This window comes from Bufo gargarizans, chromosome 1, assembly GCF_014858855.1.
Source record: "Bufo gargarizans isolate SCDJY-AF-19 chromosome 1, ASM1485885v1, whole genome shotgun sequence".
In the NCBI taxonomy this organism is placed as follows: Eukaryota; Metazoa; Chordata; class Amphibia; order Anura; family Bufonidae; genus Bufo; species Bufo gargarizans.
Genome location: NC_058080.1, coordinates 366,148,249 through 367,294,834, shown reverse-complemented (window position 1 = coordinate 367,294,834; position 1,146,586 = coordinate 366,148,249). Strand labels below are relative to the sequence as shown.

Genomic DNA, 1,146,586 nt, shown 5'->3' with positions numbered 1-1,146,586 from the left:
TGTATAGTGTGGGGTGCTATACTGCATACTGTGGGTTGCTGTATACTATAGGGTGCTATACTGCATACTGTGGGGTGCTGTATACTATAGGGTGCTATACTGCATACTGTGGGGTGCTGTATACTATAGGGTGCTATACTGCATACTGTGGGGTGCTGTATACTATAGGGTGCTATACTGCATACTGTGGAGTGCTGTATACTATAGGGTGCTATACTGCTTGCATACTGTAGGGTGCTGTATACTATAGAATGCTATACTGCATACTGTGGGGTGCTGTATACTATAGGGTATATACTGCTTGCATACTGTGGGGTGCTGTATACTATAGGGTGCTATACTGCATACTGTGGGGTGCTAGGGTGCACTGTAACGCTAGGGTGAGCCGAGCCCTGGTCTCCTTCCTGCAGAGCGGTGCCCACTTCCAGCCTGAGCCCAGCTACCCAGAGCACTGATCCTGAGCCGCTGGAGTCTTCAGAACTGGAAGTATTTACAGTCATTCACTGTACCAGATGTGTGGATTTTTTTTGTGTGTGTTGGGGTGGAGGGCGTGATTGCCTGCTAAGGTGTGGGAAGGCAGGATCCAGGGGGCCCAAGTAAATTCCTGCCCAGGGTCCAATCAATATTAAAGACGGCCTGGATATAAAGAGTTATCTGGACATTATCTGGACACAGGGCCCACTGCCATGACTTTTTATTAATCATTCTTGTTTCCTAATAGTAGCCATATGCAGGTCTCCTATTGAGCTAGTGCTAAGGGAATGAAGCAAAAGAAAGAGAATCAAACTCTGACCCTTGATAGAAACCATATTATACAAAATTACAAATTTGCAATGCACCCTTTAAAAAGGACCTGTCAGATCTGCTGACATCTCTGTTTTAGTAAACACTTGTATTTTCTGGAGAACCATGCACTGTAACGTTCCTCTTTTATTCCTTCTGGACATGTATGAATAAATTGACAGCTGGCGATTACCATTCCCCTTGTCAGTGTGTGTCTCTACAGCCCTGATTGAACAGTGTCACAATTTGTAGTAACTGCTAATACACAGTTGTCTTTTTGGTCAAAATTAGAGAAGAGCGAATTTCATGTTATGAAATTCGTTCACGCTTCGTTTGGTGGTAAAAGCAGAATTGCGTTATGGACGTTATTCATTCCGTCATAATAGAAGTCTATGGCCTTCATAACAGATCCGTCCTGTTTCCGTTATGCAGGAGAGGACTCCCCTGTGTAACGGAAACGGGACGGATCCGTTTTGCAGCCCATAGACTCTTTATGACAGAATGAATAAGGAATGCCTCTAAAAGGCATTCTGTTATGCATTCCGTCATAGAATTGCGTTATGGATTCCGTTACCACGACCATAAAGCATTTCTGCTTTTACCACCAAATGAAGCGTGAAGTTATTTCAAAATATGAAATTTCTTTATCTCTAGTCATAATTTTGTAGCAGGAATAACAGGAACTTCACAGACTTCTAAATAAAAATGCTCCAAAATTGCACAGTATTTTCTAGAACAGATATATCCAGAGAGCTGACAGGTCACCTTTAAAAATAATAAAACATATTAGTAACTTGACAAAGAAACAAGAGCATAATGTAATTAAATTGTTACCGTTGTTTCAGAAACTATTGTATGTTGAGCTAAACAATATTGGTTTGAGCTTAAAGAGGACCTTTCATGGGAATTTTCTAGTTTAATTAAATACCTTTCCTTGCGGGGTACTCCTGCTGATGCTGACTCCCTGGTTGTTGTTTTTTTTTATGTACTGCTCGTACGCCCCGCTGTGCCCCCCTGCAGTTTTCACGCTCAGTATGTTAATCCTGAGCATCGGTACAGGGAGAAGGAGACTCCAGGGTTTCTCAGTGGGTGTCTCCTTCTCCCTGGCTGTACCGCTGTCCAATCACAGCAGAGAACGTCACAGCCAGGGAGAAGGAGACGCCCACTGAGAAACCCTGGAGTCTCCTTCTCCATGTACCGATGCTCAGGATTAACATACTGGGCGGGAAAACTACAGGGGGGGGCATAGCGGGGCTTAAGAGCGGTAATTAAAAAAAAAAAAACCTGGGTGTCAGCATCAGCAGGGGTACCCAGCAAGGAAAGGTATTTAAACTAGAAAATTCCCATGAAAGGTCCTCTTTAAACAGCACCTGTCACCTCTCTTGACATGTCTGTTTTAGTAATACAACAATTCTGGAACACCTTTTCTTGTGACTCCATGTTGTACCATTCCTCTATTATGCCTACTAAAACTTTTTGCCGTCTGTAGTAAAGGTCCATCTGAGTGTTACCAGTTGGGGGGGGGGGTCGATGTTGAGTCTGACAATCTGTCCCTGCTCAGCATTGATTGGATAGTATACCACTGTGCAGTGATACCCCCCCCCCCCCCCAACTGGTAACATCCAGATGGACCTTTAGTACAGACTGCGGCAATTCATTTGTAAACTTCTAGTAGAAATAATAGTGGAATATATCAAAATATAGTCAATAACAATAGATGTAGAGTTGTTGCGATACCAAATTTTTGATTCGATTTCGATACCTTAAAGTATTGCAATACTCAATATCATTCGATACCACGCGAAACAAATAAACCAAAAAAGCCACTTGCATTCCGCATTTTTTAAAAATGGCGAATCGCGCAGTTTCTATTTTTTCTGTTCTGGCATTCACCGCATAGTTTTTCTTTTTCTATTTTAATAGCTTTGACTTTTCGGACGTGGCGATATGTGATATGTTTATTTGTTGTTTATATATTTTATATGTAATTTATACTTAATATTTTGGTGTTTTTTTTGTTTTGTTTTTTACTTTTTATTTAATAACTATTTCCCCCCTTAGGGGCTAGAACCTGGGATTTTTTCATCCCTTGTCCTATTCCCCCTAATAGAGCTCAGGGTGAATAGGACTTAACACTCTCCCTGCTGCCCTGTGCACACAGCAGCAGGGAGCTGACTATGGCAGCCAGGGCTTTAGTAGCGTCCTGGCTGCCATGGTAACCGATCGGAGCCCCAGGATTACACTGCTGGGGCTCCAATCAGAGGCTGCCACTGCCACCAATGAGGAGGATGGGACCCTGTGGCCACATTGTGATTTTAATACTGTGGGGGTTGAGGGGGGGGCGGGCGCACTGAGCCACCAATAAAAATTAACCTTTAATACAGAAGGCGGGTACTGGCAGCAAATCAGCGGCAGTTAACTGCCGCTGATCGTAGCTCCCTGTGAAAGGCAGGGTTCCGGCTATGCGATTCTGCTGCCGGCACCTGCCTCCTGTATTAAAAGTTAAAGACTACCTTTCATGGGTTCGAACTTAGTTAAGTTACCAGACGACATAGAGCGGCGCCCAGGGATCTCCCTGCACCTACTATTATTCCTGGGCGCCGCTCCGTTCATCCGCTGTGCTTCAGTTACAGTCTCCTGCTCCGTATGCTAATTACTACTATCGGAGCGATGGGGAGGAGACATCAGCTTCTCTCCTGAAGGAACGCCCAGGAGAGAAGCTGATGTCTCCTCCCCATCACTCCGATAGTAGTAATTTTCATACAGCGCCGGAGACTGTAACTGGGGCACAGGAATAATAGTAGGTGCAGGGAGAACCCTGGGCGCCGCTCTACATGTCCTGCTAACTTAACTAAGTCAGAACCCATAAAAAAAGGTCCTCCTATCATTGGTGGCGCAGTGCGCCCTCCCCTCCTCCGCCCCTCTCTCGCCATTGGTGGCAGCAGCACAGGGGGGGAGGGAGAGACTGCTTCCTTCTCCCCGTGCTGCTGAGGGAACATGAGCGCGCTCACAGCAGCGCGTTCACGTTCTGTGATACTAGACTGCACAGCAGCGCAGGCTAGTATCGAAAAAATAGAAATCCCGGTATCGTATCGATACCGGGACAAAAGTATCGATTGGGTATCAAAATTTCGATACCCGCAACAACCCTAAATAGATATACCAGAATTGTTATTGCATAGTGAATGCAAGTAGTTACTAAAACAGATATGTCGGGGGGGAGTGACAGGTCCTCTTTATACCATTTTGCTTCATTTCACTTTCCCTAAATTTATGAAGAAATAGAGGCCCCTTTTTGGGGTATTTTATGGTTTTGGGGCAAAATCTGCAGCTTTTCCCCGCTCACGCCACTTTTTCAAAGTTGGTGGAAAAAGGGGGTGTGGTATGGGCAATGAAGAGGGCGGGCCAGCCCGTCTCATTTGCCATTTTCTATACCAGTTTATGGTGTGGAAAATGGTCTTAAAACTACGGAAGCTAGGGGGCTGGAGTAATTTAAACCATGTAGCACCGTCAGCAGAACCAAGCGCCAAAATATAGAGGCTTGCCTCCAGTGCAAGGGGTATTAAGCGGGTCTTAATGAGATTAGATAAGCCAATTTCCAGCTTCAAACTAGGTGAATCATCTTGTTCATCACTAGCCGTGGCTAAAGACCCTGAATCGGGAGGTTGACTGACTGATTCACCCATGAATTACAACTGATGACAAGAGAGATGAATGATACATGCCGACATTGCTTTACCAGGCATTTCAACTCATTTATTTAAGTGGTGAGTAGGATTGCTTTTTTTTTTCTTTCTTTTCATAAGGATGAATTGACAAATGGCACATATTAATTTACTTCACCTCCCATTTGACAATAGAAGCTGTCACATTGTCTTCCGTCAGTTGCACTGTGTAGAATACTGACTTAACACAGACAGACAGAAATCAACATGCATGGAATATTTTAGGATGCTCTCATTCAATGCGGCCATACATTATTACTATGCTATTACTCTACCATCATGTAATAACTAATAATCTTGTAATTATCACAATGGTAAAACGTGCACACACACAATGTTCCAATGACTGACATGTAAACCCAACATACATATACTGTATCAAGCAAATAGCAATTCACAGATTAATACAATACCCTGCCTAGCGGATGTATATAAAATTGTATTATAGTAGTCCTATCCTGTGTCGCTAAAATAGCCTCCGGTCTTCTCTAATAAATCCCAAAAGTCCTTAAATCTGACCAAAAAGCGTTTACCTGTCAGAAGAGGAGGATGCAGGACAAAGAGGAAAGCATCAAAGCATCTCAGACAGAACAGGAACAATGGGGAAGAGATGAGGGCTGAGCAGGATGGATGTAGAGTAGTAAAGACCTCAGAGGATGCTATGAATGGACTGCAGCGGGGAGGGTCTCCAAATCTCTGTGCCTGTGCCTCTGGAGCAAAATCAAGAGCTTGCTCGAGGCATGGGCTCTGCTGGGTCACCTATATACATAGAACCTTTGGGTGGAGAAGATCTGTCTAAAGGTCCTACAAAAAGACTAACTCCAGTGTGGTGGACACAAAGGCTGCGACCACCTGCAAGGGGCATGGGAGGAGGGAGAGTGGTACAGAGGGTGATGGAGGGGAGGAATCGAGTAGAAGGAAGGGAGTGTTGGAGGGGAAGACAGAGGAGGAGACAGGAGAGAAGAGGCAGAGTCTGCTGTTCACACAAAAGGCATCAAGATGATGGAGTGTGTGGTGAGAAGACTGTACACTCCAGCATGGCTTTCTGGGTGTATGGTGGGTGGGATATTCTTACCTGGGCATCACTTTTATGCAAAAAAATAATAATTTAGATTTATGCACCAATGCATGAAATAGTCTTTCCCTGTATTATCACTCTACCCACATTACATCTTGTAATCATGGATGTGAAGATAATTCCACCACTGTAATCATAATGTCAGAGCAATATGCTTTGTGTCTGTGGTGAAGCATGTATGAAAATATATTGCATCTGCTAAAAACAATTAGGTTGCTAATATTTTTCAACATGTAAAAATGCAAAAAATCTAATAAAAAAAATGTTTGTAGCTTTTATTCTTGTGTCCTATGCAGCGCGTGACCCGCAGACTATGCATACATGTGTTCAGCTGCTACACCGGTTACCATGGAGAATTCCCAGAACTCCGGAGGAACAAAGGGACAATGGAAGAGATAGGTCTTGCCGCTGTTCAACTCCACGAGTCGCTATTCATGAGAGCCAAGAAGAGGTTAAAAAGGCAGCATAAATGTTCTAAAAAAAAAAGAAGCAAAGACGATCACGAAACAGCGCCAGTGTGAGCTTCTGAGTCAGTTACCTAGCAACCAGAAGTCGTGCCTGCTCCTTCTTGTGTACCTGCCGTCCTGCCCGCACTTACCTCCCAGAGGTATAGTAATTGCCAATGAGAAAGCAATATGAGAAAAAGCCTTGACATTTTCTACAGTCTATAACTCTAATTATATTTCAGTCATAGCAGTTAACCCCTTAACAACCACCAGTACACCTTTTTGCGACAACCACTAAGAATCCTCATTCTACAGTGCAATGCTTTTACGGAGCCATAGAATTAACTATGTCAGCCTGGAATGAGGACTGATGGTGCCCCTGGTCCTGTCCGTTTAACTGATCTTGATCATTAATTAAGGACTGGTCTACCGAGTTTCCTGGTGACACAATTTAGGATGAGGGGACACCTGGGGATCTAGAAAGGACCCCAGAGCTGCTTGTACACTACACCTGCTGTTAAGGCAAACTTAGTCTGTGAGTGAATTTTCACCCAGGAATGATCCTTAAAGTGGACCTGTCATTATGAAATGCATAGTGATACATTCTACTGAATCTTTTCACACCAGACTATATAACAACCTGTTCAGCTCCTCCTGATCTATAACATGCTGCCTGCAGATTGCGTTGCATCTTGTGGTGGCAGGTTTTGTTTAAGGGGTTAAAAAAAAGTTATAAAAAATGTAGCATAAACAAAAGCTAAAAAACGTTTGTAAAAAAATTCAAAAAACATGATTATTTTATATAAAATATATTTTCTTGCGTTTCATCACAAATAAAAACCTGCACTTATTAGTATCCACACAACTGTAATAACCTGAAGAATTAATATAACAAGTCATTCACTGTGTCCCGGAGCAGTATAAAAAAATAATGCTGAAATAAATGACTTTTTATAAGTTATACAGTAATATGTATGTATGCCCAAACAGCTAGCAAAAAATACAGTTAGTGCTTCATAAAACGAGACCTTAACCCCTTAGGGACACAGCCTTTTTACACCTTAGGACCAGGCCATTTTTTGCAAATCTGACCAGTGTCACTTTAAGTGCTGATAACTTTAAAACGCTTTGACTTATCCAGGCCGTTCTGAGATTGTTTTTTCGTCACATATTGTACTTCATGACACTGGTAAAATGAAGTCAAAAAAGTTATTTTTTTTTGCACAAAATAATACCTAATTTACCAAAAAATCTCAAAAATTTGCAAATTTCAAAGTTTCAGTTTCTCTACTTCTGTAATACATAGTAATACCCCCAAAAATTGTGATGATTTGACATTCCCCATATGTCTACTTCATGTTTGTAGCATTTTGGGAATGATATTTTATTTTTTGGGGATGTTACAAGGCTTAGAAGTTTAGAAGCAAATTTTGAAAATTTTCAGAAATCTTCAAAATCCCACTTTTTATGGACCAGTTCAGGTTTGAAGTCATATTGTGAGGCTTAGATAATAGAAAACTCCCAAAAATGACCCCATCTAAGAAACTACACCCCTCAAGGTATTCAAAACTGATTTTACATACGTCGTTAACCCTTTAGGTGTTGCACAAGAGTTATTGGCAAATGGGGATGAAATTTGAGAATTTCATTTTTTTGTCTATTTTTCCATTTTCACCCATTTTTTCCACTAACAAAGCAAGGGTTAACAGCCAAACAAGACTGTATCTTTATTGCCCTGACTCTGCCGTTTACAGAAACACCCAATATGTGGCCGTAAACTACTGTACGGCCACACAGCGGGGCGTAGAGTGAAAGGTGCGCCGTTTGGTTTTTGAAAGGCTGATTTTTATGGACTGGTTTATTTACACCATGTCCCATTTGAAGCCCCCCTGATGCACCCCTAGAGTAGAAACTCCATAAAAGTGACCCCATCTAAGAAACTACACCCCTCAAGGTATTCAAAACTGATTTTACATACGTCGTTAACCCTTTAGGTGTTGCACAAGAGTTATTGGCAAATGGGGATGAAATTTGAAAATTTCATTTTTTTGCCTTATTTTCCATTTTAACCCATTTTTTTCACTAACAAAGCAAGGGTTAACAGCCAAACAAGACTGTATCTTTATTGCCCTGACTCTGCCGTTTACATAAACACCCCATATGTGGCCATAAACTACTGTACGGCCACACAGCGGGGCGTAGAGTGAAAGGTGCGCCGTTTGGTTTTTGGAAGTCAGATTTTGCTGGACTGGTTTTTTGACACCATGTCCCATTTGAAGCCCCCCTGATGCACCCCTAGAGTAGAAACTCCATAAAAGTGACCCCATCTAAGAAACTACACCCCTCAAGGTATTCAAAACTGATTTTACATACATTTTTAACCCTTTAGGTGTTGCACAAGATTTAATGGAAAATAGAGATACAATTTCCAAATTTCACTTTTTTGGCAGATTTTCCATTTTAATATTTTTTTTCCAGTTACAAAGAAAGGGTTAACAGCCAAACAAAACTCATTATTCATGGCCCTAATTCTGTAGTTTACAGAAACACCCCATATGTGGTCGTAAACCACTGTACGGGCACACGGCGGGGCGCAGAAGGAAAGGAATGCCATACGGTTTTTGGAAGGCAGATTTTGCTGGACTGGTTTTTTGACACCATGTCCCATTTGAAGCCCCCCTGATGCACCCCTAGAGTAGAAACTCAAAAAAAGTGACCCCATTTTAGAAACTACGGGATAGGGTGGCAGTTTTGTTGGTACTAGTTTAGGGTACATATGATTTTTGGTTGCTCTATATTACACTTTTTGTGCGGCAAGGTAACAAGAAATACCTTTTTGGCACAGTTTTTTTTTTTGTTATTTACAACATTCATCTGACAGGGTAGATCATGTGGTAATTTTATAGAGCAGGTTGTCACGGACGCGGCGATACCTAATATGTATACAATTTTTTTTATTTATGTAAGTTTTACACAATGATTTCATTTTTAAAACAAAAAAAGTTTTAGTGTCTACATAGTCTAAGAGCCATAGTTGTTTCAGTTTTTGGGCGATTATCTTGAGTAGGGTCTCATTTTTTGCGGGATGAGATGACGGTTTGATTGGCACTATTTTGGGGTGCATATGATTTTTTGATCGCTTGCTATTGCACTTTTTGTGATGTAAGATGACCAAAAATTGCTTTTTTTACACCGTTTTTATTTTTATTTTTTTACGGTGGTCACCTGAGGGGTTAGGTCATGTGATATTTTTATAGAGCCGGTCCATACGGACGCGGCAATACCCAATATGTATACTTTTTTTTATTTATGTAAGTTTTACACAATGATTTCATTTTTGAAACAAAAAAAATGATGTTTTAGTGTTTTCATAGTCTAAGAGCCATAGTTTTTTCAGTTTTTGGGCGATTATCTTAAGTAGGGTCTCATTTTTTGCGGGATGAGATGACGGTTTGATTGTTACAATTTTGGCGTACATGCGACTTTTTTGATCACTTTTATTACCTTTTTTTGGGAAGTAAGGTGGGCAAAATTTCTATTTTATCATAGTTTTTAATTTTTATTTTTATGGCGTTCACCGTTCGGGTAAAGTAACATTACCGTTTTATAGATCAGGTCGTTACGGACGCGGCGATACCAAACATGTGTAGGGAATTTAATTTTTTTCATTTTTAATCAGTGATAAATGTGTTTTTTGATTTTTACTTTTTTTCACTTTTTTTCACTTTTTTTTTTACCCAGACCCACTTGGTTCTTGAAGATCCAGTGGGTCTGATGTCTATATAATACAGTACTGTACTCTATATAGGGTACTGCACTGTATTTTACTTACACTGAACAGATCTATGCTTTCAGCACAGATCTGTTCAGCACCATGGACAGCAGGACGCCTGAGCAGGCGTCCTGTTGCCATGGGAACCTTCCCCGTCTGCCACAACTTCGCAGACGGGGAAGGGTAAGGACTGGGGTGTCGGGGGGGCTGTCTGGGGGCTCTCTCCCTCTCCCATCGGGGGGCTGCAAAGGCACAGCAGCCCCCCGATCGGAGAGGGAGGGAGCTCCCTGCGCTGTTAACCTTTTCCATACAGCGGTCCGTACGGACCGCTGTATGGAAAGGGTTAAACGGCTGACATCGCATCAACGATGTCAGCCGTTTATACCAGGGTGCCAGCAATGTGCTGGCACCCTGGTATACCCACTCTACACCAACGATTACGCAATGGGAGGCGGGCGGGGGATCGCGATCCCGCCTGCCGCACCGCCTGCCTCCCGCACCGCCCGCAACCCTCCCCCTGCACCACCCGCCCACATAATATCATTCAGGGGTGCAGGGGGAGGAATAACATATATATTCTGGGCATTGTAAAGTTTCTGATCCCCGCGGTCAGGGACCGCGGGGATCAGAAACGGCAAAAAGCGCATCAAACCGCAGGTCTGAATTGACCTGCGGTTTGTTGCGATCGCCGACATGGGGGGGTCACGGGACCCCCCCGCGCATTTAGCCTAGGTGCCTGCTCAATGATTTGTGCAGGCACCTTGTTCCGATCACTGCCAGCCGGGCGGCAGTGATCGAAACAACACATGACGTACCGGTACGTCATGTGTCCTTAAGTACCAGGGCATCATGACGTACCGGTACGTCATGTGTCCTGAAGAGGTTATACATCCATGTCAATGAAAAAATAATAGTTATGGCTGCTGAAATGCAAAGAAGCAAAAAAAAAAATTTGCTTCCCAATGAGGCCCCTTATTTATAATACAGGGTGGCCCACAAAAAAGTAGCCGGCCTCCAATATCTCCAAATCAAACTGCCTAATAGTAAATCTGTCTTAGTTGTCCATAGCAACCAATCAGAGCTCAGCTTTCAGTTTCTACTGGCTTTGAAAAAATGACAGCTGAGCTCTGATTGGTTGCTATGGACAACTAAGACAAATTTACTATTAGGCAGTTTGATTTGGAGATATTGGAGACGGACTACTTTTTTGTGGGGCCAGCCTGTATTTAAGGAATCTATTTTTACTGTGTTCATTTCACAGGATTGGTGCTTAGCAAATGTGGTGCCAATATTCAAAAAGGGGTCAAAAACAGACCCCCGAAACTATAGGCTGGTAAGTTTTAGGCCCCTTTCACATGGGCGAGAATTCTGTGAACGCATCGCACCTGCACTGAATCTGCACCCATTCACTTCAATGGGGCTGTTCAGATGAGCGGTGATTTTCACGCATCATTTGTGCGTTGCGTGAAAATCGCAGCATGCTCTATATTCTGCGTTTCTCAAGCAACGCAGGCCCCATAGAAATAAATGCAAGCAAGTGCTGATGCAGTGCGATTTTCATAACATCTTATAACATGGTTATAAGGGAAAATAATAGCATTCTTAATACCAAATACTTACTAGAATGTGGCTTTAGGGGTTAAAAAACAAAAACAAAAATTAACTCGCCTGATCCTGTTGTTCTTCTTCTTTCAGGACATGCCAAAGGACCTTTGATGATGCAATCACGCTCACCATGTGGTGAGCGTGGTGACGTCAGCGCAGGTCCTGCTGAATGAAGATAGAAGAACAACAGGATGAGGTGAGTTAATTTATTTTTATTTTTTTACCCCTCAAGCAACATTTTAGTTAGCATTCTGTATTAAGAATGCTATTATTTTCCCTTATAACCTTGTTAGAAGGGAAAATAATAAAATATACAGAACACCTAACCCAAACCGGAACTTCAGTGAATAAGTTCGGGTCTGGGTACCACAGTCAGTTTTTTATCACGCGAGTGCAAAAACTGAACATTGCACCCGCGCGATAAAAACTGAACATCGGAACGCAATCGCAGTCATAACTGCAATTGTGTCCCTACTCGCACGTTTTTCCCTGATTGCAGACGCAACGCTCCTGGACATGCTTGTCTGCAAGGGGCTTTATACATAGTCGGTAAATTTAAGGTTTTCTGAAAGAAGCTTTCCTGGAGTATCTCAATGAAAATAAGCGCATAATGCCATCATGAGGGACCGGTCCTGTCAAACTAATTTAATCAGTTTCTATGAGGAGGTAAGTTCTGGACTTGAGCGGCGAATCAATGGATGTCGTATATCTGGACTTCTCCAAAGCATTTGACACTGTACCACATAAAAGGTTAGTATATAAAATGAGAATGCTCGGACTGGGAGAAAACGTCTGTAAGTGGGTAAGTAACTGGCTCAATGATAGAAAACAGAGGGTGGTTATTAACAGTACATACTCGGATTGGGTCACTGTCACTAGTGGGGTACCTCAGGGGTCAGTATTGGGCCTATTCTCCAATATATTTATTAATGATCTTGTAGGAGGCTTGGTACAGTAAAATTTTTGCAGATAAACTGTGTAAAGTAATAAACACGGAAGAGGGCAGTATACTGCTACAGAGCGATATGGATAGATTGGACCTTGGGCAGATAAGTGGCAGATGAGGTTTAACACTGATAAATGGAAGGTTATACACATAGGAAGGAATAATGCAAGTCACCCGTACATACTAAATGGCAAAACACTGGGTAACACTGACATGGAAAAGGACTTAGGAATTTTAGTGGGCTGCAATGGTAGACTACAGTGCCCAGAAATATTATAAAAATATTAAAGATTAATATAGAGATCTCTCCCATGATCTATTTATACTCAGGACTGTGACTGTGATGAGGGGACATCCTCTGCGTCTGGAGGAAGGAAGGTTTGTACACAAACATAGAAAAGGATTCTTTACGGTAAGAGCAGTGAGACTATGGAACTCTGTGCCTGAGGAGGTGGTGATGGTGAGTACAATAAAGGAATTCAAGAGGGGCCTGGATGTATTTCTGGAGTGTACTAATATTACAGGATATAGCTACTAGAGAGGGGTCGTTTATCCAGGGAGTTATTCTGATTGTCTAATTGGAGTCGGGAAGGTTTTTTTTCCCCTTAAAATTCGGAAAATGGGCTTCTAACTCCTGGGGGGGTTTTACCTTCCTCTTGGTCAACTTTGCAGGACAACAGGATGAACTGGATGGACATATGGCTTTTCTCAGCTTTACAAATTTTGTTACTATGTTACCTAGATATGGTACCTTACTTATTATAGTGACAAGTTTGCTGTACTTTCGCTCATTCAATTCCGCATTCTTCTGTATTCATGTGTGGATGCTACCCCAGTTACTGATGGCTACTGACAGTCACTTTTGAGAGGGTCATTGGGAGGCAGGGGAGAGCTATCCCCCCATGAATATGGCAAACTCATAAATACTGTGTCGTCAGTATTGTTTTATCCCTAGTATCGCAGTTTATATGAGGTGAGAACATTTAAAGACAGTTAAACATCTTTACACCTGCATGGGTTCATCAGAGCATGAATTTGTAGTGATCTGCAGGGTTCTTTGAAACATACTCTGGTGCCAAGTGAGAAAGAAAACTTGTCTGTGTCCCAGGAGCTCAGCCATATTCCCCTTCTCCTTTGTACTGTCATTTATCTGGCTGTAAGACAACTGCCTGGAGTAAAAGCCTCTCCCATCTAGCCTGTCTGCAGTAAGACAAAGACATGGAGAATCTGGTTAAACAGACAGCTGTAGGGGAGTTGACAACATAGCATTCAACTCTGCAGAAAGTGTATGGAGAGCCTGGTTTTCCTGATGTCGATCTTGATCCAACGAAAGAAAACAGTTTAGGGCAGACAAAGACCAGAACGCAAATGCAGCGAGCTCTTGAGAATCTGGAGCAGAGGATGGGAGTGGTAGTGACTGTAAGGGTTCATTCACATGTCCGCAATTTCGTTCCGCATTTTGCGGAACAGAATTGCGGACCCATTCATTTCTATGGGGCAGCACGACGTAATTCGGTCCGTAATTCTGTTCCCGAAAAAAATAGAACATGTCCTATTCTTGTCCGCAATTGCGGACAAAATTAGGCATTTTCTATTAAGTGCCGGCGATGTGCGGTCTGCAAAATGCAGGAAACGCACATCGCCGATGTCCGTGTTTTGCAGATCCGCAATACACACATGGTCGTGTGAATGGACCCTAACTATAGAATGAGTCACCATCATTTCCCTCAGTATGTTGTTGTCACGGCTGTAAGTGAGCAACATTATTATTATTATTATTTATTATTATTTAAGCGCCATTCATTCCATAGCGCTGTACATATGATAAGCGGTGCACATACATAACAGACAATTGTACTAATCATAAACAAGATGAGTTACAAACTGGTACAGAAGGAGAGAGGGCCCTGCCCGTGAGGGCTTACAATCTACATGGTATGGGAGAAGGACACAGTAGGTGCGGGTTGAGTTGGTCATGGCGGTATAGAGGCAGCAGGGTCATTGGTTGTAGGCTTGTCTGAAGAGGTGGGTTTTCAGGTTTCTTTTGTAGGATTCCACTGTAGGTGAGAGTCTGATATGTTGGGGTAGCGAGTTCCAGAGTATGGGGGATGCACGGGAGAAATCTTGGAGTCGATTGTGGGAAGAGGCGATAAGAGGAGAGGAGAGGAGAGAAGGAGGTCTTGTGAGGATCGGAGAGTGCGTGTGGGGATGTATCGGGAAAGTAGCTCAGAGATGTAGGGAGGGGACAGGTTATGGACGGCCTTGTATGTGTTTGTCAGTACTTTGAAGTGGATTCGTTGGGCAATGGGGAGCCAGTGAAGGGATTGGCAGAGGGGAGAGGCAGAGGAGTAATAAGGTGAGAGGTGGATTAGTCGGGCAGCGGAGTTGAGGATAGATTGGAGGGGTGTGAGGGTGCTAGATGGAAGGCCACAGAGGAGAATGTTGCAGTAGTCTAGGCGGGAGATAATGAGGGCATGTACGAGCATTTTCGCAGATTCAAAGTTAAGGAAAGCACGGGTGCGGGAGATGTTTTTGAGTTGGAGGCGGCAGGTGGTGGAAAGGGCTTGGATGTGCGGTCGGAAGGAAAGGGCAGAATCTAAGGTCACTCCAAGGCAGCGGGCTTTTTTGACTGGGGATAATGTGCAGCCATTGATCGTGATAGATAGGTCTGTTGGGGGGGGTTGAACAAGATGGGGGAAAGATTATGAATTCTGTCTTATGCATGTTAAGTTTAAGAAAGCGAGAGGCGAAGAAGGATGATATAGAAGATAGACATTGTGGGATTCTTGATAGTAAGGTGGTGATGTCTGGACCAGAAAGGTAGATTTGTGTGTCATCAGCATAGGAGTGATACTGAAAGCCGTGGGACTCTATGAGCTGTCCCAGGCCAAAAGTGTAGATTGAGAAGAGCAGGGGTCCTAGGACAGAGCCTTGCGGGACACCAACAGAGAGGGCATGAGACGAGGAGGTGGTGCGGGAGTGGGAGACGCTAAACGTCCGGTCTGTGAGGTATGATGTGATCCAGGAGAGAGCCAGGTCAGTGATGCCAAGAGATGAGAGAGTTTGCAACAGAAGGGTGTGGTCAACAGTGTCGAAGGCAGAGGACAGGTCAAGGAGAAGGAGGACAGAGTATTGTTTCTTGGTTTTGGCTGTCAGTAGGTCATTGGTGACTTTGGTAAGGGCAGTCTCGGTCGAGTGGTGGGTTCGGAAGCCGGATTGTAGGCGGTCAAAGAGGGAGCAAGAGGAGAGGTGGGAGGACAGTTCAGAATGGACATGTTGTTCAAGTAGCTTTGAGGCATACGGAAGAAGTGATATGGGGCGATAACTGGACAAGGAAGATGGGTCAAGTGAAGGCTTTTTGAGGATGGGTGTAATGGTAGCATGTTTAAAAGCAGAGGGGAAGACACCAGAGTTTAGTGATAGATTGAAGAGATGAGTTAGGGCTGGGATAAACACTGGGGTGAGGTTAGGGATGAGGTGGGATGGGATCGGGTCAAGTGCACAGGTGGTGAGATGTGATCTGGAGAGTAGAGTGGAGAGTTTTTCTTCTGTAATGGTGGAGAAGCGGGTTTTAGGGGGAGAGGACCGAGCAGATGTGTAGAGGGTCTGTGGGGACTGTGTAGTAAAGCTTTCTCTGATGTGGACTATCTTTTGTTTGAAATATTTGGCAAAGTCCTCAGCTGAGAAGAGAGGAGAGGGTGGGGGCGCTGGGGGGCGGAGAAGGGAGTTAAAAGTGCTAAAAAGTTGTTTAGGGCTGTGTGACAGGGAAGATATGAGAGATGAGAAGTAGGCCTGTTTTGCATCAGCGAGTGAGGATTTGAATATGAGAAGGGATTTCTTGTATGCAGTGAGATGCTCTATAGAAGGGGATTTTTTCCATCGTCGCTCAGCAGCCCTGGAAGCTTGTCTGAGTTTCTTGGTCAGGTTGGTGTGCCAGGGTTGTCTGTTGATTTTCCGGATTTTGTTATGCGTGAGGGGGGCAACAGTGTCCAGAGCTGTACTTATTGTGGTGTTGTATAGGGTGGTAGCAGCTTCTGGGTCTTGGAGGCAACAGATGGTAGAGAGTGGGAGAAGAGAGTCAGAAAGCAAGCGAAGGTCGAGATGTTTAACACACAGTGAATAGCGACTGACCGGACCCAAACTAGGGAGGATAAAGGGTGACCCCTGTCAGACCCTAAAAGCTCTCCCTAAGCTGCTATGCACATGTCCGGATCCATATGGTGGATCGAGACATGCCCGCGTACCTTAGGCTGATGACCACTGAAACCCCTACAATAGTGGAAGGGGCATGGCCACCGGTGCCCTGCTCAGTATATGGACGGAACCGGGGTCGCCTCGGATCCAGTCAGCAAAGAAACAGAAACACACAATGTCTGAACACTTAACTGAAGGAGTTGCGGCTGCAGTGAAAACAGATCCGAAGTCAGCAGACAATATCCGAAGTACTTGCTTCAGCAGAACACAGATCCAGTGAAAAGATATCACACAGGTGAAGTTACTCAAGTGAGAGATACAGCTCAAATGAAAAGTATAATCCGCACCTCTACAAAGGAGGAGGGGTGATTTAAAGGCAGCGAAAACAAACACAGGAGAGATAGCTGGGAGGAAGGAAACAGAAAATAAAGACCTCATCACAGGGGCGGAGAAACAGGGCAGAGGGAACTCCTCCAAGCTCTAGTAGTGACATCATCACAGGGGTGGAGAAACAGAGCTGTGAGAAAAGCTCTGGTAGTGACAGTACCCACCCCTCTACAGGTGGACTCCGGACACCCAGGACCCACCTTCTCAGGATGAGCCCTATGAAATGCCCTGATGAGGCGAGTGGCTTTAATGTCCGACACCGGAACCCACATCCTCTCCTCAGGACCATAACCCTTCCAATGAACGAGGTACTGAAGAGAGTCCACAATTCTGGAAACCTCAAACTCCAGATTGCCATCAACCAAAATCGGAGGAGGAGGCAAAGAGGAGGGTACCGTGGGCTGGACATATGGTTTTAAAAGAGCCCTGTGAAATACATTATGTATCTTCCAAACCCGTGGAAGATCAAGACGGAAGGCAACAGGATTGACGACTGACAAGATTTTATAAGGCCCAATAAACTTGGGACCCAATTTCCAGGAGGGAACCTTCAGTTTAATATTTCTTGTAGACAACCACACCAGATCACCCACATTCAGGTCCGGACCAGGCACACGTCTCTTATCAGCCACACGCTTATATTTCTCACTCATCTTCCTAAGATTACTCTGAATCCTTTGCCAAATGGTAGACAAAGATGAGGAAAATCTCTCCTCCTCAGGCAAACCAGAGAGAGCCCCTCCCGAGAATGTCCCAAACTGCGGATGGAACCCATATGCACCAAAGAATGGTGACTTATCAGAAGACTCCTGACGACGGTTGTTCAGAGCAAACTCAGCAAGAGGGAGAAATGAACACCAATCCTCCTGGTTCTCTGCCACAAAACAGCGCAAATATGTCTCCAGATTCTGGTTGACGCGTTCAGTCTGACCATTCGACTGCGGGTGAAAAGCAGAAGAGAAGGACAGCCGAACCCCCAGGCGAGAACAGAAAGCCCTCCAGAATCTGGACACAAACTGCGTGCCTCTATCGGAAACAATATCCGAGGGAATGCCATGCATTTTAACAATATGGTCGACAAAAGCTTGCGCCAACGTTTTAGCACTGGGTAAACCAGGGAAGGGTACGAAATGAGCCATCTTGCTAAAACGGTCCACCACCACCAGGATCACCGACTTCCCTGAGGAACGAGGAATATCCGTGATAAAGTCCATGGAGAGGTGTGTCCAAGGACGGGAAGGTATGGGTAACGGGAGAAGGGGACCTGAAGGCCGTGAACGAGGGACCTTAGCGCGAGCGCATGTTTCACAAGCAGCCACAAAACCCTCCACCGACTTACGAAGAGCCGGCCACCAAAATCTCAGAGCAATGAGATCTACCATGGCTCTACTCCCGGGGTGACCAGCAAGAACAGTATCATGATGCTCCTTGAAGAGTTTGTGACGTAACTCAGGAGGCACAAACAACTTCCCAGGAGGACAACGGGCAGGTACCTCAGTCTGGGCAGCCTGGACCTCGGCCTCCAAATCAGAATACAGAGCAGAAACAACCACCCCCTCCGCCAAAATGGGACCCGGGTCCTCAGAGTTTCCTCCTCCCGGAAAACAGCGAGAGAGAGCATCAGCCTTCACATTTTTGATCCCAGGGCGGAATGTAACGACAAAATTGAATCTGGAGAAGAACAGAGACCATCTGGCCTGTCTCGGATTCATACGCCTGGCCGACTCCAAGTACGCCAGATTCTTATGGTCAGTAAAAACGGTGATAGGGTGCCTGGCCCCCTCCAACCAATGGCGCCATTCCTCGAAAGCCAACTTGATGGCCAACAACTCTCTATCTCCCACATCATAGTTTCTCTCTGCCGGGGAGAGTTTTTTAGAGAAAAAGGCACAGGGTCGCCACTTGGCAGGAGAAGGGCCCTGGGACAAAACCGCACCCACACCCACCTTGGAAGCATCCACCTCAACAATAAAAGGTAAGGAAACATCGGGATGCACCAAGACGGGAGCAGACGCAAAACTCTCTTTAATCTTAGAAAAAGCTGCAAGCGCCTCCTCCGACCAAGAGGAAAAATCTGCCCCCTTTTTTGTCATGTCAGTGAGGGGTTTGACAACAGAGGAATAATTAAAAATGAACTTTCTGTAATAGTTCGCAAAACCCAGAAAGCGCATCAATGCCTTCTGATTCTCAGGAAGCTCCCACTCCAGCACAGCACGGACCTTCTCCGGATCCATGCGAAAACCAGAAGCAGAGAGGAGAAAACCCAGAAATTGAATATCCAATACCATAAAAACACATTTCTCCAGCTTGGCGTACAATTTATTCTCCCGCAGAATCCGCAGAACCTGAAAAAGATGATCCTGATGGGTCTGAACATCAGGGGAAAAAATCAAAATATCATCAAGATACACCAATACAAATTTCCCCATTAAATGGTAGAAAATACTGTTAACAAAATGCTGAAAGACGGCCGGAGCATTCATCAGGCCGAAAGGCATAACGAGATTCTCAAAATGCCCGTTAGGGGTATTAAAGGCCGTTTTCCATTCATCCCCCTCTCTGACCCTGACCAGGTTGTACGCGCCTCTCAAATCCAATTTGGAAAAAACCTTGGCCCTAACAATTTGGTTGAAGAGGTCCGGGATCAGAGGAAGGGGATAGGGATCGCGAATCATCGTGATACGGTTCAGCTCCCTAAAATCTAGGCAAGGTCTCAGACAGCCATCTTTCTTTTTAACAAAAAAAAAAACAGCGGCAACAGGTGATTTTGAGGGACGAATATGCCCCTTATCGAGACTCTCAGAGATATAAGCTCGCATTGCGATTCTTTCCGGTTGTGAGAGATTGTAGAGGCGTGCTTTTGGCAGCTTGGCGCCGGGAATGAGGTTAATGGGACAGTCAAACTCCCGGTGAGGAGGTAGCTCCTGAACACCGTTCTCGGAAAACACGAGAGAAATGATGGCACCGTTTTAGTCGACACCTTTGCCAAAATCGCTGTGAGACAATTCTCTCTACAAAACTCACTCCACTCATTTATTTGCCTTCCTTGCCAATCAATAGTGGGGTTATGTCTAGTGAGCCAGGGTAACCCCAAAACTAGAGGAGAAGGCAATCCGTTAAGGACAAAACAAGATATATCCTCCACATGAGTGTCACCTACCGCTAACCGGATATTGTGAACAATGCCCTTCAGGGATCTCTGTGAGAGTGGAGCAGAGTCAATAGCAAAAACAGGTATATCCTTTTCTAATGTGCAAACCTGAAAACCATGCATGGCTACAAATTGAGTATCAATAAGATTGACGACCGCTCCACTATCGACAAAAATTTCACAAGAAATGACTTTGCTCCCTAGCGCTACCCTGGCAGAAAGGAGAAAACGGGAACTGCAGGTCAGAGGAAAAGCATCAATTCCTACATCAACTTTGCCCAAAGTAGCAGATGAAGCAGAGTTTGATGATTTACCTTTTGAGGTTTTTCTCTTATTATAACTCTTAGTGCAGTTCAAGAATTTCCTAGACGGACAAACATTTGCCAAATGACCTATGCCCCCACAACAAAAACACACTATTCTCTGAGGACTAAATCCTCTTTTATCAGGGGCAAGTCGACCAAGCTGCATGGGCCCCTCCACAGAGGGAACCGAGAGAGGATGAGGCCCCTGCACAGTGAATGAGTCCGCACCACTGCCCCTAGACTGAAAATGACTGGACAGTTAGGTCTCGTTTCTTTCTCTTAGACGCCTGTCAAGGCGTACCGCCAATGACATGGCAGACTCTAAGGACATTGGTCTCTCATGGAAAGCAAACGTATCTTTCAATCTCTCTGAGAGACCATGAGAGAACTGACTCCGGAGTGCAGCATCATTCCAACCTGAATCAGCTGCCCATCTCCGAAATTCAGAACAATAAAGCTCAGCAGACAGTTTGTTCTGGCATAAAGAACGTAAGTTAGATTCGGCCAGAGCAACACGATCCGGGTCATCATATATCTGCCCCAGGGCCACAAAAAATCTTTCCACGGATCGAAGGGAGGGATCCCCCGATGGCAACGAAAAAGCCCAAGTCTGAGCATTACCCCTGAGCAGGGAGATGACAATCCTCACCCTCTGTTCCTCATTACCAGAGGAATGGGGACACAAGCAAAAATGGAGTTTGCATGCCTCTCTGAAACGAACAAAATTCTCACTGCCCCCGGAGAACGTTTCCGGAAGTGAGACCTTTGGCTCGCAACAGACTCCATGGGCCGGAGCAAAGCCCAATGCTTGAAGCTGAGTCATAGATTGACAGAGATCCGCTACCTCCAAAGAAAGACCCTGCATGCAGTCAACCAGGTCAGAAAGCGGATCCATGTCAAAAAAGGACGGTTTGGCGGATTATAATGTCACGGCTGTAAGTGAGCAACACACAGTGAATAGCGACTGACCGGACCCAAACTAGGGAGGATTAAGGGTGACCCCTGTCAGACCCTAAAAGCTCTCCCTAAGCTGCTATGCACATGTCTGGATCCATATGATGGATCGAGACATGCCCGCGTACCTTAGGCTGATGACCACTGAAACCCCTACAATAGTGGAAGGGGAACAGCCACCGGTGCACTGCTCAGTATATGGACGGAACCGGGTCGCCTCGGATCCAGTCAGCAAAGAAACAGAAACACACAATGTCTGAACACTTAACTGAAGGAGTTACGGCTGCAGTGAAAACAGATCCGAAGTCAGCAGACAATATCCGAAGTACTTGCTTCAGCAGAACACAGATCCAGTGAAAAGATATCACACAGGTGAAGTTACTCAAGCGAGAGATACAGCTCAAATGAAAAGTATAATCCGCACCTCTACAAAGGAGGAGGGGTGATTTAAAGGCAGCAAAAACAAACACAGGAGAGACAGCTGGGAGGAAGGAAACAGAAAATAAAGACCTCATCACAGGGGCGGAGAAACAGGGCAGAGGGAACTTCTCCAAGTTCTAGTAGTGACATCATTACAGGGGTGGAGAAACAGAGCTGTGAGAACGTCTCAAAGCTCTGGTAGTGACAGTTGTTCCTTAAAGCCGGTGCAGTGCAAGAAGGGTTCACCTTTTTTTTTTTTTTTTTTTATCTTCAGGGCAGTTCCTGTAGTTAGGACTTCTGTCTAATGGCAGTTTTGGGTGCTATGATGTTGGTGGTTGTATGGTTCCCTTGCAGTAGGTGTAGTAGTGTAATGGTCAGCTTATGGTGGGGTAGGAGTCAGGACACCAGCCCAGAGGTAGAAAGATAAAGGTCTCTTTTTTTCTTTGTTACCTTGCTGACTACTATTCTTGGCCATGAATATTTTAAGTTCCTTCTTTCTCTCTTTCTTGCTGTTGCAGAAGCAGTAACTTTCTGAGGCCTAAGGAGGAGCACAAGGGCTTGCTTCCTCCCTCCTCACTCCCTAGACTAGAACCCCCGCTCTAGACAGGAAGTCAGACCAGCCCACTCCTGCCAAGAGGGGTGGGACAGGGTGGCTAACCCTGTCTCTGACAACCATACCAGGTTATGCTGGGTGTACATAAACATAGCATAACTTTGCATTATAAGGGTCCATTCAGACGTCCGTAGGTGTTTTGCGGTCCACAAATTGCAGATCCGCAAAACACGACACCGGCAATGTGCGTTCCACCTTTCGCGGTGCGCAGATCTCTGGCACTATAATATAGAATGCCTTTTCTTGTCCGCTGTTGCGGACAAGAATAGGACATGTTTGTTTTTTTTCGGGAAAGGAATTGCGGATCCGCAAGTGCGGATGCGGATAGCACATAGTGTGCTCTCTGCATCCGTTCCGGCCCTATTGAAAATGAATAGGTCCACACCCGTTCAGCAAAATTGCGGAACAGATCCGGACCCAAGTTGCGGACGTGTGAATGGACCCTATTATGGGTCATCAATATCAGATCTTCTGGGGTCCGGCACCCCCGCCGATCAGCTGTTTGAAGAAAAGGCGCGCGCAGTGCCAGCGCTGCCTCCCCTTCATTGTTTACCTGCTCGCTGTTGCATCTGCAGCAGAGAGCAGGTGTAATTACACCCAAGCCGTCCCATTCATTTCAAGTGTATGGGAACAATCCATCCCATTGAAATGAATGGGACGGCTTGAGTGTAATTACACCTGCTCTCTGCTGCAGATGCAACAGCGAGCAGGTAAACAGTGAATAGGAGGCGGCGCTGGCATAGGGCGCGCCTTCTCTTCAAACAGCTGATTGGCAGGGGTGCCGGGTGTCGGACCCCAGCCGATCTGATATTGATGACCTATCCTGAGGATAGGTCATTAATAAATATAACTTGGACAACCCCTTTAACTGTTCTAAAAATATATACTATATTAAAGGGGATGTCCAAGGATAATTAAAAATCTTGGACCAGCCCACCAAAACACACCCCTTTCTCTAGCAATGTTCTTTGCAGCTCTGGTCCAATCCTCTTGCACTGCTTGTTTACAAACTGCAGCAGGCATGTGCCGGTATGCGGCAGGTGACTGCTGCAGCCAATCACTATCCTTAGAGTTCTAGTTCTGAGGACAGTTATTGGCTGCGGCATAGAGATTCCGCACACCTGCATGTTACTGTGCCCGTCAGTTTTGGCACCACAGAGAATGGCGCTAAAGATGGGATCGTGTTTACTTTATGCTATTGCCGGGTTTGTCCAGAATTTTGATTAATCTTGGACAACCCTTTTAAGAGCAGAACATCCATCAGCCGTGCTTCAAAAAGTCCCATTTATATCCTGTAGTGAGCTCTACTTTGACAAAAAAAATATATACGACTTCTATCAGCCAGTAATGCCACTATAAATGGAACCCCCATATTCTGGCAGGCAACACAATTGCCAATCTAAATGCTGGCATACAGTTGCGAATCATAGATCTCCATCTAGTTCTCTCAGGGGATAATGACAGCCATGATATCGAAGACCCTGTTTTATCGGAATAGATGGCTTAATGGGAGGATGAAGAAGTGAAAGCAAGGAAAGACGTTAAAAGGTTTAAGGGGGAATTAATGGTGTATTAAAAGGTTATGCATAGGGAGACAGATGGGATGATGGGGGTCTGAGTAGTGGCAGGAGATACGTGACTAGGTAAGAGGCTTGGGTCATGAATTATTAGGTTGGTTAAGAAGTGACACCAAGAAGTTTACTATCTATCTACAGTGCCCCAGACTAGTTAGTTAATGTTATTTCAGTTTATGCCATATATATACCCAGTATGGCTATGTATGGAAGTGACGATGTTAACCAACTCTGACACAGCCCCTGCAGGAAGTAGGGCATGGATACTGGATCTGCCCCTAACTCAGTATAGTGTGGGCATTAACAGAGAGATGAAACATAGAAACATAGAATGTGTCAGCAGATAAGAATCATTTGGCCCATCTAGTCTGCCCAATATACTGAATACTATGGATAGCCCTTGGCCCTATCTTATATGAAGGATGGCCTTATGCCTATCCCATGCATGCTTAAACTCCTCCACTGTATTTGCAGCTACCACTTCTGCAGGAAGGCTATTCCATGCATCCACTACTCTCTCAGTAAAGTAATACTTCCTGATATTACTTTTAAACCTTTGCCCCTCTAATTTAAAACTATGTCCTCTTGTAGCAGTTTTTCTTCTTTTAAATATTCTCTCTTCTTTTACCTTGTTGATTCCCTTTATGTATTCAAAAGTTTCTATCATATCCCCTCTGTCTTGTCTTTCTTCCAAGCTATACATGTTAAGGTCCTTTAATCTTTCCTGGTAAGTTTTATCCTGCAATCCATGTACCAGTTTAGTAGCTCTTTTCTGAACTCTCTCCAAAGTATCAATATCCTTCTGGAGATATGGTCTCCAGTACTGAGAACAATACTCCAAATGAGGTCTCACTAGTGCTCTGTAGAGCGGCATGAGCACCTCCCTCTTTCTACTAGTAATGCCTCTCCCTATACACCCAAGCATTCTGCTAGCATTTCCTGCTGCTCTATGACATTGTCTGCCTACCTTTAAGTCTTCTGAAATAATGACCCCTAAATCCCTTTCCTCAGATACTGAGGTTAGGACTGTATCACTGATTTTATATTCTGCTCTTGGGTTTTTACGTCCCAGGTACATTATCTTGTACTTATCAACATCAAATTTTAGTTGCCAGATTTTTGACCATTCCTCTAGTTTTCCTAAATCCTTTTCCATTTGGTGTATCCCTCCAGGAACATCAACCCTGTTACAAATCTTTGTGTCATCAGCAAAAAGACACACCTTACCATCGAGGCCTTCTGCAATTTCGCTGATAAAGATATTAAACAATATGGGTCCCAGAACAGATCCCTGAGGTACCCCACTGGTAACAAGACCATGGTCTGAATATACTCCATTGACTACAACCCTCTGTTGCCTGTCCCTCAGCCACTGTCTAATCCATTCAACAATATGGGAGTCCACACACAAAGACTGCAATTTATTGATAAGCCTTTTATGTGGGACAGTATCAAAAGCCTTACTAAAGTCTAGATAAGCGATGTCTACTGCACCTCCTCCATCTATTATTTTAGTCACCAATGAAGCTGCCACATGTGCTTCACTCCTCAAAGGACTGGAACACAGATCCAGAGCATCACCTTCTCTGAAGATTATCTACTGAGAGAAAGATTTCACAATTTCTGGAACAGATAGAGAGATACAGGAAAGATCCAAGAAGGTCTAGACTCTGCATGGAATATTTGCAGACCAAAGCTCATAGACATTGCTGCAGTAAGAGACACATTGTTTAGACGACTTTTGACATGACCTGGCCAGTCCCATCTTAAGCCCTGTAAAATTGAAATCCCTGAAATTACAGCCAGAATTGCCAAAATAATATCACCAGCCATATTCTGTAGAGAGCGAGAGAGACACTTTGGGAAGATAGAGAGGAAAGAGTACTACAATTCCCATCCTTGCTCAAATCCATACATGCTATCTGGGGAGATTTTGCACGGTGAATTGTTGAAACTGTGTTTTTTTACCATTGTATGTACAACAACTCCCATTCTGCACTTCAATAAAGAGAGAGGTATATTTTCTACATCTGGCCCGGTTACTGACTCCTGCACCATACGCCGGCCATTGTACCTACATCTCTTGCTTTATGCAATGAGCAGGACACTGGTACAATGCTAGATCCTAAGTTGGGATCCCTGTAACTAGGAGCTCCTACTAACACCGCCTACCCCAAGCGGGGGTAGCTGGTACACTCACTTAACTTCCTTCTCCTCCTCATGAGACAGGACATGGGAACAGCCCACTTCTGCTCAAACAGGGGAGACTAGACTGGAATGAACTATTCCAGCCTAGATATACTAAACTGGCTAAGGTCTGCTGAACACATTGCTGCCACCTGCTGGTGCACATGAAAATTACAGCATAATATATCAAACAGGCCTGGAAAATACATATACAGGGAAATGCAATGTTAGATTACACAAGATGACAATAAATATACACCTGACATGTTGTAGCAGGGAAACAGAGTTTAGTAACATACTCTGGGATGTTACACTTGCACCCCTGTAAAATCAAAGGCACACAACTACCATCAAGAAGAGGCCCCAACATCAGGGTGTGCTCCAAGGGAAGAAAGGTTACACCCTTGTTACACTGCCCTAGCTCTAGGGACCATCTGTGTGAGGATTGACACTGTGTTTAACTGTTACAGCCAGAAGCACTACCACCATTCTCTGCTCCACTCCTCATTCTGGGCCGCCGCATGTCTATCTATAAACATTATTGTGTAATGTTTTGCAGGTGGTTTCTTTTTTAGGCATTTGATTTGCACCAAAGCCGAATTTCCTCACGCTTTGTGGTAACGAATCGCATTTTTACCTAAAATGGCTGCTGCATGTGTGAGGACATGGAGCAAGGAACTCTGGGAAGGCAGGATCACCCATAATGCCATGCATGCAGCCAATCAGCAGCCAGCCAGCCCTGTGATGTCACAGCCCTAAAAATAGCAGCAGCCATCTTAGATTCTGCCATTTACCAGTGTACTTAGTGCAGTGAGAGACATCAGCAAGTGCTAGGGACAGTGTGAGAAAAAATGTCAAGTGCAGGGAAAGATTATTCAAGTTGTAGGAAAAGGATAGGGAGGAATCGTTCCACAGCATTTCTGTTGAACTAGGGTTCAGTAGGGGAGGTTACAGCCTGGGTAATAGCAACAATCCTATTACACCTTGCCATTATACAGCTCTGTAATTCCAGCAAACTGTTCTTGTTATTGGGGTGCGAGTACTGTTTGCTACAGGCATTAACAAGGTTTATTACAAGGAAATATTTCTACATCTTATTTTCCCTTATGCGGTGCAGTTATATGTCCTAAAGCATTTTTTTGCTTGTATTAGGGGACAAAAGGGCTTATTAGCCGTTGTGTGGTGAAGTTCTAAAATTACAGCCCTTTTTGTCGTGTATTAGTGGCAAAAGTAAAATATATTTGCCGCTCGGCAGTGCAAAAGCCTGTTGCACTGTTCTAAAGCATCTGTTCTAAAGCCTTTTGTGGGGTGTATTAGTGGAAAAAGAAAAAATATATTTGCCGCTCAGCAGTGCAGTTATTTGTTGTAAAGCCTTTTGTGGCGTGTATTAGCGGAAAAAGAAAAAAAATATTTGCCATTCAGCGGTGCAGTTTTATATTCTAAAGGCCGATGCTCAACATACAGGATCTTTTTTGGGGGGGTTATTGTTCTGACGGATCAGAGGAAGGGCAAAATAATGAGTGACGTCAACACAAACTTACTGCTGACACCTTCTCCACTCTGTCGCGGGGCTCTACTTGTTTTTATAGAACAGGTTCTGTAGACATCTATGTGGAATCAGCTGACGATGGTGTAAAAGGAGTGCGCTTCTTCTTGATGCTAATATTGACCTGTAAGGCTGAGTTCATACTTGACTGCCCAAATAAGTGAAGCGTGCAGTGATTCTAAGAGCGAAGCCTGTCATCTGCATGTCATACTGACTTACAGTATTATTTCACTACCACAGCAGACTCCCTATGTGTGTTACTGCAAGGCACAGTGTTCTACACCACTAGATAGGCTCTCTGCAGCCAGGAAATAGCTGTTTTTGAATGTAATTCGCCACAATTAAACTCGGATCGAACCAAATTTTTTCCCAAAAATTCGGCAAACCAGCTAATCGAGTTTTTTAAAAATTCGCTCATCTCTCGTACTGTATTTGATCCAGCTGCCTCAGCATGAGATTATTTATGGTGGTGGGGTAGGGTCCTTGAAGGCAACAGATATGGAGGTAATATACAAGGAATTACCTGGAGTGAATACTAGCTGTTAAGGGTACATCTGGAGTTGTCCTTCTGATGTTGGTTGGGGGCCCCAGGAGTTTTGAATAAGACAGTGCATTTAGTTCAATTTGGGTGCCCTCAGGTTAGGTGGAAGCAGCCATGGGCAGAGATGTTAGGCTACTTTCACACTAGAGCCATCCTTCTCCGGCAGGCTTTTCCGGCGGGTAAACAGCCTGCCGGATCCGTTCTGCCACTGGTGACTATAATAGGGGCGGGCCGGAGCGGACCTCCGGCGGCATGAGTGCACTAGCGGCCGCCCGGAACAGCCTGCCAGAGAAGGCTGCCGCTAGTGTGAAAGTAGCCTTAGGTGCACTGCAAATTATGATGGAGTAGTGTTTTTGGGAATGGCATTGGATGCCCTCTCTAAAAAGTTGAGAGGTTATGTGCAATTGGATAGATAGATGTTCTATAGTGCTGAGTTGATTGATAATAAATGGTTGCTGCAGTGGCCTTTTCAACCAAGAAACATTTGCCGTTACACGGACAGATGTAAATAGTTTTATAGACAGCAAACAAAATATGGCAGCACACTGTTAAACATGCAAATAACGGAACTAGGGATTAGAGATTATTCTGGATTAGGCTTGTTTCACATTTGAGTTTGCCGATCAGACAGGACGCTACTGGAATGCCCTCCAGCCCCATCAACTATAATGTGGTCCGGCGGGGATCCAACCACGATCCGGCAAATATGCCGAGAATTGGCAGGACAAATACCATGGCACGCAGCGGTTTTTGTCCAGCCGATTCCCGCCATTCTATGCAGCTTGCTGGAACAGGCTACTGGCAGTGTGAAACAAGCCTTACATTGTTACTATACATGAAAAATAGAAGCTTTTTGTACACATTTTGGATCAAATGTGTGTCAGGCCCATCTACCAACGTCAAGGTGGCTTCTGTAGATGGTTAACTAACTCTAAGCAGAGTAAAAATATAGTATTGTTAGGCCCAGGAGAGGCAGTTCTGTTAGGCCTCATGCACATGACCGTGGCTCAGATACGAACCCATTTACTTCAATGGGGCCGCAAAACATGCGGAAAGCACTCCATGTGCTGTCTGCATCCACACATCCATTCCGTGGCTCTGCAAAATAAATAGAACATGTCATAATATTGTCTGTATCAGAGACACGTATAGGACTGCTCTATTGAGGGCTGGACGATCCGTTCAGGAAAATGCGGAATGTACATGGCCGGTTTCCATGTTTTGCAGATTCGCAAAAATGAAAAATGGACACGGTCGTGTGCATGAGGCCTTAGTATTAGTTGCCCATCTGCAGAAACCACCTTGAGGTTGGTAGATGGGCCCGACACGCGTTTGATCAAAAATGTGTGCAAAGAGCTTCTATTTATCATGTGTAGTAGGTATAGTAACAATGTCATCCAGAATAATCCCTTAGTTCTGTTTGCATGTAAAACAGTATGCTGCCATATTTTGTTTGTTGTCTGTACGTTAGCTTTATGGATGTCCACCTGTGACGTTGGATGTGCTAGTCTAAATTTTCTTGCAATAAATGTTTTATGTCATAAATAATTACCTTGTGCTTTATAGCTGTAGTATATATTTCCCGCTTACCATCTCGGTATTATTGTTTATAAAATAATGCGCTGCAGTGAGCCCGGGGGGGGGGGGGGGGGGTGCAGAAGTGGTAGTGGTGGCAATTATAGGAGTGGCAAAAGTCATGATAGCAGTCCACACTCTGGTACTCTCTGGGCTGTGCAGTGAAGGGAGGCACCCTTACTTCCCCTCAGAGAACACTTGGGTTTAGGGTCTCCTGCCTGTGGGTATGGGGGTGCCCTTGGTGTTGGTTGGTTTTGGGTAGCAAGGCAGGGCTCCCCTTGGATACTGGGGAGGACAGACAATGCATCTGAGCAGGATAACAGTGCAAGGTAGTGATGAGGCCAGATTTAGGAGTAACAAGTCCACTGTTCTTAACTGAAGCTGTTTAGGCATATAATATACACAGGCACATACAGAGTAAGCTCAGTCTCTTAAGGTTATGGTTTTTGCAAGGCAGAGGTCTAGGCCATACCACAAATGCCTCTCTGAGTCTCCTTCCCAATTAATCCAAGCAAACTTCCAAACTTGCCCAAGGGGTGTAAAATCTCTCTGAGAATGAATTCTCTTTTCTAAGGTGGAACTGCAATGCCTAACTGCAGGGTATAGTCTTTAACAGATGGCCAGTCCATCTCAGAAATCCTGTATGGTAGGGCACCTGAGGCTTTTCCGCAACCAAATGCAGTGAAGTCCACAGCCTACATTCATGTATTACCTTCACTGACGTGTTTGTCTAAGCACTGTCCCTTTTGTAATGGCCCTCAATCTTCAATAAAATTCAGTGCTCTTTCTCTCAGAAGCAGGAACTGGTTTTCAGCTGCTATAGGGCTGGTACACCTCGCAGGGTTGGTGCCCTTTTGTCGACTGCTTTTCTTTCTAACACCAGCTTTTAAATGTAGCGATTCTGACATTGTTTACTGGCTGCCCACTCACTATCTCCAGCTTCTGTCCTGAGGAGGTGGGACCAGCCCATATCTCAACTTACCAGCAACTATCTCTAAGACGCCAGGGCATTAACCCTCAACTCCTTGTATTCAACCTTTGGGACACAATCATTGTATACAATTTAATCCCTTAAGCTTTGAACAACTGGGTCACTGCACATCTAATAGGTTCATAACCTGAGGACTGCAGTGCCATTCTGTGTGGCCCCCATAGCATCAGGCCATAGACATGCAAGTGAAAGGGCAGCTGTATTCTTCTGATGCAGATAGCAGAGTGCCATCATTACATGAGAGAAGAGCAGCGAAGAGTTGCTCCATGTGGTATCAGGGACAGTGAACAGTAATGGGGAGCACTGTGAGGCTGCCAATAATACAGGACACTGTGCCTGGCACTGTTATGGGTTGCTCCATTAGGAACTCTCCATCAAAAGTCACAGACAAAATAGTGAAGCATGCTGACCTGCTTTGTCCAGTAAAATGCCAGTCTCCCTTATGAACACCAGATGGACTATATTTGTGCCCAACCTGCAACTGATCAGGTACTTTTATTATTATTTTCAGGGTTCTGCTCCTATAATGAAGCATAACAAAGGAAATATTAGCGCCAGTATGAATGAAGCCTTATTTTATGGTCTGTATTACAGCTGCTCTGCTAAACTCACCTTAGATACTAACCAACCATAGTTTTTTTTTGTTTTATATCATCTCATGAATAGACGTGTTAGAAACCAATTTTGGCAATTTTCAGCAGTCACTCTGGTGTTCACATTTTGCCAATTCCTGATTTCCTTCACTCGCCTGTGCAGTTGGAACTTACACAATGCCGTTCAGTTAGTGATGCAATTTGAACGGTTGATGGATAGTTATAAATATGCTGAACCCGAGAGAATGATCACTATGAAGGCCACTGGAAACATGGGTCTTTTCATCATACCACTTGCGCTCTGGGTATGCCTGGTGGAAGGAGGTGAGCATTGGTAGACATCAAGCAGTACGGACTATGTATTTGAGAGTCAATGAGTTCACACTACTCAGTACCTGAGGATTATTAGAGTAGGCTCACACAAGGTTTTTGGAGGAGGTTTTACTGCAGGTTTTTCAGCCAAAGCCAGAAGTGGATTCATGAGAAATCAGAAATATAAAGTGAAAAGGTTTATACTTCCCAATGCTGGATCCACTTATGGCTTTGGCTAAAAACCTCCTCCAAAAAACTCTACATGATTTTAATGAAAAACCTGTCATGATCATAGCAGGCTGACAAAGATGAACGGTTTGTTAAAGAGTCACACGTAAAACTTTTGATATGTCACAGAAAGGTGGCAGTCTCCACACTCAGACCACCACGTTTTGTGAAAGCTCAGTGTCCGAACTCTCCATTGTAATTATGCCCCTGTGCCTTCAGCATGTTATCAAGGTATATTTGGATCTAAACAAGGCTTTCGTTCACTGACAACAAGCAGAGATTTGGCAAAACGTGAAATTTTGATACACAATTATACTAGAAAAAAATGCAGAGCCATGTATTACTGTACAACGACTAACGGTTATTTATTTACTACTTAACTTTTACCTATCTACATACTACCTAGTCTATCTATTGATTGGGCTGTGTCATAGTTTTCTGTCTGTCGCATCTATCTATTATCTATCTATCTATCTATCTATCTATCTGTCTATCAATCAAATTAGCTTTATTGGCAGGACTAAATACATTTTAGCATTGCCAAAGCAAGTGGGAAATAATTGGGTAGGGTTGGGGGATGGGGACATATACAGGGTGGGGGTATAGGAGTCCATGGTATATCAGGCTCCTCTCAGTCTATGGCAGGCAGTAATATATTGTGCTGCTATGGCCGCTGTGTTCTCCTCTCCCCCAGCAGTATGGAGAGTCTCTCTTCCTCCTCCATTGAGGTCAAATCTGGGCAGAGATCAGACAGTCTCCTGAAGTGAGTCTCTCTCACTGCTGAGTATTTGGGGCACCGCAGCAGGAAATGAGCCTCATCCTCCACGGTCTCCTGGTCGCACTGCTGGCATAGTCTGCTCTCCCTGGGCATGTACCTCTGTCGATGACGCCCGGATTCAATGAGCAGGCTGTGGGCGCTCAGTCTGTACCGGCTCAGGATCTGTCTGTCTTTTGGATTGGGGAGTTTCTCCAGATATGGGGCCAGTTTGTACTCCCTCTGCAGGCTCTGGTATACTGTCAGCTTCTGGGATGTTCTTATGTCGTTTTTCCAGACGCTAATATACTCCTCTTTGTACTTGTGTATCGTCCTCTGGATTTTGCCCTTTGTCAGGCTATATTGGTTGGTGGCTTGGGCAGGCTGGGTTTGGGTGACTTGTTGCAGGGTGCTTTGTTTTTCTGGGGCTTTTTGGTGTAGCAAGGCTTTGTGATGGTAGGAGCTGGGACTGCTGCTATGAAGATAGGCTATCTATCTATATATCTATCTATCTATTATCTATTTATCTATCTATCAGCTATCTATTTATCTATCTTTTTCATATCTCTCATATCTATCTATCGATCTATCTGTGCCATATCTTTCAATTTGTCTGTCTTATCTATCTATCTATCTATCTATCTATCTATCTGTTATCTATCAAACTATCTTCTATCTATCTATCTATCTATCATTGTGTCATATATTTCTATATGTCTATCTATCTATCTGTCTATTATCTATTTATCTATCTATCAGAAAAAAAGCCAGCAGCACTCCAATCAGATCAAAGAACACGTGTGGTTTATTCACCCAGTGTCAAGTAGCGACATTTCAACCGCTTGTTGCGGTCTCTCTCAAGCTTGAGACGTCGCTACTTGACACTGGGTGAATAAACCACACGTGTTCTTTGATCTTATTGGAGTGCTGCTGGCTTTTTTCTTTTTATTGAATGGGACCTTGGTGCCGGTTCGTATTTTTTTTTGTTTTGTTTTTTTATCTATCTATTTATCTATCATTATGTGTCATATCTTTCTATATGTCTGTCCTATCTATCTATCTATCTATCTATCTATCTATCTCCTACCTGTCTATAGCAAAAATCTAGCAGCACTACATCCAACTTGAACAAAGAAGGCTGCACGCTCAAAGGGACTAGACTATTGCCCAATACACAAAGTAGCAAAAAGGCAGCACTCCAAAATCAGTAAAAAAAAAAGTCTTAATTTTTTACTGATTTTGGAGTGCTGCCTTTTTGCTACTTTATCAATTATCTATCGAATTATCTCATATCTATCTATCTCATAACTATCTATCTATTATCTATCCATCTATCCATCTCATATCTATCTATCCATCTCATATCTATCTATCTATCTATCTATCTATCTATCTATCTATCTATCTATCTATCTATCCATCTCATATCTATCTATCCATCTCATATCTATCTATCCATCTCATATCTATCTATCCATCTCATATCTATCTATCCATATCAAATCAAATCAGCTTTATTGGCAGGACTAATTACATTTTAGCATTTCCAAAGCAAGTGGGAAATATTTATCTGCCATATCTTTCTATATGTCTGTTCTATCCTATCTATCTATCTATCTCTCTGTCTCGATTATAACTAGTGATTGTATTTTCACATTGGTATTGTTTTTCTGGTACAATGTTTTTCTCAGGATCTTTCCGTACTTGGATTGTTGGGGGAAGGGAGGCTGCTCCCAATTCTCACCCATACATTGCCTCTCTTCAGTTTAGAAGACAGCATTTCTGTGGGGGATCACTCATTGCCCAGCAGTTTGTAATGACAGCTGCCCATTGCCTGTCAGATATGTAAGTAGCATCACTAACGGACTGTTTACATCTTGTTTCTGCTGTACGTCAAGCGGATACATTTTTAGAAGTTCCATAGAAATTAATGGAGAGTGCAACATGCAAATGTACCACTGCTCCATACACCTCTATGGGACTGCCAGAAGTAGCTGAGCCACGGCTTGACTATTTTCGAAACTTTCATAGAAATAAATGAAAGGTGGCTGTGCATGCATGGCTGTTCTTTGTTCACTTCCGGGTCCCATTCTTTACATAGGAGTGGGTCCCAAAGGTGGGATCCGCACCTATCTGACATATCTGAGACGAGGCAACCCTTTTAAGTGAATGGCACTGAGAGGCTTCACCAGACACAGCGCAAGCAAAATGTGGTGCGGTTTGTAGAAAAAAACAAACCCATTATTCATCCTGGAAACACACATTTAAATGTCATGGTCAGTTCAAACATGTCTTTAGAAATATGATGGGAGAGGTACACAATTCAACTTATTTTAATTATGGCTGCATTACTACATCCAAAACGAATGCTGGCCGTACCTATTAGAAGGTTCGTTTGGCTGACTCCACCATATACATGCATCCTTGGCTGAGCATGTATGTATCCTGAATGAGGATAGAGGAAAGAGCTGCTGCCTGAAGGTATCTCCTCGATAACAGAAGAATCGGTTGAAGCCCTACTGCCTGATCACTCTTTTGACCTAATTGGCGGACATGTATTTACTGTGTATGGCCAGCTTACCCAAATAAACTAATAAAGTATCCCTGAATATGATATCACCAGTGCATGCTATAACATACGCCTTATTTACATTTTTCTTTCCTTTTACCACGCAGAAACCCAAATCAGGTGACAGTCATATTAGGGGCTCATTCTCTTTCCAGGAACGAAGCCTCCAGGCAAACTTTTAGAATTTCACGAGTCTTTGAAAACGGCTTCAATCCACAGACACTGGAAAATGATATCCTTATATTACAGGTGAGAATACAAAGAAAATACTCTTGTTCACAAAAGATGGCATTATTTAATAGACTAAAGGTGGCCTCGCACATTAGATGGACATGGCAGACCATCTAATGCAGGAATAGCCAACCTGCGACTCCCACCATGCCCTTCTGTAGGCCAATAGCTGTAGAAAGACTGGGCATGCTGGGAGTTTTGCAACAGCTGGAAAACCACAGGTTGGGCCATCACTGATCTAATGTGTAAGAGGGTACTACCTGTCCTCTGATGGGAGATGTCTCAGAAAAGAAGAATCATGTTGGATTTCATCTTTTTTTTTGCTGATGTAGCTTGATAGAAATGTAGCTCTGGACTCCAGAGTTAATTTGGTTAGTCTACCTCGAGTGAATGAGACAGTCCCAGCTGGAACCCAATGTATCACTTCAGGATGGGGGCGATTGGGAACACAGGCAAGAGCTCCAAACAGTCTTCAAGAACTCAATGTCACAGTGACTGCAAGAGATCAATGTCGCCCCAACAATATATGCACCGGAGTATTTATGCGTCAGGCTGGCATATGCTTTGTAAGTACCCAAAAACAATCTTTGCTTATTGCCAGGGTCGTACAGGCCTACCAGCAGGGGTGCACTACCAATGAGGCGAGGTGAGGCGATTGCCTCAGGCAGCACCAGATAGGGGAGCAGCAGAAGGGAATTGGCTGTTTTTGCAGAATAGTATTGGGAATCACGGTGGGCACAGTATGTGTTGCTGTATTACCCTGTATGTTTTGTAGCTCTGTATGTAATGTTTTTCAAGTATGTCTTTAACAGTAGGGATGGAGGGAAGGGGTTGGGTTAAGAAATTTGTATTGGAGGGGTTGGGGCTCAGGCAGCAGCAAGGCTAGGTGCACCCCTGCCCACCAGAGATTCTTCCAGCGGGTCAAGGCAATAATGCCATGGGCCCAAAAGTCCAGAAAAAAAATATTTAGAGCTGCCTTTGGAGATAATCATGCACAGTTTCTTTAATTCAAAACCTATTAAACATTATTAATGATATAGGGAATGGGCCCCGAGACTCATTTCTTCTGGTGGGCCCAAGGAACAACAGTCTGATGCTGCTTATTGCAATGCACCGTTTGAGTGCATACAGTATATCCTATTTTATAGCATGGCAAACATGGGACAAGTCAGGTATAGCTGGCCTTCCAGTTGGACACAGGCCCCATGGTGGCCCCCATTGGCTTTAAATAGGGTTGGAGAAATAGTGCAGCTATATATATTTTAATTTATGGAAACAGGAAAGAGTTTTAAGGCAGCGTGATTCACAACATGGGTTATGGGATGCTAAAAACAGGTCTGTGTCTAATGTTTAACTCGGCAGTCCATATTTTAAGACTGAATGGTGCCATTTACACATAGGCCTCTTTTACGCATCCACTGCCCAATAGGTTTTACATGATGAAGTAAATTAGATAAAAAATGAAAGCTAAATCCTGTTGCCAGGTATTGTGCATGTTGGTCGACTGAAAATCCTTATTTTGCTTCCCACAGAAATTAATCACAAACCTTATCTTTTGCAATAAGAGTAATAAGAATATGAAACATTTCTTTTAGGGAGACTTTGGAGGTCCTCTCGTGTGCAATGGGGTCATTCAAGGTATTTCTTCCTTCATAATCCGGAGCTGTGGAAGTGGGGTAGCTCCTGATTTCTTCTCCCGGGTTGCCATTTTCCGAGACTTTATTGATAGATCTATCAACAGCTGACGGTGCAGAAAGCTCTCCTCTTCACCCATAAGTAACTTCATCTGTTAGATCATCGGCTTTAACCCCTTCATAGAGCATTGCATAGTTTATATCATTTGACCTAATGACAATGTGAACATGTAACTGATATAAAGAAAATAAAGATTCCTGTTGCAGTGCTGCCTTGGTGTTTCTTTTATCAATCTGTACATGAACGTCTCACGGCATCATGGAACGTTTCCTCAATAAGAGTTTATCATGTTCATTCACCCACATACTTTAGCATCAGTGTCGGACCGGGGTTTCTTGGGCCCAACCCTATATTATTGATAAAGTCTAATGTTTTGAATCAATGTGATTAGCTCTGAATGGAATTTTTCTCCAGGACCTTTATAGCCTGTATAAAATGGCAGTCTACATAAAAATATAAATAGTTTTAATAAATGGTTCTAATGTCTAGGATAAGTTTCATTTGATCATTGATCTAGAAGAGTTTAAGAGTCCAAAGATGGGAACTATCTGAAAGCCTGGCAAAAACTCACCTAGTCCTTCATTATTTTTCTTCAATCCATCCCCTAGTTCAATCACATTTTTTTTCTAATTTGAAACGACTCATCTCTCACAACTGTTTGCTGGTTCAAGGGTGTCTCCTAGATGTATCCCACTTCATTAGGGTCTTGTTGCACATGTAATTTTTAGGACTTTATCCCCCCTGCAACTGCCATAAACTCACAGCAAACGAATGTCACAAAACCAGTACATGTAACACCCCCTCCCCCAACCTGGTCAGCATTTTTTGGGTTGAAATGGTTATTCACAGTCCAATCTGTTGTACTCTGCTGTCTTCAGCATTCCTATAGACGATAGATGGCCAACCTGAGGCTCTCCAGCTGTGGCAAAACTACAACTCCCAGCATGCCCAGACTGCCTACAGCTATCAGCTGCATAATGGAAACCAGACAGATCCGTTATGCTGCCTATAGCCTCGTAAAAGGCTTCCCTTTTGACTTCCATTTTATGGATTCAGTTATTTTCCATTATAACCATGTTATAAGGGAAGACAAAAACAGAATCCATAACGGTGATGTGAACCCACCCTAACTTTTTTTTTTTACCAATTTTACGCCTCTGTCCCCCACTCAACATTGCTGTCACTGCTGCTATGATTGACGTTTTTTGTACAGTTCTACAATTCACTAATAGCGAGCTTTATCATATCACTAAGGGTCTTGTAGGAAAGTGTGAAATGAACCAAACATGGAGTGGCATTTTAGACTGATCCCAATCTACAATTGGTTGGGTTTTACTTGCCAGTACCCCTGTACCTAATTATTGAACAGAAAAACAAGAATCCCTCAAAATCCCTCAGATTTTGAGGCATACCTGGATGTATGTGTAAAGCTTAATATTTGTCAGTAACATCATGCAACGAGTTTCATCAGCATCAATGTCTCCAGCCTGTATTGGCTAAAGCACTTAAAGGAGTTGTCCAGTGTTATAAATGACTGCCTTTTTTCCAAAACAGTGCCACAACTGTCCACAGGTTGTATGTGGTATTGCAACTGAGCCCCATGCACTCTAATGATGCTGCCTTTCAATGCCCTAAATAACCTATAGGCAGCTGTTTTTGAAAGAAAGACATATTTTTTTAAATGACATCATGACTTCACTTTTAGTGAATGGAGAAACTAGGGACTTGTACAATTTTCAAGTATTTTACCATAAAGGAATCTGCCACAGAAAAGACAGGTTAATGCCTTCCACATTACAGGCCCACTCACAATGCTGCTGTGTAGACACCGAAGCAATGGTGCTCTGAGTTTCGTCCAAAGTGCATACATTTTTAGGGCTTGTTCACACGATCGTACCGTGTTTTGCAGTCCGCAAATTGCGGATCCGAAAAACACGGAAGCCACCTGTATGCCTCCCGCAATTTTCGGAACGGAATGGACGGCCCTTTATAGAAATGCCTATTCTTGTCCGCAAACGGACAAGAAGAGGACATGACTCATAATTTTTGCGGGGCCACGGAACGGAGCAATGGATGCAAACAGCACACAGAGTGCTGTCCACATCTTTTGCGGCCCCATTAAAGTGAATGGGTCCGCACCAGAGCCGCAAAAACTGCAGAACCAAACTACGGTCGTGTGAATGAGCCCTTAGGTGGATCATACTTAAAGGGAACCTGTCATCAACTTTATGCTGACCTCACTGAGGGCAGCAGATAATAGTGACAGAAATGCTGATGTCAGCGGTGTGTCACTCATCAGCTAAAAGTAAGTGGTTGCTGAGAACCATCATCATAATCATTGCAGCCCAGACCTTGAAAAGAGTCAAATCTACCTGTTAAGAGTCATGGTTATTCATAATCTCCTGCTCTCCTGCCCATCTGCAGTTCTCTCCTAGAGAGAAAGGGAGAAAACTAGGTAGAAGACTGTCAGCCAATCACCCCCGGGGAGAGCAGGAATTCATGAATAACCATGACTCTTCTCAGGTGGCCGGGACTCTTTTCCAGGCCCAGTCTGCAATGATTGTGATGTTGGTTTTAACTTATAAATGACTGACCGCTGAAATCAACTTACCTGTCTTTACTTTATTCTGCTGTTATTATGGGCAGCATAAAGTTGATGACAGGTTCCCTTTAACAAAGTAATGTCACAACCTCCACAATAACGCAATAACAGTGCCAACAAATGCAGATACAGTGTATAGGGTTCTTGCACACACAACCAGTCTACTGTGGTTGATGACAATACTTAATACCCAAAGCAAAGATTTTTTATTAAAAGCTATTCATTATAACAGCACATTTTATGTTATAATTCAACATGTCATGTCAGTTAGACTTTGCAGTTGGAATAGGCGTGGTTAATTCAGTGTTATTCCTCATGGTATCGACTATCCAAACATTATAGGGATAGATGCGTGTGTACACTCCAGGACGTTTTAGATTGCCACAGACGCTAGATCCAGAAGACACTATAGCCTCGGCCACACCATTACATATTAAAGGTCCACCAGAGTCACCCTAATGAATGGAAATAGGAAAGGAATAAACATAGTTATTTTAGACAAGGGTGGACACAGGTAGCTGAGGGCCACCAGGCAAAAACAGTATATCGGCCCCCTTCTTATTCAATATCTGACTATAAAGCATCCCTTATATCTCTCATAAGGCCCCCATACACAAACTCTGAATGATTGTTTGGCTGACAGCTATCTCTCCCGACTCCCCCATACGCAGACACTTCAGCTTAGCCAAACATGTCTGAATATTCATTGGAGTGAAAACCACTGCTAGACATTTCCCGGGAGAACAAAAGGATTGGGTGAAAATATTAATTTTGCCCAACACTTCTGTCCCCCAACATCACTTGTCGGTGGAGAGTCGAGAACTGCCCATACCCAGTATTGGTCGAACCCACCGTTCTTGGTGGTTTCGGCTGACAATAGAGTAATGTTTATGGGAGGCCTTTACAAGAGCACTCCCTTATCTCTCTCCACTAGTAAAGCCATGAAATTCATTATCTAAGGGCTGTATTACAGCAACAGATTATCTGACCAATATCTGTCCAATCATAGTTGGTGTGTATAACGAAAGATCTGTGTGTGTAAACGGCCATCTGACCAAAGAATGGTCAGAAAATCTGTCAGATAATATGTTGGTGTAATACAGCCTTAATGCGTTTACCAGCAATTTAGAGTGACAGGGTCCCTTATCTACTGAACCCCTGTGCAAGTGCAGAGCTAGCAATAACATCAATGTGCTATATGTCCACACATCATTTTATATTCTTCTTCTTTACAAACTCATCCATATACAACAGAACTATTGGCTTCTCTATCTCCTAAATTAGATCAAACATCTCTGGATCTCTGGACAGTGGCCTGCTTTTAGATACATTTGTGCCTTGACATTTACAAGGGTCTTCTCCCTTTAAAGTGAATGTCCAACCCTTTTACTAGTAAAATCCTGTGTTGCTCAGTTTCTTAATCCTCTGCAAAGACTTTGGGGCAGATGTGCTAATGCTATCTAATAATAAGACAGTGTAAACGTAGACTTGACAATCTAAAACTGCCAGATTTATCCCAATGGCTGATGTCGAAAGATAAGTTTGGCACATCTTTAAGACTGTCTAGTCATAGTTTATACCACCTGCCCTTTTCCTGAAAGCCGTTTTTTACATCCCCTTGTCAGATGATGTAAAAAAATGTGTCTACATAAAAAAAAAATGACAGAGAGGCATGTACGTCTGTTTCTTAGTGCAGATTGCGCCAGAATTCTGCAAACCATGACTTTCTGGAAATTTGGAGCTTTGTATAAAAAGATTAACCTATAACAGCTAGGTGATTTATTAAGAAATGAATTGGCACTGAATGTTGAACCTTAAAAAGAACAGTATGATAAAAACCAGAAACACACTTTAAATGATCTACCAGTTACCCTCACCTCACATGAATCCCGCCTGTTGTCCCCTGCACACATCATGTTGGCAGTTATCTCTCCATGGTAGTAGTCCCGACGGTTGCAGATCTCTGGACTGATCACTGGGACCATTGCCTCATTTAGGACATCTGTCTTCCTTCCAGTTCGCCTGATTTTTCCCCAGCCAGCAACCAGACAAAGTGTGTTTGGTTGGATGAGAATATCTTCCATCTGGTAAGGTAGAGGACTTACTGATTTGCTCAGTGGAACCTTTTGTGGTAACTTTGTGGAAAAAGAGTAAACATATATTGTTGAAGGCAATACAAAGCCAGAAGATAAAAATTGAAAGTCACCTTCACCTGCCCCACACTAAATGTGGTCTATTAATGGTATGTACCAAATGTCCTACTAGAGATCTCTATGTAGATGCAGGGCCGGCCTTTGGGGTGTGCGGGCTGTGCGGCCACACAGGGCGCCATAGCAACAGGGGCGCCAGGCGGCCGACAGCCCGCCGAAAACTAAGTCTACTTACTATAGCAGGCCAATTACTATAGTCTACTTACTATAGCAGGCCAACTAACAGCACGGACTATAGAAAGAGTGAGGAGGGGGCGGGGCCCGGGGCCGCTCTCAGCTCCGCTCTGCTGCCTGGCCTCCTGTCTCTTTAAGAGAGCAGACCAGTGGCTGCTGGAGCGTAACGCAGCTGCGCACAGCTTTTGTTGTTGCCACTGAGCTCCGCTCCCAGGGCCCAGAGAGAAGAAAGAAGGAGTGAGCCTGAGCGCCAGCCAGCAGCCACAGCCTGAGCCAAGTTCCACCATAAGTTACAGGTATTTGGTAGTACAAAGATAACAACTGGATGGATCCCATCTGCCACTGGCCCATCATGGAGTGGGAGAAATGTTCCATGTGGGGGGGGGGGGCTCATAGGGGACAGGGGGACAGTGTGCTTTCCTGCTACTACATCAACCCCCCCCAGGGATTCTGTCACCCCACTAAACTGTTTTATTTGTTTTTGTGCACTTATAATCCCTACACTGCGATTTATCCATACATAATGTGATTAATCATTTTGGTTCAGTAGATTTTGCTAAAAACTTGTTATAATATGTAAATTACCTGTCTACCAGCAAGTAGGGCGGCTACTTGCTGGTAGCAGCCGCATCCTCCTATCATAATGACGCCCCCTCCGCATGTTGATTGACAGGGTCAGCGAACGGGATCGTTCTCTGCTGGCCCTGTTTGCATTCAAAATCTGGCGCCTGCGCCGTACCTGTCTTCAATCGGTGTAGGCGCACTGAGAGGCGGACGCTCGCTCAGCCGCTCCATCCTCAATGCGCCTGCGCCGATGATGTCACATCTACACCCAGCGCAGGTGCATTGAGGATGGAGCGGCTGAGCGAGCGTCCGCCTCTCAGTGCGCCTGCACAGGTGGGTACTATGGGGAAGGGGGGAGAGGAGTACTATGGAGTCATCTACAGGGGGCACTAAGAAGGGGTATTTTATACTTGCAAATTATGGGGCATTTAGGGCATCTACTGGGGCACAATAAATGGGGCATTTTATACTGGTACATTATGGGGGGCACTAGGAGGAAGGGGGAGAGGAGCACTATGGGGGCATTTACTGGGGACACTATATAGGGGTATTTTATACTGGCACATTATGGGGGCACTATGCAGACATTAGCTCAACTGGAGGCATTACAAGGGGGTATTTTTTGCACTGTCACATTATAAGGAGAATTATTACTACTGGGGGGGGCATTATGATGGGCTTTATTACTCCCCCATAGTATGAGCCCCCTAGTAGCAGCACCAGCCTCTCCCTGCTCTGCTATCCCTCTGCCCCTTCTCCAAATCCTTATTATGAAATCTTTCTCATTAGGATAAAACACAACATCAGCTCCACCAAGCCCCCGACCAAAGTGTGGAAGTGGTGTCCGAGATTCCCAAGGGCCGAGCCAAGTAACTGTAAGTTTTCATGTGAAATATGTTTATGTTATACACATATAGCCTTCACTGTGCCACACAATATACAGTATATCTCTACACTGTGCCCCACAATATACAGTATACCGCTACACTGTGCCCCACAATGTACAGTATACCTCTACACTGTGCCACACAATATACAGTATACTGCTACACTGTGCCCCACAATATACAGTATACCTCTACACTGTGCCACACAATATACAGTATACCGCTACACTGTGCCCCACAATGTACAGTATACCTCTACACTGTGCCACACAATATACAGTATACTGCTACACTGTGCCCCACAATATACAGTATACCTCTACACTGTGCCACACAATATACAATATACCTCTACACTGTGCCTCACAATGTACAGTATACCTCTACACTGTGCCTCACTATACAGTATACCTCTACACTGTGCTACACAATGTACAGTATACCTCTACACTGTGCCACACAGTATACAGTATACCTCTACACTGTGCCACACAATATACAGTATACCTCTACACTGTGCCTCACTATACAGTATACCTCTACACTGTGCTACACAATGTACAGTATACCTCTACACTGTGCTACACAATATACAGTATACCTCTACACTGTGCCACACAATATACAGTATACCTCTACACTGTGCCCCACAATGTACAGTATACCTCTACACTGTGCCACACAATATACAGTATACCTCTACACTGTGCCACACAGTATACAGTATACCTCTACACTGTGCCACACAATATACAGTATACCTCTACACTGTGCCTCACTATACAGTATACCTCTACACTGTGCTACACAATATACAGTATACCTCTACACTGTGCCACACAATATACAGTATACCTCTACACTGTGCCACACAATATACAGTATACCGCTACACTGTGCCCCACAATGTACAGTATACCTCTATACTGTGCCCCACAATATACAGTATACCTCTACACTGTGCCCCACAATATACAGTATACCTCTACACTGTGCTACACAATATACAGTATACCTCTACACTGTGCCACACAATATACAGTATACCTCTACACTGTGCCCCACACTATACAGTATACCTCTACACTGTGCCACACAATATACAGTATACCTCTACACTGTGCCACACAATATACAGTATACCGCTACACTGTGTAGTCTGTTCTATAAGCACCCTTGTTCTGTGGCGGCGGACAGAAAATAATCTGGAAGTGCCCCTCCCGAGACCAGGCTCTGGATCCGCCACTGGTCTGGACCGCTCACAGGAGTGTACATTTCTTCTAAACTGTAATCCGTATGCTCTGACCTGCAGAAATCAGCGCTCGCTCGGTAACAACTAACAACAAAATTTGAAAGCTAGAGACGCCACTGCAGGAAACCCTTTTAAGTCAAGGTAACAGAATGACTGCTGATTATGGAAATTGGGAAACGATATTTCAAAACTAAAGCACTATTCATAAATGTCACTCTTTTAGAGGAATCAGAGGAAATGTTTAACCTTCCACAATAGTGTCCACATCAACTGGTTCAGTAGTCCACAGCAGAGGCTGTGCCACTTACACGGTCAAAAAAACTCTTTATCAGGTGAAGCATGTCTAACTGGGGATAAAAATACTAATTTATGATTGACAGCAGGCTATAATAAATTAATAGATAAATTCCATTTGCTGAAGCGAGACAACCCTTTTAACCCCTTCCCTACTAGCGCCATACATGTCCAGGACTTTGAACTTGGCACCCGCTTGCACATGCAGCGGGCGCCATAGCTGCCGGGTGCCTGCTGTTTCATACAGCAGACAACCACAGCTAAAGTATGCGACCGGTGGAAATGCCGATCATAGACTCCGGAATGAACTGAAGTTGTTGCACACTTGATTCTATGGAGCCCCTGCCTGTGGCAGGGCTCCATAGGAATACATTGTAATTCTCATACACTAATGCATTGGAATGTATGAGAGAAGCAATCTGATGACTATAAAATAGTGTAAAAAATGTTTTTTTAAATAAAAAAAAATGAAGAAATAGAAATTCTAATCACCCACCTTTGCCCAAAATGTAAATAAAAAATGTAAAAAAAAAAAAAAAAACATCATGGGTATCGCTATGAGCGAAAACACCTGTATTATTAAAATAAAAAATATTTTTCCCAAACGACAAACAGTGAAATTGGGGAAAAATAAAAATTGGCCTATTTGCCTTTTTTTGGTCACTTCACCTCTTACAATTTTTTTTATAAAAAGTGATGAAAAAGCCACACACCCTAAATGGTATCAATGAAAAGTACAGGTTGTCCCACCAAAAATGAGCCCTCACACAGCTCCATACACATAACTACAAAAAAGTTTATTCAAAGTTTTAATTTTTTTCAGTATTAAAGGGGTTATGCACTTTGTTGGATAGATCATTAGCTTCTGATCAGCGGGGGTCCGACACCCGGGACCCCCACCGTTCAGCTGTTTGAGAAGGCAGTGGCGCTCCAGGAGCGCCGCGGCCTTCTCACTGTTTACCGCTGGCCCACTGACGTCACGACTAGTATCAACCAGCGTGGGCGGGGCAAAGCTCCATTTAAGTGAACAGAGCTTAGCCCCACCCACGCTAGTTGATACTAGTCGTGACGTCACTGGGCCAGCGGTAAACAGTGAGAAGGCCGCGGCTCTTCTGGAGTGCCACTGCCTTCTCAAACAGGGCTGATCGGCGGTGGTCCCGGGTGTCGGACCCCTGCCGATCAGAAGCTGATGATCTATCCAGAGGATAGATCATCAGTTAAAACAAAGTGCAGAACCCCTTTAAAATGCAAGAAAAACTATACTTAATCATACTGACCTGGAGAATGAAAGTAACAGGTCAGTTCCATATAGGGAACGCCGTAAAAACTAAAGTGGCGGAGTTACGTTATTTTACCCCATTGGGATTTTTTTTTACAGCTCCCCACTACTAGTGTTGATCACGAATATTCGAATTTCGAATTTTTATCGCGAATATAGGTACTTCGAAAATTCGCGAATATTTCGAATATAGCTATATATATTCGCAATTTCGAATATTCGAATTTTTTTCCTGATTTTTTCAGATTATTATTATTTTTTTTTAAATCAGTACACATGATCCCTTCCTGCTTCTAGCTTGTGGGCCAATAAGAAGGCTGCAATATACTTGACTTTAGGAGTAGTGATGAGCGGCAGGGGTCATTTTCTAGAAAAAAATCGGCAAGGTAATGATTGTGTAATATGCGAATTTTCGGATTCGAATTTTATTGCGAATTTTTCAACTTTTAGACAAAGATTATAGCACTATATTAGCTAAATTGCTCTATACAGGTCCTTCTCAAAAAATTAGCATATTGTGATAAAGTTCATTATTTTCTGTAATGTACTGATAAACATTAGACTTTCATATATTTTAGATTCATTACATACCAACTGAAGCAGTTCAAGCCTTTTATTGTTTTAATATTGATAATTTTGGCATACAGCTCATGAAAACCCCAAATTCCTATCTCAAAAAATTAGCATATCATGAAAAGGTTCTCTAAACGAGCTATTAACCTAATCATCTGAATCAACTAATTAACTCTAAACACCTGCAAAAGATTCCTGAGGCTTTTAAAAACTCCCAGCCTGGTTCATTACTCAAAACCACAATCATGGGTAAGACTGCCGACCTGACTGCTGTCCAGAAGGCCATCATTGACACCCTCAAGCAAGAGGGTAAGACACAGAAAGAAATTTCTGAACGAATAGGCTGTTCCCAGAGTGCTGTATCAAGGCACCTCAGTGGGAAGTCTGTGGGAAGGAAAAAGTGTGGCAGAAAACGCTGCACAACAAGAAGAGGTGACCGGACCCTGAGGAAGATTGTGGAGAAGGACCGATTCCAGACCTTGGGGGACCTGCGGAAGCAGTGGACTGAGTCTGGAGTAAAACATCCAGAGCCACCGTGTACAGGCGTGTGCAGGAAATGGGCTACAGGTGCCGCATTCCCCAGGTCAAGCCACTTTTGAACCAGAAACAGCAGCAGAAGCGCCTGACCTGGGCTACAGAGAAGCAGCACTGGACTGTTGCATGTCATTCGGAAATCAAGGTGCCAGAGTCTGGAGGAAGACTGGGGAGAGGGAAATGCCAAAATGCCTGAAGTCCAGTGTCAAGTACCCACAGTCAGTGATGGTCTGGGGTGCCATGTCAGCTGCTGGTGTTGGTCCACTGTGTTTTATCAAGGGCAGGGTCAATGCAGCTAGCTATCAGGAGATTTTGGAGCACTTCATGCTTCCATCTGCTGAAAAGCTTTATGGAGATGAAGATTTCATTTTTCAGCACGACCTGGCACCTGCTCACAGTGCCAAAACCACTGGTAAATGGTTTACTGACCATGGTATTACTGTGCTCAATTGGCCTGCCAACTCTCCTGACCTGAACCCCATAGAGAATCTGTGGGATATTGGGAAGAGAAAGTTGAGAGACTCAAGACCCAACACTCTGGATGAGCTTAAGGCCGCTATCGAAGCATCCTGGGCCTCCATAACACCTCAGCAGTGCCACAGGCTGATTGCCTCCATGCCACGCCGCATCGAAGCAGTCATTTCTGCAAAAGGATTCCTGACCAAGTATTGAGTGCATAACTGAACATAATTATTTAAAGGTTGACTTTTTTTGTATTAAAAACACTTTTCTATTATTGGTCGGATGAAATATGCTAATTTTTTTAGATGGGAAATTTGGGTTTTCATGAGCTGTATGCCAAAATCCTCAATATTAAAACAATAAAAGGCTTGAACTACTTCAGTTGGTGTGTAATGAATCTAAAATATATGAAAGTCTAATGTTTATCAGTACATTACAGAAAATGATGAACTTTATCACAATATGCTAATTTTTTTAGAAGGACCTGTATTCGTTTTTTCGAATATTCGCGATATTGCTATATATTCTTGTTTTAGAATATTACAAATATTCGAAAAAACGAAGTTATAGCAATATAGCGAATATTCGAAAAAAACTAATATAGAGCAATTTAGCTAATATAGTGCTATAATCTTCTTTGTCTAATAGTTGTAATTTTTTTCTCATCTGAAGTTCAGATTGGAAAAAAATTACAACTATAAAAAAAAAGATTATAGCACTATATTAGCAAAATTGCTCTATATTCATTTTTTTTTTTTCGAATATTCGCTATATTGCTATATATTACGAATATTCGAAAAAACTGTTATAGCAATATAGCGAATATTCAAAAAATCGAATATAGAGCAATTTAGCTAATATAGTGCTATAATCTTCTTTGTCTAATAGTTGTAAGTTGAAAAATTTGCAAGAAAAATTCGAATCCGAAAATTAAAATTACGAAAATTCGCATATTACACAATCATTACCTTGCCGATTTTTTTCAAGAAAATTCTAAAAAATATTCGCGAAATATCGCGAATTCGAATATGACCCCTGCCGCTCATCACTACCCACTACATCATATGCAACATAAATGGTGGAATTAAAAGTGTAACTTACAAAAAACAAGCCCTCATATGACTATGTAAACAGAAAAATATAAATGTTATTTCCCCAGAAAGGCAGGGAGTGAAAAACAAAAATGCAAAAACGAAATGGAACCATAATATGGCACTTATAGAAATCTATGGAGCCCCTATTCGGATTATTATGGGCAAGGTACCAATAACTTTATAGTGAATTTACCTTTAGAAGAAGTAAGTCATGCTGTTTAGTCGTTTTGTTATATAGAGGATGCATGATCTGGATGTCAATAACATAAACTAACTTTTTAGGGTCGGTCAGAGAGTTAGTCCCCAGGACAGCTTGCAGAGTCTTATTAACACTGAAGAGAGAAATTTATTACATTGTTATTTAATTTTTTTGCAAGCATTTTAACATAAAAATATGTTAATCTTATAAATCGAGTACTACAAAGAACACTGGGATGATTGGTGTGTATTTTCAGGTTTAGTTCCACCTGATGCACAGACTGCTCTTTCCCTTCCCTCCCTTTCTAAACTAATATTCTTTGCTGAATCTGTCTTGATAGACAAGATGGACTAACAACTTACTAAAGAATAAGATTACATACTGGCCATAAAAGTCTATGGGGGAACAGGAGGGGGCACTGACATACTGCCGTCTGCCAATATACATCTAAGGAGAGAGGAGGGGGAGAAAGTGCAGAGAGACACACACAGAGGTGGAGTGAGGAGCAATATGCTGCTAGAGGGAGAAAAGGGCATTTTTTACTCTGATAAGGTATATCACAAAGTTTCTCATATTCACCTGTACTACTGTTTTATGCAAACAAAGTTTTAAGTACACTATCCATATACATTCATAATTCTGTACCTGTCTGGTTTGCAATGTGCAGCACTCAGCACCCATTCATCAGAGATTAGTAGTCCACCGCACATGTGGATTCCATCCACTTGCAATGATACCAAGTACGGTCTAGAACTTACAACGGACGGACTTCCACCAAGGATTCGACCACGTGGGTAGCACTCTAAGAGGAAAGAAACCATGTAATTTTACACATATAGTCATGATTCCATGGAAAAAGGATATAGATTAGAATCCATCTCATTAAACAATACTATTGTTACACTGGAATGGAGGCAGAGGATATTAAAGGTAAATGTATATCAAATAAAAATGTGTGATTATATGTAATACATTCAATAGCAATAAAGTTTGGCATGTGAAAAAACACAATGTTGTCTAGAAACCTCTGGCATCTAATATGCCATCACTCTGCCACCAAGATGTCACCACTCTATATGTTGGGTTTGCCATCACTTTCCCTTGTGTGTCACTATTTTGTCTCCTCGATGCCCATTGTGTGTGTGTATATACTGTATTTGTGTGTATATATAGCAGAAGGACCCGGATTCTCACCGGTATATTACATCTATTTCATTTAATGTTTGTGTGTGTCGACAGTATCCCCCATAACAGTGACCTCTACAGCACCCTGCCCACTTAACACTGAACTCCACAGTCCCCCACACCTTAACACTGACCCCCCCACAGTGCCCCTCCTCCTTAAAATGGGACCTCCACAGCAGCCCATCCCCTTAACTTTGACCTTCACAGCAGCCTGTCCCTTTAACAGTGAGTTTCACAGAACCCCACTCCCTTGACAGTGACCTCCTCAGGGGTCCGCCCCCTTAACAGTGACCTCTACAGCACCCCACCACCTAACACTGACCTCTGTGTCCCCTTTTCTGTGACCTCCACTGTTCCCTTCCCCCTTAACAGAGACCTCCACAGCACCTGTCCCTTTAACAGTGACCGCCACAGTACCCCGTTCCATTAACAGTGACCTCCATAGCAGTTTCCCCTTTAATAGTGGCCCCTGCCCTCTTAACAGAGCTCCACAGTGTCCACCCCTTTAACAGTGACCTCCACAGTGCTCACCCCTTAAACAGTGACCTCCACCATGCCTGCCCCTTTAACAGTGTTCGCCCCTTTAACAGTGACCTCCACAGTGCCCGCCAATTTAACATTGATCACCCCTTTAACAGTGTCCGCCCCTTTAACAGTGACATCCATAGTACCCGCCCCTTTAACAGTGACTTCCATAGTGCCCGTCCCTTTAACAGTGACCTTCACTGTGCCCGCCCCTTTAACAGTGAACTCAACAGCGCCCGTCCGTTAAATAGTGGCCCCTACCCCCCATGCATGTAGCAGTGTAGTTGTGCCATCACATGTCATATGACTGAATATTTAAGGACCTGCGAACTACTAAAACCTGTGATCAGTTGTTAGAGAAACCTGCAGTAGGACTTGCAAGCTTCTATTGGCTAATAAGGGACATGTGACCGTGTAAATGGCAGTTCGGATTTAAGTGAAAGGATTGCTGGCTTCTATTGGCTAATGCAGGTCATTTTTTGGGAATATCTAGGAATGGTAAATCCTAGAGAGCTGACCCAGTCTAAAACCTTCCCGGACACCTGATGTACCTGTGTGCCAAATTTAGTGAAGATCGGTCCAGTCGTTTGGTCGCGCATAAAGAACGTTCAGACAGACAGACAGATGTCTAGACAGACAGAAACTTATTTTTATATATATATATATTAAGAGACTAGCAGAAGGACCCGGCTTTGCACAGGTAAATTTAATCAATTTAATTTAATGTTTGTGTGTGTCGTTAAAAGATATCGACAATATCACCCATAACAGTGACCTCTACAGCAGCCGCCCCTTTAACAGTTAACTCCACAGCCCCCCACCCCTTAACACTGACCAACCAACAGTGCCCCGTCTCCTTAAAATGGGATCTCCACAGCAGCCCATCCCCTTAACGTTGACCATCACAGCAGCCCGCCCCTTTAACAGTGAGTTTCACAGCACCCCTCTCCCTTGACAGTGACCTCCTCAGGGGTCCGCCCCCTCAACAGTAACCTTTACAGCACCCTGCCCCTTAACACTGACCTCCATAGGGGACTGTCCCCTTATCTGTGGTGTCTACTGTTCCCTGCCCCTTAACAGAGACCTCCACAGCACCCTTCCCTTTAACAGTGACTGCCACAGTACCCCGTTCCCTTAACAGTGACCTCCACAGTACCCCGCTCCCTTAACAGTGACCTCACAGTACCTTACTGCCTTAACAGTAACCTCCACAGCAGCTGCCCCTTTAAATAGTGGCCCCTGCCTCTTTAACAGTGACCTCCACAGCGGCCTGCCCCCTTAACAGTAACATCCGCAGTGAATGCTCTTTTAACAGTGACCTCCACAGTGCCTGCCCCTTTAACAGTGACCTCCACAGCAGCTGCCCCTATAATAGTGGCTCCTGCCCCCTTAACAGTGACCTCCACAGCAGCCTGCCCCCTTAACAGTAACATCAACAGTGAACGCCCCTTTAACAGTGACCTCCACAGTGCCCGCCCTTTTAACAGTGACCTCCACAGCAGCTGCCCCTTTAATAGTGGCCCCTGCCCCTTAACAGTGAGCTCCACAGCAGCTGCCCCTTTAATAGTGGCTCCTGCTCCCTTAACAGTGACCTCTACAGCAGCTGCCCCTTTAAGGCTAGGGCTACATGACGACATGTGTCGCGCAACAATTTTTATAATGATAGGCTTTGGTGTCGCACTGCGACATGCTGCGACAAGACAGTCGCAAAAAATCCATCCAAGATGGATGCATGTAGCAGTGTAGTTGTGCCCTATGTGTCGTGTGACTTATTGTCGTCCTGTAGCCCTAGCCTAAAGCTGACCTACAGCAGTGAAGAAAAATGGCTGGGTTGTTATGGAAACCTGGAGTAAAACTGTGTGTATGTGGAGACTAGGGGCCTGCGAGCTTCTATTGGCTGATAAAGGACATGTGTATGGCAGTTGGGATATGAAGAGAAAGACTTGTATTGGCTAATGCAGGTCATATCTTGGGAATATCTCAGGAACGGTACGTCCTATAGAGCTGAGACATGGTCTAAAACCTTCCCGGACACTGCATGTACCTGTGTGCCAAATTTGGTGAAGATCGGTCCAGTCGTTTGGTCGGGCTTAAAGAACAGACAGACAGATAGACGTTGGGACAGACAGAAACTCATTTTTATAATATATATTGTAAGAAGGAACAAGGAGCCGTCTTTGACGGAAGATACGTGTCACCGAGGTTCCTGGCCTTGGTGAGGTAAGAACCGGGTTTTTTCCTGAAGTGTCAGGTCTGTAGTGCAATCTGACACTTCAACTGTTAGAATGGCTGTAAAGCCAATCCGGGCCGGTTCTTATTGGGAGCAGCCAAAGAGCAGGGTGGGTGGCTGTTCCCCACGGTTCCAGGCCGGGTTTTGGCTGGAATATAAAAAACCCAGCCAGCATGTTCAGGTGGTGGATTATCCTCCATGACAGAGGAGCTGAGGAGTCTGTGGTTTGGAGACACTGAGTCATCTGTTTGTGTGAGCCATAGGCTGGGGAAACAGGCCACTAAAGACTGCTGAGGAAACAGGCCACTAAAGACTGCTGAAAATCATCTGCTGACCAGGTGACGTCTTTTTTGCACTGTGAACTTTGTGTGGTGTGAACAGGCACCAAAACTGAACACTTTCTTTTGGCTTGTTTTCTTGCTATGTGTGAATAAACACTGAACTTTGATTTAAACCTTGTTTTTGCCTCTGTACTGCGTCCGCTTACCCTGCCTACCAAAGCGAATCCCCACATTTGGTGGAGGATGCGGGCAAACGCAGTGAGGCAGGCCTGAAGGCCGAAAAGTTTTTGTTTATCCGGGCACAAGTGCATGTCCTACATTAAGCCGGCAAGGTTACGACCCGTATCCCCTGACAAAATGGAGGCGGTCGTGAAGGCCCTCGTGGAGGCTAACTTGCAGCAGCGGGAGGCTAACAAGCAGCAACAAGAAACGAACCAGCTGCTATTGCAACATGTGATGGCGTTGCAGGCGTCAGGAGCGTCCCAGAATGTCCACGATGCCCGGAAAGCTGTCCGCGCGGCGATTCCGAAGATGACCCCCTCGGATGACGTTGAGACCTATCTGGCGGTCTTCGAAAAAGTGGCCGTGAGGGAAAAGTTACCCCGAGACCAGTGGGCTGAGGTCGTTGCTCCGTTCCTGGCGTCCGGTCCCCAGCAAGTATTGTTTGATCTCCCGGATGATCAGGCGGCCGACTACCCGACAGTAAAAGGTGAGATCCTGGCGAGACTCGGGGTGAATGTATTGGTCCGGGCCCAGAGGGTGCATCAGTGGGAATTTAACCCGGCTGAACCCGCTAGACCACAATATTATGATCTGCTGCACCGTTTGCAAAAATGGCTGCAGCCGGACATGTTGACTCCCACTGCTATGTTGGATCGGCTGTTGGCGGATGTGTTTTGGAGGGCTTTGCCGTACCCTCTCCAGCACTGGATCGGCCAGGTGTCTCCGAATAATGCCCTGGAGATGGTCGACCTGGTGGAGCGCTATGAGGCCACCAGAAATCTACAGGGGGGTTCTTTTGGGAATGGGCCAGTCAAACCCCGGAAAACTCCACCCCAGACCCGGCGGCCGGTGCCAGCTAGACCCGCCCGGGATGTACCCCCTGCCGACCCCAACCCGGTGGTCTGCTGGCGTTGTCAGGAGCCTGGACACATAAGGGCTGACTGTCCCCATCGGGGGGAACCCATGGACACCAACTATGGCTTCCGCCACTCATTATATGCCAGGATGTTGTGTGCCACAGGAACTTCAGAGACTATGGACAATAGCCACCTGTGCCAGGTGGAAGTGGGGGGCACTCTGGCGGTGGCTCTGCTGGATTCAGGGAGCCTGGTGTCCCTGGTAAGAGCTGCCCTGGTGCGGCCGGCTGAGTATACTGGCCGAAGAGTCGGTGTTGTTTGCATACATGGGGACTTAAAGGAGTATCCCACCGCCCTGGTCTCTCTGTCAATGGTGGCCGGCAGGTGGATGCATGAGGTGTCCGTCGCCACAAAGCTACCATATGAATTGATCATTGGGAGAGACTTCCCCGGGTTCCCGGCACTCTGGCCGGATACGAAAGTTACCCGGGAGACAGATGTACCCCTAGCAGAGTGGCCTGACTCAGGGGGGAGGCCAGAACCTTGGGAACCGGAGTCAGAAGGACCAGCAGTAGGGGTGACCGCCACTTCGGTGGAAGAGGGGGAGACAACCCCGTTAAGTGTGATGGTGGGAGACGTAGAGGATTTGCCGCCGGGTCCTGAGCTGGCAGACCTCAATGTCTCTAGGGATAATTTCGGTACAGCACAACACCAGGATCCGACTCTATCTCGAGCCTGGGAAAATGTGGTAGTAGTTGAGGGTGAGCTGCAACAACCGGGGGCCGAATCTATGTTCCCCCGTTTTGTGGTTCAACAGGAGATGCTGTACCGGGTAAATAAACTACGGGGTGAACATATTGAACAGCTGGTGGTGCCCCAGGCATATCGCAAGCTCGTGTTGAAATTAGCCCACCAACATGTTCTTGGGGGACACCTGGGCCAGCAGAAAACGCAGGACCGGATTTTACAGCGGTTTTACTGGCCCAGTGTGTTCAGAGAGGTACAGACGTGGACAAAATTGTTGGTACCCTTTGGTCAATGAAAGAAAAAGTCACAATGGTCACAGAAATAACTTTAATCTGACAAAAGTAATAATAAATTAAAATTCTATAAATGTTAACCAATGAAAGTCAGACATTGTTTTTCAACCATGCTTCAACAGAATTATGTAAAAAAATAAACTCATGAAACAGGCATGGACAAAAATGATGGTACCCCTAACTTAATATTTTGTTGCGCAACCTTTTGAGGCAATCACTGCAATCAAACGCTTCCTGTAACTGTCAATGAGACATCTGCACCTCTCAGCAGGTATTTTGGCCCACTCCTCATGAGCAAACTGCTCCAGTTGTGTCCGGTTTGAAGGGTGCCTTTTCCAGACTGCATGTTTCAGCTCCTTCCAAAGATGCTCAATAGGATTGAGGTCAGGGCTCATAGAAGGCCACTTTAGAATAGTCCAATTTTTTCCTCTTAGCCATTCTTGGGTGTTTTTAGCGGTGTGTTTTGGGTCATTGTCCTGTTGCAAGACCCATGACCTGCGACTGAGACCAAGCTTTCTGACACTGGCTAGTACATTTCTCTCTAGAATTCCTTGATAGTCTTGAGATTTCATTGTACCCTGCACAGATTCAAGACACCCTGTGCCAGACGCAGCAAAGCAGCCCCAGAACATAACAGAGCCTCCTCCATGTTTCACAGTAGGGACAGTGTTCTTTTCTTGATATGCTTCATTTTTTCGTCTGTGAACATACAGCTGATGTGCCTTGGCAAAAACTTAGATTTTTGTCTCATCTGTCCACAGGACATTCTCCCAGAAGCTTTGTGGCTTGTCAACATGTAGTTTGGCATATTCCAGTCTTGCTTTTTTATGATTCGTTTTCAACAATGGTGTCCTCCTTGGTCGTCTCCCATGTAGTCCACTTTGGCTCAAACAACGACGGATGGTGCGATCTGACACTGATGTTCCTTGAGCATGAAGTTCACCTTGAATCTCTTTAGAAGTCTTTCTAGGCTCTTTTGTTACCATTCGGATTATCCGTCTCTTAGATTTGTCATCAATTTTCCTCCTGCGGCCACGTCCAGGGAGGTTGGCTACAGTCCCATGGATCTTAAACTTATGAATAATATGTGCAACTGTACTCACAGGAACATCTAGTTGCTTGGAGATGGTCTTATAGCCTTTACCTTTAACATGCTTGTCTATAATTTTCTTTCTGATCTCTTGAGACAGCTCTTTCCTTTGCTTCCTCTGGTCCATGTCGAGTGTGGTACACACCATATCACCAAACAACACAGTGATTACCTGGAGCCATATATATAGGCCCAATGGCTGATTACAAGGTTGTAGACACCTGTGATGCTAATTAGTGGACACACCTTGAATTAACATGTCCCTTTGGTCACATTATGTTCTGTGTTTTCTAGGGGTACCATCATTTTTGTCCATGCCTGTTTCATGAGTTTATTTTTTTACATAATTCTGTTGAAGCATGGTTGAAAAACAATGTCTGACTTTCATTGGTTAACATTTATAGAATTTTAATTTATTATTACTTTTGTCAGATTAAAGTTATTTCTGTGACCATTGTGACTTTTTCTTTCATTGACCAAAGGGTACCAACAATTTTGTCCACGTCTGTAGAAGAGTTTTGCAAGTCTTGCCCAACCTGCCAGATAACCAGCCCCCAGCCACATTTCCGTAGTCCTCTGGTCCCTCTCCCGATTATTGAGGTTCCCTTCGAGCGGATCGCTATGGATCTTGTAGGCCCAGTACCGAAGTCAGCTAGAGGGCACCAGCACATCCTGGTCATCCTCGACTACGCCACGCGGTACCCGGAGGCGGTGCCACTGCGTCATACGTCAGCCAAACTCATAGCTAAGGAGTTAATGGAAATGTTTTCTAGAGTGGGTCTGCCTAAGGAGGTTCTAACTGACCAAGGGACCCCATTTATGTCCAAGGTCATGAGGGAACTCTGTAAGTTGCTCCAAATAAAACAGTTACGGACATCCGTGTATCATCCGCAAACGGATGGCCTGGTAGAGAGGTTTAACCAGACGTTAAAAAATATGCTGAAAAGAGTGGTGTCTAAGGATGGGAGGGACTGGGACCTTCTTCTGCCCTATCTCATGTTCGCAGTGCGAGAAGTGCCCCAGGCCTCTACTGGGTTCTCGCCCTTCGAACTACTATACGGCAGACACCCTCGTGGTTTATTAGACGTCGCCAAAGAGGCGTGGGAACAACAAACCACACCGCACAAAAGTGTAGTTGAGTATGTCACCCAGATGCAGGGACGGATGGAAACAGTGTTACCTCTGGTTAGGGAGCATATGGAGGCAGCGCAGCGAGCCCAGAGTAGGGTCTATAATCGGCAGGCTCGGGTCCGAAACTTTAACCCAGGTGATCGGGTGTTGGTTCTAGTACCAACGGTAGATAGTAAGTTCCTAGCTAGGTGGCAGGGGCCCTACGAGGTACTAGAAAAAATTGGACCAGTAGATTACAAAGTACACCAGCCAGGGAGGCGAAAGCCGGAGCAGGTGTACCATGTGAATCTGCTCAAGCCGTGGAAGGAAAGGGAAACCTGTACGGAAGACAGCCCACGACCAGGGTTCCTAGGGGAAGCGGTTTTGGCCCCTCAGTCTGAAGCAGGGGAAGCGGCTGTCACAGTGAAAATTGCTGACAGCCTCTCCTCTAAACAGGCTCAGGAAGCCAGGGAGTTCATTAGTCGGAATACGGATGTGTTCTCAGACCTCCCTGGACGCACTTCCGTAATCCGGCATGACATTGTCACTGAGCCTCAGGCGAAAGTCCGGTTAAAACCTTACCGGGTACCCGAGGCTAGGCGACAAGCCATCGCGGAGGAAGTGCAGCTAATGCTCCAGCTGGGTGTCATCGAGGAGTCAAAAGTGAGTGGGCCAGTCCGATAGTATTAATACCCAAGCCAGACGGGACATTGCGGTTTTGTAATGACTTCCGCAAACTTAATGAGGTGTCCAAGTTTGACGCGTATCCCATGCCCCGAGTGGATGAGCTTATTGAAAAGTTGGGCCAAGCCCGGTATTTTTCTGTGTTGGACCTCACCAAAGGGTACTGGCAGGTACCCTTGACGGAGGCTGCCAAAGAAAAAACGGCTTTCGTCACGCCAGAGGGGCTGTATCAGTACAAGGTATTACCCTTTGGTCTACATGGCGCTCCCGCCATGTTTCAAAGGTTAATGGATATTGTACTCCGTCCACATCGTCGATACGCTTCAGCGTACCTGGACGATATCGTTGTCCATAGCAACGACTGGGAAAGTCACTTACCTAAAGTCCAGGCTGTAGTGGACTCGCTTAGGAAGGCTGGCTTAACCGCTAACCCAAAAAAGTGCTCGATAGGGTTAGAAGAGACCAAGTACCTGGGGTATGTCATTGGGCACGGAGTGATCAAACCTCAGGTGAACAAAATTGAGGCAATTAGGAATTGGCCCCGACCTGTCTCTTGGCCCCGACTCGGCAAGTAAAATCGTTCCTGGGTATGGTGGGGTACTATATGAGGTTTGTCCCCAATTTTGCTACAGTCGCCGCACCATTGACAGGCCTTTTGAAGGGACGCAAGTCAGTGGAATGAGCAGGCAGAAAAGGCTTTCTCCGCTTTGAAGTCGGCCCTGTGTGGGTCCCCGGTTTTGGTGACGCCCGACTTCAAAAGGGAGTTTATAGTGCAGACCGATGCCTCTGAGGTAGGTCTCGGTGCTGTACTATCTCAAGATATTGACGGGGAGGAGCATCCCGTTGTCTTCCTCAGCCAGAAGCTCACCCCAGCCGAGACTAGGTACAGTATAGTGGAGAGAGAGTGCCTGGCCATCAAGTGGGCACTCGAGTCTCTCCGCTACTACCTTTTGGGGAGAAGGTTCCGTCTGGTGACCGACCACTCCCCTTTGAAATGGATGAGCCAGGCCAAAGAGAGGAATGCTCGGGTCACCAGGTGGTTCTTATCTTTGCAAAATTTTAAGTTTTCCGTGGAACACAGGGCAGGCAGGTTACAGGGAAACGCGGATGCCCTATCCCGCGTACACTGTCTGGCAAGTGTTCACCCCCTCAGGGTTGAACAAAGGGGGGAGGTATGTAAGAAGGAACAAGGAGCCGTCTTTGACGGAAGATACGTGTCACCGAGGTTCCTGGCCTCGGTGAGGTAAGAACCAGGTTTTTTCCTGAAGTGTCAGGTCTGTAGTGCAATCTGACACTTCAACTGTTAGAATGGCTGTAAAGCCAATCCGGGCCGGTTCTTATTGGGAGCAGCCAAAGAGCAGGGTGGGTGGCTGTTCCCCACGGTTCCAGGCCGGGTTTTGGCTGGAATATAAAAAACCCAGCCAGCATGTTCAGGTGGTGGATTATCCTCCATGACAGAGGAGCTGAGGAGTCTGTGGTTTGGAGACACTGAGTCATCTGTTTGTGTGAGCCATAGGCTGGGGAAACAGGCCACTAAAGACTGCTGCGGAAACAGGCCACTAAAGACTGCTGAAAATCATCTGCTGACCAGGTGACGTCTTTTTTGCACTGTGAACTTTGTGTGGTGTGAACAGGCACCAAAACTGAACACTTTCTTTTGGCTTGTTTTCTTGCTATGTGTGAATAAACACTGAACTTTGATTTAAACCTTGTTTTTGCCTCTGTACTGCGTCCGCTTACCCTGCCTACCAAAGCGAATCCCCACAATATATATAGATATAATATATATATAATATATATAGAGATATAATGAAATCTGTGCTGCGAGTGGTTGCTATGGGCAACACACAGTTTTTCTGTGGAGCAGAGAGATGAGAGGCAGGCTTAGAAGACAAGCCTCAACACTTACAGCTTCTTGGCTGAAGTGGTTACATCATGTGGGTTGCATTTTATGTATCAGTATGATCATTCTCAATTCGTTTTCAAACTCAATTTGTGTGTGTCAAAATGTGAAAAGCAGTCGATGTCGCCTGGTATGGAGTATGGAGTATGGTGCCTTAATATAGAACCAAGTTACATAATGCATCTCGGGAAGAATACATTTATAATAAAGCAATTAAAAGAACATGCCACAATTTTAAAATTGGGACCCTAAGACTTCTATGGGTGCTGTATTTCGATACCCTACAAATTAACACTTGTACATAATACATAATACCTGTAAAGGGAACCTGTCATCAATTTTATGCTTACCTCACTGCGGGCAGCATAAAATAGTGACAGAAATGCTGATTTCTATTCCCTGAGCTAAGGAATAGAACGGAACATGTGTGACCACTGGCACTGGACATATGAGGTGAACGTTCTGAGAGGGAATCAAAAGAACACCAGGGGGTGCCACAATAAGAATATAAGAGCAATATCTACACACAGGAGTAATTTTGTCATAAAATGACTATACATTAAAAATTATGATTTGCCTAATCTAAAAGAGAACTGCAATACTGAAACTGCGGAGCAACTCAGTCTATTGCCTTACAATCAGTTCTAGCAGCAACTTGTACTCTGCTGGTTGCAGCCCAGTTGGTTATTGCAGTTTTCATCTTTTTTTATAACATCTTTTATTATACAAGCAAAACCGTGCATACAGTGCATGTAACCTTTACCCTTTTTATTATTTGTGTTAGAGTCAGATTTGGCTTTGGCGTTGAATAGATTTTAGAAGATCTAGGTAGAGAAATATTCTTGCAATGTATGAAGGTAAGCATTTACGATTTTTGAGCTATTGTTTTGCAATTCCTGTAAGCAAGATGCCTGTTCCGTCTATTTTTGCTATGCTTTGTTACTAGGAAATTACGAGGCTGCCTCCCTACCCCCTTTCATGCTTCAGTTGTTATGGTTTCACAGAACAATTGCCCATTTAGTCAAGTAATCCTTCTGACCATTTACATTACAGCATCCTATATATTTTCTCATGCCTGTGAGCAAGCTGTGCTTCATAACAGTCTGCAGCCAAAGTGAGTTAATACAAGAAGTTACAGCACTTAGAGCAATATAGATGTAACAACTGCAATCACAGGAGGAATGTAGCATAAAACTTATGGAAATGTTCAGTACAATGAATAACATACTGATATTCTACCTAGCAATTACTTAAAAAGGTGCTAAAGGTGCATTAATATGGATATTTGTTGTTGTTGTTTAGGTGTAAAACACCCGAAATCTCCGGTATATAGGTCTCCTGGAGTCAAACTACCCAATGACTGTTTGGACAACAAGCATTTTAGCCAGCTATCCCCAAAAATCACTATATTGGTATATCTAATGTATTCATGTATATTGTAACCACTAAATACCACCTCAACCACCATACACACCTGACGTTAGACACAATGATGCATATATAAGTGATACTTACCATAACACGTGATACTCAGTAGCACTACCAAAGCAGGCAGAAGGTTAGGCACAGCCATTGTGTCTCGCCTAGTGTAACTCTCTCTGACTTTTCCAGATGTCTTCCCAGTATATGTAATGCTGAGTAACTCCCCCTGACTTATCCAACACCTCCCTGTGCTGACAGCATTATCCACTATATCAACAGGAAGCCTCCACTATATAAACTGGTAGGTGAAGATTTAGAGGAGCTTGTGGTATGGAAACCAGCAGACCTATCACACCATCTGCAAAGGTCTCTGTAGAGGAAAACCTTAAGATAAAAGGGATTTCCAGTAAGCTGGGGGTAAACAATACTCAATGTAATCTATTCATGCTGGAACTGAAGACTATAGGGTCATCACTGTGTTCTGTTTTCAGGTTCTTGGACATACAGAGAGTTTTCCAAAAACAGTGCCACTTTTATTTATGGACTATGTCTGGTATTACAGCTAAGCCCCATTAAAATGAACACGAATTTGCTACAATACCATACATAGCTCATGGATATGAATTGTACAGTTTTAAGGAAAAAAGGAGACTTGTCATGTACTGTCATGTACTTACCTGGCCACAATCCAGCAGTGTCTGTTTCTCCACCCAGCAGCTGCCATCTGAGTGGAGATCAATGTGCCGGTTGCACAGCTGTTCCTGGAAAGTTGGCATGTCAAAACGCCAATCCAATCAGGCCTCTAGCTCAAAATCCAGAGGGCTAGACAGGAGATTTAAATCAGACAGTGACTCTTGGTGAGTACGGGTGAGTCCTGGCTCCTTTTTGTCCTACTGTGCTTAGTGCTCATCCCCTGTTCTTTCTTAGATTTTTGGCTGCCGGTCAGCCCATGATAGAGCAAAGGCTTGTTCACTGACTGTTTGGCATCTTTCGCCACGATGAAAGATGTCTGATAGCTACCACAGTCGTTCCTACCTTATACTCTTTTATAAGTGATTGGCAGCACATCTCTGATAATAACTTATAGAAGAGTATAAGGTAGGAACGACTGTGGTAGTTCCTCTCTCATTAAAAGTTTGCATCGTCCTGTGTAGTCAAGCCTTTGCCAACAAGCTCCAATGGAAGATCGGGCTTTGTAATACCACCCTAAGATATGGAGGGGAGTTTTGTGATTTGTTCCTGTTTGACTAGTGTAAGAAGGTACCTGGAATCATCGTGAATGGAAGGTATGTGTCACCGAGGTTCCTGGCCCCTGTGAAGTAAGAGCCGGTATTTTATGTGTCAGCAGCAGCTATTGCTAATTGACACCGTGAGATTTAGCATGACTGTCATAGCTGATCCAGGACGGCTCTTACTGGGAGTAATCAAAGTGCGGTGGGTGACTACTCCCCATGTTCCAGGCCGAGTTTTGCTAGGCATAAAAACCAGCCAGCACTGCCAGCTGTGGTGGATTTACCTTCCTCTGACAGTGGAGCTCAGGAGTCTGTGTGCTGTGAACTGAGGGCTGTGCTGGGATTTGAGGTTCGAGCCGGGCTGGAGGACTCAGGCCCCTCTAAAGGTGAACAGGCCGACGATAGACTTGATGAGGCTGAACTGCTAACAGGGTGTGAATTAACACCCAGGAGAAAAGGTGACTTTTATGGTTTATGGACTTTCCTTGTGTGTGAACAAACACCAAGCCACCTGCGTTTTGTGATGCACATTTTCTGCATTTTGTTATACACCAATGTGTGAATAAACACTGCTGTTTGATTCAAGAACTGTGTACTTTGCCTCTATACTGCATCCGCTAGTCCTAACTACCAGAGCGAATCCCCACACTAGCCAGAGATTAAAGCAAACAAGGGTGTCAATGGGATCTCAATTACCTCTTTTGCTGCAATTTAAGTATTCAGTTTATCCAAACCATAAAAACAAAAACAAAACATAGCAGCTGTATGTATAGGAAAAATGACACCTAGACAAGCTCCACTTAGATGTGGACATCTGCATGATGCCCTATAAAAGCTAAACTGGAGGATGCAATTGTTTACACTAACTGCAAACCAAAGTGGCAACTGTGAAAACTGAAAAGCAGCCTACCATTTACAAACCCAACCACTCAGCGCAGAGTCAAGACGAATCTAACAATATTTTGCAATATAGTTCTGTAGCTCATTCAGCTTTGATAGGACACCCTTAAATAATAAAATGCTAACCCTTTAAGAAACTTTATATAAATCAATAGTACAGAAGAATATGAGAAACTCAGTAATAAATCTTTATATCAGAAAGTTCCCTCTTCTTCTTTTATCAGCTCCGTTCCTCCTCCTGCTTCCCTAACATTCACTCTAAATTCACTGCTAAATCCATCTTCAGAGACCATAACAGGCTGTTGTTAGTGCTCACTGAAGGATCAGAATACAACTACCCCAGATGTCTATGGAGATGGAAGGGGTGTGGAAGTGATGAAAGACGGATGGAAGTGAGAGAGACTGCAAAAGTGTAATAAGTGTCATATCTCAACCAAGTACTTTATTCACATCAATACCATGCAGTACTTCTCTATAATGTCCTCCTGCTATTCGGCTTCTCCGTATACAGCCAATAATGATAAGGGTTGCAGAATGTGCTCTAATTTCTGTGTGCAGTGTCTGACAGGCTAGCCTCCATCCACTATCTTAGGGTGAACTGAGAGGTAGATATGAAGCCTGCAGAGGGGAAAATGCAATGGTCAGATATAGTGCTAATCCTTATGTACATACGACAGCTTATCCCAAATGCTTTAAATTTATCCGTTTTATAGACAGTGTGCAGAATTTGTCAACATAGTACATATACCTGGTAAAATTGCAATATACTTACATTCCTTCTACTTCTTTATTTTATACTACTATATATAAATATCTGCATGACACGTTCTGGTCTTAGAAGGTTGATATAATTATATCAGTAATAATCGGCAATAATCGGCATCACAATCGGGAATGCTAAAAACCCTGGAAGTGTAGAGTTTAAACTGGGAGGGGGGGGGGGGGGGGGGTTTAGCTGCCAAAGAAGATGGCCACACGAGACCTGTGCTCCAACTAAGTCTTTCTTTTTTTTTTATTCAACTTTATATAAGATGGCATATTGATCGTTCTTCTCCGACACCCGGGACCCCTGCCGATCAGCTGTTTTAGAAGGCAGTGGCGCTGGCAGTAGCGCCGCAGCCTTCTCGCTGTTTACCGCAGGCCCACTGCAGTCATGACTAGTATCAATGGCCTGGGTGCGGCTAAACTCTGTTCACTTAAATGGAGCTTAGCCCCGCCCAGGCCATTGATACTAGTCATGATATCACTGGGCCTGTGGTAAACAGCGAGAAGGCCGCGGCGCTACTGCCAGCGCCGCTGCCTTCTCAAACAGCTGATCGGCGGGGGTCCCGGGTACCAGGGGATAGATCATCAGTTTAAAAAACTGCAGAACCCCTTTAATTTAAATCTAGAAAACCTCTTCTACCAACTCCATGCTTGTACCTCAAGATTGTTTCAGGCAATAAAGAAACTTTTCCCAATCATGCAACTGCTTTGTCGCAATGAAATCCCATGCCAAATTAAAATATTGATCAGCTGCAACAGAATCATCCACCTGGTTAAGAATATGACAGGGCATCTCTTTAACATACCTAAGGATACAGCACCATCACCCTCCCCCAAGCCATCACCTGGTATTGCAGAAGAATAACACTAGATAGACTCTGCCCTGACTTTTGGATGGACTTATATATGATATGAATGAAAAGTGGTCAGCTAAATTGTAATACTGAATGACCTTTGATCACTGAGTTTTTTATGTTTATGTTGTCAACTTGTTCTTACTGTTTTTACATGGTTTATCTATTATGGTTGCATATACTTCCTACTATGGGGAAACATCTACCCAATATAATCCCATACTTTTTCTGCAAATAGTAAAACGATTTACTTATTACACATATTTACCTAATTATCCAGCTTCTTAATTTAAGTTAACAATGGGTATTGACCTACTGTCAATGAATATTGGCAGGATAAATGAGTCCACTTTCTTGTAGCAAGAACATAAATGTCAAACGTTGATATCATATGGCTGCAAGAGACCGACATTTACAATAAAAACCTTGAAGACCATACCCGAATTACTTGTTCGCATGAATGCTCGTTAGCGATCATCTGCCAGCGAGATACTGTCGGCGATTGCCCAATAAACGAGCAATCACCGGGCAATTCAATTATCATTTGCAGGCGGCAGATCGTGGTGTCTAATTACGATCTGCTGCCGGCAAACCACTGTACAGCATGGGGACGAGCGATGGCATATTGATCGTTCTTCTCCACGCTGCAGAGGAGATCTCTGCATGTAATAGCAGCGGTCTCCTCCACTAGTGAGCAAGCGATTGCCGGGAGGGAACGCTTCCCTCCCGACAATCGTTTGTCACATCGGGCTGTGTGTAATACACCCTTTACTCACCCCATAACTAAGCTATTTCAACAAACCTTTTCCCACTGAAGGCTGTATTACACAGCCTGATGTGGCAGACGATTGTACAGGCAGGGTCTCCATAGGAACTAATGTGCGGCAGCTTCAGTTCCTTCTGGAGAACTGAAGCTGCCGCACAATGCATCCGGCTCCCCCAATATCCACTGGCATTAACGCCGATCGCAGACTTTAGACACAGGTGTCTGCTGTATTAAACAACAGGCCGGCGCCACGCAACCCGGCACCACGTTTAAAGTCCCGCCCAGTGTCGTACATGTACAGCGTTGGTTCGGTAGGGGTTAAAAAGCTATATTAAAGAGGACCTTTCATCGATCCAAACATTGTGTACTAAGTGTCATGCGCCCAGGGATCTCACTGTACTTACTCTCATCCCTGGGCGCTGCTCCGTCTCCTGCTATGCCCTCCGGTATCTTCGGCCACTTGGTTATGGTAGGCGGAGACTTAGGGGACTTGGTTAAAGTAGGAGGAGACTGCCTTTGTTCTCCTGGGCGTCTTCTTCTCCCAGGCTGTAGCGCTGGCCAATCACAGCGCAGAGCTCACAGCCTGGGAGTTTTTTTTCTCCCAGGCTGTGAGCTCTGTGCTGCGATTGGCCAGCGCTACAGCCTAGGAGAAGGAGACGCCCAGGAGAACAAGGGCAGACTCCGCCTACTATAACCCAGTGACTGAAGATACCGGAGGGCATAGCAGGAGAACAGAGCGGCGACCAGGGATAATAGTAAGTGCAGTGAGATCCCTGGGCGCCACTGTACAGATCATGATACTTAGTTCACAATGTGTGGAATGATGGAAGGTCCTCTTTAAGGTCTGCTTCGCCCCGGGTGCCGCTGTAGGATGTAGTGTACAGTGCTGCACACAGCATGATGCTGGATGGCATTAAGCCATAGCAGGATAAGGGCTCATGCACACGAACATGTGTCGACCGTGCCCGTATTGTGGCCCGCAAACACCGGGTCCGCAATTATATGGGCACCAGCCGTGTGTGCAATCCAGAAGATACAGTGTGGAGATACGGAGCAGAAGGCCACTGAGGCATTATGGAGTGCTTCTGTGGCATTTCGGTCCATGCCTCCTCACCGCAAAGAACTTTGGACGGATCAGGGACCCATTAAGGTTGAATGGGTCTGCATTCGTCAGCACCAGCCACATGGACGGTGCACAAGCTTTGGGGCCACAATGCTTAGCACGGGCAGCACACGTCCGTATGCATGAGCCCTAAGTCAGTAACTTTCCAGTCAGTTCAGATTGTGCTGTCCTATACTGAATAGCTGAAATGCGGTACAATAATGAGCGTCTGTGAAGTATAGTGGAGGGTCCTTGCAAGTTTGAGGCTGCATTGCAGCAAATGGAGTTGGGGATTTGGTCAGGATTAATAGTGTCCTCAATGCTAAAAACTACAGGCAGATATTTATCCATCATGCAATACCATCAGGGAGGTGTCCGATTGGCTGCAAATTTATTCTGCAGCAGGACAATGACTCCAAAAATACAGTCAATTAAGGGCTCTTTCACACTTGCGTTGTTCTGTTCCGGCATAGAGTTCCGTCGTCAGTGCTCTATGCCGGAAGAATCCTGATCAGGATTATCCCCATGCATTCTGAATGGAGAGAAATCCGTTCAGGATGCATCAGGATGTCTTCAGTTCCGGACCGGAACGTTTTTTGGCCGGAGAAAATACCGCAGCATGCTGCGCTTTTTGCTCCGGCCAAAAATCCTGAACACTTGCCGCAAGGCCGGATCCGGAATTAATGCCCATTGAAAGGCATTAATCCGGATCTGGCCTTAAGCTAAACGTTGTTTCGGCGCATTACCGGATCCGACGTTTAGCTTTTTCTGAATGGTTACCATGGCTGCCGGGACGCTAAAGTCCTGTTTGCCATGGTAAAGTGTAGTGGGGAGCGGGGCGCTTCAGAGTGACGTCAGGGCGCCCCACGCGCATGGATGTCGTGATCGCATGGACACGTCATCCATGCGCATGGGGTGCTCTGACGTCATTCTGGAGCGCCCTGGTAGCCGCACGGACGGTAAGTATACTGCTCCCCCGCTCCCCACTACTACTATGGCAACCAGGACTTTAATAGCGTCCTGGCTGCCATAGTAACACTAAACGCATTTTGAAGACTGATCCGTCTTCAAATGCTTTCAGTTCACTTGCGTTTTTCCGGATTCGGCGTGTAATTCCGGCAAATGGAGTACACGACGGATCCGGACAACACAAGTGTGAAAGAGCCCTTAATGACGAACTATCTTTAGTGTAAAGAAGAACAAGGAGTCCTGGAAGTGATGATATGGGCCCCATAGAGCCTTGATCTTAACATCATTGAGTCTGTCTGTAATTACATGAAGAGACTAAAGGATTTGAGCAAGCCTACATCCACACATGATCTGTGGTTACTTCTCCAAGATGTTTGGAACAACCTCCCTGTTGAGTTCCTTTAAAAACTGTGTGGAGGTATACCTAGAAGAAATTATGATGTTTTAAAGGTAAATGGTGGTCACACCATATATTTATTTTCAATTTATATTTTGTATATTCACTTTGCATTTAGTTAATTGATAAAAAGTAAACGATTCCCTTTTATTTAACCCTTCTAGTTTTAAAAATATTCTTATTTTGCAGCATTTTTTCCACGCATGCCTAAAACATTTGCACAGCATTATATGTGTGAGTGTATGTGTTGGATAAAGGGGAGGCTTTTATTGAAGAGCCAGCAATTCTCCCAGGCACTCCACATACTCATCTTTCGTCTCATCAGAACATTGTCTGCAGTGGCCCCAGGAATGGAGGGTGTACAGGAATAAGAAGAGGTGAGTAGCTGAATATCTGGCCTGAGGACATAGGGAGTAGTTTGGAGTATTGTCTAGGATCTGTAAACAGAGGTGGGATGTCTGTAAACAGGGAAGTTTTGGCCTGGGGTCTGTGTAGTGCCCTGGAGCAGGGGTACTTTGAAGCCTGGACATTTTTGGATATTTACCTATTTCCCCTATGCAAAGTTTTAAACTTCTTATATTTTTTTCACTTGAAATGATAACTTGCACTGTTTAATACTGTATAACTAGACTTTATATTTTGTGATATATATCCAGTTGCACTGTGTTTGCGAGGCTCTCTAGAAAGGGTTAATGAACACTGAGAGACTTTTGGGACTTTGAATGAGAAGCTGGTAATCTTCCTCAGCAGCCATAGGGTTTAAAGAAGAGTGTGTTTCGGAGGGAAAAAGCCAGATTTGTTTACCACCAAAACCAAAAAGCCTGACCTTTTGAATGTCTGGTTTAGCTATGTTGTTATGTCTAGAAACTTGTTTTTGTCTGGAAAAACTGCTATGTCATTGCCATTGAGTATCCTTGAAGCTCTAATGTAAGTCTATGACATTTACAAAAACAAGATGGCTGCACACTGTTATATATACAAACAATAGAGCTAAGAAATGGGGGTCATTCTAGATAAAAGTGGTACAATACCGACTATAAATGAGTAATGGAAGCTCTTAGCGCACATACGTGTTGGGCCCATCTACCAGGCGTCAAGGTGGCTTCTGCAGATTCATGGATATGCACCTGTGATTCTGAAGGTTCTAGTCCAGTGATGGCAAACCTATGGCACGGGTGCCAGAGGCGGCACTCAGAGCCCTCTCTGTGTGCATCCACACCCTGGAAAAAGTCTATGGTGTACCAATATGCCTTAGACTTTCCTGTCACTCATCAGCGCAGGGCGCACCATGAACAGCACAGGCAGTGCACTGAATGTAGGCAGGATATTGTAGATAAATGATACAGTACATGGAAGATATACTATATTGGACTGTAGTATTCAAGGTAAATTGCTGTGTTGGCACTTTGCTATAAATAAGTGGGTTTATGTTGCAGTTTGGGCGCTCGGTCTGTAAAAGGTTCGCCATCACTGTTCTAGTCTAAATTTTCTTGCAGTAAGTCTATGACAAACAGAAAGTGTAACAATGTATCTGTTTGTGCTGAGTTTCTTCAATCCACCTATCCCAGTAGAAGGTTCCAGTTTAGCCAGAAATTGTATATAAGGAGATCAGTCAGAACACCTAGTGTTTTGCAGTTAGGGAACACTGCTTAGAAGGGGAGACTCTGCCAGACTATTGAGTGACCAGAAGAGGACGCTGAGACACGGATACTCCACCACAGGCCCTGGACCACCAGCCTTTGACCAGGGTACCAGCCTTCAGAGTGGGACAGCTACCTCAGGCCTTTCCTCAGCATCAAACCCTTCTTCTGCAAGGGAGTTGACTGTAGAAGCCAGCTCTATTCCTCGACTGTATTGTTTTGCACCTGAATTCCTCCATTAAAGAAGCACATTGGTTAACTGCAGACCCTGACTCCCTGGACTTATTTCCCCTAGGGTGCACCACACCTTAGCATCCCTTTCGGAGAGCAGCAACACGTTATGACACCTCGATGGTGTTCGGGGAACTCAAACCCTGCTACTGCATCTGTTTACAGGGAAGGTCTGTTTTGGTGTCTGTATAAAGGACTAGGCTGCAGTCTATATTTATGGCAAATGGTGTGGGTCTTTACTTCACAGCACTATGCATGTTTCCACTGTCCTGATAACATATATAAAAGTGTTACAATACCGACTATAAATGAGTAATGGAAGCTCTTAGCGCACATACGTGTCAGGCCCATCTACCAGGCGTCAAGGTGGCTTCCGCAGATTCATGGATATGCACCTGTGATTCTGAAGGTTCTAGTCTAAATTTTCTTGCAGTAAGTCTATGACAAACAGAAAGTGTAACAATGTATCTGTTTGTGCTGAGTTTCTTCAATCCACTTATCCCACTAGAAGGTTCCAGTTTAGCCAGAAATTGTATATAAGGGGAGCAGTCAGAGCCCCTAGTGTTCTGCAGTTAGGGAACACTGCTTAGAAGGGGAGACTCTGCCAGACTACTGAGTGACCAGAAGAAGACGCTGAGACACGGATACTCCACCACAGGCCCTGGACCACCAGCCTTTGACCAGGGTACCAGCCTTCAGAGTGGGACAGCTACCTCAGGCCTTTCCTCAGCATCAAACCCTTCTTCTGCCAGGGAGTTGACTGTAGAAGCCAGCTCTATTCCTCGACTGTATTGTTTTGCACCTGAATTCCTCCATTAAAGAAGCACATTGGTTAACTGCAGACCCTGACTCCCTGGACTTATTTCCCCTAGGGTGCACCACACCTTAGCATCCCTTTCGGAGAGCAGCAACACGTGATGACAGCTCAATGGTGTCCGGGGAACTCCAACCCCGCTACTTCATCTGTTTACAGGGAAGGTCTGTTTTGGTGTCTGTATAAAGGACTAGGCTGCAGTCTATATTTGTGGCAACTGGTGTGGGTCTTTACTTCACAGCACTATGCATGTTTCCACTGTCCTGATAACATGTAAATCCACTTTTCAGATGCCTAAAGGGGGCATTACCTATGCCATATGATTACAGATTTTCCATGCTTTATGCCCTGTGCTGTCACAGCAAAAGAGTACTCTGGCTCACATTCTTCTCCAGTACTGATCTTTTATGAGAGAAATCAGCACATAGAAAGTATACAATGTAAATTGCAATGTAACTTGATTTTTTTTGGCGTAGACAAAATTTTCATTACCTCAAGCAAGAACAGTTGCAGAAGAAACAAGGTTTATTCTTTATTAATGACAATGTGTGCACTATGCTGCCTAATCTCACTACCTCTAATGTGAGATTTTTGTGCTTGATTATGTTCCACATCTGCACTCCCCAGTGTTCACAGAACAATGTGGGTGGAGGAGATGTTATAGAATTTTTGGAAAGAGATAGCAGCTATGTAATTAGCAGTCTAACAATAATGACTAGTCTCTAATTTGGAGTTTTATTTGGTGCTGACTAGGAGACATGTCTTTATGTGTTTTGCAGTCTCCTAAAACAATAAACTATAAACGTTTTGTGTACAAAACCAAATTGCTGAACATTCCCAATAATTACACGATGGTCAGCGTTCACTCGTCCCTGTAGAGCAGGCAAGCTCAACCTGCGGCCCTCCAGCTGTTACAAAACTACAACTCCCAGCATGCCCGAACAGCCTACAGCTAGCAGCCTACAGCAGGGCATTGTGGGAGTTGTAGTTTTACAACAGCTGGAGGGCCGCAGGTTGAGCATGCCTGCTGTAGAGAATCATTGTTTGTGGGCAACAGAGCAGATTCCTGATTACACAGGAGAATCTGCTGCCCAGAATAGATAATTTTGGTGTCCACATCAATGATACTTTTACCTGATGAATGAGTGCTTGTTTGCTTGTTAATGTGGTGATCAGTGGCACCTTTAGGATATGGCCATGCAGTCAGGTCTCCTGAAACTGTTTTGGAAGCCAAAATCTGGAGGAAATCATAAAATTTGAGAAAACAGATAGATAGATGCAACTTCGCCTCTTTTGTCACTCCTGGTTTTGGCTTCCAAAACTGCATGAAGAAATCTGACTGTGTGGCTGTATACAGTGCAATTATTGGGAATGAGTTCCAGCTAGTCAGCCTAATAATCTGCCCATATAAAGTCTACACTGTGTAAATATTGGACGGATCAGTAAGGCCTCCTGCACACGATCATGTGCGCCCCGTGGCCGTGCTGCGGCCCACAAAATGCGGGCCGCAATGCTCGAATACCGACTGTGGGGCAGCCGCAGCGGATCGCGGACCCATTCACTTTAAAGGGTCCACGATCCCGCCATTCCGCAAAAAGATAGGACATGTTCTATCTTTTTGCAGAACGGTAGTATGGGACAAAACCCCACGGAAGCACTCCGTAGTGTTTCTGCAGGGTTCCGTTCTGTGCTTCCGTGTGGGGGGGGGGGGGCAGTCCGGCCAGTCCGAGCCTGCATTAGGTACATTAAATTAAAGAAGGATTGTTAAAACGCTTGCTCCATGTTTTTAAATAACAGCACTCCTTGCAATCAGCTGCAATCTTCAGGGAAGCTGCAAATGTCCAGACATTTTTATTATAGTACATGTTGTGCTGTCTGTCAGAGTGAGATCTGCAGTTTCCAAGTAGAGAGTTCTCCTCTATGAGGTCCTAACATGGAGAGAGGTCTCCCAGATGGGACAACCCCTCAACCAATTCCTGATGCACTCATTTTCTGTCCCGTTTTTTTTTTTTTTTTTTTTTCACTTCTTACTCCTTGTTTTCCAAGAGCCATAACTTTTTTGTTTGTTCACATAGCTGTTTGAAGTCTAGTTTTGTGGGTAATATTTTTTAATTGGCACCACTTAATATTCCATACAATGTAGTGGGAAGCTGGAAAAATTGAGTGGAACTGGACAAAATGCAATTGTGTTATTGTTTTATGGGTTTCATTTTTACCGTCTTTACTATGCCGAAAAAATGACATGTTAACTTTATTCTGTGGGTCAGTGTGATTAGAGAGATACCAAATTTATATACGCTACTAGAAAATGGAAAAAGAACACCAAGAAAAAGTCTATTTTACAATATGACTATGCTGAAGGGTGTTCATGTAGTGATTAAAGTTCCAAGATCCTTAAAATACAAATGGTTTTATTTGTCTGGTATCACTGCTGTTTTTCGTCTTCTGTCTTGCAGGACTATTGATTGGGCATTGCTGAAGTGTTCACTATGCCTGCTAGACAACATTTTTGCAATTAATGGACTTAAAAAAAAGCCTGAATAGTGGGACTTCCAGAAGTTGGATGGTTCATCCATCAAATCTCAGAAAGAGTTGTAAGAGAAGTTTCTGTAGTGCATCAGTCATGTCAACAGTGGTCAGAGGAGGCACTCACACACGTAGAGAGGGTTCTGGATGATCAAGACAGATGGATGCACACAAAATAGTTGTATAAGAAAAGGTATAATGAGGAAGATAAATAACTGGTCAGGTCACCACACCAAAACCTTAGGCTACTTTCACACTAGCATTTCTATTTTCCAGTAATCCGTCATAGGGTCTCAATACCGGGAAAAAAAAAGCTTCCGTTTTGTCCCCATTCATTGTCAATGGAGACAAAACATAACTGAACAGAACGGAATGCTGCAAAATGCATTCCATTCCGCTTGGTTGCGTTCTCATACCGGAGAGCAAACCACAACATGTTGTTTGCTTTCCATCCTGGGCTGCAAGATGGATCCGACATGACCCACAATGCAAGTCAATGGGGAAGTTTTCTCTGACACAATCTGGCACAATAGAAAACGGACCCGTTCCCCATTGATTTTCGATAGAGTTCATGACGGATCCGTTTTGGCTATGTAGAAGATAATACAACCGGATCCGTTCATAACGGATGCATACGGTTGTATTATGAGTAACGGAAGTTTTTGCTGGACCCTATCGAATCTAGCAAAAACGCTAGTGTGAAAGTAGCCTTAACCACCATAGACAGGGAGTCCAGGCGGTGCTCGGAAGTAAAGCCGCTCCGGGTGCGATAATAGTACTTGAAAATGGAATCCAGCACAGCGTCCAATAAAACAACAATTCTTTATTGATCACTTAAAATCCATAAAAGGCATGTAAAAAGCTGCGCGTTTCAGATGAACGCATTTCGCCCTTCACCGTGGCATTTCATACAATGTGCCAACAACATATTTAAAAGAAAAAGCACAGGTGGATTCATCAGCATATTCAAAGAACCCAATTTAACCCCTTTTTCCAGGGAAAAAAAGACATCTTAAAATATCTAGGAAAGCACAACATAATATTTGCATTATATAAGCAACAGATAGTATCTAATAAAAAATATGCGATATGTGATCTCAAATGTAATCCCCTGGGCATGGGAGTATCCAATTAAAGAATCAATGCAATTCCCTTGGTCTAACCTTCCGAGTCCTTGGCAAAATGCTGTGATACAGATGATGTACTTCTAGTGGTAGGTTGGATCATGTCATTCTGGAGGCACACAGGACCAACACCAGGTGTCATGGTGTGGGGCACCATTAGCTATCATGGCCATTCTCATCTGGCCATTCTTAACTCCTTCTACCCCGGAGGTTTTTTTGTTTTTGCATTTTATTTTTGCACTTCCCAGAACAACTTTTTATTTTTCTGTTCACAAAGCAGTATGAGGGCTTGTTTTTTGAGGGATATGTTGTACCTTCCAACACCAAGGGAAGCAGGAAAGCAATTTCCCAACAGTTTCAATTTTTTTTTTTTATTTACAACGTTCAATATGCGATAAAACTGAGCAGTTACTTTCATTCTACAGGTCAGTACGAATCTGGTGATACCTTATATGTATAGTTTTTCTTGCGTTTTGATAGTGATAAAATAATGAAAATGTTGGAAAAAAGCTGTTTTATTTTTTTTTGTCACCATATTTTGATCCCTATAACTTTTTTGTAATTATGTGTACAGAGCTATATGGGAGCTCATTTTTTGTGGGTACTTTTCATTGATACCATTCTGGGGTGTGTATGACTTTTTGATCACTTTTTATTTAATTTATAGAAAATGAACGACCAAAAACGTTGAAATGGCCATTTTGATGCTTTTTTCAGTTTCGCTGTTTACCGTATGAGTAAGATATTTTTATACTATGAGGTTTTCACACATGGTGATACCCATGAAGTATATATTTTTCTCATTCTTTTATTTTTATTTTGGGGAAAAGGGGGGGGGGTGATTTGAATTGTAATGTTTTTTATTTTTAAAAACTTTAATTTTTTTTTCACTTATTTATAGTTCCCATAGGGAACTAAAACATGCAATCATTAGATTGCTATTCTGATAGACCTCAATGCATTAGCATTGGAGTCTATGAGAAAATCGCTACTTTCCTATGGAGCCCTCTTACAGGCAAGGGCTCCATAGGAAATGCTATGCAGCAGCCTCCTGCCATTCACAAAGACAGGGGCTGCTGCACACAAGCTCCGACTTCTCCGATTGCCTTCTGGTGTTTTGCGCGCTCAGATGCCGTTGTCAGGACATTAACCGCGGGTGTCTGTTATAAGAAACAGCAGGTACCCCGCGGCTATGGCTCCCGCTCAGGAGTGGGCGCCATCTTTAAAGACCTGGCCAGCACCGTACTAGTACGCCACTGGTCGGGAAGGGGTTAATCTGTAAGATAAGTTATATTGACCCATTTTCCGTGAATCTAACCAGCAATGTGAACACTTGATATTTTCATTCTGGTTGCTATGACTACACACAGAGGCATTTTGTATAGGAAACATCCGCATGCTTACTGATCTTCCGAAATGTTATATTTACCATATACATTAAAGAGGTTCTCCAGAAATTAAGAAAATGAAAATACTTAAATATTATTTTATGATAAATATATTAACAAATACCTTTCGATACTTATAATGGCTTGTTTTGTCTAGGGAGCAATCGTTAAGAGAAATAAAATGGCCGCCGTCCTATCAGTACACACAAAACCTGTCCTAATCACACAGGAGGACAAGTTACTTCACCACAATGAGCCATAGAGCTGCCTCATCCTCCTCTCGGCTCTGCTTGTCAGGAATCATGATCCTGAATACAGGTGAATATATGTTGGAATGGAGATGATAAGGAGACATGAGAGGAGGGTGAGATGTGGCTAATAAGCAGCAGCACTTGTTCACAGTCTCCATTACCACAGTCTGTCCTGTCCGTCCTCTCTGTAATTCATGTCTCCTCAGATTCAGCTAAAGTTCTTATCTGTATTCAGGACCATAATCCCTGACAAGTAGAGAGGATGAGGAGGCAGCTCTTTACCTCAGTGTTGTAAAGTAACTTGTCCTCACGTGTGATCAGGACAGGTTTTGTGTGAACTAATGGGACAGCGGCCATTTTGTTTCCCCTGATGAATGCTCCCCAGACAAAATAAGCCATTATAAATAATGAAAGGTATTTGAGAATATATTTATAATAAAGTAATATTTAAGCATTTTCATTTTCTTAATTGCCGGAGAACCCCTTTAAGCCATAGGATGAATTTCCTTGACCTGCACTATACTGGACAATGATGTGCATTCAGAGGTGAACACTTGTTTAATAATGTATTTAGCAATCATGACCTCATGTTAGTTTTGGATCCAGTCCTTCACCTACAAACACATACCAATTCATGCTGATGTGCAAATATTCTCAGCAGAAACACAATGCGTAACCTTCAGCCCATCTGCTCTAATCCTTTAAACTAGTAGAAAAAAAAAGTCCATGAATAAATACTAGTGTTTCCTGCTGATACGGTTTCTACTGGTGGCTCTCAGGCTTTACGAATAAGAATTCTCTTTTGTTAGTACCAATAGATAATGAAGCAGCAGATCTCAACAGAAATTCTAGAAAATGTTTGTGTAAAATGAAAATCGTGTCATTGTCAGAGTATGGGCCACACATGGCAGAAATATGGATTTCCCACAACACACATGTAGTTCTTTTGCATTTAGCCATGAATGCATTGCAGATTTTCTGCTACAAAATACGTCCCATGTGAATATACCTTTAAAGTCTTTTTGATCAGTTTGGTATAGTGGGTTTTACATTGAATCATTTACACAACAGAGGACCTGTATGGGAGCAAATAGAGTCTTATACCTTGAATGCCACAGTACAATTCACCATTGTGTGGCATGTGTGCATCTATTATCTGACAGCTATCTACTGTATGCATACATACTTAAAGGGATTTTCCAAGATTCTTTTTACTGATGACCTATATTCTTGATAGGTCATCGTTATCTGATCGGTGGGTCTGACACCCAGAACCATTGTGAGTGCCATGGCCTTCTTGCAGCTTACCAAGCACAGTGTTGTACATTGTATAGCGGCTGTGCTTGGTATTGTGCTCAGCCCCATTCACTTCACAGGAGCGCTGGTGCCTTCTCAAACAACTGATCGACAGGGGTCCTTCGTGTCAGACCTCCACTGATCAGGAGCACCGCTGCCTTCTAAAAACAGCTGATCGGTGGGAGTCCCGAGTGTTGGACCTCCACCGATCAGATACTGATGACCTATTCAGAGGATAGGTCATCAGTATATAAATCTCGGAAAACCCTTTTAAGGCCATATTAGGCTGGCAGATTATCTTCCAGACGATCACTAATGAGCGTTCATAGTAACGCTTGTTAGTGATGATCTGGTAGTGTAATACTGCCACTGATTACCCAATAAATGAGCAATCATTCATCAAGCAATCCAAATCTTTCAACAGGTTTAAAAATCGTTTGCAGGCGGCAGATCATGTTGTCTAATCACAATCTGCTGCCGGCAAAGAATGATTCAGTATAGGGAAAAGCGATACAATTATCAATCGTCCCCATACTGAGGAGGAGATCGCTACAGGTAATAGCAGTGGTCTCCTCCACTGGTGAGCAGGGGATTGCCAGAAGGAAAACTTCCCTACTGACAATCGTCTGCCTGATATGGTTGTCTAATACAGCCTTTAAGGTGGATTTACATGCACCAATAATCAGCTTGATGCTCGGGTGATCCTGTCTTTCATGCAGGCATTGCAATCATCGTTCCTGGGCAGCAGATACTGTGAAGGAGATCGCTGTATGTAAATTCAGCTGTCTCATTCACTAAGTGAGCAGCTGACTGTCAGAAAGGAATGCTTCCTTACCATCAATCGACTGTTTCATTGACCCATGTAAACCCACCTTCACAGCAGGAACAGTGGCGTTGCGAGGGGGGTGCGGGCCGCACCGGGTGACACCAGTCTGATGGGGTGTCACCCGCCGGCCGCCGGAGTTCTCCTAACTAACTTCCATAGAGGCAGGGAGGGGGCGGGGGGGGGGGCTCTCTCCCTCCCCCAGTGCTGCTGCTGCCGCTGCCTCCGCCAATGAGAAGAGGGATGGGAGGAGGAGGGGAGGGGCTGTGGCCACTGCGCCACCAATGAAGAAAACTGACCTGTAATACAAATACACGAGGCGGGTGCCGGAATCAAATAGCCGGCACCCGACCTCTATGACAGTGAGCGGCACCTGAGGGGTTAACTGCCACTGATCGCAGCCCCCTATCATAGAGGTTGGGTGCCGGCTATTTCATTCCGGCACCCGCCTCCTGTATTTGTATTAACATTGAGTGCGCCCCCCAGTATAATAAACATTTTGTGCACCCCCCCCCCAGTATAATTAACATTTTGTGCACCCCCCCCCCCCCCCCCCAGTATAATAAACATTGGTGGCGCAGTGGGAAGTGCCAATGAGGGTTAAAATAAATAAATAAAAAATGAACTCACCTCCTCCAATTGATCCCGTAGCTGCCGGTCTCCTGTTCTATCTTCAGGACCTGTGGTGACATCACTGAGCTAATCACATGGTCCATTACCATGGTGATGGATCATATGATGTACCATGTGATGACCACAGTGATGTCACCACAGGTCCTGAAGATAGAACAGGAGACCGGCAGCTATGCGATCAATTGGAGGAGGTGAGTTAATTTTTATTTATTTTTTTAACCCTCATTGGCACTTCCCACTGCGCCACCAATGTTTATTATACTGGGAGGGTGCCGCACTCAATGTTTATTATACTGGGGGGGGGGGGGGGGCGCTCTCAATGTATATTATACTGGGGGGGTGGCCGCACTCAATGTTTATTATACTGGGGGGGCGCTCTCAATGTTTATTATACTGGGGGGGCGCTCTCAATGTATATTATACTGGGGGGGGGGTCGCACTCAATGTTTATTATACTGGGGGGGTGCTCTCAATGTTTATTATACTGGGGGGGCGCTCTCAATGTTTATTATACTGGGGGGCGCACTCAATGTTTATTATACTGGGGGGGCGCTCTCAATGTTTATTATACTGGGGGGGCGCTCTCAATGTTTATTATACTGGGGGGCGCACTCAATGTTTATTATACTGGGGGGGTGCTCTCAATGTTTATTATACTGGGGGGGCGCACTCAATGTTTATTATATTGACCTTCTACTAAGCATTCTGTATTCAGATCGCTATTATTTTCCCTTATAACCATGTTCTAAGGGAAAATAACACAGTGAATAGACTTTCATCTTAGCAACCAAGCGTGAAAATCGCACCGCATCCGCACTTGCTTGCGGATACAATGCGATTTTCACGCAGCCCCATTAACTTCTATGGGGTCTGCGTTGCATGAAAACGCACAACATAAAGCATGTTGCGATTTTCATGCAGCGCACAAGTGATGCGTGAAAATCACCGCTCATCTGCACAGCCCCATAGAAGTGAATGGGTCCGGATTCAGTGCGGGTGCAATGCGTTCACCTCACTCATTGCACCCGCGCAGAAATCTCACCCATGTGAAAGGGGCCTAAGGGTGAATAGGACAAGGGTTCCAGCCCCTAAGGGGGCTAATAGTAAGTGAAAATAAAACACAAACACTAAGGCTACTTTCACACTTGCGGTAGTGTGATGCGGCAAGCAGTTCCGTTGTCAGAACTGCGTGCCGGATCCGCCGATCTTGATGTGACTGAAAGCATTTATGAGATGCATCCGGATGCGGATCCATCTCACAAATGCATTGCAAGAATGAATCCATGTCTCCGCTTGTCATGCAGACAGACGGATCCGTCTTGTATCTTTTTACACATTTTTACCGGCATGCGCAGACCGGAAGGACGGATCCTGCATTCCGGTATTTTGAATGCCGGATCTGGCACTAATACGTTCCTATGGGAAAAAATGCCAGATCCGGCATTCAGGCAAGTCTTCAGTTTTTTTCGCCGTAGCATGCTGCGGTTTTATCTTTTGCCTGATCAGTCAAAATGACTGAACTGAAGACATCCTGATGCATCCTGGACGGATTACTCCATTCAGAATGCATGGGGATATGACGGATCAGTTCTTTTCCGGTATTGAGCCCCTGTGACGGAACTCTATGCCGGAAAAGAAAAACACTAGTGTGAAAGTACCCTAAAATATTAAGTTTAAATCCCCCCTTTCCCAATTTTACATATAAAAAATATATACAATAAACATATTACATAGCGCTGCGTCCGAAAAGTCCAAACTATTAAATTATTAAAAAATATCTCCTATGCGGTGAGCAATCGCCATTTTTTAGTCACCTTGTCACCCCAAAAAATAGGATAGGACTGCTCTATTATGGGACGAACGTTTCATAAAATGCGAAATGCACGTGGCTTTTTTGCTTGGTATCGAGTATCGCAATACTTTTTTATGGTGATGAAAGCGAATCAAAATTTTGGTATTGAAACAACCCTACGCCGATCTGATCGGCGTAGCGTTGTCACGATACCAAAATTTTCATTCGGTTTTGATTTGGCGACTAAAAATGTAATTTGGCTCCTAAATTTTTCAGTTCAGGAGCCAATGGCTACTAGGTATTTTTTATAGTCTGGAGCCCTGCTATCAGAGGCCGGCGCAGGCGGCGCGATGACGTCATCGCGCCGCCTAAGCCCTGAGCCGTACACAGCGCGGGACACAGGCCAGAAGAGGCCTGCATCGCATCGCTGCCAAAGAGGTAAGTGTTTTTTTCCTTTTTTTTTTTTTTTCTGTACAATACTGATGGCTAGTGGCACATGTTAGGAGAGGCCCTATGGCTAGTGGCACATGATAGGGGGGCCGCCTATGGCTACTGGCACATGATAGGTGGGCCTATGGCTACTGGCACATGATAGGGGGGCCCTATGGCTACTGGCACATGATAGGGGGCCCTATGGCTACTGGCACATGATAGAGGGGCCCTATGGCTACTGGCACATGATAGGGGGGCCCTATGGCTACTGGCACATGATAGAGGGGCCCTATGGCTACTGGCACATGATAGGGGGGGCGCCTATGGCTACTGGCACATGTTGATGGGGGGCTTAGGCTACTGGCACATGATTAAGGGGCATCTATGACGGCACATTTCACTGGCACATTATTGGGGGACATCTATGGGGGCACTTCTTACTGGCACATTATTGGTGGCACTATAGGGGCATCTACTGAGGCCACAAAGAACGGTTATTTTATATGGGGGCTCTGTATAGGGGCATTTTATACTGGGACACATTGTGTTGGGTACTATGGGGAAGGGGGGAGAGGACTACTACGGGGCACTGAGAAGGGGTATTTTATGCTTACAAATTATGGGGGACACTGAGGGCATCTACTGGCGCACTATATATCGGGCATTTTATACTGGTACATTATGGGGGCACTAGGGGGGAGAGGAGCACTATGGGAGCATTTACTGGGGTCACTATATAGGGGTATTTTATACTGGCACATTATGGGGGCACTATGGGGACATTAGCTCAACTGGGGACATTACAGGGGGGTATTTTTTGCACTGACACATTATAAGGAGAATTATTTCTACTGGGGGGGGGGGCATTATGGTGGGTGTTATTACTCCCCCATGGTATGACCCCCTAGTAGCAGCACCAGCCTCTCCCTGCTCTGCTATCCCTTTGCCCCTTCTCCAAATACTTATGAAATCTTTCTCATTAGGATAAAACACATCATCAGCTCCGCCGAGCCCCCGGCCAAGTGTTGAAGTGGCGTCCGAGATCCCCAAGGGCCAAGCCAAGTAATTGTAAGTTTTCATATGAAATATGTTTGTTATATACATATAGCCTACACTGTCAGGTGTCACCCAGGGGGGGTGACACCATTTTCTACCGCACCGGGTGACACCAGCCCTAGCAACGCCACTGAGCAGGAATGCTATCAATCGATGAAAATAAAAATTGAGAGTGCCTTTGTCACGGTGGGGAGTGGGTGAAAATCCCCATCGAACACCGTAAGTAAAGGAGAATAGAATCTAGGCCAGGACACCCGGAAAAGGAAGAAGGTCACCTCGTACAGCCACCCTAATCCTGGCCCTGACTCCTTACACCGTATGAGCGTACCCAGATGCTACGATGACGCCCCTCGAGCTGTTGTAAAACTACAACTTCCACAATGCCTGTCTGTAGGCTGATACCTGTAGGCTGTTCGGGCATGCTGGGAGTTGTAGTTTTGCAACAGCTAGAGGGCTGCAGTTTGAGGATGCCTGCCATAGACAGACCAGACATGGAACATCAAACAAGACATCACAACACCCACCCATACATAAACAACACCATACCACAAAACGGAAAGTGAAGGGAAGGAGAAAATGGGAAGACATCGGAGAGACATCGATGTCCCACTGGGTGGCCCTTAAGGACTGGGCAGATGGAACACCCAGGAAAGGAGCAAAGCTCCAGCACCAACAAAGGCTGGAGTACAACTGACTACAGCCTACAAGCCAGGCAATATAAACCCCTAGTGGCCACACCCAGCCAGGTAGTTAACCCCACCAGTACCAGACAGGAAAAGAACCAGGCAGAAGGAGAAAGGTAAAAACATGCTGCAACAACAACACGTTGTCCCTGGCAACCAGCATGCACGGCACACATGTCACGGTGAACAACAACAGTACCGTGACACAGCCGTGACACCTTTGTTCTTGAAACCTTTCAATGGCTAACTGAAAAGGTAACAGGGACAAAACTGTTGAGACTACTTAGGTCTCTTCATCAGGTATGGTATAACACAATATCAGATGTTTATGCACAAAAGGACATATGAACAGTTATGGTAAATCTAGCGCACCACTTACTGGCACCTTTAAATAAAAAAAACATAAAGAGGCTCAACACCATTCTTGTTGGGTAGAGAGTGGTCAGAACATTATTCTCTTAAACTAACCAAAACCGAAATCCTTAAAACATCAGTATCATCTATAAAAGAAAAAAGTTATTGGAAGTGTTATGCCAATCCATGGTCTTCCATAGAGCAAGTCCACATTCCAAGGACTTACCATCATCAATTACTGACCAACTGCTACGAAGGAGACCATGTAACCCTTTATGAGACTCCAACCCCCACCCACCAAGAACAAGGCCTTCTCCACCACATCCTGGATACCCAAAATAAATATTTTGAGGCCTATATCTATCAAGTGAATACCATCAGACGGCATTAAAGGACTATTCTCTCCCTCAAGCTGGTGATAGCTCGCTAGGGAGCAGACAAACCTTGAAAAGCTTTAACAGTAAGTCTGAGAGAAAGTAGACTTTGACCTGCCAATACACTTATCATCTGCCTCAGGTAAACTCGCCTGAACCTCCTTCTTCACACTACCCCTACGGAAAAAAATGGGTCCCAAACTCATTGTAATCTAACCCCAAGGCCGACAAACAACAGAAAAATATTGCCTGAAACTGGAAATGAGTGAGAGGGGAGCCATCCTCGTGAGACAAAAAATGTGAACCCCCAACTCAAGTAGCACAAAAAGCCAAAGCTAAATTGAATGGACAAGCCATCACAAAACACCCCAAATTAAAGCCCACATGCAACACAAAAAAGGGTCCACTTTTAACCGCCTAATATGGAAGAAACATACTGGGGACCCAACTACGTCATCAACAAGCAAACCACATTATATGGGGGCATTTTTTACTGTCATACATTATAAAGAAAATTATTACTACCGGGGCATTATGGTGAGCTTTCTTACTACTGGGGGACTATGGGGAACATGAATAATAGTATGGACACTACGGGAGCATTATTACTTCTGGGACACAGAGGCAACATTACTGTTGAGGGCACCGTAGGAGCACTATTACTACTAAGTGCGCTCTGGCAGAGAATTAGTACTATTGTTGGGACTTTGGGAGCTCGATTAATGTGGGGGCACCCTGGCACAGTATCAGCTTAGCACAATTCTTTTTGGGGGAAATTATGTTTATACTATAAGTGTCGGGGACACTATTTGCTGCGCGCAGTAACTTTTTAGGGCACTGTGTGGCAATAATTAATGAAGAGGCACTATCTGTGTGGTACTAGTATTTTCAGGAGCAGGGCCGGCCTTTGGGGTATGCGGGCTGTGCGGCCGCACAGGGCGCCATAGCAACAGCAGCGCCGGGCGGCCGACAGCCCGCCGAAAACTAAGTCTACTTACTATAGCAGGCCAATTACTATAGTCTACTTACTATAGCAGGCCAACTAACAGCACGGACTATAGAAAGAGTGAGGAGGGGGCGGGGCCCGGGGCCGCTCTCAGCTCCGCTCTGCTGCCTGGCCTCCTGTCTCTTTAAGAGAGCAGACCAGTGGCTGCTGGAGCGTAACGCAGCTGCGCACAGCTTTTGTTGTTGCCACTGAGCTCCGCTCCCAGGGCCCAGAGAGAAGAAGGAAGGAGTGAGCCTGAGCGCCAGCCAGCAGCCACAGCCTGAGCCAAGTTCCACCATAAGTTACAGGTATTTGGTAGTACAAAGATTGTACAAAGGTTGTACAAAGATAACAACTGGATGGATCCCATCTGCCACTGGCCCATCATGGAGTGGGAGAAATGTTCCATGGGGGGGGGGGAGGCTCATAGAGGACAGGGGGACAGTGTGCATGCTTTCCTGCTACTACATCAACCTCCCCCAGGGATTCTGTCACCCCACTAAACAGTTTTTTTTTATTGTGGACTTATAATCCCTACACTGCGATTTATCCATACATAATGTAATTAATCATTTTAGTTCAGTAGATTTTGCTAAAAATGTACTGTTATAATATGTAAATTACCTGTCTACCAGCAAGTAGGGCGTCTACTTGCTGGCAGCAGCCGCATCCTACTATCATAAAGACGCCCCCTCCGCATGTTGATTGACAGGGCCAGCGAACGGGATCGTTCTCTGCTGGCCCTGTTTGCATTCAAAATCTGGCGCCTGCGCCGTACCTGTCTTCAATCGGCACAGGCGCACTGAGGCGCACTCGCTCGGCCACTCCATCCTCAATGCGCCTGCGCCGATGACGTCACATCTACACCCAGCGCAGGTGCATTGAGGATGGAGCGCCTGCGCCTATTAAAGACAGGTACGGCGCAGGCGCCAGATTTTGAATGCAAACAGGGCCAGCAGAGAACGATCCCGTTCGCTGGCCCTGTCAATCAACATGCGGAGGGGGCGTCATGGATAAAGCGCAGTGTAGGGATTATAAGTCCACAAAAAAAAAAATAAACAGTTTAGTGGGGTGACAGAAGCCCTTTAAGGGTTGGACTTTAACTCCTTGCTGCTGATGTTGAGTGTGTCACCAATCATATTCCCCTCCCCCCAGCACATCAGTTACCTTTAGGAGGGGGGGGATATGATTGGTGGCTATGTGCACACTAGGCATCATCCAACCCCTAATGCCCCCCAAAATGCCCAGTGGGGGGGGTATGACAGGCAGGAGGGGCGATGTGTATGCGGGCCCTTGCCCTGCACTCGCTCAGCTGTGCTCGCATACATATCATGCCCTGTGTCCACTGTCCTGTGCCCACTCTGCTAAAGCCTGGCATAGCCCAGCTATACCCTGCTTTACCAAAGCAGACAGGCAGGAGCCGTGTGGTGATCATATTTATTGTATGTATGTGTGTCCGTCCCTGTGTGTGTGTCTGTGTGTCCATCCCTGTGTGTGTGTGTGTTAGTGTGTCCATCCCTGTGTGTATCACCATGCCCACAGTGTTCCTATGTCTTGACGCAGCTGCTTCAGAACGTTCTGTGCGGGGCAAGAAGAAGAAGATGGAGGAGGAGGCAGCGCCGCCAGCATGGAGTCCGTGCGATAGACACAGGGAGGCACACTAAGGACGAAGGTAACACTTCCACATGATCTACACTAGTGTTATCTGTGGTTTTACATAGGACTGCAGGTAACACTACCACATTATTCAGCACTAGTGTAAGGGGGGGGGGGGCGCCACAAGGTTAGCTCGCACAGGGCGCCTGAACACTTAAGGCTGGCCCTGTTCAAGAGGACTGTTTCTGCAGTATAGTTTTGGGGGGCACAGTATTGGGGTACATGATGGGATGTTGAGAAGGTGGGGAGAATGATGAAAAAGTAGGAAACTAAGATGTCTGTTTGTCAAATTCTGCAGAGACAAGATGCGGCTGAAAGAAATCATCATGGTGATTTGGTCTGAATGGAGAACATGAGGAAAGAGAAGACCTACATCAAAGAAGACGTCATTAGATGTAAGAGGTATGGGGAGCTGTATTAGGCTACTTTCCATCTGCGTCAGTAATTCACTGGATCCGGCCATTTACTATAATGGGTGCAGAGTCTACAAGACACAAACTTCTGCATGCTGCAGTTTGTGTCCGGCCAATTCGTGGCATTCTCTGCTGGAACAGGTGGTGGGATTGCAGTGCTGCAGGTATAAAAGTAGCCTTACCCTGCATGTTTTGTATTGCTGTATGTAATGTTAGGAGGGAATAGGTTAGGTTGAGAATTTGGCCGGGGATTGGGGTGTCGGCTCTCTGCTGTCTGTGTCTGACCCCATAACAGTGAGATCCAGTGAGACATACAGTGCCCTCTATAACAGTGACATCCACAGTGCACCCATAACAGTGTCATGCAGGATCCCCCTATAACAGTGAAATCCACAGTGACCCCCATAACAGTGATATCCATAGTGTCCCTATAACTGTGACATCCATAATGCCCCCATAACAGTGAAATCCACAGTGCAAACTCCCATCATGCCAAGAGGTCTGCAACCTGTGACTTTACCACCACTACTGCAGGGTATGCTGTCAGTTGAATATTTAGCTTTCACATGTAGCTTCTTGATTGTTATTTTATTCTCCAGAGCTCAGGACTCCCATGTGGTGGCGGCTGTATATAGACCGTGTCCCTGGTGATTTATTTCATCTCCACATGCCCCCCACCCCACCCACCCCTCTAGTAGTCTGGTTGAAGACCTTTATATCTACTCTTGCTTTAGGCCTCTTGCACACGACCGTATGTATTTTGCGGTCCGCGGAGCAGCTGGCCCCTAATAGAACAGTACTATCCTTGTCCGTAATGTGGACAATAATAGGACATGTTCTATTTTTTGCGGAACAGAAATGTGAACATACGGAAACAGAATTCACAGGGAGTAACTTCTGCAAAAAAGCCGGAATTGACACGGAAAGAATATACGTTTGTGTGCATGAGCCCTTATATACTAGCTGTATTGTACTTGCAGAACTGTGAGCTCCTTTTACCAACAACTTAAAAATTTGGATGCTCAAGTTACAGTTAAGAAAAGTGCTATATACAAAAAAAAGTGTCCCCTAGAGGTCCTTTAATGACCCCTTGGGGGTGGGGAGGACATACAGGTGAAACTCTAAAAATTTGAATATTGTGTAAAGTTCATTTATTTCAGTGATGCAACTTAAATGGTGAAACTAACATATGAGAGAGACTCATTACATGCAAAGCGAGATATTTCAAGCCTTTATTTGTTATAATTTGGATGATTATGGTTTACAACTTATGAAACCCCAAAGTCACAATTTTGAGGTCCCCTTTGCTCAGGGGGTATGGAGTAATTAGCTGACTAGAGTGTGACTCTATCAGCCTAGAATATTGAACCTTTTCACAAAATTCTAATTTTAAGCTACATTAAGGCTACTTTCACACTAGCGTTGTTTTAATCCGGCGTTCAATTCCGACACCGGAACTGCCCGCCGGATCCGGAAAAACGTGTGAAAACGGATTACATTTGAATCCTGATCAGGCTTTCGATCACAATGGAAAAATGCATTGGAAAAAACGGATCCGCCATTTATGGACTTTAACTTTTTTTTCACATTTTTCGGGTTTAACATGCAAAAGCCGGATCCGTTTTGACTGAACACACGGGGCCGGATCCGGCGTTAATGCAAGTCAATGGGAAAAAAGCCTGATCAGGCGTTCAGTCAAAGTGTTCAGGCTTTTTGGCCGGAGGTAAAAATACTGCATGCTACGTTTTTCTGAAAAGCCTGATCAGTCAAAAAGACTGAACAGAAGACATCCTGATGCTTCCTGAGGGACGGACTCTCCATTCAGAATGCATTAGGATAAAACTGATCAGTTCTTTTCCGGATTTGAGCCTCTAGGACGGAACTCAGCGCCGGAAAAGAAAAACGCTAGTGTGAAAGTACCCTAATGCAATTTCTTTTTTTAATTTGCATTACTGAAATAAATGGACTTTTGCACGATATTCATATTTTTCGAGTTTCACCTGTATTATGTGCCAAAAATCTATGTAAAAATTAAGTAAAAAAATATAATAAAATGCAAATAAAAGATAAAAATGTAAAAGATTAAAATGACACACCAACAACCAAAACTAAAAATTATATATATCTCAAAACGACTGAGACTAAATAGGGAACTCTTTTTAATGATTCATTTTAGTGTCGGTTTGCATATTTAAAGGATAAGGAGGTATAGTTTGAAAAGGACTTTTTAAAACATTTTTGCCGTTTTCCACAAATAAAACTAATAAAGAAAAAAATGCTGAAAAAAACACAGGTGTCCAAGGTGTCACTTAAAAAAAAAAGTTAAAGCAATTAAAATCACTGAGGCGTGGGCCTTAAAGGGTTAATGAGCCCTTTCCGCGCTGATAAGGGAAATTACTTACTGGTTATTGCGCCTGTCAAACGGATATAACCTATAACTGGGGGACAGGAGGCGGTAATGACCAATGGGCGATGCCCGCAGTGAAGGAAGGTGCTAATTTGCGATAGGCCTGCATTAAAAATCAGTCAGCAAAACTAACTGTCCAAAAAAAGAAAAAATTGTCAATGTAGGTAAAATAAAATTGACCGTAGTGTCTCTTTAAAGGAGAACACATTGCTTTTTCTTTTAAGAAGTTCTATCCTACAGTAAACAGGATTTCTGCAGAACACAATCTGCTGAGTACACTGCAAAGACTGAATCCAGGAAAAGATAAAGGAGGAGGAAGTAGATTGCATGGGGCTCAACTCAACACATTTCCTTTGGCGCCTATCCACGCCGTTCTGTTTATAGCCTAAATAACCCTGTTTCCTCTGAATACGAAATTTTGCAGAGAAACCAACATGACTTGTAAAAATGCTGGAAACGTAGATTTACAACACAGACCTGTGGAAAGGCTATGTAATGGAGGAGTGCCTGGGGGCAAACATAGATCGTAGAGGATACCTGTGCAAAAATAGCATGTTGGCCCCTTGCTGCTTAATTTATCAAGAGTAAGGGGTTCATCACAGTGCTCCTAGTACCTTTGCTATGGCTCTCTACTCCATTTTTCATCTATTGCATCTGAATTCTAACAGTAATGTAAGCCAAAGGAACCTATGTGTCCATTTTTATAGTGGTATGGGTCCTTCTTACCTATAGGGACCTGTGCAGTTGTCTCTTCTGGCTGGTAGCACTAATCCTTACTACTATACCACCAAAAATACCCAAGGGTACACATAACCTGAAGGAGGAATTGATTCCAAATTATTAACAATAGCCAAAAAGGCTGACTCCCCACTGGTCTTGCTGCCCCTCTCTAACAGGCCAATAAATCATCCAACTCTTTATAGATATGGATGAGTGACAACATTGGGTTATTGACGTGTACTGAAAACTACACACATCCCCGTTTGGATATTCTAATAGTTATATATTCAATTATTAATTGGTGTCCCATGAATTGTTAGTGTTGCCACGTACACCTCTATTCATACAGCGAGACTGGATTGGCCAATATCCAATCTCATTAGCCAGTACAATACGTGTCAGGTTTTCAAAGTGCTCAAAATAACATTGGATGGTTTATTGGCGTGATGAACATGAGGAGTATCACCAGTGGGGCTTTGGTCCTTTTGGCTGTTGTTAACAACTCGTACTGCATCTCTCTCTTTAGAACTCCAGCTCTTCTTGTCTGGCATTTGGTCTCAGCCATGGCAAGGCTATCTATCCAGCAAGTCATCTTATCCTCTACAGTCAACTTCTGCTGGACTTAAGGTTGTCACACCTGCAGGGAGATGCAAGCTCCACAAGGGCATGTGCCCTCTCCTCCAAGAAGGATCTTTTTATGAGGGCCCCTAGGGGTCTGCCATATTTCCTGCTTTCTCTGTAGAGCAGTCCAGTGTCCCTATTTGTCGTACATCTAGTGGTCGTATCTCACCACTACATCCCATTAAAGGGAATCTGTCACCAGTTTTATGGTGTCCTAAGTTACAGGTCTCCTTAGCAAAATGCTGGGTCACTTTTTTTAATTGACCCAGTCGTTTTGCCAAAATCTTGTAGTGAACAGCTCCAGTACATGCCAAAGAGTCTCCATATTCAGTGAGTTCCTGGCTTTCCCCGCCCACCTGCATCGAATTTATATGGAAATAAAACTGTCAATCAGAGGCAGGTGGGCTAGGATAGCTATGAGCTCATGAATATAGGGACTCATTGGCATGTGCTGGAGCTGTTAGGACCTAGCAGCATAAAACTGGTGACAAATTTCCTTTAAAGTTAACGCAATGAATGAGGATGAGATATTCAAGGTACTCATTGAGGTGGGTGTCCTTCTCCATCATCTTACACTGCCAGTGATGGTATTACTGTAGTTTATCCTTATTTAAAGGGGGTGTATAAAGGATGCCCCTCTCTATGATATTTAAATGTCATAATAGGGCATATTGATAGGGTTGTCACTTTAATTACAGGCATTAGTAACATTACTTAAATGATCCATCAAGTGTTGAAGCTCTGTTTTCTTTGCTCTGGAGGCTCAAGTCTTCTCTATGCTCACATATAGACATTTTCTGTGGCTTGCTTCCACTAGGAGACATGTACCAAATACAGCTGTATTATATTATGGCTCGGACTGAGATTACAAACTGCCTATGCAGCTGTATTCAGATCAGTACACACTTAAGGCTACTTTCCTACCTGCGTTCGGTGCAGATCCGTCTTTTATCTGCACAGACGGATTCGCACCTATAATGCAAATGCTTGTATCCGTTCAGAATGGATCCGTTTGCATTATTCTTTTTTTAAAAAAAGTCTAAGTCAAAACGGATCTGTACTAACTTACCTTGAAAGTCAATGGGGGACGGATCCGTTTTCAACTGCACCATATTGTGTCAGTGAAAACGGATCCGTCCCCATTGACTTACATTGTATGCCAGGACGGATCCGTTTGGCTCCGCTTGGCCAGGCGGACGCCAAAACGCTGCAAGCAGCGTTTTGGTGTTTGCATTCAGAGCGGAATGGAGGCGGAACGGAGCCAAACTGATGCATTCTGAACGGATCCTTAATCATTCAGAATTCATTGGGGCTGAACTGATCCGTTTTGAACCGTTTGTGAGATCCCTGAAACGATTCTCACAAACGGAATTCAAAACGCCAGTGTGAAAGTAGCCTAAGCCTCATTCACACGTCAGTGTTTGGTCAGTGATTTCCATCAGTATTTGTGAGCCAAAACCAGGATTGGAGCCTCCACAGACATAAGGTATAAGGGAAAGATCTGCTCCTGTTCTCTGTTTAGGGCTGCACCTGGTTTGGGCTCAAAATCACTGATGGAAATCACTGACGTGATGTGTGAATGAAGCATTACCCACATCCTGGTTTACTGAGCATCAATGGTCCATGGCAAAAGAATGGTGCTCCCATCTGGAGTGACTTTTTCATTATTTTTTTTGCTGCTAAGGTCAGGAGAGAACAATTAGAAAAGGCTAGGCCCCACAGCAAATTTTTGACAGTACCCCCCTTCCCCCACAGCTAGATCTCAAGACTACCCATAGTAGGGCCGTCTTTACCAAAGGGCAAAAGGGGCAGCTGCCCGGGGCCCAGTTTCTCCTGGGGGGCCCAAAGCAGCTGCCTCTTGAGCCCTGCTAGTTACTGCCCCGGGTGTCAGGCTGTCAGCTACACATGGGGTGCTGCCATGCCATGCCTGTCGGCACTGAGTCCAGGCATCGTACTGTGTTAGAGCTGTGAATGTGATCTAGGATCACTTAGATGACATCATCACCATGTGACCAGTAACCTAGCAATATTACTGGTCACATGGCTATGAGGTCATCACAGGTCCTACCAGGAGTGTTGAAGGAGAAGTTAACTGTGGAGCTTTTTTGTGTGAAGATTACATCAGAAAATGGTGACTGGGGCTGTTATGTTAATATACTGTAAACTACTGTATAGTGGGGTGCAGTATACTGTGTGGGGGCCTGTATACTGTGGGGGGGGGGCCCTGTATAGTGTGGGGGGGGGGCTGTATAGTGTGGGGGGGGGGGCTGTATAGTGTGGGGGGCTGTATAGTGTGGAGTGCTATACTGCTGTACTGTATACTGTGGGGGTCTGTATACTGTGGGTGCTGTATAGTGTGGAGTGCTATACTGCTGTACTGTATAGTGTGGGGGCTGTATCGTGTATAGTTTGGGGTGCTGTATACGGTGAGGTGCTATACTGTGAGGTGTTGTATACTGTGGGGTTCTGTATACTGTGGGCTGCTATACTGCTCTACTATATACTGTGGGGTACTGTATAGTTTGGGGTGCTGTATACTGTGAGGTGTTGTATACTGTGGGGTGCTGTATACTGTGGGCTGCTATACTGCTCTACTATATACTGTGGGGTACTGTATAGTGCTATACTGCATACTGTGGGTTGCTGTATACTATAGGGTGCTATACTGCATACTGTGGGGTGCAGGGGTGCACTGTAACACTAGGATGAGCCGAGCCCTGGTCTCCTTCCTGCAGAGCTGTTCCCACTTCCAGCCTGAGCCCAGCTGCCCAGAGCACTGATCCTGAGCCGCTGGAGTCTTCAGAACTGGAAGTATTTACAGTCATTCACTGTACTCTACCAGATGTGGGGATTTTTGTGTGTGTGTTGTGGTGGAGGGCGTGATTGCCTGCTAAGGTGTGGGAGGGCGGGATCCAGGGGGCCCAAGTAAATTTTTGCCCAGGGTCCAATCAATATTAAAGACGGCCCTGCCTAGGGCCAATCGTGTCCCAGGTCTATAGGAATTCAAGTGGTCTGATGCATCTATAAGACTCTGTGTGTGACGGTGCTCCTACTTGAATACCGTCACTCCCCTCCATAGAGTCCATGCTCTATGAGCTACTTCCCTTTTGAAACTTCTGCTGCTAAAGGTGGAACTTTCTCCTCGCTGCTGCATCTTTCAAGTCTTCTTAGCTCCATTATCAAGCCTAAACTGGAATAATCTAGAACTGCAACCCCTCCTTCTGGTAGAAAGCAGAACTGTCCCACTGGTAAGTTCCATTCTATCTAAGAATCTGTCTGTCTGCCAGATACACTGCCACCTGACATAACAATATTAGAAATGCACAGTGTAAAGGACGTGGAAATAAATACACAGATGGCATTAATGTTAGCCCATAAGAGACAGTAGCAGGGTGTCAGATTGGTAATACCACTTTGGGGTATTGCACTTTGTGGGCCCCAAAGCAGTTGCTACCACAGTAGTTCTGTGGCTCTGCCCCTTTTACTAGTCAGGAACCTTTTTCTGGCAATATGATGATGTCACGCTTTAGTGTGGGAGGGAAACCCCCATACCGAACATAGGAGGGAAAGGGAAAAGGAAATAAGGCCTGAAAACTAGGAAAGGGAAATAGACACCTCCTAGTGAAAACCCTAATCAAAGCCCTGACTGACTACCAGTATGAACAGTCGCCAGAGGTAGGTGTTAAGGGTGTGGCCAGTACCAGAAACAACACAGATGCTTATTGATCCACAAGATAAACATGTCAAACCAAACCACATGTTGCCAGTCTCAAAGATCTCCTGTCACTCACTGTTGCAGGGACGTCCGTATGTCTCGGTATGTCCATGACAGATGATATAGCACTCCTCTGGTTTTACAATTAGGGTCCTGTGTTCTACTATAGGGTTCTATATACATACATAATTCTAGACTACATATTACTATAGGGCTGTATATATAGTTATGATGTTCCTCGTCTAAGGGTATATGTGGCAAAAAAGGGAGAGGCGCTCATAGAGTAGTAGGTTTTTAGTCGATTGATTGAAAGAAAAGATGGTTAGGCTCACCTTTTGGTGTTGTGCAAACGTAGGCACAACACTAGTGTAGGCGTATTTGGATGATGGTCGGTGCTGCTGGTATCGTTCACTCCTCACTTGTGGAGTTACCAGTCCTCCAAAGGAGTTATATGAGAGACAATAAATGGGTGTGGAGAAAATGGGGTCCACAGTTTTTGATACCTCCTGGCGCAATAACATGACCTCAAGCAGTTGAAGATGATGCCTTTTATTTAAATATAGATGACAACTCGTTTCGGGGTTCAAAACAATCCTTTTTCAAGTCTGTGCTGGGGATTCCATGCCTCCTGGTCCAGAAAACGCGGCATCTGGACCAGGGAGGCACGGATCCCCAGCACAGACTTGAAAAAGGAGTGTAGAATCTACCAGAGAGGGAAACATTAAAATGAAACTGCACGTCAGGCAAAAGGAAGATAAACAGACTAATCATAATCCCTGGCAGTCTTCTTGGGATCACCTATTGTTCTCTTCTACAAGCGGCAAAGCTAAAAGCTGATCAGTGTAAATACACAAGATATTTATGTTCCATACTTGTCATACTTGACACAAGTCATAATATTCAGGGCTTAGAACTGGTGAATCATTGATGTTATTTGATGTATATTTCCAGAGATTTGAGCAAAGTTATGTAGTCTGGGGGATGTGTAGAAACAACTTGTTCAACTGTTCCCAAAACTCCCATAGACTGCAATGGAGAGCAATGTGCAGCTCCATGTTCTCATTTTTTTGGCCATCATTGAACATTTTAATTGATACTTAAGATAAGTGTCCTCTCTCTAGGTGGTTCCAGAAGTCGTATTCTACCTATCGGGTATGTAACCTGCAGAAAGAGATACAGATTAGTTATTAGCCAATCTTAAAGGGGTTTTCTGGGATTTAAATATTAATGGCCTACTTTTAAGATAGGTCATCAATATCAGATCGGTGGGTGTCTGACTCCAGGGACCCCTATTGATCAGCCATACAAAGAGATCACGTCACTCAGGCCTTTTCCTAGGCTTGTGACATCACATTCATCACCAGGCTTGGACTGGCCTACAGGGGTACAGGGGAATCCCTCGGTGGGCCCCTGAGCAAGGTGGGCCCCTAGTCTTCTACCCCCTGCACAAGTGCCACATAACTCAGCAGACTTACTGCACTACATACATATATTCAATGTAGAGCACCTCAACCAACCTATGTTCATATAAAAAGCTTGATAGATTATTAAAGAAACTCCCCTGTTTATTGTTATAGACAAGATCAGAGCTGAGATGACTTCTAGGTATAGAGGAAAGCTTCCAGTATCCTCTTTTCTCCAGGACCTACCTTCTCAAAGTTGCTGCAGGGACCCCCACATTCAATCATCTGGTAGCATCTTGCTGCTGTGTGAGCAGGTAAGTATGGTGGGCCCCCAAAATACATTTTACTGGTGGGCTCTAGGCACCCCAGTCCGACACTCTTCATCCGTCAAAGGGGCTGAGCTGAGATACCAAGCACAGCAGCAAGCTGTGAGGTGGCTGCCGCACTCACCGTAGCTCCGCAACTTCCTCAAACAGCTGATCGCCGAAGATGCTGTGAGTGAGAACCTCTGCCAATCTCATATTAATGTCCTATCCTGAGAACCCCTTTAAGTAAATTATGTTATGTAAAATGCTAGTATACATTGGTGGAATATACAGGTGAAACTCGAAAAATTTTAATATTGTGCAAAAGTTCATTTATTTCAGTAATGCAACTTAAAAGGTGAAACTAACATATGAGATAGACTCATTACATGCAAAGCAAGATATTTCAAGCCTTTATTTGTTATAATTTTGATGATTCTGGCTTACAGCTTATGAAAACCCCAAATTCACAATCTCAGAACATTAGAATATTGTGAAAAGGTTCAATATTCTAGGCTTAAAGTGTCACTCTAGTCAGCTAATTAATCCATAACACCTGCAAAAGGTTCCTGAGCCTTTAAATTGTCTCTCCGTCTGGTTAAGTAGGAATCGCAATCATGGGAAGGACTGCTGACCTGACAGTTGTGCAGAAAACCATCATTGACACCCTCCATCAGGAGGGAAAGCCTCAAAAGATAATTGTAAAATAAGTTTGATGTTCCCAAAGTGCTGTATCAAAGCACATTAATAAAAAAGTTATGTGGAAGGGACAAGTGTGGAAGAATAAGATGCACAAGTAGCAGGGATGACCGCAGCCTGGAGAGGATTGTCAGGGAAAGGCCATTCAAAAGTGTTGAGGACTTTCACAAGGAGTGGACTGAAGGCTGGAGTTAGTGCATCAAGAGCAACCACACACAGACGGATCCCGGACATGGGCTACAAATGTCATATTCCTCTTGTCAAGCCTCTCCTGAACAACAAACGTCAGAAGCGTCTTACCTGGGCTAAAGAAAAAAAAAATATTTGGTCTGTTGCTCAGTGGTCCAAAGTCGTATTTTCTGATAAGAGGAACTTTTGCATCTCATTTGAAAACCAAGGACCCAGAGTCTTGAGGAAGAATGGAGAGGCACGCAATGCAAGACGCTTCAGTGTTCAGAAGTCCTGTGTGAAGTTTCTACAGCCTGTGTTCATTTGAGGAGCCATGTCATCTGCTGGTGTTGGTCCACTGTGCTTCATTAAGTCTAGAGTCAACGCAGCTGTCTACCAGGAGATTTTGGAGCACTTCATGCTTCCTTCCGCAGACTAGCTTTATGGAGATGGTGACTTCATTTTCCAGCAGGACTTGGCACCTGCCCACACTGCCAAAAGTACCAAAACCTGGTTCAATAACCATGGGATTACTGTGCTTGATTGGCTAGCAAACTCGCCTGACCTGAACCCCATAGAGCAGGCATTCTCAACCTGCGGCCCTCCAGCTATTGCAAAACTACAACTCCCAGTATGCCCGAACAGCCTACAGCTATCAGCCTACAGCAGGGCATTGTGGGAGTTGTAGTTTTACAACACCTGGAGGGCCACAGGTTGAGCATGCCTGCCATAGAGAATCTATGGGGCATTGCCAAGAGAAAGATGAAACCGAACAATGCAGAAGAGCTGAAGGCTGCTATTGAGGCATTCTGATCTTCCATAACACCTCAGCAGTGCCATAGGCTGATGGCATACATGCCACGCCGCATTGAGGGGCCCAAACCAAATACTGAGTACATATGCATGATTATACTTTTCAGAGGTCCTACATTTTTCTATTTAACATACATATTTTATTTTTTGATTTCATGTAATATTCCAATTTTCTGAGATTGTGAATTTGGGGTTTTCATAAGCTGTAAGCCACAATCATCCAAATTATAACAAATAAAGGCTTGAAATATCTCTCTTTGTAATGAGTCTATCTCATATGTTATTTTCACATTTTAGGTTGTATTACTGAAATAAATGAACTTTTGCACGATATTCTAATTTTTCGAACTTCACCTATATTATCATGGAAAGTCAGTTTTGCAGAAGTGTGGATTTGGACCAAATTTATCAAATGTCACATGAGTAATTCTGGAGAGAAACTAATTATCCTAGTTAGCCATGCTTACTTTCCCAGCCACTATTCAAAATAAAAGTGAATGGTGTAAAAATGCAAAACGTCAAAATTAAACAAAAAAAAGCTCAAAAACTCTCAAATTCCTATTTTTCTACTTTTGACGGCAAAATTCTAGAGTGCATGGCTTTATAAATTCATCTATTGTGTTTTCTAAAGTTTTACAGTACATTATTGGAACTCACTAATAGAAGTGAATAGGGGCGAGCTTCAATATCACATACAAATTATAGACACGCATGATACTGTGTCTAGAAAAATAGAGGATGTGCTATAGAACTCCTTTATTTCTTATTCTTTCTGTTATCAGTACTTGAAGTCCAATGTCTTCAGGAGCATTACTATCACAACCTCTGTGTTATCACAGGAAAAGTTTTCTCACCCAAGTCTACATCCTATATCTCAGACTTGGATCTGACCCCCAGGATGTAATAACCTTTTCATTTTCAAGGTCACATTTTATACCTTTGGCCCTTAGGATCAGATTTCTAGAGCTTCCCACTAATTAGTTTGGAAAAAAACATGCTTGTTGAAGGGACACTGGGCTAATTTGGAAGCCTGGACAATGTTTATTCCAGTTGATTGTCCTTTTATTGTGAATCCTTAAAAATGTCCCTCTAGTGCCTCTTATAGCTTCCCTCTAAGTCAATGCCAGAAAACATAATTTTAATGGGTCAGGTACTGACTAGAGTTGAGCGGACACCTGGATGTTTGGGTTCGACGGGTTCGGCCGAACTTCACAAAAAAGTTCAAGTTCGAGACCCGAACTTGACCCCGAACCCGAACCCCATTGAAGTCAATGGGGACCTGAACTTTTGAGCACTAAAATGGTTGTAAAATTTCATGGAAAGGGATAGAGGGCTGCAAATGGCATCAAAATGTGGTTATGAGCTTAGCAAGTGCTCTGCAAACAAACGTGGATAGGGAAATAACTTTAAATAACACAAAATACGTAAAAAAAAAATAAAAAATGAAAATCTTGATCTTGATCTAGGAGGACAAGGTCCATATGGAGTAGGGGGTTGAGGAGGAGGTGGTGGTGGAGGTGGAAGCGGAGTTGGAGGAGGAGGTAGCCTACATTGCTTTTTGGTTTTAAATGTATTTTTATTTTTTTAAATTAGGGTACACCCCAATACATTGGGAAATATAACCTGTGATAACCCCCTCCAGTCATGTTAAACACACGTTCAGACAATACACTGGCTGCAGGGCAGGCCATAACCTCCAAGGCGTAAAGGGCAAGCTCAGGCCATGTGCCCAATTTGGAGACCCAGAAGTTGCAGGGGGCAGAACCATCAGTCAGTTTGTGTAGGTGTGTGCAAACACATTGCCCCACCATGTCGCACGTCCCGTGATGTTCACGATCCAATTAAATATCTTCTCTATCAACTTTCGATGTTCTTTTATGCTCCTACCATGGTGATCATGGGTGGCGGGGAATCAGGGTTCCAGGCCGGAGAGGGAGCCTGAGAAAGGGATATCACATCTAAGGGAGGTCAATGGATGAAATTAAATGTAATCGAGCGGAAATATGGGACAAAGTATTGAAGCATAAGCTTCCAAGTTAAGGATGGGGCGCGCTACATTTACCCACTCCGACTCGGGGAGGTAGTGACGATAAATAACAATACAGGACTATTAAGATGCCCTGTTATTGGAATGATTAATAAAAAATTATAGGGAATGTCACTAGGGTATTTTGGATTTGGAAACATTAGCCAGGAGAGGCCCTGCTGCCGCTTTCGATGTTCTTTTCTGAGCCTACCATGTTGATCACGGTTATCGGCGAATCAGGGTTCCACACCGGAGAGGGAACGTAAGAAAGGGAGACCTCATCAAAGGAAGGTCAATGGCTGCAGTGGGATGAAGCGGAAATGAGGGACAAGTTATTAAAGCAGAAGGATCGAATGAAAGGGCCAATTAAAGACGAATTTTAGAAATTTAAGTCCCTGTCACTTATGCAGAGCAGGGGTTTTTCATCGCCAGAAATGGGTTAATGTCACCCACCAATGGAACAGATTATTTTTTAAAATTTTGGTCCCTGTCACCTATGCAGAGCAGGGGTTTATTCACGGCAAAAATTGTAAAATGTCAACCCAAGAATGTAACAGAAAAATTTGTGAAATTTATTAACCTGTCTACTAGGTAGAGCAGGGGTATATCTCAGCCAAAAGTTGTTAAATGTCACCCGAAAATGTAACAGAAAAATTTGTGAAATTTATTAAGCTGTCAACTAGGTAGAGCAGGGGTATATCACAGCCAAAAATTGGTGAATTTCACCCGAAAATGTAACAAACAAATTAGTGATTTTATTTTACATGTCTACTAGGTAGAGCAGTGGTCTATCACACCCAAAAATTGGTGAATGTCACCCGAAAATGTAACAGACAAATTAGTGATTTTTTTTTTACCTGTCTACTAGGTAGAGCATGGGTATATCACACCCAAAAATTGGTGAATTTCACCGGAAAATTTAACAGACAAATTAGAGAAATGACATAAAATAAAATAAAATACATACAAATAAAAAAAAACTTGATTTATGAGGTGGAGGTACATATGGAGTAGGAGTTTGTGGAGGCGGTGGACGTAGCGGTGTAGGTGGAAGCAGCAGTGGAGGAGGACAAGGTAGCCAACACTGGTTTTTGGTTTTAATTTAAAAAATAATAATAATTTTTTTAACCACCTGCGGACCGCCTAATGCACGGATGCAGGGCCGTCTTTAATATTGATTGGACCCTGGGCAAAAATTTACTTGGGCCCCCTGGATCCCGCCTTCCCACACCTTAGCAGGCAATCACGCCCTCCACCACAAGACACACACAAAAAATCCACACATCTGGTAGAGTCCAGTGAATGACTGTAAATACTTCCAGTTCTGAAGACTCCAGCGGCTCAGTGCTCTTGGCTGGAAGTGGGCACCGCTCTGCAGGAAGGAGACCAGGGCTTGGCTCACCCTAGTGTTACAGTGCACCCCAGCACCCCACAGTATGCAGTATAGCACCCTATAGTATACAGCACCACACAGTATGCAGTTTAGCACCCCACACTATACAGTACCCCACAGTATATAGTAGAGCAGTATAGCAGCCCACAGTATACAGCACCTCACGGTATACAACACCTCACTGTATACAGCACCCCAAACTATACACGATACAGCCCCCCACACTATACAGTACAGCAGTATAGCACCCCCCCCCCACACTATACAGACCACCACACAGTATACAGGCCCCCACACAGTATACAGGCCACCCCACCCCCACAGTATACAGCCCACCACACAATATACAGCCCATTACACAATATACAGCCCACCACACAATATACAGCCCACCACACAGTATACAGCCCACCACAAAGTATACAGCACCCCACTATACAGTAGTTTACAGTATATTAACATAACAGCCCCTGATCACCCCCTTGTCATTGATCACCCCCCTGTAAGGCTCCATTCAGAGGTCCGCATGTGTTTTGAGGATCCGATCCATGTATCCGTGGATCCGTAAAAATCATACGGACGTCTGAATGGAGCCTTACAGGGGGGTGATCAATGACAGGGGGGTGATCAATGACAGGGAAGTGATCAGGAAGTCTATATGCGTGATCACCCCCTTGTCATTGATCACCCCCCTGTAAGGCTCCATTCAGAGGCTCCATTCAGAGTACGGCGATACCAGATGTGTGACACTTTATTGCAGCCTAGGTGGGCAAAGGTCTGTGAAGAAGTGAGGAACCGCACTCTATTCAAATCTTGATACCGGTGCCAATCAAGGGCTTATTAGGCCGTATCCAGGTAATGAAATATTGAGGCACTCAGTCTGGAAGTTATGCAAATTAAGTGAATTTTATTCTTTCATTTTTTCTATGCCATCCATAGGCCCGTTATATGTTAAAGTATAACAGATTATTTTCTGACCAGACGTTTCGGTCACGGTGGACCTTCATCAGTGGTCATGTTATCTGGAACATTATCAAATACATATATATATATAAGGCACTTTTTACATGGATGGCAGAGTATGAAATTACATAGATAAACATGATAAAAATGAGACAATAAATAATATACAAGTAATATTTGATAGGGTTATAGCAGCAGAGTGGATAGGGGCCCAGAGGTTATTAGAGACATATAGAGAGAAAAAAAATATATATAAAAAATACATCTATAAATTCATATTTACGAACATGATTATATGGGTATATGCAAGGAAGACATGATTCTATCAGGATTCCATGAAAAGCATAGTTTAGAATGTGCTGGGGAAAGAAGGAAGGGGTCATTGGGAACAGGGGCCAATACATCACCCTCACCCGTTGTGGACAATTCAATGCGTCTGTAAAGAAAATGAGAGACATATATGTTAATATACATTAATACTGTTACAGGTTTATAAAGAAGTCACATTCACGATTCAGGCCATGTGGTGTTAGTGTCCCCAGTTTATGAATCCAGTAAGCCTCTCTCTGTCTCAGGAGGAGTATCCGGTTTCCTCCTCTCCTTGGTTGATCGATTTGTTCCAAGATCTGGAAGCGCAATTGAGAAATCTGGTGTTTCTTTTCCAAAAAATGTTGAGGTATGGGAAGAAAGGTATGGCCTAGTCTGATTGTGGACTTATGTTTGCTTATCCGGTCCCTGATGTGTTGTGTCGTCTCGCCGACGTATCCAAGGCCGCAAGGACATTTTATTAAGTAAACCACAAAGCTCGATTCGCAAGTGTAGAAACCTTTAATTGCCATAGCTTTTCCGGTACGTGGGTGTGTGGCGTATTCACCTTTAATGACGCTGGAGCAGTGGGCACAGTGTAGGCACGGATATGTCCCTTGTCTTTTACTACGTAGGAAGGTTTGTTTTGGGGGTCTTGAGAAACTACCTACATCTGCTTTGATCAATTTGTCCCTAATATTGGCTGGTCTTTTGTAGCAAGTCAATGGATATTGTTGGAATTCCTTAATGTCTGGGTAAGCCTTGGAGAGTAATGACCAGTTCCTTTTGAGGGCCTGCTGTATTTTGGGCATAAGGGGATGATAGGTGGTTTTACAAGCTATCCTATTGGAATTATCCTGTTTGGTTTGGGGTAACATTGATGGGTTTTTGAGATCCAAGAGAGATTTATCTAGGATGGCTTTTGGGTAACCTCTCTGTATAAACCTGTCGGTCATGTTGTCAAACCTGATGTTTTTGGTAGTAGTATCCGTGACTATCCGATTGACCCGAGTATATTGTGACCGTGGTAGTGATTTTTTTTGTGGCTCTTGGGTGACAGCTATTGTAGAGGAGGAGACTATTGCGGTCTGTGGGTTTATGGTAGAGGTCTATATTGAGTGACCCCGGTTGGTCAATTTTAACAAGGGTGTCGAGGAAACTGATTTCCTTTTTGCTGGTATGAGAGGTGAATCCTAGCTCGCTATGGATGTGATTGAGATCTTTGATGAAACTATCTATGGTGGAGGTTGGGCCCTTCCAAATGCAGAAAATGTCGTCTATGAAGCGAAGCCATATGTGGGCATGTTGTTGGAACAGGGGATGTGTATAGATGTGGTATTCCTCAAAATTAATCATAAATGCATTTGCATATGGAGGGGCCACATTAGACCCCATGGCGGTACCCCTCTTCTGGCCATAATAGGTATCCCCAAAGAGAAAGAAGTTTTTTGTCAGTAAAATTTCAAGTAGTTTTAAACAGCATTCCTGTTGTGTGTTGCTGAGGGTAGAATGTTTGGTGAGGAGATTAGCTGTGGCCTGTATGCCTTTCTCATGTGTAATGGATGTGTAAAGGCTGTTAACATCCAATGTCAGCAAGTTACAGTCAATTGGGACATCCATGTTGTGTAATTTTTGTAGAAAATCGGAGGTGTCTAGTATAAATGATTTAGACGTTTTGATCAGGGGGGTCAGAATTTTTTCTAAGTAAATTGCTAGGGGAGAGAAGATGGATTCGGTAGAGGCAACAATAGGACGCCCTGGTGGTTTAGTCAGGTCTTTATGTATTTTCGGTAGAGTATAAAATACCGGGGTAATGGGGTCCTGCTTGGTTAAAAAACTAGCAGTTTTGGGGTCTAGAATGCCTGCTGTCGAATATGAATTAATGGTATGTGAGATTAGTTCCTGTATTCATGGTGTGGGGTCTCTTGGTAATATTTCGTATGTCTCGGTATCAGACAGTTGTCTGTGGATTTCTATAAGGTAATCTGTGGATTTCTATTTGTATAAAAAAAATGGAAAAGTTGTCTTTTGCCAAGATATTTCTCTCACCCAGCATGGGTATATGTAAAATGACACCCCAAAACACATTCCCCAACTTCTCCTGAGTACGGCGATGCCAGATGTGTGACACTTTATTGCAGCCTAGGTGGGCAAAGGGGCACACATTCCAAAGAGCACCTTTCGGATTTCGCAGGCCATTTTTTACACATTTTGATTGCAAAGTACTTCTCACACATATGGGCCCCTAAATTGCCAGGGCAGTATAACTACGCCACAAGTGACCCCATTTTGGAAAGAAGACACCCCAAGGTATTCCGTGAGGGGCATGGCGAGTTCCTAGAATTTTTTATTTTTTGTCGCAAGTTAGTGGAATATGAGACTTTGTAAGAAAAAAAAAAAAATCATCATTTTCTGCTAACTTGTGACAAAAAATAAAAAGTTCTATGAACTCACTATGCCCATCAGCGAATACCTTAGGGTGTCTACTTTCCGAAATGGTGTCATTTGTGGGGTGTTTGTACTGTTTGGGCATTGTAGAACCTCAGGAAACATGACAGGTGCTCAGAAAGTCAGAGCTGCTTCAAAAAGCGGAAATTCACATTTTTGTACCATAGTTTGTAAACGTTATAACTTTTACCCAAACCATTTTTTTTTAATCAAAGACATGTAGAACAAAAAATTTATATATGGATGTCGTTTTTTTTGCAAAATTTTACAGCTGAAAGTGAAAAATGTCATTTTTTTGCAAAAAAAACGTTAAATTTCGATTAATAACAAAAAAAGTAAAAATGTCAGCAGCAATAAAATACCACCAAATGAAAGCTCTATTAGTGAGAAGAAAAGGAGGTAAAATTCATTTGGGTGGTAAGTTGCATGACCGAGCAATAAACGGTGAAAGTAGTGTAGTGCAGAAGTGTAAAAAGTGGCCTGGTCATTAAGGGGGTTTTAGCTAGCGGGGTTAAAGTGGTTATATAGGGTACACTCCAAAAGAGTGTGAAATATCCAAAATACAACAATGAGCAATTGCGCTGCAGTATAACAATGACTGCTTAGTGCCGGTATACATGTCTATTCTGCACAAGGTAAGGACAAGTCTTTTGGGATCCATGCCTGGTTCATTTTAATGAACGTGAGCTTGTCCACAATGGCTGTGGACAGGCGGCTGCACTTGTCTGTGATAACGCCCCCTGCCGTGCTAAACACACATTCAGATAATACACTGGCTGCAGGGCAGGCCAGCACCTTCAAGGCGAAAAGGGCAAGCTCAGGCCATGTGCCCAATTTGTAGACCCAGAAATTAAAGGGGGCAGACCCGTCATTCAGTACGTGTAGGCGTGTGCACACATACTGCTCCACCATGTTGGTGAAATGCTGCCTCCTGCTAAGATGTTCCATATCAGCTGGTGGTGCTGGTTGTTGTGGCGTGCTGACAAAGCTTTTCCACATTTCGGCCATGCTAACCCTGTCTTCTGAGATGCTGGCAGTGCCCCAGCTGCGTTGGCGACCTCTTCCTCCTCCTCTGCCTTCGCGTTGTGCTTCCAGTGTGTCCCTGGAATGCCACCAGAAGCGCGTCTACCAGCTTGCGTTTGTACTCACGCATCTTACGATCATGCTCCAGTGAGGGAATTAAGTACGGTACGTTGTCTTTGTAACAGGGATCCAGCAGCGTGGCCACCCAGTAATCAGCACAAGATGGAATGTGGGCAACTCGGCGGTCGTTGCGGAGACACTGCAGCATGTAATCGCTCATGTGTGCCAGCCTGCCCAGAGGCAACAAAAAGCTGTCCTCTGTGGGAGGTGTATCGTCTGTGTCCTCTGTATCCCCCAGCCATGCACCAGTGATGGCCATAAGCTGGTCTGGGTGCCACCCTGCTGTGAACATGGTTCCTCCTCCTCCTCATCCTCCACCTCGTCATCCTCCAGAACTGTGCCCTGGCTGGACAATTGTGTACCTGGGGTTTGTGGGTGCAGGAACCCACCCTCTGAGCCACTTGGGAATGACTGGCCGGAAACCCTACGAAATGATCCCTCTTCCTCCTCCTGTGCCACATCCTCTTCCATCATCGCCAGCAGCGTTTTTTCAAGGAGGCATAGAAGTGGCATAGTAACGCTGAGAACGGCGTTATCAGCACTGGTCATGTTGGTAGAGTACTCAAAACAGTGTAACAATGAACACAGGTCTCGCATGGAGGCCCAGTCATTGGTGGTGTAGTGGTGCTGTTCAGCAAAGCGACTCACCTGTGTGTGCTACAGCTGAAACTCCACTATCGCCTGCTGCTGCTCGCACAGTCTGGCCAGCATGTGCAAGGTGGAGTTCCACCTTGTGGTAACGTCGCATATGAGGCGGTGAGTAGGAAGGCCGAAGTTAAGCTGCAGCACTGACAGGCGAGCAGCAGCAGGTTGAGAACGCCGAAAGTGCGCACAGACGACCCCCACTTTATGCAGCAGCTTTGACATATTGGGTTAATTTTTAAGGAATCTCTGCACCTCCAAATTCAGCACATGCGCCAGAAAAGGGATGTGCGTCAAACCGGCTAGTCCCAGAGTTGCTACGAGATTTTGCCTATTATCGCACACCACCAGGCCGGGCTTGAGGCTCACTGGCACCAACCACTAATCGGTCTGTTGTTGAAGGCCTGTCCACAGCTCCTGGGCAGTGTGGGGTTTGTCCCCCAAACAGATACGTTTTAAAACTGCCTGCTGTCGTTTACCCCTGGCTGTGCTGAAGTTGGTGGTAAAGGTGTGCAGTACGCCAGTCCCTTAGGGTGAACGAATGTGCGGTCACGGGGGTCAGTTAATAGACCGAGGGTTGCTCTTAGTACTCACAGTTTGTAGGATACCCTGGGCAGGCATACATCAGTGATGGAGAGGCTGGCACATAGATCCTCTGGGGCACTCTCTGGATATAGGGACCAGGCCGGGTGATAGGTGAGGTGCCCTGGGTGTTGTAGGTTTAGCGTGCCTGTGGCTAGAACCCTTACAGTTCGTGACGCCAGTGCCGGTAACGGTGGCACCCCGATTGTTAGGAGGAATAATGGAGGTATACACGATTGTAGTGAACTAGAATTCCTCTTTACTGAACAGTTCAACTATGTACAGACTTCAGACAGTTTCACAGGAAGAATCTTTGGTAACAGGCAGGCTTTACATAAATGGCAGGTAGAATCCTAGCAAGATACCTCAGAGGGAACAAAACTCACAGATCAGGCTGTACTTTCTTCAGATCCTGTCTGGCTTTCTCCAAGGCCCGTATGCCTAGCAGCTGGCTTTATCCTTGGGTAGGGAAATTTTCCTCTGGTATAAATCCTCTTTGCTGTCAATAAACTTCTGCCCTTCAGCTTTCTACAGGGTGGGCCATTTATATGGCTACACCTTAATAAAATGGGAATGGTTGGTGATATTAACTTTCTGTTTGTGGCACATTAGTATATGTGAGGGGGGAAACTTTTCAAGATGGGTGGTGACCAGGGCGGCCATTTTGAAGTCGGACATTTTGAATCCAACTTTTGTTTTTTCAATAGGAAGAGTTATTTACAAGTTTCTGACCACTTATAAAATGTGTTCAATGTGCTGCCCATTGTGTTGGATTGTCAATGCAACCCTTTTCTCCCACTCTGCACACACTGATAGCAACACCGCAGGAGAAATGCTAGCACAGGCTTCCAGTATCCGTAGTTTCAGGTGCTGCAGTTCTCGTATCTTCAGTTACGTTAAAACCAAGCACACCATTGTTTTTCTTGTGAAATTCCCAATAAGTTTGATGTGTCACATGACCCTCTTCCTATTTAGAAAAAAAAAGTTGGATTCAAAATGGCCGACTTCAAAATGGTCGCCATGGTCACCACCCATCTTGAAAAGTTTCCCCCCTCACATATACTAATGTGCCACAAACAGGAAGTTAATATCAGCAACCATTCCCATTTTATTAAGGTGTATCCATATAAATGGCCCACCCTGTACTTGGCTGGACAAGATTAGCACTGCTCTGTACTTTGCAAGATGCAGGATAACTTCAGGAGGAAACTTCTTCTCCTGGATGCAGGCTAGGAACCTGGGCTATCTAGCTGCATGTTAGAAGCTGATTTTCAGCTACTACCTAGCTAAAGTCAACACTGACTTCTAACCACACACTCCCTCTTCTGGATTGGACCTGTCTATATATACTAGGGGTTCCCTAGCTCCCTCTACAGCTTAGGAGGAGAAACTACACCCCTAGCAGGCCTGGTAAACAGGAAACAACATGAAAATACACATTACAATGCAATACAAAATACCATGACCATGTTCCACAGGAGGTGGAGAACAACATGACCCAATTGACCCTTTAGTAGTGCCCACCTTAACGTAGTGGGACACTACATACACCGCTGCTTTGAGGTTGCCCGTCCTCGGCGCAACACAGGGGGCCCGCCCAGCTGGAAAACTGTGACCTGAAAGACAAAAATGCAAAGCAGGCATATTCAACAACCACTACATTTGCAATGAAATTATCAGGCAGCTCCGCTGGCAAAGGACAAGTGCGGTGAAAAAGGGCGTCGTTCTCTACGCAGGATGGTACATGGAACAGGGGCGCTGACCTGGTACAGTGTATCAGGAATAACCAGGATAGTCCATAATAATAAAAATACAATAGTCCCATAAAACAGCATCTCAGAGGCCCACAAGCGCTGTGGTCATCTCTGGGCACAGTTCTTGAATTAATATTGCATATAAAAGTCACAGCACAGAACTCTACATCACAGGGATACTTTCACCTGGCAAGTCCTGGTAGATAAAAGTGGTGCTGTAATATCCCCTACTCAACCTGAAAAGAGGGTTAAAAAGGGTAAACGTGCAAAACAGCAGGCACAACTTGGAATGGCACTTAAAGCAGGCAGGAAGTCCTGGAAAACAGCATGGCAGAAGAGCAATGGAATTCTCAGTGGCCTTACAACCACCACTGGGCCATGGAAAACTGGCAGCAGCTCATTGTGCCAAAACATAGGACTCCTGTCCTGAAACAATTAGATTCACTATAAGGGTCTCTCAGCAATCATGGCCCAGCAGGCCTACTCACAGGTATGTGTCAAATTCGTCCTGATCATCAGAAGTGGTGCAGCCTGGTTCCGCTCTGAGTCTTGGCCTGGGACATGGATTGACACTTGGCTGGGCCCACAAAATAGTATTATCCGGAAGCTGAAATGCAAATGGCCCTGTCCATTGTACAGACTCCGCAAGTCTGGGGGTTAATGATGCAGGAGGCTCCACAGGTCTGGGTGTCGTCTGTCCCGTACGACGGACCCGACTCCTGACATAACACAGTTTTTCTGCTGGCGCAGTCACGGTGGTCGCCGAACTAGTGGCGACGGGATCTTCCACTGCAGGCCCGGGGACAACAGAGTTCATGGATGATTCACCATCATCCGATTGTATTTGTGCCGCTCTGGACTAGGGCTGAAACGATTATTCGAATACTTCGATTAAATCGATTCAAAATAATCCTCGATGCAGTTTCCCTGCATCGAGTAATCGTGTACAGTCACATGATCACGGAGCGGGAGTGAAATTAAGAGTCTCACTCACCGCTTCCTCCGTCTGGAGTCAAGAGAGATGGCACCGCCCTGCAGGCGGGACTCTGCATAATGCGCCGTTGCGCACATACATCGTCAGCACGCTTTGTTACGTCACCTAAGGTCCCAGTGCATGCTGGGATGAAGACTGCCTCGGTCCAGAGTCGGACTCCATGTGACTCCATGTACCTGCGGCTGCGCCATTCTCACTAGTGCCAGTGCCATTAGGTACCGTGATTTAAGTTAACAGCACCAGAGGCACTCCAGGGGAGGGGGGAATCGGGGGGCACTCACTGTAAATAGATTTATTGAAAAGAGTGGAGAGTGGTTAATGGTGGCACCACCTTGGCATGTATAAAGGTGCTTCAATTAACTCCTCCAAACCAATGGGCATCAGGGCATGTATAAAGTTATTGGTTTGGAGGGGTTAATGGAAACACCTTGGCAATGGGCATGCATAAAGTTACTGGTTTGGAGGGGTTAATGGAAGCACCTTGGCATTAGACATGTATAAAGTTTTTGGTTTAGAGAGGGGTTAATGAAGGCACCTCCAAGGTGCTTCCATTAACCCCTCCAAACCAATTACTGTATACATGCCCAATTGCCCATTGCTAAGGTGCTTCCATTAACCCCTCCAAACCAATTACTGTATACATGCCCAATTGCCCATTGCTAAGGTGCTTCCATTAACCCCTCCAAACCAATTACTGTATACATGCCCAATTGCCCATTGCCAAGGTGCTTCCATTAACCCCTCCAAACCAATTACTGTATACATGCCCAATTGCCCATTGCTAAGGTGCTTCCATTAACCCCTCCAAACCAATTACTGTATACATGCCCAATTGCCCATTGCCAAGGTGCTTCCATTAACCCCTCCAAACCAATTACTTTATACATGCATGGAAACACCTTGGCATTAGGCATGTATAAAGTTATTGGTTTGGAGGGGTTAATGGAAGCACTTTGGCAATGGGCATGTATAAAGTTTTTGGTTTGGAGGGGTTAATGAAGGCACCTAAGGTGCTTTCATTAACCCCTCCAAATCAATAACTTTATACATGCCCATTGCCAAGGTGTTTCCATTAACCCCTCCAAAGTAAACCAATAACTTTATACAGCCAAGCCAAGCCACTAATAAAGTTATTGGTTTATTAGACTCTGGAGAGGGTTTAATGGAGGCACATTGGCGCTGGCAAATTGCAATGGCACCTTGTAACATTATTGGTTTGGATGGAGAGATCTGTGTGAAGTTGAAAGGTGATATTCTGATTGGGGAAGGGGGGTAGTTTGATCCGATGATGTTTCTGAAATCTGAAATTCTTCTTTTACCCCCCGTAAGGTGTGACTGTGTCACTTAAGTTTTACTAATTGTTGCACAAAGCAAGAGGCAAGGCCTAAAGAAGTATTAATTTACTTTCAACTGCGAAATGGAGAAAGAGAGAGAAAATATAAGTGAGGCCGCCGAGGGGCGATCAGAAGAGACAGGACAGAGAAAACGGCACAGAGTGTCCAAAGTTTGGGATCATTTCAAGCTGAGAAAGAAAGAAAGATCCGTACAGTGTGTCTATTGTAAAAGCGAACTAGCCTACCATAATAGCACGACATCAATGCTTCAACATTTGACCAGAAAACACCCAGTTTACGCATGTACTAGTAGTTCACCAAGCGGACCGGACCCAAGGTAAGTAAATCAAACATTTTACATAATCACACACCACACATGCTTCGTATTGTAATAATAATAGTTTATTTAACATCTTTTTCAGTACATCACAATCACAGCGACGTATGGACAGCTACACTACGTGCAGAATTATTAGGCAAATGAGTATTTTGACCACATCATCCTCTTTCATGCATGTTGTCTTACTCCAAGCTGTATAGGCTCGAAAGCCTACTACCAATTAAGCATATTAGGTGATGTGCATCTCTGTAATGAGAAGGGGTGTGGTCTAATGACATCAACACCCTATATCAGGTGTGCATAATTATTAGGCAACTTCCTTTCCTTTGGCAAAATGGGTCAAAAGAAGGACTTGACAGGCTCAGAAAAGTCAAAAATAGTGAGATATCTTGCAGAGGGATGCAGCACTCTTAAAATTGCAAAGCTTCTGAAGCGTGATCATCGAACAATCAAGCGTTTCATTCAAAATAGTCAACAGGGTCGCAAGAAGCGTGTGGAAAAACCAAGGCGCAAAATAACTGCCCATGAACTGAGAAAAGTCAAGCGTGCAGCTGCCAAGATGCCACTTGCCACCAGTTTGGCCATATTTCAGAGCTGCAACATCACTGGAGTGCCCAAAAGCACAAGGTGTGCAATACTCAGAGACATGGCCAAGGTAAGAAAGGCTGAAAGACGACCACCACTGAACAAGACACACAAGCTGAAACGTCAAGACTGGGCCAAGAAATATCTCAAGACTGATTTTTCAAAGGTTTTATGGACTGATGAAATGAGAGTGAGTCTTGATGGGCCAGATGGCTGGATTGGTAAAGGGCAGAGAGCTCCAGTCCGACTCAGACGCCAGCAAGGTGGAGGTGGAGTACTGGTTTGGGCTGGTATCATCAAAGATGAGCTTGTGGGGACTTTTTGGGTTGAGGATGGAGTCAAGCTCAACTCCCAGTCCTACTGCCAGTTTCTGGAAGACACCTTCTTCAAGCAGTGGTACAGGAAGAAGTCTGCAAGGTAATAAAAACATGATTTTCATGCAGGACAATGCTCCATCACACGCGTCCAAGTACTCCACAACGTGGCTGGCAAGAAAGGGTATAAAAGAAGAAAATCTAATGACATGGCCTCCTTGTTCACCTGATCTGAACCCCATTGAGAACCTGTGGTCCATCATCAAATGTGAGATTTACAAGGAGGGAAAACAGTACACCTCTCTGAACAGTGTCTGGGAGGCTGTGGTTGCTGATGCACGCAATGTTGATGGTGAACAGATCAAAACACTGACAGAATCCATGGATGGCAGGCTTTTGAGTGTCCTTGCAAAGAAAGGTGGCTATATTGGTCACTGATTTGTTTTTGTTTTGTTTTTGAATGTCAGAAATGTATATTTGTGAATGTTGAGATGTTATATTGGTTTCACTGGTAAAAATAAATAATTGAAATGGGTATATATTTGTTTTTTGTTAAGTTGCCTAATAATTATGTACAGTAATAGTCACCTGCACACACAGATATCCCCCTAAAATAGCTAAAACTAAAAACAAACTAAAAACTACTTCCAAAAATATTCAGCTTTGATATTAATGAGTTTTTTGGGTTCATTGAGAACATGGTTGTTGTTCAATAATAAAATTAATCCTCAAAAATACAACTTGCCTAATAATTCTGCACTCCCTGTATGTGTGGACAGCTGCATCACGTTCAACTGAAGCAGCTGAGCTTACAGACAGCATCCTGAACATGATTGTCACAGACATGCGCCCGCTATCTATGGTGGAGGATGAAGGTTTTCAGAGGATGATTTCCACTTTCAATCCAAGATACACTCTTCCTTCCAGAACCTACTTCATGAAAATTATGGAGAAAAAGTATGAAGACATCAAAGGCAAGTTGACGAACACTCTTAAGGAGACTGACAGCATTGCACTTACAGCTGACATTTGGACGAGCGTTGCTACAGAAGCTTATCTGGGGGTGACGTGTCATTTTCTTGGGAAGGATTGGGAAATGGAGTCCTACAGCCTAACTACGATGCCACTTGAAGAAAAGCACACAGCGGCAAATATTGCAGAGTGGCTTGAGGATGTTATTGTCATATTTGGCATTCCAGCAAAGAGTGTGTGGCTTGTGTAAGATGCCTTGTTGAGCACTTTAAGAAGAGTGAGTTGGCATGTACAAAACTAAAGGAGATGCAACAGCAGATGGGCACGCCACAACATATGCTGGTGCATGATGTGTGGACAGCTGCATCACGTTCAACTGAAGCAGCTGAGCTTACAGACAGCATCCTGAACATGATTGTCACAGACATGCGCCCGCTATCTATGGTGGAGGATGAAGGTTTTCAGAGGATGATTTCCACTTTCAATCCAAGATACACTCTTCCTTCCAGAACCTACTTCATGAAAATTATGGAGAAAAAGTATGAAGACATCAAAGGCAAGTTGACGAACACTCTTAAGGAGACTGACAGCATTGCACTTACAGCTGACATTTGGACGAGCGTCGCTACAGAAGCTTATCTGGGGGTGACGTGTCATTTTCTTGGGAAGGATTGGGAAATGGAGTCCTACAGCCTAACTACGATGCCACTTGAAGAAAGGCACACAGCGGCAAATATTGCAGAGTGGCTTGAGGATGTTATTGTCATATTTGGCATTCCAGCAAAGAGTGTGTGGCTTGTGTAAGATGCCTTGTTGAGCACTTTAAGAAGAGTGAGTTGGCATGTACAAAACTAAAGGAGAAGCAACAGCAGATGGGCACGCCACAACATATGCTGGTGCATGATGTAAGTACACGCTGGAATAGCACTTATCACATGATAGCAAGATTGCTGGAACAAAGATGGCCGGTGACTGCTGCTCTCTCAGACCCAGAAGTGACTCCAAGAGGAAAACACCACTACCTTGATCTGAAGCCTGAACAGTGGAGCCTGATTGAGGAGCTTAGCCAGGCACTTGAGCCATTTGAAGGAGCTACGGTATTTCTGAGTGGGCAGAACTATGTTACCCTCTCTGCACTTCCACAGCTAGTGCAAAACTTAAAGAAGTCCATACAGACTTTAGCTTTTGAGACTGCACCATTAATGTCATACCAGGCTCATGCAGTACAACAGATCACAACAAAATGGCAAGAACTGTCTACGTTTCAACCTGACTCGTCTTCAAACACTGCCCTAATTGCTGCTGCTCTGGATCCCAGATTTAAGAAACTGAAATTCTTGTCTGTAGATGAGTCATTCAAGGTCCAAAGCACAGTACAGACCATGGCAATTGTTGCCAAAAACGAAATGACACGGTCCAGTGAACATGGTGAAGCAGAAGCTTCTTCTAGAAGAGGACAAGATAACCCTGCTGCAGCAAAGCCAAAGGATCATTCGGCGGTATCTTTCCTTCAGAACATACTGGGATCATCAGAGTCCAGCTCCAGTGATGAAGAGGATAAAGAGCAGCAGTTAAGCCAATCTGTGCAGAAGGAGGTCTTGATGTACTTTGGAGAACATCCCGTATCCAAGAAAGAGAATCCGTTGTCATGGTGGAAAACAAATGAAGCACGCTATCCAGTACTAGCAAAGCTAGCAAAGTCCTTTCTGTGTATTCCAGCAACATCCACGCCATCAGAACGACTGTTTTCTGCAGCAGGAAACATAGCATCAAAGCGGAGGGCCAGCCTCAGTTCTGAGCATGTGGATATGCTCACTTTTCTCCATAGTAACCGCCGAATGATCCTTTAGGCCACGAATCAGCAACCTTCGGCACTCTACCTGCTGTGAAACTACTACTCCCTGCATGCAACAAACATGCTGTTCTTCTAGTTCTAACGCCTATAGAAGTGATTGAAGGAAGCATTCTGGGAGTTGTAGTTCCCAGACAGCTGGAGTGCCGGAGGTTGCTGATCACCGCTTTAGTGTAAGCCAGGGCAAGCTACATGCACTTTACCATATGATATTGATATGTACCTCAGGAGGAGATAGCCTTTATCCAAACTGGTGTAAAGGTCAACTGGTTTAGCAACCATCAGATCATTACACCTTTCATTATTCAGAGCTCCTTTGGAAAATAAGGTGGAATCGGATGATTGGTTGCTATTGGTAAACTAAGCCAGTTTTCCTTTACACCACTTTTGATAAATCTATTCTCACCCAGTTCTTCTTTTTGCCTTCTAAAAATGCCAGAAAGCCTTTGAAGAAAATATGTTCAGAGTTGAAGTTGAACAACAAAGGGTAAGGCAATGTTTGTCTTACTTACTACTACTAAACACTATTCCGCTGTTGCAGTGGTGAAAGTAAATTCACAAAAACACTACTAACATCTTTCTATATAATTATATATATATATATATATATATATATATATATATAAATATATATATATATATATATATATATACATACAATTATTGAAAAGACAAAAAACTTCATGATGTGTAGCCCAACGTATATATAGGCCCAAAACCCTCCGAGAGAGCAACATATAATAAAGAGGATACATAAACCAGGATTCACTTCTTACTCACATTTCTGTAGATCATATCAATACAGAATTTCTGTCACGAGGGTGTCAAGAGCCACGTCTGACTCCGTTATACCCGGGGTCAGGAAGTCGCAGCGGGTGGCTGCGCGCTCTATGTCTAAAGATCACGTTGTTTCTTAGTGATTGTTTTCTGTGTTTGCCTTGCAATCCTTTTTGTCTCACTCAGGGATCCGTAGCTTCTCCTCCTCAGCTGTTTCTTGTCTGCCACTCCCAACCTCCTTATATTCTCCTCTCACACTTCTCTAGTTGCCAGTTATAGAGCTTCCTGCCTGGACTTCTATACTGATCCACTGGAGCTGTGAATCCTGGTTGTTGTTCCAGAGTGCTACCCTCCGGATCCCTGTTGGGCTTTTTGTTGTCTCCTGTTGTCGCCCACCTGGGATTATATGTTTAGTCTGTATTGTCTGTCCTCCCCTTGGTGTTTTCCTCTTAGTGTCAGTGGTGCGGACTAGTGTTCCCACCGCCCTGTTCACTATCTAGGGCTCATCTTAGGGAAAGCCAGGGTTTTAGGCACGTGATCGGCGTACGGGTGAGGAACCCGTCTAGGGACGTCAGGGCAGCCAGGTGCCAGCCGCAAGGTGAGTCAGGGGTCACCACCTTCCCTCTCACTTGGGCAGGGCCTTCCTCTTTCCCTCCCTCAGTGTCACGTATGTGATAGTCACGCCGATCGTGATATTATAACTGGCCCTTATTTTTTTGGGGGGGGGGAAAATATATATATTTTTTTCTCTCTACTTAGAATCCAATATGGATCCTATTGCTGCTTTGGCAAAACAGCTTCAAGGCCTGTCTTTGGAGGTGGCAGGATTGAAGGCGTCTGTCCTCCAACAACAGCAGCAAATGCAGCAGTCCGCAAGCCCAGCGGTTGCTATGGGTAACCAGGTTGTTACAGAACCCAAGGTTGTTCTTCCTGACAGATTTTCTGGGGGAAGGGACAAATTTGTGACGTTCCGTGAGGCCTGCAAATTATATTTTAAGCTGCGCCCTTACTCCTCAGGTAATGAAGAACAGCGGGTGGGGATTGTTATTTCCCTGCTTCAGGGGGACCCGCAATCCTGGGCGTTCTCGTTACCCCCTGGTTCCCAGGCTCTCCGGTCAGTGGAGGGATTTTTTGGGGCTTTGGGTCGAAGTTACGGAGACTCCTACAGGGAGATCGGCCAGCAGAGGAATATTGCTCAGAGTTCCGTAGGTGGGCTATGGATACTCAGTGAAACGACCCGGCTCTCAGGAGTCAGTTCTGCTCTGGGTTATCTGAAAGGGTTAAGGATGCGCTGGCGCTGTATGAGACCCCCCTTTCCCTTGATGCTGTTATGTCCCTCTCTATCAGAATAGATAGACGTCTTAGGGAGAGATCGAAAATTCCTGAGCAATTGGTAACCTCTCCCAAGCAGCAGTTAGTCTGTACTGACTTAGATGAGCCTATGCAGCTAGGAGGAACTTCTCGTCAGGTCCGTCCTCCTGAGGTTCGCCGTAGGTGGGGGGCTTGTTTTTTCTGTGGGGGGAGGGGTCATTTCATTAATGTCTGTCCCTCCTTTCTCAAAAACAAAAGACCGTCGGAAAACTACTAACCCCAGGCTGTGCGGAGGATGTCAGCCGGGGGGTATACGTTTCCTCCATACGAACATCTCAATTTGTGTTGCCAGCGGTTATTGTTTTTGGTGTTAAGACGGAGTCTATTTCTTTTTTTCTAGACAGTGGAGCAGGGGTAAATTTGATAGATGCCCATTTTGCCCGCACTATGGGTTTGTCTCTCTGTACGCTGCAGAGACCTATTCCCATATTCGCTATTGATTCTGCTCCTCTGTCTCAGAGAAACCTCACTCACATTGTCCATAACTTACACCTTCGGGTAGGGGACCACCATAATGAGTGTCTTTCATGTTACGTTCTGGAGGGCCTTCCCTCTCCTGTGGTATTGGGTCTTCCCTGGTTGGTAGCGCACAATCCAGTGGTGGATTGGCAGGCCAGGGAGATATTGGAGTGGAGTGAGCATTGCAGAGAGAATTGCTTAAATAACAATTGCTTAATCGCCTCCATAGCTTCCCTACCTACATTTATTTCGGACTTTGAGGACGTTTTTTCTGAAAAGGGTTGTCAGAAGCTACCACCTCATCGTCCTTATGATTGCCCGGTTAACCTGATTCCCGGTGCAAAATTACCCAAGTCCAGGTTGTATAATCTTTCGGGTCCCGAGAGACAAGCCATGAAAGATTATATCTCCGAGAGTCTGGCTAAGGGACACATCAGACCCTCTTCTTCACCCGTGGCTGCAGGGTTTTTCTTTGTTAAAAAGAAAGATGGGGGCCTGCGTCCTTGCCTAGATTTCCGTGAGCTAAACCGGATAACCATCCGAGACCCATACCCTCTTCCTCTCATTCCTGACCTTTTTAATCAGATTGCGGGTGCTAGGTGGTTCTCCAAACTTGATCTTAGGGGGGCCTACAATCTGATTCGTATCAAGGAAGGGGATGAGTGGAAGACAGCTTTTAACACCCCTGAGGGGCATTATCCATGGGTAGGGAAACCTTCCTCTGGTATAAATCCTCTTTGCTGTCAATAAACTTCTGCCCTTTAGCTTTCTACTTGGCTGGACGAGATTAGCACTGCTCTGTACTTTGCAAGATGCAGGATAACTTCAGAAGGAAACTTCTTCTCCTGGATGCAGGCTAGGAACCTGGGCTATCTAGCTGCATGTTAGAAGCTGATCTTCAGCTACTACCTAGCTAAAGTCAACACTGGCTTCTAACCACACACTCCCTCTCCTGGACTGGACCTGTCTATATATACTAGGGGGTTCCCTAGCTCCCTCTACAGCTTAGGAGGAGAAACTACACCCCTAGCAGGCCTGGTACACAGGAAAAAACATGAAAATACACATTACAATGCAATACAAAATACCATGACCATGTTCCACAGGAGGTGGAGAACAACATGACCCAATTGCCCCTTGAGTAGTGCCCACCTTTACGTAGTGGGACACTACAGGTGTTACGCTGACCGGATGAGGAGCCGGTAGAGGAGGAGGAAGCGGAGTAGGAGGAGGAAGCAACAGGAGGCAAACTGAAGTGCCCTGCAATCCTCGGTGGTGGAAGGACATGCGCCTCAGGCCCAGCTGCCACTGCATTTACCCAGTGTGCTGTTATGGAGATATAACGTCCCTGACCATGCTTACTGGTCCACATATCCGTAGTGAGGTGCACCTTGCCACAGATGGTGTTGCGCAGTGCACACCTGATTTTATCCCCCACTTGGTTGTGCAGGGAAGGGATAGCTCGCCTGGAAAAGTAGTGGCGGCTGGGCACGAATTACTGTGGGACAGCCACCACCATAAGGCCTTTAAAACTCCGTGGGACATTGTGGAGATGATTGGTGACCCAGATGGTGGTGTTGCTGGCAGATCCTCTGTTTGCGGGGTGGCAGGTGGCACTGTCACTCCAGAGGTGGATGAAGAGGCCGAGACTGCAGCAGAAGAGTAAGCAGGAGGAGCCAGAGACCTTTCTTGGTTTTTGAGGTGTCTACTCCACTGCAGCTCGTGCTTTGCACTTAGATACCTGGTCATGCAGGTTGTGCTCAGGTTGAGAACGTTTATGCCTTGCTCCAGGCTCTGATTGCACAGCGTGCAAACCACTCGTGTCTTGTCGTCAGCACACTGTCTGAAGAACTGCCACGCCAGGGAACTCCTTGGAGCTGGCTTTGGTGTGCTCGGTCCCTTGCTGCGGTGGGCAGTAGCAGGCGTACTGTCTAGGGGACGGACGCTCCACTTTTGCACCCTGCTCCCTCTTCTGCTGTGAGGTTGATGACCTTGATTCCATGTGGGGTTGAGGACCTTTACGTCCTCCACATTATCTTCCACCCAGTCTTCACCCCTGCCCTGCTTGTTGGTCTACACTCTTTCGAAAGCCCCAGCAGTTGGCACCTGTGTTTCGTCATCATCCGAGACATGCTGCGATGGTCCTCCCATGTACTAATCATGAAACATAAGTTGTTGTGCATCGGTGCACTCAATCTCTTCCACTTCTAGGGCAGAGCTAGGTGGATGGCACTGGGAAACCCTGCTAACAGAGTCATCAAAAAGCAGAAGAGCCTGCTGCATGACTTTGGGCTCAGACTGCTGGGCTGATTTGCAAGCGGGTGAGGTGGAAGACTGATGGACATCGGCTGCAGGTGCCAACTCTGATCTTTCAGAAGGAGACTGGGTGGGAGATAATGTGAAGGAACTGGAGGCACTGTCAGCAACCCAATCTACTATCGCCTGTACTTGTTCTGGCCTCACCATTCGTAGAGCCACATTAGGCCCGACCAAATACCGCTGCAGGTTCTGTCGCCTGAAGAAGGTGTTTCACTTGTGCGTGTAGCTGGCACAGATTGACCAAGTCCTCTCCTTGCAACAGGAGCTCCACCGGCAGCACCACGACCGGGGCCACATCCCTTATTTGACGTCCTCCTCATATTTCTCAAATTTAGGCTGGTGCCCAAAATGGGTGTTTTTTTAATAACAGAATAGAACAACAGTATCTAACGTGTGTATCTCACAATGACATATGCAGCAAAGGCTGCTAAATTAAGATTTTTGCCCTAAATGGGTGTTTTTTTTAATACCATAATAGCACAGAAGTATTTAAAGCATGTATCTTGCACGTACAGATGCAGACAAGGCCACAAATTACGATTTGTGCCCAAAATGGGTGTTTATTTAATACCAGAGTAGCACAGCAGTATGTAAAGGGTGTATCTCACAATGACATATGCAGAAAAGGCTGAAAAATTATTATTTTTTTTGCACTAAATGGGTGTTTTTTTAATATCAAAATAGAACAACAGTATCTAAAGGGTGTATCTCACACAAACAGAGGCAGACAATGCTGCAAAATTAAGATTTTTGCCCTAAATGGGTGTTTTTTTTTATAGAATAGAACAACAGTATCTAAAGGGTGTATCTCACACGTACAGATGCAGACAAGGCTGCAAAATTAAGATTTTTGCCCAAAATGTGTTTTTTAATACCAGAATATGACAGCAGTATATAACGTTTGAATTTCACACGTATAGATGCAGACAAGGCCGCAAATTAAGTATTTTGCCCAAAATGGGTGTTTTTTTAAAAACAGAATATGACAGCAGTATATAACGCTTGAATTTCACACGTACAGATGCAACAAGGGCTGTAAAATTGAGTATTTTACCCAAAAAGGGTGTTTTTTTAAAACCCAGAAAATTATAGCTGTATTTCTAGCTTAAATTGCACACTGATTAATGTGGAAGAGGCCCAAGATGGAGGTTATTGCCAAAAATGTGTGCTTTTTCAAAGCCTGAAAATTATTGAAGTATTTCAGGCTTGTTTTAACAATAACAGATGCAGCAAAGACTGCAATATTAAGTACTTTGCCCAAAATGGGTGTTTTCTTTACTAACAGAATGTGACAACAGTATAACGCTTAAAGTTCACACGTACAGATGCATTAAGGGCTTTCAAATTTAGTATTTTGCCCAAAAAGGGTGTTTTTTAAAACCCAGAAAAATAAACTGTATTTCTAGCTTAAATTGCACACTGACTAATGCGGCAGAGGCCCAAAATGGAGGGTATTGCCAAAAATGGGTGTTTTTTCAAAGCCAGAAAATTATTTACGTATTTCAAGCTTGGATTGGATTGGAATTCAATGTCACAAAAGCACATATGCAGTGCTGGTGCACTGAGATTGCATAAAATGTCCGCCGCCACCCACCTAACTAACAGACGGATAAAAGTTATTTTTCTCTGTCACTGGGCTCACGGCAGGGTAAAAAGATTGTGCACTGCACCCACACAACTAAATCTATGTAGATCGCTGAGTTAACAAGCACTTCTGATTAAAGTTTCTTTCCTATTCTCTCCCTCACAGCAACAGCATCCTATCCCTACACTAGTAACAACAGAGTGACGTGCAGCGCTACGTGACTCCAGCTTTTATAGAGGCTGGGTCACATGCTGCACTGGCTAATCACAGCCATGCCATTAGTAGGCATGGCTGTGATGGCTTCTAAGGGCACAGAGTTAAACACTTGTTGATTGGCTGCTCTGCAGCCTTTAAAAAAGCGCCAAGAAATCGTCGAACTCTGAACCCAAACCCGAACTTTTACTGAAATGTTCGCGTTCGGGGTCCAAAATTCCTAAAGTTCGGTACGAACCTGAACTTTATAGTTCAGTCTCGCTCAACCCTAGTATTGACCTACAGGGTCATAGGTGGCACAAGAAAGCCATCTCTAGGCTAGAGAGACAGTTTTCTTTCTTTTGGAGGAGAGATAATTTGCATTGCCTGTAATACTTCCTGTGCCATCTGAATCTCTGCAAGGATAACCAGTACCTTCCAAGAGCTTCTAAAGTCTATGAGTGTTAAGGCTACTTTACATGAGTAGATAATTGTTTCAAAAAATCCTAAAATTGAGCGAAAGTGATCAATTATCGAGTAGTGTAAAAGCATTAAACGAACGAAGGACAAGTTATAATCCTTTGTTTGTCCTTCTTGTGATCACTGATGTAGACACCTAAATTATTGTTAATCATCCAGAAGTCCAGTGATGATCATGTACACAGGTATCATTTACAGCACAGAGAAATGGGTGTTTGTCTGATAAACTATTTATTACACAATCGCATTCACAAATTTTTACACGATACCCTGTGTAAAGGCACCTTTTATAGAAAGTCATAGAATTCATTGATCCCAAAAAGTTATTCTTGTGAATTTGATTATTTTAACATTTTTTTTTTTTTAAAGGGACCTCATCTATCCTGGGGATATAACATAAATATATAAGATGGGAATGCCGCTTTAAAGGTGACAAGCCCTAAGCTTTGATCACAGGTGTTGACCATGATCCAAAGCAAGTTTCATAGCCCATTTCATTAAAGGGGTTATAGGTAAATGATAATGGATGCAAGTTTCATAGCCCATTTCATTAAAGGGGTTATAGGTAAAGGATAGTGATGACCTATTCTCAGGATATTACAGGATATTGGTAGTATAGCTCAGCCCCATTCACTTCAATGTACGGTGATGTCACATGGCCTAGGAAGAGGCCGCAGCACTCATTGAGCGTCTGACCTCTTTTAACAGCTGATTGGCATGGGTCTGGGTGTCAGACTCCCACCGATCTAATATTGATGACCTATCCTGAGGATAGGCCTATCAATAGCTATTCCTGGATAACCCCTTTAAGTTTATCAACTGACTTTTCATTGTGACATGCCAAAGATCTGTTGATAACCATAGGCTGCAGAAGAAAGTACAGAAAACTTCAACATGGCATCAGAGAAAGAACAAAGGCGGCAGTTGTGTGGCTCCAACAAGTCCTCTATGTGGAGCCAAGTGTAACACATTTCAGAGGTGTACGGCATACAGCCTTCTTCTTCAGACACATAAAAGCCAGAAAACTGGGAATTTAAAGGAAGAGACTATACCCTGAAGTGGAGAGGAAAGCAGGACACACCTACGAGTTAAGAATAGGTGTGTCTTGCCTTTCCATCCCCTTCAGGGTATAATACCTTCCTTCAAATTCACAGTTTTCTTTTTGTATTTTATGTGCCTGAAGAAGGAGTCTGTACACCTCTAAAATGCTTTACTCTTGGCTGGTTTGAATCATATTTTCTTTATTTTTGTATTATTTATTTATCATTAAATGTTATTTTCTTTTTTTTGCCCTTGTTTTTACCTGTTTTTCCCTCATAAACTTACTTGTTATCAGGATCCAGCCTTGGGACCTTGCGGGAAGTAGCTGCAGTTCCAATTTAGTGCTTATCTTCCATGCCTTCTACAGAGTTGTGCCTGTCTCGTTGCACAACCTAAGCTGGTTAGCATATTTATAGTGGTTTAATTATTTTTGTGTCTACCCCTATAGACAATGGAGCAACTATTGGTTTCTTGTTTATGGTTAAACCAAGTACAAGACATTCCTGAGATAATACCATCAGGGAAATATGGTGTTAAGCAAAGAGATGACAAATCTAAACAAATCCTACACCTATGCAAAATCTCCCTTGAAAAGGCCTTGGGCCCCAATAGTTAACAAGGAGAAGGTCTCACTATCAATGTGAAGACACAAGATCAAGGAACTGAGATGTTTGGGAGCTATCATTTCTCTATCTTGGTCCATGTGTTATAAACAGGAAGATGCTATATGGTGTAATCAGCATTAAAATAATAAAGCACAATATCCAGTAGAGCCAAACATCTTTGTGAGGTGTCTGCTGTAACAGACTTAGGGATATTAAGGCATTTAGAATCCCAAATGTTAAAAATGTGGTAAAACATGACATTTCAATGGTCGCCATCCAACATAAGAGCAAAACTTTTTGAACACTTGTATTTTCCTAATTGGTGGGGGGATTTGCTTGAAATAAGGAGATGTAGGAAGGGGTTATCTGAATGCCAAAATATTTTCAAGACTTTCCTTCCACGATTAGTGGTTAGAAGATGTTTTTAGAGACCACAAGACAGTCAGAGCGAAATGAATGGACTAGGCTTCTGTTTTACCTGAGTTCATTTTTTACCCTAAGAGTAAATTGTACTGGTCCAAGGACTGATAGAGTGAAGCATAATAGGACATCATTAGCAAAGAAAGTTATTTTCAACTGAATAGGATTCGGCGAATACTATATCTCCTTATGGAGAGCGCCTAAGTGGCATGAGGAGTTTTCTAGGCCAGGCAACGCTTCTCTGGAATTCTCAGAAGAGGGTATGCAAATGAGCTCTTAAGAAGTTCTGCCTCTAATGCCACCAGATGTAAGGCAGCTATCCTATAAGTCAATGTTTGACCCTTTAAATAGGCCTTGAGACATGACTTGGATATTAATTAAGCCAGCACCTCATCTGCAGCTGTTTCGGGGGTGATCGCTCCTCATCAGTGCAGAGCAGAGAGTACTGGCTTAACCGGGTGACAGTCCTAAGTCAGGATTTGGGGGTACTATCTCTCCTTAGGGATAGCACCTTGATCGGCGTAAGAGGGCTTATAGGCCATGCATCTCTAGAATTCTGGGAAGAAAGGGTTACAAATGAGCTCTTAACAAGCTCTGCCACCAGATGTAATTCAGCTAGGCCTAAGACATGACTTGACATAATGATAATTAAGCAGCACCTCATCTTCAGGCAGCTCTTTCAGAGTGATTGCCCCTCATCAGAGCATTTGCATACCCTCATCCTGAGGAGGAAACACTTATATCTGGGTTCACCCTAATTCAAGCCACAAAACATGCCATTCTGCATCACATGTTAATTGTGTGACAGAGTATTGATGTGTGACCCTGAATGTAACTGTAATACAGAATATTGTGACATAAATTTGTGTCAGGGGTAGACTTTACAATAAATTTGTGGTAGTTAAGAATTTTCTTTTTGTAAGAAACAGCTCTAGTAAATCTTTTTTACAGTTCAAGGGTGTCATCAAGTGGTCATTTTATGTGTTACATGATTTTAATGGCAAAGCTTTTTCCTAAAGATTTGAGTATGTATGTGGTGCATGGTATGTACTGCTTGAGTAAAAATAATTCCTTAGGCAGCCATGAGTAAAAATATATATATTTGTATCATGTTAGCCAGTAAATAGAAGATAAAAAAGGTAGTCCAAGTAGCCTCGAAAGCTTGCAATTTTGTCATCATCTTTTCAATTAGCCATTAAAAGGTATCACCACTGAGGAATCTCATTCTTTTTAGACAGTCATAAGAACAGAAAATGAGCTAACAGGTTGAATAGAAACTTGTCACATACAGTGGTACCTCAAGTTACAATATTTATTGGTTTCAGACGACCATTGTAAGTTGAAACCATTGTAACTTGGGACTATAGCTCTATGGAATACTAGTAATTGGTTCTACAACCCATAAATGTCATCCCGTGCTAAGAGGGAATGAAGATTTTTGAAAAATAAGCAGATAATTAAGTCCGATAACAGGGGCGGACTGACCATTCGGGCACTCGGTCAAGGACCGAGGACCCGCAGCCACTAGGAGGCCCGGTGGCGGTGGCAGCAAGCAGGGAGAGATGAGCGCTTCCATTGTGGAAGCGCTCATGTCTATATTCCTCTGTATCGCCGTCGGAATGGTGGGGGGCAGGGGAGAGGTGTCTCCCTTGCCCATTCCTCTGATAGGCTACAGGCACTACTGACGTCATTGCGCCGCCTGAGCCGTACAGAGCGGGACACAGGCCGGAAGAGGCCTGCATTGCATCACTGAGAGTGTCATGGAGGAAATATGTCTGTGAAGGTTCTCATTTATCCAGGTCATGGTATATATCTGTAAAGAATAAATCAAGGCAACTGGACGTACTGTAGATTTCTTGAAAACGTTTCACTCGTTCTTCCAACGAGCTTTCTCAATTCTGAGAATTTTTTGTACAATCACTCAGAATTGAGAAAGCTCGTTGGAAGAACGAGTGAAACGTTTTCAAGAAACCTACAGTACGTCCAGTTGCCTTGATTTATTCTTTACAGATATGTCGTGGAGGAAAGTATATGTGTTTATTGTTTTAATTATTTTTAGTATAGTATGGGAAGAAGGGGGGTGGGGCCCTATGGAGAAGGGGGGGAGCATTATGGGGACCCCTATATACTGGCACATTATGGGGGGCACTATGAAGAAGGGGGGAAGAGCACTATGGGGGCCCCTATAAACTGGCACATTATGTGGGGGACTATGGGTGCCAGTATTAAATGCCCCTATATAATGCCCCCATAGTGCTCCTTTCCCCCACACTTCTCCATAATGCCTCCCATAAGTAGAAGCCCCCATAGTACCCCCCATAATATTTTCCAGTATATAGGGCCCCAGTAGATCCCCCCATTGTGATCCTTCCCCCCCCCTTCTCCATAGTGCCCCCCATAATGTGCCAGTATATAGAACCACTAGTAGATGCCCCAATAGTGCTCCCCCCTTCTCCATAGTACCTCCCCCCATAATGTGCCAGTATATAGGGCCCTGATTAGATGCCCCCATAGTGCTCCTTTCCCCCTTCTCCATAGTGCCCCCCATAATGTGCCAGTATATAGGGGCCCCCAAAAGATGTCCCCATAGTGCTACTACCCCCCTTCTCCATAGTGCACCCCCATAATGTGCCAGTATATAGGTGCCCCAATAGATGCCCCCATAGTGCCCCCATAATGTGCCAGTATATAGGGGCCCCTGATGGATGTCCCCATGTTGAGCTTTCTCAATTCTGAGTGATTGTACAAAAAATTCTCAGAATTGAGAAAGCTCGTTGGAAGAACGAGTGAAACGTTTTCAAGAAATCTACAGTACGTCCAGTTGCCTTGATTTATTCTTTACAGATATATGTCATGGAGGAAAGTATATGTGTTTATTGTTTTAATTATTTTTAGTATAGTATGGGAAGAAGGGGGTGGGGCCCTATGGAGAAGGGAGGGAGCATTATGGGGAACCCTATATACTGGCACATTATGGGGGGCACTATGAAGAAGGGGGGAAGAGCACTATGGGGGCCCCTATAAACTGGCACATTATGTGGGGGACTATGGAGAAGGGGAGGAAAGGAGCACTATGGGGGATCTATTGGGGGCCCCTATATATTGGAACATTATGGGGGGCACTATGGGGGCATCTATTGGGGGCCCCTATATACTGGCACATTATGGGGGGCTCTATGGAGAAGGGGGTGGAGAAGCGCGATGGGGGCATCCATCGGGGGGCCCTATATACTGGCACATTATGGGGGCATCTATTGGGGCACCTATATACTGGCACATTATGGGGGTGCACTATGGAGAAGGGGGGGAAATAGCACTATGGGGACATCTTTTGTGGGCCCCTATATACTGGCACATTATGGGGGGCACTATGGAGAAGGGGGAAAGGAGCACTATGGGGGCATCTAATCAGGGCCCTATATACTGGCACATTATGGGGGGGTACTATGGAGAAGGGGGGAGCACTATTGGGGCATCTACTGGTGGTTCTATAAACTGGCACATTATGGGGGGCACTATGGAGAAGGGGGGAAGGATCACAATGGGGGGATCTACTGGGGCCCTATATACTGGAAAATATTATGGTGGGTACTATGGGGGCTTCTACTGGGGGCCCTATATATTGGCACACATTATGGGAGGCATTATGGAGAAGTGTGGGGGAAAGGAGCACTATGGGGGCATTATATAGGGGCATTTAATACTGGCACCCATTTTGGTGCCACTATGGGGAAGGGGGGAGAGAAGCATTATGGGGGCATCTATGTGGGGCAGTCTATAGGGGCATTTTATACTGGCACATTATGAAGGGCACTATGGGGACGGGGGAGGAGCACTATGGGGGCATCTTCTGGGGGCACTATATATGAGTATTTTATACTGGAACACATTATAGGGGCACTATGGGCACCTTAGCTCAACTGGGGGCACTAAATGTTTTTGTAGTGGCACACAGTAAGGGTCATTTGATCACATGAGGGCACTCTGGGGACATTGGCTCTACTGGGGCCACTAAGAGGAGTTTTTTTTTTTTACTGCCACACAACAGGGCATTTTTTGTACTGGTGCACATTATAAGGGGGCTTTATTACAACTGGGGGACTATGGGGGAGCATTATTACTTCTGGGACGCAATTACTGTTGGGGGCACTGTAGTAGCACTATTACTATTAGGTGCACTCTGGCACAGAACTATTACTATTGCTGGGATTTTGGGGAGCTCTATTACTGTGGGGGCACCCTGGCACAATATCAGCTTAGCACAGTTATTTTTGGGGGACATTATAGTTACACTATTAGTGTCAGGGGCACTATTTGCTGGGTGCAGTTATTTTTTAGAGCATTGTGTTCCAATAATTATTGAAGGGGGTGCTATCTGTGTATAACTAGTATTTTCAGGGGGGTTTATCTGTTACTACAGTATAGTTTGGGGGGCACAGCATCTCAGTATTGGGGGTATCACCAGTTTTTAGTGACTCAGAGGGCTTTAAAATTCTCTGTCCGCATTTCAGATAAGGTCTTCAAAAAAAGTTAAAATCGTTTCATTTTAGGCTACTTTCACACTTGCGTTCAGAGCGGATCCGTCAGTGGTCTGCCCAGACGGATCCGCTCATATAATGCAGACGATGGATCCGTTCAGAACGGATCCGTCTGCATTATATTGTAAAAAAAATTGTGAAAGCAGCCTCAGACGGATCCGTACAGACTTTACATTCAAAGTCAATGGGGACGGATCCGTTTGAAAATTGAGCCATATTGTGTCAAACTCAAACGGATCCGTCCCCATTGACTTACATTGTAAGTCTGGATGGATCCGTTTGCCTCCGCACAGCCAGGCGGACACTAGCAGAAGGACCCGGCTTTGCACAGATATATTTCATCTATTTCATTTTATGTTTCCGTGTGTCATAAAAAGATATCATCAGTTTCCCCCATAACAGTGACCTCTACAGTACCTGTCCCTTTAACAAAGACCTCCACAGTGCCCGCCCCTTTAACAATGACCTTCACAGTGCCTGCCCCTTTAACAGTACCTGCCCCTTTAACAGTGACCTCCACAGTGCCTGCCCCTTTAACACTGCACGCCCCTTTAGCATTAACCACCATTTTAACAGTGACCTTCATAGTGGCCGCCCCTTTAACAGTGACCTTCACAGTGCCAACCCCTTTAACAGTGACTTCCACAGTGCCTGTCCCTTTAACAGAGACCTCCACAGTGACTGCCCCTTTAACAGTGACTTTCACAGTGACCGTCCCTTTAACAGTGACCACCCCTTTAACTGTGACTTTCACAGTGACCGCTTCTTTAACAGTGATTTTCACAGTGACCGCCTCTTTAACAGTGGCCACCCCTTTAACAGTGGCCACCCCTTTAACAGTGGCCACCCCTTTAACAGTGACCACCCCTTTAACAGTGACTTTCACAGTGACCGCCTCTTTAACAGTGGCCACCTCTTTAACAGTGACAACCCCTTTAACAGTGACTTCCACAGTGCCTGTCCCTTTAACAGTGACTTCCACAGTGCCTGTCCCTTTAACAGAGACCTCCACAGTGCCTGCCCCTTTAAAAGTGACTTTCACAGTGGCCGCCCCTTTAACAGTGACTTCCACAGTGCCTGTCCCTTTAACAGAGACCTCCACAGTGCCCGCCCCTTTAAAAGTGACTTTCACAGTGGCTGCCCCTTTAACAGTGACTTTCACAGTGACCGCCCCTTTAAATGTAACTATCACAGTGACCGCCCCTTTAACTGTGACTTTCACAGTGACCGCCCCTTTAACAGTGATTTTCACAGTGACCGCCCCTTTAACAGTGACTTTCACAGTGACCGCCCTTTTAACGTCACCGCCTCTTTAACAGTGACTTTCACAGTGACCGCCCTTTTAACAGTGACCTCCTCTTTAACAGTGACTTTCAGTGACCGCACCTTTAACAGTAACCACCCTTTTAACAGTGACCGCCCCTTTAACAGTGACCGCCTCTTTAACAGTGACTTTCACAGTGGCCACCCCTTTAAAAGTGACCTCCCCTTTAACAGTGACTTTCAGTGACCGCCCCTTTAACAGTGACCACCATTTTAACAGTGACTTTCACAGTGACCGCCCCTTTAACAGTGACTTTCACAGTGACCGCCCCTTTAACAGTGACTTTCACAGTGACCGCCCCTTTAACAGTGACTTTCACAGTGACTGCCCCTTTAACAGTAACCTCCCCTTTAACAGTGACTTTCACAGTGACCGCCCCTTTAACAGCGACTTTCACAGTGACGGCCCCTTTAACAGCGACTTTCACAGTGCACACCCCTTTAACAGGGACCTTCAAAGCGCCCGCCCCTTTAATAACTGCGACATCCACAGTGCCCGCCCCTTTAATTACAGTGACCTCCATTGTGCCCGCCCCTTTAAAAACAGTGACCTCCACAGTGCCCGCCCCTTTAAGCAGTAAAGAAAAATGGCTGGGTTGTTATGGAAACCTGGAGTAAAACTGTGTTTATGGCAGTTGGGATATGAAGAGAAAGACTTGCAGGCTTGTATTGGCTAATGTGGGTTATTTTGGGGAAATATCTCAGGAACGGTACATCCTAGAGAGCTGAGACCCTGTCTGAAACCTTCCCGGACACCTGATGTACTTGTGTGCCAAATTTGGTAAAGATCGGTCTAGTCGTTTGGTCGCGCATAAAGAACAGACAGAAACTCATTTTTATATATATAAGAGATTAGCCAGGGGAGGGGGGGCAGAAATTAGAGAGGGGAGAAGTGTGAAAATCATATAGAGTAATATGTGAATAAGACATGATTGAAAAAAGGCATATGTAACGGATCTCCTGGCACCCCGACTGAGTACCTCCGTTTACGGATGCGCCTAGCGTTTTCCTGAGGCTTCCAAGCACTCTGGCAGACACCACAATCACCGAACCAGCATATAAATCCTCTCCCAGCAATGAATGCTGTAGGCAGTTGAATAGGAACCATACGAATAGGTTTTCACTCCTAGCAGTCAAACTGGGACAGCATGCAATAAATCCTCCCCCAAGAATGAGACGACACTTCACCTTGAGGTTTAAAACAGGAACTCACTTTATTTGGACATAGCACACCTACTTTAAACCCCCCCAACAGCCTCATTTGCATACAATAGGGCACATGGAGGGCTATGGTACAAGGAAGGGTGGGGCCCGACAATAGCAAGGGCTGATGGGAGATTTGAGGGGGGACAGGAAAAGGGGGAGGAGAAGAGGCACAGAACAGCAATGCCTTTAACATCACAGCAAGAGCAAGATACACACAGCCCACAATACATCGCAATACAATCCAACCGAACCCATAACAACATACACAATATTCAAGACAGCCCGAATGCAATCTGTTACACAGTCTCAAAGGCCATTGTTCCCAAAAGTCACATGTCCACGGATGGTCCCCAAAGGGCCAGCAGCAGCAACACAAAACACCACATGCCCAAATTGCATTCAAACGTACAAATTTACCAGGGGCCATAGTCAGCAGGTAGGAGGCGGGTAGCCAGTCCTTTCCAATGCCCAGTGGCGAGGCGGGTTCCGCCACATTTCTCCCCTTTCCCATTGAGACTATCCAGACTCCAGACCTCCAGTCGGTCTGGGGCTCTGATAGTCAGCCGGCTTTTCTCAAAGGGTGTAGTTGTCCCTATGGCCCCCTGCCACTTGTGCCCAGTTGTAGATCCATGGCTTGGGGGGAAGATAACCAGGGTGCCCTCTCCCCTGGTGGAACAAAGCTGTTGCTGGGGGGAAGGGGTAACAGGCTCCTCTCGCTGTGACACCCTCCCTTGTTGCAGGGGAAAACAGACTGCCTCTCCTTCCAATACATTGTCCTGTTGTTGTGGACCAGGACAGACTGTCCATATCTCCAGTGGTGCAGGTACAGAGACTACGGTCCCATCTGCACTGTTGTGGGGCGTACTGTCTCCCCTTGGTGTGCTAGGCCGCCGCTGGGGAGAGGGGGTAACAAACTCCTCTCCCTTACACACTTTCAGCCGCTGGGGAGAGGGGGTAACAGGCTCCTCTCCCTGAACCGTAGACTGCCAGTGGGGAGAGGGGGTAACAGGCTCCTCTCCCTGCGACACCCTTTCTTGTTGTAGGGGAAAAGCGACTGTCTCCCCTTCCAATACTTTGTCTTGCTGTTGTGGACCAGGACAGACTGTCCCTATCCCCAGTGGTGTAGGTGCAGAGACTACGGTCCCATCTGCACTGTTGTGGGGCTTACTGTCTCCCCTTGGTGGGCTAGGCTGCCGCTGGGGAGGGGGAACGAGACTCTCCCCTCCCGGTAGAATATTCTGCCGCTGGGGATCTGGGCCAACTGCCCAGCATCCCTGTAGGGCCGGTAGAGAGAACGCAGTCCCATCTCCACCTGCCATCTGTGGGTCTTCCCAGGACCAGTCAATAAGGTCCCTTATTTCTGGAGCTGGTTGGGGGGTAGGAGGTACCGAATGCAAGTCTCCTGATGACGGGCTTAGCTGTTGGGGAGGGGGAACGAAACTCACCGCTCCTAATGGTGTACAGTCCATAAGCCCCATCAGGTTAGAGACAGGCGGTGTCACTTGATTATATAAGTCCGCATAATACCGTTCGATCTCCCACTGCTCTGGTGGTACTTGCAGGGTATAGGGTGACTGACTGGAGCTGAACAGGTGCTGGTAATCCTGCTCCAGTTCCCATTCCTGGACAGCTAGTTCAATGAGGTCTGGCCTTAGGTCCTCGGCCATAGGGAGATCCAGCACGGCCTCTCTGTAGTCAAATATGTCCCAAAGCCGTGACTCTGCTGCACTCCCAAATTCCGGTTCTGCAAAGGTCCCCCATAATAAGCCAGGGCCATTATAATCCTTGCCCTCGGGTTTGTCAAATTTGGCCATTCCGGGAACCCGCTGAACCGCGTACCAACGTAGCGCTTGGTATGCATCATCGAGACCCAGTTCCCTCCATGCCAGTGAATTAAGTTGCATCACCAATTCCTCCTGGGCCTGTTCTCCCAGCATAGGTATCCGTAGGGCCACTCTGGCCTGTAACCGCTGCTCCTTGCTGGGAAGACACTCACCTCGCCAACGCTGGACACCTTCTAGGGTTTCTTCCCACATCTCTTGTCGGGCGCTCTCTCTGCAGTCCAACCTGGTTGCCTCTCCTATTGGCTTGACCAGTGGTGCCAAGAGGTTCTGTAACCTCCGGTTAAATTCATTTCCTACCTCGAGCGTTGTCCAGGGACTCGCTGGTTCTATGCCGCTCCATAATAATTCCTGTGTCTCCAGGGTGTTGTTCCTCTCACACCAGGACGCCATCCCACTGCTTGCCACCAATGTAACGGATCTCCTGGCACCCCGACTGAGTACCTCCGTTTACGGATGCGCCTAGCAGACACCACAATCACCGAACCAGCATATAAATCCTCTCCCAGCAATGAATGCTGTAGGCAGTTGAATAGGAACCATACGAATAGGTTTTCACTCCTAGCAGTCAAACTGGGACAGCATGCAATAAATCCTCCCCCAAGAATGAGACGACACTTCACCTTGAGGTTTAAAACAGGAACTCACTTTATTTGGACATAGCACACCTACTTTAAACCCCCCCAACAGCCTCATTTGCATACAATAGGGCACATGGAGGGCTATGGTACAAGGAAGGGTGGGGCCCGACAATAGCAAGGGCTGATGGGAGATTTGAGGGGGGACAGGAAAAGGGGGAGGAGAAGAGGCACAGAACAGCAATGCCTTTAACATCACAGCAAGAGCAAGATACACACAGCCCACAATACATCGCAATACAATCCAACCGAACCCATAACAACATACACAATATTCAAGACAGCCCGAATGCAATCTGTTACACAGTCTCAAAGGCCATTGTTCCCAAAAGTCACATGTCCACGGATGGTCCCCAAAGGGCCAGCAGCAGCAACACAAAACACCACATGCCCAAATTGCATTCAAACGTACAAATTTACCAGGGGCCATAGTCAGCAGGTAGGAGGCGGGTAGCCAGTCCTTTCCAATGCCCAGTGGCGAGGCGGGTTCCGCCACAGGCATGATTATGTGAAAACCATGATTATAAAAAATGATCAAAAAACAAAAACAAATTATAATTATATGAAAAACATATGTAGTATACAGTGGCTCTACTGGTCTGAGAAATTATAGTTCGTTGTATATACAGCAGTAACAATAAGTACATATTACAAGATTGGCAAGATCACCTGTTCCCTCCTCTAACCGCCTTGACGCACAGGAACTGATCACCATTCCAGCATCTATCTCCCACAGACTCACCTCCAGCGTTTGAACAACGCTACAACTCCGGACCATGTGGGACGCCACGTGGTAAGCCGGCACACAAAGCAGCAGATACGCAGTGAGTTTAGCAACAAAGTTTCTAATTGGAGATATAACCGGCTCTCTACAGGATCGTTAATGTATTGCCAATCGATTCTATAACTATAAAGGATAAGAGATATTCTCTCTAAGTAACATTATGCTGATAGAATGATCTCATTGATGAATGTGATATATAAAGAGAAGCTCTATTGTGGCACAAAGAAAATCTGCAATTAAGGCTCCATTCAGATGTCCGTAATGTGTTTTGCAGATCCACGGATCCGTGGTTCCGCAAAACACAGACAGCGGCAATGTGCGTTCCACATTTTGCGGACCGCACATTGCCGGCACTAATAGAATATGCCTATTCTTGTCCGCAATTGCGGACAAGAATAGGACATGTTCTATTTTTTGGGGGAACAGAATTGCGGACCCGGAAGTGCGGGTTTTGCGGGTCCGCAATTCCGTATCTGGGCAGCACATCGCGGCGCTGAACAAAATTGCGGACGTGTGAATGGACCCTTAGACTTACCACTGGAAAGACATTGTTGCCTTTTATATAATCACTCAGATGGTTAATAACCATTGGTTATGAGTATTCAGCTATACAACAGTGACAATATAGAACTGTCAAACAACAACATCATAGGAACCTTGCATAAATGCTGTTAGTTGTGTGCCTACCATAACCTGACATGCTAATGGTATTTATTATATATTAAAGTTTTGCATAAGTTGGCATACCACATAGGAAGTTCGGGACATTTTAAACGGAGCTACACTATATATATACTTATTTTATCCATCATTTTTCATATTTTTAAGTTTTTTTATATTTCAGTTGGCCAACTATACCATATTATTTTTATATTGAATTCAATTTCATGTATACTATGTATCACTTTTGGTGCTTCAAATGTGCGGTGGATATTCTGCAGGAATAGACTAATTACAGGACCAGGAGCGGGATATCAACCTTTCACATTTTTGCACTATAATCCATGTTATATTGATGTTTCTAATAAATTACAGGTTTTATATCAATTGACCGTAATTGAATATTCATTTCCATACAGAACTGAATAGCTGAGTGCCCCCCAAACATTTCATTATATACTCCTTTCTATATGAAAAACATAATTATATATAAAAAAAAATTATATAAAAGTGAGTCAAAACGTGGTGTCACATGTTGTAATAAAAAATAAAAAATGTAAATGTAAAATACCATAATGAGAGTGAATTAGAAAAATGTGAATAGAAGCTCATATCACAACATGTGAATAAGACAAAAAAAATTATTTTATTATTATTCTATGTCTCGTTTCCCTCCCTCTCCCTTCCCCCACCCCTTTCGTTATTCTCCATGATCTTCTTTTTTCTTCTCTTTCATCACCCCTCCCTCACCTTAAATTTTTTCTTTCTTTTTATTTTCTTTTTAAAGGGGCCTAATGTATAAAATGTGTAAAGTGCCTAATAGTATAGGCGAGTTAAGCTTAAATTAAAAATACCATACAGGACATAATACATATGTAGTGAGAAGTCCAAAGTGACGACCTAAGGCTATATATAATTATAAAAATAAACAATGAAAATAAAAACATAATAAAAAAACTTGGCGTATACTGACCCAGGGAAGGCCAAAAAGAAGAGAAAAAAGAAAAGAAAACCTACAAAAAAGACGAAAAACCTGTGGATTAATTGAGTCCATTTGGGCGCAGTGTGTTCAATTTCCAGATCCATTTGCATTCCAATTGTGCCACTTTCTTGGAGATGTTTCCACCATGAATGTTCTTCAAAACTGTAATGACCGGTGTGACGCACAGGGAGGAAAACAGGGAAAGCCCTGCCCAAGGGAGAGGGAAAGGTGGTGACCCCTAACTCACCTTGCGGCTGGCACCTGACTACCCTGACGTCCCTAGACGGGTTCCTCACCCGTGCGGCGATCACGTGCCTAAACCCTGGCTTTCCCTGAAATGAGCCCTAGATAGTGAACGGGCCGGTGGGATCGCTAGTCCGCACCACTGCACTAAGAGGGAAACACCAGGGAGAGGACAGACAAATACAGACAAACACAAACACCCAGGTGGACGACCACAGCAGTCCACAAAGGTCCAACAGGGATCCGGAGGGTAGCGTTCTGAATCAACAGTCAGAGAACGCAGCAACACAGCTCCAGTGGGTCAGGATAGATGTCCAGGCAGGAAGCTCCATCTCTGGCAACCAGAGAAGTGTGAGAGGGGAATATAAGGAGGTTTGGGAGTGCTGGACAAGGAACAGCTGAGGAGAAGGAGCTACGGATCCCTGAGTGAGCCAAAAGGGTTTGCAAAGCAAACCCAGAAAGCTACCATAAGGAAAACAGCCCTATCTTAAATAGAGCGTGCAGCCAACCGCTGCGACTTCCTGACCCCGGGTATAACGGAGTCAGGCGTGGTTCTCGATACCCTCGTGACAAAAACACAATCTAAACCTCAAACTTTCAAAGTTCTAGAGTCACAAGCATGATAAAGTATAAAATGTTTAGCAACAGGCTTCCGATTTGTCATATCTCTGTTGTCAGCAGCAGATGAAATGAACATGTTCACGTACCCTGACTTTCAGCTCCCTAGTAATAAGCCCACATAATTTTTTTGGACAAGGACAAGTGGCATAGTAGACAACTGCTATACTGGAACATTTTGGCTTTACAATTCCCGGGAAGATGGGAGGGGTCTGTTTCATGTAACAGCTCTGAACCAAGGCTACTTTCACACTAGCGTTCGGGTGTCCGCTTGTGAGTTCCGTTTGAAGGCTCTCACAAGTGGCCCCGAACGCATCCGTCCAGCCCTAATGCATTCTGAGTGGATGCGGATCCGCTCAGAATGCATCAGTCTGGCACCGTTTGTCCTCCGCTCCGCTCAGCAGGCGGACACCCAAACGCTGCTTGCAGCGTTCGGGTGTCCGCCTGGCCGTGTGGAGGCAAACGGATCCGTCCAGACTTACAATGTAAGTCAATGGGGACGGATCCGTTTGAAGTTGACACAATATGGCTCAATTTTCAAACGGATCCGTCCCCCATTGACTTTCAATGTAAAGTCAAAACCGATCCGTTTGCACTATCATGAACAAAAAATTTTATTTATTTTTTTGTTCATGGTAATGCAAACAGATCCGTTCTGAACGGATCTGAGCGTTTGCATTATAGGTGCGGATCCGTCTGTGCAGATACCAGACAGATCCGCACCTAAACGCAGGTGTGAAAGTAGCCTAATCTTTTTTGATCTCTTGGCCACCACCGACGGTCCTGATACAATATATTTTGCAAGAACCAAATCCGTTAAGGACAGGCCAAAACTTCTTCAAATAATTTTTCATTTCAGGCCATCTGGAGTGGTAATTCGTGATAAATCCCACTATGTTGTTGCTTGACTTTTGTTTGTCAGAAAAAAAAAAATGGCGAGAACACAATTATGCTCTTCTATTCACTTTCTTAATGGAACGTTGACTATATCTACGACTCAAAAAACGCTGCTTAAAATCATCTGCATGTTGTTCAAACATACAATCTGTAAAACATATCCTACGAGCACATAGAAACTGTCCGATCGGAATTGAGTTAATCATCTGGAGATATCTTGGCATTCTTGTGAATCTTCGGTAAGAGGTAAAGTTTAGGTATTGTAGGTTCCTTTACTGATTTCCATGATTTGAAGACCTTTCAAATAACGCATCACCTGACATGTTCCAGTACAGCAGTTGTCTACTATGCCATTTGTACTTGTCCAAAAAATTATGTGGGCCTTACTACTAGGGAGCTGAAAGTCAGAGTATGTGAACATGTTCGGGACATTTCATCTGCTGCTGACGAAAGAGATGTGACAAATCTGAAGCCTGTTGCTAAACTTTTTAAACTTCATCATACTTGTGACTCAAGAACTTTGAAAGTTCAAGGTATAGATTGTGTTTTGAAGAACATTTGTGGTGGAGACATCTCCAAGAAATTCGCACAACAGAAATGCAAATGGGTCTGGAAATTGATCACCTTACGGCTGGAATGGATTTTTCGTCTTTTTTGTAGATTTTCTTTTCTTCTTCTTTTTTCTCTTATTATTGGCCTTCCCCGATTCAGCATACGCCAAGTTTTTTTTAATTGTTGTTTTCATTTTTTAAATTATATGTGGTCTTAGGTCTTTGGACTTCTCACGACATATGTATTATGTCCCGTATTGTATTTTTCATTTATGCTTCACCCACCTATACTATTATGCACTTTACAAATGTTATATATTAGGCCCCTTTAAAAAGAAAAGAAAAAGAAAGAAAAAATTAAAGGTGAGGGAGGGGTGATGAAAGAGAAGAAAAAAGAAAAAGAAAATAGAGAATAAAGAAAGGGGCGGGGGAAGGGAGAGGGAGGGAAAAGGAAGATATAATAATAATAAAATAAAAAAAAAAAATTTGGGCACTTGTGATTTTTGGTTTCACCTTAGGGAGGGGTTCACCTCGTTGGAGCCCAGGCCCCGGCCAAGCAATGGATAGCGCAGGCGCGGGATCTCACTGCAGAGAAGGAGGACGCAAAGGAAGAGCGGGACGGGCAGAGGAAGAGGCTGGGGCGGGGATATGGCGAAAAGAGGCAGAACAGCCTGGGCTCCAACGAGGTGAACCCCTCCCTGGGCACTTGCGAGCCCTAATTTACATATGAATAAAAGTCCGTTTTTGCCTTGGGGGAACTTCAGAAGCAAACATCAAAGGTACCATTAGAATCATAGACTGCTATGCTAGAGCGCTATGTAAGCGGTCTATAAGGTCACAATCTGGTGACAGACTCCCTTTAAGTGACATAACCCCTTTCAACGAGCAGTTCATGCTCAAAATCCCTCTAGTGTGGCTTATCTAAAGCAATTGTGAAAAAAGAGCTGGCCAAAATTCCTCCACAATAATGTGATGACTGAACTCCAGTGATTGGAAGAATTCCTATCAAGTATTAAAGAGGTTATCCAGGAATGGGTAATGATGCCCTATCCTCAGGAGCTGTTTCAAGAAGCCACTGCACTCACTGGAGCGCAGCTCTACAAGTAGAATGCCATACACAGTATAGGGGCAGTGCTTGGTATTGCAGCTCAGCTCCATTCACCTCAATGGGGCTGAGCTGCAACTAGGCCATATGAGCTATATACGGTGATGTCACAGGCCATAGAACGAGGCTGTGGCACTCTGGCCTCTTTTTCAAGATACTTTATCAATTACATCTGCAGGATCTGCACCCATCTCTCTGGTGTGTTGCTATGATCTGGAATCCTGGCTGTTTACCTTGGTTGCAGGGACGTAACAGACCATGCGACTGCTATGGGTCCAAGGGCAAGAGGGGGCGCAGTTGGGATCATCTCATCTTCTACTGGAGGTGAAAACTTGGTCAGGACTCTACCCTCTAAAGCAGGCATCCTCAAACTGCGGCCCTCCAGTTGTTGCAAAACTACAACTCCCAGCATGCCCGAACAGTCTACAGGTATCAGCCTACAGCAGGCCATTGTGGGAGTTGTAGTTTTACAACAGCTGGATGGCCGTAGTTTGAGGATGCCTGCTCTAAAGGAACAACTTTTAGCAAATGAAGCCGTGAAAGAAACGGCCCAAGGGTCATTGAAGTGGGGTTTAAGCGAAAACCCTTCTGTCCTGTGTGGGGGGCCTGGTTTAAACCTTGCTATGGGGCCCTTACTTCTCCAGGTACGTCACTGCTTGGTTGGATGCCTAATTGAGAGAAAGCATGCCATAGATTTTACCATCCTCTTTTGTTCATCATAAAATTTATATCTGCAAAAGATTTTAAAGGGGTTTTCCAGGAGCAGAATATTATGATCTGGCACTCTGGTTAGTGCTGCAGCCTCTTCCTAGGCTAGAAACATCACATTTATCGGTCACATGCAGCATTGGACTGGTCCCCCCTGGGCCCACCAGAGAAGATTATTCTGAGGGCCCGCCCTCTATGGATATAGGACCTTAAGGGCCCTGTTTTATTAAGGTTTCAATACTGTCAGACCCTTGGCCCACTGGAGGATCCAGTGTCATCCACAGATCACCCCATAGCAGCGTATCATCCACAGATCCCCCATAACAGTGTCATCCACAGATCCTCACATATCAGTGTGGTACTCTGGTGGGCCATTGGCTGCTTCCCCCCTGACACCAGATTTTTTTTATCTGCGTACGGGGAGAAGCAGCAGCGGTGATGCGGAGACCAGGAGAGTCACAGGGAGCCAGGTAAGTATATTCATTGTGAGGGGCCCATCGTATGGGAGAGCATTTTATAGTCTTGGATAACCCTTTAAAGAAGATTTATAGAATCTCCTGATATTTTGTACATGGATTTGCTTCAAAATAACAATTCAGAAACATCTTTTCTTTGATCTCTACATTGTGCTGTCATTCTTCCTATAAATTTATAGGTCGATTTACAAAGTCTGTTCATGGGAGCACTGGTTAGACTAGTTATGCAAGAACCGGCACCCAAGTAGTTGCGCCCAGTTGGCACTTGAGACATACATTTCTAGGAGGAGTAACAGAGGAATGACACAGAAGGATGCTCCAGAATTGTTATTACTTGGGGAATGCAAGTAGTTACTAAAACAGACCTGTCAGGAGAGGTGACATGTCCTCTTTTAAGTGTGCTTTGTATACTAAATAGGGAGCAACGCCACAATTAGCATAAGCTCTTCTAGTCCGCCTGCCCTGAACCAGGTCATCAGTAATGCTGGGTTTACATGGGGAAATTGTTGGGCCAATTATCGGGAATCACCGGTAATATGTACGCTTGTTCCCGAAAATCAGGCCATGTAAATGTGCTGCAGATCATCTAATGAAAGGGCATAACGCTCAACAGGCGAAAGCATAGTTGATGTGGACACCTAAATCATTGTTTCTGGGCAGCAGATCCTGCTGGGTGAAAGCCCTCTGCTGCTCAGAAACAATGAATCTGTACGAAGACAAGCGATGGCTACGCAGATGAGATGAGCCTCTTGTGTGAGCCACAACTTGAACTGGAAGCCGGCCCCAGATATATAGAACTGCTTACCATATGGTGATGTGCTGCGAGCAATAGCCTTTTTCTGTGGTTCTTTGCCATACAGTGGAAGAGATTGCTGCATGTAAATGCAGCAGGCAATTATTGGGAAGGAATGGTTTCTAGTGTTCAACCCTTGACTTGGCCAAACATGCTTTATCTCAGTCTACAAGAAGTGCCAAGCTCAGTGCAAGATGTCTGCACAGTAAAATCCTATTGTGGCACCAAAGACCGTTAAAAAACAAATGTTTCTAAACCTCTTCCTCTTTCAAGGAAACATCTGATTTCTCAAGACCCGCCAGCCACATGTACAAAAATTTGTTGAGGTCCTTTGAAGATCACAAAGGCCTTAAAGCTGAATGTATGCATGTAGCTCAAGTACATCACAAATTAAAAAGAAGTTAAAGGGGGTTTTAGGAACCCAAATTGTTTTTTTTTTTTTTTTTTTTTACAAAAGGTCCAGAATGCTCTTAAATAAAAAAAAAATAAAAACAAGCCTTACTCAACGTGCTCAGTCCATTCTAGCTTCATCGTCCTTGTGATCCTGGCACTGAAGGGATGATGTACTCAATTTTATATCAAGACACGGAGGCGAGTATTTGCTTAACTCTTTCTTTACTGAAAATATAGCAGCAAAGACAACTGAAGAAAAAAACATCAGTGTAACCATGGTCACAAACTCCACCCCTCTAGTCCCTATATAAGGAGCATCACTGGACGGACACCTCCTTTTTCTTTGCTGCTCCAACAGATAAGTAGCTGGATGTTTTTCTGTGCTTAATATACGTATATATATTTTTCTATAGCTTTGAGGGTATTTATCGGTACCCTTAGGTTTTTAGTTTATTGCTCCCTTAGGCTGCCCGGTTTTAGCTTCCACAGCTCCCTTCTGTGGCGTTTATTCATTTATCCCCTTTCTCCCCTTCTGGGGTTAAATCATCTGCCCTTATTTTTTCCCTATGCGCTTTTACCTTCCCTCTGTTTACGCCGCTTTCTTCTCCTTATCGAGTTCCCCTCTGGTGGCTTGCGACGTCCTTTGGTCATTTTTTACCCCCCCACATATTCTCCTTCCTCCCGCTTTGTTTCCCGGGCTTTCTCTTCTAGAACCTCGCGGGGAACGGGATTCTCGGGTGTCATCTTTAATTATCGTTCCTGGCACCGAGATCTCGCGGCGCCTTGTGGGATTCTCAGGCGCCATCTATTCCTGCTAATCGCTCATTGGCACTTACAGTAGGGAGGAGGAGGCTCCGTTCTAGCTACGTCCCCTCTCGCTCCCAGTTTTTTACAGTGCCATTTTCAAACGCTGATACCTGCTGTGTCCCCTTACATTTCTCCTCAGCGCCGACCTGTCTCTTAGCTGTTGGGGTGACTCACTCCTCCAGACATATTCTGTCATGTCTAGTGTTCCTGCTTCTCCTGCAGGTTCTGTCCAGGTGAAACGCACAAGTCATGTATCACCCACCTCCCCTCGCAGGGTTAATGAAACTCCTACTCCTGGGGTGCAGGCTGCAAACTTACAGCAATCCATTTCTGATGCTATTGTTGCTGCAATGGGATCCATGTCAGCTTCCCTGATGCAATCAATCTCCCAGGCCCTTAGGGCTCATCCTATTTCTGATATGCCCCCTCCTGCCTCCAGAACACTTTTAAATGATGGCTCTGGCCCATCCGTTGACTGCGCGAATAAGTCGCGTAAAAGAGCTAACCCGCACCCGGCAGAAAGGGCACGATTATGGAAAACCGCCCGGTCACTACCGGATCCCGGTGTCTGACTCAGACGCAGAGTCTGTTGAGGAGGCTATAGATAATTGGTCTAACCATTCAATGGATGATTTAATTGATGTAGCAGTTGACCCTGCCGTTGATGACCCGTCTCAGTTAACGGGTGTCAGTTTAGAGCCACAGGAGGACGTCAAAGACGCAATCATAGACCCCAAGGGTGACCCTCTTTTCAACCCTGACCAGTTACATCACCCAAGGTCCTCAGAATGGCTCCCCGCCACCCACGTGGCTCAGTATTTAGAAGCGAGGATCCACACGCCTCTCTCCAAGGAGGCTCGCAACAAGCTGCGGGCGGAATGCCCTCGTCCCCTTATCCCCAATAGGATATGTGAAACCCCTAGCGTGGACCCTTAGGTGGTCCAATTCCTGGCAAAATCAGGTTTTAACCCGCGCACGGGGCTTGATTCCGCATTAAAAGTTTGCCAGGATAAATTTCTTGACATGACCGGCCCGCTAGCAAAAATCTTTGATTTAGCTGAGGCCGCTAAGGTGGCAGGCACGCAAGTTGACCCTGAGGATCTCAGGGGTTGGGCCAAAGGGCCATTTGTATGGTGGGCAATGTGAATACATCTATTGCCATCGAGAGAAGGAAGGCCATATTGATGAAGATAGAGCCCAAATTGGCTAATTTATCCCTATCTGAATCTGGCAAGGAAGCGCAAGGCCTCCTTTCTGGAGATCCCTTCATTAAAGAGCTGGGGAAATATGTCGGTGCCTTTACGGCCCTTGATAAGGCGCAAAGCTCCATGCGCCGCGTTTTTCCTCCAGGGCCGGCAGTCTCAGAGGCCGACTGTCCGGCCGCTCCACTTTTCAGCCCAGAGGCACGGGCCGAGGCTCCTTTAACTATCGCCAGTCACTGCAGGACCCCAGATACCAACCAACCTTCTTTCCATCACGCGGAGGTTCTTCACGCTCCAGAGGGTTCCGAGGCGCTCCGGGATCAAGACGCCCATATGGTAAGTCATCTCTGTGTGTCGTATCCGACTTCACAGCGGGTTGGGGGAAGACTCTGTCTCTTTTCCCATGCGTGGTCAAGGATCATCTCAGACCAGTGGGTCCTCTCCATGGTCCAGGGCTTCACCATCGAACTGGTGCCCACCCCAAGGGACCTTCCTCTCATACCGAGGGTTTCTTGCTCAATCCAAACCCAGACACTCATGAATACGGAGCTTTCATCCCTCTTGCTGAAAGAGGGGATAGAGTTATCTCCCGATCCTCACGCGAGAGTACTGAGCAGTATCTTCCTGGTACAGAAAAAAGGTGGCCAGTTCCGCCCGGTCATAAATCTCAAACACTTGAATGTCTTCGTTCGTTACAGACATTTCAAGATGGAGGGCATCCATCTATTAAGAGATATGCTCCTACCAGGGGACTGGTTCGTCAAATTGGATCTGAAAGATGCATATCTCACCGTCCCAGTGGCTCCTGAAATCTTCTCCAGTTTTTAAGGAAGAGCCACACCTGGCGCTTTACCTGCCTCCCATTTGGCCTGTCTTTCACCCCATGGTGTTTTACAAAACTCATGAAACCGGTAGTGGCCTGGCTCAGAGAGAGGGGAGTTCGTCTAATCATCTATTTAGACGACATCCTGATCATGGCCCAGGATCCGCCCCTTCTGCTTGGTCACTTGGAGATGGCCAAATCCCTACTCCAGGGGTTAGGGTTTATTCTCAACTTAGAGAAATCATGCCTCATACCAGCCACTACCATAGAATTCCTAGGTTTTACCATAAAGTCTTGGGATCAAACACTCAGCCTACCCGCAGTCAAAGTCAAAGCGATCCGCAAGGAGATTCGTCATTCTCTCTCTCTCCCACAGATATCTCTCCGTCAGCTGGCTCGCCTTATCGGACTTCTCACTTCGTCCATCCAGGCGATATTTCCAGCTCCCCTCCATTATCGAGCCCTACAGAAGCTCAAGATTGCTCACCTGAGAGCCGGAGCCTCATACTCAGACACTCTTGTCTTAGATACGGAGACCAGACACGAACTGGTGTGGTGGATCCACAATTTGTCTGTGTGGAATGGCCGAGCCATTTTCGGTCCTCGCCCAGACCAGGTCATCGAATCGGATGCCAGCCTTATGGGATGGGGAGCCCACTGTCAGGGAGTCTCCACGGGAGGAGCGTGGTCCCCAGAAGAATCACATCTTCACATCAATGCTCTTGAGCTCTTAGCAGGATCCTTTGCGATCCGCAGCTTCGCACAGGGTTCGGTTGGAGCGTGTATTCGCTTACGTATGGACAATGTTTCTGCTGTCCGTTACGTGAACTGTTTGGGAGGGACTCGTTCCAAGGTTCTGTCTTCTCTAGCCAAAGACTTTTGGGACTTTTGCCTATCCAAGGGAATATCTGTTGTGGCGGAATACCTACCAGGACTCCACAACACTTTGGCAGACTGGAGTTCTCGTTGCGTTTCGGATTCCAGCGATTGGAAGTTGGATTCGACGGTCTTCCGAGATATTTTATCTCTTTGGGGCCCGTTATCCATCGATCTTTTCGCGTTGCGTCTGAATGCACAACTCCCCAGATTCCTCAGTTGGCGTCCGGACCCGGAAGCAGAGGCGGTGGATGCTTTCCTCCAGCCCTGGGGCGGCTCCCACCATTATGCCTTCCCTCCTTTCACACTCATCCCTCGAGTGCTCGCTCAGGTTTGTCACCAACAGGCACAGTTGGTACTGATAGTTTCCTGCTGGAAAACGCAGTCTTGGTTTCCCCAGTTACTGAGCCTTCTGTCGGAGGAACCTCGGCTCTTGCCGTCTTTCCCACATCTTCTTCTCGACCCTTATGGTCACCGACACCCTCTACTTCTAGACGGATCGCTTCGTCTTCTCGCATGCCGAATTTCGGGGGTTCCTGGGATTCCTCTGTTTTTTCGGCAGCAACTAGACAGCTGTTGGAGTCTGCATGGGCTCCGGGCACTAGACGAGCCTATCACGCTGCATGGGACGTCTGGGTTCGTTGGTGCGATTCACGGGACTTGGATCCCGTACAGGCCCCTGTAACTGCCATCCTTCAGTTCCTCACATCTCTCTTTGAAGCAGGGAAGGCTTAACGTACTTTAAATGTGTACCGTTCAGCTATCTCTTCCAGACATTCGGGTTTTGACGGTTGTCCCGCCGGCCAACATCCTTTAGTGTGCAGATTATTATGTGGTTCTCGTTTGGCACGCCCTCCAAGACCGTGTTTCTCTTCCACCTGGGACGTTGCGACAGTTCTCAGGTTTCTGGAAGGCTGGCCTCCCAACTCTATGTTGTCTCTGCGGCAGCTCTCGGCCAAGTTAGTGACCCTTCTTTGTTTAATCTCATGCAAACGCGTCTCAGACGTCCGGGCCCTGGACATTGACGCACGTTATTTTACACCGGAGGGTGTTATGTTCAATATCTCTCGACGCACTAAGACGGGCATTACGTCGGTTTCTTATCCGTCTTTTCCTTCCTCTCTTCAGTTATGCCCGGTGGCTTGCTTTAGAGAGTACGAGTCTCGCACACTGTCCTTCCGCTCTGGGAATTCCCCTCAGCTGTTCATTTCCTTCCGTCGCCCTTTTTCCCCAGTTACCAGCGTTACCCTATCCCGTTAAGTGGATCCTATCTCTCTCGGGCTTTGACACTTCCATATTCACCGCGCATTCGGTGCGTGGGGCATCGGCTACCTCTATGTCCGTGGCCGGTGCTCGCATGGAGTATGTCTTGAAATTGGCGGATTGGTCCCGAGTCTCTACCTTTCGGGAGTTCTATTTCAGACCTGTTCCTCACGCCTTTGCTTCCGTGATTGCTCAGCTTTAAACTTGTAAATATGAGCCTCCGTGTCTTGATATAAAATTCTGGATTTTCCTAAGTCATGACGTAAAGTCATGATTTTATGAAAGACACGGAGGCGAGTATTTCCCACCCGTTGCTTTTATTTGCCCTCCCGACTGGTCTGTGGTGTCGCTTGACTATCAGTTATTTAGAGATGTTTGATGTTATTTATTTATTTTTCAAAAAAACACGTAGAATAATTATCCTTGTGTAATTGTCTGAGTTAAAAAATTTCATAGTGTACTACCATGATGTGTCGTTTTTTCCTTTTAGGTTGATCGCCTTCTGTCAGCTGCCACCGGGTGCTCACCTTGCTGCAGTCCTGTTTTGTTGTTCCGTAGCCGAAGTTCAGGCTGTTGTTGACCGTTCCAGGTTTCCAGGTTCTCGACAGTTGAAGTCTGCAAAGAAAGAGGAGGTGTCCGTCCAGTGATGCTCCTTATATAGGGGCTAGAGGGGTGGAGTTTGTGACCATGGTTACACTGATGGTTTTTTCTTCAGTTGTCTTTGCTGCTATATTTTCAGTAAAGAAAGAGTTAAGCAAATACTCGCCTCCGTGTCTTTCATAAAATCATGACTTTACGTCATGACTTAGGAAAATCCTGAATTATGTTATGTGGCCGCTGAGGCCAGTGGATGGATGCCTCTATCAAGTGGAGTATTTGTCGATGTGATCATGGCAGCTCTGGAAACAAAGACTGCACGAGAACGGCAAGGCAGTGCCCTAGACTAAAAAAAATAAACAGGAGCCATTAACTCCTAAACTGAAAAATTTAGGAGCCAAATTAAATTTTTAGTCACCAAATTGAAAAAATATATAATTATAATAAAAAAAAAGACTTGGAGAAGATGAGATGCAGGTCACAGTAATGAGCCAGATTTACATATAGGAGAATACAGCACCACATACCTCTTACATACAGTGACATCTCCTGTCAAGTAGACCTTCTCTTTCCTCTTCTCCTCCATTTGACCCAGACCTCCATGACAAAGTCTTTCAGTCACATCTCATCTCTAAAGAGTTTGTTACAGACACGTTAGATTTTAAAAAATTTCCATCAACCCCCCCCCCCCCCCCCACCCTGGTGTCCCAACAATGTCAATGCCTGCTGCCATTCCCAATACTGTGCCCGTGGTGCTCGACAATGCCCCAGGTACTATACTGCTGAAAAAATAGTGACCCCCACTAGAAATAATGTCCCTAAACTCTCTATAGTGTCTACAGCAATTATAAATGCCACCTAGAGTGCCCCCAGTAATAATAATAAAACCTTAGATGAATTCCCCCCCCCACACTGCCCTCATATAGTAATTTCCCCCCACACTGCCCGAACAGTACTGACTTCCCCCCCTCACTGCCCTCACGTAGTAATTTTCTCCCACATTGTCCCCATATAGTAGTTCCCCCCCCCCCCCCCCCCACACATAGTAATTACTCCCCCACTGCCCCCACAGAATCCATAACTACGACCAATTATACTATCAATAATATATTGTAACAAAACAGCAAGTAAATATTTTATCAATGTTTGGAATAACATAAATCTACCTTTATGTTTTAAGTGTACTATACACTAAGAAAATCTCAATAAAAACTATTTTTTTAAAAAAATATGCTCTACAGTAGTAATTTCCTCCCATACTGTCCTCTAGTGCCCTCCTGAGGGCTAGTAATGTCTCCCAGTGCCACCCTATGGCCAGTAATGTCCCCCCAGTGCCCCACTTACGGCCAGTAATGTCCCCCCAGTGCCCAACTTACGGACAGTAATGTCCCCAGTGCCCCCCTTATGGCCAGTTATGTCCCCCCAGTGCCCCCCTATGGCCAGTAATGTCCCCCCCAGTGCCCCCGTTATGGCTAGTAATGTTGGCACTAAAAAAATAAAAATAAAATAAAGCTAAACTCTTATACTCACCTGTGTCCTTTCGCTGGCGCTCACTAGCTGCTGTTACGGCCCAGGATGGTGCGATGCAAATGCGCACACCTCACTGCTGTGCGTCCTGGCACAGGCGGGCATAATGATGTCATTGCGCCTGCCTGCGCTGGGATTTCACTACCAACTCGTCTGTGCTGAGGCGCACAGCAATGAGGTGTATAGCCTGTAGCGTAGGTGATCGGCGTCGGAGCAAGGAATTATTGGCTCCCATGCCCCGCCACAATATTCAGTTACAGAGAGGCAGCCCTGTCACAAATGGCGACAAGGCTAAAAAGTCTTGTCGCCATCTGCAAATTTGAAGGCGCATTGGCGACCATTTTGGTCGTCATCTGGAGCGCTGCAAGGGATTACGTGAGTAAACCTAATTATTATTTTTTTGTTTAGAGCATTCCTTTAATATCTTTTCCAGTCCTGGAAAAAACTTTAATACATGATTGCAGGCACAGACATATCAATTGTTCATATGCCTCCAAAACGAACTGCATTTATATGCCAATGACTTTCAATACCAGTTCAAATACAGAGCCACACATTCCAACTTGTATACTGTTTAGCAGACTTTGTCCTCATCACTAGAGTTCGTATGATTTAAAGGCTATGTTCACCTTTGGGGGAAATGTTTTTTAATTATTGCATTGTACTCATTTTGAGCAAAAAAATCATTTTTTCAATTTGTCTTTATCAAAAATGTTGAGCCCCTTATTCTATGCAGCCTTGAGATTCTCAAATACTGTAGCAGGCTCTGAATGTTTACTTTGTTCTGTCAGGCAGCTCAGCTGACGGCTCCTCATCTCTGACCTCCTAAACACTCATTATAGCTTAATTCTTTATCTTACTATAAGAATGTGGCCTAAAAAAGTGTTTATGACATTTTAGTAATTTAGAGATCAGGTTTATTAGATGACCCGCACAAAGCGGAGGTACGATTCACACAGCTAGACAGTTAACCCTTTGTGACAGAACGGCTGAATATTTTTAATATTTTTAAAAAGACCAATTGAAAAAAAAGATGTTTAGCCCAAATGAAAGGGGTTGTCCGGGATCAAAACATTTTTTAAAAAGTTTACTCACTCTTAATAGCCGATTTAAGGTCCCCACATATATTTTTTTTGTATTTTCTCCTCTTCTACAGGGCTCCGACAGTCCCCCACTCATTGTTGACATCAATGTTTATGTTAGCGCTAACTTCCTGCCGCACATTGTCACCTCCTCTGTGCATCCTCCCCCCTGAATCATTCTTTCTCCAGCCTGCTGCAGCATTTGCCTGTATTTTACATAGGAGGCGTTTACTATGCTAAGTAGCATAGTGCTCTGCCTCCTTCATTGAGAAGAAAGCGCACTGCCCGGTGATGTCACCGGACCAGAGGGTCAAGGTTTAGCGCCATGTGTTGCCACCTAGTTTCTGCCCCTCAGTGCGCTCTGCATAATCACTGAGCGCACTGAGGCTGACGGTGACGTCACCGGGCTCCCTGCAAAGCGGAAGCAGAGGCTTCGCTCTGCAGTAAGGGACCCGGTACGTCACTGAATCTTTGAAAAGCCGCACTTCCGGCAGAGGATTTATGACATGAAAACGGGGCATTAGAAAAGTCTGGCAAAGGTAGGACAGGAATGTATGTAATATTTATGTGTTTGGTGTTCACTTGTAGCAATGTCCCCAATCCCGGATAACCCCTTTAAGTAAAATTCAATTTTAAAAAATGCCCAAAGAGGAACACTTATCCACAGATTTCAATAGCTTTTTAGGCCTCTAAGCTTTGCCCCGGGACCTAAAAACAGTGGCCACAGCTAGGGATGAGCGAACCCGAACCTTTGGGTAGTGAAGGAATTCCGTTATAACAGAATATAACTGAAATCGATGACAGAATCCAAAACAGAAGCCTTTAAGAGGCATTTCGTTTTGATCCATCATAATAGAAGTCTATGGCCAAGCATAATGGATCCATCTGGTTTCCGTTATGCAGAACTGTTTTCTGTCCTGCATAAGGACAGATTCTGTCATGTTTTGGATTCAGTCACCGATTTCAGTTATATTCCATTATAACTAAATCCTTCACTACCCAAACCTGGTGAGGTTGAGGTTCATTCATTCCTATCCACAGCACATACAACTGTATCACCAGCCTCAGGATGGTTATACAGTTGAATAAAGTGTTGGGGCAGAGAAACCAATGGTTCTTGTCCCTGCCATTCACCCACAGGCCACTAGAAACTCTCTACAGCATCATCCCACATGACAAGAGATATGAAGCCCGCGACAAAATGATAGGACCCATAAAAGAATCCCCTTTGTGCATACTTACCACCTATATTCCTATAAAATTATAGATATCCTTAAAGAGGACCTTTCACCAGAATTAAACTTCTAAACTAACTATACAGACATGTAGAGCGGTGCCCAGGGACCCCCCTGCACTTACTGGTATACCTGGGCGCCGCTCCGTTCTCCCGTAATTGTCTCCGGTATCTTTACAGTTAGGCTCCACCCAGGGGAACCTGCCGGCGTCTCCTTCTCCCATGCTGCAGCGCTGGCCAATCACAGAGCTCAGCTCATAGCCTGAGAGGCTTTTTTCTCTCTCAGGCTATGAGCTGAGAGTGGTGATTGGCCAGCGCTGCAGCATGGGAGAATGAGCCGACGGCAGGTTCCCCTGGGTGGAGCCTAACTGTAAAGATACCGGAGACAATTACGGGAGAACGGAGCGGCGCCCAGGTATACCAGTAAGTGCAGGGGGGTCCCTGGGCGCCGCTCTACATGCCTGTATAGTTACCTTAGAAGTTTAATTCTGGTGAAAGGTCCTCTTTAAACATTGGAATATACTTTCCCGTTCATTCCCAAATGTAAATTAGTTTCATACACGGTGCCTACCATGCAGTAGGAGACCAAAAAACCTAAGGGATTGGTTAGTTAGAACAGATATAGGTTCGAGCAGCACCACTCTACATCAACGTATACTAGGGAGAGCACGACAAGGCACATTTCCCTGCCTACATTGTGCCCAGTGCTCTAATGTAATGAAAGGGGACAACATTTATCATCCACAGACGGGAGAGTCCTTACAGATTAAAGGGTTCCATACATGTCAATCTAACTATGTGGTCTATCTTTTAAAATGTCATGTGGCCTAATGTACGTGGGTGAAACAACCCAAAACATTAGGGATCACATTTGTCAACATAAATCTACCATTCGTTGCCAGAATTTTCTTGTTCCGGTCCCCCACCATTTCTATAAAATGAAGCAAAATGTATCTCAACTCAAATTCCAAGTAATAGAAAAAGTAGAGTTACCAAGACGAGGTGGAAATAGACAACAAATACTTAAAAAACGTGAGGCCTATTGGATACATAAATTACAAAGTTGGAACTAAAGGGGCTTAATAGGGATTATGAGTTGTCTTCTTTTATTTGATTTGAGTGTAATTAGGAGGGTATATAATACTGTAAATAACTAATTATTAACCCCCCCCCCCCCCCCTCCTTTTTCAGATGCATTGAGAACCGGACCCCCACCATTTTTGCCATCTTCTTTTTGTATCCTTTCTTTGGGTGTTTACTACTTTCACAATGTTTTCCCTTTTTATGTCTTTTTTATTCTTTTTGTCTTTTCGGTTATAAGGAAATATGGGTTCTATTGCATTATATTCTGTGACACTTGATTTTCCTTCGCATCTGTTTCTCTCCTTTTTATGATTATTTCATAATAATTATAATAACATAATATTCTTTACCTATATGATTGATAACTAGCTCTCTTTTTTTTATCCTATTATACAGAGCCAGCTATTCCTCCTTCTAATCTTATGCTTAGGTCCGATGCGCTCCAAGCTGGAACTCATTGGTCACTTCCAGTTGCGCTCCGTTTGGATTACAGCCGGATCTCATTTTCTAGATGTCTTTATTCCATATCTCTTTTTGGTATAGCTAATTCGTCCCCACTTCATCCACAGGCTATTTTTAATTATAGTAGCAGCTTACTGAGGAGTGTATGCGTTCCAGCTGGAACGCATACGCACTTCCGGTTTTCAGCCATTTTCTTCCTGGCTGATCACAGTTAAACAGTGCAATTTTACTTTATCAGCAGCGATCCTATGGGTGTGGATACACCATATAGCCTTTCATAATTCTATCTATTCTTCAGATGTTCATCTCTACAACGGCAACTTGGTAAGTGTTTTGTCTTCATGGGGGCACCCGGTTCCATCCCATTTCCATGTATGCATCTGAACACTATGGGCCAGATTTATCATTACTCTGACAGCTCACTCCACTTTCACATATGGCTAAAGTCAGTTTTAGCCAAGTCAGATTTATGACTGGCCCTTTAAGACTGTGACAAATGTGGTTTGACGGTAGCAGTTTATCCGTCAGTAAGAAGCTTTACAAAAGTCACACGTCTTTACGAAAAAGTTGCATGTTCTATTAAAAAGTCTCATAAGATAAGCATGGTCCTCACTGGAGTGAAATTGCGCAATTTTTTGCGACTTTTTAAATAGTCTCAATAGTAAATCTGTCTAGAGATTAATTTACATAAGAAAACACGCCCACTTTCAGAAAACTGGCGAGCATAGTGCAGAGCAGAAAAAAGTCGCCAATTTTTGCGCAGTTTTAGTGATTGCGCAAAAATTTGTGACTTTTTCACTCCATTATTCTGACTTGAGCTAATGATAAATCTGGCCCTATGTTTCTCAGCCCACCATGGGCTTTGGGACAGAAGTCGCTTTGTGTTGAAGTTGCTGTTAATTGACAATTTATAATGTATATTCTGCAATCAAATAATTACTATGTTTCAACGGTTATCCTGAACTTTTGTTCAACCGATACGGATTTTTGACGGCTTTCTGTGACTCTAATATGCTCACTATAAATGAAGCCGATACCTAATAGGAGATATCCATATGAATTGTAAGGTTACCTATGAATATGACTACGATGGGTATTATGTATAGAAAATTTTGATGTCATGTATGTATATATATATATATATATATATATATATTTAGGGATTATTATCTCTATTGTCACGCAGTGCTTGATAAAGGTCCGAAATGTCACATTTGGCGAAGTTGCCTTGCAAAATAAAAAGTTTGAACCGCGGTTCGCTAAAGTGTGCTGTTGTTTATTCCATTAAAGAAGTTTCAGGTTGGGAAGCCAGCACAACAAGCACCACAATTTCATTAGACAAGAGTGCCACGTCTTGTCTGTAATAAAGAGATATGAAGCCGTCAGAGCATTCCTGGAAGAAAATGAGTTTGTAATCATCTTACTCCTATGTATTTTGGAGCATAACGTGTTCTCATTTGACTGTCACTATTTCCATCATCTCAGGGGAGTGGCAATAGGGAGCCCTTGTGCCCCCACCTTTGCCAATCTCTACCAGGGGTGGTGGGAAAAGGTGGTGGTATTCAGAGATGATATGGACCATGGACGCATTAATTTTATGGAATAGCACCAAAGCAAGGTTTGGCGAATTTATCTTGGTGTTGATCTAAAATAATCTGGGGTTGTTCTTCCCGTCAGAAATAAAAAAAGACATCTCACCTTTTTGATCTGTCCATTATTATTGACCATTCAAGGAAAATCGTGAAAAAATGTTTCAGAAACCTACAGCAACTAACAACTTGCTGATGTGGGAAAGTGGACACCCAGAGGCTTTGAAATGTGGGATTCCTAAGAGGCAATACCTGACACTGGGTTCACACCTGAGCGTTTTACAGCGCGTTCCTATGCGCTGTAAAACGCTCAACAAGGAGAAACCAATGATTCCCTATGGGAATGGTTCACACCTGGGCGTTTTACAGCGCGTTTGAACGCGCTGTATAATGCCCTACGCTCAAAAAAGTTATTGAGCTTCTTTGGGGCGTTTTGTCGCGCGTTCCCGTACATAGACTTTCGGGAACGCGCGACAATGGGCGTTCGCTTGTCTCTGTATGCGCGATTGTAAACGCCGGTACAATCGCGCATACAGAGCGCTCCTTTCAGAACGCTCAGGTGTGAACCCAGGGTTAGAGCAGGCATCTCAAACTGCGGCCCTCCAGCTGTTGTAAAACTACAACTCCCACAATGCCCTCCTGTAGGCAGATACCTGTAGGCTGTCCAGGCATGCTGGGAGTTGCAGTTTTGCAACAGCTGGAGGGCCGCAGTTTGAGATGCCTGCCTGATGTAATTGCTCTGACAGATTTCAAGCAGGCAACAAATTATCTCAAAAGGAGATTTACCCAAAGAGGATATCCCCCAAGTCTACATTGAAAAGGGCATACCATCATGTCACCACATGCAACAGGGAGAACCTATCACATTCAAAAGAGTGTACAAACGAGGATACAAAAATACGTATTATTGGCACCTACGATACAGCCAATAGAGAAATATGCCAGATCCTCAGTAACGATTGAGGTATCTTCACGACAGATCCGGACATAGGACAACTAATCAGTGATTATCCATTCATCACCTACCACCTACTATCTGAGAGACCGGCTAGTTCATAGCATGTACCGAAACACGCACTCAGGAGACCTGGCTACTCAAAAGACCACAGATGACACCTTCAGATGTAGCATCACCTGTAAGGCGATAAAGAAGGAGAAAGAGGTAGTAAGCTCTACAATCTACCAGATAACCTTCAACAATTGTAAAACTGTGGGGGTTGTGTATGTGGCCACCTGTGTGTGTACCATACAATATGTGGGTAAAACTAAACGGGGGTTCAGGAGACGTATAGGTGAACATCTGTTTGACATCAATAAATAGGAAGATACTCCCATCTCATATTGTCTGGACACACCATGCAAGGGATGCCTCTTGTATCAGCTTTCAGGGTATGGAGCATATAAAAGCACCCTTGAGGAGGGGAGGGGAGGGGATCTAGATAATCTGCTTTTGTGTAAGGCTACTTTCACGCTCACATTTGGTGCAGATCCATCATGGATTTGCACAAACGCATCCGTCCAGATAATACGACCGTCTGCATCCATTTAGAACGGATCCGTTTGTATTATCTTTAACATAGCCAAGACGGATCTGTCTTGAACACCATTGAAAGTCAATGGAGGAGAGATCTGTTTTCTATTCTGTCATAGAAAACTGATCCGTCCCCATTGACTTACATTGTGTGTCAGGATGGATCCGTTTGGCTCAGTTTCATCAGACAGACACCAAAACACTGCAGGCAGCGTTTTGGTGTCCGCCTCCAAAGCAGAATGGAGACGGAACGGAGCAAACTGATGCATTCTGAGCGGATCCTTTTCCATTCAGAATGCATTAGGGCCAAATTGATCTGTTTTGGACCGCTTGTGAGAGCACTGAACGGATCTCACAAACAGAAACGAAAACACCAGTGTGAAAGTAGCCTTAGGCCTCTTTCACACTTGCATTGTCCGGATCCGGCGTGTACTCCACTTGCCGGAATTACACGCCGGATCCGGAAAAACGCAAGTGTACTGAAAGCATTTGAAGACGGATCCGTCTTCAAAATGCTTTCAGTGTTACTATGGCACCCAGGACGCTATTAAAGTCCTGGTTGCCATAATAGGAGCGGGGAGCGGCATACTTACAGTCCGTGCGGCTCCCGGGGCGCTCCAGAATGACGTCAGAGCGCCCCATGCACATGGATGATGTGCCATGCGATCACGTGATCCATGCGCGTGGGGCGCCCTGACGTCACTCTGGAGCGCCCCGGGAGCCGCACGGATGGTAAGTATGCTGCTCCCCCGCTCCCCACTACACTTTACCATGGCTGCCGGGACTTTAGCGTCCCGGCAGCCATGGTAACCATTCAGAAAAAGCTAAACGTCGGATTCGGCAATGCGCCGAAACAACGTTTAGCTTAAGGCCGGATCCGGATCAATGCCTTGCGGCAAGTCTTCAGGATTTTTGGCCAGAGCAAAAAGCGCAGCATGCTGCGGTAATTTCTCCAGCCAAAAAACTTTCCGTTCCGGAACTGAAGACATCCTGATGCATCCTGAACGGATTTCTCTCCATTCAGAATGCATTAGGATAAAACTGATCAGGATTCTTCCGGCATAGAGCCCCGACGACGGAACTCTATGCCGGAAGAAAAGAACGCAGGTGTGAAAGAGCCCTTAGGAGGCACAGTGGACCTACACATTACAAACTGTGAAACCACTTAGCCTCAACAACTATCCTTCCTTCACATGCTTCATTTAACCCCTCACTCACTTCCTGTAAAATTTGATAGTCAGTGGACAGTGGTACAGTACAGATGTAGTGTTATTCTACACTCTCCTGATTTTTCACCTACCCGTATATACTTGAGTATAAGCCGACCCGAATATAAGCCGAAATTATTTACTCGAGTATAAGACTAGGGTGGGAAATGCAGCAGCTACTGATAAATTTCCTAACAGGATAAAAAAAAAAAAGACTTTGAAAAAGAATGCCAACTATGTTTGCATAGAGCAGCCTGTGTTGGGGCTCATACTATACACGCAGTGTTACTGCATGAGCTGCGTTACGGCCGGCATGCAGGAGAAAAGAAGAGCGGTGATATCAACAGTCATTGGACCACCCACAGAGGCTGCAGAGGATGAGTGGAAGAGACTCCCATCAACTGGGCATTTTTTTATTTTATATTTATCAGGTTGTTTATTTTTTATTTTTTGTTCCCCCCCTCCCTACTTCATACTTGGCCAGGGAGGGGGGGCTGTCCAGGGGCCGGTACTTACTGCAGGTGTAAATCTCGCGGCCCGTGTGTCTCGCGAGATTTACACTGGGAGCTTAACAGAGGTGCCGCACTGGACGTGCTGGGAGCTGACCAGAGCAGCTGTAAAGGTAAGTAACAGCTTCTCCGGCCCCCAACATGTCATGGTGTGTATTATGGCAATGTAAGTTGCCATAATACAGACCTAGACTAGAGTATAAGACGAGGGGGCTTTTTGAGCACAAAAATATGTGCCAAAAAACTCGTCTTATACTCGAGTATATACGGTATATCTTCTATTATAATTTCTATAGCATATAGGTGTACCTCTCATGCATGAGATATAACAAGCAGTGCATATTTACTATACAGACATAAGGGTCCCATTTGTACATTCCTAAGAACTTTAATCCCCTTTCCATGCAGCCCACTCCATTTTTTTATTGCAGATTGGCAACATCTTAACAACCAATCCTTTCAATATTGCGATAATGCCCAACAATAGTAACATTATCTCTGATGTGTAGATTTGTCAGCGATTCTAGATCACCTTTAAATAAGACTATCCCACTGAGCATCTGCGAATGACAGGGGGAGGTGACAGTAGTGCTGAGGCCACACATGGCCGTCATAAAGTCGGTGGCAACACAAAGTCCTCACACGCCATCCGTAGTGTGCAGCGTCCCGATTTCCGATAACTGTACAATAATGCATCCACACCTGAAGACATGCTGCATTATGTATATTGCAGCATAGAAACGCATTGAGTAGGACGCAAGGTTGCAGCTATAGGTAGCCTAGGGGCAGAGGTACTGAGGTCTAGCTCACTCAGCCATTTCCAATATGTGGAGATTGTGACGTATAAAGGCCTATTCTTATAGGGAGATAGCACTTATACTGCACGGGTTCCTCAAGAGGGAGAAGTAAACTACTTAGTTACACTCACATTAGGGCATTGATTCACAAACTCTATATTACCAACTAATAGCGAAGGTGGCATGCAGCTATAGGGGACACAGAGAGAGAATGCACCAAACAGATAACACTGACTATGCTGGCAAGACACAAATGAAGGTATTAAAAGCTGAGACTTTTGCCAATATATTCCAGTCATGAAGATATCGGAGCCCATCAGTGTCAGGGGCTGAGCAGCTCCTCCAGAATTGCCACTATATTTCTCCGTTTCTGCCTTGTTAGATTTGAGTGCGTTTGCCTTTACCTGGCACTCCAACACTCTTTTGCACCTGGTAACCTCCATCACATGGTCTGGTGTGGGTGTGGCTCGCGGCCTGGCTTCATTCACATAGTACTACCGCAGTATCCATGCTGGGCATTTGTGTGGAAGCTTGGCTGCGAGCTGAATTATATCACCCCCAGACCGTGTTCACACCATAGTTAGAGCAGTGGTTAGGACCCCTTGCCATGCTGAGAACCGTGACGTGGTGCGTGATAGGCTCCGATATCTCCATGACTGGAACATATTGGCAAAAGTCTCAGCTTTTAATACCTTTACTTATGTCTTGCCAGCATAGTCAGTGTTATATCTGTTTGGTGCATTCTCTCTCTGTGTTTCATATGTTTGCTACATTCTGTGTAGTTTGCTCTTGTGGTGCATGTGGACCGCGCCGACATCCTCCATTGTACGCATATTTTGCTGGGGTTAGTCGATTACTGCGGTCCACATGCGGTCGGGCTGCTCTCCCCAATGAAAGACACGCCACAGTGTCAGGGGCTGAGCAGCTCCTCCAGAATTGCCACTTTATTTCTCTGTTTCATGCAGCTATAGGGGGTCACCTGCTTCTTAACTATTAAAGGGGTTCTCCAGGCTTTTAATATTGATGACAGACTGGATGAGGCAACAGATCTCCCATGCACTAAAGCCAACAACCACCTTGGCTGAACCACAGGTCCAAGTTGAAAAAACTCGGAGTGACATACCCCAGGAGGATAATCAGCATACGTATGACTTACCATGCCAGACTGAGAGCCTGTATCGCAGCAAGCAAAGATGCCAACCAGTATTAATGTAACCATAACCGTAACATATACCCTACTGTAGGACCCAAAATAAAGGGTGCACCAGGTCATCATTTCACGACAGTGTAGGCCCAAGTCCCAGTAACCCTGCCGATCAGCTGTTTCAGGAAGCCACTGCGCTCACTGAAGCTCTGGTGAGCGATGCAGGCTCCCGGCAGCTTTCCAAGGACAGCGTCATACATCATATAGTGGCAATGCTTTGTATTGAAGCTCAGTCCCAGTGACTTGGATAGGGCTGAGCTGCATCTAGGCCATGTGACTGATGTACAGTGGTGTCACTGGCCTAGGAAGAGGCTGCGACACTCGTGGCCTCTTCTAACAGCCCGTCGGCAGGGGTCCCAGGGGTCACACCCCACAGATCTGATACCGATGACCTATCGTGAGGATAAGTAAAATATATTTTCCTGGATAACACGTTTAAGTCAGGGCCAACAGAGATGAATTTGTTTAGAATGGAAACTCGGTGGACTAGTCTCACTGGCACAGAGTGGGATAGGCTGTGATCCAATCACAATTCAGATCTCACTTAGCATGTATGCCGAGAAATGTCCCTGATGCATTTTATAACCCTTTAAAGATGATGCCCACTTGCGAGCGCGGCGGGCACCATAGCCACGGTGTGCTTGCCGTTTCATACAGCAGATACGCACGGCTAATGTCAAACGTGACCACTGCATCTGGATGTGCTAAAATCCAGAAGCACACACTTCTGGATGTGCTTCGGCTCCCCCTGGCGAGGAACAGGGGAAGATTGATGCATTGTGCGGCAGCTTCAGTCCTCCGGAATTAACTGAAGCTCCACAGGAATACAGCGGATTTCTCATACATTCCAACACTAATACATTGGAGTGTAAGAAAGAAGCAATCTAATCTAATAGTGTAAAAAAAGCCTGCACTATTAACCACTTAAGGACCACAGGTTTATACCCCCCTAGTGACCAGGCCCTTTTTTACAAATCGGCACTCCACAACTTAAGCAGTTTATTGCTCAGTCATGCAACTTACCACCCAAATGAATTTTACCTCCTTTTCTTCTCACTAATAGAGTTTTCATTTGGTGGTATTTCATTGCTGCTGACATTTTTACTTTTTTTGTTATTAATTGAAATTTAACGATTTTTTTGCAAAAAAATGACATTTTTCACTTTCAGTTGTAAAATTTTGCAAAAAAAACGACATCCATATATAAATTTTTCGCAAAATTTATTGTTCTACATGTCTTTGATAAAAAAAAATGGTTTGGGTAAAAGTTATAGCGTTTACAAACTATGGTACAAAAATGTGAATTTCCGCTTTTTGAAACAGCTCTGACTTTCTGAGCACCTGTCATGTTTCCTGAGGTTCTACAATGCCCAAACAGTATAAAAACCCCACAAATAACCCCATTTCGGAAAGTAGACACCCTAAGGTATTCGCTGATGGGCATAGTGAGCTCATAGAAGTTTTTATTTTTTGTCACAAGTTAGCGGAAAATGATGATTTATTTTTTATTTTATTTTTTTCTTACAAAGTCTCATATTCCACTAACTTGTGACAAAAAATAAAAAATCCTAGGAACTCGCCATGCCCCTCACGAAATACCTTGGGGTGTCTTCTTTCCAAAATGGGGTCACTTGTGGCGTAGTTATACTGCCCTGGCAATTTAGGGGACCATATGCGTGAGAAGTAGTGTGAAATCAAAATGTGTAAAAAATGGCCTGCGAAATCCGAAAGGTGCACTTTGGAATGTGTGCCCCTTTGCCCACCTAGGCTGCAAAAAAGTGTCACACATCTGGTATCGCCGTACTCGGGAGAAGTTGGGGAATGTGTTTTGGTGTGTCATTTTACATATACCCATGCTGGGTGAGATAAATATCTTGGTCAAATGCCAACTTTGTATAAAAAAATGGGAAATGTTGTCTTTTGCCAAGATATTTCTCTCACCCAGCATGGGTATATGTAAAATGACACCCCAAAACACATTCCCCAACTTCTCCTGAGTACGGCGATACCAGATGTGTCACACTTTTTGGCAGCCTAGGTGGGCAAAGGGGCACACATTCCAAAGAGCACCTTTAGGATTTCACCAGCCATTTTTTACAGATTTTGATTTCAAACTACTTCTCACGCATATGGGCCCCTAAATTGCCAGGGCAGTATAACTACGCCACAAGTGACCCCATTTTGGAAAGAAGACACCCCAAGGTACTCCATGAGGGGCATGGCGAGTTCCTAGAATTTTTTATTTTTTGTCGCAAGTTAGTGGATTATGAAACTTTGTAAGGAAAAAAATAAAAATTAAAAAATCATCATTTTCCGCTAACTTGTGACAAAAAATAAAAAATTCTAGGAACTCGCCATGCCCCTCACAGAATACCTTGGGGTGTCTTCTTTCCAAAATGGGGTCACTTGTGGGGTAGTTATACTGCCCTGGCAATTTAGGGGACCATATGCGTGAGAAGTAGTGTGAAATCAAAATCTGTAAAAAATGGCCTGCGAAATCCGAAAGGTGCTCTTTGGAATATGTGCCCCTTTGCCCACCTAGGCTGCAAAAAAGTGTCACACATCTGGTATCGCCGTACTCGGGAGAAGTTGGGGAATGTGTTTTGGGGTGTCATTTTACATATACCCATGCTGGGTGAGATAAATATCTTGGTCAAATGCCAACTTTGTATAAAAAAATGGGAAATGTTGTCTTTTGCCAATATATTTCTCTCACCCAGCATGGGTATATGTAAAATGACACCCCAAAACACATTCCCCAACTTCTCCTGAGTACGGCGATACCAGATGTGTGACACTTTTTGGCAGCCTAGGTGGGCAAAGGGGCCCACATTCCAAAGAGCACCTTTAGGATTTCACCAGCCATTTTGTACAGATTTTGATTTCAAACTACTTCTCACGCATATGGGCCCCTAAATTGCCAGGGCAGTATAACTACGCCACAAGTGACCCCATTTTGGAAAGAAGACACCCCAAGGTATTCCATGAGGGGCATGGCGAGTTCCTAGAATTTTTTATTTTTTGTCGCAAGTTAGTGGAATATGAGACTTTGTAAGGAAAAAAATAAAAATAAAAAATCATCATTTTCCGCTAACTTGTGACAAAAAATAAAAAATTCTAGGAACTCGCCATGCCCCTCACGGAATACCTTGGGGTGTCTTCTTTCCAAAATGGGGTCACTTGTGGGGTAGTTATACTGCCCTGGCAATTTAGGGGACCATATGCGTGAGAAGTAGTTTGAAATCAAAATCTGTAAAAAATGGCTGGTGAAATCCTAAAGGTGCTCTTTGGAATGTGTGCCCCTTTGCCCACCTAGGCTGCAAAAAAGTGTCACACATCTGGTATCGCCGTACTCGGGAGAAGTTGGGGAATGTGTTTTGGGGTGTCATTTTACATATACCCATGCTGGGTGAGAGAAATATTTTGGCAAAAGACAACATTTCCCATTTTTTTTATACAAAGTTGGCATTTGACCAAGATATTTATCTCACCCAGCATGGGTATATGTAAAATGACACCCCAAAACACATTCCCCAACTTCTCCTCAGTACGGCGATACCACATGTGTGACACTTTTTTGCAGCCTAGATGCGCAAAGCGGCCCAAATTCCTTTTAGGAGGGCATTTTTAGACATTTGGATCCCAGACTTCTTCTCACGCTTTAGGGCCCCTAAAAAGCCAGGGCAGTATAAATACCCCACATGTGACCCCATTTTGGAAAGAAGACACCCCAAGGTATTCAATGAGGGGCATGGCGAGTTCATAGAAAAAATATTTTTGGCATAAGTTAGCGGAAATTGATTTTTTTTTAGTTTTTTCTCACAAAGTCTCAATTTCCGCTAACTTGGGTCAAAAATTTAAAACTTTCATGGACTCAATATGCCCCTCAGCGAATACCTTGGGGTGTCTTCTTTCCAAAATGGGGTCAGTTGTGGGGTGTTTGTACTGCCCTGGCATTTGGGGGTCTCCGCAATCATTACATGTATGGCCAGCATTAGGAGTTTCTGCTATTCTCCTTATTTGAGCATACAGGTAATGAGATTTTTTTTCCCGTTCAGCCTCTGGGCTGAAAGAAAAAAATGAACGGCACAGATTTCTTCATTCGCATCGATCAATGTGGATGAAAAAATCTCTGCCCAAAAAAAAAAGGAGGGGAAAGGCGTCTGCCAGGACATAGGAGCTCCGCCCAACATCCATACCCACTTAGCTCGTATGCCCTGGCAAACCCGATTTCTCCATTCACATCAATCGATGTGGATGAATAAATCATTGCCGGGATTTTTAATATTTTTTTATATATACAAAGTGTTTGCCAAAGCATAGGAACACCGCCTCCTCCTCAGCTCGTATGCCTTGGCAAACGTATCTGTTACTGCAGAGGAGAAATCCCATCTTGCAGCGCCGCATACACCGACTTGCGTGTAATCTGACAGCAGCGCAATGCTTCTGTCAGAATGCACATCAGTGCTGCAGCTGCTTGATCGCTTGGTCCACCTAGAAGGTAAAAAAAAAAAAAAAAAAACCAGGCCGCAACGCAATAAATTTATTAACATTAACTTTTATAAACTTTTGAAACAGAACAATAACTTTTTTGCTTACCGGTGATTTTTTTTTTTTTTTTTTTTTTTTTACCTTTATTGAACAAACCTCTCCTTCCCCATGGGACAATGTGCAAAGCGCAAATCGCCCAGAGATGCGGCGAAGTACATTATGCACTTTGTCCCAGGTGAAAGGAGAGGTTTGTGGCAGCTCTGTGTGAAAGGGCCCTAAGACCCGTGTGCCTGTCCTGTGTACGCAATCCCTATGCTAATAGTGTACCTGAGTGTGGAACTTGCGGAAACACTCCCCTATGCATAGGGCAGGCTGGTCAGGACAGTCAGGACAAAAAAAGGTGGTGTCACGCCTTATTCCACCCCTGCTACAGACACGACATCTTTTTCTTGTGGAACGTTGAGTTGGGGTACCAGGATAGACAGACGGGAAGTGTCTGCCATGTAGCCGGCTCAATACATCAGGGCCTTGGGGCACGGACCCTCCTGGATACAGGATTTCCGAAATGATCTCTTCCTGGAATTTTAGGAAGGATCCTGTTCTCCCAGCCTTACTGTAGAGAACAAAACTATTGTACATCGCCAATTGGATCAAATAAACAGACACCTTCTTATACCAGCGTCTGGTTCTGCGGGAAACTAAATAGGGAGCCAACATCTGGTCATTGAAGTCCACCCCTCCCATGTGAAGGTTATAGTCGTGGACAGAGAGGGGTTTCACAATGACTCCAGTTGCCCGTTCAATTTGGACAGTCGTGTCTGAGTGAATGGTGGACAGAAGGTAAACGTCCCTCTTGTCCCTCCACTTCACCGCGAGCAGTTCTTGGTCACACAAGGCAGCCCTCTCCCCCCGTGCAAGTCGGGTACTAACGAGCCGTTGGGGGAAGCCCCGGCGACTAGGTCGCGCGGTGCCACAGCATTGAATTCCGACTAGATGTAAGTGCCGAAAGAGGGCCACGCTTGAGTAAAAATTGTCCACGTATAAGTGGTACCCCTTGTGGAGTAAGGGTGACACCAAGTCCCAGACAATCTTGCCACTGCTCCCCAGGTAGTCAGGACATCCGACCGGCTCCAGTTTTGAGTCTTTTCCCTCATAGACCCTAAAACGATATGTATAGCCTGTGGCCCTTTCACAGAGCTTATACAGTTTGACCCCATACCGGGCGCGCTTGCTGGGGATGTACTGTTTTATGCCAAGGCGCCCGGTAAAATGTACTAGGGACTCGTCTATGCAGATGTTTTGATTAGGGGTATACGCATCTGCAAATCTGGATGACAAATGGTCTATGAGGGGCCGAATTTTATGGAGCCGGTCATAAGCAGGGTGGCCTCTTGGATGACAGGTGCTATTGTCCGTAAAATGCATAAAGCACATGATGGCCTCAAAACGTGCCCTAGACATTGCAGCAGAGAACATGGGCATGAAATGTATTGGGTCTTTAGACCAATATGACCGCAATACATTTTTTTTAGTTAGACCCATGCTGAGGAGAAGGCCCAAAAAAAATTTAAACTCGGAAACGGTGACTGGTTTCCACCGGAAAGGCTGGGCATAGAAGCTTTCCGGATTGGCGGTAATAAACTGTGTGGCGTAGCGGTTGGTTTCTGCCACAACTAGGTCATAGAGATCCGCGGTGAAGAACAGCTCAAAAAACTGAAGGGCCGATCCTAAATGAGCCGTCTCCACGCGAACTCCAGACTGGGCGGTGAAAGGGGGCAATACGGGTGCGGCGGAATCAGGGGATTGCCAATTAGGATTTGCCAGCACCTCTGGGAGACTAAGGGTTCTACGGGCCTGTGAACGCGGTGGCTGCGACAGGGGAGTTATTGCACGTGCCACTGTACCAGCTGGAACTGCCCTTCTGGTGCTCGCCACTTCACCAGGGAATACGGCAGTGCTGGTAGAAGGTCCAGGCTGTGCTGCGCTGCTGGTGTATGCCGCACCATAAACAAGATCAGCGCTAGCACCACTCTGCTGCAAATGAGGATCATCATGCAGGGTATGCAGAACCCTGACATGGGATCGGGTACATCTGGCCGTAGCAGGGACCTCTACCTCGTCATCCTCACTAGCCGTTAGAGTGCCACTGCTGTCTACAGGTTCATATTCTGAACCACTGGATTCAGCGGATGAGGCGTCCCCATCGCTTTCATCCATCACGGCCAGAATCCTGTAGGCCTCTTCAGCGGAATACCCCTTGTTTGACATTTTGGGTTCACTAAATTTAGGGGGTATTCCTCTGAGACTACCCGGGAAAAAGAGCAAACCTGCCTAGTAAAAAGGAGTGCTTGCGAAGTAAAGCTGCGATCGCTAATAAAGATCCAAAAAGCTCAAAAGTGATCTTTATAGCGGCGCAGCGATTTTACAGTGTTTTTGCAGTGATCAGAAAAAAAAAATTCTGTCACTGCGGCGGGGCGGACTGAACGCAAGTGTGCGCACAAGATCAGGCCTGATCGGGCGAACACTGCGTTTTTTGTAGAACCTAAGGTGACCCTAATGTACTTATATAGATCTGATTGCGATCAGTATTGATCACTTACAGATACTATATAGTACTAGTGCTGATTAGCGACAGCGATGACGCTAATCAGCGACTAATCGGTGACTGCGGTGCGGTGGGCGCTAAACTACCTAGCAAGTAGCTAACTACCTGGCAGGGATGAGGGACCCTTACAGGGGGGGTGATCAATGACAGGGGGGTGGACAAGGGGGTGATCAGGGAGTCTAATATGGGTGATCAGGTGCTAAATAAGGGGTTAATAAATGACAGGGTAATATCTAATGTGTAGTGTGGTGTTTGGTGCTACTTACTGAGCTGCCTGTGTCCTCTGGTGGTCGATCCAAGCGAAAGGGACCACCAGAGGACCAGGCAGCAGTTATATCAGACGCTATTTTCAAAATAGCGTCTGACATAACCATTTCATTGGACGATTCAAAAATCTACAGCCTGCCAGCCAATGATCGCGGCCGGCAGGCTGCAGATGAACTTGTGCACTATGCGTTCCTGTGAACGCGCGCTCCTGTGTGCGCGCGTTCACAGGAAATCTCGGCTCACGCGAGATGACGCCAATCGGCGTTAGCGTAGCCTGGGAGCGCCGCGGAGATGACGCCTTTCGGCGTTAGCTTAGCGGTAAGTGGTTAAAATGTAAAAATATTTTTACCATGCGGCAAACAGCGAAATGGAAAAAAAGCCAAAATGGCCAATTTACAATTTTTAGTGTCTACATCTTCCACAATTTTTTTTTTTTTTCATCAAAACACACCCCAAAATGGTATCAATGAACAGTGTAGATAGTCCCTCAAAAAATGAGCTCACACAGCTCCGTACACATAAGTAGAAATAAAAAAAAGTTTGTGTTCTATAGGGGTTATTGAATATGACGATAAAAAGAAAAAATGAAAAAAAAATTATTCAAAGTAATGTTTTTCAGAAATAAAATGCAGGAAAACTATACATATTTAATATCGTATGAGATATTAAATGGTGGAATTAGAAAGTGCAACTTATCCCGCAAAAAACAAGCACTTGTACTGCTATTTGAATCGAAAAATAAAAAAAAGTTATGGCCCCGGATAGGCAGGGAGTGAAAAACAAAAAACACAAAAAGAAAAAACCCTCTGGGGCTGAAAGTAATAAAGAGAAATTCCCATCCCACAAACTGATGGCATATCGCTAGGACATGAGTATAAGAATTGTGATGGGGGTCACTCAATATTAGGCAAACACACGGTAGTTAGTATCCATATGAATTTTATAGGCTACAAATAAAGCCAAATAAACAATATTACATATAAAACATTTCATAAAAAATAAACGAATAAAAGATACGCTTAAAATGCCGCACTTGAAACCTTTAGCTCTGCAATTCAATATATAGAAAGTCTCTGAAGAGCTATTTTCTAATAGCCCTGATCCATATCCAGGGGCTATAATTGTTGGCACGTGGTTTACTGGGCGGTCACGTGATCTGTATTTCCAGGCGGGGTTTTCAAACTGGTGAATGACAGTGAGGGACGACTAAAGAAGACTCTACAACCGTACATCTTCATGAACTTACGCTAAAGAAGTTTGAAAACCCCGCCTGGAAATACAGATCACGTGACCGCCCAGTAAACCACGTGCCAACAATTATAGCCCCTGGATATGGATCAGGGCTATTAGAAAATAGCTCTTCAGAGACTTTCTATATATTGAATTGCAGAGCTAAAGGTTTCAAGTGCGGCATTTTAAGCGTATCTTTTATTCGTTTATTTTTTATGAAATGTTTTATATGTAATATTGTTTATTTGGCTTTATTTGTAGCCTATAAAATTCATATGGATACTAACTACCGTGTGTTTGCCTAATATTGAGTGACCCCATCACAATTCTTATACTCACGTCTTTTTCACCAGCATTTGGGAGTGCTGTGGGGTAGTGCACCATTCCAGAAGTGGAACAGTGAGAGAGCCACCATTTCGTTTCTATTTTATATCGCTAGGACATGCCATCAATGTAAGATCTGAGCAGGTGATTTACACAAATAAAACATGGATTCTATTGAACTGTTTCCCATAAAACTATGTATCTATCTGCTCAGCTCCACCTGCATTTCCACGGTGAAAGGTCTGCTTTCATTAAACACAGCGTCATTTTATTCAGGGTCAATTGTTAGCGCTGACTCCTAGTTATCCAATTTAACAGTGACACACAATATAAAAAGAGCCGTTTTTATTATTAATAAGGAAGCTCATATTTACAGCTGGTGTTTAGCCTCTTGGCAACTTCTGCATCATGGACTGAATCTGTGCTGATGAGTAAAGAGTCATTCCAAGGCTTGACATTGTGGATTTCTATACATGGAATTTGGTCAGCCAAACCGCAGTGCCAGGCTCTACAATCAGTAGCAGTCCTTTTACATGTGCGGAAACAGAAGAGATGTCAGGAATACGTATGGGGCATTTTTCTCCACAGTCCTCCGCATAGACAGGTTTTGATCCATCGTTGTTCCCACTGCTTCACTGCTATCGCTTTGTTTGGAGATTTCAGCATGGTTATGCAGCCGCATCTGAGGACCGAAACAAAAAAAAAATATATATAAAATTAATAGTGTTCTGTCCAGTTCATCTAAATCTAAGGCCCAACTTTAAGGTGGATTTACATGGGGAGATAATCAGGAACGAATGTTCCTGTAAACGCTTGTTTCCGACAAATTGCCCACGTAAAGGGGAAGCTGATCACCTCATGAACAAATGAAACGCTTGTTCCATTGGCTGAAATAATTGTTCGTGCAGGGACCTAAATTATCATTTCATAATTGACAAATACATCAAGTTTATGTAGGCTCAGTATTTACGGGGTTGACCCTTCTTTTTAAGGCTTCTGCAATTCACCTTGGCATGCTGACAACCCATTCTTACCTAATCAATGAATGGAGTTTATCACAATTTATGTGCTTCTGTTTCTCCACCCATTTTGAGGATTGACCACAGGTTCTCAATGGGATTGAGATCTGAGGAGTTTCCTGCCCATTGACCCAAAATTTCAATGTTTTGTTCCCTGAGCCACTTCATCATCACTTTTGCCTTGTGAAATGGTGCTCAATCATGCTGGAAAATCTGAACTGAACTATAGTTAAAGGGTTATACCCATCTCATCCACTGATGGCATATCACTAAGATATAGGTGGGACCAGGACCCAAATTCTCACGATCACTGGAGGTCCCAGGGGTTAGTCCCCACCAGTCAATTATCCCCTATTCTAAGTTGTCCCTTTATGCCAAGATTCTACACCTAAATCCACAGACAAATGAACAGCATGTTCGTTATTGTCAGGGATTATGCACTGAAAATTTGCTCATTAGTTCAATTTTAGCTTACTGAAGCTAATCTGGCTGCGGAGCCATCAAACTCACCGAGTGCAGGACTTGCAGGGCTCAGTGGGACAGGTTCCTAGATGAAGCCTTCTTAGATGATCAATTTTTGGTTGGGTGGGTGATCTGAGTAAAATCGAAAAAAATAAAAATTAGCAAGTGTGCACATTAAAAACTACACTTAAATTGAAGCTACTGAATGCATATGTAATGTTGGCACATGGAAAAAGCAGTAGTCCACTGTGCAAGGAGCATTGGGTCATAACCATTTAAAAGAGGTGTGATAAACATGGGGTTTGTCAGGCTTGGGAGTTGGCAACAATAGCTTAAAAAAATTGCAAGAATCCGATTATATAATGTGTAAGGCTGACATTTCCAGCTGATCGGTCCTGGCTTACCTTGTATAAGCTTCATACTGTACAGAGGCATGGCTGGGGGCACCAGGTGGCTTCCCAAATTGTAGGCGTAGAGGCAGTTTGCTCTGGAGTCGGCTGATTAACCCATTTCCAAGAGGCAACCAGTCCATGCTAGGGATGAGAAACTGGCTAGGTAGCAAGCAGCACTCATCTATCAAAGCCTCATCTGGTTCACATGGATGATTTTCATCACGGCCTACAAGAAAGATTCATTAGCTATAGAATGTTAAAAGATAACATTTAACACCCAGAAATCTATAATCCAAGATTTACAGAAAAATTAGGAAAAATTCGCTATTTTCTAAATTTGAATTTATTGGCTTTTAATGATACCTCAGAAAAAAAAGGAGTTACCAATTAACATTCACCATATGTCTACTTTATGTTGGCATCATTTTGTAAATGTTACTATTTTTTAGGACATTACGAGGCAAGCAATTATTTTTTTTATTTTTATTTTATTTTTTACACTTTTTAAAAAGGAACCTGGCATGGACCAATTCAGTTCTGAAGTAACATTGAAGGGCTTACATAATAGAAACCACCCATAAATTACCTCATTTTAAAAACGATACCCGTCTAATTATTTAAAGCTGATAGAACTGCGAACTGTAGAAACTTAGTTAACCCTTTAGGTGCTCCATGGGAATTAAAGCAAAGTGGAGATGCAGATTTTGAATTTTAAGAAATTTTAACAGGATTAACAGCAAAACAAACCTTAATATTTATTACCCTGATTCCGCACTATGTTTTTTGGGCTCCAGGTTGCATTTAAAGGGAACCCGTCATCAACTTTATGCTGACAGTATTGAGGGCAGCATAAAATAGTGACAGAAATGCTCTTCTCAGGTAGATTTGACTATTTTTAAGGCCTGGGCTGCAACGATTATGATGCTGGTTCTCGGCAACCACTTACTTTTAGCTGATGTGTGACACACCGCTGAAATTAGCATTTCTGTCACTACTTTATACTGCCCTCAGTAGGGTCAGCATAAAGTTGACGACAGGTTCCCTTTAAAGAGACCCTAACATACCCCTACAGTAGAAACACTCCAAAAGTGACCCAATTTTGGAAACTACACCCCTCAAAGATTTTTCTGAGGGGTGTAGTGAGCGTCCAACAGGTGTTTCATATAAATTAGAGACACCTGGCTGTGAATATGAAAAGTCTAATTTCTTCCAATTAAATGTTGTTTTAGACCCAAATTTTTCATTTTCATAAGAGGTAACAGAAGAAAAAGCCTGACTACAGCAACACCCCATATGTGGTTGTAAACTACTGTACGGACACACAGAAGGGATTAAAAGCACCATTTGGCTTTTGGAGGGCAGATTTAGCTGAAATCGTTTTCAGGTGCCATGTCACATTTGAAGAGATCCTGAGGTACCCCTACAATGGAAACCCTCAATAAGTGACCCCATTTTGGAAACTATACTCCTCAAGGAATTTGGCTTTTGACATTAGCAGAGTCTCTGAGGTACCTATACAGTGAAACCCCCCAAAAAGTGACCCCATTTTGGAAGCTACACCCCTCAAGTTATTTATCAAGTGGTGGAATGAGCATTTTGACACCACAGGTATTTCTGAGGAAATTAATGAGTAGGGGACTATGCAAAATGTAAATTGCAAGTTTTCCACCAATATGGCATGTCAGTCCCCAATATCATGCTCCTCAAATTGTTAGGCGGGTTCTACTGGCTTCTAAAATGCCATAAATGTGGACATAGACTGCTGTTTGGGTAGATACACTGCAGGGTTAAGAAAAGAAAGACCACCTTTTGGCATTTTTTATGGTTGGTTTATGGACACCGTGGCGCTATTAAACAGCCTCTGGGGAACCAGTACAGCCATTTTTCTTTATATTTTTCTCGCTGGACCTGTGTAAGGGCTTATTTGTTGCAGGATGAGTTACCATCATCATCAGTACTATTTTGGGGTACATACAACTTTTTGATCTTTTTTGGGAAGCAGAATAAAGATAATAAATGGCTTGATGAGGAAAAGGTTTTGGTTTTTTTTACCTCTAGAAATTTTTCTTAATCCAGTCCTCTAATCCAGAGAAAAGTTTCTTTTTAATACAAATAAGGTTTACAGTGCACCATGGGTGTGCCACTCCATTTGGTGCAACTAGCATTCCTTGTGTCATCTCAACCAGCTCTGAGATCTCAGGGGCTGTCAATCAAACAAGAGGGAGAAGCACTGGGCGGTATTAAAGTGAAGAGATTGGTGCACCAATCAAAACAGCTCTGCCCACGGCGCGCCAATAACCTTATATACGGAACAGGGAGGAGAAGACGCCAGGGTTTCTCAATGGGAATCTCCTTCTCCCTGGCTGTAGGTCCAATCACAAAGGAGAGCGTCACAGCCAGGGAGAAGGCGATTATTTTTTTTCTCCCTGGCTGTGACGCTCTCCTTTGTGATTGGACCACGCTACAGCCAGGGAGAAGGAGATGCCCATTGAGAAACCCAGGCATCTCCTACTCCCTGTTCCGATGCTATTACTTAGCATACCAGGCAGGAGAATTTAACAGGGGTACAGCTGGCAATTGGAGCGGCGCCCAGGAAAAATAGTAAGCGCTATTAGATCCCTGCTTTAAGCCTTACTTATTTTATAATGTCTGAACCCATGAAAGGTCCTCTAAGTAATTTATAAAAAAAAATAAGTAAAAAAATAAATAAAAATCACAGATAGCGGCGCAACGGTTAATTGCGCCGCTATCTGCTCCTCAAATACACCTATTTTAGGTGTAATTCAAATTAGTAAAATTACCCCTTTGTACGTGTTCAAGCACAGAAGAGATTTTGTTTTAAAAATGTATCCTTACAGCACATCCAGAGTCGAGTGAGCAAACGGAAAAGTAAAGACATGCTATCCTGTGTATCCGATGTGGCTGTGTACACTGGAAGGCAGCTCAGTTTCAGAAGACCCCAAATTCTTATCATCACCATCAATTCACGCAGTGTACCCAGTGATGCACCATCACGCAAAAAGCTGTGGCCAGGACGGAAGGAGGAGCCCTGTTGAATACATCAAACCAGTGCAAGTCACAATCATATGACAAATATAGTGGAATAAAAGAGGGCATCCTGACCTACAGTACAGAAACAGGCTCCCACCTGTCACATTACCATAGAAATATAACAACTGTCTATGGCCCATAGAAGGGGTTTTAGTTTGCAAGTGAAGCTTAGTCAGCATGGGTAATATATGGAGACAAGTTGAGTCTACGGATCCATAGTACAGAGCCACAGCTGACAAGCTGAAACACTCAAGCTCTGCCATGCCTATGGAGCTTATGGCTACACAACCAGTGATGGCCAGTTCGCAGCGGTCACTGGGAGCAGGAAGTTCCGAGAACAGCCCGATGAAGGCTGATCGCATGCGTTCGTCAGTGAACACTGCAAACTGGCCATCACTGTACACAACTTCATTACCCAAATTCTGCTCTATGAATAAAAAGCGTGGTAACATTTCAGTTCTAACGCGATTTAAAGTTATACACAGAATAGATTTGATAATGAATTACCTGATTTGGAAGGCTGGCCAGTAGATACAACACAAAATCACCAATCCATTGGATGAGCTGCTGCAGGGACTGAAGGGTCAGGGTGTCAAGTACAAATTCCTCTGTCTTCAAGTTAATCATAACCTTGTCTATATCTAAAGACAGAAAGATTTACTTACGTTATTCGACAACAAAGACTGATTTCACTTGTATACATGAAACGGCAGCCATGTCACCTCACCCGGGTCAGGAAACTTATTGCAGATCTCCGTGAGACGGTCTCCTGGACTTTTGTCGGGCGTGTTGAGAACAGGCGGCCGAAGCAAAGATTTCAAGGTGCAGCTGATGGAGATGAGGAACAGTTTGGCATGGTAGTCACAGACACGAGTGATTGTACTAGGTGAAAGCTTACAAAGTGATGCTTTCATGGACAAAATCCTGGTGGAAAGGACCTGAAAAGGGTTAACAAGAGGTTTTTTGTTTTTTTTTCTAACACATGTAAATGCCATGATTGATGTAAAAAATAAATGAAAAAAAAAAATTAAATAAATAAATCCGATATCTAGTACATGACAATCTATTTCTAACAAAGCTACAAGCAGCCTGTACCGCACATGGATTCACAGCTTCCACCATTCATTGCTCCAATCTCTCTGCTAGACTCTCTTCAGGCTGGCAGCTTGGGCGTGTGCCCTTTCTCCTGCAGCTCTCTCCCTGTAAGAGCTCGGAGGGCATGTCCTTTCCGCTAAAGCTCTCTCCCTATAATTGTCACAGCTTCTAACAGTAGATATGGTTGGTGGCAGTTAAAGATGGAACTGAGCATGTGTGACCTCCTCAGTAGGTGGCCATGCACATTACTATACAGATTAAACACCAGGGGGCACCATTATAATGAACTAAGAGGGAATACCCCTCAAATTGTAGTATAATGTAAATTAGTAACATTTTATGCTTAATTATATGGAATGTAAAATGTAATCGTGGAACAGCCACATTTGAGGGGAAATCCAGTTACAATGATCTATTATAGATGCCTGAGGGGGGGGGGGGGGGGGGGAAACACTGCACCGGTATAGCCTGTGTGCTTGGAGTAACTGCCAGAAAATTGTAGAAGATTATTAAAGGGGTTTAAAGTTATGAAAAAGCCCCTATCTCCAGGCAAATATGGTCATAAAACAATAAAAATACACGCACACCTATTGTTCCCATGGCTGCTTCCAACACTGCCAATCAGATCCTCCTCATCACTGCAGATGTGATGCCATCTTCTTGGATGCAGTGATGAGGAGCTTGTATACCCCCAATTACGAGCCTCAGCAGTATGCAGCACATGACCACTGAGTCTAGTGGTTTAGTGGTCACCTGAAGTATAAGGGCACGCCATAGCTGTAGCCACACAAACAAAGCCTGGCAGGTAGGACCAGATCACTAACACTGGGGGGAGTAGGATCCCATGACTAATATTTTAAGATTCTTGCCTGGGGGAACTTTTTTTTTTCCCTGAGGAAGCATAAACTGATGACAGAGACCTGGATTGAAACGCTGGGTCACTTACTTGTTTTGGCCTAGTCATTTTCTTAAAATTCCTGATAACAAGCTCATGCGCTACATTGAGAACCCTCCAGGCTCCGGACTCACTAGGTCTCCTCAATAGGGATTTTAAAGGGGCATTTTTAACTAGCTTCCAGAGTGTGTGGTACCTAATGAAAATATCATATTCACCTGCTTTATTCTGGCTTCCTGGTTCTGTTCGGCAATCTTCAGGCCCCGGGACTGTTTACTTACGGCTGGGGTATGGAGGAGGTCATGTGCGCCGCTGAAGCCAACAACTGGCCTCAGTGGTGACAGGTTTCCACGCGGCACATCACTGCTGGGTTACATGCCGCTTCGGGATAAGTCAGTCACCACTGAGGTCAGTCATTGGCTACAGTGGAGCACAAGACCCTGTCCATACCTTGGCAGGAAGTAAACAGGCAAGGGACCGGAAGATCGCCGGATGTTGCCAGGGAGAAAGAGTGGTGGGCATCAGGTACCACACTCTCTCAGAGTTATATAATAAAAAAATAAAAAATAAAAACCCACACACAACATAATCCTGAAATATGCCTTTAGGAAAACAATTAAGTGACCCGGCATTTCAGTCAGGGCCTCTCACTAGTTTATACTGTGCTCAGATGGGGCAGCAGAAAATTGCTGACAGATTCCCTTTAGCACTGTTCAGAGATTTCTAAGGTAAGCTCGCACCTGCTGAGTGCTCCCCTCCTCTCAAGTGACAGTCACATTTATGAGAACTGCATTATCCAGCGTAGGATTGTCACGATACCAAATAATTCATTCGATAACATAAAAAAAGGATGTTGATACTCGATACCACGAATGTTTTTAATACTGGGGTTGGGGGCGCACTGCGCCACCAATTAAGATAACTAACCTTTTAATACAAATATAAGCGAGGTATTAATTGCTGCGGATCACAGCGCCCTGTCATATAGGTCGGGTGCCGGGTATGCGATTCTGCCACTGGCACCCGACGCCTGTATTTGAATTAATTTTATTTTTAATTTATTAATTAGTTATCTTTATTGGTGGTTCAGTGGCCACAGCTCCTCCCCTCCTCTTCCCCTCTCTCTTGTCAATGGTGGCAGTGGTACTGAGGGGAGGGAGTGACTCAATCCTTCTCCCCTGTGCTGGTGATGAGAACATGGAGCGTGCCAAGAGCAGCGCACGCCATGTTCTCTGATACTAGGCTGCGCGCACAGCCTAGTATCGGTAAAAGGCAAATGCCGGTATTGAATCGATGTGGGTACAAAAGTATCAATTGGGTATCGATAATTCGATACCCAGTGCAACTGTAATCCAGTGTCTATCTGGAGAGCGCGCTCTCACCTGTTGAAGTGCAGCATTCTGTTTGGTGTACTCCTCATGCAGCTTCTCTACTAAATTGTGTACCATATTTGGCTGTACATGAAGTAGAATGTCCCACCAGTCATAGCCTGTCACCATGCAGTACTCAAGAAGGAAGAGTAGATGGCGAAGTGACGTAGTCATATCAAGTGCATGTCCCATGGAAGGAGAGACCCTCAGCATACTAAGCTGTAAAACAAAGAACACAAGTCAATGATAAAAATATAAAATAAAATGGGGAACATGAACTTGAAGAAATTATATGTATCCTACAGACACATAACAAAAAAGAAATGTAGTTAATTCTTCCCCAAAATGTGATCATATTTCTCTGCATGTGAGCATGCCCATGTAATATGTGAAATAGGGGCTGTGGAGCCGGAGGAATAGAGGTAAACACAATGCCATCTGATAGGTGCAGGGGGTGAATAGATTTGCAACTGCTCAAACTCTTACTCAGCAGAAACAAACCCATCACCCATAGAACACATAACGTGAAGAAAAGCCCATATCTTCCTCCCCAAAGGTCACAGTTGCAGGCAATGATCTTTCTTCCTGATGTCACTTGTAGTTTCCCCTCACCTCTCCCTGACACAAAACCAGGAAGTAAATAATTTCATTCTGAACCCGACTTCAAAGTGGCCTGAATATTGCATTTAGAATCAAAAGGAGTCTGGAATTATTTAAAAGCCAATATTCTGAGCTTCAAAAAGATAGTAAGCTGCGGCAAGCTTTTAGGCTGCGTTCAGATCTCAGTTAGACATGATCCAGCAGCCTGATCCGACAAAACAACACTACATGCAGAGGTATTTGTCTAGCCAAAACCTGGCATTTATGCCAGAAAGTGCCCGGATCCGGTGATCAAATGTGACAAGCTGAAACACTGAATACAAAGTCAAGTTATTGTCACCCTAACGACTAACTAGTTTTGAGGTGAACTATAAACTCTGAACTCTATGGCATAACTAGAGTCCTGCAGGCCCAAACTCTGGACCAGACCCATTCCCTTGTATTATACAAAAAATATCACTGCTAAACAAATGGACTAGTGTGGATGTCGCCGCAAGTCAGTCCACAGTCTAGCATAATCCAGGGCTGGGCAATTTTGCAAAAAAAATAAAATCCTGATTATTTTCAGTTTAAGGACAATTATCCATTTTTTTCAATTTGTATTTTTTTGGTGATAACTTATTTTTCTGTCATATTACAGTTTCCAGTGACATTTTAGTGTACATACAAGTTAAACCTCTTGCACACTGACTCTTTTTCCCTGTTTACGGGCGGTTTTTTGCATTCCGTATACGGAACCATTCATTTAAAGGATTCCGCAAAAAAACACAAAAAAAAAAAAACTGAATGTAAATGCATCCATATGTCTTCCGTATCCGTTCCATTTTTGCGGAACCGTGTATTAAAAAGGTTATGCCCAGCCCAATTTTTTCTATGTAATCACTGTATACTGTATTTGCGCTACGGAAAAACGGAATGGAAAAAACGGAACAGAAACAAAAAAACGGATCCGTGGAAAACAGACCGCAAAACACTGAAAAAGCCATACGGTTGTGTGAAAGAGGCCTTATTGATTAACTTTTAACGTGCAGTATCGAAAATAATAAAGGTATTCCAAAAATAAGCTATTTTTGCACTTTAAATTTACAACATTCACTGTGTGACATAACATTACCTTTAGTATCGGTCAGTACGATTACCAAATAGGAGCATTTTTATATGCCTTTTACGTCTTTGCGTGCATTTTTATGTCTTTGCATCCCAAAGGACAGAAGGTATTCAGGCTTGTTTTTGTGGGATGAGATGGGGGTTTAGTGCCATTTTGGCATACATGGAACTTACTGGGGGGCAGTTAGGAACAAGTCTGCTACCTTTTGTGTTTAGTGTTTTTCATTGTTCTTGGGTGGTGTGAATAACGTGTTATCTATATTATTATATGTGTTCTGTTGGACCCTAGATGTGTGCATTTGTTACCACGTTTACAAAATAAATACTTTTTATGGAAAAAAAAAAATAGTTTACTAAATTTTATTTTTTTACTCTCACAAGGGGACATGGCTTTGATAATGCAGTGGTATACTTTGCATACCATTGTATTATAGCCTATCAGGCAGTCTATTAGGCTGCTTCTGCCTGCACAGTTTACTATTCATACAGTCAGGGCAGGCCTAGGGGCCCTTTGTGTAGGACCCTGACTGCCATGCATCGGCCCCCTGCGGTTGTGTTCGCAGGGGGCTGACGTGGTAAAAACCCTCTGTATAACTGCCTAGATGCAATGGTTGCTACTAAGGCTACTTTCACACTAGCGTTCGATCGGATCCGTTCTGAACGGATCCGATCATAATAATGCAGACGGAGGCTCCGTTCAGAACGGATCCGTCTGCATTATTTTTAGCATATAACAGCTAAGTGTGAAAATAGCCTCGTACGGATCCGTCCAGACTTTCAATGTAAAGTCAATGGGGGACGGATCCGCCTGAAGATTGAGCCATATTGTGGCATCTTCAAACGGATCCGTCCCCATTGACTTACATTGTAAGTCTGGACGGATCCGCACGGCCAGGCGGACACCCGAACGCTGCAAGCAGCGTTCAGCTGTCCGCCTGTCCGTGCGGAGGCGAGCGGAGCGGAGGCTGAACGCCGCCAGACTGATGCAGTCTGAGCGGATCCGCTCCATTCAGACTGCATCAGGACTGGACGGCTGCGTTCGGGTCCGCTCGTGAGCTCCTTCAAACGGAGCTCACGAGCGGACCGACGAACGCTCGTGTGAAAGTAGCCTAATCGTGGCATCTGGGGAGTTAAAGGGTTTATCTGGGAATTTGATATTGATGGCCTAGCCTCAGGATAGGTCATCAGTATCAGATTGGCAGGGCACTTACCCCTGGGACCACCACCGATCAGCAGTTGGAAGTGGCTGCTACGCTCACTGGAGCTTCAGTGAGTGCTGCAGCCTTCTCACAGCTTACCAAGCACAGCGCCCAACATTGTATAGCGGCTGTGCTCGGTACTGCAGCCCTGCCCCATTCACTTGAATAGGACTGAGCTGTGCCTAGGTCACAAGACCCATGTATGGTGACTTTACTGGCCTATGAGGAGGCCTAAGTGCTCAAGGCGTGCTGCATACTCTTTGAATAGTTGATCAGGAGTCGCCGCCCCTGAACTGAACTCGACGATTTGAGATGATCCTGAGAAGAGGTGATCAATATCTAATTCCCAGATAACCCCTTTAAGTGACCGGAATCTGAGTTATCTCATACCTGGCTGTGATAGCAGGAGCCCAGCTCCAGCAGTAATCTGAAGGACTGTATCAGCACAGCCCGAGGGAAGGGGAGGGGGTGATCTCTTTAGTCCCAGCAGCCCACACCAGGATTAATGGCTCAGGCTGTTAGGAATGAAGAGTATATTGATGTTCCTGGAGGAATACACCAAATGGAAAATGATTTAGGAAAACTAGAGGAATGGTAAAAAATTTGGCAACTAAAATTTAATGTTGATAAGTGCAAGATAATGCACCTGGGGCGTAAAAACCCAGAATATAAAATCAGTGATACAGTCCTAACCTCAGTATCTGAGGAAAGGGATTTAGGGGTCATTATTTCAGAAGACTTAAAGGTAGACAGACAATGTCATAGAGCAGCAGGAAATGCTAGCAGAATGCTTGGGTGTATAGGGAGAGGACATTACCAGTAGAAAGAGGGAGGTGCTCATGCCGCTCTACAGAGCACTAGTGAGACCTCATTTGGAGTATTGTGCGCAGTACTGGAGACCATATCTCCAGAAGGATATTGATACTTTGGAGAGAGTTCAGAGAAGAGCTACTAAACTGGTACATGGATTGCAGGATGAAACTTACCAGGAAAGGTTAAAGGACCTTAACATGTATAGCTTGGAAGAAAGACGAGACAGAGGGGATATGATAGAAACTTTTAAATACATAAAGGGAATCAACAAGGTAAAAGAGGAGAGAATATTTAAAAGAAGAAAAACTGCTACAAGAGGACACAGTTTTAAATTAGAGGGGCAAAGGTTTAAAAGTAATATCAGGAAGTATTAGGCTACTTTCACACTAGCGTTCGTCGGTCCGCTCGTGAGCTCCGTTTGAAGGGGCTCATGAGCGGACCCGAACGCAGCCGTCCAGCCCTGATGCAGTCTGAATGGAGCGGATCCGCTCAGACTGCATCAGTCTGGCGGCGTTCAGCCTCCGCTCCGCTCGCCTCCGCACGGACAGCTGAACGCTGCTTGCAGCGTTCGGGTGTCCGCCTGGCCGTGTGGAGGCGTGCGGATCCGTCCAGACTTACAATGTAAGTCAATGGGGACGGATCCGTTTGAAGATGCCACAATATGGCTCAATCTTCAAGCGGATCCGTCCCCCATTGACTTTACATTGAAAGTCTGGACGGATCCGTCCGAGGATATTTTCACACTTAGCTTTTTTTTGCCATTTTAATGCAGACGGATCCGTTCTGAACGGAGCCTCCGTCTGCATTAATATGATCGGATCCGTTCAGAACGGATCCGATCAAACGCTAGTGTGAAAGTAGCCTTACTTTACTGAGAGAGTAGTGGATGCATGGAATAGGCTTCCTGCAGAAGTGGTAGCGGCAAATACAGTGGAGGAGTTTAAGCATGCATGGGATAGGCATACGGCCATCCTTCATACAAGATAGGGCCAAGGGCTATTCATAGTATTCAGTATATTAGGCAGACTAGATGGGCCAAATGGTTCTTATCTGACGACACATTCTATGTTTCTATATACAGGCTGTGATGACACACTGCTATGGAAGAAATTAATTTAGATTAATCGCCCAGCCCTAGCGTAATCATTGCTGCTGGTCAGTCCTCAGTCTAGCATAAATGTGGCTGTTGTTCAGACCACAGTCTAGCATAAACGATGCCATCGATCATTCAATAAGGACACAGTGCTACAGTGGCACTTTATTTTTACCAGCCCTTTTCTGGTGGTGTATTTCAGAGAAAGCTGCTGCTGAATTTCTGTGATTAAAATTGAGCAGCAGAGTTGTCCCGTGTGGCTGTTCCGTTTTTTGCGGTCTGCAAATCACAGAAGCCGCCCGTGTTCCTTCCGCAATTTGAGGAACGGAACAGGCAGCCCATTGTAGAAATGCCTATTCTTGTCCGCAAAACGAACAAGAATAGGACATGTTATATTTTTTTTGCAGGGCTACGTAACAGAGCAACGGATGCGGACAGCACATGGAGTTGAATGGGTCCACACCTGAGCCACAAAAACTGCAGCTCGGATGCGGACCAGAACAACAGTCGTGTGCATGAGGCCTTATACTGTATTAGGGTTTCATATTTTCTGTCTACCAACCTTTCCCTGAGTGTCCAAGCCAACTAAAGCGAGAGAGGTCCAAGACATCTGTAAAGCCTTAAAGTGTACACATGGGGTAGGAGATCGCTGGCGTTTTAAGCTGGGTTCTTCAGATTGGCGCATAGAGGAACCAAATAAGACAGCCATTGTCTGTAGGGACAGTCTGTGCACAATATGCACATTGCCATCATGGAATGCCAGGGCAAGACCTGGTAATAAAATTGAAGTCTAATTAGAAAAGGATGTACATCCACAAATAACCGACTAACTCACACTAAATCTTCAATATAAGAAACCCGATTAGGAATATCATACCTAAACCAGGATAGAACTTTGTGTCATTCGCAACTTTGATGTCCGTGTTAGTAAGTGAAATGGGTAACTTGGGCAATGCCACAGCAGAAACGCGCTCTAGCTCATTGGTAGCAGACAATATCCGCCACTTCAGGATCATTGGTTGCTTATCACTTACTGCAAGACAAAAGAAGATTGCATAAGGTTAAGTTCACATGGAGTTTTTGCGTGCTGAAGAAAAGCCGACGCGGAATACAAATGGGGTTCTCTCACTTCCGTAAATGGTATTTATCATGTAGATGCAGTTAATACAAGGCACTTACTAATGTATTGTGATAGTCCATATTGCTTCCTTTGCTGGCTTCATTCATTTTTCCATCACATTATACACTGCTCGTTTCCAGGGGTCATGGCCACCGCTGCAGTGCACATAGAGCAGGGATCAGCAACCTTCGGCACTCCAGCTGTTGTGAAACTACAATTCCCAGCATGCTCCATTCATTTCTATTTGAGTTCTTAGAAGAGCAGAGCAAGTATGCATGCTGGGAGTTGTAGTTTCTCAACATCTGGAGTGCCGGAGGTTGCCTACCCCTGACATAGAGGGTGGCTGAGACGGGAGCTGCTGCGCATGCGTGCCTATGGTCCCAGCCACCAGAGATGCTTTTTCCTATAGTGTGTAAGCACGACCACCACTGCTGGATTACAGGGTGGTCGTAACCCGTGCATACAAGCAGTGTATAATGATATGGAAAAATGAATGAAGCCAGCAAAGGAAGCAATATGGACAATCACAATACATTAGTAAGTGCCTTGTATTAACTTTTTCTACATGATAAATGCTGAAGTGAGACAACCCCTTAAAGGATTCCTTGTGACTTTTTGGATGTGCATTTCCACATTGGATGTGCGATTTATGGCACATCCACAAGGCCTGAGACTGCCCTATCCTCACCCCACCTGGGTTCAGCAGTCAGCGGCAGACAAGATTACAGAAACAGCCAACCTCGTGCAAAGCTCCTATCTGTATAACTTCCGAAGAAGTGAACAGGAGTTATTAACGTGTACCTGAGTGAGCTTGGCTGTTTCCATAATCCCTGGACAGAGGAGCCAGCTCAGACATTTATATTCTGTGGAGCCCCCCCACCGATCAGATACTCATGACCTATCAGTTTGTAAAACCCTTTTAAATTTTATAGCGGAATATGACAGACTTGCAAACTGTTATACGAGCAAAGAGATACATGGATAGGGTGCTCAGATGGCCGCATACTTCATGCAGTGTAATGCATTATACAGAGAGTTCATGGAAGTACTACTTACCACCGGGGGACAACTGCTGGAAAATATTATTAAGAGGAAGCCCCTCTTTCCTCAGGGACCAGCACTCTGCTACACTGGAACACTGATTAGAGGCACAAAGGAGCACCTATGGAAACAGAAGACAACATTCTTACTGCACTGTCGGCATACACAAAGAAAATATGCGTCCATTAAGTTCCACAAGGGAAAGGATGTGGATGAAGGGAAGGGATATGGGTGAATTTTGGAACTTTACTGTCCCCTATTGATTTAGAAGAATAACAAATAAAAACACACACACACATAGCCCGTAGTGCATGAACCAATCTGCCTCTAAAAGACCACAACCCATTACAAGCTATACTTTATAAACCAGTGAACTTTATTAGACTGTGTACCATAGAAACAGAGCAGAAAAATGTTAGCATGCTAAGGTTAAAGCGGTTTTCTAAGTGTTTTTTTACTGATTGTGGGAGTCTAACACCCAGGACCCCTCCTGATCAGCTGTTTGAGAAGGTACCTGAGGCCTTCTTTCAACTTTTCCTAGGCCATGTGATGTCACGTGGCCTAGGCACAGATTGGCCCCAACTAAACTGCAATACATTATGCTTGGTGAGCTACTACGAGTGTCGGTGCATTCTCAAACAGCTGATCGGCAGGGGTCCCAGGAGTCGGCCCCCTACCAATCAGCTACTGATGACCTATCCTGAGAAGTATACAAGTCTTGGAAAACCCCTTTAATATGCTTCCTATAGAATGGGCCCTAATGTGCCTGAGATAAGGGAAACCACGGAAGACAGGGACTAGTGTGTGTGTGTGTAAGACCATCTTTGTGGATTACTGAAGACTGAAGCAGTTACAGGCAGAGGTCAATCAGCTCCAGTCCAGTATAAAATGAAGGAAATGGTCTGACTGGTTTCCCTTTGTGCTTCTTCAGTTTTAATGCCATTAGAAAGAAAATAACTTGAATGTACATAGCTTCTACACTTTGCATTTACCTGCTCAGACATATCTCGAGCAAGGAACTTGAGATGTGTCACTGCGGGAAACTTGTCCTTGCGTGCAGGATCTGTGGTGCAGCGCATGAAGAGTGACGGAAGGATCTCGGTGTCGATTTTACACTTTTCACTCACAACAGACACACAGACTTTATAGAACTGTATCGGGGACGTGCTGCTTCCATCGCATGTGGCTACTACAATGTTCCCACCTCCTGTGAAGGCAATGTCAGCCAGTGCCACCCTGCAACGAAGGCGGCACAGGCTTTCTGTGGCTGTCAACACTTGTCCATTGGGCTTTAGCAAAGACACAGTCACCAATCCACTGACAGTAACAGCGATCCAGCCTTCCATTGGTTTGCCTCCAAACAAGGTGAGGGATGGGGAAAACTTTACACGAGAGAATTTCTCACCAAAACTGGAAACTCCAGACTGGAAAGAGAGAATAAGACAAAATAATGATAATTTAAAGGGGTATTCCAGAAATGTGAAGTTATCCCCTATCCACACTATTAGATCGGTGGTAGGACCCTTACTGATCCAATAGTTATTTCCTATCTTGTGGATAAGGGATAACCTCACATTACTGGAATACCCTTCTAAGACATAAGAAATGCTATTCTAAACAATTATATCACTGACCTTCTCCACGTGAAGTGCCAATTTCACCCCATTATGAAGCCAAGAGAGTGCGACAATAGGGTCACCATCCACTTCACTTCCCACTAAGCTCTGCCAGCTATTTGCTAAGTGGTCAGTCATACCCCAACATTTTATCACCCCATCTGCATCAGCTGAAAGAAGGCGGGATCCTATGAAGGAGGAAAAAAACCATCATCTATTCAAGCATCCATTGGCTTGTGATCTCCAGTAGACCAGCTTCTGGCATAGAACCTACTCACAATATCATAAACTTCAGGGAGAAGTCCCATTAATTACAGATTAATACTAGGGCTGCAGTAAACGACTATTTGAGAAATCGAGTATCCTACAGATTATTTTTACGATTAATCTAATAAGAAAAAAAATTAATAGGCTGTTTTCCTTTATAAAAAAAAAATAAAAAAAAATAAAAAAAAATTATCAGACCCCTGCCATCAGTCCCCGACACCCTTTGTTCCCCCCGTGCCATCACATCCATTCCCCCAGTTGTTACTCTATATGGGGTGATATAATGTCTCCTGCAGGTTACAGGAGGTATATATTACTCTATATGGGGTGATATAATGTCTCCTGCAGGTTACAGGAGGTACGCATTACTCTATATGGGGTGATATAATGTCTCCTGCAGGTTACAGGAGGTATGCATTACTCTATATGGGGTGATATAATGTCTCCTGCAGGTTACAGGAGGTATATATTACTCTATATGGGGTGATATAATGTCTCCTGCAGGTTACAGGAGGTACGCATTACTCTATATGGGGTGATATAATGTCTCCTGCAGGTTACAGGAGGTACGCATTACTCTATATGGGGTGATATAATGTCTCCTGCAGGTTACAGGAGGTATGCATTACTCTATATGGGGTGATATAATGTCTCCTGCAGGTTACAGGAGGTACGCATTACTCTATATGGGGTGATATAATGTCTCCTGCAGGTTACAGGAGGTATATATTACTCTATATGGGGTGATATAATGTCTCCTGCAGGTTACAGGAGGTACGCATTACTCTATATGGGGTGATATAATGTCTCCTGCAGGTTACAGGAGGTACGCATTACTCTATATGGGGTGATATAATGTCTCCTGCAGGTTACAGGAGGTACGCATTACTCTATATGGGGTGATATAATGTCTCCTGCAGGTTACAGGAGGTATGCATTACTCTATATGGGGTGATATAATGTCTCCTGCAGGTTACAGGAGGTATGTATTACTCTATATGGGGTGATATAATGTCTCCTGCAGGTTACAGGAGGTATATATTACTCTATATGGGGTGATATAATGTCTCCTGCAGGTTACAGGAGGTATATATTACTCTATATGGGGTGATATAATGTCTCCTGCAGGTTACAGGAGGTATATATTACTCTATATGGGGTGATATAATGTCTCCTGCAGGTTACAGGAGGTATATATTACTCTATATGGGGTGATATAATGTCCCCTGCAGGTTACAGGAGGTACGCATTACTCTATATGGGGTGATATAATGTCTCCTGCAGGTTACAGGGGGTATGCATTACTCTATATGTGGTGATATAATGTCCCCTGCAGGTTACAGGAGGTACGCATTACTCTATATGGGGTGATATAATGTCTCCTGCAGGTTACAGGGGGTATGCATTACTCTATATGTGGTGATATAATGTCCCCTGCAGGTTACAGGAGGTACGCATTACTCTATATGGGGTGATATAATGTCTCCTGCAGGTTACAGGGGGTATGCATTACTCTATATGTGGTGATATAATGTCCCCTGCAGGTTACAGGAGGTACGCATTACTCTATATGTATTCTGCAGGTTACAGGAGGCATTCTGCCCTCTGTGCACGGGACTTCTCCCCTCTCCAGCACCCTAAGCTGTATTTGCTAAGTAACAGCAGTAAATGTTGGGGTAATATATAAAGCGCAGTGTTACAGCGGAGGAGTGGGTTCCTTTATTCAGCCTGTGTGCGATCACTGGCCTGTCTTATTGGGGTTTGGATGCTGTTCACACACGACCTCCTGAGAGCAATTAAAGGGGCCTGACACGTGATGAAAACTCAGCTCCCCATCTAGTGCTATGGAGTGTCCGGAGGACCCTGCTGGAAAGGAGAGTACTCCGAGCGCATTGCGGGCCAGCAGGAGACCAGGGAGTGGGAGTAATAGCAAGCACTTCACTCCTGATGGTCACGTGACACAAACAAATAATTTTTTCTGTCTAATTACTCAATTTAATCCAGTACTTGTTGCAGCCCTAATACATTTACCAAGTCAAATACTGTTACTGAAAGCTACTGAAGTTACCAAAATCTTGTCGCCCCTTACCAGACTGGTCCCACTCCAAGCTAGTGATGACTTCCTGGTGGCCGGAATTAATGGAGTAGACGTCCCAAGGGTGTTCTGTATCCAGGATGTGAATCATGTGGGTAAGATCTTCAATGGAAAAAGAGACAACTAAATATACATTTACAGTGTTGGAGATTTGTGACCATCTTCCTTACGGATCACTTCTTGCTTTATTTTGCTCCAAAGACTGACGTGCAAACTAAAGTACCTGAGCACAGTAACCCCCTACTCACAATGAGATTCTTCTGGTTTTGGTCACTAGGGAGGCACAAATCATCTCCCTTAGGCCTCTTTCACACTACAGTTTTTTGCGTTCCGTATACGGTCCGTTTTTTGCGTTCCGTATACGGAACCATTCATTTCAATGGTTCCGCAAAAAAAAACCGGAATGTGTTCCGTATGCATTCCGTTTCCGTATTTCCGTTCCGTTGAAAAGATAGAACATGTCCTATATTTGGCCGAGAATCACAGTCCGCGGCTCCATTCAAGTCAATGGGGCCGCAAAAAAAACGAAACACATACGGAAATGCATCCGTATGTCTTCCGTATCCGTTCCGTTTTTTGCGGAACCATCAATTGAAAATGTTATGCCCAGCCCAATTTTTAATATGAAATTACTGTATACTGTATTTGCCATACGGAAAAACGGAACGGAACAACGGAACGGAAACGGAACCACAACGGAAGCAAAAAACGGAACAACGGATCCGTGAAAAACGGAACGCAAAACACTGAATGCAACATACTGTAGTGTGAAAGAGGCCTTAAAGGGGATTTCCTAGAGAATTTTATGGATAGGCCATCAATATCAGAACGGCGGGGTTCATCAATAAAAAAAAATCTCAGATAACCCCTTTAAGCTGGCTAGATATGTATCAGCCAAACCCGCCAATTTTTGAGGGTCTGGCTTACCATCTAATGTGTATGGTGGCTCCAAACTCTCCACGAATGGCTGACAAAAAAAATAAAAATAAGGATCGGCATGTTGGATTTCAACGCCCAAGATGTCTTGTAGCGGCTTTTCACCCTCTCCCCATTCACTACATAGGCATGCTTGTTTGAGGATTAGGAGAGATAGCTGTCAGATGAAGGAGCATTGTTTGACTGTTAAGGCTACTTCACATTAGCGTTTTCAATTCCGCTATTGATATTCGTCATAGGATCTCAATAGCGGAAGGAAACACTTCTGTTTTGTCCCCATTCATTGTCAATGAATGGGGACAAAAACGGAATGCACCAAAATCCATTCCGTTCCGTTTGGCTGCTTCCCCATTGCGGACACAATAACGCTGCAAGCAGTGTTTTTTTTGTCCGCGATGTGGTGCGGAGCAAGACAGATCCGTCCTGACACACAGTGTAAGTGAATGGAGACAAGTCCGTTTTCTCTGACACAATATCCGTCCCCCATTGACTTTCAATTGTGTTCAAGACTGATCCGTCATGGCTATAGAAGACATAATTCAACCGGATCCGTTCATGACCGATGCATGCGGTTGTATTATTGTAACTGAAGCGTTTTTGCACATCCATGACGGATCCACAAAAAACGCTAGTGTGAAAGTAGCCTTACTCTGTTATGGCCAGCTTAAAGGATATAGACAAGTTTGGGTTTTTGTTTTTTATTATTATTGTTGCATTCTACTTAATTTGGGTTAAAAATTTTCAATTGGTCTTTATTAAAAATCTTTAACCGTTTTCTCTTCTACAGCTTTCAGTTCTCTCTACTTTTCAGTGTTCAGTCTGCAGCTCTGATCTGTAGTTCCCCGACAGCAGATAAACTCTCATACACGGTGAAATCTAAGGCTACTTTCACACTGGCGTTTTGGCTTTCCGTTTGTGAGATCCGTTCAGGGCTCTCACAAGCGGTCCTAATGCATTCTGAATGGATAAGGATCCGCTCAGAATGCATCAGTTTGCCTCCGTTCCGTCACCATTCCGCTCTGGAGGCGGACACCAGTTTTGGTGTCTGCCTGATGACGCAGAGGCAAACGGATCCGTCCTGACACAATAGAAAATGGATCCATCCCCCATTGACTTTCAATGGTGTTCAAGACGGATCCGTCTTGGCTATGTTAAAGATAATACATGCGGATCCGTTCTGAACGGATGCATGCGGTTGCATTATTGTAACGGATCCGTCTGTGCAGATCCATGACGGTCCCACACCAAGCGCGAGTGTGAAAGTAGCGGTGTGATCACAATTCACTGGTTATGAGCTGCTAGAGAACTGGAGATACAAGCTACAGATGGAGCTGCTAGCGCGGCTTTCTGACAGATTTCAGGGAAAGTACGGAAGAACAGCCTGCAGGGGCAGCGAAAACTAAAGGCTGGTAAGGAAAATCAGCTTCTGATCAGCGGGGGTCCGACACCAGGAACCCCCGCCGATCAGCCGTTTGAGAAGGCAGCGGCGCTCCAGCCTTCTCACTGTTTACCGAAGACCCACTGACGTCACGGATAGTATCAACTAGTGTGGGCGGGGCTAAGCTCTGTTCACGTGAAAAGAGCTTTGCCCCGCCCAGGCCAGTGATACTAGTCGTGACGTCACTGCGTCAGCGGTAAACAGTGAGAAGGCCGTGGCGCTTCTGCCTTCTTAAACAGCTGATCGGCGAGGGTCCCTGGTGTCGGACCCCCGCCAATCAGAAGCTGATGATCTATCCAGAGGATAGATCATCAGTTAAAACAAAGTGCAGAACCCCTTTAAAAACACTAGTTCGGTCGTCGACACTAGTCAGTACGCATGCACCAGATGCAGCTGGAGGTAGCTTGCAATGACGTTCCAAGCCTGTAGGACGCCAATTAAGGGTCCATTGACACATCCGTAGTTCTGGGTCCGGTGCAGACCTATTCATTTCAATAAGGCTGCAAAAGATGCTGACAGCGCACCGCATGCTGTCCGCGGTCGATATCCGTGTTTTGCTGATCCGCAATTTGCGGACTGCACAACACTTACGGACATGTGAATTGACCCTAGAGCGGCCCCCTCCCAGTGACTCCTTTTCACAGATTGATCAGGTTTCAGGATAACCCCTTTTAGAAAGTGCACCCACACTATGGGCTGGTCAATAACGGGGGGACGTCCCTTCCATATAGACAAGCCCCCCCAAAACCAGCCATCTAGGATCAGACAACTGCACTTTATAGAACATCCAACCAGGAAGAAACTTGTATTTTACATTTAAAACATACATGTATGACACACGGGGAGAATGCATGCCTCCCTCCACCACTGGCAGGGAATTACCTTTTTCCTCTTCATTGCGCTGGTCTGTGGTGAAGGCAATGAGGTTGCGGCAAGACCAGGCACATACTAGGGGGATGGAGGGGCAGTGGCTGGTCCGTGGTTTTCTGTCCCACTCACAGATGTATGCCACGTCCATGATGGCTGCCTGCCCGCCAGGGCTCCGGGGTGGAAGGCTGGAACAGGGACACCAATGATCACGTGATAATAACGACCCCACGAAGGTACGGAACGTACCAACCAGCAGCCTGAGGCTGAGCGGCGTCGCTTCCCGATGACCTCATAGAATTTTGCATATCACTCGCTCCCAGGATGCATTGCAGGAGAGACAGCACACGGAACGTATGGCATCTTTAGTAACGTAGTAAAAGTGAATTACATAAAACATTTCGCACAGTGTAATAAACAAGAAAGGCCGTAGAGATTAACAGAGGAAAACATTACCTTGTCGCCTTAATATAAAATTATACTCTGTGAGGGACTATATATAGGTAGAGCGCCACCTCCAGGTTTGTGCTCGCTTCGGCAGCACATATACTAAAATTGGAACGATACAGAGAAGATTAGCATGGCCCCTGCGCAAGGATGACACGCAAATTCGTGAAGCGTTCCATATTTTGTCTCCCGCATCTTATATCTTCTTTTCTTTTACGTAGGCAGATTTTTTATTGCACAGCAGTGTTTTAATGTCGAATCCATTTATGTCACTTTTGTCAGACATTTCATACATTCTAGATAATATAAGTCTGCAGTCTAGTATGTTTGTCGCCATAGACAGAGGGTGATAAGCGGCTGCCTGTTATCTTTGATGCCGCTTATCTGAAGAAGAACTGCTGTCTTATAGGAAATATCAGCGCATCATCAGAAAGAGAGCTATTGTTTACATCAAGTTTATATGTTTTAGGGTAGGCTAGCAATGTGCGATTGGTGAGGGTCTGACCATCACTACCCCGCACCTGTAACAGAAAGAAGGGCATGCAGTGCCAGTCCTACCCACACATGTATATCTGGCACTGTACATAAATGCCAGTCACTGGAAGAGGGCTGATCTACATTACTAGACACCGCAGGACGGACATGCACAACACGTCAGCCCTGGGTGTGGGTCCTCCAGAGGGCACTGTGGAAACTTTTTGCACGGAACAGGGCTTACACAAAAAGTGGCAACTTTTGTACACCGGAAAACTGTCATACAAGCTTGATACAATCCCGGCTTCTCTTCAAGGTATACGCTAAGGACGTATACATTCAATGGAGGTCTATGCCAAGTTGTTGGAGGACTTGTGTTATCGGGACAGGCGTGGACCAACTGTGCCAACTAACCACTTTGGCTTTGGGTGAAACTTAAAGGGGTTATCCAACCCCTATAATGTCCCGCTTAATGCCTGCACACTATTACCCTGATCCCCGCACGGCCGCTGCTGTATCCTCCTGTTGAGCGGATCAAAACATAGGGTGGGGGGCATCCAATACAAGGCCTCAACGTGGACAAGCCTCCTTAGCGCCTCCCTCGATGCTGCTACCTCCTGGAGTAGTCTCTGTGTAATTGGCAGCTGACCCACAGGAGTCAGAGACACCAATGCAATGCACCAAGGGGTCAGGTAATAATCAGGAGACAGGCCGAGGTCGGGGCTGGCTGCATACACACGTATCCAAGAATGAAGTCCAAGGTCAGGGCTGGCAGCTAGGCATCAGACAGAAAATATCACCTTATGCCAGAGTCTAGGAAACTTAAAGGGGTATTCCCATCTCAGACAATGGCGGTATATGGCTAGGATATGCCCCTATTGTCTGATAGGTGCGGGTCCCACCTCGGGGACTGACACTTATCTCTAAAATGAAGCTGTCTTCATTTTGTCTTCTGCTCCCCCACTGACTTCTATGAAACCCACAATCGAATCTAGTTCCAAGAAGAAACGTCACTTCTGAAGCATTTTTCAAATCAGCTACAGAAAGAACCCTCTGCCATTTGACACTGTGTCCACAAGGTGGAGCTTTTAACATTAAAGTCAATGGGAAAACTGTTGGTGATCTTTGGCTGTGGATTCAGCAGCTGGAAATGCCCGTTTTCCGCTGTGGAATAAGAGGCAGATATTAGGTGTGTGAATACACCCTCAGTAATTGGATGTAGGCTGTGACCTGCAGTATTCACGGGAGACGCCGACGGCAAGAAGGAGACAGAGGACACGTCCATGCCACAGGTTGGAAGGGAAGGCCGACTTCGTGCAACAACTTGCCTTTTGTGAGAAGAGCTGACACTTTGATTGGTATCATTTTGCCAACCTGACAACTACTTCAGCATGGACAGGCACTCTGATGTGATGTGGTGTGGTTTCCCTAAACTCAGTTTAAGGCCTCTTTCCCACGAACGATATGGATTCTCTCAGGATGCGTTCAGTCAAACTCGCACCATTTCGCAAGCCAATTCAGTCAGTTTTGTCTTCAATTTCTTTTAGTTTGACAGTTTTTTTCAGGTTTAATCCGTTTTTAATGTGCGTGAAAACCCCCCAAAAGATTTACAAACATCTCCTAGCAACCATCAGTGAAAAACGCATTGCACCCAGACTGCAGCCAGGTTACATCCGGATGAAATGCGTTTTCTGCTGAAGCCCCATTCACTTTTATGGGCCATGGGCTGTGTGAAAAACGTAGAACATAGAACATGCTTTGTTTCTCGCACAACGCAGAAATGGCACATGAATAAAATGTGCACAGACCCATTGAAATGAATGGGTCAGGATTCAGTGCGGGTGCTATGCGTTCACTTCATGCATTGCATCCGCGCAGAAAAGTCACTCGTGTGAAAGGGGCTTAATAGTTGCAACTTGATGCGAGTGCTGTGAAGAAGTCCAATGTATTCGTGAAATGCGCCCTGTAGCCGGTGGTCTCATTGACAGCTTCCCCCCTTAAAGGGGTTATCCTGGAAAAGATAATGATGACTTACCTCAGAATAGGTCACGATTATCACATCACGTGTGTCCGAGTCCTGGAGCCCCGCTGATCAGCTGTTTCAGGGAGCAGCTGTGGTGAGCAGTGCAGGCTCCCGGAAGCTTTCCAAGGACAGCGCCGTACATTGTATAGTGGCAGTGCTTGGTACTGCAGCTCAGCCTCATTGAAATCATTGACTTAAATGGGGCTGAGCTGCAACTAGGCCACGTGATTGATGTACAGTGATGTCACTGGTAGGGTGGCCACTTGCTTCACCCCAAAAAGCTGGACCTTATAACCAAAGAAAACAAGTACTGGAAGACCTGAAGGTGAGCCGCACAGGCCAGGAGTGCTTCTCTCACCCTCAGCGTGACACATCTCAGGCTCTAGTGACCGGGGGTAAGAGGAGCCTCAGTCAGTTAATTTGTCGCTGCAGCTCATACTCGTATTGCAATGTTGCTGTCTGAGCGTGGGGCCACTGAAAAGGACACCCCAGCGTCCGCCCAGGCCCTGCGTCAGATGGAGCACAGGGAGCCTGAAAGCCGGACGTCTGGCCACCCTAGTCACTGGGTAAGGAAGAGGCAGCATGGAGCACCCAGCCTCTTCTAACAGCTGATCAGTGGGGGTCCCGGGTGTCGGACCCCCACCAGATGTGATATTGACGACCTTTTCTTAGGATAGTCCAGTCATATAAGAAATAGAAGCGAGCGACATAGTGTGTGTCCCATCAAAGAATTGTCAAGGCGTCCCTGTATAAACCGCGTCACTTTGTTAAGGTGGTGCTCAGACTGTAAACATATGAAAAGCAATGGAGCGGGGCGCAGCCGTAGCGAAATGCGGCTTGACTATGGTGGAAGGTAGTGGCGTAAAGGGTCAAGCTTAGGTTGTAAGGAGTGTGGTAGGGGAGGAGAGATGGGTGGAGCTGCATTTTCGCGCCGGGGATTTAAGGCGGTGAGGGGAGGGGCTTGGTGAGTTTTAAAAACGTGGAGCTGGAGTTACCCACCCACCCTCCGGTGTACTTTATTATAGTTGGGGGGTATTTTAGTATATTGCTATCGTCGTAGCGGGCAGAAAGAAGAGGGATCCTGGGAGGCAAAACTTGGAATAGGTGCATGGCTCGATCTCTTTTTCGGCGTGCATCTAGGAGGTTGTGGTGAATGGAAAGCTGGGGGATCCTGTTTGGGCTAATAGCCTGGCAGGGGTATAATTTCCAGGAGTTGGTGCCCTTGGGTCGGAGAGTGTGACCGAGGGTAAAGTTGGGTTAAAAATCTGGATCATAAGTAGAGGTTCGCGAGGGGGGACCAATATGGTTTACTCGGATTGCCTTCTAGGATCCCTTCACCTCATGTAGGAGTATTCGGGGGCAGTAAGTGAGGAAAAAGTTTACATGTATTAATGTTACAATGGTTACAAGGTATATGTATAATGCATGGTAATTATTGGTGGTTAAAAAATTGCCGCTACGGCCTTTAAACCAAGTCACATTGTTGAATTGTTCTTTGGGTTAAGGGTAGGGTTGAGCGAACCCGAGCTGTAAAGTTCGGGTTCGTACCGAACCCCACGATTTCTGGACCCCGGTAATGACCCCACAAAGGTACGGAACGTACCAACCAGCAGCCTGAGGCTGAGCGGCGTCGCTTCCCGATGACCTCAGAGAATTTTGCATATCACTCGCTCCCAGGATGCATTGCAGGAGAGACAGCACACGGAACGGAACGTATGGCATCTTTAGTACCGTAGTAAAAGTGAATTACATAAAACATTTCGCACAGTGTAATAAACAAGAAAGGCCGTAGAGATTAACAGAGGAAAACATTACTTTGTCGCCTTAATATAAAATTATACACTGTGAGGGACTATATATAGGTAGAGCGCCACCTGTAGGCTTGTGCTCGCTTCGGCAGCACATATACTAAAATTGGAACGATACAGAGAAGATTAGCATGGCCCCTGCGCAAGGATGACACGCAAATTCGTGAAGCGTTCCATATTTTGTCTCCCGCATCTTATATCTTCTTTTCTTTTACGTAGGCAGATTTTTTATTGCACAGCAGTGTTTTAATGTCGAATCCATTTATGTCACTTTTGTCAGACATTTCATACATTCTAGATAATATAAGTCTGCAGTCTAGTATGTTTGTCGCCATAGACAGAGGGTGATAAGCGGCTGCCTGTTATCTTTGATGCTGCTTATCTGAAGAAGAACTGCTGTCTTATAGGAAATATCAGCGCATCATCAGAAAGAGAGCTATTGTTTACATCAAGTTTATATGTTTTAGGGTAGGCTAGCAATGTGCGATTGTTGAGGGTCTGACCATAACTACCCCCCACCTGTAACAGAAAGAAGGGCATGCAGTGCCAGTCCTACCCACACATGTATATCTGGCACTGAACATAAATGCCAGTCACTGGAAGAGGGCTGATCTACATTACTAGACACCGCAGGACGGACATGCACAACACGTCAGCCCTGGGTGTGGGTCCTCCAGAGGGCACTGTGGAAACTTTTTGCACGGAACAGGGCTTACACAAAAAGTGGCAACTTTTGTACACCGGAAAACTGTCATACAAGCTTGATACAATCCCGGCTTCTCTTCAAGGTATACGCTAAGGACGTATACATTCAATGGAGGTCTATGCCAAGTTGTTGGAGGACTTGTGTTATCGGGACAGGCGTGGACCAACTGTGCCAACTAACCACTTTGGCTTTGGGTGAAACTTAAAGGGGTTATCCAACCCCTATAATGTCCCCCCTAATGCCTGCGCACTACTTACCCTGATCCCCGCACGGCCGCTTCTGCATCCTCCCGTTGAGCGGATCAAAACATAGGGTGGGGGGCATCCAATACAAGGCCTCAACGTGGACAAGCCTCCTTAGCGCCTCCCTCGATGCTGCTACCTCCTGGAGTAGTCTTGGTGTAATTGGCAGCTGACCCACAGGAGTCAGAGACACCAATGCAATGCACCAAGGGGTCAGGTAATAATCAGGGGACAGGCCAAGGTCGGGGCTGGCTGCATACACACGTATCCAAGAATGAAGTCCAAGGTCAGGGCTGGCAGCTAGGCATCAGACAGAAAATAACACCTTATGCCAGAGTCTACGAAACTTAAAGGGGTATTCCCATCTCAGACAATGGCGGTATATGGCTAGGATATGCCCCTATTGTCTGATAGGTGCGGGTCCTACCTCGGGGACTGACACTTATCTCTAAAATGAAGCTGTCTTCATTTTGTCTTCTGCTCCCCCAATGACTTCTATGAAACCCACAATCGAATCTAGTTCCAAGAAGAAACGTCACTTCTGAAGCATTTTTCAAATCAGCTACAGAAAGAACCCTCTGCCATTTGACACTGTGTCCACAAGGTGGAGCTTTTAACATTAAAGTCAATGGGAAAACTGTTGGGGATCTTTGGCTGTGGATTTAGCAGCTGGAAATGCCCGTTTTCTGCTGTGGAATCAGAGGCAGATATTAGGTGTGTGAATACACCCTCAGTAATTGGATGTAGGCTGTGACCTGCAGTATTCACGGGAGACGCCGACGGCAAGAAGGAGACAGAGGACACGTCCATGCCACAGGTTGGAAGGGAAGGCCGACTTCGTGCAACAACTTGCCTTTTGTGAGAAGAGCTGACACTTTGATTGGTATCATTTTGCCAACCTGACAACTACTTCAGCATGGACAGGCACTCTGATGTGATGTGGTGTGGTTTCCCTAAACTCAGTTTAAGGCCTCTTTCCCACGAACGATATGGATTCTCTCAGGATGCGTTCAGTGAAACTCGCACCATTTCGCAAGCAAGTTCAGTCAGTTTTGTCTTCAATTTCTTTTAGTTTGACAGTTTTTTTCAGGTTTAATCCGTTTTTAATGTGCGTGAAAACCCCCCAAAAACGCATTGCACCCAGACTGCAGCCAGGTTACATCCGGATGAAATGCGTTTTCTGCTGAAGCCCCATTCACTTTTATGGGCCACGGCTGTGTGAAAAACGCAGAACATAGAACATGCTTTGTTTCTCGCACAACGCAGAAATGATGCATGAAAAAAATGTGCACAGACCCATTGAAATGAATGGGTCAGGATTCAGTGCGGGTGCTATGCGTTCACGTCATGCATTGCATCCGCGCAGAAAAGTCACTCGTGTGAAAGGGGCTTAATAGTTGTAACTTGATGCGAGTGCTGTGAAGAAGTCCAGGGCTGGCAGCTAGGCATCAGACAGAAAATAACACCTTATGCCAGAGTCTACGAAACTTAAAGGGGTATTCCCATCTCAGACAATGGCGGTATATGGCTAGGATATGCCCCTATTGTCTGATAGGTGCGGGTCCTACCTCGGGGACTGACACTTATCTCTAAAATGAAGCTGTCTTCATTTTGTCTTCTGCTCCCCCAATGACTTCTATGAAACCCACAATCGAATCTAGTTCCAAGAAGAAACGTCACTTCTGAAGCATTTTTCAAATCAGCTACAGAAAGAACCCTCTGCCATTTGACACTGTGTCCACAAGGTGGAGCTTTTAACATTAAAGTCAATGGGAAAACTGTTGGGGATCTTTGGCTGTGGATTTAGCAGCTGGAAATGCCCGTTTTCTGCTGTGGAATCAGAGGCAGATATTAGGTGTGTGAATACACCCTCAGTAATTGGATGTAGGCTGTGACCTGCAGTATTCACGGGAGACGCCGACGGCAAGAAGGAGACAGAGGACACGTCCATGCCACAGGTTGGAAGGGAAGGCCGACTTCGTGCAACAACTTGCCTTTTGTGAGAAGAGCTGACACTTTGATTGGTATCATTTTGCCAACCTGACAACTACTTCAGCATGGACAGGCACTCTGATGTGATGTGGTGTGGTTTCCCTAAACTCAGTTTAAGGCCTCTTTCCCACGAACGATATGGATTCTCTCAGGATGCGTTCAGTGAAACTCGCACCATTTCGCAAGCAAGTTCAGTCAGTTTTGTCTTCAATTTCTTTTAGTTTGACAGTTTTTTTCAGGTTTAATCCGTTTTTAATGTGCGTGAAAACCCCCCAAAAACGCATTGCACCCAGACTGCAGCCAGGTTACATCCGGATGAAATGCGTTTTCTGCTGAAGCCCCATTCACTTTTATGGGCCACGGCTGTGTGAAAAACGCAGAACATAGAACATGCTTTGTTTCTCGCACAACGCAGAAATGATGCATGAAAAAAATGTGCACAGACCCATTGAAATGAATGGGTCAGGATTCAGTGCGGGTGCTATGCGTTCACGTCATGCATTGCATCCGCGCAGAAAAGTCACTCGTGTGAAAGGGGCTTAATAGTTGTAACTTGATGCGAGTGCTGTGAAGAAGTCCAGGGCTGGCAGCTAGGCATCAGACAGAAAATAACACCTTATGCCAGAGTCTACGAAACTTAAAGGGGTATTCCCATCTCAGACAATGGCGGTATATGGCTAGGATATGCCCCTATTGTCTGATAGGTGCGGGTCCTACCTCGGGGACTGACACTTATCTCTAAAATGAAGCTGTCTTCATTTTGTCTTCTGCTCCCCCACTGACTTCTATGAAACCCACAATCGAATCTAGTTCCAAGAAGTAACGTCACTTCTGAAGCATTTTTCAAATCAGCTACAGAAAGAACCCTCTGCCATTTGACACTGTGTCCACAAGGTGGAGCTTTTAACATTAAAGTCAATGGGAAAACTGTTGGGGATCTTTGGCTGTGGATTTAGCAGCTGGAAATGCCCGTTTTCCGCTGTGGAATCAGAGGCAGATATTAGGTGTGTGAATACACCCTGAGTAATTGGATGTAGGCTGTGACCTGCAGTATTCACGGGAGACGCCGACGGCAAGAAGGAGACAGAGGACACGTCCATGCCACAGGTTGGAAGGGAAGGCCGACTTCGTGCAACAACTTGCCTTTTGTGAGAAGTGCTGACACTTTGATTGGTATCATTTTGCCAACCTGACAACTACTTCAGCATGGACAGGCACTCTGATGTGATGTGGTGTGGTTTCCCTAAACTCAGTTTAAGGCCTCTTTCCCACGAACGATATGGATTCTCTCAGGATGCGTTCAGTCAAACTCGTACCATTTCGCAAGCAAGTTCAGTCAGTTTTGTCTTCAATTTCTTTTAATTTGACAGTTTTTTTTCAGGTTTTATCCGTTTTTAACGTGCGTGAAAACCCCCCAAAAGATTTACAAACATCTCCTAGCAACCATCAGTGAAAAACGCATTGCACCCAGACTGCAGCCAGGTTACATCCGGATGAAATGCGTTTTCTGCTGAAGCCCCATTCACTTTTATGGGCCATGGGCTGTGTGAAAAACGTAGAACATAGAACATGCTTTGATTCTCACACAACGCAGAAATGACGCATGAAAAACACGTACACAGACCCATTGAAATGAATGGGTCAGGATTCAGTGCGGGTGCTATGCGTTCACTTCATGCATTGCATCCGCGCAGAAAAGTCACTCGTGTGAAAGGGGCTTAATAGTTGCAACTTGATGCGAGTGCTGTGAAGAAGTCCAATGTATTCGTGAAATGCGCCCTGTAGCAGGTGGTCTCATTGACAGCTTCCCCCCTTAAAGGGGTTATCCTGGAAAAGATAATGATGACTTACCCTCAGAATAGGTCATCATTATCACATCAGCGGGGGTCCGAGTCCTGGAGCCCCGCTGATCAGCTGTTTCAGGGAGCAGCTGTGGTGAGCAATGCAGGTTCCCGGAAGCTTTCCAAGGACAGCGCCGTACATTGTATAGTGGCAGTGCTTGGTACTGCAGCTCAGCCTCATTGAAATCATTGACTTGAATGGGGCTGAGCTGCAACTAGGCCACATGATTGATGTACAGTGATGTCACTGGTAGGGTGGCCACTTGCTTCACCCCAAAAAGCTGGACCTTATAACCAAAGAAAACAAGTATTGTAAGACCTGAAGGTGAGCCGCACAGGCCAGGAGTGCTTCTCTCACCCTCAGCGTGACACGTCTCCGGCTCTAGTGACCAGGGGTAAGAGGAGCCTCAGTCAGTTAATTTGTCGCTGCAGCTCATACTCGTATTGCAATGTTGCTATCTGAGCGTGGGGCCACTGAAAAGGACACCCCAGCGGCCGTCCAGGCCCTGCGTCGGATGGAGCACAGAGAGCCTGAAAGCCGGACGTCTGGCCACCCTAGTCACTGGGTAAGGAAGAGGCAGCGTGGAGCACCCAGCCTCTTCTAACAGCTGATCAGTGGGGGTCCCGGGTGTCGGACCCCCACCAGATGTGATATTGACGACCTTTTCTTAGGATAGTCCAGTCATATAAGAAATAGAAGCGAGCGACATAGTGTGTGTCCCATCAAAGAATTGTCAAGGCGTCCCTGTATTAACCGCGTCACTTTGTTAAGGTGGTGCTCAGACTGTAAACATATGAAAAGCAATGGAGCGGGGTGCAGCTGTAGCGAAATGCGGCTTGACTATGGTGGAAGGTAGTGGCGTAAAGGGTCAAGCTTAGGTTGTAAGGAGTGTGGTAGGGGAGGAGAGATGGGTGGAGCTGCATTTTCGCGCCGGGGATTTAAGGCGGTGAGGGGAGGGGCTTGGTGAGTTTTAAAAACGTGGAGCTGGAGTTACCCACCCACCCTCCGGTGTACTTTATTATAGTTGGGGGGTATTTTAGTATATTGCTATCGTCGTAGCGGGCAGGTAGAAGAGGGATCCTGGGAGGCAAAACTTGGAATAGGTGCATGGCTCGATCTCTTTTTCGGCGTGCATCTAGGAGGTTGTGGTGAATGGAAAGCTGGGGGATCCTGTTTGGGCTAATAGCCTGGCAGGGGTATAATTTCCAGGAGTTGGTGCCCTTGGGTCGGAGAGTGTGGCCGAGGGTAAAGTTGGGTTAAAAATCTGGATCATAAGTGGAGGTTCGCGAGGGGGGACGAATATGGTTTACTCGGATTGCCTTCTAGGATCCCTTCACGTCATGTAGGAGTATTCGGGGACAGGAAGTGAGGAAAAAGTGTACATGTATTAATGTTACAATGGTTACAAGGTATATGTATAATGCATGGTAATTATTGGTGGTTAATAAATTGCCGCTACGGCCTTTACACCAAGTCACATTGTTGAATCGTTCTTTGGGATAAGGGTAGGGTTGAGCGAACCCGAGCTGTAAAGTTCGGGTTCGTACCGAACCCCACGATTTCTGGACCCCGGTAGACCCCACGAAGATACGGAACGTACCAACCAGCAGCCTGAGGCTGAGCGGCGTCGCTTCCCGATGACCTCATAGAATTTTGCATATCACTCGCTCCCAGGATGCATTGGAGGAGAGACAGCACACGGAACGTATGGCATCTTTAGTATCGTAGTAAAAGGGAATTACATAAAACATTTCGCACAGTGTAATAAACAAGAAAGCCCGTAGAGATTAACAGAGGAAAACATTACCTTGTCGCCTTAATATAAAATTATACACTGTGAGGGACTGTATATAGGTAGAGCGCCACCTGTAGGCTTGTGCTCGCTTCGGCAGCACATATACTAAAATTGGAACGATACAGAGAAGATTAGCATGGCCCCTGCGCAAGGATGACACGCAAATTCGTGAAGCGTTCCATATTTTGTCTCCCGCATCATATCTTTTCTTTTAGGCAGATTTTTTATTGCGCAGCAGTGTTTTAATGTCGATTCACTTTTGTCAGACATTTCATACATTCTAGATAATATAAGTCTGCAGACTAGCATGTTTCTCGCCATAGACAGAGGGTGATAAGCGGCTGCCTGTTATCTTTGATGCCGCTTATCTGAAAAAGAACTGCTTTCTTATAGGAAATATCAGCGCATCATCAGAAAGAGAGCTATTGTTTACATCAAGTTTTTATGTTTTAGGATAGGCTAGCAATATGCGATTGGTGAGGGTCTGACCATAACTACCCCCCACTTTTAACAGAAAGAAGGGCATGCAGTGCCAGTCCTACCCACACATGTATATCTGGCACTGTACATAAATGCCAGTCACTGGAAGAGGGCTGATCTACATTACTAGACACCGCAGGACGGACATGCACAACACGTCAGCCCTGGGTGTGGGTCCTCCAGAGGGCACTGTGGAAACTTTTTTCAGGGAACAGGGCTTACACAAAAAGTGGCAACTTTTGTACACCGGAAAACTGTCATACAAGCTTGATACAATCCCGGCTTCTCTTCAAGGTATACGCTAAGGACGTATACATTCAATGGAGGTCTATGCCAAGTTGTTGGAGGACTTGTGTTATCGGGACAGGCGTGGACCAACTGTGCCAACTAACCACTTTGGCTTTGGGTGAAACTTAAAGGGGCTATCCAACCCCTATAATGCCCCCCCCCCCCCCCAATGCCTGCGCACTACTTACCCTGATCCGTTGAGCGGATCAAAACATAGGGTGGGGAGCATCCAATACAAGGCCTCAACGTGGACAAGCCTCCTTAGCGCCTCCCTCGATGCTGCTACCTCCTGGAGTAGTCTCGGTGTAATTGGTAGCTGACCCACAGGAGTCAGAGACACCAGTGCAATGCACCAAGGGGTCAGGTAATAATCAGGAGACAGGCCAAGGTCGGGGCTGGCTGCATACACACGTATCCAAGAATGAAGTCCAAGGTCAGGGCGGACAGCTAGGCATCAGACAGAAAATATCACCTTATGCCAGAGTCTAGGAAACTTAAAGGGGTATTCCCATCTCAGACAATGGCGGTATATGGCTAGGATATGCCCCTATTGTCTGACAAGTGTGAGTCCCACCCTTGGGACTGACACTTATCTCTAAAATGAAGCCTAACATGAGGCTGGCAAAGTGGTGGCCAGTGGTATCAAGCCTTTCTATTGGTCCATCAAAAATAGCCAAGCGGCAGGTGGCACATTTGTAATTTGGTAGAGGTTTTCGAGGAGTATTTGGATGAGGGTTTTCTGCTCCCCCACTGACTTCTATGAAACCCACAATCGAATCTAGTTCCAAGAAGAAACGTCACTTCTGAAGCATTTTTCAAATCAGCTACTGAAAAAAACCTCTGCCATTTGACACTGTGTCCACAAGGTGGAGCTTTTAACATTAAAGTCAATGGGAAAACTGTTGGTGATCTTTGGCTGTGGATTTAGCAGCTGGAAATGCCCGTTTTCTGCTGTGGAATCAGAGGCAGATATTAGGTGTGTGAATACACCCTGAGTAATTGGATGTAGGCTGTGACCTGCAGTATTCACGGGAGACGCCGACGGCAAGAAGAAGACAGAGGACACGTCCATGCCACAGGTTGGAAGGGAAGGCCGACTTGGTGATTAGCCAATGCAACAACTTGCTATTTGTGGGAAGAGCTGACACTTTGGTACAATTTTGCCAAACTGACCAACTAAAACAAAATCACAGAAATACAGTGGCCAATATGGGGGAACTGCTCAAACTCCAAACACTGTAGCGTGTTTCTCATTGGGGGAGCAGTCCCACCGCATGTGGACCGCAGCAAACGACCATCCCCAGCTAAAATATGCATACAATGGAGGATGCCGGTGCGGTCCACATTTGTTTCTGACAGGAATATATTGGCAAAAGTCTCAGCTTTTAATATCTGCTTGTATGACTAGCTAGTATAGTCAGTGACATATCCATTTGGTGCATTTTTTTCTGTGATTTATCAACCTGACAACTACTTCACGCAGTATGGACAGGCACTCTGATGTGAACAGTGGTGTGATTTGCCTAAACTCAGTTTAAGGCCTCTTTCCCACGAACGATATGGATTCTCTCAGGATGCGTTCAGTGAAACTCGCACCACTCGCACAGCAAGTTCAGTCAGTTTTGTCTTCAATTGCTTTTAGTTTGACAGTTTTTTTCAGCACAGGTGCAATCAGTTTTGATGCGTTTTTCAGGGCCATGAAGAAACCCAAAAGATTTACAAATATCTCCTAGCAGCCATCAGTGAAAAACGCATTGCACCCAGACTGCAGCCAGGTTACATCAGGATGAAATGCGTATTCCGCTGAAGCCCCATTCACTTTTATGGGACCAGGGCTGCGTGAAAAACGTAGAACATAGAACATGCTTCGATTCTCACACAACGCAGAAATGATGCATGAAAAAAATGTGCACAGACCCATTGAAATGAATGGGTCAGGATTCAGTGCGGGTGCTATGCGTTCACTTCATGCATTGCATCAGCGCAGAAAAGTCGCTCGTGTGAAAGGGGCTTAATAGTTGCAACTTGATGCGAGTGCTGTGAAGAAGTCCAATGTATTTGTGAAAATTTGGGGCAGGTAGAAGAGGGATCCTGGGAGGCAAAACTTGGAATAGGTGCATGGCTCGATCTCTTTTTCGGCGTGCATCTAGGAGGTTGTGGTGAATGGAAAGCTGGGGGATCCTGTTTGGGCTACAAGCCTGGCAGGGGTATAATTTCCAGGAGTTGGTGCCCTTGGGTCGGAGAGTGTGGCCGAGGGTAAATTGGGTTAAAAATCTGGATCATAAGTGGAGGTTCGCGAGGGGGGCGAATATGGTTTACTTGGATTCCCTTCTAGGATCCCTTCACGTCATGTAGGACTATTCGGGGACAGGAAGTGAGGAAAAAGTTTACAGGTTGTATTAATGTTACAATGGTTACAAGGTAAATGTATAATGCATGGTAATTATTGGTGGTTAATAAATTACCGCTACGGCCTTTACACCAAGTCACATTGTTGAATTGTTCTTTGGGTTAAGGTTAGGGTTGAGCAAACCCGAGCTGTAAAGTTCGGGTTCGTACCGAACCCCACGATTTTTGGGCCCCGGTAATGATCCCACGAAGGTACGGAATGTGAGGGCCCACCAGAGCGATTAGCTTGGGGGACTCATGGGGGCAATGACCCCCATATTTTAGGTCAGTTACTATGCAGTATATGTTTTCTGCCCCCCCTTGCTTTTCCCGCTCTTATTTTACAGGTAATTTACCTCAAAGAAGAAGAATTCAGTTGGAGCTGGTTTTGTTGATATTGTAAATTCTGTATGGCAACTGGAGAGGAGCTTCTAATTGGTTGCTGCCCTGTTGCTGGGGGAGAATCCCAGCTCTGTGATTTGCCCCTGCCTGCAAGGCGGGAAATTTGTACCCTTTATATCCCCAGGTTCGCCGCTACCTCAGGGCAGTCGCCGCGGATCTGGACAGCGCACCAGGATGGAGGATTTACTGCGCCAGCTGATCGGGAGAGCGGAGTCTGCCGGCGGAGAAGAATGGCTGAGAACCTGCCTGATGATGCCGCCGTCTCGCCTACCGCCGCCATCGCCTCAGAGGTCGCCGTCGCCGCCGCTCCTGATGTCGGCTGAAGAAAGGAGGGAGCCGGAAGACGGAGGAGCCATCCCGGAGCTGTGTACAGAGGAGCCATCTGCTGACCAGTGTCAGGGGGAGGAGTTGTCTGCGCTTCCTCGCAAAAGAGCTCGTAAAACCAGGAGCGCTTATACTCCTCCCCCTCCGAAGGCTGGACGCCGGCGCAGCAGCAGAGCAGAGACTGTGGCCTCCGGCCAGAGCCGAAGGTCCTCCAGGAGCGTCGAGTCAAGAGGACAGAGCGGCGTTCCGCTCTGTACAGCAGGTCCCAGTACCAGCAGGGGGCAGCGTCATCGGCAAGCGACGATTCCAGAGCCACGTCATCAACATGCAGCGGTGCCGGTGAGACGTCATCAGCAAGCTGCCAGTAAAGGAGTATCAGCGCAGGCTTGCGCTTCACAAGGTTTTCAGCAGGAGGATTTAGGGCTATCTGTTGAGAGGCTCCCACCTCATGTGGTTGAGCTGGCTCCAGGCCCCTCAAGTAAATCTTCTCTACAGTCAGCTGCAGCCTCTGGACCAGCCCAGGAGGGACACCCTGTTGGTGAGATTCTCAATGTTTTGTCTGTGTCTGACTCAGCGTTGGTAGCTGGTCTGGTTAAGCTGCTAGTGGAAACTACTGGCAGGCGAAAGGTTAATTCAGCTTCAGATGTCTGGAGCTCTAAGTCTGATCAGGTCAGTCTGCCTAGTATTGAGAGTGGCAGTGAGTTACCTAATGTTGAAAAAGGTACTGGTGTGAAGGAAATTTGTTTTAAGGAAGCTTTAGCTTGTGAGGTTTCACCGCTTGGTTTTCATTTAAGTAATATTATCAAAGAGCGAATTTGGAGAATGGAATATGTAGAGTTAATGTCATTATTACCGTCTTCAAAAGATCAGGTTGTTAAGAAGGAAGATAGAGTGGATGAGGAAAGAAAGCGTTTTCTTCCCAGGTCTTTTAATAACTGGCTGCAAGCCTTTTGTATTTATTCCGCAGTACTGGGTGAAAAGCATCCTGAGCTTTGTTCAGGACTTTTTCAGCATCTGGATATAATTATAGAAGCATACCGAAATTTTGGTGGGATGGCTTGGTTTCAGTATGACGAGACATTCCGTCAGAAGCTAGCGGTACACCCGTCTCTTAAGTGGGGGGTGAAGGATATTGGTCTATGGGTGAATTTGATGTTACCCCAGAAATCGGTTCCAGTTAGGTCATCTAATCCTTCACAAACCACTATGAGAAAAGGGGTGTGTTTTGCCTTTAACGAGGCCACTTGTAAATGGGCAAGTAACTGTCGTTTTAAGCATGAGTGTTCCTTTTGTGGAGGTACCCATCCCATGTCTCGCTGTTTCAAAAGGAACTCCCTATCTGGCCAGCAGCAACCAAATACCAGGGAGCTCGTTTCTAAAAGCATTGAGTCCTGTGAGGTTAGCAGAAATGCAACCATGGCTCGTCCATTATCCAGATCGTCAGAAAGCTGAGATGCTTTTTAAAGGGTTTCAGTATGGCTTTGAGGTGCCACAGTTTCTGGGTGTTGGTTGCTGCTGGGTTGAAAATCTGAAATCAGTTTCCTTACATAAAGAAGTAGTTAGGAATAAGTTGCAGAAAGAGCTTGATTTGGATAGAATTGCTGGCCCCTTTTTAGAACCTCCTTTTGAGAACTTTAGGCTTTCTCCTTTGGGCGTTGTGCCAAAGAAAGAGCCTGGGGATTTTAGAATTATCCATCACCTGTCGTATCCTGGAAAAAGCTCTTTAAATGACATGGTGGATAAGTCAAAAGCCTCAGTTGTCTATGCCTCTTTTGATAATGCGTTGGCGCTGTTGCGGTCTTTTGGTAAGGGAGCATTGTTAGCAAAGGCGGACATTAAGTCAGCTTTCCGTTTATTGCCAGTTTTGCCTTCAGGTTTTAATTCCTTAGGTTTTCATTTTGATGGTTATTTTTATTTTGATAAATGTCTCCCAATGGGTTTTTCTCTGTCTTGTTATTATTTTGAAGCCTTTTCATCGTTCATTCAGTGGGTTGTTGAGTTTGATATTAAAAGGGGGGGTGTTTTACATTATTTAGATGACTTCTTGTTTATTGGATTTCCTGATTCTAATCTATGTTCTGAATTGTTAGTCAGATTTTTAGACATTTGTTCTTGCTTTGGTATTCCTGTAGCAGCAGAAAAAACAGTTCTTCCTTGTTTATGTTTAGAATTTTTAGGGATTGTCATTGATGCTGAGAATATGGTGTTTAGGCTGCCAGTAGAGAAGATAGTTAAAATCAGGTCTTTATTAATTTCTTTGTTAGGTAAGAGGAAGTGTAGTTTGAGGGAAATGCAGTCTTTATTAGGATATTTGAATTTTGCTAGTAGAGTTATTCCTATAGGGAGGGTTTTTTGTAGGCGTCTTTATTTTTCCACTAGGGGTTTAGTGTCTCCAAATTCTCATATTAGATTGACAAGATGTCTGAAAGAAGATATGTCTGTCTGGCTGGAATTTTTGCAGGACTTCAATGGCTCTAGCTGTTGGCAGGAAGAATTTGTGGAATCGGATGCCTTGGGCCTGTTTACAGACGCAGCTGGAAGCTGTGGCTATGGGGCATTTTGGAGTGGAAAGTGGTCAGCGGAAAAGTGGCCGTCATCATGGGTGTGCAATGGTTTCACAAAAAATGTCGTTTTATTGGAACTTTTTCCAGTAATTGTTGCAATTGTGTTATGGGGTCGTGATTATAGGAATAAAAGGATATTGTTACATTCAGATAATAAAGGGGTTTGTTTTGCCATCAATACTCTTTCTTCAAAATCCGATGTAGTAGTTAAACTATTGAGGCATTTGGTTCTTTTTTGTATGCAGTATAATATATGGATTAAAGCTAAATATATAGTAGGTTCGTCAAATGTTGTAGCTGATGCATTATCTCGTTTTCAGTTTTTGAAGTTCCAGGAAGTAGCGCCGGAAGCGGAGATGGAAGGGAATCCGTGCCCTCGTCATCTTTGGGATTTGATATGGGACTAATTTGTGATTCTATTAAGCACTCTCTGGCCCCAAGAACATGGGCAGCATATGCTGCTGCATGGCAGGATTGGTTGAATTTTGTTAATTCAGTTACAGGTAGTGTTAATGTTAATGAGTTGAGTTATGGGTTGCTTTTTGTTGCTAGTTTATTTAAAAAGAACTTGTCCCCTTCATCGATCGCTAGGATGGTATCAGGGGTTTCCTTTTTTCAAAAATTATATGGTAACCAGCCATTGTCATCTCATTTTCAAGTTAAGCAGATGCTTAAGGGTTATAGGAGAGGCCTGCCGAACATAGATAGTAGGAGGCCAATTTCTATTCCTTTATTGGGATCGCTATGTAACACACTGCCTAAAGTTTGTTTTGATACTTTTGAGTCTTTGCTTTTCCGTACTGCTTTCGTGTTAGCATTCTTTGCAGCTTTAAGAATTAGCGAGTTAGTTGCGGCCAGTCGTAGAGTGTGTTCTGGTTTGGATTTTTCTGATGTATCTTTAAAAGGTGATGTAGTGGAAATTTTTCTTAGAAGGTCAAAGACTGATCAATACTGGAGAGGTAGACTAATTAAATTGAATGTTTGGGAAGGTTCGGAATTATGTCCAGTTAGTGTAGTAAGGTCTTGGCTGGAGGTTCGCCCGGCGCTGAGCGGCCCAATTTTAGTTCATAGAGATTGTTCTTCGCTCACTAAATTCCAATTTAGTTCAGTATTGAAAAAATGTCTGTCTTTTTTGAATCTTGGGTCTTGTAAGATATCTTCTCACTCCTTTAGAATTGGTGCCGCTACTGAGGCGGCACGGGCAGGGTTGGATGAGTCAATTGTCAGGAGAATTGGGCGTTGGGACTCTCATCGGGTTAAGTTATATGTTAGGCCAGATTTAATTTTATCAGTCTGAATGTTTTTCTGTTTTTGCAGGTAGTCATATTGTGGTCTGGATTGTGGGCCACTCCTTTATTTTTTGGGCTCAGAAGCGAGCGGAGAAGAGAATATATTCTGAGAACCTATCGTTTGATTCAGCTGACCTGCATGTTTTTTGGTGGGGTGTTAGAGGGTTGGGTTGGAAGCGTGTACTGTCAGAAATTCGTAAACTTTTATTGAAATGGCCGGTTCCCAATCTTCTTGTGCTTCACCTGGGTGGTAATGACATAGGGAGACTGAAAACGTGTGAATTGTTATGGGTTATGAAGAGGGATTTGTCGTTGTTGCAATGTATGCTCCCTTTTACTACTCTGTTTTTTTCTGAAATAGTCCCTCGTCTCATATGGTCAGGTAAGGAAGGTATTTTTCTTGAGAAAATACGCAAACGGGTGAATAGGGCGTTAGCGAAATTTCTTCCTTTGGTGGGTGGGTTTAGTTATAGACATATAGATCTGGAGGGCTTCGTGCCTGGGCTCTACAGATCGGACAATGTCCATCTTTCTGATGTTGGGATTGATGTTTTTAATTTAGGTCTTCAAAATATAATAGAGAAATGGCTGCGGTGCTTTGGGGGGCCTCGCCTATGCTAGGCTTGGCTTGTGGGGCTGTATCGCTCAGCTGATGCTGAGTGGATCTTGGTCTATATGGATGGTTTTTAATTGGTATTTATTGTTATGGTTATGGTTTTGATTATTAATTAATTTATTAAATTATTTATTGGTTTTAATCTTGGTTACCCTTAATAAAGCACTTCGGCCATTTCTATTCCATTAAGAAAAAGTTGTCAGTGTTTTTATTTAGCTTAATCACAATATGAGGGAGGAAGAGTGGGTCATTTGCCTCCATGTGAGGGCCCACCAGAGCGATTAGCTTGGGGGACTCATGGGGGCAATGACCCCCATATTTTAGGTCAGTTACTATGCAGTATATGTTTTCTGCCCCCCCTTGCTTTTCCCGCTCTTATTTTACAGGTAATTTACCTCAAAGAAGAAGAATTCAGTTGGAGCTGGTTTTGTTGATATTGTAAATTCTGTATGGCAACTGGAGAGGAGCTTCTAATTGGTTGCTGCCCTGTTGCTGGGGGAGAATCCCAGCTCTGTGATTTGCCCCTGCCTGCAAGGCGGGAAATTTGTACCCTTTATATCCCCAGGTTCGCCGCTACCTCAGGGCAGTCGCCGCGGATCTGGACAGCGCCCGCCCTCCCACCCCTTTAATTTTGTGCTATCTGTCGCTGTGCTTTATTAGAGGGGCTGTATCGCTCAGCTGATGCTGAGTGGATCTTGGTCTATATGGATGGTTTTTAATTGGTATTTATTGTTATGGTTATGGTTTTGATTATTAATTAATTTATTAAATTATTTATTGGTTTTAATCTTGGTTACCCTTAATAAAGCACTTCGGCCATTTCTATTCCATTAAGAAAAAGTTGTCAGTGTTTTTATTTAGCTTAATCACAATATGAGGGAGGAAGAGTGGGTCATTTGCCTCCATGTACCAACCAGCAGCCTGAGGCTGAGCGGCGTCGCTTCCCGATGACCTCAGAGAATTTTGCATATCACTCGTTCCCAGGATGCATTGCAGGAGAGACAGCACACGGAACGTATGGCATCTTTAGTACCGTAGTAAAAGTGAATTACATAAAACATTTCGCACAGTGTAATAAACAAGAAAGGCCGTAGAGATTAACAGAAGAAAACATTACCTTGTCGCCTTAATATAAAATTATACACTGTGAGGGACTATATATAGGTAGAGCGCCACCTATAGGCTTGTGCTCGCTTCGGCAGCACATATACTAAAATTGGAACGATACAGAGAAGATTAGCATGGCCCCTGCGCAAGGATGACACGCAAATTCGTGAAGCGTTCCATATTTTGTCTCCCGCATCTTATATCTTCTTTTCTTTTATGTAGGCAGATTTTTTATTGCGCAGCAGTGTTTTAATGTCAAATCCATTTATGTCACTTTTGTCAGACATTTCATACATTCTAGATAATATAAGCCTGCAGTCTAGCATGTTTCTCGCCATAGACAGAGGTTGATAAGCGGCTGCCTGTTATCTTTGATGCCGCTTATCTGAAAAAGAACTGCTATCTTATAGGAAATATCAGCGCATCATCAGAAAGAGAGCTATTGTTTACATCAAGTTTATATGTGTTAGGATAGGCTAGCAATGTGCGATTAGAGTCTGACCATAACTACCCCCACCTGTAACAGAAAGAAGGGCATGCAGTAGTTAAGATACAGATGACGAAATTAAGTTATATAACATATTATGCAAGATTGTTTCTCTTTTATTGCATACTTACCATCTTTGAAGTATCCTTCCAGGGTTGTACACGATGTATAGAGCTATGTTTCCACACAAATATGTATGAGTTTTATTATTCAATATGGGGTTAATTTTCCCTCTTTTTACTATTTATTCATATTTTTGTATGTTTTTGACCCTTTTTTTTTAAAGAAAGCAATGTCGCAGTGTTTTTTCCTTCATTAACCAGTTTAATCATAGCAATATGGAGATAATATGTAGAAAACGCATATGAACATCATAAACCGCACAGAAAACGCAACTATACCGCAAGGAGCAAATTTTGGTTCCGGTCCAGTGTTTGAAGATTACTGACGGGACTATAAAAGGATGCGATGGATTAGCTGGGGTAGAGCCACTGAGGAAGGGGAAAGAAGTCCCCGAAACACGTCTGGCGTAATCCACCCCTGCACTTGTACTAACTGGATATACCGCGGAACACCGAATAAATAACAAAAGTTGGAGCGCTCCAAAACTTCCTGAGAATTGTTCTATCCATGAAACGGGACTGAAAGGCTACTCTCACGATCTTCAGACGGTAACCACGTGACACGCATTGGTGAGTGAGGATGCCGACAGAAAGAGACATAGCCGCATGTGGTGGTGAGTAGAAGTTTGCGGGACGGGACTTCCAGCTACCGGCTTTGATCCTCCACCGGTAAGACACTTAATACCGCACTACTTACCACCTACACCTAACCGCCAGTGATACACTTGACTTGGCAAATATCAGCCCTGACAACAGTGACTGTTTCTGCCGGACCGAACCGCTGCATGTCTACTATGTACAGTCTACGGACTGATTTTTTTCTCCAGACGAGTATTTGGGGATCTAAACATATTGCTGCTTATTTAGTGCCATTTTTTAAGCAGATACCATCACGATTAAAAGGATGTTTCTTATATGACAATCACAAGACCCCTCCGCTATAGTGATTCAAGGGATTTTATGTATATGGTCTTATACTGCGATTACATTGTTATTTTATTGTGACTGTTATTTCATATTCTGCTTTCACTCTATCTCAGCCACAGACACACATCTTATCCGGAACTGTGGATGGTTAGAGTTGGGTTAAGCAGACCCACTCAGCATGAATTTTTATAGTGTTGTCATTCATTATTCGCTGATTTTATTGTTGTAAAATATATATTAAATTGTGACCTCTTATATAACCCACATATTGAATGCCAGTCTTATATACATTTTTTCTATTTCTAGAAATATAAGCCTGCAGACTAGCATGTTTCTCGTCATAGATAGGGGGTGATAAGCGTCTGCCTGTTATCTTTGATGCCGCTTATCTGAAAAACAACTGCTATCTTATAGGAAATATCAGCGAATCATCAGAAAGAGAGCTATTGTTTACATCAAGTTTTTATGTTTTAGGATAGGCTAGCAATGTGCGATTGGTGAGGGTCTGACCATAACTACCCCCCACCTGTAACATGAAGAAGGGCATGCAGTGCCAGTCCTACCCACACATGTATATCTGGCACTGTACATAAATGCCAGTCACTGGAAGAGGGCTGATCTACATTACTAGACACCGCAGGACGGACATGCACAACACGTCAGCCCTGGGTGTGGGTCCTCCAGAGGGCACTGTGGAAACTTTTTGCACGGAACAGGGCTTACACGAGAAGTTGCAACTTTTGTACACTGGAAAACTGTCATACAAGCTTGATAGAATCCCGGCTTCTCTTCAAGGTATACGCTAAGGATGTATACATTCAATGGAGGTCAATGACAAGTTGTTGGAGGACTTGTGTTATCGGGACAGGCGTGGACCAACTGTGCCAACTAACCACTTTGGCTTTGGGTGAAACTTAAAGGGGTTATCCAACCCCTATAATGTCCCCCCTAATGCCTGCACACTTCTTACCCTGATCCCCGCACGGCCGCTGCTGTATCCCCCCACTGAGCGGATCAAAACAGGGTGGGGGGCATCCAATACAAGGCCTCAACGTGGACAAGCTTCCTTAGCGCCTCCCTCAATGCTGCTACCTCCTGGAGTAGTCTTGGTGTAATTGGCAGCTGACCCACAGGAGTCAGAGACACCAATGCAATGCACCAAGGGGTCAGGTAATAATCAGGAGACAGGCCGAGGTCGGGGCTGGCTGCATACACACGTATCCAAGAATGAAGTCCAAGGTCAGGGCTGGCAGCTAGGCATCAGACAGAAAATATCACCTTATGCCAGAGTCTAGGAAACTTAAAGGGGTATTCCCATCTCAGACAATGGTGGCTAGGATATGCCCCTATTGTCTGATAGGTGCGGGTCCCACCTCGGGGACTCACACTTATCTCTAAAATAAAGCCTAACATTAGGCTGGCAAAGTGGTGGCCATTGGTGCCAAGTCTGGCCACCACCAAGCCTTCCTATTGGTCTGCCAAAAATAGCCAAGCGGCAAGTGGCACATTTGTAATTTGGTAGAGGTTTTAGAGGAGTATTTGGATGAGGTTTTTCTGCTCCCCCACTGACTTCTATGAAACACACAATCGAATCTAGTTCCAAGAAGTAACGTCACTTGTGAATCATTTTTCAAATCAGCTACTGAAAAAACCCTCTACAATTTGACACTCTGTCCACAAGGTGGAGTTTTTAACATTAAAGTCAATGGGAAAACTGTTGGTGATCTTTGGCTATGGATTTAGCAGCTGGAAATGCCAGTTTTCCGCTGTGGAATCAGAGGCAGATATTAGGTGTGTGAATACACCCTCAGCAGGGGCGCAGCTATAGGCTCATGGGCCCTGGTGCAAATGTTCTGCTTGGGCCCCTTCTCCTTTAGTGCTTTGTTGCCAGGGGCAGGGAAACACATAGCCTTCGTTCTGCCTGAAGCAAACATTAAAATGGCAACCCCTTTTTTCCCCCCATGCCAAATTCTTGACCTAACCCCTTCCCTCCAGTCAGAGGTGTAACCTGACCAGCATGCACTTTCTATAATACTGGTGTCTTCTTATGTGGCACAAGGGTCTTTGGGGCCCCTCAGGCTCCTGGGCCCGGCAGCGACTGTTACCTCTGCATCCTCTATAGCTACGCCCCTGACCCTCAGTAATTGGATGTAGGCTGTGACCTGCAGTATTCACGGGAGACGCCGACGGCCAGAAGAAGACAGAGGACACGTCCATGCCACAGGTTGGAAGGGAAGGCCGACTTGGTGATTAGCCAATGCAACAACTTGCTTTTTGTGAGAAGAGCCGACACTCTGGTACAATTTTGCCAACCTGACAACTACTTCAGCATGGACAGGCACTCTGATGTGATGTGGTGTGGTTTCTCTAAACTCAGTTTAAGGCCTCTTTCCCACGAACGATATGGATTCTCTCAGGATGCGTTCAGTGAAACTTGCACCATTTCGCAAGCAAGTTCAGTCAGTTTTGTCTTCAATTGCTTTTAGTTTGACAGTTTTTTCAGTGCAGGTGCAATCAGTTTTGATGAGTTTTTAACGTGCATGAAAAACCCAAAAGATTTACAAACATCTCCTAGCAACCATCAGTGAAAAACGCATTGCATCCGGATGAAATGCGTTTTCTGCTGAAGCCCCATTCACTTTTATGGGGCCACGGCTGTGTGAAAAACGCAGAACAGAGAACATGCTTCGATTCTCACACAACGCAGAAATGACGCATGAAACAAATGTGCACAGACCCATTGAAATGAATGGGTCAGGATTCAGTGCGGGTGCTATGCGTTCACTTCATGCATTGCATCCGCGCAGAAAAGTCGCTCGTGTGAAAGGGGCTTAATAGTTGCAACTTGATGCGAGTGCTGTGAAGAAGTCCAATGTATTCGTGAAATGCGCCCTGTAGCCAGTGGTCTCATTGACAGCTTCCCCCCTTAACCGCTTTACGTCCGCCCATAGGATATAAACGTCCTATGGGTGGACCTCTATTTCTGAACGGACGTTTCTGAAGCGCTGTGCGCTTCCTGTTCCGGCCCGGCGGTCATGTGACCGCCGGGACCGGAGCGTGCAGGTGCTGTGTGAGGTCTTACAGAGACCTCGATCAGCCCTGCACTGAGGCTGTACAGCGCAGAATCACGCTGTACAGCCTCTCTGGGGGGTGCATTTCTTCTGTAACTGGGGCTACTATGTCAGCCCCAGTTACAGGAGAAATCAATAGTGAAAAAAAAAGAAAAAGTGAAGTAAATGTCCCCAAGAGGTCTTGTATGACCTTATGGGGGAGGAAAAGTGTAAAAAAAAAATAAAAAAAAATAAAGGGTTGAAAAAATAAAATTAAAAAAAGTTTCACATGTAAAAATAAAAAGGTCCCCAAGTAAGGAATAAAAAAAAATAAATTAAAATAGAAAAAATAAAATAAAATAGACATATTTGGTATTGCCACGTCCGTAAAAACCAGCTCTATAAAAATATCACATGAGCTAACCCCTCGGGTGAACACCGTAAAAAAAAAACCCAAAAAACTGTGTCAAAACAAGCAATTTTTGTCACCTTGCATCACAAAATATGCAACACCAAGTGATCAAAAATGCGTATGTCCCACAAAATGGTACCAATTAAACCGTCACCTCATCCCGCAAAAAATGAGCCCCTACATAAGAAAATCTCTCAAAAAATAAAAAAACTATAGCTCTTAGAACATGGAGACACTAAAACATCATTTTTTGGTTTCAAAAATGCTATTATTGTGTTAAAGTGAAACAAATAAAAAAAAAGTATACATATTAGATATTGCCGCGTCCGTAAAAACCAGCTCTATAAAAATATCACACGAGCTAACCCTTCAGATGAACACCGTAAAAAAAAAAAAAAACTGTGTCAAAACAAGCAATTTTTGTCACCTTGCATCACAAAAGGTGCAACACCAAGTGATCAAAAACGCGTATGTCCCACAAAATGGTACCAATAAAACAGTCACCTCATCCCGCAAAAAATGAGCCCCTACATAAGAAAATCTCTCAAAAAAGAAAAAAAACTATAGCTATCAGAACATGGACACATTAAAACATAATTTTTTTGTTTCAAAAATGCTATTATTGTGTAAAACTTTAATAAATGAGAAAAAGTATACATATTAGGTATCGCCACGTCCGTAACAATCTGCTCTATAAAAATGTCACTTGACTGAACCCCTCAGGTGAACGCTGTAAAAATAAATAAATAGAAACTGTGCTAAAACAACCAATTTTTTGGTCACCTTGCCCCATAAAGTGTTATAATGAATGATCAAAAAATCATATGTACCCAAAAATAGTACTAATAAAACTGGCACCTTATCCCCTAATTTCCAAAATGGGGTCACTTCTTGGGAGTTTCTACTGTAAGGGTGCATCAGGGGGCTTCAAATGGGACATGGCATCTAAAAACGATGTGGAGTTCCTTTTCTTCTGCGCCCTGCCGTATGCCCATACAGCAGTTTATGACCACATGTTGGGTGTTTCTGTAAACCGCAGAATCTGGGTAATAAATATTGAGTTTTGTTTGGCTGTTAACCATCGATGTGTTAAAGAAAAAATTGGATTAAAATGGAAAATCTGCCCAAAAAGTGAAATTTAAAAATTTGATCTCCGTTTTCCTTTAATTCTTGTGGAACGCATAAAGGGTTAACAAAGTTTGTAAAATCAGTTTTGAGTAACTTGAGGGGTGTAGTTTCTACAATGGGGTCATTTATGGGGGTATCCACTATGTAGGCCCCACAAAGTGACTTCAGACCTGAACTGGTCCTTATAAAGTGGGTTTTGGCAATTTTTTTAAAAATTTGAAGAATTTCTTCTAAACTTCTAAGCCTTCTAACGTCCTAAAAAAATAAAATGACATTTCCAAAATGATGCCAACATAAAGTAGACATATGGGGAATGTTAAGTAATAAATATTTTATGAGGTATCACTTTCTGTTTTAAAAGCAGAGAAATTGAAATTTAGAAAATTGCGAATTTTTCAAATTTTTGGGTAAATTTGGGATGTTTTCATAAATAAAGGTGAAATATTTTGACTCAAATTTATGACTATCATGAAGTACAATGTGTCACGAGAAAACAATCTCTGAATGACTTGGATAAATAAAGGCGTTCCAAAGTTATTACCACATGAAGTGAGATATGTCAGTTTTGCAAAATTAGGCCTGGTCAGGAAGGGGGCAAATGGCCCAGATGGGAAGTGGTTAAAGGGGTTATCCTGGAAAAGATAATGATGACTTACCCTCAGAATAGGTCATCATTATCACATCAGCGGGGGTCCGAGTCCTGGAGACCCGCTGATCAGCTGTTTCAGGGAGCAGCTGTGGTGAGCAGTGCAGGCTCCTGGAAGCTTTCGAAGGACAGCGCCGTACATTGTATAGTGGCGGTGCTTGGTACTGCAGCTCAGAATCATTCAAATCATTGACTTGAATGGGGCTGAGCTGCAACTAGGCTACGTGATCGATGTACAGTGATGTCACTGGTAGGGTGGCCACTTGCTTCACCGCCAAAAAGCTGGACCTTATAACCGAAAGAAAACAAGTACTGGAAGACCTGAAGGTGAGCCGCACAGGCCAGGAGTGCTTCTCTCACCCTCAGCCTGACACGTCTCCGGCTCTAGTGACTGGGGATGAGAGGAGCCTCAGTCAGGTAATTTGTCGCTGCAGCTCATACTCGTATTGCAATGTTGCTGTCTGAGCGTGGGGCCACTGAAAAGGACACCCCAGCGTCCGTCCAGGCCCTGCTTCGGATGGAGCACAGGGAGCCTGAAAGCCGGACGTCTGGCCACCCTAGTCACTGGGTAAGGAAGAGGCAGCATGGAGCACCCAGCCTCTTCTAACAGCTGATCAGTGGGGGTCCCGGGTGTCGGACCCCCACCAGATGTGATATTGATGACCTATTCTGAGGATAGTCCAGTCATATAAGAAATAGAAGATTGTCAAGGCGTCCCTGTATAAACTACGTCACTTTGTTAAGGGGGTGCTCAGACTGTAAACATATGAAAAGCAATGGAGCGGGGCGCAGCCATAGCGAAATGTGGCTTGACTATGGTGGAAGGTAGTGGGGTGAAGGGTTAAGCTTAGGTTGTAAGGAGTGTGGTAGGGGAGGAGAGATGGGTAGAGCGGCATTTTCGCGCCGGGGATTTAAGGCAGTGAGGTGAGGGGCTTGGTGAGTTTTAAGAACCTGGAGCTGAAGTTACTCACCCACCCTCCCGTGTTTTTTATTATAGTTGGGGGGTATTTTAGTATATTAGCGGGCAGGTAGAAGAGGGATCCTGGGAGGCAAAACTTGGAATAGGTGCATGGCTCGATCTCTTTTTCGGCGTGCATCTAGGAGGTTGTGGTGAATGGAAAGCTGGGGGATCCTGTTTGGGCTAATAGCCTGGCAGGGGATCCTGTTTGGGCTAATAGCCTGGCTGGGGTATAATTTCCAGGAGTTGGTGCCCTTGGGTCGGAGAGTGCGGCCGAGGGTAAAGTTGGGTTAAAAGTCTGGATCATAAGTGGAGGTTCGCGAGGGGGACGAATATGGTTTACTCGGATTGCCTTCTAGGATCCCTTCACCTCATGTAGGAGTATTCGGGGACAGGAAGTGAGGAAAAAGTTTACATGTATTAATGTTACAATTGTTACAAGGTAAATGTACAATGCATGGTAATTATTGGTTGTTAATAAATTACCGCTACGGCCTTTACACCAAGTCACATTGTTGAATTGTTCTTTGGGTTAAGGGTAGGGTTAAGCGAACCCCGCGATTTTTGGACCCCGGTAATGACCCCACGAAGGTACGGAATGTACCAAACAGCAGCGGCGTCGCTTCCCGATGACCTCATAGAATTTTGCATATCACTCGCTCCCAGGATGCATTGCAGGAGAGACAGCACACGGAACGTATGGCATCTTTAGTACCGTAGTAAAAGTGAATAACATAAAACATTTCGCACAGTGTAATAAACAAGAAAGGCCGTAGAGATTAACAGAAGAAAACATTACCTTGTCGCCCTAATATAAAATTATACACTGTGAGGGACTATATATAGGTAGAGCGCCACCTGTAGGCTTGTGCTCGCTTCGGCAGCACATATACTAAAATTGGAACGATACAGAGAAGATTAGCATGGCCCCTGCGCAAGGATGACACGCAAATTCGTGAAGCGTTCCATATTTTGTCTCCCGCATCTTATATCTTCTTTTCTTTTATGTAGGCAGATTTTTTATTGCGCAGCAGTGTTTTAATTTCGAATCAATTTATGTCACTTTTGTCAGACATTTCATACATTCTAGATAATATAAGCCTGCAGTCTAGCATGTTTCTCGCCATAGACAGAGGGTGATAAGCGGCTGCCTGTTATCTTTGATGCCGCTTATCTGAAAAAGAACTGCTGTCTTATAGGAAATATCAGCGCATCATCAGAACGAGAGCTATTGTTTACATCAAGTTTCTATGTTTTAGGATAGGCTAGCAATGTGCGATTGGTGAGGGTCTGACCATAACTACCCCCCACCTTTAACAGAAAGAAGGGCATGCAGTGCCAGTCCTACCCACACAAGTATATCTGGCACTGTACATAAATGCCAGTCACTGGAAGAGGGCTGATCTACATTACTAGACACTGCAGGACGGACATGTACAACACGTCAGCCCTGGGTGTGGGTCCTCCAGAGGGCACTGTGGAAACTTTTTGCACGGAACAGGGCTTACACAAAAAGTTGCAAATTTTGTACACTGGAAAACTGTCATACAAGCTTGATAGAATCCCGGCTTCTCTTCAAGGTATACGCTAAGGATGTATACATTCAATGGAGGTCTATGACAAGTATTTTTCTGTCGCTGGAGCTGTTGGAGGACTTGTGTTATCGGGACAGGCGCGGACCAACTGTGCCAACTAACCACTTTGCTTTGGGTGTCCCCCTAATGCCCGCGCACTACTTACCCTGCTTCCCGCATCACTCCTGCTCCCCGCACGGCTGTCGCTGCATCCCCCCTTTGAGCGGATCTACATATAGGGTGGGGGGCAGCCAATACAAGGCCTCAACGGGGACAAGCCTCCTTAGCGCCCCCCTTGATGCTGCTGCCTTCTGGAGTAGTCTCAGAGTAATTGGCAGCTGACCCACAAGACTCAGAGACACCAGTGCAATGCACCAAGGGTTTAGGTAATAATCAGGAGACAGGCCGAGGTCGGGGCTGGCTGCATACACACGTATCCAAGAATCAAGTCCAAGGTCAGTGCTGGCAGCTAGGCATCAGACAGAAAATAACACCTTATGCCAGAGTCTAGGAAACTTAAAGGGGTATTCCCATCTCAGACAATGGCGGTATATGGCTAGGATATGCCCCTATTGTCTGATAGGTGCGGGTTCCATCTCTAAAATGAAGCCTAACATGAGGCTGGCAAAGTGGTGGTCAGTGGTGCCTAGTCTGGCCACCACCAAGCCTTCCTATTGGTCCGCCAAAAAATAGCCAAGCGGCACGCTCGGCTATTTTTGGAAACCCCATAGAAACAAATGGGAACGCACCGCACTTGCGTGGCCACCTCTCCCATTCATACATGCGTGGTGCGCCCTCTGAGACTTTCCTGAATCTGTTTACGAGATATCCCCCATTGTCTGAGATGACACAACACCTTTAACGGTCAGGCACCCTCCCGCTGGTGAAGGTGCGTTAAGTACCCAAGGAATATCACCCATTGGTCGGGGAATAATTTGGATGAGCACGTTGGCCCTTTAGGAGGCCAGGAGTTAGCTCAAACATGCCCTAAGGAATAGGTTGGGAGGCTTGAGGCTAAGTTCACGTGGCAAAATCAGCAGCAGCAGAAAACTCAGTAGCAGATCACTAGCTGACAACAGGTCGTTTTTGGTGGCACATTTGTAATTTGGTAGAGGTTTTCGTGGAGTATTTGGATGAGGTTTTTCTGCTCCCCCACTGACTTCTATGAAACCCACAATCGAATCTAGTTCCAAGAAGAAACGTCACTTCTGAAGCATTTTTCAAATCAGCTACTGAAAAAACCCTCTGCCATTTGACACTGTGTCCACAAGGTGGAGTTTTTAACATTAAAGTCAATGGGAAAACTGTTGGTGATCTTTGGCTGTGGATTTAGCAGCTGGAAATGCCCGTTTTCTGCTGTGGAATCAGAGGCAGATATTAGGTGTGTGAATACACCCTGAGTAATTGGATGTAGGCTGTGACCTGCAGTATTCACGGGAGACGCCGACGGCCAGAAGGAGACAGAGGACACGTCCATGCCACAGGTTGGAAGGGAAGGCCGACTTCGTGCAACAACTTGCTTTTTGTGAGAAGAGCTGACACTTTGATTGGTACAATTTTGCCAACCTGACAACTACTTCAGCATGGACAGGCACTCTGATGTGATGTGGTGTGGTTTCCCTAAACTCAGTTTAAGGCCTCTTTCCCACGAACGATATGGATTCTCTCAGGATGCGTTCAGTGAAACTCGCACCATTTCGCAAGCAAGTTCAGTCAGTTTTGTCTTCAATTGCTTTTAGTTTGACAGTTTTTTTTCAGCGCAATCAGTTTTGATGCGTTTTTCAGGGCCATGAAAAAACCCAAAAGATTTCCAAACATTTCCTAGCAACCATCAGTGAAAAACGCATTGCACCCAGACTGCAGCCAGGTTACATCCGGATGAAATGCGTTTTCTGCTGAAGCCCCATTCACTTTTATGGGGCCAGGGCTGCGTGAAAAACGTAGAACATAGAACATGCTTTGATTCTCACACAACGCAGAAATGGCGCATGAATAAAATGTGCACAGACCCATTGAAATGAATGGGTCAGGATTCAGTGCGGGTGCTATGCGTTCACTTCATGCATTGCATCCGCGCATAAAAGTCGCTCGTGTGAAAGGGGCTTAATAGTTGCAACTTGATGCGAGTGCTGTGAAGAAGTCCAATGTGTTCGTGAAATGCGCCCTGTAGCCGGTGGTCTCATTGACAGCTTCCCCCCTTAAAGGGGTTATCCTGGAAAAGATAATGATGACTTACCCTCAGAATAGGTCATCATTATCACATCAGCCGGGGTCCGAGTCCTGGAGCCCCGCTGATCAGCTGTTTCAGGGAGCAGCTGTGGTGAGCAGTGCAGGCTCCCGGAAGCTTTCCAAGGACAGCGCCGTACATTGTATAGTGGCAGTGCTTGGTACTGCAGCTCAGCCTCATTGAAATCATTGACTTGAATGGGGCTGAGCTGCAACTAGGCCACGTCATCGATGTACAGTGATGTCACTGGTAGGGTGGCCACTTGCTTCACCCCAAAAAGCAGGACCTTATAACCAAAGAAAACAAGTATTGTAAGACCTGAAGGTGAGCCGCACAGGCCAGGAGTGCTTCTCTCACCCTCAGCCTGACACGTCTCCGGCTCTAGTGACTGGGGATGAGAGGAGCCTCAGTCAGTTAATTTGTCGCTGCAGCTCATACTCGTATTGCAATGTTGCTGTCTGAGCGTGGGGCCACTGAAAAGGACACCCCAGAGTCCGTCCAGGCCCTGCTTCGGATGGAGCACAGGGAGCCTGAAAGCCGGACGTCTGGTCACCCTAGTCACTGGGTAAGGAAGAGGCAGCATGGAGCACCCAGCCTCTTCTAACAGCTGATCAGTGGGGGTCCCGGGTGTCGGACCCCCACCAGATCTGATATTGACGACCTTTTCTTAGGATAGTCCAGTCATATAAGAAATAGAAGCGAGCGACATAGTGTGTGTCCCATCAAAGAATTGTCAAGGCGTCCCTGTATAAACCGCGTCACTTTGTTAAGGTGGTGCTCAGACTGTAAACATATGAAAAGCAATGGAGCGGGGCGCAGCCGTAGCGAAATGCGGCTTGACTATGGTGGAAGGTAGTGGCGTAAAGGGTCAAGCTTAGGTTGTAAGGAGTGTGGTAGGGGAGGAGAGATGGGTGGAGCGGCATTTTCACGCCGGGGATTTATGGCAGTGAGGGGAGCGGCTTGGTGAGTTTTAAGAACGTTGCGCTGGATTTACCCACCCACCCTCCCGTGTTTTTTATTATAGTTGGGGGGTGTTTTAGTATATTGCTATCATCGTAGCGGGCAGAAAGAAGAGGGATCCTTGGAGGTAAAACTTGGAATAGGTGCATGGCTCTATCTCTTTTACGGCGTGCATCTAGGAGGTTGTGGTAAATGGAAAGCTGGGGGATCCTGTTTGGGCTAATAGCCTGGCAGGGGATCCTGCTTGGGCTAATAGCCTGGCAGGGGTATAATTTCCAGGAGTTGGTGCCCTTGGGTCGGAGAGTGCGGCCGAGGGTAAAGTTGGGTTAAAAATCTGGATCATAAGTGGAGGTTCGCGAGGGGGGGGGGCGAATATGGTTTACTCGGATTGCCTTCTAGGATCCCTTCACGTCATGTAGGAGTATTCGGGGGACAGGAAGTGAGGAAAAAGTTTACATGTATTAATGTTACAATGGTTACAAGGTATATGTATAATGCATGGTAATTATTGGTGGTTAATAAATTACCGCTACGGCCTTTACACCAAGTCACATTGTTGAATTGTTCTTTGGGTTAAGGTTAGGGTTGAGCAAACCCGAGCTGTAAAGTTCGGGTTCGTACCGAACCCCACGATTTTTGGGCCCCGGTAATGATCCCACGAAGGTACGGAATGTACCAACCAGCAGCCTGAGGCTGAGCGGCGTCGCTTCCCGATGACCTCAGAGAATTTTGCATATCACTCGCTCCCAGGATGCATTGCAGGAGAGACAGCACACGGAACGTATGGCATCTTTAGTACTGTAGTAAAAGTGAATTACATAAAACATTTTGCACAGTGTAATAAACAAGAAAGCCCATAGAGATTAACAGAGGAAAACATTACCTTGTCGCCCTAATATAAAATTATACACTGTGAGGGACTATATATAGGTAGAGCGCCACCTGTAGGCTTGTGCTCGCTTCGGCAGCACATATACTAAAATTGGAACGATACAGAGAAGATTAGCATGGCCCCTGCGCAAGGATGACACGCAAATTCGTGAAGCGTTCCATATTTTGTTTCCCGCGTCTTATATCTTCTTTTCTTTTAGGCAGATTTTTTGTTGCACAGCAGTGTTTTCATGTCGATTCACTTTATGTCACTTTTGTCAGACATTTCATACATTCTAGATAATATAAGTCTGCAGACTAGCATGTTTCTTGCCATAGACAGAGGGTGATAAGCGGCTGCCTGTTATCTTTGATGCCGCTTATCTGAAAAAGAACTGCTGTCTTATTGGAAATAGCGCATCATCAGAAAGAGAGCTATTGTTTACATCAAGTTTTTATCTTTTAGGATAGGCTAGCAATGTGCGATTGGTGAGGGTCTGACCATCACTACCCCCACCTGTGACAGAAAGAAGGGCATGCAGTACCAGTCCTACCCACACAAGTATATCTGGCACTGTACATAAATGCCAGTCACTGGAAGAGGGCTGATCTACATTACTAGACACCGCAGGACGGACATGCACAACACGTCAGCCCTGGGTGTGGGTCCTCCAGAGGGCACTGTGGAAACTTTTTTCAGGGAACAGGGCTTACACAAAAAGTGGCAACTTTTGTACACCGGAAAACTGTCATACAAGCTTGATACAATCCCGGCTTCTCTTCAAGGTATACGCTAAGAACGTATACATTCAATGGAGGTCTATGACAAGTTGTTGGAGGACTTGTGTTATCGGGACAGGCGTGGACCAACTGTGCCAACTAACCACTTTGGCTTTGGGTGAAACTTAAAGGGGTTATCCAACCCCTATAATGTCCCCCCTAATGCCTGCGCACTACTTACCCTGATCCCCGCACGGCCGCTGCTGCATCCCCCCGTAGAGCGGATCAAAACATAGGGTGGGGGGCATCCAATACAAGGCCCCAACGCGGACAAGCCTCCTTAGCGCCTCCCTCGATGCTGCTACCTCTTGGAGTAGTCTTGGTGTAATTGGCAGCTGACCCACAGGAGTCAGAGACACCAATGCAATGCAACAAGGGGTCAGGTAATAATCAGGAGACAGGCCGAGGTCGGGGCTGGCTGCATACACACGTATCCAAGAATGAAGTCCAAGGTCAGGGCTGGCAGCTAGGCATCAGACAGAAAATATCACCTTATGCCAGAGTCTAGGAAACTTAAAGGGGTATTCCCATCTCAGACAATGGCGGTATATGGCTAGGATATGCCCCTATTGTCTGATAGGTGCGGGTCCCACCTCGGGAACTCACACTTATCTCTAAAATAAAGCCTAACATAAGGCTGGCAAAGTGGTGGCCATTGGTGCCAAGTCTGGCCACCACCAAGCCTTCCTACTGGTCCGCCAAAAATAGCCAAGCGGCAAGTGGCACATTTGTAATTTGGTAGAGGTTTTAGAGGAGTATTTGGATGAGGTTTTTCTGCTCCCCCACTGACTTCTATGAAACCCACAATCGAATCTAGTTCCAAGAAGTAACGTCACTTGTGAATCATTTTTCAAATCAGCTACTGAAAAAACCCTCTACAATTTGACACTGTATCCACAAGGTGGAGTTTTTAACATTAAAGTCAATGGGAAAACTGTTGGTGATCTTTGGCTGTGGATTGAGCAGCTGGAAATTCCTGTTTTCCGCTGTGGAATCAGAGGCAGATATTAGGTGTGTGAATACACCCTCAGCAGGGGCGCAGCTATAGGCTCATGGGCCCTGGTGCAAATGTTCTGCTTGGGCCCCTTCTCCCTTAGTGCTTTGTTGCCAGGGGCAGGGAAACACATAGCCTTCGTTCTGCCTGAAGCAAACATTAAAATGGCAACCCCTCTCCCCCCCCCCCCCCCCCATGCCAAATTCTTGACCTAACCCCTTCCCTCCAGTCAGAGGTGTAACCTGACCAGCATGCACTTTCTATAATACTGGTGTCTTCTTATGTGGCACAAGGGTCTTTGGGGCCCCTCAGGCTCCTGGGCCCGGCAGCGACTGTTACCTCTGCATCCTCTATAGCTACGCCCCTGACCCTCAGTAATTGGATGTAGGCTGTGACCTGCAGTATTCACGGGAGACGCCGACGGCCAGAAGGACACAGAGGACACGTCCATGCCACAGGTTGGAAGGGAAGGCCGACTTGGTGATTAGCCAATGCAACAACTTGCTATTTGTGAGAAGAGCTGACACTCTGGTACAATTTTGCCAAACTGACCAACTACTTCAGCATGGACAGCCACTCTGATGTGAACAGTGGTGTGGTTTGCCTAAACTCAGTTTAAGTCAATTAACTTAAGTATGATAATATTGTAGACGTACTGATTAAATACTGTTTACTACCTAACTGAAGTACGTTAAAAATACTTTATTTATTTTTATTAAAAAATTGTCTGCACATTGATAGGCTGATAGGGTGAACTGGAACTGTTACAGACCAATTTATATGCTGGTTCCCAGGGGCGTAGCTTAAGGCTCATGGGCCCTGGTGCAAGAGTTCAGCTTCGCTCAGTACTTTGTGGCCAGGGGCAGGGAGGCACATAGCCTTCGTACCACCTGAGGCAAAAATTGAAACGGCCTGAAGCAAACATTAAAATGGCAACCCCTCTTCCCCCCCCCCCCCCCCATGCCAAATTCTTGACCTAACCCCTTCCCTCCAGTCAGAGGTGTAACTTCACCAGTATGAACTTTCAATAATACCGGTGTCTTCTTATATGGCACAAGGGTCTTTGGGCCCCCTCACGCTCCTGGGCCCGGTACCTCTGCACCCCCTATAGCTACGCGCCTGCTGGTTCCTGAGTGCACCCTACCACAAAAACTCCTTTATATTTAGGAGTATGAAATATAAGGGGTACATTTGTTATGTCCTTAATAGCACTATCCAAGGGGTCCACAGCCCTGTGAGTTTAGTGCAGAAATATACTCTTAGGACCATAACAGGATATACCTCTTATATTTCATACTCCTAAATCTAAAGGAGTTTTTCTGGTAGGGTGCACTCAGGAACCAGCATATAAATTGGTCTGTAACAGTTCCAGTTCACCCTATCAGCCTATCAATGTGGAGACAATTTTTTATATAAAGAAATAAGGTGTTTTAAACTCAGTTTAAGGCCTCTTTCCCACGAACGATATGGATTCTCTCAGGATGCGTTCAGTGAAACTCGCACCATTTCGCAAGCAAGTTCAGTCAGTTTTGTCTTCAATTGCTTTTAGTTTGACAGTTTTTTTCATCGCAGGTGCAATCAGTTTTGATGCGTTTTTAACGTGCATGAAAAAAACTTAAAGATTTACAAACATCTCCTAGCAACCATCAGTGCATTGCACCCAGACTGCAGCCAGGTTACATCCGGATGAAATGCGTTTTCCGCTGAAGCCCCATTCACTTTTATGGGCCCAGGGCTGCGTGAAAAACGCAGAACAGAGAACATGCTTCGATTCTCACACAATGCAGAAATGGCACATTAATAAAATGTGCACAGACCCATTGAAATGAATGGGTCAGGATTCAGTGCGGGTGCTATGCGTTCACTTCATGCATTGCATCCGCGCAGAAAAGTCGCTCGTGTGAAAGGGGCTTAATAGTTGTAACTTGATGCGAGTGCTGTGAAGAAGTCCAATGTATTCGTGAAATGCGCCCTGTAGCAGGTGGTCTCATTGACAGCTTCCCCTCTAAAAGGGGTTATCCTGGAAAAGATAATGATGACTTACCCTCAGAATAGGTCATCATTATCACATCAGCCGGGGTCCGAGTCCTGGATACCCGCTGATCAGCTGTTTCAGGGAGCAGCTGTGGTGAGCAGTGCAGGCTCCCGGAAGCTTTCCAAGGACAGCGCCGTACATTGTATAGTGGCAGTGCTTGGTACTGCAGCTCAGAATCATTCAAATCATTGACTTGAATGGGGCTGAGCTGCAACTAGGCTACGTGATCGATGTACAGTGATGTCACTGGTAGGGTGGCCACTTGCTTCACCGCCCAAAAGCTGGACCTTATAACCGAAAGAAAACAAGTACTGGAAGACCTGAAGGTGAGCCGCACAGGCCAGGAGTGCTTCTCTCACCCTCAGCCTGACACGTCTCCGGCTCTAGTGACTGGGGATGAGAGGAGCCTCAGTCAGGTAATTTGTCGCTGGAGCTCATACTCGTATTGCAATGTTGCTGTCTGAGCGTGGGGCCACTGAAAAGGACACCCCAGCGTCCGTCCAGGCCCTGCTTCGGATGGAGCACATGGAGCCTGAAAGCCGGACGTCTGGCCACCCTAGTCACTGGGTAAGGAAGAGGCAGCATGGAGCACCCAGCCTCTTCTAACAGCTGATCAGTGGGGGTCCCGGGTGTCGGACCCCTACCAGATGTGATATTGATGACCTATTCTGAGGATAGTCCAGTCATATAAGAAATAGAAGATTGTCAAGGCGTCCCTGTATAAACTACGTCACTTTGTTAAGGGGGTGCTCAGACTGTAAACATATGAAAAGCAATGGAGCGGGACGCAGCCATAGCGAAATGTGGCTTGACTATGGTGGAAGGTAGTGGGGTGAAGGGTTAAGCTTAGGTTGTAAGGAGTGTGGTAGGGGAGGAGAGATGGGTAGAGCGGCATTTTCGCGCCGGGGATTTAAGGCAGTGAGGTGAGGGGCTTGGTGAGTTTTAAGAACCTGGAGCTGAAGTTACTCACCCACCCTCCCGTGTTTTTTTATTATAGTTGGGGGGTATTTTAGTATATTAGCGGGCAGGTAGAAGAGGGATCCTGGAAGGCAAAACTTGGAATAGGTGCATGGCTCGATCTCTTTTTCGGCGTGCATCTAGGAGGTTGTGGTGAATGGAAAGCTGGGGGATCCTGTTTGGGCTAATAGCCTGGCAGGGGATCCTGTTTGGGCTAATAGCCTGGCAGGGGTATATTTTCCAGGAGTTGGTGCCCTTGGGTCGGAGAGTGCGGCCGAGGGTAAAGTTGGGTTAAAAGTCTGGATCATAAGTGGAGGTTCGCGAGGGGGACGAATATGGATTACTCAGATTGCCTTCTAGGATCCCTTCACCTCATGTAGGAGTATTCGGGGACAGGAAGTGAGGAAAAAGTTTACATGTATTAATGTTACAATGGTTACAAGGTAAATGTACAATGCATGGTAATTATTGGTGGTTAATAAATTACCGCTACGGCCTTTACACCAAGTCACATTGTTGAATTGTTCTTTGGGTTAAGGGTAGGGTTAAGCGAACCCCGCGATTTTTGGACCCCGGTAATGACCCCACGAAGGTACGGAATGTACCAAACAGCAGCGGCGTCGCTTCCCGATGACCTCATAGAATTTTGCATATCACTCGCTCCCAGGATGCATTGCAGGAGAGACAGCACACGGAACGTATGGCATCTTTAGTACCGTAGTAAAAGTGAATTACATAAAACATTTCGCACAGTGTAATAAACAAGAAAGGCCGTAGAGATTAACAGAGGAAAACATTACCTTGTCGCCTTAATATAAAATTATACACTGTGAGGGACTATATATAGGTAGAGCGCCACCTGTAGGCTTGTGCTCGCTTCGGCAGCACATATACTAAAATTGGAACGATACAGAGAAGATTAGCATGGCCCCTGCGCAAGGATGACACGCAAATTCGTGAAGCGTTCCATATTTTGTCTCCCGCATCTTATATCTTCTTTTCTTTTATGTAGGCAGATTTTTTATTGCGCAGCAGTGTTTTAATTTCGAATCAATTTATGTCACTTTTGTCAGACATTTCATACATTCTAGATAATATAAGCCTTCTTTGGGCCCCCTCACGCTCCTGGGCCCGGTACCTCTGCACCCCCTATAGCTACGCGCCTGCTGGTTCCTGAGTGCACCCTACCACAAAAACTCCTTTATATTTAGGAGTATGAAATATAAGGGGTACATTTGTTATGTCCTTAATAGCACTATCCAAGGGGTCCACAGCCCTGTGAGTTTAGTGCAGAAATATACTCTTAGGACCATAACAGGATATACCTCTTATATTTCATACTCCTAAATCTAAAGGAGTTTTTCTGGTAGGGTGCACTCAGGAACCAGCATATAAATTGGTCTGTAACAGTTCCAGTTCACCCTATCAGCCTATCAATGTGGAGACAATTTTTTATATAAAGAAATAAGGTGTTTTAAACTCAGTTTAAGGCCTCTTTCCCACGAACGATATGGATTCTCTCAGGATGCGTTCAGTGAAACTCGCACCATTTTGCAAGCAAGTTCAGTCAGTTTTGTCTTCAATTGCTTTTAGTTTGACAGTTTTTTTCATCGCAGGTGCAATCAGTTTTGATGCGTTTTTAACGTGCATGAAAAAAACTTAAAGATTTACAAACATCTCCTAGCAACCATCAGTGCATTGCACCCAGACTGCAGCCAGGTTACATCCGGATGAAATGCGTTTTCCGCTGAAGCCCCATTCACTTTTATGGGCCCAGGGCTGCGTGAAAAACGCAGAACAGAGAACATGCTTCGATTCTCACACAATGCAGAAATGGCACATTAATAAAATGTGCACAGACCCATTGAAATGAATGGGTCAGGATTCAGTGCGGGTGCTATGCGTTCACTTCATGCATTGCATCCGCGCAGAAAAGTCGCTCGTGTAAAAGGGGCTTAATAGTTGTAACTTGATGCGAGTGCTGTGAAGAAGTCCAATGTATTCGTGAAATGCGCCCTGTAGCAGGTGGTCTCATTGACAGCTTCCCCTCTAAAAGGGGTTATCCTGGAAAAGATAATGATGACTTACCCTCAGAATAGGTCATCATTATCACATCAGCCGGGGTCCGAGTCCTGGATCCCCGCTGATCAGCTGTTTCAGGGAGCAGCTGTGGTGAGCAGTGCAGGCTCCCGGAAGCTTTCCAAGGACAGCGCCGTACATTGTATAGTGGCAGTGCTTGGTACTGCAGCTCAGCCTCATTGAAATCATTGACTTGAATGGGGCTGAGCAGCAACTAGGCCACGTGATCGATGTACAGTGATGTCACTGGTAGGGTGGCCACTTGCTTCACCCCAAAAAGCAGGACCTTAGACCAAAAGAAAACAAGTACTGGAAGACCTGAAGGTGAGCCGCACAGGCCAGGAGTGCTTCTCTCACCTTCAGTCAGCGTGAGCGCCTCAATCAGTTAATTTGTCGCTGCAGCTCATACTCGTATTGCAATGTTGCTGTCTGAGCGTGGGGCCACTGAAAAGTACACCCCAGTGTCCGTCCAGGCCCTGCGTCGGATGGAGCACAGGGAGCATGAAATCTGGCCACCCTAGTCACTGGGTAAGGAAGAGGCAGCATGGAGCACCCAGCCTCTTCTAACAGCTGATCAGTGGGGGTCCCGGGCGTCGGACCCCCACCAGATGTGATATTGATGACCTATTCTGAGGATAGGCCAGTCATATAAGAAAGAGAAGATTGTCAAGGCGTCCATGTATAAACCGCGTCACTTTGTTAAGGTGGTGCTCAGACTGTAAACATATGAAAAGCAATGGAGCGGGGTGCAGCCGTAGCGGACTGCCAAGAAATGAACCTTAACAACCCCACCTTGGTACCTTAGCAGCTAGGAAAAACACAACAGGACACAATAAATGTTGGGTGAGAGTCGGTCACAGCTTTATTAATAATTATTTGTTATCAACCAGTTTTTTTCTTTTTTAACTCCAAACCACCGTAACAACTCTGGGTCTCAAGAAGCGGTATGCCCCACAGACTCCCTCTGTGGGCAAGTCCGCCTACTTCTGCCGTCATGATTTAGATAACGGACCTCTGCTGTGACTTGACGGTAAGAATACCTATACATTACATTAGAATTAGTGACTTTTAAAAACACCTTTAATCTTGATCGTGCGGGTATAGGTATGTATATACCGACAAGGTGTACTACAATTCCCCAAATATTTTTTTTATTTTTTGAGGGGAGTAGTGGCCCCTACAAAAAGACATTCAAAGGTGACGAGATACTATGTACAGACTTATAGGTTCGAGACACACAGAATTAGGGTCTAGAAGAGGGCAGGGCAGACAAGAGCTTACCCTAAAGGCCCTACAAACTGCTTAGCCCAGGGTTACCCCCTGATGGTGGAGGCTCCCTGTCCCCGAACCTATTGCTGTCCAATCCCTAGACCGACCCTAACCAGGGAAAATAAATTGATACAAGAAAAATTACAAAAAGATATACAGAGAGAGTGGAAGGTGGCCCAAATTAAAGGGATGCCACCCACCCTCTGACACACAATACGCAGACCTCGACGCGTTTCACCTGAGACTCATCAGGAGGTAGGTATACATTTGGACAAAATCCAACATTAATAAATAAGCGAGAATAATACACATAGACAATACTTAGCTAGAGACTCCCGATAAAGGAGGCACAGGTTGTTGGGTTGCCAGAATGGGAAGTATATAAAGCCCATCAAAGATACCTAGATAAATACATACAGATGGAAAAAATATTAGTCAAATATGTCTGCAGACTATCACAGCTGAGCACTAAAAACGCTCACAAACACGGATACTGCATGAAATAATTTGTGCAAACTTACATATTATAGTACTGGCCGATTCCCCTCAAAGACCTGGTCCGGGTCCAGCTACCCTAGCGGTAGAGGTGCCGTCTGTTTATAGTCTGTACACAGTGCGTCCGGACGCCGGTAATGCGATTCCGGCTTCCGGAACGCACTGTGGAACGCATCAGACTTCCGGCCTATGTCACTTCCGGTGCCGTGAGCCGCATAGGGCTCGATGCTGGCACCGGAAGTTGACAGTGGAGCGCAGCACACTGCCGCTGCAACGAGGAGACCGAGGATGGCCAAACATAATGCCGGTACAAGGTAGTACCAGGGTTAGAGATGTATCAGTTATCAGTATATCACAGATCTAAATTCCATCTGTATGCCGGTATCCAGTATAATAAAAGCAAAAATGACCCAAAACAGTACCCCCAGAGACAACCAAAAACATTATCACACCGAAAAAACCCGAATTTTAATTATCAGATACCTATTAATTACAGATAAACAGGAAGATGAGTACACAGGTAACCTGGGTGCTCTATTAGAATCATGAGGCTTAGGAATGCCAGGTTACATTTTAAAATTTGGGGAATCAATCTTGTTCACCCCTTTAAAGAATGGTGCTTTTCGCACCGATCAGGTCAGAATATAGGGGTCACATACCGCCGATAATGGATTTGTTACTTAGGACCGTAGTTATTAATCGAGACAGGGAGGATTTCTAAATAAAACATGCAAAATTGAGTCTTTCGTTTAGGCCTAGGGGGGACTGGGATTGGAAACGGTAAATCCAAGAGGATTCTTTTTGGAGAATCCTCCTGTCCCAGTCACCTCTTCTCTCAGGTAAGGCGATAACTTCCAGGACCGAAAAACAGGCCGAGCTCACATCGCCCATATAGCAGTTATTAAAATGATGGGCCACGGGAGTATCCTTTGATTTTTTATATCATTTAAATGTTTACAGATCCTTCTCCGCAGTTCCCTCTTAGTCTTGCCGATGTAGTCCATCGGGCAGCTACATTGGCAGATATAGACTACGCCTTTTGTTCTACAGTTTGCGAAGTCTCGAATTACGAAGGACCGTTGGGTCACGGAGCAAGTTATTGATTTTGACATATTGATGAAGTTGCAAGCCTTGCAGGAACCTCTCTTTTAGGGACCTCGTAATGATTGTGGACTAGCCGGTCCCGTAGGCTCCTCCCTTTATGATAGGTAATCTGTGGATAATCCCTAATCACCTCTGTTAGATCAGGGTCCATGGTTAAAATTGCCCAGTGTCTTTTTAAGATGGATACTACCTCCCTATTCCCAGAGTAGAAGGTCGAGATCAGATGTATCAAATTCTCGTCTGAATCCCTTTGCCTCGGTATTAAGAGCTCCTCTCTTCTTTTCGACTCTGCGAATTGGAAGGACTCCCTTAAGATGGTTAAAGGGTAACCCCTCTCTCTTAGTCTGTTCTTGAGTTTCCTTGATTCATGGTACCTCCATACCTGCCATAGATCCCAATCCTCCTTCGTCTTCTTCTTCTTTTTTAGCCAAGGGCCAGGCCTCGTACCAACTAAGGGACCGCAATCGAAACAACTGACAGACCAACTTCAGGTAATTAATCTCTCAGATCATAACTTGACCCCCGCCGAGACAAGTCTACTTCAGAAGGGTCTGTCTTTTGTGCCAACAACGAAACATGACACTTTTACTTTGGTAAAGGATTTTAATTTATTTGGTAGAAAGTTGAAATGGCATAAGTTTTTTAAAAACTGCAATAAAAAAACATGCCTGGATTTGGGAATCAGCCCAGAAGACTTCCCTGATCTCCAAAACCTAATGGAACTCTGGGAAGAAGGAACTAGAATACCAGGAAAAGGCCCTTTCATGGAACTACAGTCGCAAAGTACCAGGCTGCCACCCCTTGTGAATACCGAACATATCGATATTTTCTTGCGCCTGGTTATTTCAGATATCGAAAAAATGCAGGGTACCCCTCTTCACTCAAATCTGTCGGCATCGGAGTTCCAGGCCCTGAAACACCTGGAGAACAATAAAAATCTGATTATTAAACAGTCGGATAAGGGTGGCAATCTGGTGCTTCTTGACCATCAGAAATATCAACAGATGTGTCTGACCCTACTGAATGATAAAAATAGCTATAAAAAAATTCCTGCAGACCCTACCGAGACATTACCGTACAGATTTATTTAGAATTTTCAGTCAGGGCCTACAACAAGGTATCATCAGTAAAACCGAATTTGATTTTCTTTTTCCTAAAGCCCCACAAACGGCCACCTTTTACTGTTTGCCTAAAATTCATAAGGGGGTACATCCCCTGAGAGGTCGTCCAATTGTATCAGGTATTGATTCCCTGACACATCACAGTGGAATCTACCTAGACAAGGTACTCCATGATTTTGTCTCAACCCTACCATCCTTTACCAGGGATACAATGGACTTTCTCAGCAAGATAGAAACTCTAACAGTGATTCCCAATAGTATCCTGGAGAGTATTGATGTGGAATCGTTTTACACATCTATTCCACACGATAGAGGAATTAAAGCTGTGAACTATTTCCTCAACACTATGGGAACCCATTTTTCCTCACATAATGATTTAATCTTGCAATTACTTGAATATACCCTGACTCATAATTTCTTCTTGTTTAATGGCGCCTTCTACCACCAGCTCAGGGGGACTGCAATGGGGAATTCCTGTCCCCCCACTTATGCAAACCTCCTCCTGGGCTGGTGGGAGGATAGTGTTGTCTTCCCAGATCAGCATCCGTGGTGGAACGAGAACATCTCCTTTTGGACTTGTTACATCGACGATGTGTTCCTGATCTGGGAGGGAAGCCTCCCCGCCTTTCACGGGTTTATCGATACCCTCAATCATAATGACATTGGGCTGAGGTTCACTTGTGAAACCCAATCGGAACAGATCACCTTCCTGGATGTTGTAGTGACAAAAACTGAGGGTACTTTGAATACTTCGGTCTTTTGAAAACCCACAGCCACTAATAGTATCCTCTATTGGGAGAGCCACCATCCCACCGCTATTAAGAAAGGGATCCCCAGGGGACAATACCTGCGGGTCCATAGGAACTGTTCCTCGGGAGGGAGTTTTTACCATTAATCAAGGAAACTCAAGAACAGACTAAGAGAGAGGGGTTACCCTTTAACCATCTTAAGGGAGTCCTTCCAATTCGCAGAGTCGAAAAGAAGAGAGGAGCTCTTAATACCGAGGCAAAGGGATTCAGACGAGAATTTGATACGTCTGATCTCGACCTTCGACTCTGGGAATAGGGAGGTAGTATGCATGGACAGTGGGCAATTTTAACCATGAACCCTGATCTAACACAGGTGATTAGGGATTATCCACAGGTTACCTATCGTAAAGGGAGGAGCCTACGGGACCGGCTAGTCCACAGTCATTACGAGGGCCCTAAAAGAGAGGGCACGTGGCTAGACTGTAGGCCCCTTGGTGTCTTCAAGTGCGGTTCCTGCAAGGCTTGCAACTTCATCAATATGTCAAAATCAATAACTTGCTCTGTGATCCAACGGTCCTTCGTAATTCGAGACTTCGCAAACTGTAGAACAAAAGGCGTAGTCTATATCTGCCAATGTAGCTGCCCGATGGACTACATCGGCAAGACTAAGAGGGAACTGCGGAGAAGGATCTGTGAGCATTTAAATGATATAAAAAAAAATCAAAGGATACTCCCGTGGCCCATCATTTTAATAACTGCCATATGGGCGATGTGAGCTCGGCCCGTTTTTCGGTCCTGGAAGTTATCCCCTTACCTGAGAGAAGAGGTGACTGGGACAGGAGGATTCTCCTAAAAGAATCCTCTTGGATTTACCGTTTCCAATCCCAGTCCCTCCTAGGCCTAAACGAAAGACTCAATTTCGCATGTTTTATTTAGAAATCCTCCCTGTCTCGATTAATACCTACGGTCCTAAGTAACAAATCCATTATCAGCGCTATGTGACCCTTATATTCTGACCTGATCGGTGCGAAAAGCACCATTCTTTAAAGGGGTGAACAAGATTGATTCCCCAAATTGTAAAATGTAACCTGGCATTCCTAAGCCTCATGATTCTAATAGAGGACCCAGGTTACCTTTGTACTCCTGTTTATCTGTAATTAATAGGTATCTGATAATTAAAATTCATTTTTTTCGGTGTGATAATGTTTTTGGTTGTCTCTGGGGGTACTGTTTTGGGTCATTTTTGCTTTTATTATACTGGATACCGGCATACAGATGGAATTTAGATCTGTGATATACTGATAACTGATACATCTCTAACCCTGGTACTACCTTGTACCGGCATTATGTTTGGCCATCCTCGGTCTCCTCATTGCAGCGGCAGTGTGCTGCGCTCCACTGTCAACTTCCGATGCCGGCATCGAGCCCTATGCGGCTCACGATGTGTGTCACGGCACCGAAAGTGACATAGGCCGGAAGTCTGATGCGTTCCACAGTGCGTTCCGGAAGCCGGAATCGCATTACCGGCGTCCGGACGCACTGTGTACAAACTATAAACAGACGGCACCTCTACCACTAGGGTAGCTGGACCCGGATCAGGTCTTTGAGGGGAATCGGCCAGCACTATAATATGTAAGTTTGCACAAATTATTTCATGCAGTATCCGTGTTTGTGAGCGTTTTTTAGTGCTCAGCTGTGATAGTCTGCAGACATATTTGACTGATATTTTTTCCATCTGTATGTATTTATCTAGGTATCTTTGATGTGCTTTATATACTTCCCATTCTGGCAACCCAACAACCTGTGCCTCCTTTATCGGGCGTCTCTAGCTAAGTATCGTCTATGTGTATTATCCTCGCTTATTTATTAATGTTGGATTTTGTCCAAATGTATACCTACCTCCTGATGAGTCCCAGGTGAAACGCATCGAGGTCTGCGTATTGTTTGTGAGAGGGCGGGTGGCGTCCCTTTAATTTGGACCACCTTCCACTCTCTGTATATCTTTTTGTAATTTTTCTTGTATCAATTTATTTTCCGGTTAGGGTCGGTCTAGGAATTAGACAGCAATAGGTTCGGGGACAGGGAGCCTCCACCATCAGGGGGTCACCCTGGGCTAAGCAGTTTGTAGGGCCTTTAGGGTAAGCTCTTGTCTGCCCTGCCCTCTTCTAGACCCTGATTCTGTGTGTCTCGAACCTATAAGTCTGTACATAGTATCTCGTCACCTTTGAATGTCTTTTTGTAGGGGCCACTACTCCCCTCTCAAAAAATAAAAACTTTTTTTTATAATTGTAGTGCACCTTGTCGGTATATACATACCTATACCCGCACGATCAAGATTAAAGGTATTTTTAAAAGTCACAAATTCTAATGTAATGTATTCAAAACTCGTGTGATAAAGATATCAGTAAAAATCTAACTATTTGGTAATTTAAGAATACCTATAAATTAACATTGAGAGACCGGTCAACAACCAATCACACCATAACAAAACAGGGCGGGAGGGAGGGGCGCTGTAAATCGCGGTGCCTTAAGAGGAAGGGACAGCCGTCCCTTGTGCCCTTATAAAACATCCTGGCCCTACCAACTCAACAACCAATCAATAACCAGGGGAGGAGGGTGATATAGGAGTGCAGTACCTCCCTAACTTTCCTGTCCTGCTCTACCTAACCCCCCCCCCCCCTTATCAGATCACATCACTAGCCTATCTGCTACTAAATAACTTAACCCTAAAGTTCCCTAAAATTCTCGACAGTCCAGGTCGCCATCTTCATAACCCCTCGGCGCCCACTAGACTGCCGAGAAATGAACTTTAACAACCCCACCTTGGTACCTTAGCAGTTAGGAAAAACACAACAGGACACAATAAATGTTGGGTGAGAGTCGTTCACAGCTTTTTCAATTTTTAACTCCAAACCAACGTAACAACTCTGGGTCTCAAGAAGCGGTATGCCCCACAGACTCCCTCTGTGGGCAAGTCCGCCTTCTTCTGCCGTCATGATTTAGATAACCGACCTCCACTGAGGAGCCCGTGTACTCCTACACAGTGCTCCGACCCCCACCCAACAAGAACAAAGCCTGTTCCACACCATCCTGCAAACCCGATAGGAAAATTTCCAGCCCTATCTCATTTAGATGTACACCGTCTGGACGCATCAGGCGTTCGTTATCACCCTCTAACTGGCGATGCCTAACAACCACACCAGGTCTTGAACATATAAACCGAGAAATGCGGTTGTTTACCGTACGCCTAGCACGTTCAATCGCAGAGGAATCCCTTGCTCCCTGCCAAGTAACCCGAGGAATAATCTCCGACCACACCAAAGCTGCTTCCTGAAAGAAAGTAGGGAGTCTCTCTAAATCCGCTCTAATTAAGGTGATTAATTCGGCAATTTTTAAGAGGCAAAAGGTCATTGCCCCCTGCGTGCACCACTAAAACCACTGGAGAACGCGCAGAGTGACTCAGTTCCACCGCTTCTGGAAGGACTTGCGACCACCGCAAACACCGGACTCCCCGCCAAAGGACTTGGATGTTCCTAAACCCGAGGCAGCGGCCACCCGGGTGACCTTCCACTCGCTGGCCTGCCCAGAAGATATAGGAGTGACCGATAAAACACACAATGGGCTGTATCGGACCTAGGAGAAATCAAATCAGTAAATGAGGGCGAACATAAGAAGCAAAGCAGGCCGATTTCCACCTGCCAAGTCTCTTAACATCAGCCTCCGGAAGGCCAGCATGAGCCGCCTCGGTGGCCGCCCCTATCCTGAAAGAATGCGTTCCAAATTCAGCAACTGGCAACTGAAGTGCAAGCAAGCAACGACGAAAAATCAACCGAAATTGAAAATGGGTAAGGGGGGTGCTATCGGCATGCACCAAAAAGGGGGGGCCTGGTGCGTGGGCCGCTAAAAACTGAGCAACAGCAGCAAGGGCGCACGCTGGGCTGCCAATCTTATGTAAGGGCAGCCAGGCGCCGTACGCAAAACCATCCATTTTTGACCGCCTGATCAAAACCCTAAGGGCAGAATCATTGAGGAAAACATCACTAACGCCTAAACCTCCTAGTCGTGTGACAGAAGGGGATACCAGCTCACCGATCCATAGTGCTGCGAAAAAGGCTAAGCAAAAAGCTGCCCTAAATAATGACACCTCATATGGAGATGAACAAACCGAGGGGAGACCCTACTCCCCATAACCTACGCTGCGCTGTTAATGCTGAAAAACCTCTAACGCGGAGTCTCAACAGATAAGAAATTTTCACCTCAAAGCATTCAGCTGGCAATGTAGCCCTCGGAGTCAAGCACAACCGCCCACCATTCTGCCCAGGCCTTACAATATGCCGACCAAGTTGCTGGAGCCACTGAAGCACGAATCATCGCCATTAATCGAAGATCGGCAACTCCCACAGCATTGGCGGGCAAGGTAAACCCTCTGGGAGTTCCCCCAGCAAGAGAGTCCTGAAGTCCTGCCAACGAAAGCGGGAATGAGCATCAGCCAACGAGTTGTCAACCCCAGGCACATGACGGGCCCGAAACCAAACATTAAACTCCAAACAACGAAGGACAAGGTGGCGCAGTAAGGAGAGGACTGGAAAAGAAGAGGACGTTAGAGCATTAACACAATAAACCACAGACATGTTGTCAGTGAAAAAACAAATCCTTTTGTTTTGCAAACTGGGGCCCCATAAATTAATGGCCACAATAATTGGGAACAATTCCAACAGAGTGATATTGGAACAAAGACCAAGGTCTCGCCATGTGTCCAGCCACTCGGCGGCACACCACTTACAGCCAAAGATGACACCAAAACCGATAGACCCGGCAGCATCCAAAATAATGATAATTCCGGGGACGATATTTCACCTGATTGGTAACAAGTATGACCATTATATTGAGCTAAAAAGGAATTCCAGACATGTAAATCCAATTTTATTTGCTTGCCCAAGCGAATTCGATGATCCGGCTTTTTCACACCGCAGGTAGCTAAAGACAGGTGATGCCTGAATCCAATTCCCTATCGTGCGAGCAACTTTAGGCCTACGATCTATAAAACGCTCAGCGTTAGGACGCCGCTCCTTGTCCACTGTGTTTTGATCTACAGAAATCAAGGACCAAATATCAATGTACTGATTAGCCCATATCTTATTTCTGATATCCTCGTCTAGATGAGTGCCAAGTGGCGTAAGGCCGCAAAATAATGATTCCTTATGGTCGCTAGGTCTCGGCTTATCTGCCTGAACGACCGTGGGGGCTGTCCACTGAAGGCTAGGACTAGGATCTAACTGCGCTAGCAACGCCCTAAGGGCAGGAACTAAACCCTTGGCTACAGTGTCCACCCCCCATGCCCCATTAAACTCACCAGAAGACGTATTCGGCTGCGTAGGAGGCAGGGAAATAGCCGGAGGAGGTGGAGCAGGAACCGCGCTGGTGGGCTCAACCACGCGTGACGACCTACTGGTCCTACGTCTGGAAGCATGCACACTACGGGATTGTGACCTGCCGGAACTGGATCCGCAGGAGCTCGCATCTATAGAGGACGGAGACCGCCACTGCTCTGATCTTGACCGGGTCGCACGTCTACTCCGGCTACGGGCCCTGGAACCATAGCGGGAACGGCCACTGCGGTGAGAAACCGACCTGCGCCTTTCTCGGCGGTTGTGTATAACGGCAGGGGATCTATGTCTGCAGGGGTGCCTGGAAGCCAGCTCAGCCGCAGCGGTTGCGGCGGGCTGCTGGGACATGTGCTGCAGGAGCAGTTGGGGGGGTTCCTATGGGCTGCTGAAAAAGAGGAGGGGGTGACTGATGCACTTCAACATCAAAGGGCTGGAATGTGGGGGGGGGGGGGGCATTAGCATGGCAGGATGTATTACCTGCATCACAGGCAGCTGTACTGCTGCATCAGTACCAGGGGGGAGTTCACAACTAGTGCCTGAACTAGAGTTTGGTCGACAGTAGGCAGAGGCTCCTCAGCTGAGGACGGCTCGCTCTGCCTGTTACCCATTGCGACCGGGAGCGGGGAGACTTGCTGAGGTGAGGTGTCTTGCTGTGGTGGGAACAGCAACTGCTGCTCGCGCTGAAAAGTAAGTGGGTGGGGAGGGGGCGTGGCCTGCGCCAGTGCAGGCCGAGGCGCCGAAGACTGCCGAACACCAGCGGCAGGAGTGCTGGTGCACTGCTTCTGCCGCCGGCTCCGGGATCGTCCTGATGCAGGTACCTGTGAGGGGCTGAGGCGAGCGGGTGTGCAGATTGTTCTAGTGGGCCGCCTGCCACCCGCACGCTCCGGTTGCTGTACTGAAGGGGGAGAGGGGGGGCCGCCGGGACAAGCGGCAGCTGCTGTGGCACTTGTAATCCCGCCAGCAAGTGGGAGAGAAAAGTCAGGCCCTCAGCATTCAAGTGAGCAGCTACAGCTGCTATTAGATCTTTCTCTGTGGCCATACCTGCGCTGTAAATCGCGGTGCCTTAAGAGGAAGGGACAGCCGTTCCTTGTGCCCTTATAAAACATCCCAGCCCTACCAACTCAACAACCAATCAAGAACCAGGGGAGGAGGGTGATATAGGAGTGCAGTACCTCCCTAACTTTCCTGTCCTGCTCTGCCTAACCCCCCCTCTTATCAGATCACATCACTAGCCTATCTGCTACTAAATAACTTAACCCTAAAGCTCCCTAAAATGCTCGACAGTCCAGGTCGCCTTCTTCTTAACCCCTCGGCGCCCACTAAAATGCGGCTTGACTATGGTGGAAGGTAGTGGTGTAAAGGGTCAAGCTTAGGTTGTAAGGAGTGTGGTAGGGGAGGAGAGATGGGTGGAGCGGCATTTTCGCACCGGGGATTTAAGGCAGTGAGGGGAGGGGCTTGGTGAGTTTTAAGAACGTTGAGCTGGAGTTAACCACCCACCCTCCCGTGTTTTTTATTATAGTTGGGGGGTATTTTAGTATATTGCTATTGTCGTAGCGGGCAGGTAGAAGAGGGATCCTGGGAGGCAAAACTTGGAATAGGTGCATGGCTCTATCTCTTTTACGGCGTGCATGTAGGAGGTTGTGGTGAATGGAAAGCTGGGGGATCCTGTTTGGGCTAATAGCCTGGCAGGGGTATAATTTCCAGGAGTTGGTGCCCTTGGGTCGGAGAGTGCGGCCGAGGGTAAAGTTGGGTTAAAAATCTGGATCATAAGTGGAGGTTCGCGAGGGGGGATGAATATGGTTCACTTAGATTGCCTTCTAGGATCCCTTCACCTCATGTAGGAGTATTCGGGGACAGGAAGTAAGGAAAAAGTTTACATGTTGTATTAATGTTACAATGGTTACAAGGTAAATGTATAATGCATGGTAATTATTGGTTGTTAATAAATTACCGCTACGGCCTTTACACCAAGTCACATTGTTGAATCGTTCTTTTGGTTAAGGGTGGGGTTGAGCGAACCCGAACTGTAAAGTTCGGGTTCGTACCGAACTTTAGGACTTTTGGACCCCGGTAATGACCCCACGAAGGTACGGAATGTACCAACCAGCAGCCTGAGGCTGAGCGGCATCTCTTCCCGATGACCTCAGAGAATTTTGCATATCACTCGTTCCCAGGATGCATTGCAGGAGAGACAGCACACGAAACGTATGGCATCTTTAGTACCGTAGTAAAAGTGAATTACATAAAACATTTCACACAGTGTAATAAACAAGAAAGCCCGTAGAGATTAACAGAAGAAAACATTACCTTGTCGCCTTAATATAAAATTATACACTGTGAGGGACTATATATAGGTAGTGCGCCACCTGTAGGCTTGTGCTCGCTTCGGCAGCACATATACTAAAATTGGAACGATACAGAGAAGATTAGCATGGCCCCTGCGCAAGGATGACACGCAAATTCGTGAAGCGTTCCATATTTTGTCTCCCGCATCTTATATCTTCTTTCCTTTTATGTAGGCAGATTTTTTATTGCGCAGCAGTGTTTTAAAGTGTTTTCTGTCACTCCACTAAACTCATTATTATTTTTTTGTCTCCTTAAAATCCTTATGCTGCGATTTCTCAATATATAGGGCTATTACTCAGTTTGGTTCAGTAGTTATATAAAAAAAAACTGACTTTTATAATATGCAAATTACCTCTCTAGCGTAGGGCGGCTACCTGCTGCTAGCAGCCGCATGCTCCATTCATAATGATGCCCCCTCCTCATGTTGATTGACAGGGCCAGTCAGAGAATGAGCGCGTCCGCTGGCCCTGTCAATCAACATGAGGAGGGGGCGTCATTATGAATGGAGGATGCAGCAGGTAGCCGCCCTACCTGCTGCTAGAGAGGTAATTTGCATATTATAAAAGTCAGTTTTTTTTATATAACTACTGAACCAAACGGAGTAATAGCCATATATATTGAGAAATCGCAGCATAAGGATTTTAAGGAGACAAAAAAAAATTATGAGTTTAGTGGAGTGACAGAAGCCCTTTAATGTCGAATCACTTTGTCACTTTTGTCAGACATTTCATACATTCTAGATAATATAAGCCTGCAGACTAGCATGTTTCTCGCCATAGACAGAGGGTGATAAGCGGCTGCCTGTTATCTTTGATGCCGCTTATCTGAAAAAGAACTGCTATCTTAAAGGAAACGCATCATCAGAAAGAGAGCTATTGTTTACATCAAGTTTTTATGTTTTAGGATAGGCTAGCAATGTGCGATTGGTGAGGGTCTGACCATAACTACCCCCCACCTTTAACAGAAAGAAGGGCATGCAGTGCCAGTCCTACCCACACATGTATATCTGGCACTGTACATAAATGCCAGTCACTGGAAGAGGGCTGATCTACATTACTAGACACCGCAGGACGGACATGCACAACACGTCAGCCCTGGGTGTGGGTCCTCCAGAGGGCACTGTGGAAACTTTTTGCACGGAACAGGGCTTACATAAAAAGTTGCAACTTTTGTACACCGGAAAACTGTCATACAAGCTTGATACAATCCGGTCTTCGCTTCAAGGTATACGCTAAGGACGTATACATTCAATGGAGGTCTATGACAAGTTGTTGGAGGACTTGTGTTATCGGGACAGGCGTGGACCAACTGTGCCAACTAACCACTTTGACTTTGGGTGAAACTTAAAGGGGTTATCCAACCCCTATAATGTCCCCCCTAATGCCTGCACACTACTTACCCTGATCCCCGCACGGCCGCTGCTGCATCCTCCTGTTGAGCGGATCAAAACATAGGGTGGGGGGCATCCAATACAAGGCCTCGATGCTGCTACCTCATGGAGTAGTCTTGGTGTAATTGGCAGCTGACCCACAGGAGTCAGAGACACCAATGCAATGCACCAAGGGGTCAGGTAATAATCAGGAGACAGGCCGAGGTCAGGGCTGGCTGCATACACACGTATCCAAGAATGAAGTCCAAGGTCAGGGCGGACAGCTAGGCATCAGACAGAAAATATCACCTTATGCCAGAGTCTAGGAAACTTAAAGGGGTATTCCCATCTCAGACAATGGCGGTATATGGCTAGGATATGCCCCTATTGTCTGATAGGTGCGGGTCCCACCTCGGGGACTCGCACTTATCTCTAAAATGAAGCCTAACATAAGGCTGGCAAAGTGGTGGCCAGTGGTGCCAAGTCTGGCCACCATCAAGCCTTCCTATTGGTCTGCCAAAAATAGCCAAGCGGCAGGTGGCACATTTGTAATTTGGTAGAGGTTTTAGAGGAGTATTTGGATGATGGTTTTCTGCTCCCCCACTGACTTCTATGAAACCCACAATCGAATCTAGTTCCAAGAAGTAACGATGAATCATTTTTCAAATCAGCTACTGAAAAAACCCTCTACAATTTGACACTCTGTCCTCAAGGTGGAGTTTTTTACATTAAAGTCAATGGGAAAACTGTTGGTGATCTTTGGCTATGGATTTAGCAGCTGGAAATGCCCGTTTTCCGCTGTGGAATCAGAGGCAGATATTAGGTGTGTGAATACACCCTCAGTAATTGGATGTAGGCTGTGACCTGCAGTATTCACGGGAGACGCCGACGGCAAGAAGGAGACAGAGGACACGTCCATGCCACAGGTTGGAAGGGAAGGCCGACTTGGTGCAACAACTTGCTTTCTGTGGGAAGAGCTGACACTTTGGTACAATTTTGCCAACCTGAACAATTCCTTCACGCAGCATTGACAGGCACTCTGATGTGATGTGGTGTGGTTTCCCTAAACTCAGTTTAAGGCCTCTTTCCCACGAACGATATGGATTCTCTCAGGATGCATTCAGTGAAACTCGCACCATTTCGCAAGCAAGTTCAGTCAGTTTTATCTTCAATTTCTTTTAGAAAAATAAAGTCCAGGGTTAGGTGGCACTACGGCAAACTTTCACTTCACCACTGGTCACATGGAGAAAACAGGGGCCGCAGTCTCTCGCAATCTGGTGGTGCACAGCTTGTCAATTGCAAAAATGATTCCACAAATAGAAATAAATAAGCGTCACTCACCATTCAATGCGAATATTTCTTTTATACTGGGTACAGAGAGAGGGGGGTGACAAAACAGTGCAATCACAGGAACATGGCGACGGCCGTTTTGGGTATAACCACTTCAGCTGGCCAATACTGACAACCCCTTGACGCAAATGACAATCTTTTATGCGCCACGCGCGCTAACTTAGGCACGCAATGTTGGTGTGGGCTGTTGCATATCATTGGAAATGCAGGCCACGTCAGCAACAGGGGTGTACATCAATGTTACAAAATAAGATATCCATGAAACAATAAAAACTATAAAAAACATACATATAATATTGAGTCATCACAGAAAGACACTTCTGTCAAGTTTTTCATTCAGTCCCAGAGGACCCGTGGCATTTGAACGCAAAATCCATCTACCTTCTTTTCTTAATAATTCCCGTCCTCTATCGCCCCCTCTGGGTGGATTCTGAACAACCTCTAAACTTGCAAATCTGAGGACTGAACTGTCTCCGTTATGTACGGACTGTATATGTTCTATGAGGCGTGGGACACCCCTGCCGGTGGTGATTGAGTGTATATGTTCGCGAATGCGTTCAAAAAGGCAGCGGACCGTCTTGCTAATATAGAATCTAGCACATTTGCACAGGATTAAGTAAACTACATATTTACTCCTGCATGTAATTAGTGTGTTCACTTTATGGTTAATACCTCTGAAAGCTCACAGCTGACGGGTGATAACTAGAATAATGCAATAGAGAATTGGTTGCTGTGGGCTTTCTGAAGCCCTCAGTCACCAATTCTCCATTGCTCACGGAGATGAGCACGTCCAGAAACTCCAGTTTGTCCCCTCCAAATTTGTAAGTAAAGCGCATATTCATATCATTCTCCTTATTCAAATGATTCACAAATTGCTTGAATGTGTTCAGTGCCCCGCCATACGATGAACACCGTCTATGAAACGCAGGTATGTCTGTATGTATTTGATGTAAGGGTTGGACACAAAGTACACATATCTATCTTCCAACCATGCCAGGTACAGGTTGGCAAATGTACATGCGACCGGAGTAACCATCGCGGTACCAACATTTTGTTTAAACCACGTATTCCCGAACATAAAGGCATTAGTCAACCATGTCAGGTACAGGTTCGCAAATGTACATGCGACCGGAGTAACCATCGCGGTACCAACATTTTGTTTACATTATTTTTCAAAATTAGTTCCAGACCGTTTCTGATGCAACTCTTAAAGACCTCACTTTTGTCTGTGTTTTCTAGAATTTCCATCACTGCTAGAATACCTCTGTCCTGGGGTATGTGCGTATAAAGACCCTCCACATCCAGGGACATCAAATTAAATTCCTCCTGCCACTGCAAAGAGTCCAGTGCCAGGAGGAGATCAGATGTGTCCCTGAGATGTGAGGGTGCCATTTTTACTAGCGGTCTCAGTAGCCAATCTATGTATCTGGACAATGGTTCTGTCACTGACCCCAGCCCAGAGACAATTGGTCTCCCAGGGGGGTGGGTCAGTGACTTTTCGGCTTTGTTTTTAGATAGCATGTTTGCATCAACATATGTATGCAGAAAGCTCCTTAGCAGCTTTTGTATTTTAAAACAATCACTCAATAATTTTTCATAAGTCAGAGTGTCATTGAGCTGTCTGTGAGCCTCTGCCACATAGTATTCTTTACTGAGTAGTACTATGTTTCCCCCCTTGTCCGCCGGCCTAACAACAATGTCTTCTTGTGGCTGTAACCATTTAAGTGCAACCTCTCCTCGAGAGATATTATGATTCGCTTGGGGGTAAATCAAAGATTCAACTCCTTCAAGCACCTTTTGTTGAAAGACATCAATGCTGTTGCTGGCGGGCAGGGGGGACAAAATGTGCAGGGGAGTCCACCGGTGAATTCTGGAGCAACTCCCAACTCCGGAGGGATGTCAAAACTTGCTTCAGCCAACCATTTCAGACAGGAGATCTCTGTCTGATTAAAGTTGGCATGTGTGCTGAACCCCAAAGGACCAATTGCTGCAGGTCGTTCTCCCTCTTTGTGTTCAACAGGACGCGGAGTTGAGGAATTATAGATTAATCTAAGGTTTAATTTCCTAATAGCTTTGAAAAGATCAGGGTCCCCTTTAGTAGGAGAATTAGAAGGGGGCGAGGGAAGCGGAACAAAAGGGAGCAGGTCGAGAAAACAGGGATACAAACGCAAATAAGTCTCCTGGCGACCGAGGAGACCACTTTAGAGGAAACGGAAAATATAGTGTTAAATCTGTCGGGTGCGGAGCTACCACCTGACTGTGTGAAGGTTCTTAACCGAGGCCTTAACTACAGTCTGGTGGAGGGCTTCAACCCGATTGATCTTTTCAAAGCTATTAGGAAATTGAACCTTAGAAGAATCTATAATTCCTCAACTCTGCGTCCTGTTGAACACAAAGAGGGAGAACGACCAGCAGCAATTGGCCAGCGGACAAGGGGGGAAACATAGTACTACTCAGTAAAGAATACTATGTGGCAGAGGCTCACAAACAGCTCAATGACACTCTGACCTATGAAAAATTATTGAGTGATCCAACTTTTAAAATACAAAAGCTGTTAAAGAGCTTTCTGCATACATATGTTGATGCGAACATGCTATCTAAAAACAAAGCCGAAAAATTGTTTCCCATGTATCCGACAAGACCAAAATGGTATTTTCTCCCGAAGATCCACAAGTCACTGACCCACCCCCCTAGGGAGACCAATTGTCTCTGGGCTGGGGTCAGTGACAGAACCATTGTCCAGATACATAGATTGGCTACTGAGACCGCTAGTAAAAATGGCACCCTCACATCTCAGGGACACATCTGATCTCCTCCTGGCACTGGACTCTTTGCAGTGGCAGGAGGAATTTCATTTGGTGTCCCTGGATGTGGAGGGTCTTTATACGAGCATTCCCCAGGACAGAGGTATTCTAGCAGTGATGGAAATTCTAGAAAACACAGACAAAAGTGAAGTCTTTAAGAGTTTCATCAGAAACGGTCTGGACCTAATTTTGAAAAATAATGCCTTTATGTTCGGGAATACGTGGTTTAAACAAAATGTTGGTACCGCGATGGTTACTCCGGTCGCATGTACATTTGCCAACCTGTACCTGGCATGGTTGGAAGATAGATATGTGTACTCTGTGTCCAACCCTTACATCAAATACATACAGATATACCTGCGTTTCATAGACGATGTGTTCATCGTATGGCGGGGCACTGAACACACATTCAAGCAATTTGTGAATCATTTGAATAAGGAGAATGATATGAATATGCGCTTTACTTACAAATTTGGAGGGGACAAACTGGAGTTTCTGGACATGCTCATCTCTGTGAGCAATGGGGAATTGGTGACTGAGGGCTTCAGAAAGCCCACAGAAACATAGAAACATAGAATGTGTCGGCAGATAAGAACCATTTGGCCCATCTAGTCTGCCCAATATATCTGAATCCTATGAATAGTCCCTGGCCCTATCTTATATGAAGGATGGCCTTATGCCTATCCCCTGCATGCTTAAACTCCTTCACTGTATTTGCAGCTACCACTACTGCAGGAAGGCTATTCCATGCATCCACTACTCTCTCAGTAAAGTAATACTTCCTGATATTACTTTTAAACCTTTGCCCCTCTAATTTAAAACTGTGTCCTCTTGTGGTAGTTTTTCTTCTTTTAAATATGCTCTCCTCCTTTACTGAGTTGATTCCCTTTATGTATTTAAAAGTTTCTATCATATCCCCTCGGTCTCTTCTTTCTTCCAAGCTATACATATTAAGGTCTTTTAACCTTTCCTGGTAAGTTTTATCCTGCAATCCATGGACCAGTTTAGTAGCTCTTCTCTGAACTCTCTCTAGAGTATCTATATCCTTCTGGAGATATGGCCTCCAGTACTGCGCACAATACTCCAAGTGAGGTCTCACCAGTGTTCTGTACAGCGGCATAAGCACTTCACTCTTTCTACTGTTTATGCCTCTCACTATACACCCAAGCATTCTGCTGGCATTTCGTGCTGCTCTATTACATTGTCTTCCCACCTTTAAGTCTTCTGAAATAATTACTCCTAAATCCCTTTCCTCAGATACTGAGGTCAGGACTGTGTCAAATATTCTATATTCTGCTCTTGGGTTTTTACGCCCCAGGTGCATTATCTTGCACTTATCCACATTAAATTTCAGTTGCCAGAGTTCTGACCATTCTTCTAGTTTTCCTAAATCCTTTTCCATTTGGCGTTTCCCTCCAGGAACATCAACCCTGTTACATATCTTTGTGTCATCAGCACAGCAACCAATTCTCTATTGCATTATTCTAGTTATCACCCGTCAGCTGTGGAAAGTGCTGTACCCTATGGCCAATTCAGGCGCTTGGCACGCATAAAAAAAAAATCAGAGGATAGTTATAATAAACAAGCCATGGACTTAAAAAAACTTTGAAGATTGAGGTGTTATCCCCTTAAATTACTTAACACAGCCATGTAAAAAGCGACTGCTGTATGCCGAAAAACCCACTCATGTTCTGAGCCCTCACCAAAATCTAAAATCAGCGAGAAACCCCGCTCCTTTGTATTTTCATTTAGGTACAGTCCAATGGCCGACATAATTAAAAGGTCGTCAGAGACAACTGGAATATTGTAGCTAGTGACACCAATCTGAAAGATATGAAAGACTCCTGCCCCTTGATTGCTTTTCGGAGGTGCCATACCTTACGTGACAATTTGGTCCGCAGCCATTTTAAAGAAACAAAAAATTACACTTGGCTGGATGGTTGGTCACCCAAACGCAATACAAGGTGCGGTAGCTGCTCTTTTTGCAGGTTCAACCCCCAGTGGTCTTACATATCATTCAGTGGTATTAACCATAAAGTGAACACACTAATTACATGCAGGAGTAAATATGTTTACTTAATCCTGTGCAAATGTGGTAGATTCTATATTGGCAAGACGGTCCGCTGCCTTTTTGAACGCATTCACGAACATATATACTCAATCACCACCGGCAGGGGTGTCCCACGCCTCATAGAACATATACAGTCCGTACATAACGGAGACAGTTCAGTCCTCAGATTTGCAGGTTTAGAGGTTGTTCAGAATCCACCCAGAGGGGGCGATAGAGGACGGGAATTATAAAGGAAAGAAGGTAGATGGATTTTGCGTTCAAATGCCACGGGTCCTCTGGGACTGAATGAAAAACTTGACACGAGTGTCTTTCTGTGATGACTCAATATTATATGTATGTTTTTATTGTTTCACGGATATCTTATTTTGTAACATTGATGTACACCCCTGTTGCTTACGTGGCCAGCATTCGCAATGATATGCGACAGCCCACGCCAACATTACACGCCTAAGTTAGCGCGCGTGGCTCATAAAAGATGATGTCATTTGCTTCAAGGGGTTGTCAGTAGTGGCCAGCTGAAGCGGTGATACGCAAAACGTCCGTCGCCATGTTCCTGTGATTGCACTGTTTTGTCACCCCCCCCCCCCCTGTACCCAGTATAAAAGAAATATTTGCATTGAATGGTGAGTGCCGCTTATTTATTTCTATTTGTGGCTTCAATTGCTTTTAGTTTGTCAGTTTTTTTCGGCGCAGGTGCAATCAGTTTTGATGCGTTTTTACCGTGCTTTAAAAAAAAAAAAAGAAAAAAAAAGATGATTTAAAAACATCTCCTAGCAGCCATCAGTGAAAAACGCATTGCACCCACACTGCAGCCAGGTTACATCCGGATGAAATGCGTTTTCCGCTGAAGCCCCATTCACTTTTATGGGGCCACGGCTGTGTGAAAAACGCAGAATATAGAACATGCTTCGATTCTCACACAAAGTAGAAATGATGCATGAAAAAAATGTGCACAGACCCATTGAAATGAATGGGTCAGGATTCAGTGCGGGTGCTATGCGTTCACTTCATGCATTGCATCCGCGCAGAAAAGTCACTCGTGTGAAAGGGGCTTAATAGTTGCAATTTGATGCAAGTGCTGTGAAGAAGTCCAATGTATTCGTGAAATGCGCCCTGTAGCCGGTGGTCTCATTGACAGCTTCCCCCCTTAAAGGGGTTATCCTGGAAAAGATAATGATGACTTACCCTCAGAATAGGTCATCATTATCACATCAGCGGGGGTCCGAGTCCTGGAGCCCCGCTGATCAGCTGTTTCAGGGAGCAGCTGTGGTGAGCAGTGCAGGCTCCCGGAAGCTTTCCAAGGACAGCGCCGTACAATGTATAGTGGCAGTGCTTGGTACTGCAGCTCAGAATCATTCAAATCATTGACTTGAATGGGGCTGAGCTGCAACTAGGCCACGTCATCGATGTACAGTGATGTCACTGGTAGGGTGGCCACTTGCTTCACCGCCAAAAAGCTGGACCTTATAACCAAAAGAAAACAAGTACTGGAAGACCTGAAGGTGAGCCGCACAGGCCAGGAGTGCTTCTCTCACCCTCAGCGTGACACGTCTCCGGCTCTAGTGACTGGGGATGAGAGGAGCCTCAGTCAGGTAATTTGTCGCTGCAGCTCATACTCGTATTGCAATGTTGCTATCTGAGCATGGGGCCACTGAAAAGGACACCCCAGCGTCCGTCCAGGCCCTGCTTCGGATGGAGCACAGGGAGCCTGAAAGCCGGACATCTGGCCACCCTAGTCACTGGGTAAGGAAGAGGCAGCATGGAGCACCCAGCCTCTTCTAACAGCTGATCAGTGGGGGTCCAGTGTGTCGGACCCCCACCAGATCTGATATTGACGACCTTTTCTTAGGATAGTCCAGTCATATAAGAAATAGAAGCGGGCGACATAGTGTGTGTCCCATCAAAGAATTGTCAAGGCGGCCCTGTATAAACCACGTCACTTTGTTAAGGTGGTGCTCAGACTTTAAACATATGAAAAGCAATGCAGCGGGGCGCAGCCGTAGCGAAATGCGGCTTGACTATGGTGGAAGGTAGTGGTGTAAAGGGTCAAGCTTAGGTTGTAAGGAGTGTGGTAGGGGAGGACAGCTGGGTGGAGCGGCATTTTCGCGCCGGGATTTATGGCAGTGAGGTGAGGGGCTTGGTGAGTTTTAAGAACGTGGAGCTGAAGTTACCCACCCACCCTCCCGTGTTTTTTATTATAGTTGGGGGCTATATTAGTATATTGCTATCGTCGTAGCGGGCAGAAAGAAGAGGGATCCTGGGAGGCAAAACTTGGAATAGGTGCATGGCTCTATCTCTTTTACTGCGTACATCTAGGAGGTTGTGGTGAATGGAAAGCTGGGGGATCCTGTTTGGGCTAATAGCCTGGCAGGGGATCCTGTTTGGGCTAATAGCCTGGCAGGGGTATAATTTCCAGGAGTTGGTGCCCTTGGGTCGGAGAGTGCGGCCGAGCATAAAGTTGGATTAAAAATCTGGATCTTAAGTGGAGGTTCGCGAGGGGCATATATGGTTTACTCGGATTGCCTTCTAGGATCCCTTCACGTCATGTAGGAGTATTCGGGGACAGGAAGTGAGGAAAAAGTTTACATGTATTAATGTTACAATGGTTACAAGGTAAATGTACCTTGGTAATTATTGGTTGTTAATAAATTGCCGTTACCGCCTTTACACCAAATCACGTAATCCGGAAATTCAGGATTACTGACTGCACTATAAAAGGTAGAGTGGGAGGTCGAGCGCTTCAACCACTGAGGAAGGGGTGCAGACACCCCGAAACACGTCTGGTGATAGGAAGAAGCGCCCACTCAACCTGCGGAACCTCTACTAAATAATTGCATGGCCATGCGATAAGAAAATCTTCAGCTTTAACTACCGCTCTAACACACAGCAACAGACGCTACTGCTAAGGCACTAGTCCTGTCTATCCAGTCCCACGATTGTGACGTCATCTGGCTGAGACGTGCGAGACGAGACGCCGAAGTGATCGACACCGCATGTACCTCGTGGAAGGACTGGTTGACACAGCAGCGGGACGCAGTGCCGGGACTCAGGTAGGAATCTGAATTACTATCTGGAGCAGTAGCGATTCAAAACTTACCGTTCTGGGCGGTTATATTTAATAGCTGCAAGAGGATAACCGTTGGAGATATTCAGTGTGCTATAGTGCTGGAACTATATACATCTGTATGCACTAATAAATTAGAACTTGGAGTGATGCATCACAGATACTTTTGGGACACTTGCATTTGAATTGTGGACTGTTACACAAATAACAATAATCCATATAATACCTTTGGGAATCAAGTATTGAACTGTGGATTGTGGCACAACAATATCAATAGTGCCCCTATTATATGCGGTTTAAATGTGCTTTTAAGCTATATTTATGCCCAGGATGTGCTAATAAGGTTTTCACCCCACAATCAGGGTATTTTTATTGGTACCAATTTGTTACTGGAATTTTATTGTATTTTAGCATATGTTATGTGTGAATAATTTTATCTATTGGATACAACAGGTCCTATCCAAATAAACATATCGTGTATCCCATGGTCCAAGTGTTGCGAGTGCTCACTCCCCCTTTTTCTCTAATACTTATTTATGTTGCCCTTAGATAGGACACCATAAAACTGGTGACAGGTTCTCTTTAAAGGGAACCTGTCATGTGGATATTTGATTATAATCTAATTATATACAATCATCAACTACTAAAAAGTACCTTAGATGTATTCACTTACTGGTGTGACAGATGGTTACCTCATAATATACACACAAAGATGCCGCATGTTAATGAGCTGATTTGAGTCCAGCGTTTATTTAATTCAGAGCTATAGCCACTCCCCTGCCCACCTGCTGCTGATTCATATGGAAAATAACTGCCAATCAGCAGCAGGTAGGCGGGAAGAGTCAGGGGCTCATGAATATTCAGGACTCATCATTATCAGCTGGAGCTTTTCAATACAAGATGTTGGCAGATTGACTGGGTCAATTAAAGAAAGTGACCCAACATTTTGCTAAGAGACTCAATCACTTATTTATGTTGCCCTTAGTTGGGTCACCATAAAACTGGTGACAGGTTCCCTTTAAATCATTTAGGCCTAATGATCCAATAGGCGGTGTCTATCGCCCCCTTGTGGGGGGCAGGGAACCAATTTAATACCTGCAAAACTCAGGCAACTAGGATCCCTCCATGTGCTTCCCTCATATGTTCTATGAACCTGGGACATCCTTTTCCTGATTTTATAGAGTTTACATGTTCCCTAAACCACTCATACATGCATCTAATTGTTTTTCCTATATAGAAATGGCCACACTGGCACATCATCAAGTACACCACATATGTACTTCTACTGTTATCAAACCTTTTACTCTGTGACAAATTCCTCCAAAACTGAGAACCTTATCCTGGGAGTTATATTTACAAAAGGTACAATTTCCACACCAAAAATTACTCCTAAGCCTACAAGTCTGTAACCAACTGGCATTCCTTTCTTCTACACAGCGGCTTCTTACTTATCTATCTTTTATAGTATGGCTTCTTCTGAAGGTCACTAATGGTTTATTATTCACATACTCCACTAAGCTGCTCTCATTTTTTAAAATATCCCAATTATTATAGATTGCCCTGCGCATAGTTTCTGCCATAGGTCTATACTTAAAGGAGAAAGTAAGTCTCTTCTGATCTTCTCTCCTATTTTTTCTACTCCCGATCAAAAGATCCACTTGGGAAAACTCCCCCGCTTTTTTCCTGGCTAAATCAAAGGTTTTACTCGGGTAACCTTTCTCTAAAAGGCGCTCTTTTATATCCAAAGCTTGGGTTCCTCAGTACTATTGATCCATTTTCCCAAGTGGACCTTTTGATGGGGAATAGAAGAAAGAATAGGAGAGATGATCAGAGGCCTGGCAGTGGTAGGGGATCAGTAAAAGGTTGACTACTATTTTATATTTTTTTTACTTCCCTGCAAAATCCTGCCTGAATAAATTTTTATACAGCTCAACAAGAACAGTGCTGTCCATTACATGGCAGCTGTGCTTTGAATTGCAGCCCAGGCCTATTCACTTGAATGGGACTGAGCTGCACCCAAGCTATGAGACCGATGAACGTGACATCATATGGCCTAAGAGCTCACTGAGAACCACCGCCTCTTCATATAGCCCTTGAATGAATTTCAGTGCTTCAAATGGATGTTTTGCAACGGAACAAAACAAAACACACTAATGGGGTTTTGAGAAAGTTTCTAGGCTCAGTCTGAAAAAGGGGAAGAGCTTTGCGGAAAGAGTCCATGGCCCGAGATGTGATGGTTTTAGCCAAAACTGCCCTTCCCTTAAGCCTCATTCACATGTCCGCTTTCAAATCCGTGAACAGGTGGTCAGTGATGTCTCCGTGAAAGGATCAGTGTTTGGTCCGTGTTTCACTGACACTGTGCAGCTGAAAAACTATTTTAAAAGCATCTCTTCCTAATGATCCGTGAAACACGGATGGCATCTATGGTTTTCATGGACCCATAGACTACAATGGGTGTGATGGATCTGTGAACATGGACAAAATAGAGCATGCTAATACACGCATGTGTGAATACACACATTACAATTTATGGGTACGTGTGCGGTCCATGGAGAACACGTATACAGCACGTGTACGTGGAACACTGACATGTGAATGAGGCTTTAAAGTAAGCCAACCAATAATTAGTACAGAACAGATAAGTGTCTAGCCATGCACCCAATTTATCTTCAGGCCTGAGGCACTATGATAAATCTGGTGCATGCCTGGGCAGCCTAAATTTATGCCAGCTATAGGATTAGAAAATCTGCACAATGTTTGCAAATTATAGGAATGAATAAGACTCTGGGGCTAAGTATCACAAGCTGCGTCATGTGAGCCCGACAACCCTGTTCACCAGTGTGCATGGGGGAACTGTTGCTGTGTTACCCCCTGTGGCAAAACCAACCTCGCCACTGGGTTTTGGAGGGGCCTGGCTACCAGCCTCTTGCCCCAGGATTATGGTCCCTCTCATCAGCCAGGCCTCCTTTGTTCACAAAGGACTTGTACTAACTTGAACCCCTGGTCTAATTCGTGCCATTTTGGGATGTTAAATGTCTATGTGTATTGTAAAGGGTGGGACATTGTATACGTTGAGTAGTGAGGTCTGTTCCATTGTCTCTCTGTGCGTATTGGCGATGTCCCTTTGTCCTGAGAGATAATTGAATTACGTCTCGGTTGTCTCCAGGACAGAAGATATTGTGTATTCTCCTGCCTGTGATAATTGCATCAAGCCAGTGTGAGGTAATTGTATCACATGCAGAGGGGAGGATTTTGTGTGGGAGTGTCTGAGTGTATTGTACATGGTTATTGGCTGTTTTTACAAAACCCTGTGGGTGGTAACCTTGTTGGAAGATGTGTATAAATAAATGCTTGTGTGTTCAAATAAAGAGTTCCTGCTTTACCCCTTCATGAAGTTTTGGCTCATGTTTGGGGAATGGGATAACTACACTCTTGGGGATTGCTATATCACAATACTCCCCTGAGTATAAGCTCTTGTAAGAGCTTGTTCATGGTTCCTGCTCTCTGGATTTAGGAGAGGTTCACCCACTGGACGCTGAAGCCCGGTCTTGGGTCCAGCGTGGGTGGAGGACGGTGAGACCCCAACCAAGCTGCGGCGGTTCGTGGTTTCTGTGGTGGTTGCGGTGTCAAGTGGAGTGCTCGGAGTCCTCGGGAAGCACTAGGAGCATCTATCGACAGGGGTTCCTGGTCGGGGTGCTAGGAGATCCGTTACACCCCCGGATGTTTCCTCCTGTTCCCCATATAGGTAAGACTACCCTAGCCTGACTCCTTGATCTGTGAGCCCCCTCCCTGGAAATTGTTGGGATTGGTATAGATCGAGGGCAAGTATATGATATAACAGCCTACACTTGTAAAGTTTTATCTTTACTGTTTAAAGGGAGCCTGTCAGCAGTTTTGAACATGATAAACAGTATAAACATACCTTTTGTGGAGCTTTTCTCATCAAGTAGTGCGAATATGAAGTTTCATTCTGCCAGATTCTGCTCCAGTAAGGGCAGGGAAGTGCTTTCTGCATTGAGCTGCTTACAGCCCCTCCCCTCTGCTTGACAGATGCACTGGTCTCCTGGTTGGATGCTACAGCTGTCACTCAGAGCAGGGGGTTCAGGCCGCAGAAGCAGAATTTGGCAGCATAAGGGTATGTTTACACTGATGTTTTTTTGTAGTCTGAAAAAAAAAAAAGTTTTTTCCCCATGACATTGTTTTTTTATGCATTTTCAGTCCGCCCATTGTCAATTAGAATTCTGGATGCAGATTACATCTCAAGAACCATTTTTCAGTGGTGCGTTGAAATTAACTGGGAAGATATGCATAGTACATATTCTCATTACTGCCAATGAGAAGCCCTACAAAAAAGAATTGCATTACTCTCCCTAGCCCCTAAATCAGGGATCAGCAACCTCTGGCACTCCAGGTGCTGTGAAACTACAACTAATTTATTTGCGCATACACTTACTAAACCTGCGCTACTGTACATGTGACATACTTGCAAGTATATATACCATTTAATATGCTCAAGGCGAGCGGTAAGGGATAGGAAGTGGCTGTGCTGCTGATGGTGCACGCAGAGGCCATCGCCCTGGGCGCGGTGAAACTGTGCCTGCTGCCAGAGCACAAGAAACACACTCATCCACGATACCTAGCTTCATGTGCCAGTTTGCAGGGCGGTGCAGGACACCACTCTCACAGTCACACCAGTGCGACCAGGTGGTCGGTTGGATTGCAGCAGATAATGCTTCCAGTCGGTTAAGCACCACCCTGTCTTCCACAAATTCCAGTCTCAGTAGCCAAGAGTCTGGTCAACGGATCCTCCTTCCTTCCACCATGGAATAATAGCATTCTGAATACAGAATGCATAGTGCAATAGTGCTGGAGGGGTTAAAAAAAATAAAAAAGTTAACTCACCTTATCCTCTTGATCGCGTAGTTCCCTGTCTCTCCTTTACTAGCTGTGGGCTAAATGACCTGTGGTGACGTCAGATCACATGCTCCAATCACATGGTCCATCACCGTGGTGATGGAGCATGTGATCTGACGTCATCAAAGGTCCTTTACCTGTATTTAATGCTCACCACAGGTCCTGCTCAACAAAGGCTACAGAAGGAGATGCCGGCTTCGCGATCAAGTGGACTAAGGCGAGTTAAATTATTTTTAATTTTTTTAACCCCTCCAGCCCTATTTTACTATACATTCTGTATTCAGAATGCTATTATTTTCCCTTATAACCATGTTATAAGGGAAAATAATAATGATCGGGTCTCCATCCCGATCGTTTTCTAGCAACAGTGCGTGAAAATCGCACCGCATCCGCACTTGCTTGCTGATGCTATGTGATTTTAATGCACCCCATTCACTTCTATGGGGCCTGCGTCGCGTGAAAATCGCACAATATAGAGCATGCTGCGATTTTCACTCAACGCACGAGTGATGCGGGAAAATCACCGCTCATGTGCACAGCCCCATAGAAATGAATGGGTCAGGATTCAGTGCGGGTGCAATGCGTTCACCGCACCTGCGCGGAATACTTGCCCGTGTGAAAGGGGCCTAAGAGTCATCCTCCTGATGAGGACAGTGAAGTCTTGTCTGTTGGGACTTATGCTGCCTTTCTCGTGACCCTTGTGTTATACGCATTTTGGCCAACACTGATTACTGGTTGTTCACCCTTCTCAACCCCCGCTACAAAGAGAACGTCTCATATCTCATTCCTGTGGTAGAGAGGACTAGCAAAATGGTGCAATACCAGAAGGTCCTTGTGGAAAAATGTCTCCCAAAATTTCCAGCTGACAACGCTGGCGGCAGAGTACGTAGTTCCTTGGGCAACCGAGAAGGGGAGACAAGGGGAACACAGCAGTTCCAACAGAGGTAGGGCAACACTCTCCAAGGCCTGGAACAGTTTCAGGACACCCCGCCAGCACCCTCACCCTGATGAGCGGCCTAGTGTCACAAGGAGAGAACATTTTTGGAAGATGGTGAAAGAGTATGTAGCAGACCGTGATCAGCGTCCTCAGTGATCCCTCTGTACCTTACAACTACTGGGTGCCCAAGCTGGACACGTGGCACGAACTGGTGCTCTACACCTTGGAGGTGCTGGCCTGCCCTGCCGCCAGTGTTTTGTCAGAGTGAGTATTTAGTGCTGCTGGGGGCATAATAACTGATAAGCGCATGCCCCGGACTTCTCTACTCCACTAGAGGAAAGCGGCTGAACATAAAGACTTTTTAAATGTGGCTTTTATGGTGTATTGAATGCACTGTATTCCCATGCACTTCTTCCACCACAAAAAAGGGTATATGGTTCAAGCTTCCTTTTCGCCTCCTCCATCAACATGCTTATTAGGCTGCCCTCACTCCTAATGTTTTAGAGGGTCATCTCAGCAGCAGACCCTCACCTCTAATGTTTTAGAGGGTCACCAGCAGGCCCTCGTCCATAATGTTTTAGAGAAGGGATAGACAAATCCCATGTGCCAGGTCGCCACGGAATTTTGTCCTGGCGCCTGGGTATTTTCCCCTGCTTGAAAATAGGCCCAACACACCAGCAGCTGGGCACAGTATTACTAAGTTTAGAGTAGACGTGGCGTCATGCAAGAGTCCACGTCTACTAGGCCCTCCCCTCACGCTTTCCGCCCCAAACGACAGTGAAGAGGACCGCTACTGGCTCAGGCTGTCCTTGTTGTACCGCTCAGGCTCCTCATCGATCCAGAGCATCTCCTCCTCCTCAGAACTGTGACTCTGCGACTGCAGGACGAAGTGAGCTGCTTGGGAGATGTCAGATGGAGATGGGGAGGTGTCGCAGAGGGACGGAGCAGTTAGGAGCCGCTGCTGTCTTGGCGTCTGGAGCGCCCCTTACCTTACACATCAGGTCAGATTCTACATATCTTGAGGTGCCATATACCCTGAGTCTCCCCTGACTCCCCCATATATGTATGAACAGTATATGCTTTCAGTGGAGGGGGGAGAGGAGAAGAGCCAGTGGTGGTTATCTCCTGAGACAGCAAATGGATCAACCACTAATAATGTTGGGGAGAGTCTTGAGGTCCCCATAAACATTGCCCCACTGAAAACACTGTATGTATGCAGTCCTTTAGCTCTGTGCACCCGAACGATGAGTGGGGGGCTGGATCCACAAACTGCATTTGGTATCATGCGCTCGGCGGAGCCTTGAATTTGGAGGTTATACAGGTCTCTAGTATGGAGCCTCTTGGCCTCCCCACACAGGCTCCATACGTTCCTGTTTTCAGAATTTTCTGCTTCTGAAAATCAGTTCCATTCGTTTGAATGGGGCAGCGAGCACATGGGTTTCTGCTTGCCCCATTTCAGATGAATGGAACTGATTTTCAGTTATGTAAAATTCTGCAACAAAGATTTGCAGCGTGTGGGTTATGTTCAGATGTCGGATTTTGAGCGCAGGTTTCAGTGTAACTTGGCTGAAGCCACCTGTCATTGTTTCCAATAGGAGGCTGTGCTGCAGTTTCTATGTGGCCTGGGGTTTTGCCTCACAGTTTTTAAGACCCGGCCTAAAATGTACAGGCACCTCGTTCTTGTCACTGTACCCTCACATTGGAATTAACCCTATAGCAGATCCGCATGAAAACCCACAGCAGAAACCCAATCCATGATGTGGGGATGTGCTTGTGGTAGGCTACGGTAGCGGCGGCAGTATTGAGGCAATCACAGACAGTCTTTGTGATACACCGTGACTTTATTCACACTAAAGGCATAACAGGCAATGTGCAGACCACACAGGTGCATATCCACAATGCATAGAACAAAAGTCCTTCCATAGAAAATAAACAGCAGGTTTGAGTCACCTTGTTTTGGACAGACCACAGCAGTTCTGCAGGCTTGTAAGCTACCTGCCTTTGTCTCCCTCAGGCCAGAGCCCCTTCGGCTCGTAGCACCACACGTCCCAGGGCTATCCTTCAATGTGTGCTGCGCCCAGACTCTCCTTCACCAGCACTGGAACTCTCCAGCACAGCAAGACACACCCCATCCCCATCTTCAGCAGGCTGGGTTCTTTAAAGGCCCAGCTCCACCAAAAACCTGGGCTGGCCGTGGGGAACAGGCACCCCCCCAGCTCTTTACCTGTTCCCAGTAAGAACCGGCCCGGACACGCTGCGCCAGCAGCATTCGCCGCTGTAACCGCAATGGAGGAGGGACTCTCCTACATATCCCCCCCCCTTTGTTCACCCCTGAGGGTTTGAACATACTGTTCAAGCCTGAGGGGGTGAACACATGCACAGCAGTGTACCCGGGACAGGGCATCTGCGTTCCCCTGTAAGCGGCTGGCCCTGTGCTCAACAGTGAACTTAAAGTTCTGTAGGGACAAGAACCACCTGGTAACCCGAGCGCTCCCCTCCTTAGCCCAACTCATCCACTGGAGAGGGGAGTGGTCGGTCACCAGACGGAACCTTCTCCCCAGAAGGTAATATCTGAGAGACTCGAGTGCCCACTTGATGGCGAGGCACTCTCTCTCCACAATGCTATATCGGGTTTCTGCTGGGGTAAGCTTGCGGCTTAGAAAAACCACGGGGGGCTCTTCTCCGTTGAGCTCCTGGGAAAGCACAGCCCCTAGTCCTACTCCCGAGGCATCTGTTTGAACTACAAACTCCCGCTTGAAGTCGGGCGTCACCAGAACCGGGGACTCACATAGGGCCGACTTCAAACGGGAGAACGCCTCCTCCTCCTGCTCCCTCCAGCGAACCATCACCAACTTTCTACCCTTCAAGAGGCCGGTTAACGGGGCTACCAAGGTGGCAAAATGGGGAATGAACCTCATGTAGTACCCAATCAGGCCCAAAAATGACCGTACTTTCTTGGACGAATGAGGCCTGTGCCAATTCCGGATTGCTTCAACTTTATTCACTTGGGGCCTAATGACTCCGTGTCCAATCACATACCCCAAATAGCAAGCTTCCTATAGTCCCACCGAGCATTTTTTGGGGTTGGCAGTCAACCCCGCCTTCCTTAGAGAATCTATCACTGCCTGAAGTTTTGACAAATGACCCTCCCAGTCCGGGCTAAACACGACTACAGGGAGTGCAGAATTATTAGGCAAGTTGTATTTTTGAGGATTAATTTTATTATTGAACAACCACCATGTTCTCAATGAACCCAAAAAACTCATTAATATCAAAGCTGAATATTTTTGGAAGTAGTTTTTAGTTTTAGCTATTTTAGGGGGATATCTGTGTGTGCAGGTGACTATTACTGTGCATAATTATTAGGCAACTTAACAAAAAACAAATATATACCCATTTCAATTATTTATTTTTACCAGTGAAACCAATATAACATCTCAACATTCACAAATATACATTTCTGACATTCAAAAACAAAACAAAAACAAATCAGTGACCAATATAGCCACCTTTCTTTGCAAGGACACTCAAAAGCCTGCCATCCATGGATTCTGTCAGTGTTTTGATCTGTTCACCATCAACATTGCGTGCAGCAGCAACCACAGCCTCCCAGACACTGTTCAGAGAGGTGTACTGTTTTCCCTCCTTGTAAATCTCACATTTGATGATGGACCACAGGTTCTCAATGGGGTTCAGATCAGGTGAACAAGGAGGCCATGTCATTAGATTTTCTTCTTTTATACCCTTTCTTGCCAGCTACGCTGTGGAGTACTTGGACACGTGTGATGGAGCATTGTCCTGCATGAAAATCATGTTTTTCTTGAAGGATGCAGACTTCTTCCTGTACCACTGCTTGAAGAAGGTGTCTTCCAGAAACTGGCAGTAGGACTGGGAGTTGAGCTTGACTCCATCCTCAACCCGAAAAGGCCCCACAAGCTCATCTTTGATCATACCAGCCCAAACCAGTACTCCACCTCCGCCTTGCTGGCGTCTGAGTCTTACTGGAGCTCTCTGCCCTTTACCAATCCAGCCACAGGCCCATCCATCTGGCCCATCAAGACTCACTCTCATTTCATCAGTCCATAAAACCTTAGAAAAATCAGTCTTGAGATATTTCTTGGCCCAGTCTTGACGTTTCAGCTTGTGTGTCTTGTTCAGTGGTGGTCGTCTTTCAGCCTTTCTTACCTTGGCCATGTCTCTGAGTATTGCACACCTTGTGCTTTTGAGCACTCCAGTGATGTTGCAGCTCTGAAATATGGCCAAACTGGTGGCAAGTGGCATCTTGGCAGCAGCACGCTTGACTTTTCTCAGTTCATGGGCAGTTATTTTGCGCCTTGGGTTTTCCACATGCTTCTTGCGACCCTGTTGACTATTTTGAATGAAACGCTTGATTGTTCGATGATCACGCTTCAGAAGCTTTGCAGTTTTAAGAGTTCTGCATCCCTCTGCAAGATATCTCACTATTTTTGACTTTTCTGAGCCTGTCAAGTCCTTCTTTTGACCCATTTTGCCAAAGGAAAGGAAGTTGCCTAATAATTATGCACACCTGATATAGGGTGTTGATGTCATTAGACCACACCCCTTCTCATTACAGAGATGCACATCACCTAATATGCTTAATTGGTAGTAGGCTTTCGAGCCTATACAGCTTGAAGTAAGACAACATGCATAAAGAGGATGATGTGGTCAAAATACTCATTTGCCTAATAATTCTGCACTCCCTGTATATCATCCAGATACGCGGAGGTATACTGGTCATGGGGCTTGAAGACGACATCCATCAGACGCTGGAACGTAGCCGGAGCGCCATGCAACCCAAAAGGCAACACCCTATACTGAAAAAGCCCCTCTGGGGTGACAAAGGCCATCTTTTCCTTTGCCGCCTCCGTCAGAGGTACCTGCCAGCAGCCTTTCGTGAGATCTAGGATCGAAAAATACCTGGCTTTTCCCAGCCGCTCTATCAACTCGTCCACCCGAGGCATGGGATAGGCATCAAATTTTGATACCTCATTTAATTTCCTAAAATCATTACAGAACCGTAATGAACCATCCGGTTTGGGAATAAGGACAATCAGGCTAGCCCACTCACTCTTTGACTCTTCTATGACCCCTAGACGTAGCATCGATCTTACCTCCTGCGAAATGGCCTGTCGCCGAGCCTCCGGTACTCGGTATGGTCTTAGGCGGACTTTCACCCGGGGCTCGGTGACAATGTCATGCTCGATCAAGGTGGTACGTCCAGGAAGGTCAGAGAATACGTCCCTATTCTGCCTAACAAATTCTCTCACCTCTTGTGCCTGTTTGGTCGACAGTCCGTCCCCTATCGTCACCCCAGCGGCGTTCTCCGGAACACCTGGTGACCCCGGGTTACTCCCTGCCGTCTAGACTGAGGGCGGGCTGTCTCCAAACAAATTCTCTCTGTCTCTCCAAGGTTTTAGTAGATTTACATGATATACCTGTTCGGGCTTCCGCCGCCCTGGCTGGTATATCCTGTAATCAACTGGGCCCACTATCTCCTTAACTTCATAGGGTCGTTGCCACCGGGCCAAGAATTTACTCTCGACCGTGGGCACGACATTTCACTCGGTCACCCGGGTGAAATGTCCTTACCCGGGCGGATCTTATATATACCTGATTCTGGGCCAGTTGTGCCGCTTCCAAGTGCTCACGGACGATCGGCAACACGACCCCTATCACACTTATGAGGCGTAGGCTGTTGCTCCCATGCCTCCTTAGCGATATCCAGTAGCCCACGGGGATGTCGCCCATATAAAAACTCAAAGGGCGAGAACCCAGTGGACGCCTGGGGCACTTCCCGTACCGCAAACAAAACATAAGGTAACAGTAAGTCCCAATCTCTCCCGTCCTTAGCCACGACTCTTTTTAGCATGGACTTCAGGGTCTTATTAAACTGTTCTACTAACCCATCGGTTTGGGGATGGTAGACAGACGTGTGCAGGTGTTTAATATTTAATAGCTTACACAATTCCTTTGTTATTTTGGACATAAAGGGTGTCCCCTGGTCCGTCAGAATCTCCTTTGGTATCCCCACCCGGGCGAACATACTCATGAGCTCTTTAGCTAATACCTTGGCCGACGTATGGCGCAATGGGACCGCCTCCGGATAGCAAGTGGCATAGTCTAACACTACCAGGATGTGTTGGTGACCTCGGGCTGACTTAATAATAGGGTCTACCAAATCCATGGCGATCCTTTCGAAGGGCACCTCTATAATGGGCATAGGTACCAGTGGACTGCGATACTGAGGTTGGGAGCTAGTCACCGACACACTGGACAGGACTGACAGAACCTCCGGACTTCCTCATATATCCCAGGCCAATAGAACAGTTGTAGAATTCGCTGCAGCATTTTCTTAACCCCCAGATGACCACCCAACACATGCGCATGCGCTAAATCCAAGACCATTCGCCGGTAAGGCTGGGGCACCACCAGTTGTTCCACCACCTCCTGCCTCACCTTGTCTACCCTATATAACAGGTCCTGGTTATAGGCCAGCTGAGGAAATACGCTATCGGCGCCGGGACGCTGGGCAACGCCATTAATCACCGACACACCTTCACTAGCCCGCAATAACGTCGTATCCTGGAGCTGTGCGGTCCCGAAGGTTTCTCAGGGTACCTCCAGATCCAGGATAGACGAACTTTCTACTGTCTCACCCGCCAATACTTCTAGGGGAAACCGGTCAGGGTTACACTCTACCTCCCCTACGGTGACCCCTACAGCTGGGGCCCTTGCCTCGGGGTCCTCGGGCTCGGGACCCAGTCATTTTTCTTTCCCACAGGCCAGGCAACCCGTTCCTCCACAAAGTCCAGAACAGGGGAAAGTCCCTCCCCAATATTGCGGCATAAGGGAGCAGTCTCCCCACTCCGACTACATGTGGTACCTCCTTCCCACACACCACCAGGGTAAACTTAGTGGTGGGATACTCCCGGCGATCCCCATGTATACAGACAATGGTAAGGGTTCGCCTTTCTGGGAGTTTTTCCGTTACAGCGACTCATGGACCAGAGTTACCAGGCTCCCAGAGTCCAGCAGGGCCTGCACGGAGTGTCCATTAACAACGATATCACACACCGGAGGGGTGTCCGCAGCCAGTCAGCTATATACACCGGTTGGGCATAAAAAGAGGACCGGCGAGCGAACCCGCAGTCCATGGGTTCGGATGCCCTAGGGCAGTTGGCTGCCACATGTCCCCAGTCCTGACAATGCCAACATCTGATCCTCGCAGGCTCCCTCCTCCCCAGGGTATTCCTCCCATGGACTGGAGATCCACTCCCCTCCTTATGAGGTGGGATCCCTTTTTCAGGATCCCGGGTAGGCAACGGTGGCTGACGTGACTTCGGTAGTACCACTGAGTCCCGCACCAAATCCTGAGTGGCCATATACCTCTCCACCAGGCTAACCAGTTGTTCTAGGTTGCCTGGATTGCCTTGTCCCACCCAGCACTGTATGGCTCTCGGGAGGGTACGCACGAACCTGTCGACCACGACCCTTTCAATCATCTGAGAAGGGCTCAACATTTCAGGCTGATGACTTTTTTACTAGGTGAAGTAAGTCATAGGCTTGTGACCGGGCGGGTCGGGACTCGGCAAACACCCACTGATACACCCTGTGCGCTCGCACATAGGTGTTTACCCCCAACCTGGCCAACACCTCACCTTTTAGCCTCTCATAGTCCTTGGTCTCATCGCGGCTGAGGTCAAAATAGGCCTTTTGTGCGTCCCCCACCAGAAAAGGCGCCACCACCTCGGCCCACTGCTCCAATAGCAGCCTCTCTTGCTCCGCGGTTCTTTCGAACACTGTCAGGAATGCCTCTATATCATCTTCCGGACCCATTTTCCTCAGGGCGGATCGGACTTTGTCCCTGGCAGTAGACACAGTCGGGGTTGTCGCGGTTGAAACTCCTTGCAGGGATGTTCGCACCGACTCTTGCATGGCTACCAGCTGCTGCATTAGAGATTGTTTGTTTGCTGCTGTGCACACATAGCCTCATGTCTTTTTTGCTGTAGCTCATTACTTTCCCTCTGAGCCTGCAATGCCTATTGCTGCTGTAAATTACTCTGAATCAGGTGCTTAATGGCCTTCTCCATCTTGTCAGGAATCAAAACTTGCAGGCCTGATAAAGGACATGCAGTCCAACACAACTTTTGCCTCAGGCCTGCCTCACTGCAGGAATGCCCGCTCTAAGACACCAATTGTGGGGATGTGCTCGTGGTAGGCTACGGTAGCGGCCGCAGTATTGAGGCAATCACAGACAGTCTTTGTGATACACCGTGACTTTATTCACACCAAAGGCATAACAGGCAATGTGCAGACCACACAGGTGCATATCCACATAGTGCATAGAACAAAAGTCCTTCCATAGAAAATAAACAGCAGGTTTGAGTCACCTTGTTTTGGACAGACCACAGCAGTTCTGCAGGCTTGTAAGCTACCTGCCTTTGTCTCCCTCAGGCCAGAGCCCCTTCGGCTCGTAGTACCACAGGTCCCAGGGCTATCCTTTAATGTGTGCTGCGCCCAGACTCTCCTTCACCAGCACTGACTCTGTCTGTGGAAATCTCCAGCACAGCAAGACACACCCCACCCCCACCATCAGCAGGCTGGGTTCTTTAAAGGCCCAGCTCCACCAAAAACCTGGGCTGGCCGTGGGGAACAGGCACCCCCCCAGCTCTTTACCTGTTCCCAGTAAGAACCGGCCCGGACACGCTGCGCCAGCAGCATTCGCCGCTGTAACCGCAATGATCCGGTTCTTACTCCACGAGGCTAGGACCTCTGGTGGCACGTATCGTCCGTCCATTATTATTCCGGGGACTCTCCTACAATGATAAAATCTGCTGCGCATCCGACGGCAGAAACAGCTGCTGTGGGTTTTCACGCAGACCCACTGTAGGTTTAGCTCCATTTGAATAGAGCTAAACCGTGAGCATACTCCCACTGCGGCTTTGTGAGGGGTCCGTGCGGAGTGGCAAAAATCTATGGCCACGTGAACTGTGGCGCAGCCTCCTATTAAAAACAGTGGGAGGCGATTTCAGGCATGTTCGGTCCAGTTTACAGCATCAGATCTGCGCCCCAAAATCCTTCTTCTGAACATGCCCTAATATGCAGGCGGCAGAGTGGGATATGGTTAGTTATATTAATAAGGTAACCGGATTCGTCACAAACACATTCGTATTCCAGCAGGAGGGGGTGTCACATCTCTCTGTTCTGTGTAAGGAGGCAACATTTGGTTAACTTGGCTGGTGTTACGGCAACGCAGACAAAACAAAACTGGCAAAAGTTTGGAGCATTGACTGGGGAAAACAACATTGCTTACCGGTAATCGTTTTTCTCGATACCCATGACGGCACCCTGTGCGACTCAGGACCTTCCATCAGGACAGGAAACCTGAGAAGATAAAAAGGACACACCTCCACCCAACACCACTGGAAGAAATAAATTGTTCTCCGGAGAGAAGTGGCAAAGGGTTAAAGACCCCCTTTTTTTTTTTTTTTGCTGCTTATATCTATATTACTTCATATAGACCTGGCAAAATGCTATATATATATATATATATATATATATATATATATATATATATATATATATATATATATATATATATATATATATATATATATCCATAACAAAAGGTCAGGCAGCACTCCTTAATATGCAGCTGAAGCTGTAGCGGTGCCCGCAGTGATCCCTCGATCCAGGACCAGCAATATAACACAGAAAAAACTGCGGCACTCCTTGAAGTAGAAAAATGTGCAATTTATTCACACATGTCAGCAGAGACAACGTTTCGGTTCTCTCCCAGAACCTTTTTCAAGTCAAGTGAACATAAAAAGTGCATATGTGCATATATAAATACATCATCACTTAGTGCCTAATTGATTCAACAACCAATGCAATAGCAGTGCACTCCCCATTGGGGGTAAGCTACAACTCATGTGATCAGTTCCTAAAGTTAACATTGATACCAATCTATCCTAAATACATGTAGGTGAAGTTTTTAAAAAAAATATATATTTCATTGAAATCCTCGTAATTACGTATACGTGCATACAATAAAGTGAACAGTGCAATTAAAATCATGACTGTAATACCTTCTTAAAGAGAGTTATGGAGAGAAATATCGGGAGAGGCGTCTTCTCTTGTATGGAGGCTCGCGCCACTGTTCCGCGTCTGCTACTCCCCACTGCGCATGTGTCAGTCCCTCTTCCCTCGTGACGCCGTACATAACCACCCTGCGTCACATCTGGGCGGAGTCCCACATGATGACGCTTGATCGGCCGCCCCAGCACCATCCCCGCACGCACTGCGTGCGAAACTGAGCTGCGCCAGTCGCACCGAGCCGCATCACTGGTCTGTAACCGCCATCTTACATTAGGGCATTCATCTGGGCAAAATATTACAACTCTGTTTTCCCATAGTTCTTCTCCAAACCTCTAATCCGTTATAGGCAACAGTCCACATAACATTTTAAACAATGCCTACAGACAATTAAGCCACATGTATAACATGAACATGACCATAGCTTCTATTAATTCACTACATACAGTATGCGATACACATCAAATCACAGGGCTGTGAACTTGAGACTAGCTGACCATTTCTCCCGTTACCCTAAATTCAACGTTTAGCCCTTTTGGTTTCAAAGTATCTAGTCGGAAAATCCACTTAAGCTCAATTTTCTTTAATATGTTTAATCGATCCCCTCCTCTTACCAAGGGTTTAACGTGGTCAATGACCATAAATCTCAAGTCACTCTCCCTGTGATTTTTTTCTACAAAATGCTTCGATACAGGCAAATCAGTTCTTTTACTCCTAATGGACTGTCTATGGTTATTCAACCTGGTTTTTAACTCACATGTCGTTTCGCCGACATATAGCCTTTTACAAGGGCACCACAGCACATATATCACCCATGATGAGTCACAGGTGAGATAGTGCCTTATGTTGAAGATCTCTCCCGTGTCTGGATGTGTGAACCCTGATCCTTTCACCATCAGTTTGCAGTTCACACATCCAAGACACGGGAAAGAGCCAGTGCGCCTTGTCTTCAAAAATGTCTGTCTTACTTGTCCTTTTTCAGGTACTCTTGAGTGCACAACCTTATCCCTAATGTTCCCTGCTCTTTTATATGCCATCATAGGTGGATTCTTAAAGGCTGCAATATTTGGGTGTCCACTACTCAATAGCCCCCAGTGGCGCCTCACTATATTTTCAATATTGGGGCTCAACTCGTTATATGATGATATGAATGGCAATCTGTCATTCACTTGTCTTTGTTTGGGGACCAACAGCTCCTCTCTTGAAGCTTCTCTAGCTCTATCCGCATGTTTTTTCACTAACCTTCTAGGGTAACCCCTATCAACAAAGGCTTGTGCCATCTTATTCATTGCCAAATGCATGTTCTCTTCCTTATCAACTATTCTCCGTACCCGGAGTAACTGACTAAACGGTAAAGAGTCCACCATCCTCCGTGGGTGACCACTTGTAAAATGCAATAATGTATTCTTATCAGTGGATTTAATATTCAAATCCATATGTAACTGATCATCCTCAATATATACCTGTGTATCTAGGTACTGCACACGGTCAGCCGATGCCGTTAACGTAAATTGGATCTCCCTATCTAGAGAGTTCAAAAATACGTGAAAGTCCATCAGCTGATCCATAGTGCCACCCCAAATGAGGAAAATGTCATCTATGTACCTCCACCACGTCAATACTTGGTTGAAGTGGGGAGATACATAGACGAGACGCTCCTCAAATGACCGTACAAAAATATTTGCATAGGTGGGCGCGGCGTTGGACCCCATCGCCGCGCCCATCGTTTGCAAATAAAACTGTCCCTGGAACTCAAAGTAATTGTTCCTCAGAGACAGCTCCATCAATGCTAATACAAACTGTCGTGCTGGGGCGGAATAGTCCGAATATTGTAACATCTCAGCCACAGCCGACAGTCCCTTTTCATGGTTAATAGACGTGTATAATGACACTATGTCAAAAGATGCCAAAATCGCCCCTTTCGGAACCCTCGTTCCTTTAATCTTGGTGATGAAGTCTCCGGTGTCCCCAATGTATGACTTAGCACCCATAGCGTACTCCCTAAGTATTTTATCCAAAAAAACATTTATGTTTGACAGAATCGAATTCCTGCCCGAAATTATTGGCCGTCCCGGAGGATCGACCAACCTTTTATGTATCTTTGGTAATACATATATAGTGGGTGTAACCGGAGACTTCACCACCAAAAACTCTTTAAGTTGTTTATCAATGGTCCCATCCTGTACTGCAGCTGTTAGATGTGCATCAATTTTCCTGGCAATAGGGCTAAGGGCTAAACGTTGAATTTAGGGTAACGGGAGAAATGGTCAGCTAGTCTCAAGTTCACAGCCCTGTGATTTGATGTGTATCGCATACTGTATGTAGTGAATTAATAGAAGCTATGGTCATGTTCATGTTATACATGTGGCTTAATTGTCTGTAGGCATTGTTTAAAATGTTATGTGGACTGTTGCCTATAACGGATTAGAGGTTTGGAGAAGAACTATGGGAAAACAGAGTTGTAATATTTTGCCCAGATGAATGCCCTAATGTAAGATGGCGGTTACAGACCAGTGATGCGGCTCGGTGCGACTGGCGCAGCTCAGTTTCGCACGCAGTGCGTGCGGGGATGGTGCTGGGGCGGCCGATCAAGCGTCATCATGTGGGACTCCGCCCAGATGTGACGCAGGGTGGTTATGTACGGCGTCACGAGGGAAGAGGGACTGACACATGCGCAGTGGGGAGTAGCAGACGCGGAACAGTGGCGCGAGCCTCCATACAAGAGAAGACGCCTCTCCCGATATTTCTCTCCATAACTCTCTTTAAGAAGGTATTACAGTCATGATTTTAATTGCACTGTTCACTTTATTGTATGCACGTATACGTAATTACGAGGATTTCAATGAAATATATATTTTTTTTAAAAACTTCACCTACATGTATTTAGGATAGATTGGTATCAATGTTAACTTTAGGAACTGATCACATGAGTTGTAGCTTACCCCCAATGGGGAGTGCACTGCTATTGCATTGGTTGTTGAATCAATTAGGCACTAAGTGATGATGTATTTATATATGCACATATGCACTTTTTATGTTCACTTGACTTGAAAAAGGTTCTGGGAGAGAACCGAAACGTTGTCTCTGCTGACATGTGTGAATAAATTGCACATTTTTCTACTTCAAGGAGTGCCGCAGTTTTTTCTGTGTTATATATATATATATATATATATATATATATATATCTCTACCTGGGGAGGGAAATATCGGGTGTCGTCATGGGTATCGAGAAAAACAATTACCGGTAAGCAATGTTGTTTTCCCCTCACCCATGACGGCACCCTGTGCGAGATAAACTATAAGTAGAACCTAGGGGGGGGGGGGGGAACAGCCTGAAGGACTTTTTCCCCCCAAAAAGCATCAGAATGGAGCTGCAATCTGTAATGTTTAAGAAAGGTATGCAGGGAGCTCCAGGTAGCCGCCCTGCAAATCTGGGCTAAAGATACATCAGCTCTTTCAGCCCACGAGGTAGACACTGCCCTAGTAGAATGGGCCCCAAAACCTGAAGGAGGGGGGAGACCCAGGGAAATATAAGCTCTAGCTATGGCCTTCTTCACCCATCTAGCAATAACCCCGCGGGATGCTTTTTTCCCCTTATTTCCTCCTAAAAACTGGACCAGGAGATTCTCGTCCTTTCTCCAAGGAGCCGTAACATCTAAGTAGACTAACAAGCATCTCTTAACGTCCAGGCAATGAAACTTTTCCTCCAAGCTATTGGATGGGTTAGGAAAAAAGGAAGGCAACACAATGTCTTGGCTCCTATGAAAATCGGAGACAACTTTGGGAAGGAAAGAAGGCAGGTGCCTTATAAATATTTGGTTATCCTGGATGATTGTATAGGGCGGATATGCCGAGAAGGCCTGGATCTCCGAGATCCTCCTAGCAGAGGTAATAGCCAGGAGGAAAGCCATTTTAATGGATAAGATGTCAATAGGGACCTCTAGTAAGGGCTCAAAGGGTCTATCGGTTAGGGCCGTCAAGACCCTGTTCAGGTCCCAAGGAGGGGAAAGAGGTCTAACAGAAGGACAGATTCTGGCAGCGGCAGAAAGAAAACGCTTGACCCACGGGTGGATTGCTAATTGGAAGTAAAAAAAATAGCTCAAGGCCGACACCTGGACTCTAAAGGTGGAGGCCTTGAGCCCTTTGTCTAAGCCCGCTTCTAAAAAGTCTAAAATCTTAGGGTTTCTGGAGGACTAAATGGATCAGGGCTAGAACCTAGAAAGGAAGAAAAGACATTCCAAACCCTATTATACTTCCTAGCTGTTGAAGTTTTTTTACTACCTAGAAGGGTGGAAACAACTTTGCTAGAAAGCCCTCTCTTCAACCAGATGTCCCTGTCAATCTCCATACTGCCAATTGAAGAATCCCCGGATTGGGATGCCATACGGTCCCCTGGGAGAGAAGATCCTCCCTTGGAGGAATCACCCAGGGAGGGCTTCTGGCTAGGCTTAAGAGGGTGGAGTACCAGACTCTCTTGGGCCACTTGGGGGCTACCATAATTATGGTGGCTCCCTCCCGCTGCACTTTCTTCAGAACCTGCGGAATTAGGGAAATAGGTGGGAAGGCATAGCCGAGTTCCTGGCTCCAATCCTGAGCCAGACTGTCTACCGCTGTAGGATTCTCTGTATAATTTAGGGAGAAGAATCTCTTTGTCTTTCTGTTTTTCCGGGTGGCAAAGAGGTCTATAGACGGGGTCCCAAACTTTGTTACAAGCTGGGAAAAAATCTCCTCGTTCAGACTCCACTCTGCCTGACTGAGCTCTACTCGGCTTAGAAAGTCGGCCACCGTATTCTCTTTCCCTTTCAAATGTATTGCGGATAAGGCCAGGTTCCTGTCTTCTACTATTTTGAAAATTTCCTGGCAAAGGAAGATTAGAGATGGTACTTTTGTTCCGCCCTGATGATTTACATAGGCCACTGTCGTTGAATTGTCTGAGTAAAAGACCAACTTCCTGTTGGAGACCTCTGGAACTGCCACCTTTAGTACTCTTTCTACTGCCTTGAGCTCCTTGCGATTTGACGTGCAGTCCCGGGTTCTTAAATCCCATCTTCCCTGCCAGTATTTTCCCCCTGAATGAGCTCCCCAACCCCACGGACTGGCATCTGTCGTTATCAGCATGGGTTCCAGGAAGGACCAAGGCATTCCTACCGAGAGGTTCTTCTCGGACGTCCACCACAGAAGGGAGTACCTTGCTCTGGAGGAGAGATTAAATGTTTCCTCTAGTGTTTGAGGAAGACCATTCCAATTCTTCAAAATGTCCGACTGTAACGGTCTTGTGTGGATCTGTGCGAATGGTACGGCTGGAATTGTAGCCGTCAGGTGCCCCAGTACTGCCATCGCCTCTCTGATGGAACATCGGAAGGACCGGAAAAGGAACCACACATGCTCTATTGTTGAGGACACTTTCTTCTGAGGGAGGAATGTCTTCTGAACCGTGGAATCTAGCTGCATTCCTAAAAAGGTGCAAATTTGAGAAGGGGTTAGATAAGACTTCTCCTGATTCATCTTCCACCCCAGATCCTTCAACAGAGAGCACACCAGGACGAGCTCTGTTTGTAACTGCTCCCTTGTCTGGGCCACAAACAAAAAATCGTCCAGATAAGGTACAACTACTATCCCAGACGATCGAAGGAATGCCACCATCTCCGCCGCGACCTTGGTGAAAATTCTCGGGGCTTGAGAGACCCCAAACGGAAGTGCCCTGTATTGCAGGTGTAGAAGTTGGCCCTTTACTTGAACAGCCGTCCTTAAATATATTTGGGAGGAATAGTGAATTGGGATGTGATAATAGGCATCCTCTAAGTCTATACTTGCCATCCAGCAACCTTGGTATAACAGGTCTAAAGTCGACTTTATAGTTTCCATCCGGAACTTCTTGTATCTCAGGAATTTGTTTAGCCGTTTTAGGTTCAGAATAATCCGAAAAGAACCGTTGGGTTTCTTTATTAAAAAGAGTGGGGAGTAGAACCCCCTGCCCTCCTCCTTCTTTGGGACTTGGCAAACAACCCCTTTGTCCAACAATAACTGAACCTCTCCTTCCAGAACTGTGGACTTTAGAGGATCCTTTGGAGTTGGAGTATAGGCGAAAAAGACTTGGGGATAAGAGCGGAACTCCAACCTGAATCCCTCCTCTATCCCCCCCAAAACCCACTTGTTCTGGGTGACATTCGCCCAAGCCGGGAGAAAGGCAGAGAGTCTTCCCCCAACCTGGAGTCTGGCGTCATTGCTTGTCCTTTGGTTTGCTATCCTGGGTTTTCAAAAGGAAGCCTCTAGTTTTTCTTGGAAATCTATCCCTTTCCTTCCTATCGTATGGCTTACCCCTCTGTTTTCTAAAGCCCTACTGGGGTTTACGAAAAAAGGGAGACTTCCGAGGGACCGGAAAACCTTTTTTCTTGTTGGATGCCTTCTCCAAGATGTCATCCAGGGAGGACCCAAATAATCTATCGCCCTCACACGGAAGGGCACAGAGTCTGGCCTTAGACCCCTGCTCACCCTTCCATGATCTAAGCCAAATAGCTCTTCTTGCCGCATTCGTCATAGCTGAGGATTTGGCGGCAAAGCGCATAACATCCGTAGAAGCATCCGTTTGCAAATCTGCGCTTTAGCAAAGGTGGGAAGAGAAGCTAAGATTTCCTCCCTAGGCTTCTTCTCTTTAAGATGTGCCTCTAGCTGTTCAATCCACAATCTTAAGGACCAGGATACCCAAGTGGCTGCAACTGCGGGTCTAAGACAAGTAGTGGAAGTTTCCCACGCCCGTTTTAGGTAAATATCTGCTTTCTTATCTAACAGGTCCGAAAGGCAACCCCGATCATCAAAGGGGAGGGCAGATCTCTTAGCTATCTTAGCGACTGGAGCATCTACCGTAGGGGCCCTATCCCAACTGGAGGAAACTTTTTCTTCATAAGGATATTTCCTTTTCACCGAGGAGGTTAAGAAAATATTTTTCTATCAGGATTTTTCCATTCCCTATTAATGATCGCTTGCATGTTTTCATGAATAGGGAAGACCCTATGTTTTTTAGGGCCTAATGCCTGAAAGGCCTGGTCCGCAACTGATCTGGTCTACTTAACGTCTTCCAACTGCATGGTTGCTCTGACCGCTTTTAGTAATGGCTGCGTATCCTCAGGGGAAAAGGATCTCCCTGAATAATCTTCATCCGAAGAGTCCGATAGTTGTCCGGATTCTCCGCCATCGTCGGATGAGTCCAACTCAATACTGTCATACTCTGTATCCCTCCCTGGTTTATCTAGGGGCCTGGCACGGCTTTTACTGAATGCTTTAAAGGATGCCTTGATAATAGACTTCATGGACTTAGTGAGGGTCTGGGACTGCTCTGCTACCAGATTATCTATACATGTTGAGCATAACGCCTTCTGATAAGATGCAGATAGGGACGTTTTACATTCCGCACATTCCCTGTGCTTTGTCTTGGAAGATGATTTTTTAGGTGGATTAGGGATCTAAAAGGAGACAATCATATGAAACACCACATTAGAAATAAAAAGGAACACTCTCACCCATTGAAGCTTCTTTCCTTTTTCCCCATCCTCAGACCAATACCGGACTTGGAGGCCTCAAGGGTTCCTGGGGTTCAGCGCGTCCTTCTGTAGGCTCCGACATGATACAACCAGGATCGCTACACGGCACATCCAAATTGTGCCCCAGCTGGCTGCCTGAACCTGCCGCCGTGTTTGTATTTTAAAAGACGAGCTCCGGCCTCTACTTCCGGGTCCTGCAGGGCTGAAGCTCCGCCCCCGCGACGTCATCTTCAGGAGACGGCCCCGCGCATGCGCACGGACGCCATCTTGGAACCGGGGAGAGCGAGGAACAGCATGGGGAGCCGCCTGAACACGGCCACAGCGGCTCCCCGCAGGGCCGGAGTGAGGGCAGGCGCAGGCAGACTTATGGGGAGCGGCTTCCGGCACGGCCACAGAACTACCGCTCCCCAGGGATAGGCCTTCCCACGGCATACAGCCACAGACCTTCCCCAGCTCCGGTGTCTTGGAGGTACGTCCTCAGCATCAGCAGTGCTGCTTCTCAGGATCTCCCATCCAGAGGACAGGAAACCTGAACTGGTGTTGGGTGGAGGTGTGTCCTTTTTTTATCTTCTCAGGTTTCCTGTCCTGATGGGAGGTCCTGAGTCGCACAGAGTGCCGTCATGGGTGAGGGGAAATACTCATTTGTCTAGTCCTCTTCAGTCAGCGGAAACCAAGCATGATGTCAGTTCTGCAAATGGGTATAAAACCAACGCATTTCCCACAAACATCTGATAGATTTTCACCACGGAGAAACGTCAGTAATGTTGTGAACTGGTTATGGTGACTGGTGAGGTGCTGCTGCTATCCTTCATGGGTCATGTTATTTGGCACGGGGCAGCCACAGGAAGATGCTATACTGTACGGGGAGAGGGGGACCCACAAGGAAACGTTACTTATTAGCCCGATGTGACACGTGCAAGTTGATTCACTGATTTTGCATTAAAAATAAATGTTTTATCTACTTTGGTATCTTAGAAAGTTAATGGGCAAAAGCCGAGAGGGAAATGTTTGTGTAAACCTGTGTGCATCTGTAAAGATACAGTCAGGGTTACTAACAAGAAGGGGTGCAGTGCTTTTTTTTTAAAGGAAATTATTTTGGGGGAAACCGTGCCCCCAAAATTAAGTAATAATGTACTAAAAATGCAAACATCTTAGTTTGGGACTTCAGAAAAAAAATTAAGCATACAGCAAAAGCTGCAACATCTATAGATGCAAAGCAACTGCAGATGACAAATTTCTTCAGGAAGTCATTTCTTCAACAAGTCACTCTCAAAATGATGGAAAAAGGAAGTTTAAGCAATATTGGTGCAAGGAACTCACGTGGTTAAATTTTGACCATAACATGGGTATAGCCATATGTGAGATCTGTGCTTCCTTCCCTGGGATTGCTGACCAAGCATCTAAGTGTGTGAAAGGGTTTTCAGGACCATTTTAAACTGGAGACCTTCAAAAAACACATGGAAAGTCTCTCCAGCATGAAAAATGTGTAAAGGCAAAAGATGCTCTTTTGGCTCCAGAAGCTACGCCATTGGCTGCATGTGTTAAGAAAATGGATCAAGAGATGTTCAACCACATGAACTTTCTATTTAATGTGGCTTATTATATTGCAAAAAAATAATAAAAAATGAGCCATATACAGATTTTGAAGGTTTGCTAGAGCTGACTGGGAAACTAGGGATTGCTAGGAGAGAGGAGTATGGAAATGGCAAGAGATGCAAGGAATTCATGTCACATATTGCAAATGTTATAAGGAACGAGCTAATCTGAGAGCTAAAGGAGGCGAAATATGTCAGTTTGATGCTAGACGGATCAACTGATAAAGGAAGCGTCGAAAAACTAATATTGTATGTCAGGTACATCAAGAACAATAAGATTAATGAAGTATTTCTATCAGTCCTACCTCTTGAAATGGCTACTGCAGATGGGTACTTAGAAACCATTACTAAAGACCTGAAGACTGGCTTTCTTCAAGCAAACTGATTGGATTTGGTACAGATGGTGCTGCCAGCATGATTGGAGCTGAAAATGGACTGGTACAGAAAGTACGGCAAAATCTCACACATTTAATTGGCATTCACTGTGCTGCACACAGATTAAATTTAAGTGTATTAAGCTCTGTGAAAGACTGAAAATACATTGATGAACTTGACTCTGTACCAATTTTATCAGTATTCACCCAAGAGATTGCAACAGCTGAAGCGGGTAGCCGATAGTTTCCAGGCAAAAATCCTGAAATTTCAGTACTTGCATAACATACGGTATAATGGGTGTCGAGCAAAGTCAGTGCTGTCTCTGCACTCGTCAACGACTGGAAATGTGTGACGGTCCACCTTGAAAGTGTTGCTGCAGAAAAAAGACAGCGCTTCTGCAGTTGCACATGGTTTCTTAAAGAAACTAACCGATTGTAAATTTGTTCACATGCTTCTGCTTGATTACCTTGAAATTATTAAGAACCTTTCCCTTTTATTTCAAAGGGAAGAGCTTTGCTTAAGCACAGTTGAGTTGCATGTGAAAAACACAATTTCATTGTTAAACTCACTCAAAGATGTGCCAAAACAGCACGAGGAGAGATTTATCAGTGGAATATCACTTAAAGGACTGTATCAAAACATACAGCCATACTGCAAATTCTTCCATCCAACATGAAAAAGACAAATTGATTCAGCATGGTGTTGCATATCTGGAAGAGCGATTTCTGACTCAGAGGAAAATTGAACGTTTCACAGCGGTGTTTGATACATTTGCCTTGCCATCAGGACTATGGGGGTTGATGACATTACAGCATTGGCGCGTCATTTCCAGAAACAACTCTCACTGCCTGAAAAGCATGACAAATGTATGCAATTCACAATAAGTGGTATGAATTTAAAGTCCTTGGCAAAGGGAAGAAACTGAGTGATCTTCTGGATTTGGCGCTCTCCAACACAGATATCCAGTTTGGGGAAACTTGTTGTCTATAGTGTCTGTGTTGCCTGTCTCAACCGCATGTTGTGAAAGAGGGTTCAGTTTAATGAACTTTGTAAAAAAAAATAAGTTCAGATCATCAATGCAGCAAGAAAGTTTAGGTGATTTGTTAATGATCAACACGAATGGACCATCTGTGAAGGAGTTTGATCCTGCAAAGGCTGTTGACCATTGGTACTTTAATTCAAAAAATACAAGGCATGTTCATGGCCACAAAAAGTGAGTGAATTTTTTTTATCTATTTCATAAAAATAATCTAGTGTGTCACATCATATTATTTTCATTATCTTGTTAATGCCCATGTTGTTTGGTTCTAGACTTCTTTATATGTTAATTTAAGAGGTGTTATTTTTGTAGCTGAAAATACTTCAATTACTCTTACCGGTAATATGTTTTCCATGAGCCCATGACAGCACCTGTGAGAGATCCTCCTCCCTCCGGACAGGAAACAGGAACTTCCCAGATCTTTAAATTGGTCCCGTGCCTTCTACCTTCAGTATTTGACAAGATTCCTGGGACCAGCAACACACCTATATATAGTGAGAACTAACAACATAGGCGAGAAAACATAATAGACAAAAACTCTGCGCCAAATATATGCCAGGCATATCTCTTCTTTGGCACCAAACTAAAGAGTAGACTTCTCTTTTTTCCCATTATTCTCTATATATAAAAAAATGATATATATATAGATATATATATACATATTTTTTTTTTTTTTTTTTATATATTTTTTTTTTTTTTTAGGGGGGGAATTATGTAGGTGCTGTCATGGGCTCATGGAAAACATATTACCGGTAAGAGTAATTGAAGTATTTCCATTACGCCCCATGACAGCACCTGTGAGAGACTAGACTAGATAACTCTTAGGGAGGGACTGCAGCCTGCAGCACCTTTCTCCCAAAGGACATATCCTGCACAGATGAAAGGTCCAACCTGTAGTGTTTGTAAAACGTAGAGGGGGAACTCCACGTTGCAGCCCTACAGATCTGTTCTATGGTAGCGCACCCTTTTTCTGCCCAGGAAGAGGCTACTGCCCTGGTGGAATGGGCTGAAAAATCTGAAGGGACCTGACAATCTGATAGTGAATAAGCCAAACCTATCGCTCTTTTGATCCATCTGGCTAAGGTACGGCTTGTAACCTTGGAGCCCCTGTTCTGACCCTGAAATTGAACAAAGAGCTGCGGGGTCTTTCTAAAGTCCTTTGTAGATTCTAAATACTCACAGACACTCCTCCTAACATCTAAAGTATGAAAGGATTTCTCTCCTTCATTCTTTGGGTCCTGACAAAAGGAAGGGAGAACTATCTCCTGAGACCTATGAAACTCCGACACTACTTTGGGCAGGAACGCAGGGTCTGGTCTGAGAACAATCCTATCCTCCAGAATCTGGGTATATGGAGGGGAAGAGGACAAAGAGGACAGCTCTCCAACACGCCTGGCAGATGTAATGGCCACTAAAAATACAGTCTTATAGGACAGCATCTTTAAGGAGATGTCCCCCAGAGGCTCGAACGGAGCTTTGGTTAGAGCAGAAAGAACCAGGTTAAGGTCCCATGGGGCTGACTTAGATCTAACTACAGGACAAAGTCTAGAAGACCCCCTAATGAACCTTTTGACCCAAGGATGAGAGGCCAAACGAAAGTCAAACAGGACACTCAGTGCCGAGACCTGCACCTTGAGAGTGCTGGGTTTAAGTCTTTTGTTCAGGCCTTCCTGCAAAAAGTTCAAAATTAACGGGATGTTGGGCGAGTTCAAGTCTAAGCCTGGACCTGCAAACCGAAGGAAGGTTTTCCATACCCTCAGGTAGATATCGGAGGTGACTTTTTTCCTACTAGCTAGGAGAGTCCCGATGACCTGCTCTGATAGGCCCCTAGACCTGAAGAAAGACCTCTCAAAATCCAAGCTGTCAGATGGAGATTCTTGACTTCCGGATGATGTAGAGGGCCCTGATATAATAGGTCCTGTCTTTCTGGAAGCACCCAGGGATCTGCTATCGATAGTCTCCTCAACCAAGCAAACCAGACTCTTCTGGGCCAAAAAGGTGCTATTAGAATCACAGTCGCCTGCTCTCCCCTGATCTTCTGGATCACTCTGGGCAATAGGCTGATGGGGGGAAACGCATAGACTAGTCCCTTCCCCCACGTCTGTGAGAGCGCATCTGTGCCTATCGACTGATCCTCCCTGCTGAGAGAAAAGAACTTTTTGCACTTTTTGTTTTCCCCCGAGGCGAATAGATCTATCGTAGGAGATCCCCATAGGGCCTGTATCTGGTGAAACACTTCTTGATTCAGACACCAATTTGCCTGACTGAATCTGTGTCTGCTGAGAAAGTCCGCCTGGAGATTCTCTGAGCCTTTCAGATGAACGGCCGAGAGAGACAGAGCTTTCCCCTGCATTAACGAGAAAATCCTGGATGCCAGCTCCATTAGTTGATAGGATCTTGTCCCCCCTTGTTTGTTTATATAAGCCACCACCGAGGCGTTGTCTGATAGGATCCTGACATGTTTTTGAGACAAAAAGGGGAGACTCTTCTCTAGTGCGCACAGGACCGCTCTTAACTCCCTGGCATTTTGGGACTGAGCACCCTGGTCTTTTGACCAAGGACCTTGGAAAAACCCCAAAACTGAATGGGCCCCCCATCCCCAAGGGCTTGCATCGGTAGTTATTATTAATGGGTCGTGTCTCACCCACTCTACCCCCTGATCGAGGTTCGAAGCCTTTAGCCACCAAGCTAGGGATCGGGTTACTGACCCCGGGACCACAATCTTGTGATCTAGGGATAGCGACCTCCCATCCCATTTGGACAGAATGAGCCATTGCAGTATTCTGGACCTGAATTGGGCCCACCTCACTGCTGGAATACAGGCCGTCATCAGACCCAGAATAGACATCGCTTTTCTTAGGGGGACTTCTTTGATCTTGCTGAAGGACCTGATCTTTTGCTGAATCCCCTCCTTCTTGACTGCTGGAAGATAAGATTTCTGAGTCTGAGAGTCTAACAGGATGCCTAGGAAAACACATCTGGATGTTGGAATCAGGGATGATTTGTCGCAATTTATTAGCCAGCCCAGGCTCGTCAGGATCCCCAGGACCTTCTGTATGTGAGATTCCAGCTGCTCTGGGGACTGCCCTACCAAGAGAAGGTCGTCCAGGTATGAGACTATAATGATGTCCGACCTCCTTACTTCTGCCATTACCTCCGCCATCAGCTTCGTGAAGAGCCTCGGCGCCTGTGATACCCCGAAAGGAAGAGCTCTGAACTGTAAATGAACAATTGACTCCCCTATCTTCACTGCCACCCTCAGGTATCTTTGGGACAAGGGATGGATGGGCACGTGGTAGTAGGCATCTTTTATGTCTATTGAGGCCATCACACAGTTGGGGAACAGATGGAGGACCGTGGAGGAGATGGACTCCATCCTGAATTTCTGATAGGACAGATACTGGTTGAGACCCTTCAAATTTATAATCAGTCTGAACGTTCCGTTGGGCTTGGGGACCAGAAATAGGGTTGAATAAAATCCCTCTCCTTGTTCGTCCTCTGGGACTGGAACAAGGACTGCCTTTTCCCGGAGGCTGTTTATTTCCTCCAAAAGCGCCACCTGTTTTGGAGAATTTTGGTTCAATGAAGTAACTTTGAAAGTCCTGGGCGGTAGTCTCTTGAAGTCTAGGCGATAGCCTTCCTTTATAATATCCTTTACCCAAGCGCTTGCGGTAATATTTCGCCAGGCTGGAAAAAATAAAGAAAGACGACCGCCCACTTGGGGTCTGGCGTCATTGTTGAGTGGAACTTGAGGCTTGAGGTCTGGATTTAAACAGCACACTTTTTGATTTATCAGATCTCCACTCCCTCCTTTTCTTTTGATCCCCAAAAGCCTTCCTTCTTTCATTACTCCGAAAAGGCTTCCCCTGTTTAGGAAAGGACGGTGCTGGAAAACCTTTTTTCCTATCGGATGCCTTATCTAAAATGTCATCTAAGGCTGATCCGAATAGAAAGCCCCCTTGGCAAGGTAAGGCACAAAGTTTAGATTTTGAAGCTACATCGCCCTTCCACCCTTTCAACCATAACGACCTTCTGGCCGAATTGGAGAGTGCAGCCGCCCTAGCGGAAAGCCTCAATGCGTCAGCGGAGGCATCAGAGATAAAGTCCACTGCACTGGACATAGTTGGTATCGCCTGCAGCAGCTGATCCCTAGGAGTCTTATTCTCTATATGAGACTCTAATTCCTCCAACCAGAGCTTTAATGACCTAGCCACCGAGGTAGTCGCTATATTTGGCTTAAAGGCAGAAGTGGAAGCTTCCCAGTTCTTCCTTAGGTAAGCATCAGCCCTTTTGTCCATGGGATCTTTAAGGGACCCTAGATCCTCAAATGGGAGAGCTGACTTCTTATTTATCTTGGCTACGGGAGCGTCTACCCTCGGTACCTCCTGCCAAGCTGACACTTCCTGATCATCGAAGGGGTACTTTCTCTTGACCGCTCTAGGGATAAAGAATTTTTTATCGGGCTTCTCCCATTCACGTTTAATCAGATCCTTGATACAGTCCTGAATGGGGAAAACCCTAGACCTTTTAGGCTTTAGGCTCTCAAACATTAGCTCTGGTCTAGACCTGGACTCCTTTTCCTCCTCAAGCTCCATCGTGGATCTAACCGCCTTCAATAACAGGTCCGTATCTTCTACTCTAAACAACGGCTTCCCTGTCAAATCCTCAGAAGAGGAATCCGAGTCTGCAATAGCGCCTTCCTCAGACCCAGAGTCCACCGTATCCTCCGCTACCACCTGGGGCCTCCTATGCCTGGATGAGCTAGGCAGGGATTTTTTAAGCTCCTCTACTGACGAACGGACTTCATTTTTTACTAAATTCTGGATACTCTGTAATAAAGATGGCGACTCCTCGGCCACTAACTTATCCAGACATGGTTGACAACATGTCTTGGAGTAAGATGGATCCAGCTTCCTCTTGCAAATTCCGCACTCCTTAGCTCTTTTGTGGGAAGCTTTCTTTGGGTGCTCTTTAGCCTGCATTTAATAAAACAACCCATCAGCTTAACCTGACCATAAAAACAAACTCCCCAAAGGGAGATGGTGGGGGTTAACCCCTCTTACCCCCAGGAGTACCATGCTTGGTTCCAAAAGCTGCTCCTGTCCGTCGGTGCGCTGTTGTGCATCCCCTACTTCCTGCATCATAATGCTGCGTAAAGGGGGGCCAATTGAGGGCTGTAGCTGCCGCCTGCGTCCCGATCGCTCCTGCTGCCACTCACCACCACGCCGGCTGGCCGGCGTTCCCTTTTTCAAATGGGCCGCGCAGCGCCCCCATGTTAGGCTCCTCCCCTTCCGGCCGATGGAACGCACGCGTCACTTCCGGTGCGACGCGCACGTCCACACAGCCAGCCTCAATGAGAGGGGAAGACGCACCTCCCCCCTCATGCCGTAACTTCGCCGGCAGGCAGGGACACGAGGCAGCCCAGGTATCCCCCCATGGCTCCGAAGAAGGGACCAGACGCCGGGCTTCTCAGCGGCTCCTAGTGGAGACTTACGCCGACAGGTACCTCCACTAGGTTTCGGTCTTAACCCTAGAGGTCCTGCAGCCAAGGAATAGACCTGGAAAGAAATCCTCCTGTCCCTGGACAGGAAACAGGAAAGAACTGAAGGTAGAAGGCACGGGACCAATTTAAAGATCTGGGAAGTTCCTGTTTCCTGTCCGGAGGGAGGAGGATCTCTCACAGGTGCTGTCATGGGGCGTAATGGAAAATAAGGCTTTATAAAAGGGTAAAAAAAAAAAAAAAAACGGTCCTAACTTTTTTAGCTGGCTCCTAGATTCCAAGGAAATTTGTCAAGCCCTGTTTAAGAGGGTCAGCTCAGCAGCAGACCCTCACCCCTAATGTTTTAGATGGTCAGCTCAGCAGCAGGCACTCACCCCTAATGTTTTAGATGGTCAGCTCAGCAGCAGGCCATCGCCCCTAATGTTTTAGATGGTCAGCTCAGCAGCAGGCCATCGCCCCTAATGTTTTAGATGGTCAGCTCAGCAGCAGGCCCTCGCCCCTAATGTTTTAGATGGTCAGCTCAGCAGCAGGCCCTCGCCCCTAATGTTTTAGATGGTCAGCTCAGCAGCAGGCCCTCACCCCTAATGTTTTAGATGGTCAGCTCAGCAGCAGGCACTCACCCCTAATGTTTTAGATGGTCAGCTCAGCAGCAGGCCATCGCCCCTAATGTTTTAGATGGTCAGCTCAGCAGCAGGCCCTCGCCCCTAATGTTTTAGATGGTCAGCTCAGCAGCAGGCCCTCGCCCCTAATGTTTTAGATGGTCAGCTCAGCAGCAGGCCATCGCCCCTAATGTTTTAGATGGTCAGCTCAGCAGCAGGCCCTCGCCCCTAATGTTTTAGATGGTCAGCTCAGCAGCAGGCACTCACCCCTAATGTTTTAGATGGTCAGCTCAGCAGCAGGCCCTCGCCCCTAATGTTTTAGATGGTCAGCTCAGCAGCAGGCCCTCACCCCTAATGTTTTTGAGGGTCACCAGCAGGCCAATCAATCATAATTTTTCAAGGGTGTGTATGATGCCCTCCTTTATGTGTAACAAAGGGTATATTGTAGTGTTGGTTCCTCATAATTTTTGGCAGCCCTTTCACTTAGTGCATAAGCTTTGAGTGTAGGAGTACCACTACCTGAACAATTATGCCACAATGTGAATGAGGCCCTCCTTTATGTGATATACAGGTTGTATCGGAGTGCCTCGTCCTTGTAATTTTTGGCAGAACTTGCACTATATATACAAGTAAATATACAGGAAAGAATGTTTCCTAAGAATTTTGTCCTCTAAAATCGATTTTATCTTCGGTTTTGTGCGTATTGTCGTCAGTCTGTAAAAGTGGAGTACTACTCGGACAACATCATTCCCAGCAGCGACCTGGGAGTCCAAGATGCATCCAGACATCCTCCCCATGCTGTTCCCAAACCATTTCAGTGGTGTTTCCATCAATTTCTGACCTTTTCCTATGAACCAGACCCCCTCCCCTCTTCAGAGCAGGGGGTGCCCGGTTTAATGCTCTGGTTCTCCCATTGACTTCTACTGTGCTCGGTAGAGCACCAGAGCATCCAGAGGTGTACTACTCGAGCACCAGAGCACTTTGGTGCTCGATCAACACTAATTAGCAGTTAAAGGGAGTCTGTCACCAAAATTTGACAATATAAATTACTTACATGGCGCTCTAGCACAACTACACAAGATTCCAATGGTACCTTTGTTGTATTCTTCTGACTTTCACCAGCTGAAAAAACATAGTTTTATCTATATGCAAATGAGGGCACGCAGGTGCCCAGGGGCAGGGTTCTTGTTGTAGGTGCCCAGGCTGCTCTGCCTTCTTTTCATATTAACCCTCCCCAGCCTCTTGCTGGTCCCGCCCTATAAGGCTGTTTCATCATCCCAAGTACCGGCCGAGATCCGGCGCGTGCGCAGTTCAGCGCCGGCCCGGGCATACGCACTACGATGCCCAATGTGGGAAGCGGCGTTGCTTCATGTTGTGCGCATGCGCCAGCGGACAGCACGAAACCAGCGGCAAAGGGGCGGACCGGAAGCAAGCAGGGAGCTGTGCACATGAGCGATGTTTTTAACGCATCACTTGTGCGTTCAGTTGAAATCGCAGCATGCTCTATATTGTCAGATTTTGACGTGACGCAGGCCCCATAGAAGTGAATGGGGTGTGTGAAAATCGGATGGCATCCGCAAGCAAGTACGGATGCCGTGCGATTTGCCCGCATGGTTGCTAGGAGACCATATCATTATTATTTTCCCTTATAACATGGTTATAAGGGAAAATAATAGCATTCTGAATACAGAATGCATAGTAAAACAGCGCTAGAGGGGTTAAAAAAATAAAATAAATAATTTAACTCACCTTAGTCCACTTGCTCGCGAAGCCCGGCATCTCCTTGTGTCTCCGCTGCTGATGAACAGGACCTGGGGTGAGCTGCTCCATTAAATAGAGCTTAAGGACCTTCGATGACGTCACTCCGGTCATCACATGGTCTTTTACCATGGTGAATCACCATGGTAAAAGATCATGTGACGTACCATGTGATGACCGGAGTGACGTCATCGAAGGTCCTTAACCTGTATTTAATGGAGCAGCTCACCCCAGGTCCTGTTCATCAGCAGCGGAGACACAAGGAGATGCCGGGCTTCGCGAGCAAGTGGACTAAGGTGAGTTAAATTATTTATTATTATTTTTTAACCCCTCTAGCGCTGTTTTACTATGCATTCTGTATTCAGAATGCTATTATTTTCCCTTATAACCATGTTATAAGGGAAAATAATACAGTCTTTAGAACATCAATCCCAAGCCCGAACTTCTATGAAGAAGTTCGGGTTTGGGTACCAAACATGCGCGATTTTTCTCACGCGAGTGCAACGCATGACAATGTTTGGCACTCGCGCAGAAAAAAATCGCGCATTTTCCCGCAACGCACCCGGCTCTTATCCGGGCAAAAAAACTGACGCCCGTGTGAAAGAGGCCTTAGAGGTCTGGAATATATTGGATAATACTGACAGCATTAGGTCAGTGTCATCTAATACATTCCAGAACTCTAAGGCCCCTTTCACACGAGTGAGTATTCTGTGTGGGTGCAATGCGTGATGTGATGTATACCTTCAGTTTTTTATCACGCCCGTGCAAAATGCATTAAATCGCATTTCACCCGCGATATGAACTGAAAGTGATCGCAGACAAAACTGAATGACTGTTTGCGAAATCGCAGTTTTCACTGAACGCATTCGCAACGCATCCAGACCTAATCCTACAGCTACATCGAATGAACCATAAACTTATAGCTCTTGGAAGGTGACGATGAAAAAAATAAAATAAAAGAAATAACTTGGTCACTAAAGCCCAGAACAGACTGGTCACTAAGGGGTTACAACATAATTAATACAATTGGGTCTACTGGCGCAGACTACATCAATACAGAAAAAGGGACAGTGGTCACAGCTGATGACATGGTACGTTATGCATACCACAACATCAAGACCACAATTGTTCATTGCGCACATATCTGAGGACTAGGTGTAAACAGGAATTTAGGGGGGGTTCTGATTGTGGGTCTCAATTCCCTTGGTATACTCTGTGGAAGATTTATCAAAACTGCAGAACAGAAGTGTGGTCCGCATCTTTTGCGGCCCCGTTGAAATGAATGGGTCCGAACCCGTTCCGCAAAATTGCGTAACGGATGCGGACCTATTCATGCGGACGTGTGAATGGACCCTTAATGGAATATAATGGTTAGGGGTGGGCGATATGGCCTAAAATCTATATTGCAATATAATTTTAAGCATGTGCGATATGCGATATATTGTTTTCTATATTTGGGGGGGGGGGGGGGGGTTTAAACTTTTTTTTTTTTTTACTTTTTATTTAATAACTATTAGCCCCCTTAAGGGCTAGAACCCTTGTCCAATTCCCCCTAATAGAGCTCTATTAGGGTGAATAGGCCGTCACACTCTCCCTGCTGCCCTGTGCTTTGTGCACACAACAGCAGGGAGCTGACCATGGCAGCCAGCCTCTCATGTGCCCCCCAGCCTCTCCCTCTTATCAGCCCCCTCTTGTAACTCAACCCCCCCCCCCCTCTCCAGTATTAATCATTGGTGTTAGTGGGCAGTGCTCCCCTCCCTAGTATTGATCATTGGTGGCAGTGGGCAGTGCTCCCCTCCCTCCCTAGTATTGATCATTGGTGGCAGGGGCCCCTTTCCCCCCCACATCATTGGTGGCAGCAGCAGTTCCGATCGGAGTCCCAGCAGTGTAATGCTGGGGCTCCGATTGGCAACCATCGGAATTTATATTGCATATCATCTATATCGCCTATACCGCCCACCCCTAAGTTATATCAAGGTATCCCCTTCCCAGAACTTAGGGGATGGCTATTAGATTAGAGACGGCTGGAACCTGCACTGATTGTTAGACCCATATCCAGCAGAACCAAGTTTGTGTCATGCCGCTCCATTTATTCTCACTGAGACTGCCGGAAATAGATGAACACTGTACTCTGCCACTCCATTCATTTTGGGTGGCCTTGCGGGATATGGTTCTTATGATCAGTGGAAGTCCCAGGAGTTGGACTCCTCACCGATCTTATACTTATCCCCTATCCTGTGGCAAGGGGATAACTTGAGATAACTGGAATATCCCTTTAAAAAAAAAAAAAAAAAAAAAAATTATATAAAAGACAAAAAATTGCATTGAGACAGTCCATGACATGGTGCTGGGTAGCATAACACACTCAATAAAAGACAAAATCCATCTTCTCTGAACCCATTTATTGTAGGTTAGTTAGCACCTGCCAGCTGCATGCAAGCCTTGCTTTAAGACTCAATAATCATTCATAACCTCGAATAAACAGGAAGAAAGTGACTATACAAACTTTTTAAACAAAGAATCACTGAATTAAGAACTCTGAGGGCCATTTATCAAACTGGTGTAAAGTAGAACTGGCTTAGTTGCCCATAGCAACCAATCAGATGCCTTCATTTTCCAAAGGAGCTGTCCAAAATGAAAGGTGGAATCTGATTGGTTGCTATGGACAACTAAGCCAGTTCTACTTTACACTAGTTTGATAAATGACCCCCTCTGTCCGTATAAATTCACAATGTCATTCTGTATGACAGACTGCTTCTTCTGTAATACTGTACGAACAGTATACACAACCATAACATGGTAATAAAGCAGCCTAACGACCAGTTCCTCCCAGGCTGGTGCTGTGCTTCTGTGACTCCTCCTTTAGAAGTTCGGAGGCGGCCTCTGAAGTCAAAGTCCCAGCAATCGGTAACTTCTGGCATATTAAAGTGATAAGGTACAATTTACTATGGGGTCAAAAGCCCTTGAAACAGGTAAATTGTTAAGAAGAAGAAATACTTTACATGTACAGAAGTATATTTAAATATTAGACACTTCACTGATGACTACGACGTCTCCATAATCCCACGTGGCCCAGCCACACACAATGGTTTGGCTTTGTCAATTTTTTATCTGCTTGTGCAGCCGGCTATACAAATACACATTTACAATTCTATATAACATCTCTGATTTGCTTCATTTGTTGCTTTGAGCGTGTGAGAATATCTGACATTTAGAGAAGAGCAGGTCACAGCGGAGTAATAACACACTGTGCGGAGTAATAAAGAACAATGCTGCTGGTAGACGGGTTTAGTTTTCCACAACTAAAAATCTGTTCCAGCAGCACGGTGCCTTGCAGCGCTGGGTTCGAATCCGACCACGGACAACATCTGCATGGAGTTTGTATGTTCTCCCTGCGTTTGCGTGGGGTTCCTCCGGGTATTCCGGTTTCCTCCCACAATCCGAAGACAGACTGATAGGGAACTTAGATTGTGAGCCCCATTGGGGACAGCACTATAGAAGCTATATATAAGTGCATAAAATAAATGAAAATAAAATTCATTTAAATTGGGCGGCAAGAACATGTATTTCTGCAAGTCTCATTCAGGTGAACTGATTTTCTGCAAAATCTGCAGCGTGTGAAGGCACCTTAAGGGTACATTCACACGACTGTATAATTTTAGCCGCTTCCGATCCGCATTTTGCGGAATAGATGTGGATCCATTCATAACTATGGGTGAATAAAATGTGCGGACAACATGTCCGCATCCGTGTTTCCGCATTTCTAGTAAAAATATGAAGCTTGTACTACTATTGTCCGCACAGATCAGTCCACAGCCCCATTAAAGTCAATGGATGCGCAAATTGCGGATGACATACAGAATGGTTTCCATATGGCATCCGTTTTTGCGGATCCGTTTACGTATTTCCTTAACTATGAATTAATAATGTTTTAGTTTTTTTTCCCCTTCCTTTTTTGCAGACCGTAAAAAACAGAAAACATACGAAACATAAACACAAGTCATTCTGTCCGCAAAATGCAGACACACTGTTCCGTTATTCGTGGTTTGCAAAATGGAAAGGATTACACACGGTCGTGTGAATGTACCCTAACTCCTCAAGTATAGGGCTGGCATCAGCATTTCAACTGGAGGTAGGATGAAAGCAGCAATTCTGGAGGGCAGAACTCTCTGTTCCTGTTGACCACACGCATCTGACGTTTGCCATCGAAATTGGAACCTAGACAGAGGTTAAAAAGGGTAATTAAAAAAAGAAAATGAACCAACCATTATAGTATTCATCAGTCTCATATTCTCGTGGATCTAAGCATTTAAAGTGATACTGTCATGAGATGGGGGTGCTTTATTCAGGGGCTAAACAAGCTGGCACACAGCCTTTTACTAGAGCTGTGGGTACTGTACACCACTTCAGCCATGCTTGCGGTGGTATATTCTGTCAGAGGCTCTTCTCCATTCAAAGTAGGCAAGGTCTCTAACTGCTGGTTTGATGCTTAACCCAATTCATAGTAACGGGTTGATCCAATTTCATGGTATTCATGACATCAGTTCCATATTGATAGGGGTTCAACTCCCGACACCCCCACCGTTCCTCTGGTTGAAAGGGCCGCAGCGCTCATGTCCTCATCTATGTTTTCCTGCACGCTATCCTCTTGGTAGCGGCAGTGCAATTTCAGCTGTTCATCCTATTCACTTAAATAGGAGAGGAAGCTGTAATTACACCGCGCCATCACTACAATATAGGTAAACACTGAAGAGGATGCAGCACTAGCAAGACTGCCACGGCCCCATAGGGGTGCCTTGAGTCAGACCATCGATCTGATGATGATGACCAATCTTGAAGAGAAGTCATAAACATCATGAAATGGGAAAAACCCCTTATTATACTTAATAGGCCTTGACACCTACAATCATCTATGGTGACATTTAAAGGGTTAGAAACTCACTGCCTGACCAGACGGTAAAAGAAAAATAAAGAACACTAGTTATAATGATAAAAAAGGGTACTGAAGCCCCCCTGTAGCCATCTCAACTTCCAGGCTAGATGTAGTGCAGCACAGCCTCCGGTCCTCGTGTGGCCATCTACGATGGCCATCAAAGCCACATGAGTGTCGGCGGCTGTGCTGCAGGTTACCAATGCGGCCAGCGTTCCTCTGATTGCTAAGGCACTAGTCTCTAGGGCAAACTCTTGATGAAACACTGTAAACAATAGTGTGGAAACGCGTTTTGTATCTACAGCTAGTTCTTGTAGCAAGCAATGTGACAGACACTCATCTGAGCAGAACCTGGAGCAATAGTTGTATGGCAGAAAGCAATGGCTGATGGGTCTGTGAAGGCAATAAAACAGCCCCTACAGTACAATACAGACCTAAAGCCAGCCTCCCTCTGACTGTGTGTTACCAAAGAGGGGTCTGATGTCTATGTGTAACGGTCTCTCCCTTGGTCAGTTATATGGAGCGAATGGGATGCTTGACTAGGTTTATAGAGATGTATTATATTTGCTTTGGCTAGCATCCCGTAGACCAATAGTCAATACAATTTAGGAGTGTGGTCTCTATTATCACATCGGGGACACACACCTATACTGGCCTGCATACTCCAAACACTTCATCTAGCCTGAAAGTTGAAATAGCCACAGGGGCTTCAGTATCTTTTTTTCATTATAACCAAATAAAGTTTTTTCATTTTTCATTTTGCTTTTCCAGTCTGGTCAGGCAGTGAACTTCAAATCTATTTCAGACAAAAACCTTTTTTTTTTTACCTTCGGCTGTGATAATTGACATTTTAAGGCATCATGCACACGACCATTGTTTGGGGCCGCATCTGAGCCGCCGTTTTGGCGGCTCGGATGCGGACCCATTCATTTCAACGGGGCCGCAAAAGATGCGGACAGCACTCAGTGTGCTGTCCGCATCCGTGGCTCCGTTCCACGGCCCCGCAAAAAAAAAAAATATAACATGTCCTATTCTTGATCCCGCTTTGCGGACAAGAATAGGCATTTATACTGCCGGCTTCCGTTACGCAAATTGCAGAAGGCAACACTGGCGCCTTCCGTTTTTTACGGATCCGCGATTTGCAGACAGCAAAAAAATGGCACGGTCGTGTGCATGAGGCCTAAAGGGTACCTATCATTTTAACAAACTTTTTACATTGGCTTCAGGTGTTGAGGCCCCATCAAAATCACTAAAATAAAAGGACAGAAGTTCAGCTCATTTTTGATCATCTCAGCTAGACTTCATTCTGTGACTCAGTACAAGGTTCCCTCTGTTCTTCAGTGAGAGAAGAGCAGAAGAAAGAATGGACACAATGCTCAGCTGAGTGCTTCTGCCCCTTTATTTTAGTCATTGGTGGGGGTCTTGACTCCTCCACTCCAATTATCAAAACTTCTGACATGGCACTTTGCTTGATAAAATGATAGGTATACTTTGGTGAGAGTTAGTCAATGTAGTGCAAGTATGGCCTACTGACGTGTCCACGATAACCAATAATTTCCAGAACAAAATGGACTAGTTCTACAGGGGCACTGAACCCCAATGAGATATTTAATTTACTGGAAATCTGGGCACTTCTGAATGGCTGCTGCTCTAAAGTTCGGGTTCGAGTTATCGAAGAATTGCGTTATGGATTCTAAATTTCGTTATGGTCCGTAATAGCGGAAGCCATAACGCGATTCTTCGATAACCCGAACTTTAGACGCTGAACTTAAAACACAAGTTCGCTCAACGCTAGTCATGAGATCAAACGCCACCATTGTAAACTTCTAACATGCAGCATGAACATGCCAAAAGGTCAATTTTGGGCAGATTTTCACCACTTGAAAAATAGGGGGTCACAGACTGCATCACATGATGGGATTCCTTTTAAGAGCTGCTGACTGACTGGAAGGAACCATGTGATACAAGCTAGGACTCCACAGAAACAGAAAATACTTTCCTTACATCTCCCTTTTGGGACTTTGAGGGACTGTTTAGCGGGTACAACTGTATCAATTAGCTGGGGTGTAAATGCGCTGACTAGTATAACTATAAAAGAGGTCTTATTTTATTAGGTGACAGTATCACATCCCAATTTAGACCTCCTTCACACGGATAGCCCTCATAGTCATTTGTCCTGCTGGCAAGGTCCCAGGAGCCTTTATTCTCATGGTTAGTGTTGAGCGAACTTCTGTTTTCAAGTTCGGCGTACAAGGTTCGGGTCATCTTTGGTCTTTAATCATTCCTTTATGGCTTTTGCTACCATGGACCATAAAATGAATTCTTAGATAACCAGAACCTTGTATTTCGAACTTGAAAACACAAGTTCGCTCATCCCTACTCATGGTGCACTGCAAAAACATATGTAGTAAAGCCAATTGTCAGCATCCCATGGGATGCCCGGTGCCTAGACTGCAACAAGAGAATACAGACTGATGGCATCATGCTGGAGTACTGAATACCGCTAATATAATCAAATCTCACGCTTCAGTAATACAGCAGGGCTTAGTACAAATCATGAAGCATCCCGTCCCAGGCACCATAACTGCATTTGAAGATTTCCCAATCTACATCCCACACAAATCCCAGAGTTCTTACTGGCAGAGGCCAGATCCATGTACTGACACACAGCATGCAGCAGGAGGCGCTGATAACTGCGAAAGAACCAGATGAGAAACAATGAGACTGAAATACATAGCATATGGAATGTACTATAAAATAAATGCATTGCTGTTTTCTAAACAGTTGTGGTGCTGGAGATCGTCTCTAGTTAAATAGACAGATTAATATTAATAAATAAAAAAATTATAATATATATTTTCTTACCAGTTTATATAGAGCTATAATCTACATATAACAAAAACAGAACGTCACATCTGTACATAGAAGAGATTTCAAATAAACTGAACATTTTGTGCTGGTTCCGATTTGCCGTATGTATTATACAATAGGTTTGCATTAAAAGTACTGCTGGTTGCTACTAGAATTATTGACATCAAACCTAAAAAGACAACTCTTAGGCCTCTTTCACACGGGCGTCATGTTTTTTGCCCGGATAAGATGCGGGTGCGTTGCGGTAAAATGCGTGATTTTACTGCGCGAGTGCAAAGCGTTCTAATGCGTTTTGCACCCACGTGAGAAGGTGTTGTGTAGATTTTATTATTTTCCCTTATAACATGGTTATAAGGGAAAATAATAGCATTCTTAATACAGAATGCATAGTAAATTAGGGATGGAGGGGTTAAAAAAAATAATAATAATAATAAATAAATAAATATTAACTTACCTGCTCCATAGCTGCCGGTCTCTGTTCTATCTTCAGGACCTGGCAAAAGACCTGTGGTGACATCACTGTGCTCATCACATGGTCCAATCACATGGTTCATTACCATGACGTCACCACAGGTCCTTAGCCGGCAGCTCAACATTACAAAAGCTTTACAACTACACGATCAAGTGGGACTTTTTTTTTTTTTTTTTAACCCCTCCATCACTATTTTACTTTGCATTCTGTATTCAGAATGCTATTATTTTCCCTTATAACCATCTTATAAGGCAGGAATACTCAACCTGCCGTCCTCCAGCTGTTGTAAAACTACAACAGCTGGAGGGCCGCAGGTTGAGCATGCCTGTTATAAGGGAAAATAATACAGACCGGGTCCCCAGCCCGATCATCACCTAGCAACCATGCCTGAAAATCGCACCGCATCCGCACTTGCTTGCGGATGCTTGCGATTTTCACGCGGCCCCATTGACTTCTATGTGGCCTGCGTTGTGTGAAAAATGCACAATATAGAGCATGCTGCGAATTTCACGCAACGCACAAGTGATGTGTGAAAATCACAGCTCATGTGCACAGCCCCATAGAAATGAATGGGTCCGAATTCAGTGCGGGTGCAATGCGTTCACATCACGCATTGCACCCGAGCAGAATACTCGCCCGTGTGAAAGGGGTCTTAAAGGGGTTGTCCGGGTTCAGAGCTGAACCCCGGACATACCTCTATTTTCACCCAGGCAGCCCCCCTGACAGAAGCATCAGAGCAGTTCATGCTCCAATACTCCCCTTTGCCCGGCGCGATAGCACTTTTAAGAGTTCCAGTGATTTACCAGGCTCTCCATGGGGCTGCCAGGAAGCCTGGTGACGTCACTGGCACTGATGGGCGGGCTTTAGCGCTGCCCTAGCAAGTAAAATGGATAGGGCAGCGCTAAAGCACGCCCATCAGAGCCGGTGACGTCACCGAACACTGCTGGGCGGTGTGTTATTGTAAACAAAAAAAATCTAGCGCAGGGCGAGGAAGCGCATTGGAGCATGAGATGCTCTGATGCCAACATGCTGTCTGGGTGAAAATAAGGGTACGTCTGGGTTCAGCTCTGAACCCGGACAACCCCTTTAAGATCTTGCCATTCCTTCTGAAATGCTCCATTAGGTCAGATACACATCTGTGCTGTGAACTCTGTTCCAGTCACTGGATCCCAGTCGCATATATCCCGTCTTCTAGATAATACTACACAAAGCATTTTTGCCCAGTTGAAAGATCTATATACCGTAAAGCAGCCTGATCCCATTATAATGAATAGGGATTCAGCAGACTGCCAGAGATCACAGCACAGGTGTGACTGGGGCCTTAGGTTTAGTTAAAGGGGTATTCTGTGTTATAGATAATGATGACTTAACCTCTACATAGCCAATCAATATCAGATCAGTAGGATAGGCCCTCAGCTGTTCACAGCAGGCGCCAGAACTAAGGCAGATAATGGAGTCGGAAGCACAACCCCATCCACTGTGCAGCAGCCATGCCAGGTTGCTGCAGCTCGGCTCCAATTCAGGTGAACAGAAGTAGAGCTGGAGGAACCAGTACTTGGAGAAGTAAGGAATGTTGAGTTTAACAGTCTGCACAATTTTGAAATAATGAGAATGGCCTAACAAATTCACATTTACCATTCACCTTTTACACAAGCAGATTTCTGCCTGCAATAAGTACCAGTCGAAGATCATGTGCTCGCTTGTCAGCCGAACATTGGGTATGTTTATACAAAGTAATGATTGGGAACACAATCACAATTGTTTCCCTTCGTCGTCTATACATGTAAAGGTGAGAGAGGGGGGCAGGGAACCACACGAGATCCCGTCCTTTCCGCCTCCCTTCACTGGTCTTCCAAGTCCCCATCTGAACTTCCATATGGATGCGGTCACTTGTGCCGTTGCAGCCAATGACTAGCCTCTTCCAAGCAGCATATCACTGCAGTGGCGGGACATGATCCTATCCTTGTGGAAGTTTACAAATGAGGCCAGAAGACCTGTGAAGGGTACTGGAAAGGAGCAGTGGGGTGAAGTATTTTTAGTTTTTTCACCACAGGCACAGTAGGCTTGGGGGTGAAATTTTCTAAAGTAAAAAAGCTGGACAACCTCGTTATCTTCAATGGTTTGTCGTGTATTTGCAAACATGATGACATTCTAAAAGGGCGTCTTCACATGTAGCAGAATCTTTCGGCTATTGAAAATCAGTTCCATTTGTTTTAATCTAGTTGCTTTGGCAGCAAGCACTGGTCCGAAATTTCCAGTCGCAGAATCCTTTTGCGGCAAAATCTGCTGCGTGTGAAGGCATGCTAAAAGCTGCAACAAGCTGCATTTCCTGCAGTCAGTTTTACAAATACGGTTACTGCATAAAAACAGAAAAATTGAACAAAACGAAGATTAAAGGGGTTGTCTCACTTCAGCAAATAACTTCCTCTACATGACAAATGCTAATACAAGGCACTTACTAATGTATTGCAATTATCCATATTGCTTCCTTCATTTTTCCATAACATTATACACCGCTTGTTTTTCATGGTTACAGCCACCCTGCAATCCAGCAATGGTGGTCGTGCTTGCAGCTTTTTCCTATATTGTGCAAGCATGGCCACCACTGATGGATTGCATGGTGGTCGCTGGTCAGAACCATGGAATCGAGCGGTGTATAATGTGATGGAAAATGAATCAGCCAGTAAAGGAAGCAATATGGATAATAACAATACATTAGCAAGTGCCTTGTATTAACTTTCTCTACATGATAAATACCACTTGCTGAACAGAGACACAGCTGCATCGCTCTGTACCAGCAGAAGAACATGCCAGCCCTCTCTCTGCCAATGTCTTTGTCCTTGCTGAATATCTTTTGGCTTCATTTGGGCAGACATTCCTGAGTGGCAAGTACTTGAATATCATACTAAGCTCCTCACATCCAAACTATTTCTTCTATCTCATATTTGTACTTTTTCCCTTTATTATCCCCTGATTAACCCTTGCTTTGAGGGGAAACGCGTTGGAGTGCAGGGACTATTAAGCTACTATTTACATACACCATTGACATCATATAGGGTGTTAAGGTAGCTTAAGATAGGAACGAGGACAGGGAGCCCCTACCTTCTGGGGGTATCCCTGGAATGAGGGCTGTACACCCTGTCTCTCTCAGGGAGAGCTTATCCTATTCCCAATGTTGGCTCTTTTGACCTATATTTGATATCTATTGTTATCCTTTACCATAAAAGGACTTTTTCTTATTTTGTTCAGTGTGTTTTTAGCACTTGATTAACATATATTTTTAATTATATCTTTAATAAAGGTTTGGTTTTAGGGATCACGCTCGTTTAGAGAAATACAATAAAACTGAAATATAATTGCACTAAAATTCTGAGTAGTTAAAGTGGTGCTCAACCTAAATGTGTCTTTATTAAAACATTTAAAGAGGACCTTTCACTAGCATAAAACATCTAAACCAGTGATGGCGAACCTTTTAGAGACAGAGTGCCCAAACTGCAACCTAAACCCACTTATTTATCACAAAGTGCCAACACGGCAATTTAACCTCAATACCAATATAGTATATCTTCCATGTACTTTATGATTTAGCTATAATAACTGCCTACATTCAGTGCTCTGATTGTGCCGTTCATAGCACGCCCTTCGCTGATGAATGGCAGGAAAAGTATGAGGCTTATTGGTACACCATAGACTTTTTCCAGAGTGCGGGTGCCCACATTGTATTGACATAATACAACCGGATCCGTTCATAATGGATGCAGATGGTTGTATTATCAGTAACAGTTTTTTCGGAACCTTGCAAAAACGTTAGTGTGAACATAGCATTAGACACCCTGATAAACACACTTTAATATTGCCCATGGTCTTCTAATACATGCCCGTGGGCCAATTTGGTGGTAAGCTTTTAAAGGGTTTTTACATTAGTGTAAATATCAGTTAAATGTAATTAAAATGTTGCTCCTGAGAATGAGTATGCCCACACGGGGTGTATATGCTGCAGATTTTCCCCTGCAGAATTGTGGATGGAAAATGAACAGCATTTTACAGCAGCAAAGTGAATTTAAATCCACATAATAAAGCCTTGTGGAGAGTGAAATGCAGTGCAGATTTTAAATTAGCAGCATGGTCAATTTATGCAGCAGCTTTCCCCAGTGAATTTCACCCTTTGCAAAGCATAGGGTGAAGGGCACAGCAAAATTGGCATGTGAGCACAGAACAGTAGACCCGTGGTTGGGCTGAAACTCAGTGTCATAGATCACTAGGATACTGAATTTGGGTCACATAAGCCATGCTTGTCTAAAACTGGCCTAAGGGTGCTGCCACACGTTCAGTTTTTTAGCAGTGTTGAAGGCCAAGTGCGGATCAAGAAAGGAGAGAAAGTATAAAAGGACAGATACTATCTAGCTGTTTATTTGAATCCCCTCCTGGTTTTGACTTAAAAAACCTGAACGTGTGGCAGCACCTTTAGGGTAGCTTCACACTATTTTTGGAGGAGGTTTAAAGGCAGATCTGTTTGCAGGTTTTTCAGCCAAGGCCAGAAGTGGATTTGAAAGAAATCTGAAATATAAAGAAAGGACTTCTACTTTTCCTTCCTGGTGGAACCACTTCTGGCTTTGTCCGAAAAACTCACAGGAGAATCGGTCTCAAAACCTCCCTCAAAAAAAAAGACCATGTGAACGTACCCTAACTCACTTCTTCATTCCATTGCAGTCCAGCATGTGTTATCTGCTCCAGCCAACCGCACAGTATACCAGTAATAAAGAACAAGAACAACATACAATAAATGTTATAATGTTCCAACTTTGCCACTTTTAGCAGTGAGGCAATCTCCCCTCGGGGTTTCTTTCATATAATCGCACACCGTTCTTTATTACTGGTGTTTCAGGAGAAAGGGCAGAAAAGAGCAAGGAAGGAACCGAGAAAAGTCCCCATGCTGCTTCATTCTGCCCCTTGGCTCTCAAGACAGTTCTATATATATGTTAGTTATTTGGGCACCTGTAGTATTCAGGCAGCATTCGAGACCTCAGAACAGGGACCACCACTCTTTGATCTTTCCTACTCTGGCATAGCAGCAAGATTTCAGGGCCTAGGCATCAGAGCAGCGTGGACGCTGGCCCTGTTAATCTCACTGGGAGAGGTGGAGGTGAAGAGCTGTGTCTAGCACCTAGTGTTGAGCGAACTTGTGTTTTCAAGTTCGGCGTACAAGGTTTGGGTTATCTAAGAATTCAGTTATGGTCCGTGGTAGCAGAATCCATAACAGAGTTCTTAGATAACCTGAACCTTGTATGCCGAACTTGAAAACACAAGTCCGCTCAACACTACTAGTACCTCATCTCCAAATACCAAAAATAATTTCTCTGGATCGGTAATAGCCCTTCTTTACCGGGCCAATTTTTCAGTTTTAGAAATGGGCCTATCTAACTTCAAGGAACTAATTAATTTCTAAATCAGCCTACATGCATTTGATATTTTTCACAGGACACATTATACCTTTGTTTTGTACCATTTAGATGACAGATAATTTTTTTTTTTTATATTTAAGGGAAAACTGAAGATGAAAAAATATATGAAAATATATATTTTTTAATTTTTTCTTTCTGTTACAAAAGGTCTTACGATAAAACCATTACCATATGGGTGTACAATGAAAATGGATGCTATTTGTGTAATTTATCTACTGGCTGGACCTGCCGCAAAACCTCAAAAGGACAAGAGCACATTTTGGAGGTCTTTTTTTTAGCTTTTTTAATAAATGAAGAAAATATGCGTTTGTATATTTTACGCAGAACCCTTGCCCACCCCCCGATATACTAAACATGGGTTAAGATTAATACCTAGCTTTGCAAATGTATAAATTTTTTTTAGCAAAAAGGAAAAACGGTGTGTATTTGTATGTTTTACATACAAAGTCTGCTATACTATTGCTAAAACAAATACAGTATATATTTATATTTTTTCATGAAAAAAGGGGGGGGGGAATTTGTGTGTTTTATTACTTTTTTTTTTTAAGTATTACTTTTTTTAAACTTTTTTATTAATGAAAAAAGTGATTTAATCCCTTCCTGCATGCAAGCTCACAGTGAATTTTACAGCCAGCAGGGGTTTGATCAAGAAAATACCTCCCCTGCCCGCTGTTACCCTTTATACCGCTATGGATGCCACGCATAGAGACCGCTTCTGCTTGTCTTTGGCAGATTTACTGTTTGCTGGAAGATTGCAATGTAACCCAACGCTTTTATACACCAGGTTACCGTTAAGAGCTTACCACCACGATGTTAAAAGTCGTGCATCAGTAAGTAAGTGGTTAAAGTAGCATCCTAAGCAAAACAAATACACATCCTTCATGTATATCTACACATAACACAAATAATGATGTCCACTGATGTGGTCGTTATTGACATAGAAAAACCCTGAGGACACTTTCTGTACCTGTTTTCCATCATAGAAATGTACACTGATTCTGGGTTGACTGAGAAAAATGAAAGCATCTCCTCTTCCAAGTCCTCCAGTGTACCCTGGTTAAAGAAAGATGCATCAACAATTGCATTATTCAGATTACATAAACGACTGCACGTTGTCGTCACCCATGAAGACCTTGTTACCAGGAGCTTTAAACCTAAGGCTACTTTCACACTAGCGGTTTTTGCGGATCAGTCATGGATCTGCAAAAACGATTCTGCTACAATAATACAACCGCATGCATCAGTCATGAATGGATCCGGTTGTATTGCGTCTTCTATAAGGATGACGGATCAGTCTTGAACACCACTGAAAGTCAATGGGGGGATGGATCAGTTTTCTATTGTGCCAGAGAAAACCGTTTGTATTATCTGTAACACAGCCATGACGGATCCTTCTTGAACACTATTGAATTTCAATGGGAGACGGATCAGTTTTCTTTTGCGCCAAACGGATCCGTACCCATTGACTTACATTCTGTGCCAGGACGGATCCGTTTGGCTCCGCTTCGTCAGGCGAACACCAAAACGCTGCTTCCGTTTTGGTGTCCGCCTCCAGAGTGGAATGGAGACTGAACGGAGGCAAACTGATGCACTCTGAGCGGATCCTTATCCATTCAGAATGCATTGGGGCTAAACTGATCCGCTTTGGACTGCTTGCGAGAGCCCATGACGGATCTCACGGAAAGCCAAAACGCTAGTGTGAAAGTAGCCTAAAGCTGGCCATATACCGCGTGTCAAGAGGCATACATTACAATGTATGCCTGTACAATGTAAGGCTATGTCTACACGACGACATTTGTCCCGCGACAGATAGGGAACAACTACACTGCAACATTTGTAGCGACAATTTTTATAATGGCAGTCTATAGTGTCGCACCGCAACATGCTGTGACTGCGATGCAACAGTCGCAGAAAAATCCATCTCAAATGGATTTTCTGCGACTGTTGCGTCGCAGTACGTTGCATGTTGCAGTGCGACACCATAGACTGCCATTATAAAAATTGTTGCGCGACAAATGTTGTTGTGTAGACGTAGCCTAAATCTCCACCATCTGCAAGGGATTTAGCAGAATAAATGTGATAACAGTAGTCTTAGTATGTATTATTGAGTATGGCTGGGGTGATCGCCAATTCATATAGGATATCTTTGTCACTTTCCCCTCTGCATCTCATGAATTATGCTATTTCATTTAGAACTGAACTCATTCTGAATATTTCATTTTTATGTAGGGTTACCTAGAGCTGGCCACACAATTGAGCCAGTTCATTTTTAAGCCTTCAGGAGCACACACTTTTTTTTTTTTTTTTTTTTTTAATATTTTGCCATTCTGGAACGAATAACAGTTTCATTTTTACATTAAACGAGCAACATAGGAGGTCTTCCTATTTGTGGCACTGGTTGTAGTTTATGCACATACCGTTTTGGGGTACATATACTGTATGACAACTTTCATTTCATTTTATTTTTTATCACTCATCAGGTGAAAGCATCCTTGATGCGGCACCCAAAGTCATTGTTTCTGGGCTACAGATCGTCCTGCGTAAATCTGCTACCCAGAAACAATGAATCTCTATGTGGAGGAGCAACTGCAATAAGTGATCACTGGTCATTGTACAGTGGAGGTGATTGCTGCATGTAAATCAGGCAATTATCAGGAACAAACCCTTATTACAGATAACTACCTGGTCAGTCGGCCCATGTAAAAGGGCAATTTAGTAAACTGGGGAGAAAGAAGAGTCTGGTAAGAGGAGGAAGTATTTTTTCTGTGATAAGATATATTACAATGTTTCTTAGATTAGCCTATACTATTCATTTCTGGGGGAAAAAACAACTTGACAGTTACTCTTTTCCTTGCCTCAACTACCTGAAGCCCTTAATGTACCATTACAGCAAGGGAATGATGAACTAGCTAATGTTATAGTGTGTATGTATACGCTGACTTTTTCTGCTGCAAAGTAATTACTTTTTATAATACCGTTAAAAGGAGTTATCCAAGACTAAACTTTTTTTTTTTTTTTTTTTTAACAGCCCTCTTTAGAGTGGCTGGACCAATGGTGGGCTTCACACTTACCTGGTCTCCTCTGCTGGATTCCAGCTGCATTGCTCCATGGCCTGTCACCCGTGCGGCACGTGACCCAGTACCATACTGCATGGGTGACGTGGAGCGGTGCAGCTGGAATCCAGTGGTGGGGACAGGGTCTAACCATTCCAAGGTCTAGTATTGGATAACTCCTTTATAGGGGACCTAGCAGAAAAAAAAAAAAAAAAAAAAAAAAAAAAAAAAAATTTATTATACTTACTGTCCAGGAACCCCGATTACATGCCGCTGATCTATCCTTCCCACTGGCATTGGTTGCCCCGACTGCAGCGATGATGTGCAACATACAACATGTGACCACTGCAGTCAATGACTGACTCCAGCGGTGTCATGCTGTATACCTCTCAGGTCAGTGACTGGCTGAAAAAGTAATCTGCAGTATATGGCAGATCATCACTGCAACCAAAACATTATGTCGCAGCTGCAGAGAGGAGAGGAGCTGCTGAGCTGGAACGCAGAGGGTTCTGGAGAGTACCACACGAACATAAGGGCTTAGTGCGGGCACTGCCCGTGTGCACTTCATGGTACGGATGCAGACCCATTGTCTTCAATGGGTCCATGATCCACCAGATATGGCCAAATATTGGTAACCACCTATGTTTTGCGGAGCGGAGGCACTACGAAGCACTTCTGTGTCTGTGCCTCCACACCACAAAAGATGAGACATATCCTATTTTGTGAATCGCGGACCCATTCCAGTCAACGGGTCCGCATCAGGAGTGCACACGCCCGGTGCCAGTGCATTGCAGACCGCTATTTGCGGTCTCCAGCATGGGCACTGACCCCTTACATTTATCTGCAAGAGCCCTAAACCTATTTTCACACTAGTGTTTGCGAGATCCAGCAGACTATTCCAGCAGGGAACAGCCTGACTGATCTATCTCTATCGCTACATGGATGCAGTCCAACCCCATTAACTATAATGGGGACGGGCAGAGATCCTGCTGCAACCTGGCAAACATGCTGAGAATTGTCTTACAAATACCACTGCGTGCAGAACAGCTTGCTGGGTATCACGACTGCTAGTGTGAAACTAGCCTCAAAGTATAACTTGGAAATGAAAGCTGGCATGCTAACGTGACCCAAGGCTGACTATTTTGAACAGGCCAGCTGACCATCTAATCTGTATGGGGTCCTCCCTATCATCTCCAGATGGCAGATATTGGAGGAAAGAAGATCTATTTTTGGGGAGTCTGGCAGTGGCTTCCTCCACTCTCGCCATTCAGAACACATGTACATGATTTAGGGGCCATGTGTATTGGGGGGGGGGGGGGGGGGGTCAGGAGGAATAGCCATCACCCAACAGTTTTCTAATGTGTATGGCCAGTTTAGTTTAAAGGGAACCTGTCACTGGGATTTTGGGTATAGAGCTGAGGACATGGGTTGCTAGATAGCCACAAGCCACTAATCATATGCAAATTAACATAAAAAAGAGTCATATCTTACTTGTGTGACCAGAGAAGAGTCGTATTTTGAAGCTGCGACTCATCTCGGGGACAGGACGCATCTCAGGTTAATTTGCATATGTATCAAATTGTTCTTTTTTACACAATAAAAGCACACAGAGCTATGGGGGCTGGGTATTGCGGATGTGCTAGCGGCCATCTAGCAACCCATGTCCTCAGCTCTATACCCAAAATCCCGGTGACAGGTTCCCTTTAAGACGTAACATAAACTAGTGATAAACACTACAGAGTGCGGACTGGACAAGATGCTGACTCACAAGTGATACATTTATCAGACCTGAACAGAATGAGGAATACGGAGGAAGAACTATTCCAGTAAAGAATGTGTCTGACTAGAACAACTAGTATAACAAAAGCCTTGATTGCAGAGGGCACCACATTCTGCGCTTCAATTACTACCATAGACACCAAATGCAGTGTAACAAGTCGTACAGTGCCATCTATATATTACATGGTGCGGCAAGCTTACTACCTCCCCTATCAGATCAATTAGATGGAATGTTATTTTTTCATATGGAGGTTTAAAAAAAGAAAGAAAAAAAAATAAAATAAAATTGTTTAACCCTTTCACTTCCAAGAACACATGTAATGCAACAGGATTTTAAAGGGTTTCTGTCATCAGAAAAATCGTTGTGTAGCTGGCTGACATTAGCGATGTGCTAATGTCAGCAGAACATAACTGTATGACTTATATCTCCCTGCCTGCCGCCGTTCACGCTAAATAATGACTTTTATAATATGCAAATGAGCCTCTGGGTGCTGGTGGGGCGTCGCTGCAGCACCTAGAGGCTCCGTCCTCTCACCATTTGGCACGCACTTGTAAAGGTGATTGACATCCCCAGTCTAATCCCGCGCCTGCGCCGTCCATTTTAGTATTAGGCGCAGGCGCAGTGAGTGAAGGACGGCAGGAGGCGAGCGTCCTTCACTCACTGCTCCTAATACTAAAATGGACGCCGCAGACGTGGGATTTGCGGGGCTCGGAGACTGAGGATGTCAATCACCTTTACAAGAGCGTGCCAAACGGTGAGAGGAAGGAGTCTCGAGGCGCTGCAGCGACGCCCCACTAGCACCTAGAGGCTCATTTGCATATTATAAAACTCATTAATTAGCGTGAACTGTGGCAGACAGGGAGATAGAAGTCATACAGCTATGTTAACTGCCGCTGATCGCAGTTCCCTGTCAGAGGCAGGGTGCCGGCTATGTGATTCTGCTGCCCGCACCTGCCTCCTGTACTCAAAGTTAAAGACGACCTTTCATGGGTTCGGACTATGTTAAGTAGCAGGCTACATAGAGCGGCGCCCAGGGAACTCCCTGCACTTACTATCATTCCTGGGCGCCGCTCCGTTTGCCCGATGTGGCACAGTTACCATCTCCTGCTCCGTATTGCTAATTACTACTATCGGAGCAATGGGGAGGAGACTCAGCTTCTCTCCTGGGCGTTCCCTCTCCCTGGCTGTGACGTTGTGCTCTGCGATTGGACAGCGCTACAGCCAGGGAGAAGCTGAGTCTCCTCCCCATTGCTCTGATAGTAGTAATTAGCATACAGAGCAGGAGACGGTAACTGGGCCACAGCGGGCGAACGGAGCGGCGCCCAGGAATAGTAAGTGCAGGGAGATCCATGGGTGCCACTCTATGTAGCCTGCTACTTAACAAAGTCCGGACTCATGAAATGTCCTCCTATCATTGGTGGCGTAGTGTGCCCGCCCCTCCTCCGCCCCTCTCTCTTTATTGGCAGCGTGGCACAGGGGGGAGGGAGAGACTGCTTCCTTCTCCCCTGTGCTGCTGAGGGAACATGAGCGCACTGACAGCAGCACACTCATGTTCTGTGATACTAGACTGCGCAGCCCAGTATTGAAAAAATTTAAAAATCCCAGTATCGTATCGATACCGGGACAAAAGTATAGATTGGGTATCGAAATTTCGATACCCACAACAACCCTACCTGGAACATGGGGAGTAGTCACCCACTTAGAACTTTGACCACTCCCAGTAAGAGCTGTCCCGGATCAGCTATGACAGCCATGCTAAATCTCATGGTGTTAGCAATAGCTGCTGCTGACACATAAAATACCGACTCTTACTTCACCGAGGCCAGGAACCTCGGTGACACATACCTTCCATTCACAATGATTCCAGGTACCTTCTTACAGTACCCTTTACTGTAAAGTGCTGGTTGGCTTTACCACAATATGCCCTGTATCTACTTATTTGGGTTTTCAAAAAAGTGTAAAAATTGTTCTGGCAGTGACAGCATTAGGCTACTTTCACACTAGCGTTCGGGTGTCCGCTCGTGAGCTCCGTTTGAAGGGGCTCACGAGCGGACCCGAACGCAGCCGTCCAGCCCTGATGCAGTCTGAATGGAGCGGATCCGCTCAGACTGCATCAGTCTGGCGGCGTTCAGCCTCCGCTCCGCTCGCCTCCGCACGGACAGGCGGACAGCTGAACGCTGCTTGCAGCGTTCGGGTGTCCGCCTGGCCGTGCGGAGGCGAGCGGATCCGTTCAGACTTACAATGTAAGTCAATGGGGACGGATCCGTTTGAAGATGCCACAATGTGGCTCAATCTTCAAGCGGATCCGTCCCCCATTGACTTTACATTGAAAGTCTGGACGGATCCGTCCGAGGCTATTTTCACACTTAGCTTTTTTTTGCCATTTTAATGCAGACGGATCCGTTCTGAACGGAGCCACCGTCTGCATTAATATGAGCGGATCCGTTCAGAACGGATCCGCCCGAACGCTAGTGTGAAAGTAGCCTTAAAATGCTTAAGAGTGAGGAAATTAAAAATTACTAACCATTGGTATCTGGCGTCTTTTCAGGGTGCAACGTAGACTCCGGCTGATCCTCTGATAACACTCCTCAGGGGTATAAGCAGGATCTTCTAAAATGGTGGAATGAAAATTAAAGAGGAACACTCACCAAAATGATTAGCTAGTAAAAAAAAATAAAAAAATAAAAAAAATAGTAAATAAATGAAAAATTAGAAGAGCTTATATGCCAAGCACATTTTGTGTAAAAGGTGACTCGGGCCTGCACCGTGAAGTCATAATCCTATCTGGTATACAGTAGATCAAAAACCCTTTATCCCTAACCACAAGATCTTGCGATTAGTTACAAGATCTCTCAGTTTAGAAATACAAAGATGCTTGCACTTGCTAAAATACAGAATCGGGAATGGACAACAGCAGATTTTGCATGCACTTGATCAGTGCCGAGACGGAGGCTGGACTGCATGGGCATCCACAAGATGGCGCCAGGATGGAAAAGATTTTACATACAAATTAGTAAATGTTATTCACAGATGCTACATCAGATAAGAACTCAAATACCTGTCCTCTTATCCTTGCATTTATTAATCTTCTCTCTAGGTTTCGTCACTTCCTGCTCCAGGTAAAAGAGTACCTTCTCCTGCTCTTCTCCAGAACGGTTCATGAAATCATTCCAAATCTGTGCGGAGACAAAGAAATAAAAAACACACTAAAAGCCACTGCACTATCACAAAATGACCATGATTATATAACTAAATCCAGCAAGTCCAATTGTTAAAGGCATTTGGGGGCATTTTTTTATTATTACATTATACTTATTTTGAGCTAAAAAAAAAATTCAATTGGTCATTATTACAAATCTGGAACCTGTTTTTTCTGTGCAGGGCTGAGATGCTCTAATAGAGGGATCTAAATTTTCTCTATGCGCCGTCAGCCAGCTCACCTGACAGGCTCCTTGACTCTAGTCTCTGACATTATAAACACTCATTATAACTCAGTTCTTTATCTTACTGATAAAAATGTGGCTTAAAGGGGTTCCAGTATCTACAACAGCCCCCCCATGTGCTGGGCCCCTCCGTGGGAATATACTTACCCTGCGGCACTCCTGGTCCCCGCTGTGGTGTGAGGAACAGGAGCGCTGCGGGGAGCAGGGTAAGTATATTCCCACAGAGGGCCCTGTTGTAGATACTGGATAGCCCCTTTAAATAAGTGTTTATGACCTCTTAGTAGTTTACAGAGAAGGGTAATTAGATGACTGGCACAAAGTGAAAGTACCAGTCACACAGTTAGAAAAACTGTTAACTATTTGTGACTGAACAGCTCGATATCTTTAATAAAGGCCAATTGAAAATATGATTTTTAGCCAAAAATAAAAATGCCCAATAGGTACGGGTTTCACCTCTTGGAAAGGGGATCCATTGACCACTGCCAATTCACAGCGACTGCAGCCCCCAACAGAATTTAGAGAAAGTTATAGAAGGAAATGTGCAAGCTGTAACTTCTATACATTTCAATGGAAAGACACAGCCACCATCCACTAGACTCTGTGGAGAAAGTCATGAATCAGCAAACTGGGCACAAAGGACCCCCTTCTCCCTACAGGTAGAGTTTGTCACCTACTAGTGGATTTATGGCATCTTTCAAGTCTATTTTAAAGCTATCCCTTGGACTGCCTTTAAGGGGTAATTGTCATATTTTTTTTATATAATTGGATTGGTCTGACTAAGTTTACCTTAGTTCCCTAGTTAAAGTGGGTTCTGCAGTTTGTTTAAACTGATGATCTATCCTCTGGATAGATCATCGGCATCTGATTGGTGGGGGTCCGACACCCGGGACCCCCACCGATCAGCTGTTTGAGAATGCAGCGGTGCTCCAGCAGCGGCGCGGCCTTCTCACTGTTTACCGCAGGCCCAGTGATGTCACGACTTGCCTGAGCGGGGCTAAGCTCTGTTCAGTTGAATAGAGCTTAGCCCCGCCCAGGCAAGTTGATACTAGTCGTGATGTCACTGGGCCTGCGGTAAACAGTGAGAAGGCCGCGGCACTGCTGCCTTTTCAAACAGCTGTTTGGCGGGGGTCCCGGGTGTCGGACCCCCACCAATCAGATGCTGATGATCTATCCAGAGGATAGATCATCAGTTTAAACAAACTGCAGAACCCCTTTAATACTTTTGTATAGGTACTGAATTACCTAGCATGTTCTTTCCTCCCCTAGGCATGTGGTGCGGCTAAAACAGCGTTGCTAGGTGTCCTCCGTCTCCTATCTTCTATATACAGAAGACGGAGGATGTAGTAGTGGGCAGTCACGAACGCTGCGTGCGCGCTCCCGTCGGACCAGTATGGTGTCTACATTCGTGCTTAGAATATTTATGATAAAAAATTTGCGATCAACTACTCAGGAGGAAGAGGGCGTGTTTAAGTCTGGAGAAAGCCAATTGGTTGGGGTGAGGCTGCGCTTTCCCGAGATGAGCCGAATGAATTCTGGGTAGTTAGGGAGGGAGGTCTTAGCCACAGGGTAAGGGCATCGGCGGCCATCTTGAGAAGATGGTCAGAAAGAAGTCTTGTGAGGAGCGGTTGCTATGGACGGAATCTTACTAAACAGCGAGTAGTAACATTGGTTTGACTGTAAAGGGACACAAATGAGCTCTTAATAAGCTCTGCCTCTAATGCCACCAGATGTAAGGCAGCTATCTAATGCCTATAACTTACCTCAATGTATATCTCATTATTGCAGGCTTCTGCAAATATGCTGGGAGATGCACATATGTAAGAGTCAACGTCATCCATAACACACTCATCCCGTTCTAGCAAACTCATTAGATAGCGATCTGCAAATAAAAATAATAATAAAGTAATGTCACTCATCTTAAAAGAGGCAGATCTGCAGAGTTTTAATATATATGTATAACTCCTTTATTCAATTATATTCCTACAGAGGACATAGGGAGCACACAACCACTTGACATCCATATGCTCCACACAAACTTGAATGACTGCTCTCCATTCCTTTAGGAAGCACTGGCACGTGAGATTCCAAACCGCAACAAGCCCAAAATATCATCAGCCGTTTCTAGAGAAACCAGATGAACATCATGTGGCTTTTTCATATATCTGCTCAAATGTTTTAAAACATCCATGTAGCTGCAGAAGCGTGGCAGGGCTCCCCATAGAGAAAGCAGGGACAGTTCATCACCATCCCTGCCTTCCGCACTGGATAGACGCTGTGTATAGAGATCAGGAAGTAGTAATGCCTCTTCCTGATTCAATCCCAGCAGTCATGTGATTGCCGGGGGCCATAGGTTTGTGCGAGCTGCTGGGTCTTATCAGACATAAATCAGCTCTAGAGTGGGGTTCTACAGCGACGAAAAAGCTCTCTGGGGACTAAATTCCTCCGGTGACTGGGGCTAATATGTAAGCCCCAGCTACAAGAGAAACCAGCAACAGAAAAAAAAATTTAAAAGTTAATGTCCCCCAAAAGGTCTTGTATGATCTTATGGGAGGCACAAAAAAATAAAGTAACATAAAAAACATAATAATAAAAAAAAATTAAAAATTCCAACACACCACAACGCAGTTTCTAGCCCTGCCCCCAGTAACCATAACCCATTCATCCCACATAAAAACCACTGTTATGGAAAGGGGACATAAAAAAAACTAAACAAAAACATGTGGTTATATAAAATTTAAGAGGACCTGTCGCCTCTCCAGACATGTCTATTTTAATAACTACTTACATTCCCCATGTAACAAATCTGGAGCATCTATTCTCAACTGTGTTGTACCATTCCATTATTATTTCTACTAGAAGGTTATGAATGAATTGTCAGCAGATGGTACAGACAGGTTTTACCAGTTGGTGGTGTGTCTCTGCATAGTCTGATACCAGCAGCAATGGACAGAGTTAGACACACCCCATCTGGTAACACCCACCTGGACCTTCATTGCAGACTGCTAGCAATTCATTTATAAGTTCTAGAAGGAATAATAAAGGAATGGCACAACATAGAGCAATAAGAATGGATGCTTTAGAACGATTACATGGGGAATGCAAGTAGTTACTAAAACAGACATGTCAGGATTGGCTCCAGGTCCTAGGTAAAACAAAAAATAAATAAATCTAAAATAAAAGTGATATAAAAATAAAGGCTTATATCTCACCGAAAAAAAGGCACAAAAATTATCTATATAACCAAATGGAAAACATGTTATGGCTTTCAAAGACTCAAGTTCCCAAAAAAATAAAATAAAAAAATTATGGAAAATGAGACGGCAAGGGAGGCGGGGGTTTGAGTAAAATGAGCCTGGTTGAACAAGTTAAGGCCTCTTTCACACGGGCGTGTGCGCCCGGTTGCTGTATTGCGGACCGCATTTGCGGATCTGCAATACACGGATGCCGTTCCGTGGGCATTCCGCATCATGGATGCGGACCCATTCACTTGAATGGGTCCGCAAATCCGGAGATGCGGAATGGTGTGGAACGGAAGCACGGAGCGGAACCCTACGGAAGCACTAGGGAGTGCTTCCGTGGGGTTTCGTCCCGTACTAAAATAGAACATGTCCTATCTTTTTGCGGAACGGCCGGATCGCGGACCCATTCGAAGTGAATGGGTCTGTGATCCGATGCGGCTGCCCCACGGACTGTGCTTGTGCATTGCGGCCTGCATTTTGCGGGACGCAGCACGACCATGGGGTGCACGCGCCCGTGTGAAAGAGGCCTAAAGCAGTTTTCCCAGAATTACATAAGCAGGGACCCCCCTCTGCCATCAGTTGCACCCACCTGAACACAAGGATGGGGATGGGGTCCTGTGCCCCCATTTGAAAGGTTGGTGGTTGAGCATGTGTACAGTGTTCTGCTTTCGCTGGCAGTGCCATAGACTTTGATTGGATCAGTAGTGCACATGCTCAACAGCTGCTTCATTCAAATTGGGGGCATTGAACCCTGGTTTTGTGAACGGTGTAGTCCCAGCGGTCAGACATTTATTACTAATTCTGTGGGCAGGTGACAACTGGCCATTCTGGGAATACTCCCCTTAATGCAAGTAACTAAAAGGTAGGTAGCTTCAACGCCATGAGGGAAAGTAAAGGATACAAAAGGGCCATCTATTCATGGAAATTCAATCTTACAAGCAGCTAAACTAGAAGACAGCTTCTTAAGGGGAAGTGCCGTGCAGAATTTTTCTATTCCCATGGATATTCTTACTGTTTTCCAGGCGACGAAGACTCTTGCGCCCTTTGGCTTTAGGAGTCAGATCAGAGTTTCGGATTGCACGGTTTATATAGTACTGCTTGCGCTTCGCACTAGAAGTCTTCTTGGATGGAGAGCTTGGCAAAGGAGATAGGCAATCCTCGATCAATCTGAAGAAAAAAAAATAAAAAATCTGTGTACTGTAGATTACACTGTGCGAAACTGAAGTATATCACATTTTTAAGTTCTTGAGTGACCATCACCAGAACACATTAGGTTCTGTTCACACTACAGTTGTGGCTTCTGTTATAAACTGAATACAATGCAATACCAGATCAGTTGTACAACGGATACCACTGGTGCCCAACAGACCTTACTGAATGCTAAAAGAATCCAGGTTCAATCGTGGTGGTGATCAGAGGCCTGTGTCATAAACTAATCTGATGGCCACTCAAGCTAGACCTTAGCTCTCATGCTACATGACAAATGTGTTTGTGAACATCTGTCATTGCAAGGACGTAGCCATAAAATAAATAGTCTAAGATGCATTAAGAAAAAAAAAAAAAAAAAAGAAGTTGAAACATTCTTTTACACAAGTACACTTTGGATTTGCATTTACAAGCAAATCTCTAAAAACAGCATTACCATGGCACCCGAGCTCAATCTTAACAGCATGGAATGTGTCCAAAGAGAACACTGTTTTTATAAAGGAAAATTATAATAATTTTAGCAGCATAATTGGAAGGCAGTGTCAAAAGATAAAGATGAAAAGCACAAAAAGCGTGCAATTCAAAGCAGCCATTTACAAAGAGGGTTTCTCTAAGGGCTCGTGTACACAACCATTTTTTGGATCTACACTACTCACAAAAAGTTACGGATATTTGGTTTGTGGATGAAATTTCAGGATTCTATATTCTGGTATTGAGATCAGTCATAGGGTCTCAATACTGGAAAAAACGCTTCAGTTTTGTCCCCATTCATTGGGGACAAAATGTAACTGAACAGAACGGCATGCTCCAAAATGCATTCCGTTCTTATACCGGAGAGCAGACCACAGCATACTGCGGTTTGCTTTCCGTCCCGGGATGCGGAGCAACACAGATCAGTCATGACCCACAATGCAAGTCAATGAGGACGGATCAGTTTTCTCCGACACAATAGAAAACAGATCCGTCCCCTATTGACTTTCAATGCAGTTCATGACAGATCCGTCTTGGGTATGTTAAAGATAATACAACCGGATCCGTTCATAACGGATGCAGATGGTTGTATTATTTCAGTAACGGAAATGTTTTTGCCGAACCCTGCCGGATCCAGCAAAAACGCTAGTGTGAAAGTAGCCTAACCTTTACAGGTGACCTTAATGTGACTTTCTCTAAACTTTTAAATAAACATGTCCAACTGTTTAATGTTTCAGTACTTTTTGCACAACTTGCTGTTCTCTAACGAGGAGCTTAACGGCAAAATTCACAGGAGTTTGATCCATAAATCTCCCAATAAATCTCCTAGTTCAATTAGAATTGGTATTGAAACAGTCCTCATCATTCTGTTCACATTTTGACATCATGAGACCAAGACGACACCTAACAACTGATCAACAATACCTTGTCATGGTGAGGCTTCAAGCAGGATGTTCTGAGACGGAAGTGGCCTCTGAGCTTAGAGTTTCAGAGAGTGTCATCACAGGTTGCAACAGAGATACAGAGAGACTGGAAGAGTCGCAGAAAGGCATAGGAGAGGATGTACTTTGGCCACATCCCATACTGATGACCGCTTTATTGTAAACAATGCCCTGCAGAACTGGATGATGAATGTCAGACAACTCCAGGCACATTTAAGAGAGGTGAGAGGCACCCAAGTGTCACGTCAGAGCATTCAAAACCGTTTACATCAGCGTGGTCTGCGTTCTAGATGACCTGCAAGGGTACCTGACCACAGGCATCATTGTCTTGCATGGGCCAGGGAGCGCCTTCACTGGATGAGGGACCTGTGGGCCTCAGTGCTCTTCACTGATGAAAGTCGATTCACACTGAGCAGAAATGATGGCTGCCAACGATGTTGGAGACGTCAAGGAGAGCCCTGTGCATCAGCCACAGACAAGTCTTTGTTGGTGGTGGTGTTACAGTGTGGGCAGGTGTGTCTAGTCAGTACAGAACTGCCCTACACTTTGTGAATGGTACAGTGACAAGCCCATACTACTTGAATAACATCATTAACCCAGTCATTGTACCTCTACATCAACAAGACAGACCTAATTTCATCTTCATGGACGACAATGCGCCAGCTCATCGAGGTCACATCATTAGGGAACGGCTGCTGGAGACTGGGGTACCTCAAATGTAGTCGCCTGCACTTTCTCCAGACCTGAATCCCCTTGAAAACCTATGGAATCAGCCGAGTTACTGTGTAGAGGTTTGTTAGTCCCAGCCTTCTCTGGCAGAGGGAACAGCCTGCTAGTCCACCTTGCCCCATTTACTATAATGAGGGTGGGCCGGAGGTCCGGCCTCAACACGGCAAACATGCCGAGAGGCGGCCGTAATAAAACTACAACATGCCGTAGTTTTATTCCGGCTGCCTCTCAGCATGTTTGCCGTGCTGCAGCACGGTGCACTAGCGGTAGCACGGATGCGGCAGGCTGTTCCCCTGCCGAAACAGCCTGCCGGAGAAGGCTGCCGCTAGTGTGACACTAGCCTACATTGTTTGAGGTGAAGAAATCACCATTACATGCTTCTACTTAAATACCCTACTTTCATGATATAATATCACTGTAGCGTGAACTTTTTACATTTTCCATAAATTTCACCCGAAAGCCAAATATCCCTAACTTTTTGTGGGTAGTGTATGTCAGATCCGCATTTTCTGCAAATCAAACACGAACCCATTCATTTCTATAGGTCTGCAAAACAGACAGCACATAGATGTCATCCGTGTGCTTTCTGCAAAATATAGAACATGTCCATTTCTTGTCCCCAAAATGTACATTAAGTCATTTCTAGTAGAAAAAGCGGCATGACATGGTCGGTATCCATATTTTGTGGTTCACAGACCACAAAACAGATACGGTCACGTGCATGAGGCCTAAACTAGGATAGCCCTTATACCAGGGGCAAGTCCTTGCTACAGGTTTAAGGGTTCACTCACACAACCGTATTTCTGGGTCTGCATTTTTGCAGAACGGGTGCGGACCCATTCATTTCAATGGGGCCCCAGAAGATGCAAACAGCACACCTTGTGCCGACTATCCATTTGTTCTGCGGCCCCTGCAAAAAAGATAGAGAATGTCCTATTCTTGTCCGCAATCCCGGACAAGAATAGGCATTTCTATCATAGGGCTAGCCGCTTGCATGCACACAGCCGGTAGTGTGCCACTTACGGAAGTGTGAATGGACTCTAATTCTATCTTTTAACAGATCCTCAGTAATGGCACATGCAGGAGGATTAAGAAAGATTCAGGAACAATAAGGCCCCTTTCACACGGGCGAGTATTCCGCGCTGATGCGCTGCGCGAGTTGAACGCATTGCACCCGCACTAAATCCCGACCCATTCATTTCTATGGGGCTGTTCACATGAGCGGTGATTTTCACGCATCACTTGTGCGTTGCGTGAAAATCGCAGCATGCTCTATATTGTGCGTTTTTTAACATAACGCAAGCCTAATAGAAATGAATGGGATTGCGTGAAAATCGCAAGCATCCGCAAGCAAGTGCAATTTTCACGCACGGTTGCTAGGAGACGATCGGGATGGAGACCCAATCATTATTATTTTCCCTTATAACATGGTTATAAGGGAAAATAATAGCATTCTGAATACAGAATGCATAGTAAAATAGCGCTGGAGGGGTTAAAATAAATTAACCCCTTAAGGACACAGGGCGTACAGGTACGCCCTTGTGCCCTGGTACTTAAGGACACAGGGCGTACATGTACGCCCTGTGTATTTTCGATCACTGCCGTGCGGCTGGTGGTGATCGGAACCCGGTGCCTGCTCAAATCATTGAGCAGGCACCTAGGCTAAATGCGCGGGGGGGTCCCGTGACCCCCCCATGTTGGCGATCGCGGCGAACCGCAGGTCAATTCAGACCTGTGGCTTGCTGCGATTTCTGCAGTTTCTGAGGGACCGCGGGGATCAGAAACTTTAGGATTCCAAAAATGTTCCTGTATCCCTCCCCCCTGCACCCCTGAGTTATTTGAGCACGGTGGGAGGTGCAGGGGGAGGTTTGCGGGCAGTGCGGGAGGTGCGGCAGGCGGGATCGCGATCCCCCGCCCGCCTCCCATTGAATAATCGTTGGCGTCTAGTGGGTATACCAGGGTGCCAGCACATAGCTGGCACCCTTGTATAAACGGCTGACATCGGTGATGCGATGTCAGCCGTTTAACCCTTTCCATACAGCAGTCCGTACGGACCGCTGTATGAAAAAAGGTTAACAGCGCAGGGAGCTCCCTCCCTCTCCGATCGGGGGGCTGCTGTGCCTTTGCAGCCCCCCGAATGGAGAGGGAGAGAGCTCCCAGGCAGCCCCCCGAAGCCCCGTCCTTACCCTTCCCCGTCTGCGCAGTTCTGGCCACTACTGAGCAGACGGGGAAGGTTCCCATGGCAACAGGACGCCTTCTCAGGCGTCCTGCTGTCCATGGTTCTGAACAGATCTGTGCTGAAGGCATAGATCTGTTCAGACAAAGTGTAAGTAAAATACATTACAGTACAATATATATTGTACTGTACTGTATTATACAGACATCAGACCCACTGGATCTTCAAGAACCAAGTGGGTCTGGGTCAAAAAAAAAGTGAAAAAAATAAAGTGAAAATAAAAAAACACATTTATCACTGATTAAAAATGAAAAAAATAAAATTCCCTACACATGTTTGGTATCGCCACGTCCGTAACGACCTGATCTATAAAACGGTCATGTTACTTTACCCGAACGGTGAACGCCATAAAAATAAAAAATAAAAAACTATGATGAAATTGAAATTTTGCCCACCTTACTTTCCAAAAAAGGTAATAAAAGTGATCAAAAAAGTCGCATGTACTCCAAAATTGTAACAATCAAACCGTCATCTCATCCCGCAAAAATCATACCCTACCCAAGATAATCGCCCAAAAACTGAAAAAACGATGACTCTTAGACTATGGAAACACTAAAACATGATTTTTTTGGTTTCAAAAATGAAATCATTGTGTAAAACTTACATAAATAAAAAAAAGTATACATATTAGGTATCGCCGCGTCCGTATTGACCGGCTCTATAAAAATATCACATGACCTAACCCCTCAGGTGACCACCGTAAAAAATTAAAAATAAAAACGGTGTAAAAAAACCAATTTTTTGTCATCTTACGTCACAAAAAGTGTAATAGCAAGCAATCAAAAAGTCATGTGCACCCCAAAATAGTGCCAATCAAACCAGTCATCTCATCCTACAAAAAATGAGACCCTACTTAAGATAATCGCCCAAACATTGAAAAAACTATGGCTCTTAGACTATGGAGACACTAAAACATTTTTTTTGTTTTAAAAATGAAATCATTGTGTAAAACTTACATAAATAAAAAAATTGTATACATATTAGGTATCGCCGCGTCCGTGACAACCTGCTATATAAAATTACCACATGATCTAACCTGTCAGATGAATGGTGTAAATAACAAAAAAAAAAAAAAAAAAAAACGGTGCCAAAAAAGCAATTTGTAACCTAAACTAAACTAGTACCAACAAAACTGCCACCCTATCTCGTAGTTTCTAAAATGGGGTCACTTTTTTGGAGTTTCTACTCTAGGGGTGCATCAGGGGGGCTTCAAATGGGACATGGTGTCAAAAAAACGAGTCCAGCAAAATCTGCCTTCCAAAAACCGTATGGCATTCCTTTCCTTCTGCGCCCTGCCGTGTGCCCGTACAGCAGTTTACGACCACATATGGGATGTTTCTGTAAACTACAGAATCAGGGCCATAAATAATGAGTTTTGTTTGGCTGTTAACCCTTGCTTTGTAACTGGAAAAAAAATATTTAAATGGAAAATCTGCCAAAAAAGTGAAATTTTGAAATTGTATCTCTATTTTCCATTAAATCTTGTGCAACACCTAAAGGGTTAACAAAGTTAGTAAAATCAGTTTTGTATACCTTGAGGGGTGTAGTTTCTTAGATGGGGTCACTTTTATGGAGTTTCTACTCTAGGGGTGCATCAGGGGGCTTCAAATGGGACATGGTGTCAAAAAACCAGTCCAGCAAAACCTGCCTTCCAAAAACCAAACGGCGCACCTTTCACTCTACGCCCCGCTGTGTGGCCGTACAGTAGTTTACGGCCACATATGGGGTGTTTCTGTAAACGGCAGAGTCAGGGCAATAAAGATACAGTCTTGTTTGGCTGTTAACCCTTGCTTTGTTAGTGGAAAAAATGGGTTAAAATTGAAAATTTGGCAAAAAAAATGAAATTCTCAAATTTCATCCCCATTTGCCAATAACTCTTGTGCAACACCTAAAGGGTTAACAAAGTTTGTAAAAATCAGTTCTGAATACCTTGATGGGTGTAGTTTATAGAATGGGGTCATTTTTGGGTGGTTTCTATTATCTAAGCCTCGCAAAGTGACTTCAGAGCTGTAGTGGTCCCTAAAAATTTGGTTTTTGTAAATTTCTGAAAAATTTCAAGATTTGCTTCTAAACTTCTAAGCCTTGTAACATCCCCAAAAAATAAAATATCATTCCCAAAATAATTCAAACATGAAGTAGACATATGGGGAATGTAAAGTCATCACAATTTTTAGGGGTATTACTATGTATTACAGAAGTAGAGAAACTGAAACTTTGAAATTTGCAAATTTTTCCCAATTTTTGGTAAATTTGTCATTTTTTTTATGCAAAAAAAAAATATTTTTTTTAACTTTATTTTACCAGTGTCATGAAGTACAATATGTGACGAAAAAAATCTCAGAATGGCCTGGATAAGTCAAAGCGTTTTAAAGTTATCACCACTTAAAGTGACACTGGTCAGATTTGCAAAAAATGGTCTGGTCCTAAGGTGTAATAAGGCTGTGTCCTTAAGGGGTTAAAAAAATTTTTTTTACTCGCCTTAATCCACTTGATCGCGCAGCCGGCATCTCCTTCTGACTTCATCTTAGCTGTGTGGAGGAAAAGGACCTGTGGTGAAGTCACTCCGGTCATCACATGGTCCATCACATGATCCATCACCAAGGTAAAAGATCATGTGATGACCGGAGTGACGTCACCACAGGTCGTGTTCCTCCACACAGCTAAGATGAAGACAGGAGATACCGGCTGCGCGATCAAGTGGATTAAGGAGAGTTAAAAAAAAATAAAAAATTTAACCCCTCCAGCGCTATTTTACTATACATTCTGTATTCACAAATGTGTAGTCTAATCGTTCAGTCAGATTTCCTTCCATTTGTCGTGACTAAGGATCGTTTGTAGCATTGCAGCCAACAAATAAATGGGGTCACAGAGCGTCTCGCAAGCTGCCACAATCCTAGAATCACAAAAAAAAATTAAGCAGGGTTGGATTATTTTTGTTTCTGGGGTCACGGTAGCTTGTGAGTTGCTCTGCGACCCCCATTAATTTCTACAGCTGCATGGCTACAGAGCAATCCTCGGTTGCAAGACGGGTGTTGCAGCCAAGCTTGCCATGCACCCCAGCCTTAGGCTGGTTTCACACGGGCGTTGCGGGAAAAGGTGCGGGTGCGTTGCGGGAACATGGGCGATTTTTCCGCGCGAGTGCAAAACATTGTAATGCGTTTTGCACTCGCGTGAGAAAAATCGGCATGTTTGGTACCCAAACCCGAACTTCTTCACAGAAGTTCGGGTCTGGGATTCAGGTTCTGTAGATTGCATAATTTTCCCTTATAACATGGTTATAAGGGAAATGAATAGCATTGAATACAGAATGCATAGTACAATAGCGCTGGAGGGGTTAAAAAAAATAAAAATAAAATTTAACTCACCTTAATCCACTTGATCGCGCAGCCGGCATTTCCTTCTGTCTTCATCTTAGGTGTGTGCAGTAACAGGACCTGTGGTGACGTCACTCCAGTCATCACATGATCCATCACATGATCTTTAACCATGGTGATGGACCATGTGATGAGCGCTGTGACATCACCACAGGTCCTTTTCATCAAAAAAGAAAGAAAGACATGGCAGGCTGAGCATTCAAGTGGCAGGCTGAGAGTTCAACCATGTTATAAGGGAAAATAACCCCTCAATGGGCATTTTACTAAGCATTCTTAATGCTTAGTAAAATGTCCAATGAGGGGTTAAAAATAAACAAATGTAACTCACTCCATCCACTATTTTACTAAGCATCACTCCATTGGAGGTTTTTTAACCCCTAAATGGCCTGTGTACCCGTTTTTAACGGCCGTTAGACGGATGCACTCCTGTCAATCGGCCGTTAAAAATTGTTCCACTGATTTGAATGGGGTCCGTCCGGCCGTGAAAACGGACAAAAATAGGACATGTCCTATTTTTCGACGGATGCTATTCACTGGCCGTTACAAAAACGGCCATTGACTAGCCCCATAGACCAGGGGTGGCCAACATGTGGCTCTTGAGCCGCATGCGGCTCTTTGCTGCTTAAAGTGCGGCTCTAGCTGTGGAGCCGGGAAGCAGTCAGGCCGGCTCACTTTCCACCCCATGCTCCGATCTCTTTTCCTCATAGGGCACTGTTGCTACTTTGCAGCTCCAGCTCACTCTCCACTACGTCCTGATGCACACAGTGTGAGAACGTAGTACATGGAGACACGCACTATGACCATGACGTTGTGCTCATCAGGTCACAGTGGAGAGAGTGTCAGACCTGCAGAGTAGGAGTTGCCCGAGCAGGAGACCAGTGCCTGATCAGGAGAGGGAAGAGATTATTATTTTTTTTTATGATTGAACTGAGCATGGGGGTTCAGATTTGAGCATGGGGGGGGGTCTTGTTTGAGCTTGGGTTGGTCAGGTCTGAGCAAGGGGGGGGGGGGGGGGGGGGGGGGGGGGGGAGGGAGATCTGAGCACTGATGGTCTGACACTGGGAGTCTGATTTGTGGTTCTTTGATCCGAGCATTGGGGGTCTTATTTTGGGGGTCTGGTTTAGAGGTCAGATGAGGATTGGTGATCTGATTTAGGAGTCTGATCTGAGGTCTGATGAAAAATATATTTCTTCTTTTTTTCTCTGCTAATGAAAAATAAGAAAAAAATATATTTTTATCAGATGAAAAATATTTTTTTCTCTTATTTTTCTTTGTTAAAATCTAGGTGCATCTTGTAGGGCGAAAAATACGATGAATCATGTGTGTGAATGTATAGCTTGTGGCTCCTGGTAGTCATACTTTTTTTTTTGGCTCTTTGTGTCTAAGGTTGGCCACCCCTGCCATAGACTTTCACTGGTGCTAAAAATGGCCGTGTGATGGACGTTACTTAGACGGACGTCACACGGCCATTTTTCACTGTCGTGTGCATGTAACCCCCCTTTCCTGACCAGATGAATTTAAATAGCTGTAATGTTTTGTTTTTTTCAGTTATTGTTTATTGAAATAATTTTTTTAACCTTTTATCCTGTTAGGAGTGTGTCTGTGCAACTTGTAGGCACAGCTGTTGTGGCTGCTCCAACGTTATCAGTGACTGCTTATTAATTTAATAGAAGTACGTACTGGACTCTGAATGCAATGATGATACAGTCCTCCATAGTGCTATAGCCACCTGCACATATTACATCAGCAGGTTGAATTCTCTAGTTGATTGACAATTGCCTAAGCTGGACGATACTAGGAGCATTTCTATACTGGACAAAGGAGAGGGATGATACAGCCAGTATAAGATTACTTTGCTCTTTGTGGTTTTTGCGTGCTGGGGGTTTATGGTGTATACTATGTTGCCTTTTATAGCATTTTTATATGCGTTAGTATTTTAAATCTATACGTTTTAATAAATCACATCCACTTGGTGGGTTTAGTACTCCCACTTGCAGTGTGCCCCTATATATTTATACACTGTTCACGTTCCTTTGGGCCTAAGGGTGGGCCATTTTAGGTGAGCACCTTATACATTCAAGGTGAGAGGTTGAGCCGCTGTTTGTCCTTTTTGTCCATTTTGGCTTTATTTTTATGCCATTTTATTTATAGAAATATTATTTATTTTTTTAGACCAGGGACCTATTTTTTTTTTTTTTAAGGGTACTTTCACACTTGCGGCAGAGGATTCCGGCAGTCAGTTCCGTCGCCGGACACAAATGGATGGCATTTGTCAGACGAATCCAGGTGCGGATCCGTCTGACAAATGCATTGCAATACCGGATCAGTCTCCCCAGTGTCATCTGGAAAAACGGATCTGGTATTTTTTTTTCACTGATTTACAGGTCTGCGCATGCACGGACCGGAGGAACGGATCAGTCAATGTGGCAATTTTAATGCCGGATCCGGCACTAATACATTTCAATGGAAATTAATGCTGGCAAGTGTTCAGGATTTTTGGCCGGAACGTAAGAGGGACTGAACTGATGCATCCTGAACAAAATGCTCTCCATTCAGAATGCATTAGGATAAAATGTGATGGAATTCAACCCAGCATTTGGAGCTCCACTGATCAAATGCTTATCCCCTTTGGATTAGTGATAAGTTAAAAGGGAGACTGTGAGCAGTGTTGGCCAAGATAAGCTGCCTACAGCACTAGGTAGGGGCTAGGGAGAGCAGGAAAAACATCAGGAGAGGTGTGAATATGAACTATTATTTTGCCAGGCACTGTTTCTGCAACTGCACTGGAAGCGGAGCTTCACTGTGGAGTACTCTCTGCCTTAATCTGCTTCATAGCCCCTCCCCACTGCTCTAGGGGACAACTGTAGTGGTCTCCTGATTGGATGCTACAGCTGTCACTCAGAGCAGAGGGGAGGGGCTATTAAGTAGCTCAATGCAGAGTGCGTGCCACAATGAAGCTCCACCTACTGGGCACTTCCAGGAACAGAATCCGGCCGAATAACCTGTAAATAAAAACGCCACAAAATTTATATTTGTACTGCTCTCCCCAGTTCCTACCTAGAGCTTGCATGGTCATTATTTTCTAGGTTGTAACTAGGAGGTCTCACGCTTGGAAGATACAAGCTCTGATAGACTGTGTGTGTACATGGACAGAATGGGGCACATTTACTATAGTGTTTGTGTCTGTTTTTAGTGTAGAAAATGCTGTTTTAGACCTCTTTCACACTACAGTTTTTTTATTTCCGTTTTGCGGGCCGTTTTTTGCCTTCCGAATACGGAACCATTCATTTCAATGGTTCCGCAAAAAAAAACGGAATGTACTCCGTATGCATTCCGTTTCCGTATTTCCGTTTTGTTGAAAGATAGAACATGTCCTATTATTGCCCGCAAATCACATTCCGTGGCTCCATTCAAGTCAATGGGTCCGCCCAAAAAAAACGAAACACATACGGAAATATATCCGTATCCGTTCCGTTTTTTCTGAACCATCTATTGAAAATGTTATGCCCAGCCCAATTTTTTCTATGTAATTACTGTATATGCCATACGGAAAAACGGAACGGAAACACAACGGAAACAAAAAAAACACGGAACAACGGATCCGTGAAAAACGGACCGCAAAACACTGAAATAGCCATACAGTAGTGTGAAAGAGGCCTTAGACTGTCTTTTTTTTTTTTTTAAGTTGAGAAGTAAAGAGATAAGCAGGCACACTCATATGGGTAAATCTAATCTAGTTAAGGCTACTTTCACACTTGCGTTCGGAGCGGATCCGTCTGGTATCTGCACAGACGGATCCGCACCTATAATGCAAACGCTTAGATCCGTTCAGAACGGATCCGTTTGCATTGCCATGAACAAAACAAAAAAATATTTTTGACTTTACATTGAAAGTCAATGGGGGACGGATCAGTTTGAAAATTGAGCCATTCTGTGTCAACTTCAAACGGATCCGTCCCCATTGACTTACATTGTAAGTCTGGACGGATCGGTTTGCCTCCGCACAGCCAGGCGGACACCCGAACCCTGCAAGCAGCGTTCAGGTGTTCGCCTGCTGAGCGGAACGGAGGTCAAACGGTGCCAAACTGATGCATTCTGAGCGGATCCCCATCCACTCAGAATGCATTGGGGCTGTACGGATCCGTTCGGGGCCGCTTGTGAGAGCCTTCTAACGGAACTCACAAGCGGAGCCCCGAACGCAAGTGTGAAAGTAGCCTTATTGGTAAATTATTATAGATGATAGGATGTAGATAAAAATGCTGGTTGAGATGTAGTGGTAGAATAAAAGATGAGCAAGATCGATAATCCAAAATGAGATTCAATAAAAATGTCCCTTGGAATAAAAATGAAAAAAAAAATAAAATAGAAATTAAAATAAAATAGCCACTATGGTAAAAATGGTAGATAAATACAGTGGATGTTGCGCCTTATTGTAAATGATGCGCCTATTGGTGGGATAGTCCTCCACAAGACAAGTGAAGATATGCGGTGATAATCTCTGATCCTGTATTATAACAGTCTTCCTTGATCTGAGGCTTCAGGATGTATGTAAGGAACAGTATATATAAAGTCTAATAGCTTTTAATGTTGCACGGTGCTGTGGGAAGAAAAGATGCTCTGTGCCTAAAGTGCGGCATCCCGCGCTGTTCACCTTTTTTTAAAGTTGCATTTACTAATGAAATTGCGCCTGTCTTGGAGGATTTTGCACCTCATCCGACCATTTTGAATGTCCAACCCATAATAAAAAAAGTCCGATTTTTGCAGATGTAACAGAACGGACAATGGATGCAGACAGCACACGGTGTGCTGTCCTCATATTTTGGGACCACATTGAAGTGAATGGGTGTGCATACGACCCGCAGAAAATGCGGATCAGATGCAGACAAAAAAAATACATTCGTGTGCATGAGCCCTAATTCTGAAGTTTTCTAACTTTTCAGACCTATTTATGTAAGTGCACCTTGATTTGTGCCTGAATTTGTCACAAAAACAGTCTAATTTCTACTCCATCCCACGGCTGGTGTACTTTTCTATGCCTGTTTTGAGTAGTGAAATGTGCCTTAAAAAATAAGAATAAAAATAATAATAATAATAATAATAATAATAAATAATAATAATCTAGGTGAATATGAACCTAACTGGAAAGCAACCACTAGAGGTCAGACTAATAACAATAGGCATAGTCTAATTTATAATGGCTGTGCCGCTTCTAATAAATACTAGGCAAAAAATCTAATTTTATGGCCAAACGCAAGCAAGCTTGATAAATGTGCCCCAGCGTCTCCACAAAAGTCTAATGGATCAGTCGCCAGTACATTTTTCTGTTGGATTTGTATGGCATCCGATAGAAAGGAACAGCAAATACCCCATGCACGTCTATAAAAATCCTATTATAAAATAAGCTTATAAAAAAATACTGCATGGCTCCAAGTCAATTATATTTAAATGGTGCCGGCAAAGAGGAGGTCAAGTGTTCTTTCTTATCTTCAATTTAAAATCCATTAAACTAAAAAGTTGAAATGCACAAAACACAGATCTTGTCCTCTTAGCATACCCCAAGTCATATAGATTTTCTATTCCATCAAGTGAATAGACTTAAAAAGCTAATCACGGTGCAGCCATGGCAATGCGACAGAGTTGCGCTCTTTCCACGCCGCAGAGCCTCTTATGTTAGGCGATTGCCACTTAAAAAATAGGTTGCATCATCTTTCTAGTAATGGGCTCTTAGCATTGTAACATGTCCATTAAATGCGCAAAAGCCCCTCTTTAATCGGACTGGGCTTATCCACAAGGAACTTTCTATTGAAATACAGTCCATATGGCTAATCTGCAATGTGCGAACAGAACCGCCATCAGCACGGACAATGATGCCTTCAGCTGTTGGCAAAGCCTATACTTTCTGACATGCTTTCTTCTCGTGTCTGGAGTAGCACTGAGCACAAAACCCTTGCTACCTCTCAAGGTATTACGGGCTTATTTTCACAGTCAGAAAACACATTTATCCTTCAGTACGCCACGAGAATGATCAATTCTCACTGCACTTCACTTGCAAGGGAGTACAAATGTCGACAGCAGCGCTTCCGGCTATTAGGGCACAATTTATACGCCGCAGATGGGAGATCATCTACAAGACCTTACAGAAGTGCAGAGGGGAAGCATCATCTCGCCAGCTTTAATCTTACAGAAATACTAATTAAAAACTGCAATCTGAATGTCAGAAATCAAAGAGGTCATTTATGACAGTCATAATTAGAGGCCCACAGCACGAGGAAATTAGACAAATTACCCACATCCCTTTGATGCTGCAAATTGCCATTTATTAGGCCTCATGCACACGGCCATGTTCCGCGGCCGAGAGCGGACCATGGAAACCCGGCCGGGATTCCTCCTGACAGCATGAGGGCACGGCGTCATTGATTGCTAGAACGCCGTGTGCTTCATGCAGCCGCTCCTGTACAGTAATACACTCGTATAATACACGGTCGTGTGCATGAGCCCTTAGACATACATAATACTTACTGAAAAACACACTTTTAAAATCAATGGCCACGATTTAGGGCTCATGCACATGGCTGTTGCCCGGTTGTGCCTTTATTGCAGCCCTCAAACAGTGCGTCCGCAATATACGTGCACTGACCGCGTGTACACAATATCACGAAATATTGGGTTTGTAATCCGGAAGAAGCGGTGCGGAATGGAGGCACGGAACCCCTACGGAAGCACTATGGAGTCCTTCTGTGGGGGGGTTTTATCCGTGCCTGCAAACCCCAAAAAATAGAACAGGTTCTATTTTTTTTGCAGTGCGAACTAATCACGGACCCATTTAAGTTAAAGGAGTCTGCGTCCGTCTCCGGCAGCCGCAAATTGCAGTCCCCAATGCGCTTTTTTGTTTGTAATTTTTGTTACCCAGGAAAAGTAAAAAAAATAAAATAAATATATCAAATAAAGGCACAAGGCGCAACACATATATACGTTTTTAAATTATACCTTCTTTCCATAAAGTCTGTTCCTCAGGGGCAGGGCTATAGCTGCAAGAAGGGCTATACGCAATAGACGAGGCGGGTATTAAAAACCATCATTGCCTTCTCTATGGGGAGCTCTCCTGTCACTGACAACTGACGCCTTGTTCCTGCAGGTGCACGATTGGCGTACAGCTGCTCCCTCTAGGGACGTTTAAGAACATCTTTGAAGAGATAAGTCTGGACTGTCCCGATGTGTATAGCCAAAGGTGATCCTAAAGAGACTAATAAAAAGGTACAACTCCCCATCCCCACTTAATTAGGCACAATTTGGCGCATCTAGTTTTAGAAAAATCCACTGCTAGATTGCCAAGGGTGTGGCTTAGCGGAAAAGGGGTTCTCGCCTATGGCACCACATGCACAAAATTCTGTCACAAAGTAAGTCACTTAAAAAGGTAGCATAAAGTTAGACAGAAGTGTCAATCTATGCACACATTTCTCATCCACTATGATAAATTTGATGCATGTCCAGACAGGCGGTCTACATTTTTGCCATCTAGGGACTTAGTAAATCTGCCCCACCTGTGTTTGCACCCAGCCCAAGTCCAGTATGCGGTCCAGTTTGTGTAACAGGTGAATTTCCCTGAACGACAGCTCAGCTGACCCCAAATCACTGAATCACAAATGATTTATGATGCTGCGAGTTCCAGCCTGACTGCGGATCTACTGTCTGGTACTCACCACTGGATGAAGGAAAATGTGGTATTACAAGGCGACCATTCAGATGAATGGCAGTTCATATAATGCATGGAGGGGCTGGTGCACACTTAGCCTTTATTCTCAAAAGAAATCCAACTCTCCCCTTTGTAACGGCCCATATGCCCCAACAGTGCATACATACAAGGGTTGTCAGCCACGTTAACACTTGGTTGGAACAGGACTGCACCTCATACCACCCAATTATTTGAAATAACTGCTGTGCTTACCAGGGATATCGGCCCACTGCAAATAGTGCACAGACAAGAATGCTTGGTAAATGCTTTCCAGCAAATTGTACTATTCTCTGCAAGTTGAACAATTATTTAACCCTTTTCTGACATCCACTGTACATTTACGGCAGATGGCTGATCTTTAAAGTATAACTGTCGTATTTTTTATTTTATTTTTTGGAGCATTGGATTGTGGTGATTAATATCACCTTGGTGGCCCTATTTCAACTTTTCACTGTGTACTCAATTACTTCTTAATTCCACATTTTTGTTCCCTGTACTGCCTGCTTTTACCTCTGCTTAAAATCAGGTTGCTAGGCAGGGTCCGTCTATGTGTTGAAGGACCACGCAGCGTGCAGGCTCACATTACTGACAGCCAGGGACTGTAAGTAAACGATTAAACCCAGGTCCTCCACAGCAGCTGATAACAGTGACTGGGCTGTGTGCACTTCTTGTCCCCGCGCTTGGCAGACGCTCCCTCACTCAGCAGAGCTGGAGAATGCAGAGTTGGAGCAGCGCAGACCAGGGAAGGGAGATCTGCTATCTGCTCAGTGTATAAATGAAAGCAGCATGTGGTAAGAGGACCCCTTTGTGCTGCAGAAGATTAACCCTTTAGGGGGGGGGGGGGCTCTGGTTAGGCTACTTTCACACTTGCGTTCAGGGATCCGCTTGCGAGTTCCGTTTGAAGGCTCTCACAAGCGTTCGGGTGTCCGCCTGGCCGTGCGGAGACAAACGCATCCGTCAAGACTTACAATGTAAGTCAATGGGGACGGATCCGTTTGAAGTTGACAAAGAATGGCTCAATTTTCAAACGGATCAGTCCCCCATTGACTTTCAATGTAAAGTCAAAACGGATCCGTTTGCACTATCATGAAAAAAAAAAAAAAAAAAAAAAAAAAAAAGGTTTTTTTTTTTGGGTTCATGGTAATGCAAACGGATCCGTTCTGAACGGATCTAAGCGTTTGCATTATAGGTGCGGATCCGTCTGTGCAGACACCAGACAGATCCGCTCCGAACGCAAGTGTGAAAGTAGCCTAACTGACACTTTTGGGGGGCTATTGTTACTGGCTAGTGAGGGCAAGCGGGATTAGCCTCAGGGTGAAGGCAGTGGCGGCCATTTTAACCGCCTCCGGACCGCCTAACGCAGGATCGCAGTCCGGAGGCGGTCGATTCATTCATCGGCGACGCCTCTGTGCGTCATTTCGCGAGACGCGAGATTACGCACACAGCCGGCCCGGGCATGCGCATTGTGGGCCAGCAAAAGTTCAAGTAGTATTTCGTCACCAGCCTGCCAGCCAATGATCATCGCTGGCAGGCTGGTGATTTTCAAAAAACCAAATCAGAAGCCATATAACACTTTATATTTATAAATATAAGGTGTTAAATGGCTTCTGTGCTCCTCTGCTGGTCCTTTTCGTCGGTTGGTCCCAGCAGAGGAGCACACATTACTGTAAGTACACACCAAACACTAACACTTAGCTCCCAGATCACCCCAATTAACCCCTTGATCACCCCTGTCAATCACTAGTGAAAGGGAAAAAAGTGATTAGTGTAAACCATCACTTTTTTTTTCACTAGTATTGACGGTTAGGTTTTAGGATAGTTTAGGCCCCTTTGTTAGGTAGTTGGCGTCGGTTAGCGCCCAGCCCACCGCACAGCAGTCACTGATTCGCGTATCGCTAATCAGCATTTGTACTTTTATAGTATCTGTAAGTGATCAGAACTGATCACAGTCAGATCTATAATAGTATTAGTGTCACCTTAGCTCGCCCTCCACCCAAAACGCAGTGTTTGCCCGATCAGGCCTGATCGGTCGCCCCCACGTGCGTTCACCCACGCCCGCCCTGCTGCAGTGACAAAAAATATATTTTTTTTTTGATCACTGCATAATCACTTTACAAGCGCTGCAGCGATAAATAAAACCAAAAAAACTGTTTTGATATTTTTTATCAATCGCAGCGGCTTCCGGTACTTCGCTAGCCTCCCATTTGTAAGACAGGCTTGCTTTTTTTCTTGGGTAGTCTCAGGGAATACCCCCTAAATTTAGTAGTCCAAATGTCAAATAAGGGGTATTCTTCTGAAGAGGCCTACAGGCTTCTGACCCAGTCGGATGAGGAATGGGAATCCTCATCTGACGAATCCAGCGGGTCAGAATACGAACCTGTAGAAAGCAGTGGCAGTCTGACCCAAAGTTCGGACGATGAGGTTGAGGTCCCTGATACCACCAAGCGTACCCGGCCCCGTGTTGCTAGACCACTGGTCATTAAGGGGGTTTAAGCTAGGGGGGCTGAGGTGGTTAACTGAATAGAGAAATTGCAGTTTTATGCAGACTGGTTGCTAAGGGCTGAATCTTATTAAATATGGGGTAAGTCAGTCTAATAGTAACTGATTCTGGAATATCATGTTATTAGTAACTACATATATGAAAATTGAAATTAGGGTCTAAATGTGACAGTTATCCTTTAAAGGTGGCGTCTGCTCAGGAGCTAAGAGGGCACGATAGCCGCCGGATACCTGCTGTTTCACAATCGGAGACAACTATGATAATGTATTTTTAACTAGGTATCGAACGATATTGATTTTTTAGAGCAGATACCGATAATCTGAACTTTCAGGCCGATAATTTATACAGATATTTATCATTTTTGAAAAAAAAATTATAATAATAAATCCTGCACAAATCTGCTGAAAATGAACATGTTTATAGTGAACGTGTATTTATCTATTTTTTTTTTTTACTAACTTTTAGCCCCCTTAGGGACTAGAACCCTTGTCCTATTCACCCTGATAGAGCTCTATTGTGGTGAATAGGACCTCACACTGTCCCTGCTGCCCTGTGCATAGTGCACACAGCAGCAGGGAGCCGACTATGGCAGCCAGGGCTTCAGTAGCGTCCTGGCTGCCATGGTAACTGATCGGAGCCACAGGATTACACTGCTGGGGCTCCGATCAGAAGCTGCCACTGCACCACCAATGAGGAGGGGAGAGGGGACCCTGTGGCCACTGCCACCAATGATTAAATACTGGGGGACTTGGGTGGGGGGCACACTGTGCCACCAATGAAGATAACTCTCTCATTAATTCATATACAGGAGGCGGGAGCTGGCTGCAGAATCACATAGCCGACTCCCGACCTCTATGAGCGGTAGCTGCGATCCGCGGCAGTTAACCCCTCGGGTGCGGCACCTGAGGGGTTAAATACCGCAGATCGCAGCTATTTGTCATAGAGGTCGGGTGTGGCTATATTAGTCTGCAGCCAGCTCCCGCCTCCTGTATATGAATTAATGAGAGAGATATCTTAATTGGTGGCCTCCCCTCCTCCTGTCCTCCCTCCCCCTTGTGCCGCTGCCACCAATGAGAGGAGGGAGACACTGCTTCCTTCTCCCCTGTGCTGCTGAGGGAACACGGATCGCGCTGACAGCAGCGCGATCCGTGTTCCTGATTCGTTATCGGAATATCGGCAAAATAGATGCCGATAACTTTCAAAATCCTGAATATCGGCTGATAATATCGGTAAAACCGATAATCAGTCGATCCCTATTTTTAATCCCTCAGATGCCGTGGTTAACTGCAACCACGGCATCTGAGTGGTCATTTACTGGGAGCGCTGCTCTACCAGTGACTGAATGGTTCTCCTGCAACAAGATTGCGGGAGCTATTCAGTTGCCATGGTTCCTTTGAATGCTCCAAAGCCTGCCATAGTAAAGATTTTCCCACAGTATGCAATGGCAAGCCATTGCAGTATATAGTATATGAGATTAGACAATTGCATGTTAATGTCTCCTAAAAAGACTAAAAATACTGGGCTATTTATTCCCCTTCTTGACCAGGCGCATTTTCCATTTTTTTAGTATAGGAATCTCAGTAAACTGCAGACAGTGAGGAGATTTATCAAAACTGGTGTAAAGAAAAACTGACTTAGGCCTCATGCACACAACCATTGTTTCATTCTGTGTCCGTTGTTCCATTTTTCGTGATTTTTTGCGGACCCATTGACTTTCAATGGGTCAGTTGAAAACTCGGCTAATGCACCGTTTGTCATCCGCGTCCGTGATTCCAGTCCGTCAAAAAAATATAACCTGTCCTATTTTTTTTGCACGGAAAACGGTTTGCGGACCCATTGGGTCCGTGAAAAAACGCGGAGGCACACAAGATTGTCATCCGCGTCCGTTTTTTTTCTATCATTTGCATGGCAAACATGACTTAGACTTTTTTTTTACTTTCCTTCATGTCTGGTAATCCTCCAAAAATAAAGGAAGACACACGGAAACAAAAACGGAAAGGGATCACGGAACCCCATTTTGCGGAACGGAACACAACGGTCGTGTGCATGAGGCCTTAGGGTACTTTCACACTTGCGGCAGGACGGATCCGACAGGCTGTTCACCCTGTCGGATCCGTCCTTCCGCTATTTCCCTGTGCCGCCGCTCTGTCCCTATTGACTATAATGGGGACGGGGGCTGAGCTCCGGCGCAGCACAGCGAAAGGCCGCCGGACTAAAAGTCCAGCGGCCTCTTACCGCGAACTGCCGTACTCCGCCCCATCCCCATTATAGTCAATGGGGACGGAGCGGCGGTCCGGCGAAATAGCCGAAGGACGGATCCGACAGGGTGAACAGCCTGTCGGATCCGTCCTGCCGCAAGTGTGAAAGTACCCTTAGTTGCCCATAGCAACCAGAGTCCACCTTTCCAAAGGAGCTCTGACAAATGAAAGGAGGAATCTGGTTGGTTGCTATGGGCAACTAAGCCCATTTTCCTGTACACCAGTTTTTATAAATCTCCTCTAGTGAGCGTTGCTAAGGCACAAAATGTGTCAGTTCAGAGCTATTTTTCTGATAGAAATGTACGATTTCAGTATTTAAAGGGTTTTCTTTTGGAAACTTTAATACTGATCACAGCCCAGCCCCAATATCTTCAATGGGGTTGAGCTGCGGCTAGGCCATGCAACGAACTTGACATTACATGACCTAGGGAAAGCAGCAAGAAGGCCACGGTGCTACTTCGAGCGCAGAAGCATTCTGTAACATCTGATCTGCGGGGGTTCCTGGTGTTGGAGCCCCACTGATCAGATACTGATGACCTATCCAGAGGATCTAGAGCAGGCATGGCCAACTTGTGGCTCTCCAGCTGTTGTAAAACTACAATTCCCACCATGCCCTGCTGTAGGCTAATAGCAGTTGGCAGTCTGAGCATGCTGGGAGTTGTAGTTTTGCAACATCTGGAGAGCCTCAGGTTGGCCATCCCTGATCTAGAGGATAGGTCATCAGTACTAAAGTATGGGAAAAACCTTTTAAAGGGAACCTGTCACCGGGATTTGGGGTATAGAGCTGAGGACATGGGTTGCTAGATGGCCGCTAGCACATCCACAATACCCAGTCCCCATAGCTCTGTGTGCTTTTATTGTGTAAAAAAAATGATTTGATACATATGCAAATTAACATAAAAGAGTCATATCTTACTTGTGTGACCAGAGAAGAGTCATATTTTCAAGCTCTGACTCATCTCAGGTTAATTTGAATATGTATTAAATCAGTTTTTATACACAATAAAAGCACACAGAGCTATGGGGACTGGGTATTGCAGATGTGCTAGCACCCATCTAGCAACCCATGTCCTCAGCTCTATACCCAAAATCCTGGTGACAGGTTCCCTTTAAAGAGGACCTTTCACTCGTATACAAACTAAAAACTAAACTATACCTGTGGGCAGAGCGGCGCCCAGGGGTCCCCCTGCACTTACTAGTATGCCTGGGCGCCGCTCCGTTCGCCCGGTATAGGCTCCGGTGTCTCAGCTCCGTCTGTTGTATTGGACTGATTTTTTGTAGGAGGCGTGTCCCTTGCTGCAGCACTCGCCAATCGCAGCGCACAGCTCATAGCCAGTCCAATACAACAGACGGAGCTGAGACACCTGTTCTACTTTATGTTGGCATCATTTTGGAAAATGTCATTTTATTTTTTTTAAGACGTTAGAAGGCTTAGAATTTTAGAAGCAATTCTTTAAATTTTTAAGACAATTTCCAAAACCCACTTTTTAAGGACCAGTTCAGATCTGAAGTCCCTTTGTGGGGCTTACACAGTGGAAACCCCCCATAAATCACCCCATTGTAGAAAATACACCCCTCAAGTTGCTCAAAACTGATTTTACAAACTTTGTTAACCCTTTAGGTGTTTCACAAGAATTAAAAGAAAATGGAGATGAAATTTCTAAATTTCACTTTTTTGGCAGAGTTTCCATTTTAATCAATTTTTTCTTTAACACATCGAGGGTTAACAGCCAAACAAAACGTAATATTTATTACCCCGATTCTGCCGTTTACATAAACACCCCACATTTGGTCGTAAACTGATTTAAGGGCACACGGCAGGGCGCAGAAGAAAAGGAGCGCCATATGGTTTTTGGAAGGCGGATTTTGCTGAACTGGTTTTTTAGGTACCATGTCCCATTTGAAGCCCCCCTGAGGCACCTTTACAGTAGAAACTACCCAAAATTTACCCCATTTTGGAACTAGGGAGTACATATGATTTTTTTTATCATTCATTATTACACTTTATGGGGCAAGGTGACCAAAAAAACTAGTTGTTTTAACACGGTTTTTATTTATTTATTTTTACAGCATTCATCTGAGGGATTAAGTCATGTGACATTTTTATAGAGCAGATCGTTACGGACGTGGCAATGCCTAATATGCATACTTTTTCCTATTTATTTGAGTTTTACACAATAATAGCATTTTTGAAACCCAAAAAAATGATGTTTTAGTGTCTCCATAGTCTGAGATCCATAGCTTTTTTATTTTTTGACATATTGTTTTAGTTTGGGTCTCATTTTTTGCGGGGTGAGGTGATTGTTTGATTGATACTATTTTGGGGGGCATGTGCCTTTTTAATCGCTTGGTGTTGCACTTACGGCTTTTTTGGAACTGTTTTTATTACGGTGTTCACCTAAGGGGTTAGATCATGTGATATTTTTATAGCGCTAGTTGTCATGGACGCGGCGATAATGTATACACAATGTGGTCGTAAACAGCTGTACGGGCACACGGCAGGGCGCAGAAGGAAAGGAATGCCATACGGTTTTTGGAAGGCAGGTTTTGCTGGACTGTTTTTTTTTACACCATGTCCCATTTGTAGCCCCCCTGATGCACTCCTAGAGTAGAAACTCCAAAAAAGTGGCCCCATTTTAGAAACTACGGGATAGGGTGGCAGTTTTGTTGGTACTAGTTTAGGGTACATATTATATTACACTTTTTGTGAGGCAAGATAACAAGAAATAGCTGTTTTGGCACCGTTTTTATTTTTTGTTATTTACAACATTCATCTGGCAGGTTAGATCATGTGATATTTTTATAGACCAGGTTGTCACGGATGCGGCGACACCTAATATGCATACATTTTTTATTATTATTTATGCAAGTTTTACACAATTATTTCATTTTTGAAGCAAAAAAAATAATAATCATGTTTTAGTGGGTACATATGATTTTTGGTTGCTCTATATTACACTTTTTGTGGAGTTTCTACTCTAGGGGTGCATCAGGGGGCTTCAAATGGGACATGGTGTCAAATAAACCAGTCCAGCAAAACCTGCCTTCCAAAAACCGTATGGCATTCCTTTCCTTCTGCTCCCTGCCGCGTGCCCGTACAGCGGTTTACGACCACATATGGGGTGTTTCTGTAAACTACAGAATCAGGGACAGAAATATTGAGGTTTTTTCACCCAGGCTGTGAGCTTTGCGCTAGCAGAACAAGGACATACTCCGCCTAGCATAACTTAGTGACCGAAATCTCTGCCTACCATAACTTAGTGACCGAAGATACTGGAGGGCTTAGTGGGAGAATGGAGCGGCGCCCAGGGATAATAGTAAGTGCAGTGAGGTCCCCGTGCGCCGCTCTTCATGTCTGTATACTTAGTTCACAATGTCAGGATCGGTGAAAGGTCCTCTGCACTTTCAATTAACTGATGATCTATCCTCTGGATAGATCATCAGCTTCTGATCGGCGGGGGTCCGACACCCGGGACCCCCGCCGATCAGCTGTTTGAGAAGGCAGCGGCGCTCCAGCAGCGCCGCGGCCTTCTCACTGTTTACCGCCGGGCCGCCCGCCCACTGACGTCACGACTTGTATCAACTAGAGTGGGCGCGGCTAAGCTCCGTTCACTTGAATGGAGCTTAGCCGCGCCCACTCTAGTTGATACAAGTCGTGACGTCAGTGGGCGGGCGGCCCGGCGGTAAACAGTGAGAAGGCCGCGGCGCTGCTGGAGCACCGCTGCCTTCTCAAACAGCTGATCGGCAGGGGTCCCGGGTGTCGGACCCCCGCCGATCAGAAGCTGATGATCTATCCAGAGGATAGATCATCAGTTAATTGAAAGTGCAGAACCCCTTTAACATACAAAGCTGATAAGGGTACTTTCACACTAGCGTTTTTCTTTTCCGGCATAGAGTTCCGTCACAGGGGCTCTATACCGGAAAGAAACTGATCAGTTTTATCCCCATGCATTCTGAATGGAGAGCAATCCGTTCAGTTTGCATCAGGATGTCTTCAGTTCAGTTGTTTTGACTGATCAGGCAAAAGATAAAACCGTAGCATGCTACGGTTTTATCTCCGGCGAAAAAAACTGAAGACATGCCTGAATGCCGGATCCGGCATTTTTTCCCATAGGAATGTATTAGTGCCGGATCCGGCATTCAAAATACCGGAATGCCGGATCCGTCCTTCCGGCCTGCGCATGCACAGACCGGTAAAAATGTGAAAAAAATATACAAGACGGATCAGTCTGTCCGCATGACAAGCGGAGAGACGGATACGTCCTTGCAATGCATTTGCGAGACGGATCCGCTTCCGGATCCGTCTCACAAATGCTTTCAGTCAGCGGCAGATTGGCGGATCCGGCGGGCAGTTCCAACGACGGAACTGCCCGCTGGATCACACTGCCGCAAGTGTGAAAGTACCTAAAGCTACTCTACATCCTCCACATTCTTTATGTTTAGTTTTGCCGGAAGATTTCTATGGTGTTTTTGTTACCTAGAAAAATAAAGCAAACACCTAATGTTATTAGGAGAGGATAAATCTCACCAACTGTAGAGTCTAGGGCTGCAGCTAACGATTACCGTATTTGAATAATCGATTAGTTGCCGATTAATTACTACGATTAATCGATTAATCGGAAAAAACAACAAAATTACAAAACAGAGAGGTTTATATGATCTTACTTGAAAAATTATGTTCAAAGGCCATATTAAAACAAATTGTGGACGACACTATTATGGGGGATCTGTGGACGACACTATTATGGGGGATCTGTGGACGACACTATTATGGGGGATCTGTGGACGACACTATTATGGGGGATCTGTGGACGACACTATTATGGGGGATCTGTGGACGACACTATTATGGGGGATCTGTGGACGACACTATTATGGGGGATCTGTGGACGACACTATTATGGGGGATCTGTGGACGACACTATTATGGGGGATCTGTGGACGACACTATTATGGGGGATCTGTGGACGACACTATTATGGGGGATCTGTGGACGACACTATTATGGGGGATCTGTGGACGACACTATTATGGGGGATCTGTGGACGACACTATTATGGGGGATCTGTGGACGACACTATTATGGGGGATCTGTGGACGACACTATTATGGGGGATCTGTGGACGACACTATTATGGGGGATCTGTGGACGACACTATTATGGGGGATCTGTGGACGACACTATTATGGGGGATCTGTGGACGGCGTAGTTATGGAGAGGGGGATCTGTGGGTGGCGCAGTTATGGAGAGGGGGATATGTGCACTGTTATGGGCATAACAGTGCACAGATCCCTTTCCTCATAACAGTGCACAGACCCCCCTCCCCATAGCAGTGCCATAGACAGATCCTCCCCCCTCCCCATAGCAGTGCTATACACAGACCCCCCCTTCCCATAGCAGTGCCATAGACAGATCCCCCCTCCCCCTTCCCCCTAACAGCCCCGGCCCCGATGCTTGCATCTTTATTTTACCTTTTTACAATGACGCTCCCGCTCCTGTAACAGCCAGGAAGAGCGGACGGCGGCGTAACGTCACTCAATCACGTGACGCGCATGCTCCGCCCACTTCATGAATGAAGTAGGCGGAGCAGGCGTGTCACGTGAGTGAGTGACGTTACGCCGCCGTCCGCTCTGCCTGGCTGTTACAGGAGCGGGAGCGTCATTGTAAAAAGGTAAAATAAAGATGCAGCGACCGCCCGCCCGCCCGAATAGCAACGAATCGGCGATTATTCGATAACTGGATTCGTCGACAACGAATCCAGTTATCGAATATAATCGATTACATCGATTAATCGTTGCAGCCCTAGTAGAGTCAATACCTCAGGTCCAATACCGGGCTTGTGGCCCTCTACGGTTCCAAGGGATCGGCGCGTCCGATGTCACCTGGTTCCGACATGCCCGTGGAAAACTCCAGATCCTGCACAACACTGTGGGCGCACCAAAGCTGGCTGTCCCCTCCTGCTGCCGACTTGTAACGTGCCTCGGCTCCTTTTAACTCTAGGCCCAAATACAACTAATCCATGTAAGAAGGTGCCCTCCCCCTTCCGGACAGCGCTGCCGGGAATGACCGCATGCGCAGAGCGCATCAGAAGCGCGCGCCACCATCTTGGAAGCGGGACGCCGGCCACTGCACCACTATGGACCAGGAGCCTCCTGAACACCGCCACAGCGGCTCCCCAATTAGGCAGGAAGCAGGACAGACTTAGGCAACGGCTCCCAAGGAGACTTACGCCACCAGGGATAGGTCCCATTACGGTATTGTAGACCCAGACCTTCCCCAGCCCCCAGAGGTGAGAACCAAGTAAGAAAGGAGCAAGAGCTCCCCAGGTACCTCCTATCCAGAGGACAGGAAACCTGAACTGAGGTGTGGTGGGGGTGTGTACCATTTTATCTCTTTAGGTTTCCTGTCCCGGATGGTCCTAGTCGCATGGGTGCCGTCATGGGTGAGGGGAAATCTATGTTATCCTTCCTCTGGGAGTCATGTACTGTTATAGAGAGAGGAGGATTTAATTCTCTCTTCTCCCCACTCCCCAATGCTGGGTGAAATCACAGCTGGGTGAAATGGGGAGGGCTGCTGTAACCTGACAATCTAAGCTTTAAAACCAAATTGGGATTGCGGTGCTAGCTTCACTCCTCCTGAGGACGCAGAACGGCGAAACGTACGTCGGGGAGATCCAGAGCCCATTCCTTGACCCCTCTTGACTGGTTCCACATTTCATCACACGGTTAGTAGCTTCAGACTTCAGCTCCACAAATCTGCATAATGCCCACGGCTTAGGTGATAGTCTCTTCCACAGTGTTATATGGGTGACTGCCTCTAGTATAATGTTCCTAGTGCACCCCAGATATATAGTTTCACTGAGTCTACCATCCTGCAGTGATTTGACCTTGATGATCCCTTTCTATGAGAATAGTCACACTTTATAAATAGGCTCTTTAGCTATTAGCTAGCTTCACTTTAATGGCTTGGTACTACTTTTACAATTTATTGTTATAAGTGACGTAATCATGTTCATACTTTGATTTTCTAATAAAGACTATATAAATTTTAAAACCATATGGGATCCATTGTACTCATTAATTTAAGGTGTTCATTGATATTTCTGAGTACCCCAGTAACAGTATAGTTACTATTTTTCTGACCGATTAGGTATTATTTCAGAGATTTAGGTGCAAGCGTATATTTCTAACAGGTTTACCTAAGAAGCATTGCGGCGGGACTGTGATCCTATTCTTGTTTTAAAGGGAATCTGTCACCACATAATGCTATGAAACCACCTTACATGCCAGACGCATACGTTCTTTGGGGTTGGTAATATTTCTATCGGTGGCACCACTGTGGAGAAATTTGGGTTTTTATTTTATGCTTATTGGCCACTGGGCGCAATAAGGGCGGTCCCATTGCTTCTCGCTGCTCCCGAGGCATCGCTCCTTTTCTTTCCCAGCCATGCCCCCAACTACTGACTGACAGGGCCAGGCGTCAGTACGTCTTCAATGAAGTCTCCCAAAGTCACAATTAATCGCTCACTTCACTGTTCGGCACCAGCGCCGTACAGTACAGGAGCTTCGTGGCCAATGGCTTCTGTATTGCGTCTGCGCAGCATAGTAGAGGCAACAGGTTTCCCGTCATTCATAGACTATAAAGCCGACTATGTCTAAGCCCATTTCTGATTAGCCTGGGAAAGACTATTTTGGTTAAACACAAAGGCCTAGGTAGCATCCATAGCAATCAGATTCTACCTTTCATTTTGGACAACTCCTTTGGAAAATGAAAGGTGGAAACTGTGATATAATAAGACTAGAGTGGTCACATGTGGGCTGCAGACGACTTCTGACTAGCTCCTCATGGTAAGTGTTCAGTGAGACAGTCCTGAATTTTCAATACTATCCTGGAAGTTCTCACATCTGCCCTGGTGAAAAAGGTGCCTTCTGCCTAATAAAACAGTTAGAGCTGATCTCCAGCTCAAGTTACTGGAACGCATGAACCGGCTATTTACAGAAGTATGAGGAAGTGGCAGAGGTAGATTCTGAGCCGCACCCTGACACATCATCATGCCACTCTCTTCCATGGGCTTTGTCTAAGTGGCCAACTTCCTATTTGTGGCATATGGAACCATGGAAAAGCTGACTACATGGCACTGTGGAGTAAGGTGCCCATACATTTGTAAGAAAGCCAATATAGCAGTAAGGCCTTATTCACACATCAGAGAATCACGGACATGTGTCATCTGTGTTCTCCATGGACAGGGCACGTACCCGTTTATTCACACATCTGTGGGTCAGCTGAAAAAACATGGCGACGTGTTACTTAACAGACCCATTGAGGTCTATGGGTCAGTAAAAACCACTGACACGACAAAGATGGCATTCTTAGGGGTCATGCACACGGCCATGGATCCGCCGTTCCGTGCATTGGTGACCACAATTTGCGGTCCCCAATGCATGGGCAACATCCTTGCGGACTCCACAGGCGGATCCAGACCCGTAAATTGAAGACCTGCTGTCCGTGGTCTGCAAGATGGGCATGGCCGGGCTGAGCAATGTTCATGGACTATGGATGACACATGGACCAAACACGGATTCCTCAAGGTCTGTTTTCTTCACTACCGGTGACGTACTGGGCTTCACATGAGTATGCTAGGCAGAGACTTCTGACCGATCAGAAGAACGGAAAAATTAACGGTGATGTGAACTCTCCTTTATTGAAGACAAAAACCAGATTGGATTCCCAAGTGAGACGTAGTGAAGCAGTATCTGTTAGGGCGCATTCACACACTGTGGATTTTGTTGCAGAATTTTCCATTCAGGTGAATGGGGCGGCAAGCACATGGATTTCTGCGAACGGAACCGATTTTCAGTCGCAGAAAATTCTGCAATAAAATCCACAGCGTGTGAAGGTGACCTTATACTTTCTCTCCTTTTATGAGCCACACGTAATTTTGGCTTTAAAATCTGCACAAAGAATTCTGAACATGTGAATACACCCTAAGGCCCCTTTCACACAAGCGAGAATTCCACATGGGTGCAATGCGTGATGCGAACGCATTGCGCCCGCACTGAATCTGTACCCATTCATTTCAAAGGGGCTGTGTACAAGAGCGTTGTTTTTCGCGCATCACTTGTGCGTTGCGTGAAAATCGCAGCATGTTATATATTGTGCGTATTTCACAAAATGCTGGTCCCATAGAAGTGAATGGGGCTGCGTGAAAACCGCATTGCATCCGCAAGCAAGTGCGGATGCGATGCATTTTCCATGGATGGTTGCTAAGAGATGTTGTTTGTATACCTTCAGTTTTTTTAATCACACGCGTAAAAAAACACATTTAGGGTCCATTCACATGTCCGTAAGTGTTCTGCGAATCCGCAAAACACGGACACCTGCTTAGTGCGATCCGCAATTTGTGGACCGCACATCACAGACACTATAATAGAAAATGCCTTTTCTGGTCCGCAATTGTTCTATTTTTTTCAGGAACGGAATTGCGGATCCCGAAAAAACTGATGCGGATCCCGGAAATGCGGATTCGGATACATTGAAAGTGAATGAGTCCGCAAATTGCGGAACGAATGCGGACCCAAATTACGGACGTGTGAATGGACCTTAAAATCGCATTGCACCCGCGTGATTAAAAACTGAACGCGATCGCAGATCCAGTCACGCTCATGTTCAAGGGGCCTAAGGGTCCTTACACACGTGAATTTTGGCTTTATTTTCCACCTCTTTTAGAGCTGAGCCTAGTGCGCAGGCGCCGGATCTGGCGGAGGCGGCGATGAGGTGAGGAAGGCGGCACTGTAGACAGGGAGGGCGGCGATTAAGACTGGGAAGGAAGCACTGGGCACCAGATGGCCGGGCACCCTGTATTAACGGACATCCCCTTGGGGACCTTAGGTAGGCGATTGACAGGTTATAAAAACCAGTTTTTTGGGCTAATAGAGCCACAAGCAGGTTTAATAAGGCCAGTTAAGGATTCACGTTATTACTCCGGACATGGGCATATGTTTAGCTTATAGGGCTAAAATCTCATGACAGAATCTTTTTAACGCCAACTAATGAGAAAAAGTGACCGTAGCAAAAAATAAAATAAAAAAACTTAAAAGGGGTTCTCCAGGCTTTTAAGGCCTCTTGCACATGAACGTATTCGCTCTGTTCCGTGCATTAGGGACCGCAATTTGCGGTCCCCAATGCACAGGCAACGTCGGTGCGGCAGCCAGGACTGATCCAGACCAATTTAACTTGAATGGAACCGTGATCCGTCCGTTCAGCAAAAAGATAGAACAAGTTCTATTTTTTTGCGTAACGGAGCCCCACGGAAACACAAGTGAATGGGTCCGCATCCATGATGCGGAATGTACACGGCTGGTGCTCCATGTATTTCTGAACTGCATGTGGCCTGCAATACGGCCACGAGAGCACTACGGTCGTGTGAAAGAGGCCTAATACTGATGACCTATCCCCACCGATCAGCTGCATGAAGGGAAGGTGCGCGCAGTGTGCCCATGCCGTCTCCTGTCGCTGTTCCTGCTCGCCATAGACATAGCAGCAGCTATAAGGAAGAGAGAAGGGAGACGGCACACACTGCGCGCGCCTTTGCTTCATGCAGCTAATCGGCGGGTGCTAGCGCATTGGAGTCTATGAGAAAATTATAATCACCCCCCTTTTCCCAAAATAAATATAAAAGAACTAAAAAAAAAAAAATACACATAATGGGTGAGCCCCCCCCCCCCATACAGCTCTGTACACATAATTACAAAAAAGTTATAGGGGTCAAAATATGGCTACTTTTTTTTTTTTATCACTATCAAAGCGCAAGAAAAACTATACATATAAAAAAAGGTATCGCCAGATTCGTACTGACCTGTAGAATAAAAGTAACTGGTCAGTTTTATCGCACATCAAATTTAATAAATAAAACAGCTGTAAAACTGTGGCGGAATTGCTTCTTCTTTTTTCCCCCCCGCTTCCCACTACGTCATATGCAATATTAAATGATGGCGTTGGAAAGTACAAGTTATTGTTCTGGGAAGGCAGGGAGCGCAAAACAAAAACCTCCGGGGTGAAAGGCTTAAAAAATGCATTCTACACAACGGTGAATTCATGGCTGCCCTGACAATGGCACCTTTCCGGTAAATGAGTACGCTACAAGTATCCTGGGGCGAAAGCTCATCGAGAAGTAGGCTTGGACACCCCAGTATGGCCGGACGTCTGTGCCCCTAGATTTATACTGCCGACAGTCCCATAGAGAGTAAATGGCGTGCCAATGCACACGCCCATCCATACGGATCACTATCTGGGGATGGGTGATACGTTGATATAACTGGAGTACCCCTTTAAGCGCTGTGCTGTTGAGTTTCTGCTTGGTGACTTTTTGAGGGTCACATCTGAAGCTTTTTATTATCATGTTCCATTTTTCAGCTGCATCTGACGTTCAGAATTCTGTATAAGCTTGTAAGAGAACGATCACACAGGACAAAGGTCGGGGCCACACAGTACCCTGCCCAGATCTGGAGCTATAATAAGCTGACAGCTGCTGGCTGGCACCCCGCCCCCTATTGCTGCCATTCCGTGCCCCCACCACTCACCGAGGGCTCTCGGACTCCCCCACAACCCCAGCATCGGTTCTGTGGTTAATCACCATCCTAGCGTTCGGTAGCTGCTCAGGTGCCGTTCACTCCTGGCGGAAATAACGTCACGAATGTCGCTCCTCTGGGATCAGCCGATTACGTCACGGACAAGTCAGTAGTTGTTTGTGCTTGTGCCGTGACGTCCTAGGTGGGCGTGGCTGTGTTGGGCGTGTTATAGGTGGGCGGGGCTGTGAACGCTCTACGTACTGCCGCTAAACTGGGGGCACATTTAAGAAGACGGGCGGGATGCCAGACTTGGCGCATGCGTGCAGTACACCGTGTGGAAAAAAAAAGCTCTTATCTGTCAAGCCGTAGTGCATTCCCTCCCCTAAATGGTGCAGTAATTGCGCATGGCAAGAAAACCGGTTCCTGCCGGACTGTTCCCAGGAACCTGTGCAAAATGACAGCTGGAATCTGACAGGTTGCCATGGGCGACCAATTCACTGCCTTTTCCCTAACTGAATTGGAAAATATTTTTTAACCACTTCAGGACACTTTGCAAATCTGACGTGTGACTTTATGTGGTAATAACTTCGGAGCACATTTACTTACCTAGCCAATTTTTTTATAACACATTGGGGGTAGGGTTGGCACCGTTCCCAACAAAAAATACCTGCCACGTTAAGACACACCTCAAAGGGATTGTGGTTGTGGGGGAGTGGCTTAACACAGGGTGTTTAGTCGTAATGTGGCTCCCATTATTAATAGTGCCCCCAAAGTAATATTAATGCCTCCATTAGTGCCCCCAGAATTGATAATGACCCGTATTAGTGCCTCCAGAGCACTCTGCCCCCTGAACAGTGACCTCGCCAACATCCTGTCCCCTTAACAGTGACCTTCTCCCTCAACAATGACCTCCACATCTCCCCTTCCGAATAACAGTGACCTCCACTCCACCACTCCCCCTTAACTGTGACCTTCACAACAACCCACTCCCTTAAAAGTGACCTTCACAGCGCCCCTTTAACAGTGACCTCCACAGCTCCCTGCCCCCTTAACAATGACCTCCCCCTTTTACCAATGACCTCCACAGCACCCTACCCCCTTAAAGAGGTTGTCCAAGTTCAGAGCTGAACCCGGACATACGCTTATTTCCACCCAGGCAGCCCCCCTGATATTAGCATTGGATCATCTCATGCTCTGATGTGCTCCCTTGCTCCAGGGCACGGGCTCTTTTGTTTACAATAACACACTGCCAGACGGAAGCTTCCGCCCGGCTGTGTGTTCAGTGACGTCACCGGCTCTGATGGGCATGCTTTAGTGCTGCCCTAGCCGTTTTACTGGCTAGGGCAGCGCTAAAGCCCGCCCATCACCGGGCTTCCTGGCAGCCCCATGGAGAGCCCGGTGCCCCTAACCACGGACGTCGGGCTGGCAGCAGGTAGCTTAACTATGCGATCTGTTCCATGCCAGAGTTTCCTTCCTGCTGGAGACTTGCACTGGTGTTTGAGCTTGCGTGGGTGTGTCTTTCTTCACCTGTGAGGCAACACATACACTCCCTCTGTCTCACCAGCCTATGGATGGATTGCAGCAGGTATTTAAAGGTGCTTCCTACTACAGAAAGATGCCTGAGCAACCTCATGGTTTTAGCTTGTCCAGCTCCAAGTGCTTAGGTGGCTGTCTTGTCTGCTTCTCTGTATACTAGGCCTTGCTTATTGAACTCCTGGACTTTGACTGTTTACCACCTGCCTCGGACTTCGCCTACTGATTTCGATTGATTGCTGCCTGTCCAGACCCGGAACGTCCTGGCCACGCAAGTCCCCTCAGTGCTTGCACAGAGTACTCTGAACCTGCCACTGACTCAGGGACTGCTCTGGAGTAGCTCCTGGCAACTACCCTAACGGCCCAAGCCTATGCTCACCATCAGAAGCTCTAGTGAAGACCAGGTAGTGGCTTAGTTATGCCCCTTTAGAGCATACCCAGTCAGTGGCGCAGTGGGTCCACACCCACTTGCATAACAGTTTGCTCAGGCCATGGACCCCGCTGATCCGAACCCTCCCAGTACTGCCGAGTTACACCAGGAGTTGGCCCAGCAGCTTGAGCGTTAGGATCAAATATTGTCCTACCTATGCAATGTGAATATGCGTCTAAATGACTTGACATCTGCTAACTCAGCGTCATCAAGCTTCTCTGCCCCGGTTAATTCGGCTCCTGCTCCGTCCTCTTCCTACGTACCCAGATCTGGACCTTGTCTCTCAGCAACCTCCACGTTTTGAACGGTGGCCCTAAGCAATGCCAGGGGTTCATAAATCAATGCACCCTTCATTTTGAACTTTTTCCTAACCAATTTGCCTCGAACTGAGCCAAAGTGGCTTTTCTTATGTCACACCTTACTGGGGAGGCACTTACCTGGATCAGTCCCCTTCAGGAAAGGAACGACCCAGTCATAATGGATCTAGAGGCCTTCCGCAAGGTGTTCGACGAGCCCGAACGCACCACCTTTGGCACATCCTCACTAATGCTGTTGCGTCAAGGGAACCAATCTGTGGGTCGGCATGCAGTTCAGTTCCGTACGCTAGCCTCTGAACTTTTCTGGAATAATGAGGCACCTGTGGACACCTTTTGGGAGGGCCTCTGTGGGAGAATTAAAGATAAGCTGGCCGGACAGGATGTTCCTTCCACCCTGCATGATCTCATCTCCCTGGCTACGCAAATCAATTTACTGTTCCAGGAATGTGCCAGAGAAGTGGCATGTGAGAGGGGGCCTTGTCATCTGGCATCTTCTTTTCAGCAAGCCTCTAACCTTCTGCCTTCCATGTTGTCTGCAGTTCCTGAACCCATGCAGGTCGACCGAGTTAGGCTGTCTGAACAGAAACATGATCACCGCCATGCCAAAGGACTTTGTTTCTACTGTGGTGGTTCTGATCATGTGCTCTGTGCTTGTCCCCTGAAGCTGGGAAACTCTAGAGCCTAGAGTCCGTTGGAGAGGCGGCCCTAGGTGAAGATAATTCCTCTCCACCCCTGACTCTGCCGGCAACTTTGTTGTTTAGAGATAATAGGTTCACAAAGACGGCTCTTCTGGATTCCGGATCGGCAGGAAACTTCCTGCAGCAAGCCATAGTGGATCAATATAGTATTCCTGTCCTGCAGAGACCATTGATGGTGACATCTGTCGATGGCTCAATTTGAGTCCATACAATTTTCTACTGAACCTATGAAACTACAGGTAGGAGCTCTTCATACAGAAGAAATTTCGTTCTTGATTCTTCAAAGTCTCTCTCATCCTCTCCTTTTGGGGCTACCATGGCTCCGTATCCATGAACCTGTTCTTGATTGGAAGGGTGCTTTGTTGGGGACAGTATTGCCTTGTAAAGTGTCTTTCTCCTGTTCAGCCTACTCGGGTATCATCAAATCTTGAAGATTTGCCTGCAGCATACCATGCATATGCCAACGTCTTCAATAAGAAGGAGGCTGAGACATTACCTCCACCCAGGCCCTATGATTGTCCTGTTGATCTGGTTCCTAGTTCTTTACCTCCCCGTCACCTGCAGAGACACAGGCCATGTCTAATTATATTAAAGAAAATCTTGACCGAGGATTTATCCGGAAATCATCTTCTCTGGCTGGCGCTGGCTTCTTCCTTGTAAAGAAAAAAGACGGTTCTCTCCGGCCATGCATCGATTGCAGGGGTCTAAATAAAATCACAATCAAGAGCAAATACCCTCTTCCCCTTATTCCAGAGTTGTTTGACTGCCTCAGAGGAGCTAAGATCTTCTCTAAATTAGATCTGTGCGGGGCCTACAACTTGATTCAAATTCGTCAAGGGGATGAGTGGAAGACCGCCTTCAACACCAGTGACGGTCACTATAAATATCTGGTGATGCCCTTTGGACAAAGTGTTCCAAGAATTCGTTATAGATATTTTCAGAGACTTGTTATACTCTTGTGTTGTGGTTTATCTAGATATCCTTGCAGTGGCGTAGTGTGGGTTGCCAGCACCTGGGGCAAGCCAAGTATTGCTCCCCCCCCCCCCAACCTGTGGTCACGCCCCTGCAGCCAGCCAGTCACAGGGACAACACGTGAGGTGCACAGTGGACCGATGAGGGGCCAAGTAATATAACACACAGTTTATCAGTTTACTCACGGTTAGCAGATGGCCTCCCTGGGCTGGCAGCACAGTGTTGAGGTGGACAGCACGAAATCCTCCGGGGCACGCTCTGTGGTAGGAAGCATCAGCCAAGATGGTGGTTGAGGTGCCCTTGATGTTAGGGGTGCTTAGGGTGCTTGTTTCGGCTGAGTCCCTTGATGGTTTTTGTCGTGACGCCAGTACCGTTAATGGTGATACAACCAATAATAGTAATAATGAGGTAGGCAGTGGTAAGATGCAACTCACAACTTTTATTTTGGATGTCTTTTGGTTGCAGCAGTACAAATATGCAGTCTTTAGATGGTATAGAGTTAATTCTGCAAATCCACTGTTTTAGGCTGTTTAGGTTTCGTGGCTTTGGAGCAGTGGGTTAGGTGTACCTAGTTCCTTTAGATGTGTTGGATCCTATTCCTTGTCTTTCCCTACAAGCTGAATATTTTAGACAGGAAAACTCAACTGTCTCTTAGAAGTTTGGTGTGGCTGCCTGAAGCTATAAACCTCCACCATGCAAAGGTGTCTGTGGCCCTCAATAATGGCTCTTATCACCGATGATTCCTAGGAATGCTGGTTTCTTTTCCAAGGAGGCAAACTCTTCTCCTACTGGTCAGGGATGCAAGTCTATAGTCCGGCCACAGAAGGAAAACGCTCTTCTGCGCCTCACATCTGGGTATCACCTACTAGCGAAGTTGGCTCCACTCACTAATCTGTGTCATGAAGTCTTCACTCTCCCTTTCCTCCCACTAATCTGATCTGACTACCTCAGATCTGCTCTCTTCTCTAACTACATTTTCCAACTAAACCTCCGTTCTGCCTCACTAGGCCTGACCTATATCCCCATCTAGTGATGTATAAATTGCACCTAATCTGCCTGGTAACAGGGATTTTACAGATACATACACATAAAATCATACATTACAACCTAGTACAATTGACAAGGTAAAAAGTGCTTTTAAGCAGTGCCCACACACATAGTGGGACGCTGCACCCCTTATTACAGATAATGCAGTAGATATCACTTGCAGTCATATGTAACATCACAGATAACAGTGATAACTCTGAGTACAGACAATGTAGTAGATGGGTCATGGGTGTGAGCCCCCAGAATTCAGAACATGCACAGTGTGACCTGAAGTCTGGGGCCAAGATGTGGCGGGGTAGGACAAATTCTATATCCACCATCTCATCACTACAGAACATACAGGATAATACAGCGCCCCATAGCTCTTACATCCAGTGGCGTCTCCTTTGGTGTAGATGTTCTCTTTCCTCATCTTCTCCTTTCAGACCAGACCACCATTTTTCAGCCATTTCTCGTCTCTGCAGTTTGTAAAAAAAAAAAAAAAAAATCTTAGTTTACTACTTTTCCATCATTCTCACATCTTTTGGACAAATCATCCTACCACCCCCAATACTGTGCCACCGTGCTTCGCAATATTATACTGCAGAAACAGATAAACCCCCTGAAGATACTAGTACCATGCAGATAATGCCCCCTTAAATAATTATTGGCACACAGTGCCCTAAAATAACTGCGCCCAGCAAATAGCGCCCCTGACACTAATAGTGTAAACATCGGCCCCCAAAAATAATTGTGGTAAGCTGATACTGTGCCAAGGTGCCCCCAAAAGTCCCACCAATAGGAATAATTCTCTGCTAGAGCACACATGGTAGTAATAATAGTGCTCCTTATGGCAGGCGCAGCACTATGAAGTGCCTTTTGCGCTGTGGTATTAGAAGAATTTTGATATCTCTGACTTTTAGTCTAACCAGACTGTCTAATACTCTGTAATTCCTCTAGCGCTGTTCTATGGAAACAGTAGGTTTAAAGAGCACACCAAATGCTTCAAATAACTTCCTTATTAACTTCAACTTTTCTTCATATATAACACTGCCACCTCTGCAGCAGATAGTCAATGTACAAAACACGCGTTGAAAAGATATCACAAAATGGCGGTATGCATAAGATGGTGGTTCAACTGTTCAATCTCGTCATTCAACATAAAATGGTGGGTATATTTCTCTCTCTTGAGTATCTGTACTCTCACTTTAAGTTATTTAAGCACTTTATAATCTCTCTGAGAGGTATATCTGAGGTCTAACTAATAGTTCACTTGCAGTATGCAATTAGCAGTGACTATTTGCAGATTGGTTAAGTATGATCTGGTATGGTTGTATGCAATTTGGATTGCAATATGGAAACTGCTTGCAATTGAATTTGTATGGTTGCAATTTGTGGAACTGTAAGTAAATATATATATATATATATATATATATATATATTAGGGGTGCACCGAAATGAAAATTCTGGTCCGAAACCGAAAATTCAGGATACCCCTTGACCGAAACTGAAACTGCCTTTTTGCCCAAATACTTTTAAAAGACCCCCCACCCCATAACAGTGCCATCCACAGACCCCCCCACCTCATAACATTGCCATCCACAGACCCCCCCACCTCATAACAGTGCCATCCACAGACCCCCACCCACCCCATAACAGTGCCATCCACAGACCCCCACCCACCCCATAACAGTGCCATCCACAGACCCCCCCACCTCATAACAGTGCCATCCACAGACCCCCACCCACCCCATAACAGTGCCATCCACAGACCCCCACCCCATAACAGTGCCATCCACAGCCCCCCCCCCATTGTACAATTAATAGAAAATAGCGGGGAGGGACTGGGAGGAGGAGCTGGGGGCCGGTGCGTTCACTGTGCTCCGGCCCCCAGCTCCAGTAGTTATAAAATGTTGTACAATTAATAAGCATTCTATTCATGAGGCCCCCTCTGCAGTATTACATTCAATACAGCCACATCATACTCACAGGGCTGTCATCTTAATGCTGGCCGGCCGGGCAGAGGAGCGGCAGCGTCACAACTGACGTCATGTGCCCGGCCTACTTTCTGAATGAAGGAGGCGGCCCAGGCATGTGATGTCAGTCGTGACGCTGCCGCTCGTCTGCCCGGCCGGCCAGCACAGCCCTGTGTCACAACCAGACAGCTGAGAAGCTCTGACAGAGGCCTTTCAGAACCTCCTCCTTGAGTTTCTGTGTTGTGGTATTCAGCTCCTCCTCTCGTTAGCCTCTCTCAGCTGTCATGTGTTGGACTATTTGCTTCCCTTTAAATTCTTCCCCAGAAGGCTTTTCTGGGCGGCTTATACTACTTCCTGGAGTGTGTGTGCATGCTGACTCTGTCCTCCTGTTTGCTTCAAAGCTAAGTGTTGTACCTTTATCTGTTATTTTCTGTTTGCTGGATCCCAGGTGACCCTGACTCCCTCCGTATCTTGTGTAGGGAGCCGGTGGTCGTGTCCCCTCACTATTGTAGGGTGCTCAGGGCTTTATAGTCAAGGTTCGTGGATATGCAAACCTCCACCATTTGGATCTTTGCATAGGCTGAGCAGCCAGGGAAAGTGCCAGGTCTTCTGCAGGGGTCTCCCTTGGTTCCTTAGTTTTTGGATCCAGCGAGTCGTTTATACATGTTGCTTTGCCTTGTTTCCTGTACACCGTCCGTGACATTATAAGCCGCCATAACCGTCTCAAGCATGGATCTGGTTTCACTTTTGGCTGAACGCTTCCAGGGTCTTTCATTGGAGGTAGCTGATCTCCGTAAGACTTTTTCTCAGCTTCAAGTGACCGGTTCAGCTTGCGTTCATGGAGTTTGTTCTGAGCCTAAGATCTCGCTCCCGGATACGTTCTCCGGGGGTAGTGAGAATTTTGTGCGTTTTAGAGAGGCTTGCAAACTCCATTTTCGCCTTCTTCCCCACTCCTCTGGTGATGAGGAACGGAGGGTGGGGATCATTATATCGCTGCTCAGAGGTAACGCTCAGTCCTGGGCCTTTTTCGCTGCCGGAGGGGGCACGGCCTCTCCGTTCAGTGGATGAATTCTTTTTAGCCCTGGGTCAGATATATGATGATCCGGATCGTATTGCTCTGGCTGAGTCTAAACTACGTCTATTATGCCAGGGTAAACAATCCGCAGAAATATACTGCTCAGAATTTCGGAGATGGGCAGTTGATACTGGTTGGAATGATGCTGCGCTCCGAAGTCAATTTTGCCATGGTCTTTCAGAGGGATTGAAAGATGCATTTGCCTTTCATGAGAGGCCTATTTCTTTGGACTCTGCTATGTCTCAGGCCGTTCGTATTGACAGGCGTCTTAGAGAGAGAGGAGAGATGTCCCCTTCCTGTCATACTCAGTCCCAGGACAGTGCAGCGGTCCCGTTCTGTGCGCAGGGGTCTCAGTCGCCGTCAGCCCCTTCTAAGCAGGAGCCCATGCAGCTGGGGTTGATTGCTTCTGATAATAGAAGATTCAGCTCGCATGGGAGGGTTTGTTTTTGTTGTGGAGGTATAAATCATTTGGCAAATATTTGTCCCTCTAGGAGATTCAGGCAGTTTTCTGGGAGTAATAAAGAAACAAACAGGAAAAAATCTTTTAAAAATGTTCCGTCTGTTACTATTGGCAGGGTTGAGGCGGAAATTGAAGGTTTTCCATTTGCTTGTAGTTCCCGTTTTGTCCTGCCGGCTAGGGTGGCGCTAGAGAGCAAGAACATTTTTTGTGAGATTTTTGTGGATAGTGGAGCAGCGGTTAATCTCATTGATAATCAATTTGCGATAACTCATGGTTTCCAGGTGCGCACTTTGGGAAAGGATATTCCTGTTTTTGCTATCGATTCCGCTCCCCTTTCTCAAAAATCATTAAAGGGCATAGTTCACAATATCCGTTTAATTGTGAGTGATGCTCATGTTGAGGATGTGTCATGTTTCGTCCTTAGCGGTTTACCCACCCCTCTGGTGTTGGGGCTGCCCTGGCTCACTAAGCATAACCCCACCATTGATTGGCAAGCGAGGCAAATAAATGGTTGGAGTGACTTTTGCCGAGAGAATTGCCTCATGACATCTGTTTCTGAGGTTGCTACTAAGACTGTACCATCTTTTCTCTCTGAATTTTCGGATGTCTTCTCTGAGAGTGGAGTTCAGGATTTGCCCCCGCACAGGGAGTACGATTGCCCTATTAATCTCATCCCAGACGCCAAGCTGCCTAAATCTCGTTTATACAATCTTTCCCAACCTGAGAGGATCGCTATGCGTGCTTATATCTCTGAGAGTCTGAGAAAGGGACACATACGACCCTCGAAGTCACCTGTTGCCGCTGGTTTTTTCTTTGTTAAGAAAAAAGATGGTTCTTTAAGACCTTGTCTGGATTTCAGGGAGCTGAACAATATCACAATTCGTGACCCTTATCCGCTTCCTCTGATCCCGGACCTATTTAACCAGGTTGTTGGGGCTAAAGTCTTTTCCAAATTAGATTTAAGAGGGGCATACAACCTGGTCAGGGTCAGAGAAGGGGACGAATGGAAGACGGCCTTCAATACCCCTGAGGGCCATTTTGAAAATTTGGTTATGCCTTTTGGTTTGATGAATGCCCCAGCCGTTTTTCAGCATTTCGTGAACAGCATTTTTTATCATTTGATGGGAAAATTTGTATTGGTGTATTTGGATGACATTTAGATTTTTTCTCCCCATTTCAAAACTCATAAGGAACATTTACGTCAGGTCTTGTTCATCCTGCGGGAGAATAAATTATATGCGAAACTGGAAAAATGTGTGTTTGCGGTTCCAGAAATTCAATTTCTGGGGTTTCTTCTCTCCGCTTCTGGTTTTCGCATGGACCCCGAGAAGGTCCGCGCTGTGCTTGAGTGGGAGCTTCCTGAGAATCAAAAGGCGCTGATGCGTTTTTTGGGCTTTGCCAATTATTACAGGAAGTTCATTTTGAATTATTCTTCTATTGTTAAACCACTCACTGATATGACCAGAAAGGGGGTAGATTTTTCTTCTTGGTCAGTAGAGGCGCGTAAGGCTTTTTCTGATATCAAGGAGAGTTTTGCTTCCGCTCCCATCTTGGTGCAACCTGATGTTTCTTTACCCTTCATAGTTGAGGTTGATGCTTCTGAGGTGGGTGTGGGGGCGGTCTTGTCTCAGGGTTCCTCTCCTGCCAATTGGCGACCGTGTGCCTTTTTCTCAAGAAAACTCTCCTCCGCAGAGAGAAATTACGATGTGGGAGATAGGGAATTGTTGGCCATCAAGTTGGCTTTTGAGGAATGGCGCCATTGGCTAGAGGGAGCCAGACACCCTATTACCGTATTTACTGACCATAAAAATCTGGCCTACTTGGAGTCAGCCAAGCGTCTGAACCCGAGACAGGCCAGATGGTCGTTGTTCTTTTCTAGGTTTAATTTTGTTGTCACGTTCCGCCCTGGAGTTAAGAATGTGAAGGCAGATGCCCTGTCACGTTGTTTTCCGGGAGGCGGGAATTTTGAAGACCCGGGTCCCATTTTGGCTGAAGGTGTGGTGGTCTCTGCTCTTTTTCCTGAATTGGAGGCAGAGGTGCAGGCAGCCCAGTCAGAGGCTCCTGATCTTTGTCCTCCTGGGAGGTTGTTTGTGCCTCTCGCTTTAAGACACAAGATTTTTAAAGAACACCACGATACGGTCCTTGCTGGGCACCCGGGGGTAAGAGCCACACTGGATCTCATCGCTCGGAGATTCTGGTGGCCTGCGCTTCGTAAGTCGGTTGAGGGTTTTGTGGCAGCCTGCGAGACTTGCGCTCGTGCCAAAGTCCCTCATTCACGGCCATCAGGTCCTCTCCTTCCCTTACCCATTCCTTCCCGTCCTTGGACACATCTGTCCATGGACTTCATAACAGACCTGCCTCGTTCCTCGGGGAAGACTGTGATTCTGGTGGTGGTGGACCGTTTTAGCAAAATGGTGCATTTCATCCCTTTTCCTGGTTTTCCCAATGCTAAGACGCTGGCGCAGGCATTTGTTGATCACATTGTCAAATTGCACGGTATTCCTTCAGACATAGTCTCTGATAGGGGCACGCAGTTTGTTTCCAGATTCTGGAAGGCTTTCTGTTCTCGCTTGGGGGTTCGGTTGTCATTCTCTTCTGCTTTCCACCCGCAGTCGAATGGCCAGACAGAGCGTGTCAATCAGAATCTGGAGACATATCTGCGTTGTTTTGTGGCGGAGAATCAAGAGGATTGGTGTTCTTTTTTGTCCCTTGCTGAGTTTGCTTTAAATAACCGTCGTCAGGAGTCCTCTGATAAGTCACCATTTTTTGGTGCATATGGGTTTCATCCACAGTTTGGGACTTTCTCGGGAGAGGGGTCTTCTGGTTTACCTGATGAGGACAGATTCTCCTCATCTTTGTCATCTATTTGGCAAAAGATTCAAGATAATCTAAAGAGCATGAGTGAGAGATATAAGCGTGTGGCTGATAAGAGACGTGTGCTTGGTCCGGACCTGAATGTTGGTGATCTGGTGTGGTTGTCTACCAAGAATATCAAATTGAAGGTTCCCTCCTGGAAGTTGGGTCCTAGGTTCATTGGGCCTTACAAAATCCTGTCTGTCATCAATCCTGTTGCATACCGTCTTGATCTTCCTCAGACTTGGAAGATCCATAATGTTTTTCATAAGTCCTTATTGAAACCTTATGTTCAACCCATTGTACCTTCGCCTTTGCCTCCTCCTCCGATTATGGTTGATGGGAATCTTGAATTTCAGGTCTCTAGGATTGTGGATTCTCGTCTTGTCCGCGGTTCTCTTCAGTACCTTGTTCAGTGGGAGGGGTATGGTCCTGAGGAGAGGATGTGGGTCCCAGTGACGGACATTAAGGCCTCTCGTCTCATCAGGGCTTTCCATAGGTCCCATCCTGAGAAGGTGGGTTCTGAGTGTCCGGAGTCCACTCGTAGAGGGAGGGGTACTGTCACAACCAGACAGCTGAGAAGCTCTGACAGAGGCCTTTCAGAACCTCCTCCTTGAGTTTCTGTGTTGTGGTATTCAGCTCCTCCTCTCGTTAGCCTCTCTCAGCTGTCATGTGTTGGACTAATTGCTTCCCTTTAAATTCTTCCCCAGAAGGCTTTTCTGGGCGGCTTATACTACTTCCTGGAGTGTGTGTGCACGCTGACTCTGTCCTCCTGTTTGCTTCAAAGCTAAGTGTTGTACCTTTATCTGTTATTTTCTGTTTGCTGGATCCCAGGTGACCCTGACTCCCTCCGTATCTTGTGTAGGGAGCCGGTGGTCGTGTCCCCTCACTATTGTAGGGTGCTCAGGGCTTTATAGTCAAGGTTCGTGGATATGCAAACCTCCACCATTCGGATCTTTGCATAGGCTGAGCAGCCAGGGAAAGTGCCAGGTCTTCTGCAGGGGTCTCCCTTGGTTCCTTAGTTTTTGGATCCAGCGAGTCGTTTATACATGTTGCTTTGCCTTGTTTCCTGTACACCGTCCGTGACACCCTGTGAGTAGGATGTGGCTGTATTGAATGTAATACTGCAGAGGGGGGCCTCATGAATAGAATGCTTATTAATTGTACAACATTTTATAACTACTGGAGCTGGGGGCCGGAGCACAGTGAACGCACCGGCCCCCAGCTCCTCCTCCCAGTCCCTCCCCGCTATTTCTGGCCGATATGTAAAAATATCGGCAGAAACAGATTAGGTGCATTCTCGGCCGATATTTTCGGCCGCCGAAATTTCGGTGCACCCCTAATATATATATATATATATATATATATATATATATATATATATCTTACAGTAAAGACCAAAAGTTTGGACACACCTTCTCATTCAAAGAGTTTTCTTTATTTTCATGACTATGAAAATTGTAGATTCACACTGAAGGCATCAAAACTATGAATTAACACATATGGAATTATATACATAACAAAAAAGTGTGAAACAACTGAAAATATGTCATTTTCTAGGTTCTTCAAAGTAGCCACCTTTTGCTTTGGTTACTGCTTTGCACACTCTTGGCATTCTCTTGATGAGCTTCAAGAGGTAGTCACCTGAAATAGTTTTCACTTCACAGGTGTGCCCTGTCAGGTTTAATAAGTGGGATTTCTTGCCTTATAAATGGGGTTGGGACCATCAGTTGCGTTGTGAAGAAAAAAGTAGCTAAGGGCTCTTTCACACTTGCGTTGTCCGGATCCGGCGTGTACTCCACTTGCCGGAATTACACGCCGGATCCGGAAAAAACACAAGTGAACTGAAAGCATTTGAAGACGGATCCGTCTTCAAAATGCGTTCAGTGTTACTATGGCAGCCAGGACGCTATTAAAGTCCTGGTTGCCATAGTAGTAGTGGGGAGCGGGGGAGCGGTATACTTACAGTCCGTGCGGCTCCCGGGGCGCTCCAGAATGACGTCAGAGCGCCCCATGCGCATGGATGACGTGCCATGCGATCACGTCATCCATGCACGTGGGGCGCCCTGACGTCACTCTGGAGCGCCCCGGGAGCCGCACGGACGGTAAGTATGCTGCTCCCCCGCTCCCCACTACACTTTACCATGGCTGCCAGGACTTTAGCGTCCCGGCAGCTATGGTAACCATTCAGAAAAAGCTAAACGTCGGATCCGGCAATGCGCCGAAACGACGTTTAGCTTAAGGCCGGATCCGGATCAATTCCTTTCAATGGGCATTAATTCCGGATCCGGCCTTGCGGCAAGTGTTCAGGATTTTTGGCCGGAGCAAAAAGCGCAGCATGCTGCGGTATTTTCTCCGGCCAAAAATCGGTCCGGTCCGGAACTGAAGACATCCTGATGCATCCTGAACGGATTTCACTCCATTCAGAATGCATTAGGATAAAACTGATCAGGATTCTTCCGGCATAGAGCCCCGACGACGGAACTCTATGCCGGAAGAAAAGAACGCAGGTGTGAAAGAGCCCTAAGTAAAGAAAAACGAGTGGCCATCATTACTTTAGGAAATGAAGGTCAGTCAGTCCGAAAAATTGGGAAAACTTTGAAAGTGTCCCCAAGTGCAGTCACAAAAACCATCAAGCACTACAAAGAAACTGGCTCACATGCGGACCGCCCCAGGAAAGGAAGCCCAAGAGTCACCTCTGCTGCGGAGGATAAGTTCATCCGAGTCACCAGCCTCAGAAATCGCAGGTTAACAGCAGCTCAGATTAGAGACCTGGTCAATGCCACACAGAGTTCTAGCAGCAGACACATCTCTAGAACAACTGTTAAGAGGAGACTGTGTGAATCAGGCCTTCATGGTAGAATATCTGCTAGGAAACCACTGCTAAGGACAGGCAACAAGCAGAAGAGACTTGTTTGGGCTAAAGAACACAAGGAATGGACATTAGACCGGTGGAAATCTGTGCTTTGGTCTGATGAGTCCAAATTTGAGATCTTTGTTTCCAACCACCGTGTCTTTGTGCGACACAGAAAAGGTGAACGGATGGATTCTACATACCTGGTTCCCACCGTGAAGCATGGAGGAGGAGGTGTGATGGTGTGGGGGTGCTTTGCTGGTGACACTGTTGGGGATTTATTCAAAATTGAAGGCATACTGAACCAGCATGGCTACCACAGCATCTTGCAGTGGCATGCTATTCCATCCGGTTTGCATTTAGTTGGACCATCATTTATTTTTTAACAGGACAATGACCCCAAACACACCTCCAGGCTGTGTAAGGGCTATTTGACCATGAAGGAGAGTGATGGGGTGCTGCGCCAGATGACCTGGCCTCCACAGTCACCGGACCTGAACCCAATCGAGATGGTTTGGGGTGAGCTGGACCGCAGAGTGAAGGCAAAAGGGCCAACAAGTGCTAAGCATCTCTGGGAACTTCTTCAATACTGTTGGAAGACCATTTCAGGTGACTACCTCTTGAAGCTCATCAAGAGAATGCCAAGAGTGTGCAAAGCAGTAACCAAAGCAAAAGGTGGCTACTTTGAAGAACCTAAAAAATGACATATTTTCAGTTGTTTCACACTTTTTTGTTATGTATATAATTCCACATGTGTTAATTCATAGTTTTGATGCCTTCAGTATGAATCTACAATTTTTAGTCATGAAAATAAAGAAAACTCTTTGAGTGAGAAGGTGTGTCCAAACCTTTGGTCTGTACTGTGTGTGTGTGTGTGTATATATATATATATATATATATATATATATATATATAAAATCTAGTTCAGTATACAGTTCTAAACACAATACTAACATTATATAACTGTTTTAAATACCTATATTGGCCTCTTGTTCCCACAAAACTCAGCTCTCAGTGGAGTGAATGTCTCTTCAGCTACTGTCTCTGGTGAATATATTTTTCTAGAAGCAGGATCTGGGGGAATTCCCAGACAGGCTGTGTGTGAGGCTGGCTGTGATTGGTGAAAACTCTTGCTATGTGAGAAACTGGCTGTGATTGGTCTAGACTTCTGCCCAGCAACAACAGAATAACACTATACTTTCTGTTGTTTCTGCTGTGTCACTGAGCTTACCTTACATCACAAAATGAATTTTAAAGGCATATTATTTTTCTGCTTCTGTGAACACAAAATATAACAGTTATATGACATCCAAAACATGATGTCACAGTAAATAACTCTGCTTTTGTCTTTAACACATAAACATAGGAACTGTATTAAGGCTATTGGCGGGTTTAGCTGTATACACATATAAGCTATACTAGCAACCTAGGACAGGTCTTAACTGGCCAGCTACACTCCTACATTCCCCCCAACATGTCCCCTCTGTGACGCAGAAGTAATAATACAGCCTATCAGAGGAATGGGGAAGGGAGACGCCTCTCCCCTGCCCTGTAGCATCCATCTGTAACGCTCTCCTGAGGGTGGCGATACAGATGACTATGGGGATTAGCGCTTCCACAATGGAAGCGCTCATCTCCCTGTGCCCTGCCGCAGCCCCCCACTTGTGAGCAGGGCCATGCCGCCTGGGGAGATCACCTAATTTTGCCTAATTGGCGGTGCGGCCTTGCTGGCTCCCCCTAAAATTTTGTGCCCTGGGGCAACGGCCTTCCCACGCTACGCCACTGTTTTCCTGTCTTTTCTCCCGATTTGGATACTCACCAGGTTCGTCTGGTCCTTCAAAGGCTAAGAAAAAAATTGTCTGTATGCCAAGTTTAAAAAAATGTATCTTGGAACAAACCTTGCTTCCATTTTTGGGGTACATAATATCTGATACTGGCCCACAGATGGATCCTGAAAAGCTGTCTGCGATTTTGAAGTGGCCTCGTCCTTATGGTTTAAAGGCCAATCAACTTTTCCTGGGGTTCGCCAACTACTACTGCCAGTTTGTGCCACACTTCTTTTCTTTGACAGCCCCCATCTCAGCCTTGAGGCGTAAAGGGGCGAATCCAAAAAATTGGACTGTTAAGGCTGAATCAGCCTTTCAAGCCTTGAAACAGGCTTTCTCTGTGGCTCCAGTACTCCATTTTCCTGATGCCAGTAAGCAATTTTTCTTGGAGGTGTATGCATCACCTATTGGAGCTGGGGCGGTGCTTTCACAAAGATCTCCCTCAGGTAAAATGACAACATGTGGCTTCTTCTCCGCTCCTGAGCACAACTAATCGATTGGGGACAGAGAGTTGGCCATCAAGATGGCATTGGAGGAATGGTGATACCTTCTGGAAGGAGCCAGTCATCCTGTAGTGATCTATACCGACCACAAGAACCTCACCTACCTATAGTCTGCACAGAGACTTATTCCTCGACAAGCTCGATGGTCCCTGTTCTTTGCTCGTTTTGGTTTTGTTCTTTACTTTTGTGCTGCAGATAAGAACGTCAAAGCAGATGCTCTTTCTAGATCCTTTGATTCCACTGACCAGGGGAAGGTGCCTCCATTTATGATTGATCCCTCCAAAATCTGAAATCCCTCCTGGAAAGACCTTTTGTAGCAGAGTCTCTCAGAAAGCAAATCTTACTATGGGGCCATTCATCTAAAGTGGCAGGTCATGCTGGTCAGTGAAAAAACTTCAGGTTTATTGCGCAGCAGTACTGGTGGTCATCCAGGCGACAAGACAGTCAAGAATTTGTAGCTGCTTGTCCATCCTGTGTACAAAATAAGACTCCCAAACAACGTCCAGCCGGCCTTCTGCTTCCTGTTCCTGAGGTTCCCTGGCAACAAATAGCCATGGACTTTATCATGGATCTACCCATTTCCTATGGTTGTTCTGTAATTTGGGTAGTGGTTGACAGCTTCTCTAAAATGGCACATTTCGTTCCTCTGCCCGGACTTTCTTCTGCTCCCCAACTGGCAAAGAAATTTATCAAGCACATTTTTCGTCTCCATTGCTTTCAACTCCGTATTGTGTCCAATAGAGGCGCACAATTCACGTCAAAATTCTGGAGCGCTCTCTGCAAGCTATTAAATGTATCTCTGGACTTCTCGTCAGCATATCATCTTCAGTCCAATGGTCAGGTGGAGCGTGTTAACCAAATTCTGACTACCTTTTTTGCGCCATACTAACAGTCATCATGACAACTGGCTCGAACTATTGCCTTGGGCAGAGTTCTCATACAACAATCATGTCAGCGAGTCTTCCAAGAAATCGCCATTTTTTGTTGTTTATGGCCAACAACCGAATATCCCACTCCTGGTATCTCCTTCTTCTAGTATCCCTGCTGCAGCTGGCACATCAAGAGAGTTCTCTAAAATCTGGGAGGAGACTAGAGGAGCTCTGAAAGAGGCTTCTGTGCACATGAAGGAGTCCACGGATAAAAAAAACGTAGAGATTCTCCTAAATTCCAAATACATCCAGCTCAAAATACCCTCAGACAAATTGGGTCCACGCTTCATCGGTCCATTTGAAATTCTTGAACAAATCAATGATGTTTCCTACAAACTTAAGCTGCTGGCCTCCCTCCGGGTACCGAATTCCTTCCATGTCTCCCTGCTGAAGCCTGTCATCCTGAATAGTTTTTTTCAAGAAACCTGTCTCTGCTCCTATTGTGATCAGTAATGAGAACGTCTATGAGCTAAAGTCCATTCTATGGGTGAAGAAGAGTAGAGGGAAAACCCTGTTTCTGGTGGATTTGAAGGGGTTTGGCCCTGAGGAGAGATCTTGGGAACCCAGAGAGAACATCAATGCCCCTCTCCTGAAAAAATTCTTGTTAAGGACCAGGCCTGAGGAGAGGGGGCATAAGGTGGTGGTGGTGGGGGGGGGGGGGGGGGGGTTACTGTTAGCCTAGCGGTCTGTGCCAGCGCCGCTGCACCTTACTTCGGGCACGGGCTCCCTTTTTTACCTCCTGCCACAATGCTGACAAACGCGGGCACACAAATGCCCCATCCATCTACTCTTGGTCCGGCCCTCGGGTCCAATATATGAACCCATTGTGGCCTACGAGTCAAAAAGTTTGCCCACCTCTGTTCTAACATCTGAAAAATAAAATTAAGGGAATAATAATTAAAAACTATACTGTAATTGTCACTGTCTGTCTCAAAAGGATAAGAATTAAAATTTGGAAATTTGCTAGTTTATTCAAATTTTCAGTACATTTAAAAAGAAAAAAAAAAAGATAAAACACATTGACCCAAATTTACCACTACCATGAACTACAATGTGTCACGAGAAAAGGTCTCAGAATCAGTTGGATAAGTAAAGGCATTCCAAAGTTATTGCAAAATAAAATGACAAGTCAGATTTGCAAAATTAGAGTCACTGTATTTTCACACAATTCCATTTAATAAGAGACTAGCACATTTTTAAATCAGTTCATTTAAAAAGTATGCCTGCATCCACTTGAAAAAAAGCTGTAAAATCAGTGGTCACTAGGGGTCTCTCCAGGGCCGGTGCAAGGATTTTTGTCGCCCTAGGCAATGATCCATTTCGCCGCCCCCTCATGTCACTCACTTACTGACAGACACACACACTCACTGACAGATAGACACGCACTCAGACACTCACTGAATGATGTACACAGAAACTCACAGACAGACATACACTCACTCACTGAATGATGTACACAGAAACTCACTGACAGACACACATACACTCACTGATAGACAGGCACTCACTCACTAACAGACATACACCTACCCACTGAAACACACACACAGAAACTCACTGGCAGACAAACAAACATACACATACTCACTGACAAACACACAGACCCTGACCGACAGACATCCACACTCACTGACATACACTCACTCACTGACATACACACAGACACTCCATGACAGACACACATACATTTACTGACAGAAAGACATACATACATACATACATACATACACTCACTCACTGATATAAATACACAGGCAGACACTCAAGTCAAACACTTTAACACTCACCTCCCTGGGGTCCAGTGTGGTGCAGCTCCTCAGTCCTCCAGCGCGCCATTTAGTATGCCGGGGCCGGAATGATGTCATATTCCGGCATCACAGAGGGCACACGAGGGAGGAGTGGGGAGCTGCTAGAACAGCCTCCCTTGCCGCCTGCCTCCTCTCATCTGGTAATTTACTGGCAGAGCAGGCACCATTTACTGGCAGCATTGAGGTAAGCAGATGCCTGCTCTGCCATATTTAAGAAGGACCTCTACCTCCTGGCCCCCCTGTAATGGCGCTGGGGGCGGCTAGATCGCCTATATGGTTGCACCGGCCCTGGGTCTCTCTTATAGCTAAGTTCCAGTCCTCTGCCTGTTGTCAGGCAAGATCCATCCCTGGCTGAGAGGAAGGGAGGGGGGTCAGAGCTAGAGATCGTGAGCCTAATAACAGCTTCTGAACATCACAGGACTCTTTTATCTGTTCTGTGAGCTCCGGAGCGGAAAACAAACATAGTGGGAAGTAAGGGAGAGAAAGTCAAAGCAGTACAGTGCTAGCAGACTTTCCTAGATGGGATACACCCCTACGTCTGAGTGAAATGCATCTAGCTGTGCAGCTGAAACAGGGAATAATATGGCTGAAAAAAACATTAGGGAAGCCTAAACATAACTGTTACTTCACAGTTATGATTGTACAATGAAGCATAGCTATTACACAAACTTTTAGAAAATTCAAGTATGCTTAAAAACTCAGTCCTTAAAGGGGTTCTTCACTTTCATTTAACTGATGATCTATCCTCTGGATAGATCATCAGCTTCTGATCGGCGGGGGTCCGACACCCGGGACCCCCGCCGATCAGCTGTTTGAGAAGGCAGCGGCGCTCCAGCAGCGCCGCGGCCTTCTCACTGTTTACCGCCGGCCAACTGACGTCATGACTTGTATCAACTAGAGTGGGCGCGGCTAAGCTCCATTTAAGTGAACAGAGCTTAGTCGCGCCCACTCTAGTTGATACAAGTCGTGACGTCAGTGGGCGGGCGGCCCGGCGGTAAACAGTGAGAAGGCCGCGGCGCTGCTGGAGCGCCGCTGCCTTCTCAAACAGCTGATCGGCGGGGGTCCCGGGTGTCGGACCCCCGCCGATCCAGAGGATAGATCATCAGTTAAATGAAAGTGCAGAACCCCTTTAAGGTAAAAACTGGCTTGGTCTTGAAGGGGTTAAAGTGCCTCCAGAAACAAAACTAAATGTGGTCCCATGTTGTAAGTTGGTCCAACTTGACAGAAGGCAGGCAAATACAAGTAAAACCGCCACAGCGCCCCTAGTGGTCAATCCGCAAACAGGCCTCCCAGCCACTTCCAGCACACCGACAGTCTAACTTGAGTCCGTACAGTCGATAGGCTGAAAGCGCAGGGATTGGACCGCCGATCGACCACCAGTAAGCGTGTGAGCGACCGGACCGGAACCACACACAGGGTAGTTTAACTGCCACCACCTTGCAATTTATGGGAGCAAGAAACCCACTATCTAGATAACAGAACCGAGTAGCTTTCTCTTCGGAGAGGCTAGGGTAAGTTTTTGCAGTGTTTGAAAACAGGCATATGGCTAGAGAAATGACTTGGAGGTCATTTATTATATATCTATATACAATACAAATTATCACGATGCACAGTAATTATAACACAATAATCAAGGAAAGTATAGTCCAATAAACAAAAGGGAGAAAAGAAAGAAAATACTTAGTTTCCGCAGAAAAGATGTCTGTTGGTGAAATAGTCCATTGCAGGGATAAAGTCCAAGAAGCCTTTGTCCAGTGTAATATGCCTACAGCCCACAGATTCTCTGGCTGAGGCCCTCTTCAGGTGTTGTTAAAAGTGGAGAACTCCTTTAGCAGATTCTAGGTCTTTGTTATAAAGGGTCCCAGAATCAAGGCGGGGAATTGAGAGTCCGCCTGCTGGGCAGGCTGTATTCCTGAGGTGAATGTCAGTTCTGAAATATGGCATGTGCCATATCGCGGGATGTCTCCGATGTACACAAGTAACAAGCACATATTCACATTCCCCACAAAATATGGAGTTCAGGGATACCAAATATTACTATTATAACTGGTTCTATGATGGGGTAACACCATAACTTTACCTGGGCACATCTTAGAGTTATGTTTGTCCTATGTAAACGTCCAGTGAATTCTGAGTGACACGATGATGTAATTTTTACGTCCGTAAGATGCATGGGCTCTCTTAAAAAGGTAAAAATCATATCTCAGATTCATGTTGCAATCTGGGAAACCTTGGTGCCGGCCTGTCTGCAGCAAGCTAGCTTACAGACCCTTATGGCAGCAACACCAAATGGCTCCCCCCAGGTGCAGTCTTCACACCTAGCTGTGATATCTCTTCAGAAAGGGAAGTTCTTTTGTCAACCTGAGGAAGCCAGCTGTAATTGTGTTATCTGCTGGGCATCTATTGACTGACTTGAACAAAAGGGCTATTTTGTTCACTGGGTACACAGAAGAAGACGCTCTGAGTAATCAAATTGTAGATTCTGGGGCCTAGGGAAATAATTACTGTTTAATAGACCTACTGCTCAATAAGGGAGACTAATATTGATAATATTGGGAGGACAGTTCAATATTCTCGCGGCTCATCCGTGACAGGCAGGGCCAGTAATACCACAGTGCAGCAAAAAATACTGCCCCAATAATGTCCCAGCAGCACCAAATACTACTGTTCAGTACAATATAGTACCCTAGCAGAGCCAAATGTCACAGTACTGCAGAATATGCTATCCCAGCAGAACCAAATATACCAGTGCATCACAATATACTGCCCCAGCAGAACCAAATACCACAATGCAGCACATAATAATGCCTAAGATGTGAAGAGGGGAATGAGAAGATGAGACACGGGCCACAGCACAGAGTCAGCTCTACCTTCAACAGCTTGTCTGGTCTTTTAGCTGTACAAAACATACAGGAGTATACAGCACTACATACCAATTACATTCAATGACATCTCCTTTGATGTAGATTCTCTTTCCTCATCTTCTTCACTCAGTTCAAGCCAACATGACAACTTCTTTCAGCAATGTCTCCTCTGATATAGATGTCCTCTTTCCTCATCTTTTCCTTTAGGACCAGACCATAATGATGACTTCTTTCAGCCATGTCTAGCAGAGTTTCACACTTCCACACTTTTCCCACCATCCTCCCCATCCTAGTGCCCCAAGAGTGTCTTCCTGTTGCTACCACCATTACTGTGCCTGTTGTGCTCCCTAATGGCCTAAATACAAATTTCCCCCATCAAGAATAATGCTATCTATAGTGCCCCAGTAATAATGATGTCCCCTATAGTGCTTCCAGTAATAATAATGCCTCCAGTAATGTCCCTCAAAGTGCCTGCAAGTAATGTCTCTCACAGTTCCCCAAGTAATGTCCTTCAACAGGTCTCTACCTGGTTGGAGAACATAGGTCTATAGTATTGAAAGAAGTGTTGTAGTAAAATGAAAGCTTTTCTGTTATTGGTTGCTATGGGTAAAATGAAAGCTGTGTAGTGATTATTTGCTTAGCAGTTGCAGTTACATTAGTTTATAGATTTTAATGCACACTGCATCAAAAACGCAGAGCTGGACTTAACAACCCCCCAGTATTTTAAGATGGATCATGAAGTCTATATTTACCAAGTTTGGTTCAGATCCATCAAGGCACGTAGGAGCCTATGAAGATGAGATATATATATATATATATATATATAGATATATATATATATTGTAAAGGACGCCAAGGTTGGGTCCTCAGTGACAGATATGTATCACCAATATTTGGGTTGTGGTGCCTTTAAGAAGGCACTACCTAGGATCCGGTAACCACAGGGTTAACTCACTCTCCTGATAAGAGAAAAGGGAAGTGAGTGAGTGTGGTGTGGAGTGTGTGGTGTGGTGGACACACTGCTGTGGCTGGCTGTGAACAGAGCTGGAAACTGAGGACATGTGGAAAGTTTGGCAAGAAAGCTGACTGGAATCTACCACGGACTAAAAAGAACCCAGGGTAAAAATACCTTTATTTTGAACGGACTGTTCTATTGATTATGTTGTACTGAACTAAGCGGACTTTAAGTTGGGTTTGTTTGGACCTTGGCTGCTGGAAGCTGTACCTATTTTCGTTTTGGAAAATAAATATCTGTTTTCTTTAACCCTGGGCTGGCTCATGCACCTGGTTTATTGGAGCGATCTTCCCCCATATTACAATATATATATATATATATATATATATATATATATATAAAATACAGGTAAAGGAGTGTGGGCAGCACCACTGTCAATAGGGTACAGTCGGAGTGCCAGCGGCTGTGGGGGCGATCCACCTCCGAAATGTAAAAATAAAGAATTCCGCAGCACATCCAAATGGTAAAAAAGTAGAAAAAGGCTTTATTCACCAGACATGCAACGTTTCAATCCTCTCAATGGGATTGAGAAAAATCCCATTGAGAGGATTGAAACGTCGCATGTCTGGTGAATAAAGCATTTTCTACTTTTTTACGATTTGGATGTGCTGCGGAATTCTTTATTCTTTATTTTTATATATATATACAGTGGGATGCGAAAGTTTGGGCAACCTTGTTAATCGTCATGATTTTCCTGTATAAATCGTTGGTTGTTACGATAAAAAATGTCAGTTAAATACAGGTCCTTCTAAAAAAATTAGCATATTGTGATAAAGTTCATTATTTTCTGTAATGTACTGATAAACATTAGACTTTCATATATTTTAGATTCATTACATATAAACTAAAGTAGTTCAAGCCTTTTATTGTTTTAATATTGATGATTTTGGCATACAGCTCATGAAAACCCAAAATTCCTATCTCAAAAAATTAGCATATCATGAAAAGGTTCTCTAAACGAGCTATTAACCTAATCATCTGAATCAACTAATTAACTCTAAACACCTGCAAAAGATTCCTGAGGCTTTTAAAAACTCCCAGCCTGGTTCATTACTCAAAACCACAATCATGGGTAAGACTGCCGACCTGACTGCTGTCCAGAAGGCCATCATTGACACCCTCAAGCAAGAGGGTAAGACACAGAAAGAAATTTCTGAACGAATAGGCTGTTCCCAGGGTGCTGTATCAAGGCACCTCAGTGGGAAGTCTGTGGGAAGGAAAAAGTGTGGCAGAAAACGCTGCACAACGAGAAGAGGTGACCGAACCCTGAGGAAGATTGTGGAGAAGGACCGATTCCAGACCTTGGGGGACCTGCGGAAGCAGTGGACTGAGTCTGGAGTAGAAACATCCAGAGCCACCGTGTACAGGCGTGTGCAGGAAATGGGCTACAGGTGCCGCATTCCCCAGGTCAAGCCACTTTTGAACCAGAAACAGCGGCAGAAGCGCCTGAACTGGGCTACAGAGAAGCAGCACTGGACTGTTGCTCAGTGGTCCAAAGTACTTTTTTCGGATGAAAGCAAATTTTGCATGTCATTCGGAAATCAAGGTGCCAGAGTCTGGAGGAAGACTGGGGAGAGGGAAATGCCAAAATGCCTGAAGTCCAGTGTCAAGTACCCACAGTCAGTGATGGTCTGGGGTGCCATTTCAGCTGCTGGTGTTGGTCCACTGTGTTTTATCAAGGGCAGGGTCAATGCAGCTAGCTATCAGGAGATTTTGGAGCACTTCATGCTTCCATCTGCTGAAAAGCTTTATGGAGATGAAGATTTCATTTTTCAGCACGACCTGGCACCTGCTCACAGTGCCAAAACCACTGGTAAATGGTTTACTGACCATGGTATTACTGTGCTCAATTGGCCTGCCAACTCTCCTGACCTGAACCCCATAGAGAATCTGTGGGATATTGGGAAGAGAAAGTTGAGAGACGCAAGACCCAACACTCTGGATGAGCTTAAGGCCGCTATCGAAGCATCCTGGGCCTCCATAACACCTCAGCAGTGCCACAGGCTGATTGCCTCCATGCCACGCCGCATTGAAGCAGTCATTTCTGCAAAAGGATTCCCGACCAAGTATTGAGTGCATAACTGAACATAATTATTTGAAGGTTGACTTTTTTTGTATTAAAAACACTTTTCTTTTATTGGTCGGATGAAATATGCTAATTTTTTTAGATAGGAAATTTGGGTTTTCATGAGCTGTATGCCAAAATCATCAATATTAAAACAATAAAAGGCTTGAACTACTTCAGTTGTGTGTAATGAATCTAAAATATATGAAAGTCTAATGTTTATCAGTACATTACAGAAAATAATGAACTTTATCACAGTATGCTAATTTTTTTAGAAGGACCTGTATATCATATAGGAGACACACACGGTGATATTTGAGAAGTGAAATGAAGTTTATTGGATTTACTGAAAGTGTGCTATAATTGTTTAAACAAAATTAGGCAGGTGCATAAATTTGGGCACCACAAAAAAGAAATGAAAAAAATATTTAGTAGATCCTCCTTTTGCAGAAATTACAGCCTCTAAACGCTTCCTGTAGGTTCCAATGAGCGTCTGGATTCTGGTTAAAGGTATTTTGGACTATTCCTCTTTACAAAACATCTTTAGTTCATTCAGGTTTGATGGCTTCCGAGCATGGACAGCTCTCTTTAAGTCACACCACAGATTTTCAATTACATTCAGGTCTGAGGACTGAGATGGCCATTCCAGAACGTTGTACTTGTTCCTCTGCATAAATGCTTTAGTGGATTTTGAGCAGTGTTTAGGGTCGTTGTCTTGTTGAAAGATCCAGACCCGGCGCAGCTTCAGCTTTGTCACTGATTCCTGGACATTGGTCTCCAGAATCTTCTGATACTGAGTGGAATCCATGGTTCCTCAACTTTGACAAGATTCCCAGTCCCTGCACTGGCCACACAGCACCACAGCATGATGGAACCACCACCATATTTTACTGTAGGTAGCAGGTGTTTTTCTTGGAATGCTGTGTTATTTTTCCTCCATGCATAACTCCCCTTGTTATGGCCAAATAACTCAATTTTAGTTTCATCAGTCCACAGCACCTTATTCCAAAATGAAGCTGGCTTGTCCAAATGTGCTTTAGCCCACCTCAAGCGGCACTTTTTGTGCTGTGGGCGGAGAAAAGGCTTCCTCTACATCACTCTTGCATACAGCATCTCCTTGTGTAAAGTGCTCCGAATGGTTGAACGATGCACAGTGACTCCATCTGCAGCAAGATGATGTTGTAGGTCTTTGGTGCTGGTTTGTGGGTTGACTCTGACTGTTCTCACCATTCGTCGCTTCTGTCTATCCAAGATTTTTCTTGGTCTGCCACTTCGAGCCTTAACTTGAACTGAGCCTGTGGTCTTCCATTTCCTCAATATGTTCCTAACTGTGGAAACAGACAGCTGAAATCTCTGAGAGAGCTTTCTGTATCCTTTCCCTAAACCATGATGGTGAACAATCTTTGTCTTCAGGTCATTTGAGAGTTGTTTTGAGACCCCCATGTTGCTACTCTTCAGAGAAAATTAAAAGAGGAGGGAAACTTAGAATTGACCCCCTTAAATACTCTTTCTCATAATTGGATTCACCTGTGTATGTAGGTCAGGGGTCACTGAGCTTTACAAGCCAATTTGAGTTCCAATAATTAGTTCTAAAGGTTTTGGAATCAATAAAATGACAACAGTGCCCAAATTTATGCACCTGCCTAATTTTGTTTAAACAATTATAGCACACTTTCTATAAATCCAATAAACTTCATTTCACTTCTCAAATATCACTGTTTGTGTCTCCTATATGATATATTTAACTGACATTTTTTATCGTAACAACCAACGATTTATACAGGAAAATTATGACGATTAACAAGGTTGCCCAAACTTTCGCATCCCACTGTGTGTATATATATATATATATATATATATATATATATATATATGTACACTCACCTAAAGAATTATTAGGAACACCTGTTCTATTTCTCATTAATGCGATTATCTAGTCAACCAATCACATGGCAGTTGCTTCAATGCATGTAGGGTTGTGGTCCTGGTCAAGACAATCTCCTGAACTCCAAACTGAATGTCAGAATGGGAAAGAAAGGTGATTTAAGCAATTTTGAGCGTGGCATGGTTGTTGGTGCCAGACGGGCCGGTCTGAGTATTTCACAATCTGCTCAGTTACAGGGATTTTCACGCACAACCATCTCTAGGGTTTACAAAGAATGGTGTGGAAAGGGAAAAACATCCAGTATGCGGCAGTCCTGTGGGCGAAAATGCCTTGTTAATGCTAGAGGTCAGAGGAGAATGGGCAGACTGATTCAAGCTGATAGAAGAGCAACGTTGATTGAAATAACCACTCGTTACAACCTAGGTATGCAGCAAAGCATTTGTGAAGCCACAACATGCACAAACTTGAGGCGGATGGGCTACAACAGCAGAAGACCCCACCGGGTACCACTCATCTCCACTACAAATAGGAAAAAGAGGCTACAATTTGCACGAGCTCACCAAAATTGGACTGTTGAAGACTGGAAAAATGTTGCCTGGTCTGATGAGTCTCGATTTCTGTTGAGACATTCAAATGGTAGAGTCCGAATTTGGCGTAAACAGAATGAGAACATGTATCCATCATGCCTTGTTACCACTGTGCAGGCTGGTGGTGGTGGTGTAATGGTGTGGGGGATGTTTTCTGGGCACACTTTAGGCCCCTTAGTGCCAATTGGCCATCGTTTAAATGCCACGGGCTACCTGAGCATTGTTTTTGACCATGTCCATCCCTTCATGACCATCATGTACCCATCCTCTGATGGCTACTTCCAGCAGGATAATGCACCATGTCACAAAGCTCGAATCATTTCAAATTGTTTTTTTGAACATGACAATGAGTTCACTGTACTAAAATGGCCCCCACAGTTACCAGATCTCAACCCAATAGAGCATCTTTGGGATGTGGTGGAATGGGAGCTTCGTGCCCTGGATGTGCATCCCTCAAATCTCCATCAACTGCAAGATGCTATCCTATCAATATGGGCCAACATTTCTAAAGAATGCTATCAGCACCTTGTTGAATCAATGCCACGTAGAATTAAGGCAGTTCTGAAGGCAAAAGGGGGTCCAACACCGTATTAGTATGGTGTTCCTAATAATTATTTAGGTGAGTGTATATAAAATTCTATTTATGTGTAACAATCTATGCATGTATCCAACATTCTGCCTATTTAATTAGCCAGGGGTTGTTACCCCACAAGAAGTACATTATAAGGCTGCTTGGTCACCCCAGTTTATTGGTGCCTGCAAGAAAATGTTTTTTACAATGTAAAGCCAGTCAGTTGATAGACAGCTACTATGGTACCGTTATACTGTACTGCACTTACTTAGGATCTCAGATATCCTACCAGCTAGATTGAGAAATCTGACCTTTATTGAGAGTTGGGAAGAATAATCATCTGAAAGCACCTGTTGTTTTTTTGCTATTTTTATTCAAAGAAGAGATAAACTTCCTTGATAGACTGAACACATAACTTAATACAGCAATTTCTAACATAAAAAATGGGGCTATTTATGGGGAATTTCTATTATATAGCCCCTGAAAGCTACTTCAGAATGGAATTGATCCCTAAAAAAACATTTTGGGAAAATTTCTTGAAAATGATTTTTTTTTTGAAAACCTTCTATTGTTCAAAAAATAAAAAAATAAAAGTAGTTTTGGAACAGTTTATCGACATAAAGGGGCATTTGGTACATATTAATCATTAACTGTTTTATTAGGTATGATTGTCTTAAAAACAAAGAAATGTAAATTTTGAAAATTAGGCTACTTTCACACCTGCGTTAGGTGCGGCTCTGTCTGGTATCTGCACAGACGGATCCACACCTATAATGCAAACGCTTGTATCCATTCAGAACTGATCCGTTTGCATTATTCTTTTAAAAAACGGATCCGTCCTGACTTACATTGAAAGTTAATTGGGGACGGATCCATTTTCAACTGCACCATATTGTGTCAGTGAAAACGGATCCATCCCCATTGACTTACATTGTATGCATCGCCAGACGGACACCACATTTCAGAGTACAAAAACAAAATATATCAACCAAAATTTAACGCTATCATTGTACATAACGTACAATGTGTCTCAATAAAAAAAAATTGTTTGGATAAATAAAAGCCTTTCTAAGTTATTACCACATACAGTAAAGTGACATGTCAAATTATAAAAATGGGGCTCTGCCATTTGGTCAGTGTCGTAACTACCAGGGAAGAGACTGCTTTGGGGCCTGGGCTGACAAGTCCTGAACTCTGTGTGAGACTGGGAGTGTAGAGGACAGCAGGCCAGGTACAGCAGGTTGCAGGCAGTAGCACTTCTAGCTACGCCCCTGCATTTGGTCCAAAATGGCTCCCCCTGGAATGGGTTAATCAGAGTTTATAATGAAGTTATAGTGCCTCTCCTCTGTTTAGTTTATCCATTATATGTTAGTAAAGTCCTGATCAAAAATTTAAGGCCACTTGAAAAATGGCAAAAAATAATATTTAGCATGGCTGGATCTTAACAAGGTTCCAAGTAGAGCTTCAACATGCAACAAGAAGAAATGGGAGTGAGACAAAACATTTTTTTAGCATTCAATTTAATGAAAACAATGAATAAAACTGAAACAGGCTGTTTTTCAGCTGATCAAAAGTTTAGGACCACACCTCCAAAAAATAACTAACCACCCCCAAAACACAAATCCAACTTCCAAACATGAACTCAGTAATGAGTAGCTCCGCCGTTATTGTTTATCACTTCAAAAATTTGTTTCGGCATGCTTGATGCAAGCGTTTCCATGAGGTGAGTGGGAACATTTCTCCAAGTGGTGAAGACGGCCGCACAAAGGCCATCTACTGTCTGGAACTGTTGTCCATTTTTGTAAACTTCCCTTGCCATCCATCCCCAAAGATTCTCAATTGGATTTAGATCAGGGGAACATGCAGGATGGGCCAAAAGATTGATGTTATTCTCCTGGAAGAAGTCCCTTGTCCTGCGGACATTGTGTATTGTAGCGTTGTCCTGTTGAAAAACCCAGTCGTTACCACACAGACGAGGGCCCTCAGTTATGTGGAATGCTCTCTGCAACATCTGGACATAGCCAGCGGCCGTTTGGGATCTGCTTGTCATGCCAGTAACGTTGGAGAGCATCAGGACCATCAAGGTGAAATTTTTTTCTCATCAGAGAATAAAACTTACTTCCACCTTTGTCCCATGTTTGGTGCTCTCTTGCAAAGTCCAAACGAGCATTTCTGTGGAGTTCCTGGAGACGAGGTCTTTGAAGACGTTTTTTGTTTTTGAAGCCATTCAGCCTCAGATGTCGTCTGATGGTTATGGGGCTGCAGTCAGCACCAGTAAGGGCCTTAATTTGGGTCAAGGATCGTCCAGTGTCTTGACGGACAGCCAATTAAATCCTCCGGCTCAGTGCTGATGAAATTTTTTGGGGGTCTTCCACTTTTTTGTTCCATAACCCTCAGGATCATTTAAGAAATTCCAAATGACTTACTGCGTCCCACCTCAGCAGCTATGGCGCGCTGTGAGAGACCCTGCTTATGCAGTTCAACAACCTGACCACGTTCAAAAAGGGAGAGTTTTTTTGCCTTTGCCATCACGACGTGTGACTACCTGACAGAAAATGACAATGAATCCACATCTTTGCACAGATTTGGCCTTTTAAAGGCATGTGCTCCTAAAATTTGGATCAGCTGAAAAACAGCCTGTTTCAGTTTAATCGTTATTTTCAATAAATTGAATGCTCAAAAAATGTTTTGTCTCACTCTCATCTCTTCTTGTTGCATGATGAAGCTCTACTTGGAACCTTGTTAAGATCCAACAATGTAAAATAAGATTTTTTGCCATTGTTCAAGTGGTTTTAAACTTTTTTATCACACCAGCCTGTTTATATAGGGCATCAGGTATATCGGAGCCCTCAATGAGTAGTTTGCGGAAAAAGGTATATCACACCCTTCAATCATTATTTTTTGGGGCAACAGGTATATCACACCAGTTGCAAATAGTTGTTCCAATAGCGTTTGTCCCTCTATATAGCTGTGTGTCACGGTGGGGAGTGGGGGAAACCCTCCAGCGTGCAGTGTCAAAGGATACAAGGGTATCAGCCTGGCCAAAAGGAGTAATAAGGGAGCAGGTCACCTCCTACAGCGTCCCTAATCATCTCCCTGACTCCTCACCTTATGAGCGGACCCCGATGGTAGGACGGCTCATACTCTGGATTCCTAGAGACCCTGAGTCGCCCTGGTAATCCCTCACCAAGGAGCAGGGAAGAGACAACCTCTTCATCCCAGTCATGGAGGAACAGGCATCTCTATCTGAAGCCAGGCTGCAAGGTGAGGGGAACACGTACAGCATATGGAGTTGGCAGGTAAGCGAAACCCATAACACACTTACCTGCCACAGCCACACTGACTGGAACCCGTGCACAAGTGCTGCTGTCCACACCAACATTAAAGGACACAGCATAAACCACAACCACAGAGGAACCCAGGACACCCATAGCTGCAATAAACATGAGACAGGGGAATGTCTAGCAAACATGCTGGACACCAAACATCACCAGCCATGTAACACAACACAAGACATACAATACCCTGAACATAACCCACGCAAACCAAAAGATAAGAAGGGAAAGAGACACCATAATAACATCAATGACCACAAGGGTGGCCCTCACTGGACAGATGGTAAAAGCTAGGAACAGTGAACCACCAGCATACACCAAGGCTGGAGGAACACTGAGCTTCAGGCATCCAGCAGAGGCTAAAAAGCCCAATCAGCCACACCCACACACACATACAGTCAGGTCCATAAATATTGGGACATTAACACAATTGTAACATTTTTTGCTCTATACACCACCACAATGGATTTGAAATGAAACGAACAAGATCAGCTTTAGCTGCAGACTGTGAGCTTTAATTTTAGTGTATTTACATCCCAATCAGGTGAACGGTGTAGGAATTACAACAGTTTGCATATGTGCCTCCCACTTGTTAAGGGACCAAAAGTAATGGGACAATTGGCTTCTCAGCTGATCCATGGCCAGGTGTGTGTTATTCCCTCATTATCCCAATTACAATGAGCAGATAAAAGGTCCAGAGTTCATTTCAAGTGTGCTACTTGCATTTGGAATCTGTTTCTGTCAACTTTCAAGTTGAGATCCAAAGAGCTGTCACTATCAGTGAAGCAAGCCATCATTAGGCTGAAAAAAACAAAACAAACCCATCAGAGAGATAGCAAAAACTTTAGGCGTGGCCAAAACAACTGTTTGGAACATTCTTAAAAAGAAGGAACGCACTGGTGAGCTCAGCAACACCAAAATACCCGGACGACCACGGAAAACAACTGTGGTGGATGACCGAATAATTATTTGCCTGGGGAAGAAAACACCATTTGCAACAGTTGGTCAGATCAAGAACACTCTGCAGGAGGTAAGTGTATGTGTGTCAATGTCAACAATCAAGATAAGACTTCACCAGATTGAATACAGAGGTTTCCCCACAAGATGTAAACCCTTGGTGAGCGTCAAAAACAGGAAGGCCAGATTAGAGTTTGCCAAAGACATCTAAATAAGCCTTCACAGTTCTTGAACAACATCTTATGGACAGATGAGACCAAGATCAACTTGTACCAGAGTTATGGGAAGAGAAGAGTATGGACAAGGAAAGAAACTGCTCCTGATCCTAAGCATACCACCTCATCAGTGAAGTATGGTGGTGGAAGTGTCATGGCGTGGGCATGTATGGCTGCCAATGGAACTGGTTCTCTTGTATTTATTGATTATGTGACTGCTGACAAAAGCAGCAGGATAAATTCTGAAGTGTTTCGGGCAATATTATCTGCTCATATTCAGCCAAATGCTTCAGAACTCATTGGACTGCAAAAGCAACCAAAGAGTTTTTTAAGGGAAAGAAGTGGAATGTTATGTAATGGCCAAGTCAATCACCTGACCTGAATCCGATTGAGCATGCATTTCACTTGCTGAAGACAAAACTGAAGGGAAAATGCCCCAAGAACAAGCAGGAACTGAAGACAGTTACAGTAGAGGCCTGGCAGAGCATCACCAGGGATGAAACCCAGCGTCTGGTAGTGTCTATGGGTTCCAGACTTCAGGCTGTAATTGACTGCAAAGGATTTGCAATCAAGTAATAAAAAGTGAAAGTTTGATTTATGATTATTATTCTGTCCCATTACTTTTGGTCCCTTAACAAGTAGGAAGCACATATGCAAACAGTTGTAATTCCTACACTGTTCACCTGATTTGGATGTAAATATCTTCAAATTAAAGCTGACAGTCTGCAGTTAAAGCACATCTTGTTTGTTTCATTTCAAATCTATTGTGGTGGTGTATAGAGCCCAAAATCTTAGAATTGTGTCGATGTCCCAATATTTATGGACCTGACTGTAAACCCAGTGTTCACAAAACACTAGGAAGGGAGTTAACCCTTCCAACACCAGACAGATGAAGGAAGCCACTTAAATGGGAAGTGCACACACAAGCATACCAAACCACACGTTACCCCCGGCCACAGCATGCATGGCAACCATGTCACGGCAATCACCCAGAAGGCCGAGACACTGCCACCGCATGCTCTCACAGCAACATGTTGCAAACCAAATGCAGTATCGCACATAACTGCTGCACAAAACAAATGCACTATAACATACTTTCTATGTTAGAAAGTTTATTATAAGTATATCCCACCCTTCAGTATATCACACCTATACCAGTCCTTAAAAGGACTTTTGTGGCCCTTTTAGCTAGCGTTTGGTGTCCCTAACAGCCTGTCCCTGCTCCACAAAGCAACCTCTCCCTACACTGGCAAAACACAGAATGTAAAATGGCTGCCAATTCGGGTTCTGATAGGGTGGGGATGTGTCCATGTGCTTAAACATCTCAATTGGCTCTCCTGTCTAACCTGATGGAAGTGTCATAGGTCGAAGTTCAGTGCAATGCAAAAGAATATAGCACTAGCGGACATCGCCATATGTTCGCATGTTTGGCAAATCGCGAATGCGCAAAGTTCGCAGAGAAACAACCGCCGGGCGAAGCGCAAGGCCATCTCTACTAATGAGCGCTTCCATTATGAGGGTGCTTTTTAGTACCGGAGGACCAGGAAGAGGTGAAGGCTCTGTACTCACCACTTCCTGGTCTTTGGCTGTCGGCTGTACAGTGGCTGTGCACAGCGTGAGGGCGCTCTGTGACCTCATGCTGTGCGCGCCAGTTCACAGCACAGCTGACAGCGGGAGGAAGAGGATCGTGCTGGAGGAGAGGAGCGGTGGTGTCCAGGAGCGGGAGAGGTAAGTCGTTTATTTATTTTGTGATCTGAGGCTGGGGGCTGCTGAATAATGGCTGGGGGCTGCTAAATAATGGCTGGGGGCTGATTATATGACTGGGGGATGATTACATATGGCTAGGAGATGATTACATATGGCTAGGAGATGATTACATATGGCTAGGGGATGATTACATATGGCTAGGGGATGATTACATATGGCTGGGGGATGATCACATATTGCTGGGGGATGATATAAGGCATGGAGGACTGTGAGCTGAGGTCTAAATAATATTGGGGGTCTGATTGGTGGTCGGAGCTGAGGTGTAATGCTAAATATTTTTTTCTTATTGTCCTCCTCTAAAAGCTAATTTGAATATCTTTCCCAGAAACCCAGAGGGGCACTGTCTGGCCTACAATACTACACACAAGTACTACGCATACTAGATGCTCTCCATGATGAGAAATAGTACCCCCTAGACTATATATAATGCCTAGAAACCCACAGTAGCACTCAATGTGCTCTCTTTTTCAGGCAGCATTAGTAATGTGAAAGTGACACTGACCTATATGACTACAATGTAACAGCGACGCAGAACAACATGTCAGGTACATTAGCCTGTGATGAATGGAATCTTTGTAATAGATTTTCAAAGACTTCTATAAACAAAATGCAAAATTGAATAGAGTCCATAACAATTTAGGCTACTTTCACACTGGCGCTTGATCGGATCCGTTCTGAACGGATCCGATCATATTAATGCAGACGGAGGCTCCGTTCAGTACGGATCCGTCTGCATTAATAACTTAGAAAAATTTCTAAGTGCGCAAGATGCCTGAGCGGATCCGTTCAGACCTTCAATGTAAAGTCAATGGGGGACGGATCCGCCTGAAGATTGAGCCATATTGTGGCATCTTCAAACGGATCCGTCCCCATTGACTTACATTGTAAGTCTGGACGGATCCGCACGGCCAGGTGGACACCCGAACGCTGCAAGCAGCGTTCAGCTGTCCGCCTGTCCGTGTGGAGGCGAGCGGAGCGGAGGCTGAACGCCGCCAGACTGATGCAGTCTGAGCGGATCCGCTCCATTCAGACTGCATCAGGGCTGGACGGAGGCGTTCGGGTCCGCTCGTGAGCTCCTTCAAACGGAGCTCACGAGCGGACCGACGAACGCTAGTGTGAAAGTAGCCTTACTGTGACTGTGATGCTGGAAAATACGTATGGTCAGGTTCAGTGCACTTACTAATTTAAGAAACTTTGCAACAGTTTTACGTAAAAAAAGGGCAATTGGCCAAAGTCCATAACAATTTCCTCTGACTGGAAAATACATCTAGTCAAATTTGTTTCACTAATTAATTTAAGAAAGGGCTCGTGCACATGAAAGTTTTTTGCATTCAGTATACTGGTCGTTTTTTTTTCATTCAGCATGTGTTACTTATACTGAACCATTCATTTCAATGGGTCAGCAAAAAAAAAATGTCTCCGTGTGTATTCAGTTTCCGTATTTCCGTTCCTTTAAAAGATAGAACATGTCCTATTATTGCCCACAAATCACGTTCTTGGCTCAATTCAAGTCAATGGGTCAGCAAAAAAAAGGAACACATACGTACTCCGTATGTCTTCCGTATCCGTTCCGTTTTTGCGGAACCATCTATTGGAAATTTTATGCCCAGCCCAATTTTTTCTATGTAATTACAGTATATGCCATATGGAAAAACGGAATGGTCAAATGGAAAGGAACCGGAAACACTACTGAAACAAAAAACTGAAAAACGGATCCAATAAAAACGGCCCACAAAACACTGAAAAGCCATACAGTCGTGTGCATGAGCCCAAACTTTGCAAGTTTTTCAGAAAAAACGCTCAATTGAACACAACAGTATACGGTGACTGTGACGTAGAAAAATACATATGGTCAGGTTTAGTACACAAATTAATTTAAGAAAGTTTGCAACAGTTTTCAGAAAGAAAGCGTCAAACACTGTGAAACTGGAAAATATATTCGGTCAGGTTTGGTACACCTATTAAAGGCAGTCTGTCACCACAGTATGCCATTATACACTGCTTACAAAGTACTGTTGCATAACTATAGATGAGTCAAATGGTACCTGTCTCCTTTTGTTTTGATTTTTACCAAAGGTAAAAAAACGGTTTTATTCATATGTAAATGAGGGCTTGCAAGTGTCCAGGGGCGACGTTCGGGCTGTAAGTGCCCAGGCCGCTCTTCCTTCTTCCCTCATAACCCGCCCTGTAAGCCTCTTGCGTCATCCAGTTAACTATATGAGATCCCGCCTGCGCATTTACACTGTGATGACCATTGTGTGCATCAGCATCGCTCCATGCAGTGCGCATGCACCGGCGGGATCTCGGCCAGTACAATGGATGACGCAAGAGGCTTATAGGGCGGATAAAACTGCGTTTTTTTCCTTTGGTGAACATCAAAACAAAAGGAGACAGGTACCATTTGACTCGTTTATAGTTATGCTACAGTACTATGTGCAGTGTATAATGGCATACAGACTCCCTTTAATAAAAAAAAAAATTAAACCGTTTTTCTGGAAAAAAAAAAGCAGAACAGGACAAAATTTTCAGTTATTGTGATGTGGTTAAAATATGTCTAGTCTGATCTGGCATACTTGAATCCTGAAGTGAAGGTAGAGCAGCTGGCATGCACGGCCAACTGTTCATAAATTTATGGACAATCCATAAAAACCAGGAGAAGTCATTTACTATGCTGAAATACGCCAAAATTAGCTGAACTTCAGGCACAGATAGCGGTGCAATGCTTAGTTGCGCTGCTATCTGCTCAAACAGGTCTAAAATTGTGGGGGTGGCGTCGATGGCAGTGCCGTAGATATTTTTTTTTTCCTGGGGGGGGGGGGGGGGGGGGTTCAGCTTTCTCAAATTATAAGACTTTATCTAGCAGACACACCAGGGTTTGAAAAAAATATACCAGCCACCGCAGGGCGGTGCAAGGTTTTTTACCAACACAAGCGAACCTACATTTTGGCGCCCCCAACCCCCCCCCCCTTCAGCTCACCTGGGGGGGGGGGGCGCCAAAATGTAGGTTTGTCCCATAAGACGCACCTAGGTTTTAGAGGAGGATAATAGGAAACAATATTCAGGTCAGACCAGCCATCAGACCCCCAATGTTAATTAGACCTCAGCTCACTGGCACAGCCCCAATGCCTCAGATCAGACCCCCATGTCAGCCATCAGCCCTCCATGTCATATTTCTCCCCGTCCATGGCACAGACAGACTACAGACATTGTCTCCGGCCCATCATGTAACCCCATCCTCACCCATGTCACATTTCTCCCCCTCCATTTGATTGCTCTAACACCTAAAGAAAAAATAATAATTTAAAAAAACCTGATGTTTCTCCAGATGATCTTATGCTAAAAGTAGTGGTAATAGAGTCTCAAAGGTCTATAGAAGCAGGTACACTATTTTTTACAAACCTTTGAGACTCTTTTAACACTACTATCAACATCAGGTCATTTAGAGAAACAGCATGTTTTTTTAATTATGTTTTTCCTTTAGGTGTTACAACATAAGGCCCCATGGACACGGCCGTGTTTCACAGCCGTGTGCGGGCCGTGGAACCGCGGCCTGGATCCCTCCTGAGAGCAGGAGCGCACGGCGTCACTGGTTGCTATGACGCCGTGCGCTCCCTGCTGCCGGCACAGTACAGTAATACACTGGTATAGATCATACCAGTGTATTACTGTATTGCGGCGGCAGCAGGGAGCGCACGGCGTCATAGCAACCAGTGACGCCGTGCGCTCCTGCTCTCAGGAGGGATCCAGGCCGCGGTTCCACGGCCCGCACACGGCCGTGTGCATGGGGCCTAACTTTCATTTGATTGCTGTAACACCTAAAGGAAAAATCATTTTAAAAACCTGCTGTTTCTCTAGATGACCTTATGTTGACAGTAGTGTTAATAGAGCCTCAAAGGTCTGTAAAAATAGGGTAACTGCTTCTATAGCACTTTCAGACTCTATTACCACTGCTATCAACATCTTGACAAACAGCAGGTTTTTTATTTGTTTTCCTTTAGGTGTTCAAGCAATCAAATTTTTAACACCTAAAGGAAAAAAATAATTTTAAAAACTTGCTCTTTCTCTAGGTGACCTTATGTTTATAGTAGTGTTAATAGAGTCTCAAGGGTCTATAAAAGCAGTTATCCCTATTTTTTTACAGACCTTTGAGACTCTATTAACACTACTATCAACATGAGGTCATCTACAGAAACAGCAGGCTTTAAAAAATCCCTTTAGGTGTTAGAATAAATTGCAATCAAATGAACATTATGTGTTAAGATTAGGGTCAGAAGCAGACAAGCAGGGGTTTGTTTAGCCTCTTGGGTATTAGTTTTTACATTCATAAAGCTCCACATTGAGCTTCCAGCAGCAGACAGATGCCAGGGCACTTCTGTGGTCACCTCATCTGGGCACATGGTCTTTGCTCAGCAGAGTCCTGCCATACATGCTGGGTAGATGCTAGAATGGATTTGTTAGAAGGAGGTCTGTGATGTCACTGGTCAGATGCTCCTTCATGGTCACATGATCCACTGTGAGAACTCAGGCTTCCTGTCTTCACAACCTCCTGCTGTGTTCAGTTGCAGAGAGAAGGGGGTGTGAAAGGATGGACCAATGGCAGGGCAGCTAGCTGATACTGGCCGATCAGCAGCCTCCTGCTCCTATCTGTTGCTTAACACAAGCGTAGCTTAGAGTGAACACTGGCTGGGAGGGCGCCCGGCAGCCGCTTGGTCTGCCTTATGGAAGCGCCGGCCCTTCACGCCCGGGCTGTTCTCTGGCAGGTTAGGAGGACAGACACTCTGGGGGGGGGGGGGGGGGGGTTGAACCCCCTATCCCCCCCCCCCTTATCTACGCCCCTGGTCGATGGGGACGGCCAGCAAGCCCATCTCATTTATCATTTTCTACGCCTGTTTTAGGCATAGAAAAAGGTCTAAATGTAAGACTGCTCAGAGGCGATCTTGCATATAGAACTGGCGCTGGATGCTCCGAAGTTATGGAGAGGCCTGTGTAACGCCCCAGAGTAGCATTACCACTTCTGCACCCTGATACTATCTTTAATGGACTAATATAGTGTCATCCTATGTATGTATTTCCAGGTCCTGTATAATGTGCATTTTCTATTTTGTAACTGTTGTGTTCAAATGTAATGTGCCTGGTTCACCAAATATGGCAGAGTTACAGGTATATAGAATGGAGCTTTCCATTCCATTCTAACTCCCCTCTGTGGAGGAGAGGGCGATTGCTACTTCCTGCAGAAAAGGTGGGGACCGGTGAGAGTTAGTCTAGCTTACCCCCTGCTAGGGGAAGGAAGCAGGTGCACATCCCTGTTGGATGAGCCCTGTCTAGGCCAGCTAGAGCACCTTCAGCTCTGCTGGATATTGAGGCCACAGCTTGGAGCCTCTGAAGCCAGGAGGAGTTCTCCCTGGCATAATTAAGAGACAGAAAAGACTACAAAAAGAAGTACAGTATAAAGAAGAAGCTGAGTTCCATAGCCAGCCTGTTAGCACAGCAGAGCCAGAGAGCAACAGATGTAGCAGAGGGGAGTTTGCCTGCGACAGTTAATGCCAACGCCTGCTGGAACCAAGATAAAGTCTGTAAACTGTTTGGAGAAACGTTCATTAAAAGTAAAGTGGTTATCAACGTCGTCACAAGTAGTGATGGACGAACATCGGCCGGGACGATTCGCGAACACGATCAAATGTTCGAACGGCAAGTTCGCGGCGAGCCCCATTCACTTTTTCAGGTCACATTTGCAGCCACCAAATACTTACTAGAAGTGCACAAATTGTCCCACAACACGGACAGTGACATACCAGAGGGGGATCAATGGCAAAAATTGTATTTTAATCAGGGGCCATTTTTATGCATCTTAAAGGGAAAACTCTCAAAAACGTAGCCTGCTGGAGCCTAGAACATTTTTATGTTAGCCAGCTCTCTGAGAAGGTCTAGCAGACATTCTTCTGTACCTCTTGCATGATGTTCTTTGTTTTGGTTTCACTTTGTCATCTCCTTTCCTTCTCCCAGCTGTCACCTATTCACACTAATTGCCTCCCTTTATATTCCCTCCCATACTGCCTCACTTTGCGGTTTATACTACTTCCTGGATTGAAGTGATCACTGCTGGAGACTTCTGTTACTGCTTGTTCAGATAAGTCCTTTCTTGTATTGTATTTCTTTGCTGGCTTGATTCTAGGTGACCCTGACTCCCTCTGTATTAAGTGCAGGGTGCCGGTGGTCGTGTCCCCTCACTATTATAGGGTTTTTAGGTGTCACACAGTCTTAGGCTACATTCACACGTCAGTATTTTTCTATAATCCGAATTTCGGTCCGTTTTTTGCGGATCCGTTGTTCCTGAAAATGTTTCCGTATGTCATCCGTTTTTTGCGGATCCGCAAAAAACGGAAACATGTCTAAATTTCACAAAGCAAATAAAGTTGTTTGGATTTCTTTGAAAAAAAAGGGAATAAAAGTCTAGTTATGTGTTACCTCAGGTGCCATTTTCTTTGGTTCATCGTGAGGTAAAGAGCTCTGTGTGGAAATTTTGCTGTATAGCCATTTTTCTGTGCAAACTCTACTGTGAAAACATGCCGAAGGATATTTCTGGAGTTCTGTTCCATTGGGTCCTATTTCGTTTATTTGGACATCAAGCAGCAATGTTGGAAGAAGAACCGGAGAGGAGGAGGAGGAGGAGACAGTGGATTCATCCCATTGTTGCGCAGAGACATCAGAAGGGACAATTTCATACTCTTTATAATGATCTGCGTCAAGACCCCTTCAAGTTTCAAAATTTTTGCCGTATGTCCATGGAGTCATTTGATCACCTTTTGTCGTCTCTCCATCCAGACCTTAACTTCATGGACACTAGCATGCAGCGCAGCATCTCTGCCGAACAAAGGCTTATTGTCACGTTGAGGTAAGGTTTTTTGGTAATGTGAATATTTTGTGTTTTTTTTTAATAAAATAAAAAAAATTTTCTTTTTCCCACAGATTCCTTGCAACTGGAAATTCGTTTGCATCGCTGCACTTTGAATTTTTGCTTGGGATCTCAACAATTTCTGGGATTGTCTGCCATACGTGTAAAGTCATATGGCAGCGACTCAGAGATGCGGTGATGCCCACCCGCAAGGCGGAAGATTGGCTTCGTATCGCCGAGGGTTTTTACCAATCAGCGCAGTTTCCAAACTGCATTGGGGCACTGGACGGAAAGCACATCCGTGTGAAGAAGCCGCCTCACTCAGGGTCCCGGTACTTCAATTACAAGCAATATTTTTCTGTAGTGCTGATGGCCTTTGTTGACAGTAACTACAAGTTTGTAATTGTGGATATCGGGGCCTACGGGAGCACTTCAGACAGCCGCATCTTTAGTGTTTCCAGAATGGGTGAACGGCTTCGTGAAAACCAGCTTGCCCTGCCAGAGCCAAGAAGACTACCCGGATCTGCAGGTCCGCCGGCTCCATTTGTGATCGTGGCAGACGAAGGATTCGCATTGTCACACCACCTGATGCGGCCCTTCTCTAGACGCGATCTGGATGACAGGAAGCGCATCTTCAATTATCGATTGACTCGCGCCCGTCGGTATGTGGAGTGCGCTTTTGGAATACTGTCCAGTAAGTGGAGAGTATTCCTGTCATCCATACAGATGAATCCAGACAATGCCACCCTGGTGATTCAGGCTTGTGTGCTGCTGCACAACTTCACCAGGATACATGATGCCTCCGCTGATGCTGATATTGGTCAAAATGAGCCATCTTCAGTCAATTTTGATCTGAGTCGGACTGGACGACCGGGAACGGCTGGGCTAGCTGTACGGGAATTCTATGCCGACTTTTTCAGCAGTCCAGAGGGGGCATTACCGTGGCAAATGGAAGCCATCCGTGGTAGACGCTGATTTCAGCTTGAATCTGGTTTCCAAATTACTATTCAAATTTACATTTTCTTAGTTTAGTTAGATCCCTTGTTGTTAGTTTAGTTTAGGGACTCGCAAGATAATGAGGACCCTTGACGTGGGCTTGCGAGCTGAGGTATTTAATATTTGACAAATGACTATCATTATATCAAATTTTGGTGATAGTGTTTTAAAAATTTGTAAATTTTTTTGTATTAAATACCTTCAAATACCTCTAAATAACATTTATTAATAAATGTTTGAAATGTGTTTTGGAATTGTGCATTTGTCTCCACATAAGTTTTTTTTTTCACTATTAATTTTTCAAAAATGTGTGTTGAACTAAAATTTTTTTTTTTTCTCAAAACAATTTTTATTGTCAATAATGGATAGCCAATGACAACGACATACTGTGGACGCAGCCACTCAAGAGTTCTGAAAACATATAAATTCAGTAATCGGTGGGCGCAGCCACCATTTTGGTATATTGACAATTTTTGTATTTAAAGTAGAAAGTCCTATGGCACCCGCTCGGGTGCTGCCAACATAGGACTTAGGGAAACAATGGTAAGGAACCATAACATTAGTTCAGTAAGTTACCAGAAAGGTAAGTCAAGGAAGGAGAAAGAGGGGAAAAAGGAAAAAGGAAAAAGTGGGAGAGATGGTGATGTTGATAAACCTCCACGGACATATAATTTCCTACATACATATTAGGCCAATGCAGGCTACATCTGAGAAATGCTCAAGAGGATTACAGCGTGTATTGATTACTGAGTCATAGGAAATTTAACCAGCCAAAGGGACCAAGAAGTATAGAAAAATTTTAACCTGTTCGTTCTCTGGGCCCATAAATGTTCAAATATAACATTGGTGGAGATCTTGTCTGTTAGTTCGGTCATGGAAGGGCTCTGAGATGATTTCCAATGTTTAGCAATCAATAATTTGGCCGCTAATAAAATATGACACAGTAAAGGTCTAAATTGGGGGGGGGTATGGTGTCAATATCTAACGATAAAAGCGCCATAGCTGGAGACAACAGTAGACTCCGTCCCAGGACATCTTCTATTAACTTATTAATTCCTACCCAGAAGGGGCGAAGTCTATCGCAATCCCAGAATATATGAATCACTGAACTAAAATTTTAATACCTTTATGCTATTATTACCAAACTTTTCACCATGGTTTCGTCCGGACTCTCACCACGATTCTGGTTTAGATACTCCATAACCCTTGATTCAACAATGGTTCGAGTATCTAAAGCAGAATCGGGGGGAGGGGGACCCCTACGCCTACCCGAGGCACGACGCTGGGTGTTTATCTGCTGTGGCACAGCAATATTTTCTGGGGCATCCTCTGTGACCGTTGCCAAAGGTGGAGTTTCTTCCACGGATGGAGGGGCAGATGGATTATCACTGGAAGATGGTCCAGAAGCTGCTTCCACTTCAACCGGGTCTTGACTGAGGTTATCAACAGTTCTGAGAAATAATTTAAAAAGTATTATTAAAGTTAATTATTCAAGGAAATATAAAAATCAAATTAGATTATTATTTGACAGACATGCTGATCCTGGAAACGTCTAGCAGTTTCTGAGTTATTACAAACAAACTTACATCCAATGGTATATTCTAGGCATGCTCAGCCAGCGGCCATCAAGCTGTTGTCCAACTAAAACTCCCACGTTGGCCTGCTGTGAGCTGATAGCTGTATGCTGTTTGGGCATGCTGGTAGTTGTAGTTTGGCATCAGCTGGAGGGCCACAGGTTGAGCATGCCTGGTTTATTATAACATACAGGCTTTCTCAGGGTGATGGGGACGCTTCAAGTTAAAAATTCCCATTGGATTTGAGAAAACTCTGATCCAATGGTATATTAATAGGGACTCCTGACTTTACATTGAAAGGCGATGTGAAATGGATCCGTTTACAATTGCACCATATTGTGTAACTGCAAAAGGATCCGTACACATTTACTTACATTGTACCTCAGGACGGATCCCTTTGGTTCGGCACCTCCATGAGCACACCAAAATTCAGCATACATCATCTAGATGCCCGCCTCAGGAGCAGAAAGAGGCATGATGGTGCAAAATGTATGCATTCTAAATGGAACCATATCCAATAAGAATGCATAGTTCCAGAACTGATCATTCTTGGGCCGCTTCATAGAGCCTTAAAACTGAATTCACAGGTCAACCCTGAAACGCCTGTCTGAAAGGCACCAAACTATAACCATCAAGATGACATTGAAATTTAATCTGAAAAAAACATTACTTACGGTCGAGTTTCCATGATTGGGCGCAAGAACTGTAAATTGGCCGTATACAAATATGGCTTTTTGCCAACGAACCGTCGCCACTTCTTTGTCGCTGGTTCATCTCCCGCTTAAATTGGTCGCGGCACGAGTACCAGCGGTTTTTAATTTAGCTGAAAAAAAAACCAAAAAAAAACCAGACATATATTTAAAATTTTCCAGAATTATAAAAAAAAAACATATCTGAGATTTAAACAGTATTCAAACACTCATCTCCTCAATTTACTGTATTATCTATAAGGCAGGCATGCACTACCTCAAGCCCTCATGCTGTTTCCAAACTACAACTCCCAGCATTTCTGCACAGGCGACAGCTATCAGCCTATGGCCTCATGCACACGACCGTTGTGTGCATCCGTGGCCGTTGTGCCATTTCCGTTTTTTTTTCGCGGACCCATTGACTTTCAATGGGTCCGTGGAAAAATCAGAAAATGCACCGTTTTGCAGCCGAGGCCGTGATCCGTGTATCCTGTCCGTCAAAAAAATATGCAATATCATCCGTGACACCAGTGGACTACAGACACCAAAAATTATTCACCGTACAGAAAATAAAAATTGATAATGTGGCTGGAGGTACATTAGGCGATCACCGTATAACAATTTTACTGTTGGCCAGTTAGATTGCAGGCCCCAAAAATGATGCATTCACTGTACAGAAAAGATCAAGTGATTATGTGGCTGGAGGTATATTAGACGGTCATTGTGTATCAATTTTACTGCAGGCCAGTGTACTACAGGCACTAAAAATTATTCATTCACCATACAGAAAAGAACAAGTGACTATGTTGCTGGACAAATGGACGGTCTGGTAGAACAGTTTAACCAAACATTTAAAAATATGTTGAAAAAAGTAGTGTCTAAATATGGGAAGGACTGGGACCTCCTTCTGCCCTACCTCATGTTCGCAGTGCGAGAGGTACCCCAGGCCTCTACTGGGTACTCACCCTTCGAACTGCTATATGGCAGACACCCTCGGGGTGTCTTGGACGTGGCCAAAGAGGTGTGGTAACAACAACCTACTCCACATAAAAGTGTCAATGAGTACGTTACACAGATGCAAGATCGGATATAGACAGTGTGGCCTCTTGTTAGGGAGCATATGGAGGCAGCTCAGAGAGCCCAGAGTCGGGTCTATAATCGGCAGGTTCACTTCCGGATCTTTAACCCGGGTGATTGAGTTTTGGTTCTGGTGCCAACCGTGGACAGTAAGTTCCTGGCTAGGTGGCAGGGGCCCTACAAGGTACTCGAGAAAATTGAAGATGTAAACTACAAAGTACATCAGCCAGGGCGGCGAAAGCCGGAGCAGGTTTCCCATGTGAATTTTCTCAAACCATGAAAAGATAGGTAAGCCTGTACAGAAGACAGCCCGCGGCCGGGTTTTCTAGGAGAAGAGGTACCGGCCCCTCTGTCTGATGCAAGAGAGGCGGCTGCCACAGTAAAAATTGCTGACAGCCTCTCCTCTAAATAGACTCAGGAGGCCAGGGAGTTAGTTAGTCAGAACACGGATGTGTTCTCAGACCTCCCTGGACGCATTTCCATAATCCAACATGACATTGTCACTGAGCCTCAGACAAAAGTCTGTTTAAAACCATACCTGGTGATCGAGGCTCTGCAACAAGCCATATCGGAGGAGGTGCAGCTAATGTTGCAGCTAGATGTCATTGAGGAGTCAAAAAGTGAGTGGGCCTGTCCTATAGTATTGATACCCAAGCCGGACGGGACGTTGCGGTTTTGTAATGACTTTCGAAAACTTAACGAGGTTTCCAAATTCGATGCATATCCCATGGATGAGCTCCTTGAGAGGTTAGGACAAGCCCGGTATTTTTCTATTTTGGACCTCACGAAAGGGTACTGTCAGGTGCCCTTAACGGAGGCTGCCAAAAAGAAAACTGCCTTCATCACGCCTGAGGGGCTGTATCAATATAAGATCTTACCCTTTGGTTTGCATGGCGCCCCCACCACTTTTCAGCGACTAATGGATATTGTGCTTCGTCCACATTGTCAGTATGCTTCGGCTTACCTGGATGATATTGTCATCCACAGTACCGACTGGGAAAGTCACTTACCCAAAGTGCAGGCTGTAGTAGACTCCCTTCGGAAAGCTGGCCTAACCACTAACCCCAAAAAATGTGCGATAGGGTTAGAAGAGATAGTAAAATAAGTCTATAGTGGCTCTCCCTCTTTTTCAAACGTGGTGATGGTGCACTGGTTTGAGTGACTCACCCTGTGGCAACTAATAATTCATATAAAAAGGAAGAAAAACAGGCACTCACCATCTGGATTTTGAGTTAAAATGTACAGATATCTTTATAATACTTTTCCACATAAAATGAAGATTAAAACATAAAATATAGAGCTACTGGCTGTTGAAGGTAGTTTCTTGTCCCTTGATTGAAGATCACTATTTAGTGTGTGTGTGTATATATATATATATATATATATATTATATTAGTGATACTGATTCAATAATGTGTATATTACCAATATGTATATACTTTTACTGGAAATATATCAAGTGTATATCACCTAAAATCTTGTAGATTTTGTTCCTATATTTACACCATAAATTATGAATGCTTGATAGCTGAATACATAGTTGAAAGCTTGATAGCTGAATATATAGTTGAACGCTGAATACATATAATCTAGTGCATAAAAGCTTGAACTATGAGTGCTTAAAGAGGACCTTTCACTACTGCACAAACTAAAAACTAACTAGATCAGTGGGCAGAGCGGCGCCCAGGGGTCCCACTGCACTTACTAGTATGCCTGGGCGCCGCTCCGTTCGCCCGGTATAGGCTCCGGTGTCTGCGCTCCCTCTGACTGATTTTTTGTAGGCATCATGGATACATGATGCCTCCGCTGATGCTGATATTGGTCAAAATGAGCCATCTTCAGTCAATTTTGATCTGAGTCGGACTGGACGACCGGGAACGGCTGGGCTAGCTGTACGGGAATTCTATGCCGACTTTTTCAGCAGTCCAGAGGGGGCATTACCGTGGCAAATGGAAGCCATCCGTGGTAGACGCTGATTTCAGCTTGAATCTGGTTTCCAAATTACTATTCAAATTTACATTTTCTTAGTTTAGTTAGATCCCCTGTTGTTAGTTTAGTTTAGGGACTCGCAAGATAATGAGGACCCTTGACGTGGGCTTGCGAGCTGAGGTATTTAATATTTGACAAATGACTATCATTATATCAAATTTTGGTGATAGTGTTTTAAAAATTTGTAAATTTTTTTGTATTAAATACCTCTAAATAACATTTATTAATAAATGTTTGAAATGTGTTTTGGAATTGTGCATTTGTCTCCACATAAGTTTTTTTTTTTCACTATTAATTTTTCAAAAATGTGTGTTGAACTAAAATTTTAATACCTTTATGCTATTATCTTTAATTGTGCAAATAAAAATTAATAGACATATTTAAATGAAAAATGTCATTTATTCAACAAAGATTTTTTTTCTTTAAAATTGAAAAAATTAAAGATCAAAAAGTTCCCTTGTAAAAGGGCCGGGATTTGAACTGTGGGGACGAGTTCCCTCTGAAGACCTGGGGTGTCCATGGTGAGATTGGTAACTCCCCTGGGTAGAGGTTTCTCCTTGAAAAGACCTAGATGGTGGTGGATAATGGGAATAACTTTGCCCAAATGGCCTCCAGTTGAGCATCTCATCACGATCACGCTCCAAATTGTGAACCGTTGCAATTGGTTCTTGAGGTCCATTAGAAGTGCCACAGCAGATAGACACCGAGCTTTTCGTTCCTCGGGTACTTTTTTAAGTAGGGGCACCAAACTTTTCACCATGGTTTCGTCCGGACTCTCACCACGATTCTGGTTTAGATACTCCATAACCCTTGATTCAACAATGGTTCGAGTATCTAAAGCAGAATCGGGGGGAGGGGGACCCCTACGCCTACCCGAGGCATGACGCTGGGTGTTTATCTGCTGTGGCACAGCAATATTTTCTGGGGCATCCTCTGTGACCGTTGCCAAAGGTGGAGTTTCTTCCACGGATGGAGGGGCAGATGGATTATCACTGGAAGATGGTCCAGAAGCTGCTTCCACTTCAACCGGGTCTTGACTGAGGTTATCAACAGTTCTGAGAAATAATTTAAAAAGTATTATTAAAGTTAATTATTCAAGGAAATATAAAAATCTAATTAGATTATTATTTGACAGACATGCTGATCCTGGAAACGTCTAGCAGTTTCTGAGTTATTACAAACAAACTTACATCCAATGGTATATTCTAGGCATGCTCAGCCAGCGGCCATCAAGCTGTTGTCCAACTAAAACTCCCACGTTGGCCTGCTGTGAGCTGATAGCTGTATGCTGTTTGGGCATGCTGGTAGTTGTAGTTTGGCATCAGCTGGAGGGCCACAGGTTGAGCATGCCTGGTTTATTATAACATACAGGCTTTCTCAGGGTGATGGGGACGCTTCAAGTTAAAAATTCCCATTGGATTTGAGAAAACTCTGATCCAATGGTATATTAATAGGGACTCCTGACTTTACATTGAAAGGCGATGTGAAATGGATCCGTTTACAATTGCACCATATTGTGTAACTGCAAAAGGATCCGTACACATTTACTTACATTGTACCTCAGGACGGATCCCTTTGGTTCGGCACCTCCATGAGCACACCAAAATTCAGCATACATCATCTAGATGCCCGCCTCAGGAGCAGAAAGAGGCATGATGGTGCAAAATGTATGCATTCTAAATGGAACCATATCCAATAAGAATGCACAGTTCCAGAACTGATCATTCTTGGGCCGCTTCATAGAGCCTTAAAACTGAATTCACAGGTCGACCCTGAAACGCCTGTCTGAAAGGCACCAAACTATAACCATCAAGATGACATTGAAATTTAATCTGAAAAAAACATTACTTACGGTCGAGTTTCCATGATTGGGCGCAAGAACTGTAAATTGGCCGTATACAAATATGGCTTTTTGGCCAACGAACCGTCGCCACTTCTTTGTCGCTGGTTCATCTCCCGCTTAAATTGGTCGCGGCACGAGTACCAGCGGTTTTTAATTTTGCTGAAAAAAAAAACAAAAAAAAAACACACATATATTTAAAATTTTCCAGAATTATAAAAAAAAAACATATCTGAGATTTAAACAGTATTCAAACACTCATCTCCTCAATTTACTGTATTATCTATAAGGCAGGCATGCACTACCTCAAGCCCTCATGCTGTTTCCAAACTACAACTCCCAGCATTTCTGCACAGGCGACAGCTATCAGCCTATGGCCTCATGCACACGACCGTTGTGTGCATCCGTGGCCGTTGTGCCATTTCCGTTTTTTTTCGCGGACCCATTGACTTTCAATGGGTCCGTGGAAAAATCAGAAAATGCACCGTTTTGCAGCCGAGGCCGTGATCCGTGTATCCTGTCCGTCAAAATATGCAATATCATCCGTGACACCAGTGGACTACAGACACCAAAAATTATTCACCGTACAGAAAATAAAAATTGATAATGTGGCTGGAGGTACATTAGGCGATCACCGTATAACAATTTTACTGTTGGCCAGTTAGATTGCAGGCCCCAAAAATGATGCATTCACTGTACAGAAAAGATCAAGTGATTATGTGGCTGGAGGTATATTAGACGGTCATTGTGTATCAATTTTACTGCAGGCCAGTGTACTACAGGCACTAAAAATTATTCATTCACCATACAGAAAAGAACAAGTGACTATGTTGCTGGACAAATGGACGGTCTGGTAGAACAGTTTAACCAAACATTTAAAAATATGTTGAAAAAAGTAGTGTCTAAATATGGGAAGGACTGGGACCTCCTTCTGCCCTACCTCATGTTCGCAGTGCGAGAGGTACCCCAGGCCTCTACTGGGTACTCACCCTTCGAACTGCTATATGGCAGACACCCTCGGGGTGTCTTGGACGTGGCCAAAGAGGTGTGGTAACAACAACCTACTCCACATAAAAGTGTCAATGAGTACGTTACACAGATGCAAGATCGGATATAGACAGTGTGGCCTCTTGTTAGGGAGCATATGGAGGCAGCTCAGAGAGCCCAGAGTCGGGTCTATAATCGGCAGGTTCACTTCCGGATCTTTAACCCGGGTGATTGAGTTTTGGTTCTGGTGCCAACCGTGGACAGTAAGTTCCTGGCTAGGTGGCAGGGGCCCTACAAGGTACTCGAGAAAATTGAAGATGTAAACTACAAAGTACATCAGCCAGGGCGGCGAAAGCCGGAGCAGGTTTCCCATGTGAATTTTCTCAAACCATGAAAAGATAGGTAAGCCTGTACAGAAGACAGCCCGCGGCCGGGTTTTCTAGGAGAAGAGGTACCGGCCCCTCTGTCTGATGCAAGAGAGGCGGCTGCCACAGTAAAAATTGCTGACAGCCTCTCCTCTAAATAGACTCAGGAGGCCAGGGAGTTAGTTAGTCAGAACACGGATGTGTTCTCAGACCTCCCTGGACGCATTTCCATAATCCAACATGACATTGTCACTGAGCCTCAGACAAAAGTCTGTTTAAAACCATACCTGGTGATCGAGGCTCTGCAACAAGCCATATCGGAGGAGGTGCAGCTAATGTTGCAGCTAGATGTCATTGAGGAGTCAAAAAGTGAGTGGGCCTGTCCTATAGTATTGATACCCAAGCCGGACGGGACGTTGCGGTTTTGTAATGACTTTCGAAAACTTAACGAGGTTTCCAAATTCGATGCATATCCCATGGATGAGCTCCTTGAGAGGTTGGACCTCACGAAAGGGTACTGTCAGGTGCCCTTAACGGAGGCTGCCAAAAAGAAAACTGCCTTCATCACGCCTGAGGGGCTGTAACAATATAAGATCTTACCCTTTGGTTTGCATGGCGCCCCCACCACTTTTCAGCGACTAATGGATATTGTGCTTCGTCCACATTGTCAGTATGCTTCGGCTTACCTGGATGATATTGTCATCCACAGTACCGACTGGGAAAGTCACTTACCCAAAGTGCAGGCTGTAGTAGACTCCCTTCGGAAAGCTGGCCTAACCACTAACCCCAAAAAATGTGCGATAGGGTTAGAAGAGATAGTAAAATAAGTCTATAGTGGCTCTCCCTCTTTTTCAAACGTGGTGATGGTGCACTGGTTTGAGTGACTCACCCTGTGGCAACTAATAATTCATATAAAAAGGAAGAAAAACAGGCACTCACCATCTGGATTTTGAGTTAAAATGTACAGATATCTTTATAATACTTTTCCACATAAAATGAAGATTAAAACATAAAATATAGAGCTACTGGCTGTTGAAGGTAGTTTCTTGTCCCTTGATTGAAGATCACTATTTAGTGTGTGTGTGTATATATATATATATATATATATATTTATATAGTGATACTGATTCAATAATGTGTATATTACCAATATGTATATACTTTTACTGGAAATATATCAAGTGTATATCACCTAAAATCTTGTAGATTTTGTTCCTATATTTACACCATAAATTATGAATGCTTGATAGCTGAATACATAGTTGAAAGCTTGATAGCTGAATATATAGTTGAACGCTGAATACATATAATCTAGTGCATAAAAGCTTGAACTATGAGTGCTTAAAGAGGACCTTTCACTACTGCACAAACTAAAAACTAACTAGATCAGTGGGCAGAGCGGCGCCCAGGGGTCCCACTGCACTTACTAGTATGCCTGGGCGCCGCTCCGTTCGCCCGGTATAGGCTCCGGTGTCTGCGCTCCCTCTGACTGATTTTTTGTAGGAGGCGTGTCCCTTGCTGCACTGCTGGCCAATCGCAGCGCACAGCTCATAGCCTGGCTATGAGCTGTGCGCTGCGATTGGCCAGCAGTGCAGCAAGGGACACGCCTCCTACAAAAAATCAGTCAGAGGGAGCGCAGACACCGGAGTCTATACCGGGCAAAAGGAGCGGCGCCCAGGCATACTAGTAAGTGCAGGGGGACCCTTGGGCGCCGCTCTGCCCACTGATCTAGTTAGTTTTTAGTTTGTACAGTAGTGAAAGGTCCTCTTTAATAGCTGAGTACACAGTTGAAAAACTAAATAAGTATAATATGTGCAAAAAACGCAGAGTATATTCACCCTAAATTAGTAGTATTTGATAGCTGGGTACTGTCACGGACAGTGTACAGGAAACAAGACAATGCAACATGCATATATGACTCACTGGATCCAAAGCTAAGGAACCAAAAGGGAGACCCCTGCACAAAACCTGGCACTTTCCCTGGCTGCTCAGCCTATGCAAAAATCCCAGAGGTGGATGGTTGCATATCCACGTACCTCGACTATATAACACCTGAACACCCTACAATAGTGAGGGGACACGACCACCGGCTCCCTACACCAGACACAGAGGGAGTCAGGGTCACCTGGGATCCAGCAAACAGAAAATAACAGATAAATGTACAGCACTTAACTTAGTAACAGACTAGGAAATAGGATGAGCATGCACACACACTCCAGGAAGAAGTATAAGCCGCCCAGTAATGCATTATGGGGAGGAATTTAAAGGGAAGCAATCAGTCCAACTACATGACAGCTGAGAGAGGCTAACGAGATGAGGAACTGAACATCACAACAAAGAAAACTCAAGGAGGAGGTTCTGAAAGGCTTCTGTCAGAGCTTCTCAGCTGTCTGGTTGTGACAGTACCCCTCCCTCTACGAGTGGACTCCGGACACTCAGAGCCCACCTTCTCAGGATGGGACCTATGGAAAGCCCTGATGAGACGAGAGGCCTTAATGTCCGTCACTGGGACCCACATCCTCTCCTCAGGACCATAACCCTCCCAATGAACAAGGTACTGAAGAGAACCGCGGACAAGACGAGAATTCACAATCCTAGAGACCTGAATTTCAAGATTCCCATCAACCATAATCGGAGGAGGAGGCAAAGGCGAGGGTACAATGGGTTGAACATAAGGTTTCAATAAGGACTTATGAAAAACATTATGGATCTTCCAAGTCTGAGGAAGATCAAGACGGTAGGCAACAGGATTGATGACAGACAGGATTTTGTAAGGCCCAATAGACCTAGGACCCAACTTCCAGGAGGGAACCTTCAATTTGATATTCTTGGTAGACAACCACACCAGATCACCAACATTCAGGTCCGGACCAAGCACACGTCTCTTATCTGCCACACGCTTATATCTCTCACTCATGCTCTTTAGATTATCCTGAATCTTTTGCCAAATAGATGACAAAGACAAGGAGAATCTGTCCTCATCAGGTAAACCAGAAGACCCCTCTCCCGAGAACGTCCCAAACTGCGGATGAAACCCATATGCACCAAAAAATGGTGACTTATCAGAGGACTCCTGACGACGGTTATTTAAAGCAAACTCAGCAAGGGACAAAAAAGTACACCAATCCTCTTGATTCTCCGCCACAAAACAGCGCAGATATGTCTCCAGATTCTGATTGACGCGCTCTGTCTGGCCATTCGACTGCGGGTGGAAAGCAGAAGAGAATGACAACCGAACCCCCAAGCGAGAACAGAAAGCCTTCCAGAATCTGGAAACAAACTGCGTGCCCCTATCAGAGACTATGTCTGAAGGAATACCGTGCAATTTGACAATGTGATCAATAAATGCCTGCGCCAGCGTCTTAGCATTGGGCAAACCAGTAAAAGGGATGAAATGCACCATTTTGCTAAAACGGTCCACCACCACCAGAATCACAGTCTTCCCCGAGGAACGAGGCAGGTCCGTTATGAAGTCCATGGACAGATGTGTCCAAGGACGGGAAGGAATGGGTAAGGGAAGGAGAGGACCTGATGGCCGTGAATGAGGGACTTTGGCACGAGCGCAAGTCTCGCAGGCTGCCACAAAACCCTCAACCGACTTACGAAGCGCAGGCCACCAGAATCTCCGAGCGATGAGATCCAGTGTGGCTCTTGCCCCCGGGTGCCCAGCAAGGACCGTATCGTGGTGTTCCTTAAAAATCTTGTGTCTTAAAGCGAGAGGCACAAACAACCTCCCAGGAGGACGAAGATCAGGAGCCTCTGACTGGGCTGCCTGCACCTCTGCCTCCAATTCAGGAAAAAGAGCAGAGACCACCACACCTTCAGCCAAAATGGGACCCGGGTCTTCAAAATTCCCGCCTCCCGGAAAACAACGTGACAGGGCATCTGCCTTCACATTCTTAACTCCAGGGCAGAACGTGACAACAAAATTAAACCTAGAAAAGAACAAAGACCATCTGGCCTGTCTCGGGTTCAGACGCTTGGCTGACTCCAAGTAGGCCAGATTTTTATGGTCAGTAAATACGGTAATAGGGTGTCTGGCTCCCTCTAGCCAATGGCGCCATTCCTCAAAAGCCAACTTGATGGCTAACAATTCCCTATCTCCCACATCGTAATTTCTCTCTGCGGAGGAGAGTTTTTTCGAGAAAAAGGCACACGGTCGCCATTTGGCAGGAGAGGAACCCTGAGACAAGACCGCCCCCACACCCACCTCAGAAGCATCAACCTCAACTATGAAGGGTAAAGAAATATCAGGTTGCACCAACATGGGAGCGGAAGCAAAACTCTCCTTGATATTAGAAAAAGCCTTACGCGCCTCTACTGACCAAGAAGAAAAATCTACCCCCTTTCTGGTCATATCAGTGAGTGGTTTAACAATAGAGGAATAATTCAAAATAAACTTCCTGTAATAATTGGCAAAGCCCAAAAAACGCATCAGCGCCTTCTGATTCTCAGGAAGCTCCCACTCAAGCACAGCGCGGACCTTCTCGGGGTCCATGCGAAAACCAGAAGCGGAGAGAAGAAACCCCAGAAATTGAATTTCTGGAACCGCAAACACACATTTTTCCAGTTTCGCATATAATTTATTCTCCCGCAGGATGAGCAAGACCTGACGTAAATGTTCCTTATGAGTTTTGAAATCGGGAGAAAAAATCAAAATGTCATCCAAATACACTAATACAAATTTTCCCATCAAATGATAAAAAATGCTGTTCACGAAATGCTGAAAAACGGCTGGGGCATTCATCAAACCAAAAGGCATAACCAAATTCTCAAAATGGCCCTCAGGGGTATTGAAGGCCGTCTTCCATTCATCTCCTTCTCTGACCAGGTTGTATGCCCCTCTTAGATCTAATTTGGAAAAGACTTTAGCCCCAACAACCTGGTTAAACAGGTCCGGGATCAGAGGAAGCGGATAAGGGTCACGAATAGTGATACTGTTCAGCTCCCTGAAATCCAGACAAGGTCTTAAAGAACCATCTTTTTTCTTAACAAAGAAAAAAACAGCGGCAACAGGTGACTTCGAGGGTCGTATGTGTCCTCTTCTCAGACTCTCAGAGATATAAGCACGCATAGCGATCCTCTCAGGTTGGGAAAGATTGTATAAACGAGATTTAGGCAGTTTGGCGCCTGGGATGAGATTATTAGGGCAATCGTACTTCCTGTGCGGGGGCAAATCCTGAACTCCACTCTCAGAGAAGACATCCGAAAATTCTGAGGGAAAAGATGGTACAGTCTTAATAGCAACCTCAGAAACAGATGTCGTGAGGCAATTCTCTCTGCAAAAGTCACTCCAACCATTTATTTGCCTCGCTTGCCAATCAATGGTGGGGTTATGTTTAGTGAGCCAGGGTAGCCCCAACACTAGAGGAGTAGGCAAACCGCTAAGGACGAAACATGACACATCCTCAACATGAGCATTACTCACAATTAAACGGATATTGTGAACTATGCCCTTTAACGATTTCTGAGAAAGTGGAGCGGAATCAATAGCAAAAACAGGAATATCCTTTCCCAAAGTGCGCACCTGGAAACCATGAGTTATTTCAAATTGATTATCAATGAGATTGACAGCTGCTCCACTATCCACAAAAATCTCACAAAAAATGCTCTTGCTCTCTAGCGCCACCCTAGCAGGCAGGACAAAACGGGAACTACAAGCAAACGGAAAACCTTCAATTTCCGCCTCAACCCTGCCAATAGTAACAGACGGAACATTTTTTAAAGATTTTTTCCAGTTTGTTTCTTTATTACTCCCAGGAAACTGCCTGAATCTCCTAGAGGGACAAACATTTGCCAAATGATTTATACCTCCACAACAAAAACAAACCCTCCCATGCGAGCTGAATCTTCTATTGTCAGAAGCAATCAACCCCAGCTGCATGGGCTCCTGCTCAGAAGGGGCTGACAGCGACCGAGACCCCTGCGCACAGAATGAGACCGCTGCACTGTCCTGGGACTGAGTATGACAGGAAGGAGATATCTCTCCTCTCTCTCTAAGACGCCTGTCAATACGAATGGCCTGAGACATAGCAGAGTCCAAGGAAATAGGCCTCTCATGAAAGGCAAATGCATCTTTCAATCCCTCTGAAAGACCATGGCAAAATTGACTTCGGGAATGCAGTGCAGCATCATTCCAACCAGTATCAGCTGCCCATCTCCGAAATTCTGAGCAGTATATCTCTGCGGATTGTTTACCCTGCCATAATAGACATAGTCTAGACTCAGCCAGAGCAATACGATCCTGATCATCATATATCTGACCCAGGGCTAAAAAGAATTCATCCACTGAACGGAGAGGCCGTGCCCCCTCCGGCAGCGAAAAGGCCCAAGACTGAGCGTTACCCCTGAGCAGCGATATAATAATCCCCACCCTCCGTTCCTCATCACCAGAGGAATGAGGAAGAAGGCGAAAATGGAGTTTGCAAGCCTCTCTAAAACGCACAAAATTCTCACTACCCCCGGAGAACGTATCCGGGAGCGAGATCTTAGGCTCAGAACAAACTCCATGAACGCAAGCTGAACCGGTCACTTGAAGCTGAGAAAAAGTCTTACGGAGATCAGCTACCTCCAATGAAAGACCCTGGAAGCGTTCAGCCAAAGGTGAAACCGGATCCATGCTTGAGACGGTTTTGGCGGCTTATAATGTCACGGACGGTGTACAGGAAACAAGACAATGCAACATGCATATATGACTCACTGGATCCAAAGCTAAGGAACCAAAAGGGAGACCCCTGCACAAAACCTGGCACTTTCCCTGGCTGCTCAGCCTATGCAAAAATCCCAGAGGTGGATGGTTGCATATCCACGTACCTCGACTATATAACACCTGAACACCCTATAATATTGAGGGGACACGACCACCGTCTCCCTACACCAGACACGGAGGGAGTCAGGGTCACCTGGGATCCAGCAAACAGAAAATAACAGATAAATGTACAGCACTTAACTTAGTAGCAGACTGGGAAATAGGATCAGCATGCACACACACTCCAGGAAGAAGTATAAGCCGCCCAGTAATGCATTATGGGGATGAATTTAAAGGGAAGCAATCAGTCCAACTACATGACAGCTGAGAGAGGCTAACGAGATGAGGAACTGAACATCACAACAAAGAAAACTCAAGGAGGAGGTTCTGAAAGGCTTCTGTCAGAGCTTCTCAGCTGTCTGGTTGTGACAGGTACATAATTGAAAGCTAAATGCTTATATTGTGCATAAGGTAAAAGCTGAATACATAAAATCTCTACAAGCTGAGTACATAAATAGGTAAAATAGGTAAAAAAGGTAAAAAAAAGTTTGTCCCCAAAAAACTGATAAATGTCACTTTGATCCACCGTACGCGAGTATAGCCTTCCCTTTGTTGAGAGGTAGGGTTATAGTCTCTGTGTTATACAGTGTGAACTTGGTACATTCCTCCAATCAATAGTATAAGTATGCATACATCTGCCCAAATGATTATATTAATGTTAGTGGGTTAATCCTTTTTTGCAGGAAACTGTTCATTTGTCTAAGAATGGGTATTTAAGTCACCACTGTTGATATACTTTCCAATTTGCTGAGTACATATAGGTTAAGTATATATAAAAATAGGTTTACTAATTCGAAAGAGTAAACAGGTTGCTGTGTTCCACAGGTTAATACAGTGCCTTGCAAAATTCCCCCCCCCCCTGACTTTTTTTGTATTTTGTTACATTACAGCCTTAAGATCAATGTTTTGTTAATCTGAATTTTATGTGATGGATCAGGACATAATAGTCTAAGTCGGTGAAGTGAAATGAGAAAAATATATAAATAAAACTATTTTTTAGAAATAGAAAACAGAAAATTTGCATGTGTGTATGTATTCACCCCCTTTGTTAGGAAGCTCATAAAAAGCTCTGGTGCAACTAATTACCTTCAGAGGTCTCATAATTAGTGAAATGATGTTCACCTGTGTGCAATCTAAGTGTCACATTATCTGTCCTTACATTTACACACCTTTTTTGAAAGACCGCAGAGGCTGCAACACCTAAGCAATTGGCATCGCTAACCAAACACTGCAATTAAGACCAATGAACTCTCCAAACAAGTAAGGGACAATGTTGTTGAGAAGTCAGGGTTAGGTTTAAAAAAAATATCCAAATCTTTGATGATCCCCAGGAGCACCATGAAATCTATCAAAACCAAATGGAAAGAACATGACACAAGAGACGGCCGCCCACCTAAACTCACGGACAGGGCAAGGAGGGCATTAATCAGAGGGAAGAACAGAGACCTAAGGTAACCCTGGAGGAGCTGCAGAGTTCCACGGCAGAGACTGGAGTATCTGTACATAGGACAACAATAAGCCGTATGCTCCATAGAGTTGGGCTTTAAGGCAGAGTGGCCAGAAGAAAGCCATTACTTTCAAAAACAAAAAGGCACGTTGTGAGTTTGCGAATAGGCATGTGGGAGATTCCCAAAATGTATGGAGGAAGGTGCTCTGGTCTGATGAGACTAAAATTGAACTTTGGTGCAAACTCAACACATCACATCACCCAAAGAACACCATCCCCACAGTGAAACATGGTGGAGGCAGCATCATGCTGTGGGGATGTTTTTCAGCAGCCGGGACTGGGAAACTGGTCAGAGTTGAGGGAAAGATGGATGGTGCTAAATACAGGGATATTCTTGCGCAAAACCTGTACCACTCTGTGCGTGATTTGAGGCTAGGACGGAGGTTCACCTTCCAGCAGGACAATGCCCCCAAACACACTGCAACACTTGAGTTGTTTAAGGGGAAACATGTAAATGTGTTGGAATGGCCTAGTCAAAGCCCAGATCTTAATCCAATAGAAAATCTGTGGTCAGACTTAAAGATTGCTGTCCACAAGCACAAGCCATCCAACTTGAAGGAGCTGGAGCAGTTTTGCAAGGAGGAATGGGCAAAAATACCAGTGGTAAGATGTGGCAAGCTCATAGAGATTTATCCAAAGCTACTTGGAGCTGTGATTGCCGCAAAAGGTGGCTCTACAAAGTTTTGACTTTAGGGGGGTGAATAGTTATGCACATTGACTTTTTCTGTTATTTTGTCCTATTGTTGTTTGCTTCACAATAATAATAATAATAAAAAAAACATCTTAAAAGTTGTGGGCATGTTATGTAAATTAAATGATGCAAATTCTTAAACAATCCATATTAATTCCAGATTGTGAGGCACCAAAATATGAAAAAAGTCATGGGGGTGAATACTTTTGCAAGCCACTGTATATAATGGATAATATGGTGAGTATATTAGTTAGTTACCCGTTATGTCTTTACTCACTAGAGACCTTTTTATATGCTGGCTAGCGGCGGGGGCATCCCACCCGCTGCCAGCCACTCACCTGTCCTTGTTTTTCTGCGCGGCACTGCTGCTCTGTCCCTGATGGATTTGTGTAGCGGTTCCCGCTACACAGACGGCGTCTCACGTAGTATAGAGCCGATCATGTGATGCAGGAATAGGTGCTCTTTCTGTTCGTGGAGTGCCGCATGTTCCTATTATGATTCAATAGGGATATTGGCTTGATTTCTTAGAGTCTTGTAGTGCCGGACATCAGATTTAAGTATACAGTATATAGAGGGTCCCGCCCTGTATCCGCCAGACGCGTTTCGAGGTATTCCCACCTCTTCCTCAGTGGCTATCATAGCCACTATGGAATTGGCCCCGACCTGTCACCACTAGGCAAATAAAGTCATTCCTGGGAATGGTAGGCTAATACATGAGCTTTGTTCCCCACTTTGCTACTCTAGATGCGCCCTTGACAGGACTCTTGAAAGGACACAAGTAAATGATGGTTCGCTGGGATGACAGGGCGGAAGAGGCTTTCTCCGCTTTGTAGTCGGTCCTGTGCGGGTCCCCAGGTTTGGTGACGCCCGACTTCAAAAGGGAGTTTATAGTACAGACCGATGCCTCCGAAGTAGGCCTTAGTGCTGTACTGTCTCAGGAAGTCAACGGGGAGGAGCATCCCATTGTCTTCCTCAGCCGTAAGCTCAACCCCAGTCGAGAACCGGTTTAGTATAGTGGAGATAGAGTGCCTGGCTATCAAGTGGGCACTAGAATCTCTCTGCTATTATTTATTTGGGAGAAAATTCTGCCTGGTGACTGACCACTCCCCTCTCAAATGGATGAGTCAGGCCAAGGACAGAAATGCCCGGGTCACCCGATGGTTTCTCTCCCTACAAAACGTAAATTTTTCGGTGGAACACAGGGCAGGCCGGTTACAGGGAAACGCGGATGCCCTGTCCTGGATACACTGTCTGGCGTGTGTTCACCCCCTCAGGGGCGAACAAAGGGTGGGGGGGTATGTGACACAGTGAGAGGCTTGGTCTGAGAAAGCCGGAATTAGACTTACTGGTAATTCAGTTTCCACGAAATCTCCACGGCTGCCACGAAGAGATTGACCTCTGTAGGGGCAGACACAGAGAGAGGGTTTACATCCCCCCTCCCACCACCAGCACCAGTGTGTCCAAAATTACAGAGACAGAAATAAAGGTAGTAAGAATATATGTGCCGCCGTGGTGATTTCATAGAAACTGAATTAACGGTAAGTCTAATTCAGGCTTTCCTCCTCCTCACCACGACGGCCACGAGGAGATATAAAAAATTATAAACTGGGGTGGGTGCGACCGCCTGGAGGACTTTACATCCAAAAGACAAGTCTGAACTACTAGATAAGTCTAGTCTATAGTACTTTATAAAGGTGTCAATGCTGGACCATGTGGCAGCTTTACAGATGTCCTCTAGAGAAGCTCCGGGCCTCTCGGCCTGGGAAGAGGACATAGCTCGGGTCGAGTGGGCTCTTAGTTTTGAGGGGCAAGAGAGGCCCTGGATTTCATAACAAAGAGAGATGGAGTCTTTAATCCACCATGCTAGAGAGGACTTGGAGGCTTTCAGTCCCTTATTCTTACCCGAGAATAGGACTAACAGGTTATTGGTTTTACGGAATTCTTTTGTAACCTCAAGGTACAGTAAAACTGAGCGTCTCACATCTAGTGAATGGAAACTGGATTCTCTACTGTCTCTACAGGGATTGCTACAAAAGGAAGGCAAAATTATCTCCTGGTTTCGGTGAAAATCGGATACCATTTTAGGAAGAAAACTGGGATCTAGTCTAAGAATGATTCTATCATCGGTGATACGGAGATAGGGTTCTTGTATTGATAAGTCGTGAATTTCACCCAGCCTTCTTGCGGATATGTTGGCAACAAGAAAAGTGTTTTTTAGAGATAGGTGTTTAATGGAACAATCTGACAGGGGATCGAAAGGGGCGAGTGTCAGGCCTATGAGCCCTGTATTTAGGTCCCAAGTAGGGATCCGGGATTTTAGAGAAGGACGGAGCCAAGAAGCTGCTTTCATAAATCTTCTAATCCACCGGTGGTTGGCTAGATCTTGATCGAAGAAATAAGCTAGGGCCGAGATCTGTACCTTCAGGGTGGAAGGACTAAGACCTAGTTCGAGACCTTGCTGGAGGAACTCTAAGATTTTTTGAAAGTTAGGAGGACCTAAGTTTGGGGCAGGGTTACCGATCCAGGAGCAAAACCTCTTCCAGATTTTCTGATAGATCGAATAGGTGACTTTCTTTCTACTTGCTTTCAGGGTAGAAATTACCCGATCAGAGAGACCTTGTGATTTCAACATCTGGACCTCAGGATCCAGGCTAATAATTTTAGGAAGCTCGGGTTGTGGTGTAGGATTGACCCCTGGTGAAGCAGGTCCCTCCTGAATGGGAGAAGCCACGGGTTCTCTACTGATAGGTTCTTTAGGGCAGGGAACCAGCTTCTCTTCGGCCAATAAGGGGCTATTAATATTAGGGTTGTATCTTCTTGGTTGAGCTTCTGGATTATCCTTTCCTGATCTCGTCCCTCCTTGGTGAGAGACATACGCTACTGCTGTTGTGTTGTCAGAAAGTACCTTCACGTGCAGGCCTGTCATGGAACCATGAACCAGACGTACAACAAGAGATAAGTGGAAAATAAGAAGGCATTGAAAAGCAAGCCGTAGCAAAAGTCCAAACGGATGGCTAAACCGAAGCAGGGTCTTGCGTAGACAGAGGTCAGGAACCAGAAGGGTAGTCAGACGAAGCCTGGATCAGGAACCAGCAGGGTAGTCAGACGAAGCCAGGATCAGGAACCAACGGGGTAGTCAGACGAAGCCAGGATCAGGAACCAACGGGGTAGTCAGACGAAGCCAGGATCAGGAACCAACGGGGTAGTCAGAAGAGGCCAGGATCAGGAACCAGAAGCAGCAGCAGTCTTAGAAGCATGTGAACACAGGAGGACCAAGCAAGGAACTGAAGCCACAGACCTCCTATATATATGAGCTAGGCATCCAGCTCCTCCCAGTGGGAAGGAGAAGCCGCAGGGTGGGAGGCTACAAGAAACCCAGAAACCAAGATGGCCGCCAGCACATGTCAAACGAAGGAGAACAGTAAGAAGGTAAGACCATGACAGTACCTCCCCCTCAAGGGCCCCTCCTCCGCGGAGTAAGGAACGGTTTCTGAGGGAAGCGTGCGTGGAAGGCTCGGAGCAAAGCAGGAGCATGGACATCTGCGGAGGGAACCCAGGAACGCTCCTCTGGACCATAACCACGCCAATGGACCAAAAACTGCAACCGACCGCGGACCAGGCGTGAGTCCAGGATATTGCTCACCTCATATTCCTCACGATTGCCCACTTGGACCGGACGGGGCCGAGGAACCGAGGAAGTGAAACGATTACACACCAATGGCTTCAACAGGGAGACATGAAACACGTTGGAGATCCGCATGCCAGGAGGAAGCGCAAGGGCATAGGCTACCGGGTTTACCCTGCGAAGCACTCGGAAGGGACCAACAAAGCGAGGCGCCAGCTTGGGAGTGGGCACTCGAAGGTTGAGGTTGCGGGTGGACAACCATACACGGTCTCCGACCTGGTAGGAAGGAGCGGGCGCTCGTCTGCGATCAGCCTGGAGTCTCTGGCGCTGCGCAGAGACCTCAAGGGACCTCTGGATCTGTACCCAAGAAGCACGTAGGACGGAAAGGTGATCCTCCACAGCCGGAATATCCTGGGGAGAGAATACCTCCGGTAACACGGCAGGTTGGAACCCATAATTGGCCATGAAGGGAGACGTCCCAGAGGAAGAGTTCACTGCCGTGTTCCTGGCAAACTCAGCCCAAGGCAGGAGGTCAACCCAATTGTCTTGGTGATCGGAGACATAGCAACGAAGGAATTGCTCCAAGGCCTGATTGGATCGTTCTGCGGCCCCATTGGACTGAGGGTGGTAGGCCGAGGAGAAAGAGAAATGAATCCCCAACTGGGAGAAAAAGGCGCGCCAGAACCTGGACACAAACTGACTCCCCCGATCCGACACAATCTCCTTGGGCAAACCGTGCAACCGGAAGACCTCCCTGGCGAAAATCGTGGCCAACTCTTGTGCAGAGGGTAACTTCTTGAGAGGAACACAGTGGCACATTTTGGAAAACCGATCCACAATCATGAGAATGACCGTATGGCCTCGGGATGCAGGGAGGTCCACAATGAAATCCATCCCCAGGTGTGACCATGGGCGCTCCCCGGTGGCTATGGGTTGCAAAAGGCCCAACGGAAGGTGCCGAGGGGACTTACTCTGGGCACAAACGGAGCATGCCGCTACATATGCGGCGATGTCGGAACGTAGAGAAGGCCACCAGAACAGACGTGAAACAGCCCAGGACAGCTGATTCTTTCCAGGATGCCCCGCGGCCTTGGAGTTATGGTAGGTTCGCAACAACCGAATGCGCAACTCCTCAGGCACAAAACACCTGCCGTTGGGTCTCCCAGAGGGAGCACCAGATTGAGCCGCCAAAATCTGCTCACCCAGGGGAGAGGTCAGGCTGGTGCGAATGGCGGCCAGGATCTGATTCGGAGGTATGACCGAAGTCGGAATCGACTCCTCCCCGGACAGCTCGGAGTACTGCCGTGATAAGGCATCCGCTCTGATGTTCTTGGAACCGGGTAGGTAGGAGACCACGTAATTAAAACGTGACAAGAACAGAGCCCATCTGGCCTGACGTGGTGTCAATCTCTTGGCCTCAGAAAGGTAGGTCAGATTCTTGTGGTCCGTCAGGATGAGAACCGGAACCACCGAACCCTCGAGCAAGTGCCTCCATTCTTTAAGGGCCTGCACGATGGCCAATAACTCCCTGTCACCAATCTGATAGTTGCACTCCGCGGAAGACAGTTTCCGGGAGTAAAACCCACAAGGAAGCAGAGGACCCTCTGGTGTTCTACGCTGAGACAGGAGGGCGCCTACTCCCGTCTCAGACGCGTCCACCTCGAGGACAAAGGGCAACCCAGGGTTGGGATGCGACAGAATCGGAGCCGACACAAAGGCGGACTTTAGAGCCTCAAACGCTCGGATGGCCTCGAGCGGCCAGACCTGGAAATTACTGCCCTTCCTGGTCAGATCCGTGAGCGGCTTGGCTAGCATAGAAAAGTCCCTGATGAACTTCCGATAATAATTGGCGAAGCCCAAAAAGCGCTGCAGGGCACGGAGACCACTGGGCTGGGGCCACTGTAAGACAGCCGAAACCTTCTCAGGATCCATGGAGAACCCCTCAGCGGAAATGATGTAACCTAAGAAGGTTACCTGGGATCGGTGAAATTCGCATTTCTCAAGCTTACCGAACAGCCTGTTCTCTCGTAACCGTTGCAACACTCGTCTGACATCCATAATGTGGGCCTCCATGGATTCAGAATATACCAAGATGTCATCCAAATAGACCACCACACACTGCTGCAACAGGTCACGGAAAACATCGTTGATGAATTCCTGGAAGACTGCGGGCGCATTGCACAACCCAAAGGGCATAACCAAGGATTCATAATGACCGGTCCTGGTGTTAAACGCGGTCTTCCACTCATCGCCCGCCTTGATCCTTACCAGGTTATATGCCGCCCTCAGGTCGAGTTTGGTAAAGACCGTGGCCCCTTTGAGGCGATCGAACAGCTCGGAAATCAAGGGTATCGGGTAAGCGTTCTTGATCGTGATGCGATTGAGACCCCTGTAATCGATGCAAGGCCTCAACTCACCGCCCTTCTTTTTCACAAAGAAAAATCCAGCCCCTGCCGGGGACGAGGATTTGCGAATGTGTCCGCGTGAAAGCGCCTCCCTCACGTACTCCTCCATGGCCTCATTCTCCGCTACCGACAGTGGATAGACTTTGCCACGAGGAGGAACGGCACCAGATTGTAACTCTATGGCACAATCGTATGGGCGGTGCGGAGGTAGGGCAACCGCGCGCACCTTATCGAATACATCCCGGTACTCTTCGTATTCAGGAGGCAACAGAGAGTCCGAGGAAGTACACAGCAACTTGACAGGCCCATGGATGCAACTAGCCCCACACTGCGGTGACCACGAGAGGATCTCGGCCGATCTCCAATCGAAAGTCGGATTATGCTTCTGGAGCCAGGGGTACCCCAAGACCACCGAGTAGTGTGGAGACGAAATCACCTGGAAACAGACCGACTCTCTGTGAACGGCACCAATGGCTATCCCCACTGGAAGGGTCTCATGAGTCACGTGTGGCGGCAGAAGGGGTCTGCCGTCTATCGCCTCAAGAGCCAGTGGAGAACCTCGAGGCTGCAGAGGAATGGAATTGGCGGCAGCGAACACACTATCAATGAACAAACCACCAGCACCAGAGTCCACCAACGCCTGGGTCGTCACCGAGCCCCCGACCCAGGAGAGGACAACAGTGATCAGTGGTTTGTCAACACGGGAAACCGGGGACGAGGAGACTCCACCCAAGATCTGCCCCCGACAGGATCTCAGGTGCGAGCGTTTCCCGGACGGTTCGGACATGCCAACCGAAAATGCCCACCGAGACCACAGTACATGCATCGGCCCTCGCGTCTCCGGAGTACCCTCTCCCCCTCGGACAGGCGAGCAAACCCCAGCTGCATGGGTTCACCCCCAGACAAGTCATCCCCAGGAGGCGTGGGAGGAGAGGGAGGCACGGGTGGGACAGCAAACGTAGGCGCCAATCTGTTAGAAGACCTCCGCAGGCTCTCCTTAAAGGAAGGTCTCTCCCTGAGTCTGGTGTCAATCAAAATCAGGAAAGAAATAAGAGACTCGAGCTCCACTGGTAGGTCCTTAGCTGCAACCTCATCCTTCAAGGCATCCGAAAGACCATGAGAGAAAGTAGCGACCAGAGCCTCATTATTCCAGCCCACCTCTGCTGCCAGGGTACGAAACTCAATGGCGTATTCAGCTACGGATCGTGAACCCTGTCTGATGGACATAAGGAGCTTCGCAGCAGAGGCAGCACGAGCCGGCACATCGAATACCTTCTGAAGAGAAGCAACAAAACCGGAAAACTCGGCAACCACCGGATTGTTGTTCTCCCATAAAGGGCTGGCCCAGGCTAAGGCCTTGTCCGAGAGCAGCGAGATCAAGAAGCCCACCTTTGATATCTCAGTAGGAAAGGCATGTGGCAGCAACTCGAAATAAATGCCCACCTGGTTAAGGAAACCTCGGCACTGAGTTGGCTCTCCCCCAAAGCGCTGTGGAAGGGGGGCAGAACCGGTCATACCCCGAGACACCGCAGGCGCAGCAACAGGTGTCGGGGTAGACTCTGGCGCAACTACCGGAGCGGCAGTAGGAACGGGCCCAGGAGCGACAACCGACCCATCGGCAACGGAAGCGAAATGAGCCGTGCGTTCAAGCAGGGTTTGCAACGCCACAGCGAACCGACCCAACAGGTGATCCTGCTGATCAAGTCTGGCAACCAGCGTAGGTAGCGAGGATGGCCCTGTACCGTCAGAATTCATGGTTTGGTCCTAATGTCATGGAACCATGAACCAGACGTACAATAAGAGATAAGTGGAAAATAAGAAGGCTTTATTGAAAAGCAAGCCGTAGCAAAAGTCCAAACGGATGGCTAAACCGAAGCAGGGTCTTGCGTAGACAGAGGTCAGGAACCAGAAGGGTAGTCAGACGAAGCCTGGATCAGGAACCAGCAGGGTAGTCAGACGAAGCCAGGATCAGGAACCAACGGGGTAGTCAGACGAAGCCAGGATCAGGAACCAACGGGGTAGTCAGACGAAGCCAGGATCAGGAACCAACGGGGTAGTCAGACGAGGCCAGGATCAGGAACCAGAAGCAGCAGCAGTCTTAGAAGCATGTGAACACAGGAGGACCAAGCAAGGAACTGAAGCCACAGACCTCCTATATATATGAGCTAGGCATCCAACTCCTCCCAGTGGGAAGGAGAAGCCGCAGGGTGGGAGGCTACAAGAAACCCAGAAACCAAGATGGCCGCCAGCACATGTCAAACGAAGGAGAACAGTAAGAAGGTAAGACCATGACAAGGCCCTCGAGCAGGTCTTCTGCTGCCTTTAACGTTTTCCAAACCGCTTTCAGCTCTCTGAAGTTGGAGTATTGAGAGCGAGTTGTTGGCGGCCAGGAACCCTGAAAATAATGATTTCCCACTTTCGGTCCCCATCCTTTTTCGCTTGCGTCTGTTAGGACTTGGATGTAAGGAGTCTTCTCCCAAGGAACTCCTAAGGACAGGTTGTTTACCCTCACCCACCAGTCTAGGGAGGCCTTTACTGTCGGAGGGATAAACACCTTGTGATTTAAGGAAACCTGGTGTCTGTCCCAGACTTTGAGAATCCACGTCTGGAGGGATCAGAAGTGCGACTGGCTCCAGGGGATAGAAGGAATGCAAGACGAGAGGATCCCCAGAAGGCTCATGGCTTCCCTTATGGGACAAGACCCCCTGTCCTGAAACCGTTGGATCTTTAATTGTAGGTTCCTGATCTTGTCCGATGGAAGGAATGTATTTTGAACCCGGGAATCTAGTATGACCCCTAGAAACTGGATTGTACTGGATAGTAGAAAATTTTATTTCTTCAGATTTACTAACCACCCTAGATCCCGAATGAGTGACAGGAAGGTTACTAGGTCTGTTTTGAGCTGGCTTTCTGAGTTTCCAATCAGGAGGAAGTCGTCCAGGTATGGTACGATCACCAAGCCCTTGTGTCTCAGGAAGGCCACCATCTCGACCACTAGTTTCATGAAGACTCTGGGAGCAGATGATATCCCAAAGGCAAGGGCCGTAAACTGAAAGTGAAGGGTTACTCCCTTGTGATCTTGAATGGCAAATCTCAGAATTTTCTGAAAATCCGGATGGATTGGGACGTAATAGTAAGCATCCCTTAGGTCTACTGTACACATCAGAGCATTTCTCCTTAATGGTATCAGGGATTTTAAGGACTCCATCCTGAATTTTCAATATACTATAAACCTGTTCAGGGTCTTGAGGTTTATGATGGTGCAAAATGAACCTTCTTTCTTTTGTACCAGGAAGAGATTCGAATAGAACCCCTGTCCTAGCTTTGTTGATGGTACTTGGGTTACCACGTCCATGTCTAGAAGGTTCTGAACCCCCTGCAGGATCTTCTTGCGTACATTGAAAGAGCTTGGGTTGGTTACAATGAAGCGGTCTGGGGGAGATGAAGAAAATTCGATCTGGTATCCGGATTTTATGATGTCCCGGACCCAAGGGTTCGGGGTAATGGACTCCCAAGGAGCCAGAAAATTCTTCAATATCCCCCCGACTTTGGCGTCATTGTTTGTCAGAAGATTTGTTCTGGGAAGAGGGAGGGGTACCTCTTCCCCTGCCCCCTTTAGGGTAGCTCCAACGCCCCAACTTTCCTTTATCCCTATAGGGCCTATTCTAGCTAGTGGGGGCACGAAAGGGATATTTTCTTTTATAGGGTCGTTCCTCCGGGAAGCACTTTTTCTTATCTGCTGCTTTTTCTAAAAATACGGTCTAACACAGGGCCGAATACGTACTCCCCCGAGAATGGGATGGAACACAACTTCATCTTTGAGGTGTTATCCCCTGACCAGCATTTCATCCACAAAGCCTGGCGGGCCGCATTGGAGAGGCCAGCGTCTTTGGCAGCGAATCTGACAGATTCTGCCGAGGCATCCGCCATAAATGCCGTGGCAGATTTTAGCAAGGGAAGGGACCTAATTGAGACTCCAAGTCGTTCAACCACAATCCCATGGACTTTGCCACCGAGGTGGCGGCAATATTAGATTTTAGGTTATACATAGCGGCCTCCCAAGATTTTTTTAACAGACTATCCGCCTTCCTGTCCATGGGGTCGCGTAACTGGGAAGCATCCTCAATGGGTAAGGCAGTCTTTTTATAAACTTTTGCTACCTGTACATCAATTTTAGGTGTTTCATTGAAAATTTTACATTCATTTGGATCGAACAACAGTCGATTCCTGAAGGACTTGGACATACCCACCCTCGGGATTTGACCACTCATCGAGCACCATATCACGTATATTTTCATTAATCGGGAAGACACAGGTTTTCTTAACACAAAGTCTCCCGAACATCTCGTCCTGCGTAGAGTGAGCTTTTGGGGCTTCTTCCACCCCATAGTGGCTCTGACTGCCCTCAGTAAGTCTGGCATTTCATCCGAGGAGAAACAAAATCTTCTATCAGATTCAGAAATTTCTATTTAACCTACAAAAAACCTCGCCTGACGAAGCCGCTGAGGTGAAACGCGCGTCGAGGTCTCGCGCTTAGGGTCTGGCATCCATCACATTCACCATGTCTTCAGGTACGTCCTGTGTCTAGTATAGCATGGCATCCCTTTGGCACTTTTACATACATCCATAGTGGGTTCCTGATATTCCAGGTTTACCATTGCTACTTTTTGAGATCTGGATACTGACTTGAATTGAGGATTTACCTCTTATATTTGTCAGTCTTGTTGCCCATGAATTTTGGGATGTGAGGGATAGCTCATGGACACCCAGGTACGATATTTCTGCATTAACAGTATATAGCCCCATTGTGGTGATTATTTTTGTGTTATGCAGTATTGGTTGTCCCGGAGCTAGAGCCCCTCTCCCTTCATCTGCTCTACCACCCTGTGTTTTATTGATGCATAGGTAGATAGGTGTATGTTATGGTGTTGTATGGCCCTTTGCTTTTGTGTATACTGTATGGGTATTTAAGTCACCACTGTTGATATACTTTCCAATTTGCTGAGTACATATAGGTTAAGTATATATAAAAATAGGTTTACTAATTCGAAAGAGTAAACAGGTTGCTGTGTTCCACAGGTTAATACAGTGCCTTGCAAAATTCCCCCCCCCCCCTGACTTTTTTTGTATTTTGTTACATTACAGCCTTAAGATCAATGTTTTGTTAATCTGAATTTTATGTGATGGATCAGGACATAATAGTCTAAGTCGGTGAAGTGAAATGAGAAAAATATATAAATAAAACTATTTTTTAGAAATAGAAAACAGAAAATTTGCATGTGTGTATGTATTCACCCCCTTTGTTAGGAAGCTCATAAAAAGCTCTGGTGCAACCAATTACCTTCAGAGGTCTCATAATTAGTGAAATGATGTTCACCTGTGTGCAATCTAAGTGTCACATTATCTGTCCTTACATTTACACACCTTTTTTGAAAGACCGCAGAGGCTGCAACACCTAAGCAATTGGCATCGCTAACCAAACACTGCAATTAAGACCAATGAACTCTCCAAACAAGTAAGGGACAATGTTGTTGAGAAGTCAGGGTTAGGTTTAAAAAAAATATCCAAATCTTTGATGATCCCCAGGAGCACCATGAAATCTATCAAAACCAAATGGAAAGAACATGACACAAGAGACGGCCGCCCACCTAAACTCACGGACAGGGCAAGGAGGGCATTAATCAGAGGGAAGAACAGAGACCTAAGGTAACCCTGGAGGAGCTGCAGAGTTCCACGGCAGAGACTGGAGTATCTGTACATAGGACAACAATAAGCCGTATGCTCCATAGAGTTGGGCTTTAAGGCAGAGTGGCCAGAAGAAAGCCATTACTTTCAAAAACAAAAAGGCACGTTGTGAGTTTGCGAATAGGCATGTGGGAGATTCCCAAAATGTATGGAGGAAGGTGCTCTGGTCTGATGAGACTAAAATTGAACTTTGGTGCAAACTCAACACATCACATCACCCAAAGAACACCATCCCCACAGTGAAACATGGTGGAGGCAGCATCATGCTGTGGGGATGTTTTTCAGCAGCCGGGACTGGGAAACTGGTCAGAGTTGAGGGAAAGATGGATGGTGCTAAATACAGGGATATTCTTGCGCAAAACCTGTACCACTCTGTGCGTGATTTGAGGCTAGGACGGAGGTTCACCTTCCAGCAGGACAATGCCCCCAAACACACTGCAACACTTGAGTTGTTTAAGGGGAAACATGTAAATGTGTTGGAATGGCCTAGTCAAAGCCCAGATCTTAATCCAATAGAAAATCTGTGGTCAGACTTAAAGATTGCTGTCCACAAGCACAAGCCATCCAACTTGAAGGAGCTGGAGCAGTTTTGCAAGGAGGAATGGGCAAAAATACCAGTGGTAAGATGTGGCAAGCTCATAGAGATTTATCCAAAGCTACTTGGAGCTGTGATTGCCGCAAAAGGTGGCTCTACAAAATTTTGACTTTAGGGGGGTGAATAGTTATGCACATTGACTTTTTCTGTTATTTTGTCCTATTTGTTGTTTGCTTCACAATAATAATAATAATAAAAAAAACATCTTAAAAGTTGTGGGCATGTTATGTAAATTAAATGATGCAAATTCTTAAACAATCCATATTAATTCCAGATTGTGAGGCACCAAAATATGAAAAAAGTCAAGGGGGTGAATACTTTTGCAAGCCACTGTATATAATGGATAATATGGTGAGTATATTAGTTAGTTACCCGTTATGTCTTTACTCACTAGAGACCTTTTTATATGCTGGCTAGCGGCGGGGGCATCCCACCCGCTGCCAGCCACTCACCTGTCCTTGTTTTTCTGCGCGGCACTGCTGCTCTGTCCCTGATGGATTTGTGTAGCGGTTCCCGCTACACAGACGGCGTCTCACATAGTATAGAGCCGATCATGTGATGCAGGAATAGGTGCTCTTTCTGTTCGTGGAGTGCCGCATGTTCCTATTATGATTCAATAGGGATATTGGCTTGATTTCTTAGAGTCTTGTAGTGCCGGACATCAGATTTAAGTATACAGTATATAGAGGGTCCCGCCCTGTATCCGCCAGACGCGTTTCGAGGTATTCCCACCTCTTCCTCAGTGGCTATCATAGCCACTATGGAATTGGCCCCGACCTGTCACCACTAGGCAAATAAAGTCATTCCTGGGAATGGTAGGCTAATACATGAGCTTTGTTCCCCACTTTGCTACTCTAGATGCGCCCTTGACAGGACTCTTGAAAGGACACAAGTAAATGATGGTTCGCTGGGATGACAGGGCGGAAGAGGCTTTCTCCGCTTTGTAGTCGGTCCTGTGCGGGTCCCCAGGTTTGGTGACGCCCGACTTCAAAAGGGAGTTTATAGTACAGACCGATGCCTCCGAAGTAGGCCTTAGTGCTGTACTGTCTCAGGAAGTCAATGGGGAGGAGCATCCCATTGTCTTCCTCAGCCGTAAGCTCAACCCCAGTCGAGAACCGGTTTAGTATAGTAGAGATAGAGTGCCTGGCTATCAAGTGGGCACTAGAATCTCTCTGCTATTATTTATTTGGGAGAAAATTCCGCCTGGTGACTGACCACTCCCCTCTCAAATGGATGAGTCAGGCCAAGGACAGAAATGCCCGGGTCACCCGATGGTTTCTCTCCCTACAAAACGTAAATTTTTCGGTGGAACACAGGGCAGGCCAGTTACAGGGAAACGCAGATGCCCTGTCCTGGATACACTGTCTGGCGTGTGTTCACCCCCTCAGGGGCGAACAAAGGGTGGGGGGGGTATGTGACACAGTGAGAGGCTTGGTCTGAGAAAGCCGGAATTAGACTTACTGGTAATTCAGTTTCCACGAAATCTCCACGGCTGCCACGAAGAGATTGACCTCTGTAGGGGCAGACACAGAGAGAGGGTTTACATCCCCCCTCCCACCACCAGCACCAGTGTGTCCAAAATTACAGAGACAGAAATAAAGGTGGTGAGAAAAAAAAAATAAAGTCAAGAGGATATTACTTCATAACCTCCAAGATCAGGACTAAATTTAGGGTAGGGAATATATGTGCCGCCGTGGTGATTTCATGGAAACTGAATTACCGGTAAGTCTAATTCAGTCTTTCCTCCTCCTCACCATGATGGCCACGAGGAGATATAAAAAATTATAAACTGGGGTGGGGGCGACCGCCTGGAGGACTTTACATCCAAAAGACAAGTCTGAACTACTAGATAAGTCTAGTCTATAGTACTTCATAAAGGTGTCAATGCTGGACCATGTGTCCTCTAGAGAAGCTCCGGGCCTCTCGGCCTGGGAAGAGGACATAGCTCGGGTCGAGTGGGCTCTTAGTTTTGAGGGGCAAGGGAGGCCCTGGATTTCATAACAAAGAGAGATGGAGTCTTTAATCCACCGTGCTAGAGAGGACTTGGAGGCTTTCAGTCCCTTATTCTTACCCGAGAATAGGACTAACAGGTTATTGGTTTTACGGAATTCTTTTGTAACCTCAAGGTACAGTAAAACTGAGCGTCTCACATCTAGTGAATGGAAACTGGATTCTCTACTGTCTCTACAGGGATTGCTACAAAAGGAAGGCAAAATTATCTCCTGGTTTCGGTGAAAATCGGATACCATTTTAGGAAGAAAACTGGGATCTAGTCTAAGAATGATTCTATCATCGGTGATACGGAGATAGGGTTCTTGTATTGATAAGTCGTGAATTTCACCCAGCCTTCTTGCGGATATGTTGGCAACAAGAAAAGTGTTTTTTAGAGATAGGTGTTTAATGGAACAATCTGACAGGGGATCGAAAGGGGCGAGTGTCAGGCCTATGAGCACTGTATTTAGGTCCCAAGTAGGGATCCGGGATTTTAGAGAAGGACGGAGCCAAGAAGCTGCTTTCATAAATCTTCTAATCCACCGGTGGTTGGCTAGATCTTGATCGAAGAAATAAGCTAGGGCCGAGATCTGTACCTTCAGGGTGGAAGGACTAAGACCTAGTTCGAGACCTTGCTGGAGGAACTCTAAGATTTTTTGAAAGTTAGGAGGACCTAAGTTTGGGGCAGGGTTACCGATCCAGGAGCAAAACCTCTTCCAGATTTTCTGATAGATCGAATAGGTGACTTTCTTTCTACTTGCTTTCAGGGTAGAAATTACCCGATCAGAGAGACCTTGTGATTTCAACATCTGGACCTCAGGATCCAGGCTAATAATTTTAGGAAGCTCGGGTTGTGGTGTAGGATTGACCCCTGGTGAAGCAGATCTCTCCTGAATGGGAGAAGCCACGGGTTCTCTACTGATAGGTTCTTTAGGGCAGGGAACCAGCTTCTCTTCGGCCAATAAGGGGCTATTAATATTAGGGTTGTATCTTCTTGGTTGAGCTTCTGGATTATCCTTTCCTGATCTCGTCCCTCCTTGGTGAGAGACATACGCTACTGCTGTTGTGTTGTCGGAAAGTACCTTCACGTGCAGGCCCTCGAGCAGGTCTTCTGCTGCCTTTAACGTTTTCCAAACCGCTTTCAGCTCTCTGAAGTTGGAGTATTGAGAGCGAGTTGTTGGCGGCCAGGAACCCTGAAAATAATGATTTCCCACTTTCGGTCCCCATCCTTTTTCGCTTGCGTCTGTTAGGACTTGGATGTAAGGAGTCTTCTCCCAAGGAACTCCTAAGGACAGGTTGTTTACCCTCACCCACCAGTCTAGGGAGGCCTTTACTGTCGGAGGGATAAACACCTTGTGATTTAAGGAAACCTGGTGTCTGTCCCAGACTTTGAGAATCCACGTCTGGAGGGATCAGAAGTGCGACTGGCTCCAGGGGACAGAAGGAATGCAAGACGAGAGGATCCCCAGAAGGCTCATGGCTTCCCTTATGGGACAAGACCCCCTGTCCTGAAACCGTTGGATCTTTAATTGTAGGTTCCTGATCTTGTCCGATGGAAGGAATGTATTTTGAACCCGGGAATCTAGTATGACCCCTAGAAACTGGATTGTACTGGATAGTAGAAAATTTTATTTCTTCAGATTTACTAACCACCCTAGATCCCGAATGAGTGACAGGAAGGTTACTAGGTCTGTTTTGAGCTGGCTTTCTGAGTTTCCAATCAGGAGGAAGTCGTCCAGGTATGGTACGATCACCAAGCCCTTGTGTCTCAGGAAGGCCACCATCTCGACCACTAGTTTCATGAAGACTCTGGGAGCAGATGATATCCCAAAGGCAAGGGCCGTAAACTGAAAGTGAAGGGTTACTCCCTTGTGATCTTGAATGGCAAATCTCAGAATTTTCTGAAAATCCGGATGGATTGGGACGTAATAGTAAGCATCCCTTAGGTCTACTGTACACATCAGAGCATTTCTCCTTAATGGTATCAGGGATTTTAAGGACTCCATCCTGAATTTTCAATATACTATAAACCTGTTCAGGGTCTTGAGGTTTATGATGGTGCAAAATGAACCTTCTTTCTTTTGTACCAGGAAGAGATTCGAATAGAACCCCTGTCCTAGCTTTGTTGATGGTACTTGGGTTACCACGTCCATGTCTAGAAGGTTCTGAACCCCCTGCAGGATCTCCTTGCGTACATTGAAAGAGCTTGGGTTGGTTACAATGAAGCGGTCTGGGGGAGATGAAGAAAATTCGATCTGGTAGCCGGATTTTATGATGTCCCGGACCCAAGGGTTCGGGGTAATGGACTCCCAAGGAGCCAGAAAATTCTTCAATATCCCCCCGACTTTGGCGTCATTGTTTGTCAGAAGATTTGTTCTGGGAAGAGGGAGGGGTACCTCTTCCCCTGCCCCCTTTAGGGTAGCTCCAACGCCCCAACTTTCCTTTATCCCTATAGGGCCTATTCTAGCTAGTGGGGGCACGAAAGGGATATTTTCTTTTATAGGGTCGTTCCTCCGGGAAGCACTTTTTCTTATCTGCTGCTTTTTCTAAAAATACGGTCTAACACAGGGCCGAATACGTACTCCCCCGAGAATGGGATGGAACACAACTTCATCTTTGAGGTGTTATCCCCTGACCAGCATTTCATCCACAAAGCCTGGCGGGCCGCATTGGAGAGGCCAGCGTCTTTGGCAGCGAATCTGACAGATTCTGCCGAGGCATCCGCCATAAATGCCGTGGCAGATTTTAGCAAGGGAAGGGACCTAATTGAGACTCCAAGTCGTTCAACCACAATCCCATGGACTTTGCCACCGAGGTGGCGGCAATATTAGATTTTAGGTTATACATAGCGGCCTCCCAAGATTTTTTTAACAGACTATCCGCCTTCCTGTCCATGGGGTCGCGTAACTGGGAAGCATCCTCAAAGGGTAAGGCAGTCTTTTTATAAACTTTTGCTACCTGTACATCAATTTAGGTGTTTCATTGAAAATTTTACATTCATTTGGATCGAACAGCAGTCGATTCCTGAAGGACTTGGACATCCCCACGCGTTTCTCGGGATTTGACCACTCATCGAGCACCATATCACGTATATTTTCATTAATCGGGAAGACACGGGTTTTCTTAACACAAAGTCTCCCGAACATCTCGTCCTGCGCAGAGTGAGCTTTTGGGGCTTCTTCCACCCCATAGTGGCTCTGACTGCCCTCAGTAAGTCTGGCATTTCATCCGAGGAGAAACAAAATCTTCTATCAGATTCAGAAATTTCTATTTAACCTACAAAAAACCTCTCCTGACGAAGCCGCTGAGGTGAAACGCGCGTCGAGGTCTCGCGCTTAGGGTCTGGCATCCATCACATTCACCATGTCTTCAGGTACGTCCTGTGTCTAGTATAGCATGGCATCCCTTTGGCACTTTTACATACATCCATAGTGGGTTCCTGATATTCCAGGTTTACCATTGCTATTTTTTGAGATCTGGATACTGACTTGACTTGAGGATTTACCTCTTATATTTGTCAGTCTTGTTGCCCATGAATTTTGGGATGTGAGGGATAGCTCATGGACACCCAGGTACGATATTTCTGCATTAACAGTATATAGCCCCATTGTGGTGATTATTTTTGTGTTATGCAGTATTGGTTGTCCCGGAGCTAGAGCCCCTCTCCCTTCATCTGCTATACCACCCTGTGTTTTATTGATGCATAGGTAGATAGGTGTATGTTATGGTGTTGTATGGCCCTTTGCTTTTGTGTATACTGTATACCATCCTGTCTTTTCCCCATACTTTATATTTTATAATAAATTGATATTTTGATACATTACTTCCACTTGCCTGTTTTAGTCAGAAATTTCTATATCAGAGGAAGCTTCCTCATCCTCCCAGGGTCTGGAGGATGAAGCGTCTTCCGCAACCTCTTCCGAATCAGAGGAAGAAAGGGATGCTGTTCTCTGTCTTTTAGATGGAGGTAGATCCCTGGGTAAGGAGGAAAGCTGGGATAAATAGGATTTTACTTCCTCATGTATCGTGGATCTAAGTTCCTCAATTAAGGAAGGCTGTTCTTCCCGTATGACGCTATACAATCTTTACATAATCTCTTGCGGTAATCGTCCGGAAGTCGCTTAAAACAAGATATACATTTAGCCGGCTTCCTGACTTTCTTCTGTGCCTCCTTAGGGACCTAGGAGGGGAAAATAGCCCCAATCAGGCTAGCTGAACACATACATATATAGTAATAGTATGTAAGCCCCAAGCCTGAGAAGAGTGGGAGGATGGACGACAGGTACCCTGAAAAAGTGCAGACACAGTTAACAGGACAATAGCGCTTCCACCACAGGGGAACTTACGGCAGGCGGAACAGAGGGGTCTCCTGGGGAGCGGGGTTCCGCTGACATGTCGGTACACACAATGGGCTGTTGCTCGGCACTTCCATGTGCTGTGCCGATGTTTGTAGGAGACGCATCCTAAATACGTCACTTCCTCCGTCCACCAGAAGTGACGTCTGCCGCATACCTGAAGCACTTCGGCACGCAGCCCGGCTACAGGCATAGGAGGCCCTGCGGGAGATCGCGACCAGAGGAGCAGGCTCACGTATTGTAACGGAGCGAGGCCTCCCACATCACCCCTGCCCAGCTTTAGTACGAAGACCGCAGGAGGGCAGGGGAACACCAGGTAACCGGAGGTGTTTGGAAAGACATCATCTTCATCTCCCTGGGTAGGGAGACTGTAACGGAACGCCTGGCACCCCGACCGGGTACCTCCGTCGATAGATGCTCCTAGTGCTTTCCGAGGACTCCAAGCACTCCACTTGGCACCGTACGCACTGCAGACCCCACGAACCGCTGTAGCTTGATTGGGGCCTCACCGTCCTCCACCCACGCTGGACCTACTACAAGGCTCCAGGCTCCAGTGGGTGAACCTCTCCTACAGCCAGAGAGCAGGAACAGCTCTTACAAGAGCTAGTAGTTATGCAGGGGGTGTATAGCAAATCTTCAGCGTATAGCAATCCCCCAGTTTTGATCAGTTATCCAAACACCAGTCTCAACATGATGAAGGATAAAACAGGAACACTTTATTGAGGGCTACTCGCCCGTATTTATGCAGGTCCCCATCTGGTGGACACGCCCCCCAGGGGACCAGAATGGAGACTGCGACACACCGAACAGATACAACACATCCCCACAATGCATCATGGTTTCCTCCTCTCTGCCCCAGAGACAACCGAGGGATAATCCAATTATCTCTCAGGACAAAGGGGAGATCGCCAATACACATGTGGAGACAACAGGACAGACATCACCATTTAAACACACAATGTCACACCCTCCCAGCAACCACAGACATTTAACATATTCCCAGATAGCTCAAGTCTGAGTGCATATCATTAGGCGAATGGCACTCAGACCACACGAATACAATTAAACTAGCCATCTGGGTACCCTCACATAACAAAATACAATTCCAAAGACAGATTTAAGCTGTGCGGCCGGCCTGTCTTCTTTAAAGTTAGTATGGGCCATAATCCTGAGGCAGGAGGCTGGCAACCAGCCCCCTCCAAAACACAGTGGCGAGGTTGGTTTCGTCACAGAGACTCTCTCTGCCCCTGTCCTCTGTAGGGACAGGAAACACTGGTGCTGGGAGGGGGGGATTTAAACCCTCTCTCTTTTCCTGCGCCTACAGAGGTCAGGGGTCAATCCCCTCGTGGCTGTCATGGTGATGAGGTGGAAAACAGGTATTTTCCTCCCAGCATGTGCTGCTGGGCTGATTTACAGCCAGGTGAGGTCAAATACCGGACCGGATTTTAAATACCGGTCCGGGTTTTGGCAGCACCTGGCTGTCCTTAAATAGGCTGTTGGGCCTAGAAGCCATGTCTCTGTGTTAGGATCTGGGAGCCTTGTGTCTGGAGGAAGGCTTGCTACCTGTTTGGCGTGAAAACAGGTTGATGCTGCTATCAGCAAGGACTCTGAGGCAGAATTGCCACATAGTATGAATTACCACCAACACCCCAAGGTGACTTTTTGTTTGAATATGACTGCTTATTTTGTCACTTGCCTAAAGTGTGAATAAAACACTTAACTGTTTGATCCAAAGAACTTGTTGTTGCCTCTATACTGCGTCCGTTAATCCTGTCTACCAGAGCGAGTCCCCACAGCGCGCACAGATATATTTTGATCAAAATATATTGGCTGAGAGTCTCAGAAATGTATCATATGAAAGTGAGGGCTTAGTCCATTTATAATGTTTGCATCTACAGTATTGTGTTAGTGCATTATTTTCCGTGATTTTTTTCTGCATGGGCTATTCCCTCATTAAGCCCTAATCAAATATGTCTATTTTTTTTTCAATTTGTAAAATTTTTAAATGACTTAATTTGGGGGAAAACATTTTTTGTTTACATGTGAAACTTTTTTTTTTTATAAAAGTTATTTTACACTTTGTGTTCCCCATAAGGTCATACAAGACCTCTGGGGCACATTTAACGTCACTTATTTTTTTTTACTATTGATTTCTCCTTGTAGTTGGGGCTGACATAGCAGCCCCAGTTACAGTGGAAATACACTGTATATTATATGTAAAGATGATGTAAAGATGCTTGCTCACGAAGATGGTTTTCCTATTATACGAATGGATCTGTTACCAAGGAACAATATGTTTTTTTAGCAGGATGAAAGATCACAATTGGCGAGAAACGAGCAATTCGTCACTTTTCGTTTAATATTTCATACATCTTGTGAGGCTCGTTCAACTTCGTTCATATTAAGAACATTTGATATGATATTTGCTCTGTCTAATATAAGCTTTAGGCCTCTGCACACGACCGTAGGTGTCCCATTGTTGTATTGCGGACCGCATTTGCGGATCCGCAATACACGGGCAGTGTTCCGTGTAAATTCCACATTACGGATGCGGACCCATTCACTTTAATGGGTCCACAAATCCGGAGATGCAGAATGGTGCGGAACGGAAGCATGGAACGGAACCCTATGGAAGCACTACGGACTGCTGCCGTGGGGTTTCGGCCTGTACTTCCGTTCCGCAAAAAGATAGAACACGTCCTATTCTTTTGCGGAACGGACGGATTGCAGACCCATTAAAGTGAACGGGTCCGCGATCCGCTGCGGCTGTCCCACGTTCTGTGTTCGTGCCTTGTGGACTGGGGCACACACGTTCGTGTGCAGGAGGCCTTAAACAGAAAATCCTATCACTGACTGATAAGATAAGATGTGAAAAGATTGCTGAATCTTTTCACACAAGACTATATATCAATCTCAATTCCTCCTGCTTTATAACATGCTTGTTCCAGGAAATGGACAATATTTTGTTGATTCAATAGCCTTTAATAAATTCCAGGTAAATAGATGTACAGTCTGAAATATTCTTCAATTATGCTGAATATAGTTTATTTCTCCTATCTTCTTTAAATTATTCTACTGTATAACCTTTTTCTATTCCTCTAATGTAATAGCCTGTCCTGATTCCCCTCCCTGGAGTATGTTTTTAGTTCTCTCTCCAATCTCCTTCAACTGCATGACAAGCAATGGTCCCTGTTCAATAGCTCTCAGCTTCGGTCAACTGTAACATTTGTAACCCCGCCACATGCTGACTTAAAGGGGTTATCCCATGAATAATAATAAAAAAATCTCTTTAATGCTGAAACACAGTACATAAGCAAATTACTGGAATGAGCAACATGCATTTTCCAAGTACATGAGTGAAATTCAGTTTACTATTATATTCATGTTAATTAGTTTTTGTAGAAACATGGTGTTACTGAAATGATTGTGTGCATAATCATTTCAATTAAATAAATAAGCTGCAATCTTCTCTACAGATGAGGCTATAAACAGTTCTAGAGCTCTCACTAATAATGTTCTCTAATAAAGTGCCAATCTATAGAAGGTGACTAAAAGCCTCCATAATATTTTATTTCCCATTAGAGACATCAATACTATAAACAGAATACAAATAAAGCATCAGCAGATAATTGTGCTGTCAACAACAATTTTGATTCATGAGAGCACGCACAATCCTTCAATATTTTTACAATGGTTGAAGATTTGTCCAAGCAGTTTTGCAAAGGTTATATTCCCTTACGTCCTAGCAGCAGCACAGATGGGGTTAACCACCCCCGTGGACTGGTAGGACCGGCGGAATTATTAATGGGATCAAGTAAATCATACAATAATTATTTGTTAGGAGGGAACAACCCCCAGTCCACTGCGTTTTTTTTCTGTCCTCCCGGACAGGTGGACTGGCGGTGAACCCCTCTTTTTTTCCCCCCGAGGATCTCTCTTTCTTTTCAGGCGCTGGTCCTTTGGTCTTCGGTTCCGGCAGCTGACCAGCTGTCGGCACCGTCCTATCGCACCTTGTTTTGCTCCTCTCGGCGGCGTCCTCGGTCCGGTTTTCCGTGGCCGATGGCTGCCGCCATCTTTTGAACGTAACGTCGTAATGGCGTCTGACGTCACTTCCGGGTATTCCTTGCGGCCGTGGTTCACGGTCGCCGGGGGTCATATTTTCTTCTTCCTCCTGTTAGGAGGATTTGTGTTACTTTCTTCTATGCCCTGCTAGGTAGCATTTCTTATATTTATAGGTGTTACATAAGTTTGGTTATTTTTTCCCCACCTTGGGGTGGAGTTTTTCTTCTGGGTTTAGTCTATTTAAGGAAGCATTGTGCACCAGCTTGGTCTCTGACTGCACATGCTTCACAGCTAGCTCCCAGAGTCCCTTATAAGCTGGTATTTTTTCTGCTTATAGGTGCCTTTGTTCTTGGATAACCTTTCTTCTGCTACCTCCGTTGTGCCTCTTAACTTTCTGCTTTGTAACATTTGTTTTAATATACAAATATCTTATTGTCTTTTCCTCCTGCAGTCTTCTCCTCGGGATCCTGATAGCAGAATGTCAGCTTCCAAGAGGAAGCATTTATCTTGCTACGATTGTAGCACTCCTTTGGAGGATTGCTATCCCTACTCTAGGTGTGACAGCTGCCGTCCGAGAGTCCAACCTTCTGGTGAACCTACCATGCAGGATATGTATTCATGGGTGAAAAGCTATGTGGATGGATCGCTCAGGGGAGTAATGAACTTGATTAATGAGAGGCTTCCTGCTCATCCTGCTCCTGTCCAGATGCCTATGGAGACCTCTGCTCCGGTGAAGAGACCCTCTGTGGTCTCCTTAGTTTCTTCCTCCTCAGAGGAGGAGGAGCTTAACTCGTGTTTTTTTCCTCCAGAAAGAACACTGAGACTACTCAAGTCCATCAGGTTGGGGGACCATGATGTTGACCCGGGGGAGCCTTCCGATCCCGCTTATCGGGCACCACGTGTCTTTAAAGTGGATGAGACCCTTCTTTCTGTCATGCGTACAGAGTGGAAGAAACCTAAGAAAGGTCCGGTTCTAACTAAAATATTTAGAGCCATGTTCCCTATGGCTAAGTCCTTGGTGGAATCGTGGTGTTCCATTCCCAAGATGGACATGGCAATAGCCAAATTGTCCAGACGCACTCTGGTTCCGGCAGACGATGGGTCTAGTCTGCAGGATCCCCTTGACAGGAGTGCAGAGTGCACTCTAAGAAGAGGTTACATGGCAGCTGCAGCATCCGCTTCTACAGCCATTGCTGCTACCCAGGTCTCTACGTTCCTCCGGACTCGCCTGAACCAGATTCAGACTGACGTGGATCAGAAGGTGTCACGTGACAACATACTGGCTGCCTTCAAGACCATTAACCTGGCAACAGATTTTCTGTGCGATACCGCGCAGTTTCAGCTAAAATTAGCAGCCAAATCCATGGCCCTTGTGTCAGCAGCCCGTAGGCCCTTGTGGCTTAAGCCTTGGGTCGCTGACAACTCTTCTAAATTCAATTTATGTGGCCTTCCCTTTTAGCCCAACAGTCTGTTCGGCTCGGAGCTTGATAAAATTATGGAAGGCCTATCAGATAAAAAGGGGAAGAGTCTTCCCCAACAGTCCTTTCGAGGGCGGGGCAGACAGGACTGTGGGGGTAGGTCTGGCCAACAGTCAAGATCTCAAAGGGACTGGGGAGTGCAGCGAAGGGGTTCGAGCCAAGGATAAAAGAGCCACCTCCTGACTACGGGCCTCCTCCGTTACTCCTGCCATCCTGCCAGAAAGCTTCCCATTTCCTCTGGCTCATCTACCTGTCGGGGGCCGTCTCTCTCACTTCAAATAGTGTTGGATCCAAAATATTTAGGATCCCTGGGTCCTGAATATTATCTCTGAATGTTATTTGATCAATCTCATCTCTCTTCCTCCAGACAAGTTCATCAAGACCAAGCTCTTACAAGCTGCCAAGCAGTCGGTTCTGGAGGCCTACATTCAGGACTACAGCCACAAGGGGGCTCTGGAGGAGGTTCCGGCAGGGGGACGGGGCTTAATGATCTATTCACCAGTTTTTCTGGTCCCCAAAGCATAAGGATATCTCTGGATGATTATCGATCTGGGGTGTTTCAATCGGTATATAAGGAAGGTAAAGTTTCGTATGGAAACCATCAGGTCAGTGGTTCACGCTCTCTGTCCTGGGGACATGATGGCAACATTCCGATCCACCCTGCTTCCAGGAAATATCTCAGTTTGTTGCCCTTCCTTTTGGCATTTCTTCTGCCCCTCACACTTTTACCAAGGTGGTGGTTTCTGTGGTGGCGGCTTTAAGAATTCAGGGACTGACCATCATTCCCTATCTGGACAATTGGCTTTTGAAAGCCTCTTCTCTGGCGGTCCTATCCCAGCATCTTCATGTAGCAATCTCCTTTCTGTTCCGCTTAGGTTGGATCATCAACTGGCAGAAGTCGAACGTGAGTAAGATATCTAGGCTTCATAATCGATTCCGTTGGGATGTCTCTCCAGTTGTCCCCAGAAATAAGATCCCGGATACAGAACACGGCAGAGTTCCTATCCATTCTCTGGTGAGTCCCATTTCGGACTGTCATGAAGATGTTGGGGCTAATGTCAGCGTCTGCGGAAGAAGTCCCTTGGGCTCTGTGGCACATCCGCCCTCTACAGTCAGTGGTTCTCTCCAGATGGAATGGCAGCCCTGCCGGGCTAAACTCCCCGTGCTCCCTGTCTTGGCGAACTCGGTATTCCTTCAGATATTGGATCCATCTTTTAGACGGGAAGTCTATGACCCAGCCAACCTGGATCATATTGACAACAGATGCGTCCCAAGTAGGCTGAGGCGCTCACCTAGACAACTCTCCAGTTCACGGAATCTGATCTCCTCAGGAGCGGCTTCTCTCATCCAATCTCCGCGAGATTCGAGCTATCCGGCTAGCCCTCCTTCACTTTGCTCCTCAGATCCGGGGCAAAGCTGTGAAAGTCCAGTCAGACAATATGACTGTTATACTTTACATCAACAAGCAGGGAGGCACAAGATCACTTCTCCTCCTATCAGAGATCAGTTTGATTCTGGATTTGGCAGAGTCGAACCTGTCCCATTTATCTGCGATCCACATTCGAGGCTCTCTCAATATGATAGCGGATCAGATGAGCTGCAGTCTTCCAACAATGGAGTGGTCTTTACATTCGGAGATATTTAAGCAGATAGTCCTCAAGTGGGGGATGCCAGAGGTGGATCTCATGGCAAAAAGGTTCAACACCAAGGTGAAGAGGATTTGCTCCCTTTACAGGGAGGACAACCCCCCTCCCTCAGGATCAGGCCTTGATGATAGCCATCATACCGTTTTGGCCGAAGAGATCCTGGTTTACCCAGCTCACCCAGATGAGTCAAGGGCAATATAGGAGGCTCCCCCTCTGCAGACCCTGGTGTCGTGGGACATTCACCTCTGCTCAGATCTGCACAGATTCAGCCTGGCAGCCTGGAGGTTGAACAGTCCCTTCCCGGAGTAGAATGGCTTTCAGAGTCGGTCCTGAGAACGTTGTCTCATTCAAGAGCGGACTCTACCAAGAGAGCCTATTCACGGATTATGAAGATATTCTCATCCTGATGTACCTCAAGGGAGGTCACGTCTGTAGATCCGCCCCTCTCCGCCATCCTTCAGTTCCTGCAAGACAGCCTTGACAAAGGCCTTGCTTCATCTACTCTGAGGGTTCAAATTTCAGCCATCTCAGCCTGCCTCAACAGGTTTTTTCTCAGGACCCGCTCATCAAACTGTTCCTTAAGGTTGCTGAAAGATTAAAACCTACAGTACTGAGACCCATTCCTCAATGGGATTTATCAGTAGTCCTCAAGGGGTTAGCATCTCTCCCCTTTGAGCCTTTGGAGGAGGTGGATTTCAAGTTCGTCACATGGAAGCTTGCATTTCTTCTTGCAGTGACTTCGGCCAAGAGGGTCTCCGAGCTTCAAGCTCTCTCAGCACACAAGCCCTATACCATCACCGGGTCCTTTTAAGATTTCTCCCGTATTTTAGGCCTAAAGTTCCTTTGTTCCAGAATATCAACCAGGTGATATCCCTCCCGGTTCTTTCTACACCTTCTACCTCCTATGAGGACCCTGCTATACATCCTCTGGACGTCTCGAGATGCCTCTGGATCTATGTGGATAGATCAAAGGCGTTCAGGAAAGATGAAAATCTTTTAATCCTGTTTTCCGGTAAGGTTAAAGGCCGTAAGGTATCTAAACCATCCATCAGTCAATGGATTAAGGAGGCTATTAGGGAAGCCTTTGTTTCCCAATATCTGGACCCTTGGGGGTTCGTGAGGGCCCATTCTACTAGGGCCGTAGCCATTTATTTTGCCATGAGGAGTCTTCTTCCTCTTGACATGATTTGCAAGCCTGCCTCCTGGAGCTCTGAATCAACATTCATCTCCCATTATAGATTGGATGCTAGAATAGCTGAGTACTCGGCCTATACTTGATTCTGCCAGGCATGAGGGCCCTCCCTAGGGGGTTCTACTTGCTATCTCCCCATCTGGGCTGCTGGTAGGATGTAAGGGAATCGTTAATTTCTAATGATAATTTGTTTTCCCTTAATCCTAACAGCAGCACACAAAGATCCCACCCTAGTAAGTTTTTTTTTTTTTTGCTACAACACAGTGGGCTGGGGGTGGTTCCCTCCTTTATAGGGGGTATTTAATTGTTTAATTGTATGATTTACTTGGGCTCATCAATAATTCCGCCGGTCCTACCAGTCCACGGGGGTGGTTAACCCTATCTGTGCTGCTGTTAGGATTAAGGGAAAACAAATTATCGGTAGAAATTAACGAGTATGCCTACATTTCAGAATAAGCTGCCATGTTATTGGTATGGTATACTATATATACCAAATGCTTAAACAACACAATGTAACTCCAAGTAAATCACACTTCTGTAAAATCAACCTGTCCAGTTGTGAATAAATTTCTCCTGCTGTTGTGCAAATTGAACAGACAACAGATAGAAATGATAGGCAATTAGCAAGACGACCCCAATAAAGGAGTGGTTCTGCACGTGATGACCACAGACCATTTCTCTGTTCTTATCCTTTTTGGCCACTTTTGCATTTTGTCATTGCTCTTACCCCTAGAGGTAGCATGAGGCAGTGTCTACAGCCCACAGAAGTTGCTCAGAAGTTTCTGAATATGAGCTGTGGCAAGAAGGTTAGCTGTGTCTGTCAGCACAGTGTCCAGAGCATGGAGCAGATACCATGAGACAGGCCAGTACACCAGGAGATGCGGAGGGGGCTGTAGGAGGGCAACAACCCAGAAGCAGGACCGCAACCTCCTCCTTTGTGCAAGGAGGAGCAGTGCCAGAGGTATAAGGGCCCGATGTCCACAAGTCGGTGTTGTGCTTACAGCCCAACACTCTGCAGGGCGATTGGGATTTGTCAGAGAACACCAAGATTGGCAGATTTGATATTGGTGCCGTGGAGAACGTTCTTCTGCCTGCAATATCCTCCAGCATTGCAGCCAGCCAGTAGTGCAGGGGCAACATGTGAGGTGCACGGTGGACCGATGAGGGGCCAAATGATAACACACAGTTCATCAGTTTACTCACGGTTAGCAGAAAGCCTCCCTTGGCTGGCAGCACAGTGTTGAGGTGGACAGCACGAAATCCTCCGGGGCACGCTCTGTGGTAGGGAAGCATCAGCCAAGATGGTGGTTGAGGTGCCCTTGATGTTAGGGGTGCTTAGGGTGCTTGTTGCGGCTGAGTCACTTGATGGTTTTTGTCGTGACGCCAGTACTGTTAATGGTGGTGCAACCAATAGTGGTAATAATGAGGTAGACAGTGGTAAGGTGAAACTCACAACTTTTACTGAAGTTGACTTTGGTTGCAGCAGTGCAAAATATAGTCTCTTGTGGGTATTTAGAGTTAATCTGCAGATCCACTGTTCCTAGGATTTCTTAGGCTTGATTTGAGCTGTGGTTAAGGAGTACCTTGTTTCTGTTGATGTGCTCAGTCCTATACCTTGTCCTTTCCCTACAAGCTGAACATTGGGACAGGTAACTCATCTGTTTCCCAGAGTTATGGGGTGGCTGTCAGAAGCTATAAGTCCTCCACCATGCACAAAGGTGTCTGTGGCCCTAAATAATGGCTCTTATTACCGATGAATCCTTAGGAAGCTTGTTTCTATTCCAGGGAGGCAAACTCTCTCCTACTGGTATGGGATGCAAGTTTATAGTCCGATCACAGAAGGAAAACGCTCTTCTGCACCTCACATCTTGGTACTACCTCATAATCTGTGTTGTGGAGTCTTCACTCTGCATTCTCTCCCATTAATCTAATCTGATCTCCTCAGATCTGCTCTCATCTCTAACTACATTCTCCACTCTGATCTGATCTCAACTGACTAACTAGGCCTGACCTAGGTATATATAGAACCTAAGTGTCATCCCCATCTAGTGGTGGGATGTATAAATTACACCTAATCAGCCTGGTAACAGGGATTTTGCAGATAAATTAGTACAAAGTCACATAATACAGCATAATACAGTTTTTTAGGGTAAAAAGTGCTTTTAAGCAGTGCCCACACACACGTAGTTGGATGCTGCAGCATGACTGGTTTGGCAGTAGGTCAGTAATGGTGTGGGGAGGCATTTCTTTGGAGAGATGCACAGCCCTCCATGTGCTAACCAAAGCTACCCTGACTGCCATTAGGTACCGGGAAGAGATCCTCAGACCCATTTTAAGACCATATGCAGGTGCAGTGAGCCCTGGGTTCCTTTTGATGCATGACAATGCTAGACTTTATGTGGCTGAATTGTGTCAGCAGTTCCTGGATGATAAAAGCATTGATGCTGTTAGAAGAACAAAATAAAAAACAAGATCTTGTATAAAAAAAAGGACCCTGTGCATCAGTGTATACACATTTAGCATGCGTTTGAGCCATATCCGTTAGAGATGAGCGAATTGTTCAAAAATGTAATTTGACGGTTCGATCTGAATATAGTGAATTACGTTAAAAAACTGCTATTTCCTGGCTGCTAAGAGCCTTTATAGTGGTGTAGAACACTGTGCCTTGTAGTAACACGCATAGGGAGTCTGCTTTGATAGTGAAATAATACGTTGAGTCCGTATGACATGCAGATGACAGTTGTCGCTCTTAGGCCTCTTTCACACGAGCGTGACAGATTAGGTCCGGATGCGTTCAGTAAAACTCGCACAATTTTGAAAGCAAGTTCAGTCAGTTTTGTCTGCGATTGCGTTCAGTTGTTCAGTTTTTTCCGCGCGGGTGCAATGCGTTTTGATGCGTTTTTCACGCGCGTGATAAAAAACTAAAGGTTTACAAACAACATCTCCTAGCAACCATCATTGAAAAATGCATTGCATTCGCACTTGCTTGCGTTTTTCACTGAAGACCCATTCACTTCTATGGGTCCAGGGCTGCGTGAAAAACGCAGAATATAGAACATGCTGCGTTTTTCACGCAACGCAGAACTGATGCGTGAAAAAAAACACTCATGTACACAGACCCATTAAAATTAATGGGAAAGGATTCAGTGCGGGTGCTATGCGTTCACGTCACGCATTGCACCCGCGCGGAAAACTCGCTCGTGTAAAAGGGGCCTTAGAATCACTGCACACTTCACTTATTAGGGCAGCTACGGGTCCAAAACTGACCAAATAACTCAAGTATGAACTCAGGTCGATGTTAGCGCCAAGAAGAAGCTCACGCCTTTTACACCAGCTGATTCCACATAGATGTCTACAGAACCTGTTCTATTAGTAGAGCCCCCCGGACAGAGTGGAGAGGGCATCAGCAGTAAGTTAATGTTACTGATTAATTTGCCCTTCCTCTGATCTGTCAGAACAATAACCCACAAAAAACAAATCCTGTCTGTGGAGCATACACCTTAACTCTGTCAGCATTTGCTCAATAATCCATCAGTATTGCTAATGCCCCCCAAAAAAGGAGTGGATCTAAAACAGAGATGACACGTAAATGGAATATTTGCATGTCTTCTGTGTTTTGTAGCCACTCCTGCTTTTGGCTACCAAATCATAAGCCAATTCTGATGGAACCATACAGGCCTTACAGCTGCTACACAGACACGATCCGTTGTGCGTCTAATTTTTCCTTCTGACAGATCAGAAGAAAGGTCAAATAAATGATGAGAAGTCAGCCAGGCCGAAAGGCAAAATAATGACCCAGTCATGCGGAGGCCACAGAGTGGCACGACGATGAAAGATTGTGGAGGTGGCAGCAGCATGAGGAGGCCACAGAGTAGGACGACAAGAGATTGTGGAGGTGGCAGAAGCATGAGGAGGCTACAGAGTGGCACGAAGACAAAGTGTGGAGGGGTCAGCAGCTTGAGGAGGCCAGAGTAGCATGACAACGAGAGATTGTGGAGGTGGCAGCAGCATGAGGAGGCCACAGAGTGGCACCACAACAAAATGTGGAGGTGTCACCAGTATGAGGAGGCCACCGAGTGGTACAATGACCAAGCCTGGAGTTGGCAGCAGTATGAGGAGGCCACCAAGTGGCACAATGACAGAGTCTGGAGTTGGCAGCAGCATGAGGAGACCACAGAGTGGCCCAATGACAAAGTGTGGCGGCAGCAGCAGCATCAGGAGGAGGCCACTGAGTGGCACAATGACCAAGTCTGCAGGTGGAAGCAGTACAAGGAGTCGACTGAGTGCCACAATGACAGAATCTGGAGGTGGCGGCAGCAAGAGGAGACCACAGAGTGGCCCAATGACAGAGCATGGAGGTGGCGGCAGCATGAGGAGACCACAGAGTGGCCCAAAGACAAAGTGTGGAGGTGGCGGCAGTAGCAGCATCAGGAGGAGGCCACAGAGTGGCACAATGACCGAGTCTGGAGGTGGCAGCAATATGAGGAGATCACCGAGTGGCACAATGCCAGAGTCTGGAGGTGGCAGTGATATTTTTCACTGTGTAAAACTTAAAGGTATTGTCTTATCTGAGACCATGGGGGCATATGGCTTGTCTTATAGATGTAGGTCCCATCTCTATCAGTAACGGAGCCCCACAAGGTGGTGGCTGGAGGACTCTGGTCTGACCACCATTAAGCGGTCTCCCCATAGAAGTTAATGGAAGCGCACTGCTCATGACCGGCCACCACTCCCAATCATTTCTATGGGCCCGACGGAAATAGCCAAGCCAGCGCACGGCTATTTGTGGCAGGCCCATAGAAAATAAATGGAGGACGGCTGTGTATGCACAGTGTGCCCTCTTCCACTTTCAGGGCTCCGTTCTCAATATAGGTATGGGTCCCAGAATAGGTGCGACCCACAACTATAAGACAATATTCTAACAATATGCCCCCATTGTCTGAGATGAGAAAATCCATTTAATAGAAAAAAAAATAGACATATTAGGTATCGCTGCATCTGTAACGAGCTGCTCTATAAAAATGACATGACCTGACCAGGTGAATACCATTTAAAAAAAGCCTTTTTTTAGTCCCCTTGCCCCAAAAAAGTGTAATATTGAACGATCCAAAAATCATAAGCACCCGAAAAATGCAACAATTAATATTTCAACTCCTCCTGCAAAAAAGGAGCCCCTACACAAGATCATTGGCAGAAAAATAAAAAATATATGGCTTTCATAAATGGAAACATGATTAAAAAAAACTGCTTTATTATGTAAAAAAAAAATTAAATAGACATATTGTCATAGTGTAGTTCACTGTGACACAGGTTACCGTGTTGCTCGCTTTAGTAGCTCTTGGGCGTACTGGCTGCAGTGGCTGCTGTGTAGGCTAATTACCTGATGAACGAACAAAACGCTCATTCATCACGTACCGTAATTTGATCGTTTGTGCGCACATACAAATGATCATTTACTGGAAGTAGATTGTGCTATGTAATCACGATCTGCTGCCAGCAAAAAACTAGTCAGTATGGGGAAGAACATTGACAGTAGTGATCACTACTCCCCATACAATGGAGATCACTGCATGTAAATACAGCGTTCTCCTCTATTAAAGAATGCTTCCTTCCCAACAATCTCCTGCTCTGTCGCCCTGTGTAAAGCGACCTTAACAGATTAGGTTTTCAACTACAATGAGCTGCTTAATGAGAAATAATTTGTTATAGAGCAGTGCACAATACCGTTCTGTTTTGCACACTGTATTGTGTGCTAAACTGCAAATATTCATGTGCATGAGCCCAAAAAATGAACAAGTAATATTTCTTTTTGGTAGCTATAGGGTGGGCCCCTAGAATAATTTACACTGGTGGGCCCTAGGCACCCCAGTCTGACACTGGGCACAATGACAGAGTCTGGAGTTGGCAGCAGCATGAGGAGACCACTGAGTAGTGTTGAGCACGAATATTCGAATAGCAAATTTTTATCGTGAATATTGCCACTTCGAGAAATCGCAAATATATACAATATAGTGCTATATATTCGTTATATCGAATATTCAACATTTTTTTTCCATCTGAACACATGATTCCTCTCTGCTTCTTGCTTGTGGGCCAATGAGAAGGAAGCAATGTCAAGTTCACAACAATTCTTAGTGCACCACTCAGTAATCTGTGGTCAGACCTGCTAAAATCAGAAAAAATATTCTAATCACTGCCGATTAGCGCAATCGCGAATATATTGGAGCACTTGACTCTCTCTGCATATAAAGCTATTGTAATGTTCTGCCGTGCCAACCATTTTTTCCAGTCTCAGGAGAAACTCATTAAACTTCTAGCTGCTTGAAAAATGTAGCCAAAGTGACCCACGCCTGTATTTCTCGTTACAAATTCGCATTGCGCGATTTTTACATTGCCGATTTTTCACATTCAATAAAATAATCTTGAATTCTCAAAATTCGCTAGTATATGACGAATATTCTACAAAATATTCCTGAAATATCGCCCCTGCCACTCATCACTACCACAGAGTGGCCCAATGACAGAGTGTGGAGGTGGCGGCAGCAGCAGCATCAGAAGGAGGCCACCGAGAGTCTGGAGGTGGCATCATTATTAGGAGGCCACCAAGTAGCACAATGACCGAGTCTGGAGGTGGCGGCAGCAAGAGGAAACCACAGAGTGGCCCAATGACAGAGTGTGGAGGTGGTGACAGCAGCAGCATCAGGTTACCACAGAGTGGCAAGGTGACATAGTGTGGAGAGGGCAGTATTCAAAACTTATTTTACAAACCTAGTTAACCCTTTAGGTGTTGCACAAGAGTTATTGGCAAATGGGGATGAAATTTGAGAATTTCATTTTTTTCCCTAATTTTCCATTTAACCCATTTATTCCACTAACAAAGCAAGGGTTAACAGCCAAACAAGACTGTATCTTTATTGCCCTGACTCTGCCGTTTACAGAAACACCCCATATGTGGCCGTAAACTACTGTACGGCCACACAGCGGGGCGTAGAGTGAAAGGTGCGCCGTTTGGTTTTTGGAAGGCAGATTTTGCTGGACTGTTTTTTTGACACCATGTCCCATTTGAAGCCCCCCCTGATGCACCCCTAGAGTAGAAACTCCAAAAAAGTGACCCCATTTTAGAAACTACGGGATAGGGTGGCAGTTTTGTTGGTACTAGTTTAGGGTATATATGATTTTTGGTTGCTCTATACTACACTTTTTGTGCGGCAAGGTAACAAGAAATAGCTTTTTTGGCACCGTTTTATTTTTTTGTAATTTACAACATTCATCTGACAGGTTAGATCATGTAGTCATTTTATAGAGCAGGTTGTCACGGATGCAGTGATACCTAATATGTATACAATTTTTTTTATTTATGTAAGTTTTACAAAATGATTTCATTTTTAAAACAAAAAAATGTTTTAGTGTCTCCATAGTCTAAGAGCCATAGTTTTTTTTCAGCGATTATCTTAAGTAGGGTCTCATTTTTTGCGGGATGAGATGACGGTTTGAATTTAGTTGGCACTATTTTGGGGTGCATATGACTTTTTGATCGCTTGCTATTACACTTTTTGTGACGTAAGATGACAAAAAATAGCTTTTTTTACACCGTTTTTATTTTTTATTTTTTACGGTGGTCACCTGAGGGGTTAGGTCATGTGATAATTTTATAGAGCAGGTTGTCACGGATGCAGTGATACCTAATATGTATACAATTTTTTTTATTTATGTAAGTTTTACAAAATGATTTCATTTTTAAAACAAAAAAATGTTTTAGTGTCTCCATAGTCTAAGAGCCATAGTTTTTTTTCAGCGATTATCTTAAGTAGGGTCTCATTTTTTGCGGGATGAGATGACGGTTTGAATTTAGTTGGCACTATTTTGGGGTGCATATGACTTTTTGATCGCTTGCTATTACACTTTTTGTGACGTAAGATGACAAAAAATAGCTTTTTTTACACCGTTTTTATTTTTTATTTTTTACGGTGGTCACCTGAGGGGTTAGGTCATGTGATATTTTTATAGAGCCGGTCGATACCGACGTGGCAATACCTAATATGTATATATTGTTTTTTATTTATGTAAGTTTTACACAATGATTTCATTTTTTTTTTTTTAAACTCGTTTTATTGAAAAAAGAGTAACAAGGCACATACATGGCATAGACATATGCATATCGTAAAATCACATACAGTAGGCTACAGCAAGTATAATTAAAACATACCGGAGTGTCATACAGTACAGTACAATAAATAAAGAGTACACCGTTATACAGATATCATAATTTCCTTCACGAGCACAGTGTGGACAATCAAAGCATCAAAGCAAATGTGAGAAAACTTAGAGGCGCTATACCCCTCTCAGGAGTTGTCTGACCTTACAGAATTGGGCGATGTGGTTAGAGTAGAGTCGCACCATAAACCCCAAACCTTCTGAAATTTGTCAGGGCACTTCCTATTCACATATAGTACTTTTTCGTATGGGATGATCTGATTCACTAGCCTTTTCCAAATTCCCACAGTAGGAAGATCCTCCGCCATCCACTTGAGGGCTATCACTTTGCGGGCCATAAACAGGGATTCACTGAGAAGTATTTTATTGTAATGCGACCACCCGTCATTGTCCAATACACCCAGCAGACATACCTTGGGACATAGCGGAATCGGGCCCATACCCAATGATGACAAAACTCTAAGGATATCCTGCCAGTATAATCTGATATGGGAGCATTCCCACATCATGTGCCAGAAGTCCGCGTTAGTCTGTAAGCATCTAAGGCAATTAGGCTGAGGCATCCTCCCCATCTTATGCAGCCTGGTAGGAGTCAAATAACTACGGTGCAACATATATAACTGTATCAGTCTGTTGTTAACCGAGGGTGACAGCCTCCAACGCATCCGTCCATTCCTCTGCAGTAAGATGGGGAATATTACCCTTCCACCTGGCTTCGGCTAGAATGGGTTGTGAGGACATTCGCAACCCCCAACAGGTAAGTATAAAGGGCTGAAATCAAACCCCTAGGTCCTTGTGATTTTACTCCACCGATTAAGGGATATGAAGAGATGGCCCTGCTCGGATCCCTAAACTGTACCTGCAGGGCGTGTCTAATCTGCAAGTATCTAAAAAATTTGGTACGCTCCAGGCCAAATTTCTCCTGAATTTGAGAAAAGGAACAAAGAACACCATTCTGATACAAGTCACGCAGCGCATGTATCCCTAAAGATGCCCAGACCTGAGTTCCCTCTATGGACTGCAAATGGGGAAGCAATGGATTATCCCACAGGGGTATATCATCTGCCCAGTCCTGATAATGCCTCAATTTGGAGTCTCTCCAAACTTGATGTGCCAGCTTGTGAATCTGCAATAGTTTCCCCGATAGCGATCCTGCCCCTTCTAACACTGGCCATAAACTGGACAACCCCAAATACTGCTGCAGGTAATATTCCATATTCATAAGAGGCTGCCCATTAACCCAACCAGCTAAAAATCTCAATTGACCCGCTAGGAAATACAAATGAAAATCCGGGAGAGCCGCACCACCCAACATCCTGGACCGCTGTAGCGTGTGTAAGGCTAATTTATGTCTGGCCTTGCCCCAGATAAACTGCACCATTAAGGAATGAATCCGATCAAAAAAATTCCTAGATATTGGAGTGCAGGCATGTTCCAACAAATATAACCCCTTGGGTAATAGGATCATCTTTATCAAGTTAATCCGTCCCATAATAGATATAGGCAGCGTTTTCCAGACTGCAAACTTGCTAGAAAAAACAGATTCCAAAGGGGCAATATTTCTGGCGTACGCCTCTCTCGGCTCCTTGGTAATGAAAATCCCCAAATATTTAAAATGATCTACAATCTTCAGATTATGATAATCAGTGGGCCAGTCAGCGTTCCATAAAGGCATGAGAGCCGACTTGGTCCAGTTGATATGTAAACCTGAATACCGACCAAACGTCTCTATAATACTGATCGCTCGTGGCAAAGACACTTCCAACCTACTGATGAACAATATGAGATCATCTGCGTACAGGCCCACTCTGTCCTCCCTCCCCCCTAGCTCGACACCCGCATATATTTGATCCCGTCGAATGCGAAGAGCCAGATGCTCAATGGCAATTGCAAACAGGAGAGGGGAGAGAGGGCAACCCTGCCTCGTACCCCTTTGTAAATCAAAATAAGCTGAGGTGGTACCATTCACAAAGACATTGGCTCTGGGACTTTTATACAATATCCGAATCCACTGCAGAAACCCAGAACCGAAGCCAAACTTCTCCATTACCTTCATCAGATAGGACCATTCTAGCGAATCGAATGCCTTCGCGGTATCGAGTGAAGCCAAGGCCCACTGCCTGTCATCTTGAGTGCCAATTTGGGCTATGACTTGAGTCCTACGAATATTACTAGAGGTCGAGCGTCCAGGTATAAACCCAGTCTGATCACTATGTATTATGCTGGCTATCATCCTGTTCAACCTATTGGCGAAGATCTTTGTCAGAATCTTATTAGATATCGGCCGATAGGAGGCACATTCCACTGGATCCTTATCCGGCTTCAAAAGCACTACTATAGTCGCTTCATACAAAGAATCAGGTAACCTACCCAACCTCCACGCCTCCTGGAACATCACCTTAAGTTGAGGCCCAAGTATATCTGCATATTTAGAATATATCTCTAATGGCAGGCCATCAGGACCAGGGGCCTTCCCATTTGCCAGGTCTTCTATAGCTTCCTGTATCTCCTCAACAGTTATGGCCTCCTCTAACACATTACTGTCCTCCACTGATAAAGTCGGATGGTCTATCTCAGCTAGATAAGTCTCCAGTTCTACCTCCGAGTGCTCCGCTCGTGATCGGTATAAATCGCGATAAAAGTCGGCAAAACTCGATAGGATGTCTGGTACAGAGTCCCTCACCTCGCCATCTGGGGCCTGTATACGCAGAACCGGCAGGGCTGCCGAAATCCTATGGACAATCTGCGCCAGTACTCTCCCAGCCCTATCTCCCACCTCAAAAGCCTGCTGTTTATAAAAGAACATCTTCCGGTTACTCTTTTCATGCAAGTGTACCAGATACATCCTGCCCTTCTGCAACCAGTCCTGCCTGTTCCCCTCAGAGGGATCCGCTGCAAATCTCGCTTCAGCCTCCCTAACACATGTGTTAAAGGAGTCCTCCTTCTCCCTGGTTTCCCTCTTGATATAAGATATAGAAGATTTAAGACATCCCCTAAGGTAAGCTTTAAGGGTGTCCCATAATAATAAGGGATTCGTATCCATATCCTGTACCTCTAGAAACACTCGCAACTGATAAGGAATCCTGTCCTGATCTTTCAGGAGGGTGAGCCAGAAAGGGTGAATTCTCAGCTTTGTCCCAGACCTTCTCTCCCGTGAATCATTCAGCCTTACTAATAATGGTGCATGATCTGAGACACTCCTGGGACCATGAGAAATATCTGACAATCCCAGGCATACCCCAGGGGAACCAAACACGTAGTCGATCCTAGACATTGCACCGGAGGAGGGAGTGAAACAGGAATACTCTATGGAGTCCGGATGTTTCTCCCTCCACAGGTCCAACCATCCCATCTCCGCAATCCAGGACGCCAATAAACTCGGCGCACCAGACGGCGGGGAAGCCGGATTAGCATGGAATCGGTCTATCCGCAGGTCCATAACCATGTTCAAATCCCCCATACACAGCAACCCAGCATGTGGATATTGAGCGGCAAAAGTAGCCGCGGTCTGCAGAAGTGACATGTTAGCAGGTGGGGGGCAATAAATGTTTAAAATCACAAACGGCATATTATTCACATGCGCATGGACAAAAATATACCTGCCCTCTGTATCAGACTCAACCGCATGCGGCTCCCACCTAATAGAACGGTTAACAAGTAGGGACACTCCTCTTGAATGGGAAGTACCAAAAGAGTGACTGGACCATTGGACCCAGGGTTTCTGTAATCTAGATGCCGTTTCGGCCGTGAGGTGGGTCTCTTGTAAGCAAAGCAAATGTGGGTTATATCTACGGACATGCGCAAACACGGATATTCTCTTACCCGGAGCTCCCAGGCCCCTCACATTCCACGACATTAACAAGATGGCAGCCATTTCTCCTGTGTCATCCAGCTACAAACAAGGCTGTCTACCCTCCAGGGACCCCTGTGCAGACTCCTCCCCATCATGTCACATACATACATTTTGCCGCCTACTAGCAATGTCATACCATACAGTGCCCGTACACAATAAAACAACAGAAATGTGAACCAACCATGCCATAAACTAGCATTGAAAAACATTGTATAATGCCAAAAGACAGGTAATATCTCCTGTGTGGCTACATATTCAGGGACCAGCATGTCACGAGATGGAAAACAGAACATGCCGGTATCTGACCATCTCCCTTAGCACGATATAGGTCGTGCTTGCAGCTATCATCATATGCATATAAACAGTGAAACAGCATAACTCACGCCGAAATCATAATGTCAGCCCGGTGTCTCGTGCGGGCAGCTAAGCACCACCCGTATGTGCAGAATACGTCCCGGCCGACCCTTAAGGTCCCTTGGGTATAACAAAGGTGGGTTGCTGATGTGCTGCCTTGCTTCATGGCGGTGGTGGTGATCTTCGCCTCTTCCTTGCGACCCAGTCATCCGCCTCTTTGGGATCCGTAAAAAAGATTGATCTGTCGCCATCCACCACCCGCAACCTGGCGGGGTATGCCATAGAGTACGGTAAGTTCATGTCCCGAAGTCTCCTCTTCACAGCAACGAAGGTCGCCCTCCTCTTCTGCAGGTCAGCGGAGAAATCGGGGAACAAAGACACCTTGGCATTCTCGTGCATGACGGTCTGCTTTTTCCTAGCGTGGGTAAGGATCAAATCACGGTCTTTCCAATTCAGCATGCGGGCCAGGAGCGGTCTAGGTGGGGCTCCCGGAGGCGGCGGACGCGCCGGTACTCTGTGGGCCCTCTCAACTGCATACGCCATAGAGAATGCCGCCTCAGGAAAGGTTGATTTAAACCAGGCCTCCAGAAATGCCGCAGGATCCTGCCCTTCCGTCCTCTAAGGCAGGCCCAGTATGCGCACGTTGTTCCTCCTGGCCCTGTTCTCCAGGTCGTCGCATTTTTGCTGCCATAAGGAAACTGAACCCTCCAAAGCTTGTATCTTGGCAGGCAGTGGGCGTGTAAGGTCCTCCAGCTCGGAGATTCTATCCTCTGTCCCCCGCACTCTGTCCCTTAGTTGCTGGACATCATGCCTGAGGAGGCCCACAGCCACGCGTACCTCCTCTATCTTAGTCGTGAGGGAGGTCTGGCACACCAATATCGCGGCCATCAGCTGATCATGCGCCTCTTTTGGGGTAAGTTCCACCGCCTCTGGCTCGTCCGCAGCCGCCTGCAATGCCGCCTGACCTCGGGTGTGCTGAGAGCGGGGCGTTCCACTCGCTGCGGCGCCATGTTGATTCTCCTGGCGCGCAAATTCTTTCAGCCGGTCCGCCGCGGCTTGAGCTTTGCTGGGGCCCATCACCGGCTGTATGAAGGATCCAAGCTGTTGTCTGCCGTTTCAGGTGAATCACAAAGCTGCTTTAGCACTCAGGATGGCTCAGGATGGTAAACGGGAGCCGGAGCTCAGATCAGGTGCGACAGCTCATGTCGGCCGTTAGCCACGCCCCCCAATGATTTCATTTTTGAAACAAAAAAAATCATGTTTTAGTGTTTCCATAGTCTAAGAGCCATAGTTTTTTCAGTTTTTGGGCGATTATCTCGGGTAGGATATGATTTTTGCGGGATGAGATGACGGTTTGATTGTTACAATTTTGGCGTACATGCGACTTTTTTGATCACTTTTATTACCTTTTTTGGGAAGTAAGGTGGGCAAAATTTCTATTTCATCACAGTTTTTTTATTTTTATGGCGTTCACCGTTCTGGTAAAGTAACATGACCGTTTTATAGATCAGTTCGTTACGGACGCGGCGATACCAAACATGTGTAGGAAATTTTATTTTTTTCATTTTTATCAGTGATAAATGTGTTTTTTTTATTTTTACCTTTTTTTTCACTTTTTTTTTACCCAGACCCACTTGGTTCTTGAAGATCCAGTGGGTCTGATGTCTGTATAATACAGTACAGTACACTATATAGTGTTTTGTACTGTATTTTACTTACACTTTGTCTGAACAGATCTATGCCTTTAGCACAGATCTGTTCAGAACCACGGACAGCAGGATGCCTGAGAAGGCGTCCTGTTTCCATGGGAACCTTCCCCGTTTGCCACAACTGCGCAGATGGGGAAGGGTAAGGAGGGTGGCTCCCTCCCTCTGTCACCGCATCCTGTCCAGGGGCTGCAAAGGCACAGCAGCCCCCCGATGGGAGAGGGAGGGAGCCCCCTCTTACTGTTAACCTTTTCCATACCGCGGTCCATATGGAAAGGGTTAAACGGCTGACATCGCATCACAGATGTCAGCCGTTTATACCAGAGTGTCAGCAATGTGCTGACACCCTGGTATACCCACTTGCCACCAACGATTATTCAAAGGGAGGCGGGCGGGGGATCGCAACACCCGCACCGCCAGCAAACACGCCCCCCCCTGCACCCCGCTGACATGAAATCATTCAGGGGTGCGGGGGGGGGGGGGGAATATATATATTTTAGGCATAAAAAAGTTTCTGATCCCCGCGAGCGCAGCAAACCGCAGATCTGAATTGACCTGCGTTTTTTTTGGCGAACGCCGACATGGGGGGGTCACGGGACCCCCAGGCGCATTTAGCCAAGGTGCCTGCTCATTGATTTGAGCAGGCACCTTGTTCCGATCACCGCCGGCCGGTATGTCATGTGTCCTTAAGTACCAGGACATCATGACGTACCGGTACGTCATGTGTCCTAAAGAGGTTAAAACTAGGTTAGGAGCTCAAGTCCAGGACCTCCAAGGTAGTGTTTTCAGAAATACTACCAGTGCCACGAGCGTCACTAGATAGACAACGGGAGCTTAGGGAGTTAAATAAGTGGCTCTGAAGCTGGTGCAGGAAGGAAGGGTTTGGGTTCATGGAGAACTGGGCCGACTTCAGGGTTGGTTACAGCAGGGCTGGGACAGGGTCCACCACCAACAGAGGCTGAGCTGCCCAAGTGCGCCCCCCCCCCCTCCATTTACATATGTATGTTTGTTATTAATCATCATCCACCCCAAACCACCCAAGTGGGGACGGGCTGCATCTCAATGGGGAGGGTGCAACTGCCCTGGGGGAAAAAATGGTTAGATGGCTGGAGGAGCTTTTAAACTAGGATCTGGGGGGGGGGGTCATACTAATAAGGGGGTAGATAGTGTAGATAGAGAGTGAGTTATAGAAGGGGACAGTGGGGATTTAGTGGGGGCTGTGGTTAGTGAGGAAAATAGGGAGAAGACTGGGCATAACTATACATTTATAAAAAAAAATAGAACTGCTGGTAACAAGAACCTGTTACATACAAAAATTAACCAAGGTAACCAAAAAATCCCAGATAATCACTTTACAGGTAATATTAATTTAAAATGTATTCTCACAAATGCCAGAAGTCTAGCTAGCAAAATGGGGGAGCTGGAGGCAATGGTACTAGAACACATAGATGTAGTTGCTGTGGCTGAGACATGGTTGGACTCTTCGCATGACTGGGCTGTAAATATTGAGGGTTTTACACTATTTAGGAAAGACCCGGTCAATAGAAAAGGTGGTGGTGTGTGCCTGTATGTGAGGAGTGATCTAAAGTGTGAAAGAGGCAATTGTGGGTGAGGATGGTGAGGATGTGGAAATCTTATGGGTGGAAGTTTAAAGGGATATAAACACTGAAAAAATAATACTTGGTGTAATCTATAGACCCCCTAACATCACAGAAGAGATAGAAACGCAATTGTATAACCAAATAGAGCTGGCGGAACAGGCTGGTACAGTGGTCATAATGGGAGATTTTAACTTCCCAGACATTGACTGGGGTCATGGTTCTGCCTCAACTGCAAAGGGGAGAAAATTCCTCAACTTGCTGAAGGACCACTTTATGGGTCAGTTTGTAGAAGCTCCCACTACGGGCGATGCTCTGTTGGATCTGGTAATTTCTAATGATGCAGAACTTGTTGGTAATGTTACTGTTCAAGAAACACTAGGTAATATAATTATATTCCCCCTAAACTATCAAAAGCAAACTCTGTCAGGCAAAGACACTGAATTTCAAAAGGGCTAATTTCCCTGGGATGAGGGCTGCATTTCAGGGCATAGACTGGGAGCAGCTACTGTCACATAATACAGAGGATAAATGGGAGAGCTTCAAATCCACATTCAGTAATTGCACTAAAAAATGTATCCCTTTAGGCAACAAGTATAAATGGCTAAAATTAAAACCCCCATGGCTTACAGCTACTGTAAAAAGAGCAATAAAAGACAAAAAAAGCGCATTTAAAAAATACAAATCTGAGGGGTCAGCTGTAGCTTTTGAAGATTACAAAGGGCTTAATAAAATCTGCAAAAAGGAGATAGTGTAGTCACTGAAGATAAGGAAAAGGCAGAGTTCATAAATAGTTTTTTTTAGCTCTGTATATACAAAAGAAGAGAAAGGAGCTGATATCTGTGGTGCCGGGGCTGTTAGTACATCTAGTGATATACTCAATTGGCCAACTGTAGATATGCAGTAAATTAACTGTGGATCACTTCAGCTGGACAAGATGGAGCAGGTGCTCTTGGTCTAGGTGGCCCACCCAGCCACAAGCAAGTAGTAATAATAATATGAAAGGGATAGACCAGGCACTCTATATATGTTACTATAATGAGATATTTATGCTGCTGCCGCTGCCTTAGTATATATTGTATATTACACAATTTTTATTGTCCAGTTGGATTTGAATTTTATATCTTTTTATCACTGTGTGAAATAAATATCTCATTATAGTAACATATATAGAGTGCCTGGTCTATCCCTTTCTTATTATTATAACTGTAGATATGGTCCAAGAGAAGTTAAATAGGGTAAATGTGAACAAAACCCCGGGTCCAGATGGATTACACCCAAGAGTGCTTAAAGAGCTCTGTTCAGTTATTGCTGTACCCCTGTTTATAATTTTTAAGGATTCTCTAGGGACTGGTACAGTGGCGCAAGGCAAACGAGGTGCCCATATTCAAAAAAGGATTAAGGTCCTCCAAAGGTAATTATAGACCTATTGGCTTGGAAAGTATGGTTTGTAATTGGATTGAAAACTGTCCGAAGGACCGTGTCCAGAGAGTTGTGGTCAATGATTCCTATTCAGAATGGTCCCAGGTTATAAGTGGTATACCCCAAGGTTCAGTGCTGGGTCCTTTATTATTAAATTTATTTATTAATGATATTGAGGACGGGATTAATAGCACCATATCTATTTTTGCAGATGACACTAAGCTGTGTAGAACTGTATGGTCTATGGAAGATGTCCACAAACTACAAGCTGACTTGAACACTGTGTGATTGGGCATAAACTTGGCAAATGAGGTTCAATGTTGACAAATGTAAAGTTATGTATCTTGGTAGTAATAATCCTTGTGCTTCTTATGTCCTAGGTGATGTAGCACTGTGAAAGTCACTTATAAAGAAGGATTTGGGTGTCCTTGTGGATGGTAGATTTAATTACAGCATACAATGTCAATCAGCTGCTTCTATGGCCACCAGGATATTGTCATGCATTTTCAGCCAGCCAGTCGCAGGGGCAACACGTGAGGTGCACGGTGGACCAATGAGGGGCCAAATAATATAACACACAGTTCATCAGTTTACTCACGGTTAGCACAAAGCCTCCCTGGGCTGGCAGCACAATGTTGAGGTGGACAGCATGAAATCCCCCTGGGCACGCTCTGTGGTAGAAAGCATCAGCCAAGATGGTGGTTGAGGTGCCCTTGATGTTAGGGGTGCTTAGGGTGCTTGTTGCGGCTGAGTCCTTTGATGGTTTTGAAGCTGCACATTAAACGAGGCATGGACTCGCGGGACAGGGATGTAATACTACCACTTTACAAAGCGCTGGTGCGGCCTCATCTGGAATATGCAGTCCAGTTCTGGGAACCAGTACATAGAAAGGATGCACTGCAGCTGGAAAAAGTACAGAGGAGAGCGACTAAAATGATAAGGGGCATGGATGTAACTGTATGTAACTAAATAAATGCACCAGTGAAGTGCATATATATTTTTCTTTCTATACTGAAATAGGCCACTAAAAGTGTTCAACACAGAAAACTGCAGAAGTGAAATGAGATTATATTTTTCATTTTGTACTCAAATAGGCCACTAAATTCTTTTAGCAGAATTAAATGCAACTGTGAAGTGCGTATATATTTTTCTTTCTGTACTGAAATAGGCCACTAAATGCTTTCAACGCATACAGTAAAACTGCAGAAGTGAACTGAGAATATATTTTTCATTTTGTACTTGTCATGGAACCATGAACCAGACGTACAACAGAGATGAGTGGAAATAAGAAGGCTTTATTGGAAATCAAGCCGTAGCAAAAGTCCAAACGGATGGCTAAACCGAAGCAGGGTCTTGCGTGGACAGAGGTCAGGAACCAGGAGGGTAGTCAGACGAAGCCAGGATCAGGAACCAACGGGGTAGTCAGACGAAGCCAGGATCAGGAACCAACGGGGTAGTCAGACGAAGCCAGGATCAGGAACCAACGGGGTAGTCAGACGAGGCCAGGATCAGGAACCAGAAGCAGCAGCAGTCTTAGAAGCATGTGAACACAGGAGGACCAAGCAAGGAACTGAAGCCACAGACCTTCTATATATATGAGCTAGGCATCCAGCTCCTCCCAGTGAGAAGGAGAAGCCGCAGGGTAGGAGGCTACAAGAAACCCAGAAACCAAGATGGCCGCCAGCACATGTCAAACGAAGGTAAGACCATGACAGTACCTCCCCCTCAAGGGCCCCTCCTCCGCGGAGTAAGGAACGGTTTCTGAGGGAAGCGTGCGTGGAAGGCTCGGAGCAAAGCAGGAGCATGGACATCTGCGGAGGGAACCCAGGAACGCTCCTCTGGACCATAACCACGCCAATGGACCAAAAACTGCAACCGACCGCGGACCAGGCGTGAGTCCAGGATATTGCTCACCTCATATTCCTCACGATTGCCCACTTGGACCGGACGGGGCCGAGGAACCGAGGAAGTGAAACGATTACACACCAACGGCTTCAACAGGGAGACATGAAACACGTTGGAGATCCGCATGCCAGGAGGAAGCGCAAGGGCATAGGCTACCGGGTTTACCCTGCGAAGCACTCGGAAGGGACCAACAAAGCGAGGCGCCAGCTTGGGAGTGGGCACTCGAAGGTTGAGGTTGCGGGTGGACAACCATACACGGTCTCCGACCTGGTAGGAAGGAGCAGGCGCTCGTCTGCGATCAGCCTGGAGTCTCTGGCGCTGCGCAGAGACCTCAAGGGACCTCTGGATCTGTACCCAAGAAGCACGTAGGACGGAAAGGTGATCCTCCACAGCCGGAGTATCCTGGGGAGAGAATACCTCCGGTAACACGGCAGGTTGGAACCCATAATTGGCCATGAAGGGAGACGTCCCAGAGGAAGAGTTCACCGCCGTGTTCCTGGCAAACTCAGCCCAAGGCAGGAGGTCAACCCAATTGTCTTGGTGATCGGAGACATAGCAACGAAGGAATTGCTCCAAGGCCTGATTAGATCGTTCTGCGGCCCCATTGGACTGAGGGTGGTAGGCCGAGGAGAAAGAGAGATGAATCCCCAACTGGGAGCAAAAGGCGCGCCAGAACCTGGACACAAACTGACTCCCCCGATCCGACACAATCTCCTTGGGCAAACCGTGCAACCGGAAGACCTCCCTGGCGAAAATCGTGGCCAACTCTTGTGCAGAGGGTAACTTCTTGAGAGGAACACAGTGGCACATTTTGGAAAACCGGTCCACAATCATGAGAATGACCGTATGGCCTCGGGATGCAGGGAGGTCCACAATGAAATCTATCCCCAGGTGTGACCATGGGCGCTCCCCGGTGGCTATGGGTTGCAAAAGGCCCAACGGAAGGTGCCGAGGGGACTTACTCTGGGCACAAACGGAGCATGCCGCTACATATGCGGCGATGTCGGAACGTAGAGAAGGCCACCAGAACAGACGTGAAACAGCCCAGGACAGCTGGTTCTTTCCAGGATGCCCCGCGGCCTTGGAGTTATGGTAGGTTCGCAACAACCGAGTGCGCAACTCCTCAGGCACAAAACACCTGCCGTTGGGTCTCCCAGAGGGAGCACCAGATTGAGCCGCCAAAATCTGCTCACCCAGGGGAGAGGTCAGGCTGGTGCGAATGGCGGCCAGGATCTGATTCGGAGGTATGACCGAAGTCGGAATCGACTCCTCCCCGGACAGCTCGGAGTACTGCCGTGATAAGGCATCCGCTCTGATGTTCTTGGAACCGGGTAGGTAGGAGACCACGTAATTAAAACGTGACAAGAACAGAGCCCATCTGGCCTGACGTGGTGTCAATCTCTTGGCCTCAGAAAGGTAGGTCAGATTCTTGTGGTCCGTCAGGATGAGAACCGGAACCACCGAGCCCTCGAGCAAGTGCCTCCATTCTTTAAGGGCCTGCACGATGGCCAATAACTCCCTGTCACCAATCTGATAGTTGCACTCCGCGGAAGACAGTTTCCGGGAGTAAAACCCACAGGGAAGCAGAGGACCCTCTGGTGTTCTACGCTGAGACAGAAGGGCGCCTACTCCCGTCTCAGACGCGTCCACCTCGAGGACAAAGGGCAACCCAGGGTTGGGATGCGACAGAATCGGAGCCGACACAAAGGCGGACTTTAGAGCCTCAAAAGCTCGGATGGCCTCGAGCGGCCAGACCTGGAAATTACTGCCCTTCCTGGTCAGATCCGTGAGAGGCTTGGCTAGCATGGAAAAGTCCCTGATGAACTTCCGATAATAATTGGCGAAGCCCAAAAAGCGCTGCAGGGCACGGAGACCACTGGGCTGGGGCCACTGTAAGACAGCTGAAACCTTCTCAGGATCCATGGAGAACCCCTCAGCGGAAATGATGTAACCTAAGAAGGTTACCTGGGATCGGTGAAATTCGCATTTCTCAAGCTTACCGAACAGCCTGTTCTCTCGTAACCGTTGCAACACTCGTCTGACATCCATAATGTGGGCCTCCATGGATTCAGAATATACCAAGATGTCATCCAAATAGACCACCACACACTGCTGCAACAGGTCACGGAAAACATCGTTGATGAATTCCTGGAAGACTGCGGGCGCATTGCACAACCCAAAGGGCATAACCAAGGATTCATAATGACCGGTCCTGGTGTTAAACGCGGTCTTCCACTCATCGCCCGCCTTGATCCTTACCAGGTTATATGCCGCCCTCAGGTCGAGTTTGGTAAAGACCGTGGCCCCTTTGAGGCGATCGAACAGCTCGGAAATCAAGGGTATCGGGTAAGCGTTCTTGATCGTGATGTGATTGAGACCCCTGTAATCGATGCAAGGCCTCAACTCACCGCCCTGCTTTTTCACAAAGAAAAATCCAGCCCCTGCCGGGGACGAGGATTTGCGAATGTGTCCGCGTGAAAGCGCCTCCCTCACGTACTCCTCCATGGCCTCATTCTCCGCTACCGACAGTGGATAGACTTTGCCACGAGGAGGAACGGCACCGGATTGTAACTCTATGGCACAATCGTATGGGCGGTGCGGAGGTAGGGCAACCGCGCGCACCTTATCGAATACATCCCGGTACTCTTCGTATTCAGGAGGCAACAGAGAGTCCGAGGAAGTACACAGCAACTTGACAGGCCCATGGATGCAACTAACCCCACACTGCGGTGACCACGAGAGGATCTCGACCGATCTCCAATCGAAAGTCGGATTATGCTTCTGGAGCCAGGGGTACCCCAAGACCACCGAGTAGTGTGGAGACGAAATAACCTGGAGACAGACCGACTCTCTGTGAACGGCACCAATGGCTATCCCCACTGGAAGGGTCTCATGAGTCACGTGTGGCGGCAGAAGGGGTCTGCCGTCTATCGCCTCAAGAGCCAGTGGGGAACCTCGAGGCTGCAGAGGAATGGAATTGGCGGCAACGAACACTCTATCAATGAACAAACCACCAGCACCAGAGTCCACCAACGCCTGGGTCGTCACCGAGCCCCCGACCCAGGAGAGGACAACCGTGATCAGTGGTTTGTCAACACGGGAAACCGGGGACGAGGAGACTCCACCCAAGATCTGCCCCCGACAGGACCTCAGGTGCGAGCGTTCTCCCGGACGGTTCGGACATGCCAACCGAAAATGCCCACCGAGACCACAGTACATGCATCGGCCCTCGCGTCTCCGGAGTGCCCTCTCCCCCTCGGACAGGCGAGCAAACCCCCGCTGCATGGGTTCACCCCCAGACAAGTCATCCCCAGGAGGCGTGGGAGGAGAGGGAGGCACGGGTGGGACAGCAAACGTAGGCGCCAATCTGTTAGGAGACCTCCGCAGGCTCTCCTTAAAGGAAGGTCTCTCCCTGAGTCTGGTGTCAATCAAAATCAGGAAAGAAATAAGAGACTCGAGCTCCACTGGTAGGTCCTTAGCTGCAACCTCATCCTTCAAGGCATCCGAGAGACCATGAGAGAAAGCAGCGACCAGAGCCTCATTATTCCAGCCCACCTCTGCTGCCAGGGTACGAAACTCAATGGCGTATTCAGCTACGGATCGTGAACCCTGTCTGATGGACATAAGGAGCTTCGCAGCAGAGGCAGCACGAGCCGGCACATCGAATACCTTCCGAAGAGAAGCAACAAAACCGGAAAACTCGGCAACCACCGGATTGTTGTTCTCCCATAAAGGGCTGGCTCAGGCCAAGGCCTTGTCCGAGAGCAGCGAGATCAAGAAGCCCACCTTTGATCTCTCAGTAGGAAAGGCATGTGGCAGCAACTCGAAATAAATGCCCACCTGGTTAAGGAAACCTCGGCACTGAGTTGGCTCTCCCCCAAAGCGCTGTGGAAGGGGGGCAGAACCGGTCATACCCCGAGACACCGCAGGCGCAGCAACAGGTGTCGGGGTAGACTCTGGCGCAACAACCGGGGCGGCAGTAGGAGCGGGCCCAGGAGCGACAACCGACCCATCGGCAACGGAAGCGAAATGAGCCGTGCGTTCAAGCAGGGTTTGCAACGCCACAGCGAACCGACCCAACAGGTGATCCTGCTGATCAAGTCTGGCAACCAGCGTAGGTAGCGAGGATGGCCCTGTACCGTCAGAATTCATGGCTTGGTCCTAATGTCATGGAACCATGAACCAGACGTACAACAGAGATGAGTGGAAATAAGAAGGCTTTATTGGAAATCAAGCCGTAGCAAAAGTCCAAACGGATGGCTAAACCGAAGCAGGGTCTTGCGTGGACAGAGGTCAGGAACCAGGAGGGTAGTCAGACAAAGCCAGGATCAGGAACCAACGGGGTAGTCAGACGAAGCCAGGATCAGGAACCAACGGGGTAGTCAGACGAAGCCAGGATCAGGAACCAACGGGGTAGTCAGACGAGGCCAGGATCAGGAACCAGAAGCAGCAGCAGTCTTAGAAGCATGTGAACACAGGAGGACCAAGCAAGGAACTGAAGCCACAGACCTTCTATATATATGAGCTAGGCATCCAGCTCCTCCCAGTGGGAAGGAGAAGCCGCAGGGTGGGAGGCTACAAGAAACCCAGAAACCAAGATGGCCGCCAGCACATGTCAAACGAAGGTAAGACCATGACAGTACTGAAATAGGCCACTAAACACTTTTAGCATAAATAAATGCACTAGTGAAGTGCGTAGATATTTTTATTTCTATACTGAAATAGGCCAGTAAACGCTTTTGCCATAAATAACTGCACTAGTGAAGTGCGTATATATTTTTCTTTCTGTACTGAAATAGGCCACTAAACGCTTTCAACACAGATAACTGCAGAAGTGAACTGAGAATATATTTTTCTTTTTGTGCAAATCACTCGTACATACTAAATGGTAAAGCACTCGGTAACACTGACATGAAAAAAGACCTAGGAATTTTAATAAACAGCAAACTAAGCAGTAAAAAACAGTGTCAGGCAGCTGCTGCCAAGGCCAATAAAATAATGGGTTGCATCAAAAGGGCCATACATGCTCGTGATCAGAACATAGTCCTACCACTTTACAAATCACTAGTCAGACCACACATGGAGTACTGTGTACAGTTCTGGGCTCCTGTGAGCAAGGCAGACATAGCAGAGCTGGAGAGGGTTCAGAGGAGGGCAACTAAAGTAATAACTGGAATGGGGCAACTACAGTACCCTGAAAGATTATCAACATTACGGTTATTCACTTTAGGAAAAAGACAACTGAGGGGAGATCTAATTACTATGTATAAATATATCAGGGGACAGTACAGAGATCTCTCCCATCATCTATTTATCCCCAGGACTGTGACTGTGGCGAGGGGACACCCTCTGCGTCTGGAGGAAGGAAGGTTTGTACACAAACATAGAAACGGATTCTTTACGGTAAGAGCAGTGAGATTATGGAACTCTCTGCCTGAGGAGGTGGTGATGGTGAGTACAATAAATGAATTCAGGAGGGGCTTGGATGAATTTCTGGAGTGTAATAATATTACAGGTAGAGTTGAGCGGACACCTGGATGTTCGGGTTGGACAGGTTTGGCCGAACTTCACAAAAACGTTTGAGTTAGGGACCCGAACTTGACCTGAACTTGATCCCGAACCCCATTGAAGTCAAAGAGGACCCGAACTTTGAAGCACAAAAAAATCATGGAAAAGGCTAGAAGGCTGCAAATGGCAGCAAAATGTGGTTAAGGGCATGGCAAGTGCTCTGCAAAAAAATAAGGATAGGGAAATGAGATAAAATATGTATAAATAAAAATAATCTTGATCTTGGAGGACGAGGTCCATATGGAGTAGGAGGTTGAGGAGGCGGTGGATGTGGAGGTGTAGGTGGAAGCGACGGTGGAGGATGAGGAGGTAGCCTACACTGCTTTTTGTTTTAATTTATTTTTTGTTTAAATTAGGGTACACCCCAAAACATTGGGAAATATAACCTGTTATAACGCCCTCCAGCCATGCTAAACAAACGTTCAGACAATACACTGGCTGCAGGGCAGACCAGCACCCCTAAGGCGTAAAGGGCAAGCTCAGGCCATATGCCCAATTTGGAGACCCAGAAGTTGAAGGCGGCAGACCCATCAGTCAGTACGTGTAGGCGTGTGCACACATACTGCTCCACCATGTCGCACGTCCCCGTGATGTCCACGATCCAATTGGATATCTGCTCTATCAACTTTCGATGTTCTTTTCTACACCTACCATGTTGATCACGGTTAGCGGCGAATCATGGTTCCACACCGGAGAGGGAGCGTGAGAAAGGGAGACCACGTCCAAGAGAGGTCAATGGCTGCAATTTGATCGAGCGGAAATGTGGGAGAAGTTATTAAAGCAGAAGGATCAAATGAAAGGGCCAATTAAAGATGAATTTTAGAAATTTAAGTCCCTGTCACCTATGCAGAGCAGAGGTTTTTCATCACCAGAAATGGGTTAATGTCACCCACCAATTGAACAGATGATTTTACAGAGCAGTGGGTTTATTCACGGTAAAAATTGTAAAATGTCACCCAAGAATGTAACAGAAAAATGTGTGAAATTTATTAACCTGTCAACTAGGTAGAGCAGGGGTATATCACAGCCAAAAATTAGTGTATGTCATCCGACAATGTAACAGAAAAATTAGTGAAATTTGTTTACCTGTCTACTAGGTAGAGCAGGGGTATATCACAGCCAAAAATTGGCGAATTTCACCCGAAAATGTAACAGACAAATTAGTGAAATGACATAAAATAAAATACAGTGGGATGCGAAAGTTTGGGCAACCTTGTTAATCGTCATGATTTTCCTGTATAAATTGTTGGTTGTTACGAAAAAAAATGTCAGTTAAATATATCATATAGGAGACACACACAGTGATATTTGAGAAGTGAAATGAAGTTTATTGGATTTACAGAAAGTGTGCTATAATTATTTAAACAAAATTAGGCAGGTGCATAAATTTGGGCACTGTTGTCATTTTATTGATTCCAAAACCTTTAGAACTAATTATTGGAACTCAAATTGGCTTGGTAAGCTCAGTGACCCCTGACCTACATACACAGGTGAATCCAATTATGAGAAAGAGTATTTAAGGGGGTCAATTGTGTTTCCCTCCTCTTTAAATTTTCTCTGAAGGGTAGCAACATGGGGGTCTCAAAACAACTCTCAAATGACCTGAAGACAAAGATTGTTCACCATCATGGTTTAGGGGAAGGATACAGAAAGCTGTCTCAGAGATTTCAGCTGTCTGTTTCCACAGTTAGGAACATATTGAGGAAATGGAAGACCACAGGCTCAGTTCAAGTTAAGGCTCGAAGTGGCAGACCAAGAAAAATCTCGGATAGACAGAAGCGACGAATGGTGAGAACAGTCAGAGTCAACCCACAGACCAGCACCAAAGACCTACAACATCATCTTGCTGCAGATGGAGTCACTGTGCATCGTTCAACCATTCGGCGCACTTTACACAAGGAGATGCTGTATGCGAGAGTGATGCAGAGGAAGCCTTTTCTCCGCCCACAGCACAAAAAGTGCCGCTTGAGGTGGGCTAAAGCACATTTGGACAAGCCAACTACATTTTGGAATAAGATGCTGTGGACTGATGAAACTAAAATTGAGTTATTTGGCCATAACAAGGCGCGTTATGCATGGAGGAAAAAGAACACATCATTCCAAGAAAAACACCTGCTACCTACAGTAAAATATGGTGGTGGTTCCATCATGCTGTGGGGCTGTGGGGCTGAATCAGTGACAAAGCTGAAGCTGCGCTGGGGCTGGATCTTTCAACAAGACAACGACCCTAAATACTGCTCAAAATCCACTAAGGCATTTATGCAGAGGAACAAGTACAACGTTCTGGAATGGCCATCTCAGTCCCCAGACCTGAATATAATTGAAAATCTGTGGTGTGACTTAAAGAGAGCTGTCCATGCTCGGAAGCCATCAAACCTGAATGAACTAAAGATGTTTTGTAAAGAGGAATGGTCCAAAATACCTTCAACCAGAATCCAGACTCTCATTGGAACATACAAGTGTTTAGAGGCTGTAATTTCTGCAAAAGGAGGATCTACTAAATATTGATTTCATTTCTTTTTTGTGGTGCCCAAATTTATGCACCTGCCTAGTTTTATTTAAACAATTATAGCACACTTTCTGTAAATCCAATAAACTTCATTTCACTTCTCAAATATCACTGTGTGTGTCTCCTACATGATATATTTAACTGACATTTTTTATCGTAACAACCAACGATTTATACAGGAAAATCATGACGATTAACAAAGTTGCCCAAACTTTCGCATCCCACTGTACGTACAAATAAAAAATAATTATCTTGATGTATGAGGTGGAGGTCCATATGGAGTAGGAGGTTGAGGAGACGTTGGACGTAGCGGTGTAGGTGGAAGCGGCGGTGGAGGAGGACGAGGTAGCCAACAGTGGTTTTTGGTTTTATTTATTTATTAAATTAGGGTACACCCCAAAAGAGTGGGAAATATAAAAAATACAACAATGAGCAATTGCGCTGTAGTATAACAATGGTTGGGTAAGGCTGTATACATGTCTGTTCTATTTTAATGAACGTGAGCTTGTCCACATTGGTTGTGGACAGGCGGCTGCGCTTGTCTGTGATAACGCCCCCTGTCATGCTAAACACACGTTCAGATAATACAGTGGCTGCAGGGCAGACCAGCACCTCCAAGGCGCAAAGGGCAAGTTCAGGCCATGTGCCCAATTTGGAGACCCAGAAATTGAAGGGGAAGACCTGTAATTCAGTAAGTGTAGGCGTGTGCACACATACTGCTCCACCATGTTGCTGAAATGCTGCCTCCTGCTAAGACATTCCATATCAGCTGGTGGTGCTGGTTGTTGTGGCGTGCTGACAAAGCTTTTCCATATTTTATCCTTTCTAACCCTACCCTACCTTCTGAGGTGCAGGCGGTGCAGCTGCATTGGCGACCTCTTCCACCTTATCTGCCTTCGCCTTGTGCTTCCACTGTGCCCCCGCTGTCAGGTGGGAATTCCACTAGCAGCGCGTCTACCAGCGTGCGCTTGTACTCGCGCATCTTACGATCACGCTCAAGTGACGGAATTAAGGATGGTATGTTGTCCTTGCAAAGGGGATCCAGCAGTGTGGCCACCCAGTAATCAGCACAAGTTAGAATGTGGCCAACTCGGCGGTCGTTGTGGAGACACTGCAGCATGTAATCGCTCATGTGTGCCAGGCTGCCCTAAGGCAAAGACAAGCTGTGCTCTGTGGGAGGTGTATCGTCTGTGTCCTGTGTATCCCGAAAGCCACGCAACAGTGATGGCCATGAGCTGCTTTGGGTGCCACCCTGCTGTGAACATGGTTCCTCCTCCTCCACCTCCTCCTCCTCATCCTCCACCTCGTCATGCTCCAGAACTGTGCCCTGGCTGGACAATTGTACACCTGGCGTTTGTGGGTGCAGGAACCCACCCTCGGAGCCACTTGTGAATGATTATCCGGAAACCCTACGAAATGATCCCTCTTCCTCCTCCTCCTCCTTTGCCACATCCTCTTCCATCATCGCCAGCAGCGTTTTTTCAAGGAGGCATGGAAGTGGGATAGAAACGCTGAGAACGGCGTTATCGACACTGGCCATGATGGTGGAGTAATCGAAACAGCGCAGCAAGGAACACAGGTCTCACATGGAGGCCCAGTCATTGGTGGTGAAGTGGTGTTGTTCTGCAGAGTGACTCACCCGTGTGTGCTGAAGCTGAAACTCCACTATTGCCTTCTGCTGCTCGCACAGTCTGGCCAGCATGTGCAAGGTTGAGTTTCACCTTGTGGGCACATCGCATATGAGGCGCTGAGCGGGAAGGCCCAAGTTATGCTGCAGCGCTGACAGACGAGCAGCAGCAGGGTGAGAGCACCGAAAGCACGCACAGATGGCCCGCACTTTCTGCAGCAGCTCTGACATATCGGGGTAATTTTAAAGGAACCTCTGCACCACCAAATTCAGCACATGTGCCAGGCAAAGGATGTGCGTCAAACCGGCTAATCCCAGAGCTGCTACGAGATTTCACCCATTATCACACACCACCAGGCCGGGCTTGAGGCTCACTAGCACCAACCACTCATCCGTCTGTTGTTCCATGCCCGTCCACAGCTCCTGCGCGGTGTGGGGTTTGTCCCCCAAACAGATAAGTTTTAAAACTGCCTGCTGTCGTTTACCCCTGGCTGTGCTGAAGTTGGTGGTGAAGGTGTTACGCTGACTGGATGAGTAGCCGGTAGAGGATGAGGAAGCGGAGTAGGAGGAGGAAGCAACAGGAGGCAAACTGATGCGCCCTGCAATCCTCGGTGGTGGAAGGACATGCGCCAAACTGCTATCCGCCTCAGGCCGAGCTGCCGCTGCATTTACACATTGTGCTGTTAGGGAGATATAACATCCCTGACCTTGCTTACTGGTCCACGTATCTGTAGTTAGGTGCACCTTGCCACAAATGGCGTTGTGCAGTTTACACCTGATTTTATCCCCCACTTGGTTGTGCGGGGAAGGGATGGCTCGCCTGGAAAAGTAGTGGTGGTTGGGCACGATGTACCTGGTGACTCAGGTGGTGGTGTTGCTGGCAGATCCTCTGCTTGTGGGGTGGCAGGTGCCACTGTCACTCCAGAGGTGACTGAAGAGGCCGAGACTGCAGCAGAAGAGGAAGCAGGAGGAGCCAGAGACCTTTCTTGGTTTTTGAGGTGTCTACTCCACTGCAGCTCGTGCTTTGCACTTAGATGCCTGGTCATGCAGATTGTGCTCAGGTTGAGAACATTTATGCCTCGCTTCAGGCTCTGATTGCACAGCGTGCAAACCACTCATGTCTTGTCGTCAGCACATTGTCTGAAGAACTGCCACGCCAGGGAACTCCTTGGAGCTGGCTTTGGTGTGCTCGGTCCCTTGCTGCGTTGGGCAGTAGCAGGCGTACTGTCTAGGGGACAGACGCTCCACTTTTGCACCCTACTCCCTCTTCTGCTGTGTGACCACCGCCTCTTCCTCCGAACTACACTCGCATAACCTTGATTCCAATTTTAACATTGTATTTAACAATGACAGATGCAGCGAACGCCGCAAAATCAGATTTTGCCCAAAATGAGTGTTTTTTTAATAACAGAATATGACAGCAGTATCTAACGCTAGCAAGGGCTGTAAAATTTTGTATTTTGCCCCAAAAGTTTTTTTTTTGGAAAACCTAGAAAATTGCAGTATTTCAAACTTACATTTCACACTGACAAATGCTGCATAGGCCCCAGATGGAGGGTATTGCCAAAAATGGGTGATTTTTTAAACCCAGAAAATTATTGCAGTATTTCAAGCTTCTATTTAACAATGATAAATGCTGCAAAGGCCACAGATGCAAAGGCGCCTCCTGATGTTTCTCCCTGCACTAAGATGCTGTGAAATGATTCCTCCCTATCCTTTCCCTGCACTTATAAATCGTTTTTTCCGTTTCCTTGTTTGCAATGAGGTTTTTCCTATTGCTGTCCCTAGCGCCTTCTCATGTCTGTCCCTGCACTCAGAACGCTGGAAAATGGCAGAATCCAAAATGGCTGCTGTATTTATAGGGCTGTGACATCACAGGGCTGGCTGGCTGCTGATTGGCTGCGTGCATGCATGTCAATCTGGGTGATCCTGCCTTCCCAGAGTTCCTTGCCCCATGTCCTCAGTCCTCACACGTATAGCCGCCATATGAGGAAAAATTGTGACTCGTTGCCACGAAGCGCGAGCAAATTCGCATTCATTGCGAATCAAATTATTTTCTGTAATTTGGATCGAATTCCACTTCGTCTGATTCCATTCGCTCATCTCTAACTTCCGTCTGAGTTTAGTTTTTTTTAGATGGAAAAAAAAAGTCCTGCATGGATCTTCATTTTTGTGTTCCTCTGATGGATCAGCAGAATGGAAAAATAATGATCATTATTTGGTAAAAAAGTTTCACTGCTTCTTATTATGAAAAATATACAATTGTTCCATTAAATATATTCCATCAATAATGATAAATTTAAGCTGTTTGATTCCTAATTTAACCACATACTTCTCTGCACTCAGACTGGCCCACTGCAAGGCTAAGCCCCCAGTCCTTCAGATCCTGCACAAGTGACACGTGGTACAATACATTGGCCCAGATTCAAGAAGCACTTGCGCGGGAACAAGTGTGATTTGCGCCGCGCAAGTACTGATTTGCTCCTATGCAAATTTGCGGCTGATTCTGTAAACCAGTTAAGCCTGAAATGCGGCCATTTTCCCGCGCACGCAGCCTAGCTGTTCCTGCGCAATTTTCGTGCAATTTTGCGCGGGGTGTAAGTTGCGCCTTCATGGAATTCCCTCAGCGAATATGCAAATTAGGTACTGCCGATGATTCAGAAACATGCGCGTGTGATGCGCATCTTGCGCTGGAAGCGTGCAAGCTTTTTTCCCTGGGCAAACTTGCTCCTGTTAAAAGCAGGGGCAAGTTAGCAAAAGATGGCCAAATGTCATCTGAAGGAGCGCGCAACTTCAGCAGCACCTAGACAGACGATCTGAACAAGCAGAGCACCCACATTTTCGGGACCTCACATCTGTGCACCAACATGCCAGGGGCAGCTATGGTTCTTGATATTCTATTGACTGAGCCGACTCGTAGGAGGGCACGGGAGAGGATTTACAGAGGGCGCTACAACCTTTTTCAGATGACTGATACTGAGGTGTATCGCATGTTTCGCTTTAGCCCTGAAGTCATCCTTGAGTTGGTAACAATCCTGCAGGATGACATCAGCAGCCCGACCCATCGGGGACAGGCAGTGCAGCCACTGGTGAAGGTAGTGGCAACCCTTCATTTTTTGGCAACTGGCTCATTTCAGCGCACAGGTGGAGTGGTGGCGGGGATGTCCCAATCCAGCATGAGCAGGTGTGTGCACCAAGTGATCCCTGCAATACTCAGACGAATGGGCACACAATTTATCAAACCAACCACGGCTGACGTGCGGCAGAAGGCAATCAGTGATTTTTATTTATTAGCCAGATTTCCACGCACTGTGGGTGCAATAGATTGTACCCATGTGGCACTACGCCCCCCCCCCCCCCCCGGCACCTCGAGCATATCTACTGCAACAGGAAACATTGGCATTCGATAAATGTGCAGATGATTGTGGATGCACATGGCCTCATATGGCATGTCCGTGCCAAACACCCAGGGTCAAGCCATGACAGTTTTATTTACCGACACAGCCCCATCCCAACCGAGTTTGACCAGAACATGTATGGAGACAGCTGGCTGATTGGTGAGTGACATGGGTGTCAGGTATGACTGCCCCCCCCCCCCCATGATGCACACATCACAAGGGGCACATGCACGACTAACATCCTCCTGTCTTTTCCCTTCCAGGTGACTCTGCCTATGCCCTGGGACCTCACATGATGACCCCATTTCGTAACCCTCAAACACCAGGAGAGGAAAGATATAACGAAGCCCATGCACGTACCCGTGCGGTGGTGGAGCGCACATTTGGCATCCTTAAATCTCGATTCAGATGTCTGGATAAATCAGGGGGGACCCTATTGTATTCACCCAACTTTGTATGCCAAATCGTAGGGGCATGTAGTATTCTCCACAATTTAGCTCAAAGAAGGGGCATGCACATTGAGCTACGCAATGACCTTACCCCCGAACCACGCAACCCCCCCCCCCCCCAAGAAACACTACCGGATCTTCTGAGGGAAGAGCAATCCGGAATGGTCTTGTGGAACGTCTCTTTGCACATTAAACACACCCTGATCTTGTCACAAGTATAATGCATGTATGTACACCACTGTAGTCCCTAGCACACACCCGACACATGCACCCCCAATTGGATTAGACCCAACAATACCCCATGGTATTAGGGAGCAGCAACGCCGCGTCAAGGCTCCAATTATGTTGCTGTCCATTCATACACCTTTCACATGGCAGAGGGTGACACCCCTTTTCCAGCAGGAGTGCCACCCCCCCCCCCCCCCATTCACACACCAGTCACACTGTAGTATACACTCCTCACCGTGTGTAGGGACTACAAATAAATCTAAAAACTCATATCCTGAGCATATAAAAAAAATATAATCTCATACCCTGAGCATATCGAAAAATAATAAAAAAAATCATATTGTGTTGAGCAAAAAAATGTAGACATAAAATTATTTTTTTGTTTTTTTCTTTGGGCCAAGGGTGCCCCGGCTCTGGCTCCTCAATCTCCGTGGTGCGGAGGAGGCATGGGGTGGGGATGGAGGGGTGGGGGGAGGAGGGGGGGGAGGAGCATCAACCCCTACTTCCACACTCCTTGCAGGTGGTGGCTGCATGCCCTCCATGGCGTTGGCCAGGCGGGCAAGGATGGTGTTGGTCTGGGCCAACATCCGCATTTGGCGGGTGGTGGTATCCCGCTGATGCCGGCGGGTAACTCTCGCCTCCTCCTGCACTGCAGCGGTGTTGGCCTGCACAGCAGCGGTATTGGCCTCCACCGCAGCTGTCATCCTGCTTAACAAAGCTGGTGTGGTCTCCAGAGCCACCAAGCAGGTGACTATGGCCTTAGAGTTGCCACTAATTTCCCCCAGGCTCTGTGCCACATGTTTGTCCCGGTCCTCATGCAGGGTGAGGGCATGCTGCATAGAGGTGGAGGTGGATGCCATGCTGTCCGCCAGACGACGCACCTCTCCCACCATGGCCCCTATATGGCGGGTCTGCAGGGCCTGCTCCTCCAGCAGACCGTCACGGAGGCTGGAGGATATATGCCTCGTTTTGGACAGAGCCTTCCTGGGAGGAGAGGCTCGGCCACGGACAGAGGGAGAAGGGGAGGGGTCCACAAGGGAGGGGCTTGCCCTGGAGGGGGATGACGTGCTGGGCGGGGGGGTGGTGGGTTGCACAGGGATGGTGGTATCCTCCTGGAGGGAGCCAGAGTCCTCCTGGATGAGGAAAAAGGAATCCTCCTCCAATACCACTTGCTCCTCCATACTTGGCCCCGGTATGATCTCCTCCTGGACCAGCATAGCCAGAATGTCCATGGGGCCTGACTGGACCCCTGGCTCTGGTCTGGATGGGCTGGGTCGAGCCGCAGCCGAAGACGGCCCAGCTTCTTCTTCCTCATCACCACCTGTGGATGACACCAAAACGACATATTTTGCTGGTGCAACACACTTCTCATATGTTCACTTGTACCCCCTCCCATGATGCACAGCAGATATGAAAGAAAAATAACTTACCAGTCCCCAAGTTCCCAACAGTGGAGTCGTACCCTTCAAGTCCCTCCACCTGCTCCTGCACGAACGTTTGTGCAATAAGCTGCTCCTCCTGATTGAGCCGGATCATACATCGCGGACCACCTCCCGTGCCACCGGTATGCTTCCTGATAAGAGCCAGTTTTTCACGGACCCTGCGCCTCATATCATTTAATTTCTTCTGGATGTCATCCCAGGTACGCACTTCATTACCCAGGGCATTGATGTCCAGGGCAATGGCTTCATATATAGCCCTCCTTTGGGCAATGGTGGTGTTTGCCCGCTGGGCACCATATAGGACTTCCTTATGCTGCTGGAGTGCAGCAATCAGGATGTCCATCTCTGCAGCCACAAAGTTGGCCTTCCTTATTTTGGTCCCTTTGGGAGGTGCCATGTCTTGCAAAAGGGCTGAATTTCCTTGCTCAGGGGGGGGGTAGGAAAAAGCAGGATGAAATTCAGCAAAGAACCTGCGCAAGTCTGCTCCTATTTATTTGCTCAGTGCAAGCAGCTGAGCAGGATTTGCCCTGAAATTATGCTAGCAAACCTCTGCTGAGCCGAAAATTCCTCATTTACATAGGGGCACACCCACTTTGACTTGCACGGCCTTGCGCCCTCAGCTTTGCCTTAAACAGGAGCAAATTAAATGAACAAACGATTCCTGAATCAGGTGGCAATTTGGCAAAATTGCTCCAGCGCAGAGAAATTCAGCTGAGCGGCTCAGGTGTAAGTAATGGGCAAATCTACCTGAATCTGGGCCATTGACTGCAAATACTTCTCAAAGTCACTGCAGTGACCCTGGTAATCAATCATCTGTAGCTGTAGAGTGATCCCTCAGAATAAATTTCTCTCATGGGTCCTAGGAACCCCAGTCCGACACTATCTTCAATATACAGGTGCAAGAAAAAGTATGTGAACCCTTTGGAATGATATGGATTTCAGCACAAATTGGTCATAAAATGTGATCTGATCTTCATCTAAGTCACAACAATAGACAATCACAGTCTGCTTAAACTAATAACACACAAAGAATTAAATGTTACCATGTTTTTATTGAACACACCATATAAACATTCACCGTGTAGGTGGAAAAAGTATGTGAACCCTTGGATTTAATAACTGGTTGAACCTCCTTTGGCAGCAATAACTTCAACCAAACGTTTCCTATAGTTGCAGATCAGACGTGCACAACGGTCAGGAGTAATTCTTGACCATTCCTCTTTACAGAACTGTTAAGTTCAGCAATATTCTTGGGATATCTGGTGTGAATCGCTTTCTTGAGGTCATGCCACAGCATCTCAATCGGGTTGAGGTCAGGACTCTGACTGGGCCACTCCAGAAGGCGTATTATATTCTGTTTAAGCCATTATGTTGTTGATTTACTTCCATGCTTTGGGTCGTTGTCCTGTTGCAACACCCATTTTCTGTTGAGCTTCAGCTGGAGGACAGATGGCCTTAAGTTCTCCTGCAAAATGTCTTGATAAACTTGGCAATTCATTTTTCCTTTGATGATAGCAATCCATCTAGACCCTGACGCAGCAAAACAGCCCCAAACCATGATGCCCCCACCACCATACTTCACAGTTGGGATGAGGTTTTGATGTTGGTGTGCTGTGCCTCTTTTTCTCCACACATAGTGTTGTGTGTTTCTTCCAAACAACTCAAATTTGGTTTCATCTGTCCACAGAATATTTTGCCAGTACTGCTGTGGAACATCCAGGTGCTCTTGTGCAAACTGTAAACGTGCAGCAATGTTTTTTTTGGAAAGCAGTGGTTTTCCTCTGTGGTATCCTCCCATGAAATCCATTCTTGTTTAGTGTTTTACGTATCATAGATTCGCTAACAGGAATGTTAGCATATGCCAGAGACTTTTGTAAGTCTTTAGCTGACACTTTAGGATTCTTCTTCACCACATTGAGCAGTCTGTGCTGTGCTCTTGCAGTCATCTTTACAGGACGGCCACTCCTAGGGAGAGTAGCAGCAGTGCTGAACTTTCTAAATTTTTTAGACAATTTGTCTTACCGTGGACTGATGAACAGCAAGGCTTTTATAACCCTTTCCAGCTTTATGCAAGTCAACAATTCTTAATCGTAGGTCTTCTGAGAGCTCTTTTGTGTGAGGCATCATTCACATCAGGCAATGCTTCTTGTGAAAAGCAAACCCAGAACTGGTGTGTGTTTTTTATAGGGCAGGGCAGCTGTAACCAACACCTCCAATCTCATCTCATTGATTGAAATCCAGTTGGTTGACACCTCACTCCAATTAGCTCTTGGAGATGTCATTAGTCTAGGGGTTCACATACTTTTTCCACATGCACTGTGAATGTTTACATGGTATGTTCAATAAAAACATGGTAACATTTAATTCTTTGTGTGTTATTAGTTTAAGCAGACTGTGATTTTCTATTGTTGTGACTTAGATGAAGATCAGAACACATTTTATGACTAATTTGTGCAGAAATCCATATCATTCCAAAGGGTTCACATACTTTTTCTTGCAACTGTACATTCACTGCCCAGGGGGAAGGCACTTAGGCCCTAATTTTTCTAACTGGTTTTGTCCTTATTTTTTAATAGATAGTGTATTTTCTGTCATTTTACTTGTAAGATACATTTACTAATGGTTTGTGACAGGTCAATGTTATTTTTTGCTCCTGATAATTCAGTTTCAGATATCCAAATGTTTCATGGGTGTCCCTTTGGAGGCCTAACAGATACATCAGGTACATTGCTGCTGCTTTTTGTAAACAGAGGCAGGAGAACCAGGCAAGCACTGCAGAGAATGGTGCTGGAGAAGGGGGTGAGCATAACATGTTTTAGTTTCTTAATGTTAAGGCTACTTTCACACCTGCGAAAATACAAAAGCTTGTATCCATTCAGAACGGATCTGTATGCATTATTCATAAAAAAAAGTCTAAGTCAAAACAGATCCGTCTTGACTGACATTGAAAGTCAATGTAGGGCGAATCCGTTTTTAATTGCACCATATTGTGTCAGTGAAAACGGATCCGTCCCCATTGATTTACATTGTAAGTCAGGATGGATCAGTTTGGCTCCACATCGTCAGGCGGACACCAAAACGCTGCAAGCTGCCTTTTTGGTGTCCGCCTCAAAAACGCAATGGAGACCAAACACAGCCAAATTGATGCATTCTGAACGGATCCTTATCCATTCAGAATGCATTGGGGCTGAATTGATCCGTTTTGGGACGCTTGTGAGAGCCCTGAAACGGATCTCACAAGCAGACCCAGAAACGCCAGTGTAAAAGTAGCCTAAGCCAATTTAGGACTTGTCTTAGATTTCTAATTACTTCAGACAATACTTTTAGGGGACCTTTGATTCAACCCACATACTGGATATCACATGCTCTGCCATCAATTATATAAAGTATACTGTATTGCAATTGATACTTGTTACGACACTCACCGCCAGGTAGATGACGCCGCTGGTTAGTGAATAAGCCCCTTTCTCCAGGAATGCAGTTTTTAATCCAGCCGATCATCAAACCCCCGAATGGAGCATACAAACGTGGCAACTCCCGATCAGCAATTCAGTCGAACTCCTTCCACAGCTAGCAATATACGAAAGCGCTGTCCCAATAATAAATCCCTCCATAAATGAGACCAAGCTCCGTCTTGAAAGTCAAACAGGGAATGTTTTATTGAGGGCTACCCGCCCATTTTTATGCAGGTCCCCATCTGGTGGACACGCCCCTAGGGGACCAGAATGGAGACTGTGACACAGGACAGACATGCAGCACTACAGAGACAACACATCCCCACAATGCATTATGGTTTTCTCCTCTCTGCCCTGGCGACACCCGAGGAATAATCCAATTATCTCTCAAGACAGAGGGAAATCACCAATACACATGTGGGGACAACAGAACAGACATCACCATTTAAACATACAATGTCACAACCCTTTTCAATACACAGACATTTAGCGTCCCACAATGGCACGAATTAGACCAGGAGTTCAAGTTGGTTCAAGTCCTTTGTGAACAATGAGGCCATTTAGGTTAACTAGCAGCACACTCCTCTCCTGGGTGGCCGTCCGTTCAGTAGTTCCAATCGGTATGTGGGGAAACACACGAACAGGGGCATACGGACAGGAAATCCAGCGAAATGAAGGCAAACAGACGAACCAGCAATATAGGTCTATACAGATGGATCTGTCACAATACTTTTTTATTTTAGAGGTGGAATTGTCAGTCTCTGATCCCACCACACCATAAAAATATTTGCTAAAGATTGTGAAAATTTAACACCAATACTTTCTCCTACACCTGCAGAAAATAAAACTAATTAAAGGAAGACATAATTAGAAATTCTTTCACTTTGTTGCTACATCCACTGTAATTTAAGGCAGCAGAGATCATTAGATCTTGTGCAAATAAGGAATTTAAAGAAGAAACATTGAAGATAAACTAGCTTAATCCTTTAGATAAATCAGAATGTCAGTCACTATGGGAAGCAAAAGATTATCTACCCATGCTGCTAATCTTTTTTTCAGAGAACCAATACATGCAATTATTGAATACATAGGAGGTGGAAACAGCTCAGTCAAAGATTGAAACTGATAGGTTAATGAACCAGCAAGTAATCCATAGTTTTCTTATCAGACCCAACATCATACAGTCCTGTAACAAATTTGTTAAAACATTCCTAAAAGAAACAGTAAGATCCGTTGTTAATCTTCTGTATGTGTAACTTTTATAAGGCAGAGTCCAGCACAACCACTCAACCCCTCAGTCAGCTAGTCGCATTCCCAAATCAGAGTTAATTTTAAGATCAAACAGAGCAATTATAGTGGCAACATACAGTGACCGGGAAGTAGGGATTATTCTGAGTTATAGTGGTATTATAACTACTATATATGAAAAATTAGAAGCTCTTTGTGTACATTTTTGATCAAATATGTGTCTGGCCCATCTACCAGGCGTCAAGGTGGCTTCTGCAGATGGGTACCTAAAACAAACAGATCAGCCTCTCCCTGGCTTGACCTAAGCCTACAATGTTCAGGGCGGTGTAGGAACCAGCTACATTTATACTCTGCTCAGAAGCCATGGGCAGATGGGCGGGGAGTGCTCAATCTAAAAGAGGCAACTACCCTCAATATATACTACAAGAAAATTTTGATAATCACATTCATAGTCGCAGGTGCACATCCATAAAGCTAGCATGCATAAAGCAAACAAAAAAATGTACGGCAGCACAACATTACACATACAAACAATAAAACTGGGAAGTAGGGATTATTCGGAATTATAGTGCTATTATACCCACTACATATGAAAAATTTGAAGCTCTTTACGCACATTTTTGATCAAACGTGTGTTGAGCCCATCTACAAGGCGTCAAGGTGGCTTCTGCAGATGAGTACTTAACAGTAACAGAACTGCCTCTCCTGGGCTTGACCTACACCTACAATGTTCAGGGCGGTTTTAGCTTTATGGATGTGCACCTGCGAGTATGAATGTGCTAGTCTAAATTTTCTTGTAGTATATATTGAGGGTAGCTGCCTCTTTTAGATTGAGCACTCCCCGCCCATCTGCCTGGGGCTTCTGAGCAAAGCATATATGTAGCTGGTTCCTACACCGCCCTGAACATTGTATGCTTAGGTCAACCCCAGGATAGTCAGTTCTGTTAGTGTTAGGGTCCCTCCCGTAACAGAGGTGAGAAGATGATGAGGCTCTATTTAGGTCTGCCTCACACTGCTGACCATGCGCTTGATATTTCCTTTTGGAATTGCTAGAGCTTATTTGTCTTGGATCTCCTGCATCTCCATACATCTCAAAGCCAAGTACTAGTTGCCTTTTCTGTTTGTTGTTGTTCTGCCTCTCTTCTGGGAGATGCAGGTTTCTTCGTCTGGGAAGGAACCAGCTGTCTGGACTCCTGCTACCTATCCTAGGGCTCGTCAGTTTTAGCAGGGCATAGGTATCCAGCGTATGAGCATTTCCACCATCAGGATTTGCTCATACTGTCAGGAGTTAGGGAAAGGCCTAGGGATTATTAGGAGGTCACCATCCCTCTTCCTTAGCTTTTGAGGCCTAGACTGTAGTCTATTTCCTTTTGTGTGTGTCTGGTGTTTTCCCCTTCCCCATTACCCGTGACAGTTAGATATTCATCTGCAGAAGCCACCTTGATACCTGGTAGATGGGCCTGACACATGTTTGTTTAAAAATGTGCGCAAAGAGCTTCTGATTTTTCATATACAGTTAGGTCCCTATATATTTGTACACAGACACAAATTTTGTTTTTGTTACCTGTTTACTAAAACATATTCAAGTTATAGTTATATATTGGACATGGACATAAAGTGCATACCTTTAGCTTTCATTTGAGGGTATCCACATTAAAATTGGATGAAGGGTTTAGGAGTTTCAGATCCTTTACATGTGGCACCCTGTTTTTAAAGGGACCAAAAGTAATTGGACAATTGACTCAAAGGCTGTTTTATGGGCAGGTGTGGGCAATTCCTTTATTATTTCATTCTCAATTAAGCACATAAAAAGGCCTGGAGATGATTTGAGGTGTGGTGCTTGCATTTTGAAGATTTTGCTGAGAAGTAAACAAGCGGTCAAAGGAGCTCTCCTCGCAGGTGAAACAAGCCATCCTTCATCTGCGAAAACAGAAAAAAAAACATCCGAGAAATTGCTGGACCTGGACTCCCACATAAGACAACAGTGGTGGATGATTGCTGAATAATTACCGTGGTGAAGAGAAACCCCTTCACAACAGCCAACCAAGTGAACAACACTCTCCAGGATATAGGTATAATAATCCAAATCTACCATAAAGAGAAGACTGCATGAAAGTAAATACAGAGGGTTCACTGGATGGTGCAAGCCACTCATAAGACTCAAGAATAAAAAGGCTAGATTGAACTTTGCTAAAAAAAAATCTTAAAAACCAGCACACTTCAGGAAGAACAATCTTTGGACAGATGAAACCAAGATCAACCTCTACCAGAGTGATGGAAAGAAAAAAAGTATGATGAAAGCATGGTACAGCTCATGATCTAAAGCATACCACATCATCTGTAAAACACGGTGGAGGCATGCATGGCTGCCAGTGGCACTGGGTCCCTACTGTTTATTGATGATATGACAGAAGCAGCCGGATGAATTCTGGGGTTTTCAGAGACATACTGTGTGCTCAAATCCAGCCAAATGCAGCCAAACTGATTGCTCAGCGTTTCATAATACAGATGGACAAAGACCCAAAACAAAGTCAATGCAACCCAGGAGTTTATTAAAGCAAAGAAGTGTAATATTCTTGAATGGCCAAGCCAGTCACCTGATCTGAACCCAATAGAGCATGCATTTCTCTTGTTAAAGACTAAACTTCAGACAGAAATGCCCACAAACAAACAGCAACTGCAAACTGCTGCAGTAAAGGCATGGCAGAGCATTAGAAAGAAGGAAACACAGCGTCTGGTGATGTCCATGAGTTTAAGACTTCAGGCAGTCATTGCCAACAAAGTTTTTTTTTAACCAAGTATTATAAATTAACATTTTATTTACAATTATTTAATTTGTCCAATTACTTTTGAGCCCCTGACATGAAGGGATTGAGTTTAAAAATGCTTTAGTTCCTCACATATTTATGCAATCATTTTGTTCAACCCACTGAAATAAAGCTAAAATGTCTGAACATCAACTGCATCTGAATTGTTTTGTTCAAAATCCATTGTGGTAATGTACAGAACAAAAATTTGAAAAATGTTGTCTCTGTCCAAATATATATGGACCTAACTGTATAGAAGGTATAATACTACTTTAATTTAGAATAATCCCTACTTCCTAGTTTTATTGTTTGTATGTGTAATGTTGTGCTGCCATACATTTTTTTGTTTGCTTTCTGCATGCTAGCTTTATGGATGTGCACCTGCGACTATGGATGTGCTAGTCAAAATTTTCTTGTAACATACAGTGACTAAGAGGGCAGCAATTATTTTTCAGACAGTTCCTAAATGTATCCAATGCTGGTACTCTCAACTAGACTAAACTGTAACTTAACTGTATAAAATAGTTTCTGACAATCTTATGATAAAACAATATCATCTGAAATATGAAGATTGGGACTGTCTATAAAACCCATGTCTAGGGTTGAGCGAACCTGAACTGTAAAGTTCGGGTTCATACCGAACTTTAGGATTTTTTTACCCCGGACCCGAACCTGAACATTTTAGTAAAAATTTTAGTTTAAAGTCTGCAGAGCAGCCAATCAACAAGCGTTTAACTCTGTGCCCTTAGAAGCCATCACAGCCATGCCTACTAATGGCATGGCTGTGATTGGCCACTGCAGCATGTGATCCAGGCTATATATAAGCTTGAGTCACGTAGCGCTGCACGTCACTCTGCTGTTACTAGTGTAGGGAGAGGATGCTGCTGGACTTGTGATTTCAGGGAGAGAATAGGAGAGAATCTTTGTTTAGAACTGGAATCTAAATCAGCGATCTACATACATTTAGTTGTGTGGGTGCAGGACGCAATCTTTTTACCCTGCCCTGAGCCCAGTGACAGAAAAAAATAACTTTTATCCGTCTGTTAGTTAGGTGGGCGGCGGCAGCGACCATTTTATGCAAGCTCAGTGTACTACCTCTGCATCTGAGCTTTTGTGATATTGAATTCCAAGCTGGTTTTAAAAAATCACCCTTTTTTGGCAATATACAACATCTGGTGCATTTGCAGGATTAGTCAGTGTGCAATTTAAGCTAGAAATACAGCAATAATTTTCTGGGTTTTTAAAAACGCACTTTTTTGTCAAAATACCCAATTTTACAGCCCTTACAGCATCAGCACGTGTGAAATTCAAGGGTTATATACAGCTTTCATATTCTTTTAGTAAAAAAAACACACTTTTTTTATAATATCTGGATTAGTCAGTGTGCAATTTAAGCCAGAAATACAGCCATAATTTTCAGAGTTTTTTAAAACACCCTTTTTTTGGCAAAATACACTATTTTACAGATCTGCACGTGTGAAATTCAAGTTTAATATATACAGCTTTCATATTCTGTTAATTAAAAAACACACTTTTTTTGCAATATACAACATCGGGATTAGTCAGTGTTCAATTAATGCCTCATGCACACGACCGTTGTGTGCATCCGTGGCCGTTGTGCCGTTTTCCGTTTTTTTTTCGCGGACCCATTGACTTTCAATGGGTCCGTGGAAAAATCGGAAAATGCACCGTTTTGCAGCCGAGACCGTGATCCGTGTATCCTGTCCGTCAAAAAAATATGACCTGTCCTATTTTTTTGACGGACAACGGTTCACGGACCCATTCAAGTCAATGGGTCTGTGAAAGAACACGGATGCACACAAGATTGGCATCCGTGTCCGTGATCCGTGGCCGTAGGTTGCTTTCATACAGACGGATCCGAAGATCCGTCTGCATAAAAGCTTTTTCAGATCTAAGTTTTCACTTTGTGAAAACTCATATCCGACAGTATATTCTAACACAGAGGCGTTCCCATGGTGATGGGGACGCTTCTAGTTAGAATACACTACAAACTGTGTACAAGACTGCCCCCTGCTGCCTGGCAGCACCCGATCTCTTACAGGGGGCCGTGATCAGCACAATTAACCCCTTCAGGTGCGGCACCTGAAGGGGTTAATTGTACTATCATATCCCCCTGTAAGAGATCTGGGCTGCCAGGCAGCAGGGGGCAGACCCCCCCTCCCCAGTTTGAATATCATTGGTGGCCAGTGCGGCCCCCCCTCCCTCCCTCTATTGTAATAATAGGTTGGTGGTCAGTGTGCGGCCCCCCGGCCCCCCCCTTCCTCCCTCTATTGTAATAATTTGTTGGTGGCACAGTGTGCGCCCCCCATCGCCCCCCCTTCCTCCCTCTATTGTAATAAATCGTTGGTGGCACAGTGTGCGCCCCCCATCGGCCCCCCCCTTCCTCCCTCTATTGTAATAAATCGTTGGTGGCACAGTGTGCACCCCCCATCGGCCCCCCCTCCCTCTATAGCATTAACAACATTGGTGGCCAGTGTGCGGCCTCCCATCCCCCCGATCATTAGTGGCAGCGGAGTTCCGATCGGAGTCCCAGTTTAATCGCTGGGGCTCCGATCGGTAACCATGGCAACCAGGACGCTACTGCAGTCCTGGTTGCCATGGTTACTTAGCAATAGTACAATAGTAGAAGATTCATAGTTACCTGCTGGCTGCTGCAATGTTCGTGTCCGGCCGGGAGCTCCACCTACTGGTAAGTGACAGGTCTGTGCGGCGCATTGCTAAATGAACTGTCACTTACCAGTAGGAGGAGCTCCCGGCCGGACACAGACATCGCAGCAGCCAGCAGGTAAGTATGAATCTTCTACTATTGTACTATTACTAAGTAACCATGGCAACCAGGGCTGCAGTAGCTTCCTGGTTGCCATGGTTACCGATCGGAGCCCCAGCGATTAAACTGGGACTCCGATCGGAACTCCGCTGCCACCAATGATGGGGGGGGGGGAGATGGGAGGCCGCACACTGGCCACCAATGTTGTTAATGCTATAGAGGGAGGGGGGGCCGATGGGGGGCGCACACTGTGCCACCAACGATTTATTACAATAGAGGGAGGAAGGGGGGGCGATGGGGGGCGCACACTGTGCCACCAACGATTTATTACAATAGAGGGAGGAAGGGGGGGCGATGGGGGGCGCACACTGTGCCACCAACGATTTATTACAATAGAGGGGGGAAGGGGGGGGCCGGGGGGCTGCACACTGGCCACCAACCTATTATTACAATAGAGGGAGGGGGGGCCGCACTGGCCACCAATGATATTCAAACTGGGGAGGGGGGGGTCTGCCCCCTGCTGCCTGGCAGCCCTGATCTCTTACAGGGGGATATGATAGTACAATTAACCCCTTCAGGTGCGGCACCTGAGGAGTTAATTGTGCTGATCACGGCCCCCTGTAAGAGATCGGGTGCTGCCAGGCAGCAGGGGGCAGTCATGTACACAGTTTGTAGTATATTCTAACTAGAAGCGTCCCCATCACCATGGGAACGCCTCTGTGTTAGAATATACTGTCGGAAATGAGTTTTCACGCTCTAACTCATATCCGACAGTATATTCTAACATAGATGCGTTCCCATGGTGATGGGGACGCTTCAAGTTAAAATATACCATCGGATTGGAGAAAATTCCGATCCGATGGTATAAAAGGGACTCCAGACTTTACATTGAAAGTCAATGGGGACGGATCCGTTTGAAATGACACCATATTGTGTCAACGTCAAACGGATCCGTCCCCATTGACTTGCATTGTAATTCAGGACGGATCCGTTTGGCTCCGCACGGCCAGGCGGACACCAAAACGACTTTTTTTTCATGTCCGTGGATCCTCCAAAAATCAAGGAAGACCCACGGACGAAAAAACGGTCACGGATCACGGACCTACGGACCCCGTTTTTGCGGACCGTGAAAAAATACTGTCGTGTGCATGAGGCCTAAAGCTAGAAATACAGCTATAATTTTCTGGGTTTTTAAAAACACCCTTTTTTGGCAAAATACGCTATTTTACAGCCCTTGCAGCATCAGTGCGTGTGAAATTCAAGGGTTATATACTGCTGTCATATTCAGTTATTAAACAAACAACCGTTTTGGGCAAAAAAGTTGATTTTGCAGCCTTTGCTGCATATGTCATTGTGAGATACAGCCTTTACATACTGTGGTTCTATTAAGTTACCTAAAATACAGCCATTTTCGTCACAAATCAATTGCGGCCTAGTGTGGATCAGGGCGTGTGAGATACACCCTTTATATACAGTGGTTATATTCTATTAATAAAACACCCTTTTTTGGGCAAAATACACAATTTTTCTGGCCTTGCACCATCAGCATGTGTGAAATTCAAGGGTTATATACTGCTGTCATATTCAGTTATTAAACAAACACCCATTTTGGGCACAAATCTTTAATTGCGGCCTAGTCTGATTAAGGGTGCGTGAGATACAGCCTTCACATAGTGTGGTTCTATTCAGTTATTTTAAATACAGCCATTTAGGGCACAAATCTTTAATTGCTGCCTAGTATGGGTCAGGGCGTGTGAGATATAGCTTTTACATACTGGGGTTAAAGTCTTTTATTAATAAAACACCCTTTTTTTTGCAAAATAAAAAAAAATTCTGGCCTTGCACCATCAGCACGTGTGAAATTCAAGGGTTATATACTGCTGTCATATTCCGTTATTGAACAAACACCCGTTTGGGGAAAATAAGTTGATTTTGCAGCCTTTGCTGCATATTTCATTGTGAGATACAGCCTTTACATACTGTGGTTCTATTCAGTTATTAAACAAACAGCCATTTTGGGCACAAATCTTTAATTGCGGCCTAGTCTGGATCAGGGCGTCTGAGATACACCCTGTACATACTGTCGTTCTATTCTGCTATTAATTAAAAACCCATTTAGGGCAAGATCCTAAATTTGAGAAATATGAGGAGAGCGTCAAATAAGGGACGTGGCCCAGGTCGTGGTGCTGCTGGTGAAGCTCCTGTTGCAGGGAGAGGACGTGGTCGATCTGTGCCAGCTACACGCATAAGTGAAACCCCTTCCTCAGGTGCGAGTAGGCGACAGAACCTGCAGCGGTATTTGGTCGGGCCTAATGTGACTCTACGAATGGTGAGGCCTGAACAAGTACAGGCGATGGTAGATTGGGTTGCTGACAGTGCCTCCAGTTCCTTCACATTGTCTCCTACCCAGTCTCCTGCTGAAAGAACAGAGTTGGCACCTGCAACCCATGTCCATCAGTCTTTCACCTCACCCCCTTGCAAATCAGCCAAGCAGTCTGAGCCCCAAGTCATGCAGCAGTCTCTTCTGATTTTTGATGACTCTGTTAGCAGGGTTTCCCAGGGCCATCCACCTAGCCCTGCCCCAGAAGTGGAAGAGATTGAGTGCACCGATGCCCAACCACTTATTTTTCAAGATGAGTACATGGGAGGACCATCGCAGCACGTCTTGGATGATGAGGGCAGGGGTGAAGACTGGGTGGAAGATGATGTGGAGGACGATGAGGTCCTCGACCCCACATGGAATCAAGGTCATGCGAGTGACCTATGTAGTTCGGAGGAAGAGGCGGTGGTCACACAGAGCCACCAGTACAGCAGAGGAGGGAGCAGGGTGCAAAAGCGGAGCGGCCGTTCTCTAGAGAGTACACCTGCTACTGCCCACCGCAGCAAGGGACCGAGCACACCAAAGCCAGCTCCAAGGAGTTCCCTGGCGGGGCAGTTCTTCAGACAATGTGCTAATGACAAGACACAAGTGGTTTGCACGCTGTGCAATCAGAGCCTGAAGCGAGGCATAAATCTTCTCAACCTGAGCACAACCTGCATGACCAGGCATTTAACTGCTAAGCACGAGCTGCAGTGGAGTAGACACCTCAAAAACCAAAAAAGGTCTCTGGCTCCTCCTGCTTCCTCTTCTGCTGCAGTCTCAGCCTCTTCATCCATCTCTAGAGTGACAGTGCCACCTGCCACCCCGCAAACAGAGGATCTTCCAGCAACACCACCACCTGGGTCACCAAGAATCTCCACAATGTCCAACGGAAGCGTTCAGCTCTCCATCTCCCAAACACTGGAGAGGAAGAGGAAGTACTCCCCTACCCACCTGCAATCCCTAGCCCTGAATGCCAGTAATTCTAAATTACTGGCCTTTGAAATGCTGTCATTCTGTCTGGTGGATACGGATAGTTTTAAAGGCCTTATGGCGGTGGCTGTCCCACAGTACGTCGTGCCCAGCGCCCACTACTTTTCCAGGCGAGCCATCCCTGCAAAACCAAGTAGGGGACAAAATCAGGTGTGCACTGCGCAACGCCATCTGTGGCAAGGTGCACCTTACTATGGATACGTGGACCAGTAAGCATGGTCAGGGACGTTATACCTCCATAACAGCACACTGGGTAAATGCAGTGGCGGCTGGGCCTAAGGCGGATAGCAGTTTGGTGCATGTCCTTCCACCACTGAGGATTGCAGGGCGTTTCTCTTTGCCTCCTGTTGCTTCCTCCTCCTACTCCGCTTCCTTATCCTCTACCGCCTCCTCATCCGGTCAGCATAACACCTTCACCACCAACTTCAGCACAGCCAGGGGTAAACGACAGCAGGCAGTTTTAAAACTTATCTGTTTGGGGGACAAACCCCACACCGCTCAGGAGCTGTAGACAGGCCTTGAACAACAGACCGATAAGTGGTTGGTGCCAGTGAGCCTCAAGCCCGGCCTGGTGGTGTGCAATAATGGGCGAAATCTTGTAGCAGCTCTGGGACTAGTCGGTTTGACGCATATCCCTTGCCTGGCGCATGTGCTGAATTTGGTGGTGCAGAGATTCTTTAATAACTACCCCGATATGTCAGAGCTGCTACATAAAGTGCAGGCCGTCTGTGCGCCCTTTCTGCGTTCTCACCCTCCTCGCCTGTCAGCGCTGCAGCATAACTTCGGCCTTCCCGTTCACCGCCTCATATGTGACGTGCCCACAAGGTGGAACTCCACCTTGCATAGGCTGGCCAGACTGTGCGAGTAGCAGCAGGAGATAGTGGAGTTCTAGCTGCAGCACGCACAGGTGAGTCGCTCTGCGGAACAGCACCACTTCACTACCAATGACTGGACCTCCGTGCGAGACCTGTGTTCCTTGTTGCGCTGTTTCGAGTACTCCACCAACATGGCCAGTGCCGATATCCCACCGTTATCCGTTACTATCCCACTTCTATGCCTCCTTGAAAAAACGCTGCTGGCGATGATGGAAGAGGATGTTGCACAGAAGGAGGAGGAGGAGGAAGAGGAATCATTTTGTAGGGTTTCCGGCCAGTCATTCCCAAGTGGCTCCGAGGGTGGGTTCCTGCACCCACAAACCCAAGGTACACAATTGTCCAGCAAGGGCACAGTTCTAGAGGATGACGAGGTGGAGGATGAGGAGGAGGAGATGGAGGAGGAGGAAGCATGTTCACAGCAGGGTGGCACCCAGACCAGCTCATGGCCATCACTGGTGCGTGGATGGGGGGATACAGAGGACACAGACCATACACCTCCCACAGAGCACAGATTTTTCGTTGCCTCTGGGCAGCCTGGCACACATGAGCCTTACATGCTGCAGTGTCTCCGCAACGACTGCCGAGTTGCCCACATTCTAACTTGTGCTGATTACTGGGTGGCCACGCTGCTGGATCCCCGTTACAAGGACAATGTACCGTCCTTAATTACATCACTGCAGTGTGAGCGTAAGATGTGCGAGTACAAGGGCATGCTGGTAGACGCGCTGCTGGTGGCATTCCCACCTGACAGCGGGGGCACAGTGGAAGGACTAGGCGAAGGAAGAGGAAGAGGTCGCCAACGCAGCTGGAGCACCGCCAGCACCTCAAAAGGCAGGGTTAGCATGGCCGAAATGTGGAAAAGGTTTTTCAGCATGCCACAACAGCCAGCACTACCAGCTGATATGGAACTTCTTAACAGGAGACAGCATTTCAGCAACATGGTGGAGCAGTATGTGTGCACACGCCTACACATACTGAATGACGGGTCTGCCCCCTTCAACTTCTGGGTCTCCAAATTGGGCTTGCCCTTTACGCCTTGGAGGTGCTGGCCTGCGCTGCAGCCAGTGCATTATCTGAACGTGTGTTTCGCACGGCAGGGGGCGTCATCACAGACAAGCGCAGCAGCCTTTCCACAGCCAATGTGGACAAGCTCACATTCATTAAAATAAACCAGGCATGGATCCCACAGGACTTGTCTGTACCTTGTGCAGAATAGACATGTATTCCGGCCTTAACCAGCCATTGTTATACTGCAGCACAATTGCTCATTCTTGTATTTTGGATATTTCACACTCTTTTGGAGTGTACCCTAATAAAAAAATAAAATAAAAATATTAAAACCAAAAAACAGTGTTGGCTACCTTGTCCTCCTCCACCGCTGCTTCCACCTACACCACTAAACCCACCGCCTCCTCAAACTCCTACTCCATATGGAACTCCAACTCATAAATTAATTTTATTTTTTTATTTGTACGTATTTTATTTTATTTTATGTCATTTCACTACTTTGTCAGTTAAATTTTCTGGTAAAATTCACCAATTTTTGAGTGTGATGTACCACTGCTATACCTAGTAGACAGGTAAAAAAATAAAATAAATTGTCTGTTACATTTTCGGGTGAAATTCACTAATTTTTGGGTGTAATATACCTCTCCTTTACCTAGTTGGCAGCTTAATACATTTCAATAATTTTTCTTTTACATTTTTGGGTGACAATAAACAATTTCTGTCATAAACCCCTGCTCCACCAAGTAGACAGGTTAATAAATTTCTGTAATTTTTCTGTTACATTCTTGGGTTGACATTAGGGTTGAGCGAACACGTACCGAACTTTAGGATTTTTGGACCCCGGACCCGAACCCGAACATTTCCGCAAAAGTTCGGGTTCGGTGTTCGGCGCTTTCTTGGTGCTTTTTTGAAAGGCTGCAGAACAGCCAATCAACAAGCGGTTAACTGTCTGACCTTAGAACCCATCACAGCCATGCCTACTAATGGCATGGCTGTGATTGGCCAGAGCAGCATGTGACCCAGGCTCTATATAAGCTTTAGTCACGTAGCGCTGCACGTCACTCTGTTATTACAAGTGTAGTGAGAGGATGCTGCTGGACTTGTGATTTCAGGGAGAGAATAGGAGAGAAAACAAACTTTTATAATTCTGTTAGTTAGGTGGGCGGCGGCGGCCATTTTATGCAAGCTCTGTGCACCAGCACTGCATCTGAGCTTTTGGGACATTGCAAATCACCATTTTTTTGGAAATCTATAACATCTGGATTAGTCAGTGTGCAATTTAAGCTAGAAATACACCCATCATTTTCTGGGGTTTTAAAAACACACTTTTTTGACAAAAAAACACTCTATTTTCAGGCCTTACAGGATCAGCACATGTGAAATTACAGGCTTATATACTGCTATCAAATTCAGTTGTTAAACAAACACTCGTTTGGGTTTATAATGAGTATATATATGTATATAGATGCGCCCCAAGTATCTATATACATATATATATACTTAAATTCCCCCCATAGGTACGGCGTTCAGCCAGTTCCTGCAGGGGGGTGGATATGTCTCCAGGTGGCAGGTGACTTCAAAGGCTAAGGGATCAATAGATCTGAGGCCGTTTGTTGAGTTTATCAGCCTAGTTACTATGCCCACCTTGTGTTTGTGACATGGCTGGGCGTGTGGTGCTGCTAGCCTCAGGGGGCCAACTGGCAGGCATACGTCACAGTCACACTATGATGTCACATCCCTGAGGAGGGGGGAGGTGAGCTGTTTCTGAGGCTGATATAGGAGCCTGAAACCAGGAACAGGAGTCTATTGCAATCAGACTAGAATCAGAGACACATGGGAGAGAGCAGCTACATGATGACCACCTGGAAAAGGCCTACTAACTCTGGAAGGATTAAGTATCTACCTGTCTAGCTCCTATCTACCCCTCACATACCCCCTATAACCCCTTCCCTGCCACCAACACATCCCATTGCAATAACCCCTGACCTACACCCCTGATGGCAACCCCTGCATACCCCTGCAGCACAGAACCCCTGCATGCTGCCCTGCCCTGCCACCCCCCCCCCCTCACTGTACACTTGCAGGGTATTAACCCCTGCATTGCTGTACAGCCCTGATCACCCCCATTGTTAACCCTTCCCTGATCTACTTGTGTTTGTGGTCTGCTTACACCCCTGTAAGACCACTGTTAACCCTCGTCGCACCCCATAGGGATAGTAAATAGAAGCAGGTGGGTGGGCTGTTAGTAAAGTGTATGTATGTGTATTATTGCAATTGTAGTTAGATGTTGGGGAGGACTTGGGACTGTGTTAGTGTAGTTAGAACCGTAATAGTGTTGTCACGGACGGTGTACAGGAAACAAGGCAAAGCAACATGCATAAATGACTCACTGGATCCAAAGCTAAGGAACAAAAGGGAGACCCCTGCAGAAGACCTGGCACTTTCCCTGGCTGCTCAGCCTATGCAAAGATCCGAATGGTGGAAGTTTGCATATCCACGTACCTTGACTATATAACCCCTGAGCACCCTACAATAGTGAGGGGACACGACCACCGGCTCCCTACACAAGATACGGAGGGAGTCAGGGTCACCTGGGATCCAGCAAACAGAAAATAACAGATAAATGTTCAACACTTAACTTTGTACCAGACAGGAGAACAAGGTCAGCATGCACACACACTCCAGGAAGAAGTATAAGCCGCCCAGAAAAGCATTCTGGCGAGGAATTTAAAGGGAAGCAATTAGTCCAACACATGACAGCTGAGAGAGGCTAACGAGATGAGGAACTGAATACCACAACAAAGAAACTCAAGGAGGAGTTTCTGAAAGGCCTCTGTCAGAGCTTCTCAGCTGTCTGGTTGTGACAGTACCCCTCCCTCTACGAGTGGACTCCGGACACTCAGAACCCACCTTCTCAGGATGGGACCTATGGAAAGCCCTGATGAGACGAGAGGCCTTAATGTCCGTCACTGGGACCCACATCCTCTCCTCAGGACCATACCCCTCCCAATGAACAAGGTACTGAAGAGAACCGCGGACAAGACGAGAATCCACAATCCTAGAGACCTGAAATTCAAGATTCCCATCAACCATAATCGGAGGAGGAGGCAAAGGCGAGGGTACAATGGGTTGAACATAAGGTTTCAATAAGGACTTATGAAAAACATTATGGATCTTCCAAGTCTGAGGAAGATCAAGACGGTATGCAACAGGATTGATGACAGACAGGATTTTGTAAGGCCCAATAAACCTAGGACCCAACTTCCAGGAGGGAACCTTCAATTTGATATTCTTGGTAGACAACCACACCAGATCACCAACATTCAGGTCCGGACCAAGCACACGTCTCTTATCTGCCACACGCTTATATCTCTCACTCATGCTCTTTAGATTATCCTGAATCTTTTGCCAAATAGATGACGAAGACGAGGAGAATCTGTCCTCATCAGGTAAACCAGAAGACCCCTGTCCCGAGAAAGTCCCAAACTGCGGATGAAATCCATATGCACCAAAAAATGGTGACTTATCAGAGGACTCCTGACGACGGTTATTTAAAGCAAACTCAGCAAGGGACAAAAAAGAACACCAATCCTCTTGATTCTCCGCCACAAAACAGCGCAGATATGTCTCCAGATTCTGATTGACGCGCTCTGTCTGGCCATTCGACTGCGGGTGGAAAGCAGAAGAGAATGACAACCGAACCCCCAAGCGAGAACAGAAAGCCTTCCAGAATCTGGAAACAAACTGCGTGCCCCTATCAGAGACTATGTCTGAAGGAATACCGTGCAATTTGACAATGTGATCAATAAATGCCTGCGCCAGCGTCTTAGCATTGGGCAAACCAGGAAAAGGGATGAAATGCACCATTTTGCTAAAACGGTCCACCACCACCAGAATCACAGTCTTCCCCGAGGAACGAGGCAGGTCCGTTATGAAGTCCATGGACAGATGTGTCCAAGGACGGGAAGGAATGGGTAAGGGAAGGAGAGGACCTGATGGCCGTGAATGAGGGACTTTGGCACGAGCGCAAGTCTCGCAGGCTGCCACAAAACCCTCAACCGACTTACGAAGCGCAGGCCACCAGAATCTCCGAGCGATGAGATCCAGTGTGGCTCTTACCCCCAGGTGCCCAGCAAGGACCGTATCGTGGTGTTCTTTAAAAATCTTGTGTCTTAAAGCGAGAGGCACAAACAACCTCCCAGGAGGACAAAGATCAGGAGCCTCTGACTGGGCTGCCTGCACCTCTGCCTCCAATTCAGGAAAAAGAGCAGAGACCACCACACCTTTAGCCAAAATGGGACCCGGGTCTTCAAAATTCCCGCCTCCCGGAAAACAACGTGACAGGGCATCTGCCTTCACATTCTTAACTCCAGGGCGGAACGTGACAACAAAATTAAACCTAGAAAAGAACAAAGACCATCTGGCCTGTCTCGGGTTCAGACACTTGGCTGACTCCAAGTAGGCCAGATTTTTATGGTCAGTAAATACGGTAATAGGGTGTCTGGCTCCCTCTAGCCAATGGCGCCATTCCTCAAAAGCCAACTTGATGGCCAACAATTCCCTATCTCCCACATCGTAATTTCTCTCTGCGGAGGAGAGTTTTCTTGAGAAAAAGGCACACGGTCGCCAATTGGCAGGAGAGGGACCCTGAGACAAGACCGACCCCACACCCACCTCAGAAGCATCAACCTCAACTATGAAGGGTAAAGAAACATCGGGTTGCACCAAGATGGGAGCGGAAGCAAAACTCTTCTTGATATCAGAAAAAGCCTTACGCGCCTCTACTGACCAAGAAGAAAAATCTACCCCCTTTCTGGTCATATCAGTGAGTGGTTTAACAATAGAAGAATAATTCAAAATGAACTTCCTGTAATAATTGGCAAAGCCCAAAAAACGCATCAGCGCCTTCTGATTCTCAGGAAGCTCCCACTCAAGCACAGCGCGGACCTTCTCGGGATCCATGCGAAAACCAGAAGCGGAGAGAAGAAACCCCAGAAATTGAATTTCTGGAACCGCAAACACACATTTTTCCAGTTTCGCATATAATTTATTCTCCCGCAGGATGAGCAAGACCTGACGTAAATGTTCCTTATGAGTTTTGAAATCGGGAGAAAAAATCAAAATGTCATCCAAATACACCAATACAAATTTTCCCATCAAATGATAAAAAATGCTGTTCACGAAATGCTGAAAAACGGCTGGGGCATTCATCAAACCAAAAGGCATAACCAAATTTTCAAAATGGCCCTCAGGGGTATTGAAGGCCGTCTTCCATTCGTCCCCTTCTCTGACCCTGACCAGGTTGTATGCCCCTCTTAGATCTAATTTGGAAAAGACTTTAGCCCCAACAACCTGGTTAAATAGGTCCGGGATCAGAGGAAGCGGATAAGGGTCACGAATTGTGATACTGTTCAGCTCCCTGAAATCCAGACAAGGTCTTAATGAACCATCTTTTTTCTTAACAAAGAAAAAACCAGCGGCAACAGGTGACTTCGAGGGTCGTATGTGTCCTTTTCTCAGACTCTCAGAGATATAAGCACGCATAGCGATCCTCTCAGGTTGGGAAAGATTGTATAAACGAGATTTAGGTAGCTTGGCGTCTGGGATGAGATTAATAGGGCAATCGTACTCCCTGTGCGGGGGCAGATCCTGAACTCCACTCTCAGAGAAGACATCCGAAAATTCAGAGAGAAAAGATGGTACAGTCTTAGTAGCAACCTCAGAAACAGATGTCATGAGGCAATTCTCTCTGCAAAAGTCACTCCAACCATTTATTTGCCTCGCTTGCCAATCAATGGTGGGGTTATGTTTAGTGAGCCAGGGTAGCCCCAACACTAGAGGGGTAGGCAAACTGCTAAGGACGAAACATGACACATCCTCAACATGAGCATCACTCACAATTAAACGGATATTGTGAACTATGCCCTTTAATGATTTCTGAGAAAGTGGAGCGGAATCAATCGCAAAAACCGGAATATCCTTTCCCAAAGTGCACACCTGGAAACCATGAGCTATTGCGAATTGACTATCAATGAGATTGACCGCTGCTCCACTATCCACAAAGATCTCACAAAAAATGCTCTTGCTCTCTAGCGCCACCCTAGCAGGCAGGACAAAACGGGAACTACAAGCAAACGGAAAACCTTCAATTTCCGCCTCAACCCTGCCAATAGTAACAGACGGAACATTTTTAAAAGATTTTTTCCTCTTTGTTTCTTTATTATTCCCAGAGAACTGCCTGAATCTCCTAGAGGGACAAATATTTGCCAAATGATTAATACCTCCACAACAAAAACAAACCCTCCCATGCGGGCTGAATCTTCTATTGTCAGAAGCAATCAACCCCAGCTGCATGGGCTCCTGCTCAGAAGGGGCTGACAGCGACTGAGACCCCTGCGCACAGAATGGGACCGCTGCACAGTCCTGGGACCGAGTATGACAGGAAGGAGAGATCTCTCCTCTCTCTCTAAGACGCCTGTCAATACGAACGGCCTGAGACATAGCAGAGTCCAAAGAAATAGGCCTTTCATGAAAGGCAAATGCATCTTTCAATCCCTCTGAAAGACCATGGCAAAATTGACTTCGGAGTGCAGCATCATTCCAACCAGTATCAGCTGCCCATCTCCGAAATTCTGAGCAGTAAATCTCTGCGGATTGTTTACCCTGGCATAAGAGACGTAGTCTAGACTCCGCCAGAGCAATACGATCCGGATCATCATATATCTGACCCAGGGCTAAAAAGAATTCATCCACTGAACGGAGGGACCGTGCCCCCTCCGGCAGCGAAAAGGCCCAGGACTGAACGTTACCCCTGAGCAGCGATATAATGATCCCCACCCTCCGTTCCTCATCACCAGAGGAATGGGGAAGAAGGCGGAAATGGAGTTTGCAAGCCTCTCTAAAGCGCACAAAATTCTCACTACCCCCGGAAAACGTATCCGGGAGCGAAATCTTAGGCTCAGAACAAACTCCATGAACGCCAGCTGAACCGGTCACTTGAAGCTGAGAAAAAGTCCTGCGGAGATCAGCTACCTCCAATGAAAGACCCTGAAGGCGTTCAGCCAAAAGTGAAACCGGATCCATGCTTGAGACGGTTATGGCGGCTTATAATGTCACGGACAGTGTACAGGAAACAAGGCAAAGCAACATGCATAAATGACTCACTGGATCCAAAGCTAAGGAACAAAAGGGAGACCCCTGCAGAAGACCTGGCACTTTCCCTGGCTGCTCAGCCTATGCAAAGATCCGAATGGTGGAAGTTTGCATATCCACGTACCTTGACTATATAACCCCTGAGCACCCTACAATAGTGAGGGGACACGACCACCGGCTCCCTACACAAGATACGGAGGGAGTCAGGGTCACCTGGGATCCAGCAAACAGAAAATAACAGATAAATGTTCAACACTTAACTTTGTACCAGACAGGAGAACAAGGTCAGCATGCACACACACTCCAGGAAGAAGTATACGCCGCCCAGAAAAGCATTCTGGGGAGGAATTTAAAGGGAAGCAATTAGTCCAACACATGACAGCTGAGAGAGGTTAACGAGATGAGGAACATAATACCACAACAAAGAAACTCAAGGAGGAGTTTCTGAAAGGCCTCTGTCAGAGCTTCTCAGCTGTCTGGTTGTGACAAGTGTATTGTTATAGTGTGTGTACTTATATTGTTGTGTGCTGCTATAAATATATATATCTATTCCATTGATATAGATATATATAATTATAATCAAATATTATACTGTGACATATAGTGTGTGAATAAATACCTTTTATTTAAGCACAGTGTGTAGTCTTTTGTTGTAGTAGGTGCCGCAGCAATAGCCGTAGTGTAGTTCAGTGGAGTGTATAGGTAACAGAGGTAGTTAGCTAGTTAACATAGTTAACCTAGATAGGTATCTATATTTATATATTATGAATTAGGCATAAATAGGCGGAGTCATCACAAGACGGTTCGCGCCTATTTATGAATATTAATTATCGATATTTGCATAAATATTGTTGATTAATATTCCCCTTTAACAGATACCCCCTCTACATACAGGGGTTTGATTCAGGCATTTGAAATACAGCCATTTTGGGCAAATAAATATTTAATTTAGGCCTACACTGGTTCATGCCCTGTGAGATACCCCCTCTACATACAGGGGTTTGATTCAGGCATTTGAAATACAGGCATTTGAAATACAGCCATTCTGGGCAAAGAAATATTTAATTTAGGCCTACACTGGTTCAGGCCCTGTGAGATACCCCCTCTACATACAGGGGTTTGATTCAGGCACTTGAAATACAGCCATTTGAAATATAGCCATTTTGGGCATAGAAATATTTAATTCAGGCCTACACTGGTTCAGACCGTGTGATACACACTCTACATACAGGGGTTTGATTCAGGCATTTGAAATACCGCCCATTTGGTGCACCAATATTGAATTCAGGCCTACACTGGTTCAGGCCCTGTGAGATACACCCTCTACATAAATGGGTTTGATTCAGGCATTTGAAATACAGCCATTTAAAATACAGCCATTTTGTGCAAAAAAATATTTAATTTAGGCCTACACTGGTTTATGCCCTGTGAGATACCCCCTCTACATACAGGGGTTTGATTCAGGCATTTGAAATACAGCCATTTGAAATACAGCCATTTGGGGCAAAGAAATATTTAATTTAGGCCTACAATGGTTCAGGCCCTGTGAGATACCCGCTCTACATACAGGGGTTTGATTCAGGCATTTGAAATACAGCCATTTGAAATACAGCCATTCTGGGCAAAGAAAGATTTAATTTAGACCTACACTGGTTCAGGCCCTGTGAGATACCCCCTCTACATACAGGGGTTTGATTCAGGCACTTGAAATCCAGCTGTGGCGAAACCAACCTCGCCACTGGGTTTTGGAGAGGCCTGTTTACCAGCCTCTTGCCTCAGGATTACAGCCCTTTAAGATACTTTTACTAACTTTTAAACCACTTAACCTATTCAAGTGAATTTTGGATAGGTTTGTCCCCAAGTTATACTGGTTAAATTGATATACGTTATATGTATGTACAATGTAAACTCACAAAGTTGTAACAATTTATAAGAAGTGTAACTTTTCAGCGTAGGAGATAGTTGAGCAGATACAGAAATTGACTCAATTATCTCCTAGACAGAGGGGAGGAATATGCTGGGTGTGTTTCTATTGTCCCATTGTGCCACTGTCCCATTGTGTGTTTAAATGGTGATTTCTGTCCTGTTGTCTCCACATGTGTATTGGCGATTTCCCTTTTGTCCTGAGAGATAATTGAATTGCTCCTCGGGTGTCTCCAGGGCAGAGAGGAGGAAACCATGATGCATTGTAGGGATGTGTTGTGTCTGTGTATCCTGAATTGCTGCATATCTGTCCTGTGTCACAGTCTCCCTTCTGGTCCCCTAGGGGCGTGTCCACCAGATGGGGACCTGCATAAATACGGGCGAGTAGCCCTCAATAAAGAGTGCCTGTTTTATCCTTCATCATGTTGAGGCTGGTGTTTGGATAACTGATCAACACTGCGGGATTGCTATACGCTGAAGATTTGCTATACTCCCCTGGCATAACTACTAGCTCTTGTAAGAGCTGTTCCTGCTCTCGGGATTTAGGAGAGGTTCACCCACTGGAGCCTGGAGCCTTGTCGTAGGTCCAGGGTGGGTAGGAGACGGTGAGACCTCAACCAAGCTTCTTCGGTTCGTGGGGTCTGCAGTGCGTACGGGGTCAAGTGGAGTGCTTGGAGTCCTCGGAAAGCACTAGGAGCATCTATCGACGGAGGTACCCGGTCGGGGTGCCAGGAGATCCGTTACATTTGGTGGCAAGCAGTGGGATGGCATCCTAGTGTGAGGAGAAGCAGCTCGGAGACACTGTTCGTGGAGTATATTGAGGGCAACGCTAGTATCCGTACAGCGCCCCTGGCTACAGCAGGATGGAATCGGCTAGTCTTCGGACAGCGTTCTATGACGAGGAGGAGGAGGCAGCCGCAGACTACAGGGATGCAGACAGAAAGGAAGACTGGTATGATGCCCTGGAAAATGCCCAGCGGCTCGAGGTGAGAGTCTCCCTAGTTATGAGCAGCGGCTACAGAAGCGTGTGGCGATGCGGATGGGTCTCTTGGGAGAGCAGCCCCTGGATGACTGGGTAACAGAGCTCCAGAACCTGGTATGTAAGGAGCTTTGGCTAGAGGATGCTTACCAGGCCCTAAGGTGGCATGTCATTCAACATTCCCCCTGGATGGCTGAGCACGACAGACCCGAGGGTGAAGATTATGATGGACCTGGGTTACTATGGGAGGACATTGGAGGAGGACATTGATCTTGGCAGCATGGAGGAGTCTAGGTTTTGGGACATCTACGACTACCGGATGGGCATGCATGCTTATGCTGACGGAAGAGAGGTGAGCAAAGACATGACCCACCTGGTAACAAGGGAGTGGGAGCTGGTGCAGACCTACCAACACCTGCTCAGCTCTGTTCATCCCCAACCTACTCGACAAGCAGAGCCAGATCTGCCCTCCTACAACCAGACTTGCCGGCGATACCCCCTGCTTCCCTACCAACTCCCAAAGTAGGGACCTTCATCGACTGGTTCTGGGAAGACCTCCCGACGGCAGGTAGAGATGGGACCGAAGTCTCTCCACCGGCCCTACAGGGATGCTGGGTAGCCGGCCCAGATCCCCAACTACAGCCAGCGTTACCCGGAGTCCAGACAATCGGTCTGAATCCCCATCGGCAACTTAACTTACAGGGAGAGATGACAACCGGTCTCTCTCCCCAGCGGCAGACAGGATCACATGGAGAGGAGATTGTCAGTCCCCCGTCCCTGCAGCAACCAGCATTACTAGGAGTGGAGATGGTCGCACCCACTACCCAGCACCAGGCAGCGTTACAGAGAGTTGAGACAGTCGGTCTGACTCCCCAGAGGCAGTGTGTTGTAAAGAGAGAAGAGACAACCGGTCTCTATCCCCAACCACAGGGGGACAGCACCTCTAACTTCGATGGTGCAGATGGGACCGCGGTCTCTGCACCAGGCCTACCGGGATGCTGGACGGCCGGTTCAGATCCCCCACCAACCCTGCAGGAATGCCAGGAGGAGGAGGTAAGCGATTCCTCCTCTCCACAGCCGATCTGCAACAAGGTCCTGGGGATAGGATTCCCTGACGACATCCCAGCAGAAGAGCTGGCATCTGGGCAGAGCGCAGTCGGCCTCTGCCCTCCCCTATCCTCTTCTCCAGAGGCTGACTTTCCACAGGCTACACCAGCGGAAGCCCTGGCATCTGGGCAGAGCGCAGTCGGCCTCTGCCCTCCACTATCCTCTTCTCCAGAGGCTGACTTTCCACAGGCTACCCCAGCGGAAGCGCTGGCATCTGGGCAGAGCGCAGTCGGCCTCTGCCCCCCCCCCTTCCTCTTCTTCAGAGCCGGACTTCACACAGGCTACCCCAGCGGAAGAGCTGGCATCTGGGCAGAGCGCAGTCGGCCTCTGCCCACCAAGTACCTACAGCTCCAAGCTGGAGAACCACAAGGAAGCAAGGAGTAGCAGATGCCCACTCAACAGCTGGGGACATACAGAACAGAGCCAGGCCTAAGATTCAACCAGGTCCAGTATTGGGTTGTGGTTGGACTGCCAGACTAACTCAGGTACTGACCGTGAGGTCAGGTATCTGGTTAGTCTTCCCTGGGAGGGGGAAATGTGTGGCGAAACCAACCTCGCCACTGGGTTTTGGAGAGGCCTGTTTACGAGCCTCTTGCCTCAGGATTACGGCCCTTTAAGATACTTTTACTAACTTTTAAACCCTTTAACCTATTCAAGTGAATTTTGTATAGGTTTGTCCCCAAGTTATACTGGTTAAATTGATTTAAGTTATATGTATGTACAATGTAAACTCACAAAGTTGTAACAATTTATAAGAAGTGTAACTTTTCAGCGTAGGAGATAGTTGAGCAGATACAGAAATTGACTCAATTATCTCCTAGACAGAGGGGAGGAATATGCTGGGTGTGTTTCTATTGTCCCATTGTGCCATTGTCCCATTGTGTGTTTAAATGGTGATTTCTGTCCTGTTGTCTCCACATGTGTATTGGCGATTTCCCTTTGTCCTGAGAAATAATTGAATTGCTCCTCGGGTGTCTCCAGGGCAGAGAGGAGGAAACCATGATGCATTGTGGGGATGTGTTGTGTCTGTGTATCCTGAATTGCTGCATATCTGTCCTGTGTCGCAGTCTCCCTTCTGGTCCCCTAGGGGCGTGTCCACCAGATGGGGACCTGCATAAATACGGGCGAGTAGCCCTCAATAAAGAGTGCCTGTTTTATCCTTCATCATGTTGAGGCTGGTGTTTGGATAACTGATCAACACTGCGGGATTGCTATATGCTGAAGATTTGCTATACTCCCCTGGCATAACTACTAGCTCTTGTAAGAGCTGTTCCTGCTCTCGGGATTTAGGAGAGGTTCACCCACTGGAGCCTGGAGCCTTGTCGTAGGTCCAGGGTGGGTAGGAGATGGTGAGACCTCAACCAAGCTTCGGCAGTACGTGGGGTCTGCAGTGCGTACGGTGTCAAGTGGAGTGCTTGGAGTCCTCGGAAAGCACTAGGAGCATCTATCGACGGAGGTAGCCGGTCGGGGTGCCAGGAGATCCGTTGCAACAGCCATTTGAAATATAGCCATTTTGGGCATAGAAATCTTTAATTCAGGCCTACACTGGTTCAGACCGTGTGAGATACACACTTTACATACAGGGGTTTGATTCAGGCATTTGAAATACCGCCCATTTGGTGCACCAATATTGAATTCAGGCCTACACTGGTTCAGGCCCTGTGAGATATCCCCTCTACATACAGGGGTTTGATTCAGGCATTTGAAATACAGCCATTTGAAATGCAGCCATTTTGGGCAAAGACATTTTTAATTTAGGCCTACACTGATTCATGCTCTGTGAGATACTCCCTCTATATACAAGGGTTTGATTCAGGCATTTTAAATGCAGCCATTTGAAATACATCCATTTTGTACAAAAAAAATATTTAATTTAGGCCTACACTGGTTCATGCCCTGTGGGATACCCCCTCTACATACAGGGGTTTGATTCAGGCATTTGAAATACAGCAATTTTGGGCAAAGAAATATTTAATTTAGGCCTACACTGGTTCATGCCCTGTGAGATACCCGCTCTACATACAGGGGTTTGATTCAGGCATTTGAAATACAGCCATTTGAAATACAGCCATTTTGGGTAAAGAAATATTTAATTTAGGCCTACACTGTTTAAAGCCCTGTGAGATACCCCCTCTACATACAGGGGTTTGATTCAGGCATTTGAAATACAGCCATCTTAAATACAGCCATTTTGGGCAAAGAAATATTTAATTGAGGCCTAGTCTGGTTCAGATTCGAAAAATATGAGGAGAGGGTCAAATAAGGGACGTGGCCCAGGTCGTGGTGCTGCTGGTGGAGCTCTTGTTGCAGGGAGAGGACATGGTCGATCTGTGCCAGCTACACTCACAAGTGAAACCCCCAGTTGCGAGTAGGCGACAGAAACTGCAGTGGTATTTGGTTAGGCCTAATGCGGCTCTACGAATGGTGAGGCCTGAACAAGTACAGGCGATAGTAGATTGGGTTCCTGACAGTGGATCCAGTTCCTTCACATTGTCTCCCACCCAGTCTCCTGCTGAAAGACAACAGTTGGCACCTGCAGCCGGTGTCCATCAGTCTTTCACCTCACCCCCTTGCAAATCAGCCAAGCAGTCTGAGCCCCAAGTCAGGCAGCAGTCTCTGCTGCTTTTCGATGACTCTGTTAGCAGGGTTTCCCAGGGCCATCCACCTAGCCCTGCCCCAGAAGTGGAAGAGATTGAGTGCACCGATGCCCAACCACTTATTTTTCAAGATGAGTACATGGGAGGACCATCACAGCACATCTTGGATGATGGCAAAACACAGGTGCCAACTTCTGGGGCTTTCGAAAGTGTGCAGACCGACAAGGAAGGCAGGGGTGAAGACTGGGTGGAAGATGATGTGGAGGATGATGAGATCCTCGACCCCACATGGAATCAGGGTCATGTGAGTGACTTATTTAGATCGGAGGAAGAGGCGGTGGTTGCACAGAGCCACCAGCACATCAGAAGAGGGAGCAGGGTGCAAAAGTGGAGCGGCCGTCCCCTAGGCAGTACGCCTCCTACTGCCCACCAGCAGCAAGGGACCGAGCACACCAAAGCCAGCTCCAAGGAGTTTCCTGGCGTTGCAGTTCTTCAGACTATATGCTGACGACAAAACACGAGTGGGTTGCACGCTGTGCAATCAGAGCCTGAAGTGAGGCATAAACGTTCTCAACCTGAGCACAACCTGCTTGACCAGGCATTTTAAGTGCAAAGCACGAGCTGCAGTGGAGTAGACACCTCAAAAACCAAGAAAGGTCTATGGCTTCTCCTGCTTCTGCTGCAGTCTCGGCCTCTTCATCCACCTCTGGAGTGACAGTGCCACCTGCCACCCCACAAACAGAGGATCTGCCAGCAACACGAACACCTGGGTCACCAAGCATCTCCACAATGTCCCACGGAAGCGTTCAGCTCTCCATCTCCCAAATGTTGGAGAGGAAGAGGAAGTACCCCCCTACCCATACGCGATCCCTAGCCCTGAATGCCAGCATTTCTAAATTACTGGCCTTTGAAATGCTGTCATTCCGTCTGGTGGAGACGGATAGTTTTAAAAGCCTTATGGCGGTGGCTGTCCCGCAGTACGTCGTGCCCAGCCGTCACTACTAGTAAGCACAGTCAGGGACTTTATATCTCCATAACAGCACACTGGGTAAATGCAATGGCGACTGGGCCTGAGACGGATAGTAGTTTGGCGCATGTACTTCCACAACCGAGGATTGCAGGGCGCTTCAGTTTGCCTCCTGTTGCTTCCTCCTCCTACTCTGCTTCCTTATTCTCTACTAGCTCCTCATCCAGTCAGCGTAACACCTTCACCACCAACTTCAGCACAGCCAGGGGTAAACGACAGCAGGCAGTTTTAAAACTTATCTGTTTTAGGGACAAACCCCACACCGCGCAGGAGCCGTGGATGGGCCTTGAACAACAGACCGATGAGTGGTTGGTGCCAGTCAGCCTTAAGCCCAACCTGGTTGTGTGCAATAATGGGCGAAATCTCGTAGCAGCTCTGGGACTAGCCGGTTTGACGCACATCCCTTGCCTGGTGCATGTGCTGAATTTGGTGGTGCAGAGATTCCTTAAAAATTACCCCGATATGTCAGAGCTGCTGCATAAAGTGCGGGCCGTCTGTGCGCGCTTTCGGCGTTCTCACCCTGCTGCTGCTCGCCTGTCACAGCCAGGGGTAAACGACAGCAGGCAGTTTTAAAACGTATCTGTTTTGGGGACAAACCCCACACCGCGCAGGAGCCGTAGACGGGCCTTGAACAACAGACCGATGAGTGGTTGGTGCCAGTCAGCCTTAAGCCCGGCCTGGTTGTGTGCGATAATGGGTGAAATCTCGTAGCAGCTCTGGGACTAGCCGGTTTGACGCACATCCCTTGCCTGGCGCATGTGCTGAATTTGGTGGTGCAGAGATTCCTTAAAAATTACCCTGATATGTCAGAGCTGCTGCATAAAGTACGGGCCGTCTGTGCGCGCTTTCGGCGTTCTCGCCCTGCTGCTGCTCGCCTGTCACAGCCAGGGGTAAACGACAGCAGGCAGTTTTAAAACGTATCTGTTTTGGGGACAAACCCCACACCGCGCAGGAGCCGTAGACGGGCCTTGAACAACAGACCGATGAGTGGTTGGTGCCCGTCAGCCTTAAGCCCGGCCTGGTTGTGTGCGATAATGGGTGAAATCTCGTAGCAGCTCTGGGACTAGCCGGTTTGACGCACATCCCTTGCCTGGCGCGTGTGCTGAATTTGGTGGTGCAGAGATTCCTTAAAAATTACCCTGATATGTCAGAGCTGCTGCATAAAGTACGGGCCGTCTGTGCGCGCTTTCGGCGTTCTCACCCTGCTCGCCTGTCAGCAGTGCAGCGTAACTTTGGCCTTCCCGCTCACCGCCTCATATGCGACGTGCCCACAAGGTGGAACTCCACCTTGCACATGCTAGCCAGACTGTGCGAGCACCAATGACTGGGCCTCCATGCGAGACCTGTGTTCCTTGTTGCTCTGTTTCGAGTACTCCACCAACATGGAGTGCCGATAACGCTGTTCTCAGCGTTACGATCCCACTTCTATGCCTCCTTGAAAAAATGCTCCTGGCAATGATGGAAGAGGATGTGGCACAGGAGGAGGAAGAGGGATCATTTCGTAGGGTTTCCGGCCAGTCATTCCCAAGTGGCTCCGAGGGTGGGTTCCTGCACCCACAAACCCAAGGTACACAATTGGAGGATGACGAGGTGGAGGGTGAGGAGGAGGAAATGGAGGAGGAGGAACCATGTTCACAGCAGGGTGGCACCCAGACCAGCTCATGGCCATCACTGGTGCGTGGATGGGGGGATACAGAGGACACAGATGATACACCTCCCACAGAGCACAGCTTTTCGTTGCCTCTGGGCAGCCTGGCACACATGAGCGATTACATGCTGCAGTGTCTCCACAACGATTGCCGAGTTGCCCACATTCTAACTTGTGCTGATTACTGGGTGGCCACGTTGCTGGATCCCCGTTACAAGGACAACGTACCGTCCTTAATTCCCTCACTGGAGCGTGATCGTAAGATGCGCGAGTACAAGCGCACGCTGGTAGACGCGCTGCTGGTGGCATTCCCACCTGACATCTGGGGCACAGTGGAAGCACAAGGCGAAGGCAGAGGACGAGGAAGAGGTCACCAACGCAGCTGGGGCACCGCCAGCACCTCAGAAGGCAGGGTTAGCATGGCCGAAATGTGGAAAAGCTTTGTCAGCACGCCACAACAACCAGCACCACCAGCTGATATGGAACGTTTTAGCAGGAGGCAAGCATTTCAGCAACATGGTGGAGCAGTATGTGTGCACACGCCTACACGTACTGAATGACGGGTCTGCCCCCTTCAACTTCTGGGTCTCCAAATTGGGCACATGGCCTGAGCTTGCCCTTTACGCCTTGGAGGAGCTGGCCTGCCCTGTGTGTAGCACGGCAGGGGGCGTCATCACAGACAAGCACAGCTGCCTGTTCACAGCCAATGTGGACAAGTTCACATTCATTAAAATGAACCGGGCATGGATCCCTCAGTACTTGTCCGTACCTTGTCCATAATAGACATGTATACCGGCACTAACCATCCATTGTTATACTGCAGCACAATTGCTCATGTTTGTATTTTGGATATTTCACACTTTTTTGGAGTGTACCTTAATTTTAAAAAATTAAATAAAACCAAAAACCTGTGTTGGCTATCTCGTCCTCCTCCACCGCCGCTACCACCTACACTGCTACGTCCACCGCTTCCTCAAACTCCTACTCCATATGGAACTCCACCTCATAAATCCCCCAAAATTTTTTACATGTTTTATTTTATATCATTTCACTTACTGTATTTTTCGCGATGCTGCAGCATAGCAGACTGCGATGTATTAGTGAGGAGGGAGGAGGAACTGTAGTAGGTGGGGAGAGCGGCGGGGCCGTGCAGGCACTGTACTCTGGCCCCACAGCTCAGTATCTACTGTATTATACATAGTGTTAATCATCAGATCTAAACTGAATAATGATACACTCCCCCTGCTCCCCATGTGTACTGTACTTACATGTCACACTCCTGTAGTAAGCACTAGCAGCTAGCAGGCAGGCCGGGCGACCGTAACTCACGGAAGTCACGTGCCTGCTCCGCCTACTTTATGAATGAAGTAGGCGGAGCAGGCACGTGACCTCATTGAGTTACGGCCGCCCGGCCTGCCTGCTAGCTGCTAGTGCTTACTACAGGAGCGTGACATGTAAGTACGGTACACATGGGGAGCAGGGGGAGCGCATCATTATTACGTTGAGATCTGATGATTGACACTACGTATAATACAGTACATACTGAGCTGCGGGGCCAGAGTACAGTGCCTGCACGGCCCTGCCGCTCTCCCCGCCTACTACAGTCCCTCCCTAGGAATCTGTGAATGGGATAATGATGGGAGGGTCTGTGGATAGAATAATGATGGGTGGGATCTGTGGATGGCATTATGATGGTGGGGGGATCTGTGGATGACACATATAGCAGTGTCATTCACAGATCCACCACCCCATAACAGTGCCATCCACAGATCCCCCAACATCATAATGCCATCCACAGATCCTCCCCACCATCATAATCCCATCCACAGATCCCCCCCACCATCATAATGCCATCCACAGCTCCCACACATAACAGTGCCATCCACAGATCCTCCACATAACAGTGCCATCCACAGATCCCCCACATAACAGTGCCATCCACAAATCCCCAACCCTATAACAGTGTATCATCCACAGATTCCCCATAATAGTGTCATGCACAGACCGCCATTAGTTCAAACCCACCAAAAGCACACCTTTTGGTTAAAAATATTTTTTTTTCTTATGGGCCGGTGCGTCTTATAGGGCAAAAAATACGGTATTTCTCATTAACATTTTCTGGTGAAATTAACTAATTTTTGGGTGTATAGTACCACTGCTATACCTAGTAGGCCGGTTAAAAAAAAAATTGTCATTAACATTTTCGGGTCAAATTCATCAATTTTTGGGTGTATAGTACCACTGCTATATCTAGTAGGCCGGTTAAATTTTTTTATAAATTGTCATTAACATTTTCTGGTGAAATTAACCAATTTTTGGGTGTATGTACTGCTATACCTAGTAGGTCGGTTAAAAATAAATAAATTGTCATTAACATTTTCGGGTGAAATTCACCAATTTTTGGGTGTATAGTACCACTGCTATACCTAGTAGGTCGGTTAAAAATAAATAAATTGTCATTAACATTTTCGGGTGAAATTCACCAATTTTTGGGTGTATAGTACCACTGCTATACCTAGTAGGCCGGTTAACAAAAAAATAAAAATGTTGTCAGTTACATTTTCAGTTGAAATTCAACAATTTTTGGGGTGTGAAGTACCACTGCTATACCTAGTAGGCCGGTTAACAAAAAAAAAATTTTTCATTAACATTTTCTGGTGAAATTAACCAATTTTTGGGTATATAGTACCACTGCTATACCTAGTAGGCCGGTTAAAAAAAAAAATTATCATAAACATTTTCGGGTCAAATTCATCAATTTTTGGGTGTATAGTACCACTGCTATACCTAGTAGGCAGGTAAAAAAATTTTATCAATTGTCATTAACATTTTCTGGTGAAATTAACCAATTTTTGGGTGTATGGTACCACTGCTATACCTAGTAGGCCGGTTAACAAAAAAATAAAAATGTTGTCAGTTACATTTTCAGTTGAAATTCAACAATTTTTGGGTGTGAAGTACCACTGCTATATCTAGTAGACAGGTTAAACAATAAAAAAAAATCTGTTACATTTTATGGTGAAATTCAACAATTTTTGGGTGTGATGTACCACTGCTATACCTAGTAGGCCGGTTAACAAAAAAAAAAATTGTCATTAACATTTTCTGGTGAAATTAACCAATTTTTGGGTGTATAGTACCACTGCTACACCTAGTAGGCCGGTTAAATTTTTTTAAAATAAATTGTCATTAACATTTTATGGTGAAATTAACCAATTTTTGGGTGTATGGTACCACTGCTATACCTAGTAGGTCGGTTAAAAATAAATAAATTGTCATTAACATTTTCGGGTGAAATTCACCAATTTTTGGGTGTATAGTACCACTGCTATACCTAGTAGGCCGGTTAACAAGAAAAAAAAATTGGTCAGTTACATTTTCAGTTGAAATGTAAAAATTTTTGGGTGTGAAGTACCACTGCTATACCTAGTAGACAGGTTAAACAATAAAAAAAATTGTCAGTTACATTTTATGGTGAAATTCAACAATTTTTGGGTGTGATGTACCACTGCTATACCTAGTAGGCCGGTTAAAAAAATAAAATAAAATTGTCAGTTACATTTTCGGGTGAATTTAACCAATTTTTGGGTGTATAGTACCACTGTTATGCCTAGTAGGACGGTTAACCAAAAAATAATAATTTGGCAGTTACATTTTCTGGTGAAATTCAGCAATTTTTTGCTATACCTATTTTTTGCTATACCTATTAGACCGATAAAAAAAAACAACATTTGTCAGTTACATTTTATGGTCAAATTCACCAATTTTTGGGTGTAATATACCCCTCCTCTACCTAGTTGACAGCTTAATAAATTTCAATAATTTTTATTTTAAATTTTTGGGTGATAATAAACAATTGTTTTCTGTCATAGACCCCTGCTCTACCAAGTAGACAGGTTAATTAATTTCTGTAATTTTTCTGTTACATTCTTGGGTTGACATTATACAATTTTAGACGTGAATAAATCCCTGCTCTGCATACGTGACAGGGAATACAATTTCTGAAATGCTTCTTTAATTGATGCGCTACCTCCTTTGATTCAATGCTTAAACTTAAACAAGTTGTACCACATTTAAGCTTCAATACTTTGTCCCACATTTCCGCTATACTCTTTTGGACAACATTTGCGCCTCAATAGCTTTTCCCACAATTCCGCTTGACTCTTTTGGCCCACATTTGGGCTTCTGTAATTTGTCCCACATTTGCGCCTCAATAGCTTTTCCCAAATTTCTGCTCAATCCCAATTTTTTTTTATACATTTATCTCCCTTAAATTTGGTCTCTTTTTCTCACGCTCCCTCTGCGGCCTGGAACCCTGATTCCCCGCCACCCGTGATCACCATGGTAGGCGCATAAAAGAACATCGAAAGTTGATAGAGCAGATATCAAATTGAATCGTGAACATCACAGGGATGTGCGACATGGTGGGGTAGTAAGTCAGCCCCTGCAACTTCTGGGTCTCCAAATTTGGCACATGGCCAAAGCTTGCCCTTTACGCCTTGGAGGTGCTGGCCTGCCCTGCAGCCGGTGTATTGTCTGAACATGTGTTTAGCATGACTGGAGGGTTATATTTCCCAATGTTTTGGGGTGTACCCTAATTTAAAAAAATAAAAATAAATTTTAAACCAAAAAGCAGTGTAGGCTACCTCCTCCTCCTCGACCGCCACTGCCACCTACACTGCCACATCCACCTCCTCCTCAACCTCCTACTCCATATGGACCTGGTCCTAATCAAGATTATTAAAGGATAACTGTCACACTTGGACCCTAATTTCAATTTTCATATATGTAGTTACTAATAGCATGATATTCCAGAATCAGTTACTAGTAGACTGACTTACCCCATATTTAATAAGATTCAGCCCTTAGCAACCAGTCTGCATAAAACTGCAATTTCACTATTCAGTTAAGATGGCCGCCACTGCCCTCACCCTGAGGCTAATCCCGCCTGCCCTCACTAGCCAGTAACAATAGCCCCCCAAAAGTGTCAGTAACCAGAGCCCTCCACCCTAAAGGGTTAATCTCCTGCAGCAGAAAGGGGTCCTCTTACCACATGTTGCTTTCATTTATACACTGAGCAGATGGCAGATCTCCCTTCCCTGCTTTGCACTGCTCCAACTCTGCATTGTCCCAGTCTGCTGAGTGAGGGAGCGTCTGCCAAGCGCAGGGACAGGGAGAAGTGCACACAGCCCAGGCACTGTATATCAGCTGCTGGGGAGGACCTGGCTTTAATTATTTACACACAGTTCCTGGCTGTCTGTAATCTGACCTCTTGCAGGCTGCGTGCTTCTGCGTCCTCGTCCTTCAACACAGAGGACTGACCTGCATAGCAACCTGATTTTAAGCACAGATAAAAATAGGCAGTAGAGGGAACAAAACTGTGGAATTAAGGGGTAATTGAATACACAGTGAAAAGTTGAAATAGGGCCACCAAGGAGATATTAATCACCACAATCCAATACTCAAAAAAAAAAAAAAAATGACAGTTATACTTTAAGTTTTATTTTTACATATTTTATGTTATTTTAAGTCATTTTCCTATCCACATTTGTTTGCAGAGCACTTGCCATGCTCTTAACCACATTTGCAGCCCTCTAGCCCTTTCCTTTACATTTTTACAGCCATTTTAGTGCTCAAAAGGTAGGGTCCCCCTTGACTTTAAAGGTCCCGAACGCGAACTTTTTTCCGAAGTTCAGCTGAACCCGTCGAACCCAAACATCCAGGTGTCCACTCAACTCTAGTTGACATTTTACAATTTTGGATGTGAATAAACCCCTGCTCTGCATAGGTGACAGGGAATAAAATTTCTGAAATTCTTCTTTAAAGGGAACCTGTCACCTGGATTTTGTGTATAGAGCTGAGGCCATGGGTTGCTAGATGGGCGCTAGCACATCCGCAATACCCAGTCCCCATTGCTGTGTGTGCTTTTATTGAATAAAAAAAACGAGTTGATACAGATGCAAATTAACCTGAGATGAGTCCTGTCCCTGACTCATCTCACATACAGGACACATCTCAGGTTAATTTGCATATGTATCAAATCGTTTTTTTTTACACAATAAAAGCACACAGAGCTATGGGGACTGGGTATTGCGGAAGTGCTAGCGGCCATCTTGCAACCCATGTCCTCTGCTCTATACACAAAATCCCGGTGACAGGTTCCCTTTAATTGACGCGCCACCTCCTTTCAGTCAATGCTTAAACTTTAACAAGTTGTCCCACATTTGCGCTTCAATAATTTGTCCCACATTTCCGCTTTACTAATTTTTCCCACATTTGCACTTCAGTAATTTGTCCCACATTTGCGCCTCAATAACCTTTCCCACATTTGTGCTTCATTAATTTGTCCCACATTTGCGCCTCAATAACTTTTCCCACATTTGCGCTTCAGTAATTTGTCCCACATTTGCGCCTCAATAACTTTTCCCATATTTCTGCTCGATCCCCAAAAAATGTAATACATTTATCTCCCTTGGATGTGGTCTCTCTTTCTCACGCTCCCTCTCCGGCGTGGAACCCTGATTCGCCGATAACCTTTGATCAACATGGTAGGCTCAGAAAAGAACATTGAAAGTTGATAGAGAAGATATCCAAATGGATGGTGGATGTCACTGGGGCACCTCTGCATAGGTGGCAGGAACATAAATAGATAAAAAATAGTCTGTTACATTGTCAGGTGACATTTTTCAAATTTTGCCGGCTAGAAATCCCTGCTCTGCATAGTTCACAGGGAATAAAATTTAAGAAATTCTTCATTAATTGATGCGCGCCACATCCTTTCATTCAATGCTTAAACTTTAAAAAGTTGTCCCACATTTACGCTTTAATACTTTGTCCCATATTTCCGCTCTATCATTTTTAATTTGAAACAATTAATCCTCCCTTGGATGTGGTCTCTCTTTCTCACGCTCCCTCTCCGGTGTGGAACCCTGATTCGCCGATAACCGTGATCAACATGGTAGGCTCAGAAAAGAACATCGAAAGTTGATAGAGAAGATATCCAAATGAATGGTGGACGTCACAGGGACGTGCGATCAGGCAGAAGTTAGCTAGAGTCAACAAAGCGGCAGCAGGGCCTCTCCTGGCTAACGTTTACAAATCAAAAATACCACAGTGACATTCCCTATAATTTTTTTATTAATCATTCCAAAAACAGGGCATCTTAAAAGTCCTGTATTGTTATTTATTGTCACTACCTCCCCGAGTCGGGAGTGGGTAATTGCCGAGCGCCCCCTACTTAAAGGGAACCTGTCACCGGGATTTTAGGTATAGAGCTGAGGACATGGGTTGCTAGATGGCTGCCAGCACATCCACAATATCCAGTCCCCATAGCTCTGTGTGCTTTTATTGGGTAAAAAAAACGATTTGATACATATGAAAATTAACCTTAGATGAGTCCTGTCCCTGGCTCATCTCACATACAGGACTCATCTCAGGTTAATTTGCATATGTATTGAATCGTTTTTACTACACAATAAAATCACACAGAGCTATGGGGACTGGGTATTACGGATGTGCTAGTGGCCATCTAGCAACCCATGTCCTCAGCTCTATACCCAAAATCCCAGTGACAGGTTCCCTTTAACTTGGAAGCTTATGCTTCAATACTTTGTCCCGCGTTTCCGCTCGATTACATTTAATTTCGTCCATTGACTTCCCTTGCATGTGATATCCTTTTCTCAGGCTCCCTCTCCGGCCTGGAACCCTGATTCCCCGCCACCCGTGATCACCATGGTAGGCGCATAAAAGAACATCAAAAGTTGATAGAGCAGATATAAAATTGGATCATGAACATCATGGGGACGTGCGACATGGTGGTGCAGTAAGTGTATACACGCCTACATAAACTGACTGACAGGGGTCAGCTCCTGCAACTTCTGGGTCTCCAAATTGGGCACATGGCCTGAGCTTGCCCTTTAACCCTTGGAGGTGCTGGCCTGCCCTGCAGCCAGTATATTGTCTGAACGTGTGTTTAGCACGACTGGAGGGGGTTATCACAGGTTATATTTCCCAATGTTTTGGGGTGTACCCTAATTTAAAAAAATTAAAATACATTTTAAACCAAAAAACAATGTAGGCTACCTCCTCCTCCACCGCCGTTTCCACATACACCGCCACTTTCACCGCCTCCTTAACCTCCTACTCCATATGGACCTCGTCCTCCTAGATCAGTGCTTCTCAAATAGTGGGGGGGCGCGAGGCTCCGTAAAGGGGGGCTCGTTTGACCTCGGCAAACACTGTCATATTGGATGTCCAGATCGGATTATCCGACTCACTCGCAAGCGGCGTCCCACACGGCGTCGGTTGCCTAGCAACTCTACTGCTGGAGAGAGGGAGCAGCGCAGCGCGATCACTGGAGATTGTCCCAGCGCAGCCCCAGTAGCAGCCCAACGCGGAGGACCACGTGACCGCCAACGCACGTGACACATGCAGAGGACCCGTGGAGACATACAGGAATCAATACGCCGGTTCCGAGTGTCACTCACAGAGGAGAAAGAGCAGGACGCCGGCATGTCATCAAGGCAGAGTCGCAAAGATACATCCGCAGCATCACCAGGTGGGAAAACAAGAGCTGAAGCACAGAAAGAACATAAAGAGCAGGCGTCAAGGAGAGGAGGTAGGACAAACACAAAATCTGATAATAAAACTGAAAAGGGGAAAAGAAATAGTAACCAGGGGATGGAGGAGGAAAAAGTATACGAACTAGAAGGCAGTACCCTGGATCAAAAGGAGGAGGGGGAAGGTGCAAAAAGACGCTCTGCAGGTAAACTAAGCCCTGAAGGTAACCTAGATAAAAAAGGGCATAATAGCAGGAATGCAGGAGTGGAAGGGGTACAAAGCACACCGCAGGAGGATACCAATAATAAGGTGTACTATAACAATTTTATAGAGAAATGATACTATTTACAGTCGCGCGGGGGGCGCGCAATGTTTTCTTCTCCCATGACAGAAAATAATTGAGAAGCACTGTCCTAGATCAAGATTATTATTATAATTTTTTACGTATTTTATGTTATTTAAAGTCATTTCCCTATCCACGTTTGTTTGCAGAGCACTTGCCATGCTCTTAACCACATTTGATGCCATTTGCAGCCCTCTAGCCCTTTCCATTACATTTTTAAAGCCATTTTAGTGCTCAAAAGTTCGGGTCCCCATTGACTTCAATGGCGTTCGGGTTCGGGGTCAAGTTCGGGTCCCGAACTCAAACTTTTTTGTGAAGTTCGGCCGAACCCGTCGAACCCGAACATCCAGGTGTCTGCTCAACTCTACCCATGTCATCAAAGTTGTGTGCAGAAAAATGGAAATGTCTTTTGACTTTCAACGATCATGAAAACCTGCTCACATCAAGCAACTTATTGCACAGGTTAAAATGTCCCTATAAAACTGTGAAATATGATGTACTGATCTGGGCAGAAAAGGTTAATCACGCTCATAAATTACTCCTGTATTTCTGCTTATAGTAACGATTGTGGCCTCTTCTTGTGTTTTTATGCCCTGTTCTCCTACTTTGCCTTTTGATGAAAAGCTACTGATTATACTACAAGCAGCAGTGCTGATATTAGAAAATAAACATGCTCTAAAATGGAACACAACAGACAAAAGTTAGTGAGCACATCCTAAGAAGCAGTTGCATATCATCCTCTTGCTCCTCCACCACTGCCTTCTCCTCATCCCCTTCCTCCAGTGGCAACTCACCCTCTTCTTCCTCCATGGGACTTTCTCCTTGTGGGTCTCCAACAGCTACAAGGCAGACAGGAAAGCATCCTTGCTCACACAAAATACATAATCATAAAGTATATAAGCTAATGCTATACTCTATGTACATGGATTCTTCACAAATATTTTTGATCAAAATCTGTGCCCAACTACCACGGTAAGGTGACCTCTCTTGGATGAGAACCTATGAATTCTGGGCAAGCAGATTCCACATGCAGTATATAATGGACCCACTCTGTATGCTACCTTTCTTGGTGTCAGCAGGGAGAGCAGACTCTCGATTTTTTACCACATTAAATAAAATCAGTCTGTGAAAAAGATAGGATGGTAAGGAGTGCACGACTAAGCTGTGATCATTTATTTTGTGTTAGCAGAGTGCTGAAATGAACCACAAAAAAGAGTTCTTCAATGTATCCATTTCTTAAAAGGATACTTTAATCTCTATTTAGTCTTATTAGAATTAATTTAGGACTTGAAGCATGATTATTCCTTTTATTTCTTTTGCAAACAAACTGTATCAGTTTTGCAGTCTCTTGTGGAGTTTTTAATCTCAATGATCCTTTCCTCCAGATTTCCATTATTTTTTTCTATGTTAAGTTCATAACATAGTGAGGTAATGTAATAGTCATGGAGAGAGTTCAAATTAATCAGTTTCAGGAAACAGTCTGAAAAAGTGCCATTTCAGTGCTGCATACATTTATAGTAATCAGTCTCTTTTTTGATGGGGAATTGGAAAGAGTAATTGAACCAATACAGTTTTTTTTTGTAAAAGAGCTAAAAAGAATGTTTAAACTGCTATCAGAGGCATTGTCTGTTCACAATAACTTTGGCGGGAACAGTGTTTGGCACTATTATTTATAGGTTACAAGCAGGGCAGGCTCCAGGTTCATGTTGGCCCTTGGGCGATAAATCTCAGTGGGCCCCCTTGTGGCATTTTTTGTACATTTACATGTCCCCCTGTGGCTCCCACACCGTATAATGACCCCCAGTACCCCCCAGAAAGTATAGTGACATCCAGTGGCCCCCATACAGTATAATGACCACTAGTGGCCCTTCACACAGTATAATGACCCCCTAGTGGTCTTCCATACAGTATAATGACCCCCCAGTGACCCTCCATTCAAAATAATGACCTCCTGTGGCCCCGCATACAGTATAATGACCCCCAGTGGCTCCCTCACTGCAGCAGTAAGACACACGTCATGATGTCATGGCTGGGCCGGGCCTGGAGAGGAGAAGGAGCTGCGGTTAGTGAATTAAAGGACTGCCGGCTCCCCTGTGCTCCAGCAATGAGCGCTTCTATCTGTATTGATGGAAGCGCTCATAGCAGCCGGCCCAGAAACCGCCGAGAGCTTGCACCCAGGGTGGACGACCCCTCCCTTGTCATGCCACCATGCAGTGGGCCCTCCCAGGAGCAGCGGGCCCCGGCACCTGCCCAGGTATTCTGGGTGCTAACACCGGCCCTGGTTACACGGGCACTGTTACTGATTGAGGGCAATATCTGTGTGTGTCTTTTTGATCACTTTTTGTTCACTTTTTGGGGGAAATGAAGCGATGAATAAATGGTGAATCAGCCATTTAGATTTTTTCCATTACGTTGTTCAACGTACGGGATGAATACATTTATATTTTAGGATTTGGGGATTTTGCAGACACAGCAATGCCTATGAGCTTTATTTTTAATTGTTTATTTTATTTTAATTCTGGGGAAAGGACGGAGATTAGAATTTTTATATTTTTTATATTTTGGTATATTTTTAAAAACTTTTCAAGTCACTCTAGGTGAATTTTTATCCATTGAAAAATACAGTATTATGTAAATTCCAATGCAGTGCTGCCACCTGCGAACCAGCATTGGAATATACCAGTAAAAGTTTTGAAGCCTTGTAGAGGCTCAGGTATATTACTACGGCATTATCATTTATCGCACACATCACGCTTGAGAGTGAGTGTCATTTTAAAATACTGGACATGTCCAGAAAGGGTTAATCAGGGTTATGTAATTATTAAGTAATGTTATTGCTATAAAAACATTAAATTGTTGGTGGTGAGGCTAAGGCTGTATTATCTGCAGGTGGAATTTCATGTGCTCATTGTAGTGTTAGAGTATGGCCACATGTTCACGTTTCGTGATGCAGTTTTGGAAGTCAAAAACAGGGATGAATTAAAAAAAAGAGAAGTCGTATCTGTCCATAACACCTTCTCTCCTTTTAGGATTCACTCCTGATTTTGGTTTACAAAACTACATCAGGAATCCTGAACATACCCTTAGGCCCCTTTCACACGAGCGAGTATTCCGCGCGGATGCGATGCGTGAGTTGAACGCATTGCACCCGCACTGAATCCTGACCCATTCATTTCTATGGGGCTGTTCACATGAGCGGTGATTTTCACGCATCACTTATGCGTTGCGTGAAAATCGCAGCATGCTCCTCTTTGTGCGTTGCGGTGCGATAATCCATGCAACGCAGGCCCCATAGAATTGAATAGGGTTGCGTGAAAATCGCAAGCATCCGCAAGCAAGTGCGGATGCGGTGCGATTTTCACGCATGGGTTCTAGGTGACAGTCTATTCACTGTATTATTTTCCCTTATAACATGGTTATAAGGGAAAATAATAGCATTCTGACTACAGAATGCATAGTATAATAGTGCTGGAAGGGTTAAAAAAAATAAAAAAGTTAACTCACCTTATCCTCTTGTTCGCGTAGTTCGTTCCCGGTCTGTTCTTTGCTAGCTGTGGGTTTGGGCTAAAGGACCTGTGGTGATGTCAGATCACATGCTCCATCACCACGGTGATGGACCATGTGATTGGAGCATGTGATCTGACATCACCACAGGTCATTCAGCCCAAGCCCACAGCTAGCAAAGAACAGACCGGGAATGAACTACGCGAACAAGAGGATGAGGTGAGTTAACTTTTTTATTTTTTTAACCCTTCCAGCACTATTATACTATGCATTCTGTAGTCAGAATGCTATTATTTTCCCTTATAACCATGTTATAAGGGAAAATAATACAATCTTCAGAACATCAATCCCAAGTCCGAACTTCTGTGAAGAAGTTCGGGTTTGGGTACCAAACATGCGCGATTTTTCTCACGCGAGTGCAAAACGCATGACAATGTTTTGCACTCGCGCGGAAAAATCGCGCATTTTCCCGCAACGCACCCGCCTCTTATCCGGGCTAAAAACATGACGCCCGTGTGAAAGAGGCCTTAGTGTATATTTCCCCAAATAGTGGAGGGGTTTGACATGTGAGTGGAGACACCATTGCTGGGCTGCAAACACAGCATCTGAATTTGTTGCTGATTATCTCAGGAGATTTCAATTGGACAGTCGTCTTATTTTCCTGAGTTTCAGCAGTACATGAAGTGTCTGACTAGGGATAATAAGATGCTTGTCTTCTTGTATGCTAGTGTTTCTGATGCACTGCCATCTTTGGGGACATCAGATCATATTCTGATCTATTTAAAACCTATGTATCCTGTGGTTGTTTTGAAGCAGCCATTGGTGAAAAAGCATATTAAAAGAGGACAGTGGTGGCTGAGGACGAGTTAATATAATTTCTTGAGACAACGGATTGGGAGTTCATGTGTATATCGGAAGCAGGGGAAATGAATGCATCTGTTGATGTAGTGACTGGTTATATTTGATTCTGTGCCAACAGTATAATTCCTTTGAAAAATGTTAAGTGTTTTCTTAATAATAAAAGGCTTATTAAGAAAACACTTAAAGGGAACCTGTCATCAACTTTATGCTGACCTCACTGAGGGCAGCATACATTAGTGGCAGAAATGCTGATTTCAGAAGTGTCTCACTCATCAGCTAAAAGTAAGTGGTTACTGAGAACCAGCATCATGATCATTGCAGCACAGGCCTTGAAAAAAAGTCAAATCTACCTGAGAAGAGTCACATGACCCTCACTCCCCACTATAAATACAGGCAGCCTGCTGGCCACAGGTTGCATGTTAATTTTAGGTATCTGGTGATTGTTTTGTTCCTGCATACTTACCTGATCCTGTGTTCCCTGACGATTCTCTGCCTGCTCCTCCTGTACTATGCATCTCTCCTGGTATCCTGACCCCGACTTCCACCTGACGATTCTTTGCGGACTCCTGTTGTACTTCGTTTCTCTCCTGGTATTTGACCTCAGCTTTTCCTGACTATTCTCTGCTCATTCCTTAGTACTGCGTAGCTCTCTAGGTATTGACCCGGTCCGTTCACATTCCGTTATTTGTCTTGTCTGTCTTCCCAGCACGTATCCTAAGTTAGGGACTGCTGTCTAGTTGCCTCCTGTCATTAGGACTTGCGAGGCAAGTAGGCAGGGCCAGGGGTGAGGGTGGAGCGCAGTGGTCACTATCCTCCCCCCTGTGTGTAGTGTACGTTACCATCACAATCTCCTGCTCTCCCACTCATCTGCTGATGGTTGGCAGTTCTCTCCTAGAGAGAAAGGGAGAAAACTAGGTAGAAGACTGTCAGCCAATCACCCCCGGGGAGAGCAGGAATTCATGAATAACCATGACTCTTCTCAGGTGACCGGGACTCTTTTCCAGGCCCAGTCTGCAATGATTGTGATGTCGGTTCTCTGCAACCGCTTACTTTTAACTTATAATGGACTGACTGCTGAAATCAACTCACCTGTCTCTACTTTATGCTGCCTTTAGTATGGGCAGCATAAAGGTGATGACAGGTTCCCTTTAATATTACACAGGATCTGAAGGTTATGTTAAACTGAATTAGACAGGTATTTAGAACGGGGAATAACAAAGAGTACTGAGGGAAACAGGGAAAATAACGCAGTGTGTAGGAGGAAGTTCGAAAATAGGATGCAGAATAATATTATGGCTGTATTGTCAGGGACAAGATAAATTACTGGGTTTAGGGGTAAGAAAGTGGGAAATATAGATATAGTTAATTGGTTGAATAATTGATTAAATATTCTTTCTTTTTTTCAGCTATGTCTGAAGTTGTTTTCAGTAGGGGTAGATATATGGAATTTAGGCCTCGTGCACATGACCGTTGCTCGGCTGTGGCTGTATTGTGGCCCGCAACCAGTGGGTCCGCAATATGCCGTCACCGGCTGTGTGCTCCCTGCATCATGGATGCGGAACCATTCACTATGGAGTGCTTCCGTGGTGTTTCTGTCTGTGCCTCCGCACTGCTATGAGCGCTTCCAGTCGGTCTCGATCCGACTCTGCTGCTGCACGGATGTTGCCCGTGCATTAGGGACCGCAAATTGTGGTCCCCAATGCACGGAACGGCAGCACAACAGCCATGTGCATAAAGCCTTAGGGAGGGTATGACAGGTATTTTTAATATATTTGACTATAGTGAGGAATCAAAGGGGGGGAAAAACTGAAAATAGGTAAAGGTCCTTTTACATGGATCAATGTTTCAGGCAATTTTCAGAAATTAACCAAAGTTTCCTGGTAATTCCCCGATTGCCAGCAGAGATGAGGGCTGCATGACTACCACTAGATCAGTCGCTTGCAACATAGAAAATCATTGCTTCTGGACAGCATTTACACAGCATGTTCTGCTGAACAGAATAGATGATTTTAGGTGCTGGCATGATCATGCAATGAAATGAGTGTTTGCTTGTTCTTCGGTGAACACTGGCACCTTTTACACAACCCCCTTATTGGCGTTTCTATAAATGCTCATCCCCGATAATTGGAGTTTAAGGTCTCAAAACCATGTGTTTGTTGTGAAAAACCTCACATATAGTTCTGTTATTTAATGTGAATACACCAACTAATTTTACTATCACACTGTGGCCTTAACATCACATGTCACGAAGGTGCTGGATAGACTGGTGTTAAATTAATTGTGAACTATGGTTGGCGTATATTTTGCCTCACATCAGTTTGCATATAAACCAAAGAATGGGGTGGATGATTCAGTCATATATCTGTTGCAGAGGGTTCGTTCATGTTATAGTAGTAGTATCTGCACTCCATTTCTGTGAGTACCTGTCCTTACAAGGTTGGAAACGCCAGTGCCTAAGGTTGATTGGAGAGATGATCCCGGGTGAAGATAATTCTCTCCAAAGTTATCTCTTCCTGTGTCTGTTTTGCAGTGAAGCTGTTTTGCAGTATGTTGTCCACTTTCTGGCTACTTGTGACTAATGCAGATGGCAGGTACAGTGTATTTGAATGGAGGAGACATCACATGAGGGGTGATCTGGTCGCATGACCTTACATCAGCAGCCATTTTATGGACAAGACCTCTGTGTAGAAAGCACAAATGACTTGACAAACAAGGGGACATACCTTATGAAATAAAGAAAGTAATGCAGAATTTCAACAAAGACTATATTAGTAAGTGCCATATAGTCACACACTGGTCAACAGTAACCGGAATGTGGCCAACCCATAACATCACGCTTACATAATGCTAAATAATATTTCCTAATTTATATTATATTTAATTAAGTGATTAGTAAAACCAGAGCATAAACAAAGCAAGGCAAGACTATTGTAAATGATATAGCAGCCAAACTAGTACCAGAATTTTTTAATCTGTTTTAGAACATCTAATATTATCCAAAGTATAAGAGCCAAACTAGTACTGGAACATAAATTCCTTCCTTACATTTAGGCCTCATGCACACGACAGTTTTTTTTCACGGTCCGCAAAAACGGGGTCCGTGGGTCCGTGATCCGTGACCGTTTTTTCGTCCGTGGGTCTTCCTTGATTTTTGGAGGATCCACGGACATGAAAAAAAAGTCGTTTTGGCGTCCGCCTGGCCGTGTGGAGCCAAACGGATCCGTCCTGAATTACAATGCAAGTCAATGGGGACGGATCCGTTTGACGTTGACACAATATGGTGCAATTGCAAACGGATCCGTCCCCATTGACTTTTAATGTAAAGTCAGGAGTCCCTTTACTTTCACACTTGTGTTCATAATGCAGACGGTGGCTCCGTTCAGAGCGGATCCGTCTGCATTATATTGTTAAAACAAAGTGTGAAAGTAGCCTCAGACGGATCCGTCCAGACTTTACATTGAAAGTCAATGGGGGACGGATCCGTTTGAAAATTGAGCCACAGTGTGTCATCTTCAAACGGATCCGTCCCCATTGACTTACATTATAAGTCTGGACGGATCCGCTTGCCTCCGCACGGCCAGGCGGACACCCGAACATAACTTGAAGCGTCCCCATAACCATGGGAACGCCTCTACGTTAGAATATACTGTCGGATATGAGCTACATCGTGAAACTCATTTCCGACAGTATATTCTAACACAGAGGCGTTCCCATGGTGATGGGGACGCTTCAGGTTAGAATATACTGAAAAACTGTGTACATGACTGCCCCCTGCTGCCTGGCAGCACCTGATCTCTTACAGGGGGCCGTGATCAGCACAATTAACTCCTCAGGTGCCGCACCTGAAGGGGTTAATTGTACTATCATATCCCCCTGTGAGAGATCAGGGCTGCCAGGCAGCAGGGGCAGACCTCCCCCCCTCCCCAGTTTGAATATCGTTGGTGGCACAGTGTGCGCCCACCATCGGGCCCCCCCCTTCCTCCCTCTATTGTTATAAATCGTTGGTGGCACAGTGTGCGCCCACATCGCCCCCCCCTCCCTCTATTGTAATAAATCGTTGGTGGCACAGTGTGCGCCCACCATCGGCCCCCCTCTCTCTATAGTAGTAACAACCATTGGTGGCAGTGTGCGGCCTCCCATTCCCCCCCCCCCATCATTGGTGGCAGCGGAGTTCCGATCGGAGTCCCAGTTTAATCGCTGGGGCTCCGATCGGTAACCATGGCAACCAGGAAGCTACTGCATCCCTGGTTGCCATGGTTACTTAGCAATAGTACAATTGTAGAAGATTCATACTTACCTGCTTGCTGCTGCGATGTCTGTGACCGGCCGGGAGCTCCACCTACTGGTAAGTGAAAGGTCTGTGCGGCGCATTGCTAAAGAACTGTCACTTACCAGTAGGAGGAGCTCCCGGCCGGTCACAGACATCGCAGCAGCAAGCAGGTAAGTATGAATCTTCTACTGTTGTACTATTGCTAAGTAACCATGGCAACCAGGGCTGCAGTAGCTTCCTGGTTGCCATGGTTACCGATCGGAGCCCCAGCGATTAAACTGGGACTCCGATCGGAACTCCGCTGCCACCAATGATGGGGGTGGGGGGGGGGAATGGGAGGCCGCACACTGCCACCAATGGTTGTTACTACTATAGAGAGAGGGGGGCCGATGGTGGGCGCACACTGTGCCACCAACGATTTTTAACTATAGAGGGAGGAAGGGGGGCCGATGGTGGGCGCACACTGTGCCACCAACGATTTATAACTATAGAGGGAGGAAGGGGGGGCGATGGTGGGTGCACACTGTGCCACCAACGATTTTTAACTATAGAGGGAGGAAGGGGGGGCGATGGTGGGCGCACACTGTGCCACCAACGATATTCAAACTGGGGAGGGGGGGGGGGGGTCTGCCCCCTGCTGCCTGGCAGCCCTGATCTCTTACAGGGGAATATGATAGTACAATTAACCCCTTTAGGTGCCGCACCTGAAGGGGTTAATTGTGCTATCATATTCCCCTGTAAGAGATCGGGTGGTGCCAGGCAGTAGGGGGCAGTCTTGTACAAAGTTTGCAGTGTATTCTAACTAGAAGCGTCCCCATCACCATGGGAACGCTTCTGTGTTAGAATATACTGTCGGAAATGAGTTTTCACGAAGTGAAAACTTAGATCAGAAAAAGCTTTTATGCAGACGGATCTTCGGATCCGTCTATATGAAAGCAACCTACGGCCACGGATCACGGACACGGATGCCAATCTTGTGTGCATCCGTGTTCTTTCATGGACCCATTGACTTGAATGGGTCCGTGAACCGTTGTCCGTCAAAAAAATAGGACAGGTCATATTTTTTTGACGGACAGGATACACGGATCACGGCCTCGGCTGCAAAACGGTGCATTTTCCGATTTTTCCACGGACCCATTGAAAGTCAATGGGTCCGCGAAAAAAAACGGAAAACGGCACAACGGCCACGGATGCACACAACGGTCGTGTGCATGAGGCCTTAATCTGTTAATTTAAATGGAAAATGCAGGATGTTTCCTTTTTCAGCACCTTTTGTTTAAATGATAACTGTTGTGTGTATATATATGTGTGTGTATATATATATATATATATATATATATATATATATGCAGAAAAATTAGGACTGCACTCCTGAGTAGTGAAAGCAAAAAACTTTTTTTCACCCATAGTGTGGCAAACTTGCGACGTTTCGGCTCACAAGAGCCTTACTCAAACATAGAGATAGTGAAAGTGAGGACATATAAAGGCATTACAAAAAGTGTACCACCAATCAGGGTGTGGTTACAATCAAATTAAATTACATCCATCTGATACAAATAAATAAAGTGCATGTGCATAAAGTGACCAGTGCCGTACGATCTACAACTCCAGGATGTAATCCCTATTGCGTAGAACAAAACATGTACAAAACTTAGTTACAATTTGAATCACAATAAAAAGTGACAGTATAATGAATAGGGATCATAGAAGTTCGACCTTAGGTAGCCATGGGGCCCGCATATACCATCGCGTTCCTTGAGCGTCTCCATCTCTTCATTGCGCATGTCCAGGATAGCGTCATCGTATGAATCACAGTGTAAAGGTCGTGCGCATGCGTTCTGTAAGGCCAACCTGAAATCGGCATTTTGCTTATGGGAAACATGCCCTATAAATCCGTTTATATTTATTACATGACTGTTGGCTAAACAAAATGTTTACTAGACAAGATATGGAACGGGATATATAAAGAACGGGATATATAAAGGACCGCGGTAGGGATCTCCTACATGAGCCAACATCTGGACCGGGATCCCATCCGACCGGGAGGGATACCGGACCAAGGGGCCGCGAATGTCAGAGGAGGACATCTCCATGAACCCCGCCGACAGCCATAGCCCACTTACTGGCAATAATACGGTCATAGAGGGATTATCCCTCTCCATTACAGACACAGCATCACACTGGAGACTGATTACATGTCTGGAATAGCGCATAAAAGAGAGAACGCTGAGGACGGCACCGGGCTATATCGCTTCCAAAAGGTCAAAGTTCAAGGATCCACATCCAGTGTTGTGAAGATTAAAATTTCTTAAAGGCAAAAAGAGTTACATTAGTTTCTGAATTTATATTGTATTACAGTTACAAATGCGCATTATTCTTTCACAATTCTCCTGCACTATTATACATGTGTGAGAAAGGTACATTACACACTCGCAGAGAAAACCAAAGTGAGCGACAAATCCAGGGGCTCCTACCTAAACTCCACATTAAGACCTCTGGGGTGCAAGCTATCCAGATCATATATCCAACGTAATTCTCTTTTCTTCAGAATTGTTAGGCGATCGCCGCCTCTTCTGGGAAGTGCAACCTGATCAATGATCCAGCATCTTAGATCCAGCTCAGAGTGCTCAAGGGATCTAAAATGTCTGGAGACTGGTAAATCGGTACGTTTTTTCCTTATTGAATTCCTATGGTTATTCAACCTCCATTTCAGTTCTGTGGACGTTTCACCAATGTATTTTAAGTTGCAAGGGCAGGCCAGCACATAAATTACATATGATGAAGAGCAATTCAAATGAAATTTAATAGGGTATTCTTTGTTTGTAGATGGATGTGTAAAAGACCTGGATTTGCATATATAGCGACAATTAACGCAATTGAGACACGGATAACATCCAAGTCCCGAGTGCGTCAATGTTCGCTGCACACTCAATTGCGTTAATTGTCGCTATATATGCAAATCCAGGTCTTTTACACATCCATCTACAAACAAAGAATACCCTATTAAATTTCATTTGAATTGCTCTTCATCATATGTAATTTATGTGCTGGCCTGCCCTTGCAACTTAAAATACATTGGTGAAACGTCCACAGAACTGAAATGGAGGTTGAATAACCATAGGAATTCAATAAGGAAAAAACGTACCGATTTACCAGTCTCCAGACATTTTAGATCCCTTGAGCACTCTGAGCGGGATCTAAGATGCTGGATCATTGATCAGGTTGCACTTCCCAGAAGAGGCGGCGATCGCCTAACAATTCTGAAGAAAAGAGAATTACGTTGGATATATGATCTGGATAGCTTGCACCCCAGAGGTCTTAATGTGGAGTTTAGGTAGGAGCCCCTGGATTTGTCGCTCACTTTGGTTTTCTCTGCGAGTGTGTAATGTACCTTTCTCACACATGTATAATAGTGCAGGAGAATTGTGAAAGAATAATGCGCATTTGTAACTGTAATACAATATAAATTCAGAAACTAATGTAACTCTTTTTGCCTTTTAGAAATTTTAATCTTCACAACACTGGATGTGGATCCTTGAACTTTGACCTTTTGGAAGCGATATAGCCCGGTGCCGTCCTCAGCGTTCTCTCTTTTATGCGCTATTCCAGACATGTAATCAGTCTCCAGTGTGATGCTGTGTCTGTAATGGAGAGGGATAATCCCTCTATGACCGTATTATTGCCAGTAAGTGGGCTATGGCTGTCGGCGGGGTTCATGGAGATGTCCCCCTCTGACATTCGCGGCCCCTTGGTCCGGTATCCCTCCCGGTCGGATGGGATCCCGGTCCAGATGCTGGCTCATGTAGGAGATCCCTACCGCGGTCCTTTATATATCCCGTTCTTTATATATCCCGTTCCATATCTTGTCTAGTAAACATTTTGTTTAGCCAACAGTCATGTAATAAATATGAACGGATTTATAGGGCATGTTTCCCATAAGTAAAATGACGATTTCAGGTTGGCCTTACAGAACGCATGCGCCTGACCTTTACACTGTGATTCATACGATGACGCTATCCTGGACATGCGCAATGAAGAGATGGAGACGCTCAAGGAACACGATGGTATATGCGGGCCCCATGGCTACCTAAGGTCGAACTTCTATGATCCCTATTCATTAGGCCTCATGCACACGACCGTTGTGTGCATCCGTGGCCGTTGTGCCGTTTTCCTTTTTTTTTCGCGGACCCATTGAATTTCAATGGGTCCGTGGAAAAATCCGAAAATGCACCGTTTTGCAGCCGAGGCCGTGATCCGTGTATTCTGTCCGTCAAAAAAATATGACCTGTCCTATTTTTTTGACGGACAAAGGTTCACGGACCCATTCAAGTCAATGGGTCCGTGAAAGAACACGGATGCACACAAGATTGGCATCCGTGTCCGTGATCCGTGGCCGTAGGTTGCTTTCATACAGACGGATCCGAAGATCCGTCTGCATAAAAGCTTTTTCAGATCTAAGTTTTCACTTCATGAAAACTCATATCCGACAGTATATTCTAACACAGAGGCGTTCCCATGGTGATGGGGACGCTTCTAGTTAGAATACACTACAAACTGTGTACAAGACTGCCCCCTGCTGCCTGGCAGCACCCGATCTCTTACAGGGGGCCGTGATCAGCACAATTAACCCCTTCAGGTGCGGCACCTGAAGGGGTTAATTGTACTATCATATCCCCCTGTAAGAGATCTGGGCTGCCAGGCAGCAGGGGGCAGACCCCCCCCTCCCCAGTTTGAATATCATTGGTGGCCAGTGCGGCCCCCCCCTCCCTCCCTCTATTGTAGTAATAGCTTGGTGGCCAGTGTGCGGCCCCCTGGCCCCCCCCCTTCCTCCCTCTATTGTAATAAATCGTTGGTGGCACAGTGTGCGCCCCCCATCGGGCCCCCCCTTCCTCCCTCTATTGTAATAAATCGTTGGTGGCACAGTGTGCGCCCCCCATCGCCCCCCCCATCCTCCCTCTATTGTAATAAATCGTTGGTGGCACAGTGTGTGCCCCCCATCGCCCCCCCTCCCTATATAGCATTACCAACTTTGATGGCCAGTGTGCGGCCTCCCATCTCCCCCCCCCGATCATTGGTGGCAGCGGAGTTCCGATCGGAGTCCCAGTTTAATCGCTGGGGCTCCGATCGGTAACCATGGCAACCAGGACGCTACTGCAGTCCTGGTTGCCATGGTTACTTAGCAATAGTACAATAGTAGAAGATTCATAGTTACCTGCTGGCTGCTGCGATGTTCGTGTCCAGCCGGGAGCTCCACCTACTGGTAAGTGACAGGTCTGTGCGGCGCATTGCTAAATGAACTGTCACTTACCAGTAGGAGGAGCTCCCGGCCGGTCACAGACATCGCAGCAGCCAGCAGGTAAGTATGAATCTTCTACTATTGTACTATTGCTAAGTAACCATGGCAACCAGGGCTGCAGTAGCTTCCTGGTTGCCATGGTTACCGATCGGAGCCCCAGTGATTAAACTGGGACTGCGATCGGAACTACGCTGCCACCAATGATCGGGGGGGGGGGGGGGGGGGGAGATGGGAGGCCGCACACTGGCCACCAATGTTGTTACTGCTATAGAGGGAGGGGGGCCGATGGTGGGCGCACACTGTGCCACCAACGATTTATTACAATAGAGGGAGGGGGGGCCGATGGGGGGCGCACACTGTGCCACCAATGATTTATTACAATAGAGGGAGGGAGGGGGGGGCGATGGGGGCGCACACTGTGCCACCAACGATTTATTACAATAGAGGGAGGGAGGGGGGGGGGCGCACTGGCCACCAATGATATTCAAACTGGGAGGGGGGGGGTCTGCCCCCTGCTGCCTGGCAGCCCTGATCTCTTACAGGGGGATATGATAGTACAATTAACCCCTTCAGGTGCGGCACCTGAGGAGTTAATTGTGCTGATCACGGCCCCCTGTAAGAGATCGGGTGCTGCCAGGCAGCAGGGGGCAGTCATGTACACAGTTTGTAGTATATTCTAACTAGAAGCGTCCCCATCACCATGGGAACGCCTCTGTGTTAGAATATACTGTCGGAAATGAGTTTTCACGATGTAACTCATATCCGACAGTATATTCTAACATAGAGGCGTTCCCATGGTGATGGGGACGCTTCAAGTTGAAATATACCATCGGATTGGAGAAAACTCCGATCCGATGGTATAAAAGGGACTCCAGACTTTACACTGAAAGTCAATGGGGACGGATCCGTTTGAAATGGCACCATATTGTGTCAACATCAAACGGATCCGTCCCCATTGACTTGCATTGTAATTCAGGACGGATCCGTTTGGCTCCGCACGGCCAGGCGGACACCAAAGAGACTTTTTTTTCATGTCTGTGGATCCTCCAAAAATCAAGGAAGACCCACGGAAGAAAAAACGGTCACGGATCACGGACCTACGGACCCCGTTTTTGCGGACCGTGAAAAAATACTGTCGTGTGCATGAGGCCTTATACTGTCACTTTTTATTGTGATTCAAATTGTAACTAAGTTTTGTACATGTTTTGTTCTACGCAATAGGGATTACATCCTGGAGTTGTAGATCGTACGGCACTGGTCACTTTATGCACATGCACTTTATTTATTTGTATCAGATGGATGTAATTTAATTTGATTGTAACCACACCCTGATTGGTGGTACACTTTTTGTAATGCCTTTATATGTCCTCACTTTCACTATCTCTATGTTTGAGGAAAGCTTGTGTGAGCTGAAACGTCGCAAGATTTGCCACATGGGTGTAAAAAACTTTTTGCTTTCACCACTATTTTGGAGTGCAGTCCTAATTTCTCCAAAAAGTAAAAAATACCAAAAGTCTTTATTTACCCCAGTGGGACATGCGCGACGTTTCGGCTCCAAACCAGAGCCTTTCTCAAGCAGTGTGTGGGGACAAAATGCCAGCAATATATAGCAACAAACTCATTCATTACAATTAACTAAATCTGTGCAATTAATAAACAATAAAGCAAAAAAATCTATTGTGCATCTTATAAAATATAGAATAAAAAATGCAAATGTGTGACAATACATTCCAAGTACAATATAGTACATGTTTCCTTAGAAATGTGTACATGATTCTAAATAATACAAGAAAATTTTTGCCATACATTATTGATTACATCAATTATCAAAATCAGTGCCACTTGTGAATAATAAAGGTGCCGAGTGCTTACTATGAGGTATTGCAAATGGAGGGTGAAAACGAGATAGGAGGATGAATGGCCGCCATCCAGGATACCGCATGTCGATCGGCGTGTCCAGTCCATCTCTGCGCATGTCTTGATGACGTACATAAGGCCCTTCCGGTTGTAGCTGCGTACATCACTGCGCAGCTGCGCATTGCAATTCAAACCCTACGTCGGCCATATTTGTCAAGGGAACCTGACATCCACCTCGGACGTCACACAACAATATCATCATAGTCTGCTGTATACAGGATCGAGGTGGCGCCAGCAACATTTTATGCCGGCATAACATTAGTGGCAGTGCGGGGTCGCGTGAAGACTATGTCCACAGATTATAGGCGCAGTCTCCACCCGTAACCCACGGTCAGTAGCGCTCCCATATGTTAATATGGGGTCGCACTGTACCCCCGGTCAAAAAACCACACACAGTATCACCACTCAAGAGGGTTCTCCTCAATATCACCTCCCATGTGGCCCACAGACCATGACCATGTTCTAAAAGATGAAAATAAAGAATAAAAAAATAAAAGAATTTAAAAAAAATAATAATAAAGCAAAGACAAACACCGACATCCCCGACAAAATGGGAATCCTGACCGCACGCCATTCAAATATCTCCTTATATTCTCCCTTACCAGACTCCATTGCAAACCATCTGTGAAAAAAATAAAATAAAGAAAGAATTTTTTAATAATAAAAATTTGGCAATCCTTAAGGAACTACAATTTTGTCCCATACAGTTGATCACCAAATATACTCAGGTGCAATGTACCGGTTCCATATGTCGGTCAAGGGCAAGCCACTGACCTATATCACCCCAATATTATAGTCCACGTTCAGACCATGCGGTTTGCGGGAGTTAAGTACATGGATCCATTTGAGTTCCCTTTTTTAAAAAAATACTAACTCTATCACCACCCCTTCTCGGCTTTGGAACAAAATCGATAATACAACACTTCATGTCTCTCTCTCAACATGTTTGAATTCTGCAAAGTGTTTTGAAACCGGCAGATCCAGTCTTTTCTTTCTTATGCTTAACCTGTGGTTGTTGAGACGCGACTTGAAATCCGTAGTTGTCTCTTCAACATACAACAGATTGCATGGACAGGTTAATACATAGATAACAAAGCTGGAATCGCATGTCAGATAATGACCTATATGATATGCAACGCCGGTTTGAGGGTGTACAAATGTTTTACCCTTAGGTATATACCTGCAATTAACACAGGATAGACAGGGAAAACAGCCAACACTGGGATTTGTTAGCGTTGTCTGTCTACCCTTTTTCAATGTGCCCACATCCGCCTTCACAAGCTGATCCTTTAAACTCCGGGACCTTCTATAGGACATTAAAGGGGGGCAGTGGAACTCTGTAATCGTGTCGTGGCAACCTTTTAGTATACCCCAGTGTCGTCGTATGATGTTCCCTATTTCAACACTCAGAGTGTGTTGAGATAAAAGGAATCCTCATCATTTTGGAACGTTCTTTTTTTATTGTTTTAAGGGTGTCATCCCTATTTAGATGTCTAGCCGCTTCCTTTTTCTCTTTCAATAATTTAGTTGGGTACCCCCGCTTTTGGAACTTGTTGACCAATGTATCAAGAGTTTTGTCAAAGATCTCAGGATCCGAGACAATACGTCTGGCCCTTAAGAACTGTGAATACGGCAAAGATCTTACCATTGGTCTGGGATGATTGCTGCTGTACATCATATATGCAACAATGGTCTACAATAGACCTTGAATCCCTATAGGGGTCCCTAACAAATTTTATAAAAAATTATACTTTATTATTATTTGACAATACACACTACAAAAAAAGAGAGAAATGAATGTTTAAAATTTTCAGTGTCACAGTGTTATATGGGATTTGTCGGAGTGGTTTACTTGGCAGTTCTCAGGATGTGATTACGTGCACAATAGTTTGATAGGAACCCTTAATAGGGTACACCTCATCCCACCATTAGATGTGGGATGATATTGACGCTGGCAGTTATTAGGCAGATTCCTTGGCAGTGGGTACTACGGAACGCTGATGTGAATATAACTCCTGCCTCACTTTCTTTACTGAGTGGTCCCTATATACAAGGTTACCAACCAGCTAACAATGTTGCTAATCTCGTATTAGTAGCTGTTTATATGCACCGCGGAGCTCTCAGTGATTCAACGGTTTTCCTGACCACTATCTGCCCTCCTCACTAAACTCTGCTAACACTGCACTGCGTCCTCTATTACTGACTCATTGAATGGCCGCTGCAATCTACATCCCTATAGCCTCACACTCTCTCCTTGTCTATTCAGCTGCTAACTGCAGCATATTATTGGCAGTTTCCCTGACACTGTTCACTGTATTAAAACGTCGCCCTATACCACCCCTCCCGACATGTTTCGCCACCAGCTGTGGCTTCGTCAGGGGATGCGGGGTATATGAGCGCGCGCGCTTCATAAGACCTTCTTATAAACTTAAACAGATCCCGCCCATCTATCAAAGCCATCCCCGGCGACCAATCCCAGACGCCTCCTCCGTCGGCTCCTCCGCTTTCCGATCAGGTCAATCCACTGACGCAATATCCTATGCGTCTCCCTCTAACTCCTCGTCATCTCCACTTCCTGGTAACTACGGCATCAGGTATGAATGGAGAAACGCCTACGATCTCACTGCGATGGATGTATTCGTCACTTGCCTCCACCCCCCTTTTTTGTTTGTAAATACTCCCCCTACCTCCTCGGTCTATTTTAACCCGTTCATAACCTCCGTTAAAAATCTCCCAGCTGTTATAGTCCATCCTCACTATGTATGATCATATACTACTTACATGAACATAAAATAGCGTTTGTAATCCAGGATGACTAACATGAGGCTATAAAATTTATTATATGATCAACAGTATTTAGTACATCCACCATACTTTACACTATTCATGGTAAGAGTTATATCCTTGTATCAAGATTGCCAATAGATGACGTATCCACCATACTTTATACCATAAAACGGTATGTGCCGCAGGGAAGTTGCGACTCAATCAGGTGGCTTTTTTATTTTTTTATTTAGTTACAATTAATGATTTATTGTTTGACTAAAATGTCCTAATATAGTCCATCCACTGCACTTGAATATTTTTCCTAAAGGTAACACTTATAGTCGGTTTCTTCTCCATGATGATATATATATAGGTGGAGATAAAAACTGGATATATACTGAAGGAGTTGACTCCTTTGATTTGACTATCCTATGATTATATGGCGGTAATTTCTGTAATTGAACTAAGGTCTATATGGAACATTTCTTCTGATTTGGTATTATTAGTATATAATTTCTTTCACTTTTATATTTCTTTTACTTGTCACTTTTGCGCTGTGTTGGATTTAAATGAAAAGGGGGGTGGAGGCAAGTGACGAATACATCCATCGCAGTGAGATCGTAGGCGTTTCTCCATTCATACCTGATGCCGTAGTTACCAGGAAGTGGAGATGACGAGGAGTTAGAGGGAGACGCATAGGATATTGCGTCAGTGGATTGACCTGATCGGAAAGCGGAGGAGCCGACGGAGGAGGCGTCTGGGATTGGTCGCCGGGGATGGCTTTGATAGATGGGCGGGATCTGTTTAAGTTTATAAGAAGGTCTTATGAAGCGCGCGCGCTCATATACCCCGCATCCCCTGACGAAGCCACAGCTGGTGGCGAAACATGTCGGGAGGGGTGGTATAGGGCGACGTTTTAATACAGTGAACAGTGTCAGGGAAACTGCCAATAATATGCTGCAGTTAGCAGCTGAATAGACAAGGAGAGAGTGTGAGGCTATAGGGATGTAGATTGCAGCGGCCATTCAATGAGTCAGTAATAGAGGACGCAGTGCAGTGTTAGCAGAGTTTAGTGAGGAGGGCAGATAGTGGTCAGGAAAACCGTTGAATCACTGAGAGCTCCGCGGTGCATATAAACAGCTACTAATACGAGATTAGCAACATTGTTAGCTGGTTGGTAACCTTGTATATAGGGACCACTTAGTAAAGAAAGTGAGGCAGGAGTTATATTCACATCAGCGTTCCGTAGTACCCACTGCCAAGGAATCTGCCTAATAACTGCCAGCGTCAATATCATCCCACATCTAATGGTGGGATGAGGTGTACCCTATTAAGGGTTCCTATCAAACTATTGTGCACGTAATCACATCCTGAGAACTGCCAAGTAAACCACTCCGACAAATCCCATATAACACTGTGACACTGAAAATTTTAAACATTCATTTCTCTCTTTTTTTGTAGTGTGTATTGTCAAATAATAATAAAGTATAATTTTTTATAAAATTTGTTAGGGACCCCTATAGGGATTCAAGGTCTATTGTAGACCATTGTTGCATATATAAAAATATCCCGAGGGTCCTTAAAAGGGACTTTGATTAAAAATATTTTGGATACAGGGGTTACCCCCCAATACGATAGAGCCCTGTCATTTGGAAAATCTTTCCACGTCACGAGTTGTGATATGGCAGGATTTTTGGCTCAGGGTATAAGCAAGGATATATTCAGCTTGGAGGCCACACAGGTATTTTCACAGCAGGCAATTCCTTTGAATAGTACAGATATCATCACAGGTTTCAAAAATCTCAGCAAGACGTATAAGCAATACTACCGTTCTTGGTGGGAAATAGCTAGTCTTGAGACCTATCTGAACCAGAAGATAGTGTACAGAGGCTTGAGAAGCACTCTAAGACCGAACATCCATATTGAGGACCCTGAGTATATCAAGGGGTGGGAGGAAATTCAGACAGAGAGCTCTTTGAAGCTCATGAGGTATATGGTGGAATATGAAAAACAAAGCTTCGAACGTACTGTAGCACAGTTAAATCAGGAGGTCAAAGAGATACTTACCTTTGGACAACATCCGGACTTTAAAAATCAGGAATTAAAATTGCAGAAAAATCTGGAAATCCTAAAAGAGGAAATAAAAGAACGGAAACACCGTAAATATATCCGGGATAGATTGGATTTCGATACTAATCGTATTTACAATTGGAAAAATAGGCAGAACTATCCAACTAGAAGTACTCGATATACCGATTATTCTGAATCTGATACATCAGGCACCGAAAGTACTAATAATCAAGACCCCAGAAATAGGGGGGGAACAAAAAGAAAGGTGCGATATAGCAGATTCAGAAATCAGAATAAAAACTGGTAATCCCAGGGCCAACATACCAGAATGTACCCTACCTCAAGCAAGTGGGGTGCCTTCTTTTTTGGGTGGCTTTGCATTTTCCAATGCAAACACAGGAGTTCAGAACAAGGCAGATCAAGTGGCCTCAGTGAGGTCCAAGACACCCTCTACCACAATGACCCCTCTGGAAACTACATCATCAGTGCCCCAACATGCAAGCATGAGTGGTACAAGTGTGGTTACACCACAAACTCAAGGCCTAATTGCATCTGGGCAACCAAATTTGTTTGGTACACCACCCATAGCCCCCCTTTTTTTAGGGCAGAGCAATGTCCAATCGAAGGACAGGGACAAGTGGGGGTACAACATAAAATAGTCCCGAGTGGAAATACAGAATCGACCCAAATTATAAATCTTTCGTCACAGTCTCTCACAGAAACACAAGTCACCCTATTAATAAAGGGATTAACATTCACACCGGTACCTAATTTTGATAAATTCAGTTGGATAAAGGACATAAACCTTTTTGCACGCAAATTGGCACTGCACAAGCAGTTTTCCAGTACAAACACAGAGACTGGAAAACTTATCCAAAAAGAGCAAGAAGCGTTGGATATACTGGAGAGCCTATATTTGGAAAGTGAGGGCTATAGTGTAGAAATTACACCCCCATTAACAGGTCTCAAGCCTAGGTCCAAGTGGACCCCCCTTCTCACAGTTCCAAAAGATTGACACTTTTGTACAGCTGGTGTCTCAGGACATCAATAAAGTGAGAATAAACAGGGAAGTTATCCCTGGGAATTTAACTAAGGAAGAACTTGTGTCTCTGGACGAACTAGGAGCCAATAAAGATATAATAGTAAAACCAAGTGACAAGGGGGGTAACATAGTTATCCTGAACAGGGATGACTATGAGGGTATGGTGAACAGACTGTTGGGGGATAAAGAAGTGTATCAGATCCTACAAGAAAATCCCACCAATAGATATCTGGAAGATCTTAAAGATATCTTGGGAACCGCGAGAAGAAATAATCTCATATCCAAAGATGAATTGGATTTTTTATACAACAAGAGCCCCACAATTCCAACCTTCTATGCACTGCCAAAAGTGCATAAGAGGAAGCACCCGATACCTGGGCGCCCGATAGTTTCGGGTAATGACTCTCTTAGCCAACCTGCCAGTGAATATGTGGATGAGCTATTGAGGCCTTTTGTGTCTTCTCTCCCCTCATACATCAAAGATACGACAGATGTACTAACAAGAATTAGGGGAATTTCCTTATCTTCATCGACATTCCTGGCAAGCTTGGATGTGGAAGCTCTCTATAGTAATATAGATCATGAGCTAGGCATCCAGGCTATCAAACACTTTTTGGATACAAAGAGCACTAATTTTCACGAGCACAGTTTATTTATTTTATCACTGTTAAGATTCATCTTAACTCATAACTATTTCCTCTGTAACGGTACCTTCTACCAACAGATGAAGGGTACCGCGATGGGGACCCCGTGTGCACCGACTTTTGCGAATTTGTTTTTAGGGTGGTGGGAAGACACTCTTGTCTTCACGGACAGTATGTCACTATTCACCAATCACATTTTATTTTGGGGTCGATTTATTGACGATGTTTTGTTGTTTTGGGAGGGGACGGAAGAGGAGTTTGTCACTTTTGTTGATAGGTTAAACAAGAACCAAATAGGTATGCATTTTACCTTCGAAATTCATCCCAACCAGATATGCTTTCTTGACCTTTTGATCCAGAAAAATGTGGATGGGCAAATCCTAACACAGATACATCGAAAACCTACTTCAACTAATAGCCTTCTCCACTGGACCAGCTGGCATCCAGTGGCCTTGAAAAAAGGAATACCAGTGGGGCAGTACTTGAGAGCCAGATGGAACTGCACCACGGAAGAGGCTTTCAAGAAAGAGGCTGATGAGCTCTTCAAACGTTTTAGGAGCAGGGGTTACCCAAGCAAATGCCTAAAAAAGGCATTCAATCGTGCAAAGGGCATGGATAGGGATGAATTAATATCGGGAAACTACAAGGCCAATCAGGATAAAGAGGGAAGAGATAAAAGGATTAGATGCATAGGGACCTATGATTGTGGCAATCAAAAGGTGATGAAGATCTTAAAGAAACATTGGAAGGTACTTACCAGCGATGACCAACTAAGAGCTGTTCTGCCACCTTATCCCAGTGTCACATATAGGAGAGGCCCAAACTATCAGGGACAAGCTTGTCCATAGTTTCCTTCCTGAAAGACAAATAACAAATGCGAGTTGGTTAAAATCCAGCATTATTGGTTCATTTCCCTGTGGAGGATGCACCTTTTGTAAATACCTACCCAAAGTGAAAAAATTCAAAAATCCTATAGATGGACGTGACTATGTGATCAGAGATTTCTTCAACTGCCGGAGCAGTGGTATTTTTTATATCGCCTCATGTAATTGTCCCAAATTATATGTGGGTAAGACCACACAGGAATTGAGGCGTAGAATATCTGGTCACATTAGTGCCATAAACACGGGAAAAGACACGTCATTATATAGGCATATAACTTATGCCCATGGTGGAAACCTGGAGGTCCTCAAATTTTGGGGACTTGAGAAGAAAACTTTGGGACCGAGGAGAGGCAATCTAGATACAAAACTCTACAGGAAGAGGCTAGATGGATACACAGATTGCAGACCCTGAGTCCAGGTGGCCTAAATGAGGGTTTCTCTTATACGGCCTTCATTTAAATCCAACACAGCGCAAAAGTGACAAGTAAAAGAAATATAAAAGTGAAAGAAATTATATACTAATAATACCAAATCAGAAGAAATGTTCCATATAGACCTTAGTTCAATTACAGAAATTACCGCCATATAATCATAGGATAGTCAAATCAAATCCCCCTCTTCCCCTCCTTCAGTATATATCCAGTTTTTATCTCCACCTATATATATATCATCATGGAGAAGAAACCGACTATAAGTGTTACCTTTAGGAAAAATATTCAAGTGCAGTGGATGGACTATATTAGGACATTTTAGTCAAACAATAAATCATTAATTGTAACTAAATAAAAAAATAAAAAAGCCACCTGATTGAGTCGCAACTTCCCTGCGGCACATACCGTTTTATGGTATAAAGTATGGTGGATACGTCATCTATTGGCAATCTTGATACAAGGATATAACTCTTACCATGAATAGTGTAAAGTATGGTGGATGTACTAAATACTGTTGATCATATAATAAATTTTATAGCCTCATGTTAGTCATCCTGGATTACAAACGCTATTTTATGTTCATGTAAGTAGTATATGATCATACATAGTGAGGATGGACTATAACAGCTGGGAGATTTTTAACGGAGGTTATGAACGGGTTAAAATAGACCGAGGAGGTAGGGGGAGTATTTACAAACAAAAAAGGGGGGTGGAGGCAAGTGACGAATACATCCATCGCAGTGAGATCGTAGGCGTTTCTCCATTCATACCTGATGCCGTAGTTACCAGGAAGTGGAGATGACGAGGAGTTAGGGGGAGACGCATAGGATATTGCGTCAGTGGATTGACTTGACCGGAAAGCGGAGGAGCCGACGGAGGAGGCGCCTGTGATTGGTCGCCGGGGATGGCTCTGATAGATGGGCGAGATCTGTTTAAGTTTATAAGAAGGTCTTATGAAGCGCGCGCGCTCATATACCCCGCATCCCCTGACGAAGCCACAGCTGGTGGCGAAACATGTCGGGAGGGGTGGTATAGGGCGACGTTTTAATACAGTGAACAGTGTCAGGGAAACTGCCACTAATATGCTGCAGTTAGCAGCTGAATAGATAAGGAGAGAGTGTGAGGCTATAGGGATGTAGATTGCAGCGGCCATCCAATGAGTCAGTAATAGAGGACGCAGTGCAGTGTCAGCAGAGTTTAGTGAGGAGGGCAGATAGTGGTAAGGAAAACTGTTGATTACTGAGAGCTCCGCGGTGCATACAAACAGCTACAAATACGAGATTAGCAACATTGTTAGCTGGTTGGTAACCTTGTATATAGGGACCACTTAGTAAAGAAAGTGAGGCAGGAGTTATATTCACATCAGCGTTCCGTAGTACCCACTGCCAAGGAATCTGCCTAATAACTGCCAGCGTCAATATCATCCCACATCTAATGGTGGGATGAGGTGTACCCTATTAAGGGTTCCTATCAAACTATTGTGCACGTAATCACATCCTGAGAACTGCCAAGTAAACCACTCCGACAAATCCCATATAACACTGTGACACTGAAAATTTTAAACATTCATTTCTCTCTTTTTTTGTAGTGTGTATTGTCAAATAATAATAAAGTATAATTTTTTATAAAATTTGTTAGGGACCCCTATAGGGATTCAAGGTCTATTGTAGACCATTGTTGCATATATAAAAATATCCCGAGGGTCCTTAAAAGGGACTTTGATTAAAAATAATCTGCTGTACATCAGCAGCGTGTTCCTGTCAGTGGGTTTCGTGAACAACTCGGTTTCCATCCTACCCCCTGACAGACTCCAGGAGATATTTGAATGGCGTGCGGTCAGGATTCGCATTTCGTCGGGGATGTCGGTGTTTGTCTTTGCTTTATTATTTTTTTGAGAAAAATTCTTTTATTTTTTTTATTCTTTATTTTCATCTTTTAGAACCTGGTCATGGTCTGTGGGCCACATGGGAGGTGATATTGAGGAGAACCCTCTTGAGTGGTGATACATATGGGAGCGCTACTGACCGTGGGTTACGGGTGGAGACTACGCCTATAATCTGTGGACTTGTCTTCGCGCGACCCCGCACTGCCACTTATGTTATGCCGGCATAAAATGTTGCTGGCGCCACCTCAATCCTGTATACAGCAGACTATGATGATATTGTTGTGTGACGTCCGTGGTGGATGTCCGGTTCCCTTGACAAATATGGCCGACGAAGGGTTTGAATTGCAATGCGCAGCTGCGCAGTGATGTACGCAGCTACAACCGGAAGGGCCTTATGTACGTCATCAAGACATGCGCAGAGATGGACTGGACACGTCGATCGACATGCGGTATCCTGGATGGCGGCCATTCATCCTCCTATCTCGTTTTCACCCTCCATTTGCAATACCTCATAGTAAGCACTCGGCACCTTTATTATTCACAAGTGGCACTGATTTTGATAATTGATGTAATCAATAATGTATGGCAAAAATTTTCTTGTATTATTTAGAATCATGTACACATTTCTAAGGAAACATGTACTATATTGTACTTGGAATGTATTGTCACACATTTGCATTTTTTATTCTATATTTTATAAGATGCACAATTGATTTTTTTGCTTTATTGTTTATTAATTGCACAGATTTTGTTTATTGTAATGAATGAGTTTGTTGCTATATATTGCTGGCATTTTGTCCCCACACACTGCTTGAGAAAGGCTCTGGTTTGGAGCCGAAACGTCGCGCATGTCCCACTGGGGTAAATAAAGACTTTTGGTATTTTTTACTTTTTGGAGTGCTGCCCATCTTTTCTACTTTTGTATTTTTGGATTGGCTTTGATCCACATTGGGCCTGCTGCACCCACCAGCTTACATCCAGGACGGTGCTGCCATTGTTTTTCTTTTTATATATATATATATATATATATTTTTTTTTTTTTTTTTTTGGAGTATTGGATTATGGTGATTAATATCACCTTGCTGGCCCTATTTCAACTTTTCACTGTGTATTCAATTACCCCTTAATTCCACATTTTTGTTCCCTGTACTGCCTACTTTTACCTGTGCTTAAATAGGGTTGCTAGGCATGGTCCGTCTATGTGTTGAAGGACGGAGGACGCAGCGTGCAGGCTCACATTACTGTAAATAAATTATTAAAGCCAGGTCCTCCCCAGCAGCTGATAACAGTGCCTGAGCTGTGTGCACTTTTCCCTGTCCCTGCGCTTGGCAGATGCTCCCTCACTCAGCAGAGCTGGAGAATGCAGAGTTGGAGCAGCGCAGACCAGGGAAGAGAGATCTGCCATCTGCTCAGTGTATAAATGAAAGCAACATGTGGTAAGAGGACCCCTTTGTGCTGCAGGAGATTAACCCTTTAGGGGAGGGCTCTGGTTACTGACACTTTTGGGGGGCTATTGTTACTGGCTAGTGAGGGCAGGCGGGATTAGCCTCAGGGTGAGGGCAGTGGCGGCCATCTTAACTGAATAGTAAAATTGCAGTTTTATGCAGACTGGTTGCTAAGGGCTGAATCTTATTAAATATGGGGTAAGTCAGTCTAATAGTAAATGATTCTGGAATATCATGTTATTAGTAACTACATATATGAAAATTGAAATTAGGGTCTACAGTAAATGTGACAGTTATCCTTTAATATCACCTACTCATAGGAATGTGTTAAATGTATCTACGGCAAATTCTCTAAAGCTTTTCAAGGATCTGTTATGAATGGTAAAACATTTCTTGGCTGCATTTGAGATATTGACTTGATTGGGGTATTCTACATAATTAAGGCTACTTTCACACTAGCGTTCGTCGGTCCGCTCGTGAGCTCCGTTTGAAGGGGCTCACGAGCGGACCCGAACGCAGCCGTCCAGCCCTGATGCAGTCTGAATGGAGCGGATCCGCTCAGACTGCATCAGTCTGGCGGCGTTCAGCCTCCGCTCCGCTCGCCTCCGCACGGACAGGCGGACAGCTGAACGCTGCTTGCAGCGTTCGGGTGTCCGCCTGGCCGTGCGGAGGCGTGCGGATCCGTGCGGATCCGTCCAGACTTACAATGTAAGTCAATGGGGACGGATCCGTTTGAAGATGCCACAATGTGGCTCAATCTTCAAGCGGATCCGTCCCCCATTGACTTTACATTGAAAGTCTGGACGGATCCGTCCGAGGCTATTTTCACACTTAGCTTTTTTTTGCCATTTTAATGCAGACGGATCCGTTCTGAACGGAGCCTCCGTCTGCATTATTATGAGTGGATCCGTTCAGAACGGATCCGCCCGAATGCTAGTGTGAAAGTAGCCTAAGATGTTGAAGAATCCTCTTTTTTTTTGTAGTAGTAGTGCCAACATGCATTATATTGCAGTGTGTACATGAGATGACATACACTATGCGCTCAGAATTAATGTATTGTTTGATGGAAAAAGTTGCAGTATGTTTTGAATCCTGAAAAGTCTTGGTTGGAAAAATATATGAACATGGGGTATGAATTGCACCTGAAAAAAAAAAAAAAACTATATGGTGAAGCCAGGTTTTATGTGCAGAGGTAGAAAAGAAAATACTGTAGATGGAGGCAGCAAATTAGCTAAGGTATATGATTTTCTGGATTTAATTCTACAGCCATTAGATAATACTGTATATTGGCCAACTTGTCTTCAACAAATAAAACAGGTAAGTATCAGGGATGTATGTAGAACTGACTGGGCCCCACAGTATATTTTTGAACTGCCCCCTCTTTGCAGCCCCCTTCTCCAGTGCAGCACCCACTCCTGCTGTTAGTCAAGTTCACCCACGCTTCCCATAAAACCTCCCACCCACTCTGTCACATAAAAAATATGAAAATAAAATAACCAGCAAAGTATGTATCTTTGCAGGTGCATCTGTTACCACTAGGGTTGAGCGAACCCGAACTTCAGGATTTTTGGACCCCAGACCCGAACTTTTCAGTAAAAGTTTGGGTTTGGTGTTAGGCGATTTAATGGCGCTTTTTGAAAGGCTGCAGGGCAGCCAATCAACAAGCGTTTAACACGTGTGCCCTTAGAAGCCATCACAGCCATGCCTACTAATGGCATGGCTGTGATTGGCCAGTGCAGCATGCGACCCAGCCTCTAGATAAGCTGGAGTCACGTAGCGCGGCACGTCACTCTGCTCTTACTAGTGTAGGGATAGGTTGCTGCTGCTGTGAGGGAGAGAATAGGAAAGAATCTATCTGTTATCAGAACTTGTTGTTAACTGTGTGATCTACAGCGTTTTTTTTTTTTGTGGGTGCAAGGCAACATTTTTGTACCCTGCCCTGAGCCCAGTGACACATAAAAATAAGTTTTATCCGTCAGTTAGGTGGCGTCGGCGGCCATTTTGTGCAAGTTCAGTGCAATAGCACTGCATATGTGCCAGGGACAATAATTTAATCCTGTTCTTTTAGTTCAGTGGGCAACATATACCCATTTTGCCCACTGGGCGATTGCCAAATGAACTTTGGGCACAGTGCCCCACTGATCTAATTGGGATGACACAATCAGGAACATGGACTTGAAGCGCCTTGAGATGACCGGTGCTAACTCGGGATGCTTCCATTCTATCTTCATTAACCGAGACCCTTGGCCCTCTAGAGGTGGACTCTGAAGCTTCCCTGGGATCAACATCCTGGTCCCCCAACCGGATGGATCTAAGTAACCTCTAGGTCTTCTCTAAAGGAATGGAGTACCTTAAGGCCTCTTCTACCTCCCCGCTAGACTCAGAAGAATGGACTTCGTCCATGGTATAGTAGGCTTCCTGCATAGGAGTGGGTCTCAGAGGAGATTGTACACGGGATCTTCTGGACGACAAGGAATCCTTTAGAGTGTTCTTTGAGGACTCCATGAAGTCCTTTAACCAGACTACTACATCCCGTATGGTAGGCTCCATATCAGGAGGCAGAGGAGGAGGGCGGCAAGAGGGACGCCTATTAAATTCATAGACTGCTAGAGGGTTGTCACAATCCCTACACGCCAAATGCTTGCGCTTGGATGACGTCTTGTGCCCAGACCGATCCCCACCGGCAGAAGACATTATCTGCAGAGAAAAAGTTAAAATGAATGAACAATGTCTATTCATTAGATAAACAAAGCAGTAAACCTACCAATCAGAGAAAGTTGGTAACTAAAGTAATTTGCCTCAGTAACCAACCTAGATTGAAAACCGCACAGCCCGGAAGGACTGGAAGCTTTTATATTCAAATTTGGTGCCCAGAGTGATGTCAAACGCCAGGCTTGAACAAACTTTAATCATTGTTTTCACTGACAAACCACCAGAGCGCGCCGGCGCACTAGCTCCCGCAGGTGATGGAGGAAGCCAAACCCGACTGGGAGCTGAATACAGGAGCTCCATGCCTAGAACACGAGCTAGGGTGCCTCCACCATCACACGGCAGTACCAGCAATCGGATAGCAGTAGACCTGAAAGGTAGCAATCAAAAGGTTAGCATGTAATCTAAGTGTACGGCAGCCAAATGGTTGCCCCGTCTGTCCTGCAGTCCCAAAGGACAGAAAATAACACACTGTTGTATGGGGGGGTGGGGGTTTGGCCTCTTATAGTGAGGTAATGGGGGCATTAATTTACTTGATTACTTCATTTCATTAAAGCGAACCTTTCACCTGCATTTCACTTAATAAACTATCAAAAGTACCTTATAGATCATCCTCATTGTGTTATCATACAGTCTTGTCCCGCTTTTCTGCCATGTATATGCATGAAAAAATCTTAGAGTACTTATAAAGTACTCTTCTCCAGCTCCACAAGTCACGATAGAAGTCAAGGGGGTAGCCCTTCCCTCACTCCAGGCTGTAACTCCCCTGCCCTAACCCCGCCTCTATGCAGTCTAATTGACACCCGGCTCAGTCGCCGGGACCGCGCTTGTACAGGCGGCGCATGCGCCGTCGGCCTCAGTAGCGGCGCGATCCCGTCTATCGCACGGACTCAAGCGCGATCCTGTAACTGAATCGCGCATGCGCCGTCCCTGATGCCTGCCTGTCTTCTCTTCCTCACGCGCGCGCATGCCCCGGTCTTCACGCTTCATGCGTCCACGTGATCACTGTAGACTTGCCGCAGATCGCAAGCCAGTGATCATCTGGAGCATTGTTATCATATTCAGCAGGTATTATATGTCAAAAACTCCGCATATTTTATGGGGCTATCTATCGATACATAGATATACACATGTGACAAACCCAAATTTAATTAGATGGCTATCTTGAATTCACTGTATACAGTTATAAAAAAGTAATTCTTTGTGATAAAGCTCCTCCACTAAGTACTGACTTTCTATGGCCACAATATGAATATATTAACCCCTTAGTTACCATATTGTCATAACAGTCCGTGTTATGCACCTATCAGAATTTTGATTGGCTCTGGAGTGAAAATTATCATTTCCATGACCCCAACATTCTTTGTCATTGCCCCCAAAGTCAACATCAAGCTAATAAGGTTCTTATTAGGGACCCCTACATTTTTTCCCACCAAAGTGAAGTTTATTTAATAAGGCTCTACTACTTTTCCAAACAGTTACTATTGCCCCCAAATTGATATAAACAAAATTACATTCATATTCAGACCACCAGCCCCCAACACGCATTTTACAAAACGTCTCTAAAGTGAAAATAATATAATAAGCCTCCCTTTCAAACCCCCTATTCATTGTTATTACTGCCAAAGGGAAACGGACGCTATAAGACACAGGTCTGTGTGATAATCTCCACAGGTTTTTTTTTTTGGGAGGGGACGAGACCTATTTTGGCGTGCAGCACCACCTATGTTGCACGATACCGTCGTATAAACCCCCTCTATAGGGGTCTTGTCTGTCTTCTTGTTATTTGTGTCTGTAAGGGGTCTCTTACTCCCCACTTTGGGGGAATGTATCTAGTAAAAGTTACGTTTTAAAATTGTCACTGCTCCCCTTCGTTTTCATATTCTATTACCTTTCTGAGCAGTACCCAGGAGATCTGCCCCGGCAGTTAAATATCCTGGTAGGACATTCTATTCTTTAATTTTCGTCTCTAGGGACATGGCGGGTTTCCTTACAGCCGGCCTGGATAGGGAGACATGGTTAGCTGAGGCCAAGACAATATTCTCAGACCAGTCCTTCACTCAGAAGAAGTACACCCCCACACTCAACGGGGCTTTCTCAGAGCTTACCCGCGTTTATAAGGAGCATATCAGTTCTTGGTGGGAGCTGCAGGGGCTTGAACAGTATATAAAACAGGGAATAGTGCCCCGGGGCCTCCGTATCTCCCTCGCACCAGCGAACCGAATTAGAAATCCCGCACTCCTGGTGAAGTGGGAAAAGGAGGCAACCAGCAGTTCCCTGAAGTTCATGCAACTTCTTGTAGAGGAGGAAAGGGTTATACTTGCACGGCTGGACAAAACTCTAGCTGAACAAATCGAAATAGTCAAGAAATTTCACTCAGACACAGATTTCAGCATCAAGGAGAACCAATTGCAAAACACTATTGAGCGCTACCAGTACCACCTAAAGGAGCGAAAACACAAGCAGTTTACTAGGGATCTCCAGGACTTTAGGGATAACAAGGTTTACCTGTTTCTCACGAACCCTGACACATCCCAAAAAACCGATCTATCCTCCACGGACACAGAGGTTTCAGATTCCGACAGGGAGAGGTACCCTAGAAACAGAGGCCGCGGCAGAGGGGGTTATAGAGGTAGGAAACGGGGAGGTGGTAGATATAACACGGGACAATTCGCCAATCAGCCACAATGTCCCCCCTCTACTCAACCACCCTCTTCCACACAGCCCTCTTCCTCTTCTTCTTTTTTAGAACAAGGTACTCGTTACCCGCTGCGCAACCAGAACCCCACACTACAATATTCGTAGAACCAGTGGATGATAAATTGGTTATCAACCTGTCCTCCCGCCCCTTGACTAGTAGAGAGAGTAACCTCTTAAGAAAGGGGCTCTCTTTTGTTCCCACACACAGGTATGACGTCTTTCGGTGGGTCAAGGATCTCCACCTGTTTGCCCGGAAACTCAAGTGGCATAAGCACTTTAGACTCAAGGACCAAAAGGAGAGTCGAGATCTGGGCATCCCGGTGGAGATCCTTGAAGATGTCCATTTGTTATACAATTTGGACGCCATGCCCGCCAATGTGGAGGGGAGAGGTCCCTTCACAAACCTCAAGAGGAAGAGCACAAGAATGCCCCCGTTAGGCGAAGTCTCCTGTATCGATGTTTTCATTAAGCAAACCGTAGCCGAACTCTGCTCTCTGGAATCAACTGCTACTCGGTTTAACTGTAGTAAAGAAGAAATTGACATCATCAAGTCACTCGAGGGTGACAAGAACATAGTTATAAAGCCATCTGATAAGGGAGGCAATATTGTCCTTATGGACACCACAGTATATAAATCTATGTGTCTGGCCATTCTGAGTGACATAGAGGGCTACGAAACCCTGCAGAATAATCCCACGTTGAATTACCAGGGAGAACTATGTGCAATACTCGCCAGTGCGAAGAGCACCGGACTTATCAGTGGAGATGAGTTTGAATTCTTGTACCCCCCTCATCCGGTGACAGCTACATTTTACTGTCTTCCCAAAGTCCATAAGGACACAACACCCATGAGGGGACGCCCCATTGTGTCAGGGGTCGGCAGCTTGTCACAGAATGCGGGCATCTACATCGACCGTCTCCTTAGCCCATTTGTGCAAGCACTGCCCTCTTATATAAGAGACACTGGGGACTTGTTAACCAAACCCGAACACATCTGCATCGAACCTGAGTGGTTCTTGGCGTCAATTGACGTCGAGGCACTATATTCCTCAATCCCCCATGACAAGGGATTGGGGGCAGTCGCGCATTTTTTAAGAGCAAGAGGTTGCCAACATACGGCACACAGTGACTTCGTCCTGGAGCTTCTGCAATTCATCCTTACTAGGAACTTCTTTCTATTTGATGGCCGGATGTACCACCAGCTCAGGGGCACGGCGATGGGCAGTTCTTGTGCGCCATCGTACGCTAATCTGCTCCTGGGCTGGTGGGAGGAGACACTGGTCTTTGGGGACACACCGAGTGAATTCACAGAACATGTTGCCCTTTGGTCTCGCTACATAGATGACATATTCATCTTGTGGAGTGGGACCAAAGGGCAGTTCAACGGCTTTGTTCAAGAGCTGAATACCAACCCTATCAGGCTTAAATTTACTTCATCTATCATGAGGGACGACCTTCCCTTCCTAGACATTACAATCTCAAGGAACGATGTGGGCGGTTTGAGGACTACCATTTACCGTAAACCCACAGCCACCAACTCACTTCTGAGATGGGATAGTTGTCACCCTGTCCCACTTAAACGGGGAATTCCCTTCGGACAGTATATCCGCCTCAGACGCAACTGTTCTGAACTAAGCGAGTTCAAACAACAGGCGTCCATCATGAGAACCAGGTTCCGTGAACGTGGGTACCCAGATAGAATCTTGAGACAGGCATATCAGAAGGCATTGGGACGCAGTAGGACCACCCTTTTATGTCCCACCATACAGTCTAACTGTGACAATAAGAAAACCATTAGGATAATAGGTACTTTCGACTCTGCCGCAACCCAAGTAAAAGGGATCCTTGGCCGCAACTGGGAGACCCTTTTGATGGATCCCGACTTAGCTGAAGTTCTGAGCCCATATCCCTCGGTTACCTTTAGAAGAGGTACCAATCTGAGGGATAGATTAGTACACAGCCATTTCAGTCCCACGATAAACCAAAGGACGTGGCTGGACAGTGACACTGTAGGCTGTTACAAGTGTGGCCATTGTAGCTTTTGCAATTGGTTGATAAAAGGCAAGTCCTTTGCGGGGAACCCACCGGATAAAACCCACACTATTAAGCAATTCATCAACTGCCGCAGCGTAGGGGTGGTATACCTTCTTAGCTGCGAATGCGGTTTACGCTATGTGGGCAAAACCCGGAGGGAACTCCGCAAACGGATGAGCGAACATCTGGGGGACATCCGCAATGGAAGGGACACACCGATAGCCAGGCACGTACTCTCGTCACATAGCGGCCGCACATCAGCCATCAAATTCATGGGAATTGAAAGAGTCAACAAATCAGCCAGAGGGGGTGATTGGGATAGGCGGATCCTCCAGCGAGAATGCTGGTGGATCTTTAAACTTAACACGCCCCACCCTCACGGCCTAAATGAACAACTACATTTTGGCTGCTATATTTGAACTCTCCTCCCATCGGTAGCATCCCCTGTGTAGTCTATATAACCACTAGTATAATACCCTTACCGTCACCTATTAAGTCCTCTCCTAATCCCATTTGCCTTACATCACTCCTCCCATTATCCTGTTTACAGGTTGTTTGCCTTTTCTCTATCTCCCCCTTCTAGGCTGGTTAGTTACTTGACCCGCCAAAATGTCCTACTTTAGTCCATCTAATAAGGGGTTAATCTTTCCCCATCTTAGGAATACAAGTGTTGCAGCTACGAGGGTTGGGACTTATACTCCCCTAGTGTAGCTCCACCCCCCTTCATTGGCAGATTACACTGCTGGGACGCACCTCAATGGGGCGGTCTGGTAACCTTTCCACTCCCCCCCTCCACTGAGTGGCGCCCATCGGACGGACCTGCAGGCACTGCCTCACGTCAAAGCCTCTGCCTCTGCACCTAGTCCTCTCCGATAGTGCGCTTGCCCGATAGCGCATGCGCCGTGTAGTGGCATCTCACACCCCCGTCTGACCCTGTCACGTGATCGGGCTATGTCACGGGGGTTTGACGTCATGCGGTACATGCGCACGGACCAGCGCCCTCCCCCTTCCGCACTCAAATACAGCGCGCCAAGGCGCACTAGCCAGGCATACACCTCATGTGACGGCACACTGAACCTGTGGGCCGCGGATCCTGGACACTTGTGAGACCGCTCCAGCAGCAATGTGAGTACATGCTGTAAGCTAATAAGAGGTGGGCAGCAGGGACACTTGGATTGAGTACTGTATTTACTCTACCTCTCTCTGTGTGTCCCTATAGGTTTTCCATATGCCTCACTTGGTCCTCAGTCTCTACTTTGGAGGGTATCTCTTAATCTATTACCCCCCACATTCTTGCTACACTGGGATATCTATTACAGTGGCAATTATCTGACTGACAGGAGCCATATCACTAAGCCCCGTGTCCCCTGATGATTTTTGGGGTCTTAGTTCACTACAACAGTGGATTCATTTAGATATGTTATACTATAAATTTAGATATGTTATATTAAGGAAACGCGTCGGGACACGTTGACATATCATTGGACACGTGCAGTCATATGTGCGTCTTAGTCTCCACTATCCTTATACATTTAAGATATATATACAACCCATTTATACTTAAATTTCTACCTGCCTTGAGTTAAATAACATTTCCCCTAGTCACCCTTCGTTAGGGTCACCTAGGGCTTTTTTACCAGGGCAAGGTTCCGGACGGGGCCTCCCCTTGCGGGGCACGGACCCCGTGTTAGGTCACTAGGGCTAGGTCAGGCCAAGCAGGGAGGTACTAGGGTGAGTCTCTTTCCTGATACCACTCTGATACCGGACCAATTGGATATCCCTGACGCCCTTCTCCGTCTACTTTGAATATCGGATGAAGTACCTACCTGCCACACGTGACCTCCTCCTGCCTTAACCCACGTATACGTGGTCGCCAAGTGAGACCCAAAATAAATTGGTAAGAATTTTCCATTTTATTGCGTCTGTCCCCTTGACTACTTCAAGGGAGTCAGACAATAGGGATTACTCGGTCCCTCCACTACAGGTCTGTGTGATAATCTCCACAGGTTTTTTTTTTTTGGGAGGGGACGAGACCTATTTTGGCGTGCAGCACCACCTATGTTGCACGATACCGTCGTATAAACCCCCTCTATAGGGGTCTTGTCTGTCTTCTTGTTATTTGTGTCTGTAAGGGGTCTCTTACTCCCCACTTTGGGGGAATGTATCTAGTAAAAGTTACGTTTTAAAATTGTCACTGCTCCCCTTCGTTTTCATATTCTATTACCTTTCTGAGCAGTACCCAGGAGATCTGCCCCGGCAGTTAAATATCCTGGTAGGACATTCTATTCTTTAAGACACGTTATTCGCCACCGTTATTACTGTCACTGCCGCCACAGGGAAATGGCGCTTATAAGCCACATTTACAGGCCCACCACATTACTGTCATTGCCGCCACAGGGAGATGTCGCTTATAAGCCACATTTACAGGCCCACCACTTTACTGTCACTGCCGCCACAGGGAAATGGCGCTTATAAGCCAAATTACAGGCCCACTACATTACTGTCATTGCCGCCACAGGGAGATGTCGCTTATAAGCCAAATTTACCTGCCCACCTCATTACTGTCATTGCCCCCACAGGGAAATGTTGCTTATAAGCCACATTTACAGGCCCACCTCATTACTGTCATTGCCGCCACAGGGAAATGGAGCTTATAAGCCACATTTACAGGCCCACCTCATTACTGTCATTGCCGCCACAGGGAGATGTCGCTTATAAGCCACATTTACAGGCCCACCACTTTACTGTCACTGCCGCCACAGGGAAATGGCGCTTATAAGCCAAATTACAGGCCCACCACATTACTGTCATTGCCGCCACAGGGAGATGTCGCTTATAAGCCAAATTTACCTGCCCACCTCATTACTGTCATTGCCCCCACAGGGAAATGTTGCTTATAAGCCACATTTACAGGCCCACCTCATTACTGTCATTGCCGCCACAGGGAATAGACCATTTTAATTAAAATCATGGATCAACTGTACTCAAAAATGTTATTACATTCTCTATAAATAGATGGCAGAGTTAATACAAGAACTGCGTTCGAAATTTGGATATGATTCTGGTAAAGAGGAATGCTTTCCAACAAATCCATTAAGAATTGAGAATACCGGATATGAAGATTTTTTGCCTTTTTTTTTTATAAAACAAGAATTGGAAGAGTAGTAGTGGTGCAAATGTGGTAATTGCGTTGAGATGACCACCGAGATTGAATCCATATGCTGCAAAGAGGTGGATAATGCAGCTTAATTCATGTCAGATTTCAACTGCATAACCCAGCATGAATTTTTTTCTATATTTTGTCAAAGAGAAGACACTGTAAATGTTGCATTATGTATTGTGGGTCAAATACTTAGTCCACCTTCGAAGAAGCAACAAAATAGGTACAGTATACTTTAAAAAATTTATCCATTCGCTCAAGCTTGATTGTCCAACCTATTACCCAAATAAGTGGATTGATCCCGGTTTTGGGAAATGTCCACTATTTAGTCCTATTTTAACATTTATTGTCACTATATCTATTTTGGCCTCGTTCACACTTGAGTTGTGAGGATGGATCACATGTGGTGCACCACGGTAGCCGCACGGACCATAATTAACTTCACCCTGGGCACAACAATACTTTTCCATGGCAGCATGGAATGTAGTAGTGTTCAGGCTACCATGGTTACCAATCATAAATCTTAAACGTCGGATTAGAATTACTGTTTATCATTGGGCATTAATTCCTGAGCGTTACCTGCAGCATTTCTTCTTGATTATTGTCCTGATGAAAATCAGCATCAGGCAGCAGATTATGATAAGGTTAAAAAAATAAGAAGTTTTTTGAAGCGAATACATCATGAAATACTGAACTGATTTCTCTCCATTTCAAATGAATTATAAGAATCTGGAACATTATCTTTCTGTCCTATTGCCCCGGGGACTGAATTATAGGATGAAAAGCAAAAAAGCATATGTGAAAGAGGCCTAAGATGTTTGCCGGTAGTACCAGCGGGCACATTGAGAATAAGACTACTTTCACAATAGCGCTAGTGATATCCGTTCAGACGGATCTCACTAGCGCTGGCCGAACGTAACCGTTCGGATTCTATGCATTCTGAATGGATGCGGATCCATTCAGAATGCATCGGAATGGCCTCTGCATCGCCTCTGTTCCGTTTGGGGGACGGAGACCAGAACCCTTTTGCTTTCCGTCTGGCGAGGCGGAGACATACGGATCCGCCATGACCCCCCCCCCCCCCCATGTAGATCAATGGGGTCGGATCCGTTTGCATTGGCACACTATGATGCCTTTGCGAGCGGATCCGTCCCCCATTGACTTTCAATGGGGCCCAGAAAGTTTCACAGGAGATCCGAGCCCACATCAAAGAGAAGAGGATGGAGGGTGAGAAGCAGTAAGGACAAGGGGGTGAACATAGACTAATAGTCAAGGAATAGAAGGGGGAAGGTAGTGAAATGAAGGGAATAGTGATGTAATACCTTCTACAGTATGCAGATTTGACTAGGGGTCACACAGGAGTTACATGCAGTATCGAAATTCTACAACATAGAGTAAATAAAACAAATTTAAAAAATAGATTGTAATGACATTAGTGCCTATCCTTTCTTCAACTTAATTCCGTAAACAGTGTTAAATGTTTCTTCTATAGTGTAAACCCGTTACAATTTTTTTTTTTTTATTGTTTAATGCATAAAAAAAAGTTGGTTAATCTGTTTCCGTATAATAAAAACTCTATTAACAAGATGTATTACGGGTACACACTGTTGACGGAACGTCTAACACTCGATATGTAATGTTATTTGGGCAAAACTTTTAACTTAAGTTTATAAATTCATATGGATTCATGAGGTGACTGTCTATATTTCTTGTATTTTTTTTCTTTTTCAGACACCATCGTAAAATTGCATATAGATCATTTACAGTGTGGGTGCACGGATACCTAGGGATTGGAAATCGTAGACCTATACCTTCTTGTGTTGTACATAAAGTAATTGTTTCCCAGATCCTGACTGCCAATACACCGGTTTTAAGGAATGCAATGATCACCCAGCAGAATTTATGGCACTAGAATAATTTGTTGAATATAATAAATGGAAAAAAAAAGTTTTTGAATTGATAAAAATATTGTTTTTTTCTTTATATTTAAATGGTTAAAACTTATGTTCAATGGTCAAATTACTTTATACAAACAACGATTTATAAATAAAGTTTATTATAAAAATAACCAGGTAAACATCATGGTACTATATTATTTATCTATTATAAATAAATTTTTGGGTGCATCGTTAACAATTGTGGATTCTTTTTCAACAATAACGTCACCTGAAAAGGAAAATATATAGCATTTAATTAATATAATAAATTCAAAATAAAAAAATGAAAATTTTTTAATCAGTATTGCAATAATCACTCACCAACAATATTGAACCGATCTTCGCTTATTCTGTAGATGGATTCTTTTTTTTTATTACTTTGGTGACAGACTAAGGAATAAAGCAAAAAATAAATTATCATAATAGTTATTATTGTAGAGGAACCTGTCGCCTCACAAAGACATTCAAAGCTGGCAGCAGTACCTGAGAGAAGGCAGCAGTGTGTGTCTGACGTTCATCTTCTTCCAGAAGCCAGATGAAGGTAAACTTGTAAAAACAAAGTTTAATCCCCGGCTGGCAAGCTTCCCAAATCAGGCTTGAAGTTAAGGGGGCAGTGGCCTCCTTGCTTCAAGCTGCGTTAACCCTGCCATTTCCCCGCCCCTTTTCTTTGATTGACAGATCTTATGCTAGACTGTTCAGCTGGCTTTGCTGAACAGCCGGCTGTCAGTCACAGAAAAGGGGCGGAGATGGGGCCGTGGTTACCGCGGCCTGAAGCAAGGAGGCCACTGCCCCCTTGACTTCAAGCCTGACTTGGGAAGCTTGCCAGCCGGGGATTAAACTTGTTTTTTACAAGTTTACCTTCATCTGCCTTCTGGAAGAAGATGAACGTCAGCCACACACTGCTGCCTTCTCTCAGGTACTGCTGGCAGTTTTGAATGTCTTTCTGAGGTGACAGATTCCCTTTGCAATTTTATAATGAAATCAAATGTATATGTAATCATACTCACTGAAGAGATATATCAACATCTACGGCATTAGCATGGTTGTTGATTGCAAATCAAAACATTTGCAGAATATTAATTTTCCTTCGAACAAATCAACTCTTTTCTTTTAACAAACTGTTAGAATTTTTTGTAATTGGTCATTCCAAATTTCAACTTGGTATAGTAGTTTCGTATCTATAAAAAAACAATTTAAAAACATATTTTAAAGTAATAAATAAATGAAAAAAAATTCAATAATTTCAATTTTGCGGTGTTACGGAAGCGGTTGATTTTCCTTTGTTTTATTTCTTCTTTATTTGGACGTTCCAAATTTTCTATATTTGGTGGTAGCAAAGGGGTACGACTTTGCCAGTCATGAGTCAGTTTACCCCCTGCCATTTTTAGTACATCTTCAATAATTTCTGACATGAAGTCCACAGAATATTTTTCATACACATTACGCACTATCCAACGATTACGTCCTTTTGGGACATAAAGCTTTGTTCTTCTAGTTTCAACCTCCTCGGTGTTTGAGCGAGAAACAGTAACTCTTGCTTGTAATCTTTCAGTGTTATTATTGTTGGTTAAAACAGCTAATTTAGTTCTTGCCTCCATACTGTCCATCCCGAAATGTATACGTTTGGTGCGGTACATCAATGCTAAGCTATGGAAAGTCTCCAGTGCGCCAGTGTGACATCCATGGATGAGATGTGGTATGTCCTTTGTTAGCTGTTTGCTTTTGACAATCTTCTCTATATTAGTAAAGGGTGGTGTATCCTTGATTAGCCATAGATATTGTTTTTCTTCGATTTCCTCATCAATCGTTCTATGTGCACATTTTCTGTAAAGGTTTCCATCCCATTCATGCTTGTTGCAAATGTGACACAGTAGAGAAAACCACTTTTCCTGGAATAAGTCTACATTACTGTCACATGTTTTCACGCACCACCAGAAGTGAAGGCCAATCTTGTCTACCCATGGACTGATTTGTTTGCAAAGTTTCATTTTTGAAACTTTTGTCAGTTTTTTTCAAGGATTTTGAATAATGCCATATATCGAATTGATGGCCAATGTGTTGGAAACTTGTTTGCATCATATTCCGAATGCCTACGTGTCGATCAGAGGCAAAAATCTTTATATCAAGCCCGTTCTTTATTAGTCTATCCATGACTATTCCGAAAGCATGTTTCTCCATTGCAACTGAAGAGGAACACTGACTCCGTTTAACAACTCAAAAGTCAAGAATCGTATCCGTGACACAGTCCATTATTGAGTAAACACAGTACTTGGCACTGTGGCCGGGACTGTCACATTGCCCGTCTCCCGAAATGCAATTTTTTTTATTTTTCCGCACTTCGAAATTCGACTGCTGGTTACTTCTCCATGCAAGGTCAATAGATGGGAATAGAAATTTTGATTGATAACGGTAGTATGTTATTTCAGATATACTCACTAGACCGAAGATGTCCAGGAATTCTTTTATTTTTTAAAAATTTGCACCACTAAGTAAAAGTGAAGCAGCCAGCTGAAGATTACCTGATGCATAATTTCCCATTCTTGGCTGTTTGCATAATTTCAAAATGATGTCCAGCATAGCATTTACCGGTGATTTTACAGTATGAGCCATCAAAAGTCATTTTGAAAATTTTCACAAGGAAATTACACTCTGGTCTACCTTGGCATTTGACTTTGTAGAGTAAATTGTCCAGATGTGATTCAAATACAATAAATTTTCGCTCATTAACTTGATCTTTCTCATTCATTACAGTTAATTGAGGAACTTCAGGCAATTTGTCGCAATATATAATTGGTGCAAGTTCGTCCGGTTCTGATTCAAAGAAACTTGAAATGTTGGTGTAATGCAAGGCACCAACAAACAGGCACCAGAAACATAAACGTCCAGGACACTTGCTGGTAACAAGGAATAATAACAAAAAACCAGGCAAGGAGATTCCAGGAATAGTCCCAACCAGTGCTGAATGATGCTGTGCACTTGGCAGTCGAGTCACTCCAGATCTTGGGTCCGCTGTAAGGACAAAGTTCCTGGCAGTCTTCAGTCACTAGGAGTTGTGACCTATACCTGGTTGAGGGAAAATAACAGTGGGCACTGATCACCCTGAGAGACCTCCTTTTAAATGCCTGCTGACCAATCCCAGGGTGCCAAGTGTCCACTACCATAGGTGAACAAATTGCCCTGCACCTGAGTACAAGGCCTAAGGCAATCACAAGTTGATTAACCCATGGCTGGCTCCCTAATCCACTTTGCTCTTGTGAGTCAGTATAATATGCGCCACTGGTCGACGAAGTGCATAAGAAGCGCGTACTCGCGACCGTGTATCCCTTTGCGAACCTGCCCTCGTGCGTACGCACGGACGCATGATTGACTCAGCGCGAGTATGCGAGCGCGTGGACCCAGATGCGGAAACGGAAGTCGCAGGAGACACCGGAGACAACCCTGGCCGCGGCGTCTTGTCACTCGCCTGGCCACTCTGTCCCCGGGACTCCGACGGTCCTCCCCTCCGATGTCCACGCGAACGCATCTCCGCACTGGCTCGCAAAGGGGTCAGCGCTGGTGCATCAGAGACACGCATAACCTGTCCCGCAACTCCACGAGGACCCCTCTTGGTTCCCCTGGAGTGCAAAGCAGGTGAGGATCTTACATTACCCCCCCCCTCGAGGAGGCGGCTCTGAAGACTCCAAGCAAGCTTTCCCCGGATTATCCCGGTGAAAGGCTGCCACCAACTCATCCGCATGCACCTGGCGAGCAGGTATCCAACATCTCTCCTCTGGACCAAAACCCTTCCAGTCCACCAAGTATTGAAGAGACCTTTGGACAAAACGAGAGTCCAAAATTCTGTTCACTTCGAACTCCGGTACCCCTTGGACCTCCAGCGGGGATGGGGTCTGAATGAAGGGAGCGAAGTCGGCTGCCGATTTGAGAAGTGAAACATGAAAGGTGTTCACTCCTCGGATCGACGGTGGAAGAGCAACCTTGTACGTAACTCGGTTGATCTTTTGTGTCACTGGGTATGGGCCAATGAATCGAGGACCCAACTTGGAAGATGGCTGACGCAGCGGAATGTTCCGGGTGGAGACCCACACCTGATCTCCCACCTTAAACTTTTGCTCTACGGTGCGATGACGATCAGCGAATTTCTTCTGTTGCGCCACCGCACTGCGGAGATTCCGCTGGGCCGACGACCAAATGGGACGCCTATCCTTGAACCACTGATCCACCACCGGTGAGTCAGTGGAGGGTCCGGCCAAAGAAGAGAGTCTTGGATCCCTGCCCCCCACGCACCTGAACGGAGACATCTTAGTGGAAGCATGCTCAGAGTTATTATAAGCCACCTCCGTAAAGGGTAGATACGCTGCCCATTCCTCCTGGCAGTCTGACACGAAGCACCGGAGATATTGCTCCAGGGTCTGGTTAGTCCTTTCCGTCTGACCGTTGGTCTCTGGGTGAAAACCAGAAGAAAAAGACAAATTAATACCCAATCGGGAGCAGAAAGAACGCCAGAAGCGGGAGATGAATTGCACTCCTCTGTCTGAAACAATGTCATCCGGCGCTCCGTGTAATCGAAAGACATGATTCAAGAACAGATCTGCTAATTCTCTGGCCGAGGGCAATCCAGGGAGTGGGATAAAATGGGCCATTTTACTAAAACGGTCCACCACTACCCAGATTACCGTACTTCCAGAGGACCTTGGCAAATCTGTGATGAAATCCATGGAAATGTGAGTCCATGGAGCCTGGGGAATAGGCAGTGGGAGTAAAGTCCCAGAAGGGGCAGACCGGGACGGTTTACATCTGGCGCAAACAGTACATGCCTGGATATAGGCCTTAACATCCACGGACATGTTGGGCCACCACACGTGACGTTTAACAAGGGCAAGTGTTTTTTTAACACCCAAATGCCCGGCAGACTTTGAGTCATGAAGCTGTCGGATGACCTCCAATCGAAGGTTAATGGGTACGAACCATCGACCCTCGGGTTTGTCAGGTGGACTCTCTGCCTGTGAGGGCCCAAGAAGAGAGGACAAGTCCTCCATTACTTCTGCGGCCCCCAGGGCAGCAAGAAAACATTTAGTTGGGAGAATGGTTTCTGGCTCAGAGTCCAGGACGGAAGCAGCCTCAGGGAAGCAGCAGGACAGGGCATCTGCCTTCACGTTTTTGGAACCTGGTTTATAAGTGAGGCGGAAATTAAAGCGGGTGAAAAACAATGCCCACCTGGCTTGTCGGGAGTTGAGTCTTTTGGCACTCTCTAGATATTCCAAATTTTTGTGGTCAGTGTAAACCGTGATGGGATGTTCTGCACCCTCTAGCCAATGTCTCCACTCTTGAAAAGCCAATCTTGCTCCCAGAAGCTCTCTATTGCCGATATCATAATTACACTCGGCTGGAGAGAGCTTCCGAGAGAAGAAGGCACAGGGATGTAACCTCTCGGGGTCCCCAGAATACTGTGAGAGAACTGCCCCTACACCGACCTCTGAGGCATCGACCTCGAGAACAAAAGGTCTGGAGGTGTCTGGATGAGTAAGAATTGGTGCCGTGCAAAAGGCCTGTTTCAGCGTCTCAAAGGCTCTGACTGCCTCTCTCGTCCACTTAGAAGGATTAGCTCCCTTCTTAGTGAGGTTGGTGAGAGGTACTACTATCGCAGAAAAATTCTTAATAAACTTGCGGTAGAAGTTGGCAAAGCCTAAGAAACGCTGCAACCCCTTAAGATCCTTAGGTTGAGGCCAATCCAAGACAGCAGAAAGTTTGGATGGGTCCATAGCCAATCCCTTTTCTGAGATAATGTACCCCAGGAAAGGCAACTCCTTCACCTCAAACAGACACTTCTCAAGTTTGGCATAGAGGCGGTTCTCCCTCAGCTTCTGGAAAACCTGACACACGTGTCTCCGATGAGAGACCAGATCCAAGGAGTAGATTAGTATGTCATCTAGATAGACAACAACACATCTATCCAAGAAATCTCTGAGAACATCGTTGATGAACTCCTGGAAGACCGCGGGAGCATTACAGAGACCGAAAGGCATCACGAGATATTCGTAATGCCCGTCTCTGGTATTAAATGCGGTCTTCCATTCGTCACCCTCTCTAATGCGAACTAAATTATAAGCACCCCTTAAATCGAGTTTGGTGAAGACTCGGGCCCCTGCCACCTGAGAAAACAGATCATCAATCAGAGGCAGTGGATACCGATTCTTCACCGTAATCCGATTAAGGGCACGATAATCGATGCAAGGTCTCAAGCCTCCATCCTTCTTCTCCACAAAGAAGAATCCAGCTCCAGCAGGGGAAGTGGATGGACAAATGAAATTCTTCTCAAGGTTCTCTTTAATATACTCCCGCTGAGCCTGAACCTCAGGCCCAGTGAGATTATAAAGATGCCCTCGTGGTGGCATGGTGCCTGGCAACAGGTCTATAGGACAATCATATGACCTGTGGGGAGGTAATACATCAGCCCCCTGAGGACTGAACACATCTCGGAAATTATGATACTGCTGTGGTAAAGTACTTAATACTTCCATGGAGGCTAGTGACAGGTCGGGACGAATGCACTTAGTAAGGCATTCCGTACTCCACTGACAGATAAGACCCGAGCGCCAGTCCACTACTGGATTATGGAGCCTTAACCAAGGGAGACCCAAAATCACGGGAGTGGATGGCATGTCAAGGACAAAAAGGCTTAAGGTCTCCCGATGATCAGCCCCCACCGTTACCTGTATTCCCGGAGTCATCCACACTGCACGACCATCTTGAAGAGGGGAACCATCAATCGCGGTCACTGACATGGTGGTTTTCGGCTGGATCAACGGGATGCCAAGTCGACGAACCAAGGTTGAGTCCACAAAATTCCCAGCGGCCCCAGAATCGATTAGTGCTGACAACTCATGGACCTTGTCTTGCCACCGTAAGGATATGGATACCATCACCCGGCTTGGAGGAGGGATAATAGCACCTAGGGGGTTCTCCTCTATGCCCCCTAGGTTCATTCGTTTCCCGCCGGCAGGAGGGGACAGGTTTTAACGAGGTGTCCAGACTTCCCGCAAAATAGGCACAGGCCTTTCTGTTGGCGACAAGCTCGTTCTGCCTGTGTGAGATGGGAGGATCCAACCTCCATTGGCTCTTCGGCCGATTTTAGAGGCCCTGGATGTGGTCGAGGGGATGAAAACCGAGACGACCGTTCCACTCGCCTCTCACGGATTCGCCTGTCGGCATCGATTGCCTGAGAGATAGCCATTTCCAACGAGAAGGGGGTAGGCAAGGCCAAAAGAAGATCCCGGACCGCATCCGAAAGTCCCAAACGGAAGCGATGGCGTAGGGCTGCGTCGCCCCAGGTGGTGAAAGCTGCCCATCGCCTGAATTCTGCAGCGTATTCTTCAGCTGGGCGGCGGCCTTGTTGAATATGCTCAAGATTGGTCTCTGCGGTGCGAGTACGATCCGGGTCATCGTAAATCACAGCCATAGCCTCGAAGAAGGCATCCACTGACGAAAAAGCTGTATGGTCTTGAGGCAAGTTAAATGCCCAACGTTGGGGGTCTCCACGTAGCAGTGACATTACAATCCCAATTCTCTGCCTGAGAGTGCCAGAAGCCATCGGTCGTAACTGGAAATAAAGGAGACAGGAGTCCCTGAAGTTTAAGAACTCCTGTCGCTCTCCTGTGAAGGGGTCAGGCAGAGGGATCTTAGGTTCTGTTTGATGCCTTGCGATAGTGATGGGTAGTGCTGAGGCTCCCTGGATAAGCTGCTGAACCTCCTCCATCACAGTTGTCAGTTGCTCTTGGATTTGCGCTGCAGCGGCTGCTGGTATATTTGGGGGTCGTTGGAACAGCAGGTTAACGGCTCCCGTTAATTCATTCAGCTGCTGCTGGATCTTGTCCATGGCAACTGTTAGTTGGGCCCACTGTTCTGTAATGCAAGGCACCAACAAACAGACCAGTGATGAAAGCAAAAAGGTGTTTATTCACCAGAAACATAAACGTCCAGGACACTTGCTGGTAACAAGGAATAATAACAAAAAACCAGGCAAGGAGATTCCAAGAATAGTCCCAACCAGTGCTGAATGATGCTGTGCACTTGGCAGTCGAGTCACTCCAGATCTTGGGTCCGCTGTAAGGACAAAGTTCCTGGCAGTCTTCAGTCACTAGGAGTTGTGACCTATACCTGGTTGAGGGAAAATAACAGTGGGCACTGATCACCCTGAGAGACCTCCTTTTAAATGCCTGCTGACCAATCCCAGGGTGCCAAGTGTCCACTACCATAGGTGAACAAATTGCCCTGCACCTGAGTACAAGGCCTAAGGCAATCACAAGTTGATTAACCCATGGCTGGCTCCCTAATCCACTTTGCTCTTGTGAGTCAGTATAATATGCGCCACTGGTCGACGAAGTGCATAAGAAGCGCGTACTCGCGACCGTGTATCCCTTTGCGAACCTGCCCTCGTGCGTACGCACGGACGCATGATTGACTCAGCGCGAGTATGCGAGCGCGTGGACCCAGATGCGGAAACGGAAGTCGCAGGAGACACCGGAGACAACCCTGGCCGCGGCGTCTTGTCACTCGCCTGGCCACTCTGTCCCTGGGACTCCGACGGTCCTCCCCTCCGATGTCCACGCGAACGCATCTCCGCACTGGCTCGCAAAGGGGATCAGCGCTGGTGCATCAGAGACACGCATAACCTGTCCCGCAACTCCACGAGGACCCCTCTTGGTTCCCCTGGAGTGCAAAGCAGGTGAGGATCTTACAGTTGGGGACATAGTCACTATCTTTGTCTTGATCTATCACATCCTCATTAGCCACTGTTTCATCATCTAAATAATCTTCAGTTAGTGGAGAAAGTGGTGTAAAGAATTTTGTGAAATCCTCCTCAGTTTCTTCAAATAAATCAGGACCTAAAGAAATTTTATTCTGCCGCTTCTTTAGTGGTGAATCGGAATCGTCCCTCTGCCTCACTGGTTGCGGAGTTGATGTTGAAGGTATTATTTGATCACCTGAAAAGTGAATATTCTTTTCTAGATTTGGATTTTCAAAGACCGTCTTCGAAATTATGATACAATCCTCCAGATTGAATTCAGTTTGAGTACTGACATCAACCGATCCAACAGATGATGTTTCAAAGGATGGATCACTATGGAGTTCACGTTTCCTTTTTGGTGGCCGTCTCTTTTGTAGATTGTCCGATATTAATATTTCGCCTTCATTACATCTAAATATAGTCGGGACAGCATTTGGATGGAGTACACGGCTATGGTGTGAAATAATGTAACAATCCGGGCTAAAATGTATCGAACAAAGGCAAAATTTGTTTTTGTTTTCTTCTAGAATTCTTTGGGCAAAATGATCAATATCAGGAAATGATTGTGGAACATTTTGTAGCCACATTTTTATACCTTCTTTGGAAAACAATGAAGTATTACTTCATCACCATTTTTTTTTTTTTAACAGTTCTGTTACTGCATTGCTGAATAATGCAACTTGGCATGTCTTTGATATTAATAAACCTGAATTTTTTTTTTGTAATTTTCATTAATCACAAATTGTAAAAAATAAATAAAGAATAAAAAATACAGATTATGGGCGTTTTAACATCGGTGTATGTGGACACTGTAATTAGGTGGGCCTGTAAATGTGGCTTATAAGCGACATCTCCCTGTGGCGGCAATGACAGTAAAGTGGTGGGCCTGTAAATGTGGCTTATAAGCGACATCTCCCTGTGGCGGCAATGACCGTAATGAGGTGGGCAGGTAAATTTGGCTTATAAGCGACATCTCCCTGTGGCGGCAATGACAGTAAAGTGGTGGGCCTGTAAATGTGGCTTATAAGCGACATCTCCCTGTGGGGGCAATGACAGTAATGAGGTGGGCAGGTAAATGTGGCTTATAAGCGACATCTCCCTGTGGAGGCAATGACAGTAATGTGGTGGGCCTGTAAATGTGGCTTATAAGCGCCATTTCCCTGTGGTGGCAGTGACAGTAATAACGGTGGCGAATAACGTGTCTTATAGCGTCCGTTTTCCTTTGGCAGTAATAACAATGAATAGGGGGTTTGAAAAGGAGGCTTATTATATTATTTTCACTTTAGAGACGTTTTGTAAAATGCGTGTTGGGGGTTGGTGGTCTGAATATGAATGTAATTTTGTTTATATCAATTTGGGGGCAATAGTAACTGTGTTTGGAAAAGTAGAAGAGCCTTATTATATAAACTTCACTTTGGTGGGAAAAAATGTAGGGGTCCCTAATAAGAACCTTATTAGCTTGATGTTGACTTTGGGGGCAATGGCAAAGAATGTTGGGGGTCATGGAAATGATAATTTTCACTCCAGAGCCAATCAAAATTCTGATATGTGCATAACACGGACTGTTATGACAATATGGGGACCAAGAGGTTAATATATTCATATTGTGGCCATAGAAAGTCAGTACTTAGTGGAGGAGCTTTATCACAAAGAATTACTTTTTTAAAACTATATACAGTGAATTCAAGATAGCCATCTAATTAAATCTGGGTTTGTCACATGTGTATATCTATGTATAGATAGCCCCATGAAATATGCTGAGTTTTTGACATATAATACCTGCTGAATATAATAACAATGCTCCAGATGATCACTGGCTTGCGATCTGCGGCAAGTCTACAGTGATCACATGGACGCATGGAGCGTGAAGATCGGGGCGCGCGCGCGTGAGGAAGAGAAGACAGATAGGCAGGCATCGGGGACGGCGCATGCGCGATTCAGTTACAGGATCGCGCTTGAGTCCGCGCAATAGACGGGATCGCGCTGCTACTGAGGCCGAAGGCGCATGCGCCGCCTGTACGAGCACGGTCCCGGCGACTGAGCCGGGTGTCAATTAGACTGCATAGAGGCGGGGTTAGGGCTTGCTCTACTAGGTGGCTTCTTATTAAGTGGAGTTAAAAAACAAGGAGTTTAAGAAAAGGAGTTGGAAACTAAGGTTGGATATAATTTCCTTGTGTGTTGTTGGCTTAATTTTACATAGTCCTTCAACTACAGCAGACAGGGTCTAATTCTAAATCATATATACTGTTTTACTTTTTTACTGTTGTAATCCCCATTTAGTATGTGTTGCACAATTGACAATGCAGTCCAGTGCACATCTTGCATGATGTATGCAGTCCTGGAACTGCATATCTTTGTTCAAGATGTGAGCAAATTACCCGTTTGGAATCGCAAATTGAGTCTCTAAACGGGCAAGTTGCAACACTGAGAGGCATTGACAATTTGCAAAAGAGTTTGCTTCTCACCGAGCAAGCACTCTTTGGGGTAGATGAGGGGGAGGGTGACAGAGAGGAGGCTGAGGAAAGTGAGGTAGCTAGCTGGGTAACAGTTAGAAAGCGGGGTAGAGGGAAGAGTGCCAGGGAGTCTGGCCCTGATCTAACACACCCCAACAAGTTTGCACGTTTGGCAGATGAGGAGGATGTCAGTCCAGGGACGGCACTGCTGCAGCCGGACACTTCCTCTGCCAGTCAGGGGAATGTCAGCTCCAGTAAGCAGGGAACCAGGAGAGCAGGGCAGGCCCATTACTAGGGGAACAGATAGGGAAATCTTTTTACAAAGACCGTGATCGCCGAAAAGTGTGCTGTCTTCCTGGCGCTAGAGTTCGACACATCGCGGATCGGGTTGACAGATTACTGGGAGGGGCTGGAGACGATCCTGCGGTCATGGTCCATATCAGAACCAATGACAAAGTTCGAGGTAGGTGGAGAGTCCTTAAATTTTTTTTCTGGGATTTAGGTCAAAAGCTGAGGGCAAGGACCTCTAAGGTAGTATTTTCCGAAATTCTGCCTGTACCACGAGCCACACAAGAAAGGCAACGAGAGATTATGGAGATTAACAAGTGGCTCATGAACTGGTGTAGGAAGGAGGGGTTTGGGTTCCTGGAGAACTGGGACGATTTTTCTATCGTCTACAGGCTCTATCGTAGGGACGGGCTGCACCTCAATGGGGAAGGGGCAGCTGTGCTGGGGAGAAAGATGGCTAGAAGGTTGGAGGAGTGTTTAAACTAGGGACTGGGGGGGGGGGGAATTACATTATAGGAGGGGAAGAGAGTGCAGATAGAGACCGGGGGCAAGGTAGTGGGACTGGGGGAGGAATGGAAGGAGGGACTAGAACAGTTCAGAAGGAAAGGTGTAGGGTAAAAAATATACATAAACCTCTCAAATGTATGTATACTAATGCCAGAAGCCTGACTAATAAAACTGGTGAACTGGAATTAGTGATGTGTGAGGAGGACTATGACATAATGGGAATAACTGAGACATGGCTGGATGATAACTATGACTGGGCAGTTAATGTACAAGGTTACAGTCTGTTTAGAAAGGATTGTCAAAACCAGAGAGGGGGAGGGGTTTGCCTTTATGTAAAGTCTTGTCTAAAGCCCACACTCCGCAAAGATATAAGTGAGGGACATGAACATGTGGAGTCACTGTGCGTAGAGATACATGGAGCTAAAAACAACAATAAATTACTAATAGGAGTTTACTATAAACCACCTAATATACCAGAGTCCACAGAAAATCTACTACTAAACGAGATAGACGAGGCGGCAAATCATAATGAGGTGGTTATTATGGGGGACTTCAACTACCCAGATATAGACTGGGAAACTGAAACTTGTATATCTCATAAGGGAAATAGCTTCTTGGCAATAACCAAAGACAATTACCTCTCCCAACTGGTTCAGGACCCGACTAGAGGGACGGCTATACTGGACTTAGTATTAACCAATAGGCCTGACAGAACAACTGACGTGCAGGTTGGGGGACACCTGGGAAATAGTGACCATAAAGTAATAACCTTCCAATTATCATTCAAAAGAGCGTTTCTACAGGGAGGAACAAAAATACCAAACTTCAAAAAATCTAAATTTAGCCAACTAAGAGAGGCCATAGGCCGAACTAACTGGGACAAAGTCCTCAAAAATAAAAATACAGCCACAAAATGGGATATCTTTAAAAACATCCTAAAATCTCATTGTGAGAGGTACATAACTACCCAGATATAAAAGGTTAAGGAACAAAAAGAAACCAATGTGGATAAATAGAACTGTAAAGAAAGCAATAAATCACAAAAAGAAAGCATATAATTCACTGAAACAGGAGGGTAGCACGGAAGCACTGAAAAACTATAAGGAAAAAAATAGAACATGTAAAAAACAAATAAAAGCGGCCAAACTAGAGACCGAGAGATTAATTGCCAAAGAGAGTAAAACTAACCCTAAAATGTTCTTCAATTATATAAATGTTAAAAAGTATAAATCAGAAGGTGTCGGCCCTTTAAAGAGTAATGAGGGGGGAGTCGCAGAGAGCGACGAGGAGAAAGCAAAGCTGTTAAATATTTTTTTCTTCAATGTATTCACTGAGGAAAATAAACTGTCAGATGACATGCAGAATGTAAAAATAAATTCCCCATTAAAAGTGTCCTGTCTGACCCAGGAAGAAGTACATCAGCGACTTAAAAAGATTAAAATAGACAAATCGCCAGGACCGGATGGCATACACCCCCGTATCCTAAAGGAATTAAGTAATGTCATAGCCAGACCCTTATTTCTGATATTTGCAGACTCTATACTGACAGGGAATGCCCCACAGGATTGGCGCATGGCAAATGTGGTGCCAATATTCAAAAAGGGTCCAAAAACAGAGCCTGGAAACTATAGGCCGGTAAGTTTAACATCTGTTGTGGGTAAACTGTTTGAAGGTTTTCTGACAGATGCTATATTAGATTATCTCAATGGAAATAAGCAAATAACGCCATATCAGCATGGCTTCGTGAGGGATCTGTCATGTCAAACTAATTTAATCAGTTTCTATGAGGAGGTAAGTTCTAGACTTGACAGCGGCGAATCAATGGATGTCGTGTATCTGGACTTCTCCAAAGCATTTGACACTGTACCACATAAAAGGTTAGTATATAAAATGAGAATGCTCGGACTGGGAGAAAATGTCTGTATGTGGGTAAGTAACTGGCTCAGTGATAGAAAACAGAAGGTGGTTATTAACGGTACACACTCAGATTGGGTCACTGTCACTAGTGGGGTACCTCAGGGGTCAGTATTGGGCCCTATTCTCTTCAAATATATTTATTAATGATCTTGTAGAAGGCTTGCATAGTAAAGTATCAATTTTCGCAGATGACACTAAACTGTGTAAAGTAATTAACACTGATGAGGACAGTATACTACTACAGAGGGATCTGGATAGATTGGAGGCTTGGGCAGATAAGTGGCAGATGAGGTTTAACACTGATAAATGTAAAGTTATGCACATGGGAAGGAATAATGCAAGTCACCCGTACATACTAAATGGTAAAACACTCGGTAACACTGACATGGAAAAGGATCTAGGAATTTTAATAAACAGCAAACTAAGCTGCAAAAACCAGTGTCAGGCAGCTGCTGCCAAGGCCAATAAGATAATGGGTTGCATCAGTAAGGGCATAGATGCCCGTGATAAGAACATAGTCCTACCACTTTACAAATCGCTAGTCAGACCACACATGGAGTACTGTGTACAGTTCTGGGCTCCTGTAAACAAGGCAGACATAGCAGAGCTGGAGAAGGTCCAGAGGAGGGCAACTAAAGTAATAACTGGAATGGGGCAACTACAGTACCCTGAAAGATTATTAAAATGAGGGCTATTTACTTTAGAAAAAAGACAACTGAGGGGAGATCTAATTAATATGTATAAATATAACAGGGGTCAGTACAGAGATCTATCCCATCAGCTATTTATCCCCAGGACTGTGACTGTGACGAGGGGACATCCTCTGCATCTGGAGGAAAGAAGGTTTGTACACAAACATAGAAAAGGATTCTTTGCGGTAAGAGCAGTGAGACTATGGAACTCTCTGCCTGAGGAGGTGGTGATGGTGAGTACAATAAAGGAATTCAAGAGGGGCCTGGATGTATTTCTGGAGCGCAATAATATTACAGGCTATAGCTACTAGAAAGGGGTCGTTGTTCCAGGGAGTTATTCTGATTGCCTGATTGGAGTCGGGAAGGAATTTTTTATTCCCCTAAAGTGGGGAAAATTGGCTTCTACCTCACAGTTTTTTTTTTGCCTTCCTTTGGATCAACTTGCAGGATAACAGGCCGAACTGGATGGACAAATGTCTTTTTTCGGCCTTATGTACTATGTTATTCAAGGGAGTTACAGCCTGGAGTGAGGGAAGGGCTACCCCCTTGACTTCTATCGTGACTTGTGGAGCTGGAGAAGAGTACTTTATAAGGCGATTTTTTTCATGCATATACATGGCAGAAAAGCGGGACAAGACTGTATGATAACACAATGAGGATGATCTATAAGGTACTTTTGATAGTTTATTAGTGAAATGCAGGTGAAAGGTTCGCTTTAAATATTCCGTCTGTCCTACCAGTGTGCTACTGGTTAGGATATAAGGGAAACTGATGTTATATTGTGGATTTAAAAAAACACCCATTTTGTTCTAGATACTACATTTGCGGCCTATGCTACATTTATGACAGTCGAATACAAGCGTTAAATACTGCTGTTATATTGTGGATTTAAAAAAAACACCCATTTTGTGCAAGATACTACATTTGTGGCCTTTGCTGCATTTCTGACAGTCCAATACAAGCGTTAAATAATGCTGTTATATTCTGGTTTTAAAAAAACACGCATTTTGTGCAAAATAATTGTCACCACCAGACATCTGAGAAGCTCTGACAGACGTTCTTCAGAACCTCCTCCTTGAGGTTCCTTTTGTTTTGCTTTCGTTTTCTCATCTCGTTAGCCTCTCTCAGCTGTCATGTAGTTGCACTGATTGCATCCCTTTAAATCCCTTCCCATACTGCATCACTTTGCGGTTTATACAACTTCCTGGAGTGTGTGCATGCTGGATGCTACTACTGAGTCTTCTACAGATAAGTTTTGTTCATTCATTTGTGTTTTCCTGTTTGCTGGATCCCAGGTGACCCTGACTCCCTCCGTATCAAGTGTAGGGAGCCGGTGGTCGTGTCCCCTAACTATTATAGGGTGTTCAGGTGTTATACAGTCAAGGAACGAGGATATGCGATCATCTACCATTGAGAATTTTGCATAGGCTGAGCAGTTAGGGAGAGAGCCAGGTCTGTTGCAGGGCTCTCCCTTTGGTTCCTTAGTTTTGGATCCAGTCAGTCGGATCTTCATTTTGTGTCTTCTAGTTTTCTGTACACCTTCCGTGACATTATAAACCGCCAAAACCGTCTCAAGCATGGATCCGGTTTCACTTTTGACTGAACACATGCAGGGTATTTCATTGGAGGTAGCAGATCTCCGTAAAACTGTTTCTCAGTTTCAGGTGACCGGTTCAGCTTGCGTTCATGGAGTTTGTTCTGAGCCTAAGATCTCGCTCCGGGATACGTTCTCCGGGGGTAGTGAGAATTTTGTTCGTTTTAGAGAGGCTTGCAAACTCAATTTTCGCCTACTTCCCCATTTCTCTGGTGATGAGGAGCAGAGGGTGGGGATCATCATCTCGCTGCTCAGGGATAACGCTCAGTCCAGGGCCTCTTCGCTGCCGGTGGGGGCACGGCCCCTCTGTTCAGTGGATGAATTTTTTTTAGCCCTGGGTCAGATATATGATGATCCGGATCGTATTTCTCTGGCTGAGTCTAGACTACGTCTTTTATGCCAGGGTAAACAGTCCGCAGAGATATACTGTTCAGAATTTCGGAGATGGGCAGCTGATACTGGTTGGAATGATGCTGCACTCCAAAGTCAATTTTGCCATGGTCTTTCAGAGGGATTGAAAGATGCATTTGCCTTTCATGAGAGACCTACCTCCTTGGACTCTGCCATGTCTCGGGACGTTCGTATTGACAGGCGTCTTAGAGAGAGAGGAGAGATCACTCCTTCCTGTCATACTCAGTCCAAGGACAGTGTGGCGGTCTCATTCAGTGCGCAGGGGTCTCAGTCTCTCTCAATCCCCTCTGAGCAGGGGCCTATGCAGCTGGGTTTGCTTGCCTCTGACAATAGAGGATTCAGCTCTCATAGGAAGGTTTGTTTCTGTTGTGGAGGTATAAATCATTTGGCAAATGTTTGTTCCTCTAGGAGATTCAGGCAGTTTTTTGGGAGTAATAAAGAAACAAAAAGAAAAAAATCCTCTAAAAACGTTCCATCTGTTACTATTGGCATGGTTGATGCGGAAATTGAAGGTTTTCCGTTTGCTTGTAGTTCCCGTTTTGTCCTACCTGCCAGGGTGGCGCTAGAGAGCAAGAACATTTTTTGTGAGATTTTTGTAGATAGTGGAGCAGCTGTCAATCTCATTGATAATCAATTTGCTATAACTCATGGTTTCCAGGTATGCACTTTGGGAAAGGATATACCTGTTTTTGCTATTGATTCCGTTCCACTTTCTCAGAAATCGTTAAAGGGCATAGTTCACAATATCCGTTTGATTGTGAGTGATACTCATGTTGAGGATGTGTCATGTTTCGTCCTAAGCGGGTTGCCTACTCCTCTAGTGTTGGGGCTACCCTGGCTCACTAAACATAACCCCATCATTAATTGGCAAGCGAGGCAAATAAATGGTTGGAGTGACTTTTGCAGAGAGAATTGCCTCACAACATCTGTTTCTGAGGTTTCTACTAAGACTGTACCATCTTTTCTCTCTGAATTTTCGGATATGTTTTCTGAGAGTGGTGTTCAGGACTTGCCCCCTCACAGGGAGTACGATTGCCCTATTAATCTCACCCCAGGCGCCAAGCTGCCTAAATCTCGTTTATACAATCTCTCCCAACCTGAAAGGGTCGCTATGCGTGCTTATATCTCTGAGAGTCTGAGAAAGGGACACATACGACCCTCGAAGTCACCTGTTGCCGCTGGTTTTTTCTTTGTTAAGAAAAAAGATGGTTCTTTAAGACCATGTCTGGATTTCAGGGAGCTGAACAGTATCACAATTCGTGACCCTTATCCGCTTCCTCTGATCCCGGACCTGTTTAACCAGATTGTTGGGGCTAAAGTTTTTTCCAAGTTGGATCTAAGAGGGGCATACAACCTGGTCAGGGTCAGAGAAGGAGACGAATGGAAGACGGCCTTCAATACCCCTGAGGGCCATTTTGAGAATTTGGTTATGCCTTTTGGTTTGATGAATGCTCCAGCAGTCTATCATTTAATGGGGAAATTTGTATTAGTGTATCTAGATGACATTTTGATTTTTTCTCCTGATTTCAAAACTCATAAGGAACACTTATGTCAGGTCTTGCTCATCCTGCGGGAGAATAAATTGTACGCTAAACTGGAAAAATGTGTGTTTGCGGTTCCAGAAATTCAATTTCTGGGGTTTCTTCTCTCTGCTTCTGGTTTTCGCATGGACCCCGAGAAGGTCCGCGCTGTGCTTGAGTGGGAGCTTCCTGAGAATCAGAAGGCGCTGATGCGTTTTTTGGGTTTTGCCAATTATTGCCAAGTTTATTTTGAATTATTCCTCTGTTAAACCACTCATTGATATGACTAGAAAGGGGGTCGATTTTTCCTCCTGGTCGGTAGAGGCGCGTAAGGCCTTTTCTAATATCAAGGAGAGTTTTGCTTCCGCTCCCATCTTGGTACAACCTGATATTCTCTACCCTTCATAGTTGAGGTTGATGCTTCTGAGGTGGGTGTGGGTGTGGTCTTGTCTCAGGGTCCCTCTCCTGCCAAATGGCGACCGTGTGCCTTTTTCTCGAAGAAACTCTCCTCCGCAGAGAGAAATTACGATGTGGGGGATAGGGAGTTGTTGGCCATCAAGTTAGCTTTTGAGGAATGGCGCCATTGGCTAGAGGGAGCCAGACACCCTATTACCGTGTTTACTGACCATAAGAATCTGGCCTACTTGGAGTCAGCCAAGCATCTGAACCCAAGACAGGCCAGAAGGTCTTTGTTCTTTTCAAGGTTTAATTTTGTTGTCACGTTCCGCCCTGGGGTTAAGAATGTGAAGGCGGATACCCTGTCATGTTGTTTTCCGGGAGGTGGGAATTTTGAAGACCCGGGTCCCATTTTGGCTGAAGGTGTGGTGGTCTCTGCTCTTTATCCTGAATTGGAGGCAGAGGTTCAGGTAGCCCAGTCAGAGGCTCCTGATCTTTGTCCTCCTGGGAGGTTGTTTGTGCCTCTCGCTTTAAGACACAAGATTTTTAAGGAGCACCACGATACTGTCCTTGCTGGGCATCCGGGGGCAAGAGCCACAGTGGATCTCATCGCTCGGAGATTCTGGTGGCCGGCGCTTTGTAAGTCTGTTGAGGGTTTTGTGGCAGCCCGAGACCTGCGCTTGTGCCAAAGTCCCTCATTCACGGCCATCAGGTCCTCTCCTTCCGTTACCCATTCCTTCCTGTCCTTGGACACATCTGTCCATGGACTTCATTACGGACCTGCCTCGTTCCTCGGGGAAGACTGTGATTCTGGTCGTGGTGGACCGTTTTAGCAAAATGGTGCATTTCATTCCTTTTCCTGGCTTGCCCAATGCTAAGACGCTGGCGCAGGCATTTATTGATCACATTGTCAAATTTCATGGTGTTCCTTCAGACATAGTCTCTGATAGGGATGAGCGAACCCGAACTGTATAGTTCGGGTTCGTACCGAATTTTGGGGTGTCCGTGACACGGACCCGAACCCGAACATTTTAGTAAAAGTCCGGGTTCGGTGTTCGTCGCTTTCTTGGCGCTTTTTGAAAGGCTGCAAAGCAGCCAATCAACAAGCGTCATACTACTTGCCCCAAGAGGCCGTCACAGCCATGTCTACTATTGGCATGGCTGTGATTGGCCAGTGCAGCATGTGACCCAGCCTCTATTTAAGCTGGAGTCACGTAGCGCCGCACGTCACTCTGCTCTAATCAGTGTAGGGAGAGGTCTCAGCTGCGACGTTAGGGCGAGATTAGGCAGTGATTAACTCCTCCAAAAGACTTAATTCAGTGATCGATCTACAGCTGTGGATCATTGAACTGCTGCTATTCAATTGCTCACTGTTTTTAGGCTGCCCAGAGCGTTTTTTATTCACTTTTTTCTGGGGTGATCGGCGGCCATTTTGTGTCTTGTGGTGCGCCAGCACAAGCTGCCACCAAGTACATTTAACCATCAATAGTGTGGTTATTTTTTGGCTATATCCTACATCAGGGTCAAGCTGTCACCAACTGCATTTAACCATTAATAGTGTGGTTATTTTTGGCTATATACTACATATGGGGCAAGCTGTCACCAAGTGCATTTAACCCTCAATAGTGTGGTTGTTTTTTGGCTATATCATACATATGGGGCAAGCTGTCACCAAGTGCATTTAACCATCAATAGTGTGGTTATTTTTTGGCTATATCCTACATATGGGGCAAGCTGTCACCAAGTGCATTTAACCCTCAATAGTGTGGTTATTTTTTTGGCTATATCCTACATCAGGTTCAAGCTGTCACCAAGTGCATTTAACCATCAATAGTGTGGTTATTTTTTGGCTATATCCTACATCAGGGTCAAGCTGTCACCAAGTGCATTTAACCATCAATAGTGTGGTTATTTTTTGGCTATATCCTACATCAGGGGCAAGCTGTCACCAAGTGCATTTAACCATCAATAGTGTGGTTATTTTTTGGCTATATCCCACATCAGGGGCAAGCTGTCACTAAGTGCATTTAACCATCAATAGTGTGGTTATTTTTTGGCTATATCCTACATCAGGGTCAAGCTGTCACCAAGTGCATTTAACCATCAATAGTGTGGTTATTTTTTGGCTATATACTACATATGGGGCAAGCTGTCACCAAGTGCATTTAACCCTCAATAGTGTGGTTGTTTTTTGGCTATATCCTACATCAGGGTCAAGCTGTCACCAAGTGCATCTAACCATCAATAATGTGGTTATTTTTTGGCTATATCCTACATCAGGGGCAAGCTGTCACCAAGTGCATTTAACCATCAATAGTGTGGTTATTTTTTGGCTATATCCCACATCAGGGGCAAGCTGTCACCAAGTGCATTTAACCATCAATAGTGTGGTTATTTTTTGGCTATATCCTACATCAGGGGCTTGGCTGTGCTTGCTATTTTATTGAGGGGTGAAATACAACTGCCAAAATAGCAGTACCCTAAATCTGGTGTTTCAGCTGTGGCCAGCCAATTGTAATACTGTCTGCTGTCTGGCAAAGGATATATTTTTGTTCAGGGTTTAAATACAATTCCCAACTTAGCAATTTCCTAAATTAGTGGTTTCTGCTGTATCAGGGCTACTTTAAATCTATTCATTAAAAGGGTATATAAGATTCAAGGTGCAGATAGGGTCATTCTCAATAACTTCACACACACGCTACTGTGCATTTCCAAGTCTAATTCTGTCTGTAAACGTATACCTTTCACCCAGCGCCTAAATACTAGGCCTCAAATTTACATTCATCTAAATCTGTGGTTATTGCTGTGGCTGGTCAACTTATTTAGTGTCCGTCAAAGCACAGTTTTTGTTCTGCGTTGAAATACAATTCCCAATTTAGCAATTTCCTAATTTAGTAGTTTCTGCTGTATCAGACCTACTTTAAATCTATCCCTAAAAGGGTATATTAGATTCAAGGTGCAGATAGGGTCATTCTCAATAACTTCACACACACGCTACTGTGCATTTCCAAGTCTAAATCTGTCTGTAAACGTATACCTTTCACCCAGCGCCTAAATACTAGGCCTCAAATTTACATTCATCTAAATCTGTGTTTATTGCTGTGGCTGGTCAAGTTATTTAGTGTCCGTCAAAGCACAGTTTTTGTTCTGGGTTGAAATACAATTCCCAATTTAGCAATTTCCTAATTTAGTGGTTTCTGCTGTATCAGACCTACTTTAAATCTATCCCTAAAAGGGTATATTAGATTCAAGGTGCAGATAGGGTCATTCTCAATAACTTCACACACACACTACTGTGCATTTCCAAGTCTAATTCTGTCTGTAAACGTATACCTTTCACCCAGCGCCTAAATACTAGGCCTCAAATTTACATTCATCTAAATCTGTGGTTATTGCTGTGGCTGGTCAAGTTATTTAGTGTCCTTTAAAGCACAGTTTTTGTTCTGGGTTGAAATACAATTCCCAATTTAGCAATTTCCTAATTTAGTGGTTTCTGCTGTATCAGACCTACTTTAAATCTATCCGTAAATGGGTATATTAGATTCAAGGTGCAGATAGGGTCATTCTCAATAACTTCACACACACGCTACTGTGCATTTCCAAGTCTAATTCTGTCTGTAAACTTATACCTTTCACCCAGCGCCTAAATAATAGGCCTCAAATTTACATTCATCTAAATCTGTGTTTATTGCTGTGGCTGGTCAAGTTATTTAGTGTCCTTCAAAGCACAGTTTTTGTTCTGGGTTGAAATACAATTCCCAATTTAGCAATTTCCTAATTTAGTGGTTTCTGCTGTATCAGACCTACTTTAAATCTATCCCTAAAAGGGTATATTAGATTCAAGGTGCAGATAGGGTCATTTTCAATAACTTCACACACACGCTACTGTGCATTTCCAAGTCTAATTCTGTCTGTAAACGTATACCTTTCACCCAGCGCCTAAATACTAGGCCTCAAATTTACATTCATCTAAATCTGTGGTTATTGCTGTGGCTGGTCAACTTATTTAGTGTCTGTCAAAGCACAGTTTTTGTTCTGGGTTGAAATACAATTCCCAATTTAGCAATTTCCTAATTTAGTGGTTTCTGCTATATCAGACTGTCATGGAACCATGAACCAGACGTACAACAAGAGATAAGTGGAAAATAAGAAGGTTTTATTGAAGAGCAAGCCGTAAGCAAAGTCCGAACGGATGGCTAAACCGAAGCAGGGTCTTGCGGAGACAGAGGTCAGGAACCAGAAGGGTAGTCAGACGAAGCCAGGAACAGGAACCAACGGGGTAGTCAGACGAAGCCGGAATCAGGAACCAACGGGGTAGTCAGACGAAGCCGGAATCAGGAACCAACGGGGTAGTCAGACGAGGCCAGGATCAGGAACCAGAAGCAGCAGCAGTCTTGGAAGCATGTGAACACAGGAGGACCAAGCAAGGAACTGAAGCCACAGACCTCCTATATATATGAGCTAGGCATCCAGCTCCTCCCAGTGGGAAGGAGGAGCCGCAGGGTGGGAGGCTACAAGAAAACCCAGAAACCAAGATGGCCGCCAGCACATGTCAAACGAAGGGAACAGCAAGGAGGTAAGACCATGACAGTACCTCCCCCTCAAGGGCCCCTCCTCCGCGGAGTAAGGAACGGTTTCTGAGGGAAGCGTGCGTGGAAGGCTCGGAGCAAGACAGGAGCATGGACATCTGCGGAGGGAACCCAGGAACGCTCCTCTGGACCATAACCACGCCAATGGACCAAAAACTGCACCCGGCCGCGGACCAGGCGTGAGTCCAGGATATTGCTCACCTCATACTCCTCACGATTGCCCACTTGGACCGGACGAGGCCGAGGAATCGAGGAAGTGAAACGATTACACACCAGTGGCTTCAACAGGGAGACATGAAACACGTTGGAGATCCGCATGCCAGGAGGAAGCGCAAGGGCATAGGCTACCGGGTTTACCCTGCGAAGCACTCGGAAGAGACCAACAAAGCGAGGCGCCAGCTTGGGAGTGGGCACTCGAAGGTTGAGGTTGCGGGTGGACAACCATACGCGGTCTCCGACCTGGTAGGAAGGAGCGGGCGCTCGTCTGCGATCAGCCTGGAGTTTCTGGCGCTGCGCAGAGACCTCAAGGGACCTCTGGATCTGTACCCAAGAAGCACGTAGGACGGAAAGGTGATCCTCCACAGCCGGAATATCCTGGGGAGAGAATACCTCCGGTAACACGGCAGGTTGGAACCCATAATTGGCCATGAAGGGAGACGTCCCAGAGGAAGAGTTCACCGCCGTGTTCCTGGCAAACTCAGCCCAAGGCAGGAGGTCAACCCAATTGTCTTGGTGATCGGAGACATAGCAACGAAGGAATTGCTCCAAGGCCTGATTGGATCGTTCTGCGGCCCCATTGGACTGAGGGTGGTAGGCCGAGGAGAAAGAGAGATGAATCCCCAACTGGGAGCAAAAGGCGCGCCAGAACCTGGACACAAACTGACTCCCCCGATCCGACACAATCTCCTTGGGCAAACCGTGCAACCGGAAGACCTCCCTGGCAAAAATCGAGGCCAACTCTTGTGCAGAGGGTAACCTCTTGAGAGGAACACAGTGGCACATTTTGGAAAACCGATCCACAATCATGAGAATGACCGTATGGCCTCGGGATGCAGGGAGGTCCACAATGAAATCCATCCCCAGGTGTGACCATGGACGCTCCCCGGTGGCTATGGGTTGCAAAAGGCCCAACGGAAGGTGCCGAGGGGACTTACTCTGGGCACAAACGGAGCATGCCGCTACATATGCGGCGATGTCGGAACGTAGAGAAGGCCACCAGAACAGACGTGAAACCGCCCAGGACAGCTGATTCTTTCCAGGGTGCCCCGCGGCCTTGGAGTTATGGTAGGTTCGCAACAACCGAGTGCGCAACTCCTCAGGCACAAAACATCTGCCGTTGGGTCTCCCAGAGGGAGCACCAGATTGAGCCGCCAAAATCTGCTCACCCAGAGGAGAAGTCAGGCTGGTGCGAATAGCGGCCAGGATCTGATTCGGGGGTATGACCGTAGTCGGAATCGACTCCTCCCCGGACAGCTCGGAGTACTGCCGTGATAAGGCATCCGCTCTGATGTTCTTGGAGCCGGGTAGGTAGGAGACCACGTAATTAAAACGTGACAAGAACAGAGCCCATCTGGCCTGACGTGGTGTCAATCTCTTGGCCTCAGAGAGGTAGGTCAGATTCTTGTGGTCCGTCAGGATGAGAACCGGAACCACCGAGCCCTCGAGCAAGTGCCTCCATTCTTTAAGGGCCTGCACGATGGCCAATAACTCCCTGTCACCAATCTGATAGTTGCACTCCGCGGAAGACAGTTTCCGGGAGTAAAACCCACAAGGAAGCAGAGGACCCTCTGGTGTTCTACGCTGAGACAGGAGGGCGCCTACTCCCGTCTCAGACGCGTCCACCTCGAGGACAAAAGGCAACCCAGGGTTGGGATGCGACAGAATCGGAGCCGACACAAAGGCGGACTTTAGAGCCTCAAAAGCTCGGATGGCCTCGAGCGGCCAGACCTGAGGATTACTGCCCTTCCTGGTCAGATCCGTGAGAGGCTTGGCTAGCATGGAAAAGTCCCTGATGAACTTCCGATAATAATTGGCGAAGCCCAAAAAGCGCTGCAGGGCACGAAGCCCACTGGGCTGGGGCCACTGTAAGACAGCCGAAACCTTCTCAGGATCCATGGAGAACCCCTCAGCGGAAATGATGTAACCTAAGAAGGTTACCTGGGATCGGTGAAATTCGCATTTCTCAAGCTTACCGAACAGCTTGTTCTCTCGTAAGCGTTGCAACACTCGTCTGACATCCAGAATGTGGGCCTCCATGGATGCAGAATATACCAAGATGTCATCCAAATAGACCACCACACACTGCTGCAACAGGTCACGGAAAACATCGTTGATGAATTCCTGGAAGACTGCGGGCGCATTGCACAACCCAAAGGGCATAACCAAGGATTCATAATGACCGGTCCTGGTGTTAAACGCGGTCTTCCACTCATCGCCCGCCTTGATCCTTACCAGGTTATATGCCGCCCTCAGGTCGAGTTTGGTAAAGACCGTGGCCCCTTTGAGGCGATCGAACAGCTCGGAAATCAAGGGTATCGGGTAAGCGTTCTTGATCGTGATGCGATTGAGACCCCTGTAATCGATGCAAGGCCTCAACTCGCCGCCCTTCTTTTTCACAAAGAAAAATCCAGCCCCTGCCGGGGACGAGGATTTGCGAATGTGTCCGCGTGAAAGCGCCTCCCTCACGTACTCCTCCATGGCCTCATTCTCCGCTACCGACAGTGGATAGACTTTGCCACGAGGAGGAACGGCACCGGATTGTAACTCTATGGCACAATCGTATGGGCGGTGCGGAGGTAGGGCAACCGCGCGCACCTTATCGAATACATCCCGGTACTCTTCGTATTCAGGAGGCAACAGAGAGTCCGAGGAAGTACACAGCAACTTGACAGGCCCATGGATGCAACTAGCCCCACACTGCGGTGACCACGAGAGGATCTCGACCGATCTCCAATCGAAAGTCGGATTATGCTTCTGGAGCCAGGGGTACCCCAAGACCACCGAGTAGTGTGGAGACGAAATAACCTGGAGACAGACCGACTCTCTGTGAACGGCACCAATGGCTATCCCCACTGGAAGGGTCTCATGAGTCACGTGTGGCGGCAGAAGGGGTCTGCCGTCTATCGCCTCAAGAGCCAGTGGGGAACCTCGAGGCTGCAGAGGAATGGAATTGGCGGCAACGAACACTCTATCAATGAACAAACCACCAGCACCAGAGTCCACCAACGCCTGGGTCGTCACCGAGCCCCCGACCCAGGAGAGAACAACCGTGATCAGTGGTTTGTCAACACGGGAAACCGGGGACGAGGAGACTCCACCCAAGATCTGCCCCCGACAGGACCTCAGGTGCGAGCGTTCTCCCGGACGGTTCGGACATGCCAACCGAAAATGCCCACCGAGACCACAGTACATGCATCGGCCCTCGCGTCTCCGGAGTACCCTCTCCCCCTCAGACAGGCGAGCAAACCCCCGCTGCATGGGTTCACCCCCAGACAAGTCATCCCCAGGAGGCGTGGGAGGAGAGGGAGGCACGGGTGGGACAGCAAACGTAGGCGCCAATCTGTTAGGAGGCCTCCGCAGGCTCTCCTTAAAGGAAGGTCTCTCCCTGAGTCTGGTGTCAATCAAAATCAGGAAAGAAATAAGAGACTCGAGCTCCACTGGTAGGTCCTTAGCTGCAACCTCATCCTTCAAGGCATCCGAGAGACCATGAGAGAAAGCAGCGACCAGAGCCTCATTATTCCAGCCCACCTCTGCTGCCAGGGTACGAAACTCAATGGCGTATTCAGCTACGGATCGTGAACCCTGTCTGATGGACATAAGGAGCTTCGCAGCAGAGGCAGCACGAGCCGGCACATCGAATACCTTCCGAAGAGAAGCAACAAAACCGGAAAACTCGGCAACCACCGGATTGTTGTTCTCCCATAAAGGGCTGGCCCAGGCCAAGGCCTTGTCCGAGAGCAGCGAGATCAAGAAGCCCACCCTTGATCTCTCAGTAGGAAAGGCATGTTGCAGCAACTCGAAGTAAATGCCCACCTGGTTAAGGAAACCTCGGCACTGAGTTGGCTCTCCCCCAAAGCGCTGTGGAAGGGGGGCAGAACCGGTCATACCCTGAAACACCACAGGCGCAGCAACAGGTGTCAGGGTAGACTCTGGCGCAACAACCGGAGCGGCAGTAGGAGCGGGCCCAGGAGCGACAACCGACCCATCGGCAACGGAAGCGAAATGAGCCGTGCGTTCAAGCAGGGTTTGCAACGCCACAGCGAACCGACCCAACAGGTGATCCTGCTGATCAAGTCTGGCAACCAGCGTAGGTAGCGAGGGTGGCCCTGTACCGTCAGAATTCATGGCTTGGTCCTAATGTCATGGAACCATGAACCAGACGTACAACAAGAGATAAGTGGAAAATAAGAAGGTTTTATTGAAGGGCAAGCCGTAAGCAAAGTCCGAACGGATGGCTAAACCGAAGCAGGGTCTTGCGGAGACAGAGGTCAGGAACCAGAAGGGTAGTCAGACGAAGCCAGGAACAGGAACCAACGGGGTAGTCAGACGAAGCCGGAATCAGGAACCAACGGGGTAGTCAGACGAAGCCGGAATCAGGAACCAACGGGGTAGTCAGACGAGGCCAGGATCAGGAACCAGAAGCAGCAGCAGTCTTGGAAGCATGTGAACACAGGAGGACCAAGCAAGGAACTGAAGCCACAGACCTCCTATATATATGAGCTAGGCATCCAGCTCCTCCCAGTGGGAAGGAGGAGCCGCAGGGTGGGAGGCTACAAGAAAACCCAGAAACCAAGATGGCCGCCAGCACATGTCAAACGAAGGGAACAGCAAGGAGGTAAGACCATGACACAGACCTACTTTAAATCTATCCGTAAAAGGGTATATTAGATTCAAGGTGCAGATAGGGTCATTCTTAATAACTTCACACACACGCTACTGTGCATTTCCAAGTCTAATTCTGTCTGTAAACGTATACCTTTCACCCAGCGCCTAAATACTAGGCCTCAAATTTACATTCATCTAAATCTGTGTTTATTGCTGTGGCTGGTCAAGTTATTTAGTGTCCGTCAAAGCACAGTTTTTGTTCTGGGTTGAAATACAATTCCCAATTTAGCAATTTCCTAATTTAGTGGTTTCTGCTGTATCAGACCTACTTTAAATCTATCAGTAAAAGGGTATATTAGATTCAAGATGCAGATAGGGTCATTCTCAATAACTTCACACACACGCTACTGTGCATTTCCAAGTCTAATTCTGTCTGTAAACGTATACCTTTCACCCAGCGCCTAAATACTAGGCCTCAACTTTACATTCATCTAAATCTGTGTTTATTGCTGTGGCTGGTCAAGTTATTTAGTGTCCGTCAAAGCACAGTTTTTGTTCTGGGTTGAAATACAATTCCCAATTTAGCAATTTCCTAATTTAGTGGTTTCTGCTGTATCAGACCTACTTTAAATCTATCCATAAAAGGGTATATTAGATTCAAGGTGCTGATAGGGTCATCCACAATAACTTCACACGCTACCGTGCATTTCCAAGTCTAATTCTGTCTGTAAACGTATACCTGTCATCCAGCGCCTAAATACTAGGCCTCAAATTTATATTCAGCTAAATCTGTCGTTACTGCTGTGCCTTTATTAGTGTAATACGGTACCTAAATAGATAGCCAGATAGTGTTAGGTGTCTGTAAAAAAAGGCCTGAATTTAAATTCAATACATTGGGCCAAATAATATTTTTCTTATTGTGGTGAACGGTAACAATGAGGAAAACATCTAGTAAGGGACGCGGACATGGTCGTGGTGGTGTTAGTGGACCCTCTGGTGCTGGGAGAGGACGTGGCCGTTCTGCCACAGCCACACGTCCTAGTGTACCAACTACCTCAGGTCCCAGTAGCCGCCATAATTTACAGCGATATTTGGTAGAACGGCATTGGGCCCCAAGGATGGTAAGGCCTGAGCAGGTACAGGCATTAGTCAATTGGGTGGCCGACAGTGGATCCAGCACGTTCACATTATCTCCCACCCAGTCTTCTGCAGAAAGCGCACAGATGGCGTCTGAAAACCAAGCCCATCAGTTTGTCACATCACCCCCATGCATACCAGGGAAACTGTCTGAGCCTCAAGTTATGCAGCAGTCTCTTATGCTGTTTGAAGACTCCGCTGGCAGGGTTTCCCAAGGGCATCCACCTAGCCCTTCCCCAGCGGTGGAAGACATAGAATGCACTGATGCACAACCACTAATGTTTCCTGATGATGAGGACATGGGAATACCACCTCAGCACGTCTCTGATGATGACGAAACACAGGTGCCAACTGCTGCGTCTTTCTGCAGTGTGCAGACTGAACAGGAAGTCAGGGATCAAGACTGGGTGGAAGACGATGCAGGGGACGATGAGGTCCTAGACCCCACATGGAATGAAGGTCGTGCCACTGACTTTCACAGTTCGGAGGAAGAGGCAGTGGTGAGACCGAGCCAACAGCGTAGCAAAAGAGGGAGCAGTGGGCAGAAGCAGAACACCCGCCGCCAAGAGACTCCGCCTGCTACTGACCGCCGCCATCTGGGACCGAGCACCCTAAAGGCAGCTTCAAGGAGTTCCCTGGCATGGCACTTCTTCAAACAATGTGCTGACGACAAGACCCGAGTGGTTTGCACGCTGTGCCATCAGAGCCTGAAGCGAGGCATTAACGTTCTGAACCTTAGCACAACCTGCATGACCAGGCACCTGCATGCAAAGCATGAACTGCAGTGGAGTAAACACCTTAAAAACAAGGAAGTCACTCAGGCTCCCACTGCTACCTCTTCTGCTGCTGCCGCCTCGGCCTCTTCTGCTGCTGCCGCCTCGGCCTCTTCCTCCGCCTCTGGAGGAACGTTGGCACCTGCCGCCCAGCAAACAGGGGATGTACCACCAACACCACCACCTCCGTCACCAAGCATCTCAACCATGTCACACGGCAGCGTTCAGCTCTCCATCTCACAAACATTTGAGAGAAAGCGTAAATTCCCACCTAGCCACCCTCGATCCCTGGCCCTGAATGCCAGCATTTCTAAACTACTGGCCTATGAAATGCTGTCATTTAGGCTGGTGGACACAGACAGCTTCAAACAGCTCATGTCGCTTGCTGTCCCACAGTATATTGTTCCCAGCCGGCACTACTTCTCCAAGAGAGCCGTGCCTTCCCTGCACAACCAAGTATCCGATAAAATCAAGTGTGCACTGCGCAACGCCATCTGTGGCAAGGTCCACCTAACCACAGATACGTGGACCAGTAAGCACGGCCAGGGACGCTATATCTCCCTAACTGCACACTGGGTAAATGTAGTGGCGGCTGGGCCCCAGGCGGAGAGCTGTTTGGCGCACGTCCTTCCGCCGCCAAGGATCGCAGGGCAACATTCTTTGCCTCCTGTTGCCACCTCCTCCTACTCAGCTTCCTCCTCCTCTTCTTCCACCTGCTCATCCAGTCACACACCTTCACCACCAACTTCAGCACAGCCCGGGGTAAACGTCAGCAGGCCATTCGGAAACTCATATGTTTGGGGGACAGGCCCCACACCGCACAGGAGTTGTGGCGAGGTATAGAACAACAGACCGACGAGTGGTTGCTGCCGGTGAGCCTCAAGCCCGGCCTGGTGGTGTGCGATAATGGGCGAAATCTCGTTGCAGCTCTGGGACTAGCCGGTTTGACGCACATCCCTTGCCTGGTGCATGTGCTGAATTTGGTGGTGCAGAAGTTTATTCACAACTACCCCGACATGTCAGAGCTGCTGCATAAAGTGCGGGCCGTCTGTTCGCACTTCCGGCGTTCACATCCTGCCGCTTCTCGCCTGTCTGCGCTACAGCGTAACTTCGGCCTTCCCGCTCACCGCCTCATATGCGACGTGCCCACCAGGTGGAACTCCACCTTGCACATGCTGGACAGACTGTGCGAGCAGCAGCAGGCCATAGTGGAGTTTCAGCTGCAGCACGCACGGGTCAGTCGCACTGCGGAACAGCACCACTTCACCACCAATGACTGGGCCTCCATGCGAGACCTGTGTGCCCTGTTGCGCTGTTTTGAGTACTCCACCAACATGGCCAGTGGCGATGACGCCGTTATCAGCGTTACAATACCACTTCTATGTCTCCTTGAGAAGACACTTAGGGAAGAGGAGGTGGCCCAGGAGGAGGAGGAGGAGGAAGAGGGGTCATTTTTAGCACTTTCAGGCCAGTCTCTTAAAAGTGACTCAGAGGGAGGTTTTTTGCATCAGAGGAGGATGAGGATGAAGCATGGTCACAGCGGGGTGGCACCCAACGCAGCTCGGGCCCATCACTGGTGCGTGGCTGGGGGGAAACGCAGGACCATGACGATACGCCTCCCACAGAAGACAGCTTGTCCTTACCTCTGGGCAGCCTGGCACACATGAGCGACTACATGCTGCAGTGCCTGCGCAACGACAGCAGAGTTGCCCACATTTTAACGCGTGCGGACTACTGGGTTGCCACCCTGCTGGATCCACGGTACAAAGACAATGTGCCCACCTTACTTCCTGCACTGGAGCGTGATAGGAAGATGCGCGAGTACAAGCGCACGTTGGTAGACGTGCTACTGAGAGCATTCCCAAATGTCACAGGGGAACAAGTGGAAGCCCAAGGCCAAGGCAGAGGAGGAGCAAGAGGTCGCCAAGGCAGCTGTGTCACGGCCAGCTCCTCTGAGGGCAGGGTTAGCATGGCAGAGATGTGGAAAAATTTTGTCAACATGCCACAGCTAACTGCACCACCACCTGATACGCAACGTGTTAGCAGGAGGCAACATTTCACTAACATGGTGGAACAGTACGTGTGCACACCCCTCCACGTACTGACTGATGGTTCGGCCCCATTCAACTTCTGGGTCTCTAAATTGTCCACGTGGCCAGAGCTAGCCTTTTATGCCTTGGAGGTGCTGGCCTGCCCGGTGGCCAGCGTTTTGTCTGAACGTGTATTCAGCACGGCAGGGGGCGTCATTACAGACAAACGCAGCCGCCTGTCTACAGCCAATTTGGACAAGCTGACGATCATAAAAATGAACCAGGCATGGATCCCACAAGACCTGTCCATCCCTTGTGCAGATTAGACATTAACTACCTCCCCTTAACCATATATTATTGTACTCCAGGGCACTTCCTCATTAAATACTATTTTTATTTTTATTTTACCATTATATTGCGGGACAACCCAAAGTTTGAACCTCTCCTCTGTCTGGGTGCCGGGGCCTAAATATATGACAATGGACTGTTCCAATGTTGGGTGACGTGAAGCATGATTCTCTGCTATGACATGAAGACTGATTCTCTGCTGACATGAAGCCAGATTCTCTGTTACGGGACCTTTCCCCTTCTGCCTGGGTGCCGGGGCCTAAATTTATGACAATGGACTGTTACAATGGTGGGTGACGTGAAGCCTGATTCTCTGCTATGACATGAAGACTGATTCTCTGCTGACATGAAGCCAGATTCTCTGTTACGGGACCTCTCTCCTCTGCCTGGGTGCCTGGGCCTAAATATCTGACAATGGACTGTTCCAGTGTTGGGTGACGTGAAGCATGATTCTCTGCTATTATATGAAGACTGATTCTCTGCTGACATGAAGCCAGATTCTCTGTTACGGGACCTCTCTCCTCTGCCTGGGTGCCTGGGCCTAAATATCTGATAATGGACTGTTCCAGTGTTGGGTGACGTGAAGCATGATTCTCTGCTATGACATGAAGACTGATTCTCTGCTGACATGAAGCCAGATTCTCTGTTACGGGACCTCTCTCCTCTGCCTGGGTGCCGGGGCCTAAATTTATGACAATGGACTGTTACAGTGGTGGGTGACGTGAAGCATGATTCTCTGCTATGATATGAAGACTGATTCTCTGCTGACATGAAGCCAGATTCTCTGTTACGGGACCTCTCTCCTCTTCCTGGGTGCCTGGGCCTAAATATCTGACAATGGACTGTTCCAGTGTTGGGTGACGTGAAGCATGATTCTCTGCTATGATATGAAGACTGATTCTCTGCTAACATGAAGCCAGATTCTCTGTTACGGGACCTCTCTCCTCTGCCTGGGTGCCTGGGCCTAAATATCTGACAATGGACTGTTCCAGTGTTGGGTGACGTGAAGCATGATTCTCTGCTATGATATGAAGACTGATTCTCTGCTGACATGAAGCCAGATTCTCTGTTACGGGACCTCTCTCCTCTGCCTGGGTGCCTGGGCCTAAATATCTGACAATGGACTGTTCCAGTGTTGGGTGACGTGAAGCATGATTCTCCGCTATGACATGAAGACTGATTCTCTGCTGACATGAAGCCAGATTCTCTGTTACGGGACCTCTCTCCTCTGCCTGGGTGCCGGGGCCTAAATTTATAACAATGGACTGTTCCAGTGTTGGGTGACGTGAAGCATGATTCTCTGCTATGATATGAAGACTGATTCTCTGCTGACATGAAGCCAGATTCTCTGTTACGGGACCTCTCTCCTCTGCCTGGGTGCCTGGGCCTAAATTTATGACAATGGACTGTTCCAGTGTTGGGTGACGTGAAGCATGATTCTCTGCTATGATATGAAGACTGATTCTCTGCTGACATGAAGCCAGATTCTCTGTTACAGGACCTCTCTCCTCTACCTGGGTGCCTGGGCCTAAATATCTGACAATGGACTGTTCCAGTGTTGGGTGACGTGAAGCATGATTCTCTGCTATGACATGAAGACTGATTCTCTGCTGACATGAAGCCAGATTCTCTGTTACGGGACCTCTCTCCTCTCCCTGGGTGCCGGGGCCTAAATTTATGACAATTGACTGTTACAGTGGTGGGTGACGTGAAGCATGATTCTCTGCTATGATATGAAGACTAATTCTCTGCTGACATGAAGCCAGATTCTCTGTTACGGGACCTCTCTCCTCTGCCTGGGTGCCTGGGCCTAAATTTATGACAATGGACTGTTCCAGTGTTGGGTGACGTGAAGCATGATTCTCTGCTATGATATGAAGACTGATTCTCTGCTGACATGAAGCCAGATTCTCTGTTACAGGACCTCTCTCCTCTACCTGGGTGCCTGGGCCTAAATATCTGACAATGGACTGTTCCAGTGTTGGGTGACGTGAAGCATGATTCTCTGCTATGATATGAAGACTGATTCTCTGCTGACATGAAGCCAGATTCTCTGTTACGGGACCTCTCTCCTCTGCCTGGGTGCTTGGGCCTAAATATCTGACAGTGGACTGTTCCAGTGTTGGGTGACGTGAAGCATGATTCTCTGCTATGACATGAAGCCAGATTCTCTGCTGACATGAAGCCAGATTCTCTGTTACGGGACCTCTCTCCTCTCCCTGGGTGCCGGGGCCTAAATTTATGACAATGGACTGTTACAGTGGTGGGTGACGTGAAGCATGATTCTCTGCTATGATATGAAGACTAATTCTCTGCTGACATGAAGCCAGATTCTCTGTTACGGGACCTCTCTCCTCTGCCTGGGTGCCTGGGCCTAAATATCTGACAATGGACTGTTCCAGTGTTGGGTGACGTGAAGCATGATTCTCTGCTATGATATGAAGACTGATTCTCTGCTGACATGAAGCCAGATTCTCTGTTACGGGACCTCTCTCCTCTGCCTGGGTGCCTGGGCCTAAATATCTGACAATGGACTGTTCCAGTGTTGGGTGACGTGAAGCATGATTCTCTGCTATGATATGAAGACTGATTCTCTGCTGACATGAAGCCATATTCTCTGTTACGGGACCTCTCTCCTCTGCCTGGGTGCCTGGGCCTAAATATCTGACAATGGACTGTTCCAGTGTTGGGTGACGTGAAGCATGATTCTCTGCTATGATATGAAGACTGATTCTCTGCTGACATGAAGCCAGATTCTCTGTTACGGGACCTCTCTCCTCTGCCTGGGTGCCTGGGCCTAAATATCTGACAATGGACTGTTCCAGTGTTGGGTGACGTGAAGCATGATTCTCTGCTATGATATGAAGACTGATTCTCTGCTGACATGAAGCCAGATTTTCTGTTACGGGACCTCTCTCCTCTTCCTGGGTGCCTGGGCCTAAATATCTGACAATGGACTGTTCCAGTGTTGGGTGACGTGAAGCATGATTCTCTGCTATGATATGAAGACTGATTCTCTGCTAACATGAAGCCAGATTCTCTGTTACGGGACCTCTCTCCTCTGCCTGGGTGCCTGGGCCTAAATATCTGAAAATGGACTGTTCCAGTGTTGGGTGACGTGAAGCATGATTCTCTGCTATGATATGAAGACTGATTCTCTGCTGACATGAAGCCAGATTCTCTGTTACGGGACCTCTCTCCTCTGCCTGGGTGCCTGGGCCTAAATATCTGACAATGGACTGTTCCAGTGTTGGGTGACGTGAAGCATGATTCTCCGCTATGACATGAAGACTGATTCTCTGCTGACATGAAGCCAGATTCTCTGTTACGGGACCTCTCTCCTCTGCCTGGGTGCCGGGGCCTAAATTTATAACAATGGACTGTTCCAGTGTTGGGTGACGTGAAGCATGATTCTCTGCTATGATATGAAGACTGATTCTCTGCTGACATGAAGCCAGATTCTCTGTTACGGGACCTCTCTCCTCTGCCTGGGTGCCTGGGCCTAAATTTATGACAATGGACTGTTCCAGTGTTGGGTGACGTGAAGCATGATTCTCTGCTATGATATGAAGACTGATTCTCTGCTGACATGAAGCCAGATTCTCTGTTACAGGACCTCTCTCCTCTACCTGGGTGCCTGGGCCTAAATATCTGACAATGGACTGTTCCAGTGTTGGGTGACGTGAAGCATGATTCTCTGCTATGATATGAAGACTGATTCTCTGCTGACATGAAGCCAGATTCTCTGTTACGGGACCTATCTCCTCTGTCTGGGTGCCGGGGCCTAAATTCATGACAATGGACTGTTGCAGTGGTGGGTGACGTGAAGCCTGATTCTCTGCTATGACATGAAGACTGATTCTCTGCTGACATGAAGCCAGATTTTCTGTTACGGGACCTCTCTCCTCTGCCTGGGTGCCTGGGCCTAAATTTATGACAATGGACTGTTCCAGTGTTGGGTGACGTGAAGCATGATTCTCTGCTATGATATGAAGACTGATTCTCTGCTGACATGAAGCCAGATTCTCTGTTACAGGACCTCTCTCCTCTACCTGGGTGCCTGGGCCTAAATATCTGACAATGGACTGTTCCAGTGTTGGGTGACGTGAAGCATGATTCTCTGCTATGATATGAAGACTGATTCTCTGCTGACATGAAGCCAGATTCTCTGTTACGGGACCTCTCTCCTCTGCCTGGGTGCCGGGGCCTAAATTTATAACAATGGACTGTTCCAGTGTTGGGTGACGTGAAGCATGATTCTCTGCTATGATATGAAGACTGATTCTCTGCTGACATGAAGCCAGATTCTCTGTTACGGGACCTCTCTCCTCTGCCTGGGTGCCTGGGCCTAAATTTATGACAATGGACTGTTCCAGTGTTGGGTGACATGAAGCATGATTCTCTGCTATGATATGAAGACTGATTCTCTGCTGACATGAAGCCAGATTCTCTGTTACAGGACCTCTCTCCTCTACCTGGGTGCCTGGGCCTAAATATCTGACAATGGACTGTTCCAGTGTTGGGTGACGTGAAGCATGATTCTCTGCTATGACAAGAAGACTGATTCTCTGCTGACATGAAGCATGATTCTCTGTTATGGGACCTTTCTCCTCTGCCTGGGTGCCGGGGCCTAAATATATGACAATGGACTGTTACAGTGGTGGGTGACGTGAAGCCAGATTCTCTGCTATGGGACCTCTCTCCAATTGATATTGGTAAATTTTTATTTATTTTATTTTAATTTTAATTCATTTCCCTATCCACATTTTTTTGCAGGGGATTTACCTACATGTTGCTGCCTTTTGCAGCCCTCTAGCCCTTTCCTGGGCCTTTTTACAGCCTTTTTGGTGCCGAAAAGTTTGGGTCCTCATTGACTTCAATGGGGTTCGGGTTCGGGGCGAAGTTCGGGTCGGGTTCGGATCCCGAACCCGAACATTTCCGGGAAGTTCGGCCGAACTTCTCGAACCCGAACATCCAGGTGTTCACTCAACTCTAGTCTCTGATAGGGGCACGCAGTTTGTTTCCAGATTCTGGAAGGCTTTCTGTTCTCGGTTGGGGGTTCGGTTGTCATTCTCTTCTGCTTTCCACCCGCAGTCGAATGGCCAGACAGAGCGCGTCAATCAGAATCTGGAGACATATCTGCGCTGTTTTGTGGCGGAGAATCAGGAGGATTGGTGTTGCTGAGTTTGCTTTAAATAACCGTCGTCAGGAGTCCTCTGATAAGTCACCATTTTTTGGTGCATATGGGTTTCATCCGCAGTTTGGGACATTCTCTGGAGAGGGGTCTTCTGGTTTACCTGATGAGGACAGATTCTCCTCGTCTTTGTCATCCATTTGGCAAAAGAGTCAGGATAATCTAAAGAGCATGAGTGAGAGATATAAGCGTGTAGCGGATAAGAGACGTGTGCCTGGTCCGGACCTGAATGTTGGTGATCTGGTGTGGTTGTCTACTAAGAATATCAAATTGAAGGTTCCCTCCTGGAAGTTGGGTCCTAAGTTTATTGGGCCCTACAAAATCTTGTCCGTTATCAATCCTGTTGCCTACCGTCTTGATCTTCCTCAGACTTGGAAGATCCATAATGTTTTTCATAAGTCCTTATTAAAACCTTATGTCCAACCCATTGTACCCTCGTCTTTGCCTCCTCCTCCGATTGTGGTTGATGGTAATCTTGAATTTCAGGTCTCTAGGATTGTGGATTCTCGTGTTGTCCGCGGTTCTCTCCAGTACCTCGTTCATTGGGAGGGTTATGGTCCTGAGGAGAGGATGTGGGTCCCAGTTACGGACATTAAGGCCTCTCGTCTCATCATTGTTTTCCATAGGTCACATCCTGAGAAGGTGGGCTCTGAGTGTCCGGAGTCCACTCGTAGAAGGAGTGGTACTGTCACCACCAGACATCTGAGAAGCTCTGACAGACGTTCTTCAGAACCTCCTCCTTGAGGTTCCTTTTGTTTTGCTTTCATTTTCTCATCTCTTTAGCCTCTCTCAGCTGTCATGTTGTTGCACTGATTGCATCCCTTTAAATCCCTCCCCATACTGCATCACTTTGCGGTTTATATTACTTCCTGGAGTGTGTGCATGCTGATCCTACTTCTGAGTCTTCTACAGATAAGTTTTGTTCATTCATTGGTGTTTTCCTGTTTGTTGGATCCCAGGTGACCCTGACTCCCTCCGTATCAAGTGTAGGGAGCCGGTGGTCGTGTCCCCTCACTATTATAGGGTGTTCAGGTGTTATACAGTCGAGGAACGAGGATATTCGATCATCTACCATTGAGATTTTTGCATAGGCTGAGCAGTTAGGGAGAGAGCCAGATCTGTTGCAGGGCTCTCCCTTTGGTTCCTTAGTTTTGGATCCAGTCATTCTGATCTTCATTTTGTGTCTTCTAATTTTCTGTACACCTTCAGTGACAATAATACATTTGCGGCATTTTCTGCCTTTGTGACAGTCCAATACAAGTGTTAGATACAGCTGTTATATTCTGGTTTAAAAAAAAAATACCCATTTTGTGCAAGATACTACATTTGCTGCATTTGTGACAGTCCAATACAAGCATTAGATACTGCTGGTATATTCAGTTTTTTTTAAAACACCAATTTTGTGCAAGATAATACATTTGCGGCCTTTGCTGCCTTTGTGACAGTCCAATACAAGCGTTAGATACTTTTGTTAAATTATGGTTTAAAAAAAAAAACACCCATTTTGTGCAAGATATTACATTTGCAGCCTTTGATGCATTTCTGACAGTCCAATACAAGCGTTAAATACTGCTGTTATATTCTGGTTTTTAAAAAAACACCCATTTTGTGCAAGATACTACATTTGCTGCATTTCTGACAGTCTAATACAACCAGTCAATACTGCAGTTACATTGTTGTTTGACAAATTAAAAATTTTTGTGACCTTGAAGTAATTGTATAAAATTTGCCTGTCACACTGTTGTGTAACCTCCAGAAATTTTTCCTCTTTATGACACTGGCACTGCCTTACTGTCAGTGAACTTAATTGTTGACTATTGGCCGTTACATTGTCGCCTGACATAAACCATCCTTTAGTTTGGTTGGTGAACTGCAAAGAATGAGGAGAGCGTCAAATAAGGGACGTGGCCCCCGGTCGTGGTGCTGCTGCTGTTGGTGGAGCTCCTGTTGCAGCCAGAGGACATGGTCGATCTGTGCCAGCTACAAGCACAAGTGAAACACCTTCCTCAGGTGTGAGTAGGCGTCAGAACCTTCAGGATTATTTGGTAGGGCCGAATGCAGCTCTACGAATGGTGAGGCCAGAACAAGTACAGGCGATAGTAGATTGGGTGTCTGACAGTGCCTCCAGTTCCTTTACATTGTCTCCCACCCAGTCTCCTGCTGAAAGATCAGAGTTGGCACCTGCAGCCCATGGCCATCAGTCTTTCACCTCACCCCCTTGCAAATCAGCCAAGCAGTCTGAGCCCCAAGTCATGCAGCAGTCTCTTCTGCTTTTTGATGACTCTGCTAGCAGATTTACCATGGCCATCCACATAGCCCTGCCTCAGAGGTGCACTGATGCCCAACTACTTATGTTTCAGGATGAGCACATGGGAGGATCACCGCGGCACGTCTCTGATGATGATGAAACACAGGTGCCAACTGCTGTGGCTTTCTGCAGTGTGCAGACCGACAAGGAGGGCAGGGGTGAAGACTGGGTGGAAGATGATGTGGAGGACGATGAGGTCCTCGACCCCACATGGAATCAAGGTCATGCGAGCGACCTGTCTAGTTTGGAGGAAGAGGCGGTGGTCGCACAGAGCCACCAGCACAGCAAAAGAGGGAGCAGAGTGCAAAAGCAGAGTGGCCGTCTCCTAGACAGTACGCCTGCTACTGCCCGCCGCTCCAAGGGACCGAGCACACCAATGCCAGCTCCAAGGAGTTCCCTGGCGTGACAGTTCTTCAGACAATGTGCTGACGACAAGTCACGAGTCGTTAGCACGCTGTGCAATCAGAGCCTGAAGCAAGGCATAAACATTCTAAACCTGAGCACAAAGCATGAGCTGCAGTGGAGTAGACACCTCCAAAAAAAAAAGAGAGGTCTCTGGCTGTAACGGATCTCCTAGCACCCCGACTGGGTACCTCCGTTAATGGATGCTCCTAGTGCCTCCCGGGGACTCCAAGCACTCCGCTCGACACCGATACCACCACAGGAACCAGGAACAGGAACAGCTCTTACAAGAGCTAGTAGTAATAGCCAGGAGAGTATACACATATAGCAATCCCCACACACATGAGACGAGGCTCTATGTTGAATGTAAAAACAGCAACGCTTTATTGAGGGCTACCCGCCCGTATTTATGCAGGTCCCCATCTGGTTGACATGCCCCTAGGGGACCAGAAGGAAGACTGCGACACAGGACAGATACAACACATCCCCACAATGCATCATGGTTTCCTCCTCTCTGTCCTGGAGACAACCGAGGCGCAATCCAATTATCTCTCAGGACAAAGGGAAATCGCCAATACACATGTGGAGACAACAGGACAGACATCACCATTTAAACACACAATGGCACAATGGGACAATAGAACAATGGGACAATAGAAACACACCCAGCATATTCCTACCCTCTGTCTATCCACTCAACTATCTCCCAAGCTGACAAGTTACACTTATTATAAATTGTTACAACTTTGTGAGTTTACATTGTCCATACATATAACTTACATCAATTTAACCAGTATAACTTGGGGACAAACCTATCCAAAATTCACTTGAATAGGTTCAGGGGTTTAAAAGTTAGCAAAAGTATCTCAAAGGGCCGTAATCCTGGGGCAGGAGGCTGGCAAACAGCCCCCTCCAAAACACTGTGGCGAGGTTGGTTTCGTCACACTGGCTCCTCCTGTTTCCTCTTCTGCTGCAGTCTCGGCCTCTTCATCCACCTCTGGAGTGACAGTGGCACCTGCCACCCCGCAAACAGAGGATCTGCCAGCAACGCCACCACCTGGGTCACCAAGCATCTCCACAATGTGCCTTGGAAGTGTTCAGCTATCTCCCAAACACTGGAGCAAAAGAGGAAGTACCCCCCTACCTACCTACGATCCCTGGCCCTGAATGCCAGCATTTTAAAATTCTGAAATGCTGTCATTCTGTCTGGTGGAGATGGAGAGTTTTAAAAGCTTTATGACGGTGGCTGTCCCACAGTGCGTTGTTCCCAGGCGCCACTACTTTTCCAGGCGAGCCATCCCTTCCCTGCACAACCAAGTGGGGCACAAAATCAGGTGTGCACTGCGCAATGCCATCTGTGTCAAGGTCCAGCTAACTATGGATAGTGGACCAGTAAGCACGGTCAGGGACGTTATATCTCCCTAACAGCACACTGGGTAAATGCAGTGGCTGCTGGGCCTGAGGCGGATAGCAGTTTGGCGTATGTCCTTCCACCACCGAGGATTGCAGGACATTTTTCTTTGCCTCCTGTTGCTTCCTACTCTGCTTTCTCATCCTCTACCGCCTCCTCATCCGGTCAGCGTAACACCTTCACCACCAACTTCAGCACAGCCAGGGTTAAACGACAGCAGGCAGTTTTAAAACGTATCTGTTTGGGGGACAAACCCCACACCATGCAGGAGCTGTGTACGGGCATAGAAAAACAGACCAATGAGTGGTTGGTGCCAGTGAGCCTCAAGCCCGGCCTGGTGGTGTGCGATAATGAGCGAAATCTCGTAGCAGCTTTGGGACTAGCCGGTTTGACGCACATCCCTTGCCTGGCGCATGTGCTGAATTTAGTGGTGCAGAAATTCCTTAAAAATTACCCCAATATGTCAGAGCTGCTGCAGAAGGTGCGGGCCGTCTGTGCGCGCTTTCGGCGTTCTCACCCTGCTGCTGCTCGCCTGTCAGCGCTGCAGCATAACTTCGGCCTTCCTGCTCACCGCCTCATATGCGACGTGTCCACAAGGTGGAACTCCACATTGCATATGCTGGCCAGACTGTGCGAGCAGCAGCAGGCGATAGTGGAGTTTCAGCTGCAGCACGCACGGGTGAGTCGCTCTGCAGAACAGCACCACTTCACCACCAATGAGTGGGCCTCCATGCGAGACCTGTGTGCCTTGTTGCAATGTTTTGAGTACTCCACCAACATGGCCAGTGCCGATGACGCTGTTCTCAGCGTTACTATCCCACTTCTATGCTTCCTTGAAAAAACGCTGCTTCCACCTACACCGCCTCCTCAACCTCCTACTCCATATGGACCTCCACCTCCTAGATGAAGATTATTATTTTTTATTTTTACATATTTTGTTATTTTAAGTCATTTCACTAATTCGTCTGTTACATTGTCGGGTGAAATTCACCAATTTTTGGCTGTGATATACCCCTGCTCTACCTAGTGGACAGGGAAATACATTTCTCTAATTTGTCTGTTACATTGATGGGTGACAAATGCTCATCTTTTCTGCTAGAAAGTATATTTGCGGCCTGCACTGCATTTGGGACAGTACGAATGGTGAGGCCAGAAAAAGTACAGGCGATAGTAGATTTGGTGGCTAACAGTGCCTCCAGTTCCTTCACATTGTGTCCAACCCAGTCCCCTGCTAAAAGATCAGAGTTGGCACCTACAGCCCATGGACATCTGTCTTTCAACTCACCCCCTTGCAAATCAGGCAAGCATTCTGAGCCCCAAGTCATGCAGCAGTCTCTTCTGCTTTTTGATGACTGTTGGCAGGGTTTCCGTGGGCCATCCACATAGCCCTGCCCCAGAAGTGGAAGAGATTGAGTGCACTTGATGCCCAACCACTTATGTTTCAGGGTAAGGACATGGGAAGACCACTGCAGCACGTCTCTGATGACAAAACATAGGTACCAACTGCTGCGGCTTTCTGCAGTCTCCAGAATGACAAGGAGGGCAGGGGTAAAGATTGGGTGGAAGATGATGTGGAGGATGATGAGGTACAAGACCCCACATGGAATCAAGGTCATGTGAGTGATGTGTGCAGTTTGGAGAAAGAGGCGGTGGTCACACAGAGGCACCAGCACAGCAAAAGAGAGAGCAGGGTGCAAAAGCGTCTGTTACATTCTTGGGTGAATTTTTAAAATCTTTGCTGTGAATAAACCTCTGCTCTGCATAGGTTACAGAGACCTCAATTTCAAAAAATCATCTGTTAAATTCTCAGGTGACATTTTACCATTTTTGCCATATAAAATCCCCTGCTTTGCATAGGGGATAGGGACCTAATTTTTGTAAAATCCTCTGGTCAATTGGTGGGTGACATGAACCCAGTTGTGGCGTGAATAAACCCCTGCAATGCATAGTTGACAGGGACTGAAATTTTAAAAAATCGTCTGTTCTATTGATGGGTGACATTAACCAATTTTTGCCATTGAAAAACCTTTGCTCTGCATAGGTGACAGGGACTTAAATTTCTAAAATTCTGCTTTAACAACTTGTCCCACATTTCTGCTCAATCACATTTCAGCGATTGACCTCCCTTTGATGTGGTATCCCTTTCTCACGCTCCCTCTCTGGCATGTAACCCTGATTCCCCACTACCCGTTGATAGAGAAGATATCCAATTGGATCGAGGACGTGCGATTAGGCAGAAGTTATCTAGAGTCAACAAAGCGGCAGCAGGGCCTCTCCTGTCTAACGTTTCCTAATCCGAAATACTGCAGTGATATACTGACTGATGGGTCTGCCTCCTTCAACTTTTTGTCTCTAAATTGGGCACATGGCCTGAGCTTGCCCTTTACGCCTTGGAGGTGCTGGCCTGCCCTGCAGCCACTGTATTGTCTGAACGTTTGTTTAGCACGGCTGGAGGGGGTTATCACAGACAAGAGCAGCCGTCTGTCCACAGCCAATGTGGACAAGCTCACGTTCATTAAAATGAGCCAGGCAGGAATTCCACAGGACTTGTCCGTACCTTGTGCAGAATAGACATGTATACCGGCCTCACCCAGCCATTGTTGTACTCCAGCGCACTTTCTCTTTGTTTTATTTTTCTATATCCAAAAATAAATTTATTATAAAATAAAAAACAAAATAAAAAAACTGTGTTGGCTACCTCCTCCACCGCCGCCACATCCACCGCCTCCTCATTCTCCTACTCTATATGGACCTCCTCCTCCAAGATCAAGATTATTTTTTTATATTTTTATGTATTTTATGTTATTTGAAGTCATTTCCCTATCCACTTGCACTTGCCATGCTCTTAACCACATTTTGCTGCCTTTTGCAGCCCTCTAGCCCTTCCCATAACTTTTTTTAGAGCCATTTTAGTGCTCCAAAGTTCGGGTCCCCATTTACTTCAATGGGGTTCGGGGTCAAGTTCGGGTCCCGAACTCAAACTTCTTTGTGAAGTTCGGCCGAACCCGTCAAACCCGAACATCCAGGTGTCCGCTCAACTCTAGTTACCACTACCAGTAGTGACAGAGTCGATGTGTAATTCACTGATCCATATACTATCCTTTAGCATGCAGCTGCCAGGCAGCCATACAAACCTCTGCCCACTCCTTCCTCTGCCAGCCTCCTGTACTATAGCATGCATGCAGTGCAGCCTCCTCTCTTTGCCCCCCCCCCCCCGCTCTACCGTGTACTAATGCTTATGGCATGGCACACACCCAACCGATGCCGGGATGAGTCCAGCTCCAGGCCAGACATGATCATTCCTACTGTGTAATGAAGTCAGGCGGCACAGCATACTGGTTGAGGGGTGCTCGGTTTGTGTGGAGGTAATCCCAAAATCAGAAGAATGAAAGAAAACCGACACTCCCCCAAAAAATTTTTGCTGGTGATAGATTTATTGGTCACTCAGATGACGCACAGCGTTTCGGCACTCACAGGTGAACCCATTCATTTCAATGGGGCCGTAGAAGATGCGGACAGCACACTGTGTGCTGTCTGATCCGTGGTGCCGTTCCGCTCCACAGAAAAGATAGAGCATGTCCTATTCTTGTCGGCAATTGCGCACAAGAATAAGCATTTCTACTATGGTTGAGGCCATCTGTGGTCTGCAAATTGCGGAAGCACGCGGCTGGTATCATTGTCCGCAAAGCACTACGGCCATCTGAATGGGCCCCTAATTTGTTATTTCACTGATACAGTTAGTGTGCCTCTGTATTAAAGGCAGGTGTAATATATTGCCTTGTGCATCGCGTTCTAGTGCACCGACATTCAGAGTTAATCCGCTATTTTAGTGATAGTTACTGTACTCTATGGCCAACAGACAGTTGCCTGGGCCCTCCAAAGGAACGGGCAGTGGCAAAAGTTTTGCTGTAGCTGGCAAATAGCAGCAGAAGAAGAGGGGGTGGTAGCAACCACAGCAACAGGCCAGAGCTGCCACTGTCCTCCAGCAGTCGTGTTTTGACTAACAATCTGCTTTTCAGCCACAATTAGCTTTTCGAGGACAGTCAGCAGTTACAGCCCAGCCCAGACTTGGAGGAGAGGTCTGCTGCAGACTCCTTTAGGCTTGCATCTAACCATGATGACAGGTAAGGCCTCTTTCACACTTGCGTTGTCCGGATCCGGCGTGTACTCCACTTGCCGGAATTACACGCCAGATCCGGAAAAACGCAAGTGTACTGAAAGCATTTGAAGACGGATCATTCTTCAAAATGCTTTCAGTGTTACTATGGCAGCCAGCACGCTATTAACGTCCTGGTTGCCATAGTAGGAGCGGGGAGCGGTATACTTACAGTCCGTGCGGCTCCCGGGGCGCTCCAGAGTGACGTCAGAGCGCCCCATGCGCATGGATGACGTGCCATGCGATCACGTGATCCATGCGCGTGGGGCGCCCTGACGTCACTCTGGAGCGCCCCGGGAGCCGCACGGACGGTAAGTATACTGCTCCCCCGCTCCCCACTACACTTTACCATGGCTGCCAGGACTTTAGCATCCCGGCAGCCATGGTAACCATTGAGAAAAAGCTAAACGTCGCATCCGGCAATGCGCCGAAACGACGTTTAGCTTAAGGCCGGATCCGGATCAATGCCTTTCAATGGGCATTAATTCCGGATCCGGCCTTGCGGCAAGTCTTCAGAATTTTTGGCCGGAGCAAAAAGCGCAGCATGCTGCGGTATTTTCTCCAGCCAAAAAACGTTATGGTCCGGAACTGAAGACATCCTGATGCATCCTGAACGGATTTCTCTCCATTCAGAATGCATTGGGATAATCCTTATCAGGATTTTTCCGGCATAGAGCCCCGACGACGGAACTCTATGCCGGAAAAGAACAACGCAAGTGTGAAAGAGCCCTTAGGCAAAACATTATTTTCCGACTCCAATCAGATAAACTCTCTGGATCATATTTTTTTGACGGACAGGATACACGGATCACAGTCTCGGCTGCAAAACGGTGCATTTTTTCAATTTTTCCACGGACCCATTGAAAGTCAATGGGTCCGCGAAAAAAAAACGGAAAACGGCACAACGGCCACGGATGCACACAACGGTCGTGTGCATGAGGCCTAAATGTGACAGTCACCAATGCAAGTGTAATCCCAGATGTGCAGTATATCAGAGGGATTTTTCACCACAGTATCCTATAAGCCTTATTTGTGGCCTAAATGTGACAGTCACCTATGCACGTGTAATCACAGATGTGCAGTATATGAAAAAAATTGTTTTTTTTCACCACAGTATCCTAATAGCCGTATTTGTGGCCTAAATGTGACAGTCACCTATGCAAGTGTAATCCCAGATGTGCAGTATATGAAAAAATGTTTTTTTTTAACAACAGTAACCTAATAGCCGTATTTGTGGCCTAAATGTGACAGTCACCTATGCACGTGTAATCACAGATGTGCACTATATCAGAGGGTTTTTTCACCACATTATCCTATAAGCCTTATTTGTGGCCTAAATGTGACAGTCACTTATGCATGTCTAATCCCAGATGTGCAGTATATCAGAGGCTTTTTTCACCCCAGTAACCAAAAAGCCATGTTTCTGGCTTAAATGGGACAGTCACTTATGCTTGTCTAATCTCAGATGTGCAGTATATTAGAGGGTTTTTTCACCCCAGTAACCAAAAAGCCGTATTTCTGGCCTAAATGTGACACTCACTTATGCACGTGTAATCCCAGATGTGCAGTATATCAGAAGCTTTTTTCACCCCAGTATGTCAAAGCCGTAATTATGGCCCAAATGTGACAGTCACATATGCAAGTGTAATCCCAGATGTGCACTATATCAGAGGGTTTTTTCACCCCAGTATGCCAAAGCCGTATTTATGGCCTAAATGTGACAGTCACTTATGCTTGTCTAATCCCAGATGTGCAGTATATTAGAGGGTTTTTTTCCTCGCTGAAAAGTGGAGCCGAGCCTACGGTATATACTTCTCAAGCTGAGGGAACAGAAAATGACAGAGGCAGGTTGAGGACAGTTGGGGGCAAAGGATAGTTGGGGGCCATGCCAACTAAGTGTTGTGTCAGAGAAACCCACCGACTCTTGGCTGGTGGTGTCGCATGTCACTTGCGACAAAGTCGAAGACCTAGTCAACCATTTAAGCTCCGCTAGGTTGCTGGTCAAGACACGGCTGCTAGATCACACTGGGAGCTCAGGCCTCTTGCTGCGACATTCCCTTTGAAGGGCCTGTCACCTGTCTGTCTGACATACTGTATAATAAAACAATTCAATTAAAATAATATACCCCAAAAAAGGCTGTAGTACAATGTAACTTCACCACTGAATGGCAATTAAGACATATTCTTTTTCCTATTAATACACCCCAAAAAAAAGAAATATAGCAATCACAATTCACCGCAGAACGGCTAATAGGACATACATATATTTCCTTTTAATACACTACGTAAATGGCTATAGTACAAAGTAAATTCACTGCAGAAGGGCTAATAGGACATAGGTATCTTTCCTATTAATACACCCTGTAAATGGGTGTAGTACAATGTAACTTCACCGCTGAACGGCAATTATATTTTTTCCCTTTTTTTTCCTATTAATACACCCACCAAAAAAAGGAAAACAATGTAAAATCAACGCAGAACTGCTAATAGGACGTACGTATCTTTCTAATTAATACACCCCGTAAATGGCTGTAGTACAATGTAACTTCACTGCTGAACAGCAATTATGGCATATGTTTTTTCCTTTTTTTATTTTTATTAATTCCCCCCATTTCAAAAAAGTAAAAGAATGTAAAATCAATGCGGAACGGCTAATAGGATGTACGTATATTTCCTATTAATACACCCTGTAAAGACCAATAACAAGCAAGGTTTGCTGGATTTAGTGATGTATCATATAGTGCAAACAACCTAAAAGCAGCAGCATAACTGCAATTTGGATCCCCAATTAGTACAGCAAGGTGCAATAGAATTGCTCCTATTACCTAGGCTGTACCCTATCCTATTGCACCCTGTTCTCCTTTTATAGTGTAGATGATACCTTTCCCTACACCTTAAATAATCTTTCCTTGAACTTGTAAATATTTTTTTCAGCACAATGAAGTCTTTCCTAGCACTTGCCCTCGCGCCTGTTGACATCTCTCCCTGCACTAAGCACACTGGAAAATGGCAGAATCCAAAATGTTTGAGGGTATTTATAGGGCTTTGACATCACAGGGGCGGGCTGGCTGCTGATTGGCTGCATGCATGGCATTGTGGGTGATCCCTCGTTCCCAGAGTTCTTTGCTCCATGTCCTAACATGTTAGGCAGCCAATTGAGGAAAAATGCTATTCAATACTACGAAGTGCGAGTAAATTCGGCTTGGTGCAAATCAATTTTTTCCTGAAATTCGGATCGAATTCCACTTTGTCAACTTCGATTTGCTCATGTCTAGATTTGAATTCAAACCCAAATCCAAAAGAGAATAGTAAATTAAGGGAGTTGTTATTAAAATACTATTCTAACTCAGGCAAGGACGATACATCAGATGTATTACCCCACCAGGCAACAAAAGGATTATTTCAGAAAAAATCTATTTTATTCCCAAAAGATAACAATGCACTCATACAAGAGATGTAAACATTATCTATGGACTAAGCCCTCAATCTGGTATGATAAAATCTGAGACTCTCAGCCAATATATTTGGACCAAAACACATCTGTGCCTGCCTACCAGCGCCAAGGTGGTCTTAGTCAGGCAGGTCCTACTTTAAACCTACCTATGCCGTTGGGCATCTACATTCAGGAGAGCAGAGCCTGCACATACCGTATATTGTGCTGCTCCTAGTTACTCTGTGTGCACATCAAGCAACAAATGAGAGGAGGAGTATGCACAGCTATATGTACCACCTCACCAAGGTCACCTGTGGAATAGTGTCATGGTCTTACCTCCTTGCTGTTCCCTTCGTTTGACATGTGCTGGCGGCCATCTTGGTTTCTGGGTTTTCTTGTAGCCTCCCACCCTGCGGCTCCTCCTTCCCACTGGGAGGAGCTGGATGCCTAGCTCACATATATAGGAGGTCTGTGGCTTCAGTTCCTTGCTTGGTCCTCCTGTGTTCACATGCTTCCAAGACTGCTGCTGCTTCTGGTTCCTGATCCTGGCCTCGTCTGACTACCCCGTTGGTTCCTGATTCCGGCTTCGTCTGACTACCCCGTTGGTTCCTGATTCCGGCTTCGTCTGACTACCCCGTTGGTTCCTGATTCCGGCTTCGTCTGACTACCCCGTTGGTTCCTGTTCCTGGCTTCGTCTGACTACCCTTCTGGTTCCTGACCTCTGTCTCCGCAAGACCCTGCTTCGGTTTAGCCATCCGTTTGGACTCTGCTTACGGCTCTTCAATAAAACCTTCTTATTTTCCACTTATCTCTTGTTGTACGTCTGGTTCATGGTTCCATGACATTAGGACCAAGCCATGAATTCTGACGGTACAGGGCCACCCTCGCTACCTACGCTGGTTGCCAGACTTGATCAGCAGGATCACCTGTTGGGTCGGTTCGCTGTGGCGTTGCAAACCCTGCTTGAACGCACGGCTCATTTAGCTTCCGTTGCCGATGGGTCGGTTGTTGCTCCTGGGCCCGCTCCTACTGCCGCTCCGGTTGTTGCGCCAGAGTCTACCCTGACACCTGTTGCTGCGCCTGTGGTGTTTCAGGGTATGACCGGTTCTGCCCCCCTTCCACAGCGCTTTGGGGGAGAGCCAACTCAGTGCCGAGGTTTCCTTAACCAGGTGGGCATTTACTTCGAGTTGCTGCCACATGCCTTTCCTACTGAGAGATCAAGGGTGGGCTTCTTGATCTCGCTGCTCTCGGACAAGGCCTTGGCCTGGGCCAGCCCTTTATGGGAGAACAACAATCCGGTGGTTGCCGAGTTTTCCGGTTTTGTTGCTTCTCTTCGGAAGGTATTCGATGTGCCGGCTCGTGCTGCCTCTGCTGCGAAGCTCCTTATGTCCATCAGACAGGGTTCACGATCCGTAGCTGAATACGCCATTGAGTTTCGTACCCTGGCAGCAGAGGTGGGCTGGAATAATGAGGCTCTGGTCGCTGCTTTCTCTCATGGTCTCTCGGATGCCTTGAAGGATGAGGTTGCAGCTAAGGACCTACCAGTGGAGCTCGAGTCTCTTATTTCTTTCCTGATTTTGATTGACACCAGACTCAGAGAGAGACCTTCCTTTAAGGAGAGCCTGCGGAGGTCTCCTAACAGATTGGCGCCTACGTTTGCTGTCCCACCCGTGCCTCCCTCTCCTCCCACGCCTCCTGGGGATGACTTGTCTGGGGGTGAACCCATGCAGCGGGGGTTTGCTCGCCTGTCTGAGGGGGAGAGGGTACTCCGGAGACGCGAGGGCCGATGCATGTACTGTGGTCTCGGTGGGCATTTTCGGTTGGCATGTCCGAACCGTCCGGGAGAACGCTCGCACCTGAGGTCCTGTCGGGGGCAGATCTTGGGTGGAGTCTCCTCGTCCCCGGTTTCCCGTGTTGACAAACCACTGATCACGGTTGTCCTCTCCTGGGTCGGGGGCTCGGTGACGACCCAGGCGTTGGTGGACTCTGGTGCTGGTGGTTTGTTCATTGATAGAGTGTTCGTTGCCGCCAATTCCATTCCTCTGCAGCCTCGAGGTTCCCCACTGGCTCTTGAGGCGATAGACGGCAGACCCCTTCTGCCGCCACACGTGACTCATGAGACCCTTCCAGTGGGGATAGCCATTGGTGCCGTTCACAGAGAGTCGGTCTGTCTCCAGGTTATTTCGTCTCCACACTACTCGGTGGTCTTGGGGTACCCCTGGCTCCAGAAGCATAATCCGACTTTCGATTGGAGATCGGTCGAGATCCTCTCGTGGTCACCGCAGTGTGGGGCTAGTTGCATCCATGGGCCTGTCAAGTTGCTGTGTACTTCCTCGGACTCTCTGTTGCCTCCTGAATACGAAGAGTACCGGGATGTATTCGATAAGGTGCGCGCGGTTGCCCTACCTCCGCACCGCCCATACGATTGTGCCATAGAGTTACAATCCGGTGCCGTTCCTCCTCGTGGCAAAGTCTATCCACTGTCGGTAGCGGAGAATGAGGCCATGGAGGAGTACGTGAGGGAGGCGCTTTCACGCGGACACATTCGCAAATCCTCGTCCCCGGCAGGGGCTGGATTTTTCTTTGTGAAAAAGAAGGCGGCGAGTTGAGGCCTTGCATCGATTACAGGGGTCTCAATCGCATCACGATCAAGAACGCTTACCCGATACCCTTGATTTCCGAGCTGTTCGATCGCCTCAAAGGGGCCACGGTCTTTACCAAACTCGACCTGAGGGCGGCATATAACCTGGTAAGGATCAAGGCGGGCGATGAGTGGAAGACCGCGTTTAACACCAGGACCGGTCATTATGAATCCTTGGTTATGCCCTTTGGGTTGTGCAATGCGCCCGCGGTCTTCCAGGAATTCATCAACGATGTTTTCCGTGACCTGTTGCAGCAGTGTGTGGTGGTCTATTTGGATGACATCTTGGTATATTCTGCATCCATGGAGGCCCACATTCTGGATGTCAGACGAGTGTTGCAACGCTTACGAGAGAACAAGCTGTTCGGTAAGCTTGAGAAATGCGAATTTCACCGATCCCAGGTAACCTTCTTAGGTTACATCATTTCCGCTGAGGGGTTCTCCATGGATCCTGAGAAGGTTTCGGCTGTCTTACAGTGGCCCCAGCCCAGTGGGCTTCGTGCCCTGCAGCGCTTTTTGGGCTTCGCCAATTATTATCGGAAGTTCATCAGGGACTTTTCCATGCTAGCCAAGCCTCTCACGGATCTGACCAGGAAGGGCAGTAATCCTCAGGTCTGGCCGCTCGAGGCCATCCGAGCTTTTGAGGCTCTAAAGTCCGCCTTTGTGTCGGCTCCGATTCTGTCGCATCCCAACCCTGGGTTGCCTTTTGTCCTCGAGGTGGACGCGTCTGAGACGGGAGTAGGCGCCCTCCTGTCTCAGCGTAGAACACCAGAGGGTCCTCTGCTTCCTTGTGGGTTTTACTCCCGGAAACTGTCTTCCGCGGAGTGCAACTATCAGATTGGTGACAGGGAGTTATTGGCCATCGTGCAGGCCCTTAAAGAATGGAGGCACTTGCTCGAGGGCTAGGTGGTTCCGGTTCTCATCCTGACGGACCACAAGAATCTGACCTACCTCTCTGAGGCCAAGAGATTGACACCACGTCAGGCCAGATGGGCTCTGTTCTTGTCACGTTTTAATTACGTGGTCTCCTACCTACCCGGCTCCAAGAACATCAGAGCGGATGCCTTATCACGGCAGTACTCCGAGCTGTCCGGGGAGGAGTCGATTCCGACTACGGTCATACCCCCGAATCAGATCCTGGCCGCTATTCGCACCAGCCTGACTTCTCCTCTGGGTGAGCAGATTTTGGCGGCTCAATCTGGTGCTCCCTCTGGGAGACCCAACGGCAGATGTTTTGTGCCTGAGGAGTTGCGCACTCGGTTGTTGCGAACCTACCATAACTCCAAGGCCGCGGGGCACCCTGGAAAGAATCAGCTGTCCTGGGCGGTTTCACGTCTGTTCTGGTGGCCTTCTCTACGTTCCGACATCGCCGCATATGTAGCGGCATGCTCCGTTTGTGCCCAGAGTAAGTCCCCTCGGCACCTTCCGTTGGGCCTTTTGCAACCCATAGCCACCGGGGAGCGTCCATGGTCACACCTGGGGATGGATTTCATTGTGGACCTCCCTGCATCCCGAGGCCATACGGTCATTCTCATGATTGTGGATCGGTTTTCCAAAATGTGCCACTGTGTTCCTCTCAAGAAGTTACCCTCTGCACAAGAGTTGGCCTCGATTTTTGCCAGGGAGGTCTTCCGGTTGCACGGTTTGCCCAAGGAGATTGTGTCGGATCGGGGGAGTCAGTTTGTGTCCAGGTTCTGGCGCGCCTTTTGCTCCCAGTTGGGGATTCATCTCTCTTTCTCCTCGGCCTACCACCCTCAGTCCAATGGGGCCGCAGAACGATCCAATCAGGCCTTGGAGCAATTCCTTCGTTGCTATGTCTCCGATCACCAAGACAATTGGGTTGACCTCCTGCCTTGGGCTGAGTTTGCCAGGAACACGGCGGTGAACTCTTCCTCTGGGACGTCTCCCTTCATGGCCAATTATGGGTTCCAACCTGCCGTGTTACCGGAGGTATTCTCTCCCCAGGATATTCCGGCTGTGGAGGATCACCTTTCCGTCCTACGTGCTTCTTGGGTACAGATCCAGAGGTCCCTTGAGGTCTCTGCGCAGCGCCAGAAACTCCAGGCTGATCGCAGACGAGCGCCCTCTCCTTCCTACCAGGTCGGAGACTGCGTATGGTTGTCCACCCGCAACCTCAACCTTCGAGTGCCCACTCCCAAGCTGGCGCCTCACTTTGTTGGTCCCTTCCGAGTGCTTCGCAGGGTAAACCCGGTAGCCTATGCCCTTGCGCTTCCTCCTGGCATGCGGATCTCCAACGTGTTTCATGTCTCCCTGTTGAAGCCACTGGTGTGTAATCGTTTCACTTCCTCGATTCCTCGGCCTCGTCCGGTCCAAGTGGGCAATCGTGAGGAGTATGAGGTGAGCAATATCCTGGACTCACGCCTGGTCCGCGGCCGGGTGCAGTTTTTGGTCCATTGGCGTGGTTATGGTCCAGAGGAGCGTTCCTGGGTTCCCTCCGCAGATGTCCATGCTCCTGTCTTGCTCCGAGCCTTCCACGCACGCTTCCCTCAGAAACCGTTCCTTACTCCGCGGAGGAGGGGCCCTTGAGGGGGAGGTACTGTCATGGTCTTACCTCCTTGCTGTTCCCTTCGTTTGACATGTGCTGGCGGCCATCTTGGTTTCTGGGTTTTCTTGTAGCCTCCCACCCTGCGGCTCCTCCTTCCCACTGGGAGGAGCTGGATGCCTAGCTCACATATATAGGAGGTCTGTGGCTTCAGTTCCTTGCTTGGTCCTCCTGTGTTCACATGCTTCCAAGACTGCTGCTGCTTCTGGTTCCTGATCCTGGCCTCGTCTGACTACCCCGTTGGTTCCTGATTCCGGCTTCGTCTGACTACCCCGTTGGTTCCTGATTCCGGCTTCGTCTGACTACCCCGTTGGTTCCTGATTCCGGCTTCGTCTGACTACCCCGTTGGTTCCTGTTCCTGGCTTCGTCTGACTACCCTTCTGGTTCCTGACCTCTGTCTCCGCAAGACCCTGCTTCGGTTTAGCCATCCGTTTGGACTCTGCTTACGGCTCTTCAATAAAACCTTCTTATTTTCCACTTATCTCTTGTTGTACGTCTGGTTCATGGTTCCATGACAAATAGGTGGGGTAAAAGTGCACAAGAACGCTACTCCCAGGATATTAGGAGCGCAAGAGTGAGGGCTTAGTCCATATACTGTATAATGTTTGCATCTATTGTATAAGTGCATTATTTTCTGTGATTTTTCTTTTATAAATGTTGCCATGCACATCCACATATTCAGTTATCATATTGTGCAGGATTTTTTGTATCTTTTTCTGTGAGTTTTTATTTATTTTTATTCCTAAAAGGCCATATAGATTCTGTAGATTGACAAGGAAAATTTAGCTTCAGTTATCTAAAAGAAAAAAACATTGTCAAACATAACATTTTTGTGTAGTAAAAGATAATAAATAAGAAGATAAATATTTCTTCAGATCACCGGTATACGGACTGCATGCATTAAAAAAACATGGCCATTAACATCTGCTACGACCCAAGAATAATCTTGTTGCCATCTGAAATTTTGTAGCTGAAACAGTACATGTATTATAATATAACCAGGTAAGTGTTCATTAAGTGACCCAATGCCTGCTACAGTGGGGCGTGGGAAGGGTGGAAAGCCAAACTTACTGTATGTTACTTATGTAGCGAATTAAGTATTGCAACTACACTGTAATGAACTATCATACACTCAGCTTGTTTCTTAGAAATAATGCTCAGATTATCGCCTTCCTGCACAATAGCCCTTAAAGGGACACTGACAGGGCCAATAAGCATATTGAGGTCTATATATGTCACTACAGGTCTTATAATGGGTATTACAATCATATAAGTATCCCCCCTGTCCACATTATACAAACAGTAAACTTTAAGTTTTATAACCTGCTCCAACGGTCTGCAATCTGCCCAAGGGGCGGCGTTTCACTTCTCTTGCGCCCAGCCAGCCTCCCCAACTGCCGATTTGAAGCGCCGCCCAGCTCATGAATATTCAGTTTGCTGGGCGGCTTCTGTGGTCCCCGCTCTGAAGCGCTTCGCTTAACAGTGCCCGGCGCATGCGCCGGATCTTGTGAAGTCCGGTGCAGTAAGCGCCGCCCAGCTTATCAATATTCACTTCGCTGGGCGGCGCTTACTGTCCCCGACTTCACAAGATCCGGCGCATGCGCAGGGCACTGTTCAGCGCAGCGCTTCAGAGCGGGGACCGCAGAAGCCGCCCAGCAAACGGAATATTCATGAGCTGGGCGGCGCTTCAAATCGGCAGTTGGGGAGGCTGGCTGGGCGCAAGAGAAGTGAAACGCCGCCCCTTGGGCAGATTGCAGACCGTTGGAGCAGGTTATAAAACTTAAAGTTTACTGTTTGTATAATGTGGACAGGGGGGATACTTATATGATTGTAATACCCATTATAAGACCTGTAGTGACATATATAGACCTCAATATGCTTATTGGCCCTGTCAGTGTCCCTTTAAACTAGTCAGACATTCAAAAGATGAATCACTAGTCAGGTGGACATATGTGGTGGGTCAGATAGCATAGAAAAGTTTAAATACCAATATAAGCCAGCAACCAATAGGACAACTGATTCATCCTTGTCCACCTGGCATATAACAAGATCTGGATACGTTTTGAGTTGGTTTAACCCTTAGGATACCGAAGGTTTTTTCGTTTTTGCGTTTTCTTCCCTATCTTCCTTGAGCCATGACTTTTTTTATGTTTCCGTTCACATAGCTGTATGAGGGCTTATTTTTTGTGGGACAAGTTGTACTTTGTAATGCCACCATTAATTATTAGTGTTGATCGAGCACCAAAGTGCACGGGTGTTCGGGTGCTCGGGCCAAACACCTCGGGATTCTTGGGTGCTCTAGCGAGCATCTGAGCACAATGGAAGTCAATGGGAGAACTCGAGCATTAAACCAGGCACCCCCTGCTCTGAAGAGGGGAGGGTGTCTGGTTCACAGGAAAAGATCAGAAATTGATGGAAACACTACTGAAATGATTCAGGATGGGAACAGCATGAGGAGGATGTCTGGATGCATCTTGGACTCCCAGGTTGCTGCTGGGAATTATGTTGTCCGAGTAGTACGCCACTTTTACAGACTGACAATAACACGCACCAAACCGAAGATACAATCGATTTTAGAGGAAAAATTGTTAGAAAACATTCTTTCCTATATATGTACTTATATATAAAGTGCCGCCAAAAATTACAAGGAAGAGGCACTCCGATACAACCTGCATATAACATAATGGAGAGCCTCATTCACATTGTGGTACAATTGTTTAGGTAGTGGGACTCCTACACTCATAAAGCCTATGCACTAAGTGAAAGGGCTTCCAAAAATTACAAGGAACCGTCACTCCAATAAACCTTTTATGACACATATAGGATGGAATCATATACCCTTGAAAAAATATGATTGATGGCCTGCTGGTGACCCTCAAAAACATTACGAGCAAGGGCCTGCTGGTGACCCTCTAAAACATTACGGGCGAAGGCCTACTGCTGAGCTGACTCTCTAAAACATTAGGGGCGAGTGCCTGCTGCTGATCTGAACATTGAAAAAATTATGGGCGAGTGCCTGCTGTTGAGCTGACCCTATAAATCATTATGGTTGAGGGCCTGCTGGCGATCTGACCATCAAAAACATTAAATGCGAGGGCCTGCTGGTGAGCTGACCCTCTAAAAGATTGTAGGTGAGGGCCTGCTGGTGAGCTGACACTCTAAAACATTATATGCTAGGGCCTGCAGGTGAGCTGACCCTCTAAAAGATTGTAGGTGAGGGCATGCTGGTGAGGTGACACTCTAAAACATTATATTCTAGGGCCTGCAGGTGAGATGACCCTCTAAAAATTACATTCGAGGGCCTGCAGCTGAGCTGACCCTCTATAACATTATATGCAAGGTCCTGCAGGTGAGCCGACCCTCTAAAAAATTGTAGGTGAGGGCCTGCTGGTGAGCTGACCCTCTAAAAAATTATATGCGAGGGCCTGCATGTGAGCTGACCCTCTAAAAGATTGTAGGTGAAGGCCTGCTGCATTGAAGACACTGACACGGTCTGCTACGTACTACTTCACCATCTTCCAAAACTTTTCTCTCCTTGTGACCCTAGGCTGCGCATAAGGGAGGGGGTGATGTAGGAGAAGTAGGGGTTGGAGCCACTAACGTAGGTGGTGGCGGAAACCCTGATGGAATTAGGGCCCGCAATCCTTGGCGTCAGTAGCACCTGTGCCCCCCCAGGGTACGAATCGCTCCTGGCCTCCACAACATTCACCCAATGTGCCGTCAGGTAAATGTAGCGACCATCACTTGTCCATGTGTCAGTGGATAAGTGGACCTTCCCAGTAACTGCGTTGGTCAGGGTACGGGTGATGTTACCGGACACATGCTGGTGTAAGGCGGCACGGCACACCGTGAAAAATAGTGGCGGCTAAGGACTGCGTAATGAGGGGCGGCCGCCAACATCAGTCTGCAAAAGGCCTCAGTGTCCACAAGCCTAATTGGCAACATATCCACACATTTGGCACCCGGGACTGCGCCTTCGACAGGGGATTGGCAAGCACATAACACAGAGGCAGAGGAGGCAATGGTGTGACTCGCAGACACAGATTGTGGACGCAGGCGTTCTGCCATCTATTACGGTGCTTTAATGCCATGTGGCGGATCATGCTGGTGGTGGTGAGGTTGCTAGTGTTCATGCCCCTGATCATTTTTGTATGGCACAGGTTGCAAATTACAATTATTTTGTCGTCCGCCCTTTCCTCAAAAAAGCGCCAGACTGCAGAACACCTACTCCTTTGCAAGGGAGATTTCCGCTAGGGTGTGCTCCGGGGAACAGTTCCAGGCCTGTTTGGTGTGGCCCGCCTTCTCCCTTTTGCCACCCCACTGCCTCTTCCAGCCTGTTGCGGTGCTACGGATCCCTCCCCCTCCGTACTCCTGTCCTCACTCGGCTTTCCACCTTCCCAGGTTGGGTCAGTGACCTCATCATCCACCACCTCCTCTTCCACTTCCTCACTCTGCTCATCCTCCTGACTTGCTGACCTAACAACAACCTCAGTTATTGACAACTGTGTCTCATCCTCATCATCAACCTCTTGAGACACTTATTTCCGTTGACTTATTGGCAACTGTTTCTCATCATCATCCACCTCTTGAAACACTAATTGCCGTTCCCCACCGTCATCTTCTTGTGAATGTGGACGCTCAAGAGTTTGGGAATCAGAGCACAAGATCTCATGTCCCTCTTCAAGCGGGCTTGTAGAGAGGCCCAAACTATGGAATGGCGAAACAGCTCCTCAGAATATCCGAGTCTGGGATCACTTGTTTTCCAAGACTCTCCATGGTGGGCGGAAGGAGGATCAGGGTGAGGATTGTGTTGACCAGACTCTTGGCTACTGAGACTGGACTTGGTGGAAGACAGGGTGGTGCTTAACCGACTGGAAGCATTATCTGCTGCAATTCAACCGATCACCTGGTTGCACTTGTCTGACTTCGAGAGCATTGTCCTGCGCCGGCCTGCAAACTGAAACATGAAGCTAGGTATCGTGGGAGATTGTTTTTCTTGTGCTCTGGCAGCAGGCACAATTTCAATGCGCCCAGGGCCACGGCCTCTGCATGCACCATCAGCATCATGGCCACTTCCCTGTCCCTTACTGCGCGCCTTCATATTAAATGTTATATATGCTTGAAAGTATGTAACACTTACAGTAGTGTAGGATTTGTAAGTGTATGTGCAAATAAATTAAAAAAGGTATTTGGGATGCGCACATGTTACACAGGAGAATTACCGCAGATAATGCCGCTAATGTCAGCAGCGGCTAATATAAAATTACAGGGAATGTCACAGGTATTTTGGATGTGAAAACGTTACACAGGAGATACACCGTATACCGCAGATAATGTCGCTGATTTCACCAGCGGCTAATATAAAATTACAGGGAATGTCACAAGTATTTTGGATGCAAAAATGATACATAGGAGATGTAGCGCAGATAATGTCACTGTCCGCAGCGGACACCATCTATGGAAAAAGTACACTGGATATCACCAATATTTTTTTGATGCGCACACGTTACACAGGAGAAATACCGCAGATAACATTGCTGATGTCAGCAGCGGCTAATATAGAATTACAGGGAATGTCACAGGTATATTGGATGTGAAAATGTTACATAGGAGATGTAGCGCAGCTAATGTCACTGTCCACAGTGGACACAGTTTACGGAAAAAGTATACTGGATGTCACTTAAATTGTTTTTGGATGCGCACACAATACACAGGAGAAATACCGCAGATAATGTCGCTGATGTTAATTATGGCAAACAGTGTAGTGGGAAGCAGTAAAAAAAATTCCAAAAGGGGTGGAATTGGGAAAAAAAATCCTCCACCGTTTTATGGGTTTTGTTCACATGGAGTTCCATTTGTGAAAAAACTGACCCATGCTCTTCATTCTCTGGGTCAGTACAATTACAACGATATCCCATATGTATAGGTTTTTAATGTCTAAATTGTGTAAAAATAAAAATAAACTTTGAAATATATATATTTTTTTACATGACCATATTCTGACCCACATAACTTTTTTATAGTTATATCTACTGAGCTGTGTGGGGGTTAATTTTTTTGCGGGACAATCTGTAGTTTTTATTGATACCAATTTAGGGTACTTTCACACTAGCGTTTTTCTTTTCCGGCGCTGAGTTCCGTCCTAGGGGCTTAAATCCGGAAAAAGACTGATCAGTTTTATCCTAATGCATTCTGAATGGAGAGTTATCCGTTCAGGATGCATCAGGATGTCTTCATTTCAGTCTTTTTGACTGATCAGGCTTTTCAGAAAACCGTAGCATGCAGTATTTTTACCTCTGGCCAAAAATCCTGAACACTTTGACTGAACGCCGGATCAGGCCTTTTTCCCATTGACTTGCATTAACGCCGGATCCGGCGCCGTGTGTTCAGTCAAACCGGATCTGGCTTTTGCATGTTAAACCCGAAAAATGTGAAAAAAAAGTTAAAGTCCATAAATGGCGGATCCGTTTTATCCAATGCATTTTTACATTGTGATCAAAATCCTGATCAGGATTCAAATGTAATCCGTTTTCACATGTTTTTCCGGATCCGTCATGCCATTCACTGTATTGGGAATAATATTTTTATATTTTAACAGTGCAGGCGTTTTCAGTATCAGTGATACCCATGATGTTTATATTTTTTGTTATTTAAGTATTTTTTTATTTTTTTATACAGAATTTAAACTTTAATATTTTTTTAATTTTTATATATTTTTTTTATGATTTTGAAGCTCATATATGAGTATATAAAATGCATTTTTTACAAAAAAAAAAACAATCATGAATTTTTAAATTGGACGTACTACTGAGAATTGCTCATTTCTTATGTTGGCCTCCCATCCGGTGGCCAAAATAAAAATTGCAGTTTGAATGTTCTCAGCCTCTTCAGCGAGGCTGAGCGCATTCAAACTAATTACCGGCATCCCCATTGGCCGTAGGGGATGCCAGTAAGGGGATGCACATTTAGATGCAGTGATCTTACTTGATCACATCATCTAAAGCTTTTAATTACCCCGATAGGCATTATTGCTAGTCGCGGTAATTAGCCATAGGTCGACCATGACACCTGCTGCACGTGCGAGTTGGCGCCGATCACTGGTATTAAAAGGGTTAAAGGGCATCTGTCAGCAGATTTGTGCCCATGAAACTGGCTGACCTGTTACATGTGCACTTGCCAGCTGAAGGCATCTGTGTTGGTCCTATTTTATCTGTACCCACACTACTGTTAAAAATTATGTTTAAATATATGCAAATGAGCCTCTAGGAGCAAAAGGGGCATTGCCGTTACACCTAGAGGCTCTGCTTTCTCTGCAACTACTGCACCTTCTCACATTTTTGGGCCACTTGTTCAGAACAAGCCAGTGCTTTTTTCCCAATACTGCCATGTGTTATAACATGGAGGACCTGTCACCCAAAAATGCAATGCCTATCTTCAGTCATAATATTATAAAGCAGGAGAAGCTGGCCAGATTGATATATACGGTAGTTTTGCGGGAAGAGATACAGTACAATTTGTAATTTATATATTTATATCTCAGCTTTATTTTTACTCGGGGAGGTGTTATCAGTGATTCATAGCATTCTCTATACAGTTGTTTTAAAAAGTCTACACACCACTGTTAAAATGTCAGATTTCTGTGATGTAAAAAAATGAGACAAAGATAAATCATTTCAGAACTTTTTCCACTTTTAATGTGACCTATAAACTGTACAACTCACTTGAAAAACAAACTGAAATCTTTTAGGTAGAGGGAAGAAAAAATATAAAAATAAGATACCATGGTTTCATAAGTGTTCACACCCTTTAACTAATACTTTGTTAAAGCACCTTTTGATTTTATTACAGAACTCAGTCTTTTTGGGTATGAGTCTATCAGCATGGCACATTTTACTTGGCAAGATTTGCCCACTCTTCTTTGCAAAAACACTCCAAATCTGTCAGATTGCGAGGGCATCTCCTGTGCACAGCCCTCTTCAGATCACCCCACAGATTTTCAATCGGATTCAGGTCTGGGCTCTGGCTAGGCCATTCTAAAACTTTAATCTTCTTCTGGTGAAGCCATTCCTTTGTTGATTTGGATGTATGCTTTGGGTCATTGTCATGCTGAAAGATGAAGTTCCTCTTCATGTTCAGCTTTCTAGCAGAAGCCTGAAGGTTTTGTGCCAATATTGACTGGTATTTGGAACAGTTCACCATTCCCTCTAGCTTAACCTAGGCCCCAGTTCCAGTTGAAGAAAAACAGCCCCAAAGCAGGATGCTGCCACCACCATGCTTCACTGTGGGTATGGTGTTCTTTTGGTGATGTGCAGTGTAGTTTTTGCGCCAAACATATCTTTTGGCTCCTTTAATGTTGCTGTAGGCCTCTTGGTAGCCTCCCAGACAAGTTTTCTTCTCTTCTTTTCATCAATTTTGGAGGGACGTCAAGTTCTTGGTAATGTCACTGTTGTGCCATATTTCCTCCACTTGATGATGACTGTCTTCACTGTGTTCCATGGTATATCTAATGCCTTTGAAATTCTTTTGTACCCTCCTCCTGACTGATACCTTTTAACAATGAGATCCCTCTGATGCTTTGGAAGCTCTATGTGGACCATGGCTTTTGCTGTGGCATAAGGCTAAGAAAATTTCAGGAAAGACCAACTAGAGCAGCTGAACTTTATTTGGGGTTAATCAGAGGCACTTTAAATGATGGCAGGTGTATGCTAACTCCTATTTAACATGATTTTGAATGTGATTGCTTAATTTTTAATACAACTACATCCCGCATTATTTTAGTAGTTTTTTTTGTTTTCTTCCCCCCACCTAAAAGATTTCAGTTTGTTTTTCAATTGAGTGGTACAGTTTATAGGTCACATTAAAGGTGGAAAAACTTTTGAAATGATTTATGTTTGTCTCATTTTTTTACAGCACAGAAATCTGACAGTTTAACAGGGGTGTGTAAACTTTATATATCCACTATAGATAGCTGTTAGTCACTGAAAACCCCCCCTCATATACTGAGATTTTTACAGGAGTTGTCATAAAGTAGAAAAGGCAGAGATATAATGTATAAATTACATGTTGTACAAAAAATTTTCCACCAAAAAAAACAATATATATATATATATATATATATATATATATATATATAACAAAGAAAATCTGCAGCACTCCTTGAAATATAAAAAATGTGCTCTTTATTCACACATGTCGAATTTTGACAACGTTTCGGTTCTCTCACAGAACCTTTCTCAAGTCAGGGCAGTCTCAAGACCTGACTTGAGAAAGGTTCTGTGAGAGAACCGAAACGTTGTCAATATTCGACATGTGTGAAGAGCACATTTTTTATATTTTAAGGAGTGCTGCGGATTTTCTTTGTTGTCTTCCGTCCTGAATCGAGATACCACCGCGGGCACCTGACATCTGTGTTTGAAGGGAGTGCTGCCAGATTTTTCTATGGAGATATATACACTCACCTTAAGAATAATTAGGAACACCTGTTCTATTTCTCATTAATGCGATTATCTAGTCAACCAATCACATGGCAGTTGCTTCAATGCATGTCGGGTTGTGGTCCTGGTCAAGACAATCTCCTGAACTCCAAACTGAATGTCAGAATGTGAAAGAAAGGTGATTTAAGCAATTTTGACCGTGGCATGGTTGTTGGTGCCAGACGGGCCGGTCTGAGTATTTCACAATCTGCTCAGTTACTGGGATTTTCACATACAACCATTTCTAGGGTTTACAAAGAATGGTGTGAAAAGGGAAAAACATCCAGTATGCGGCAGTCCTGTGGGCGAAAAAGGCCTTGTTGATGCTAGAGGTTAGAGGAGAATGGGCCGACTGATTCAAGCTGATAGAAGAGCAACGTTGACTGAAATAACCAGCCGTTACAACCGAGGTATGCAGCAAAGCATTTGTGAAGCCACAACACGCACAACCTTGAGGTGGATGGGCTACAACAGCAGAAGACCCCACCGGGTACCACTCATCTCCACTACAAATAGGAAAAAGAGGCTACAATTTGCACGAGCTCACCAAAATTGGACTGTTGAAGACTGGAAAATTGTTGCCTGGTCTGATGAGTCTCGATTTCTGTTGAGACATTCAAATGGTAAAGTCAGAATTTGGCGTAAACAGAATGAGAACATGTATCCATCATGCCTTGTTACCACTGTGCAGGCTGGTGGTGGTGGTGTAATGGTGTGGGGGATGTTTTCTGGGCACACTTTAGGCCCCTTAGTGCCAATTAGCCATCGTTTAAATGCCACGGGCTACCTGAGCATTGTTTCTGACCATGTCCATCCCTTCATGACCATCATGTACTCATCCTCTGATGGCTACTTCCAGCAGGATAATGCACCATGTCACAAAGCTCGAATCATTTCAAATTGGTTTCTTGAACATGAAAATGAGTTCACTGTACTAAAATGGCCCCCACAGTCACCAGATATCAACCCAATAGAGGATCTTTGGGATGTGGTGGAACGGAAGCTTCGTGCCCTGGATGTGCATCCCTCAAATCTCCATCAACTGCAAGATGCTATCCTATCAATATGGGCCAATATTTTTAAAGAATGCTATCAGCACCTTGTTGAATCAATGCCACGTAGAATTAAGGCAGTTCTGAAGGCAAAAGGGGGTCCAACACCGTATTAGTATGGTGTTCCTAATAATTCTTTAGGTGAGTGTGTGTATGTATATATATATATATACAGTCATGTGAAAAAATTAGGACACCCTTTGAAAGCATGTGGTTTTTTGTAACATTTTTAATAAAAGGTTATTTCATCTCCGTTTCAACAATACAGAGAGATTAAAGTAATCCAACTAAACAAAGAAAACTGAAGAAAAGTCTTTTCAAGATCTTCTGTAAATGTCATTCTACAAAAATGCCTATTCTAACTGAGGAAAAAGATAGGACACCCTTGCCCCTAATAGCGAGTGTTACCTCCTTTGGCTGAAATAACTGCAGTGAGACGGTTCTTGTAGCCATCTACCAGTCTTCGACATCGGTCTGAGGAAATTTTACCCCACTCCTCAATGCAGAACTTTTTCAGCTGTGAGATGTTTGAGGGGTTTCTTGCACGTACAGCCCTTTTCAAGTCACCCCACAGCATCTCAATGGGATTCAAATCTGGACTTTGACTTGGCCATTCCAGGACTCTCCATTTCTTCTTTTTCAGCCAATCTTTGGTTGATTTACTAGTATGTTTTGGGTCATTGTCATGTTGCATGGTCCAGTTCCGCTTCAGCTTTAATTTTCTAACTGATGGTCTCACATGTTCTTCAAGCACCTTCTGATACACAGTAGAATTCATCGTGGATTCTATGATGGTGAGCTGACCAGGTCCTGCTGCAGCAAAGCAGCCCCAAACCATGACACTTCCACCTCCATGCTTCACAGTTGGTATGAGGTTCTTTTCTTGGAATGCTGTGTTTGGTTTACGCCAAACATGTCCTCTGCTGTTGTGTCCAAATAATTCAATTTTGGACTCATCTGTCCAAAGAACATTATTCCAGAAGTCCTGGTCTTTGTCAACTTTATCTCTGGCAAATGTCAGTCTGGCCTCAATGTTTCTCTTGGAAAGCAAAGGTTTCCAACTTGCACACCTCCCATGCAAGTTAAACTTGTACAGTCTCTTTCTGATTGTAGAGGCATGTACTTCTACATCAACAGTAGCCAGAGCCTGCTGTAGTTCTCGAGATGACACTTTAGGGTTTTTGGAGACCTCTTTTAGCATCTTGCGGTCTGCTCTTGGGGTGAACTTGCTGGGGCGACCAGTCCTGGGCATGTTGGCAGTTGTTTTGAAAGCCCTCCACTTGTAGACTATCTTCCGGACAGTGGAATGGCTGATTTCAAAATCTTTTGAGATCTTTTTAAATCCCTTCCCAGACTCATAGGCTGCTACAATCTTTTTTCTGAAGTCCTCTGACAGCTCTTTTGCTCTCACCATGGTGCTCACTCTCACTTCAACAGTCAGGAGCACACCAAACTAAATGTCTGAGGTTTAAATAGGGCAAGCCTCATTCAACATGCAGAGTAACGATCTACTAATTATGTGCACCTGGTGTGATATACCTGTGTGAGATCTGAGCCAATTTAAGAGGGAATACATGTGAGGGTGTCCTATCTTTTTCCTCAGTTAGAATAGGCATTTTTGTAGAATGACATTTACAGAAGATCTTGAAAAGACTTTTCTTCAGTTTTCTTTGTTTAGTTGGATTACTTTAATCTCTCTGTATTGTTGAAACGGAGATGAAATAACCTTTTATTAAAAATGTTACAAAAAACCACATGCTTTCAAAGGGTGTCCTAATTTTTTCACATGACTGTATATATATATAACTGCCATATACTTAGAAACACAGACATTTACCCCCATGAAGGGGTAATTTTTGGACCATGTATTAAAGCCATTGTTCTTCTGATGTTATTGTGTATACAAGCCACAAAATGTTTGGCTTTTTTTTTTTTTCAAAAGCTTAATAAATCCAATAATGCAGTGTGCATTTACTCATAGTCATATAAACACTGTCACTTTAAGATTACTAATGTCTTGGCATTAACTACAATTAGGACACCTTCCCAGTAGTATAAAATATAACTTTTGTTAATTTGCTTTAAAATATAAGCTTAAATCAAGCCCAGATCAAGTGGGTCTTATAGTACATATAAATGGTACACTTGTTATCTCAAATAACAGAACAAATCACGTCATTGACATTACTCACAGTTTGTTGAGATCTCGGCACTTTGATACAGATATATGGCCCCTGGGGATTAAGAATGATGGATAATGGATAATGGTTTAAGGCAGTGATGGCGAACCTATGGCACGGGTGCCAGAGGCGGCACTCAGAGCCCTCTCTGTGGGTACCCACACCCTGGAAAAAGTCTATGGTGTACCAATATGCCTTAGACTTTTCCTGCCATTCAGCAGCGCAGGGCGCACACTGAATGTAGGCAGGCTATTGTACATAAATGATAAAGTACATGGAAGATATTCTATATTGGACAGTAGTATTCAAGGTAAATTGCTGTGTTGGCACTTTGCGATAAATAAGTGGGTTTATGTTGCAGTTTAGGCACTCGGCCTGTAAAAGGTTCGCCATCACTGGTTTAAGGTATATAATATCAAAGCTATATAAAGAAGGCCTAAAGGAACGGACAGAAAAATACCTGTTCTCTCCCTATAAGCCCTTCCTAATCCTCAGCCCAGGGCTCCCCCCTGATGGTAGGGGTTCCCTGTCCTCATGCCTAACCTACAGGTCCCTATTTAACCCTACATACCAGAGTATAATCATAAATAACATAGTAAGTAAATAACAAGTGCTGAGAAGATTATTAACAGTGTACCAACAAAAAGGCAAGATCATATAATGTGACCAGATACATGCTGAACCGCAATCCCGATGCAGCGTTTCCCCAGTCCTAACATAAGACTGGTTCGTCAGGGGATCAGATTGTATAGAATACTTTGACAGAGTCTCAAGGTAAAGACTCTGATAGTGGTGCCTTCAATCAGGACCCACTAGGAGACTTTGGCTAGGATGCAGGCTTCTTGGATGGCAGGTGTCTCAGTGTTACATTGAAAACTGGCGCCTTAAATACCACACACTTACTTTAGTTCCACCCCTGTACTTCCCCCTTCAGTCCTGACTATATATCAATAAACTAGCTCACCCTATTCTTTCTATAGGGTTATCATTAGTCTAGAGCCTCTCATCCTCATATGTAATTCCTCATGGTCGTCATACCTTTTAGTAGTCTTATATTCGGATGCTAAAAAATCATAAGACGCCGCTGTGGAACGCATATGCGTTCCACAGACTGGAAGCGCGCACATTACTATGTTCATGCTCTCCACAGCACCGAAAGTGCCTTCTGGAACGCATATGTGTTCCAAAGGCGGAAACCAGACATGGTTTCCACAAACCGTGCGTAATGTCAATGACATGATTTGTTCTGTTATTTGGGATAACAAGTGTACCATTTATATGTACTATAAGACCCACTTGATCTGGGCTTGATTTAAAGGGAACCTGTCACCAGTTTTATGGTGTCCTAACTAAGGGCAACATAAATAAGTGACTGATTCTTTTAGCAAAATGCTGGGTCACTTTGTTTAATTGACCTAGTCAATCTGCCAACATATTGTATTGAAAAGCTCCAGCTAATAATGATGAGTCATGAATATTCATGAGCTTCTGACTCTCCCCGCCCACCTGCTGCTGAATGACAGTTATTTTCCATATGAATCAGCAGCAGGTGGGCAGGGGAGTGGCTATAGCTCTGAATTAAATATACGCTGGACTCAATGACATCACGCTGGACTCCAATCAGCTCATTAGCATGCGGCATCTTGGTGTGTATATTATGAGGTAACCATCTGTCACACCAGTAAGTGAATACATCTAAGGCACTTTTTAGTAGTTAATGATTGTATATAATTAGTTAGATTATAATCAAATATCCACAGTGTCACTTTAAGTGCTGATAACTTTAAAACGCTTTGACTTACCTAGGCTGTTCTGAGATTGTTGTTTCGTCACATATTGTACTTCATGACACTGCTAAAATTGGGTCACAAAAGTTAATTTTGTTGCACAAAAAAATACCAGATTTGGAAAAATTGGGAAAAATTTGCAAATTTCAAAGTTTCAGTTTCTCTACTTCTGTAATACATAGTAAAACCCCCAAAAATGTTGATGACTTTACATTCCCCATATGTCTACTTCATGTTTGTATCATTTTGGGAATTTCATTTTATTTTTGGGGGATGTTACATAGCTTTTTTCAGAAATTTTCCAAATCCCACTTTCTATGGACCAGTTCAGGTCTGAAGTCACTTTGTGAGGCTTACGTAATAGAAACCACCCAAAAATGACCCCATTTTAGAAACTACACCCCTCAAGGTATTCAAAACTGATTTTTACAAACTTTGTTAACCCTTCAGGTCTTCCACAAGACTTCATGGCAAATGGACATGATATAATCCATTTTTTCCAGGAACAAAGCAAAGGTTAACTGTTAAACAAAACTCAATATGTGTTGCCCTGATTCTGTAGTTTGCAGAAACACCCCATATGTGGTCGTAAACTACTGTTTGGCCAAATGGGAGGACATAGAAGGAGGGGAATGCCTATGTGGCTTTTGCAAGGCAGATTTTGCTGGACTGGTTTTGTTTATACCATGTCCCATTTCAAGCCCCCGTTGCACCCCTAGAATAGAAATTCCAAAAAAGTGACTCCGTCTAAGAAAGTACACCCCTCAAGGTATTCTAAACTGGGTTTGCAAACTTTGTTAACCCTTTAGGTGTTCCACAAGAGTTAATGGCAGATGGAGAAACAATTTTGGAATATCTATTTTTTGGCAAATTTTCCATTTTAACCCTTACTTTATTACTGGAAAAAATGAGTTAACAGCCAAACAAAACTCAATATGGGTTGATCTGATTCTGTAGTTTATAGAAACACCCTATATGTGGTCGTAAACTGCTATTTGGCTAAACGGCAGGACATAGATGAAGGGTAACGCCATATGGTTTTTGGAAGGCAGATTTTACTGAACTGGTTTATTTACACCATGTACCCTTTCAAGCTCCCTGATGCACCCCTAGAGTAGAAACTCCATAAAAGTGACCCCATCTAGGAAACTACGGGATAAGGTGGTTGTTGTTTTGGGACTATTTTAGGGTAAATATGATTTTTTTGTTGCTCTATATTACACTTTTTTGAGGCAAGGTAACAAAAAATTTAAATTCTAAAATTGTTTCTATATTCGCTATTTAGTTTTGTGGAACACCTAAAGGGTTAACAAAGTTTGTAAAGTAACTTTTCAATACCTTGAGGGGTATAGTTTCTTAGATGGGGTCATTTTTTTGGAGTTTCTAGTCTAGGCTACATCAGGGGGGCTTCTAATGGGACATGGTGTAAATAAACCAGTCCATCAAAATCTGCCTTCCAGAAACCATATGGTGTTCCCTTCGTTCTATGCCCTGTGTGACTATATAGCCATTTACGACCACATATGGGGTGTTTCTGCAAACTACAGAATCAGGGCAATAAATATTTAGTTTTGTTTGGCTGTTAACCCTTGCTTTATTACCTGAAAAAAAAAGGATTCAAATGGAAATGTTGCCAAAAATAGGTGTTTTGGCACAGTTTAAAAAAAAAAAATTTAACGCTGTTCATCGTAGGGGTTTGGTCAAATGTTATTTTTATAGGGCAGATTCTTACAGATGCGGCGATACCTAATATGTCTACATTTTAAATGTTTTTTTAGATTTTACACTATATTATCATTTTAGGAACCCCAAAAAATAATTTTAGTATCTCCATAGCCTGGGAGCTACATTACTATTATTATTTTTTTGGGCGACTATCTAATGTTAGGGCTCATTTTATTGGCACTAATTGGGGGTGCATATAACATTTTGATCGCTCGCTATTACACTTTTTGTGATGTTAGGTGACAAAAAATAGCTTTTTATACACATTTTTTATTTTATTTTTAACGCTGTTCATCCGGGGGGGTTGGGTTAAATGTTATTTTTATAGAGAAGATTTTTACGGACGCGGCGGTGCCCAATATGTATGGCTCTCAGACTTTGGAGACACTAAGCAGGCATCCTCAAACTGTGGCCCTCCAGATGTAAAACTACAATTCCCACCATGCCCTGCTGATGACTGTAGGTTGTCTGGGCATGCTGGGAGTTATAGTTTTACAACATCTGGAGGGCCTCAGTTTGAGGATGCCTGCACTAAAACTAATATTTTTTTGAAAAAAAATTGTTTCCATGTCTGAAAAGTCTGAGAGCCATAGTTTTTTATGTTCTCTAGGGGACTGTTGGGGATTATAAAAATTTAGTACTCCATGGAAGTATGATACTCCCTGAAGCAATCGATAACGCAGAGGCCCAGATGATCGGGGCAAGTGTCACATTGAGTGGTGGTATCCTTCCGTATCCCCCTCCTGTGACACACTCTGCACTTTTTTGGGGTCCGTCCCTTCTTTCCAGTATGGGACCACACCTGGAAAATGTTGGCCAGGGACGATCCGGGCGCCTCCAAATCCTGAGGTACTCCGGCCTGCTCTTTCCCCCTTGTCCTTATACCTGACCAGCAACAGGTTTCCACTGGTAAGGGCACGGGTCTCACCCCTGGGGATAAGTACCTGGAGGGGGTAGGTAGGGAGGCTGCATTGATTTTTCATGACGGTCCCACAAGCGGACGTGGATCTGGCTGCAAGGGACCTGAACAAGGGATTGCTAGTATAAAAGTTATCCACGTACAAGTGGTAACCCTTATCTAGCAGTGGGTACATAAGGTCCCACACGAGTTTCCCACTAACACCCAGAGTGGGGGGACATTCTGGGGGTACCCTGAGGTACTCTCACAAATTTTGTACATTTTCACGCCATACCTCGCCCGCTTAGTGGGAATGTATTGGTGGAAACTGAGTCTCCCCTTGAACGCAACGAGAGACTCATCAACCACGACCTCCCTTCCAGGTACGTAGGCCTGCGCAAATTTGGCCCCGAAGTAATTGATGACCGGCCGTATCTTATACAGATGGTCATGGGCAGGATCACCTCAGGGGGGACATGCTGCATTATCTGAATAATGCAGACATTTCCGGATGGCCTCAAACCTGTGACGTGTCATGGCCATACTGTAGCGTGGGGTCTGGTAGAGGACGTCCCCACTCCAGTATTGCCTGAAACTGGGTTTTTGCACTAGACCCATGTGCAGCACGAGGCCCCAAAATGTCCTCACCTCGGCTGCACTGACCGGCCTCCAGTCACCGGGTCTAGCCAAAAAGGAGCCCGGGTGCTGAGCAACAAACTGTTGGGCGTACAGGTTCGTCTGCTCCACCATCAGATTCACAAATGGGTCACTGAAAAAAAAAAAACTTTAAAAGTCCATTTCAGTGAACCCTACTGTGGGAATCTGGATTCCTGGATTGCCAACAAAATCTGGAATCTCGGGCTCAAAATCCATTGGGGGACACCAGCTAAGTTCACTGGCAGAGGGCTCCAGTGGACTTATTTGGTGGGCCGGCAAACCAGTATGAGCCCCAGCGCGGCTCGTACTAGGGTGGGCCAGAGGGTCCCTAGCATGTGGGGCCCCTGGCTCCGCCTGGCGGGTCTCCGCTGCCTTGTGGGCTCATCGTCATCAGATGATGATGATGATGATGATGATGAGGAGGATGCGGATGACAAGAGGAACGTGGGGTTATCGTCATCCTCACTGGGGCTCTCGGAGTCGGAGGCAAGCTGGGCGTATGCCTCCTCGGCTGAGAACGTCCGGCAGGCCATGGGTATGTGTGTGTGCATGTGTATGTGCGTGCGTGTAAAACTTTATTGTACAAACCGGATTCCAAAAAAGTTGAGACACTAAACAAATTGTGAATAAAAGCTGAATGCAATGATGTGGAGATGGCAAATGTCAATATTTTATTTGTAATAGAACGTAGATGACAGATCAAACGTTTAATCCGAGTAAATGTATCATTTTAAAGGAAAAATACGTTGATTCAAGTTTTCACGGTGTCAACAAATCCCAAAAAAGTTGGGACAAGTAGCAATAAGAGCCTGGAAAAAGTAAATTTGAGCATAACGAAGAGCTGGAAGACCAATTAACACTAATTTGGTCAATTGGCAACATGATTGGGTATAAATAGAGCTTCTCAGAGTGGCAGTGTCTCTCAGAAGCCAAGATGGGTAGAGGATCACCAATTCCCACAATGTTGCGCAGAAAGATAGTGGAGCAATATCAGAAAGGTGTTACCCAGCGAAAAATTGCAAAGACTTTGCATCTATCATCATCAACTGTGCATAACATCATCCGAAGATTCAGAGAATCTGGAACAATCTCTGTGCGTAAGGGTCAAGGCCGTAAAACCATACTGGATGCCCGTGATCTCCGGGCCCTTAAACGACACTGCACCACAAACAGGAATGCTACTGTAAAGGAAATCACAGAATGGGCTCAGGAATACTTCCAGAAACCATTGTCAGTGAACACAATCCACCGTGCCATCCGCCGTTGCCAGCTGAAACTCTACAGTGCAAAGAAGAAGCCATTTCTAAGCAAGATCCACAAGCTCAGGCGTTTTCACTGGGCCAGGGATCATTTAAAATGGAGTGTGGCAAAATGGAAGACTGTTCTGTGGTCAGACGAATCAATCACAACATCATGGCTGTGTAGGAGAAGGATCCGTGTACTGAAATGGCCAGTCTGCAGTCCAGATCTTTCACCTATAGAGAACATTTGGCGCACCATAAAGAGGAAGGTGCAACAAAGAAGGCCCAAAACTATTGAACAGTTAGAGGCCTGTATTAGACAAGAATGGGAGAGCATTCCTATTTCTAAACTTGAGAAACTGGTCTCCTCGGTCCCCAGACGTCTGTTGAGTGTTGTAAGAAGAAGGGGAGATGCCACACAGTGGTGAAAATGGCCTTGTCCCAACTTTTTTGGGGATTTGTTGACACCATGAAATTCTGATTCAACATATTTTTCCCTTAAAATGGTACATTTTCTCAGTTTAAACTTTTGTTCTGTGATTTATGTTCTATTCTGAATAAAATATTAGAAGTTGGCACCTCCACATCATTGCATTCAGTTTTTATTCACGATTTGTATAGTGTCCCAACTTTTTGGGAATCCGGTTTGTATGTGCGTGTGTGTGGGGGCACGGGTGTTCACGTACTAAAAAGTAAAAAAAAAATTGACAAGTGTTAGGAAAAAAAAAAAATTCTAACTTGCTGATCAGCGGTACAGCGGCAAGTGGCAGGGGGGGTCTAGGGTCTCAAAGCTAGAAAACAATAAATTTAGATTAAGTTTTTTTTTTCCCTAACTAACTTTTCCCTTCTATTCCTGCCTAACGGTGCCTCTCCCTCACTGACCCTAACCTACCTGGAGGGTGATGGGTGCAGGAGGGTGATGGGTGCCGACGACGGGGGGATTGCAGGAGCTGGTGAGGACGGTGCTGTACGGTGCAGGTGCTGAAACAGGAAGAGGAGGAGAGAGAGGAGCGCCGGGAGTTTGAATCTCCCGCCTCTCTCCCCACACCAATCAGCACCATGGACAGCACCACCACCACTAATCAGCACCACAGCCAGCACCGCCTCTCCCAAATGCTCGGACTGTGATTGGTGGTGTGTAATCACACCACCGATCACAGTCCTTTTCCGGTTCATCGGGCCGCCGGAGACCCGAATGGACCGGAAACGCAGCAAACCGCAGGTCTGAATTGACCTGCGGTTTGCTGCGATCGCCGATGCGGGGGGGTCACATGACCCCCCCCCCCCCGGCATTGTGACAGGATGCCAGCTGAATGATTTCATTGGACATCCTGTTGTGATTAACCCCCACTGCAATCGCAATTTAAAGTTAGGACGTACCGGTACGTCCTGAGTCCTTAAAGACTCGGCAAATGTGGCGTACCGGTATGTCCTAAGTCCCTAAGGGATTAAAGGAAATGTGTAATCATAAAATTGCCTTTTGTTTAAATCACATTTTTATGTTTAACATATCTTTAAATATTTTTGGTGAAGGTATTTTTATTTTCCATGTCACTATCTATATGTAAACAAAACCCATAAAATCCTGCAGTTTTCGCACTGGCCATTAGAAGCTGTATTACACCTGCAGATTTTTCAGGCCATTGTCTGGAAGGAAGAGATAAATAAGAATTAAATAATGGGAGAAAAGAAGAAATGAATCGCACATCCACTGCTAATGCTATGCTCTCATCCCTGCAGGAGTGGCCATGGGTTCGAACGTGGCGCCCACGTATGCCAACATGTTTATGGCGGAGGTGGAGGACAGACTCATTTACCAAGCGGCTCTGTTCGGGAAAGCCCGGTGCTGGTGGCGCTACATCGACGACATTTTCGTGGTGTGGGGAGGCTCTCAAGGTGAATTAGAGCACTTTTTTGGGTATCTCAATGGTATGGTGCCCGGGCTCGGGTTCACCATGACAATGTCCACAGTATCTTTGCAATTTCTCGATGTGATGGTATATGTCAGGGATGGGGGTATCGAGACTGACATTTTCCACAAACCTACAGATAGGAATAATTTGTTAGATTTTAGGAGCAGTCATCCACGACGGATGGTTGAGTCGTTACCGTGGAGTCAGATGTTGAGGGTGAGACGGGTGGTATCGGGGGAAGAGCAATTTGGGATAAGGGTGGAGGAGATGGGGAAGAAATTCCTTGAGAGGGGGTACCCACGACGGTTGGTAGAGAAGATCTCACAAAAAGTGGGGGAGGTTGACCGGGAGTCCACGTTCCAGGGAAAGAAGAAGGAGAGGGATTCTAAACGGATTCCGTTTGTCTCGACATATGGATCCAAAAGTGGTGATATAGCGCGTATTATACGCAAAGAATGGCACATTTTACAAAAAGGTTTGCCCATGGTAGAGGAATTTGTGGGTTTCCCCATGATGGCATACAAGAGAGGGACCAACCTGCGTGACAGATTGGTGAAGACAGATTGCGGCTTGTCAATCTGGGCCCTACGGATGTTACTCTTGTGGGAATTGATGCGTTCCCTGGCTTCCATAGTGGTCTCCCCAATGTAGATGAGGCCACATGGGCACGTGATCATGTATATCACGTCCCGTGACCTGCATGTGAAAAAGTTTTTGATCTTATAAGGCTTGCCGCTATAGGGATGGGCAAAGGTATCACCCTTCAGCATATTGCCACAGTTACAACACCCAAGGCAGGGAAAACATCCCAACTTCCTTGGTGCCAGATACCTTTGCCCATCCCCATGCGGCTCCCCTAGCGCATGTGTACTACCTCCCTGCTACATGCTAAATGAGGCATTTGTGTGCATTTTGATCAAAAGGCAATAAGCCCACTCACCACGCCAAGGTTGCCTCTATGAGTGGGTCCTAACCTAAAATTTGCGCAGCGCTGCATTCAGTGCTGTCAGGCAGGCAGCAGGGGTGCGGTTTGGCCACTGGGTCCCGCCGCCGGCCGGGATGGCGCCACAGAGCTGGTGGTCGCCATGCAGCGCCGCGCCAATTTTAGGTTAGGACCCACTCATAGAGGCAACCTTGGCGTGGTGAGTGGGCTTATTGCCTTTTGATCAAAATGTACACAAATGCCTCATTTAGCATGTAGCATGGAGGTAGTACACATGCGCTATTCAGTGCTGTCTCCTGCAGGAATGCAGGGATGAGATCATAGCATTAGCAGTGGATGTGCGATTCATTTCTTCTTTTCTCCCATTATTTAATGAAGAGATAAATAAGGTTTAACCTGCATATGTAGCATTTTCCAAAATACAGTGGTCCCTCAAGTTACAATATTAATTGATTCAATTGTATGTCGAAAACAAATAAAGGTGTTTTACCAGTGAAATGACCACATTCATTGGTTGGATCTAATCTGAGACTTGCATGTTAAGGCTAGTTTCAATTTATGATGGCCCAGAGAATACCATTGTATGTTTAAAATATTGTATTTTAAGGCCATTGTACCTTGAGTGATCACCGCATAGCATTGCTTCTTAAGTTTCTTTATATACAAGAAAGATCCAATTATCCAGTATTTACTGTAATTTACAGAACAGGCTTTCAAAAAAGACCTTGAGTCTGCTGAAGGCCTATAGAGCTTTCCTGATCTATCACTAAAATCCCCCACCATGATAAATTGTTTCCAATAATAACAGGTTAATAATTGCTTTAAATACAGTTCTCAAATATATGTTACCAAGACTAATAGTTATAATGTAAATTCTATGTGAAAACAAATGATAAAAAAAAGATTCAACTTATATAATTATGTAGATTCATTTTCCCATTTAAAATCTATCCTTATTACCTTGTTTGTAAATATTACATATGCAGGAAATAATACTTGTAGGATATTACTTTAAACCATTGTTCCCATCATGTAGATTCTTTCAGTCATTGTGCACCTCAGGAGATAATTCCTGAATAATCCCCATTATGCTCATAGTACTCATAATGAAATAGCCCAGAGATCTATTAGTAATTTAATACAACAACCTGTAAGAATGCACTACTGTAATAACTGTACAATGTGCTGGCACACAACAGGAGCAGGCGATCCTTTTGTGCTTAGTAGCAGAGTTGCTTACAGTAGCTGCCGAAGGGCTGTTTGTAGGAGAAAGTGGGAGTTGTATTTCCCAGTGCACAGGTCTGAGCTCATTATTGTGGTGTTGAAAGGACAGCTCCTAGGGATGAACGTGCAGCTCTTGCCTTTCCTGCGACTCATGCTCATCACATTTACTTGTGGACAAGAGTGAATTATCTGCTGCTCCAGGCCTAATTATAACTCACACATTAGTGTGCATCTTCACAGGAGTGTACTCTACATCAATGTGCAGTGATTAGCCTGCTTCTTCAAGTCAACCAGAGAGATACAAAGAACCAGGGGACTGCAGGATCTACAGTGACTGCAGACATCAAGTGTCCACCAGGTTTCCTGGACCTCCCGCTGGATTAATGTCCTTCTCATCACACCAGTGCTTGGCATAGTACCACCTGAAAGGAAGATGGACTTCTCTGTTAGAGCTTTGATGGAAAACTATTCTGCTTTGTTCTTCAATGACTCTTGTATGGGGCTTCTTCTGTACCCATGTGCCAACATCTCAGATGAACCAAATGAGCCCCTCAAACCTCCCCAGCTGGTGGATGCCTGGCTTGTACCCCTCTTCTTTGCAATGCTCATGGTAGTGGGACTTATTGGAAATTCTTTGGTTATTTATGTTATTTCCAAACACAAGCAAATGAGGACAGTGACTAACTTTTATATAGGTGAGTAATCATTTCTGTATACTTAAGTATATTCTCTCTATGTATGATGAAAAGAATAGAGTAAATATGTCCATTGAGGTATTCAGCGATCTGCTGTGCATACAACTGAATAGAGTATGTTGGTTCAATAGGTCACTCAATTATCTATTGCAAATTAACCTATAATATCAAGTCAATTGAATGAATGTAGCTGTATGTTATTCTAAAAACAGCTAGCTATAATGGCCCTGGAAAACGAATTTATGAATAAACAGAAATATATGTACAATAGCAATTCATTTCTAAAGTGGTTACTGCTGCATACCTATAATACCAAACTTTTTAAAATTGTTCATGGTATTCTCAGAAATTTGAAAGCTGATATAAGATATTACATAGTGAGGTATTTAATTATTTTTTTAACCATGGTGGCAAACATTTGGGGATAGAGAAAACCTGCCTTAGGGTCCATTCACACGTCTGCAAAATGGGTCTGCATCCACAATTTTGCAGAACGGGAGCGGACCCATTCATTTTCATGGACAAGAAAAGGCATTTCTATTGTAGTGCTAGCCATGGTCGGTCCACATAATGCGGAACTCAAAACAGTTGCGGAAGTGTGAATGGACCCTTACACTGATGGAATTCCAATAGGCTTGCACTGATGTTAGGGTTTGAAAATTGTAGTAATGAAATAATAATTATATCCTAATAGAGGGAGCTCAGGTATCACATAACTGTTAAACATGTGCAGGTGTCAGACAAAAAAAAAAAAAAAAAAAAAACCATAAAGATGATATGTGTTATGGAGAAAATAGATACAAGTTGCTACAATGTAAACCAAATGTTAACGTTGAATGCAAAGCATTTACAGTGTACTTTATATATGCTCTGCTTTTAATCGTTGACTGGAGGTTTTCTTAAAGGGGCTCTGTCACCAATTTTATGTGTCCTAACTAAAGGTAACATAAACTAGTGACAAGTTAGCAAAATACTGGGTCATTTTCTTTAATTGACCCAGTATTTTGTCCTGAATATTCATGAGCTCCTGGCTTTCACCAGTCACCTATTGCTGATTCAGTTGGAAAAAAACTGTCATATATGTCTGATATGGGGTCTCACCTCTGGAATCTCTAGAAGTGAGCTTGACTGTTTCTGCAACTCCTTTACAAATGAATGGAGAGATCAGCACCAATGTGTGACAATCTCATCATATATTCGTGGCCTGGATGTCTGTGATGGGTATAGCACCCCCCCCCCTTCCCTTTTTTTTCAGTCAGATTTTTTTTTCAGTAAACCATTACAATTTTCTGTGATCGACAAAATAGGACATTGCATAGTAAATATCAATCTCAACCCAGAACTAGTTATATATATAGAGAGAGAGAGAGAGAGAGAGAGACAAAAAATAGAGAGTTGGGCAGCACTGCAGTCTCTTATGTATAGGTGGAGTGCCAGCGGCTGAGGAAGGGACCCCCCTCCAAACAAATGGACTGAAGAAATTCCACGGCACATCCAAGGCATAAAAATAAATCTAAAGGCTTTATTCACCAGACACGCAATGTTTCGATCCGCTTCCTGGGATTTTTCTCAAGCAGTGAGCAGTCAGTGCTTGAGAAAGATCCCAGGAAGCGGACTGAAACGTTGCCTTTCTCAAGCTTGAGAAAGGCTCTGATATAGAGCCGAAATGTCGCCATTGCCACTGAGGTGAATAAAGTGTTTTTTTAATTTTATTTTCTTGGAGTGCTGCCTCTTTCCTACCTATATATATATATATATATATAAGCAAAAAATTATAGAGGACTAGGCATCCTCTTTGGAACTTAGCACTCCTCGCCCATCCCCCAGCCCTTGGTGTTTTTAAATCAGAGTGAAAATGGAGCTGGACACTCCATGTTAGAGTAGGTCCCACCTGATAAGAAGCAACCTTGTCGCCGGGTAGGTGGGCCCGACATATTTTTGATCAATAATATGCGCTAATAGCTTCTTTACTGCATTTGCAGTAAATAATAATAATAATATTGGCGTCATGTATTTGACCCTGTTCACATATTCACCTGTATACTCAGTCTTAGTGCATTTAGTGGTGTGCTGCTACTTTATTTGTTTGCTATATATATATATATATATATATATATATATACCATTGTCTGATAGGTAAGGGTCCCATTGGTGGGATCCCCACCTATCTCCTAAACGGAGCCCCCAAAAGTGCACCCTCATTCACTAAACCTAGAAGGCAAACCATCTGATCTGCCTGAAGATATATATTATCTACCCAGTGGACGATGTCCAAGATACACATTCAATAGCAACTTAAGGAGGTACATTCCCACATCATATGCATCCACTGCACCTCCTTCATCCCATACTACAGACAACATCTGACCTAATTCCTATTTTAGGCAGCGGGTTTGGAATTTTTTAAGCTTTATATACAAGAAAGAGCTGAGCTTCATATAAAGACAATATAGGGGGTACTTCCAAAACATTACTCTTTGGTTCATCAGAGGGATTTCCAGCGTCTTTCTCCCATTTTCTTTTTTTTTTCCATTGAAAATTTGTTTAGATATAAGGGAAGCAATTGGTGATATATTGTGAAAATCAAACCTTGTGTATTACCTGGGATGGCCACTAAAGCAATAATAAAATTAGTATCTAGAGCAAGGGTGCACAACCCGCTCCCTGAGGACCATTTGCTGCCATCTGTACCATTATGTGCAGCCTCCCCATCTAGTCACACACATGCCTGTCTATGTTTAGTGGTTGTTCACATGTATTTTCTATCTGTTCTTCCATCAGATGGGAGTCCTAAGTGTATAGCAAGTTTTATTTGTCAACCCTTGGGATTTATTCAATCCTGGATTGACTGGTATGAGCATCTCTAAGTTGCAAAAACTTATAAAAATGGTGAGGAATACCAGATTCTCCTTGGAGCTGTTCGAAGCTCACCAAACCAACTTGTTCAAGGCCTTTGTCTTCCCATTCATTAAACTCTTCAAGCTTAAAAACTTTAGAATGCTTGGGCTTATGTCAGATACAGTAGGGGTGAACTTGATCTATTGGCATCCAATATATTCTTTCCCTTGTCCCAGACTTTATATATCAGGGCTAATGTTGGCTATTGTTTTAAGCATAGAAAATGGTCTAAATGTAAGTCAGCTAGGAAGCTGTCTTACATTTAGAAGCGGCGGTGGATCGACGCCGGCGCCTCTACATAACTTTGGTGGATCCACCATTAGCTAAAGGGCTTGTTAAGACTGACATCTAAAATGCCGGTCTTAATAAATTATCCCCATAGTCTTTCTTTTAAGTCCATCTCACTTCTGCAGCAAAGTGAGAGAGTGCATTATGCAAGTGCTTCTTCCTCCTCATTCTAGCAATTGGTTGGGATCTCAGCACTCACACCCCCACCAGTTAAAGTCTTTGATTTGTCTCTGAGACTCTGACATATCAAACGCTTTACGAAAACTCAGTGACCATTTAAGTTGGTGGGCATACCACTTTAATATTATTCTGGCATTCCACTAAATTAGTTTGCATGGTAGAAATTGGCTGGCTAATATGGCATATTTATTTCACTATAGATAAGTAACATTATGTTCACATCTGTGTCAGAAGTCATATTACGAGCCCTCATCATAGATTCTATCCTTTTAATGAGAAGAATAGCACTATTTGTTCCTTCAAAACAAAGTACAATCTTCTGATCCTTAAGGGCTCTTTCACATGAGTGGATGCTGTGCGGGTAATCCGCTGCGTAAAAGACAGCCAAGCCCCGTTCCGGACAGCAGAGACACGGATCACTAACATGACTGATAATGCTCTGTGCCTCTCTGTGATCTTTTTACTACAAAATCACGGTGACAGCTTTATCTCACTGTGATTTTGTAGTGAAAAGATCACAGAGTCACGGAGCATTATTAATCTTTAAGCATTATTAAAACTGATCTGCTTAATTTTGAGCATATTAATGAGCATTTAGAAAAACCAGCAGAGGGAAGTAAAAGGACATATTTCTGTCAGTACATCAGTGCATATCTAAAGTTATTTATGGCGGGATTGGACAACCAATCAGATTTCACCTTTCATTTTCCATAGTAGCTCTGGAAAATAAAAGGTGGAATCTGATTTGTTGCTATGGGCAACTAAGCCAGATTTCCTGTACACCAGTTTTGATAAATCTATCATTTCTAATATATATGATAGATACAGTTCCCCTGAAATTCATTTGTGTCTGTTTAAGAAAAACTGTCAAGGTAGGGAGGCTCAACACTTGAATGGACGGATAGCGGTGGGTTCACTGCTCACTGGGTCACCCACCCAGTTGGGAGTAAATATTGGATAAGAGAAAATAGCAGGCAACACCACCTTCTGGAAGAATGTGAAACACTCAAATGAAAATTCAACACTTTATTAGTGCAAGATATCACACAATATAAAACCATATATAAAATCGCTTAGTATATAAAAATACAATATATGCAAAATAAAGTCCATACAAATAAAGTAAAAAAAGTAAAAATAAAAAAAAATAAAAAAAGTGCATAAACTAAAATGTCACTAAAAAACCAAAGTTGGAGGTATTCAACGGTGGCACTCTCAATTTAGTGCAGACTCTGATATATACAGTTTCCTGAGTTATGTTGCAGTAGTTGTATAGCAATATTCAGCTGTGATAGATAATAGAACATAGAAAAAACAATCCACTTCTCTCATAAGCTGCCCATTAGCGTCTGCATAAATGGCTGCCAAACTGAGTCAAACTGTCTCTATGAGACTCTTACCACTCTGTGATGTTGGCTGCATTGGTATATCAGCAAATTCGCTGGATGTTATACTTGCATGGAGCGGTGAACAGTGTGGTCACCAAGACGCTGGACGCTAGATGAATGTGGTTTGGAGCACACAACTTCCTTGCTTGAGGGGCGTGTTTCAAGTCAGGTGATCCTGATAAACAGGTCAGGTGGTTAGGTCAGCTGATGTACTCGCCCAATCACATGGTACGGTTTGACTCAGTTTGGCAGCCATTTATGCAGACGCTAATGGGCAGCTTATGAGAGAAGTGGATTGTTTTTTCTATGTTCTATTATCTATCACAGCTGAATATTGCTATACAACTACTGCAACATAACTCAGGAAACTGTATATATCAGAGTCTGCACTAAATTGAGAGTGCCACCGTTGAATACCTCCAACTTTGGTTTTTTAGTGACATTTTAGTTTATGCACTTTTTTTTTTTTTTTTTTACTTTATTTGTATGGACTTTATTTTGCATATATTGTATTTTTATATACTAAGCGATTTTATATATGGTTTTATATTGTGTGATATCTTGCACTAATAAAGTGTTGAATTTTCATTTGAGTGTTTCACATTCTTCCAGAAGGTGGTGTTGCCTGCTATTTTCTCTTATCCAATATGTGTCTGTTTAAGGCTCACATCTATGTTGAGCTTTATATTCTTCTAATCCATCAGATTGTGACAGTTATATCACACATCTGTTATTTTTTATGGGAGAAAAAGTCTAAGGCTAATTTCATGCATGTGTAAAAAAAAAAAAAAATTTCAGTAGTTATCAAGATCTGGTATAGTTGGATAGTTGCGCTTACCTGATGGACTCCATTGACTATAATGGTATGCAGCTGGGATTTGGCTAGACAATAACCATTCCATGCCCGGTAGTAGTCGGATCTCTTCAGAAATCCTATTGTAGTCAATTGGGTCTGGCAGGCACGCTGCATTATTCAGCTAATGCTGGAGAACGGATTTCTTTGTAGCATGTGTGAAATTAGCCTGATTGCTATATTTTTTCTCCCGCCAAAAATAACTAATGTCTGATGGAGCTAACACAGATTGATGCAAAGTGATCATAACTGATGCTCCAACTGATGCTTTTTTTTTAAATTGTTCTCTTCTTCTGATAGATCAGAAGAACGGAAAGCTCAAAGCAGATGTGAACTCAGCATTAAACTAACACAAATGAATTTTAGGGGAAACCGCACCTATCATACAGTACATACTGTATATTCCCTGAGTATATCGCTTTAGATAGTTACTGGATGTACTGACAGAAATGTGCCCTTCCCCTTTCATTCTGCTGATTTTCTAAATGCTTATTTCTGTCTGTGCTTGCTAAATTAATGGACTCTTCCTAGTTTAACCTATGATCCATGAGCCAACCAGACAGTTTAACCTCTGCTGCACCTCCTCTCTTTTCACAATATGCATTATCTTCCATTTACATTAAGCTGCTAGGACTAGATCCTCCTCCCCTTTCTTCAATTTACCACAGTAGCGTTAAAAATAGCAGCGAGTTTAAAAAAAGAAAACACTTCACAAAATCATTATAATAACTTATTTCCATAAAAGCAAATGTACTGGAAATAGTACACATTCAATTTTAAGTCAACATAATAACACAATTTCTCTGGTTTGTGTTTATCCTTAAAGAGGACCTTTCACCAATCCTGACATTGTGAACTAAGTATAGAGACACGGAGAGAGGCGCCCGGGGATCTCACTGCACTTATTATCCCTGGGCGCCGCTCCGTTCTCCTGCTATGCCCTCCGATATCTTCGTTCACTAAGTTATAGTAGGCAGAGTCTGCCCTTGTTCTGCTGTAGCGCTGGCCAATCGCAGCGCAGAGCTCACAGCCTGGGAGGTTATTTTCTCCCAGGCTGTGAGCTCTGCGATGCGATTGGCCAACGCTACAGCAGAACAAGGGCAGACTCCGCCTACTATAACTTAGTGAACGAAGATACCGGAGGGCATAGCAGGAGAACGGAGCGGTGCCCAGGGATAATAAGTGCAGTGAGATCCCCGGGCGCCGCTCTCCATGTCTGTATACTTAGTTCACAATGTCAGGATCGGTGAAAGGCCCTCTTTAACAAAAAGTAAAGAAAAATTAATATTAGATTACTAAAAAAAATAGCAATACCAGCATTTTTTGTTAAAAATTAAAAAAATATAATAACTTAAAAAAAGTTTGAGATTCCACTTTACTTTGAATTACTGATCTAATATTTAGTGCCATATCCATTGTTGCTTGACATCTGTGTTGCACGGAGTCAACCAACTTTTGACAGCTCCGAACAGGTATTCCAGTCCAGAATGTTTGGAGTACATTCCACAGTTGTTCTGCATTTATGGGTTTTCTCTCATAAACCACATTTCTGTGTTACCCCACAAGTTCTCTATGGGATTGAGGTCAGGGGATTGGGCTGGCCACTCCATTACCTCAATCCTGTTTGTCTTTAACCAATATATTGTTCGCTGACTGGTGTGTTTTGGGTCATTGTCATGATGAAACAATCCATTTCAAGAGTATTTCTTCTTCAGCATAGGACAACATGCTCTTCTCAAGTATACTGATATAAAACCGATCCATGTTCCCTTGTATGCAATAAATAAACCCAACACCATGGTATGAGAAACATCCCCCCATCATGATTTTTACACCACCATGCTTTAGTGCACTCACAGTGTACTATGGCTTGAATTCAGCACTCTGATGTTGTGTGACATACTGTCTGTGGCCACTAGACCAAAAAAGAACAATTTTGCTTTCATAATTGCACAAAACGTTGCACTATTTCTTTTTGAGCCAGTCAGTGTGTTCCTTGGGTCCTTTTAACCTATTCAGGCCTTTTTTTTTTCCAACAACAGGACTTTGCGGGGACCTCTTGCTAGTAACTTCACTTCACTTAATCATCTTCAATACTCACTGGTAACTTCAGATCTTTCATCTTTCTGGAGGTGATCATTGGCTGAGCCTTTGCCATTTTGGCTATTCTTTGATCCATTTGAAGAGTGGTTTTCTGTTTCCTTCTGCGTCTTTCAGGTTTTGGTTGCCACTTCAAGGCATTTTAGATCATTTTAGCTGAGTAGGGTATAATTTGCTGCACTTCTTTATATGGTTTTCCCTCTCCAATCAACTTTTTAATCAAAGTGTGTTCTTCATCAGAATAATGTTTTGAACAACCAATTTTCCCCAATATTTCAGAAGAAAATGCACTATAACCAACATGTGCAACCCTCCTACCTTAAATAAGGGCCAAAATTGACACCCCAAAGAATGAATGATTTCACCAATTTAACTCTTATCTGCTATTATTTTGAGCATGCCCTTTCAATTAATAATTCAATTGAGTGGCATGTATGTCCAAATTGTTGGGTCTGTTTTTTTTCTATTACTCAACTACGCTTACAAGTAAATTATTTGCTATAGAGAAATGTCACTTCTGCCCAAAAAAAACTGTGATTTATCAGCAGTAGTGGATTGGGAACTCAAAGTGGCCCTGGAAAAAAAGGTAGAAGTAGCCCCATGTTGTAGGCGTGACCAAGTAGAAGGGGCCATAAACCTGTTCCTCAATAATATAACAAATATATTTAGCATGTGTTTTCACGCCTTTTTCAGTTTTTATTGGTAGCATTTTGGGTTTAGTAAGACTTTTTGATCACTTTTTATTCCATTTTTTGAAGTAGACAAAAAATGGTGAATCATGGATTTTTAGTTTTCTTTCCATTACAGCGTTTAACATGCAGGAAAAATATTTTTATAGTTTATTAGTTTGGGCATTTTTGGACATGGTGATACTGATTCTATTTATTTTTTATTATTTATTTTAAAATATAAAATTGGAAAAAGGGGTGATTTAATTTTTTCATATTTTTCATTTATGAAAAGAAAAAGATATAAGATATATGACAAAGCCACAAATAAAACTGATGGAAAAGAAATATCATTTAAAATTGTTTAAAAAATCATAACATTCAGTGAAAATAATCAGTTATTGAGTAGTGAAAAGAAGGTGGAACAAAAGGTCTTTAAATATCTTTATAACGCAATTTCTTTTCCCAAACACCACCCACGTAGTTAATTACACCGCGCCACAATGATTTTGCTACTGAGAGAAAAACATGTGATTTATACAAAAATGAGTGCGCTGATTCCAAACATGAACTCGTAATTTGCCTGACACTTCTAGAATTTAAGTACAGGAAAAGCCTATTCAGTTATAATATTAATGGCTGATATCAGCAGTAAGTATATAAGGCAAGCTGGACAGATTTTGATAAACTGATCTGTTATACTGCTATCAGTTTTGAAACTTACGATAGATAAACGCAAATGCATTAACGATCTAGACAATTTCTGCTACAATGCACTACATATGATCAGCACAAGAATCAGACAAAGCTAGTGCGTCTTGCAGCTTGGGATGCATTTGTGCTAGTAGTGCAGAACTTCCTTGGGAACAGACGAGCTGCAAACTATGCTGAATTTGTCGACAACATGCTTACAGCATATGAACAACTTGGCTGCGGAATGTAATTGAAAGTGCATTTCTTACATTCCGATCTTTACTTTTTCCCACCCAATTTGGGACACGTAAGTGACGAACATGGAGAGCAGTTCCATAAAGATATTTCTACAATGGAGAACAGCTATCAAGGCCACTGGAATCCCAACATGATGGGGGACTACTGCTGGTTTTTCAACGGGAAAATATGACCACTGTTCCAGTCTGCCTGTCCAGAAATCCATGGGGTCAGGGAACTGGGCATGCAACAGAGACTGGCCATAGTTTAGCTAGGCCTGAACTTGGGTGTTGAGGCGGGAGCTGTCAGCTTGCAGACTGTCATCAGCTGCCAGAGGAAAACATTCCCCCATTTTGCCTTGTTAGCGAGGATCTAAAAAGTTGACTATCCAGTTACCATCGGACTGCTTGATGTCAACAATATTCCTGTCACTGCGTAAGCTAGCCAGCACGCAGGTGGCCATTCTGGTCAGTGGTCAGTGGGAGCCACTTCTTTCTGGCTCTGTACCCCACTGAGGCGATTGGGTGTCTTGGACGGTGACATTCTCATCATTGTTCTCTTGCTCCTCCACCTCTGAATCCTCCTCCTCTTGCAGTGGCAGCTCCTCATCTTCCTCACCCTCATCTTTTTCATCCTCCTTCTCCATGGCAGATTCCCTTTGTGTTTTCCCAACAGCTATAGAGCGGACAGCAAGATGCGTCAGTTGCTCGTTTTCTGCCATGGTCCCCTGCTGCGTGAGCATCAGCATCTGTTCTAAGATAAATATGACAGGCATGACATTGTTCATGATGCAGTTGTCCCTGCTGACATACTTTGTGGCCTCTACGAAGGACTTCAGCACCTGAAAGGCATCTCGGATGAACTGCCACTGCCTGACAAGCAACAAATGCTCCCTGCTGCTAAGGCTGTCTGGTGGATGACAATATCCGGCGAGTTGGCGCGTTGTGGATTAAGCAGTGTGGCAGTAGGCCATTCTGTTGCTACAGGTTGCTTCTGTTGCTGAACTTTGCACTGCACCACTAGGTTGATGACATGAGCCATGCAGGGAGCATGTGTTATTTCGATGCTGTGCAAGTATGTTGTACCCATTGTTGCATACCACATTGCCCAGTTTGAGTCAATGGGGTGACAGCCAGCAGGATGTTTGCTGCTTGATGTACTGGAGCAACTGTTCACCGGTGTGCCTACTCTCTCCCAGGGCAATCAGCAAAAACATGGCCTGACACATGTGATAGGAAGAAGGAGTAGTACAGATGACCCTGTGCCCAGCTGCTGGGGACAGGAACATGTTCATGGAGGAGGAGGCGGATAAGCGGATAGTGTGGGAGCCAGGCTGATGCAATCATGGGATAGTCGAAAGGACCTCCCTCATCACTACCAGAATAAACATTGACCCAGTGGGCCATGAAAGACATGTACTGTCCCTGCCCGTAAGAGCTTCTCCAGGTGTCCACTGTAGCATGAACCTTAATGAACAGCAAGACTCGCAGGGAACAGCCCACGTTGTCCACCATGTGAGAGAATAAGGCCTTTTAGGAGATATAATGCTGGCAATGAATCTTTCAATCAGGCTGAGCGCATGCCATGAGTTAATTAAAGGCAGCAGACTCAACTAAACGGTATAGCAGCAACTGCACCACCAGCAACTTGGCTAGGTGGGAATTCAGTTTGCGCATTGTCAGTTTGCTGGGTGCATAGAGTTGTTTCCTGGCCACACATTATTTTATCAATAGCTGGCAATAAAGCAAAGAGGAAGACGAAAAGTCTGAGCAGGAGAAGCAGAAAGGGATGATGACAATGTGAAAGACACTGTACTTGTACTGGACACATCGTCATCTGGGAGAAGGCCTGAACTCCTGCTGCAGTGGCTGGCTGCCACCTCTGTTTGCCCATGTTTTATTTTGCTCTTGAACAGCTTGCACAAGGCAATGCTTTTGTCTTTCCACAGCGTGGAAAAAAACTGCCAGATGAGAGATGCTTATGCTGGCTGCTCTCACACAAGTCGTAAACAGGGAGACTCTCTTGACTATCTGTTGTAGGGCGTGGTGGGGTTTTCTTGCCACATTCAGAAAAAGGAAGTTGCCCCTCTAGGAAAGGGCAGTGATGACCGGGAGGATATAACTGAAAACCTTCTTTGGGGCTGCGAGGAGGAGGAGCAGGAGGAACACTGTGACCCTCTAGCTCCATTGCATGGTGAGACTCTGAAGTCACCTCCACATCATGTTGCTATGAATGGGAGGAGGAATAGAAAGCCATTTAATCAGGATAATGGTTAACTATTCAATCATCATTTATGTCTTGTGACTAGAGTTGAGTGGACCCCTAGATGTATGGGTTCGGCCGAACTTCACAAAAAAGTTTGAGTTCGGGACCTGAACTTGACCAGAACCCCATTGAAGTCAATGGGGACCCGAACTTTTGAGCACTAAAAAGTTCACTAACCTTCCTTCCCAGCACGACACATCGCATCAATTGAGGTAAGTTTACCAATCTGATCACCACATGGAACCCCATGAATGGATGTAGATGTCACAAAAGTGAGTACAACAGACATTATTAAGCAAAGTATGAGCATTTAACCTGATCTATGAATTCTATCTGATTTACAAATACTAGCGAAGTATATGGAGAACATTTAAAGGGAGTCTTTCACCTATACTGACCATTATAGAACACTAACACTATTATCTGCATTATAGTCACTATATTGGAATGCTACTTACTGTTAGCTGTCCGTCACTTATTTTCTTTAAAAAAAACACTTTTATTCAATATGCAAATTAGGTCCAGGCCCAGGCCCCTCTTCGCTTTTCATTTGAAACCCCTCCCCTTTCACCACTCTGGCCCGCCATAGGTTCTTCTGCTTACCTCCTCCTTCAGTGTGAAATACCGTGCCTGCGCCATGCATCCGAATCTCCGCGCCTGCGCACAGCATTACCAATTATGGGCAGCGACATTTGATTGTTTAATGCGCATGCTCTGGCCCCAACATCCTGATCTAGCCAGCGGAAGTAAACAGCTGCATCAGCGGGCTGTACTAAAGCCGGAGAAGGGGTGGGCCGGCGCATGCGCATTAAACGCTCGTATGGGAATAAACCTTTTTCACCATACTTGGAGTGATGCCTATTTTTTGGATATAACCTTTTATACAGATACAGCCTGCTGGTGCTGGCGTCAGAAACACATAGACGGCACCCCACCTCTATGACAGGGTGCTGTGCTCCGCGGCAGTTAATACCTCAAGTGCGGCACCTGAGGGGTTAACTTCCGCTGATCGCAGCTCCCTGTCATAGAGGTCGGGTGCCGACTATGTGTTTCTGCCTCCGGCACCCACCTCTTGAATCTGTATTAAAGGTTAATTATCATTTGTGGCACAATGGCCACAGTCTCTCCACCAATGTCTCTCTCCTCATTGGCAGCGGCAGCAGTAGCACAGGGGGGGAGGGAGAGACTGCTTCCTTTTCCCCTATGCTGCTGAGGGAACATGGAGCGCACTGAGAGCAGCACGCTCCATGTTCTATGATACTAGGTTGCGCAGTAGCGCAGCCTAGAATCTGTGAAAGGCAAATACCCGGTGCAACCCTATAATGCATGCTAGTCAGCTAGTATTCACTTTATAAGACGCACAGCCATTCTCCCCCTACATTTTTTTTGGGGGGGGAGTGCGTCTTATAAAGCAAAAAATACGGTAAGTGCAGAATGGAAGTTGTAGTACATCAAAACTTAGTTCCAAACAACTGACAGAGCATATCTTCCCAGATAGCAATGTATGGCTACAGGCCAGACTGAGGAGGGGACTTCCCTCTATCTCCCCTACAGAATAAGGTTGTTCTTGTTTCACTATAATTCCCAGCTAAGAGGTACAGGTTCAAGATATGGTGGACCAGACTGTGTCCAAGTGTGAAGGATGTCTTAGAAATGTCTTTCTCATTGCCTTAAAGCTCTTGTCAACCTTAAACAGCAAATACCTTACTGACTAATGTCAATGTCCAGATTCTGGACCTTCTAGATCTTTATTTCCCTTTCTTTCTGGAGTACTGTGCAATAGAGATGATTTTATCTCTGAAAATTTCCCAGAAATAGTGATTCTCTGGGATAAATGGCTAGTTATTGAGGAGTGAGCACATGTATCTTCCTGCCACTTCCTCTAGTAAGCACAAATCTAACTGAGCTAGGGGCGGAACTAAATCCAAAACATAACTTACTACAGGGACCCTGACTAATCCATACAGAGATACACTCACCTAAAGAATTATTAGGAACACCATACTAATACGGTGTTGGACCCCCTTTTGCCTTCAGAACTGCCTTAATTCTACGTGGCATCGATTCAACAAGGTGCTGATAGCATTCTTTAGAAATGTTGGCCCATATTGATAGGATAGCATCTTGCAGTTGATGGAGATTTGAGGGATGCACATCCAGGGTACGAAGCTCCCGTTCCACCACATCCCAAAGATGCTCTATTGGGTTAATATCTGGTGACTGTGGGGGCCATTTTAGTACAGTGAACTCATTGTCAAGTTCAAGAAAACCATTTGAAATGATTCGAGCTTTGTGACATGGTGCATTATCCTGCTGGAAGTAGCCATCAGAGGATGGGTACATGGTGGTCATGAAGGGATGGACATGGTCATAAACAATGCTCAGGTAGCCTGTGGCATTTACACGATGGCCAATTGGCACTAAGGGGCCTAAAGTGTGCCCAGAAAACATCCCCCACACCATTACACCACCACCACCAGCCTGCACAGTGGTAACAAGGCATGATGGATACATGTTCTCATTCTGTTTACGCCAAATTCGGACTCTACCATTTGAATGTCTCGAGACTCATCAGACCAGGCAACATTTTTCCAGTCTTCGACAGTCCAATTTTGGTGAGCTTGTGCAAATTGCAGCCTCTTTTTCCAATTTGTAGTGGAGATGAGTGGTACCCGGTGGGGTCTTCTGCTGTTGTAGCCCATCCGCCTCATTGTTGTGCGTGTTGTGGCTTTACAAATGCTTTGCTGCATACCTCGGTTGTAACGAGTGGTTATTTCAGTCAACGTTGCTCTTCTATCAGCTTGAATCAGTCAGCCCATTCTCCTCTGACCTCTACCATTAACAAGGCATTTTTGCCCACAGGACTGACACATACTGGATGTTTTTCCCTTTTCACACCATTCTTTGTAAACCCTAGAAATGGTTGTGCGTGAAAATCCCAGCAACTGAACAGATTGTGAAATACTCAGACCGGCCCGTCTGGCACCAACAACCATGCCACGCTCAAAATTGCTTAAATCACCTTTCTTTCCCATTCTGACATTCAGTTTGGAGTTCAGGAGATTGTCTTGACCAGGACCACAACCCTACATGCATTGAAGCAACTGCCATGTGATTGGTTGACGTGATAATCGCATTAATGAGAAATAGAACAGGTGTTCCTAATAATTCTTTAGGTGAGTGTATGTTGCTACATTGCAAGGAATTAGCATATTAAATAAAATGTAAAAAAATTACATAAATAGTTTGAAAGTACCTCATTCTGGGGTACTGCACTGCAATGACTAGCCCTACACACATTACTCCTTTCTATATCCCCACTGTTCTGTGGCTGCTCCCAAATAAAAGGGAGAATTTTTTCATTTTTTTCAACTTTAGAACAAGCCACAGTTTCTTCTCACATTAATATGCATGTGTATGAGTAAACAGGGACAGGGCTTCGCCCCAATGAATGAGTAATATTTTGGATTCTTTTTTTCCCCATAACACAGTGCGTGTTTAATTAATATCTGCAACCAATAAGAGATAATTGGAAGGTTTTGGAAGGTTTTCAATAGAGATGAGCGTAGTTTTGAAAAATTTGATTGATTCGGTAACTTTGCTAAAGTTAGCCAAGAAATTCCGATTAGTTTCCAATTAATTCATCACAAATCAATATAAATCAGGTGTACCTGTATGTCATGGTGGCTGAGGAAATGTATGGAGTGGGCTGCTGCAGTGAGCCAGCTCCATACGCAGCGGGTGCCGGCTGTATCATACAGCAGACACCCGGCGGCAATGATGGGGAATGACGATGCTGCCGAACCCCGTCATTTAACCCCTCAGATGCTGCAACCAACACCGATCACGGCATCTGTGAATAATGGTTGAGGGATGTGGCTGCCTCTACCTTTCAATTGGAGATCCCGCAGTAAAATTGTGGGCCTCCAATTGGTAACCATTGGAGCCTGGATGCTTTTGAAGCTTTCAGGCCTTCCATGGTAAGCTCCATGCTGGGCTCAGCAGGGAGTATGGTATAATGCCATTCACCCTAATAGATCTCTATTAGGGTGAATGGGACAAGGGATCAAAAAATCCCAGGTTCTAGTCCCCTAAGGGACTAGAAAAAAGAGTTAGGCCTCTTTCACACGGGCGTCATGGATTTGGGCCGGATAAGATGGGAGTGCGTCGCGGGAAAATGAGCGATTTTTCCGCACGAGTGCAAAACATTATAATGCGTTTTGCACGCTTGTGAGAAAAATCGGCCTGTTTGGTTAGGTGTTGTGTAGATTGTATTATTTTCCCTTATAACATGGTTATAAGGGAAAACAATAGCATTCTTAATACAGAATGCTTAGTAAAATAGGGCTGGAGGGATTAAAAAAATAAAATAAAAATTTAACTCACCTTAATCCACTTGTTCGCGCAGCTCGGCTTCTCTTTCTTCAGGACCTGGGTAAAGGACCTTTGATGACATCACTGCGCTCATCACATGGTCCATCACACGATCCATCACCATGATGAATCATGTGACGGACCATGTGATGAGCGCAGTGACGTCACCACAGGTCCTTTTCCTCCTGCACAGCAAAGAAGAAGAAAGAAGAGAAGCCGGGCTGCGCAAACAAGTGGCTAAAGGTGAGTTAAATTATTATTATTTTTTTTAACCCCTCCATCCCTATTTTACTAAGCATTCTGTATTAAGAATGCTATTATTTTCCCTTATAACCATGTTATAAGGGAAAATAATAATGATCGGGTCCCCACCCCGATCATCTCCTAGCAACCATGCATGAAAATCGCACCGCATCCGCACTTGCTTGCGGAAGCTTGCGATTTTCACGCTACCCCATTCACTTCTATGGTGCCTGCGTTGTGTGAAAAATGCACAAAATAGAGCATGCTGCGATTTTCACACAACGCACAAGTGATGCGCGAAAATCACTGCTCATGTGCACAGCCCCACAGAAATGAATGGGTCCGGATTCAGTGCGGATGCAATGCGTTCACCTCACGCATTGCACCTGCCCGGAAATCTTGCCCATGTGAAAGAGACCTTAAAAAGACATAAAATATTAAAAGTTTAAATCACCCCCTTATTCCCAATTTTAAACATAAAATATATAAACAATAAAAAATAAACATATTGGGTATCGCCGTGTCAGAACTATTAAAATATTTTAAACATTTTCCTGCGCGATAAACAAAACAACGAAAAAAATGAAAAACACATAAATAGGTAACATATTAACATAGTATATAACGATGAGGGCGTGGCTTGCCAGACATGTGAGCGGACATGATCTACGGAGCTCCTGCACTGCCTCGGTCAATTATCCGGTAAAAACAGCCTAAACTTCCTAATATTTCGGACTGACCAGCACCAGACGGTCCTGAAACCTCTCCGTCACCTGCAGGCACCTGCAATCTGATGCCATGTCCAAAAGGAGGGACGGGAAAGGAGCCGGCAAGTCTCTGCAAGATGGCGCCGGGGTCGCCACGCCAAAGCGCCGGGACCGTGTGAGTGACCTGCAGCGGGATGTAGCCGAGAGGCTAAGTCAATTCACACACACTCCGGAGCTCCTCAGTGAGAGGTGTGCCTCTGGCAACAACAGTAAGTCCTCCCTAACTGGTGTGGGGAGGGATTCAGACGGGGAAGGGCCCGGAGAGGTGATGGGCCTGAAGCAACACCCTAATAGATTTGCCGCCATTCAGGAACAAGATGGGGTCGGGGACCCAGATGTCCCAGACTCAGACATGGAAGAGCCGACTATAAAAGACGTTCTCCAAGCCATTTCTAAGTGGAGCAAATCACTTAATGTCCTGACTATGCAGATGGGAGCCATTAAGGAGGATATTTCTATTGTCAGGCATGACCTGAGAAAACTTGCTGACCGTACTACGTCTCTAGAGGATCGTATGGGGGACATAGAGGATGTGGTACACCCTCTCAAGAGAGACTCTGCAGATCACTCCCACAGGCTTGATGCAATCTCTGTTAAACAGGACGATCTTGAAAACCGACTGAGACGAAATAATGTGAGGCTAGTTGGAGTGCCTGAGAAAGTAGAAGGTTCTAACCCCACTGAGTTTTTTTAAAATTGGCTCAAAGAACAGTTTGGAGGGTGCGTCTTGACTCCTTTATTTGCAATTGAGCGCGCGCACAGAGTTACCACCAGCACTCTGCCACCAGGGACGCCACCAAGACCGGTCCTCATGAAAATGCTTCACTATAGGGATCAGGATTCTATTTTGCGCAAGGCAAGAGATCTGCCTGATCTTTCTGTTGACGGCCACAGGGTGTCATTTTCCCTGACTTCTCTATGGAAGTCCAGAAGAGGCTAGATTCCTGGATGTAAAACGACATCTGAGGGAATTTGGAGCATCATACTCTATGCTATATCCGGCCAGGCTCAGAATAATGGCTCTTGGATCCACATGCTTCTTTGAAGACCCGAAGGAGGCATCCAAATGGCTGGACCGACATGAAAGACAACTTTGTGCGGAAAGGAACCAGGGTGAATAAGAGGTCTACTTTGCAAAATGACATTGTATATTCTGGGTGGTGAACACCGGCTATGTTGCAGTGCACAGGTGGTTATAACCGTATATAGTTAACCTCCTGCCCACTATGTGTTGCTGTCAGGAGCTAAGATACCTGTGTACTGCATAGGGTTGACACATGTAGCTATTACTGTATATATTACTCATAACTGAGGTTAGTGCAGGATGCGAAATACGGAAGCGTTCAATTCTGCCTGGCCAGATATTATGGGTTAAGGGAGCTCGCTCTGCTAATAGATATTTTAACTGCCCACAGACCTTATTATCAAGGTGTATTGGTGGGATCTGTCAATAAGAGTGACTTCAAGTGTTACTTAGGTAATGGGGAGGGTGTTCTCTAGGTTAGGGAAGGGGGGGAGGAAGTTGGGGAAATATGGTCCCAGGTCTGCAGATTTGTTCCAAGGCGTAAAGTATCCGTTTAAGATGAGGTTCCCTATATTTAAGTGTGGCTAAACCAGTGAATTTTCTGAGCTGAAACGTTAGAGGGGTTAAAGATGCCATTAAAAGGAAGGCCATGATGGAGAGTGTTAAAGTGTATCACCCTACGGTTTGCTGCCTACAGGAGACGCACCTCCTTGCGGAATAATCCCATTTCCTTACCCCTAGGTGGGCGAGTCATTGTTATCATGCTACTTACTCCTCATATGCAAGGGGAGTAAGCATATTGATTCACATACAGCTGGATTTTAGCTGCATAGATAAGAGGATTGATACGAATGGATGCTACGTCTTCCTTTATGGCAAACTTTTTAATGTTCTATGTATTATACACTCACCTAAAGAATTATTAGGAACACCTGTTCTATTTCTCATTAATGCTATTATCTAGTCAACCAATCACATGGAAGTTGCTTCAATGCATGTAGGGTTGTGGTCCTGGTCAAGACAATCTCCTGAACTCCAAACTGAATGTCAGAATGGGAATGAAAGGTGATTTAAGCAATTTTGAGCGTGGCATGGTTGTTGGTGCCAGACGGGCTGGTCTGAGTATTTCACAATCTGCTCAGTTACTGGGATTTTCACACACAACCATTTCTAGGGTTTACAAAGAATGGTGTGAAAAGGGAAAAACATCCAGTATGCGGCAGTCCTGTGGGCGAAAATGAATTGTTGATGCTAGAGGTCAAAGGAGAATGGGCCGACTGATTCAAGCTGATAGAAGAGCAACGTTGACTGAAATAACCACCCGTTACAACCGAGGTATGCAGCAAAGCATTTGTGAAGCCACAACACGCACAACCTTGAGGTGGATGGGCTACAACAGCTACACTCACCGGGTACCACTCATCTCCACTACAAATAGGAAAAAGAGGCTACAATTTGCACAAGCTCACCAAAATTGGACTGTTGAAAACTGGAAAAATGTTGCCTGGTCTGATGAGTCTCGATTTCTGTTGAGACATTCAAATGGTAGAGTCCGAATTTGGCGTAAACAGAATGAGAACATGTATCTATCGTGCCTTGGTACCACTGTGCAGGCTGGTGGTGATGGTGTAATGGTGTGGGGGATGTTTTCTGGGCACACTTTAGGCCCCTTAGTGCCAATTGGCCATCGTTTAAATGCCACGGGCTACCTGAGCATTGTTTCTGACCATGTCCATCCCTTCATGACCACCATGTCCCCCTCCTTTGATGGCTACTTCCAGCAGGATAATGCACCATGTCACAAAGCTTGAATCATTTCAAATTGGATTCTTGAACATGACAATGAGTTCACTGTACTAAAATGGCCCCCACAGTCACCAGATCTCAACCCAATAGAGCATCTTTGGGATGTGATGGAACGGGAGCTTCGTGCCCTGGATGTGCATCCCTCAAATCTCCATCAACTGCAAGATGCTATCCTATCAATATGGGCCAACATTTCTAAAGAATGCTATCAGCACCTTGTTGAATCAATGCCACGTAGAATTAAGGCAGTTCTGAAGGCAAAAGGGGGTCCAACACCGTATTAGTATGGTGTTCCTAATAATTCTTTAGGTGAGTGTGTGTAGGATATACATACCACCGCCATATTCCCCGCTTGTAATTAAGAAGTTGATGGCTTTTCTGTCAGACTATCCAGATACCCCAGCAATGATACTGGGGGACTTCAATAATGTAATATGTCCTGAATGGGATAGAATGTCCGCTTCCGTGACACAATCGGAGAGGCTTCTTACACTGTTTGGGAGACTTACAGGGAGTGCAGAATTATTAGGCAAGTTGTATTTTTGAGGATTAATTTTATTATTGAACAACAACCATGTTCTCAATGAACCCAAAAAACTCATTAATATCAAAGCTGAATATTTTTGGAAGTAGTTTTTAGTTTGTTTTTAGTTTTAGCTATTTTAGGGGGATATCTGTGTGTGCAGGTGACTATTACTGTGCATAATTATTAGGCAACTTAACAAAAAACAAATATATACCCATTTCAATTATTTATTTTTACCAGTGAAACCAATATAACATCTCAACATTCACAAATATACATTTCTGACATTCAAAAACAAAACAAAAACAAATCAGTGACCAATATAGCCACCTTTCTTTGCAAGGACACTCAAAAGCCTGCCATCCATGGATTCTGTCAGTGTTTTGATCTGTTCACCATCAACATTGCGTGCAGCAGCAACCACAGCCTCCCAGACACTGTTCAGAGAGGTGTACTGTTTTCCCTCCTTGTAAATCTCACATTTGATGATGGACCACAGGTTCTCAATGGGGTTCAGATCAGGTGAACAAGGAGGCCATGTCATTAGTTTTTCTTCTTTTATACCCTTTCTTGCCAGCCACGCTGTGGAGTACTTGGACGCGTGTGATGGAGCATTGTCCTGCATGAAAATCATGTTTTTCTTGAAGGATGCAGACTTCTTCCTGTACCACTGCTTGAAGAAGGTGTCTTCCAGAAACTGGCAGTAGGACTGGGAGTTGAGCTTGACTCCATCCTCAACCCGAAAAGGCCCCACAAGCTCATCTTTGATGATACCAGCCCAAACCAGTACTCCACCTCCACCTTGCTGGCGTCTGAGTCGGACTGGAGCTCTCTGCCCTTTACCAATCCAGCCACGGGCCCATCCATCTGTCCCATCAAGACTCACTCTCATTTCATCAGTCCATAAAACCTTAGAAAAATCAGTCTTGAGATATTTCTTGGCCCAGTCTTGATGTTTCAGCTTGTGTGTCTTGTTCAGTGGTGGTCGTCTTTCAGCCTTTCTTACCTTGGCCATGTCTCTGAGTATTGCTCACCTTGTGCTTTTGGGCACTCCAGTGATGTTGCAGCTCTGAAATATGGCCAAACTGGTGGCAAGTGGCATCTTGGCAGCTGCACGCTTGACTTTTCTCAGTTCATGGGCAGTTATTTTGCGCCTTGGTTTTTCCACACGCTTCTTGCGACCCTGTTGACTATTTTGAATGAAACGCTTGATTGTTCGATGATCACGCTTCAGAAGCTTTGCAATTTTAAGAGTGCTGCATCCCTCTGCAAGATATCTCACTATTTTTGACTTTTCTGAGCCTGTCAAGTCCTTCTTTTGACCCATTTTGCCAAAGGAAAGGAAGTTGCCTAATAATTATGCACACCTGATATAGGGTGTTGATGTCATTAGACCACACCCCTTCTCATTACAGAGATGCACATCACCTAATATGCTTAATTGGTAGTAGGCTTTCGAGCCTATACAGCTTGGAGTAAGACAACATGCATAAAGAGGATGATGTGGTCAAAATACTAATTTGCCTAATAATTCTGCACTCCCTGTATAGAGGAAGCGTCATTAATGGATTTTTGGAGTCTGCGTAATCCTCATGTACATCAGTATTCTTGCTGTTCTAGCACGTATCAAATATTGTCCAGAATAGATTTAGATTTTGGGAATGAAGCGATGGGCTGCTGCATTTGCAATATCAGGTCTCTAACCAGGCAACTTTCAGACCATTCTCCTATACTGTATTAGTATCTGCCAATTTCCTACTCTCTGTGACCGGCTGTAGGTCATTATGGAAATTCAATCCATTTTGGCTGTCGGTTTTACCCACAGTCTCAAACATTGTGGATATGCTAAAAGAATTATTTGCCTTTAATGTTCCAGGCGCTTCTTCACTGATAGTTTGGGATACAATGAAAGCCTTTTTGCGGGGAGTACTTATTGCTGAGGTTAATAAAAAGCTAAATGAGTCCCGAATGACGGTAAGAACATTAGAACGCTGAACGGTTGAGGCAGAAACTCAATATGTCATGTAGCCCACAGAAGTGCATAGAGCTCAATGGCAGGAAGCACAACGTAAACTGAATAATAAACTTCTTAGAGCAAAAAACAAACGCTTTCTCCAAAAACAATCATTTTATGAGGCGGGGGAGAGGACAGGTAGACTGTTGGCATTGCTCTCCAAAGCGCAACAGCCTCTGCGTATGTCGCTGCTCTTCGCAGCGTCGAGGGGGTTGTATGTACAGCTCAGGACAAAGTTTTAGATATTATGCATGTATTTTACTCATCCCTTTACGAGTCCAAAATCACTGCAGGGGATCCAGAGATTACAAATTTTCTAGATGGGCTCCAACTTCCTAAACTGAGTATTGATCAGTTGACGATTTTAGATGGTCCCATAACAATCACAGAATTGGAAATGGCCCTGAGTGATCTGTCTAATGCTAAGGCCCCTGGGAGTGATGGATTGCCTGCCGAAGTTTACAAAACATTCGCCCCTATCTTGCTTCCTCAGTTGTTGGAGGTGCTTAAGGATGCACAACTTCGGCGTGGGTTGCCACTCAGTATGAATGAGGCGATCATAGTCGTCATTCCCAAACAGGGCAAAGACCCCCTGATGGCAGAATCAAATCGGCCTATCTCTTTGCTTCCAGTTGATGTGACGCTGCTAGTGAAAGTATTAGCGAATAGACTCAATACAGTGATAACGACACTTATACACTCAGATTAGGCAGGGTTCATGCCTAATATGTCGACTGCGGTCAATATCAGGAGTCTTTTCCTAAACATACAGGCAGGTCGGTTCCACGGATTGAATGCGGCGGTTGCGTCTCTTGATGCGGCCAAAGCGTTCAATAGCGTGGAATGGAGATACTTGTGGAATGTGCTCAAAAGAATGGGCTTTGGGACAACCTTTATCCAGTGCATCCAACTCTTATATAACTCCCCAACAGCTAGGATTAGGGTGAATGGAGCTCTCTCCCAATCTTTCTATCTGCATAGAGGGACTAGGCAGGGGTGCCCCCTGTCACCCTTACTCTTTGCAATAGCAATTGAGCCCCTGGCAGCGGTGCTAAGGGAAGAGCGGGAAGTCCAGTGCTTTAGATATAACGGGCTTATCGAAAAAGTGGCCCTTTAGGCCGATGACATGCTTCTATTCCTGGATGAATGGAGCTCCTCTCTTCCGGCAGCCATGAGCATTATTAATGGATTTAGTTGCCTGTCAGGGCTGAACATTAATTGGTCCAAGTCTGTGTTGATGCTGCGCTCTGCTGACAATGGGAGCAATTACCGCTCAACAGAAGGCTTGCAACTTGTCACGTCTTTTAAATATTTGTGTGTCCAAGTCACCGTTGATGTCAGAGACTATGAAAGACTGAATTTAACTCCGCTGATACAGAGATTTCTACAGAAGGTACAGATTTGGACCAAATTACCACTCTCAGTAATAGGAAGGGTTAACCTTCTAAAAATGATCCTAATGCCACAACTCCTATACTTGCTACATAATGCACCTATATGGGTTCCTACACGATTTTTTGTCATGGTTAATGCCATATTTAGGGACTTAATCTGGAAGAGAGGGGTTTCGCGTATAAAATTGGCTATGCTCTGCAGACCAAAAACAGATGGGGGACTTGGGGCTCCAGACCCATGAATTCATTATTTGGCTGCCCAACTTCAACATCTGCGGGGTTGGAGGATGGATGAGGACATTAATAAGGCGGGGCAAATCAAGTAAAATTCTAGTAGGGGGTAAAAACCTAATAACAGCATTAGAGGATGGATCGCTGGATAAAGCAGGAAATTATATTCCGATACTTCGAGTAATTCATAAAGTTTGGTGGAAAGCGAGGAAAGTAGCTGGGATACAAGGTTACACTAAGTTTACCGTAATTTGGCCCAATCTCACGTATGCAGAACTGCATAAAGTATCTAATGTTCAGACTTGGGGACGATATGGACTTACACACATGGATCAGCTCTACGATGGGGATACTCTGAAAGAATATGCCCAACTACAATGTGAGTTTCAGCTTCCACACTCCCAATTTTGTCTATATTTGCAGCTTTGGCATACTATCAATTCCCAAGGAAAAGTAGAGGGCATTAAACCGGCCTCCAAACATACGATTATAGATCTGGCGAGCTCTGGGAGATCCACTAGCGGGTCATATAGCTACACTACAATAGTCTTATGGAAACGCAATTTAAAAAGCAGCCTCTCCGATTGTATGATAAATGGTGGAAAGATATAACCGACTTGACGGAAGACCAGTGGCACACAGTACTAGAAGAGTTTACTGATATAGCGGTGGGTGAAACACACAGAATGTCACAGTTGCTATTGTTACATAGAGTTCAGACACCTGCCCTCCTAAGGAAAATGGGATACAGATTAGATGACTTGTGTCCCAGATGTGGTGCACCCAATGCTACGCTGATACACCTTATGTGGAACTGCCCTAGGCTGAGGAGGTATTGGGGGGAGTGACAGATGTATTACAAAGGGTGTTTGAGACACAAATCGTAGTTAATGCCAGGTTGTGTGTACTTGTGTCATGGTCTTACCTTCTTGCTGCTCTCCTTCGTTTGACATGTGCTGGTGGCCATCTTGGTTTCTGGGTTTCTTGTAGCCTTCCACCCTGCGGCTCCTCCTTCCCACTGGGAGGAGCTGGATGCCTAGCTCATATATATAGGAGGTCTGTGGCTTCAGTTCCTTGCTTGGTCCTCCTGTGTTCACATGCTTCTAAGACTGCTGCTGCTTCTGGTTCCTGATCCTGGCTTCGTCTGACTACCCTGCTGGTTCCGTATCCAGGCTTCGTCTGACTACCCTGCTGGTTCCTGATCCAGGCTTCGTCTGACTACCCTTCTGGTTCCTGACCTCTGGCTTCGCAAGACCCTGCTTCGGTTTAGCCATCCGTTTGGACTTTTGCCTTACAGCTTGTTTTTCAATAAAGCCTTCTTATTTCCACTTATCTCTTGTTGTACGTCTGGTTCATGGTTCCATGACATTAGGACCAAGCCATGAATTCTGATGGTACAGGGCCATCCTCGCTACCTACGCTGGTTGCCAGACTTGATCAGCAGGATCACCTGTTGGGTCGGTTAGCTGTGGCGTTGCAAACCCTGCTTGAACGCACGGCTCATTTAGCTTCCGTTGCCGATGGGTCGGTTGTCGCTCCTGGGCCCGCTCCTACTGCCGCTCCGGTTGTTGCGCCAGAGTCTACCCCGACACCTGTTGCTGCGCCTGCGGTGTTTCGGGGTATGACCGGTTCTGCCCCCCTTCCACAGCGCTTTGGGGGAGAGCCAACTCTGTGCCGAGGTTTCCTTAACCAGGTGGGCATTTATTTCGAGTTGCTGCCACATGCCTTTCCTACTGAGAGATCAAAGGTGGGCTTCTTGATCTCGCTGCTCTCGGACAAGGCCTTGGCCTGGGCCAGCCCTTTATGGGAGAACAACAATCCGGTGGTTGCCGAGTTTTCCGGTTTTGTTGCTTCTCTTCGGAAGGTATTCGATGTGCCGGCTCGTGCTGCCTCTGCTGCGAAGCTCCTTATGTCCATCAGACAGGGTTCACGATCCGTAGCTGAATACGCCATTGAGTTTTGTACCCTGGCAGCAGAGGTGGGCTGGAATAATGAGGCTCTGGTCGCTGCTTTCTCTCATGGTCTCTCGGATGCCTTGAAGGATGAGGTTGCAGCTAAGGACCTACCAGTGGAGCTCGAGTCTCTTATTTCTTTTGATTGACACCAGACTCAGGGAGAGACCTTCCTTTAAGGAGAGCCTGCGGAGGTCTCCTAACAGATTGGCGCCTACGTTTGCTGTCCCACCCGTGCCTCCCTCTCCTCCCACGCCTCCTGGGGATGACTTGTCTGGGGGTGAACCCATGCAGCTGGGGTTTGCTCGGCTGTCCGAGGGGGAGAGGGTACTCCGGAGACGCGAGGGCCGATGCTTGTACTGTGGTCTCGCTGGGCATTTTTGGTTGGCATGCCCGAACCGTCCGGGAAACGCTCGCACCTGAGATCCTGTCGGGGGCAGATCTTGGGTGGAGTCTCCTCGTCCCCGGTTTCCCGTGTTGACAAACCACTGATTACTGTTGTCCTCTCCTGGGTCGGGGGCTCGGTGACGACCCAGGCGTTGGTGGACTCTGGTGCTGGTGGTTTGTTCATTGATAGTGTGTTCGCTGCCGCCAATTCCATTCCTCTGCAGCCTCGAGGTTCCCCACTGGCTCTTGAGGCGATAGACAGCAGACCCCTTCTGCCGCCACACGTGACTCATGAGACCCTTCCAGTGGGGATGGCCATTGGTGCCGTTCACAGAGAGTCGGTCTGTCTCCAGGTTATTTCGTCTCCACACTACTCGGTGGTCTTGGGGTACCCCTGGCTCCAGAAGCATAATCCGATTTTCGATTGGAGATCGGCCGAGATCCTCTCGTGGTCACCGCAGTGTGGGGCTAGTTGCATCCATGGGTCTGTCAAGTTGCTGTGTACTTCCTCGGACTCTCTGTTGCCTCCTGAATACGAGGAGTACCGGGATGTATTCGATAAGGTGCGTGCGGTTGCCCTACCTCCGCACCGCCCATACGATTGTGCCATAGAGTTACAATCTGGTGCCGTTCCTCCTCGTGGCAAAGTCTATCCACTGTCGGTAGCGGAGAATGAGGCCATGGAGGAGTACGTGAGGGAGGCGCTTTCACGTGGACACATTCGCAAATCCTCGTCCCCGGCAGGGGCTGGATTTTTCTTTGTGAAAAAGAAGGGCGGTGAGTTGAGGCCTTGCATCGATTACAGGGGTCTCAATCGCATCACGATCAAGAACGCTTACCCGATACCCTTGATTTCCGAGCTGTTCGATCGCCTCAAAGGGGCCACGGTCTTTACCAAACTCGACCTGAGGGCGGCATATAACCTGGTAAGGATCAAGGCGGGCGATGAGTGGAAGACCGCGTTTAACACCAGGACCGGTCATTATGAATCCTTGGTTATGCCCTTTGGGTTGTGCAATGCGCCCGCAGTCTTCCAGGAATTCATCAACGATGTTTTCCGTGACCTGTTGCAGCAGTGTGTGGTGGTCTATTTGGATGACATCTTGGTATATTCTGAATCCATGGAGGCCCACATTCTGGATGTCAGACGAGTGTTGCAACGGTTACGAGAGAACAAGCTGTTCGGTAAGCTTGAGAAATGTGAATTTCACCTTCTTAGGTTACATCATTTCCGCTGAGGGGTTCTCCATGGATCCTGAGAAGGTTTCGGCTGTCTTACAGTGGCCCCAGCCCAGTGGTCTTCGTGCCCTGCAGCGCTTTTTGGGCTTCGCCAATTATTATCGGAAGTTCATCAGGGACTTTTCCAGGCTAGCCAAGCCTCTCACGGATCTGACCAGGAAGGGCAGTAATCCCCAGGTCTGGCCGCTCTAGGCCATCCGAGCTTTTGAGGCTCTAAAGTCCGCCTTTGTGTCGGCTCCGATTCTGTCGCATCCCAACCCTGGGTTGCCTTTTGTCCTCGAGGTGGACGCATCTGAGACGGGAGTAGGCGCCCTTCTGTCTCAGCGTAGAACACCAGAGGGTCCTCTGCTTCCTTGTGGGTTTTACTCCCGGAAACTGTCTTCCGCGGAGAGCAACTATCAGATTGGTGACAGGGAGTTATTGGCCATCGTGCAGGCCCTTAAAGAATGGAGGCACTTGCTCGAGGGCTCGGTGGTTCCGGTTCTCATCCTGACGGACCACAAGAATCTGACCTACCTCTCTGAGGCCAAGAGATTGACACCACGTCAGGCCAGATGGGCTCTGTTCTTGTCACGTTTTAATTATGTGGTCTCCTACCTACCCGGTTCCAAGAACATCAGAGCGGATGCCTTATCACGGCAGTACTCCGAGCTGTCCGGGGAGGAGTCGATTCCGACTTCGGTCATACCTCCGAATCAGATCCTGGCCGCCATTCGCACCAGCCTGACCTCTCCCCTGGGTGAGCAGATTTTGGCGGCTCAATCTGGTGCTCCCTCTGGGAGACCCAACGGCAGATGTTTTGTGCCTGAGGAGTTGCGCACTCGGTTGTTGCAAACCTACCATAACTCCAAGGCCGCGGGGCATCCTGGAAAGAATCAGCTGTCCTGGGCTGTTTCACGTCTGTTCTGGTGGCCTTCTCTACGTTCCGACATCGCCGCATATGTAGCGGCATGCTCCGTTTGTGCCCAGAGTAAGTCCCCTCGGCACCGTCCGTTGGGCCTTTTGCAACCCATAGCCATCGGGGAGCGTCCATGGTCACACCTGGGGATGGATTTCATTGTGGACCTCCCTGCATCCCGAGGCCATACGGTCATTCTCATGATTGTGGATCGGTTTTCCAAGATGTGCCACTGTGTCCCTCTCAAGAAGTTACCCTCTGCACAAGAGTTGGCCACGATTTTTGCCAGGGAGGTCTTCCGGTTGCACGGTTTGCCCAAGGAGATTGTGTCGGATCGGGGGAGTCAGTTTGTGTCCAGGTTCTGGCGCTCCTTTTGCTCCCAGTTGGGGATTCATCTCTCTTTCTCCTCGGCCTACCACCCTCAGTCCAATGGGGCCGCAGAACGATCCAATCAGGCCTTGGAGCAATTCCTTCGTTGCTATGTCTCCGATCACCAAGACAATTGGGTTGACCTCCTGCCTTGGGCTGAGTTTGCCAGGAACACGGCGGTGAACTCTTCCTCTGGGACGTCTCCCTTCATGGCCAATTATGGGTTCCAACCTGCCGTGTTACCGGAGGTATTCTCTCCCCAGGATATTCCGGCTGTGGAGGATCACCTTTCCATCCTACGTGCTTCTTGGGTACAGATCCAGAGGTCCCTTGAGGTCTCTGCGCAGCGCCAGAGACTCCAGGCTGATCGCAGACGAGCGCCCGCTCCTTCCTACCAGGTCGGAGACCGCGTATGGTTGTCCACCCGCAACCTCAACCTTCGAGTGCCCACTCCCAAGCTGGCGCCTCGCTTTGTTGGTCCCTTCCGAGTGCTTCGCAGGGTAAACCCGGTAGCCTATGCCCTTGCGCTTCCTCCTGGCATGCGGATCTCCAACGTGTTTCATGTCTCCCTGTTGAAGCCACTGGTGTGTAATCGTTTCACTTCCTCGGTTCCTCGGCCTCGTCCGGTCCAAGTGGGCAATCGTGAGGAGTATGAGGTGAGCAATATCCTGGACTCACGCCTGGTCCGCGGTCGGGTGCAGTTTTTGGTCCATTGGCGTGGTTATGGTCCAGAGGAGCGTTCCTGGGTTCCCTCCGCAGATGTCCATGCTCCTGCCTTGCTCCGAGCCTTCCACGCACGCTTCCCTCAGAAACCGTTCTTTACTCCGCGGAGGAGGGGCCCTTGAGGGGGAGGTACTGTCATGGTCTTACCTTCTTGCTGCTCTCCTTCGTTTGACATGTGCTGGTGGCCATCTTGGTTTCTGGGTTTCTTGTAGCCTTCCACCCTGCTGCTCCTCCTTCCCACTGGGAGGAGCTGGATGCCTAGCTCATATATATAGGAGGTCTGTGGCTTCAGTTCCTTGCTTGGTCCTCCTGTGTTCACATGCTTCTAAGACTGCTGCTGCTTCTGGTTCCTGATCCTGGCTTCGTCTGACTACCCTGCTGGTTCCTGATCCAGGCTTCGTCTGACTACCCTGCTGGTTCCTGATCCAGGCTTCGTCTGACTACCCTTCTGGTTCCTGACCTCTGGCTTCGCAAGACCCTGCTTCGGTTTAGCCATCCGTTTGGACTTTTGCCTTACAGCTTGTTTTTCAATAAAGCCTTCTTATTTCCACTTATCTCTTGTTGTACGTCTGGTTCATGGTTCCATGACAACTTGGCTGTGTTGAAATTTTTTCATTACCTGCTGAACATAAATTAGCGATTATTCGCAAACTATATCAGGCAAGGAAGGTAATAGTGTATCATTGGGTGGATCCTGATCCTCCTAAGGTTAGAAAACTAGTCAATAAGGTTCACACCCTGTTGCAATTGGAGAGATTTGTATACCAAAAGAGGAATAACCTCAAAAAGTTTGAGACGATCTGGGGCAGATGGAAGCAACACTATAATATTGTAGATTAATTTAGAGTTGTAGGTTGATTTGAGTGAGAGTTGGTGACTGATCTGCCCCGGTCTTGCAAGAGCTTCTGGGTGTTATCCCGCTGGAAACCTGGTGCCGGTACTCCTAGGGAACTGGTGGGACGTTTTGGATATGGGTGGGATAAGGACTTTTTGAGGGGCTGATGTGCTACATGTGATTTACTACCTTACCTTGTAATATTCTATCATATGAGTCGAAAGGAAGATTGGATATATGTACTACACCAATGTGAATTGTGTATCTGGTTAATAGTGGATTGGATTGCTACTGCTTTTCATGATCGGATTTCTCTTCTCAGAGACTTTTGGAGATCTTCTCCTCCGATGTAGGACATTTGGGACGGGGGGGGGGGGGGGGGGAGGGGGGGGAGAATGTTTGTTCTCTTTATTTCTTTAAAATTGTTCAATAAAAACAATCTGATTTAAAAAACAAACAAACATAGTATATAAGGCTGAGACATTTGTCCATCCAATTCGGCCTGTTATCCTGCAAGTTATTCCAGAGAAAGGCAAGAAAAAAAAACTGTCAAGTAGAACCAATTTTCCCCACTTAAATTCCTTCCCGACTTCAATCAGGCAATCAGAATAACTCCCTGGATCAATGACCCCTCTTTAGTAGCTATAGCCTGTACTATTATTACACTTCAGAAATACATCCAAGCCCCTCTTGAACTCTTTTAGTGAACTCACCATCACCACCTCCTCAGGCAGAGAGTTCCATAGTCTCACTGCTCTTACCGTAAATAATCCTCTTCTATGTTTGTGTACAAACCTTCTTTCCTCCAGACGCAGAGGTTGTCCCCTCGTCACAGTCACAGTCCTGGGGATAAATACATGATGGGATAGATCTCTGTACTGACCCCTGAAATATTTATACATACTAATTAGATCTCCCATCAGTCGTCTTTTTTCTAAAGTGAATAACCCTAATGTTGATAATCTTTCAGGGTACTTTAGTTGCCCTCCTCTGTACCCTCTCCCTCTCTGCTATGTCTGCCTTGTTCACAGGAGCCCAGAAATGTACACAGTACTCCATGTGTGGTCTGACCAGTGATTTGTAAGTGGTAGGACTATGTTCTCATCACGGCATCTATGCCCCTTTTGATGCAACCCATTATCTTATTGGCCTTAGCATTAGCTTCCTGACACTGTTTTTTACAGCTTAGTTTGCTGTTCACTAAAATTCCTAGGTCCTTTTCCATGTCAGTGTTAGGCCTCATGCACACGACCGCTTGTTTCCGCAGTTCAGATGCGGACCCATTCATTTCTATAGAGCTGTTGAAAATGCAGATAGTCCACCGTTTGTTATATGTGTCCGTGGTTCCAGTCAGTAAAAAAAATATAACCTGTCCTATTCTTGTCTGGGAGCTCTAAAAATGCGGATGCACAACCGTATGTCATCCAAGTCCGTTTTTCTACAATCAGTTGCCTGGCAACCTGTCTGCCAGACCTTGTGCCAATAAATAAATAAAAAATATTACAGGAAGTTGAAGGTCACAGGTTTTGCAGATTGCTGATTGCTAGGCACCTGAAAGAAAAGTTTGGAGTTTGGTATGGCAGTCAGTGTATTTGGCTTTTCTGCAAGTATGCCTCGCTGGAATGTAGAAAAATTTATCACATTGGTCCAGGAGAGGCCTGAACTATGGGACACCCGGACAAATGCCTACCAGGACAGAGTTTGGAAGGAGGGGGCATGGGAGCAAGTTGCCCGTTGCATGAAGTGGCCCGAATGGGCAAAAGCAGATGGCAAAGGGCGGGCAGATTTAGGTAAGTGCCAGCAATGTTGTTGTACTGTCCTGGCCCTGTGTTGTCACTAATGATGTAGCTATTAATTCCATCAGGTCATAATACTGTATATTTTGTGGCCCGGCTTAATTTTGTATTGGCCTGTACATGGTTTTTAGAAGAGTCGTGCACTTTATACCATACCCCATCATTTTTTAACTTAAAATGGCTGTGCCTACCTTTGCTACAGCATACAGTAGTCATGTATAACCTGCATGCGCACTTTATTTGGTGACACATGTGTCCCTGTTGTAATTGAGCATACAATAGTTGTCACCATCCCATATTATAAAGTATTATAGTACAAATGACTTGGCCGACTAATCTCCTCCTTCCTGTACATTAGTATACCCACACCTGCACTACTGTACCATGTGATGTATAATCTTGCATTTTTATTAGTTGGCGACTTGATGTAGCTAATATTTTAGCTTTGGTATTTGTCCTGTTATTATTTAATAGTTGTTTTTCCTATTTTTATAGTAATTTTTATGTTTGATTTCTTCACAGTGAAGCAGACCAAGATCAGATGGAATAGTTGCCGGGATCAATTCCGGCGTGATTTAAATGCCAAAGGCGTAGTGGGGAAGGTGGGTCCAAGAAAAGGCCCTACTTATATACGGCCCAATTGCAGTTTTTGCAGCCTGTTATGGATTTGAGGCCGTAAGTATTTTTGTGGAAAAAAAACATTATTTGCAGGTTATCAATAGTTCATAATCTTGGTCAAGAATAGTCAGAAATAATTAAAGGGGTTGTGTGGCGTTTTACTATTAATGACTTATCGTCTGTGTAGGTGATCAATATAATTTTTTGGGGGGACTAACACCTGGCACCACCGCTGATCAAATGTATGATGAGACGACACGTGCAGAGCGCACATGCCGTCTCCCGGCTCTCTTTTCCTGTGTGGCACTATTTTCTAGATCAAATAACATATATATCTGCAATCAGAGCAGGAATAAAGAAGGGAGATGGCATGTGCGCAATTCACACATTGTCTCCTCATACAGCTGATCGTCGTGGTTGCCGGCTGTTGGTCCACCGCCAATATAATCTTGTGTACCTATCCTGTGGATAGGTCATAAATACGAAAAGGCGGGACAAACCGTTTTGCAATTTTTATGCCCTCAATAGTGTGATTTGTGTATGGTTGGTTGTGTTCATATTTTTTCGAACATACAGTGGATATAAAAAGTCTACACACCCTTGCTAAAATGTCAGGTTTATGTGCTGTAAAAAAAAAATAGACAAAGATAAATCATTTCAGAACTTTTTCCACCTTTAATGTGACCTATAAACTGTACTACTCAATTGAAAAACAAACTAAAATCTTTTAGGTGGAGGGAAGAAAACAACTAAAACTATAATAATGTGGTTGCATATGCTGTGTTCAGAATTAAGCAATCACATTAAAAATCATGTTAAATAGGAGTCAGCATACACCTGCCATCATTTAACCAGCTCAGCCCCCCTAGCTTAAACTCCCTTAAAGGGCTTCTGTCACCCCACTAAAGTCATTTTTTTTTTTGGCTAGTTAAATTCCTTATACTGCGATATATGAATATATAATGCTCTTACTTACTTTCCTTCAGCAGTTTCTTCAAAAAGCAAACTTTTATATTATGTAAATGAGCTCTCTACCAGCAAGTAGGGCGTCTACTTGCTGGTAGCCGCCGCAAAAAAATGCCCCCTCTTCTTGTTGATTGACAGGGCCAGCAGCGATCTCCTCCTCCGGCTGGCCCTGTCTGCATTTCAAAAATCGCGCGCCTGTCTTGATTCGGCGCAGGCGCTCTGAGATAAGGAAGCTCGTCTCCTCAGCACTCCCTCAGTGCGCCTGCAACGATGACATCACCGAAAGAGAAGACGTCATCGGTGCAGGCGCTTTTTTGCGCATCTTGGCTGCAAAAAAGTGTCACACATGTGGTATTGCCGTACTCAGAAGAAGTAGGGCAATGTGTTTTGGGGTGTATTTTTACATATACCCATGCTGGGTGAGAGAAATATCTCTCTAAAGATCAACTTTTCCCATTTTTTTTATACAAAGTTGTCATTATAGAGAGATATTTCTCTCACCCAGCATGGTTATATGTAAAAAGACACCCCAAAACACATTGCCCTACTTCTTCTGAGTAGGGCGATACCACATGTGTGCAGCCAAGATGCGCAAAGGGGCCCAATTTCCTTTTAGGAGGGCATTTTTAGACATTTGGATTCCAGACTACTTCTCACGCTTTAGGGCCCCTAAAATGCCAGGTCAGTATAAATACCCCACATGTGACCCCATTTTGGAAAGAAGACACCCCAAGGTATTCCGTGAGGGGCATGGTGAGTTCATAGAAGTTTTTTTTTTGTGGCACAAGTTAGCGGAAATTGATTTATTTATTTTTCTAACAAAGTCTCCCTTTCCGCTAACTTGTGACAAAAAATTAAATCTTTCATGGACTCACTATGCCCCTCAGCGAATACCTTGGGGTGTCTTCTTTCCGAAATGGGGTCATTTGTGGGGTATTTATACTGCCCTGGCATTTTAGGGGCCCTAAAGCGTTAGAAGAAGTCTGGAATATAAATGTCTAAGAATTTTTACGCATTTGGATTCCGTGAGGGGTATGGTGAGTTCATGTGAGATTTTTTTTTTGTCATAAGTTAGTGGAAGACTTTGTATGAAAAAAAAAAATTCCGCTAACTTGTGCCCAAAAAAATAAAATCTTCTATGAACTCGCCATGCCCCTCAAAAGTGATCTTTTTATAGCCCCTCAGCGATTTTACGGTGTTTTTGCAGTGATCAGAAAAAAAATAATAATTCTGTCACTGCGGTGGGGCGGACTGAACGCAAGTTTGCACACAAGATCAGGCCTGATCGGGCGAACACTGCGTTTTTTGTAGAGCCTATAGAACATGTCCTATTCTTGTTCGCAATTGCGGACAAGAAAAGGCATTTTCTAAATTGTTCTGGCAATGTGCGGATCCGCAAAATGCGGAAAGCACATTGCTGGTGTCCGTGTTTTGCGGATCTGCGGTGTCCGTGTTTTGCAGATCCCTGGATCCGTAAAACACATACAGACGTCTGAATGGAGCCTTACAGGGGGGTGATCAATGACAGGGGGGTGATCAGGGAGTCTATATGGGGTGATCAGGGGTTAATAAGGGGTTAATAAGTGACAGGGGGGGTGTAGTGTAGTGGTGCTTGGTGCTACTTTACAGAGCTGCCTGTGTCCTCTGGTGGTCGATCCAAGCAAAAGGGACAACCAGAGGACCAGGTAGCAGGTATATTAGACGCTGTTATCAAAACAACGTCTAATATACCTTTTAGGGGTTAAGAAAATCGCATCAACAGCCTGATAGCGAATGATCGCCGCTGGCAGGCTGTAGATGCACTTGTTTACCTTCCGATCCTGTGAACGCACGCGCCTGTGTGCATGCGTTCACAGGAAATCACAGGATGTGCTGTGTCGGTGCGTTCAGGAGGAATAACAGGGCCGCCGCCAGGACGCAATCCTGCGTGCGGCGGTCCTGTAGTGGTTAAAGCGCCCCTGATTAACCCCAAATAAAGTTCAGCTGCTGTAGTTGGTCTTTCCCGAAATTTATTGGTCCACAGAGAGCTTCCAAAGCATCAGAGAGATCTCATTGTTAAAAGGTATCAGTCAGGAGAAGGGTACAAAAGAATTTCCAAGGTATTAGATATACTATGGAACACAGTGAAGTCATCATCAAGTGGAGAAAATATGGCACAACAGTGACACTACCAAGAACTAGATGTCCCTCCAAAATTGATGACAAGACTAGAAGAAAACTGGTCTGGGAGGCTACCAAGAGGCCTACAGCAACATTAAAGGAGCTGCGGGAATATCTGGCAAGTACTGGCTGTGTGGCACATTTGACAACATTCTTCCATATTCTTCATATGTCTGGGATATGGGGTAGAGTGGCAAGACGAAAGCCTTTTCTTACAAAGAAAAACATCCAAGCCAGGCTACATTTTGAAAAAACACATCTGAAGTCTCCCAAAAGCATGTGGTAAAAGGTGTTATGAAACCAAGGTTGAACTTTTTGGCCATAATTCCAAAAGATATGTTTTGCGCAAAAACAACACTGCACATCACCAAAAGAACACCATACCCACAGTGAAGCATGATGGTGGCAGCATCATGATTTGGGGCTGTTTTTCTTCAACTGGAACTGGGGCCTTAGTTAAGCTAGAGGGAATTATGAACAGTTCCAAATACAAGTCAATATTGGCACAAAACCTTCAGGCTTCTGCTAGAAAGCTGAACATGAAGAGGAACTTCATCTTTCAGCTGTCCTCGCCAGACATCTGAGAAGCTCTGACAGACGTTCTTCAGAACCTCCTGCTTGAGGTTCTTTTGTTTTGCTTTCGTTTTGTCATCTCGTATACCTCTCTCAGCTGTCATCTAGTTGCACTGATTGCATCCCTTTAAATCCCCTCCCATACTGCATCACTTTGCGGTTTATACAACTTCCTGGAGTGTGTACATGCTGGATGCTACAACTGATGCTTCTACAGATAAGACTGTTCATTGATTTGTGTTTTCCTGTTTGCTTGATCCTAGGTGACCCTGACTCCCTCCGTATTAAGTGTAGGGAGCCGGTAGTCGTGTCCCCTCACTATTATAGGGTGTTCAGGTGTCATACAGTCGAGGCACGAGGGCATGCAATTTTCTATCATAGAGATCTTTGCATGGGCTGAGAAGACAGGGAGAGTTTCAGGGCTTAAATAGGGGTCACCCTTTTGTTCCTTAGTTTTGGATCAAGCAAGTCGGATCCTTATTTGTAACTTCTTGTTTTCTGTTACACCATCCGTGACATCAGCATGATAAGGACCCAAAGCATACATCGAAATCAACAAAGGATCGGCTTCACCAGAAGAAGATTAAGATTTTGGAATGGCCCAGCCAGAGCCCAGACTTGAATCCGATTGAAAATCTGGGGGGTGATCTGAAGAGGGCTGTGCACAGGAGATGCCCTCGCATTCTGACAGATTTGGAGTGTTTTTGCAAAGAAGAGTGGGTAAATCTTGCCAAGTCCAAATGTGCCATGCTGATAGACTCAAAAAGACTGAGTGCTGTAATACAATCAAAAGGTGCTTCAACAAAGTATTATTTTAAGAGTGCGCACATATTATTTTTATATTTTTTCTTTCCTCTACCTAAAAGATTTCAGTTTGTTTTTCAATTGAGCTGTACAGTTTATAGGTCACATTAAAGGTGAAAAAAGTTCTGAAGTGATTTATCATTGTCTCATTCTTTCTACATCACAGAAACCAGACATTTTAACAGGGGTGTGTAGACTTTTTATATCCACTGTACATGCTAAAATGGTATTTATTTTCAGGTTGGTTTTTTCACTACTACTACCACCATTGCCTTGTGATGCCTGGTCCATGTTGTTTGTCTGGGAATTATGTTATTTTTTGTTTTCCTTACATAAGGAGGTTTTGATGGTAGAAACGGGCCAGATACAGACAGACAGGATATCAGCACTTGTTTAGGTCCTTGAATGTGCATACCTGGTTTTGTGTTGAACAGCTCCAATGTTCTAAAAATAGTTTCCCATTTGGTGTTAGTCAAAAAAAAAGAAGCATACGCTTTTATTTTATTTTTTATTTTAGCAAATAACATTGAAGGTGACAATGCAACATTAGAAAGCAATATGTGATGTATACAGGCTCACCGTATATAGTACACACACAGTTATTTTTATTTTAAAAACATTACGTACTTCGGAACGTACTACGTATTACGTACTACGTACTTCGGAAATGTAGGAGTCAAATGACGTTATATATGTTTTCGTGTCGAAGGAATGTCCCACACTCTTCCTCTGTGCAACAGGCTTGGGAGATGATAGATGCCCGAGTCATTGAGTTTCTTGCCCAGAGGAGGAGTGAGGGACAAGAAGAGTCGGCCTTGCTCCATTACTGAGGCAGGTCCCTTTTTATTATTTTTTTGGGGGGATTGTCTGGGATTTTGATTTGTGTTGACCATGTTTTCAGTAAAGTTTATGTAAAAACTTTCAATTGGCTTGTGTTCATTTTTTCAATACACATAACATTTACAGTTCTATACATTTCCACTAAAAATATACACGCACAATAATTCTAAAAATATCCCTTTATTTATAGGAACATAATCGGTATTTGGGTAATGTGAACATGAGGTATTAGAAGATTTTTTGGACCATATAGGTAAAATACTAAAGATTTAGAGTTGAGCGAACACCTGGATGTTCGGGTTCGAGAAGTTCGGCCGAACTTCCCGGAAATGTTCGGGTTCGGGATCCGAACCCGATCCGAACTTCGTCCCGAACCCGAACCCCATTGAAGTCAATGGGGACCCAAACTTTTCGGCACTAAAACGGCTGTAAAACAGCCCAGGAAAGGGCTAGAGGGCTGCAAGAGGCAGCAACATGTAGGTAAATCCCCTGCAAACAAATGTGGATAGGGAAATGAATAAAAATAAAAATTAAATAAATAAAAATGAACCAAAATCAATTGGAGAGAGGTCCCATAGCAGAGAATCTGGCTTCCCGTCACCCACCACTGGAACAGTCCATTCTCAGATATTTAGGCCCCGGCACCCAGGCAGAGGAGAGAGGTCCCGTAACAGAGAATCTGGCTTCATGTCAGCAGAGAATCAGTCTTCATATCATAGCAGAGAATCAGGCTTCACGTCACCCACCACTGCAACAGTCCATTTTCATAAATTTAGGCCCAGCACCCAGGCAGAGGAGAGAGGTCCCGTAACAGAGGATCTGGCTTCATGTCAGCAGAGAATCAGTCTGCATGTCATAGCAGAGAATCAGGCTTCACGTCAGCCACCACTGCAACAGTCCATTGTCATAAATTTAGGCCCAGCACCCAGGCAGAGGAGAGAGGTCCCGTAACAGACAATCTGGCTTCATGTCAGCAGAGAATCAGTCTTCATATCATAGCAGAGAATCAGGCTTCACGTCAGCCACCAGTGCAACAGTCCATTGGCATATATTTAGGCCCAGCACACAGGCAGAGGAGAGAGGTCCCGTAATAGAGGATCTGGCTTCATGTCAGCAGAGAATTAGTCTGCATGTCATAGCAGAGAATGAGGCTTCACATCAGCCACCACTGCAACAGTCCATTGGCATATATTTAGGCCCAGCACCCAGGCAGAGGAGAGAGGTCCCGTAACAGACAATCTGGCTTCATGTTAGCAGAAAATCAGTCTTCATATCATAGCAGAGAATCAGGCTTCACGTCAGCCACCAGTGCAACAGTCCATTGGCATATATTTAGGCCCAGCACACAGGCAGAGGAGAGAGGTCCCGTAACAGAGGATCTGGCTTCATGTCAGCAGAGAATTAGTCTGCATGTCATAGCAGAGAATCAGGCTTCACGTCAACCACCACTGCAACAGTCCATTGGCATATATTTAGGCCCAGCACCCAGGCAGAGGAGAGAGGTCCCGTAACAGACAATCTGGCTTCATGTCAGCAGAGAATCAGTCTGCATGTCATAGCAGAGAATCAGGCTTCACATCACCCACCACTGCAACAGTCCATTGTCATAAATTTAGGCCCAGCACCCAGGCAGAGGAGAGAGGTCCCGTAACAGACAATCTGGCCTTATGTCAGCAGAGAATTAGTCTGCATGTCATAGCAGAGAATGAGGCTTCACGTCAGCCACCACTGCAACAGTCCATTGGCATATATTTAGGCCCAGCACCCAGGCAGAGGAGAGAGGTCCCGTAACAGACAATCTGGCTTCATGTCAGCAGAGAATCAGTCTGCATGTCATAGCAGAGAATCAGGCTTCACATCACCCACCACTGCAACAGTCCATTGTCATAAATTTAGGCCCAGCACCCAGGCAGAGGAGAGAGGTCCCGTAACAGACAATCTGGCTTCATGTCAGCAGAGAATTAGTCTGCATGTCATAGCAGAGAATGAGGCTTCACGTCAGCCACCACTGCAACAGTCCATTGGCATATATTTAGGCCCAGCACCCAGGCAGAGGAGAGAGGTCCCGTAACAGACAATCTGGCTTCATGTCAGCAGAGAATCAGTCTTCATGTCATAGCAGAGAATCAGGCTTCACGTCACCCACCACTGTAAGAGTCCATTTTCATAAATTTAGGCCCAGCACCCAGGCAGAGGAGAGAGGTCCCATAACAGAGGATCTGGCTTCATGTCAGCAGAGAATCAGTCTGCATATCATAGCAGAGAATCAGGCTTCACGTCACCCACCACTGCAACAGTCCATTGTCATAAATTTAGGCCCAGCACCCAGGCAGAGGAGAGAGGTCCCGTAACAGACAATGTGGCTTCATGTCAGCAGAGAATCAGTCTTCATGTCATAGCAGAGAATCAGGCTTCATGTCACCCACCACTGCAACAGTCCATTGTCATTAATTTGGGCCCAGCACCCAGGCAGAGGAGAGAGGTCCCGTAACAGAGGATCTGGCTTCATGTCAGCAGAGAATCAGTCTGCATGTCATAGCAGAGAATCAGGCTTCACGTCACCCAACATTGGAACAGTCCATTGGCATATATTTAGGCCCCGGCACCCAGACAGAGGAGAGGTTCATTCAACTTTGGGTAGCCTCGCAATATAATGGTAAAATGAAAATAAAAATAGGATTGAATGAGGAAGTGCCCTGGAGTCCAATAATATATGGTTAAGGGGAGGTAGTTAATGTCTAATCTGGACAAGGGACGGACAGATCCTGTGGGATCCATGCCTGGTTCATTTTTATGAACGTCAGCTTGTCCACATTGGCTGTAGACAGGCGGCTGCGTTTGTCTGTAATGACGCCCCCTGCCGTGCTGAATACACGTTCAGACAAAACGCTGGCCGCCGGGCAGGCCAGCACCTCCAAGGCATAAAAGGCTAGCTCTGGCCACGTGGACAATTTAGAGACCCAGAAGTTGAATGGGGCCGAACCATCAGTCAGTACGTGGAGGGGTGTGCACATGTACTGTTCCACCATGTTAGTGAAATGTTGCCTCCTGCTAACACGTTGCGTATCAGGTGGTGGTGCAGTTAGCTGTGGCGTGTTGACAAAAGTTTTCCACATCTCTGCCATGCTAACCCTGCCCTCAGAGGAGCTGGCCGTGACACAGCTGCCTTGGCGACCTCTTGCTCCTCCTCTGCCTTGGCCTTGGGCTTCCACTTGTTCCCCTGTGACATTTGGGAATGCTCTCAGTAGCGCGTCTACCAACGTGCGCTTGTACTCGCGCATCTTCCTATCACGCTCCAGTGCAGGAAGTAAGGTGGGCACATTGTCTTTGTAGCGTGGATCCAGCAGGGTGGCAACCCAGTAGTCCGCACAGGTTAAAATGTGGGCAACTCTGCTGTCGTTGCGCAGGCACTGCAGCATGTAGTCGCTCATGTGTGCCAGGCTGCCCAGGGGTAAGGACAAGATGTCCTCTGTGGGAGGCGTATCGTCATTGTCCTGCCTTTCCCCCCAGCCACGCACCAGTGATGGACCCGAGCTGCGTTGGGTGCCACCCCGCTGTGACCATGCTTCATCCTCATCCTCCTCCACCTCCTCCTCATCCTCGTCCTCCTCGTCCTCCAGTAGTGGGCCCTGGCTGGCCACATTTGTACCTGGCCTCTGCTGTTGCCAAAAACCTCCCTCTGAGTCACTTCGAAGAGACTGGCCTGAAAGTGCTAAAAATGACCCCTCTTCCTCCTCCTCCTCCTCCTGGGCCACCTCCTCTTCCATCATCGCCCTAAGTGTTTTCTCAAGGAGACATAGAAGTGGTATTGTAACGCTGATAACGGCGTCATCGCCACTAGCCATGTTGGTGGAGTACTCGAAACAGCGCAACAGGGCACACAGGTCTCGCATGGAGGCCCAGTCATTGGTGGTGAAGTGGTGCTGTTCTGTAGTGCGACTGACCCGGTGCTGCAGCTGAAACTCCACTATGGCCTGCTGCTGCTCGCACAGTCTGTCCAGCATGTGCAAGGGGGAGTTCCACCTGGTGGGCACGTCGCATATGAGGCGGTGAGCGGGAAGGCCGAAGTTACGCTGAAGCGCAGACAGGCGAGCAGCAGCAGGATGTGAACGCCGGAAGCGCGAACAGACGGCCCGCACTTTATGCAGCAGCTCTGACATGTCGGGGTAGTTGTGAATGAACTTCTGCACCACCAAATTCAGCACATGCGCCAAGCAAGGGATGTGCGTCAAATTGGCTAGTCCCAGAGCTGCAACGAGATTTCGCCCATTATCACACACCACCAGGCCGGGCTTGAGGCTCACCGGCAGCAACCACTCGTCGGTCTGTTGTTCTATACCCCGCCACAACTCCTGTGCGGTGTGGGGCCTGTCCCCCAAACATATGAGTTTCATAATGGCTTGCTGACGTTTACCCCGGGCTGTGCTGAAGTTGGTGGTGAAGGTGTGTGGCTGACTGGATGAGCAGGTGGAAGAAGAGGAGGAGGAAGCCGAGAAGGAGGAGGTGGCAACAGGAGGCAAAGAATGTGTCACGGCTGTTTAAGGGTAACAAGAGTATACACAGTAAAAGAGCTACTGACCGGACCCAAACTAGGGAAGAGAAAGGGTGACCCCTGTCAGACCCTCAACACTCTCCCTATGCTGCTAAAGCACATGCCCGGATCCAAATGGTGGAACGAGGCATGCCCGCGTACCTTAGACTGATGAGCCCTGTAACCCCTACAATAGTGGAAGGGGCACGGCCTCCGATGCCCTGCACAGAATAAGGAGGGAACCGGGGCCACCTCAGATCCAGTCAGGAAATCACCAGGTACATAACAAAGTCTGCACACTTAGCTGATGGAGCTGCAGCCGTAGAGAAGACGGATCCAAGGACCGCTGGCAATATCCGGAGTGCTTGCAGCAGCAGAACACAGGTCCAGAGAACTAGTAGCTAAAGGAGTGAAGATACTCAAGGCAGAGCTACAACTGAAAGGAGAAATATAATCCACGCCCTGCAATAGGAGGAGGGGTGATTTAAAGGCAGAGAAATCAAACGCAGGAGAGACAGCTGAGAGTAAGACCTCATCACAGGGGCGGAGAAACAGAACAGTGAGAAAACCTCCAACCCTAAGTGACATCATCACAGGGGTGGAGACACAGAGCTTTGAGAACGTCTCAAAGCTCTGGTAGTGACAGTACCCCCCCCTTCTACGGGTGGACTCCGGACACCCAGGACCCACCTTCCCAGGATGAGCCCTATGAAATGCCCTGATAAGGCGAGTGGCTTTAATGTCCGACATCGGAACCCACATCCTCTCCTCAGGACCATAACCCTTCCAATGAACGAGGTACTGAAGAGAACCGCGGACAATGCGAGAGTCCACAATTCTGGAAACCTCAAACTCCAGATTGCCATCAACCAAAATCGGAGGAGGAGGCAAAGAGGAGGGTACCGTGGGCTGGACATATGGTTTTAAGAGAGATCTGTGAAAAACATTATGTATCTTCCAAACCCGTGGAAGATCAAGGCGGAAGGCAACAGGATTGATGACTGACAAAATTTTATAAGGCCCAATAAACTTGGGGCCCAATTTCCAGGAGGGAACCTTCAGTTTAATATTTCTTGTAGACAACCACACCAGATCACCCACATTCAGGTCCGGACCAGGCACACGTCTCTTATCAGCCACACGCTTATACTTCTCACTCATCTTTCTGAGATTACTCTGAATCTTTTGCCAAATGGTAGACAAAGACGAGGAAAATCTCTCCTCCTCAGGTAAACCAGAAAGAGCCCCTCCCGAGAATGTCCCAAACTGCGGATGGAACCCATATGCACCAAAAAATGGTGACTTATCAGAAGATTCCTGACGACGGTTGTTCAAAGCAAACTCAGCAAGAGGGAGAAATGAACACCAATCCTCCTGGTTCTCTGCCACAAAACAGCGCAAATATGTCTCCAGATTCTGATTGAGGCGCTCAGTCTGACCATTCGACTGCGGGTGAAAAGCAGAAGAGAAGGACAGCCGAACCCCCAGGCGAGAACAGAAAGCCTTCCAGAACCTGGACACAAACTGCGTGCCTCTATCGGAAACAATCTCAGAGGGAATGCCGTGCAATTTAACAATATGATCGACAAAAGCTTGCGCCAACGTTTTAGCATTGGGTAAACCAGGGAAAGGAACGAAATGAGCCATCTTGCTAAAACGGTCCACGACCACCAGGATCACCGACTTCCCCGAGGAACGAGGAAGATCCGTGATAAAGTCCATGGACAGGTGTGTCCAAGGACGGGAAGGTATGGGTAACGGGAGAAGGGAACCTGAAGGTCGTGAACGAGGGACCTTAGCGCGAGCGCACGTCTCACAAGCCGCCACAAAACCCTCCACAGACTTACGAAGAGCCGGCCACCAAAATCTCCGAGCAATGAGATCTACCGTGGCTCTACTCCCGGGGTGACCAGCAAGAACTGTATCATGATGTTCCTTAAAGAGTTTGTGACGTAGCTCAGGAGGCACGAACAACTTCCCGGAGGGACAACGGGCAGGTGCCTCAGACTGGGCAGCCTGGACCTCGGCCTCCAAATCGGAATATAGAGCAGAAACAACTACCCCCTCCGCCAAAATGGGACCCGGGTCCTCGGAGTTTCCTCCTCCCGGAAAACAGCGAGAGAGAGCATCAGCCTTCACATTCTTGATCCCAGGGCGGAAAGTAACAACAAAATTAAATCTGGAGAAGAACAGAGACCATCTGGCCTGTCTCGGATTCATACGCCTGGCCGACTCCAGGTACGCCAGATTCTTATGGTCGGTAAAAACGGTGATAGGGTGCCTGGCCCCCTCCAACCAATGGCGCCATTCCTCGAAAGCCAACTTGATGGCCAACAACTCCCTATCTCCCACATCATAGTTTCTCTCTGCCGGGGAGAGTTTTCTAGAGAAAAAGGCACAAGGTCGCCATTTGGCAGGAGAGGGGCCCTGGGACAAAACTGCACCCACACCCACCTCGGAAGCATCCACCTCAACAATAAAAGGTAAGGAAACATCGGGATGCAGCAAGATGGGAGCAGACGCAAAACTCTCTTTAATCTTAGAAAAGGCTGCAAGCGCCTCCTCCGACCAAGAGGAAAAATCCGCCCCCTTTTTTGTCATGTCAGTAAGGGGTTTGACAATAGAGGAATAATTCAAAATGAACTTTCTGTAGTAGTTAGCAAAACCCAGAAAGCGCATCAATGCCTTCTGATTTTCAGGAAGCTCCCACTCCAGCACAGCACGGACCTTCTCCGGATCCATGCGAAAACCAGAAGCAGAGAGGAGAAAACCCAGAAATTGAATCTCTGATACCATAAAAAGACATTTCTCCAGCTTGGCATACAGTTTATTTTCCCGCAGTATCTGCAGGACCTGAAAAAGATGATCCTGATGAGTCTGAACATCAGGGGAAAAAATCAAAATATCATCAAGATAAACCAATACAAATTTCCCCATTAAATGATAGAAAATACTATTAACAAAATGCTGAAAGACGGCCGGAGCATTCATCAGGCCGAAAGGCATAACGAGATTCTCGAAATGCCCGTTAGGGGTATTAAAGGCCGTTTTCCATTCATCCCCCTCTCTGACCCTGACCAGGTTGTACGCGCCTCTCAGATCCAATTTGGAAAACACCTTGGCCCCAACAATTTGGTTGAAGAGGTCCGGGATCAGAGGAAGGGGATAGGGATCGCGAATCGTGATACGGTTCAGCTCCCTAAAATCTAAGCAAGGTCTCAGAGAGCCATCTTTTTTTTTAACAAAAAAAAAACCCGCGGCAACAGGCGACTTTGAGGGACGAATATGCCCCTTCTCGAGACTCTCAGAGATATAGGTTCGCATTGCGAGTCTCTCCGGTTGTGAGAGATTGTAGAGGCGTGCCTTTGGCAGCTTGGCGCCGGGAATGAGGTTAATGGGACAGTCAAACTCCCGGTGAGGAGGTAGCTCCTGAACACCGCTCTCGGAAAACACATCCGAGAAATCAGAGAGAAATGATGGCAGAGTTTTAGTAGACACCTCTGCAAAAGTCGCTGTGAGACAATTCTCTCTACAAAAGTCACTCCACTCATTTATTTGCCTTCCTTGCCAATCAATAGTGGGGTTATGTCTAGTGAGCCAGGGTAGCCCCAAAACTAGAGGAGAAGGCAATCCGTTAAGGACAAAACAAGATATCTCCTCCACATGAGTGTCACCTACAGCTAGCCGGATATTGTGAACAATGCCTTTCAGAGATCTCTGCGAGAGTGGGGCAGAGTCAATAGCAAAAACAGGTATATCCTTTTCTAATGTACAAACCTGAAACCCATGCATGGCTACAAATTGAGTGTCAATAAGATTGACGGCCGCTCCACTATCGACAAAAATCTCACAAGGAATGACCTTGCTCTCTAGCGCCACCCTGGCAGACAGGAGAAAACGGGAACTGCAGGTCAGAGGAAAAGCATCAATTCCCACATCAACTTTGCCCAAAGTAGCAGATGAAGCAGAACTTGATGATCTACCTCTTGAGGTTTTTCTCTTATTATCGCTCTTAGTACAGTTCAGGAATCTCCTAGACGGACAAACATTTGCCAAATGACCTATGCCCCCACAACAAAAACACACCATATTCTGAGGACTAAATCCTCTTTTATCAGGGGCAAGTCGGCCTAGCTGCATGGGCTCCTCCTCAGAGGGGAGCAAGACAGGATGAGACCCCTGCATACTGAATGAGTCCGCACCATTGCCCCTAGACTGACAATGGCTGGACGGAGAGGTCTTGTTTCTTTCCCTTAGACGCCTGTCAAGGCGTACCGCCAATGACATGGCAGACTCTAAGGATGTTGGTCTCTCATGGAAAGCAAAGGCATCTTTCAAACCCTCTGAGAGACCATGACAGAACTGACTTCGGAGTGCAGCATCATTCCAGCCTGAATCAGCTGCCCATCTCCGAAATTCAGAACAATAAAGCTCCGCAGACAGTTTGTTCTGGCATAGAACACGTAAGTTCGATTCTGCCAGAGCAACACGATCCGGGTCATCATATATCTGCCCCAGGGCCACAAAAAACCTCTCCACGGATCGCAGGGAAGGATCCCCTGATGGCAGCGAAAAAGCCCAAGTCTGAGCATTACCTCTGAGCAGGGAGATGACAATCCTCACCCTTTGTTCCTCATTACCAGAGGAGTGGGGACACAAACAAAAATGGAGTTTGCATGCCTCTCTGAAGCGAACAAAATTCTCACTGCCCCCGGAGAACGTTTCCGGAAGTGAGACCTTTGGCTCGCAACAGACTCCATGAGCCGGAGCAGAGCCCAATGCTTGTAGCTGAGTCAGAGATTGACGGAGATCCGCTACTTCCAAAGAAAGACCCTGCATGCGGTCAACCAGGTCAGAAAGCGGATCCATGTCAACAAGGACGGTTTTGGTGGATTATAATGTCACGGCTGTTTAAGGGTAACAAGAGTATACACAGTAAAAGAGCTACTGACCGGACCCAAACTAGGGAAGAGAAAGGGTGACCCCTGTCAGACCCTCAACACTCTCCCTATGCTGCTAAAGCACATGCCCGGATCCAAATGGTGGAACGAGGCATGCCCGCGTACCTTAGACTGATGAGCCCTGTAACCCCTACAATAGTGGAAGGGGCACGGCCTCCGATGCCCTGCACAGAATAAGGAGGGAACCGGGGCCACCTCAGATCCAGTCAGGAAATCACCAGGTACATAACAAAGTCTGCACACTTAGCTGATGGAGCTGCAGCCGTAGAGAAGACGGATCCAAGGACCGCTGGCAATATCCGGAGTGCTTGCAGCAGCAGAACACAGGTCCAGAGAACTAGTAGCTAAAGGAGTGAAGATACTCAAGGCAGAGCTACAACTGAAAGGAGAAATATAATCCACGCCCTGCAATAGGAGGAGGGGTGATTTAAAGGCAGAGAAATCAAACGCAGGAGAGACAGCTGAGAGTAAGACCTCATCACAGGGGCGGAGAAACAGAACAGTGAGAAAACCTCCAACCCTAAGTGACATCATCACAGGGGTGGAGACACAGAGCTTTGAGAACGTCTCAAAGCTCTGGTAGTGACAGAATGTTGCCCTGCGATCCTTGGCGGCGGAAGGACGTGCGCCAAACAGCTCTCCGCCTGGGGCCCAGCTGCTACTACATTTACCCAGTGTGCAGTTAGGGAGATATAGCGTCCCTGGCCGTGCTTACTGGTCCACGTATCTGTGGTTAGGTGGACCTTGCTACAGATGGCGTTGCGCAGTGCACACTTGATTTTATCGGATACTTGGTTGTGCAGGGAAGGCACGGCTCTCTTGGAGAAGTAGTGGCGGCTGGGAACAACATACTGTGGGACAGCAAGCGACATGAGCTGTTTGAAGCTGTCTGTGTCCACCAGCCTAAATGACAGCATTTCATAGGCCAGTAGTTTAGAAATGCTGGCATTCAGGGCCAGGGATCGAGGGTGGCTAGGTGGGAATTTACGCTTTCTCTCAAATGTTTGTGAGATGGAGAGCTGAACGCTGCCGTGTGACATGGTTGAGACGCTTGGTGACGGAGGTGGTGGTGGTGTTGGTGGTACATCCCCTGTTTGCTGGGCGGCAGGTGCCAACGTTCCTCCAGAGGCGGAGGAAGAGGCCGAGGCGGCAGCAGCAGAAGAGGCCGAGGCGGCAGCAGCAGAAGAGGTAGCAGGGGGAGCCTGAGTGACTTCCTTGGTTTTAAGGTGTTTACTCCACTGCAGTTCATGCTTTGCATGCAGGTGCCTGGTCATGCAGGTTGTGCTCAGGTTCAGAACGTTAATGCCTCGCTTCAGGCTATGATGGCACAGCGTGCAAACCACTCGGGTCTTGTCGTCAGCACATTGTTTGAAGAAGTGCCATGCCAGGGAACTCCTTGAAGCTGCCTTTGGGGTGCTCGGTCCCAGATGGCGGCGGTCAGTAGCAGGCGGAGTCTCTTGGCGGCGGGTGTTCTGCTTTTGCCCACTGCTCCCTCTTTTGCTACGCTGTTGGCTCGGTCTCACCACTGCCTCTTCCTCCGAACTGTGAAAGTCAGTGGCACGACCTTCATTCCATGTGGGGTCTAGGACCTCATCGTCCCCTGCATCGTCTTCCACCCAGTCTTGATCCCTGACCTCCTGTTCAGTCTGCACACTGCAGAAAGATGCAGCAGTTGGCACCTGTGTTTCGTCATCATCAGAGACATGCTGAGGTGGTATTCCCATGTCCTCATCATCAGGAAACATAAGTGGTTGTGCGTCAGTGCATTCTATGTCTTTTACCGCTGGGGAAGGGCTAGGTGGATGCCCTTGGGAAACCCTGCCAGCGGAGTCTTCAAACAGCATAAGAGACTGCTGCATAACTTGAGGCTGAGACAGTTTCCCTGGTATGCATGGGGGTGATGTGACAGACTGATGGGGTTGGTTTTCAGGCGCCATCTGTGCGCTTTCTGCAGAAGACTGGGTGGGAGATAATGTGAACGTGCTGGATCCACTGTCGGCCACCCAATTGACTAATGCCTGTACCTGCTCAGGCCTTACCATCCTTAGAACGGCATTGGGCCCCACCATATATCGCTGTAAATTCTGGCGGCTACTGGGACCTGAGGTAGTTGGTACACTAGGACGTGTGGATGTGGCAGAACGGCCACGTGCTCTCCCAGCACCAGAGGGTCCACTAACACGACCACGACCATGTCCACGTCCGCTTCCCTTACTAGATGTTTTCCTCATTGTTATGGTTCACCACAACAACAAAAATATTATTTGGCCCAATGTATTGTATTCAAATTCAGCGGGATATAAATTTGAGGCCTAGTATTTAGGCGCTGGGTGACCGGTATGGATTTAGTGACAGAATTAGACTTGGAAATGCACAGTAGCGTGTGTGTGAAGTTATTCTGAATGACCCTATGTGCACCTTGAATATTATATACCCTTTTAGGGATAGATTTCAAATAGCTCTGATATAGCAGAAACCACTAAATTATGAAATTGCTAAATTGGGAATTGTATTTCAACCCAGAACAAAAAATGTGCTTTGACGGACACTAAATAACTTTCCCATCCACAACAGGACAGCGGTAACGAGAGATTTAGCGGGATATAAATTTGAGGCCTAGTATTTAGGCGCTGGGTGACCGGTATGGATTTACTAACAGAATTAGACTTGGAAATGCACAGTAGCGTGTGTGTGAAGTTATTCTGAATGACCCTATGTGCACCTTGAATATTATATACCCTTTTAGGGATAGATTTCAAATAGCTCTGATATAGCAGAAACCACTAAAATATGAAATTGCTAAATTGGGAATTGTATTTCAACCCAGAACAAAAAATGTGCTTTGACGGACACTAAATAACTTTCCCAGCCACAACAGGACAGCGGTAACGAGAGATTTAGCGGGATATAAATTTGAGGCCTAGTATTTAGGCGCTGGGTGACCGGTATGGATTTACTAACAGAATTAGACTTGGAAATGCACAGTAGCGTGTGTGTGAAGTTATTCTGAATGACCCTATGTGCACCTTGAATATTATATACCCTTTTAGGGATAGATTTCAAATAGCTCTGATATAGCAGAAACCACTAAATTATGAAATTGCTAAATTGGGAATTGTATTTCAACCCAGAACAAAAAATTTGCTTTGACGGACACTAAATAACTTTCCCAGCCACAACAGTACAGCGGTAACGAGAGATTTAGCGGGATATAAATTTGAGGCCTAGTATTTAGGCGCTGGGTGACCGGTATGGATTTACTAACAGAATTAGACTTGGAAATGCACAGTAGCGTGTGTGTGAAGTTATTCTGAATGACCCTATGTGCACCTTGAATATTATATACCCTTTTAGGGATAGATTTCAAATAGCTCTGATATAGCAGAAACCACTAAATTATGAAATTGCTAAATTGGGAATTGTATTTCAACCCAGAACAAAAAATGTGCTTTGACGGACACTAAATAACTTGCCCAGCCACAACAGTACAGCGGTAACGACAGATTTAGCGGGATATAAATTTGAGGCCTAGTATTTAGGCGCTGGGTGACCGGTATGGATTTAGTGACAGAATTAGACTGGGATATGGCCAAAAAATAACCACACTATTGCTGGTTAAATGCACTTGGTGTGACAGCTTGACCAACCACACTACTGAGGGTTAAATGCACTTGGTGACGGGCGCAGCTTGCCCCTGATGTAGTATATATATGGCCAAAAAATGAACATACTATTGCTGGTTAAATGCACTTGGTGACGGGCGCAGCTTGCCCCTGATTTAGTATATGGCCAAAAAATGAACAGACTATTGCTGGTTAAATGCACTTGGTGTGACAGCTTCACCCTGATGTAGGCTTTAGCCAAAAAACAACTACACCATTGAGGGTTAAATGCACTTGGTGACAGGCGCAGCTTGCCCCTGATGTAGTATATGGCCAAAAAATGAACAGACTATTGCTGGTTAAATGCACTTGGTGTGACAGCTTGACCAACCACACTACTGAGGGTTAAATGCACTTGGTGACGGGCGCAGCTTGCCCCTGATGTAGTATATGGCCAAAAAATAAACAGACTATTGCTGGTTAAATGCACTTGGTGTGACAGCTTCACCCTGATGTAGGCTTTAGCCAAAAAACAACCACACCATTGAGGGTTAAATGCACTTGGTCGCAGCTTGGATGCACTTGGTCACGGACACCCCAAAATTCGGTACGAACCCGAACTATACAGTTCGAGTTCGCTCATCCCTACTAAAGATGTTAATCACCTTTAAATTTTGGTAAAAACATATTTATATTTACTTTGAACTATGTCATGGCCAAAAAACCTCAGCCCGCAAGCCCACATCAAGGGTCCTCATTCTCTTGCGAGTCCCTACACTCAACTACCACAATAAATTTCCATAATCTATTAGAAAAATAGTAAAAAGCTAACGAGCCCAGAAGATATCAAACACTGCCACGAATAGCATCTCTCTGCCATGGCAAGGACTTCACTGGGCTGAAAAAGTAGTCTGCATAGAGTTCCCGAAGTGCAATGCCTGCAGTCCCAGGTCGTCTATGCAGGGTCCTATCCAAACCCAAACCTGCTGACGTAGGAAAATCTTCCATGTCAACAGAAGAGGAAGCCTCCTGAATCCTGGTGAAGTTGTGGAGAAAAACAAAAGCTTGAATCACCAGGGTAGCAGTCTCTGGATTCATCTGTATGGATGACTAAAACACCCTCCACTTGCTAGAGAGTATTCTAAAAGCGCACTTAACATACCGACGGGCACGATTCAACCGGTAGTTGAAAATATTCCTCCTGATATCCAAACCACGCTTTGGGAAGGGCTGCATAACATGATCAGTCAATGCAAACCCTTCATCCACCACGATGACAAATGGAGCCGGCGGACCTGCATATCCGAGCAGTCTTCTGGACTCGGGCAGTGCAAGCTGGTTGACACGAAGCCGCTCAACCATTCTAGGAGCACTAAAGATGCAAGCATCTGCTGTGCTTCCATAGGCCCCGATATTAACCATTATAAACAGGTAGTTACTGTCAGCCATAGCCATAAGCACTACTGAAAAATATTGCTTATAATTGAATAATCGGGACCCTGAGTGAGGAGGCTTCTTCACACGGATGTGCTTGCCATCCATTGCCCCGATGCAGTTGGGAAACTGCGCAGAAAGATTGAATCCCTCAGCAATCCGAAACCAATCGTCCACCTTGGGCTATGGCATCACTGTCTCTTGGAGTTGATGCCAGATGACATGGCAAGTGTGACGCACAATCCGAGAAATTGTTGAGGTTCCTAAAAGAAACTAAAAATGCAAGGATGCAAAAGAGTTCCCAGTTGCAAGGAATCTGTTGAAAAAATAAATAAAAACCATATCAGTAAGCATAAAAAAAGGGAACATACGGGAACATACGATACATGTTTCCTCTAATGTTTGAGACGTGTTTAAACAATCAATGTCCATTTACAAAAAATACAATTTCTAATGTGAATTTGTGTGTATGAACAAAACACTGGCAGCAATTGTGGTGTGGGCACTACTCCCACAAGCTATATTACACCAACTGTGTTTACGCCATTTCCATGCAGAATGTATGGACGACTTAAGACGACTGTGCATGATGATGACGTTAGGCGAACAGAAATTGTAAACCAGTTTAAAATACATGACTACCTTTAATCTTGCCATGTTATGTGTCAGGGATGTTTAACCCTTCCATGACCAAGGGTCATTGATGCCTCAGTGTCCAGGTCAAAATTTACAAATCTGACATGCGTCACTTTATGTGGTAATAGCTTTGGAACACTTTTACTTATCCTCGCCATTCTGAGATTGTTTTCTCGTGACACATTGTACTTCATGATAGTCATATATTTGAGTCAATATATTTTACCTTTATTTATGAAAAAAATCCCAAATTTACCCAAAATTTTGAAAAATTCACAATTTTCCAAATTTCTATTTCTCTGCTTCTAAAACAGAAAGTCATACCTAATAAAATATTTATTAACATTCCCCATATGTCTACTTTATGTTGGCATCATTTTGGGAAATGTCATTTTATTTTTTTAGGACGTTAGAAGGCTTAGAAGTTTAGAAGCAATTCTTACAATTTTTAAGAAAATTTCCAAAACCCACTTTTTAAGGACCAGTTCAGGTCTGAAGTCACTTTGTGGGGCTTACATAGTGGAAACCCCCATAAATGACCCCATTGTAGAAACTACACCCCTCAAGTTACTCAAAACTGATTTTACAAACTTTGTTAACCCTTTAGGCGTTCCACAAGAATTAAAGGAAAATGGACATGGAATTTCTAAATTTCACTTTTTTGGCCGATTTTCCATTTTATAATTTTTTTTTAACACATTGAGGGTTAACAGCCAAACAAAACTCAATATTTATTACCCTGATTCTGCGGTTTACATAAACACACCACATGTGGTCGTAAACTGCTGTACGGGCACATGGCAGGGCGCAGAAGGAAAGGGATGCCATACGGTTTTTGGAAGGCAGATTGTGCTGGATTGGTTTTCTGAACGCCATATGTTTTTTGCAGAAAGTGTTGATGTTTTTATTGGTACCATTTTTGGGTACATTGGATTTTTTGATCATTCATTATTACACTTTATGGGGCAAGGTGACCCAAAAATTGGCTGTTTTGGAACAGTTTTCATTTATTTATTTTTACAGCGTTCATCTGAGGATGATGTGATATAGGTCATGTGATAGTTTTATAGAGAAGATCGTTACGGATGTGGCAATACCTAATATGTATACTTTTTCTTACTTATTTAAGTTTTACACAATAATAGCATTTCTGAAACCCAAAAAATGACTTTTTAGTGTCTCTATAGTCTGAGAGCCATAGCTTTTTTATTTTTTGGGCGATTGTCTTAAATAGGGTATCATTTTTTGTGGGACGAGGTGACAGTTTGATTGGTACTATTTTGGGTGTCATACGCCGTTTTGATCGCTTGCTGTTGCACTTTTTGTGATGTAAGGTGACAAAAATGGCTTTTCTTTACACAGTTTTTATTTTATTTTTTACGGTGTTTATCGGACGAGGTCTATCATGTGATATCTTTATAGAGACGGTCGTTACGGACGCGGTGATACCTAATATGTGTAGTTTTTTTATTTTAAAATTTTTATAGGAAAAGGCAATTAATTTTTTTAATTTTACATTTTTATTTATTTATTTTTACTTTTTTTTCACATTTTCTTTTTTTATCAAGTCCCTCTTGGATCTTGAAGATCCAGTGGGGCTGATGGCTTTACTATACTTTGCAATGCTCTTGCATTGCAAAGTGTAATACAATCAGATGCCCTGTAGGTGGCAACAGCGGACGCTTTTGCAAAGCGTCCGGTTGCCATGGCAACCATCGGGCTGCCATCGCAGAGCAGCAGCCCCGATGGTGGAGAGAGGGAGCCCCCTCCCTCTATTAACCCCCGGATGCCGCTGCCGCGGCATCTATGGGGTTGTAGCAGAGTGTCAGCATAGAGCTGACACTCTGATGATGGCGGGAGGAATGAATGTATGGGGCGGGGAGGGGGTGGACATAAGGAGGGGCACTGTGGGCACTGTGGACACAAGGTGGGGCGCAGATTGAGGCTGCACAGTTCTGGGGGGCTGCACAGATCAGGGGGGTGGGGGTGGGCACGAGGACACTGTGATTTCAGGCTCTGATCTGCAGAGCGCAGATCAGAGCCTGAAACCGGCATTTTTTCACTGCCGCGATCCAATTGGTTAGTCTGCACAGACTAACCAATCGGATCGATTGCCGGCAAGGGGCCACTCTGATTGGTCCCTTGCCAGCATTACTGCACTGTATGCTGTCCGTGAAAGCATACAGGGCAGGGGCAGAAGCTTTAATCCAAGCGCTTTGCAGCGCTTGGATTAAAGAGCTGGCAGAACGTTTATATACGTGGTAGCTGCACGGAGTATGTGCAGCTATCACGTATATATATGGATTGCGGTCGGGAAGGGGTTAAAAAAATAGATTTTACAATGGTCAAAACATATTATGGACAAAAAAGGTAACTTCAGCAAACATTAGCACATGTTTAACACCAGCCATTTTCCCAAACATGTTCCTCATGACAGAAGCAGTGCACATTACTGCTTTAACTATAAGTAAGATATTGCTTACCTCAACGTGACGATGAGCCTTTACTCAGGAGTAGGGATGAGCGAACTCGAACTGTATAGTTCGGGTTCGTACCGAATTTTGGGGTGTCCGTGACACGGACCCGAACCCGGACATTTTCGTAAAAGTCCGGGTTCGGGTTCGGTGTTCGTCGCTTTCTTCGCGCTTTTGTGACGCTTTCTTGGCGCTTTTTGAAAGGCTGCAAAGCAGCCAATCAACAAGCGTCATACTACTTGCCCCAAGAGGCCATCACAGCCATGCCTACTATTGGCATGGCTGTGATTGGCCAGAGCACCATGTGACCCAGCCTCTATTTAAGCTGGAGTCACATAGCGCCGCCCGTCACTCTGCTCTGATTAGCGTAGGGAGAGGTTGCGGCTGCGACAGTAGGGCGAGATTAGGCAGATTAACTCCTCCAAAGGACTTGATTAACTGATCGATCTGCAGCTGTGGATCATTGAGCTGCTGATCCTCAATTGCTCACTGTTTTTAGGCTGCACAGACCGTTTGTCAGTCTCATTTTTCTGGGGTGATCGGCGGCCATTTTGTGTCTTGTGGTGCGCCAGCACAAGCTGCGACCAAGTGCATTTAACCCTCAATGGTGTGGTTGTTTTTTGGCTAAAGCCTACATCAGGGTGAAGCTGTCACACCAAGTGCATTTAACCAGCAATAGTCTGTTCATTTTTTGGCCATATACAAAATCAGGGGCAAGCTGCGCCTGTCACCAAGTGCATTTAACCCTCAATGGTGTGGTTGTTTTTTGGCTAAAGCCTACATCAGGGTGAAGCTGTCACACCAAGTGCATTTAACCAGCAATAGTCTGTTCATTTTTTGGCCATATACAAAATCAGGGGCAAGCTGCGCCTGTCACCAAGTGCATTTAACCCTCAATGGTGTGGTTGTTTTTTGGCTAAAGCCTACATCAGGGTGAAGCTGTCACACCAAGTGCATTTAACCAGCAATAGTCTGTTCATTTTTTGGCCATATACAAAATCAGGGGCAAGCTGCGCCTGTCACCAAGTGCATTTAACCCTCAATGGTGTGGTTGTTTTTTGGCTAAAGCCTACATCAGGGTGAAGCTGTCACACCAAGTGCATTTAACCAGCAATAGTCTGTTCATTTTTTGGCCATATCCCAGTCTAATTCTGTCACTAAATCCATACCGGTCACCCAGCGCCTAAATACTAGGCCTCAAATTTATATCCAGCTAAATCTGTCCCTAGTGCTGTAGCTGGGCGAGTTATTTAGTGTCCGTTCAAGCACATTTCTTGTTCTGGGTTGAAATACAATTCCCAATTTAGCAATTTCATAATTTAGTGGTTCCTGCTATATCAGAGCTCTTTGAAATCTATCCCAAAAAGGGTATATAATATTGAAGGTGCACATAGGGTCATTCAGAGTAACTTCACACACACCCGCTACTGTGTATTTCCAAGTCTAATTCTGTCACTAAATCCATACCGGTGACCCAGCGCCTAAATACTAGGCCTCAAATTTAATTCCCTCTAAATCTCTCGTTACCCACCGCTGTACTGTTGTTGCTGGGCAAGATATTTAGTGTCCGTCAAAGCACATTTTTTGTTCTGGGTTGAAGTACAATTCCCAATTTAGCAATTTCATAATTTAGTGGTTTCTGCTATATCAGAGCTATTTGAAATCTATCCCAAAAAGGGTATATAATATTGAAGGTGCACATAGGGTCATTCAGAATAACTTCACACACACCCGCTACTGTGTATTTCCAAGTCTAATTCTGTCACTAAACCCATACCTGTCACCCAGCGCCTAAATACTAGGCCTCAAATTTAAATCCCTCTAAATCTCTCGTTACCGTTGTCCTGTTGTAGCTGGGAAAGTTATTTAGTGCCCGTCAAAGCACATTTTTTGTTCTGGGTTGAAGTACAATTCCCAATTTAGCAATTTCATAATTTAGTGGTTCCTGCTATATCAGAGCTATTTGAAATCTATCCCAAAAAGGGTATATAATATTGAAGGTGCACATAGGGTCATTCAGAATAACTTCACACACACCCGCTACTGTGTATTTCCAAGTCTAATTCTGTCACTAAATCCATACCGGTGACCCAGCGCCTAAATACTAGGCCTCAAATTTAATTCCCTCTAAATCTCTCGTTACCCACCGCTGTACTGTTGTTGCTGGGCAAGATATTTAGTGTCCGTCAAAGCACATTTTTTGTTCTGGGTTGAAGTACAATTCCCAATTTAGCAATTTCATAATTTAGTGGTTTCTGCTATATCAGAGCTATTTGAAATCTATCCCTAAAAGGGTATATAATATTGAAGGTGCACATAGGGTCATTCAGAATAACTTCACACACACCCGCTACTGTGTATTTCCAAGTCTAATTCTGTCACTAAACCCATACCTGTCACCCAGCGCCTAAATACTAGGCCTCAAATTTAAATCCCTCTAAATCTCTCGTTACCGTTGTCCTGTTGTAGCTGGGAAAGTTATTTAGTGCCCGTCAAAGCACATTTTTTGTTCTGGGTTGAAGTACAATTCCCAATTTAGCAATTTCATAATTTAGTGGTTCCTGCTATATCAGAGCTATTTGAAATCTATCCCAAAAAGGGTATATAATATTGAAGGTGCACATAGGGTCATTCAGAATAACTTCACACACACGCTTCTGTGCATTTCCAAGTCTAATTCTGTCACTAAATCCATACCGGTGACCCAGCGCCTAAATACTAGGCCTCAAATTTAATTCCCTCTAAATCTCTCGTTACCCACCGCTGTACTGTTGTTGCTGGGCAAGATATTTAGTGTCCGTCAAAGCACATTTTTTGTTCTGGGTTGAAGTACAATTCCCAATTTAGCAATTTCATAATTTAGTGGTTTCTGCTATATCAGAGCTATTTGAAATCTATCCCTAAAAGGGTATATAATATTGAAGGTGCACATAGGGTCATTCAGAATAACTTCACACACACCCGCTTCTGTGCATTTCCAAGTCTAATTCTGTCACTAAATCCATACCGGTGACCCAGCGCCTAAATACTAGGCCTCAAATTTAAATCCCTCTAAATCTCTCGTTACCCACCGCTGTACTGTTGTTGCTGGGCAAGATATTTAGTGTCCGTCAAAGCACATTTTTTGTTCTGGGTTGAAGTACAATTCCCAATTTAGCAATTTCATAATTTAGTGGTTTCTGCTATATCAGAGCTATTTGAAATCTATCCCTAAAAGGGTATATAATATTGAAGGTGCACATAGGGTCATTCAGAATAACTTCACACACACGCTTCTGTGCATTTCCAAGTCTAATTCTGTCACTAAATCCATACCGGTGACCCAGCGCCTAAATACTAGGCCTCAAATTTAAATCCCTCTAAATCTCTCGTTACCCACCGCTGTACTGTTGTTGCTGGGCAAGATATTTAGTGTCCGTCAAAGCACATTTTTTGTTCTGGGTTGAAGTACAATTCCCAATTTAGCAATTTCATAATTTAGTGGTTTCTGCTATATCAGAGCTATTTGAAATCTATCCCTAAAAGGGTATATAATATTGAAGGTGCACATAGGGTCATTCAGAATAACTTCACACACACGCTTCTGTGCATTTCCAAGTCTAATTCTGTCACTAAATCCATACCGGTCACCCAGCGCCTAAATACTAGGCCTCAAATTTATATCCCGCTGAATTTGAATACAATACATTGGGCCAAATAATATATTTGTTGTTGTGGTGAACCATAACAATGAGAAAAACATCTAGTAAGGGACGCGGACGTGGACATGGTCGTGGTGGTGTTAGTGGACCCTCTGGTGCTGGGAGAGGACGTGGCCGTTCTGCCACATCCACACGTCCTAGTGTACCAACTACCTCAGGTCCCAGTAGCCGCCAGAATTTACAGCGATATATGGTGGGGCCCAATGCCGTTCTAAGGATGGTAAGGCCTGAGCAGGTACAGGCATTAGTCAATTGGGTGGCCGACAGTGGATCCAGCACGTTCACATTATCTCCCACCCAGTCTTCTGCAGAAAGCGCACAGATGGCGCCTGAAAACCAACCCCATCAGTCTGTCACATCACCCCCATGCATACCAGGGAAACTGTCTCAGCCTCAAGTTATGCAGCAGTCTCTTATGCTGTTTGAAGACTCCGCTGGCAGGGTTTCCCAAGGGCATCCACCTAGCCCTTCCCCAGCGGTGAAAGACATAGAATGCACTGACGCACAACCACTTATGTTTCCTGATGATGAGGACATGGGAATACCACCTCAGCATGTCTCTGATGATGACGAAACACAGGTGCCAACTGCTGCGTCTTTCTGCAGTGTGCAGACTGAACAGGAGGTCAGGGATCAAGACTGGGTGGAAGACGATGCAGGGGACGATGAGGTCCTAGACCCCACATGGAATGAAGGTCGTGCCACTGACTTTCACAGTTCGGAGGAAGAGGCAGTGGTGAGACCGAGCCAACAGCGTAGCAAAAGAGGGAGCAGTGGGCAAAAGCAGAACACCCGCCGCCAAGAGACTCCGCCTGCTACTGACCGCCGCCATCTGGGACCGAGCACCCCAAAGGCAGCTTCAAGGAGTTCCCTGGCATGGCACTTCTTCAAACAATGTGCTGACGACAAGACCCGAGTGGTTTGCACGCTGTGCCATCAGAGCCTGAAGCGAGGCATTAACGTTCTGAACCTGAGCACAACCTGCATGACCAGGCACCTGCATGCAAAGCATGAACTGCAGTGGAGTAAACACCTTAAAACCAAGGAAGTCACTCAGGCTCCCCCTGCTACCTCTTCTGCTGCTGCCGCCTCGGCCTATTCTGCTGCTGCCGCCTCGGCCTCTTCCTCCGCCTCTGGAGGAACGTTGGCACCTGCCGCCCAGCAAACAGGGGATGTACCACCAACACCACCACCACCACCTCCGTCACCAAGCGTCTCAACCATGTCACACGCCAGCGTTCAGCTCTCCATCTCACAAACATTTGATAGAAAGCGTAAATTCCCACCTAGCCACCCTCGATCCCTGGCCCTGAATGCCAGCATTTCTAAACTACTGGCCTATGAAATGCTGTCATTTAGGCTGGTGGACACAGACAGCTTCAAACAGCTCATGTCGCTTGCTGTCCCACAGTATGTTGTTCCCAGCCGGCACTACTTCTCCAAGAGAGCCGTGCCTTCCCTGCACAACCAAGTATCCGATAAAATCAAGTGTGCACTGCGCAACGCCATCTGTAGCAAGGTCCACCTAACCACAGATACGTGGACCAGTAAGCACGGCCAGGGACGCTATATCTCCCTAACTGCACACTGGGTAAATGTAGTGGCAGCTGGGCCCCAGGCGGAGAGCTGTTTGGCGCACGTCCTGCCGCCGCCAAGGATCGCAGGGCAACATTCTTTGCCTCCTGTTGCCACCTCCTCCTTCTCGGCTTCCTCCTCCTCTTCTTCCACCTGCTCATCCAGTCAGCCACACACCTTCACCACCAACTTCAGCACAGCCCGGGGTAAACGTCAGCAGGCCATTCTGAAACTCATATGTTTGGGGGACAGGCCCCACACCGCACAGGAGTTGTGGCGGGGTATTGAACAACAGACCGACGAGTGGTTGCTGCCGGTGAGCCTCAAGCCCGGCCTGGTGGTGTGTGATAATGGGCGAAATCTCGTTGCAGCTCTGGGACTAGCCAATTTGACGCACATCCCTTGCTTGGCGCATGTGCTGAATTTGGTGGTGCAGAAGTTCATTCACAACTACCCCGACATGTCAGAGCTGCTGCATAAAGTGCGGGCCGTCTGTTCGCGCTTCCGGCGTTCACATCCTGCCGCTGCTCGCCTGTCTGCGCTACAGCGTAACTTCGGCCTTCCCGCTCACCGCCTCATATGCGACGTGCCCACCAGGTGGAACTCCACCTTGCACATGCTGGACAGACTGTGCGAGCAGCAGCAGGCCATAGTGGAGTTTCAGCTGCAGCACGCACGGGTCAGTCGCACTACAGAACAGCACCACTTCACCACCAATGACTGGGCCTCCATGCGAGACCTGTGTGCCCTGTTGCGCTGTTTCGAGTACTCCACCAACATGGCCAGTGGCGATGACACCGTTATCAGCGTTACAATACCACTTCTATGTCTCCTTGAGAAAACACTTAGGGCGATGATGGAACAGGAGGTGGCCCAGGAGGAGGAGGAGGAGGATGAGGAAGAGGGGTCATTTTTAGCACTTTCAGGCCAGTCTCTTCGAAGTGACTCAGAGGGAGGTTTTTTGCAACAGCAGAGGCCAGGTACAAATGTGGCCAGCCAGGGCCCACTACTGGAGGACGAGGAGGACGAGGATGAGGAGGAGGTGGAGGAGGATGAGGATGAAGCATGGTCACAGCGGGGTGGCACCCAACGCAGCTCGGGTCCATCACTGGTGCGTGGCTGGGGGGAAAGGCAGGACGATGACGATACGCCTCCCACAGAGGACAGCTTGTCCTTACCCCTGGGCAGCCTGGCACACATGAGCGACTACATGCTGCAGTGCCTGCGCAACGACAGCAGAGTTGCCCACATTTTAACCTGTGCGGACTACTGGGTTGCCACCCTGCTGGATCCACGCTACAAAGACAATGTGCCCACCTTACTTCCTGCACTGGAGCGTGATAGGAAGATGCGCGAGTACAAGCGCACGTTGGTAGACGCGCTACTGAGAGCATTCCCAAATGTCACAGGGGAACAAGTGGAAGCCCAAGGCCAAGGCAGAGGAGGAGCAAGAGGTCGCCAAGGCAGCTGTGTCACGGCCAGCTCCTCTGAGGGCAGGGTTAGCATGGCAGAGATGTGGAAAACTTTTGTCAACACGCCACAGCTAACTGCACCACCACCTGATACGCAACGTGTTAGCAGGAGGCAACATTTCACTAACATGGTGGAACAGTACGTGTGCACACCCCTCCACGTACTGACTGATGGTTCGGCCCCATTCAACTTCTGGGTCTCTAAATTGTCCACGTGGCCAGAGCTAGCCTTTTATGCCTTGGAGGTGCTGGCCTGCCCGGCAGCCAGCGTTTTGTCTGAACGTGTATTCAGCACGGCAGGGGGCGTCATTACAGACAAACGCAGCCGCCTGTCTACAGCCAATGTGGACAAGCTGACGTTCATAAAAATGAACCAGGCATGGATCCCACAGGACCTGTCCGTCCCTTGTCCAGATTAGACATTAACTACCTCCCCATAACCATATATTATTGGACTCCAGGGCACTTCCTCATTCAATCCTATTTTTATTTTCATTTTACCATTATATTGCGATGCTACCCAAAGTTGAATGAACCTCTCCTCTGCCTGTGTGCTAGGCCTAAATATATGCCAATGGACTGTTGCAGTGGTGGCTGACATGAAGCCTGATTCTCTGCTATGACATGCAGACTAATTCTCTGCTGACATGAAGCCAGATTGTCTGTTACGGGACCTCTCTCCTCTGCCTGGGTGCTGGGCCTAAATTTATGACCATGGACTGTTGCAGTGGTGGCTGACGTGAAGCCTGATTCTCTGCTATGACATGCAGACTGATTCTCTGCTGACATGAAGCCAGATCGTCTGTTACGGGACCTCTCTGCTCTGCCTGTGTGCTAGGCCTAAATATATGCCAATGGACTGTTGCAGTGGTGGGTGACGTGAAGCCTCATTCTCTGCTATGACATGCAGACTGATTCTCTGCTGACATGAAGCCAGATTGTCTGTTACGGGACCTCTCTGCTCTGCCTGTGTGCTAGGCCTAAATATATGCCAATGGACTGTTGCAGTGGTGGGTGACGTGAAGCCTCATTCTCTGCTATGACATGCAGACTGATTCTCTGCTGACATGAAGCCAGATCCTCTGTTACGGGAGCTCTCTCCTCTGCCTGGGTGCTGGGCCTAAATTTATGACAATTGACTGTTGCAGTGGTGGGTGACGTGAAGCCTGATTCTCTGCTATGATATGAAGACTGATTCTCTGCTGACATGAAGCCAGATTGTCTGTTACGGGACCTTTCTCCTCTGCCTGGGTTCTGGGCCTAAATTTATGAAAATTGACTCTTACAGTGGTGGGTGACGTGAAGCCTGATTCTAGGCTATGATATGAAGACTGATTCTCTGCTGACATGAAGCCAGATTGTCTGTTACGGGACCTTTCTCCTCTGCCTGGGTTCTGGGCCTAAATTTATGAAAATTGACTCTTACAGTGGTGGGTGACGTGAAGCCTGATTCTCTGCTATGATATGAAGACTGATTCTCTGCTGACATGAAGCCAGATTCTCTGTTACGGGACCTCTCTCCTCTGCCTGGGTGCTGGGCCTAAATTTATGACAATGGACTGTTGCAGTGGTGGCTGACGTGAAGCCTGATTCTCTGCTATGACATGCAGACTGATTCTCTGCTGTCATGAAGCCAGATTGTCTGTTACGGGACCTCTCTGCTCTGCCTGTGTGCTAGGCCTAAATATATGCCAATGGACTGTTGCAGTGGTGGCTGACGTGAAGCCTCATTCTCTGCTATGACATGCAGACTGATTCTCTGCTGACATGAAGCCAGATTGTCTGTTACGGGACCTCTCTCCTCTGCCTGGGTGCTGGGCCTAAATTTATGACAATGGACTGTTGCAGTGGTGGCTGACGTGAAGCCTGATTCTCTGCTATGACATGCAGACTAATTCTCTGCTGACATGAAGCCAGATTGTCTGTTACGGGACCTCTCTCCTCTGCCTGGGTGCTGGGCCTAAATATATGCCAATGGACTGTTGCAGTGGTGGCTGACGTGAAGCCTCATTCTCTGCTATGACATGCAGACTAATTCTCTGCTGTCATGAAGCCAGATTGTCTGTTACGGGACCTCTCTGCTCTGCCTGTGTGCTAGGCCTAAATATATGCCAATGGACTGTTGCAGTGGTGGGTGACGTGAAGCCTCATTCTCTGCTATGACATGCAGACTGATTCTCTGCTGACATGAAGCCAGATTGTCTGTTACGGGACCTCTCTGCTCTGCCTGTGTGCTAGGCCTAAATATATGCCAATGGACTGTTGCAGTGGTGGGTGACGTGAAGCCTCATTCTCTGCTATGACATGCAGACTGATTCTCTGCTGACATGAAGCCAGATTCTCTGTTACGGGACCTCTCTCCTCTGCCTGTGTGTGTGCTGGGCCTAAATATATGCCAATGGACTGTTGCAGTGGTGGCTGACGTGAAGCCTCATTCTCTGCTATGACATGCAGACTAATTCTCTGCTGACATGAAGACAGATTCTCTGTTACGGGACCTCCCTCCTCTGCCTGGGTGCTGGGCCTAAATATATGCCAATGGACTGTTGCAGTGGTGGCTGACGTGAAGCCTCATTCTCTGCTATGACATGCAGACTGATTCTCTGCTGACATGAAGCCAGATTCTCTGTTACGGGACCTCTCTCCTCTGCCTGTGTGTGTGCTGGGCCTAAATATATGCCAATGGACTGTTGCAGTGGTGGCTGACGTGAAGCCTCATTCTCTGCTATGACATGCAGACTGATTCTCTGCTGACATGAAGCCAGATTCTCTGTTACGGGACCTCTCTCCTCTGCCTGTGTGTGTGCTGGGCCTAAATATATGCCAATGGACTGTTGCAGTGGTGGCTGACGTGAAGCCTCATTCTCTGCTATGACATGCAGACTAATTCTCTGCTGACATGAAGACAGATTCTCTGTTACGGGACCTCCCTCCTCTGCCTGGGTGCTGGGCCTAAATATATGCCAATGGACTGTTGCAGTGGTGGCTGACGTGAAGCCTCATTCTCTGCTATGACATGCAGACTAATTCTCTGCTGACATGAAGACAGATTCTCTGTTACGGGACCTCTCTCCTCTGCCTGGGTGCCGGGGCCTAAATATCTGAGAATGGACTGTTCCAGTGGTGGGTGACGGGAAGCCAGATTCTCTGCTATGGAACCTCTCTCCAATTGATTTTGGTTAATTTTTATTTATTTAATTTTTATTTTAATTCATTTCCCTATCCACATTTGTTTGCAGGGGATTTACCTACATGTTGCTGCCTTTTGCAGCCCTCTAGCTCTTTCCTGGGCTGTTTTACAGCCTTTTTAGTGCCGAAAAGTTCGGGTCCCCATTGACTTCAATGGGGTTCGGGTTCGGGACGAAGTTCGGATCGGGTTCGGATCCCGAACCCGAACATTTCCGGGATGTTCGGCCGAACTTCTCGAACCCGAACATCCAGGTGTTCGCTCAACTCTACTCAGGAGAAATGCTGCGCCTCTTATTGGTGTCCATGAAGGTAAGGACAGTACGTAGAGACGACAGCAAGCAAGCAAATGTAGACACTGACATCTGACAGAACAAAAAAAAACTTCTTGGGATGCTGCCGAAGATCTTTGTAGAGGGTATGAAATTGTCCTTTGCGGTAGCATTGGAAAACAACGAGATGGACCCAAAATCGCTGCCTTCTACTCAGTTCCTCATCCAACAAAAGGGAGCGCTGTCCCTATCACCGAGAAACTAGCCAGTGCAGTACAACCTCTTCCTCAGAGTCATGGTGAATCCAAGACGCAAAGCTTAGAATTAAAGATCAGCAAAGCCAAGGAAGCTAACAAAACTCTGTACCCTGTAAAGACTACAGAAAATGGCCACCAAACACTCAGGTGTACAGCATATATACCTGTATGTCGGGGATATTAAAATCAAATATTTTTTTCCCTCCCTTTTTTGGGGGCGGTCCGCCCAAAAAAATACGGAAGACACACTGAAACACAACGGAAACAAAAACGGCAACCGATAACGGAACAAAGGATCCCCAATTTTCAGAACGGAAAACAACAACGGTCATGTGCATGAGGCCTTACCCAGTGTTTTACCATTTAGTATGTACGGATGACTTGCATTATTCCTTCCCATGTGCATAACCTTACATTTGTCAGTGTTAAACCTCATCTGCCACTTATCTGCCCAAGCCTCCAATCTATCCAGATCCCTCTGTAGCAGTATACTGGCCTCTTCCGTGTCAATTACTGTACACAGTTTAGTGTCATCTGCAAAAATTTATATTTTACTGTGCAAGCCTTCTACATGATCATTAATAAATAAATTGAAGAGAATAGGGCCCAATACGGATCCCTGAGGTACTCCCAGGGCCGGCTCCAGGTTCATGTTGGCCCTTGGGCGATAAATCCCAGTGGGCCCCCTTGAGACATTTTTTCATACAGTATAATGACCCCCCAATGCCCCTCCACACAATATAATGACCTCCAGTGGCCCCACACACAGTATAATGACCCCACAGTGGCCCTCTATTCAGAATAATGACCCCCAGTCGCCCCCATTCAGAATAATGACCCCCAGTGGCCCCCACACTGGGGGTTATACTGTATGGAGGGGGCACTGGGGATCATTATACTGTATGGTGGTCACTGGGGGTAATACTATTGAATGGGGGCTCTGGGGGTTATTATACTGAATGAAGGGTCATTGGGGATCATTATACTAAATGGAGGGCACTAGGGGTCATTATACTGTGTAAGGGGTCATCACAGTGTAATGACCCCCAATTGGCCCCCTCGCATACCTATCATTTCTGGAGCGCAGGGGAGTCGGCGGTCCTGTCATTCACTAACCGCAGCTCATCTCCCTTTGTACATTCTCTCCTTCGGCCCGCTGCAGCAGTGAGACACACATAATGACATCACTGCTGAGGACGAGACTGGAGGAGAAAAGGAGCTGTGCAGTGATGTAGCTAGAACTGACTGGGCCCCACAGCAAATTTTAATACGCCCCCCCCAAGTTGGTTCACAACCCCTTTTTCTTATCGGTTTGATGTATACAAATGTGCAGCACTCCACGTTTTTGTATCCTGAAGAGTCCAGTAAAAAATGTATACATTAACGTATATGTTATTTTACAATGGAACTCCATGGTGAACGGACGCCACTGTATGGCATGAGTCTGAGGCATCTGTTATTAATGTATACATTTTTGGTATACATTAAACGGAAGGCAAAAATGTGATGTGAACCCAGCCTTAGTGTCAGAATAAGCACCAACACACCTCGGAGCAGCGGGGCGGATAGGGGAGGCCGCTATGAACTGACGGAGTGCTGCCTGGTCCTGGTGGTCAGGGGGGAGGACTGTATCTCCCAAGGATCATTTATCTACTGGGAAATACAGGGCACAGTATAATACACTAAAATCTATACACTATAAAGATATTAACCCTACCCTGGAATAAAAATACAATTAGGGGATCATTTATTAAATAGAAATATGTCTATATTAGGCGTATTTCTGACACAGATTGTGGTGCAAAGGTCCTTAGCACCACAATCTGCAACTTTTCCCCACTCATGCAAAGTCTAAAAAAGGTGGTATGGGCAGGGAAAAGGGTACAGTTATGGCCATACAGTTATTAGATACCACCGCCATACAGTGACTGGATAACACCTCTATACAGTGACCGGATAACACCGCCATACAGTGACCGGATAACACCTCTGTACAGTGATCGGATAACACCGCCATACAGCGACCGGATAAAAGGGTATAAGGGGGCACAGTACAGGGAATGACTAGGGGCACTGTACAGGGTGTGGTCAGAGGGCACAATGCAGGGTATAAGGAGGCACAATACCACATGACCCTATGACGTTAGAAGGTCCTTATGGTGAATGCTGTTCAGACGTCACCAAAATGAGAGGCAGAGGAGTGAGACAGGGGCCCCACGCCTTGGATGGACAAAAGGGGTGGACACAGCAAGTAGGTGGAAGGGGCTCTGAGGGGGATTCATACAAAAAGTAGGGGCAGGAGCAGCAATAGGAGACAGGAGGGTGGAACAGGAGTTCTGGATACATGAGGGAAAGGAGACAGCAGGGGCTCCATGAGGATGAGATAGGACAAGATATGAAGGGGGGGCAGGTGTCATGGAGGCAAACTTCTTAATGAGGCAGTAAAACAACCAAATAGCATGAAGCTGCTGGTATACAGCATCCAGCAGCAACTTGAAGAGTTCAGCCTGCCCACCCTCCTGTCCCACAGAGAAGAGACAGTCACAGTGCAAACTCACAGACTGTGTTCACACTTCTGCTCCAGCCCTGCGTTCTCTCTCCTCAGGCAGCACGTCCTGCGTAGAGGGGGCGTGTCTGAAGCTCTGCAGCAGCCAGCCTCATGTGACTCAGAGGGCCCACCAGAGGGGTACTGCGTAAGTGAAATGACAGCAGTGTCATTGATGGAAGTGCTCATAGCAGGCTCAGTGGGCCACCCCAGGAGCAGTGGGCCTGGCACTTGCCCAGGTATGCCGGGTGCTGACGCCAGCCCTGGGTACTCCACTAGTGACAGTGACCCAATGTGAGTGTATGCCGTTAATAACCACCCTCTGTTTTCTATCACTGAGCCAGTTACTTACCCACTTTCAGACATTTTCCCCAAGTCCAAGCATTCTCATTTTATATACTAATATACCTTTTATGCGGTACAGTGTAAAATGCTTTGGAGAAAACATAGTAAGTCTAGAACATAGTAACTGATTAAATTAGTTTGACATGACCGATCCCTCATGAGGCCATGCTGATATGGCATTATTTGCAAATTTTCTTTGAGGTACTCCAAGATAGCATCTCTTAGAAAACCTTCAAACAGTTTATCCATGACAGATGTTAAACTTACCGGCCTATAGTTTCCGGGCTCTGTTTTTGGACCCTTTTTGAATATTGGCACTACATTTGCTATGCGCCAATCCTGTGGAACACTCCCTGTCAGTATAGAGTCTTTAAATATCAGAAATAGGGGTCTGGCTATGACATTACTCTTAGAATATGGGGTTGTATGCCATCTGGTCCTAGTGATTTGTCTATTTTTATCTGTTTAAGACACCGCTGTACTTCTTCCTGGGTCAAACAGGGCACTTTGAATGGAGAATGACTTTTACATTCTGCATTTCATCTGACAGTTTATTTTCTTCAGTGAATACAGTGGAGAGAAAAATATTTAATAGCTTTGTTTTCTCCTCATCGCTCTCTACAACCCCCCCCCCCTCATTACTTTGTAGAGGGCCAACACCTTCAGATTTATACTTTTTACCTTAATTGTCTTTGGTTATTGCCAAGAACCTGTTTCCTTTATGAGATATACAAGTTTCAGTTTCCCAGTGTATGTATGGGTAGTCCCCCTCGTCTATCTCGTTTAGTAGCAGATTTTCTGTGGACTCTGGTATATTAGGTGGTTTATAATAAACTCCTATTAGTAATTTATTATTGTATTTGCCTTCATGTATTTCTACCCACAGTGACTCCACATGTTCATGTCCCTCACTTATATCTTCCCGGAGTGTGGGCTTTAGACAGGACTTTACATAAAGGCAAACCTCCCCCTCTCCGGTTTTGGTGATCCTTTCTAAACAGACTGTAGCCCTGGACATTAACCGCCCAGTCATAGTTAGCATCCAGCCATGCCTCAGATATTCCCACCATAGTCCTCCTCACACATCACTAATTCCAATTCCCCAGTTTTATTATTCAGGCTTCTGGCATTAGTATACATACATTTAAGAGATATATGTATATTTTTTTACCCTACACTTTTCCTTCTGAGCTGTTCTAGTATTCCTTCCATTTCTCCCCATCCCATTACCTTGCCCCCGGTCTCTATCTGCATCTCCATCTTCCCATCCTTTAACGTAATTACCCTCTGGGGGTAGGGGGGGGGGAAGTCCCTGAGGGAGTCCCTAGTTTAAACACTCCTCCAACCTTCTAGCCATCTTCTCCAACACAGCTGCCACTTCCCCATTGAGGTGCAGCCCAGCCCTACGATAGAGCCTGTAACCAACAGAGAAGTCGGCCCAGTTCTCGGGGAACCCAAACCCCTCCTTCCTACACTAGTTCTTGAACCACTTGTTAGGCTGCCTAATCTCCTGCTGCCTTTCTTGTGTGGCTCGTGGTACCAGTAGTATTTCTAAAAATACTACATTTGGGGTCCTTGTCCTAAGCTTTTGACCTAAATCTCTAAAATCATTTTTAAGGACTCTTCACCTACCTCTAACCATGTCATTGGTTCCGATATGGACCATGACCGCTGGATCTTCTCCAGCCCCTCCCAGTAAACAGTCAACCCGATTTGCGATGTGTCGAACTCGAGCACCAGGAAGACAACACACCGTTTGACCATCCCGGTCTTTGTGACAGATTGCCATCTGTACCCCTAATAATTGAGTCTCCCACTACCAGCACCAGTCTGGCCTGCCCTGCTCTCCTGGTCTCCTGCTTACTGGAGCTGACATTCCCCTGACTGGAAGAGGAAGTATCTGGCTGCAGCAGTTGTTGTGGAAATTTTATTAGGATGTGTATTTGATATATTGTGTATTGTCATCATGTCTCTCAGTGTCAGGGTAAACCATTGGAGTGGATATCTTCCCGTGTATGTCCTGTCCCAGCTGCTGGGCGCAGGGGTCTCCATCGGCGAATGGTCCATGTGCTAAGTACTGGGCTGTGGGCCGGGGGAGACTGATGTGTTCAGCAGAGCAGTGTTTTGTTGGCTCATGTATTGCCGCCGGCTAGGGCCCCCGCTCAAGACGCGGATTTATTGGCTTGGCGTGGATGCATTTGTTAAGAGAACAATATAACAAAAGGAACGTGCGTTTGTTGTCTCTAGTGCGCCTGATCAGCCGCTGGAGATAATGACGTTGTCCTGTAAATAAACATGCATGTGGATCATAGTAACTTTATCTGGCATTGATCACTGAGCAAGGCTGGATAAAGTTTGCTCCAGTGGAAATGGGAGATTATTGTATACATGTGTTTGTTAGCTGGCTATGTTATTCTAAATGATGGTGTCTTGTCTTACTATGTCATCACTTCCTGTATGTCATCACTTCCTGTATCCTTGTCTTGGGCCAGCCCCTTTTACACCTTTTGTTAGTAAATAAAAGGGAACACACTGAGCAGGGCGAGCAGTGCTCAGCAAGAATTCAATCAAGATGGTAGCATCGGGGTCTGTCTCTTACTGCAGCTGAGGGAAGATGGATTTACCTTTTTCCTTACACAAACTTTCATGCGAGCTGATTACAACTATTAATTTTGCTACAACACAGTGCTCTCCCTGAACTGACATCCCTCTCATCTGCCAACCAAGCAAACTTGTTGGGGTGTGTCAGATCAGGGCTAGCCTCGCTGGCACTCTTCCCTCTACCCTTTCTAACTGTTACCCAGCTAGCTACCTCACTTTCCTGAGCCTCCTCGCTAGCACGCTCCCCCACATCTACCTCATAGGCCTCTTTCACATGGGCGTCATGGTTTTGAGCTGGATAAGATGCGGGTTCGTCGTGGGAAAATGCATGATTTTTCCGTGCAAGCGCAAAAAAAATGTATGTGTTCTGCACGCGCGTGAGAAAAATCGGCATGTTTGGAACCCAAAACTGAACTTCTTCACAGAAGTTTGGCTTTGGGTTAGGTGTTGTGTAGATTATATTATTTCCCCTTATAACAAATGACTGTTCCAGGACTGCATACATTAGACAAGATGTGCACTGGACTGCGCTGTCAATAATGGAACACATACTAAGTGGGGTTTATGCAAGAATCTAACTTACATGCAGTCCCCGAATCTGAAGTCACATAATCTAAAGTCACACACTTAATTCAAACGCACACTTGAACTCAAACACTCGAACGCTCACAAACTCATGTTATAAATGTATAAATGCATCTCTCAAAACAGCCTACGTTTTTCCTCTGGATTCAAAAGGGAGCAGTAGTGGCAGTAACAGTGACAATAGTGGCTCTCTTGACAGAGTTGGGAGGGTGGCAGCAGTGGTAGTAACAGTGACAGTAGTGGCCCCATGACAGAGTGGGGAGGGGGGCAGCAGCAGTGGCATACAGGACAAGATGGTGGCAGATCATAGTAGTAGCAGAACCCAGGGAAGAGCATTTTGCCTTTGCAGCTCAAAGAGGTTGTGTTTTGCATGGTAAGACTGGCTGAAGTACATGCACAGTTTCCTGGACATTTATAACAGCTGTGGAAGACTTGAGGAACTGGGTGACAATGAGATTGAAGACGTTCACCATGCAGGAGGTCAGCCCTTCCTGACGCAGTGATGACAAAATGTTATTCCCGTTATCAGTAACCATGGTCACTATCTCCAGTTGGTGAGGAGACAGACAGTGTTCAATTTCTTTATTGATGACGCCGAGCAGTTCCTCCTCTGTGTGGCTCAGTTTGGTCAGACTGACAAGGTGCAGAACCGTGCGAGAATGCCTAGCCTTGCATAGGTCATATGTTGGAGGACCACTGTTAACTATACCTAGAGGGGAGAATGAGGACTAGGTGGAGGATAGGGAGGCAAAGGAGGACATTGGTACTGAAATCCCACCATAGTGGCCCAGACCAAGTTGCAGATGTGCCTGGGTCAGAAAATCATGAGAAATAATGCATTATAGCAATAGATCCAAGCATAACATATGGACTAAACCCTCATTGTAATGATAAAATCTGAGACTCTTAGCCAATATATTTTGATCAAAACACATTTGTGCCCACCTACCCACGGTGGTCTCAGTCAGGCAGGTCCTACTCTAAACCTACCTATGCCGTTATGCATCTATATTCAGGCTAGCAGACCCTGCACATATAGTGTGTTGCTCCTAGTTAACTCTGTGTGTATCAGCAACCAATAAGAGGAGGAGCACACCCAACTATATGTACCACCTTAATCAAGGTTGCCTATTAGATAGGTGGGGCAAAAGTGCACATGAATGCTACTCCCAGGATAGAAGCGCATTCACACCTGAAGGTGCCACTCCTTCAAGACAAATTTAAAAAAAATGATACAAAACCTCTTGCACGATATGATGGTAAATATGCGGATGTGCTTTTTTTTCTCTCAGGCTATGAGCTGAGCGCTGCGATTGGCCAGCGCTACAGCATGGGAGAATGAGACGCCGGCCGGTTCCCCTGGGTTGAGCCTAACTATGAAGATACCGGAGGCTATACCAGGCGAACAGAGCGGCGCCCAGGTATAACAGTAAGTGCAGGGAGATCCCTGGGCGCCGCTCTACATATCTGTATAGTTAGTTTAGATGTTTTATTCTAGTGAAAGGTCCTCTTTAAGTTCTCCTGCAAAATGTCTTGATAAACTTGGGAATTAATTTTTACTTCGATGATAGCAATCCGTTTAGGCCCTGACGCAGCAAAGCAGCCCCAAACCATGATGTGTTCAATAAAAACATGGTAACATTTAATTCTTTGTGTGTTATTAGTTTAAGCAGACTGTGATTGTCTATTGTTGTGACTTAGATGAAGATCAGATCACATTTTATGACCAATTTGTGCAGAAATCCATATCAATCCAAAGGGTTCACATACTTTTTCTTGCAACTGTATGTGCCTGGGCCAGAACCTTTTACCCAGTGGGCTGTGAATGATATATATTGTACTAGTCCACCTTCTGCTCAATGTAGTGTGAAGGGTTGGTATAGTTTTTTTTTTTAAAGTAATGTCAGCTTGGGCACAAGCCTTCAATTCTCTGAAATGTGCAGAGGCAAGTACATGGAAAGGGAAGCTGTAGTACCAGGTGCACGTTCAGCTTCTATGCCTTGGGTGAGTGCAGGCATACTTTTGTCTTTTTGTAATTCCCTTGGTGATTGATTGCTGTCAAAACAAGTGACGAGGATGAGGAGCATCAGGGTCAATAGATGACATTGAAGTCGATGGGAAGGAATGACAGCTTCCTTCAGCTGACATTAACGAGACTTGACTGCTTGAGAGGGGGTGTAGGCCGGTGGGAGCTGCAGCTTGCTGCATCAGGATGTAACACTAAATGAGTGGCACGGTTTTCCCACTACACTTTATGGTGACACCCCATGTGTTCACGTAGTGCCAACTTTAGTACCCTGGCCACACCTGACCTTCTGTCCACACGTTCTGCATACTTCCACGCTAATGTTCTCCAGTGACTTAGTGAAAAATTCCCACACTGCCGAGTATGGCATTGTGATGCCTGCCTGTTGCTGCTTTCATGAACCCATGCACTGGTAGTGCGTTCTTCACAGGTAGTCTCCCAAGTAGCAGATGGTGTACCCCTCCCATGTTTGGCTCCAGATCTCCCACTGCTTCCACCCTGCTGTCTCATGGGCACGCTTCCACCCTGCTGATTCACTGGCATGCTGCCACCCTGCTGACTTACAGGCAGGCTGCCACCCTCGCCCTCTGATGATGATACCCCCTCTTTACCTGGCTCCCACATTTGACCAGCTATATCATCTACAAATATCTGGTTGTCACTTGTGACACCCTCACCTGTCTCTTGTGCACGTCCCTGACCTAATGCAACATGTGCTCCCACCCGACTGTAATCATCGGTAGTTGCACGCCTAAAGAAGTCCACAGCGGACTTCTCCTCCAAGTCTAGTCTGGCCTGTAACTCCTGACTGTCCCCACAAAGCTCATTGTTGCTGAAAAGCGGAGCAGAGCCAGCGGCTATCATTATTTAGCTGGCAGAAGGAGCAGGAAAAGCAAAAGGCAGGTTCAGTACAGGTAAGAGGCAGTTCCTGGGCCATGCCAACTAAATAGGGTGTCATAAGATCCCACTGATTCCTGGCTGTGTGTATCTGTTAGTTGAGATGATGTTGAAGAGCAAGTCAACCATTCCAGTACAGCTGGATTGTTGGTCAAAACACGACCGCAGGATGACAGTGGGTGCTCAGACCTGTTGCTGCGACTACCAACCCCCTTTCTTCTGCTGCGACTTGTGCCGGCTACAGCAACATTTTTGCCACTGCACATTCATTTAGACGGCCCAGGCAACTGTTGGCCATAGTGCATAGTAACTGTATCACTAAAATAACAGATTAACTTAGAATGTGAGTCCACTAGAATGTGATGCACAAGACAATTTATGACACTTGCCTTTAACCCCTTCACTACACATGATGTATTATTACGTCATGGAAGCCACTGCGTTCCCGTAATTTGACGTAATAGTACATCATGGTGATTGGGCAGGCACTGGATCGGTGCGCGCATGATCACTGTGGAGGCCCCTCAGTCCCTGGTACCCGGGGCCCTGCTGTATTCGCCGGCATCACTGTAAAAGCTGATGCCGGCGGCTTAACCCCTTCTATGCCACGGTCCGCTCTGACTGTGACATAGAAGGGGTTTGTGTAAAATATCATTATTTCGGTTTCAAAAATGATATTATTGTGTAAAACTTAAATAAATCAGAAGAAGTTGACATATTAGGTATTGCCACGTCCGTAACAATCTTCTCTATAAAAAAGTCACATGACCTAATCCCTCAGGTAAATGCTGTGAAAAAAAAAAAACTGTGCCAAAACAACAAATTTTTTGGTCACCTTGCCCCATAAAGTGTAATAACGAATGATCAAAAAATCTTATGTACCCAAAAATGGTACCAATAAAAATGTCAACTCTTCTTGCAAAAAAACAAGCCCCTGCACAAGACGATCGGCAGAAAAATAAAAAAAAAATAGTGCGTTCAGAAAATTGACATACAAAAGCCTAATTTCTGTTTTCAAAAATGCTTTATTATGTAAAACTGAAACAAACATCATAGAAAGCAGACATATTTGATATTATTGCATTTGTAACAACCTGCTCTATTAAAATAGCGCATGATCTAACCTGTCAGATAAAAAATAAAAATGGTGCCAAAACATAAATCTTTTGGTTACCTTGCCTCACAAAAAACTTAATATAGAGCTATTATAAAATCATATGTACCCCAAAATAGTACCAATGAAACTGGCACCTTATCCCGTAGTTTCCAAAATGTGGTCACTTTTTTGAGTTTCTCCTGTAAGGGTGCATCAGGGGGGCTTCAAATTGCACATGGCATTTAAAAACCAGTTCAACTAAATCTGCCTTCCAAAAACCATGTGGCATTCCTTTCCTACTGCGCCCTGCCGTGTGGCCATACAGCAGTTTACGACCACATGTGGGGTGTTTCTGTAAATCGCAGAATCAGGGTAATAAATATTGAGTTTTGTTTGGCTGTTAACCCTTGCTTTGCTACTGGAAAAAATGGATTAAAATGTAAAATCTGCCCAAAAAGTGAAATTCAGAAATGTAATCTCCATTTACCATTAATTCTTGTGGAACACCTAAAGGGTTAACAATATTTTTAAAATCAGTTTTGAATACCTTGATGGGTGTAGTTTCTAAAATGGGGTCATTTTTGGGTGGTTTCTATTTTGTAATCCTCACAAAGTGACTTCAGACCTGAACTAGTCCTTATAAAGTGGGTTTTGGAAATTTTCCAAAAAATTTCTAGATTTGCTTCCAAACTTCTAAGCCTTCTAACGTCCTCAAAAAATAAATTGTAATTTTCAAATTGATCCAAACATAAAGTAGACATATGGGAAATGTAAAGTAATAACTATTATATGAGGTATCAGTATTTATTATAAAAGTTGAGAAATAGAAATTAGAAAATTTGGGAATTTTTAAAAAATGTTGCTAAATTTGGGATTTTTCACAAATAAAGGTGAAATATATTGACTCAAATGTATGACTATCATGAAGTACAATGTGTCACGAGTCTCAGAATGTATAGAATTCTTTCCCTGGATCTGCACTCCTTCCACTAGCCAGGTGATTTTAATTAGCCTACTATTCTGTAGTTGGGGTTAAATTAGCCTATCATGCTCTCAGTTGGAGTTCCTGTGAGCTTCAGAGCAGGTGAGCTTTGACAACTGTTCACATGGTGCGGTGCTGCACGGGGGCCACTGTGCTGTTTTTCTGGCTGGTTGGTGGGGCCCAGAGCTAGGTATGGCATGGTCAGGCAGCAGGGGTGCGGTTTGGCCACTGGGTCCCGCCGCCAGCCGGGATGGCGCCACAGAGCTGGTGGTCACCGTGCAGCGCCGCGCCAATTTTAGGTTAGGACCCACTCATAGAGGCAACCTTGGCATGGTGAGTGGGCTTATTGCCTTTTGATCACAATGTACACAGATGCCTCATTTAGCATGTAGCATGGAGGTAGTACACATGCGCTATTCAGTGCTGTCTCCTGCAGGGATGAGATCATAGCATTAGCATTGGATGTGCGATTCATTTCTTCTTTTCTCCCATCATTTAAGTAAAAGTGTACCAAAGCTATTACCACCTAAAGTGACACATGTCAGAATTGCAAAAAATGGACTGGGCAGAAAAAAAACAATCCTATATTTATTAGTTTTCCTTTATTTTGGGGGCTAATTAAGTGATACAGGTAATTAATCTATTGTGGTTATGGAATTGACCTATAGTCTCCGGGTCCTGTGGAAAGCATTTTGCGTATCATAGTGAAGCCAGGCACTTCTACATACTTGTGTCCCAACTTTTTGGCGTTCCAGGGACATACCAGGTTATCTGAGGAAGTGCTTTCATTTCTGTTTCCTGTGGAACACTTGTGCGTTCCACTGTGGAATGAGACTGGCGGAGCTTTTTATTGTTCAGCGCTCCGTTTTTTATTTCTTTTTCTACATTTCCTCTTCCTTATCTGGTCCCCTGTAGTTGTAAGCTGTCATTTTCACCTTTTTGGCAGGGGGTATACCCAGCAACCTAGTCCACATTTTACAGGAAGTGAAGGGTAGGGAATAATGGAGGTGGGCTCATTTAAGGAGCCTGACTTGAAAGCCAGACAAGCGCCTTACATCTTGTTACATCAGCTTATACCTGGGCCTAGTGTCCTTCCCCCATCATCTATGGGTGTGAATATGGGCGATTACATCTTTTTTATTGCTCATATTGCTTGATAACCTTGCCCCCTGACAAACCAACTGTGTGTTGGGGAAACGCAGCGTTTGGACTTTGATGTTTGGGACATCCATCGTTTACCTGAGTGAATACAGGACTCAGAAAGGGCTTAACCACTGAGAGGTGAGGTTGTCCCGGGTGCTCTGCCTGTAGGCAGGGTAGTCATAGGGACATTAGAACCAACATATACATCAGATAAATAACATGCGGACCCTTTGATCTATTTGGTGCTATTTTTTACTGGACATGGTTCCGGCCTGATATTGGTCCCCATTCATCGTGTGTATATTTCAGTTGTACCATCAACTACTATCTTTCTGCACAGTTACAGTGTTTTTTCTCCACACTGTGCATTGTGGGAGCTATCTATACATGTTTTACCCAGGGATATTTTACAACATTATTACATTCAGCTGAGTACCTGTGCGATTCCCTCTATCAGGGGTATCAGGAGTGAGGAGATTTAATTATCTCCTCCCCCTTTCTTTTGTTTTCACCTTGTCCATTAATTTTTTTTTTGTAATAATAAAAGATTTATGACATATTATATGAGTATATTCTGGTATTATTCATGGGGGCTATTGGGTTGGTTCGTGTAGTCATAGGGACATCACAGGGAAAGGATTGGATGTTCCTGATTTATCAGTACAATACTACCAGCCCCCGAATTATTCCATAATCTAACCGTAAGGACTATTGCTAGTCCTACCCTAAGGTGCCCTGTATATGTCACCCACATACTTGATTATATGTCTGTATTGTCACTTTTGTATTTTTTTTTTTTTAACTTTCAAATAAAGATTATTGTTATATTGGTTAGAGAGGTTTCTATTTAGTTCTGTTCCAAACTAACTGTAACACTAAAATAATGGATTAACTCTGAATTTCAGTGCAGTAGAACATGATGCACATGGCAATATATTACTGAGGCAGGACATGCGAGTAAATTCGGATTCATTGCAAATCGAAGTTTTACTAAACTTCAGACTGAATTACACTTTGAATGCTTTGCTCAATACTAGTTTCTAATATGAAAAAGCATAAAACATGTACCTTTGCAGTGTGTTTTCAAACATGCTGTTTGTTAACTATTGCTATTGCTGTCATTGCTAATATTTTTAAAAGGATAAAAAAAATCCTAGGAGACCTCTGAGTGTCATATATCATTTTTCAGTTGGGACATATTTGATTCCTGTAGAGCCAATTCAGACACAAATCAAAATTTGTATCATTTGTTTAATCAGACACAAAGAGAAATTCACTTATCTCTTATTTGTATAATGTTGTGATCATGAAAACCATAAAAATAATACCTAAAAAAATAAATAATATAGCAAAATAAAAATGGCAGGATGCAACAGAGCAAACTGTGGAAACCAAATTAGAGGAGACACATGGTTATTTGGATAAATTTAATGAGGTGACCACATTTGTCATAGCTGCAATTGTGCAGGTATAGGAGAGGTTAGGCCCCCCTCCTAGGGTGCCACCTCTCTCTCCTTAAGGTGGGGTGCAATCATCGCCTATGTGGAAGTAGAATAGCAGAAGATGAGATTACCGCGACCTACCGGGATGTCATCAGGACCATCTGCGTAGGGATGTGGCAACTCAGGCCACAGTCAGTCTGCTGCTTCTCAGATGGTTGTGGGAACGGGAGTAAAGTGTATAATTTTTTTTTAATACCACTGGAGGCACCAAAGAAGAGGGTGGGTATTATATATACCTGGCATCAGGCTCAGACTGGCCCACAGGGGAATCCCCCGGTGGGCCCCTAGTCTCCCACCCTCTGCACAAGTGGCACATAGCAGAGTAGACTTACTTCACTACATACCAATATACAATGTACAGCACCTCAAACAGCTGATGTTCATGTGAAATGAACAAGATGTGCTTTAACTGCAGACTGTCAGCTTTAATTTGAGGGTATTTACATCCAAATCAGGTGAATGGTGTAGGAATTACAACAGTTTGCATATGTACCTCCCACTTGTTAAGGAACCAAAAGTAATGGGACAATTGGCTTCTCAGCTGTTCCATGGCCAGGTGTGTGTTATTCCCTCATTATCCCAATTACAATGAGCAGATAAAAGGTCCAGAGTTCATTTCAAGTGTGCTGTTTGCATTTGGAATCTGCTGTTGTCAACTCTCAAGATGAGATCCAAAGAGCTGTCACTATCAGTGAAGCAAGCCATCATTAGGCTGAAAAAACAAAACAAACCCATCAGAGAGATAGCAAAAACATTAGGCGTGGCCAAAACAACTGTTCGGAACATTCTTTAAAAAAAAGGAATGCACCGGTAAGCTCAGCAACACCAAAAGACCCAGAAGACCACATGGTCGATGACCGAAGAATTCTTTCCTTGGTAAAGAAAACGCCCTTCACAACAGTTGGCCAGATCAAGAACACTCTCCAGGAGGTAGGTGTATGTGTGTCAAAGTCAACAATCAAGAGAAGACTTCGCCAGAGTGAATACAGAGGGTTCCCCACAAGATATAAACCATTGGTGAGCCTCAAAAGCAGGAAGGCCAGATTAGAGTTTGCCAAACGACATCTAAAAAAGCCTTCACAGTTCTGGAACAACATCCTATGGACAGATGAGACCAAGAGTGATGGGAAGAGAAGAGTATGGAGAAGGAAAGGAACTGCTCATGATCCTAAACATACCACCTCATCAGTGAAGCATGGTGGTGTTATTGTCATGGCGTGGGCATGTATGGCTGCCAACGGAACTGATTATCTTGTATTTATTGATGCTGTGACTGCTGACAAAAGCAGCAGGAAGAATTCTGAAGTGTTTAGGGTAATATTATCTGCTCATATTCAGCCAAATGCTTCAAAACTCATTGGACGGAGCTTCACAGTGCAGATGGACATTGAACAAGCATACTGCAAAAGCAACCTAAGAGTTTTTTAAGGGAAAGAAGTGGAATGTTATGCAATGGCCAAGTCAATCACCTGACCTGAATCCGATTGAGCATGCATTTCACTTGCTGAAGACAAAACTGAAGGAAAAATGCCCCAAGAACAAGCAGGAACTGAAGACAGTTGCAGTAGAGGCCTGGCAGAGCATCACCAGGAATGAAACCCAGCGTCTGGTGATGTCTATGCATTCCAGACTTCAGGCTGTAATTGACTGCAAAGGATTTGCAACCAAGTATTAAAAAGTGAAAGTTTTATTTATGATTATTATTCTGTCCCATTACTTTTGGTCCCTTAACAAGTGGGAGGCACATATGCAAACTGTTGTAATTCCTGCATTATTCACCTGATTTGGATGTAAATGCCCTCAAATTAAAGCTGACAGTCTGCAGTTAAAGTGCATCTTGTTCGTTTAATTTAAAATCCATTGTGGTGGTGTATAGAGCCAAAAATTTTAGAATTGTGTTGATGTCCCAATATTTATGGATCTGACTGTAGCACTCATTCATACAGCTTTTCCACATTGTTTCATTTTACTCCCACAAACTTAAATGTATTTTATGGGGATTTTATGTGATCAAACGGCAGAAGAGTTCGCAGTGACATTACTGGTCATCTCGCGAGACTCGGCGCAGCAGGGGCGATGTAATCAGGACCGCCTACGCAGGTAGGTGGCAATTCAGGCCACAGATCAGTTTATGGGCTGCATCTCAGAGGGTTTAAGGGAGCATTATGTACTAGTACTAGTGGTGGCACTACATGGGTAGGCATTATATACAGGCACTATAAGGAGAGCATTATCTACTGGCACTACAGGGGGCATTATAGACACTACTCACATAAAGTTAGGGATATTTGTCTTTTGGGTGAAATTTATAGAAAGAAACGTAAAAAGTTTACGCTAAAGTGATATTATATCATGAAAGTAGGGCATTTAAGTATAAGCATGCAATGGTTATTTCCTCATCTCAAACACCTTATTGAAACAAAAGCCAACAACAGCGGTGGGTATACCCCTACAAAAAATATCAATGTCTCAAAAACTTGTCCTGTGCCTTGAGCATCAATTACAGCTTGACAACAATGTCTCATGCTGTTCACAAGTTGACTTATTGTCTTCTGAGTCATGGCATCCTACTCTTTTTTTGAAGGGCTGCCCTCAGGTCATTGAGGTTCTGTGGTACAAAGTTACGAGCCTCTACATGGAGTCTCCGCTGATCCCATAGGTTTTCAAAGGGATTCAGGTCTGGAGAAAGTGAAGGCCACTCCATTTGAGGTACCCCTGTCTCCAGCAGCCATTCCCTAATGATGTTACCTCTATGCGCTGGCGCATTGTCTTCCATGAAGATGAAATTAGGACTGTGTTGTTAATGCAGAGGCACAATGACTGGATTATTGATGTTATTCAAGTAGTATGGGTTTGTCACTGTACTATTCACAAAGTACGGCATAGGGCAGTTCTGTATTAACTAGACAGACACCTGCCCACACTGTAACGCCACCACCACCAAAGGCTCATCTGGTGAAAACAGTGGCTGATGCATAGCACTCTCTTTAACGTCCCCAATAAGGTTGGCGGACATTATTTCTGCTCAACGTGAATCAACTTTCTTCAGTGAACAGCACTGAGGCCCACTGGTCCCTAGTCCAGCGTAGATGCTCCCTGGCCCATGCAAGACAATAACGCATATGTCAGGTACCCTTGCAGGTTGTCTAGCACGCAGACCACGCTAATGTAAATGTTTTTGAGTGGTTTCAGGTGACACTTGGGTGCCTCTCACCTCCCTTAAATGTGCCTGGAGTTTTGAGGCATTCATCATCCGGTTCCACAGGGCAATGTTCACAATTAAGCAATCATCAGTGTGGGATGTGGCCAAAGAAAGTCTACTTCTATGCCTTTCTGTGACTTTTCCAGTCTCGAGGTACTGTTGATCAATTGTTTGGTGTTGTCTTGGTCTCATGATGTCAAAACATGAACAACATAATGAGGAGGATTGTTTAGATACCAATTCTAATTGAACTAGCAAAATTTATTGGGCGATTCATGGTTCAAACACCTGTTGTGACTTTTGCCGTTAAGCTCCTTGTTAGAGAATGGCAAGTTTTGCAAAAAGTACTGAAATATTAAACAATTGGACATGTGCATTCAAGCGTTTAGAGAAGGTCACATTAAAGGGATTCTGTCACCTGGATTTTGCCTATAGAGCTGCAGACATGCGCTGCTAGATCGCCGCTAGCACATCCGCAATATACAGTTGCAAGAAAAAGTATGTGAACCCTTTGGAATGATATGGATTTCTGCACAAATTGGTCATAAAATGTGATCTGATCTTCATCTAAGTCATAACAATAGACAATCACAGTCTGCTTAAACTAATAACACACAAAGAATTAAACGTTACCATGTTTTTATTGAGCACACCATGTAAATAGAAAAAGTATGTGAACCCCTTGACTAATGACATCTCCAAGAGCTAATTGGAGTGAGGTGTCAGCCAACTGGAGTCCAATCAATGACATGAAATTGGAGGTGTTGGTTACAGCTGCCCTGCCCTATAAAAAACACACACCAGTTCTGGGTTTGCTTTTCACAAGAAGCATTGCCTGATGTGAATGATATCTCGCACAAAAGAGCTCTCAGAAGACGTACAATTAAGAATTGTTGACTTGCATAAAGCTGGAAAGGGTTATAAAAGTATCTCCAAAAGCCTTGCTGTGCATCAGTCCACGGTAAGACAAATTGTCTATAAATGAAGAAAGTTCAGCACTGCTGCTACTCTCCCTAGGAGTGGCCATGCTGTAAAAATGCATATGCTAACATCCCTGTTAGTGAATCTATGATACGTAAAACACTAAACAAGAATGGATTTCATGGGAGGATACCACAGAGGAAGCCACTGGTGTCCAAAAAAAAACATTGCTGCATGTTTACAGTTTGCACAAGAGCACCTGGATGTTCCACAGCAGTATTGGCAAAATATTCTGTGGACAGATGAAACCAAAGTTGAGTTGTTTGGAAGAAACCCACAACACAATGTGTCGAGAAAAAGAGGCACAGCACACCAACATCAAAACCTCATCCCAACTGTGAAGTATGGTGGTGGGGGCATCATGGTTTGGGGCTGCTTTGCTGCATCAGGGCCTGGACGGATTGCTATCATCGAAGGAAAAATTAATTCCCAAGTTTATCAAGACATTTTGCAGGAGAACTTGAGGCCTTCTTTCCACCAACTGAAGCTCAACAGAAGATGGATGTTGCAACAAGACAACGACCCAAAGCATAGAAGTAAATCAACAACATAATGGCTTAAACAGAAGAAAATACGCCTTCTGGAGTGGCCCAGTCAGAGTCCTGACCTCAACCCGATTGAAATGCTGTGGCATGACCTCAAGAAAGCGATTCACACCAGACATCCCAAGAATATTGCTGAACTGAAACAGTTCTGTAAAGAGGAATGGTCAAGAATTGCTCCTGACCATTGAGCACGTCTGATCTGCAACTACAGGAAACGTTTGGTTGAGGTTATTGCTGCCAAAGTAGGTTCAACCAGTTATTAAATCCAAGGGTTCACATACTTTTTCCACCAGCACTGTGAATGTTTACATGGTGTGTTCAATAAAAACATGATAACATTTAATTTTTTGTGTGTTATTGGTTTAAGCAGACTGTGATTGTCTATTGTTGTGACTTAGATGAAGATCAGATCACATTTTATGACCAATTTGTGCAGAAATCCATATCATTGCAAAGGGTTCACATACTTTTTCTTGCAACTGTACATTCCCCATAGCTGTGAGTGTTTTTTATTTAGGCAAAAAAACAATTTTATGTATATGTAAATCAGGCAAGTAAGGAGCCCAGGGGGCTGTTACTAACGTTTCTGGTGCCCATCCACTCCCACTGTGAAGAAGCCTAGCACTGCCCGCATCCTCTGAATCTCCTACTTGCTCCCGAACATCACAAAGTTAGAGCGTTGTAATCTCGCAGCTAGTGCATGCGCAGTTCGTTCCCTGAGGCTGATGCCAGCACAGGGAAGGAACATTGTGCCGACACTGACATGCCATGTACTCGCGCATACGCAAGATTACAGCGCTCTAACTTGGTGACCTCGGGGAGCAAGGAGGAGATTCGGAGGATGCAGGGCGGTGCTGGGCTCCTTCAGTGGGCATGGCTGGGCTCCAGAAACGTTAGTAACAGCCCCTTGGGCTCCTTACTTGCCTCATTTACATATATATAAAATAGTTTTTTTGCCTAAATAAAAGCACTCACAGCTATGGGGAACGTATATTGCGGATGTGCTAGCGGCAATCTAGCAGCACATGTCCGCAGCTCCATAGGCAGAATCCCTTTAAGATTACCTATAAAGGTTAGAGTACATTTTAGGTTCATCCTCAAATTTCACCCACAGGCCAAATATTCATAACTTTTTAGTAGTATATATAGTGGCAATACAGGGATGATGGTGGGGCATTATATACTGGCACTACACGGGCATTATACACTGAACAGAAATATAAACGCAACACTTTCGGTTTTGCTCCCATTTTGCATGAGCTGAACTCAAAGATCTGAAACATTTTCTACGTATACAATAGAGACCCATTACTCTCAAATATTGTTCACAAATCTGTCTAAATCTGTGTTAGTGAGTAGTGTTGATCACAAATATTCAAATTGCAAATTTTAATCGCAAATATTGGCACTTCGAGAATTTGCGAATATTTAGAATATCGCTAAATATATTCATAATCGCGAATATTCGTTTTATGCGAAAATGTTTATGCAAATTTTATGCGAATTTTCGCAATCAAGAAAATAATGCCTGGAGATTACAAATTTGAAAAATTCTCGCATATATGGCGAATATTCACCCGAATATTCGTGAAATATCACAAATTCGAATATTGCCTTTGCCTCATCACTATTACACTATTAGTGAGCACTTCTCCTTTGCCGAGATAATCCATCCCACGTCACAGGTGTGGCATATCAGGGTGCTGATTAGACAGCATGAATATTGCACAGGCGTGCCTTAGATTGCCTACAATAAAAGACCACTCTGAAATGTGCACAGTTTTGCCTTACTGGGGGGGTGGCAGAAAACCAGTCAGCATCTGCTGTGGCCACCATTTGTCTCACGCAGTGCAACACATCTCCGTCGCATAGAGTTGATCAGGTTGTTGATTGTAGCCTGTGGAATGTTGGTCCACTCCTCTTCAATAGCTGTTCGAAGTTGCAGAATATTGGCAGGAACTGGAACACACTGTCGTATACGCTGATCCAGAGCTTCCCAAACATGCTCAATGGGTGACATGTCCGGTGAGTATGCTGGCCATGCAAGAACTGGGATGTTTTCAGATTTCAGGAATTGTGTACAGATCCTTGCAATATGGGGCTGTGCATTATCATGTTGCAACATGAGGTGATGGTCGAGGATGAATGGCACAACAATGGGCCTCAGGATCTCATCACGGTATCTGTGTGTATTCAAAATGCCATCAATAAAATTCACCTGTGTTCATTGTCCATAACATATGCTTGCCCATACCATATCCCCACTGCCACTATAGGCCACTCGATCCACAACGTTGACGTCAGCAAACTGCTCACCCACACAATGCTACACACGTTGTCTGCCATCTGCCCTGAACAGTGAAAACGGGACTCATCCGTGAACAGAATGCCTCTCCAACGTGCCAGATGCCATCTCAAGTCGGTTTCAACGACGAACTGCAGCCAGGTCCAGACCCCGATGAGGACGAAGAGCATGCAGACGAGCTTCCCTGAGACGGTTTCTGACAGTTTGTGCAGAAATTCTTCGGTTATGAAAAACGATTGTTGCTGCAGCTGTCCGGGTGGCTGGTCTCAGACGATCATGGAGGTGAACATGCTGGAAGTGGAAGTGGTTACATGTGGTCTGCAGTTGTGAGGCCGTTTGTATGTACTGCCAAATTCTTTGAAACGCCTTTGAAGACGGCTTATGGTAGAGAAATGAACATTCATTGCATGGGCATAAGCTCTGGTAGACATTCCTGCAGTCAGCATGCCAATTGCACGCTCCCTCAAACGTTGCAACATCTGTGGCATTGTGCTGTGTGATCAAACTGCACATTTCAGAGTGTTCTTTTATTGTGGGCAGTCCAAGGCACACCTGTACATTTTGGTTAGTAGACTGGCACACTATATCTGGTGACAAGCAGAGAACAGACGTGGGATTGATGGATAATGATACTTATTTTATTCTCGCTATTAATATTAAAATAAAGTTAAAAAAAAATACAAAAACGTGGTAGAAAAAAGGGATGAATGATATGTCACAAGAAAGAGTATAGGTGTAAAAATCTGCATGAAATTATATAAAAATATTTAAAAAGGGTATACTGAGGTATATAAAGAGCAGTCTCCGCGAGAAGGGATTATTATGGCCCCAGTATTTGGAGAAAAAACAATGTTTCTTTTGGAGAAGATGCAATGCTTATATAAGTGTCCTGCAATAAGGATTTTCTGCAATAAAGTTATTCAGTGACTCAGCATTACTGTATGGCTTGTAGAGTCATTGCTGTATAGTTGTCATGTAACTGTAATAATCAATAATCCAATTTTGGTTGCAGGCAGGTGTTCTTCGATAACTCCTGTGGCATCCCACAAGGAGATAATCTGGAGATGAAACACCGCCTAATTGTACCTTACTGGGGTTACTCGTCTGGCAGGATTGGCTGGTAGTGTCCTCACCCCGTGTGAGCGGCAATCTCCTCGCCCGTTATGAGCGGCAGGTTCAGCGTCCCACATGGTACTCTTAGGCGTTGCACGTTTAGCATATTACGTGGTATTTACTTGGCGTCCCACGTGATGTTGGATGCGCTCGGCGTTCAACGTGCAGCTGTATGTGCTTGTTGTATCCAATAGGTGTCGGGGAGACTGTGGTGAATCTGCTGGCTTTAGCACTTCCTATTTAGTTAAGATAAAGGGTCTGTTTTGAATAACTGGACATGTGGGTAATTAGCAATTCACCAAACGCGTTTCTGGGTCTAACCTGACCCCTTCCTCAACGAAGAAGAGGGCCTCAGACCCTCGAAACGCGTTGATCCACGTATTATTAATATAGCGATTAACCAGAAGCCACTCGTTGTAGGCTGCGTTCAGTCATTTAGATTCCTACATGCGATCCTGGCCGGGGAGGGGGGGGGGGGTAAATAGTCCCAGATGTCTTGAGTTTATCCTGGTGACTACCCCCCTGTGAAGTGAGTGTATTTGATCTTATAATTTCCATCTCTAGCACCATTATTGGAGTATTTGTTTATTATGCACTAAGTTTTTATCCTCGAATAGACCCGTCTGAGGGTCATTAATAATTGAATATAATTTTTATCACTAACAGTGATTAAGGGATTTGGCGCCTATTACGTGTTTCTTTTTTTCAACGGGTGCAAAGGGTTCCTCCCTCACCTTACCCTTTCCTTTCCTTTCTTTATTATCCGCACAGCCACCATTTCAGTGGTAACCCGCCATTGAATGTGGCGCCCTTTTTATCTACCGCCTCCAATTAAATTGAAATAAGTGATTAATATCACTCAATTATTCATGGCTGGTACTAATGATGCAATCATATATGATGAAAAGCTGTTCCTTTAACCAGTGGTCTTTGTTAGGGATTCCTTATGCACAGCTGATACTGATATTGTTCCTCCTGGACGCATCCGCGCGTCATCTCGCGAGGCCGGCATTTCGTAGCCAAGTATTTCGTCAGCAACCTGCCGGCCAATGATCGCGGCTGGCAGGTTGCTGATTTTTTTAAAAAAACAATCAGAAGCCACATAACCCATCATATTAGTAAATATGATGGGGTTATATGGCTGCTGTGCTCCTCTGCTCCTTCTTTTGGTCGGTTGGTTCCAGCAGAGGAGCAGAGGAGCACACATCACTGTGAGTACCCACCAACACCACACTTAGCCCCCAGATCACCCCTATTAACCCTTTGATCACCCCTTTGATCGCCCCTGTCAATCACTAGTGAAAGGAAAAAAGTGATCAGTGCAAACTGTCACTTTTTTTTTTCACTGGTATTGACCGTTAGGTTTTAGGTATAGTTTAGGCCCCTTGGTTAGGTAGTTTAGGGATCGGTTAGCGCCCAGCCCACCGCACCGCAGTCCGTTATTCGCTGATTAGCGTATCGCTAATCAGCATTTGTACTTTTATAGTATCTGGAAGTGATCAAAACTGATCACGGTCAGATCTATAATTGTATTAGTGTCACTTTAGTTCTCCCTCCACCCAAAACGCAGTGTTTGCCCGATCAGGCCTGATCGGTCGCCCACACGTGCGTTCGCCCACACCCGCCCCACCGCAGTGACCCCAAAAATTTTTTTTTTGATCGCTGCACATTCACTTTACACGCACTGCGGCGATAAAAAAATCAGTTTTGATATTTTTTATCAACCGCAGTGGCCTCCGGTACTTCACTAGCCTCCCATTTGTAAGACAGGCTTGCTTTTTTTTTCTTGGGTAGTCTCAGGGAATACCCCTAAATTTAGTTGCCCACATGTCAAACAGGGGGTATTCTTCTGAAGAGGCCTACAGGCTTCTGACCCAGTCGGATGAGGAGTGGGAACCCTCATCTGATGAATCTAGCGGGTCAGAATACGAACCTGTAGAAAGCAGTGGCTCTCTGACCCAAAGTTCGGACGAGGAGGCTGAGGTCCCTGATAGCACCAGGCGTACCCGGCCCCGTGTCGCTAGACCGCAGGTTGCGCAGGATCCGCTTCAAGAGCAGCAGAGTGGGGCTGGTGCTGTCGGATTACGTGGTGAGGCATACACCAGCAGCCCAGCCCTTCCTGGACCTAGTACAAGCACTGCCGTAGAACATGGTGAAGTAGCGAGCACCAGAAGGGCAGTTGAAGCTGGTACGGTGGCACGTGCAGTAGTGACCCCGTCGCAGCCACCGCAAAGACGTGCCCGTAGAATCCCTGAGGTGCTGGCAAACCCTGATTGGCAGTCCCCAACTTCAGCCGCACCTGTAGTTCCCCCTTTCACCGCCCAGTCTGGAGTTCGGGTTGAGACAGCTCAGATTGGTTCGGCCCTGGGATTTTTTAAGCTGTTCTTGACTGCGGAGCTCTTAGACTTAGTTGTGGCAGAGACAAACCGGTATGCCACACAATTTATAACCGCTAACCCGGGAAGCTTTTATGCCCAGCCTTTCCGGTGGAAACCAGTCCAAGTTTCCGAAATTAAAACTTTTTTGGGCCTCCTCCTCAACATGGGTCTAACTAAAAAGCATGAATTGCGGTCATATTGGTCCACGAACCCAATTCATCACATGCCCATGTTCTCTGCTGCCATGTCCAGGACACGATTTGAGGCCATCCTGTGTTTCCTGCACTTTAGTGACAATAGCACCTCTCATCCCAGAGGCCACCCAGCTTTTGACCGGCTCCACAAAATTCGGCCCCTCATAGACCATTTCAACCTGAAATTTGCAGATATGTATACCCCAGAGCAAAACATCTGCGTAGACGAGTCCCTTATACATTTTACCGGGCGCCTTGGCTTCAAATAATACATCCCAAGCAAGCGCGCCCGGTATGGGGTCAAATTGTATAAGCTCTGTGAAAGGGCCACAGGCTATACACACAAATTTCATGTCTATGAGGGAAAAGATCAGACCCTGGAGCCGGTCGGTTGCCCTGACTACCTGGGGAGCAGTGGGAAGATAGTCTGGGACTTGGTGTCACCCTTATTCGGCAAGGGGTACCATCTTTATATGGACAATTTTTACACAAGTGTGGCCCTCTTTAGGCATTTGTTTCTAGAACGGATTGGCGCCTGTGGTACCGAGCGAACTAGTCGCACGGGCTTCCCCCAACGGCTCGTTAGCACCCGTCTTGCAAGGGGGCAGAGGGCCGCACTGTGTAACGAAGAACTGCTCGCGGTGAAATGGAGAGACAAGCGTGACGTTTACATGCTCTCCTCCATTCACGCAGACACGACAATACAAATTGAGCGAGCAACCCGTGTCATTGAAAAGCCCCTCTCAGTCCACGACTATAACCTTCACATGGGAGGGGTGGACTTCAATGACCAGATGTTGTCTCCGTAATTAGTTTCCCGCAGAACCAGACGCTGGTATAAGAAGGTGTCTGTATATTTAATTCAATTGGCTCTGTACAATAGTTTTGTTCTCTACAGTAAGGCTGGGAGAACTGGATCCTTCCTCAAATTTCAGGAAGAGATCATCGAGAACCTCCTGTACCCAGGAGGTTCCGTGGCCCCATCCACCAGTGTAGTTAGCCGTCTACACGAGCGACATTTCCCCAATGTCGTTGCTGGTACCTCAACCCACCCGTCACCCCGAAAAAGATGTTGTGTCTGTAGCAGGAGTGGAATAAGGCGTGACACCCGCTATTTCTGTCCTGACTGTCCTGACCACCCTGCCCTATGCTTAGGGGAGTGTTTCCGGAAGTACCAGACACAGGTACACCTAGCATAGGGATCATCTCACCAGGACAGGCACACAGGGCTATTAGGGCCCATTCACTCACTGCTGCTGCAAATATCTCCTTTCACCTGGGACAAAGTGCATAACGCACTTCGCCACATCTTTGGGCGATTTGCGCTTTGCACATTGACCCATGGGGGAGGAGAGGTTTGTTCTATAAAGGTAAAAAAAAAAAAAAAAAAAACAGTAAGCAAACACGTTAATGTTTAGTTCAAAAAGTTAAAGTTTACATGTTCTGTTCCAAAGTTAATAAAATTATTGCGTTGCGGCCTGTTTTTTTTTTTTTTTTTTTTCTTTTTTTACCTTCCAGGTGGACCAACCGATCGACTAGCTGCAGCACTGATGTGCATTCTGACAGAAGCATTGCGCTGCTGTCAGATTACACGCAAGTCGGTGTATGCAACGCTGCAAGACGAGATTTTCTCCTCTGCAGTAACAGATACGTTTGCCGAGGCATACGAGCTGAGGAGGAGGCGGCGTTCCTATGCTTTGGCAAACACTTTGTATGTAAAAAAAATAAATAAATAAAAAATCCCGGCAATGATTTATTCATCCACATCGATTGATGTGAATGGAGAAATCTGGTTTGCCAGGGCATACGAGCTAAGTGGGTATGGATGTTGGGCGGAGCTCCTATGTCCTGGCAGACGCCTTTCCCCTCCTTTTTTTTTTTTTTTGGCAGAGATTTTTTCATCCACATTGATCGATGCGAATGAAGAAATCTGTGCCGTTAATTTTTTTCTTTCAGCCCAGAGGCTGTACGGAAAAAAAAATCTCATTACCTGTATGCACAATATAAGGAGAATAGCAGAAACTCCTAATGCTGGCCATACATGTAATGATTGCGGAGACCCTCAAATGCCAGGGCAGTACAAACACCCCACAACTGACCCCATTTTGGAAAGAAGACACCCCAAGGTATTTGCTGAGGGGCATATTGAGTCCATGAAAGATTTAAATTTTTGTCCTAAGTTAGCAGACTTTGCGAGGAAAAAACAAAAAAAAATCAATTTCCGCTAACTTATGCCAAAAAAATACATTTCTATGAACTCGCCATGCCCCTCATTGAATACCTTGGGGTGTCTTCTTTCCAAAGTGGGGTCACATGTGGGGTATTTATACTGCCCTGGCTTTTTAGGGGCCCTAAAGCGTGAGAAGAAGTCTGGGATCCAAATGTCTAAAAATGCCCTCCTAAAAGGAATTTGGGCACTTTTGCAGCCTAGATACGCAAAAGTGTCACATCTGGTATTGCCGTACTCAGGAGAAGCTGGGGAATGTGTTTTTGGGTGTCATTTTACATATACCCATGCTGGGTGAGATAAACATCTTGGTCAAATGCCAACTTTGTATAAAAAAATTGGAAAAGTTGTCTTTTGCCAGGATATTTCTCTCACCCAGCATGGGTATATGTAAAATGACACCCCAAAACACATTCCCCAACTTCTCCTGAGTACGGCGATACCAGATGTGTGACACTTTTTTGCAGCCAAGGTGGGCAAAGGGGCACATATTCCAAAGTGCACCTTTCGGATTTCACCGGTCATTTTTTACACATTTTGATTGCAAGGTACTTCTCACACATTTGGGGCCCTAAATTGCCAGGGCAGTATAACTACGCCACAAGTGACCCCATTTTGGAAAGAAGACACCCCAAGGTATTCCGTGAGGGGCATGGTGAGTTCCTAGAATTTTTTATTTTTTGTCGCAAGTTAGTGGAATATGAGACTTTGTAAGGAAAAATAAAATAAAAAAATCATCATCATTTTCCGCTAACTTGTGACAAAAAATAAAAAGTTCTATGAACTCACTATGCCCATCAGCGAATACCTTAGGGTGTCTACTTTCCGAAATAGGGTCATTTGTGGGGTTTTTCTACTGTTTGGGCATTGTAGAACCTCAGGAATCATGACAGGTGCTCAGAAAGTCAGAGCTGTTTCAAAAAGCGGAAATTCACATTTTTGTACCATAGTGTGTAAACGCTATAACTTTTACCCAAACCATTTTTTTTTGCCCAAACATTTTTTTTTATCAAAGACATGTAGAACAATAAATTTGGCAAAAAATTTATATATGGATGTAGTTTTTTTTGCAAAATTTTACAGCTGAAAGTGAAAAATGTCATTTTTTTGCAAAAAAATCGTTACATTTTGATTAATAACAAAAAAGTAAAAATGTCAGCAGCAATAAAATACCACCAAATTAAAGCTCTATTAGTGAGAAGAAAAGGAGGTAAAATTAATTTGGGTGGTAAGTTGCATGACCGAGCGATAAACAGTGAAAGTAGTGTAGTGCCGAAGTGTAAAAAGTGCTCTGGTCATGAAGGGGGTTTCAGCTAGCGGGGCTGAAGTGGTTAATATCATGTGTGATGAAGGGCTGTTCTTTTAAACTGCCATCATTATTAGGGATTAATTGTGGGGTTTTCATAATTAACATCAAAATTTCGAAAATATGGATAATAGGTGAACAAAAAGTATAAATAAAGATATAAGCAAAGATATAAGCCAAGGTGTATTGACAAAAATGACCAAAGGTTGAAACATTCTTTGTTGTTTCACTGATTATCAGGATATATACATAGAGAATATGTATAGAGGCATATGCTGTACATCTGAGGGTATGTAGTGTACATATCTTGTTCAAATAAGGGTGCTTTATGTCCTGTCCTCAACTGATCCCCAATATGGCTTGGTGTATGGTGTGCCTATAGCTTATAGCTTGACAGAAAATACCTTGCAGATAAAAAAATATTATATTTAATATTTTTCTGTGACATAATCACATTTGCAAGCCCGTGTGTCAGGCCCACACAGACTGTATTGTGGCCACTAGCTAAGGCCTCCACTCATACCGTTTCAGGGTGTCATTCACTCAAATACCTTGCAGATAGAAAAATTCAATTTAAAATTTTTCTGTGATATAATCACATTTGCAAGCCCGTGTGTGTCAGGCCCACACAGACTGTATTGTGGCCACTGGCTAGTGGCTAGGCCTCCACTCATACCGTTACAGGGTGTCATTCACTCAAATACCTTGCAGATAAAAAAAATTATATTTAAAAATTTTCTGTGATATAATCACATTTGCAAGCCTGTGTGAGTCAGGTCCACACAGACTGTACTGTGCCCACTGCCCACCACTTATACAGGTCCTTCTCAAAAAATTAGCATATTGTGATAAAGTTCATTATTTTCTGTAATGTACTGATAAACATTAGACTTTCATATATTTTAGATTCATTACACACCAACTGAAGTAGTTCAAGCCTTTTATTGTTTTAATATTGATGATTTTGGCATACAGCTCATGAAAACCCAAATTTCCTATCTCAAAAAATTAGCATATTTCATCCGACCAATAAAAGAAAAGTGTTTTTAATACAAAAAAAGTCAACCTTCAAATAATTATGTTCAGTTATGCACTCAATACTTGGTCGGGAATCCTTTTGCAGAAATGACTGCTTCAATGCGGCGTGGCATGGAGGCAATCAGCCTGTGGCACTGCTGAGGTGTTATGGAGGCCCAGGATAGCGGCCTTAAGCTCATCCAGAGTGTTGGGTCTTGCGTCTCTCAACTTTCTCTTCCCAATATCCCACAGATTCTCTATGGGGTTCAGGTCAGGAGAGTTGGCAGGCCAATTGAGCACAGTAATACCATGGTCAGTAAACCATTTACCAGTGGTTTTGGCACTGTGAGCAGGTGCCAGGTCGTGCTGAAAAATGAAATCTTCATCTCCATAAAGCTTTTCAGCAGATGGAAGCATGAAGTGCTCCAAAATCTCCTGATAGCTAGCTGCATTGACCCTGCCCCTGATAAAACACAGTGGACCAACACCAGCAGCTGACATGGCACCCCAGACCATCACTGACTGTGGGTACTTGACACTGGACTTCAGGCATTTTGGCATTTCCCTCTCCCAGTCTTCCTCCAGACTCTGGCACCTTGATTTCCGAATGACATGCAACAGTCCAGTGCTGCTTCTCTGTAGCCCAGGTCAGGCGCTTCTGCCGCTGTTTCTGGTTCAAAAGTGGCTTGACCTGGGGAATGCGGCACCTGTAGCCCATTTCCTGCACACGCCTGTACACGGTGGCTCTGGATGTTTCTACTCCAGACTCAGTCCACTGCTTCCGCAGGTCCCCCAAGGTCTGGAATCGGTCCTTCTCCACAATCTTCCTCAGGGTCCGGTCACCTCTTCTCGTTGTGCAGCGTTTTCTGCCACACTTTTTCCTTCCCACAGACTTCCCACTGAGGTGCCTTGATACAGAACTCTGGGAACAGCCTATTCGTTTAGAAATTTCTTTTTGTGTCTTACCCTCTTGCTTGAGGGTGTCAATGATGGCCTTCTGGACAGCAGTCAGGTCGGCAGTCTTACCCATGATTGCGGTTTTGAGTAATGAACCAGGCTGGGAGTTTTTAAAAGCCTCAGGAATCTTTTGCAGGTGTTTAGAGTTAATTAGTTGATTCAGATGATTAGGTTAATAGCTCGTTTAGAGAACCTTTTCATGATATGCTAATTTTTTGAGATAGGAATTTTGAGTTTTCATGAGCTGTATGCCAAAATCATCAATATTAAAACAATAAAAGGCTTGAACTACTTCAGTTGGTGTGTAATGAATCTAAAATATATGAAAGTCTAATGTTTATCAGTACATTACAGAAAATAATGAACTTTATCACAATATGCTAATTTTTTTAGAAGGACCTGTATATGGTGGCACAGTACCTTGCATGCATAGTACCACTTATCTAAAAAAAAAAAAAATGACAGGTAGAGGCAGGCCACCCCGCAGGGGCCGTCGTGGTGCTGTGATTTCCACTGGCCCTGGAATAATGCCCAGTGTTCAGAGGCCACGTACCCTAAACCCAAAAAATTCTGAGAAAATAGTTGAATGGCTTACACAGGACACCCAATATTCAACAGCTTCTGCTAAGAACCTTGACGCACCATCCTCCTCCAGCTCAGCTTTGGTCACCTGCTCTGAAGTTACCACTCTCCCGTCCGCTGCCACCACCACCACTACAGCCACCACAGCCGCTTCACTTGATCCCTCAGAGGAGTTATTTACACATCAGTTGGATGAAATTAGTGATGTGCAACCATTATTGCCAGTAGATGTAGATAACTGGGATATGTCTCAGTCGGGCAGCATTACACACATGGACGTACAGTGTGATGATGATGATGATGATGTTGTACCCGCTGCTGCTTCCTTTGCTGAGGTGTCAGATACAAGTTGAAGTGGTTGATGATGACGATGTGTCTGTGGATGCCATGTAGCTGCCTGCTCAAAGAGAAGAAGAAGAGGGGGAAGTTCAGAAGGGGAGACAGAGAGAATGAGGAGACGAGTTGGAAGCAGGGGGAGGTCGTCGCAAGGAGCTAGTGGCACAGTCAGACAGCATGTATCTGCACCCGGGGTCAGCCAGACAGCACGCCAATCAATGCATGCTGTTGCCACCACCAGAATGCTGGGGCAGTGTTGGGGCAAGGGTCCATCTGACCACTGATACCTGGTCTGCAAAGCACGGTCAGGGCAGGTATATCACCTACACCATGCATTGGGTCAACCTGCTGACGGCTGCCAAGCATGGAATGCGTGGCTCTGCAGCGGAGTTGGTGACACCGCCACGACTTGCAGGCAGGCCTACTGCCACCTCCTCTACTCCTCCTACTCCATCCTCTTCCATAACCTCCTCGGCTGAGTCCTCTTCTGCTGCGGCATCTGGCTGCACATCAACTGAATCCCCCCAGCTCCCCAGGGGCTATTCCACATCCCGGATACGACAGTGTCACGCTGTCTTGGGGTTGACTTGCCTGAAAGCAGAGAGCCACACCGAACCAGCACTCCTGAACGCACAGGTGGATCAGTGGCTGACCCTGCACCAACTGAAGAGCGGCAAAGTGGTGTGTGACAATGGAAGCAATTTGTTGGTGGCATTGAATTTGGGCAAGTTGTCACATGTGCCGTTACAGGACGTCCTCAAGCAGCCAGGAAGGTGTGTGGCCATTTCAGGCGTTAATACGCGGCCATGGCGCACTTTTCAGACATTCAGCGCCGAAACAACATGCCAGTGAGGCGCTTGATTTGCGACAGCCCGACACGTTGGAATTCAACACTCCTAATGTTCGACCGCCTGCTCCAACAAGAAAAAGCCATCAACGAGTATTTGTATGACCGGGGTGCTAGGACAGCCTCTGCGGAGCTGGGAATTTTTTTGCCACGTTACTGGACGCTCATGCACAATGCCTCCTTTTGAGGAGGTGACAAACCTAGTCAGTCGCACCGAAGGCACCATCAGCGACCTCATCCCATTTGTTTTCTTCCTGGAGCGTGCCCTGCGAAGAGTGCTGGATCAGGCTGTAGATGAGCTTGAAGAGGAAGAGTTGTGGTCACCATCACCACCAGAAACAGCCTTGTCATCATCGCTTGCCAGACCTGCGGCAACGCTGGAAGAGGAGTATGAGGAAGAGGAGTCAGAGGAGGAATGTGGCTTTGAGGAGGAGGAAGACCAACCACAGCAGGCATACCAGGGTGCTTGTTGTTGTCACCTATCTGGGACCCGTGGTGTTGTACGTGGCTGGGGGGAAGAACAGACCGTCAATGACATCAGTGAGGAGGAGGAACGGGAAATGCGTAGCTCGGCATCCAACCTTGTGCAAATGGGGTCTTTCATGCTGTCGTGTCTGTTGAGGGGACCCTCGTATAAAAAGCATGAAGGAGAACGACCTGTACTGGATGGCCACGCTACTAGACCCCCGGTATAAGCAGAAAGTGGCGGAAATGTTACCAAATTATCGGAAGTCCAGAAAGGATGCAGCAGTTTCAAAACCAAACTAAAAAATATGCTTTACACAGCTTATAAGGGGGATGTCACAGCACAACGGGAATCTAACTGGGGAAGAGGTCAAAGTAATCCTCCTCCTACCACGACCACGGCGGCAAGGACAGGACGCTTTACAGATGTGTTGTTGATGGAGAACATGTGGAGCTTTTTCAGTCCTACACATCGCCACAGCCCTTCGGGATCCAGCCTTAGAGAACGACTCGACCGACAGGTAGCAGACTACCTTGCCTTAACTGCAGATATCGACACTCTGAGGAGCGATGAACCCCTTGACTACTGGTTGTGCAGGCTTGACCTGTGGCCTGAACTATCCCAGTTTGCGATAGAACTTCTGGCCTGCCCCGCTTCAAGTGTCCTGTCTGAAAGGACCTTCAGTGTAGCAGTAGGCATTGTCACTGGCAAAAGAAGTCGCCTCGGTCAAAAAAGTGTTGATTACCTCACCTTCATTAAGATGAATGAGGCATGGATCCCGAAGGGACTGACAGTGGGGGATACGTTTGACCAACAAAAGTCCTGATGACATGCCTTGGCCTCAAAATGGTCCCCACGCTGCTGAATTTAATGTCTGCATACCGGATGACTTTCGTGAATTCTCCGCCACCAACTAGGGCTCAAGCCGCAATGTTTTAGTCACCTTTCTGCCTGGAAAACATCAATTTTTCCGGCCGCTGCTGTAGCAGCGGCTGCAACAATACCTGATTTTTCGGGCATGTGTACATGCCTAATTTTTCTGGCCTCTAGTGCTGCACTGTGGCTGCAAAAACAAAACAAAAAAAAAGGCACATGCAGTACATGTGTCAATTCCCCTTCGTCATCGGTACCTTGTTGTGGTGAAGGGGCTTGCGTATCACAATGAAGCGATCATCACCTCTATGAGTGTGTTGGCAATGTTGCCACACCCCAGATAAGGCCGTTGCTTCATTGTGATTAGACTAAAAGCGATCGGCTGGATACTTTTTCATAGAAAAAACATTATTATATATTTTTTTTTTAAGTTGTATGGGTTTATAATACATAAAATAAACTATTTAGAGACTTTATTATGATTTTTTATTAGAAATAAGGCAGACAATTTAAAAAATCCCCATCAATTCCAATACAAAGCAAGTACAGAGCCCAGAACAAAGTTATTTCAGGAGTCGTTAATTCGACAATGATTAATTAATTCAACACACGTCCCCGGATAGGGGACGTAACAGGGATTAAACTGATAGGAATAGTACTAGTTAAGACACCACTCATATAGGGTGTCACAGCACATTGCTCCGTGCACGCGCAGTGCCCCAAGATGGGAGTAAGAGGACCGACCAAAATGCTTTTTCCATCTCCCGGTTCCTAAAATCAATTCAGTTTGGTGTATCAGAGTTTGGTCTGTCACTGTGAAGGCAGTCGAAGGTACCCGGCCTAAATTTTTTTTTCACAAAAGGCAATCCCTGAGATGGGACATAACAGGGATTAAACTGATGAGAATAGTACTACCGAAAATACCACTCATATCGGGTGTGACAGTAAATTGCACGGCGCAGACGCAGTGACCGTGGCATGGATTCAAACAAAGAGGAGGGAGCCAGTGTTTTTTTAACCATCTCCCCGTTCGAAAAATCTATTTAATAAATGGACCCCAGATTGGAGACGTCACGTAACAGGGATTAAACTGATGAGAATAGTACTACAGAAAATACCACTCGTATCGGGTGTGACAGTAAATTGCATGGTGCAGACGCAGTGACCGTGGCGTGGATTCAAAGGGGAGGGAGCCAGCGTTTTTTTTAACCATCTCCCCGTTCGAAAAATCAATTAAATTCACCTTTCGGGGACCCTTGGTGTTGTACGTGCCTGGGTGGAGGAAGAAACCTTCAATGACATCAACGGGACATGGCTAGCTTGGTATTAAACCTTGTGCAAATGGGAAGTTTGCTGTTGGGCAAATGGACTGTTTGCGGTGCATTAAAAGGGGAGTTTGGTCTGTCAATGTCTGTGAAGCGGGCGTAACCCTTACACTACCTGATCGATACAACATCATACCTGATCGTATACACACACTGAATGTTTTAAACCACGTTGTTCAAAAAAATATAGGATTGTTAGGTGATTTATGCCCTTTATGGATTAAAATCCAACTCTGCGTCAACTATGTTATTTTCCATGGGAGTTTTGCCATGGATCCCCCTCCGGCATGCCACAGTCCATGTGTTAGTCCCCTTGAAACAACTTTTCCATCACTACTGTGGCTAGAAAGAGTCCCTGTGGGTTTTAAAATTCACCTGCCTATTGAAGTCAATGGCGGTTCGCCAGGTTCGCCCGTTCACGAACATTTGCAGAAATTCGCGTTCGCCGTTCACGAACGGAAAATTTTATGTTCGCGACTAGGGATGAGCGAACCCGAACTGTATAGTTCGGGTTCGTACCGAATTTTGGGGTGTCCGTGACACGGACCCGAACCCGGACATTTTCGTAAAAGTTCGGGTTCGGTGTTCGTCGCTTTCTTTGCGCTTTTTGAAAGGCTGCAAAGCAGCCAATCAACAAGCGTCATACTACTTGCCCCAAAAGGCCGTCACAGCCATGCCTACTATTGGCATGGCTGTGATTGGCCAGAGCACCATGTGACCCAGCCTCTATTTAAGCTGTAGTCACATAGCGCCGCCCGTCACTCTGCTCTGATTAGCGTAGGGAGAGGTTGCAGCTGCGACAGTAGGGCGAGATTAGGCTGATTAACTCCTCCAAAAGACTCCATCCAGTGATCGATCTGCAGCTGTGGATGATTGAACTGCTGCTATTGAATTGCTCACTGTTTTTAGGCTGCCCAGAGCGTTTTTCAGTCACTTTTTTCTGGGGTGATCGGCGGCCATTTTGTGTCTTGTGTTGCGCCAGCACAAGCTGCCACCAAGTGCATTTAACCCTCAATGGTGTGGTTGTTTTTTGGCTAAATCCTACATCAGGGTGAAGCTGTCACACCAAGTGCATTTAACCAGCAATAGTCTGTTTATTTTTTGGCCATATACTACATCAGGGGCAAGCTGCGCCTGTCACCAAGTGCATTTAACCCTCAGTAGTGTGGTTGGTCAAGCTGTCACACCAAGTGCATTTAACCATCAATAGTGTGGTTATTTTTTGGCCATATCCCAGTCTAATTCTGTCAGTAAACGTATACCTGTCACCCAGCGCCTAAATACTAGGCCTCAAGTTTATATCCAGCTAAATCTGTCGTTACTGGTGTGGATGGTCAAGTTATTTAGTGTCCGTCAAAGCACATTTTTTGTTCTGGGTTGAAATACAATTCCCAATTTAGCAATTTCCTAAGTTAGTGGTTTCTGCTGTATCAGAGCTATTTGAAATCTATCCCTAAAAGGGTATATAATATTCAAGGTGCACATAGGGTCATTCTGAATAACTTCACACACACGCTACTGTGCATTTCCAAGTCTAATTCTGTCAGTAAACCTATACCTGTCACCCAGCGCCTAAATACTAGGCCTCAAATTTATATCCAGCTAAATCTGTCGTTACTGCTGTACTGTTGTGGCTGGTCAAGTTATTTAATGTCCGTCAAAGCACATTTTTTGTTCTGGGTTGAAATACAATTCCCAATTTAGCAATTTACTAATTTAGTGGTTTCTGCTGTATCAGGCCTACTTTAAATACATCCCTAAAAGGGTATATCAGAATCAAGGGGCTGATAGGGTCATTCTCAAAAACTTCACACACACGCTACTGTGCATATCCCAGTCTAATTCTGTCCGTAAAACGTATACCTGTCTCCCAGCGCCTAAATACTAGGCCTCAAATTCATAGTCAGCTAAATCTGTGGTTACTGCTGTGCCTGTATTAGTGTAATACGGTACCTAAATAGATAGCCAGATAGTGTTAGGTGTCTGTAAAAAAAAGGCCTGAATTTGAATTCAATACATTGGGCCAAATAATATTTTTGTTGTTGTGGTGAACGATAACAATGAGGAAAACATCTAGTAAGGGACGCGGACGTGGACATGGTCGTGGTGGTGTTAGTGGATCCTCTGGTGCTGGGAGAGGACTTGGCCATTCTGCCACATCCACACGTCCTAGTGTACCAACTACCTCAGGTCTCAGTAGCCGCCAGAATTTACAGCGCTATATGGTGGGGCCCAATGCCGTTCTAAGGATGGTAAGGCCTCAGCAGGTACAGGCATTAGTCAATTGGGTGGCCGACAGTGGATCCAGCACGTTCACATTATCTCCCACCCAGTCTTCTGCAGAAAGCGCACAGATGGCGCCTGAAAACCAACCCCATCAGTCTGTCACATCACCCCCATGCATACCAGGGAAACTGTCTGAGCCTCAAGTTATGCAGCAGTCTCTTATGCTGTTTGAAGACTCTGCTGGCAGGGTTTCCCAAGGGCATCCACCTAGCCCTTCCCCAGCGGTGGAAGACATAGAATGCACTGACGCACAACCACTTATGTTTCCTGATGATGAGGACATGGGAATACCACCTCAGCAAGTCTCTGATGATGACGAAACACAGGTGCCAACTGCTCCGTCTTTCTGCAGTGTGCAGACTGAACAGGAGGTCAGGGATCAAGACTGGGTGGAAGACGATGCAGGGGACGATGAGGTCCTAGACCCCACATGGAATGAAGGTCGTGCCACTGACTTTCACAGTTTGGAGGAAGAGGCAGTGGTGAGACCGAGCCAACAGCGTAGCAAAAGAGGGAGCAGTGGGCAAAAGCAGAACACCCGCCGCCAAGAGACTCCGCCTGCTACTGACCGCCGCCATCTGGGACCGAGCACCCCAAAGGCAGCTTCAAGGAGTTCCCTGGCATGGCACTTCTTCAAACAATGTGCTGACGACAAGACCCGAGTGGTTTGCACACTGTGCCATCAGAGCCTGAAGCGAGGCATTAACGTTCTGAACCTTAGCACAACCTGCATGACCAGGCACCTGCATGCAAAGCATGAACTGCAGTGGAGTAAACACCTTAAAAACAAGGAAGTCGCTCAGGCTCCCCCTGCTACCTCTTCTGCTGCTGCCGCCTCGGCCTCTTCTGCTGCTGCCGCCTCGGCCTCTTCCTCCGCCTCTGGAGGAACGTTGGCACCTGCCACCCAGCAAACAGGGGATGTACCACCAACACCACCACCTCCGTCACCAAGCATCTCAACCATGTCACACGGCAGCGTTCAGCTCTCCATCTCACAAACATTTGAGAGAAAGCGTAAATTCCTACCTAGCCACCCTCGATCCCTGGCCCTGAATGCCAGCATTTCTAAACTACTGGCCTATGAAATGCTGTCATTTAGGCTGGTGGACACAGACCGCTTCAAACAGCTCATGTCGCTTGCTGTCCCACAGTATGTTGTTCCTAGCCGGCACTACTTCTCCAAGAGAGCCGTGCCTTCCCTGCACAACCAAGTATCCGATAAAATCAAGTGTGCACTGCGCAACGCCATCTGTAGCAAGGTCCACCTAACCACAGATACGTGGACCAGTAAGCACGGCCAGGGACGCTATATCTCCCTAACTGCACACTGGGTAAATGTAGTGGCAGCTGGGCCCCAGGCGGAGAGCTGTTTGGCGCACGTCCTTCCGCCGCCAAGGATCGCAGGGCAACATTCTTTGCCTCCTGTTGCCACCTCCTCCTACTCAGCTTCCTCCTCCTCTTCTTCCACCTGCTCATCCAGTCAGCCACACACCTTCACCACCAACTTCAGCACAGCCCGGGGTAAACGTCAGCAGGCCATTCTGAAACTCATATGTTTGGGGGACAGGCCCCACACCGCACAGGAGTTGTGGCGGGGTATAGAACAACAGACCGACGAGTGGTTGCTGCCTCAAGCCCGGCCTGGTGGTGTGCGATAATGGGCGAAATCTCGTTGCAGCTCTGGGACTAGCCGGTTTGACGCACATCCCTTGCTTGGCGCATGTGCTGAATTTGGTGGTGCAGAAGTTCATTCACAACTACCCCGACATGTCAGAGCTGCTGCATAAAGTGCGGGCCGTCTGTTCGCGCTTCCGGCGTTCACATCCTGCCGCTGCTCGACTGTCTGCGCTACAGCGTAACTTCGGCCTTCCCGCTCACCGCCTCATATGCGACGTGCCCACCAGGTGGAACTCCACCTTGCACGTGCTGGACAGACTGTGCGAGCAGCAGCAGGCCATAGTGGAGTTTCAGCTGCAGCACGCACGGGTCAGTCGCACTACGAAACAGCACCACTTCACCACCAATGACTGGGCCTCCATGCGAGACCTGTGTGCCCTGTTGCGCTGTTTCGAGTACTCCATTAACATGGCCAGTGGCGATGACGCCGTTATCAGCGTTACAATACCACTTGTATGTCTCCTTGAGAAAACACTTAGGGCGATGATGGAAGAGGAAGAGGGGTCATTTTTAGCACTTTCAGGCCAGTCTCTTCGAAGTGACTCAGAGGGAGGTTTTTTGCAACAGCAGAGGCCAGGTACAAATGTGGCCAGCCAGGGCCCACTACTGGAGGACGAGGAGGACGAGGATGAGGAGGAGGTGGAGGAGGATGAGGATGAAGCATGGTCACAGCGGGGTGGCACCCAACGCAGCTTGGGCCCATCACTGGTGCGTGGCTGGGGGGAAAGGCAGAACGATGACGATACGCCTCCCACAGAGGACAGCTTGTCCTTACCCCTGGGCAGCCTGGCACACATGAGCGACTACATGCTGCAGTGCCTGCGCAACGACAGCAGAGTTGCCCACATTTTAACGTGTGCGGACTACTGGGTTGCCACCCTGCTGGATCCACGCTACAAAGACAATGTGCCCACCTTACTTCCTGCACTGGAGCGTGATAGGAAGATGCGCGAGTACAAGCGCACGTTGGTAGACGCGCTACTGAGAGCATTCCCAAATGTCACAGGGGAACAAGTGGAAGCCCAAGGCCAAGGCAAAGGAGGAGCAAGAGGTCGCCAAGGCAGCTGTGTCACGGCCAGCTCCTCTGAGGGCAGGGTTAGCATGGCAGAGATGTGGAAAAGTTTTGTCAACACGCCACAGCTAACTGCACCACCACCTTATACGCAACGTGTTAGCAGGAGGCAACATTTCACTAACATGGTGGAACAGTACGTGTGCACACCCCTCCACGTACTGACTGATGGTTCGGCCCCATTCAACTTCTGGGTCTCTAAATTGTCCACATGGCCAGAGCTAGCCTTTTATGCCTTGGAGGTGCTGGCCTGCCCGGCGGCCAGCGTTTTGTCTGAACGTATATTCAGCACGGCAGGGGGCGTCATTACAGACAAACGCAGCCGCCTGTCTACAGCCAATTTGGACAAGCTGACGTTCATAAAAATGAACCAGGCATGGATCCCACAGGACCTGTCCGTCCCTTGTGCAGATTAGACATTAACTACCTCCCCTTAACCATATATTATTGTACTCCAGGGCACTTCCTCATTCAATCCTATTTTTATTTTCATTTTACCATTATATTGCGAGGCTACCCAAAGTTGAATGAACCTCTCCTCTGTCTGGGTGCCGGGGCCTAAATATATGCCAATGGACTGTTCCAATGTTGGGTGACGTGAAGCCTGATTCTCTGCTATGACATGCAGACTGATTCTCTGCTGACATGAAGACAGATTCTCTGTTACGGGACCTCTCTCCTCTGCCTGGGCGCTGGGCCTAAATATCTGACAATGGACTGTTGCAGTGGTGGCTGACGTGAAGCCTGATTCTCTGCTATGACATGCAGACTGATTCTCTGCTGACATGAAGACAGATTCTCTGTTACGTGACCTCTCTCCTCTGCCTGGGTGCTGGGCCTAAATATATGACAATGGACTGTTGCAGTGGTGGCTGACGTGAAGCCTGATTCTCTGCTATGACATGCAGACTGATTCTCTGCTGACATGAAGCCAGATTCTCTGTTACGGGACCTCTCTCCTCTGCCTGGGTGCCGGGGCCTAAATATCTGAGAATGGACTGTTCCAGTGGTGGGTGACGTGAAGCCAGATTCTCTGCTATGGGACCTCTCTCCAATTGATATTGGTTAATTTTTATTTATTTTATTTTTATTTTTATTCATTTCCCTATCCACATTTGTTTGCATGGGATTTACCTACATGTTGCTGCCTTTTGCAGCCCTCTAGCCCTTTCCTGGGCTGTTTTACAGCCTTTTTAGTGATGAAAAGTTCAGGTCCCCATTGACTTCAATGGGGTTCGGGTTCGGGACGAAGTTCGGATCGGGTTCGGATCCCGAACCCGAACATTTCCGGGAAGTTCGGCCGAACTTCTCGAACCCAAACATCCAGGTGTCCGCTCAACTCTATTCGCGACATCTCTACTTGTCAATCTCGGTGATTTTGTTAGGTATCTTGTCTAGGGTCTTAAAGAAGGTTGATCTAACCATGTCTTTAACGCTGACTAGAGATTTCTCTATCTCGATGGGATATTGTTTAGTCAAGAATTGTTCCTTTAGTGTGTTTGCTTCTTGTTCAAATTGACTGTCAAGTGTACAGTTTTGTTTAAGGCGTGTGAATTGGCCTGTGGGGATATTGAGGAGCCATCACGGGAGATGGCAGCTTGAAAATAAGATGAAACTATTTCTGGCAGTTGGTTTTTGGTAGGTGTTGCAGATTAGCTTGTCTCCCTGTATACCGATTTGTAATTCTATTTGGGTTTTGCTAATGTTAGAAGAGAAATGTAAATTCATTGAGTTGCTGTTAATCTGATCGTGAAATGTCTGGCGTACACCTGTGCAATATTCATGCTGTCTAATCAGCACCTTGATATGCCACACCTGTGAGGTGGGATGGATTATCTTGGCAAAGGAAAAGTGCTCACTAACACAGATTTGTGACCAATATTTGAGAGTAAGGGATCTTTTGTGTATGTAGAAAAGGTTTCAGATCTTTGAGTTCAGCTCATGCAAAATGGGAGCAAAACCGAAAGCGTTGCGTTTATATTTTTGTTCAGTGTATTTATGTGTAATATAGTAATATATGATATATACAATATATATACACACACACACACACAGTGTGTATATACATATACTATATATATCCTTGAAAAAGTATTCACACTCTATTGAGCTTTTCCAAAAAATGTTCACGTTGCTCCCACAAACTTAAATGTATGTCAGCCCTATTTCACCTTAAGGACTTGGCCATTTTTTGCAAATCTGACCAGTGTCCCTTTAAGTGCTCATAACTTTAAAACACTTTGACTTATCCAGGCCATTCTGAGATTGTTTTTTCGTCACATATTGTACTTCATGACACTGGTAAAATGAAGTCAAAAAAATTTTTTTTTTTGCATAAAGAAATACCTAATTTACAAAAAATTTGGAAAAATTAGCAAATTTCAAAGTTTCAGTTTCTCTACTTCTGTAATACATAGTAATACCCCCAAAAATTGTGATGACTTTACATTCCCCATATGTCTACTTCAGGTTGGAATTATTTTGGGAATGATATTTTATTTTTTGGGGATGTTACAAGGTTTAGAACTTTAGAAGCAAATATTGAAATTTTTCAGAGATTTACAAAAACCCAATTTTTAGGGACCACTACAGCTCTGAAGTCACTTTGCGAGGCTTACATAATAGAAACCACCCAAAAATGACCCCATTCTATAAACTACACCCCTCAAGGTATTCAAAACTGATTTTACAAACTTTGTTAACCCTTTAGGTGTTGCACAAGAGTTATTGGCAAATGGGGATGAAATTTGAGAATTTCATTTTTTTGCCTAATTTTCCATTTTAACCCATTTTTTCCACTAACAAAGCAAGGGTTAACAGCCAAACAAGACTGTATCTTTATTGCCCTGACTCTGCCGTTTACAGAAACACCCCATATGTGGCCGTAAACTACTGTACGGCCACACAGCGGGGCGTAGAGTGAAAGGTGCGCCGTTTGGTTTTTGGAAGCCAGATTTTGCTAGACTGGTTTTTTGACACCATGTTCCATTTGAAGCCCCCCTGATGCACCCCTAGAGTAGAAACTCCCTAAAAGTGACCCTATCTAAGAAACTACACCCCTCAAGGTATTCAAAACTGATTTTAAAAACTTTGTTAACCCTTTAGGTGTTGCACAAGATATAATGGAAAATAGAGATACAATTTCAAAATTTCCCTTTTTTGGCAGATTTTCCATTTTAATATATTTTTTCAAGTAACAAAGCAAGGGTTAACAGCCAAACAAAACTAATTATTTATGGCCCTAATTCTGTAGTTTACAGAAACACCCCATATGTGGTCGTAAACTGCTGTACGGGCACACGGCAGGGCGCAGAAGGAAAGGAATGCCATACGGTTTTTGGAAGGCAGATTTTGCTGGACTGGTTTTTTTACACCGTGTCCCATTTGAAGCCCCCCTGATGCACCCCTAGAGTAGAAACTCCAAAAAAGTGACCCCATTTTAGAAACTACGGGATAAGGTGGCAGTTTTCTTGGTACTAGTTTAGGGTACATATGATTTTTGGTTGCTCTATATTACACTTTTTGTGCGGCAAGGTAACAAGAAATAGCTTTTTTGGCACCGTTTTTTTTTTGTTATTTACAACATTCATCTGAAAGGTTAGATCATGTGGTAATTTTATAGAGCAGGTTGTCACGGACGCGGCGATACCTAATATGTATACTTTTTTTTTATTTATGTAAGTTTTACACAATGATTTCATTGTTAAAACAAAAAAAGTTTTAGTTTCTCCATAGTCTAAGAGCCATAGTTTTTTCAGTTTTTGGGCGATTATCTTATGTAGGGTCTCATTTTTTGCGGGATGAGATGGCTGTTTTATTGGCACTATTTGGGTGTCTAATCAGCACCTTGATATGCCACACCTGTGAGGTGGGATGGATTATCTTGGCAAAGGAAAAGTGCTCACTAACACAGATTTGTGAACAATACTTGAGAGTAAGGGATCTTTTGTGTATGTAGAAAAGGTTTCAGATCTTTGAGTTCAGCTCATGCAAAATGGGAGCAAAACCGAAAGCGTTGCGTTTATATTTTTGTTCAGTGTATTTATGTGTAATATAGTAATATATGATATATACAATATATATACACACACACACACAGTGTGTATATACATATACTATATATATCCTTGAAAAAGTATTCACACTCTATTAAGCTTTTCCAAAAAATGTTCACGTTGCTCCCACAAACTTAAATGTATTTTATTGTGATTTTTTTTTTTTGTGTGATACACCACAAAGTAACAAGTAATTGTGAAGCAAAAAGAAAACGATACATGGTTTTCCAAAAAAATGTATAACTAACAATCTGAAAAGTGTGGTTTGCATTTCAGCCCTCTGAATTCTGATACCCCTAATTGCCTAATTGCCTGCAGATGTCACCTAATTAGTAAATAGAGTCCACCTCTGTGTAATTTGTTCTAAGTATAACTACAGCTGTTCTATGAGTCTCAGAGGTTTGTTAGAGAATATTACTGCTCAAACAGCATCATGAAAACCAAGAAACAGGTCAGAGACAAAGTTGTGGAGACGTGCAAAGCAGTGTTTGGTTATTAAGAAAAATATCCCAAGCTCTGAACATCTCACAGAGCACTGTTCAATCTATCATCTGAAAATGGAAAGCGTATGGCACAAATGCAAACCTACCAAGACATGGCCATCCACCTAAACTGACAGTCCAGTCAAAGAGAACACTAATTAGAGAAGCAGCCAAGAGGCCCATGGTCACTGGAGAAGCTGCAAAGATCCACAGCTCAGGTGGGAGAATCTGTCCACAGGACAACTATTAGTCGTGTACTCCACAAATCTGGCCTTTATGGATGAGTGGCAACAAGAACGCCATTTTTGAAAGCAAGCCGTAAGCAGTCCTGTTTGCTGCTTACCACACGCCATTTAGGGGACACAGCAAACGTGGAAGAAGGTGCTGTGGTCAGATAAGACCAAAGATTAACTTTTTGGCCTAAATGCAAAAAGTTGTGTGGCAGAAAAATTAACACTGCACATCACCCTGAACACACATTCCCCACCGTGAAACATGGTGATGGCAGCATCATGCTGTGGGGATGCTTTTCTTTAGCAGGGAAGGTAGTCAGAGTTGATGCAAAGATGGAGCTAAATACAGGCAATCCTGGAGGAAAACCTGTTAGAGGGTCCAGAGACTTGAGACTGGGTTGAAGGTCACCTTCCAGCAGGACAATGACTCTAAATATACAGCCAGAGCTACAATGGAATGGTTTAGATCAAAGCATCCAAGTGGTAAAATGGCCCAGTCAAAGTCCAGACCTAAATCCCATTGAAAATATGTGGCAAGACTTGAATTGCTGTTCACAGATACTTTCAATCCAATCTGACTGAGTTTGAGCTATTTTGCAAAGAAGAATAGATAAAGATTTTAGCCTCTAGATGTGCAAAGCTGGTAGAGACATACCCCAAAAGACTTGCAGCTGTAATTGCAGTGAAAGGTGGTCCTACAAAGTATTGGCTCGGGGGCTGAATACAAATGCACAACACAATTGCCAGATTTTTATTTATTAATAGTTTTGAAAATCATGCATCGTTTTCTTTTTACTTTGCACATACTTGCTACTTTGTGTTGGTCTATCACATAACATCCCAATAAAATACATTTAAGTTTGTAGGTGTAACGTGAAAAAATGTGGAACAGTTCAAGGCACTTTTTCAAGGCACTATATATACTGCCACTAAATTGGGAGCATTATGTATACTGGCACTGCAGGGGGCATGGAGAAGTATTATCTACAGCACTAAAGGGGGCAATTATCTACTGGCACTGCAAGGGGAGCATTATCTACTAACACTTACAGGGGGTGCATTACGTACAGTCAGGTCCATAAATATTGGGACATCAACACAATTCTAACATGTTTGGCTCTAGACACCACCACAATGGATTTGAAATGAAACGAACAAGATGTGCTTTAACTGCAGACTGTCAGCTTTAATCTGAGGGTCTTTACATCCAAATCAGGTGAACGGTGTAGGAATTACAACAGCTTGCATATGTGCCTCCCACTTGTTAAGGGACCAAAAGTAATGGGACAATTGGCTTCTCAGCTGTTCCATGGCCAGGTGTGTGTTATTCCCTCATTATCCCTATTACAATGAGCAGATAAAAGGTCCAGAGTTCATTTCAAGTGTGCTATTTGCATTTGGAATCTGTTGCTGTCAACTCTCAAGATGAGATCCAAAGAGCTGTCACTATCAGTGAAGCAAGCCATTATTAGGCTGAAAAAACAAAACAAATCCATCAGAGAGATAGCAAAAAACATTAGGCGTGGCTAAAACAACTGTTTGGAACATTCTTAAAAAGAAGGAACGCACCGGTGATCTCAGCAACACCAAAAGACCCGGAAGACCACGGAAAACAACTGTGGTGTGTTAGGGCAGCAGTCCGTGCCAGCGCCGCTGCCCCTAACCGCAGGCATGGGCGGCGGGCTCCCTCTTTTTCCTCCTGTCATCTTGCTAACAAACATGGGCATCAACTTGCTTAACTCTGCTACATATGTTCCATGCCAGAGTTTCCTTCCTGCTGGAAACCTGCATTAGTGTTGAAGCTTGCATGGGTGTGTCTCTCTTCACCTAAGAGGCAACACACAAACGCCCTCTGTCTCAGCAGCCTATGGCTGGATTGAAGCAGGTATTTAAAGGCACTTCCAACCTCAGTGTCTAGCCTGTCTAGTCCCTGTGCAAAGGTGTTTATCTTGTCTGCCTTACTGTGTACCGAATCCTGCTATTGTACTCCTGGACTTTGCTTTCTGCCACCTGACTCTGACCTCGGACTTTGCCTGTTTGCCGCCTGTCCTGACCCGTACCTCTAGGCCTCGTACGTCCACTTGCTGCCACAGACTTGGGGACTACTGCTAGAGTGGCACCTGGCAGCTACCCTACGGCCCAAGCCTATCCCCACCATCAGGAGCTCTAGTGAATACCAGGTAGCTGCTTAGTTATGCCCCTCCAGAGTATACCAAGTCACGCTTGCATAACATGGTGGATGACCGAAGAATTATTTCCCTGGTGAAGAAAACACCCTTCACAACAGTTGGCCAGATCAAGAACACTCTCCAGGAGGTAGGTGTATGTGTGTCAAAGTCAACAATCAAGAGAAGACTTCACCAGAGTGAATACAGAGGGTTCACCACAAGATGTAAACCATTCGTGAGCCTCAAACACAGGAAGGCCAGATTAGAGTTTGCCAAACGACATCTAAAAAAGCATTCACAGTTCTGGAACAACATCCTATGGACAGATGAGACCAAGATCAACTTGTACCAGAGTGATGCAACCCTGTTTAAACTCTCGTTCCCAGAGACAAACCCAAGGCTTACCACACACAGTTTAACTGTTTCAACGGCAGATATCGGTTCTCCCAAACCATACCTTTCTCAAAGGGCACTACAGGGGAATTATAACTGCAGTTGGGGAGTTAGAACTACAGGGTGCACTGCAGGAGGAACTTTATAAATACTGGGGGCACTATGGTTATATTATTACTACTGGGGGTACTTTACTGTTTCTTTTAAAATGTATTTTAATCTCTTTTTTTAGAATCTAAAGTAATTTTAAATTGATTTGGGGGTGCAATTTGCCTGCTCAGCCTAGGGCATCAAAATACCTAGCCCCAGCCCTGCTTAGCTGTTTGTTTCAGTGGTCAGCAGATGACCTACTAAGGTTAAGTGGAGCAGACCATAAACTATTAACCCTCTCTATGCTATGTCACTTAATGTATGTCACTTAATGTATTTAATGTCCTGTCCTAGCTCTTTAACTTCGTGTTTTGTTTAGATTTTTGGCAGCCTTGCTTGACTTTCAGTCAATTCAATCTTACCAGAGAGGAAAGAGAGATGATTGACTGAATCAGATCATCACACATTACACCGATAGATGCAATTCTGTTCTGTGGGCATGTTTATCATTTTTTTTATCAAAAGCAAAATAGAGCTGCTAAATGGTTGACTCAATTCTACATCTACTATTATCACGGGGATGTCTAATAGAAGGCCTTTTATTTGAGTTAACTGCTATAAACTTTTGTATTATATTGTATATTGTTTTATATTTTGTATTTCATTTCCAGTTAGTGTTGTAACGATACCTAAATTTTGATTTGGTTTTGATACCAAGAAAAAGTATTGCGATACTCGATACTATTGATACTAAAATACTTACATATTAACCTTATGTAGCCTGCTCAAGATAATTATGGCAATACCAAATTCGTATAGTTTTTATTTAGTTTTATTACAGGACAAACTAGTTTTTATTGGTACCATTTTTGGGGTACCCACAACTTTTTGATCTGTTATTCACCTTTTTTGGGGGACAAGGGAACTGAAAATAGCAAACTGCATGTTTATATTGCTTTTTTTTCTGTAACAGTGTTTTGAATACTTGTCCCATTCACCCTCACAGAGATCTATTAGGGTGAATGGCATTCTGACGTGCTCCCTGCTGAGCAATTCTTCATGCACAGCTTAGCAGGAAGCTTACCATTGCAGACCTGGGAACCTTCAGCAGCACCCAGGCTGTCATGGTAACCAATTGGAGCCCTGCAATTTTACTGTGGGGTCTCTAACCTCATGAATGCCGCAATCTCTGTTGAATGCAGCATCTCAGGGGTAAATTGACAGTTTTTTTGGCGTGATCACCATTCCCCATCATTGTGGCTGGATGCCTGTTGTATTATCAGTCAGCACCTGCCGTGTATGGAGTAGGCTCAGCGCAGCAGCCTGCTTCACACATTTGGGGGGTGCATAATGCCATACATGTACGGCATTATGCCTTAAGGGGCTAATGGGAGGCACATGATGTTATTAATTTTAAACCTCCATGTGCCTCATATTAATAGCAAGTGAGACTATCATTAACCCCATGTTGCCCATTATATGAGAACATGATAGGGTTACTTGCTATTAATATGAGGCACAAGTAGTTGCTAAAGTAAAAAGATCCTGTGCCTCACATTAATATATGCACGCAGCATGAGGCCTCATGCACACGACAGTTTTTTTTCACGGTCCGCAAAAACGGGGTCCGTGGGTCCGTGATCCGTGACCGTTTTTTCGTCCGTGGGTCTTCCTTGATTTTTGGAGGATCCACGGACATGAAAAAAAAGTCGTTTTGGTGTCCGCCTGGCCGTGCGGAGCCAAACGGATCCGTCCTGAATTACAATGCAAGTCAATGGGGACGGATCCGTTTGATGTTGACACAATATGGTGCCATTTCAAACGGATCCGTCCCCATTGACTTTCAATGTAAAGTCTGGAGTTCTTTTATACCATCGGATTGGAGTTTTCTCCAATCCGATGGTATATTTTAACTTGAAGCGTCCCCATCACCATGGGAACGCCTCTATGTTAGAATATACTGTCGGATATGAGCTACTTCGTGAACTCAGATCCGACAGTATATTCTAACACAGAGGCGTTCCCATGGTGATGGGGACGCTTCAGGTTAGAATACACTACAAACTTTGTACAAGACTGCCCCCTGCTGCCTGGCAGCACCCGATCTCTTACTGGGGGATATGATAGCACAATTAACCCCTTTAGGTGCGGCACCTAAAGGGGTTAATTGTACTATCATATTCCCCTGTAGGAGATCAGGGCTGCCAGGCAGCAGGGGGCAGCCCCCCCCTCCCCAGTTTGAATATCGTTGGTGGCACAGTGTGCCAACCACCATCGGCCCCCCTCCCTCCCTCTATTGTATTAAATCGTTGGTGGCACAGTGTGCCAACCACCATCGCCCCCCCCCCTCCCTCTATAGCAGTAACATTGGTGGCAGTGTGCGGTCTCAACAGTAGAAGATTCATACTTACCGGCTTGCTGCTGCGATGTCTGTGTCCGGCCGGGAGCTCCTCCTACTGGTAAGTGAAAGGTCTGTGCGGCGCATTGCTAAAGAACTGTCACTTACCAGTAGGAGGAGCTCCCGGCCGTTCACAGACATCGCAGCAGCAAGCAGGTAAGTATGAATCTTCTACTGTTGAGACCGCACACTGCCACCAATGTTACTGCTATAGAGGGAGAGGGGGGTGGCGGGGGGGGGCGATGGTGGTTGGCACACTGTGCCACCAACGATTTAATACAATAGAGGGAGGGAGGGGGGCCGATGGTGGTTGGCACACTGTGCCACCAACGATTTAATACAATAGAGGGAGGGAGGGGGGGGCGATGGTGGTTGGCACACTGTGCCACCAACGATATTCAAACTGGGGAGGGGGGGGTCTGCCCCCTGCTGCCTGGCAGCCCTGATCTCTTACAGGGGAATATGATAGTACAATTAACCCCTTTAGGTGCCACACCTGAAGGGGTTAATTGTGCTATCATATCCCCCTGTAAGAGATCGGGTGCTGCCAGGCAGCAGGGGGCAGTCTTGTACAAAGTTTGCAGTGTATTCTAACTAGAAGCGTCCCCATCACCATGGGAACGCTTCTGTGTTAGAATATACTGTCGGAAATGAGTTTTCACGAAGTGAAAACTTAGATCAGAAAAAGCTTTTATGCAGACGGATCTTCGGATCCGTCTGTATGAAAGCAACCTACGGCCACGGATCACGGACACGGATGCCAATCTTGTGTGCATCCGTGTTCTTTCACGGACCCATTGACTTGAATGGGTCCGTGAACCGCTGTCCGTCAAAAAAATAGGACAGGTCATATTTTTTTGACGGACAGGATACACGGATCACGGCCTCGGCTGCAAAACGGTGCATTTTCCGATTTTTCCACGGACCCATTGAAAGTCAATGGGTCCGCGAAAAAAAACGGAAAACGGCACAACGGCCACGGATGCACACAACGGTCGTGTGCATGAGGCCTGAGCCACATACCTATGAAACTGCAGGAAACCTCTTGCAACAAGATCTTCCTGGATGCTGAAAAGTTAAAGGACCTTTGATGATGTTATTGCCATGTGATCAGTAACAAGTGGATGTTACTGGTCACATGGCATTGACATCATCAAATGTTCTTTAATTTATCAGCTTCCAGCACTGCACAGATGAGGTTAGCTTACATCTCCCTTACCCTCTCTCCCCTACCTCTCTCCCTGATGCTTCCCCTTCGGGCCCTCAGACTTTTTCATTGGTGGCAGTGGCCGTCTGCATCACAGTGAGGCCTCTTGCACGCGAATGTTGTGTGCCCGTGGCCGTATTGCGGCCCGCCTTACAGCGGGTCCACATAACACGGGCACCGGCCTGTGTGCACTCCGCATCACTTGAATGGGTCTGCAATCACGGAGATGCGGAACGGAAGCACGTATCGGAACCCCACAGAAGCACTGCGGAGTGCTTCCATGGTGTTTCTGTCCATGCCTCCGCAATGCAAAAAAATTTGTTTTATTTTTTTGCGGTGGGGACAGATCACAGACCCATTCACGTTGAATGGGTCTCGATCCATCCCGGCCACTGCACGTCCCAATGCACGGAATGGATGCACAATGTTTGTGTTCAAGAAGCCTGAGAAGGGAGGGATGCTCTCCCACCTTCTCCACTGTGCGACCTCTTATCAAAGCACGTCACGGAAAAATGCCAATCCTGATATCGTATTCAACCGGGTATCAAAGTATCAAAAAAGTATAGAAACTTCAATACCTGGTGCAACTCTATTTCCAATAGCTTAATGCTGCCAAAAGGAAAAAGATAGCCAAAAATTTGTAAAAAAAAGTTTTCTATGAATATTGAGTTTTAAAGAAATACCCCTTTCTAATGGAAGTTTAACGCCTTCCCAACTGCCCACTGTGTATATACGTCCTATCTGCACATACCTTGTGCAGATAGCTTGTATATACACGTGCAGGCAGCGCTTTAATCCCAACGCTGATCATCTAGCAGGAGCAGGTCGGGTCCCGGCTGACAGACGCAGCAGGGACCCTGATGAGAAGACAGGATCGGTTTATTGCCGTTTCTGCCTTCTTCTGTGCCGGCAGGAGAGAGCTGAACGAGTGCATGGTGTTCGTCCCGGCAGTCATGTGACCCCCGGGGGTGTCTGGAGCAGGGGCAGGAGCAGAGCTGCAGGGTCTAAGGAGACCCTGATCAGCTCTGCCTGTGTGTCTTGCCCCCACAGAGGGCTGTTTTCCCCTGTAACTGGGGCTCCAGTTAAAAAAAAAAAAAGTCCTCCAGAGGTCTTTTAATCCTGGGGGACATATTATGTGCCAAAAATAAATTAAAATATAAGTTAAAAAAATAAAAAAAATAATAATAAAAAGTACAAATTAAAAAAAGTTAAAATTAAAATAAAAAATGCAGTCTCTAACAGAAACCACCACCATAGTAAACCTATTCTCTCAAACCTATACATGTTATAACAACAAAAAATTCTATGTAATCTGCAGGCAGCATGTTATAAAGCAGGAGGAGCAGAATGTTGTATATTTTTATGGGAAAAGATTCAGTAAAACTATAATTTATAAATTGACTGTATATATTTGCTTTTTCTAACTCAAATGATATGGACACCTTTGTAAAAAATAAAATAAAATTTACACTAATTAATTTATTTTGTGGAGAAAATAATTTCTTCACTTGGTTCTATTTATCTATCTTTTTTTCATTTTTGTTCTACAGCCTGGACATCTCTCTCACCAGGAGCAGCTCCAGACTACATTGTGGTTACGGTACCTGTGGTGATGTCATGTGCAACAAACTGGGCACTACCAGGGGTCCCTTAAAGTGAAAGAGTTTTGTCGTGATGCCAGTTGCATTTCAGCAACAAGGGACGGAGTCCCGCTAAGTAGATGGTATTGGTGGTACCAAGGTGTAGGAATGCCAGAGTGATGTGAGGGTAGCCTATAGTTTCCCTTTAGGTGTGGCTGTGCACTTGTCACGGTGCTCCTGATATCCTGGAACCCCAGGCGTGGTTGTCCGAAGCAGTGCAAACAGGGGGAATAGTTGAGGGATTTGTAGAAATGGATGAGTCTAGACTTTTAGTTGAGGGATTTGTAGAAATGATTGAGTCTAGACTTTGTATTAACATTGAAAACAGCTTTACTTGAATAAACTTGCATCAGATAACAATCTTCCAACTTTATCTTGGTCACCAGCAAGCTTTAGCATAAGTTTTAGCAGGCAAACTGATTCGGCGCTTCTACATCTGAACCTCTTTAGCTCTGCTATGCTATCAGGATTAAATAGAAACTTTTCCTTTCTGTTGGTCTGTATCTTTGTCTTTCTCTTTGTCTTTTCTCTTTATCCAGGGAACCTTTCCTCCTGGCTTCTGAAGTGCTTTGCTTTTCTCTCTGGTTCCATCAGAGCTGACGGTGCTCTACTGGCCTTGGCAAGGCCCGTCCAGCAGGGATGAGGGCCTGCTGCCTTCCCCAAGTAGCGGGTAGGTTAGACTGGCCTTCTCTAACTAAACTCCTCCCTCTCTAGAGAGGGTTAGAATGTACAGACGGTTCCATCCTAGGCTAACTAGCTCTGCCAATATTGCCGCCATCTGCTGGTACCAGATAGCAAGGATAACTTGCCACAAACTTGTGGCAGGGTTAAATTGTAAGTCTTGTTAACTTGCTGCACATATTCTAGGGCAAGTTGTACACTTGCAGAGCACTTGCAGCACAAGTTCTAGTTGACACTTTTTCAACTTGTAGCAAATTTGCTTGGCAAGTCTCTAGCAAGAGCATAATAACTTAACGAGAACTTGCAGCAAGTTTGCAAAAGCAAGTTAATCTGGAGACTTGCAAAGCAGACTTGCTGCAAGTTTGCAACATACTTCTGAAGCTTGGCAAGTCTGCAATAGCTTAGCAAGTCATTTTCAATACCCTTGAACATAACATTTGCATAGAAATAGAGATACACATTTTGCAGGACCTAGAAAACACACATGACGACACAGAATCAACCGTAGGTGATAGTAGAGGGGCAAAACAAATGGTAATGCACCTTTGGGGCGTTACACATGTGATCAGCCATGTGTGTGGGAGGAGTTAGGGGAACACAGGCTATGTGTAGGACTGTGCTGTGTAGAATGCAGAGGTACTTATTTTTGTATGGAAGGTGTGTATAAAGCAGGGCTATGTCAGTGTAACCAGTCCATTGTACAGTTTTCTGTGTGTAATTTGCACCCAGTAGTTCTATCTATGTAATGGACATGTAGCAGAGCCGTGTGCGCAATGTGTATATAGTAAACTATCTGTGTATGGGCATGTGTATGTAATATGTATACAGTAGTGTCAGGTGGGCGCTGTGTATGGCAGCATCAGGTGGGCCCTGTGTATGGCAGAATCAGGTGGGCACTGTGTATGGCAGCATCATGTGGGCGCTGTGTATGGCAGCATCAGGTGGGCTCTGTGTATGGCAGTGTCAGGTGGGCACTGTGTATGGCAGTGTCTGGTGGGCGCTGTGTATGGCAGTGTCTGGGCGCTGTGTATGGCAGTGTCTGGTGGGCGCTGTGTATGGCAGTGTCTGGTGGGCGCTGTGTATGGCAGTGTCTGGTGGGCGCTGTGTATGGCAGTGTCTGGTGGGCGCTGTGTATGGCAGTGTCTGGTGGGCGCTGTGTATGGCAGTGTCTGGTGGGCGCTGTGTATGGCAGTGTCTGGTGGGCGCTGTGTATGGCAGTGTCTGGTGGGCGCTGTGTATGGCAGCGTCAGGCGGGCGCTGTGTATAGCAGCGTCAGGTGGGCGCTGTGTATGGCAGCAGTGGTCTTATGTTTAGTGTATGATTTTGGATAAATGTAAAATTGTCTACATTTATTTCCACATGGGAGACTAGCAATGGTTTCCCTGCAGAAATATCAGCCTCATAATGTTATATGGGCCTATGCATTATATATGTGAATTACCGCAAAATTTTTACTCTTCCTCGGCTAAAATTGCTAGTCAGAATTGTTAAGAGGCGTACCGATATTTTTACTCTTCTGGAAAAATGTAGTGCGACCTCTGCTGTCAGCTGTAACATACAGCTGACAGTCTGCTTCAAACTGCAGACATAACCCCATCCATGCCATAGTCCTTAGGGACTGCTGTATGGAAGGGGCTAACTATCAGGCCGCTGCTCTGCTGTTGCAGCAGCTTGATGCCATCCCTCTCCCACCCTTCCCCCACCATGTAGAATGGCTGTCCTCACCTCCATTTAAGCCGTCACCCCCCTCCCCTTCAGGATGGCAACAAGCCCGCCAGCCCCCTTCAGGATGGCCGGGGCTGCAGAAAGTCCCCCCTTTCCTTCAGGATGGCTGGCGACGCAACAAGCGCCCCTAGCCACCCCAAGCCAAGGTTTGCAGAACGGCAGGGGGGCAGAGTGTTAGCTGTAATATATATCTGACATGGCCGACATCAGTGCTGGCTCCGATGTCAACCATTTAATCCCTTCCATGTCGCGGTCTTCAGGGACCACTGCATGGAGGGGATAACCATCGGGCTGCTGCTTTGCTGTGGGAGCATCCTGATGGTTACTATTGCAACTGAAACCCTTCACAGGTATCCAGATTGCCATGGGATAGCTGAGCCTGATCAGGCTTACTGTGAATGACAATTGTAGAGGAATTAGACCTACTGGATCTTCAAGAACCAACTGGGTCTGTCAAAAAAGTGTACAAAAGTGAAAAAAGTAAAAAAAATCTAACTCCTTCCTATATACGCACATATAATTAAAAAATTAAAAATATAATTAAAAAGTTAAAAAATTAAAAACACTAAACTTGATATCGCCGCGTCTGTATTGACCTGATATATAAAAGGATCACATACTTTTAACGCACAATGAACAACATAAAAAAAAAAGAAAAACTATGAAGGAATTGCAATTTGGCCCTGCTAACATGGACCATAACTAAGGGTCCATTCACACGTCCACATAATGGGTCCTGATCCATTCAGCAATTTTGCGGAAAGGTTGCGACCCATACATTTTCAATGGGGCTGCAAAAGATGCGGCCCCGCAAAACAAAATAGAGCATGTCCTATTCTTGTCGGCAGCCACGGACAAGAATAGGAATTTCTATCATAGTGCAGGCCATGTGCGGTCCGCAAAATGCAGAATGCACATGGCCGGTGTCCGTGTTTTGCGGATACGCAATTTGCGGACCCATTCATTTTCAATGGGGCTGCAAAAGATGCGGACAGAACCACCATGTGCTGTCCTCATTCGCACTTCTATTCCGCGGCCCCGCAAAAAAAATAGAGCATGTCCTATTCTTGTCCGCAGCCACTGACAAGAATAGGAATTTCTATCATAGTGCCAGCCATGTGCGGTCCCCAAATGCGTAACGCACATGGCCGGTGTCCGTGTTTTGCAGATATGCAATTTGCAGACCGCAGAACAGTTGCAGACGTGTAAAAGGACCCTTATGGTCCGTGGTAGTGGAATCCATAACAGAATTCTTAGATAACCTGAACCTTGTACGACGAATTTGAAACACAAGTTCACTCAACACTAGTCGCAACGTTTTAGCTCATAGGTTGAAAAGAGACGCTGTGAATGAGCTGAAAACATTGAGACCACAAGTGTGAATAAAGTGTTTGAGAGTGATGTCATTTTTTTCATACAGTTGCAAGAAAAAGTATGTGAACCCTTTGGAATTATATGGATTTCTGCACAAATTGGTCATAAAATGTGATCTGATCTTAATCTAAGTCATAACAATAGACAATCACAGTCTGCTTAAACTAATAACACACAAAGAATTAAATGTTACAATGTTTTTATTGAACACCGCATGTAAACATTCACAGTGCAGGTGGAAAAAGTATATGAACCCCTAGACTAATGACATCTCCAAGAGCTAATTGGAGTGAGGTGTCAGCCAACTGGAGTCCAATCAATGAGATGAGATGTTGGTTACAGCTGCCCTGCCCTATAAAAAAAACACACCAGACCAGTTCTGGGTTTGCTTTTCACAAGAAGCATTGCCTGATGTGAATACTGCCTCACACAAAAGAGCTTTCAGAAGACCTACAATTAAGAATTGTTGACTTGCATAAACCTGGAAAGGGTTATAAAAGTATCTCCAAAAGCCTTGCTGTCCATCAGTCCACGGTAAGACAAATTGTCTATAAATGGAGAAAGTTCAGCACTGCTGCTACTCTCCCTAGGAGTAGCCCCCCTGTGAAAATGACTGCAAGAGCACAGCACAGACTGCTCAATGAGGTGAAGAAGAATCCTAGAGTGTCAGCTAAAGACTTACAAAAGTCTCTGGCATATGCTAACATTCCTGTTAGCGAATCTATGATACGTAAAACACTAAACAAGAATGTATTTCATTGGAGGATACTACAGAGGAAGCCACTGCTGTCCAAAAAACACATTGCTGCACGTTTACAGTTTGCACAAGAGCACCTGGATGTTCCACAGCAGTACTGGCAAAATATTCTGTGGACAGATGAAACCAAAGTTGAGTTGTTTGGAAGAAACACACAACACTGTGTGTGGAGAAAAAGAGGCACAGCACACCAACATAAAACCTCATCCCAACTGTGAAGTATGGTGGTGGGGGCATCATGGTTTGGGGCTGCTTTGCTGTGTCAGGGCCTGGACGGATTGCTAAAATCGAAGGAAAAATTAAGTTTATCAAGACATTTTGCAGGAGAACTTAAGGCAGTCTGTCCACCAGCTGAAGCTCAACAGAAGATGGGTGTTGCAACAGGACAACGACCCAAAGCATAGAAGTAAATCAACAACAGAATGGCTTAAACAGAAGAAAATACGCCTTCTGGAGTGGCCCAGTCAGAGTCCTGACCTCAACCCGATTGAGATGCTGTGGCATGACCTCAAGAAAGCGATTCACACCAGACATCCCAAGAATATTGCTGTACTGAAACAGTTCTGTAAAGAGGAATGGTGAAAAATTTCTCCTGACCGTTGTGCACGTCTGATCTGCAACTACTGGAAACGTTTGGTTGAAGTTATTGCTGCCAGAGGAGGTTCAACCAGTTATTAAATCCAAGGGTTCACATACCTTTTCTGCACTGTGAATGTTTACATGGTGTGTTCAATAAAAACATGGTAACATTTAATTCTTTGTGTTATTAGTTTAAGCAGACTGTGATTGTCTATTTATGTGACTTAGATAAAGATCAGATCACATTTTATTACCAATTTGTGCAGAAATCCCTATAATTCCAAAGGGTTCACATACTTTTTCTTGCAACTGTACATATATGTCATTTATCAAACAGATGTAAAGTAGAACTGGTTTAGTTGCCCATAGCAACCAATCAGATTCCACCTTTCATTTTTCACAGCTTCATTGGAAAATTAAAGGAGGAATCTGGTTGCTATGGGCATCTAACCCAGTTCTACTTTACACCAGTTTTGATAATCTGTGTGGGACGAGTGACAGTTCACTGTGAAGACTGCACACAATACTGTGTTCAGAAGAGTGCAGGTAGTGAGAGCATCAGTAATGAGATCTATATCCTGCTTATATCACCATGGTTCTGACTGTAGATCGCTGCACTAACGTTATCAGCAGAAATATCTAGTGTCTACAATTAATGAACTTTCTGCAGAATGGAAAGTGAGAACTAGATCTGCTGATTACAGGCTGTAGCATACTGTAAGACTCACCATGTTGTGGATTGGAATGAAATCTTACTACCAAGTTACTTGCAAGTTCCAGCAGCCTATATGTCTCACGGCAAGTGTGGATAAGAGGAACACCAAGTAAACAAACAGGTAAACAGACTAGGCCCCAAAGTTAGGGAGGAGGGAATGGTAACCTCCTAACAATCTCTGAGCCTCTCCCTGACTGCTGACAGTATGAGCAAGTCCTGATGGTGAACAAACTCATACGCTGGAACCTAAGCCTTGCTGACACTGTAGAAAACCCTAACTTAGGGAGAGAAAAATGAGACAGCCGGTTCCTTCCACCGTGAATGGACCAGCATCTCCCTGAGACCTATCAGCAACATACGAACAAAGGAGCAAACAGAAGGACTTAGCTTGAGACGAGTGGGGAGTAGAGGATCAACAAAAAATAAGTATAGAACTCCAAAATAAAAATATCAACCGCAAAGTCAGCAGTTAGAGGCAGACTTAAATAGAGCCTCTTAACCATCTAACGAGCAGAACCTGTGGAGAGATGGGATCCTGCCCACAATAACAAACAGAAAGGAAACACAGAAAGACATGTCAGATAGACTCACGTGCTGCAAGTCTATCCGATCTTCTCAGATCTCACAGGGCAGGCAGTGACAATATGTAAGTGGCTGCTAGCTGTACTATGTAACAGGATGTGGGGACGGGGCAGCAGAGCTTGTGCTGGTGCATGTGAAATCTACTCACAGGAGATGACAGCACTCAGCAAAACTCATATCAGAGCATTTCTTAGGACATGTGAAGCAAAGCTCATACCAGTAAACAAACAAGTGCAATTTTATTATGTGCTGCATTATAGTAAGATATTGGGTTAATGATATTTAGTGAACAAAGGTGTCCATAGCCTTTAAAGGTCAGCAGATTTGTATCCATGAAACTGGCTGACCTGTTTCATGTGCGCCTGGCAGCTGAAGGTATCTGTGTTGGTCTCATGTTCATATGTGCCTGCATTGCTGAGGAAAATTATGTTTTATTATATGCAAATGAGCCTCTAGGAGCAATGGGGGCATTGCCATACCTCCTCTCTCGTAGATGCTCATTTGCATATATTAAAAGTTAAAACGTAATTTTCCTCAGCGATGCCGGCACAAATGAACAAGGGATCAACATATATGCCTTCAGCTGCCAGGCGCACATGAAACAGATCAGCCAATGTCATATAAATCTGCTGACAGATGCCCTTTAACATTACCCTTGTGAACAGCTCTCTGGAAATGGGGGAGGTGTTATCAGTGATTGATAGTGATGAGCGGCATGGGCAATATTCGAATTCGCAATATTTCACAAATATTTGGTAGAATATTCGTCATATATTCGCCAATACGAGATTATTTTCGTGATCGCGAAAAATCGGCAATGTAATATTCCTGTAATAAGCGCGAAATACAGGGTCACTATAGCTAAATTTTTCAAGCTGCTAGAAGTTTCCTGAGACTGGAGAAAATGGTTGGCATGGCAAAACATTACAACAGCTTTATATGCAGATAGAGTGCTCCAATATATTTGTGATTGCGAAATCCGTACTAATGATGCGAACATTTAGGCGCAATACGTGTAACTTCACATTTTAACAGGTCTGACTACTTATTAGTGATTGGTGTACTAAATATTGTTGTGAACTTGTGACATCACAGCATCATATATGTATGTATGTATGTATGTATGTATGTACAGTACAGACCAAAAGTTTGGACACACAGTTTTCTTTCTTTTCATGACTATGAAAATTGTAGATTCACACTGAAGGCATCAAAACTATGAATTAACATATGTGGAATTATATACTTATCAAAAAAGTGTGAAACAACTGAAAATATGTCATATTCTAGGTTCTTCAAAGTAGCCACCTTTTGCTTTGATTACTGCTTTGCACACTCTTGGCATTCTCATGATGAGCTTCAAGAGGTAGTCATCTGAAATGGTCTTCCAACAGTCTTGAAGGAGTTCCCAGAGATGCTTAGCACTTGTTGGCCCTTTTGCCTTCACTCTGCGGTCCAGTTCACTCGAAACCATCCTAATTGGGTTCAGGTCCGGTGACTGTGGAGGCCAGGTCATCTGGCGCAGCACCCCATCACTCTCCTTCATGGTCAAATAGCCCTTACACAGCCTGGAGGTGTGTTTGGGGTCATTGTCCTGTTGAAAAATAAATGATGGTCCAACTAAACGCAAACCGGATGGAATAGCATGCCGCTGCAAGATGCTGTGGTAGCCATGCTGGTTCAGTATGCCTGTAGTGTCCCACGAAGTAAAGGTGGGCACTACACAAGGGTTAATATGGCTATTGCATTAATGTGATGTTGTATGTTCATCTTCCCTGTGTTATCTGGGTATCAGGCCTGTTAGGGCGCAGTTCAGCCTCCTAGACGTTAGAGGGAGCTAGAGAGCCCTGAGTATATAAAGGTAGGCCCAGACAGGGAAGAGTTAGTGCAGTCCAGGTGGCTAGAAGTGAAACCTAGTCAGCCTGAAGTTAATGAGCCTATGTTAGCTCAGAAGAATCAACCCCAGTAGTAGAGATGTGCCTCCTGGGAGAAACCTGCAGTACCCTCCAACCAAGCAGTGCCAGTGGATCCAGCTAAGATAAGTAAGCTAAGGAACTATAAAGTAATGCAAGGATTAATACGGGAGGAAGATTATTGGCCAAGGAAAAAAGCCAGCATTTAGGCATACGGGCCTTGGGATAGAAAGCCAGCCAGGAGTATAAAGGGAACAGTGTACACTATTCCTGAGGAGAAGGTACAGCCTGGTCTGAGTGTGTGCATTATTATTACCCTCTGAGTATCTTGCAAGATTATGCCTGCCAGTATTGAGAATAAGCCTGCTTGTGGAGCTTTTGAATGCAAGGGACTGTATGACCACTTTATTGTACAAAGTTGGACTGTTACAAGTAAAGCTACGTTTGGTTCACCCTACCATCTGTGTACCTCACTTATTGCTACTGGAAAACCGGTGTGCCACCGTTACAAGCACTGGTGTCACGATCCTTAAAGGGACCTTGCCCCAGGCACTCAAAACACCTGCAACATCCAGGGCACCTCATCCATCATCAGGCCTGGTCCCTACAAACAGAGTGTGTCCCAGAGGAACTTTGTGTCAGCCTCTCCTTCACTGCCGCATGCCTGCCCAGGGTTCTCCTACAAACAGTGAGTAACCCTCGATTGCCCATAACCGTGACCTCACTTCGCAATACCCTGCAGGTCTGGCGTGCTGCATGCCTTCAATTTTGAATAAATCCCCAACAGTGTCACCAGCAAAGCACCCCCACACCACGGTGGGAACCAGGCATGTAGAGTCCATCCGTTCACCTTTTCTGTGTCGCACAAAGATACGGTAGTTGGAACCAAAGATCTCAAATTTGGACTCATCAGACCAAAGCACAGATTTCCACTGGTCTAATGTCCATTCCTTGTGTTCTTTAGCCCAAACAAGTCTCTTCTGCTTGTTGCCTGTCCTTAGCAGTGGTTTCCTAGCAGATATTCTACCATGAAGGCCTGATTCACACAGTCTCCTCTTAACAGTTGTTCTAGAGATGTGTCTGGTGCTAGAACTCTGTGTGGCATTGACCTGGTCTCTAATCTGAGCTGCTGTTAACCTGAGGCTGGTGACTCGGATGAACTTATCCTCCGCAGCAGAGGTGACTCTTGGTCTTCCTTTCCTGGGGCGGTCCGCATGTGAGCCAGTTTCTTTGTAGCGCTTGATGGTTTTTTTGACTGCACTTGGGGACACTTTCAAAGTTTTCCCAATTTTTCAGACTGAATGACCTTCATTTCTTAAAGTAATGATGGCCACTCATTTTTCTTTACTTAGCTGCTTTTTTCTTGCAATAATACAAATTCTAACAGTCTATTCAGTAGGACTATCAGCTGTGTATCCACCTGACTTCTCCACAAGGCAACTGATGGTCCCAACCCCATTTATAAGGCAAGAAATCCCACTATTTAAACCTGATAGGGCACACCTGTGAAGTGAAAACCATTTCAGGTGACTCCCTCTTGAAGCTCATCAAGAGAGTGCAAAGCAGTAATTAAAGCAAAAGGTGGCTACTTTGAAGAACCTAGAATATGACATATTTTCAGTTGTTTCACACTTTTTTGTTATGTATATAATTCCACATGTGTTAATTCATAGTTTTGATGCCTTCAGTGTGAATCTACAATTTTCATAGGCATGAAAATAAAGAAAACTCTTTGAATGAGAAGGTGTGTCCAAACTTTTGGTCTGTACTGTATGTAGCACACATAATTACATACATACATATAGCACTATGTCTGTAGCATGTCTGTATGGACAGCAGAACCTATCACACTTCCTAACACCCTGCACTGGAACACTATATAACTATCTAACCTACACTGACTCTCCCACTAACTATCTGTATTATATATATATATATATATATATATATAAGCAAACTATCTATCTAATGTAGTGTGGAAAGCACAGAGCACAGCAATGACACTGCTGTCTCTCTCAGATCTGCAAAATACTGCATACAAGGGCTGCTGGGGAGGTTCTTATATAGTAAGGGGTAGGCAACGTTCCTATTGGTTGCTAGGGATGTTGCTAAGCTCAGACAAAGACATTGCAGCCTTCTCATTGGCCCACAAGCATGAAGGGAGGTTACTGATGAAAAAAAAATCTAGAATATTCAAAATTAAAAATATATATCCCTATATTCAAAATATTAGCGAATTCTCAAAGTGCCATATTCACGATTAATATTAGCAATTTGAATATTCGCGCCCAACACTAGTGATTGATAGCATTCTCTGTATAAGGGCTCATGCCCACGAGCGTAAGGCCTGCGCATACGGCGGTTCCGCAATACACGGGTCACCAGACGTATGCATTCCGCATCACAGATGCCGACCCATTCACTTGAATGGGTCCCAAATCCGGAGATGTGGTGCGGAAGCACAGATCGGAAATCCAAGGAAGCACTACGGAGTGCTTCCATGGTGTTTCTGGCTGTGCCTCCGCACCGCAAAAAAGTAGTGCATGCACTACTTTTCTGCGGTGCGGACCGTGGGATGCGGATCGCAGACCTCATTCGAATGAATGCCTTGCCTCCTATAACTAAGTTCAAATGATGCTAAAACAAAAATTTATGACATGCAAATTTTTTGCTGCAAAAGCAAGGAAAATATCCCCCAAAGATGCTTTTGTTTTCGTGGTTTGGTCATTTTAATTTTATTTTTCAAAATGTAGCATGTTCTGGGTATGACTTTTTTTTTTAACAGTTTTTCCCAATAGTCTTCTCCATAGGACTTGAAAATAGCATTTTTTACTGTTACAAAAATACCACGAAAATGCTTGTAAATTATGCAATTAAAATTCGTGAATCATTTATCATTTCAACAGCTGGAGAAAAAATTGTGTGTGAAGGAGGTCTTAAAAGGAGCCTGTCACAATAAAAACGTCTCTGGTTCTCTTAAAGCATTCATTTGTTTTGCAGATATTTGTTGCTTTGAAGAGGCTGTCTGGCCTAGGAGCCAACAACCTTAAAGGCCCTTTCACACAGGCGAGTTTTCAGCGTGGGTGCAATGCGTAACGTGAACGCATAGCACCCTCACTGAATCCTGACCCATTTATTTCAATAGGTCTGTTTACATGAGCCTTTTTTTTCACGCATCAGTTCTGCGTTGCGTGAAAAACGCAGCATGTTCTATATTCTGAGTTTTTCACGCAGCCCTGGCCACATAGAAGTGAATGGGACTTCAGTGAAAACTGCATAGCATCCGGAAGCAAGTGCAGTAGAGATGTCGCGAACATAAAATTTTAGGTTCGCAAACGCGAATTTCTACAAATGTTCGTGAGCGTGCGAACCGCCATTGACTTCTATAGGCAGGCGAATTTTAAAACCCACAGGGACTCTTTCTGGCCACAATAGCGATGGAAAAGTTGTTTCAAGGGGACTAACACCTGGATTGAGGCATGCCGGAGGGGGATCCATGGCAAAACTCCCATGGAAAATTACATAGTTGACGCAGAGTTGGATTTTAATCCATAAAGGGCATAAATCGCCTAACAATCCAATGGGAATGCCTTTTGTGAAAAAAAATTTTAGGCCGGGTACCTTCGACTGCCTTCACAGTGACAGACCAAACTCTGATACACCAAACTGAATTGATTTTAGGAACCGGGAGATGGAAAAAGCAGCTTGGTCGGTCCTCTTACTCCCAAGTTGGGGCACTGCTCGTGCACGGAGCAATGTGCTGTGACACCCTATATGAGTGGGAGTGGTGTCTTAACTAGAACTATTCCTATCAGTTTAATCCCTGTTACGTCCCCTATCCGGGGACGTGTGTCGAATTGATTAACCATTGTCGAATTAACGAACCATTACGACATCCTGGAATAATTTAGTTCTGAGCTTTGTACTTGATTTGTATTGGAATTGTTGGGGATTTTTTTAATTGTCTGCATTATTTCTAATAAACTATTAAGAGACTTTATTATGATTTTTTTATTTTATGTATTAAAAACCTACCCATACAAAACATCCAGCCGTCCCAATCGCTTTTGGTCTGATCATAATGAAGCAACGGCCTTATCATCTGGGGTGTGGCAACATTGCCAACACACTCATAGAGGTGATCGCTTCATTGTGATACGCAAGCCCCTTCACCACAACAAGGTAACGATCACGAAAGGGGAATTTACACTTGTATGTGCCTTTTTTTTGTTTTGTTTTTTGCAGCCACAGTGCAGCACCAGAGGCCAGAAAAATTAGGCATGTAAACATGCCTGAAAAACAATGTTATTGTTGCAGCTGCTGTTGTAGCAGCGGCCGGAAAAATTTATGTTTTCAAGGCAGAAAGGTGACTAAAACATTGCGGCTTGAACCCTAGTTGGTGGCGGAGAATTCACGAAAGTCATCCGGTATGCAGACATTAAATACAGCAGCGTGGGGACCATTTTGAGGCCAAGGCATGTCAGGCCTTTTGTTAGTTAAACGTATCCCCTACTGTCAGTCCCTTCGGGATCCATGCCTCATTCATCTTAATGAAAGTGAGGTAATCAACACTTTTTTGACCGAGGCGACTTCTTTTGTCAGTGACAATGCCTCCTGCTGCACTGAAGGTCCTTTCTGACAGGACACTTGAAGCGGGGCAGGCCAGAAGTTCTATCGCAAACTGGGATAGCTCAGGCCACAGGTCAAGCCTGCACACCCAGTAGTCAAGGGGTTCATTGCTCCTCAGAGTGTTGATATCTGCCACCTGTCGGTCGAGTCGTTCTTTGAGGCTGGATCCCGAAGGGCTGTGGCGATGTGTAGGACTGAAAAAGCTCCGCATGTCCTCCATCAACAACACATCTGTAAAACGTCCTGTCCTTGCCGCCGTGGTCGTGGTAGGAGGAGGATTACTTTGACCTCTTCCCCAGTTAGATTCCCGTTGTGCTGTGACTTCCCCCTTATAAGCTGTGTAAAGCATATTTTTTAGTTTGGTTTTGAACTGCTGTATCCTTTCTGACTTCCGGTAATTTGGTAACATTTCCGCCACTTTCTGCTTATACCGCGGGTCTAGTAGAGTGGCCACCCAGTACAGGTCGTTCTCCTTCATCCTTTTTATACGAGGGTCCCTCAACAGACATGACAGCATGAAAGACCCCATTTGCACAAGGTTGGATACCGAGGTACTCATTTCCCATTTCTCCTCCTCACTGATGTCATTGACGGTCTGTTTTTCCCCCCAGCCACGTACAAGACCACGGGTCCCAGATAGGTGACAACAACGAGCACCCTGGGATGCCTGCTGTGGTTGCTCTTCCTCCTCCTCAAAGCCACATTCCTCCTCTGACTCCTCTTCCTCATACTCCTCTTGCAGCGTTGCTGCAGGTCCGGCAAGCGATGATGACAAGGCTGTTTCTGGTGGTGATGGTGACCACAACTCTTCCTCTTCCTCTTCACGCTCATCTACAGCCTGATCCAGCACTCTTCGCAGGGCACGCTCCAGGAATAAAACAAATGGGATGAGGTCGCTGATGGTGCCTTCGGTGCAACTGACTAGGTTTGTCACCTCCTCAAAAGGACGCATGAGCCTACAGCGTCCAGTAACGTGGCAAAAAAATTCCCAGCTCCGCAGAGGCTGTCCTAGCACCCCAGTCATACAAATACTCGTTGACGGCTTTTTCTTGTTGGAGCAAGCGGTCGAACATTAGGAGTGTTGAATTCCAACGTGTCGGGCTGTCGCAAATCAAGCGCCTCACTGGCATGTTGTTTCGGCGCTGAATGTCTGCAAAGTGCGCCATGGCCGTGTAGGAACGCCTGAAATGTCCACACACCTTCCTGGCCTGTTTGAGGACGTCCTGTAAGCCTGGGTACTTAGACACAAAGCATTGTACGATGAGATTCAACACATGTGCCATGCACGGCACATGTGACAACTTGCCCAAATTGCTTCCATTGTCACACACCACTTTGCAGATCTCCAGTTGGTGCGGGGTCAGCCATTGATGCACCTGTGCATTCAGGGTGGACAGGAGGGCTGGTCCGGTGTGGCTCTCTGCTTTCGGGCAAGTCAACCCCAAGACAGCGTCACACTGTCGTATACGGGATGTGGAATAGCCCCTGGGGAGCTAGGGGGATTCAGTTGATGTGCAGCCAGACGCCGCAGCAGAAGAGGACTCAGCCGAGGAGGTTATGGAAGAGGATGGAGTAGGAGGAGTAGAGGAGGTGGCAGTAGGCCTGCCTGCAAGTTGTGGCGGTGTCACCAACTCCGCTGCAGAGCCACGCATTCCATGCTTGGCAGCCGTCAGCAGGTTGACCCAATGCGCAGTGTAGGTGATATACCTGCCCTGACCGTGCTTTGCAGACCAGGTATCAGTGGTCAGATGGACCCTTGCCCCAACACTGTATGCCAGAGATGCCATGACTTCCTTTTCAATCAATGAGTAGAGGTTTGGGATTGCCTTATTAGAAAAAAAAAAATTGTCTGGGTACCTTCCACTGTAGTGTCCCAATAGCGACAAATTTTTTGATGGCCTCAGACTCCACCAGCTGGTATGGTAAAAGCTGGCGGGCTAAGAGTTCCGTCAAGCCAGCTGTCAGGCAAGGGGGTGACTCTGTGACATTGGCTTCTTACGCTCAAACATTTCCTTTACAGACACCTGACTGTGGGCAGATAAGATGGAACTGCTGAAGGTGAGAGGCGGAGTGGCGGGTGGTTGAGAGGGGGCAAGGAGGACAGCAGTGGTTGACGTGGCTGAAGATGCTGGACCAGGAGGAGGATGGTGGCTTTGAGCTTGTGTGCTGCTTCTACTCGTCATCATGTGTTGATCCCATAGGCGTTTGTGATGTGCGATCATGTGCCTTCGCAAAGCAGTTGTACCTAGGTGGGTGTTGGATTTCCCACGACTCAGTTTGTTTTGGCACAGGTTGCAAATGGCATCGCTGTTGTCAGAGGCAGACACACACAAAAAATGCCACACTGCTGAGCTTTGCAATGACGGCATTCTGGTGGTGGCAACAGCATGCGTTGATTGGCGTGCTGTCTGGCTGACCCCGGGTGCCGATTCATGCTGTCTGACTGTGCCACTAGCTCCTTGCGACGACCTCCCCCTGCTTCCAACTCGTCTCCTCCTTCTCTCTGTCTCCCCTTCTGAACTTTCCCCCTCTTCTTCCTCTCTTCGAGCAGGCACCCACGTGGCATCCATGGACACATCGTCATCATCAACCACTTCACTTGTATCTGACACCTCAGCAAAGGAAGCAGCAGCGGGTACAACATCATCATCACACTGAACGTCCATGTGTGTAATGCTGCCTGACTGAGACATATCCCTGTTATCTACATCCCCTGGCAATAATGGTTGTGCATCACTAATTTCATCCAACTGATGTGTAAATAACTCCTCTGAGTGATCAAGTGAAGCGGCTGTGGTGGTGGTGGTGGTGGTGGTGGCGGCGGGCGGGAGAGTGGTGACCAAAGCTGAGCTGGAGGAGGATGGTGCGTCAAGGTTCTTAGCGGAAGCTTTTGAAGATTGGGTGTCCTGTGTAAGCCAGTCAACTATTTTCTCAGAATTTTTGGGGTTCAGGGTACGTGGCCTCTGAACACTGGGCATTATTCCAGGGCCAGTGGAAATCACAGCACCACGAACACGACGGCCCCTGCGGCGTGGCCTGCCTCTGCCTGTCATTTTTTATTAGATAAGTGTTACTATGCGTGCAAGGTACTGTGCCACCCTATATAAATACAGTACAGTCTGTGTGGGCCTGACACACACGGGCTTGCAAATGTGATTATATCACCGAAAAATTTTCAATAGAATTTTTTTTATCTGTAAGATATTTGAGTGAATGACACCCTGTAAGGGTATGAGTGCAGGCCTAGCCACTAGCCAGTGGGCACAATACAGTATGTGTTGGCCTGACACACATGGGCTTGCAAATGTGATTAGATCACAGAAAATTTTTAAAACCTTTTTTTTTTTCTGCAAGGTATTTGGGTGAATGACACCCTGTAACGGTATGAGTGCAGGCCTAGACACTAGCCAGTGGGCACAATACAGAATGTGTGGACCTGACGCACACGGGCTTGCAAATGTGATTAGATCACAGAAAAAAATTAAATATAATTTTTTTTTTCTGCAAGGTATTTGAGTGAATGACACCCTGTAACGGTATGAGTGCAAGCCTAGCCAGCTAGCTAGCCATGTGTTGTGTAGGAGGGGAGCCAGATTGCGCTGGGCTTGATGCTGCCGACTTGGCAAAACACTCATTTAGCTTCTTTGGAGCCTGCCGCTTCCGAAGCTTACCCATCGCGGAAGGTAGCAGGGGTGATTTTTAGGCAGAATCAAGTCCCCCAACAAACATGTGTGAGCCGCTTTGTGGATGTCAGGAGCGGAGCTTGCAGACTATTCGACCAGCGCTATTAGCGTTCAGGCCACGCCTCTCACATCACAGTATTATAACCTGTTGGACTTATTCGACAATATCTACTGAACTGAAAATATTTCTACTGAATACAAACCAGAGCTTTACATCTGAGTTCACTCGAGTTAGAACATTTGCAATGCTGATAGGTCTACAAATCTATGATAGAAAAAATCCATGCATAGCAAAAATCCAGCACATAAAACCTAGGGGGGAATGCGAGTTGCACTTACTTAGTATTTTTTGCAATTAAACCTCTTGAAGCTGTAAACAATTCTCATTCTTGTTTTTTACCGCCTGCCTTCCAAGAGCCATAACGTTTTATTTTTCTGTTCATTTTTGTGGGACAAGTTGTACTTTCCAATGACACCATTTATCATATATGCAGCACTGGGAAGTTGAAAAAATTTGTGTCAACCCCTTCTATCCCAGGCCAGTTTTCGCCCTCCTGCCCAGGCCATTTTTTTTCAAATCTGACATGTGTCACTTTTTATGTGGTAATAACTTTGGAACACTTTTATTTATCCAAGCCATTCTGAGATTGTTTTCTCGTGACACTTTGTACTTCATGATAGTCAATATATTTCACCTATATTTATGAAAAATCCCAAATTTACCAAAAATGTAAAAGAAATGAACAATTTAAAAAATTATTATTTATCTACTTTTAAAACAGAAAGTGATACCTCATGAAATATTTATTACTTAACATTCCCAATGTGTTTACTTTATTTTGGCATCATTTTGTAAATGTCATTTTATTTTCTTAGGATGTAAGAAGGCTTAGAATTTTAGAAGCAATTCTTAAAACTTTTTAGAAAATTTCCCAAACCCACTTTTTATGGACTAGTTCAGGTCTGAAGTCATAGTTACATAGTGGGAAACCCCCCATAAATGACCCCATTTTAGAAACTACACCCCTCAAGTTACTCAAAACTGATTTTACAAACTTTGTTAACCCTTTAGGTGTTCCACAAGAATTAAAGGAAAATGGAGATGAAATGACAAGATTTCACTTTTTAGGCAGATTTTCCATTTAAATCAATTTTTTTCTTTAACACATCAAGGGTTAACAGTCAAATACAACAAAAAATGTATTACCCTGATTCTGCAGTTTAAAGAAACAACCCACATGTGGTCATAAACTAATGTAAGGGCACACGCCAGGGCGCAGAAGAAAAGGAACCCCATATGGTTTTTGGAAGGCAGATTTTGCTGTAATGGTTTTTAAATGCTATGTCCCATTTGAAGCTCCCCTGATGCACCCTTACAGTAGAAACTCCCAAAAATGTACCCAATTTTGGAAACTAGGGGATAAGGTGCCAGTTTTATTGGTACTATTTTGGGGTACATAGGATTTTTTAATGCTCTATATTGTGTTTTTTTGTGAGGCAAGGTGACCAAAAAATGGCTCCGTTGGCACCATTTTTATTTTTTACAACAACAGGGTTGTTATGGATGCAATGATATCAAATATGTCTACTTTGTTTGTTTGTTTGTTTCAGTTTTACATAATAAAGCATTTCTGAAAAAAAATTATGTTTTTGTGTCTCCATTTTCTGAACGCCTTATTTTTTTTATTTTTCTGACGATCGTCTTGTGCAGGGCCTCGTTTTTTGCAGCAAGAGTTTACGTTTTTATTGGTACAATTTTTAGGTACATATGGTTTCTTGATCATTCATTATTACACTTTATGGGGCAAGGTTACCAAAAAATTGGTTGTTTTGGCACAGTTTTTATTTATTTTTACAGCATTCAGGAGGAGGAGTTAGGTCATGTAACATTTTTATAGAGCAGATCGTTATGGACATGGAAATACCTAATATGTATACTTTTTCTTATTTATTCAAGTTTTACACAGTAATAGCATTTTTGAAACCAAAAAAATAATGTTTTAGTGTCTCCATAGTCTGAGAGCCATAGCTTTTTTATTTTTTGACCGATTGTCTTAGGTACAATCACATTTTTTGCAGGATGAGGTGACAGTTTGTTTGGTACTATTTTGGGGGGGATACCCTTTTTTGATCACTTGGTGTTGCAATTTTTGTGATGTAAGGTGACAAAAATGGCTTTTTTGGCACTGTTTTTATTTTTATTTTTTTTACAGTGTTCAGCTGAGGGGTTAGGTCATGTGATATTTTTATAGAGCTTGTTGTTACGGACGCGGGAATACCTAATATACTTTTATTTATTTCACTTTAACACAATAATAGGTCATGTGATATTTTTATAGAGCTTGTTATTACGGATGCGGGAATACCTAATATACTTTTATTTATTTATTTCACTTTAACACAATAATAGCATATTTGAAACAAAAAATGATGTCTCCAAGTACTGAGAGCTCTATTTTTTATTTATTTTTTGCAATTTTCTTATGTAGTGGCTCTTTTTTTGCAGGATGAGGTGACGGTTTTATTGGTACCATGTTGTGGGACATATGCTTTTTTGATCACTTGGTGTTGCACATTTTGTGATGTAAGGTGACAAAAATTGCTTTTTTGACACTGTTTTTATTTTACTTTTTATGGTGTTTATCAGATGGAGTAGATCATGTGATATATTTATAGAGCCGGTCGTTATGGACGCCGTGATACCTAATATGTGTGTTTTATTCTTATTTTTTTCTTTTATTATAAAATTAGGGGAAAGGGGCGTTTTTTTCTTTATTTACTTTATTTCTGTACCACTCTGGGACTTCAACCTTTGAGGTTCTGATCCCCTCTGCAATGCATTACAATACATCTGTATTGTAATGCATTGTCTGTTAGTGTATTACTCAGTGTAATACACTAACAGGTTGCCTGGGGCTGGATCTCCTCGGCCCCCGTAGAAGGGATGTTCCGATGTTGTGCAAGGCATTGGGCAGCCTGTGCATGGTATGGGGCTGCCTTGTCACCTATCGGGTCCCTGCCACAGCAGCGCGGGGACCTGATGGGCTCCCTCACCCGCCACATGCACCTTCTATGCCGTGGTCAGCGCTGACCGCAGCATAGAAGGGGTTATACCACCGGCATCAGCTTTTACAGCAGGGGCCTGGCAATCAGGGACTGCCGGGCCCCTGCAGTGATCGGCCACGCACCGCTTCAGTGCCCATCCGATCGCCATGATATAATAGTATGTCAAAATACGGCAAGTATTATTACTATTGTCATATGTCGGGAAGGGGTTAATGAGATGGAAAAGGAAAAAAAATAACAACTCCAACATTGTTTTACATGTTTTATATGGCATTCACTGAGCAGTAAAAATGACACATTGCTTTTATTCTGTGGTTTAGTATGTGGTTTAGTATGACTACAGCTGTATCCAATTTAAATAGTTTTTTCTGTTTTTAATAATCTTTGAAAAAAATGCTTTACATCACCATATTCGGATACCCATAACGTTTTTGAATATTTCTCTCTATGGAGCTGTGTGATGGGTATTTTTTGCAGGTAAAACTGTAGTTTTTATTGATACCTTTGACGGTTATGTATGACTTTATTTGGGAGGTGAAGCAGAAATGTAAGTTTTGAGAGTTTTTTTTTTTTTGGAGTTCTAGCACATAAATAATAGTTCTAGCATTTTGGTATGCAGTGATACCAATGATGTTTCTTTTTTTTTTTTTTATACGGTATAATATGGGGAGAGGTATGTGATTAGAATTTTTATATCTTTTTTTGTTTTTCATGTTTAAAAACTTTTTATTACTTTATTTTTTGTTTCCCTAGGGGACTTGATCATGTAATCGTTAGATCGCTTATACTATAAACTGCAGTCCAATAGCATTGCACACTATGGTAAAATTGTGACATTCCTATTAAAGAGACTGTCAGCATAATCAGCCTAATTAAACCATACTGCCTGGTAGGGCTCATCATGCTGATTAAAATGATACTACCATTTGTCTGCATGCTAAACAGCTGCAGATATATCTGCATTTTTTCATATGCAAAAGAGCAAGTTAGAGCACCAGATGGCAGGGCTGAATCATTTGAGCACTGCTTTGTAAGGCCCCTTTGGCACGGGCGAGTTTTCTGCGCGGCTGCAATGTGTGAGTTGAACGCATTGCACCCGCACTGAATCTGGACCCATTCATTTCTATGGGGCTGTGCACATGAGCGGTGATTTTCACGCATCACTTGTGCGTTGGGTGAAAATCGCAGCAAGCTCTATTTTGTGTGTTTTTTGCGCAACGCAGGCCCCATAGAAGTGAATGGGGCTGCGTGAAAATCGCAAGCGTCCACAAGCAAGTGCGGATGCGGTGCGATTTTCACGCAGGTTGCTAGGAGACGATCGAGATGGGGACCTGATCATTATTATTTTCCCTTATAACATAATAGAAGGGAATTAATATAAGGGACAATAATAGCATTCTGAATAAGGAATGCTAAGTAAAATAGGGCTGGAGGGGTTAAAAAATATAATAATAATTTAACTCACCTTAATCCACTTGTTCGCGCAGCCGGCATCTCTTCTGTCTTCATCTGTGAGGAAAAGGACCTTTGATGACGTCACTACGCTCATCACATGGTCAATCACATGATCCATCACCAACACAACCTTGAACCCAAACCTGAACTTCTGTGAAGAAGTTCGGGTCTGGATACCACAGTCAGTTTTTTATCATGCGCGTGCAAAACACATTGCACCCGCGCGATAAAACCTGAACAACACGTACCTACTCGCTGACTGCAATCACGTACCTACTCGCGCGGGTTTGCCGCAACACATCCGGACCTTATCCAGACACGCTCGTGTGAAAGAGGCCTAACACTTCCTTCTCCCCTTGATTGACACTAGACAGAGCTGTGTCGTAGCATGTACATATCATGTACACTACCTACTACAGATCTACCACATTGAGATATGCTCAGAAAGCTATTATACATATTTCTGCTTTAGTCAAAGGCACAATATAATTATGATAAAACCAGTAATGTTTGTTGACTTCTAAGCATGCAAAAAACAATCTTATCAATGTGGAAAGGCTATAGCGTATAGTTAAGTGTGCAGCTATAAGTAAGCCCCTGGATAAATTTATATAAATGTTGCATCTTTTTTTCATTAAACCTGTAATAAAAGTCAATACTGTATTAAATAATATTTACCCCCTTAACGCCCAGCGCTATACATATACGGCGCAACGGATGTGACATAACACCCAGCAATGTAGATGTACGGCGCAAGGTCCATGGGGCTCTGGGGAACGATCGGGGGGGGGGGGGGAGCCGCGGCACCATGCCTGCTCTTAACAGCTGGGTAAGGGCAGCATGGTGCTGTACCCCTCCCCCTGAAGCTCCAAGCACTGCGATTGTCCGATCAATGAGACCGACACATCGCAGCGCAGGAAGCTGTGAGAGGCATTGAAAAGGGTCGGGAGGAGGTCAGGGGGAGGTGGCAGGTGCTAAACAAGTCAGCGGAGGTGAGGCAGGGGACACCAGTGTTTTGGGTCCCCTGCTAGCGCTGCTATTGGCTGGAACAACGCTCCAGCCATTGGCAGCACTATAGCTGCACAGGAAGAGGCAGAACTTTCCTGCATACAGCCATTCTAGCTGGTGACTGCATGCAGAGAGGTTCTGTGCTTCTCTGTGCTGCTTGTTGGCTTGCTGGGACTTGTGGTGTATACCACAGCGATTTAACCCCTTTCCTGCTGAAAATAAGAAAGAAGAAAAGAAGAGGAAAGAAGAAGAACATCTGGAATAGCTGCACACATTTATTTTTCATTTGCAGCTGTTCCAGATCCCTAAACCACCCTCCGCCCCTGTCCCTTTTTAGGTTATTGTTTGTTTGTTTTTTACATTTTTTTACTTTTTTTTTTTGGGTGTGAAAAATGAGCTGCAGTTAGTGGTAGTAAGTTATTTATATTTATATATATATATATATATATATATATATAATATATATGATTGAGATGCTGTGGCATGACCTCAAGAAAGCAATTCACACCAGACATCCCAAGAATATTGCTGAACTGAAACAGTTCTGTAAAGAGGAAAGAATTACTCCTGACCGTTGTGCACGTCTGATCTGCAACTACAGGAAACGTTTGGTTGAAGCATAGGCGTGCACAGCCTATTGCATTAGGGTGTGCACCCTAAAGCACAAAAACACACGCCCCGCGCACGTGTGTATTTGTGTATTTATGTATGTACAGTATGTATATATATGTGTGTGTGTGTGTGTGTGTGTGTATATATATATATATATATACACACACACTGTATATATATAATTATATACACACACACATATACACACAGGCTGGGCCTCACCCTAGCATTGCCGTGACTCCGCCTCTGCGCCTAGGAACAATATATAGGGGGGGGGGGCACATAATATACCACAGTCAAAAATGGGGGCGGGGGGCACTAATAATTTCCACCATATAATCATACTACTGAAAAAAACTAAATAAGTATATATAAATAAGATTACAAAATAGGAGAGTATTGCGGTATGCAGGGATACCTTTTTATTGTACTATCCTAATACTTAAAAGACAAGCTTTCAAGAGTTTTCCTTTCTTCCTCGGTATTGCTTCAGACCTGAGAAAGAGAGAAACACTCTCCAAAACTTTTCTTTAGAGTTTAAAGCAGTTTCAGCACTATAATAAAATAATTTACTTACAAAAGAAGCCATTCAGTCGTCTGCTGTGCCGTCCTCTGCTTGCTTCCGCGGATCTTCCCCTCCTTTCAGTCTCTCCATAGTGCGCAGGTGCCCTGTTATGGGGGATATGTGGATGACACAGTGTTATGGGGGATCTGTGTATGACACACTTATGGGGGATCTGTGGATGACACATTGTTTTGGGGGATCTGTGGATGACACTTTTATGGGGGATCTGTGAATGACACATTTTTATGGGAGATCTGTAAATGACACATTTTTATGGGGGATCTGTGAATGACACACTGTTATGGGGGACCTATGGATGACACACTGTTATGGGGGACCTATGGATGACACACTGTTATGGGGGACCTGTGGATGACACACTGTTATGGGGGACCTGTGGATGGCACACTGTTATGGGGGACCTGTGGATGACACACTGTTATGGGGGACCTGTGGATGACACACTGTTATGGGGGACCTGTGGATGACACACTGTTATGGGGGATCTGTGGATGACATATGACTGAGGAGGGCTATCAGGGGACTTTATACAGGGGTAATATAACTGAGGGGTATCAGGGTAAATTATACAGGGGGTAATATAACTAAGGGGTATCAGGGTACACTATACAGGGGTAATATAACTGAGGAGGGCTATCAAGGACATTATACAGGGGTAATATAAGTTATATTTCCTCTGTATAATGTCCCCTGATAGCCCTCCTAAGTTATATTACCCCTGTATAATAATGTCCCCTGATACCCCTTAGTTATATTACCCCCTGTATAATAATGTACACTGATACCCCTTAGTTATATTACCCCGCCCTGTATAATTTAACCTGATACCCCTCAGTTATATTATATAACTGAGGGGTATCAGGGTACATTATACAGGGGGTAATATAACTAAGGGGTATCTATCAGGGTACATTATACAGGGGTAATACAAGTGAGCAGGGCTATCAGGGACATAATACAGGGGTGAGGGGTAAGATAAGTTATATTACCCCTGTATAATGTCTGATAGTAGCCTAGCCCTCCTCGGTTATATTTCCCCTCATGTACCCTGATACCCCTAGTTATATTATCCCCTGTATGATTTACCCTGATACCCCTCAGATATATTATATAACTGAGGGGTATCAGGATAATACAGGCGACAACAGAGGATTCGTAGCACTGTGGGACGGGGGGGGGGGGGGGTACATACTACTTTTTTTATATGCCCAGCCCTCACCTCACCAGCTAGCAGACGGCCAGGCGCGCAGGCAGGGTACTACTATTCAGATGCAGCGTGACGTGACGTCAACGTCAACTCAGCCTGCGCCGCACAGCACGCACTCCCTCTCTGCCTCTGCCGGGTCCGGGACTCCGCCCCCTATTTGAATACTAGCCACCGCCCGCCGGCAGCCCACAGCCCGCAGCCAGATATTGTAAATGAATTGACAGCGCGGCGGGCGGCGGCAGCCAGCAAAACAGACAGGGAAATAGGCTGGGGGGCAGTGCGCATGGAGGTGACGAACCTATTAGAGTGTGCCCAGGCACACCCGGCACACCCCGTGCGCACGCCTATGGGTTGAAGTTATTGATGCCAAAGGAGGTTCAACCAGTTATTAAATCCAAGGGTTCACATACTTTTTCCACCTGCACAGTGAATATTTACATGGTGTGTTCAATAAAAACATGGTAACATTTAATTCTTTGTGTTATTAGTTTAAGCAGACTGTGATTGTCTATTTATGTGACTTAGATAAAGATCAGATCACATTTTATTACCAATTTGTGCAGAAATCCATATCATTCCAAAGGGTTCACATACTTTTTCTTGCAACTGTATATAAATTTCAGTAAGGGCTTGTTCACACGAAAGTATATGTTCCGTTCCGTGCATTGGGCACCGCAATTTGCAGTCCCCAATGCACGGAGAACGTTCGTGCAGGCTCTGTGACGGATCCATACCCATTCAACTTAAATGGGTCCGCATCCTTTCGTTCCGCAAAAAGATAGAGCAAGTCCCGTAGTGCTTCCATAGCATTCCATTCCGTGCTTCCGTTCCGTACCGTTCTCTAGATTTGTGGACACATTGAAGTGAATGGGTCCGCATCCGTGATGGGGAAGTCACACAGAACGATGTCCGTGTATTGCGGATCCGCATATGTGGTCCGCAATACGGAAACGGAACACATACGTTCGTGTGAACAAGCCATTAGTGTGTGTTTAGGTTTAGATTTTTTTTCTTCTAAATTTTATTTCAAATTTATTACAAGCCCCTTCACGTGTGAAAACACTACATACACACCTCACACTAAATAAAGGTTTACACATTTCACACATCACACCCCAATAAAATAAAAATGCTGTATCCATCCCAAAGTGTATACTCAGCTGAAGAGGCATACGCCATGCTTGCCTCCAATACTGAGTCTACCAGTGAGGGAGAAGAGGATGCCACTTTCCTCTATTCCTCTACCCCCTCATCATCATCATGAGCCGCTGATGAGAGACCCTCTAGAAGGCGCCCCAGGATAGCAGAGGAGGCAGTCCCCCAGAGTGAACCCTTATGGACCCCACCCCCTGATGATTATCAGCCCCAAATTCCAGAGTTTGTGGGAAACTCTGGAATCCAAATTGACTGTACGGGCTTCACGGAAATAGATTTTTTTAATTTTATAAATTTGATGGTGACCCAAACAATTTTAAATGCCCAGCAATTTATTTTCCACTATATGCTAGACCCCTAGGTTGGACCCGAGTAAGTGCAGCAGAGATGATGACATTTTGGGGACTCGTGCTGCAAATCGGCGTTATAAAAAAAAACAACCATTAGGCAATATTGGAGTTCGGACATTTTCTACCAGACTTTAATTTACAGTCAGACCATGACCCTGAATCAATTTGATTCAATTCTGAAATTCCTACACTACAATGACAATGCACAGTGCCCACCCCAAAACGACCCAACATTTGACCGTCTGTTCAAAGTTAGGCCTGTCATTTACCACTTCAGCACCAAGTTTGCTGAGGTGCACAACCCCGATAAAAATGTATGTGTACAGTCGTGGCCAAAAGTTTTGAGAATTACACAAATATTAGTTTTCACAAAGTTTGCTGCTAAACTGCTTTTAGATCTTTGTTTCAATTGTTTCTGTGATGTAGTGAAATATAATTACACGCACTTCATACGTTTCAAAGGCTTTTAGCGACAATTACATGACATTTATGCAAAGGGTCAGTATGTGCAGTGTTGGCCCTTCTTTTTCAGGACCTCTGCAATTCGACTGGGCATGCTCTCAATCAACTTCTGGGCCAATTCCTGACTGATAGCAACCCATTCTTTCATAATCACTTCTTGGAGTTTGTCAGAATTAGTGGGTTTTTGTTTGTCCACCCGCCTCTTGAGGATTGACCACAAGTTCTCAATGGGATTAAGATCTGGGGAGTTTCCAGGCCATGGACCCAAAATGTCAACGTTTTGGTCCCTGAGCCACTTCGTTATCACTTTTGCCTTATGGCACGGTGCTCCATCGTGCTGGAAAATGCATTGTTCTTCACCAAACTATTGTTGGATTTTTGGAAGAAGTTGCTGTTGGAGGGTGTTTTGGTACCATTCTTTATTCATGGCTATGTTTTTTGGCAAAATTGTGAGTGAGCCCACTCCCTTGGATGAGAAGCAACCCCACACATGAAAGGTTTAAGGATGCTTTACTGTTGGCATGACACAGGACTGATGGTAGCGCTCACCTTTTCTTCTTCGGACAAGCCTTTTTCCTGATGCCCCAAACAATCGGAAAGAGGCTTCATCGGAGAATATGACTTTGCCCCAGTCCTCAGCAGTCCATTCACCATATTTTCTGCAGAAGATCAATCTGTCCCGGATGATTGTTTTGGGAGAGAAGTGGCTTCTTTGATGCCCTTCTTGACACCAGGCCATCTTCCAAAATTCTTTGCCTCACTGTGCCAGCTCTGCACTGATGGCACTCCGATCCCGCAGCTGAATCCTCTTTAGGAGATGATCCTGGCGCTTGCTGGACTTTCTTGGACGCCCTGAAGCCTTCTTAACAAGAATTGAACCTCTTTCCTTGAAGTTCTTGATGATCCTATAAATTGTTGATTGAGGTGCAATCTTAGTAGCCACAATATCCTTGCCTGTGAAGCCATTTTTATGCAACGCAATGATGGCTGCATGTGTTTCTTTGCAGGTCACCATGGTTAACAATGGAAGAACAATGATTTCAAGCATCACCCTCCTTTTAACAGGTCAAGTCTGCCATTTTAACCCAATCAGCCTGACATAATGATCTCTAGCCTTGTGCTCGTCAACATTCTCACCTGAGTTAACAAGACGATTACTGAAATGATCTCAGCAGGTCAGCAATGAAATGCAGTGGAAAGGTTTTTTTGGGATTAAGTTAATTTTCATGGCAAAGAAGGACTATGCAATTCATCCTGATCACTCTTCATAACATTCTGGAGTATATGCAAATTGTTATTATAAAAACTTAAGCAGCAACTTTTCCAATTTCCAATATTTATGTAATTCTCAAAACTTTTGGCCACGACTGTAGATGAGTCCCTATTACTGTTCAAAGGGAGGATTAGATTCCGCCAGTACCTGCCTAGCAAACGGGCAAGGTATGGCATAAAAATACACAAACTTTATGAAAGTTTCTCCGGGTACACCCACAAATTCCGCGTTTATGAAGGGAGAGAGGCACGTCCTTGTACTGACCAACATTCACACTAATGCCAACTCCCCTGCCCATGTACATGGTACCACAACTACTACCCCAAACCAGTTTGCATCCTGGTTTACAACAGGCACATGGGAGGGGTAGATCTTGCAGATCAACCTATGAAGCCCTACAGTGCCACACAAAAAACAAAAGTGTGGTACAAATGTGCAATGTGTACGTGCTATTTCATTCTACAGGCCACAGAGGAACTTTCCTTCAGTTCCAAGAGGTGGTAATCAAGGCCCTAATTTTTCAAACCCAGGCCGGGGAGGGTACCAGTATTTCAGGAAGTTACGGTGCCCATGTTGTACCAGGGCAACATTTTCCATGTCAAGTCCCCCAGACAGCAAAGAAGGGAAGGGCCCAAAAAAGATGCAGGGTGTGTTCCAAAAGGGGGATAAGGAAAGACACCATTTATCACTGTGAAAGCTGCCCTGAAAAACATGGCCTGTGCATGCAGGATTGTTTCAGAATCTACCACTCATCAATGGAGTATTAATTTAATTTTATCCTTTATGCTCCCTGCAATATTTCCACTTTATATCTCTGATTTAGTCTACCTTACTTGCATATCCACTTTACAACAACCGCTACATATTCTTTTCTGTGAGACAACCGTGCCCTTTCCACCACTTAAAATGTTCGTACGGGGGTGCACTTTCCAAAAAGGGGTCACTTCATTTTTTTTTTTTCTTTTTTTTTTTCTGGGGACCTCAGGAATTTTTTAAATGCGACATGGCACCTAAAATCCATGTCTGTTTATTCAGGCCTGCAAAAACCATATTTTGCACTTTGCCTCTAGAGCCCTGCTGTGTGCCCATACAGCAGGCTACAAGCACATATGGGGTGTTTGCAAAAATGGGAGAAAATGGGGAACATATAATGGGGTGCATTTTCTCCTTTAACCCCTTATGAAAGTGAAAAATTGGGGTCTGCTAGTAATTTTTCTTTTTTACAAATGTGTGCTTTGAAATCCTTTCTCTAGTATTTCTGCCTTCTGTGAGACACCTGTTTGCTGAAAAGTACCCTTTCCACCACTTAAAATGTTCGTACGGGGGTGCTCTCTACAGAAATGGGGTCACTTGTTGGGGTTTTTCATTTCTGGGGACCTCAGGAATGTATTTAATGCAACATGACATGACACCTAAAATCCATGTCTGCCAATTAAGGCCTGTCAGCAAAATTCATATTTTGCAGTTTGCCTGCTGTGCGCCCATACAGCAGGCTACAAGTACGTATGGGGTGTTTCCTGAATAGGGAGAAAATGGGGAAGACAACCTGGGGTGCATTTTCTCTTTTAACACCTTTTGAAAAAAAAATTGGGGTCTGCTAGTAATTATTATTTTTTCCACAAATGTGTGGTTTGAAATGCTTTCACAAGTATTTCTGTCTTCTGTGAGATACCCGTTTGCAGAGAAGTACCCTTTCTACCACTTAAAATGTTCGTACGGGGGTGCTATTTCCGAAATGGGGTCACTTGTTGGGTTTTTCATTTCTGGGGACCTCAGGAATGTATTTAATGCAACATTGCACCTAAAATCCATGTCTGCCAATTCAGGCCTGTCAGCAAAATTCATATTTTGCCGCTTGCCTGCTGTGAGCCCATACAGCAGGCTACAAGCACGTATGGGGTGTTTCCTGAATGGGGAGAAAATGGGGAAGACAACGTGGGGTGCATTTTTCCCTTTAACACCTTGTTGAAAAAAAATTGGGGTCTGCTAGCAATTCCCCCCCCCCCCCCCCCACACAAATATGTGGTTTAAAATGCTTTCACAAGTATTTCTGTATATTGTGAGATACCTGTTTGCTGAAAAGTACCCTTAATACCACTTAAAATCTTGGTACGGGGGTGCTATTTCCGAAATGAGGTCACTTGTTGAGGTTTTTCATTTCTGGGGACCTCAGGAATTCATTTAATGCGACATGGCACCTAAAATACATGTCAGCCAATTCAGGTCTGCAAAATCCATATTTAGCTGTTTGACTCTAGAGCCCTGCCATGCACCCATACATCATTTTTTTAGCACATATGGGGTGTTCGCATATTCAGGGGACATGAAGAACAAAATGTGGGGTTCATTTTGTCCTGTTATTCCTTGTGAAAGTGAAAAATGTCGGTGTAAAGCAACTTTTTCAGGAAAAAATTTAAATTTAATAAGTTTAATTTTCACAACCAAGCGTTTCCTAATTCTGTGAAACTCCCGATAGGTCAAAGTGTTCACTACACACCTTGAAATATTCGTTGATGAGTGTAGTTTACAGAATTGGGTCACTTTTTGGGGGTTTCCACTGTAGGGCCACCTCAGGGTGTCTTCACATGCATCATAGCTCCAAATTACCATTCCAGCTAAATCCTCTCTCCTAAAGCCATATGGTGCTCCTTCCACTCTGAGGCCTGCTGTGCACCCATACATCATTTTTTTTAGCACATATGGGGTGTTGGCGTTTTCGGGGGGAAATAGGGAACAAAATATGGGGTGCATTTTTTTCCTGTTTCTCGTTGTAAAAGTGAAAAATAATTTACATTTTCACAGCCAATAGTTTCCTAAGGCCTCCTGCACACAACCGTATGGCTTTTTCAGTGTTTTGCAGTCAGTTTTTCACTGATCCGTTGTTCCACTTTTTGTTTCCGTTGTGTTTCCATTTCTGTTCCGTTTTTCCGTTCCATTTTTCCGTATGGCATATATAGTATACAGTAATTACATAGATAAAATTGGGCTGGGCATAACATTTTCAATAGATGGTTCCGCAAAAAATGGAATGGAAACGGAAGACATACGGATGCATTTCTGTATGTGTTCCGTTTTTTTGCGGACCCATTGACTTGAATGGAGCCACGGAACGTGATTTGCGGGCAATAATAGGACATGTTCTATCTTTAAACGGAACGAAAATACGGAAACAGAATGCATACGGAGTACATTCCGTTTTTTTGCAGAACCATTTAAATGAGTGGTTCCGTATATGGACTGTATACGGAACGCAAAAAACGGCCAGTAAACGGGGGGAAAAAACGGTCGTGTGCAGGAGGCCTAATTCTGTGAAACGCCTGATGGGTCAAAGTGCTTACTACAAACTTTGAAATATTCCTTGAGGGGTTTAGTTTCCGGAATGGGGTCACTTTTTGGGGGTTTCCACTGTAGGGCCACCTCAGGGTGTCTTCATATGCGACATAGCTCCTAATTATCATTTCAGCTAAATGTGCTCTCCAAAAGCCATATGGTGCTCTTTCCACTCTGAAGCATGCTGTGCACCCATGGGGTGTTTCTGTAAACTCCAGATTAAGAGTAATAGATTTTGATTTATTTATTTTTTGGCTGTTAACCCTTGATGTGTTGCATAAAAAATAGATTACAATTTAAAATCTGCAAAAAAAGCCAACAAAAATTTTGACATTTCATTCCCATTTTCATTTAATTCTCGTGGGGCACTTAAAGGGTTAACAAAGTTTGTAAAATCCGTTTTGAATAGCTTGAGGGGTGTAGTTTCTAAAATGATGATTTATGGGTGGTTTCTAATATGTAAGCTCCAGAAAGTGACTTCATAACTGAACTGGTCCTGAGAAAATTGGGGTTTGGAAATGTTCTTAAAAATTTTAAGATTTGCTTCTAAACTTCTAAGCCTTCTAACGTCCCAAAAAAATAAAATTTCATCTTCAAAATGATCCAAACATGAAGTAGACATATGGAATGAAAAGTAATAACTATTTTTGGAGGTATTACCATCTATTATAAAAGTAGAGAAATAGAAATTTGCAAATTTGCTAATTTTTCCCAATTTTTGGTAAATTTGATATTTGTTTATAAATAAAAATTACATTTTTTTAACTTAATTTTACCACTGTTATGAAGTACAATATGTGACAACAAAACAATCTCAGAATGACTTAGATAAGTAAAAGCGTTTTATTACCACATAGTGACACATGTCAGATTTGCTAAAATCTGCCTGTACAGAAAGGGTTAATCATAAATAATAATAATAATTATTAAGGGCTCTTTCACACTTGCGGCAGGACGGATCCGGCAGGCTGGTCTCTCTGTCGGATCCGTCCTTTCGCTGTTTCGCCGAGCCGCCGCTCCGTCCCCATTGACTATAATGGGGACGGGGGCTGAGCACCGGCGCAGCACAGCGGTGCACGGCAAAAGCCGCCGGACTAAAAAGTCGGACATGCAGGACTTTTTAGTCCGGCGGCTTTCGCCGTGCCCCGCTGTGCTGCGCCAGAGCTCAGCCCCCGTCCCCATTATAGTCAATGGGGACGGAGCGGCGGTCCGGCGGCTCGGCGAAACAGCGGAAGGATGGATCCGACAGGGAGACCAGCCTGCCGGATCCGTCCTGCCGCAAGTGTGAAAGAGCCCTTAGATCCTTACTATATTGAGAATAGTTTTTTTGGGTTGCTTAGAAACCTTAAACCTATTACTGATTTAGTCACAGGTACAATATAGTATAGTATAAAGAAACCAGCAATATATTAGCTTTTTAAGAAAAACAAACAAACATTATTCTCAAAATTAGAGATGAGTGAATCGAAGCTGACGAAGTGCAATTTGATCCGAATTTCAGGAAAAATTTGATTCACACTGAAGCCGAATTTCCTCACGCTTCGTGGTAATGAATCACATTTTTTCCTAAAATGGCTTCTGCTTGTGTGAGGACATGGAGAAAGGAACTCTGGGAAGGCGGGATCACCCATAATGCCATGCATGCAGCCAATCAGCAGCCAGCCAGCCCTGCGATATCACAGCCCTATAAATAGCGGCAGCCATCTTAGATTCTGCCATTTACCAGCGTACTTAGTGCAGTGAGAGACATCTGCAGGCGCTAGGGACAGTGGTAGTAAAGACTTGATTTTGGTGTAAAAATGATTTATAAGTGCAGGGAAAGATTATTCAAGATGTAGGGAAAGGATAGGGAGGAATCATTCCACAGAATTTGTGTACAGCAGGGTTCAGTAGGAGAGGTTACAGACTGGGTAAGGCTACTTTCACACTCGCGTTTGGTGCGGATCCATTATGGTGCGGATCCATTATGTATCTGAACAGACAGATCCACACAGATAATACAACCGCATGCATCCGTTCAGAACGGATCCGTTTGTATTATCTTTAACGTTGCCAAAATGGATCCGTCTTGAACACTATTGAAAGTCAATGGGGGGGCGGGTCCATTTTGCATTGTGTCAATGAAAACGGATCCGTCCCTATTGACTTACATTGTGTGTCAGGACATATCCATTTGTCTCCGCATCCGCAAGCAGCGTTTTGGTGTCTGCCTCCAGAGCGGAATGGAGGCAGAATGGAGGCAAACTGATGCATTCTGAATGGATCCTTATCCATTGAGAATGCACTAGGGCAAAACTGATCTGTTTTTGACCATTTGTGAGAGCCCTGAAACGGATCTCACAAACGGAAACCAAAACGCCAGTGTGAAAGTAGCCTTATAGGAACAATCCTATGACACCTATTATACAGCTCTGTCATTCCAGCAAACCATTTAATACAGCCATTAATAGGGTTTAATATTATTACCATGAAATATTTCTAGAGTATGTCTTATTTGCCCTTGTGCAGTGCAGTTATATATTGTGAAGTCCTTGTTGCCGTGTATTAGTAGCGAAAGTTCTACGTTGCACTTATCTGTTGAAAAGCCTTTTGTGTTGTCTAAAAGTAGAAAAAAATGATGGTTTAATATCCGTTCAGCAGTGCAGTGAAGTGCAGTGATATACTCTAAAGCCCTGTTTGCCGTGTATTAATGGCGAAATAAAAATATATTTGATCTAACATTTAGTTATTTGATTTAACAGTATGTCAGAAAGAGAAGTGCCAGGCCCTGCACAGGGGAGTGGCAGAGGCCTAAATGTTTCTGGCAGAGGTCGCAGCAGAGTTAGGGGGCGTGGAAGCAGGTGTCACAGCGAAAGGCCTGAGCTCCCCGTGTCATCTAACGGTCGTGTCTTGACTAGCAACCCAGCGGTTCTTGAATGGTTGATTTGGTCATCCAATTTGTCCCAAGTGACATCAGACACCCCCAGCCAAGAGTCGTCGGGTTCCTCTGACACAACGCTTATTTTGCATGGCCCGGGAGCAGGCCCTGTGCCCCCATCTGCCCTGAACCATCCTCTCTCATTTTCAGTTCCCTCACCATGAAAAGTATTATATGCCGTAGGCTCAGCTTCACTTTTCAGTGAGGAAGAGCTACTAGAGGGCAGTCAGCAGCTACTGCCCAGCCAAGATCTGGAGGAGACATCCGCTGCTTCCTCCGCTAGGCGGGAAAGTAGTGATGAGGAAAGTGGCGTGGGAGCTGGTGTTGCAAGCGGTCAAAGAAGGTTGAGGAGGACACCAGTGACATGCAGACAGTACTCGATGATGATGATGATGTGGCTGATCGCACTTGGGAGGGGCTTCATCATCATCAGGAGAAGAGGGTGGCAGCTTGCCCGTGAGCTAGTGGCGGAGCCAGAAAGTCGCTAGCATGGCCGGGAGTCAACAGGGTGGCAGCAGTGGGAGGTAGGGAGTCAAATGTGCCTGGGGTAGACCACCCACTTCGTGGGAGCCTACCTGCCTGGGAAGTAGCGGTGCAGGGGTTCAAGGAGGCAGCGGCAGTAGCAGTCAGTCAGTGCGTAGTGTTGGGGGTAAAATCACCTACTTGGCGGTGTGTCAGTTTTTATTTTAAGCTGCCAGAGGAGGTGAACGTGGTCATATGTAGAATCTGTGGCTAGAAGGTGAAGCGTGGCCAGGGTGTCAATGTTGGCACCACGGCCCTGCATCAACATATGCAGCGTCGCCATAAAGTGGCCTGGGATAACCATGGTTCCGATGTGGTGATCCAGCCTGCCGCAGCAACAGCTGCATCACCCAGTGACACGCACCCGGTTTCAGGCAGTCAAGGCTCTACCACCTCAGCCTTCCCGTCATCTGCTGGTCCTGATGCTCCTGCTCCTCGTACTCCTTGTCACTCATTCTGTCAGCAAATCGATTAACAAGAGACAACAGTATGCATGCACTCATCCAATGGTGTAGAAGCTGAACGTGCTCCTGTCCAAGTTGCTGGTGCTGCAGTCCCTCCCTTTCCAAGTGGTGGACTCTGCACCTTTCAGAGAACTGATGGCTTGTGCCGAGCCGAGGTGGAGAGTCCCAAGCCATCATTTATTTGCCATAAAGGCAGTACCAGCCCTGCACACACATGTAGAACTGAAGGTGGGCCAGTCCTGTCGGTGTCTGCCAAAGTGCGCGGCAGTGCTGACATGTGGAGCTGTAACTACGGTCAGGTACAATACATGTTCTTTACGGCCCACTGGGTCAATGTGGTTCCTGCACAGCCACACCAGCAACTCGGCCAGGTGATGCCACTTCCGTCTCCACGTTGCCAGGTCGTTCGTCCTTCCACAATGTCCGCCTTTGCCCCCTTATCATCCACCGTGTCCTCAGCCTCCACTGCAGGGACAATTCACAGTGCCCCTCCAGCATATCACATGTGCAGGGCACAGCGGTGTCACACTGTTCTGCACCTCATTTGCCTGGGTGAACGGAGTCACACAGGGGAGGAACTGCGGACCATGGTGACCGACAACGGGGAGAACATTGTGTCGGCGCTGCGTCAAGGAGGGCTGAGCCATGCGCCCTGAATGGCACACGTGTTCCATCTGGTCGTCAAGTGGTTCCTGAAGTCTTCCACCCATCTGCAAGACCTAAAAATGGCCAGGAACTTTCATGCACTTCAGCCACTCGTACACTGCAAAGCACACCCTCCTCGAGCTGCAGCGGTAGAACAGAATCCCCCAACATAGGATGATATGCGACGTTTCCACCCGTTGGAATTCCACCCTCCATATGTTGGACCAATTGTATGAGCAGAGAAAGGCCATAAACAATTTCCTGATGATCCAAGCGCACAGGAGTACCTCCCTGTGTAACTTCGATGTCAGCCAGTGGCAGCACATGTGTGACACCTGCCATTTGCTCAGGCCCTTTGAGGAGGCCACGTTATTTGTCAGTCGCCAGGACTACGGGAAGAACGATGTCATTTCACTGCCTAATGTCCTGGAACAGATGCTGGTAAATCTGGCTGGTCAGGGGACTGGAGACATGGCACCTAGATCTCACGGCCACATGAGCCCTCTGGGGGGTGAACTGGAGGAGAAGGACATAGGAGCACAAGCAATATGTAGCGAAATGGGTGGTTTTGCTACACTGGTGACAGGAGAGGAGGAGTAGAAGCAGCTAGAGGAGCTACAGGGTGATGAGGACGATGAGGCAGAGAACCCAGACACAATGTAGCAGTATGCTGTGGAGATGGAGGCAGGGTGCCCCTCCGAGTCACTTGCGCAAATGGCCCGCTGCATGCTCACTTGCTTGGGTAGTGACAGCTGAATTGTCACCATTCGGCAGAGGGATGACTTCTGCCTCTCCACCATGTTGGACCCTCGCTACCAGTCCAAAATGGTGGCCTTTTTACACCCGCTGAGAGGGAGGACAAACTGAACTGCAGTGTCCCAGGGGGTCAGTAGTGTATGCTGGGCTTTGTAGTGCAGAGTAACCCACTAACCTGGGATCCACTGTCGTCTTCAAATCTGGGCAGATACTGGAACAGGCAGGTATTTAATGTTCGTGACGCCAGTGTCAATTAAACGGTGAGACGCCGTGTAAAGTAATGTGGAATAACGGAACAACCACGGGATAGCCAACCAAAACTGGAACTTTACTGAATGTCAGTGAGAATCATGCATGGACGCAGTTGGAAGCGCAGTTCCATGGAAGACAGTTGGTTTGCATTTGAATACAGTTGGTTCTTAGAAGTTACAGACTGGCCGGTTATAACAATGTTCTTTACAGAGTGTTAATCACAGGAGTTGCAGTACAGGCGGCTTGCACTCTATTCCTGACTGGTCCTGAAGCATGTGACTTATTCTCCAAGGTCCAATGCCCTATCGCTGGCGTATCCTTGAAGCTGTCTTTATCTAGTACCTCCTCTGTTATCTTGAGTACCTCTTGCTTTATCAGATTGGCCTCTGTTGTATTCTGTGTCCCGGCTGGTTGCTTATGATGTTTCGGCTAAAACGGCTGTTGACTCAGGAGGGGAACCTTTTCCTTGGATCCGGAACCCGGTTACAGGGCCTATACTGCCCTCTCCTAGTCGGCAGGCTTCAGGCCTGCTCTACTCTTACAGGCCCATGGCCTGGCCTTGACTCAGACACAGGATCATCTCTGACTCCTTTCTCCCACTGTCTGCCCGCTTACTACTTCCTGACTGGGCCTTATATAAACTAGGGTTCCCTAGCTCCCTCTAGTGACTCAGAGCTGGAATGACACCCTAGCCGGCCTGCACATGCACATTTCACAGTAACAGGAAGTACATAGCATTACATTAACAAGATGTTTTACACCAACCTCCCCATAAATACAGGGGGAATGACAGTACCCAAGTGACCCTTCTGTAGTGACGGGGTATTACTCTCCCGTACACTACAGAACTACTATAGAAACATCCTATGTAGTCAGTTGGCCGCTGCCTATCTGCACCATCGTCTATCCTCTCGCAGGTCTGACCGGGGGGGCCCTCTGTGCTCACGTTCCACTGCCATGGCTGCTGGGGAGGGGTGGGGTGGCAGAAGCAGTACCAGCTCCATCAGCAGCAGCCTGAGTCTAAAGTTGCTGTTTCTTCACCTAGTGAAGAAACTACTCACCAGTAGTGTTGATCCCGAATATTCGAATTGCAAATTTTTATTGCGAATATCGGCACAAATTTTTATTGCGAATATTTAGAATATAGTGATATATATTCGTAATTTACAATATTCGAGATTTTTTTTTAATCGGTACACATAATTCCTCCCTGCTTCTAGCTTGTGGACCAATGAGAAGGCTGCAATATCTTTGACTTTTCGAGTAGTGTTGATTGCGAATTCTCGAAATATTATAATTTGCTATATTGCTATATATTCCTGTTTTAGATTATTACAAATATTCTAAAAACTAATATAAAGCAATATAGCGAATATTCGGGAATAAAAAAACGAATATAGAACAATTTAGCTAATATAGTGCTATAATCTTCTTTGGCTAATAGTTGTAATTTTTTTCTCATTTGAAGTTCAGATTGGAAAAAAATTACAACTAGGAAAAAAAAGATTATAGCACTATATTAGCTAAATTGTTCTACATTTAGCTAACTACTCTTAATGAATATTCGAATTCGCCAACATTCTACGAATATTCTACAAAATATTAGCGAAATATGGCGAATTTGAATATGTAAGACCCCTGCCGCTCATCAATAGTCCTGAGCTGGCATACCTCAACATCTCCGGGGTTAATTTTGGTACCGCCCAGCACCAGGACCCAACCCTATCCCAAGCCTGGGAAAATGTATTAATAGTAGATGGTGAACCACAACAACCAGGGGCAGAGTCTGTGTTTCCCCGGGTCTGTGTTCTATCGGGTAAATCAGCTGCGAGGTGAATCCACTGAACAGTTGGTGGTGCCCCAGGCTTAACGCAAACTCGTGTTAGAGTTAGGCTACTTTCACACTTGTGTTCAGGGTTCCGCTTGTGAGTTCAGTTTGAAGGCTCCGTTCAGCCCCAATGCATTCTGAGTAGATAAGGATCCGCTCAGAATGCATCAGTATGGCTCCATTTCGCCTCCGTTCCGCTCAGGAGGCGGAGACCTGAACGCTGCTTGCAGCGTTTTCGTGTCCGCCAGGCCATGCGGAGCCAAACGGACACCCGAACGCTGCTTGCAGCGTTTTCGTGTCCGCCTGGCCATGCGGAGCCAAACTGATTTTATAATGCAGATGGATCCGTTCTGAACGGATACCATCTTTTGCATTATAGGAGCGGATCCGTCTGTGCAGATACCAGACGGATCCGCTCCGAACGCAAGTGTGAAAGTAGCCTAAGCCCACCAGCATGTTCTCGGGAGTCATCTGGGAATGCAGAAAACACAGGACCGGATACTACAATGGTTTTACTGGCCCAGTGTGTTTAAGAAGGTGGACGAGTTCTGTAAGTCTTGCCCGACCTGCCAGGCAACTAGCCCCCACACCTTTTTGCCCGAGGTACCATTTGAGCGAATCGCTATGGACCTAGTAGGCCCAGTACCGAAGTCCACTAGGGGACATCAACACATCTTGGTTGTAGTTGATTATGCCTCTCGGTACCTGGAGGCAGTGCCACTGCGAAATACATCGGCGAGACTTATAGATAAAGAGCTAATGGAAATGTTCTCCCGAGTGGGGTTACCTAAAGAGGTCCTGACTGACTAGGGGACCCCTTTTATGTCCAAGGTCATCAGGAAACTCTGTAAGTTACTGCGTATTAAACAGTTACTGACGTCCGTGTACCATCCACAAACGGACGGACTTGTTGAAAGATTTAACAAAACTCTAAAAACCATATTAAAAAGGGTGGTGTCCAAAGATGGAAAGGATTGGGACCTTCTTCTGCCCTATCTCATGTTCGCAGTGCAAAAGGTGCCCCAGGCCTCTACTGGGTTCTCGCCCTTCGAATTGCTATATAGCAGACATCCTTGTGGTTTGTTGGACGTAGCCAAAGATCATTGGAACAACAACCCACTCTGCATAAAAGCGTCCTTGAATATTTTACCAAGATGCAACAGCGGATAGAGACCGTTTTGCCTCTTGTCAGGGAGCATATGGAGGCCGCTCAGTGAGCCCAGAGTTGGATCTATAATCGGCAGGCCTGAGTCCGGATCTTTAACCCGGATGATTGGGTTTTGGTTCTAATACCGACCGTGGACAGTAAGTTCGAGGTACGTGAAAAAATTGGAGAGGTAAATTACAAAGTACATCAGCCATGGAGACGAAAACCAGAGCAGGTTTACCAGGTTAATTTACTAAAATCTTGGAAGGATAGGGAAACCTGTACGGAAGACAGCTCGCGGCAGGGCTTTCTAGGGCAAGAGGTTCCGGCTCCTCTGTCTGATGCAAAGGAAGCGGTTGCCATAATAAAAATTACTGACAGCCTCTCCTCTAAACAGGCATAGGAAACCAGGGAGTTTGTTAGTTGGAACACGGATGTGTTCTCAGACCTCCCTGGACGCACTTCCGTAATCCAACATGACATTGTCACTGAGCCTCAGGCAAAAGTACGGTTAAAGCCATACCGGGTACCCGAGGCCCGGCGAAAAGCCATCTCGGAGGAAGTGCAGCTCATGTTGCGGCTTGACATCATTGAGGAGTCTAAAAGTGAGTGGCCCAGTCCTATAGTCTTAATTCCCAAGCCAGACGGGACATTACGATTTTGTAACGATTTTCGGAAATTAAACTAAATATCTAAGTTCGATGCATATCCCATGCCTCGGGTAGATGAACCTATTGAAAGGTTAGGCCAAGCCAGGTATTTTTCTGTTTTGGACCTCACCAAAGGGTACTGGCAGGTATCCTTGACGGAGGCTGCCAAAGAGAAAACTGCCTTCATTACACCAGAGGGGCTGTACCAATATAAGCTGTTACCCTTTGGCCTGCATGGCGCCACCGCCACTTTCCAACGTATAATGGATATTGTACTTCGTCCACATCGGCGGTACGCCTCTGCTTACCTGGACGATATTATCATTCACAGTATCGACTGGGAAAGTCACCTGCCCAAAGTACAGGCCGTAGTGGACTCCTTTCGGTTTTGGTGACGCCTGACTTCAAGAGGGAATTTGTGGTACAGACTGATGCCTCCGAAGTAGGCCTCGGTGCGGTACTGTCTCAGGAAGTCAACGGGGAGGAGTATCCCGTTGTCTTCCTCAGCCATAAGCTCACTCTAGCAGAGACCCGATACAGTATGGTGGAGAGAGAGTGCCTGGCCATCAAGTGGGCACTCGAGTCTCTCCGCTATTATCTTCCTGGTCTCGGTGAGATAACTGAGTGCTACATGAGATACATATAAAGAAATACAAAGACAAACACATAAGGGCTACCCTGAGGTTCTTGCCCACATGAGGAGGGTGTCCTAATTAACAGTTTCCCTCTCGGTAAACCCAGTGAACCAAAGGCCTGCACTAAGCAATCACTACTGATTGACTTTGAAGTGTTCTGGCCATGAACACCAAAGAAAGCATGGGGGTGTCTTTACTCTGTAATCCCACCATTGTGTAATGAAATGCCCACAAATGGAAGAGTGGCTTTACCCTGTATTCTCTTCCCTGCACCAAAGTCAAAATATAAGGTTTATAGCACGATCACTATGGTGACTAAGGGTAGCAAAAATGGCTTTAAGGCTGTGGCTTACGCCTTCGGTAAAGGCACAGAAGAGGAAGGCATGAGCTTCTCCAAACGCTTTTGGCAGTCACAGGCGGAGGGTATAGTAATCCCATGGAACTCCTGCAAGACACACCAGGATGGGGGTGTAGTAGTGCCATTACCAATCCTGGAACATATAACAAACAGGAAGGAGGGGTATATGATTCCCCTAGCCATTCCCGAAGTAGCGGGGTTACCCTTGCTGGACCTGCCTGGGACTTACCACTTGTCTTACTCGTGCACTATGAGTAGGCCATTAGTATTTACATCCGCAGAGGCAGTCTGTTTAAAGAGATAGAGCTGTTAAGCAAAGTAACACAAAAGCAAGGTGCTACTGATCTGGCTAAAGGCAAAAGTTAAGTGCAGTTTCACAAAAAGTGCATAAATTCACATTGTGGCATCTGTAATAGAGTCCATAAATGGGCATACGTACTTGAACGTTGCTCAACCTGTAAACATTTAACCAAAATTAGTATAGGTCACCAAGAGCTCAGTTACATGTTTGAGTCTTTTCTTTGGGTGCAAGCTTGTAACATTGCATAACCTGTAAACATGTTGGGAAGGACAGTGCAAAAATATTATGCATTTTTTAGTGCAATCAATAATCAATAATACGCTCAAATATGACTTGAGTCCTTTTTCTTGAAGTGCTTTAAAGTTGGAATCCTCCCGAAACACACAAAAGTCAATTTTAATCCACGGAAACAATAGAGTCAATTGTAATCCAATAGAAGGTATATTTGTAATCCAAGAGATGGCATAAAATGTTATATAAGAACGCTTATCAAATAGCAGCATGATGAGAACCATAGTCCCATGAGGCTCTCAAATAACCCGAGAAAGGGGATAAAACAATGTGCAAACTGGGGTATCAACAGTTATTAAAGATGGGGGAGTCCTTATAAATGTGGCCATCCAGAAGAGGCTGTAACTAGCGGCTACGGATACAACAAAACTGGCCAACAGTCCCTCAGATTTCAAGACCAGCCAACACTGTGGCTCCCATAAGTTCTTTATTTGTAGTAAAGAGGCATTTAAAGAAGGACTTGCAGGTCCTCCTCACTGCTGGAGCTACTAAAGCTCATTAGGGGGTGCTCCTGCTTCTGGTAGTCGAAAGTTGCAGCAGTTCTGGTGCGCCACTGCCCTCTTGTGGTGTTCTTTGGTATCGACTGAGCAGTCAGTCTGGTGAACGCTATGGTGACCGGTGCAGAGATGGACAAAACCTCTGGCTGAAGAGGCTCTGGGAGGCAAACTGGGGGTACCCATGGGAGTTTCCAGGGCAGGATGTATGGTTGCACCCTGGGATTCAAGGTCAAGACGGAGTTATTTATTTGGCCCACCCCCAGTGTTGGGGGTGCTGCCAGGTCAGGGATCAGTGGCTCTGGCTCAGGTGGTGCCTGTTTCCTGAACCTTAATTGGCTATCTGGGGGCTCTTGCAAACATCTGACCCTCCCTGCAGAACCTGGGTCTTCCTGCCAGGTCTCCGGGGTGAAAACAGGGGATAGTGGTTTGGCTGGGAGGGTCACTCCTGCGGCAAAGGGGCCTTGGATGGACCGCATTTGAGTGTATTCAACCTGGTCCCCCACATGCAGATTGCGTCTGCACTGAGGCAGGTAGGTGTGCTTGACAGAGCGGCGGCACACGAGTACATCGGCTCCCGAGTAGTTATCTTGGAGGAAGCCCACTCCTCTTTCTACAGAAAACCAGAATACGGTTCCTGTGTGCCGGGTGGGTTTGGGGTCCCCTGGCTGGGGGTCATCCAGTACCTGTTTCACCCACTCCTCAATGGCTGTCTTATACTCCTACTGGCTTTGGGCATGACAGGTGATCTCCATTGGGACTTCTGGATTAAGGTGACTGGGCCTGGGTTTAGTCCTACTGGGCAGCGGAGTTGAAGCTCCAAACGCCTCCGCCGTGCCAGTGGGTGCCTCCTGCTGGTGCTCGCGGTGGTCGTGGCTGTCTCTGGAGCTGGGACGTCAGTCACTGGAGGCGTAGGTGCAGTCTGCAATGCAGGGACCTCAGGGTCCTGGACAGCTTTGCTGGCGGTGGTTTCCGCAGGAGCAGGTTTGCCGTCGTCGGCCATCTTGGGGGGACGTCTGGTCTGTGTGTTCAGCCGTCACGGAGGGATCCACAGTCTCTGGGGTCTGGACTGTAGTCTCGGTGTCATCTTCCGTGGGAGCGGGTTCAGGAACGGCGGCCATCTTTACTTAAGCAGTGGCGACTGCCTCACCACCAGTCGAGGAATCCACAGCCTCCGGGGACACTCCAAAGGTGCTGGGGCCAGCTCTCCTCACAAGTTGGGAGACCCGGATCTCCGGTGGGTGAGTCGCATAAACTGGTTCTCCTTGCACCGACATTTGGTCCCACTTGGGTCGTGGGAGCACCATCTTCCTCTTCTGCTTAGTCAGGATCAATGCAGGAAGTGAGGGTGGAGCCCATGGGGAGGAGTCTTCACTCCCTTGGATCACAATGCAAAGTTCTTGGTGGGCAGACTTGAGTTTTCCCACTTCTAAGGGGGCGTAGTCATCATTTTCGCACTCCTGAGAGAACGTTTGTGAGTTTTCCCGCTTGCAAATGAAGAAGGGGTGCCATTACAAAAATGTGGCGAATTAACCCCTGGAGTGCTGGTGTGCACGGTGTAGCGCTTTCTGGCACCGCGATAAAGCCAATAAAAGTCCATTTTCAGGGTATGAGCACAATTCTTAGATCTTGCAGCAAGGATAGGCACACAATCCGATCCTGTTAGGCACACAATTCGATCCTGTTGTAGCAGGGATAGGCACACAATCCGATCCTGTTCGTGACGCCAAAATAATGCAGTGGGCCAGGATACGGGTTGTTAAAGTTCTGTATTTGTCATGACGCCAATTGCAGCGTGCGCAGGGTACTACCCCATGGCCCTTCCAAGGTGTTATAACGCACATCCCAGATTAGGAATGCCAGAGTGATGTAATGGCTTATAATGTCTCTATAGGGTGGACTCCTGGCTCCTGGCTCACTTGCAATAAATTTGAGTGTAGTGATAGTAGGAGTAATAGAGGAATTTTGCAGCAGAAATTATGTCCAGACCTTTAGATGAAGTTCAAACGTTTCTTTACTGAAGATAACTTGTATCCAAGCAGTGTACAGCTTTGTTGTCTGGTCCCAGCAGGTTTTGGCAATCATTGGCAGGAATAAATGCTTCTCCTTGATATGTGGGGAGCTTGCAGGATAGGATGTCTGTTTGGTAGCTCTGTAACTGTGGCAGGAATTAATCTTCTGCACTTCTCTGTACCTTCTGCTTTGTGGGGACAAACTAGCTGAGGAGGAATGGCTTCTCAGATGATTTCTCAGGGGATGCTTTCTTCCTGAAACTCTGGAGGTTGTCTGCTTCTCTTCTTCCAGCTGAGGCTGAAGGTACTCAGTCTGGGAATGTGATAAGGTCTCAGCCGAGACAAGATCCTTGCTGTCTTCCCTATGCAGGGGATATCCTCACACACACACCAAACCTCTAGCAGGGGATGGGCTACACTAACACTAACTTCCTTCTCCACCCATGTTGCAGGATGTGGGAACAGTCCACACCTCCACAGAGGGGGAGCTAAGCTGGAATAATCCATTCCAGCCTAGATACACTAAACTAGGACTAGTACCTGACCAAAGCGTTACTGCTGATAACCTGGAAAATTACAAGAACAAAAGTGTTTAACATGGTTTTACATGCACACTTGTGAAGACATAATATAAATTACATCAGATGACAATGTAAACGCTCTTAGAAGATAGTAGCGGGGTAGAGGCATGTAGTAGCACAATTCTAGGGTGTTACATACACAGTACTCCATGTGTGGTCTGACTAGTGATTTGTAAAGTGGCAGGGCTATGTTCTTATCAGGGGCATCTATGCCCCTTTTGATACAACCCATTATCTTATTGGCCTTGGCAGCAGCTGCCTGACACTGGTTTCTACAGCTTAAGCCTCATGCACACAACCGTTGTTTGTTTCCGCGTCCGTTCCGCAAAGTTTGACGTTCTGATGCGGACCCATTCATTTCTTTGGAGCCGTAGAAATTGCGGATAGCCAACTGTTTTGTATCCACATCCGTGGTCCCCTTCCACAGAAAAAATAAAACCTGTCCTATTCTTGTCTGCAAAAAAACTGTTTGCGGACCTATTCAAGTCAATGGGTCCGCAAAAAAATGCGGATGCACAACAGAAGCCATCCGTATGTCATCCGTATCTGCATTTTTTGCGATCAGTTGCCTGGCAACCTGTCTGCAAGACCTTTTGGCAATAAAAAAATAATAATTGTACAGGAAGTTCAAACGACCAGATTGGCAAGCCTTGTACATTTTGCAGAGTCTTCTTTTCGGCAGTTGTTGCTTGCTATCTGTTCAAACCAAAAATGCCACGGTGGAATGTGGAAAAATTTATAAATCTGGTACAAGAAAGGCCCGAGCTGTGGGCCACCCGGTCCCCTGTCTATCAGATTGGCAAGTCTTGTGTGGTGATTGCACATTTTGCAGAGTCTTCATTTTGGCAGTCGTTGCTTGTTATCTGTTCAAACCAAAAATGCCACGGTGGAATGTGGAAAAATTAATAAATCTGGTACAAGAAAGGCCCGAGCTGTGGGACACCCGGTCCCCTGTCTATCAGGATCGTGTTCGAAAGTAAGTATCCTGGGAGAAACTGGTCCGTCGCTTGAGGCCTGTTGAATGGGATAAAGCTAATTGGGATGGCGCCATTAATGAGGCATGTCCCTAGCGAGAGGTCATCTTTGTGTTGCCTCCCATGCACTTGTATTAAAAATGTTTGCCACACCTTACCAGGGAGGCATACATTCTCAAATTAATAATTTACTTATTCAAATCATGATGTCCGCCTGTTAGCAGCCTACCAGCATCCTCCACACCTACCCCATGGTCCACCTTTGACCACCCAAACTTACTGCAGGTACCAAGACCCCAACACTTGCCCAGTCCAGTAATGTGGGCATTTATTCTATTGGGGCACCAGATCCGGCCCAGATGCGCCTAGTATCATAGTATAACCCTGGCCCGTTCACTCGAGAGTTACTTCTACTTTAAATGTTTCATATTCTCCTTTTAATTTATGTAAATTTGTCAGCATTTTTCATATATTGTGGAATTGTGTTTATCTTTTATGGGGGGGCTTGGGTTTAAGTAAAGGTTTACTTGAAAATGTCAGTTGTCTTATGTTCTTTCTTGTGCGACAAATTATAACACTACTACACATTTTAACATAACAGAGACACACACAATACTTCAAGTACTATCACTTTATTTTTCCACATAATTGGTTAAGGAATAATCTTTAACTGAGGTATCAGAAGGTTTTTGGAACCATATAGCAAATATAATCATGATGTTTATAAAAGTAGATGAACATAAGCATCTTTATTCATTATATTGACTATTCCTAATTTAAGGTTCCAAAAACCTTAGCCCGCAAGCCCACTTCAAGGGGTCCCTACACTCAATGTCTAGAATAAAAACAACAACTATCGAGCACAAAAGAAATTAAACACTGCCACGAATAGCATCCCTCTGCCATGGCAAGGACCCCTCTGGGCTGAAAAAGTAGTCTGCATAGAATTCCCGAACTGCAATGCTTGCAGTCCCAGGTCGTCTATGCAGGGTCCTATCCAAACCCAAACCTGGTGACGTCGGAAAATCTTCCATGTAAACAGAAGAGGAAGCCTCGTGAATCCAGGTGAAGTTGTGTAGAACAACACAAGCTTGAATCACCAGGGTAGCATTCTCCGGATTCATCTATATGGATGGCAAAAACACCCTCCACTTGCTAGAGAGTATCCCAAAAGAGCACTCAACATACCGATGGGCACGAGTCAACTGGTAGTTGAAAATACGCCTCCTGACATCCAAACCACGCTTTGGGAAGGGCCGCATAACATAGTCAGTCAATGCAAACCCTTCATCCGTCACAATGTCTTCTGGACTCGGGCAGGGCAATCTGGTTGGCACGAAGCCGCTCACCTATTCTACAAGCACTAAAGATGCGAGCATCTGCTGTGCTTCCATAGGCCCCGATATCAACCATTATAAACTGGTAGTTACTGTCAGCAACAGCCATAAACACTACCGAAAAATATTGCTTAAAATTGCAGAATCGGGATCCTGAGTGAGGAGGCTTCTTCACACGGATGTGCTTGCTATCCATTGCCCCGATGCAGTTGGAAAACTGCGCTGAAAGATTGCAGCCCTCAGCGATCCGAACCCAATTGTACGTCTTTCGCTGTGGCATCACCGTCTCTCGGAGTTGATGCCAGATGACATGGCAAGTGTGACGCACAATCCGAGAAATGGTTGAGGTTCCCAAAAGAAACTCAAAATGCAGGGATGCAAATGAGTTCCCAGTTGCAAGGAATCTCTTGAAAAATACAGAAAAATAAAATATCAGTAAGCAGCTAAAAAAAGGTAACAAACAATACATAATTCATCTAATGTTTGATATGAGACATATGGGTACAACTGAAAAAAACACTTTCAGAAATTACGGTGTGGGCACTACTCACAACAGCTATGCTACAGCAACTGTGTTTACACCATTTCCATGCAGAATGTATGGGCAACTTCAAGGATGATGTGAACACTCTGCATGATGATGACATTAGCCAAACACAAATAGTTAACCATTTTAAAATACACAACTACCTTTAATCTGGCCATGTTATGTGTCAGGGATTTAACATCAAAAATATATTTGACAATTGGGCAAACATATTATGGACCAAGAAAGGTAACTTCTATAAAACTTAACACATGTCTAACACCAGCCATTTCCAGAAACATGTTACTGATGACATAAGCCATGCACATTACTGTTTGAACTATGAATAAAAGATATAGCTTACCTCAACGTCACGATGAGCCTTTCCTCAGGAGTAATGCTGCGCCTCACATTGGTGTCCATGAAGGTAAGGACAGTACGTAGAGACAACAGCAAGCAATCAAATGCAGACACTGACATCCAACAGAACGCCAAAAACTTCTCATGATGCTGGCGAAGATCTTGGTAGAAGGTATGAAAGTGTCCTTTGCGGTAGCGTTGGGAAAGAATCGGATGGACCCTAAATCTCCGCCTTCTACTCGGGTCCTCGTTCCAACAAAAGGGAGTGCTGTCCCCATCGCCGAGAAACTAGCCAGTGCAGTACAACTTCTTCCTCAGAGTCATCCGCCATGGTGAAACCAAGACGCAACAAGGAAAAAGCCAAGAACAGCAAAGCCAAGCAACCAAACGCACCTCTGTACCTTGTAAAGACTACAGAAAATGGCCACCAAACAAACCTCAGGTGACCAGCACATATACCTGTATATCTCCCCTTTTTATTTTTACATTCCTTGTTATTTTGCGGTCCTCAAAAAAAATGGAAGACACACGGAACAACGGAACCCCATTTTGCAGACCGCACATGTCGTGTGCATGAGGCCTTGGTTTGCTGTTTACTAAAATTCCTAAGTCCTTTTGCATGTCAGTGTTACCCATTTTTTTACCATTTAGTATGTACAGGGGACTTGCATTATCCCTTCCCATGTGCATAACCTTATATTTGTCATTGTTAAACCTCATCTGACACTTCTCTGCCCAAGCTCCAATCTATCCAGATCTGTCTGTAGCAGTATACTGTCCTCTTCCGTGTTAATTACACAGTTCTGCAAAAATGTATATTTTACTGTGCAAGCCTTCTATAAGATTATTAATAAATATATTTAAGAGAATAGGGCCCATTTCTGACCCCTGAGGTACTCCACTAGTGACAGTGACCCAATCTGAGTGTGTACTATTAATAACCAACCTCTGTTTTCTATCACTGAGGGAGTTACTTTCCCACATGCAGACATTTTCTCCCAGTCCAAGTTTTTCTCATATGCTAACCTTTTATGTTGTACAGTATCAAATGCTTTGGAGAAGTCAAGATACGTATACAACATCCATTGATTCGCCACGGTCAAGTCTAGAGCTTACCTCCTCATAGAAACTGATTAAATAAGTTTGACATGACCGATCCCTCATGAAGCCATGCTGATATGGTGTTATTTGCTTATTTTCATTGAAGTTCTCCAAGATAGCATCTCTTAGAAAACCTTCAAACAGTTTACCCACGACAGATGTTAAACTTACCGGGCTCTGTTTTTGGACCCTTTTTGCGTATTGACACCACATTTTCTATGCGCCAATCCTGTGGAGTCCTTAATTATCAGATATAAAGGTCTGGCTATGACATTACAAAATTTTGTTAGACTATGGGGTATATGTCATCTGGTTCCGGTGACTTGTCTATTTTATAATCTTTTTAAGACTGCCGCTGTACTTCTTCCTGGGTCAAACAGGGCACTTTTAATAGGGAATTCACATTTTGTATTTCATATGACAGTTTATTTTCCTCAGTGAATACAGTGGAGAGAAAAAATATTTAATAGATTTGGTTTCTCCTCATCACTGTCTGCAACTCCCTCCTGGGAGCGGTGGCTGGTCATGCCGGTGCGCTCCCATTCACGTCTATGGGGAGCCGGCTTGGAGGTGGCCAGACTGGAGTCCTCCAGCCACCACCCTGCAGGGCTCCATTCTCGATATATAGGTTCCAGTGGTGGGACCTGCACCTACAAGAAAATGGGGGAATATCCTAGCGATATGCCCCCATTTTCTATAATGAGACAACCACAGTGACTCCACATGTTCATGTCCCGCACTTATATATGTACTTCAAAATTGGACAGCCATTGGCAGCTAGGATATGTCAAATTAGCCTTAATGATGACATCCGTGACAAGATGGTCAGTCGTTCATTCCTTTTTTTTTTCCTTTGAATATTTTATTAATTATAATACAAAAATTCATATCAATATTACATCTGTGGTATTATAAAATCCATAAGTCCGTCAATTCTGATTTGTGAGCATGATTAACAATAATTTCATACGAGTGCCCATAATTGTGTGGATATTAAAAATCAAGTGGAGATCTCACATACTGGGGGAGAAAGCAGGATTCACCCAGCATCCAAAGCTTAATAAAGCGGATACACAAAGCATCTAATTTAGCATAGTATTATCTATAAGGGGCAGAGATCAGAGGCCCGCAGCCCAGACGGCCGCCAGGCAGCGAACGAGCACCACGTACGCCCTCCTCCAAACATGGGTGAGCACGATCGGCAGGATTAACAATCATGTGACCAGTCACCTGGTACTCACATAAACTATACGTAGCGGGCTTACGGCGATCTTTGATCGCAAACATTTCGTAGAGCAAGAGAGGGGGTCCAGCAGTCTTCTATCGCAATGGTGAAAAAAACCACTCGCATATTTTGCTGCCTCACCCCCATATAATTAAAATTGAGTATTAATGCCCTGTTTATCCGTACCTCACATATATTCACATTAGTGTCTCGTATGCCAAAGGACTCGGATCGAGTATCACTCGACAGTCACCGGCAATTAAAGAAAATGTGGACAAAGACACAACCAAAGACTGACTCTGTCCCATTAAGAGAACACATAGTAGCACCCATGCCACACATGTGTCGTATCACTGTCCGCAGCCCAACCTCATGTCTGACAGGAAGAGCCGCGTCTCGGGTCGCACCCGATGCCCGGCCCCCCTGAAGTCCCGAGTCCCGGACCCCTGCCCATAAACCGCACAATATTATGGATATGTCAAAAATTTTACCATTATTTAATGCCGGTAATGCCGGTAGGTCCTGCCATCCTCCAGTATTCCTAGAGATACTCCAGTGCTCAGGTATAACTTCACATTCTTCACCAATTAGAATTTATATAGAAAAGACCAGACTAATAAGATCTTCCCCAGCCCACCCCACCAACCCCCCCCCCCCCACCCCCGCCACCTTGCAGGAGAAAAAAAAAGAAAAAAAAGAAAAGAGTCCTTTTTAATTAACCGTGTCCCAATCCTTCCACAGTTTGCCCCACTTTAAGTAGGATCCTCTTTGTTTGTACAAAATCTTCTCATAGCTTTTCACTTTCGCAACCAAACCCAACCAGTTATTACAGTCTGGAGCCGAGGAGCAAAACCATGATCTAGAGATGAGAAGCCTAGCTAAAAACATCACCTTAATCAGCAGTCGGCATTTTATAGGCTGATAATTGACCTCCGATAAGTCTCCCAGGACCCATATCCTGGGGGACAAAGGAACGTCAATGTTAAGTTTACAAGCCAGGTTAGTTTGGACCAGTCTCCAATACCTGCTCACCATTGGGCAGTCCCAAAACAGATGTAAATGATCTGCCTCGGAATCACCACAGCGTGGGCAGTCAGAGGAGGCTCTAAGTCCTCTCCTATGTAACCATATTGGTGTCACATATATTTTGTGCAAAATATTAAATTGTACGACAGTGTAGTTGAAATTATGTGAAACAAACTTTAAACTTTCCCCTATATTCTCCCAGTTTGGAGGGCCCACCTCTGAAAGTAAGGAAGACCAGGATCTCACGAGTCAGTCGTTCATTCCTGAAGATGTCTGTGAGGAATCTTTTCGGTCTGTGTGTCCATCCATATTCTACGGACACTGCTCAGCTGAAAATGAGTTTCCAGAGCATCTCCTACCATATGGTCGGTGAAGCACTGACAGAACATGAATGCCATCTACAGTATGTTGCATCAGGGGTGCAGGTGCAAAAATAGTATATCTCCATGGTTTTTCACTGACCCAAGAAAATCACTATATCTGTAAATAAACATAATAAAATCAATGAATACATGTGCTGTCTATGGAAAACATAGACATAGTGGGGGTCATTTCTCAAACTGGTGTAAAGTAGCACTGGCTTAGTTGCCCATAGCAACCAATCAGATTGCGCCTTTAATTTTCCAAAGGAGCTGTCCAAAATGAAAGGTGGAATCTGATTGGTAACTATGGGCAAATAAGCCAGTCCTACTTTAAAGCAGTTTGATAAATGACCCCACTGATGTGTGAATAAACCCTTAGCTCTTTTACTTAATCCAAATACTTGATTTAATTGTGTGATTTAAAAAAAAGAAAAAGGTCATTTACCTCTTTTCTATTCTTTACAGCTAACCTGGCCACCACTGATATAATATTTTTGGTGTGTTGTGTACCTATCACTGCTGCTTTATATTCTCTTCCTGGGTGGATATTCGGGGAATTCATGTGCAAGTTTGTTAACTATATCCAACAGGTAAGTGTTTAAGTCAATCATTTTAAGTCTGTGTTTGGATGTTTATTCTTTATTTTCCCTTGAACAGAACATGATCACTGTATGTCATGCAATGCTCTCCTGCTTAGTACTGTATTTTCCAGTTTTAAAGGGAATATGTCACGAGTTTGTCTAAGTGCAGCTGCAAAACTATAAGTGTCCTTTTATGTTTCCTTCTAATGTGTAGGAACAGTGATAGAAATCTTTGGCCTGAAATGTCCCTGAGCTTTGCTAAGGCATATCTATCTTCACAGTACAAGGCATCGCTGCCTGTGAAGACGGCTAGGGTTATTCTTGTGTTTCAATACTTTCAATGCTATTCTGACCCTCATTATTTTTTATATTAACCCAGGGGCGGACTGGGAACTTATAGAGACCCTAGAAAAAAAAACTAAAACTGGACCCATTTTGTAGGCAGGTCTAAATTAAGAGAAGGAGGGCAACATAAGTAGGTGGGGTCAACAATACCATAGTGCAAAATATCATCCCAGCAGAAGCAACACAGTGTTGCACGATATACTGCCCCGAAAAATGCCCATCAATAGCTAACATCTTTCTGTCTTCTTCCTCCAGTTGTCTGTGGAGAAGGGGATTAAGAGGTGAAGTGCGGGCCACAGCAGTTGAATTAAAGAGGGAATATGCGGTCGCTGGCTGCATACATCAGTACTAGAGTTGAGCGGACACATGGATGTTCGGGTTCGAGAAGTTCGGCCGAACTTCCCGAAAATGTTCGGGTTCGGGTTCCGAACCCGATCCGAACTTCGTCCCGAACCCGAACCCCATTGAAGTCAATGGGGACCCGAACTTTTCGCCACTAAAAAGGCTGTAAAACAGCCCAGGAAAGGGCTAGAGGGCTGCAAAAGGCAGCAACATGTAGGTAAATCCCCTGCAAACAAATTTGGATAGGGCAATGAATTAAAATAAAAATTAAATAAATAAAAATTAACCAAAATCAATTGGACAGAGGTCCCATAGCAGAGAATCTGGCTTCACGTCACCCACCACTGGAACAGTCCATTCTCAGATATTTAGGCCCCGGCACCCAGGCAGAGGAGAGAGGTCCCGTAACAGAGAATCTGTCTTCATGTCAGCAGAGAATCAGTCTGCATGTCATAGCAGAGAATCAGGCTTCACGTCAGCCACCACTGCAACAGTCCATTGTCATAAATTTAGGCCCAGCACCCAGGCAGAGGAGAGAGGTCCCGTAACAGACAATCTGGCTTCATGTCAGCAGAGAATTAGTCTGCATGTCATAGCAGAGAATCAGGCTTCACGTCAGCCACCACTGCAACAGTCCATTGTCATAAATTTAGGCCCAGCACCCAGGCAGAGGAGAGAGGTCCCATAACAGACAATCTGGCTTCATGTCAGCAGAGAATCAGTCTGCATCTCATAGCAGAAAATCAGGCTTCACGTCAGCCACCACTGCAACAGTCCATTGTCAGATATTTAGGCCCAGCACCCAGGCAGAGGAGAGAGGTCCCGTAACAGAGAATCTGGCTTCTTGTCAGCAGAGAATTAGTCTGCATGTCATAGCAGAGAATCAGGTTTCACGTCAGCCACCAATGCAACAGTCCATTGTCAGATATTTAGGCCCAGCACCCAGGCAGAGGAGAGAGGTCCCGTAACAGAGGATCTGGCTTCATGTCAGCAGAGAATCAGTCTGCATGTCATAGCAGAAAATCAGGCTTCACGTCAGCCACCACTGCAACAGTCCATTGTCATAAATTTAGGCCCAGCACCCAGGCAGAGGAGAGAGGTCCCGTAACAGAGAATCTGGCTTCATGTCAGCAGAGAATTAGTCTGCATGTCATAGCAGAGAATCAGGCTTCATGTCATAGCAGAGAATCAGGCTTCACGTCAGCCACCAATGCAACAGTCCATTGTCAGATATTTAGGCCCAGCACCCAGGCAGAGGAGAGAGGTCCCGTAACAGAGAATCTGGCTTCATGTCAGCAGAGAATCAGTCTGCATGTCATAGCAGAGAATCAGGCTTCACGTCAGCCACCACTGCAACAGTCCATTGTCAGATATTTAGGCCCAGCACCCAGGCAGAGGAGAGAGGTCCCGTAACAGAGAATCTGTCTTCATGTCAGCAGAGAATCAGTCTGCATATCATAGCAGAGAATCAGGCTTCACGTCAGCCACCACTGCAACAGTCCATTGGCATATATTTAGGCCCCGGCACCCAGGCGGGAAAGAGAGGTCCCATAACAGAGAATCTGGCTTCATGTCAGCAGAGAATCAGTCTGCATGCCATAGCAGAAAATCAGGCTTCACGTCAGCCACCACTGCAACAGTCCATTGGCATATATTTAGGCCCCGGCACCCAGGCGGGAAAGAGAGGTCCCATAACAGAGGATCTGGCTTCATGTCAGCAGAGAATCAGTCTGCATGTCATAGCAGAAAATCAGGCTTCACGTCAGCCACCACTGCAACAGTCCATTGTCATAAATTTAGGCCCAGCACCCAGGCAGAGGAGAGAGGTCCTGTAACAGAGAATCTGGCTTCATGTCAGCAGAGAATCAGTCTTCATGTCATAGCAGAGAATCAGGCTTCACGTCACCCACCACTGTAAGAGTCCATTTTCATAAATTTAGGCCCAGCACCCAGGCAGAGGAGAGAGGTCCCGTAACAGACAATCTGGCTTCATGTCAGCAGAGAATCAGTCTTTATATCATAGCAGAGAATCAGGCTTCACGTCACCCACCACTGCAACAGTCCATTTTCATAAATTTAGGCCCAGCACCCAGGCAGAGGAGAGAGGTCCCGTAACAGACAATCTGGCTTCATGTCAGCAGAGAATCAGTCTTCATATCATAGCAGAGAATAAGGCTTCACGTCAGCCACCAATGCAACAGTCCATTGTCAGATATTTAGGCCCAGCACCCAGGCAGAGGAGAGAGGTCCCGTAACAGAGAATCTGGCTTCATGTCAGCAGAGAATCAGTCTGCATGTCATAGCAGAGAATCAGGCTTCACGTCAGCCACCACTGCAACAGTCCATTGTCAGATATTTAGGCCCAGCACCCAGGCAGAGGAGAGAGGTCCCGTAACAGAGAATCTGTCTTCATGTCAGCAGAGAATCAGTGTGCATATCATAGCAGAGAATCAGGCTTCACGTCAGCCACCACTGCAACAGTCCATTGGCATATATTTAGGCCCCGGCACCCAGGCGGGAAAGAGAGGTCCCATAACAGAGAATCTGGCTTCATGTCAGCAGAGAATCAGTCTGCATGTCATAGCAGAGAATCAGACTTCACGTCAGCCACCACTGCAACAGTCCATTGGCATATATTTAGGCCCCGGCACCCAGGCGGGAAAGAGAGGTCCCATAACAGAGAATCTGGCTTCATGTCAGCAGAGAATCAGTCTTCATGTCATAGCAGAGAATCAGGCTTCACGTCAGCCACCACTGCAACAGTCCATTGTCAGATATTTAGGCCCAGCACCCAGGCAGAGGAGAGAGTTCCCGTAACAGAGGATCTGGCTTCATGTCAGCAGAGAATCAGTCTGCATGTCATAGCAGAAAATCAGGCTTCACGTCAGCCACCACTGCAACAGTCCATTGTCAGATATTTAGGCCCAGCACCCAGGCAGAGGAGAGAGGTCCCGTAACAGAGAATCTGGCTTCATGTCAGCAGAGAATCAGTCTGCATGTCATAGCAGAAAATCAGGCTTCACGTCAGCCACCACTGCAACAGTCCATTGTCAGATATTTAGGCCCAGCACCCAGGCAGAGGAGAGAGGTCCCGTAACAGAGGATCTGGCTTCATGTCAGCAGAGAATCAGTCTGCATGTCATAGCAGAAAATCAGGCTTCACGTCAGCCACCACTGCAACAGTCCATTGTCAGATATTTAGGCCCAGCACCCAGGCAGAGGAGAGAGGTCCCGTAACAGAGGATCTGGCTTCATGTCAGCAGAGAATTAGTCTGCATGTCATAGCAGAGAATCAGGCTTCACGTCACCCAACATTGGAACAGTCCATTGGCATATATTTAGGCCCCGGCACCCAGACAGAGGAGAGGTTCATTCAAATTTGGGTAGCCTCGCAATATAATGGTAAAATGAAAATAAAAATAGTATTGAATGAGGAAGTGCCCTGGAGTCCAATAATATATGGTTAAGGGGAGGTAGTTAATGTCTAATCTGGACAAGGGACGGACAGGTCCTGTGGGATCCATGCCTGGTTCATTTTTATGAACGTCAGCTTGTCCACATTGGCTGTAGACAGGCGGCTGCGTTTGTCTGTAATGACGCCCCCTGCCGTGCTGAATACACGTTCAGACAAAACGCTGGCCGCCGGGCAGGCCAGCACCTCCAAGGCATAAAAGGCTAGCTCTGGCCACGTGGACAATTTAGAGACCCAGAAGTTGAATGGGGCCGAACCATCAGTCAGTACGTGGAGGGGTGTGCACACGTACTGTTCCACCATGTTAGTGAAATGTTGCCTCCTGCTAACACGTTGCGTATCAGGTGGTGGTGCAGTTAGCTGTGGCGTGTTGACAAAAGTTTTCCACATCTCTGCCATGCTAACCCTGCCCTCAGAGGAGCTGGCCGTGACACAGCTGCCTTGGCGACCTCTTGCTCCTCCTCTGCCTTGGCCTTGGGCTTCCACTTGTTCCCCTGTGACATTTGGGAATGCTCTCAGTAGCGCGTCTACCAACGTGCGCTTGTACTCGCGCATCTTCCTATCACGCTCCAGTGCAGGAAGTAAGGTGGGCACATTGTCTTTGTAGTGTGGATCCAGCAGGGTGGCAACTTAGTAGTCCGCACAGGTTAAAATGTGGGCAACTCTGCTGTCGTTGCGCAGGCACTGCAGCATGTAGTCGCTCATGTGTGCCAGGCTGCCCAGGGGTAAGGACAAGCTGTCCTCTGTGGGAGGCGTATCGTCATCGTCCTGCCTTTCCCCCCAGCCACGCACCAGTGATGGACCCGAGCTGCGTTGGGTGCCACCCCGCTGTGACCATGCTTCATCCTCATCCTCCTCCACCTCCTCCTCATCCTCGTCCTCCTCGTCCTCCAGTAGTGGGCCCTGGCTGGCCACATTTGTACCTGGCCTCTGCTGTTGCCAAAAACCTCCCTCTGAGTCACTTCAAAGAGACTGGCCTGAAAGTGCTAAAAATGACCCCTCTTCCTCCTCCTCCTCCTCCTCCTCCTCCTGGGCCACCTCCTCTTCCATCATCGCCCTAAGTGTTTTCTCAAGGAGACATAGAAGTGGTATTGTAACGCTGATAACGGCGTCATCGCCACTGGCCATGTTGGTGGAGTACTCGAAACAGCGCAACAGGGCACACAGGTCTCGCATGGAGGCCCAGTCATTGGTGGTGAAGTGGTGCTGTTCTGTAGTGCGACTGACCCGTGCGTGCTGCAGCTGAAATCCACTATGGCCTGCTGCTGCTCGCACAGTCTGTCCAGCATGTGCAAGGTGGAGTTCCACCTGGTGGGCACGTCGCATATGAGGCGGTGAGCGGGAAGGCCGAAGTTACGCTGTAGCGCAGGATGTGAACGCCGGAAGCGCGAACAGACGGCCCGCACTTTATGCAGCAGCTCTGACATGTCGGGGTAGTTGTGAATGAACTTCTGCACCACCAAATTCAGCACATGCGCCAAGCAAGGGATGGGCGTCAAATTGGCTAGTCCCAGAGCTGCAACGAGATTTCGCCCATTATCACACACCACCAGGCCGGGCTTGAGGCTCACCGGCAGCAACCACTCGTCGGTCTGTTGTTCTATACCCCGCCACAACTCCTGTGCGGTGTGGGGCCTGTCCCCCAAACATATGAGTTTCAGAATGGCCTGCTGACGTTTACCCCGGGCTGTGCTGAAGTTGGTGGTGAAGGTGTGTGGCTGACTGGATGAGCAGGTGGAAGAAGAGGAGGAGGAAGCCGAGAAGGAGGAGGTGGCAACAGGAGGCAAAGAATGTTGCCCTGCGATCCTTGGCGGCGGAAGGACGTGCGCCAAACAGCTCTCCGCCTGGGGCCCAGCTGCCACTACATTTACCCAGTGTGCAGTTAGGGAGATATAGCGTCCCTGGCTGTGCTTACTGGTCCACGTATCTGTGGTTAGGTGGACCTTGCTACAGATGGCGTTGCGCAGTGCACACTTGATTTTATCGGATACTTGGTTGTGCAGGGAAGGCACGGCTCTCTGGAGAAGTAGTGGCGGCTGGGAACAACATACTGTGGGACAGCAAGCGACATGAGCTGTTTGAAGCTGTCTGTGTCCACCAGCCTAAATGACAGCTTTTCATAGGCCAGTAGTTTAGAAGTGCTGGCATTCAGGGCCAGGGATCGAGGGTGGCTAGGTGGGAATTTACGCTTTCTCTCAAATGTTTGTGAGATGGAGAGCTGAACGCTGCCGTGTGACATGGTTGAGACGCTTGGTGACGGAGGTGGTGGTGGTGTTGGTGGTACATCCCCTGTTTGCTGGGCGGCAGGTGCCAACGTTCCTCCAGAGGCGGAGGAAGAGGCCGAGGCGGCAGCAGCAGAAGAGGCCGAGGCGGCAGCAGCAGAAGAGGTAGCAGGGGGAGCCTGAGCGACTTCCTTGGTTTTAAGGTGTTTACTCCACTGCAGTTCATGCTTTGCATGCAGGTGCCTGGTCATGCAGGTTGTGCTCAGGTTCGGAACGTTAATGCCTCGCTTCAGGCTCTGATGGCACAGCGTGCAAACCACTCGGGTCTTGTCGTCAGAACATTGTTTGAAGAAGTGCCATGCCAGGGAACTCCTTGAAGCTGCCTTTGGGGTGTTCGGTCCCCGATGGCAGCGGTCAGTAGCAGGCGGAGTCTCTTGGCGGCGGGTGTTCTGCTTTTGCCCACTGCTCCCTCTTTTGCTACGCTGTTGGCTCGGTCTCACCACTGTCTCTTCCTCCGAACTGTGAAAGTCAGTGGCACGACCTTCATTCCATGTGGGGTCTAGGACCTCATCGTCCCCTGCATCGTCTTCCACCCAGTCTTGATCCCTGACCTCCTGTTCAGTCTGCACACTGCAGAAAGACACAGCAGTTGGCACCTGTGTTTCGTCATGATCAGAGACATGCTGAGGTGGTATTCCCATGTCCTCATCATCAGGAAACATAAGTGGTTGTGCGTCAGTGCAGTCTATGTCTTCCACCGCTGGGGAAGGGCTAGGTGGATGCCCTTGGGAAACCCTGCAAGCAGAGTCTTCAAACAGCATAAGAGACTGCTGCATAACTTGAGGCTCAGACAGTTTCCCTGATATGCATGGGGGTGATGTGACAGACTGATGGGGTTGGTTTTCAGGCGCCATCTGTGCGCTTTCTGCAGAAGACTGGGTGGGAGATAATGTGAACGTGCTGGATCCACTGTCGGCCACCCAATTGACTAATGCCTGTACCTGCTCAGGCCTTACCATCCTTAGAACGGCATTGGGCCCCACCATATATCGCTGTAAATTCTGGCGGCTACTGGGACCTGAGGTAGTTGGTACACTAGGACGTGTGGATGTGGCAGAACGGCCACGTCCTCTCCCAGCACCAGAGGGTCCACTAACACCACCACGACCATGTCCACGTCCGCGTCCCTTACTAGATGTTTTCCTCATTGTTATGGTTCACCACAACAACAAAAAAATTATTTGGCCCAATGTATTGTATTCAAATTCAGCTGAATATAAATTTGAGGCCTAGTATTTAGGCGCTGGGTGACCGGTATGGATTTACTGACAGAATTAGACTTGGAAATGCACAGTAGCGTGTGTGTGAAGTTATTCTGAATGACCCTATGTGCACCTTGAATATTATATACCCTTTTAGGGATAGATTTCAAATAGCTCTGATATAGCAGAAACCACTAAATTATGAAATTGCTAAATTTGGAATTGTATTTCAACCCAGAACAAAAAATGTGCTTTGACGGACACTAAATAACTTGCCCAGCCACAACAGTACAGCGGTAACGACAGATTTAGCGGGATATAAATTTGAGGCCTAGTATTTAGGCGCTGGGTGACCGGTATGGATTTACTAGCAGAATTAGACTTGGAAATGCACAGTAGCGTGTGTGTGAAGTTATTCTGAATGACCCTATGTGCACCTTGAATATTATATACCCTTTTAGGGATAGATTTCAAATAGCTCTGATATAGCAGAAACCACTAAATTATGAAATTGCTAAATTGGGAATTGTATTTCAACCCAGAACAAAAAATGTGCTTTGACGGACACTAAATAACTTGCCCAGCCACAACAGTACAGCGGTAACGACAGATTTAGCGGGATATAAATTTGAGGCCTAGTATTTAGGCGCTGGGTGACCGGTATGGATTTAGTGACAGAATTAGACTTGGAAATGCACAGTAGCGTGTGTGTGAAGTTATTCTGAATGACCCTATGTGCACCTTGAATATTATATACCCTTTTAGGGATAGATTTCAAATAGCTCTGATATAGCAGAAACCACTAAATTATGAAATTGCTAAATTTGGAATTGTATTTCAACCCAGAACAAAAAATGTGCTTTGACGGACACTAAATAACTTGCCCAGCCACAACAGTACAGCGGTAACGACAGATTTAGCGGGATATAAATTTGAGGCCTAGTATTTAGGCGCTGGGTGACCGGTATGGATTTACTAGCAGAATTAGACTTGGAAATGCACAGTAGCGTGTGTGTGAAGTTATTCTGAATGACCCTATGTGCACCTTGAATATTATATACCCTTTTAGGGATAGATTTCAAATAGCTCTGATATAGCAGAAACCACTAAATTATGAAATTGCTAAATTGGGAATTGTATTTCAACCCAGAACAAAAAATGTGCTTTGACGGACACTAAATAACTTGCCCAGCCACAACAGTACAGCGGTAACGACAGATTTAGCGGGATATAAATTTGAGGCCTAGTATTTAGGCGCTGGGTGACCGGTATGGATTTAGTGACAGAATTAAACTTGGAAATGCACAGTAGCGTGTGTGTGAAGTTATTCTGAATGACCCTATGTGCACCTTGAATATTATATACCCTTTTAGGGATAGATTTCAAATAGCTCTGATATAGCAGAAACCACTAAATTATGAAATTGCTAAATTTGGAATTGTATTTCAACCCAGAACAAAAAATGTGCTTTGACGGACACTAAATAACTTGCCCAGCCACAACAGTACAGCGGTAACGACAGATTTAGCGGGATATAAATTTGAGGCCTAGTATTTAGGCGCTGGGTGACCGGTATGGATTTAGTGACAGAATTAGACTTGGAAATGCACAGTAGCGTGTGTGTGAAGTTATTCTGAATGACCCTATGTGCACCTTGAATATTATATACCCTTTTAGGGATAGATTTCAAATAGCTCTGATATAGCAGAAACCACTAAATTATGAAATTGCTAAATTGGGAATTGTATTTCAACCCAGAACAAAAAATGTGCTTTGACGGACACTAAATAACTTGCCCAGCCACAACAGTACAGCGGTAACGACAGATTTAGCGGGATATAAATTTGAGGCCTAGTATTTAGGCGCTGGGTGACCGGTATGGATTTACTAGCAGAATTAGACTTGGAAATGCACAGTAGCGTGTGTGTGAAGTTATTCTGAATGACCCTATGTGCACCTTGAATATTATATACCCTTTTAGGGATAGATTTCAAATAGCTCTGATATAGCAGAAACCACTAAATTATGAAATTGCTAAATTTGGAATTGTATTTCAACCCAGAACAAAAAATGTGCTTTGACGGACACTAAATAACTTGCCCAGCCACAACAGTACAGCGGTAACGACAGATTTAGCGGGATATAAATTTGAGGCCTAGTATTTAGGCGCTGGGTGACCGGTATGGATTTAGTGACAGAATTAGACTTGGAAATGCACAGTAGCGTGTGTGTGAAGTTATTCTGAATGACCCTATGTGCACCTTGAATATTATATACCCTTTTAGGGATAGATTTCAAATAGCTCTGATATAGCAGAAACCACTAAATTATGAAATTGCTAAATTGGGAATTGTATTTCAACCCAGAACAAAAAATGTGCTTTGACGGACACTAAATAACTTGCCCAGCCACAACAGTACAGCGGTAACGACAGATTTAGCGGGATATAAATTTGAGGCCTAGTATTTAGGCGCTGGGTGACCGGTATGGATTTACTAGCAGAATTAGACTTGGAAATGCACAGTAGCGTGTGTGTGAAGTTATTCTGAATGACCCTATGTGCACCTTGAATATTATATACCCTTTTAGGGATAGATTTCAAATAGCTCTGATATAGCAGAAACCACAAAATTATGAAATTGCTAAATTGGGAATTGTATTTCAACCCAGAACAAAAAATGTGCTTTGACGGACACTAAATAACTTGCCCAGCCACAACAGTACAGCGGTAACGACAGATTTAGCGGGATATAAATTTGAGGCCTAGTATTTAGGCGCTGGGTGACCGGTATGGATTTAGTGACAGAATTAAACTTGGAAATGCACAGTAGCGTGTGTGTGAAGTTATTCTGAATGACCCTATGTGCACCTTGAATATTATATACCCTTTTAGGGATAGATTTCAAATAGCTCTGATATAGCAGAAACCACTAAATTATGAAATTGCTAAATTTGGAATTGTATTTCAACCCAGAACAAAAAATGTGCTTTGACGGACACTAAATAACTTGCCCAGCCACAACAGTACAGCGGTAACGACAGATTTAGCGGGATATAAATTTGAGGCCTAGTATTTAGGCGCTGGGTGACCGGTATGGATTTACTAGCAGAATTAGACTTGGAAATGCACAGTAGCGTGTGTGTGAAGTTATTCTGAATGACCCTATGTGCACCTTGAATATTATATACCCTTTTAGGGATAGATTTCAAATAGCTCTGATATAGCAGAAACCACTAAATTATGAAATTGCTAAATTGGGAATTGTATTTCAACCCAGAACAAAAAATGTGCTTTGACGGACACTAAATAACTTGCCCAGCCACAACAGTACAGCGGTAACGACAGATTTAGCGGGATATAAATTTGAGGCCTAGTATTTAGGCGCTGGGTGACCGGTATGGATTTAGTGACAGAATTAAACTTGGAAATGCACAGTAGCGTGTGTGTGAAGTTATTCTGAATGACCCTATGTGCACCTTGAATATTATATACCCTTTTAGGGATAGATTTCAAATAGCTCTGATATAGCAGAAACCACTAAATTATGAAATTGCTAAATTGGGAATTGTATTTCAACCCAGAACAAAAAATGTGCTTTGACGGACACTAAATAACTTGCCCAGCCACAACAGTACAGCGGTAACGACAGATTTAGCGGGATATAAATTTGAGGCCTAGTATTTAGGCGCTGGGTGACCGGTATGGATTTAGTGACAGAATTAGACTGGGATATGGCCAAAAAATAACCACACTATTGCTGGTTAAATGCACTTGGTGTGACAGCTTGGCCAACCACACTACTGAGGGTTAAATGCACTTGGTGACGGGCGCAGCTTGCCCCTGATGTAGTATATGGCCAAAAAATGAACAGACTATTGCTGGTTAAATGCACTTGGTGTGACAGCTTGACCAACCACACTACTGAGGGTAAAATGCACTTGGTGACGGGCGCAGCTTGCCCCTGATGTAGTATATGGCCAAAAAAAGAACAGACTATTGCTGGTTAAATGCACTTGGTGTGACAGCTTCACCCTGATGTAGGCTTTAGCCAAAAAACAACCACACCATTGAGGGTTAAATGCACTTGGTTGCAGCTTGTGCTGGCGCACCACAAGACACAAAATGGCCGCCGATCACCCCAGAAAAAAGTGACTGACAAACGGTCTGGGCAGCCTAAAAACAGTGAGCAATTGAATTTCAGCAGCTCAATGATGCACAGCTGCAGATCGATCGATTAATCAAGTCCTTTGGAGGAGTTAATCTGCCTAATCTCGCCCTACTGTCGCAGCCGCAACCTCTCCCTACGCTAATCAGAGCAGAGTGACGGGCGGCGCTATGTGACTCCAGCTTAAATAGAGGCTGGGTCACATGTTGCTCTGGCCAATCACAGCCATGCCAATAGTAGGCATGGCTGTGACGGCCTCTTGGGGCAAGTAGTATGACGCTTGTTGATTGGCTGCTTTGCAGCCTTTCAAAAAGCGCCAAGAAAGCGTCACAAAAGCGCCAAGAAAGCGACGAACACCGAACTTTTACGAAAATGTCCGGGTTCGGGTCTGTGTCACGGACACCCCAAAATTCGGTACGAACCCGAACTATACAGTTCGAGTTCGCTCATCCCTAATCAGTACCTGATTTTCACAGCATCAATTACTGTTGAGAGCTCATTATGTAGCTAGTCATCAGCAGAGAGCAGGACCTTGGCGGCTCCCCGGAGCATCGTCCCACTGGGAAATTTCCCTGTATTAACCTCTATTGAGCTGTGTGAGGGCTTATTTTTTGTGTGGTCATCTTTAAGGGATACCATTTTGGAGTGCTTGCCTTTTTATTCATTTTTTGAGGGGGAGTTTGATAAAAAATTGCAATTGGCCATTTTAGAAACATAGAATGTGTCAGCAGAAAAGAACCATTTGGCCCATCTAGTCTGCCCAATATACTGAATACTATGGATAGCCCCTGGCCCTATCTTATATGAAGGATGGCCTTATGCCTATCCCATGCATGCTTAAACTCCTACCACTTCTGCAGGAAGGCTATTCCATGCATCCACTACACTCTCAGTAAAGTAATACTTCCTGATATTACTTTTAAACCTTTGCCCCTCTAATTTAAAACTATGTCCTCTTGTAGCAGTTTTTCTTCTTTTAAATATTCCCTCCTCTTTTACCTTGTTGATTAATGAATACATTTATATATAAATAGTTTGGGTGTTATGGGATGCTTTTTAATGAAATTTATATATTAAAAAAACGATTTGATGCATATGCAAATTAACCTGCGATGAGTCCTGTCCCTGACTGATCTCAGGGACAGGACTCATCTCAGGTTAATTTGCATATGTATAAAATCGTTTTTTTTACAATACAATAAAAGCACACAGAGCTATGGGGACTGGGTATTGCGGATGTGCTAGCGGCCATCTAGCAACCCATGTCCTCAGCTCTATACACAAAATCCCGGTAACAGGTTCCCTTTAAAGGACTTAAACATGCAATCGTTAGATCACTTCTTCCATAGAGTGCAATGAATTACCATTGCAGTCTATGGAAGATTCAATATGTTCCTATGGAACCCTGCCACAGTCAAGACTCCAGAGGAGCTATTGCTGTGGTAGCCTCGGATCCTTCAGAGAGACCTAGGCTACCACAGGAAATGAATAGCCCTTGAGTACCACATGGCAGTTGCCTTTCAGGCCCTAGGAGACCAACATTCCTGGGGGAAAGTCACTTTGCCAATTGACCATGAACTCTGAGGCCTTAAATGTCTGTGATCAGCGTTAATGCCGATCACAGACATTATCCCCAGGTGTCTGCTGTTTAAAAAGGCAGAAACCTGGCAGCTGTCTTTAAGACCAGGCACCAAAGACCTGATTTCCGCTGTACATGTACGGCAGAGATCGATGAGGGGATTAAAAGTTGCAAACATGGGGTTTGTGAATTTTTTTGTTCCCGAAAGCAGACATGTGGGAATGATACATTTCTGCCATCATGTTTTCCACTGTGGAATACAGACACATTGATTTTTAGTACATGGAGAACTGTTTATGATTTGAATTTTTCTACAAATGTATTCCGCCATGTGAGAAGGCACCCTTGAGGCCACTCAGATGCTGCAGTTGCTTTCAGCGGCATCTAAGGTTTAAGTAGATAAATTATTTTCTGTTGACCTTTTGTATGAGAGCTATTTTTACTGGACAGCTTGTATTTCCCATTCATTCTATTTTGGGTACACACAACCTTTTTTTTTTAAGTTTTTATTTTTGCTTTCCAAGACAAGAAAAAACAGACTAACAATACAAGTCTCAAAACCAAAGTCACTTACAGTATGTCAGTAATGCATATAACATCATTGGTGTGTACAATGAGAACACAGTATTTTTCAGCAGTTTGTTCAGTAATACCGGTACATGTTCATTCTTTTGCTGTAAGCCAATGTCATGGATTCAAGAGGTTATACTAACAGTTACTCACACACTCATACCCACCACAGCACCACAAACTCCTCTTACTCCTCTAGACGACTAGTGTCCTGGCCGCCAGCCAGGGTCCCAAATTTTCTGAAATCTCTCCGGCTTTTCACTCGCCAAGAAAGTAAGTTTGTACATCGGCAGAGCCTCATCTATAATCTGCATCCAGTGTTGGACAGATGGAACTTTAGGAGGTTTCCAGTTTAATAAAATGGATTTCCTTCCGTAAAACATTAGGAATCGGTAAATCATCCTGGAATACTTTAAATCAAATTGTTGACCAACCCCAACAGACTATTCTCTGGGCAACAGACTGCCGGTAGTCCCAATTTCCCATTCAGAAACCCATGTTCCTCCGACCAATACTCGGCTATAACTTTCCAGTCTAACTGGAGTTAGATAAATGCGGTGCAACTATTTGATCTGGATGAGCTGATCTCTGGCTCTAATAACCGCAGTTCTCCAGTTGTATACTAACTCTTTCTCATGCCTATCCTCCAACTCCGGGATGTCCACTTTCCATCTGGCCAAAGATCTGGATAACAACATAGAAACCTATGACAAAAGCCCAAAATAAAAGGAAGACACTGGCCTACACATCTTTCTGTCATGCAATTTTTTCAATTTCTCCATACTCTAACTTAATTTGGTCTCTTCCAGAGTGCTCTGTACATGCATGCCTGAGTTGAAAGTATCTAAATAGATTAGACTGGGATAGCTGGAACTCCTCTTTGAGATTTCGAAAGGTTTTGAAATTGCCATCCAGATATAACTGGGTGACGTATTTAATGCCGTGTTGCAGACAAAATTCAAAGTCAGGCAGGTCATATAGTTCAGACAATTTCGAAGTTTGCCCCAAAGGCAACACTGGGGACCACCCAGCACCATTCATTCTATCTCCGCACACTTGTGTGTTTCCCTTCCACACATTTATTACTGCTATCACATTAGAGGTAAGACACTGGACTGGGTAGTCACCCACTCTATACAGGAAGTTTGTCAGAGCCTCATATGATCCCATGAGTGCCACCTCCAACACTGTTACTGGGTTGTTGGCATCAGCACGGATCCACCAGCTGTCATATGCTAGTTGCACAGCTTGATAATACTTATGCATATCAGGCAAAGCCAGACCTCAACGGTTTATGGTGCTTTCAATGTATCCCTAGCAATTCTGGGTGTTAGGCCATTAGGCCAAAGAAAGGGAGTGAGTAATCTGTTAATGGCTACAAAGTGAGGTTTCCTAAGGAGCACCAGGGCGGCTCTATACAGATACAGTAGCTTGGGCAGTATTGTAATTTTAAATATATTTATGCCTCCTATTAGTGAGAGGGGGAGCATCACCCATGCCTTTAGTACAGTGTTCATTTTAGGACATGGTCAGATATCATAGTCAAGTATCAAAATAATGCCAATGTAACACCTAATAGGGTTGATTCTGGCGACAGAGCCTCTTTAGCCTCTTATGGACACAGGGCGTACCTGTGCGGCGGGCAGTGTTATGAACGGTGTGCCTGCTGAAATCATTCAGAAGGCACCCTGTGACAATGCCGAGGGGGGGTCCTGTGACCATCCTCCCCTATATCGGCGATCGCTGCTAACCGCAGGTCAATTCAGACCTGCGGTTTGCAGTATTTCCAGGTTATTCAGGTCTCCAGTGACCCGAAATAGGAGGGTGATCAGTGGTGTAATATACACCACCAATCAGCCTCCGTAGATCCTGTGAGGTGGCGGTGACGGAGGATGAGGGTGAAGATGAGGGTGATGGTTGGAGGGATTGACCTGGAGATAACATCCTGGAGCTACGCTGTCCCCGCCCACAGACTTCTGTGTGAGTAAGGACAGAGGAGCCCTGTGTCGGTCCATCTGCATCCCACACAATCCTCCACCATCCGTGGCCCCTGAGACCACATAAAGTGCCATCTGGCATATAAACATTTAGGGAGAGCTTTTGGTTAGGTAGGGGTAGTGGGAAAAAAAAAAGGTAATTTTTGTGTGCAGCACCCGGATCTGAGGGTGTCTGGGGTCCACAGCAACTTGTGCGACCCCCGTCCCCCCAGGGGTGCTGCAGCTTTCCTCCCACCCACATATTTTGGGGCGCAAGTGCATTTTTTTTCTTTTTGTAGGTGCGCTGACTGTGGCCGGCACTCTTAGCTGTAAAAGAGCGCCTGGCCACTGTCAGCGCATCGCCCACCCCACCGCTGATTCTTTTTTTTTCGGGGATTCTGTAAGGTTAGGGTGGGTTTGGGTAGGGTATACATAAAAACACACCGCCCCCCCCTCCCACACACACACACTAAATAAAGTTTTACACACACACACACTCCCCTTTAGCGTTCTAAAATGGCCCGCCGGATGTTCTCGGCCGAGGAGGCGTACGCCCAGCTGCTCTCCGACTCCGAGAGCCCCAGTGAGGACGAGGATGACCCCACTTTCCTGTTGTCATCCTCGTTCTCCTCATCATCTAGTGATGATGATGAGCCCCAAGGCGGCGGAGACGCCGCCAGGCTGAGCCAGGAACCCCCCGTGCCAGGAACCCTGTGGCCCACACTAGTATGAGCAGCCCTGGGGCTCGTACTAGTTTTCCGGCCCACCAGGAAAGTTCACCTGAGCCCTCTACCGGTGAACTTGGCTGGAGTACCCCAGAGGATTTTGAGCCCTTGATTCCTGACTTTGTTGGCCAACCAGGAATCCAGATTCGCACAGTGGGCTTCACTAAATATGACATTTTTAGTTTTTTTCAGTGAACAATTTGTGAATCTGATGGTGGAGCAAACAAACTTGTTCGCCCAACAGTTTATAGCCCAATTTCTCCCGAGTCAGAAAATACCTCATATGTGGACGTAATATGATCTGCGGGTGACTACACGGCTCAGAAGAGAAAGAGCGATATTGGGATTTTGGACAACCAAAATCCCAATGGCGCTCCTTCTCTTCTGAGCCATGTAGTTTGCCCGCAGAGCACTTTACGTCCACATATGGGGTATGTCCTTACTCCGGAGAAATTGGGCTACAAATTTTGGGGCGCTTTTTCTCCTATTACCCCTTGTAAAAATGAAATAAAAGGGGCTACATGTTAGTGTAAAAAAAGGAGATTTAGAATTTTCTCCTCCACTTTGCAGCTATTCCTGTGAAGACTGTGGAGAAATAAATTGAAATGGGGGAAGGGAATTATAAATTTAGTACTCCATGTAAGTGTGGTACTCCCTGAAGCAACCGTCAATACAGAGGCCCGGATGATCGGGACACGTTTCACACTGAGTGGTGGTGTCCTTTCGTTACCCCCTCCTGTTACACATGCTGCACTTTTTTTTTGGGACCAACCCTTCTTTTCAGTATGGAGGAACCACACCTGGAAAGTGTTGGCCAGGACGATCCGGGCGCCTCCAGTTCCTGAGGTACTCCGGCCTGCTCTTTCCCGGTCAGAAAAGATTATGGCCTTGAGGACTGCCCTTATAGAACTGGAGGAATTTCCCTGTGCTGCCAGCGCTCCGGGACAGCACAAAAGAGTTGTACATGGCAACCTGCACCAAGTAGACCGCAACTTCTTTGTACCATGCTAGGGGTTTTGCGCATGGCGTTTAGGGTTTCCATCTTTTCTCCTAAGCCAAACCCGAACAGAAGGGAGGGAGGGCCCCTTTCAGGCCCCACCCATGTCCCGCCTCCAGCCACGCCCATGTCCCGCCTCCACCCCTGGTTGCTGTCGCACCACGATCATTACGCCCCTGATCCCGTCACTACAGAAATACAGCACCCCATACCTCTTACATCCAGTGACGTCTCCTTTGATGTAGATGTTCTTTCCTCATCTTCTCCTTTCAGATCTTCAGACCAGACTACCCTTTTTTCGCCATTTTTCGTCTCTGCAGTTTGACAACAACAAAAAAAAGATCTTAGTTTACTACTTTTCCATCATCCTCCCATCTTCTGGACAAATCATCCTACTACCCCAATACTGTGCCGCTGTGCTCCCCCCCAATACTATACTGCATAAACAGAATAACCCCCTGATAATACTAGTAACACACATAGCCCCCCATATAAAATACCCCTTCTTTGTGGCCTCAGTAGAAGCCCCCAAATAATGTGCCAGTAAGAAGTGCCCCCATAGATGCCCCCATGTGTCAGTAAGAAGTGCATCTTTTCTCCCCCAATATGTGCCTCTTCCCCCCCTTCCCTTATATGTGCCAGTATCAAGTGCCTCATTTCTCCCCACCAATATGTGCCAGTATAAGGTGCCTCTTTCCCCCCCTTCCCCCCATATATTGCAGTTTCAAGTGCCTCATTCCCCCCTCAATATGTGCCAGTATAAGGTGCCTCTTTCCACCCCTTCCCCTATATGTGCCAATTTCAAGTGCCTCTTCCCCCCCACCCAAATATGTGGCAGTATAAGGTGTCTCTCCCCCCCTTCCCCCATATGTGCCAGTTTCAAGTGCCTCATTTCTCCTCCTCCCCAATATGTGCCAGTATAAGGTGCCTCTTTCCACCCCTTCCCCCATATGTGCCAATTTCAGGTGCCTCTCTTCTCTAAAAAATAACAAAAAACCTTTTACTTACCTCCAACGATGCGATGCAGGCCTCTTCCCGGCCTGTGTCCCGCGCTGTACGGCTCAGGCGGCGTGATGACGTCATCGCGCCGCCTGCACCGGCCTCTGATAGGCTGCAGGCACAAGGCCCGCAGCCTATTAGAGGAACAGGAGAGAGAGACGCCTCTCCCTCCCCTGCCGCAGCACAGCCGTCTGTATCGTTGTCCTGCGGACGGCGATACAGATGACTATGGCGATGAGCGCTTCCACAATGGAAGCGCTCATCTCCCTGTGCCCAGCCGCCGCCGCCATCATTCACAGCTGATTCCTGTGCCTGGGTCTGAGAAAGGCTTGTACCCGGGCACAGGATTGCAAACCCGGACTGTCCGGGTCATTCCTGTACGGGTGGCAACCCTATTCTCTAATGCTCTATAACACCCCTGTGCTCTGCACACACACCCCTCCCCCCATTGACTGACAGGGCTAGACAGCAGGCTGACATCACAGCACCACGGGGATACCGCACATGCAGCCGTCAGCGCTGACCGCGGCAGTGCAAGGGTTAATGAGCCGGCATCAGGGTTTTCACCGATGCCGGTGCATACAGCAGGGGTCCAACTATTAGTGCCTGCCGGACCCCTGCAGCTGATCGGGAGGGAGTAGCTCCTGTGGCCGCCCGATCAGAGCGCTGTACCTGTATGGCGCTGGGATTTGTGACCGTGTTTCCAGCGACATACATGTACAGCGCTGGTATCCTATGGGTTAATGACATATTATTTATTATAGTATATGCTATTAATATGTCTTTCTGGGGACTTCAACAATCAAAGCCATTAATGTAACCTCCAAGCTATAACATTACCACATGGTTTTTCTATACTTAGAAGCTATCACATAGTACTGCCATCTGTATGATCATATATTGTGTCCGTGGATAAAGCAGTAATATGTATATCAGCTTTCTGAGCAAATCTCAGTGTGGTGAAGCTATAGCACACTGTGTGTATAATACACATATATACAGTAGATATGTAATCCAGGATACAGCTCTGTATACAGGGCACCCTTTACTATAGTGCTGCCCATGTACTCTTAATAAAATAAAAAAGGACTACGTACATCACACAGCACTGGAATTTGTCTCTGATCTAGAGCTCAATAAAATATAAAATATTAATTTTATTAAAAGCCTGAAATAGATTTTGAACCCATGAACACTACATGCAAAGCAAGTGTCTTACCACTGAGCTATAGCTCTAGACAGCAAAGATAGGGATTTCTTTTATCTATGAGATGTAGTATAGCAAAAACCACAGTAAACCTAAAATGTTTTGTGATACTGACGACTGAAGGAAGTGAGACATCAGCGTCACACATGATTTAAATTTGCCTCTTATCTAGGGCATAATAAAATGTTAACATTTTTTGAAGGCTGAAAGGGGCTTTGAACTCAGAAAGCCTGGACATGGGGCAGCAGCATTACCACTGAGCTACCAGCTTGCCTTGTGTAGCTTGTGATTTTTGTTCATCTATGTGATGTAGAATACAAAACCACAGTGAAGCTAAAATGTTTTGTGATACTGACAACTGAAGGACGTCAGATATCAGCGTCACACATCATTTAAATTTGCCTCTTATCTAGCGCATAATAAAATGTAAACATTTTTGGGAGGCTGAGAGGGGCTTTGAACTCAGAAAGCCTGGACATGGGGCAGCAGCATTACCACTGAGCTACCAGCTTGCCTGGCAGAATTATAAGCTCAGCAATAGACAGTGTGATTTAGCAGACAAATACATAGTTTATCTATAACTCCTTCTCACTTTGACCCTGACCTATGAAGAGCATAAGTCAAACTCAGATATGAGAGTCAGGTGTCAGGTGTCAGGGTCAGGTGTCAGGGTCAGGTGTCAGGGTCAGGGGTCAGGGTCAGGTGTTACATTGGCATTATTTTGATACTTGACTATGATATCTGACCATGTCCTAAAATGAACACTGTACTTTAGTTTCTGGGTGATATACTCCATGGTGGGTGTCATGTTAAGAGAAGCAAATTGCTGGGGTTCTTTATGTATAACTATCCATAACTATTTAAATCTATCTACCACCAATAGTTTAGACTGAGACGTGATAGGTAGCCCATCCACCAGATGTATCATGATCGTTTTTCTGTTATCCCCGCTATATTTCAGCCTTCTATTTGATGGCATTTGCTTATCAGGATGGACAGAGGTTCCAACACAAGTGCAACTAGTAACGGGGACAGAGGGCACCCCTGTCACGTGCCTCTATTCAGAGGGAAAGGTTCAGACAGGTACCCATTTACCCACACTCTTGCTATGGGTTGCAAGTATAGAAGGCGCACCCATTTCAAAAAATTATCTGGGAAACCAAACTTTTCCAGTATTGCCCACAGAAAGACCCATTCCACTGAGTCGATTTATGTCGGTAGACTTCCCAGGCATGAAGCCAGACCAGTCAGGCCCCACTATAGACAGAATAACCTCAGCTAGAAGTAATGCTAAAACCTTAGCCAAAATTTTGGCATCTAGGTTAATAAGAGAGATAAGGCTATAGGAGCTGCATTGATCCAGTGGCTTCCCAAGTTAGTGGCTTCAGAAAATGTGGGTGGTAACCTAGACATCTCCAATGAGTGAGCAACGAGTCCACTCTAACAAGCGCCAAAAGTCGCTGCAACCAGCTTGTACCACTCAGCCGGGAAGCCATCTTGGCCTGTGATTTTGTGTGGGGCCATAGAGCAGATGGCAATCTGGATCTCTGGGGGAGTCAAGCATAGTTCTGCCTCCCCTAGATATCTGTGGGAATGTTATCTGATCCAAGTAACTCTAAATTTTCACAGATGTGCATGTCAGTGTAGAGGGATATAGTTTGGCATAATAAGTAGCAAATTGGGCGCAGATCTCATCAGGTCTAGAGACCTCCCTCTCCGAGTCTGTCTGAATCGCAGTCACTACTGTTTTAGGGGTCTCCACCCTAGCCAAAAATGCCAGCGCTTTCCCACTCTTATGTCCATCTGAGAAGATAACCTGCTTCTGTGTAAGAAGCAGTTTCTAAGTCTACTCAGTGAGGTGTAACTTGTAACCTCTCTGAAGGGAGAGCCATCTCTCCCAATGCTCCACATTCGGGTCACCAACACCTCCTCCGCCTCCGCAAGTCTAGCCTCCATCCCGCTACGAGTGACCTGCAACTGTATTCTATGAGTGGCAATTACTGATATTATAGAACCCTTCAATACTGCCTTACAGGCCTCCCATTCCGTAATTGGGTAAGATGAACCCTCATTCACCATTAAGTTCTCCTCTAGCTCTTTCCGACAGGCAGACTCCACTGGGAGTACTTGTAGCCATATTGGATTTCGCTTCTATAGCTTGTCTGGCTTGTCAATAGGCTGGGTCAAAATAATCTGCAGAAGAGCATGGTCAGAAATTCCCATCGGCAGATAGGATGCCACTCTCACCATGGGCAGACAGCCAGGGCTGCCAAAGGCGAGGTCAATACGGGACATAGTAACTCCTGAAGCAGAGTAGCATGAGAACTGCTGAAGGGCTGAGTTCCTACACCTCTAAAGCTCCACTAGGTTATAGGCCGTCGCCCAATTAAATAGGGCTGAATTATATCTGAGAGGAGGTCTTAACCTGTCTAGCTGGTTATCCAATACTGCCCTAAAATCTCCTAGAATTACAAAGGGAGACGGGGGCAACAATGCCACCTTAGCCATAATTTCATATAGTAGGGATCTGCAGAAGCTCGGAGGGACATACAGTCCAACAATAATCAAGGGGCTGCCACTGATAAGACCGTGTAAAAGAATAAACCTTCCATGTGTATCTACCTGCATGGTGCTTAGCTACCAGGGTAGGGCCTTACTAACCAGAATGGAGACCCCACGTGTATAATTCGTATACTCTCATGATGTGTTTTTCCCCACCCAAGGGTGTCAAAGCGCAAGTACCTTGCGGTCCCTCAGATGCGTTTCCTGCAAAATAAGTATATCAGAATCATAAGTCTTAAGATAATAAAAGACCAGAGATCTTTTGATCTTACAATTTAGGCCTCTCACATTCCATGAAATTATCTTAAACGTCGCCATAATTGTGACCTGAACATATATATCTTATGATATTCTCTCACAGTGCTGTGGTGGCACACATACATCTGCAATGAGCAGGACACTGGTACAATGGCCAATGATGCAGTGGGTCAGGATATGTGTAGATTAGTTTAGGGTTTGTTTGTGACGCCAATTGCAGCTTGCGCAGGTACTGTGGCAGGGCCCTTTAAGATGTTATAGCTCACGTACCAGGTGAGGAATGACAGAGGGGTATAATGTCTCTGTGTAATAGGTATGGTAGTGTCAACGGTGTCTCCTACCTTGGTACAGCTGGAGTCCTGGATCCTGGCTCACTTGCAATACAATGAGTGTTGTTAATAGGAGTAACTGAGGTAGCAGTAAAGGAGATCCAAACTGGTATTATAATCCAACTCGTCTTTACTTAATAGCAGCAGAAATCCGTACAAGTTAAGGCAATAGTCTTGGGTCCCAGCAGGTATAGGCAATGTATGGCAGGGATCAATATCTCTTCTGCTTCTATACTATGTGCCTGGAGAATCTGGCAGGTATTTATCTTCTGCTCTGACTGTCTTCTGCTTAGTAATGGGCCTGACTAGCTGAGGAGGAACTTCTCCTGGACTCTGGATATGTACTCACAGCTTGGCTCACAGGGGATGCTTCTTCCTGGAGGCTGGAGGTGGCTGCTTTTCTTGTCAATCAGCTGAGGCTGATGGCTCAGGCTGGGAAGAGTGATCTTTGGCCTCAGCCGAGGCGAGATCCTGTCTTGGAATCCCTATTTTCTGGGAGCTCCTACTAACACAGCCTACCCCAGGCGGGGGTAGCTGGTACACTAATTTAGCTTCCTTCTCCTCTCCATGAGACAGGACATGGGACCAGCCCACTTCTGCTCACAGAGGAGGGGGAGCTAAAACTGGAATGAACTATTCCAGTCTAGCAATACTAAACTGGCTATGGACCTGATCATACATTGCTGCCACCTGCTGGTGTACAGGGAAATTACAGCATAATATATAACAGGCCTAGAAATACATTAAATTACATTAATGACAGACAGTATAATTTACATAGACGGGCAATAAAATTACACTTAACATGTTGTAGCAGGGAAAAAGAGTTTAGTAACATACTTCAGGATGTTACACATCCATTCACACCATTTTATACCTAACCTAACCCATCCACAACCCTCTCCCTGCCCACACATCTCCAACCTGTTTGATCCTGTGATCCCAAACAAGAAGAAAAATCAGCTGGTAAGTAACCCTAGCCTTACCCTAACTCTGATGTACAGTAAACCCGTCTGAATATGACTGCAGTGGGTGCCTCCACCCAGGGTCCTTTAAGAAGGAAAAAGTATTTGTTTTGTGACACCAGTAGCAGTGAAGCAACAATGGCACAGGTCCCCTTTTAGTGATATGATAGTAGATGGTACCCAGGTGTAGGAATTCCAGAGTGGTGTAGGGTGGCCTAAATGTCCCTTAATGGTGTTGTACACGTGTCACAGTGCTCCAACCTGGATACGCTGGACCCTAAGAGTTGGCTCTGCAGCAATGAAAAGGGGATTGTTGATGAAGCGGATGAAGAAAAAAAAAAGTCCAGACCTTGTTATGAAGTTGATAACAGCTTTACTTGAATAAACTTTCTTTCAAACGATTTTGCAGACTTTGTCTTGGTCACCAGCAGGCGTTGGCATTAACGGTGACAAGCAGACTTCTCTCTGCTAGCTTTGTTTCTCTCTGGCTCTGCTGTGCTAAAAGGCTGGCTGTGTAACTTAGCTTCTGCTTTACGCTGTACTTTACTTGCTGTCATCTGGTCTATCTCTAGCTTTCTCCAGGGAACTCTTTACTCCTGGCTTCGGAGGTTTTTAGCTGTAGCCTCTGGATGCAGCTGAGCTGAAGGTGCTCTAATTGGCCTAGGCAGGGCTTGTCCAGGAAGGAACGCGCTCCTACTTCCTTCCCCTAGCAGGGGGTGCTCTATTCTGGCTCCTAACTACCTAAACTCCTCCCTCTCTTAGGCTACTTTCACACTAGCGTTCGGGTGTACGCTTGTGAGCTCCGTTTGAAGGGGCTCACAAGCGGCCCCGAACGCATCTGTCCAGCACTAATGCATTCTGAGTGGACGCAGATCCGCTCAGAATGCATCAGTCTGGCAGCGTTCAGCCTCCGCTCTGCTTGCAGCGTTCGGGTGTCCGCCTGGCCGTGCGGAGGCGTGCGGATCCGTCCAGACTTACAATGTAAGTCAATGGGGACGGATCAGTTTGAAGATGACACACTATGGCTCAATCTTCAAACGAATCCGTCCCCCATTGATTTTAAATGTAAAAGTCTGGACGGATCCGTTCAGGCTACTTTCACACTTAGAATTTTTTTTTACAATATAATGCAGACGGATCCGTTCTGAACGGAGCCACCGTCTGCATTATATGAGCGGATCCGTCTCAGACGGATCCGCTCTGAACGCTAGTGTGAAAGTAGCCTTAGAGAGAGCTAGAATTGACAGAATGGTTCTATTCTAGATAAAATAGCTCTGCCATTGTTGCCGCCATTTGCTGGCAAACCAGGCACTTTACGCTTGAACATAACAGTTACAAGGAAATGGAAGTACATATTTTGCAGGCCCTGGAAGTTAACACATAGGATGACAAGTTGTTAACCATAGGAGATAGTAGAGGGGTGCAGAAGGTGGTAATGCACCTCTGGGGCTTACATACCCCCTTACTTAAGATGCAAGCCGCCCTCAGCTTGTGCTTAGGGAATATAAAAGGCTTTGGTTCCAACCACCGTGTCTTTGTGCGACGTGGAAAAGGTGAACGGATGGACTCTACATGCCTGGTTCACACCGTGAAGCATGGAGGAGGAGGTGTGATGGTGTGGGGGTGCTTTGCTGGTGACACTGTTGGGGATTTATTCAAAATTGAAGGCATACTGAACCAGCATGGCTACCACAGCATCTTGCAGCGGCATGCTATTCCACCCGGTTTGCGTTTAGTTGGACCATCATTTATTTTTCCACAGGACAATGACCCCAAACACACCTCCAGGCTGTGTTAGGGCTATTTGACCATGAAGGGGAGTGATGGGGTGCTGCGCCAGATGACCTGGCCTCCACAAACACCGGACCTGGATCCAATCGAGATGGTTTGGGGTGAGCTGGACCGCAGAGTGAAGGCAAAAGGGCCAACAAGTGCTAAGCATCTCTGGGAACTCCTTCAAGACTGTTGGAAGACCATTTCAGATGACTACCTCTTGAAGCTCATCAAGAGAATGCCAAGAGTGTGCAAAGCAGTAATCAAAGCAAAAGGTGGCTACTTTGAAGAACCTAGAATATGACATATTTTCAGTTGTTTCACACTTTTTTGTTATGTATATAATTCCACATATGTTAATTCATAGTTTTGATGCCTTCAGTGTGAATCTACAATTTTCATAGTCATGAAAATAAAGAAAACTCTTTGAATGAGAAGGTGTGTCCAAACTTTTGGTCTGTACTGTATGTATATATATATATATATATATATATATATATACTTCAAGGGTGTAAAACAAAGTGCAATATAGACTGACTTGTATTCCCTTCCTAGCACCAAGGTCTATTAATGCTTTACACTTCGTCACCTTGATGACTGACCAATAGTGTTGATCGAGCACCAAAGTGCTCGGGTGCTCAAGTAGAACACTTTGGGATGCTCGGGTGCTCTACAGAGCACACAAGCACAATGGAAGTCAATGGGAGAACCCAAGCATTAAACCAGGCAGCCCTGCTCTGAAGAGGGGAAGGTGTCTGGTTCACAGGGAAAGGTCAGAAATTGATGAAAACACCACTGAAATGGTTCAGGAAGAGCATAGCGAGGATGTCTGGATGCATCTTGAACTCCCAGGTCACTGCTGGGAACGATGTTGTCCGAGTAGTACGCCTACGCCACTTTTACAGACTGACAATAATACGCACAAAACCGAAGATAAAACCGATTTTAGAAAAAAATTGTTGTTAAACATTCTTTTCTGTATATTTACTTGTATATAAAGTGCAAATGCTGCCAAAAATTACAAGGAATAGGCACTCCGATACAACCTGTACGTGACATAAAGGAGGGCCTTATTAACATTGTGGAAATTTGTTCAGGTAATGGGACTTTTACACTCATAACGCCTATGCACTAAGTGAAAGGGCTGACAAAAATTACAAGGAACTGGCATGTTCTAATGCATCCTTTATTACTCATAAAGAAGGGCATCATACACACCCATGAAAAATTATGACTGATTGCCTGCTGGTGACCCTCTAAAACATTTGGAGCAAGGGCCTGCTGGTGACCCTCTAAAATACTAAGGGCAAGGGCGTGCTGCTGATCTGACCATCTAAAATATTGGGGGAAAGTGCCTGCTGCTGAGCTGGCCCTCTAAAACATTAGAGGTGAGTGCCTGCTGCTGATATGACCATCTAAAACATTATGGGCGAGGGCGTGCTGCTGATCTGACCATCTAATACATTAAGGGCGAGGGACTGCTGTTGACCCTCTCAAACATTAGGGGTGAGGGTCTGCTGCTGAGATGACCCTCTAAAACATTAGGGGCAAGGGCATGCTGCGGAGCTGACCCTCTAAAACATTAGGGGCGAGTGCCTGCTGCTGATCCGGCCATCTAAAACATTAGGGGTGAGGGCCTGCTGCTGATCTGACTATATAAAACATTAGGGCTGAGGGCCTGCTGCTTAGGTGACCATCTAAAACATTATGGGCGAGGGCCTGCTGGTGACCCTCTAAAACTTTAAAGGTGAGTGTCTGCTGCTGAGCTGACCCTCTAAAACATTAGGAGTGAGGGCAGCCTAATAAGCATGTTGATATGATGGAGGAGGAGGACGAGAAAAGGAAGATTGAACCATATAACCTTTTTTGTGGTGGAAGGGGTGCATGGGAATACAGTGTATTCAATACACCATAAAAGCCACATTTAGAGTGCCATTTATGTTCAGCCGCTTTCCTCTGGTGGAGTAGAGAAGTCAGGGGAAATCGAGGCCTTGTTAATTTTTATAATAGTCAACCTATCAGCATTTTCCGTTGACAGGCGGATGCGCTTATCAGTTATTATGCCCCCAGCAGCACTAAATACCCGCTCTGACAAAACACTGGTGGCAGGGCAGGCCAGCACCTCCAAGGTGTAGAGCGCCAGTTCGTGCCACGTGTCCAGCTTGGACATCCTATAGTTGTAAGGGATCACTGAGAACACTGACACGGTCTGCTACGTATTCCTTCAACATCTTCCAAAACGTTTCCCTCCTTGTGACACTCGGCCGCACATCAGGGTAAGGGTGCTGGTGGGGTGTCATGAAACAGTCCCAGGCCTTGGATAGTGTTGCCCTGCCTCTGTTGGAACTGCTGTGTTCCCCTTGTCTCCCCTTCTCGGTTGCCCAAGGTACTACGTACTCTGCCGCCAGTGTGGTCAGCTGGAAATTTATGGAGCAATTTTTCTACAAGGACCTTCTGGTATTGCACCATTTTTCTAGTCCTCTCCACCACAGGAATGAGAGATGAAAAGTTCTCTTTGTAGTGGGGATCAAGAAGGGTGAACAACCAGTAATCGGTATTGGCCAAAATGCGTATAACGCAAGGGTCACGGGAAAGGCAGCATAACATAAAGTCAGCCATGTGTGCCAAAGTCCCAACAGATAAGGATGAGCGAACTCGAACTGTATAGTTCGGGTTCGTACCGAATTTTGGGGTGTCCGTGACACGGACCCGAACCCGGACATTTTCGTAAAAGTCCGGGTTCGGGTTCGGTGTTCGTCGCTTTCTTGGCGCTTTTGTGACGCTTTCTTGGCGCTTTTTGAAAGGCTGCAAAGCAGCCAATCAACAAGCGTCATACTACTTGCCCCAAGAGGCCGTCACAGCCATGCCTACTATTGGCATGGCTGTGATTGGCCAGAGCACCATGTGACCCAGCCTCTACTTAAGCTGGAGTCACATAGCGCCGCCCGTCACTCTGCTCTGATTAGCGTAGGGAGAGGTTGCGGCTGCGACAGTAGGGCGAGATTAGGCAGATTAACTCCTCCAAAGGACTTGATTATTGATCGATCTGCAGCTGTGGGTCATTGAGCTGCTGATACTCAATTGCTCACTGTTTTTAGGCTGCCCAGACCGTTTGTCAGTCACTTTTTTCTGGGGTGATCGGCGGCCATTTTGTGTCTTGTGGTGCGCCAGCACAAGCTGCGACCAAGTGCATTTAACCCTCAATGGTGTGGTTGTTTTTTGGCTAAAGCCTACATCAGGGTGAAGCTGTCACACCAAGTGCATTTAACCAGCAATAGTCTGTTTATTTTTTGGCCATATACTACATCAGGGGCAAGCTGCGCCCGTCACCAAGTGCATTTAACCCTCAGTAGTGTGGTTGGTCAAGCTGTCACACCAAGTGCATTTAACCAGCAATAGTCTGTTCATTTTTTGGCCATATACTACATCAGGGGCAAGCTGCGCCCGTCACCAAGTGCATTTAACCCTCAGTAGTGTGGTTGGTCAAGCTGTCACACCAAGTGCATTTAACCAGCAATAGTCTGTTCATTTTTTGGCCATATACTACATCAGGGGCAAGCTGCGCCCGTCACCAAGTGCATTTAACCCTCAGTAGTGTGGTTGGTCAAGCTGTCACACCAAGTGCATTTAACCAGCAATAGTGTGGTTATTTTTTGGCCATATCCCAGTCTAATTCTGTCAGTGAATCCATACCGGTCACCCAGCGCCTAAATACTAGGCCTCAAATTTATATCCCGCTAAATCTGTCGTTACCGCTGTACTGTTGTGGCTGGGCAAGTTATTTAGTGTCCGTCAAAGCACATTTTTTGTTCTGGTTTGAAATACAATTCCCAATTTAGCAATTTCATAATTTAGTGGTTTCTGCTATATCAGAGCTATTTGAAATCTATCCCTAAAAGGGTATATAATATTCAAGGTGCACATAGGGTCATTCAGAATAACTTCACACACACGCTACTGTGCATTTCCAAGTCTAATTCTGTCAGTAAATCCATACCGGTCACCCAGCGCCTAAATACTAGGCCTCAAATTTATATCCCGCTAAATCTGTCATTACCGCTGTACTGTTCTGGCTGGGCAAGTTATTTAGTGTCCGTCAAAGCACATTTTTTGTTCTGGGTTGAAATACAATTCCCAATTTAGCAATTTCATAATTTAGTGGTTTCTGCTGTATCAGAGCTATTTGAAATCTATCCCTAAAAGGGTATATAATATTCAAGGTGCACATAGGGTCATTCATAATAACTTCACACACACGCTACTGTGCATTTCCAAGTCTAATTCTGTCAGTAAATCTATACCGGTCACCCAGCGCCTAAATACTAGGCCTCAAATTTATATTCAGCTGAATTTGAATACAATACATTGGGCCAAATAATATTTTTGTTGTTGTGGTGAACGATAACAATGAGGAAAACATCTAGTAAGGGACGCGGACGTGGACATGGTCGTGGTGGTGTTAGTGGACCCTCTGGTGCTGGGAGAGGACGTGGCCGTTCTGCCACATCCACACGTCCTAGTGTACCAACTACCTCAGGTCCCAGTAGCCGCCAGAATTTACAGCGATATATGGTGGGGCCCAATGCCGTTCTAAGGATGGTAAGGCCTGAGCAGGTACAGGCATTAGTCAATTGGGTGGCCGACAGTGGATCCAGCACGTTCACATTATCTCCCACCCAGTCTTCTGCAGAAAGCGCACAGATGGCGCCTGAAAACCAACCCCATCAGTCTGTCACATCACCCCCATGCATATCAGGGAAACTGTCTGAGCCTCAAGTTATGCAGCAGTCTCTTATGCTGTTTGAAGACTCTGCTGGCAGGGTTTCCCAAGGGCATCCACCTAGCCCTTCCCCAGCGGTGGAAGACATAGACTGCACTGACGCACAACCACTTATGTTTCCTGATGATGAGGACATGGGAATACCACCTCAGAATGTCTCTGATGATGACGAAACACAGGTGCCAACTGCTGCGTCTTTCTGCAGTGTGCAGACTGAACAGGAGGTCAGGGATCAAGACTGGGTGGAAGACGATGCAGGGGACGATGAGGTCCTAGACCCCACATGGAATGAAGGTCGTGCCACTGACTTTCACAGTTCGGAGGAAGAGGCAGTGGTGAGACCGAGCCAACAGCGTAGCAAAAGAGGGAGCAGTGGGCAAAAGCAGAACACCCCCAGACTCCGCCTGCTACTGACCGCCGCCATCTGGGAGCGAGCACCCCAAAGGCAGCTTCAAGGAGTTCCCTGGCATGGCACTTCTTCAAACAATGTGCTGACGACAAGACCCGAGTGGTTTGCACGCTGTGCCATCAGAGCCTGAAGCGAGGCATTAACGTTCTGAACCTGAGCACAACCTGCATGACCAGGCACCTGCATGCAAAGCATGAACTGCAGTGGAGTAAACACCTTAAAACCAAGGAAGTCACTCAGGCTCCCCCTGCTACCTCTTCTGCTGCTGCCGCCTCGGCCTCTTCCTCCGCCTCTGGAGGAACGTTGGCACCTGCCGCCCAGCAAACAGGGGATGTACCACCAACACACCACCACCACCTCCGTCACCAAGCGTCTCAACCATGTCACACGCCAGCGTTCAGCTCTCCATCTCACAAACATTTGAGAGAAAGCGTAAATTCCCACCTAGCCACCCTCGATCCCTGGCCCTGAATGCCAGCATTTCTAAACTACTGGCCTATGAAATGCTGTCATTTAGGCTGGTGGACACAGACAGCTTCAAACAGCTCATGTCGCTTGCTGTCCCACAGTATGTTGTTCCCAGCCGGCACTACTTCTCCAAGAGAGCCGTGCCTTCCCTGCACAACCAAGTATCCGATAAAATCAAGTGTGCACTGCGCAACGCCATCTGTAGGCAAGGTCCACCTAACCACAGATACGTGGACCAGTAAGCACGGCCAGGGACGCTATATCTCCCTAACTGCACACTGGGTAAATGTAGTGGCAGCTGGGCCCCAGGCGGAGAGCTGTTTGGCACACGTCCTTCCGCCGCCAAGGATCGCAGGGCAACATTCTTTGCCTCCTGTTGCCACCTCCTCCTTACTCGGCTTCCTCCTCCTCTTCTTCCACCTGCTCATCCAGTCAGCCACACACCTTCACCACCAACTTCAGCACAGCCCGGGGTAAACGTCAGCAGGCCATTCTGAAACTCATATGTTTGGGGGACAGGCCCCACACCGCACAGGAGTTGTGGCGGGGTATAGAACAACAGACCGACGAGTGGTTGCTGCCGGTGAGCCTCAAGCCCGGCCTGGTGGTGTGTGATAATGGGCGAAATCTCGTTGCAGCTCTGGGACTAGCCAGGTTTGACGCACATCCCTTGCTTGGCGCATGTGCTGAATTTGGTGGTGCAGAAGTTCATTCACAACTACCCCGACATGTCAGAGCTGCTGCATAAAGTGCGGGCCGTCTGTTCGCGCTTCCGGCGTTCACATCCTGCGCTGCTCGCCTGTCTGCGCTACAGCGTAACTTCGGCCTTCCCGCTCACCGCCTCATATGCGACGTGCCCACCAGGTGGAACTCCACCTTGCACATGCTGGACAGACTGTGCGAGCAGCAGCAGGCCATAGTGGAGTTTCAGCTGCAGCACGCACGGGTCAGTCGCACTACGGAACAGCACCACTTCACCACCAATGACTGGGCCTCCATGCGAGACCTGTGTGCCCTGTTGCGCTGTTTCGAGTACTCCACCAACATGGCCAGTGGCGATGACGCCGTTATCAGCGTTACAATACCACTTCTATGTCTCCTTGAGAAAACACTTAGGGCGATGATGGAAGAGGAGGTGGCCCAGGAGGAGGAGGAGGAGGAGGAAGAGGGGTCATTTTTAGCACTTTCAGGCCAGTCTCTTCGAAGTGACTCAGAGGGAGTTTTTTTGCAACAGCAGAGGCCAGGTACAAATGTGGCCAGCCAGGGCCCACTACTGGAGGACCAGGAGGACGAGGATGAGGAGGAGGATGAGGAGGATGAGGATGAAGCATGGTCACAGCGGGGTGGCACCCGACGCAGCTCGGGCCCATCACTGGTGCGTGGCTGGGGGGAAAGGCAGGACGATGACGATACGCCTCCCACAGAGGACAGCTTGTCCTTACCTCTGGGCAGCCTGGCACACATGAGCGACTACATGCTGCAGTGCCTGCGCAACGACAGCAGAGTTGCCCACATTTTAACGTGTGCGGACTACTGGGTTGCCACCCTGCTGGATCCACGCTACAAAGACAATGTGCCCACCTTACTTCCTGCACTGGAGCGTGATAGGAAGATGCGCGAGTACAAGCGCACGTTGGTAGACGCGCTACTGAGAGCATTCCCAAATGTCACAGGGGAACAAGTGGAAGCCCAAGGGCCAAGGCAGAGGAGGAGCAAGAGGTCGCCAAGGCAGCTGTGTCACGGCCAGCTCCTCTGAGGGCAGGGTTAGCATGGCAGAGATGTGGAAAAGTTTTGTCAACACGCCACAGCTAACTGCACCACCACCTGATACGCAACGTGTTAGCAGGAGGCAACATTTCACTAACATGGTGGAACAGTACGTGTGCACACCCCTCCACGTACTGACTGATGGTTCGGCCCCATTCAACTTCTGGGTTTCTAAATTGTCCACGTGGCCAGAGCTAGCCTTTTATGCTTTGGAGGTGCTGGCCTGCCCGGCGGCCAGCGTGTTGTCTGAACGTGTATTCAGCACGGCAGGAGGCGTCATTACAGACAAACGCAGCCGCCTTTCTACAGCCAATGTGGACAAGCTGACGTTCATAAAAATGAACCAGGCATGGATCCCACAGGACCTGTCCATCCCTTGTGCAGATTAGACATTAACTACCTCCCCTTAACCATATATTATTGTACTCCATGGCACTGTCACGAGGGTGTCAAGAGCCATGCCTGACTCCGTTGTACCCGGGGTCAGGAGGTCGCAGCGGTTGGCTGCACGCTCTATGTAAGATAGGGATGTTTCCTTATTGTAGCTTTCTGGGTTTGCTTTGCAAACCCTTTTGGCTCACTCAGGGATCCGTAGCTCCTTCTCTCAGCTGTTCCTTGTCCAGCACTCCAAATCCTCCTTATATTCCCCTCTCACACTTCTCTGGTTGCCAGATATAGAGCTTCCTGCCTGGACATCTATGAGCTGTGTTGCTGCGTTCTCTGGTAGTTGATCCAGAACGCTACCCTCCGGATCCCTGTTGGACCTTTGTGGACAGTTGTTGTCATCCACCTGGGTGTTTGTGTTTGTCTGTGTTTGTCTGTCCTCTCCCTGGTGTTTCCCTCTTAGTGCAGTGGTGAGGACTAGCGATCCCACCGGCCCGTTCATTATCTAGGGTTCATTTCAGGGAAAGCCAGGGTTTAGGCACGTGATCGCCGCACGGGTGAGGAACCCGTCTAGGGACGTCAGGGTAGTCAGGTGCCAGCCGCAAGGAGAGTTAAGGGGTCACCACCTTTCCCTCTCCCTTGGGCAGGACTTTCCCTTTTTCCTCCCTGTGCGTGTTGCCGGTCATTACATTATATCTGGCCCTTATTTTTGTGTAGGTTAAAAAAAATAAATTTTTATTTTATTTTTTTACCTACTTAGAATCCAGTATGGATCAAATTGCTGCTCTGTCCGAACAATCTCATGGCTTGTCTTTGGAGGTGGCAGGATTGAAGGCGTCGGTCCTCCAGCAACAGCAGCAATTACAACAGACCACAAGCCCAGCGGTTGCTACTGGTAACCAGGTTGTTGCGGAACCCAAGGTCCCTCTCCCTGACAGATTTTCTGGGGGAAGGGACAAGTTTTTGATTTTCCATGAGGCCTGTAAATTATACTTTAAACTGTGCCCTTACTCCTCTGGCAATGAAGAACAGCGGGTGGGTGTGGTTATTTCCCTGCTGCAGGGGCACCCGCAGTCCTGGGCGTTCTCTTTACCTACTGATTCTCAGGCGCTTCGGTCAGTGGATGAGTTTTTCGGGGCCTTGGGTCTCATATATGACGACCCTGACCGAGTCGCACTGGCTGAATCAAAATTACGGAGACTCCTACAAGGAGAGCGGCCAGTAGAGGAGTATTGCTCTGACTTCCGTAGATGGGCTACGGATACCCAATGGAACGACCCGGCTCTCAGGAGTCAGTTCTGCTCTGGGTTATCCGAAAGGGTTAAGGATGCTCTTGCATTGTATGAGACCCCCTTTTCCCTTGATGCAGTTATGTCCCTTTCTATCCGTATAGATAGACGCCTTAGGGACAGGTTGAAAAAACCGGAGCCATTGGTAACCCCTCCCAAGCAGCAGTTAGTCTGTATGGACTTAGACGAGCCTATGCAGCTAGGAGGAACTACTCGTCAGGTCCGTCCTCCTGTGGTTCGCCGTAGGCGTGGGGTTTGTTTTTTTTGTGGGGAGAGGGGTCATTTCATTAATGTCTGTCCTTCTTTCCTCAGAAACAAAAAAAACGTCGGAAAACTACTAACCCCAGGCTGTGTGGAGGATGTCAGCCGGGGGGTATACGTTTCCTCCATACGTACATCACAATTTGTGTTGCCAGCGGTTATTGTTTTTGGTGATAAGACAGAGACTATTTCTTTCTTTCTAGACAGTGGAGCAGGGGTAAATTTGATAGATGCCCATTTTGCCTGCACTATGGGTTTGTCTCTCTGTACACTACAGAGACCTATTCCCATATTTGCTATTGATTCTGCTCCTCTGTCTCAGAGAAATCTCACCCACATTGTTCATAACTTACACCTTCGGGTAGGGGACCACCATAACGAGATGCTCTCATGTTATGTTCTGGAGGGGCTTCCCGCTCCGGTAGTGCTGGGTCTTCCCTGGTTGGTAGCGCACAATCCAGTGGTGGATTGGCAGGCCAGGGAGATATTGGAGTGGAGTGAGCCGTGCAGAGAAAATTGCTAAAATAGCAATTGCTTAGTCGCCTCCATAGCTACCCTACCTACTTTTGTTTCGGACTTTGAGGACGTTTTTTTTGAAAAAGGTTGTCAGAAGTTACCACCTCATCGTCCGTTAACCTTATTCCTGGCGCAAAATTACCCAAGACCAGGTTATATAATCTTTCAGGTCCAGAGAGACAAGCCATGAAGGATTATATCTCCGAGAGTTTGGCTAAGGGACACATCAGACCCTCTTCTTCACCCGTGGCTGCAGGGTTTTTCTTCGTTAAAAAGAAAGATGGGGGCCTGCGTCCTTGCCTAGATTTTCGTGAATTAAATCGGATAACCATCCGAGACCCATACCCTCTTCCTCTCATTCCTGACCTGTTTAACCAGATTGCGGGTGCTAGGTGGTTCTCCAAACTCGATCTTAGGGGGGCCTACAATCTGATTCGTATTAAAGAGGGGGATGAGTGGAAAACAGCTTTTAACACCCCTGAGGGGCATTATGAAAATCTAGTTATGCCTTTCGGCCTGACCAATGCTCCTGCCGTCTTTCAACATTTCGTTAATGACATTTTTAGTCATCTAATCGGCAGGTTTGTGGTAATATACCTAGATGATATCTTAATTTATTCGTCTGATCTGAGAACACATGAGGAGCATGTCAGACAAGTACTACAGGTCCTACGGACGAATGAATTATATGCTAAAATTGAAAAATGTGTTTTTGCCGTTCAGGAGATACAATTCCTAGGTTATTATTTATCTGCGTCAGGTTTCCGTATGGATCCTAGGAAGGTCCAGGCAATTTTAGATTGGGATCTTTCTGAGAACTTCAAAGCATTACAACGGTTCTTGGGCTTCGCGAATTTCTATAGGAAATTCATTAAAAATTACTCGGTGATCGTAAAACCCCTTACTGACATGACTAGAGAAGGGGACTGATTTTTCTAAATGGTCTGACGCCGCTAAAGTTGCTTTTTCCTCTCTAAAAGAGAGGTTTACCTCAGCACCTGTACTAGTCCAACCTGATGTCTCTCAGCCTTTTATTGTTGAAGTCGATGCATCAGAGGTGGGAGTGGGGGCTGTACTGTCTCAGGGTCCGTCTCCTGGCAAATGGCGTCCTTGTGCTTTCTTTTCTAAAAAACTATCTGCAGCAGAACAGAACTACGATATTGGCAATAGGGAACTGTTAGCTATTAAACTTGCGTTTGAGGAGTGGCGTCACTTCTTAGAGGGGGCAGTCCACCCCGTCACTGTGTTTACGGACCACAAAAATCTGCTGTACCTCGAATCAGCTAAGCGTCTCACCCCTAGACAGGCTAGGTGGTCGCTATTTTTTACCAGGTTTAACTTTGTGATTACCTATCGTCCTGGGGCAAAGAATACCAAGGCTGATGCACTATCTCGTTGTTTCCCTGGAGGGGGTAATGTGAGTGATCCGGTGCCCATTCTTCAAAGAGGAGTGGTTGTCTCTGCGGTACACTCTGCTTTGGAGGGGAAGGTGTTAGAGGCCCAGGGGGACGCCCCGGTCTCTTGCCCCTCAGAGAAATTGTTTGTACCGTTGAACCTACGTCTCGAATTATTAAAGGAACATTATAATTCGGCACTTGCTGGGCACCCGGGTGGTAAAGCAACCTTGGAGCTATTGTCTCGTTGTTTTTGGTGGCCAAGGTTGCGTCAGGATGTATTGGATTTTGTGTCTTCTTGTTCTACCTGTGCGCGCGCAAAGGTTTCACATACACGTCCTCTATTACCACTCGTCATTCCCAATAGACCATGGACACATCTGTCTATGGATTTTATCACTGACTTACCTTTGTCTGCGGGTAAAACAGTTATTTTGGTAGTAGTGGACAGGTTTAGCAAAATGGCACACTTCATTGCGTTACCCGCACTACCTAATGCTAAAACTCTTGCTCAGGTATTCGTCAGTGAGATCGTGAAGCTTCACGGGGTCCCCTCCGATGTTGTTTCGGATCGGGGAACCCAGTTTATTTCTAAATTTTGGAAAGCTTTTTGTTCCCGTTTGGGGGTTCACTTGTCCTTTTCCTCAGCTTTCCATCCTCGGTCGAATGGACAGACTGAGCGTACCAACCAAAACCTGGAGACATATCTAAGATGTTTTGTGTCTGAAAACCAAGAGTTGTGGTCATCATATTTACCCTTAGCTGAGTTTGCAATAAATAATCGCCGTCAGGAATCCACTGGCAAGTCACCATTTCTTGGTGCATATGGTTTTCATCCCCAATTTTGTACTTTCAAAGAGGGGGGGTCTTCTGGGGTTCCCGAAGAGGAACGGTTTTCGTCATCTCTTTCATCGGTATGGCAGAAGGTGCAAGCTAACTTGAAAAATATGGGAGGTAAATACAAATGCATGGCTGATAAGAGACGATCGCCAGGTCCGGACCTAGGAGTGAATGACTATGTGTGGTTATCTACTAGAAATATCAAATTGAAGGTTCCCCGTACAAGATTGTAGCCATCATCAACCTCGTGGCTTTTCGCCTGGAGTTGCCTCAGACTTTTAAAATCCATAATGTCTTTCATAAGTCGTTACTCAAAAAATATGTTCCACCTCTAGAACCGTCACCGCTGCCACCCCCTCCTGTTGTCGTGGATGGTAATTTAGAATTTCAGATATCCAAAATTATTAATTCTCGTCGGGTCCGCCGCTCTCTCCAATATCTGGTGCACTGGAGAGGTTACGGTCCCGAGGAAAGAATGTGGGTTCCTGCGTCTGAGGTAAACGCTGACAGGCTAGTTCGGATTTTTCATGCCTCTCATCCTGAGAGACCTGGTCCTGAGTGTCCAGAGGCCCCTCATAGAGAGGGGGGTACTGTCACGAGGGTGTCAAGAGCCACGCCTGACTCCGTTGTACCCGGGGTCAGGAGGTCGCAGCGGTTGGCTGCACGCTCTATGTAAGATAGGGATGTTTCCTTATTGTAGCTTTCTGGGTTTGCTTTGCAAACCCTTTTGGCTCACTCAGGGATCCGTAGCTCCTTCTCTCAGCTGTTCCTTGTCCAGCACTCCCAATCCTCCTTATATTCCCCTCTCACACTTCTCTGGTTGCCAGATATAGAGCTTCCTGCCTGGACATCTATTCTGACCCACTGGAGCTGTGTTGCTGCGTTCTCTGGTAGTTGATCCAGAACGCTACCCTCCGGATCCCTGTTGGACCTTTGTGGACAGTTGTTGTCGTCCACCTGGTTGTTTGTGTTTGTCTGTGTTTGTCTGTCCTCTCCCTGGTGTTTCCCTCTTAGTGCAGTGGTGAGGACTAGCGATCCCACCGGCCCGTTCATTATCTAGGGTTCATTTCAGGGAAAGCCAGGGTTTAGGCACGTGATCGCCGCACGGGTGAGGAACCCGTCTAGGGATGTCAGGGCAGTCAGGTGCCAGCCGCAAGGAGAGTTAAGGGGTCACCACCTTTCCCTCTCCCTTGGGCAGGACTTTCCCTTTTTCCTCCCTGTGCGTGTTGACGGTCATTACAGGCACTTCCTCATTCAATCCTCTTTTTATTTTCATTTTACCATTATATTGCGGGGCAACCCAAAGTTGAATGAACATCTCCTCTGTCTGGGTGCCGGGCCTAAATATATGCCAATGGACTGTTCCAATGTTGGCTGACGTGAAGCCTGATTCTCTGCTATGACATGCAGACTGATTCTCTGCTGACATGAAGCCAGATTCTCTGTTACGGGACCTCTCTCCTCTGCCTGGGTGCTGGGCCTAAATATATGACAATGGACTGTTACAGTGGTGGCTGACGTGAAGCCTGATTCTCTTCTATGACATGCAGACTGATTCTCTGCTGACATGAAGCCAGATTCTCTGTTACGGGACCTCTCTCCTCTGCCTGGGTGCTGGGCCTAAATATATGACAATGGACTGTTGCAGTGGTGGCTGACGTGAAGCCTGATTCTCTGCTATGACATGCAGACTGATTCTCTGCTGACATGAAGCCAGATTCTCTGTTACGGGACCTCTCTCCTCTGCCTGGGTGCCTGGGCCTTAATATATGCGAATGGACTGTTGCAGTGGTGGCTGACGTGAAGCCTGATTCTCTGCTATGGGACCTCTCTCCAATTGATATTGGTTAATTTTTATTTATTTTATTTTTATTCATTTCCCTATCCACATTTGTTTGCAGGGGATTTACCTACATGTTGCTGCCTTTTGCAGCCTTCTAGCTCTTTCCTGGGCTGTTTTACAGCCTTTTTAGTGCCGAAAAGTTCGGGTCCCCATTGACTTCAATGGGGTTCGGGTTCGGGACGAAGTTCGGGTCGGGTTCGGATCCCGAACCCGAACATTTCCGGGAAGTTCAGCCGAACTTCTCGAACCCGAACATCCAGGTGTCCGCTCAACTCTACTGATGACCACTGAAACCCCTACAATAGTGGAAGGGGCACGGCCACCGGTGCCCTGCTCAGTATATGGACGGAACCGGGGTCGCCTCGGATCCAGTCAGCAAAGAAAAAGAAACACACAATGTCTGAGCACTTAACTGAAGGAGCTGCAGCTGCAGTGATAACAGATCCAAAGTCAGCAGACAATATCCAAAGTACTTGCTTCAGCAGAACACAGATCCAGTGAAAAGATATCACACAGGTGAAGTTACTCAAGCGAGAGATACAGCTCAAATGAAAAGTATAATCCGCACCTCTACAAAGGAGGAGGGGTGATTTAAAGGAAGCGAAATCAAACACAGGAGAGACAGCTGGGAGGAAGGAAACAGAAAATAAAGACCTCATCACAGGGGTGGAGAAACAGGGCAGAGGGAACTCCTCCAAGCTCTAGTAATGACATCATCACAGGGGTGGAGAAACAGAGCTGTGAGAACGTCTCAAAGCTCTGGTAGTGACACACTGATATCACATAATAACAGCATGGACATAGTTGTAGTCTTCTCCTCTTATACCTCCATCCTGTAATGTCCTCTGACATCACATAACAGTCTGGACTAGTTGGGAGTTGTCCTCCTCTCCACTTATACCCTTCTTCCTGTTATATCCACTGTTGCCCCTTAATAACAGCCTTAGGATACAGACACACCGTTTTTAAATGAGCTTTTAAGTCAGATCTGGCTGCATGATTTTCAGCCAAAAGTGTTTTTGAAAGAAATTGAAAATATAAAGAAAGGATTTATATTTATCCTTCCTGGTGAATCCTATTCTGGGTTTGGATGAAAATCCTGCAGGCAGATCTGCCTCAAAACCACCTCCAAAATAGTATTTTTGGTTTTTCCCTTAGGGTAGGTTCACATGGAGGATTTTCAGAAAAAAACTTGAAGTGGAATCCACATCATGTATTTTCTCATGCACTTTTTTCAGATTTTTTAATGTGTTTTTTGTGTGTGGTTTAGGCAAGGATTTTCATTCATGCCCATTTTCAATGGAAATTCAATGGACACAGATACAGTATGGAATCTGCGCAACAATGGACCATACACGTCAATGTTGTGGTTTTTAAAACTGCATGTCGAAAAAAAGGGCCGTATGGTTTAACATGTGAATTACCAATTGAAATCAATAGGGAATGTCTGCATGCACTTTTTGTGTGGATATTTGGCGTAGAACCGGCTCCAAAATCCACATACAAAATGTGGACATAGCCTTAAGTGTTAAGCAATGTTTACATTGCTGGGTTTGTGCTAGGGGAGGCGGGGCCACATAGGGTTAAAAGGAGGCAGCCTGAGGTACCTGCTGCTGCTGCTCCTTCATCGGCACGTCTGAGGCACTTCCGGGTCGTTCAGGGTCACGTTCGGGTCTGGTTAGCAGCTGGTGCAGGTCGCATCATCGCGACTCCAAGTAAGACAGGGGCGGCTGCACGTCTCAGGACACTGAGGGGGCGGGATGGCAAACACCGGCGGGCGCGCTCTGCTCTGCTGGCCGGCGGCTGATGGGTGCAGTGCAGACCGCGTTCCTGGCCGCACGGCCGGCGGCGGGACTCGCTCTGCACCTGGTGGCCACATGCGGCGCGGTCGGGGGGGGGGGTTCAGCGGCAGCCAGAGACCTGGCACTCGGCATAGGCTGCTGCAGGCTGAACTCCAGGGCTGTTGTCCAGCGCCCCCCCCCCCTGGCTGCAAGCAAGGGCTCCACATGGTTCAGCCACACACTGGGAATAAATAAATATATAAATAAATGTATGCAAGGGGGGGGGGGGAGGGTTGCACAGACGCCACGCATGTCATCAGGGAGGGTTCTGCTGGTGCTTGTCAAAATGCACTTTGTTCGTCCACACGTACCTCAGCAACCTCTCATACCACCGTAGTATGCACGCCCCAGGTTCAGGCGACCGCACCATCAGGTCACATGCGACTTGCCGTGACCTCATCAGGCGACGGTCTGGTGGGGTAGGCGGCCTTCGCAGTCCCGGTCGCCAGCCACTCCTTGTGGGCAGGGGGGGGGTCAGAAGACCAGGGAAAAATAAAACCCATGTCCATGTTTTACAGTTCGTGTCACGGCAGGTGGCACCACAGGCATACACGGAAACAAGGTATGTATCAGGTTCCGCCATAGCACAAGCAGGCAGTCATCCACGGCGTGAAGTCCACGGTGGTGGGTTGGCCTGAGAGAAAAAAAAAAAATAATAGTCTGTCACGTCCTCAGACTCACTTAAGTCCTGTCACGACCACGGGCATCCATAACGCGTCTGTCACGTCTTCAGACTTGCGATACAATCCTGTCACGACTACAGGCATTCAGTAAAAAAAAAAAAAAAAACTGTCACCACTACAGGCAGTTGATAAAGAAAAAAAAAAAAAAAAAAAAACCCTGTCACGACTACAGGCAGTTGATAAAGAAGGAAAAAAAAAAACAAAAAAAAAAACAAAACCCTGTCACGACTACAGGTGTTCGTATCTCAACGTCTGTCACGTCCACAGACTCGCATAAAGTCCTGTCACGACCACAGGCAGTCTTGTCATACACAACTTCCAAGTCCACAGGCTGGTCAAAGTCCTGTCACGCCTACAGGCACACCACCGCTTTTCCACACATCAGCACGAAGTCCTGTCACGTCCACAGGCACACGTACCAGGACGTCTTCTCAGTCATGGTCACTCCACAGGTGCCACCTGGATACCCCAACACGGGCCAGGGCTGGTTCTGTCTTCGGGCCTCACAGCCCGGGAGACTACGGGGGGCGATCACGCAGGTGGCGGTAGCACGCTGGTCCGCCCCGGCCACCCGCAGGGCGGTCAGGCTCCCGAAGTGGCCAGGCACTCGAGCACAAGGTCATACTCGCAGCTCGGAAAAGGGGGGTTCTAATCGCTCTCAATTAATAACCAATAGGAAGATGTCGCAAGAATTCACTCCTGGAGGCTCTTCCGCGTCGCGAGACAATGGGGACACCCAGTCGGAGCGAAGCGTGGGACCCTCGTTACGTTCCTGGACCATCCCAAAGTTGTCCGCCGAGCTGCGCCGAAGAGGCATCCCCTTCCCAGCATCAGCGAGGAAAGCCGAGTTATATCGTCTTCTGATGTCAGATGGACCACCAATGAGTCAAGATGAGGCGTCCATGGGTACCATTCAGACGTCACTAACCCAACTACACGCCGTGATCAACAATATGGCGTCATCCATGTCAGACCTTCAAGCCAGAATGGATTCGGTGGAAGCCAGGTCGGCGGCGGCAGCATTAGCGACACCAACACCTGCGGAACCTGTGGCAGGGCCATCCGGTGCTTCGGGTGGGTCATCCCACTTTCCCTCAATCGCCCCGTCCCACTTCATTCCGGCCAGTATAAGGCAGGACATATTGGAGGGCAAAGACGTCAACCTGGCGTCCCTGCTTATTGCGACACATGAGGCCCCGGACAATAGAACCATTGCGTGTGGGGAGGTCTCGGTAATCCTGAAGTCTAAGGACGCTAGGCTTAACAGGAAATTGAACGTCACAGAATTCGTTCTAGCGTTCAGCTTATATCGGGACGTGATCTGCACAGTCAACCCGCATAGGAGGGCTGAACTGGATCTATACATGTACAAGGTGGTGGAATTGGGTTACAAATATGGCGGCACAGCATTCTTTGACTATCATCGGTCCTTCTCAGCCAAAGCAGCAGCTGCACTCATCCAGTGTCAGCACATGCTGGATTGGTCGGATATAGACACAGAATTGTTCTGCCGCCATTTTGCAGGGCTCAAAGCCCCAACCTGCACGGTCTGCAACTCGTACTCTCATACCACGGGTTGGTGTTCTCAGACAAGCCACGTAGCAGATCCGGCACCACCTTACTCAGCCCCAGGTCCATCCAACACCAAGCCAGCATCCGGGGTAGACAAGTTAGGTCGTCCCATTAAATACCTTGGCAGGAGCCAGATATGTAACAACTATAGCTACGCCATTTGTCACTACAACCAGTGCAGGCAGGGCCGGCGCTACCATAAGGCAGACCAAGCGGCCGCCTTAGAGCGCGCCCTGCGCAGGGCGGAAGGATGGAAGAATGAATGAATGCTTTTTTTTTTTTTTTTTTTTTTTTTGCACTTGACTTATTGAACCCGCCGCGCCCGCCCTGCGAGTGCCGGCCGCGGCGATCGTCTAGTCTAGAGTAGTCAGGGACTCAGGGCAACAGATATCAAAGGCCCCCCCCCCGAGCCTGCGTGTGCGGCTGTGTGCCGGGCCGCCCGGCCGGCAGGGCAACATAGCTAGCTAGGCACTTAGGCAGAGATAGATGATCATAGATAGATGAATGATATTCATTCATTGGCTCAGCGTGCCGCTCTGGCTGCCACTAGTGACAACTTACAAGTCACCTGCACAGGGGGGGCGTGAGTAGACACAGGCAGCCGCGGCCTGCGCCCGCCAAGAAATTGAATCCGAGGTGTGGGACCAATAAATTGAAGCAGGGACTAGAGGTGAGGCGAGCTGACTGTGTCTGTGTTGTGTTTGCGCTCACCGTCCTGCAGCATTCAGAGTTGTGGGATGAGTAATAATACTTACGGGGGAGGAAGGTGAGATCACTAATGTCCATTTATAAGTGTCATCAGTAAACATCATCATACTTAGCGTCTATGATGGCAGCTAGAGGTCTATACAACCCCGGAGAAACTCATCTCGGCCATCTTCTTAAGATTCAGAATAGACAATGATTCCTTGATTTGTTTTATTCTGCTTCTATTCTCATTCTATTGGGCCATCACCTAGGCATATCTGTTCCTGGGAAAGCTGAGTGGCAATCGATATGGCAAGAGTGAACGTACCATAACTTGTGTCTCGTCTGACTAACAGACACAGCCGTCAGTCAGACTGAAGACGCAGCCAGCAGCAGAAGTCAGACAGTCACAGCCCTACTCAGGTGTTAACATGGAGGCCTTGAGGGGGAGAAATGTGACATGGGGGGCTGATGGCTGACATGGGGGGGGCTGATCTGAGGCATTGGGGGTCTGATTGCTGGCTGGTCTGACCTGAGGTGTAATGGAATATATTTTTTTCATATTATCCTCCTCTCCTCCTCTAAAACCTAGGTGCGTCTTATGGGCCAGTGGACCGGTGCGCGGGGGGGGGGGGGGGGGCGCCAAAATGTAGCTTCGCTTGTGTTGACAAAAATCCTTGCACCGGCCCTGAGTGCAGGTTGCTACACTTGTGTGCGACTTGCTTTATGGCCCATCCACGCACGGCATGCCCTCAAAGGAATCAAGGCCCAGCGTGACTAAGCGTGGTCAACATGGCTCTGCTGGCGGTATTATTGGCTGAACATCCACACCCGGCCTGGGTCCAGTTTGTCGTCCACGGATTGACACACGGGTTTCATACAGGGCTTCTCGCACTCCCTCAAACCACGTTCGAGTGTGACAATTTGCAGTCCGCAGCCAGGGACCCCGAGGCGGTAACCCAGTTGATCCACACTGAGCTAGACCGGGGATACTTGATAGGACCATTTAGCCAACCTCCCTTCGCATGCTGGAGAGTCAATCCAGTAGGCATCGTGACCGGCAAATTTAATAATAAAAAACGCCTAATCTATGATTTGTCCGCCCCACATTCTTTACACATACCAAGCTTGAACTCTCTGATTCCATCCGAAGAATTCACCATGAGATACGCATCTATAGACGAAGCTATACAGGTCATAATCAGTTTAGGCAGAGGCACCTGGCTGTCAAAAGCGGACATCACCGATGCTTTCAAATTACTTCCCATCCATCCTGAGTTATGGCAGTGGCATGGCATGAAATGGCAGGGTGCTTATTATTTCGCCAGTAAACTGACCTTCGGGTCAAAGTCCAGCCCCTGGTTGTTCGACCAGCTGGCCAGCGCGCTGCATTGGATCTTGACCAACACCTTCAGGGCAAACCACGTCATCCACTACTTAGATGATTTTCTCCTAATAGAATCCCCGGATCAAGTACCTCAAGACCTACAAGTCCTGCGCACGGCGTTTTCAGACCTGAGAATTCCATTGGCCCCGCACAAAGTGGAGGGACCCAGCACAGAGATCACCTTTCTAGGAATCCACGTGAACACAGTAGACATGAAGTCCAGTCTTCCTCAGGACAAGCTGGCCAGAATCAAGACGGTTGTTCACAGACTGGCACAAGTGAGGGTAACCACCAGGGCGGATCTTCAGTCGCTCCTTGGAATGTTGAATTTTGCCATGCGCATCATGCCGCAGGGCAGGTCCTTCATTTCAAGGCTCCTGGCACTCCTCCCGCTAGCACCCTGCCAAGACAGCCCAGTCCAGCTGGACCAAGACGCCATCGCTGACTTGGTGATGTGGGACAACTTTCTCTCCCAATGGAATGGGGTTTCCCTGTTCATCCCGATGGCATCCAGTGATTCCCCAGTGATCCACACAGACGCCTCGCCTGCTGCTGGATTTGCAGCCATCCACGGCACTCACTGGTTTGCCCAATCATGGCCGGCAGAGGTCACCAGCATTGCAGGGTTTTCAAGGAGTTCCTCACTCTTTGAGATTTATCCCATAGTAGCAGCAGCTGTCACGTGGGGGGCTCAGTGGAGCAACCAGACAGTCCTGTTCCTAACCGACAATGAGGCTCTCGCCAACATTCTAATGAAGGGCAGGTCAGCCTCCAGGCACATCATGGCGTTCGTGCGAAAGCTGGTGTGGCTGGCTCTGCAAAACAATTTCAGCTTCATATGCACGCATATAAGTGGCCAACGCAATGTCGCAGCCGATGCTCTATCTCGCTTTAACTTTCCCCTCTTCTTTCAGGTCTTTCCAGAGGCGGATCGTTCCCAAACACCAACCCCGCCTCATGGCCAGCTGTTGTTGGAATAGCACCATTTCTCCAGTTGGCTAGGAACATCATGTCCGATTCTCTATCTAGCAACACACGCAAGGCGTACAGGACGGCCTGGCGGTTGTTCAACAGGTTCAAAATCTCTTACCCTCCGGCCGGGGAGGGTCCTATCACTTACCTGCTGGCGTTTATAGCTTTTTGCCACTCTCAGCTAAAGCTATCTTATAGCACCATTAAGCTGTACCTCGCGGGCATACAGCATCATTGGTATGTACAGTTCCCGGATCAACCATCTCTGTTCACGGCCCATCCGGTCAAATCCTTGCTGAGGGGCATCCAGAAACAGGCCATCAAAAGAAGACCTGCCAGGCAACCGTTCACCGGCAACATGGTGAGGACAGTCTCCGACGCACTGGCCAACGACCCCTTCGGACACTACATCAGCTCACTCGTCAGGGCGGCATTGTATCTGGCGTTCTACGGGTTCCTCAGGCCAGGTGAGTTCACTTGTGTAAAATCATCCAAAAAATTCTTGCGGAGGAACCAACTGGTTTGGGACGGTATTCATCTCATCCTCAGCTTGGACTCCAGCAAGACGGGCCGACCTGGGGAATCCGTGCCGGTCATGTACTTCGCCACCAACAACAGGTGGTGCCCAGTAACGATCCTACGCGATTGGTTGCAGTACACCGGGGACATGCCCGCGGAGGCCCCCCTCTTCCAGCTAGATGGGTCCCCCTTGAACATTCAGTCTTTTCTCAGATACGTTCGGTTATTGATCTCCTCGTCAGGGGGCAACCCGTTAGCCATCACCGGGCATTCATTTCGCATAGGTGCAGCCTCCAAAAATAATGTACCGGCACACGTCATTCAGAAGTTGGGCAGGTGGAAATCGGCATGCTACGCTCGTTATGTGCCTGATCCTCAACAGGAAATGTCCCTTGCTTTCAATAATTTATTGTTGTAATTTCACTTAGAATACACAGGTCCTAACCTTTCCTGCATCCGTGTGGTTTTTGGCCCCTTCAGGCTACCCTCAAAATACAGCAGTTCCGGCATAACTCCACTGCTTCAGGTAGGTACAGGCATGTACTTCTCAGCTGGCCGATCCTGGCACAAACATTAAAATAATGCCGACTGTCACCAGGGAAAAAGATCTGATAGATTTGTGACAAATGTGGAAGGTTTCCATCAGAACGGGCATCTTCTCTAGGGTTGAGCGAACCTGAACTGTAAAGTTTGGGTTCGTACCGAACTTTAGGATTTTTGACCCCGAACCCGAACATTTCAGTAAAAGTTGGTGTTCGGCTATTTCTTGGCACTTTTTGAAAGGCTGCAGAGCAGCCAATCAATGAGCGTTTAACAAGTCTAATAATGGCATAGCTGTGATTGGCCAGTGCAGCATGTGACCCAGCCTCTATATATAAGCTGGAGTCACGTAGGGCTGCACGTCACTCTGCTGTTACTAGTGTAGGGAGAGGATACAGCTGTGAGGGAGAAAAAAGGAAAGAAACTTTAGTCAGAACTGCAATTGAACTCAGCGATCTACATAGATTTATTTGTGTGGGTGCAGAGCCCAGTGACAGAGAAAAATTACTTTTATCCATCTGTTAGTTAGTTGGGCAGCGGTGGCCATTTTATGCAAGCTCAGTGCACCAGCACTGCATATGTGCTTTTGTGACATTGAAATCCAAGCTTGAAATACTGCAATAATAATCTGGGTTTAAAAAAACACAAATTTTTGGCAATATCCTACATCTGGTGCCTTTGCAGCATTAGTCAGTGTGCAATTTAAGCTAGAAATACAAATACAAAAAAAAACAATTTTCTGGGTTTTAAAAAACACCCTTTTTGGGCAAAATATACAATTTTACAGCCCTTGCTGCATCTGTACGTGCGAAATTCAAGCATTGAATACTACTGTCATATTCTGTTAGTAAAAAAAACACCCATTTTTGGCAAAGTACTTAATATTGCAGTCAATCACCAGCAAAAGAATCACAGGTCGCACTGCTGATGCGTGTTCACACTGGTGCGTGCCTGCACAGGCCTCTCGATACCTCTAAACAAAAACCAGCAGGTTGGTGCACAATCCAAAAGATAAAGTCATTAAATCTTGCAATGATTTAAAAGCGTTTTTGTAATATTGTATCTCTTTGTTGTAACATGTTGATTAATGATCTCTTGTGTGCATGGCACCTGGTTGTTCTGGATTTCCATGGCAACCTGACGCCGGGGTATAAGAGGTCAGCACGTATGGGCGTGCACCTGTAGTGGCCTGAGGAAGCGCAATCACTTGTGCACGAAACGGCCGTCGCCACTGGTATGTGAATCTGGCTAACTGCTACCTTGCCGCATGAAGCACTTCTCTGCTCGAAATAAAGAAGCAAATGAACCATTGGTGAGTGCTGCCTTTTTTTTCTTCATCTTAGCTTGCAAGACTTAATAATGCAGTCTTTGCTGCATCTGTTAGGCCTAGTTCACACAAACGTTGTTTTTTTTGCGAGTGTACAGGCGTTTTTTTTTTGTGTTCCGTATATGGTCCGTATGCGGAACCATTCATTTCAATGGTTCCACAAAAGAAACGGAATGTAGTCCGTATGCATTCCATTTCCGTTTTTCAGTTTTCCCGTTCCATTGAAAGATAGAACATATCCTTTATTTGGCCGTAAATCACGTTCCGTGGCTCCATTCAAGTCAATGGGTCTGCAAAAAAAACGGAACACATACGGAAATGCATCCGTATGTCTTCCGTATCTGTTCAGTTTTTTCTGAACCATCTATTGAAAATGTTATGCCCAGCCCAATTTTTTCTATGTAATTACTGTATACTGTAAAAACGGATAAACAGAACAGAAAAAACGGAAAGGAAACGGAAACACAACGGAACTCAAAAACAGAACAACGGATCCGTGAAAAACGGACCGAAAAAAACTATAAAAGCCATACGTTCGTGTGAACTAGGCCTTATTGTTAAAACAAGCTTGAAATACTTCAATAATGTTCTGGTTTTGAAAAAACACCCTTTTTTGGCAATACCCTCCATCTTGGGCCTCTGCCGCATTAGTCAGTGTGCAATTTAAGCTAGAAATACATTTTTCCCCCCCTGGGTTTTAAAAAACACTCATTTTGGGCAAAATACTCAATTTTACAGCCCTTGCTGCATCCTAATGTGTGAAATTCAAGCATTATATACTGCTGTCATATTCTGTTATTAAAAAAAAACACCCATTTTGGGCAAAGTACTTAATATTGCAGCGTTTGCTGCATCTGTTATTGTTAAATTAAGCTTCAAATACTTCAAAATGTTTCTGGCTTTGAAAAAACACCAACTTTTAGCAATAGCCTCTATCTTGGGCCTCTGCCTTATTGGTCAGTGTGCAATTTAAGCTAGAAATACAGCTATCATTTTCTGTGTTTTAAAAAACAACCTTTTTGTGCAAAATACTAAATTTTACAGCCCTTGTCTGCATCTTTCAGTGTGAAATTCAAGCGTTATTTACTGCTGTCATATTCTGTTATTAAAAAAACACCCTTTTTGGGCAAAGTACTTAATATTGCAGCCTTTGCTGCATCTGTTTTTGTTAAAACAAGCTTAAGCTTGAAATACTTCAAAAATTTTCTGGCTTTGAAAAAACACAAATTTTTGGCAATACCCTTCATCTTGGGCCTCTGCCGCATTAGTCAGTGTGCAATTTATGCAAGAAATACTGTTTTTTGTTGCATCTGTACGTGTGAAACTCAAGCGTTATATACTGCTGTCATATTTTGTTAGTAAAAAAACACCCATTTTGGGCAAAATACTTAATTTGCGACCTTGCCTGCATCTGTCAGTGTGAAATTCAAGTGTTATATACTGCTGTCATATGTTATTAAAAAAACACCCTATTTGGGCAAAGTACTTATTATTCCAGCCTTTGCTGCATCTGTTATTGTTAAAACAAGCTTTAAATACTTCAATTATTTTCTGGCTTTGAAAAAACACCCATTTTTGGCAAAACCCTCCATCTTGGGCCTCTGCCGCATTAGTCAGTGTGCAATTTTTAAGCTAGAAATACAGTTTTATTTTTCTGGGTTTTAAAAAACAACCTTTTTGGGCAAAATGCTCAATTTTACAGCCCTTGCTGCATCTGTAAGTGTGAAATTCAAGTGTTATATACTGCTGTCATATTCTGTTATTTTAAAAAAACACCCATTTTTGGCAAAATACTTAATATTGCAGTCTTTGCTGCATCTGTTATTGTTAAAACAAGGTTGAAATACTTCAATAATTTTATGGCTTTGAAAAAACGCCAATTTTTGGCAATGCCCTCCATCTTGGGCCTCTGCCGCATTAGTCAGTGTGCAATTTTTAAGCTAGAAGTAAAGTTATATTTTTCTGGGTTTTAAAAAACACTATTTTTGGGCAAAGTACTTAATATTGCAGTCTTTACTGCATCTGTTATTGTTAAAACAAGCTTGAAATACTTCAATAATTTTATGGCTTTGAAAAAACACCCATTTTTGCAATACCCTCCATCTTGGGCCTCTGCCATATTAGTCAGTGTGCAATTTAAGCTAGAAATACAGTTTTATTTTTCTGGGTTTTAAAAAAAACACTCTTTTTGGGCAAAATACTCAGTTTTACAGACCTTGCTGCATCTGGACGTGTGAAATTCAAGCGTTATATACTGCTGTCATATTCTGTTAGTAAAAAAGAGCAAAATTTTTTGCAAAGTACTTAATATTGCAGTCTTTGCTGCATCTGTTATTGTTAAAACAAGGTTGAAATACTTCAATAATTTTCTGGCTTTGAAAAAAAACACCCATTTTTGGCAATACCCTCCATCTTGGGCCTCTGCCGCATTAGTCAGTGTGCAATTTAAGCTAGAAATACAGTTTTGTTTCCTGGTTTTAAAAAACACCCTTTTTGGGCAAATAAAAACTCAATTTTACAGCCATTGTTGCATCTGTACGTGTGAAACTCAAGCGTTATATACCGCTGTCATATTCTGTTAGTAAAAAAACACCAATTTTGGGCAAAATACTTAATTTGCGGTCTTGTCTGCATCTGTCAGTGTGATATTCAAGCATTATATACTGCTGTCATATACTGTTATTAAAAAATTACCCTTTTTGGGCAAAGTACTTAATATTGCAGCCTTTGCTGCATCTGTTATTGTTAAAACAAGGTTGAAATACTTCAATAATTTTCTGGCTTTGAAAAAAAACACCCATTTTTGGCAATACCCTCCATCTTGGGCCTCTGCCGCATTAGTCAGTGTGCAATTTAAGCTAGAAATACAGTTTTGTTTCCTGGGTTTTAAAAAACACCCTTTTTGGGCAAATAAAAACACAATTTTACAGCCATTGTTGCATCTGTACGTGTGAAACTCAAGCGTTATATACCGCTGTCATATTCTGTTAGTAAAAAAACACCAATTTTGGGCAAAATACTTAATTTGCGGTCTTGTCTGCATCTGTCAGTGTGATATTCAAGCATTATATACTGCTGTCATATACTGTTATTAAAAAATTACCCTTTTTGGGCAAAGTACTTAATATTAATATTGCAGCCTTTGCTGCATCTGTTATTGTTAAAACAAGCTTCAAATACTTCAAAATGTTTCTGGCTTTGAAAAAACAAAAAACTTTGGCAATAACCTCTATCTTGGGCCTCTGCCGCATTAGTCAGTGTGCAATTTAAGCTAGAAATACAGCTATAATTTTCTGGGTTTTAAAAAACAACCTTTTGGGGCAAAATTTTTACAGCCCTTGTTGCACCTTTGAAACTCTAGCGTTATATACCGCTGTCATATTCTATTACTAAAAAAAAAAAAACATTTTGGGCAAAATACTTAATTTGTGGCCTTGTCTGCATCTGTCAGTGTGAAATTCAAGCATTACATGCTGCTGTCATATTCTGTTATTAAAAAACACCCTTTTTGGGCAAAGTACTTAATATTGCAGCCTTTGCTGCATCTGTTATTGTTAAAACAAGCTTGAAATATTTCAATCATTTTCTGGCTTTGAAAAAACACCCATTTTTGGCAATAACCTCTATCTTGGGCCTCTGCCGCATTAGTCAGTGTGCAATTGAAGCTAGAAATAAAGCTAGTATAGGTGTGCTATCGATATGTGTTGTACACAGAGGGATGCAATATACTTATAATATATTTTTATAATGAGTCAAAAACACATAGATCTATATAGTGATCACCTGGAAGTCAGGGGCCAAGGGGCTAGGGGCTTACTAGGGCCATTTTTATATAGGGTAAGGTTCTGGACCGGGGTCGCTCTTATCAGGGCTGGTGGTCTGTGGTTAGGTTATCAGGGCTGGTGGTCTGTGGTTAGGTTATCAGGGCCAGTATAGCACCCCCCTGTAGGGCAATATCAGGGAGAGTTCTTTGCCCACCCTGCCCTTCAATACCACATCATCATCTAGCCCAAGGATGGAGGTGTTTTTGCTTTCACTCCTGGATTCATCGATGTGCACTGGAACCCCCTGGATTGTGGTAGGACATATGGTTTCTGAATTGGTGCTTCCGAGCACCTGATTTAGTGCCGCCGAGCACATGTTATTGCCTACCACATCTATGCTTTTTGCTTAACTTTAATAATTTAATTTATTTTTATTTTGAGGCATATCTTTTCCATTCATACGTCTGCAAAATGGGTCTGCATCCGTTCCACAATTTTGTGGAACGGGTGCAGACCCATTAATTTTCAATGGGTCCAGAATGTGCTGTCCGCATCCGCATTTGCGGATCCGCACTTCCGCATCTGTGCTTCCATTTCCGCAAAAAAATGCAATTGCAGACAAGATTAGGCATTTTCTATCATAGTGCCGGCGATGTGCGGTCCACAAATTGCGGAATGCACATTGCCGGTGTCCGTGTTTTGCGGATCTGCAAAACACTTACGGACGTGTGAATGGACCCTCATAGTAAAATTTTTAAAGGTTACGTTTTATCTTCATGTATATTATAATGGATTGCCTTCCTTGTACAATGTTATTATATACTTTTTATGTTAGAAAGTATATCATTGTTCGATGTGGCATGATGTAATTGCGTAGGCGTGCCGCGGCCCCTCCCACCACCCTCCTCCTGCCCGGCTCCCGGCGATGTGAACGCTGACTCGACCTCGCTGCCTCACCTTCGACCCTGTGCCGTCGTTCCTCCCCTGCCTGCCACTCCACTCCCGGCCCAGCACTGGTGTTTTCCCTCGGCCTCCTGCTCGCTCTTGCTCCCTCGGCTTGCTGTTCCGGTCCTGGTCTCGTGTCCTCAGTCAGCAGATGATGGCGGTGGATCGGTGACAGGAGATTTTGGGGTCTGTCCCTGCTTTGCTTTGTCGAGTTGTTGGACGAAAGGTCATATTGTCTGGGAAAAGTGTGGATGGGGATTGGCGAAATGGACGTATAGGCGTCCGTGTCTGGACCTGAGTGATGCAGTTATATGTTTTTTTGCATCTTGTCCCGCACGCTGCGCCCGGAAGAGGGACAGCGACTGTCCTCTGGGAGTGAGCGTTTTTTTTCCTTTTTATTCATATATATGCACAGATATTGGTGTGTTTAGAGAGAGCACTGCTGAACTTAATAGAGCTTATGAAGTTTGGACTGCGGTGCCTGCCTCAACTATTTGGAGCAAATGAATGTGTTGAGCTCTAACACCATGGAAGGCTGATGAGGGGGGAAATTGAATTGAAATGACAAATACCATTGTCCGTTGAACCAATCTTTCCCTAACCTGTGTAATACCTGAAGGGCACATAAACCAGTGGGACTTATGCAATAGAGCAAGACCGCAGTACGGTGCAGATGATGCAGTGGGTCAGGATATATATATATATATATATATATATTTATGAGTTGTTCGTGACACCAATTGCAGCTTGTGCAGGTACTGGTGCAGGGCCCTTTAAGATCTTATAGCTCACATACCAGGTGAGGAATGCCAGAGGGGGATAATGTCTCTGTGTAGTGTCAACGGTGTCTCCTACCTTGGTACGGCTGGACTCCTGGATCCTGGCTCACTTGCAATAAAATGAGTGTTGTTAATAGGAGTAACTGCTTGTAATGGGCCTGACTAGCTGAGAATGTATTTGGCTTCTCCTGGACTCTGGATATGTACTCACAGCTTGGCTCACAGGGAATGCTTCTTCTTGGAGGCTGGAGGTGCTGCTTGTTTGTCCACTGTCAAGGCTGAAAGGCTCGGACTGGGAAGTGATCTTTGGCCTCAGCCGAGGCTTGATCCTGTCTTGGGATCCCTGTTTCTGGGAGCTCCTACTAACACAGCCTACCCCTAGCCGGGGTGGCTGGTACACTACCCTAAACTTCCTTCTCCTCCCCATGAGACAGGACATGGGACCAGCCCATTTCTGCTCACAGGGGGGGGCTAAAACTGGAATGAACTATTCCAGTCTAGCAATACTAAACTGGCTAAGTTCCTGATCACACGTTGCTGCCACCTGCTGGTGCACATGGAAATTACAGCGTAATATATGAAACAGGCCTAGAAATACATAAAATGACATTAATGATAATATAATTATATAGACAGACAATATAATTACACTTTGTACAAAAAAAAGAGCAAGGATTTTTTCAAGGTAAAAAATCTCATTTTATTCAATATAAATCACATGATCATTACAGGTATTGCTCAATAGGGACAGGACATGGAGACTGAGCCACAAGGGGCTATACAATGTGGAGAATCACAATGGGGGATAATGTGACCATACCCAGCAGAGAACAACAATATACCAGAGGCCGTGAGCAAAAGTGTAGTTGCGGGTGCAAATGCTGACCCCTAGTATAAAACAACTACTGACTATTGCTCACAACCTCTGTCCGGGGATGCTGTGAGGTGTCAATGGACGGTGCAGTACTACTAATAAAGATGGCATATAACAATGAACTGCAAACCTCTCGTCCCACCCTGATCCAGCTACCAAGTTACCTACCCATGTTGCTGCTGTAGAATGGTAACACGACTCCCCCACTGTTTCAACCTCGACACGTGTTTCGCCACGTAGGCTTCGTCAGGATACCTCCTGACGAAGCCTACGTGGCGAAACACGTGTCGAGGTTGAAACAGTGGGGGAGTCGTGTTACCATTCTACAGCAGCAACATGGGTAGGTAACTTGGTAGCTGGATCAGGGTGGGACGAGAGGTTTGCAGTTCATTGTTATATGCCATCTTTATTAGTAGTACTGCACCGTCCATTGACACCTCACAGCATCCCCGGACAGAGGTTGTGAGCAATAGTCAGTAGTTGTTTTATACTAGGGGTCAGCATTTGCACCCGCAACTACACTTTTGCTCACGGCCTCTGGTATATTGTTGTTCTCTGCTGGGTATGGTCACATTATCCCCCATTGTGATTCTCCACATTGTATAGCCCCTTGTGGCTCAGTCTCCATGTCCTGTCCCTATTGAGCAATACCTGTAATGATCATGTGATTTATATTGAATAAAATGAGATTTTTTACCTTGAAAAAATCCTTGCTCTTTTTTTTGTACAAGTTGCAGTAGGTTGGGGAGTGAGGTACTGTTTTTGGGTTATTGTAGGCTCTAATATAATTACACTTAACATATGGTAGCAGGGAAAGAGAGTTTAGTAACATACTCCGGGATGTTACACTATACCTAAAGTAACACCTGCAGCACCTGATCTCCGGTAGATTGCAGTGTGGTCCTATCTTGGCGTACAGCAACCTCCGAGTTTGTTGGTCTGGATATGTTACCCGCTGTGAGGGTTGAACCTTAAGTACTAACATACTGGAACAGTCTCACAAAACTAACACCTTCTTACAAATTGAGGCTCTGAGGGATGAACCCTACAGAATAATACACTGGAACTGCCTCGGCAAGATTAATACCCTGTAACATTTCTGACTATTTGCGGAATCTCCACTTACTAATTGCATGCAATTAACTAGGATGAGAGCATTCTTTGTTGCCAAAAAAAAAGACCACTGCGATGTATAGTGCATGTTATTAGTATTGTCTGCCTATATGGAATGTGTGACTGCTGGGCGTGCTAATATAGGCGAAGACAGCGGACCACTACTGTCAAGTAGCGGACTTTGTTCTAACTTATAATTGTATATTTTCATGTAACTGGGTTTTTTTTTTCTTTTTTTTTTCTTCTCTCTACATTGTAGTCCTGTTTTATCTCCCTTCTTGCCGTTTACTCCACCAGGGTTGGCTCCTGCTAACATAATGCCACCGAAGATACAGAATAGGAAGTCTCTGGGTGCAAGTGGGGGTAGTCCAATTTAAAAAATGGACAAATTTTTGAAATCACCACAGTACAAGACTAGGACAACTCAGAAGGGTAGTAAAGAAAATAAAACTGATATGACTGATCCACTAAACATAGAGGAAGTAAGTGAGAGGGGAAGAGTAATAAGAACGCGCCAATGGAGGAGAGGATAGAATTGGTTGATGAGAAACTGACAGATATCTTGAATGCGGTACAACAATCGAGTTTAGCATTGGGAGATCTGTCAGCAAAAATCTCTAGTGTACAAGCAGATTTATCTGTTATTAAAGATGAGATGAACAAAGTACGTGAGAAAGTCAAAGACCTTCAGACAGTTACAAGAGATTCAAAGGTGGAGATAGGTAGGGTGAAGAATAGAATGGAAGTAATAGAAATGGAAAAAAAGCACTACAGGAAAGAGTTACTGAAATGGAGGATAGATCCCATAAAACGAATATACGCTTAGTCGGGTTACCTGAAGGGGTTGAAAAAGAAGACCCGAGTGGGTTTATTTAACAATGGCTACAGGAAGTGTTTGGTGCGGACTGTCTCTATATGTTTTTCAGTGGAGAGAGCCCACCGGACACCAAATAAACCGTTGCTGTCTGGGAGCCCGCCAAGAGCAATTCTGGCTAAAATGATGAATGGCCGGGATAGGAATACCATTATGAAAAATAAAAGAAATCTCCCGCCTTTAGAATATAATGGAAGGAAAATAGAAATATACCCGGACTATTCGAGGGCAACTTAAGCTAAACGCAGAGAATTTAGAGGTTAAAAAGAGAATGGCAGCAGCTAAGATTAAATACTCTTTGTTCTTTCCTACCAAACTGAGAGTGATCTATCAGGATCAAGCACATTTCTTTACTCAACCAGATGAGGTCCGGGAGTAGTTTGACAGTAAGGGGATAGGCTTTTGACAACTTAAAGGTGATATGATCAAGATTATGCTTAGTGGGGGCCGGGTGGAGAGGTGGGAGGGAGGGGTGAAATGTAAGAGGTTGGCGAACTGTCTGGTTCGGCTGGCCAGGATGGGGAGGGTAACTGGAGGGATGGGTGGGGTGGGAAGATGTGGCCCTGGTGATTATCATGAGGTGCTCTTTCTCTCTCTCTCTCTCTCTCTCTCTCCCCTCCCCCCCCCTTCTGTGCGGGGGTTTGGTAGACATATCACTGAGTACGAGGACACATGAATAGAATTTTTACGTGGAATATCCGAGGAATGGCCGAGAGGGCGAAACGGGTGGTCGTGTTTGATGTAGTTACGAGACATCTTCCTGCAATAATATGTCTTCTTGAAACACATCTTACATATGAGAACATTAGTATTGCAAAAAAGAAATGGACAAAATACGACTACCATGCTTGCTGCTCGGCCTATTCCCGGGGCGTAAGTGTTTATGTCCATAGAAGTGTGGATTATATCCCAATTGCCCACAGAATCGATAGAGAGGGTAGATTTTTTTTTTTTGCACTGTTACTTAAATGGTAATGTTTGTGCCAGGATCGGCCGGCTGAGAAGTACGTGCCTGTACCTACCTGAAGCAGTGGAGTTATGCCGGAACTGCTGTATTTTGAGGGTAGCCTGAAGGGGGCTACCCCAGTGTGGATTATGTGATGAAAGGGGAGGGTTGGGTGGGCAGACGTGCCGATGAAGGAGCAGCAGCAGCAGGTACCTCAGGCTGCCTCCTTTTAACCCTGTGTGGCCCCGCCTCCCCTAGCACAAACCCAGCAATGTAAACATTGCTTAACACTTGTGCCAGGATCGGCCTGGCTGAAAAGTACGTGCCTGTACCTACCTGAAGCAGTGGAGTTATGCCGGAACTGCTGTATTTTGAGGGTAGCCTGAAGGGGCCAAAAACCACACGGATGCAGGAAAGGTTAGGATCTGTGTATTCTAAGTGAAATTACAACAACAAATGATTGAAAGCAAGGGACATTTCCTGTTGAGGATCAGGAACATAACGAGCGTAGCATGCCGATTTCCACCTGCCCAACTTCTGAATGACGTGTGCCGGTACATTATTTTTGGAGGCTGCGGAGGCGGCACCTATGCGAAATGAATGCCCGGTGATGGCTAACGGGTTGCCCCCTGACGAGGAGATCAATAACCGAACGTATCTGAGGAAAGACTGAATGTTCAAGGGGGACCCATCTAGCTGGAAGAGGGGGGCCTCCGCGGGCATGTCCCCGGTGTACTGCAACCAATCGCGTAGGATCGTTACTGGGCACCACCTGTTGTTGGTGACGAAGTACATGACCGGCACGGATTCCCCAGGTCGGCCCGTCTTGCTGGAGTCCAAGCTGAGGATGAGATGAGTACCGTCCCAAACCAGTTGGTTTCTCCGCAAGAATTTTTTGGATGATTTTACACAAGTGAACTCACCTGGCCTGAGGAACCCGTAGAACGCCAGATACAATGCCGCCCTGACGAGCGAGCTGATGTAGTGTCCGAAGGGGTCGTTGGCCAGTGCGTCAGAGACTGTCCTAACCATGTTGCCGGTGAAAGGTTGCCTGGCAGGTCTTCTTTTGATGGCCTGTTTCTGGATGCCCCTCAGCAAGGATTTGACCGGATGGGCCGTGAACAGAGATGGTTGATCCGGGAACTGTACATACCAATGATGCTGTATGCCCGCGAGGTACAGCTTAACGGTGTTATAAGATAGATTTAGCTGAGAGTGGCAAAAAGCTATAAACGCAAGCAGGTAAGTGATAGGACCCTCCCCGGCCGGAGGGTAAGAGATTTTGAACCTGTTGAACAAACGCCAGGCCGTCCTGTACGCCTTGCGTGTATTGCTGGATAGAGAATCGGACATGAGGTTCCTAGCCATCTGGAGAAATGGTGCTACTCCAACAACAGCTGGCCATGAGGCGGGGTTGGTGTTTGGGAGAGATCTGCCTCTGGAAAGACCTGAAAGAAGAGGGGAAAGTTAAACCGAGATAGAGCATCGGCTGCGACATTGCGTTGGCCACTTATGTGCGTGCATATGAAGCTGAAATTGTTTTGCAGAGCCAGCCACACAAGCTTTCGCACGAACACCATGATGTGCCTGGAGGCTGACCTGCCCTTCATTAAAATGTTGGCGAGAGCCTCATTGTCGGTCAGGAACAGGACTGTCTGGTTGCTCCACTGAGCCCCCCAAGTGACAGCCGCTGCTACTATGGGATAAATTTCAAAGAGTGAGGAACTCCTTGAAAACCCTGCGATGCTGGTGACCTCTGCCGGCCATGATTGGGCGAACCAGTGAGTGCCATGGATGGCTGCAAAGCCAGCAGCGGACGAGGCGTCTGTGTGGATCACTGGGGAATCACTGGATGCCACCGAGATGAACAGGGAAACCCCATTCCATTGGGAGAGAAAGTTGTCCCACATCACCAAGTCAGCAATGGCGTCTTGGTCCAGCTGGACTGGGCTGTCTTGGCAGGGTGCTAGCGGGAGGAGTGCCAGGAGCCTTGAAATGAAGACCTGCCCTGCGGCATGATGCGCATGGCGAAATTCAACATTCCAAGGAGTGACTGAAGATCTGCCCTGGTGGTTACCCTCACTTGTGCCAGTCTGTGAACAACAGTCTTGATTCTGGCCAGCTTGTCCTGAGGAAGACTGGCCTTCATGTCCACTGTGTTCAAGTGGATGCCTAGAAAGGTGATCTCTGTGCTGGGTCCCTCCACTTTGTGCGGGGTCAATGGAATTCTCAGGTCTGAAAACGCTGTGCGCAGGACTTGTAGGTCTTGAGGTACTTGATCTGGGGATTCTATCAGGAGAAATAGTGGATGACGTGGTTTGCCCTGGAGGTGTTGGTCAAAATCCAATGCAGCGCGCTGGCCAGCTGGTCGAACAACCAGGGGCTGGACTTTGACCCGAAGGTCAGTTTACCGGCGAAATAATAAGCACCCTGCCATTTCATGCCATGCCACTGCCATAACTCAGGATGGATGGGAAGTAATTTGAAAGCATCGGTGATGTCTGCTTTTGACAGCCAGGTGCCTCTGCCTAACCTGATTATGACCTGTATAGCTTTGTCTATTGATGCGTATCTCATGGTGAATTCTTCGGATGGAATCAGAGTTCAAGCTTGGTATGTGTAAAGAATGTAGGGCGGACAAGTCGTAGATTAGGCGTTTTTTATTATTAAATTTGCCGGTCACGATGCCTACTGGATTGACTCTCCAGCATGCGAAGGGAGGTTGGCTAAATGGTCCTATCAAGTATCCCCAGTCTAGCTCAGTGTGCATCAACTGGGTTACCGCCTCGGGGTCCCTGGCTGCGGACTGCAAATTGTCACACTCGAACGTGGTTTGAGGGAGTGCGAGAAGCCCTGTATGAAAACCGTGTGTCAATCCGTGGATGACAAACTGGACCCAGGCCGGGTGTGGATGTTCAGCCAATAATACCGCCAGCAGACCCACGTTGACCATTAGTCACGCTGGGCCTTGATTCCTTTGAGGGCATGCCGCGCGTGGATGGGCCCTAAAACAAGTCGCACACAGGTGTAGCAACCTGCACTAGTTGTAGTGACAAATGGCGTAGTTATAGTTGTTACATATCTGGCTCCTGCCAAGGTATTTAATGGGACGACCTAACTTGTCTACCCCGGATGCTGGCTTGGTGTTGGATGGACCTGGGGCTGAATAAGGTGGTGCCGGATCTGCTACGTGGCTCGTCTGAGAACACCAACCCGTGGTGTGAGAGTACGAGTTGCAGACCGTGCAGGTCGGGGCTTTGAGCCCTGCAAAATGGCGGCAGAACAATTCTGTATCTATATCCGACCAATCCAGCACGTGCTGACACTGAATGAGTGCAGCTGCTGCTTTGGCTGAGAAGGACCGGTGATAGTCGAAGAATGCTGTGCCGCCATATTTGTAACCCAATTCCACCACCTTGTATATGTATAGATCTAGTTCGGCCCTCCTATGCGGGTTGACTGTGCAAATCATGTCCCGATATAAGCTGAAAGCTAGAACGAATTCTGTGACGTTCAATTTCCTGTTAAGCCTAGCGTCCTTAGACTTCAGGATTACCGAGACCTCCCCACACGCAATGGTTCTATTGTCCGGGGCCTCATGTGTCGCAATAAGCAGGGACGCCAGGTTGACGTCTTTGCCCTCCAATATGTCCTGCCTTATACTGGCCGGAATGAAGTGGGACGGGGCGATTGAGGGAAAGTGGGATGACCCACCCGAAGCACCGGATGGCCCTGCCACAGGTTCCGCAGGTGTTGGTGTCGCTAATGCTGCCGCCGCCGACCTGACTTCCACCGAATCAATCCATTCTGGCTTGAAGGTCTGACATGGATGACGCCATATTGTTGATCACGGTGTGTAGTTGGGTTAGCGATGTCTGAATGGTACCCATGGAAACCTCGTCTTGACTCACTGGTGGTCCATCTGACATCAGAAGACGATACAACTCGGCTTTCCTTGCTGATGCTGGGAAGGGGATGCCTCTTCGGCGCAGCTCGGCTGACAACTTTGGGATGGTCCAGGAACGTAACGAGGGTCCCACGCTTCGCTCCGACTGGGTGTCCCCATTGTCTCGCGACGCGGAAGAGCCTCCAGGAGTGAATTCTTGCGACATCTTCCTATTGGTTATTAATTGAGAGCCATTAGAACCCCCCTTTCCCGAGCTGCGAGTATGACCTTGTGCTCGAGTGCCGGGGCGGACCAGTGTGCTACCGCCACCTGCGTGATCACCCCCCGTAGTCTCCCGGGCTGTGAGGCCCGAAGACGGGACCAGCCCTGGCCCGTGTTGGGATGTCCAGGTGGCACCTGTGGAGTGACCATGACTGAGAAGACGTCCTGGTACGTGTGCCTGTGGTCGTGACAGGACTTCGTGCTGATGTGTGGATGAGCGGTGGTGTGCCTGTAGGCGTGACAGGACTTTGACCAGCCTGTGGACGTGAAAGTTGTGTATGACAAGACTGCCTGTGGTCGTGACAGGACTTTATTGCGAGTCTGTGGACGTGACAGACGTTGAAATACGAACACCTGTAGTCGTGACAGGGTTTTTTTTTTTTTTTTCTTTATCGAATGCCTGTAGTCGTGACAGACGCGTTATGGATGCCCGTGGTCGTGACAGGACTTAAGTGAGTCTGAGGACGTGACAGACTTTTTTTTTTTTCCGTAGGCCAACCCTCCACCGTGGACTTCACGCCGTGAATGACTGCCTGCTTGTGCTACGACGGAACCTGATACATACCTTGTTTTCCGTGTATGGTGCCACCCGCCGTGACACGAACTGTAAAACATGAACATTGTATTTATTTATTTTTTACCAGTACCTGGACTTCTGACCCCCCCCCGCCCACAAGGAGTGGCCGGCGACCGGGACTGCCAAAGGGCCGCCCCCCCCCCCCCCCCCAGGCCGCCGCCTGATGAGGTCACGGCAAGTCGTATGTGACCTGATTGTGGGTCGCCTGAACCTGGGACGTGGATGCTACGGCCAGGTATGAAGAGGTTGCTGGGGTACGTATAGGATGAACAAATGCACTGGACAACAGCCCTGGGGAGTTCAGCTTGCGGCAGCTTATGCCCAGTGCCAGGTCTCTGGCTGCCGCTGAACCCCCCCCCCCGACTGCGCCGCATGTGGCCACCAGGTGGCGCTGTGCAGAGCGAGTCCCGCCGCCAGCCGTGCGGCCAGGAACGCGGTCTGCACTGCACCCGTCAGCCGCCGGCTAGCAGAGCGGAGCGCGCCCGCCGGTCTTTGCCATCCCGCCCCCTCAGTGTCCTGAGTCGTGCTGCCGCCCCTGTCTTACTTGGAGTCGCGATGATGCGACCTGCACACGCTGATTTCCAGACCCGAACCTGACCCTGAACGACCCGGAAGTGCCTCAGACGTGCCGATGAAGGAGCAGCCCAGACGTGCCGATGAAGGAGCAGCAGCAGCAGGTACCTCAGGCTGCCTCCTTTTAACCCTCTGTGGCCCCGCCTCCCCTAGCACAAACCCAGCAATGTAAACATTGCTTAACACTTGTATATTGGCATTTATGTATGTTCCTCCACCGTTTTCTATGTCTGTCATGTCATGCCTGCGGACTTTGTCGGCTCTAGAGTAAGGTGCCCGGTTTTGATAACCGGGGACTTTAATGATGTCATGAACCTAGAGGATAACAGATCCTCCAAGGACCATGTTTATAAATCGAATAAAGACGGACTAACACCGTTAAGAAGGGTCTGCCGGGAAATGGCATTCACAGACATATGGCGATATCTGTATGGGGAAAAAAATGTATATTCTTGCTTTTGCCAGGGCAATACGGTCATGTCTAGAATAGACCTAGCTCTAGCCAATCCGGATTTTCTTGATGGTGTAATTAAAATGAAGTATGAAACACATGTTAGAAAGTATATTATAGTGCATTTGTATTGTGCGGCCGTTGTGTGCGGTTCTGCTGCAATACTGTAGGTATATAGAGGGACAACCGTTATTGGAACAAATAATTTCTACTGGTGTGATATACCAGTCCCCCCCAAAAAAAACTGATTGAAGCGGGGTGTTATATACCAATATACTTTCTTTATAGTGCATTTGGGTACTGTAAAGTGCATTTGCGCATGCGCATACGTGAAAATTATATTGCCGATATTTTGCATTAATAAAAAAATGAATGGAGATCGCAAATTCAAATAATACATCGGGTATGTCACTGTCCATGTTGTGGGACTATTTGTGCCTCCTAGAAATTATATCTTGGCTGCAAATATGAGCTGATGGTTTTTTACGGTTCGCCTTAAAATGAATGGGAGTCGCCGTGAACTTGCGGTTCGCGAACATTTGATCGCGCCCCATCCCGGGAGATGTTCGTCCATCACTACCCACAAGGTGGAACTCCACCTTGCACATGCTGGCCAGATAGTGAAGTTTCAGCTACAGCACGCACAGGTGAGTCGCTCTGCGGAACAGCACCACTTCACCACCAATGACTGGGCCTCCATGCGAGACCTGTGTCCCTTGTTGCGCTGTTTCGAGTACTCCACCAACATGGCCAGTGCCGATAACAACGCCGTTCTCAGCATTACTATCCAAATTCTATGCATCCTTGAAGAAATGCTGCTGGCGATGATGGAAGAGGATGTGGCACAGGAGGAGGAAGAGGGATCATTTCATAGGGTTTCCAGCCAGTCATTCACAAGTGACTCCGAGGGTGGGTTCCTGCACCCACAAAGGCCAGGTACGCAATTGTCCAGCCAGGGCACAGTTATGGAGGATGACGAGGTGGAAGAACCGTGTTTACAGCAGAGTGGCACCCAGACCAGCTCATGGCCATCACTGGTGCATGGCTGGGGGGATACAGAGGACACAGACTATACACCTCCCAAAGAGGACAGCTTTTCGTTGCCTCTGGGCAGCCTGGCACACATGAGCAATTACATGCTGCAGTGTCTCCGCAATGACCGTCGAGTTGCCCACATTCTAACTTGTGCTGTTTACTGGATGGCCATGCTGCTGGATCCCCGTTACAAGAACAACGTACCGTCCTTAATTCCCTCACTGGAGCATGGTGGTAAGAAGCGCAAGTACAAGCGCATGCTGGTAGACGCGCTACTGGTGGCATTCCCACCTGACAGCGGGGGGACAGTGGAAGCACAAGGCGAGGGCAGAAGAGGAAGAATAGGTCGCCAACACAGCTGGGGCACCGCCAGCACCTCAGAAGGCAGGGTTAGCATGGCCAAAATGTGGAAAAGCTTTGTCAGCATGCCACAACAACCAGCACCACCAGCTGATATGGAACGTCTTAGCAGGAGGTAGCATTTCAGCAACATGGTGGAGCAGTATGTGTGTACACGCCTACATGTACTGAATGACGGTTCTGCCCCCTTCAACTTCTGGGTCTCCAAATTGGGCACATGGCCTGAGCTTGCCCTTTACGCCTTGTAGGTGCTGGCCTGCCCTGCAGCCAGTCTATTGTCTAAACGTGTGTTTAGCATGGCAGGGGGCATTATCACAGACAAGCGCAGCCTCCTGCCCACAGCCATTGTGGACAAGCTCACGTTCATTAAAATGAACCAGGCATGGATCCCACAGGACTTGTTCGTACCTTGTGCAGAATAGACATGTATACAGGCCTTAACCAGCCATTGCTATACTATAGCGCAATTGCTCATTCTTGTATTTTCAATATTTCACCCTCTTTTGGACTGTTGGCTATCTCGTCCTCCTCCATCGCTGCTTCCACCTACACTGATACGTCCACTGCCTCCTCAAACTCCTACTCCATATGGACCTCCACCTATAAATCAAGTATTTGCATTTTTTTTATTTGTACGTATTAGGCTACTTTCACACTTGCGTTAGGAGCGGATCCGTCTGGTGCCTGCACAGACGGATCCGCTCCTATAATGCAAACGCTTGCATCCGTTCAGAACGGATCCGTTTGCATAACTGTTTATTTCAGATCTGATTTTTCACTTCGGAAAACTCAGATCCGACAGTATATTCTAAACACAGAAGCGTTCCCATGGTGATGGGGACGCTTTATGTTAGAATATACTGAGAGCTGTGTACACGACTGCCCCCTGCTGCCTGGCAGATGCTGCCAGGCAGCAGGGGGCAGACCCCCCCCCCCTCCTGTATTTAACTTATTGGTGGCCAGTGCGGCCCCCCCTCCCTCCCCAGTATTAAATATGACCAGTGCGGCCTCCCCCTCCCTCCCTCCCCAGTATTAAATATGACCAGTGCGGCCCCCTCCCTCTATATTTATTGGTGGCCGGGCCAGTGCGGATTCCAAGTATTGTGAGCAGTGCGGCCTCCCCTCTCCCCCCCTAATTAAAATCACCCCCCCCCATCATTGGTGGCAGCGGAGAGTACCGATCGGAGTCCCAGTTTAAATCGCTGGGGCTCCGATCGGTTACCATGGCAACCAAGACGCTATTGCAGTCTTGGCTGCCATGGTTACTTGGCAATAAATACAAGCATTATACTTACCTGAAGAGCTGCGATGTCTGACCGGCCGGGAGCTCCTCCTACTGGTAAGTGAAAGGTCTGTGCGGCGCATTGCCTATAGCACAGACCTGTCACTTACCAGTAGGAGGAGCGCCCGGCCGGTCAGACATCGCAGCTCTTCAGGTAAGTATAATGCTTGTATTTATTGCCAAGTAACCATGGCAGCCAAGACTGCAATAGCGTCTTGGTTGCCATGGTAACCGATCGGAGCCCCAGCGATTTAAACTGGGACTCCGATCGGTACTCTCCGCTGCCACCAATGATGGGGGGGGGGGGGTTATTTTAATTAGGGGGGGAGAGGGGAGGCCGCACTGCTCACAATACTTGGAATCCGCACTGGCCCGGCCACCAATAAATATAGAGGGAGGGGGCCGCACTGGTAATATTTAATACTGGGGAGGGAGGGAGGGGGAGGCCGCACTGGTCATATTTAATACTGGGGAGGGAGGGAGGGGGAGGCCGCACTGGTCATATTTAATACTGGGGAGGGAGGGAGGGGGAGGCCGCCGCACTGGTAATATTTAATACTGGGGAGGGAGGGGGAGGCCGCACTGGTCATATTTAATACTGGGGAGGGAGGGAGGGGGAGGCCGCCGCACTGGTAATATTTAATACTGGGGAGGGAGGGGGGCCGCACTGGCCACCAATAAGTTAATTACAGGAGGAGGGGGGGGGGTCTGTACACAGTTCTCAGTATATTCTAACATGAAGCGTCCCCATCACCATGGGAACGCCTCTGTGTTAGAATATACTGTCGGATCTGAGGTTTACGATGTAACTCAAATCCGATGGTATATTCTAACATAGAGGCGTTCCCATGGTGATGGGGACGCTTCAAGTTAAAATATACCATCGGATCGGAGAAAACTCCGATCTGATGGGGACTCCTGACTTTGCATTGAAAGTCAATGGGGGACGGATCCGTTTGAAATTGCACCATATTGTGTCAACGTCAAACGGATCCGTCCCCATTGACTTGCATTGTAAGTCTGGACGGATCCGTTTGGCTCCGCACGGCCAGGCGGACACGAAAACGCTGCAAGCAGCGTTCAGGTGTCCGCCTGCTGAGCGGAGCGGAGGCCAAACGGTGCCAAACTGATGCATTCTGAGCGGATCCGCATCCACTCAGAATGCATTGGGGCTGTACGGATCCGTTCGGGGCCGCTTGTGAGAGCCTTCAAACGGAACTCACAAGCGGAGCCCCGAACGCTAGTGTGAAAGTAGCCTTATATTTTATGTAATTTCACTAATTTGTCTGTTAAATTTTCGGGTGAAATTCACCAATTGTTGGGTGTGATATACCACTGCTCTACCTAGTGGACAGGTTAAAAAAAAAAATCACTAATTTGTCTGTTACATTTTCAGGTGAAATTCACCAATTTTTGGGTGTGAAATGGCACTGCTATAACTGGTAGACAGGTAAAGAAAATCACAAATTTGTCTTTTACATTTTTGGGTTAAATGTACCAAGTTTTGAGTGTGATATACTACTGCTATACCTAGTAGACAGGTTAAAAAAATTCACTAAGTTGTCTGTAACATTTTTGGGTGAAATCCAGCAATTTTTGGGTGTGATATACCTGTGCTATACCTAGTAGACAGATAACAAATATTCACTAATTTGTCTGTTACATTTTCGGGTGAAATTCGCCAATTTTTGGGTGTAATATACCACTGCTCTACCTAGTAGACAGGTAAAAAAAAATCACTAGTTTGTCTGTTACATTTTCGGGTCAAATACACCAATTTTTGGGTGTAATATACCACTGCTATACCTAGAAGACAGGTAGAAAAAATGCAATAATTTGTCTGTTACATTTTCGTGTGATATACCTCTGCTCTACCTAGTTGACAGCTTAATAAATTTCACTAATTTTTCAGTTACATTTTCATGTGACATTCAACAATTTTTGGCTGTTATAGACCACTGCTCTACCTAGGAGACAGGCTAATAAATTTCACAAATTTTTCTGTTACATTCTTGGGTTGACAATTTAAAAATTTTAAACCCCTGCTCTGCATAGGTGACAGGGAGCGAAATTTTTAAAAATAATCTGTTCCATTTGTGGGTGACATTAACCCATTTCTGGCGATGAAAAAACCCTGCTCTGCATAGGTGACAGAGACTTAATTAAGGATTTCTAAAATTCGTCTTTAATTTGCCCTTTCAATCGATCCTTCTGCTTTAATAACTTGTCCCACATTTCCGCTTCATCCCATTGCAGCCATTGACCTCCCTTTATCATGCTCCCTCTCCGGCGTGGAACCCTGATTCGCCGATAACCGTGATCAACATGGTAGGCTCAGAAAAGAACATCGAAAGTTGATAGAGAAGATATCCAAATGGATCGTGGACGTTACAGGGAAGTGCAATCAGGCATAAGTTATCTAGAGTCAACAAAGCGGCAGCAGGGCCTCTCCTGGCTAACGTTTCCAAATCCATAATACCCCAGTGACATTCCCTATAATTTTTTATTAATCATTCCAATAACAGGGGATCTTAAGAGTCTTGTATTGTTATTTATCGTCACTACCTCTCCGAGTCGAGAGTGGGTAATTTCTGCGCGCCCCCTCCTTTCCTTCAATTCTTCCGTTTTAATAGCTTCTCCCACATTTCCGCTAGATCACAATAAAATTTCATCCATTGATCTCCCTTGGATGTGTTCTCTCTTTCTCACACTCCCTCTCCGGCGTGGAACCCTGATTCACGATAACCGTCATAAACATGGTAGGCGCAGAAAAGAACATCGAAAGTTGATATAGCAGATATCCAATTAGATTGTGAACATCACGGGGACGTGCGTCATGGTGGGGCAATAAGTTTTCACACGCCTACACGAACTGACTGATGGTTCTGCCCCCTGCAACTTCTGGGTCTCACATGGCCTGAGCTTGCCTTTTACGCCTTGGAGGTGCTGGCCTTCCCTGTAGCCAGTGTATTGTCTGAATGTGTGTTTAGCACGACTGGAGGGGGTTATCACAGGTTATATTTCCCAATGTTTTGGGGTGTACCCTAATTTAAAAAAATAAATTTAAAACCAAAAAGCAGTGTAGGCTACCTCTTCCTCTTCCGCCGCCATTTCCACCTACACTGCCACATCCACCGCCTTCTCAACCTCCTACTCCATATGGACCTCGTCCTCCTAGATCAAGATTCTTATTTTTTATTTTTACGTATTTTATATTATTTAACCACTTAGGGACCCATGACGTACCGTTACGGCATGGTTCCCGAGTCCTTAAGGACCCATGATGTACCGGTACGTCATGTGTTGTTCCGATCACCGCCGCCCAAAAATCATTGAGCAGGCACCTCGGCTAAATGCGCGCGAGGGGGGGGTCCCCGGCAGGTCTGCGGCTTTTACCTGGTGTGAAGACGGTGGTGCCATCGGGTCCCCATGGGGCTGTGGGGGGGACCCGATGGCATAAAGGGCAGCGCGATGCCTTCCTGAGGCATCTGCACTGCCTTCCGGTGACGAGCCTGTGATTAGAGATGTCGCAAACATAAAATTTTCCGTTCGCGAACGGCGAACAGGAATTTCCACAAATGTTTGTGAACCGGGCGAACCGCCATTGACTTCAATAGGCAGGCAAATTTTAAAACCCACAGGGACTGTTTCTGGACACAATCCAGACTAACACCTGGACTAGTGCATGCCGGAGGGGGATCCATGGCAAAACTCCCATGGAAAACTACGTAGTTGACGCAGAGTCGGGTTTTAATCCATAAAGGGCATAAATCACCTAACATTCCTAAATTGTTTGGAATAACGTGCTTTAAAACATCAGGTATGATGTTTTATCGATCAGGTAGTGTAAGGGTTATGCCCGCTTCACAGTGACAGACCAAACTATGACAGACCAAACTCCCTGTTGAACGCACCCCAAACAACCGCAAACAGTCCATTTGCACAACCGCAAACTCCCCATTTGAACAAGGTTGGATACCAAGCTAGCCATGTCCTGTTCCTTGTCCTCACTGACGTCATTGAAGGTCTCTTCCTCCACCCAGCCACGTACAACACCAAGGCTCCCCGAAAGGTGACAACAAGCCCCCTGGGACGCCCTCTGTGGTTGGTCTTCCACCTCCTCAAAGCCACCTTCCTCCTCTGACTCCTCTTCTTCAAACTTGTCATGGTCTTACCTCCTTGCTGTCCTCCTTCGTTTGACATGTGCTGGCGGCCATCTTGGTTTCTGGGTTTCTTGTAGCCTCCCACCCTGCGGCTCCTCCTTCCCACTGGGAGGAGCTGGATGCCTAGCTCATATATATAGGAGGTCTGTGGCTTCAGTTCCTTGCTTGGTCCTCCTGTGCTCACATGCTTCTAAGACTGCTGCTGCTTCTGGTTCCTGATCCTGGCTTCGTCTGACTACCCTGCTGATTCCTGATCCCTGGTTTCGCAAGACCCTGCTTCGGTTTAGCCATCCGTTTGGACTTTTGCCTTACAGCTTTATTTTCAATAAAGCCTTCTTATTTCCACTCATCTCTTGTTGTACGTCTGGTTCATGGTTCCATGACATTAGGACCAAGCCATGAATTCTGACGGTACAGGGCCATCCTCGCTACCTACGCTGGTTGCCAGACTTGATCAGCAGGATCACCTGTTGGGTCGGTTCGCTGTGGCGTTGCAAACCCTGCTTGAACGCATGGCTCATTTAGCTTCCGTTGCCGATGGGTCGGTTGTCGCTCCTGGGCCCGCTCCTACTGCCGCTCCGGTTGTTGCGCCAGAGTCTACCCCGACACCTGTTGCTGCGCCTGCGGTGTTTCGGGGTATGACCGGTTCTGCCCCCCTTCCACAGTGCTTTGGGGGAGAGCCAACTCAGTGCCGAGGTTTCCTTAACCAGGTGGGCATTTACTTCGAGTTGCTGCCACATGCCTTTCCTACTGAGAGATCAAAGGTGGGCTTCTTGATCTCGCTGCTCTCGGACAAGGCCTTGGCCTGGGCCAGCCCTTTATGGGAGAACAACAATCCGGTGGTTGCCGAGTTTTCTGGTTTTGTTGCTTCTCTTCGGAAGGTATTCGATGTGCCGGCTCGTGCTGCCTCTGCTGCGAAGCTCCTTATGTCCATCAGACAGGGTTCACGATCCGTAGCTGAATACGCCATTGAGTTTCGTACCCTGGCAGCAGAGGTGGGCTGGAATAATGAGGCTCTGGTCGCTGCTTTCTCTCATGGTCTCTCGGATGCCTTGAAGGATGAGGTTGCAGCTAAGGACCTACCAGTGGAGCTCGAGTCTCTTATTTCTTTCCTGATTTTGATTGACACCAGACTCAGGGAGAGACCTTCCTTTAAGGAGAGCCTGCGGAGGCCTTCTAACAGATTGGCGCCTACGTTTGCTGTCCCACCCGTGCCTCCCTCTCCTCCCACGCCTCCTGGGGATGACTTGTCTGGGGGTGAACCCATGCAGCTGGGGTTTGCTCGCCTGTCCGAGGGGGAGAGGGTACTCCGGAGACGCGAGGGCCGATGCATGTACTGTGGTCTCGGTGGGCATTTTCGGTTGGCATGCCCGAACCGTCCGGGAAACGCTCGCACCTGAGATCCTGTCGGGGGCAGATCTTGGGTGGAGTCTCCTCGTCCCCGGTTTCCCGTGTTGACAAACCACTGATTACTGTTGTCCTCTCCTGGGTCGGGGGCTCGGTGACGACCCAGGCGTTGGTGGACTCTGGTGCTGGTGGTTTGTTCATTGATAGTGTGTTCGCTGCCGCCAATTCCATTCCTCTGCAGCCTCGAGGTTCCCCACTGGCTCTTGAGGCGATAGACGGCAGACCCCTTCTGCCGCCACACGTGACTCATGAGACCCTTCCAGTGGGGATGGCCATTGGTGCCGTTCACAGAGAGTCGGTCTGTCTCCAGGTTATTTCGTCTCCACACTACTCGGTGGTCTTGGGGTACCCCTGGCTCCAGAAGCATAATCCGACTTTCGATTGGAAATCGGCCGAGATCCTCTCCTGGTCACCGCAGTGTGGGGCTAGTTGCATCCATGGGCCTGTCAAGTTGCTGTGTACTTCCTCGGACTCTCTGTTGCCTCCTGAATACGAGGAGTACCGGGATGTATTCGATAAGGTGCGTGCGGTTGCCCTACCTCCGCACCGCCCATACGATTGTGCCATAGAGTTACAATCTGGTGCAGTTCCGCCTCGTGGCAAAGTCTATCCACTGTCGGTAGCGGAGAATGAGGCCATGGAGGAGTACGTGAGGGATGCGCTTTCACGCGGACACATTCGTAAATCCTCGTCCCCGGCAGGGGCTGGATTTTTCTTTGTGAAAAAGAAGGGCGGTGAGTTGAGGCCTTGCATCGATTACAGGGGTCTCAATCGCATCACGATCAAGAACGCTTACCCGATACCCTTGATTTCCGAGCTGTTCGATCGCCTCAAAGGGGCCACAGTCTTTACCAAACTCGACCTGAGGGCGGCATATAACCTGGTAAGGATCAAGGCGGGCGATGAGTGGAAGACCGCGTTTAACACCAGGACCGGTCATTATTAGAGTTGAGCGAACACCTGGATGTTCGGGTTCGAGAAGTTCGGCCGAACATCCCGGAAATGTTCGGGTTCGGGATCCGAACCCGATCCGAACTTCGTCCCGAACCCGAACCCCATTGAAGTCAATGGGGACCCGAACTTTTCGGCACTAAAAAGGCTGTAAAACAGCCCAGGAAAGAGCTAGAGGGCTGCAAAAGGCAGCAACATGTAGGTAAATCCCCTGCAAACAAATGTGGATAGGGAAATGAATTAAAATAAAAATTAAATAAATAAAAATTAACCAAAATCAATTGGAGAGAGGTTCCATAGCAGAGAATCTGGCTTCCCGTCACCCACCACTGGAACAGTCCATTCTCAGATATTTAGGCCCCGGCACCCAGGCAGAGGAGAGAGGTCCCGTAACAGAGAATCTGTCTTCATGTCAGCAGAGAATTAGTCTGCATGTCATAGCAGAGAATGAGGCTTCACGTCAGCCACCACTGCAACAGTCCATTGGCATATATTTAGGCCCAGCACCCAGGCAGAGGAGGGAGGTCCCGTAACAGAGAATCTGTCTTCATGTCAGCAGAGAATTAGTCTGCATGTCATAGCAGAGAATGAGGCTTCACGTCAGCCACCACTGCAACAGTCCATTGGCATATATTTAGGCCCAGCACACACACAGGCAGAGGAGAGAGGTCCCGTAACAGAGAATCTGGCTTCATGTCAGCAGAGAATCAGTCTGCATGTCATAGCAGAGAATGAGGCTTCACGTCAGCCACCACTGCAACAGTCCATTGGCATATATTTAGGCCCAGCACCCAGGCAGAGGAGGGAGGTCCCGTAACAGAGAATCTGTCTTCATGTCAGCAGAGAATTAGTCTGCATGTCATAGCAGAGAATGAGGCTTCACGTCAGCCACCACTGCAACAGTCCATTGGCATATATTTAGGCCCAGCACACACACAGGCAGAGGAGAGAGGTCCCGTAACAGAGAATCTGGCTTCATGTCAGCAGAGAATCAGTCTGCATGTCATAGCAGAGAATGAGGCTTCACGTCAGCCACCACTGCAACAGTCCATTGGCATATATTTAGGCCCAGCACACACACAGGCAGAGGAGAGAGGTCCCGTAACAGAGAATCTGGCTTCATGTCAGCAGAGAATCAGTCTGCATGTCATAGCAGAGAATGAGGCTTCACGTCAGCCACCACTGCAACAGTCCATTGGCATATATTTAGGCCCAGCACCCAGGCAGAGGAGGGAGGTCCCGTAACAGAGAATCTGTCTTCATGTCAGCAGAGAATTAGTCTGCATGTCATAGCAGAGAATGAGGCTTCACGTCAGCCACCACTGCAACAGTCCATTGGCATATATTTAGGCCCAGCACCCAGGCAGAGGAGGGAGGTCCCGTAACAGAGAATCTGTCTTCATGTCAGCAGAGAATTAGTCTGCATGTCATAGCAGAGAATGAGGCTTCACGTCAGCCACCACTGGAACAGTCCATTCTCAGATATTTAGGCCCCGGCACCCAGGCAGAGGAGAGAGGTCCCGTAACAGAGAATCTGTCTTCATGTCAGCAGAGAATTAGTCTGCATGTCATAGCAGAGAATGAGGCTTCACGTCAGCCACCACTGCAACAGTCCATTGGCATATATTTAGGCCCAGCACCCAGGCAGAGGAGAGAGGTCCCGTAACAGACAATCTGGCTTCATGTCAGCAGAGAATCAGTCTTCATATCATAGCAGAGAATCAGGCTTCACGTCACCCACCACTGTAAGAGTCAATTTTCATAAATTTAGGCCCAGAACCCAGGCAGAGGAGAAAGGTCCCGTAACAGACAATCTGGCTTCATGTCAGCAGAGAATCAGTCTTCATATCATAGCAGAGAATCAGGCTTCACGTCACCCACCACTGTAAGAGTCAATTTTCATAAATTTAGGCCCAGAACCCAGGCAGAGGAGAAAGGTCCCGTAACAGACAATCTGGCTTCATGTCAGCAGAGAATCAGTCTTCATATCATAGCAGAGAATCAGGCTTCACGTCACCCACCACTGTAAGAGTCAATTTTCATAAATTTAGGCCCAGAACCCAGGCAGAGGAGAAAGGTCCCGTAACAGACAATCTGGCTTCATGTCAGCAGAGAATCAGTCTTCATATCATAGCAGAGAATCAGGCTTCACGTCACCCACCACTGTAAGAGTCAATTTTCATAAATTTAGGCCCAGAACCCAGGCAGAGGAGAAAGGTCCCGTAACAGACAATCTGGCTTCATGTCAGCAGAGAATCAGTCTTCATATCATAGCAGAGAATCAGGCTTCACGTCACCCACCACTGTAAGAGTCAATTTTCATAAATTTAGGCCCAGAACCCAGGCAGAGGAGAAAGGTCCCGTAACAGACAATCTGGCTTCATGTCAGCAGAGAATCAGTCTTCATATCATAGCAGAGAATCAGGCTTCACGTCACCCACCACTGTAAGAGTCAATTTTCATAAATTTAGGCCCAGAACCCAGGCAGAGGAGAAAGGTCCCGTAACAGACAATCTGGCTTCATGTCAGCAGAGAATCAGTCTTCATATCATAGCAGAGAATCAGGCTTCACGTCACCCACCACTGTAAGAGTCAATTTTCATAAATTTAGGCCCAGAACCCAGGTAGAGGAGAAAGGTCCCGTAACAGACAATCTGGCTTCATGACAGCAGAGAATCAGTCTGCATGTCATAGCAGAGAATCAGGCTTCATGTCAGCCACCACTGCAACAGTCCATTGGCATATATTTAGGCCGAGCACACAGGCAGAGGAGAGGTTCATTCAACTTTGGGTAGCATCGCAATATAATGGTAAAATGAAAATAAAAATAGGATTGAATGAGGAAGTGCCCTGGAGTCCAATAATATATGGTTATGGGGAGGTAGTTAATGTCTAATCTGGACAAGGGACGGACAGGTCCTGTGGGATCCATGCCTGGTTCATTTTTATGAACGTCAGCTTGTCCACATTGGCTGTAGACAGGCGGCTGCGTTTGTCTGTAATGACGCCCCCTGCCGTGCTGAATACACGTTCAGACAAAACGCTGGCTGCCGGGCAGGCCAGCACCTCCAAGGCATAAAAGGCTAGCTCTGGCCACGTGGACAATTTAGAGACCCAGAAGTTGAATGGGGCCGAACCATCAGTCAGTACGTGGAGGGGTGTGCACACGTACTGTTCCACCATGTTAGTAAATGTTGCCTCCTGCTAACACGTTGCGTATCAGGTGGTGGTGCAGTTAGCTGTGGCGTGTTGACAAAAGTTTTCCACATCTCTGCCATGCTAACCCTGCCCTCAGAGGAGCTGGCCGTGACACAGCTGCCTTGGCGACCTCTTGCTCCTCCTCTGCCTTGGCCTTGGGCTTCCACTTGTTCCCCTGTGACATTTGGGAATGCTCTCAGTAGCGCGTCTACCAACGTGCGCTTGTACTCGCGCATCTTCCTATCACGCTCCAGTGCAGGAAGTAAGGTGGGCACATTGTCTTTGTAGCGTGGATCCAGCAGGGTGGCAACCCAGTAGTCCGCACAGGTTAAAATGTGGGCAACTCTGCTGTCGTTGCGCAGGCACTGCAGCATGTAGTCGCTCATGTGTGCCAGGCTGCCCAGGGGTAAGGACAAGCTGTCCTCTGTGGGAGGCGTATCGTCATCGTCCTGCCTTTCCCCCCAGCCACGCACCAGTGATGGACCCGAGCTGCGTTGGGTGCCACCCCGCTGTGACCATGCTTCATCCTCATCCTCCTCCACCTCCTCCTCATCCTCGTCCTCCTCGTCCTCCAGTAGTGGGCCCTGGCTGGCCACATTTGTACCTGGCCTCTGCTGTTGCAAAAAACCTCCCTCTGAGTCACTTCGAAGAGACTGGCCTGAAAGTGCTAAAAATGACCCCTCTTCCTCATCCTCCTCCTCCTCCTCCTGGGCCACCTCCTGTTCCATCATCGCCCTAAGTGTTTTCTCAAGGAGACATAGAAGTGGTATTGTAACGCTGATAACGGTGTCATCGCCACTGGCCATGTTGGTGGAGTACTCGAAACAGCGCAACAGGGCACACAGGTCTCGCATGGAGGCCCAGTCATTGGTGGTGAAGTGGTGCTGTTCTGTAGTGCGACTGACCCGTGCGTGCTGCAGCTGAAACTCCACTATGGCCTGCTGCTGCTCGCACAGTCTGTCCAGCATGTGCAAGGTGGAGTTCCACCTGGTGGGCACGTCGCATATGAGGCGGTGAGCGGGAAGGCCGAAGTTACGCTGTAGCGCAGACAGGCGAGCAGCAGCAGGATGTGAACGCCGGAAGCGCGAACAGACGGCCCGCACTTTATGCAGCAGCTCTGACATGTCGGGGTAGTTGTGAATGAACTTCTGCACCACCAAATTCAGCACATGCGCCAAGCAAGGGATGTGCGTCAAATTGGCTAGTCCCAGAGCTGCAACGAGATTTCGCCCATTATCACACACCACCAGGCCGGGCTTGAGGCTCACCGGCAGCAACCACTCGTCGGTCTGTTGTTCTATACCCCGCCACAACTCCTGTGCGGTGTGGGGCCTGTCCCCCAAACATATGAGTTTCAGAATGGCCTGCTGACGTTTACCCCGGGCTGTGCTGAAGTTGGTGGTGAAGGTGTGTGGCTGACTGGATGAGCAGGTGGAAGAAGAGGAGGAGGAAGCCGAGAAGGAGGAGGTGGCAACAGGAGGCAAAGAATGTTGCCCTGCGATCCTTGGCGGCGGAAGGACGTGCGCCAAACAGCTCTCCGCCTGGGGCCCAGCTGCCACTACATTTACCCAGTGTGCAGTTAGGGAGATATAGCGTCCCTGGCCGTGCTTACTGGTCCACGTATCTGTGGTTAGGTGGACCTTGCTACAGATGGCGTTGCGCAGTGCACACTTGATTTTATCGGATACTTGGTTGTGCAGGGAAGGCACGGCTCTCTTGGAGAAGTAGTGCCGGCTGGGAACAACATACTGTGGGACAGCAAGCGACATGAGCTGTTTGAAGCTGTCTGTGTCCACCAGCCTAAATGACAGCATTTCATAGGCCAGTAGTTTAGAAATGCTGGCATTCAGGGCCAGGGATCGAGGGTGGCTAGGTGGGAATTTACGCTTTCTATCAAATGTTTGTGAGATGGAGAGCTGAACGCTGGCGTGTGACATGGTTGAGACGCTTGGTGACGGAGGTGGTGGTGGTGGTGTTGGTGGTACATCCCCTGTTTGCTGGGCGGCAGGTGCCAACGTTCCTCCAGAGGCGGAGGAAGAGGCCGAGGCGGCAGCAGCAGAATAGGCCGAGGCGGCAGCAGCAGAAGAGGTAGCAGGGGGAGCCTGAGTGACTTCCTTGGTTTTAAGGTGTTTACTCCACTGCAGTTCATGCTTTGCATGCAGGTGCCTGGTCATGCAGGTTGTGCTCAGGTTCAGAACGTTAATGCCTCGCTTCAGGCTCTGATGGCACAGCGTGCAAACCACTCGGGTCTTGTCGTCAGCACATTGTTTGAAGAAGTGCCATGCCAGGGAACTCCTTGAAGCTGCCTTTGGGGTGCTCGGTCCCAGATGGCGGCGGTCAGTAGCAGGCGGAGTCTCTTGGCGGCGGGTGTTCTGCTTTTGCCCACTGCTCCCTCTTTTGCTACGCTGTTGGCTCGGTCTCACCACTGCCTCTTCCTCCGAACTGTGAAAGTCAGTGGCACGACCTTCATTCCATGTGGGGTCTAGGACCTCATCGTCCCCTGCATCGTCTTCCACCCAGTCTTGATCCCTGACCTCCTGTTCAGTCTGCACACTGCAGAAAGACGCAGCAGTTGGCACCTGTGTTTCGTCATCATCAGAGACATGCTGAGGTGGTATTCCCATGTCCTCATCATCAGGAAACATAAGTGGTTGTGCGTCAGTGCATTCTATGTCTTTCACCGCTGGGGAAGGGCTAGGTGGATGCCCTTGGGAAACCCTGCCAGCGGAGTCTTCAAACAGCATAAGAGACTGCTGCATAACTTGAGGCTGAGACAGTTTCCCTGGTATGCATGGGGGTGATGTGACAGACTGATGGGGTTGGTTTTCAGGCGCCATCTGTGCGCTTTCTGCAGAAGACTGGGTGGGAGATAATGTGAACGTGCTGGATCCACTGTCGGCCACCCAATTGACTAATGCCTGTACCTGCTCAGGCCTTACCATCCTTAGAACGGCATTGGGCCCCACCATATATCGCTGTAAATTCTGGCGGCTACTGGGACCTGAAGTAGTTGGTACACTAGGACGTGTGGATGTGGCAGAACGGCCACGTCCTCTCCCAGCACCAGAGGGTCCACTAACACCACCACGACCATGTCCACGTCCGCGTCCCTTACTAGATGTTTTTCTCATTGTTATGGTTCACCACAACAACAAATATATTATTTGGCCCAATGTATTGTATTCAAATTCAGCGGGATATAAATTTGAGGCCTAGTATTTAGGCGCTGGGTGACCGGTATGGATTTAGTGACAGAATTAGACTTGGAAATGCACAGAAGCGTGTGTGTGTGAAGTTATTCTGAATGACCCAATGTGCACCTTGAATATTATATACCCTTTTAGGGATAGATTTCAAATAGCTCTGATATAGCAGAAACCACTAAATTATGAAATTGCTAAATTGGGAATTGTACTTCAACCCAGAACAAAAAATGTGCTTTGACGGACACTAAATATCTTGCCCAGCAACAACAGTACAACGGTGGGTAACGAGAGATTTAGAGGGAATTAAATTTGAGGCCTAGTATTTAGGCGCTGGGTCACCGGTATGGATTTAGTGACAGAATTAGACTTGGAAATACACAGTAGCGGGTGTGTGTGAAGTTATTCTGAATGACCCTATGTGCACCTTCAATATTATATACCCTTTTAGGGATAGATTTCAAATAGCTCTGATATAGCAGAAACCACTAAATTATGAAATTGCTAAATTGGGAATTGTACTTCAACCCAGAACAAAAAATGTGCTTTGACGGACACTAAATATCTTGCCCAGCAACAACAGTACAGCGGTGGGTAACGAGAGATTTAGAGGGAATTAAATTTGAGGCCTAGTATTTAGGCGCTGGGTCACCGGTATGGATTTAGTGACAGAATTAGACTTGGAAATGCACAGAAGCGTGTGTGTGAAGTTATTCTGAATGACCCAATGTGCACCTTCAATATTATATACCCTTTTTGGGATAGATTTCAAATAGCTCTGATATAGCAGGAACCACTAAATTATGAAATTGCTAAATTGGGAATTGTACTTCAACCCAGAACAAAAAATGTGCTTTGACGGACACTAAATATCTTGCCCAGCAACAACAGTACAACGGTGGGTAACGAGAGATTTAGAGGGAATTAAATTTGAGGCCTAGTATTTAGGCGCTGGGTCACCGGTATGGATTTAGTGACAGAATTAGACTTGGAAATACACAGTAGCGGGTGTGTGTGAAGTTATTCTGAATGACCCTATGTGCACCTTCAATATTATATACCCTTTTAGGGATAGATTTCAAATAGCTCTGATATAGCAGAAACCACTAAATTATGAAATTGCTAAATTGGGAATTGTACTTCAACCCAGAACAAAAAATGTGCTTTGACGGACACTAAATATCTTGCCCAGCAACAACAGTACAGCGGTGGGTAACGAGAGATTTAGAGGGAATTAAATTTGAGGCCTAGTATTTAGGCGCTGGGTCACCGGTATGGATTTAGTGACAGAATTAGACTTGGAAATGCACAGAAGCGTGTGTGTGAAGTTATTCTGAATGACCCAATGTGCACCTTCAATATTATATACCCTTTTTGGGATAGATTTCAAATAGCTCTGATATAGCAGGAACCACTAAATTATGAAATTGCTAAATTGGGAATTGTACTTCAACCCAGAACAAAAAATGTGCTTTGACGGGCACTAAATAACTTTCCCAGCTACAACAGGACAACGGTAACGAGAGATTTAGAGGGATTTAAATTTGAGGCCTAGTATTTAGGCGCTGGGTGACAGGTATGGGTTTAGTGACAGAATTAGACTTGGAAATACACAGTAGCGGGTGTGTGTGAAGTTATTCTGAATGACCCTATGTGCACCTTCAATATTATATACCCTTTTAGGGATAGATTTCAAATAGCTCTGATATAGCAGAAACCACTAAATTATGAAATTGCTAAATTGGGAATTGTACTTCAACCCAGAACAAAAAATGTGCTTTGACGGACACTAAATATCTTGCCCAGCAACAACAGTACACCGGTGGGTAACGAGAGATTTAGAGGGAATTAAATTTGAGGCCTAGTATTTAGGCGCTGGGTCACCGGTATGGATTTAGTGACAGAATTAGACTTGGAAATACACAGTAGCGGGTGTGTGTGAAGTTATTCTGAATGACCCTATGTGCACCTTCAATATTATATACCCTTTTTGGGATAGATTTCAAATAGCTCTGATATAGCAGGAACCACTAAATTATGAAATTGCTAAATTGGGAATTGTACTTCAACCCAGAACAAAAATGTGCTTTGACGGGCACTAAATAACTTTCCCAGCTACAACAGGACAACGGTAACGAGAGATTTAGAGGGATTTAAATTTGAGGCCTAGTATTTAGGCGCTGGGTGACAGGTATGGGTTTAGTGACAGAATTAGACTTGGAAATACACAGTAGCGGGTGTGTGTGAAGTTATTCTGAATGACCCTATGTGCACCTTCAATATTATATACCCTTTTTGGGATAGATTTCAAATAGCTCTGATATAGCAGAAACCACTAAATTATGAAATTGCTAAATTGGGAATTGTACTTCAACCCAGAACAAAAAATGTGCTTTGACGGACACTAAATATCTTGCCCAGCAACAACAGTACAGCGGTGGGTAACGAGAGATTTAGAGGGAATTAAATTTGAGGCCTAGTATTTAGGCGCTGGGTCACCGGTATGGATTTAGTGACAGAATTAGACTTGGAAATACACAGTAGCGGGTGTGTGTGAAGTTACTCTGAATGACCCTATGTGCACCTTCAATATTATATACCCTTTTTGGGATAGATTTCAAAGAGCTCTGATATAGCAGGAACCACTAAATTATGAAATTGCTAAATTGGGAATTGTATTTCAACCCAGAACAAGAAATGTGCTTGAACGGACACTAAATAACTCGCCCAGCTACAGCACTAGGGACAGATTTAGCTGGATATAAATTTGAGGCCTAGTATTTAGGCGCTGGGTGACAGGTATGGGTTTAGTGACAGAATTAGACTTGGAAATACACAGTAGCGGGTGTGTGTGAAGTTATTCTGAATGACCCTATGTGCACCTTCAATATTATATACCCTTTTTGGGATAGATTTCAAATAGCTCTGATATAGCAGAAACCACTAAATTATGAAATTGCTAAATTGGGAATTGTACTTCAACCCAGAACAAAAAATGTGCTTTGACGGACACTAAATATCTTGCCCAGCAACAACAGTACACCGGTGGGTAACGAGAGATTTAGAGGGAATTAAATTTGAGGCCTAGTATTTAGGCGCTGGGTCACCGGTATGGATTTAGTGACAGAATTAGACTTGGAAATACACAGTAGCGGGTGTGTGTGAAGTTATTCTGAATGACCCTATGTGCACCTTCAATATTATATACCCTTTTTGGGATAGATTTCAAATAGCTCTGATATAGCAGGAACCACTAAATTATGAAATTGCTAAATTGGGAATTGTACTTCAACCCAGAACAAAAAATGTGCTTTGACGGGCACTAAATAACTTTCCCAGCTACAACAGGACAACGGTAACGAGAGATTTAGAGGGATTTAAATTTGAGGCCTAGTATTTAGGCGCTGGGTGACAGGTATGGGTTTAGTGACAGAATTAGACTTGGAAATACACAGTAGCGGGTGTGTGTGAAGTTATTCTGAATGACCCTATGTGCACCTTCAATATTATATACCCTTTTTGGGATAGATTTCAAATAGCTCTGATATAGCAGAAACCACTAAATTATGAAATTGCTAAATTGGGAATTGTACTTCAACCCAGAACAAAAAATGTGCTTTGACGGACACTAAATATCTTGCCCAGCAACAACAGTACAGCGGTGGGTAACGAGAGATTTAGAGGGAATTAAATTTGAGGCCTAGTATTTAGGCGCTGGGTCACCGGTATGGATTTAGTGACAGAATTAGACTTGGAAATACACAGTAGCGGGTGTGTGTGAAGTTACTCTGAATGACCCTATGTGCACCTTCAATATTATATACCCTTTTTGGGATAGATTTCAAAGAGCTCTGATATAGCAGGAACCACTAAATTATGAAATTGCTAAATTGGGAATTGTATTTCAACCCAGAACAAGAAATGTGCTTGAACGGACACTAAATAACTCGCCCAGCTACAGCACTAGGGACAGATTTAGCTGGATATAAATTTGAGGCCTAGTATTTAGGCGCTGGGTGACCGGTATGGATTTAGTGACAGAATTAGACTGGGATATGGCCAAAAAATGAACAGACTATTGCTGGTTAAATGCACTTGGTGTGACAGCTTCACCCTGATGTAGGCTTTAGCCAAAAAACAACCACACCATTGAGGGTTAAATGCACTTGGTGACAGGCGCAGCTTGCCCCTGATTTTGTATATGGCCAAAAAATGAACAGACTATTGCTGGTTAAATGCACTTGGTGTGACAGCTTCACCCTGATGTAGGCTTTAGCCAAAAAACAACCACACCATTGAGGGTTAAATGCACTTGGTGACAGGCGCAGCTTGCCCCTGATTTTGTATATGGCCAAAAAATGAACAGACTATTGCTGGTTAAATGCACTTGGTGTGACAGCTTCACCCTGATGTAGGCTTTAGCCAAAAAACAACCACACCATTGAGGGTTAAATGCACTTGGTGACAGGCGCAGCTTGCCCCTGATTTTGTATATGGCCAAAAAATGAACAGACTATTGCTGGTTAAATGCACTTGGTGTCACAGCTTCACCCTGATGTAGGCTTTAGCCAAAAAACAACCACACCATTGAGGGTTAAATGCACTTGGTCGCAGCTTGTGCTGGCGCACCACAAGACACAAAATGGCCGCCGATCACCCCAGAAAAATGAGACTGACAAACGGTCTGTGCAGCCTAAAAACAGTGAGCAATTGAGGATCAGCAGCTCAATGATCCACAGCTGCAGATCGATCAGTTAATCAAGTCCTTTGGAGGAGTTAATCTGCCTAATCTCGCCCTACTGTCGCAGCCGCAACCTCTCCCTACGCTAATCAGAGCAGAGTGACGGGCGGCGCTATGTGACTCCAGCTTAAATAGAGGCTGGGTCACATGGTGCTCTGGCCAATCACAGCCATGCCAATAGTAGGCATGGCTGTGATGGCCTCTTGGGGCAAGTAGTATGACGCTTGTTGATTGGCTGCTTTGCAGCCTTTCAAAAAGCGCCAAGAAAGCGTCACAAAAGCGCGAAGAAAGCGACGAACACCGAACCCGAACCCGGACTTTTACGAAAATGTCCGGGTTCGGGTCCGTGTCACGGACACCCCAAAATTCGGTACGAACCCGAACTATACAGTTCGAGTTCGCTCATCCCTAGTCATTATGAATCCTTGGTTATGCCCTTTGGGTTGTGCAATGCGCCCGCAGTCTTCCAGGAATTCATCAACGATGTTTTCCGTGACCTGTTGCAGCAGTGTGTGGTGGTCTATTTGGATGACATCTTGGTATATTCTGAATCCATGGAGGCCCACAGTCTGGATGTCAGACGAGTGTTGCAACGGTTACGAGAGAACAAGCTGTTCGGTAAGCTTGAGAAATGCGAATTTCACCGATCCCAGGTAACCTTCTTAGGTTACATCATTTCCGCTGAGGGGTTCTCCATGGATCCTGAGAAGGTTTCGGCTGTCTTACAGTGGCCCCAGCCCAGTGGTCTTCGTGCCCTGCAGCGCTTTTTGGGCTTCGCCAATTATTATCGGAAGTTCATCAGGGACTTTTCCAGGCTAGCCAAGCCTCTCACGGATCTGACCAAGAAGGGCAGTAATCCCCAGGTCTGGCCGCCCGAGGCCATCCGAGCTTTTGAGGCTCTAAAGTCCGCCTTTGTGTCGGCTCCGATTCTGTCGCATCCCAACCCTGGGTTGCCGTTTGTCCTCGAGGTGGACGCGTCTGAGACGGGAGTAGGCGCCCTCCTGTCTCAGCGTAGAACACCAGAGGGTCCTCTGCTTCCTTGTGGGTTTTACTCCCGGAATCTGTCTTCCGCGGAGTGCAACTACCAGATTGGTGACAGGGAGTTATTGGCCATCGTGCAGGCCCTTAAAGAATGGAGGCACTTGCTCGAGGGCTCGGTGGTTCCGGTTCTCATCCTGACGGACCACAAGAATCTGACCTACCTCTCTGAGGCCAAGAGATTGACACCACGTCAGGCCAGATGGGCTCTGTTCTTGTCACGTTTTAATTACGTGGTCTCCTACCTACCCGGTTCCAAGAACATCAGAGCGGATGCCTTATCACGGCAGTACTCCGAGCTGTCCGGGGAGGAGTCGATTCCGACTTCGGTCATACCTCCGAATCAGATCCTGGCCGCCATTCGCACCAGCCTGACCTCTCCCCTGGGTGAGCAGATTTTGGCGGCTCAATCTGGTGCTCCCTCTGGGAGACCCAACGGCAGGTGTTTTGTGCCTGAGGAGTTGCGCACTCGGTTGTTGCGAACCTACCATAACTCCAAGGCCGCGGGGCATCCTGGAAAGAATCAGCTGTCCTGGGCTGTTTCACGTCTGTTCTGGTGGCCTTCTCTACGTTCCGACATCGCCGCATATGTAGCGGCATGCTCCGTTTGTGCCCAGAGTAAGTCCCCTCGGCACCTTCCGTTGGGCCTTTTGCAACCCATAGCCACCGGGGAGCGTCCATGGTCACACCTGGGGATGGATTTCATTGTGGACCTCCCTGCATCCCGAGGCCATACGGTCATTCTCATGATAGTGGATCGGTTTTCCAAAATGTGCCACTGTGTTCCTCTTAAGAAGTTACCCTCTGCACAAGAGTTGGCCTAGATTTTTGCCAGGGAGGTCTTCCGGTTGCACGGTTTGCCCAAGGAGATTGTGTCGGATCGGGGGAGTCAGTTTGTGTCCAGGTTCTGGCGCGCCTTTTGCTCCCAGTTGGGGATTCATCTCTCTTTCTCCTCGGCCTACCACCCTCAGTCCAATGGGGCCGCAGAACGATCCAATCAGGCCTTGGAGCAATTCCTTCGTTGCTATGTCTCCGATCACCAAGACAATTGGGTTGACCTCCTGCCTTGGGCTGAGTTTGCCAGGAACACGGCGGTGAACTCTTCCTCTGGGACGTCTCCCTTCATGGCCAATTATGGGTTCCAACCTGCCGTGTTACCGGAGGTATTCTCTCCCCAGGATATTCCGGCTGTGGAGGATCACCTTTCCGTCCTACGTGCTTCTTGGGTACAGATCCAGAGGTCCCTTGAGGTCTCTGCGCAGCGCCAGAGACTCCAGGCTGATCGCAGACGAGCGCCCGCTCCTTCCTACCAGGTCGGAGACCGAGTATGGTTGTCCACCCGCAACCTCAACCTTCGAGTGCCCACTCCCAAGCTGGCGTCTCGCTTTGTTGGTCCCTTCCGAGTGCTTCGCAGGGTAAACCCGGTAGCCTATGCCCTTGCGCTTCCTCCTGGCATGCGGATCTCCAACGTGTTTCATGTCTCCCTGTTGAAGCCACTGGTGTGTAATCGTTTCACTTCCTCGATTCCTCGGCCTCGTCCGGTCCAAGTGGGCAATCGTGAGGAGTATGAGGTGAGCAATATCCTGGACTCACGCCTGGTCCGCGGCCGGGTGCAGTTTTTGGTCCATTGGCGTGGTTATGGTCCAGAGGAGCGTTCCTGGGTTCCCTCCGCAGATGTCCATGCTCCTGCCTTGCTCCGAGCCTTCCACGCACGCTTCCCTCAGAAACCGTTCCTTACTCCGCGGAGGAGGGGCCCTTGAGGGGGAGGTACTGTCATGGTCTTACCTCCTTGCTGTCCTCCTTCGTTTGACATGTGCTGGCGGCCATCTTGGTTTCTGGGTTTCTTGTAGCCTCCCACCCTGCGGCTCCTCCTTCCCACTGGGAGGAGCTGGATGCCTAGCTCATATATATAGGAGGTCTGTGGCTTCAGTTCCTTGCTTGGTCCTCCTGTGCTCACATGCTTCTAAGACTGCTGCTGCTTCTGGTTCCTGATCCTGGCTTCGTCTGACTACCCTGCTGATTCCTGATCCTGGCTTCGTCTGACTACCCTGCTGATTCCTGATCCTGGCTTCGTCTGACTACCCTTCTGGTTCCTGATCCCTGGTTTCGCAAGACCCTGCTTTGGTTTAGCCATCCGTTTGGACTTTTGCCTTACAGCTTTATTTTCAATAAAGCCTTCTTATTTCCACTCATCTCTTGTTGTACGTCTGGTTCATGGTTCCATGACAAAACTCCTCTCTCTGCATTGCCGCAGGTCCAGCAATCGCCGACGACAAGGCTACTTCTGGTGGTGATGGTGACCACAACTCTTCCTCTTCATGCTCATCTATGGCCTGATCCAGCAGGGCACTCTTCTCAGGCCACTCTCCAGAAAAAACGCATATGGGATGAGGTCGATGATGTTGCCTTGGGTTTGACTGACCAAGTTTGTCACCTCCGCAAAAGGACGCATGAGCCTAAAGCCATTGTGCATGAGTGTTCAGTAACGCGGCCAAAAAATACCCAGCTCCGCAGAGGCTGTCCTTTTTTTTTTTTTTTTTTTTATTAAAAAAATCTGTTCTTACCAGTTTAATCCCTGTTACGTCCCCTATCAGGGGCCGGTCTATGGAATAGATTTTAGGAACCGGGAGATGGAAAAAGATGCTTGGTTGGTCCTCCTACTTCCAATTTGGGGCACTGCGCGTGCGCCGTGCAATGTACTGTGCTACCCTATATGAGTGGTATGTTAAGTAGTACTATTCCTATCAGTTTAATCCCTGTTACGTCCTTATCAGGGGCCGGTCTATAGAATAGATTTTAGGAACCGGGAGATGGAAAAAGATGCTTGGTTGGTCCTCCTACTTCCAATTTGGGGCACGGCGCGTGCGCCGTGCAATGTACTATGCCAGCCTATATGAGTGGTGTGTTAAGTAGTACTATTCTTATCAGTTTAATCCCCGTTACGTCCCCTATCAGGGGACGTGTATAGAATAGATTTTAGACAACCGCAAAGAGTTGTCAATAGTTGACACACTCATGACATAAATTTTATTCCTCTATGCGTCAATCTTGGTGTAGTGATGACTGTGCTCGTGCGCACGTTTGGGAGATTGCAGGTGATGGCGGTTTTTCAAAGCCTATGGTCGTGCTGAGGTAGTTCAGTGACAGTTAAGTGACCCAGAAAACAATGATTCTACAGTGCGGGCCCATTGTTGGCCTAGTAGGTTTTAATGATCACCTTAGATGATCACAAAGAAAATTTATGTTTTTTTCTATGCAAAATTATCCAGCCGATCGCTTTTAGGCCTCATGCACACGACCATTTGAAATGATAGGAAAAAACGGACACGGATCACGGACACGGATCACGGACACGGATGACAATCTTGTGTGCATCCGTGTTTTTTCACGGACCCATTGACTTGAATGGGTCCGTGAACCATTGGCCGTGAAAAAAATAGGACAGGTCATATTTTTTTCACGGCCAGGAAACACGGATCAAGGATGCGGCTGCCAAACAGTGCATTTTCCGATTTTTCCACGGACCCATTGAAAGTCAATGGGTCCGCAAAAAAAACTGAAGACGGCACAACGGCCACGGATGCACACAACGGTCGTGTGCATGAGGCCATAGTCTGTTCACAATGAAGCAACGACCTTATCATCTGGGGTGTGCCAACATTGCCATTGGCAGCCGTCAGCAGGTTTACCCAATGCACAGTATACGTGATATACCTGCCCTGACCGTGCTTTGCAGACCAGGTATCAGTGGTCAGATGGACCCTTGCCCCAACACTGTGTGCCAGACATGCCATGACTTCCTTTTCCACAATAGAGTACAGGTTGGGGATTGCCTTTTGTGAAAAGAAATTTCGGCCGGGTACCTTCCACTGTGGTGTCCCAATAGCTAAATTTTTTTTGAAGGCCTCAGACTCCACCAGTTTTTATGGTAAAAGCTGGTGGGCTAAGAGTTCCGACAAGCCAGCTGTCAGACGCCGGGCAAGGGGGTGACTCTGTGACATTGGCTTCTTACGCTCAAACATTTCCTTGACAGACACCTGACTGTGGGCAGATGAGCAGGAACTGCTCAAGGCGAGAGGCAGAGTGGCGGGTGGTTGAGAGGGGGCAAGGAGGACAGCAGTGGTTGACGTGGCTAAAGATGCTGGACCAGGAGGAGGATGGTGGCTTTGAGTTTGTGTGCTGCTTGTACTCATCATCATGTGTTGATCCCATAGGCGTTTGTGATGTGAGATCATGTGCCTTCACAAAGCAGTTGTACCTAGGTGGGTGTTGGACTTCCCATGTCTCAGTTTCTTTTGGCATAGGTTGCAAATGGCATCGTTGTTATCAGAGGCAGACACACACAAAAAATGCCACACTGCTGAGCTTTGCAATGACAGCATTCTGGTGGTGGCAACAGCATGCGTTGATTGGCATGCTGTCTGGCTGACCCCGGGTGCCCATACATGCTGTCTGACTGTGCCACTAGCTCCTTGTGACGACCCCCCCCTTGCTTCCAACTCGTCTCCTCCTCCTCTCTATCGCCCCATCTGAACTTTCCCCCTGTTCTTCTTCTCTTCAAGCAGGCACCCACGTGGCATCCATGGACACATCGTCATCATCAACCGCTTCACTTGTATCTGACAACTCAGCAAAGGAAGCAGCAGCGGGTACAACATCATCATCATCACACTGTATGTCCATGTGTGTAATGCTGCCTGACTGAGACATATCCCTGTTATCTACATCCTCTGGCAATAATGGCTGTGCATCACTCATTTCTTCCAACTGATGTGTAAATAACTCCTCTAACAGATCAAGTGAAGCGGCTGTGGTGCTAGTGTTGGTGGTGGCGGCAGGCGGGCGAGTGGTAACTTGAGAGGTGCCCGAAGCTGAGCTGGAGGAGGATTGTGCGCCAAGGTTCAGAGCGGAAGCTGTAGAAGATTGGGTGTCCTGTGTTAGCCAGTCAACTATATCCTCGTGAACATACGAGGTACGTGGCCTCTGAACACTGGGCATTATTCTAGGGCCAAAGCAAATCACAGCACCATGACCACGACGATTAAAAAAAAAAAATGTAATCTACTGTGACACCAGATATTAGTGGTGGCACTTGGCACTGGCAGTAGTGGGCACAGTACACGCTGTAGACCTGACACACACGCTTGCAGGTAACTGCAATTATATTACAGTCAAAAAAGTTTGACTTTTTTTATTAAATGCAAGCTACTGTGACACCAGATATGAGTAGTGGGCAGAGTACATGCTGTAGGCCTGACACACACACTTGCAGGCAACTGCAATTATATTACAGTCAAAAAATTTTTTTTTTATGTAATCTACTGTGACACCAGATATGAGTGGTGGCACTGGGCACTGGCATTAGTGGGCACAGTACACGCTGTAGGCCTGACACACACGCTTGCAGTTATATTACAGTGATTTTTTTTTCTGTTTTTATTAAATGCAAGCTACTGTGACACCAGATATGAGTGGTGGCACTTGGCATTGGCAGTAGTGGGCAGAGTACACTCTGTAGGCCTGGCACACACGCTTGCAGGCAACTGCAATTATATTACAGTGAAAAAATTAGTTTTTTTTTTAAATGCAAGCTACTGTGACACCAGATAGGAGTAGTGGGCAGAGTACACGCTGTAGGCCTGACACACATGCTTGCAGGCAACTGCAATTATATTACAGTGAAAACATTTTATTTTATTTTTTTTATGCAAGCTACTGTGACACCAGATATGAGTGGTGGCACTGGGCACTGGCAGGCAACTGCAATTAGATTACAGAGAAACAAACAAAACAAAAAATGCAGACTGATGTACCAGCCCTGAAAAGGGCTTTTTGGGGTGCTGTCAGGACGCTGTCCTTACAGCAGATCAGATGAGTCTTTGAGGACTGGAGTGTACACTGAATACACTTTCCTAGCTATCGATTTCCCTATTAAATCAGCAGCAGCTGCACTGTCCCTGCTCTCACTAACACTGCAGCTTCCGAATGATTCTAAGATGGATGCTGTGTTTACTTTTTGCTAGGAGGTGGGAGGGTCTGGGAGGGAGGGTATGCTGCTGATTGGCTGGAATGTGTCTGCTGACTGTGAGGTACAGAGTCAAAGTTTACTCAATGTTGACAAATAGGGGGCAGACCGAACATCGCATATGTTCACCCACCGCGGCAAACGCGTACAAGCGATGTTCGCCGGCGAATAGTTCGGGACATCTCTACCTGTGAGATCCAGCCCCCTGGATCTCACAGGCCGGAAGCTGTATGAGTAATACACACAGTATCACTCATACAGCCAATTCATTCCAATACAGAAGTGTGGAATGCAATGTAAAGGATTAGACCCCCAAAAGTTCAAGTCCCAAAGTGGGACAAAAAAAGTGAAAAAAAAAAGTTGAAAATATAAAGTTTTCCCCCCAAAAAATTAAAAGTTTAAAGTAAAAATGTACAAAAATGTCATTTTCCCCAAATAAAGTTAAAAAAAATTGGTAAAAGATAGTGGGGGAAAAAAGTATACATATTAGGTATCGCCACATCCGGATCGACTGGCTCTATAAACATATCACATGACCTAACCCCTCAGATGAACACTATGGAAACACTAAAACATGATTTATTTTTTTGCTTAAAAAATGAAATCATTGTGTAAAACTTACATAAATAAAAAAAAGGTATCATATTAGGTATCACCGCATCCGTGACAACCTGGACTATAAAAATATCACATGATCTAACCAGTCAGATGAATGTTGTAAATAACAAAAAATAAAAACCGTGCCAAAACAGCTATTTCTTGTTATCATGCCTCACAAAAAGTGTAATATAGAACAACCAAAAATCATATGTACCCTAAACTGGTACCAACAATACTGCCACCCTATCCCGTAGTTTCTAAAATGGGCCCACTTTTTTGGAGTTTCTACTCTAGGGGTCCATCAGGGGGGCTTCAAATGGGACATGGTGTAAAAAAAAAAAACAGTCCAGTAAAATCATCCTTCCAAAAACCGTATGGCATTCCTTTCCTTCTGCGCCCTGCCGTGTGCCCGTACAGCTGGGGTGTTTCTGTAAACTACAGAATCAGGGCCATAAATATTGAGTTTTGTTTGGCTGTTAACCCTTGCTTTGTTACTGGGAAAAATTGATTAAAATGGAAAATTTGCAAAAAAAATGTAATTCTGAAATTTCATCTCCATTTGCCAATAACTCTTGTGAAACACCTAAAGGGTTAATGACGTTTTTAAAATCTGTTTTGAATACCTTGAGGGGTGTAGTTTCTTAGATGGGGTCACTTTTATGGAGTTTCTTCTCTAGGGTTGCATCAGGGGGGTTTCAGATGGGACATGGTGTCAAAAAAACCAGTCAAGCAAAATCTTCCTTCCAAAAAATGTATGGCATTCCTTTCCTTCTGTGCCCTGCCGTGTGCCCATACAGTAGTTTACGACCACATATGGGGTGTTTCTGTAAACTATAGAATCAGGGCCATAAATGTTGAGTTTGTTTGGCTGTTAACCCTTGCTTTGTAAAAAAAAAAAATATATATATTAAAATGGAAAATCTGCCAAAAAAGTGAAATTTTGAAATTGTATCTCTATTTTCGATTAATTCTTGTGGAACACCTAAAGGGTTAATGATGTTTGTAAAATTAGTTTTGAATACCTTGAGGGGTTTAGTTTCTTAGATGGGGTCACTTTTATGAAGTTTCTACTCTAGGGGTGCATCAGGGGGGCTTCAAATGGAACATGGTGTAAAAAAAAACAGTCCAGCAAAATCTGCCTTCCAAAAAACGTATGGCATTCCTTTCCTTCCGCGCCCTGCCATGTGCCCATACAGTAGTTTATGACCACATATGGGGTGTTTCTGTAAATAGAATCAGGGCCATAAATATTGAATTTGGTCTGGCTGTTAACGCTTGCTTTGTAACTGGAAAAAAAATATTAAAATGGAAAATCTGCCAAAAAAGTGAAATTTTGAAATTGTATCTCTATTTTCCATTAATTCTTGTGGAACACGTAAGGGGTTGACAAAGTTTGTAAAATCAGTTTTGAATACCTTGAGGGTGTAGTTTCTAGAATGGGGTCATTTTGGGGTGGTTTCTATTATGTAAGCCTCGCAAAGTGACTTGAGACCTGAACTGGTCCCTAAAAATTGGGTTTTTGAACATTTCTGAAAAATTTTAAGATTTGCTTCTAAACTTCTAAGCCTTGTAACATCCCCATAAAATAAAATATAATTCCCCAAATGATCCAAACATGAAGTAGACATATGGGGAATGTAAATTAATAACTATTACTAGGTATTAATAAGGTATTACTATGTATTATAGAAGTAGATCTCAGAATGGCCTGGATAAGTCAAAGCGTTTTAAAGTTATCATCACTTAAAATGACACTGGTCAGATTTGCAAAAAATGGCCAAGTCCAGAAGGTAAAATAGGGCCCAGTCTTTAAGGGGTTATAGTCATTTCCCTATCCACATTTGTTTGCAGAGCACTTGCCATGCTCTTAATCACATTTTGATGCCATTTGCAGCCCTCTAGCCCTTTCCATGACATTTTTACAGCCATTTTAGTGCTCAAAAGTTCAGGTCCTCATTGACTTCAATGGGGTTCAGATTCGGGGTCAAGTTCAGGTCCCGAACTCGAACTTTTTTGTGAAGTTCGGCCTAACCCGTTGAACCCGAACATCCAGGTGTCAGCTCAACTCTATTCTTCTCTTACTGACTGTTATTACAAACATTGTCTGGGTTATATTTGTATATATTTGAGTGGTAGTGTTGAGCGCTAATATTAGAAAAGTGAATTTTTATCTCGAATATCACAACTTCGAGAATTTGCGAATATTTAGAATATAGTACTATATATTCGTTTTTTAAATATTCGTAATTTTTTCCATATGAACACGATTCCTCCCTGCTTCTTGTTTGTGGGCCAATGAGTCATGAACAGCACCATCTATTGGATTCATAGTCTTGTCATAAGACTATGAAATCAATAAAATATAAAGCATCATCAATCCTTACATAAAGACATACTACCATGAGACTACACGACAATAAATCCACATGAACTCTGAAATGAGACACGGTACACCTTTAGGAATACCGATAATAAAAAGAAAACGTTAAACCATATCACCTGTATAGAAGAGGGGAGGTTTAGTGGTGGAAGGGAAAGGTTTAGGGAAAGAATTAGTGCACTGTTTGTGTTTTATCTTTGTTTTCACTGCACATATCTGTAAAAAAGGAATATGACCTGTAATTTGATCCAATATGTACCTTTGAATGTAAATATGAAAATTAAATCAAAAAGTAATAAAATGTATTAAAAAAAAAAAAGACTATGAAACCAATAGATGGCACTGTTCATGAGTCATGAACAGCACCATCTGTTGGATTCATAGTCTTGTCAGACTTCTTCAGAGCAGAGGGTGCCTGGTTTAATGCTTAGGTCTCCCATTGATTTTCATTGTGTTCAATTGTGCTCGAGCATACACAGTATTCGGCTGAACACTGCGATGCTCGAGCTGAACTACTCTTTGGCTGAGCATGCTCGCTCAACACTAGAGGCTACATCTGGCTACAATTCTTACAAATGAAAGCATTTTTAATTAGTGCCTTGTCTTTTTATGGTTATGGTTATTTATGACGCATAAAGTATAACAGTCTCCTTTCCCCATTGCCAGTTTAAAAAAAAAATAAATGCAGCTGAAATTCATGGCCATTCATGAAAACATAACGACTTGGAAAATAAGCTTGAAATGCCAAAAAGCTATAATTATCTATTATTTCCTTTCTCAGCGACATTAGCAATTTCTTACCCTAAGCAGGCAAATAAAAAAAGGCACAGCTGCTCTGCTAACCTGTTTGGTTTTTTTTTTTTCTTCAGGATAATAAATCCAAAAATCCTAAAAATATTTCTGACCAAATTAGAAAAACAAAAATTAATGATTAAGATAATATGAAATAAATGGTATTAGCTAAGGCTACTTTCACACTGGCATTTTGGTTTTCGTTTGTGAGATTCGTTTCAAGGCGCTCACAAGCAGTCCAAAACGGATCAGTTTTGCCCTAATGCATTCTGAATGGAAAAGGATCCGCTGAGAATGCATAATTTTGCCTCTGTTCCACCTCCATTCCGCTCTGAGGCGGACACCAAAACGCTGCTTGCAGCGTTTTGGTGTCCACCTGACGATGCGGAGGCAAACGGATCCGTCCTGACACACAATGTAAGTCAATGGGGACGGATCAGTTTTCACTGACACAATATGGCACAATAGAAAACGGATCTGTCCCCCATTGATTTTCAATGGTGTTCAAGAAGGTCCGTTTTGGCTATGTTACCGATAATACAAACGGATCCGTTCTGAACGGATGCATGCGGTTGTATTTTCTGAATTGAAATGTTTGTGCAGATCCATGATGGATCCACACAAAACACGAGTGTGATATTAATATATCTAAACACAATTTATAAACACAACCCCCGTTAACTGTGACCTGTAAAATGACAATTACCATTAGAATCTTTTCATAGGCTTCATCATATTAGATGGAAAAAAATACAGTAATTATTTTATCACATCAAAATGTCCAATGAGGAATGATGTTCTGTGCAGAGCTCCTGCCTGTTCTCGCTGGTGTCCACCTAGGGCCTCTGCATAGAATATTGATGTAGGGTATCTTACACTGATGTTCTATGGCAGAGCTTTCAGCGGAGGACATGGGCAGGAACAGGCAGATGTGCTCCTCTCAAGACAAAGCTCACTGCAACACATATAATACAAATCAGTATTCTCTATGCACTGTAGTCAATAGCGCTCAGAAGACAGGAACTTTGGTAGCCTTTTTATATGATAAAGTTAGAAAATCAGTAAATAAACGACATTAGAAAAAAATATATTTATTAACACATTATTAACGCTTTGAAAAAAAATGTAAGTGAAACTTTAAGGGGGTTCTTCTATATTGCAGATTACAGCAATACCTATGCTTTATCTGTTTTTACTGGTATTGATTCTATGCATGTTCTTCTCCTACGCATGGAATACTGTGTCAGTTCACCTCTCTATTTTCTATTGAGGACTAGTTATATCACAGGCTGTATTGTCAAGTTGTGACCTGGCAGTCATAAATGAATACTGCTGTAATGTAAATACAATGCATTCAGAGTCTTTCAGACCCTTTTGCTTTTTTCACATTTTGTTATGCTGTGGCCTTGCGCTAAAATAAAAAAAAATAAGGCTTTCCCCCATCATTCTGCACCCAATACCCTATAAGGAGAAAGTGAAAACAGAATGTTCAAACTAATTAATTGAAAAATAAAAATGAAAATCTTGCATTGACATAAATATTCAAACTAGAAATGAGCGAACCTGTTGAGATTCGGCTCGGTTCAGGTTCGTCAAATTTTTAAAAAAGTTCATTTCGGACCCGATTCTCTCCGAATCAAAGTGGGTCCAATTGCCCGTGAAAATTGGTATATAACAACCTTTAGGCCCCTTTTACACAAGCGAGTTTTCTGCGCGGGTGCAATGCGTCACGTAAACGCATCAGTTCTGCATTGATTAAAAACGCAGCATGTTCTATATTCTGTGTTTTTCACACAGCCCTGGCCCCATAGAAGTGAATGCGTTGCATTTTAAACACAAGTAACTTAGCAACAGTGAAGGGATTTTCAACAGGAAGTAGTGTGTCTCTGCGTGTGGCTCCAGGTAGTGGAGTGAGGAAAGACTGTTTGGAGAGGTTACTGCCCTTGCAGAGCAAATGTCAGAATGTCGAAGGCCCCAAAATCCATGGATGTGGAAGAGCTGATTGTTCTAGTCCAGGAGAGGCCCTGCATTTGGGACACAAGGTCTGGGGAATATCATGACCGCTACAAAAAAGATGCCCCATGGTTGGAAATTACCCAGGGGCTTTTTGCAAGTGTATGGGCCAAAACTAAAGACCAAAGTCGCCAGAGTTTGTGTAAGTGGCCAATCTATACATGTGTGATCCTTGCTGTACTCCCTAGCATAGCACATGTCATATGCTGTCCTCCCTATCATAGCATGTCTTATGTTATCCTCCCTAGCATAGCACATGTCATATGTTGTCCTCCCTAGTATAGCACATCATACATTGTCCTCCCTAGCATAACACATGTCATATGCTGTCCTCCCTAGTATAACATGTCATATGCTGTCCTCCCTAGCATAACACATGTCATATGCTGTCCTCCCTAGCATAACACATGTCATATGCTGTCCTCCCTAGCATAACACATGTCATATGCTGTCCTCCCTAGCATAGCACATGTCATATGTTGTCCTAGCTAGCATTTTTTTGGGGTAAACTCCAAAGGCGCACACCACAAACCTTCTGGCCATACTTAAATGAAAATCAAAAGTGCACCTCTTTTCGTCCAAACCTCACCTAGGAAATGGATGCATGAGGTTGGTAGAAAGGGCAAACCCCTCGTCCCCAAAGCCACATAAGGTGCAGGTGGACCAGAGGAGCCATGAAGGCTTGCTGGCTGTGGTACCAATTGAAGCTGTGCTACCGCTCATAGTAGAATCGCGTGGGCACATAGCGATATCATGTTTCACTAGCTAAGGAAGCTAATGTAACAATAGTAGTGAGAAAAATTCAGGGTGCGGTTTGTAAACAGATGGCGCATGGAACTACAGTTTCATACAGTAGTATTTATGCGTAATGAAGCTATAATGTGTGTGTAGTAATGATGCTGTGCTCTCACAATCTGTGCAGACAATAAAACATTTTTTGTACAGTAGTAAGATCTTTAGGCAGTGTAATTGAGCTGTCTATGAGTTTCCATGCAGCAGGAGAGCCGCGTCTCATGCTCCGGTATAATATACAGTCACCAGTTTAAATTGTAGCACCAGAGGTCAGCGAAGTATCCAAAAAGGAAGAATTCAATGTAGTTATGTGCAAAAAAGAAAAGAAGAGCACAGTATGCTTCTGTACTGCTTCTGTACTGCAGTGTATTATCTGCACGTTTACATGGGTTAAAATGGGAAATGCCGCGTGGTTTCGGGGCACGGCTTCACAAACTTACAAGCGCAATTACTGCGATCTATCTATATATCTGTATCTATCTAATCTATATACATAGTATCTCATTTTCTACCATATAATCTATCTACAGTATCTATTTATCTATCTACATGATCTATCTAGCTACATTATCTATCTATCTGATCTATCTACATGATCTATCTATCTACACCAGGCATGCTCAACCTGCGGCCCTCCAGGTGTTGTAAAACTACAACTCCCACAATGCACTGCTGTAGGCTGATAGCTATAGGCTGTTCGGGCATTCTGGGTAGAGTTAAGTGGACACCTGGATGTTCGGGTTTGACTGGTTCGGTCGAACTTCACAAAAAAGTTTGAGAACTTTTGAGTAGGGTTGAGCGAACCCGAACTGTAAAGTTCGGGTTCGTACCGAACTTTAGGTTTTTCAGCCCCCGGACCCGAACATTTACGTAAAAGTTCGGGTTTGGGTTCGGTGTTCGGCGCTTTCTGGGCGCTTTTTGATTGGCTGCTGTGCAGCCTATCAACAAGCGTCATACTACTTGCCCCAAATAGCCATCACAGCCATGCCTACTATTGGCATGGCTGTGATTGGCCAACTGCAGCATGTGACCCAGCCTCTATTTAAGCTGGAGTCACGTAGCGCCGCCCGTCACTCTGCTCGGATTAGTGTGGGGAGAGGCTGCAGCTGCTGTGAGGGAGAGATCAGGGAGCGATCTTCTCAAGAACTGGTTTAGGTACTCAGCGATCTACAGCAAAAGTGTTTTGTGTGTGCAGTGCACAATTTTTTTTAAGCCTGCCCTGAGCCAACTACTGCTGAAAACGAACTTTCTATTCTTCAGTTAGTCAATATCAATACATGATCGGCAGCCATTTTATGCAATGATAGTGCACCAGCACAGGATATCTGCAAGTCCATAAATACAGCTTTGGCATACTGGGGTGACAAAAGCCTCTGATATACTGCACATCTGGGATTAGACAAGCATAAATGACTGTCACATTTAGGACAGAAATACAGCTTTTTGGTTATGGTGAAAAAAACTCTCTAATATACTGCACATCTGGGATTACACATGCATAAGTGACTGTCACATTTAGGCCATAAATATGGCTTTGGCATACTGGGGGTGACAAAAGCTTCTCATATACTGCACATCTGGGATTATATATGCATAAGTGACTGTCACATTTAGGACAGAAATATACCTTTTTGGTTAGGGTGAAAAAACCCTCTAATATACTGCACATCTGGGATTAGACAAGCATAAGTGACTGTCACATTTAGGACAGAAATACGGCTTTTTGGTTACTGGGGTAAAAAAAACCCTCTGATATACTGCACATCTGGGATAAGACGTGCATAAGTGAGTGTCACATTTAGGCCACAAATACCGCTGTCATATAGAGTTAAAAAAAAAAAATAATTGAGTCCAGTACCCTACATCAGAGTTTATATTGGCGGTTATTTTTTTTTTTAACATACTTAACCACTTTTTACTTTGCTTTGTGAACGCTAACTATGAGGCAAACATCTAATAAGGGACGCGGTCATGATCGTGGTGGTGGTGTTGGTGGAGCCTCTGGTGCAGGGAGAGGACGTGGCAGTTCTGCCACAGCTACACGTCCTACTGAACCTACTACCTCAGGTCCCAGTAGCCACCAGAATCTACAGCGATACAGTGCTGCCCATAATTATTCATACCCCTGGCAAATTTTGACTTAAAGTTACTTTTATTCAACCAGCAAGTAATTTTTTTACGGGAAATGACATAGCTGTCTCCCAAAAGATAATAAAACGATGTACAAGAGGCATTATTGTGGGAAAAAAAAAACATTTTGTCAGCTTTTATTTACATTTGAGCAAAAGTGTCCAGTTCAAAATTATTCATACCCTTCTCAAACTGTCACAGTCTGTGGGAAAATCAAAAGTTCTATACCATTTCAAATAGTCCAAGCTGTTCTAAAGCATCCTAATTGCCCTGATTAATTGGGAACAGCTGTGTTAATCAACTCCACAGGTGAAAAACAGCAGCTCTCTGCAGTTGGTTTGTGGACAGTCATGGCTAAGACAAAGGAGCTCAGTGAGGACCTGCGGCTGCGCATTGTGGCTGCTCACAAGTCAGGAAAGGGCTACAAGGCCATTTCTAAATGTTTTCAAGTTCCAGTGGCTACAGTGCAAAGTATTGTTAAAAAATACAAGATGTTCCGCACTGTGGAAAATCTCAGAGGCATGGTCGGAAGCCAAAAGTGACACCTGTGCTGGCCAGGAGGATAGTTAGAGAAGTGAAAAAGAATCCAAGGATCATCACTAAGGCCATCCTGGTGAATCTGGACTCTGCTGGTGGCAATGTCTCAAAGCAGACAATCCAACGGACAATGCACACTGCTGGGTTCCACGGATGCAGACCAAGGAGGACACCACTTCTCCAGATAAGGCACTTAAAGCTCGCTTGGCTTTTGCAAAAGCTCATCTGGACAAAGAAGAAGACTTCTGGTCTTCTGTGTTATGGTCAGATGAAACAAAAATTGAATTGTTTGGTCACAATGATGTTTCTTCATTTGGCATAAAAACGGAGAAGCCTTCAACCCAAAGAACAACATCCACACTGTCAAACATGGTGGTGGGAACCTAATGCTTTGGGGGTGTTTTTCAGCCAATGGACTAGGGAACCTAATCACAGTAAACGGCACCATGAAAAAAGAGCAATACATGAGGATTCTCAACGACAACATCAGGCAGTCTGCAGAGAAACTTGGCCTTGGGCACCAGTGGACATTTCGGCATGACAATGACCCAAAACACACAGCAAAAGTGGTGAAGAAATGGTTAGCAGACAACAACATTAACGTTTTGGAGTGGCCCAGCCAGAGTCCAGACTTGAATCCAATTGAGAATCTGTGGAGGGAGCTAAAGATCAGGGTGATGGCAAGAAGACCCTCCAACCTGAAAGATTTGGAGCTCCTTGCTAAAGATGAATGGGCAAAAATACCTGTGGAGACATGCAAAAAGCTGGTCTGCAATTATAGGAAGCGTTTGATTGCTGTAATAGCCAACAAAGGCTTTTCTATTGATTATTGAGAAGGGTATGAATAATTTTGGATTGGACACTTTTTGCTCAAATGTAAATAAAAGCTAAGAATTTTTTTTCCCCACAATAATGCCTCTTGTACATCGTCTTATTATCTTTTGAGAGACACCTATGTAATTTCCCGTCCAAAAATTATTTGCTGGTTGAATAAAAGTAACTTTAAGTCAAAATTTGCCAGGGGTATAAATAATTACGGGCAGCACTGTATTTGGTCGGGCATAATGCCGTTCTAAGGATTGTAAGGCCTGAGCAAGTACAGGCGCTAGTCAATTGGGTGGCCGACAGTGGATCCAGCACGTTCACATTATCTCCCACCCAGTCTTCTGCAGAAAGCGCAATGGTGGCGCCTGAAACCCATGCCCATCAGTCTGTCACATCACCCCTGTGCATATCGGGGAACCTGTCTGAGCCTCAAGTCATGCAGCAGTCTCTTATGCTGTTTGAAGACTCTGCTGGCAGGGTTTCCCAAGGGCATCCACCTAGCCCTTCCCCAAGGCTGGAAGACATAGAATGTACTGACGCACAACCACTTATGTTTCCTGATGAGGACATGGGAATACCATTTCAGCACGTCTGTGATGATGACAAAACACAGATGCCAACTGCTGCATCTTTCTGCAGTGTGCAGACCAAAAAGGAGGTCAGGGAGGAATACTGGGTGGAAGACGATGCAGGGGATGATGAGGTCCTAGACCCCACATGGAATGAAGGTCGTGCCACTGACTTTCAGAGTTCGGAGGAAGAGGCAGTGGTGAGACCGAGCCAACAGCATAGCAAAAGCGGGAGCAGGATGCAAAAGCAGAGCAGCCGTCGCCAAAACAGTTAGTCTGCTACTGGCCACCGTCAACCAAAGGCAGCTTCAAGGAGTTCCCTGGCATGGCACTTTTTCACACAATGTGCTGACGACAAGACCAGAGTGGTTTGCACGCTGTGCCATCAGAGCCTGAAGCAAGGCATTAACGGTCTGAACCTTAGCACAACCTGCATGACCAGGCATCTACATGCGAGACACGGGCTGCAGTGGAGTAAGCACCTTCAAAACCAAGAAAGGGCTCAGGCCCCTCCTGCTTCCTCTTCTGCTGCTGCCGCCTCGGCCTCTTCCTCCGCCTTTGGAGGAACGTTGGCACCTGCCGCCCAGCAAACAGAGGATGTGCAACCAACAACATCACCTCCGTCACCAAGCATCTCCACCATGTCACACGGAAGCGTTCAGCTCTCCATCTCGCAAACCTTTGAGAGAAAGCGTAAATTCCCACCTAGCCACCCTCGATCCCTGGCCCTGAATGCTAGCATTTCTAAACTGCTGGCCTTTGAAATGCTGTCATTCAGGCTGGTGGAGACGGACAGCTTCAAACAGCGCATGTCGCTTGCTGTCCCACAGTACGTCGTTCCCAGCCGCCACTACTTCAGGAGAGCTGTGCCCTACCTGCACAACCAAGTATCGGATAAAATCAAGTGTGCACTGCGCAATACCATCTGTGGCAAGGTCCACCTAGCCACAGATACGTGGACCAGTAAGCATGGCTAGGGACATTATATCACCCTAACTGCACACTGGGTAAATGTAGTGGTGGCTGGGCCCCAGGCGGAGAGCTGTTTGGCGCACGTCCTTCTGCCACCAAGGATCGCAGGGCATCATTCTTTGCCTCCTGTTGCCTCCTCTTCCTACTCGGCTTCCTCCTCCTCTTCTACCACTTCTTTATCCGGTCAGCGACAGACCTTCACCACCAACTTCAGCACAGCCAGGGGTAAACGTCAGCAGGCTGTTCTGAAACTGATGTGTTTGGGGGACAGGCCCCACACCGCGCAGGAGTTGTGGCGTGGTATAGAACAACAGGCCGACGAGTGGTTGCTGGCAGTGAGCCTCAAGCCCGGCCTGGTGGTGTGCGATAATGGGCAAAATCTCGTTGCAGCTCTGGGACTAGCCGGTTTGACGCACATCCCTTGTCTGGCGCATGTGCTGAATTTGGTGGTGCAGAAATTCATTCACAACTACCCCGACATGTCAGAGCTGCTGCATAAAGTGCGGGCCGTCTGTGCGCGCTTCCGGCGTTCTCATCCTGCCGCCGCTCGGCTGTCTGCTCTACAGCGTAACTTCGGCCTTCCAGCTCACCGCTTCATATGCGACGTGCCCACCAGGTGGAACTCCACCTTGCACATGTTGGTGAGACTGTGCGAGCAGCAGCAGGCCATAGTGGAGTTTCAGCTGCAGCACGCACGAGTGAGTCACACTGCGGAACAGCACCACTTCACCACCAATGACTGGGCCTCCATGCGAGACCTGTGTGCCCTGTTGCGTTGTTGTACTCCACCAACGTGGCCAGTGGCGATGACGCCATTATCAGCGTTACAATACCACTTACCACTTCTATGTCTCCTTGAGAAAACACTTAGGGCGATGATGGAAGAGGATGTGGCCCAGGATGAGGAGAATGAAGAGGGGTCATCCCTAACACTTTCAGGCCAGTCTTTTAGAAGTGGCTCAGAAAGAGGATTTTTGCAACAGCAGAGGCCAGGTACAAATTTGGCCAGCCAGGGCCCACTACTGGAGGACGAGGAGAAGGAGGAGGATGAGGGGGAGGATGGGGGATGAAGCATGTTCACAGCGGGATGGTATCCAACGCAGCTCGGGCCCATCACTGGTGTGAGGCTGTCCTTACCTCTGGGCAGCCTGGCACACATGAGCGACTACCTGCTGCATTGCCTGCGCAACCACTGCATAGTTGCCCACATTTTAACATGTGCTGACTACTGGGTGGCCACCTTGCTGGATCCCCGTTACAAAGACAATGTGCCGTCCTTAATTCCCTCACTGGAGCGTGATCGGAAGATGCGCGACTACAGGCGCACGCTGGTAGATGCGCTCCTGAGAGCATTCCGGACTGATGCCGGGGGACAAGTGGAAGCACAAGGCGAAGGCAGAGGAGGAGGAAGAGGTCGCCAATGCAGCTGTGTCAGTGTGAGCACCTCAGAAGGCAGGGTTAGCATGGCCGACATGTGGAAAAGCTTTGTCACCTCACCGCAACAACCGGCCCCAACTGCTGATATGGAGTGTGTTAGCAGGAGGCAGCATTTGAACAACATGGTGGAACAGTACCTGTGCAAACGCCTACACATACTGACTGATGGTTCTGCCCCATTCATCTTCTGGGTCTCCAAATTGTCCACATGGCCAGAGCTTGCCCTGTATGCCTTGGAGGTGCTGGCCTGCCCTGCAGCCAGTGTACTCTCTGAATGTGTATTTAGCACGGCAGGAGGCGTCATTACAGACAGACGCAGCCGCCTGTCCACAGCCAACGTGGACAAGCTCGCGTTCATTAAAATGAACCAGGCTTGGATCCTACAAGATTTGTCTGTACCTTGTGCAGAATAGACATTTATACTACCATCAAACATACATTGTCAAGTAAAATGATTCTTTGTTTTATTTATTTTTTATTTGTCCCAATATTATGGGGGCTACCTACCCCAATAAAAAATAAAAATTGTTGGCTACCTCCTCCTCCTCCATTGCTGCCTCCACCTACAACACCACAATCACCGCCTCCTCAACCTCCGACTCCATATCCACCTCCTTCTCTGAGTTGCAGGTTAATAATTTGTAATTTTTAGTTATTTTATTTCATTTTAAGTTATTTCCCTATCGATATTTGTTTGCAGAGCAGTTGCCATGCTCTTAAGCACATTTTACTGCCTTTTACATCCCTCTAGCCTTTTCAATGACTATTTTAGAGCCATGTTAATGCAAAAAAGTGCCAATTTTAGTGCCCTAAATTGAAAAAAATCTTATTTTCAATTGTGGGGTGACATTTTACCATTTTTGGCGTATACAAACCCCTGCTGTGCTTGGGTGACAGGGGCCTAAATCTCTCAAAATCCTCTGTTCTATTGCTGGGTGACATGAACCCCCTTTTGCCGGGAATGAACCCCTGCTGTGCCTGGGTGACATGGGCCTAAATCTCTCAAAATCATCTGTTCTATTGCTGGGTTACATGAACCCACTTTTGCCGTGAATGAACCCCTGCTGTGCCTGGGTGACAGGGGCCTAAATCTCTCAAAATCCTCTCTTCTATTGCTGGGTGACAAGAACCCCCTTTTGCCGTGAATGAACCCCTGCTGTGCCTGGGTGACAGGGGCCTAAATCTCTCAAAATCCTCTGTTCTATTGCTGGGTGACAAGAACCCTATTTTGCCATGAATGAACCCCTACTGTGCCTGGGTGACAAGGGCCTATATCTCTCAAAATCCTCTGTTCTATTGCTGGGTGACATGAACCCCGTTTTGCCGTGAATGAACCCCTGCTCTGCATTGCTGACAGGGAACTAAATTTAGTGAAAACATCTGTTACTGATCGGAAGATGCACGACTACAAGCGACGCTGATGATAGCATTCCCACCTGACAGCGGTGGCACAGTGGAAGCACAAGGCGAAGGCAGAGGAGGAGGAAGAGGTCGCCAACGCAGCTGGGGCACCGCCAGCACCCGAGAAGGCAGGGTTAGCATGGACAAAATGTGGAAAAGCTTTGTCAGCCTTGGGGGTGCTGACCTGCCCTGCAGCTAGTGTATAGTGTGAACGTGTGTTTAGCACGGCAGAGAGCATTATCAAGGCCGCAGCCAATGTGGACAAGCTTACGTTTATTAAAATGAACCAGGCATGGATCCCACAGGACTTGTACGTACCTTGTGCAGAATAGACATTTATACCAGCCTCAACCATCCATTCTTGTACTCAAGTGCACTTATTCTTTGTTTTATTTTGTTATATGTCCCAATATTTTGGGGGATACCCCAATTTAAAAATAAAAAAATAACACAAATCAGTGTTGGCTACCTATTCCTCCTTCACCTCCACTTCCACCTACACCGCCACGTCAACCTACACCGCCACATCCACCCATCCACCACCTCCTCAACCTGCTACTCCTAGATCCAGATTGTTATTTTTAATTTTTCTGTATTTTAAGTGATTTCGCAGCCACACCATAACTCTGGTAAACAGATGAGTTTACCTGTCCCAATGTCCAGCTTGTAGGGAAAGGACAAGGTATAGGACTGAGCACATCAACAGAAACAAGGTACACCTTAACCACAGCTCAAATCAAGCCTAAGAAAGCCTAGGAACAGTGGACTTGCAGATTAACTCTAAATACCCACAAAAGACTGTATTTTGCACTGCTACAACCAAAGTCAACATCAGTAAAAGTTGTGAGTTGCATCTTACCACTGTCTACCTCGTTATTACTACTAATGGTTGTACTACCATTAACGGTACTGGCGTCAAGACAAAAACCATCAAGGGACTCAGCCGCAACAAGCACCCTAAGCACCCCTAACATCAAGGGCACCTCAACCACCATCTTGGCTGATGCTTTCTACCACAGAACGTGCCCAGGAGGATTTCGTGCTGTCCACCTCAACACTGTGCTGCCAGCCCAGGGAGGCTTTCTGCTAACCATGAGTAAACTGATGAACTGTGTGTTATTATTAGACCCCTCATCGGTCCACCGTGCACCTCAAGTGTTGCCCCTGCACTACTGGCTGGCTGCATGAGCAAAGATCAGTAATTCAGGATTAAATCATGTTTGCGATTTAATCCTGTTGGAACTCGAGAACCCATGCGAAAAATCCAATAGGACTTCCTATTTAGGAGTTTTTCACTTGTAGTCCCCACCTCTTGCAGGAGGATTAAATCTTTCTAAGGCCTGAACCTGGAAACCTGCGGTATCACCCTGATGAGAAACCGCAAAATGTATAGTAGACTGGCTGCTGAAACATTTCTCACTTTGGTATATGGAATGTCTGAAAGACTTTTAAACTATTAGTGATACATCCGACGTATTGCAGACTGCATATGGAACAGGTAATGCAGTACACCACATAGTTCGTGTTGAAATTCACATATTGTTTGATATTAAAGGTATTGTGTGTGGCTGTAGAAAAAAAATAGTAGAGCCCATTTTCATATAATTGCAACATGTACAAATGCGGTGGCCGCATGTACCCTTGTGCCTCAACCACATACTTTTTTATTTTTTATTGGTGTCACTATCAGAAAACAAACTTGGACTGATTTTCTGCGCAATAGTAGGTCGCAGCGAGCGATGCATCTGACACCTGCAGAGCTGATGTCAGACCACTGCTCATCCCAATTTAGAACAGATAAATATTTTCTGACTATGGCACAAACTTGTGAAAATTCCAAACTATAGTTAGTGACAAAGCTAGGGACATTTTTTGCAGCTGCGTTGGACTTCCTGCTCCTATATATTCCCTTTTCTGAGCCTAACATGTTGATCATGGTTATTGGCGAATCAGGGTTCCACGCCAGAGAGGGAGCGTGAGAAAGGGAGACCTCATCCAAGGGAGGTCAATGACTGCAATGGGATGAAGCAGAAATGTGGGACAAGTTATTAAAGCAGAAGGGTCGAATGAAAAGGCCAATAAAAAACTAATTTTAGAAATTTAAGTCCCTGTCACCTATGCAGAGCAGGGGTTTTTCATTACCAGAAATGGGTTAATGTCACCCACCAATGGAACAGATTATTTATAAAAATTTTGGTCCCTGTCACATATGCAGAGCAGGGGTTTATTCACTGCAAAAGTTGTAAAATGTCAACCCAAGAATGTAACAGAAAAATTTGTAAAATTTATTAACCTGTCAACTAGGTAGAGCAGGGGTATATCACAGCCAAAAATTGGTTCATTTCACCCGAAAATGTAAACAGACAAATTAGTGTTTTTTTTTACCTGTCTACTAAGTATAGCAGTGGTATATCACACCCAAAAATTGTTGAATTTCACCAGAAAATGTAAGACACATTAGTGAATTTTTTTAACCGGTCTACTAGGTATAGCAGTGGTATATCACAGCCCAAAATTGGTGAATTTCACCCAAAAATTGAACAGACAAATTAGTGAATTTATTTACCTGTCTACTAGGTATAGCAGTGGCATATCACACCCAAAAATTGTTGAATTTCACCCAAACATGTAACAGACAAATTTATGAAATGACAAAATAAAATACGTACAAATAAAAACTTGATTTATGAGGTGTAGGTCCATATGGAGTAGTAGTTTGAGGAGGCGGTGGATGTAGCTGTGGAGGAGGATGAGGTAGCCAACACTTGTTTTTGGTTTTAATATTTTTTTATTTATTAGGGTACACTCCAAAATAGTGTGAAATATCCAAAATACAAGAATGAGCAATTGTGCTGTAGTGTAACAATGGCTGGTTAAGGTCGGTATACATGTCTATTCTGCACAAGGTATGGACAAGTCCTGTAGGATCCATGCCTGGTTCATTTTAATGAACGTGAGCTTGTCCACATTTTCTGTGGACAGGCGTCTGCGCTTGTCTGTGATAACGCTCCTGCCATGCTAAACACACATTCAAATAATACACTGGCTACACGGCCGGCCAGCACCTCCAAGGCTTAAAGGGCAAGCTCAGGCCATGTGCCCAATTTGGAGACCCAGAAGTTGAAGGGGCAGACCCGTCATTCAGTACGTGTAGGCGTGTGCACACATACTGCTCCACCATGTTGGTGAAATGCTGCCTCCTGCTAAGACATTCCATATCAGCTGGTGGTGCTGGTTGTTGTGGCGTGCTGACGAAGCTTTTCCACATTTTGCCCATGCGAACCCTGCCTTCTGAGGTGCTGGCGGTGCCCCATCTGTGTTGGCGACCTCTTCCTCCTCCTCTGCCTTCGCCTTGTGCTTCCACTGTGCCCCCGCTGTCAGGTGGGAATGCCACCAGCAGCGCGTCTACCAGCATGCGCTTGTACTCACGCATCTTACAATCACGCTCCAGTGAGGGAATTAAGGACGGTACGTTGTCCTTGTAACGGTGATCCAGCAGCGTGGCCATCCAGTAAACAGCACAAGTTAGAATGTGGGCAACTCGACGGTCATTGCAAAGACACTGCAGCATGTTCGCTCATGTGTGCCAGGCTGCCCAGAGGCAACATAAAGCTGTCTTCTTTGCGAGGTGTATAGTCTGTGTCCTCTGTATCCCCCCAGCCATGCACCAGTGATGGCCATGAGCTGGTCTGGGTGCGACCCTGCTGTGAACATGGTTCCTCCTCCTCTGTGCCCTGGCTGGACAGTTGTGTACCTGGCGTTTGTGGGTGCAGGAACCCACCCTCGGAGCCACTTGTGAATGACTGGCCGGAAACCCTATGAAATGATCCCTCTTCCTGTGCCACATCCTCTTCCGTCATCGCCAGCATCGTTTTTTCAAGGAGGCATAGAAGTGGAATAGTAACTCTGAGAAAGGCTTTATCGGCACTGGCCATGTTGGTGGAGTACTCGAAACAGTACAACAAGGAACACAGGTCTCGCATGGAGGCCCAGTCATTGGTGGTGAAGTGGTGCTGTTCCGCAGAGCGACTCACCCATGCGTGCTGCAGCTGAAACTCCACTATCGCCTGCTACTGCTCGCACAGTCTGGCCAGCATGTGCAAGGGGGAGTTCCACCTTGGGGGCACGTCGCATATGTTATACTGCAGCACTGACAGGCGAGCGACAGCAGTGTAAAAACGCAGAAAGCGCGCACAGACAGCCCACACTTTATGCAGCAGCTCTCACATATCGGGGTAATTTTTAAGGAAACTCTGCACCACCAAATTCAGCACATGCGCCAGGCAAGGTATGTGCATCAAACCTGCTACAAGATTTCGCCCATTATCGCACACCACCAGGCCGGGCTTGAGGTTCACTGGCACCAACCACTCATCGGTCTGTTGTTCAAGGCCCGTCCAGAGCTCCTGCGCGGTGTGGGGTTTGTCACCCAAACAGATACTTTTTAAAACTGCCTGCTGTCGTTTACCCCTGGCTGTACTGAAGTTGGTGGTGAAGGTGTTGCGCTGACCGGATGAGGAGTCAGTAGAGGATGAGGAAACGGAGTAGAAGGAGGAAGCAACAGGATGCAAACTAAAGCGCACTGCAATCCTCAGTGGTGGAAGGACATGCTGCAAACTGCTATCCGCCTCAGGCCCAGCAGCCACTGCATTTGCCCAGTGTGCTGTTATGGAGCTATAGCAACCCTGACCATGCTTACTGGTCCACGTATCTGTAGTCAGGTGCACCTTGCCACAGATGGCATTGCGCAGTGCACACCTGATTTTTTCCCCCACTTGGTTGTGCAGGGTAGGGATGGCACGCCTAGAAAAAAAAGTGGCATCTGGGCATGACATACTGTGGGACAGCCACTGCCATAACGCTTTTAAAACTCTCTGTCTCCACCTGACGGAATGACAGCATTTCAAAGGCCAGTAATTTTGAAATGCTGGCATTCAGGGCCAGGGATCGCAGGTGGGTAGGGGGGTACTTTCTCTTCCGTTCCAGTGTTTGGGAGATGGAGAGCTGAACACTTCTGTGGGACATTGTGGAGATGCTTTGTGACCCAGATGGTGGTGTTGCTGGCAGATTCTCTGTTTGCGGGGTGGCAGGTGGCACTGTTACTCCAGAGGGGGATGAAGAGGCCGAGACTGCAGCAGAAGAGGAAGCAGAAGGAGCCAGAGTCCTTTCTTGGTTTTTGAGGTGTCTACTCCACTGCAGCTTGTGCTTTGCACTTAGATGCCTGGTCATGCAGGTTGTGCTCAGGTTGAGACCATTTATGCCTTGCTTCAAGCTCTGATTTCACAGCGTGCAAACCACTCGTGTCTTGTCGTCAGCACATTGTCTGAAGAACTGCCACGCCAGGGAACTCCTTGGAGCTGGCTTTGGTGTGCTCGGTCCCTTGCTGTGGTTGGCAGTAGCAGGCGTACTGTCTAGGGGATGGCCGCTCCGCTTTTGCACCCTGCTAACTCTTCTGCTGTGCTGTTGGCTCTGTGCGACCACCGCCTCTTCCTCTGAACTACACAGGTCACTCGCATGATCTTGATTTCATGTGGGGTCGAGAACCTCATTGTCCTCCACATCATCTTCCACCCAGTCTTCACCCCTGCCCTCCTTGTCGGTCTGCACACTTTCGAAAGCCCCAGCAGTTGGCACCTGTGTTTCGTCATCATCCGAGACGTGCTGCGGTGGTCCTCCCATGTACTCATCTTGAAACATAAGTGGTTGGGCATCAATGATCTCTTCCACTTCTGGGGCAGGGCTAGGTGGATGGCCCTGGGAAACCCTGCTAACAGAGTCATCAAAAAGCAGAATAGACTGCTGCATGACTTGGGGCTCAGACTGCTTGGCTGATTTGCAAGGGGGTCAGGTGAAAGACTGATGTACATCAGCTGCAGGTGCCATATGCTGCAGGTGCCAACTGCTTCAGAGGTAGAACTGTAATGGAAGAAAATGGAGGAAAGGGTTAATGTGCAGTATGACAGGAGGTCAGGAGGAAGCTCCAGAACACCCAGGGTAATTAAAAAATGAAGAAGAAAAAAAGAGCGGCATTCCAGTTTCCTAACAAAAAAAGACTGCCAATTTATTTTCAGTCAGATCTTTTTAAATCTGGAGGTTTGTTTTAATTGGTTCCACAAGTCACATGCCCTCCACTGGCCATTCACATTAATAAAACCAGGTTTCATTCAAAGAATACAACATAGCCAGCCAATGAGATAAATGTACCCATGGTCAAGAGAGCCAATCAGAGGGAAGTTCACAGGCAATTAAGGTTAATTGGTGATGACAGGTTTTCAAAACAAAGTTTCATATTTGTTAACAAGTCAATTAACCTTAATTAAGCGCTCCGCTTCTTCCGGGAGGGTGTTAGGGGTCCTGTCTGTTGAGCACTGCATGGTATTTAAACCCGGCCGTGCTCACCGCCGTCTTCCTGCGCTCAGCCTAGTCCACGTGGGCTGGCGCGGTTATATGACGTCACCGCACCAGCCCACGCGTCCTGGTGCGCACCTCCAGACGGGGTGATCCTTTGATCCTCCCGCCTGTGAGGATATCGCACACCTCTGGCACTGTAATTACAGCGCCGGAGGTAAGCGGCACACAAGGGCAAGGCGCTGCCGGAGATGTTATCCAAGGGCAGAGGATTTTTATTGATCCTCTGTCCTTTGAAGTGGCCAAAACTGGACATAATTGTCCAGTTGTCGGCCTCTCCTCAGCTGCGGGGGGGGGGGCACCACGATTGGGTGGGAAATACTGGCTGCATAATATATATATATCCATAGATGCTTGGGGCACATCTATAAATTTTATATATATATTTATATATATATATATATATATATATATACACAGTACAGACCAAAAGTTTGGACACACCTTCTCATTCAAAGAGTTTTCTTTATTTTTATGACTATGAAAATTGTAGATTCACACTGAAGGCATCAAAACTATGAATTAACACATGTGGAATTATATACATAACAAAAAAGTGTGAAACAACTGAAAATATGTCATATTCTAGGTTCTTCAAAGTAGCCACCTTTTGCTTTGATTACTGCTTTGCACACTCTTGGCATTCTCTTGATGAGCTTCAAGAGGTAGTCCCCTGAAATGGTTTTCACTTCACAGGTGTGCCTGTCAGGTTTAATAAGTGGGATTTCTTGCCTTATAAATGGGGTTGGGACCATCAGTTGCATTGTGGAGAAGTCAGGTGGATACACAGCTGATAGTCCTACTGAATAGACTGTTAGAATTTGTATTATGGCAAGAAAAAAGCAGCTAAGTAAAGAAAAACGAGTGGCCATCATTACTTTAAGAAATGAAGGTCAGTCAGTCCGAAAAATTGGGAAAACTTTGAAAGTGTCCCCAAGTGCAGTCACAAAAACCATCAAGCGCTACAAAGAAACTGGCTCACATGCGGACCGCCCCAGGAAAGGAAGACCAAGAGTCACCTCTGCTGCGGAGGATAAGTTCATCCGAGTCACCAGCCTCAGAAATCGCAGGTTAACAGCAGCTCAGATTAGAGACCAGGTCAATGCCACACAGAGTTCTAGCAGCAGACACATCTCTAGAACAACTGTTAAGAGGAGACTGTGTGAATCAGGCCTTCATGGTAGAATATCTGCTAGGAAACCACTGCTAAGGACAGGCAACAAGCAGAAGAGACTTGTTTGGGCTAAAGAACACAAGGAATGGACATTAGACCAGTGGAAATCTGTGCTTTGGTCTGATGAGTCCAAATTTGAGATCTTTGGTTCCAACCACCGTGTCTTTGTGCGACGCAGAAAAGGTGAACGGATGGACTCTACATGCCTGGTTCCCACCGTGAAGCATGGAGGAGGAGGTGTGATGGTGTGGGGGTGCTTTGCTGGTGACACTGTTGGGGATTTATTCAAAATTGAAGGCATACTGAACCAGCATGGCTACCACAGCATCTTGCAGCGGCATGCTATTCCATCCGGTTTGCGTTTAGTTGGACCATCATTTATTTTTCAACAGGACAATGACCCCAAACACACCTCCAGGCTGTGTAAGGGCTATTTGACCATGAAGGAGAGTGATGGGGTGCTGCGCCAGATGACCTGGCCTCCACAGTCACCGGACCTGAACCCAATCGAGATGGTTTGGGGTGAGCTGGACCGCAGAGTGAAGGCAAAAGGGCCAACAAGTGCTAAGCATCTCTGGGAACTCCTTCAAGACTGTTGGAAGACCATTTCAGGTAACTACCTCTTGAAGCTCATCAAGAGAATGCCAAGAGTGTGCAAAGCAGTAATCAAAGCAAAAGGTGGCTACTTTGAAGAACCTAGAATATGACATATTTTCAGTTGTTTCACACTTTTTTGTTATGTATATAATTCCACATGTGTTAATTCATAGTTTTGATGCCTTCAGTGTGAATCTACAATTTTCATAGTCATGAAAATAAAGAAAACTCTTTGAATGAGAAGGTGTGTCCAAACTTTTGGTCTGTACTGTATATATATATATATATATATATATATATATACATACACACACATACATATAAAACTGGGGCTATGAATGGGCAGTTAATAAACCTACATATAAGTGTGTATATAGACGTGTGCAAATACAGGGGCATACACACATATCTCTCTCTCTCTCTCTCTCTATATATATATATATATACACACACACACACACACTCACATATACCTGGGGCATCACATATAGAGAACATATATATGTCCCCACTTGCCATACAGGGCCAATATATACATGGCCATACAGGGAATATATATCCCTATTGGCCATATAAAGGGGCCCATATATATACATATATACACATATCATCGAAGGGGCAGATACATATAAATATCTATATATTAACCCACCTGACTTCCCTCTACATTTATTTATACATGTAACATACAATATACACTATTATATACATACTATTATATACATACTATATGCACACTATATATACTATGAAAGATTCCATGAATAAATAAAATGAATAAATAAAACAGTGTATTTCTCCCTCCCCCTTCTATTGCAGCGATAACAGGCTGCTGTTTTCTCTCCAGATAATTATTTTATTTATTCATGGTATCTTTCATGTGGTTGCGTTACCCTATATCTTTCTGTAGTACCCATATAACCATCTGCATTTTGACATATATGGATTAAGCGCTGATATAGTATAGTCTACATTTGTTATGGAGAGGTACTTTATATGCTGAAGCTGCTGTCTAATTTAGATCAGTTATTATGCGCATATTGCGCAGATCTCTGCATTACATCACACCACAAGCCCTTTAATCATATGGCCTCTCAAATTTTTGGAGATATGTGGAAACTAAGATGCTGTTGATCCATATGTTATGGGTATTTTTATCAGATATTTATTTTTTAACCTTTTGCATGTCAGTTTAACCCTTTGTTGGGTCGCGGACCAACACAAAATTATTTAACAATGCAATGATGACAATATGTACAAAGCAGGACGCTATTGTCCAGTTTGCTGGTAACACTGAGATCACTGATAACTCTGAGCCTGCTTCTCACTGTGTATTGCAGAGTGTCTTGAATCTAGCCAGGCATGTACGCTTGGCTTCCAGACATCAATAAGTCAGTGCTTGACTTGCTGATAACTACTGTCATCAGCTTTTGTACTGAATACTGTGGAGTGACTATTCTTTTTCTATTCAGTCTCTGTCAGTCAATCTGTCACTGAACTCCAGCTTAAGCAGAAACACACACACACACACAGAACATCCTGATAAAACTCGAAAAATTTGAATATCGTGCAAAAGTCTATTTATTTCAGTAATGCAAATTAAAAAGAATTGCATTAATGCAGCTTAAATTAGTTTTCTGAAAAGGTTCAATATTCTAGGCTCAAAGTGTCACACTCTAGTCAGCTAATTAATCCATTATCCCTGAGCAAAGGGAACCTCAAAATTGTGACTTTGGGGTTTCATAAGCTGTAAGCCATTATCATCCAAATTATAACAAATAGAGGCTTGAAATATCTCGCTTTGCATGTAATAAGTCTATCTCATATGTTAGTTTCACCTTTTAAGCTGCATTACTGAAATAAATGAACTTTGCACGATATTCAAATTTTTTGAGTTTCACCTGTACTGTTAAATACATTTTATTTCCTATGACAAATATAAAGAAAATATAGGGGATATATAAGTTATAGTGCATGCTAAAGTAGCTGTAAAGGATAAAAAAAAAAAAAAAAAAAAAGGAACAGCATTGTGCTTCCCAACAAAATTGGACAGCCATTTTTTTTTTCTGGCTGATCCTTTTATACCAGGAGGTTTGCCTTGTACTATATATATATATATATATTAAAATAATTCCGCAGCACATCCACGTAGTAGGAAAAATGAAAAAACTTTATTCACCAAGCATGCGACGTTTCAATCGTCTCAATGGGATTTTCCTCAAGCAGTGACATAGTGGGCAGTGCTCTATGCCTATTTAAGCACAATCTCATAATTGAACAATCCATAGTTAAATTACATTCATTACAAGTAATATATATAAAAAAACATAATACAAGCAGTGTTAATAGTATGTTAATACAATCAAATCCTATCACAGATTCATGTGCAGTGATATAGTGTACATAATACCCCTAACCTATCTAATATACAATATGCAGAGACAATACTTTAATAACAATCATAATTGATTCAGGTGTCGATCATATAAATAACTAAGGTGTGCAGGTGTACCTTCAGTAGAATGATGAACAACATTGTAGAGACGTACGGAGGGGTCAATACTCGTGGATGCCGGCGTCTCAGGCATACCATTGCGCATGTCAGAAGGACCTTCCTGGGACTTCTAATCACATGATCGCTTATCTCAGACATGCATTACACTGCGCATGTCCAAGGACCTTCAGGAATGTAGTCACTCCCCCGGTCATGTGTTAGAGTGACTACATTCCTGAAGGTCCTTGGACATGCGCAGTGTAATGCATGTCTGAGATAAGCGATCATGTGATTAGAAGTCCCAGGAAGGTCCTTCTGACATGCGCAATGGTATGCCTGAGACGCCGGCATCCACGAGTATTGACCCCTCCGTACGTCTCTACAATGTTGTTCATCATTCTACTGAAGGTACACCTGCACACCTTAGTTATTTATATGATCGACACCTGAATCAATTATGATTGTTATTAAAGTATTGTCTCTGCATATTGTATATTAGATAGGTTAGGGGTATTATGTACACTATATCACTGCACATGAATCTGTGATAGGATTTGATTGTATTAACATACTATTAACACTGCTTGTATTATGTTTTTTTATATATATTACTTGTAATGAATGTAATTTAACTATGGATTGTTCAATTATGAGATTGTGCTTAAATAGGCATAGAGCACTGCCCACTATGTCACTGCTTGAGGAAAATCCCATTGAGAGGATTGAAACGTCGCATGCTTGGTGAATAAAGTTTTTTCATTTTTCCTACTACGTGGATGTGCTGCGGAATTCTTTTATTTTATATCGTTGGAGGTGGATCACCTACTCAGTAGTGGTGCTGCCCACATTCCATATATATATATATATATATATATATATATATATATATATACACACACAGATATGTTTGCTTGAAAAAAATCTGTATTTATTAAACCCATAGGCGTGCGCACTGATCAAGCCTGCTGGCCAGCGAATACTAATGAGCGCTTCCATTTTAGAAGCGTTCATTAGTACTGGAGGACCAGGAAGCGGTGAAAGTTCTGAACTTACCGCTTCCTGGTCCTCGAATGTCGGCTGTGCAGGGCTGCGCACAGCGTGAGGCGCTTTGTCACTCTGTGCGCACAAGTTCAGAGCACAGCCTACAGCAGGAGGAAGGGGATCGTGGGCAGCGAGGAGCGGTGGCGCCCAGGAGCAGAGAGGTAAGTGTTTTTCTATTTTATAAAAAAAATGAGGCTGCTGGGGGCATAATGGGGGCTGAGGCATATGGGGGCTAATGAGGCATAATGGGGGCTAATGAGGCATATTGGGGGCTAATGAGGCATATTGGGGGCTAATGAGGCATAATGGGGGCTAATGAGAGGCATAATGGGGGCTAATGAGAGGCATAATGGGGGCTAATGAGAGGCATACGGGAGGATAATGGGGGCTAATGAGAGCCATAATAGGTGGTAATGAGAGGCATAATGGGGGCTAATGAGGCATATTGGGGGCTAATGAGGCATATTAGGGCTAATGAGGCATATTGGGGGCTAATGAGGCATAATGGGGTCTAATGAGAGGCATAATGGGGGCTAATGTGGCATTATGGTGGCTAATGAGGCATAAAGGCGGATGATGGGGCTAATGAGAGGCATAATGAGGGCTAATGATAGGCATAATGGGGTATAATGAGGCATAAGGGCTATATATATATATACACACACACACACACACACACACACACACATATACACATACAAATATACACACGCACACTTGCGGTGTGTGTGTTTGTGCTTTAGGGTGCACTAGGCTGCACACGCCTATGGTTAAACCATTTTAAATATATAAAAATGATATACAGTGGGATGCGAAAGTTTGGGCAACCTTGTTAATTGCCATGATTTTCCTGTATAAATCGTTGGTTGTTACGATAAAAAATGTCAGTTAAATATATCATAGGAGACACACAGTGATATTTGAGAAGTGAAATGAAGTTTATTGGATTTACAGAAAGTGTGCAAAATTAGGCAGGTGCATAAATTTGGGCACTGTTGTCATTTTATTGATTCCAAAACCTTTAGAACTAATTATTGGAACTCAAATTGGCTTGGTAAGCTCAGTGACCCCTGACCTACATACACAGGTGAATCCAATTGTGAGAAAGAGTATTTAAGGGTGTCAATTGTAAGTTTCCCTCCTCTTTTAATTTTCTCTGAAGAGTAGCAACATGGGGGTCTCAAAACAACTCTCAAATGACCTGAAGACAAAGATTGTTCACCATCATGGTTTAAGGGAAGGAAACAGAAAGCTGTCTCAGAGATTTCAGCTGTCTGCTTCCACAGTTAGGAACATATTGAGGAAATGGAAGACCACAGGCTCAGTTCAAGTTAAGGCTCGAAGTGGCAGACCAAGAAAAATATCGGATAGACAGAAGTGACGAATGGTGAGAACAGTCAGTCAACCCACAGACCAGCACCAAAGACCTACAACATCATCTTACTGCAGATGGAGTCACTGTGCATCGTTCAACCATTCAGCACACTTTACACAAGGAGATGCTGTATGCGAGAGTGATGCAGAGGAAGCCTTTTCTCCGCCCACAGCACAAAAAGTCTGCTTGAGGTGGGCTAAAGCACATTTTAACAAGCCAGCTTCATTTTTGAATAAGGTGCTGTGGGCTGATGAAACGAAAATTTAGTTATTTGGCCATAACAAGGGGCGTTATGCATGGAGGAAAAAGAACACAGCATTCCAAGAAAAACACCTGCTACCTACAGTAAAATATGGTGGTGGTTCCATCATGCTGTGGGGCTATGTGGCCAGTGCAGGGACTGGGAATCTTGTCAAAGTTGAGGGATGCATGGATTCCACTCAGTATCAGCAGATTCTGGAGACTAATGTCCAGGAATCAGTGACAAAGATGAAGCTGCGCCGGGGCTGGATCTTTCAACAAGACAACGACCCTAAACACTGCTCAAAATCCACTAAGGCACAAGTACAAAATTCTGGAATGGCCATCTCAGTTCCCAGACCTGAATATAATTGAAAATCTGTGGTGTGACTTAAAGAGAGCTCAGAAGCCATGCTCGGAAGCCATCAAACCTGAATGAACTAAAGATGTTTAGAGGCTGTAATTTCTGCAAAAGGAGGATCTACTAAATATTGATTTCATTTCTTTTTTGTGGTGCCCAAATTTATGCACCTGCCTAATTTTGTTTAAACAATTATAGCACACTTTCTGTAAATCCAATAAACTTCATTTCACTTCTCAAATATCACTGTGTGTGTCTCCTATATGATATATTTAACTGACATTATTTATCGTAACAACCAACGATTTATACAGGAAAATCATGATGATTAGCAAGGTTGCCCAAACTTTCGCATCCCACTGTATACATTTAATTATTATTATTATTATATATACAGTGCAGACCAAAGGTTTGGACACACCTTCTCATTCAAAGAGGTTTCTTTATTTTCATGACTATGAAAATTGTAGATTCACACTGAAGGCATCAAAACTATGAATTAACACATGTGGAATTATATACATAACAAAAAAGTGTGAAACAACTGAAAATATGTCACATTCTAGGTTCTTCAAAGTAGACACCTTTTGCTTTGATTACTGCTTTGCACACTCTTGGCATTCTCTTGATGAGCTTCAAGAGGTAGTCACCTGAAATGGTCTTCCAACAGTCTTGAAGGAGATCCCAGAGATGCTTAGCACTTGTTGTCCCTTTTGCCTTCACTCTGGGGTCCAGCTCACCCCAAACCATCTCGATTGGGTTCAGGTCCGGTGACTGTGGAGGCCAGGTCATCTGGCACAGCACCACATCACTCTCCTTCATGGTCAAATAGCCCTTACACAGCCTGGAGGTGTGTTTGGGGTCATTGTACTGTTGAAAAATAAATGATGGTCCAACTAAATGCAAACCGGATGGAATAGCATGCCGCTGCAAGATGCTGTGGTAGCCATGCTGGTTCAGTATGCCTTCAATTTTGAATAAATCCCCAACAGTGTCACCAGCAAAGCACCCCCACACCATCACACCTCCTCCATACTTCACGGTGGGAACCAGGCACGTAGAGTCCATCCGTTCACCTTTTCTGCTTCGCACAAAGACATGGTGGTTGGAACCAAAGATCTCAAATTTGGACTCATCAGACCAAAGCACAGATTTCCACTGGTCTAATGTCCATTCCTTGTGTTCTTTAGCCCAAGCAAGTCTCTTCTGCTTGTTGCCTGTCCTTAGCAGTGGTTTCCTAGCAGATATTCTACCATGAAGGCCTGATTCACACAGTCTCCTCTTAACAGTTGTTCTAGTGATGTGTCTGCTGCTAGAACTCTGTGTGGCATTGACCTGGTCTCTAATCTGAGCTGCTGTTAACCTGTGATTTCTGAGGCTGGTGACTCGGATGAACTTATCCTCTGCAGCAGAGGTGACTCTTGGTCTTCCTTTCCTGGGGCGGTCCGCATGTGAGCCAGTTTCTTTGTAGCGCTTGATGGTTTTTGTGACTGCACTTGGGGACACTTTCAATGTTTTCCCAATTTTTGGGACTGACTGACCTTCATTTCTTAAAGTAATGATGGCCACTCGTTTTTCTTAACTTAGCTGCCTTTTTCTTGCCATAATACAAATTCTAACAGTCTATTCAGTAGGACTATCAGCTGTGTATCCACCTGACTTCTCCACAACGCAACTGATGGTCCCAACCCCATTTATAAGGCAAGAAATCCCACTTATTAAACCTGAAAGGGCACACCTGTGAAGTGAAAACCATTTTAGGTGACTACTCTTGAAGCCAAGAGTGTGCAAAGCAGTAATCAAAGCAAAAGGTGGCTACTTTGAAGAACTTAGAATATGACATATTTTCAGTTGTTTCACACTTTTTTGTTATGTATATAATTCCACATGTGTTAATTCATAGTTTTGATGCCTTCAGTGTGAATCTACAATTTTCATAGTCATGAACATAAAGAAACCTCTTTGAATGAGAAGGTGTGTCCAAACTTTTGGTCTGTACTGTATATATATTTGTAGTAGGAGCTAAGCGAGGAACAGAAGAGGCATGCCTACGTACTGCCCTGACCTATCTGGCTGGAGTGTGCCCGGAGCCAGAGACGAGGTAAGGCCTAAATATGTGGGCAAAAAAATGACGACTGGCACGGTGTAGGGTGCAACAGTTTTATTGAGGAAATGAGACCTATAAAGCTAATGAACAAAAGGCTCTGGAAATTTCAACCTGGGGATTGGGGATGTACCTTGCGTAACATGACGACCGCCAACGACCCATCTTGCAGATGACATGAGCCAGCACCTGATGACTGGATGCTGCGGAAGCGGCCCCTATGCGAAAGGAGTGTCCGGAGATAGAACTGGGATTGTATCCCAACCCTGTCGCCAGGAGGAGACTGAAGTGAGGCTAAAAGTTCCTTGAGAACCTGGATGGGACACCAGCAATTGGACGTGGGGAACTCTACCTCGGTGGGAGGACCTGCCTGATTGGTTTTGGTAGACGGGATGGACACTGTAAAATGGTCCGAATGCCAGACAAGATGCCGCCTGAGCAGGGTTGAACGATTGACCGAGCAGCAGGTGAACTCCCCCGGCCTAAGAAACCCATAGAACCCAAGGTACATGGCCGCTTTGGTGGTGATGCTGGACGAGTGCCTAAAAGGGAGACCGCCTAGGGCTACGGACAACCTGCGGAATAGCTCACCCGAGACTGGTTGCCTGCACACCTGAACCGCCGTGCTCTCCTTCTGAATACTCCTGAGAGTAGCCTTAATGGCCTGATTAGCCAGAATGGACTTGGCAGAGGGGTCACCGAGCATCCGATGGTGCTGAATGCCTGCCAGATACAGCTTGATGGTGTTGAACGATAGGTGGCGGTGAGAGTGGCAATGAGCTATAAACGCCATGAGGAATGTGACTTCGTCCACCTCCCCCTGCAGATGGGTGTCTACAAACTGACTAAAGACTTAGAACCCGGCATCATAATTCCTAGCGGTATTGGCGGCTAAAGAATGCTGGACTAAGGTCCAGGCGGACGCTATCAGGGGCACTAGTCCAACAGGAGGGAGCTGAATGGCGGAGCTGGAGTACTGACGGGGTCTGCCTCTGGAAGTTCCTGAAAAAAGATGTCGCAATTAAAACGGGATAAGGCATCGGCCACGACGTTCTTTGCCCCCTGGATATGAAATGCAAATACATGTAAATTAAATTTTAATGACAGCCAAACAAACCTACACAGGAGGGACATGATTTTTTAAGACTTAGCCCTCCCTTTCGTGATGACCTCTACCAGCACCTGGCTGTCAGTCATGAAAATTACCAACTTGTTAGCCCAGAGTGAACCCCAAACCTGGGCGGCTGTCACTATCGGGTATAACTCCAATAACGGGGATGACTTCATAGAACTGGCATCGGATGTGAGTTCCACGGGCCAAATGCCGACCAACCAGTGCGGATCGAAGGAGGCCGCGGCGTCGGTGAAGACCGTGGGGGACGCGGAATCCGGGGATGGCACGAACAGGGAAATGCCATTCCACCTGGCCAGGAAAGCCTGCCACATCTGGAGATCCGCCATGGCATGCCTGTCCAGTTGGACGGTGGAATCCTGGTCCGGAGCTAACGGGAGGAGACTGAGGAGACGGGAAGTGAACGACCTGCCCTGGGGCATGATCTTGAAGGTGAAGTTGAGGTGACCTAACAGGGACTGGAGCTCCCGCTTGGACAGGACCCTGGACAAAGCCGCGGAGGAGACGGCGGCCTGGATCTTAGCCAGCTTCGCCGTGGGGAGGCTGGCTTCCATGCGGACAGAATCCAAGAAGATGCCCAAGAAGGTAACCCTGGTGCCTGGTCCCTCCGTTTTAGCAGTCGCCACGGGGACCTCGAAGCTGGCGAAAAGCTCGAGCAAGCTTGCCAATCCCGAGGGGATGCCCTGGGGGCTCTCGACGATCAGGAAATCATCGAGATAATGGATGACCATGTCCAAACCCCCGTGATGAACCAGAATCCAATGCAATACGCAAGCAAATCTGTCAAACAGCCACGGGCTGCTCTTGGATCCGAAGGTGAGCCGGTTGGTGAAGTAGTACCCGTCCGCCCAATGCAAGCCATAATATTTCCATAGCTGGGGAAGGATAGGGAGCAATTTGAAAGCGTCCGCTATGTCGGCCTTTGGCCAACCAAGCCCCTTCCCCAGCCAGCAGGACATACTGGATGGCCTCATCGATGGACGAGTACGTCATGGAGAACTCTTCTGATGGGATTAAGGAGTTCAGGCTGGGAATGGGCGACATGTGTGGAGCCGACAAATCGTAAATTAAACGCCTTTTATTTGAGGACTGCTTGGTAACCAGGCCAATTGGATTCACCCTCCAAGTCGCGAAGGGGATGGACTGGAACGGGCCCAGCAGGAACCACTTCCAGACTTCGTCCTGCAACAAGGTATCCACTGCCGCCGGCTCCTGGATAGCCGACAGCAAGTTTCTTCCCTCCCAGGAAACTTGAGGGAGGGCAATGAAACCCGTGTGGAAACCCCTCTCGAATCCGGAGAGAAGGAACTGGGATAACTGGCGATCGGGATGGTCCTGCAATAGAATGCCCAAGAGCTCGATGTTAATGTTGGCTAGTCATAGGTTCTTGTGCTGCCTTTTCGGGCAGCTCGGGCGAGGATGGGCCCTAAAAGAGAGAGCAGATATGCAGCTCTCTACAACTATTAAACCCGCAACCTCCTGCATTGAAGTTGTTGCAAACTTGACTCTGACCCAAATACGTGATAGGCCTACCCAGCTTATCGGTTGAGGCCTGGAACCGCTGGGTGCTGGAGGGACCTGGAAGGGAATCCTCCCGGGCCGGGGTGGGAAGGTTGGGGCACCAGTCTGCAGTGTGCTGGATAGACTGGCAAGCCGCCCAAGTGGGAGCCCTTAACCCGGCGAAATGTTGACAGAATAACTCCATGTCAAGGTTCGCCCAGTCAGTAATGAACTGAAACTGGGCGAGGGCAGCGGCTGCCTTGGCAGAGAATGACCGGTGATAGTCGTAGAAATTGGTGCCACCGTACTTGTACCCCAAGTCTTTGACTCGATACAAGTACGAGTCCAGTTCCTCACGTCTGTGCGGCTGGACAGAGCAGATGGTATCTCTGTAGAGGCTGAATACTAGTACGAATTCAGGAATGGATAGCTTTCGGTTCAAACTGGCGTCCTTGGCCCTGAGAACCACCGACACTTCCCCACAATTAATTATTTTGTTCTCAGACATGTCCTGAGACGCGATGAGGATAGATGCCAGGATGACATCTTTCCCTGCCAGAATATCCCTTTTTAAGTTCTCCAGGATAAAGTGCGAGGGAGCAATCTGGGGGCTGGTACGGACCGTACCTGGCGCCGCGTCCTGGGACGTTGAAGGAATAGGAGGTGGGGCTGGAGATGGTGGTGCCGCCGGAGGCTGGGACTCCAATTCCCCCATTCTGGCTTGGATATTTGCCACCGAACCGGCCAGACTGCCGATGGTGGACTGCAACTGCAGCAGGGACAGCTGAATGGAGGAAAGAGAGGGCTGGTCATTAGAACCCCCTGGCTCCGGCATCAGGAGACGATAGAGTTCCGCCTTCCTAGCTGACGCGGGATGACGGATTCCTCTCCTGTTAAGCTCCGCAATGAGTTTCGGGATCGTCCAGCTACGAAGGGACGGGTTACTGGCGCGTCCCGACACCGAAGACCCGGGTAAGGACATGTTATCATCCAACTCTGTAGCTTGGGACATCTTATACTGCATGGGAAAGAGGTAAGCATATACACAAGTGATTTAAAGACTCCCCCCCCCCCCCCCCCAAAAAAAAATTTTTTTATTTTTTTTTTTGAGCGGTGGCCGAGCGACCGGGCAAGAGTGGAGAGGGAACAGGAAGGATCGCAAACCTACCCGAATCAACGGACCGCGCTGACCAACTCTCCGACGATACTGAAGACCTAGGAATGGAAACTTGTGATGAATGAGAGAAGGCTCTGAGCTGCGGAGGAGCGTAAAGACGCCACTCGGTTAGACCTTACCTGAAACCTGGCACCGTGGAGTGACCGGACACGGAGGAGCCCTGCGACACAATTGAGGATGGACCGAAATTCTGGTGGCCTGAGGCCCTGTTTACATGAAAAAATAAGCTTGCGTTGGTACGAGATCCGGAGAGAGGTGTGATCTGGTGGCACTGGAATGAAGCGAAGGAGAACCAGGATGCAGCCTGGGCGCCATGGCCAACTGCTGGATGACCCTGAACTGCCAGAATCAGGGCCCGAGGTCGGGCTGCATGAAACAAGACCTGTGTGAAACAGGAATCTAGACATGCAGGACACGAACCGGGTAACCAGGAGCCACCCGGACCCTGCTGAAAAACCCCCAAGCGTTCCAGGCAGATGCATGGAACCTGAGCGATTCAGGCAAAAACATGGAATCCTGAGCGAATCAGGTAATTGCATACACCTTTTGTGAAGATGACAGACACCTGGGTGCGTCGGGCATTACCTTGAACCTGAGTGGACCCGGCCGCTACCTACCCACTGAGAGACCAGGGAAAATACAGAAGCCTGAGCGATTCAGGCCAATACCTAAAGCTGAGTGATTCAGGGGAATACATAACCAGACTGTTTCAGGAAAAATATGCAACCTGGAAAACAACCGACCTGAAAGAGGCAGGAAAAAATAAATAAAAACCTGAGCGATTCAGGGAATACATGACACCTGAGCGATTCAGGGAATACATGACACCTGAGCGATTCAGGGAATACATGACACCTGAGCGATTCAGGGAATACATGACACCTGAGCGATTCAGGGAGTACATAAAACCTGAGCGATTCAGGGAAATACATGATACCTGAAAATACATAAAACATGAGCGATCCAGGGAAATACATGGAACCTGAGCGAATCAGGGAACTACCTGAAACCTGAGCAAATCAGGGAACCTGGGCCTGGGTAAACGGTGGAGAAACGTGAAAATTGCGTGAAGGCGGAGCCCTGTGCGGCCTGGACAACAATATGCAGCCAGTGATGAATGCCATTTGAACTTTAAGGAAGTGGGCGGCACAATGCTTGAAAGCATAATGTATTGTATAAACAAGGAAATTCTGCTTGGCTTATTTCCCGGATATTGTTTTCTCGAGCTGCATATTTTTTTGTGATATTTACATTAAGGTATGCACTACTCCATCTGCTTTGCCATAAAGGGTCAACTATTTATTTATATCTATAAGACTGTTATAATAAAAATAAACATTCTAAAAAGTGTACACTAAAATCTTAAGACTTGATGTTGTGTATATTTATAGTTTCACTACCAATTGCAATATAGGATTTCATAAAGAAGTAATACCAGATGAAAACTAGCAATGCATTTATTGCAAAGATAAAAATATATTACAAGTAGAGTTGAGCGAAAGCAGCATGTGACCGAGCTTTTATATAAGCTGGAGTCACGTAGCGCTGCACATCACTCTGCTCTTATTAGTGTAGGGATAGGATGCTTCTGCTGGAGAGAATAGGAAATAATCTTTTATCAGAAGTGCTTGTTAACTCAGTGATCAACAGCGATTTTGTTTTGTGGGTGCAGTGCACAATTTTTTTACCCTGCCCTGAGCCCAGTGACACAGAAAAATAACTTTTATCAGTCTGTTAGGTGGGCGTCAGTGCTTTTATGCAAGTACAGTGCACCAGCACAGCATATGTGCATTTGTGACAGTTAAGTCCAAGCTTGAAATACTAAATTTATATTCTGGGTTTTAAAAAAAATCACCCATTTTTGGCAAGACCCTAATTCTGGGGCCTTTGCTGCATTTGTCACAGTGAAATACAAGCTTAAACTACTGCAATAATATTCTGGGTTTAAAAAAAAAACACCCATTTTTGGCAATACCCTACATCAGGGACCTTTGCTGCATTTGTTACAGTGAAATACAAGCTTCAAATACTGCAATTATATTCTGGGTTGAAAAAAACACCAATTTTTTGCAATACCCTACATCTGGGGCCTTTTCTGCATTTGTCACAGTGAAATACAAGCTTGAAATACTGCAATAATATTCATTTTTGGCAATACCCTACATCTGGGGCCTTTTCTGCATTTGCCACTTTAAAATACAAGCGTTAGATACTGCTGTTATATTCTGTAAAAAAAACACGCATTTTGGGCAAGATAATAAATTTACAGCATTTCCTGCATTTGTGACAGTGAAATACAAGCTTGAAATACTGCAATAATATTCTGGGTTTAAAAAAACACCCATTTTTGTAAATACCCTACATCTGGCGCCTTTGCTGCCTTTGTCACTGTAACATACAAGCGTTAGATGCTGCTGTTATATTCTGTTATAAAATAACACCCATTTTGGGCAAGATAATAAAATTTGCGGCATTTGCTGCATTTGTCACAGTGAAATACAAGCTTGAAATACTGCAATTACCGTATATTCTGGGTTGAAAAAAAACATCAATTTTTGGCAATACCCTACATCTGGTGCCGTTGCTGCATTTGTCACAGTGAAATACAAGCTTGAAATACTGCAATAATATTCTGGGTTTAAAAAAAACACCCATTTTTGGAAATACCCTCCATCTGGCGCCTTTGCTGCATTTGTCACTGTAACATACAAGCGTTAGATGCTGCTGTTATATTCTGTTATAAAATAACACCCATTTTGGGAAAGATAATAAATTTGTGGCCTTTGCTGCATTTGTCACAGTAAAATACAAGCGTTATATACTGCTGTTATATTCTGTTATAAAAAAAACATGCATTTTGGGCAAGATAATAAATTTGCGGCATTTACTGCATTTGTCACAGTGAAATACTGCAATTGCCGTATATTCTGGGTTGAAAAAAACATTATTTTTTGGCAATATCCCACATCTGTGGCCGTTGCTGCATTTGTCACTGTAAAATACAAGCGTTAGATACTGCTGTTATATTCTGTTATTAAAAAAGCATCCATTTTGGGCAATACAATAGATTTGTGGCCTTTGCTGCATTTGTCACAGTAAAATACAAGCGTTATATGCTGTTGTTATATTCTGTTATTTAAAAAAAAAAAAAACATTTTGGGCAAGATATTAAATGTGTGGCATTTGCTGCATTTGTCACAGTGAAATACAAGCGTTAGATACTGATGTTATATTCTGTTATTAAAAAAGCACCCATTTTGGGCAAGATAATAAATTTGCGGCATTTGCTGCATTTGTCACAGTGAAAGATAAGCTTGAAATACTGCAATTACCGTATATTCTGGGTTGAAAAAAACATCAATTTTTGGCAATACCCTACATCTGTGGCTGTTGCTGCATTTGTCACAGTGCAGTACTGAAATAATATTCTGGGTTTAAAAAAAATCAATTTTTGGCAATACCCTACATCTGGCGCCTTTGCTGCATTTGTCACTGTAAAATACAAGCATTAGATACTGCTGTTATATTCTGTTATTTAAAAAAAAAACACCCATTTTGGGCAAGATATTAAATGTGTGGCCTTTTCTGCATTTGTCACAGTGAAATACAAGCGATAGATACTGCTGATATATTCTGTTATTTAAAAAAAACACCCATTTTGGATAATACATTTGCAGCCTTTGCTGCATTTGTCACTGTAAAATACAAGCTTTAGATATAGCTTGCTGCTTTTCCAAGACTGCTTTTCCAAGAGCTGATCTACAAGAGCATTGGAGATACTCAGGAGGTGGATACAATCTAAACAAGTAAGATTTGTTTGTTTAAAATCTTTCCCCTCTTTGCAATGGCAGACCTGGTTCTGTGCAGGAATTGGGCTTTTATTTCAGGTTCCACTCTTCAGAAGTTTGGATACTGTCTGATCTGTAGACAGCTCCAGCTTTTTGAAATATGAGATTTTTAAATTAACCACTAAGCAAACTCAGGCTGAGAACATTGCAATGCCACTGCCACAGAGGCCCCCTAGAAATGGAAGATGGGTTACTGTAGGTTCTGGTAGACTGAGAGTTGTGGATAGAAGGCATGTCCCACAGTCCCATAATTCATTTGCAGCACTTTCAGAGTGCAAGAGCAATATGGAGGATGGCTCAAGCACAGTGGGTGAGAAACAATCATCTCCCATGCCTAAAGTATGTAAGACTGCAGACAAAGACAAAAAGGAGAAGGTGAGGATTGATAGTAAGCATCTGTTGGTGGGCAATTTCATCATAAGAGGTGTGAAGTTTGAGGAGAATGGTGTTGTAAGATGTCTCCTTGGTGCTACCGCTAGCAGGGATAGACGACGGATCCTTAATATTGTTAGGCAAGCAAAGCAGGAAAGGGAAGTGGATGTTATTCTCCATCTTGGGACAAACGATCTGGCTTGCAATGAGGTTTCAAAGGTGAAAGAAGCTTTTCACACACTTGAAAAGGATATACTGGGAGGTTGCATCAACTGTTTCATTCTCTGCAGTTTTGCCTGTGTATAACCTTCAGCATGACAGGAAGATGCGCATTAAGGAATTCAATGTATGGCTTGGTGAATGGTGTCTGAACCAAGGGTTTGGCTTTGTGTCTCATGTTAGCTCTTGGTGGAATGGAAAAGAACTGTACAAGAAAGATGGTTTGCATCTTTCTCTCAAGGGAACGAATCTCCTCGGTGAACAGTTCCAAGTATTTGCTAAGGAGCATTTAAACTAGGAAAGGGGGGCAAATGAGTGATAATCCAGCAGTCCGACTTCCCCCCGGAACAATGCCAGAAGAGGCCAGTAGCACAAAGGTTAAGAAATGACAAGCTCAGAGTCTTGTCTACAAATGCTCGCAGTCTAGGGAATAAGATCAATGAACTTGAGGCTATAATGGCATCTGAGAATATAGATGTAGTGGCTGTTACTGAGACGTGGTTCAAGGGGAGTAATGACTGGGATCTATCAATACCAGGGTTCTCTCTATACAGGAAAGACAGAGAAGGCAAGAAGGGGGGAGGGGTGGCCCTGTATGTGAAAGATAGCATAAAATCTAATTTGATACAAGTTAGCGAGAACAATTTAGAGTCAGTTTGGGTTACCTTGCAGCTTGATAATCATAAGGTAACTCATGTAGGTGTGATATATAGACCACCTAGCCAAGTCAAAGAATTAGATGATCTACTAGTTGAGGAAATAGCTAAAATGACATTGAAGGGGGAAGTTATCATTATGGGAGACTTCAATCTTCCAGATGTAAACTGGAAAACCAAAATAGCTAGTTCTGCCAGGAGTACAGATATTCTAAATTCCCTACTGGGATTATCTCTACAGCAAGTAGTGGAGGAGCCAACCCGGAAGGAGGCCATTTTAGATTTAGTATTCACAAATGGGAATTTGGTATCTGATATTACTGTAGGGGAAAGCTTGCGATCTAGTGATCACTAGTCAGTGTGGTTTACTATAAGTACAGAGTCACACCACACAAAAACAAAAGTTTTAGATTTTTGAAAAACTGACTTTTCTAAAATTAGATTAGTGGTATACGAGTCCCTATCAGACTGGAACAGTTTCATTGGAGTCCAGGAGAAATGGGACTACTTAAAAGTGGCACTATTGAAGGCAACAGAAAATTGCATTAGTATTGTCAGTAAAAGCAAAAAAAGGAAGAGACCACTGTGGTACTCAGCAGAAGTGGCCAAAATCATTAAAAACAAAAAGATAGCATTTAGGAATTATAAAAAAAAAAAAAAACAAGGATGACAGGCAAATTTATAAGATTAGGCAGAGAGAGGCCAAACAAGTTATAAGAGCTTCTAAAGCACAGGCAGAAGAGAAATTAGCTCAGTCAGGGAAAAAAGGCGATAAGGCATTCTTCAGATACATAAATGAAAAAAGGAAACTAAAACAAGGAATTACCAAATTAAAAACAAAAGAAGGAAGGTATATGGAAGAAGATAAAGAACTAGCTGACTGCCTCAATGAATACTTCTGTTCAGTTTTTACAAAGGAAAATGAAGGAGAAGGACCTCAGTTAGGAAAGAAGACTAATGAATCTTTTGATGCATGTGTCTTTACAGAGAAAGAGGTTCTAAGTCAACTGTCTAAAATGAATACCAATAAGTCACAAGGGCCTGATGGGATACACCCAAAGCTATTAAAGAGCTCAGCGGTGAACTAGCAAAAGCATTAACAGATTTATTTAGCCAATCACTGGCAACAGGAGTCGTCCCAGAAGATTGGAAATCAGCAAATGTTGTGCCCATTCACAAGAAAGGTAGTAGGGAGGAATCGGGCAACTATAGGCCAGTAAGCCTGACATCAATAGTGGGGAAATTAATGGAAACCATAGAGAGGATTGTGTAACATCTAAAATCCCATGGATTGAAAGATGAAAAACAGCATGGGTTTACTTCAGGGAGATCATGTCAAACTAATCTTATTGATTTTTTTGATTGGGTGACTAAAATAATAGATGGAGGAGGTGCAGTAGACATCGCTTATCTAGACTTTAGTAAGGCTTTTGATACTGTCCCACATAGAAGGCTTATCAATAAAGTGCAGTCTTTGGGCTTGGACTCCCATATTGTTGAATGGATTAGGCAGTGGCTGAGGGACAGGCAACAGAGGGTTGTAGTCAATGGAGTATATTCAGACCAAGGTCTTGTTACCAGTGGGGTACCTCAGGGATCTGTTCTGGGACCCATATTGTTTAATATCTTTATCAGCGAAATTGCAGAAGGCCTCAATGGTAAGGTGTGTCTTTTTGCTGATGACACAAAGATTTGTAACAGGGTTGATGTTCCTGGAGGGATACACCAAATGGAAAAGGATTTAGGAAAACTAGAGGAATGGTCAAAAATCTGGCAACTAAAATTTAATGTTGATAAGTGCAAGATAATGCACCTGGGACGTAAAAACCCAAGAGCAGAATATAAAATCAGTGATACAGTCCTAACCTCAGTATCTGAGGAAAGGGATTTAGGGATCATTATTTCAGAAGACTTAAAGGTAGGCAGACAATGTCATAGAGCAGCAGGAAATGCTAGCAGAATGCTTGGGTGTATAGGGAGAGGAATTACCAGTAGAAAGAGGGAGGTGCTCATGCCGCTCTACAGAGCACTAGTGAGACCTCATTTGGAGTATTGTGCTCAGTACTGGAGACCATATCTCCAGAAGGATATTGATACTTTGGAGAGAGTTCAGAGAAGAGCTACTAAACTGGTACATGGATTGCAGGATAAAACTTACCAGGAAAGATTAAAGGACCTTAACATGTATAGCTTGGAAGAAAGATGAGACAGAGGGGATATGATAGAAACTTTTAAATACATAAAGGGAATCAACAAGGTAAAAGAGGAGAGAATATTTAAAAGAAGAAAAACTGCTACAAGAGGACATAGTTTTAAATTAGAGGGGCAAAGGTTTAAAAGTAATATCAGGAAGTATTACTTTACTGAGAGAGTAGTGGATGCATGGAATAGCCTTCCTGCAGAAGTGGTAGCTGCAAATACAGTGGAGGAGTTTAAGCATGCATGGGATAGGCATAAGGCCATCCTTCATATAAGATAGGGCCAGGGGCTATCCATAGTATTTAGTATATTGGGCAGACTAGATGGGCCAAATGGTTCTTATCTGCCGACACATTCTATGTTTCTATGTTTCTAGATACTGCTGTTATATTCTGTTATTAAAAAAGCACCCATTTTGGGCAAGATAATAAATTTGTGGCCTTTGCTGCATTTGTCACAGTAAAATACAAGTGTTAAATACCGCTGTTATATTCTGTTATTTAAAAAAACACGCATTTTGGGCAAGATAATAAATTAGCGGCATTTGCTGCATTTGACACAGTGAAATATAAATCAAAAAGAAAATGAGTATGATATATTGGATAGTCAACACGTCTTTAGTATTAAGCGTATCTAGAAGAATATAACGTGCTCATAAAAACAATACCTTTATTGTACATTATTGGGTAAATGGAGCAGAATGCTGCTCATATAGTGATCAAGACTCAACACTATTTGGTTTTAAGTCTTTTTTTACACAGAAGCTCCTACTTAGATTTGGATGCCACAACGCGATTAAAATAACCTGATAAAGAGAGAGTCTACGGTCAACTAGGTATTAGATCTAAGGACAGGAATTGTGGGTTATCAGACGGGAGGGAAATCACTCTCCCTAGATGTCCCTGACAAACTAGGCCCTTAGCCCAGGGATATCCCCATATGGTAGAGATACCCTGTCCCCGTGCCTATGACTGTAGTTAACCTAGGAACGCCCTACCTATACAAATGATAACAGGTTGGAAAAAATAATGAAACGAACCCCGACGCGTTTCATCTGCGCCTGGCAGATCATCAGGGGGTGATAGACAACCCTATTTTGTAGGGCAAAAAAGAAATTAATACAGACAGTGATATGGAGGATATGAATATCTGATACTTAGCTCCTATTGTTGATCAGTGGGGGTGTAAAGATACTAGGTCCTGCCAGTAAGTAGGTAGCTGCGCAGGGCAATCCCACTGTCTTATTTCAATAATCTTCATAGGAGAGAGCAGATGCGGCCACATCTGCTCTCTCCTATGAAGATTATTGAAATAAGACAGTGGGATTGCCCTGCGCAGCTACCTACTTACTGGCAGGACCTAGTATCTTTACACCCCCACTGATCAACAATAGGAGCTAAGTATCAGATATTCATATCCTCCATATCACTGTCTGTATTAATTTCTTTTTTGCCCTACAAAATAGGGTTGTCTATCACCCCCTGATGATCTGCCAGGCGCAGATGAAACGCGTCGGGGTTCGTTTCATTATTTTTGGGGATATCCCTGGGCTAAGGGCCTAGTTTGTCAGGGACATCTAGGGAGAATGATTTCCCTCCCGTCTGATAACCCACAATTCCTGTCCTTAGATCTAATACCTAGTTGACCGTAGACTCTCTTTATCAGGTTATTTTAATCGTGTTGTGGCATCCAAATCTAAGTAGGAGCTTCTGTGTAAAAAAGACTTAAAACCAAATAGTGTTGAGTCTTGATCACTATATGAGCAGAATTCTGCTCCATTTACCCAATAATGTACAATAAAGGTATTGTTTTTATGAGCACGTTATATTCTTCTAGATACAGTGAAATATAAGCTTGAAATACTGCAATTACCGTATATTGTGGGTTAAAAAAAACATACATTTTTTGCAATACCCTACATATGGGGCCTTTGCTGCATTTGTCACTATGAAATACAAGCTTGAAATACTGCAATAATCTGGGTTTAAAAAAACACCCATTTTTGGCAATACCCTACATCTGGGGCCTTTGCTGCAAGTGTCACTGTGAAATATAAGCTTTAGATACTGCTATTATATTCTGTTATAAAAAAAAAAAAATTTGGGGCAAGATATTAAATGTGTGGCCTTTGCTGCATTTGTCACAGTGAAATACAAGCGATAGATAATGCTGTCATATTCTGTTATTTAAAAAAACAACTTTTAATATTACTTATAGTAAAATAAATGCCCTTAGGTATAGATGCAAAAGAGTGAGTGGACATCCACCTCACTCGTGGTACGTATACGGTACTCCTAGGGAGGGTGTAGGGAAGAGGGGAAAGGGGATGCTGGGTCTCAGCCCCTATTATTACCCTGATAAGAGGGCCCTTCTCCTGGTACACCGCAACCTCCTAAATTGCCCCTAAATGTGTCCCTTGCAGTGCTCCGACTGCCCAGCTTCGTCCTGAAGGGGTGGGAAAAAGGGGGTGAGGGGGTCCCTAGTGACAAATCATATACATCACCCACAGAAACGTTCCCAGAGCCCTGGGAGACGACTGTGTACAGCAACAATAGACCGGTAGAGACCTATGTCCTGCAAAGAAAATGTGTGTTTGGGTGTCACGTCCGTGAGTCACCCACCACTTAGAAATTGAATGTGCTGAAAAATAATCAGTAACCATACAGTGGCCCGACGCGTTTCTCTGGTGTGTTACAGATCGTCAGGGGCCCACAAGGATTGATATCAGCATCAATATCCGTGGCCTGCCCTTAGGTGGGGGCAGGTCACTAAACATTCAAACAAATGTACTCAGCAGTAATTAACGAAAACAGCTGTATAGATATATGGTTCAGACTTCAGACTCCCATTATGTGGCAGTGTCGTATTAACATAGCATTAGCCACAGTCACAGATGGGGGTGGAAGAGTTCTAGTTATCTCGTCAGGAATAGCCGGTCAGTGGACCTGTTCCCACGATAAAGACTGGTTACTGTTCCTCGCCAGTCAGTGCGCTGAATCCCGCGTATGGCAGTACCGCAAATGACGCCGACGTCGCTGCACCATTTTAAGCCGCGCACGTCATGGTGGATCCGCCCATTCTCCCGATCAGCTGACCCATCACGTGACCACAACGTCAAGGTCACGTGGGGCGTCATATGATCGCAGGTCCTGCGACCATACAAAGACCGGGAGACGCGAGTGGGGAGGCTCTCAAGGTAAGGGGGCGTGCTCACAGTATTTAAGTAACACCCACTAGTCTCCCTGTGCTTGGGTCTCACTAGGATGTATCCCTAATTTAGACGCATGAGACCAGGGCGGAGCTAATGTGTGGGGATGCCCTACAGGGATAGGGGTAGCACCGTAGCAGCTCTGGGACTAGCCAGTTTGATGCACATCCCTTGCCTGGTGCATGTGCTGAATTTGGTGGTGCAGAGGTTCCTTAAAAATTAACCTGATATGTCAGATCTGCTGCAGAAAGTGCACACCGTCTGTGCGCGCTTTCGGCGTTCTCACCCTGCTGCTCGCCTGTCAGTGCTGCAGCGTAACTTCGGCCTTCCCGCTCACCGCCTCACATGCGTCGTGCCCACAAGGTGGAACTCCAACTTGCACATGCTGGCCAGACTGTGCGACCAGCAGCAGGTGATAATGGAGTTTCAGCTGCGGCATGCATGGGTGAGTCGCTCTGCGGAACAGCACCACTTCACCTCAAATTAGTGTGTCTCCATGCGTGACCTATGTGCCTTGTTGCGCTGTTTCGAGTACTCCACCAACATGACCAGTGCCGATGATGCCATTCTCAGCGTTACTATCCCACTTGCCTCCTTGAAAAAAATGCTTCGGGCGATGATGTAATAGGATGTGGCACATTTTATGGGGTTTCAGGCCAGTCATTCACAAGTGGCTCAGAGGGTGGGTTCCTGCACCAACATACGTCAGGTACACAATTGTCCAGCCAGGGCACAGTTCTGGATGATGACAAGGTGGAGGATGAAGAGGAGGAGATGGAGGAGGAGGAACAGTGTTCACAGCAGGGTGGCACCCAAACCAGCTCATGGCCATCACTGGTGTGTGGCTGGGGGGGATACAGAGGATACAGACGATACACGAGTGATTACATGCTGCAGTGTCTCTGCAACGACCGCCGAGTTGCCCACATTTTAACTTGTACTGATTACTGGGTGGCCAATCTGCTGGATGCCCGTTACAATGCCCCCCCCCCCCCCCCAAGCTGTTCAGAAGTGGGGGGCGGCGGCTGCAGGGCACAGGGAGATGAGCGCTTCCATTGTGGAAGCGCTCAACATAGTCATCTGTATCACTGTCCTCAGGACAACGATACAGATGGCTGTGCGGCGAGAGCGAATGGGCAGGGGAAGGAGAGGCATGTCCCTTCCCCTTCCTCTGATAGGCTGCAGGGGCCGGCGCAGACGTACAGCGTGGGACACAGGCTGAAAAGAGGCCTGCATCGCATCGCTGGAATGGAGGTAAGTATAAGTGTTATTTTTTTATTTTATTTTATATGTACCGGTACAATCGTTTTACTGGCAAATTAGGGGGGGCCTCATGTTACTGGCACATTAGAGAGGGCCTCTTGTTACTGGCACATTAGGGGGGCCTCTTGTCACTGGCACATTAGGGGGGTCTCTTGTCACTGCCACATTAGGGGGGCCTCTTGTTACTGCCACATTAGGGGGGCCTCTTGTTACTGGCACATTAGGAGGGCCTCTTGTTACTGGCATATTAGTGGGGACTCTTGTTACTGGCATATTAGTGGGGCCTCTTGTTACTGGCACGTGATGGGGGGTGCTCTTGCTACTGGCACATGATTGGGGCATCTATGGGGGCACATTTTACTGGCACATGATTGGGGGCACTTCTTACTGGCACATTATTGGTGGGCACTATAGGGGCATCAGCTGAAGGGGTATTTTAGATGGGGGCTCTGTACAGTAGCATTTTATACTTGGACACATTATGGTGAGTACTATGGGGAGGGGGGAGAGGAGTACTATGGGGTCATTTACGAGGGGCACTAAGAAGGGGTATTTTATACTTGCAAATTATGAGGGACACTGAGGGCATCTACTGGGGCACTATATATGGGGCATTTTATACTGGTACATTATGGGGGGCACTAGGAGGAAGGGGGAGAGGAGCACTATGGGGGCATTTACTGAGGGCACTATATAGGGGCATTTTATACTGGCACACTATGGGGGCACTATGGGGACATTAGCTCAACTGGGGGGCATTACAAGGGGGTATTTATTGCACTGTCTATTATAAGAAGAATTATTACTACTGGGGGGCCATTATTGTGGGCTTTATTACTCCCCCATGGTATGACCCCCTAGTAGCAGCACCAGCCTCTCCCTTTTCTGCTATCCTTCTGCCCCTTCTCCAAATCCTTATTATGAAATATTTCTTATTAGGGTAAAACACATCAGCTCCACGAGCCCCCCAGCCAAGTGTTGAAGTAGTGTCCGAGATCCCCAAGGACCAAGCCAAGTAATTTTAAGTTTTCATGTGAAATATGCTTGTTATACATATATAGCATACACTGTGCCACACAATATACAGTAAACCTCTACACTGTGTAGTCTTGTGGTGGTGGACAGAAAATAATCTGGAAGTGCCCCTCCAGAGACCAGGCTCTGGATCTGCGACTGGTTAGAAGGACAACATACCGTCCTTAATTCTGTCACTGGAGAGTGATCGTAAGATGCACGAATACAAGCGCACGCTGGTAGATGCACTGCTGGTGGCATTCCCACCTGACAGCGGGGTCACAGTGGAAGCATAAGGTGAAGGCAGAGAAGGAGGAAGAGGTCACCAAAGCATCTGGGGCACCACCAGATCCTCAGAAGACAGGGTTAGCATGGCCAAAATTGTTACATAGTTGTAATTCTGTTACATAGTTGGGTGACATGCAACAATTTTTGTCTGTGATATACCCCTGCTCTACCAAGTGTACAGGTTAATAAATTTCCCAAATTTTTTGGTTACATAGTTGGGTGACATTCAGCAATTTCTGTCTGTTATATACCCCTGCTCCATTTAGTGGACAGGTTAATAAATTTCACTAATCTGTCTGTTACAAAGTTGGGTGACACTACTACAAGGAAATTTAGACTAGAACCTTCAGAAATCACAGGTGCATATCCATGAAGCAAGCATGATTATAAAAATAAAATGTCTGCACACCATTATATATACAAACAATAGACCTAAGAAATGGAGATCATTGTAAAAAAAAGTGGTATGTTACCCACTTCAATGGAAGCTCTTAGCGCACATATTTGATCAAACGTGTGTCGGACCCATCTACCAGGCGTCAAGGTGGCTTCCGCAGATGGGTCCCTAACAGTAATATACTGCCTCTCTTTGGACTTACCCAAGCCTACAATATTCAGGGCAGTGTAGGAACCAGCTACATAGGTACTCTGCTCAGAAGTCCCAGGTAGATGGGCGTGTTCAGTCTAAAAGAGGCGCTACCCGCAATTAATACTACAAGAAAATTTAGACCAGAACCTTCAGAAATCACAGGTGCATATCTATGAAGCAAGCATGATTATAAAAAGAAAATGGCTGCACACCATTATACAAACAAACAATAGAGCTAAGAAATGGACATCATTCTAAATAAAAGTGGTATAAATGAGTCAATAAAAGCTCTGAGCACACGTGTGTCGGGCCCATCTACCAGGCGTCAAGGTAGCTTCCGCAGATGGGTCCCATTATAGTTGAGTGACAGGCACCAATTTTTTGCTGTGATATACCCCTGCTCTACCTAGTGGACAAGTTAATACATTTCACAAATTTTTATGTTACATAGTTGGGTGACATTCACCAATTTTTGGCTGTGATATACCCCTGCTCTAACTAGTGGACAAGGAAATACATTTCACTAATTTGTGTGTTACATTCTTGGGTGACATTTTACCATTTTTGCCATGAATAAATCCCTGCTCTGCATAGGTGACAGGGACCTAAATTTCCCAAAAATCGTCTGTTACATTGTCAGATGACATTTTATCAATTTTGCTGTATACAAACCCGTGCTCTGCATAGGTGACAGGGACCTAATTTTTGTAAAATCGTCTGTTCAATTGGTGGGTGACATGAACACAGTTTAGCCGTGAATAAACCCCTGCTCTGCATAGGTGACAGGGACTTAACTTTTTAAAATTCGTTTTTAAATTGGCCCTTTCATTCGATCCTTCCGCTTTAATAACTTATCCCACATTTCAGCTTGATCACATTGCAGCCATTGACCTCCCTTGGATGTGGTATCCCTTTCTCATGCTCCCTCTCCAGCGTGGAACCCTGATTCGCCGCTAACCATGATCAATATGGTTGGCACAGAAAAGAACATCGACAATTGTTAGAGAAGATATCCAATTGGATCGTGGACGTCACGGGGATGTACGAACAGGCAGAAGTTATCTAGAGTCAACAAAACGGCAGCAGGGCCTCTCCTGTCTAACATTTCCAAATCCAAAATACCCCAATGACATTCCCTATAATTTTTTATTAATCATTCCAATAAAAAGGCATCTTAAGAGTTCTGTATTGTTATTTATCGTCACTACCTCCCTGAGTCGGGAGTAGGTAATTGCCATGCGCCCCCTCCTTTCATTCGATCCTTCTGCTTTGATAACTTCTCCCACATTTCCACTCGATCACATAACCTCCATTGACCTCCCTTGGATGTGGTATCCCTTTCTCAGGCTCCCATGATCACCATGGTAGGCGCATAAAAGAACATTGAAAGTTGATAGAGCATATATCCAATTGGATCATGGACATCATAGAGATGTGTGACATGGTGGAGCAGTATGTGTGCACACGCCTACAAGTACTGACTGATGGGTCTGCCCCCTTCAACTTCTGGGTCTCCAAATTGGGACTGAGCTTGCTCTTTACACCTTTAGGGTGCTGGCCCGCCCTGCAGAAAGTGTATTGTCTGAACGTTTGTTTAGCATGGCTGGAGGGGGTTATCACAGGTTAAAGTTCCAAATGTTTTAGGGTGTACTCTAATTTAAACAAAAAATTAATAAATTAATTAAAACCAAAAAACTGTGTTGGCTACTTCCTCCACCTCCTACTCCATATGGACCTCATCCTCCTAGATCAAGATTATTAATTATTATTAGAGTTGAGCGAACACCTGGATGTTCGGGTTCGAGAAGTTCGGCTGAACTTCCCGAAAATGTTCGGGTTCGGGATCCGAACCCGATCCGAACTTCGTCCCGAACCCGAACCCCATTGAAGTCAATGGGGACCCGAACTTTTCGGCACTAAAACGGCTGTAAAACAGCCCAGGAAAGGGCTAGAGGGCTGCAAAAGGCAGCAACATGTAGGTAAATCCCCTGCAAACAAATGTGGATAGGGAAATGAATTAAAATAAAAATTAAATAAATAAAAATTAACCAAAATCAATTGGAGAGAGGTCCCATAGCAGAGAATCTGGCTTCCCGTCACCCACCACTGGAACAGTCCATTCTCAGATATTTAGGCCCCGGCACCCAGGCAGAGGAGAGAGGTCCCGTAACAGACAATCTGGCTTCATGTCAGCAGAGAATTAGTCTGCATGTCATAGCAGAGAATGAGGCTTCACGTCAGCCACCACTGCAACAGTCCATTGGCATATATTTAGGCCCAGCACACAGGCAGAGGAGAGAGGTCCCATAACAGACAATCTGGCTTCATGTCAGCAGAGAATTAGTCTGCATGTCATAGCAGAGAATCAGGCTTCACGTCACCCAACATTGGAACAGTCCATTGGCATATATTTAGGCCCCGGCAGAGAGGTTCATTCAACTTTGGGTAGCCTCGCAATATAATGGTAAAATGAAAATAATAATAGGATTGAATGAGGAAGTGCCCTGGAGTACAATAATATATGGTTAAGGGGAGGTAGTTAATGTCTAATCTGGACAAGGGACGGACAGGTCCTGTGGGATCCATGCCTGGTTCATTTTTATGAACGTCAGCTTGTCCACATTGGCTGTAGACAGGCGGCTGCGTTTGTCTGTAATGACGCCCCCTGCCGTGCTGAATACACGTTCAGACAAAACGCTGGCCGCCGGGCAGGCCAGCACCTCCAAGGCATAAAAGGCTAACTCTGGCCACGTGGACAATTTAGAGACCCAGAAGTTGAATGGGGCCGAACCATCAGTCAGTACGTGGAGGGGTGTGCACACGTACTGTTCCACCATGTTAGTGAAATGTTGCCTCCTGCTAACACGTTGCGTATCAGGTGGTGGTGCAGTTAGCTGTGGCGTGTTGACAAAAGTTTTCCACATCTCTGCCATGCTAACCCTGCCCTCAGAGGAGCTGGCCGTGACACAGCTGCCTTGGCGACCTCTTGCTCCTCCTCTGCCTTGGCCTTGGGCTTCCACTTGTTCCCCTGTGACATTTGGGAATGCTCTAAGTAGCGCGTCTACCAACGTAAGCTTGTACTTGCGCATCTTCCTATCACGCTCCAGTGCAGGAAGTAAGGTGGGCACATTGTCTTTGTAGCGTGGATCCAGCAGGGTGGCAACCCAGTAGTCCGCACACGTTAAAATGTGGGCAACTCTGCTGTCGTTGCGCAGGCACTGCAGCATGTAGTCGCTCATGTGTGCCAGGCTGCCCAGGGGTAAGGACAAGCTGTCCTCTGTGAGAGGCGTATCGTCATTGTCCTGCCTTTCCCCCCAGCCACGCACCAGTGATGGACCCGAGCTGCGTTGGGTGCCACCCCGCTGTGACCATGCTTCATCCTCATCCTCCTCCACCTCCTCCTCATCCTCGTCCTCCTCGTCCTCCAGTAGTGGGCCCTGTCTGGCCACATTTGTACCTGGCCTCTGCTGTTGCCAAAAACCTCCCTCCGAGTCACTTCGAAGAGACTGGCCTGAAAGTGCTAAAAATGACCCCTCTTCCTCCTCCTCCTCCTCCTCCTGGGCGACCTCCTCTTCCATCATCGCCCTAAGTGTTTTCTCAAGGAGACATAGAAGTGGTATTGTAACGCTGATAACGGCGTCATCGCCACTGGCCATGTTGGTGGAGTACTCGAAACAGCGCAACAGGGCACACAGGTCTCGCATGAAGGCCCAGTCATTGGTGGTGAAGTGGTGCTGTTCTGTAGTGCGACTGACCCGTGCGTGCTGCAGCTGAAACTCCACTATGGCCTGCTGCTGCTCGCACAGTCTGTCCAGCATGTGCAAGGTGGAGTTCCACCTGGTGGGCACGTTGCATATGAGGCGGTGAGCGGGAAGGCCGAAGTTACGCTGTAGCGCAGACAGGCGAGCAGCAGCAGGATGTGAACGCCGGAAGCGCGAACAGACGGCCCGCACTTTATGCAGCAGCTCTGACATGTCGGGGTAGTTGTGAATGAACTTCTGCACCACCAAATTCAGCACATGCGCCAAGCAAGGGATGTGCGTCAAATTGGCTAGTCCCAGAGCTGCAACGAGATTTCGCCCATTATCACACACCACCAGGCCGGGCTTGAGGCTCACCGGCAGCAACCACTCGTCGGTCTGTTGTTCTATACCCCGCCACAACTCCTGTGCGGTGTGGGGCCTGTCCCCCAAACATATGAGTTTCAGAATGGCCTGCTGACGTTTACCCCGGGCTGTGCTGAAGTTGGTGGTGAAGGTGTATGGCTGACTGGATGAGCAGGTGGAAGAAGAGGAGAAGGAAGCCGAGAAGGTGGAGGTGGCAACAGGAGGCAAAGAATGTTGCCCTGCGATCCTTGGCGGCGGAAGGACGTGCGCTAAACAGCTCTCCGCCTGGGGCCCAGCTGCCACTACATTTACCCAGTGTGCAGTTAGGGAGATATAGCGTCCCTGGCCGTGCTTACTGGTCCACGTATCTGTGGTTAGGTGGACCTTGCTACAGATGGCGTTGCGCAGTGCACACTTGATTTTATCGGATACTTGGTTGTGCAGGGAAGGCACGGCTCTCTTGGAGAAGTAGTGGCGGCTGGGAACAACATACTGTGGGACAGCAAGCGACATGAGCTGTTTGAAGCTGTCTGTGTCCACCAGCCTAAATGACAGCATTTCATAGGCCAGTAGTTTAGAAATGCTGGCATTCAGGGCCAGGGATCGAGGGTGGCTAGGTGGGAATTTACGCTTTCTCTCAAATGTTTGTGAGATGGAGAGCTGAATGCTGCCGTGTGACATGGTTGAGACGCTTGGTGACGGAGGTGGTGGTGGTGTTGGTGGTACATCCCCTGTTTGCTGGGCGGCAGGTGCCAACGTTCCTCCAGAGCCAGAGGAAGAGGCCGAGGCGGCAGCAGCAGAAGACGTAGCAGGGGGAGCCTGAGTGACTTCCTTGGTTTTAAGGTGTTTACTCCACTGCAGTTCATGCTTTGCATGCAGGTGCCTGGTCATGCAGGTTGTGCTCAGGTTCAGAACGTTAATGCCTCGCTTCAGGCTCTGATGGCACAGCGTGCAAACCACTCGGGTCTTGTCGTCAGCACATTGTTTGAAGAAGTGCCATGCCAGGGAACTCCTTGAAGCTGCCTTTGGGGTGCTCGGTCCCAGATGGCGGCGGTCAGTAGCAGGCGGAGTCTCTTGGCGGCGGGTGTTCTGCTTTTGCCCACTGCTCCCTCTTTTGCTAAGCTGTTGGCTCGGTCTCACCACTGCCTCTTCCTCCGAACTGTGAAAGTCAGTGGCACGACCTTCATTCCATGTGGGGTCTAGAACCTCATCGTCCCCTGCATCGTCTTCCGCCCAGTCTTGATCCCTGACCTCCTGTTCAGTCTGCACACTGCAGAAAGACGCAGCAGTTGGCACCTGTGTTTCGTCATCATCAGAGACATGCTGAGGTGGTATTCCCATGTCCTCATCATCAGGAAACATAAGTGGTTGTGCGTCAGTGCAGTCTATGTCTTCCACCGCTGGGGAAGGGCTAGGTGGATGCCCTTGGGAAAACCTGCCAGCGGAGTCTTCAAACAGCATAAGAGACTGCTGCATAACTTGAGGCTGAGACAGTTTCCCTGGTATGCATGGGGGTGATGTGACAGACTGATGGGGTTGGTTTTCAGGCGCCATCTGTGCGCTTTCTGCAGAAGACTGGGTGGGAGATAATGTGAACGTGCTGGATCCACTGTCGGCCACCCAATTGACTAATGCCTGTACCTGCTCAGGCCTTACCATCCTTAGAACGGCATTGGGCCCCACCATATATCGCTGTAAATTCTGGCGGCTACTGGGACCTGAGGTAGTTGGTACACTAGGACGTGTGGATGTGGCAGAACGGCCATGTCCTCTCCCAGCACCAGAGGGTCCACTAACACCACCACGACCATGTCCACGTCCGCGTCCCTTACTAGATGTTTTCCTCATTGTTATGGTTCACCACAACAACAAAAATATTATTTGGCCCAATGTATTGTATTCAAATTCAGCGGGATATAAATTTGAGGCCTAGTATTTAGGCGCTGGGTGACCGGTATGGATTTACTAACAGAATTAGACTTGGAAATGCACAGTAGCGTGTGTGTGAAGTTATTCTGAATAACCCTATGTGCACCTTGAATATTATATACCCTTTTAGGGATAGATTTCAAATAGCTCTGATATAGCAGAAACCACTAAATTATGAAATTGCTAAATTGGGAATTGTATTTCAACCCAGAACAAAAAATGTGCTTTGACGGACACTAAATAACTTGCCCAGCCACAACAGTACAGCGGTAACGACAGATTTAGCGTGATATAAATTTGAGGCCTAGTATTTAGGCGCTGGGTGACCGGTATGGATTTAGTGACAGAATTAGACTGGGATATGGCCAAAAAATAACCACACCATTGCTGGTTAAATGCACTTGGTGTGACAGCTTGACCAACCACACTACTGAGGGTTAAATGCACTTGGTGACGGGCGCAGCTTGCCCCTGATGTAGTATATGGCCAAAAAATGAACAGACTATTGCTGGTTAAATGCACTTGGTGTGACAGCTTGACCAACCACACTACTGAGGGTTAAATGCACTTGGTGACGGGCGCAGCTTGCCCCTGATGTAGTATATGGCCAAAAAATGAACAGACTATTGCTGGTTAAATGCACTTGGTGACGGGCGCAGCTTGCCTCTGATGTAGTATATGGCCAAAATATTAACAGACTATTGCTGGTTAAATGCACTTGGTGTGACAGCTTCACCCTGATGTAGGCTTTAGCCAAAAAACAACCACACCATTGAGGGTTAAATGCACTTGGTGACAGGCGCAGCTTGCCCCTGATGTAGTATATGGCCAAAAAATAAACAGACTATTGCTGGTTAAATGCACTTGGTGTGACAGCTTCACCCTGATGTAGGCTTTAGCCAAAAAACAACCACACCATTGAGGGTTAAATGCACTTGGTCGCAGCTTGTGCTGGCGCACCACAAGACACAAAATGGCCGCCGATCACCCCAGAAAAAAGTGACTGACAAACGGTCTGGGCAGCCTAAAAACAGTGAGCAATTGAATTTCAGCAGCTCAATGATGCACAGCTGCAGATCGATCGATTAATCAAGTCCTTTGGAGAAGTTAATCTGCCTAATCTCGCCCTACTGTCGCAGCCGCAACCTCTCCCTACGCTAATCAGAGCAGAGTGACGGGCGGCGCTATGTGACTCCAGCTTAAATAGAGGCTGGGTCACATGGTGCTCTGGCCAATCACAGCCATGCCAATAGTAGGCATGGCTGTGACGGCCTCTTGGGGCAAGTAGTATGACGCTTGTTGATTGGCTGCTTTGCAGCCTTTCAAAAAGCGCCAAGAAAGCGTCACAAACGCGCCAAGAAAGCGACGAACACCGAACCCGAACCCGGACTTTTACGAAAATGTCCGGGTTCGGGTCAGTGTCACGGACACCCCAAAATTCGGTACGAACCCGAACTATACAGTTCGAGTTCGCTCATCCCTAATTATTATTATTATTAGCGTATTTTATGTTATTTTAAGTCATATCCCTATCCACATTTGCTTGCAGAGCACTTGCCATGCTCGTAACCACATTTTGCTGCCATTTGCAGCCCTCTAGCCTTTTCCACGACTTTTTTAGAGCCACTTTAGTGCTCCAAAGTTCGAGTCCCCATTTACTTCAATGGGGTTCGGGGTCCAGTTCGGGTCAAGTTCAGGTCCCGAACTCGAACATTTTTGTGAAGTTCGGCCAAACCCGAACATCCAGGTGTCTGCTCAACTCTAATTACAAGTAAAAGAATGTGGCGATAAGCATGCAACACTAATCCTTTATTGTTCAGCAGACAAATCATAGATCAAATGACACATTGATCTATGGAAAAAAGGAAAGGAAAAAAGGAAAAAATATAACAAAGGACGTGGTGCATGCTTTTTTCTTATCGGGGGTGGGGCAGGACAGCTAGTGTGTAATGAGAAAACAGCAGAACAAAGGCTCTTTACAAAGACTGATTAACAAGCCTATTGTTTTCTGCTCAACTTCCCCCACATACACACACATGGTAGAGATGTATATACATATATGGACTAAGTACAGATCTATTGGTACAAGCATATAAATAGACTACATGCAGATCTGGTGGATTCGGAAAATACTGAAATACTGGATATTCTGAATACCATACTGAAATCCAATGAGTATTGGTCATATTTCACGGGGTGCGTGTTGTATGGTAGCGTGGGGAATGTTCACAACACAACATGCAGAGTATCATCCTGGAACAGGGGAGCACTGCTAGCGCTCACACACGGGGCTGTCCATTGCAAGATCATATCGCAGGATCAAATATATATAAAATGTATGTGATGTGCAGATCATTGGTTCCTGCAAATGGCCTTGTATTTATATATTGCACATACTGTATATCTGATTAGTCAAAAATTTGACTAATCAGATATATGTGCAATACATGAATACAAGGTGACACACTGAGGAATCAGTGAAATAATAAGCCAGTTGGCATTTTATTAATCGGACATCTACATACCGTAGTATATGTATATGAGCTGATACAGAGTATCATTATATGTCATATATGTGTATATGGTGTTACTTTTTGACAATTGCTTTGTTGTTTACCCCATTTGCATGAACCAATGATCTGCACATCACATACATTTTTAATTTGCTGCATGCACTATTATCATCATAATACCGTATGTGCAGATCACTGCTTTCAATTCAAGTGATGACCTTCATTTGAGGACGGCTTCTTACATACAGTATGAACAGGGTCTTACAATTGCTCCATTACTCACCTTTTCTCGGATGAACCATTGATTTGCTGAATACACCACTAACAAAATATAAGGCCTTTACATTCAGGCAAAGATACAAGATAAATTCCTGCTGGGCTGAGCACTAACTAAACATAAAATCACCCTTTCTATACGGGCGGCCTACTACCAGCCACACGACACAATTCAAAATAAACTCACAGTGTCCTTTTTGTTGCTTTAGCAGACTTCTGTAGCAATGGTGAAAGCCAGTCAGTTCAACCAGTCCCCACCCAGACATGCTCATAGTGCAAACCTTTATAGCCCAGAAATGAGCTGAGCTCCATCACCTGGCTGAGAGCTCTATATGAAACCCGTTCTGGACAGGAAGGGAATGAGGAGCCCCGCTACCAACCTGCATCCTCATTCCAATAAAATCCAGGCCCGACAACACAATTTACCTCAGCAAACTATGCTTTGCTAAGGCAGACCATCTTTTCCTGGATATCTGATATCTCACCCAGTTTTCTAGTTGAGATATCCACCTCCTGTAGCATAGTACATGGTATATGAAAGAAACCTAGGGGAAATATAACGATTCTCTACTACTTTTCCAGTCACTCTCTCACAGTATATACACACAAAGGGTCACCACATCTAACCCTTCAATCTACAACTCTGCAATTATATACTGTACCATTACCTTGTGTGTGTATATATATACAAACCGGATTCCCAAAAAGTTGGGACACTAAACAAATTGTGAATAAAAACTGAATGCAATGATGTGGAGATGGCAAATGTCAATATTTTATTTGTAATAGAACGTAGATGACAGATCAAACGTTTAATCCGAGTAAATGTATCATTTTAAAGGAAAAATACGTTGATTCAAATTTTCACGGTGTCAACAAATCCCCAAAAAGTTGGGACAAGTAGCAATAAGAGGCTGGAAAAAGTAAATTTGAGCATAACGAAGAGCTGGAAGACCAATTAACACTAATTAGGTCAATTGGCAACATGATTGGGTATAAAAAGAGCTTCTCAGAGTGACAGTGTCTCTCAGAAGCCAAGATGGGTAGAGGATCACCAATTTCCACAATGTTGCGCAGAAAGATGCACAGAAAGGTGTTACCCAGCGAAAAATTGCAAAGACTTTGCATCTATCATCATCAACTGTGCATAACATCATCCGAAGTTTCAGAGAATCTGGAACAATCTCTGTGCGTAAGGGTCAAGGCCGTAAAACCATACTGGATGCCCGTGATCTCCGGGCCCTTAAATGACACTGCACCACAAACAGGAATGCTACTGTAAAGGAAATCACAGAATGGGCTCAGGAATACTTCCAGAAACCATTGTCAGTGAACACAATCCACCGTGCCATCCGCCGTTGCCAGCTGAAACTCTACAGTGCAAAGAAGAAGCCATTTCTAAGCAAGATTCACAAGCTCAGGCGTTTTCACTGGGCCAGGGATCATTTAAAATGGAGTGTGGCAAAATGGAAGACTGTTCTGTGGTCAGACGAGTCACGATTCGAAGTTCTTTTTGGAAATCTGGGACGCCATGTAATCCGGACCAAAGAGGACAAGGACAACCCAAGTTGTTATCAACGCTCAGTTCAGAAGCTTGCATCTCTGATGGTATGGGATTGCATGAGTGCGTGTGGCATGGGCAGCTTGCATGTCTGGAAAGGCACCATCAATGCAGAAAAATATATTCAGGTTCTAGAACAACATATGCTCCCATCCAGACGTCATCTCTTTCAGGGAAGACCCTGCATTTTTCAACAAGATAATGCCAGACCACATTCTGCATCAATCACAACATCATGGCTGCATAGGAGAAGGATTCGGGTACTGAAATGGCCAGTCTGCAGTCCAGATCTTTCACCTATAGAGAACATTTGGCGCATCATAAAGAGGAAGGTGCAACAAAGAAGGCCCAAGACGATTGAACAGTTAGAGGCCTGTATTAGACAAGAATGGGAGAGCATTCCTATTTCTAAACTTGAGAAACTGGTCTCCTCGGTCCCCAGACGTCTGTTGAGTGTTGTAAGAAGAAGGGGAGATGCCACACAGTGGTGAAAATGGCCTTGTCCCAACTTTTTGGGGATTTATTGACACCATGAAATTCTGATTCAACATATTTTTCCCTTAAAATGGTACATTTTCTCAGTTTAAACTTTTGTTCGTAATTTATGTTCTATTCTGAATAAAATATTAGAAGTTGGCACCTCCACATCATTGCATTAAGTTTTTATTCACGATTTGTATAGTGTCCCAACTTTTTGGGAATCCGGTTTGTATATATATATAATATTTCTTATTCTCTATTTTTACTTTTTATTGTATTTTATTATTAGGTACCATTTGAAATACTGTATTTCTAAATACATTTATCTTTTTTAATTATACGTGATATATTTTCTTTGTGACGACCAGATACTTGAGTGTCCTCCATCTTTTTGACATTTCTTATTCTTTTCTGTAAATGGAAGAAGTTCCTGCTTGGGCCAGCCGTACACTCATACACACACACATATACAGTACACACACATATACACATAATGAACATACAGTATATACACACATTCATCCATATATACACACACAAGAGGAGGGGGAAGGGAGAAGGACAGTCAGGCAGAAAAAAGACTTCATATGCCGGGTCCCGGCTATATCTGAGAGCTGCTGCTCTCACTAATGATTTGAACCCAGCACTCCGGCAATGAAATAAGAACAGCCATTCAGTGGCCCCCGCTGAGGGTCGGATCGCCAAATGATATTTAGGTCATAGCCATGCTGTAAGGTTCCAGTGTCAGCCTACAGAAATGGAAAAGCAGCTTTGGGAGTGACTGAAGCATAAAAGCAGATTTACTGATGCTTTTTTTTCCTGATTCATCAGAAACCACGTAAGATCAGCACAAGATACTGTAAGCCGTGCTGTACATACTGTATGGTCTGCAGATTTTGTGTAGCCCCCTCCTCTTCCCGTTTCTTTGCAGCCCCGATCACATTATAGCTGTGGGTGAATTACACGTACAGTACTTAGCAGTGATGGATATTGCCGGATGGGGGGGAGGCTTTAATTAAGCAGACTAACTTGCAGATAGCAGGCGGCTTCCCCAAGGCTACGGAGCATATTGGGCTCCATCGCCTTGGCGGTAATGTCCCAGCGCACAAATTCCCAGGGCAGCCAGAGATGTAGTAAGGGAGAAGAGGCACGGCGAAAATTAAAAATAATAATGTGTCAGTATGATCACGATGGAAGCCAGGCACCCGCTCACGCTACAGGAAGACTCGCAGCGCCTCAGGACCCTGGGACAAGAGCTCCTCCAGTGCCAGGTGCTGGGCCTCCCTGTACAGGTCCGGGGGCACGGCGCGTCAGCAGGAGACCAGGGGCAAGTCATCCAGACACTGGGACAGGTTCGCCATGGCTGTAGCCGCTGGTACAGCCAGCTGCTGACTTAGACATGTGTGGAGAAAGGTTGCGGAGGAGGATCGGGCACAGTGTAGTGTGGTGTAATTATGTACTTTAGGTTAACACTGCCATCTACTGGCTGTGTTGTGTATTATTTATACAGTTCGTTTGTGAAAGAGGAGAAATTGCGATTCGCAAGTAACGCTATGTGAAAATAATGATCGCTACCGCGGCTACATCTGTATGTCCAGTTGGTTGGACTGAAGCCACCGACCCATTCTGGAAGCCCTGAAGATGCGAGCATCTGCAGAACTTCCATAGGACCCAATATCTACAATTATAAACCTGTAGTTTGTGTCAGCCATGGCAAACAAACCTAGATAGAAAAACTGTTTATAATTATAGAATCAGGACCCTGAGTTCAGTGTTTTCTTAAACCGTATGTGCTTCCCATCAAGGGCACCTATACAATTTGGGAATTGTGCCCTCTCCAGAAAGCCCTGGACTATAGCAAGCCACTACTGCCTGGTTGGATGTGGCAGCACCAAAGCTTTCAGTCTCAACCAAATGGTGGCACATGTAGCCCATGTCACTCCAGTAATTGTGGAAGTCCCCATTCTAAACTCAAAATGCAAGGTTGAAAAATAATTTTCCAGTCGCCAGATATCTGAAAAGAATATTTTTTTTAATTAGCACCAAGAATACACAAAATATTACACATTGAAAAAACTTCAGCATTATTTATAAGGCTACTTTCACACTAGCGTTCGGGCGGATCCGTTCTGAACGGATCCGCTCATAATAATGCAGACGGAGGCTCCGTTCAGAACGGATCCGTCTGCATTATATTAGCTAAAAAAAGCTAAGTGTGAAAATAGCCTCGGACGGATCCGTCCAGACTTTCAATGTAAAGTCAATGGGGGACGGATCCGCCTGAAGATTGAGCCACAGGGTGACATCTTCAAACGGATCCGTCCCCATTGACTTACATTGTAAGTCTGGGCGGATCCGCACGCCTCCGCACGGCCAGGCGGACACCCGAACGCTGCAAGCAGCGTTCAGCTGTCCGCCTGTCCGTGCGGAGGCGAGCGGAGCGGAGGCTGAACGCCGCCAGACTGATGCAGTCTGAGCGGATCCGCTCCATTCAGACTGCATCAGGGCTGGACGGAAGCGTTCGGGTCCGCTCGTGAGCCCCTTCAAACGGAGCTCACGAACGGACCAGCGAACGCTAGTGTGAAAGCAGCCTAAGTATTTCATGGCAATGTGTCTGGCAAGTTGAAATTAAATTATACCATACAAGATTGGGACTCAATACATTATATTCAAATACACTTAATAAAGTAAGGAAAACCGTTTAGCTACATCAACGTCCAGACCATTACCATATACACACAGGTGACGTATCCTCATCATTACAGCCAGGATTAAAAAAAAAAAACAAAAAACTGCAGAACTTTAACTACTTCACATCCACGCTAATCGTGCAGCTGCAGAGCAGGTTGCCCTCTGTTAGTGACAGCAGGGCAATCCAGAGAGAAGGCAGGGACAGTTACCAGGTTTTCCTGCCTTATAGATCGCTGCATACACAGTACTCACCGAGCACTGTGTATACAGACCAGGAAGTGCTATTCGCTTCCTGTTCTGGCCTGGCGGTCATGTGACCGCCAGGGCCGGAGAGTGCAGGAGCTGTCGAGGCTTCTACAGACCTCGATCAGCCCTGCACTGAGGCTTTACAGCGCTATATAGTGCTGTACAGTCCTCTCTGGGGGGTGTATTTCAGCAATATCTGTGGCTACTATGTCAGCCACAGTTACAGGAGAAAGAAATAGTGAAAAAAAATAATCTATGAAGTCAAATGTCCCCCAGAGGTCTTTTATGACCTTATGGGGGACACAAAGTGGAAAAAAATAAATAAAATAAAAAATGTTTTATTTAAAAAAGTTTCACATATAAAACAAAAAAAATTCCCCAATTAAGTAATAAAAAAATAAATAAAAATAGGTAAAAATAAATAAAATAGACAAATTTGGTATTGCTGCGTCCGTAACGGCAGGCTCTATAAATATATCACAAGATCCACCCTGTCCAATAAATACCATAACAAATAAAAACTGTGTAAAAAAAAGCCATTTTTGTCACCTTACATCACAAAAAGTGTAAAACGAAGTGATCAAAAAGGCGAATGTCCACAAAATGGTACCAATAAAGCAGTCGCCTCATCTCGCAAAAAATGAGCCCCTACATAAGAAAATCGCTCTAAAGCTAAAAAAAAATATAGCTCTCAGAACATGGAGACTTTAAAACATAATTTTTTGTTTAAAAAATGCTATTATTGTGTTAAAGTGAAATAAATAATAAAAAAGTAGACATATTAGGTATCACCGTGTCCGTAACAACTACCTCTATAAAAATATCACATGACCCATCCCCTCAGGTGATGCCGTAAAAAAAAAATATAGAAATAGTGCCACAAAAAAGCCATTTTTTGTCACCTTACATCACAAAGAGTCATATGAACCCCAAAAGAGTGGAAATCAAATTGTCATCTCATTCCGCAAAAAATGAGACCCTACCTAAGACAATTGCCCAAAAAATAAAAAAAAATATGACTCTTAGAATATGGAGATACTAAAACATGATTTTTTTTGTTCCAAAATTATATTATTATGGAAAACTTAAATAAATAGAAGAAAGTATACATATTAGGTATTGACACTTCGGTAAAGACTGGCTTTATAAAAATATCACATGACCTAACCCCTCAGGTTAACACCGTCAAAGAAATTAAATAAAAACAGTGCTAAAAAACCCCACTAAAAGTGCAACACCAAGCGATCAAAAATGCGTATGCCCCCCAAAATAGTACTGATCTAACAGTCACATCATCCCGCAAAAAATGAGCCCCTACCTAACACAATCGCCCAAAAAATTAAAAAAACTAACGCTCTCAGAATATGGAGACACTAAAATATAATTTTTGTTTGTTTAAAAAATGCTGTTATTTTGCAAAACTTAAAGTATAACTGTCATATATAATTTTTTTTTGAGTATTGGATTGTGGTGATTAATATCACCTTGGTGACCCTATTTCAACTTTTCACTGTGTATTCAATTACCCCTTAATTCCACAGTTTTGTTCCCTGTACTGCCTACTTTTACCTGTGCTTAAAATAGAGTTGCTAGGCATGGTCCGTCTATGTGTTAATAGACGGAGCACGCAGCGTGCATGGTCACATTACTGACAGCCAGGGACTGTAAGTAAGGCTCCTTTCACACCTGCGTTCAGGTGTCCGCTCGTGAGCTCCGTTTGAAGGGGCTCACGAGCGACCCTGAATGCAGCCGTCTGGCCCTAATGCATTCTCAGTGGAGGTGGATCCACTGAGAATGCATCCGCCTGCCAGCGCTCAGCCTCCGCTCCGCTCAGTGAGCGGACACCTGAACAGCGTTCGGGTGTCCGCCTGGCCGTGCGGAGGCGAGCGGATCCGTTCCGACTTACAATGTAAGTCAATGGGGACGGATCCGCTTGAAGATGACACCATATGGCTCAATCTTCAAGCGGATCCGTCCCCCATTGACTTTCAATGTAAAGTCTGAACGGATCCGCTCAGGCTACTTTCAGACTTAGAAAATTTTTCTAAGTAATGATGCAGACGGATCCGTTCTGAACGGAGCCACCATCTGCATTAATATGAGCGGATCCGTTCAGAACGGATCCGATCGAACGCAGGTGTGAAAGTAGCCTAAATGATTAAAGCCAGGTCCTCCCCAGCAGCTGATAACAGTGCCTGGGCTGTGTGCACTTCTCCCTGTCCCTGCGCTTGGCAGACGCTCCCTCACTCAGCAGACTGGGACAATGCAGAGCCGAAGCAGCGCAGACCAGGGAAGGGAGATCTGCCATCTGCTCAGTGTATAAATGAAAGCAACATGTGGTAAGAGGACCCCTTTGTGCTGCAGGAGATTAACCCTTTATGTGGAGGGTTCTGGTTACTGACACTTTTGGGGGGCTATTGTTACTGGCTAGTGAGGGCAGGCGGGATTAGCCTCAGGGTGAGGGCAATGGCGGCCATCTTAACTGAATAGTGAAATTGCAGTTTTATGCAGACTGGTTGCTAAGGGGTGAATCTTATTAAATATGGGGTAAGTCAGTCTAATAGTAACTGATTCTGGAATATCATGTTATTACTAACTACATATATGAAAATTGAAATTAGGGTCTAAGTGTGACAGTTATCCTTTAAGTAAATAAAAAAATATACATATTAGGTATCACAGTATCTGTAAGAACATGCTCTATAAAAATATCACATGACCTAACCTCTCAGGTGAACACCGTAAAAAAATAAAATGAAAACGGTGTAAAAAAAAGCAATTTTTGTCACCTTACATCACAGAAAGTGTAATAGCAAGCGATCAAAAAGTCATATGCACCCCAAAATAGTACTAATCAAACCATCATCTCATCCCACAAAATTATACCCTACCTAAAACAATCACCCAAAAAAAAATATATATTGCTCTCAGACTAGGGAGACACTAAAATGATTTTTTTTTGCTTCAAAAATTATATTATTGTGTAAAACTTAAATAAATAAATAAAACGTATAGAAATTAGGTGTCACCACGTCCATAAGAACCTGCTGTATAAAAATATCACATTACCTAACCCCTCAGGTTAACAAAAAAATATAAATGGTGCCAAAATACTTTTTTTTTTATTACCTTGCCTCACAAAAAGTATCATATAGAGCAGGGCTGGCCAACCTGTGGCTCTCCAGCTGTTGTAAAACTACAACTCCCACCATGCTTTGCTGTAGGCTGATACCTGTAGGCAGCCTGGGCATGCTGGGAGTTGTAGTTTTGCAACAGCTGGAGAGCCTCAGGTTGGCCATCCCTGATATAGAGCAACCAAAAATCACATGTACCGCAAAATAGTACCAACCTGCCACCTTATCCCGTAGTTTCTAAAATGGGGTCACTTTTTTGGAGTTTCTACTCTAGGGGTGCATAAGGGGGGCTTCAAATAAGACATGGTGTCAAAAAACCAGTCCAGCAAAATCTGCCTTCCAAAAACCATTTGGCGTTCCTTTCCTTCTGCGCCCTGCCGTGTGGCCATACAGCAGTTTACAACCACATATGGGGTGTTTCTGTAAACGACAGAATCAGGGAAATAAATATTGAGTTTTGCTTGGATGTTAACCCTTGCTTGGTTATTGGAAAAAATGGATTGAAATGGAAAATTTGTCAAAAAAGTGAAATTCTGAAATTTCATCTCTATTTTCCATTAATTCTTGTGGAACACCTAAAGGGTTACCAAAGTTAGTAACATAGTACATAAGGCCGAAAAAAGACATTTGTCCATCCAGTTCGGCCTGTTATCCTGCAAGTTGATCCAGGGTGAAGGCAAAAAAAAAAAACTGTGAGGTAGAAGCCAATTTTCCTCACTTTAGGGGAATAAAAAAATCCTTCCCGACTCCAATCAGGCAATCAGAATAACTCCCTGGATCAACGACCCCTCTCTAGTAGCTATAGCCTGTAATATTATTACGCTCCAGAAATACATCCAGGCCACTCTTGAATTCCTTTACTGTACTCACCATCACCACCTCCTCAGGCACAGAGTTCCATAGTCTCACTGCTCTTACCGTAAATAATATTTTTCTATGTTTGTGTACAAACCTTCTTTCCTCCAGACGCAGAGGATGTCCCCTCGTCACAGTCACAGTCCTAGGGATAAATAGATGATGGGATAGATCTCTGTACTGACCTCTGATATATTTATACATATTAATTAGATCTCCCCTCAGTCGTCTTTTTTATAAAGTGAATAACTCTAATTTTGATCATCTTTCACGGTACTGTAGTTGCCCCATTCCAGATATTACTTTAGTTGCCCTCCTCTGGACCCTCTCCAGCTCTGCTATGCCTGCCTTGTTTACAGGAGCCCAGAATCACGAGCATCTATGCCCCTTTTGATGCAACCCATTATCTTATTGGCCTTGGCAGCAGCTGCCTGACACTGGTTTTTGCAGCTTAGTTTGCTGTTTATTAAAATTCCTAGATCCTTTTCCATGTCAGTGTTACCGAGTGTTTTACCATTTAGTATGTACGGGTGACTTGCATTATTCCTTCCCATGTGCATAACTTTACATTTGTCAGTGTTAAACCTCATCTGCCCAAGCCTCCAATCTATCCAGATCCCTCTGTAGTAGTATACTGTCCTCTTCAGTGTTAATTACTTTACACAGTTTAGTGTCATCTGAGAAAATTGATACTTTACTATGCAAATTTGCTAATTTTTCCACATTTTTGGTAAATTTGGTATTTTTTTTATTAAAAATGATTTGTTTTTTACTAAATTTTACCACTGTCATAAAGTACAATATGTGATGAGAAAACAATCTCTGAATGGCCTGGATAAGTACAAGCGTTTTAAAGTTATTACCACATAAAGTGACACATGTCAGATTTGCAAAAAATGGCTCTGTCAGGAAGGGAGCAATGGCCCGGATGTGAAGTGGTTAATATGGTCTGACAAAGAAATTACTTGGTAGTACACACTTTAAAAAGTGGCCGGGGGAAAAGCACACACAGTTTCTTACTGTAAATGTAAAATATATAATACATGTGTAATACTATTAAGTACTTATACATAGAACAGGTAATGTTAAGAATACACAAGCCATAGACCAAACAGCTATGAATTGGCACACAGTGGGTCATTCATGTATGAATCTGATAATATAGTCTTACATTAAAGTAATACTGAGACTTTCTTCAGGTGACACACTCCGCCGCATGGTGGTGTCCTGGAAAGTCAAGGCAGGCCACAACTCCCCCAACAGCCGATCAAAGGTAGCCACCGGCAATAATTAAAGAACTTAACAGGGTGCGCACGGAGGTCAGAGTTAGAGATGAGCGAATCAAAGCTGACAAAGTGGAATTCGATCCGAATTTCAGGAAAAATTCGATTCACAACGAATGCGAATTTTCCTAAAATGGCGGTTACACGTGTGAGGACTGAGGACAAGGAAGTCTGGGAAGGCGAGATCACCCAGATTGACATGCCTGTATGCAGCCAATCAGCAGCCAGCCAGCCCTGTGATGTCACAGCCCTATAAATATGGCAGCAATTTTAGATTCTGACATTTTCCAATGTTCAAGAGTGCAGGGACAGACATTTGAAGGCACTAGGGACAGCAAGTGGAAAAACGATTGTGGAAAAAAAAGACAGAAAAAAAGATTTATAAGTGCAGGGAAAGGATAGGAATCATTTCACAGCATCTTAGTGCAATGAGAGACATCAGAAGGCACTAAGGACATTGATAGGAAAGTGATTTACAAGTGCAGGGAAAGATTATTTGGGGATCCAAAGTCATTAGACAGCTCTGCCATTACAGCTTTTTGTTATTGGGCTGCTAGTGTTATGTTGAAAAGCCTTTAGTGGCTTATATCTTAGTATCTTATTCAGTACGACCAAAAAAGGTATACGCATTCCATTTCTACAGGTTTTTCTGGTGAAAGCGTATAGGTGTGAATTTCAGTACAACAAGAAAAATAGATACATGCACTTGCACTGCTGCAGTTATTTCTGGTGAAAGCGCATAGGGGTGTATGTCATTAAAAAAGAAAAGATTTACGCACTGCACTGTTGCAGTTATTTCTGGTGAAAGCGTATAGGGGCATAGTTCAGTACTACAAGAAAATATATACGCACGTCACTCTTAAATTGTTTTCTGGTGAAAGCGTATAGTGGCCTATTTCAGTCCAACAAGAAAAATATATTCTCAGGTCACTTCAGCAGTTATTTCGGGTGAAAGCGTATAGGGACGTAGTTCAGTACAACAAGAAAAATATATTCTCAGTTCACTTCTGCAGTTATTTCTGTTGAAATCTTATAGGGGCGTATTACAGTAAAAAAATAAAAATATATACGCACTGTACTGTGGCAGTTATTTCTGGTGAAAGTGTATAGGGGTGTATTTCAGTAAAAAAAGAAAACTATATATGCACTGCACTGTTGCAGTTATTTCTGGTGAAAGAGTATAGTAGTCTATTTCAGTCCATCAAGAAAAATATATTCTCAGTTCACTTCTGCAGTTATTTCTGTTAAAAGCGTATAGGGGCGTATTTCAGTAAAAAAATAAAAATAGATACGCACTGCACTGTTGCAGTTATTTTTGGTGAAAGCGCATAGTGGTGTATTTCAGTAAAAAAATTGAAAATATATATGAACCACACTGTTGCAGTTATTTCTGGTGAAAGCGTACAGGGGCGTATTTCAGTACTACAAGAAAAATATATTCTCAGTTTACTTCTGCTGTTATTTCTGTTGAAAGATTACAGGAGCATATCACAGTAAAAAAAGGAAAATGTATACGCACTGCACTGTTGCAGTTATTTCTGGTGAAAGCATATAGGGGCGTATTTCATTAAAAAAATTAAAATATATATGCACTGCACTGTTGCAGTTATTTGTGGTGAAAGAGCATAGTGGTGTATTTCAGTAAAAAAAGGAAAATATATATGCACCACACTGTTGCAGTTATTTATGGTGAAAGCATACATGGTCATGTTTCAGTACAACAAGAAAAATATAATCTCATTTAATTTCATTATAGAAAGAAAAAAATATACGCACATCACTGGTGCACTTACGGTTTAGTGGCCTATTTCATTATAAAAAAGAAAAAATATACGCACTTTACTGGTGCAGTTATTTGTGGAAAATGGTCTTAGTGGCCTATTTCAGTAGAAAAAGAAAAATATATGCACACTTCACTGGTGCATATATTTCTGCTGAAAGCGTTTACTGGCCTATTTTAGTACAAAAAGAATAATATATTCTCAGTGCACCTCGGCGGTTATATGTGATCAAAGCATGGTTGGGAGTCAGCAGGGTGGCAGCAGTTGGAGGTCGGGAGCCAAACGTGCCCCGAGTAGACCACCTGCTTTGCAGCAGACTACCTGCCCGGGAAGTAGGTTCACAGCAGGGGTTCATGGAAGTAGCGGCAGTAGCAGTCAGTAAGTGCGGTGGTTATATGTGTTATTTTGTATTTCACTACAAAAAGTAAAATATATTCTCAGTTTACTTTGGCGTTTATTTGTGTTGAAAGCGTTTAGTGGCCTATTTCAGTACTAAAAGAAAAATACATTTTCATTTCACGTCGGTGTCGGTTATATGTCTTGAAAGCATTTAGTGGCCTATTTCAGTCCAAAAAGGAAAAATATATACGCATTTCACTTCTGCAGTTATATGTGGTGAAAGCATTCAGTGTCCTATTTCAGTACAAAAAGGAAAGAAATATGCGCACTTCAATGGTGCATTTATTTCTGCTAAAAGTGTTTACTGCCCTTTTTCAGTACAAAAATAAAAATATATATGCATTTCACTTATGCAGTTATTATTTCAGTACAAAAACAAAATATATTCAGCGTTCACTTTTGTAGTTATATGTAGTAAAACCTGTAGTGACGTATTTCGGTCTAAAAACTAAATGCAAGATCAAAAGGATATCAATTGATTAATCGGCATCTAGTTGTATACATATATCTACTTCTACTGTATATATTTGATGTATATTTGTATTCCTATTTTTAATTTTAATATGTGTCATTTGATCTATGATTTGTCTGTTGTACAATAAATGATTAGTGTTGCATGCGGAAGGAGGAAGAGGAATGCCTACTGCAACGTGTCGGTCCACAGGAGAGAACACGTGAGGTTCATGGTAGACTCACGATTAGCATATGCCTCACTGCCTCTCATCTCGCTCATTCATCCTTCCCTGCAGTCACTCTGCTGTTCACTTCCTGGTTTTCTGCCACGCCTCCTTATAACATCACACTGAGGACTGAGTTCTTACGTGCTCGTTCATGTGAAGAGAATGAGTCATCAGTCTGGCAGCCTGCAGTGTCTGAAGCCCCTCTCTGTGGAATCCTAAGAGAGCTGTGATAAGTGAGCTCAGTGTACAGGAACACGTGGCTGTTCTGCAGTTTTACACACAAAATCTCTGTCTGATTTCTTACAAACCCATTCTGTTTATCAAAAAATATTATTCCATATTATACATTAGCTCAAAAGCTTGTCAGATAGTAAACATATAATCTGTGTTTTTGTCTCCCATAAAACACGAACAACCCCCACCCCCCCAGCACTGATGCAGATTTGTTTCCATTACAGCTGTACTCAGCTCAGCTCATATACAGCTCAGCTACATGTGGCTACTCCAGTCCCCTAACATCACTTTGTCTGAAAAGCTTCATATACAGCTCTGCTATATCTGTCTATTTATCTCTTCAACCAGCACTGGTACTGAACAGCAGCTTATTCAGCTCTGCTACATCTGATTCTATATTTCACATGCATTTATTCTAAACCTCCACATATACATCTCTGCTAAATCTGTCTATTTCCTTCACCATTAGTACTGTGGCTGAACAGCGCTTATTCAGCTCTGCTACATCTGATTCTATCTTTCACATGCATTGATTCTAAACCGCCACATAGGCATCTCTGGTAAATTCGTCTATTTCCTTCACCATTAGTACTGTGGCTGAACAGCCACTTATTCAGCTCTGCTACATCTTATTCTATCTTTCACCCGCATTGATTCTAAACCGCCATATACACATCACTGCTAAATCCATCTATTTCCTTCACCATTAGTACTGTGGCTGAACAACCACTTATTCAGCTCTGCTACATCTGATTCTATCTTTCACCCGCATTGATTCTAAACCGCCGCATACACATCTCTGCTAAATCTGTCTATTTCCTTCACCATTAGTACTGTGGCTGAACAGCGCTTATTCAGCTCTGCTACATCTGATTCTATCTTTCACCTGCATTGATTCTAAACCGCCACATACGCATCTCTGGTAAATTCGTTTATTTCCTTCACCATTAGTACTGTGGCTGAACAGCCACTTATTCAGCTCTGCTACATCTGATTCTATCTTTCACATGCATTGATTCTAAAACGCCACATACACATCTCTGCTAATTCCGTCTATTTCCTTCACCATTAGTACTGTGGCTGAACAGCGCTTATTGTTGCCACAGTTTTTGTTCACATATTATATTTTTTTATACTTTTCTTTTAGTCATTTTATTCCAGTAGAAAAATTTATGGGAAAAGGCTTGAAAAAAATGTCATGGACTCAAAAAAACGCACCAAAAGTTATAAAAATGCCTCCCCCCAACCCAAATAAAAAAAAATAAATAAAATTCTGAGCAGTTGCCTCATAGAACATTATTATCAGAGTGGCCCCTTTACACGCAGGAATAATACCAGCACAGAACTGGGTGGCATCATTGTGCCCTTCACCGTCTAGCGAGTGCTGTTTAGTGCAGCCTGTATTCTGTAAATGGCCGGCAGGACAGCTCTGCCAGCTGCTCTGCTATTACTCCTCCACCCTTATTATACAAGGAAATTGCTTAGAATGTAATCTGTAGTTGGATCCCATGGCGAGGATCCTGCGGCCTCCCCTATACACAGAGTTCAGCCTATAACCGCACTGTTTGGCCCGATTAATTATTTCTGGTTCTAGTCTTCACTGGCGTGTCGGCGGTTAAGGGGTTAAACTGCACTTTCATAGAGCTCGCTATCTGTACAGAGACTTCATAAATATAAAGAGTCCATTATTCACAGCCTCTCCTGCCCATTACTATGATTGTTTGTCAGTGACACCTGTGTTTCAGGGTCAAAATCCTGGACTGCGGTAGCAGCGGCAGCAGCACGACTTCTCTCCCGGGGATCTCCTCTCTGCACTACCTCCCCGGCCTCTCCGGCTCAGCTGCCAGCTGCCGTCACCCGATACCAAGTTCATAGTTATAAACAGCAGCGCACCCCCGATCTCCTCACCACTTACTGAGGACATCAGGGCTGTGCTGCTGAACGCTGCCAATAGATCACAAAGTCCCTGCTCCTCCGCTAATTTTCCTCAATTCTCTCCCCTGAAGAAAGATGAAAAGCGCATGCGCGGCTCTGTAGCAGACGTGCGCGCTCTCGTGGGAATGACCGGCTGCCTGGGTGAAAAGTAAGTGCGGTCTGCGCAAGCGAGGCCCATAGATGCGGCCGTGGAGCGGTGGCCGTATCTATGGGTTGCCAAGTGTAAACAATGGATAGGTGGGAAGGCAATTTAGCTAAATGGGTGCATTATAAATAATAGAAGCAATTTAGAAAAATGAAGTATGGCACCATTTAAAACCTGATCATGAAGATGAGAATACCCCTTTAAGTGATGTCGTGACACCAGCACCTTGATGGTGCATGACGAGGGTATTGGTTACTTCCCGTTCGCCACCTCCATTCACCTTAATAGCCCACTTCTAACAACCCCCCTTTTTCCACCATTACACTTCCCCACCATTGAGCCCCATACCCAATAAAACACGGACCACCAGCTGAAATGTAATGGCCACAGCAGCCGTTTATTAAATAACAATTACAACATAATATACATAATACTGTAAACCCCCAATGGGGGGAGGTCCTTGAAGCCCCAAACATTGAGCTGCCGAACCAGGGTGAGCCATTCTTTCCTCCAGCCGTAACGCCCAGCTCAAAGGCACCACCGAATGACCCCCCCCTCGATTCACCACAACCTCTCGGTCCACCTGGGAGTCCAGCCCCCCGTGGGGCCCCCCCAATTGTCCTCAGATTCCACCATGACCAACTCCAAGGACCCCCCCCACCGCCACCAACGCCCGGACTTGACCACCTCAACTCCGGGCGTTCCTCCACAACCTCAGGGCCACCTCAATGCCCTCCTGCAGCGCCAAACTCCACATATCCAAGCCCACAGCATTCAAATGCACTCCATCCGACCTCCAAAAAGCCCCCACTCCAGCCTCCAACTCCCTATGCCTAACTACCACTGCCCCATTCCGAGCCATAAAACGCCCTATCGCCCTATTCACCTTCCCCCTCGCCTTATTCACCGCATCCACTGACCGCGCCTCCCTCCACGCCTGCCGAGGAACAATGTCCGACCATACAGTCACCATACCCGGAAACAACGACCATAACCGCAAGAAATCCCATTTCACCTCCTTAATCAGCTCCCGGATAGGCCTAGCCGCCAAATCATTGCCCCCCGCATGGACCACCAACACGTCCGGCGCCCTATCCATCCGTACAAACCTGTGAACCTCCGGCAACACCCCCTTCCAAACCATACCCCGCCTCCCAATCCACCTTACCACCGCAAACTCTCTGTCAAAACCAAACTGTTGACCATCCGGCCGAACCGCTGCCCGGACAGCCCCCCAGAAGACATAGGAATGCCCCAGAATCCACACCAAAGCGGGCGCCGCACCTGCAACGAAAGAAAAACAAAAGAACAATACCACAACTTTACACTGACACGCCAAACCCAGCACACCCTCGACTATAAGCGATCCAAACGAACATAGGACTTAAACCTTGCCGACTCCCAACGTCCGATCCGTTTAATAACCTCTTCACCCAGGCCCCATCTAGCGGCCTCCGTCGCCGCCCCAATCCTAAAGGAGTGGCTAGAATACCCCTCCCCATCCATCCCCGCCCGGCTCAAACATCTAGAAAAAACAGCCGAGAACTGAAATCGAGACAAAAAGGAGCCATCCGCATGGACCAACAAAGGGGACCCCAACCCATACTCCCGCAAACAACGAACCGGGCACATATCGCAATCGTCAATCCGGAAAAGCACCACCTTCCGACCCCTCCCCAACATATCTGTCTTCGACCGCCAGATAATAAACTCCACCCTGTCCGCAAACAACTCCACATCTCCCCTTAACAGACCCCCCACTCGACTCACCGAAGGACAGACTAACTCCCCCACACGCAGCGCCCCGAAAAACGCCAGCGAGAAAGCCAACCGAAATAACCGCGCTTCCCCTTCCGACCGACAGACCCCCCTCAACTGACCCCCTAACTGAAGCAACAACTGAAACGAAACCGGCCTCCTCCCATCCACCCCAGCACCCATTCTCCGCCACCCTTTCAGCGCCTGTACCCCCAGAAAAGCTTTCGTCACATCCACCATCCTCCGCGCCTTAAACCCGAAAGCCAACCCAGCCATGTAACCATTAACCTTGCTGACCGACCAACCCTGCTCCCTACCATGACCCAAAAACATCAACAAAGCCAACTCCGGCTCCTCCATCCCCTCACCCAACACCGAACACCAATCCTCCCAAGCCCTCATATACATATCCCACGTACCCGGAGCCAAGGACGCCCGAATAAGCCCCATTAACGTTCCTCCAACAGCTCCCACAGGCAAGCCGGATACTCCAGACCCACCGCGTCCTCTTCCAGAACCAACTGCCGAAAACGAGTCCACTGCGAACGAGAAAGGGCGTCAGCAATACAATTGTCCACCCCAGGCACATGCACCGCTACAACCCAGGCATTAAGCGACAAACACTCCAACACCAACCGCTGCAGCAGCCGCACCACCAACGGCGACGATGCCAACAGGCCATTAATCGCCTGAACCACCCCCATATTGTCGCAGTAAAAACGAACCTTCCGGTCCCGGAAACGCTCCCCCCACAACAAAACCGCCAACACAATGGGGAACAATTCTAGCAGAGCCAAATTCCGTACCCAACCCCGTTCAACCCAAGCCGCCGGCTACACTCCAGCACACCACTGACCGCCACAAAAAGCCCCAAAACCCGAACCCCCGGCCGCATCCGTGAACAACTCAAAATCAAAAGCCTCCACAACTCCACCCATAAACAGCGAGCGACCGTTGTACTGGTCCAGAAAAGAATTCCAAACCAGTAGGTCCGCCCGCAACTCCCTCCCCAACCGGATAAAATGATGCAGAACCACCACCCCAGCAGTCGCTTACGCCAACCGCCTGCAGAACACCCGACCCATGGGCATTATCCGACAAGCGAAATTAAGTTTCCCCAAAAGCGATTGAATCTCCCTCAACTGCAACTTCCTCACCCGAATCGCCCTCGCCACCAAGCTTTTCAGATCCTCCAGCTTCTCCCCCGGCAACCGACACTCCATCCTCACCGAATCAATCACAATGCCAAGGAAACTCAGTTCCGTTACCGGCCCCACCGTCATGCCTTCCGCCAATGGAACCCCAAACCTCCCAAAAACAGAGCCCAACGTTTCCAACAACAAAGCGCAAACCCGCGATCCAGGGGGGCCAATACACAAAAAATCGTCCAGGTAATGAATCAGCGAGTCACAACCTGACGAGTCCACAACCGCCCACTCCAGAAACGAGCTGAACGTTTCGAAGTAAGCACACGACAGCGAACACCCCATGGGTAAACAACGATCCACAAAAAAAAAAACATCCCAAAAACACCCCAACAAATGCTGACATTCCGGATGAACCGGCAATAACCGAAACGCCGCCTCAATGTCAGTCTTCGCCATCAATGCCCCTGCCCCAAAACGCCTCACCCAACCCACTGCCGCGTCAAACGACGTATACACAACAGAACAAACTGCCGGGTCAATCCCGTCGTTAACCGAGGAGCCCCTCGGAAACCTACAAATGATGAATAAGGCGAAATTTATTCGCCTCCTTCTTGGGAACAACCCCCAACGGCGACACCCTCAAATTGCTAACAGGCCGCACCAAAAACGGACCCGCCATCCGCCCTAGCAGCACCTCTTTCCCCAACTTCTCCCCCACCACCTCCGGATGCTCCCTCGCCCACCGTAAATTCTTCTTGAGCAACACCGCCTCCCCCGGCACAAACAGAATTCTAAAACCCTCCGCAAAACCTGAACCCAACAATCTCGCGGCCTCCCTATTCGGGTACCTATCTAAGTACGGTTGCATCTCTGCCAGCCGCACCGGCGTCACCCCCTTTTCCAGAACTATCTCCCCCTCTAACCCCCGCTCCACCTTGCCTGCCCCCCTTAAAACACTGCGCTGCCCCATGAGTCCCTCCGCAACCGGAACACTTGTGCTTAAACTTACATTTAGCACCGAACCTACAGTTGCCCTCATTGAAGGCAAAACACAGTCCCTTCGCTGAGGCGACCGCCGTACCCCCCGTCCCCCCACTGCCTCCGTCCCCCCGAAAGGGCTGCACCGCACGCACCGGGGCTGTAACCTTCAACCACAAGGCGATGTCCTTATGGTCCCACCGCATCTCAGGGCGCACCGCTTTTGGCTGCCGGAATTGCTTGTCATAGCGCAACCATGCAACCCCTCCGTACACCCGATACGCCTCCCCAATCGCGTCCAGATAACAAAACAACCCTGAACACGCCTCCGGCGCCTTCTCCCTAATCACACTCGCCAATATCGCAAACACCTGCAACCAGTTTGCAAACGTCCGCGGTGTCAGCCTATAACGGCGCTTCTCCTCCTCCTCCCTTTTACCATCCTCCCTACGCACCCTATCCAAATTGAAGCGCTCCAACGGAAGCAGAGAGAATATCTCCACATATTCCCCCCTCCAAATCCTCTCCCTCACCTCAGACTTCAAATGCGCCCCCAACGGGCCCTCAAAGCAAACGTAAACCTCCCCTTTCGCCTTATCATCAACCCGCACAGCATCCTCCTCCCCTTCCGTTCCCGCCTGCGTCTGCACGGACACCCCCACACCCGGCAACCCCCGCTGCTGCTGTTCCCCCGACGACCCTGCGCTCGCAGCCACACCCTGCACGCCCCAGGCCTGCAACGGCGTCCCCCCACTCAACCCCCAACTAGCAACCAACCCCGCCAAACCCCCCAACAATTGCCCCAGACCCTTACTCAACTCTGACTGGGAGACACCCCCCACCCCAGCCCCCACGCCCTGCACTACCTGCGCAAGTGATCCCCATGCAATCTCACCTGGCTGCCTGGGCGCTGTGTCCCCATCAGCCGCAAGTCCTGACTCCGGAAGATCCCTCCTCTGCGTCACGCCGTCGCCGTCCCCTGGACCCACTGGGACCAGGGACGTCCTCTCCTGGATAGACCGTGCCGCTGGAACCTTCATCCGCACCCTGCCTCCTGGCAGGGCAGGAACACGCGGAGCAGCAGGATCCCTCCACAGCTCGGACCTCCGGACATCTCCTGGGACCAGCCGACTCCTGTCCCCTGGCCCCACACAGACTGGGGACACCGGGGTTAATGGTCGGTTCAGAACTGCTCCTGGGGGCGGAGCCTAGCGCGCTGCTTGCAACCTGGGGCCTGCTGCCACCGACGGATCCACCTGCAGCAGCCCCGCTCTGGACGCCATACCTCCCACGCCGAGGGGCCGCCTCTGTGCCAGGGGTTACAGAGGCACCCGCAGTACTTGGTCCCGCTCCCACGCCGTCGCCGCTTGCAGGAGTAGATGGCTGGGCCCGGCCACCCACAAGGCTCCGCCTACATTGAGGATTCCTCCCACGTCGGGGCCTGGAGGTAGCTGGAGTCGGCGGCACCTGACGTGGAGGGTCCCTAGAGGGGCTCCTAATCCGGCGCTGAGCCCGAGGGGGGGAAGCCGATGGGGAAAGGCGCGCCGGCGGCCTGGCCCGCCGCGGCCGTAAAACAGATGAGGGAGGCAAAACGGACGCCTCACTCGGCCCCCTCAGCAGCCGCTGAATCTGCTCCTGAGCCCACGCTGGGCCCCGCACCTCCGCCGCCGCCCGCAACTCACTAATCATGGCTTCCAGACCCTGCATCTCTCCGGTAAGCTAAAGCTTCTCTTTTCTACCTAAAATGGCGCCCTGCCTTCCTCCTCCCACCCTGTTTAACCCCTTAACTCCACCCCCCAGCTCAAACTAACCTATCCTACCCATTGTCCCTACCTATAGCCCTCCCCCTAACCCTAATCCTCCCCTCCCTCCCCTCTAGCTCACTAAACCAAACCCCCGTTATGGAGGCCTCCCCTAAAGGGGGCTCCGCCCCCCCTCAGTCCGGCCATTGCTAGATGATGAGAGTAGTGGTAGTATGGAGATAAGGCAGGTGTGAAAACCAACTGAGAACTTTACTGTAAAACCATGTTCTTGATAACAGTTTACATCCAGTAATAAAGCAGACTCTGATAAACATGCAAGTTGGATGTGATGAATCCCAGTAACAGGCTGTACATGTAGTTATGTCTCAGGCTATCGTAGGTAGTTATGTACTCACTGATTCAGCTCTATGCCTTGCTTCAGTCTCAGTTGAGGTAGTTCAAGTCTTTGTCTTCTACACACAAGTGATGCAACAGAAATCTTATCTGTCCTTAAAAACACGGTGACGGAAGGTAAAAAAAACCTTCACCTAGATACAAAGGCGCCTAGAATAACGGCTTTGTCCTTCCTTTGTCGTTTACACAATAAACTTGACAAAATCCACTTGTTACTCTGGAAGAGTAGATGGTAGAATTCAGATTTCACCTCTGCCTATTTTCCTGGCTTGACACTAAGATATAAATTGGCTCCTCTGGGCCATGGAGCCCGAGAGAGAGAGAGCTGAGAGGAGAGGAGACCTCTCCTTCCCCTTTGCTCCTCACTCCATCTCCTTCTTCAACTCCCACACTTTGAACAACTCCTTAACTAAGCCTGAACTGTGCTATATATACTGTGGTGCTATCTCCATCGGGTGGTGGAATGTGTGCAGTGCACCTGACAGCCTGGTAACAGGGATTTCACATAAGGATGAAATACAGCATGATATAACATATGACAAAATAAGCTTTTACAGTGCCCATGTACACTAGTGGGACGCTGCATACACCCCTTGTTTAATATGTGCCAGCCTCGACACATTCAAGACATGACAAAGTCTCCTGAAAAATATTAAGGGGAAGCACGCAGTCAGGCATACAGATATAAATAACAAACAGTATGAAAATGCACCTTATAGAAATACACATTATAAAAGCATCAAGAATTATGTGACTCACAACGCAAAATGGGATGTGGGGTTTCTTCTGAACTTGCCGGTGACACATATGGTCGTTGATCTCACAAACACAATATAAAGTCCATGGCTAAGTCCAACCAAGTCTTTAGAATATCAAACTTTTTAGTGCAGCATAATAATGAAAGTGCAAAAAGTCTGTTGACTTGTAAACATAGGAATTGCATAAAAACAAGCACAGAAAAATGTCCTTCTGGGTACATGGCTTATACAATTTGATAGTCCTGTTGCATAACCCTCATTAACCTGAAGAGGGAATAGGAAGGGAAAAACTTTGCGTGAACTAGGCGCAACTGGGACGAAAAGAAACGCACACCAGAAGGGATCCTGGAAAGTTCTTTAAAGGGACAGCAGGCTGAGCAGTGACTTGGGAAACTGTCACTGTGCCTTGGAAAACTGACAACAGCCCATGCTGGGCAAAAAAGAAGGACTCCCTAGTGGCACAGTCATTGTAGAATGGCCTACTTACAAATAGGTATCCTCCACCTCTGGATCCTCCACAAGTTCCGGCCAAAGGACTCTTCCGTCAGGAGTAAGCTTTTCCCACTCTTCCGATGCGGCTTCCTCTTTAGCCCTTTTACTAAGGTCAGGCCCTTTTACTCCGGCCAAAGGACTCTTCCGTCAGGAGTAATCTTTTCCCGCTCTTCCGATGCGGCTTCCCCTTTACCCCTTTTACTAAGGTCAGGCCCTTTTACTCTTTAGCCCTTTTACTAAGGTCATGCAACGGATAAGGTCTAGCTCCTCCTTCAAGAACAGTCAGCTGCCAAAAGATGTTTGGCCCAATAAAGGAGGCCAGATGCTGGTACGTGGACTGGACAAGCCCTGGCGGGGTATTTGGTTTGCTACCCGTCTCGGCGTCATCATCCGAACCTTCCCAGTCTTCCGGTTCGGGTCGTGATCTGGACACCACAGTGGCATATGGGCCTTGCATGCCCTCGGCAGGGGTAAACTCCACTGACTCTCCCACCTGCAGATTGTGTAGCCGTCCGGGTAGGTAACTCCTTTTTACAGACCGGCGGTTCGCATAGTAGTCTTTGCCTTTGTCTTGGTCTTTCAGGAACCCAAAGCCTCTTTCCTTATCAAAGGCTAACACGACTCCCACTCGCCTCTCCAACCGGGGATGACTGAGCATCAGTCATGAGCAAGGATAAGGCAGCAGTCTTTTGCCTTGGCTATATGCTGGCGGTGCACCCTTCTCATGCTCTGGGTCAGGCTGTGACATAACTGTAAGCTTAGCGTCTCTCTGTGTGTCTGTAAGCAGCAACTCGTCCAGCAGAGTGATCCACTGATCATGCAGGCTCTACCTTTCCTCTTGCACGCCCCCTAGGTTCTGCAGCATAGGGGAGGTGGCGCTCATATTGCAATCTATATGTCACAGGGCACCAGCGACGTGCCTCCCCTCTCCTGCACCGCCGGCACCCTGGTGTAACACGGGGGCAGACACGCCGTGTTCTGCTGGAGCACCGAGCGGGGAGCAGCAAGTGTTTCTTGGCTTTCAAGGAAAGTTGTAAGCTATATTTTCGCTTGTGGCGTCATTCGTCTGGCTCAGACCAACAGAGGGTCGGAATAATCATCTCCCTCCTCCAGGGAGACCCTCAGGAGTGGGCATTCTCCTTGCCTCCTGACTTTCCGTGCCTTAGATCCGTTGACGCATTCTTTCAAGCTCTGGGGGTTCTGTACGATGAACCCGACAGAGTGCCCGTAGCCGAGTCGTATTTAAAGGCCCTCAGTCAGGGTGATCGGACTACTGCACCCAGTTCCGTAAGTGGTGCATACCTTCCGGCTAGAACGAACCAGCCCTCAAGAGCCAGTTCAGGTCAGGCCTGGCTGAGAATCTTAAAGATTTGCTGGTCTGCTACCCCTGTCCTGAGACTTTAGAGGAGACCATGACTTTGGTCATTAGATTTGACAGACGTGTCAGGGAAAGACAGCGGGAACATCTGTTTTCGCCACAAGGTATTCCCAAACCTGAACCCCCTCCTGTGGGACCCAAGTCGAAGGCACAGATGGACGAACCAATGTAGCTCGGTATGACCCGTAGAGAGCAACGTCGTCGACGGGGAACATGTTTCTATTGCGGCGACTCCGAACATTGGGTTCGTCAGTGCCCCAAGATTCCTCCTTCCGGAAGATCATACAAGTTTGAAGGAGCCAAAGACAAGGTACTTTCGGAGGTGGCAAGACAAAAGTTGTTGTTACCCATTTCTGTGGTCTTTGGGACCCTCAAGTGGTCAGGTAGAGTTTTCGTTGACTCTGGTTCTGCTTTTTGTTTCATGGGTTTAGTTTGTGCTGACTAATATCATTTTGGCAACTATATCTGCAGACCTCTATTCTGAAATCGCTTCAGCACAACATTTTGCCCCTGCTCGGACACCCTCAGAAAAGTTATTCGTTCCTGGGCACTTCCGTCTCCACCTGTGGGGTGAGTGCCATGACTCTGTTTTGTGCGGCCATCCCGGTATCGATGCCACTAAGGAACTCCTGTCTAGGTCTTTCTGGTGGGTCATTTTATCTAGAGATGTCCGGTCTTATGTGTCTGCTTGTGAGGTATGTGCCAGATCTAAAACTCTGAGAATGCGTCCTGCCGGTGAATTATGACCCCTGCCCATTCCATGCAGGCCATGGTCACATATTTCCATAGATTTTTTTACAGACTTGCCAACCTCAGAGGAAAAGTCAGTGGTTTGGGTAGTGGTCAACCGATTTAGTAAAATGGTGCACTTCGTCCCTCTGTTTAAGCTCTCTAATGCCAAGACTCTAGCATCTTTGTTTATTGACCACATTGTACGCTTGCATGGAGTTCCCGAAAATATTGTCTCTGACAGGGGTGTGCAGTTCGTCTCTAAGTTTTGGAAGGCCTTTTGCCAAAGGTGCGAAATTTCTTTGTCCTTTTCATCAGGCTTTCATCCTGAGACCAATGGGCAGACAGAACGCTTGAATCAGGTGGTTGAACTATTTCTGAGATGTTATGTGTCGGCATCAGTGGGTGAGATACCTTCCGTTGGCGGAGTTTGCCATCAACAATCGGGTGAACTTGTCCACGGGGGTGTCTCCATTGTTCTGCAACCTGGGCTTTCATCCTCGTTTTAGTTCCAGTCCTTCAGTGTCCTCATCCAACCCAGAGGCAGATACTTTTACTTCAAACTGTGCACAGTCTGGGCCCAGGTTCTAACGAACCTGGAAAAGGCCCAGGAAAGTCAGAAGGAGAAAGCTGATAAGAGACGCTCCAAGGGAGTTAAGTTTGAGGTTGGTGACAAGGTGTAGCTGTCCAGCAAGAATCTTTCTTTGAAAGGGGTTTCCAGAAAATTTGTGCCGCGTTTCATTGGACCCTATGAGATTATTGAGATTATTAATCCCGTGTCTATTAGATTGAAATTACCTGACTCCCTTCGCATCCACAATGTATTTCACAAATCACTGTTAAAGAGATACATTTCTCCTGTGGTTCCTTCACAAAGACCTCCTTCTCCTGTGGAGGTAGCGGGCCAAGATGAATTCATCATCTCCAAGATTCTTGATGTCAGGAAGGTCAAGAACTCTTTAGAGTACTTGGTCCATTGGAAGGGTTTCGGACCTGAGGAAAAGTCCTGGGTTCCAGTGCATAGGATGCATGCGACTGATTTAATAAGGAAATTCCACCGTGAACATCTGGAGAAGTCACTCCTGTGCTTCTTGGGTCCAGAGGCCCCTCGTGGAAGGGGGGGGTACTGTCACAGGTCGCCGGCGACGTGCCTCCCCTCTCCTGCTCTGCCGCCGCCCTGGTGTAATACGGCGGCAGACGCTCGGCGTCTTGGTTGCTGGGGCCACAGGGGGCGGAGCGCATCCGGCAGTCCCCTGTCCCCATAGTTACGCATAAGGGACTGAGCGCCGAGCTGGCCACTCGGCGCTCGGCGTCAGACATAGTGGGAGGTCATGTGGCGCTGGCCACGTCACATGACCTCTCCCCTTCAGTATATCAACAGGCAACCTGCTAGCCACAGGTTGCCTGTGATTAATTGTCCAAGGCTAGTTACTATAGAGTTACCTGTGCTATCTGTATTTGACCCGTGCCTGTTTTTGACCCACTCCTGCTTGCTCCTTGTTCCTGACGTGACCTCTTGGCTTGTTCCTGACGTGACCTCCGGCTTGTGACCTGACCTGTTCTTTCTCATTCCTGTGGCACCATATTACTCTCCTGGTATTTGACCCCGGCATCTTCTGACTATTCTCTGCTTACTCCATTGGTACTTCGTCGCACTGTTGGTGTACTGTTAACTCGTTCCATTCATCTTGTTTCCGTACTGTAAGCTAGGGACTGCCGTCCAGTTGTCCCCTGTCGTTAGGACTTGCAAGGCAAGTAGGCAGGACCAGGGGTGAGGGTGGAGTGCATTGGTCACTATCCTCCCCCCTGCTTGTGTGTGTACGTGACCGTGACACCATGGCAATGAGAGATACAAAGACTCCAGCTAAGTTGTATTTGATGGAGTTTATTTTGCGTACAAAGATGGTTGCTGCGGCGAAGTGACGTTTCGGCAACTCTGTGCCTTCATCAGACTACAGCAAAAAATAATAAGTAAATATAGTATCTCTATCAGTAAACATGACAGCGGATATATAGTGCACTTCCGGTTGGTGGAACGCATCACGGTGATAGTATGCGTTCCACGTGAAGCGTGGCAAACGCCGGGATTGTGCGGGGTATTTAAATACCTACCTTAAATGACCACAGACATGGCGCTTCTATCTCCTAGCGGTATTACCGCATGTTACATTCCCCACTGCGTCTACATTAGGTAAGTTGTTCCTGGGACATTGGGCCTTCATCATTATACCTGAAACTAACTAAGAGCCATACAGATAGGAATGCATTACCATTGATAGCAATAGATAATACTAGCAGTATTTACTAAACTGGCAATTCCCTTAACTTACCAAACAGGTATTTTCTGACAAATAGAGGATGACACCGGCTGACTGTGTCCTTACCACAATAGGTTTATTAACCTTGAACTCCAGCAATTAAACCTACGTATTAGTATTATTATTTTTCTTATTTTCTTAATTTTATGTCTGAAATTCCTAGTTTTCTTTTGATTTATTCGTTTGTAAATTTATCATGCATATACAAACATGCATTATATATCCGCTGTCATGTTTTCTGATAGAGATACTATATTTACTTATTATTTTTTGCTGCAGTCTGATGAAGGCACAGAGTCGCCGAAACGTCACTTCACCGCAGCAACCATCTTTGTACGCAAAATAAACAAATTGCATCAAATACGACTTAGCTGGAGTCTTTGTATCTATTGTTAAAAGGGTGGGAACCTTACTCCAGCAGAATATCCACCGAGTGCTACAAGGGCTCTGCTTGTATGTGTAAAGAATCCCACCATGGTAATGAGGTGATGGCGCAGCATAAATTATTTTCCTGCACTTTTCAAGGGGCAGCACTCAATTTTTCCTGCTGAACTGGGTGTTTTGCAGAGTGATGGTGCCATAAATCAGACAAGAAGGCCTCCGGTGGTCATTTTAGGTTCAAGGTCAAATTTAATTCAGTCATAGCAAGCAGTTCTAGTGACACAAAAATCTGCGCTTTTTCCAGTTTTAACAGTGCGTTTTCAAAGTATGCAATTGGCACAGTATATCCATGCAGTTTCTAAGTAGTTTAAACTGTTCTTTAGCCCAATAAAACAGTTAAACAAATGGGGCTCATTCACATAAGGCACAGAGGATATAGATCCTGTTCGTGACAGGGAGGGGAGAACACATGAGGTTCACGGTGGGCCAAAAGTTACAATAGTTCATTGGTTACTCACTGTTAGCAGGTGCCTCTCTGGGCCAGCAGTGCAGTGAAGGGGAGAACAGCACTGTATTTTCCGGGGCATACTCTATTACAGGGGAGTGCTTGTGCGGCTGGGCCCCTGACTTAGGTAATGTCATGACGCCCGCACCTTGATGGTGCAAGATGATGAGAGTAGTGGTATGAAGATAGAAGAATGAGGCAGGTTTGAATCCAACTGAGAACTTTACTGTAACCAGGATCTTGATAACAGTTTACATCCAGATAATAAAACAGTGTCTTATAAACATGCAAGTTGGATGTGATGAATCCCAGTAACAGGCTGTACATGTTGTTATGTTTTAGGCTATCATAGGTAGTTATGTACTCACTGATATTCAGCTCTTTGTCTGTTTCTGTTTCTCCAGTTTATTAATGGTGAGGCTGCCCGGAGCTAATAGATACTTCACCTTGAATCCAAAGGTCCCTTAAAGCCTGGTAAAATTGTCCTTTGTGTCTTTATCCACTCTTTCTCACTTGAACTAACTTCCCCTAAACACAGCTAGCAGGTGGACTCTCACTCCTTCAACTCCTACTCTCACTAAACTAGTGGGAAGCTGCCCTACCGTTTTATATATATTTATTGGCCAAAGTGGTGGCATTCTGTATTATACACTATATCGCTGCAGCTAATTGCTGGCTTTTGCGATATCTCGCCATACACCTACAGTATGAGGTGGCATTCCGTATACCGCTGCAGCTAATCACTGAGTCCAGTAATGCAGTATCTCACCATACTGTACATATATGAGGCCATATACTGTATTGGCTACAGCAGTATATGGAACATGAAAAAACAAAAGTCAATGGCTGCAGCCCTGAAGATGACAAAGCAGCAAAGTGTCAATTTTAGGTATATTAAAACAAATTCAATTAATTATGGATTACTAAAAATGTCAGGTATCAAAAACTGGTAATATTTCAGTATCATTTTTTTTTTTATTGACCATGGGTGTTCTGGAGCCCCCTGACCGCCTGTCATACTGCCCATTAACCCTTTCATCCTCTTCTACTATATACAAATAAGATGCAGAGAAGACCAGTTTGTAGCTATGTTCTACCTGTAGGGCACTGTCCTAAGTAAAAATTAGTTTTTAGATTGCGTGCAGGGGCTCACATCAAAAGCGCAATGAATATTGAGGGTTCAACACCTTACTGAGCCACCCAATCCAGTATATTTGAAAGAGAAAATTTAATAAAAATAGGTATGCACTCCTCCTTCTGGTTTTGCATATAGAGCGATAGATTTATTGGACATATATCATATATTATAAAAATACGGATAAAAATACACATACTGTACAAGTAAAATAGGAGTGAATATAAGTAAAAATTATAAATAAAAAATATATCGCAAAATATTAATGCTTATTAATATTAATTAAGACAAGAAAATTGTGCCATCTAAGATCTGATATCATACTACAGTAAGTAAAGAGGTACATGAAATAAAATCTCCAATATGTGTGGAGACTAATCCATATACGGGTCTTATATATGACCCATTTGTATATACAGTTGCAAGAAAAAGTATGTGAACTCTTTGAAATGATATGGATTTCTGCACAAATTGGTCATAAAATGTGATCTGATCTTCAGGTCACAACAATAGACAATCACAGTCTGCTTAAACTAATAACACACAAAGAATGAAATGTTACCATGTTTTTATTGAACACACCATGTAAACATTCACAGTGTAGGTGGAAAAAGTATGTGAACCCCTAGACTAATGACATCTCCAACAGGAGTCCAATCAATGAGATGAGATTGGAGGTATTGGCTACAGCTGCTCTGCCCTATAAAAAAAAAACACACCAGTTCTGGGTTTGCTTTTCACAAGAAGCATTGCCTGATGAGAATGATGGCTCGCACAAAAGAGGTCTCAGAAGACCTACGATTAAGAATTGTTGACTTGCATAAAGCTGGAAAGGGTTATAAAAGTATCTCCAAAATCTTTGCTGTTCATCAGTCCTGTAAAGATGACTGCAAGAGCACAGTGCAGACTGCTCAATGAGGTGAAGAAGAATCCTAGAGTGTCAGCTAAAGACTTACAAAAGTCTCTGGCATATGCTAACATCCCTGTTAGCGAATCTACAATACGTAAAACAATAAACAAGAATGGATTTCATAGGAGGATACCACAGAGGAAGCCACTGCTGTCCCAAAAAAAAAATTGCTGCACGTTTACAGTTTGCACAAGAGCACCTGGATGTTCCACAGCAGTACTGGCAAAATATTCTGTGGACAGATGAAACCAAAGTTGAGTTGTTTGGAAGAAACACACAACACTATGTGTGGAGAAAAAGAGGCACAGCACACCAACATAAAATCCTCATCCCAACAGTGAAGTATGGTGGTGGGGGCATCATGGTTTGGGGCTGCTTTGCTGCGTCAGGGCCTGGACAGATTGCTATCATCAAAGGAAAAATGAATTCCCATTTTTGCAAGAGAACTTAAGGCCATCTGTCCACCAGCTGAAGCTCAACAGAAGATGGGTGTTGCAACAGGACAACGACCCAAAGCATAGAAGTAAATCAACAACAGAATGGCTTAAACAGAAGAAAATACGCCTTCTGGAGTGGCCCAGTCAGAGTCCTGACCTCAACCCGATTCAGATGTTGTGGCATGACCTCAAGAAAGCTATTCACACCAGACATCCCAAGAATATTGCTGAACTGAAACAGTTCTGTAAAGAGGAATGGTCAAGAATTACTCTTGACCGTTGTGCACGTCTGATCTGCAACTACAGGAAACATTTGGTTGAAGTTATTGCTGCCAAAGGAGGTTCAACCAGTTATAAAATCCAAGGGTTCACATACTTTTCCACCTGCACTGTGAATGTTTACATGGTGTGTTCAATAAAAACATGGTAACATTTAATTCTTTGTGTGTTATTAGTTTAACCCCTTCCCAACTTATGACGTACAATTCAATACAATACAGGCAATGCAATACAATACAGATGTTTTGTAATGCATTGCAGAGGGGATCAGACCCCCAAAAGTGAACATGAGAAATAAAGTAAAGAAAAAAAGTAAAAAAAAAAAGTGTTTTTAATAAAATTAATAAAGTAATAAAATTAATAAAGTAAAAAAGAAAAAAAAAGTTGCCCTTATTTTATAATAAAAACAAAAAAACTAAACAAAACCCACACATATTAGGTATCGCCGCGTCTGTAATAACTGGCTCTATAAATATATCACAAAAAGTGCAACAACAAACGATCAAAAAGGCATATGTCCCACAAAATGGTATCCATAAAACCGTCACCTCATCCCACTAAATATGAGCCCTTATCTAAGACAACCGCCCCAAAAATAAAAAAAACTATAACTATCAGAACATGGAGACACTAAAACATAATTTCTTTTGCTTCAAAACTGCTATTATTGTGCTAAAGTGAAATACATAAAAAAAAATAGACATATTAGGTATCGCCACATCCGTAACAACCAGCTCTATAAAAATATCACATGACCTAACCCCTCAGGTGAACACCATAATAAAAAAAGTGTAAAAAAAAAGCCATTTTTGTCACATTACATCACAAATAATTGAAGCAGCAAGTTATCAAAAAGGCGTATGTCCCCCAAAATAGTACTAATCAGACCGTCACCTCATCCCGCAAAAAATTAGACCCTACGTAAGAGAATCGGTAAAAAAATAAAAAAGCTATCACTCTCAGACAATAGAGACACTAAAATATGATTATTTTTTGCTTGAAAACTGCTATTATTGTGCTAAAATAAAAATAAATAAAAAAGTATACATATTAGGTATCACCACGTCCGTAACAACCAGCTTTATAAAAATATCACATGACCTAACCACTCAGGTGAACACTGTAAAAAAATTAAATTAAATAAAACTGTGTAAAAAAAAGCCATTTTTGTCACATTACATCACAAAAATTGCAACAGCAAGTGATCAAAAAGAAGTATGCCTCCCAAAATAGTACCAATCAGACTATTATTGTGCTAAAGTGAAAAAAATAAAAAAAGTATACATATTAGGTATCGCCACGTCCGTAACAACCAGCTCTATAAAAATATCACATGACAACCACATGTGATTATAAAGTAAAAAAAATCTTTACAAACATCCACTAAGTATCAGCATCTTTTATTATTTTTTTATTACTAATTTTGATAATTTTTTTCTTCCTGTTTTCTCTTATTCATTAATTTTTTTCATTTCATTGCATGTCACGGGCACTTCACATGTTTTGCAATTCGTTAGTTTTTTACACTTTGTTGCTTATTTTGATGTTTATCACTATTGTATGAATTTATTGATTTTATTTATTTATTATTTATTGGTCTGTTTATTGTTACAATCTTGTCATTTTAACACTATTTATTTATTTGATTATGGTTTTGAGTATGTGGCATATATTGATGAATGTTTTGCTTACACTTTAATTATTATTGATTTATTATTGTACATTTTTATTTGTTTATTGATAGATAAACATAAAATGAGTGTAGCTTCAGATGGGGAAGTCACAGGGGGTCGCGCTGACAATGAATTATTACTGTATACAGTATGTTTACAGTAATTGTTGTGTGTGAAATCCTCTCACAGAAATGCCCTTTTGTTACAGAGCTGGAATTAGCATCTCCCCACTCATTCAGCTGCTACTGTACAGTATGTCCTTTCATTCAGGACAAAAAGAAAAAAAGCTGTGTATTCAGTCAGTTCATATTGACTTTGGAAAAGAAATGTGCTTTTTTTATTTTTTTCCTTAACTTTTATTTACAGAAGCCCAGTGCAATCCGTTAAAGACCGTGGCATCTCCTGCCACCGAAAAGGTGCAGAGCACTGATACCCTGTGAGCTTATAGGTCATATCCTACAATCCTTATTTATTAACAGCTTTTTAGCTTGGATTAGTTTACAGCCACCGATAAACCCTATAATCAGCGGCGTCGCTCCAGGGGTAGCCCTTCTTCTGGTCCCCAGCTTGTATGTACACGGCCCCGCAGTTCTTGCAGAGTCAGCCCTCACGCCTTCCTGCGCTTCTAGCAAAGAATTCCTCCCTGAACTGCACCGTGCTGTCCCTGCGCTGCTTCCAATCCCAGCCCGAAAAGTCCTTATCCGGGACAAACCTGTGGGAGAAGAGGGTTTAACTGCATAGTGGCTGCCACAGTAGGCGCGCTCATCACTTGTTCCTCCACCACGGTGCCCGCTTATCTCCTCTCACCCCCTCCTCAGGTAATGCCACAGTGCCCGCTGGTTGTTCATCCACCCCCAGGTAACACCACGGTGCCCATTCATTCCTCCCATCCAAAGACCCCCTCCCCCAAGGTAACGCCATGGTGATCGCTTGCCCGCTGTCAATCTGGCATGATAGCAGAGCATGCTGGGTAGCTGCAGCCGCCTAGCAGCATATACAATATCACAGAAAATGAGGTGTACAGTAGCTTCAGATGGGGAAGTCACAGGGGGCCATTCATTCATTAATTCATTAGGTACAAATACTATGGTTTGAAACTGCAGTTCCATGTGCCATCTGCTGTTTACAAACCGAAATTGCACCCTGAATTTTCTCACTACTCTTTTTACTCGTACGCATTGTAAAGAAACAGGATATCACTCTGCGCTTACGCAATTTGTGGTAAAATCTTTATTGAAGTATTTCGGTCAAAAAACTACATTTATTCAGTAGTCAGCGCTGCGGTTATATGCGGTAAAATCTCCATGATATCTCCATGATAAATCTGCAGTGTGGGGGCCCCTTGTGGCTTCTACACACTTTAAAATAATTCTCCAGCGGCGCGAATAGATGCCGGATGCCTGGGACGCTCCATGGTCTTCCCAGGAGCTGCTGTCTGGAGCAGCGGTTTATTTCTGAGACATCCGTATAGTGCGGGGGGAATCAGAAGACCCTCCCCATCTCCATGCTCTGTTATATGCGGTAAAATCTTTTGTGACTTATTCAGCGTTCAGCGCTGCAGTTATATGCCGTAAAATCTTTTGTGACGTATTTCGGTGGAAAAACTAATCTTATTCAGCGTTCAGCGCTGTAGTAATATGCTGGAAAATCTTTTGTGATGTATTTCGGTGGTAAAACTAATTGTAATCAGCGTTTAGCGCTGCAGTTATATGTGGTAAAATCTTTTGTGACTTATTTCGGTGGTAAAACAAATTGTAATCAGTGTTCAGCGCTGCAGTTATATGTGGTAGAATCTTTTGTGACGCATTTCGGTGGAAAAACAAATTTGATTCAGTGTTCAGCACTGTAGTAATATGTGGTAATATCTTTATTGAATTATGTAGGTTGAAAAACTAAATTAATTCAGTGGTCAACGCTGCGGTTATATGCGGTAAAATCTTTATTGAAGTATTTTAATTGAAAAACAATATTTATTATGCGGTCAGCACTGTGGTTATATGCGGTAAAATCTTTAGTGACGTATCTTGATGAACTTCGCGACTCTTCCGGGCTTTACAATTTGTCTTCTCATTGTCTGTAGCTACTTGAGGCCTGTTCATGCCAGGCGGGTTCCCCCAGAAGTATCTTGGTCGATCAACACTCTGTTATTGCGCCTTTTTGTGGCTTCCTCATGCTGTTGCCACCTCCAGACTCTGTCATTGTGCCACTCTGTGGCCTACTCATGCTGCTGACACCTCCAGACTCAGTCATTGTGCCACTCTGTGGCCTCCTCCTGATGCTGCTGCCAACACCTCCAGACTCTGTAGTTGTACCACTCTGTGGCCTACTCATGCTGTTGCCACCTTTAGACTTTGTCATTGTGCCACTGTGTGGCCTACTCATGCTGCTGCCACCTCCAGACTCTGTTGTTGTGTCACTCTGTGGTCTACTCATGCTACTTCCACCTCCAGACCCTGTCATTGGGCCACTCTGTGGTCTCCTCATGATGCTTCCACCTCACCACTATGTCATAAGTCCACTCATGCTGTTCCCACTCTTTCCCACTTCATGACTGGTTCACTATTTTGTCTTTTGGCCTGGCTGATATCATCATTTATTTGACACTTCTTCTGACCTGTCAGAAGGATGGAAAAATGGGACGCACAATAGATCCTGTCTGTGTAGCTGCTTTAAAGCCTGTATGGTCCCATCAGAATTGGCTTATGATTTGGTAGCCAAAAGCAGGAGTGGGTAGAAAATACAGAAGACATGCAAATATTCGGTTTATGTGTCATCTCTGTTTTAGATCCAGTCCTGTTTTTTTAGGCATTAGCAATACTGATGGATTACTGACCAAATGCTGACCGAGTGAAGGCAAATGATCAACAGACAGGATCAGTTTTTTGTGGGTTATTGTTCTGACGGATCAGAGGAAGGGCCAAATAATCAGTGACGTCAACACAAACTTACTGCTGACACCCTCTCCACTCTGTCAAGGGGGCTCTACTTGTGTAAGCGTTTAATAGAACAGTTTCTGTAGACATCTATGTGGAATCAGCTGACAAGGATGTAACAGGAGTGTGCTTCTTCTTAATGCTAACATCTACCTGTAAGGCTGAGTTGATACTTGAGTTATTTAGTCAGTTTTGGCCCCGTGACTGCCCAAATAAGTGAAGTATGCAGTGATTCTAAGAGCAACACCTGTCATGTGCTTGTCATACTGACTCACAGTATTGTTTCAATACCACAGCAGACTCCCTATGCGTGTTACTGCAAGGCACAGTGTTCCATGTCCCTATAAAGGCTATCTGCAGCCTGGAAACAGACATTTTTTAATGCGATTCACCACAAATAAATTCGGATCGTAGAGAATTTTTCAGAAAAATTATTCGAACAGGCCGAAATGATTTTTTTTTTAATGTTGTCATCTCTAGTCAGAGTACAAACCAACAAATTTACCTTTGCTGGCCTGTTGTGAAATGATAGGATGCACCCACATTCGCTTCCTCCATGGTTCCTCCTCTATCATTTCTGGCCGCTCTCCAAAGCAACGGAAGACCAGCCAGTGCAAAAACACATGGTCAGTTGATGATAAGGGGAAAGCGGACATCCTGTAAAGAAAATTCCAAAGAACCAACACACAAACAAGCCCAACAATCCAATCTCCACCACAAATGGAGCTTTCCCACCAAAAAAATGCATGCTGGGGGTATTTAAACTGTATGTGTTTGCAGAGACCAGGTGACTCTAGAGAATGGTTCATTTTTTCCCCACGCATATTAAAAATGCATGCAATCCACATGTCACACACACACGGAAATAACGCGACACAATTGCATACCAAACGGACAGCACACGCAAACAAAATCCCACGATTATCACTGAACATTTTTAGGAAAACTTCTAATTTATTTTTTATGATTTTTTTCTTTTTCCCTTCCCTGTTCCCCTCCCCAAGCTCTCAAATGCAATCACAACAATAGTAAATCATGTGACATTGACACATATAGGTAAACGCACGTTTGACAGCATTAACGACCAGCGTGTTTAAAAACACGAGGGCAAATGTGTTATGTTTTTTCACATTACAAAGCTTCCAAAAACTGTCCCTTATCAGGGGAAGATGGTGTTTAAGCTGTAGGATACCAGCGCTGTATATGTCAGAACTGGGTTAGAATTCCCAGCACTGTACAGATGCGCCTGCCCGATCAGCTGCAGGGGTCCGGCAGTCATTGATAGCAGTATGAAGTGCCTTTTGCGCTGAGGCATTAGAAGAATTTTGATATCTCTGACTTTTAGTCTTACCAGACTGTCTATTACTCTGTAATTCTTCTAGCGCCGTTCTATGGAAACAGTAGGTTTAAAGAGCTTCAAATAACTTCTTTATTAACTTCAACTTTTCTTCATATATAATACTGCCACCTCCGCAGCAGATAGTCCATGTAGAAAACATGTGTTGAAAAGATATTACAAAATGGAGGTATGCATAAGATGGTGGTTCAACTATTCAATCTTGTCATTTAGCATAAAATGGTGGATATATTTCTCTCTTCAGTATCTGTACTGTCACTTTAAGTTATTTAAGCACTTTATGATCTCTCTGAAAGGTATATCTGAGATTTAACTAATAGTGCTACTTGCAGTATGCAGTTAGCAGTGACTATTTGCAGATTGGTTGAGTATGATCTGGTATGGTTGTATGCAATTTTGATTGCAATATGGAATCGGAATGCTTGCAATTTGTAGCTTGCAATTTGTATTTGGTGGAACTGTAAGTAAACACACATATAACTGGTTCAGTATACAGTTCTAATCACTATACTGACAGTAGGAACATCATATAACTGTTTTAAATACCTATTTTGGCCTCTTGTTCCCATAAAACTGGACTCTGACTGGAACTGTGTGTTTGTTCAGCTCCTCTTTCTGGTGAGTAATGATTCTAGCAGCTCCTGCCAGGGGAATTCCCAGACAGGCTGTGTGTGAGGCTGGCTGTGATTGGTGAAAACTCTTGCTGTGTGAAAAGCTGGCTGTGATAACTCTATAGAAATAAATGTAGCATGCTGGGAGTCGTAGTTTCACCACAGCTGGAGTGCCGCCAAGGTTAGCCATCACTGGTCTAGACTGTCAGAATATTTATGTTGTCTCCGATTAACAGTCTATATTAGAATCTGTAATGAAGGAGGTTCTAATCTATTATCATAAATACCAAGTTAAAACTAGCATGTGATCTGCACTAAGTTAGATGACAAAAAGAAAGTCGGTGGTAAATCTAAATATATATTTATTAAATAACAATTATACAGTGCAAATTAATATATATAAAATAAGTGACAATATAATAATAAAATCAATCAATAATATGCAAATCCTTTAAGAAAGTCAAAGTACTCTGAGGTATATATATATCCACTACTATGCCTTATTATGACAATACCCTTCAGTTATATTTTAAATCAATTTGATACCTGATTTCTCTCAGCCAACAATGTCTGATTAAATCCAAATCTGGTCTATTTCAGATTTCCTCTTTTATTGATACAACTATATGTACATAATTAACCATGCCGGCCTAGAACTGAATTCAGTTCTTTGGAGACGATACCATGTTTCCAACAGAAAATATAAATCTCCCTGAATCGGATCAAGTTTTAGGATGATGCTGCAGGTACACCCCAATCTTATTCCAAAACAGATACTATACACAAAGTATGGTTAATTGAATATATACAGTATATATATATATATATATATATAGATAGAGAAGGAAAGTCCGCAGCACTCCTTTAAGTAAAAAAGTGAAATTTATTCACACATGTCAGACAACGTTTCGGTCCTCTCACAGGACCATTTTCAAGTCAAGTGAACAAAAAAGTGCATAGTGCAAAAATAAATACAGCTCTACAGCATGACACAATCCATTATCAGCCAATAGAGTACTAGTGCACTCCCATTCATGGGTGGACTACAATTCATATAATTAACTCCATATATTGCCGTGCATATCAACTTCAGTAGCAGTACATCGGTGATACATTCAATAGTAATTCATCATAATATGTGTACATAAAGTGTATATAATAAAGTGAACCGTGCAGTTTAAAAAATTGTTGACTGTATTACCTTGCCTTAAGCCTGCTGGAGAACCGAGATAATTTGTGGAGAAGGCGTCTCTACCTGTATCTGAACACGCCACTCATCCGCGTCCTCTACTCATTACTGCGCATGTATTCAGCCCCGTTCCAGTTCACGCAGCTTCTAATACTCCTACGTCGCCTCTATGGTGGAAACCAACGTGATGACGTACGGTCGATCACGTCCAGGCGCCGCACACAGACTCGTCTGCGTCAGCGTATAGACAGATCGTTCGCGCCCCATCACGAGTCCATATCCACCATCTTTTTTTAGGTAATGTTTTTGGGCAAAAATATCATGCCTCCATAGCTCACATATTTATCTCGTCTCCATCTAAACACGGCCAGGCACTGGCAAAAAAGTCAGCATACATATATATCTTCAGGCAAATCATTGTAGCTTCCATTTAATTCACTGCATATAGAGAGCAGACAACATCAGGGTATAGGCCATGTAAGCTGGGTATCTAGCTAACCATTCCTCCTGTCACCCTAAATTCTACATTTAACCCTTTGGGTTTTAGGGTATCAAGCCGAAAAATCCACCTAAGTTCAGTTTTTTTTAATTTGCTTAATCGATCACCTCCTCTTTCCAATGGTTTAACATGATCTATAATCATAAATTTCAAGTCACTTTCTTTATGATTTTTTTCGGCAAAATGCTTTGATACAGGCAGATCTCTTCTTTTATTCCTAATAGACTGCCTATGATTATTTAACCTGGTCTTTAGATCACAAGTGGTTTCACCAACATATAATTTTTTGCAAGGGCACCATAGTACATATATCACCCATGACGAATCACAGGTGAGATAATGCACTATATCAAAGGTCTCGCCCGTGTCTGGATGTGCGAACGTCGATCCCTTGACCATCTGTTTACAGTTCACACATCCCAGACACGGGAAAGAGCCTGTGCGCCTTGTTTTAAGGAATGTCTGTCTAGATTGTCCCTTATCTGGTACTTTGGAGTGTACTACCTTATCCCTGATGTTGCCTGCTCTTCTATATGCCATCATCGGCACACTTCTAAATGCAGCAACATTTGGGTGTCCACTACTCAGTAAACTCCAGTGTCGCCTTATTATTTTTTCAATTTCAGGACTCAACTCGTTATATGATGATACAAACGGCATTCTGTCATTAGTTCTTCTAGTTTTCGGGGTCAATAACTCATCTCTGGGGATTTTTTTAGCCCTTTCTGCATGTCTTTTCACTAACTTTCTAGGGTATCCCCTGTCTATAAAAGATTGTTCCATATTTTCCATTGCTGTGCACATATTCTCATCCTTATCAACAATTCTCCGCACCCGAAGCATTTGGCTAAACGGCAGAGAATCTACCATCCTTCTTGGGTGCCCACTGGTAAAATGCAACAATGTATTCTTATCTGTGGCCTTAATGTTTAAATCCATATGTACCTGTTCATCCTCAATATATACTTGTGTGTCCAAGTATTGCACCCGGTCAGTCGATGCCGTTAACGTAAACTGGATCTCCCGGTCAAGGGAGTTCAAGTGTACGTGAAAATCCATCAACTGATCCATGGTGCCATCCCAAATGAGGAAAATGTCATCTATGTATCTCCACCACGACAACACTTGATTGAAGTGGGGAGATACATAGACGAGACGCTCCTCAAATGACCGCACAAAAATATTTGCATAAGTGGGCGCGGCATTAGAGCCCATCGCCGCGCCCATCTTTTGCAAGAAAAATTGTCCCTGGAACACAAAATAATTGTTCCTGAGTAGTGGACACCCAAATGTTGCTGCATTTAGAAGTGTGCCGATGATGGCATATAGAAGAGCAGGCAACATCAGGGATAAGGTAGTACACTCCAAAGTACCAGATAAAGGACAATCTAGACAGACATTCCTTAAAACAAGGCGCACGGGCTCTTTCCCGTGTCTGGGATGTGTGAACTGTAAACAGATGGTCAAGGGATCGACGTTCGCACATCCAGACACGGGCGAGACCTTTGATATAGTGCATTATCTCACCTGTGATTCGTCATGGGTGATATATGTACTATGGTGCCCTTGTAAAAAATTATATGTTGGTGAAACCACTTGCGATCTAAAGACCAGGTTAAATAACCATAGGCAGTCTATTAGGAATAAAAGAAGAGATCTGCCTGTATCAAAGCATTTTGCCGAAAAAAATCATAAAGAAAGTGACTTGAAATTTATGATTATAGATCATGTTAAACCATTGGAAAGAGGAGGTGATCGATTAAGCAAATTAAAAAAACTGAACTTAGGTGGATTTTTCGGCTTGATACCCTAAACCCAAAGGGTTAAATGTAGAATTTAGGGTGACAGGAGGAATGGTTAGCTAGATACCCAGCTTACATGGCCTATACCCTGATGTTGTCTGCTCTCTATATGCAGTGAATTAAATGGAAGCTACAATGATTTGCCTGAAGATATATATGTATGCTGACTTTTTTGCCAGTGCCGGGCCGTGTTTAGATGGAGACGAGATAAATATGTGAGCTATGGAGGCATGATATTTTTGCCCAAAAACATTACCTAAAAAAAGATGGTGGATATGGACTCGTGATGGGGCGCGAACGATCTGTCTATACGCTGACGCAGACGTGTCTGTGTGCGGCGCCTGGACGTGATCGACCGTACGTCATCACGTTGGTTTCCACCATAGAGGCGACGTAGGAGTATTAGAAGCTGCGTGAACGGAACGGGGCTGAATACATGCGCAGTAAGGAGTAGAGGACGCGGATGAGTGGCGTGTTCAGATACAGGTAGAGACGCCTTCTCCACAAATTATCTCGGTTCTCCAGCAGGCTTAAGGCAAGGTAATACAGTCAACAATTTTTTAAACTGCACGGTTCACTTTATTATATACACTTTATGTACACATATTATGATGAATTACTATTGAATGTATCACCGATGTACTGCTACTGAAGTTGATATGCACGGCAATATATGGAGTTAATTATATGAATTGTAGTCCACCCATGAATGGGAGTGCACTAGTACTCTATTGGCTGATAATGGATTGTGTCATGCTGTAGAGCTGTATTTATTTTTGCACTATGCACTTTTTTGTTCACTTGACTTGAAAATGGTCCTGTGAGAGGACCGAAACGTTGTCTGACATGTGTGAATAAATTTCACTTTTTTACTTAAAGGAGTGCTGCGGACTTTCCTTCTCTACTAATTTTGTCCCATATCGAGGGACCACCGCGTGCACCTGCATTATTATATTTGCACTAAAGGGAGTGCTGCCTGAATCTCTTTATGGATCTATTGTCGACCGAAGGCGCTGCACCCGACCCTACCAACATCCAAGGTAGTATGTCCCAATATGGGGACAGTGACATACATGTCTTTGCCTATAGTGATGTGGACATACAGAGGATTATGGGAAATGTAGAGGGTAATGCTGCCTTCCTTGATGTACCCTCCGCCATTAATATTAAGAGGGAGTATGAAGGCACGTCGAAAAAATTATTATCCACTGAGCTACATACACTGACGTTGGCTCAGTACTACAAAAGTAAACGCATACCAAGGGGCATGCGATCCCGCCTAAAGCCGAACATGTTTTCATAAGATGGTGATTTTAGAGCACGCTTTGAAGCTATATCGAATAAATATGCGATGGACATTATGTTGCTCAATATTGAATTTTCTCAGAAGGAAATGGCCGTGCTTAAAAGTAAATTGCAGGACACTGAACAACAGTTGAAGGCAACTGTGTCCATTAATGAGGCTGATACATTTCTTGAGAAACAACGATTATTTTTGGATAAAATGCGGAAAGATCTGGAGGAGGTCAAAAGATCAAAATGGCATAGAGATCAGAGTGATTATACGTCTGGCCATGTCTATGTCTGGGAGCAACCCTGGCGTATGGACAGGGGTCCTTTATCAAAGAAAACACCTAAACGCAATAAAGAAACCAACAAATGGGTGAGAAACAAAGATGCCAGTGATGACCTTAATTCTAGCCAATCTGGAACTTTTTTAGGCTCACGAGTTGCTATGGGAGACGCCCCACGAGACGGGGAGGGCTCAGACATAGAAGAGCCTGGAAAAACCAGAGCGCAGAGATTAATGAGGACCAACAACTCCAAACAGATGAATACAAACAAGAAAAAATAGAATCGAATGTGGTGGTTAACATTTCATCCTACACATTGACTGAGCATGAATTGAAAGCCCTAAATAAGGGATTGTCCTTTTGCCCACAGGCTAGGCCGGATTGGTTTCAGTTGGAACTGGACTTGAACCGCCTCCTCAGGAATCTCAAACTGAGGGTGTGGTTCGACTCCAGTTCCACTGATACCATGAATGTGAATGCTAATGAACCTGGTAATGCTGATGGTCAACTTACTTTGAAACAGTTTGATTTGTATTTAAAAAGTGATTTTGTTCCACTTGTCAATTCACATGCTCTAGAATGTTTCTCTGAAGCGGTCAAAAGAGATGTAGCTATGTTGAGAAAAAGTACTCATCCCAGTATGTATATGAGGCCAAACATTTCGACACAGGAAATGTCTGCACTGGAGGGATTGTCCAGTAACCCCGATCTCACCATCAAACCCGCAGATAAGGGTGGTGGGATCGTGGTGATGGACACCATTCAGTATGTTAAGGAGATAAGAAGACAATTGAGCGAACCTGGCATCTACGAGCCATTGGCCAGGGACCCCAGGTTCGATATTGCAAGGAAAATTGATGCACATTTGACTGAGGCGATGCAGAGTGGCATTATTGACGGACAACTAAAGGATTTTTTGGTGGTGAAGTCCCCGGTTACACCCACGATATATGCATTACCAAAGATACATAAAAGGTTGGTTGACCCTCCAGGTCGGCCGATAATTTCGGGTAGGGGCTCTATACTATCTAACATTAATGTATTTCTGGATAAGATACTGAGAGAATATGCTATGGGTGCTAGATCGTATGTTAGGGATACCGGAGACTTCATCACCAAGATTAAAGGGATGCAGGTACCAAAGGGGGCTATTATAGCCTCCTTTGACATAGTGTCGTTGTACACCTCGATTGACCACAACAAAGGCTTGTCGGCTGTGGCGGAGATGTTGGCACATTCGGAGCATCCCGCCCCAGTTCGACAATTTATATTGACATTGTTGGAATTGTCCTTGAGGAACAATTATTTTGTGTTCCAGGGACAATTTTTCTTGCAAAAGATGGGCGCGGCGATGGGCTCTAATGCCGCGCCCACTTATGCAAATATTTTTGTGCGGTCATTTGAGGAGCGTCTCGTCTATGTATCTCCCCACTTCAATCAAGTGTTGTCGTGGTGGAGATACATAGATGACATTTTCCTCATTTGGGATGGCACCATGGATCAGTTGATGGATTTTCACGTACACTTGAACTCCCTTGACCGGGAGATCCAGTTTACGTTAACGGCATCGACTGACCGGGTGCAATACTTGGACACACAAGTATATATTGAGGATGAACAGGTACATATGGATTTAAACATTAAGGCCACAGATAAGAATACATTGTTGCATTTTACCAGTGGGCACCCAAGAAGGATGGTAGATTCTCTGCCGTTTAGCCAAATGCTTCGGGTGCGGAGAATTGTTGATAAGGATGAGAATATGTGCACAGCAATGAAAAATATGGAACAATCTTTTATAGACAGGGGATACCCTAGAAAGTTAGTGAAAAGACATGCAGAAAGGGCTAAAAAAATCCCCAGAGATGAGTTATTGACCCCGAAAACTAGAAGAACTAATGACAGAATGCCGTTTGTATCATCATATAACGAGTTGAGTCCTGAAATTGAAAAAATAATAAGGCGACACTGGAGTTTACTGAGTAGTGGACACCCAAATGTTGCTGCATTTAGAAGTGTGCCGATGATGGCATATAGAAGAGCAGGCAACATCAGGGATAAGGTAGTACACTCCAAAGTACCAGATAAGGGACAATCTAGACAGACATTCCTTAAAACAAGGCGCACGGGCTCTTTCCCGTGTCTGGGATGTGTGAACTGTAAACAGATGGTCAAGGGATCGACGTTCGCACATCCAGACACGGGCGAGACCTTTGATATAGTGCATTATCTCACCTGTGATTCGTCATGGGTGATATATGTACTATGGTGCCCTTGCTAAAAAATTATATGTTGGTGAAACCACTTGCTGATCTAAAGACCAGGTTAAATAATCATAGGCAGTCTATTAGGAATAAAAGAAGAGATCTGCCTGTATCAAAGCATTTTGCCGAAAAAAATCATAAAGAAAGTGACTTGAAATTTATGATTATAGATCATGTTAAACCATTGGAAAGAGGAGGTGATCGATTAAGCAAATAAAAAAAACTGAACTTAGGTGGATTTTTCGGCTTGATACCCTAAAACCCAAAGGGTTAAATGTAGAATTTAGGGTGACAGGAGGAATGGTTAGCTAGATACCCAGCTTACATGGCCTATACCCTGATGTTGTCTGCTCTCTATATGCAGTGAATTAAATGGAAGCTACAATGATTTGCCTGAAGATATATATGTATGCTGACTTTTTTGCCAGTGCCGGGCCGTGTTTAGATGGAGACGAGATAAATATGTGAGCTATGGAGGCATGATATTTTTGCCCAAAAACATTACCTAAAAAAAGATGGTGGATATGGACTCGTGATGGGGCGCGAACGATCTGTCTATACGCTGACGCAGACGAGTCTGTGTGCGGCGCCTGGACGTGATCGACCGTACGTCATCACGTTGGTTTCCACCATAGAGGCGACGTAGGAGTATTAGAAGCTGCGTGAATGGAACGGGGCTGAATACATGCGCAGTAATGAGTAGAGGACGCGGATGAGTGGCGTGTTCAGATACAGGTAGAGACGCCTTCTCCACAAATTATCTCGGTTCTCCAGCAGGCTTAAGGCAAGGTAATACAGTCAACAATTTTTTAAAACTGCACGGTTCACTTTATTATATACACTTTATGTACACATATTATGATGAATTACTATTGAATGTATCACCGATGTACTGCTACTGAAGTTGATATGCACGGCAATATATGGAGTTAATTATATGAATTGTAGTCCACCCATGAATGGGAGTGCACTAGTACTCTATTGGCTGATAATGGATTGTGTCATGCTGTAGAGCTGTATTTATTTTTGCACTATGCACTTTTTTGTTCACTTGACTTGAAAATGGTCCTGTGAGAGGACCGAAACGTTGTCTGACATGTGTGAATAAATTTCACTTTTTTACTTAAAGGAGTGCTGCGGACTTTCCTTCTCTACTAATTTTGTCCCATATCGAGGGACCACCGCGTGCACCTGCATTATTATATGCACTAAAGGGAGTGCTGCCTGAATCTCTTTATGGATATATATATATAGATAGATAGATAGAAAAAAGAATGACACCGCAGCACATCCGTTTAGTGAAAAAAGTGGGACACTTTATTCACCTATGTGACGTTTCGGTCCGCTTGCTGGGACCATTATCATGCAATGCAACATTGTGAAGACTGTGGGTTTTTATGCAGTCATGACTAATTATCTTGCATAAGTGACAATTATTGAAACATTCAAAAAACAAAATATACAGTACATATCATCAGATAAAAAATGTGGGAGGGTAACAAAAAGTGAAACCGTAATCGGTATATACAAAACCCCCAGATATACATATTCATTGTTATTACAATCAAAATACATAAGTGACAATAAACTGTGAATCATTATTATTGTCACTTATGTATTTTGATTGTAATAACAATGAATATGTATATCTGGGGGTTTTTGTTACCCTCCAGACTGGTCACATTTTTTATCTGATGATATGTACTGTATATTTTGTTTTTTGAATGTTTCAATAATTGTCACTTATGCAAGATAATTAGTCATGACTGCATAAAAACCCACAGTCTTCACAATGTTGCATTGCTTGATAATGGTCCCAGCAAGCGGACCGAAACATCGCATAGGTGAATAAAGGGTCCCACTTTTTTCACTAAACGGATGTGCTGCGGTGTCATTCTTTTTTCTATATGATACACCTTGGCAAGGTGACTCCACCGCTGGCACCCACACAATCTACTATCAGGAGTGCTGCCTTGAATTTCCATTTCTATATATATAGATATATATAATATTAATTAATTATCCTATAAAATATAGGTAAGGTTATACTATGTCAGCTAGCAGAAATCAGTTTTAATGCTTCTAAGATGGCTGCCTCCAATGGCTGAAAAGGTGGTCAAGTGGCTGGATCCACTGTCGTAGGGATCGCCATAGCAGCCATAGAAATGGCTATGGACCCTACGCCATTGGGGGCCTGGGCCGCCGGCTGAGCATTTAAAAAATATATATTCATTTGGCGAGTGTGCTGGTGGAGTGTTGGCGGCTCGGAGTGCAGATTTCAAGTGGCTAAAGTGAGGGCTGGCTGACACTGGCTGGGGAGTGGGGACTGGTAAAACTGTGCGGCTGCACTGTGTTATCGGATTGGTGGAGCAGCAGTGAGCGGAAGCTGCCGCTTCACCAATCGTTTCAAGTAATACTTTAGTAATACCTTAGTAATACCTAGAAGCTCCATGTGGACCCTGGATGTGACCGTCCACACACCTGCCCTTCTGGCAGGCTGTCTCTCTTACCTGCCTGCCCGCTTCTCTTGTAGTGCCAGCTGACCTCCTGCTCAGCCCTCTAGCATTGCTGCAGCCTGCCTGCCAGCCAATGCTGCCGACCTTCAGACTCACTGCCAGCCTGACCAACAATGGTGAGTCTGTACCCTTTGCCCTGTACTATGCCCCCTATGCTGTATTCTGCCTCCTGCCCTGTACTATGTCCCCTATGCTGTATTCTGCCCCCTATGGTGCACTGTGCCCCCTATGGTGCAATGTGTGTGCCCCCACGCCCCCTGTACCGTACCCCCTATGCTGCATTATGCCCCCTGCCCTGTACTGTACCCCATTCTGTATTGTGCCCCCTGCCCTGTACTGTGCCCACTGTGCCCTCTGTGCTGTACTGTGTGTGCCCCCTGCCCTGTACTGTGCCTGCTATGCTCTACAGTGCCCCTTGCTTTGTACTGTGTCCCCCTATGCTGCACTATGTCCCCCCTGTCCTGTACTGTATCTCCTATGCTATATTGTGCCCCCCTGTCCTATACTGTACCTCTTATGCTGTATTATGCCCCCTGCCCTGTACTGTACCCCCTATGCTGTACTGTGCCACCTGCCCTGCATTGTGCCCCCTATGCTGTGCCCCTTATGCTGCATTGTGCCACCTGTCCTGTACTGTGCCCCCTGCCCTGTACTGTTCCCTATCACCTGCTCTATGCCCCATTATAATACCCTGTAGGTGGCACATTACAGGAGCATAAGGGTATATCCCTGTACTATGCCTCCTAACCTCTACTATGCCCTCTTATACCCTATACTGTGTCTACTAACTGATACTATGTCCTCATACCATACAATGTGCCCCCTTACCATAGCCTGTACAGTGCCCCTAATCATACCATGTACTGTGCCCTCTTATACACTATACTGTGCACCTGGTCACATACTGTACTGTGTCTCCTTATACCCTGTTATCCAGTCACTGTATGGCGGCGTTATCCAGTCACTGTATGGCGGTGTTATCCAGTCACTGTATGGCACTGTTATCCAGTCAATGTATGGCAGTGTTATTCAGTCATTGTATGGCGGTTATCAAGTCACTGTATGGCGGTTAGTCAGTCGCTGTATGGTGGTGTTATCCAGTCATGATATGGAGCTATAACGTTTCAGTGTTTTGTTATCCAGTCATGGTATGAGCTATTATCCAATATGGTGGTATTATTTAGTCTCTATATGTTGGTGATTATATAGTCACCTAATCTATTATTACTCAGGGCTAGGGCTAATATCTTTACAGTACTTGTGGAGTGAGCCTTGTAGAATAAAGTCCACACAACTGATCACCAGGACCAGGCTGTGCGTTCTAACAGCCTTCGGTACTATAGCATGCAGTACATTGCAGCCTCCCTTCTCTGCCTCTAGCACTTGGCACTATCATGGCACACTAAGGCTGGTTTCACATCACGTTTTGCCATTCGTCTAATGTATACATAGAATGTATGTGTTAACAAATGCCTCAGACTGACACCATACAGTGGGATCCATCACCATAGAGTCCCATTGTAAAAAAAAAAAATTAAAATTATACGTTAACGTATATGTTTTTTTTAACAGACTTTGCGGCATACAAAAGCAAAGTGAGCTGTGCTTTTTTTGTATCTCTTTTTTCCAACATATACATCAAATGGACAGCAAAAATGTGATGTGAACCCTCCCTTACATATGCACACATATGATGCCAGGATAGGCATGGAGGGGGGGCCCATACAAAATTTTGCTGGAGGGGCCCAGTCAGTTCTAGCTGCGCCCCTGGCTGGATCCAATAGATCAAGATGTCTTCAGGTCTCAAGATGTTTTCTTCAAATGATCATCCAAAGCTGATTCAAGAAGATGATCCCTCTGTCAGCCATCTTTTTATCCCATCTAAAATGGGACTGGCCTGGTTCGATCATTTACTTATTGACATCACTTTATAACTAATAGGACCTTCCCTAGTGATTTCGCGATACATTCCTTAATTCTATTCTACCACCAGATGGCACCAGAGGTCCATGTATAAATTTTGGAAATTAATTCGGATTTTACTTATTAACTAATTTTCAAAACAGGATTTGGAGTGTCTAACAGGGAAACAATAGAATGTTGACTCTCACCAAGCAATCATATATACACTTTGTTAACTTCCAGTCTAGTCACACAATTCAAAGTCCTACGCTATTCACACAAACACCTTAGTATACAACTCCACCAGACATCCATTCTATTTCTTAATCCAGGATTAAACCTATCTAATTAAGACAAATACTATAAGGTCCTTTTCTATTCATTGGGATAGACCACTTTCTGGTGATACTTTGGTCTATTGTATTAGATTGAAGATAAACTATTTGTTCATGATCTCTCTCTACAATTCTCCTGAAGTAACACCTGAGACTGAAATAATTAACTCCCCATAGTGACATAGTATCATACATATTCAGACTATACAAGAAATTCAGCTATTTCTATAATAGATACCATGAATATACTTATATATAATGCACTTATATGATTATACTTTACTTCCTATATCTTAACATAATTACATGTAGAATATAACATCTAATGATGTGAATGACTCTTTTTATATTCACTGAAGATAAACTAAAACTCAGCAAATTTTTACTCCAATGTCTTATCTAAATAAATACTTTTCATTAGACCTTGTGAAACCTCCTTCTTAACAAAAGCAGACTTGGGTAAACACTTTGGTACATATTGTTAACCTAAAGCTTAGTAATTCTGAGTTCAAAAGATCCTGAACTAATCCTGGCCTTTCGAAATAAGACAAAATAGTTGTCATATAGCACATATATCAGGATATCAAAGTATATATATATATATATATATATATATATATATATATATATACACTACGTGCAGAATTATTAGGCAAATGAGTATTTTGACCACATCATCCTCTTTATGCATGTTGTCTTACTCCAAGCTGTATAGGCTCGAAAGCCTACTACCAATTAAGCATATTAGGTGATGTGCATCTCTGTAATGAGAAGGGGTGTGGTCTAATGACATCAACACCCTATATCAGGTGTGCATAATTATTAGGCAACTTCCTTTCCTTTGGCAAAATGGGTCAAAAGAAGGACTTGACAGGCTCAGAAAAGTCAAAAATAGTGAGATATCTTGCAGAGGGATGCAGCACTCTTAAAATTGCAAAGCTTCTGAAGCGTGATCATCGAACAATCAAACGTTTCATTCAAAATAGTCAACAGGGTCGCAAGAAGCGTGTGGAAAAACCAAGGCGCAAAATAACTGCCCATGAACTGAGAAAAGTCAAGCGTGCAGCTGCCAAGATGCCACTTGCCACCAGTTTGGCCATATTTCAGAGCTGCAACATCACTGGAGTGCCCAAAAGCACAAGGTGTGCAATACTCAGAGACATGGCCAAGGTAAGAAAGGCTGAAAGACGACCACCACTGAACAAGACACACAAGCTGAAACGTCAAGACTGGGCCAAGAAATATCTCAAGACTGATTTTTCTAAGGTTTTATGGACTGATGAAATGAGAGTGAGTCTTGATGGGCCAGATGGCTGGATTGGTAAAGGGCAGAGAGCTCCAATCCGACTCAGACGCCAGCAAGGTGGAGGTGGAGTACTGGTTTGGGCTGGTATCATCAAAGATGAGCTTGTGGGGCCTTTTTGGGTTGAGGATGGAGTCAAGCTCAACTCCCAGTCCTACTGCCAGTTTCTGGAAGACACCTTCTTCAAGCAGTGGTACAGGAAGAAGTCTGCAAGGTAAGAAAAACATGATTTTCATGCAGGACAATGCTCCATCACACGCGTCCAAGTACTCCACAACGTGGCTGGCAAGAAAGGGTATAAAAGAAGAAAATCTAATGACATGGCCTCCTTGTTCACCTGATCTGAACCCCATTGAGAACCTGTGGTCCATCATCAAAAGTGAGATTTACAAGGAGGGAAAACAGTACACCTCTCTGAACAGTGTCTGGGAGGCTGTGGTTGCTGCTGCACGCAATGTTGATGGTGAACAGATCAAAACACTGACAGAATCCATGGATGGCAGGCTTTTGAGTGTCCTTGCAAAGAAAGGTGGCTATATTGGTCACTGATTTGTTTTTGTTTTGTTTTTGAATGTCAGAAATGTATATTTGTGAATGTTGAGATGTTATATTGGTTTCACTGGTAAAAATAAATAATTGAAATGGGTATATATTTGTTTTTTGTTAAGTTGCCTAATAATTATGTACAGTAATAGTCACCTGCACACACAGATATCCCCCTAAAATAGCTAAAACTAAAAACAAACTAAAAACGACTTCCAAAAATATTCAGCCTTGATATTAATGAGTTTTTTGGGTTCATTGAGAACATGGTTGTTGTTCAATAATAAAATTAATCCTCAAAAATACAACTTGCCTAATAATTCTGCACTCCCTGTATACAGTCATGTGAAAAAATTAGGACACCCTTTGAAAGCATGTGGTTTTTTGTAACATTTTTAATAAAAGGTTATTTCATCTCCGTTTCAACAATACAGAGAGATTAAAGTAATCCAACTAAACAAAGAAAACTGAAGAAAAGTCTTTTCAAGATCTTCTGTAAATGTCATTCTACAAAAATGCCTATTCTAACTGAGGAAAAAGATAGGACACCCTCACATGTATTCCCTCTTAATTTGGCTCAGATCTCACACAGGTATATCACACCAGGTGCACATAATTAGTAGATCGTTACTCTGCATGTTGAATGAGGCTTGCCCTATTTAAACCTCAGACATTTAGTTTGGTGTGCTCCTGACTGTTGAAGTGAGAGTGAGCACCATGGTGAGAGCAAAAGAGCTGTCAGAGGACTTCAGAAAAAAGATTGTAGCAGCCTATGAGTCTGGGAAGGGATTTAAAAAGATCTCAAAAGATTTTGAAATCAGCCATTCCACTGTCCGGAAGATAGTCTACAAGTGGAGGGCTTTCAAAACAACTGCCAACATGCCCAGGACTGGTCGCCCCAGCAAGTTCACCCCAAGAGCAGACCGCAAGATGCTAAAAGAGGTCTCCAAAAACCCTAAAGTGTCATCTCGAGAACTACAGCAGGCTCTGGCTACTGTTGATGTAGAAGTACATGCCTCTACAATCAGAAAGAGACTGTACAAGTTTAACTTGCATGGGAGGTGTGCAAGGAGGAAACCTTTGCTTTCCAAGAGAAACATCGAGGCCAGACTGACATTTGCCAGAGATAAAGTTGACAAAGACCAGGACTTCTGGAATAATGTTCTTTGGACAGATGAGTCCAAAATTGAATTATTTGGACACAACAGCAGAGGACATGTTTGGCGTAAACCAAACACAGCATTCCAAGAAAAGAACCTCATACCAACTGTGAAGCATGGAGGTGGAAGTGTCATGGTTTGGGGCTGCTTTGCTGCAGCAGGACCTGGTCAGCTCACCATCATAGAATCCACGATGAATTCTACTGTGTATCAGAAGGTGCTTGAAGAACATGTGAGACCATCAGTTAGAAAATTAAAGCTGAAGCGGAACTGGACCATGCAACATGACAATGACCCAAAACATACTAGTAAATCAACCAAAGATTGGCTGAAAAAGAAGAAATGGAGAGTCCTGGAATGGCCAAGTCAAAGTCCAGATTTGAATCCCATTGAGATGCTGTGGGGTGACTTGAAAAGGGCTGTACGTGCAAGAAACCCCTCAAACATCTCACAGCTGAAAAAGTTCTGCATTGAGGAGTGGGGTAAAATTTCCTCAGACCGATGTCGAAGACTGGTAGATGGCTACAAGAACCGTCTCACTGCAGTTATTTCAGCCAAAGGAGGTAACACTCGCTATTAGGGGCAAGGGTGTCCTATCTTTTTCCTCAGTTAGAATAGGCATTTTTGTAGAATGACATTTACAGAAGATCTTGAAAAGACTTTTCTTCAGTTTTCTTTGTTTAGTCGGATTACTTTAATCTCTCTGTATTGTTGAAACGGAGATGAAATAACCTTTTATTAAAAATGTTACAAAAAACCACATGCTTTCAAAGGGTGTCCTAATTTTTTCACATGACTGTATATATATATGATGAATTATTTTATATTCAAAAGTTCTGACAAGACTTCTGCCCTGCAACAACAGATTAACACTATGCTTTCTGTTGTTTCTACTGTGTCACTTAGCTTACCTTACATTAAAAAATGAATCTTAAGGGCATATTATCTTTTTATGCTTCTGTGAACATATGTAACAGTTATATGACATCCAAAATATGATATCCCAGTAAATAACTCTGCTTTTGTCTTTAACACATACACATAGGAACTGTATTAAGGTTATTCGCAGGTCTAGCTGAATACACATATAAGCTATACTAGCAACCTAGGACAGGTCCTAGCTGGCTAGCTACATGCGGTATCCTGACAGGTCCGCATGTCGATCGGGTCCCCACGCTGCTGCCATCCGTGTCAGCCTGTGAGATCCAGCCCCAGTCTAAGTGTATTAGACCCCCAAAAGTTGAAGTCCCAGAGTGGGACAAAAAATAAAGTTCAAAAAGATGTAAAAATAATAGTTTATATAACCGACCATAAGGAGTGAGATAAATATAATGCAAATAAATCGAGTGATACTAGAGTAGTCCAAAAATCACATAATTTATTTGAAAATCACAAAAAGGGACACATGATCAGCACTGGTCACAATGGAACAATAGACACAGGTTACAATACACATTAAAAACCAAGAGGACCGATGGTGAACTGTTGATACATATATAAAGTGCAAGTGCATAAATATTACCAGTTGGTCATCAATTAAAGGATATATAATATCCAAAAGCTATGGCTCATAACTACCAATGGAATACCTACATGCATTATACATCAAAATTTGTCACAAAGTTGGTGTGATAATACACACCACATTTGTCAAAGCTGAAGCAGTAGGGATAATTGGAGTTAAATTCAGCACATAGTAAAGAAAATACTGACCACTTGGTTTAAATGTACCGTACAGCAGCACCACCGGTCCACTCCCCAACGCACGTTTCGCGTACAACTATTAAATAATAGTTTAACAAAAAAATTAAAAAGTTTCAATAAAAAAAGTATCCTTTTCCCAAAATAAAGTTTAAAAAGATTATAAAAAATAGTGAAAAAGAGAAAAGTGAAAAAATTAGGTATCGCTGCATCCGTATCGAACGGCTCTATAAAATATATCACATGATCCCCTCCCCCAGGTGAGTGCCATAAAAAAATAAAACGAAAACAGTGCCAAAACAGTCATTTTCTGGTCACCTTGCCTCACAAAAAGTGCAACACCAAGCGATTAAAAAGGTGTATTTAGCACAAAATGATACCAATCAAATCATCATCTCATCCCACAAAAAATGAGACCCTACTTAAGACAATCGGACAAAAAAATAATAATATGGCTCTCACAAAATGGCAACACAAAAACAAGATTTTATTCTGTTCAAAAAGGCTTTCACTGTGTAAAACTTAACAAAAATAAAATTAATAATACATATTGGGTATCACCGCATCCGTAACAACTAGAGTTGAATGGACACCTAGAAGTTGGGATTCAACGGGTTCGGCCGAACTTCACAAAAAAGTTAGAGTTCGGGACCCGAACTTAACCCGAGCTTGACCTCAAACCCCATTGAAGTAAATTTGGACCTGAACTTTTGAGCACTAAAATGGCTCTAAAAATGTAACGGAAAGGGCTAGAGGGCTGCAAATGGTAGCAAAATGTGGTTAAGAGCATGGCAAGTGCTCGGCAAACAAATGTGGATAGGGGAATGACTTTAACCTCTTGGGGACACATGACGTACCGGTATGTCATGATGTCCTGGTACTTAAGGACACATGATGTACCGATACGTCATGTGTAGTTACGATCACCGCCGCACGGCAGGTGGTGATCGGAACAAGGTGCCTGCTCAAATCATTGAGCAGGTACCCTGGGACAATGCGCGGGGGGTCCTGTGACCCCCGTGTCGGCGATCGCAGCAAACTACAGGTCAATTCAGACCTGCGGTTTTCTGCATTTTCAGGTTATTCGGGTCTCTAGGGACCCGGAACAGTATGGTGATCGGTGGTGTGATAATACACCACTAGAGTTGAGCAGACACCTGGATGTTCGGGTTCGACAGGTTCGGCCGAACTTCACAAAAAAGTTCGAGTTCGGGAGCCGAACTTAACCCAAACCTGAACCCCAACCCCATTGAAGTCAATAGGGACCCGAACTTTTGAGCACTAAAATGGCTGTAAAAATTTCATGGAAAGGGCTAGAGGGCTGCAAATGGCATCAAAATGTGGTTAAGAGCATGGCAGGGGCTCTTCAAACAAATGTGGATAATGAAATGAGTTTAAATAACGTAAAATATGCAAAAATAAAAAATAATAATCTTGATCTAGGAGGACGAGGTCCATATGGAGTAGGAGGTTGAGGAGGCTGTGGCTGTGGCGGTGGATGTGGTGGTGGTTGTGTAAGCGGCGGTGGAGGAGGAGGAAGTAGCCTACACTGCTTTTTTGTTTTAAATGTATTTAAATTTTTTTAAATTAGGGTACACCCCAAAACATTGGGAAATATAACCTGTGATAACCCCCTCCAGTCGTGCTAAACACACGTTCAGACAACACACTGGCTGCAGGGCAGGCCAGCACCTCCAAGGTGTAAAGGGCAAGCTCAGGCCATGTGCTCAATTTGGAGACCCAGAAGTTGCAGGAACTGACCCCTGTCAGTCAGTTCGTGTAGGCGTGTGCACACTTACTGCCCCCTCATGTCGCATGTCCCCGCGATGTTCACGATCCAATTTGATACCTGCTCTATACACTTTCGATGTTCTTTTATGCGCCTACCATGGTGATCAGAGGAGAGGGAGCCTGAGAAAAGGATACCACATGCAAGGGAGGTCAATGGATGAAATTAAATGTAATTGAGCGGAAATGTGGGACAAAGTATTGAGCTTCCAAGTTATGGAGGGCGTGCGCGGCAATTACCCACTCGTGACTCGGGAAGGTAGTGACGATAAATAACAATACAGGACTCTTAAGATGCCCTGTTATTGGAATGATTAATAAAAAATTGTAGGGAATGTCACTGTGGCATTTTTGATTTGTAAACATTTGTTGACTCTAGCTAACTTCTGCCTGATCGCACGTCCCTGTGACGTCCACCATCCATTTGGATATCTTCTCTACCAACTTTCGATGTTTTTTTCTGAGCCTACCATGTTGATCACGGTTATCGACGAATCAGGGGTCCACGCCGGAGAGGGAGCGTGAGAAAGAGAGACCACATCCAAGGGAGGATTAATTGTTTCAAATTAAAAATGATAGAGCGGAAATATGGGACAAAGTATTAAAGCGTAAATGTGGGACAACTTTTTAAAGTTTAAGCATTGAATGAAAGGATGTGGCGCGCATCAATTAATGAAGAATTTCTTAAAATTTTTTCCCTGTGAACTATGCAGAGCAGGGTTTTCTATCCGGCAAAATTTGAACAATGTCACCTGACAATGTAACAGACTATTTTTTAAAATTTATGTTCTTGTCACCTATACAGAGGTGCCCCAGTGACATCCACCATCCATTTGGATATCTTCTCTATCAACTTTCAATGTTCTTTTCTGAGCCTACCATGTTGATCACGGTTATCGGCGAATCAGGGTTCCACGATAGAGAGGGAGCGTGAGAAAGAGAGACCACATCCAAGGGAAATAAATGTATTACATTTTTTTGGAATTGTGCGGAAATATGGGAAAAGTTATTGAGGCGCAAATGTGGGAAAAATTTGTGAAGCGCAAATATGGGACAAATTATTGAAGCACAAATGTGGGACAACTTGTTAAAGTTTAAGCATTGAATGAAAGGTAGCGTACATCAATTAAAGAAGAAAATCAGAAATTTTATTCTTTGTCACCTATGCAGAGCAGGGGTTTATTCACGTCCAAAATTGTAAAATGTCAACCCAAGAATATAACAGAAAAATTACAGAAATGTATTAACCTGTCTGCTTAGTAGAGCAGGGGTCTATGACAGGAAAAATTGTCATATTGTCACCCGAAAATGTAAAAGAAAATTTATTGAAACTTATTAAGCTGTCAACTAGGTAGAGGAGGGGTATATTACACCCAAAAAAATGTGATTTTCAACTGAAAATGTAACAGACAAATGTTTATTTTATTTTTTTACCTGTCTACTAGGTAAAGCAGTGTTACATCGCACCCAAAAATTGGTAAATTTCACCCGAAAATGTAACAGACAAATTTTTATTTTTGTTTAACCTGTCTACAAGGTATAGCAGTGGTACATCACACCCAAAATTTGGTGAATTTCACCCGAAAATGTAACTTAAATTTTTTTTTTTTTTACCTGTCTACTAGATATAGCAGTGATTAAACAAAAAGAGGTTACATAAGAAGTGCATAAAGCAACAAATGGCATGAACCCCTCTATCAAAGCTAGCTCAGAAATACTGGGAAAACCAAAATCACTGAGACTAATTAGCTATAAAAATATAAATTTTATTGGAATACATGTTAAAAAGACATGTAATGTGAAATGACAGACATATCAATCTCAAAAAGTGCGGTACAACCCTGGGAGATATAAGTAAGGGGTATGACATAAAGCGGCGCCTCGGAAGAGGTGTAAGGATAGGTCTATAAGATGAGCATCATGTTCATTAAAGTGCAAAGTGCCATATGAGTAAAGTGCATGAGCAAACCCTATGTAAACAACAAAAATTGCATCCCTACCCTACTAAATGGCTCACAAATGGTACATATTATAAACTAAATATAGGTATAAGTAGTCACATAACCGTTAATGGGAATAATATCTCCACAGGAAGACCGCAAACCCAAATGCGCATTTCGGTAGTAACCTTCCTCTGGGGGTACGTTTCTTCCTACTGGAGGGGCTCTATTTAAATGGATACTCCTCCAATCGGATGCTACTGCATCAGTGTAAATTAAAGACAGATGGTATAGATGAAAACATCTATCCTATCACGGCCTTTCCGGTGGATGAGGTCACAGAGCGGCCGCGCGGTGGCCAATCGCGCGGCCGCTCTTACGCTCACCAAAGTGGTCAAGCAAGGACCTTAGGTGACGTCATGATCCCGAGAGATGAACGGCGGTCACGTGATGGCCCGTCACTCGGCCGTCAAGGTCAAAGGGATAAATCACATGATCGCGGTCATGTGATCGGCAGACATCAGGAGGCAGAGGACAAACCGGAAGACATAATATCGCCGCGGTTTTATGGTGACAGCATGAATGCTAGTAAAAAAGTGATAATGAAGGTGAAAGGGAGAATGAAAACAATAGTATTGAAAATAGTGACCATGAATATACAGTAAATATATATTTGTGGTAGAGGCTACCACAACTGACGAGGAGGAGTGCCTAAACCCCTGCCCTAAGCTGGCTGAGTTGTGCTGGGAGCCAGGAGCTAGTGATGTCCCGAACTATTCGCCAGCGAACAGTTCCCGGCGAACATAGCTTGTTCGCGTTCGCTGTGGCGGGTGAACATATGCGATGTTCGGTCCCCCCCCCCTATACATCATCATTGAGTAAACTTTGACCTTGTACCTCACAGTCAGCAGACACATTCCAGCCAATCAGCAGCAGACCCACCCTCCCACCTCCTGGACAGCATCCATTTTAGATTCATTCGGAAGCTGCATTCTCAGTGAGAGGAGGGACAGTGCTGCTGCTGCTGATTCAATAGGGAAAGCGTTAGCTAGGGCAGTGTTCTGTGTTCACAGACTCATCTGCTGTAAGGACAGCATCCTGACAGCACCCCAAAAAGCCCTTTTCAGGGCTGGTACATCAGTCTGCTTTTTTTCTTATATATATATATATTGCAGTTGCCTGGCTGCCCGTGTGTGAGAGGCTGCAGGCTCAGTCACAAACAGCACTGTGTGCACTCCATTCATATAGGGTGTGACAGAAAATACCTCACAGATAAAAAAAAAATATATAATATTTTTCTGTGAAATAATCCCACTTGCAAGCCAGTGTGTGTCAGGCCCACACAGACTGTATTGTGGCCACTGGCTAGGCCTCCACACAAACCGTTACAGGGTGTCACTCACTCAAATACCTTGCAGATAAAAAAAATTCCATTTAATATTTTTCTTTGATATAATCACATTTGCAAGCCCGTGTGTGTCAGGCCCACACAGACTGTATTGTGGCCACTGGCTAGTGGCTAGGCTTCCACTCATACCGTTACAGGGTGTCACTCAATCAAATACCTTGCAGATAAAAAAATTATATTTAATATTTTTCTGTGATAAAATCACAGTTGCAAGCCAGTGTGTGTCAGGCCCACACATACTGTATTGTGGACACTGGCTAGTGGCTAGGCCTCCACTCATACCGTTACAGGGTGTCACTCACTCAAATTCCATGCAAAAAAAAAAATTATATTTAATATTTTTCTGTAATATAATTACAGTTGCAAGCCCGTGTGTGTCAGGCCCACACAGACTGTACTGTGCCCACTGCCCACCACTTATATAGGGTGGCACAGTACCTTGCACGCATAGTACCATTTATCTAAAAAAAAATGACAGGGAGAGGCAGGCCACCCCGCAGGGGCCATCCTGGTCGTGGTGCTGTGATTTCCACTGGCCCTGGAATAATGCCCAGTGTCCAGAGGCCACGTACCCTGAACCCTAAAAATTAGGAGAAAATAGTTGACTGGCTTACACAGGACACCCAATCTTCAACAGCTTCTGCTAAGAACCTTGACACACCATCCTCCTCCAGCTCAGCTTTGGTCACCTGCTCTTAAGTTACCACTCTCCCGCCCACCGCCACCACCACCACTACCACCACCACAGCCACCACAGCTGCTTCACTTGATCCCTCAGAGGAGTTATTTACACATCAGTTGGATGAAATTAGTGATGCGCAACCATTGTTGCCAGAGGATGTAGATAACAGTGATATGTCTCAGTCAGGCAGCATTACTGTCAGGGCCTATGGTGTGTTTTGTGACACTTTCCTTCGCTTGGTTGCCCGTGGCAACGTGTGATGTTGTGTGCATGTGGTGGCAGTGTCTCAGCCCTATGGCTGATCCCCAGGACTTGATTGTCACGCATCCCTTCTGCGTGTGTGAACACTGGGTGTGTCTGTGTGGGTGTGGCTACTTGGGCCTATAAAGCCTCAGTGTATATCACCAGTCTGAGGGGTACTTCAGCCATGGTTAGCTGGAGCAGCCTCCTGTGTAATTCCATCTGCCAGTGGGGGCCACCCTTGTGGTCATAAGTTTATGTATGGTGTTTTGAAGGTTGTTTGGTCTTGTTATTGCAGCATGTGGTTTCCTGGGTTCCCGTGTGATGTCTGTTGTGTGCTGTGTCCTTTGTGTTTGTTGTGGACAGCAGCACTTGCACGTGGGTTCCAGGTTGTGTGTCTGTGGCAGGTAAGTGTGGTACTAGTCTCACTTACCTGTCATTGCCATATGTCTGTTTATGTTTCCCTTTCTATGTAGTTTGGCCAATGAGTGTCACGGCTGGAGGTGGGGGAAACCCCCAGCCGTGCGGTGGCAGGAGATGGTAGGGTTACCACTTGGCCAAACAACACAGAATTAGGGAGCAGGTCACCTCCTGTTGCGTCCCTAACTCTGACCCTGTCTCCTACCTGCATGGGCCGACCTTGATGGTAGGAGGGCCCATACTCAGGAACCTCGGATCCCTGCTGACCCTCCGCAGATCCCTGACCTAGGAGCTGGGTGAGACGACCTACTCCTCCTTGGCACGGAGGAGCAGGAGTCTCAATGGCCAAGCAACAAGGGGAAACAGAAAACACCTTATGGCAGTGACAGGCAAATGGAACCAACACATCACTCACCTGCCACAGACAACAAACCCTGGAACCCATGTGCAGGTGCTGCAGTTCTGAACACCAACGGACACAGCACACACCAGACATCACACAGGAACCCAGGACCATAAGCTGCAATAATAAGTAAACCCCACACACACCTTCATAACACCGTGAAACATAGTTTTATGACCAGAAGGGAGGCCCCCACTGGTAGATGGTAATGTACAGGAGGTTGCTCCAGCTATGCCTGGCTGAAAGCAACCTACTGAGCCAAGCCAGAGAACGAGGCTATATAGGCCTAGGTGGCCACACCCACCGGTCAGAACACACCCAGTGACATCACACACACTGGGAAGAGAATTAACCCTTCCAGCACCACAGGAAAGGGAAAACACCAACTAAAAGGGGAAGTACACACAATCCATAAAACACACCAACACACTCACCTGTTACCGCCAGCAACGGCATGCGTGGCAACCATGTTCTGGGGAACAGCCAGCAGGCCGAGACCCTGCCACCACATGCATACAACAACAGACGTTGCCGCGGACAACCGCAGGTGAAGGAAGGTGTCTACGTGCATACAACACATAACCTCGTGCACCACAAAACGACAAAGGGAGTGCACATAAAACATGTTGCCAAAGGCAACCGCTCGCATGCCTGTTGTCCACGGCAACCGCACCTGAGGCAAACCACAAAGTGCCCCCAGCTGCGGTTGACACAACACCAAACCGCGGGTAACTGCATGCGGCTCCCAAGGAGTCACGACCATGACCAAGGGTCGTGACAATGAGACTCCGGTTCCTCCGTGTCTAGGAGGAACAGGTCGTCTTACCCTGCTCCTAGTCCAGGGCCACCCTGAGGGCTAGCAGGAATATCAGGTTCCAGAGTATGAGCCCTCCTACCTTCAGGGTTGGCTCATACAAATAGGAGACAGGGTCAGAATTAGGGATGTGTAGGAGGTGACCTGCTCCCTGATTTCTGTCCTGGCCTGGCATTGACCATCCGCCTTCTGATTCCGCACGGCTGAGGGTTTTCCCCATCCTCAGCCGTGACAATTATACACATGGACGCACAGTGTGATGATGATGATGATGTGTCCGTGGATGCCACGTGGGTGCCTGCTCGAAGAGAAGAAGAGGGGGAAAGTTCAGAAGGGGAGACAGAGAGGAGGAGGAGACGAGTTGGAAGCAGGGGGAAGTCGTCTCAAGGAGCTAGTGGCACAGTCAGACAGCATGTATCGGCACCAGGGGTCAGCCAGACAGCACGCCAATCAACACATGCTGTTGCCACCACCAGAATGCCGTCATTGCAAAGCTCAGCAGTGTGTCATTTTTTTGTGTGTCTGCCTCTGATAACAGCAATGCCATTTGCAACCTATGCCAAAAGAGAGTCATGGGAAGTCCAACACCCACCTCGGTACAACTGCTTTGCGAAGGCACATGATCTCACATCACAAACGCCAATGGGATCAACACAGACATGAGTACAAGCAGCACACAAACTCAAAGCTACCATCCTCCTCCTGGTTTAGCATCTTCAGCCACGTCAACCACTGCTGTCCTCCTTGCCCCCTCTCAACCACCCGCCACTCCGCCTCTTACCTTCAGCAGTTCCATATCATCTGCCCACAGTCAGGTGTCTGTAAAGGAAATGTTTGAGCGTAAGAAGCCAATGTCACAGAGTCACCCCCTTGCCCGGTTTCTGACAGCTGGCTTGACGGAACTCTTAGCCCGCCAGCTTTTACCATACCAGCTGGTGGAGTCTGAGGCCTTCCAAAAATTTGTCGCTATTGGGACACCACAGTGGAAGGTACCCGGGCAAATTCTTTCTCAAAAAAGGCAATCCCAAACCTCTACTAAGTGATTGAAAAGGAAGTCATGGTATCTCTGGCATACAGTGTTGGGGCAAGGTACTGATAGCTGTCTTGGGGTTGACTTGCCTGAAAGCAGAGAGCCACACTGGACCAGCACTCCTGTCCACCCTGAACGCACATGTGGATCAGTGGCTGACCCCGCACCAACTGGAGATCGGCAAAGTGGTGTGTGACAATGGAAGCAATTTGTTGGCGGCATTGAATTTGGGCAAGTTGTCACATGTGCTGTGCATGGCACATGTGTTGAATCTCATCGTACAACGCTTTGTGTCTAAGTACCCAGGCTTACAGGACGTTCTCAATCAGGCCAGGAAGGTGTGAGGCCATTTCAGGCGTTCCTACACGGCCATGGCGCACTTTTCAGACATTCAACGCCGAAACAACATGCCAGTGAGGCGCTTGATTTGCGACAGCCCGACACGTTGGAATTCAACACTCCTAATGTTCAACTGCCTGCTCCAACAAGAAAAAGCCGTCAACGAGTATTTTTATGACCGGGGTGCTAGGACAGCCTCTGCGGAGCTGGGAATTTTTTTGCCATGTTACTGGACGCTCATGCGCAATGCCTGTAGGCTCATGCGTCCTTTTGAGGAGGTGACAAACCTAGTCAGTCGCACCGAAGGCACCATCAGCGACCTCATCCCATTTGTTTTCTTCCTGGAACGTGCCCTGCGAAGAGTGCTGGATCAGGCTGTAGATGAGCGTGAAGAGGAAGAGGAAGAGTTGTGGTCACCATCACCACCAGAAACAGCCTTGTCATTATCGCTTGCCGGACCTGCGGCAACGCTGCAAGAGGCGTATGAGGAAGAGGAGTCAGAGGAGGAATGTGGCTTTGAGGAGGAGGAAGACCAACCACAGCAGGCATCCCAGGGTGCTCGTTGTTGTCACCTATCTGGGACCTGTGGTCTTGTACGTGGCTGGGGGGAAGAACAGACCGTCAATGACATCAGTGAGGATGAGGAACGTGAAATAAGTAGCTCGGCATCCAACCTCGTGCAAATGGGGTCTTTCATGCTGTCATGTCTGTTGAGGGACCCTCGTATAAAAAGGATGAAGGAGAACGACCTGTACTGGGTGGCCACGCTACTAGACCCCCGGTATAAGCAGAAAGTGGCGGAAATGTTACCAAATTACCGAAAGTCAGAAAGGATGCAGCAATTCAAAACCAAACTAAAAAATATGCTTTACACAGCTTATAAGGGGATGTCACAGCACAACGGGAATCTAACAGGGGAAGAGGTGAAAGTAATCCTCCTCCTACCACGACCACGGTGGCAAGGACAGGACGCTTTACAGATGTGTTGTTGATGGAGGATGCAGAGCTTTTTCAGTCCTACACATCGCCACAGCCCTTCGGGATCCAGCCTTAGAGAACGACTCGACCGTCAGGTAGCAGACTACCTCGCCTTAACTGCAGATATCGACACTCTGAACCCCTTGACTACTGGGAGTACTGTGGCCTGAACTATCCCAGTTTGCAATAGAACTTCTGGCCTGCCCCGCTTCAAGTTTCCTGTCAGAAAGGACCTTCAGTGCAGCAGGAGGCATTGTCACTGACAAAAGAAGTTGCCTCGGTCAAAAAAGTGTTGACTTCATTAAGATGAATGAGGCATGGAATCCGAAGTGACTGACAGGGGGGATATGTTTGACTAATAAAAGGCCTTGGTCCCCACGTTGCTGTATTTAATGTCTGCATACTGGATGACTTTTGTGAATTCTCCGCCACCAACTAGGGTTCAAGCCGCAATGTTTTAGTCACCTTTCTGCCTGGAAAACATAAATTTTTCCGCCCGCTGCTACAGCAGCGGCTGCAACAATACCTAATTTTTCAGGCATGTGTACATGCCTAATTTTTCTGGCCTCTAGTGCTGCACTGTGGCTGCAAAAAAAAAAAAAGGCACATACATGTGTCAATTCCCCTTCGTGATCGGTACCTTGTTGTGGTGAAGAGGCTTGCGTATCACAATGAAGCGATCATCACCTCTATGAGTGTGTTGGCAATGTATCCACACCCCAGATAAGGCCGTTGCTTCATTATGATCAGACTAAAAGCGATTGGCTGGATAATTTTTCATAGAAAAAACATTAATTTTTTTAATTTCTTTTTTTAAGTTGTATGGGTTTTTAATACATAAAATAAAAAAAATCATGATAAAGTCTCTTAATAGTTTACTAGAAATAATGCAGACAATTAAAAAAATCCCCATCAATTCCAATACAAAGCAAGTAAAGAGCTCAGAACAAAATTATTTCAGGATGTCGTTTATTCGACAATGATTAATCAATTCGACACACGCCCCCGGATAGGGGACGTAACAGGGATTAAACTGATAGGAATAGTACTAGTTAAGACACCACTCATATAGGGTGTCACAGCACATTGCTCCGTGCATGCGCAGTGCCCCAAGATGGGAGTAAGAGGACCGACCAAGCTGCTTTTTCCATCTCCCGGTTCCTAAAATCAATTCAGTTTGGTGTATCAGAGTTTGGTCTGTCATTGTGAAGGAAGTCGAAGGTACCCGGCCTAAATTTTTTTTCACAAAAGGCAATCCCTGATATGGGACGTAACAGGGATTAAACTGATGAGAATAGTACAGTACTACAGAAAATACCACTCATATCGGGTGTGACAGTAAATTGCACGGCGCAGACGCCGTGACCGTGGCGTGGATTCAAACAAAGGGGAGGGAGCCAGCGTATTTTTAACCATCTCCCCGTTCGAAAAATCTATTCAATTCACCTTTCGGGGACCCTTGGTGTTGTACGTGGCTGGGTGGAGGAAGAAACCTTCAATGACATCAACGGGACATGGCTAGCTCGGTATCCAGCCTTGTGCAAATGGGAAGTTTGCGGTTAGGCAAATGGACTGTTTGCGGTTGTTTGCGGTGCATTAATAGGGGAGTTTGGTCTGTCAGTGTCTGTAAAGCGGGGCGTAGCTACTACCTGATTGATACAACATCATTAGAGTTGAGCGAACACCTGGATGTTCGGGTTCGAGAAGTTCGGCCGAACTTCCCGGAAATGTTCGGGTTCGGGATCCGAACCCGACCCGAACCTTGTCCCAAACCCGAACCCCATTGAAGTCAATGGGGACCCGAACTTTTCGGCACTAAAAAGGCTGTAAAACACCCCAGGAAAGGGCTAGAGGGCTGCAAAAGGCAGCAAAATGTAGTTAAATCCCCTGCAAACAAACGTGGATAGGGAAATGTATAAAAATTTAAATAAAATAAATAAAAATTAACCAATATCAATTGGAGAGAGGTCCCATAGCAGAGAATCTGGCTTCATGTCACCCAACACTGGAACAGTCCATTGTCATATATTTAGGCCCCGGCACCCAGACAGAGGAGAGAGGTCCCATAGCAGAGATTCAGGCTTCATGTCAGCAGAGAATCAGTCTTCATGTCATAGCAGAGAATCATGCTTCACGTTACCGAACATTGGAACAGGCCACTGTCAGATATTTTTAGGCCCTGACACCCAGACAGAGGAGAGGTTCATTCAACTTTGGGTTGCCCCGCAATATAATGGTAAAATGAAAATAAAAATAGGATTGAATGAGGAAGTGCCCTGAAGTACAATAATATATGGTTAAGGGGAGGTAGTTAATGTCTAATCTGCACAAGGGATGGACAGGTCCTGTTGGATACATGCCTGGTTCATTTTTATGAACGTCAGCTTGTCCACATTGGCTGTAGACAGGCGGCTGCGTTTGTCTGTAATGACGCCCCCTGCCGTGCTGAATACACGTTCAGACAAAACGCTGGCCGCCGGGCAGGCCAGCACCTCCAAGGCATAAAAGGCTAGCTCTGGCCACGTGGACAATTTGGAGACCCAGAAGTTGAATGGGGCCGAACCATCAGTCAGGACGTGGAGGGGTGTGCACACGTACTGTTCCACTATGTTAGCGAAATGTTGCCTCCTGCTAACACGTTCCGTATCAGGTGGTGGTGCAGTTAGCTGTGGCGTGTTGACAAAACTTTTCCACATCTCTGCCATGCTAACCCTGCCCTCAGAGGAGCTGGCCGTGACACAGCTGCGTTGGCGACTTCTTGCTCCTCCTCTGCCCTCGCCTTGGGCTTCCACTTGTTCCCCTGTGACATTTGGGAATGCTCTCAGTAGCACGTCTACCAACGTGCGCTTGTACTCGCGCATCTTCCTATCACGCTCCAGTGCAGGAAGTAAGGTGGGCACATTGTCTTTGTACCGTGGATCCAGCAGGGTGGCAACCCAGTAGTCCGCACACGTTACAATGTGGGCAACTCTGCTGTCGTTGCAAAGGCACTGCAGCATGTAGTCGCTCATGTGTGCCAGGCTGCCCAGAGGTAAGGACAAGCTTTCCTCTGTGGGAGGCGTATCGTCATCGTCCTGCCTTTCCCCCCAGCCACGCACCAGTGATGGGCCCGAGCTGCGTTGGGTGCCACCCCGCTGTGAACATGCTTCATCCTCATCCTCCTCCACCTCCTCCTCATCCTCGTCCTCCTCGTCCTCCAGTAGTGGGCCCTGTCTGGCCACATTTGAACCTGGCCTCTGCTGTTGCAAAAAACCTCCCCCTGAGTCACTTCGAAGAGACTGGCCTGAAAGTGCTAAAAATGACCCCTCTTTCTTCTCCTCCTCCTCCTCCTCCTGGGCCACCTCCTCTTCCATCATTGCCCTAAGTGTTTTCTCAAGGAGACATAGAAGTGGTATTGTAACGCTGATAACGGCGTCATCGCCACTGGCCATGTTGGTGGAGTACTCGAAACAGCGCAACAGGGCACACAGGTCTCGCATGGAGGCCCAGTCATTGGTGGTGAAGTGGTGCTGTTCCGCAGTGCGACCCGTGCGTGCTGCAGCTGAAACTCCACTATGGCTTGCTGCTGCTCGCACAGTCTGTCCAGCATGTGCAAGGTGGCGTTCCACCTGGTGGGCACGTCGCATATGAGGCGGTGAGCGGGAAGGCCGAAGTTACGCTGTAGCACAGACAGGCGAGCAGCGGCAGGATGTGAACGCCGGAAGCGCAAACAGACGGCCCGCACTTTATGCAGCAGTTCTGACATGTCGGGGTAGTTGTGAATGAACTTCTGCACCACCAAATTCAGCACATGCGCCAGGCAAGGGATGTGCGTCAAACCGGCTAGTCCCAGAGCTGCAACGAGATTTCGCCCATTATCGCACACCACTAGGCCGGGCTTGAGGCTCACCGGCAGCAACCACTCTAGTCGGTCTGTTGTTCTATACCCATAACAACTCCTGTGCGGTGTGGGGCCTGTCCCCCAAACATATGAGTTTCAGAATGGCCTGCTGATGTTTACCCCGGGCTGTGCTGAAGTTGGTGGTGAAGGTGTGTGGCTGACTGGATGAGCAGGTGGAAGAAGAGGAGGTGGCAACAGGAGGCAAAGAATGTTGCCCTGCGATCCTTGGCGGCGGAAGGACGTGCGCCAAACAGCTCTCCTCCTGGGGCCCAGCCGCCACTACATTTACCCAGTGTGCAGTTAGGGAGATATAGCGTCCCTGGCCGTGCTTACTGGTCCACGTATCTGTGGTTAGGTGGACCTTGCCACAGATGGCGTTGCGCAGTGCACACTTGATTTTATCGGATACTTGGTTGTGCAGGGAAGGCAAGGCTGGGAACAACATACTGTGGGACAGCAAGCAACATGAGCTGTTTGAAGCTGTCTGTGTCCACCAGCCTAAATGACAGCATTTCATAGGCCAGTAGTTTAGAAATGCTGGCATTCAGGGCCAGGGATCGAGGGTGGCTAGGTGGGAATTTACGCTTTCTCTCAAATGTTTGTGAGATGGAGAGCTGAACGCTGGCGTGTGACATGGTTGAGATGCTTGATGACGGAGGTGGTGGTGTTGGTGGTACATCCCCTGTTTGCTGGGCGGCAGGTGCCAATGTTCCTCCAGAGGCGGAGGAAGAGGCCGAGGAGGCAGAAGAAGTAGAAGCCGAGGCGGCAGCAGCAGAAGATGTAGCAGGGGGAGCCTGAGTGACTTCCTTGTTTTTAAGGTGTTTACTCCACTGTAGTTCATGCTTTGCATGCAGGTGCCTGGTCATGCAGGTTGTGCTAAGGTTCAGAACGTTAATGCCTCGCTTCAGGCTCTGATGGCACAGCGTGCAAACCACTCGGGTCTTGTCGTCAGCACATTGTTTGAAGAAGTGCCATGCCAGGGAACTTCTTGAAGCTGCCTTTGGGGTGCTCGGTCCCAGATGGCGGCGGTCAGTAGCAGGCGGAGTCTCTTGGCGGCGGGTGTTCTGCTTTTGCCCACTGCTCCCTCTTTTGCTACGCTGTTGGCTCGGTCTCACCACTGCCTCTTCCTCCGAACTGTGAAAGTCAGTGGCACGACCTTCATTCCATGTGGGGTCTAGGACCTCATCGTCCCCTGCATCGTCTTCCACCCAGTCTTCCTCCCTGACCTCCTGTTCAGTCTGCACACTGCAGAAAGAAGCAGCAGTTGGCGCCTGTGTTTCGTCATCATCAGAGACGTGCTGAGGTGGTATTCCCATGTCCTTATCATCAGGAAACATAAGTGGTTGTGCGTCAGTGCATTCTATGTCTTCCACCGCTGGGGAAGGGCTAGGTGGATGCCTTTGGGAAACCCTGCCAGCAGAGTCTTCAAACAGCATAAGAGACTGCTGCATAACTTGAGGCTCAGACAGTTTCCCTGATATGCATGGGGGTAATGTGACAGACTGATGGGCTTGGTTTTCAGGTGCCATGTGTGCGCTTTTTGCTGAAGACTGGGTGGGAGATAATGTGAACGTGCTGGATCCACTGTCGGCCACCTAATTGACTAATGCCTGTACCTGCTCAGGCCTTACCATCCTTAGAACGGCATTGGGCCCCACCAAATATCGCTGTAAATTCTGGCGGCTACTGGGACCTGAGGTAGTTGGTACACTAGGACGTGTGGCTGTGGCAGAACGGCCACGTCCTCTCCCAGCACCAAAGGGTCCACTAACACCACCACGACCATGTCCGCGTCCCTTACTAGATGTTTTTCTCATTGTTACCGTTCACCACAATAAGAAAAATATTATTTGGCCCAATGTATTGAATTCAAATTCAGCCCTTTTTTTACAGACACCTAACACTATCTGGCTATCTATTTAGGTACCGTATTACACTAATACAGGCACAGCAGTAACGACAGATTTAGCTGAATATAAATTGTAGGCCTAGTATTTAGGCGCTGGATGACAGGTATACGTTTACGGACAGAATTAGACTTGGAAATGCACAGTAGCGTGTGAAGTTATTGTGGATGACCCTATCAGCACCTTGAATCTAATATACCCTTTTATGGATAGATTTAAAGTAGGCCTGATACAGCAGAAACAACTGATTTAGGGAATTGCTAAGTTGGGAATTGTATTTCAACCCAGAACAAAAACTGTGCTTTGGCGGACACTAAATGAATTGACCAGCCTCAGCAATAAACACAGATTTAGCTGAATATAAATTTGAGGCCTATTATTTAGGCGCTGGGTGACAGGTATACGTTTACGGACAGAATTAGACTTGGAAATGCACGGTAGCGTGTGTGAAGTTATTGAGAATGACCCTATCTGCACCTTCAATCTAATATACCCTTTTATGGATAGATTTAAAGTAGGCCTGATACAGCAGAAACAACTGATTTAGGGAATTGCTAAATTGGGAATTGTATTTCAACCCAGTACAAAAACTGTGCTTTGGCGAACACTAAATGAATTGACCAGCCTCAGCAATAAACACAGATTTAGCTGAATATAAATTTGAGGCCTATTATTTAGGCGCTGGGTGACAGGTATACGTTTACAGACAGAATTAGACTTGGAAATGCACGGTAGCTTGTGTGTGAAGTTATTGAGAATGACCCTATCTGCACCTTCAATCTAATATACCCTTTTATGGATAGATTTAAAGTAGGCCTGATACAGCAGAAACAACTGATTTAGGGAATTGCTAAGTTGGGAATTGTATTTCAACCCAGAACAAAAACTGTGCTTTGGCGGACGCTAAATGAATTGACCAGCCTCAGCAATAAACACAGATTTAGCTGAATATAAATTTGAGGCCTATTATTTAGGCGCTGGGTAACAGGTATACGTTTACGGACAGAATTAGACTTGGAAATGCACGGTAGCGTGTGTGTGAAGTTATTGAGAATGACCCTATCTGCACCTTCAATCTAATATACCCTTTTATGGATAGATTTAAAGTAGGTGTCACGGCCACGGTTATGGCCGTGACTCCTTGGGAGCCGCATACAGTTGCCCGCGGTTTGGGTAGTTGTTTCAACTGCAGCTTGAGGCATGTTGTTGTTTGCCTCAAGTGCGGTTGCCGCGGACAACAGTGATGTGTGCGGTTCCCTGGGAGTTGTGTGCGTGTGTGTATGCACGTTTGTATGTCTGGTGTGCACTTTGTGTTGTCTGGTGTGCACTTTGACACTTTCCCTTCACTGTGGCTGCCCGTGGCAACGTTTGGTATGTTGTACATGTGGTGGCAGTGTCCCGGCCTTCGGGCTGTCCCCCAGGACGGCTGTCACCCATATCGTTGCCTGCAGCAACAGCCACAGTGTGATCTTAGTTTGGTCACTTCCCCTTTTAAGTGGTGTTTCCCTTCTGTGGTGCTGGAAGGGTTAACTCCCTTCCCAGTGTGTGTGTGATGTCACTGGGTGTGTCCGACTGTGGGGTGTGGCTTCTTGGCCTATATAGCCTTGGTGTTTGGCATGGCTCAGTAGGTTGCTTCAGTCATTCTTGGCTGGAGCAGTCTCCTGTGCATATTACCTGCCAGTGAGAGCCACCCATGTTGATGTTGTATGTTATGTTCTGTTGGGACCTTCCTATGTGTTTTGGTGCAGCTTACGGTTCTGGATTCCTGTTTGCACAGGGATCCAGTCAGCAAGGCTGTGGCAGGTTGGTGGAGCTACTAGTTCGCCTGCCATATCCGTAAGGCTGTATGAGTTCCCCTTTTCCCAACAGCTTGGCCATTGAGACTCCTGCTCCTCCGTGCCTAGGAGGAGTAGGTCGTCTTGCCCAGCTCCTAGCTCAGGGATCTGCGGAGGGTAAGTCAGGGCTCCGAGGTTCCTGCGCATGGGTCCTCCTACCTTAAAGGTTGGCCCATGCAGGTAGGAGTTAGGGTCAGGTTAGGGATGCTTGAGGAGGTGACCTGCTCCCTATCCTGTTCTCATGGCCGAGCAGCTATGACATCATCTGGCATCACACGGCTGAGGGTTTCCCCCATCCTCAGCCGTGACAGTAGGCCTGATACAGCAGAAACAACTGATTTAGGGAATTGCTAAGTTGGGAATTGTATTTCAACCCAGAACAAAAACTGTGCTTTGGCGGACACTAAATTAATTGACCAGCCTCAGCAATAAACACAGATTAAGCTGAATATAAATTTGAGGCCTATTATTTAGGCGCTGGGTGACAGGTATACGTTTACGGACAGAATTAGACTTGGAAATGCACGGTAGCTTGTGTGTGAAGTTATTGAGAATGACCCTATCTGCACCTTCAATCTAATATGCCCTTTTTTGGATTAGATTTAAAGTAGGCCTGATACAGCAGAAACCACTGATTTAGGGAATTGCTAAGTTGGGAATTGTATTTCAACCCAGAACAAAAATATTTCCTTTGCCAGACAGCAGACAGTATTACAATTGGCTGGCCACAGCTGAAACACCAGATTTAGGGTACTGCTATTTTGGCAATTGTATTTCACCCCTCAATAAAATAGCAAGCACAGCCAAGCCCCTGATGTAGGATATAGCAAAAAAATAACCACACTATTGATGGTTAAATGGACTTGGTGGCAGCTTGCCCCTGATGTAGGATATAGCAAAAAAATAACCACACTATTGATGGTTAAATGGACTTGGTGGCAGCTTGTGCTGGCGCACCACAAGACACAAAATGGCCGCCGATGACCCCAGAAAAAAGTGACTGAAAAACGCTCTGGGCAGCCTAAAAACAGTGAGCAATTGAATAGCAGCAGTTCAATGATCCACAGCTGCAGATCGATCACTGACTTAAGTGTTTTTGAGGAGTTAATCACTGCCTAATCTCGCCCTAACAGTCGCAGCTGCAACCTCTCCCTACACTGATCAGAGCAGAGTGACGTGCGGCGCTACGTGACTCCAGCTTAAATAGAGGCTGGGTCACATGCTGCACTGGCCAATCACAGCCATGCCAATAGTAGGCATGGCTGTGACGGCCTCTTGGGGCAAGTAGTATGACGCTTGTTGATTGGCTGCTTTGCAGCCTTTCAAAAAGCAACAAGAAAGCGACGAACACCGAACCCGAACCCGGACTTTTATGAAAATGTTTGGGTTTTGGGACACCCCAAAATTCGGTACGAACCCAAACTATACAGTTCGGGTTTGCTCATCCCTAAACATCATACCTGATCGTATACACACACTGGATGTTTTAAACCACGTTGTTCAAAATAATTTAGGATTGTTAGGTGATTTATGCCCTTTATGGATTAAAATCAAACTCTGCGTCAACTATGTAATTTTCCATGGGAGTTTTGCCATGGATCCCCCTCCGTCATGCCACAGTCCAGGTGTTAGTCCCCTTGAAACAACTTTTCCATCACTACTGTGGCTAGAAAGAGTCCCTGTGGGTTTTAAAATTCGCCTGCCTATTGAAGTCAATGGCAGTTCGCCCGGTTCGTCCGTTCGCGAACATTTGCAGAAATTCGCGTTCGTCGCTCGCTAACTGAAAATTTTATGTTTGCGACATCTCTACCAGGAGCATGGGTAAGCCTAGAAGTGGGCATACTCTAGAGGGAACTGAGGGGAAAAAAAGGGGGGGTGGGTGGGTGTGATCCGGAAGCGCCCAGAGGAGACGGGGGCCAGCACTTATGAGAGGACAGACGCCCCTCCCACAAATTCAGGCTGACATTTCACAGAGGTAGAACGAGCCTGGGTGATCCAGGCGCAGAAGAGAAAGATGGGGCCAGGCCGAGTGAGAGGCATGAAAGACAGACTGGATGACCACCAAGCCCCTCCAGAAACCGGCGGACAGACAGCCACATGATGAATCCCAAGTGAAGCACGAGAATGCTTGACGTAACCTGGTGACATATACAATGATATACAAAAACAAAAGAAGACAGAACCCAAAAAAAATATATATATATATATAAATATATACAGTACAGACCAAAAGTTTGGACACACCTTCTTATTCAAAGACTTTTCTTTATTTTCATGACTATGAAAATTGTAGATTCACACTGAAGGCATAAAAACTATGAATTAACACATGTGGAATTATATACATAACAAAAAAGTGTGAAACAACTGAAAATATGTCATATTCTAGGTTCTTCAAAGTAGCCACCTTTTGCTTTGATTACTGCTTTGCACACTCTTGGCATTCTCTTGATGAGCTTCAAGAGGCAGTCACCTGAAATGGTCTTACAACAGTCTTGAAGGAGTTCAGAGGGAAGCTTAGCACTTGTTGGCCCTTTTGCCTTCACTCTGCGGTCCAGCTCACCCCAAACCATCTCGATTGGGATCAGGTCCGGTGACTGTGGAGGCCAGGTCATCTGGCGCAGCACTCCATCCCTCTCCTTCATGGTCAAATAGCCCTTACACAGCCTGGAGGTGTGTTTGGGGTCATTGTCCTGTTGAAAAATAAATGATGGTCCAACTAAACGCAAACCGGATGGAATAGCATGCCGCTGCAAGATGCTGTGGTAGCCATGCTGGTTCAGTATGCCTTCAATTTTGAATAAATCCCCAACAGTGTCACCAGTAAAGCACCCCCAAACCATCACACCTCCTCCTCCATGTTTCACGGTGGGAACCAGGCATGTAGAGTCCATCCGTTCACCTTTTCTGCGTCGCACAAAGACACGGTGGTTGGAACCAAAGATCTCAAATTTGGACTCATCAGACCAAAGCACAGATTTCCACTGGTTTAATGTCCATTCCTTGTGTTCTTTAGCCCAAACAAGTCTCTTCTGCTTGTTGCCTGTCCTTAGCAGTGGTTTCCTAGCAGATATTCTACCATGAAGGCCTGATTCACACAGTCTCCTCTTAACAGTTGTTCTAGAGATGTGTCTGCTGCTAGAACTCTGTGTGGCATTGACCTGGTCTCTAATCTGAGCTGCTGTTAACTTGCGATTTCTGAGGCTGGTGACTGGGATGAACTTATCCTCCGCAGCAGAGGTGACTCTTGGTCTTCTTTTTCTGGGGCGGTCCGCATGTGAGCCAGTTTCTTTGTAGCGCCTGTTGGTTTTTGTGACTGCACTTGGGGACACTTTCAAAGTTTTCCCAATTTTTCGGACTGACTGACCTTCATTTCTTAAAGTAATGATGGCCACTCGTTTTTCTTTACTAAGCTGCTTTTTTCTTGCCATAATACAAATTCTAACGGTCTATTCAGTAGGACTATCAGCTGTGTATCCACCTGACTTCTCCACAACGCAACTGATGGTCCCAACCCCATTTATAAGGCAAGAAATCCCACTTATTAAACCTGACAGGGCACACCTGTGAAGTGAAGACCATTTCAGGTGACTACCTCTTGAAGCTCAACGAGAGAATGGCAAGAGTAATCAAAGCAAAAGGTGGCTACTTTGAAGAACCTAGAATATGACATATTTTCAGTTGTTTCACACTTTTTTGTTATGTATATAATTCCACATGTGTTAATTCATAGTTTTGATGCCTTCAGTGTGAATCTACAATTTTCATAGTCATGAAAATAAAGAAAACTCTTTGAATGAGAAGGTGTGTCCAAACTTTTGGTCTGTACTGTATATATATATATATATATATATATTTGTGGTAGGAGTTGAGCGAGGAACAGAATAGGCATGCCTATGTACTGCCCTGACTTAACTGGCTGGAGTGTGCCCGGAGCCAGTGACGAGGTAAGGCCTAAACAAGTGGGCCACCCAGGAGGAGTGAATGAAGAAGGGGATGGGAGGGAGGGGCAAGGAACGGGAGCCCTCCTGCCTGTACTAGGGGGTTTAAATAGGGGGAGGGCGCTCCACCCACAAATACAGGCTGCGTGCAGCCTTAACTACTTGTGGTAGGAGCTGAGCGAGGAACAGAATAGGCATGCCTATGTACTGCCCTGACCTAACTGGCTGGAGTTTGCCCAGAGCCAGTGACGAGGTAAGGCCTGAACAAGTGGGCAAAAAGAGAACTGGCACGGAGTAGGGTGCAATGCATTTATTGGAGCATCATGAGACCTATAACGCCAAAGAACAAAAAGCTCTGGAGATCTCAACCCGCGGATTGGGAATGTACCTTGCGTAGCAGGACGACCGCCAACGACCCATCTTGCGGATGACGTGTGCCGGTACCTGATGACTGGATGCTGCGGAAGTGGCCTCTATGCGAAAGGAGTGCCCGGATATCATGCTAGGGTTGTACCCCAACCCTGCCGCCAGGGTGCGGATATTGGAGACAAACAAGGCCGAAGAAAGGGGCCTACCGTTAATCGGGAGCAACGGGTCGTCTAACGCGGGAGACTGGAGGGAGGCCAGAAGCTCCTGGAGCACCTTGATGGGACACCAACAGTTGGCTGTAGGGAAGAATTCTACCTCGGTGGGAGGACCAGCTTGATTGGTCTTGGTGGATGGGATGGACAGGATGAAGTGGTCCGAATGCCAGGCGAGATGTCGCCTGAGCAGGGTCGCTCGGTTGACGGCGCCGCAGGTGAACTCCCCGGGTCTGAGAAACCCATAGAACCCGAGGTACATGGCTGCTTTGGTGATGATGCTCGCTGAGTGCCCAAAAGGGAGACCGTCTAGGGCTACGGATAATCTGCGGAAAAGCTCGCCTGACACTGGTTGCCTGCGCACCTGGACCGCCGTGCTAACTTTCTGAAGTGGATGGGTCATTTATTATGCTGAAATACTCCTATCTTAGGCGTATTTCAGGTGCAGGTGCAGATTACGGTGCATTCTTCTCCCAGCTCACTCCAGGTCCGGGTGTGGTGTAGGCAGGGAAGGGGACGGGCTGGAAGGCTGGTCTCATTCACAATTTGTTACGCCTATTTCAGGCTTAGTAAAAAGTCTAAATCTAAGACAGCCAAGAACCTGTCTTACATTTAGAACTGGCGGAGGATCCTGTCAGCTTAGGGATCTAAAACACTGGTCTTAACTAATATACCCCAATGTTAAAGGCAGTCGGCTCACAGGAAAATTCCCGGTAAATTAAATTGCCTATTTGCCCTATTTCGAACAGCCTCTGGGGTACCAAGACATTTTCTGAGAATCATACATTTTATATTTTTTTCTCTCTCGGCAGAGCTGTGTGAGGACAAATTTTTGGTAGGATGAGTTGCCGTTATAATTGGTATTGTAAAGCTATGACTAGCTTTTTTGAGAAGGAGGATAAAGGAAACAGGCAGCGATGCCGCTATTGTTTTTACAGCATACACCATGCAGGGAAAGTGGCATGTTAACTTTATTCTGCTGGTCATTGCTATTACAGAGATACCAATATTATATAGATTTTTTAAGCCTTATTACTTTTACACAAAGCCATTCTGAAAAGGAAAAATCATTCTTTTGTGCCATTATTTGAGAACTACATTTTTTCTTGTGGGGATGGTCTTGTATGAGGGCTCATTTTTATATGGCTTGATGTTTTTGCTGGTATCCTTTTTGGGTACATATGACATTTTGATCACTTCATATACTGTATATTAAAGCTGTATATATAGTGAAATATGTTGGGGGACGCATAGAAGCTGTGTAAAATTACAGCTCTATTTCTGTGCTCTGTACTAATGTGTGACTAACAGGCACACATTAACAACAGTGTATTATCATTAGTTGCTCATACTGCTGACATTTGTCAGTACGTTCTTTTGGTTTACTTAACTATACATTTGCTGGTTGCTACATTACTTTTACTGCCAGCTGCCAAAGACATATTGAAGCAACAGCACAATAATTTGAGTTGTTTTTTAACCCTTGTAGGTTTTTAGGGAATTTCAGTAAATGTTATATTTTATTAATGTATATCGCTAATTGAATAAAATAAGAGCATTTGGTAATTGTTATGTTACCATAGAGATTATACCCTCACCTATCTATGTCCTTTTTTATAATACATATAGTACACGTAGGTTGCTTTGAGGGAAAGCTTGGACGGCAGCAGTGCGCATGTACAGTGCATGTCGGTAAGGAGTTAATTGGGTACTGCTTCATTTGGAGGAAAATCTTGAAAGAAGGCTGCAGGGTCATTACACACAGTGAACACTAAAACATTACTACATTGGTACATCCTAAGCATGAATAATTACTCCTTTTTGTACACCTTGGTGCTCCTCGGTGCAACAGCAGTGGACATGGCTTCAGCAACAGCCCATGTGGGTAGAAGACCACACTTCCCTTGTAATACTCTGGTTGCTTAATCACCCTCTTGCGCATTTTATTTATACATTATCATAAGGGACAGTATTAGGCTGGGTTCACATGACCATTTATTCTTCAGTTTTTGTGATTCATCAGACGAACCAAAAAAATAAAAAATAAATGGATTCTGTATTTTAAACATCAGTTATGCTCACTTTTGCATCTGTTTAACTATTTCCATCTGAGATACATCATTTTAGACAAAAACATTTCCAGCATGGTAATTAGAGATGAGCGAAGTTTCCCAAAATTCGTTTCGGACACTTCACTGAATAATTTTTTATTTTATTAGATTAGATCTAAAAGAATTCGGAATGAAGCCTGATAAAAATCTGCTATTTCCCAGCTGCAGGGAGGTTGTATATCATTGTACATCACTGTGCTTTGCAGAATCACGCATAGTTAGTCCACTGTGGTAGTGAAACAAATACCGTGCATCCGTATGACAGGGAGGTGACACTCTTTTAATAAGTTCACACTTCACTTATTTGATCAGTTTTATGTCAAAAACTGATTAAAGGGGTTGCCTCATCATGGACAATGGGGGCATATAACTAGGATATGCCCCCATTGTCTTATAGGTGCAGGTCCCACCGCACCAATATTGAGAACGGAGCCCCGCAAAGTGGTGGCTGGAGGACTCCAGTCGAGCAACCACCAAGCCGGCTCCCCATAGAAGTGAATGGAAGTGTACCACGCATGCTTGGCTCCCGCTCCCATTCATTTATATGGGGCCAACCGAAAAAGCTGAGCCAGTGTTGGGCTATTTTTGCCAGCATCATAGAAAAGGAATGGAGGAAGGCTGCACTTGTGCAGTTCGCCATCCTTCACTTGCAGGACTCCGTTCTTGATATACAGTGGGATGCGAAAGTTTGGGCAACCTTGTTAATCATCATGATTTTCCTGTATAAATCATTGGTTGTTATGATAAAAAATGTCAGTTAAATATATCATACAGGAGACACACAGTGATATTTGAGAAGGGAAATGAAGTTTATCGGATTTACAGAAAGTGTGCTATAATTGTTTAAACACAATTAGGCAGGTGCATAAATTTAGGCACCACAAAAAAGAAATGAAATCAATATTTAGTAGATCCTCCTTTTGCAGAAATTACAGCCTCTAAATGCTTCCTGTAGGTTCCAATGAGAGTCTGGATTCTGGTTGAAGGTATTCTGGACCATTTCTCTTTACAAAACATCTTAAGTTCATTCTGGTTTGATGGCTTCCGAGCATGGACAGCTCTCTTTAAGTCACACCACAGATTTTCAATTATATTCAGGTCTGGGGACTGAGATGGCCATTCCAGAACGTTGTACTTGTTCCTCTGCATAAATGACTTAGTGGATTTTAAGCAGTGTTTAGGGTCGTTGTCTTGTTGAAAGATCCAGCCACGGCGCAGCTTCAGCTTTGTCACTGATTCCTGGACATTAGTCTCCAGAATCTGCTGATACTGAGTGGAATCCACGCGTCCCTCAACTTTGAAAAGATTCCCAGTCCCTGCACTGGCCACACAGCCCCACAGCATGATGGAACCACCACCATATTTTACTGTAGGTAGCAGGTGTTTTTCTTGGAATGCTGTGTTCTTTTTCCTCCATGCATAACGCCCCTTGTTATGGCCAGATAACTCAATTTTAGTTTCATCAGTCCACAGCACCTTATTCCAAATTGAAGCTGGCTTGTCCAAATGTTCTTTAGCCCACCTCAAGCGGCACTTTTTGTGCTGTGGGCAGAGAAAAGGCTTCCTCTGCAACACTCTCACATACAGCATCTCCTTGTGTAAAGTGCGCCAAATGGTTGAACGATGCACAGTGACTCCATCTGCAGCAAGATGATGTTGTAGGTCTTTGGTTCTGGTCTGTGGGTTGACTCTGACTGTTCTCACCATTTGTCGCTTCTGTCTATCCGAGATTTTTCTTGGTCTGCCACTTCGAGCCTTAACTTGAACTGAGCCTGTGGTCTTCCATTTCCTCAATATGTTCCTAACTGTGGAAACAGACAGCTGAAATCTCTGAGACAGCTTTCTGTATCCTTCCCCTAAACCATGATGGTGAACAATCTTTGTCTTCAGGTCATTTGAGAGTTGTTTTGAGACCCCCATGTTGCTACTCTTCAGAGAAAATTAAAAGAGGAGGGAAACTTACAATTGACCCCCTTAAATACTCTTTCTCATAATTGGATTCACCTGTGTATGTAGGTCAGGGGTCACTGAGCTTACCAAGCCAATTTGAGTTCCAATAATTAGTTCTAAAGGTTTTGGAATCAATAAAATGACAACAGTGCCCAAATTTATGCACCTGCCTAATTTTGCTTAAACAATTATAGCACACTTTCTGTAAATCCAATAAACTTCATTTCACTTCTCAAATATCACTGTGTGTGTCTCCTATATGATATATTTAACTGACATTTTTTATCGTAACAACCAACGATTTATACAGGAAAATAATGACGATTAACAAGGTTGCCCAAACTTTCGCATCCCACTGTAGGTGCGGGTCCCAGAGATGGGACCCGCACCTATAAGACAATATAGGCATATCCTTGCGATATGCCCCCATAGTCCAGGATTAGACAACCCCTTTAGATAACTGAAGTGTAAATAACTTCTTACAGGTATAATGAGGCGTACTCCTTTTACACCATCATCAGCTGATTCCACATTAATGTCTACAGAACCTATTCTCTTACACACTGATACAAGTAGAGCCCAAATGACAGAGTGGAGAAGGTGTCAGCAGTAAGTTTGTGTTGACGTCACTGTTTATTTTTCCCTTCTTCTGATCCCTTACAAGAACAACCCGAAAAGAGATCCTGTCTTTTGAGCATCCGCCTTCATGCAGTCAGTATTTAGTCAGTAATTGATCAGTATTGCTAAGGCCAAAACAAACCCCAAAGACAGGATTGTTACAAAACAGAGATGACACATGATTGGAATATTTGCATGTCTTCTGTGTTTTGTACCAACTCCTGTTTTTGGCTTTCAAATCATGATCAAATCCTGATGCAAAATACTGACTATGTGATAGAAGCCTCATGGATGCTCCAAAGACAGGATTCATTGTGTTTTTCATTTTTCAGTTCTTCTGACAGATCATTAGAAGAGTAAAATAAACTGTAATGTCAGCAAGGCCAAACAGGGACACTAGTGGCCCAATCACAGAGTAGGGAGGGTGACAACAGCATGAGGAGTCAACATAGTGGCCAAGTTACAGACTAGGGAGGGTGCAACAGCATGAGGAGTCAACACAGTGGCCGAGTCACAGAGTGGTGAGAGTGACAACAGGATGACGAGTCAGCACAGTGGACCAGTCACATAGTGGGGAGGGTGGTAACAGCATGACGAGTCAACACAGTGGCCCATTAACAGAGTGGGGAGGGTTGTAACAGTATGAGGAGTGAACACAGTGACCCACTTACAGAGTGGGGAGGGTGGCCACAGAGTGGGGAGGTGGGGGTCAACAGCAGTGGCAGTAACAGCACAAGATAGAGGCAGTAGGAGAAGATGACAGCAGAGGTGTAACACCCCAGAGTTGTGTTACTACACTCCTCTATCCCGCTACTATCTGTTAACTGCCTTTACCTTGTCATCTGATATGATTTTGCTCATGTCTTCACAACTGTGCATTTAAAACTATGTTAAATGTAAATTTCCTTGTAATTTTCCATGTTCACCAACAGGTGGCAGCAATGGATTAATAAGGAATTAGTTTCAGTTTAGTATATCTAGGCTGGAAAGGTTCATTGGACTGTTCCCACATCCAATATATCTGTGAGTAAAGTCCAGAGACCTAGGAGAAGCCATATTCCTCCTGAGCTAGTCTGTCCCCACAAAGCAGAGGATATAGAGAAGCGCAGAAGATAAATTCCTGCCAGAGTTGCAGAGCTACTAAGCAGACATCTCATCCTGCAAGCTCCAGATTTATAGTGCAGAAGATTTATTCTTGCCAACCATTGCCAAAACCTGATGGGACCAAAGACCAAAGCTGTATTCTGTTTGGATTCAAGTTATCCTCAGTAAAGAAAAGTTTGAACCTCATCTAAAGGTCTGGACATGAATTCCTGCTGCAAAATTCCTCTATTACTCCTACTATCACTACACTCAATTTATTGCTCGTGAGCCAGGAGTCCGGCTATACCCAGGTAGGAGACACCGTTGACAGCATTATCATCACCATACAAAGACATTATAGGCCATCACACCACTCAGGCATTCTTAACCTGAGACGCGCGTTATAACACCTTGGGAGGACCCTGTGATAGTACCTTGCACACACTGCAATTAGCGTCACAAACAAAATATTAACTATTATCCACCCATATCCTGACCCACTGCATAAGTGGCGTCAGTGTATTCATTCCTATTTTTTGCAGAGGCAATATCAGAATAGTAATTGAATGAATTACAGGGCACTCAAATAACCGTGACCATGTGGTTGGAACAAATAAATGCTTTATTGCTTGAACATATAAAATTGCTATAAAATTGCTAAAATGCAACAACCATGTACATTACATATATATATATTATTATACAGTGAAAGATCAAAAAAATCGATTAGAAAATCGACTAGATAATCGATAAAAGCGGTAGCAGTGTTCTGACTTTGTATAAAAAATCCACTAGATATTCGATAATTAAAGACACAAATAATCGAGTTGTTCCATCCGATATTTCTGAACAGCTATATAGTGGAAGTACCCGAGTGTTGATGAATTTGAGACCAAGAATAAATGTCTCACAATTATTTTCGACGGCGTCCCGCCGGAACAGAGTGGGTAGCGGCGTCCCGCTACAAAGTTACTTGCAAGTAATAGTCAGTTACCTTATATTCGATTGAGGTGTTTCATCGAGACCTTGAGAATTCCTCACTCCACCGAATGTGCCTATAATTCGTACAGCACTTGTTTAATCGGGAGGTTAAAGACGGCTCTGGTACCACTGAGGAAGGGGCAAGAACGTTGGACCCCGAAACGCGTCTGGTGCTACACCCCCATCTTTGTACCAAAAGACGAAAGACCCAAGTACCTACAATCGATTACCTTAACGAATTAGAGGTGGACCATATACCGATGAAAGTCTCTGCTATAATACCACTGCGAAACTTGTATTCAAAGGCCGAGATTCAACGGCCCAAGCAGTGGCGAAAAATCGATCCGCAGAGCCGTCTTTAACCTCCCGATTAAACAAGTGCTGTACGAATTATAGGCACATTCGGTGGAGTGAGGAATTCTCAATGTCTCGATGAAACACCTCAATCGAATATAAGGTAACTGACTATTACTTGCAAGTAACTTTGTAGCGGGACGCCGCTACCCACTCTGTTCCGGCGGGACGCCGTCGAAAATAATTGTGAGACATTTATTCTTGGTCTCAAATTCATCGACACTCAGGTACTTCCACTATATAGCTGTTCAGAAATATCGGATGGAACAACTCGATTATTTGTGTCTTTAATTATCGAATATCTAGTGGATTTTTTATACAAAGTCAGAACACTGCTACCGCTTTTATCGATTTTCTAGTCGATTTTCTAATCGATTTTTTTGATCTTTCACTGTATAATAATATATATGTAATGTACATGGTTGTTGCATTTTAGCAATTTTATATGTTCAAGCAATAAAGCATTTATTTGTTCCAACCAAATGGTCAAGGTTATTTGAGTGCCCTGTAATTCATTCAATTACTATTTATTCATTTTATTGAGCGAGTGGCCTCAATTTTACAGGTGTCCATTTCTCCTAGTGCGACATCTTACTGTATTTGAATATCAGAATAGTGGCTGAAGCACATGGCCAGAAGCAACGGGCCATTTTTCACAATATTTTGGTGTGGCACCCAGAATAATCTAGTCTGATGCATCAGGCACTGGCATGTGGTAGTTTATACATGCCTGATTTATCGTTACAAAGGTTAGTATCTCAAAAATTTTTGTTCAAAGGCAAGTTGTTTTTGGGGTAACTATGCCCCCCCGTCACACTAAACTCCCACTTTGATGCCACACTACTGATTGGGCAGGAAAGCCTGTCCAGGGCAAACTCGGCCATTTGAGACCACAAATCAAGTTTAACTACCCAGTAGTCCAGGGGATATTGGAACTGGAGTGGCAGGGTGCACTCCAAGTATACAGCCACCTACTGGTTTAGGTTCTGCTCCATGTTCTGGTGCTGGGTGGTTTGTTCAGTAGGCAGTATGCTCATTAGAGATTCCAGTCTTAAGTTGCTGCTGATGGAGCTGGTGTTGTTCCTGCCCCCCACTCCCCTCCAGCAGTCATGGCACTGGAGCGTGAGTGCAGAGGGTCCCCCTGGTCAGACCTTCATGAGGATAGGTGATGGCGCTCATAGGCAGCAGCCAATTGACTACATAGGATGTCTCGATATAAGTTGAGTTTATCCTTCCTCTCAGAAGGTGGAAAAAAAAGGTCCCTTTTTGCACCAGTAACGAGGGTCTAACAAGGTGGAGAGCCAGTAGTCATCCCTCTGTCGAATGGCAATAATAGGGCTGTCACTACACAAGCTAGTCAGCATGCATCTGACCATTTTCACAAGGGAATTGGAGGGACACTTTGCCTCCATCTCCACTGCATACTGTCTTCCTCAGCTCCCTCCAGCTCCTCATGCCCCTTTCTGCTCCTCTCCTGTCACTTGTGCAGATAAACCACCCATTTCTGTATATATTGACTGTGTGTGAATGTCCTCCTCCTCCTCTGCAAGTTTAGCCCCAACAGGGCTCAGGTGGCCTTGAGATTTAGGTGTCACTTTCCCCTAGTCAGACAGATTTATTAGCATCTATTCCAGGACATGAAAGAGTGGAATGACAACATTCATCCCATAGTCCTGGTGAATGACAAATAAAGTGGCCTCTTCAAAGGGCCTGAGCAAACGGCAGGTGTCACACATGAGCTGCCACTGACTAATGTCGAAGTTGCACAGGGGACTACTCCTGTCCTGCCTTCATAATCAAGAAATTGTTCACGGCCTTCCTCTGCTCATAAAGTCGATCCAACATGTAGAGGGTGGAGTTCCAACATGTCGAAACGTTGCATATGAGGCGATGTTGGGGAATGCTATTCTGCCTTTGTAGCTCAAAGAGGGTGTGTTTTGCAGTGTAAGAGTGGCTTGTGCATGCACAGTTTTCTAGCCATGTTCAAGATGTCTTGCAGTTGGGTGGAAGACTTCAGGAACCGCTTTACAACCAGATTAAAGCCATCACCTGGCCAAGTTGCTGGTGTGCCTGGGCAGGAACCACATTTACCCAGTGGGCCGTAAAGGACATATATTGTCCTTTACCATAGTTACAGCTCCACATGTCAGCGCTGCCGTGAGCTTTTGTAGACAGGCTCAAGGAGTGGCCCGCCTTCTGCTCAACATACTTGTGCAGGGCTGGTACAGCATTTGTGGAGAAGTAATGACTGCTTGGGACTTTCCACCTTGGCTTGGCACAAGCCATAAGTTCTCTGAAATGTGCAGAGTCAACCACATGGAAAGGAAGGGACTGTAGTACCAGCAACTTGACCAGGAGCACGTTCAGCTGTTGTATGAGTGCATGCATACTGTTGTCTTTTTGCAATTGCCTCGGTGATCAATTGCTGGTGAAATGCATGATGAGAAGTAGGAGGAGGAGGAGCATCAGGACCAGTAGATGATGGGAAGGAAACATAGCTCCTTTCTGCTGAGATGAAGCCCTGACTGCTGGAGAAGGGGTGGGGGCCACTGGGAGATGCCTCAGGCTGTGCAACTACAGAGTTTTCAAGGCCACTTTATGGTGACGCTCCATGTGTTTAAGCAGGGCTGTGGTGTCAACTAATGTTTACAATGAAGCCCCCTTTTCAATCCAACATACGATTGGCTACATCATCATCTACTACTGTCAGCACGTCACTGATATCACCATCACTAGTCTCATGGCTGCGTACCTGACCACCTGGTCCCACGCGACTCACATCTTCACTACTTTACCACCTACAGGAGGAAGCAGCGGATCTCTCCTCCAAATCTTGGGTAAGCAGTCGCTGCTGACTGTCATCAATAAACTGGCCTGGCTGAAAAGCGGAGCAAAGCCGACAGGATATAATACTTCCCGAGTAGAAGAAACAGAAAATTAAATAAGCAGGTTCAGGACAAGTGGGGGCACAGAACTTGTTCCTGGGCCATGCCAACAAAGCTTGGTGTCAGAGGAACCCTCTGACTCCTGACTGGGGGTGCCTGATGTCATTTGGGATGATGTTGAAGACCGAGTCAACCATTCAAGGACAGTCGTGTTGCTGGTCAAAACACGACCTCTGGATGACACTGGCAGCTGTGGCCTGTTGCTGCTACTGCTTTTACCACCCTTCTTCTGCTGCTTCTTCTTCCATTTCCAGACAATATTTTGGACACTGCCCATTCCCTGTCTGTCGGACATACAGTAACTGTAAGTTTAAAATAGCAGTAGTATTATAACGCTATTTCGCCCCAATTACAGAAACAAGGCCTAATGGAATTACTTATGTAAAAAACAATGTGAACACCCCAAAATCAGTAGGATTAGAATGCTATTTAATATCACCTCAAAAAAAACTTGCAAGTCCAGCTCCAATGTTCAAGGTATTAAACTTTATTTAGGTGGTTTTAAAAATTGCAGTACACAGATACGCTTGTGTTACGCATTTCAGACCATTCTCAATATAGGCCCTTCTTAATGACACAAAAATACTAAAAGAAACTGCACTTTATATGCCACACCCACACCTGATCATGCGATCAGGAAATTACGTAGCTCTGACATAACTAGTGCCATCAAGACCACATACGGTAATTAGTAAAAAGGCACATATCAGCCATATATTATACAATAAAATTGTATACACATTATTACTATTATTAAAACAAATGATTTACTACCGGCTGGCTTACAAACATTCTCTTAAGGAAAAGGTATATAATCTAATACTGTAATATGTCTTTTATTTAACCCCTGAGGGTGACGTGTGGCTAACTGGAACATCCAGCCTCCCTGTTCAGCAGCTTCCTTATCTGATCTCCTCCTCTGATTGGGACTGCTACTCTCTCAATGCCTTGTGCTCTCAATTTTGAAGTATCCCCACCATGACTAGCTGCAAAGTGCAAACTGACCGCAGACACATTGCGGTTCTCATGGTGGGGCACATCAGAAATGTGTTTGCGTATTCTTCCTTTTATCTGGTTAGAAGTGCATCCCACATATTGTAACCGACAATCAACACATGTGATCAAGTAAATAGCATTCTTGGTGTTACAGTTGAGATAAGATTTGATGACAAATGTTTTGTCATTTACAGTGGATTTAAATCGGTTAGTGACCAGCATGTGGCTACAGCAGATGCATCTGCCATGACCACATTTATAGCAACCTTTACTGCTGATCCATGTGGGATGCCAAACTACAGAATCCGTAAATAGAGATGTCGCGAACATAAAATTTTCCGTTCGCGAACGGAGAACGCGAATTTCTGCAAATGTTCGCGAACGGGCGAACCGCCATTGACTTCAATAGGCAGGCGAATTTTAAAACCCATAGGGACTCTTTCTAGCCACAGTAGTGATGGAAAAGTTGTTTCAAGGGGACTAACACCTGGACTGTGGCATGCCAGAGGGGGATCCATGGCAATACTCCCATGGAAAATTACATAGCTGACGCAGAGTTGGATTTTAATCCATAAAGGGCAAAAATCACCTAACAATCCAAAATCTTTTGGAATAACGTGGTTTAAAACATCCAGTGTGTGTATACGATCAGGTATGATGTTGTATCTATCAGGTAGTGTAAAGGTTACGCCCGCTTCACAGACATTGACAGACCAAACTCCCCTTTTAATGCACCGCAAACAACCGCAAACAGTCCATTTGCCCAACAGCAAACTTCCCATTTGCACAAGGTTGGATACCAAGCTAGCCATGTCCCGTTGATGTCATTGAAGGTTTCTTCCTCCACCCAGCCACGTACAACACCAAGGGTCCCCGAAAGCTGAATTGAATTAATTTTTCGAATGGGGAGATGGTTAAAAATACGCTGGCTCCCTCCCCTTTGTTTGAATCCACGCCACGGTCACTGCGTCTGCGCCGTGCAATTTACTGTCACACCCGATATGAGTGGTATTTTCTGTAGTACTATTCTCATCAGTTTAATCCCTGTTATGTCCCCTATCCGGGGACGTGTGTCGAATTGATTAATCATTGTCAAATTAACGACATCCTGAAATAATTTTGTTCTGAGCTCTGTACTTGCTTTGTATTGGAATTGATGGGGATTTTTTAAATTGTCTGCATTATTTCTAATAAACTATTAAGAGACTTTATTATGATTTTTTTTATTTTATGTATCAAAAACCCATACAACTTAAAAATAAAATAAAAAAAATTCTATGAAAAATTATCCAGCCGATCTCTTTTAGTCTGATCATAATGAAGCAACTGCCTTATCTGGGGTGTGGCAACATTGCCAACACACTCATAAAGAGGTGATGATCGCTTCATTGTGATATGCAAGCCCCTTCACCACAACAAGGTACCGATCACGAAGGGGAATTGATACATGTATGTGCCTTTTTTTGTTTTGTTTTTGCAGCCACAGTGCAGCACTAGAGGCCAGAAAAATTAGGCATGTACACATGCCTGAAAAATCTGGTATTGTTGCAGCCGCTGCTGTAGCTTGAACCCTAGTTGGTGGCGGAGAATTCACGAAAGTCATCCGGTATTGTCACGGATGGTGTACAGGAAACAAGACAATGCAAAATGAATATATGACTCACTGGATCCAAAACTAAGGAACAAAAAGGGAGACCCCTGCATCAGACCTGGCTCTCTCCCTTACTGCTCAGCCTATGCAATAATCCCAATGGTGGATGATCGCATATCCTCGTACCTCGACTATATAACACCTGAACACCCTACAATAGTGAAGGGACACGACCACCGGCTCCCTACACTAGTCACGGAGGGAGTCAGGGTCACCTGGGATCCAGCAAACAGAAAATCACAAATTACTTAACTTGTAGAAGAACTGGGAAATAGGATCAGCATGCACACACACTCCAGGAAGCTGTATAAACCGCACACTAATGCATTATGGGGAGGAATTTAAAGGGATGCAATCAGTCCAACTACATGACAGCTGAGAGAGGCTAACGAGATGAGGAACTGAAAACCAAAAACAAAGAAAACTCAAGGAGGAGGTTCTGAAAGGCTTCTGTCAGAGCTTCTCAGCTGTCTGGTTGTGACAGGTATGCAGACATTAAATACAGCAGCGTGGGGACCATTTTGAGGCCAAGGCATGTCATCAGGCCTTTTGTTAGTCAAACATATCCCCCACTGTCAGTCCTTCGGGATCCATGCCTCATTCATCTTAATGAAGGTGAGGTAATCAACACTTTTTTGACCGAGGCAACTTCTTTTGTCAGTGACAATGCCTCCTGCTGCACTGAAGGTCCTTTCTGACAGGACACTTGAAGCGGGACAGGCCAGAAGTTCTATCGCAAACTGGGATAGTTCAGGCCACAGATCAAGCCTGCACACCCAGTAGTCAAGGGGTTCATCGCTCCTCAGAGTGTCGATATCTGCAGTTAAGGCGAGGTAGTCTGCTAGCTGTCGGTCAAGTCATTCTCTAAGGCTGGATCCCGAAGCGCTGTGGCGATGTGTAGGACTGAAAAAGCTCTGCATGTCCTTCATCAACAACACATCTGTAAAGCGTCCTGTTGTTGCCGCCGTGGTCATGGTAGGAGGAGGATTACTTTCCCCTCTTCACCTGTTAGATTCCTGTTGTGCTGTGACATCCCCCTTATAAGCTGTGTAAAGCATATTTTTTAGTTTGGTTTTGAACTGCTGCATCCTTTCTGACTTCCGGTAATTTGGTAACATTTCCGCCACTTTCTGCTTATACCGGGGGTCTAGTAGCGTGGCCACCCAGTACAGGTCGTTCTCCTTCATCCTTTTTATACGAGGGTCCCTCAACAGACATGACAGCATGAAAGACCCCATTTGACAAGGTTGGATGGCGAGCTACTCATTTCCCGTTCCTCCTCCTCACTGATGTCATTGACGGTCTGTTCTTCCCCCCCAGGCACGTACAACACCACGGGTCCCAGATAGGTGACAACAACGAGCACCCTGGGATGCCTGCTGTTGTTGGTCTTCCTCCTCCTCAAAGCCACATTTCTTCTCTGACTCCTCTTCCTCATACTCCTCTTGCAGCTTTGCCGCAGGTCCGGCAAGCGATGATGACAAGGCAGTTTCTGGTCATGATGGCGACCACAACTCTTCCTCTTCACGCTCATCTACAGCCTGATCCAGCACTCTTCGCAGGGCACGCTCCAGGAAGAAAACAAATGGGATGAGGTCGCTGATGGTGCCTTCGGTGCGACTGACTAGGTTTGTCACCTCCTCAAAAGGACGCATGAGCCTACAGGCATTGCGCATGAGCGTCCAGTAACGTGGCAAAAAAATTCCCAGCTCCGCAGAGGCTGTCCTAGCACCCCGGTCATACAAATACTCGTTGACGGCTTTTTCTTGTTGGAGCAGGCGGCCGAACATTAGGAGTGTTGAATTCCAACGTGTCGGGCTGTCGCAAATCAAGCGCCTCACTGGCATGTTGTTTCTGCGCTGAATGTCTGAAAAGTGCGCCATGGCCGTGTAGGAACGCCTGAAATGGCCACACACCTTCCTGGCCTGCTTGAAGACGTCCTGTAAGCCTGGGTACTTAGACACAAAGCGTTGTACGATGAGAATCAACACATGTGCCATGCACGGCACATGTGACAACTTGCCCAAATTCAATGCCGCCAACAAATTGCTTCCATTGTCACAAACTACTTTGACGATCTCCAGTTGGTGCGGGGTCAGCCACTGATCCACCTGTGCGTTCAGGGTGGACAGGAGTGCTGGTCCGGTTTGGCTCTCTGCTTTCAGGCAAGTCAACCCTAAGACAGCGTGACACTGTCGTATCCGGGATGTGGAATAGCCCCTGGGGAGCTGGGGGGATTCAGTTGATGTGCAGTAGGACGCCGCAGCAGAAGAGGACTCAGCCGAGGAGGTTATGGAAGAGGATGGAGTAGGAGGAGTAGAGGAGGTGGCAGTAGGCCTGCCTGCAAGTCGTGGCGGTGTCACCAACTCCGCTGCAGAGCCACGCATTCCATGCTTGGCAGCCGTCAGCAGGTTGACCCAATGCATGGTGTAGGTGATATACCTGCCCTGACCGTGCTTTGCAGACCAGGTATCTGTGGTCAGATAGACCCTTGCCCCAACACTGTATGCCGGAGATGCCATGACTTCCTTTTCAATGAGTAGAGGTTTGGGATTGCCTTATTTGAAAAAAAAAATTGTCCGGGTACCTTTCACTGTGGTGTCCCAATAGCGACAAATTTTTTGAAGGCCTCAGACTCCACCAGCTGGTATGGTAAAAGCTGGCGGGCTAAGAGTTCCGTCAAGCCAGCTGTCAGACGCCGGGCAAGGGGGTGACTTTGTGACATTGGCTTCTTACACTCAGACATTTCCTTTACAGATACCTGACTGTGGGCAGATGAGATGGAACTGCTGAAGGTGAGTGGCGGGTGGTTGAGAGGGGGCAAGGAGGACAGCAGCGGTTGACGTGGCTGAAGATGCTGGACCAGGAGGAGGATGGTGGCTTTGAGCTTGTGTGCTGCTTCTACTCGTCATCATGTGTTGATCCCATAGGCGTTTGTGATGTGCGATAATGTGCCTTCGCAAAGCAGTTGTACCTAGGTGGATGTTGGATTTCCCATGACTCAGTTTCTTTTGGCACAGGTTGCAAATGGCATCGCTGTTGTCAGAGGCAGACACACAAAAAAAAATGCCACTGCTGAGCTTTGCAATGACGGCATTCTGGTGGTGGCAACAGCATGCGTTGATTGGCGTGCTGTCTGGCTGACCCCGGGTGCCGATACATGCTGTCTGACTGTGCCACTAGCTCCTTGCGACGAACTCCCCCTGCTTCCAACTCGTCTCCTCCTTCTCTCTGACTCCCCTTCTGAACTTTCCCCCTCTTCTTCTTCTCTTCGAGCAGGCACCCACATGGCATCCACGGACACATCGTCATCATCAACCACTTCACTTGTATCTGACACCTCAGCAAAGGAAGCAGCAGCGGGTACAACATCATCATCACACTGTACGTCCATGTATGTAATGCTGCCTGACTGAGACATATCCCTGTTATCTACATCCCCTGGCAATAATGGTTGCGCATCACTAATTTCATCCAACTGATGTGTAAACAACTCCTCTGAGGGATCAAGTGAAGCGGCTGTGGTGGCTGTGGTGGTAGTGGTGGTGGTGGCGGCGGGCGGGAGAGTGGTGACCAAAGCTGAGCTGGAGGAGGATGGTGCGTCAAGGTTCTTAGCGGAAGCTGTTGAAGAGTGGGTGTCCTGTGTAAGCCAGTCAACTATTTTCTTTTTGGGTTGAGGGTACGTGGCCTCTGAACACTGGTCATTATTCCAGGGCCAGTGGAAATCACAGCACCACGACCACGACGGCCCCTGCGGGGTGGCCTGCCTCTGCCTGACATTTATTTTTAGAAAAGTGGTTTATGCGTGCAAGGTACTGTGCCACCCTATATAAGTTATGGGCAGTGGGCACAGTACAGTCTGTGTGGGCCTGACACACACGGGCTTGCAATTTGCAAAAGTGATAATATCACAGAAATTTTTTTATATAATTTTTTTTATCTGCAAGGTATTTGAGTGAATCACACCCTGTAACAGTATGAGTGGAGGCCTAGCGACTAGCCAGTGGCTACAATACAGTATGTGTGGGCCTGACACACACAGGCTTGCAAATGTGATTATATCACCGAAAATTTTTAAATTGAATTTTTTTTATCTGCAAGGTATTTGAGTGAATGACACCCTGCAACGGTATGAGTGGAGGCCTAGCTATTAGCCAGTATACAGTCTGTGTGGGCCTGACACACACGGGCTTGCAAATGTGATTATATCACAGAAAAATTTTAAATATAATTTTTTTTATCTGCAAGGTATTTGAGTGAATGACACCCTGTAACGGTATGAGTGCAGGCCTAGCGACTAGCCAGTGGCCACAATACAGTACGTGTGGGCCTGACACACACGGGCTTGCAAATGTGATTATGTCAGAAAAATATTAAATAGAATTTTTTTTTTATCTGCAAAGTATTTTTTGTCACACCCTGTATGAATGGTGTGCAGTGCACACAGTGCTGTCTGTGACTGAGCCTGCAGCGTCTCACATACGGGCAGCCAGGCAACTGCAATATATATATATAGATATAAAAAATAAATAAAAAAAAAGCACACTGATGTACCAGCCCTGAAAAGGGCTTTTTGGGGTGCTGTCAGGACGCTGTCCTTACAGCAGATGAGTCTGTGGACACAGAACAATGCCCTAGCTAACGCTTTCCCTATTGAATCAGCAGCAGCAGCCCTGTCCCTACTCTCACTGTGAATGCAGCTTCCGAATGAATCTAAAATGGCTGTCCAGGAGGTGGGAGGGTCTGGGAGGGAGGGTCTGCTGCTGATTGGCTGGAATGTGTCTGCTGACTGTGAGGTACAGGGTCAAAGTTTACTCAATGATGATGTATAGGGGGCAGACCAAACATCGCATATGTTCGCCCGCAGCGGCGAACGCGAACAAGCGATGTTCGCTGGGAACTATTCGCCGGCGAACTATTCGGGACATCACTATCCGTAAATAGGCTCGGGCTGAGTATTTGGCCAAGAGTCCACTATGCTTGACCACTGGTTATCATACCTAAGGAGAGGTAGTTTTTATTTTATTATTTTACATATTTCACCATATTGCTCACTAAATTGGATTACAAATGTTGTGGCATTATTCTTGATAGAGCACTGTCTATCTTCGGTGGCTTGTTTCTCAGGAAAGATTAGTGTGTTTCTGTCCATTTTGGAAACCATTTTATAATCAATTCACCCTTCAGGATATTGTGAATAACGTGTGGTGGGTCACATGACAATGCATGTAGTATGGTGTTTCCTGACGTATTTTTCCTATATGTACATGTGTGGACTGCGGACATACTTATATCTCCCCTCAGGCACAAATCCAAAATTTCATATCAAATACAGAATCAAGGCCTAATGGAATTACTTATGTAAAAAACAATATTGACACCCCAAAATCAATAGTATGAATGCTATTTTTTCGTTTTGTATTTTCATTTTTCTTTCCTATCTTCCTTGAGCCATAACTTTTTTATACTTCCGTTCACATAGCTGTATGAGGGTTATTTTTTGAAGGACAAGTTGTACTTTCTAATGCCACCATTAATTATGGCATACAATGTAGTGGGAAGCAGTAAAAAAATTCCAAATGGGGGGAATTGGAAAATAAAATGCAATTAAAAAAACGCAATTCCTCCACTGTTTTATGGCAAAACAGGATCCATGCCCTTCATTCTGTTGGTCAATACGATTACAATGATACCCCATATGTATAGGTTTTTTATGTCTAAACAGTGTATAAATAAATTTAAACTGAAAAAAAAAAAGCTGAGCTGTGTGGGGGTTAATTTTTTTGCAAGACAATCTGTAGTTTTTATTGATACCATTTTGGAGTTTGTGTGACTTTTTTGATCACATTATTAAATTTTTTGAGGGTAAGAGAAGCAATGCAAAAAATGGCAAATTGGCCATTTTGACCCTTTTTCCCATTACGCCATTCGCCGTATTGGAAAAAAAATTTAAAATTTTAATAGTATGGGTTTTTCGGTTTTGACATTTAGGTATTTTTTTTTTTATCATACAGAAAGGGAGGTGCTCATATTTGAGCCTACAAATTCATTTTTTTTTATTTTTTTATTTAGCACAATCATGTATTTTTTAAACTTGACTTATTACTAAGAAGTGCTCATTTATTATGTTGGCCAAAATAAGAATTGCTGTTTGAATGTTCTCAACCTCTTTAGCGAGGCTGAGCGCATTCAAACTAATTACCGACATCCCCATTGGCCGCAGGGGATGCTAGTAACACAATTTTGCACATTTAGATATCTAAAGCCTTTAATTACCGTGATCGGCATTATTGCTGGTCGCGGTAATTAGCTGCAGCTCTCTGCTATTTGAAACAGCAGAGACCTGCCAGCCATGACGTGTGCTGCACATGCAAGCATGCACCATGTTTGCCTATTGCTCCAGCGCTGTACATGTACGGCGCTAGTAGCGAAAGGGTTAATGGGATATCTTATATAAAAACAATGTGAAGACCCCCAAATCAGTGGGATTAGACCACTATTTCACCACAATTACAGAATCAAGACCTAATGAAATTACTTATGTATAAAACAATGTGAACAACCTGAAATCAGTAGGATTAGAACTCTACTTCATCTAAATTACAGAATCAAGGCCTAATATAATTACTTATCTATAAAGCAAGGTGTAAAACCAAATGCCTGAAACAAATGACATTATTTCACCCCAATTACAGAATCAAGGCCTAATGTATCTATAAAGCAAATCCGTGAATAAATATTTAGATCGCATTTCACCCCAATTACAGAATCAAACCGTTATAGTATTACTTATGTATAAAACAATGTGGACACCACAATAGCAGTAGTATTAGACTGCTTTTTAACCTCAATTAATGCAGCAAGGTGTAATAGAGTGGCATATCTATTATCTAAACGGGACTGTTCTATTGGCCCCTGCACTCTCCCTATGCTCTCCCTATAGTGTGGATGAAGTCTCCCTATTCTCTCCCTACACTATGTCTTTGCTGTCCGTGAACTGTTCCAAACTAATATTTAGTAAATAAAGTCTACCCTAATCACTGTCCCTAGCATCTGTCACATCTATCCCTGCACTAAGTTCACAGTAAAATGGCAGAGACCGGACAGGATGAGGCTTTTTATAAGGCTGTGACATCACGGGGTCTTGCTATCTGCTGATTGGCTGGCTGCACAGCATTATGGGTGATCCCTTGTTCCCAGGCTTCTTACTTTCACTTTGTAACATGTGCAGCCGCTATTTTGGGAAAAATCGGATTTGTTACCACAAAGCGTGAGAAAATTCAGATTCGTGACATCAAATTTTTACTTAAATTCAGACTGAAATCCACTTCTTCAACTTGGATTCGCTCAACACTAATGGTAATACAATTAAAAAATTACACTCACCTAGTCCCACTAGCTGCTTTCAATTATTTGAAACATACAGTATAGTGGAGTTTACCCATCCTCTCATTGGATGCTTAAATGCACACAGAGGTAATAAGTAGCAACAAAGTATATGTAAAATTTCTGCTCTCCTGAATGTAGATCTCCAGTGGCATAGAGACAGGTTCTTGCCTGGATTGACATCACCTTGTCGTGGTGGGTGGGCACAAAAGTGTTTGGATTAAAATATATTTGCTAAGAACCTCAGAGTTATTTATCATATCAAAATGGGTTATTAGTCAAGTTATTTTCTGTTCTTTGTATGTTTCTAACTAAGCAAATGTGGGGTTTCCAATTCACTTACTTCATCTCCAGTGGCCCTGTTTAACTAGTTTTAGGAGTGTCAAATGACCTGTGATGTCAGCTTCTTTCTCTGCTCTGACGACGTTCTGTGCAAAAGCCTGAGAGAGCAGGAGGAGCAGGTCTGCCTCTGCGCATGGAAGACATGCATTGAGAAGACTGTGTTGGATGGAGCAACAGGCCACACACCCTCCACTGCCGATCTGCTGGATGAGCTGTCTGCCCTGTGTCTCTCCTCCTACTGGATTCTTTAGCAGAGTTTAATCCATTCTATCACCAGCTGCACAAACTCAGGAGGCTCTGCCTCAGGTACTGAGCAGCTGCAGGACCTCCTCTCCTCCAGCCACTGAAGAAATACATGCTGCACACAGGATCTTTCTTGTCTCCACACCCTGCAAATGTGAGATTGTTAAACAGCTCTCACTGATCAATGTTTGTGTATAATTAAATATTAGGATTGCCATTCTGCGTTTCGGCCAACAGAGGCATCTGTTTCCCAGCTACAGCTCACTGACTGCTCGGATTACAATATGCAAGAGAGGTGTGGTTAACAAGCTGCAGGGAAGCAGGAAGTCATTGCCATTTTAGAGACCAGACTAGGAGACCCAGAGCAGGGGCGTAGCTATAGGGGGTGCAGAGGTAGCAGTCGCTACCAGGCTCAGGAGCCTGAGGGGGCCCAAAGACCCTTGTGCCACATAAGACACTGGCATTATAGAAAGTGCATACTGGTCAATTTACACTTCTGGCTGGAGGGAAGGGGTTAGGTTAAGAATTTGGCATGAAGGGGTGCCATTTCAATGTTTGCCTCAGGCAGCAGGAAGGCTATGTGCTCCCCTCCCCCTTGCCAACAAGCACTGAGTGACGGGGCCCCAAGCTGAACTCTTGCACCAGGGCCCATGAGCTTTTAGCTACGCCCCTGACCCAGAGGGAAGTGAATCAATCGACATCCCAGTGTGAGAGCCTTCTGTTGCTACTGGAACTGCAGTCAAGGGAAGCAGATCTCATCCAACACCTGGATCCTGTACTGAAGGAGGATTTCTGCTGCAGATATCGCTGGTGGAAACTGAGGAGCGATGCAGCGATGCCACTGTGCCGAACACGTGTGGAAAGGACATTGTTCAGTTCGCAATCATCAGGGGACACAAAGCAGACCCGGGTCGGTAAGACAGACCATGCACTCAGCTTGTTCTAGTATCAGCACCTGGAAGATTAAAGACTGTGAATCAGCCTGTAGCTAGCTAGTTAGTTAGGGTTACTGTGTAAGGCTGCTACCAGGATTGTGGACTATTCACCATAAGGATTTATTATTGTAAGTCATAAAACTACCGAAGAATTGGCCCATTGCCTGCCCCATTCTTGGGCAGCCGCAACGATTTGGTAGACCTCTAGTAATGGAGAAGACTTCAAAGAATCCTTAGCTGAATAGAATTCTGGGGGCCAGGAACCTGCGAACCACTGATTCCCACACATTGCCGCAAAACTCCCTTAAGAGGAGGCGTCCGAAAAAACCATGGCTGATGCGGGACCCCAATGAGGAACAAACAGGGAGAATCCGTTCCAATTAGCGAGGAACGTATTCCACGTGGTCAAATCGGCAATCGCTTGGCTTTGCATATGGGGCTGTCTTTCTCGGGGACTAAGGGAAGGAACTGCAATAACCTGGACGTGAAAGCCCTGCCTTGGGGCATGACTCTGGTAGCGAAATTTAACATACCTAGCAAAGATTGTAATTCTACTTTTGTGAAAACTCTGTAACCTACTGATTTGGAGATGGCTTCCTTAATTTTTAAGAGCTTCTCCTCTGGTAGCCTAGCTTCCATTTTAATGGTATCTAAAACTAAACCGAGGAAGGTAATTACCATTGAGGGGCCTTCTATTTTTGAAGGTGCAGCAGGGACATTAAGTTCTGAGAAGACTTGGGGAAGGGACTCAAGCTCACTAGGCCTGCAGTCTGTTTTTTTTATCAACAAGAAATCGTCTAGATAATGGATGACCATCTGTCAATCACAACGGTTGACCGAGATCCAATGCAGAGCCTGCGTGAATTGGTTAAAAAGCCAGGGACTGCTCTTGGACCAAAAGGTTTGCAAAATAGTAAAGATCTTGCCACTTAATGCTGTAAAACTTCCAAAGCTGCAGTCAGACAGACAGCCCCTCTGGCTACCTGGAGGATGAGTTGGATAGCCTCATTGACTGAATAGTATTGCATGGATAAATCTTCGGAGGTAACTAGGGAATTGAGAGTAGGAATGCTAGAACCATGAGGCGCGGAGAGGTCATAAATCAAACATTTTTTTATTGGAGATTTTTTTTGTTACAATACCAATGGGGTTGATCTTCCAATAATCAAAGAAGACAGTGGGAAAAGGCCCGATGAGAAACCCCTTATCCAATTCTGACTGAATTAAATCCCCTACTGAGTCGGGATACCCGGCAGCTGAAAGAAGATTGGGACCCTCCCAAGTGGACCGGGGAAAAGTGACTAAATCCGTGTGGAACCTTTCAGTGAACCTGGATATCAGGAATTGGACGAACTGAGGGTTATGGTGGTCTTGGAGGAGTGCTGCTAAAAGGTCCACATTAACCCTGGCTAGTCATGTGGCTCTGGACGATCTTTGGGGGCAAGCTGTTAGGCGGTGAGCTCTAAAACAAATAGAACATACATGAGAGCTCTACACTTGTATTTGCAGACTGAAAGGTTATAGTTTTTGCACACTTGGCTGTTACCCAGAAAGACTATAGCACAGCCTAATTTGTCTGTGGATGGGGCCAGTCTTTGCTGAAAACCAGAGACTCTAGTAAGAAATCTACCCTGAGAGACGGGAGTAACTAAGTTAGGGCACCAATCTGAGGAGTGGAGGATAGACTGGCATGAGGCATGTGAAATGCCAACAAAAAAGCTCCATGTCCATGGAAGCCCAGTTGGTGACATACTGGAATTGAGCAAGGGTGGTGGCAGCCTTAGCAGAGAACGAGCAGTGATAGTCATAAAAAACATGCCCACTGTACTTCAGTCCTAAATCTGTGACCCTGTACAGATAGGTGTCCAACTCCTCTCGTCTCTCAGGTTGGGCTGAACAGATTATGTCCCTGTATAAACAAAAGGCCAGCACAAACTCTGGGACAGTTTTTTGTTAAGACGGATGTCCTTGGCTTTGAGGACGATAGAAACGTTGCCGCAAGCGATGGTCTTGTTGTCTACCGTGTCGTGTGGCTATGAGAATGGAAGCTAGGTTAACATCCTTTCCCCCCACAATGTCTTTTTTAATATTGTCAGGAACAAAATGTGACGGAGCTATCTTGGGCGGGTTTGGGGCCCTACCAGGGGAACGTGAAGTAGAGGCAATTGGAATGGGAGGGGCAGAGGAACTGGATGCCAGTTCCCTAGATTCTACCGCAATGCATGTCCAAGCCGCAATCTAGCCTGCATGTCCGAAACTGACGTGGAAATGTTGATCATGGAATGCAGCTGTGCCAATGATAGTTGAATAGTGGACATGGAGACTTGCTCCACTGGTGGAGCTGTTGGCTCAGACATTAAAAGTTTATATAACTCTGCCTTCCAGGCAGAAGCTGGATAATAAATCCCTCTTTTGTTAAGTTTCGTGATCAACTTGGGTACTGTCCAACTTCTTAGAGACATGATGTTGGCATGTCCGGAAGCGCAATGAACATAGGCCTGAGTAACGTACCAGACAACAGGAATGAACTAGAAGTGTAAGACCGGATAACGTGACCGGCATAGACTAACCAATAACAAACATAAACCTGAAAAACATAACAAGCAGCAAGCGTTAAATGATTTATGAACATAGGCCTGGATGACATAACAGGCAAAGGAAGTTAATGAATTAAAAACGTAAGCCTGAATAACATAACAGGCAATGGAAATTAATGAATTATAAACGTAAGCCTGAATGACGTGACAGGCACAGACATTAACGTATTTGTAAACGTAAGCCTGAATAACGTAACAAGCAAAAGAAATTAATTAATTAAAACTTAAACCTGAGTGACGTAACAGGCAACGGAAATAAATGAATTAAAAAAACTTAAGCATGAATAACGTAGCAGGCAACAGAAAATAATGAATTATAAACATAAGCCTGAATGAACGTGGCAGGCACAGACATTAACAAATTAAAAATGTAAGCATGAAGATAACAGCCAAAGGAAATTTATGAAATCATGAACGTAAGCCTGAAGATCATAACAGGCACATACATTTAAAGATTTATAAAAGTAAGCTTTGAAACGTAAACAGGCAACAGATATTAAAAAACTTAGTAAACGTCAATATTGAGATAAAGCCAGGGAACCTCAAATTTGACGAATATAATACTGCATGGACTGGAATAGATTATCGTCTTTAAATCGATTAAGTAATTGAAGGCCCACTGGGAATGATAGGAACCTAAAGCCCATATTTATATATATATTTATATATAAATATATATATATATATATATATATATATATAAATATATATATACACAGTCGTGGCCAAAAGTTTAAGACCACTTGAAAAATGGCAAAAAATCATATTTAGCATGGCTGGATCTTAACAAGGTTCCAAGTAGAGCTTCAACATGCAACAAGAAGAAATGGGAGTGAGACAAAACATTTTTTGAGCATTCAATTTAATGAAAACAACAAATAAACTGAAACAGGCTGTTTTTCAGCTGATCAAAAGTTTAGGACCACACCTCCAAAAAAAACTTACCCCCCCCAAACAGAAATCCAACTTCCAAACATGAACTCAGTAATGAGTAGCTCTGCAGTTATTGCTTATCACTAGAGTTGAGCGAACACCTATATGTTCGCGGAGTTCGGGCGAACTTTAAAAAAAAGTTGGGGTTTGGGACCCGAACTTGATCCGAACTTGGACCCGAACCCGAACCCCATTGAAGTCAATGGGGACCCGAACTTCACTTTATTATTTTCCGTTATAACGTGGTTATATCAGAAAATAATAGTATTAGCTTTTTCAGATCTGAGTTTTCACGATCGTGAAAACTCAGATCCGACGGTATATTCCAACACAGAGGCGTTCCCATGGTGATGGGGACGCTTCAAGTTAGAATATACTAAGAACTGTATACATAACTGCCCCCTGCTGCCTGGCAGCACCCAATCTCTCAGGGGCCTGTGATCCGCACAATTAACCTATCAGGTGCCGCACCTGAGGGGTTAATTGCGCAGATTTCAGCCCCCTGTAAAAGATCGGGTGCTGCCATGCAGCAGGGGCCAGACCCCCTCTCTCCCCAGTATTAAAATCATTGGTGGCCAGTGCGGCCCCCCTCCCTCCCTCCCCAGTATTAAAATCATTGGTGGCCAGTGCAGCCCCCCACCCCCACCCCCCCTATTAAAATCATTGGTGGTTAGTGCGCCCCCCCTATTAAAATCATTGGTGTCCAGTGCGGCCTCCCCCCCCACCCCTAATTAAAATCATTGGTGGCAGTGGCCACAGGTTAACAAACCCCCATCATTGGTGGCAGTGGAGCGGCAGTTCCAATCGGAGTCCCAGTTTTATCGCTGGGGCTCCGATCGGTTACCATGGCAGCCAGTACGCTACTGCAGTCCTGGCTGCCATGGTTACTTAGCACTTTTAGCAGCATTATACTTACGTGTGCTATCTGTGGCCGGCCGGGCGCTCCTCCTACTAGTAAGTGACAGGTCTGAGCTATAAGCAATGCACCGCACAAACCTTTCACTTACCAGTAGGAGGAGCGCCGGCCGGCCACAGACAGCGCATGTAAGTATAATGCTGCTAAAAGTGCTAAGTAACCATGGCAGCCAGGACTGCAGTAGCGTCCTGGCTGCCTTGGTAACCAATCAGAGCCCCAGCGATTAAATTGGGACATCCGATTGGAACTGCTGCTCTGCTGCCACCAATGATGGGGGGGAGGGGGGTTGTTAACCAATGATTTTAATTAGGGGGGGAGAGGGGAGGCCGCACTGGAAACCAATGATTTTAATTGGGGATGGCAGGTGGGGGGGGGGGCAGCACTAGCCACCAATGATTTTAATTGGGGGTGGGGGGGAGAGGGGAGGCCGCACTGGACACCAATGATTTTAATAGGGGGGGGCCGCACTAACCACCAATGATTTTAATAGGGGGGGTGGGGGTGGGGGTCCGCACTGGCCACCAATGATTTTAATACTGGGGAGGGAGGGGGGTCTGGCCCCTGCTGCCTGGCAGCACCTGATCTCCTACAGGGGGCTGAGATCCGCACAATTAACCCCTCAGGTGCGGCACCTGAGGGGTTAGTTGTGCGGATCACAGCCCCCTGTAAGAGATCGGGTGCTGCCAGGCAGCAGGGGGCTGTTATGTCCACAGTTCTCAGTATATTCTAACTTGAAGCGTCCGCATCACTATGGGAACGCCTCTGTGTTAGAATATACTGTTGGATCTGAGTTTTCACAATCTAACTGAAATCCGATGATATATTCTAATCGAGGCGTTCCCATGGTGATGGAGACGCTTCAAGTTAAAATATACCATCGGATTGGAGAAAACTCTGATCCGATCGTATATTAATATTACCCAAACACCAATACCCGAACCCAAACTTTTACTGAAATGTTCGGGTTCGCTCAACCCTATTTATCACTTCAAAAATTTGTTTCAGCATGCTTGATGCAAGCAAGGCCATCTACTGTCTGGAACTGTTGTCCATTTTTGTAAACAAACCCTTGCCACCCATCCCCAAAGGTTCTCAACTGAATTTATATCAGGGGAACACGCAGGATGGGCCAAAAATGTTATTCTCCTGGAAGAAGTCCCTTATCATGCGGGCATTGTGTGCTGTAGCGTTGTCCTGTTGAAAAACCCAGTCGTTACCACACAGACGAGGGCCCTCAGTCATGAGGAATGCTCTCTGCAACATCTGGACATAGCCAGCGGTCGTTTGATGCCCCTGCACTTCCTGAAGCTCCATTGTTCCACTGAAGGAAAAAGCACCCCAGACCATTATTGCGCCCCCTCCACTGTGGTGCGTAGAAAACATCTCAGGTGGGATCTGCTTGTCATGCCAGTAACGTTGGAAACCATCAGGACCATCAAGGTTAAATTTTTTCTCATCAGAGAATAAAACTTTCTTCTACCTTTGAATGTCTGGTGCTCTCTTGCAAAGTCCAAACGAGCAGTTCTGTGGCGTTCAAGGAGACGAGGTCTTTGAAGACATTTTATGTTTTTGAAGCCCTTCAGTCTCAGATGCCGTCTGATGGTTATGGGGCTGCAGTAAGGGTCTTAATTTGGGTTGAGGATCATTCAGTGTCTTGACGGACAGCCAATTGGATCCTCCGGCTCAGTGCTGACGACATTTTTTTGGGTCTTCCAATTGACTTTTTTGTTCCATAACCCTCAGGATCATTTAAGAAATTCCAAATGACTGTCTTACTGCGTCCCACCTCAGCAGCGATGGTGCGCTGTGAGAGACCCTGCTTATGCAGTTCAACAACCCGACCACGTTCAAAAAGGGAGAGTTTTTTTGCCTTTGCCATCACAACGTGTGACTACCTGACAGAAAATGACAATGAATCCAAATCTTGCACAGATTTGGCCTTTTAAAGGCATGTGGTCCTAAAATATGGATCAGCTGAAAAACAGCCTGTTTTGTCTCACTCTCATTTCTTCTTGTTGCATGTTGAAGCTCTACTTGGAACCTTGTTAAGATCCAACAATGTAAAATATGATTTTTTTGCCATTTTTAAAGTGGTCTTAAACTTTTGATCAGGACTGTATATTATATATATATTTTTTATGACCCTTATATATATGTTGTTTTTTAAAAGCGGGGGTCATTTTCAGAGCAATGACTGTAGCTGTCAGCTGGTTTTCTATTAAATACACAGGTATGATACTGAACTGGCCATCCGTCTTACTATAGCAAGCATCAGTGAACTGGACCTGCGGAGCATTGTCTGGAACCAGACAAGCTGGAGAACCTTAAGAGGGACCGCACTGGGGTGCTGTAAGCTATTCATATTAATATTTGTGGTTGGGCAGAGGGACTAAGGGACCATGGTTAGCAGAAAATTCTGGGGGCAGACACCATGTTATCGCAGCACTAGGAGCGGCAGACAAGAGACCAGTGTGGCGAAAACCAACAGAGGCAGACGAATCAGTCGTACGTCTGAGACCGGGAGGGTATCGCACGTGCAGGGAAGCCGGCGGCATGGCCACGAGTGCAGGTAAGGGAAAGTTAAGATGAGGAGGGAGAAAGATGGAAGACCGGTGTGCCAGAAACTGGGGAAGCGTTTCCTGACCTGGCAGCCCTGCGAACAAAATCTGAGGGGCGGTCAACATAAGACCGGGTCATCCGTACTATGGAAACTTTAGCCGGCTTAGGGCACCGCGGCCTGTGCAAAATTACGATTGTTGAGCGAACTCCGGTGCAGCTCCGGCGAACTCCGGTGCAGCTGCTGCTGATTAAAGCTGCTTGGACCAATATATATATTGTGGTAAGGTGCATAGTACCGTATTGGAGGGCAGATAAGTGTCACCGAGGTTTCTGGCCTCAGTGAAGTAAGAGCCGGGTTTTGTGTGTTAACAGCAGAGGCTGTTGACACCTTTAATATTTAGTATGGCTGCAAAGCCAATCCGGGCCAGCTTTTATTTGGAGTAGGTAAAGAGTTGGGTGGGTGCCAACTCCCCACGTTCCAGAACCAGGTTTTGGAGCTGGGATTTAAATTCCCAGGCAGCAACCTCAGCTGTGAGGAGAAGGAAGGAAAATCACAGTGAGTCTGGGTGGTTTTTGAAGTGTGTGGAGCTGAGGCCTGGACCCCGACACAGGCGTACAGAGCACCCAGCATCTTGTGGGAATACTTTATGTGGCTGTGCGATCGGCCAGGACAGGACTCATTCAAGTAAAGCAGCCAGGTGAAGCTCTGTGTTATTTTGAAGCTCATCAAAAGAAGAGCCAAGAGTGTGCAAAGCAGTAATCAAAGCAAAAGGTGGCTACTTTGAAGAACCTAGAATATGACATATTTTCAGTTGTTTCACACTTTTTTGTTATGTATATAATTCCACATGTGTTAATTCATAGTTTTGATGCCTTCAGTGTGAATCTACAATTTTCATATAAAGAAAACTCTTTGAATAAGGTGGTGTGTACAAACTTTTGGTCTGTACTGTATATATATATATATATATATATATACATATTTATAACTCGGACAACCCCTTTAACCCCTTAAGGACTCAGACCTAGTTCACCTTAAGGACTTGGCCATTTTTGGCCAAGAAGGGGAACGCCATATGGTTTTTGGAAGGCAGATTTTGCTGGACTGGTTTATTTACACCATGTACCCTTTCAAGCCCCCTGATGCACCCCTAGAGTAGAAACTCCATAAAAGTGACCCCATCTAGGAAACTACGGGATAAGATGGTTGTTGCTTTTGGACTATTTTCATTGGACTACATTCGCTATTAAGTTTTGTGGAACACCTAAAGGATTAACACAGTTTGTAAAGTAACTTTTGAATACCTTGAGGGGTGTAGTTTCTTAGATGGGGTCACTTTTTTGGAGTTTCTAGTCTAGGCTACATCAGGGGGGGCTTCTAATGGGACATGGTGTAAATAAACCAGTCCATCAAAATCTGCCTTCCAGAAACCATATGGCGTTCCCTTCGTTCTATGCCCTGGCGTGTGGCTATATAGCCATTTACGACCACATATGGCACCGTTTTTATTTTATATTTTTAACGCTGTTTATCTGAGGGGTTTGGTCAAATGTTGTTTTTATAGGGCAGATTCTTACCGACGCCGCAATATCTAATATGTCTACATTTTAAAAAAAAAATTAATTTTACACTATATTATCATTTTAGGAACAATTTTTATTTTATTTTAGTATCACCATAGCCTAGGAGCTACAGTTTGTATTTTTGTTGGGCGACTATCTAATGTAGGGGCTAATTTTCTGCGGGATGAGATGGCGGTTTTATTGGCACTAATTGGGGGTGCATATGACATTTTGATCGCTCGCTATTACACTTTTTGTGATGTTAGATGACAAAAAATAGCTTTTTTTTTACACTTTTTTTTATTATTTTTTTATCGCTGTTCATCCGGGTTAAATGTTATTTTTATAGAGAAGATTTTTACGGACGCGGCGATGCCCAATATGTATGGCTCTCAGACTTTGGAGACACTAAGCAGGCATCCTCAAATTGCGGCCCTCCAGATGTAAAACTACAATTCCCACCATGCCCTGCTGATAGCTGTAGGTTGTTTGGGCATGCTGGGAGTTACAGTTTTACAACATCTGGAGGGCCGCAGTTTGAGGATGCCTGCACTAAAACTAATATTTTTGGAAAAAAAAATGTTTCCGTGTCTCCAAAGTCTGAGAGCCATAGTTTTTATGTTCTCTAGGGAACTGTTGGGGATTATAAAAAATTTAGTACTCCATGGAAGTGTGATGCTCCCTGAAGCAATCGATAACGCAGAGGCCCGGATGATCGGGGCACGTGTCACATTGAGTGGTGGTGTCCTTCCGTATCCCCCTCTTGCGACACACTGAACTTTTTTGGGGTTCGTCCCTTCTTTCCAGTATGGGGGACCACACCTGGAAAATGTTGGCCAGGGACGATCCGGGCGCCTCCAGTTCCCGAGGTACTCCGGCCTGCTCTTTCCCGGTCCGAAAAAATCAGGGCCTTGAGGACTGCCTCATAAAATTGGAGGAATATCCATGTGCTGCCAGCGCTTCGGGATAGTACAAAAGAGTTGTACAAGGCAACCTGCACCAAGTAGACCGCAACTTTTTTGTACCATGCCCGGGTTTTGCACATGGCATTATACGGCTTGAGGACTTAATCAGAGAGATCAACTCATCCCATATACCGATTGTAGTCGACGATACAATCGGGCTTGAGGACCGTTCCCGCGGTACCTCACACAGGGACAGGGGTGATGCTGTTACCGTGGATTGTGGACAGTATAAGGACATCCCTCTTGTCCTTATTCCTGACCAGCAACGGGTTTCCACTTGTAAGGGCACGGGTCTCACCCCTGGGGATAGGTACCTGGAGGGGGTGGGCAGGGAGGCCGCGTTGATTTTTCCGCATGGTCCCACAAGCGGACGTGGATCTGGCGGCAAGGGACCTGAACAAGGGGATAATAGTATAAAAGTTATCCACGTACAGGTGGTAAGCCTTATTTAGCAGTGGGTGCATAAGGTCCCACACGAGTTTCCTGCTAACACCCAGAGTGGGGGGACATTCTGGGGGTTTAATACGGGAATCTTGCCCCTCGTACACACGAAATTTGTAAGTGTACCCTGAGGTACTCTCAAAAATGTTGTACATTTTCACGCCATACCTCGTCTGCTTAGTGGGAATGTATTGGCGGAAACTGAGTCTCCCCTTGAACGCAACGAGAGACTCATCAACCGCGACCTCCCTTCCAGGTACGTAGGCCTGCACAAATTTGGCCCCGAAGTGATCGATGACCGGCCGTATCTTATACAGACGGTCATGGGCAGGATCACCGGTGTAATTACACCACCGATCACCATCCTTTTCCAGTTCATAGGGTCACCGGAGACCCGAATGGACCGGAAACGCAGCAAACCGCAGGTCTGAATTGGCCCGCTGTTTGCTGTGATCGCCGAAGCGGTGGGGTCACATGACCCCCCCCCCTGACATTGTGACAGGATGCCTGCTGAATAATTTCAGCGGACATCCTGTTCCGATTAACCTCCGCCGCGCCACAATCGCGTTTTAAAGTTAGGACGTACCGGTACGCGCTAGGTCCTTAAGGACTCGGGAAACAGAGCATACCGGTATGCCCTAAGTCCCTAAGGGGTTAAACTAAAGCTCTGCTGAAATGCAGATGGTTATCTTGCAAAAACAGGGAACTGTAAGCGATTTATGTAAAAGAAAACTGCTACTTAATATAGTCTGTAATTACAGCTAGAGAGGAGCGAATTTTTCCAAAATTTTATTCTGCCGGTTCGCTGAATTTTCCCCAAAAATTAGCTTCCATCCGAATTTATTCACAGCGAATTGTGTTAAAAAACAGCTATTTCCGGGATGCAGAGAGCCTTTATAGGGGTGTAGAACACTGTGTCTTGCAGTAACACGCATAGGGAGTCAGTATGACAAGTACATGACAGGCATCGCTCTTAGAATCACTGCACACTTCACTTATTTGGGCAGTCATGTGGCTGACACTGATCAAATAACTCAAATTTGAACTCAGCCTTACAAGTCAATGTTAGCGTCAAGAAGAAGCGCACTCCTTTTACAATGTCGCCAGCTGATTCCACATAGATGTCTACAGAACCTGTTCTATTAAACGCATATACAATTAGAGCCCCCCAGACAGAGTGGAGAGATTGTCAGCAGTAAGTTTGTGTTGACATCACTGATTAACTTGCCCTTCCTCTGATCCGTCAGAACAATAACCCACAAAAAACGGATCCTGTCTGTGGAGCATCGCCTTCACTCAGTCAGCATTTGCTCAATAATCCATCAGTATTGCTAATGCCCCCCCCCCCCCCCCCCAAAAAAAAACTGGAGTGGATGTAAAACTGAGATGACACATGAATGAAATAATTGCATGTCTTCTGTGTTTTGTACCCAGTCCTACTTTTGACTACCAAATCAAGAGCCAATTAGGTCTTACAGCTGCTACACAGACAGGATTTGTCAGAAGAAAGGTCAAATAAATCATTATGTCAGCAAGGTTGAAAGGCAAAATAGTTGACCAGTCATGAAGTGGGGAGGATGGGAACAGCATGAGAAGTCTACATAGTGGCCCTATGACATACTGGTGAGGTGGAAGCAGCATGAGGAGGCCAGAGAATGGCAAAATGTCAGAGCTGGTAGTTCATCAGGAGTCTAAAGAGTGGCACAATGACTGAGTCTGGAGGTGGCGACAGTAACAGCATCATGAGGATACCACAGAGTGGCAAGGTGACATAGTGTGGAGATGGCAGCAGCATGAGGAGACTAAAGAGTGGCATGGTGACATAATATGGAGATGGCAGTAGCAACAGCATGAGGACACCACAGAGTGGCAAGGTGACATAGTGTGGATATGGCAGCAGCATGAGGAGACCATAGAGTGGCAAGGTGACATAGTGTGGAGATGGCAGTAGCAGCAGCAGCAGCATTAGGAGACCACATAGTAGCAAGATGACATAATGTGTAGATGGCAGAAGCAGCAGCATCAGGAAGATACCACAGAGTGGCAAGGTGACATAGTGTGGAGTTGGCAGCAGCATGAGGAGGCCACAAAGTGGCAATGTGACATAGTATGGAGGTGGAGGCAGCATCAGGAGGCAACAGAGTGGCAAGGTGACATAGTAACATAGTACATAAGGCCGAAAAAAGACATCCGTCCATCCAGTCCGGCCTGTCATCCTGCAAGTTGATCCAGAGGAAGGCAAAAAAAAACTGTGAGGTAGAAGCCAATTTTCCTCACTTTAGGGGAATAAAAAATTCCTTCCCGACTCCAATCAGGCAATCAGAATAACTCCCTGGATCAACGATCCCTCTCTAGTAGCTATATCCTGTAATATTATTACACTCCAGAAATACATCCAGGCCCCTCTTGAATTCCTTTATTCTACTCACCATCACCACCTCCTCAGGCAGAGAGTTCCATAGTCTCACTGCTCTTACCGTAAAGAATCCTCTTCTATGTTTGTGTACAAACCTTCTTTCCTCTAGACGCAGAGGATGTCCCCTCGTCACAGTAACAGTCCTGAGGATAAACAGAAGATGGGATAGATCTCTGTACTGACCCCTGATATATTTTTACATAGTAATTAGATCTCCCCTCAGTCGTCTTTTTTCTAAAGTGAATAACCCTAATTTTGATAATCTTTCAGGGTACTGTAGTTGCCCCCTTTCGGTTATTACTTTAGTTGCCCTCCTCTGGACCCTCTCCAGCTCTGCTATGTCTGCCTTGTTCACTGGAGCCCAGAACTGTACACAGTACTCCATGTGTGGTCTGACTAATGATTTGTAAAGTGGTAGGACTATGTTCTCATCACGGGCATCTATGCCCCTTTTGATGCAACCCATTATCTTATTGGCCTTGGCAGCAGCTGCCTGACACTGTTTTTTGCAGCTTAGTTTGCTGTTTATTAAAATTCCTACATCCTTTTTCATGTCAGTGTTACAGAGTGTTTTACCATTTAGTATGTACGGGTGACTTGCATTATTCCTTCCCATGTGCATAACTTTACATTTGTCAGTGTTAAACCTCATCTGCCACTTATCTGCCCAAGCCTGCGATCTATCCAGATCCCTCTGTAGTAGTATACTGTTCTCTTCAGTGTTAATTACTTTACACAGTTTAGTGTCATCTGCGAAAATTGATACTTTACTATGCAAGTCTTCTACAAGATCATTAATAAATATATTGAAGAGAATAGGGCCCAATACTGACCCCTGAGGTACTCCACTAGTGACAGTGACCCAATCTGAGTATGTACCGTTAATAACCACCCTCTGTTTTCTATCATTGAGCCAGTTACTTACCCACTTACAGACGTTTTTTCCCAGTCCGAGCATTCTCATTTTATGTGGTACAGTGTCAAATGCTTTGGAGAAGTCCAGATACACGACATCCATTGATTCGCCACTGTCAAGTCTAGAACTTACCTCCTCATAGAAACTGATTAAATTAGTTTGACATGACTGATCCCTCACAAAGCCATGCTGATATGGCGTTATTTAATTATTTCCGTTAAGATGCTCTAGCATAGCATGTCTCACAAAACCTTCAAACTGTTTACCCACAACAGATGTTAAACTTACCGGCCTATAGTTTCCAGGCTCTGTTTTTGGACCCTTTTTGAATATTGGCACCACATTTGCCATGCACCAATCCTGTGGGACATTCCCTGTCAGTATAGAATCTGCAAATATCAGAAATAAGGGTCTGGTTATGACATTACTTAATTCCCTTAGGATACGGGGGTGTATGCCATCCGATCCTGCCGATTTGTCTATTTTAATCTTTTTAAGTCGCTGTTGTACTTCTTCCTGGGTCAGACAGGGCACTTTTAATGGGGAATTTATTTTTACATTTAGCATTTCATCTGACTGTTTATTTTCCTCAGTGAATACATTGGAGAAAAAAATATTTAACAGCTTTGCTTTCTCCTCGTCGCTCTCTGCAACTCCCCCCTCATTACTCTTTAAAGGGCCGACACCTTCAGATTTATACTTTTTAACATTTGTATAATTGAAGAACATTTTAGGGTTAGTTTTACTCTCTTTGGCAATTAATGTTTTTTACATGTTCTATTTTTTCCCTTATAGTTTTTCAGTGCTTCCGTGCTACCTTCCTGTTTTAGTGTTTTATATGCTTTCTTTTTGTCATTTATTGCTTTCTTTACAGTTCTGTTTATCCACATTGGTTTCTTTTTGTTCCTTAACCTTTTATTCCCATACTGTATGTACCTCTCACAATGAGATTTTAGCATGCTTTTAAAGATATCCCATTTTGTGGCTGTATTTTTATTTGTGAGGACTTTATCCCATTTAGTTAGGCCTATGGCCTCTCTTAGTTGGCTAAATTTAGCTTTTTTGAAGTTTGGTATTTTTGTTCCTCCCTGTAGAAACGCTCTTTTGAATGATAATTGGAAGGTTATTACTTGAGGGGCACATGGCTCAGCCTTCCTAGACGCAGCTCCGACACCATGTTCTTCCCATTGTTGTTCAGCATGGTTCCAATTTTCCGTTGACACGGAGAAAGCCAGGATTTGATTTCCTGATGCATCACATAGAGCAGTTCCTCCCCTGTGTGACTCAGTTCGCCTAGGCAAACCACATCCAAGGGAGGTCAATGGCTATAATCTGATTGGGTGGAGAAGGGGGGCTCAAGTTATTAAAGCAGAAATATCCAAGGAAGGTAGCAGGCGCGCTGCAATTACACACTCCCGACTTGGGGAGGTAGTGACGATAAATAACAATACAGGACTCTTAAGATGCCCTGTTATTGGAATGATTAATACAAAATTACAGGGAATGTCACTGCGGTATTTTGGATAAGGAAACGTTATACAGGAAAGGCCCTGCTGCCGCTTTGTTGACTCTAGATAACTTCTGCCTGATCGCACGTCCACGTGACATCCACAATCCATTTGGATATCTTCCCTATGAACTTTCGATGTTCTTTTATGCAACTAACATGGTGACCACCGGTAACGGGGAATCATTGTTTGATTTCGGAGAGAGAGCCTGATAAATGGCTACGGCTACCACTTCAAAGCAAGGCAGCATGAGTTGCGGGCCTGAAGGTGAGATGACCCTGTAAAAGATTTTAGGTTCTGGCCTGCTGGTGAGCTGACCCTGTAAAACATTATATGCTAGTGCCTACGGGTGAGCTGACCCTGTAAATCATTTTATGTGATGGCCTGCAGCTGAGCTGACCCTCTAAAAAGTTCTATGCGAGGGCCTGCATGTGAGCTGACCCTATAAAAGATTTATGTTGCGGGCCTGCATGTGAGCTGACCCAGTAAAAGATTTTAGGTGCAGGTCTGCTAGTGAGTTGAGGTGAAACCGACAAACTTGATTTTGATGGCTGCATTAATCTGCAGGTGACCGTGATACAGCTCCACAGATTGTTTCCATCCGCATCTTTCAAAGCAATCTGTGGCCTTAGTCTTTTATCCAGACTCAGTAATTGTGCCATTATGTGGCCTCCTCATGCTACCATCTCCACACCATGTCACCTTACCACTCATTTTTATCACCATGCTGCTGCTGCTTAAAAGTCCTTAAACTGATCACCAGGCCCACAATTTAATTAAGGTTTTGGAATCGTTAAACCCAACTTGCATTTGTGGGCTGGATCAGTGGCATAGCTAGAATTGACTGGGCCCGACAGCAAATTTTTGAATAGGGCTCCATGCCACAGTGATTTATTTGCGACCCCTTCCTTTCATGCCGCCCCCATTCCTGTGGCTAGTAAAGATCGCTCTCTCAGACCAGGGCCGGCAGCTGTTCCATCCGTTTTATACACTGTCTATACTGTCACTGTATCTAATTTCATTGTGTAATACTGTTGAGGGGGCCCTGACCAAATCCTTTAGTCCTCATCCTCCTGTATGGGCCCCTATTGGGTCAGGGCCCCAAAGCTGCAGCTTCCCCTGCTTCCCCTATAGCTATGGCCCTGGTCTGCATTAATCTGCAGGTGACCGTGATACAGCTCCACAGATTGTTTAGAAAGATGCAGATGGAAACAATCTGTGGCCTCAGTCTTTTTATCCAGACTCAGTCATTGTGCCACTATGTGGCCTCCTCATGCTGCCATCTCCAAACCATGTCACCTTGCCACTCATTTTTATCACCATGCTCCTGCTGATGCTGCTTAAAAGGGCTTAAAGTGATCACCAGGCCCACAATCCAATTAACGTTTTATGCACAAAACCAAAGTAAAAAAAATCGATTTTATAGGAAAAATTTATTGAAAACATTCTTTCCTGTATATTTACTTGTATATAAAGTGAAAGTGCTACCAAAAATTACAAGAAAGAGGCACTCCGATACAACCTGTATATTACATAAAGGAGGGCCTCATTCACATTGAGTTGCGGGCCTGCAGGTGAGCTGACACTGTAAAAGGTTTTAGGTTTGGGCCTGTAGGTGAGCTGACCCTGTAAAAGATTTGAGTTGCGGGCCTGTAGATTGAAATTGCCTTTATGTTCATCATCAGCTCAGCTCTCCTCTGGTGAAGTTGAGAAGTCAGGGGCAATCCAGGCCTTGTTCATTTTTAAACAGAATTCTCAAATAATTAGATATAAATAATAGTATAGGTGTCCGTATAAGTGAATATTAACCTGGGGAATGGACCCTTTAAAATGTAGCTTTAATTTAAAAAAGCAAAAATATATAGACACCCTCTGGTAACCGGGTATCCAGAATATATAACAGGACAAGATGTTGCCCAGCTACCACCGTGAATTAGTGAAAAAAATATAGTAAATACGATAGGTGTAAATTCCAGGGGCATTAATGACATTAGTTGGAGGTTGGGGAATTGGATAGAGGGTAGGGTACCTTCCTGTGGGTACTGGGGATGGTTCTCTCCCTGTACCCGCCCTGCAGTAGTCCTCTGCCCAGGGATGAGCCCTAATGGTGGGATCACCCTGTCCCCGTACCTACCCTGTTTTGCCCTGTACAGCCCTGTACAATAGGAATTTTTTACACAATTATTGATGTCAGATTTTACCCCGACGCGTTTCCCCACTATGGTTCCTCAGGGGGTCGGTTAAGAGATGATAATTGTTAAGAGTAACATCATGGATCAAAAGAAAACAGGATAATAAACCAGATAATGTTTGATATAATTACTGTGTCCTGGTAGATGCCATGGGGCAGGCCATGTAGGGGGGGAGAGAAGAACACTCACTCTTATTCTCCTGATGAAAAGAGATGTCACAGGTGAGGTGCCTCCCTGATGTCTGGACTGCCGCCTGCCGAGCTTGATGGGGCAGTGTTTCTTGTTCATTTTTATCTGAGTCAACCTGTCAGCATTGTCAGTGGACAAGCAGATACGCTTATCTGTTATAATGCCACCAGCAGCACTAAATACACGCTCAGACAAAACGCTGGCTGGAGGGCATGCCAGCACCTCCAAGGCGTAGAGCGCAAGTTCGTGCCACGTGTCCATCTTGGACACCCAGTAGTTGTAAGGCACTGAGGGATCATTTAGGACGCTGACATGGTCTTTTAGGACTTTTCCCTCCTTGTACCACTAGGCCGCGCTTCAGGGTGAGGTTGCTGGTGGGGTGTCATCAAAGTGTCCCATATCTCGGAGAGTTTTACCCTGCCTTTGTTGGAACTGCTGTGTGTTCCCTTTGACTCCCTTCCTCGGTTGCCTAATGAAGTACGGACTCTGTCACCAGCGTTGTCAGATGGAAAATTTTGGAGCAATTTTCCAACAAGGATCATCTGGTATTGCACCATTTGTTTGTCCTCTCCACCAGGAGAGATGAGAAGTTATTTTTGTAGCGGGGGTCGAGAAGGGTGAACGCCTAGTAATCCGTCAATGTCGACATCAGGATGACTCTCCATCTCCTCCTTTTCTGCCCATCCATGCTGAACAGATGGAATTTAAGTTCAATGGTTACTACCCTCTGTAGTAGAGGCAACTGTCTCCAGCTCCTCCTCCTCCTCTTTATGGTCCAATTCGCGCTGAGAAGACGAACTGAAGGTGGGTTGGCTATCACCCTATGTAATGTACTCCCCCATTTCCTCATCTGCCACATTCAGAGCATTGTCCTTAATTGTGAGGAGCGATCGTTTGAGTCGACACAGGAGTGGAATGGTTACGCTGATAATAGCGTTATCGCCACTAACCATCTGTGTGGATTCAAAGTTTTTTAAAACCTCACAGAGGTCTGACATCAATGCCCACTCCTCGCTTGCGAATAGTGGCAGTTGACTCAAAAGGCAATGACCATGTTGCAGCTGGTATTCCACAACTGCCTTCTGCTACTTACAAAGCCTGGCCAACATGTGGAACGTAGAGTTCCAGCGTGTGCTCATGTCACTCAACAGTCGGTGAGCTGGAAACCGCAAGCGCTGCTGCGGCGTTGACAGACCTGCTGAAGCTGTGGACGACTTGCGGAAATGGGCACACACGCGGCACGCCTTCATTAGTAGCTCTGTCAAATTGGGGTAGGTTCTGATAAACCGATGAACCACTAAGTTTAAGATATGGGCTAGGCATGGGATGTGTGTCAGGTTGCCGAGTTCCAAAGCAGTCACCAAGTTACAGCCATTGTCAGACACAACCATGCTTGGATGTAGGTTGAGTGGCGAGAGCCACAGCTCGGTTTGGTCCCTTATACCCTGCCACAGCTCTGCGGCGGTGTGCTGTTTGTCCCCTAAGCAATCAACTTCAGCACAGCTTGTTGATGTTTCCCCACAGCAGTGCCACACTGCTTCCAGCTAGCGACTGATGGATACTGCTGCTGGAGGTGACAGTGGAGTAGGAGGTGGCAGAGGAGGAGAAGTGGGGGTTGGAGCCAGTAATATAGCTGCTGGCGGAGACCCTGATGGACGTAGGGCCCGCAATTCTGGGCATGGGTAGCACATGTGCCATCCCCGGGTACGACTTACTCCCAGCCTCCACAACATGCGGTCAGGGAAATGAAGCATCCCTGGCCACTAGCACTTGTCCATGTGTCCGTGGTTATGTGGACCTTCCCAGTAACTGTGTTGGTCAGGGCATAGGTGATGTTCTGGGACACATGCTGGTGTAAGGGGGGCACATCACACCATGAAAAATAGTGGCGGCTGGCGACCAGGTACCGAGGGATGGCTGGTGACATCATGCTGCGGAACGCCTCAGTGTCCACAAGCCTAAATGACAACATTTCAAGGGCTAGTAATTTTGAAAGTTGCGCATTTAGTGCTATTGCCTGTGGGTGGGTGGGTGGATATTTGCGCTTACTTTCAAATGACTGTGTTATGGACATTTGGATGCTGTGCTGGGACAGGGAAGTGGATGTTGTTGCTAATGGTTCATGCGAAGGTCCAGGTGCAGGGCGAGGGGCATCCGGGCCTACGCCTTCTACAGGGGATTGGCCAGCAGTGTGTAACACATGGGAAGAGGAGACAGTGGTGTGACCCGCAGACCCAGATTGTGGACCCAGGCATTCGGCCCACTTGATAGGGTGCTTGTATGCCATGTGGCGGATCATGCTCGTGGTGGTGAGGTTGCTAGTGTTCACGCCCCGGCTCATTTTGGTACGGCACAGGTTTCAAACTACCACTCTTTTGTTGTCTGCACTTTCTTAAAAAAAAAGCGCCATACTGCGGAACACCTACCCCTTGGCAAGGCATATTTATGCATGGGAGTTCTCGGTGTAGCGGTTGCGGGCCTGTTTGGTGTGGGCCGACTTCTCCCTTTTGCAACCCCACTGCCTCTTCCAGCCTGTTGCAGTGCTGTGGATCTTCACCTTCCCATGTTGGGTCAGTGACCTCATCGTCAACCACCTCCTCTTCCACTTCCTGACTCTGCTCCTACTCCTGACTTGACCTAACCACAACCTCAGTGATTGGTAAATGTGTCTCATCATCATCCACCTCGTGAACGAATGATTGCCGTTCACCACGTCATCTTCTTGAGACTGTGAAGGCTCAAGAGGTTGGGAATCAGGGCACAATATCTCAGGTCCCTCTTCAAGTGTGCTGGGCGCGAGGGCCAAATGTAATATTGGCGCTGGATAGAGCTCCTCGGAATATCCGAGTGTGGGATCACTCGTTTGGCAAGTCTCTCCATGGTGGGAGGAAGGATGATCAGAGAGAGGATTCGGTTGACCAGACTCTTGGCTACAGAGACTGGACTTGGTAGAAGAGAGGGTGGTGCTTAACCGACTGGAAGCATTATCTTCAGCAATCCAACGACCAACTGTTCACACTGGTCCGACTTAGACAGTGTTGTCCTGCACCGCCCAGCTAAGTTGGACATGAAGCTGGGTATGGTGGATTTTTTTTTCTGGTGCACTGGTAGCAGGCACGGTTTCATTGGGCCCAGGGCCATGGCCTCTGCATGCACCATCAGCATCACGCCCACTTCCCTGTCCCTTAGTGCTCACCTTCTTCACATTAATAGTTTTGTCACTAGATGGGTGAGCAGATTTTTTACAGTCCACTAAAGACAGTATTCTGATGCAGGAATGTATATGTCACAGAAACACACAGAATATGGACACTATAGTAGGCCCAGATTTTTGTAATTTGCCCTAAATAAATAGTTTTCGGATGGCGTACTGTATATGTCACAGAACACCAGAGAATATGAACACTATTTTAGGCCCAGATTATTGGAATCTGCGGTACAGACACTGTTTTCCGATGTAGTTTATATTTATATTTTTCACTTCAATTATTTTCACTAATATTCTTCCTATCTCTGACACACAGAAGGTATTGCACAGATGTCACAAGTCACTGCAGACACCTTCTATATAGCAAAATAATCGCTATTTCGAAAACTATAAAAAAAACTTCAGTACAACCTTGCACAATCCACAGATCCCCCATCATAATGCCATCCACAGACTCCCCCCATCATAATGTCATCCACAGATCCCCCCAACCATCATAATGCCATTCACAGATCCTCCCATCATAATGCCATCCACAGACTTCCCCCCCATCATTATCCCATCCATAGATCCCTAAGGAGGGGCTGTGTAGTGTCCCACTAGGTAAAGGTGGGCACTGCACAGGTTAATGTGTTGCATTGCATTAAATGTCATGTACTTGTTTTCCCTGTATTATCTGGGTGTCAGGCCTGTCAGGGTGTAGTTTAGCCTCCCAGACGTTAGAGGGAGCTGGAGAGCCCTAGTTATATATAGGAAGGCCCAGACAGGGGAGAGTTAGTTCATTCCAGGGGACTAGAGGAGTTTTTTCTCCACCTGAAGCTCCTGAGGCTAGCATTAGCTCAGTAGAGACACCCCAGTCGCAGGATTCAACCTCCTGGGAGAAACCCACAGTTATCCACTTTACAAGAGAGGGCGATCCAGGGTAAGCTAAGTAACCCTGATGGGCAGATGAAACTATAAAAGAGCAGCAAGAATCTAATACCTGAGGAAGAAAGTAACCAAGGATTTAAGCCACCCTTTAGGCATCCGGGCCTTGGGATATAAAGCCAGAGCAGGAGTTCTAGAAAGGACAGTGTACATTGATTCTAAGGAAAGGTACAACCTGCTGCTGAGTGCTTGTGAAGTTACCCTCTGCGTATCTTGCATGAATATTACCTGCCATTGTGTGAATAAGCCTACTTGTGGAACTGTGATTGAAAGACTGTACTACTACCTGCTGTACAAAGTTGGATTGTTCAGTAAAGTTACGTTTGGTTCACTATTCTACTTGTGTACCTCCATCATTCCAACCACCAACTTGAGTGCCACCGTCCAAAGGCACTGGCGTCACGAATCCAACAGGGACCTTGCCCCAGGCACTCAAAATACCTGTAACATCCAGGGCACCTCATCCACCATCAGGCCTGTTCCCTATATACAGAGTGTGCCCCAGAGGAACCGTGTCTACCTCTCCTTCACTGCCACGCGCCTGCCCAGGGTTCTTCAAATATAGTGAGTACCCTCGATTGCCCATAACCGTGACCTCACTTCGTCATACCCTGCAGGTCTGGCGTGTTGCATAAATTGGCGTCACGAACAGGATCCGAATATTCCTGCGCCATTGCGGATTTAAAAACTGTGTGCTGAAAATTGTCTTAAAGGGACATGCCCCAATTGTTTTATTGAAAATTGCTGGGCCAAAGTGAACTGTAATAATTGCGGTGTGAAGATTGCATTGTATGGACTATTTTCTGCCGATTTGAGTCACCGCTTGCTGTCAGTGAAAAGACAGCCATATTGCCCATTTAACCTGATCGGATTACAAGTGCGCCTCGTGGAGCTGTTTGGCGCGAAAAAGAGGACTTTGGCGCGAAAAGAATCAGGCGGAGCCATCGCCCAGCCAACCAGGAAGAAGAACCCCGCCTACCTGAGTCCCGGAGCTACGAGAGGCCGCGCCTACCTGCTGACGCGGTACGCAGGACGTCCGACACCCGTAGCTGCGCATCTCGCGAGACTTTGAGCGAGCACCACCGGAGTAAGTACCGACTTCAAAAACTTTTGCCGGCTTCTCCGCTTACCTTACCGGGAGCTTCCCGACCCCTGCCAGGGCACCGGAGGGACCCCCGCTAGTCGCCAACGACTTGTCTGAAAAAAAAAAAAAGTTAAAGTTACTGCCATTGCCGCTCCGCTACATTTAAAGGGCCATACCCACCTAGCAACGCCATGTCCGCGGTCGAGGAAATCGCACAGGCAGCCCCAGTCGTGCCTGCTGAAGTACCCGCAGCCGACTCTGGAGCCCCTGCCGCCGCGGCACCGCCAAGCCTGATGCCGCTAACCATGCCGTACTATTTCGGGGCCCCCTGGTTCCCACGTTATTCAGGGGAAGCCCACAAGTTAAAAGACTTTAGGGAACAGATACTGGCTTTGTTCCAGCTTTATCCCATCAATGCTGAGCAGCAAATGGAGATCCTCTTAGCTCAGTTAGAAGGGGCCGCCCGCAGGGAAGTAATGTCATGGCCCCGTTCTGAGAAAAATAGCCTGGAACAGATCTTTGAACGTTTGGGCACCACATTTGAAGCCAGAACGGTGTCAGAAGTTAAAATGCGTTTCTTCAGCAGAAAGCAGCAGCCTGGAGAGTCGCTCCGTGATTTTGCCCTGTCCTTACAGGAGACGCTGAGAGCTGTAGTCCAAGTGGATCCTAAAGAAGCTGAGGACCAGGACCGGACTCTTAGAGAGCAATTCATTGCAGGCATAAGTACTGAACATTTAAAGGGCCAGCTATGGATGTTGTCAGCTCAACACCCTCACTGTACATTCTTGGATTTTAAAGAATTGGCCATCAGCATCCTAGGCCAGAACCCTGCTCCAGGGCCAGCAACCTTCCCTGAACCCCAGGCTTGTCAGCCAAAGACTGTTAATGTGGGGTCTGCAGGAGTCGGTCAAGCCACCCAAGCTCCAGTCACGGATGTAGTGGCAGCACTAATGGAGCAAGTGAACTATCTTACTCTAAGTCTAGAGAAGGTGTGCAAGAAGATAGAGGAGTGGGAGAGACCATTGTTACTAGAAGATGAAGGTCCTTTTCCTCCAAGGCTCCCACCTGCATATGGAGATGTATATCCAAAAGAGCCTGATGGGCGACCGAAGTACCGGCCCAGAAGCAGAAAACAGCCTGTCTGCCGCTATTGCAAGAAATATGGACATACTGAATCCATGTGCTGGCAGTTAAACGAGTAACCCCTGAGGCAGAGGACCGCCCCTCGGGAGGTAGAACAGTAGGTCCAAAGGATCCAAGCTGGATGCCTAAGTATGTAGGATCCCGTCCGAAAATTAATATATGTATCAACGGGATACCCTTTGAAGCCCTGTTGGACACTGGATCACAGGTCACCACCATTCAACGGCCTGCCTTTGACAAGTTCTGGGATCCAAGTCTCCTCACCCAGCCACCAGAGTCCTGGCTAGATATCATCGCTAGCAACGGTAAGCCAGTGAAAGTGCATGGGTATTGGGAACCTACTCTTCAGGTGGGAGAAGCCACCCTGCCACAGCAAGGCGTGATTGTGGTACAAGCCGGAGGTAAAGGTGGACACTCTGTGATCTTAGGGACTAATGTTCTTAAAAATTGTTACTCCGAAGTGCTTGAAGCATTGAATCAAACCATATCATCCGCCTCACCTGCTTCCAGAAGAGTTATTCAGAAAACTATTAGCGTGCTGTGCGCTCAACAAAGGTTCGCCAACAAGAAAGGAGAAATTTGCACTGTCCGGATCCGGGATAACCGGCCAGTGATTTTGCCTCCAAATTCCCAGATCATCCTGTGGTGCCGTGCTGTATTAGGGATCCAGGGCCAGGACTATCAAGCCCTAGTGGAACCTATTCCTATTAAGGATCATCCTTTCGTACGGACAGCCAAGAGCATGGTGACCGTGTCTCAAGGTAAAGTGCCTGTTCGTTTAATCAACTTTGGTGATCATCCCGTTACTCTCTTTAAACACTACCCCGTTGCTCAGCTTTTCCAGGTGTCTTTCCAGCATGTGATCCGTCTGCCTGCCGCGGAGGCGTTCCAGACCGCGCAGAACAGCAGCACCCCAACGGCATCCTGGTGGGAAGAACTACATGTGGGGGACGAATCCACCCCAAAGGAGCAAATAGAGGGAGTCCTGAAGCTGGTGAAGGAGCACCACCAGGCTTTCAGCAAACACTCCACAGACTATGGAGAGGTCAGTGTAATCCAACACACCATACCCACTGGCTCTCACCCTCCTATTAAGGAGAGGCACAGACCCATACCACCTACTACCTATCAGTCTGTGAAAGAGATGATACAAGAGATGAAAGACTCTAATATAATCCGGGACAGCCATAATCCCTGGGCTGCGCCCCTAGTACTTGTGCGAAAAAAAGATGGCAGCATAAGGTTCTGCGTGGATTACAGGAAAATTAATCAAATCACCCACAAAGATGCATATCCATTGCCACGCATTGAAGAGTCCTTGACTGCCCTGGGGTCGTCAGCCTATTTCTTCACCTTGGACTTAACCAGTGGGTACTGGCAGGTACCCATGGCCCCGGAAGATCGAGAAAAGACTGCTTTCACTACACCTATGGGCCTGTTTGAATTCAATTATATGCCATTTGGACTGTGTAATGCTCCAGGAACGTTCCAGAGGCTGATGGAACGTTGTTTAGGCCATAGGAATTTTGAGACGGTGCTATTATACCTGGATGACGTCATTATATACTCCAAGACGTATGAGGACCATCTAAAGCACCTGGGTGAGGTGTTTCAAGTTCTTACTAAATATGGTCTCAAAATCAAGCCATCCAAGTGCCACCTGCTGAAACCAGCCGTCAAATATCTCGGGCACATTGTCAGTGCCGAAGGAGTACAGCCTGATCCTGACAAACTTGCTGCTGTCCGTAACTGGCCTACTCCCACGACTGTGAAAGAGGTGAGAAGCTTTCTCAGTTTTGCAGGGTACTATAGGCAATTCATCCCGCATTTCGCACAAATTGCGGACCCCATCCAGGAACTCTTGAGGGGGCATCCGAAAAAGAGCCCAAAGACTCCTATTCCTGTTGAGTGGAATGAAGAGCGGGAAATTGCCTTCCAACTCCTAAAGAAGAAGTTGACTGAACCCCCTGTTCTGGGTTACCCAGATTATCAAAAGCCATTCCACCTCTACACAGATGCCAGTAAAAGAGGCCTGGGGGCCGTGTTGGCTCAAGTGCAAGATAACAAAGAAAGGGTGATTGCCTACGCCAGCAGATCCCTGAAGGGAGCTGAGAAGAACGACCAGAATTACAGTTCTTTTAAGCTGGAGTTTCTTGCCTTAGTGTGGGCTGTGACCGAAAAGTTTAAGGACTATCTCGCTGCCACACCGTTTGTTGCCTTCACAGATAATAATCCCCTGGCGCATCTGAATACAGCCAAATTAGGGGCACTGGAGCAGAGATGGGCCTCCCGCCTGGCCAACTATGATTTTACTGTGAAGTACCGGGCAGGCCGCTCCAATGATAACGCTGATGCTCTGTCACGACTCCCCACTACCGAAGCCCCAGATGAACCGAAAGATGCCTGGGAAGAGGTGGAGATGCCAGCGTTTTATAATAAATTTACCCAGCAGGATAATATATGTACTGAAGATTCCCCTGCTGCTGATCCTTCCTCATCAGATGGCCCTGAGTCCAGAGGCGATCAAGAAAGATGGATTAAGCTCCAGTCCGAAAGTAGAGTCCTCGGTGAACTGCTCGACTTCCTTACCAGTGGAAAAGTCCCTGAGAGGATCCGCAGGAAGAGTGCAGACCCAGAGCTAGTGAGACTGTGGAGACATCGCCATCAACTATTCCTTCAAAAGGGCCTGTTGCTCAGAAGGAGTCTGGATCCAGTGTCCTATGATAGAGTGTATCAAATCCTCCTGCCACGTCGGGATGCCAGCCTGGTGCTGGATATGTATCACAATCAGTCCGGACACTTCGGTGTGCAAAAGACTGAGGCCACCATTCGCAGAAGATTCTATTGGATCAGGATGAGAGAAGATATTGAGAAATGGTGCCGAGAATGCACTGCCTGTGCTGTGGGGCGGACTGAACGCCATGACCAGAGGGCGCCTCTCCATCCCATCGTAAGTAAGGCTCCTTTAGAACTTGTGGCCATTGATCATGTAAAGTTAGAGCCGAGTCGCTCAGGGTATACATATGCCATGACTATAATTGATCATTTCACTAAGTTTGTCGTAGCAGTGCCTGTGAAAGACCTGACAGCCAAGACCACAGCGGAGGCATTCTGGAAGCATTTCCTGCTGCCCTACGGTTGCCCAGAAAGGATCCTCACCGATCAAGGGTCTGCGTTTGAGTCACAGCTGTTCCATGAGATGTGCCTGCTACACAACTGCCAGAAGGTCCGGACCACCGCTTATCATCCGCAAGGTAACGGACTCTGTAAAATAATGAATAAGACTCTCATTGAAATGCTGAGAGCAGTACCCCCTGAGACGAGGGGAGATTGGCCTACTCTGTTGCCGCAGCTTATGTACACGTACAACAACACCATCCATTGTTCCACCGGCTACACCCCGTTCTATTTGATGTTCGGTCGACAAGGGAGATTGCCTGCGGACCACTCCCTAGGGGTACAGGTGCCGGATGAGATCAACCCACTGCCCAAGACTGATTGGGTAGTGGAGCACCAAAGGCGTCTTCTTAATGCTAAGGAGATTGTCCAGGAACGGATGGAGATTGTTCGAGAAAGGCAGCAGAAAGACTTTAACCAGACTGCCCATGCGGGACCCCTGGCTCTGGGAGACAAGGTATGGTTGAAAAACAACCACCGGACCAGCAAGTTGGACAGCAAATGGGAAAGGATTCCCTACCTTATTACTGTCATACCCAATGCTGCGGCCCACATTTACCAGGTATCCAGGGAAGGAAAAGGTCCCCAAGTTGTTCACAGGAACCGCCTCAAGCCCTGTATAGAAGGAGAACCAGCGGTGGAGGAGATGGAACCTGAGCCTACTGAGGAAGAGTTGCCGGCTCCACCTATGGACCCTATGCAGGCTGTGGAGAACTTAATCCATGATAAGAAGCCGCTCCACTGGGCCCTCACGCCTTGGTTGAATTTATTGGTTCCTGCTCCTGTTCCTGTTAGCCCTCAGCCTCCTGAAGAAGCTCCAGAGGCAATGGGCTCCTCTGACATTCCTGAAGCCAGGCAGGAAGAATCCCTGCCAGTAAGGAGGTCTACCCGTTCTACCAGGGGGCATCGTCCTGTGAGGTTTGTGGACTACATTATGGGCCCAGGTAGCCCCTCACGGGAAACCCCTGTTTAACCATTACAAGCCTGGGTACGGACTCATGTTGTTCTTTGAGCCTCCAAGGACTTATGTTTATTTACTTTTATATGGACTATCCTGGTTTATTGATACGCTGTGCCAGGTCAGCGCCCCTGTTCCCTCACATTATCCTGAGAGAAGAGAACGACGCCCCTTGTCATCACTCCTTTCAGTGCATTTATTAACTGTTATATTGTTAATGTGGTGAATATTGTATATGCATGTTCTCTGCTGTCTTTCAGGTTGCCGCTTCCAGATGGGCGGACCCTCCATGTTGCGACGAGGACGGGCAACGTTATAGCGTGGGGGTATGTAGTGTCCCACTAGGTAAAGGTGGGCACTGCACAGGTTAATGTGTTGCATTGCATTAAATGTCATGTACTTGTTTTCCCTGTATTATCAGGGTGTAGTTTAGCCTCCCAGACGTTAGAGGGAGCTGGAGAGCCCTAGTTATATATAGGAAGGCCCAGACAGGGGAGAGTTAGTTCATTCCAGGGGACTAGAGGAGTCACTTCGTCCACCTGAAGCTCCTGAGGCTAGGATTAGCTCAGTAGAGACACCCCAGTCGCAGGATTCAACCTCCTGGGAGAAACCCACAGTTATCCACTTTACAAGAGAGGGCAATCCAGGGTAAGCTAAGTAACCCTGATGGGCAGATGAAACTAGAAAGTGCAGCAAGAATCTAATACCTGAGGAAGAAAGTAACCAAGGATTTAAGCCACCCTTTAGGCATCCGGGCCTTGGGATATAAAGCCAGAGCAGGAGTTCTAGAAAGGACAGTGTACATTGATTCTGAGGAAAGGTACAACCTGCTGCTGAGTGCTTGTGAATTTACCCTCTGCGTATCTTGCATGAATATTACCTGCCATTGTGTGAATAAGCCTACTTGTGGAACTGTGATTGAAAGACTGTACTACTACCTGCTGTACAAAGTTGGATTGTTCAGTAAAGTTACGTTTGGTTCACTATTCTACTTGTGTACCTCCATCATTCCAACCACCAACCGGCGTGCCACCGTCCAAAGGCACTGGCGTCACAAATCCAACAGGGACCTTGCCCCAGGCACTCAAAATACCTGTAACATCCAGGGCACCTCATCCACCATCAGGCCTGGTCCCTATATACAGAGTGTGCCCCAGAGGAACCGTGTCTACCTCTCCTTCACTGCCACGCGCCTGCCCAGGGTTCTTCAAATATAGTGAGTACCCTCGATTGCCCATAACCGTGACCTCACTTCGTCATACCCTGCAGGTCTGGCGTGTTGCAGCTGTAGTAGGCGGGGAGAGCAGCAGGGCAGTGCTTACCGGTACACATGTCACACTCCGTCTCCTGTAGTAAGCGCTAGCAGGCAGGCCGGGCTGCAGGCGGCCGTAACTTACTGAGGTCACGTGCCTGCTCTGCCTACTTTATGAATGAAGCAAAGACGGAGTGTGACATGTGTACCGGTAAGTACGGTACAGATGGGGAGCAGGGGGAGCGCAGTTTAGATATTATGATTAACACTAGGTATAATACAGTACATACTGAGCGGTGGGCCAGAGTACAGTGCCTGCACTGCCCCGCAGCTCTTCCCGCCTTCTACAGACCCTCCTCACTAATACATCGCAGTCTGCGATGTAAATTTCTAGCATTCGCCCCATAAGACGCAGGGGCACTTTCCCCCCACTTTTGGGGGGAAAAAGTGCGTCTTATTGGGTGAAAAATACGGTAACTGCTGAAGTGACCTGAGAATATATTTTTATTGTTGTTCTGAACTACTCCCCTATATGCTTTCACCAGAAATAACTGCACAAGTGCAGTGCGTATATATTTTTCTTTTTGTACTGAAATATGCCCCCATACACTTTGACCAGAAAAAACTGCAGAAGTGAACTTAGAATATATTTTTCTTGTTGTACTGAACTACGCCCCTATACACTTTCACCAGAAATAACTGCAACAGTGCAGTGCGTATATATTTGTCTTTTTTTGCTGAAATACGCCCCTATGCACTTTCAATAGAAATAACTGCAACAGTGCAGTGTGTATATATTTTAATTTTTTTACTGAAATATGCCTTTATACTCTTTCACCAGAAATAACTGCAAGAGTGTAGTGCGCATATATATATATATAAATGTTATTTTTATTTTTTTCTATACTGAAATAAGCCCCTATACACTGCTTTCACCAGAAATAACTGCAACAGTGCAATGCGTATCTTTTTTTCTACTTGTACTAAACTGCGCCCTTATACGCTTTTACCAGAAATAACTGCAACAGTGCAGTGCGTACAGTCGTGGCCAAAAGTTTTGAGAATTACATAAATATAAGTTTTTATAATAGCAATTTGCATATACTCCAGAATGTTATGAAGAGTGATCAGATGAATTGCATAGTCCTTCTTTGCCATGAAAATGAACTTAATCCCCCAAAAAACTTTCCACTGCATTTCATTGCTGTCATTAAAGGACCTGCTAGGATCATTCAGTAATCGTCTTGTTAACTCAGGTGAAAATGTTGACAAGGCTGGAGATCATTATGTCAGGCTGATTGGGTTAAAATGTCAGACTTGACCTGTTAAAAGGAGGGTGATGCTTGAAATCATTGTTCTTCCATTGTTAACCATGGTGACCTGCAAAGAAACGCGTGCAGCCATCATTGCGTTGCATAAAAATGGCTTCACAGGCAAGGATATTGTGGCTACTAAGATTGCACCTCAATCAACAATTTATAGGATCATCAAGAACTTCAAGGAAAGAGGTTCAATTTTTGTTAAGAAGTCTTCAGGGCATCCAAGAAAGTCCAGCAAGCGCCAGGATCGTCTCCTAAAGAGGATTCAGCTGCGGGATCGGAGTGCCACCAGTGCAGAGCTTGCTCAGGAATGGCAGCAGGCAGGTGTGAGTGCATCTGCACGCACAGTGAGGCGAAGACTTTTGGAAGATGGCCTGGTGTCAAGAAGGGCAGCAAAGAAGCCACTTCTCTCCAAAAAAAACAACATCAGGGACAGATTGATCTGCAGAAAATATGGTGAATGGACTGCTGAGGACTGGGGCAAAGTCATATTCTCCGATTAAGCCTCTTTCCGATTGTTTGGGGCATCAGGAAAAAGGCTTGTCCGGAGAAGAAAAGGCGAGCGCTACCATCAGTCCTGTGTCATGCCAACAGTAAAGCATCCTGAGACCATTCATGTGTGGGGTTGCTTCTCATCCAAGGGAGTGGGCTTACTCACAATTTTGCCAAAAAACACAGCCATGAATAAAGAATGGTACCAAAACACCCTCCAACAGCAACTTCTTCCAACAATCCAACAACAGTTTGGTGAAGAACAATGCATTTTCCAGCACGATGGAGCACCATGCCATAAGGCAAAAGTGATAACTAAGTGGCTCGGGGACCAAAACGTTGACATTTTGGGTCCATGGCCTGGAAAATAGGCCACTATACGCTTTGACCAGAAAACAAATCAAAGAGCAAAGTGCGTAAATATTTTTCTTGTAGTTCAGAAATACGCCCCTATTCGCTTTCACCAGAAATAACTAGAGTTGAGCGAACCCGAACTGTAAAGTTCGGATTCGTACCGAACTTTAGGTTTTTCGGCACCCGGACCCAAACCCGAACATTTACGTAAAAGTTCGGGTTCGGTGTTCGGAGCTTTCTTGGCGCTTTTTGAAAGGCAATCAACAAGCGTAATACTACTTGCCCCAAAAGGCCAATCACAGCCATGCCTACTATTGGCATGGCTGTGATTGGCCAACTGCAGCATGTGACCCTGTCTCTATTTAAGCTGGAGTCACGTCGTGCCGCCCGTTACTCTGCTCGGATTAGTGTAGGGAGAGGCTGCAGCTGCTGTGAGGGAGAGATCAGGGAGCGATCTTATCAAGAACTGTTTTCTGTACTCAGCGATCAACAGCAAATGTGTTTTGTGGGTGCAGTGCACAATTTTTTTAAGCCTGCCCTGAGCCAGCTACTGCTGAAAACAAACTTTTTTTTCTTCAGTTAGTCAATATCAATACATGATCGGCAGCCATTTTATGCAACAATAGTGCACCAGCACAGGCTATCTACATGTCTGCAAGTCCAGAAATACAGCTTTTTGCTTACTGGGGTTAAAAAAAATACATCTGTTTAATATAGTGCACATCTGGGATTACACATGCATAAGTGACTGTCACATTTAGGCCAGAAATACGGCTTTTTGGTTACTCGGGTGAAAAAAAAAACTCTACTATACTGCACATCTGGGATTAGACAAGCATAAGTGACTGTCACATTTAGACCAGAAATAAGCCTTTTTGGTTACTGGGGTGAAAAAAACCTCTAATAATATACTGCACATCTGGGATTAGACAAGCATAAGTGACGTCAGATTTAGGTCATAAATACGGCTTTGGCATACTGGGGTGAAAAAAGCATCTGATATACTGCACATCTGGGATTACACATGCATAAGTGACTGTCACATTTAGGCCAGAAATACAGCTTTTTGGTTACTGGGGTGAAAAAACCCTCTAATATACTGCATATCTGGAATTAGACAAGCATAAGTGACTGTCACATTTAGGCCAGAAATACGGCTTTTTGGTTACTGGAGTGAAAAAAGCCTCCGATATACTGCACATCTGTGATAAGTAGAGTTGAGCGAACACCTGGATGTTCGGGTTCGAGAAGTTCGGCCGAACATCCCGGAAATGTTCGGGTTCGGGATCCGAACCCGATCCGAACTTCGTCCCGAACCCGAACCCCATTGAAGTCAATGGGGACCCGAACTTTTCGGCACTAAAAAGGCTGTAAAACAGCCCAGGAAAGAGCTAGAGGGCTGCAAAAGGCAGCAACATGTAGGTAAATCCCCTGCAAACAAATGTGGATAGGGAAATGAATTAAAATAAAAATTAAATAAATAAAAATTAACCAAAATCAATTGGAGAGAGGTTCCATAGCAGAGAATCTGGCTTCCCGTCACCCACCACTGGAACAGTCCATTCTCAGATATTTAGGCCCCGGCACCCAGGCAGAGGAGAGAGGTCCCGTAACAGAGAATCTGTCTTCATGTCAGCAGAGAATTAGTCTGCATGTCATAGCAGAGAATGAGGCTTCACGTCAGCCACCACTGCAACAGTCCATTGGCATATATTTAGGCCCAGCACCCAGGCAGAGGAGGGAGGTCCCGTAACAGAGAATCTGTCTTCATGTCAGCAGAGAATTAGTCTGCATGTCATAGCAGAGAATGAGGCTTCACGTCAGCCACCACTGCAACAGTCCATTGGCATATATTTAGGCCCAGCACACACACAGGCAGAGGAGAGAGGTCCCGTAACAGAGAATCTGGCTTCATGTCAGCAGAGAATCAGTCTGCATGTCATAGCAGAGAATGAGGCTTCACGTCAGCCACCACTGCAACAGTCCATTGGCATATATTTAGGCCCAGCACACACACAGGCAGAGGAGAGAGGTCCCGTAACAGAGAATCTGGCTTCATGTCAGCAGAGAATCAGTCTGCATGTCATAGCAGAGAATGAGGCTTCACGTCAGCCACCACTGCAACAGTCCATTGGCATATATTTAGGCCCAGCACACACACAGGCAGAGGAGAGAGGTCCCGTAACAGAGAATCTGTCTTCATGTCAGCAGAGAATTAGTCTGCATGTCATAGCAGAGAATGAGGCTTCACGTCAGCCACCACTGCAACAGTCCATTGGCATATATTTAGGCCCAGCACCCAGGCAGAGGAGGGAGGTCCCGTAACAGAGAATCTGTCTTCATGTCAGCAGAGAATTAGTCTGCATGTCATAGCAGAGAATGAGGCTTCACGTCAGCCACCACTGCAACAGTCCATTGGCATATATTTAGGCCCAGCACACACACAGGCAGAGGAGAGAGGTCCCGTAACAGACAATCTGGCTTCATGTCAGCAGAGAATCAGTCTGCATGTCATAGCAGAGAATGAGGCTTCACGTCACCCACCACTGCAACAGTCCATTGGCATATATTTAGGCCTAGCACACAGGCAGAGCAGAGAGGTCCCGTAACAGACAATCTGGCTTCATGACAGCAGAGAATCAGTCTGCATGTCATAGCAGAGAATCAGGCTTCACGTCAGCCACCACTGCAACAGTCCATTGTCATAAATTTAGGCCCAGCACCCAGGCAGAGGAGAGAGGTCCCGTAACAGAGGATCTGGCTTCATGTCAGCAGAGAATCAGTCTGCATGTCATAGCAGAGAATCAGGCTTCACGTCAGCCACCACTGCAACAGTCCATTGTCATAAATTTAGGCCCAGCACCCAGGCAGAGGAGAGAGGTCCCGTAACAGACAATCTGGCTTCATGTCAGCAGAGAATTAGTCTGCATGTCATAGCAGAGAATCAGGCTTCATGTCAGCCACCACTGCAACAGTCCATTGGCATATATTTAGGCCTAGCACACAGGCAGAGGAGAGGTTCATTCAACTTTGGGTAGCCTCGCAATATAATGGTAAAATGAAAATAAAAATAGGATTGAATGAGGAAGTGCCCTGGAGTCCAATAATATATGGTTATGGGGAGGTAGTTAATGTCTAATCTGGACAAGGGACGGACAGGTCCTGTGGGATCCATGCCTGGTTCATTTTTATGAACGTCAGCTTGTCCACATTGGCTGTAGACAGGCGGCTGCGTTTGTCTGTAATGACGCCCCCTGCCGTGCTGAATACACGTTCAGACAAAACGCTGGCTGCCGGGCAGGCCAGCACCTCCAAGGCATAAAAGGCTAGCTCTGGCCACGTGGACAATTTAGAGACCCAGAAGTTGAATGGGGCCGAACCATCAGTCAGTACGTGGAGGGGTGTGCACACGTACTGTTCCACCATGTTAGTGAAATGTTGCCTCCTGCTAACACGTTGCGTATCAGGTGGTGGTGCAGTTAGCTGTGGCGTGTTGACAAAAGTTTTCCACATCTCTGCCATGCTAACCCTGCCCTCAGAGGAGCTGGCCGTGACACAGCTGCCTTGGCGACCTCTTGCTCCTCCTCTGCCTTGGCCTTGGGCTTCCACTTGTTCCCCTGTGACATTTGGGAATGCTCTCAGTAGCGCGTCTACCAACGTGCGCTTGTACTCGCGCATCTTCCTATCACGCTCCAGTGCAGGAAGTAAGGTGGGCACATTGTCTTTGTAGCGTGGATCCAGCAGGGTGGCAACCCAGTAGTCCGCACAGGTTAAAATGTGGGCAACTCTGCTGTCGTTGCGCAGGCACTGCAGCATGTAGTCGCTCATGTGTGCCAGGCTGCCCAGGGGTAAGGACAAGCTGTCCTCTGTGGGAGGCGTATCGTCATCGTCCTGCCTTTCCCCCCAGCCACGCACCAGTGATGGACCCGAGCTGCGTTGGGTGCCACCCCGCTGTGACCATGCTTCATCCTCATCCTCCTCCACCTCCTCCTCATCCTCGTCCTCCTCGTCCTCCAGTAGTGGGCCCTGGCTGGCCACATTTGTACCTGGCCTCTGCTGTTGCCAAAAACCTCCCTCTGAGTCACTTCGAAGAGACTGGCCTGAAAGTGCTAAAAATGACCCCTCTTCCTCCTCCTCCTCCTCCTCCTGGGCCACCTCCTCTTCCATCATCGCCCTAAGTGTTTTCTCAAGGAGACATAGAAGTGGTATTGTAACGCTGATAACGGTGTCATCGCCACTGGCCATGTTGGTGGAGTACTCGAAACAGCGCAACAGGGCACACAGGTCTCGCATGGAGGCCCAGTCATTGGTGGTGAAGTGGTGCTGTTCTGTAGTGCGACTGACCCGTGCGTGCTGCAGCTGAAACTCCACTATGGCCTGCTGCTGCTCGCACAGTCTGTCCAGCATGTGCAAGGTGGAGTTCCACCTGGTGGGCACGTCGCATATGAGGCGGTGAGCGGGAAGGCCGAAGTTACGCTGTAGCGCAGACAGGCGAGCAGCAGCAGGATGTGAACGCCGGAAGCGCGAACAGACGGCCCGCACTTTATGCAGCAGCTCTGACATGTCGGGGTAGTTGTGAATGAACTTCTGCACCACCAAATTCAGCACATGCGCCAAGCAAGGGATGTGCGTCAAATTGGCTAGTCCCAGAGCTGCAACGAGATTTCGCCCATTATCACACACCACCAGGCCGGGCTTGAGGCTCACCGGCAGCAACCACTCGTCGGTCTGTTGTTCAATACCCCGCCACAACTCCTGTGCGGTGTGGGGCCTGTCCCCCAAACATATGAGTTTCAGAATGGCCTGCTGACGTTTACCCCGGGCTGTGCTGAAGTTGGTGGTGAAGGTGTGTGGCTGACTGGATGAGCAGGTGGAAGAAGAGGAGGAGGAAGCCGAGAAGGAGGAGGTGGCAACAGGAGGCAAAGAATGTTGCCCTGCGATCCTTGGCGGCGGAAGGACGTGCGCCAAACAGCTCTCCGCCTGGGGCCCAGCTGCCACTACATTTACCCAGTGTGCAGTTAGGGAGATATAGCGTCCCTGGCCGTGCTTACTGGTCCACGTATCTGTGGTTAGGTGGACCTTGCTACAGATGGCGTTGCGCAGTGCACACTTGATTTTATCGGATACTTGGTTGTGCAGGGAAGGCACGGCTCTCTTGGAGAAGTAGTGCCGGCTGGGAACAACATACTGTGGGACAGCAAGCGACATGAGCTGTTTGAAGCTGTCTGTGTCCACCAGCCTAAATGACAGCATTTCATAGGCCAGTAGTTTAGAAATGCTGGCATTCAGGGCCAGGGATCGAGGGTGGCTAGGTGGGAATTTACGCTTTCTATCAAATGTTTGTGAGATGGAGAGCTGAACGCTGGCGTGTGACATGGTTGAGACGCTTGGTGACGGAGGTGGTGGTGGTGGTGTTGGTGGTACATCCCCTGTTTGCTGGGCGGCAGGTGCCAACGTTCCTCCAGAGGCGGAGGAAGAGGCCGAGGCGGCAGCAGCAGAATAGGCCGAGGCGGCAGCAGCAGAAGAGGTAGCAGGGGGAGCCTGAGTGACTTCCTTGGTTTTAAGGTGTTTACTCCACTGCAGTTCATGCTTTGCATGCAGGTGCCTGGTCATGCAGGTTGTGCTCAGGTTCAGAACGTTAATGCCTCGCTTCAGGCTCTGATGGCACAGCGTGCAAACCACTCGGGTCTTGTCGTCAGCACATTGTTTGAAGAAGTGCCATGCCAGGGAACTCCTTGAAGCTGCCTTTGGGGTGCTCGGTCCCAGATGGCGGCGGTCAGTAGCAGGCGGAGTCTCTTGGCGGCGGGTGTTCTGCTTTTGCCCACTGCTCCCTCTTTTGCTACGCTGTTGGCTCGGTCTCACCACTGCCTCTTCCTCCGAACTGTGAAAGTCAGTGGCACGACCTTCATTCCATGTGGGGTCTAGGACCTCATCGTCCCCTGCATCGTCTTCCACCCAGTCTTGATCCCTGACCTCCTGTTCAGTCTGCACACTGCAGAAAGACGCAGCAGTTGGCACCTGTGTTTCGTCATCATCAGAGACATGCTGAGGTGGTATTCCCATGTCCTCATCATCAGGAAACATAAGTGGTTGTGCGTCAGTGCATTCTATGTCTTTCACCGCTGGGGAAGGGCTAGGTGGATGCCCTTGGGAAACCCTGCCAGCGGAGTCTTCAAACAGCATAAGAGACTGCTGCATAACTTGAGGCTGAGACAGTTTCCCTGGTATGCATGGGGGTGATGTGACAGACTGATGGGGTTGGTTTTCAGGCGCCATCTGTGCGCTTTCTGCAGAAGACTGGGTGGGAGATAATGTGAACGTGCTGGATCCACTGTCGGCCACCCAATTGACTAATGCCTGTACCTGCTCAGGCCTTACCATCCTTAGAACGGCATTGGGCCCCACCATATATCGCTGTAAATTCTGGCGGCTACTGGGACCTGAGGTAGTTGGTACACTAGGACGTGTGGATGTGGCAGAACGGCCACGTCCTCTCCCAGCACCAGAGGGTCCACTAACACCACCACGACCATGTCCACGTCCGCGTCCCTTACTAGATGTTTTTCTCATTGTTATGGTTCACCACAACAACAAATATATTATTTGGCCCAATGTATTGTATTCAAATTCAGCGGGATATAAATTTGAGGCCTAGTATTTAGGCGCTGGGTGACCGGTATGGATTTAGTGACAGAATTAGACTTGGAAATGCACAGAAGCGTGTGTGTGTGAAGTTATTCTGAATGACCCTATGTGCACCTTGAATATTATATACCCTTTTAGGGATAGATTTCAAATAGCTCTGATATAGCAGAAACCACTAAATTATGAAATTGCTAAATTGGGAATTGTATTTCAACCCAGAACAAAAAATGTGCTTTGACGGACACTAAATAACTTTCCCAGCCACAACAGGACAGCGGTAACGAGAGATTTAGCGGGATATAAATTTGAGGCCTAGTATTTAGGCGCTGGGTGACAGGTATGGGTTTAGTGACAGAATTAGACTTGGAAATGCACAGTAGCGGGTGTGTGAAGTTATTCTGAATGACCCTATGTGCACCTTGAATATTATATACCCTTTTAGGGATAGATTTCAAATAGCTCTGATATAGCAGAAACCACTAAATTATGAAATTGCTAAATTGGGAATTGTATTTCAACCCAGAACAAGAAATGTGCTTGAACGGACACTAAATAACTCGCCCAGCTACAGCACTAAGGACAGATTTAGCTGGATATAAATTTGAGGCCTAGTATTTAGGCGCTGGGTGACAGGTATGGGTTTAGTGACAGAATTAGACTTGGAAATGCACAGTAGCGGGTGTGTGAAGTTATTCTGAATGACCCTATGTGCACCTTCAATATGATATACCCTTTTAGGGATAGATTTCAAATAGCTCTGATATAGCAGAAACCACTAAATTATGAAATTGCTAAATTGGGAATTGTATTTCAACCCAGAACAAGAAATGTGCTTGAACGGACACTAAATAACTCGCCCAGCTACAGCACTAAGGACAGATTTAGCTGGATATAAATTTGAGGCCTAGTATTTAGGCGCTGGGTGACAGGTATGGGTTTAGTGACAGAATTAGACTTGGAAATACACAGTAGCGGGTGTGTGTGAAGTTATTCTGAATGACCCAATGTGCACCTTGAATATTATATACCCTTTTAGGGATAGATTTCAAATAGCTCTGATATAGCAGAAACCACTAAATTATGAAATTGCTAAATTGGGAATTGTATTTCAACCCAGAACAAGAAATGTGCTTGAACGGACACTAAATAACTCGCCCAGCTACAGCACTAAGGACAGATTTAGCTGGATATAAATTTGAGGCCTAGTATTTAGGCGCTGGGTGACAGGTATGGGTTTAGTGACAGAATTAGACTTGGAAATGCACAGTAGCGGGTGTGTGAAGTTATTCTGAATGTCCCTATGTGCACCTTCAATATGATCTACCCTTTTAGGGATAGATTTCAAATAGCTCTGATATAGCAGAAACCACTAAATTATGAAATTGCTAAATTGGGAATTGTATTTCAACCCAGAACAAGAAATGTGCTTGAACGGACACTAAATAACTCGCCCAGCTACAGCACTAAGGACAGATTTAGCTGGATATAAATTTGAGGCCTAGTATTTAGGCGCTGGGTGACAGGTATGGGTTTAGTGACAGAATTAGACTTGGAAATGCACAGTAGCGGGTGTGTGAAGTTATTCTGAATGTCCCTATGTGCACCTTCAATATGATCTACCCTTTTAGGGATAGATTTCAAATAGCTCTGATATAGCAGAAACCACTAAATTATGAAATTGCTAAATTGGGAATTGTATTTCAACCCAGAACAAGAAATGTGCTTGAACGGACACTAAATAACTCGCCCAGCTACAGCACTAACGACAGATTTAGCTGGATATGAATTTGAGGCCTAGTATTTAGGCGCTGGGTGACAGGTATGGGTTTAGTGACAGAATTAGACTTGGAAATGCACAGTAGCGGGTGTGTGAAGTTATTCTGAATGACCCTATGTGCACCTTGAATATTATATACCCTTTTAGGGATAGATTTCAAATAGCTCTGATACAGCAGAAACCACTAAATTTTTAAATTGCTAAATTGGGAATTGTATTTCAACCCAGAACAAAAAATGTGCTTTGACGGACACTAAATAACTTTCCCAGCCACAACAGGACAGCGGTAACGAGAGATTTAGCGGGATATAAATTTGAGGCCTAGTATTTAGGCGCTGGGTGACCGGTATGGATTTAGTGACAGAATTAGACTGGGATATGGCCAAAAAATAACCACACTATTGCTGGTTAAATGCACTTGGTGATGGGCGCAGCTTGCCCCTGATGTAGTATATGGCCAAAAAATGAACAGACTATTGCTGGTTAAATGCACTTGGTGTCACAGCTTGACCAACCACACTACTGAGGGTTAAATGCACTTGGTGACGGGCGCAGCTTGCCCCTGATGTAGTATATGGCCAAAAAATGAACAGACTATTGCTGGTTAAATGCACTTGGTGACGGGCGCAGCTTGCCCCTGATTTAGTATATGGCCAAAAAATGAACAGACTATTGCTGGTTAAATGCACTTGGTGTGATAGCTTGACCAACCACACTACTGAGGGTTAAATGCACTTGGTGACGGGCGCAGCTTGCCCCTGATGTAGTATATGGCCAAAAAATAAACAGACTATTGCTGGTTAAATGCACTTGGTGACGGGCGCAGCTTGCCCCTGATTTAGTATATGGCCAAAAAATGAACAGACTATTGCTGGTTAAATGCACTTGGTGTGATAGCTTGACCAACCACACTACTGAGGGTTAAATGCACTTGGTGACGGGCGCAGCTTGCCCCTGATGTAGTATATGGCCAAAAAATAAACAGACTATTGCTGGTTAAATGCACTTGGTGTGACAGCTTCACCCTGATGTAGGCTTTAGCCAAAAAACAACCACACCATTGAGGGTTAAATGCACTTGGTCGCAGCTTGTGCTGGCGCACCACAAGACACAAAATGGCCGCCGATCACCCCAGAAAAATGTGACTGACAAACGGTCTGGGCAGCCTAAAAACAGTGAGCAATTGAGGATCAGCAGCTCAATGATCCACAGCTGCAGATCGATCAGTTAATCAAGTCCTTTGGAGGAGTTAATCTGCCTAATCTCGCCCTACTGTCGCAGCCGCAACCTCTCCCTACGCTAATCAGAGCAGAGTGACGGGCGGCGCTATGTGACTCCAGCTTAAATAGAGGCTGGGTCACATGGTGCTCTGGCCAATCACAGCCATGCCAATAGTAGGCATGGCTGTGATGGCCTCTTGGGGCAAGTAGTATGACGCTTGTTGATTGGCTGCTTTGCAGCCTTTCAAAAAGCGCCAAGAAAGCGTCACAAAAGCGCGAAGAAAGCGACGAACACCGAACCCGAACCCGGACTTTTACGAAAATGTCCGGGTTCGGGTCCGTGTCACGGACACCCCAAAATTCGGTACGAACCCGAACTATACAGTTCGAGTTCGCTCATCCCTAGTGATAAGATGTGCATAAGTGAGTGTCATATTTAGGCCAGAAATACGGCTTTTTGGTTACTGGGGTGAAAAAACCCTCTAATATACTGCACATCTGGGATAAGATGTGCATAAGTGAGTGTCATATTTAGGCCACAAATACTGCTGTCATATAGAGTAAAAAAATAAATAAATTGTGCAATAGGGTTTTTATTGGCGGTTTATTATTATTTTTAATTATTTTTAACAGACTTAACCACTTTTTACTTTGCTTTGTGAACGCTAACTATGAGGCAAAAATCTAATAAGGGACACGGTCATGGTCGTGGTGGTGGTGTTGGTGGAGCCTCTGGTGCAGGGAGAGGATGTGGCCGTTCTGCCACAGCGACACGTCCTACTGAACCTACTACCTCAGGTCCCAGTAGCCGCCAGAATCTACAGCGATATTTGGTCGGGCCTAATGCCGTTCTAAGGATGATAAGGCCTGAGCAAGTACAGGCGCTTGTCAATTGGGTGGCCGACAGTGGATCCAGCACGTTCAGATTATCTCCCACCCAGTCTTCTGCAGAAAACGCACAGGTGGCGCCTGAAACCCATGCCCATCAGTCTGTCACATCGCCCCCATTCATGTGGGGGAACCTGTCTGAGCCTCAAGTCATGCAGCAGTCTCTTATGCTGTTTGAAGACTCTGCTGGCAGGGTTTCCCAAGGGCATCCACCTAGCCCTTTCCCAGGGGTGGAAGACATAGAATGCACTGACGTGCAACCACTTATTTTTCCTGATGAGGACATGGGAATACCACCTCAGCACGTCTCTGATGATGACGAAACACAGGTGCCAACTGCTGCGTCTTTCTGCAGTGTGCAGACCGAAAAAGAGTTCAGGGAGGAAGACTGGGTAAAAGACGATGCAGGGGATGATGAGTTCGTAGACCCCACATGGAATGAAGGTCGTGCCACTGACTTTCAGAGTTCGGAGGAAGAGGCAGTGGTGAGACCGAGCCAACAGCGTAGCAAAAGTGGGAGCAGGGTGCAAAAGCAGAGCAGCCATCGCCAAAACAGTTTGCCTGCTACTGGCCACCATCAACAGGGACTGAGCACACCAAAGGCAGCTTCAAGGAGTTCCCTGGCATGGCACTTCTTCACACAATGTGCTGACGACAAGACCCGAGTGGTTTGCACGCTGTGCCATCAGAGCCTGAAGCGAGGCATTAACGTTTTGACCAGGCATCTACATAAGAGACACGGGCTTCAGTGGAGTAAGCACCTTCAAAACCAAGAAAGGGCTCAGGTCCCTCCTGCTCCCTCTTCTGCTGCTGCTTTGGCCTCTTCCTCCGCCTCTGGAGGAACGTTGGCACCTGCCGCCCAGCAAACAGAGGATGTGCTACCAACAACACCACCTCCGTCACCAAGCATCTCCACCATGTCACACGGATGCGTTCAGCTCTCCATCTTACAAAACTAATTTTAAATCGCGATTCCAGCGCCGCGGGGGTTAATCGGAACGGGATGCTGTCTTAAATCATGTGACCCCCGTATCGGCGATCGCAGGTCAATTCAGACCTGCGGTTTGCTGCGCTTTCTGCAGTTTCTGATCCCTGAGGTCCCTGACTGCGGGGATCAAAAACTTTAGTGTGCCTAATCTATAAATTTTGCACCCCCCCTGCACTCCTTTCCCTGCACTTATAAATCATTTTTTCTGTCTTTTTTTTCCCCACAATTGTTTTTCCACTTGCTGTCCCTAGCGCCTTCACATGTCTGTCCCTGCACTCTGAATACTGGAAAATGGCAGAATCTAAAATGGCTGCCATATTTATAGGGCTGTGACATCACAGGGCTGGCTGGCTGCTAATTGGCTGCATGCAGGCATGTCAATCTGGGTGATCCCGCATTCCCAGAGTTCCTTGCACCATGTCCTCAGTCCTCACACGTGTAGCCACCATTTTTGGAAAATTGTGTTTCGTTACGACGAAGCACGAGAAAATTTGCATCGAAATTCCACTTTGTCAGCTTCAATTTGCTCATCTCTAATTACAGCAGTGACTGTGATGTAGCTCCACTGTATTTGTAATATGTAAGAAAATAATCACCACTTCTTGTTAACCCTTTCATGACCAAGGGTCATTGATGCCCTAGTGTCCAGGTCAAAATTTACAAATCTGACATGCGTCACTTTATGTGGCAATAGCTTTGGAACACTTTTACTTATCCAACCCATTCTGAGATTATTTTCTTGTTACACATTGTACTTCATGATAGTCATATATTTGAGTCAATATATTTCACCTTTATTTATGAAAAAATCCAAAATGTACCCAAAATTTTGAAAAATTCACAATTTTCCAAATTTCTATTTCTCTGCTTCTAAAACAGAAAGTAAAACCTAATAACATATTTATTACTTAACATTCCCCATATGTCTACTTTATGTTGGCATCATTTTGGAAATGTCATTTAATTTTTTTAGGACGTTAGAAGGCTTAGAAGTTTAGAAGCAATTCTTAAAATGATTAAGAAAATTTCCAAAACCCACTTTTTAAGGACCAGTTCAGGTCTGAAGTCACTTTGTGGGGCCTACATAGTAGATAACCCCATAAATGACCCCATTGTAGAAACTACACCCCTCAAGTTACTCAAAACTGATTTTACAAACTTTGTTAATGAAAGAGTACTATCCTTCTCCATGCACCTTGATTCCTTCCTTTGTCCCCGAAGACAGACATCTGGAGAACATGTCAGTGACAAATGCAGTATGATGTCAGTAACAGTTCTATTTATTGCTTGTTGTACAGGGTCTTATATACATCCATGCATACATACAAGAATAGCTACAGCTCTCATTACAATAATATCAGTTCCTTATTGAGACAGGCAGCTCTCATTATAATAATGCTGACTAGAAACTTTTCCTTATAAAGACAGGAGGTAAATGTATACATAGTCACCCTTCAATATGATGTCACCCAACCTCTTGTCCTTCATACAGATTATACAGCTAATTCTGTTTAACCCTTCAATCCCCTCTTAAGTCATGAATATGACTTATCTTCCTTCTCTCATAGAGAGGTAAGTAGCATATGCTTGTCCAGGATCTGTGAGTTTTGGACACATTTCACAAAACATCTGTATGAGGGAAGGGATACATTGGATGCAACATCATATAACAATCAAGGAAGCAATAATAATTATAATACTGATCAATAATGTTCTAAACCAGCTCAAATCTGGCAGCCAGCTCAATAACCAGTCCCACCAAGAGGATGACTCAACATCTTTCCTTTAAAATCCTGACATCCTATATTATGTTTCAGTAACAGATAATCTACAGCAAATCTAGTTTCTAGCACTACTCCTCTTACGCCTTGTATATCTAAAAGCATGTCTGATCTGGCGATAGAATTTATAGTACAAGCATTATATATAGCCAGTCCAGGCACTCCTAATATAGAGGCGCCCAAACTTGTATATTCTGTACGGCTGAGAAGGGGTAGAGTCACAGTCTGCTGATAAAGTCTTGGTAACCGATCTGTATGCTCTCCTGATAGGGGGTTAATTGGGAAGAGCCAAAGTCAGCCTGGATAACGCACGGGGACCTCCAATAACATTAGCAGGAATGTAATTGTAGGTGCTGTTACCACAAGACAAAAACCATCCTTTAGGGAGCATTATATTATAGATAAAACTAGGAGTCACAATGGTCTTATTACAGCTCATGGAATTTTCTAGGGAGCTAGCAAGTCTAATATTCTTTTTACAGGTGTCATCAATATAATCATATACACTATTCCTAGGTAATTCACTTTTTATGTCTCTATTATCACACTATAAAGTCATATACTGGGAAAAGGTAAAACAAGTTTCTGCTGCAGTCACCGTTAATAGTAGTTATTCTAATATTATCCCTGCTATTTCCTATTTTCTAACACTCCCCACAGAAGTCATACAAGGGAATAAAAGATAGTGTATTGTTCGCCTTCGCCCAGACTTCAAGGAGGGATTCATCGGGTATAGGCACAGCAATAACACATGTTTGTATAAGATCCTGTGGGCTCTGTAAGTCTTTAAGGCACAATGAACTAACATTTAGGGCATTTGCCATCCTGACTATACTATTCTGTTCAGAATAAAAGGAGACGGGAGCCAAGGGATCTTGCTCCTGAGCTCTTTTATATACTGGCTGATTATTTGGTGCACCGCAGAAGAAACCCATCTCCTCTGGGTGATAAATATATGTAGTAATAAGCCAGACTAATAATTATCAGCAGACAAACAAATCTCCCAGAATATTGTGGGGGTCATCATCTTCAGCCTGTGGCAAGGAACTTTTCAGGGAAACTTCTTCTGAGCTCCCCTCTTTGGTCAGGGATTTCACACCTGCTTCACCCTCTTTATCTTTGTCCGTCACCGGAGAAGAAGCCTCAGGGACCCTTTTCACTCTGCTATTGTGAATCTAGATTGGAGCCTCTTCTGTGAGAATCGCTGTTCTGGTGACTGCTACCACTCAGGTGGGTGGTCCAAACGGGAACTCAGTCTGTTTTCGTCCTTTTGCCAGGCGCTGAACTTATCACCACGTCTCCTGGTTGGAAAGGATGCGTAGGTTCCTGTGGAGAGAAAGGAGAGGAACGAGCAATATCTTGTTCAAATTGATCTAAGATACAAGTTTCCTCACATATTCTGCCTGTACTACTTCTAGATCCCCTTTTCCTATCACAGGGGCCTTTGGACCCCAAGGTTTGGGGAAGGTCTTTCCATTAGGACCTCAAATGGTGAGTAACCAGTATTCTTATTAGGCTGCACCCTAAACTATGAGACATATAATACTCCGGTAAACATAAGATTGTACCTTTGATCTAAGACCTGGTATAAAAAAAATCTCTCTGAATGAGGTCAGTGGTTGCCTGTGCTCCCCTATGGCCAAGACCATGATACTGTGCAATTAAAATTGGGGAGCTTGCAACTGGGATTCATGGCTGCCCCTCTTTGCAGAGAAGACCCGTATTAGGGTCTTGTACTGCACCTACCGACTGCCATGCCAGTTTGTCGCTAGTGATAGCCAAATCCTGGAGGCTGAGCAATAGATCGTTAGTAAGGGTAATGTCCGGAACCAGGGAAGGCATACGAACTGTTGCTGTCGTCCTAATGGCAGCCTCCTTTGCTGCCTGATCAGCCAGGGCATTCCCTTTAGCTATGTGTGTTTGTAGTCCAATATGTCCCTTACAATGGGTAACATCCACTTTGCTAGGTAATTGGATGGCGGCCAGGAGATCATGTACTAGGGTGGAATGTGAGATTTGTCTCCCAGCTGCAGCTATGAAGCCTCTCCTCTGCCAGATTACCCCATGATCATTGACAACCCCAAAGGCATACTTGGAATCGGTGTATACATTCACATCGTTCCCCTCAAAAAGACAACAAGCTCTAGTGAGGGCAATCAGTTCAGCAGCCTGGGCCGACTGAAAAGGTATAGGACTCGATTCCAGTATAACATCAGGGAGCTGAACCACAGCGTATCCTGCATGATAAGTGTTGTCATTAGGGCGGGAACAGGATCCATCCACAAAATATATCAGGTGCCCCTTTAATGGGTGTGGACTGTAAGTCAGGCTTAGGTGAGGTATGTCCATGTATAAGTTCAGTACATGCACGGGGAGGAGGCAAATCATCCTGCTCTCCCTTGTAGCCAAGTAGGGCATTCAGTATAGCCATTGGACCGAACGTGGGTGCTGAGTATTGGATATGAAGTTGAGGATTAGATAGAAACAAAACTTCATATCCACTCAGTCTTTGTGCTGACATATGTTGCGTATGTATGTTCCTCAATAGGGCCTGAACATCGTGTGGCATGCAGAGTGGTGGGATGACCTAGGGTGATAGGCGTGGCCATCTCAGGGACCATAGCACAGGCTGCCAAACTCCGGAGACACGCAGGCATGCCCTGAACCTGTACGGGAACCACTTGTGAGAAAAAAGCAACAGGGTGGAATTTACCTCCATGATCCTGCGCCAGGACTCCTGCCATGGTTTTACAATTGTCCCTGGCAAATAAGTGAAACATCACGCCATAGTCGGGTAGGCCCAAACCAGGACTTGAAACCATTGCACATTTCAAATGACTAAAAGCTAGTAACATGTCATCAGACCATTTAACCCCTTAAGGACACAGCCCTATTTCACCTTAAGGACCAGGCCATTTTTTGCAAAACTGACCACTGTCACTTTAAGTGCTGATAACTTTAAAACGCTTTGACTTACCCAGGCCGTTCTGAGATTGTTTTTTCGTCGCATATTGTACTTCATGACACTGCTAAAATTGGGTCAAAAAAGTTAATTTTTTTGCATAAAAAAATACCATATTTACCAAAAATTTTGAAAAATTAGCAAATTTCAAAGTTTCAGTTTCTCTACTTCTGTAATACATAGTAATACCCCCAAAAATTGTGATGACTTTACATTCCCCATATGTCTACTTCATGTTTTTAGCATATTGGGAATGATATTTTATTTTTTGGGGATGTTACAAGGCTTAGAAGTTTAGAAGCAAATTTTGAAATTGTCAGAAATCTTCAAAATCCCACTTTTTATGGACCAGTTCAGGTTTGAAGTCACTTTGTGAGGCTTACATAATAGAAACCACCCAAAAATGACCCCATTCTAGAAACTACACCCCTCAAGGTATTCAAAACTGTTTTTACAAACTTTGTTAACCCTTTAGGTCTTCCACAACACTTCATGGCAAATGGACATACATTTTTAGAATTTAGATTTTTTGGAAAATTTTCCAATATAATCAATTTTTTCCAGGAAAAAAACAAGGGTTAACTGCCAAACAAAACTCAAAATGGGTTGCCCTGATTCTGTAGTTTGCAGAAACACCCCATATGTGGTCGTAAACTACTGTTTGGCCAAACGGGAGCACGTAGAAAGAGGGGAACGCCATATGGGTTTTGGAAGGCAGATTTTGCAGGACTGGTTTTGTTTATACCATGTCCCATTTGAAGCCCCCTGTTGCACCCCTAGAATAGAAATTTCAAAAAAGTGACTCCATCTAAGAAAGTACACCCCTCAAGGTATTCAAAACTGGGTTTACAAACTTTGTTAACCCTTTAGGTGTTCCACAAGAGTTATTGGCAGATGGAGAAACAATTTAGAAATTTCTATTTTTTGGAAAATTTTCCAATATAATCAATTTTTTCCAGGAGTAAAACAAGGGTTAACTGCCAAACAAAACTCAAAATGGGTTGCCCTGATTCTGTAGTTTGCAAAAACACCCCATATGTGGTCGTAAACTACTGTTTGGCCGAACGGGAGGACATAGAAGGAGGGGAACACCATATGGGTTTTGGAAGGCAGATTTGGCAGGACTGGTTTTGTTTATACCATGTCCCATTTGAAGCCCCCTGTTGTACCCCTAGAATAAAAATTTCAAAAAAGTGACTCCATCTAAGAAAGTACACCCCTCAAGGTATTCAAAACTGGGTTTACAAACTTTGTTAACCCTTTAGGTGTTCCACAAGAGTTAATGGCAGATGGAGAAACAATTTAGAAATTTATATTTTTTGGAAAATTTTCCATTTTAACCCATTTTTTCCAGCAATAAAGTAAGGGTTAACAGCCAAACAAAACTCAATATGGGTTGCCCTGATTCTGTAGTTTGCAAAAACACCCCATATGTGGTCGTAAACTACTGTTTGGCCAAACGGGAGCACGTAGAAAGAGGGGAACGCCATATGGGTTTTGGAAGGCAGATTTTGCAGGACTGGTTTTGTTTATACCATGTCCCATTTGAAGCCCCCTGTTGCACCCCTAGAATAGAAATTTCAAAAAAGTGACTCCATCTAAGAAAGTACACCCCTCAAGGTATTCAAAACTGGGTTTACAAACTTTGTTAACCCTTTAGGTGTTCCACAAGAGTTAATGGCAGATGGAGAAACAATTTAGAAATTTATATTTTTTGGAAAATTTTCCATTTTAACCCTTACTTTATTACTGAAAAAAATGGGTTAACAGCCAAACAAAACTCAAAATGGGTTGCCCTGATTCTGTAGTTTGCAGAAACACCCCAAATGTGGTCGTAAACTACTATTTGGCTAAACGGCAGGACATAGAAGAAGGGGAACGCCATACGGTTTTTGGAAGGCAGATTTTGCTGGACTGGTTTATTTACACCATGTACCCTTTCAAGCCCCCTGATGCACCCCTAGAGTAGAAACTCCATAAAAGTGACCCCATCTAGGAAACTATGGGATAAGGTGGTTGTTGTTTTGGTACTATTTTAGGGGTAAATATGATTTTTGGTTGCTCTATATTACACTTTTTTGAGGCAAGGTAACAAAAAAATAAAAAATTCTAAAATTTTTCTACATTTGCTATTTAGTTTTGTGGAACACCTAAAGGGTTAACAAAGTTTATAAAGTAACTTTTGAATACCTTGAGGGGTGTAGTTTCTTAGATGGGGTCACTTTTTTGGAGTTTCTAGTCTAGGCTACATCAGGGGGGGCTTCTAATGGGACATGGTGTCAAAAAAAAAAACTGTCCATCAAAATCTGCCTTCCAGAAACCATATGGAGTTCCCTTCGTTCTATGCCCTGCCGTGCGGCTATATAGCCATTTACGACCACATATGGGGTGTTTCTGCAAACTACAGAATCAGGGCCATAAATATTGAGTTTTTTTTGGCTGTTAACCCTTGCTTTATTACTGGAAAAAAAGGATTCAAATGGAAATTTTGCCCAAAAATGGGTGTTTTGGCACCGTTTTTATTTTATATTTTTAACACCGTTCATCCGAGGGGTTTGGTCAAATGTTATTTTTATAGCGACGACTTTTACGCACGCGACGATGCCCAATATGTATGGCTCTCAGACTTTGGAGACACTAAGCAGGCATCCTAAAACTGCGGCCCTCCAGATGTTGTAAAACTACAGTTCCCACCATGCCCTGCTGATGGCTGTAGGTTGTCTGGGCATGCTGGGAGTTATAGTTTTACAACATCTGGAGGGCCGCAGTTTGAGGATGCCTGCACTAAAACTAATATTTTTTTGGGGAAAAAAAATTGTTTCTGTGTCTCCAAAGTCTGAGAGACATAGTGTTTTATGTTCTCTAGGGGACTGTTGGAGATTATAAAAATTTAGTACTCCATGGAAGTGTGATACTCCCTGAAGCAATCGATAACGCAGAGGCCCGGATGATCGGGGCAAGTGTCACACTGAGTAGTGGTGTCCTTCCGTATCCCCCTCTTGTGACACACTCTGCATCTTTTTTGGGTTCGTCCCTTCTTTCCAGTATGGGGGACCACACCTGGAAAGTGTTGGCCAGGGACGATCCGGGCGCCTCCAGTTCCCGAGGTACTCCGGCCTGCTCTTTCCCGGTCCGAAAAGATCAGGTCTTTGAGGACTGCCTCATAGAATTGGAGGAATGTCCCTGTGCTGCCAGCGCTTCGGGATAGTACAAAAGAGTTGTACATGGCAACCTGCACCATGTAAACCGCAACTTTTTTGTACCATGCCCGGGTTTTGCGCATGGCATTATATGGCTTGAGGACTTGATCAGAGAGATCAACTCCTCCCATATACCGATTGTAGTCGACGATACAATCGGGCTTGAGGACCGTTGCCGTGGTACCTCGCACAGAGACTGGGGTGGTGCTGTTACCGTGGATTGTGGACAGCATAAGGACATCCCTCTTGTCCTTATACCTGACCAGCAACAGGCTTCCACTGGTAAGGGCACGAGTCTCACCCCTGGGGATAGGTACCTGGAGGGGGTGGGCAGGGAGGCCGCGTTGATTTTTCCGCACGGTCCCACAAGCGAACGTGGATCTGGCGGCAAGGGACCTGAACAAGGGAATGCTGGTATAAAAGTTGTCCACAGTACAAGTGGTAACCCTTATCCAGCAGTGGGTACATAAGGTCCCACACGAGTTTCCCGGTAACACCCAGAGTGGGGGGACATTCTGGTGGTTGAATCCGGGAATCTCGCCCCTCGTACACATGAAATTTGTAAGTGTACCCTGAGGTACTCTCACAAATTTTGTATAGCTTCACGCCATACCTCGCCCGCTTTGTGGGAATGTATTGGCGGAAACTGAGTCTCCCCTTGAACGCAACGAGAGACTCATCAACCGCGACCTCCCTTCCAGGTACGTAGGCCTGCTGAAATGTGGCCCCAAAGTGATCGATGACCGGCCGTATCTTGTACAGCCGGTCATAGGCAGGATCACTTCGGGGGGGACATGCTGCATTATCGGAATAATGCAGACATTTCCGGATGGCCTCAAACCGGGAGCGTGTCATGGCCGTACTGTACAGTGGGGTCTGGTATAGGACGTCCCCACTCCAGTACAGCCTGACACTGGGTTTTTGCACTAGACCCATATGCAGCACGAGGCCCCAAAATGTCCTCATCTCGGCTGCACTGACCGGCGTCCAGCCACCGGGTCTAGCCAAAAATGAGCCCGGGTTTTGAGCGACGAACTGTTGGGCGTACAGATTCGTCTGCTCCACCATCAGATTCACCAGTGGGTTACTGAAAAAAAAACTAAAAAAGTCTATTTCAGTAAACCCCACTGTGGGAATCTGGATTCCAGGATTGCCAGCGAAATCCGGAATCTCAGGCTCAAAGTCCACTGGGGGACACCAGCTAAGTTCATCGGCAGGGGGCTCCGGTGAACTTATTTGGTGGGCCGGGAAACCAGTATGAACCCCAGGGCGGCTCGTACTAGGGTGGGCCACAGGATCCCTAGCATGTGTGGCCCCTGGCTCCGCCTGGCGGCGTCTCCGCTGCCTTGGTGGCTCATCGTCATCCGATGATGATGAGGAGGATGCGGATGACAAAAGGAACGTGGGGTCATCCTCATCCTCACTGGGGCTCTCAGAGTCGGAGGCAATCTGGGCATATGCCTCCTCGGCCGAGAACACCCGGCGGGCCATGGGTGTGTGCGTGTGCGTGTGTATGTGCGTGCGTGTAAACCTTTATTCTATGTGCGTGTGTGTGGGGGCACGGGTGTTCACGTACTAAAAAGTCCAGGCAAAAAAAATGGGCAAGTGTTAGAAAAAAAAAAAAAAAAAAGTTCAAACTTGCTGATCAGCGGTTCAACGCTGATCAGCGGTCGGTGGGGTGGTGGGGCGGGCGATGCACTAACAGTGGACGGACGCTAAAAAGTGCCGGCCAGTCAGCGCACGCAGAAAAAAAAAAGTGGTGGTGGGGGAAGGGTCTGGGGGGGGGGGCTGGTGGTGGGGGGGATGCGGGGGGGGCAAGTGGCAGGGGGGGTCTGGGGTCTGGTAGCTGAAAAAAAAAAGTTTGGAATAAATGTGCTTTTTTTTTTTTTTTTTTTTTTTTTTCTTCTAACTTTTCCCTTCTATCCCTGCCTAAAGGTGTCTCTCCCTCACTGACCCTAACCTACCTGGGTGGCGATGGGTGCAGGAGGGTGATGGATGCCGATTAGGGGGACACAGGAGCTGGTGCTGGACGATGCTGCACGGTCAGGGTGCTGGACAGGAAGAGGAGGGGAGAGAGGAGCGCAGGAAGTTTGAATCTCGCGCCTCTCTCCCCTGCACCAATCAGCACCCTGGACAGCGGCGTTCAGCACCAGGGCCAGCTCCGCCTCTGCAAATCCTCGGACTGCGATTGGTGGTGTAAAATTACGCCACCGATCGCAGTCTTTTTCCGGTTCATCGGGTCACAGGACACCCGAATGGACCGGAAACGCAGAAAACCGCAGGTCTGAATTGACCTGCGGTTTTCTGCGATCGTCGATGCGGGGGGGTCAAATGACCCCCCCCTGCATTGTTACAGGATGCCGGCTGAATGATTTCAGCCGGCATCCCGTTCCGATTAACCCCCGCGGCGCCGGCATCGCTATTTAAAGCCATGACGTACCGGTACATCATGTGTCCTTAAGGACTCGGGAAACATGCCGTACCGGTACGTCATGTGTCCTTAAGGGGTTAATGGAGTCAGGCATCTCAGTATTAGTGGCTTGTCTCAGAATATTATCATAGTAGGAACAATCAGCAATCTATTGGCGGCAGTAACCAATCATGCCAAGAAAGGTCAACATGTCCTTCTTGGTTCGTGGGCGGGGCAGACCCAATATGGCGGTAATTCTGGCATGGCTTTACCTTTACTGAGAACAAAGTCCAAATACTTAACTCTTTCCATACACCATTGTAATGTGTCACATAACCACAGTAGCAAACTAACACAGTCTGCCTGGCAGGCCTCCCGAGTAGAGCTACATATGAGGAGATCGTCCACATATTGTAGAAGGACAGAACCATGAGGGTCAGTCCAAGGGCACAGTGTAATTTGGAGGACAATGGAGTAGACTACTAGAGAGTCCACATAACCCTGAGGCATTCTACACCAAGTATACTGGCGAAATCTAAATGTGAAAGCAAAAAGTGACCGTGTCTCCCTGTCAACTGGGACAGAAAAAAAATGCATTCATCAAATCAATAACAGAGAAAACCTCTGCATGGCAGGAATAGCTGATAGCAGAGATGGTACGTCTGGGACCACAGGGGCTATAGGTAGTAATAACAATCACATTAATATCAACTACGTCAATAGGTTCCTTTAACAAGGTGACCCCTACAGTCATAAAAGTGAACCGTTCCTTAAGGTCACTGTCCTCATCATGAGGAGGTATATGTTCAGGTTTGGGAAAACATTTTTTGTGATCTAAGGCGCATGGGAGATATGACATCTCTAGTGTTAGAAATGTGTGAATTGTATTCTACATGTTTTCGTATCTCCAGGACAACAACTGGTCAATCCCAAACTGTCAGAAACTGCATTTTTAGCTCAGGAGCCCTCCCCCCTCCCTTTACTGCTGTCACTCAAAACCTTGTGTATGTAATGGACATGAGGAGAAGGGGGGCAGGGAGCTGCGGGCAGCGTCTGAACTATCTCCCAACAGATGCTTTGAAGAAGAAGTGTGTACTGTAAAAGGACTCTAGAGTGTCAGCTCTTCTCCTCCTATCTTATTCCCTTTTGAGCCAATTTAATAATGCCTGGGCCTCAAAGTACTGACTTTTTAATTTAAGACGTCTTTTGGAAGGGAATGAGATATCTGTGGGATATTTCCTAAATAGGGAGGAGGGGGCTTCTGGAGTGAACTCCTTGTCAATTCTTTATCTAACTCATGTTTCATTATATATATCCCTCCTGGTTCCCTGCCTACTGCTTGTGAACCTTTATTTGGTCTATCATACCATTATGGTGCTTAAGTAAGGCAATTTTCCCTACTTGACTGCATACACTGCATGTCCCACTGAGGGTCTGGACCATAATATGGGTAAGCTTCAGTGTCACTCAAACATAACCCGTCTCACCATATCCATATGGAAGGTGTCATCAGCCCCTTCCCGAGGGAACAAATTTATACTCTTTATTCACTCTGTCCATACTGCCAGATTATCAACCCAGGGAGTAACTAAACAATAATCAGTCCCACAGACCGGGCTACATAATCCCTACACGTTTCACCTACATTCAGAGGGGGTGGAGAGACCTTTCCTTGCTGTGCACCCATGTCATATAACTTAATTGAGATGGAGGCAGAGCAAAATTGACCCCAGGGCTGGCCGTACAGAATCTATGCACAACGTCCTTCACAATTGTCAGGTAGTATAATCCCTTAAAATAGTTACTTGCGTTCACCAGTTGCTGGGTTAGAAGGTCATCCAGGACACACACAATAAAGTTAGTACATTTGTCACAGTATCAATTGCTGCTTACCTTCAGCATAAAAAATTACTTAATGCTTTATAACATCAGAACATAACAGAAAGCATAAGAAAGCGACAGAAAAGAAGCAACAGACCGGGGGTGACAAGAGAAATCAAGGTGCAGACACTATATGAAGTCTTCCCAAAAGACTACCTCTGGTATATCCTTCCCTAAAAGATATAGCTATAAAATACTTCCCTAAAGTATCTGTGTGACCTGGCCAGGAGTCTAATTACAGTCTATCTTCCCTAAAGACAGACACTATCTTGCCTAAAGATAGCATCCAATCATTCTACCTTCCCTAAAGGTAGCTACCAATATTCTATCTTGCCTAAAGATAGCTTCCAATAATCTATCTTTCAGAGTGTCTAAAGCGGATTCAAAATAGAAGCAACAGAAAATTTGACGGAAAGTATCGGAATGTCCCCAGTCTTTAGACAGGAATGTTCCGTTACTTATTGAATTCCTGTATTTCTATTCCACGGACGAGCTCCCAACTGAAAGAGTACTATCCTTCTCCATGCACCTTGATTCCTTCCTTTGTCCCCGAAGACAGACGTCTGGAGAACATGTCAGTGACAAATGCAGTATGATGTCAGTAACAGTTCTATTTATTGCTTGTTGTACAGGGTCTTATATACATCCATGCATACATACAAGAATAGCTACAGCTCTCATTACAATAATAGCAGTTCCTTATTGAGACAGGCAGCTCTCATTATAATATTGCTGACTAGAAACTTTTCCTTATAAAGACAGGAGGTAAATGTATACATAGTCACCCTTCAATATGATGTCACCCAACCTCTTGTCCTTCATACAGATTATACAGCTAATTCTGTTTAACCCTTCAGTTAACCCATTAGTTGTTCCACAAGAATTAAAGGAAGATGGAGATGAAATTTCTAAATTTCACTTTTCTGGCAGATTTTCCATTTTATTGCATTTTTTTCTTTAATACATTGAGGGTTAACAGCCAAACAAAACTCAATATTTATTACCCTGATTCCGCGGTTTACAGAAACACCCCACGTGTGGTCATAAACTGCTGTACGGGCACACGGCAGGGCGCAGAAGGAAAGGAATGCCATGCGGTTTTTGGAAGGCAGATTTTGCTGGATTGGATTTCTGAACGCCATATGTTTTTTATTTTTCTGCCGATCGTCTTGTGTAGGGGCTCATTTTTTGCAGAAAGTGTTTAGGTTTTTCTGGTTTGACGTTTATAGACGTGATAGCTGCACGGGGCATGTGCAAATATCACGTATATAAACGTATTGCAGTCGTGAAGGGGTTAATGACAGTGACGTCTACAGCAGAATTGGCTGAACCCTGAAAGAGGTCTTCAGAAAGCAAAAAATGACACAGAGCAGAGAGCTGCAAGAAATAAAGACAATACCTAACTCTAAACCAGGGGTGCACAACCCGCAGCCTGTGTTCCACATGTGGCCCCCAGAGCTATAGTGCGGCCCCCATGCTGCTGGGCAGATACACAGCTGATCCTGCGATCATCTGTGTTTCTGGCCAGAGCGTCGCACAGCGATGAACTACAGGTCCTGCTCCTGCACTGTAGCAGGAGCAGAACGGGTCTCGGATGTTAATGACAGTGGAGGAGCCGAGGAGATGGCAGAAAAGGTTTATCAGCGCTTCTGCCTTCTCCTCAATGAGCACTTTGCAGGCTGGACCCCGGCGATCACGTGTGTCAGGGGCAGGGGAATGTAGAGCTGCAGGTTCAGGAGACCCTAATCAACTCTGCCTTGGTACAAAGCCCCCACAGTAGGCTGGTTTCCCTGTAACTGGGGCTCCTTTGGATGCTACAGTTACAGTGGAAATAGTGCAAAAAAAAAAAGGCCAGGCCCCCAAAGGTCTTTTAGTGACCTTTTGGGGACAAATTATGTGGCAAATATATATATATATATATATATATATATATATATATATATATATATATATATATATATATATATATATTTTTTTATTTTTTTTATTTTTTTTATATTTTTTTTTAAACACAATAATTAAATAAAAAGGAAAAAAAAGGAAAAAGTGCAAAATAAATAAAAAGTCAGTGTCGTCCAGGGGGGGGGGGGGATCATACAGTGTTGCAGAAATATATAAATAAAAAAAAGAAAAGAAAACTTTAACAAAAATAAAAATAAAAAAATAAAGTACAAGTAAAAGAAAATATTAAAAAGGAAAAAGTGAAAAATAAAATTGATCTCAATAGCCTTTTTATGACCTCTTGGGGGACATATGTGGCAAAAATATATTTTAAAAATAAGTCATAAAGTGATTATAAAAAAATGAAAAATACGAAATAAATAAAAAACAAATAAAAGGAAAACATGCTAAATAAAAGTCAGTGTCCCTCAGAGGTCTTTTTGTAGTAGAAATCTACCTGTATTTAAAAAAATAAGTAAAACAAAAAAGAGAAAATAATAAAATACATAAAAGAAAAAAAATTACACACCAACTAAAACCATCACCATTATCACCCCATTTATGTGAAGCTATACATATTATATAATAAAATGATCCAACATAAGATATGGAACTAATTATAATAATTTGCATATTTAAAGAATGAGCTATAGTGTGACTAAAAATGCTTTAAAAAACATTTTTGTACAGTTTCCCCCTAATAAAATTCAAAAATATATATAAAACAGCCCTGTCATGTAATACAAAGCAGCAAAATTTATTTTGGTAGTCCAACAAATAAAAAAGATACGTTAGCTAAAACGCTAAAAAAGTGACTGGTCATTAACGCCTTTTCAGGCCTGGTTATTAAAGGGTTAACCAATAAGTGCTTTCCCCCTAGTAACTTCCCCCCGTAGTCCGCATAACACAGATAACAACCACTTCTGTTCTGCATTTTGCGGAACATAGAGTGCTGTCCGCATCTTTTGTGACCCCATTGAAGTGAATGGGTCCGCATCTGAGCTGGAAAAAATGCAGATCGGATGTGGACCAACACAATGGCCGTGTGTATGAGCCCTCAGGGAAATTGCTTACTGGGCATTGCAGGGCACCTACAGTATACCTGGGGGCAGCATGCGGTAAGAACCAGTGAATGCCATCCTCTTCAGTGAAGGAAAGTGTTTACTGGTTATTGCAGCACACCTAAAGTATATCTGGGGGTGCATGAGGCAGTAAGAACCAGTGAGTGCCGTCCTTGGCAGTTAAGGAAAGTGCTTACTGGTTAGTGCAGGGCACCTACAGTATACCTGGGGGTGCAGGAGGCGGTAAGAACCAGTGAGCACCGTCCTCTGCAGTGAAGGAAAGTGCTTACTGTTTATTGCAGGGCACCTACAGTATATATGATGGTGCAAAAGGCAGTAAGAACCAGTGAGTGCCGTCCTCTGCAGTGAAGGAAAGTGCTTACTGGTTATTGCAGGGCACCTAAAGTATATCTGAAGGTGCATGAGGCAGTAAGAACCAGTGAGTGCCATCCTCTGCAGTGAAGGAAAGTGCTTACTGGTTATTGCAGGGCACCTACAGTATATCTGGGGTGCAGGAGGTAGTAATAACCAGTGAGTGCCGTCCTCTGCAGTGAAGGAAAGTGCTTACTGGTTAGTGCAGCACACCTCCAGTATATCTGGGGTGCAGGATGTGGTAAGACCCAGTGAGTGCTGTCCTCTTCAGTGAAGGAAAGTGCTTACTGGTCATTGCAGGGCACCTACAGTATATCTGGGGTGCAGGATGCGGTAAGAACCAGTGAGCGCTGTCCTCTGCAGTAAAGGAAAGTGCTTACTGTTTAGTGCAGGGCATCTACAGTATATCTGGGGTGCAGGAGATGGTGGTATTAACCAGTGAGCGCCGTCCTCTGCAGTGAAGGAAAGTGCTTACTGGTTAGTGCAGGGCATCTACAGTATATCTGGGGTGCAGGAGGCAGTAATAACCAGTGAGCGCTGTCCTCTGCAGTAAAGGAAAGTGCTTACTGTTTAGTGCAGGGCATCTACAGTATATCTGGGGTGCAGGAGATGGTATTAACCAGTGAGCGCCGTCCTCTCCAGTGAAGGAAAGTGCTTACTGGTTAGTGCAGGGCATCTACAGTATATCTGGGGTGCAGGAGGCAGTAATAACCAGTGAGCGCTGATCTCTGCAGTAAAGGAAAGTGCTTACTGTTTAGTGCAGGGCATCTACAGTATATAAAAATCATTTTTTACCAGAAAATCTCTAAGTTCCAATTACACTGCACAATATTCAGATAAAATTACTGGGAATAAGTCTTCATAGGAACGCTCATTCCTGATATCTGGCCGGTATAATCGTGCCGCTGATCAGCCGATAAGCAAGGAATCACTCGTTTGTCGGCTGATTTGCCTATTTCATGAGGGTGAAAGATGTACAATAATAATCAGCACATCTCCTGGTGTAATCGGGGATATGCTACCAATAATCAATAAAACTGAATAAGGGAGAAATGACTGTGGTAGTGATCATTCCTCCCCATTCACTTTGCATCGGCCTGTGTAATAGGCCGATGCAAACAAGCGCTGATTAACTTTTTTTTTTTTTTGCAGCCCCTTGAAATAGAGCAATGTGACAATGCGGCACCCAGACCAAAAAAGGTTGTGCACCCCTGCTCTAAACAGATGAAACTTTTAGTCAGATTCCAACCTAGGACCCCAATGTGACAAAATAAATGTTTAATTTAGACTTTTATGGCATATCCACCATACAAAATTAGCCAAGTAAGGCCTGTTTCACATTTGCGTTTATCATCTCCAACAGGCTGTTCCAACAGGGAGAAGTCTGTCAGAAAAGTCTGTATCGGGCGCTGCCGGACGCTACCTGATACCCGCCAGCCCCTTTCACTATGATGGGGACGGGCAGAGATTCAGCCGCAAACCAGCAAACATGCCGAGAATCTCAATTATAGTGAATGGTGCCGGACGATGACGTGGTAGCTTCCGCAATGTTGGAATACAGAGAGATCCAGCATGCTATTCCCAAAACAGCCTGCCGGATCTCAAAGCGCTAGTGTAAAACTAGTAAAACAAGTGCTCTTGGTTATTTTTTGGAACTCACATAGAAATGAATAAAAAGTGCCATGCATTTACAGACAACTTTCCATTTACAGTAGCATGAGATGAGGCCCCAATTCTCGAGATAGCTATGGATTCCACCCAATATGTAGATGTGAAAAACTCTTTTTTAACTCACAATCTTTTAGTTAATACAAAAGAAAAAATCACCAGAGATGCACTCATCAATTCTAAATGAAATGCAAATTTCCCAAAAATTCTTCCAAATAGAGCCAAACTTTTTATGACGATTTTTTTGATTAATCCCTTAAAGGGGTTGTTTCACTTCAGCAAGAGGCATTTATCATGTAGAGAAAGTTAATACAAGGCACTTACTAATGTATTGTTACTATCCATATTGCTTCCTTTACTGGCTGGATTCATTTTTCAATTACATTATACACTGCTTGTTTGTATGGTTATGACCACCCTGCAATCCATCAGTGGTGGTGTGGATGTGAGTTTTGCACACTATAAGAAAAAGCACTTCCGGGTCCATAATTCCGATCCGGAAAAAAATAGAACATGTCCTATTCTTGTCCGCAATTGCATGTGAGATTTGGCGAGTTTTCTGCGATCGAGATGGTTGTGATGTCCTCTCCAAGAGCAAATAGATGAGTTGAGTATGTATTTTTTTTGTTAGTTTTTTATTACTATTTCAGGAAAAATATATTCATTACCACAAAGCGGCTTCATGACTAATTACATATTTCCTAAAATTCGGATTGAAGTCCACTTTGTTAACTTCGATTCCCTCAACACTATGCAGTAGAAATTGTTTTCTGCAATGAGTTTTCACAGAAATACAATATAACTAGGGATGAGCGAACTCGAACTGTATAGTTCGGGTTCGTACCGAATTTTGGGGTGTCCGTGACACGGACCCGAACCCGGACATTTTCGTAAAAGTCCGGGTTCGGGTTCGGTGTTCGTCGCCTTCTTGGCGCTTTTGTGACGCTTTCTTGGCGCTTTTTGAAAGGCTGCAAAGCAGCCAATCAACAAGCGTCATACTACTTGCCCCAAGAGGCCGTCACAGCCATGCCTACTATTGGCATGGCTGTGATTGGCCAGAGCACCATGTGACCCAGCCTCTATTTAAGCTGGAGTCACATAGCGCCGCCCGTCACTCTGCTCTGATTAGCGTAGGGAGAGGTTGCGGCTGCGACAGTAGGGCGAGATTAGGCAGATTAACTCCTCCAAAGGACTTGATTAACTGATCGATCTGCAGCTGTGGATCATTGAGCTGCTGATACTCCATTGCTCACTGTTTTTAGGCTGCCCAGACCATTTGTCAGTCACATTTTTCTGGGGTGATCGGCGGCCATTTTGTGTCTTGTGGTGCGCCAGCACAAGCTGCGACCAAGTGCATTTAACCCTCAATGGTGTGGTTGTTTTTTGGCTAAAGCCTACATCAGGGTGAAGCTGTCACACCAAGTGCATTTAACCAGCAATAGTCTGTTTATTTTTTGGCCATATACTACATCAGGGGCAAGCTGCGCCTGTCACCAAGTGCATTTAACCCTCAATGGTGTGGTTGTTTTTTGGCTAAAGCCTACATCAGGGTGAAGCTGTCACACCAAGTGCATTTAACCAGCAATAGTCTGTTCATTTTTTGGCCATATACTGAATCAGGGGCAAGCTGCGCCCGTCACCAAGTGCATTTAACCAGCAATAGTCTGTTCATTTTTTGGCCATATACTACATCAGGGGCAAGCTGCGCCCGTCACCAAGTGCATTTAACCCTCAGTAGTGTGGTTGGTCAAGCTATCACACCAAGTGCATTTAACCAGCAATAGTCTGTTCATTTTTTGGCCATATACTAAATCAGGGGCAAGCTGCGCCCGTCACCAAGTGCATTTAACCAGCAATAGTCTGTTCATTTTTTGGCCATATACTACATCAGGGGCAAGCTGCGCCCGTCACCAAGTGCATTTAACCCTCAGTAGTGTGGTTGGTCAAGCTGTCACACCAAGTGCATTTAACCAGCAATAGTCTGTTCATTTTTTGGCCATATACTACATCAGGGGCAAGCTGCGCCCGTCACCAAGTGCATTTAACCCTCAGTAGTGTGGTTGGTCAAGCTATCACACCAAGTGCATTTAACCAGCAATAGTCTGTTCATTTTTTGGCCATATACTACATCAGGGGCAAGCTGCGCCCGTCACCAAGTGCATTTAACCCTCAGTAGAGTGGTTGGTCAAGCTATCACACCAAGTGCATTTAACCAGCAATAGTCTGTTCATTTTTTGGCCATATACTAAATCAGGGGCAAGCTGCGCCCGTCACCAAGTGCATTTAACCAGCAATAGTCTGTTCATTTTTTGGCCATATACTACATCAGGGGCAAGCTGCGCCCGTCACCAAGTGCATTTAACCCTCAGTAGTGTGGTTGGTCAAGCTGTGACACCAAGTGCATTTAACCAGCAATAGTCTGTTCAATTTTTGGCCATATACTACATCAGGGGCAAGCTGCGCCCGTCACCAAGTGCATTTAACCAGCAATAGTGTGGTTATTTTTTGGCCATATCCCAGTCTAATTCTGTCACTAAATCCATACCGGTCACCCAGCGCCTAAATACTAGGCCTCAAATTTATATCCCGCTAAATCTCTCGTTACCGCTGTCCTGTTGTGGCTGGGAAAGTTATTTAGTGTCCGTCAAAGCACATTTTTTGTTCTGGGTTGAAATACAATTCCCAATTTAGCAATTTCATAATTTAGTGGTTTCTGCTATATCAGAGCTATTTGAAATCTATCCCTAAAAGGGTATATAATATTCAAGGTGCACATAGGGTCATTCAGAATAACTTCACACACACACTACTGTGCATTTCCAAGTCTAATTCTGTAACTAAATCCATACCGGTCACCCAGCGCCTAAATACTAGGCCTCAAATTTATATCCCGCTGAATTTGAATACAATATATTGGGCCAAATAATATTTTTGTTGTTGTGGTGAACCATAACAATGAGGAAAACATCTAGTAAGGGACGCGGACGTGGACATGGTCGTGGTGGTGTTAGTGGACCCTCTGGTGCTGGGAGAGGACGTGGCCGTTCTGCCACATCCACACGTCCTAGTGTACCAACTACCTCAGGTCCCAGTAGCCGCCAGAATTTACAGCGATATATGGTGGGGCCCAATGCCGTTCTAAGGATGGTAAGGCCTGAGCAGGTACAGGCATTAGTCAATTGGGTGGCCGACAGTGGATCCAGCACGTTCACATTATCTCCCACCCAGTCTTCTGCAGAAAGCGCACAGATGGCGCCTGAAAACCAACCCCATCAGTCTGTCACATCACCCCCATGCATACCAGGGAAACTGTCTCAGCCTCAAGTTATGCAGCAGTCTCTTATGCTGTTTGAAGACTCCGCTGGCAGGGTTTCCCAAGGGCATCCACCTAGCCCTTCCCCAGCGGTGAAAGACATAGAATGTACTGACGCACAACCACTTATGTTTCCTGATGATGAGGACATGGGAATACCACCTCAGCATGTCTCTGATGATGACGAAACACAGGTGCCAACTGCTGCGTCTTTCTGCAGTGTGCAGACTGAACAGGAGGTCAGGGATCAAGACTGGGTGGAAGACGATGCAGGGGACGATGAGGTCCTAGACCCCACATGGAATGAAGGTCGTGCCACTGACTTTCACAGTTCGGAGGAAGAGGCAGTGGTGAGACCGAGCCAACAGCGTAGCAGAAGAGGGAGCAGTGGGCAAAAGCAGAACACCCGCCGCCAAGAGACTCCGCCTGCTACTGACCGCCGCCATCTGGGACCGAGCACCCCAAAGGCAGCTTCAAGGAGTTCCCTGGCATGGCACTTCTTCAAACAATGTGCTGACGACAAGACCCGAGTGGTTTGCACGCTGTGCCATCAGAGCCTGAAGCGAGGCATTAACGTTCTGAACCTGAGCACAACCTGCATGACCAGGCACCTGCATGCAAAGCATGAACTGCAGTGGAGTAAACACCTTAAAACCAAGGAAGTCACTCAGGCTCCCCCTGCTACCTCTTCTGCTGCTGCCGCCTCGGCCTCTTCTGCTGCTGCCGCCTCGGCCTCTTCCTCCGCCTCTGGAGGAACGTTGGCACCTGCCGCCCAGCAAACAGGGGATGTACTACCACCACCACCACCACCACCTCCGTCACCAAGCGTCTCAACCATGTCACACGGCAGCGTTCAGCTCTCCATCTCACAAACATTTGAGAGAAAGCGTAAATTCCCACCTAGCCACCCTCGATCCCTGGCCCTGAATGCCAGCATTTCTAAACTACTGGTCTATGAAATGCTGTCATTTAGGCTGGTGGACACAGACAGCTTCAAACAGCTCATGTCGCTTGCTGTCCCACAGTATGTTGTTCCCAGCCGCCACTACTTCTCCAAGAGAGCCGTGCCTTCCCTGCACAACCAAGTATCCGATAAAATCAAGTGTGCACTGCGCAACGCCATCTGTAGCAAGGTCCACCTAACCACAGATACGTGGACCAGTAAGCACGGCCAGGGACGCTATATCTCCCTAACTGCACACTGGGTAAATGTAGTGGCAGCTGGGCCCCAGGCGGAGAGCTGTTTGGCGCACGTCCTTCCGCCGCCAAGGATCGCAGGGCAACATTCTTTGCCTCCTGTTGCCACCTCCTCCTTCTCGGCTTCCTCCTCCTCTTCTTCCACCTGCTCATCCAGTCAGCCACACACCTTCACCACCAACTTCAGCACAGCCCGGGGTAAACGTCAGCAGGCCATTCTGAAACTCATATGTTTGGGGGACAGGCCCCACACCGCACAGGAGTTGTGGCGGGGTATAGAACAACAGACCGACGAGTGGTTGCTGCCGGTGAGCCTCAAGCCCGGCCTGGTGGTGTGTGATAATGGGCGAAATCTCGTTGCAGCTCTGGGACTAGCCAATTTGACGCACATCCCTTGCTTGGCGCATGTGCTGAATTTGGTGGTGCAGAAGTTCATACACAACTACCCCGACATGTCAGAGCTGCTGCATAAAGTGCGGGCCGTCTGTTCGCGCTTCCGGCGTTCACATCCTGCTGCTGCTCGCCTGTCTGCGCTACAGCGTAACTTCGGCCTTCCCGCTCACCGCCTCATATGCGACGTGCCCACCAGGTGGAACTCCACCTTGCACATGCTGGACAGACTGTGCGAGCAGCAGCAGGCCATAGTGGAGTTTCAGCTGCAGCACGCACGGGTCAGTCGCACTACAGAACAGCACCACTTCACCACCAATGACTGGGCCTCCATGCGAGACCTGTGTGCCCTGTTTCGAGTACTCCACCAACATGGCCAGTGGCGATGACGCCGTTATCAGCGTTACAATACCACTTCTATGTCTCCTTGAGAAAACACTTAGGGCGATGATGGAAGAGGAGGTGGCCCAGGAGGAGGAGGAGGAGGAGGAAGAGGGGTCATTTTTAGCACTTTCAGGCCAGTCTCTTCGAAGTGACTCAGAGGGAGGTTTTTGGCAACAGCAGAGGCCAGGTACAAATGTGGCCAGCCAGGGCCCACTACTGGAGGACGAGGATGAGGAGGAGGTGGAGGAGGATGAGGATGAAGCATGGTCACAGCGGGGTGGCACCCAACGCAGCTCGGGTCCATCACTGGTGCGTGGCTGGGGGGAAAGGCAGGACGATGACGATACGCCTCCCACAGAGGACAGCTTGTCCTTACCCCTGGGCAGCCTGGCACACATGAGCGACTACATGCTGCAGTGCCTGCGCAACGACAGCAGAGTTGCCCACATTTTAACCTGTGCGGACTACTGGGTTGCCACCCTGCTGGATCCACGCTACAAAGACAATGTGCCCACCTTACTTCCTGCACTGGAGCGTGATAGGAAGATGCGCGAGTACAAGCGCACGTTGGTAGACGCGCTACTGAGAGCATTCCCAAATGTCACAGGGGAACAAGTGGAAGCCCAAGGCCAAGGCAGAGGAGGAGCAAGAGGCCGCAAAGGCAGCTGTGTCAATGCCAGCTCCTCTGAGGGCAGGGTTAGCATGGCAGAGATGTGTTGACAAAAGTTTTCCACACGCCACAGCTAACTGCACCACCACCTGATAAGCAACGTGTTAGCAGGAGGCAACATTTCACTAACATGGTGGAACAGTACATGTGCACACCCATCCACGTACTGACTGATGGTTCGGCCCCATTCAACTTCTGGGTCTCTAAATTGTCCACGTGGCCAGAGCTAGCCTTTTATGCCTTGGAGGTGCTGGCCTGCCCGACGGCCAGCGTTTTGTCTGAACGTGTATTCAGCACGGCAGGGGGCGTCATTACAGACAAACGCAGCCGCCTGTCTACAGCCAATGTGGACAAGCTGACGTTCATAAAAATGAACCAGGCATGGATCCCACAGGATCTGTCCGTCCCTTGTCCAGATTAGACATTAACTACCTCCCCTTAACCATATATTATTGGACTCCAGGGCACTTCCTCATTCAATCCTATTTTTATTTTCATTTTACCATTATATTGCGAGGCTACCCAAAGTTGAATGAACCTCTCCTCTGTCTGGGTGCCGGGGCCTAAATATATGCCAATGGACTGTTCCAATGTTGGGTGACGTGAAGCCTGATTCTCTGCTATGACATGCAGACTGATTCTCTGCTGACATGAAGCCAGATCCTCTGTTACGGGACCTCTCTCCTCTGCCTGGGTGCTGGGCCTAAATTTATGAAAATAGACTCTTACAGTGGTGGGTGACGTGAAGCCTGATTCTCTGCTATGACATGAAGACTGATTCTCTGCTGACATGAACCCAGATTGTCTGTTACGGGACCTCTCTCCTCTGCCTGGGTGCTGGGCCTAAATATATGCCAATGGACTGTTGCAGTGGTGGCTGACGTGAAGCCTCATTCTCTGCTATGACATGCAGACTAATTCTCTGCTGACATGAAGCCAGATTGTCTGTTACGGGACCTCTCTCCTCTGCCTGGGTGCTGGGCCTAAATATATGCCAATGGACTCTTACAGTGGTGGGTGACGTGAAGCCTCATTCTCTGCTATGACATGCAGACTGATTCTCTGCTGACATGAAGCCAGATTCTCTGTTACGGGACCTCTCTCCTCTGCCTGGGTTCCGGGGCCTAAATATCTGAGAATGGACTGTTCCAGTGGTGGGTGACGGGAAGCCAGATTCTCTGCTATGGGACCTCTCTCCAATTGATTTTGGTTAATTTTTATTTATTTAATTTTTATTTTAATTCATTTCCCTATCCACATTTGTTTGCAGGGGATTTACCTACATGTTGCTGCCTTTTGCAGCCCTCTAGCCCTTTCCTGGGCTTTTTTACAGCCTTTTTAGTGCCGAAAAGTTCGGGTCCCCATTGACTTCAATGGGGTTCGGGTTCGGGACGAAGTTCGGATCGGGTTCGGATCCCGAACCCGAACATTTTCGGGAAGTTCGGCCGAACTTCTCGAACCCGAACATCCAGGTGTTCGCTCAACTCTAAATATAACATAAAACTGTCTTCAACAAGTTTTTTCTATTTCGCTTTAGTTCTCAAACTCAATCTACCTAAAACACTTACTATCACTGTACTCTTCCAAGAACACTTGGATGATAGATGATGTGATGATAGCTTTTTCTTCAGAATACATATGTTTTCCTGTTTTGAAAGAGAAGAGGGAGAAATTTCATATTATTGTCACTTACATGACTTTTCATTTTTTTTAGGTGTCCGTGCAAGCTACTTGTGTGACCTTGACGGCTATGAGTGTAGATCGCTGGTACGTGACTGTGTTTCCACTGCGCTCTTTGCGTCAAAGGACTCCACGTGTGGCCACAGCTGTAAGCCTAGGAATCTGGATAGGTAAATAACTTTTCTTCTTAACAATTTCATGTTCGATACTAAGCATGATATAAAATAATGGTTTTCTAATTTATTAGAAATAAAGAAAAACAGGGTTATATCCAGAATATCCATTTCCAAACCTAGCAGAGTTAAAAATAAAATAAAAATGAAAGATATAAACTTTAAATAAAAAACAGAGCAGGAGCAACATTCAACTTTGAAGTGAAGAGACATTTTAAATGTGTGAAATCTTTCACACAAGCATAACTTTAAGCTACTAGGCCTCAATGTAAATTGTGCAAAAGGGCCTCACATCCACTATCTTCTGCTTACAATACTAAAATTGTATACATTACATGGTGTTGGGTTCTCTGAAGCAACATGGCCTAGGTAGGACAACCCCTATAGCTACTCCTCTGATATAATCCAATTTGGCACTGTTTTGTAGTTAGGATTAATGATGAGCGGGAGGTGCCATATTCGATTTTGCGATATTTCGCGAATATTCGATTGAATATTCGTCTTATATTCGTCGAAATCAAATATTCATCATTATTCTATTTATCGCGAATAATATGCGATTTAATTATTCGAGTATTGCGAATTTTCTTTTAACTGTATAATGTAACTTTCCTCTGGCTATGGCTAGGCTAATATGTGTATTTTATGAATATTCTCTATATTGCTATAACTTAGATTTTTAGAATATTCGTAATATTCTAAAAAACAAAGTTATAGCAATATAGAGAATATTCGTAGAAAATACACATATACACTGTACTTTAGCTAATATAGTGGTATAATCATTTTTTTTGTCAATTTTTTTTTGCCTCTTCTGAACTTCAGTTTTGGAAAAATTTTACACTAAAAAAAATACTGTAGCACTATATTAGCTAAATTACAGTCTATATGTGTATTTTACGAATATTCACTATATTGCTATAAATTAGTCTTTTAGAATATTACGAATATAAAAAAAAAAAGTTATAGCAATATAGTGAATATTCGTAAGATACACATATGGACTGTAATTTAGCCAATATAGTGCTATAATCTTTTTTTTGTAAAATTTTTTGGGACTCTTCTGAACTTCATTTTAGGAAAAAATTTACACTATAAAAACAAAATACTATAGCACTATATTAGAAAAATTGCAGTCTATATGTGTATTTTACGAATATTTGCCATATTGCTATAACTTAGTTTTTTAGAATATTCGTAAAATTCTAAAAGACGAAGCAATATAGTGAATATATTCGTTATTTATTATATTCGTCTTTTTTTTTCCAATGTGTACTGTTATTCCACTTTGGCATACTGCTCCCCGACAAGCGTCCCCGTCACCATGGGAACGCCTGTGGGTTAGAATATACCATTGGATGTGAGTTTTCACAATTTCAGGGAAAACTCAGATCCGATTTTATTTTCTAACCCACAGGTGTTCCCATGGTGACGGGGACGCTTGTCGGGGAGGAGTATGCGAACAACTGTACAGATAGGAAAAAATTAGGTGAAAATTCTAAATAACGACTATATTCACTATATTGCTATATATTTGTTTTTTAGAATATTGGTTATTTTATTTTCCATATGAAAACATGATTCCTCCCTGCTTAAGTTGCTTGTGGGCCAATGACTTATTGACCCACAAGAAAGAAACAGGGAGGAATCATGTTTTCAGATGTTAAAAAATCTCCCTACAGTCTTAACCAATTTAACCCTACCTGGCATTCTGCAAGTTGTAATTTTCACAAAATTATAGATCCACAGGTTAGAAATCTGTGCTCTTAACCATATGAAATAATTAGAATTATACATAAATATATGATAAAAGGAAAGTATACCCTCTTTGAATTCTATGGTTTTGCATAGGACATAATAAAAAAAATTGGATGCTTAGAAGGTCTTAACATTAGGTAACTAGAAACTATGCCAAAATATAAAATCTGTCTGTGAAAAATGTTGTACACCCTTACTGAGGAATTAAGAGGGTATATAGCAGCCAGATGCTGCTTATCAAATGCCCTAGATTAATTGACCATCTGCAAGTGTGACCAAATCTATAAAAGAAGATTGTTTTGGGCAGTTTGCTGGTCTGGAGCATTCAGGGGGGAATTAAACACAATGGCAAGGTGGAAATCCATCAGGAATGATCCTAGAGAAGCAACTGTTGCTTCCTATTAATATGGGTAAGGGTTGTAAGGCCATATCCAAACAATATGAATTCCATCATTATATATTGAGAAAGATTATTCACAAGTTGAAAACATTCAGTTGACAATCTTTCCAGGAGTGGATGTCCCAGCAAATTCATCCCGATGACAGACTATACCAGTGATGTCGAACCTTTTAGAGACTGTGTGCCCAAACTGCAACCTAAAACCCACTTATTTATTGTAAAGTGCCAAAACAGCAATTTAACCTGAATACTACAGTCCAATATAGTATATCTCCCATGTACTTTATAATTTAGCTATAATAGCCTGCTACATTCAATGCGGTGTCTGTGCTGTTCATAGTGTGTCCTGCACTGATGAATGTCAGGAAAAGTCTAAGGTATATTGGTACACCATAGACTTTTCCTAGGGGGTGGGTGCCCACAGAGAAGGCTCTGAGTGCTGCCTCTGGCACCTGTTCCATAGGTTCGCCACCACTGGACTATACAATGCTCAGAGAAATTGCAAAAAATCCAAGAGCCACATCTAAGATTCGATAGGCCTTAGTTGGCATATTAAAATGTTCAAATTCATGACAGTACTATTAAAAATAATACTGAACAAGCATACCGTAGGTTGTTTGTAAGGGTTGCTTTTCCTTTCTAAAAAGAAGATGGTAGCATTGATTACATTTACAATGTTGCATCTGAACAAACTACAGGTCTTCTGGAACAATGTTCTTTGGATGGACTAGACCAAAGTGGAGATATGTGGCCATAGTGCACAGCGCCAGGTTTGGTGAAAACTAAACACAGCATATCAGCACAAACACCTCATACCAACTGACAAGCAAAGTGCTGGAAGGGTGATGATTTGGGTTTGTTTTGCAGCCACAGGTTCTGGGAAGCTTGGAGTCATTGAGTCAACCATAATCTCTTCTGTATACACGCATTCTAGAGTCAAATGTGAGGCCACCTATCCAACAGTTAAAGCTTGGCTGAAACTCGGTCGTGCAACAGGACAATGATCCCAAGCAAACCAGCAATTAACAACAACAGAAATGCAGAAAAATAAAAGAATCATGGTTTTGCAATGGCCTAGTCAACATCCAGATCGCAACCCAACTGAATATGCTGTGATGGAACCTTAAGAGAGCTGTGCATAAATGAATTAAAAACCTCAGTGAACTGAAGCAATGTCATATAGAGTGGGCCAAAATCCCTCCAGAATGATGTGGGAGACTGAAAGCCATATAGAAAACAATAAGTTTAAGTTATTGCTGCTAATAATGAAAAAAACTGAATGCTCGAATCTTTCCTAATTAATTGAAAAGGAAAAACTAAAATAGCGCATTGACATAAGTATTTCGATTTTAGACCCTTTACTCAGGACTTAATTGAAGCACCTTTGGTAGCGTTACAGCCTTTAGTCTACTTGGGTATGATGCCACAAGGTTTGCACAACTGGATTTTGGGATTTTCTGTCATTCTTTCTTTCCTCCCAAGCTCTGCCAGGTTGAATGAGGACAGCCATTTTAGGTCTCTCCACAGATGTTCAATTGGATTAAAGTCAGGGCTCTGTCTGGGCCACTCGAGGACATTCATAGAGTTGTTCCTAAGCCAGTCCTGCATTGTCTTAGTGTCATTGTTGTTGGACAGCTAAATTAGAATCTTGAGACAATTTGTCTTGGAAAAGCAGTCACATGTTTATTTTGAGAGAAATGACAGAGCAGCTTAAAGAGTAATTTGAAAAGTCAGGCAGACTCCAGAATGCAAGGTATAGAATAGAATAAAATTATAGCAATAATAGTCAAATAGCAAAAAATTGTGAAATTGTATTGTCTAAAAATAAATAATTAAAAGGTATATCATTAACATAGCTTAAATGTCACTTCAATATCTTCCATGCATTACATCACCAGTACATTGTTATTAATTCACATGACCACATTAGAACATTATAGTACATTCTTAATTTGTTAAGTTTTCTAGTATGTTCAACTTGAACCAAAATTGACCCCGAACCAGAACCCCATTAAAGTCAATGGGACCAGAACTTTGGAGCACTAAAATGGCTCTAAAAAAGTCATGGTAAGGGCAAAGGGCAACACAATGTGGTTAAGAGCATGGCAAGTGCTCTGCAAACAAATGTGAATAGGGAAATGACTTAAAATAACATAAAATACATAAAAATAGAAAATAATAATCTTGATCTAAGAGGAGGAGGTCCATATGGAGTAGGAGGTTGAAGAGGCAGCGGATGTGGCGGTGTAGGTGGAAGCGGTGGTGGAGGAGGATGACGCAGCCAACAGTGGTTTTTGGTTTATTTTATTATTTTATTTTTTTTGTTCAAATTTGGGTAGACACCAAAGCATTGGAAAATATAAAAAATAAAACAAAGAGAAAGTGCGCTGGAGAACAACAACAATTGGGTGAGGCCAGTATAGATGTCTATTCTGCACAAGGTACGGACAAGTCCTGTGGGATCGGTTCATTTTAATGAATGAGAGCTTGTCCACATGACATTGTAACAGACAAATTAGTGAAATGTATTTCCCTGTTCACTATGTAGAGCAGGGGTATATCACAGCCATAGTTTTATGTCACCGGACAATGTAATAGACGAATTAGTGAAATGTATTTCCCTGTCCACTATGTAGAGCAGAGGTACAGTATATCACAGCCAAAAATTTCACTCAACAATGTAACAAACGCATTAGTGAAATTTATTTCCCTGTTCACTATGTAGAGCAGGGTTATATCACAGCCAAAAATTGTTCAATGTGACACAACAATGTAACAGACAAATTAGTCAAATGTATTTCCCTGTCCGCTATGTAGAGCAGGAGTATATCACAGTCAAAAATTTGGGTATAGAAAAAGGTTTCTGATCAGGCGCAAAACAAACAGGATCCAATCCGTCTCTTATAGGTGAATCTTCTTTAATTGCATAGAGAAGTAGAACAACGCGTTTCGGGGCTCAAAGTGTCCCCTTAATCAGGTTAACAGTAGTCACAGTAAATAATGTAAGTACAGGTATATAAAGATAAAAAAAACGCCCAAAAACGGATTACCTGAGAGCTGCCCACAGATAGGAGGGGCTAGCTGCAGGTAATGTGTCACAGATAAACATATAACTATTCAAAACATAAATGTCATCACAGTGTGTAATTGCAACCAATAATTAATGATAGTACAGGGGGGTATACTTCAAATAATCGGCGATTGTCTCTTGATATTATTAGAAATAAGGACGGAGGACTGGAGTCACATGACCTCTACCACCTCTGCCCATATTCACTTGAACCAACCAAATGGCTCACCCACCATTGAATCTACATCAGCGGGTCCCTTCACATCTATCACATCTATGGTATCTTTTTTAGACCTTCCTCCTCTGATCCATCCCACTACTATCCAGTCCATTCCAAAAAGTCGAAAAACCACCAATATAACTCATTTTTTTCGCCTATTAGGCCACAAATCTGTAAAAAGAAAAAACCAAGGAGAGGCTGTAGAGCAGGTCAGCGCAAAAAAAAAAAAATTCCAACCCCTCGCAGCCAACATTGATTCCTGAACCAGATACATCACCCCTTTCCTATGGCATCTTTAATCTGTCTAGCCATATACTGACACCCAATGAGATTGCAGTACTATCTAAAGGACTCCCGTTTTGTCCCACCAGCAAAATCAAGGAATTTGATCTTTTTCTTGACCTTAATCGATATATCAAGAAACTTACCCTCTAAAGACACTTTAAGATAAAGGAAAATTCTAATACTGGGTCCAATCTAGAGCCCACTACTATATTCCCCGACACGGAACAGACTGTAGCTCCACCTCCATTACCTTCTGGCCTTAAACCACCTTCTACCTTTTATCCCATTCACCATAAGGGAAATTTTCTTGACACGTTCTATTCTGTGGTCTCAAATGACTTCAGGGATATTAACCAGAAACCAGAAACCAGAAACAAGGCAAAACATGAAACCATCAGAGAAACTAGCTCTGAAAAAGTTACAACATGATACCGATCTAATTATTAGAAATGCCGACAAGGGGGGGGGGGGGGGTTGTTATTCAGAACCGCACAGACTATGTGAAAGAAGCTCTGAATATTCTTTCCAATGATAAATACTATTTACCTCTTGAGCGTGACCCCTCCGAAACTCATCTAGAAGAGTTTCAGACTCTAATAAAATCTGGGGATCTCTGTCTGAATAAGAAAGAAAGGGAATACATTATGGTTAAAGAGTCTACACCAACGACCTTTTACCATCTTCCCAAAATCCATAAGGATATTCAAAATCCACCGGGACGTCCCATAATATCGGGTGTCTCTTCTCTCACACGGAATCTGTCACACTACATTGATATTCATCTACAGAAACACGTTCTTAATCTAAAATCCCACCTTAACCCCTTCACGCAACATCACGTACATGTACGTGGGGGAATGTGGTGCCTCACCGCATCCCCACGTGCATGTACGTGATCGGCTTTCACTGTCAGCGCAGGGACCGAAGCGCTGAAGGTTCAGTGAAGCCGGCGTGCTGGGGTTGCTAGCAACCAGAGAAGCCGGAAGGAGCTGTATTGGAGCCCTGACCCGCCCACGATCGCTGTGATTGGTCCAATACTGCAGAGGGACCAATCGCAGCGCATCGGGGTAGGTAAGGGGGGGGTTAGGGAGGGACTGTGTGATTCTCCTTCTCTGATCATCCCCATTCCTGTCAGGGAAGCGATCAGAGAAGGAGATAGTGTGAAAAGCTGATGTACCTTCCCGACCTATGACGAGTATACTAGTCATGGAGCACTGCTACTTAGCGCTCCATGACTAGTATACTCGTCATCGCATTTAATCTGCAGACATGGTGACAGCGCTGAGTGCCGGCTGTTACACACAGCCAGGCACCTTGGGTCAATGCCGAGGGGGGTCCTGTGACCCCCCCCATATCGGCGATCGCTGCAAACCGCAGGTCAGGGACCGCAGGGATCAGAAACCTAAAAATTGCCAAAAATCTAATTTTTTTTAACCCCCCCTGCACCCCTGAATTCATTTATGTGGCGGGGTGCAAGGGGGCGGTTTGTGGGCGGTGCGGCAGTTGCGGGAGGCGGGCGGTGCGGCAGGCGGGATCGCGATCCCCCGCCCACCTCCCATTATAATAATCGTTGGTGTACAGTGGTATACCAGGGTGTCAGCACATTGCTGACACCCTGGTATAAACGGCTGACATCGTTGATGCGATGTCAGCCGTTTAACCCTTTCCATACCGCGGTCCGTACGGACCGCGGTATGGAAAAGGTTAACAGCTCAGGGAGCTCCCTCCCTCTCCCATCGGAGGGCTGCTGTACCTTTGCAGCCCCCCGATGGAGAGGGAGAGAGCCCCCAGACAGCCCCCCGAGAGCCCCGTCCTTAACCTTTCCCGTCTGCGCAGTTCTGACCATAACTGAGCAGACGGGGAAGGTTCCCATGGCAACAGGACGCCTTCTCAGGCGTCCTGCTGTCCATGGTGCTGAACAGATCTATGCTAAAAGCATAGATCTGTTCAGTGTAAGTAAAATATAGTACAGTGCAATATTATGTAAGCCTCGCAAAGTGACTTCAGACCTGTAGTGGTCCCTAAAAATTGGATTTCTGAAAAATTTCAAGATTTGCTTCTAAACTTCTAAGCCGTGTAACATCCCCAAAAAAATATAATTCCCAAAATAATTCAAACATGAAGTACACATATGGGGAATGTAAAGTCATCACAATTTTTGGGGGTGATACTATGTATTACAGAAGTAGAGAAACTGGAACTTTTAAATTTGCTAATTTTTCCAAATTTTGGGTAAATTTGGTATTTTTTTTATGCAAAAAAATAATAATTTTGGGACTTAATTTTTCCAGTATCATGAAGTACAATATGTGACGAAAAAACAATCTCAGAACGGCCTGGATAAGTCAAAGCGTTTTAAAGTTATCAGCACTTAAAGTGACACTGGTCAGATTTGCAAAAAATGACCGGGTCCTTAAGGTGAAATAAGGCTGTGTCTTGAAGGGGTTAAAGACTCTGCATCACTCATTTCCCTACTCAAAGACATCGAGTGGTCAGATGGTTACCATTGGGTGACTTTGGATGTATCAGCATTATACTCGAACATTTCCCATGACCTAGGAATGAAGTGCATTTCCAGTTTTCTTGATAATGATCCAGATATGCCCGTTGCGCAAAAAACATTTATCATGAGAGGTATTGAGTTTATACTCACACACAACATGTTTACATTTCAAAATGACATCTTTAAACAAATACGCGGAACCGCGATGGGGACGCGTTTCGCGCCCAGTTTTGCGAATTTGTTTATGGGGGCGTTTGAGGAGACTTTCATTTACCAATCCAGCTTCTGGGCCAATAACAACATTGTTTTCTTCCGCAGATATATAGATGATATGTTTTTTTTTTTGGTATGGGGACCAAACATCTATAGATAATTTCATCTCATATATTAACACCAACGATTGGGGTATCACTTTCACGGGTACGTTTAATAACAAAAGAACCGAGTTTCTTGATTTAGAAATCTTTATTCGAGACAGCAAGATAAATACACAACTTTTTAAAAAAAAAAAAGGTAGATAGCAATAGCTATTTAGACTTCAAAAGTACACACTATAGAAAATGGAAAACAAACATCCCCTTCAGTCAATTCAAACGACTCAGACGAAATTGTACTCGCGAGGACGACTTTCACCAGCAGTGCGATATTTTGGCCTCCAGATTCACTCAGAAGGGGTATCCCTCTAATATTATTTCTGGCGCAAGAAAAAAGGCCACAGAACTCACCCAGGATGAGTGTCTGATCCCAGTGTCTAAAAAGAAGAAAGAGATTAGTAATGGAAAATATGGTTGCAATTTCATCACTTACCTTTAACCAAAATCATCTATCGATCAAAGCGGTTTTAGAAAAGCATTGGCACATTTTAAAAAGAGACCCCATTCTGAATCAAATTATTCCAGAATTTCTCAGACTTACGTACAAAAGAGCACGTACCCTCAAAAATATTCTGGCATCTAGCAAACTCAATTCTGCTACACATCACATTGTGAGTGACTATGCTGCTGCCCCCAAATGGTAGCTCCTAAGTGCGGACACAGAAAATGCCTATGCTGCCTTCAATATATGTCAAACATCTAGTTTTTTACAGCCGAGTGAGCGGGGAATCATTCCCCATTATGTCCGCACTTAACTGTGAATCCAGTTCACGTTATATATCTTCTAGAATGTCCATGCAACCTACAGTATGTGGGGCGCACGATCCAAACATTGCGTAATAGAGTGAACACGCATAGATCTAAGATTAAGAAGAAATGTTGGAAACACAGTGTATCTAGACATGCTGCGGAACACCATGAGGGTAGTTCAGCTGGATTTAAGGTGACCCCAATTGAACAAATCCCGGGTCACCTACATAAGGATATCCAGCACATTAGACGTAGAGAAATGTACTGGATCTTCAAGTTGAATAGTCTGCATCCGTACGGCCTCAACGAAGCTTTTGAGATCAATTTATAGAAAGTTTTAGATCAATATATGTATCTAGTTTCCGAGAGATATATTTTGATATATATATATATATATATATATATATATATATATATATATATATATATATATATATATATATATATATTTTATTTTATTTTTTTTGTTATTTTATATTTTATTATCATTATTATTTACATTTATAATTATATTTCTATTTATTTATATATATATATATATATATATATATATATATTTTAATATATTATATTATATATATTTCAATGTATATTGTTTAGGACGTTGATATATACTCACCCCAACCCTCGCCCCCAACAGGGTGGAGGGGTTCACATGCTTAAATGCTCTTATATATATATATATTTTCATATTTCTATATTTTTACCTATATACTATAGGGACAAAAAAACGTGCCTCATGGCTATTAGCTTTTTTAGCAATAATGCGCATATCTTTTTTGCAGTTTCATTCATTATATATATATTTTTATTCTTTATATAAGTGCATCGATTTCTGCTTTATATATATATATATATATATATATATATATATATGTATATATATCTATTTATCTTTATTTTAAATTTTATTTTTATCCATATATGTATATATATTTATATTTATCTGGTCAATATATGTACCCTTTTTATCAATTGTGGACAAACTCTTAGTACATTATCATATTATTATAACAAGCCCAATGTCTCTGACTTTTTCCCCCCCTACTACCATTCCTACTAGCTGAGTAGATGTGGAGTATCGATCGCGATCCTGCGCCCATCTAAAACAGCCGTCCTATGTTTGAACAGTTAGAGCGCATATCCTGGGCCTCCACAGAGCAGCGTCTCTGTAGTCATTGACACTGGCCATATGATCGCGAGGCTTGCGATCACATGACCGGGTGCCCGAACAAGAAGGATAGATAAGCAGAGCACAGGCGCCGTACACAGAAGTCGCTCTGCTCCGATCACATGACCGCATCACTGCGGTCATGTGACTCTGGTCCTCCCGTCTTATTTTTAATAATATCAAGAGACAATCGCCGATTACTTGCAGTATACCCCCCTGTATTATCACTAATTATTGGCTGCAATTATACACTGTGATGACATGTATGTTTTGAATAGTTATATGTTTATCTATGACACATTACCTGTAGCTAGCCCCTCCTATCTGTGGGCAGCTCTCAGGTAATCAGTTTTGTGGAGGTTTTTTTTGGATCTCTATATACCTGTACTTACATTATTTACTGTGACTACTGTTAACCTGATGAAGGGGACACTTTGAGCCCCAAAACGCGTTGTTCTACATTTTTTATGCAATTAAAGAAGATTCACCTATAAGAGACGGATTGGATCCTGTGTCTTTTGCGCCTGATCAGAAACCTTTTTCTCTACAAGCATCCTTTGGGGGATTGGGCCTCCGATCCCAAAGATACCTCTTCTGCGGCTGCATCTACGGATCCGGAAAATCTCTCTTTTACTTACATATCTACAATAGAGTTGTGTCTATTATTGCACAACCGAAAAAGGTGAGCACCTTTAGCTTGTTTAACAATTAAGTTTGTATTGAACCTACTACCCTATTGTGCGCCCCCCATACCCCTTCTTTTGTCTCTGTGTTCCCCTCCTGACCGAGGGGTACTCTAGACTCGCCTGTGGTTACCAAGAAAAATTTGGGTATGTCACCCAACAATGTATCAGACGAATTCGTGAAATTACTTAACTCCTTAGGGACCGGGCTCATTTTAACCTTAAGGACCAGGCCATTTTTTGCAAATCTGACCAGTGTCACTTTATGTGGTTGATAACTTTAAAACGCTTTGACTTATCCAGGCCATTCTGAGATTGTTTTATCGTCACATATTGTACTTCATGACAATGGTAAAATGGAGTAAAAAAATGTTTTATTTCTTTTTATTAAAAAGTACCAAATTTACAAAAAAATTGGAAAAATGTGCTAATTTTTAAGTTTCAATTTCTCTACTTCTATAATACATAGTAAAACCTACAAAAATAGTTATTACTTTACATTCCCCATATGTCTACTTCATGTTTGGATCATTTTGGGAATGAAATTTTATTTTTTGTGGATGTTACAAGGCTTAGAAGTTTAAAAGCAAATCTTGAAATTTTTCTGAAATTTTCTAAAAAACACTTTAAGGACCATTTCATGTCTGAAGTCACTTTGTGAGGCTTACATAATAGAAACCACCCAAAAATGACCCCATTCTAGGAACTACACCACTCAAGGTATTCAAAACTGATTTTACAAACTTTGTTAACCCTTTAGGTGTTCCACAAGAATTAATGGAAAATAGAGATACAATTTCACAATTTCACTTTTTTGGCAGATTTTCCATTTTAATAATTTTTTTCCAGTTACAAAGCAAGGGTTAAGAGCCAAACAAAACTCAATATTTAGGGCCCTGATTCTGTAGTTTACAGAAACACCCCATATGTGGTCGTAAACTGCTGTACGGGCACACAGCAGGGCACAGAAGGAAAGGAATGCCATATGGGTTTGGAAGGCAGATTTTTCTGGACTGGTTTTTGGACACCATGTCCCATTTGAAGCCCCCCTGATGCACCCCTGGAGTAGAAACTCCAAAAAAGTGACCCCATTTTAGAAACTATGGGATAGGGTGTCATTTTTGTTGGTACTAGTTTAGGGTACATATGATTTTTGGTTGCTCTATATTACACTTTTTGTGGAGCAAGGTAACAAGAAATAGCTTTTTTGGCACAATTTTTTTTTGTTATTTACGACATTCATCTGACTGGTTAGATCATGTGGTATTTTTATAGAGCAGGTTGTCACAGATGCGGTGATACCTAATATGTATCCAATTTTTTTTATTTATGTAATTATTCAAAATTATTTCATTTTTGAAACAAATAAAAATCATGTTTCAGTGTCTCCATATTCTGAGAGCCATAGTTTTTTTCAGTTTTTAGGCGATTATCTTCGGTAGGGTATGATTTTTGTGGAATGAGATGACGGTTTGATTGGCACTATTTCGGGGTGCGTATGACTTTTTGATCGCTTGCTATTACACTTTTTTGTGATGTAAGGTGACAAAAAATAGCTTTTTTTACACCTTTTTATATAATTTTTTTACGGTGTTCACCTGAGGGGTTAGGTCATGGTCTATGTTTATAGAGCAGGTTATTACGGACGCGGCGATACCTAATATAAATACTTTTTTTATTTACTTAAGATTTACACATGTTTTAGTGTCTCCATATTCTGAGCCATAGTTTTTTATATTTTTTGGGCAATTGTCTTAGGTAGGGGCTCATTTTTTGTGGGATGAGGTGATGGTTAGATTGGTACTATTTTGGTGGGCATACGCCTGTTTGATCGCTTGTACTTTTTGTGATGTAAGGTGACAAAAAAATGGTTTATGTAGCACAGTTTTAATTTTAATTTTTTTACGGTATTCATCTGAGGGGTTAGGTCATGTGATACAGACGTGGACAAAATTGTTGGTACCCTTTGGTCAATGAAAGAAAAAGTCACAATGGTCACAGAAATAACTTTAATCTGACAAAAGTAATAATAAATTAAAATTCTATAAATGTTAACCAATGAAAGTCAGACATTGTTTTTCAACCATGCTTCAACAGAATTATGTAAAAAAATAAACTCATGAAACAGGCATGGACAAAAATGATGGTACCCCTAACTTAATATTTTGTTGCGCAACCTTTTGAGGCAATCACTGCAATCAAACGCTTCCTGTAACTGTCAATGAGACATCTGCACCTCTCAGCAGGTATTTTGGCCCACTCCTCATGAGCAAACTGCTCCAGTTGTGTCCGGTTTGAAGGGTGCCTTTTCCAGACTGCATGTTTCAGCTCCTTCCAAAGATGCTCAATAGGATTGAGGTCAGGGCTCATAGAAGGCCACTTTAGAATAGTCCAATTTTTTCCTCTTAGCCATTCTTGGGTGTTTTTAGCGGTGTGTTTTGGGTCATTGTCCTGTTGCAAGACCCATGACCTGCGACTGAGACCAAGCTTTCTGACACTGGCTAGTACATTTCTCTCTAGAATTCCTTGATAGTCTTGAGATTTCATTGTACCCTGCACAGATTCAAGACACCCTGTGCCAGACGCAGCAAAGCAGCCCCAGAACATAACAGAGCCTCCTCCATGTTTCACAGTAGGGACAGTGTTCTTTTCTTGATATGCTTCATTTTTTCGTCTGTGAACATACAGCTGATGTGCCTTGGCAAAAACTTCGATTTTTGTCTCATCTGTCCACAGGACATTCTCCCAGAAGCTTTGTGGCTTGTCAACATGTAGTTTGGCATATTCCAGTCTTGCTTTTTTATGATTCGTTTTCAACAATGGTGTCCTCCTTGGTCGTCTCCCATGTAGTCCACTTTGGCTCAAACAACGACGGATGGTGCGATCTGACACTGATGTTCCTTGAGCATGAAGTTCACCTTGAATCTCTTTAGAAGTCTTTCTAGGCTCTTTTGTTACCATTCGGATTATCCGTCTCTTAGATTTGTCATCAATTTTCCTCCTGCGGCCACGTCCAGGGAGGTTGGCTACAGTCCCATGGATCTTAAACTTATGAATAATATGTGCAACTGTACTCACAGGAACATCTAGTTGCTTGGAGATGGTCTTATAGCCTTTACCTTTAACATGCTTGTCTATAATTTTCTTTCTGATCTCTTGAGACAGCTCTTTCCTTTGCTTCCTCTGGTCCATGTCGAGTGTGGTACACACCATATCACCAAACAACACAGTGATTACCTGGAGCCATATATAGGCCCAATGGCTGATTACAAGGTTGTAGACACCTGTGATGCTAATTAGTGGACACACCTTGAATTAACATGTCCCTTTGGTCACATTATGTTCTGTGTTTTCTAGGGGTACCATCATTTTTGTCCATGCCTGTTTCATGAGTTTATTTTTTTACATAATTCTGTTGAAGCATGGTTGAAAAACAATGTCTGACTTTCATTGGTTAACATTTATAGAATTTTAATTTATTATTACTTTTGTCAGATTAAAGTTATTTCTGTGACCATTGTGACTTTTTCTTTCATTGACCAAAGGGTACCAACAATTTTGTCCACGTCTGTATGTTTATAGAGTCGGTCTATACGGACGCGGCGATACCTAATATTTTTTTCCCCCTATTCTTTAGCAATTTTTTTTAACTTTATTTGGGGGAAATGACGTTTTGTTTTTTACTTGAAACTTTTATTTTTCAACCTTTTTATACTTAATTTTTTGTAAATATGTGAATGAGGCTCAGAATTGAACTGCCTCACTAATATTCCAAGATTCAATACAAAAGGGGCCCACTGAGAAAGGGGGGGGAATTGCTCAATAAGATATAACTTTTAATAAGATATGCAATAAAATACACCACAAGGATGCATCAACATAACAAACAAACAATGGAGGGGTCCAATCTTGATACCCCAATACTGGCAGTAAGAAAATAGATCTGCTACACCTGTGGGGGTGCACGCAGTCTTACCAGACCAACCAAACAGCTAGGATCAGCTTGACTTGGGTAGTGCCTGGACCAGAGGACTTCCCGTGGTGGCGTGGTGTCAATGGAGGCAGTGATGGAACTGTACCCTATCTCACCCTAGAGAAAGGGGAAGGGGACTGCTCCCATACTGCCTGTCTACACAGAGCACCCGCCCCGAAAGGGGCGACCCCGTCCGGATACCTGGGACCTGATCTCTAACACTAAAAATATATACGTTCCTTCAGACCTCCCGACGTGGCACGTTTCTGTCGTGTCGACTCCTCAGGTGAAGATGGTACACATAGGAAGAACAAGATGGGACTTTAACTTTTGCGGGTCTAATCCCCTTTACAATGCATTCCAATACTTCTGTATTGGAATGCATTGGCTGTATGAGTAATACAGTGTGTATTACTCATACAGTTTCCTGCCTGTGAGATCCAGTGGGCTGGATCTCACCGGCTCTTCACCGGAAGGCAGCGCCGATGCCTAAGGAAGGCATCGTGCTGCCTTCCATGCCATCGGGTCCCCATTACAGCCGCACGGGGACCTGATGGCACCTCCGACCGCCCGCCGCAACTCCCGTAAACCGCGATACCGGCGGGTCACGGGTAGTGTTGAGCGCAAATATTTGAATAGCGAATATTAATCACGAATATCGCGACATCGCAAATTTGCGAATATTACGATTATAGTGCTATATATTCGCTATTTCGAATATTCATAATTTTTTTACATCTGAAAACATGATTCCTCCCTGCTTCTTTCTTGTCGGTCAATGAGTCATTGGCCCACAAGCGACTTAAGCAGGAAGGAATCATGTTTTCATATGGAAAATAAAATGACAAATATTCTAAAAAACAAATATATAGCAATATAGGGAATACATTCATTATTTAGAATATTCGTCTTTTTTTTCCAATCTGTACAGTTGTTCGCATACTCCTCCCCGACAAGTTTACCCATAAACATGGGAACGCCTGTGTGTTAGAAAATACTATCGGATCTGAGTTTTCTCTGAGATCGTGAAAACTCAGATCCGATGGTATAGTCTAACCCACAACCGTTCCCATGGTGACGGGGGCGCTTGTTGGGGAGGAGTATGCGAACGACCGTGCAGATTGGAAAAAAAAGACGAATATTTTAAATAACGAATATTTGCTATATTGCTATATATTTGTTTTTTAGAATATTCGTCATATTCATCATATTCTAAAACACGAAGTTATAGCAATATAGCGAATATTCGTGAAATGCACATATAGACTGCAATTTAGCTAATATAGTGCTATAGTATTTTTTTTAATAGTGTACATTTTTTCCAAATCAGAACTTCAGAAGAGACCAAAAAAATTTGAATATAAAAAAAAGATTATAGCATTATATTACACTAAATTGCAGTCTATATGTGTATTTTACGAATATTCGCTATATTGCTATAACTTCGTTTTTTAGAATATTCGTAATATTCGAAAACAAAAATATATAGCAATATAGCGAATATTCGTAAAATACACATATAGACTGCAATTTAGCTAATATAGTGCTATAATCTTTTTTTTATAGTCTAATTTTTTTTGTCTCTTCTAAAGTTCAGATTTGTAAAAAAATTCACACTATAAAAAAAATAATACTATAGCACTAAATTAGCTAAATTGCAGTCTATATGTGTATTTTACGAATATTCACTATATTGCTATAACTTCGTGTTTTAGAATATAAAAAAACTAATATATAGCAAAATAGTGAATATTCGTTATTCAGAATATTATTTTTTATTTTTTTCAATCTTTACGGTCGTTCGCATACTCCTCCCCGACAAGTGTCCCCGTCACCATGGGAACGCCTGTGGGTTAGAATATACCATCGGATCTGAGTTTTCACAATCTCAGGGAAAACTCAGATCCCATGATGACGGGGACGCTTGTCGGGGAGTAGTATGCGAACTGTACAGATTGGAAAACAAAATGCAAATATTCTAAATAGCCAACCAATAGGAAAGTTGCCTTATACAGAAAAGAAAATCGCAATACGTAAATAATTAAATCGCATATTATTCTCGATAAGTTTAATAATTACGAATATTCGATTTTGACAAATAAAATATTAAATATTCTCAAACCCGCTCATCCCTAGTCTCGGGTAGTGATGGACGAACATCTGATGGGACGGTTCGTGAACGCGATCGCTCAAACTCGCTCAAATGTTCATGAACCGCAGGTTCGCGGCGGGTCCAATTCATTTTAATGGCATACGAACATGAAAAACCTCCAGGTCATATTTGCAGCCACATCATACTTAGTTGATGCACACACATAGTCCCACAACATGGACACTGACATACCAGAAGTATTAAGCAAATTTGCGATCGACAAGCATTTTTTATCGGCGAAATTTCAGCAAAGTATTAATCGCAAGAGCACATGCGCTCTGAAGGTGTGGCCTACAGCAAATGGTTTGCACCGACTAGCAATTAGATGGATGCGATGGTTGGAGCGAATTTCAACGACGAAGAGGAAGAACTCCTGGTGACTGTAAGTAATCTTACATTAAAGTAGTGTATTTGATTACATTTCACCTGCATGTCTGAAGAATCGCTTTATATGCATAAAGAGTGTTATGAAAAAAAAAAATCGCCAGTGGGACCTTCTGCGATTCTAATTTTTCTTAAGTGCACAAAACTTCTCATTTTATAGGGTCTCACTAGATATTAGTGATTGTTGCACTAAGTATTCCTGTGACATCACACCCACTATGTTAGTAGCATATTTGTATGGACAGCAGAGAAATATATTTAACATGCACATTGCACATCCATTGTCATGCCGCCAGGCCCGTCGCTACCCAACAGGCAAAACAAGCAATTGCTTGGGGCCCCCGAGCTGGCCCGGGGCCAAGCAGAGCCGGTGCCCGATGGTATATTCTAACCCCCAGGCGTTCCCATGGTGACGGGGACGCTTGCCTGCGGGTTAGAATATACCATCGGATCTGAGTTTTACGAGCTCAGTGAGATCGTAAAAACTCAAATCCGATGGTATATTCTAACCCCCAGGCGTTCCCATGGTGACGAGGATGCTTGCCTGGGGGTTAGAATATACAGGGCCACGCTGCTCACAGCAGTATATTTATAAACTAACTAATCAGTAACTACTTTAACTTTAATCATTGCTCATTGCTGAGCTCTTTACTTGGATTATTTGGATATCTTACTTTGTCTTAGCTCCGGTAATAGCAGGCAGTGCAGGCGGCGCTCACTCACTGACCGACGTCACGCGCCTGCTCCTCCCACTAGGCGGCGCAGGCGTGTGACATCAGTGAGTGAGCGCCGCCTGTACTGCCTGCTGTTACCGGAGCTAAGACAAAGTAAGATATCCAAATAATCCAAGTAAAGAGCTCAGCAATGAGCAATGATTAAAGTTAAAGTAGTTACTGATTAGTTTATAAATATACTGCTGTGAGCGTCGGGGAGGGGGGATCTGTGGATGGCACTGTGGATGGCGGTGCCATCCACAGATCCCCCAGTGCCATCCACAGATCCCCCCCCTCCCCTAAACAGTGCCATCCACAGATCTCCCCCCTAAACAGTGCCATCCACAGAGCCCCCCTAAACAGTGCCACCCACAGATCCCCCCTACCCTAAACAATGTCATCATGGCACTGTTTAGGGGAGGGGGATCTGTGGATGGCATTGTTTAGGGGGATCTGTGGATGGCACTGTTCGAATTTCATGCACATTAAATGCAACAGCAGTATTTGCACTGTAAACCTCCTTTTTTATTTATATAAAGTATGGGTGAACTTAAACTGTATGGCTATACTGTGGTTCCTGTAGGCTTTGCGTGCGTAACGTGTGGAGGGGGGGGGCCTCCATGTCTATTTTGCTTGGGGCCCCCAAATTCCTTCAAACGGCCCTGCATGCCGCACACTATATTCCGCACACACACACGATATACAGCACACACACACACACAGAGTCTATAGATTATAGTTTGTATCCTGTTGGTCAGGACTCAGGAGAATCTTTCTTTGTCAGACCGCCAGTATTTGCTGGTTCATTTAGCGTTATCCAGGGTGCATCCCGGGAGACGAACCAGCTGTACACCCCATACCATACCATCACTTTACTAGACTGGTACATCACTGCTTAGTTGGACAATATCTGATAGCTCAGACCCCACCCACATACAGTTGTAATACAATCCCATCTTCTAACCGTAACAGTAAGGCCGCATGCACACAGGCGTGTTTTTTCTGATCTACAGACTGTACAAACCCGTCCTGCAGAGTGGACGAGCACACGGCGTCATCGGTTGCTAAATCGCTATGACGTCATGCGCTTCTTGCCGCCACCACTGTACAGTAATACACTTGTATAGATCATACAAGTGTATCACAGTACAGCGGTGGTGACCAGAAGTGCATGGCGTCATATCAACCAATGACTGTGCGCTTTTCCACTCTGCAGGACGGCAGGATGGGTTTGCAGGCGGCCTAAATCGAATTTTTCCACCTCAAAGCATTAAATACTTTTTGCAGTTTACTTGAGTAAATTATTTTCAATACTATTATTGTTAAAAAATTGGGATTATACGCTTGCATTTTTCTCTTGCAGTGGTCCCACGGCGAGAAATAGAGGATTGTGCGGGAGCTGGCCAATGAAATGTGGCGCCAAATGGGTCGCAAACACCGCCGTCTGGCCATTATAAAAAAATGGTCAGACATGAAGAGAAGACAGCCCCGGTTTATAAAAAGAATCCGGGACGAAAAATGCCCAGGTACATACTTAAATAACTTTTGTATGTTTGCCAACACTTTGTAATGTATACAGTGCTAAGCAAAAGTATTCACCCCTCTTGACTTAGTTCTTTTTTTTGTTTCCTCACCCCCTGGAATTAACATGGAAGGTTTGAGGATTTGCCTCATTTAATTGGTAGAACATTCCCACAACTTAGACCTTCTTTTTAATTGGTTAATTGTAAAGCATACAACTAATAGGACAAAATAACAGAAAAGCCCAATGTGCATAACTATTCACCCCCCTCAATACTTTGTAGAGCCACCTTTTGTGGCAATAACAGCTCCAAGTCTCTTTGGATAAGTCTATGAGCAGTTACCACATCTTACCACAGGCGTTTTTGCCCATTCCTCCATGCAATACTGATTCTGCTCCTTCCAATTTGATGGTTTGCGCTTGTGAACAACAATCTTTAAATCTGACCACAGATTTTCTATTGGATTGAGATCTGGGCTTTGACTAGGCCATTCCAACACATTTATATGTTTACCCTTAAACCACTCAAGTGTTGCTGTAGCAGTGTGTTTGGGGTCATTGTCCTGCTGGAAGGTGAACCTCCGTCTTACCCTCAAATCACACACAGAGTGGTACAGATTTTGCTCAAGAATATCCCTGTCCATGTTTGACCAGTTTCCCAGTCCCGGCTGCTGAAAAACATCACCACAGCATGATACCGCCACCACCATGTTTCATTGTGGGGATGGTGTTCTTTGGGTGATGTGATGTGTTGGCTTTGTGCCAGACAAGTGACGGACTGAACCATCACTGTGTCTGCAGTAGAAGCCTGAGGGCTAGCCTTCTTCCGATGGGCTATGGACCCAGGACTATGGAGACCCCCACTCTGACCTATTTGGTTTAGAGGGAACTGTAAACCATGAATTTTTGGTTGAGTTTATAGGCCACATCTTTCCTATTCCCCATTAAAGTAGCATGGTGTGAATCCATAAACGCAATAACAGTTAACTCTGCTCTGAGACTCCCAATGAATGTGTTGGTTTATTTGTGCCTTTGTTCTATTGTGTTAGTGATGGGATTAAGAAGTAGCCAACTCCGGTGTGGACGACACCTTTTTAAACCAAAATTTTAAACTCTCAAAAAGGTGTAATAGCAAGCGATCATAAAGTCAGATGCACCACAAAATAAAGGTTTAATAAGAGTTGCAAAAAATGTTCATATATTTTTTTTTCAAACAGGAATGAAGACATTGAAGGCCAAATTGGCAAAAATGGAAAAGGAGCAGCGCAATGATATGCGGGCCATTCAAGAGCACGTGAAGGCCATGGAGTAGAGGCAACGGCAGGCCATGAAGGGGGTGCATGAGATGATCATGCTTTTGGAAAAGTTGCCATAATTTTATTTATTTTTTCTAATAAGTTATATAAACCGTTTGTACATTTATAACGTGTATTTAGTTTTTTGTAATATTGCTCGTTTTAGTGTAATAGCTTGGCCTAAATCAACCAGAACTGACAGCAGCCGGTAAATACATGCCAAATACATATAGGGTCCATTCACACATCTGTAAAATGTGTCCGCATCCGTTCCACAATTGAGAGGAACGTTTACAGACCCATTGATTTTAAATTCCATTCTGAAAAATTAGGCATTCACAGGATACAGAAGTGTTGGCCATTACAGGCCCCAAAAATTAGCCGACAGGCGTTCACTTGACAGCAAATAAATTAGTATTCTGTGGCTGGTAGTACATTAGGAATTCACAGGATACAGAAGTACGAGTCGGCCATTACAGGCCCCAAAAATTAGCCGACAGGCGTTCACTTGACAGCAAATAAATTTGTATTCTGAGGCTGGTAGTACATTAGGAATTCACAGGATATAGAAGTACGAGTCGGCCATTACAGGCCCCAAAAATTAGCTGACAGGCGTTCACCTGACAGCAAATACATTTTAATTCTGTGGCTGGTGGTACATTAGGCATTCACAGGATAAATAAGTGTTGGCCATTACAGGCCCCAAAAATTAGGCATTCAACGGACATAAAAGCCTTTTATGCCGCTGTATTTACCTAAAACAGGGACCATGAATTGTTATGGGTGGTGGCGGATATTTGTGGACTGTCATGAGGAATTTGAATCAAACATGGTCTACTGGTCACATGCGTTGAATTCCTCCGAGATCCATGCCTCATTCATTTTTAGAAATGTGAGGTAGTCAACACTGTCGTGAGTCTAGGCGTTCCCTGATGCTTGATCTGGAGGACAGCTGTTGATGGGTCAGCTGAAAGAATGATCTCATATCAGAAGTGACCAATACATCTTCAAACCGCCCCTCTTCTTGCAGGTGCTGTTGGATTGGTACCCGCAACTGTTTCTCTGTGAGTGGAAATTAGTCTGCCAGCGCACGTAAAAGCAGAATGCAGCATTTCTCAAAGCAATGCCTGGAAGTGCTGCATTCTGACAGCCCTCTGTGATGGTGGTAACATTTCCTCCATTTTTTGTTTGTACTGGGGGTCTAAGTACGTTGCCACCCAGTACTGGTCCTTGCCCTTTATGCTTTTTATACGGGGGGTCCCTCTTAAAACACTGGAGCATGAAGGCCCCCATTTGCACTAAACTGGAAGCGGTGTATGTGGCCTGGCTCCTGCTCATCATCCAGGATAATGTCGTCCTCGTTCTCCTCCCCCATCCACAGACCTGAAAAAAGGGGCAAATTAAACCGGGAAGCTGTCCTGGTCGCGCGCCGAGGGAAGAAGCTGGAGTAGTCTCGACACGAACGTCCTGCCCTGGGGCATGATCCTAGAGGCAAAATTAAGCCGGCCCAGAAGAGATTGTAACTCAACCTTTGTGAGGTACCCGGAGGAGGCAGCATGGGAAATGACCTCTTGGCACTGGGCAAGTTTCTCTTCCGGGAGGCTGGCTTGCAAGCTGACGGAATCTAGGATGATGCCCAGGAATGAGACCCTAGTGGCGGGACCCTCAGTCTTGGCCTGGGCGACCGGAACCTCTAGACTGGCGAACATCTCAAGGAGGGTGGCGAGAATACCAGATCCACCCTGCGGGCCCTCAACGATCAGAAAGTCATCCAGGTAATGGATGACCGTCTGCAGCCCGCCGTGATAGACCAAGACCCAGTGTACCGCCTTGGCGAACTGGTCGAAAAACCAGGGGCTACTTTTAGAGCCGAAAGTGAGCCTGTTGGCGAAGTAATATTGGCTGGCCCACTTGATGCCATAGTACTGCCACAACTGAGATTGGATGGGGAGGAGCTTGAAAGCATCGGCAATGTCCACCTTTGCCAACCAAGAGCCTCTGCCATGCAACAAAATGGCTCGTATGGCGTTGTCTATGGAGGAATACTTCATGGCGAACTCTTCCGAAGGAATGAGAGAATTAAGGCTAGGAATAGCAGAAACATGAGGGGCAGACAAGTCATATATCAGCCTTTTTTTATTAGTGGTTTTTTTTTGGACACCAGGCCGATAGGGTTGATGCGCCATGACAGAAAGGGTATGGATGGAAAGGGACCTATAAGGGAAACTTTTCTCTACCTCAGACCGAATTAACTCGCTTGTTGATTTTGGGTCCCTGGTGGCTGATAGAAGATTCCTGCCCTCCCAAGTGACCTGCGGTTGTGCAATGAGCCCGGTGTGGAACCCTTCCGAGAAGCCTGCCAACAGGAAGTTCTGATCGTGGTGGTCCCGAAGGAGAGCCGCCAAGAGGTCCACATTAATGTCGGCTAGTCAGGATCCTTTAGCCGCCTTCTTGGGACAGGAGGAACGAGGGTGGGCCCTAAAACACAAGGAGCAAACATGGAGAGATCTGAAACTGCCATAGGAGCAACCACCTGAATTGAAATTATTGCAGATCTGGCTCCTTCCCAGGTAGAAGATGGGCCGGCCGAGCTTGTCAGTGGAGGGGGTGGTCTGTTGGGTCCCGGAGGACCCCGGGAGAGCCCTGTCCTGACACCATTCAGAGGTATGAAAAATGGATTGGCACATCGCGCAGGTGGGTGCCCTGAGGCCCGCAAAGTGACGGCAGAATAGTTCTGTGTCAATGGAGGCCCAGCTGGTGACATACTGAAACTGCGCCAAAGCTGCTGCCACTTTTGCCGAGAAAGAACGATGGGAGTCGTAGAAGGCTGAACCTCCATACTTGTGACCCAGGTCAGTACCAGGTACAAGTAGCTGTCCATCTCTTCTCTTCTCTCCGGTTGTGTGGTGCAGACAATGTCCCTAAAGAGGCTGAATGCCAGGACAAACTCCGGAATTGATAATTTGCCCGGAATTCAGCCACCGAGTCGACCAGTGAGTTCAAGGTGGACTGTAACTGCACCAGTGAGAGCTGGATAGATGATGTGCCCGGTTGAACCCCGGAAGAGTTTGGGCTAACCATGAGGAGCTTATATAGCTCTGCCTTTCTGGCGGAGGCTGGATGCGGGATGCCTCTCTTGTTAAGCTCTGCCAATAACTTTGGAATGGTCCAACTCCTTAGAGACGATGGACCGCCTTGGCTTGAAACAACCGTTTCAGAGACAGAAAGGCTGTCATCTATATCCGAGGCCCAAGACATGGTTGATCTGTTGAAACATAAATTGCGTGACAAAAAAAAAAAAAAAAAAGAGAGGGCGATGGAGTAAAAGGACCGTGAAGGTGTGAGGGCAAAGATATACACGTACCCGAATACAGAACCAATAACACGGACTAGCAGAAAAACCTGACCTGGCCGGATAGATGAAGAATCAAATTAACTGCAAACCATCGACCCGTAGGGCTCGCCGACGATGTCAGCGAGTACTTACCTGTACAGGACTGACTGGAACCTGGGAATAGGATAGAACCTGGAAAAAAAGGGGGACAGGCGAAAACTTGAGTGTGCAGAATAAAGTATGACCCCAGACCTCTTGAGCCAGGCGAACTGGCCAGGATGGTGCGCACCCCTGGAGTCAAATAAACTATCCGAGCATATCAGATTGGTCATTGACAGAAGAAGGCCACCTGAGCGTACCAGGTGGCAGAAAGGAGAGATGGCGCGTTGCCATGAGACAGAAGCTGCACGTAGCAGCGGCCCGCGAAGGGCAGAAGACATTTACATAGCGGACCTGTGAGTCAGGTGGACAAGGAGCATGGAAGGAACCTGAGGATCAGGCGGAAGTGTGGCCCCGTAGACTGTGCAAGAACAGACAGGACGACGTCAGTTGGTTGAAAGGTGCGAGGAGACCCACATACCAATTGAAGGTGAATAGGCAAGGAGGACCTGGGCGTACCAGGAACGAACTGTGCCCTGGGAACCAGGGGTCGACACTGACAAAAACAAGACAACCGACCGAGCCCGGTGAACAATCAGGGACCTAGAAAGTGGCTATGGACACAAGGACAACAGTGACCTGGGCGTACCAGGCAGACGATAACAGGCCTGGGCGTAACCAGGTGGAGAAAACCTTAGATAGAGTGCCAAGGCGATCCCAGCAAAAGGGAGATGACCTGAGCATATCAGGGAGGATGTTCATTTTGAAATTCCCTTTTTTTTTTATTCTTTTAAACTTAAATTTTTTTAGTTTTGTTTTTCTTAAACTGAATTTTTTTTTGCAACCAAAGCAAAACATAGCGGTGCTATTGCTCCTAGGAGCATACCAGCATGCTCTGCCACACCCCACCTGGGATGTCAGCAGGCAGGACCGCAGTTCATAATCCAGCTTGACCCGACCATTTACATATGTTAGGTATAAAAATGAAACACAGGCAGGAGACAGAGGAATAATGGCCTGTGATGCATTCCTTTAATCGTAAGAGCCCATTACAAGCCATGTAACGGACACAATAAAACTTATTTGTGGCGGTGGCTACACGAAATGGCCAATGCCGCCCCCTGGTGACCAGAAATGTGCAGCAGGCGCCCGAAGCGCTACCTGGGAACCTGCGCCACATAACCCCTGAAGAAAGGCGCGAGTCCCAACCAAACACCGGCCTGAGTATGGCAGGCACTGGATGTGGCGGGAGGAACCCGAGCCCCCCCCCCCGGGACCAGGGCGGCAAGCGGTGATCGGCAACCGTGAAAACTGGACCAGGAGGCAGGCTGCTGGCCCGCCATGCATCGCTCTGTAGCGAAGGAGGGGCGCCGCGTGCGTTCCGCGGTGGAACGCACGCCGCCGACGGCGGTATTGGCGAAGCAACGGATCGTTACCTGTTTGGCTGGGGTGCAAAGCGGATGCCCTCCAACTTACCCCCGTGTATGCGAAGCTGCAGCGTGAAGCGGCCGGGTGACAAAGGGAAGCAGACGCGACTCTCCTACCCGGAAGTCGATGACCGGAACACCTGCCAGGTGAGGGTGAGAGGGGCTGATAAAGGCTCAAGCCCCTCCCACAAATGCAGGCTGAGCTCCAGCCTTACTAACATATATTATTTTTACATTGGTTTTGTGTGTAAATCTCTGTTTGGATGTGAGTTTTAGGTACAAAAGCTAGTTTTGATGCATTTAAAAAAAAAAATATATATAATGGAAGAGGATCTAGGAATTTTAATAAACAGCAAACTAAGCTACAAAAACCAGTGTCAGGCAGCTGCTGTCAAGGCCAAGAAGATAATGGGTTGCATCAAAAGGGGCATAGATGCCTGTGATAAGAACATAGTCCTACCACTTTACAAATCGCTAGTCAGACCACACATGGAGTACTGTGTACAATTCTGGGCTCCTGTGAACAAGGCAGACATAGCAGAGCTGGAGAGGGTCCAGAGGAGGGCAACTAAAGTAATAACTGGAATGGGGCAACTACAGTACCCTGAAAGATGATCAAAATTAGGGTTATTCACTTTAGAAAAAAGAATACTGAGCGGAGATCTAATTAATATGTATAAATATATCAGGGGTCAGTACAGAGATCTCTCCCATCATCTATTTATCCCCAGGACTGACTGTGACGAGGGGACATCCTCTGCGTCTGGAGGAAAGAAGGTTTGTACACAAACATAGAAAAGGATTCTTTACGGTAAGAGCAGTGAGACTATGGAACTCTCTGCCTGAGGAGGTGGTGATGGTTAGTACAATAAAGGAATTCAAGAGGGGCCTGGATGTATTTCTGGGGCATAATAATATTACAGGCTATAGCTACTAGAGAGGGGTCGTTGATCCAGGGAGTTAGTCTGATTGCCTGATTGGAGTCGGGAAGGAATTTTTTATTCCCCTAAAGTGGCGAAAATTTGCTTCTACCTCACAGGTTTTTTTTTTTTGCCTTCCTCTGGATCAACTTGCAGGATGACAGGCCGAACTGGATGGACAAATGTCTTTTTTCGGCCTTATGTACTATGTTACTATGTAATGTTTGTCGCAAAGTTACATGAAGCTGGACATGGTTGTCAACAGTCCATCAAGGCAACTGCAATCATCAGGTTGTCTGTTTTCAGGAAATATATAGCTTTTAGGGTGCACTTACTTTGTAAGGACTGTAATCCCTGCATTTATAGGTCAAGGTCCTTATAACTTTCTGCTTGGGTCATACTTTCACCCACTAATATAAAATTTCATGCTTTTTATGAAAAATTGCATTTTTATGCAAACACACAAACGAAAAGAGTGCAACCACATCAATTGTGGTTGCACTCTTTTCGTTTGTGTGATTTCATATATTTGAGGAGTGTACCTCTTAAGTTAAGAGACTGTTGATGGTGTTATTAATTTTTATGCAAAGTTGCAGGAAAGTGTGTGTTTAAAGTGTTGCGTGGCATATGGACTATGTGTCAGGTGTCTACTTTCAGAAAATATATAGGTATGGTGGGCTATTATGATTTTTTTTTATTGTGAAATTTGGGTTGAATTTAAATATATGTCAAAACATGAGAAATATCCTGGCTACCAGAGGTCCAAAATTTCCCAACACCCATGGCAGTGAAAGGGTTAAAGTCTATGGAAGCCTTTGGTGGCATTTTATTTATTATTGCATCATTCTCCTTTTGTCACCGCCAGAGATCTGAGAAGCTCTGACAGACGTTCTTCAGTACCTCTTGCTTGAGGTTCCTTTGTTTTGGTTTCGTTTTGTCATCTTGTTTCCCTCTCTCAGCTGCTCTAGTTGCACTGATTGCATCCCTTTATATCCCCTCCCATACTGCAGTTGAGTAATTGAGTTCTATCATATAGGGAATGGCAGGTTTTTTGTCAAGCGGCATTATTACCGCTCTGTGGATGGGAGACCGTAGCGAGGTTTTCTCAGAACGTGATATCTCTTTTTCTTCTCAAACGTTCACCATTTCGTCTGCCTTCAAAAAGGTTACCAGGATATATAAAAACTTTGTAAGGTCCTGGTGGGAGGTACAGTCCCTAGATACGTATATTGTGAATAAAATTGTTCCCCGGGGTTTACGTAATCCCATTACACCGGCAGCTCGACTCAGATCCACGGATTTTCTCAAAAAGTGGGACAAAGAATCCGTGGATTCCTCTCTGAGATTGATGAAACTCCTCTTAGAAGAGGAAAGGAGTGTGTTGACGTCTGTGGAGACCGAGTTGAAGGAAGCGATTGAGTCAACTAAAAAATTCAGTAGTCACACTGATTTTAATAAAAAAATAATCGCTCCTTCAAACGTCCATAGAAAGGTATACAGCTCAACTCAAAGAAAATAAACACTCCCTGTTTAATAGGGACATCAGAGATTTCAAAGAGGGTAAAATCTTTGATTATAGTACGAAACATTCGGATGCCCTTGAATTAGATACAGAGGTTTCATCTTCAGAGGGTGAACCTGAATCTGAGGCTGTTGCTAAACGAACAGGGCCTCAATTAACGAGAAAAACTTACATTGGTAGAAATAGGGGCCAAGGTTAAAAGGGACGAGGGGGTAGAGGTCAAGTTAGCAGGGGTGGTTTTTTTAGATGATACCCCTCCGGTATTGCAATACCTGCTACGGAACAAACAATAACAGGCTCCCAAGCCTCCCTACCTTTAACGAACATCTTGGCATCCCCTAAGAAAGACGAGCTACAAATTATCAATCTACACGTACTCTCACTACTATGGAAATTCTAGTCCTACAGAAGGGCCTGTCGTTCGTTCCCATGCGAAGGTTTGACTGTTTTGGATGGGTAAAAGATCTTCTTATTTGCGCGCAAATTAAAATGGCGCAAGTTTTTTGCCACTCATGATCGTAGAAAATGTGAGGAACTGGGAATAGATTTGTCAGATTTGCCGGATGTTCAGATCCTGGCTGACCTATTTGCTGAGGCACAACGGGTCCCAGGAGATGGCCCTTTTACAAATTTGAGACTACCATCGACCAAAATGGCCCCTATTGGTGACTGTACTCCTATTGACACGTTTGTGTCTGTGGTTTCGAATAAGCTTAGCCAGATCGATCCATATGTTATGAGCATGGACAATTTAAGTGATCAGGAGAGAGAAGCTCTCCGGACACTCCAACAGGATAAAGATCTGGTGATTAAATCTTCAGATAAGGGCGGGAATATAGTGATCCTAGGGCACGAGCAATACCGTAATATGTGCATGAGAATACTCAGGGATAAGTCCACATATAAACAACTCCCGTCCGACCCCACACCAGCTTATAGGATGGAGCTGTCCTGTATTGTAAATAGAGCTTTGGAACAAAAGCTTATTGATAAAACTGAATTAGCCTCTCTCTTACCGGTGTACCCAGTCACAGCGGCTTTTTATTGCCTTCCCAAAGTCCACAAGGGCTATGAACCTTTGAAAGGCAGGCCGATTGTGTCTGGGACCAACTGCCTGACTTCCAACATCAGTACTTATGTGGATACGGTTTTACGTCCATTTGTCAGCAGTTTGCCCTCGCATGTTAGGGACACAATGGAGGTATTTGGACGTCTAAATGGGATCCAATGTGACAAGAATACCTGGTTGGCCAGTTTGGATGTGGAGGCGCTCTACAGTTCAATTCCTCACGAGTTGGGCTGTGGAGCAGTCCTCACATTCCTTCAACAAAGAGGCGAGCAGTTCAGGAACCACAATACTTTTGTTATGGAACTCCTTAGTTTCATTCTTAAGCACAATGTGTTTTTGTTTGATGGTCGGATCTTCCATCAGCTCAGGGGGGTCGCTATGGGCAGTCCCTGTGCCCCGACTTTTGAAAACCTTTACCTGGGCTGGTGGGAGAGAGAGGTGGTGTTCTGTGAAGATATGGAGCATTTTACTTCTGCCATCCCCATCTGGATCAGATATATCGATGATGTGCTGGTCCTATGGGGGGGGGGGGGTGGCAGGGATATGTTCCAGGAGTTTGTTGCAGCCCTGAATATTAACACACTGGGGCTATTTTTTACGTCAGAGATTGATTCTACTGTTATCTCTTTTCTAGACCTCACCATTTCAATGGGTGCAGATGGGTGCATCAGTACCAATGTGTTCAGGAAGCCTACGGCTACTAATAATCTTTTGAAATGGGAGAGTGGACACCCTCTGGCCCTCAAAAGAGGGATTCCCAAAGGCCAATATTTGAGGGTGAGGAGGAATTGTTCTGATTTAGGAGATTTCAAGGTGGCTGCGAGGGATCTGCAGCAAAGGTTTCAATGCCGTGGATACCCTCAGCGGTGTCTTAAACAGGCATACCAACATTCGTTGAGTACCAATAGGGATCTTTTGTTATCTCCCAAAAAGAGAGTCACGAGTGACAGCACTGTTAGGATCATTGGCACGTATGATAGAGCCCATGAGTCTGTACGTCAAGTACTCGGTGAACATTGGGATATACTCAAATCTGACCCCGATATTGGTAGCATGATTCCATCCAGACCCTCAGTCACTTACCGACGTAGCCACAACTTGAGAGATATGTTGACACACAGTCTATATGTAAGTCCCAAACCGCAGTCTTGGTTACGGAACTCGCTCACAGGAACTTTTCCCTGTGGTTCATGCAAATTCTGTGGATTTATTGATGAGACCAAAAGTTTTGCCAGCAGCACTTCAGAGAGAACCTTTTTTTATCAGGTCATTCTACAACTGTAAATCAGTTGGGGTGATTTACCTTATGACGTGTGTCTGCGGGGCTAAATACGTTGGGAAAACTATTAGAGAGCTCAGGTGCCGCATTGGGGAGCATATCTTGGACATTACTAATGTAAAAGATACCCCGATTGCACGCCATGTATCAGAATTTCACAATGGCAATACATCATCTGTCAAATTCCAAGTCATTGACTCTGTCAAAATGTCAATTAGAGTTGGCAACTGTGACCGCATTTTGTTACAGAAAGAGGCAAGATGGATTTTTTCGTTGAAGACCATCAAACCAGCTGGCCTCAATGATGCCATTTCATATGCCCCCTTTATTTGAATGGATTATATGTCTGCTATTGATAAGGGACAATGTGCTGATACATATGGGCTTGTGTCAGCTCTCTTTGTGAGGATCCTCGCTTGGATGTACCCCACTGTTTACTCATTTATAGGTTTGGAGCTGCGGTGACAGTATATTCAAAACCGCTATGATTTTCCCTAGTTATTACGCGGCGCTTAGCACCTCCCCTGTTATGCCAGTGGTGCGTCCTGTACCGAGCCTCCTGGCCGAATTGGCTGACATGCGGGGGGGTGTCTAGCAGGGCGGGGTTTTACCTTATAAATCTCGGCGTTCTACGGGCCGCTACGCGGCCATTACAACGCCGGTTACTTTGCACACCAGCACGCTGCGCCTCAACCTAGAGGCTGCAGCTTAGGCAGGACAGTGGATTACTAATGATTACAATACACTTCATACAAAAGGAAGTTGATACTAATGAAATCACTCTGCTGCTGCCGTTGTTCTTAGCCTCTGGCAATACATCTACAAACCGGATTCCCAAAAAGTTGGGACACTGTACAAATCGTGAATAAATACTGAATGCAATGAAGTGGAGGTGCCAACTTCTAATATTTTATTCAGAATAGAACATAAATCACGGAACAAAAGTTTAAACTGAGAAAATGTAGCATTTTAAGGGAAAAATATGTTGAATCAGAATTTCATGGTGTCAACAAATTCCAAAACTGTGTGGCATCTCCCCTTCTTCTTACAACACTCAACAGACGTCTGGGGGCTGAGGAGACCAGTTTCTCAAGTTTAGAAATAGGAATGCTCTCCCATTCTTGTCTAATACAGGCCTCTAACTGTTCAATCGTCTTGGGCCTTCTTTGTTGCACCTTCCTCTTTATGATGCGCCAAATGTTCTCTATAGGTGAAAGATCTGGACTGCAGACTGGCCATTTCAGTACCCGGATCCTTCTCCTACGCAGCCATGATGTTGTGATTGATGCAGAATGTGGTCTGGCATTATCTTGTTGAAAAATGCAGGGTCTTCCATCCAGACGTCATCTCTTTCAGGGGAGCATATGTTTTTCTAGAACCTGAATATATTTTTCTGCATTGATGGTGCCTTTCCAGACATGCAAGCTGCCCATGCCACACGCACTCATGCAACCCCATACCATCAGAGATGCAGGCTTCTGAACTGAGCGTTGATAACAACTTGGGTTGTCCTTGTCCTCTTTGGTCCGGATGACATGGCATCCCAGATTTCCAAAAAGAACTTTGAATCGTGACTCGTCTGACCACAGAACAGTCTTCCATTTTGCCACACTCCATTTTAAATGATCCCTGGCCCAGTGAAAACGCCTGAGCTTGTGGATCTTGCTTAGAAATGGCTTCTTTGCACTGTAGAGTTTCAGCTGGCAACGGCGGATGGCACGGTGGATTGTGTTCACTGACAGTGGTTTCTGGAAGTATTCCTGAGCCCATTCTGCGATTTCCTTTACAGTAGCATTCCTGTTTGTGGTGCAGGGTCGTTTAAGGGCCCGGAGATCACGGGCATCCAGTATGGTTTTACGGCCTTGACCCTTACGCACAGAGATTGTTCCAGATTCTCTGAATCTTCGGATGATGTTATGCACAGTTGATGATGATAGATGCAAAGTCTTTGCAATTTTTCGCTGGGTAACACCTTTCTGATATTGCTCCACTATCTTTCTGCGCAACATTGTGGGAATTGGTGATCCTCTACCCATCTTGGCTTCTGAGAGACACTGCCACTCTGAGAAGCTCTTTTTATACCCAATCATGTTGCCAATTGACCTAATTAGTGTTAATTGGTCTTCCAGCTCTTCGTTATGCTCAAATTTACTTTTTCCAGCCTCTTATTGCTACTTGTCCCAACTTTTTTGGGATTTGTTGACAACGTGAAAATTTGAATCAACGTATTTTTCCTTTAAAATGATACATTTACTCGGATTAAACGTTTGATCTGTCATCTATGTTCTATTACAAATAAAATATTGACATTTGCCATCTCCACCTCATTGCATTCAGTTTTTATTCACAATTTGTTTAGTGTCCCAACTTTTTTGGAATCCGGTTTGTATGTCAGGGACTTTGA

The 1,146,586-nt window shown here is 45.4% G+C and overlaps 6 protein-coding genes, 1 long non-coding RNA gene and 8 other non-coding genes across 16 annotated transcripts; 11 read left to right on the top strand and 4 right to left on the bottom strand.

Annotated features, from left to right (window-relative positions):
- Positions 1–31,619: 31,619 nt before the first annotated feature.
- Positions 31,620–37,385, top strand: AZU1 (azurocidin 1). Of its 2 annotated transcripts, none has more exons than XM_044284396.1 (5): positions 31,620–31,710; positions 34,372–34,525; positions 35,405–35,498; positions 35,813–36,046; positions 37,076–37,385. In XM_044284396.1, exons 1-5 carry the CDS (start codon positions 31,632–31,634, stop codon positions 37,223–37,225), a joined length of 711 nt encoding a protein of 236 aa, XP_044140331.1. In that variant the 5' UTR covers positions 31,620–31,631; the 3' UTR covers positions 37,226–37,385. The 2 variants fall into 2 exon arrangements, with proteins under 2 accessions (XP_044140331.1, XP_044140322.1); XM_044284387.1 differs by having other exon boundaries at positions 35,357–35,498.
- Positions 37,386–39,966: 2,581 nt separating this feature from the next.
- On the bottom strand, positions 39,967–62,100 carry LOC122930786 (serine protease ami-like). The gene is made up of 5 exons (XM_044284375.1): positions 61,942–62,100; positions 49,945–50,101; positions 49,294–49,432; positions 41,655–41,912; positions 39,967–40,232 (listed from the first exon to the last, which is right to left on the bottom strand). The coding sequence occupies exons 1-5, from the start codon at positions 61,997–61,999 to the stop codon at positions 40,041–40,043; spliced, it is 804 nt and encodes a 267-aa protein (XP_044140310.1). The 5' UTR covers positions 62,000–62,100; the 3' UTR covers positions 39,967–40,040.
- A 24,745-nt stretch (positions 62,101–86,845) lies between these two features.
- Positions 86,846–148,443, top strand: LOC122920228. Its single transcript, XR_006386897.1, has 3 exons — positions 86,846–86,907; positions 87,190–87,286; positions 148,270–148,443. It is a non-coding gene; the product is annotated as an uncharacterized LOC122920228 (long non-coding RNA).
- Positions 148,444–169,849: 21,406 nt separating this feature from the next.
- Positions 169,850–192,268, bottom strand: MED16 (mediator complex subunit 16). The gene is made up of 14 exons (XM_044284363.1): positions 192,011–192,268; positions 188,749–188,856; positions 186,411–186,580; positions 185,769–186,200; positions 184,792–184,897; positions 183,493–183,648; positions 183,178–183,386; positions 177,816–178,022; positions 175,171–175,381; positions 174,951–175,084; positions 174,249–174,441; positions 171,405–171,618; positions 171,049–171,132; positions 169,850–170,201 (listed from the first exon to the last, which is right to left on the bottom strand). The coding sequence occupies exons 1-14, from the start codon at positions 192,144–192,146 to the stop codon at positions 170,075–170,077; spliced, it is 2,487 nt and encodes an 828-aa protein (XP_044140298.1). The 5' UTR covers positions 192,147–192,268; the 3' UTR covers positions 169,850–170,074.
- Positions 192,269–192,520: 252 nt separating this feature from the next.
- On the top strand, positions 192,521–192,627 carry LOC122925257. Its single transcript, XR_006387573.1, has one exon. It is a non-coding gene; the product is annotated as a U6 spliceosomal RNA (small nuclear RNA).
- Positions 192,628–196,823: 4,196 nt separating this feature from the next.
- On the top strand, positions 196,824–196,930 carry LOC122925256. The gene has a single exon (XR_006387572.1). It is a non-coding gene; the product is annotated as a U6 spliceosomal RNA (small nuclear RNA).
- Positions 196,931–203,405: 6,475 nt separating this feature from the next.
- On the top strand, positions 203,406–203,512 carry LOC122925255. The gene has a single exon (XR_006387571.1). It is a non-coding gene; the product is annotated as a U6 spliceosomal RNA (small nuclear RNA).
- Positions 203,513–212,861: 9,349 nt separating this feature from the next.
- On the top strand, positions 212,862–212,968 carry LOC122925254. The gene has a single exon (XR_006387570.1). It is a non-coding gene; the product is annotated as a U6 spliceosomal RNA (small nuclear RNA).
- An 8,412-nt stretch (positions 212,969–221,380) lies between these two features.
- LOC122925253 lies at positions 221,381–221,487 on the top strand. The gene has a single exon (XR_006387569.1). It is a non-coding gene; the product is annotated as a U6 spliceosomal RNA (small nuclear RNA).
- Positions 221,488–226,225: 4,738 nt separating this feature from the next.
- On the top strand, positions 226,226–226,332 carry LOC122925250. Its single transcript, XR_006387568.1, has one exon. It is a non-coding gene; the product is annotated as a U6 spliceosomal RNA (small nuclear RNA).
- Positions 226,333–231,778: 5,446 nt separating this feature from the next.
- LOC122925249 lies at positions 231,779–231,885 on the top strand. The gene has a single exon (XR_006387567.1). It is a non-coding gene; the product is annotated as a U6 spliceosomal RNA (small nuclear RNA).
- A 13,604-nt stretch (positions 231,886–245,489) lies between these two features.
- LOC122925248 lies at positions 245,490–245,596 on the top strand. The gene has a single exon (XR_006387566.1). It is a non-coding gene; the product is annotated as a U6 spliceosomal RNA (small nuclear RNA).
- Positions 245,597–294,455: 48,859 nt separating this feature from the next.
- R3HDM4 (R3H domain containing 4) lies at positions 294,456–348,976 on the bottom strand. The gene is made up of 8 exons (XM_044269549.1): positions 348,766–348,976; positions 316,751–316,905; positions 314,260–314,378; positions 312,115–312,232; positions 311,581–311,666; positions 305,191–305,276; positions 298,056–298,111; positions 294,456–294,706 (listed from the first exon to the last, which is right to left on the bottom strand). The coding sequence occupies exons 1-8, from the start codon at positions 348,819–348,821 to the stop codon at positions 294,603–294,605; spliced, it is 780 nt and encodes a 259-aa protein (XP_044125484.1). The 5' UTR covers positions 348,822–348,976; the 3' UTR covers positions 294,456–294,602.
- Positions 348,977–396,870: 47,894 nt separating this feature from the next.
- LOC122930727 lies at positions 396,871–398,489 on the bottom strand. The gene is made up of 2 exons (XM_044284300.1): positions 398,344–398,489; positions 396,871–397,546 (listed from the first exon to the last, which is right to left on the bottom strand). Exons 1-2 carry the CDS (start codon positions 398,442–398,444, stop codon positions 396,886–396,888), a joined length of 762 nt encoding a protein of 253 aa, XP_044140235.1. The 5' UTR covers positions 398,445–398,489; the 3' UTR covers positions 396,871–396,885.
- A 229,913-nt stretch (positions 398,490–628,402) lies between these two features.
- KISS1R (KISS1 receptor) lies at positions 628,403–1,133,199 on the top strand. Its single transcript, XM_044284288.1, has 4 exons — positions 628,403–628,640; positions 799,299–799,423; positions 1,113,141–1,113,276; positions 1,133,079–1,133,199. Exons 1-4 carry the CDS (start codon positions 628,403–628,405, stop codon positions 1,133,123–1,133,125), a joined length of 546 nt encoding a protein of 181 aa, XP_044140223.1. The 3' UTR covers positions 1,133,126–1,133,199.
- The last annotated feature ends 13,387 nt before the right edge of the window (positions 1,133,200–1,146,586 follow it).

Coding starts and splice junctions, on each gene's coding strand:
- AZU1 (XM_044284387.1), top strand. CDS start 31,632: ATGATCACTATGAAGGCCACTGGAAACATGGGTCTTTTCATCATACCA. Junction 34,526..35,356: donor GCCCATTGCCTGTCAGATAT/GTAAGTAGCATC, acceptor TTTACCACGCAG/AAACCCAAATCAGGTGACAG. Junction 36,047..37,075: donor GTCAGGCTGGCATATGCTTT/GTAAGTACCCAA, acceptor CATTTCTTTTAG/GGAGACTTTGGAGGTCCTCT.
- LOC122930786 (XM_044284375.1), bottom strand. CDS start 61,999: ATGGCTGTGCCTAACCTTCTGCCTGCTTTGGTAGTGCTACTGAGTATC. Junction 50,102..61,941: donor ACTGAGTATCACGTGTTATG/GTAAGTATCACT, acceptor CTTTCCTCTTAG/AGTGCTACCCACGTGGTCGA. Junction 40,233..41,654: donor ACAGGCGGGATTCATGTGAG/GTGAGGGTAACT, acceptor TCCATTCATTAG/GGTGACTCTGGTGGACCTTT.
- MED16 (XM_044284363.1), bottom strand. CDS start 192,146: ATGGACGTGGCATACATCTGTGAGTGGGACAGAAAACCACGGACCAGC. Junction 183,649..184,791: donor CCAGCAGTTGTCCCCCGGTG/GTAAGTAGTACT, acceptor TTTGTCTTGCAG/TAAGTGATAAGCAACCAATG. Junction 170,202..171,048: donor CCCTGCAAGTCCTGCACTCG/GTGAGTTTGATG, acceptor TTCGGTCCTCAG/ATGCGGCTGCATAACCATGC.
- R3HDM4 (XM_044269549.1), bottom strand. CDS start 348,821: ATGGTGATTAACCACAGAACCGATGCTGGGGTTGTGGGGGAGTCCGAG. Junction 311,667..312,114: donor ATGCAAGGATAAGAGGACAG/GTATTTGAGTTC, acceptor CCACCATTTTAG/AAGATCCTGCTTATACCCCT. Junction 294,707..298,055: donor CATGGATCTGGCCTCTGCCA/GTAAGAACTCTG, acceptor ACCTCTGTCTAG/GTTCCAATTTCGATGGCAAA.
- LOC122930727 (XM_044284300.1), bottom strand. CDS start 398,444: ATGAACCAGCGACAAAGAAGTGGCGACGGTTCGTTGGCCAAAAAGCCA. Junction 397,547..398,343: donor CCAATCATGGAAACTCGACC/GTAAGTAATGTT, acceptor ATTATTTCTCAG/AACTGTTGATAACCTCAGTC.
- KISS1R (XM_044284288.1), top strand. CDS start 628,403: ATGGAAAACTATTCTGCTTTGTTCTTCAATGACTCTTGTATGGGGCTT. Junction 628,641..799,298: donor AGTGACTAACTTTTATATAG/GTGAGTAATCAT, acceptor TATTCTTTACAG/CTAACCTGGCCACCACTGAT. Junction 1,113,277..1,133,078: donor AAGCCTAGGAATCTGGATAG/GTAAATAACTTT, acceptor TTTCTCTTGCAG/TGGTCCCACGGCGAGAAATA.